The 1,137,985-nt window shown below is 45.5% G+C and overlaps 20 protein-coding genes, 1 long non-coding RNA gene, 8 other non-coding genes and 6 pseudogenes across 74 annotated transcripts; 15 read left to right on the top strand and 20 right to left on the bottom strand.

Moving 5' to 3' along the window:
- Positions 1-25,275: 25,275 nt before the first annotated feature.
- LOC101137624 (keratin, type II cytoskeletal 8-like) lies at positions 25,276-27,480 on the bottom strand (annotated as a pseudogene).
- A 13,128-nt stretch (positions 27,481-40,608) lies between these two features.
- Positions 40,609-55,735, top strand: KLF17 (KLF transcription factor 17). 2 transcript variants are annotated; one of them, XM_055347131.2, is made up of 5 exons: positions 40,766-40,868; positions 48,082-48,266; positions 51,215-52,058; positions 52,374-52,618; positions 55,103-55,735. In XM_055347131.2, the coding sequence occupies exons 3-4, from the start codon at positions 51,245-51,247 to the stop codon at positions 52,616-52,618; spliced, it is 1,059 nt and encodes a 352-aa protein (XP_055203106.1). In that variant the 5' UTR covers positions 40,766-40,868; positions 48,082-48,266; positions 51,215-51,244; the 3' UTR covers positions 55,103-55,735. The 2 variants fall into 2 exon arrangements, with proteins under 2 accessions (XP_004025708.2, XP_055203106.1); XM_004025659.5 differs by lacking the exon at positions 48,082-48,266 and having other exon boundaries at positions 40,609-40,868.
- Positions 42,092-44,400, bottom strand: LOC109028175 (small nuclear ribonucleoprotein Sm D1-like; annotated as a pseudogene).
- Positions 55,736-58,744: 3,009 nt separating the features above from the next.
- KLF18 (KLF transcription factor 18) lies at positions 58,745-63,866 on the bottom strand. Its single transcript, XM_031010665.2, has 5 exons — positions 61,896-63,866; positions 61,812-61,853; positions 61,242-61,727; positions 60,605-61,115; positions 58,745-59,884 (listed from the first exon to the last, which is right to left on the bottom strand). Exons 1-5 carry the CDS (start codon positions 63,864-63,866, stop codon positions 59,694-59,696), a joined length of 3,201 nt encoding a protein of 1,066 aa, XP_030866525.2. The 3' UTR covers positions 58,745-59,693.
- Positions 63,867-113,568: 49,702 nt separating this feature from the next.
- Positions 113,569-114,816, bottom strand: LOC101142682 (metaxin-3-like; annotated as a pseudogene).
- A 24,255-nt stretch (positions 114,817-139,071) lies between these two features.
- On the top strand, positions 139,072-146,313 carry DMAP1 (DNA methyltransferase 1 associated protein 1). Of its 3 annotated transcripts, none has more exons than XM_004025660.4 (11): positions 139,072-139,168; positions 139,350-139,499; positions 139,991-140,082; positions 140,344-140,539; positions 143,954-144,112; positions 144,231-144,398; positions 144,699-144,884; positions 145,046-145,117; positions 145,446-145,518; positions 145,657-145,949; positions 146,199-146,313. In XM_004025660.4, exons 2-11 carry the CDS (start codon positions 139,395-139,397, stop codon positions 146,256-146,258), a joined length of 1,404 nt encoding a protein of 467 aa, XP_004025709.1. In that variant the 5' UTR covers positions 139,072-139,168; positions 139,350-139,394; the 3' UTR covers positions 146,259-146,313. The 3 variants fall into 3 exon arrangements, with proteins under 3 accessions (XP_004025709.1, XP_018872637.1, XP_063555453.1); XM_019017092.2 differs by having other exon boundaries at positions 139,304-139,499; XM_063699383.1 differs by having other exon boundaries at positions 139,147-139,168; positions 139,390-139,499.
- Positions 146,314-146,739: 426 nt separating this feature from the next.
- On the bottom strand, positions 146,740-281,089 carry ERI3 (ERI1 exoribonuclease family member 3). 13 transcript variants are annotated; one of them, XM_019017156.3, is made up of 9 exons: positions 280,981-281,071; positions 278,573-278,648; positions 264,737-265,014; positions 245,287-245,403; positions 238,829-238,888; positions 233,997-234,088; positions 210,520-210,592; positions 173,584-173,683; positions 146,740-147,286 (listed from the first exon to the last, which is right to left on the bottom strand). In XM_019017156.3, exons 3-9 carry the CDS (start codon positions 264,989-264,991, stop codon positions 147,204-147,206), a joined length of 780 nt encoding a protein of 259 aa, XP_018872701.1. In that variant the 5' UTR covers positions 264,992-265,014; positions 278,573-278,648; positions 280,981-281,071; the 3' UTR covers positions 146,740-147,203. The 13 variants fall into 13 exon arrangements, with proteins under 13 accessions (XP_018872701.1, XP_055203133.1, XP_004025712.1 ...); XM_055347158.2 differs by having other exon boundaries at positions 264,737-265,008; positions 280,981-281,007; XM_004025663.5 differs by having other exon boundaries at positions 280,613-280,982.
- Positions 281,090-319,385: 38,296 nt separating this feature from the next.
- Positions 319,386-319,487, top strand: LOC115932175 (U6 spliceosomal RNA). The gene has a single exon (XR_004068496.1). It is a non-coding gene; the product is annotated as a U6 spliceosomal RNA (small nuclear RNA).
- Positions 319,488-333,819: 14,332 nt separating this feature from the next.
- RNF220 (ring finger protein 220) lies at positions 333,820-580,314 on the top strand. 5 transcript variants are annotated; one of them, XM_019017104.3, is made up of 15 exons: positions 333,820-334,187; positions 340,642-341,383; positions 542,736-542,868; positions 551,307-551,352; positions 554,867-554,968; positions 560,921-560,963; positions 564,122-564,243; positions 564,612-564,744; positions 573,284-573,380; positions 573,581-573,667; positions 573,807-573,862; positions 573,996-574,074; positions 578,245-578,353; positions 578,467-578,541; positions 579,288-580,314. In XM_019017104.3, the coding sequence occupies exons 2-15, from the start codon at positions 340,759-340,761 to the stop codon at positions 579,357-579,359; spliced, it is 1,779 nt and encodes a 592-aa protein (XP_018872649.1). In that variant the 5' UTR covers positions 333,820-334,187; positions 340,642-340,758; the 3' UTR covers positions 579,360-580,314. The 5 variants fall into 5 exon arrangements, with proteins under 5 accessions (XP_018872649.1, XP_018872655.1, XP_055203180.1 ...); XM_019017110.2 differs by having other exon boundaries at positions 333,829-334,187; positions 564,122-564,165; XM_055347205.2 differs by having other exon boundaries at positions 333,921-334,191; positions 564,122-564,165.
- LOC109024372 (uncharacterized) lies at positions 563,815-574,050 on the bottom strand. The gene is made up of 3 exons (XR_002003874.4): positions 573,946-574,050; positions 565,118-565,197; positions 563,815-565,039 (listed from the first exon to the last, which is right to left on the bottom strand). It is a non-coding gene; the product is annotated as an uncharacterized lncRNA (long non-coding RNA).
- A 2,780-nt stretch (positions 580,315-583,094) lies between the features above and the next one.
- On the bottom strand, positions 583,095-603,402 carry TMEM53 (transmembrane protein 53). 4 transcript variants are annotated; one of them, XM_019017244.3, is made up of 3 exons: positions 603,259-603,402; positions 588,771-588,892; positions 583,095-583,808 (listed from the first exon to the last, which is right to left on the bottom strand). In XM_019017244.3, the coding sequence occupies exons 1-3, from the start codon at positions 603,266-603,268 to the stop codon at positions 583,158-583,160; spliced, it is 783 nt and encodes a 260-aa protein (XP_018872789.1). In that variant the 5' UTR covers positions 603,269-603,402; the 3' UTR covers positions 583,095-583,157. The 4 variants fall into 4 exon arrangements, with proteins under 4 accessions (XP_018872789.1, XP_018872786.1, XP_018872798.1 ...); XM_019017241.4 differs by lacking the exon at positions 603,259-603,402 and adding an exon at positions 602,960-603,248; XM_019017253.4 differs by lacking the exon at positions 603,259-603,402 and adding an exon at positions 602,960-603,180 and having other exon boundaries at positions 583,095-583,718.
- Positions 603,354-655,690, top strand: ARMH1 (armadillo like helical domain containing 1). 6 transcript variants are annotated; one of them, XM_055347237.1, is made up of 13 exons: positions 603,376-603,502; positions 618,080-618,203; positions 619,563-619,790; positions 626,966-627,034; positions 627,927-628,093; positions 630,801-630,997; positions 633,979-634,063; positions 654,229-654,351; positions 654,427-654,499; positions 654,628-654,775; positions 654,869-654,946; positions 655,243-655,324; positions 655,398-655,690. In XM_055347237.1, exons 3-13 carry the CDS (start codon positions 619,585-619,587, stop codon positions 655,508-655,510), a joined length of 1,341 nt encoding a protein of 446 aa, XP_055203212.1. In that variant the 5' UTR covers positions 603,376-603,502; positions 618,080-618,203; positions 619,563-619,584; the 3' UTR covers positions 655,511-655,690. The 6 variants fall into 6 exon arrangements, with proteins under 6 accessions (XP_018872775.2, XP_055203200.1, XP_055203212.1 ...); XM_055347234.1 differs by having other exon boundaries at positions 654,163-654,351; positions 654,646-654,775; XM_055347230.1 differs by having other exon boundaries at positions 654,163-654,351; positions 654,881-654,946.
- Positions 651,939-652,055, bottom strand: LOC115932100 (U5 spliceosomal RNA). The gene has a single exon (XR_004068443.2). It is a non-coding gene; the product is annotated as a U5 spliceosomal RNA (small nuclear RNA).
- Positions 655,691-661,129: 5,439 nt separating the features above from the next.
- Positions 661,130-661,245, bottom strand: LOC115932094 (U5 spliceosomal RNA). The gene has a single exon (XR_004068439.1). It is a non-coding gene; the product is annotated as a U5 spliceosomal RNA (small nuclear RNA).
- A 7,064-nt stretch (positions 661,246-668,309) lies between these two features.
- KIF2C (kinesin family member 2C) lies at positions 668,310-698,337 on the top strand. Of its 3 annotated transcripts, XM_031012256.3 has the most exons (22): positions 668,310-668,919; positions 669,601-670,238; positions 671,188-671,282; positions 677,649-677,750; positions 677,917-677,965; positions 680,736-680,858; positions 683,732-683,854; positions 684,335-684,435; positions 685,354-685,449; positions 686,531-686,585; positions 686,677-686,839; positions 688,159-688,249; positions 688,511-688,574; positions 688,652-688,743; positions 689,803-689,945; positions 690,870-691,074; positions 691,182-691,292; positions 692,500-692,567; positions 692,930-693,035; positions 693,129-693,242; positions 697,419-697,542; positions 697,690-698,337. In XM_031012256.3, the coding sequence occupies exons 2-22, from the start codon at positions 670,169-670,171 to the stop codon at positions 697,770-697,772; spliced, it is 2,178 nt and encodes a 725-aa protein (XP_030868116.1). In that variant the 5' UTR covers positions 668,310-668,919; positions 669,601-670,168; the 3' UTR covers positions 697,773-698,337. The 3 variants fall into 3 exon arrangements, with proteins under 3 accessions (XP_030868116.1, XP_055203244.1, XP_030868126.1); XM_055347269.1 differs by lacking the exon at positions 668,310-668,919 and having other exon boundaries at positions 669,931-670,278; XM_031012266.3 differs by lacking the exons at positions 668,310-668,919; positions 669,601-670,238; positions 671,188-671,282 and adding an exon at positions 676,655-677,017.
- A 6,472-nt stretch (positions 698,338-704,809) lies between these two features.
- Positions 704,810-709,326, top strand: RPS8 (ribosomal protein S8). Its single transcript, XM_004025667.4, has 6 exons — positions 704,810-706,185; positions 706,619-706,725; positions 707,260-707,359; positions 708,202-708,377; positions 708,588-708,717; positions 709,164-709,326. Exons 1-6 carry the CDS (start codon positions 706,182-706,184, stop codon positions 709,271-709,273), a joined length of 627 nt encoding a protein of 208 aa, XP_004025716.1. The 5' UTR covers positions 704,810-706,181; the 3' UTR covers positions 709,274-709,326.
- On the top strand, positions 706,449-706,528 carry LOC115932317 (small nucleolar RNA SNORD55/SNORD39). Its single transcript, XR_004068604.2, has one exon. It is a non-coding gene; the product is annotated as a small nucleolar RNA SNORD55/SNORD39 (small nucleolar RNA).
- LOC115932326 (small nucleolar RNA SNORD46) lies at positions 707,075-707,178 on the top strand. Its single transcript, XR_004068613.1, has one exon. It is a non-coding gene; the product is annotated as a small nucleolar RNA SNORD46 (small nucleolar RNA).
- On the top strand, positions 708,431-708,500 carry LOC115932325 (small nucleolar RNA SNORD38). Its single transcript, XR_004068612.1, has one exon. It is a non-coding gene; the product is annotated as a small nucleolar RNA SNORD38 (small nucleolar RNA).
- Positions 708,978-709,046, top strand: LOC115932324 (small nucleolar RNA SNORD38). The gene has a single exon (XR_004068611.1). It is a non-coding gene; the product is annotated as a small nucleolar RNA SNORD38 (small nucleolar RNA).
- Positions 709,327-710,911: 1,585 nt separating the features above from the next.
- LOC101142312 (small ribosomal subunit protein uS8-like) lies at positions 710,912-711,349 on the bottom strand (annotated as a pseudogene).
- Positions 711,350-714,158: 2,809 nt separating this feature from the next.
- Positions 714,159-718,296, bottom strand: BEST4 (bestrophin 4). The gene is made up of 9 exons (XM_019017310.3): positions 718,139-718,296; positions 717,957-718,051; positions 717,040-717,273; positions 716,651-716,805; positions 716,176-716,253; positions 715,685-715,882; positions 715,483-715,563; positions 715,203-715,357; positions 714,159-715,057 (listed from the first exon to the last, which is right to left on the bottom strand). The coding sequence occupies exons 1-9, from the start codon at positions 718,288-718,290 to the stop codon at positions 714,784-714,786; spliced, it is 1,422 nt and encodes a 473-aa protein (XP_018872855.1). The 5' UTR covers positions 718,291-718,296; the 3' UTR covers positions 714,159-714,783.
- A 12,606-nt stretch (positions 718,297-730,902) lies between these two features.
- Positions 730,903-737,001, top strand: PLK3 (polo like kinase 3). Of its 4 annotated transcripts, none has more exons than XM_063699346.1 (15): positions 730,903-731,664; positions 731,831-731,938; positions 732,027-732,143; positions 732,610-732,739; positions 732,833-732,920; positions 733,744-733,839; positions 733,939-734,137; positions 734,252-734,378; positions 734,587-734,678; positions 734,918-735,011; positions 735,150-735,233; positions 735,326-735,488; positions 735,637-735,766; positions 736,256-736,369; positions 736,477-737,001. In XM_063699346.1, exons 1-15 carry the CDS (start codon positions 731,455-731,457, stop codon positions 736,666-736,668), a joined length of 1,944 nt encoding a protein of 647 aa, XP_063555416.1. In that variant the 5' UTR covers positions 730,903-731,454; the 3' UTR covers positions 736,669-737,001. The 4 variants fall into 4 exon arrangements, 2 of the variants coding, with proteins under 2 accessions (XP_063555416.1, XP_063555415.1); XM_063699345.1 differs by having other exon boundaries at positions 730,978-731,664; positions 734,918-735,035; XR_010131286.1 differs by lacking the exon at positions 735,637-735,766 and having other exon boundaries at positions 730,975-731,664; positions 734,918-735,035; positions 736,477-736,614.
- On the bottom strand, positions 736,904-738,431 carry DYNLT4 (dynein light chain Tctex-type 4). Of its 2 annotated transcripts, XM_063699353.1 has the most exons (3): positions 738,333-738,431; positions 737,792-737,846; positions 736,904-737,683 (listed from the first exon to the last, which is right to left on the bottom strand). In XM_063699353.1, exon 3 carries the CDS (start codon positions 737,674-737,676, stop codon positions 737,014-737,016), a length of 663 nt encoding a protein of 220 aa, XP_063555423.1. In that variant the 5' UTR covers positions 737,677-737,683; positions 737,792-737,846; positions 738,333-738,431; the 3' UTR covers positions 736,904-737,013. The 2 variants fall into 2 exon arrangements, with proteins under 2 accessions (XP_063555423.1, XP_018872877.2); XM_019017332.4 differs by having other exon boundaries at positions 736,930-737,687; positions 737,792-738,416.
- A 380-nt stretch (positions 738,432-738,811) lies between these two features.
- On the top strand, positions 738,812-746,593 carry BTBD19 (BTB domain containing 19). 6 transcript variants are annotated; one of them, XM_063699351.1, is made up of 8 exons: positions 738,812-739,922; positions 741,246-741,282; positions 741,587-741,640; positions 743,075-743,134; positions 744,026-744,094; positions 744,168-744,299; positions 744,404-744,529; positions 744,668-746,593. In XM_063699351.1, the coding sequence occupies exons 1-8, from the start codon at positions 739,837-739,839 to the stop codon at positions 744,800-744,802; spliced, it is 699 nt and encodes a 232-aa protein (XP_063555421.1). In that variant the 5' UTR covers positions 738,812-739,836; the 3' UTR covers positions 744,803-746,593. The 6 variants fall into 6 exon arrangements, with proteins under 6 accessions (XP_063555421.1, XP_055203295.1, XP_018872888.1 ...); XM_055347320.2 differs by lacking the exon at positions 741,587-741,640 and adding an exon at positions 741,658-741,774 and having other exon boundaries at positions 741,246-741,459; XM_019017343.4 differs by having other exon boundaries at positions 741,246-741,459.
- Positions 746,594-746,793: 200 nt separating this feature from the next.
- On the bottom strand, positions 746,794-774,961 carry PTCH2 (patched 2). 3 transcript variants are annotated; one of them, XM_055347303.2, is made up of 22 exons: positions 773,415-774,961; positions 772,405-772,597; positions 762,678-762,867; positions 762,501-762,570; positions 762,232-762,323; positions 761,386-761,581; positions 760,439-760,560; positions 760,144-760,291; positions 759,932-760,063; positions 759,683-759,838; positions 759,508-759,600; positions 759,032-759,157; positions 758,822-758,940; positions 758,369-758,717; positions 757,930-758,242; positions 757,695-757,837; positions 757,430-757,610; positions 757,010-757,290; positions 756,772-756,909; positions 753,768-753,910; positions 753,594-753,693; positions 746,794-751,229 (listed from the first exon to the last, which is right to left on the bottom strand). In XM_055347303.2, exons 1-22 carry the CDS (start codon positions 773,484-773,486, stop codon positions 751,149-751,151), a joined length of 3,438 nt encoding a protein of 1,145 aa, XP_055203278.1. In that variant the 5' UTR covers positions 773,487-774,961; the 3' UTR covers positions 746,794-751,148. The 3 variants fall into 3 exon arrangements, with proteins under 3 accessions (XP_055203278.1, XP_018872904.3, XP_055203282.1); XM_019017359.4 differs by lacking the exon at positions 746,794-751,229 and adding an exon at positions 752,463-753,194; XM_055347307.2 differs by lacking the exons at positions 746,794-751,229; positions 753,594-753,693 and having other exon boundaries at positions 753,787-753,910; positions 757,010-757,117.
- On the bottom strand, positions 750,408-750,522 carry LOC115932096 (U5 spliceosomal RNA). The gene has a single exon (XR_004068441.3). It is a non-coding gene; the product is annotated as a U5 spliceosomal RNA (small nuclear RNA).
- A 6,395-nt stretch (positions 774,962-781,356) lies between the features above and the next one.
- Positions 781,357-917,617, bottom strand: EIF2B3 (eukaryotic translation initiation factor 2B subunit gamma). The gene is made up of 12 exons (XM_031002148.3): positions 917,383-917,617; positions 912,226-912,382; positions 909,549-909,694; positions 873,025-873,184; positions 855,833-855,944; positions 826,626-826,715; positions 810,895-811,022; positions 809,100-809,290; positions 806,370-806,447; positions 805,431-805,579; positions 788,292-788,395; positions 781,357-781,584 (listed from the first exon to the last, which is right to left on the bottom strand). The coding sequence occupies exons 2-12, from the start codon at positions 912,371-912,373 to the stop codon at positions 781,532-781,534; spliced, it is 1,359 nt and encodes a 452-aa protein (XP_030858008.3). The 5' UTR covers positions 912,374-912,382; positions 917,383-917,617; the 3' UTR covers positions 781,357-781,531.
- LOC101145120 (E3 ubiquitin-protein ligase CCNB1IP1-like) lies at positions 889,736-890,574 on the top strand (annotated as a pseudogene).
- A 1,490-nt stretch (positions 917,618-919,107) lies between the features above and the next one.
- On the bottom strand, positions 919,108-919,649 carry LOC134758505 (peptidyl-prolyl cis-trans isomerase A-like). Its single transcript, XM_063706166.1, has one exon. The coding sequence runs from the start codon at positions 919,597-919,599 to the stop codon at positions 919,108-919,110; it is 492 nt and encodes a 163-aa protein (XP_063562236.1). The 5' UTR covers positions 919,600-919,649.
- Positions 919,650-922,691: 3,042 nt separating this feature from the next.
- Positions 922,692-923,126, bottom strand: LOC129531768 (small ribosomal subunit protein uS17m-like). Its single transcript, XM_055378714.1, has one exon. The coding sequence runs from the start codon at positions 923,106-923,108 to the stop codon at positions 922,692-922,694; it is 417 nt and encodes a 138-aa protein (XP_055234689.1). The 5' UTR covers positions 923,109-923,126.
- Positions 923,127-933,515: 10,389 nt separating this feature from the next.
- On the bottom strand, positions 933,516-942,324 carry HECTD3 (HECT domain E3 ubiquitin protein ligase 3). Its single transcript, XM_004025676.4, has 21 exons — positions 941,840-942,324; positions 941,497-941,657; positions 941,156-941,248; positions 940,941-941,076; positions 940,523-940,638; positions 940,324-940,437; positions 940,099-940,181; positions 939,495-939,660; positions 939,193-939,274; positions 938,366-938,548; positions 938,172-938,224; positions 937,920-937,984; positions 937,661-937,764; positions 936,959-937,078; positions 936,756-936,845; positions 935,565-935,771; positions 935,213-935,342; positions 935,030-935,104; positions 934,825-934,906; positions 934,639-934,710; positions 933,516-934,546 (listed from the first exon to the last, which is right to left on the bottom strand). The coding sequence occupies exons 1-21, from the start codon at positions 942,206-942,208 to the stop codon at positions 934,462-934,464; spliced, it is 2,586 nt and encodes an 861-aa protein (XP_004025725.1). The 5' UTR covers positions 942,209-942,324; the 3' UTR covers positions 933,516-934,461.
- Positions 942,325-943,085: 761 nt separating this feature from the next.
- Positions 943,086-946,534, top strand: UROD (uroporphyrinogen decarboxylase). Of its 4 annotated transcripts, none has more exons than XM_004025677.5 (10): positions 943,086-943,237; positions 943,859-943,971; positions 944,088-944,167; positions 944,244-944,306; positions 944,544-944,741; positions 944,859-945,020; positions 945,394-945,531; positions 945,691-945,791; positions 945,895-945,961; positions 946,296-946,534. In XM_004025677.5, exons 1-10 carry the CDS (start codon positions 943,218-943,220, stop codon positions 946,455-946,457), a joined length of 1,104 nt encoding a protein of 367 aa, XP_004025726.3. In that variant the 5' UTR covers positions 943,086-943,217; the 3' UTR covers positions 946,458-946,534. The 4 variants fall into 4 exon arrangements, with proteins under 4 accessions (XP_004025726.3, XP_055203342.2, XP_018872968.3 ...); XM_019017423.4 differs by having other exon boundaries at positions 943,124-943,237; positions 943,809-943,971; XM_055347367.2 differs by lacking the exon at positions 944,859-945,020 and having other exon boundaries at positions 943,089-943,237.
- Positions 946,535-947,349: 815 nt separating this feature from the next.
- On the bottom strand, positions 947,350-1,137,241 carry ZSWIM5 (zinc finger SWIM-type containing 5). Of its 3 annotated transcripts, none has more exons than XM_019017414.4 (14): positions 1,136,398-1,137,241; positions 1,017,081-1,017,437; positions 990,430-990,578; positions 988,940-989,090; positions 981,092-981,271; positions 973,344-973,520; positions 970,514-970,660; positions 969,058-969,195; positions 966,152-966,412; positions 965,801-965,936; positions 964,425-964,582; positions 951,579-951,742; positions 951,019-951,100; positions 947,350-950,270 (listed from the first exon to the last, which is right to left on the bottom strand). In XM_019017414.4, the coding sequence occupies exons 1-14, from the start codon at positions 1,136,990-1,136,992 to the stop codon at positions 949,408-949,410; spliced, it is 3,558 nt and encodes a 1,185-aa protein (XP_018872959.3). In that variant the 5' UTR covers positions 1,136,993-1,137,241; the 3' UTR covers positions 947,350-949,407. The 3 variants fall into 3 exon arrangements, with proteins under 3 accessions (XP_018872959.3, XP_055203332.1, XP_063555408.1); XM_055347357.2 differs by lacking the exon at positions 1,136,398-1,137,241 and adding an exon at positions 1,121,851-1,122,015; XM_063699338.1 differs by lacking the exons at positions 969,058-969,195; positions 970,514-970,660 and having other exon boundaries at positions 1,136,398-1,137,090.
- On the bottom strand, positions 999,932-1,001,551 carry LOC129523775 (oligosaccharyltransferase complex subunit OSTC-like; annotated as a pseudogene).
- Positions 1,137,242-1,137,985: the final 744 nt, after the last annotated feature.

Genomic DNA, 1,137,985 nt, shown 5'->3' with positions numbered 1-1,137,985 from the left:
TGACTCCAAATCCAATCTTCTTTGCCCTGCTTTGTGATACTGGAGCCAGACCTTGTAAACATTTCTGCTTTGTCACCTGACACAATGGTAGATCTTGCCAGAAGAAACTGCTGGAGGGTGATTGCCAGAGGAAGGGGCTCCTCTTCCTGGTTCTGGTGCTTTTCCTTCTTTTTTTTTTTTTTTGAAGGAGTTTTGCCCTGTTGCCAGGCTGCAGTGCAGTGCAGTGGCGCGATCTCGGCTCACTGCAACCTCCGCCTCCTGGGTTCAAGCAATTCCCCTACCTCAGCCCCCTGAGTAGCTGGGACTATAGGTGCGTGCCAGTACGCCCGGCTAATTTTTTGTATTTTAGTAGAGACAGGGTTTCACCGTGTTAGCCAGGATGGTCTCAATCTCCTGACCTCATGATCTGCCCACCTCGGCCTCCCAGAGTGCTGGGATTACAGACACGAGCTGCTGTGCCCGGCCGCTTTTCCTTCTTGTTCCACTGGTGTGGATGCCAGCAGGCAGTTTCCCAGCTAGGCACCCTCACAACAGGTGGTTTCCTAGCAAGTTTCACCAGTGCCCCGGTGGACCGTTTCCTTCCTGCCACCCTGGTCTGTGGTACCTTCTCTCCCATCCAGTGGAGCACAGTGACACCCTCTACAGGGAGGTCTGAATCTCAACCTCAGCCTCCCAAAGTGCTGGGATTACAGGCATGAGACACCGTGCCTGGCCCCTCCATGTCTTAATTATCATATTTTACAATAAGTCTTGGTAGCTGATAAAGTATGTTCTTCCTCCATTTTAATTTTCTTTAACAGTATGTTGAATTTTTATCAAATCCTTTTTTCTGCCTTTAATTAGATGATCTCATATTTTCTTCTTTAATTCATGGGCAGCTCTATTCCAAGCTTACTCCTTTCCTTGGTACTCTGCCTTCACCATAGAGAGGGTGTCTGCTCCCTACATCTGCTATGCCTGTATTATTCGGAGTTCTCTGCACATTTAATTTAGTTAACCCCTTGTGACTAGTTAATCATTCTTTTCTTTTCTTCTTCTTCTTCTTTTTTTTTTTTTTTTTTTTTGAGACAGTCTTGCTCTGTTGCCCAGGTTGGAGCGTGTTGGCACAAATCACAGTTCAGCCTCGACCTCCTGGGCTAAAGCAATTCTCCCACCTCAGCCTCCCAAGTAGCTGGGACTATAGGCACATACTGCCACCATGCTTAGCTACATTTTTTGTTATTTTTCATAGAGGTGAGGTCTCACTATGTTGCCCCGGCTGGTCTCAAACTCCTGGGCTCAAGCGATCCTCCCACCTCAGTCTCTCAAAGTGCTAGCATTACAGACGTGAGCCACTATGCCTGGCCTAGTAATTCTTTATATTAAAATTTCCCTGTTCAAATTACTGGTATGGTTTCTTTTTCCTGACTGGAACCTGATTGACAAAATCAGTCAGATTTAATCCTCCTGGAAAATATTTCATATATGGTATGAGATCAGAGTTCAACTTCATTTTTTCCATCCAGATAGCCAATTGTCTGAGCGCCATGTTTTGAAAAGAACATCCTCCCCCTATTCTTTGTTGACGGCTCTGTCATAGATCAGGAATCCATATATGCTTGGGTCCATTTCTAGCCTGTCTGTTTTACCCATTTTTCTATTTGTGCCTGCACTAATCCCTCCATGTCTTTTTTTTTTCTTTTTTTGAGACAGAGTCTCACTCTGTCGCCCAGGCTGGAGTGCAGTGGCATGATCTCGGCTTACTACAACCTCTGCCTCCTGGGTTCAAGCAATTCTCCTGCCTCAGCCTCCTGAGTAGCTGGGATTACAGGTGCGTGCCACCATGTGTGGCTACTTTTTGTATTTTTAGTAGAGATGGGATTTCACCATGTTGGCCAGGCTGGTATCAAATTCCTGACCTCGTGATCCACCTGCCTTAGCCTCCCAAAGTGCTAAGATTACAGGCATGAGCCACCGTGCCTGGCCCCTCTGTGTCTTTTTTTTTTTTTTTTTTTTTTGAGATGGAGTCTTGCTCTGTCGCCCAGGCTGGAGTGCATTGGTGCAATCTAGGCTCACTGCAAGCCCCGCCTCCCGGGTTCACACCATTGTCCAGCCTCAGCCTCCTGAGTAGCTGGGACTACAGGCGCCCACCACCACCCCCGGCTAATTTTTTATATTTTTAGTAGAGACGGGGTTTCACCATGTTAGCCAGTATGGTCTCGATCTCCTGACCTCGTGATATGCCCGCCTTGGCCTCCCAAAGTGCTGGGATTACAGGCGTGAGCACAGCGCCAGGCTCTCTCTGTGTCTTAATTATCGTATTTTACAATAAGTCTTGGTAGCTGATAAAGCACATCCTTCCACTATTTTAATTTTCTTTAAAAGTATGTTGAATTTTTATCAAATCCTTTTTATCTGCCTTTAATTGGATGATCTCATATTTTCTTCTTTAATTCATGGTGAATTATATTGATTTTTTTTTTTTTTTTTACAGGATCTTGTTCTGTTACCCAGGCTGGAGTGCAATGGCGTGATCTTGGCTCACTGCAACCTCTGTCTCCTAGGCTCAAACAATCCTCCTGCCTCAGCCTCTCAAGTAGCTGGGACTATAGGCATGCGCCACCATGGGTGGCTAATTTTTGTATTTTTTGTAGGGATGGAGTTTTACCATGTTGCCCAACCTGGTCTCGAACTCCTGGACTGAAGCAATCCACCCACCTTGGTCTGCCACAGTGTTGGGATTGTGGGCAGGAACCACTGCACCCCACCTCAAATTTACATGATTTAATCTTATATGTTAATTTAATCAAAATGGACAACTAATACGAAAGAAAATCTACTGCATGAGGAAGTATACCACTGTAAGATAGAGTAACAAAATAGATTTTGTTAATCTGTTGTGCCTAGGAGGCAGAGGTTGCAGTGAGCCAAGATAGCGCCATTGCACTCCAGCCTGGGTAACAGAACAAGATCCTGTAAAAAAAAAAAAAAAAGATTAGTTAATCAGATTCAGTTAAACAGATTTAGTTAATCTGTTTTGTTATTGTTGGTTCTGTAACACTATCTCATGTTAAACTAAATCTGTTTAGTTTAAAGCACTAGGTTTAAACGAAGCTTAGCTCAAAACTCAAAGCTCTAGGTTTCTAGTATTGGCATTTTCCCCATGGTAGTTTTTTTTTTTTTTCTTTTGAGACAGAGTCTCATGTCGCCCAGGCTGGAGTCCAGTGGCACAAACTTGGCTCACTGCAACCTCCACCTCCCGGGTTCAAGCAATTCTCTTGCCTCAACCTCCCAAGCAGCTGGAACTACAGGTGCCCACCCCCGCACCTGTCTAATTTTTGTATTTTTTTTCCCATAGAGATGGAGTTTTGCCATGTTGGCCAGGCTGGTCTTGAACTCCTGACCTCAAGTGATCCACCTGCCTCAGACTCCCAAGGTGCTGGAATTACAGGCATGAGCCACTGCACCTGGCCTCCCCATGGTAGTCTTGTTTCCATATGGGCACATCAGCGATTTCAGCTTTTTGTGTTTGTTTCAGGCTCCTAGAGATTTTCCTTAGTTCCTTGTACTCCTAAGTGTATAAATATCTATTTGTTGAAATGTATCCACTATCAATATATTTTAAAGAAGAGCTTTTCAAAATATGTAGTGAGCCATACCGCTAGTGGCAGAAGTCTTTTTTGTTGTTACATCGTCTAGAATGTTATTATATGTGACATTACCAACTTGTTCTAAAATGTTAAATAATTTTTCTTAATGGACCTGGCAACACCATATATTGGGAAAGTTAATGTCCAGAGCCTTTCCATTTCAGTTATTTCTCCGAGATTCCATAATTTTGCTTAGGGGAGAGACTAGAAGTGGTGCATAACCAGAATAATATCCCCATAATCACATAAGCCAGACCAATTCCTTAGGAACCAAAAGTAAGCTCATGTACCACAGATGAAATAAGTCCCAGTAAATGATCACCAACAGTCTAATTGGGTAATTGAGCAACTGAATAGCGGAAGATTAAGATACAGTGACGTATTGAACTCAGGGAAATATCATAAGGATTAATACAACATTCATTATAATTACATTGGCCATTGGCCACAGGAACTAATCCATTTTGAATGAAACATTAAAACCCTTTAATGGTGGTGGCTATTTGTGGAAAGAGTGTGGAAGTATTGGAAATTACACTGGGGACTGTGTGCATTCAGAGGGTTTTATTGGTCCTAGACCAGCAGCAGTCAGAAACAATTTTGTGTATGTCCCCAGGCTTCAAAAGTCTCCCTAGATGAGGGACATTGGTATCATGCGGGTTCCCTGAGAACAGATTCAACACTCAGAGATAGGAAGTTTCTTTATGAACAGAAGGGATAGTTTAAGAAAAGTGTCATATTTTTATCCCTGGATTTTTGACACACAAAAGCCATACACCAATATTCAGACAAAGGTCAATCAGTCATTTTGAAACTTTTCTTGATCTTTTTGATAATTCTATTCTTTCTGAAGGGGAAGATCCTTATTACCTTGGTATGGCAAGTTGTCTCTACCTTAGAAACGCGACCCCAAACCAAACTGATACATTGAGAAGGGAAAATGTGACCAGCACTGTGATAACTGCTTGGTAAAGCTGACCTCATCATTTGGTTTCTTGTTCATAGAGCAGAGGGGGCCAGCACACTCACTGTGTCTTTAAACTTTTTTTTTTTTTGAGACAGGGTCTCACTCTATTGCCCAGGTTGGAGTGCAGTGGTGCCATCATAGGCCACTATACCTTCAAACTCGTGAGCTCAAACAATCCTCTCGCCTCATCCTCCTGAGTAGCTAGGACTACGGGGCATGCCACCACATCCAGCTAATTAAAAAAAAAATTTTTTTTTGTAGAGATGAGGCCTTGCTATGTTACCCAGGCTGGGCTCAAACTCCTGGGCTCAAGCAAGCCTTCTGCCTCTGCCTCCCAAAGTGCTAGGATTATAAGCATGAGGCACCACACCCAGCTACCTTTAAACTTTTGAGGTGAGAATTGAGTAGGGTTTTTTTTTTTTTTGGTTCAATGAAAGAAAATTGCTAATTGCTTAAGTTTTTTCCTTGCAGAAGAGAGGTTGGTGACAGAATTATTCTCTTGAAAGTTGTAACCTCCTACCTTGCTCACAAACTAGCCCACTCCCAGCCTCCTGCTCAGTTGGCATCCAAGGAGCAAATAATAAGCCAATAGAAAATATCCAGCAAGTTGTTCTTAAAGCTAAAAGCTCATGAAATAGGCACAAGAGCCAGGCGCGGTGGCTCACGCCTGTAATCCCAGTGCTTTGGGAGGCTGAGGAGGGTGGATCACAAAGTCAGGAGTTCCAGACCAGCCTGGCTAACGTAGTGAAACCCATCTCTACTAAAAATACAAAAATTAGTTGGGCATGGTGGCGGGTGCCTGTAGTTCCAGCTACTTGGGAGGCTGAGGCAGGAGAATCCTTTGAAGCCGGGAGCTGGCGGTTGCAGTGAGCCAAGATGGCGCCACTGTATTCCAGCTTGGGAGACACAGCGAGACTCTGTCTCAAAAAAAAAAAAAAAAAAAAATGGCACAAGAAGCTGCCATGACCCTGAGGCAGACATCTTCTCAAGCTGAGAAGCCTGGTCCAGGGTGCATGGGTGGTGAGTACAAGCCGGGATCGTCCTCTCTAGGAAAGTTCAAGTGACGCTTCTTTCCTCTGATTAATCTTCATGTATATTCAACCTCCAGCTCAGTTTCACCAGGGTGATTGTTTAGACTCTTGTTTCTGTGCATGGAAAGTTTAGACACACTTCAGTAATGCTTTGTGAATATCTAGCAAAATCCCATTTTATACACAAATGTTTTCCAAGTGGATGGTCACTGGAACTGTAAAAGGAAGTTGCATGTGCCTGTACACAATTCTTGAGAATTATAGGCAAGACATCTGGCCATTTTGGTCGATACATTTTAACCAATTTATGTTTCAAAATCCCATTTTGGCTTTCTACTATCCCCAGCTAATTGTGGGTGGTGTGAGCAGTGATGGGATTAGTGTGTCAGTAAGACATTACACATTTCCCTATAATCGGATCTGAAAACTAAGGGTTATGATTACTGTTGAAGGTTGAAGTTGCCTAATCCTGGAAGCGAAGCTCTTAAAAAGTTTTTGCCAGGTACAGTTGCTCACACCTATAATCCCAGCACTTTGGGAAGCCAAGGTGGGAGGATTGCTTGAGCTCAGGAGTTTGAGGCCAGCCTGGCCTCAAAATTTTTAAATTTAAAAATTCAAAAAATTTTGAAATTTAGCTAGGTACGGTGGCTTGTACCTGTGGTCTTAGCTACTTGTGAGGCTGAGGTGGGAGGATGACTTAGGCCTATGAGGTCAAGACTGCAGCTTGCTATGATCGTGCCACTGCACTCCAGCCTGGGCAACAGAGCAAGATCTTGTCTCAAAAAAAAAAAAAAGTTTTTGATTGGTGGTGACTGCGTAAGCCTTTGCTCATTGCTGAGTTTCTCTGTGTTCTAAAAACATACATGAAGCCAGGCACGGTGGCTCATGCCTATAATCTCAGCACTTTAGGAGGCCAAGGCAGGCAGAATGCTTGAGCCCAGGAGTTCAAGACCATCCTGGGCAACGTAGTGAGACCCTGTCCCTACAAAAAAAATAAAAATTAAAAAAAAAAAAAAAAAGAATTACCAAGCCATAATCTGGGTAGAAACAACCTAAATATTTACAAATACCCTTTGTGGTAAAAGACGAGGTACTTGTATTTATGGGCAAGTGAGCATTACTGTTCATTCATTCAGTGAATGTTTATTGAGTGCCTACTATATATATATATATATGTATATATATGTGTATATATATATATATGTGTGTGTATATATATATGTGTGTATATATATATATAGTTGTAGTTGCTGGAGATAAAGTGACTAAAGCAGGCAAAAACGCCTTCCCTCATGGAGCTTATGTTCTAAAGGGGAAGACAGAAAGCAAACAAGATACAGAAGTAAATTATATGTTATGTTAGGTCACACCTACAGAGAGAAATAAAGGAAGGAAAGCAAACAGAGAGTATGTACATGGTAGACAGAAGAGGATTGCAATTTTCAGCTGGGTGGTCAGGACAAAGCTTCACTGGGAAGTGGATCTTTGAAGAAAGCTGGAAGGAAGTAATGGTGAGCCATGTGGCTATCTGAGGAAAGAGCATTCCAAGGCCATGAGTAATAAATTTTGCCTAAATTCCATTAAGAAAGAGAAGCTGGACACGGTGGCTCATGCCTATAATCCCAGCACTTTGGGAGACCAAGGTGGGAGGATCATTTGGGCCCAGGAGTTCGAGACTAGCCTAGGCAACATAGTAAAACCTCATCTCTACAAAAAATAAAAATAAAAAATAGAAAGTTAGCTGGGTATGGTGGTGTGTGCTTGTAGTCCCAGCTATTCAGGAGGCTGAGGTGGGAGGATTGCTTGAGCCCACGAGTTCGAGACTGCAATGAGCTATGATCATGCCATTGTGCTTCAGTCTGGGTGATAAAATTGAGACTCTGTCTCAACAAAAAAAAAAAGGAGAGAGAGAGAGAGCAATGGCGTGGTACATTTCTGTTATTACTGGAGGTCTGGGAGATGTGGAGGAACCAGGAAAGCTTTTCACTGAGGTAGACTGAGGAAGACAATAAGCAGGAGATAATGCTCTTCTGGAAACCAAGTGAAGAAAAGGTGTCCAAGGAGGAGAGAGTGACCAACTCTGTCAAATGCTGCTGGTCTTCCAGTAAGACGGGAAGCGAGAGCAGACTAGCCCTGGAGGAGTATGGGGTGAAAACCTGACGAGGGGGCACTGGGAAGACCAGATGGAGGGAAAGTGGAGACGCTGAGTATAGACACTTGTGTTGAGGGATTGTGCTTTAAAAGAGAACAGAGACGGCGGGGCGTGGTGGCTCACGCCTGTAATCCCAGCACTTTGGGAGGCCGAGGCAGGCAGATCACCTGAGATCGGGAGTTTGTGACCAGCCTGAGCAACATGGAGAAACCCCATCTCTACTAAAAGTACAAAATTAGCCAGGCGTGGTGGCACATGCCTGTAATCCCGGCTACTCGGGAGGCTGAGGCAGGACAATCGCTTGAATTCGGGAAGTAGAGGTTGCGGTGAGCTGAGATCGTGCCATTGCGCTCCAGCCTGGGCAACAAGAGTGAAGCTCTATCTCAAAAATAAATAAATAAATTAATTAATTAATTAAAATAAATTAAAAGCAGAGAAACAGTACAATAGCTGGAAGGGGAAATAAGAAAAAGCTTAGCCTTTGCCTTTTTGTTTCCTGGGTTTTTGGAAAGTTCAGAAGCTAGTACAGCATCTTTGCATCCTGACGGTGATTATCCACTGGAGAGTGAATAACAACAGTATAGGAGAGTTAGGGAAATTGCAGGAGCAAAGAGAGGGCACAGCCAGCCCGGAGAGAAGGCAGAGGATTTGTGTAAGGATGCTGTTGGCTTGGTGAATTTGATGGCTGTGGGAGTTCTCTCCTGGTGGCCTCTATTAGTGAAATAAGAAACAAGGTCATCAGCAGAGAGTTAGGATGGAACATGTATAAAGAGGGAGGAAAAGCTGTGAAATAATTAACTCAGAGAGGAGGAGAGTTAATGGACTAGAAAAATGTAGAATAATTGCCAGGAAGTTAAGTGCCCACTTGAGGTAAGTGGTCATGAATTTAAAGCAGTCCAGTCAACACAGTTGCTTTTCTTCAGCCATATTCGGCAGCATCGATGTAGATATAGAAGAAGTGGATTTCACAAGGGTTTGGGTTTTGCCAAGCAACTAATACAAATTGAGGGTTGATAATACAGTTGAGAGTAATTGCAATGGCTGATTATGATTGAGCATGGAATTTAAACTGGGTGAGGAGGTGTATTGGTCAGTTCAGGCTGCCGTAACAAGATATCACAGAATGGGTGACTTAAACAACAGACATTTATTTTGTCATCTTTTTTTTTGTTTGTTTATTTTGAGATAAGGTCTTGCTCTGTCGCCCAGGCTGTATTGCAGTGGTGTGATCATGGCTCACTGCAGCCTCCACTTCCCTGGGCTCAGGGGATCCTCCTACCTCAGCCTCCCAAGTAGCTAGGACTACAGGTGTGCACCATCACACCCAGCTAATTAAAACAAAAAAAATTTTTTTTTTAAAGACAGGGTCTCCCTATGTTGCCTAGGCTGGTTTCAAACTCTTGACCTCAAATGATCCTCCCACATCAGCCTCCCAAAGTGCTGGGATTATAGGTGCGAGCCACCACACCCGACTATTTTCTCCTAATTGTAGAAGCTGGACGTCCAGGATGGAGGTACAAGCAGGGTATGGTAGGTTGCTGGTGAGGCTTGTGACATCTGCCTTCTGGCTGTCCTCACATGACCTTTCCTCTGTGACTATGCAGAGAGCTCTCTGGTGCCTCTTCCTATATATTTTATATATATATATATATATATATATACACACACATATATATATATACACATATATATATACACATATATATACACATATATACACATATATATACACATATATATATACACATATATATACACATATATACACACATACATATATATACACACACACACACACATATATAAACACACACACACATATATATAATATATATGAAATGAGAAATGTGTGTTTAATGGCAAACCTTGGCACATTCCAACACCAGGAATGGCACGAGATCACAGAAGCAGGTATGGGTAGGTGATCTCCATGGAGCTTCACATGATGAAGAGGATGAGGAAGACCACCATCAAACAGAAGAGTCCCATGGACTCAGACAGGACAAAGCTGACAATGGCACAGGAGAAGAGCTGCTGCTTGAGAGATGGGTTCCTGGCATAGCTTGATCAAGCTGCCAAGCACTCTTATTTTTATTTATTTATTTATTTATTTATTTATTTATTTATTTATTTATTTATTTTTGAGGCAGGGTCTTGCTCTGTCACCCAGGCTGGAGTGCAGTGGCACAATCACAGCTCACCGCAGCCTTAACCTCCCAGGCTCTAGCGATCTTCCCACCTCAGCCCCCCAAGTAGCTGGAACTATAGGCGCCACTATGCCTGGCTAATTTTTGTATTTTTTTAGTAGAGATGGGGTTTTGTCATGTTGGCTAGGCTAGCCTTGAACTCCTGACCTCAGGTGATCTGCCCACCTCGGCCTCCCAAAGTGTTGGGATTACAGGTGAGCCACAGCACCCAGCCTGCTTAGGCTATTTAGATGAATTCTCTGGCCTGTTCAGGAAGGAGGCAGATGCAGGCCAGATCAGAAATGGAAAAAGAAGTAGAGGCCCAGTGGTCTGCATCTTTTCAGTCTGCACTCCCACTGCCCTGCAGCCCTTTCTCAGCCTTGCCTAAGGTGATTTCTTCGTATTCTTTTTTTTTTTTTTTTTTTTTTTTTTTTGAGACGGAGTCTCGCTCTGTCGCCCAGGCTGGAGTGCAGTGGCGCGATCTCGGCTCACTGCAAGGTCCGCCTCCTGGGTTCACGCCACTCTCCTGCCTCAGCCTCCCGAGTAGCTGGGACTACAGGCGCCCGCCACCACGCCCAGCTAATTTTTAGTATTTTTAGTAGAGACAGGGTTTCACTGTGTTAGCCAGGATGGTCTCGATCTCCTGACCTCGTGATCCACCCGCCTCGGCCTCCCAAAGTGCTGGGTCTTCGTATTCTTATAGGGACACTAGTCCTATGCAATAGGGCCACTCTTACAACTTCATTTAGCCTTAATTACCTCTTCACAGGCCCTATTTCCAAATACAGTCACATTGGGGGTTAGGGTTTCAATATCTGAACTTTGGTGGGGGGCACAATTTAGTCTGTAACAGGAAGGAATGAGATAGATGAGGGCACAGTGGTAAGATGAATGCATTGTAGGTAATGATCACTGGAGCTAGAGCGTTAGGTGTGAGCTGAAAATAGGAGGAGCTGATTGGAGAATGGGGTGTGTGAAATTGGGAGTAAAGAAGGGTTGCAATAATTTGTCATAACAAAATCTAGGGTATGACTATGGGGATGAGTGGCTGACTTAGTGGATAAAAAGACCACAGGAGGAGGGTATGCTAAGGAACCGACAGGCCAAAGCATTAGAAGGAATATCTCTACTGAAATTAGCAGGAATTATCACATGAATGGTGCTGAAGAGAGTCACAGTGAACCACGTGTTAAATCTTCAAGAAGGAGGGAGCATAACCTAAGGTAAAATAAGGGCAATAAGGCAGGAGTACACTGTGTTGGGGGAAAAATGCAGCATAACCAAACACAAGTCATAGAAGAAAATATCTGCAATGCATGTAACTACCAGGAGGGTCACAGATTGGATTCTCCAGATGCAGATGCTGAGATGGAATGTGAGGTGCAAGAAGCTTAGTAGGGATCAACTCTTGTGAAAGGAAGGAGAAGGAAGCAGGATTGGGCAGAGGAAGAACTTGAACTGAGAATCAGGCCCCACAAAACCTCAACCAACCCAGCAGGGAGCTCTGGAGCAAACACTGTACATCAAAGTGTTCTAAGTTAGGCCAAAATAGCTGGGCCTTTCTACCAGCTACGGATTGCTGGGAAGCGTATGACCTTGGGTGAAGCAGCTCTCTGCAGATGAGGCAGATCCTGAAATAGCTGACAGTTGGAGGCTGTCTGCCTAATGCACTCCCTGCAGCTGGGCAACAAGTTCTTCCTTGAAGGGGGATCTGGGCAGTGTGTCTCTGTGTCTGCCACAAAGAGAGTTGTATTTTATTTTGCAAACATAAAGAACCCGTACAAATCACTATGAACTTCTGAGTTGCCAAAGATAATAGCGGCTGTCCAAATCGGAATCGCTTCATATCCCAAGCAACCATATAGAACAAAAGTCAGCAAATAACATCCTGTGGGCTAGGCACCTGTTTTTGTCAACACATCAATTAGTTCATGCATTGTATGGGTGCTTCATGTTACAAAGGCAGGTTGAGTAGTGTGATAGACAGTATGGGATGGGTGCGGTGACTCATGCCTCAATACCAGCACTTTGGGAGGCCAAGGGGGGCGGATCACTTGAGTCTAAGAATTCGAGACCAGCCTGGCCAACATGGTGAAAACCTGTCCCTACTAAAAATGCAAAAAGTTAGCCGGGCATTGTGGTGCAAGCCTGTAGTCCCAGCTACTCAGGGAGCTGACGCGGGAGGATCCCTTGAGCCCGGGAGATCAAGGCTGCAGTGAGCTCTGACCATGCCACTGCCTGGGTGATAAAGTGAGACTCTGTCTCAAAAAAAAAAAAAAAAAAAAAAGAAGAGAGAGAGACAGTATGGCCTGCAAGCCTCAATTATTTACTATATGGCCCTTTTAAGAAAAAATCTGCTGGCCAGGTGCTGCCACACCTGTAATCCCAGGCAGGAGGATCTCTTGAGGAGTTCTAGACCAGCCTGGGCAACACAGTGAGATCTTGTCTCTACAAAAAAGAAAAGAAAAGAAAAGAAAAGATTTGTTGACTCCTGGTTCTTGATACAGAAAAAAATAATAACAAAAACTAAATTCTCAGCATAACTAGATGACAGAGAATTCCTAAACTTTAAATTACCTGTAAGTAGAAAAAATAAACACCAAATTCCAGTGAGATGGCTTTCACAGTTCTACTGCAAATCTTTGTGGAGAGCGAGGGCAGTCCTGGAAAAACTGTGGAAGAGAAGAGGGGGCAGGTAACAGCAGGCCAAAGATTGATCTGAAATCATTGTGTTAAAGAGAAAGTCCGCCCTAAGAGAAACAACACGAAAACGAATCCTGTAGATCAGAGCACTGACCACGGGGAGGGACTTAAAAGGGCAGCGTAGCCTCAAGGAGACAACCTCAGAAAAGTCGCGCTTCTGGGGAAATAGAATGCAAGAAAGGAAAGGAGAGGCACCCTTTGAAGATTAGGTGGTGAAGGGGAAAAGAATCAAAAGGTGCTATAACCAGTGAGTACCAAGGGGGAGAAAAAAAGAATCAAAAGAGGAAAATGTAGGGCATGTCACACAAAACAGAACCCAAAACTTGCAGGAGATACAATTCCCACCACACACACACACACGCATGCACACACACACAGAGCCATCCATTAAAGCAGCAGTTATCAGACTTTTTTGTTTTCAGGACTTTGTTACACTCTTAAAATGAGTACCCTAAAGAGCTTTTGTATTTGTAGGTTATATCTATCAACATTTACTATATTCAATATTAAAACTGAGAATTTAAAAAGTATTTTAGGAATTAATTTAAAAAGAATAATAAACCGATTCCATATTAACATAACTAATTTTTAAATGAAAAATAACTATATTTTCCAAAACAAAAAATTTCATGAGAAGAGTGGCATTTTTTTACATTTTTACAAATCTGTTAATATCTGGCTAAACAGAAGACAGCTGGTCTTATATCTGCATGTCTAAATTCAGTCTGATGCAATATCACATGTCCTGTAGCTCCTAGAAAAGTCCATACCTGTGGGCCAGGCACTGTGGCTTACACCTGTAATCCTAGCACTTTGAGAGGCTGATGCAGGTGGATCATTTGAGGTCAGGAGTTTGAGACCAACTTGGCCAACCTGGTGAGACCCTGTTTCTACTAAAAACATGAGAATTAGTCAGGCATGGTGGCACGCACCTGTAATCCCAGCTACTTGGGAGGCCGAGGTAGGAGAATCTCTTGTACCTGGGAGGCGGAGGTTGCAGTGAGACGAGATCGTGCCACTGCATGAGACTCCATCTCAAAAAAAAAAAAAAAAAAAAAAAAAGAAGAACAAGAAAAGAAAAAGAAAGCTCCATACTTGTTAAGAGAATGAAGGTCAGAAAGACAAAAGCATATTAGTATATTCTTAAAATAGTTTTGACTTTGCAGCTACTTGAAAGATTTTGGGGACCTTAACGGTTCTTGAATCACACTTTAAGAACTGCTGTATTCATTTCTTGAGCCTAGGAGTTCGAGGCTGCAGTGGGCTAGGATGGCATCACTGCACCCCAGCCTGGGGGGTGAGAGAGAAAAACTCTGTCTCAAAAAAAAAAAAAACAACACAACAACAACAACAACACACACACACACACTCTCTCTCTCTCTCTCTCTCTCTCTCTCTCTCTCTGCCCACTTCCCTCCCCCAAATTTAAAAAGAACTACTGCATTAAAAAAAAACAAAAAAAAACAAAAAAAAAACTTGCGCTTTGGGTCAGGTGCAGTGGCTCACACCTATAATCCCAGCACTTTGGGATGCTGAGGTGGGCAGATCACCTGAGGTCGGGAGTTCGAGACCAGCCTGACCAACATGGAGAAACACCATCTCTACTTAAAATACAAAATTAGCCGGGCGTGGTGGTGCATGCCAGTAATCCCAGCTACTCGGGAGGCTGAGGCAGGAGAATCACTTGAATCCGGGAGGCTGATGTTGCGGTGAGCCGAGATCGAGCCATTGCACTCTAGCCTGGGCAACAAGAACAAAACTTCGTCTCAAAAAAAACTTGTACTTCACTACACTGACAGAAGGGGACGCCATTCAACTAAGAATCTTGGAGACCACTCTCATTCCAAAAAATAAATAGCCAAAAACAGATTAAAAGTTTCTATAAGAAAATAGAAAATGAGAACCAAAATAGCTCAAGTGATGAACATTTCTACATTTCCCCCCAAAAGAAAAATTACCATGAAGCAGAAGAAAAATGCTGTAACACAACACACCAAACTCAATGAATTGTCGTCTTCAGGCAAACATTTGAGGATATGACAAATCACTCTTTAGCTTTTTTTTTTTTTTTTTCGTTTGAGACAGGGTCTCATCATGTTGCCTAGGTTGGACTCGAACTCTTAGTCTCAAGCAATCCTCTCACCTCAGCCTTTCGAGTAGCTGGGTACCCTTTACTCAAGGGGTACAATATATGTGACTTGAGTGATAGACCCCCTAAAAGCTCTGACTTGACCACTATGTAATCTATGCATGTTACACAATTATACTTGTACTTCAAAAATTTATCAAAAAAAAACAAAAAAAGGAAAACCATCTTGAAACCAAAATTCAAAAATTAAAAGCAAATGGACATCCTCTTGCTCTGAAGGAATAAATTAAGAGTTCACTGAACTCAGGAAAGAAGGAACAGACAAAATGATTTCAGAAATAAAGCCTACATTATAAGGTACTCAAAGGAGAATAAATTCAAGTGGAAATGTAATAAGGGGCATTGAAGAAAGACAGTTTTGCTTGATGTGATCCTATTTGTCCATGTTTGCTTTGGAAAAACCAAGAGGATGAAAATGAAATCAAGAGAAAAGTGTTGGGAAGAAAGACTTCTCCTCTACCAACCTAAGTCCAGCTGGTTGGGGGCCTGTGAATTAAATGGCAATAGAGTAACAGGGGGAAAATACACATGTGGGCGTACCCTATAGAGAGAGTAGCTCCCTGAACAGCTGGGGGTAAAAGTTTATGTACCAACCTGTATACTACCCCAGCGGGGCTTTAGGACTCCAAAGAATGGAAGCTTCTTATGAGTCTTGTTTATACAATTTTTTATTTTTTTGAGACGGAGTTTCACTCTTGTCCCCCAAGCTGGAGTGCAGTGGTGCGATCTCTGCTCACTGCAACCTCTGCCTCCTGGGTTCAAGCGATTCTCCTGCCTCAGCCTCCCGAGTAGCTGGAATTACAGGCATTTGCCACCACATCCCCCTAATTTTTGTATTTTTAGTAGAGACGGGATTTCACCATGTTGGCCAGGCTGGCCTCAAACTCCTGGCTTCAAGTGATCCACCTGCCTCTACCTCCCAAAGTGCTGGGATTACAGGTGTGAGCCACCGCACTCAGCTTTATACAATTTTTTAAAAAGTGTCTTGATGTTCAACGTCAGTGCTTCTGTGACCAGAGACCTCTGGAGGAGGGTTTGTGGCAGCTATGTCTCCTAAGGCTCTGAGTTAGTCAGATAAGGGAAGTTTCAGATAAGATTTCTCTCTGCGTCTGTTGTAGCTCAGATATTTTTCACTGGAAGTTATCTCTTTACCAAGTTAGTGGGCTGTTTTCTTCAGAAGTAAAAAGAGTCAGAGAGAAAGTGCTTGAAATGGAAGACAGGCAGAGAAGAAACAGTCCAAGTTAAACCTTGGACAACCTGAGTCTGAACTACGTGAGTCCACTTAGATGTGGATTTTTTTTCATCAAAAAACATTCGCCAGATGCAAAACCCATGTATATGGAGGGGTGACTTTTCATATACCATGATTTTGCAGGCTGACTGCAGGACTGTTGACCATTAGTATGTCTTCTTTTGAGAAATGTGTATTCAAATCTTTTGCCCATTTTAAATACAGGTTATTTTTTTTTTCCTATTGAGTTGCTTGAACTCCTTATGTATTCGATTATTAATCCCTTGTCAGATGGGTAGTTTGCAAATATTTTCCCCCATTCCATGGGTCGTCCCTTTTCTTTGTTAATTGTTTCCTCTGCTGTGCAGAAGCTTTTTAGCTTGATGTGATCCTATTTGTCCATTTTTCTTTGGTTGCCTTGTGCTTTTGTGGTCTTAGTCAAGAAATCTTTGCCAGACCAGTGTCCTAGAGAGTTTCTCCAATGTTTTCTTTTAGTGGTTTCATAGTTTCAGGTCTTAGGTTTAAGTTTTTAGTCCATTTTGATTTGATTTTTGTGTATGATGAGGGATAGGGGTCTGCTTTCATTCTGACTATGGCTATCCATTTTCCCCAGCACCATTTATTGACAATACTATCCTCTCCCCAATGTATGTTTTTAGCACCTTTGTCAAAAATGAGTTGACTGTAAATGCATTAATTTTATTTCTGGGTTCTCTATTCTGTTCCACTGGGCAATGTGTCTGTTTTTATTGCCAGTACCATGCTGTTTTGGTTACCATAATTCTGTAGTATAATTTGAAGTCAGGTAATGTGATGCCTCCAGCTTTGTTCTTTTTGCTCAGGATGGCTTTGACTGTTCTATGTCTTTTGCGGTTCCATACACATTTTAGAATTTTTTTTCTAGTTTTGTGAAAAATGTCATTTTATTTTTTTATTTATATCTTTTTTTTTTTTTTTTTTTTTTTTTGAGACGGAGTCTCACTCTCACCCAGGCTGGAGTGCAATGGTGTGATCTCGGCTCACTGCAAGCTCTGCCTCCCAGGTTCACGCCATTCTCCTGCCACAGCCTCCCAAGTAACTGGGACTACAGGTGCCTGCTACCATGCCTGGCTAATTTTTTTGTATTTTTAGTAGAGACTGGGTTTCACTGTGTTAGCCAGGATGGTCTTGATCTCCTGACCTCATGATCCGCCCGCCTCGGCCTCCCAAAGTGCTGGGATTACAGGCATGAGCCACCATGCCCGGCCTATTTATATCTTTTCTTTTTCTTTTTCCTGAGACAGAGTTTTGCTCTTATTGCCCAGGCTGGAGTGCAATGGCGTGATCTCAGCTCATCACAACCTCCACTTCCTGGGTTCAAGTGATTCTCCTGCCTCAGCCTACCGAGTAGCTGGGATTACAGGCATGCGCCACTGCACCTGGCTAATTTTGTATTTTTAGTAGAAACGAAGTTTCTCCATGTTGGTCAAGCTGGTCTTGAACTCCCGACCTCAGGTGATCCACCTGCCTTGGCCTCCCAAAGTGCTAGGATTACAGACATGAGCCACTGTGCCCGGCCTTTTATATCTTTTTTTTAATCCCTCAAATATTCTTCTATCCAAATTATTGGTATTTTGATAGGGACTGCATTTAATCTGTAGATTGTTTTGGGTAGTATAAACATTTTACCAATATTGATTCTCCAATCCATGAACATGGAATATCTTTCTTCCATTTTTTGGTATCCTTTTCAATTTATTTCATAAATGTTTTACAGTTTTCATTGTAGAGATCTTTCCCTCCTTTGGTTAAGTTCATTCCTATCTATTTTTTTTTGTTTGTTTGTAGCTATTATAAATGAGATTACTTTCTTGGGGTTTTTTTTTTCATATTGTTCAGCTGTTGGCATATAGAAATGACAAAGTTTGTATGCTGATTTTATATCCTGCAACTTTACTGAATTTGTTTATCAGTTCTGAGAGGTTTTGGTGGAGTTTTTTGTTTGTTTTGTTTTGTTTTTTTGAGACAGAGTCTTGCTCTGTTGCCCAGGCTGGAGTGCAGTGGCCCAATCTTGGCTCACTGCAACCTCTGCCTCCCAGGTTCCAGCGATTCTCCTGCCTCAGCCTCCCGAGTAGCTGGGACTACAGGCGTGTGTCACCATGCCCAGCTAACATTTGTGTTTTTTGTAGAGACAGTGTTTCACCATGTTGCCCAGGCTGGTCCCAAACTCCTGGCCTCAAGTGATCCCCCCACCTTGGCCTCACAAAGTGCTGGGATTACAGGTGTGAGCCACTGCACCTGGCCTTGGTGGTCTTTAGGTTCTTCTAAATCTAAGATTATATTGTCTGTAAACAAGGATAATTTTACTTCTTCAAATTTGGATGCCCTTTACTTCTTTCTCTTGTCTAATTGCTCTGGCTAAGACTTCTAGTACTACATTGTTTTTTATTTTTATTATTTTTTTTCTTTTTTTTTTTTTTTTTTGAGACGGAGTCTCGCTCTGTCGCCCAGGCTGGAGTGCAGTGGTGCGATCTCGACTCACTGCAAGCTCCACCTCCCAGGTTCACACCATTCTCCTGCCTCAGCCTCCAGAGTAGCTGAGACTACAGGCGCCCGCCACCACGCCCGGCTAATTTTTTTGTATTTTTAGTGGAGACGAGGTTTACACTGTGTTAGCCAGGATGGTCTCGATCTCGTGACCTCGTGATCCACTCGTCTCGGCCTCCCAAAGTGCTAGGATTACAGGCGTGAGCCACCGTGCCCGGCCTACATTGTTTTTAAAAAAATTTTTTTTAAATTTTTAAATTAAATAGATTTTTGTCAGATGGATAGATTGCAAAAAATTTCTCCCATTCTGTAGGTTGCCTGTTTCTTTTCCTGTGCAGAAGCTCTTTAGTTTAATTAGATCCCATTTGTCAATTTTGGCTTTTGTTGCCATTGCTTTTGGTGTTTTAGTCATGAAGTCTTTGCCCATGTCTATATCCTGAATGGTATTGCCTAGGTTTTCTTCTAGGGTTTTTGTGGTTTTAGGTCTTACATTTAAGTCTTTAATCCATCTTGAGTTAATTTTTGTATAAGGTGTAACGAAGGGGTCCAGTTTCAGTTTTCTGCATATGGCTAGCTAGTTTTCCTAACACCATTGATTAAATAGGGAATCCTTTCCCCATTGTTTGTTTTTGTCGGGTTGATCAGATGATTGTAGATGTGTGGTGTTATTTCTGAGGCCTCTGTTCTGTTCCATTGGTCTATATATCTGTTTTGGTACCAGTACCATGCTGTTTTGGTACCAGTACCATGCTGTTTTGGTTACTGTAGCCTTGTAGTATATTTTGAAGTCAGGTAGTGTGATGCCTCCAGCTTTGTTCTTTTTGCTTAGGATTGTCTTGGCTATGCGGGCTCTTTTTTGGTTCCATATGAAATTGAAAGTAGTTTTTTCTAATTCTCTGTAGAAAGTCAATGGTAGCTTGATGGGGTTAGCATTGAATCTATAAATCACTTTGGGCAGTATGGCCATTTTGATGATATTGATTCTAATGTAGATGACAGGTTGGTGAGTGCAGCAAACCACCATGGCACGCGTATACATATGTAACAAACCTGCACGTTCTGCACATGTACCCCAGAACATAAAGTATAATAAAAAAAAGAATGAAATTAAAAAAAATTTGTGGGTACATTATAGGTATATTCTAGTACTATGCTGAATAAAAGTGGTGACAGTAGTTTTCCTTGTCTTGTTCCAGATCTTTGAAGAAAGTCTTTCTGTTTTTCCCTTTTCAGTATGATACTGGCTATGGGTTTGTCATATATGATTTTTTATTGTGTTGAGGTATGTTCCTTCTATACCCAGATTTTTTTAGTTTTTAACATAAAAGGATGTTGAATTTTATTAAATGCTTTTTGATATCTATTGAAATGATCTTATGGTTTTTGTCCTTCATTCTGTTGATATGGTGTATCATATTTGTTGCTTTACATATGTTGAACCATCCTTGCATCCCCGGTATGAATTCCACTTGATCATGATGAATGATCTTTTTGAGACAGAGTCTCACTCTGTTGCCCAGGCTGGAGTGCAGTGGTGTGATCATGGCTCACTGCAGCCTCAAACACCTGGGCACTCTCTCCCACCTCAGGCTCCTGAGTAGATAGGACCACAGGTATGTGCCACCATGCCTAACTAATTTTTTAGTTAGTTTGTTTATTCAGGTTTAGGATTTCTTCATGGTTCAATCTCGGTAGGTTGTATGTTTCTAAAATTTATCAATTTCTTCTAGATTTTCCAATTTACTGGCATATAGTTGCTCATAATAGTCTGTAATGACTCTGAATTTCTGTGGTATCAGTTGTAATGTCTCTCTTTTCATATCTGATTTTATTTATTTGGGTCACTCTCTTTTTTAATTAGTCTATCTAAAGGGTTGTTAATTTTGTTTGTCTTTTCAAAAAGACAACTTTTTGTTTTGTAGGTCTTTTGCACTTTTTTAGTCTCAATTTTATTTATTTCTCTTCTGATCTTTATTTTTTTTTTTAAAAAGGTTATTTTTAAATCTTTTTTTGTGATGTATTTATTCATGTATTTTACTCATATTCCTTTTTTTTTTTTTTGAGACCGAGTCTCGCCCTGTCGCCCAGGCTGGAGTGCAGTGGCACGATCTCGGCTCACTGCAAGCTCCGCCTCCCAGGTTCACGCCATTCTCCTGCCTCAGCCTCCTGAGTAGCTGGGACTACAGGTGCCCACCACCATGCCCGGCTAATTTTTTGTATTTTTAGTAGAGACCGGGTTTCACCATGTTAGCCAGGATGGTCTCGATCTCCTGGCCTTGTGATCCACCCACCTCGGCCTCCCAAAGTGCTGGGATTACAGGCGTGAGCCACTGTGCCCAGCCATCTTTTACTCATATTTCTAACAGATTTTAGGTCTTACTCACTTTAATTTTTTTTTTTTTTTTTGAGACAGGGTCTCACCATGTTGCCCAGGCTGGTCTCAAACTCCTGGCCTCAAGAGATATGCCAGTCTTGGCCTCCCAAGGTGTTGGGATTACAGGCATGAGCCACTGTGCCAGCCAACAAATATACAGTGTTACATGAAAAAAGCAAAGCGCAAAAGAGTATCTATAATGTGCTACCTTTTGTGTGAGAAAGAGAAAACAAGAAAATGTGGGCCAGGCAAGGTGGCTCATACCTGTAATCCCAGCACTTTGGGAGACTGAGGCTGGAGGATTGCTTGAGTTCAGGAGTTCGAGACCAGCCTGGGCAACACCATCAAACCCTGTCTCCACAAATAATAAAAAAATTAGCCAGGCATGGTGGCTCACACCTGTGGTCCCAGCTACCTGGGAGGCTAAGGTGGGAGGATTACTTCAGCCCAAGAACTTGAGGCTGCAGTGAACTGTGATCACGCCGCTACACTCCTGCCTGCATGACAGAGCAAGACAGTCTTCTAAATAAATAAATAAATATTTTTAAAAAGAAAATATGCATATACCTACTCATTTGTGCAAGAATAACAAAATAGAGAGACTGGAAATAAATGAGACCGGGGCCAGGTGCAGTGGCTCACACCTGTAATCCCAGTACTTTGGGAGGCCAAGGCGGGTGAATCAGGATTCAGGAGGTCAGGAGTTCGAGACCAGCCTGGCCAACATGGTTAAACCCCATCTCTACTAAAAGTAGAAAAATTAGCTGGGTGTGGTGGTGCACGCCTGTAGTCCCAGCTACCTGGGAGGCTGAAGCAGGAGAATCACTTGAACCCAGGTGGCGGAGGTTGTGGTGAGCCGAGATTGCACCACTGGACTCCAGCCTGGGCGACAGAGTGAGACTCTGTCTCAGAAAGAAAAAGAAGAAACAAAGAAAGAAAGAAAAGAAAGGAAGAAAGGAAGGAAGGAAGGAAGGGAGGGAGGGAGGGAGGGAGGGAGACAGAGAGACTGGGCTGGGCGCGGTGGCTCACGCCTGTAATCTCAGCACTTTGGGAGGCCAAGGTGGGTGGATCACTTGAGTCAGGAGTTTGAGACCAGCCTGGCCAACATGGTGAAACACCGTCTCTACTAAAAATACACACACACACACACACACACAAATTAGCTGGGCATGGTGGTGTGTGCCTGTAATCCCAGCTACTCAGGAGGCTGAGGCAGGGAACCTGGGAGGCAGAGATTGCAATGAGCCGAGATCACGCCACTGAACTCTAGCCTGGGTAACAGAGTGAGACTCCGTCTCAAAAAAAAAAAAAAAAAAAGAGAGAGAGAAAGAAATGACACTGGTGACCCGTACTGGGTCGGATGGGGTAGAAAGAATATGGGAATGGAAGTGAGGTACAGAGGATGGGAAACAGGAGAGACGCTTTGCTGAGTGGACTTTTTTGTACAGTTGAGTTTTAGAACCATGCTAATTTATATATTTTATAAATTGAAACAAAAACAAATAAAAATCTAAGAATGAGGGGGGGAACCTATGATGTAATATAAAGAAACAAATGAAACAAAATGTAATTCAAATGAATAACATAACCACACTGGAGGAAAAAATAAAAGAACTAATTCGAGTAACTTTTATAGGTGTGAGCCACCGCACTTGGCTGTTTTGTTTTTGTTTTTGTTTTTGTTTTGTTTTGTTTTATTCTTGTTTTTTTGAGACAGAGTCTCACTCTGTCACCTAGGCCGGAGTACAGTGGCGCAATCTCCACTCACTGCAACCTCTGCCTCCTGGGTCCAAGCAATTCTTGTGTCTCAGCCTCCAAGTAGCTGGGATTACAGGCGTGATCCACCACCGCCCAGCCCATTCTATGACTTTAGACAAAAGTATAATGACATGTGTCCACCATTGTAGTATACAGAAGTTTTACTGCCCTAAAAACTCTCACATTTTTAGGTTGATATCTAACATTTTCATTGTAAATTGAATAGTTGCAAAGGATATAATTTCTAGAGTACTATAAACATTGACATTTAAAAACACAACTACTACAACACTCTAATACCATCTAAATACTAGGACTCTAAGTACCTTCAGAATTTTTTTAACTTTTTATTTTGAAATAATTTCAGATTTACAGAAAGTTTCCAAGAATACTACAAAGAATTCCCATGTACCCTCACTCAGATTCCTCAGATGTTAACCTTTTACCACATTTGCTCTATCTACCTACCTACCTATATCTTTATCTCAAAATACAGTGTAGATTTCCTAAAAACAAGGCCATTCTGTTACAGAACCACAATATAAACCTCATAATCAGGAAACTAATGCTGATATTTATACTAAATGGTCTTATTCAAATTTTTCCAATTGTCCTAATAACATTCATTATAGGCAAAGAAAATCTTGGACCATGAGTTACCTTCAGTTGTTATGTGTCACGTCTTCTTTATGACTGAAACAGTTCCCTCCGTCTTTCCTTATCTTTTATGACCTCGACATTTTGAAGAGTACAGTCAGGTTACTTTGTGGAATGTCCTTTAATTTGGGTTCATTTGATGTTTCCTCATGATTAATTCGAGTTATGCATTTTTTGGCAGGAATACCAGATAAATGACGTTGTGCCCTTCTCAATGATCACGTCAGGAGACACATGGTATCTATTTGTCTTTTTGCTGGTGATGTTAACCTTGGTCACAAATTTCTCCACTATAAAGTTACTATTTTTCTTGATATTTTAAGAAAATTGAATCGTATAAAATGCTCAGTTAAAACCACAAAATGCAGCCAGGCACGGTGGCTCATGCCTGTAATCCCAGCACTTTGGGAGGCCGAGGCAGACAGATCACTTGAGCCCAGGAGTTTGAGACCAGCCTAGGCAATGTAGTGAAACCGTGTTTCTCAAAAATAAAACAAAACAAACAAACAAACAAAACCCACAAAAATTAGCCAGGCATGGTGGCATGCACCTGTAGTCCCAGCTGCTCAGGTGGCTGAGGTGGGAGGATCACCTGGACCCATGAGGTCGAGGCTGCAGTGAGCAGCCTCTATTGCCAACCTGGGCAATAGATTGAGACCCTGTCTCAAAAACAAACAAACAAACAAACAAACAAACAAAAGAGTGGAAGTCAAAATGGGAACAAAGCGGAAGGGCAATGAATAGAAAACAAATATGGTAGATATTAATCCAACTATATCAATAATCACTTTAATTGTCAATGGTCTAAATATACTGATTAAAAGATTCTCAGAGTAGATCAAAAAACAAGACCCAACTATATATTCCTACAAAGAACCCACTTTAGGCCGGGCACGGTGACTCACACCCATAATCCCAGCACTTTGGGAGGCTGAGGTGGGCAGATCACTTGAGGCGGGCAGATCACTTGAGGTCAGGAGTTCGAGACCAGCCTGGCCAACAACGGTGAAACCCTGTCTCTACTAAAAATACAAAAATTAACCAGGTGTGGTGGTGGGCACCTGTAATCCTAGCTGATCAGGAGGCTGAGGCAGGAGAATCTCTTGAACCCAGGAGACAGAGGTTGCAGTGAGCTGAGATCCTGCCATTGCACTCCAGCCTGGGCAACAAGAGCAAAACTCCATCACACACACACACACACACACACACACACAGAAAAAAAAAAAGAAAAAGAAAGAAAGAAAGTCATAGCACGAACACCAGGAGTGAATCCTAATAGAAACTGTAGACTTTGGGTGATAATGATCTGTCAGTGTAGGTTCATTGATTGTAACAAATGCACCATTCTGGCGCAGGATATTGATAGTGGGAATAGCTGTGCACGTGTGGCCAGAGGGGTGCTTGGAAACTTTCTGTACTTCCTACCTATTTTTTTCTGTGAACCTAAAACTGCCATAAAAAATGTTGCTTGATATCTTGTCATATATATAATATAATATAATAAGCTTATTTATTTAAATGTGTGGAAGGACACAAAGAGGCTTTTACAGGTAAATGAGAAAAATAATTTGAGATCACTTCCCTAGAGGATTTGTGGCATGTTCGCCAGAATGCTTATATGAGAATAATCATAGCAGCAATGTTTTGTTTTTGTTTTTGTTTTTCAGAGCTAGCTGAGGTTTTATTTTGGACACACACACAAAAAAGAAAAAAGCAATTGAATTGTTTTGTAGCTGGAGACATGGGCAAGGGGGTATCCCCAGGCAGTAAACTCCTCCGCAGGTGGGCTGAGGGGCTAGGGCTGAGCCTCAGGTGGGTCTCCTGTTCCCTGTGCTCCCCTGCACAGCGGCCTCCCTCCCGGGCTCTGGGGCAGCCGCAGGAGGGGCAGGCTGGGAGGGGCTGCCCTGGCTGTTCACTTGGGCAGGACGTCAAAGGACTGGGACACCGGCTTCCCGTTGCAGGTCTGGATCTTCTTCACAACCACGGCCCTGGTGGAGCTGGTGCGGCTGAAGGAGCTGGCGCCCATGCCAGAGCCAAAGCTGGAGCCCAGGCCGTAGCTGAGGCCGGGGCTCGTGAGGCCCCCATAGGCCGAGCTCAGCGCACCTGCATAGCTGCTGGTGGTCTTCGTATGGATACTCATGTTCTGCATCCCAGACTCCAGCCGGCTCTCCTCGCCCTCTAGCAGCTTCCTGTAGGTGGCGATCTCGATCTCGATGTCCAGGGCCAGCTTGACGTTCATCAGCTCCTGGTACTCACGCAGCTGCCGCGCCATGTCCTGCTTGGCCGGCTGCAGGGCGGCCTCCAGCTCAGACAGCTTGGCGTTGGCACCCTTAACTGCCAGCTCCTCAGGCTGCTCGGCATCTGTGATGGCGGCCTCCAGGGAAGCCCTCTGGCCTTTGAGGCCCTCAGTCTCAGCCTGGAGCCCACTGATGTTCCAGTTTATCTCGGAGGTCTCAGTCTTTGTATGCTGCACGTCATCCCAGTGCTTCCCAGCCAGCGCCTGCAGCTTCTCATACTTGATCTGGTACATGCTCTCAGCCTCAGCCCGCCTGCGGTTGGCGATCTCGTACTGCGCCTTGACCTCAGCGATGATGCTGTCCGTGTCCATGGAGCGGCTGTTGTCCATGGACAGCACCACAGACGTGGCGGAGATCTGGGACTGCAGCTCCCGGATCTTCTCTTCATACAGCCACCTGAGGAAGTTGATCTCGTCAGTCAGCCCTTCCAGGCCAGACTCCAGCTCTAACTTGTTCATGTAAGCTTCATCCACATCCTTCTTGATGAGGACAAATTGATTCTCCATCTCTGTACGCTTATTGATCTCATCCTCCTACTTGTTCTTGAAGTCCTCCACCAGCCCCTGCGTGTTGCCAAGCTCCGCCTCCAGCTTCAGCTTCTCCTGGCCCAGAGTCTCCAGCTGCCGCCTAAGGTTGTTGATGTAGCTCTGGAACATGTTGTCCGTGTTGCTCCCAGCCGTCTGCTGCTGCTGCAGGAGGCTCCACTTGGTCTCCAGCATCTTGTTCTGCTGCCCCAAGAACCGCACCTTGTCGATGAAGGAGGCAAACTTGTTGGTGGGGTTCTTGATCTGCTCCTTCTCCTGGGTGTGCATGGCCTGGATGTTGAGATCCACCTCCTAAGGGGTCTCAGCAGACTCTGGTTGACTGTGACAGCGGTGATGCCTCCCATGCCGCTGGTCCCACCATAGCCTCTGCCCAGGCCAGCCCAGAAGCTGCTGCTGCCCACTAGGGAGAAGCTCTAAGAGCTGATGCAGGCACTGGGCCCACTCGTGTAGGAGCAGCATAGATAATCCAACAACCCTGTTGTTCATCAATAGCATAATTGAGAAATATATTGTGATATATTTATACGATGGAAACTATTCAGCAATGGGAATGACTGCACTACAGCACTATGAATCTTATAGATTGAGTACATGAAGCAAGATACAAATTACTCCATTTATATAAATGTAAAAAAAAAAACACAAAACCTAGGCAGCATAGCCAAACCCTGTCTGCACAAAAATGTGAAATAAAATTAGTCAGGTATGGTGGAGGATGAGTCCTAGCTACTTAGGAGGCTGAGGTGTGTGGATCACTTGAGCCAGGAGTTCAAGGCTGCAGTGAGTCATGACATGACAGAGGGAGACCCTGTCTACTGTCTGTCCTATAGAAAAAGAAAAAAGTAAGTCAAAAAACAAGCCAAATGAAACTATATTGTTGAGAGATGTGTATATAAGTGGTAAAATGGAAAACAAGCAAGTAGCTAACATAAAATTCAAGATCGTGGTTACCTCTAGAGATAGAATGGGGTGTGTGACCTGAGGGAAGTCTCATATGGATGAAGGGCTGCTTTTGGGGTACTGGGTAAATTCTAATTTTTGAAGTGGGTGGTGGTGGAATGTTTTAAAAACATTAAAACTTTTTAAAATGAATGGTGCTTATAAGAGATTTTTAAAAAAAAACCATGAAGCATAACCTGAAGTTTTCATGATGCCAGTCTCCTGGTGTCTTTTCCTGAATTTGGCAGACAGGATGGCCAGAGGAAATGCATCAATGCGGAAGGACAGAAACAGCAGTGTGGCCTGGGAAAGGTGAGTGGCCACTGCTTCAGCCATGGCATTCGCTACAGCAGTGCTTCTTTTTCATTATTTCTTTTCCTTTATCATCTTATTTTAAAAACATTTTGCATATATATATATTTTCAAGTTACCACACAATGCATTGATTTACTTATATTTTCCATTTTTTTCTTTTTAATTTTTTTCTAGAACAATGCTTCTTAAACTTTAATGTGCACACTGGGACTCTTACTAAATGCAGATTCTGGTTTAGTAGGTCCCAGGGAAGGACCAGGGATTCTGCATTTCTAACAAGCTCCCTGGTGAGGTCCTTGCTGCTGGTTCACAGAACCCCACTTTGAGTGGCCAGAAGCTAGAGCATTTCCAAGTGGAAAGTGGCCTCTGCAGCCAGGTTCAGTGGCTCACGCCTGTAATCTCAGCACTTTGGGAGGCTGGGGTGGGAGGATTGCTTGAGCCCAGGAGTTTAAGACCAGCCTGGGCAACATAGTGAGATCCCATCTCAGGAAGGAAGGAAGGAAGGGAGGGAGGAAGAGAGAGAGGGAAAGAGGGAAAAGCAAGCAAGCAAGCCACCCTGCCGGTTTCCTACCCGAGTGTTGACTGCTGAGTGAGGAGACCTCATCACAGGAAGTACACTCATCCTATTCCTACTTCCACTCTCCTTCCATCACCACTCCTATCTCCATACTGGTTCTGAGCTCATAGGTCCCAGGGAGGGGCCAAGGATCCCTACAGATCCACCTGCCCATCTCCATTCCACTCCCACTTATCTCCTCTGTCCCTCTCTCCATCCTCATATTCTTCCCCAACCCCATCCGCATGTGGTCTCCATTGCATCCATATCGCTATCTTCATTTCTGTCTGTTTTCCCATCTGTTGCAATCTCCAGCTCCAGGTGAATCCCAGCTCCCATTACTATCTCCATCCTATCCCCACTATACCCCATCCCTATTCTGATACACTTCCTTTTCACCCTTACTTTCTCCAGAGTGAAAATTGAGGCAGATTCATAAAGAAGTCTAAGAGTTTTGGGGATGTTGGGGACTATCAAGGTTGACAGTCTCTCCATATAGAAATTCTTCCCCAGATTCCCAGGAGAAACTTTGAAAGAAATTACTCAAGTCAAGATTTCAGATATAACTTATTCACTGCCCATGGTGAGTATGGGGGAGGGCTAGGAGTGGGATGGGAAGCAAGAGGGAATAAAAAGGAGATAGGGCTCTCCGGAGAGACAAGAAGGTAAAGATTCAACAAGGGAAGCTAAGAAGTCACAGACTGGGAGACAGAGGCAAATGAGAAATGTATGGATAACAGATCTCAAATCTAGTTTAACCTCTTCCCCACCTTCCCATCCCCATACAGGTCAGGCTTTGACACAAGGAATTTAGAGAAGAAAAAAAGGTGTGGTCTGCTGTTTCATTCAGTCCATTATCTGTTGAGCATTCCTTTTTTTATTCAAATGGAGCAGAAGAAAGGAGCTTGAAATGGACAGTTATCTCTGGTTTATCTGGCTGCAGAGCGCAGAGATGATTCTCTTCCAGGATGGGAGAGGGGGTGGGGAGGAGGAGAGAGGTGGGAATGTAATGATGATGGTGATGGGTTGATGAATGTGAGACTGGAGTTTTTTTTCATACAAAGTCTCGCTCTTGTTCCCCAAGCTGGAGTGCAATGGCGTGATCTTGGCTCACTGCAACCTCCGCCTCTGGGGTTCAAGCAATTCTCCTGCCTCAGCCTCCCAAGTAGCTGGGATTACAGGCACCTGCCACCATGCCCAGCTAATTTTTGTATTTTAAGTAGAGACAGGGTTTCACCGTTTTGGCTAGGCTGGTCTCGAACTCCTGACCTTAGGTTATCCACCCGCCTCGGCTTCCCAAAGTGCTGGGATTACAGGTGTGAGCCACCGTGCCTGGCTGAGACTGGAGTTTTAAATTACAGTAGTCCTTCCTCCTGTATCTGCGGTTTCAGTTACCTGAGGTCGACCACACTCTGAAATTATTAAATGAGAAAAATCCAGAAACAAACAATTCATAAATTTTAAATTGCATGTTGTTCTGAGTAGCATGGTAAGATCTCAAGCAATTCCACTCCGTCCTGCTCAGGAGCAATCATTTCTTTGACTTATCCCTTTGTCCAGCATTTCCATTCTGTCTGTGCTACCCTTCATTGGTCGCTTGGTAAAGGTCTCGGTTATCAGATCAACTGTTGCGGTATCACAGTGCTTATGTTCAAGTAACCCTTATTTTACTTAATAATGGCCCCTAAGTGCTAGAGTAGTGATGCTGGTATATTGTTATAATTGTTTTGTTTTATTATTACTGTTAAACTCTTACTGTGTGTAATTTATACATTAAACTTTATCATAGGTATGTACATATAGGAAAAAAACATAGCATATATAGGGTCTGATATTATTCAAAGCTTCAGGCATCCGTTGGAGCATCTTGGAAAGTATCCCCTTGGATAAGAGAGGACTAGTGTATATTGAATGACTAGAAGACTAATGAGCCCGTCCAAGATACTGTTAAGGCACAGAGAAGGGAAATGTGACAACACTGAGTTGAAGGCAGTGACTGGAGGAAAATAAAACAGTTTCATGTTTGTGCCCCCACTGAGTTTCAGATTATTCAACTAACCAGTCACCTGCTGTGTAGAGCCTCTTTCTTTCCCAAGATCTTGCTGTCTTGCTTAGAGATTTCAGGTTTCTTCCCTTATATGCGTGCTGGGAATTCAGCAGTGGAAGCTCTGTCCAGATGCCTTCTGCTGGAATTAGCAATAGAATCTCACAAATTGTTTAAGCCCAGCTATGTCTTTTCTTGACTTCTTGAGTGAATCCCAAGAGGCATTGGAACTTTACTTTTGCTGACTGTTTCCCCATTTTTCCTTCTGATTCTTTCAGTTTCTGGTTATTGTCTAGGGCTGTTTGTGAGTCATCTAACTTGTATTTTTGCTGTTCCATAGCCTGCCCATGAATGCAGGGGATTGGGGTGAGAAGGCAGCCCATGCATTCAAGTTGAATTTGTGCAGGGTGGTGAGCTTCCCCCTAGGTAGGTAGCAGACTTGGTTAGGAGCCTGGTTTCATGGTTTGACCACTGGTGATCTCTGCTGGGTGGCTGGTGGGATCTAGTCTCTGATAGGTGAGAGATGACAGAGAATCTCGTTTGTTAGCTCTTTTTTTTTTTTTTTTTGACAAAGTTCCCTCTTGTTGCCCAAGCTGGAGTGCAATAGCGTGACCTCAGCTCACTGCAACCTCTGCCTCCTGGGTTCAAGTGATTCTCCTGCCTCAGCCTCCCAAGTAGCTGGGATTACAGGTGCGCGCCACCATACCCTGCTAATTTTTTGTATTTTTAGTAGAAATGGGGTTTCACAATGTTAGCCAGGCTGATCTCGAACTCCTGACCTCAGGTGATCTGCCTGCCTTGGCCTCCCAAAGTGCTGGGATTACAGGCATGAGCCACCGCACCCAGCCTGTTAGTTCTTTTTGTATGACAGATTGTTTATTTGTGAGATCAAGTCACTTAAACTCTTTTGTGCCCAAAAGAAGGAGAAGAGCCCTTTGAGATCTGTCTGAACTGGTGAGTTTTTGTGGTTCTGTGGTTACTGACCGATGAAGAATTATAAAAATGAAGCTGCAAACTCTGGGGTCTCTAGGCCTGTAAATGAGAAAAGCCTTAAATCTCATTGTGTGAATGGGGAAAATTTTTCTACCTCCTGAGGGTATTAACAAATTAGATTATAAAGATTTAAATTAAAGGGGCTTTGTCCTGATTGGTTTATAGAGACCAGTAAGAGCTTTTGTAAATCCAATTTTGCCCAAACTCCCAGAAAACAAAGAAGCTGAACTCCTAATACTTTAAATGGGATAAGCAAAACAAAACAAAAACCTTTTTCATAGAAACTGCTAGCTCAGAAGCAATTTTATACAATAATCCACAGTTCATGTAATCAGGAAAGGTTTAATCCTTGGGCAAGTCAGACTGATTTGATGATTTTGCCCTAAAAAGTAACATCGTTTTACTGATTTTACCAGTGTAGAATATAATACAAACATATGTTTCAGTTTATTTTATTTTTTTTAACTGTACCTGCTGGAATAGGATTAGTTTGATTTTAAGAATTGCTTTTGTTTTCTTATGGAGAGAATAATCTGTATACCGAACACACAGACGTACTCCTCTGCCTCTATTGGTCCCAGTATCAATCACCCTTCTTCTAACTTTATCAATCACCCTCTTTCCAACTTTACCTAAGTAGCTAAGTTCTGTTTCAGGGAGGGAGAGAACTGGGAGGTAGGGCATTGAGAACTATCTATTATATACAAACATTTTATCAAATCAACAGTGTTTACAAAGAATATATAATATGACCCCCACAGCCATATACATATATCTTTTTTATACTTTTTTTTTTTTTTTTTTTGCGGGGGGGACAGAGTCTCACCCTGTCACCCAGGCTGGAATGCAATGGCACGATCTCGGCTCACTGCACCTCCGCCTCCCGGGTTCAAGCAATTCTCCTGCTTCAGCCTCCTCAGTAGTTGGGATTACAGGCATGTGCCACCACGCCTGGCTAATTTTTGTATTTTTACTAGAGACGGGGTTTCACCATGTTGGCCAGGCTGGTCTGAAACTCCTGACCTCAAGTGATCTACCTGCCTCAGCCTCCCAAAGTGCTGGTATTATAGGCGTGGGCCACTGGGCCTGGCCTACACTTTCTTAAAATGGCAATGATGAACACACTCATGAAAATGACCCAAAGGTTAAGCCACTCCATAATATAGAAAAGTAAGAAGTAAAGGTAGACAGACTATGCTTGGTGACCCATGTTTGAGCATTCTATCTTAATTAGAAATTATCCAGATACCCAAAAATTATTATTTAATATTTAACCTAGGTTTTAAAGTTAGCTGGCTGGGTGCAGTGGCTCATGCCTGTAATCCCAGTGCTTTGGGAGTCCAAGGCGGGCAGATCACCTGATGTCAGGGGTTCAAGACCAGCCTGAGCAACATGGACAAACCCCGTCTCTACTAAAAATAAAGAAAAAATTAGCCTGGTGTGGTGGTGCATGCCTGTAATCCCAGCTATTCAGGAGGCTGAGGTAGGAGAAGCACTTGAACCCGGGGGGCGGAGGTTGCAATGAGCCGAGATCGCGCCATTGCACTCCAGCCTGGACAACGAGAGCGAAACTCCATCTCGAAATAAATAAATAAGTAAATAAATAAATAAGGTTAGCTAAAGAAGAAAAAAAGTTAGCTAAAGATCTTGGGATTATATTTAAACGGATGTATTATAGAACCTAACTACTACTTATATAAAAAAATTGGTCAGAATTGTGCTTCAGCTGGCATGGTGGCTCACACCTATAATCCCAGCACTTTGGGAGGCCAAGGCAGGAGGATTGCTTTGAGCCCAGGAGTTTGAGACCAGCCTGGGCAACAAAGCGAAACCCCATCTTAAAAAAAAATAATTTAGTTAAATGCATTACTCTGTTTTTCTTTTTTTTGAGACAAGGTCTCTCTCTGCCACCCAGGTTGGAATGCAGTGGTGTGACCATGGCTCACTGCAGCCTTGACCTCCTGGGCTCAATTAATCTTCCTACTTAAGCCTCCCTAACAGTTGGGACCACAAGTGCACACCACCACTCCCAGCTATATATATATTCTTTAATGCTTTGTAGAGATGAAGAAGTCTCACTGTGTTGCCCAGGCTGGTCTCAAACTCCTGGGCTCAAGCGATCCACCTGCCTCGGTCTCCTAAAGCACTGGGATTACAGGCTTAAGCCACCATGCCCGGCCTATGTTTTTCTTAATCTTACTATCTCAAATTAGGTATCTATCATTCCCATGAATGTTTTTATGTCTTTATTACATATGTTGGTGTATCCATAAACAATTTCTACTATTTTGCATGTTTTAAAGCTTTTTGTAAATGCTGTTATTTTGCATGAATTCCTTTGCAACTTGTTTTTTTTTTTTTTTTTTTTTTTGAGCTTATATTTTTAAACCTTCTTATTTGGGAATAATTTTAGGTTTACAGGAAAATTGCAAAAGTAGTACAGTTACTGTATGCCTTTCAGTCAGCTTCTAATGTTAACACCATACATAACTGTGGTGCATTTATCAAAACTAAGAAATAGCCTGTAATCTCAGCACTTTGGGAGGCCGAGGTGGGCGGATCATGAGGTCAGGAGTTCGAGACTGTCCTGGCTAACACGGTGAAACCCCATCTCTACTAAAAATACAAAAAATTAGCTGGGTGTGGTGGCACGCGCCTGTAGTCCCAACTACTCCGGAGGCTGAGACAGGAGAATTGCTTGAACCCTGGAGGCAGAGCTTGCAGTGAGCTGAGATCGCACCATTGCACTCCAGCCTGGGCGACGCAGCAAGACTATCTCAAAACAAAACAAAACAAAAACTAAGAAATAAACGTTGGTACAATACTATTAACTAAGCTATAGACTTTATTCAGATTTCACCAGTTTTTCCACTAATGTCCTTTTCCAGGATCCTACCCAGGATACCACATTACACTTAGCAGATTGCATTTTTGAGATTTATGATGACACATGACATTTTAATTTATTCATTCTAATTGAAGTTGGATTCCCATTGTTTGACCATACCAACATGTATTTATTCTCCTGTCAGTAGGTAGTTAGGTTGTTTCCAAATTTCTTTTACTATTACAAACAATGGTGCAATACTTGTACCTCTGTCCTTACCTTCTTTACACTGTCAGGAAACAGAGAGCATCTATCTATAATTTACGATGAAGTCTAAGCCTGTACCTTCAAAACCTGGCTCTGACTTTTTCTTCTAGCCTCCTCTTCATCTCCCACCAAACCTCCAGGTTCAGGACTGGTTACTCCAGCTCTCTCCAGTGTTTTCTTTTTCTTTCTTTTTTTTTATTTTCTTTTTTTATTTTTTAGCATCAGGGTCTCACTCTTTTTGTCCAGGCTGGAGTACAGTGGCATGAACATAGCTCACTTTAACCTTGAACTCCTAGGCTCAAGCAATCCTCCCACCTTAGCCTCCCAAGTACTAGGACTACAGGCACTTGCCACCATGCCTGGCTATTTTTATTGTTTATTTTTGAAGAGACGGGGTCTTGCTTTGTTGCCCAGGCTGGTCTGGAGCTCCTGGGCTCAAGCAATTCTCCCACCTCGGCCTTGCAAAGTGCTGGGATTATGGATGTGAGTCACCGCTACTGGCCTTCAGCCTTCCCTTTTCTGGTCATCTTTCTTACCCCACTGCCAGCCCCAGCAGTGTCTATCTGAATGCTGTGCAATTTAAGAGTAAAATAGGGTTAGTAAGGAAAGCTTGGACTGGGCATGAAAGAGACTTATGTTCATGTCTATCTACCTCTTCATTTGACAAAGGGTTCCTAATTATCTCCCATGTGGCAGACACAGTGCTAGGTACCCAGAGGTTTGTCCTTAGATGCTCCCCTTTTCATTCCACATCTCAGGGGCTCTTGTTCATTCTAATGGCTTCAATTCTGAAATCCATAACTCCAGCCCAGACTTTGTTTCCTGAGCTTCTAGCTCATATATGTAACTGCTTCCTGGACATTCCCATTTCTCATAGGTAACCTCAAAGTTGATTTGTTCAAAAATTACTTCATGGCTGGGTGCTGTGGCTTATGCCTGTAATCCCAGCATTTTGGGAGGCTGAAGTGGGAGGATCCCTTGAGCCCAAGAGTTCAAGAAATTTCAAGACAGCTTCTTTCAATTTCTGTAGCTATCCAGTTGCAGACTGGTGAAATTTGCAAACCATTGTTAACCACAGACCACACTTTGAGTAGCACCAAAGAGAGGCAACAGAACAGAATGTACATATGTGGTCCTTAGAGCAGGACAGCAGAAGGCAGAAAAAGATTCTTTTAAGCAAACAGGTAATAATGACATCATCAGTAACTACAGTTACTGATGTAGTTCTCTACTAAGTTCTCTGTACTCAATCAGTTCTCTGTACTAAGATATGGGTAACCCGGGGCAGCGCAAGTGCAGAAGAGGCACCTAGGCCAGCCTGGGTATCAGGGAAGGCATAAGACAGGTAGGAGTTGGGTGGGGGAAGCATTAGTGACGACTGGGAAGGACACTCCAGGCAGAGAAACAAGTTCTGGAGTCATTCTGCACCATATGGGTTAGAGGATGACCTTTCCTGTGATTTGATGGCTACTTGTCTCTGCGCATCAGCATTAGTTTCCATGTATATAAAATGGATATGATAATCCTTTCTTTGAATCACAAAAAAAGATAAAGCATGAGATGTACCTGTTATAATGCCTGGTGCTTGCTAATATTGCTGTTCTGTGTGTAAAAGATACAGGAGTCAGAGCTGCCACAGACAGCAAGTCACAGCGCTTTGCAGGGGACAGCTCATGGACCCAGGACTGGAGCCAAGAATGACAAGGGTTCTGGTAGGTTACAGGGAAAATGGCGGTGCGGTGGGCAGCATGCGTGCCCCTGAGTCATTCCCAGGCCTAGGTGTGTGTCTACAGGATGGACTGTCAGGGGAGGATAGGGTGCATTGTAAGGTTGGGGGAGGAGGCAGGACCTCAGGGCAAACTCCTCTGACCTACAAGCCCCAGGCATTCCAGATGTCCATGCAAAAATTGGCTCCAAATTAAAAGGCTGAAAGGTGGGGCTGGCTCTGTCCTATTTTGATATGCTTTGAGGCATTCAATAAAGATGTTAATGGGATCATTCATAAATCAGGAAACTAAACCTCTGAGGTGCTGATTGCTAATGAAGCAAGTGAGAATCAGGAAGATTAAATCACAGATTTCAAAATCTCAGGCTGGAATTTAATCCCAGACCTTGAGTCCAGACTTCATCTCAAACAGATGGCATGGTTCGAAGCATATCCCGACTGCAGTAGTCACTTGGAAATGAGTTCCCAGTAGTCCTTGCAGTTCAACCAAATACTACTCCCGGGAATGGGGCACGGAAATGGGACGTCGGGGTGCAGCAAAGGCTTCCTGGAGGTGACCCCAAGGGAGAGTAGCCTATAGTAGACACTCATTAAATATTGGTAAAACAAATGGAGTTAGTAGATGAAGAAAGGGGGGAAGAGCATTCCAGGCAGAGATAATACAGGGCCACCTGGCAGGGTCAAGAAGACTTGGGGCCCCTTGGCATATTAAAGTGGGCGGTGGTAGCAGTCTGTCCACATGCAGGCTAGAAGGGGCGCATATCTATAAAGAGCTTAACAATAACAGATCCAACTAAAAGTTGGTCTGCCTTTTATTATTGCTGTGTGCCAGTGATTTTTAAATACTGTTGAAATACTCCTCTCCTAAAAAATATTTTGTTGGCTTAAGTTCTAAATAATTGCTGTAGATACTGAATTTTATTTGTACATGTAAACTTCACACTAACACATTTTTATTAGGATCCTTTAATAAATATTGCATTCTATGTGGAAGTTCATTTGGAGAATGCTTGGTTATATAGTCACACCAATACCCATCTTTGGAGCTCACTTTAGGCAAGGGTCACATCTCCTACCCCTGTGGTATTAGATACATCCAAGTTTACACTGTAGATTCAGAATAAACAATCATGAGTTACTGTCAGTGATGACAAAGACAAACAGGGCTTGACTTTTTTCAATTCTGTCATTCTATGTAACCAGTTGGACTTTTGTGTTAAAACAGTGGGACAGGCCAGGCGCGGTGGCTCATGCCTGTAATCCCAACACTTTGGGAGACCGAGGTGGGCGGATCATGATGTCAGGAGATCCAGACCATCCTGGCTAACACAGTGAAACCCCGTCTCTACTAAAAATACACACACACACACAAATTAGCCAAGAGTGGTGGCAGGCGCCTGTAGTCACAGCTACTTGGGAGGCTGAGGCAGGAGAATGGTGTGAACCCGGGAGGCGGAGCTTGCAGTGAGCCGAGATCTCGCCACTGCACTCCAGCCTGGGCAATGGAGCGAGACTCTGTGTCAAACAAAACAAAACAAAACAAAACAAAAAACAACAACAAAAACCAGTGGGACAGAGTGCAAACTGAGAGGCAAAACATTTTTGTTAAGTGCAAATTTTTAATTTGTACATGAAATATGTTACTGAATTTGAATAAAAATTTACCTTTGAAATGAAAACCTATTCCTTTAAACTTGTTAATGGTTTTAAAATGAAAGATGAATAAAGGAAATAAATGTTATAGCCTAAGTATTATTGCCTAAATTGTATCTTATTTAGATGTTTTGGTTTTATTAAAATTTGCTTGTTGGTTGCTGGATGATCATTTACATAAGGGAGTATATCAGATTGTAAAGAAAGGATCAAAACTTAAACAGGTAGATGTGAAAATGATTGAAATAAATAGTTGTGCCTTTTTCATTTTTTGGAGCCATAATATTAATTTTATGTGTTTATTTTATGATGTGAGTATACATACAAATTTTGGCAAATAAATTTTTCACTTTTGCCTTTCCTTTTTCTGGCCATTATTATGATTTGTTTCATTTTATGATCATTTGAAAATATGAAATTTGAATTATGGAAATAATTTTATTTTTAGAGGAGGGGGGTATAAAAATGATCTGCTCTGTGTGGTCAAACATGATCTAGTCTACAAATATCTCCTAAATGCCAAGTTGGGAGAAACACTAGGTATGTGGGAACTGAAAGAGGCATCAAATGGGAGTCAGAGATGGCGCCAGGAGGAGGTGATCCTGGAGTTGAGAGCTGAGCCATTGTTAGCCATAGAATCATAGCCACCATTTCTCAAGGGCCTGCTCTCAGCCCCACTCCATACTAGTAGTTGGGGACCCTAAGGTACATAAGAGCCTTCTTACCCCACTTGTTATGATAGAGCAAATGTCCCTGCTCTCACTAAAGGCCCACTTGTCTATTGGTACTCCAGGTCCTGTCCTTTCTTGATTCATCCATGACTTTGCTCTTATAATTGAGCCCTCTGTTTCTGTATCAGTTTCTCCCTTGGTGCATCCCCATCAGCCTATAACATGCCCTCCCTTAACTGCCACCTCATTTTTCTGCTCTCATTCGTAGCAAAACTTCTTTGTTTAGAGTTTAGAGATAATGTCCCACTCCATCAACTGCTCTTCCCTTGGCAGCCCAGTGCAATCAGGCTTCCTTCCTACTGCACTTGGTTTTGTCAGAGTCACCAGTGACCTCCGTCTTGCCAAATCCAGTAGTCACTTACCTGTTTATTTCAACCTCTCAGGTTCTTTGGATGACTTTGCTGTTCTGCTGGACCTTAAATGTAGGAGTCCCCAGGCTCTGTCCTCTGTCCTGTTGTCAAACTATCTCCAGTGTTGATAGCATCCACTCTAATGGCCTTATAACTACCATCTCTATGCTGACAACTCCCAAGTTTACATTTACAGCCCTGACCTTCTCTGAGCATAATTAATAGACATCTCAAAATCAGTGTCTAAAATGGAATTCTTGTTTCAGTCGCCTCCAAATCTGCTCCTCTTCCTATCTTTCCATATACCAAGTGGCACGATCATCATGCAGTTGCTCAAGCCAATAATCTAGGAGCCTCTTTGATTCCTCTTTCCCTCCCTCCCTACCCCCTTCTGATCCATTACAAGTTCTGTTTTTCATTCTTTTTTTTTAGAGATGGGATCTCACTATGTTGCCAAGGTTGGAGTGCACTGGCCATTCACAGGTGTAGTAATCCCATTACCAATCAGCATAGGAGTTTTGACCTACTCTATTTCTGACCTGGGCCAGTTCATCCCTCCTTAGGCAACCTGGTGGTGCCCCACTCCTGGGAGCTCACCATACTGATGCTGAACTTAGTGTGGACACCCAATCAGCACAGCACACTGCAGCCCAGACCTCCTGGGCTCAAGTGGTCTCCCGCCTCAGCCTCCTGAGTAGCTGGGACTACAGGTGGGCACCACCTCCATGACCAAACACTGACATCTCTTTCTTGGACAGCTCCTTTAGATTTATTTATTTTATTTTATTTTATTTTATTTTATTTTTTGAGACGGAATTTCGCTCTTGTTGCCCAGGCTGGAGTGCAATGGCGCGATCTCGACACACTGTAACCTCCACCACCCGGATTCAAGCGATTCTCCTGCCTCAGCCTCCTGAGTAGCTGGGATTACAGGCACGTGCCACCACGCCTGGCTAATTTTTTATTTTTAGTAGAGACGGGGTTTCACCATGTTGGCCAGGCTGGTCTCAAACTCCTGACCTCAAGTGATCTGCCCGCCTCAGCCTCCCAAAGTGCTGGCATTACAGGCGTGAACCACTGCGCCCAGCCTCATCTCCTTTAGATTTCTAACTGGTGTCTCTGCACCCCTCTGGCCCTTTATAATCCATAAGGAGCCAAATGGTTTATTTTAAAAACATATATCAGATCACATCAAGTTCCTGTTTAAAAGCATCAGTGGCTTCCCGCCACACTTAGAATAAAATCCAAATTCCTTTCTATGGTCTTCAAGGCCCTATCCCTCTGTGCTCGTGTCACTGTCCATGTGGTATCACCGTGGTCACCCTGCCTTCAATTTCCTTCTAGCACCGTTGGGCTCTTTCTTGCCTTAGAGCCCTTCAATCTTCCTATGGCTGGCTCCTTTCAGGCATTTCATTTTCAGCTCACATTTCTGTTTTGGTTTTCCATAGCACTCACCACCACCTAAAATTATAATAGTTAACAACTTTATTACTCATTTCTTGTCTTCCCATATAAGATGAAAATTGACAGCAAGGACTTTGTTCTGTCCTGTTTACCATTTTACCCCTAGTTCAGAGATCAGTGCCCAACACACACGGGGCACTCAGTAAACAATGCGGAATAAACAGGTTGTGCCATGAAGCTCCCAGTCTTCAGTTCGTACAGACAAGGGACAGAGGTGCACAGACTGTAGCAGAAAAGCTCCAGCCCTTCCAAAGCTTATGGCAAGATCCCGACCTGACAGAGTGCTGGTGGAGGCTCTCCTATCGGTAGAGGCCCTACACCCAGCCTTGCCTCTCTCTCCAGCCTCCTCCTGGCTGGAGTTGGAGACCTGGGTGTCCTCAGTCCCCACTTGGGTGAAACAGTTGCTCAGACTGAAGGGTGGAATGGGTCGGTTGGGTGGGCGGACCAAATTCCTTTAAGAAGCGTTCAAGGCCTGAAGTGGCTGTCCGTGAGGCTGCCTTGGTTGAGGCATGGTGAGGGCGGGTGGGCAGCCTGGGGCAGGGCTGCGAGGGCGGCGCAGGGCGGGACGGGTGGGGCCTGACCCCGCCCCTTGGCGCAGCTGTAAATAGGTAAATAGAAGGTGATTGTGGCGTGGCCATGTACCGATACCCGCCTGCGACGCCGTGGTGGCTAGTTCCCTGTCTCTTCAGTAGAGAGTCTAGACCCCACCCAGTCTTCATGTACGGCCGACCGCAGGCTGAGATGGAACAGGAGGCTGGGGAGCTGAGCCGGTGGCAGGCGGCGCACCAGGCTGCCCAGGTGAGTCAGGTGCCAGCCCCTGGCAGGCCGGGCGGGCCCAGGCTAGGGGGCAGCGGGGAGGGGAGGCCTTGGAGGAGAGGTGAGGCGGAGGGAAGCAGAAACCCGAGGGGTAGAAATCCGAGGGGAGGGGTGGCAAAGGAAGGAATGGGAGATTGGGGAGGGGTTGCAAAGGGAGGGATGGGAGATTGGGGAGGGGTTGCAAAGGGAGGGATGGGAGATTGGGGAGGAATTGGAAAGGGAGGGTTGTGAGTTTGAGGGTGTAAATCATACGTCGTTTATTCCAACAATGTTCGCCCAGCAGTAGAGCTTGTGTTGGACGCGTAGGGGGTAAGAGGGTTCCAGGCAACTTTCTGGTGAGGGACTTGAGTAGGCAGGACAGCAAAGACCAAGTTAGGAAGTGACCAGGAAACAACAGGAAAAAAAAAAACAACCCAAAAATGTTAATTGGAGCCCTACTAAGTGGTAGGCTTTTCCCAGGCCCTGGAAATACAATGATGAATTTACCATGAAACAGATATATATAAAATTGTATTAATAAATCGTTAACTGAATGATTGGAATTGTACAGCGTTACATGAAGAAGAAGTCGGGGGCTCATGGGAGCAGATACCAGAGGTGTTTGACCCGATTTGGGAGGCTTAGGAGACAGCTGAGACTCTGTTCTGGGACTAAAGAACCCGTCGGGTGAAAGGTTTCCAGGTCTGAGACCACAGGCTGCATGCTTCCTCTTAGGAGGAACTGAAAGACCAGGGCCTAGACAGTGGTGGAAGGGTGGCCCCAGGGACACCATTGAGATCATTCAGGGCTTGTTTATTCCAAGAACAGTGGGAAGCCATTGATGAGTTTAAACATAATCTGTCTCAATTAGATTTGCATTTTCAAAGGAGTGCCCTGGTGGATGTGGGCTGGATTCAAGGCAACTTAGTTAGAAAGCTTTTGTGATAATCCAGGTGAGAATTCAAATGGCGGCCTACCTACAGAAGTGAGAGTGGAGATGGAGAAGCTAAATATATCATAGATTGTGGAGATGTTTTGGAGGCAGAGACCACAATCATTGGTCCCTAGGTGGTGAGGGAGACATCTAGAGTAACAGATTTCTTGATTGCACAATTGGGTGACAATAGTGACATTTTCTGAGAGAGAGTGAAGGATGAGAAGGACAAGATTAATCTGTTGTTTGAGGGAGGTGGGCAAAGATGCTAGTGAATTTTGGCCATAGTCCATTAGAAGAGTCTGTGGGCCATCCAAAAGGACTCAAACAATAGGTAGCTGGAAAATTCAGGAGCCATCTTCACCAGAGCAAATATTCCAGATTTAGGAATAGTTGGACTGTAAACAGAAACAGAGCCACTGGCATGGGGAAGCTTGCCCAGAGAGAGCAGAGAAAGGGAAATCTGCAAAAGAGACTGTGAAGGAGGGGGTCTGAGAGAAGGGAAGGAGAAAAACTTGGAAAGTGTGGCCATGCGTGTTAGAGAGGCCAAGCATTATAAGAAGGGTGTGGCCAGTGGTCGTATAAGCTCCTGAGAGGTCAAGCGAGGAGTCTGGAAAGTGCTGCTTCGTCATAGTGGGATGGAAGTCATCAGTGGTGACTTTTATGAAAGCTGGTTCTGTGGAGAGATGGAGGCCAGAGCAAATTTGGGAGAATCATAAGGCAAAGTAGAGGTGAAGGCATGTTTAGACAACTTAATTTGCCATGAAGGACTGGGAAAACAAGAGGGCCATTGCTGAGAGTTAGGGAGGAGAGGCTGAGCACCCCAGAGGTGCCCACCCAATAGTCATTTACCTAGTTCCTATTTGTCTGTCTTATGCTGGTTGCTGAGCGTATAGTGGTAAATAAAACAGATAAGGCCGGGCATGGTGGCTCACACCTGTAGTCCCAGCAGCCCAGGAGGCTGAAGCGGAAGGCTCGTTTGAGCTCAGGAGTTTTAGGCTGTGGTGCACAACGATCACACCTGGGCATAGCCACTGCACTGCAGCCTGGGCAACATAGTGAGATCCTGTCTCTAAAATTAATTAAATAAAAAATAAAACAAGATCTTCCTAACTTTTCTAGAGTTTTTTTTAAAAATGAACATTTTTCTCTATAGCCAAAACCACATAATCAAACGTATCAAGATTGTATATATATATACACTTTCTTTTGAGACAGGGTCTTGGTGCTGTTGTCCAGGCTGGGGTGCAGTGGCACCATCTCGGCTCACTGAAACCTCCGCTTCCCAGGTTCAAGCAATTCTCGTGCCTCAGCCTCCCAAGTAGCTGGGATTACAGGCGTGTGCCACTCCGCCCAGCTAATTTTTTGTAATTTTAGTAGCAGGATTTTGCTATGTTTGTCAGGCTGGTCTCAATCTTCTGCCCTCAAATGATCTACCCGCCTCAGCCTCCCAAAGAGGTGGGATTACAGGCATGAGCTGCCACGCCCAGCCGATAATTCCTTTAAATTATCTTAGATGCAAGCCTTATTCAAATGCCCCTAGCTATTCCTAAAATGTACTTCGTAGCTGGTACGTCCAAACCGGAATTTAAGACCATACACTGTATCTGGTGATTATGTCCCTTGAGTCTCTGAAATTAGAATAGTTTTATTTTTTCATGATTGGGATTCAGTTTTTCATGATGCTAACTTTTGTCTTATAGAACGTTCCTTTCAGATATATCAGATTGCTTCCTCATGATAACATTTAGCTTTATCTTCTATCACTTGTGTTACCTTTAAGTTATGATTAGATCTTACAGCTTAACTGGATTCAAGATTTTTGGCAAGAATGCCTCATGTGTATGGTAGGTTTCATCTTGCATTACATCAGGAGACACATCTGGCTACCATTTGGTGATACTTGTATTAAGGTAGCGAAAAGCCTCATTGATCTCTCTATAGAAATTTACCTTGTGGTCAGAAAGTAATCTGTGTGATTCTGCCTTGTGTGTATCCAATGTCCAGTTCCCTACCAGCCATTCACCTACTGGTTTTAACACCAAATTTAAATTTTTCCTCAATTAAATTTCCTTAGGGATGGCAAAATAAATTTCCTTTTCCTTTATTTCTTTTCCTTTTTTCATTTTTTGTCCCACTTTTATGTTTATTAAAAACTGACATAAACACAACCTGTACAAAAAATATCCCAAATCCCGTATGACTTTGAAACAGTAATCTTGAGAGACATCGCCTAGGACCCCCTCTTCCTCTGCCACGGCCACGTCCTCTTCCTCTTTTCTCTGCCTCTGCCTCTTCCTGCAACAGCTTCCCTTTTCTTAGATTTCACCTTAGGTTCAACATCCACAAGTAGTGTATCCAGAGGTAAACTGTCTAGTAGAATAAAATACAGAATGTTATTTCCTCGAATACTCAGCATTTCCAGCTGTACAGGTTCTCTGTTCTTCAGGGTCATTTTCACAGCTTTAAGATGTGTATTCATGCTGACATCCGCACCTGTGATTGTTCCATGGACCTGTGTTCTGTTCTTCAATGCAATGGTTACAGTTTCTTGACTCAATTTCATCAAAAATCTCACGAGCTTCATCCTAGCGGTGCCATCACCCTTGGGGTCCGATAGCACACTGAATCCAACAACCGAATACTGACCGACTGCAGTACGAATGGCCGTTTTGGGTTTTTTTTTTTTGAGATAGAGTCTCACTCTCTCCCCCAGGCTGGAGTGCAGTGGCACGACCTTGGCTCACTGCTGTAACTTCTGCCTCCCAAATTCAAGCGATTCTCATGCCTCAGCCTCCCGAGTAGCTGGGATTACAGGCATGCACCACCACGCCCGGCTACTTTTTTGTATTTTTAGTAGAGACAGGGTTTTGCCATGTTGGCCAGGCTGGTCTTGAACTCCTGACCTCAAGTGATCCACCCCCCTCGGCCTCCCAAAGTACTAGAATTACAGGCATGAGCCACTGCACCTGGCAGCAAAATAAATTTTCTAATTCCACCATTCATTCTACATTTATTAGTTTGTATTCTTCTGTAAAGTAGGAAGTAATATTTAACTGCAATCATTTGGTAATTTTGAATTTTTTTTTCTTTTAGAGGCAGAATAAATGCTTAATTTATTCACTTCTATTAGCAATGTTCAAAGTTAGGATAAGAGCTGAGCTTTTGTCACATGAGGCTGCAGTGAGCCATGATCATACCACTGTATTCCAGCCCAAAATGACCCATGATTGATCACACCACTCACATCTCAGCCTCTGGAGTAGCTGGGACTACAGACACTTGCCTCTATACCTGGCAATTTTTAGGTTTTTTTTTTGTAGAAATGGGGGTCTCACCATGTTGCCCTGGCTGGTCTCAAACTCCTGGCCTCAAGCGACCCACCTGCTTCATAGTCTCAAAATGCTCAGCCTGTAACAGTCTTGATAGGTTTTGTGTTTCTAGGAATTTGTCCATTTTATCCAGGTTATCCAATTTGTTGGTGTGCGATTTTTCATAATGTTGTATTATAATCCTTTTTATTTCTGTAAAATTGGTAATAATGTCCCCGATTTCATTTCTCATGTTCAGTCATTTGAGTCTTTTCTTTTCCCTTAGTTGATCTAGCTAAGTGTTTGGCAATGTTGTTAATCTTTCCTAAGAACTTTTAGCTTCATTGATTTTTTTCATTCCTTTCTTCTGCTGGTTTGGGGTTTAGTGTATTTTTCTAGTTCCTTAAGGTATAAAGTTAGGTTGTTGGTTTGAGATCTTTTTTACTGAAAGCATTTAAACCAGTAGGTTTTCCCCTTATGACTGCTTTTGCTGTATCCCATTAGTTTTGATAGTTATGTTTTCATTTTTATTGGTCTCTATTTTCTAATTTTCATTGTGATTTTTTTATTTGACCCATTGATTGTTTCAGAGAGTGCCGTTTAATTTCCACACAGATTTGTAAATTTTCTAGTTTATCTGGTTGTGGGTCAGAGAAGATACTTTGTATGATACCTTTTTTTTTTTTTTTTTGCTTTTTTTCTAAAAGCAGCAAGAGAAAAGTTTATTTTGAAATCTATTGAGACTTAATTTGTGATCTACTATATGGTCTTCTGAAGAATGTCCCATGAACACTTTCAAAGAATGGATATTCTATTGTTGAGTGGAGTGTTCTGTGTATGTCTGTTAGATCTAGTTGGTTTATTGCGGTGTTTGGATCTAAATATATATACAGCATATATTTGGATCATGTTTTTAATCCATTCTGCCAAATTGTCTTTTGGAAAGTATTATCCATTTACTTTCCAAAGTATTTTACTTTCAAGGAATGATTTAATTCTGCCATTCTTTTCCTCATTTCCAGCATTGTCTTTTTGTTTGATTTGTTTTTTTTTTTGTAGTGAAAATACATTTCCTTAAAACACAATTTCCTTTTGTATATATTCTTTTTTTTTTTGAGACAGAGTCTCGCTGTGTTGCCCAGGCTGGAGTGCAGTGGCTGGATCTCAGCTGACTGCAACCTCCACCTCCTGGGTTCAAGTGATTCTCCTGCCTCAGCCTCTGAGTAGCTAGGACTACAGGCACGTGCCACCACACTTGGCTAATTTTTTTTTTTTTTTTTTGAGATGGAGTCTCACTGTCGCCCAGGCTGGAGTGCAGTGGCACGATCTCGGCTCACTGCAGGCTCCGCCCCTGGGGTTCACGCCATTCTCCTGCCTCAGCCTCCCGAGTAGGTGGGACTACAGGCGCCCGCCACCTCGCCCGGCTAATTTTTTGTATTTTTAGTAGAGACGGGGTTTTACCATGTTGGCCAGGCTGGTCTCGAACTCCTGACCTCAAGTGATCCACCCACCTCGGTCTCCCAAAGTGCTGGGATTACAGGTGTGAGCTGCTGTGCCTGGCCCCTTTTGTATGTATTCTCTAGCTATGTCCTTTGTGGTTGCCATGGGGATTACATTTGACATCCTAGTTTATAACATTCTAATTTGAATTTATACCAGATTAACTTCAATAGCACATAAAAACTGCTTCTATATAGCTCCATTCCCACCTCTTTTCAGTTACTGATCTCACAAAATTACATTTTTATGCATCGTATGTCAAAAAATAAAAGTATAAATTTTATACATTCTTTTAAATCATGTAGAAAACAAAAAGTGGAGTTATATATCAAAGTTAAAATAATACTCACTTTTACAATTGTCCATATATTTACCCTTATCAGAAATTTTTCTTATGACAGATTTCTTCACTTGGCTTCAAGCTACTATCTAGTGTCATTTCATTTCAACCTTAAGGACTGCCATTAGCATTTCTTGCAGGACATGTCTAGTGGTAATGATCTCTCAGCTTTTGTCTACCTGGGAATGTCTAATTTCTTCCTCATTTTGCAAAGACAGTTTTGCCGTATATAGGATGGTTAATAGTTATTTTTCCTTTAGTACCTTGAATATATCAACCCATGGTCTTTTAGTGTCCAAGGTTTTTGATGAAAGCTACTGGTAATTTGTGGGATCCCCTATAAGCGATGAGTCACTTCTCTTGCTATTTTCAAGATTCTCTCTTTGTCTTGGGCTTTCGACAGTTTTATTTTTTATTTTTGAGACGGGGTCTCACTCTCTGGAATGCAATAGTGCGATCTTGGCTCACTGCAACCTCTGGATTCAAGCAATTCTCATGCCTCAGCCTCCTGAGTAGCTGGGATTACAGGTGCCCGCCACCACATCTGGCTAATTTTTGTATTTTTAGTTGAGACGGGGTTTCACTATGTTGGCCAGGCTGGCCTTGAACTTCTGACCTCAAGAGATCCACCTGCTTCAGCCTCCCAAAGTGTTGGAATTACAGGCGTGAGCCACCGCACCCAGCCTCAACCGTTTTATTATAATGTTTCTTGGTATAGGTCTGTGAGTTTATCCTACTTGAATTTTGTTGAGCTTCTTGGATATTTGTATTCATATCTGGAAGTCTCTTCAGTGGGAAGGGGAGGGGGTTGTAACATTGGGTGTTGAGTTGCCATAATGGCTGCCAACCTCTGTCTGCACCTCATAATCAGAAACAGCAAATAACAATCAGGATATAGATTCCCTAATAGTTGGAGGACAAGGTTTCTTTTGTTTTGTTTTTGTTTTTTTTTGTTTTTTTTTTTTGAGACAGAGTCTTGCTGTGTCGCCCAGGCTGGAGTGCAGTGGCATGATCTTGGCTCACTGCAAGCTCTGCCTCCCGGGTTCACACCATTCTCCTGCCTCAGCCTCCCGAGTAGCTGGGACCACAGGCGTCCACCAGCACGCCCGGCTAATTTTTTTGTATTTTTAGTGGAGACATGGGTCTCACCATGTTAGCTGGGATGGTCTCGATCTTCTGACCTTGTGATCCACCCGCCTCGGCCTCCCAAAGTGCTGGGATTACAGGCGTGAGCCACCGCACCCAGCCAAGGACAAGGTTTTCATTGCCCACTCTGGCTCCTGCAAGCTGCATGCAAGTTGCTCCAGGAACATGGGGTGTGTATCGGTAGCTACTACCTACCTAAGAATTTAGGTTGACCAAAATTAACTGCAATTTACTTTCAAAGCCTTCCTTTGGAAGTTACAAGCCTTTAATACCCTTCATTGTTCCAAAAAACTTATAACAGACAAATGCTGCCAGTGTGATAGTTACCTTGCTGAGGATACAGGTTCCTGGTGCTTCCTACCCTGCTATCTTCCTTGATGTCACCTCCTGTCTCCTTTTGACCCAGTCCTAATCTTTGAAAGCTCCCTTATTTTCTGGCACGAAATGTACCAGGCTCTTAAACCTTCCTTTTCCCAGTCTTGGAGTCAGGAAATTCTTGGTCTAACTTTTAGCAAGGAATAGAATTAGAGACAAGTCTAGGCCCTAGAGGCACACGTTGTTATTAGAGTCACAAATGCTTCGATAGGCTATTTTACTGGACAGAGCTAGAAAAAATATATATATTTTTTACCTTGTGAATTTGTATAGAATATTTCCTATTTAAATTTAGCATTATTATTATTTATTTTGAGATGGGGTCTCACTCTGTCACCCAGGCTGGACAGCAGTGATGCGATCACAGCTCGCTGCAGCTTTGACTTCCCAGGCTCAAGTGATCCTTTCCACTTCAGCCTCCTGAGTGGCTGGGACCACAGGCGCATGCTACCATGCCTGGCTTGTTTTTTTTTTTTTTTAATTCTTTGTAGAGATGAGGATTCCCTATGTTGCTCAGGCTGGTCTTGAACTCCTGGACTCAAGAGATCCTTCCACCTGGGCCTCCCAAAGAGCTAGGATCATAGGCATGAGCCACTGTGCCTAGCAATACTAACTTATTTTAAACCATGTTGCTAAAAATGACACTCAAAAAGAAAAGTGAATGTAAGTACAGCTTCTACAAAGTAATGAACTGTTTGTTACAAAGTAAAACCTGTGAAACTGTCACTCAGGTCAAGAAATAGAAGCCTATCCAGTGTCCCTTTCTTATCTTTCCCCATTCCCTACTCTCTAATATAACCCCATCCTGTTGTCTGGATGTAACTTTTTTGAATTTCCCTATTTCTGTCCTGTGATGTTCCTATAACTGCTGCAAAAGTTGTAATTGCTTCAAGTTTTTCCTTCCTTCCTTCCTTCCTTCCCTCCCTCCCTCCCTCCTTCCTTCCTTCCTTGAACTCCTGACCTCAAGTGATCCGCCCACCTCGGTGGATCTTTCCCTCTTTCTTTCTTTCTTTTTTTCTTTCTTTCTTTCTTTCCTTAATTTCTTTCTTTCCTTTCTTTCTTTTCTTTCTTTCTTTCTTTCTTTCCTTAATTTCTTTCTTTCCTTTCTTTTCTTTCTTTCTTTCTTTCTTTCTTTCTTTCTTTCTTTCTTTCTTTTCTTTTCTTTCTTTCTTCTCTTTTCTTTCTTCTCTTATCTTTTCTTTCTTGTGTTTGATTGTTGTTACATTTTCCCTTGATTTGTAGCAACAATTTTCTGGTGACTTTTTTTTTTTATTGCAATCTTCAATTTCTGTCTTGATGGTTTAGTGTCTTGTATGGATATTGTATTTTAAACTTCTCTTTTGGTTGTCATATTTGAATGGATTGTTCTTCTCTGGACCATCCCAATTGAAGAGTGAATAGGAGATAATAGGATAGCTTTATTCGTTTCTCAACTCAAGAGCTTCCTCTTCTATTGCTACAGTAATGGACTTTTTTGTTGCTGTTGTCTTGAGACAGAGTCTCACTCTGTCAGCAGAGGCTGGAGTGCAATGGCACAATCTCAGCTTACTGCAACCTCTGCCTCCTGGACTCAAGTGATTCTCCTGCCTCAGCCTCCCAAGTAGCTGAGACTACAAGCACACGCCACCACACCCAGCTGATTTTGTTTTTCTTTTTGAAATTTCTGAGCTCAAGCAATCCACCTGCCTCGGCCTCCCAAAGTGCTGGGATTACATAGTTGTGAGCCACTGTGCCTGGCCTACTGACAGTTTTTTAAAATATGGTTCTTGGCTTCTATCCTATTTTAAGACCTTCTACCACCAATCTCTTTCTTACCCTTCATGCAAGTCAGTCATTAAGGGATACTGCCCCTGACTTCCAGACAACCCCCATCCCTTTTTTTAAGAAGTGTTTTTTTCACATCTGCCTTTTCCCCATCTCTCCTCCAGTGCTTGATCTCAGACCTGCCCAGGCAGTTCCCACTCAGGGCAGACACTGTAAATATTTGCAGATGATGTCTAAGTTTTGCCAAAGCCAAGACCCATCTGCAGCCTCAATTCCTTCTATCTCTGTGGCTTTCTGCACCCGTTCTGCTGGTTTAGGATGTTCTTTCACTTTCACACTTATGTATAATTTGGAGTTTGGGCTGGGCGCGGTGGCTCACGCCTGTAATCCCAGCACTTTGGGAGGCTAAGGTGGGCGGATCACCTGAGGTCAGGAGCTCAAGACCAGCCTGACGAACATGGAGAAACCCTGTCTCTACTAAAAATACAAAATTAGCCGGGCATGGTGGTGCATGCCTGTAATCCCAGCTACTCAGGAGGCTGAGGCAGGAGAATCACTTGAGCCCGGGAGACAGGTTGCGGTGAGCCGAGATCGCGCCATTGCACTCCAGCCTGGGCAACAAGAGCGAAACTCCGTCTCAATAAAAAGAAAAAAAAAAACTGGAGTTTGAACATTTTCTCAGTTTTGCTGAAGGTGTAGGTTAGGGACTGTTTTATTTGCTCTCTTTGTTGCTTTGTGTGAAATAAAAACCAAAAACATGTCCAAGGGAAGGTGGCATGAGTTACATTTAGGCTTCCATGGGGCTTGTATCAGCCAGACCGCATGTTAGAAAACCCAAGCTGGGAAATGGTCTGGAGGCAGGATAATTCAAGCAAGAGATGGAAATAGAGGGCTGGATTAGGATGGGGTCTGGGGATGAAGAGGAGGAACATGTGGAACTGGAATTTGAGCAAAAATCACCTGACTCTTTTTCCCCAAGGATAACGAGAACTCAGCGCCCATCTTGAACATGTCTTCATCTTCTGGAAGCTCTAGAGTGCACACCTCTTGGAACCAAGGCCTACCAAGCATTCAGCACTTTCCTCACAGCGCAGAGATGCTGGGGTCCCCTTTGGTGTCTGTTGAGGCGCCGGGGCAGAATGTGAATGAAGGGGGGCCACAGTTCAGTATGCCACTGCCTGAGCGTGGTATGAGCTACTGCCCCCAAGCGACTCTCACTCCTTCCCAGATGATTTACTGTCAGAGAGTGTCTCCCCCTCAGCAAGAGATGACGATTTTCAGTGGGCCCCAACTAATGCCCGTAGGAGAGCCCAATATTCCAAGGGTGGCCAGGCCCTTCAGTGGGAATCTAAGGATGCCCCCCAATGGGCTGCCAGTCTCGGCTTCCACTGGAATCCCAGTGATGTCCCACACTGGGAACCCTCCAGTGCCTTACCCTGGCCTCTCGACAGTACCTTCTGATGAAACATTGTTGGGCCCGACTGTGCCTTCCACTGAGGCCCAGGCAGTGCTCCCCTCCATGGCTCAGATGTTGCCCCCGCAAGATGCCCATGACCTTGGGATGCCCCCAGCTGAGTCCCAGTCATTGCTGGTTTTAGGATCTCAGGACTCTCTTGTCAGTCAGCCAGACTCTCAAGAAGGCCCATTTCTACCGGAGCAGCCCAGACCTGCTCCACAGACAGCAGAGAAGAACTCCAGGCCTCAGAAAGGGACTGGTAGAGGGGGCTCCTCAGAGGCAAGGCCTTACTGCTGCGACTACGAGAACTGCGGAAAAGCTTATACCAAACGCTCCCACCTCGTGAGCCACCAGCGCAAGCACACAGGTGAAGGAGGTGTCAGGTGGGGTGGGGATAGAGGAGTCTCTGGGCTTTAGATTTGTCCTGGGCCACTGGTGGGTAATTGTTTGGGATGAGCCTTTCATCTTCCAAGCTTGGAACTAAGCTAGACTGGCCCCCTGACTTGCCATACAGGAGGACTGTGCCAAGATGACTGGGGCGGGCGCTCCTGATTGTGTTGCCCCTCCCTGGTTCCCTGGACTTTCCCTTTTGAATCCTGAACCTGGACTGCTCTGCCTTACAGAGTCAGACCCCTTCCTTCCTACTGTATTCTAAATTCCATCTCTCCCTTGTCATTCCCAGGTGAGAGGCCGTATTCTTGCAACTGGGAAAGTTGTTCATGGTCTTTCTTCCGTTCTGATGAGCTTAGACGACATATGCGGGTACACACCAGATATCGACCATATAAATGTGATCAGTGCAGCCGGGAGTTCATGAGGTCTGACCATCTCAAGCAACACCAGAAGACTCATCGGCCGGGACCCTCAGACCCACAGGCCAACAACAACAATGGAGAGCAGGACAGTCCTCCTGCTGCTGGTCCTTAGGTCAGTCTCCTCTCCTCATTCTGGGTTTTCTTTTCCTTTTTATTTTTTTGAGACAGAGTCTCACTCTGTCTCCCAGGCTGGAGTGCAGTGGCGCGATTCGGTTCACTGCACCCTCCACCTCCCAGGTTCAAGTGATTTTCCTGCCTCCGCCTCCTGAGTAGCTGGGACTACAGGCATGTGCCACCAGGCCCGGGTGCCACCAGGCCCGGGTAATTTTTTGTATTTTTAGTAGAGATGGGGTTTCACTGTGTTAGCCAGGATGGTCTCGATCTCCTGACCTCATGATCCGCCCACCCTGGCCTCCCAAAGTGCTGGGATTACAGGCGTGAGCCACCGCGGCCGGCCTCATTCTGGCTTTTCTACACAGATCCTACCTGCCTCTGACCAGTTCTCTTTGGTAGGTGTAGGATTAGATGAAGACAGGAAGATTATGGGTCAGTGTTGAAGCCTACACGGAGCTCTGGAGCCAGAGACTCCTCAAACCCTGTCTCAGATGCCCTTAACCTCTCTGGGGCCACCTGCTTCTGCTGGAGTTTAGTCAGCTGCAAATGTGGAGCACAGTAGAAACTGGGAGCTTCATTAAAATGCTCTTTATTTCTTGTCGCTCCCCAGCTTAAAACCCTTTAGTGACTCCTTTGCTTGCTACATAAAATCCAGTTTCCAGAGCCAGACTATTTTCAAATCCTGAATTTGCCACTTAATTTCCATGTGACCTTGAGAAAGTTCTTGGATCACTATGCTTTGTTTCTTCCAGAAAATGAAAAAACTAGTTTTGGACTGTATTGGACGTGGCACATATACTGCATCATTCTCCCTGGCACTCACTGGCCATGTACCCAGAGTTTCTGTTTCTTCCCACCACTTTACAGACTTGGATGGAATGCCCTAGCATAGGGCATGGGATCTGGCATCCCAAGTTGCTGCTAGCAAACTTAGAAGTGTGGGGAAATTTATTTATTTGAGACAGAGTCTTGCTCTGCCACCATGGCTGGAGTACAGTGGTGTGATCTCAGCTCACTGCAACCTCTGCCTCCCGGGTTCGAACGATTCTCCTGCTTCAGCCTCCTGAATAGCTGGAATTACAGGCATGCACCACCACACCCGGCTAATTTTTGTATTTTTTGTAGAGACGGGGTTTCACCATGTTGGCCGGGCTAATCTCAAACTCCTGGCCTCAAGTAGTCTGCCCACCTCAGCTTCCCAAAATGCTGGGATTACAAGCATAAGCCATGGCATCTGGCTGGGAGTTAATATTTATGGGATAAAATTTGAGGCCGGGCGCAGTGGCTCATGCCTGTAATCCCAATACTTTGGGAGGCTGAGGCGGGTGGATCACAAGGTCAGGAGTTTGAGACTAGCCTGGCTAATATGGTGAAACCCTGTCTCTACAAAAAATACAAAAATTAGCTAGGCATGGTGGTGTGTGCCTGTAATCCCAGTTATTCGAGAGGCTGAGGCAGGAGAATGGCTTGAACCCGGGAGGTAGGGGTTGCGGTGAGCCAAGATTGTGCCATTGCACTCCAGCCTGGGCGACAGCAAGACTCCATCTCAAAAAAAAAATTTTTTTTTTGACTAGTGGAAAATGGGAGATAGGTGAGACTCAGGCAGATCAATTCCCCCTTTTCCCCTGCCTTTCATAAATTGCTGCATGGCACCAACTCTCCAAAACAGTACCATCAATGGGGAGATCTCCCAAGTAGCCAGTGGACAGAACTACTGTGACCTCTGCAAGGCTTGTCGTGAAGTAGTGCCCACCCCAGCCTATTAAATACATCACCTTACGTTACTTCCCATTCTTTCCCGCCTTTCTTCCATTTTCTCACTTCCAATGCCTTGGGTTTGCACCTCTCCAAATAAAACACCAGTACTTAGTTCTTGTTTTCAGGCTCTGTATTCTAGATAACTGAGGACTAGGAGGGAGAGGAGGACCTAAGCCTGGGGCAGATAAAGATGAATCTCACTGTAACTTCTTCTCCTCCCACCTTCCTTAGGTCCCTGGACTACAAAGCACCAGATATTAAGTGGCCTATCTTTCCCTGCTCTCCCTTGGGGTTAAGGGGATAATGACTATCTTGGCAAACCAGCCAGGTAGTTTAGAACCTCAAATTTAGACTCGGCAGGCTGTTTTACTCCAGCAAATTGATAGAGAGAAAGGAACTTGGCCAAGCTATCAAGTGCAGATCTAGAATCCCAGCCAGGATCTGTCTGCCCCAGAGGTGGTCTCTTCCCTAAGAAGATGGTGCCTTCTATGGGTGTTTCCTGAACCAGGCTGGTGCCAAGCACAGAGAGATGAATCAGAGCTGGTTTCTGTGCTCAAGGGACCGTCTTGATCTGGGGGCTCAGAGGTCCACCTCGGTACAGTAGCCATAGGGAAGAGGAGCCCCTAATGGAAGGGTCAGAAAGGCTTTCTGGAGGAGGTAATCCCTGGGCCCAGTAAGAGTGTAACACTTAGTAATCCCTCAAATTTTGAAATAAACTGAACAGGTGAATGAAGAAGGAAGAGGATTCCAGGCTGAGAGCACTGGACGTGGCAACTGTTCAGAGGAGAGGCAGTCTTCAAGTTCTACATTCATTCAGAAAAATGTTTTTTGAGCCTACAATACTGAGCGCACCAAGGCTGTGGAGACCCATGGTGAGGAGCATGGAGTTAACTAAAGGATGTGTCAGGGAAGAATGACTTCTCAAGGAGGTGCCTCCATCAGACCCGAAGGACTCATGGGGGCTGGCTGCACCTCACATTTCTTGGACATATACCGTTGGACATGTCTATCTTCTGGAAACTATGGCATGGACAGTAAGGGTTCAGAAGTGCATGAAGGCACCCTGCCTCTGCAGAGCAGAAAGATCATAGACAACATTGATGAATGTGCCCAGTGCTGCCAAGAAGAGAAGCCGGTCCTCTGCAGGCTCAAGCCTATCTGGGCCTCTGGGGAAGCCCCACAGCCTTGGCTGTGCCTGCCCCTGCCCTCTCACCCCTACCCTGACCTTGTCCTACTTCGCTGCCTTTGTCTGTGTTACTAGTGGCCCCAGTATACCTGGGATGGACATCCAGGTGCCCTTCATCCAAGCTCCTATGTGAGGGGAATGGACATGATTAAAAGAACAGGGGCAGAAGTGGCTCATTTATGACCCATTCACTAGCCCCAGGGATTGAAGTCTTGGGTACTCAAAGTGTCTTTCTACCAGGGCACCAGATCCCTTCCATGGAGCAGGCCATCTCGGGTTCACTGGGCCAGGGCTGGTCTCTGTTCCCCAGCCCACCTGGCTCGCACACAGCCTCATGGGTAGGGTCAGCAAACCAGATGGCTTGTTGTTGGAATGTAGGATGAGAGGTCTGCTTGGTGACCTAGCATTGTCACCAAGAAGTGGACGTGGAGAGGACCAGAGTGATCAAGGGTGTATGATGTGCACTACAACGGTGGGCAAAACAGGCTCTTGCTCTTGTGGAGGTCACAATCTAGCAGAGAAGGGATGTTACTAGAAGTGCACAAATTGGGCCCGGCGCGGTGGCTCACGCCTGTAATCCCAGCACTTTTGGAGGCCGAGGCAGGCGGATCATTTGAGGTTAGAGATTCGAGATCAGCCTGGCCAACATGGTGAAACCCCATCTCTACAAAAAATACAAAAATTAGCCTGGCATATGGCGAGTACCGTAATCCTAGCTACTCGGGAGACTGACGGGAGAATCGCTTGAACCCAGGAGGCGGAGGTTGCAGTGAGCTCAGATCTCACCATTGCACTCCAGCCTGGGTGACTGAGCGAGACTCTATCTCAAAACAGTCAAAACAAAAAAGACCTGTGGACTCTAGTAGATTTTGAATCCTGCCTCTGCCATTTCCTGGCTATAAGGTGTCTTGAGGAATTTACTTGTCACTCTTGCTTCTGATAGTAAAGGGGATGGTGCGATAGATTCAAGATGGAGAGATAAGGGTAAGTGTTTTCTTGGGCTGCAACATGGAGATTAGATTAGAGCAAGGATGTAAGGGAGAGGAAGGGACATAGCAGTATTTCAGGTGAGAGTCAAGGTGGCTTTGGCTAGGGTGTGAGAGTGGAGGTAGGCAGAAGTAGGAAAGTGATAGTTAACTGGATTTGTTAGGTGAGGGCGAGGCCAAGGGTGACTTCCAGGTTCCTGACTTGTGTTATAAGTAACACAGAAGAAGAATGGATGAACTTGATTCGTTTTCCATTGATTGTGATATCTATCATACCTGCAAAAAATATTTTGTATATATCCAATTTAATAATAAATGCACTCAGGAAGGTCAAAAAAAAGGAAAAAAAAATAAAAAATGATAAAAATACTTAGGATAACTTGAGGCCAGGAGTTTGAGACCAGCGTGACCTTGTCTCTGTAAAAAATAAAATTAAAAGAAAAAGAAGGGAAAGTGATCTACTAGTACATTTAAAGCTTTGAATTCCCCATCCTTCTTTGCAGAGGTAACCACTATACTGAATTTTGATTAATCTTGTCTTAGCTATTTATTGTTTTTACCACATAATGTATCTGTTCTTAAATATAGTGATCGGTTTTGTATGGTTTTGAACTTACCTTTATTCTGTTTAGGATTCATCAAACTTTTTCAGTCTAAATGTTTAGTAGTCTTAATAAAATTTGGAAAAATTTTGGGCATTGTTTTGTCAAATTTTGGGGTTCTCCTCCACCTTCTATTTCTGACACACAGTCTGCCTATATGATGGAGCACTTGATATTGTCCCTCAGGTTACTGCTGCCCTGTTCGTTTTTTTCGTTCTTTTTTCTTTCCTTTTTTTTTTTTTTTTTTGAGACAGAGTCTTGCTCTGTCGCCCAGGCTGGAGTGCAATGGCACAGTCTCGGCTCACCACATCTTCCATCTCCTGGCTTCAAGTGATTCTCGTGCCTCAGCCTCCCGAGTAGCTGGGATTACAGCTGTGTGCCACCACACCCAGCTAATTTTGTATTTTTAGTAGAGACTGTTTCTCCATGTTGGTCAGGCTGGTCTCAAACTCCCAACCTCAGGTGATCTGCCTGACTTGGCCTCCCAAAGTGCCGGGACTATAGGTGTGAGCCACCACACCTGGGGGTTTTATATAATGTGAAATCCTTGGTGGATTGTTAGAATATATAAGGGTTGTAGTGAAATCTGAAGAAATGTTTGGGGTTTTTGGATGGGTTGGGAATATGTTACTATTTTTCATATTTAGGTTAATGAAATAAAAACTTTAGTCTAAAAATTTATGATCTAGCAGATTAGATCTGGATAATGAGGAACAGCTGTATGATCTTTTCTTTTTATAGTTGTTGTACTTCATGTAAGACTCTAGTGCACTCTCAGATTTCTTTGGTCTCTCACTCCCCCACCCCTACCCTGCTGTGTTGACAATGTAGAGAAGTTTTGTTTGGGGTTGTTATGGATTCTTTTTATTGGCCTTAGTAATAACATGGATGAAATCTTAGAGATAATGTGTTGAAAACAAGGGAGTTTCAGGAGAAACTTAGTATAAGTTATATAGCTTAGTATAATATTTATGAAGCTCAAAACAAAAAAACCCTGCAAATTATCTTTGAATACATGCATTTTTGATAAATGTATCAAGGGATTTATATATACAAAATTCAGGGTAGTCATCAATTCTAGAAGATAGACAGAAGGATGGGTAGGGGAGCTCACCAGACTTGGCACATAGCCAGGGCATTGCAGTTTTCTGAAAGGAGCTATAGTCAAGGACTTGGCATCCCCACTGTAAAGCAGGTTCACTGTGCACTGGTTATCAGCTTGTCTGAGTCCAGTGAGATCCAATGACACCCATACACACAACAAGTTAAATAAAATAGGTTTATTACTAACAGGCAGCAAGGGACAACAATCTAGGATTCACTGGGAGTGAGTCCCCCAAGGCTCAGGAAAGCTGCCCAGGGGGGATGGAGTCTTAACTGCATGTGTCCCACTTGTACCACAGCTGAAGGACCCCAGAAAGCAGCCAGCGCACAGTTTTATACCCCGGGTTTATGTGGATGGTTGAAGGATGATGGTGCTTCCATGCAGAGGCCTCCTTATTTGGGGTCTTGGCTAAGGCTATCTCTCCCATCTGCTCTGTAGCAGTCAGTAAATAAGGCTTGATCATTCCTTTCCATCTGGCTCATTGTTCCGATTGGCCATCTCAGCACCTGATTGCATGACACTGGGTGATGAGCTCTTACAGGTGCTCATTTTTTCTACTTATAACTTAAATATCTTATTCAATATATTTCATATATAATATTACACAATATCCTTTTTTTTTTTTTTTTTTTTGAGACAGGGTCTCGCTATGTCGCCCAGACTGGAGTGAAGTGGTGTGAATATAGCTCACTGCAACTCCAACTACTGAGCTCAAGTGATCCTCCCAGCTCAGCCTCCCAAGTAGCTGGGACTACAGGCATGCACCACCACACCCGGCTAATTTTTGTATTTTTTTTTTTGTAGAGACAGAGTTTCGCCACGTTGCCCAGGCTAGTCTAGAACTCCCAGGCTCAAGCAATCTGCCCACCTTGGCCTCCCAAAGTGCTAGGATTACAGGCGTGAGCCACCACACCTGCCTGAGGTTGAACCTTTGAATAGGCTAAGTACTCTTCTAAGCAAAGTCCATTTAACCTGAGACCACTTTACACTGGACGTGACTGAGCGTCCCCTCCTTTTCACCTCATAGGAATGAAGCTCCAAAGAAACATGGACTCAGCTACACACAAAAAAAGTTTCATTCTTTACCCTCTGAGCTATACACATATCAATCTCAATCACCTACATAGATACGTTTTTAAAAGTACACATACAGGTAAATACAGAGTAAGATCTAGAAGGATTCACAGCATGCTGATAAAAGCCATTACCCTGAGAGAGGGGAATGAATGAAGAGTGCTTCTGGTTTCAAGTTGAAAGTCATCCAGTTTTCACATGAAAACGCATACCTACTTTTTTTGTATATTTTAGAAAACTTATGCATAATATTAAGCACCTACTAGCTACTGGCATAGGGAAATAGGGGAGCTTGTTCAAGGGAAACAAACTCAATAGGGAGAATCTTTTAGCTGTACACATTTCCACATGGGCTGAAGGGTTCATAATCCTGGGCGAATGTTGTGGACCTTTGCATGCTGCTTTAGGTGATCAGATCTTGCAAAATTCTTGCTGCATATTGAACACAGGTAGGGCCTTTCCCCAGTGTGCCTTTTCTTGTGTCTGTTGAGCTCATCTGAGCGGGCAAATTTCCACGTACATCCCTCTACATCGCATACATAGGGCTTCTCCCCTGGACCAGACAGAGAGAGAGAGACCTGTCATACATCAGGGTGAGGTAGGGCAGGGACATTGAAAGTGAACAAGAAAAAGTTTTTGAACAAGTTGGAGTGGGAGAGGGAGAGCCAGAGGAGACGGGAGTGGGGGAGGTGAGTGAAGGAGGAGGGGAATGAGGGCGGCAAAAGCTGGAGAGACAAGAGGAAAACTGTGAAGAAGGGAAGAAGAGGAAAGGAAGAAGAAAAAAAACAAACAAACAGGAGGAGAGACAGTTATTGGCAGGCAAGTTAGTGGGGGGAATAAGGAGGATGAGGGAAGTGGGGCCTGGGGGCCCTGTCACTACGAAGTGACAGTCCCAGTAGAAATAGCGTCAAGAACATCTACCTGCAAGAGGCCAAAGAAATCCCTCCACTTATTCCCATCAAACCAGCAGTCAACACCACTAAAGGCTATAGCCAGCCTGGCTCCCCTGGTCCAGGACTAGAGCCTGTCCCTGGTCCAGGACTAGAGCCTGTCCCTGGTCCAGGACTAGAGCCTGTCCCTGGTCCAGGACTAGAGCCTGTCCCTAGGACTGCTTTATCTACCCTTCTGAAGGTGCCAATCTTTTCTATTATAGAATCTTTTTGAATCCCTGGCTTAAAGGAAGTGGCAGCAATCTCAAATGCTTCCAGGGCTTTGTAAAGGCACAAATCTGTAGCCACTTGCCCCTCACCCCTGTTTCTGGGCCCTCACTCACCGGTGTGCTTGCGCATGTGGGTTCGGAGGTGGCAAGCCTTTCCATAAGACATCTTGCAGTCCTCGTAAGTGCAGACATAGGGCCTTGAAACCTCAGGATTCTTCCAGAACTGGCAGCTCTGTGTCTTCTGTTTTGGGAGTTGTCCTTCAATCAAATGGGAACTTGAAAAGCATAGGAATCCTGGGTATGGCAATGATGAGAACTGATGGGACATCATATATCCCCCATAAAGGCTGTGGTCATCAGTGAGCGTTGTCATATTGCCCACCTGAAGAGTCAGCATCTGGTCCCCATAGAGGGTCCAGTTGCCACTATATGTTGCCATCTGGCCTCCATAGAGGGCCTGGTTATCAGTGGAGGTCATATTCTGCCCCCCGTAGAGGTTCTGGTTACCAGTGGAGGTCATCACCTGCTCCTCACAGAGGGTCTGGTTACTAGTGGAGGTCGTCATCTGCTCTCCACAGAGGGTCTGGTTACTAGCAGAGGTTGTCATCTGCCCCCCGTAGAGGGCCTGGTTACCAGTGGAGGTCATCACCTGCTCCCCACGGAGGGCCTGGTTACTAGTGGAGGTCGTCATCTGCCGCCCGTAGAGGGCCTGGTTACCAGTGGAGGTCATCATCTGCCCCCCATAGAGGGCCTGGTTACCAGTGGAGGTCGTCATCTGCCCCCCGTAGAGGGCTTGGTTACCAGTGGAGGTCGTCACCTGCTCCCCACAGAGGGTCTGGTTACTAGTGGAGGTCGTCATCTGCTCTCCACAGAGGGTCTGGTTACTAGTGGAGGTCGTCATCTGCCCCCCGTAGAGGGCCTGGTTACCAGTGGAGGTCGTCACCTGCTCCCCACAGAAGGTCTGGTTACTAGTGGAGGTCGTCATCTGCCCCCCGTAGAGGGTCTGGTTACCAGTGGAGGTCATCATCTGCCCCCCATAGAGGGCCTGGTTACCAGTGGAGGTCGTCACCTGCTCCCCACAGAGGGTCTGGTTACTAGTGGAGGTCGTCATCTGCTCCCCACAGAGGGTCTGGTTACTAGTGGAGGTCGTCATCTGCCCCCCATAGAGGTCCTGGTTACCAGTGGAGGTTGTCATCTGCTCTCCACAGAGGTTCTGGTTACCAGTGGAGGTCATCATCTGCCCCCAGTAGAGGGTCTGGTTACCAGTGGAGGTCATCATCTGCCCCCCATAGAGGGCCTGGTTACCAGTGGAGGTCGTCACCTGCTCCCCACAGAGGGTCTGGTTACTAGTGGAGGTCGTCATCTGCCCCCCGTAGAGGGCCTGGTTACCAGTGGAGGTTGTCACCTGCTCCCCACAGAGGGTCTGGTTACTAGTGGAGGTCGTCATCTGCCCCCCGTAGAGGGCCTGGTTACCAGTGGAGGTCATCATCTGCCCCCCATAGAGGGCCTGGTTACCAGTGGAGGTCGTCACCTGCTCTCCACAGAGGTTCTGGTTACCAGTGGAGGTCATCATCTGCCCCCCATAGAGGTTCTGGTTACCAGTGGAGGTCATCATCTGCCCTCCACAGAGGGCTTGGTTACCAGTGGAGGTCATCACTTGCTCCCCACAGAGGGTCTGGTTACTAGTGGAGGTCGTCGTCTGCTCTCCACAGAGGGTCTGGTTACTAGTGGAGGTTGTCATCTGCCCCCCATAGAGGGCCTGGTTACCAGTGGAGGTTGTCATCTGCTCTCCCCAGAGGGTCTGGTTAGCAGTGGAGGTCGTCATCTGTCTCCCATAGAGGGTCTGGTTACCAGTGGAGGTCGTCATCTGTCTCCCACAGAGGGTCTGGTTACTAGTGGAGGTCGTCATCTGCTCCCTGTAGAGGGCTTGGTTACCAGTGGAGGTCGTCACTTGCTCCTCACAGAGGGTCTGGTTACCAGTGGAGGTCGTCATCTGTCTCTCATAGAGGGTCTGGTTACCAGTGGAGGTCGTCATCTGTCTCCCACAGAGGGTCTGGTTACTAGCGGAGGTCGTCATCTGCCCCCCATAGAGGGCCTGGTTACCAGTGGAGGTTGTCATCTGCTCTCCACAGAGGGTCTGGTTACCAGTGGAGGTCGTCATCTGTCTCCCATAGAGGGTCTGGTTACCAGTGGAGGTCGTCATCTGTCTCCCATAGAGGGTCTGGTTACCAGTGGAGGTCGTCATCTGTCTCCCACAGAGGGTCTGGTTACTAATGGAGGTCATCATCTGCTCCCTGTAGAGGGCTTGGTTACCAGAGGAGGTCATCAACTGCTCCCCACAGAGGGTCTGGTTACTAGTGGAGGTCGTCATCTGCTCTCCACAGAGGGTCTGGTTACTAGTGGAGGTCGTCATCTGCCCCCCGTAGAGGGTCTGGTTACTAGTGGAGGTCGTCATCTGCCCCCCGTAGAGGGCCTGGTTACCAGTGGAGGTCGTCATCTGCCCCCCATAGAGGGCCTGGTTACCAGTGGAGGTCGTCATCTGCCCCCCATAGAGGGCCTGATTACCAGTGGAAGTTGTCATCTGCTCTCCACAGAGGGTCTGGTTACCAGTGGAAGTCGTCATCTGTCTCCCGTAGAGGGCCTGGTTACCACTGGAGGTCGTCATCTGCTCCCCACAGAGGGTCTGGTTATCAATGGAAGTCATCATTTGCCCTCCATAGAGGTCTAGACTAGTTGTCATTTGGCCCCCAGAGAGGGTCTGATCGCTGCTGGAAGTCACTGTATGACCATCAGTGAGGGTCTGGTCACTACTGAAGGTCACCTGGTCCCCACAGAGAGTCTGGTTATCACTGAGGGTCTTCATCTGATCTCCATGCAGGGCTGGTATCTGACTCTCATTGAGGGTCTGGTCACTGCTTGGGGTGTTCAGCTGGCTACTTTCACTGGAGATTGTCATGTTGCTTGCAGTGATGGTTGTCTTCTGGCAATCAGTGGGTGATGACTTTGGGGTGTCAGTAACATCTGTCATCTGGGAGCCTGCTGTGTGTTTTATCTGATCAAAGGAAGTCACTTTCTGGCCCATGGAATAAGTGTCACTTAGGTCTTCAAGGGCTTTAAGAGGGTGCATTGTTAAGTCCTGGGTGAGAACTGTCCCAGGGATGTTAGTGCATACAGAAGTCATCATTGTGGACCCCAAGGGAGGCATCGTCTTGCTCTGGGTTGACTCATGTTGGCTCTCCTCAGCACGGGCAGTCAGAGGCATACAGTTCTCTGGTTCTGGTGCATCTGGGGTTTCTGCCTGTTCTGTATGCCGCTCAGAGAGATGCTGGAAAAATTTCTCAATTTCCTCAATTGCCTGGAGAAGACTGGAATCCATCTCTTTGATGTTGCCTGATGACTGAACTAGATCTTTAGTTATGGGATCCTGCAAAAAAATTAATAGGTCAGGGGTTCATCCCAGCTCAAATTCCAATCCCCACATACCCTCCTTCTCCATCCCTGTTGACCCTATCCTAATCCAGCCCACCATCATCTCTTGCCTAGAAACCTGTAGTTGCCTTTCAACTGACTCTGGAGTTAACTTCGTCCAGTGTCCCCTCCACACACACAGTAACATTTTAAAAGTGCAAACATTTCTCAAGTGCAAACTTTTACTAAGCTACTCCTATCTACCAATGGAGATGAGAGTCTAGATGGATGTTGTGAATCTCCTATCATCCTCTGAAGAGATCTCACCCCAGAGGCTTTTCCAAAGTCTCCTCTCCAGACATCTTACCGGAGATTCAGCTGATTAAATTTTCAAATAAATTATCTCATTTCATTTCCACCATGACCCCAGAAAATAAGGGTCATAATTAATCCCATTTTAAGGAAAATAGAAGTCCAGGGAGGTAAATTGACTTGGCCCAGGTGGAAGACTCTTAATTTGTACTGGACCTATCTGGCTGTGGGTCCTTACAGTCCCCTAGATAAATGGGATATTTCTCCCAGAGATCTCACTGGGGGCACCCACATTCTAGCCTCCTGAGAACCATCTTGGAAACCACCAGCTTCTAGGAACCATTCTACTATGGACTGAATGTTTGTGTTTCTCCAAATTTCGTATGCTAAAACTGAATTTCCAGTGTGATGGTATTAGAAGGTAGCGCCTTTGGGAGATGATTAGGTCATGGAGACAGAACCTTCAAGAATGAGATGAGTGTTCTTCTAAGGGGCTGAGGGTCAGAGTTCTTTACTTCTACCAAGTGAGGACACAGCTAAAAGGTGCCATCTATGAATCAGAAAGTATGCCCTTACCAGACACCGAATCTACCAGCTCCTGGACAGAACAGACTAAGATACATTCCAAGAAGCAGTTTCTTTGGAGACAGAGGCCTAACTGTGCATATGGACAAGGTTTATATTTTTGTTCAAAGTGGCCATCCATATGCTTCTAGGCTTCCTATGTCTCTGGTATCAAGTGTATGTATGTATGTATGTATGTATGTATGTATGTATGTATGTATGTACTTATTTATTTATTTATTATTTTCTCTGCCCCATATGATCTGCAAGAAAAGTGTCAAGTTTATAATGAGCTCCCCAAAGCCACCATCTGGGTAGCCTCACATCTTTTTCATCCCCTGTGCCTCTTCCCTGCTTTTGTCCTACTCTAGCCAGATCAGTCCACTCAGTTTTGCCATGTTCGTATCCAATCCATTGCTCAGTCTGCCTTATCCAGCCAAGTTATCTTATCTAATACGTTCTCCTTTCCTATCTCTGCCATCAAAGTCTGGTCCCTCCTGCCTTGTCCTGACTCTCAGAATAGAGAAATACCATAATTCCCCCAGGCTGTATTCAAAATGTGTGACGGGATTGCCATTGAATATGGTGGACTGAGGAGACTCTGAAGGGACCCTTCTATACCAAATCATAGCAATGATAGATGGCTTTAAATATATATAAATATATATATATATATAATATATGTACATATATTACATATATTTAAAGAAAAATTTAAAAAACCCAAAGAATATACATATATAATATATATCTATTTATGATTGGGAATAAGTGGAATTTCCCAATAACTAGAAGGAGGTACCCTTAAAAGAAGGGAGATAATTGAAGCCACAGTGGAAGCAGAAGCCACTTTCACTTGGAGGTCTGGGCTGATGCCACTTCTTGTGGTGACACCCTACCAAGAGGAGCTCTCAAAACCTAGGAATTCTTTTTATTTTTATTTTCAGAGATGGATTCTCTCCAGGTTACCCCGGCTGGATTTGAACTACTGGGCTCAAGCGATCTTCCTGTCTCAGACTCCCTAGTACATGGGACTACAGGTGCTTGCCACCACATCCACCTCTAAATCCATAATAGAAATCCATAATAGAAGTAAAACTGGAAGGCCGGGCATGGTGACTCACACCTGTAATCCCAGCACTTTGGGAGGCCGAGGTGGGTGGATCATGAGGCCAGGAGTTCAAGACCAGCCTGGCCAAGATGGTGAAACCCTGTCCCTACTAAAAATACAAAAATTAGCTGGGCTTGGTGGTGAGCACCTGTAATCCCAGCTACTCAGGAGGCTGAGGCAGGAGAGTCGCTTGAACCTGGGAGGTGGACTCCAGCCTGGGCGACAGAGTGAGATGCCATCTCAAAAAAAAAAAAAAAAAAAAAGAAGTAAAACTGGAAAATTCACAAATTTGTGGAAATGAAAGAATATACTCTTAAGCAAACAATGGATCAAAGAAGAAATCACAAGGGAAGTTATAATGAACACAAAAACACAATAGACCAAAATATATGGGATGTAGGAAAAGCAATGCTAGAATACAAATTTACAGCTATAAACACTTACATTTAAAAAAAACAAGAAATATCTCAAATCAGTAACCTAACTTAACAATTTAGGGAACTAGAAAAAGAAGAACTAAACTTAAAGTTCGCAGAAGGAAGAAAATGATAAAGATTAGAACAGGCCAGGCACAGTGGGTCAGGCCTGTCATCCCAGCATGTTGGAAGGCCGAGGTGGGAGGATCCCTTCACCCAGGAGTTCTAGACTAACCTGGGCAATATAGTGAGATCCAGCTCCTACAATTTTTTTTTTTTTTAGTTAGCTGAGTGTGGTGGCACATACCTGTAGTCCCAGCTACTTGGGAGGATGAGGCAGAAGGATCACGTGAGCCCAGGAGTCGGAGGCTACAGTGAGCTGTTATTGTGCCACTGCACTCCAGCCTGGGTGACAAAGCAAGACCCCACCTGTAAAAAAACAAAACAAAAAAGAATAGAGCAGAGATAAATGAAATGGAAATTTTTAAAAATACAGAAAAATTAATGAAACAAAAAATTGATCTTTGAAAAGATCAGCAAAATTGACAAACCTTTAAGCTAGATGGACTAAGAAAAAGAGACTCAAATTACTAAAATCAGAAAGAAAAGTGGGGACATTACTACTACTTCTACAGCAATAGAAAGGATTTTAAGACAGGACTATGGACAGTTTGTACACCAACAAATTGGATAACCTAGATAAAATGAAGAAATTCATAGAAACACAAAACCTATCAAGACTGAATCAGGAAGAAAGAAAATCTGAAGAGACCTATAACTAATGAGACTGAATCAGTAATCATTATCTCCTAACAAAAAAAAAGCTGTGGACCTGATAGTTTCACTGGTCAATTCTACCAAATTTTAAAGAACTAATATTAATCCTTCAAACTTCTACAAAATATTGAAGAGGAGAGAATACTTCCTAACTTACTCTATGAGCCCAGCATATACCCAATGTCAAAGCCAGATGTGATGCTACAAGAAAACAAAACTACGGACTCATATCCCTTAAGAACATTGATGCAAAAATCCCAAGAAAGTACAAGTAAACCCAATTCATCAGCATATTGCAAGGATTATACAACAAGACCAAATGGGATTTACTCCCAGAATGCAAGGATGGTTCAACATATGAAAATCTATTTTCAATATATTTATTGAAGAAAATATAGCTATAAGTGGACATATGCAGTTCAAACCTGTGTTGTTCAAGGGTCAAATGTATATACAAATGATGGAATATATAACTGAATATCCAGCCTTAAAATGGAAGGATAGTCTGACACATGCTACAACATGGATGAACTTTGAGGACATTATGCTAAGTGAAATAATCCAGCCACAAAAAAGTAACTCACATAAAAAAATCATGTGATTCCACTTATATGAAGTACCTAAGAGTAATCAAAATCAGAGACAGACAGATGGTTGGGGGGAAAAGGGGGAGGGGGAGTGAGGAGTTAACTGTTTAACTGGTACAGTTTCACTTTTATAAGATGAAAGAGTTCTGGAGATGGATGGTGGTGATGGTTGCACAATACTATGACTGTATCTAAGTACCACCACTGATCTGTAAACTTAAAAATGACTAAGATGGTAATTTTATATTACATATATCTGAAGATCATACAAATAACTGAGAAAAATTCAAAAAAAAAATTCCAAACAGGAAATCTTTGAAATAATGTCCTCTGAGATTAAAATCAATCTCTAGCTATCACAGCACCTCTAGCTCTAGGTACTCAGAGGCTGTGGGACGAGGTTCCCTTGAGCCCAGCAGTTTGAAGCCAGCTTGGGCAACATAGCAAGAACCCCCTCCTCTCTAAAAAATAAATACATAAAATTAAACTTTAAAAATCAATCTCTAATAGCATCTTACTCTTACACTTAGTTTCCCACCATTCCTACTCATGTAAAAGCTTAACTCCTGTCTACCCCCTCTCCCCACCACTGGACTAGAAGCTCCTCTGAGCAGACAGAACTCTATTTCGTTCTGAGCAAGGCCTGATGGATCCCACTGGGAACCTTAGAAAACAGGAACCCAGTGAAGGACTGATTCCCACTCCACCTGCTCTAGGTCTGCTTCTGGTCCCTAAAGTTTCTGGCCCTTGGAAAAACTGATGGATTTCAACCCCAGTTTAAGGAATTATTAAAACGATAGTCCCAGCTGGGTGCAATGGCTCAGGTCTGTAATCCTAGCACTTTGGGAGGCCAAGGCAGGCAGATCACTTGAGGTCAGGAGTTTGAGACCAGCCTGGCCAAAATAGTGAAACTCTGCCTCTACTAAAATTACAAAAAAGAAAAAAAAATAGTCAGGAATGGTAGTGCACATCTGTAGTCCCAGCTACTTGGGAGGCTGAGGCATGAGAATTGCTTGAACCTGGGAGGCGGAGGTTGCAGTGTGTGGAGATCGTGCCAATGCACTCCAGCCTGGGCGACAGAGCAAGACTCTGTCAAAAAAAAAAAAAAAAAAAAAATCCAAACCAAACCAAAACAAACAATAAACCCTGATAGTTCCATCCACGGGCTATGCCTCCTTCTCTTGATCTCTAATAATTCAACCCAACCCACCCAGTCCCCTCTGACTCATGGGCCTAGCGTTCCTTGTATACTTCCATGAGACTTCGACCAGACCACGATCTCGTCCTGGGCTCCTGCCAACGTGATAGAAAGACCTTCGGGTGCCATCGAGAGACCCCCAGGATCACAACCACAGCCTTCTCTGCAGGCCCCGCGTCTGTCTGATGAAATGGTCTGTCTGATGAAAGGCATGCCCTGCGGAGGGCAGGCTCGTGGAAGTAAAAATGGTCCTCAATAAATGAACCGTTTCAGACACTTCTCTGTCCTCCCCTATTAGCGGGCTCCCTTGCTAGGATTCTGGACGCCTACATCTTTGAATTTCTGACCTACCACTCCATGACACCGACCTTCGCCCTTTCGTTTGGAGATAGACTTACCAGAAATTGATCCATATGGCAGGCCGGGCACTTTGCTACTTGCAGACGGAGAGGAACACACTCTGAAACTTCTGGGCGCCTTCTGGGGCCTGGGCTTTTATACAGCCTGGCCCGGATGCACCCAGGTCACTGCTTTGCGTCTTTGGTCGGCCACACCCCTCGGGGCGGAGCCCCAGCGACCTACCGCTTGTATAGGCAGAGTGATTGAGTTACCTACCAGAGGCCTCTGGACATTAATGCAATCACTTCCCCCGTTCTCATTGTGCAGGGAAGCAATTGGCATTAATTAGCGAATTTTATCCTCACCAGTATTAGGAGGTGGATTTTATCATTGTTATCATGTAAAGCGAAAACTGAGACTCAGAGATATTAAGTATTTGCAGGAGGTCACAGAATCAAACACTGATAGTAGATTTGAACTCAAACGGTTTTGCTCTTATGATCTGAGTCCTTAAACACACTAGAGGCATCAGATTCAATCAGCTGTTCACTTATGCAGACTCCACCTCTTTGGCAGCTGTAAACTTAATCAAATTACTTCTGTGAAATCCTGATAATTCCATCAGTTTACCCTGGAAACTTAATGGCTTTTTTTTTCCTGTGGTTTTGACTTATTTACTTATTTATTATTTATTTATTTATTTTATCTTGCATAATTATCTTGATAATTCCATCAGGTTACCCTAGAAATGATCATGGTACTTTTTTCTCTTTCTTTCTTCCTTCTTTCCTTTTTTCCTTCCTTCCTTCCTCTTTCTTTTTCTTTCTCTCTCTCTTTCTTTTTGGCTGTGGTTTTTACTTACTATTTTTAATTTTTTTGCCATCTATTTATTTTTGAGACAGCGTCTTACTCTGTTCCTCAAGCTGGAGTGTAGTGGTGCAATCATGGCTCACTGTGGCTAATTTTTAAATTCTTTGTAGAGACGGAGTCTCATCATGTTGCCCAGGCTGCTTTCAAACTCCTGGACTCGAGCGGTCCTCCCACCTCAGCCTCCTAAAGTGCAGATTACAGGCATGAGCCACCATGCCCGGCCTTCATTTTGAATGTAAAAAAAAAAAAAAAACAGATAATTTCATTTTACATACATAGCACGTTCATCCACTCATTGATAAAATTTTAGAAATATTTGCTATACAAATTTAGTATTTGATTGGGAATGAATTTTTGTTTTGTTTTGTTTTGTTTTGTTTTGAGATGGAGTCTCGCTCTGTCGCCCAGGCTGGAGTGCAGTGGTACGATCTCAGCTCACTGCAACCTCAGCTTCCCAGGCTTAAGTGATTCTCCTGCCTCAGCCTGCCGAGTAGCTGGGATTACAGGCTTATGCTGCCACGCCCGGCTAACTTTTTATATTTTAGTAGAGACAGGGTTTCACTGTGTTGCCCAAGCTGGTCTCGAACTCCTGAGCTCAGGCAATCCACCCGCCTTGGCCTCTCAAACTGCTGGAATTACATGTGTGAGCCACTGCACCTGGCCGGGAATGAATATTACAGCATGATTTCTACAGGTACAGAGTTCCCATCCTCACCCTCATTCCTACCAATTCTGAGAAATTTTAAAAACATGGAAAAGTATAAAAAATAAGACTAGAGATCCATATACCACAGTACAGAATTCATCAGTATCTTCCTCTATTTACTTGTAGTCTTTTTTTTTTTTTTTTTGACACGGAGTCTCGCTCTGTTGCCCAGGCTGGAGTGCAGTGGCATGATCTCGGCTCACTACTTGCAGTCTTTTTAAAGAAAAGATGTTTAGATACAAAGCTGAAGTCTCACACTCACTCTCTTCCCTTCTTCACTCTTTACAGGTGACCACTAGCAAGTATTGGGCTATATTCTTCCAAACCATTTCAGAAACATTTACGTACATACATGTAGAGTATGTGTATAGTACTGAATTTTGTGAGGGAACTTTTAATTCAAATTTACAAAAAGTGGCTGGACATGGTGGCTCACGCCTATAACCTCACCCTTTGAGAGGCTGAGGTGGGAGAATTGCTTGAGTCCAGGAGTTCCAGACCAGCCTGGGTAATGTAGCAAGACCCCGTCTCTATCTAAAAATAAATTAAAAATTAGGTCGAGTGCAGTGGCTCACGCCTGTAATCCCAGCCCTTTGGGAGGCCGAGACGGGTGAATCACTTGAGGCCAGGAGTTGGAGACCAGCCTGGCCAACATGATGGAACACTGTCTGTACCAAAAAATACACAAAAAGTTAGCTGGGCGTGGTGGCACGCACCTGTAGTCCCAGCTACTCAGGAGGCTGAGGTGGGAGAATCGCTTGAACCTGGGAGGTGGAGGTTGCAGTGAGCCGAGATCGCGCCACAGCACTCCAGCCTGGGCGACAAAGTGAAATCCTGTCTCAAAAATAATTAATTAATTAAACAAATAAATAACACAAAACAGCAACTCATTTACAGAAAGTCATTGTACTATATGCATCATTCTGCAACTTGATATTGCCCCCCTCAACATGATTCTGAGATCTTCCTGTTAATACATGCGGATCTCAGGTGTTGCACTTACAGACATATATTATTCCATCATAAGGATTTCTCCTTTTCGATGTTTCCAATTTTTGGCTACTACAAATCAAACCATAGTAAATATCCTAGTACATATTTCCTGAGCACACACATTCAAAAGTAGAATTGCTAAGTATTTCTGAAGTTGTTACAAGGAATGTTTCCCTACTCCCAAAGTCATACAATTTTAATACATAGCTTTTTCAATGCCTGCTTTTCATCTCTGTGGATTTTACTTTTGTGTATGGTTCATGGTCTATTTTTCCCTACTTGGAGAACAGATTACCTCCAAACCATTTTTAAAAATCGTCCCATATTTCCTCCCATCCTGATTCACTTCTATCATACTCCAAATTCAAATAATGCATAGGTCTCTTTCTGAAATCTGTTCTGCTCTGTTCAGTCAACACCACAAGAGTCTTCTGTATTTATAGATGATCATATCTAATTTTGTGTCTTCCTTTCCAATGCTTACAACTTACTGCACTGGTGAAGATCTCCAGATCAATGCTGACAGCAATGCTAACAGGCATCTGTTTTCTGTTCCCAATTTTAGTGGAAATGTGTCTAAAGTTTCAGCATTGCCTTTGCTGTGGGTTTCTTTGTTGGACCCAGGCTTTTTTTGTTTTGTTTTATTTTGTTTTTGAGATGGAGTCTCTGTCGCCCAGGCTAGAGTGCAGTGGTGCCATCTTGGCTCACTGCAACCTCTGTCTCACGGGTTCAAGTGATTCTCCTGCCTCAGCCTCCCAAGCAGCTGGGATTACAGGCACCCGCTACCACACCCAGCTAATTTTTGTATTTTTGGTAGAGACAGGGCTCGCCATTTTGGCCAGGCTGATCTTGTACTCCTGACCTCAGGTGATCTGCCTGCCTCAGCCTCCCAAAGTGCTGGGATTATAGGCATGAGTCACTGCACCTGGCCAGACTCAAGCTTTTTATCGTATGAATACCCTTCTCTTCAGAAGGACATTGAATTTTCTGATGTCCCACAAGTTACATACATAAAGTATCTGTTAAAATTTACCTTATTTGTGGTGCTTAGCTGCAAAATGATTATTTCTGATGCATTATGAGGTGTACATTCCTGATAAAAGCACTCCCATTTTCAAGGTTTTTATTAATTTTTTTGTAGAGGCGGAGTCTCCCTATGTTACCCAGGCTTGTCTCAAACTCCTGGGCTCAAGTGATCCTCCTGCCTCAGCCTTTAACAGTGTTGGGATTATAGGCGTGAGCCATCATGTCCTGCTGGAGTTTTTAAACGAGTATGACTTTTCTGGAGTCTGATGTGGTGTGACTTCTGGCTGAAAGCTTCCCACATTGACCATATTGATAAAGCTTCCTACCTGTGTGTATTCTCACATACAGAGCAAGAGTTGAGAATTGGGAGAAAGCTTCCCCACAGCCATGGAAACCATAGGGCTGCTCACCTGCGGGGCTGCTCACACACACAGTAAGCGATGAACTGAGACAAGGCTTTTCCACAGCAAGTTCATAGGGTTGATCATCTGAAATCTCACATCTACAATAAGTGGTATTTGCTGACAGAAGATGTTTCCACATTCCTTACACTCATAGGATTTCTCTCCAGTGTGGTTTCTTATGAGGTACTTCTTCTTCTGGCCAATAAATGTTCCACATTCACTACATTTAAAGGGTTTCTCTCCAATATGAAATTTCTCTTGCTCAGTAAGTTTTGATTTTCCACTAAAGGTTTTTCCACACTCCTTATACACAAAGGGTTTCTCTTCTGTGTGCGTTCTCTGGTACTGGATGAAGTTTGACTTCTGAATGAGAACTTTCCCACAGTCTTTACTCTCAAAAGGTCTCTCTTCAGTGCGAATTTTCTGACTGGTAGGGAGACTTTCCTTCTGGCAAAAGGATTTTCCACATTTGTTATATTCACAAAGCTCTGCGGTTATGAGCGTTCAGATGGTTAATGACATACTGCTTTTAGTAAAGGCTTTTCCACATACATTACATTCAAAGGGTTTCTCTCTAGTGTGAAAATGCTCATGCTCGGTGAAACTGACACGTGGCTGAAGACTTTCTCACATACCATGCAGGTAGAGGGGCTTTCCCCACATAAACCCTCTGCTGACTGAGAGGGATATCTAAACAAAAGCTTTCCCGCATTCACAAGGTTTCTCTCCAGTGTACTTTTTTTTCTTTTTTTTTTTTGAGCAAGGATTTACTTTTGGCTGAAGATATTTCCACATTTCTTACATTTATAAGGTTTATCTGTGTAAGACCTTTCAAATGCAGAGTAAGGAATAAGGTGTGAGAGAAAATGTTCTCATATGTAGTACATTCAAAGCTTCCTCTGTATAAATTGAATATTAATTCAATGACGTTTTTGCTGCTTTCACTGGCTTCTCTCCAGCATGAATTTTCTGCTGCTTTATGAGATTGGTAATCTAGCTAAAGGCTTTTCAGTATTCCTTAGAGGCACAGGGTTTCTCTTCAGTGTGACTTCGATGTTCCAAGAGATGGCATGTGAGTAAGTTTCCCCACATTTGGTAACTTCATAGTTTCTCTTCAGTATGAATGCTCTGGTCTCAGATGGGGTACAAACTTTTTTACCCCATCAGAGGTAAAATGCCTTTTTAAACTGAAGACGTTTTCACACTGATGTATGCTTAAAAGAGGTTAATATCATAAGGAGTAAACTGTGGTGGAGGGGTTCCAAATTAATTAAATGAATGATTCTTTCCTACACAACATCCCTCATGATTAAGTCCAAACTGTATTTCAAACTCAAAACTTCAAAAGTATATTTCGTTAAAAGAAATAAGGTCTGAGATCAGAGGAGGGAGCTTTCCAATTTTCTTTTTTTTTGTTTTTACTTTTTTTGAGACAGGGTCTTGCTCTGTGGCGGAGTGCAGCGGCTTGATCTTGGCTCACTGCAGCCTGGACCTCAGGGGCTCAAGCAATCGTCTCACTTCAGTCCCCAGAGTAGCTGGGGCTACTGGCACACTCCACCACATCTGGCTAATTTTTAAATTTTTTTGTAGAGCTGGAGGTCTCACTGTGTTGCCAAGGCTAGTTTTGACCTCCTGGGCTTATGCGCTCCTCTTGTTTCTGCCTTCTAAAGTGTTGGGATTACAGGCATGAGCCACCATGCGCAGCCTGCCTCCTAAGTCTTGTTGCCTCTCCATCTGCTAATCATGTTTTCAGGCTTCTGGATAGATTTCTTTTTGACTTCTTGCTCCACCATCCAGTTTGTCTTCTTGCTTCAGTAGGGGATCATATAACCTACTATCGGGGAAATGACACAGCACTCCAATGTTAATGCTAGGGCTGAAGTACCATCCTAGAGCTCAAGATGAGCCCTGGGGCCACCCTGCCTTCTCCAGGATGAAGATGACACAGTTTCCAAGTTTGCATAAGGAAGCAGCCCTATTGGGCAATTCCACTGGTAGCAATAGATTTTAGAGATACTCCTACTTTTTTAAAAAAATTAATTAATTAATTTATTTTTTGGTTCTTTTTTAAAATCATACTTTAAGTTCTAGGGTGCATGTGCACAACGTGCAGGTTTGTTACATATGTATACATGTGCCATGTTGTATACATATGGTATATGTATACATGTGCTGTGTTGGTGTGCTGCACCCATTAATTCGTCATTTACATTGGGTATATCTCCTAATGCTATCCCTCCCCACTCCCCACCCCACCACAGGCCTCCGTGTGTGATGTTCCCCATCCTGTGTCCAAGCGTTCTCATTGTTCAATTCCCACCTATGAGTGGAGATACTCCTACTTTTACACCACATGGACCCAGGGGCCATACTGACCCTGCCAATAAAGATCAAAGTGTCTACCCATAATGGCATTTTTTTAAAAGCCAGCCAAATTTCGCAGTGGGGGGTTGTATACCAACTTTAGCAACACTAATGTTGATAAGTTCTGATAACCCACTACCATTGGGCCAGCCATGATAAAGGTATTTTTTGATGTCCATTTCCTCCCTGTCCCCAGGTCCAGAGACTGTTTTACCCTAGCAGGACCCGACAGACACTTGGAATCACGCAAGTGACTTCTGACTTCATTCCGACTCCACTCTAAGTCTCTGTTGGGTCCTCATCACTTCTGGCTCATCCATCACCAACAAGCCCTGGGCTTTACCAATTTTTAGAACAAACAGTCCTGCCCAAGGCCACCCCTCCTGGCCCAGGGTTCTATAAGAAAACTTTTCACCAACGTCCCCTGGAGAGTGAGGAGTTAAAAAAATGATCCATGGTATGAGTCCATGATTTTACCACTGTGAGAAATAAACATGCAATATATCATTTTAACGGATCCAAGACTGGATTTTGTTTAAATAAAAAGGCTAAATTAATCACCTAAATTATTTAGAATTGCTTATGAGTCTTATAGTTTATTACTATTTACACTATTTTAAAGAATCCTAAATGTAAACATGGATATACAATTAAGTTGAATCCTAATTTAAATAACCAATGTTTTTATAAATTCTCTTCTTGTAAATCTGAGACAAAACTGAAACTTATGTGAATCTGTGCAGCTATTCTATCTGCACTAACTGGGGAACATTTTTATTTGTTTAGTTTTTAGAGACATGGTCTTGCTATGTCAACTAATATTCTTGGCCTCAAGCGATGTACCGGTCTCTGCCTCTCAAAGTAATGGGATTATAGGCCTGAGCCACTGGGCCCCGCCCACCTGAATAGTTTTAAGGGGTCATATTTCACTGTCAGATTCTTAAGATTAACAGTGATTGATTGCATCATTCTTTAATGATAATTTGATTATGTTATCCAAAATGAACTGACTTAAGGATCTTGGACTCATACAACATTGAAATAATTAGTAATCACTGTTTACCTGGAAGCCTTCAAAGAAATTAACATTCGGGGAAGAGAAGTAAATAAAATTCATAATAGCCATAGACTATTCAAATGAATTTTAATCTGAATATATATTTTAATAATTTGAGCTTTATTCATAAATAAGACTCCATAAAGTTAAAAGCAGGAGCAGTTCCTGTTTTAAAAAGGGAATATATAAATGCAACATGCCATTTTATTTATAATTGCAAATTAGGTTATTTTAGATGGATGAGAACTGAGATATCATTAAATCCCATTCCTGCCTCTCAGATCCCACAAAATAATAGAGCACCAAGTCCTCAGATCTAAGCAATCATAGCAGATTCCAAATGGCCTCTGAATATTGGCGGGAACAGCCCAGTTTCTTCTCTTGCAATAAAGGGCTTCATTTGGTAAACAAGGGAACACGGCATTCAGATTCCTACACGATTATGTCGTAGAAGTAACTTCCATGTCTTCATTCGCAGTGTGTATTCTCACCTTTATTTCCCATTCAGTAACACTGCCAGTTTCATCATCTTTCCTTTCAACTTTATTTACAAGACGATGCTGATTGCAGACAGCATATAACAGAGGCATTTCAAATCAGACAGTAGAGTTACTTGAGATATACTCGATTTTAGTTTGAAGCTGAATAACTTCCTGGAGAGTTTTAGTTACAATACCACAGTAATGATGATGGTAGAAAAATTTACAATAAACATTTGGCAAAATGTTAGGTTACAAGGCAGTCATCACCTAAACAGACTTCATCAGGTGGCATACACGAATTGTGAAATACCGTGGATTTAAGCCTGGCATAGAACCAAAACTGGGTGCGTTGGACTTGAGCAGCTGCTCAATCCCCAGCACAGGTCCATATCAAGGAGTGAACCAGAAAGAGCCCTTTTAACCCCAGGAAAGTCTTCATTTGCCGAGATTGGAAACTGAATCTTACTCAGAAAACAGTTATGGGCTGTACAGTGACTCACGTCTGTAATCCCAGCATTTTGGGAGGCAGACACAGATGGATCATTTAAGGTCAGGAGTTCGAGACCAGCCTGGCCAACATGGTGAAACCCTGTCTCTACTAAAAATACAAAAATTAGCTGGATGTGGTGGCACATGCCTGTAATCCCTGCTACTCCAGAGGCTGAGGCAGGAGAATCGCTTGAACCCAGGAGGCGGAGGTTGCAGTGAGCCCAGATTGCACCACTGCATTCCAGCCCAGGCAACAGAGCAAGACTCTATCTCAAAAAAAAAAAAAAAAAAAGAAAAGAGAAAGAAAAAAAAAGAAAACAGTTATGTATTTTTGACTATGTATTTGTTCTTTATGATGTTCAAATTAAGATAATAAAGCCAAGTCTTAAAATCATTGTTCCAAAACAGCACCTTTGGGCTGGGGGCAGTGGCTCACGCCTGTAACCCCAGCACTTTGGGAGGCCAAGACAAACAGATCATCTGAGGTCAGGAGTTCAAGACCAGCCTGGTCAACATGGTGAAACTCCGCCTCTACTAAAAATACAAAAAAATTAGCTGGGTGTGGTGGCACACTCCTGTAGTCCCAGCTACTCTGGAGGCTGAGACAGGAGAATCGCTTGAACCTGATAGTGCCACTGCACTCCAGCTGGGGAAGACAGAGAGAGACGCCATCTCAAAAAACAAAACAAAACAAAACACGAAATAGCACCTTTGCATTAACTTTAGCGTTTGTAAGCACCACCTGGAGAATCTATTAAAATACAGATTTGTGGGCCCAGCCAGCTGGGCACAGTGGCTCACGCCTGTAATTCTAGCACTCTGGGAGGCCGAGGCGGGTGGATAACCTGAGGTCAGGAGTTTGAGACCAGCTTGGCCAACATAGTGAAACTCCGTCTCTACTAAAAATACAAAAAGTAGCCGGGCATGGTGGCTGCATGCCTGTAGTCCCAGCTACTTGGGAGGCTGAGGCAGGAGACTCACTTGAACCCAGGAGGTGGAGGTTGCAGTAAGCCAAGATCACGCCACATTCCAGCCTGGGCAACAAAGCAAGACTCCATCTCAAAAAAAAAAAAAAAAAGCTTTCAACAAATAATCATTTAAGCATGTTGTTTGGTGTGACTATATAAATGTGTAGATGTACACACTTATCTACCAATGCATAATAAAATTATTGAATATAAGGAATGTATAAAAGAGATACTGGTAGCTCAGAGAAAAAGGAATTGGGCTCTGGGTATATGATCTGTCTTCAAAATTCTGTACAAAAATATTCTTTATTTTTCATCTCTTAAGACAGGGATCTCACTCTGTCACCCAGGCTGGAGTGCAGTGGTGCAATCATAGCTCACTGCAGCCCGGAACTCCTGGGCTCCAGAGATCCTCCCACCTCAGCCCTCAGAGTAGCTGGGACTACAGGCATGCACCACCATGCCCGACTAATTTTTGTTTTTTTGTTTTTTTTTGGTAGAGATGAGGTTTTGCCATGTTGCCCAGGCTGGTCTCGAAGTCCTGGGCTCAAGCTCTCTGCTGGCCTTGGCCTCTCAATGTGCTAGGATTACAAGCGTGAACCACTAACCCTGGCTCTGCTAATTTTTAAAATAATGTTTTTAGGTTGGGAATGATTGCTTGTGGGTGGAGTCAGTGGAGGGAAACTATGGTCAGGCACAGTGTGGCTAATCCCTGTAATCCCAGTGCTTTGGGAGGCTTCAGCAGAAGGACTGCTTGAGGCCAATCAAAGTTGGAGACCAGCCTGGGCAACAGAGTGAGGTCCTGTCTTTAAATAATAATAGCTATATATATATATACGTATATATATACACACACACATATATATACGTATATATATATACACATATATATACATATATATATACACATATATATATACACATATATATACACATATATATACATATATATACACATATATATACATATATATACACATATATATATACATATATATATATATATATATATATATATATATTTTTAAACAGAGTCTTGCTCTGCAGCCAGGCTGGAGTGCAGTGGCACGATCTTGGCTCACTGCAACCTTGGCCTCCCAGGTTCAAGTAATTCTCCTGCCTCAGCCTCCCGAGTAGCTGGGACTACAGGTGCATGCCACCATGCCCAGCTAATTTTTGTATTTATAGTAGAGATGGGGTTTCACCATGTTGGCCAGGATGGTCTGAAACTCTTGACCTCATGATCCACCTGCCTTGGCCTCCCAAAATGCTGGGATTACAGGCGTGAACCACCGTGCCTGGCCTAATAGCAGTAAATTTAAAAAGCAAATTAAATCAATAATAATTTTTTAAGGACATGGCCTCACTCTGTTGCCCAGTCTGATCTGGAGCTCCTGGCCTGGAGATCTACAGCCTCAGCATCTTGAGTAGCTGAGATTACACGCATGAGCCACCACAGGCTTTTATCCCTTCTTCCTGTGCTGTCTCATGAAGCTACTCTCTGAGAGTGTTAACCTTTGGGTTGACTTGCATTACATTTTTGGATAATCCAACTTGGGACATCTTTGAAACCATAAGGCATCTTCCATTTGAAGGAATATTTCTAATAATCCTCATGTAACTTTCTGTTGATATGTAATAAAAATATTCTCACTGATTAATAACATAGGCAAAAGTGTGGCTGTTGCTCATTGTCAAGTCACCTTTGGTCTTATCTCTGTGAACTGACCAGTTCTTTCTCACCACTTTTCCTGATACTGCCTCTCTCTATGATCATGGTTTCTCTTGCACCCAGGCTCTTTTTGCCTGTGTCCCTCCCAGATGGCCACTTAATAGCATCAAAGATTTGCTTCCTCATCTTGCTTGGGCATCCAAAGGCAATGCACCCTCAAAGGCATTCTAGAAACAATTTGCTACAATCCAACTTCTTCTGGAGTTGTTCAACAGTACACTAAAAACTGCCTTGTCATTTTTACAACGTGGGAAAAACTGGCAAGACAAAGAGAAAAACATTAGGGGTGCCATAAGGTTGTTTCTACCCAGAAAAGTACTAAGTTATCTTCATATCATATTCCCTGGGTAAGGCCCTTCACCTCTGTGGAATTCTTCCCCCAAATCTATAACCTCAGGCTAATCATGAAAAACCCAAACTGAGGGACATTCTAAAAGAATATGTGACCATGGCCAGGCATGGTGGCTCATGCCTGTAATCCCAGCACTTTTGGAGGCCAAGGCGGGCGGATCACTTGAGGTCAAGAGTTTGAGACCAGCCTGGACAACATGGAGAAATCCCGTCTCTACTAAAAATACAAAAATTAGCCAGGCACGGTGGTGCACACCTGTAATCCCAGCTACTGGGAAGGCTAAGGCAGGAGAATCGCTTGAACCCAGGAGGCAGAGGTTGTAGTGAGGTGAGATTGCACCACTGCACTCCAGCCTGAGCAACAGAGCAAGACTCTCCATCTCAAAAATAAATAAATTAATATAATATAATATAATATGATATGTGACCAGCACTCTTCAAAAATGTCCAGGTCATGAAAGTCGAGGCAACACAGAGAAACTCATAAACTGGTGGAGAGTGAGGAAACATGCCAGTTAATGCTATGTGGTATCTTGGCCTGGATTCTGCAAAAGAAAAAAGAGGCTAGTGGACAAACTGTTTTAAACCAAATATAGTCCTCTTAGTCAATCCAGTTAAAGGTTTGTCAACTTTGTTAATGTTTTAGAACAATCAGCGTTAGGTTTCCTTAATTTTCTATTTCTGTTTTCTATTCTTTATTTCATCTCTGCTCTAATCTTTGCTATTTCCTTCCTCTTGCTAGTTTTGGGTTAGTTTGCTGTTCTTTTTCTAACTATTAAAGTCTAAAGTTAGGTTGTTGATTTATGATCTTTCTTTCTTTCTTTCTTTCTCTCTCTCTCTTTCTTTCTTTCCTTCTTTCTCTTTGTTTTTCTTTTCTCTTTCTTTTTCTTTCTCTCTCTCTCTCTTTTTTTTTTTTTTTTTTTTTTTGGAGACAGGGTCTCACTCTGTTGCCCAGGCTGGAGCGCAGTGTTACAATCACAGCTCACTACAACCATCCAGGCTCAACCAGATCCTCCCACTTCAGCCTCCTGATAACTGGGACTACAGGTGTGCACCACCACACCCAGCTAATTTTTGTATTTTTTGTAGAAACAGGGCTTTGCCACGCCCAGGCTGGTCTCAAACTCCTGGACTTAAGGAATCCACCCATCATGGCCACCCAAAGTGCTGGAATTACAGATGTGAGTCACAGCACATGGCCTGATTTGAGATCTTTCTTCTTTTTTAATGTTAAGTATTGACAGCTATATATTACTCCCTTAGCACTGCTTTTGCTACATCACATAAGTTTTCATATTGTCATTAGGTATTTTCATTTATTGTGCAAATGAAAATAGTGTGTTCTTAATCCCATTTGTCTCTATCTCCTAATTTCTCTAGGATTTCTTGACACATTGATTGTTTAAGAGTGTGTTTTTTAATTTCCACAGATTTGTGCATTTTTCAGTTTTTATTCTGTTACTGATTTTTAACTTACCTTTGTGGTCAGATAAGGTACTTTGTATCATATTTATTTTTAAAAAACCTACTGAGAATTGATTTGCGGCCTACTCTATGGTCTATATTGGAGAATGCCCATGTACACTTGAGAGGAATGTGTATTGTGTTGTTGTTGGGTTGGGTGTTCTGCATATGTCTGTTAGATCTAGTTGGTATATCGTGTTGTTCAGGTCTTCTTCTTTCCTTATTTTCTGTCTGATGGTTCTATCCATTATTGAGAGTGGGGTATTGAGGTCTCCGATTTTTTCTTTCTTTCTTTCTTTTCTTTTTTTTTTTTTTGAGAGAGTCTTGTTCTATAGCCCAGGCTGGAGTGCAGTGGCACCATCTGATCTCATCGGCTCACTGCAACCTCCAACTCCTGGGTTCAAGCAATTCTCATGCCTCAGTCTCTGAGTAACTGGGATTACAGACATGTACTACCACGTCCAGCTAATTTTTGTATTTTTAGTAGAGACAGTGGTTTCTGCCATGTTGGCCAGGCTGGTCTCGAACTCCTGGCCTCATGTGATCTGCCCATCTTGGCCTCCGAAAGTGCTGGGATTACAGGCATGAGCTACCAGGCCCAGCTGATGTCTCTGACTATTATTGGAGAGCTGTTTCTTTCTCCCTTCAATTCTATCAATTTTTGCTTCATGTATTTTGATGGTCTGTTATTAGGTGCATAAATGTTTATAATTGTTTTATCTTCATGCTTCATTTTACCTTTTATTAATATGTAATCCCTTTCTTTGTCTTGTGTAAACTTTTTTGATTTAAAGTCTGTTTTGTGTGATGTTAGTATAGACACCCCACTCTCTTTTGTTTACTGTTTGTATGTAATATCTTTTTCCATCCTTTTACTTTCAACCTATTTGTGTCTTTATCTAACATGATTTCTTGTAGACATCATATACTTGATTCATGTTTTTTATAAATTATGCTGATTTCTGTATTTTGATTGGAGAGTTTAATCCGTTTACATTTAAAGTATCTACTGACAAAGAGGGATTTAATTGTGCCCTTTTGCTTTTGTTTTCTATATGCCTTATACCCTTTGTGTTCTTCATTTCTTGCATTACTATCCTGTGTTTAAGTTTTTTGTAGTGAAAAGTTTTAAATGCTTGTGTGTGTGTGTGTATCCTTTTGTACATATGCTATGGATATTTTCTCTGTGGTTATCATGAAAATTACATTTGACATCCTAAAATTATAACACTAATTTGAATTTATTCATTTATTTATTTATTGAGATGGAGTCTTGCTCTGCTGCCCAGACTAGAGTGCAGTGGTGCAATCTCAGCTCACTACAACCTCTGCCTCCCGGGTTCAAGCGATTCTCTTGCCTCAGCCTCCCGAGTAGCTGGGATTACAGAAGTGTGCAACCACGGCTAACTTTTGTATTTTTAGTAGAGACGCAGTTTTGCCATGTTGGCCAGGCTAGTCTTGAACTCCTGACCTCAGGTGATCCACCTGCCTTGGCCTCCCAAAGTGCTGGGATTACAGGCATGAGCCACCGCGCCCAGCCTAATTTGAATTTATACCACCTTAACTTCAAAGGCATACAAAAACTCTGCTCCTATGCAGTTCTGTGCCCATCCCTTTCAGTTGCTGATGTCATAAAATTACATTTTTGTGCATTGTATGTCCAAAAACACAAGCTTCTTAGTGATTTTTTTAATGCCTAGTCTCTTAAATAATATAAACAAAATGTGGTGTTTTAAATCAAAGTTACATTAATACTAGCTTTTATAATGGTATATGTATTTTTTTTTTTTTTTTTGTAAAGATGGGGGTCTCACTATGTTACCCATGCTGGTGTCAAACTCCTGGGCTCAAGTGGTCCACCCATATTGATCTCCCAAAGTGCTGGGATTACAGTTATGAGCCACCATGGCTGGCCTCTTAATTTCTTCTTCATTTTTGATGGACAGTTTTGCCAGGTAAAGGATTCTTGCTTGACAATTTTTTCCTTTCAACATTTTGCATATATTGCTCCACTGGCTTCTGGCCTCCACAGTTTCTGGTAAGAAATCAGGAGACAATCTTATTCAGAATCTCCTGTATGTAAACAGTTACTTCTTCCTTGCTGTTTTCAAGATTTTCTCTTTGCCTTTGGCGTTTCACAGTTTGACTATAATATTTCCTGGTGGGACCTCTCTTGAGTTTATTCCACTTCAACTTTGTTGAGCAACTTGGATGTTTGTATTCATGTTTTTCATCCAGTTTGGGGCATTTCTAGCCCTTATTTCTGCAAAAATAAAAAATAAAAAGAATTCCTTTTTCCCTTTCCCTCTTTTTCTTATGAAACTCCTACAGTGTATATGTTGGTCTGAATCTTTCTTCTACCTACTCACATCTGCTTTTTGAATCCCTTTAGTCAAATTTACATTGTAGTTATTGTACTTTTCAGCTCCAGAATTTTTTGTTCCTTTTTATGTTTTCTGTCTCTTTATTTTTCAATAAATATTGAAAAATTTTTTCATTTTTTTCATATATCATTTTCTTGACTTTGTCCACTTCTTCATTTAGCTCTTTGAGCATCTTTAAGAAGTTGCTGAGGAATGTTTTCTGTTGACATTTTTTTCCTTAGATAGGCCATACTTTACTGTTTCTTTGTATGTCTTGTGATTTTGTTGTTGTTGTAGTTGAAAACTGGACTTTTGAATCTTATAATGTGGTAACTCTGGAAATAAAATTCTCTCCTTCCCCAGGGTTTGCTTTTTTTTTTTGGCACATGGATAAAAAAGCCATGCTGTTTTTATTTTATTTTATTTTTATGGTTGTATGGTGTCTCTAAGCTGGGGATAAGATTGAGAAATAAATTGAAGGTCTTCTCTGAGTCTGTGCCTTTCCCTGGACATGCATGGTGACTTTCCCTATTCCCTTGTGTATGTAGTTACTTCGGATGTCCTAGTCCTTAAATGTCTGGCCCCTAAAAGGGGGAAAAGGGAAAGATGAAGGGGAGGAAAGCCAGTCATTGGCTTTTTAAGTCTCCTGGAAGTCACTTTTCCAGTGTGGATTGTAAAAATGACAATGGGGGTTACAACAATGGCAGCTCACTTCTGTGTCTACACCTCTACCATCAGAAGCAGCAATCAGGGATCAAAACATAGATCCCAGATACATGGAAGACAAGGTTCTTATTGCCTACCCTGGCTCCTGCAAGCCAAGTCCAAGTTGCTCCAAAAGTGTGAGAACTGAAATTGACTGAAATTAGCCACAGTCTTCCCCTGGAAGTTGCAAGCCTTGTAATAGATTCCAGAGTTCCAACATAGTTATATTAGACAGATTCTGTCAGTACAATTGACTAGGTAGAGAGATTGATTCCTGGTGTTTTCTACTCTGCCACCTTCCCTGATGTCATTATGATCTTATTATTTTATTTTGAGACAGGGTCTCACTCTATCACCCAGGCTGGAGTGCAATCACAGCTCACTGCAGCCACAACCTCCCGGTCTCAAGTGATCCTCCCACATCAGTCTTCTGAGTAGCTGAGACTACAAGCACCGTGCAACCAGGCCCAGCTAATTTTTTTGTTGTTGGTGTATTTGTGTAGAGACAGGGTTTTCACACGTTGCCCAGGCTGGTCTTGAACTCCTAAGCTCAACCGATTTACCCACCTCAGCCTCCCAAAGTGCCAGGACTATAGGCATGAGCCACTGCACCCAACCCTTATTACTTTGTATTTACTTCTTTCAATAGTTATTTCTCACTTGTCACTTATTTGGTTTTTATTGTTGTTGTTGTTGTTGATTTGTTTTTGAAACAAGATCTCACTCTGTTGCCTAGGCTGTGCAATGGTGCGGTCACAACTCACGGCAGCCTCAACCTCCTGGGCTCAAGCAATCCTCCCGCCTCAGTCTCCCAAGTAGCTGGGACTAGAGACATGTGCTACCATGCCCAGCTAATTTTTAATTTGTTTTGTAGAGACAGGGTCTCATTATGTTGCCTAGGTTGGCCTTGAACTCCTGAGATCAAGCAGTCTCCTCACCTTCACCTCCCAAAGTGCTGGGATTATAGGCATGAGCCACTGCATCCCACCTGCTTGTCATTTCTTATTTGTTTATGCTATATAATGGTTTTCTATAGTTTTGATATTTTTCAAAGAATTAATTTTTAATTGCTTGATTAGCATACTTTTTATTATGTAGACTTTTTTGTTTTCTGATTCAATATTTCCTGTTTTCATATTTAGCAGTTTCATCCTTCTGTATTTTTTCAATTTGCTTTGCCATTCTTTTCTTTTTTGAGTTGTGTGTTTAATCCATTTATTTTAATCCACTTATCAATCATTTATTTTTGTTTTCTTCTAATAGGTCTTTTAAGCTCATTTGCATTTATTGATACAATGGATTTGTTTAGTCCCTGTTATATTATTTTGTATTATTTTTTCTGAATTTTCTATTTTTACTATACTCTGTTGTGTTTCCTTTGCTCATTTTCGTTCTTTAAAAAAAAATCAGAGCAGCTGAACCACCGCAAATGGTACAAATAACAGATTTATTATAGGTACTAGGCCTTATATAACTTTAGGATTTAGTGAATAAGTCTTTGTAAGACTTGCCTCTGTGACTGATGCTGGTCTGAAGGCAGCAGGGCCAGCAGTAAGGAAGGGAAGATGGATGTGAAGTTAGGAAATCAGGGACAGGCAAATGGGAACTTCTGAGGACAAACTAGAATGGCATCAGATCTCATGTCTCAGGTCTCAATGTTGTAGGTGACCTGCAGGAGAAACTGGTTCTCTTCACCATGGGTAGCACACACACCTGACCCAGGATTCAGAGAAGCTGAGAGAGATCGGACAGGAGCTGGGGTAGCAGCTGGTCTGGCTGTCCCACTGCAACAAAGTGAGCAGTAGATCAGGAACAATGCAACTGTAATTGTGTCTTGTGGCCAATCTTAACTCAGAATGATACAGGGAAGGACATTTGGAGAAACCGTTTAAATGGATTTAGCTAAACTGAAACGTCACAAAGTCCGTGTGTATGTGTAAAATTTAAGGTTTTAATTTTTTCTAATTGTTGTATTTTATATGTTCAGTTCCCACTTTCCTTTAGGCAATGGATTAAACAAAAAATTTTTTAAAAAATATTTTCTGTAAGTTGTTACTTTTTTTAGAGATGGGATCTCACTATGTTGCCCAGGCTGGTCTTGAACTCCTGGGCTCAAGCAATCCTCCCACCTTGGCCTCTCAAAGTGCTAGGATTACAGGCATGAACCACCAGGCCTGGCCTCCTTTAGACAATGTCTATTGTTATAAGACTAACTTGTGCCGGGCACAATGGCTCATGCTTGTAATCCCAGCACTTTGGGAGGCTAAGACAGGCAGATTGCTTGAGGTCAGGAGTTCAAGACCAGCCTGGCTAACATGGTGAAACCCCATCTCTACTAAAAATGCCAAAAATTAGCTGGGGGTGTGGTGGTGTGCACCTGTAGTCCCAGCTACTAGGGAGGCTGAGGCAGGAGAATCGCTTGAACCCAGGAGGAAGAGGTTGCAGTGAGCTGAGATTGTGCCATTGCACTCCAGGCTGGATGACAGAGCAAGACTCCTCAAAAAAAGAAAAAAGAAAAAAAAAAAAAACTAACTTGTAACCTCTTCCTCAGTCTTCCCTCTTTTTCCCCCACCATCCAAAGTTTAGTTTTTCTTTGTACTTTCAAACAAACCTAGGCTTCCATTTTTTGATTTTTCAGCTTTATGTAGTATCTTGTGACATATAGCTATTGTCTCTGAATCAGTTAATGAGTGTCTGGGCTTTCTGTCTTCTCCCACTTTTTGTTTTGTTTTGTTTTGTTTTTTGTTTTTCGTTTTTGTTTTTTTTTGAAGTGGAGTCTCGCTCCGTCCCCCAGGCTAGAGTGCAGTGGTGCGATCTCGGCGCCCGCTGCATGCTCCGCCTCCCGGGTTCACGCCATTCTCCTGCCTCAGCCTCCCGAGTAGCTGAGACTATAGGTACCCGCCACCACGCCCGGCTAATTTTTTTTGTATTTTTAGTAGAGACGGGGTTTCACCGTGTTAGCCAGGATGGTCTCGATCTCCTGACCTCGTGATCCGCCCGCCTCAGCCTCCCAAAGTGCTGGGATTACAGGCGGGAGCCACCACGCCCGGCTTCTCCCACTTTTTAAGTGGTATTATTTCCATTTTGACAGAGTATATCAGATTTTCATATTAGTTACTATCCTTATCTCCACATTTGTTTTAGCCTCACATTTTCAGCTAAACACAGTCAAGGTTTGCCACAAATATTTTTGCCAAAGTTTTCCCAATTATCTTTTCTAGCCCATTCCCTCTTAGGTTCATCAAGAAGAGGCAATGGGAACAATATTCTCCAAGTTCTGGCATGTTTAAAATTGCTCTCCTACAGCCTTGATATTACAAGTTAACTTATCCACAGTGTCTTTCCTGTGTTTTCTTGTATTGAACGTTTATGTCAAGAACATAATGTCAATATATGCATCATGGTCCATGGCTATTCCTGCACACTTTTGGTTTCTGTTTGTGTGGATTTTTTTCCCATCCCTTCATGTCTTGTTTTGTTTGTTTGTTTGTTTTTGTTCTTTTGAGACTGAGTTTCGCTCTTGTCACCCAAGCTGGAGTGCAATGGTGTGATCTCAGCTCACTTCAACCTCCGCCTCCCAGGTTCAAGCGATTCTCCTGCCTCAGCCTCCCGAGTAGTTGAGATTACAAGCATGCACCACCAGGCCTGGCTAATTTTTGTATTTTTAGTAGAGATGGGATTTCACCACGTTGGCCAGGCTGGTCTTGAACTCCTGACCTCAGGTGATCTGCCCATCTCGGCCTCTCAAAGTGCTCGGATTACAGGCATGAGCCACTGTGCCTGGTCTCTCATCCTTTCATGTCTATGTATGTCTTTTTTTTTTTTTTTTTTTTTTTTGAGACAGAGTCTTGCTCTGTTACCCAGGCTAGAGTGCAGTGGCACGATCTCTGCTCACTGCAACTTCCACCTCCCGGGTTTAAGGGATTCTCCTGCCTCAGCCTCCCGAGTAGCTGGGATTATAGGCACCCGCCACTGTGCCCGGCTAATTTTTGTATTTTTAGTAGAGACGGGGTTTCACCATCTCGGCCAGGATGGTCTCAAACTCCTGACCTCAAGTGATCCACCCACCTCAGCCTCCCAAAGTGCTGGGATTACAGGCATGAGCCACCACGCCCAGCCCTATGTATGCCTTTACAGGTGAAGTGAGTTTCCTGCAGGTGGCATACAGGTGGGTCTTGTTTGGGTTTTTTTTTTTTTTAAATCCATTCAGCCAGTTTATGTTTTTCAATTGAGGAATTTAAATCATTTACAATCAAGGTTGTTATTGATAGGTGAAAGTAAAATACTCCTGTCATTTTGTTAGTTGTTTTCTGATTGTTTTGTATATCTTATGTTCCTTTCTTCATCTTTTATTGTTTACCTTTATGATTTGGTGTCTTTTTATAGTGATAATGTTTGAGTCCTTTCTTTTTCTCATTTGCATATCCTCTCCACCAGTGAGTTTTATACTTTCATGATAGTTATTGTCCTTTTTCTTTCAGATGTAGGACTTCCTTAAGCATTTCTTGTAGGGCCAGTGTAGTGATGATGAATTCCCTCAATATTTCTTTTTCATTTTTGAAGAATAGCTTTGCTGGATATAGTACGCTTGTCTGAAAATTCTTTTCTTTTTGCGCTTGGAATATATCATCCCATTCTTTCCTGGCCTGTACAGTTTCTGCTGAGAAATCCACTGTTAGTCTGATGGAGATTTCCTTAAATGTGACTTGATGCTTTTTGCTTGTTGTGTTTAGAATTCTCTCTTTGTCTTTTACTTTATTTTTTATTTTTTTGAGATGAGGTCATGCTGTGTTGCCCAGGCTTGAGTGCAGTGGCTACTTTACAGGCACAATCATAGCACACTACAGCCTCAAACTCCTGGCCTCAAGCCTCCCAAGTAGCTGCCTCAGCTTCCCAAGTAGCTGGGATTACAGCTGTGTGCCCAATATCTTTGACTTTTGATAGTTTGATGATAATGTGCTTTGATGAAGACTATTTTGGTGTTGAATCTATTTGGGGATCTTTAAGCTTTCTGTATTTGGGTATCTATATCTCTTACAAGACTTTAAAAGTTTTCAGCTATTATTTTGTTAAATAGGTTTTCTATGCCTTTGCCCATCTCTTCTCCTTCTGAAATTGCCAAAGTTTGAATATTTGGTTGCCCTATGGTATCTCATATGTCATCCATGCTTTCTTCATTCTTTTTTCATTTATTTTTTTCTGACTGGGTTATTTCAAATGACCTGACTTCAAGTTCTGAAATTCTTTCTTGTGTTTGATGTAGTTTATTGTTAAAGCTCTTGAATGAATTTTTTTTATTGATTCATTGAATTGTTTGGTTCCAGGATTTCTGTTTGTTTTTTATATCTTTGTTGAATTTCTCATTCAGATCATGAATTGTTTTCCTGATTTCTTTCTATCATTTATCTGTGTTCTCTTGTATCTCACTGAGTTTCTTTAATATCATTATTTTGTATTCTTTTTCAGGCTATTTTATAGATTTCCTCTTCTTCGTGTTGCTACTGGAGAATTATTGTCTTCATTTGGAAGCATCATGTTTCCTTGCTTTTTCATGTTTCTTGTGTCCTTATATTGATATCTGCACGTCTGGTGTAACAGTTACTTATTCCAATTTTACAGATTGGCTCTTGTAGGGGAAGGCTCTTTCCTAGAGCTGCTTCTACAGTTGGTTGGCAGGGTACTTTGGCTTTGACTCTGGGTGGATGCAGTAGTGTAGTCTCCATGTGATGTCTTCATCTATAATCAGCATCAGTGGTGGTTGTGGGTTCCTCGGTGGCTTAGGATGTGGTTATTAGTAGGGGCTGTGACAAGACTTTCCTGCGGAAGGGGATACCATTTGAGCCAATTCTCAACTGCCAGTAGTGGCAGTGGTGGGCCAAGTGTGCCAGTCCTCAGGCCCTGGATGGTGTATGTGGGTGCTGGCAGTGGTGGGTATGAGCAGACCAGTGTTTAGGCTTCCAGGTGGCATGCTTAGGTACCAGCGGTGGCAGTAGTGAGCTGAGTGGGTATGCCCTTGGACTCCCAGGTGGTGTGCGTGGCATTGGTGGTCGTAGTAGCAGCAGTGGACAACCCTTAGGCCCTGGAGCAGGATGCATAGCAGTCAGTGCTGGTGGTGAGCTGGGAGGGCCAGTCCCTTGTCCCCTGAGAGGTACACATGTAATCTGGTGGTGAGCTGGGAGGGCCAGTCCCTTGTCCCCTGAGAGGTACACATGTAATCTGGTGGTGGGCGGGCCTGTCCTTATGCCCCTAGATGGCATGCACATACACCAGTGGTGGAGGGCAGGGTGGCCAAATTATCCCCAGGCCCCTGGATAGTGTTAAGTGGGTGGTGGTGGCAGAAGAGACAGATCCATCCTGAGGTCCCTGGATGATGCACGTGGGTGCCAACCCTCCTCCTCCAGCATAAGGACAGTACACAGGTGGGCTGTTCCCCAGGCTTTCTGTAAAGGCACATGCGGTGCATGGTGGCCCTTCTTCAGAAAGGAGTGGGGTTGCTGTCAGTGGCAGTGGCCCTGGGGCAGGCAGCACTCAGGCTCTGGGAAGTGCATGCTTTGGCTCCCTCTGTCCCAGGTCAATCTTCCTGGTGCACTGCTTTGCCTGTTCCCTAGGGTGTAGAACACTGCATGGGCTAGAGTGCTGGAAACGCAGCAACACTGCTGGCGTCTCAATGCTACAGCCTTCTGAGGATGTGAGGGGATGTCACTAGGGTCCGGGGATGTGGAAGTGCAGGGGCTGTTGGGCCCCAGGGCAGGATGCAGTCTGGTGGGGGCTGAGCTCTCAAGCGGCCCTATGCTGCAGCTGCTTGGGTTTCGGGGGGGATGTGGGACTGAGCGTGAACTCCCTCTCTGAAACAATGTCATCACGTGTCTCCAGGCAGCTCCCCATTCTAGTCTCAGGGCTTGCAAGAGCCAAAGGGCCTTCCCATGGCTAGGCTTGCAGGAGTCTGCAGTGGGAACGTAGCTTGCTGGGAGCTCAACGTCTCCCTGCAGTTGGGAGTTGTGAGCCGATCCTGGCAGGCCCAGCTGCTTTACTTCTCTAGCTTTCCGTGCCTCAGAGATTCCCTGCAACTTCCCTGATGAATTCCAGTGTTCTCTCTTAGAAGCTCTATTTGACACGTGGTTATCTACTTGCTGTGTTGGTCGTTCTTTGTGGAGGAGGCGGGTGCCTGGTGCCTCTGTTCAGCTATCTTGAATCACCTCTTAAGGGTTTTTATAATCTCTTGGAGTCTAGTAGCAAGCTAGTTCTCAAAGGAAGAGTGTACCGAAGAGGACATGCTTTCCAAATGATGCTCTATCCAACAGAGGAAAGCTGGGCTCCACTGGAAATTTCAAATGAATTGTCCTGTAGCCTTAATGTACTTATGTTAATATCAAACCAGAGATTCTCAAACCAAAGGCCCTAAAGCTCTCATAGTTTCATTGTTTTAACTAGTCAAATAAGAGATTACTTCAGGCTTCAATGTTTTCCCCCATTTTCTCCTATTGATTAAGAAAAAGAAGAAAAAAGAAGAAAGGAGTATTAGAGAGCCTGTGATGCAATAAGAAATACACATCTGGTCTTTGTCCTCAGTTGCTGACACAGAGTTTCCAAAACTTGGAATTTTCTGAGTTACAGGGGTGATAGGGCATCTTTTGTTATTCATAAAAAGCCCTTTTCAACCATACTTGAGTTTATGCTGATAAGGTGACTCTTGGTGGCCCCTGGTAGCTAGGGGGCTGGCGGTCAGAGGAACCAGTCTTGTGATTAGAAGGTTGGAACTTTCAGCCCCATCCCCGGACCTCTAGGGGGAGGAGCTGAGCTGGAGATTGAGTTAATCACCAGTGGCCAATGATTTAATCAATTATGCCTATGTAATGAGGCCTCTGTAAAAATCCCGAAACAGTGGGGTTCAGGACCGTCTGGGTCAGTGAACGCATCCCTGTGCCAGGAGGATAGTGCACCTCAAACTCCACGGAGACAGAAGCTCCTGCGCTCAGCACCCTTCCAGACCTTGCCCTAGGTGCCTCTTCATTTGGCTGCTCACTGGTATCCTTTATAATATCCTTTATAATAAACCAATAAACCAAGTAAAGTGTTTCCCTGAGTTTTGTGGGCCATTTTAGCAAATTGTCAAAAGTGAAGAGCGGGTCGTGGAAACCTCCAATTTATATTTGGTTGGTCAGAAGTACATGTGGCAACCTGGGACTTTCAACTGGTATTTGAAGTGGGAGCTGTGTTGTGGGACTGAGCCCTTAACAGGTTGGGCCTGCACTAACTCCAGGTAGTTTGTATCGGAATTAAATGGAATTGTTGGACACCTAGTTGGTGTCCAGAGAGTTGGAGAACTGGTTGTTGGTGGTGTGTGAAAAATCCACACACTGGTGTTTGAAGTGATGTGAGTAAAAACAGTTCAGAGAGCCCTTTAGGAAATTTTCCTATAGTGGGCCCTGGATCCCATAAAACTGCCATATAACTATTTATCCTTCTCATGGGAAGCATATGGGATTAACAGACTATGACAGTGGTCTTTTATTTTTTCATAATATTTTAACTTTTATCTGATAAAACACGTCCAAGACCAAAGAAAGCAACTTTTTTTTTCCCCCCTCAAAACAAGCCAGATGCTTTAATGGCCTGCCTCCAGGGCCCACAGGCTCATCACAAATCCTTAAATAAGGCCCAGAGCTTGCCAGCCTCTGGCTCCGCCCAGCACCCCACAGGCAGGTGGCCCACAGCAGGCCTAGCTGGTGGGTTCTGGCTTAGGGAGTACCAGTATTCCCAGTCCAGATCTTCAGAGACCTTCCAGGACTGAGCTGCCACTCAGCCTGCCTGCACCAGTCCCTGAGTCGCAGCAGCTGCTTGGCTTCCAGAAAACATGTTTCCTGTCGTAATGCCTGGGGTGGGAGAGGCAGTTCAGGGAAGCCACTGAGGACAGGCCTGGGGCATCCTGAGGCGGAAGCAGCAGGCCCAGAACAAGGATGCCAGCCCCAGGCTGCATCGTTGTACCAATAGCGGGGATGGGGAGTGGGCAGCACAGGCTCCCTCAGGGAGCTCCAGGCTCAGGGATTGGGCCAACCCAATTCCAAATGCTCGTGGCGGGGGTGACTCTAGAAAGTGTGAGCCACATCCACCGCACAATGTACCACTCTCAGATAGCCAGTCCTAGGACTCATGAAGACTTTCTACAGGAAGGCTCTCAGCCTCCGATTCCAGGCCCTGTGCCGGGGAGGAAGCAGAGACCAAACCTTAATGGGATGTGTGTCAGGCAGCATCTCCACAACTACCCTGTGAGGTAGGTTGCGTTGTTCTATTGTACAGATGGGGGATGAGGGCTCAGCAGAGGTGAAGAGTCTTGCCCAGGTCATGCAGCAAGGAACGCCAGCCAGGATTCAAGCCCAGGTCTGTCGGGTTCCGAAGCCCACGTGTTTTCTCTAGGGAAGACATAAGAAGCGGTCCTATCCAATAAAGACCTTCAGGTTAAAAGCTCAGGGGCTCTCAGCCCACCCTGGACGGGCCCCCAGGGTCAAAGCTGAAACCCCTCCAGGGGAGTAGCCACAGCCTCAGCATCTACTTCTGGCCCCGGGCAGCCAGGCAGGCAGGAGTGGGGCTTAAGAGTGATTGCTACCCACAAATCACCAGCAACCAGTGCCACAGGTGATGGCTTTGGCTGCCCAGAAGCTGTGGGTGGGGCAAGGGCTGGTCTTGTCCTGAGGCCCTGTGGCCCCAGGTGGGCAGAGCCAGGCCATTGAGCCAGGCAGTCTCTAGCAGGCTGCAGAAGCGGGACTTCAGTGTGGGGCCAGATGGGTTGGCACTGGCAGCAGGGGTAGGTGAGGCACCACAGGACTCTTCCCCAGCGGCTGCTTTTGTTCAAAGAAAGCAACTTACAGAAAGTAATTTATATTAAAATTTTTATTTGATATAACACTTGACCTTTTTAGCTCAAAGCTTCACTTGGGGAGACAGGAATGAGGGAATTAATACCTTTTTATTATGGAAAATGTCAAACACACACAAAGCAGAGAGAATTGTATAAGAAGTGTCCATGCACCTATCACTCCATTTCAACAGTGAGCAACATTCTGTTGCTCTTAGTTATACTCTATCCTCCCCACCACTTTTTGTTCATTTACTAGAGTATTTTAAAGCAATCAAGGATAAAATATCCTTTTATTTGTAAATTCTTTAGGAAAAATCTCTAACATAGACAAATTGAATAACCATAACACAAACACAATTTTATGACCAGATCCAGAAAACTTAACAATAATTCCTTATGAACACAAAATATCTGAGACAGGTCTCAGTCAATTTAAGAAGTTTACTTTGCCAAAGTGAAGGATGCATGCCTGTGACCCAGCCTCAGGAGGTCCTGACGACATGCGCCCAAGGTGGTGGGAGCATAGCTTGCTTTTACACATTTTAGGGAGACGTGAGATATCAATCCATATGGGTAAGTTGTACATTGGTTCAGTCTGGAAAGGCAGGGACAACTCGAAACGGGGAGGGGATTTCCGTTTCCAGGTCATAGGTAGGTGAGAGACAAACTGGTTGCATTCTTTTGAGTTTCTGATTAGCATTTCCAAAGGAGACAGTCAGATGTGCATTTATCTCAGTGAGCAGAGGGATGACCTTGAATAAAATAGGAGGCAGGTTTGCCCTAAGCAGTTCCCAGCTTGACCTTTCCCTTTAGCATAGTGATTTGAGGGTCCCGAGATTTATTTTCCCTTCATATTTCCTCCTTTTCTTTTTGAAATCTTTCAGAGAGGGCATTTTAGAAGAAAATGAGTCTCTGGTCTCAGGTTTCCTGTCATTTCTCATTGTTAGGATGGTTTATTCCTAGACAGGTAGGTCTCATGTTATTAGGAAAACTCATTTTTAGCAGGAGTTTCATATCCTAGGAAGAGAAAATAGAGGGAGAAAGGGAGAAAACAACAAACAAAAAAGAACAATCCTGGAAAACTGATAAAGGCCATATTACTCTGAAGTCCATACATCAGTAGGCAGGTATGAAAGTGGCTTATGTATGTAAATATGTTGCTGTTATTTGCTTCGGAAATTTGTTGTCTAGCTTCAGTTTGCAGGGCTTTAAGAAAGCACAGCTTAGTTTTCAGTGATTTCAAATTAGGAAAAATGGGGCAGGGGAGGAGAAAAGAAAGAAGGCAAACAATTGAAAACATTGTTTTGGAGACTGGTAGCCAGGAAAAAATAGAATTCAGTTCAAACTGTAGAAAATAATAAAAACAGAAAAACATTAGGCAAGATTAGAATCTAACAACAGGTGTACTATAGTTTTTGAAACACTTTTCTCTCTCCAGTTTTCAATTTTTACTAAAGACCAATCATGGTAGGACCCATTTGCTTGACTATTCTTGGCCTGATTATAAAACAGTGCAGCAAGAATAATTATTTTTCACATAGGCTTTTAAAATCGGCTTTGATGGAACTTTATTCCATAGAAGGAATCTCAGATAAGACTTTTTTAAAGCTGAGCCCAGCCACGGCTTTATACCATCAAATATCTATGAGTTGGGTAACTTCCTCTCCTCTTGAGGTCTCAGAATAACTTGGGGCTTCTGGGCCTGTCAGAAAGTGACATTCTTTACTCACCACAGGTCACGAATGCCGTACAGGGGCTGTGTAGACAAGGTATGAGGCCAGTTTTCTCAAGGTGCTTTTATTGGCTCTATAAGTCAAGTTTAATTCTTTAAAGGAAAGCATATCATTCCAGTCAAAGCCTTGATAAAATAAACAGTTCCTCCAATTATGTCCTGTTACAAAACAAAACAAAACAAAACAGATTCTTATTGCACTTATGCAAATAACTATATTGTCATAAGTTAAGAATACTCACAGTTTCCAAATTCTGAAGAAATCAGATAGAGATAAACAAATATGTTCCAAATTTTGTTTACAGGAGTGTGTTTAAGAAAATTTTTCTTGACTCTGAAAAACAAAACAAAGGATCAGCAACATTTTAAGCAAAAAGTCAAAAAGGATTACTTCAGTCTTCTGCTAGTTCAGTCCATGCAGTTAATTCCTGTTCTGTTTGATGTTCATGAATATTTCAGCTCTCCATGAGAGTCCTGAAAGTTTTTTTCCTTTGTTCTAATGTCACAATTTCCAAAGTTATTAGAAACCTGCATTCAAGAGCACCTATGAAAGTCTTATTGCTAATTATAAACCACCTTTTGAAGAGGATCAAAACAAGACAATTGTCTGTGGATGACAGAAAGTCATAAGACAGCCATTATTAAAACCACAATTGGGCCAGGAGCAGTGGCTCACGCCTGCAATCCCAGCACTTTGGGAAGCCAAGGCAGGTGGATCACAAGGTTAAGAGATCCAGACCATCCTGGCCAACATGGCGAAACCCTGTCTCTACTAAAAATACAAAGAAATTAGCCAAGTGTGGTGGCACGCGCCTATAGTCCCAGCTATTCGGGAGGCTGAGGCAGGAGAATTGCTATAACCTGGGAGGTGGAGGTTGCAGTGAGCCAAAATCATGCCACTGCACTCCAGCCTGGGTGACAGAGTGAGACTCTGTCTCAAAAAAAAAACAAACAAACAAACCACAATTGACTAGGAATTTTGGTTACTTACTTCTATAGCATTCAACAATTTTATGTAACAATTATAATTATTAATAATAACATACACTAAGTCATATCATAATTATAGGAGTTTCCCATAGTTTTGGAATACATACCAATAACATTTATACAAATATAGTCCAAAGAATACTAAACAGCATTTCATATTTGACAAGCCTTCTTGTATGATTTTTATATCAAATAAGCTGAATATGTCTCTTTTGGACATCAGGGGGCTAATATCAAAAAATTAATGAGAATCCAAGTTAGAATTTGACTTTGGAAAGTTGGTCAAATATAAAAAATTTAAAATGCTTGATATAACAAATAGGATCACAGGCCATTATAAAATAAGTCATTCATTTAACTGAACTGATAACTCAAAGATTTTTTTAAAAAGGTGAAAACCATTATTCTTTGAGAGAGGAGACTTAATTTCCCAAACAATAAGCCCTAATAAAAACAGCATGAGGCTGATTACATTTGTTTTTCAAAATTTTGTAAACAACCTATACAATTTTAATTATCTTGACCATAATATATAATTTCCATAAGCCTTTTATAACTTTTATACTTTTTATTAAGGAATGGGTTAATGCTCCAAGAAAACCTTGTTAATCTGACACAGGGGATCATATACTGGTCTTGCATCAGTATGCCTTTGACATTAATTGTTTATTTATAGAGAACTTGAACTTATTTTATCTCTCAAAATCGCCCCTTACAATCTCATGTGCCCATCTCTTCTGTGATAGTACCTGAATCTTGAGGAGTTGAATAGTTTTAATTGGTGGCCCTGTGTCTCACGAATGCAGTTTATTTTTATTGGCATCTTCTACCAGGCTTGAAGATGAGGATTTAATTGCTGTTAGTGTTTAAGATTTAGAAGGACTTGGTGTCTTTTTCAGACCCAGAACTCAAAGCCCTGTAACTTAATGGCACAAAGACTTTAAAAGTACATACAAGGCCAGGCGCGGTGGCTCATGCCTGTAATCCCAGCACTTTGGGAGGCTGAGGCAGGTGGAGGTCGGGAGTTTGAGACCAGCCTGACCAACATGGAGAAACCCCGTCTCTACTAAAAATACAAAATTAGCCAGCCATGGTGGCGCATGCCTGTAATCCCAGCTACTAGGGAGGCTGAGGCAGGAGAATCGCTTGAACCTGGGAGGTGGAGGTTGCGGTGAGCTGACATTGTGCCATTGCACTCCAGGCCCAGGCAGCAAGAGCAAAACTCTGTCTCAGAAAAAAAAAAAAAAAAAGTACATACAGAAAGATATACTGATGTAATAAACTTAATTAAAAAAAATTTTTTAATCTCAGTTTTTTTCCTAAGCATACCAAAACTTTATAGTAGTGGTATAGGAATTGTTTTGATAAAATATAAAATCTGTTGGACCAGTTACCAAAATGCAAAAGAAAAGACCTTCTGCAGTGCACAAAATATTATATTGGAAGAAAACATTTCCTTTAGACTTTTAAGAAAACATTTTTAGCATCAGGCACAACAAACAGAACCCAAGGCAAAAAATATTTATATGAGCTGAAAATGAGTTGAAGGAGAACATTATTATTTTGTGCGTTTTAAAAAGGGAAAGGAAACCAAAAATGGTGAGACGTAATAAAAGCTGAACTTTGGGTTAAAAAAATTAAAGTCTCAAATAATTCATTAAGAGTAAATGAATCCCTAAAGAAAATTTCATTGTTCTAAACAATTCTTGGCCGGGGGCAGTGGCTCATGCTTGTAATCCCAGCACTTTGGGAGGCCAAGACGGGTGGATCACAAGGTCAGGAGATCAACACCATCCTGGCTAACATGGTGAAACCCTGTCTCTACTAAAAATACAAAAAACTAGCTGGGCGTGGTGGTGGGCACCTGTAGTCCCAGCTACTCGGGAGGCTGAGGCAGGAGAATGGCGTGAAGCTGGGAGGCGGAGCTTGCAGTGAGCCGAGATCACGCCACTGCACTCCAGCCTGGGCAGCAGAGCGAGACTCTGTCTCAAGAAAATAAATTTAAAAATAAATAAATAAACAAGTCTTTAGTGTATATGTGTTTTTTTTTAAACATCAAGACCCCATCTCTAGAAAAACTATTATAAATAATTTCTCTTTAATCACAGACAACTTGACACAAATCATTTATGACATGCTTGGACTTCCTGTTTTATCCTAGATATCCTTCTTTCTTAAATAACCAATTATTTTATTTTAGGACAAAAATTTACCATGTAAGATTCTTTCCCATAGAAAATTATTTTTCTTTTAACATTTCTTGCCCAAAATACCTCTTTATGTTTTTAACTTTCTTTACATTGTTCTTATTCATTGATTACCTTTACCTAATTTCTTAAGTAACTCTTAAATACCCTTTGAATTAGATAAAAATTATTTTCCTTTAAATAAGAGCACCTTTCTTTTTAAGAAAAATGTTTTCCTATAATTAAAAAAAAATTGGAAATAGCCCAGACATTTAATGAATATCTATTATTTAGCGTAATATAACTCTAGACTTTAAATTATATAAGATTATCTACAAGCATATATTCCATTTACCTAAGTAATTTTTAAAAAATAGTTTACTCAGTTTACTTACTAAAACTGTGATAGTTATAATTTAAAGATATTTCCTTGTTGACCATTTTTATGACCTGTGAATTTCAGGTTTTCATGAGTAAGAAATTTAAGGTTAAATAGATGGGTTTGTTTTTTTGCCAATAGTTCAGGATTTAGCTGTTTTCATTAACCAAACAATATTAACTATGTTATTTATTACATTGCCCATAAACAAAGAAAATTCTCTTTTGAGCTGCATTCACAGCTTTATAACCCTCATGCCAAATTTTGACATCTAGCAGAGATAAATAATGTATGTTGACAATTCCAAAGCCATTTCTATTTCACCAAAAATTTTAAAACCAATTTATTTATTATAGTTTACTTAAGTCATGTGAACTTGAAAAAGCATTTGGTTTAAAGTCTCTGTTTTTTTGATAAAGTATTTGATTTAAGTGCTTTTTTAAGCCAATTAATTAGACCTCCTTTATACATTTTTAGTACTAAAATATCATATGCATGACACATACATACATAGATATATTAGCCACCAGATAGAAGTCAATCTTACAGATTCACAAGTCCTCTATTTTTTCTCCTATTTTAGACTTTCAATTTCTTGATAACCTATTTTATTACCCTAGGCAATTGTCAGCTAGACAGCCCTAAATTTGCATATTAAAGGAACTCTCAGGTCAAAAAAAAAATCAGATAGCAAAATTTACATCTCAAAGTAGAGAGAGAGAATCTGGTGGTGGTAGAGGGAGATTAAAGATGGATACCAAATCAAACATAAAATTATAGAAATGTATCATAGGATTGTATAAGGAGACCAATTTTATTTAGATAGGAACTACTTATATTTAAGTGGATCCCAGAGCTGTGGGCAGAGCCCACACTGAATCCTGGGTCTCCAAAAAGAAAGAATTAGTATGAAGCTAGACCATAGGATGCTTTTAACATGCACTTAAAAACAATTTTTTTTTTCCTAAATGAAGACACTTCTGAGTGTCTAAATTACACTCTTCCTTGGCCAGGCATGGTGGCTCACACTTGTAATCCCAGCACTTTGGGAGGCTGAGGTGGGCAGATCACCTGAAATCAGGAGTTTGAGACCAGCCTGGTTAACATGGTAAAACCCTGTCTCTACTAAAAATACAAAAACTAGCCAGGTGTGGTAGCATGCGTCTGTAATCCCAGCTACTCGGGAGGCTGAGGCATGAGAATCACTTGAACCTGGGAGGCGAAGGTTGCAGTGAGCCGAGATCATGCCACTGCACTCCAGCCTGGGTGACAGAGTGAGACTTGGTCTCAAATAAGTAAATAAATAAATAATAAATAAATAAGTAAATTACACTCTTCCATAAAAACCCAAGAGTAGCCTCCGTTGTAATAACTATTTTAGTCAAAAAAGAAAAAAAAAAAGCAAGCAGTTTAAGATCTGAGACAAGCTTGTCTGTTTACATTCTTGGGGTTCCATAAGAAAAAACAGAGGTTACTCCCCAAAAGAAAGTCTGGTCCTTCTTCATTTTCCTTAAGGAATCCCAGGCTATTATAAACTATTTTAGGTTCCTCATGCAGCAGAGGGTGGCAAGAGAAAGGAGAGATGGCAGAAGTAGATGAAGGAAACAGAAGTCAGTCAACTGAGAAAAAAAAAACATTTTTTTTTTTTTTTTTTTTTTTTTTGAGACGGAGTCCCTCTATGTCACCCAGGCTGGAGTGCCGTGGTGCGATCTCGGCTCACTGCAACCTCTGCCTCCTGGGTTCAAGCGATTCCCTTGCCTCAGCCTCCCGAGTAGCTGGGATTACAGGCACACACCACCGTGCCCGGCTAATTTTTCTGTATTTTTAGTAGAGACGTGGTTTACACCATGTTGGCCAGGCTGCTCTCAAACTCCTGACCTCAGGTGATCTGCCCGCCTTGGTCTCCCAAATTGCTGGGATTACAGGCGTGAGCACCCGGCCTGAAAAAAACTTTTGCTCAAGAAAAAGAAAAGGTCCTAGAAGAGAAAGAAAAAAAAAGATCTTTTAATACAAACACACATCTTGTATGTTAGCTTTTAATTAAGCTGACTTTTGAGCTCCTTTAAAAAGTCTTTTTAAATCTTGTTACCATATTTTATCTAGGACAAATTGCTGATATTTCAGAAGTAACAAGTATCAAACCAGAAAGGACATAATTAAGACCCAAACCTAGGCTGTTGTGGTGAAAAGAAAAAAAAAAGGCAGGACCACCGTGATGGCACTGCAGCCTGGGACAACAGCCATTTGGCTTGGCTGGCAAAAAGGTGGCCTTGTTATGTAAATAAAGCCCCTTAAGTAGTCAAAATAAAAAAATCTTTCCTTTTTTCCCCCCCTTTTGCTGGCCGTTTTCTCTACCCCGCACCTCCTGTTTTTTGGCAAGAATTTAGCCACTTCAGGACACTTGTTCCCTATAATTTGGAACTTTTCTTCAGATTTGACCAAGCTGAATAGAGTTGGTCAAACCCAATGGGAAAAAGACCAAAACAATAACAAAAACAGGAATAAACGACAGCAACAATAAAGCAGTTAAGCAAAACAAAGGATTACTGCAAAGGATTACCGAGTGCTCTAATGATAATGAGAAATTAAGATCAGCTGGTCGTTAATCTTAATTTTAGCCTAGACAAAACCCCAATTCAGGAAAAAAACTCAAACCCACTGTCACGCGTGTCCGTGTGAAGAGACCACCAAACAGGCTTTGTGTGAGCAATAAAGCTTTTTTTTTTTTTGAGACAGAGTCTCGCTCTGTTGCCCAGGCTGGAGTGCAGTGGCACGAGTGCAGTGGCACGATATCGGCTCACTGCAAGCTCCGCCTCCCGGGTTCACGCCATTCTCCTGCCTCAGCCTCTTGAGTAGCTGGGACTACAGGTGCCCACCACCATGCTCGGCTAATTTTTTGTATTTTTTGGTAGAGACGGGGTTTCACCGTGTTAGCTAGGATGGTCTCGATCTCCTGACCTCGTGATCCGCCTGCCTCGGCCTCCCAAAGTGCTGGGATTACAGGTGTGAGTCACCACCCGGTGCAATAAAGCTTTTTAATCACCTCAGCCTGCCTGCACCCAGGTGATTAAAAAGCTTTAATGCTCACACAAAGCCTGTTTGGTGGTCTCTTCCCACGGACGCGCATGACACCCACCTTCCCTGTTGGAAGCGAGCTCAAACTCCAGAAAGGAGTTACCTGCCTTCCATCGTTATGGAAGCAGGAAAACTTGCCTTCCCTGTTGGAAACAAGTAAAAATCCAGAAAAGGGAGTGTACAGCAAAATAAAGCAGCTATCTGGGATTTTCTGGAGGGCAGGGAGCCTCCAGGCCTCGGCAAATTGTCCTATAGGTTTGAGCCCTAAAGATATAGCTCAAGCAGGCCGGGCAGGGTGGCCACGTCTGTAATCCCAGCACTTTGGGAGGCCGAGGCGGGCGGATCACGAGGTCAGGAGATCGAGACCATCCTGGATAACACGGTGAAACCCCGTCTCTACTACTAAAAATACAAAAAAAAAAATTAGCTGGGCGTGGTGGTAGGCGCCTGTAGTCCCAGCTACTAGGGAGGCTGAGGCAGGAGAATGGAGTGAACCCGGGAGGCGGGGCTTGCAGTGAGCCGAGATCGCGCCACTGCACTCCAGCCTGGGCGACAGAGCGAGACTCCGTCTCAAAAAAAAAAAAAAAAAAAAAAAAAAAAGATATAGCTCAAGCTGGTACCAAGCACCAGTAGGAGATTTATCAAAAGTCAGGGCCACCTCCACTCAGGGTCCCTTCCTGGTTGCCAAATGTGAACACAAAATATCTGAAACAGGTCTTAGTCAATTTAAGAAGGTTATTTTGCCAAAGTTAAGAATGCACACCCATGACACAGTCTCAGGAGGTCCTGATGACATGTGCCCAAGGTGGTCAGGACGCAGCTTGGTTTTATACATTTTAGGGAGACATGAGACATCAATCAATAGATGTAAGTTGCATATTGGTTCAGTCTGGAAAGGTGGGACAACTCGAAGCGGGGAGGAGGGGAGGGGATTCCAGGCCGTAAGTAGGTGAGAGACACAGTTACATTCTTCTGAGTTTCTGATTAGCCTTTCCAAAGTAGGCAATCAGATATGCATTTATCTCAGTGAGCAGAGGGCTGACTGAATGGAATGGGAGGCAGGTTTGTCCTAAGCAGTCCGCAGCATGACTTTTCCCTTTAGCACAGTGATTTTGGGATCCAAGGTTTATTTTCCTTTCACATCCCTAGTATAACGACCAGTCTGTGTTCAATTTTCCTAATTGTCCCTAAATGTCTTTTGAAGGTGGTTTATAAAAATCAGGACTGAAACAAGACTACATATTTCATTTGGTTGATAAGTCTCTCTCTCTCTCTCTTTCTCTGTCTCTCTCTGTCAAGTTAGATACACGCTTTTCTATTGAAATAATTAATATTTTTCCTAGTTTCTAAAATAGAAATCAGATTTATTTTTTTTCTTTTTTTTTTTTTTTAGACGGAGTCTTGCTCTGTCGCCCAGGCTGGGGTGCAGTGACGTCATCTCAGCTCACTGCAACCTCCGCCTCCCAGGTTCAAGCTGTTCTTCTGTCTCAGCCTCCCAAGTAGCTGGGAATACAGGCATGCGCCACTGCGTCCAGCTAATTTTTGTATTTTTAGTAGAGACCGGGTTTCACCATGTTGGCCATACTGGTCTCGAACTACTGACCTCAAGTGATCTGCCCACCTTGGCCTCCCAAAGTGCTGGGATTACAGGCATGAGCCACTGCACCCATCCCAGAAATCAGATTTCTAAACAGAAGAAAAGGCCTTAGCCAAAGAGATGAAGATTAAACATTCAGATTGGCCTAAAAAAAACTGACAAATTGAGTAAATTAACTTGAATAAATTGAACACACATTCTGAACAGAATTGTGTCTTTTGGTCAGCAACATGTAAACCAAAGGCAAATGCCAAGATCAAAGCAGGCTTTCTTCTTTTTTTTTTTTTTTTTTTGAGATGGAGTCTCGCTTTGTGCCCAGGCTGGAGTGCGGTGGCACGATCTCAGCTCACTGCAACCTCCGCCTCCCAGGTTCACACCATTCTCCTGGCTCAGCATCCCAAGTAGCTGGGACTACATGCGCCTACCACCACGCCTGGCTAATTTTTTGTATTTTTTAGTAGAGACGGGGTTTCACCATGTCAGCCAGGACGGTCTCGATCTCCTGACCTCATGATCCGCCCGCCTCGGCCTCCCAGAATGCTGGGATTACAGGCGTGAGCCACCGCGCCCGGCTGCTTTCTTCTTTTAAAAAATATATACAGCACGATGTATTTTCTTTTTTCCAAGTTCATTTAGAGTTCACTTTGACATTATTTAATGTGTATTGCTAAGTTAGAATGCAAACTTTCTAGTTAAAAAATACATATATAGAATAGAAAGTTCCTTTTATTTTAGTCTTCTTTATACTTTTTAAAAACATTTTTGACCTCACATACTTAGTGTAAGAAATTACTGCAATAATCATATGACTTGAGGCAAAGGTTTGGGCACAAAGCATGCTGATGGTGATAACTCTTGCGGTAGTTTAAATAACAAGCAGAGAGGCTTTTTGTTTGTTTGTTTGTTTGTTTGTTTGTTTTTTGAGACGGAGTCTTGCTCTGTCACCCAGGCTGGAGTACGGTGGCACGATCTCAGCTCACTGCAACCTCCGCCTCCCAGGTTCACACCATTCTCCTGGCTCAGCATTCCAAGTAGCTGGGACTACATGCGCCTACCACCACGCCTGGCTAATTTTTTGTATTTTTTAGTAGAGACAGGCTTTCACCGTGTTGGCCACGATGGTCTCGATCTCCTAACCTCGTGATCCGCCCGCCTCGGCCTCCCAAAGTGCTGGGATTACAGGTGTGAGCCACCGCGCCTGGCCCAGAGAGGCTTTTTAAAAGAAAAAGATATTTACATGGGACTAGACTATTGTAATAGTAATATGTTATAGTATAACTATAAGACACTGTATTGTGTGAAACCGTGTGTATATTTATGGAGGTAAAGGAAGACAAATTTTTAAAGAAAAAAATGAGGATTTATACAATTGTTTTGAAATAATTATCTTTGGCTATAAAGATCAATAACAAGAGTGACACCATTTGTAGTTGCTGGGCAAGTGTCCATGTAGAAGTATTTTTTTTTTTGTACAAAATTGTGATAGTCTTTGTATAAGGTTGTAGTTTTTGTAGTGTTTTGTGATAGTTTTTGTTATTAGGCATGCAAGAATGAGAACTCTCACTTTATTAAGTCTTATGAGTTGTTTTCTTTTTTTTTTTTTTTTGACAGGGTCTTGCTCTGTCACCCAGGTTGGAGTGTGGTGGTATGAACCGAGTTCACTGCAGCCTCAACTTTCTGGGCTCAAGCGATCCTCCCACCTCAGCCTCCCAACTGGCTGAAACTACAGGTGCACACCACCATACCTGGCTACTTTTTAAATTTTTTGTAGAGACAGGGTCTTGCCATGTTGCCCAAGCTGGTCTTGAACTCCTCGGCTCAAGCAACCTGCCCACCTCAGCCTCCCAAAGTGCTGGAATTAAGGCTGGAGCCACCGCACCCAGCCAATTTGTTATCATTTTAAAAATAATCCTGATTTTATTATGATTTTACCAACTTTTATATATTGTCTTCAATTGAAATTTTTTTAAAGAATTAATTTAATTAAAAAAAAAAAGACAAAAAGACAGGGGTCTTGCCATGTTGCCCATACTGGTCTCGAACTCCTGGGCTCAAGTGATCCACCTGCCTTGGTCTCCCAAAGTACTGGGATTACAGACATGAGCCACTGTGCCCGGCCCAAATCTGTTTTTGAAAGTATTACTGATCAATTACTTTGTAGTTAGGCTTTGATGTCCTTTGGTGTCAGGATTAACCTGTCTTGGTTGTTGGTCTCATCTCTCGTTGCGGGGAATAATTGGCAACTGGGTGAGGGTCAGTGTCAGAATGATTTTAATCACGTTTGAGTAACAATGGAGTTTGAAGAAAATGGCCCTTAGGCTATTTATCTAGTGTGTATTATTAAGTTTATTTTTGTTTGTTTTTCAGTCTTTTTTTTTTTTTTTTTGAGTTGGAGTCTCGCTCTGTTGCCCAGGCTGGAGTGCAGTGGCGCGATCTCGGCTCACTGCAAGGTCCGCCTCCCAGGTTCATGCCATTCTCCTGCCTCAGCCTCCCTAGTAGCTGGGACTACAGGCGACCGCCACCACGCCCGTCTAATTTTTTTTTTTTTTTGTATTTTTAGTAGAGACAGGGTTTCACCGTGTTAGCCAGGATGGTCTCGATCTCCTGACCTCATGATCCGCCCGCCTCAGCCTCCCAAAGTGCTGGGATTACTGGCTGTTTTTCAGTCTTTTGTTCTTATTTTAAAGTTTTGGGGCAGCATTATTTTGTTAAGGGCTGTATTTTTGTGAAAATTTAACAAGCAATAGATATAAAGTTTTAAAAGGGAAAATTAGAGTAAATTATTAGCAATATGACAATTTTAGTTTGTATAATGGTTTTGGGCCATGAACTGAGACTTAAAGACTACCAACTGAATAAATTAAATGACCATAGGGAATTTAGTTACCCTTGTTGTAATTATATGACCCGTTTTGTTAATTTTCTATAAGTGGATCTTAGCTTTTTTCAAGGAATTTATTTAGGTATAGCATGTAATATTAGTAATAGTATAGACTTTTAAAATTTATTTATTTTAAATTTAAATTAAATTAAATTTTATTTTATTTTGAGGCAGGATCTTTCTCTGTCACTCAGGCTGGGTCATGCTAACTGCAGCCTTGATCTCCCAGGCTCAAGCCATCCTCCCACCTCAGCCTTCCGAGTAGCTGGGACGACAGGTGCGTGCCACCACAGCTGCCTTTTTTGTTTGTTTGTTTGCTTGTTTGTAGAAATGGAGTCTTCCTATGTTGCCCTGGCTGGTCTCAAACCATTGGGCTCAAGCAACCCTCCCACCTCATCCTTCCAAAGTGCTGGGATTACAGGTGTCAGCCACTGCACCTACCACTCTAGCCTTTTAAAATTTTAACTAATGGATATTAAAGGATTTTTTTTTAAGTTCTTCTTCTTCTTTTATTTTTGGTCAAGAGACAGGGTCTTGCTCTGTCATCCAGGCTGGGGTCTAGTGGTGCCATCATAGCTCACTGTAGCCTTGAACTTGAACTCCTGGGCTCCAGGGATCTTCCTGCCTCAGCCTCCTGAGTAGCTGGAACTACAGGCCTGCACCACGAAGCCTGGCTCGTTTTTTTTCTTTTTTGTAGAGACAAGGTTTCATTATGTTGAACAGGCTGGTCTCAAACTTCTGGCCTCAAGTGATCCTCTTACTTTGGCCTCCCGAAGCACTAGGATTACTGGCATGAGCCACCACACCTGGCCTAGGTTAGCTTTTATGTTACTAGCAGAAGTTATTGATTGTGAAATTTTAATTATATCTTTTCGTTCAACGAAAAAGGTAGGCATTAAGAGGGATAAAAGTTTTATTATGATATAGACTCTTGCTCTGATATCTTGGAAAAAGTTGTCTATAACATGAAAACATTAACTTTTTTTTTTTTTTTTAACCAAGACTTCCTTCCACAAGTAAAAACCATTAACTTTTTCTGGGGGTTGCACTTTTAATGTCTTTGGTCATGACATTGGATGGTTTGGTGAATCTTTTGTGTGGCCCATACATCAGGCATGAGACTTGGTTTTTAAAAGTTATCTCGTTTTAGTTTAGAAACAGAGTATTTTTTGTTTTTCACTGGGGAGTTGTAGCCAAATTTTGGAGGAAATTGGAAAAATTTAGGATTTAGTATAGTGTACAGGTAGATAAAAGGAATTTGAAAATAATGGATGGGGTTATAATCTAATAATAGGTGTTTTATAGGCTTTTTAGAAACATAATTTTTTAAAAAAGTTGATTATATAGAAATCTCAGATTTAAGAACTTTTTTCAGGCTGGGAAACCAAATCAAAGCAGATTTCAGATTTTTTTTATAGTCTTATGGTTTTTCAGCCTGTAAGAAAGTAACAATTTTTATTTATTTATTGTAAGGTTGAGAACTCTTGAAGTTAAGCATTTTATGTGCATTTAAAAATATGACAGTTCAGTCAGAATCTTAGTAATATAACTAATATTTTTAATTGTTTTTTTATAAAGAGAGTAGATTTTAATTGAATTTGTATAAATAATTGTTGTTATAAAAATAATACAAATAGTTTTTGAATTTTTTAAGAAATTAAGTAGGGAGAAGAAGCAAATGTTTTTTATCATTGTTTATAAAAGTATAATTATTAAATTATTAATATTATTATTTTTGAGACAGGGTCTCACTCTGTCACCAAGGCTGGAGTACAGTGGCACGATTAAGCTCACTGCAGCCTCAATCTCCCAGGCTCAAGCTGTCTGTCCACCTCAGCCTCGTGAGTAGCTGAGACCACAGGGCACGTACCACCATGCCCGGCTCGTTTTTTTTTTATTTTTAGTAGAGACGAGGTCTCGCTATGTTGCTCAGGCTATTATTGTAAACTATAGATAGTATATGAGAGAAAATGTTCCTTATTTTTATTTTTTCTTTTATAGAAATGGGGTCTCACTTTACTGCCCAGGCTGTAGTGCAGTGATGCATTCATAGCTCCACTGCAGCCTCTGAACTCCTAAACTCAAGCAATCCTCCTGCCTCAGCCTCCCAAGCGGGGACTACAGACATACGCCACCACACCTGACACATTTTAAAAAATTTTTTGTAGAGATGGGGGTCTCACTTTGTTGCCTAGGCTGGTCTTGAACACCTGGCTTCAAGTGACTCTCCTGCCTTGACCTCCCAAAATGTTGGGATTACAGGTGTGAGCCACCATGTCCAGTTGAAAATTTTTTAATGGAAAAGGAAACAGTACTTAAAGCACTACTTAAAGAAATAACAGTATTTTATTTTATAATTGTTTAAAAAGTAATAGAGACAAGGTCTCATTATGTTGCCCAGGCAGGTCTCCAACTCCCAGGCTCAAGCAGTTCTCTCACCTTGGCCTCCCAAAGTGCTGGGATTATGCTTAGCCAGAACTAACAGTATCTTGAATAACAGTTATAAAACGTTGTTTTTATTTTTTTAATTAGTTAACTTTCTGTTTTGTTTGATCTTGTTTAGTAGTTTTTATGAACCTATTAGTTTTTATTAGAGTTTTAATAATTTTCATTTAGTCGATTGATTTTAAAGTTATCAGAAATTTGTGTCTAAGAGTATTTGCTAGAGGCCTTTTTAGTGAAAAGTAATTTTATATTATAGCTGGTGGCAAATGTTTTTAGGGAAGAATTGAAAATAATATCTGTGGATTAAACAAAGTCTTAGAATAGACATGGTTAAAATTTGATGAGAGTTTTTTCGCCCAAAACCATACAATTGCAGGGAAATTAAACAACCTGCTCCTGAATGATTTTTGGGTAAACAATGAAATTATGGCAGAAATCAAGAAATTCTTTGAAACTAATGAGAACAAAGATACAACAAAGCAGAATTTCTGGGACACAGCTAAAGCAATGTTAAAAGGAAAGCTTATAGTTCTAAATGCCCATATCAAAAAGTTATAAAGATCTCCAATTAACAACCTAACATCACACACAGAGGAACTAGAAAAATAGGAGCAAACCAACCCCAAAGCCAGCAGAAGACAAGAAATAATCAAAATCAGAGCTGAACTGAAAAAACAAAACAAAACAAAACAAAACAAAAAAAAACAATTAATCCAGAAGTTTGTTATTTGAAAGAATAGTAATATTAATAGACCATGAGCTAGACTAATAAAGAGACAAAGAGTGAAGACCCAAATAAACACAATTAGAAATGACAAAGGGGACATTGCTACTGACCCCACAAAAATACAAAAAACTCTCAGACACTATTATGAACACCTCTGTTCACACAAACTAGAAAACTTACAAGAAATAAAAAAAATTCCTGGAAACATACAACCTCCCAGGATTAAACTAGGAAGAAACAGAAACCCTGAACATGCCAGTAATGAGTTCTGAAATTAAATCAAGTAATAAAAAGCCTACCAAGTGGAAAAAGCCCAGGACCAGATGTTTTCATAGCTGAATTCTACTGGATGTATAAAGAAGAACTGGTACCATTCCTACTAAAACTTTCCCAAAAAATTGAGGCGATAGGACTTCTCCCTAACTCATTCTATGACACCAACATCATTCTTTTTTTTTTTTTTAGAAAGAGTTTTGCTCTTGTTGCCCAGGCTGGAGTGTGGTGGCACAATCTTGGCTCATTGTAACCTCCGCCTCCTGGGTTCAAGCAATTCTCCTACATCAGCCTCCTGAGTAACTGGGATTACAGGTGTGCACCACCACACCTGGTTAATTTTTGTATTTTTACAGAGTTGGAGGTTTCACAATGTTGGTCAGGCTGGTCTCGAACTCCTGACCTCAGGTGATCCACCCACCTCGCTCTCCCAAAGTACTGGGATTACAGGCATGAGCCACTGCACCTGGCCACTTGTAGTAATTTTATTAAGTGTAAATTAATATTTTAAGAAAATCTTATTGTTTTGACATAGGGGACCAATTTTTTTGTTTTGTATTAATGTAGTTTTAGCATTAAAGTTTAATTTTTAGAAAGATAAATAATTTTTTAATTAGTCAATTTGATTATGCACAAAACTTTTAAAATAAAATTTTAAACTGAACCTTATTATGACTTTTTTAGATCATTGATGACATGTTTGGACTTTTTGTCTTGATTTATTTATGGTTGACCATTGAGCAACAGAAGTTTGAACTGTGCAAATCTACTTACATATTAATTTTTTTCAACCAAACATGGATCAAAACTACAGTATTAATGGTATATGAAACCCTTGTGTATGGAGAGCCAACTTATTGTATAGGCAGGTTCTGAAGGGCAGACTGGGGGACTTGAGTATGCATTGATTTTGGTACACTTGGGGGTCCTAGAACCAATCCCTCTGTGTATACCAAGGGATGACTGTGTGTGTGTGTATGCGTGTGTGTGTGTGTGTGTATACATATACATATATATATATATATTTTTTTTTTTTTTTTTTTTTGAGATGGAGTCTCACTCTGTTACACAGGCTGGAGTGCAATGGTGCTATCTCCACTCACTGCAACCTCCACCTCCCGGGTTCAAGCAATTCTCCTGCCTCAGCCTCCCGAGTAGCTGGGATTACAGGCGCCTGCCCCCACGCCCGGCTAATTTTTGTATTTTTAGTAGAGACGGGGTTTCACCATGCTGACCAGGCTGGTCTCGAGCTTCCGACCTCAGGTGATCTGCCTGCCTTGGCCTCCCAAAGTGCTGGGATTACAGGCGTGAGCCACGGCGCCCGGTCTTTTTTTTTTTTTTTTTTGAGACAGAGTTTTGGTCTTGTTGCCCAGGCTGGAGTGCAGTGGCGTGATGATCTCGGCTCACTACAACCTCTGCCTCCCGGGTTCAAGGGATTCTCCTGCCTCAGCCTCCTGAGTAGCTGGGATTACAGGCACCCACCACTACGTCCAGATAATTTTTTGTATTTTTAGTAGAGATGGGGTTTCACCATGTTGGCCAGGCTGGTCTCAAACACCTGGCCTCAAGTGATCTGCCCACCTCAGCCTCCCAAAGTGCTGGGATTACAGGCGTGAGCCACTGCTTCTGGCCAACTGTATATATATTTTTAAATAACTAGTTACTTTATTTTAGGACAAAAATATAGTGTATACAATTTTTTTTTCGTTTTGATTCAGAGACAGGGTTTCACTCTATTGCTCAGGCTGGAGTGCAGTGGCATAATCATAACTCATTGCAGCCTCAACACACTGGGCTCAAATGATCCTCCTGCCTCAGCCTCCTGTGTGTCTAGGACTACAGGTGTGCCCCTGTAACTTATTTTTTATTTTTTTAGGAAAGCAGGGTCTTGCTATGTTGCCTGGGTTGGTCTTGATCTTTTGGCCTCAAGTGAGCCTCCTGTCAGCCTCCCAAAGTGCTGGGATTACAAGCATGAGCCACCATGTCAGGCTGAGTTTTTTAAATATAAAATATTTTTAACCTTTTTAAATTAAAAATACATTTTCAAAAATATGTATTTTTTCATATTTATAACTTTTAATATATATTTTCCATTTTTTTTTAAATTTTGTTTCCTATTTTGAAATAACCATTAAGTTAGATTAAAAACATTTTTTAAAATAAAGAGCATATTTTAAAAGTCTATAATTTTTAAATTAAAAACATATTTTATTTGGAAATAAGCTATATATTTAATGAGTACTTATTTAATTTAACATAAGGAATTACTTTCTTCCTCCACTGATGTCAATTTGAATGTTGGCAGTTTCCAAGGAGGAAGTTGAGGGTTTTGGTGAAGATTGTCATCCATCTCCAACGCTAAGCCTAAAATAACTATTTAGGAGAGCATCGCAAAAGGAACGCAGGTTGGAGAGATGTTCCAAATGTTCTTGTAACTGAACTTTAGAAAAGTGCACTTCACGCAGAGGTGCAAGGAAACCAAACACATAGGTAACCAAAGTAGAACGCGTATCTCCAAGGAAAAGCTGAGATGTTCACAATCTATCTGCCAGAAGATTTAGGCACTTCTTAGCATCTCTATATCCATGATTCCACTTCTCACAGGCGGTAAAGGAGAGGCTCTCCTCTGGTCAGGATAATCCGATCAGTGCTGTTGCAGACATTTTTCCAGGCAGGATCAAACCCAAGGGAAAATGAATCTATGAAGCAAACCAACACCAAGGCTTTGTTACAGTAGAGTAATTGTGGCTTTCAACCCAGAATGTGTGAAGCGCCAGAGGAGGCAGCTTCTATTCAAGGAGAGCATTGAAAGCCAGTGTGTCTGCCCTTTGTTTGGCTGGAAATTCATAATAAACATTATATTTCTGTTTTCCTTAAAAGTTTAATATTTTTACCAGCTAAGAAACAATGTTGTCTTCAGTTGTCAAAATTGATATATCTTCCCTTGAACCTCTCCAGTGGCTATCTATGACATTAACTTTCTTTTTTTTTCTTTCTTTTTTTTTTTTTTTGAGGCAGGGTCTCTCTGTGTCACACTGGCTGAAGTGCAGTGTCACAATCTCTGCTCACTGTAACCTCTGCCTCCTGGGCTCAAAGGTTCCTCCCACTTCAGCCTCCAGAATAGCTGGGACCACTGGCACGCACCACCACACCTGGCAATTTTTTTGTATTTTTAGTAGAGATGGGGTTTTGCCATGTTGCCCAAGCTAGTTTCAAACTCTTGAGCTCAAGTGATCCGCCGTCTGGGCTTCCCAAAGTGCTGGGAGCCACAATGCCTGGCCCAACATTAACTTTCAAACATGCAACAGATAATTTGGCATAAGCCATCACCACCACATACTCGCTGTGTACCAATAGGAGCCCCTAGCCGCCTCCCAGCCACTGATCTCCAAGGAGCCACCATCTTGACAGGGCTGATGGTTACTGCTCTTAAGTCTCTTTTAATCAATAGAATGGCTTGTTGTTGTTGTTGTTCGTTGTGTCATTTAGTTTTAGTTTTATGCCATTTATTTATTGAAGAAACTGGGTAATTTGTCATGTGTGATTTCCCACATCCTGGATTTGAATTTGTAACCTTGGAATGTCATTTAATATATTTCTCTATCCTCCATGTAAACTGATACTATATTTCTCAGAGTTCTCCAAAGAAACAGAACCAATAGAATATAGAAATATAAGAGGGAATTTATTATGGGAATTGGCTCATGTGATTATGGAGGACAAAAAGTCCCACAGTATGTCATCTGCAAGCTGGAGAACCAGGAACGCTGGTGGGTGGTAATTCAGTCTCAGCGTAAATGTCAGAGAACCGGGAGTGGGGAGGAAGGGGGAATGGGAGAGGATGAGTGTCACAGATCACACATTTCTTTTTCTTATAAATTATAGCAACACAAATGGACGAAAACACACCGAAGATCTTGGTTCCTATTTTATCCCATTACATAAATATAATAGTTTTTATCCCATTACATAAATACAATAGTTTTGAAATACCAATACCAGTATTATTACCAGCAATAAGTCTACTGAATACTGCTTAAGATTTCTTTATATTTGTTTTGTTCAGATATATCTCACTATATATTGTACAGCCTGTATACACTGTCCCACTATACACTGTACACAATTATACTGTTGCAAAATTACGTGAAAGAATTCTCTGTGTGGTTATGACACAGCTTGATAGACCAATGGGTTTTTATTCAGTTTTTTATAGTGATTACTTTTTTGTAAAATTTATTTTTAATTTTGTATATATTTTTATCAAAACTATAAAACAAGGCACATCAGAAAGTTATAGCTTCCATCCTTATCCTTTTTCCAATAGGTAATTATTTCTATTAGTTTTTAACACCTTTAAATTTTGAAAATGGAAGCAAATGTATATGCATATACTTTTATTTTTATTCCACTCATACACAAAAAAATGCAATACTATAATACTCTTCTGTATGTTACTTTTTCTCATTTTCATTCTCTAACAATTTATAGAGATGTTCTTTTTTTTTTTTTTTTGAGACGGAGTCTTGCTCTGTTGCCCAGGCTGGAGTGCAATGGCACAATCTCTACTCACTGCAACCTCCGCCTCCCAGGCTCAAGCAATTCTCCTGCCTCAGCCTCCCAAGTAGCTGGGATTACAGGTGCCCATCGCCATGGCCACCTAATGTTTGTATTTTTGGTAGAGACGGGGTTTCACCATGTTGGCCTGGCTGGTCTCGAACTCCTGACCTCAAATGATCCACCCACTTCGGCCTCCCAAAGTGCTGGGATTACAGGTGTGAGCCACCGTGCCTGGCCTTATAAAGATACTCTCTTTTTTTTTTTTTTTTTTTTTTTTTTTTTACAGCTGAATAGTAGTTCAGTGCATGTATGTACCATTCATTGTGTATTCACCTGTTCTTTGCAGATAGAGATGTGGGCTGCTTATAGTCTTTCATGATTACAAAATGTGCTGTAATAAATAGCCTTGAGCTGTCATCATTTTGTGGTTTTGGCATTGTATTCTCAGATGTAGATACTTGGAAGAAGGGTTGCTTGGGCAGAGTAAATACATATGTAATGTTGCTAGATGTTGTCGAATCCCCCCGCATAGTTGTACCATTTACATCTCCATCAACAATACAGGAAAGTACCTATTTCTCCACCGTCTCACCAACTCAGAGTGTCAAGTTTGGGATTTTTGCAAAACTGATAGATGAGCAACGGTATCTCCATTTAGTTTTAATGTGCATCTCTCTTATTATTTCTCTTAATATGAGCAAAGTGAACATCTTTTCACATATTTAAGAGCCATTTTCATTTGTTTTTATGTAATTTCCCCATTTTTCTAATGGGTTGTCAGAATAGGATTTTAGGGATGTTGGTATTTTGTGATATAAGTTACAAGTATTTGGTCTCAATTGTTTATTTAACTGTTGACTTTCCATACAGTATTTTGCGCATACAATTTTAAGAATATTTAGGTAGAAAAAGTTACCCATTTTTCCTTTATTAAATCTGAATATGGAATCACAGTTAGGAAAGTCCTCATCATTTCCATATTGTGAAAAAATTAACCTATAGTTTTCTCTAATTTTTGAATTATATATATTTTTTGACAATGAATACCTAAGAAGTTTTTCTCTAATATTTTATGACTTTACTATTTTTATGTTTAGATATTGACCGATTTGGAATTTATCCTAATATAAAAATGAGGAATTAACCCAATTTTATCTTTATCCACACGATTATCAGTCATCCCAACACCATTTGTGTTAGGTCATTCTTTCATTGCTATAAAGCAATATCTGAGACTGCGTAATTTATTCTTATTTTTATTATTTTTGAGATGGGGTCTTGCTCTATCACCCAGGCTGGAGTGCAGTGGCACGATCTTGGCTCACTGCAACCTCTGCATCCTGGGCTCAAGCAAATCCTCCCACCGCAGCCTCCCGAGTAGCTGGGATTACAGGCACCCACCACCACACCCAGATAATTTTTGTATTATGTATTAGAGATGGGGTTTCACCATGTTGCCCAGGCTGGTCCCGAACTCCTGAGCTTAAGTGATCCACCTGCCTCAGCCTCCCAAGGTGCTGGAATTGCAGGCATGAGCCATGGCACCTGGCCTCTCATCTGCTGGTTTCTGATGGTTTTTTCACTTCATTCCTGGAGACCAGGAAATAAGTCCTGCTGGTCTCCTCCATCGTAGTGCTAGTCAAACTGTGGTTACAGACTGGTGCCAGTCCATGAACTGTGCTACCAGATGCAACAAGGTAGACGCTTGCTCCAGAATATAAATCAATGCATTATTTCTTTCACAGAGAAAATCATGCCTTTTTTTTAAAAAAGGTAGCAGAGTCTAAATGTGTGCTCAGTGACACAGGAGAATGGCTACTTTGAGTAGCACTGACCTAAACATCACAGTCAATATGGAAACTTACAAATACATGTAAAACTCGGCATTTCAATACGGGAAAATATACTTTTTGAAGTGCACATGGAATATGCATAAAAGTAGATATTTTAGGCCAAAAGAAAAAACCTCAATCAAATACAAATAACACAAATGCATTTTCTGACTACAATGCAATAAATTGATAATTCATAATAATAACAAAGTTTTTTCCACTGGGAAGTTTTTAAACATGCACATATTTTAAAATAATTCCCACAATAAATGGAAAATAAAAAGTTTAGAATTATTGAAAATGATAAACCGGGCGCGGTGGCTCACGCCTGTAATCCCAGCACTTTGGGAGGTTGAGGAGGGTGAATCACCTAAGGTCGGGAGTTCAAGACCAGCCTGACCAACATGGTGAAACCCTGTCTCTACTAAAAATACAAAAATTAGCCGTGCGTGGTGGCCGGCACCTGTAGTCCCAGCTACATGGGAGGCTGAGGCAGGAGAATTGCTTGAACCTGGGAGGCAGAGGTTGCAGTGAGTTGAGATCGCGCCACTACACTCCAGCCTGGGTGACAGAGGAAGACTCCGTCTCAAAAAAAAAAAAAGAAAGAAAATGATACTACTGGCTGGACACGGTGGCTCACGCCTGTAATCCCAGCACTTTGGGAGGCCGAGGCGGTCAGATCATCTGAGGTCAGGAGTTCGAGACCATCCTGGCCGACACTGTGAAACCCCGTCTCTACTAAAAGTACAAAAATTAGCTGGGCATGGTGGCGCGTGCCTGTAATCCCAGCTACTCAGGAGGCTGAGGCAGGAGAATTGCTTGAACCAGGGAATCAAATGTTGCCATGAGCTGAGATCACGCTACTGCGCTGCAGCCTGGTGACACAGCAAGACTCCGTTTTTTTTTTTTAAAAAAAAGAAAATGATACTACTGACAATGAAAACATCACATATGAACAGTTACAGAAAAAGCAGTTATGAGAGGAAAATTCATAGTATTAACTACCTATGTCAATGAAAGTGAAAGTAAATAAATGAAACACCAATGTCACAAAGAAAAGGTCAAAGAAAGGAATTAATACAGTAAGAGTAAAAATTGGTGAATTAAAAAATAGTAAAAGTAATACCGAAATAAAAATAATTATTTGAAAACACCAACTATTAGATAATTTTTTTTGGTGGGGTGGATGGAGTCTCACTCTGTCACCCAGGCTGGAGTGCAGTGGCATGATCTCAGCTCACTGCAACCTCTGCCTCCCGGGTTCAAGTGATTCTCCTGCCTCAGCCTCCCAAGTAGCTGGGATTACAGGTGCTCACCACCATGCCCAGGTAATTTTTGTATTTTTAGTAGAAACGAGGTTTCACCATGTTGGCCAGGCTGTTCTCAAACTCCTGACCTCAGGTGATCTGACGGCCTCGGCCTCCCAAAGTGCTGGGATTACAGGTGTGAGCCCCTGTGGCTGGCCTAGATAATTTTTTTAAAAAAAGAATTTTGTGGTTAGTTGAGAAGAATCAATGGTTGATGAACAGAAGCAGAAGGGTAAAATGGTTGAACAAGCAAGAAAGCACAAATGTACCAGGGAAACATGGCTATCCATCAAAATGGAGCCTACTAATTCGTACAAGTCTATACAAATAAATTTGAAAATCTAGATGCAATAGATAATTTTCTAGAAAATATAATTTATCAAAATTGATCCCAGTAGAGACATAAAGTTTAAACAGACAGATTTCTGTAGAAATACACATTTATAAACAGAAACCCAACAAAAAAGCCCCAATTCCAAATGCCCTAACATACCCCCATCTCCACCCATACCTGTCTTCATCTGGCTGTTTGTGTCCTTTATCATAAAATGGTAATCATAAATATAGCACTTTCCTGAGTTCTATAAGTTGTTCTTAATGCATTGTCAACCTGAGGGGGTTGTAGAAAGTCCCAGATTTGAAGCCAGCTGGACAGAAATGCAGGTGGCTTGGGGATACCCAGCACTTGTAAGTGGCCTCAGAAATGGAAGCAGTCTTGTGGAACTAAGCCCCTTAATCTGTGGGGTGTGTGCTAATTGCGGATAGTTAGTGTCAGAATTAAACTGAATTCTGGGACCCCAAGTTGGTGTCAGATACTTGGTGTTGAAATGTACTGCTAAAATCAGAAACAAGATACGTACGCCCACTATTTTAATATTAAGAGAAAGAAATTAGAGGGATAAAAATTGGAAAAGAAATAAAATCACATTAATGTACAGATGATATATTTCTGGGAAACTTACTATTGTCAATGGAAAACTTCTATGAACAGTTAAGTGTTTTGTAAGTAGCAAGATATAAAATTAACAAACAGAAGTAAGAAGTCTTTATATATACACATTAACTACTTGAAAAAAATAATGGAAGAGATCCCAAACTCCATTGACAATAGCAAAAACAAACAAAACCAAATACAATTCCAAGTTTAACAAGAATTATGCAAAACGACACAAGGAAATCTACACAAGACTCTTATGGGGCTGGGTGTGGTGGCTCATGCCTGTAATCCCAGCACTCTGGGAGGCCGAGGCAGGCAGATCACTTGAGGCCAGGAGTTTGAGACCAGCTTGGCCAACATGGGAAACCCCACCTCTACTAAAAATACAAAATTAGCCAGGCATTGTGGTGCTTGTGCCTATAATCCCAGCTACTTGGGAGATGAGGCAGGAGAATCGCTCCTGCTGAACCCAGGAGGCAGAGGTTGCAGTGAGCTGAGATTGTGTCGCTGCACTCCAGCCTGGGTGATGAAATGAGACTCCGTCTCAAAAGAAACAAACAAACAAATACACAAAAACATCTTATGGGACCAAAAGTAGACTTGAATTAATGGAAAAACACACCATGTTCTTGATTAGAAGATTTAATATCAGGGCCGGGCGCGGTGGCTCATGCCTGTAATCCTAGCACTTTGGGAGGCTGAGGCGGGTGGGTCACAAGGTCAGGAGTTTGAGACCAGCCTGGCTAATATGGTGAAACCCCGTCTCTACTAAACAAAATACAAAAAATTAGCCGGGCGTGGTGGCGGGTGCCTGTAGTCCCAGCTACTCGGGAGGGTGAGGCAGGAGAATGGTGTGAACCCGGGAGGCGGAGCTTGCAGTGAGCCGAGATCGCGCCTCTGCACTCCAGCCTGGGGGAGAGACAGAGACTCCGTCTCAAAAAAAAAAAAAAAAAAAAAAAGAAGATTTAATATCAGAAAGATACCAATCCAGTTCTAAGTTAAAATTTATAAACTAAATGTGATTTCCATTTAAAAATCTGCAGTTTTTTAAATTTTCTGGAACCAGAGAAATTGATTATAAAATTCTTTTGGAAAATAAATAGGGCCCGAGTGCAGGGTGGCTCATGCCTGTAATCCTTGCTCTTTGGGAGGCCAAGGAGGGTGGATTGCTTGAGCCCAGGAGTTCAAGACCAGCCAAGGCAAAAGGGCACAACCCCATCGCCACCAAAAATACAAAATATTAGCCGGGTATGGTGGCGTGTGCCTGTATTCCCACCTACTCGGGAGGCTGAGGCAAGAGAATCGCTTGAACCTGGGAGGTGGAGGCTGCAGTGAGCCCAGATCGCACCACTGTACTCCAGCCTGGGTGACAGAGTGAGACCCTGTCTCAAAAAAAAAAAAAAAAAAAAAAAAAAAGAAAGAAACAAGCAGATGAGGACTAAAACGATCCCTAGCTGCCCTCATTTCTCATTAGCATAAGACATTCACACTAGTGCCCTGACAGCTTATAAATGCCATGGAAATGACCTGGAAGTTACCGCCCCTTTCCTAGAAAGTTCTAAATAACCTGCTCCTCAATTGGCAATAGTCCACCCCTTAATTTGCATGTAATCGAAAGTGGGTATAAGTGAGTATAAATACAATTGCCAACAACCCGTAAGTTGCTGATTTTGGGCACACTGCCTATGAATTAGCTTTGCTCCCAGAGGAGCAGTACCATTCAATAAAAAATTGTTGTCTAAGACTACCTTCTTGTCCTTGAATTTTTTCCTGGGGAAAGCCAAGAATCCTCCTGGGCTAAGCACCAATTTTGGGGCTCGCCTATACTGCATCGAAGAGATTTGATTTTCTAAATTCTTATTCACTTTTTTGTCCACTTGATTTGTCTTGGAATGAGTGTGTATTAAAATTTTCTCTTGCTAACGTGTTTCTACTTTGTCTATAGCTCTTGTAGTTTTTACTTTATGAAAGTTGATTGTTGTGTTGAGTATATATATACATTATATATGTGTAATATACATATATATGTAGCATCTCCATTGTTAATTTATCCATTAACATTATGAAAAGTTCTTCCTGGCCAGGCGGGGTGGCTCATGCCTATAATCCCAGCACTTTGGGATGCTAAGGGGGCGCGGATCACCTGAGGTCAGGAGTTCGAGACCATCTTTACTAAAAATACCAAAAATTAGCTGGATGTAGTGGCGGGTGCCTGTAATCTCAGGAGGCTGAGACAGGAGAATCACTCGAACCTTGCACTCCAGCCTGGGCAACAAGAGCAAAACTCTGTCTCAAAAAAAAAAAAAAAAAAAGTCCTCCTTTTTATTTTTAATGCCCTTTGGTCACAATTCTATATTGACAGGTATCAACATCATAACCTCTGCCTGTATTTTACATTTTGCCTAGTATGTGTTTGTCCTTCCTGTTATTTTTAAATGTTCTTAATTTCTTTGTTTTAGGTGTATCTTGTACATAGCATAGAGCTAGACTTTGCTTTGACAACTTGAAAATACTCTCATATAATATGTGAGTTAGCCTCGTTTATAGTGTAGATACAAATCAATCCATGTGCTTGTTTTTTCAATCATGGAGTATTTTACTACATGGTCATCTATCTTCTGTCTCATTCTCTAGCCCTTAAAAAAATATTGCTCTTGGGATTTAGGGAGTTTAATATTTTGTTCTGTTACCTTTAAAATAATACATTTGCAGGCCGGGCACGGTGGCTCACGCCTGTAATCCCAGCACTTTGGGAGGCTGAGGTGGGTGGATCACTGGAGGTCAGGAGTTCAAGACCAGCCTGGCCAACATGGTGAAACCCCATCTCTACAAAAATGCAAAAATTAGCTGGGCATGATGATGGGTGCCTGTAATCCAAGGTACTCTGGAGGCTGAGGCAGGAGAATCACTTGAACTTGGGAGGCAGAGTTTGCAGTGAGCCAAGATCAAGCCATTGCACTCCAGCCTGGGCAACAGAGCAATTCTCCATCTCAAAAAATAAATTAAATAAAATAATACATTTGCAAAATACCATTTTCCATCTTCTTAAAGATAATGGTCTATTGGTTCCCTGTAGAGATGGAGTCTTGCTATGTTGCCCAGGCTGTTTTTGAACTCCTAGCCTCCAGTGATCCTCCCACCTTGGCCTTCCAAAGTGCTGGGATTACAGGCATGAGCTACTGCGCCTGGCCTTCCTCCGTTTGTCATGGTTGCACTTTATCTACATTGTCAGCACATGTAACAATTATATACCATTCTGTCACCTTTCTCCTCAATATTTACTTTTAGTTTTACAATTAAATATATTCAATATTTACCACTAATCCTCATTTTGAAGCATATCCAGGTTTTTCTTGATGTCTGAAGCTTGTTCTCTAGTAGATTCCTCAGAAATAATCTCATGGGAACAATATTTCCTGAGTTCTTACATGTTCATAACAGTTTATCTATGGCCTTTGTACTGTATGGTCAGCTCAGCTGGATAAAAATGCATGGCTTACATTTTCTTGAATATTTTAAGCATGTCACCTTATTGTCTCCTGGCATAAAGTGTTTCCATTGAAAACTCTGATGAAAATCTCATTTTTTTTTTTTTTTCTGAGACGGTGTCTCGCTCTGTCGCCCAGGCTGGAGTGCAGTGGTGCGATCTCGGCTCACTGAAACTTCGGCCTCCTAGGTTCAAGCGATTCTCCTGCCTCAGCCTCCTGAGTAGCTGGGATTACAAGTGCCCCCAACAATACCCAGCTAATTTTTTGTATTTTTAGTAGAGACGGGTTTTTACCATGTTGGCCAGGCTGGTCTCGAACTCCTGACCTCAAGTGATCTGCCCACCTTGGCCTCCCAAAGTGCTGGGATTACAGGTGTGAGCCACCATGCCTCGCCTCTTTTCTTTTTTTTTAAGTTCTTGCCCAAAGGTCAAAAAGTTCAGTAATTTTTTTTCCTGTGATTAAGAGCAATGGAGAAAAGTTCAATACTTTTATTAGTATATGTCTCAGCGTTGATCATTCTGGGCTAATTTTATCAGCTATGAGATACGCCTTTTCAATGTATCTTCTTATATTGCAGGAATGTTTTCTTGAATTACAGTTCTTAGCTTCTGCTTTGTTTTATTGCTTTGACTTTCTTTTTCAAGTTCTCCTGTTACATGCATTCTGAATCATGTTTCATATTTGCCTGCCCTCTATATCTACCACTTTCTCTCAAACCTTTTCTTATTTCTCCTTTAATTTTCATTTGATTCCTTTTTTTTTTTTTTTTTTGAGACAGAGTCTTGCTCTGTCACCCAGGCTGGAGTGCAGTGGTATGATCTCGGCTCAATGCAACTTCTGCCTCCTGGGTTCAAGTGATTCTCCTGCCTCAGCCTCCCGAGCAGCTGAGACTACAGGCATGCACCACCATGCCCAGCTAATTTTTTTGTATTTTTAGTAGAGACGGAGTTTCACTGTGTTGGCCAGGCTGGTCTGGAACTCCTGGCCTCAAGTGATCCGCCAGCCTTGGCCTCCCAAAGTGCTGGGATTACAGGCGTGAGCCACCGGCGTGGGCCTTGTTTCCTTTCTTTTTTCTCCTTTCCATCCTCTATTTACTGTAATTTTTAGTGCTATTTATTATTCTCTCTTTTGTTCCTTCCAGTTTAGTCTTTATTTCTGAAACATTTTTCTGTTATTTCTAATTCTTTTCTAAGCTCTGTTTTCTCTTTATGTCTTCTTATTGCCTACCCATTCTATTTCTGAGTGAGCTTTAAACTGTTAAATTTGTATCACTCTTTCATAGCTTCTATTATTTTCTTAATTTCTTTTGTTCATTTAAAAATATTACATTACAGGCCGGGTGCAGAGGCTTACGCCTGTAATCCCAGCACTTTGGGAGGCCAAGGCAGGGTGACTGCTGGAGGCCAGGAGTTTGAGACCAGCCTGGACAACATATTGTCCTGTCTGTACCAAAAATTTTTTAAAATCAGTCAGTCGTGGTGGTGCATGCCTGTGGTCCCAACTACTTAGGAAGCTGAGGTGAGAGGATCCCTTGAGCCCTGGAGGCCAAGGCTGCCATGAGCTGTGATTGTGCCACTGCACTTCCAGCCTGGGTGACAGAGCAAGACTCTGCCTTTAAACAAAATTACATTACAGTCTTCTGCTTTGTGGCCATATTTTTCTGGTTGCTTCATTTCTGTAGGCATGTTATTATTGCTATCCTATTTTTTCTTACAATTTCTATGAGGTTTAACCAAAATATTTTTCTGTTGCTCATGTTTAAGTGAGATTGGTTTCCCTGTGCTTTCAGGAGAATGTTCCCGTACTGGAGTGGCGTTGGGCCAGGATAACTTCCCCAGATTCATGGTGCTACAGATCCCTTTTCTGTTGTTACCTTGAAGTCTTAAGAAATATGTTTGATCAGGTGGCTCATGCCTGTAATCCCAGCACTTTGGGAGGCTGAAGTGGGCAGATCACCTGAGATCAAGAGTTCGAAACCAGTCTGGCCAACATGGTGAAACCCTGTCTCTATTAAAAATACAAAAATTAGCCAGGTGTGGTGGCATGCACCTGTAATCCCAGCTACTCAGGAGGCTGAGGCAGGAGATTTGCTTGAACCCAGGAGACAGAGGTTGCAGTGAGCCAAGATCACGCCACTACACTCCAGCCTGGGGCATGGAGCGAGACTCTGTCTCAAAAAAAAAAAAAAAAAAAGAAATATATTTGCTCAGCGTAGCCACCTTGGCAATAGTCTTGGATATATATCCCTCTTGTTCTGTTTCCAACAGGTATCTACACCTCCTTTTTTTTTTTTTTTTTTTTTTTTTGAGACAGAGTCTTGCGCTGTGACCCATGCTGTGGTGCAGTGGCACAATCTTGGCTCACTGCAAGCTCCACCTCCCGGGTTAACGCCATTCTCTTGCCTCAGCCTCCAGGGTAGCTGGGACGACAGGCGCCCGCCACCACGCCCAGCTAATTTTTTGTATTTTTAGTAGAGACGGGGTTTCACCGTGTTAGCTAGGATGGTCTCGATCTCCTGACCTCGTGATCCGCCCGCCTCGGCCTCCCAAAGTGCTAGGATTACAGGCGTGAGCCACCGCGCCCGGCCTCTACACCTTCTTTCTCCTTCATCTCCAGACTATCTGTCCGGGTCTATTTGTACACTATTCACTTAGATTTTCCTCAGTGAGTGACGGCTTCAGGTTTCTCTCTAGAGATTTTCTGGAGCACCGAGGACCCAGGCTGCCCCGCTTCCCTCAAGACTTCCAGCACTCCCATTGTACTCACCTGAAAACCAGAACCTGCATAGCTGCCTCCAGCTGTGACTGTTCTCAGTTTCACCAGCCAAGGTCTCCAATCTGAGTGGGCTCCTTCCTTTCGCAGGTGAGTACTTGCTGGTGATTTCTAAATTCAGCCTTTGGCTTCTCTGTGCCTCCTCCTTCACTGTTGATGATACTCCACAAGTCCTTCTGCAGTTTGGTTGCACCAGCTCATATTCTAAGGTTTGTGGGGGATATTTTGTCCCCTGGTTCGTTGAAACAATCACTTGCATCTTTTTTTTCCTTTTCTTTCCTTGTTACTTTGCTTGGTGGGTTCCATGCCACATGGATCTGTCTCCCCAGCAGCTGAAAGCTAAAATTGTTTCACTGACTAGAGTTACCTTACTCAAGAATAGCCTCCTTCTCAGGATTGCTCACATCTGATGACTGGTTGACATGGGAAGATAAGGGCCTGGGCTCCTCATCCCATCTGGGGACAATTGTGAAGGGTCAGTCTACCCATGGGATCAAGTAAGGCCTTATTGGGACTTCAGTCACTGTCACACTTCCCCCTTTGCCCAGTCATGCTTTTCTCTTTCCCTCCACAGGTGTTGATACTGAGAGTACGCCCTAATAAACTTTCACCACGCTGATCTGTTTCAGAGTCTGCTTCCAAGGAACTCAACTGGTGGCACTCTTCTTTTTCCTTTTTTTATTTAGAATCTCATCCCCACAACAATTTTCTTTAAAGATCTCAGTTGGCTTTATTTGTCATTCTAGAATCAGGTAACACTTCATTTTATAAAATAGAAAAAGTCTTTCCGGTACTCAGTTTCCATGAGGGGACATGGAGGGATACAAGCAACTCCCCTATTCTCTCCAGCGTACTCTGGCCTTTCGCTCTAGAATAAGGTGTGTGTGCTCTTGCCTAGAGACGGGAGGAAAACATGTAACTTCAGGTCACCCCCTGCTAGAAAGACCCCCAGACAACTTTGTTTAGAACCCATCTCAGTGCTTTTGTTTGTTCGTTTTTAAAGAATAAGCTGGCCAGGTGCGGTGGCTCATGCCTGTAATCCCAGCACTTTGGGAGGCTGAGGTGTGAGGATCACTTGAGACCAGGAATTTGAGACCGGCCTGGGTAACATAGTGAGACTCTGTTTCTATGAAAAAAAAAAAAAAAATTAAATTAGCTGAGTGTGGTGGTGTACACCTGTAGTCCTGGCTGCTCAGGAGGCTGAGGCAGGAGGATTGCTTGAGCCCAAACATTCAAAATTGCAATGAGCTATGATGGCCCCACTCTATGCACCCTGGACAACAGAGCTAGACCCTTTCTCAAAAAGAAAAAGAAAAGAAAAAAGAACAAGCCTAGCTCATAGTGTACAGAACAAGGTAAGAGTGACAGGATTTCAAAACGTGCCTACAATTTCTGAGCGTGAGAAAGTAATCACAACCTCATCCCCATTTTTTTGGCAGCTGTTTGTGCCCACAGAATTTTTTTTTTTTTAAGACGGAGTTTCGTTCTTGTTGCCCAGGCTGGAGTGCAAGGCCGTGATCTCGGCTCACCGCAACTTCCACCTCCCTGGTTCAAGCAATTCTCGTGCCTCAGCCTCCTAAGCAGCTGGGATTACAGGCGCGTGCCACCACACCTGGCTAATTTTTTATTTTTAGTAGAGACGAGGTTTCTCCATGTTGGTCAGGCTGGTCTCAAACTCCCAACCTCAGGTGATCCACTCGCCTCAGCCTCCCAAAGTGCTGGGATTATAGGTGTGAGCCACCACGCCCAGCTTATGCGCACAGGTTCTTAGCTGCATTTCAGGCACCCGTCTCGCGTCAGACCCCACTGCCACAGAAGCAAAAGCAGCTCTGGGTCTTAGGACTTTTTGGACAATTAAACATTCTTTCCTTCAATCAGAAGACAAGAGCAGTGTGAGTGCTTGGCAATGGCTTTGATAGGGAAAAGGAGGAAACACCCTTTTGATCAGCCTCAGTCTCTGGGTGAAAGGTGAAATTTCAATTTCCATCCTATGTGGAATATAAAATCAAAGTAGTCTTGTTTATAGAGAGGACACATGGCAAACCCTGGAAAAGTTTCTATTATATGAAGCTTTTATTCCCCTTGTCAAATCCTCTGTTCCATTTTTACACAAAACAGTTTTGAGGGACGGTGATGGTCCCTGCATTGTTTTTGGCTTTGATAGCAATGCCTTTAATATTTAGCCAGTTAATATGTTTGCTCTTAGTGTCTGAAAACAAAACCACACACAAAACTCTTTATCATGATTAGGAAATGTCCTTTTTCTCTTGTTTTACTTAGTGTTTTTACTAGAAATGGTTCTTGAATTTTCACTACTGCTGTAAAATATAATTGTGTGGTTTTCTTTTTTTTTTTTTTTTGAGACGGCCTGGCTCTGTCACCCAGGCTGGAGTATAATGGCACAATCTCAGCTCACTGCAGCCTCTGCCTCCTGGGCTCAAGTCATCCTCCCATCTCTGCCTCCCAATTAGCTGGGACTACAGGTGTATACCACCACGCCTGACTAATTTTTGTATTTTTTGTAGAGATGGATTTTCATCATGTTGCCCAGGCTGGTCTTGAACTCCTGGGCTCAGGAACTCCTCCCACCTCGGCTTCCCAAAGTGCTGGGATTAGAGGCGTGACCCACTGCACCCAGCCTGTGGTTTTCAATTTTATTTTATCGATGTGATTAATTAGGTTGTTGGGTTTCCTAATGTTGAACTATTCCCAAGGGCTTCAAATAAATTCTATTTTCAGGTTTATTCTTAGGTGCTTAATAGTTTTTATTGCTATGGTGAATGGGATCTTACTTTCGATTACATTTTCTAATTGGTTATTGCTGTTATATAGGAAAGCTATTGATTTTGTACATTGATCTTGTATGTGGTCACCTTGCTGAATCCTCTTATTAGTTCTAATGGTTTGTCAATTGATTTTTTTAGGTTTTTCTATATAAGCGATAGTGTCATCTGCAAATAATCACAATTTGCCTCTTCTTTCCTAATGTTTATGCTTCTTAGTGCCTTCTTTCTCTTCTTGAATTAGAGAGAACATCTGGTACCATTCTGAACAGTAGTGGTAAAGGACATTCTCATCTTACTTCTAACTCCAGTTGGAAAGCTTCTATTGTTTCACCATTACCTATGGCATTTGCTGTAGGTTTTTTATCATTGTTTTATTAAAAACAAAACATGTATCAATTAAGCATTTTTCCCTAGTTTGCTAGGATATTTTTTCTTCTTTTATATTATTAATGTGCATTTAATTTATTCAGATAATTGGGTTTTTTATGTTTACATCATTAATAAGTATATATATTCTAATGCTGAACCATCTTAGCAAAGCTGGGATAAATCCTCCTTAGACTTCATGAATTGTTCTTTTTTTTTTTTTTAGACAGAGTCTCGCTTTGTCACCCAGGTTGGAGTGCAGTGGTGCAATCTTGGCTCACTGCAACCTCTGCCTCCCGGGTTTGAGTGTTTCTTCCGCCTTAGCCTCCTGAGTAGCTGCAATTACAGGCACACACCACCATGCCTGGCCAATTTTTGTATTTTCAGTAGAGATGAGTTTTCACCATGTTGGCCAGGCTGGTCTCAAATTCCTGACCTCAAGTGATCCACCTGCCTCGGCCCTCCAAAGTGCTGGGATTACAGAAATGAGCCATCGCACCTGGCTAAATTGTTCTTTTAATATACTGTTATATTTAATTTGTTGTTGTTGATTTTTGGGACAGGGTCTTGCTCTGTCACCCAGGCTGAGTGCAGTGGCACAATCACAGTGCACTGCAGCCTCCAATTCGTAGGCTGAAGTGATCCTCCTGCTTCAGCCTCCCAAGCAGCTGGGACTACAGATGTGTGCCATCGTACCAGGCTAAGTTTAAAAAAAAAGTTTTGTGGAGGTGGGCTCTTGCTATGTTGCCCAGGCTGGTCTCAAATGCCTGGCCTCAAGCAATCCTCCCTCCTCCCAAAGTGCTGGCCTTACAGGTATGAGCCACTGTGCCCAGCCATGTGAGATTTAATTTATTAACATTTTATTCAGGATTTTTGTTTTATTGTTCATAAATGAGATCTTTTTTTTTTTTCTGTTGTCTGGCTTTGGTTTCAGTATATACTAGTCAGTAAATTGTGTTGGGTGGCATTCCATCTTTTCTTACATCCTTTTCTTCTTTTTTTTTTCGACAGGGTCTTACTTTGTTGCCCTTGAGTGCAGTGTCCATGTCCTGGGCTCAGGCAATCCTCTTGCCTCAGGCTTCTGAGTAGCTAGGACTACAGGTGCATATCACCATGCCCGGCTAATTTTTACTTTTTTTTTTTTTTGTAGAGACAGGGTCTTGCCATGTTGCCCAGGTTGGTCTTGAACCCCTGGCCTCAAGTGATTCTCCTGCCTTGGCCTCCCAAAGTGCTGGCAATCCATGTGTGAGCCACTGTGCCCAGCCCTTACTTTCTTAAATAATTTACATAAGATGAGAATTACATATTCTTCAAAGGCTCTCTTGATAGGCTCTGGTATTTATATTATGCTATTTTCATAAGTTGAGAACAATTTTAACTAATATGCTCTAGAGCTGGGGTCCCCAATCCTCAGGCCATGGACTGGTACCAGCACTTTGGTAGGCCGAGGCGGGCAGATCACTTGAGGTCAGGAGTTCGAGACCAGCCTGGCCAACACGGTGAAACTCCGTCTCTACTAAAAATACAAAAATTAGCCGGGTGTGGTGGCAGGCGTCTATAATCCCAGCTACTCGGGAGGCTGAGGCAGGAGAATTTCTTGACCTGAGGTTGCAGTGAACCGAGATCGCGCCACTGGTCTCCAGCCTGGGCAATGAGCGAGACTCCATCTCAAATAAAATAAAATAAATAAATAAAATAAAGTTGACTTGAATTAACAATAATCTGTCACTTGAAGGTCAAATAGAACTCACCTACTTATAATTTTCAGCCTGTTACCTTTCAAAATGGTAGCTCATTCTTGTTTTTCTACGGTTATTGCTCTATCTGGTTCTCCAACTCTTTTTGGAACAATTTTGGCTACTTGTACTTCCTAGAAAATATAACTAAGAACTATGACTTGTAGCTGACACAGGAATTGGTATCAGAAAGGCATGGATTTGGTATTTAGGTTTGGGCAGTAAAAATCTAGCTGAACTTAAAGCTAGCCCTTGGCTTGCAGAGAATAGATTATCACCTGCAATTGATTATTACCTGAACGACAGATTCCTTGAAGGCAAAACTTTGGGGGAACCAAGCAATTTTTCTCACAGAATTTGATGGGGGGTGGGGGCAGAGGGAATTTGTGAACTGTGCAGTGAAGAGAGGTTTCTTTTAACTATTCTGGTCAGACTGAAAAAAAAAAGAGCTCAATACCCTAAAATTTGGCTCAAGATAAGTCTCAAATCATTGACTTTCTATGTGTATGATAAAAATAATTTATCTCTTGCAGTCATGGAGCTGATTATAGCTGGAATTGAAATTCAAAATGTGATACCAATAATTGCTGTAGCATAATATGAGTGAAATTCACACACTGCCAGGTCTTTCATGTGAATGCTGGGGCACTGATCAGGAAAGAAGGCATTTAGATAACTCAGGCCATCCCAGATTCTACCCTCTTGAGCCTCTCTCTTGCCAGCAGAAATGGCTCCTCTTCCCCTGATGTGGCTAATGGATGACTTCTTAAAATCACTGTCAGCAGGAGGAAATAGAGGTGATAGTTCTGACACCTTCTGGTAAATCAAGAATGCACTAGGGTCAAAGCAACTTAGATTCACTGAGATAAAGTACAGTGGACCCTTGAACACACGGGTTTGAACTGTGCGTGTCCACTTATGCACGGGTTCTGCAGGGCCAACTGCAGGACTTGAGTATGCATGGATTTGGGTATACATGGGGGTCCTGGAGACAATCCCCCAGGTACACTGAAGAACAAACTGCAAATCCCATGAAAACACATCTCAGTGATGTTTCTGGAGGTCTAGTGTTATAGGATATGTCACAATGTTCCCCCATGAGAACAAGCTGCTTCACCTTACAAACCCCAAACATAAAAAGAGAAATAATACTATATACATAGTATTATGTAATACTAATACTATGAACCTGAGGTTGAAGTGAACCGAGATTGCGCCACTGGTCTCCAGCCTGGGCAATGAGCGAGACTCCATCTAAAATAAAATAAAATAAAATAAAATAAAATAAAATAAAATAAATAAATAAAATAAAGTTGACTCGAATTAACAATAATCTGTTACTTGAAGGTCAAATAGAACTCACCTATTTATAATTTTCAGCCTGTTACCTTTCAAAATTATAGCTCATTCTTGTTTTTCTATGGTTATTGCTCTATCTGGTTCTCCAACTCTTTTTGGAACAATTTTGGCTACTTGTACTTCCTAGAAAATATAACTAAGAACTAAATACTAAAGCAGGCGGATCGCTTGAGCCCAGGAGTTCGAGACCAGCCTGGGCAACATGGTGAATCCAATATCTAAAAAAAGTTAGCCATGTGTGGTGGTGCGTGCCTGTAGTCCCAGCTACTCAAGAGGCTGAGGTGGGAGGATCACCTGAGCCCAGGGAGTTGGAGGATGCAATGAGCCAAGATCATGCCACTGCACTCCAGCCTGGGCGACAGATATCCTGCCTCAGAAAAAAAAAGAAAGAAGGAAGGAAGGAAGAAAGGGAGGGAGGGAGGGAGGGAAGGGAGGGAGGAAAGGAGAGACAATTCCACAATCATAGTTGGAGACTTTAACCCCCCTCAGCAACTGATAGAAAAATAGACAAAAAAAAAAAAACAACCAATAGAGACATAGATGATATGAATAATATTATCAATCATTTTGACCTCATTAACATTTACAGAACCCTACACCAAACAATTGCAAAATACCAAGATACACATTCTGGTTTTTTTTTTTTGAGACGAAGTCTCGCTCTGTCGCCCAGGCTGGAGTGCAGTGGTGCAATCTTGGCTCACTGCAGCCTCTGCCTCCTGGGTTAAAGCGATTCTCCTGCCTCAGCCTCCCGCATAGCTGAGATTAGAGGCATGCGCCACCACACCTGACTAATTTTTGTATTTTTAGTAGAGACGGGTTTTCGCCATGTTGGCCAGGCTGGTCTTGAACTCCTGACCTCAAGTGATTTGCCCGCCTTGACCTCCCAAAGTGCTGGGATTACAGGCGTGAGCCACTGTGCCTGGCCGATACACCTTCTTTTCAAGTACACTTGGTACATTCACTAATGAACCATATGCTGGATCATAAAACAAGTTTCCATAAATTTAAAAGGATTGAATCAGGCTGGGTATAGTGGCTCATACCTGTAATCCCGGCACTTTGGGAGGCTGAGGCAGGAGGATTGCTTGAGAACAGAAGTTTGAGACCAGCCTGAGTAACATAACGAGAACTTATCTCTACGAAAAATGTTTTTTAAAAATTAGCTTGGCATGATGGTGTGCACCTGTAGTCGCAGCTACTCAGGAGGCTGAGGTGGGAGGATCACTTGAGCCTAGGAGTTCAAGGTTGCAGTGAGCTATGATCTTGCCTCTGCACTCCAGTCTGGACTGTCAGAGTGAGACCCTGCTCTAAATAAAAATAAAATAAACAAAGAAGAAGGCACACGGAAAATTAGAATGATAATGAAAATGTAACAATTTGCAAGGTACAGCTACAGCAGTGATTAGAGTGAAATTTATAGCTTTAAATATTAATAATGGAAAGGAAGGAAGGTCTCACACATATCTCTCACATTTAATAATGGATTGTTGACTTACACCCCCAACTTCATGGTTCAGTGAATTGGATAATTCTCAGTTCATGCTGGGCAGTTCCAGTTAGTGTCTCATGGTCAGGCATTCAGTTTCTACAAGAGCCCAACTGTAAGCCAGAGACTGCCTGTTTGTTGTTGTTGAGACAGGGTCTTGCTCTGTTAACCAGACTGGAGTACAGTGGAGTGATCATAGCTCACTGCAACCTCAAACTCCTGGGCTCAAGTAATTCTCCTGCTTCAGCCTCTTGAGCAGCTGGGACTACAGGCACATGCCATCACACCTGGCTAATTTTTCTTTTTCTAAAGTAAAGACAGGTCTCATTATATTGGCCAGGCTGGTCTTGAACTCCTGGACTCAAGCAATCCTCCTGCCTTTGCGTCCCAAAGTGCTAGGATTATAGGCATGAGCCACTGCACCAGGTAAGAGAAACTGCTTTTTAAGCAGCGGCAGTTGTTTATAGGTGAGATTATAGCCTTCAGAACTCTGGGTGGCTGTGCTGTGATTCTGCTGTTAGGATTGCCAGAGACTATACATGAGATCTTTGTCACCAGATACTTCCAATATCATTGGGTCTGTTGGATAATCAGTCCCAAATGGCAGCATATCTTGCACGGTGACCTGGATGTCACACAGAACCCCTTCTTGAGCCAGGCCCCTCTCAAAACTGATAGGTTACCTTGTAAATGAGTCAGAGCATGATCAAATATTGTTCATATGCCTCCAAATCCAAAGAGGACCACCAACTTTTGTAATTCTGTCTTCAAGGTGGGTGGAGCAAGGTGCAGCACTTTATCTCTTACTTTAATTTTTATTTACTTAGTTTAGTTTGGAAAGCAAAATAATTGACTTGCAAAAAAAAAGTCTGTAAGAAAGTCCAGACTTTAGAAGGACTGGTTAACCAAATAATAAATACAACATAAAAAAGATAAGCAAACTTACCAATTTGTTCATGGTGGAAAAACAGCAATTCTCTCTCAAAATTATGAGAGTTCTGTTGGAGATCAGCATTGCAAAAATCGGGAATAAAGTTGTCTTTGCTACAGCATCAGTAGTAAGGTACTGGAAAGAATTAAGCTTTCATTTATTTTGGGTTTAGAACTATTCAGTGTGGCCCTGTTTTTGTATCATTTTGTTTATCTCCAGGAACAAAGTGCTTGTTGTTTTTTTTTTTTTCACTTCTTCCCTGATTGAGGGATGTGATTTGCAAGTCTACTCAAAATACAGGCAGAGAAAGATGTCAGTCTTGCTCCAGTCCCTCTTTGGGGTCTATTACCATTCATAAGCACAGATTTGCCCATCTAAGTTTGTTTAGTGATTTCTGATTTGATCAGATGTTTTGTTGCTGTCATTGTTTTGAGACGGTGTCTTGCTCTGTCACCCAGGCTGGCGTTCAATGGCACCATAACGGCTCACTGCAGCCTCAACCTTCTGGGCTGAGGTGATCCTCCCACCTCAGCATCCCAGGTAGCTGGGACAACAGGTGTGCGCCACCACACTCAGCTAATTTTTGTATTTGTTGTAGAAATGAGATTTCGCCATGTTGCCTAGACTGGTCTTGAACTCCTGGGCTCAAGCGATTCACCCACCTTGGCCTCCCAAAGTATTGGGATTACAGGCATGAGCCACCACACCTAGCCTGATTTTTGCTTTATTTGTCGAGTTTTATTCACATAGGTGTAATGGAAGGTATTAATTTATTCACAGAGACCTCCTTGTTGTTTGGTCAACAAAACACTAAATTTTAAGATTTAACTTTTGTTAACCCTAGGGTTGTAACTTACCTTTATATAGTCAAATTTATCAATTATTTCCTATATGCTTAATACTTGCTTCCTTTTTATTGAGGTATAACTTTCATACAATAAAAGGCACATTCTTAAATGTGCCAGCTCAATGATGTTTACATAGGAATGTATGTAACCATATACCATCACCCAGATCAAGATGTAGAACACTCCCAGCACTCCAAGAGGCTCATGCCTTCTCCCCCTTGGTGCCCCTCCCACTGTTTTGATCTCTATCATGACAGATCAGTTTTGTCTAGTTTTGAACTTCATATGAATGGAATTATACATTATGTATTCATTTGTGCCTTTCTTCTTTCATACAACATTTTGTCAGTGAGATGCATTCATATCCTTGCATGTAGCAGTATTTTTTGCTTTCTCATTGCTTGTGGTATTCCATTGTATGACTATACTATAATTTATTTATACTTTTGAGAGACTTTTGAACTGTTTCCAGTTTGGGACTATGATGAATAACAGTGTTATGATCATTTCTGTATATGTCTTTCTGTGAACATAAGCACTTATTTCTCTTAGGAATATACCTAGGAGTAGAACTGCTGTGACATCAGGGATATGGATGTTTGACTTTAGTAGATAGTGTCAATGTTTCTATGTGGTTGTAATAATTTTATTTCCACCAGTAATGTATGAGAGTTCTGTTGCTTCACATCCTCACCAACACTTGGTATTGTCAGTCTTTTCACTTTTAGCTATTCTTGTGAGGAAAATATAAACTACTAATATTGAAATCAAGAAGAGATAGACTAATAAGTGTTTAAAATAATCCTTAAAGACTCCCTTTGCCCCCAAACAAAAAAAGGCCTGAGGGTTTTTAGGTCATTTCTACTAAACTAAAATGTATGTGTGTGTGTGTTGCGCATTGTTCAAAGGGTAGAAAAAGAATGAAGGTTCCTGACTCATTTTAGAAGACAAGCATAATTCTGATTCCAAAATCACATCAGGATAGTTAAAAGAAAAGAAAATTATAGGCCCATTTCAGTTATAAATTGATTTTTTAAAAATCCTAAATAAACTATTAGCTAGCTAAGCCCAAAAGTATACCTTCTTTACATATGTATTATGATCAGATGGATTTCATTCCATAAATGTAACATCACAAAATCTGTTAATACACTTCAGTAGTAGACTAAAGGAGATAATTCTTATAAATATATCAATTGATATCAATTGATGAAAAGCATTTTTTTTTTTTGCTAAAGATGATCACCTTAAGGAATAAATAACTCTTAGAAAACTAAGAAGAATGTTCCTTAATTTGGGAAAGAGTATATACAAACAACCTGGAGCAAATGTTATGTTTAATAGAAAAAATTTAAATGCACTCCCCTTAAGATCTGGAAAAAGACAAGGATGCCCACGACCACACCTGCTGTTTAACCAGTTACTGGAGGTACTGGAAAATGCTAAAAGAAAAAGAAATAAGGGGTATAAATTGAAAGGAGGGGATAAACTTGTCATTATTTGCAGATAACATGGTCATCTTTCTCTAAATATCTGGAATCCATTGCCACTGCTACAACCTTAGTTCAGTTTCCCAACACCTCTAACCTAGATAGTCACAACTGCCCTCTAGTCTCCTAAACTCTGGCCTGGTCCACCTTCCACAGAGCACAGTCTGCCTGTCTTTCCTTCTTCCTTTCCTTCTTCCCTTCATTCCTTCCTTTTATTATAGAAGAGGTACACATTCATTATAGAAAGTATAGAAAATATAAATTGCCAGATAAAAACAAGTGATGGAATCATTTCAGTTTAGTCCTTTGCAGAATTTTTTCTATGTATATACACATTTATAAAAAAAGAGAGACCACTAACTTTCCCTGACCAGACTATGGAAAGCAGTTCTCCATCCCATCGCTCTATTTCATTTCCTTCCTAGCTCTTGTTACCATCAAAACTTACATTATCAATTTTATTGTCTATTTCCTAAGTGTTTCTCCTTCTCCACTAAATATAAGCTCCACCAGTAGCTATTTGTATCTCGTTCACCCACTGCATGCCCAGTCTAGAACAGTGCCTGGCACTTACATTCCTTTATGTACTGTGATCCCTGTCTTCACAGAAATGAGTCTATTAGAGATATATATTAAACAAGTAATTACACAATTAACTACAACTAGGATCAAGTGTTTCAGGCAGCCAATTGCTCTCTCCCTTTCTGGCTCCAAGGACCATTTCCTTACCCTGTGGACAATTTCTGCTGTAAGACTGTGACTTCCTCCAGAAACTGTTTGGAGCTCAGTGGATCCATCCAGGAATCAGGCCCAGGAACAGGTTTGTACCTCCAGGCCTAGTTCTCCAAAGTTTTGGGGACTAGTCAGGCTTGTGGCTACAGCTGTTGTATCCCCTTGTCTTCTCCAGGCCAGAACAGGCTACACCACTTATAGCTAACTTGTGCAAACTGTCTGCTCCTCTAGTCCCTGCTGGTATCTTTGGCAGGTCTTGACTTGGGGTCTGGCCTTCTTAATGCCTTAACAAGCCCCACCCTATCCCCCAGGCTATGTGTCCTTCAAACTGACAGGCTGGTTTGCAGACTGCTGAAGCTGGGAGCTGCTTTCCTTGTCCCTTGTGCCCTTCCTCAGGACCTCCTGTCTCTCTCTTTCCAGGAAGATCCCCAGGTTTATTCCCTTGAGGGATACTTCTAAGCTGGTTCCTGCTTGGGGCTGTGTTTTGGGCTTCTTCGTAGCCCAAAGAGTGCAGCTAGCTCCTGTACTAGTGAAGTGCCACGAAGCTGGCCTCCAGGAAAGCCCCACGAGGCCACAACCCACAGATATCTCCATCAGAGGAGGTGCAAATGAGGGCCCACACCTTACTCCATTTTGGCAGCCGCCCTAGGAAGCTCTGCCTTTATTTCTTCATCTTCAAGCTTATCACAATTTAAAGTTTATCTCTTCACCTCCAAGCTTAGCACAGTGCCTAGTACACATTAGCACTTAATGAAGAGGGGGCAATTCAAATCATTAACTCATTTAATAAAAAAATAGTAAATGTCCCACGCACCGTGCTAATGTTTTACAAGGATTCTTGGTATTTCATTTACACAGGTGCCATTACAATTTCCATTCTGCAAATGAAGAAAAAGGTCCAGAGAAATTAAGTGACTTCCCAAAGTCACAAAGTTCTGGTATCTCTTCACCGCCTGAGACGCAACGTAGCATCGTAGAGGGAAAATGCCAGAAGGCAGGCAGTGCACCAATGAAAACAGGCTCGCGGGAGAACCAAAGGGTGGCAAGCTCAGCACGGCCAGTAGCTTTCACCCTCGGTTGCCAGTCGGCTTCGTTTCCTACAACACCGACCGGAAGTGTTTCTGTCGGCCGCGTTCCGAATGAGCACCGCCGGAAGTTTCTGCCGCGGCTTTGCGGGGACGGGGGAGTGGTAGTGGGGGCTGCAGCTGCCGGACCCAGGTGAGGAAGTGCGAGGGCCCAGGTGGCTGAAGGGGCCGTTAGGAACATCCAAGCCGTGGGGCACAGGCAGATCCCCGACCTGACCTTTACCACCCTTCTCCTCTTGGCCCGCCCCTTCACCTCGCCTCCGCTTAGGTCTGGATTGGCCCCGCCTCCTGACCTGAGCCTGGTCCTTCTTCAGGCACTGACCCTTGACCTCCGGTGGCTCCCCCATCTCTCAGGCGCGATGGCTACGGGCGCGGATGTACGGGACATTCTAGAACTCGGGGGTCCAGAAGGGGATGCAGCCTCTGGGACCATCAGCAAGAAGGACATTATCAACCCGGACAAGGTAGCAGGGGCACCTGAAAGCGTTGGCTAGGGGAGGGTAGGGGAGTGAAGATGGGGAGGAGTGACAACGGGCAAGGGATGGGTGCTACATTTACAGTGAGTTGGACGATAAAAGGGGTGACATAACAGGACAGGGAATATGTGTCATCCTTGATGGGAGGGAGGAGATGGGACATCATGGGAGATGGTGGGACCAAGAGGGTATGACACCTCTAAGAGATGGGAGGACCAGGCAAGTGTGATTTTTGCAAGATATTGTTGGGGAGAGATCAAGACATTGTAACAGTCTGAGAGTTGGTGGGATGGGGAGGGGACTTCTCTGATTTGGGGGTAGGGTGGTGTCCCTGGGAGTGGGTTTCTGTGCCTTTACAGTGTGTCAGTTTGCCTGTCATTGACCCTGTAGGTGCTGCTCTGTTCAGGGATTGAGCTGGACTAAAGAATTTTCAGGAAAGGGTCTAGGTTGTGGTTCCTTTCTGTGGTTTCCTTCCTCAGAAAAAATCCAAGAAGTCCTCTGAGACACTGACTTTCAAGAGGCCCGAGGGCATGCACCGGGAAGTCTATGCCTTGCTCTACTCTGACAAGAAGCAAGTATTGGAGTCCCAAGTCCCCCAGGTTTTGGCCCCTGATTCACCTGCCATGCCCCTAACTCCTAGTTTTCTCTAGCAATTTTCTCCTCCCCAGCAAGGGCTCCTGCTTGCTTAGCAGGATGCAGGAGGACCTGAAATCTTTTGCTCCAGGACATGACTTTCTTGCTATAGGGTAGGGTAGATCAGCTCCCTGGGACAAAAAGCTCTTTAACACACCTTCTGATTCTAACCTCGCATCTCCCTAAACCTCCCTGCCAGGGATGCACCCCCACTGCTACCCAGTGACACTGGCCAGGGATACCGTACAGTGAAGGCCAAGTTGGGCTCCAAGAAGGTGCGGCCTTGGAAGTGGATGCCATTCACCAACCCGGCCCGCAAGGACGGAGCAATGTTCTTCCACTGGCGACGTGCAGCGGAGGAGGGCAAGGACTACCCCTTTGCCAGGTTCAATAAGGTAAGCTACCTTCATTCGGACACAGGCCAAGATTGCCCTCCCACTTTGAGCCATTTGTGCGAGCTCTCCAGTCTCCTAGGGTTGGTTCTGGGGGCACGCTCATGCCCAACTGTGATTACCCACTCAATCCTCGTGGCAAATGCATGCAGAGTAGGACTCTGTGGGTCTTTTCTGCCCAAGCGATCCTGTTCTTTCCCGGACCTGCTCTGGTTTTTCATGGCTTTTCTTGGTCTTTCAAATGTTGCTGTTCCTCAGAGCTGTATCCTAGGTGCTCTAGTCTTCTTGTTCTCTACTTCCTTAGTATGAACCCTGTGGCTTCAGTTACCCTCTCTACAAGTCACCGATCCAGAGCAGTGGTTCCTTCGCATCCAGTCATTTACTAATATCTCTTTCTCAATGCCCCACAGGTACCTTACATCAGGTAGGTACCCTGAACAGAGCTCATCATCTTCCCTCTGTCGGTCCCAAATCTGTTCCCCATCTCAGTGAATGGCACCATCTTCCACCCAGTTTCCCAAACCAGAAACTTGGGGGATCGTCCTTGACTTAGTCTTCTCCCTTAGTCCTCACAGTATTTAAATCAACAACAGAACAAAGAAGGTAGGGGAAAACAAACAACAAACATGTAAGGAAATAAATTGGAGTCTTTCAAATAAGAGCCGTCAATAACACGAAACCAGGATTTGAATGGATACGAAATGAGATAAAGAGTGAACTTGTAGGTGTAGGGGAGTCCTACCTTAGGTTGGTCAGGGAGGGTCTGAGAACGTGGCATTTGAGCTGGATGCCAGTGATACATCTATTTATTGAGTGCTGTTGATTCTTTTTCCATAATAAATCACATCTCTGACTATATTCTTCATCCCTATGCCAGCCCCCTAGTCCAAGCAGAGTTACCTGTGTAGCTCAGCAGAGCACGGCCTTCCCAGACTCACCCAGCCAGTGAGAGGCAGAGCTAGATTGGGCTAGGTTTCCTAGTCCATTACTTAAGTCATTGTACAGTGTGGCCTCACAGCTGCTGCGGCCTGGAATAGCCTAGACTTAGATCCTAAAAGCCTCATTTACCTCTTCTCTAACCAATCTTTGTCCCTGGGCTGGAGTGTCACTTGTTATACCCTATGTATCAAACTTCCCACACAGTACCAAAATTGTTTTTTCAGCTGCAGTATGAGCTTTGAGAGGCTAAGATCCCTGCCTGTCATATGCAGCACTGTGTCTCCAGCATAGGTATTGCAGCCCCATGGTAAATATTTGTTGAATGAATGAAAAAGTGTCTTCCTCACTTGACTATGAGCTACTTGAGAGGACTGGCTGCACAGTTCCTGAGGATTTTTTTTTTTTTCCTTCTTTGAGACAGGGTCTCTTTCTGTCTGCCAGGCTGGAGTGCAGTGGTGTGATCTCAGCTCATTGCATCCTCCACCTCCAGGGCTCAAGCGATCCTCCCACCTCACCCTCCTGAGTAGCTGGGACCACCGGCATGCACCAACATGCCTGGCTAATTTTTGTGTTTTTTTTTAGAGACTGGGTTTCACCATGTTTCCCAGGCTGGTCTCAAACTCTTAGGCTCAAGTGATCTGCCCACCTCAGCCTCCCAAAGTATTGGGATTACAGGCGTGAGCCACCGCACATGGCCCTGAGTTGTTGGTTTGTTTGTTTTTTAGTTAAGTTGAATTAAAATGCATAGGAGAAATATGTAACCAAACCTGGGAAACCAGAGAGACTTCCCAGAGGAGATGATGCCTGAGAGCTCGAAAGGTTGAGAAAGTTACCTAGGTAGAAGGAATGTGGAAGTGGAAGGCATTTCAGGCAAGAGCAGAGGTCAAGGGGGAAGTCTGCTACGTTCTAGAAACTGCTAGTCATTTGGCTGCAGTTTAGGGTTCATGAGGGACAGTGGCTGCAGGAGGAGGCCAGGTCATTTATTTGTATGTTCATTAATTGATTTGGTAGACACTGATACATACAGTGTGCTGAGTCCTAAAGGTGCGAGATGAACTGGACAACCCTTGCTCTTCAGGAGTTTGTGAATTATCTAGAAGATGCTTTATCTTAGATGGAGAGCTTCTGAGGAGTTTAATAAGGGATAGCTGGGGGTAATGATAAGATATATATTCTAGAACACTAGGACAGTGTGTCTCAAATCATCTGTGGTGAAGGACATTTTCTATTTTATTTCCAAACCATCAGATACTGATAAAGATAATAAAATTATAAAGACAAAATACAAGTCCATGTTTCTTCATATTAGATTCAACAGCATACAATTGCTGTAAAATTGTTACGTAAGTTTTTCAGTGTCTACTCTCAGTTTCCATTCTCATTGTAGACCAGGGGTAAGTGTAAACAGCACTGGTTTGCAGACTATCCTTTAAGTAGCACTGTTCAAAGAGATCACGTCTTAGCTGCAGATGGATAATTGATTGGAAGAGGATTGAATGTGGGCAGAGATCAGTAGCGAGGCTATTTCTCTGATCCAGGCACGTGACAGTGGGTAGGCTGATGGAGAAGTGGCAATGGAGACAGAAATTTTGGAGGTAAAAGCCACAGATTTGGTGAAAGGGAGGAGTCAAGGGGAAAGATAGGAATTAAGATGCCTCCCAGGTTTCTGACTTGAGCAGCTGGGTTGGGTGATGGTGATATTGACTGAAATCTGGACTGGAGAAGATAATGTTTGAGAGAGGGCCATGAGTTCAGTACTGAGCTAAGTTTGAGGTGCATGGGGGACCTCCAGTAGGAGATGTCCAAAAGGCGACCAGTTTTGGAGCTGGTTGTGGTCTTTAACTGAGAAGAGAGACTTCCCTGATGTAGTCTAGCATTGACTCCTTCCTTGGGTCTCTGACAGACTCAGCTCGTGGTAGTGCTGTTTGTCTCTGGGGGAGGTCTGTGGAAGAAGGGAGGAAGGGGCATTGGCAGGGCTGCGTATGTTGGTGGTAGGATTCAGGCCCAGCTTCTGTAGAGATGCCTGACCTTGGCAAACTCTGGGGGAGTGGCAAGTCCCACTGTGCCCACTGGGTGGCAGTAGTGCTTCAGATGAGTTGTATGGACTAGGGGTTGCTGGGCCTTTCTCCAGGTAATTAGCCATCTGTCCTACTCCAGAGTTGACCTTTGGACTCCACAGAAGCACTTACATGTGGGCCCCTCACCTTAACTATGGGGGCAGGAGTGTGTGTCCCATGACTGAGGCTCTGGAGCTGAAGACAGTGAAGTTGACCCTGGAATAAATCAGAGGCAGGCTACAGTCCCAAACCCTGCTAGGACCTCTAGTCAAGCAGACAAGTTCTTTCCTCACTCCATGCTGCAGGGGCACAGGCCCAGGGTCTGGCAACAAACAGGAGCAGCTGTGGTCACTGGGGGCTGGAGCCTGCTGGACATGACATGATGTGGGCATGCCCCTACTGTGTCCCTCTGTGCTAGTAGACTGTGCAGGTGCCTGTGTACTCGGAGCAGGAGTACCAGCTTTATCTCCACGATGATGCTTGGACTAAGGCAGAAACTGACCACCTCTTTGACCTCAGCCGCCGCTTTGACCTGCGTTTTGTTGTTATCCATGACCGGTATGACCACCAGCAGTTCAAGGTGAGCCATTGTGTATTTGCATGGGTGCCCAGCTTCTGGGTCTAGCAGGCCCTACTTTTATGCCATCTCTTCCACATGCCCCTGAATGTTCATTCCTCTACCCTGTCTTGCTCCTCAGAAGCGTTCTGTGGAAGACCTGAAGGAGCGGTACTACCACATCTGTGCTAAGCTTGCCAACGTGCGGGCTGTGCCAGGCACAGACCTTAAGATACCAGTATTTGATGCTGGGCACGAACGACGGCGGAAGGAACAGCTTGAGCGTCTCTACAACCGGACCCCAGAGCAGGTAAGCCCAAGGCCACATACCTGTCCTCCATGCCCCAAACCCCTTGCTCATTGTCTCCATCCTCCGTCCCCTCAACTCCCACTCCCAGGTCCCCCTGCCTCCCACTGATACCTTATTAACTGCCCCAAGCCCATTCCTACTTCTCATGGGCCATCCCCCCTGCTTTTCATAGCCCTTCACCTCCCTCATGATCCATTACTTCTCAGATTCCCTCACAGACAGCCCAGCACCCCGTCACCTCCGTGTCTACCCTCACTCCTAGAAGTGCCCTCACACACTTCACATCCCTCACTTTCCCAGGTGGCAGAGGAGGAGTACCTGCTACAGGAGCTGCGCAAGATTGAGGCCCGGAAGAAGGAGCGGGAGAAACGCAGCCAGGACCTGCAGAAGCTGATCACAGCAGCAGACACCACTGCAGAGCAGCGGCGCACGGAACGCAAGGCCCCCAAGAAGAAGCTACCCCAGAAAAAGGAGGCTGAGAAGCCGGTGCGGAAGTTCCGCCAGCCTAGCTCAGGGTGGAAGGGTCACCTGGCACAAGGCCCCACCCCGAGTGGAGGGTTCTGAGAGCACCCAGTGCTGATGGGGTGCTAGGACTAACCCTGGGCCCTCTCCCTGTGACACCTTGGTCTCCATGCCTTCTCCCCCAGGCTGTTCCTGAGACTGCAGGCATCAAGTTTCCAGACTTCAAGTCTGCAGGTGTCACGCTGCGGAGCCAACGGGTACGTGAGTCACCTCCTTTAGCAAGTTTGGGTCCTGGGCTCTGCTCTGGGCTCCATGTGGCCCAAACGCTGCAGGCAGGTGGGGATGGAGCAGTAGGAGAGATTGCTGCAGACAGAGGTGGCCTTGGCAGGATCTCAGTGATGTGGCCAGGCTAAGGTCACAGCAGCTTTCACTATATTCAGCTTCCTGGCTATTTCCTTTTCTGGCCCATAGTTAACCTCCATGTGTTACCGTCTCTCTTCCACCGTCTTTCCCTCTGCCTTTTGTCCCCTTCATCCTAAGCCTCTTGTGGCTGGGACAGGCTTAGCTTGCCAGCTTTCATTGCAGATGAAGCTGCCAAGCTCTGTGGGACAGAAGAAGATCAAGGCCCTGGAACAGATGCTGCTGGAGCTTGGTGTGGGTGAGTGTGGGGACTGGGCCCCATAGGGTGTACCCACCCGAGGCTGTGGATATAGGTTGGGCAGGGGGAGGGGAGTTCACATTGCTGGCCCTCTACCACACCTGGACTCTGCCCGTGCTGCCTGCCACCTGCCTGCAGAGCTGAGCCCGACACCTACGGAGGAGCTGGTGCACATGTTCAATGAGCTGCGAAGCGACCTGGTGCTGCTCTACGAGCTCAAGCAGGCCTGTGCCAACTGCGAGTATGAGCTGCAGATGCTGCGGCACCGTCATGAGGCACTGGCCCGGGCTGGTGTGCTAGGGGGCCCTGCCACACCGGCATCAGGCCCAGGCCCGGCCTCTGCTGAGCCGGCAGTGACTGAACCCGGACTTGGCCCTGACCCCAAGGACACCATCATTGATGTGGTGGGCGCACCCCTCACGCCCAATTCGGTAAGAGTCTGGACAGGCTGGGAGGCACGCCTGGGCCCTGCGAGTGAGCACATGCACATGGGTATAGGGGCTCCTCTCCCTCTAGTGCCTGCAGCAGGAACGATCATCACTTCTGTGCGAGTCTGAGACTGAGGGTAGGAGTGGGTTGACCAGTGGGCGTCCCTGTCCCTGAGCGTGTGAAGCACATGCACTAAGCCTGACTCAGGCCTTGGGGGGTCACTGACCTCAATGCCTTCTGTGTATCCTCAGAGAAAGCGACGGGAGTCGGCCTCCAGCTCATCTTCTGTGAAGAAAGCCAAGAAGCCGTGAGAGGCCCCACGGGGTGTGGGCGACGCTGTTATGTAAATAGAGCTGCTGAGTTGGACCAGGCTGCTTCCTTTTCCTTTCCTTCACTTCTGATGCCCCTAGTGGGAAGGGTGGGCAAGGAGGGGATTGTCACGGCCACTCCACAGGGTGGCAGGTAGGTTTGCCTGTGTTCAGGCCCTTAGCAGCTCTCTACCACTAACCACTAACCACTACCAGTTTCACCCAAATTCCTGCACCTCAGAGCACCTGTGGTTTACACTCAAGATGGCTTTGCACACAGCTTGTACTGATAGTCGCCGCGCTTACACAGATGTGTGCATATTGAGTGAGGGTGTCACAGGTGCTGCAGTGACGGCCAGTCACACATGGATGGCTTTGTGCACAGAGGCAGTCTGGAACATGCTCTACCTACCTTCACATCCTGACAGCTTTGGCGCAGCAGCAGCCTCACACACACAGATGGCTTTGCACACACACCCAGTGCCTCGTTTCCCCAACTTTATTCAGTGGCACGTTCACAGCGGGGATTGGGGTAGACACAAGGTGGGGCCTGATCTGTCCTGGAGCCCTGGGGGCACCACACACCATGCACTATGGATGGGAGGGGGCACAGGGGGGGCTTGGTGGCCCCACAGAAGCCTGTGTACCAGGGAGGAGGCGGTGAGTGCCTGGGTCCCCCTAGCCCAGGCCCGCAATGGGAGGGGCTGATACTGGGCTGAGATTGAGGGGTGGGGATGGGGGGCACAAAGTGTCTGCTCCAGAAGGGCCAAGTGGCCAAGCCCTTGCAAGGGCACAAGCCCACGCCAAGGGCATGAGCCCACAGGGCAGCTGGGGACACTCTGGACACAGAGCTATGCCACTCTCCCTCTTCCCCTCTGGTGAGGGAGAGGAGGATTCTGGGCTGGGCCAAACAGCTACCCTGTCCTGCCCCATCCTGTCCTCGGCCAATCAGAACGGCTTCGATGTCTGCTTGAAGATGAAGCCTCGATAGGCGAGTGTCTTCATGATGTTGGCAATGTTCTTGCAGTCGTCTAAAAAGGAGAGAAGACATTTAGATCAGCCCCAGAGCCTTCCCCTCCATGCCCACAGGTGCTCTTACAAGGGTGGGGGTGGGAAGCAGGGTCAGATTCAGGAGCCACAGGCTTTAGAGAGGGTGGTCCCATCCCCTGGTGGCAGCATTCCTAGCTTCAGGTTGGTCTGGGTGATGCTGGGCCGGCAGGAAGCCTGGTCTCGATGCTTCTCAGTTCCATAATTCATGCTGGAAATTGGCCGGCATGTCCCGCCCCAGCCCCAGCGGTGATGTATGGGCGCCGTCGCAGTAAGAAAAAGGCAGAGTAAATGTGTAATTTCTCCCTTGACGGCCCCCGGCCGCTGGGCGATCCTTCTTGTTGCTGCCGCGTGGGGACGGCCCATCCGCCACACTCCGTCTTCCCGCCACCCGCCTTGATGTCTCCATTTCATTACTGCGCGGCCATTCATCACACCCATGGCCAGGGTGACTTTGCTGGCACTTTCGTGTGTGTGGGAGATGTGACCCAGGCCATAATCACTAGTGACAAGGCACAAGGCTTGGCACTGCTGGGCCAGGGCCCTGGGAAACACACCTGCCCTGTGTCCTAGGCTTGTGTGCTCAAACAGCAACTTGCCTGGGTACCTGTTCCTGTGGAGCTCCGACAGGATGGGGAGGGTCCAGATTTGTGGTCCTCCTCTTAGCCTTGGCCATCAGCCATCTACCAAACCCTCCTGTATACATCGGCGGAAGCCCTGCTTCTGTCCCAGTAGGCTCAAAGTGGGTGCTAGTCACCTTTTTGGGCCCTGTTTCTGCCCATACCTCATGTGGAATATGTCTGCATGTATCAGACTCTATCACAAACAGTTTCTCCAGTATTGGATGCTTTCAACTGTCCTAGAACCCTGGAGGCTGGAGGATCAGGCCTCTGGGGCCTCAGCGTCACGGACATGGGCCAGGATTTGTTTCACCACCACCACCACCACCAGCAGGAGGTGCACCTGGCCAGAGCTTATTCCACTAGCAGAAGCCTAGGAGAGAAACAGCCTGAGTGCCTGAGTTTTTCTGTTCAGCTGCCCACAGCAGCCACCAAACTCATTATCCCCTCACCTGCCTCTTCTCCCACCTCCCTTAGATGCTCCTGGGCCATAACCAGGGCCTCAGCCACCACCAACCTTCATAGGATCGATGCTGTGATTGTAGAAATATTGTACATCAATGTCATAATCAAGTGTGGGGGGGTATTAAGGTCAAGGTCGGGTCAGGAAGCCTCTGCATGTCAAGGCCCACTTTTGCCAGGACCTTAGCCTAGGAAGGGGGACCCTCCAGCACTAGAAAAGGGCAGTAGGAGGGCACAGTCTCTGATCAGCTCAGGCCCTGTATCACTAGCCAGATCCTAGCTCTGCAGAGCCTGCTTTGGGCAGGCAAGTCAGACAGGGTCCTGTCTCGCAGAGATCAGCGTGGACGCACCTGCAGTGGATGTGGGCACAGAGAGGTCACACCTTCCCCCAGGGACTCAGGAAGCCATACGGGCTGGTCTGAGGCAGAACAGTGGGAAGACAGATGGGTGGGTAGTGGCGACCATGGCAACTCCAGACGTGACCCATCCCCGTGGTTTATGGGCCAGACACGCACCCCGCTCAGCTGAGGCCCCATCATTTGTCTCTCTTAGTGTGTGTGCCTGTGCTTTGGGGGTAGTGGGTGGAGGAGGGAGGGGCTGTGCTAGGCAGTTGACAGGAAGGGGAATGGGACCGGAAGGGGCCTAAGAGGGGGAAGGGTTAGGATGGGGCCCATGGGCTGTGGTAGTGCCAACAGAGAGACTATGATAGGGTGATTTTCTTCCCAAATAAGTCTGGCCCTATCAGGGAACCTCCAATCCTTCCTGTCTCCGGTACCCTAGGGACCGTGGCCACTGTGCATATTAAGAATAAGTCCCCTCGTTATCTGCAATTACCCAGCGGCCACACACCTCATTTCTTCCAGCAGAAAAGAAAATTAGTTTTCTATTGACTTCATCTGGCTCCTCCCTCACTGCTGGACAAATCGTTCAATTTGCTTCCCCTGGCCCAAGTGAATGTCCCAGCCCCAACCCCCAGGCCACCAGCCATCCAGTGGGCAAGCACTGTTCTCCCACCTGTGCCTGGCCCTGTGCTGGGAGAGGGTCCCCACGTCCCAGTCTCTGTCCTTGACCTCTCCCCACTCTACACACTGGATGGCTTCATCTAAATCATGAGTTTCAGCTACCCCCTAAAGATCACCGTCTCCAGCCTGGACAGCTCATGGGCTCTACACCACATATTCCTGAACATCTCTTTCTAGATAAACCCTAAACGTCCAATCACGAGCTAATTTTCTCTCCAAGCTGCTTCTTACCCCGCACCCTGCTATGTTCTCCATCCCAGTGAATGGCACCATAATCCACCCAAAATGCCCAAAGAAATCTGAGTCATGTTGCCACTTTGCCCTCTCCCTCACTCTCCAAATCTAATCAAGTATGAACTTAAGCAGATTTTCTCTTCTTCTCTGCCTACTCATCTTGGATTACAACAGCTGTCCTCTTTCTCCCTCAAATTCATTCTCTTACAGCCAAACTGATCTTTCTTACATAAATCTGATCATGTTCTTCTTCCTTAAAGCCATTCAGTGGCTCTCCTTGCCCTCAGTTTAAAGTCTACACCAGTAATATGTCTTAAAGGCTCCGCAAAAATTGATCCCTGCTATTTCTGGTCTCTGCCATGCTCAACCCTCAATCCCTGGACTCCAATCTCAAGGATCCACTCACTGTTTTCTGAAAATGACAAAGTGGGTTTTGGAGCCAGAAGGACACGTTTCCAATCTTAACTTCACCCACTGGCTGCATACCACGCAGCAAGGGCTTAGCGTCTCTAATACTTAGGTTCCTCCACTAGGGTGATAATGGCCTTGCTGTTATTGTGAGGACCAAACAAGGTGTTGCACCCACGTCTTTGCACATGCTGTTCTTTATGCTTGGAATGCCTCCTCTTTCTGAAGAAAAGGCAAGGAAGCTAGTTTTCTGGAGGACCTAGTGGTGAGAAAGTGTATACAATTAATAGCACAGATGACTGATAGGGGCCAGCAGACTTAGTGAAACCAATTGGCATTCACTCCAAATTCTGACTTCAGATCCTGTTTACTGGGTATTTCTGGGGTCTAACTTGTTGCAACTGGCCCACTACAATAAACAGAGACCAGGGAAAGGAAGAAATTTGCTCCAGTTCACCTAACAAGTCAGTGGAATGGCAGTCATGGGCTTCCAGCACCAGGTTCTTTTTCCAGCCCTTGAAGCCTTGACAAATATATATATATTTTGTTTTTTAAAGCCTATGGCCTTGCTAGAAAGTGAGGAAGCTTGGCAGAAGAAGCACTAGAGACAGATCTGGGTCTTTTAATAGGCCAAAAATTCAGAGAGAGAGAGCAGCAGGGTGTCTGGTGGCAACACAGTCTCTTGGAAAGTTTTCTGCTTGAAGCTCTGGGGGCCACCTGGGTTAGCAGGCTTGCCTTCCAGCACCTCTCATTGAGCTAAGGAGGCCAGCATGAAGCTGCTGTAGGGTGGGAGTGGGGTGGCAGGGAGCACAGCCCTGCACCCACAATAGAGGCCTCCAAGAGGCCTCTACCTCACCTTCAAATTCTAGAAGGCTAACCTTTGGTTTTGTTTCATTTTGTCTCGCTCTGTTGCCCAGGCTGGAGTGCAGTGGCGTGACCTCAGCTCACTGCAACCTCTGCCTCCAATTCTTGTACCTCGGCCTCCCAAAGGGCTGGGATTACAGGCATGAGCCACCATACCTGGCCAGGCTAACCTGTTTTTATGTTTCTGCAGGATCATCAATTTGTGACAAGATGACCCTCTCCTCTTCTTTTTTGGGGCATTAATATTCTCAGTGTTGGAAATATTTTTATATTGCCAAGACCATAATGTGAGGAGTGCAGCTGCATAAATCCCTGAGAGAAGATTAGTGGGGCTAGCACCTTACAAGGAAAGACAAGCTTGTTGGCTGGGCCCAAGGACAGTCAAATGTCTGCCTGACAATCTCCACACAGAAGCGTTGCTCAGATCACTTAGGACACCCAGAAAGAGCTCACAAAGGGCAAACAACCTGAGGCTGATATTCTCCATTAGCGGTACTTACCTGGGAACTGAGTGGCAGTGGACAGGAAGCAGGGCCTGGGCTAGGGAGACCCTCAGGAGGAAGGGGACCCAAGAAGTTAGAAGTCCATTCATTCATATACTCATTCATTCAGCAAACATGCGCTGACACCTTCTGTATGCTCAGTGATCTTGTACCATACGGCTTCTGAGGGATGTGCAAGACTCTGTAGCTCCCTGCCTTCAAGGAACTCAAAGACAGCCCTGTCAGGTGTGCAGTGCTATGAGAAAAGGACGCATGGAAAAGTTATCTAGTTCTGTTTGAGGATTAAGAAAATATTCCAACGTTAAGCAGAGGTCTTAGGGGATGGGGGAGGGAGCTAGCCCACCTTGTTAGGGCTGGGGTGAGGAAGGTGTTCAATAAATAGTATAGGCACATTTATGGAGGTGAAATGTGGAGTGTCCAAATAAGTTTATCAGATGGGTGGGGGGATGAAGAATCAGAAGGGAGTGGCAAGAGATGAAGCTGGTGGTCAGTGACTGACTAAAGGGAATCCTGAAGAACCTAAATGCTAAACTAAGGAGCTTAAGATGTTAATATTCTGAGAATGATGGACACTGACATGTTTAAGGAGGGGAATGACAGTACCAGATCTTGTTTCAGAATTATGATCCTAGATGTGAGGACAGGATTGGAAGGATTAACCCTGAAGGCAGACAGATCAATTAGCAGATTGTACTATGGTCCAGACCAGAAATAATGGCCCAGAACAGGCCAGTGGCAGTGGAAATGGAGGAGAAGATCTATTGATGATGTGGGGGAAGTGGATGGAGGTAAGAGAATTTTTAGGAAATAGAACGAGCAGTCCTTAATGGGGGGATTAGGACAGCACAGGGGGAGCATCTAGGATCTCAGTGCCACTCACTGAGATAAGGCATACCAGGGAAGGTGCAAATTTGGATGAGTTAAGTCATATTCCTATGGGACATCTAAATTTGTCAGGCATTTCTTTATGGTTTCTAGGCTAATGTCTTGCTTCTCTATCTCAGCATTATTAAACACACACACACACACACACACACACACACACACAACTATCCTATGTTTTCTTCTAATACTTTCAGTTTTTTTAATATATTAACTTTTTAATCTGTCTGGAATTTATTTTTGGGTGTGGTAAGAAATAAAAACTCTAACTTTTTTCCCCCTAATAGCCAATTGTCCTACCACCATTGATTGAACTGTCAACACTTTCCCCACCCTTTTGAAATGACACCTCTATCACATATACAATTCCCATACATGTGTCTGTTGGAGGCAGGAGAGAATGTATGTGAAATGATCAAAGAAGCCAATCAAACTGGGGGAACAGGAGGGACAGTAGGGTGGCAAGCTGCTGATCTTATGGGACTAAGAGGGAGTGTGGCCTAAAGGAACATGCAGACACATCCTCAGGTCTGCTGGAGTCTCCACAGGCCTCCTGCCTGCAGAATGCTTAGCTTGGTAACACACTTTATTACTGATCTTCAGGACATGGTGAGGAATGGGGCAAGAGTCCATGGAACAGGGACCAGAAGAGGTAGGGTAGGGTAGTTGGGAGGTAGGTGTGGAGAACAGTGCAAGGAGAAGGAACCATGCACGGTAAGGGTGACACAGCAGGATCCTTGGGTGTGTCCACATTCTAGAACCTCAACTGTTGCCACATCTGTCTGTCCAGACATCCTGGCAGCAATAATGCCCTGAGAGCAAAGTGCCAGTGCCTAGGCCTGCTTGACACAGGACTGCCAGATTAAATGCAGCCCCACCAGCTCCATACAGGACATACTTATACTATATTTTTTATACTAAAAATTATTTATCTGAAATTCAGATTTAACTAGTGTCCTGCATTATTTGTAACCCTGTATTATCTGGCAACTCTGTGATGGGGACCCAACAGCTGGGTGCAGTTTAAGGTTTAGCATCAAATGTTAGCTTAGAAGGAAGATGAGGGCCAAGGCAGTGAGTTTAGGACTGACACAGCAGATGGCCCCAGTATATCCTGCTTCTGGGTTTGAATCCAAACTCCACCACTTAATAACCATGTGAACTTGAGCAAGTTCCTGAATTTTATTTAACTTCTCTTTGTTTTGGTTTCTTCTTCTCTAAAATGGGAATAATAATAATTATAGCAATAACTTCCCTCAAAGTGTTGTTAAAAAGATGAGTTATTTGTGAAGTGCTTAAAACAGTAGCTCGGTTAGTTATTATTTTTGTTATTCCAATAACATCTAAAAATAATGTTATTCCAACAATAAATTCCTGATATCCCCACCCCCCGGTTCCTTGTCTCAGACATGGCCTACACAGTCCCCTGCGCCCCCATTCACGGCCACCTTGGCCCACCCGACCCACTTCCTAGACACACACTTCCTTCTCCCCACAGCCATGGCTCCCATAGCTTCCTACCCCTCCCCCAGACAGGGTCCTTACAGCCTCCACTCCAAAGTGACCCCTTCTTTCAGCCCCTCCCCTCAGCCCCCTCCACCCCACCGAGGTGCCTGGAGGTGCCACAGGCTGATGGTGAAGGATGACGATGGTTCCACAATAAGGGGAAAAGGCAATTTCATCTTGATTAGCAGGCGATTCCTCTCACCGTAATAAGCGCGCTCCAAATAATTAGCGTGTTTTACGTAATAATGAAATTACAGAAATGCAGTCCACTTATTCAAACAACTCACCATTACCATATTTTTAAATATTAGACTTAATTAGAGTTTATCACTTCAGAGAAGTATGCGGACCGAAGATGTTTTTAAAAAAATCCTCATAAAGTGTTTATTAAGCGCTGGTAAAGCTGGGATAATGATGTGTTTGGAAATTAAGGCAATCAAACACTTACCGCCGCTCCTGGAGGCCAGGCATGGAAATGAGGCCATTACACGCCCATTACCCGCCAGCTCACAGCCACTTGGGGGCGGTGGGGTGGGGGGGGATGTGCCTGGCCGGGAGGGCACAGTGCCTGGAAACCCCTTTGCCAGCATCCCAGAACTGCCTGACCAGTAAGCACAGCATCAAACCCCTTATGTCGCTTACAGTGCATTTGGCCACCAGGAACTCAACTCAGATTTGGCCAGGCAAAGGACATGATTGGTCCCAAATGCCAAAGATGATACCCAAGACAAACCCTTATCCAGACTCCCAGGCCTGGCAGGACATGTCAACGTCATTCAAACCCCAATACAGAATGAGGACAGAAACCACGTTGGGCAGCCAGGGAGGTCCACAAGAGGAGGTGGAGGGTGAATCCCACCTGCTGGCTCCAGCCACTGCAGAGGAAGCTACAGGCCCAGACCAGGTGACCACTCCCAAGTCTTGGCCACACAGGAGAAGGTAGCTGGAGTGGTGGGGAGAAGCTGAGGAATTGTGCTGCGAGCCAAAGAGGCAGAAGAGTTAGGGGCCAGGCTCAAGAACAGACATGGGGCCAGAACCTGGATCAGGGAAAGCAGGCAAGAACGGTGGCAGGGAGAGTGGCTGGTGGCTCCAGGCCCCATTTATCCCAGTGAATAACTAATTCTAGAATTTATAGTGCTGGGTTTTTGTTCTGTGGCCATTTTTATCTGCGAGGGAAGGAAATGAAGAGGCAGCACGGACGCCACATCTTTCTGTGTTATTGCTTGTCTGCCATTTGCAAATCATTATTAATTGTGGGCCCTGGTGGCAGGCTGGGTGGGGGCCGGGCTGGGTACATCCACATAGCTCTTCATCAAGGACCCCAGCCGCTGCCCCAGAGAGCCAATTACCCCGCCCTGATTGGGATCAGATAAAGAGGGAATTTTTACAAATTAGGGAATAAATAGAATTTCCACACAGGGTGCGGGCAGGACCTGAGAGGCTATAATGAAAAACCATCCGTCACCATCAGTGCGGCCTGGGCACGCAGCCCCGGCACTCCCTCCCTTGTGGGCCCGCCCTAATGCTCAGGGGCCTGGGCGTACAGGTCTGAGGACACCCCCAACCCTTCCAAGGCCTGGAAGCGGGAGCGGAGTTCTCAGGGGATGCATACACCCTTTGGGCTGAAGATGCTTGGGCCCTAGCTCTGGCCTGGCCCTAATGCTGCCTCTTCCTTTTCCTACCTCTCCCTTCCTCAGGCTCTTGGGAAGGAGGAGACTGAGGCAGTCCTGAGAAAGACCAGAGTTGGGGACCACAGGACAAAGACCACATCCATGTCCCCACAGCCATGGCAACCCTAGGGCAGAGCCCCAGCCCCATGGACCACTCACGCGACTCCCATTAGCACTCCTCCCCTTGGATCATTAAATATGTATATCTTATTACACGCCTTGTTAGAGTATCGAGCTCTATTGACTGATGATAAATCCTGAGCCTCGTCCTGGCCATAAATTTATCTGGAGATGATGAAGACTCAATAATCTAGTCAGGCAGATAATATCATCGGGCCTTAAAAAAGATCATTACATTATATGTCAGAATTAAAAGTGAAATACACCGTAGTAACAGGGCGGCTGCTCTGGCCATTACGGAGGATGCCCGCCTCCCCCAGATCAATCCCAGCCAAGGCCCCATCCAGGTAGAAGCGCCAGAAAGCCTCACCTTTCTCCTGGTCTGGGATGCCACAACTAGAAGTGCCAGGTTATAGCCAGATCACCTATAGCCAAGTGAAGGGAACCCAGCCAGGGAGGGGTTGGCTATTGAGAACAGCTGAGCAGATCTGCCATACCTGGCAGCCTCATCAGTCTTCTGGGTCCTGTAGTGGATTCAATAGGAAGGTGTCAGGGCCTTACCCTCTTCCAGAATGGCCTGAACTACCAGGACAGATCCTTTGCAAAATGAGGACACTGAGATACAGAGAGGTTATGCCACTTGCCTGTGCTGCCCCAGGCAGCCGGAAAGTTCCAGGACCTGTGATCCGGCCCCAGACCCACATGCCAGCAGACTATCTGGAGACTTCCTTGTGAGCACATGCTATCAATCCAGACCATGGCCACCTCCCTCCCGAGAGACCTGCCTGCCACAACCTCTATATCCTGACCTTTTGAGAAATCTTGTTGCCAGCCTCTTCATTCTTTGACTTTAGCACTAATGGCCTTCTCCATTGTATCTAATTTCCACCCATTTTCACAGTAACACAGTCAACCTTTTAAATATCCTACTACTCTTCCTTTGAAATATTAAATCCAAATATCCCTTGTTTCTGACAATAACAATAACAAGGTTATTATCCAAAGTGCTTGGAGACCAGGAGTGTTTTGAATTTTGAATTTTTTTCAGATTGTGCAATATTTGCATATACATGAGATATCTCGGGGATGGGGACCCAAGTCTAAACACAGAATTCATTTATTTATGTTTCGTATACACTTTATGCACATACCCTGAAGGTAATTTTATATAATCGTTTATATAATTTTGTGCATAAAACAAAGTTTTGACGACGACCCATCACATGAGATCAGGTGTGGAATTTTCCACTTGGGGTATCATGCTGGCAGTCAAAAAGTTTCGAATTTTGGAGCATTCTGCATTTGGGATTTTCAGATTAGGGATGCCTAACCTGTCTGTATACTTTTTTTTTTCACTCACTGAAACCTTAAAATTTATACCCTTACTCTCTCCATATATATTGTCTCTCCTGTATTCACATTTTTCCTTGCCCACTTCTTTTTCTTTGAGTTAGAGCCCTACTCTGTCACCCAGGCAGGAGTGCAGTGGTTTGCTCATAGCTCACCGCACTCTCGACCTCTTGGGGTCAAGCAATCCTCCTGCATCAGCCTCCCGAGCAGCTGGGAACTACAGGTATGCCACCATGCCTGGCTTTTGTGTGTGTGTGTACATATGGGGTCTTGCTATGTTACCAAGGCTGGTTCCTCCTACCCCAGCCTCCCGAAGTGCTGGGATTATAGACATGAGCCATTGGTCCCGGCCCTTGTTCACTTTTGATGATGTACCCAACAGCCACCCCCTTCTGCTCTGCTGGCAGAGCCCACTACCCCTTCAAGTAATCAGAATTAATCCTCTGTGGTCTGAGTCATTTTTGGTGATCCTTTCTCCCTTGCCAGTCATTGGCACAGGGATGGTCATGTGTTCTGGCTACTGAGACGTGGGGGTAAGTTTGCTGAAAGGCCTTCAAGGAAAATTTCTTATCTCTTATGAAGACAAGCATGAGGGAAAAATAGTCCTTTATATTCTGCTGGATGTTTTCGTAACTGCACATAATGTCTGGGACTGCAGAAGCCATCTTCCAACCTTGAGGGGAGTTAGCCTATGAAGACCATGCTGAAGATGAAAGAAAAATGGAAACATATCTGGGTCCCTGATAACATTGCTGATATGCTGAATTAACCGACCTTAGGATCGCCTTACCGCCAAATTTCTTTTGTGAGATAATAAATCCCCTTATTTAAGATATTTAAAATTGGGGTTTATTTTTCTTGCAGCTGAAAGTATACTAACTGATACAGAATGTAAAGGCAGGAAGGAGAATGACATAAGGAATGGACCTTACAACATAGAACTCACTGAATAAAGGAGGCAGGCCGAAGGACAAAGAGGACGCTGCTATTTCAGGCTGGGAAGTTGGTAACCGTTTTTTTCTTTTGCTCTCTTGAAACATTTGACCAAATTGTTTCTTGCTGTATCTCAGGACACAGGCTATGTTAGGAAAAAGGCTGAAAGAATCAAGTTTAGACTAAAACCCCAGTGAAAACAGAGAGGGAAGAAATATAGCTTTACTAAGAAAGGCATTCTATGAGTATGGCTTGCAATATAAGTTGACTAAACACCCCTCAGTTCCACAAAATCATCAGACTATTCAGACTTCTTCTTTCTTTCTGCCCTGCCATTCTCGGCATGTGGTTTCCAATCCTCAGACTATTTCATAGTCCAAAATAGCTGCTGGAGCTCCAACCATCAAATCCACATTCCAGGAAAAAGGGGGAAGACGGGAAAAGGCAAGAATAGCGTATTTCCCAGCTGAGTTGTTTCCCTTTAAGTATCATTCCTGCAAGTCCCAGACAACACATTTCCTTTTGTTTCACCAGCCAGAGCTCAGAGACATGGCTGTACCTAGCTGTTTGGAAAACTAAAAACGTAGTCTTTTAACTAGGTACACACTGATTATTATACAGCGGTTCTATAATTATACAGGGGTTCTATTTAGTGAAAAAGAAGCGAAAAGTCATAGTTTCTGTCCTAGCAACGTAACTGACATGTCTGCCTTTGGAGCCTGGATTGCATGGTCCATCATTTCAGTCTTTTTCTTGCCAATCCTCATCTCTCTTATTCCCTTTTCCTTGTCACCCTTGCCTGGAAAAACCCAGACTCTGCCTTCTCTGTGCCTGCCACCTGGAGCATATGACTAGAGAAAATCACAACCATATAGACTAGTGCCACTTACAAAATCAGAGTCATCAGCCTCAGCTGGGTATATAAAACTGCCCAGCCAATCTCCAGTGTTCCTGATCAGTGTGCACTCTCTCTCCCTTCACCCCTAGTGACAATTTCAAGTTTCTCTACTTTCCACAAATCTCAAATCCCCTGCCCTCAACATCACCCCAAACCCCTCACCCATGCAAACAATCTTATCTGCTACTCCACAGGAGCCACACAGAAGCCACTCTCCTGAGTCTGCCCCAGTCCTCTCCTCCTGTCACAAGAGAGGGCCAAGCCTGATGTCACTTTCTTTTTTTTTTTTTTTTTTGAGATGGATTCTCACTCTGCCACCCAGGCTGGAGTGCAATGGTACGGTCTCGGCTCACTGCAACCTCTGCCTCCCGGGTTCAAGCGATTCTCCTGCCTCAGCCTCCAGAGTAGCTGGGACTACAGGCTCTTGCCACCACGCCCAGCTAATTGCCTGATTCACTTTCTAAGCCCATCCCTCCACTCCAACTGGGTAGGGTCCAACCCAGAATCCAGGCCTTTTCAGGGTCCACACATTATTGAGTACTCCTATTTCCACTGATACAGCTTCACTTTTTTCTTCTGCATTGGTTCCTTCACATAAGCATGTAAATATATTAATTCTCTCCCATCTTGGGAGTAAACAAGTCTCCCTGTAACTCCCTTTTCCATTGGCTAGTACCCAATCTCTCCTCCCTTTTAGAGGCAAACTTCAGAGTTGTTTACACTCAAGATCTTATTTCCTCATCTCCCACCTTGAGATCTGATCACTGCTTTACCAACACTGCTTTCTCTAATGATCCCTATGACTCATGAGGATGAAGCTTTTCAGGTTTTGATTGATAGACAATTGGTGAACAATCCACTCCTTGAAGCTCTCTTCCCTAGGCTTCAGTGACCCACTCTCACTTTTCATGCAATTCTCCTTGGTTCCTTTGAACACTCCCTTTCTTTTGATCACCTCTTAGATATGGATGTTGCTCAGAACTGTCATTGGTCTCTTCCCTTCTCACTCTCTCTCCGTGGGCAAACTTATCCCCTCCTGGAGCTTTAATTACCATATATTTTCCAATAATTTCTAGGAGCTTTAATTACCATATATTTTTCAATAATTTCTAAGTCCATGTTCCCATTACCAACATCCTGGTCCAGGCCACCATCATCTCCCATCTAGGTAACGGCAGTGCCCCTGCCAATCTTTCTTCCATGGTGTCCTTTTAAACCACCAATCTGGTCATTTCACTCCTTGTCTTAAAACCCGGGCTGGGCGTGGTGGCTCACGCTGTAATCCCAGCACTTTGGGAGGCTGAGGTGGGCAAATCACGAGGTCAGGAGTTCAAGACCAGCCTGGCCAACATGGCGAAACCCCATCTCTACTAAAAATACAAAAAATTAGCTGGGTGTGGTGGCACCTGTAATCCCAGCTACTCAGGAGGCTGAGGCAGAACAATCGCTTGAACCCAGGAGGCGGAGGTTGCAGTGAGCCGAGATCACATCACTGCACTCTAGCCCGGGCAACAGAATGAGACTCTGTCTCAAAAAACAGCAACAGCAACAATAACAACAACAAACCCTTCAACGAACCTGGAGCAGAAAAAGAACATTAATGGAAACACTGGTGAAATTAAAATAAGGCTTTTGAGACAGGGTTTCTTTCTGTTGCCCAGGCTGGAGTGCAGTGGCGTGATCTCAGCTCACTGCATCTCCGCCTCCCAGGTTCAGCCGATTCCCGTGCCTCAGCCTCCCAAGTAGCTGGGATTACACGCGTGTGCCACCATACCCGGCCTAAGAGGCCCTTTAATGTAGCACAGTACCAGTGTTAATTTTCTGGTACTGATAACTGTATTGTGATTATGTAAGATGTTAACATGAGGGAAAGCTCGGTAAGGGATACATAGAAACTTTCCTACAAATGTAAAATTAATTCAAAGTAAAAAGTTTAAGAGTCAAAAATTAAAACCACCACCACCAGCACCACTTCCAGTGGCTCCTCACCGCTCTCAGGACTGCTCAGCTAATCCCCATTAAGTTCAATTTTGCCACCTTGCCTGACTCAGCTCCCAATGCATCCAAACCCCTTTATAAAAGTCTGAGTTCTGTACCTGTTTACATCTCTGGTCTCATCAGTCCCACTCCCCTGTTGTACAGCCAAATTCAGGCTCATTTGCACCTTGAGTTTTCAAGTCCTCACTTCTCACCTGGCTCATTGCCTTCACCTCTCAGGACCCAGGCTTGCTAGTGCTTCCTCTAGGTGCCTTCCCCCCATCCCGCCTTTGTGTTAGGAACCTCTTCTGTGTGCCCCCACAGCAGCCAATTCTCTGCCTATCGTAACTGCCTCTCCTTCACCTCCTGCTAGACCATGAACTCTTTGAGGGCACAGATGTTATCCACAGAGACACTCAAGAAATACATACTGAAAAGAAGAAAGGAAGGACTAAAGGAAAAGAAAGAGGGGCAAGATCACAGGCAAACCTACTCCAGCCCTGACATTTGCCACCCAAAGCCTTGACATGCCCAGGCCCTGAAACCCTGTCATGGTCTTTGTCTCCAGCTTCCAAAGCCCTGAAGGTTTCAGGCCCTTCCCCACCTCCGTTCCCTTCTAGCATCTTGGTTTCCCCAGGACTTCACTGTGCCAGGAGACTGGCTAGGACCTGAGCTCTCATCTGTCTGGCCAGCCTGTCCTGCAAACCCAGGCGGCCAAGGGTGGCAGTGGTGGTGCTGGGGTGCCCCAGTCCTAGCCAGTGATGCCCTGGAGAAAGGCCTAGCTATGCCTAGGGACTCTGGGAAGGGGGGATGCCCTCCCTAAGCCGTGTCCCACCTGGTAAATATTTCATCCTCAAGCTGCTCAGCTAATCCCTATTAATTTCAATACCGCCGCCTTGCCTGGCTCAGCTCCCAATGCATTATTTATCCCCTTTGTTTGTTTGTCGCTAACAGGTGGGCCCCAGCGGAGGCGCTGACTGGGGACAAGCCCACTCTATCACAGTGTGGCTGTGAATTAATCATGAGGACTAATGGGAACCACCTCAGCTCCAGGCACTTCCCTAGCTGCCTCCCCCTGCCCTGGCACCCAGGGGTGGGCCAGGGCCATCTCAACTCAATTTAACTCAATTCAAACAGCGCATTTTATTTACTATCTGCCTACACATGTCAGACACTGTGCTATATCCTTTGGGGATATAAGCCAAATGAAACAGACATTTCTTGCCCTCAGGGAACTTACAATCTAGTGAGGGAGACAGGCATTAAACAACTTTCAAACAAATAATTTCTTAATTACAACTGTGATTAAATGCTACAAATGGGGAGAGCAGGGTGCTGAGAAAAAGTACACGGGGAAAGGGGGACTTGATCAAGTCTAGGAGTCAGGGAAAGCATTCCTGAGGAAGCAAACTTTAAGCTGAGCTCTGAGGGATGAGGAAGAGTTAATTAGGTTGCGGGGTGGAAATATGGGGCTCTGGGGGAAAATAAAGCCACATGGGAAGGCAATAAGGTAAAAGAAGGTGTGGCAGGTTCCAAGAGATGAGGGAAGGGCGTGGAGTGTGGGGAGCAGGAGGAGAGTGGCTTAAGGGGGGCAGGAGAGGGCAGCAGACGACAGAGGCTGTGAGTCTGTGCCCAAGTAGACAGGGACTCCCCCTAAGCTGACAAGGCTCAGAGTGGGGACACTCTTCCGCCAAAATGATCAAGCTGTCCTGATGGGTCACCATGGAGCCCTCCTGAACACAGGATTTTCACTCACCACCTCCAAAACACACACTCCCACTACCTCTGCCGACTTGAGCAACTGGTGATTTCTTGATCTTGTGCTTGTGGCCTTCTAAGGCTGTCCCTCGTGCTAGGCCCACCTCCTCCAGGGACTCCAGGAGTCCTACTTGCTCTTCTTGCCCACCCTTGAGGTAGTCAAGGGCATTAACCCTCAAATGGGCTGGTCAGGGGACTCAGGGGAGCGCCTGGCCCGGGGACTTGTGAGAAGACCTGTGTGAGCTTCTCAGCACCCTGAAGGCTTAGGTGCTTCCATGGAAGAACAGGGCTGGATCTGGCACCTCAACCCTATGGTAGAACCAGGAACACGGCTGGCAACATTGACGTGCCTCAGCCAAAAGTGCTCACTTCACCTCCCACGAAGGAGCATCTCTCACCTCTGAAGCCCTGGTACTGGCCTGGGCACCCAGAAGACCTCAGCAAACATTTTCTGAATGAATGACTGAACACAGGGAAGGCTCCATCATCTCCCACAATGATCTCTTTCCCAGACACTTCACTCAGAAACTTTTCTAGGAATTTAAATAGATGAAGGAGCAAATATGGGCCAAAGATTTTATAGTTCTTGCTTCCAGTGAGCCTGACAGTTAGAGGCCAGCATCAACCCCATTTTCAAGAGGAAGAAACATCCCATAGTGAATGACTTACCTAGTACCACTCAACCTTGAAGGCATGAGCCTTAAACTGAATGAGGTCAGCCCAGCTCCAGGCTCCAGCATATCAAGATATGCTCCCTCTGTGGGCATTTCCCCAGGCACCCTAGCTCTCTAGAACAATCCTAAAAGGCACCTGGTTTATGAACTAGGTGCAGCTCTGCCAGGGCAGAGGCCTCACTGTGCACATGCTCAGGGTTTGTAATTCTATTCAAAGTGGCCACTTTGAAAATCCATATGTCTCCAGGCTCCCTGTACATCATGGTGTCAAGTCTTGGAGCAGAGGCATCCATCAGGGGCTCCCGAAGGCCACGGTCTGCATGCCCACGTGCCTGATCCCACCCACGTGCCTGGCCTTGGCTCCCGGCGGCCAGCAGCACTACCTTGTCCTGTGCACAGGCTCACTGTAGCCCTAGCCCGTCTGCTTGGCCCTGTCTTACCCTGGCCTTAGACTCCTCTGGGTGCCCTGCCTCACCCCTGCCCCAGAATACCTCCTCGGCCCTACGCGGCCTCTGCTCTTCTCTCTTGGAGCCAGGCAGCCAGCACGGAGGCAGCCTCGATAACTCGCTAACGTGCTGCCCATGCTGTTCTTAAAAATTTATGACTGTGCAACATGAAAAATCCGGCTGAGGAGCCATCATTAGCGGTGCTGCCTCCCTCCCCCACCAGAGCCACCCTCGTAAATTGAGATTTATGGCTGCGGCAGGCGGGGCGGGGGCGTGTGCAGGCAATGAGGATGTTGTGGGGGAGACAGGGAGAGACCAATGAGGCAGCCGCGGGGCCAGGGGCTCCCCCCTGCGGCAGCTCCGGTTTATCGCAGGCTGCAGTGATAATCCCTGCGGAGAGTAAGGGCCGGCCTGGGTGTCAGCGCAGCGCTAGCTAGATCCCGCCTAGCAGTGGGACGGGACAGGTCGGGGAGGGGCCTAAACCAATCACCGGCTCCTTTCGGTGTATAGGGCCAGATCTTGAGGTGCCAGGTTCCAAGCAAAGGCCTTTAGGGAAGAAGCATCATCGTTGCGGAGATCACAAGGCCTGGCCACCGGAGTCAGCTTCTCCCACCAGAAGCATCTGGGTTGGGCTGACTGTCCTATCCCAACCCAATAGTGACGGGGAGGCAGGAAGGATGCCTGAGAGCCTCCTCTCCCCTTCCTCTGGTAAGATGGGCCCATGGAAGGGATATTCACAGTGAGAATATAGGACTGAACCCCATCACATAGCCTCCCCTCACAGAGGCCAGACTGGGGCTGAAAGGAAAAGGAAGTGATCCCACAGCCTGCATCTACCCTGCAGGAGGAGGGGAGGAAGAGTCCCCTCCTCCTCCTCCCCTGCTCACTTAGCCCTGTCAGCCAGGCCATTATGAAATTGGGGTTTCATTTACAGACTAATTAAACATTACAGCTTGTTCACAATTACAACGCGGGGATGAGGGAGTAACTAATTACGGAAGAAATGAGCTAACATTTATCTCTGCTCCCACCCTCCCTCTCCCCACTGCTGCCCCCTCCCCCACAATCCAGCTTCCTCCCACTCCCTGGTCACTACCAACTCTCTAGGCTTATTTCCTAGGGTGGGAGACTGGAAGGGGCCTGGTAACCCCCAGCCCTGGACAGAAGATCTAACTGCTATTCTTAGCTATTCTGGGAGAGGGGCTTAAGAACTCAGGGCCCTGTGGCAGGGGACAGTAGGTGCTTATGTGCAAGACCCTGTGGTATGGCCTGTGATGGTATGTGTGGCTATGATATCTGGTGTGGGGGTCTGCTCTGGGGTGTGTGACACTGCTGTGGGGCTGCAAGACTCTGCGTTATCTCCATCTTGTGGCAAAAGGTCTTGATGTGACTGCTGCAGATCACTGTGTGATGGGATATGAGTGTGAATGAATCACACCCTCAACCCTCAGCCCCAGGCCAGGATAGAAAAGAACTAAGCGGCTGCAGGAGGTGATGGTTAATGCAGGCCTGGGATATGGCCCCGAGAGCCCAGAGTCCAGAGCCCAAATTCCTGCTGGGAGGCCCCATTCACTCTCCTGCCTGAGAAGCAAGAGGGGCAGGGTTACCCTGCCCTGGGGCTCAGCTGGCCTGGCCTTGGCCTCTTGCCAGATGTTCCCTCTGGGGCCCAAAGAACCTCCTGGGGGCCTGGGGTGCCCCCTGTGGGCAGGAATCCTGGGGTCTGGCTGGCCTGCCGCAGGGTTTAATAATAGTAACAGTGAGTGTAAGCGTTTCCATCCTTCCTGTCTTTGGGCAGAAGAAAGGAAAGAGGAGGGAGAGGAGGGAGTGGAGGGAGCCGGCTGAAGGGAGGCTTTGAGGCCTCAGAACTCACATCAAACGGCAGGATCTGGGCCTAATTGTCTGACCCCTGCCCCTGCCTTCAATCAGCTCTGCGGCTCCCCGCCCGCCCCTTGCCTAACTAGCAGCCATGTTCTCCTCATTAGGACAAGCTCCCCTTGCACACGTGTCCCTGGACATGTCTCCAGCACTCCCAGCCCTGCCTGGTGGGAGGGTACAGCAGGGACCCAGTTTTGGAGGGGCCTCTGGGACAGCTATACCCTCAGCCACCACAGCAGGCTGGCTTGGGCTACACCAGCCCCTCCTTGAGCTACATGGGCCTGGAGGCCGTGTGCTGGGACACACTTCTGCGCTGGCTCAGCTGCTGGGTACATTCTGTCCTCTGTGTGTCCTTCTTGCTACAGCCCAACTGTCTCAGACACACAGCTCCTGAGAGCAGGGCCTATTTGATTCCAGTCCCCTTTGGCCTGGTTCAGCCTGGCTTGGGCTGGTTTAGCCTAGTAGGAGGTCTGAGTCAGGGTCTGTATTCACAGGCTAGTAGCTGAATGAACTTCTCTGCCTACGGTACAAGGATGGCTCTCTTAAATGGATCCAGGCATGGTGACATGTCGCGTGTCTGCAGCTGGTGGAATGGAAGGAAAGCAGTACTCATGGTGGTGAAGAACTCCAACCCTAGACTAGGAGAGATATGTTCAAATTCCTGCTCTCTCACTTCCTTGCTGAGCAGCAATCGTCATGACAACCTTCTGGACCCTCAGTTTCCTCACATCCAGTAGAGATCACAGCCCTTATCACGGGTTTGAGAATTCAATGAGAGAACAGATATAAAGCCCTCTGTACTAATACCTGGCCCTCAGCAAACGTAGAATGACACTGGTGTGATTCAGACCAGACCAAACAAATTCCCCTCTCTGCAGGCCACAGGCCCCACTTTGCCCAGTGGGGCCTAGGCCTGGTCAGTAGTGTCCAGGATGGGAGGAGCTAAGAGGAAGGGTCCAGAACTCTGCAGAAGGGTAGTGGCAGCCCCAGGGGGCACAGCTAATACTGAGGACAGAGCACCTATGCTGGAGCCAAAGCATAGGGAGGGATGTCCCACAGTAGCTGCAGGTGGAAGGGCAGGGCCCAGCTTAAGGAATGTCAGTTGGCATTAGGTCAGATGGGGTAGGTCAGCAGGGCTGGCCCATGAAGTGTGGATTGTCCCATGAGTACTGTGGGCCTGAAAGGAGGGGCTGCTGTGAATGCCACTGGAGTGAAGGCTGTCTGTGCCGCTCTAGGGATTGATTCTCAGGGTACCAGGAACTGGGGGAGGGGCTGGCCTGGTCTGGGCCCTGACATTGTCTCTCACCTTAAACCAGTGGTAATGACTTGCAAATATTGATGAAAACACAAACTACAGATATTGTGTTTTCGGGGAGTGAAGGTGGGGAGAGGGGATAAGGAGGAAAATAAACTGAAATGAAGTCCGGTTATCTCCCATCTGTGGCTGCTCCTAATCCCCCAGCCCAAAGGAATCCAATGCAGTCCCTTATCTGCCCTGTCAATCACTCAATCACCGCCCAGTGCTTGGTGGGCACCGCACTCCCTCACACACACTCAAACACATGCTCATACATGCACACACATGCACACACTTCACTGACTCTTGCTCTAACACTCCCACCCACCCCCAGCCCATTACTCCTCTGAGTAGGAGCAGCTAGCACGCGGGTCCTGCCAGATGGATGCAATTTGCATAATATCAGCAGCGGAGGCTGCAAGATCACCAGGGGTCAGGGCGCTGACATCCCCACACAGTCTATCTGCAAGTGCTAATTTGGCCGGCATTGATCTGTCTTTCTGATTTCTTTGTCATTTAAGTCTGCGATGGTTTGACAGGAGATACAGAGAGAGACAAGGGGAGGCGAGGCCGGGGCCTGGGGCTAGGAAGGTGGGGAAACAAAGATTGTACTTCCTGAAGAATCAAACACACATAACACATACACACACACATACATACATACATACATACATACATACATACATACATACAGGAGAACCTTCTTCCATCCATCTGTCCATCAACTCACCCACCCATCTAGTCCATCAACTCACCCATCCATCTAGCCATTCTTCCATCTATGGTTGCTACTGAAGAATAGTCTGGTGTCTGGCAAGAACCAATTCCTCAGATGTCTCTGGGGCTCCAAGGGGGTCAGCTCAGGAAGGAAGGAGCCAGCACCCTCTCCCCAGGCACTATCCAGGCAGGCCAGTGCAGACCCTGTCAATGATGGGAGAGTTAACCCTTCTCATGACCATCCATCTCCCTAGCTTCTCACTTTCTTAGGGCCACACCAGAAAGAACTGGATGGGAGGGGGCAGTAGTGTACAGTAGTACTGTGCTCTGCCCTTCCCCACAAGGCAGCTGGGCTGACTCCTCCCCTCCCAGCCCTGAAGGTGGCCAAAGCTGGGGGAAGCAGTCAAGGTACCTCTCTGGGACAGATAAGGAGAAGGACATCAAGGTCTGTAGAGGCCTCACATCAATGCATCACCACTCAGGTCATCTGAAGCCCAGAAGACTTCATGAATCTCACTGATTCTGAGGCTCTCTAGTTGAGCCAGAAAGTCCCACATCCTATCAGATCTAAATGCTACCTCCTAAACCCTCAGCCAAGGTCCTCACATTCTTCCTTGCCTTGAGTGGGGGTCCCCCACAGGAATGGGGACACTGCCAGGCTAGATGTCATGGAGAAAGGGGATGGGAGGAGAAGGCTGCAGCTCTGGGAAGCAAGAACCCTCTGCAGAGAGGTGGACATGGTCACTCTGTCAAGGGATGCAGAGGGGCTTGAGGCTTCCCAGAGGTGCAAGGCCCCTTCCCCCAGGCCACAGTGGCTCTATCTTGGTACCACCCCCTTTCCTTGCCTATGGCAGCAGGAATAGGGTGATCAGAAGGAACTCCCTGCTGGGCAAGAGGGGGGCTGGCGTTTGGTGTGTGCTAATCCTGGGCCCGAGGTCTTCAGAGGGACCCGGGAAACTTCAAGGAGGGAAGGCAAAGCTGTACTGCAGACGAGCTCATTAGTCAGCACCCCCCCTCCCCGCCCCCCCCAACGAGGAGGAGGGCGGGCAGCCCAGTGAGCGTGGCGGCAGAGGCGGCAGAGAAAAGGCTGTCACTGTCCTTTCTTCCTTTTGGTACAAGCGTCTCCCTGAGCCGACGATTCTCCCGCAGTGACACCTCTCACGGGCACTAATGAGATCCGTGTCACAGAGCTAATGCATTCTGACTGGACTCTTGATAGACACCCCACTCCTTCAGGGGAGACCACAGGCCAGCCCACTGCCCTCCTGGGGCCCAGGCCCCCACCCTGCCACCTGCCAGCCCAGCTCTCTTGCCAAACAGTTCTGGGTAGCAAGCTCTTGAGAGTCCACTTGGTTTCTGGCCATGCCACCTGTACCACAAGCCTCAGCGGGATCCTTCTCCATCCCAGAGCAGAGGGGACAAGCTCCTAGGCAGGACCACCCAGCCGGGCATCAGGGAAGGTTCCAGTTACTCTCCTAGCCAACTGAAACCAGCAGCAGTCTGTGAGGCCTCCAAGTTACAATAGCAGGTGAGATTTTACTGACATTTCCTGTGCAGATTTCCAAAAAAGAAGGGAAGAAGGCCCAGGCCCTGCCCTTAGAGAACCCAAGTACGTAGGGCCAGATCATTACCTCTGACCAATTATAATAGGGCCCAAGTGTGTGTTTTGAACACTCATACTGGGAGGGCCAGGCGAGATTCCCAGAGGAGGTGGCCCCTGGAAGATTAGCAGAACTTTCCTGGGCCATGAGGTAGAGAACTGAAATCACAAAGAACCGTCAGGTCCAGAAGGAGGTCAGATGCCAACAACTGCAGGTCCCTGGCTCAGGGTGACTGTAGCAGCAGAGAGGGAGTGGTGATGCTGCCTTTGCTTTCTTCCTCAGCTGCTGCTACCGAAGGTCTGTTCAGGCCTGCGTGTTTCACTTGACGCTGAGGGAAATGAGGGAAGCGAGCTTGTTTTCTTCCACATCGTCTCTATTGGTATCGCAAAGCCCAATACCAAAAGGGTGCTTCATAGTTCCGCAGTGATAACAACACAGGCTCTGCACTCAGATGGGCTTGGGTTTGAATCCTGGCTCCTCAACCAACTGGCTGTGTGATCTTAGGCAGTTCACTTCACTGAGACTCAGTTTCTTCATCTATAAAATGGGAATGATGATGCCTGCCTTCATAAGACTGTTGTGAAAACTAAATTAGTTAACATAAAGTGCTTCCAAATAATATGAGTGCTTACTGCCCCTTTGCTGAAATGAATGAAGGACAACTCAGCAGTCCTCTGTGGAGGCTGCCCTCCCTCAGAGCCTGTGGTCCAAACTAAGGATGCTGACAGAGACCATCGGCAGCCCTGGAGTCAGCAGTTCTAGATGCATGCAGGCCCTACTCACCACAACCTGCTCTGGCACCATGCTGTTCACCAGTCTCCCAAGGCCAAATGCGCTACCCCAGGAGGAAGTGCCCTCCCCTGACTATGATGTCACGCTGACAAGCCTCCAGCAGCCTTTCTGTCCAGTGCTGCATCACCTCCGGACCCTCCTTGGCCATCCCTAAACCTGACTTCACCCTCAGTCCCCAGGGCCAAGCCCACAACTCCATTTGTGAGCTCTGTGGGGACAGAGCACTGTGTCTGCCATTGTTACCAATACATTTCTAGCACCTACCATGGTTCCTGATATATGGTAGGTCCAAGGTAGTGTGTACTGAATGAAAGAAAGTTTTACCTGGTGTCCTACCTCTATTTCCAGGGCCGATGCACTCTTGCTTACCTTGCTGCCCCTCCCCTTCAGCCTCCTTGTCTGCAGTCTCTCCTCACTAGTCCTTCCCCTACAAACTATGAGCATCCTCTGACTGAAGCCAACACTGACCATGTAACTCCCCTGCCCAAAACACTCCTACAGCTTTCCCACGCACAACCATCCTAGTAGCCCCCTCCCCTACAGCCTGAGCCCCTTCCCCACACCCGTCACCCCAAGTCTGCCTCCGTGTTCTCTCAGCACCTCCACACCACCCATGCCACACCCCTGTGGCACTGCAGGAGGACTGAGCAGACCCTGGACATGGCTCAGCTGTGGGATCTGCAACACCCTTGCCTGGAAGCCACCCAGTGCTGCCTCACCCCCACAGCCAATACACATACCACTTCCCACTCCAGGCTGGCAGCTCCTCACACAGTTAATTAGCACCATGTCACTAAGGACCAGCCTGAGTGGCCAGTGACAGGAGCTGACCTCTGACCCCCAGGGCTGGGAAGCAGTCCACATCAAACTCTTACAGCGCGACCCTTTTAGCACGCACAGTAACTCGGGGCATCACCAGCTGAAGCTCATTAAAGCTGTCTCTTTGGTGCGAGGGCCATTAACCTCACTGCTCAAAACCCACACCTCCCCTTCCCCGCCTCTCCCAGCCCAATTAATGCCCTGCATCCTCCCTCCCTTCCAAGCACCCTCACCCACACCTCAGAGCCAGCCTGGAGGTGGCAGGGCAGCCCTCTTCATTCAGACTACAAAGACCAAGTGTCAAGAAGCCCAGTGTCCTGGGGAGCCCCTGGTGCTGGCAACAGAGTAGGGAGCCCCATGGTGTGCCCAGCACTGCATGAACACTTTCCCCAGGGGACTCACTGAGCCTTCCCAACAACCCAGAGAAGCAGGTGGCATTGTCCTTCATCTAAGGTCACAGGGTTCTGGGTGGAAGAACCAGAACTACTTCTGGCTCCAAAGCCCTTACTCCATTGTCACTCAGAGCCTTGGGCTGCCCCATGGGGCCCAGCCAGATAAAGAAACCTTCTCTGAAAAAGGAAGGGACACCTCACAGGTCCTAACCTAGGGTCAACAGGTGAACAGACAACAAGGGCATTGCTGAGTCTCAAGCAGCATAAAGAGTGGGAACGAGGAACCCCTTCTCACACACACACCCTGGGATAGATGATAGAAGGGGCACCCAGATAAAGTATATGTGGGGTGCATTAACCCAGGCTGTCCCTAGCCCCCAGCCAGTTCTTCCTTCCCTGGACCAATGCAAGTCTTCTCACTGGTCCTCTTTGGTTCCTCCCTTTCCCATCACTCTTTCATTGATTCATTTACTCACCTACTCATTCATTCAACCACCCATATGCATTTATTGAGCACCTACTAAGAACTAGTTTTGTGCAACACAAACTGCCTCATTGATTCTGAATCAGGGCTTTGTTCACGTCATTCTCTCACTCACAAACCTCCTATGTCTCCTCAAAACTGCAGGAAAAGTCCACACCCTTTAACCAGGCATTCAAGGCCTGCTTATATCTGTTTATTTTCTAGATGCTTCCTAACCCAAATTTGCCACTCTAGTCATGGGAAGCTTCTTGTAGGTGTCTGAACTTGTCCTCAACGCACTGGGTTTCTCATGCCCACAGGCCTTTCTACTGAGTCCTCCTATCTAAAATACCCTTCCCCCATTTTTCTGCCCAGCAAACTCCTATTCATCTTTCAAAGATCCCAATTCAAGTGTCCTCTTCTCTAGGAAACTTCCTGCTGACTTCCCAGGCATATTACACTGCTGGGTTTGGCGTCTTCTCTAGATTGTTTGGAAAACATCTGTGAAACATCTATGCGAGGGAACAGCAGTTATGGTGGAGTACCCCCACTTCCCCAGGCCTGTTGGTCACTTCCTCTTAGCCTGTGCCCTGGGAAACCCTTGAGATGTCCCAACAAGAATATGGGGGCATCCCTCCTGGGGTGAGATGCCCCCATATCACTACCTCTTAGTGAGAGGTAACTGAAAAAGTAGAAGCTACTTGGCAACTGAGGAGAGGGAAAACCACCTTTGGGGCAACCCAGGTGTTTTCTGTCACAGCCCTTAGTACCCTGGGTGGCAAGCACCTATTTCAGTCCCTGTCTCTTCCCAGGATGTGAGCTCACTGAGAACAGAAACTTCTACTTAGCATGCCCAGCATCCACAAGGCACCAGTGAATGTCTGGAATGGATAAAGGGTCTACTCTGAAGGAGGTGACTGGGTCCTTTGGTCCTGGTATTCTCTCTCCAGTCCCCCCCCACAATGATGCGACCCCAAAGGCTCACAGGTTGTGGTAATGTCAGCACACTGCCCAGAGATACTCTGGCTCCTCCCCACTTGGAACAAGGCCTATGCTTGGTCAGGTGCCCCACCTGAGAGCATCTGCATGCACACATGTGCATATGCAAACAAAATAAGATATACAGAACTGAACAGACACACCTGACAGATACACACACAGACTGGTAGCTGCTTCCACACAGACTCATGCCCTCAGAAAAATACAGATATACTGTTACACGCTCCCCAACAGACATGTATAATCATGGACACATTATACTCTGAATCTGACACAGAGACATACAGCTAAAGGTGTCACACATATGCAGACACACAGATACAGACAGATAACATATTCATACTGATAGATCAGAAACTAACAAAACCTCCAACTGCCTGGAATCATAGCCACTCCAGTTTCCTTCCAAACAAGAATCCCCTTGAGGGTATACCCCCATTTGGTACCCCAAGTGGACCCCCTCAACCCAGGCACCGCTCAATGGAGGCTGCTGCTCCTGCGGGGGAGTCAATACCCTGTGGACGGAGTCATCGGTCAGAAGGACCCTGACTAATTAAAAGCTGGTGAGGTTTAAATAATTCATCTCCTTAACTCCCATTGATCGTCCAGTTTAGTGGCCACAGACTTGAAACAATATTAAACAGCCTCCTCTAGCTCCATGGGGGGTAGGTAAGCTGACATGTCCCCACCCGCTGAGGACATTGCCCACTAGAGATGCAGCCAGTGAAGGGGGAACTTGGCCTGAGTCCAAGGCCACCTGTGACTCACCGAAAGCCCAGACCCCAGCCTCCTCCAAAATACCACTTTGAGTGGCGCCTTCCAGTGGTCCCATTCAGTAATTTTCTCATGCCACCCCCCTTCCGCCATCCCCCCACCTATGTAGAGAGCCCTGTTGGGGCACTGAATGAGCCATGGAAACTCTCTATGTGCCTGGGGACTGGGGCACACGGGCAAGGGACGATGGATGGAGCTGCCGGGGGAATATGCGAAGGGACTGACCAATGCCGCTGTGGGGCCGGCCTATGTGTTGCAGGCTGAGGCCCTTGTTCATGTCTAGAAGTCCATTCTTGGGCCAGCAGCCCATGGCGAAGCTGTAAGCCTGGAAGACAGGAGGCAAGTGGTTAACGGAGGCCCTGACCCTCTGAACCAACCCAACTCACAAGGTCTTCCCCCCACCCCGCAAATCTTTCCAACAAGGAATCCCTCTCATAATGCCATCTCGTGAGAGTCCCTTCTCCACCCAGGTCCTCCCCCGACCCAGCAGAAAGTCCCTTCCTTCTCCAGAGTGCCTTTTCTCCTGGGCTTCTCCCCATCTGAGTCCCTGGCCCTCAACGGGTGCCCCTCACCAGGACTCCTCTCTAAGGAGTTCCCGTTCACTAGGCTCCTCCTTCTCAGGAGCCCTCCTCTCACAAGGGCATACCTGCACCTTGCACCCCTCCTTAGGATCTCCCCTTTCCGGAGCCCCCAGCACTTTGCTGGGCTTCCTCCTCACAGTATTACTGTTCACAAAGACTAGCTTCAGGCAGGACCTTGGAAACCAGTGCATCCAAACTGCACTCCACAGACAGAAATGTTGAAGTGAGAGCTCGCCAGCAAGGTGCCATGGTCAAGGTGCTTTTGACCACAAGCAGGCCAGGCTATGGAAGGATCTGGGAGCTTTGTGGTGGCTCAACTGAGGAGAGGAGTAAGGTCACTTGGTCAACTCAAGCAGCTGGGAAGGGTGTACATGGGGCGTGTGTGTGTATGTGTGTGAGAGTGTGTGTGTGTGTGTGTGTGTGTGGTAGGGGGAGCAGATGCTCTGCTGAAGGTCAAGTGCTCACTTATGCATATTCAAAGCGGCCACCCATCGATCTGTACTTAATTGTTTTCCTGGGGTTGGGGAAGGAAGTGCTGGGGGCATCGATCTGCTCAGGCCCCAGCACTCCATTGCCCCCCCTCCATCCCCTTCCCTCACCACCTGGCTGCCAGCAACCTCCACCTGGGGGGGGACACATGGCAGCACAGGGGCAGCGCCTTCCCTTACAGTCCCTTTTAGCCATGACTGACCTGATGCCACAGATGAGGAAACTGAGGCCCAGAAAGAAGAGACTTAACATAGGTTAGATCACTATGAAGTAGCCGAATAGGATTTAATTCCTGCTCAGCCTGTTAACCAAATCCTGGGCTTCTCCGGGTAGGCCTGGTAGCTAGTCGGGCCTTCAAACATTACCCATGCCCCACTTTAGAAGTCCCCAAACACCAGGCTGCCCTTCTACCAGTGGCAGGACAGCGTACAGGGCAGTGGTCAGAATGAAGCTTGGGTGAGTTTCCAGAAGTTGGATAGGGGGTCCAGTGATGGAACCAAAGTGACTGCCAGCTGTGAGTAGATGAGCACTGCAGTGGTCCAGCCCTTTGCTAGTCCCAGGAGGTCTCCATCCCACTAACACACAGGGGAGAGGGCCCAGCACAGGGTCAGAAACACAAAATGGGAGGCTGCACACAGTGTCTGTGCCAGGGCCCAGGGCCCAGATTCTGTGTCCACCCTTCCTTTCCAGCTGCAGGAACCAACACTGCAGCCCCATGGGTACTAGGAGGCTAGGAGAGAGTGTACTTAAACCTTAGCACCCTCTAAAGCCATTCTCCTTGACCGCAGAGGTACCAGCCACAGCCCAACTTCCCAGCCAGCCTTCCCCCACCCTTTCCCAGGCCACAGCTGAACCCACAAATCAGGGGCTGAGTGTGAGGCTCAAGGACAGGGGAGAAGATGCTGGCCCAGAGCCAGGGCAGAGCTGGGATGGAGGCAGTGAGGGAAGCAGCCAGTGGGTGGTGCATAGCCAGAGGAGCCGCTGAGCCTGGTCAGGGCTGAGGCTGGAGCGCAGTGGGCCAGAGAGCAGTGGCGGCCGCCTTTCAAGTACTTTAAAATCACTTACAAAGGCAGGATTAAACGATCAGAAATTCCATTTAATAGGACAAATAAAGAAATAACAATCTACTCTATCAGCCTGGAGAAGACGAGCTGGATGGGTTTTTTTTCCCTCTAAAAAGGAAAAAGGGAAGGAAGGGGGAAAAAAGAAGGATAATGTGTGTTTACTCAAGCAAAGAAAAAAATATTTAAGTGATGTCGGGGAGAAGATTGCAGTAACTAGTGAAGAATAACATCGTCTACTTTGCTGTCAAATCACACCCGAATTTCAGTAATAGATTCTCGGCTGACACTCAATTCAATTCGAAGGTGATCCTGCTTTATCCCAGCCCATCAAATATTAAACACTTGCATTAGCAGGTGCTGCCGCTTCCCGGCTTAAAGCAAAGGGCGGGCGGCAGGGCTGCCGAGGCCCCTCCGCTCTGCTTATGGCTCGGGGACAGGGCAGCTCAACGTTATCTGCACGTCATCCTGAGTCTTATCGCAGCTAAGCGAGAAGACCACTTCAGATAACATTAGATGCTTGCCCCACCGCGTCACCGTGATTAGATTATTATTGTAATTATGACTCCTCAAGATCTTCCACAGACTGGGACGTGTGAAAGGGGGACGGAGGACAGCAGAGCCCAGGAGGGCCAGGCTGGACCAGGGAAAGCTGGGCCCCTGGCAGGAAAGCGGAGGTGCCAGGAAAGGAGGCAACCCGGTCCCGCCTGACAGATGCCTTTCAGGAAGGGCAGTCTGGCTTGTCAGAGCGAGGGCGAGATGAACTGGCGTCTCCACTGCGGCCGCGGGTGTCATGCCGCACAGTTTCATATTCCCAGATAAGGCGTGATAACCAATTGCTGCTGTGACATGGCCTCATCCAGCACTTCCTCAGGGGGGGGCATGGGGCGGGGGAGGGGGTGGTGCATGCACATGGGTCTGCCAAGCTCCTAATAAGAGGGATTTAATTTTTACAAATGCTGCTTCCAGCGGGACCTTCACATACCAGCCAAAGTCCAAAATGATATTAAAAACGGTTAATTAAAACTGCTCTCCCTCAGCCTGGGCTCTCCCGCTGTTGGCCCTGCTGAGAGCCCTGGCACGTCTTCCCCAGGTACTGACACATGCACCTGCAGAGCCTAACCTTCAGATGTGACCACCAGCCTCACGGGGCCACCCTAAGCATAGTACCAGGGCCCAGCACCTCATGCTCCCCCCAGCTCCTGCCATCTTGGGTACTGCTTAGGCACAGCCAACAGACGCAGATAGCTGCCCACAAAACATAGGTGGTCCCACAGCAACCTGTGTTCCTGCCAACATACGGTCTGGATCCTCACACCTGCTACCCCTCTGCACCTGTAGTCATCTGTGCCCACCACTCACTTTTAAAGCCCATGCCTCTCCCCACAAGATATGCAGGCCATGGAGTGGCCCAAGCGCATATATGCTGGCATGCCACAAATGCATTGGACTTGCCCTCAGGTGACTGCCACACTTCCATTACTTGCTCCCTCCATTCGCCCTCCTTAAGAGATTGGATCTGTCTACAAATCTCAGCAGAGACCTTCCTGGGAGTCCTGATCAGGGTGAGGTGTCATGGGCTATGTCTCAGAGATTCCGGCTGAGGAGCCACGGCTGGCACTCAGAGACCCATCAGAGCAGGAGGATCAGCAAGGCTGAGCCCTTTGGATTGCCTACAGGGGACAATGAAGACAAGCAGACCCTGGTGAGATTGGAGGAGGCTAGGAAAGCTTCCTGGAGGGAGTGGTACTGGCAGGCTGGGACGGTTTGACAGGTGGCAGGGGAGTACAACATTCCAGACAGATGGCACAGCAAAGACAAAGGAAAGTGGCATGAGCAAGCACAATAAAGGCTTGGGTGTGGCTGGGACAGCCAAATTAGAGAGGGGAGCCACATCTTAAGGCACTGCCTCTCAACTCTGCGTACCTGGCAGCAACATGGCATCAAGGGGCCTTGTGTCTATCTCTTTACTCCTGCCTGCTCCCTCTCACTGCTCCCTTCCCTCTCCTGCCAGCTTGGGGGAATGGGGGTACGGGGCCCAGAAGCTTTCTGATCTTGATCAGTGTGGGGCAGGAATCTGCTTTAAGAGCTCTCTCCAAGAGCTTGTGCCCGAGCCTGTTTCCCAAAGCTGCTTCCAAATCCTCTGGGTGCCACTTCTTTGGCTGCATCTCTCTCAGCCATCAGGGTCCACCTGCCCAGCTTATGCACAGTCAGCACTTAGCCCCTGGGGTTCCCAGACAGAGGGTGGGGCAGGTAGGAAGATGACTGAGGTGCTCCTGAGTCCTGTCCAGGGCAAGTACTGACGCGAGCCACAGGGACAGGTGGAGCTGGCTGAGGTGAAAGATGCTGGGCCTACCAAGCCAAACCACCTCAGCCCTGTGCCAGGCAGGCACGCACACACGCTTCCCTTCCCCTGGGCTGTTGCAATTTCCATGCACAGGGAAGCAGGTGCCGAGCTGCTCCCGGCTGGCTCTCCCCTCTCGTGGCTCTGCCCGCCTTGGCTGCTGCCCCATTAGCTTAGTGGCCAGCCATCTGCGACGGGCCTGCCGCATAGCCCTGCTGTAGGCGCGGCGGGTGGCCCCCTGTGTAACAGGGAGCTTTGCCATTAGCGCCTTTAATATTCTGACACCTCAGCACAGCCTGCTATTACATGCAAACGCTGATCGCCCTGTGAAATTACATTGCTGGGCCCGCGAAATGGAATCGTGTATAATCAGCCTCCTCCATGCACTGTCAGTCCCATCACAAACACGGCGCCCGGCGGCTTATGGGGGCTTAGCAGCTGCGACAAGTGTATTGGGTTTAATAGATGAAGTAGCCCTCATCGGCTGCAGCATCAGATCCTTCAAAGAGGAAAGAGGCCTCAGCAGCTGCTATGGTGTCTCTGCCCACCCATATACTACCTACCAGGACCCTCAGAGTGGAGTGGACACACAGTGGGAAGGGCTGTGGTTGGGCTAAATGGCTAGAACCCAGCTCAGGCTGCAGACAGAATAGGCTGCTCTGCAACTTTCAGAAAACTCAGAGTTTTGAAGCCTGTGCTAGCACATTCAGCCTATCCATCCCACCTAGAGGTGAGGAGGAGCAGGCCTTTAACCATACCTCTGGATGACTTGTCACCCTGCAGGTGATTGCTCAAGACTAGGAGCCAAATCAAACCAACTGCCATTCCCCTAACCCCCAACAGAGATGAAGCTGTGATGGTGATACTCCAGAGGATAGGGAAGAGAAAGTCCGGCAGACACAAATACTACCTAACTCTCTATCCTGACCAACACTTCCACAGCTGGCGAGCCAAATACCTAAGGCCACAGGTAAACACTAGGCTGGAGTATGCCACATATACTTATGGCACACCCAGCAGCCCATGCCTCATAGAAAGGCTCAGTTCTGCCAGCTATTAGCACTATAACTTTGGATGAGTTATTAAACCTCTCTGAGCCTCAGTTTCTTGTACTGCGAGACGGGATGACAGTACTTTCCTCCAGGTATATCTGAGATCACCCAGGACTACTCACTCCCACTGCTACCTCCAGATATTCTTGGTGCCATTGCTCAAAATGCACCTTGCCTTTGAGAATACAGTTCCCTCTCCCTTTCCCAGGGAACCCTTTTCCAGGTTCAGCCTAATACCAGTTGTGGCAGAGTGTATTTTCCTGTGATGGGTTGCAACACTATCTCCCATCTCACATGTTCTTCTTTCACTGTGACTTTGACATACCTACCATCAAGACTAAGTCTCTGTCACCATCCCTGCCCTTCAACACTACTGCAAAAATGCTTAGGCAGCTTCCACCTCAATCACTGGAAAGTTTCCCTGCAGTCTGGGGCTGCTGTGTTAAGTAGTGAGACTGCCTCAAGGTAGCCATGCCATGAGGAAGCCCAAACTAACCCATGCAGAGAGAACACAGATAGAAGCCATGAGACTCGGTGAAGAAAGAGAGAGGCCCAGCCAGCCCGCAACTGCTCTGACCATTGTGCCAGCTCCAGCCACTGCCTGACTATATAACCACACAAGAGATCCTGAGCCAGAACCACATTACCTATCCCCTCCTGAATTCCTCAGTCACAGAAACCATGAGGCATAATACAGTATTTGTTGTTATTTTAAGTCACTAAGTGTCAGGGTGATCAGTTATGCAGCAACACTAACTGGCAAGCCAATACCTAACTCACTCCTGGATATACTCTGCAGATGTCTTCAAATTCTTTCCTGCTGCTTCTAGACTATTCTTCCTCTCCCTCTGGGACTTCATTCCAAATCATCATCACTCTGGGTAACTTCAGTATCTACAAGATAACCCAGCCATGGACGTTGCCTCTCAATTTCTTGACTCCCTGTGCTCTAATGAGCTTCTCCTCTACCTATTTCAGTCATCTTTCCCCACAGCCACCTCCTGAGCCTTGTTATCAACCCAGAACTGCCCTCTCTCTGAAATCTCACAAGGACGAATTCCACTCTGGCCCCAGCCTCCTAACCTTCTAGCTTTTGTTTGCTTTCTCCCTCTGCTCTTGCTTCCTCCCAGCCCCCGCCTGCCCCTAGTCTGTCTATCCCCTTTTCGGGCTTCAGTACTTTTCTACTAAGCCTGAACCCTTGAATCTATCACTTCAACCACCCATCCCCCAATTTTTAACACCCTGCCCACTTGTCCTAGAGCACACCTTTTCTGGAAAACCCCAACCATGACTCCATTTCTCCACACTTGCTCTTGAGCTCAACAATGCCAGAAAAAGTCATTCTTACATACAGAAAGTGGTTACTACAGATCCAAGACCACAGCCTTAGCAACCCTCAATGGTACTCACCAACCCTACTGCCTTCCTACTTCCACAAAGATAATAAAGCCACTAGGCAGAGCTCTTTCTGCATGCCCCTTATCTACAAATGCATCTGCATCCTTCCCCACCTGCTCCTTCATCTCCCCTGTTCTAACAGGGGAGACACTACGCTTCCTGTCTAAGGCCAACCCCGTACTTGTGCTTTACAGGCCATCCTTTTCTCACCTCCTCAGGCCCTTGCTCCATCTAGTATCTCTTGTCTTTCTAAATCCTTAACCTCCTCTTCTCTGCTGGCTTCTTCATTAACATTCAAGCATATGCTTAGATTTCTATCACTTTCACATAACTTCTCTGTGTCTTGGTTTCCTCTTTGTAAAATGGGGGTTATAATAGTTCCTACCCCATAGAATTGATGTGAGGATTAAATGAGCTACTGTCTGTAAAGTGCTTAAAACACTGCCTGGCTCTCTGAAACCTATGTTAAGTTTTAGATTATTTTTAAAGTTCTATATGCATTTCACATCCTATCCAGCTACTGCTGTTCTCCTGTTAACGACCAACTTCTCAAGACTGCCTCCACTCCCTTCCTCCTTCACTCCTTCACTCCCTGCAGTCTGGTCAAGCTGCCGCCATGCTGCCCCACATCTGTGGACAGTTTCAGATTCTTACCTGCCTTCGACACTTTGCAGCCTGCTCCATCTCTGAAACCCTTCTCCCTTCTTGACACTCTACTCAGTTTTCCTAGCTCTCTGTCATTTTCCCCACAATCTCCTGTATAGTCTCCTCTGCATTTGGTCATCGTATCTGTGTACTCACCCACTCTGCACTCTCTCTTCCTATTTTTTTCTACATGCTACCACTCTCCTTGGGTTCCTTGGGTGATTTCCTCAAGTCCATTGTCTTCAACCTTTCTAATTTCCAAATCTGTATTTCTTACCCCTACTTGAGTGTCAGACATATATATTCTATTGCCTACCTCGAATCACCCCCTGGATTTCACACAGATGCTTGATTCTCCATATGTTTAAAGCTCATTTCAACAACTCCTCTTCAAACTGCTTCTTCTCCTGGGCTCCCAAATTGCAGTGAAAGCTATTACCATCTACCTGGTCTACCAGGCCAGAAATGTGGGGGTCAATCTTGATTCCTTCCTCTTCCTTACTGCCCACCAAGTCCTGGGATTGCTGTTTCATGCCTTCAAGCCTTTGATGAAGCAGTTCCTTCAGCCTGCCTAGAACGCCCTCTGCCTTCTCCCACATTTTGTCCTAATTTGAACACACACTCCTCTTTCAACATTCAATTCAAAAAGTACCTTCCTTTATAGTCTTTCCTGGCTCATCCCTCCTTTAAATCCCCCATACTGTGAATGGCACCTGTAACATGGATTTTGTCTCCCATTATGCTGAGAGGTTCTTGAGGGGGTTGGGGGGTTGTATTTGCTGTCTGAGTGGTCTCCACTGAGAAAAGGAGAAGCAAGAGGAGAAGGGGAGAGGAAGAAAAGACATCTCTTCGGGTATAATTCTACCAAGCCTGGAGGCCTGGTTTCCGGAGCTGCTACTCCTGCCAATCCTACCCAGTCTCCTTCAGGAACCACAGCTGTTCTTGCCCAGCAGAACAGCAACAGCCCACCCCACAGCCATTCTTGGAACTGGGGGCTCAGTTGCCTGTTTTAAGGAAGAGGGAACTGTTGCTGTCTCCTCCTTTTCTGTACTCTCAGCCTATGTATATCCCCCAACCCATTCCTCGGGCCCAGCAGAGGCTTGACCCGCACAGCTAAAGCAACAAAGGGATGGACACTTGCATCAGGTGACACAAGCCCATCCTCCCTAACCCCAGATGGCAGTTCTGTTGTGTGTACAGTGTTCTCTGGCTACCAACATACTTCAGGGGCCCCAGAGCTGCTGCTGCCTCTCTTCATCAACGGAACCTGAGTGGGATAATTATCGTCTCTGTGTACTTAACCTTACTGCTCACTGCCTCCAACATGATGGCTGCCTCTAGCGTGCTGGGCCACCACTACAGCAAAGGCAGGGGCTATGCCACAGGTCTAGGTCCCACAGCATTTGGTACTGGGGGTCCCAGGAGTGGAAGACAGCTACCAGCTCAGTTTGATCCCAAGTATTATGGTCCCGAGTATTTTCAGGTGGAGTTTTCTCTTTCTTGCTCCCAGATTTCTTGGCTTCACCGCTGAGTCAGAGGGGCCTTGGGGACAGTGAAGTTTCTGGGTTGAGAATAAGATAAGTAGCTCCTGAGCCATGCTGCCTCAGTCCTTGCAGAAGAGGGTGGCCTGTCTGGGGCTCCACGTGCACTGTCACAGAGTCTAAGGCAGCAGGTCAGTCTGAGCCAGCTGCCCAGGGTGAGAGCTACATTGTGAGTTTTCTTTGTTTTCATTACAATTTCCTCTCCCACCGCTTCTTTTTAGCCAGCCCTTTCCTCCCCGGGGTGCTGGGGATTGAATGAAACACCACCCCCGGCTCCAATAAGTGTATTTCAATTACATCTGTCACTGCATAACGATATAATGATATATCATGTGATATTAAATCCATGGTAATCATATCAGGGATTTTTTTTAATCGTGCACTAATCGCATTATTACATCTCTATAATTAACAACAGGAGGTATGGAAATTCAGTTAAGGCAGTTGGCTCAATGTACTCCCCCCAACCCACCCCCATCCTAGCTCCCCCAGATCAGGACCCGATCAGGAGACAGGGACTGCAGGGCACTTGCCAGCTGGGCCAAAGCCCCACTCCCAGTGCCTCAGTCATGGGCAGAGCTTTCCACATCCAGGGCTGGCAGAGACAGTCCAGGGTGCTGGTCCATCTTGTGGTTCCTCAGGAAAGAAGCCTGGGGGCAGAAGCCAAACAGAGAGGCCCAACTACAGGGCTTAGCTGGGGCCTTCCAGACTTCCCACCACTGCTGCACCAAATCATCTCCATGGGGAGGGATGTCACCTTTTCTTTCAGCAAGGCCCTCAAAGGTGCTTGTAAGGCACAGGGGTGAGTTTCTCCCTTACGGCCTCCTGCGCCAGAATTCCCTCTGCTACTGCTACACATACACCCTCCCTCTAACCCAGCCCTCTGACAGCTCCTAACAGCACCAGGTCCAGCAGCTGTGATGTCTCTGCCTCTTGGTCCTATCATCCCTGGTGATAGCTGACCAAACCCAACTCCCTGGGGCCATTCCTCCACAATCCTCTCACAGAAGCTGGCCCTTCATATCATATAACAAGTGAGTTTTGATAACCACTGGGATGTTCCTCCATTTCCCCAAAACAGTCTAAGTTCTTATGTTCTCCCACCCAGGCCTAGATGGAGAGAGGAGGGGCTAGGGACTGCAGCTTGAACTATGTCAAATGACCCTGTCTCTCCCACCCCCCTTCCTGATACTGAGCTGTTAGGGCTAATCCCCTCAGGGGTGTCAGAACCAGTCTGCAAAGCAGAATTCTGTGTTTCAAGTCCAAAGCTTTGAACCTGGCATGTAACTAGTCCTCAGTAAGGGGCAGGCATTTTGCTAAGTTTGACTCTCAGAAGTTGGACAGGCCTGAAGATAAAAGAGAAAAATCATGTCCTTTTTCCTAATAAAAAGGAGACACTAATAGCAGTCAGCACTTAGGCAAAGCACTTTAAGTTTCTAAAGTGCTTTCCAAATTAAAATATAATCCTTTACTGAGCATGCGGCACTACCGCCACCACCACCCACCCAGCCACCCCTCACATACAAAGGTATATGCATGCTTGCACACAGCATACACGCCTTCACTTTCTTTCCCCCTGGGAAAAAGAAGAAGGGTGTTCAAAACATTCATCCCAGATCCCCCTCCCTCTTCATTAGATTGTTCATGTAACACCCATTTATTGAGGAACTACCATGTGCCAAGCCCTGTGCTGGGTGCTGGAGATACACAGGTCAAGCAGACCAAGCCACTGCCCTCAAGGAGCTCCCAGGCTAGAAGGAGAGACATGTAAACATATTTGCAAAACAACACTGAAGGAAATCAGCAAGAAGGACCCACATGGCCTTCAGTGGGCCACAGGTGGGGCACCCAGGGAAGGTGTAGGCTAGGAGCTCAGACCAGTGGTCTGAGCTGAGACAGAATCCTAAGAAGCAGATGAGTGGTACAAGAAACTAAGAGTAGATAAGATCACCCAGGAAGAAAGTAAAAACCTTTAGAATCAGATGAAGCCCTTCTCTTCTCTGATGTTTGGAGGGAAAAAAAAGGATGAGAAGGTTGAAATTCCAGCCTCCAGAGCTAAGGCCCAAAGAACCTTCTCTTTGGGGTGCACCCAACATCCTGGCTCCTGTATCTTCCTTGGTCAAATCAGTCTTCATTCTACTACTGTAATATGATGGAGAGTGCACGCTTTGGAATCACACTGACTCATTCACAACAAACATTTACTGAGAGCCTATTACATGCCAGGCTATATGCACATATATAGCAACAGAGCACAATACTGTCCTTAGAGAGCTTCCACAGCTTTCTCCAAGAGACTTAAGCTCAAAGGAACTGTAATAAAGGTTCCACCAAGACACATAAGCTTTTATAATAGGAGAGAAAAGGGGAGTCTGACTTAGGTGGGGAATGCTTCCCTGAGAACAGGTAAGTAGAAGCTGGCTGGCTGCCTGGCTGGCTGGCTGACTGATTGGAGGTGGGGTGGGGGAAGGGCAGAGGTGGGGTGACTGGGGGCATGCTAAGGCCTGGAAGGAATCAAATCAAGGCCAGAGTCCCTGAGCACAGAAAATCAAGCACAAAATGTGGCTGATGAGGAAGGCAGGAGATGCAGCCCATGCAGGACCTCAAAGGACACGGTAAGGGCTTTGTGCTGTTTCCTAAGGCCATTCAGGGGCCCTCCACTATCACGCTATGTGATCTTGGGGTGCTCTACCAATATGAAAAGGTAGTTCCAGCCAGGCATAGTGGCTCATGCCTATAATCCCAGCACTGTGGGAGGCTGAGTGGGGAGGACTAATTGAACCCAGGAGTTCGAGACCAGCCTAGGCAACGTGGCAAAATCCTATCTCTACAAAACACACACACACACACACACACACACACACAAATTAGCCAGGCATGGTGACGTGCACCTATGATCCTAGTTACTAGGGAGGCTAAGGTGAGTGCGAGAGTCCCTTAAGCCCAGGGGGTTGAGGCTGCAGTGAGCTGTATTTGTGCCACTGAACTCCAGCCTGAGTGACAGAGGAAAACCCTCTAGATAGATAGATAGATAGATAGATAGATAGATAGATAGATAGACAGACACACACACACACACACACAGACGGTAGTTCCTTTGCACATCTACCCCTCCTTATTCCTAAGGGTAGCCAGGCCTGGGAAAAACTAATAGAGAACCAAGATAATAGATCCTTCTAGATTTTCCATCTAGAAGGAGAGGAAGAAAGTACACAAGCATTCATTCACTGAATATTCACACATTCACTGAAGGCCTGCCAGAACCCAGCAACTCAAACAGAATCACATGTAGACCTGCCCTCAAAGAACTCATAGTTCTTTGACGGGAAACAGACACAGAAACCAGTAACGGCCCATAACTGTGATACAGTGAGTGGAGAGAGCCACAGTAGGGATTGAGAGGAGGGAAGTTCTCAGGACCAGTGGCCTCTGGAGCCCAGAATGGTGTGTGTTGCTTCTGATCCTGCCTCACTGCACAGGCAGCAATTGGTTGGCTGGGACAGCATGACCCACACAGACTGCGGATTGAGCAGGGGCAGGAGTGTGAGGAGGACCCTAAAGCCAAGCCTCCTGGGAAGGGGCTGGAGACCAAGTAGCAGTGAACCTAAGCCTGGACCTTCTGGTTACAAAGATGAAGGTTGAAAGGACGTGATCAGAGCCACAGAGGAGAGGAGAGAGGCCCATTGTATAGTCTCTGGATGGCTAGAAGGGGGTACCTTTAGAAGTAACAACAGGGCTTGGATAAAAAATAATTTCAGAAATGGAAACTCTAGCCCCTGGGTCTCAGTTTCTTCACTGAAAAATGAGGGACTTTACTGGATTTCTTAGGTCTCTTCTTGATCTGAAATTCATCAGATCTGAGGTACTTCATTCAACTCCCCCACCCCCACCCCAAGAGTCAGGCTTATTTCTGCCCCACATGTTTGCTTATACTATATTTCCCCACCTGGACCGCTCAACTTCCCTTCTCCAAATCCTGTCTGCTAGGACACTACCTTCAGGAAGCCCTTCATGATTTCTCTTTCCCACTCCTCCATGCCCCACCCTGACCTCCACACCCATTTCTCTCAACAGCACTTTGCTTAACCACGTATTTACATAGGGTCTGGTATTCTTACCTGATTGGTCTAGGGATTGTTTTTTATCACTCCCTGACCCCTGACATCCATTTCTTACAGGTCCTAGAAGCAGGCAGGTGCTGTTCTAGCCTGAAGTCTAGGTCCCCACTCCCTCTGCCCACAGTCCTTTGAGAACTCGACAGGCCTCGACTTGAAAAGGGTGCTAAAAGCAATGATGTCTCCAAGTGCAATGGGAGATATTTGTGTCTGCTTTACCCTTGGCTTTTTGCCCTGGTTCAGGTAGGAGCGGGGTGGGCCGGCTGGCAGATCTGAGAGCGCGGCACGCCCCAGCGGGCAGGGCGCACAGCGCAGAGGAAGGCGCGAGTCAGTCTGGAGTGCTCCCCATTTATCAAGCTCACGCAGGCCGCCAGCCGAGCGAGTCTTTCTATCATTACACCTCTCAAAATCCGATTCATACCACTAATCCTGCCTTCATTCTCCCAGATTAATAACATCTCTTTCAACCTTCACAGTGTGATAAATAGACAAAGAGAGAACAAAAGGAGAGACAGAAGAGAGAGAAAGAGCTGGAGCAAGTCCCCATAATAGAGAGAGCTGAGAAAGAGGAGAGGGAAAAAAGGAGAGCAAACGAGAGCAGGCAGCGGCCAGAGACTGCAGCTACCTTAGAGAGCCGCTCTGAGGAGAGCTGGCGGCTGCGCCCCGCTATGCGCTCCGCTCCGTCCCCAAAGAGAAAGAAAGGCTCGTTAACAGCTCCTTCCTGCCTGCACTTTTGTTCAAATTCTTTTCTTCCCTTCCAATCCTGCTTTAGGTCAAATTCCAGTGAAAATGAGTCTCCTGGCTTTCCCATCTACTCCCAGCTTCCCAACCAGGCCCAGGAACCCACCTGGCCCTTGGCAGAAGGGCTGGGTATGGGTACAAGACAGGGCTGTGAATGGGTGTGGCAAAAGCATGCCTAAAGCTTTCCCAGAGCTGTTCTCCTAACCTAAAACCTCACCCTTTCCCTGCTCTTTCAGCAGAACAGGAAGGGAACAGAGTAGAGGGAGGATCTGCTTGGGGTCGTTCCCAAAGGCTCTGTCCTCACATCTTTCCAACCTTAGGCTCCAGACAGTGCAATCCAAGGCCCTCCACCCACCGCAGCCCAGCCAGATGGTGAAAGTAGGTGTCCCTCAGGCTCGCTAAAGCAGAAGTTGGTCCATGTCTCCATATTATAATGGAGAAGTGTGACAAGGACAATAACCCCCACTGGGCCCAGCCCCACCCTAACCAACTGATCTCTGACACTTGTCCTCTCTGCCCCATGCTAGCCTACACTTGTCTCCACAGCACAGTCCCCATCCTTCACAGAGGCCCAGTTCAAGGCCCCCTTCTGGATGCCCATCTGAGCTCTCGCAGGAGAATTCAATTACTCCCTCTCTGGAAATCCAGCAGTTCCATTAACCTTCCTTCTCCGGGCTCTGGAAGGCAACACCATTTATATTACCCTGTAGAGATGGTGTGCTTCTCTCACTCCCCTGGGAATCTGTCTTCTGAGTTCTCTATCTCCAAGTCCAAGCTGCCCATGGCACAGCACTTCCATCTGGGCACCCACGCCTTCACAATCTAGCAGAGTGGGGGAGGTGGGGCTACACCAGGCTCCCAAGACTACCCTATCCCTTAGCACGCTTGTGGCAGGCGCAGGGTCAGTGGGGATGGCACAGGCAGAGGGAAGGCCTGCCCTGCCCAATCCAGCCTAGCAGGAGGAGCCTTCTAGAAGTGTCAAGGCTTCTCTGAGGACAATGCCTTGTGAGGTACAGGAAAGACCTAAGCGGACCTTCAGCAGAAAGCTGGTGGCCTGGTGGTCTATTTAGAGCAGGTCCCATCTAGGGAACATCTTACTGACACTCTCCAGATTCTTTCCTCCCAAAAGCTTCCCTGCTTCCCTCCCTCTATTTCCTGCCCCAAAACTCAGCCTTTTTCTGGGCCAGAATGGCTGCTGCCTACTCCCACCATTCACTCCCAGGAACCCCATCACTTCCAGCCACAGCTCTCAAGTTTGCCCAGTCACATTTCCACTTGGGGAAATAACCTGAAAGCAGAAAAAAAGAGGCTTCACAGGGCCAAGTAAAAGAGCAAACCACAAGGGGAAAGGGATGTTGAAATGGGCAGTCCTTGGGATCCCTTTCATTAAAAAATCCAGAAGTTCCATTAACCTTCCCTCAGCTCCTACATCAGAAGGATTCTCACATTTTTTTCTATTTCACTAGCCCTCCAGGATCAGACACTTGGAAAAGGGAGGGGGAAGAATGACAGTAACTGATGTTCATCCATGGGCCCAAGCGACCCAAGGAGGTCAGGGGCTGAAAAGGAAAAGCAAGAAGGAGAGAGACTGTACAGTCTCAGTGAAGGGGAACTGTCCTCCCTAAAATAAGCCCAGCCTGCTGGTGCCCTGGCTTTCAGGGCAGGCTGGGTCCAACTGGCCACACAGGCCCACACTGCCTCTCAGCCCAAGGTCACAGTAGGGTTCCAGAAACTTGGAACGGATCTCTGGTCCTTCTTCCACTAAGAGCCTGTGTTGTTGGCAGATCAGATAGCCTCAGCCGGAGTCAACTTTGTAGTACCTTAGATACAGACAGGCAGCAGGCCCAGACACCCTCAGCTTTGTTCTAAACAGCTTCCACACTCTCTAAGCAACCAGGTGGCTTCCTGGACAGCTTCCCCAGGGGCTCAGAAAGATGCTCTGGCCCTTGTGGCCCCATTCCTGAGAGGAGTATAGGCTTGGGCTCTGAGAAGAGAAGTCATGGTGTCCTCTCTATTCTATGCTGCTATTGCCAATCCTCACCCAACACACACTCTTGCCCCTCCCCTGGCCTTGCTTCCTCTAACTCTTCTAGCCCTCTCTGAGCCCTGAGCCCTTCCTCCCAAGATAAGCCACCACCCAGGCATTCAAGTCTGAGGAATAAACCTCATCTCCTCAGGAGAGAGACAACCCTAGACCCCAGTAGGGGACATGTCTGGGGATCAGGTAGGAGGAAGTCAGTCAGATACCAAAAGTCAGTCTGTCTCTGGCAGATCAAGAAGCCAGATCCAAGTGATGCTCTTCCCTCACTCCCTGAGTATTCAGTTCTAGAGCTCACTCCCTCCTCTAGGCAGCCAGTAGCACAGAGCAGGAAAGGAGAAGTTGGGTCCTAATGTGTAAAAAGCTCCAGCAAAGCAAAATCATTTACTCTTCAGTGCGACTGCTCAGCAGAGCTAATAAATCTTGCATGAGCAGGGCCAATTCTAATTTCCTAATATGAAAAGGCATTTGGATTGAGAGAGAGGGGGAGATAAAAGTGATTGAATCTCCAATAGTCCAGGTTACTGACAAGAAACATCCTGCTCAGCCCTGAGAGAAGGATGGCAGCACCCGCCCGCCCGCACACACCCATCCGTTCTGCCCCCCTCTTGGCGTGATACATCTCAGTCTCTTCTATTGACAGGACGTGGCTTTAAACACAGTTACACAAGTTATCATTTCTGCCTTCTGATCAATCTGAATTTTCAGGACAATTACCCTCTTAATCAATGATTGCTATCAGCAGCCCCGCGCCTGGACGGATTTCTCAGCAAGGTAATCATGCCGCCAGGCTGGACGGCGCGTGCATAGGCAATGAAGCTCCGGGTGGGGTCTCCTCCCTCCTTCCTGAGCCCCCATATCCCAGCGCTGCTGCCAGCATTGAGGACAAGGACGGCAAAGTGTGAAGGCCACTTCAAGGAGTGGTGGCAGTACAAGGAAGGGGGGGCAGCCACCCAGTCAGCCTTCCAAATCAGCTGATTACGGAACAAACCTATTAAAAGCCTAGATTTACTGCCCACCACGCTGATGCATCTCCACATGCCCTCCTGCCATCATTCCTTCCTCCTAATTAGCCTAATAAAGCCCAATTCTAATTATGGGCTCAAACTATTAGGGTGAGTTAAGTACAAAGAAAAGAGAACTATTGGTTTTACTAATCTCTCAGAAGCTACTGGTTCTAGAAATTCCTTTTCTTCCATGGAGCTGGTTCATATGGGCTACTGACTGGAATGGTAGGGGCAGCCTCTTCTCCTCACATGCCCAGGTATCCAGAGCTATCATAAAGCCAGCCTGGCCTTGAGCCAGGAGGCCACCCAGCCCAACACTCCCTCCCGCAAGCATCCTCTCACAGATCCAGCCCTCCATGCTTAAAACAATTCAGAGGCCCCCAGAAGAGGGAAGGAGAGAGAACAGTGGAGTCAGTGTTGAGTCTGCTCGAGGCCATTATCTGCTACCCTGGGGACAACTCAAGGAAGTTTCTCAGATCACCTGTTGTTGGTGAAGGACTTAACTAGAGAGGCTTGGTCCAGGGCACTGATGAATGAACTTACACTCCCGCACAGGTGGCAGATATGCCTATACAGCTGTACTCACAGCAGAGTAGGCTGGGGCTAAAACAGGTCCCAACAATTTGCTATTACATCACAAGGGGGGAACCAGAATGAGAAAGCTTGCATGCTTTTATTCACTGACATTTACTGAGTACTATCCACAGACTAAATGGTGGGGGTACAGCAGTCAACAATATAGCAGTGACCCCTATTCTCACGGAGCTCACAATGTACTAGGAAAGACAGACAAGTGTTTTTTTAAAAAGGCAAAAATGACAAAGTGAACTCGCACATGAATGTTCATAACAGCCAAAAAGTAGAAACAACCCAAATATTGATCACCTGATGGGAGAATTAAAAAAAAAAAAAGTGGTACTATCTATACAATGAAATATTATTTGGCAGTAAAAAGAAATGAAGTACTAATTTATAATACAACATGGATGAACCTTGAAAATATACTAAGTGAAAGAAGCTAGTCACAAAAAAAACCACATATAAGAAGTTCCCAGAATTGCCAGAATAGGCAAATTTACAGAGATGGAAAGTAGATGAGTAGTTGCTTCAGGCTGGGGCATTTGCGGGGAAATGAGAAGTAGCTGTTAATGGAGTTTCTTTTAGTGGGGACAAAAATCTAAATTTAGATGGTGATGATGGTTGCGCAATCCTGTAAATATATTAAAAAACAAATTGTACACCTTAAATGGGTGAATTGTATGGTATATAAATTATATCTCAATAAAACTCTTTTTTAAAAGAAGTTAATTCTGATCAAAGAAGTGCAAGAAACCCACAGCAGGCTCATCAACTGTGAACAAAGTCAGAGGAGGCTCTAGCACCATGCCTAGCTTTCTGAAGGCACTTGATATAGGCACTTGATATAGGTGTGTGAAGAGGGAGGAAGTTCCACTGGGAAACTGGAAAAGTCTTCACTGAGGACATAAGAGGAGTTAAGTCTTGAAGGATAAGCAGGAGTTCACTAGGCAAGAAGGCAGCAAAGGACTTCCTAGCCAAATGGAGTAACTGTGAATAAGGCTTGGAAGTAAACCATACAGGCTATCTTGACACAGCTCAAAGGGACTTCAAGTGTCTCAAAGGTCAGGCTAGAGAGCTTATACTTTGTTCAGTAGACACTAAGATTTTTCAAGTAGAGAAGATCAGTACATTGATAGTCTAGGGTTTGATGGTTCAGGCACAGGAAACAACTTATCACAGTTGAAAGGGGATGGTTTTCGGAATCACAATATCCAGAGTTTAAATCCTTAAGCCCTTCTCCCAATAAACTCTAATGACCAGTGACGGCTAGGATTTTGTCTGTTTTGCTCACTATTTTATCCCCAGTGCTTGGCAGAGTGCCTGACCCAGTAGGTGCTCAAAAGCCATTTACTGAATGAAAATGAATGAATGAATGGCTATGTTGAACTCAATCCCATTTGACACACATTTATTGAATACCTACCATAAACCTTGGCACTCTGGTTATATAGTGTGAGCTCTTCAAGGGGAGGGTCCCTGTCTGATCTCTGATCTCTGCCCTCAGTGCCTTATGCAGGTTCTGTTTGGCACAGGGCAGGTCCTCAATCTGTATTAATTCCCTTCCCTCTCATAGTCTACGTAGTTTCCTAAAGACCCAGTGAATTCTTGGATAGGCTCGTCCTGAACATACCACTGTAGCTAGTAAGAGAAGGGAAGCTGAAGGGATGGAAGGCTTCAATAGAGCAATAGGAGCAGGTGGCAGTGCTAATGATATTTGCCCCAAAGCAAGCCATGGTGCTCTAGGAGGCCAGTACGCAATCTGAGTCATCCAAGCTGGTAAAGAACTGGGTGGGAATGAGAGACCATTCTCACAACCCTGTCCTGCACCCAAGGCAGTGGGCCTAAAGCAGGGAGAAGCTAGCATACTTAGGTAAGGTGGAAACATAAGCTACAAGACTTGTAGGTGGATGAAGAGGGGAAGATCTGGGGCTTATTTCCTAAGCAGTTTGTCCTGACCCTGGAGATCTGCCATTTCCATATCATCCTTCTGGTTAGGAGAGCCCTTCTGACCACAGTAGAAAGGGGCTCATTCTCCCAACCCCCAATTCCTATGGGCCTCTCCTCCCCTCCCTCTTCTTCCCTCCCTTTCTTTCCTGCAGAGCTTCCCTCAAGCCATAAAAATAAAATAAAACACAAACACCCACAGTCCAGGAGGAGGGCGTTGGACAGATAATGGGCATTTTATATCTTTTTATGACACTCCCCATAGGCAGCTCAGCAATCACAGCACAATAAAGGCAGGCATGCAGCTTGCATAGTTAAACAACTGCCGGGTAATTAGGCACAGCAAACACACCACTGGGGAGGCCTCAGGCTTGCCCTGGGATCTGCCTGCAGCCCTCCTGCCTGCTTGCAGCCAAGTAGGTGACAAGCCCAGGCCTAGCAACATAAGACCTGGTTGTGGTGCTGGGGACAGGCCACTGACAGCTGCCATAAACACGCTTGGGTTCATGCCTGTGCAAACTCAAGCCTACCTGCCCACACCCACACAAAAACACTTCCTAAGCCAGCCTGGACCTTATCTCCCCAGGAGGGCCACCCTCTTTTCCAAGTAGGGCAATCTAGGGTATCTTGAGGGCCCCGCTTTAGGGCCTTTGAAGAAGTCACAGCAGGCACTAGCAGGGACTAGCTCATCGGGGTAGCTCAAAGCTTATCGAGTGGCACAGGCAGGAGGCACAGGAACATACAGATGTGTTTACATGGATCCTCTGTCTCTTGTAAATTTTTACTCAGTACAGAGCTGAATTCAAAATAATTTTTAACACAGATGATTCATACACACCCTATACACATATTTCTATCACTGTACTTACCACTTCTATTGTGTTTTTCCCCCATCTGCCTATTGACCCATCCATCTTCCCTACCAGACCAGGAGCTCTGTACAGGTGGAGATCAGGTCTGAGTCACCTCTAAGTCCAGAGGTCCCAACCCATAGGACTTCACGGGGTGACTGGTGGCTGGAGGTGAATATAGATGTCCCAGCCCAGGCAGAGCACAGGACTCTTGCTACCTGAGACCTAGGTCCAGGGGATGTTAGCCCAACCAAGAGAGAAATGTCTTTATTAGGGCTGAGGGCACTGTACCATACATTGCCCATCTCTTCTCTAGTGCCCCAGCTGGTCAAATTCAGAAATTAAAGAGAACTGAAAACCAATTAATGGGAAAAATAAATAAAAACCTACTACAATCCCACTTGAAGACTGAGATAGCCAAAGGTCCCATCTATAGCAGCCATCCAGATCAGCCCTGAGGAGTCAGCCAGGGAAAGGTAAGGCACCCAAGCTCAAACCACTCTTCCTCCAAGGCAGGTGACAGCCGGCCAAGTCAACTCACAGAAAGACCATGGGTTGAGCCAGCATGGTCACATATGAATGTGAACACACATCCAGCTACTTTTCCTAGTCTCTACCTGGGCATCACTTGGTGTCTGCCAAGACAACAAATAGAGGATAAAAGACCAGAGGAAGGGCCTAGGCTGCTCCCTGCCATTAGGGTACTCAGAGGCCCCTCTCCTTTCCACCCACAAAGAAACAGGGACACAACAAGCTTCTTCTCACCCTGTATTCTCATGGTGAAGCCCAAAGCCTAAAAGCATTCGGCTTCAGTCCAAGCCAGCCCAAAATGTGACAAGTGACAGCTATCCAAACTCCTCCACAATACCTGAGTCCCTAGCTCTCCTGTCCTGATGCCAAGCAATGCCCTGCCTTCCCTGGACCCTCAACTTCTTCCAGTGGGACAGTGGAGCCATCCCAAGGCCAGACATTGTAGTTGGTAAGGGTAAAAGAGGAACTTCTGCTGTCTTCCTTGCATCTGTCTCATGTTTAGATGGGAGCAAAAAGGGAAAGCCTAAGTTTCCATGAATGATCTCATAATGGCAGAGGTAGAAGAGGCCAAGAGACCACAAGAAGAAACTCCCTCATCCAACTCCCTTATTTGTTAGATGAGAAAACTGAGGACTCAGAAAGGGCAAGTAACCCAACACCAGAGCCCACGTCTTTAGTTTCTAGCGTCAAGTTCAGTCCAGATCTCTCTATGTTACACCATACTGCCCTCCAAGGACAAGGGCCTCATTTGCCCACCTCTAGTGCCTAGAGTCAGACCACAAATCTCATACCGGCACATTCACCCACATTCCCATTTGTGGGCCCGTGCACACATAAGAATATACACAGACATACTCAAGCCTGCACAGACCTCCCCAATTGGGTGAATGCACTTTTTAAACACATACAGACATGCAACAAATGGGTACACCCTCTTACACACACAGTGGTGTCACTCTCAAGAGACCTGGAGTACAAGGCCAATCCCTATCCTTGCCCATTCACTGACTTTCATTGAACACACAACTGATAATGGCTGCTGTGTGTGCCTGGGTCTCCAGTTCAAACCAGGCCAGACTGCCTTCAGGTGGTATCTGCTATGGGCCAAGTGACAAGAGGGAAGCTATGGAAGGAGAGAAACTGAATTTGCATCCTCTGGTCATGTGGTGGGCAAGCTTCTGAGTTTCTATTTCAGCACCCATAAAATAGGGACAGTAGCCCTCACAGCCCCTCAGTGGCTGTGAGGATTAAATGCAATCATGTGTGTAAAGTATCCAACACAGATGGCATCAACTGGGGCTCAATGCATTGGTGTTCTATTATTACTAATAAACATGGTGAAACCTGCCTTTGCAGACTGACCTACAGACAGTGTGGGAGATGGAAGGCAGGACTGTGCTTCTGGCCTTGAAGGAAGTTACCCTGTCTTTTCCTCATCTTTTCTGCAACTACTCCCAGTTTCAGGGTCTAGAGTAGCAACAGCAAAATCAAAAGAAGGGGAAAAAAAACACACACACACAAAAGAAACCCTGGGACAAGGCAGACTAACTTTACCCTCTCAGACTCAATAGATAAGTTCATCTTTCCCCTGCCACCACACCCCATCTTTCTCCCAAACTGTCCTCAGCTTTTCTACAGTATTTATGCCTCTTAGTTCACTGAAGTCCCCTCTATTTGCCTAGCTCTGTGGATTAAGAGAAGTGGTATATCTAGTCCCTTTCCTCAAGTGGCTTGTGGTTCCTCACCCAGACAGACCAGCCCATACACAATAACAAAGAGGCATGGGCTCTGAGCTGCACTGGGCCCTAGTAACTGGCCCAAAGTGTTGGAGTACACACTCAATAGAACACCTAGGTTTAAATCCAGGTCCCAAACACACCCAGCAGAGCTCCCAACTTTCCTGTGCTCCAGAGCAAGCCCAGAATTCACTTCCTTAAGGACTCAAGAGAGGCAGGTGAGGCTCATCATGGGACTAGGACTAAGAGGCTGCCTCATTTGACAGAATACAGACTCTGAGCAGCAGCCAGCAAGAGAAGGCAGGCCCTAGGGTGGGCCTGCCACGGAGGGCACTATAAGAACTCCAGTGGAGAGGTCACTTTGCAGCAGCTGCAGGGAAACTTGAGAGAAAGACAGAATCCCAGCTGCCTTGAGATGATTCCCTCACTTGCTTCTTTCCCCCGTGTGGCCACACCCACCAGGGATGCAGAGCAAGGCAGGCTAGCTCTCCAGCTGAGGGTGTGACAAGCTGCTCATCTAACCCAGAGTGCCAGCATTCCTCTAAGAGCTTTACAAGCATGATCTAATTGATTCCCCACATTTACCATAAGGATATAGAGGTCTTCTGCCAACGGTCTCAGACTGTCCATAGCTAGTATGCTAAAAGGTAGGGTGGCCACTTCCCTCCCTGCTATCCCTGGCCCACGGGCTCCCTCTTCCCTTCATGCACACAAACATGGCAGTTTTCTGGAGCTACTGTACCACTCTTAGAAGGCAGCTTAGGCTGGCACCACTCTAGACATTGGCCAATGACTGCTTACTGCACATGCTCACTCTCACTCCTCTTTTTCTCCAGTAAAAGCATACACATGGCTGGTCCACACGAGTAGCTTAAAATACCTGAAAACTGCTGTGTGTAGTTCCCTAATCCTGCAACGTGCTTCACCACTTCAGGCCTTTCTTCACACTTCTCCCTTTGCCTGGATGCACTTGCACCGTCACCTGAGAACGTACTCATCTTTCAAGACTCAAGTATCTCCACCAAAACCTTTCTTGATTTTCTATCCCACACCCCAAATAAAAATGACTCCTCCCTCCTTTGCACTGGCAGCAACAAAGTAAAGCAGTTAAGAGCATGGACTCTGGAGTCTACTGCCTAGACTCAAATACTTACTCTATCACTCACCAGCTGATGAACCTCTCTGCCCTTCAGTTTCCTCACCTGTACAATGGCTAATAATAGAACTTCTCCCTTAGAATTGTTTGAGGATTAAGTGAGTTAATTCATATAAAGCATTTAGAACAGCACCTGGTTTTATTATTACTATTAATTATCTCTACCTTACAAATGAAAAAAACCAAGGTTCAGAGAAGGTAAGTAACTTGTCCAAGATCATAACACAGGTAGATGATAAGGCCAGGAACTGACCTAAGGTGAATGTGCCTCTGTACTCCACTGGACAGCCAGGCATGCTGATGGCAGCTGGAAACAAGGGTGTGAGATGATCGACTCTGTCCCACAGTGTGAGCTGAGGGTAAGCTGGTCCAAGGACAGCATTAAGCTCATCCTTGCCAATGCTCACATGAACTCTGCTGTGAGAGTCTCTTTTTCCTAGCTCCTGCCCACAATGTCCTGTATGTCTACCTGGATCTCCCGTCCCCCTGACTCCTCTTCTCCCGGTAGCCTAGTCATCTCATCTCCAGTGGCCAGTACCAGGGGCAAGGGAAGGGCAGGGGCATAGTGCTACCATTTCATCCTCAGGTCAACTCTAGAAGGTGGATATGATTTTTCTTGTTTTATAGAGGGAGCTACCAAGGCTTAAAGAAGTTAAGTGACTTTTCTAAAACCCCACAGTAAGTGTAGAGCCAAGATTCCATATCAGGTCTACTTGACTCCAGAGCCTAAATTCTGTGTGACAGATATTAATCATCATTTACAGGTTCAGAGAGGGACTTGCTCCAGATCACACAGCTAGTGAGTAGCAATATTAGAAATCCAAGCCAGACTCCTCTGGCTCCAAAGCTCTTCCTTTGCACAGCAGTTTCTAGCTGTGAGCCACATCCCACCTCCCCAGGACTCAGCGTATATACCATGTATCACCTGAAGACTAAATGGGGGGTAAATCTCACATACAGCCATACTATTTTTCCAGGTTTTTGCAGATAATATTGCAATTAATAAAATACAGGCCAGGCACAGTGGCTCACACCTGTAATCCCAGCACTTTGGGAGGCTGAGGCAGGTGGATCACTGGAGGCCAGGAGTTCGAGACCAGCCTAGCCAACATGACGAGACCCCATCTCTACCAAAAATACAAAAGTTAGCTGGGCATGGTGGCACACCCCTGTAATCCCAGCTACTCTGGCGGCTGAGGCATGAGAATCACTTGAACCTGGGAGGCAGAGGTTGTAGTAAGCCAAGATCATGCCACTGCATTCCAGCCTAGGTGACAGAGCAAGAGACTGTCTCAAAAAATAAAATAAAATAAAATAAAATAAAATAAACTACAAATCCATGTTAAAAAAAACAAATTTACTATAGTTTTTTTTCCATTATGTACTTTATCATTATATACCCAAAATACAAGTTCCACCAAGTCCTGAAGAACGAAGGGAATGTCTGTGGTGTTTTCTGACATTGCTAACAGCTCCTTGTACTCTGTCTGCCTACTTCTCTAAGAGCTCTCCAAAACCACACTTAGGTACCTTTCCCAAGGTACTGTCCTGATTCTTGGTTACAAACTCACAATCGAGAAATGTCTTCTGTATGGAATAACTGTCCAAAGGTCAACAGCAGCAACAGGAGGCACAATCCCTTCTGGGACCTGAGTCCCATAAATGCTAAGAACTAATGCAGTTTCCAGCAAAGTGGACCTAAGTCCTGGGCTATGGAAGGAAGGAGTCAGGGTAATGAATTTCTGTCTTTCGTACCTTAACCTCTAACTCCTTCCCTGCCCACTTCCCTAAGATACATGGTCTGGAGAAAAGAGCACACTGACCTGGGTTCAAATGCTAGCTTCACCTCTTCCTGGCTATGTGCCTTTAGGCAAGTTTCTTCATTTCTCTAAGTTTATTTGTCTGGGAATTCCAGCAGAGGAATAGGCGTCCAGACTCTGGAGCTCATCAGCCTAGCCCAAGATTCAGTGTGGATTCAATTAATGCTTGTTGATGCCTAGTGTGTGCCAGGTCCAGTGCCATACACTGGAAATTCAGAGATGGGTGGTATATTGACTTCAGTGAGCTCACAGTATAGTGGGAAACAAAAACATGTAAGCAGATAATTACAAAAGCATGTGATACACTCAATACAAAGTTCTGAAGCCATACAAAGGAGGAAGTGACTATTTCTACCAGAGGTGGGGGAACATCAGAGAAAGCATCACCCACAAGGGTTTTGAAGGATGAACAGGAGTTTCCCAACACACTAAAAGGGGAAAGGTGATGTAAGAAAAGGGAACAGTATATGTAAGGGGAGGTGAGACAGTCATGTATATTTGAAAAACAACAAGTTTGATATGGCTGGAATGTTATGGAGAGACAGGAGATGTGGAGATAGGAATGGTGCAATGAGCTGGATCATCCAGGGCCTTGGTATCTTGCTCAAGAGAAAAGATGGAGCAGAGCCTTCCATACCTACCCTTGGCTCTGGTGCTCTTCCTGTCAAAACAAGCACCCTGCAATCACATCCTTTCCTGTGCCTTTGATTTAAGAGTTCCTCTCCTGGCCCTGACAGTAAGGCATTTCTGTCCCACAGATTATAACTCACTCTGGGCTATTATTCAGCTCCCCAGCCCTGGCCCTGCTGCAGTTAGTCCAAACATAATATCCTTCATGCATATATTATCTGTCTCCCTATTATCTGGAATCATTTCGGAATTAAATTTCAGTCCTGCAATATTGGCTTCAGGAGCGGCGCGCTTTATGGGCTAGTCAAAGGTTAGAATACCAATCAAAATAACAGTGCCGATGCAGCGAGACATTTTAATATTCCAAAACCCGGTAATTGTAAAAGGACATAATATTTTTTCCCTGATTACCCCAAAGGCAACACATGTTAACAAGGCGAGGGAAGGAGTGAAAGAAATTTCAGAGTTCAGACAGCTGTAAGACATATTTAAAGGAAAAGCCCAGGCTGGGCACTACACCATGGGGGCAGGGAGATGGGAAGAAAGGAGACATTCCCTCTAGCTCTGGCAGCCCCTGACTCCAAAGACGGCACTTTCCCTCCTCTATCTCTGGACTACACTCCAAGAGCTTACCCCAACAGCAGATGTTGCAGAGAATGGGATGAAAGGGGAAAGAGTTCAAGATCTGGAGTCTCAAGGCTCAGGTTCTTGTTTCAGCTTACAATTCAGTAGCCTCCAGCTCCCAAGACTGGTCCCTCCCAGGTTTCCAGCATCAAACCCAGCAGCAAGCACTCTGGGCTGCTCTCCCACTCACTCTCTTCTTATCCCATGCCTGTGCTCACACCTCTGCCTCATCTATACCTAGTGCTCTATGCGTGTATTTTTTCCCAAAGACAGATGAAGGCCCTGATCTACTTGGCCTGCAGAGCTGATTCCCATCAGGACGCCAGCCCACAACTGCCCACTGCCCCATGGACGATGCTCTGCACTTTGGATGATGCCAAAGACCGAGACCACAGCCCCAGTCTGGTTCTGACCTCAGAGGGACCCAGAAGTAACTGCCCTCAGTGCAAACTCTCCCCCCCTCCAAAATAAAACAAAACAAACAGCTTGCAGAGCCCCTAGCTATTCACACCTCTCTTGGTTTTCATTTTTGTTTGTTCTTTTTTCCAAGTTAGCTTCTGAATAGCCCCAGTAGAGGAGCTCTGTGGCCAGCACCTTGCAGCCACCCTTCTATAGAGTCCTAGCTTCTGTAGCAGCTTAATCCCCACAGCCCCCAAAAAGTGAACTGGCTAGCAGGGTTTTGGATCCCCTCACTCCTGATGACTTCCCAGCCAGCTCAGCCCACTTGCTGAAGCCTCCAATCTGCATCATCCCGACCTGCTGACCTGCTATGGCCCCCAGCAAAGAACTTCATTAAGGCCGAGAATTTATTCCTCCATAAGCCCTTAATTTATTACTGCACTGACTGGGACTGTGAATGCTCCAAGGTCAGGAAAAGTCACACTCAATCGTAGACATCAACCCTCCCTTTGGCAGTTTCTCCTGCTGCACCCTCCCAGGGGAGAGGGAGAAACAGAATGTTTCTTGGAGGGACCCAAGATTTTCTTTAAGAGCTGGTCCTCATCCAGTCCTCTTCGGAGCACCCAGAAATTGCAGCAAGGCATAGTGTACGGATGGCAGAGGAAAAGTGGAGCAGCAATCTTCATACCCTGATATATCAGGGTCTGTTAAATTCTAGGTGGCCCTTATCCCTACAGCTGCTGGGTTTGACTGGCTGAGCCCTGTCTGCCAGGACTGACTCAGAATCCTCCGAAGGCTGCCTGCCTGCTTCCCCAGAAGCCCACCTCCCTCAGTCCATTTTGTGTTGCTATAAAGGAATACCTGAGGCTGGGTAATTTATTTTAAAAAATCATCTGTTTGGCTCATGATTTTGATGCCTGGAAAAGTTAAAGATTGGGCATCGGGTGAGTGCCTCAGGCTGCTTCCACTCAAGGCAAAGTGAAGGGGAGCCAGCTTGTACAGAGATCACACGGCAAGAGGAAGCAAGTTGAGACAGAGGGGGAAGTGCCAGGCTGTTTTTAACAACCAGCTCTCTTGGGAATGAACAGAGTGAGAACTCACTCACATCCCCAACTCCTGCCCCACGGAGGACATTAAACTATTCACTCACAATGCAGACACCTCCCATTTGGTCCCATCTCGAACATTAGGGATCAAATTTCAACATGAGATCTGGAGAGGACAAACATCCAAACCATAGCACCACCCTATCAGGCCCAGGCGTCAGAGGGAATTCCACACAATTTGCAAGTATGTGCAGTGTGCACACACTGGCGTGGCTATGTGTGTAGGTATGCATTTGTATTACATTTATACATATGTGTCCATGCATATGCAATAGGTAAACATATTTTATGTGTGCATGCGTACATACACATACATCCTTATGGAGGTCTCATCCATCCTTTCTGTTTTTTGATTCCTTATTCATGATAACATTCTTTTCCATACAACATCAGCTACCCACTTCCATGGCCATACCTTGGAACCTGCCAACACCTAGAACTGCCCCATCCCTGAAATCACTAATTCAGACACCTATTCTCTAACCATAATCTCTAATCCTTCCATCTGGCATGTTAAACTATATCCACTATACCAATTCCTCATTTTGTTGGTACTTATTTACTTTTTCCATATCCATCAGACCCCCTGCTATCTTCTTTTCCCCCAACATCCAGCTTAGATCCCATAATCCATCTTGCCAACTGCTCTCTTACCAATATTTTCAATTCCCTATCCCTTTCATCAAACCTCCCTGACGAAAATCTCCACCCTGAATGAATCTAAATGTCTACTTTCTCCATGCTCACAACCAGGCAGCTGAAGTCTAATAAAGAAAAGTCATACAATTGAACAGAGTGGTTCCACAATGAATTAATACCATCAACCTCAACTGGATCCTCAACACTGCATAGAAATCCTACTATACTTCTCAAGTCAGCTCACACATCTATTCTTTAGTAGAACTACGGCAAGCCTGTAAACCCTCCCAGCCCTTCCCTATTAGTGATCACCAAATGACTCATCTGTTTCACACAGAAAAATAAAAGCCATCAGATGGTAACTACCTCAACCTGCTGCCACCAAATCTACAAGCCTACCTACCTCCATTTGTGCCCATCTTCCTCTCCTTCCCTCCTGTCCCAATAGAAGCAGGGACCTTCCTCCTAAAGAGAGCCAATTTCAAGAGCCTAGGTTCTCCACCCCTTCTCCTCTCACCTCCTCAGAGGCCTCCCTTACTGGCTTCTTCTCCCTCCTGCACCTTCAACAGGATTTCCTTCTCTAATAGATCCTACAGAAAAACACGTCTTCTACCTTAAAAACAAAACCCGCTTTAACCCCCACTTGCCCCACCACAGCTCTTGTCCTTTCTCTCACCTTCAAAGCAACATTTCTGAAAAAGTTGAAGTTTCTTTACCTCCTCATTTCTCATTTACTCTTTAGTTCACTCCAATTTGGCTCCTGTTCCTATCATGCCACTCAGGACCAACGTCACTGAGGCCCTTGTTATTAAGTTCAGGGCTCAAATTTTAGTCTTCATCTTGTGTAGCCCTCTCTGAACTGACCACTCCTCTTCTTCTGAGACACTTTTTCTTGGTTTCTGCAATACCACACTCTTAAAGTCTTTCTTCTTCTATCACTTTTTTACTCTCTGTCTCTTCAGCATTTAGCGAAACTGAATTTAAGTTCTGGCTCTGCCATGTACTACTGTGAAACCATTGAGCAAGTTTCATCATCGCTCCATGCCTTGGTTTTCTCAACCCTAAAATGTGAAAAATAATAGCAACCACTGCACTGGGTCCTGCGAGGACTAGACAATGTAGGTACATAACCACAGCGTCTAGCACAGCAGTGTCCAATAGAAATATAACGTGAGCCACATATGAAACTTAGAATTTTCTAGCAGCCGCACTAAAAAGTAAAATGAAACAGACAAAATTATTTTAATAATATATTTTATTTTAATATATCCAAGTATTATTTCACATGTAATAAATACAGAAAATCATGAGACATTTTGCATTTTTTCATACCAAGTCTCTGAAATATGACATGTAACTTACACTTACTGTACATCTCAATTGGGATGCTAAATCTTCATCAGAAATACTTAATCTGCCAAGTGCAGTGGCTCGCACCTGTAATCCCAACACTTTGGGAGGCCGAGGCAGGTTGATTGCTGAGGCAAGGAGTTGGAAACCAGCCTGAACAACATGGCGAAACTCTATTTCTACTAAAAATACAAAAATTAGCTTGGCATGGTAGCACACACCTGCAGTCCCAGCTACTTGGCAGGCTGAGGCACAAGAATCACTTGAACCCAGGAGGCAGAGGCTGCAGTGAACCAAGATCATGCCGCTGCACTTTAGCCTGGGCAACAGAGCAAGACTGTCTCAGGAAAAAAAAAAAAAAGGAAATACTTAATGTGTGTTTAGATTTTATACAATTAACAGTTTAAAATGTAGATTCACCAACTCAGGCTGTACTAAACATAAAATTTTTCAAGAAAGTTTTTAATTAATTAATTAATTTTTTTGAGATGGAGTCTCGCTCTGTTGCCTAGCCTGGAGTGCTGTGGCACAATCTCAGCTCACTGCAACCTCCACTGCCTCCCGGGTTCAAGTGATTCTCACACCTCAGCTTCTCGAGTAGCTAGGATTACAGGTGCCCGCCACCACATCCGACTAATTTTTTGTATTTTTTTAAATAAAGATGAGGTTTTGCCATGTTGGCCAGGCTGGTCTCAAACTCCTGACCTCAGGTGATCTGCCCACCTCGGCCTCCCAAAGTGCTGAGATTACAGGCATGAGCCACTGCATCTGGCCAAGAAAGTTTTTAATTTAAATTGATTAAAATTAAATAAAATTTAAAATGTGTTCTTCAATCATACTAGCTACATTTCAAGTGATCTACTGCCACATGTGGCTAGTGGAAATTATGTTGGAAAACACAGGTCTAGCACACAAAATGCAATCTGTAATTCAGGACTATTTATTATATTCTCTTTCTATTTTTGACTATTCCTTCTGTATCTCGCAAATGTTGGTATTTCTCAGTGTTCTATCCTAGGCTTTCTTCTCACCCTATACCCTCTTCTTTGGCAATCTCATCCACTTCCATGCTTTAATTATCAATCACAGACCAATAACGCTGCCAATTTTTTTTATTTCTTTGAGACAGGGTCTTGCACTCCAGGCTAGAGTGCAGTGGTACAATCACAGCTCACTGCAGCCTCAAACTCCTGGGCTCAAGGGATCCTCCTGCCTCAGCCTCCCAAGTAGCTAGGACTATGAGCATGCATCACCAAGTCTGGCTAATTTTTACATTTTTTTGTAGAGATGAGGTCTCACTATGTTGCTCAGGCTGGTCTTGAGCTCCTGGCCTCAAGTGATCCTCCCACCTCAGCCTCCCAAAGCACTGGGATTACAGGTATAAGCCACCATGCCTGGTCTTCAAATCTGTATCTCTTATCTAGGCTTCACCCCTGAGCCCCACACCTATGTACTTAACTGCCTCCTCAATGTCTCAAAAGCATCTTAACACATATGCCCCACAATGACTTCATCTTCTTTTCCAATCCTGAAACTTCTCCTTCTCCCATTATCTCAGTCAACTCATTCCAATTCACTCAGTTGCTCAAATCATAAATCCTGGGGTCATCATGGTCTCTTCCTTCATCCTCAACCCTCACAACCAATCACCATTTCCTGTTTATTATATAATCAGTGCTACTATAATACTCTTTGAAAAAGCAAATTTGTCCAATGCAACTGATGTATTGGGAACAATTTATAGTAACACAAATTTTGCATTTGTTAATGTGCAATTTTGTTCACAAGAAACACTAGATAAACACAGGAAACTATACCTCACTGAACAGGGCTGGGTAGGAATACATAAAACACATACATGCACACATCTTAAACATCTACCAGCCACCTAGATCACCACATGTTATGGACCACATTCATCTGGTTACAATTTTCCATCTGATTTCAGATGATCTTCTTCCACTACTTCATAATAACTCACAAGCTGCAACCCTTTCTCATGCCCATTTCTATAAGCAAACTTCGGGGTTTTACAGAGTAAAGTACCATATTTATTGTGGTATTTATGTATTTCTTAAGCATTTAATGTGTAAAACTATGCTACCATTTTTATCAGATTCCTATCTTTTATGTGTCACTAACTGAATTTTTATTGCATGACTTTCTCTAGCATGGTGATTTTCAGAAATCTCTATGTTGCATTATAGCAGAACTGACTTAACCATTTAATACTCAGGAATTGGCCCATTTCTCTACATTTCCACTGCTATCAGTTCAATCCAAGTAATTACCATCTTTCACCTGGACCACAGAAACAGCCTAATTCTGTGGTTCTCAACCAAGGACAGTATTCCTCCACTCCCACCCTGTCCAGGCCACTAGAAATATATACAGGGTGATTTTTTTTATTATCACAATGACTCGGAGAGGGTCACTATTGGTATTCAATCAACAGGGGCTGGGGATGCTACAAGTTCAGCAATGTCACCCACACAATGATTTGTCCCACCCAAAAATGCCAAACATAGCTCTATTAAGAAAAACCAGCAACTGGTCTCCTGTATCTGCTCTTAGCTCCCTCTACACTGCAGCCAGAGAGAACTTTCTTAGAATGCAAATCAGATGATGCCCCTCTTATATTTAACATCCTTTAACAGCTTCCTCTTACCCTAAACATCAAGGTCAAAATCAAAGTGTGTGTGGTCTATAGGCTCCTGACTTCCTTCTAGCCTCATCTCATGCCACTCTCCTTTTGCCACCTTCACTACGTTTTAGGCATTCATTCACTCAACAAATAAGGATTAAACATCTGTGTGCCAGGAACTATTCAGAGCGATGGGGGTAGAGCAGTGAACAAAAGACACAAATTCTTTCTCCTCTTAGAACTTACATTCTAGTTTCATGAAGCTGCCAGGCTTCTCCTCACCTCAGGGTCTCACCACATGCTACATTTTGCTTAGCCAATTTCAACTCATTCTTCAGGTCTCAGCTTAGACATCCTTCCTCAGGGAATTATTCTCTGCCCCACCCTACTAAGTTAGTTCCTTCTTATATGATCCATGACTCTGAACTGTTTAGTGTTACTCAATGCAACTAAAATTATTTATTCAACATCCACCTTCTTATATCCCCAGGCCCTCACACAGTACCTGGCACACAGAAGGCATTCAAAATATTTGTTTATTGGCCAGGCACAGTGGCTAATGCCTGCAATCCTAGCACTTTGGGAGGCTGAAGAGGGCAGACTGCTTGAGCCCAGGAGTTTGAGACCAGCCTGGACAACATGGCAAAACCCCTTCTCTACAAAAAATACAAAAATTAGCCAGGCATAATAGTGGGCACTTGTAGTCCCAGCTACTTGGGAGGCTGAAGTGGGAGGATCATCTGAGCCCGGGAGTTCAAGGCTGCAGCGAGCCATGTTTATACTACCGCATTCTAGCCTGGGTGACAGAGTGAGACCCCGTCTCAAAAAATATATATATATAATATAATATATAATATATAATATATTATATATATAATATATAATATATTATATTATATATTATATATTATATATATTATATTATATATATATATATTATATATATAATATATATATTCATTTATCGATGAAGAGATATATATATGTTTACCTGTGTGCATGTATCTTTATACTTTACGAATATGTATGTATAAACACCTTCATGTCTGGGTACGCCTGCAAATATTTCTGCAGCTGACTGCTTATGTGAATATGTGCATATACATGAAGGCATGTATGGATACAGACATGCAATTTGGAGTATACTCACTTGGGCTGTATGCATTCACATGCATATACATGTGTATATTTATACATGTGCATATGTGTGTGTGTGTGTGTGTGTGTGTGTGTGTGTGTGTGTGTGTGTTCTTCAGGCCCCTCAGTGACAGCTCTGATTTCCTGGAGGGAGCTGGGAGCAGGGCCCCAAGTCCTCTCTAAGATGACAGCTCAATAAGAATATAAGATCATTCAATGACATTCCAAATGTCAGCAAACACGGGCCTGCTCCACTCTGCTACAGGGGAAGTAGGTGGCAGCAGGAGATGTGGAAACTTGGCCATTGAAAAGTTCCTATCTCCTGATGCAACCCACACCATTTCTGCAGAAGTAAGGGCAGGTGAAAGACATTTTGCCTCTTCTCAGATTAGAGGTCTTAGGAAATAGGCATGGTGAATTCATGCCCAGTTGCTCACTCACTAGGCAAGTCTCAGGTGACTAAGCAGACCAGGACCTTCCCCACCTTTCTCAAGGAGTAATGCTCTGCTGGGGGAGCAGAGGAGGAAGAGAGAAGAAAGGGAAGGGGGAAACACAAAGTAAGATCAAGGACAGGAGAGGACCCTGTAGAGAACCAGAGCCTGGGTCACACAGGGGACACAAGGCATGGAGTAAGTCTTTTACATAATATTCCTGCAACCTTGGCAATGACCTCTCTGGCTTTGCTTTTATCATTACTCTTTTTAAGCAAGAATCTTAGTGCAGCCTGCACCAAGTCACACAGCATAAAGGTCAGAAACAGTACCATGCCCCTGGGCCTCCAGACTCAGCAGCCTCTATGTCCTGAATGGCTGTTGGTAAGGACTGAGCTAAAGTCCAGAGTTAAGCCATCTCTCCTGTTGGGCCTTTAAGCACACTTGCAATACAAAGTGGCTGGAGTGCAGAGAGGAAGAGGTTAGACCCCTTATGTCTCCCAGACTTGCTCAGTTTACCTCACACGAGGAAATCACAAGGCCAACTAGGAACAGAGTCCTCAGTTTCGCCTTGTACCTATTCCCTTCCTCTTCAGGTCAGCACAGTCTGCAGGGGAACCAAACTGAACAGACTCTGGGCAGCCTGCCTTTACCCCCACCCTTTGGGCCAGCAGCACCAAGGTGGCCCTGAGTGACAATGTTACCACATGGGTCGGCTGCTTTCCTGCCTTTCTGCCAAGGAACCTGGAGGCAGGGAGCTATCCATACACCAAAAAGTCTAGTGAACTTCACAGGGTAATTGTTCATGGTCAGCGCCTGCCTCGCCTGGCCGCGCCTTCACATTGCATTTGCTGAGGCCAGCAAGCAGCCTCAGATGTGCTCTGACAGCTGGTATGCTATATTCCAGGGGTCCATGCCTAGCCCCACCACATGCCTAGCTCTGCCTTCGGGGACCTCTATGGAACTAGTTCTCAAAGATGAATCCGTCAGCCAGCAATTACTCACTGAGCACATACTCTATACCCAGCCCTGGCCTAGCCACTGGAGACAGAGAGGAACCAGACTTCATCTCTGTGATCCAGATGGCCATGTCTGGAAGGAAATACACATGGATTCAGTTTCAACTGAGATAAGTGATTTCCCAAGTGCCAAGGAACCTCAAGGCAAGAGACTGACTGCTAGGCTTCTCAGCAGAAGTGATACCTGAGGTGAATCTTCCAGGGCAGGGAATATGTCTGATGAAGATGACTGAGGGACATTTCAGACAGAAGGCAAGCCATTGGGCAAGGCCCAAAGCCAGGGGAGTGCGTAGCTTTTTCAGCACAAGAGGAGTAGTAAGCAGCAGTTGCCCAGTTTCATGGGAGATCAGCAGGAGAGGGGGTAGGAGTCAAACTGCAAACAAGCCAAGTGCAAAGCACCTGTCCACCAGTGGAAAGCAAAGGACTTCACAAATGATGCCACAAAGCATGGAACTAAGTCCAAGGTCATTGTCAGTGTGGCACAAATACTTATAAAGCTTTCTCTTCCACTGCTCCTCCACGTTTGCTTAGCTCCAGCCCCGACACACACCAAAAGCATGCTGCCCTCCCTGCCGAGAAAGCATTCTCTCCTCCTCCTATCCATATCCCACCTTCCTTGAATGCCCAGGTCAAGACTCAAATCCTCGCCATACCTAGCCTCACCCCCCTTGACCTCTCTCTTCTCTAAGCCCCCTGGGAGCCACTATCTTGACCCCCAGTGTGTTCTCCTTTCTCTGAGCTTCCTCTAACTGGTAGCATGAGGTTTCTGAGGCTGTTCCAGGACTGCTGCCCTTAGGTCAGAATGATTTATGGGGGTGAGTCTCCCTAGTGGACTGGGCCTCCTGGAGCAAGGATTCCTCTAGAGCAGGGATACTCTGCTAGGAAAGTACAGTTTTCTAAGTGATTCATTCTCTGCCAGGGCTCACTATCATAGCCACACATGGTCCTTGCCGGTCCATAGCCTGAGCGCCAACTCCCCAAGTGCTTGATTCTACATAAGTTCCAGTCTCTGCCCTCATGTCCAAAGGGAATTGGACTCTAGTTTCCATGGCTCTTCCTCACATGAGCCAGGTTCTCCTGGAGCAAGGCAGGAACAAAGCCAACTTAAATGTACTCTGCCTCCCAACCAGAGTGATATATCAGGGCCAGTTAGGGTCAGAGGCCACATTCATGATGATAACAAAGGAGAATACTTTCCCAGAGGCTCAGCTAGTGCCATGTCTCTCCTAGAGACAAGCCAGCTCTGCCCACAGATTCAGCTCTGAGCAAGAGCCCCCCAAAATCTCCTTAACTGGGACTTCTCTGCCTGTCTGGGGGACACCAACTAGGGCAGTGTCATAATCTGCCCAGCAGCCGGATCCCCAAGCAGCTCTCCACAGTCAGAAATAACCACATTTCAGTGCATATTAGCTAAGGAAAAGGATGAAGTTAAGAAAAGAGAAGAACAAAAAGAAAAAGAGGGAGAACAGATATAAGAAAAGAAAGCAAAGGACGGGAGCTCTGAGGCACAAGAGCACCAGGGGAAGCACCCAGTTGGGGCTCAGACACAGTACCTTTTTCAGATTAATCCACTGCTTGAAGTAATCCGCCACTGGCAAGCCCAAGTACTGGCACTGGCCTGGGAGCCTACAAAAAAAAGGGAAGAGAGAACAAGTTGGGCGCATCCATGTCCCAGGTATGAAGTCTTAAGATGGGAAGTCCAACAGAGCATACAAGACAAAAAGACCTCAAAAGGTCAACCCATTAGCCATGGGTCCCACCCCACCAAAGAAAGGGAACCCCACCTCCAGCACCATGGACACTGGGCTCCAGCTCTAGCCCTCAGATCCAAGTGTGAGAGCCCAAAAATTCTTTCCAAAATAATAGCAGCAGGCCACTATTTCCTAATGGCTTACAGTATGCCAAGTACCTTATATTTTCACATTTAATCTTCAAAGCAATGCTGAGACACAGGTACTGTTGTCTACATTTTACAGACGAGAAAATGAGATTTAGAGAGGTTACCCAAGGTCCCACAGCGAAAACATGATAGTGCCAAGAACTGAACCCAGTTCTGTCTGACTCCAAAGCGTATGTTCTTTCTATGCACTGGTTTGTTATTTTGTTACAGCAGAGAGGCAGACAGACAAGACAGGAGGAGAGAAAGGCAGAGTATATGATTTAGAGATAGATGAGCAGGGGTTTCAGCTCACATTTAAGCCTCTGGCTACAGGTTTGTTTCAGATAGAGAAGAGGCCAGGTAGAAGGATAAGAAGAGGTCAGAATTCAAATCAAGGGTCTGTTCTTGTTTTTTTTCTTTAAATTAGAATTTATTAAGTATCTCCCCCTCTAGCTGGTGATGGTTTTACTCAGACAAATCCATTCAAACAAACATGCATTGATGCTTAACGAGGGTCAGGAACTTACGAGTCAAAAAGTAAGACGTAACTCTTGACCATAAAGGGCTCAGTTTGTTCAGAGGTATGGGCAATGAAAGAAAGACAAAAAAAGCCTTAAGTTGGAGTATGGGGGCATATGCAAGGATGGAGGAAGACAATACTGGAAATATCAGCCAGGAAAGATCATAGTCTTATTCCTAAGAGAAGAGCTTTGCCACAGGCAATGGAGAGCCTCTGATGAGTTGTGATTTACCAAGATTGTTCTGGAGGCAGCAAAAATAATAGACCAAAAGAGCAGGGTAGAAGCCAGTAGAGAGAAACAGTAGTGGAAAAAATGGTGATCAAGGAACAGACATTAAGATGTAAAGGAGGCCCCAGTGACTAAATGAAATGTGGGACCCAGTGAGAAAGCAGTAGACCTCTGCTTGGCTAGCTTCGTGCTACTCACTAAGATAGATCCAAAGAAGTAAGCAGTGGCATGGAGAGCCTATGTGACGTCTGGAGCAGGCCAGCATTTGGTCAATTTTATAATTGTTTTAAAATGCTCTACCTGTAGCATACCCACTTTCTGCCCAAACTGTGGGAGAACTGCTCCCCTGCCCCATCTTTAGTACGCCACTAGAAGGAAGCATGAGTTTGGGAATGCAGTTTTAGATATATGCTTGATACGCAATAAGCACTCGATGTCTGCTGAGTTTGAGGTGCCTAGTTTGAGGCACCTAGGAGATATCTGGCAGTGGAATGGTGTTTCAGAGGCAACTGGATATCTAGTTTTGAAGAGAGGTCTGGAATAAGACCATTGATTGCCAAATCATTAATATAATTATTAATGTAATCATTAACCTAAGTAAAATTAAAGCCAGGAGAGTAAATAAGATCACCCAGGGAACAGAATAGAGTGAGGTGAGCAGAGGGCCCAGGCTAATGCCTTGCAAGTTTTATTGAGCTAAAATGAAACCAGGTTACCCCCATCAGACCATCATCACACACAAGGACCTCACTTCATGAAGCGGCCAGATCTAATTTTGGACTCGATTCTTAGAACATCCTTCCTTAAACACTAGTCTGTCTCCCTGTAACTTCTACCCATGGGTCCAAAGTATGTCTTTAGAAAACACAGAGAACAATACTTCCATCTTTTCCTCACAGAACCCTTCCAAGATCTGAGAGTCCAGAAAGCTTCCATCAGAGTTCCCTTCTCCAAGCCACATATCCTTATCAACTTCAAGAGTTCCTCAGGAGACAATATGCCATGAGTCAGGACTTACCCAACCTATCCCCATTCCCAAAGGGCAGGGCCCCAGACCTTTCTCAGGGTATTAGACACCTAAGATCAGACATGCTCTTTTGACCCCACTTCATATTACCTGTGGTCAACCTAAACTGTGATAAAAGCATGCTTTCCCTTTCTGCAATATATAGAACAGATTTTTGAGTTTGAAATGTAAGTCATTAGTGTCAACTGCCATAGAGTGGTCAAGCAAGATGACAGCTGAGAAAAACCCAATGGATTTAGTAACGAGGAGGTCACAAGTAATCTTGGCGAAAGGGGCATCAGTGGACTGAGTGTGGGAGGCAGAAGGCAACCTGCAAAGTGTGGAAAGAGTGAGAGATAAGACAGCGGAGATTACAAGTGCAAAATCCTTTTCTAGAAAGTTTGGCTACAAGAATCCAGTTGAGATGACTGATTCCACTTTAGAAAGTTCAAGGCAGTCTGGCCTTCCCTCCATTACCCTTCAAATATTTGACAGATAGTAATAGAAAATTGATCCCTTTGTTTCAGGCAGTGTATAGTAAGGATTTACTTTTATAAGACCCAAGATATCTCACCTGAAGAACAGGCTACTCTCAAACATCCAAGTGGCACAGTGACATTAACTACAACTGGTCAGTTTCCTGGAAGGGAAATTCTGGCTGAGGCCAACATGATGAAGGGGTATCCAGATAGATGTGCCCATGTGGTATGAAGGACCAAGAACATGAGGAAATGAGGCAAGGTTTTTAAGGATGAAAGATAGCCTTAGGAGCTAGAATGTGGTTGCCTAAGAAGCAGAACTGTAATCTGACAATAATTCTATTTCCTTCAATCTTTCTTTCACGTTCCTTATCCTTCCTATTTGTGAAAATGCTTGCTGAACTCAGCTATTTTAGAAAAATCACATTAAGGTCTATGAGTGAAGGGGGCCACCAGAAGCAGCAGAATCTACAAAGGAATAAGCCACGGGGACTGGCCAGCAAAAGGCAGGGAGCCTCGATCTTATTCTCCCCTAGCCAACTGCAGTACTCTCTGATTCTTTTAGTTGACACAGGCCAGGAGTCCTTTTGGCTCTGGCTAGCCCTGGGAGAGGGACGGGCTCTCTCTTAAGCAGAATTTTAAGGGTAGACATAGCTGTAGGCATTTCCACTGCCTAGGAAGGGTCTAGGTCAGCAGGATGATGCCTATTCTTCTCAGAGGAAGACCTATCCCAGAGGGGCCACACTGAGGACAGACCAGACAGTCAGGTTGGATACTCCACCTGAGATATGGCTCAGCAGCAGTCCTGAGTGCCATTCTGAATCCCATGTCTGACTGATGCACATGGGGGTTAGGCACTATGATTCTCACTCAGGGGCTCTAGTCACTTGCAGGTACACATGCAGTTTGTAGACTCACTCGCAGGCATTGAGGTTGCTGAGTAGTCCTCTGGGTCATCCTAGCCCTGTGACTCCAAGACACAAGCTGTACAAATGTAGCAGGGCCCAGCCCCATCTTCATGAGAGACATAGGGCCAAATGCCAGAACTTGAGCTTGCAAGTGCCTCATGGGAAGACAGTTACACATCTCTATCACATACCCTACCCCAGCTTAGAGAGGATCAAGACAGGAAATCTGTGAGGAAGGTGGGTTAGAGTGGTCATCATCCCTTACACAAAAGAGGAAACTGAGGCTCAGAGAAGAAAAGGATTTGCTCAATCATACAACAAGGCAAGGGTAGTACTAGAAACAGAACCTAAAGCTTCTGACTGCACAGGCATAAGCTGTATAGATACACTCAGGGCTCTTTACAGTCCCTGGGAAGGCAAAGCCTGGGCCTTAGAGAAGCAAGTAGCATAGTGGTTACTGCTCAAGGTCACACCTGGGTTCAAGGTTCTTAGGAGCCTAAGGTCGGTGGGTATCAGTGGATACATGGTTCCACCAATTTCTCAGAAAAAAAAAAAAAAGTTCCCCAGGCACAAAGGGTCTGAATGCTGTACATTCCTACCAGATCGTGATCCCAAGAAAAGAGCCACTGGCAGTGGGCCCTGGACTAGCCTGCGGGCACGAACGTGCAGGCAGGTTTATGGTGCCCAGGTCTCCATGCAGCTGGATTCACTGGGCACAAAGCTCCCCAACTGCCCAAACATCATCTGGTCATGCTTATTACTGTTGCCCAATGAAATTTTATGCACCGAGTCCACAGGTGTGATTTCCCCTTCTTTATGAGGGCCGGAATGACATCACTGATGGCCAATACAAAAGAGCCAATTATGTCCAGGCCATAAAAAGGAACGAGATTTTTTTCAACCAAATCAAAACTTCCTTCAGCTTCATGAACGCAAGAGGCCCCTTTAAGGAAGGGTCCCCCAGTCCTGCCTGTGGGCTCTAAACCAAGGGACATGATTGCTTTCCGAAGACTATGGGTCTAAGGCCAGAAAGGGGGTCCGCCCCTGGCATTTATCATATGATCCTGCTATTACCACACTGGCCCCTCAGGGTCACCTGAAAAGATTAACAAGCCCTACCCTCAGACCCTAACCGGCTCCTCTCTATTCTATCCAGGGAAAATGAGATGAGATACTCAAGTTCCTTTATTACTCCTTTTGAATAACAGAAAAGAAAGCAAAGAGCATTCCCCCTACTTAGAAAGAAGAGAACAATATAGAGGAAACAGGGGTGTAAGAAACTGCCCCTCACCCCCATAAGCACACAGCACAAAGCAAAAGGAGCCAGCCTTCCCCACCCTACTCCTCATTCAGCCCTACCACCTGCAACTGAGCCATACTGGCTGGGCCAAGACAGCCCTGATGGCAAACAGGTGTGGCTAGCCCGGCGCCAGCCAAGGCAGGGGAGTAGCTCATTAGGGGAACACCCCCCTCGCTAATGGGTATGGCCACGGTGAAGCCCTTGTGAGCGGGAGCTCAGCTTTGAAGATTAGGTGAGGCAGACGTGGGGGAGAGCTGCTAGGCTGAGGCAAGGAAAGCTGCACATCCATGGAGGTCTGCCGGACAGACTGGCAGACAGGCCAACAGCCAGGACCAGCAAAAGAGGAGGCACCATGCCGGAAAAGGCGATGGACACTCTGGCTTCCATGCTTTCATTTCTTTAAGACTTAGGGGCAGACCCAACTCAGGGAGATGCATGTCATTCTCACTTTTAGCAGACTCAAACCTTTGAAGAGGAGGGAGACCAGCAGACTCTGGAGGCCTCCTTGGCTCCTTTCTCCCTCTCAAGAAAGGCTGTGGGACCTGGATCTTGGAGTGATGTGGGCTGGCAGTCCTGGTGCCCACCAGCTCCAGGACAGGCACATACTGTTCGCCTGCAGGAGCAAACTACTGTATTCCATGTGATATGCAGAAATGGGGGAGTATGGAGAGGCTCTGTCTTCTTCAAAGTCATCATGGGACCATGGAGGCACAGAAGGCCCAGGCTTGGGGAGAAGTGGGCCAGGAGAAGCCAACCAACCAGCCAGTTGGAAGATCCTGCCACAGGGACACCTGTGAGGGGTGGGTGGGCTTGCTTCCATGCAGAGTTGCCACACTTGCTCATTCCAATACACTCTCAAAGAATGCTGTCTCTAGCGGCCCTGCAGCTCATAACTGCCACGATTTCCTATGCTTCTCTCCAAGTCTTGAGCCTCAGGAAAGGGCCCATTCCCACTGGATCCCAGTCAGGGAGTCCTATCTAGTCAGAGCCTCCATGGGCAGCATGATTTGAGTCTGTATCCAGCACATTCAGGCTACTCCAGCTGAGGCAGCACTTAGCTGGGGACACAGCTCTTTGTCTCTCCTGTTTCTGTTCCCCCACCCAGAGGAGATAAACAGACCCTGGGTGATAAACAGCCCGCCTTTCACGATCACTTTTCCTCAAGTTGAGGAGAGTAGCTAGTGATGGATGGGCTGGAATTTGGTTATCAGGAAGGGCTGTCAGCCAGAGGTGCCTATCTCCTCCCCCACTACGCAGGGCATCATTACACTGTGGCATCGAGGTAAAATATGACCAAGGGGAGGGAAGGAAGAAAGAGGGGAAGGCTGAGCTTACACACGGAGCAAATTGAGCAACAATGAGAGCAGGCACGAGGCTGGGACGTTAGTTATCTGCCCGTGACACCTTTTATCTCTGCACAAATTGGTCCTTCCTCCCCCACTGCATCCTCTTATACAAACAGAGGCAGACACAATGTGTCACCACTGCAACAGCGTAGCAATTTAACCCGAATTAGTGAGGGGGTCAAGCTAGGAAATAGGGGTTTCTCATTTCAACAGGTTCCTTAGTCTCAGCTCTGAACTACCACATTGAGTGGAGGAGGGTAGAGAGAAGGCAGACTCATAATTGAATTCACTCTCTTGGCCGCTGCTGATGTATAAAAAATTAATGCATGAGCCTCCTACTTATCAAAGCTGGTTAGTATCTATCTCACCTGCAAGATCCACCATGTCAGAAGACACAGCATGGCAGGCCTAGCACTCAGTGCCTTTAGCCGGGATAGGAACCAGCAAAAACAGGAAGAGAAAAGCACTGCCCAGGTGGCCTGGAAGCATCCTCAAAGGCCATTGCAGGTTTGGTCTCAATCGATCTCCTTATAGCCAGAATCCCTTCTATGAGGCCTTATTTGTAAAGCATGTTACCCTTGGTTGGCCATAAACCCCTACTAGAAGCCTACAGGATAGAGTGCTGGCGAGGGCTGGGGATACTATAGGAGATCACATCAAAGCTGGTCCTTGACAGTTCAAGAATACACTTCAGCCTACACAGAAAAAAGGCTGGCTCCACCTCCAACAGAAGATGTCCAGGTTGTTTTATGAATAACCCCTCAGACAGAGAGTCCCACACTGCTGCGCCTGAAACTGAGGATGCCAATGGCAGCACTGATGGCACTGACAAGGCAAAAGAGCAAGGAGGAGAGGAGCCTGGCCTTTTCCCCAGTGACCTCGCCTACTGCAGGACCTGGAGTTACAGATGGAGAAGGCACCTTGGGACTCATTCTCCCCATCAAAGTCCCCTGATGGTGGGGCATGCGGTTCAACCCCTGTCCAGTACCATAGCTCCACTACACTAAGATAAGTTGGTCAAATGACCATGTGTCCTGGGGTAAGTGACTTCACCTCCATGCCCTGCTCTGTGAGGGTTAAAGGAGCCAACCAAGGGTAACATGCTTTACAAATAAGGCCTCATAGAAGGGATTCTGGCTATAAGGAGATCGATTGAGACCAAACCTGTAATGGCCTTTGGAGATGCTTCCAGGCCACCTGCATTGACAAGACAGTGCCTTGGTCAGGAAAAGGATACTGGAGAAGGCTTGCTGGGGGTGACAGGAAAAGGGAAAGTTCCAGAACCACTCCACAGCTGCAAAACAAATTCCAAGAAGCTTGGGCTGAGGGAAGGAGATATGAATAGAGGAAGCACCTTGGGACTCATTCTCCAAATCCAAAGAATCAGCACACAAATACCAAGGAACAAAAGCCAAGACCCCAGGCCAGACACAAAATGAGAGAGCTTTCTACCTCAACCGACCACTTTATATTCAGGAGTATCACTGAGACCCAGGACCCTCAGACAGAGGCTAATGGAACCTGATTTCTCTCTTGAGAGAGCTTCCAGGCCCACTCAGAAGATAACCATAGCAGACACAGAATGGTCACTGCAGGAGTGACTACTGAGAAGTGGCCATCTCACTTCTGCTGGTGGGAGGGCAATGTCAAGGGCACTCAGAGACTCAGCTGCAATTCCCCAGGCTCAAGCAAGTGTGCGTGCGTGCACACGTGGGGTCCCTCCATTCTCCTCTGCCTGCCCACAGCCCTGGGGGGAATGCACTGCTGACTTATCGGCCCACTTTGCCCCCACACTTGCCCCCTTCCTCTGGGACGGCTGCAGGTTACAATTCCAACCACAGGCTTCAGAAAGATGATACACTTGCTGGAGCCTGCAAAGGGTCAGGAGAGAGTACTGTTTGAAATACCAGCATGACAGCTGGCTCCTTGTCTGTCTCTTCCTCCCCAACCCCCTCCCCAAACTTGTCATGGTACAAGAAGTCTATAAGCAGCCCATCAGCTTTAAATACCAGTGTGCGTGAAGCAGGAGCACGAGAGCGAGGGAGCGGGAAGCCGACAGCGAGCGCCTCTGTCGCCACTGCCTGTCAGGGAACACTAATGAATTTCACCACCAACAGCCAGGCTTCAGATGGGGGTGAGCTGGGGGCTGGAGGGTTTTCTAGGGAGAACTCTGGCAGTATTAAAACATATTTTCCCAAAGCCCTGTTAATAAATGTCATGGCGGAGCTGAGAACTATGGCCTACCACCAGGACTTCAAGGGCAGAAAGGGGTAGGGCAAGCCCCGCTGTCCTCTCAAACAGGGAGGAGAGTGCAAGCATGATGCTGGAGGGAGCTGGCTGAGCCCCAAGGTGAGGCCGGGTGACCTCAGCAAGACTCTCACTTTGTCTTGCCACCGTTACCCTTCCACATCTCATCAAGGTCTTGGGATGCCTTGTTGAGAGGACTAGGATAAGAAGGAAAGGCCTGAGGCAGGGACAGATGACCAGCTGTGCCTTCCTGGCCAGACTTACCACCCACCCCACCTCAACCAACTTCAGCTCACTCACTTCACAGTGAGGCCCCACGGCAAGGGGTTACAGGTCATGCTTCCAGACCCAGGCAAGGTGGGGTAAGAAACTCTGGCACCAGTCCTAACAGGAAGCTACATTTCCCCCACAGATGTCAGGAGCCAGAGCTCCTTATTATTTTACAGATAAAGGAATGGAGGATGAGAGTGGGAATGTGACTTTCCCAAGACCCTACAACTAGAAAGCAGTAAAGCCAGGAATCGAAACTAGGTCTCTTCATTCTAAAAGCCCTGTTCTTTCCACAATGCCACACAGCTTCTTTGAGGAAGGGCTGATCACCTCACTGTCTCCTGTGTGTCCTCTACTCTCAGGCTCTGCCCTTCCCCTCCACTTCCCCCTACTGGTACACACGCACCTCTGGCCTGGCACGGGCCACGGCTGCCATGTAACACTGGGCTGGGCTCCAGGCCAGGGTGAACCCAGCCGGGCAGAGAAAGCCCTGGGAATGAGCCAGGCCATCACCTGGGAGTCTCCACAGCTCACAGGACACGGCTGCAGGCATAAGCCCTCCCACGGGTGCCCTCTGCACAGCTCTGACCAGGAGTGTCTGATCTGGCAGCGACCTGCTGTGCAGGGGGCAAATGACATTTAATTTCCTCTTGGTTTCCCTATAGTACAGACGAAAGGCCGTCACCTGCGTCTGGGTCTGGCGGCACAGCTGGAAGTGTTCCCAGACATGCTGCTCTGGAGAGTTCCCAACAGAAACCAGAACACAGGCAGTGCAGAGGGATGCTCCATGGTCCAGGCTGCTGGTGCCATGTTGCTCAAATCCCTAGTGCCAAAGTTGCTCAAAGTCTCCAAAAGACACTGTATATGCACATAGCTCCTCCCTGCTCCATGGCTCTTTATCCTATCTGCCAACTATCTCTCATTTCTTCCCTATGGAGACCATATGAAGCATACAAGTGCCACAAACACGCTGTGGAACCATATGACAAGCACCTCCCCAGTGCCACAAACAGTCCTTAAAATTCTGTAACTTGTATCTCCCCAGCCCCTCTCTAGGGAAATAATAAGACAAGTGCCTCTCCGGTGTCCTTTCCATGGCAACTCATCAGGGAAAGGCACAGTGCCCCATCTGTCATGACTGAGAAGTGCTGGAGCTGCCACCAGGGCCTGGCCAGAGCTCTCTTTACTAGATGGAATGGCAGAAGCCCCAGTAGGGAGTGGCTATGGAGAGGAGGCTGAGCAAGTGATGGGAGGTTTCCAAGACACTGTGGTCAGTGCCTCAGCTAATGAGCTATTCTCTTTTTGGCCAGGGAAACCAGGAGCTCCTTAGCAGATTGAGCTGTCTCCAAGATAACTCACTCATCCCACTACAGTCTTCCCCTGGTCTGTGGCCATCTTGACCCTATGCCTGAACTGCCGTTGTGTGGCCTACGATGCCCTCTGGAGGCTCCGCAGAGAGGCATCCTCCTAGCGTTCAGGATCTGGGTTGCAGTCTGACCTCCGCTCTCATATAGGTACTCAAGACACAGCTGTACCCTTAACCTTCTAGCTGGTCTCCTCTGCCCTGATTCCAGCTCCCCTGACACCTTCAAGAGGTATAAGCACTTGTCCTGTACAGAGTAAGAGTTCTGGGCGGGCATTAGAATAGGCTAGTGATTTTTAAAGTGTGCTCCATGGAGTTCTAGGGTTCTAAGGAGGAACACCAGGCTACTTCATGGACTGGGGGAAAAGGAGGAAGAATGGGAGAGGAAGAATGGGCAGGGCTTTTCCCCATCTTCAACCAGATTCACACTGGGCTTTAAAATTCTGTTCAAAAGAAAAAAAAGTTTAGTACTAAAAAAAATACTACCATTCCATCTCTCTACAGTGCTCCTCTGGATTCTCACGGCATTTGTGTTGTGCCTTCATTGTAGTGTTTTCATACTCTACCTTACTTACCCTATAATTAGGTATATGTGTGCTGGTCTTTCTGTCCTGATCACTTGGCAGTCCCCATAGTCCCCAGCACAGTACTTACAGGGCCCAGAGCAGCTCTCAACAGGTGCTGACTTTAGGCTACTACCAGAATGCCAGCACTTCCGGGATATGCTGGGGTCAGCACCTTCAATGGCAATTTCCAACAGGATTCCTTGGGAGAGAAGAGCTGCAGTGGAGGGTAACTGATATTTACTGAAAGGTCCTCGTGAAGATGTATAGCACATGCCACTCTTAAATCAATGAATGGGACACATCTGCTACCACGAGCAATCATCTAAATCAACTTTCAGGGGACCAAACAGACTTTTGCATTTGGCCAACCTTTGGGAAAAATGCAACAAATTTCAACAGGAAATATCACTCATTAGAAGCTTCCAAACCCTGTGTGTGGGACCATGGGAACATAGGATGATGTTCATCAGCTGAGCATTCAAGGGTCTGTCCCCTGGCTTCCTGTAGCCTGTAGAGGAATCACTAGTCCCATGATTTTGGCTATAGGACTGAGAATGGGTAAAGCCCCTTGGCCCCATCAACCAAGCCTACTGCGTGGGCCTCCTTCTCCAGCTAGGTTTAGGGAGGGGGCCAGGAAGGCAAGGGACTGTGCTCATCCTAGCTAAAGCCACTTGTTAATAGGCCCTAGATTCCTTTATCCCTGGGGAAAGGAAGGTAGCAATGAGCTCTCTTCTCCACCCCCCTCCACCGTGCCTCCCAGCAGGGCCAGGGAGGACAGCCATTAGTGTGTGCCTCAGCAGACAATGGGGAGGAGAAGTCTCCAGAGCAAAGGACAACTGCAGCAATTAGAATGCAGGGAGGTTCAGAAGCTATTTAACTGGGTGACCCCTGAGGTCGCTGCATCTGACTCCCATCCCTGGATAAATATTGTATGAGAGGGGAGGGGGCGAGCGAGGGAGCCAGAATGCTGCTCCTCCTTCCATTCCTTTCCCCACCCCATGCGCTGCCTCCAGCCACATACACCAGGAACATTATTTACAGTCCTGACAGTCAGAGCAATCACTCTGCTAACCAAGAGGGAATGGACAAAGTCGACTTACCAAAAATTGACTATGGCAATTGAAGAAGAAACCAGAGCTGAGCCAACACAGATGCAAGGCTCCCTCCACAATCTGGGTCCAGCTGAAGCAAATGTTCTGTAACCCTAAAAACCCCAAACTACTGGCAGGTGAAGCTGGTCTCAATGGCAGAGAGTAAATCAGAAAAATAGAGCATCCTTCCACCTTTTAGGGGCCCCATAATGGAAAACTCCTGGCTCTCATCACTACCTAGGTGCTCCTTGGCAAAGATGGGAGTCCTAGCTACCTGCCCAGAGGAAGCCGAACCAGATACATGCCACTTGTCCAGCTTGCCCCTTAGCTGACCTAGTTGGGAAAGGCCAAGAGCAAGAAAGTCAGATATCGCAGGAAGGGGTCAGGGTGGTGGAAGAAGACAGTGTTTGAGTGCAGGCTGTGCCTCAGCCCCCACATGCACCGCTCCTCCAGTCCTGCTCTAATGCACCCTGACATGCCTCTGAAGACAGAGAGCTGTTTGCAGTCAGCACCGTGATTTGTTAGTAATTATTTCCATGGTGTCACATTGCTGTCACTCTGTTAACAAAGAGACAGGCTGCCTCGGGCTGCCTGCGAGAAAGAATCGCAGAGAAAAAGGCCTGTCAGGCTCCCGGGATTCTCTGGGCTGGCTGGCTTTCTTCCCCAAACCAACATCCTCGCAAGCTTTGGAAGAAACAGTTTTACAGAACTATCAAGTCTGAGTTGTGTCACCCTTTAGCCAGGGACACTGAGAATTTATTCCACCCACTCATAGTTGCCCTTCCCAAAGCCCTACAAAGCTAAGCCCCCAGAGTCCACAAATCATTCAGGCATGGGCCACTATGCCAGGTGAAGCCTTGAGTTTCCCGGCCTTCAACTCCTAAGACCTCTGCTCCCTGACTCATCATCTTCACTGGGGTGTTCACAGCCTCTCATGTGCTCTTAGGAACCTGACCAAAGAAACCTAATTCAGACCAAGCAGAAGCAGCCACCCTATTGGCATGGCTGGGGAATAAGAAGAATATGATGGCAGGGCATCTTTGCCTCTTGAATCTGCCAGCCCCAGTTCAGGAGCATAGTGGCTCAGGTGCCAACACCCCTGTAGCCTTCATGTGCCTCTGCATCTGTGAAGAGACACTTATGGAGCTGTCTCCGCATGTGACCTGTCTTTCCCAGTGCCTGGATCTGCATAGCATCTGCACTAGGAGAACTGGTGGTTTGCTTTAGCACAAAGTAATATCTCCATTACCCTGGCTGGGAATTAGAGGACAGACTGGCAAGCGCTGACAGAACAGAGGTCACTCACCTTACAGGCATGGAAAGTTGGAGATTAATTCTCTCCTCTCACAGAGGGAATCAGACTCCAGGATAGTGGAAGGGAAGCACCAATATTGAGAAACCCTTTCACTGCCAAGCAGCAGCAACAGCAGCTAATGTCACCCGTACCAATATCAGCAGAAAAGGAAGATAAAAGGCCACAAGCCCTAGAGAAGTCCTGCCAAGGTGGCAAGGGCTTCACCATCTAGCTCCTGCAGAATCCCAAAGGACAGAAGAGCCTGGACGTGACTAGGATTCTTTAAGCATTAGGTCCAAAAGGCAGACAGCTGCAAGCACTGGAATGCAAACTCCATGAAGGCTGGATGTCTGGGAAGTTTTCTTTCTTTATTCACTGCTGTATCCTTAATACCTAGAGCAGTGCAGAGCACATAGCAGGTTGTCAACACATCTGCTGAAAGAATAAATAAATGAGTCAATACAGCTCAAAGGCCACTTCCACAGGGGCCAGTCTCTCCCTATCACAAGACCTCAGAGAAGAGGGAGGACAGTGTGGGTTCCAGAATAGACAGGGAAGACCACATGGCCAAAGGACTGGAATTAGATTTGAAAGGGTGAGGGGGATTGGGACAAGCTGATGGGCATAGGGAGATTCTCATATTAAATTGAAGATTCACATATTCATTCAGCAAACATATACTAAATAACTAAATACAGTAAAATAGATGTTCCAACAAAAAAAAATAAATAAAATGTAGTATAATACAATGGAATACTACACAGAAATATAATAAAAAGCCTAAATTCTTGATACATACAATGCACAGGAATCTCCTATACATTATGTTATGCAAAAGAAGTCAGACACAGGTCAGGTGCAGTGTCTCATGCCTGTAATCTCAGCACTTTGGGAGGCCAAGGCAGGCAGACTGCTTGAGCTCAGGAGTTCGAGACCAGCCTGGGCTACATGGCAAAACCCCGTCTCCACACAAAAAAATACAAAAACTAGCTGGGCGCAGTGGCATGTACCTATAGTCCCAGCTACTCGGAAGGTTGGGGTGAGAGGATGACTTGAGCCCAAGGAGGTAGTGGTTGCAGTGAGCCAAAATCACAGCACTGAACTCTAGCCTGGGTGAAAGAAGTCAGACACAAAAGAGTATGCCTTGCATGATTCCATTTATACAAAAGCCAACAATAGGTAAAAACTAACCAAAACTAACAGAAGTCAGAACGGTGGTTAGTTGGCAAGGGGAAGGCATCACTGACTGGGAAGAGGCACAAGGGAACTTTCTGGGATGATGAAAAAGGTTCTTGATCTTGACCTGGGTGGTAGTTACCCAGGTGTATACTTGTATAAAAATATATTGAGCTATATACACTTCACATTTGTGTATTTATGCATCTGTACCTATTTCATATCTCAATTTTTTTTTTAAGAGACAGGATCTTACTCTGTTATCCAGGCTGGAGTACAGTGGCACAATCATGGCTCATTGCAGCCTCAAACTCCTGGGATCAAGCAATCCTCCAGCCTCAGCCTCCTGAGTAACTAGGATTATAGGCATGTGCCACCACACCAGGTTATTTTTTATTTTTATTTTTATTTTTATTTTTAATAGAGACAGGGCCTTGCTACCCCAGGCTGGTCTCAAACTCCTGGCCTCAAACAATCCTGCTTCAGCCTCCCAAAACACTGGGATTCCAGGTGTGGGCCACTATACCAGACCTCAATTTTTTTTAAAGACCCAAAAACAAGCTGATGTTCAAAATGGGTTTTAAAAAAACACAGATCTAAGCAATATCTCATACAAAGGAAAATATTTTCCAGGAGCACCAGTGGTTCCTTCTTGGAGCTTGGGAAAAAAGGTCTTCCAGCCTTCACTCTCTATCTGACAGAAGTCAGAAAGGCCCAAGCAAATGGGCCTAGGAAGGTGAGAAATGTTCAAAATACAAAAGAGTAGAGCCCGGGTCCCCCACCTAGGAGGTTGTGGCCTGGTGGGAAGCTGCATGGAAGCTCTATTCCATGCCAGGTGAGCTATAGGAAAGCAGAGATAGCTCATACAGTCCAGCCAGGTGCCCAGCTGGTTCTGAGGCCCTCTGAAGCAGCCTGTCTGTTGGATTCCGCCACAGAACACAGAACCAGACTTCCAAAGACTGCCCTGAAGAGCCACCAACATAGGATCCAATTTGTCTTCCTGACAAACCAGGCAGAGACTGGCTGAGTTAGCCCAACTCTGGGCTAAGGTGAAAGTCTCAGAACATACAGCCCCTCCAGCCAGCAAGGAGGAGGTGATAAGACTGTCATCCATGGTCAAGGGGAGAGCCTCATATCAAATCCAGGGCCAGAACCAAGGCAGCAACACTTGCTTCTGGACCAGTTAAGCAGTAAAGAACCACTCAGTTATCAACTCAGGCCAAAGCATGAGGCTCCTACTGCCTTGAACATCTTGAGGCCTGATCCGTCATTAAGCAAGTATCTTTATCTTTTATCAGGGTTTTCACTGAGCAGAATTTCCATTCCAGGGGTTCCTATAATCACTACAATGATTTAGACACTCTGACACCTTCCTAGTGGGTGAAGAAATGAGGTTGCCACTGGGGTTCCACCCTACAGCCTAGAAGTGCCCAGAAAGTAAAATGCCAGAGGCCCTGTCTGCCACGGAGGGGTTGTGCTTGTTGATCAGACAGCAGAGCTTCTCTCCCAGTCCCCATTGAGGCACAAAGTCCTTCCAGAGCAGAGCAACTATCCCAAACTCAGGCTCTGAGGGAAGGACATGGGGTGAGACGCCTGTTGACTTGCAGCTCCAGGATCACATGGATAAGTGTGAAGGGAGCCAAGGTTGGGAACCAGAAGAGATGCTTTGGCTCCACAGAAACCTGCTCCTACCCTCAGGCCTGCATCTAGGAAATGGTTAATCCCCAGCCAAGCTCACCATCAGGAGCCCCTTCAGTGCCAGTTCTGGGCCCGGGGACATGTGCAGGAGGGGGCTTTCATGTTTGTGAGTAGGCTAGCCCCAGGGGCATCAGGCAGAGGCGGAGCACCCCTCGCTCCTCCAAGCCCAAGAACTCTCAGCCCAAGGAGCTGTCAGGCTAACGAGGCTACCCCACCACCACTCCATCTGAGCGTGGCAGGCTGCACCGCACGACTGGCTTCAGGTGGCTCTTCCTTAATTAATGGCATCCTGGGCTCTGCAGGGAGCTTCACCCCACAATGAATGGCCCTCTCTCATTAGAGGCAAGCCTGCCATGATGTATTCAGGGTGAGGGCCAGGATTCATTTCCCTGTCTGTGGGTTGGGGATGGGAGGGAGGGGAGAGGCAGCAGGGAGAGATTTATATCGAGTGACTTGGATTAGCTGCAGCTGAAACATGACCCCATCAACTCACGCTGCCTTCTTGGGGCTAACCCAGTGCACCTCTGCTGACGAGAGGGCTCTAGGGAAACTGAAAGGAGGGCAGAAGGTCTGGTTCCCACTCTCTCTGAGCTCAGACTACAACTCTAAGGCCCAGAATTCCTATACAACCTTCAGAACCTCCTCCCCCTGCCCCCACTGTGCACTGGGAGCCTGGGCTGATTCTGAGCCAACCTTACCCATCAAGAGACTTTTTATGGCCAGGAAGCTGACCCACTGCCCTCATGTTCACAGGACTGAGGCCCTGACTACAGCCTCAGTTGGCTTTTCTGCTTTTGTAGTAAGCAATACCCTCATTCCTTACCTCAGAGAAGGAGGCCACGACATAATTTGCCCCCGTAACTGCCACCTGGATAGGACCCAAATATGTTCTGCCACAGGGCATCTCAGACCTCAGGCCACCCCACACTAGGGAAAAGGCTCCAGGCATCCGTCTGACACAAAAACATGCAATCAGCCATTACCTCACTAGGACGATCCACTATGCTGAACCCCACCTCCAGGGTGGGGAGGTTCTGGGCACGCTATTCTACTTCCCTCCACTACCCTGACCCACCCACTCCAATGGCTGAGGAGGAATTGCGGTCTTCTAGGCAAAACAAGAAATTGGGGCCTTTGGCTAACCAAGTTTCCGATGTACTTCTCACAGACTTGGAAAGGTCACCCTGCACTCTGCTAGCCACATAGGTGGTTGTAGGCCTAGGAGCTAGGTTGATTCAGACTGGTAGCAAACAGCACACAGCCCTACAAATTCCTCATGCAAATATCACTAAATATGACTTTCAACTTCACTTGTGCTTGGGAGAAAAATACTTCAGAACCTGCCCTCTTTCCATTCTCAGCCCCCTTAGAATGCCCAATTCACTAAGAGAGCTGGAGGGTGGGCTTTCACCTGTCCCTGTCAGCCAATCAGAAGGCTGCATGGCAGGCCTGCTGTGTCCCTAGGAAGGCCAGGCAATGCCTGTCATCTGCACACATTCACTCCATGTCATCCATGCTTCTTCCTGGCCCTTGTGGAGGAGCATTCATATCTCTTTCCTTCCCTACTCAGAAAGAGATGTAGCTCAGTTCCGCTTTGCTAAGCCCTATTTGGCAATATGTCTAAAAACATGCAAACTTAATTAGTTCAGGAGGGGAGCCCAAGCACTTGCAATGACGATAAAAGTAATGGGAAATGAGACAAGTCAGGACTGGCAGGGAGTTCTTACTCAAGCCCCTTCCCCCAGCAGGCTGCTAATCAAAGGTGATGCAGCTCAGTGCTGGTACCAACTGGTACACCTGTGGGCAAGGGACAACGGTGCGATGCCCCATGTGCTTCCAAACATAAATACACAATAGAGGTGTCCAAAGTGAAGTTGGTTGAGGTTTCCTTAAAACAGACCTGAAGATTCATTAACTTGTAACCCTGGAAGGAGGCTCTCAGGCAGCCCCAAATCATCCCCACCACATCTCCTGGCCAACTGGGCTCCCATATCAAATGAACTTAACAGTCCACACCTCTACCGATACCAAATGAGGAACCAACAGCCCACGGTGTCAGAAAACATCCCGAGGCTCTGCCACTCAGTGCAAACAAAGGAGGGGAGAGGGGCATTCCCACCGTGTATCACCAAACCACAGCCCATGAAGGAGGACGGTCAGACAGGACTGTCGTTAAACACATGGTTCTAGAGTCAGAATGCTCAGGTTCAAATCCCTGCCCTGCCACAAACAGGTTATGTGCCCTTGACAAATTACTTATCTCTCTAGGCGTCAGTTTCCTCATTTGTTAAAAAAGGATTATAAAATGAACTTATTCCACAGAACTGTGGTAAGGACTAAATGACATCATATGTGTAAACAGCACAACAGGGCTCCTGGTAAGTAATAAGTGCTCAATAAACACTCTCTTTATTCTCTGATGTTCACTTTTCCAGGAGTTCCAACCCTCAGTTCTGGAGGCACAAATCTCTCAGAGAAAGCATTTCGCACTGCTCCTGGGAACAAGCTCCTCCTCCCTGGCCTAAGCCTGTGGGCTATCTCACCCAGTACTCACCATGGAGGGCCCAACACACAGTGGCAGTGAGGAAATCCAGGGCTTCCTGACATTAGCAGCATAGTTCTCTAACTCTTCACATTCAGGCTGGTGTAGCAAGGCCTGAGAATTCCTCCTCTAGTCTATTTGTCCTGTACACTGGCAATGAATGCTTCCTGAATCTACCTACTAACAGTCCTCTGTTGTTCTTCCTGAGCAGAGATTCCACAGGAACACTCCATTACTTAGTTGTCACTTATTCAACAGTTATTTATTGAACAACTACTACGTGTCAAGCCTTGTCCTTGTCCTAGGGTTACAACAGTGCTCACAATCTAGTGCGAGAGAAAGACAAGTAGAGGCAGTCACAGCACCATTTTATGTATTAATGTGTACATGTGCTCCAGGAAAACAAAGGAAGGCACCTAGAGAAAGAAGAGGGATCACTAGGAACTGGCCAGCTCATGCATGTGGCTGGTGGGGAGGGGTGTGGGGGTGCCACAGAGAGTAATGAGAAGTGAGGCTAAAGATGTAAGCAAGAACCTTGAAAGTCCCAATAAACAGTTTGGACTTTACCCTTGAGGGCAAGGGCAAACCTTGAAAGGTATTAAGCCAAGGGGTGACATAATCTGTTGCAACTAGGAGAATGGTATAGGAGCAGCAAAACTGGACTCAAAGAGACTAGTTAGAAGACTTTTGTAGCAATCCAAGAAGAATATGATCATCTTGACTAGGGCAGGGCAGTAGGGATGGGAAGAAAGGAATAAATCTGAGAAACCTCTGGGAGGCAGAAGCAACAGGATTTGGCAATTAATTGGTGTGGATAGAGAAGGGATAATTTTCAGATTTCCGACAGAACAACTCAGTAGGTGGTGCCAGTCATTATTTGAGGGAATGATGGAGGACACGGTGTGAGGAGAAAGATAAACATCTGAGCTTGAAGGGGCCTATGGACATCTAGGTGGAGATGTAGAGTAGGTAGCTGGATATGCAGGTGTGGCATTTAGGTGGCAGATGAGGCCGATTTCTTTTCTCCAGTTGGAGAAAAAGATTAGAAGACATCAGCATACAGAGGATAGTTGAAGCTATGGCAAAGACGAGATCATTCTGGTAAATGTGAATGTGTAGAATAAACAGAAAAGACAACCAGGATAGAGATCAAAGAAACACCACTATTTAAGAAACACCAACATGAAAAAAAGGAAGGAAAAAAGTATTAATATCTACCCAAGTGACTGAGGAGGAGAAGCCAGAGAAACAGAAAACATAACAAAAGTACAGATAAAGATGATTTCAAGAAGATTGAAGTAGTCAGCTGTTGAGCAATGCCAAGAGGACTCAGCCCGACCCACAGCAAGCACGTCACTAGGCCACCCTTCCAGCCATCTTCCACATCCCCACAGGACGGTCACTACCCCACAGTGCTCGCTCAGGTGCGTGGTTCCATCGTGGCACCTTTCACTCCAGGTAGCAGCAGTCTCTTCAGTGGTCTTGACCGCTTGACAGCAGCCTCGAAGAAACCTCAGTAGCCCCTGCTGAGTGCATGCTCCCCATCTCCAACAGTGATAGTGTAATCTGGGCAAGTATCTTTCCATCTCCAGACCTCCTAAAACCTGAAGTGAACTCCAGGTCCACACCTGCAGAGCACAGCCAGAATGTAGTATGCACACCCCAGCAAGAAGGCAGGGGAAAAAAAGGAAGTCAAATGCCTGCATTTATGTGTTCAACCTCTCTCCTCCCTCCAGGGGGAGGAAAACTTCCTGCTCCAAAACTGAGGCTGAGCCTAGGTGAGGGTCCTCTCACCAGACTCTGAGCAGGCCCCTGGCCCCTATTCCACCAGAGAACAGCATCTGATTATCCTACCCTCTCTAAAGGGGCCTCTTCCCAGACTGCACTAAGGGCTAGGGCCTCCCTCAGGTCAGCTCTTTCCCTCCAGTCTTTCCCTCTTCTCAATCTTCCTTCTTCTCAGACTCACGGACCACTGGGAAAGCCTCTAGTCTAGGTTCTCAGCCATGCTGTGCTACATGGCTGGTGAACCTGGATCTTCAAGCTACAGGCTAAAATCTAAGTTCCTCAAGTGGGTGCCTGTGCAGGTGTCCCTTCTCAGTCTACACCAGCGCTAACCCCACCACCATACCAAAGATGGAGCCCTTTGAAAGAGGCACTTTCTACCTGGGTAAGCAGAGAAACAACACCAAACCCTATGGGAAGCTTCAAGAAACACCAAGCAAGGCGAAGAAAAAGTGGGTCAGGTAGGGAAGGCAAGCTGACCAAGAGCCAGACCCACAACAAGTGTTGTTTCTTGAAAACACTGAGAGGGGAAATTAAATCCACATCACTAAATAAAAACTCGCCTTAGCAGGATCTGTGACTACACAACAAAGCCCACGTAAACTTGGAGAATCAACTCATGTGGCTTTGACAAAAGATGGACATAAAATGATTTGTCAGGATGGGAGCAGATTTCTTTTCTCCAGTGGGATTTATGCTGCCACTTCAGTTCCCATTTCTCAGTGCCCCACTTATCAGCCCCTTTCCAACAAAAGTGATGTGAAGCTGCTGAGGGGAGAAGGGGAGGAGGAGGTAAGGACAGCAATGAGAAGGAAGCATGGCTTCCGGAAACTAGAGTGTGAAATGAAAATGTTTGCTGAATTCCTAAGACTTAGTTAAATCTGAAAATGGATGTCAAAATAAGAAGTAAGCCACAGACTAACAAGTTGTGAGTGTCAATTTAACACCACCCTTGTCAGGCTCATCTGCAGCCTTTACCGGGCACATAAAAAGGTGATGGCTTTGACGAGAGCCATCTGACGAGCCTCTGCCGAGGTTCCAGGAACACCGATTAGCTGTGCGCTGTCACGCAGCACTACTTAGGTTTCCTCTCCGGCTGTTTTTATTTTGTTACACATTTAATTAAGAGCCTTCCCAGCAGTTATGCAGAGACCTGCTTATAAGAGGCAGCCACAGAGCTCCCTCCCCCAAGCCCTGCCACCTGCTTCCTTTCTGAAAACCCTTTTCTGAAGCTTCATCAGCCTTCCCAGTCCAAACCCAAACCAGCCCACAAAGTCTGCCCTACCCATCTCTTTTGGAAACTACACGGTCTTAGAATTCAATTCTGTCTAGCTACACGTCTTTAGCTCTCTGAGCCACAGGGGTTTTTGGTTTGTTTCATCTATAAAAGAAAGACAATACCACCACCCACCAGAGACGGCAGTCAGAAGGTGTGGATGCAGTAAGGTATGCGCTCATTAAAACTTGGCTTCCTTTCATATATGGTTGGGTTCCACAACTCAATCTCTTTTCTTGATGATATCATTTTTCAGGAAGAGGCAGGGCAATCTCCTGGGTCACCAACACCTGTCCAGGGCCCACTGTGCTACAGAACAGGCCAGACCAAAAAAAGACAGCAACCTCTGAAATTCCCTCTCCATCTCATGGGGAGACCAACTCCAAGCTTATAGTCTCCAACCTCATGCACGGGAAAGTTTTCATATACACATATATGTATGCATCGTGCACAGTTAAAGTAGAAGATTCTGAAATGTGTGTGTTTGGAAGGTGAAGACGCCAAAGAGAGAACAACACTGGATGAAGGGAGTCCTGGTGAGGCTACCTGGAGGAAGTGGACCTCTGGACTGGGCCAAAGGGCCTTCCTCCTGGGCCATATGAACCCCAGAATTCTGGCTATCAGCCTGAAACTGGCCCCACCTTGAGTAGCTTCTCTTGGGCTACAGAGATCCACATTAAGTCCCTTCCTCACTTTAAGGACTCAAAGCTGCCCAGGACGCTATTAACAAGAACAAGAGTCTTCTTCCTCCACTCCTTCTCCATGGACTCCTCCTCTGATTCATATCTGCTTCTAGTCCCAGCCTGTATAATTTCCCTGACAAAGAGATGTCATGTGGGAATATGGAGACCCTCTGGAGTAAACCAAGAGGGGTGCAGTCAGTTTGTGTACACACCTGATGGGTGTGGGAGATGAGGTCTCTGTGTGCTCATGTGATTTGGGGCCTTTTCTTCCTCCTGTCTCACCTAGAAAGTTGGGGTCCAATAGCAGGCTTGACACCCACCTGGGTACATAACTTCACCTCAATGCCCAGCATTCAAAAGGCTTACAAAGGGCCTTGGTGAGGAGATGACACCTGATGTGGTAGAAAATGTTACTGCAGAGCTACTACACCACACCCCTCACCAACATCCCACTTTATGCTCAAAAGTTCAAACACACACACACAAACACACACACACAGAGACACACACACGGAATACTTGCTGCTACCTTCAGTCACAATGAACACAGAGGTAATCGATTCTACGACTCCTCAGCAAACAGTGCCCCCACCACCTCCATCCCACTTCGGTTCCCTGGGGGCCATCTGAAGCCATGTATCCATGAGGGCAGACAAGATGCACAAGTGTCAACCCAGCAAAGGAACCGGTTCTGTCTTCCATAACCGGGACAGGATCAGGAGACAAAGGTAAAAAAGCAGTGGGGACAAAGGAGGAAAGAGGAGGCTGGTGACATGGGCAGCTTCCTGGAGCAGCCCTCTCTCATCCCACCACTGGGCTCCCAGTTGGTTCACCAGGGTCTTGCAGGCCAGATAAAGGGGCAGCATAGTATAACAGTTAAGAGCAAGGACCTGAGTTTGAATCCTGGCTGTGTGTCCTTTGGTAAATTACTTAACCTTTCTGTACCTTTACTTCCTCAGCTATAAAATAGGAAGAATAATAATGCCTACTTTATATGGTTGACAAATAAGTTACTATATTTCATTACATAGTAAACATGGTATTTGGCTTAAAATTTTTTTTTCCAAGACACTCTTTTAACTCCTCCCTTCCAGGGCAATAACACACAGCCCCAGCAATCGGAAGGGCGGTCGTGAGCAGTGAGACCTGGCAAAGGCAGGAAGGCCCCAACCATCCAGGCAGGCCCTTGACTTGCCCACACCCTGCTCCAGAGAGGCAGAAGGCAGGGCTCCCAACCCTCTTCTATCCCTGATAGCCTCAAAGACCTGAAGAATCCCTGACCCAGCTGCCTTGTAGACATTTGAGCCTCCAAAAGGCCAGACCTGGTCCCACAGATTCCAAGCCCTGCCAGCAAAGCAGCCCTTCTCATACTCACATGACTTTTAAGTCCCAGTCTCCACAGGTGACAAAAATTGACTTGACGTTTGGATCTAAGAGGCCTTCCTTCGCCATCCATTCATCGACCCTCTGAAAAGTACACAAGAACAAATGAGATTTTCCTTTTTTTTTCCCTGAGCCTGTGAAGAGCCACAACAGCAAAACACAGATAAGCTGCTTGTAATCAGAGCAGGAGAAAATTGTAATCTTATCCAGCCATGGCTCCACTGTGGGCTTGGCTCAGGCTTGGCTCAGAACCACGGAGGCATTTGGAAGACAAACCCTTAGGAAGATCCTGCAGCCCGAATGTGTAGCCGGAGGGAGCCCCTACACTCGCCTATTGCCTGGCAGCCTGCTCCAGATCCCAGCAAATCAGTTCAAATACCTTGCTCTGACTTGGTTGTTCCTCTCATTGGTCCCCTGGCCCAGCAAAGACAGGCTGTTGTCCTGGGGCATGAGAACAGGGTAGTAGGAGGCCCTAAACAGGAGCTCCAACCCACAGGTTCACTCATTCATTTATTTGTTTTACTCTTCTACCAAATGTTTATTAACCAAACTTACAAATTTGGTTATTCACCAAATGAAGGTGACGAACATTTTCACCTTAAGAGGCCCCTTTACTGGACTGGAGCCCCATCCTGACACCTGGGACAGTGCTGCCTGCTCCAGCTGCTAAAAGTTCAAAACTGGCCCCCAATTTCATATTTCTCCTGTTCATGGTTGAGGATTCAAATTCAGCAGAATATTTTGAAGGCTGAGCTCAATTTCTACAAAGGGAGAAAAACTGCTCCTAAACACTCTAAATCTTTCTTTCCCTTCATCCCTTTGATCAGTTTATTTGTGTTCACACTGGAAATTCAAATACTAAAATCAGTATACAACAAGAGAAATACCATAAACAATTCAAGACTGGGTGTGGTGGCTCAGGCCTGTAATCCCAGCACTTTGGGAGGCAGATGCAGGTGGATCACTTGAGGCCAGGAATTTGAGACCAGCCTGGTTAACATGGAAAAACCCTATCCGTACTAAAAATACAAAAATTAGCTGGGTGTGGTGGTGCACGCCTGTAATCCCAGCTACTTGGGAGGCTGAGGCAGAAGAATTGCTTGGGCCTGGGAGGTGGAGGTTGCAGTGAGCTGAGATCACACCACTGCACTCCAGCCTGGGTGACAGAGCAAGACTCTGTAAAAAATAAATAAATAATAAATAAAAAGAATTCATGAAGCATTGCCTTTTTCAGAAGACCCCAGGCATGGAGAGGGAGTCACACCACTGCTTCTACCCATGCAAGAGATGTCACCCAGGCTGGAGTGCAGTGGCACGATCTTGGCTCACTGCAAGCTCCGCCTCCCGGGTTCACGCCATTCTCCTGCCTCAGCCTCCCGAGTAGCTGGGACTACAGGCGCCTGCCACCATGCCTGGCTAATTTTTGTATTTTTAGTAGAGACGGGGTTTCACCGTGTTAGCCAGGATAGTCTCGATCTCCTGACCTCACGATCTGCCCGCCTCGGCCTCCCAAAGTGCTGGGATTACAGGCGTAAGCCACCACACCCGGCCACGAGATTATTTTTTAAGGCTATCTCACATAGTCATTAAAAATGCAGGATTGGAAGTCAGACACATCTGGATTCCAACCCTCCAACCCTTGGCTATTCCATATCCTGGCTGTGTCACTGATGGGGAGTCATTTAAAAGTCATGTAACCTCGCTGAACCTCAGTTTCCTTCATCTAGAAAACCTTACACAGAGTTGTTCTGAGAATTAAATGTGATAATGTTTTAAGTACCTACCACAAAACAGGTAATAGGCTGAGAACGGGAGAAAGGCAGATCATCATAATACAATAGATCCAGCACTGGAGACGTGACCACAGTGCTACAGGACCAAGAAGAGGAAGTGGCTAGCCCTACCTTTCACAGGGAAAGGAGTCAGAAAAGGCTTCACAAAGAAGATAATTGAAGATAAAGGAGCCTGACATGGTGGAACATAGTAGAGGATACTACAGGTAGAGGCAAAGGTACATGTGCAATAATTTTGTATTTGAAACAATTATCTGTTTAATGTCTGCCTTCCCTGTGAATATAAGCACCACGAAGGCAGGAACTCTGTCTTACTCACTGCCTTAATCTCTCATTCAGCATAGGATCTACTCAAGAGATATTTGCTGACTGACGGAAAACACGAGTAGGTAAAAGTTTAGGATGACTGAAGTCCACAGTATATAGAAAGAAAGGACAAAGGTTGGAGGACTAGGTTAGGCCAGACCATGACCGGCCTCGTGTGCTCAGCAGGAAATAGACAGCCCATGGATATCTTTAAGTATCTTAAGTAAGATTACTTCTAGCAGGTATAGGCTGGCTCCCTGGATACCTCTGAGATGCTAGAGGCCTGGCCCACGCTAAAGTCATCCTTGACCAAGGCCAAGGATCCTACCTAGTTCCGTGGCTATAGCAGCCCTACCAACCAGAATGTCAGAGCTGCTCCCCAGTGCCAGACTATGCAGACCATGTTGTCTCTAAACTCTCTTTATAGTCTGTACACCAGAAAATCCTCCTCAGCCAAAGAATCTTCCCAAAAGATAAATTCTGGATCTTCCACTGCTAAATGGTCTCTCTCCTCTGGCCCAACTCCTTGCATGTATGTGCACGTCGCGCGCGTGCGCGCACGTGCACACACACACACACACACACACGTGCATGAATCCTTTCCCCAGGGTCACCTAAGAAAAGAGGTAAGGTGAAACTAGGACTCCCTAAATCAGCATAACCTCCCCCAAGCTCACTGTTTTATATCCCCAAGTGCCCCACATACCAGAGGGGCTCCCCAGTGCCCCAACTCCTGCACAGTGAAACAGAGAGCAAGACACAACAGGAGGCCACACTCAGCAAAACTGGGCCCTTATCACAGGAAGCACTCAACACTCAGTGGGGTCCCTGGAATCTTAGGACCCAGGCCATTCACTTGCACAGCAGCTATTCAGTGAGCACCTTTTACCATGAGTCAGGTAAACATCTAGCTGGCTGCCTGCTAAGGGCCTTGGTTCCGACAAGAAATGAGCTCTTTATCTCCATAACCAACTCAGGACTAATGAGATGAAGCAGAGCCTGGTCTGGTCTCCTAGTCCTGCCAGAAACTCTCTATTCAGGCTGATACCAGGAATTTTCCCTCCTTACCCACAAAGTATATAGAAGTAGCAGAAAGTAGCTTCTTGGGTGAGACCCAGAATTCTTTAAGCACCCTGCTCCAGGGCTGGCCTAGGGTTAGCAGGGGGTTGCCTCCTCAAGACCACATCTCCTCCTCGACTGGGGCCACTGAGGAAAAAAACCCATAACCTCAAGAGTCCTGGTTTGCTGCTGGCCCAGAGCAAGTATCTTCCTCCAGGATCCCAGCTACAGATGTTCCAGGAAAAAGGTGCCTGTCTTCTGGCATCCCTCAGGAGCCAGGCCCTGGCTGAGGATGGTGGCTGGGACAGAGGAAAGAATGAGTTCCCTCTGTCTCCTTGAGTCTGGTTTAACAGGGAGCAGTCCATGCTAAGGAGCTCCCTTGGTCTTAGGAATGAATCTCCTCAAAAAAAGATGGTCAATATGGCTGGGAAGCATCTCAGAGCTCATCTTATCTTCTCCCAATCCACCGCAGGTGCCCAAACTCTGACTCCCAACCAGACTGGTTACAGCCTGGGTTCCCACACTCCCAGGGACAGGAAATACACTCTGCCACTGAGGTGAGCCTAAACTTGCCTCTCTGACCCTGGCTCCATCCTTGGGGGCCCCACAAAATTCAATCTGCATCTCTCTCCTCCATGGGATAGGATCTCTTGGCTAAAAAAAGGTATCTTGCCCTGCTCCCTGCCACTACGCTACTTCCTCTAGGCTGCACACCTCCAGTGCAGATGTGCCCTGCTATTCCTGCAGATATTCTGCTTTCTCCTATGCTTTGATAAGGTCTGAGCTTTGGCTTTATTGGTCTTAAAAAATAAATAAAGCACCTAATGAGATCCACAGGCTTTTTCTCTTCTCCCCTCCCCCTATAGAGAAAGACATGGGAGGGGGACCTTCTCCCCCTGTGAAAACCTCCAGGCCAGAGGACGGTGGGAGACAAGCTAAGACCAAGCACTGCCCTTCCTTATTCCCTCGGGCTACAGCGCAAGAAACAGCATCTTAACCTTTTCTAGCTCCCCGAGGAGAACATACTAGAAGTGTGGTCTCTGCCAAGGGTTTTAAAGTCTTTAATTTGATTTCCCTCACATAGGCAATTGTTGTAATTATTCTGATTAGGAATCATTACCCAGTGCAGCCTCTGCACCCGACAGGCACAATGCATCCAGCGGCAAGCTGCAGTGGGGCAGGCGGGCCCAGCCACAGCTCCTGGAGGAGCTCTCAGCAAACAAAAGCCATCGATGGGGAGTTCTGGGTGAGTTAATGAAGTGCTCACATGCCACAAGAAGCCAACACTAAAGCTAAACAAAAACACCTCCAGTCCCCGGGGCTAGTCCCACAGTACCAAGCTCAGCTCCCCTACTCCCCAGCCCACCCAGCATAGGCTACCCCAGAGTCAGCCAGCACAGGGCCATAGGCCAGGAAGGGGTGGGGGCCCCTCTGCCTGACTCCTGGCAGCACTGGGACATCTTGTCAGAAACCCTGACGGGAACAGCTGGAGATGACAGATCAATGGTTCAATACTCTCAACAGCATGTCACTGATGTGACAGCAAATGTTATTCTAATCAAGCCATAATCATAGTCAAATTACACGGCTACATTCTCAGAAGGGGAGGGAGAGAAAGGCAGCAGGAAGGGGTCAGAGGTCAGGAATTAAAGGTCACTCAACCTACCTCCAGCACTTGCTGCAGGCTTGGCTGACCATCCACCATGGCTTGAATAATCCCGGTGAGCTGAAAGGAAAGAGAAATAGCTGATGGGTAGAAAACCAGGGTGAAGGGACTCAAGGCTGAACAGGACCCTTTCCTTTCTGTTTTTCTCCTTCTGTTTTAAAGGACTCTGATCCGGCACTGCTTTAGGTTCAGAGCCCAACTAGAAGACTTGGGAATAAAGTCCCAGGACCCAGGACACAATGTGTGCTTCTCCCATAATATCCTGCCCTGAGATGGGTGTACACATACACATGCTGACCACAAGGCGTGTTCTCACACCTGTTTCCACAAGGCATGTTCTCACACCTGTTTCAGCTTTCAGTTTGCAAACAAATTGATGTTACATGTCTTTTGTATTCAATAGGCTCAATAACTTCTCACAATTACAGTCTCAAGTAAATTCAGCTCCTAGCTTCACAGAAGTTCCCGTAAAACTTGGGGAGTGCTCATACAGGACAGGCACACTTGGCTTCAAGTCCACCCTTTCTCTGAGCCTTGATATCCAGCACTGCCCCCTCCCACACTCTCCCTAACACCTTCCCTAACATCCATGAAGTCCCACAGGCTCCTATCCTTCACCCTGCATACGTGGGCCATCAATATGAACTAGCCAGGCAAGAGACAGAGTCATCTTTAACCAATGGGGAAACTAAGACAAAAAGGCCTAATGTTCAGACTATGACCTAGAGAATTTCTGACTCAGGCCTACGCTCCACCTAGGTCAGGCCTGGGTTCAAACAAGCTTGTTGTTTTGCTTTGTTTTGGTTTGGTTTAAAGTAAAAAAAAAAAAAAAAAAAAAGACTGGGGATAGATTGCCTACAAGGATCTGAGGGCATGAGGCCCCCATGTCCTGGACACCAACTGGAAATCACCACCCCCAGCATGTCCCTGGCTACTTCCAGAAAGAGTAGTATCTCAGACTTGCTTGGAAACTTCTTTTTTTTTAAAGTGTGTTGGGGGGGGAGATTAAACTCCAATTAAACTATAATTACACTTAATGAATACCAAATACCCAACTCACAGAAATTGCTGGCTCTAAAAGGGAAGGTTATTTCTCATGGTGACTTACATGGAATGGTAATATACACCTTTTAGGGAGAAATTTTCATTTTAAAAATGCTGAGCTCCTCTAGGTGGGTTTCTGTAGTTCATCAAGTCATTATTAGGTGGTATTTTAAGGAAGTGTAAGGACACAGCCACTCTATTTTATATTCCAGAAACTGTTTTTATATTAATCTGTATTTTAATTGGGTAACAGCTGCTGCCTACAGACTTCCCATGGTCTAAAAGGAAAATAAATTAGAAAGATTAACTACACTGTTGTTTTGCAAAGCTTTAACCCACAGCATGCCCACCCGGCTGGCACCTCCACACCCTTTCCTTGCTTGGAAGACCAAAGAACTGCCCGGTAGAGGGAGGGCCTGAGTCAAAGAGAAGAAAAGACGGTCCGCTAAGGGCTGGGGGGCTGGGAGTGGGGAAGTGCCCTCGGTCAGCAGCTTCAATAATCTTGGAGTACAAAGGACTCCTCCTTTTATTTAGTCAACAACTATTCATAGAAAGCCTACTATGGGCTGGGCCGCATTACAGGAACTAGAGATCTGGCAGTGAAGAAAAATGTAAAAACTCTGCCCTCACGGAATACGTGTTCTCAGCAGCCCCCTCCTACACCCAGCCCCAACTAGTACCCAGAGCCTCTACATCTTCCAGAGCCGCAAACTGAGCAGGCAGTTGCCCTGTTTTGCCTCAGGCATGAAGGGGCCAAAGAGAGTCAGGAGGAGGCTTATTACCAACCCCAGATTAGTGACAGACACCCACAAGCCCACCGCTGCCCATTCTGGTCCAGCTTCTCTCCTGTTAAGCCTAGGGCTTAGACACATCTTCAGGCCTGGAGCTAAGGCTCAAGATCAGGACCATCCTGGAAAAGGCGGACCACAGCCACTCTCACTTCTTAGGAAGCTCCAGGGTCCAAATGTTAGTCTTTTGTCTGGTCTGAGTTTCAGGCGGCAAGGTTAGGTCCACTCCTTCTCTTGGCTCCCACCAAGGGTCTCTCAAATGAGCTGAATGCCAAGGGCTTCAAGAAAGTCTCACTCACACAGGAAAGCAATGCACCCTTGCCAAGAGCCCTCCCTCCCTGGAGATAAGGCTTAGGTCAGCACCTGTGTGTACCCCATAAGCCCCTGCCCTGGGCCCCAGGAAAATCACTGATGTGGGGCAAGAAAATCACTACACCAAAATGGAAAACCAGGGTGCTGCTCTGGTGTTCTGCTGCAGGATGCCTCACTGCAGACTAAACCCAACTCTCCCACCTGGAGCTGGGGAAATGGAGCTCCAGCATCCTGGGGCTTTCACAAACTCCACTCCAGTGCTCAGTGATCCTAGAATCATCAGCCTGGGAGGAGCCTAGTGAGGTCAGCTCCTTCTCTCACCATGCTTCCCAGACAACAGCCATTTTCATTTGCGGCCCAGTAAAGCATGGCTCACAGCTGAGCTCCTCAAGGATTTGCATTTAGCCCCCAGAGACACAGGGGCTTGAGCAGTTGGCTCAGCTAGACAAAGCCTTCTCAGGGAAGGCCTCAGGCTCCTGTATTAATCCCTCCAAGGATGGACCACCCCTTTTCAGCTCTGCCAAGGCACTGGACAAAGAAGGGATGAAATTAAAGTTAGTTCTGGGCTGGGCATGGTGGCTCGGCCTGTAATCCCAGCCCTTTGGGAGGCTAAGGCAGGAGGACTGCTTGAGCCCAAGAATTTGAGACCAGCTTACGCAACATAGGGAAACCCCATTTTTTTTTTTTTAAGTAAAAATTAGTTCCTCTACCTGATACTAATGACCTATAAGACACGTGTAAGGTTTATACAGGATGCTATGAGGGAACAAGACAATTTTATCAAATTAATACTGGGAAGTTCTATCTTAGGCCTAACTTAAATCCTTCATGTTACAGTTTAAGCCCAGTCCCACTTGGGTTAATACATGTTTGTAAAAAGCTTTCACTCCTTACAATGAAAGGTACTAGAGCAAAGCCAAGTATTATTAAGCTGAGAACCAGGGCTCACAGGCTAAACAGAGCTCAGAGACCTTAGCCACTTAAAGCAGGAGAGGTGAGAGGAAGAATTAATGTGTGCTCTGTGGCTCCTTTCAATGAGGGATTACAGATTAACTCCCACTTCTCCAGACTCAGAAACCACAAGGCAAGGGGCTTTTGACCCTGATTGATAACATGGCTGGTTACTGAGATCCCCTACCCTCACAAGGGCTTTGTCCAGGAATGAGCTGGCTTCATCATAAACACTAGCAACTACAGGAAGCAGCCCAGGAAACTCAGTGCCAATAGCATGTCAGCATCCAGCGCTTTCTCCTTTCACAGTTTATCTCCAACACAATCGTATTCTGACACCAAGACAGTTTGTTGATTACATAAGCACTTGTCTCTGGTGTGCAATCTGATAATCAGACCCACTCTTTCTCTTCAGACAAAGAGACCAATAAATCTCACCCTTTATAAGTACAGGTGCAAGACAAAGCCCTTTACTGGCATTTAGCAAAATGAGTATTTCTCTAGTTTTTTTTTTTTTCATGATAACAACAACAAAAACAAGACATGGTTAGGGACTGTGCAGCAGCCCAGCTGCTAGAGATAGAGACTTGAGGAGCTGGAGCAGATTCTAGAGGTCAAAGGGAAAGGGCTTGGGAAGGAATGAAACACTTCCCATCCTATCTCTGTCAGAACCACGTCTCCAGGCCGACTCTCAACTGAAACTAAGAAGGGACCTCAAGAAGGGTACTAACACATTCCTAATAGGAAGCAGTAAAAGTAAGAGTCTCTCTGCGTGTGCTAGAGACTTGTTCAAACTGGAATCCTTCTTCCTACTGTCCAGCACTGAGCCTGCTTCTCTCCCCAAGCATGTGCCCATGTGTGTGCACGTGTCATACGCATGTGCGTGCACACGCACACACACACTGGGGTTAAGAACTTCTTGTGCACAAGAGAGAAAATCCTGCCAGAGGAACTACTTAAGTATAATCTGGAGGTTTGGGACTGTTCCTCACACTTACTAATGAGAGATTTTCTCTGGTTGGAATGACCTCCATCCCTACCCGCAAAAGGCACCAACTGCCAGGCTGGATGAGGTTTCAGAATGACAGCCCCCATCCTGTGTCTATGCCTCTCGGAGATACAATTCCATCTGGTACGGAGACAGGGCAAAATTTATATGATCTGAGGTTTTCCAAACAAGACTTTACTTACTTACTCAAAATAACAAGTCAGCAGTACAGTTGTTTTTGGGAGAGACAGAAAATAACTCCTTGACAATATTCATCCATTTAAGGGACACGTATCAAGTGTTTACTTGGTAGCAGACCCTAATGATGGGATGGAGATGGATCAGGTCTAGTTTCTTCCCTCAAAGAACTTATAGTCTAGTGAAAAGACAGATAAATAATTATAGTATAAAGTATCTGATCAGTTCTATGTTGGAATAAGCACAACTCAATCTGGGGATCAGGGAAGGTGACCCTAAGCAGAGTCCTGGAGGTCAAGCAGGAGTTGGCGGGGAGAGTGGGAACTCTGTGCCGGCAGGAGGACCATCATGTGAAAAGACAGACTGTAAGAGGGCAACCTCTGGGTGAGGGGAGCTAGGTGGGAGATGAAGCAGAGAGATATGAGGCTGGCCAAAAAAGGATGGACAAGATCATGGCGAGTTTTGAGCTCTGGAAACCTGAGACAAAATGGCAGACCCGGTGCCTACAGAACAACCACATTTTCACTTTTAGAACAGCCTTCGTAATAAAGATCCCAACTACCACTCCTACTCCCCTCCAAATTATGTATGTGCATCCTTGGGTGAAGCTTTCTAGAGAGAAGAAACTGTTCATCATAGTCTCACAATCCCTCCTCCCATTCCCACAAAAAGTAGCAGCAGCAGCCTTACTCTAAAAGAAGTCCCTCTTCTTCCGATACTCTCAAGCATCCACTCCTGCCCAGGGTCAAGCTCCCGCAGAATACTGTTACATTCCTAAACAGGTAGCAAACTTACTAAAATTTGGGCCTGCCTGTCTACGTAAGGACAAGAGGACATTAGCCTTTCAAGGCCAGTGGAGGGCTCAGGTAACTGGCTGGCTTAAAGAAAGTCTTTCCTTCCCTTCGCATAAGCAAGGGAATTTTCATCATCATTAAAATGGTGATTTTTCAAAAAGGGCAGAAAAGTCAGATTAGCGCCCCCTGGTGGTATAGGTAAATCCCAGGGGAAAGGGGAAACCCCAGCAGAGGAAGGCGAAAACCAGAACCCAACATCATTAGTTGGAATAACAAAAGGCTTAAGAGGCTAGGCGCCTTGGCAGATGGATGCCTGCAACAAAAGCCCCACCTGGGTCAGCTGGCAAACACTGGCATCGAATTCAGGAGCAACCTCGAGACCTCCTATCTGGGCTAAGTCAGCCTCAGGGCCCACCAGGGTCAAACAGGCTCATCCCCAGCCTTCTTACCAAGGAGACTGTTTGGGATAACTCAAGATACCTTTTTCACCTATTTCATTCACATGTAGAAGATAGGTCTCTAAATGAAGGCACAAAGTCTCTAATGTACCTCAGCCCCAGACTCTTAAAAGATTCTCATCACCCCTGCTACCACACATTCTTAACCCCTGATTGCACCACAGCCTGTTGGCCACCACTGAGTGCATTACATGACATGTCACAGGGAAAAGTAGCCACAGAAGACTTCACATAGTTCTGGGAGTTAGAACTTGCAGGGGCTCCTCCCCTCTGCCAATGGCTCTTTTGAGCCTCCAGCAATCATTAAAATCTCAGTTAGGCCCAGTTTCACAATCTGTAAAATGCAATCAATACTAACCTGCTGACAAGGAGGCCAAGTACAGTACCCACCTAGGATAAGGAGATTTCAGCCTTGGCCAGCCAGGTCTCATGCTTCACTCAGACCACTCTTCTCTTCCCTCGGTGACAGAATGTACCTTCGACAAACTCAACCTACGCTTCACACAGGACCACTTTACAGGAGGACAGAGTAACAATGCCAGAAAGCTAAGAAGGCCTGAACATAACCCTGCCTTCCAAGTGGCTGAAATCTTTACCTCTTGCCAAGGGGCCCTAAGGGAAATTGAACTGGAAAGAACTTGAACCCCAGAAATGCCATTCTGTTCCTGGTCTCTAAGTGCCGGTCACCAGGAAGGGATGCTGGGGAAGCAGGGGTAGACTAAGCCACTGCTCTCCCTGGGTCCCCAGTAACAACAGTGACCTGAGTGGAGTGGCAGACTTTATAAAACCTAACTGCTAGGTCTAGTGTGTACTTGCCTTAAGCATTGATAAGCCCTATGCTTTCTCTAAGTGGCCTATATAGAGCACCAAGGATTCCAAAATTCCCCTCCCAGCAGCCCTTGCTGCCCACTTCCAGGGCCCTTACCTCTGTACAGAATGGGGTAAGCTGTGGATGGACTACAGGCTGGACATACATGTGAAAGGTAGACTCAATCTCCATGGTCCGGCCATTTAGCTTTAGGATGGGGAACTCGATGATTTCCTGGAGTGCCAAAGATACAGAAAAGGAAAAATAAGTTATTGTAATCAACCATTTCCAACAGTAGCTCCAAGTCAACAAAGAATGAGTGTTTTGGATTCATTAGTGTTTTGGGTTCATTAGCTCCTGCCAGGCCGAACCCAAGATTGAGTGAGACGGCACCAGCAGTTACAATCCTAACCTTCCCACTGCTAATATCCTCATAGGTTCCAGGGACTGGACACAGCCCTCATCCCCATTGTTTCTGGAAATGGGAAGGAAGACAGTGGTATCATCTGCCCCAGTTTCTCCAACTGGTTCTCTAGCAGAGGCTTGCTAACTTGAGCCCCTAAGAATACGCCCTTCTTTCTCTTGCCCAGGTCCCTGTCCTGAAATGGGTCTGATCACCTGCCATATAGACAACCAGCCATCAGACCAATGCATAGATTTCCTTGTATGAAGTTTGAACCAAGCTGGTAAGTTTCTTCATTAGTTCTTATTTTTCAAAAAAAGATAAAAAATAAAGCCAAAGGGGATCCCAAAGAGAAGGAGAAAAGTGAGTAACAGTAATAGGAGCTAGCGCCTCCCACCTTTCAGGCAGCACACACTACCTCTACAACGCCAGCCCAATCGCTTAGCTAGCCTTTCCCAGTCCACTGAAACATAATGGAAGAGAAGGAGGAGGAGTGACAATTTGTTTGGTGTCTCTAAGATTAATCTGTCTCCGCTATTTAATAGAGATGCACAGCACCAAGGTCCTGGTGTGCAAACAGGCTTGCAGAACGCTGGCTGTGCAGCACGCCTCATACATCGCTCCTGGGAAGGGAGGAACGCACCAGAGGGGGGAGAGGGCAGAAGAGAGTACATGCGTACCAGAGAGAAGAGGGAAAGCGAGGAGAGAGAATAAAAAAAATTATTGCTTTTTAATATTCAAAAACAGTTTGCAAAATTTAATCAAAGCAGAGGAAAAGCTAACATTTTTACCACTTTGACATTTTTATTAGCGCTTTCATAAATTTTTAAAACATGAATGGAATTAGTTTACAACACACAAAAAAAACTGCCCTGAAAACATCTGGAAGAGACAAATAGGAAATAATAAAAAAAATAAATAAAAGCAAAATTCTCTGAGTAAAATTAGCATGTGGAAAGGGCCTCCACTGCAGAGAGAAAAGAAGGGGACTCTGCCTATTCAGTGGCCCCAATAGTCAGCTCCGGCAGCACCCCTTCCCCAGGTCCTTCATTCTGGAGAAGACCTTTCCAGTATCATTAAAATCAAGGTAAAGTGGTTCTCTCCAGAGACAGCCTGGAGAAGCAACACAAAACGGATGACACCTGACTGCACTTAGGAAATTAATGGGTGGGAAAACACAAGGAGAAATGGTCAATCTCCTTGATGTCCCAGGAAAGCCAGGTATCCTCTCGGCAAAACATACCCACTAATATTGGGCTTGTTTTTAAAGCATCTATTTCAAATCCAACACATCAGGACCGAAAACCAAATCAAGTCAGTCAGACTTCATGCCAGAGAGATTCAAAGATTGTGGTTGCCTTGTCTCCGTGGGCTGATCTCCAAAGATGAGGAAGCTGACAGGAGCTTATTCCCAGAGATAGAAAGGGCAAAATGGCTGCAAGGCTGAGGCAGAGGGGAGAGAAGGGAGGCCCAGACTGCTGCTTAGACCAGGTAATACCTCTCCTTCCAAGGTGAAGAGAGGGGGACACTCATTTCCCAATTCCCTGGACCTTCTGTTCCCCAAGAAGCATTACATACAGAGTAAATGGGGGTTTGGAACTGAATAACAAAATCGAACACACACCAAAAAAATACACATTGGTCCCCCTGCAAAATCAGGTATCCAGGATTCCAAGAGCCAACTCTGAGGTGTGGCCCATGAATCAGGCTCATCTGACTCCTGATTTTTCCGATGTGTCTGTCCTTCCTCTTCCCCTAAGTAGAAGAAACACTTCCTCAACAGAAAGAGCTCTATAGCCTGGTGAGTTTGGCTGCCCTGGTGTCTAAGGAAACAAATACAGCCAGCTCCTCACTAACAATGTTAGCTGGGCCCACAATGAAATTTAACCTGTGACACAACTGTACTTTTCATTTAAACTTTCATTTGGAGAGCAGCAGTGTTTGGAGACCTACAGTTTGTCCTGCTAATAAAGACAAGTGTTGGGACCTTTAAGGATGCCATTCATCTTTGGCTTTTTATTAAATTCAATTTTCTTAAGCCCATAATACATTATGAAATTAGGAGTTGACATTCCTCTGGAAATAAAAATATCTATCAAACATTAATAGAAAAAAACCCTCTATTACCAAGAATTTATGGCTTAAAGTTGATCTCTTTCCACTTTTTTACAAGCACATGGTTTGTTTTAGATATCCGAAATGCTATTATAGATCTAGGATTTCATTAGTATTTATTATAAAATAGTATGTGCTTCAGCTTCCACTCTGACCAGCACCAAGTCAACATCCCCAGCAGACTCTCTGGAAACTTGGCCTTTGGGTTTCCCCACTGCAGCAAATAACAGCAAATACTGCAGCTCAATATTCAAACTTTCCTGATGTTAGCTTCCTCACCCATAGGGAAATGGGGCCAACTAAGTGCTGAAACTCAGTGCCATGCTCCCAGAGAGGAAGAACAAGCCAGACTCGGATCCATGCAAAAAAAAAAAAAAAGGAGGGGGGTAGGCCCCTGAAATTCCCAGGGTGCTTACACCCAAGGCTCAGGACACATCAAATTGGGCCTATTATAAACATATCTCTGATAATGCTAGCTCATCAGCCAAGCCTTCTCCCCAAGACCAAGAAGAGGTGGTTTCAAGCACCAGTCTCAAAACGTGACTTTGCAAGGGCCCTTCCTCCACAACATGAGGAGCTGTTATTAACAATGAGCCTACACACTGGCATATTCACTTGAGCTACTGAGGATGCAAAAGAGAAGCTTCTGAGAAAAGACTCTCTGAGAAATTAGAGCAGCAAGGACCTCACTGAGGTACTTCTTACCTTCCCATATTGCCCAGCCAGTACTTCCATAGTTCCCAGAACCTCAAAATACTGGCCCAAACAGCCCAGTAGTGGGAGAGGTGCCCCAATCTGCACCAAGTTGGCACAACTCTGCAGCCAGGGCACCTGAAGCATGACAAACATTTTGAAGATTTTTAGCTGATAATGATCAGAGATGGAACCCCAACACTACAGGTTAGTGGCATTAATCCCAACACAAAGATTTGTGACAATGTGCCCAAGTGCCAGCCTCTATGTCCAGTTGCTCAGATAATGAAACTGTTATTCCTGACCCTGACCTTTTCTCTCAGCCAATTTCATCATTCCCCTAGGAAGAGGTTTATTTCAGAAACAGTTTTGTGTAAAAGTAGCACCAGGAAGGAAGGAAGGACCAGTCGTATTTACCAGCCCTCTTTCCCTATCCTAATAATAGCTTTACAATTCTTTGCCTTTGTATGCCATTTGCATTCAATTAAACTACCTGAGTGCCTACTTTGTGTAGGCTATCAGACAGGGGCTGGAGCAGGACTAGAGATAAGATGTAGTCTCCACTTTGGAGAAGCACATGGACTATGAGTGGAAAAGATAGGCAAACAAAGAACAGTACACTGTGATAAATACCTTAGTGGAGGGACGTACACAGTGTTACGTTTTTCCATTCACAAAAGTGTAGTTTCACATACATTTTCTTATTTTACCCTCCTTAATCCTGGCAGACAGGTTACATCATCATCACCATCACCATCTTCAGGTCGTAAATCAATACTATTAAGCATCTACTATTCAGCAGGCAGGGGCTGGCTGTAGACACAGAGATGAATACAATGAAAGGTGGCTCCTCTCTCTGAGATGCTCAAGTCTGGGCAAAGGGTGAAGAAGAGCTGGCCTCCAGTGCTCTCCAAGACATGTGGAAAATGCAATCGTTTTATTCCATTTATTGTTTACTACGTGGCAGATACTGTGCTAATAGGAATGATCTCATTTAATCCTCCTAACTCATGAGGTGGGAATCATAGTCATCCCTATTTCACAAATAAACTAAGGCCCAAAGATGTTAACTCACTTGCTGACACTTACACTGCTTGTGAGGGACAGAGCTGGAACTCCAAAATGGGAAAATGAGAATGAGACTTAAAAAGAGTAGGACTAGCAGCTTTCAAAATATGAAGGGTCAAGAAAGATCTGGTTCTCTTAGTCTAAAAGGCTATCCTGTAGAGAACTCAAGTCTACCATCTAGAAAGAGAGGCTGCTCTCAAATTTTAAGAGCAATGAATGTGGACTATCCAGGCAGAAAAGTTCTAGAGTTTGCTACTGAAAAGACTCCACCATGGCTGCAGTAACACAGATGGCACAGATGGCATCAGGGAAGGCAGGAACCATGTGCCTTCAGTGTGATCTCCAGCACCTAATTCCTGTGCTGGCACACAGGCTTCACTCTCTCAACTTTTGTTGTGTAATCACATGAAAGGGCTGCTAAGTGGAGGAGACAAGCCAAAGGCCTAGCTGTACCAAAAGACACAAAACTCTCCGCAGAATCAGAGAGGGGAAATGATCTGCCTAAGATGTCAAAGATGGTCAGTGGTACAGCCAGGATTCAAACTCAGATATTTCACAGTTCAAAGCACTTTCTACTAGATCTACTCTCATCTCTGAGTGGTTTCCTCCCTGAACTACTATAAACCACTAAATCCCAGTCTTACCTAGGGTAATCAACTGTTTGGTTGATCAGGACCAAGGGTTTCCTGCAACATAGACTCTTTTTTTTTTTTTTTTTTTTTGAGACGGAGTCTTGCTCTGTCGCCCAGGCTGGGGTGCAGTGGCGAGATCTTGGCTCACTGCAAGCTCTCCCTCCCGGGTTCACGCCATTCTCCTGCCTCAGCCTCCCGAGTAGCTGGGACTACAGGAGCCCGCCACCACATCCGGCTAATTTTTTTGTGCATTTAGTAGAGACAGAGTTTCACCGTGTTAGCCAGGATGGTCTCAATCTCCTGACCTCGTGATCCACCCGCTTCAGCCTCCCAAAGTGTTGGGATTACAGGCGTGAGCCACCGCGCCCGGCCAACATGGACTTTCAATGCTAACACTGAAACACCATTCACAAACTACCTACAGCACTGGGCTGTCTGCCAACGGTGGATGAAAACTGGCCATAACTTAACAGATAAGAACAAAAGCCTCAGAATTGGGATTTTTCAAATATCCAAGGTTCCAAACCTATTGTACCTACTGTCACCCTCAATATTGTCCCTCTAAATCTTTTGTTGAGGAGAGAGAAGACAGAAATAAAAATGAAGCACCAAACAAGCATTCATCTACCTTGTAAAATGGGTTGGAGCAGAGATTTTAAACACAGCTTTTTTTTTTTTTTGAGTCGGAGTCTCACTCTGTCACTCAGGCTGGAGTGCAATGGCACAATCTCCGGCTCAATGCAACCTCCGCCTCCCAGGTTTAAGCAATTCTCCTGCCTCAGCCTCCCAAGTAGCTGGGATTACAGGCACCCGCGACCACACCCGGCTATTTTTGTATTTTAAGTAGAGACAGGGTTTTACCATATTGGCCAGGCTGGTCTCAAACTCCTGACCTCAAGATCTGCCCGCCTCGGCCTCCCAAAGTGCTGGGATTACAGGCTTGAGCCACCACGCCCGGCCCCTGGCTGCTCTCTAATTGCTCAGCTAGGAACCCCCAATGATTTCCTTGATAAACTGAGGACACAACTGCAACAGCATTTCAAATGAAATTTCACACCCACGATCAGTAGATTACAAGAAATAAATGTGTAAGTTGCTTTCGGGGTATTCAAACTCCCTCCAACTGAAGTGTCTGCAGAAATAAAAATAAATTTGAAGATAGAATAACAACAACAAGAGGATTTAAGCAGAAGGCACTTAGGTTAGACTGTTGGGATTCATAAAACTGGGACAGAGGGTTTATAAATTCTGTTTTTTTGTTTGTTTTTGAGACAGGGTTTTGCTCTGTCACCCAGGCTGGAGTACGGTGGCATGATCTCGGCTCACTGCAACCTCCGCCTCCCAGGTTCAAGTGATTCTCATGCCTCAGCCTCCCAAGTAGCTGGGATTACCATGCCCAGCTAATTTTTGTGTTTTTACTAAAGACAGGGTTTTGCCACGTTGGCCAGGTGGGTCTCAAACTCCTGGCCTCAAGAGATCTGTCTGCCTTGGCCTCCCAAAGTGCTGGGATTACAGGCCAGAGCCACTGCACCCAGCCCAGAGGGTTTAATAGAGTAGCATTCTAGCCCTTTTTTCCTAAGCATAGATTCTCCTCTGCCTGAGCTGATGTTTCTATGTCCTATCTGAAATAAGAGAATGAGCAGATCATTTTTCATGGCTTCCCCCTCCCAACCTAGGAAGAAGGAACTGGCTTTCCTTCAAAACAACTAATCTATTCCTTCAACCCTCGGAAGAAAATTCCAAAAAGTGTGTGTCCCTGCACTGAAAGGTTTGATAAAATCTAAAAGCAACACATACCACAAGGTAGAAAATGCAGTCCCTGGAAAACATGTGGGTTTTACCCAAATATTTAGTTTTGGATAAAAGTCTCATGCAAAGACGGGCCCTTTCTCCAAGGATCAAGAAGCCTCCTGGCCACAGGGAAGAGGGGAAGTTGGATGGGAGAAGTGAGGGCTACACTGGGCAATGGGGTATGGTTTGCAATAACAGTTTCTCCCTTGGAAAAAAAAAAAGACATTTTATGCACAAGGAGCTTATTTCTTAAACAAACACTCGTGGTTTTGATTTACACCACAGTCTGCTCCTAAATAATTTATGGCGGGTTAAATTTATTGCCAAGCCCTGGCTGGCTGCAAATTCGAATTGCCAAATAATTAGATTTTAGGGCAAAGCTTATAAATTACCCGTCGATTTGTCCGGACTTGTTTGTCAGTTGCTTTGTGCTTCGGGTCATCTTTGGCATTTGGCTGTTTGGGTTTTAATTGCTGATTTACACTTTGACAGATGAGAGCTGATGCTCAAAGTTTCAGGACAAGGAAGGGTAAAAAATCGGAGCTTTAAAAGGCTGATTTTTCACCTACATGTCCCCCTCTCCCCATCTCCATAGACCCCAAAGCAATTAAAATATAGAAAAGAGGCTGAAAATAGACACTGCTATTCTTTATTCGAGGAGAGTATGGGTGCAAAGTGAATTATAATTTACCCTTATTGAAATCTGAATTTTTCAAAAACATAATACCAATAAATGAAGGAGACCAAGTCTTAGAAACCACATCCTCACCTGAGGTGTGCACACCTGTGTCTCCCTCTGTATGTACATGACTCAGAAACAGCCACAGTTCAAACATTTTTACATATTCAATTGTAAATAACTTCAGATATTAGTGGCTTCTGTGAAGCTGACCCTTCAAGGGCACCAAACAACCAAATGATTTGTTTGTAGCTACCTGTAGACACACATTTGTCATGAAATTAATTTAAACAAATCTCAGGTTATGTGCTAGAGAGGTCCCCTGGAGGCATCACTAAGGAAGGGCCTAGAAATGGAAGGGTGCCAAGCCCAAAAAAATCTCTCTGGATAGTACTCTGGCTCTATCAGTATGTTGATAAGAGGGCCTGATCTCTCTGTGTTTCCCAGAGAAGCAGGGCCTGCCTCCCAGTCACCTGCTGTATCCCAACAGCTTATTAGGAGGTTGTGGATCAGAATAATACTAGTACTAGTTCTACTAATAAGAGCTAATACCTATAAGCCATTACATATCAAACACTGTTTTGAGCACTTAATATGTTTAACTCAGTTTATCCTCCCTTCAGTCCTATAAGATTGGTACTATTATTAACCCCACTTGGCCAATAAGGCAACTGAGGCATAAAGAGTGCAAGCAACTTGCCCAAGGTCATACTACCAGTAGGTAGTCAAGACTCAAATCCAGACAGTCCAGTTTTGGAATCCATGCTTTTAACTACTATGCTCTACTGATTCTCATCAGAACAGCGTCTACCTCAGCTCCCCTCACTTTGAAGGTCCAGAGTCCACATTCTGGGACTTGGGCACATGCAGCCAAAGCCTGTTCCATCAGTCACCCAACAAAGTGGAGGAAAGGCATGTGTCTTGCTCAGGATCACAAGATGAATCAGAGGCTTGGTTAGACAAAGACCATTTTTCAAACCAATTCAAACATTGCCTTAAGATACACTGGGGGGGTGAAGAAATGGCGGTGAGTAACAAGTGATCAAGACAGGACCAGGCCCACTCAGGCAGACTGAGAATTCTGGTCAGACTACTTGGCCAGGAGCCAGGGAAGCTGGCTGGGCTACAGGAGGCCTTGCTCAATAATCCCCATCCATAGCCCCAGGGACTGCTGATCTCTTCACAGAATACTGCATGCCTGTGGGGTGGTTCATAGATTCCCTGTTCTCTGCCCACAAATGATGGCCAGCAGCCAGGAAGGTAAACAGTTGTGCTGGCATGACAATAGATTTTTAAAAATTCACTGACTAGTAAGCAAGCAATACACAAACGGATACCCGCCCCCCATCCCCGCAATGCACTGAACACATTTCTCACACACTGTCCCATATGATCCCACATCTCCGTAAGCAGGCAGGAATCACTCCCCTGTTTTGCAGATGAGAAAGCTAAGAGGGTCAGCTGTTGTCAAACCACAGTCCCATCACTTGAGAACTTGTTAGAAATGCAAATTTCTGGCCTCCACCCTAGCCTTTCAGAATCAGAAGCCCTGGGGATGGGGCCAACAGCCTTGGTTTTAACAGCCCTCCAGGTGACTGACGCTCGCTGAAGTCTGAAGTTTGAGAACCGCTGGTCCAGACTACAGCAGTGTTTCTCAGACTTCAAATGACCTGAGGAATGTGTCAGATTGCAGGTTCTATTTCAGTATATTTAGTATATTCAGATTATATTTCAGTATATTCTATTTCAGTAGGGCCGGCATGACATTCTGCATTTCTAACAAGCTCCCAGGTGATGAAGATGCTGCTGGTTCTCAGACCACAATTTAAACAGCAAAGGTGTAGTCTAGAACATTTATGTGACTAACTCCTTATCGCTGAGGTACTGACCAAATGAGAATCAGAGCCTATGGCTCTCAGCTCCCTTCTCAGAGCAAACCCTTACTTGGCCCACTTTAAGCACCCGAGTCAAGCCCTCTAAGTCTGCTAACCATCGCTAGCTCTTATCACTAGACATTTCATCCTCCTTGCTGCCAAGAGCTAGGGCAGAAAAACAGGCCTGTCACATCCAACAACTTCACAGAGTAGACTGGCACATCTCTGTCAGGGAGCTAGCAAAAAGTCTTCTTGTCATGGCAGTGCCTGCTTCCTTTAGGAATACTGTCAAGACCAGGGCATCAGCTACCCTCAGAGTGCTCAGCACACTATTGTCTCAGCCCTCCAGAAAAAAACCTTCCTCTGTCCAGATGAACCAAAAAGCAGGACTGGATACCTCTCCTATGAGAAGACCGCTCATTACAGACACAAGCCAGGAGCTTATCCGGTCTATCTAACTGCCTCTGGTCCTGAGAAAGGCCTCTCCAACCCTGGCCACAAATTTGGAGCAGGATCACAGAATTCCTGCATATCCTAAGGCACCTACTTGGGGACTCCTTGCTATCCTCACCAGCCACCACATTCAACACCATCCACCATGAATTTCCTTTCAGGTCTGCCCCCGACATTGTTTCTCTAGTCACATTACCTTTCCAGTGAAAGTAGACATGATCAAAATGCCATGTTTCATCTCATTCATCAGCCCTACCCACCCATCTGCAACTACCAATCCCGTTCAGTTGACCAGTTGGCCTTTAAAATGCCGCTAGTGTTGTGAACAACGCAGACATGTCCCTGCATTTCCAGACAATGCAATCTCAAATCATGGCTCTCAGTTTTATCACACTTTTAGAGAGCAAGATTCCAAGCTTTCTAGCCAGTTATTATCCTATCTACCTAACCATCACTACCTACCTCCTCTAGGCCAATGGCCAAACAATGCATCAAATAGGTCCTAGAGGAATAACTACCCACATTACCACTAAGGAACTCAACTATAACAGCTCTGCCTGTTATGTTCTCCCTGATACGGATCTTCTACTCAGAGTACCCCATTTACAACAACTATAGATTCCATGCGCCACTCCTTAACAAACCTCAGTATCACTGACTCCTCAGTAGTCCACTAGTCTCCAAAAGAGTTATGAGCTACATAAGAACATGGTTCTCAAGCCTGTTTCCTTCCTAGCACACCTAAGGGTTACAACATGTGACTTCTCCCCATTCTCACCATCGCCAACCAACTAACATCCTAGTCCAACCCACTAGCATCTCTCTCAAGTACTGCATCCGTACCAGTCTCCCAACATACATTTTTCATACATTTTTAACCTCTTGGAACAACTTCCTTTCCATTCCCATGGACTCTGGCTTATAACATCTATTTCTGTTTCTTCTTTTCCACTCAGTAATACATTCAAATTTCCTTTTCCGGCTCCCCAACTGTACCCCCATTGTAGAGTATGAACACTCCTTTACTTTCAGCAACGTCGGCATCTCCAAATAAGTGCCTCTGCCAGCACCTAACCCTCAGATCAGCCCTTGGCTGGAATGGCCTTCCAGGACTAGACACTGACCATACACTACAACAGAAGTAGAGCCACTTGTGTATCAGATCTGTTTTGCCCCCACAGGCCTTCCAGATCTCCTTACTGGCCAACTACATGCAGGGACAGGACCCAAACAGCAGCCTATCCCAAGGCACCTCTACATCCAAATAAAAGCTGCCCTGATGTTTGTCTCTCCCTCCAGATTTCTTCTTTCTGATTTACTTGCTTTCTGACTCTCCCAACACCTAACAGGGTTTTGTCTGTGGCAGCAGCATCAATACATATAAACGCCTTTCTGCCTGTGCCAGCCTGTTCACCCTTCTGCTGCAGACCTGCCAGCCTTTGCTGGGGGGTGGGGGGGGTAGCTGGTGTCAATGTGGGTACACTCTTGTTTCAGGCTTTTAGGCTATGGCTCAATTTTCACAGCTAGAGCTCAAAACTCATCACATAAATGTAAGAATGTGGGGGTTTTTTAAGTATCGTGAACACCCAGGATAAGAGGATAAAAAATAATCATCCCAATGGCATCTTAATCAAAATGATGCAAGATCCTTTTTCCCAATGAGATACAGAGATGCAGAAAGGGTCTCCTGATATCAGTTTCCTCATGTCAAACAATGGAGATCAGTCTACAAAAGAAGTATAATCAAGAGGGGAGAGGAAAAGCAGGGCAGGATGGAGGTAGGGAGAAGTGAAGCCTATGGACTTAACCTAAACACTCTTGGATTTCACTTCCCCCACTGTCCCCGCTTTCCAACCTGCTGGCTTTGCTTTCTATGGCTGTACCTGTTGCCAATGCTCAGAGGAAGCTCAGCCTCCACCCCCATGCCCTCCAGTCCCTTCTGATCCCACCAATCTCCACATTACCCAGACCTTCCTGCCTCTTCATCAGTCATTCCTTCCACACTAATCTCAATGTTAGTCAGCCAGCTGTTTATCTTTTTGAAGGGTCTAAACCTCCCTGGTCTATTGAAGGTGGGTCCTAGCAGATCCAGATCCAAATTCCCAATTTTTTTTTTTCAAGCAGGGGGAAGGTGAAGGGGAGGCGTCATGTCATTCCCCAGCCTTTGACTCTCCCTAGAGACCTAGCAGCCCACCCAAATGCCATGCTGAGGTATCAGCCTCCTGATAATGCCTCAGAGCCTTAGCCTTCTTGACAATACCTCAGAGCCTTAGCTCACACCATATCCACTTTCACCCACACCCCTTTTACCCACACTTTATTGGGTAAAATGCTCTGAAGCCTCTTCTAGCCTTTGTACTTCCACTTATAGCATCCCAATGACACCTTGTAGCTCGAATGTGAGAAACAGCGTAAAACTGATATAGATAATCCAACTAACTGAACAGTGAAATACTTGCCAGGTTCAAAGTCTTTATTCTCCTTTTACTTCATTTTCAATATTTCTACAAACAAGCCTGTAATCAAGGTCAGTTTTTCCAGACTTAGGCCATTTCATTCTGGCTTACTATGTGAACCCCTTCTTCTCTTCCTGCTATAACAGTTCTGAATGGCCTCAGGCCCACTTGTCCCTTTCTGGTCTCCTGAATTTCTTATAACATGAAAACTATGCAGCCCTCCCCCATACTGTGAGCAGGGTTGATCATTCCCATCCTTTGTGCCCCCACTGTACCAAGTACTTACCGTGTCATGGTGGTTATCATACAGCCTAATGGTTGTTACGCAAATGTCTGCCCTCCTTGACTATGAGCTCCTTGAGGGTAGAGACCATTCCTTACTTGTCTTTATACCCCTAGCATCTAACACAGAGCTTTAAGTTACTATCCAAAGAGTAAAAAGAGGCCTTTTCATTGCCTCTAAGGTGGTTATAATGAGGTCTTCCCCATTCCTTTGCTGACTTAGGCGGTTTTTTTATGTCCAACAAAAACTTTAAAAGGCAGCTCAGTGTCACTGTTATTTTACAATCCCTGATTTCACTCACCATTTATCAATGGCCCTATTCTTTAGAGCTCTTCCCCACCACCAACCTTAGCCCAGTGCCCAAAAAATCTGCATTCCAACAGCTGTCTCAGCCCTGGGGAGGCCACCAGGATAATAAGAGGCTAGGGGGGATGTTTCCTGATTTGCACTAAATTATGTGGTGATTTTGTTACCAGTGACCCAGTGTTCCCCAAGGAAAGTTCCTGGCCCCACCCCCAGGCAACTCCACAGCCTGCTACACACCATGGCAGCTTAAAGGTATAAACCCTGGGGAAGGTGGAGAAGCAGTCTGAATAGAGCAAATAAACCGCTTCGATCCTGCCTCTGCCATGCCAAACACACAAGCCAGTGCCACCATGCATCAGTGCTCCATTCCCCGAGATGTATATTTTGCTTCTACATTGCTATGTCTGCTCCAAATACAGACAGGCCCTTCGGCTTTCACGTGAAGTTGCAATACAGCCAAGACTCGGACACAGCAAACGCTTGTTCCCATTCCGGGAATACTAGTGAGGAGCCATAGTGGGAGCCAGGGGGAGGCCCATCCTTATGAGGGACCACCAGGAAACAGCAGCCTGTGGAGGAAGATGGCTTTGGAAGGAGGAGGGGCAAGGATCACATTTATGGAGGCAGTGACAAAAAAGACAAAGGGGCCTAGTGGGCCACCCCATTCCCACCATCACTGGCCATCAATAGAGGAATTCATTTATAGTGACCCTGAAAGAAGAGATGTGTTAAAGTAGAGATATAACTAGAAAGAAAGGCAATAATTGCTCTGATGGGCAGGGGAAAAATTATTCCAGGAGTCGGGAGCCTGTGCAAGAACACTTACAGCTCACACAGTCATCATAACTCAGTCCCCTCAAGCATTTTGTGCTCTGCTTATGGTGTTAACTTTAATGTCTTAACATATAACACCATCCACACTAACACAAAATACTACACACGCCAGATGAGGCTGAGTTATAGTTGCTGTGGGAAGCATAACTTTGAATTTCCTGATTTTGGTGCATTTAATCTCAACCATAATGTTACATTAACGTCGGTTTTGCATTTCATTTCCCAGTTTAGAAGAATAGCGTCAGCGCCTTCGCCTGTCTGTACAGAAAAAAGTACATGCTGACTGGGGCCACAGGCAGAGGGACCACAATCCAAGGATTAGGCTCTCCAGGAAAAAGGCCTGGGCCCCATCCCTCCCCACTGGAGGAGCTACAACCAGGACAAGCACATGGGAAGGGAAGGGTGGGTTCTTTCTCCAGGGAATTGCTTTTCTGTCCACTTAGTCACGGCAGGAACCAAGAACAGAGAGAAGGAAAGAAGCTAAACATGGGGCAAATAGCAATGTGTTGGGCAGGGCGGGGAGGTAGCACATGGGGTTAAGAGGATTCCTGCCTTTCAGCCTCGAACGAAGGAGAAAGAAATCAATATAGTTTGCTTTGTAGGGATCTTAACCAATTTCCTGTAAAGTTTTCCAAAATGTCTCTTTCACAAAAGACTAGTAATGATGTGGCAACTCTAGGTCACACCGAAACCCTCTGAATCTCTTCTACATTAGCCATCTCTGTTACCACCAACCCTCCCCACATACCCTTCAAAAATAACAGCACCTGGACAATTTTCTGGAAACGAGAAACTCCTTTACTCATAGTTCTAACTCAAAATGCAGATGGACTCTGTTCAAGGTTTCCGTAAAAATGAAAAAAATGCCCCTGTGGACAAAGACCAAACACTAGAAACCTCAACCCCAAACGTCATTTTTCTCCAAAGTTATGGGCACTTGAATACAGATGAGAAGGCAAACAGTCAGTAGGGCTGCTGCAGAGCAGAGACAAAAAGACTATGCAGGAGCCTGACGGATGGCCAGAGAACTTGGGGAGGAAAGTGGGTAGCCGCCAGGATGGCAGCTCCTCGGATGGGGGAGCTGTGCTGCACCCTCCCTCCCTGGTCATCCAGACAGCTGAGGTTACCTCCTCCTCCCAACGTGCTGTGGCCTATACCTCATTTTCCTCACTTACATTTGCTTTGGTCTCTTCTGAACACTGAGGTGGTGAGCGAACTTGCCCCAAGGTTAAAGATGCACAATTAAAGATCCCACCAAAGCTTTCAGGCTGCTCTCTGGGCCTCAGGGTCACAACAACCATCACTCGGTGCACATCCACACCAAAATGAGCAACATGAACTCCTGCTAGCGAGGACAAAGGAGGCACAATTCTCCTAAACCAGATAAAAAACTGCTTCTATGTCAGGAAACAATTCCTAACACAAGAAAGGAGCCACATTCCTGAAATGTGGACCCTCTAAAACATTTTAAACCATCTAAATTACATTTAAGTGAAAAAAGTGTTTTCAAATGAAAAAGTCTCCTATTCAACCAATACCTATCATGTTAATCTGAATCAAAACATGTAACACAAATAAAATGAGTGCAAAAACCAGAACACCAAAGCCTATAACTGGCAAGCCAACCACTCCAGTTTCACCTAGCTGAATAAAGTACAAAAATAAACAGCAAAACTGATGACAAATGGAAAATATCATGTTTTACCATGTTTATAACCAATGCTGTTACTCACCCAAGTACAACAGGGCTTACAGCTGTTAGTTTTTCGTGATTCCTTTAAGACAGTCCCAATAAGCTGACTCAACTAACTCAGGAACTTCTGGAAATCAAAGATAGATAAAAGAGCCCCACATTAAGCCTCCAAATAGGCCATGGCCTAAAACTGTTTCTGCCTCCTATATACTCAAGGGGTATGACACACTGTCATAAAAACAGAAGTGTACCATGCAGGATCTTGAGTACTGAAAGTTCCTGCTGGCTGTGGTGGCTCACACCTGTAATCACAGCACTTTAGGAGGCCGAGGTAGAAGTATCATTTGAACCCAGGAGTTTGAAACCAGCCTGGGCAACATAGTGAGACCCCATCATTATAAAAAATAAACAGAAAGTTAGCCAGGCATGATGGAGCATACCCATAGTCCCAGCTACTTGGTAGGCTAAGATGGGAGGATCGCTTGAGCCCAGGAGGTTGAGGTTGAAGGTTGAGGCTGCATTAAGCTGTGATCACACACTGCACTCCAGCCTGGGCAACAGAGCAAGACTCTGTCTCAAAAAAAAAAAAACAGAAACAAAAAACAGAAAAGGGAGCTGGTCAGGAGAGGAGCCTGGATGGTTCTCATTCATAAGCCCAGCCCTACTCCCAGGAGGCATGCAGACCTTACTCATAAAGAATCAGGCCGGGGGCAGTGGCTCATGCCTGTAATCCCAGAACTTTGGGAGGCTGAGGCGGGTGGATCACCTGAGGTGGGGAGTTCGAGACCAGCCTGACCAACATGGAGAAAGCCCATCTCCACTAAAAATACAAAATTAGCTGGGCACGGTGGCGCATGCCTGTAATCCTGGCTACTCGGGAAGCTGAGGCAGGAGAATTGCTTGAGGCAGAGGTTGTGGTGAGCCGAGATCACGCCATTGCACTCTAGCCTAGGCAACAAGAGCAACTTGTAGCCTGGGCAACAAGAGCGAAACTCCATCACAAAAAAAAAAAAAAAAAAAAAAGAATCAAGGGATCTCTGTCAAATGGACAGCCATCAAGCCGTTCTGAGACAGCACTAAGGAAGGCCGATCTAAGGTGTATACCTTATTCCGGTCCTTTTGCTGTCTCTTCTGGCAGTTCATTCTCATCCCAAATCTCAACCTTTCCTGCTTCCATTTAAACTTCTTTCTTTTTTGTCCCTATTAAAATCAAGAGCAAGTTGTTATCGTACTCCTTGGAATAATTACTCCTCACATGATGAATTTATTCAGTCTGAACAAGAAATCAGTCACCAAAACTATAATCAATTTATTTTCTAAGTTCTATTTTTGTGCCTCTAATGATTTGTGGTCTAATTCCTGAGCTTTTCCAATTTCTCCACTTCCCTTGTTGACCAGAAGACCTAAACAGCACAGGGGCTCTAATAAGAACCGACCTATGTTGACCTCAATGGAAGGATGCTGTTCTACCTAGGACTGACAACTTCTCCAATCCATCTTCTTGGCCTTCTCTGAATCCCATCAGGATCCTGCTACCTGCAAACCTTAAAAAAGCTCTCCCATAAAAAAGGGAGATTTTAAGTTGCTACTAACAAGTTTCAACCTGCCGTCCCTTTCCTGAAGGTGGTCTGATGGGTAGTCCAACACAGATGTCTGGCCCCAAACTCACCTTCCCAACTGTTGATCACAGCATTGTAGAGGTTTAATGAAGTCAAGATGCATTACATTTATCACTTGCCCTAGATCCACTCAAATCCATCACTATGTCACAGCAAGAAGTTAGATTGATCTGACAGGATTTGCTCTTCTTCACAAACCCATGTAAGTTATTACTCAGTGCCCCACGCTCTTCTAGCTGTTTGCTGATTGATTATCTGACGATCAGGTCAAGTATCTTCTCTGGAATCACAGTAAACTAACGGGTCTATAATTTCCAAGATCATTCGTATTCTCCTTTTAAAGATAAGCAAGACAGCAAATGCTTCTTCCCGAGTTCTCTGAAGCAACAGCTAATGCTTTGCTAATAATGAACCAGGGCAGCCAATTCCTTAAGTGCCCTTGGAATCACATCATCAGGGTTCATTGATTCTGGAGATAATCTTTAATCAGGCCCAGACCCTGGTAAACAATGTGAAGCCCGAACTCAGCCTGGGTCTGGAAGGTCTTGGTGCCTAAGTCTGGGAAGGAAGTTGGTGATACAAGCTGTTTAAATCTGTACTGCATGATGTCTTCAGCATTGTGATAAATAAATAAATAAATAAGTAAAAATAAAGCCCTTGAAAGAAAGATGAAAGGTGACACTGACAGACCAAACTGAGACATGATTCAGGCTTCACCTTCAGGAATATTGGCAGGACCCTCTGCAGGACAAGAAAACAGAGCTACATAATTATCTGAGCTTATAATCTAACTGAAAAGGTAAGAAAATACACATATATAAGCACATGCCAGAAAGCAGTAAATGCCATAACAGAGGTGCCAAGCGATTATGAGGGATCAGAAGAGGGATGAATCATATGTGACAGAGATGTGTTAGATTTTAGTCTCATGTCCCACTAGGGCTTACCCAGTGACTGAAATAGAAGAAATAATATGACATATTAAGATTTGGATCCCTAATTCCCAACATGGGAGAATCTTAATAACCAAAATTCCCAGCGTAACCACCAGCTGCCCTCACCACACCAGAGAAAATCCAGTAGTTTGGGGAGGCATGGAAGAAGACTACAGTACAGGCAGGAGCCAGAGGCAGAGAACGTAAGTGTGGCTTGAGTAGCTCCCAAGCTGCATTCCCTTACACCCAAAGGACCTTCCTTTAGGATATTCTCCTTATCCAGCTCCTGGGTTCCCAGCCCTCAGTAGGCCTCATTCCAGTGCCTCAAAGGCAGACCAATGCATTAAGGGAGTATAGGAAAGAGGAGAGGAGAAAGGGGAAACTAGAGGTTGTCATATCTGCTTTATGTAAAGTAATTTACCATTCTGAAGACAGATCCCTTCCTGAAAAAACCAACCATGACAGACGAACCCAGTTTATCTTTAAATGGACCACACTCCTCCCTACCTTCGAAGTGCCCAATGCTGAGGTCCCCTTCTCTCCCTCCTCCTTACGATTGAAAGCTGTTCCCAGAGCAACATGTCTATGCATCCCCAAATCACACACTCTATAACCTAACCCTATAGACAAGAGTTACAGTCCTAGAGCCAGGCATATTCAATGCACCAACACTACAATGAACTGCTACATCAGCCCCCAACCATTCCCTCAAAGCAAACACCACATACTTCAATATCACCTGCAGCTAATCCAAGCCTCCTAGCAGCATTAACTTAAAAGCTAAAAGGTCTTTGAACACAGCTGGTGACTAATGAAAAAAAGCAAGCAAAGAAATTGTCCTTTCCAACAGACCAACAATGGTACTTGCTCAGGTTATCTAATGCTGCATAACAAATCATCCCAAAACCTGTGGCTTAAAACATCAATAATCATTTGCTATCCCTCACAGTTCCTGTGAGTCAGGAATTTGAGAGTGGCTTAGCTGGCTGGTCTGGCTCAAAGTCCCTCCTAAGGTTGAAGTCACATGTCCACTGGGGCTGCAGTCATCTGAAGGCCTGACCGGGGCTGGGAGATTCACTTCTAAGATAGCTCATTCTCATGACTGGCAAGTTGGGCACTGGATTTTGGCTAAGAGCCTCAGTTCCTACACACATGTGCCTCTCCACAGGGCTGCTTGAGTGTCCTGGCAGCATGACAGCTGGCTTCCCTCAGAGCAAGTGGTCCAAAAGAGCAAAGTGGACTGCAATACTTTTTATAACTTACCCTCAGAAGTCATACATTATCTCTTCCACTGTATTCTATTAGCTATATAGGGATATCTTTGATTCAGTGCAGGAGGGGAACTACCAAGGGTGTGAATAGCAGGAGTTAAGAATCATTGAGGTCATCTTGGAGGCCAGCTACTATAGCACTCCTTAAAGGAACAAGTGGCAGTAGCAGGAGAATGGAGGAAAGAAGAGAACAGACAAAGGAAGGACGGGAGAAGGAAATATTTTGATTCCCAAAAGCTGAGACTAGAGAGAAACAATGTACCCAGTTCTCTCCAGAGACTTCTCAGGTCTACCTTACACTAGCATACCTGAAACAAGTCCTGCTTCCTAGACAGGAACTCTAAATGAGTAGCTAAAAGACAGGAAGGCATGAGAAAGCTCCTTTGTGTCCCAGGAAGCAAAACTATCCTCCCTCCCTCCTTGCCCACCCCACCTTTTCTAAAGCAATGATGGAACAGTTACCTGAGGATGAATCTGTGGCTTGTCGCACGTGGCCTCAAAGTCCAGCACTAAAAAGTAGTGATACCTCTGGGGAGGGAAGGACACCATTGCCGCCATGGATGCGCCAAAGCCGTGGGCCGCCAGCTTTCTGGTGGATATGGAGCAGAACTCCGGAACACCACAGGGAGAAAATAAGTGGGAGCCCAGCACTTTTCTTGCTCTTGAAAGTAAATACGAAGAAAATCGAGCTGCTCCAGTCTGTAAAGGTGCTAGCATTGAACATCCAGAAGCATCTAAAACTTAGGGGAGGAAAGTTTAAAAAAAAAAAAAAAAGAAAAAAAAGAAAAAAAGAAAAAAAAAAAAAAGAACAGAGAGCCCGGGTTACTCCCTCCCACTGTGGCCCTGTTCCATCTAGTCTTCAGGAATATCCACGCAACATGGGCCACTCCCCAGTGTTTCTGGGCCCCTTTTCTAAATCATAGTATTCGTTACTAAAGTTCAAGACCCTAATAGCAGCACCTGCAGCATTATTACAGCTCTGAGTCTCCCAGATCATTCTCAGAACAACATGCAACACTGGCCTTCATCTTTAAATGGAGCTCTAAAGTTCAAAAGAGAGAAGAGAGAAAAATTGTGCAGTCACTTCTCAGGTGGCAACAGTTAACATTAAAGCTATGGGTCCAAAGTAACGTGAGGTGACCCTGTTGTACAATCAGTCCTGGAAGCTAAGTAGACTCAGACAAGCAGCAGAAAATGTCCAAGGTTCTTTTCTCAGCTCCACTAGGAGCCATTTGCCCCTGGCTTTCCAGTCTGTATCTTGATGTCTCCACATACCCTCCTCCCCTCTCCCAAGGTGAAGGCAAACAAAGCGAATCACAGGGGTTTGCTCTGACATTCTGGTGATCCCCCAACCCCCACACTAGTAAGTGGCACCCTGGGGGAATGAACAGTGCCTGGAGAGCACAGCTGGCTACAGCCTTAGGCCTTCTCATTTGCTGCCTTAGACTCCGTCTCTACTCGAGGCCCTGAATGACTGCGGGACTTTTTAAATAGGGAAGAAAAAGAAAACCCAGATGTGGCAGTAATAGGAACATGGCTAAAAGTCTAGTAAAGTTTTCTGAGTGAACATGTGCAAAAAAAAAAAAAAAAAAAATCAAATCACTTTTCCTTCAAGTTTCCCCCTTAAATTTGCAGAATGCCTGCTCCTCAGAGGCCTAACTAAATACAAAAATCAAAGCCTAAGTTTTACTCACGAATAACTCAAACTTCCTTAAAAAGAAAAAAGGAACAAAGCAGAAATGTTGTCTTTCTCCCTTTAATACTCAACATTCAAATTTCTCTCAACTTTAATCCTCAAATAAGAAATCTCACTGTACAATACAGTAATGGCCATAGTTTGTCCTTTCCGAAGCCTCATTCCAACACAGCCAAAGGCTTGCCTCTGATGGCTGCAAGTGGGCACCTGGCTCCCTTCACACAGGGTAGAGGGATAGCACCCTGTGAAGTCCAGCGCATACTCAAAGGCAATGAGGTCACTACTACCTGAATAGAAGCAGATAATACCAAGTATGGCTGTCTTCCCATCTCTCTCCTGACTCACTGAATGAGCTACAGTAACTTGCCTATATATTTAGTAGGATATACGCTAGTGTAGGTCCTCAATTTCCCTATCCCTATAATGAGATTTCAGGGGGATTCAGTGGAGCTAAGACCAAAAAATATTTTAAGTTCTTCATGGATCCTGCACAAGAACAGCACTTGTTTTCACCACTGCTTTATAGCCTCACCAAAAATACAGCCAAAACTCAGCCCAGGTAGACAAACGCTGGCTTGAGTTTCAATATGGAGTCTCCTGGAAAGGCAAGAGGGCCAATATCCCTTTGAAAGCCAGAATCTTCTCATTGCCTATTCCTGAATAGTACTGGAAGCCTTAATGAGATGGAAGACACCAGTCTGCTCAAATTACCCATTCTAGTTTGGATCCAAAGTCCCTCAAGGACTTAGACTCTTCTCTAACCCCATAAAAAAGTGTAAAGACTTCTGAAAGTCCTAATGTTCTACAGTGTGCACAGAATATGCGTAGTATATACAGTCAGTCAATCCTGTCTACCAAATACTATAAGCAATTAAGCATGATGAGTAAGGAGGGCTTCCAAGTTTGAGTCCTAGCTTTACCACTTACTACCCATGGCACCTTGGGCATGCTGTGTTCTTCAATTCCTCATCTGTAAAATGACAATAACAATAGCACCTACTCCTTAAGTGAGAATAAAATGAGACAACACATGTAAAGCACTAAGACCAGTGCCTGGCATATAACAGCCTAATATATATTAGTCTAATGTTATTACTACTATCCTATTGGGCTATGCCCACCTGGCCAAGCCTGGATCCCCAGATTCTGGGCCTACAAATCCAATTAATTCATAAGGCAGCCTCAGAGAGTAATATCGATGTCTTCTGCAACCCTAAAATGCTCTAGACCTCTCACAGAGCATACCATATATACCCTATTCTGATGGCCAGTGGTCCTCTTGCCTGCAGGCCTTGCTTTCTCACCTGATTTCATCTACATCAAAAAGCTTCTTTTGGCCAAGCACAGTGACTGCATCTGTAATCCCAGCACTGTGGGAGGCTGAGGCAGAAGTATTGCTTGAGCCCAGGAGTTCGAAACCAGCCTGGGAAACATAGTGAGACCTAATCTCTACAAAAAATAAATTAAAAATTAGCCAGGCGGGGTGCTGCATGCCTGTAGTCCCAGCTACTTGGTAGGCTGAAGTAGGAAGATCACTTGAGCCCAGGAGGTTGAGGCTACAGTGAGCTGTGATGGAGCCACTGCACTCCAGTCTGGGTGACAGAGCAAGACCATGATTCAAAAACAAAACAAAACAAAAAAACTTCTCTCGTAGGAAGTCTTGAGAGTAGACATTAGGAGGTCAGGCCTCCACATATCAGCAGGTACTGGATTCCACACTTCCCTTACTTCTAACAACCAAGTTCAGTTCAAGTCAAGAAACAGAGGGTAGCTCTTCCTCTTCCCTTCCTGAAAAACTCAATCCTAAAGCCATTAGGTGCAGCAGAAGAGGGCAGATACCTACAACGGGTGGAGTAGGGTGAGCCAGAGAGGTCTGGGGGACACTGTCAGAGCCTAGGCAGGGTGAGGAAGACATCCTTGCAGAAGTGGGAAGGTGTGGTGCAGCATGTCAGAGCCGAGGGGGATGTGGAGAGCATCCATGTCGGCTGGCAGTCTGATGTGGGGTGACACACACAGGGTAAAAGAGGTACTCATGAAGGGTAAAGGGCAGTGGCAGTAATGAGGATTAGCTACCTACAGAGGAACTGATCAAAGAAGTGCATATATTAAGGATAATGGGACCCAGGTTTCTCACTGTTAAGAGAAAGGAGTTAAAATATGGAAAGGGAGAAAATCTGTGGTGTTGGATCGGAATTGGCAGGAAGAATGTGAACTCATGGTTTCTGATTAGATGTGTATCAGATAGATAGATGGATACACACACACACACAAATATACACACATATGCATATATATTTTCTAGCTCTATTTAAGGAAGAGCCAGGGAGCAGTAACAATGGCAATGAGCACACCTAGCACTCCATTGCCTTCTTGTTTTTTTTTTGAAGACAGGGTCTTGCTCTGTTGCCCAGGCTGCAGTGCAGCGGCACAATCATAGCTCACTGCAGCCTCGAACTCCCAGGCTCAGGCAATCTTCCCACTTCAGCCTCCCAAGTAGCTTGGACCACAGGCATGTGCCACCACATCCAGCTAATATATATATATATAGATATATATATATATATTTTTTTGTAGAGATAAGAGTCTCACTACATTGCCCAGGCTGGTCTTAAACTCCTGGGCTCAAATGTTCTTCCCACCTTGGCATCCCAAAGTGCTGGGATTACAGGCATGGGCCACAGCACCCAGCCCCAGTTGCCTTCTAAATACCATTCCCCACTAAAAGAAACAGAGGTCCTTGGAGAAATGGCTGATTCCAGGGATGCAGCAAGAGAAATACAAGATGAGCGCATAACATCTTGTATCAGAAAGCAAGGAAACACCCAAATAATGATGAGAACATACCAAAAGGATACAGAAGCCACCCACTGGCCAAGAAACAATGATAGTAATGGATTATAATGCACTGAATAGAAAACCATGAGTCCATAAAGATATAAATCAATAAAATTAAACTTTGATGTGAGATATTTACATAGTTTCAAAGTATCACCCCACAAAATACTTATTAATTACAACTAGTAGTAATTTTATGATGGAGAAGCCTGGCAGACATCACCTTAATCAAGTGATCAAAGTGAACATTATCAATAATGGGATAAATCAAAATCACGCGACGAAAAGAAGAAAGCATCATTTCTGTTATATTCCTGAAGCTACACAACCTAAATCTAATCATGAGAAAATGTCACACAAACCCTAATTGAGAGACAATCTAAACAATAACCAGCCTGTAATCTTCAAAAGTATCAAGGTCATGAATGCCAAGGAACGTTTACTGAGGAAAGTCTAAAGGAGACTAAAGAGACTTGATAACCAAATGCAACCCACGATCCTGAACTGGATCACTTTGCTGCAAACAACATTCCTAGGACAACTGGCAAAACTTTAATGGGGTCCAAGGTTTATATAGAGATTTTATATCAATGTTAATTTCCTGATTTTGATGGTTGTATTGTGACTAGGTAGGAAAATGTCCTTGTTTATAGGAAATGCACACCAAGCATTCAGGGTGATGGGGCATTAGGTCGGCAACTTAACCCTCAAATGGTTCAGGGAAAAAATTCTTTCTTTCTACTGTACCTACAACTTTTATGTAAATTTGGGCTGTTTCAAACGTTTTTTTTAAATTGTTTTTTAAAATCAGCTGGGTGGGGTGGCTCACACCTGTAATCCCAGCACTCTGGGAGGCCAACGCAGGCAGATCGCTTGAGGTCAGGAGTTCGAGACCAGCCTGGGCAACATGGCAAAACCCCATCTCTACTAAAAATACAAAAATTAGCCAGGCATGGTAGCACACGCCTGTAATCCAGTGACTCAGGGGGCTGAGGCAGGAGAATTGCTTGAACCTAGGAGGCAGGGTTTGCAGTGAACTGAGATCACATCACTACACTCCAGCCTGGGTGACAGAGACTCCATCTCAATAAATAAATAAATAAATAAATAAATAAATAAATAAATAAATAAATTTGTTTTTTAAAATCCATGTGCAATGTGGTTACAATTTTAAAATTAAAAATATCACACAGACAGTATTTGAAGAGACAGATCTCCCTGTAATGCCCACAGAAGGTAGGCTGCATGTTCTCTCTGGTAGAGAGGCTCAAAGCATCTCTCAGCCCAAACAGTATCTCTATCCAGCCGAGTTTCCATCAGAAGAGCCCCCACTCAATGCCCACTTCACTGGCACTCCTGCTACCATAGAGCCTTCTCAGGAAACACACCTGCTCCCTGCAGCAGCATCCCACTTGCCCTTGCACCCTCCGGTGTCTTAGGGATTTCTCTTTTCTATTGATGTCTTTATGTTTTAGTCACAAATTTGCAGGCTATAAGTCTATAGCTTATAATATCAACTGGGACTCTGAGTATCTAAATGAGGGCCAGAACTCAAAAGAAAGTTTATGATTCTGCCTATTTCTGCAAACTATCTTTCATCAGAGACTAAGATTTATACACATTTATTCTCAGACATCCTTTTCCCTCTCCTAGCAAATTAAATGTATTAAGTAGCCCATGGCAAGGAGGAAAATGAATGATACTCTCCTCAATATGAAGGGCCCAGGTCCCCAGTGGGGACAGGGGAGGGGTAAATGGGACTGCCACGGGGCCAGCCCGATTTGGAGAAGCAGGCCTGCGCCAGAGCCCCTGGAGGATGGTCTCTGTGCAGAGTATTTACACAACAGACACCAATGGCTCCTCTGCAGCCATTACTGTCTATCAGGTAAATAACACATGTGCCAAAACACACATTTAATGAGGGAAATAATATGCCTTTATAAAAAGACTCAATCTGTATTTACCTGAGAGACCAAAGAAGCACCAAATCACCAGATTAGAGGAACCACAGAGGAGTCGTTCTGGTGTCTTGGGTAAACAGACATTTTATAGCCTCCATTACTGGAGGGGTGAGCGGAGGGGGTCAACCTTTAACATCCACACACACAGGCCAAGGGAGTCCTCAGGATGGGAAAACAAGAGGAGCCCACTGTGAAACAGGTGGTCTACTCCCACTTCCACCTCCCCAGCCACATGTACTTGGATCTCCGGGATGGCGTATGTTTATACCACCCCTGGATTCAATTCATTCCATTAAAAGCCAGACTAGGAGGCAGGGATACATCCGAGTAACTCCAACTTACCTGCAACAGGTTCTGAGTCCGGCTGACTGAAAGCATCTAGGAATACAACAATCATAGCTTCCTCAGTTCTCAGTCCTGGTGTAAGTCCCCAACCCAATCTGACCTGCAGTATCACAAGTGCTCAGGCACCTGAGTCACAGAAACAACAACAAAAAACACAGTAATACCTGTCTGGAACTCATTTAGTCACTGGCTTTGTCTCAAGCAGCTAAAAATAGCCTGGGAAAAAATACAAATAAACTGCATCCCTTCAAAAGTCATAATCTTCAATCTAATGAATATATCCTTACTGCCAGAGCACTCTCTGTGTGAAAAACAAACTGTCAAAGGTGAAAGAAAACCTAAGAGGCAACACAGTCCAACCAGCCAGGGAAAATGAGATTAGAAAGAGAAAAGGACTGCCCAAGGTTCACACTGCAAGAAATAGTAAGAATAGAACCCAGGCTCTCGATTCCCAGGCCAGGGTCTCAGGCTACTGCTCCAACACAAGGAAAAGGCCTCACTAGTCATTTCCCAAGCTATGCAGTCTCACAGAAGAGGCCAAGAGCCTGAGGACTCTGTCTAGTTTGTTGAAGGCTAGAGGTTGAAGACAAAACAAAGCTTGACATGCCCTGGAAGCTCCACATGGTCCCAATGCAGAAAGGAAGCAGGAACTCTAAAACTGAGTCCTCACCTCAACAAAACAGTCTCCTCTTCTCTACACTCAGTCCCTGCCTTGGCCTGTAGCTACAGCTGCTTCTGCTCCAAGGCACAGCTATGGAGAGCTCCCCCAACTCAGAAGCAGCTGCTAATAATCCCAAACTACCAGCAGAGTTAAAATCACTAAAGATCTTCAGGAACACCAAATTCTGAGGGCAACATCATAGGTCACAGCAGGCTTGCTCTCCCCTTCAACTGGTCTGTTTCAGCAGCTCCAAGAAACACATAAAAAGAGGCAATTGTTTGTGATTTGCCTGCTGTTTGCTAAACCAGCAGCCATGCCCAGTAGCTTGGGCAAACTCCTTTCAGCGGCCAAAGCTTGAAGACATCTTTTTGCAAAGTCCTGCAAGTCAGTTGCAACCTCATCACACACGAGAAGGGGCAAAGCCTTGCCTCCTAACACACCATAAATAGACTAGAGATAGATGGAGGGCAGGGTATGGTAGCATCATCCCTTTAAGCACCTCTCACATTTGTAGACAGCATCTGATCCCAGAAGAGAGGTACCCAGAACTGTTAAATACTTCCTATACTCCTGGTCCCAAGATGGGGAACTGGTGTAAAAGCAAGGAGTTATATAATCTAGTGTTAAAACACTGGTAATAGACAAACCTAGGTTCAAATCCTGACTCTACTACAAATTATTTGTAATAATAGCTATAATAATAATAATACCTATGTCTTTGGGATTCAATTCAACCATGCGATGTACAAAAAGTGCTTTGCACAATAGCAAGCGCTCAATAAAAGGGAGCTGTTACTACACGAGAAAGAGAAAAAGCAAACACCCTTTTCTGAAAATCTACTCCAAGCCAGGCATTGTATCGATGATTTACATATTTTATTTAATCCTCCCAAGTATCAAGCAGAATGGGTAAGAGTATTCTCATATTACACATGAGCAAACTAAGGGCTCAGAGGTGCTCAGCTCTTTGGGGCCCTGTTCTCTACCACGTGTGATGGCCCACATTTCCCCACGACTGATTCCCTCCATCCGACAGAGGGCCAACAATGCATATCAACTGCAGTTTTTCTTTTGAGGCAAAGTGTAACTTTAACTAAAAGTAACTCAACCTTAAGCAATAATTAAGTCTATCCAAATCATCCTAACTAGTTTTCATATTTTTTTATATTTAAAAAGAAAAATTACAGGCCTGAGCACAAGAGCAGAATTAAAAGAATGGCAGCACAAGGAACTCGAAGCCTCTTCTCAAACAAAATTCCAGAGGAGCAAATCTTTCCATCTTACAGCGTGGAAACTGGCAGGAGGCAGGGTTATAACCAATTCTTACTCAAGTACCCAAATGTGACGTTTCCTTTTACAAATTTGTGCTTTGGCAAACGCTGCTCCCTATTTTGGAATGCACTTCCATTTTTCGCCAGACAAATTATGACTCCTTCCTCAAAATCCAGCTCAAATCTCCCCCCTTTTGGTGGCTTTCTCTGACACTCCATCATAAAGCTAATTGTTTAAGTATGATCCAGTGGCACAGTTTATTCCTACTTCATAACTTTTATCTCACTATGTTGTAAGATATTAGGTATGTTTCTTCTACTACCAGTAATTTTCAAAGAGTTAAGGAAGAAGGATAGAAGACAGCAGTATAGGTCAATGTGTGCATGTGTTAAAAAAAAAAAAAGCATATTTGACATAATTCTTTGACTTGCTTGTTAGACTAATGCATTTCAAAATTTCAAATAGCATTAAAGAAGAGCATGAGATTGTTTTTGGTGTGTGTGTGTGTGTGTGTGTGTGTGTGTGTGTGTGTGTGTGTGTGTGTGTGTGTGTGTGTGTGTGTTTTAATCTAAACTGTGCTAAGTCTCAGAGTTTTTAAAGCCTGAGAAACACTGAGCTAGATCCCTAAGGGTAAGGACCACATTTTATTCATTTCTGTATTCCCCGCACCCAGCACAGGACCAGGCACAAAGTAAGCAAGAGTAAATGTTTGCTAAATGAATTAATATGCCCACAGTCATGATGCCAACTGCTCTGGAATTAGAACATGCTAATTAGAACAGAGCAGGGCCTAAGCAGCAAACAAAGCTTCTTCTCTTCCTTTCTTTATCCTTCCTCCTAGCCCACCCCATTCTGTCCTCCCTAGTTAAAAAGAGCGAAAAAGAGTGAAAGAAAGAGTGAGAGACACAGAGAGACAGACAGGGAGAGAGAGAATTGCCTTGGTGCCGGAATACCATTAAAAGGATTAATTTAGGGACCAGTGTTTGGACTGTCACATCCAATCACTACCCACAGATCTACAGCTTCCCAAATCAGGCTCATGCAAAGAGGAATCAATTGCAAGGACACAGAGGGTCTGAACAGGCATACTAATGGCCTCCTGAGGTGCCAGCGGCCAGCTCTGACACTCCCATAAATTATCCGCCTTTTGATTTTACCTGTAGCTGTGGGGCACGAGGCACAATTTTGAACACATCAAAGCAATCCCTGGTAACCCAAGGCTCCTCAAGGAATGTCCCCAAAGAGGAAAGCCTAAAAACAATGATCCAAAAGGGAGTCTGCTTCCCAACAGTTCTGGTTCTAGCAATCATTAATTAAAACCCAACAGAACCAAATGGATAATGTGGGACCCAAATCAAACCTAGTAGATCTGGACACGGCATGCATCAGACTGCAGTTCTGCAATGACTATGCACCTCTCACTCAAGGAAAGTGAAATCACAGCAATAAACTAACACACTTTCATCTGGATGGCAAATCTGCCCTAGCTTTGACAGTACCTCGCAGCAGGACCTCAGGCAACCCATTTAACCTTTCTAGGCCTCAGTTTCTTCATATGGTATCAAGGACAAGAATGCTGACCACCTGACCCACTTCCCAGAGTGCCGGTGAAAAGTAATTTTAAAAAATTTGAGAGGCACTTTACAAAGATGTAAGGCCACAGGGTGTCAACACTAATAAATGACCCCAGACAGACAGGGAGGAATGCTGGTCACACTTTGGTGAATTTCTATCGGGAAGCTGCTCACTCGATTTGCTTTACTGATGGTGTTGGGACTAAGGTCCACACTGAAAAAAGTTCTGGGATTGTTTTTTGTTGTTTTGTCTTGAGATGGAGTCTCACTCTGTCACCCAGGCTGGAGTGCAGTGGCTCGATCTCAGCTCATTGCAACCTCCACCTCCCGGGTTCAAGCAATTATCCTGCCTCAGCCTCCTCAATAGCTGGGACTACAGGTGTGTGCCACCATGCCTGGCTAATTTTTTGTATTTTTGTAGAGATGGGGTTTCACCATGTTGGCCAGGCTGGTCTCAAACTCCTGACCTCCTGACCTCAGGTGATCCACCCGCCTTGACCTCCCAAAGTGTTGGGATTACAGGTGTGAGCCACCGCGCCTGGCCAGTTCTGGGACTCTAAATGAACACCCATTGTCTGAAAATTTTCCATTATGAAAAGCAGTGCCTTGCTTTAGTTGTAAATTCCTCCTGTCTGCTGGCTGCCACCACAAGCAGCTATCTTTTTAGCATATGTTCACAATGACAACTGTGAGGACACAAAAAATACGAAGCCAAAAGCCAAGTCACCCAAATACTGGCTGCTTTTTAAAAAACTTATTAATTATATAAAATTTTATTAGTGATAAAACTTATCAAGACACTGTGCAAAGAGTTTTACATTATTAAATCCTTCAGCCAACTCGATTGTCTCATTATCTCCATTTTACAGATAGCAAAGTGAAGCCCAGAGAGGAAGGCACTTGCCCAAGGTCACATAAACACTGCTATCAGAAACCTACACTAGGGCTTGTAGGATGAAGACCTCCTACAAAGGAAAAGTAGGAAGAAAGGGAAAGCGCAGATATGGGACCCTCAGCTCTAACCTATTCATCAGATGCTCACCAAATACAATACTTTATTTGGTCCCTGTCCTTGACATATACCATCATACCTGAACTAGGAGACATCTCCAAAATGTCTGGAAGAGGCCATCAGTCTTCTACAAGCAAGGAAAGGAGAGACCAAATAGGACATATATAGAATGAGGACAATTTCCTGGAAAGCTTAGGAAAATGGGTCATCCTCTGTGTGTACAGTTCAAGAAGTTCAAATTAATTGACAATAAGCTATGAGCCCTAAGACCAAGACTCCTTCCAGGGCTCCGTTTATTCCATACTTCATTAAAATATAGTTTCCAAAGGATTTTAATCTTTTTTTTTTTTTTGAGACAGAGTCTCGCTCTGTTGCCCAGGCTGGAGTAAAGTGGCACAATCTCGGCTCACTGCAACCTCCACCTCCCAGGTTCAAGCGATTCTCATGCCTCAGCCTCCCAAGTAGCTGGGATTACAGGCACATGCCACCACACCCAGCTAATTTTTATATTTTTAGTAGAAACGGGGCTTCGCCATGTTGGCCAGGCTGGTCTCAAACTCCTGGCCTCAAGTGATCCACCCACCTCGGCCTCCCAAAGTGCTGGGATTATGGGCATGAGCCACCGTGCCCAGCTCTTTCAATTCATTTTATACCATCTTTCCCTTTCTACATCTTTTCCAGTCTGTAAAATAGAAGCCAGTATCTCCAACAAATCCTTTGGTAGACATTCTAGTAGATGGGTAGGAAGTTAGTAAAGAGAACCATTTATGCAAAGATTCAGTTATACTCTTTTTTTTATTTATAAGAAAAGCATATTTATAGATCAGTTTTGTTGTTTTTGGTTTTTTTGTAGAGTTGGGTCTCAGTATCTTGACCAGGTTGGTCCCGATTTCCTGCCTCAAGCCTCAGCCTCCCAAAGTGCTGAGATTATAGGCATGAGCCATCGTGCCCAGCCATATACTCAATTTTTAAGGACCAAAATAATGCCACAGAAGTGAAAAATAAAATGCTATCCACGTAATTGCCACAGCCTCCTGACTAGTCCTGCTGCTTCCAGTATCGTCTGTCCCCTTCAATCCATTTTTCACAATGAAATCAGAGCAAACTTTTTTTTTTTTTTTTTTTTTTTTTTGAGACAGAGTCTTGCTCTGTCACCCAGGCTGGAGTGCAGTGGTGCCATCTCAGCTCACTGCAACCTCCGCCTTCTGGGTTCAAGCAATTCTCCCGCCTCAGCCTCCCAAGTAGCTGGGATTATAGATGTGCACCACCATGCCCAGCTAATTTTTGTGTTTTTAGTAGAGACAGGGTTTCAACATGTTGGCCAGGCTGGTCTCAAACTCCTGACGTCAAGTGATCTGCCCACCTCAGCTTCCCAAAGTGCTGGGATTACAGGCGTGAGCCACCACGCCGGCCTGCCAACTTTGTAAAACATAAATCTAATGTCAGTCTACTGCTTAAAACCCTTTAATGGCTTCTTACTGTTCTTAAATCTGATCCAGAGGTCAGCAAACTATGTCCCATGGGCCAAATCTAACTGTCACCTTTATTTTATAAATAAAGTTTTACAGGAATACATCCATGCTTTTCCTTTTCATACTGTCTGTGGCTACTTTCATGCATAACTGCAGAGTTTAGTAGAGTTGAGAAGTTGTGACAGAGACCCAAAGCCTAAATATTTACTATCTTATCCATTACAGAAAAAATTTGCAGAGCACTAATCTAATCTTTTTTCTACTCCCTGGTCTAATCCTAAGAGTTTATAAGGCTAAGGCTCTGGCCTCTGCTTAGCTCCTGCTTCATCTCTCCCCATATCCTCCTGTCCCCTGACCACTAAGTACTCTGTTTTAGCCACATTGAACTTTCTCAAATTCAACAAAGCTCTGACACTTGGTCCCTCATGTCTTCACCTAATTTTTTTTTTTTAAATTTTCCATGTTCTTTGAGGGTTCGTTTAATTCTATGTGAGGAGGTTTACTTCCTCTGAGAGGCCTTCCCTGAGTCTACAAGTCTGGGTTAGAGACCTTTCTGAGTATTCCCAAAGCCTCTACACTTCCCTTACTATAGCACTCTCAGATCATATCATAACTGCCTTTTTACTATCAGTCTCTCTCATGAATTTGTAAGCTCTATGGTGTCAGGGAAGGTGGCTTTCTTGTTCACCACTACAATCCCAGGAACTAGCACAGTGCCTGGCCCTTAGCTATTGAACAAACAAGCTCAAGTCCCTGGATATCAATCATCCAGAGTATGCCTCTTTAGCTGGTCCCTGATCCTTGTAAAACAGACAGGTTGGAACTAACCATCCACAAAAGGTGACATGCAACCTAAATTAAACCAAGATCCCAAAGGCCTTGGTCAAATACATTAGCAAAAGCCAAACGAGAGCCAGGTGTAGTGGCACATGCCTGTAGCTCCAGCTACTTGTGGGGAGGAGATCACTTGAACCCAGGAGTTCGAGCCCAGCATGGGCAACCTAGCAAGGTCTCATAGATAGATAGATACATAGATAGATAGATAGATAGATAGATAGATAGATAGATAGATAGATAGATAGATAGATGTTTAAAGCCAAATGAAGATGTTTCTTCCTATTTTCTTAAGATGTGTATTTCTCAGGATAATGGGCTATTGTGGTTCTATTCACCCATCCTGAACCTAAAGTAGGTGCTCATGAGATGCCCATAAAGCAATTGTGACAGAACTTGACAGTCTGGATCTCCCACCTCCAACTCTTGCCACTTTAGAAACTTTAAGTAAGTTTCTACAGACTTTGAGCATATGTTACCTTATCAGAAGAAGCTACAAAAAAATATGATTCGTTTAGACTTTGGGGATACATGGGAAAAAAAATACAATCTGCATCAGCCCCCACCCCCTACCCTCCAAGCCCAAATACTCAGAAGGAAATAAAGCCAGACTTGACCATGCAACAGGATTCTCACCTCTCCTTACTTCGAAGATGCCAAGACCGGCAGCTGGGGATGCTGAAGGTTCTGTGAGAGCTGGAAAGCCCCAATGCTGTGGATAAATACACATCTCTGCAACAAGTCTATTTCAATACCAAGGATCAAATCCCCATGAAGGATACTACACCTCAAACTCTAAACTCAAACTTTGGGATAACTGCTATCTATGTGGAAAGACAGTGCTCCCACAGAGCTTTCAGAAACTATTAGTACTACATTTGTAATGATTTTCATGTTCTCTAGTCATATACTTTTGCTCCTATGGAGGCTCACCTCCTAGAAACACTAAACATTTACCAAGAAAGATAGCTATGAAGTGGTGCCTCTGGGTAGTTTCAGAATCCTAGTCTAGTCAAGGAGGAAGACACTGGTAAGGCTTACAATATTCAGAACTAAGGAACTAAGGCTGGGCCAGGACTGGGGGAGGGGTTGGTTGCCACAAATCCACAAGCCATACTGCAAATGGCCACATAGACTAGGAAACACTTTCAGGATACTTCCAAGCCTGCTTCAAGCTCTAAGAAAGTCAAGGTAACTAAATCCCAAGTCAAAACATCAATAGATACCTATCATCCTTTTCAACTAATTCATATCCTCCAAAGGACCAGAAGTTGCAGAGATGCCCCTGTTAGTGATGTCTTTTGCATAAAGAAACACCTAGGGTTGGAACTAATATATTCCTGTCTACCATTCCACACATTTAAGCCTTTCTTCTATTCAGATCCCCTGGGAAAAGGCCACTCACCAATTTACCCCACCACAAAGAAAACACTTTTTAAAATGAAAGGGAATAAAAGCACTTTTATTTGGAAATTTCAAGTTGGAAGAAGAGCTCTTAGCCAAGCTCTATGACCTAGCTAGCTGATTATTTACAGGATCTTTGGGCAGGAATTGTTAATGAGCTTTTAATTTGGAGTGCTTAAGTTGCCAAAGTGCTCTGAGCTCCAGTGAAGCACCACAGAATCCATAAAGGAAACCTTATCAATCACTTCCCGGCAGCTCCCTTCCCCCATCCCCCACCTCCTGAGGAAAAGGCAGCCAAGTGGGTTTCTAACCAGGATCACAGACACACATTAGTGGAGTCACACTCCAAGTCCCTGTTTATAAATTGGCTTTTAAATGGTAGGAGATTCAGGTATAATAAACTAAGCTCCAAGCAAGAACCCACTAAAACAAGGCATGCTGTATGATAAAGTCAGAATAAAGCAGAATTTGATGAAGCCAATTTCTGGAAGAAACTCTACAATCAAAACTCATTTAGCCACTCACAACCTACTATAGTTTGAATAGCGTACACTCTTTTAGCCAATAGGATTCATGTTTTGCTGCCCTTCCGCTGGGAGACTGATTAAATGTCTGACAAGAGTAAATGCCATTGAAGTGGCCAGAGACCTCTCGCAGACACAACGATGGGCACTATTCGTTGCAAAATCCAGCTCTAAGGACAAAATCCAAACCCCCATTGAGGGGCCCCACATCCAGCATCTTCCAAGTCAACAAGGAGCAGTTATATTTTGCAAGAACTCGCAGTCAAGCCTCAATCCAAGTTCATGCTTTTTTTAAGAAAACACCTGTTGCTGGACCATTTGCAAGACAGGCAAACAGAAAGCTAGCCAGGTTAGGCCCTTATTCACTCCTTCCACCATCACTACTACCACCATTTCAGATTTACAAAGAGGTAAACTGCTAACCTGGTGTGTGGGCATGTGTTGGGGAGAGGGTCAAGGGAATGTTCTACCTACAATCTCCTTGCTCCATTTCTAGCCTCTCTGGTCAAACCTTTTTCTTCTCTAGTAATCCCAGTAACTCAACCCCCTTAATAAACTCACCCATCCTGTCTTGCAAAGCTCTGCCCCGCTCCCCCTCCACCAGAACATTACTCAGTAGATTAAGTAAGCATCCAGGGTAAGCACATGGGCCAGCACCCCAGGTTGCATAAATTCTGCGCACCGCGACCCTCACCCCGCATGCATTAACCAGGGCCCAATCTTGGCGGGGCCATTCAGCATCACCCACCCCGGGGTGTTGCCCCCAACTCGGGCCCATCCAAGTCCAGGGGAGAGTAAGGGGAGGGGCGGGGGGCCAGGAGACCAGCCCTCCTTCCCAGGGCCGCCCCCGCCCCCCGTCAGCAGCGGGAGAGGCTGTCGCCATGGCAACGCCCCCTCCTCGGGGCCAGCGCGGCAGGCTCCCTCCAGGTGCAGGCCCCGACGTCTCCCTCGGCCTCAGCAAGCGCTCAGGGCAGTTGGCGGCGGCGGGCGCGGCCCGCGCCGACTGCGGCGCCGGCCAGGCAGAGGCAGGGCCAGCTCCGCCCGCTCCCCACCGCCCGTTCCCGGCCGCCTGAACAGCGGCAGCCAGCACCACGAGTCCACAACACACCGACTCACCTCCGCGCACTCTGACCCCGACCGACGCGGCGGACGGGCGGGCGCTGTGGCCAACCGCTGAGCCCGCTGCCGGCCCCTTTGACCAATGGGCTGCAGTCAGGCGGGGCTTCTTCTCCCCAAACGCTCGCTCTCCCGCCGACATGCGCGCTAAGGTATGTCAAGATGGTGACTCCCGGCCGCCGGCCTTATGGGACTTGTAGTTTTGACGTTGCACAAACTCAGAAGAGAAGACGGGGGCGGGGCCATCACTTCTGATCTGTGAAAGGAATTTTTTAAAATGAAACTTTCTATGGCCTACAGCGATCTAACCAGGATCACAGACACACATTAGTGGAGCCCCCCATCTCCGTTTTCCCGCCCTCCAATATACCCGTAAGGTGAATGTGGGCTCACAACGTGACAGAATTCTATTTACATGACTCCTCATGATTCGTTCATTCAACAAGTAATTATTGTCATCTACTTTCGGATGTGGGCCTGGGGGAGACCTGAGACAAGGAGGGGTTAAGCTAAGAGGAAAATGCTTAGATTTGTGAAGGGCCGTCCTAAGGAAGAGGGAACTGGCTTGTTCAGGTCCACTCAGAGGAAACTTCTGTTTAAAAGGTTTCTGGCCTCAGCTGTGAGGAGCTTCCCCAGTCAGTCTCTCCAGTAAGCTGGAGAGACCTGTGTTTCTTCATCCTGGTTATGCCTTTCTGGGTAGTCATGGGTCCCAGGTTATGAGCTGGGAATGATAGCTTTGACAGCTTCCCAATCGGTCAGGACCCCATCCTCTGGGCCCAGCTTCAGTTACCAAGCCCCTCTGTGTGCTGTCTGCATACTTACACTTAGGATGATGTCATTTCTGGGCCCTGCCACCTCTGAGAGCGGACCTTACCATAACGGTTTCCACCTGAGCTGGGAGTGCCTGGTAATCCCCGTATCAGGGAATGCCTTCCTTAATCCCACCCACGTCATAGGTTAGGTGATTCTGCTGTGCACCTATAGCATTTATCATATTGTCTTATAATTGTCTATTTCCTTGTTGTCGCTCCCACAGGGTTTTAAGTCCTTTGGGAAAAGCATTTTTTCCATATTGTTCATGTTGTATCAGTAATACACAGCATAGGGCAGGTATAAAGAAGGCCCGCAATAAATGTCTGCGAACAAATGAGGGAATATCCAGCAGCAGGGACAGACTTATCCCGAGGTCAGTAAAGTGGAGGCACTATCCCCCAACTCTTGGAGCTGGAACAGATTCTCCTATTATTACCTAGACATTAACCCCAGTTGGTCAGTCAGTCCATCTGTATTTATAGTGCCTCTCTTAAGTGTCAGGCACTGTTTCTGTTGCTGAGGATTCATTGGTGAATAACGACACACCTCTATTCTCAAGGAGCTTTTAAATTGGAGAGGGAAGCTGGGTGTCGTGGCTCACATCTGTAATTCTAACACTTCGGGAGTCTGAGGCAGGAGGATCCTTTGAGACCAGGAGTTCAAGACCAGCTTGGGCAACATAATGAGATTCTCATCTCTACAAACAAGTTAAAAATTAGGCAGGCATGGTGGCACGTGCTTGTAGTCCCAGGTACTCAGGAGGCTGAGGTGGGAGGATCATTGGAGCCTGGGAGGACAAGGCTGCAGTGAGCCATAATAAATAAATTGGAGAGGGGCTGTAGGAGGAAGAATAGATAATAAAACAAGTAAATATAAAAATAAGACAAGAGGCAGTGATATAGCTTTGTTATATACTGAGTTATGGCCTGAGAGTAGGGCACAGACAATCTTCTTGGCTGTAAGAATGAAGTAAATCTATAGTATCTGGATTCAAGGCTTTATGTAATGCCCAGCCCCAACATACTCTGTGGAGCCTTCCATGGTCCCCTTGACTTCCCCAGAATGTGTTCTTTCCTCCTTGGTGCACTAGGGCTCAACTGTATAGTTTCCAGGACTTCACCACACTGTAAGTTCTTTTTGTGCAAAGACCAGGCAAATTGATTCAAATAATAGAACAGTTTAACAGCTCAGTATACACTTGGTATCTTACACTGCCACCTAACACAGCACTTGGCTTTCTCAAGCCATGGCTCTGTTGTGTGCTATCTGGTTCCCTAGAAAACAGAGCCTGGGCCGGGCACAGTGGCTCATGCCTGTAATCCCAACACTTTGGCAGGCCAAGGTGGAAGGATTGCTTGAGCCCGGGGGTTCATGACCAGACTGGTCAACATAGCAAGATTCCATCTCTATAAAAGAAAAAAAAGGGAACGGAGCCTGAGGCAAAACTTATGTGCTCAAATTTAATTGGGGAGTTCAATCCCAAGGCATCAAGGGTGAGGGGAGCCGGGTATGGTGACGCATGTAGTAGTCCCAGCTACTCAGGAGGCAGGAGACTGAGGCAGGAGGATCGCTTGAAGTCAGGAGTTCAAGGCTAGCCTGGGTAACATGGCAAGACTCTGTGACTTAAATAAACAAATAAAAGAGTGGGGGAAGGGGGAAAGTGAAGCAGGGAAGGAGGGAAAGAAAGTACAAGATAGTGTCTTACTGAGAAGTTGGCCAGTGCCTCAAAGAAAATACAACTAGTTGCTCTGTCGTACAAGGTGTGTAGAACCATCCTGTGTGACAGGGAGAAGGAAGGGTTATGTTACCCCACCACTGCCGTAGCCACAGGGGGTGCCAGATTCCACACCTGGAAGCACAGTCATTCATTTGAGACTAGAAACGGTGAGAGGAATCAAAGCCTCTGGTTGGGTCAGATTAGGTCCACTGCAGTCCCGCCACAGTGGGCACGTTGGAGGCTGTGTCAAAACCTAACCCTCATCCCAAGGGAAACAAAGACAACCAGAGGTGTTAGTAAATGAGGTGGGAGTGGCAGTTGAGCTGTGCAATAAACAAGTGGCCAATGGCCAGAGTCGGGGATGCAGACGAGGCAAGGGCAAGTGAATTTGGGGAGGCAGATGAACTGAGTTCAATACACAGACACACAGACACCCTAGCTGCTGGATTGAGCGACTGAGCTAAAGTGAACACTGAGAGCAAGAACAAAAGAGAGGACCAAGTTAAGCCTTTTTTTTTTTTTTCTTTTTGAGGTGGAGTTTCACTCTTGTTGCCCAGGCTGGAGTGCAATGGCGCAATTTCAACTCACCGCAACCTCCGCCTCCTGGGTTCAAGCAATTCTCCTGCTTCAGCCTCCCGAGTAGCTGGGATTACAGGCATGCACCACCAGGCCTGGCTAATTTTTGTATTTTTAGTAGAGACAGGATTTCTCCATGTTGGTCAGGTTGGTCTCAAACTATCGACCTCAGGTGATCCACCCGCCTTGGCCTCCCAAAGTGCTGGGATTACAGGCATGAGCCACCACGCCCAGTCAGTTAGGTCTTCTTATACCCTGTCAAACCACCAGGAAATGCAGCAAGGTGGTCATCAAAGCTAGTACCTTAACCAGCTGTCAAAGCGCAGAGAGTGCAGGACCCAAGGATAATACATGGCAGCCCGCAAACCTTGGCACAGCTGAGAGAACCCAGACTGGGTCTGAAACCATTTTATGTGGCAACTGGAAGACCTGCTACTGCTGTCGTAGTCCCTGTAAGCTGTATAAAACAGCATAGGAGGGTGGGCTCAGAGAGAACCTGTTCAGGTTTGAGTCCTGGCTCCATCTGTGACCTTAGGCAAGTCACATACCTCTCTGAAGTTCAGTTTCTTCATCTCTAGAATGTAGATAATACTCGTATCTACTTGTTATTGGAATTAAATATACAACTGCTTAGCACTATCTAGAATAAAGAGTTCAGTAAACAGTGGCTATTACTATTATTCTCACCCTTCCCCTACACCTTTCTCCTGCCCCTCTTCCCACCATGACCACCACCACCCCACCTCCTCTTCTCCCCAACCCAACCCCCTAGCAGTCTTCTGCCACTCCGGGAGGAGTCAGGGCTGGATCTGGCCATGCCGCCTTCTTCCTGCTTTTCCCCAGAGCTGCTCCCCAAGAGCCTGAGCCATTCATCTCCCTGGTGACCTGAATCTGAACTAAGAGATGGATGTGGGGTGGCAGAGGCCAGGGTGGTAATGTGCTCCCTTATCTCCGTGCCCCTCACTAGGGCCTAGTTAATTTTCCCTTTGATTTTAATGTAGATTTATTGAAAGTTTCAGTTATCAAAACAAACTGCAGCAGCAAATTGGTGTTCTTTGCAGGCCTACAAGTGCCTATAAAGCTGCCATGCTTGGGAACGAATGGCGCTCTCCGGGAGGTCAGTCATGGCAACAGGAAGTCCCTGGGGACACACACACTGCAGTTTAATATTTTTCTTATTAGCCTTTTTCTTCTTGGCTATCTAAGCCTCCCCTTTAAATCGGAAATCAAATGAAGCCACCTGCCCAGGGAGGTTCTCTTCCTTAGGCTGTGACACTCTCTGCCTACTCTCTGTCCCCTCTCTAGTCCCAGTGTCCTTACCTCAAATCCTGTGACTCCACCCTGATTTGCCTCCGGGCCCAGAGAGAGTCATGATTCACATGCCCCAGAGGTGTGGCTCACAAATGTCATGAATCCCACAGCTTTGTCCCAACTGTACAAAGTCAGCTTGGGCTATCCAGCCACTAGTCAGAGGCAAAGCAGCCCTAGAAAAGATTGGGGCCCCAGATTTCTTCCATATCTTGTGCTCAGAAGGGAGGAAAAAGCAAAGTTTGAAAGCAAAGCAGTTGCTTTCAAAGAGGCAGACGATCCTGCCAGGATGTATTGAACTCAACAGAAGTAAAAAGGAGATGGTGATCCTAGAGAGTGTGCAAGCTCTCCTTCCAGCCCAAGAATTTTCCAATTTCATTCTCGTAGTCCCAGTGCTATTCCCAATATGGCTCCCCCTCCTCTCAATAGCAGCTTGATTTTTGAGGCTCCTCTCTCTGGCCCCAATTTGCCTAAGGACCAGCCAGCACTCTCTAGTGCCCCAGGGGCTCCCGTAGCTAGAACCATTCACTGCCACTTCTAGGATCTGAATCAGTCCTGTCCCAGCGGAGGGTCTCCATGCCTGGTAATCTCTTTTTTTTTTTTTTTTTTTGAGACAGGGTCTCACTCTTGTCACCTAGGCTAGAGGGCAGTGGCTAAATCACGGCCCACTCCCAGGCTCAAGCGCTCTTTCAACCTCAGGCTCTCGAGTAGCTGGGACTATGGGTTTGTGCAACTTCGCTTGGCTACTTTTTGTTTGTTTGTTTGTGTTTTTTTGTAGAGACAGGGTTTTACCATGTTGCCCAGGCTAGTCTCAAACTCCTAGGCTCAAGTGACCTTCCTGCCTCAGCCTCCCAAAATGCTGGTATTGTAGGCATGAACCACCCCACCCGACCCACACCCGGTAATCCTGAGGGCACTGTTATCCTTTCTGGGTCTGATATGCAGCTGCATCACGTTTGTGAGCCGCATCCCAATTCCCAATGTCCTCGCCTCGTTCTTAAACATTCCCTGCTAGGCCGGGCGCAGTGGCTCACACCTGTAATCCCAGCACTTTGGGAGGCCGAGGTGGGTGGATCACGAGGTCAGGAGTTCAAGACCAGCCTGGCCAACATGGTGAAACCCCATCTCTACTAAAAATACAAAAATTAGCCCAGTGTGGTGGCACACGACTGTAGTCCCAGCTACTCGGGAGGCTGAAGCAGGAGAATTGCTTGAACCTGGGAGGCGGAGGTTGCAGTGAGCCGAGACCGCGCTATTGCACTCCAGCCTGGTGACAGAGCAAGACTGTGTCAAAAAAAAAAAAAAAAAAAAAAATCCCTGCTAGTAGCAAAGGCTACTACTGCCCTTCCTCAGAACTCAGACTATGACTTAAGGGTCTGGACAACTATAGCTGTGCGCCAGAATGGTGGAAGATGCTGAGGTTTGGACCCAGACAGTGCAGGATTTGAATCCTGGCTCTGACACTTACTAACTGACTCTGTGACTTGGGAAATCTCTTTGTGGTTTCATTGCACCTTCTGCTTACATCTACTCTTGTCTGGGGAGCACAGTAATAAAGTGATTTGCCTTGTGTCTCTCTCCTACAATATTCTGAGATCCTCAAGGAACAGGACTGTGTCTTATCTTTATATTCCATGTGCATATAGTTGATGAATAACTGAAGACAGCTTCTCTGAGCCTGTTTCCTCAACTGTAAAATGGAGATAATGCCTATATCACCAATATAGTGAAGAAAGTGCCCACCCAGCATAAGGTAGGTACTTAGTGAGTAAAGTTTCCTTCATCAATTTTCCTTAGAGTTTTGTTGTCAACCACGAACACTCCTACTTTTCGCCTGTTCCCACCTCAGCTTCAAGTTCAGCTCTCTCGTTGTCTACTAGGGCTTTCGCATCACTGATCAGAGGTCAGCATTCACCCGGGTCCCTTTGGAGTGGTGCTGACTTCTCTCCTCCAGGCCAGGCTCTCTTTATCTTTCCAAACCCACTCAGAAACTGCTGCCTCCTGGTGGCTCTGTTTCTAGTCAAAAGTCAGATTCCCTAGACTGCCTTGTAGTTCGTCTGTAGCAATGCAGATATTCTCAGGCCAATAGTCTATACTGGCTCATAGTACAAATGTGTTTACATTTACATTCATTCATATACCAGTCTTGCTAATTGTAGGCATCCACCTGTTCCTATAAAAATACCAATGCGGGACCAGGCACAGTGGCTCATGCCTGTAACACCAGCACTTTGGGAGGCTGAGGTGGGCGGATCACCTGAGGCCGGGAGCTCAAGACCAGCCTGACCAACATGGAGAAACCCCATCTGTACTAAAAATACAAAATTAGCTGGGCATGGTGGTGCATGCCTGTAATCCCAGCTACTCAGGAGGCTGAGGCAGGAGAATCTCTTGAAAAGGGGAGGCGGAGATTGCGGTGAGACGAGACTGTGCCATTGCACTCCAGCCTAGGCAACAGGAGCAAAACTCCATCTCAAAAAAAAAGAAAAAAAAAAAACAATCCCTAGCAGTGCTCCTCCCATATTCTCAATTGTACCCATCAACTCAAGGTACTGTGCTCCACTGGTTTCTACCACTAGGTGCGTTGTGGATGTTGTCCTTGAAGTTTCTGCTTAATGGGCCCAATTCTTCTGGTACCACAACAGCATGAGAACATGGCACTCTCCTTCAAAGAAGACAACTCCCTCCACATTACAGGTAGGAAGATGTGGAGCCCCACAGCAGGGTTGTTCGAGCTCTTCATTCTTTCAGAGACAGCTGTTTCCACATATTCTAACAGCCCTTTTTCTTCTCACGGTGCACCTCTACTACCACCAGAGTTGCCAAGGTAGGATGAGTTTATTTAGAGCCGCCATGCTGAACCAGAGGCGTGATCTCTTTTCAACCTTTAATCCTGTGGAAACTGGCTCACTCTGCCAGTCTCTACCCTCCTCTATCATTAAGTCACTCGCTGGAGCTCTGCTGTCCTTCCAGCAATTTGGTGTCCATTGGTTTAACCACATACCCTTACTCTAATTGTGCTGGTATATACCTGATCCAGTTATGGGCTTGGTTCAAATTTACTTTCTTTGCTCTGACAGGCTTTTCAGCCCCCATACAAATTAGTGCATTGAAATAGATATTTGGGTCAGATAATGTTGCTTCCCTTCCCACACCGGAAGTAGCCAAGTATCGGCTGCAAACCTACTAGGACTCCATTATACTACATGTTTCCCCTAGGATTTAGTGAATAAGCTGCTTTTGCTGCCAGCCACCTTTCCCTGCCTTCCCAGACTAGCAGGGCCTGTTCATTATACTGGACTCTTTGTGGTTTCATAGGTCCTCCTTCCTGGTCCTGATTTGGCAGTCAGATCCTCTATCCTCATGCTCCAGCCTCTGCTTCCAACCTCATTTTCTAGTCATTCTTTTAACTCATCTTCTCTTCCAGGCCCAAGGGACAAATTACTACTCGTCAGGGTGCTTTGCACTTTTCAGCCTCCAAGCCTTTGCTAGCATTGTTCTCTCAATGGGGGTGCCTACCCCATTCCTGTCTCCACCTGTTGAACTCCTGGAGAATGATGCCCTGCTCCAAGAAGCATTTGCTTAGTGGCAGTTCCTTCCCGTCTTCTGAGTGCCCCAAGCCCTTCCTGCATCTTCTGCCCTGAACAGCACTCTGTAATCCACAGGGCAGGGGCTTGCTGAGCAATCTTAATGTCTAACCAGTGTCTGACCACAGCCCCAAGACCTGAGAGTTCTAGAGGGCTTTTAGGAAGGCATCTGAAGCCTTCAGAGCATCTCTTCTAGCAACCCCAGCAGCATCCTAAGACCTTGAACCCATTCTTTTCCAAGTGTATACTTTTTCAATATTCAACAAACATTCTTTGAATACATATGTTGTGCTATGTTCCATGAAAAAGCACAAGACAGGAACATGAACAAGAGACACAGTCCCTGCCCTCATAGAGCTTACATTCGAATGAAGGAGACATACTGGTAAAGAAATAATTGTCATTCAGAGTGACAACTGTGATTATAGACAGCACTTGCAATAGGGATTTAAAGATGAGGCATCCCTTACAGCCTGGAAAGCCCTCCTAGAACAAGTGACATTTAAGTCAAGTCTTAAATGTTGAGTAGGAATTTCTTAGACTGAGAAGGGATTGAAGAGGGGAGAGCATTCCAGGTGAAGAGAATAAAGTGAGCAAAGGCACTAAGCAAAGAAATGGCCCACGTGAAGATGGAAAGAAAGTTAGTAGGACTGGAACAGAACGTGTGCAAGACGAGTGATGAAAGAGGAATTTGAAGACATAGGCAAGAGTTAGATCCTGCATAGTCTTCTGAGAGTTCTTAAGGTGTTTGGACTTGGTCTTGAGGGTAATAGAGAGCCACTACTGGAGCTTCTGTGTTAGGGCAGTGCTTCTCAAACTTTAATGTGCATTCCAATCACCTGGGCATCTTGTTAAAATGTAAATTGTGATTATGTGGGTCAGGAAAAGGCCTTGACTCTGCATTTCTAACAGGTTTCCTGGGGAGGCTTGTGCTGCTGCTCTTCAGACCACACCTTGAGTAGCAAGGTTTTGAGGGCACCATCATCCTACTTTAGTAGCGCTATCTCTCTGGCCTACCTTCCCCACCTTCCCACCTTCCCACCTCCCCTAAACATGTCCACTCACATCAGCAGGCACAGAGCATTTTTCTTTCTGCTGAGTCTGGTTTAAGACTACTGTGACTCTTACTTTTTTTTTTTAGCATCTATATTTTAGAAGCCGTTTATTGAATATTTGTTCCATATCCAGTGAGGTATCAGGTAAGGGGTAAGGGTGGGGGGCTGGGGGAAGATAAAAAGCAAGACATTTTCCTGCCCAAAAGTGTTTGGTGTCATCTCCATCTCTGAAGGGGCAGCTTTTCCTGAGCTGCCCTCTGCCAGACCTGTCATAAACATGCTAAATGAGGCCTGTCTCAGCGGTGCTCCCTGGGGTCCCACCGCTTCTGCAGCCCCATCCAGAGATGAGCCTGTTTATCCCTAACTATTGTCTCTGACCTCTAAATCAATTCCCTATCTGATACAAAACCTCAGTCCTCCCCTACCCTCCTCCCAATTCCAAGCTAGGTCAATTTGTAAAACCAGAGGCAGCGAACGATGACAGTGGTTACGCGTACGGGCTCTGAAATCAGACTGCTTGGGCTCATAGCCCAAGTCCACTACTTATTAGCTGAGTGAACTTGGGCAAGTGGCTTAACTTCTCTAAGCTTCAGTCTTCTCATCTGTAAATTGGGGACAGTACTTTGGCCTGTACCATGGGGCTGTGGTGATGATCAGATACAACAATGCATATAAATCACAGCCTTTGAAACACGCAGGAAACACCCAATCAGTGTTATCTGTTGTTTTCATAGATACAAAAAGCTATGTGCATGGAAGCTTATCAAAGCTCTTTGAAAGCCTGTATATGTAAAAGTCACTGTTGTCCATTATACACCTGTGGCTTTTCCTACTTGTATCATCCCCTCCCTGATGCTGGGGAGGCAGAACACAGCCGGAGATGTTCATCCCAGAAAAAAGGCCTGCTGGATGAGGCAGCCTTCAGAAAGCTCTTATGGGACAAGAGCTTTCAGCTCCCAAAGCTGAGGCTCAGTGTTGGGGGGGGGGATGCTTTGCAGATCCCCTCCCACCTCAACCCCATCCCCATAGTGTCCCCTCAGTCCAGGGTCACCCAGGCTGCCCTCCTTCCAGCTGCAGTGAGAGGCAGCTTCAATCATTCATCTTAATGTCTCTATTAAGCAGGGTTATGACCAGGACGAGACAAGAAACAAGGTCTTTTAGTGTAAAAACACAGCTCCAGGGCTTGGTCCCAGGGGACTCCTTCTTGGCACTGCTGCTGCTCCTGGGCTACTGCTGCTAGGGGGCCACTGAGGTTCCAGATTGGGCAGGAAGATTCTGCTCTGAGTTCTCTCTCTTCTCTCTTCCCTTGAGCCTCCTAAGGGCCTGCCCAAAGCTTCCATTTCCAACAGGAAAAGCAATGACTTGGCATTTGGAGGCAGCCATGAGACCTCCAGGCTGTCTTTGTGTTAGGCCTGAACCCTGACGAGGGATCACTGTCCTCATCATCTCACCACTCACCAGCAACGTGGAGGTAGCTGCAGCCTTAGCCGCTGGGCCCTGGGCAAAATAGGCCCTCACCTGGAGTCTGGGCTCAGAGCCTAGGGATAATAAGAGTATTTCTGATTATAGAAAGACCCAAGGAGGAATCCTAACAAGACTGCACCACAAGTCCTTGTCGCTCATATTAGAGAAGGTTTAGGAACCATCAGTGGACTAAGCATGTGCTCAGACCAAGACCTGGGCTCCATGGCAGTAGCTGTCAGCTCAAGGAGTCCAGTGTTTACCGACTCTCACCTACACCCATGCATGGACAGCAGCAGGTCAGCCCACTCACCTGGAGAAATGGGCTGAGGCTCCTGGAGAACCAGAATTAAAAGGCAACTACTGAGAATCCATTTGGAAGGACTCAGTGGGAGCTGTGTGTACAGGCTTACCCTTCAGAGGCATGCAGAGGGTTCCCAGGTAACTGATCCCAAGTGTTAGTAACATCGCCGTTAAAACACGAGTCCCTTAACTGTGGAACCCACAGAGGTGAAGGTACAAAAGAGAGAGGCAGGTCACCCAACACAGTTTGCTGACTGCAGTCCTGCTAATCCTCAGGTCACCAACTGCTATTTCTCACAGTGCTGCTGCTGTCTCACTGGTCCTCGTTTCTCTTTCTGTATCAAGACTTATCCTAACCATAACCTCCTCCCTGAGGTGGGCTGGCATAGAGGTAAACTTCAAGCCAGGGATCCAGGCAAACCTGGGCTCACTTCGTGATTCTTCCTCTTCTGAGCAAAGTGACTCTGGGCAAGTCATTGCTGCTCCCTGAGCTTCTGTTTCCCCTTTTGTTCCTTAAGGTCTTGAGTGAATGAGACTGTACATGTTCAGCTTAGTGTAGGACCTGGAACACAGTGGAAGAAGGTAAGGGTGGAGGAGAAAACTGGGAGTCTCGTTCCACTCTGTGCAGAGGGAGGAAGCCTCTGTGCCTAGAATGCAGGGGCGTTCTAGACTCTCCTCGCTGCAAGCTGTGGGTGGTAGGACTGTGAGCACAGCAGGGCTGTGGAGGGAATGCCAGAGCAGCTGAGGGCAGCACAAAGTCAGAGTGAGTTAGCACTGGTCCCAGGGGTTGCACGAGCAAGGCAGGCTTTTACAGAGATATCCAGGGAATAAGAAATACCAGCAAGGAAGTTGCCCCATTAATAAATAAGAAGGTGGGAAATTAATGATGGTCTGAAAATGGCTGAGCTGCTGAACTCATTCTTTAAATCTGTCTTTAACAAGAAAAATAAAGAAAAGAGATTTGGCCAATTAGGAGGTAATGAAGACATTGTGGAAATAGCACCTGACAAAAGCGCACATGCAGGGAGGGGCTGAATGAGCTTCCAGAGGCCTGGACGCCCCTGCCCCTCACTGGACAGAAGGAGGGTGCCAGTGGAGGGGCCTCCTGCTTACAAGCAGGGAGGGTGGAGGATTGTCCAGGGCCTGGGAAGGGACAAGGAAGAAACAAAGATGGGGAGACTCCAATCTGGGCTTAATGGATGTTTTTCAAGAACCTGTTGTGAGCCCGGGCAGGATGCTCCACGTTCTCTGACATTGTCTCCTGTGAAGGCTGAGAATGAAGGTGAGGAATTGGGGGATAAAAGGAGAGCAAGAATGGGGGCAGATGTAGAAATAAAGGGGACCCAGGAAAGGAGGGATCTCGGGGGGATGGGAAAAAGCAGAAAGGCCCTGCTCAGAACTACAAAAAGCTTAGGCCCCTGACATTTAGGATGGTTCCTTCTAGGGAGTTTATACCTAGAAAAAAATTAAGAGAAGGAAATAGGAGATGAGGCATGGAAAGGAAAGAGAAAGAAGTCAAGAGGAGAGACCTGGAGTCTAGAAGAGGAGAGGGCAAGGTAACACATGGAAGAAGGAAAATTGGAGTCAGTGTCTAGGCAGAGCTTAGGAAACGAGCCAGGGTGGCTCCCACCCAGGAGGAAAAAGAGCCATTCTGCTAAGTCCCAGACAAACCACACTGCTTGCCACACTGACCTAACTCCGGTATTCCACTGAGGTCCAGGTGGCCCTCCCTGTGAGCAGAATAGCAGATTCAGTGAGGTCTTGAGTAAGGGAGTGAGAATACAGGTCCAATCTAACCCCGGCCCTACCCCTTCTTAAATACAAATGAATCTGGTCCCATGGCTAGAAAGGGGATCCAGTGCTCCCTTAGCCTTCCCCATCCTTTCCCAACCAGGGCCTACGACCTCCTGCTGCCCCTGGGTGAGGCTCCAGGGTCTGTCTCCAAGTGTGGTTCCGGAATTCAATCCAAAGTGGCTGGGCTGTAACCCTGACATGGTCTGTGGTGGAGGGGAATGAGGGGTGCCATGAAACTGCAGAAGAAAGAGAGGGCAGCTGGTGAAAAATAGGGGCAGCTAGAGGCTTAGAGAGGGGTGTGGAGAAGAGGGCCACTGCAGGGATGAGCCCTGGGCCTGATTTATCATCTTCACAGCTGATCTGAGCAAGAGGGGTTAAGTAGCAAGTTAATGAAATCTGCAGATGCTGCTAAATGGGGGAGAGCTGGGAGCACCAAGGCTGGAGGGGATACCAGGCAGGACACAGGCAGCAAGATGGCCACCAAAGAAAGAGGTTCTTCTGGAGGGGAGACACAGTCAACATATTCCAGCTGAGGGAGAGATCCTGTCTTAGTCTCTGAAATCCAGTTTTGGCAAACCATGGAGAGAGAAGTTAGAGATCAGAATGCAGGAAGAACCAAGGTCCCATCCCAGAGATGTCGTCAGCCAAACTTCACAGCCCCCGCTCCAATCCCAATGGGCTTCATCAAACACTGGGCAGCCCCCAAGCCCTAGAGACAAGGAGGTGAATCAGACCAGTCTCTGCCGTCTCTTCTCCCAGACTAAGTGGTGAAACAAGTAACTACGGTTCTCTGCAATAAGTGCTGTTCAGCAACACAAAGGAGGGAGCAATTCATCCTGACAGGGGAGGGCAGGGAGGTCAGGATGACATTAAAGCAAGGCTTGGTAAGTATGGATTTCGCCAGGCAGACAAGGGGAAAGGGGGATTCTGGGCAGAAGGAACAGCATGAGCCAAGGCCAGGAAAAGAACAAGGGAAGCTGAAGGGAAGGAGCTGACCCGGTGGAGATGCCTGTTCAGGCAAGGAAACGGGCAAGGGAAACCAGCCCAAAGCTGCAGGCAGGCCAGAGCAGCAGGTCCTGCAGTGGTCTGGCTGTGTAGGACAAGTGAGGCTGGGGGAGTCAAGGGGCAGCAGAATCCTTCCCAAAAGAGCTGCGGCTGCATGCCAACTGCATTCTCCACCTCCAGTGCTAGCGCAGGGCCTCCATTATAGCGTTGCCCCAAGGATGAAAGAAAATCGTTCCTGTATAGGGTTTGACACAAGGCCTGGCATACAGTAAGTGCTGACTAAATGTAAGTGTTTTTTGGTTTTTTTTTTTGAGATGGAGTCTGGCTCTGTTGTCCAGGCTGGAGTGCAGTGGCATGATCTTGGCTCACTGAAACCTTTGTCTCCCTGCAACCTTTGTCTCCCAGGTTCAAGCAATTCTCCTGCCTCAACCTCCCGAGTAGCTGGGACTACAGGCGCACGCCACCACGCCCGGCTAATTTTTTTTTTTTTTTTTTTTTTGTATTTTTTAGTAGAGATGGGGTTTCACCATGTTGGCCAGGCTGGTCTTGAACTCCTGACCTCAGGTGATCTGCCTGCCTCAGCCTCCCAAAGTGCTGGGATTACAGGCATGAGCCACCACACCCAGCCTAAATGTAAGTGATTATTATTGTGGTGGTTAATATTCCCAGGCTGAATTAAAAAACCTGGCTCATGGGTCTGACTGCAGCTCCAAATGCACCCAGGGAGTGGCAGAAGATCGAGTGGACAGGTGGCTACTTAATAAGTAGAAGCTCAGGTGCATGAGGCAGAAAGTCATCAATAGCTCTAATGATGAGGTGGGAGAGGGTACTGCTGAGACATCAGGGACCCGAGACCTCTGAGAAGGGGAAGACTGACACACAGGCTTATATCAAAAAGAACTCTGAGGACCAGACTGTCAACATCTCTGCCCAGGACCTGCAGGGCTGCTCTTGGAAGCAGGGAAGGAGAGCAGTTTGCGTCTTAGGGCCAGATGGCCAAGCCTTCTTATCCTTCCTCCAGCCCTTAAAGCTATCCTGGGCAAGTGAATACCTCCTTTCCTACAGAGGCCTTGCTTTCTCTACTCAAAATGTGAGTAGCAACCCTCCCCTTGCAGGAAAACCCTCCCTAAGGGAAGTTGCAAGGGTATAGAAGCAAAACATCTGTCTCAGTCCTTTTTATTCTGTATCAGAGAGGTATTCAGTGAACGTTTGCTGGATGTAGGACTGAAGGAACTGGTAAGAAACTGGAGGCTCTTCAGCATAGCACAGCACAGCTGCAGCTAGAAAAGGTTCCTCTACTCCCCATTGCATACACACATACATACATACACACTTCTTTCCTCATTTTATCTCATGGCAGCTGGTGTTAAGAGAATGGATAACAGTATGGCTATTTAAAGAATAAACCTTGGAGTCAGACAGTCCTGGGATTCAGACTTTTTTCCACTACTCACCAACTTAAACTCCTAAGGAAGTTCCTTAACCTGCCTAAATCTCAGTTTCCTTCTCTGTAAAATGGATATAATGATACCTACTTCATAGGTTGTGTAGATTACATCAATAATACATGTAAAGAGCCTAGAAGAATACCTGCCACACAGAAAGTAACTGTTCTACATAAAGCAGGATCAGTAAAATGAAAACAGGAGACATTTGAATTCTCCCCTTATCTCCACTGTCCTTTCAAACCTTCTGTATGGGCCTGTACTCTCTCTGCCCCTGCATGATTTTTTAATGCAGGTCCTTTAACTCTATAATAAAAACTGGGCTCTGGGCCAGGCACAGTGGCTCACACCTGTAGTCCCAAAACTTTGGGAGGCTGAGGCAGGAGGATTACTTGAGGTCAGGAGTTCAAGATCAGCCTGGGCAACATAGCCAGACCCTGTCTCTACAAAAATAAAAATAACAAACTGGGTTCTGAGACCTACCAAGTCATAAGATTAGGCAAGCCAAGTAATAATTCATCCTAAAATGGAAGAGACACATGATGAGATTGAGCATGAACAGGACTAGAGGACACAAGCAAGCTGCAGAGCAGGTATCCCAGCCCCCCATGTCATCTACCACATGGCATCAGTGCCTCTCCTCTGCTCACACATAGGTTGTGTGAAGAAGTGCCTTATGATCAGGGAAGAGGAGGGTAAAGCCCTACTTTGACGGATGGGTTTACCCAGTATGTGGGTACAAGCTGAAAATGGACAGTGGCTGCGCTGAAAGACAGCGGTGAGGGAAAATCATCCCAGTGAATAAAGCACTGGTCATCTACTTTGGAAAGAGAAGTAATTCAAGGTTAGAATATATATGGACTCATGAGCAGTGGGCAATGATTGGGATGACTGGCCAGGGCCTGGAAGCAAGATTGGAGGACCACAGACAAGACAGTCTGGGGTAGTAGCAGGTGAATGGACATATGAGGATGAATACAAAGTGTGAAGATCTTTGTATCACCTGTTAATGCCCATCAGAGAGCATCCACCATGGAAGAGGCACTAAACCATCAAGTAAACAAAATGACTCAGCCAGTTGATATCAGCCAGCTTCTGTCATTGGCTGCCCTGATGTTGGTGCAATGAATGCATAGATGAAGTAGCCATGATGGCAGGGATGGAAGGAAGTTATGCATGGGCCAACTAACACAGGTTTCCAGTTACCAAAGTTGATCTAGCTACTGCCACTGCAGAATGTCCAACCTACCAATGCTAAGGCCCCAAGATGGCAACGTCCATTGAGGAGATCAATTGGCCACTTGTTGGCAAGCTGATTATTTTGGACCCTTTACATCCTGGAAGGAACAGAAATTCATTTTGACAGGAATAGACCCATATTCTGAGTTTGCCTTTTCTGCCTTGTAGGGCTTTAGCCAACACCACTTAGTGAAGGCTTACACAGAGTGTTTAATCTACCAGCATAGGATCTCATATAGTATCCACGACATCAGAAAAAAGGACCTACTTTACAACAAAGGAGGTGCAAGAGTGAGCCCATAAATGAGATCTGTTAATTGTACATATCACATACTACAGAACCCAGAAACTGCCAGCCCAACAGAGAAATGAAATGTTCTGTTGACATAGCTGAAACGCCAGCTAAGATGTGATATTTTATGAGAATGAGGCACCATTTCTTGGATACTGGCTCTCAACTGGAGGCAATTGTGCCTTCCAGGGGACACTTGGCAATGTCTGGCGATGTCTGGAGACTTTTTTTTTTTTCTCTCTGAGCTCTGTCACTGAGAAAATGGAGACACGGCCGGGTGTGGTGGCTCATGCCTGTAATCCCAGCACTTTGGGAGGCCGAGGCAGGCAGATCACAAGGTCAGGAGTTCGAGACCAGCCTGGCCAATGTGGTGAAAGCCCATCTCTACTAAAAATACAAAAAAATTAGCCAGGTGTGGTGGTGCACACCTGTAATCCCAGCTACTCAGGAGGCTGAGGCAGGAGAATGGCATGAACCCGGGTGGCGGAGGTTGCAGTGAGCTGAGATCGTGTCACTGCAATCCAGCCTGGGTGAGAGTGAGACTCCGTCTCAAATAAAAAAAGGCCAGATGTGGTGGCTCATGCCTATAATCCCAGCACTTTGGGACGCTGAGGTGGATAGATCATCTGATGTCAGGAGTTCAAGACAAACCTGGCCGACATGGTAAAACTCCGTCTCTACTAAAAATACAAAAAATTAGCCGGATGTGGTGGTGCATACCTGTAATCCCAGCTGCTCAGGAGGCTGAGGAAGGAGAATCTCCTGAATCCGGGAGGCAGAGGTTGCAGTGAGCTGAGATTGCACCATTGTACTCCATCCTGGGTGACAAAAGCGAAACTCCATCTCAAAAAAAAAGAAAAAAAGAAAATGTAGATACATGTTTTATTGTCACAACTGGGGGGTAGGGACAGAGAGGAAAGATAATACTACTAGCATCTAGTAGGTAGAGCCCATGGATGTGCATCCTACATGTAGGACAGCACCCCCTAACAAGGAATTATCCAGTCCAAAATGTCAATAGTGTCAAAGTTGAGAAATGCTGTTCTAGGACACAGTATATACTTTAAGTCAAAGACCTTTATATGGAGATGTGTCTGCAATTGGGTCTGGGAACCAAGGGATAGAAGCAGGAGTAGCCCCATTTACCATTACTCCTAATGATCCACTTGTGGAAATTATGGTCTTTGCAAATTTAGAGGAGCTGGTTGCCAAAGGGGAAACACTTCTGTTCGGAGACACAGCCAGATTCACATTGATCTATATAATATGGTTGCTGCCTGGTTATAATATGGTTATAATATGGTTCATGCTAGGGGACCAAGAGGCAAGAAGAAAAGTCACCCTATCTTGGCAGAGGTAATTGATTCTAATCATTGGAAGGCAGTAGGGCTGCCATTACACAATGGGGCAACCAAGAGTGATCCACTTGGTACTTGAGCATTTATTGATACTGCCTTCCTGTTTTGATGATATATGGACAAGTGCAACAACCGCAGTTTGAGAAGGGCATGGTGACCAGCCTGAGATCCCTTAGTGATGACAGTCTGGGTCATGCCACAACTGAAGCTACCAAGACCAACAAATGCATTACCTGAGGGTAAGGGGAGTCTAGAATTGTTAGTAGAAAGGGAATATAATAAGTTGCAGCCCTAAGACTAGCTGTAACAGTGGGATCTATAGTCTATTCTGAAAACCTTTCTCTTCTAAATTTTTCTTAGGAAGAGAGGCCTACCAAAATCCTTGAGGAGATGTTCTAACAATTTATATAAAGAAGTGAATCCGGCCGGCCATGGTGGCTCACGCCTGTAATCCCAGCACTTTGGGAGGCCGAGGCGGGCAGATCACTTGAGGTCAGGAGTTCGAGACCAGCCTGGCCAACATGATGAAACCCCATCTCTACTAAAAATACAAAATTAGCTAGGCGTGGTGGCACACTCCTGTAATCCCAGCTACTCAGGAGGCTGAGGCAGGAGAATTACTTGAATCTGGGAGGTGGAGGTTGCAGTGAGCTGAGATTGTGCCACTGCAGTCCAGCCTGGGTGACAGAGCAAGACTCCATCTCAAAAAAAAAAAAGAAGTAAATCCAAGTGGCACCAGGAAAAATTGCAGTAGTCGCTGTGGTCTGTTGCCTAGATCCACCCTAGATCCACCTTCAGGAAGAAAAGGAATTATTTCACCAGTTGCTGGGAGTGCTGTTTATGGCTAGGCCTCAGCTGTGTTAGCCTTGTTGAGGGACTGCTGCAGTTGAAGAAAAACTTCTTTGGCTAACATCCTTTCTCCTTCTAGGGGCTGATCAACACTAGGATATAAAGATCCCAGCCCCCTTATCCCAATTCAAATAATTTTGAAAGACCACCCCAGCTCCAGAGCTTCCTATAGGATTGTTTGAGGCCTTTGTTGGGACTGCATCACAGCTCAACTTCTCCCTCTGCACCAATACTGCCTCCCTCACTTCCATCGTTGTTGATCCCAAGAACACTCTTTAAAAACCACTTGCATGCTACACTTTGTCTCAGAATCTGCTTCCTGGGTAACACAACCTATGACAGTCAATAAACAAAATAAAATCACTGCTATGGTCTGAATGTCTGTGGCCCACCCCCCCAAAATGTATACGTGGAAATCTTTTTTTTTTTTTTTTTTTTATTGATCATTCTTGGGTGTTTCTCGCAGAGGGGGATTTGGTAGGGTTACAGGACAATAGCGGAGGGAAGGTCAGCAGATAAGCAAGTGAACAAAGTTCTCTGGTTTCCCTAGGCAGAGGACCCTGCGGCCTTCCGCAGTGTTTGTGTCCCTGGGTACTTGAGATTAGGGAGTGGTGATGGCTCTTAACGAGCATGCTGCCTTCAAGCAACTGTTTAACAAAGCACATCTTGCACCGCCCTTAATCCATTCAACCCTGAGTGGATACAGCACATGTTTCAGAGAGCACAGGGTTGGGGGTAGGGTCACAGATCAACAGGATCCCAAGGCAGAAGAATTTTTTCTTAGTACAGAACAAAATGAAAAGTCTCCCATGTCTACCTCTTTCTACACAGACACGGCAACCATCCGATTTCTCAATCTTTTCCCCACCTTTCCCCCCTTTCCATTCCACAAAACCGCCATTGTCATCATGACCCGTTCTCAATGAGCTGTTGGGTACACCTCCAAGCCGGGGTGGTGGCCGGGCAGAGGGGCTCCTCACTTCCCAGTAGGGGCGGCCGGGCAGAGGTGCCCCTCACCTCCCGGACGGGGTGGCTGGCCGGGCAGGGGGCTGACCCCCCCCACCTCCCTCCTGGTCGGGGCGGCTGGCCGGGCAGAGGGGCTCCTCACTTCCCAGTAGGGGCGGCCGGGCAGAGGCGCCCCTCACCTCCCGGATGGGGCGGCTGGCCAGGCGGGGGGCCGAACCCCCACCTCCCTCCCGGACAGGGCGGCAGGCTGGGCAGTGGGCTGACCCCCCCACCTCCCTCCCGGACGGGGCGGCTGGCCAGGCGGGGGGCTGACCCCCCACCTCCCTCCCGGACAGGGTGGCAGGCTGGGCGGTGGGCTGACCCCCCCACCTCCCTCCCGGACGGGGTGGCTGGCCGGGCTGAGGGGCTCCTCACTTCCCAGTAGGGGCGGCCGGGCAGAGGCGCCCCTCACCTCCCGGACGGGGTGGCTGGCCGGGCGGGGGGCTGACCCCCCCACCTCCCTCCCGGACAGAGCGGCTGGCCGGGCAGAGGGGCTCCTCACTTCCCAGTAGGGGCGGCCGGGCAGAGGCGCCCCTCACCTCTCGGACCGGGTGGCCAGCCAGGCGGGGGGCCGAACCCCCACCTCCCTCCTGGACAGGGCGGCAGGCTGGGCGGTGGGCTAACCCCCCCACCTCCCTTCCGGACGGGGCGGCTCGCCGGGCGGGGGGCTGGCCCCTCCACCTCCCTCCCGGACGGGGCGGCTGGCCGGGCGGGGGACTGACCCCCCCCCACCTCTCTCCTGGACGGGTTGGCTGGCCCGGCGGGGGGCTGACCCCCCCACCTCCCTCCCGGACAGGGTGGCAGGCTGGGCGGTGGGCTGACCCCCCCACCTCTCTCCCGGACGGGGCGGCTGGCCGGGCTGAGGGGCTCCTCACTTCCCAGTAGGGGCGGCCGGGCAGAGGCGCCCCTCACCTCCCGGACGGGGCGGCTTGCTTGGCGGGGGGCTGACCCCCCCACCTCCCTCCCGGACGGGGCGGCTGGCCGGGCGGGGGGGGCTCCTCACTTCCCAGTAGGGGCGGCCGGGCAGAGATGCCCCTCACCTCCCGGACGGGGCGGCTGGCCAGGCGGGGGGTTGACCCCCCCCCTCCCTTCCGGACGGGGTGGCTGGCCGGGCGGGGGGCTGACCCCCCCACCTCCCTTCCGGACGGGGCGGCTGGCCGGGCAGAGGGGCTCCTCACTTCCCAGTAGGGGCGGCCGGGCAGAGGCGCCCCTCACCTCTCGGACCGGGTGGCCGGCCAGGCGGGGGGCCGAACCCCCACCTCCCTCCTGGACAGGGCGGCAGGCTGGGCGGTGGGCTAACCCCCCCACCTCCCTTCCGGACGGGGCGGCTCGCCGGGCGGGGGGCTGGCCCCCCCACCTCCCTCCCGGACGGGGCGGCTGGCTGGGCGGGGGACTGACCCCCCCCCACCTCCCTCCTGGACGGGTTGGCTGGCCGGGCGGGGGGCTGACCCCCCCACCTCCCTCCCGGACGGAGCGGCTGGCCGGGCAGAGGGGCTCCTCACTTCCCAGTAGGGGTGGCCGGGCAGAGGCGCCCCTCACCTCCCGGACAGGGTGGCTGGCCGGGCGGGGGGCTGATCCCTCCACCTCCCTCCCGGACGAGGTGGCTGCCGGGCGGAGACGCTCCTCACTTCCCAGACGGGGTGGCTGCTGGGCGGAGGGGCTCCTCACTTCTTGGGCAGGGTGGCTGCCGGGCGGAGGGGCTCCTCACTTCTCAGACGGGGCGGTTGCCAGGCAGCGGGTCTCCTCACTTCTCAGACGGGGCGGCCGGGCAGAGACGCTCCTCACATCCCGGACTGGGCGGCAGGGCAGAGGTGCTCCCCACATCTCAGACGATGGGCGGCCGGGCAGAGAGGCTCCTCACTTCCCAGATGTGATGGCGGCTGGGAAGAGGCGCTCCTTGTTTCCTAGATGGGATGGCGGCCGGGCAGAGACGCTCCTCACTTTCCAGACTGGGCAGCCAGGCAGAGGGGCTCCTCACATCCCGGACGATGGGCGGCCAGGCGGAGACGCTCCTCACTTCCCAGATGGGGCGGCAGCCGGGCAGAGGCTGCAATCTCGGCACTTTGGGAGGCCAAGGCAGGCGGCTGGGAGGTGGTTGTAGTGGGCCAAGATCACGCCACTGCACTCCAGCCTGGGCACCATTGAGCACTGAGTTAACCAGACTCTGTCTGCAATCCCGGCACCTCGGGAGGCCGAGGCTGGCTGATCACTCGCGGTTAGGAGCTGGAGACCAGCCCAGCCAACACAGCGAAACCCCGTCTCCACCAAAAAAATACGAAAACCAGTCAGGCGGGGCGGTGCGCGCCTGCAATCGCAGGCACTCGGCAGGCTGAGGCAGGAGAATCAGGCAGGGAGGTTGCAGTGAGCTGAGATGGCAGCAGTACCGTCCAGCTTCGGCTCGGCATCAGAGGGAGACCGTGGAAAGAGGGGAGAGGGAGAGGGAGAGGGAGCGGGAGAGGGAGAGGGAGAGGGAGAGGGAGAGGGAGAGGGAGAGGGAGAGGGAGAGGGAGAGCGAGAGCGAGAGCGTATACGTGGAAATCTAATCCCCAATGTGAGAGTATTTGGAGGTGGGGCCTTTGGGGAGTGATTAGATCATGAAGGCTTAAGGAACGTGATTAGTGCCCTATAAAAGAAATCCCATCCATACCATAAGACAGGGCGGGGAAAAAAAAAAGATAAAAATAAAAAAAACAAAAACCCAGAGAGATCCCTTGCCTCTTCTATCATCTGAGGACACAATGAAAGATGGCTGTCCATCTATAAACCAGGAAATGGGTCCTCATCAGAACCTGAATCTTCCAGCACCTTGATCTTGGCCTTCTCAGTCTCCACGATTGTGAGAAATAAATTTCTATTGTTTATGAGCCATCTGGTCTATGGTATTTTGTTATAGCAGCCCAAATAGACTAAGACAGTCTCTGTCCATGTTCAGCTTACTTTCTAAACATGGAGAGCCAGACAAAAACCACAAATATCAGAAATAAGTAAATCATTAGATATGTTAGAAGATGATAAGTTCTAAGGAAAAGAGAAAAAAGTAGAGTAGAGTAAGGAGATCAAGAGTGTCTGGGTATAGGAGTAGGCAATGGTAAACAGGATGCAGTATTAAATCAGAGGTCAAGGTATACCTCACTGAGAAAATAATATTTGAGCAAAATTTAAAAGAGGTGACAGAATTGAACTAGTGGGTATCTGGAGACATTACAGGTAAAGAGAAAAGCGAGAGCACAGACCCTAAGGCAGGAGTCGATGTGTTTCAGGGGCACCCAGCAGACCAATGAGGCTGGAGTAGAGTGAGCAAGAAGGGAAATAAAGTGATAGGAATAGAAATTAGAGAGGGAATGTGGGAATTGAGAGTGTCAGATTGTGTAGGCTATTTTTTTTCTTTTTCTTTTTTTTTTTTTTTTTTGAGTTGGAGTTTTGCTCTTGTTGCCCAGGCTGGAGTGCAATGGCACAATCTCTGCTCACGGCAACCTCCACCTCCCGGGTTCAAGCAATTCTCCTGCCTCAGCCTCCCGAGTAGCTGGAATTACAGGCATGTGCCACCATGCCTGGCTAATTTTGTATTTTTAGTAGAGACAGGGTTTCTCCATGTTGGTCAGGCTGGTCTCGAACTCCCAACCTCAGGTGATTGCCTGCCTTGGCCTCCCAAAGTGCTGGGATTACAGGCCTGAGCTACCGTGCCCAGCCTATGTAGGCTATTTTAAAGACTGTGGGCCATTTTAAAGATGTGGATTTTGCTTTGAATAAAATGAGAACTGTATGCTATTCATCCTCCTCCAGGAAGCCCTCCTTGACTGTCTCTGGTTAGATTAGGTGCCTCTGTACTCTCACAGCCTCTTGGGCTTCCCCCCGTAGTAGCACTTATCTATGGTAAATAATTGCTTCATTATCATCTGTATTGCCTGCTCAATTGTGAGCTCCATGAGGACACACTGAAATTATGTTGATTATAGGGGATCTTTGTGAGGATATAGACAGAAATAAGAAAGTCAAGTCAAGATATATAGCCACACGGTCAGACTTCACAGAGATCATAAAAAAACTTAGAGAACTAGAACTGGTTCAGGATACAGCATAGTTCTAGAAATTAGGTGATTTCATTGCTGCCTCTGAATTGGGCATACATTGATCTCTACTCTTACGTTTCACCGTTATGGTCACTTAGTACTCTGTCCTTGCTTCTATGACACCCAACACTTCCAACCAATAAGAGTTTATATTTCCAAGGAAAAGGATCTTGTTGGTTTGACCATACCCTAGTCACTAACTCTGTTGGGCAGAGATTTCTTGTTGAGCCACACTGTGGATTCTTGGTCAGCCAATAGATTGGCTGTCTTTGGGTCTGATTTTCATCTTTTTTTTTTTTTTTCTTTTGAGACAAAGGTTTTCTCTTGTCACCCAGGCTGGAGTGCAATGGCGCAATCTTGGCTCACTGAAGCCTTCGCCTCCCAGGTTCAAGCGATTCTCCTGCTTCAGCTTCCCGAGTAGCTAGGACTACAGGTGCGCACCAGCACGCCCAGCTAGTTTTTTTGTATTTTTAGTAGAGACACACCAATTCTGGTTTCAACATATTGGCCAGGCTGGTCTCGACCTCCTGACCTCAGGTGATCGGCCCGCCTTGGTCTCCCAAAGTGCTGGGATTACAGGTGTGACCCACCGCACCCAGCCAGGTCTTCATCCTTGATCCAGTTTGCTGTGGCCAGGGTGGTAAAGTCACTTAATACCACATGTGGTCATCTATACATAAGAAAGCACCCAGGGCCCCTCCTCTTGGTCAACAGCTGTAGATGTAGCAGCTACTCATCGGATAATAGATTCCTTTCCAGTACAGCTTAGCATAGTGATAGGCAAATAGGAAATATCAATAAATCCATCAATCTTGTATGGAGTCCTCCACTCTCAAGGGCCCAGCACAGTCCCTGGAACAGAGTAGACTAAAATAATTATTTTGGAATAGTACGCCAGTGTATCCAGACAGCATAGCACAGAAAGAAGCAATGTAGAGTAGTGGTTATGCATGTGGATTCTTGTCCTAGACTGCTTAAGTTCAAATTCCAGCTGTGCCACCTAGCAACCGTATGACCTTAAGTAAGCTACTTAACCTGTCTGAGACTTAGTTCTTATGCCTGTAAATGAGGCCACAAATGACCCCAACATCATAGGAGTGTTGGGTGCATTACATGAGACAATACACAAAGTACTTTTCTGCATTCCTGGCACATAGTGGTGCCTCAATGGATAGTAGTGCCAGTGCTATTATTTTTGTGAGACTCGTGCTAATGAACATGGAGCTCTAGGCCAAATACTAGTCTGGAAGACAGTAGTCATCATACTATGCAGAGAGCTTCCTAAGGACACACCAATTCTGAGATGTTCAGGGCCATTGTCACTAGCAAACCCACTGTCTTCCCTGTGCCCTCACCCACCAGGTTATAAGTAACCTGGAGTTTATGGGTCATCCAGACAACTGTTGCTGACTTTAACAAAGAAAGATATTAGGACCCAAACCTTTCTGGGTCCATAATAAATATATTAGTTATTGGTCAACCCGCTGCTATACCCTTAATCTGAAGTGAGGTGGTATCCAGGCAGAGTATGGAGAGAGAGGGAGGCGGGGGCAATGACCACAGCCAAGGATTCTGTAAGTCATAACTCGGTTTCTATGCAAGTTAACCTTAATATATCCAGCATGGAGAAGCTGACTGGTCACCACTTCTAGGCACAAAAGGATCAATGAGAAGGTTGAGACAGAGACAGATGTCTGCATTTACATGAATATAGACATGTGTGAGGTTGGGGGCTCATTCAGGGCTGGGGCAAGCCCTAGCCCTACACCTTCTTGAACCCCTCTTCAGGCTGGCATACAAACTGGGACTGAGAGCAGATGGAAGGTGAGGCTCTTCTTTGGGACCTACTTAGTCAAGAAGGGCTCACAGTGGAGGAGATGACAGGAAGGTTTAGGGAAAGGAATAGGAGTACCTGCCTTGGCTTGGGGTGTGTTGAGGGGTTGGAGGGGTGATGGGCACTGGGAAGGAATAGAGAGAACAGATGGAAGATGGAGTCCCTGCTGCAAGCTGAGCCCTCAGTAGACTGGGCAAGGAACAAGGAGAGATCCCCTTTCCACCAGAGCACCATAGTGGCCTGTGGTGGACAGGAGCCTGAACAGCTTCCCTTCAGGGCTTTCTGGGGCAGTATGGCCAGGCCTTCCAGTTCCCTCCAGGTGCTCCAACTGTGACAGAGCCTTCTATTTGGCCTGCCCGCACAAGGAGCACCACACAGCCATGCCAACTCCACCTTTACTGTGCACAGCACCCTTGTGGCTTTGAGGCACACTTGTCAAGGGAGAAGCTTTTATCCAGGCAACCAATTGTCTGTTTCCCCACTAATTCAGCTATGAATTTCCTTTGAGGAAATGGTGCCTCAGGTACCACCAGGGGGCACTAGGGCCTCTAGGCACCAGGGGCCAAGGAAAATGAAATCCCCTTTCATGAAGGCCCCAAGTCCAGGTTCTGAGCCTCCTGCAGCGGTTCTCTCCAGCAACACCTTGGCGCAGCAGACCAGGGAGGCCGTGTTGTTGGCTTATCTAATGAGAAATGAGAGGACTGGGCCAAAGAGCCCTATTTCTGTCCAGCCCTACACTACCTGCCATAAAATTAAATGATCACAATGAGTACATTAATTACCTGACACGAACGCTTTAACATAACAAAATTATTAGCCATTCTAGATTTAGTGTTTGTACAGCACTTTATATTTGCAAGGGTGTTGCAATAACTTACGCTGCTGAGGGTGCGTTTCAGGCCCTGAACGACATCCTAAAGGGTTTCTTCTGGCCAGCCAGCTGTCTGGCCTCTCCACAGCTGGTCCCCTGCCCTTCTTGTCTTCACTGACTGCTTTTCTTCTCCAGCTGCCACCTGGCGTCTCCTCCTTGCAGCTCCTTCATCTGTTCACTGAATCCCTTTTACCTCAGACAGCCATGAGACAGTGTCTTCACTTGTGCCCATGTTACCTACCTGATCCTGCATCAGAATTAAAGGGCTTAAGGGCAGCAGCCATGGGTTGGGTGGGTCTTGGTGCCCAGCAAGCCTGTCTCCTGTTCTGCTAGCTGTGGCTGCAAGTGTGGACACGTGATGGACTCTACAAACAGTAGGGGCTCTACTATGTAGGGGCTCCGAGTTTTGGGCCTGATGTTGCTCGAACTCCACAGGAACTGACTGCACGTCCCGCCTCAGTTCATTTGTTGAGTGCTCACTTTACCCACATGAGAGCAAGCCCCGGGTCCTTGGGGAGCATGGCATTGAGGAGACTCACTACTGTGCAGATTCAATTCCAGACTGGATGGGATATCATAGGAGACCGCACTAGTAAAACTTGTTGCAGTTGGCTTGAGTGTGAAATCTGCTTCCCAGGCAGACAGATCAAAGCCCAGTTGATGGATGTGTGTGTACCCAGCTTTCCTTGCTTGCTTTCATCTTCCTTCCAGAAAGAGGAGTAAACATTCAGCTAGTGAGTACTGCAGGTGTTCCCATGAGTGGAAAGGAATATCACTGACAGCACATAAGACCACCAATGAAGGTATCCATGAGGATACCAAGGGCCTCAAGGAGGATCAAAACGAAGGGCATTTGCAGCAGTAGTTCTAGAATTTTAAGGTAGGAGCATCTTTGGGGCAGCAGCCGTTTGGCTGGAAGGCAGCTGGGGAGATGTACCTTGAAGCTACATTTGTATAGCTCATATGATACAGATCAAATGTTTCCTAACGTGTTTTTAGTCATATTTTATGGAAGCTGAGAAAACATCCATTTTTAACATGAAGTATATCATAGTGCATAGTATAGTGGTTAAGAGCAGAATCAAGAGGTGGACTGCTTGGCTACAAATGCCACCTTCATCATTAACCAGCTAGGTGACTTCAGGCAAGGGCTTTACCTTCTTTGTGCCTCAATCTCCTCATCTATAAAATGTGGATAACTGTAGTGTCTGCATCAGACTTGCCGTTAGGATTAAGTGAATTAATCCACATAAGTCGTTTAGCATGTGCTCATTAAGAGTTAGCTGTTATTATTTATTGGGAGAGACTTGGAAGGGCCTGGTATTTGGGAGTAAATTTCCAAGTCATTCAAAGTGAGGGAGATAGGGAGAGGGATTCAAGATTTAGGCTAACAGGGGTGTGTGCTGTGGTGTATTGAGGAGCCTCCTAGTAAAGTCCAGAGAATTCCACCTCTAAAGGGGTCTTTGAGGGGAAAGGGCTGTGTTCCAGGTGATCAAAGACCCTCAGCCTTTCTGTGTGCATCAAGTTTGGAGGTTGGGAGCTCCCCAACAACTCCTTTGACTGGACTAGGTGTTGCACCAAATGGTAGTAAGGAAAATGAAGCATTCTCTTGCTTTTCCAAGCATAGTCTGGGGGACTCTCCCTAGCCCAGGACACAGCCCCCATCAGACCAGCTGGATTGGAGGACCCTACTCCTCCTGCCCGCCCCCCCTGCCCTCCAGGCTCTCTGCCTCCTAGAGACTCTGAAACGGTGGCTGCACCAAGGGAGGGGACATCTGGGTTCCTGGCCCTGACCCAATGGGGAAATGGAGTAGAAATGAGCCAGGCATGCAACGAAACTTCGTCCCTGGCGAGGTCCTGGTAAGTCCCTGGCCCACAGGCTGAGGGTCCTGGGGCATGTAGTGCCACATCTCCCTCTTCAGTGAAACAAGAGGCTCTCACAGAGTTCCTCTGAAAGCCTCTTTCATCAACAAGTCCATTTGTGATTCTGTCTCTTCTTGTGGTGACCACCAGGAAAATGAGAGAGCAGAGCTGCATTCTAGGGTTTTGCTATGACTCTTCTAGGCCCAATCTTAAAACTGAGATGATCATGCCAAACCCCCAGCTCCTCCCCTACACTCCAGACTCAGAGTAAGCTCATTCACCAGGCAAGTGCAAAAAGACCCAGAGGATCTGCCCAGCCAAGAAGGTATGTATTTCCTCCTTGGAACAGCATTTTCAGGAAGACTCTAGATTAAGAATTAGAAAGCCAATGGGAAAACTTCTGACCTTGTTACTTGAGGCGATCCTCTTGCCTAGAGGTCTTCAAAGGTGATTCCTTAGGTCAGGAAGAAAATAGTAAAACTACAATTTATATGTAGTTTTACTGTTAAAATAATGAGCTTTGCTGATATTTTATATGAGCATTGAGATGGACATCTTCACTTTTAAAGTCATTTGGTCACCTGTCATGTGAGGGACACAATGCACGCTGAAGGCAGATGGAGACCTCAACAATGTAAGAGTTGACAGTGGTGCCTATGATATGTTGCAGTTAGCATGTGCCTAGTTAAGCGATTTGCTGATTATGTTAACCAGTTTTAGCTAAACATGTCCATAGAATGAACAGATGGTTTAAAAAGATTCATGCAGATCGGACATGGTGGCTCACACCTGTAATACTAGCACTTTGGGAGGCTAAGGCGGGTGGATCACCTGAGGTCAGGAGTTCGAGACCAGCCTGGCCAACATGGTCAAACCTTGTCTCTACTAAAAAATACAAAAATTAGCCTGGCATGGTGGTGGGCGCCTGTAATCCCAGCTACTCGGGAGGCTGAGGCAGGAGAATTGCTTGAACCTGGGAGGCGGAGGCTGCAGTGAACCGAGATCACACCATTGCACTCCAGCCTGGGCAACAAGAGGGAAACTCCGTCTTAAAAAAAAAAAAAAAAAAAAGATTTCTGCAAAGAAAACATGACTTGAAAATAATACAAAAATTCAAACACAAGCCATCACTTCTACTCCTAGTAGGAGCTGTTAGCCAGATGATCAGATATGAGCAATTACAAGCTAATCAGATCTGACAAGAAGCCAGCAAAAACTTTTTGAAATTATTAAGAAGAGTATTTGAAACATAGATATACATACATTATAATGAATTCTGCCCTAAGCATATATTGTACCATAAGACATTAGCTGATAGTGATAATTTACAAATAAACATATGTATATTAGGGGAATGTATACTTTTTTTACAGATAGGTAGACATGATCGAGAAATTGGGGACCACTATTTTAGCTTATCTGTGGGTCAGGTTTTTTCATCATAAAATGAAAAGGATTATTGTTTTTCGGAAAAGTGATAAGATGAAACTTTATTTCTCTTAATTTGTGATATGTTATTTAGTGTCTGCACTGTCATTTTCTAACTACGAAAACTTGTATAAGTTTCTTAAAATTATCTGAACTGTGCTTTGCTATATCTATAGATCATTATAGGGTTGTTATAAGAATTATATTAAAAATTTTAAATGTCTGCCATACTGTGGGCCCTTAATAAGTGGCTATATTACTACACATAAAGATATTGCTGAGCAGAAATAATAGGATTAATAAATTAATAAGATAAACAATATTTTGGCACAAAAATTTTTTAAGTGCCTTGAAAGTACCGACTCACTTGAAAATTGCTATGCTGATTAAAATTGACCACTTACCACTCATCAAAAACCACCATGCCAGGCTTTAGGCTAAGTGCTAAGGATAGAGAGATGAGTTTGTCATAGACTCTGGAGACTAGAATTTGGAGCTGGCTTAGTTTAGATGACTATAACAGCCTCCTGCCTAGTCTCCCTGCCTGCATTGTCCCTCACTATTCCCTGGCTCCAGCTTCCACCATCATGTGACTGACAAACCAGTCTTCCTCATCATTTTCATCATTCATTCTCATGCCTGAAAACCTTCAATACCTCTCTTGTGCTATTACCTCTTCGTTTGCTATATACTATCTTATATTATTCAGTAATTTTTATTCCAGTTAGTCTTCTCATCTCAGCTGAAACTGTTACAGTTAGTACTTAGAACTTATAGATAAGGTTGCCTTTGAGAGAATTTAACTTAATCAACAGGTGACGAAAGGAGCCCAACCTCTCTGAGGCTCTTGGGAACAGCTACTTGACCACTAATCAGTGGTATTAACACATCTAAGGAAAGAAAGATGTGGTCTGCAATGCGACTTGGAATAGAGGAAAGCCAGAGAGATAAACTTTAGCTGGATGCACCCAACATTATCCGTGGGACAAAGATATTGGAAATAGGGGAGCCTGGGAATTTCAATCATTCCTTCAGGCCTATTTGTTTCTTCTGGCTGGTAAGAGGTCCTGCTTTATGTCTGTTATATTCCTCTGGTTAAGGTACTTAGCATTCTTCTCATCTTTGATCCCCTGGATGAAATATTCTCTTTTTTATTATGAGTTGTGAGAATACCATCAGGGTACTAGTTTACTAATTCTACCTTCCAGGTACCCACAGACTGAGGTGAGGTGCCTCTGCTAAGATGTAATACATTCTGGTCAATGGAAAATTATATCTTCATTGTGACTTAATCAGCTGGTATTCTGGTTTATACTTCTGAATTTATTCTTTGTGAGTCTGATTATCTAAGTCTCATAATCTCAGTTTATGTGAATCTGATAGTTAGGTAAAGGTCTTAGTGAAAAAGATGTAATTATGGACCAAGAGAAAATATAGAACATTTTTTAAAACTTGTGGTTGAAATGCTTCTTTTAAGTAGGACATAAAATCTAGAAGCTGTAGAGGAAAAAAATTAAAATTTAAAACTATATAATAAAAAACACTATAAACAAATTTGAAAGACATGATAGACTGGGATCACATATTTGCAACATACATCATAAATAAAGGATTAATAGCTATAATATATGAAAAGAACCTAATAATGAATAAGGAAAAGCCAACCCAAAAGAAAAACAGGCGAAGGATATGAATTAGAAAAGTCACAGAAAATATGTTCGATATTAATATGTCTAATAAACATTTGAAAAATAGTTCAAGTTCACTTTTAACTAAAGAAATGAAATTAAATTAGCAGTAATATGCCCCTTCCATAAGATTGATGTAATTTTAAAAAGATACATGAGAGGGTGTCTTAGTTTGGGCTGCTGTAACAAAGTATCATAGACTGGGTGGCTTATAAACAGCAGGAATTTATTTCTCAAAGATCTGGAGGCTGGAAGCCTGAGATCAGGGTTCTGGTGAGGGCTTGCAGACAACACAGTTGCACACAGCCAACTCTTCTGGGTTGCAGACAGCAGACTTCTTGTATCCTCACTTGGTTGAAAGAGGACAAGAGAGCTCTCTAGGGTCTCTTTTGCAAATGACCTAATTAACTCCTGAAGGCCCTACCTCCTAATACCCTCACATTGGCGGTTTGAATTTCAACATATGAGTTTGGAGGGGACATAAACATTCACTCCATAACAGAGAGATGTGTCACTGCTATTCAACTGAAAAATTGATATACAGTTGATGAGGGTGTGGGGAAACCAATATTTTCAAATACTGCTAATGGGATATAAGTTGGTACAGCTTCTTTTAAAGCATTTATCAAACTGTTCCTCTTGCTATTATACTTGAAGGACAATCTGGCTAACAAAATTCATAGACTTTATTTTCTTCCCCTCAGAACTCAAAGTCATTGTCCTGTTGTTTCTCTGACGTTGCTTTAGTTCTTTTACGCCAGTAGCTTCATTCATCTCGGTTGGTTCAACTTAAGTATTTTTTTTCCCCAGAAAAGGATCTTATGCCCTTTATTCCCTACATTCTCACTTGTTTGAGAATGTCTGTCTTTGGCTTGTATAAATAAATGACAACTTGACCAGATATAGTATTCTCAGGCTCACTCTATGTCTCCTGAAACTGCAGCCATTGAATGTTTCTGTGAGGTCTGAGGGCCAGCCTGATTCTTCCTTCTTTTAGGTGACCTGCTTTTTCTGCTTGGATGACTGAGGAGTTCCTTTTTCTTTTTTTTTTTTTAAATTATTATTATACTTTAAGTTTTAGGGTACATGTGCACAATGTGCAGGTTAGTTACATATGTATACATGTGCCATGCTGGTGTGCTGCACCCATTAACTCGTCATTTAGCATTAGGTATATCTCCTAATGCTATCCCTCCCCCCTCCCCCCACTCCACAACAGTCCCCAGAGTGTGATGTTCCCCTTCCTGTGTCCATGTGTTCTCATTGTTCAATTCTCATCTATGAGTGAGAACATGCGGTGTTTGTTTTTTTGTCCTTGCAATAGTTTACTGAGAATGATGATTTCCTTTTTCATTCTTAAAGTTGAATAACTTAATCAGGATAGATCTTGGTTTCAATTATGCATTATCAGTTTTTCTTGGAGCACAGTATATCCTTTTAATGTAGAGATTCAGTTCTCCATAGTTCTTCATATCAGAAAAGTTTCTTCTGTTCTATATTAAAACACCTCTTCTTGCCGGGCACAGTGGCTCACGCCTGTAATCCCAGCACTATGGGAGGCCGAGGGGGGCAGATCATGAGGTCGGGAGATGGAGACCATCCTGGCTAACACAGTGAAACCCCGTCTCTACTAAAAATACAAAAAATTAGCTGGGCATGGTGGCAGGCAGCTGTAGTCCCAGCTACTCGGGAGGCTGAGGCAGGAGAATGGCAAGAACCTGGGAGGTGGAGCTTGCAGTGAGCCGAGATCGGGCCACTGCACTCCAGCCTGGGCGACATAGCAAGACTCGTCTCAAAAAAAAAAAAACGCTCTTCTTTTTAATTTGTTGTGTTCTTCAAGGATGCCAATTTTCCTTTGGCTATATCATCTTTATGTGCCTTCTTTTTTTATTATTTATTATTATTCTTTTTGAGACAAGGTCTCACTTTGTCACCTAGGCTGGAGTGCAGTGGCACAAACAGAGCTCACTTTAGCCTCAACCTCGCAGGCTCAAGCCATCCTCCTACCTCAGCTTCTCAAGTAGCTGGGACTACAGGTATGTGCCACCATGCCTGGCTAATTTTTCATTTTTTGTAGAGAAGTGTCTTGCTATGTTGCCCAGGCTGGTCTCGAACTCTCAGATGCAAGTGATCCTCCTACCTTGGCCTCCCAAGTGCTGGATGACAGGGGTGAGCCACTGTGCCCGGCCTCTTCTATATTTTTAAATCTTCTTTCAAATTTTTTAGAAAATTGACCATTTTCTCTTATTCACTATTATTAGATCATGAATTTCTTTATTTATAAGTTGTGCATAGTGTTAACTGGGTCCCTAATTTGTCTCCTCTGCTCTACAGTGTCTCTTTTCATCTCATTCTGTTGTTTTATCATGTTGTCTTTGCATTATTTTATTTAATTATTTAATTTATGGTTTTTTATTCTTTTCTTTTTTTTTCTTTTTTTGGCTCACTGCAACCTCCGCCTCCCAGGTTCAAGTGATTCTCCTGCCTCAGCCTCCTGAGTACCTGGGATTACAGGTGTGTACCACCATGCCCGGCTAATTTTTGTATTTTTAGTAGAGACGGGGTTTCACCAGGTTGGCCAGGCTGGTCTTGAACTCCTGACCTCAGGTGATCCACCTGCCTCGGCCTCCCAAAGTGTAGGGATTACAGGCGTGAGCCACCGTGCCCAGCCATTTAATTCATGTTTTTTTAAAGTTCTTCTATAGCATGAAGCACTCATGGACAATTTTCTCTTCCTCTGGTATTACTTTCAACACTCCACTCCTTATCTTTTTTTTTTTTTAACTCCATGGTTCCTTTCCTTCTTTGTTTCTTTTTCCTTTTCATTATGCTATGTTATATTTTCACATTTATTATACTGATGTTTTGGAGGAATTCTTCCATGATATCCATCCAATCTTATCTAGTCTCAGGAGTGGGCACATACGCAGGCAAGACCAGTCAGAGTTCTAAGACAATTGATAAGTACATGCCTTGTTTCTTTTCTACATTATATTGCCTTGGTTTTGAACCCTCAGAAAAGTGCTTTATAAAATACTTCGGATAGCAGTCATAGTAGCTAAGCACTCCCTTACCCTCACCATATATTGTCAGGCTACAGATATGTAGACTAGCCTAGTCCACCCTCAAACTCTAGCTCTTAGGTAAAAAACAAACTCTAATTCACAGGTCATCTTGAGGGGCTTTCTCTTACTATCTTTCCTAAGGATACCCAAACTCTAGTTACTCTATTACAGCACTTCTGAGGAGGTCTTTGTGTGTCTTCAAAGCATTTGTCACTATTTCAGAGTATCTTATTTATTTGCTTATTATTTAATGTTTCTCTGACTCTTGGAATGTAAGTTTCATGACAGAAGGGACCTTGTCTCTCTTGTTAAGTTTCTGTATCCCCAGCATCAAGAACAGGGCCAAAGAAGATAATTGTTTCAAAAAATATTTATTTTCAATTTTATTATAAATTATGAAGTGAACATTCTTAGCATACATCTTTTTGAGTCATTTAAATGATCTCTTTTTTACTTTAAGTTCTGGTATACATGTGCTGAACGTGCAGGTTTGTTACCTAGGTATACATGTGCCACTGTGGTTTGCTGCACCTATCAACCTGTGATCTAGGTTGTAAGCCCTGCATGCCTTAGGTATTTGTCCTAATGCTCTCCCTCTCCTTGCCCTTAAATGATCTCTTTAGAGTACATTGCTGGAAGTAGGATTACTATGTCAAGAGGTACACACATTTTATATTATGTTACCCATAGCCAAACTATTTCTAGAAACGTGGTTCACACTTATACTCTCAAGAAAAGTGCAGGTAAGTGTTCATTTTCCTCACCTACAGTGGATTTGATCAATCTTTCTAGTCTTCACCAACCTATAAGTAAAATATAATAGTTCATTGTTTTATTTATATTTTTTATTTAGGCTATTAGCCATTTGTAGTTCTTAATTTGGGAATTGTCCATCATGCAATTTCACCATTTTCTATTGGGTTGTTAGTTTTTTCTTGTTCATTTATGATCTAATTGGGTATATGTTATTAGCTCTTTTAGATTGAATATTATAAACATTTTCTCTATTTGTTATTTGTCTTCCAGTCTTATTTATGGCCTTTCTTGATAGGCAGAATGTGCACATTTGTATGTAGTTAATATTTTCCCTTTATGGCTTCTGGGTTTTGGGATATGTTTTGAAAGACCTTCTTCACCTCCAAGATTATACAAATATTTACCCATGTTTTCTTCAAGTATTTTTATGGTTTTATGTTTTTCTCTAGGTCTAAGGAGTGAGGTAAGGATACAGCTTTATTTTTTTCCAAATGACTGGACAGTTATTCCAAAATCTTTTGCTGAATTATTCAATGTATCTCCACTGATAACATTTAGTGATTATTTATCATGTGCCAGACACTTACTAAATCCTCTACATACCTAATCTAGTTTAATCCTTACATCAAGTGGCTACAAAACGAGATTTGCATTTATAGCACACACTCGCACAGAGTTTGTCTTTAATGTAGAAAATAGATTGGCGGGGCATAGATAGATAGATAACGGGATTTATTATGGGAATCAGCTGATGCAATTATGGAAGCCAGGAAGTCCCACAATATGCCTTCCACAAGCTGTAGATCCTAGGAAGCTGGTGGTGTAATATATCTGAGTCCAAGGTCCAAGAACTGAGGAGCCAATGATGTAAGTCCCAGAGTCAGAAGGCCCAAGAACCTAGAACTCTGATGTCTGAGAGCAGGAGAAGATAAGTGTTCCAGTTAAGAAGAGAGAAAGTGAATCCACCCTTCCTCCACCTTTTTGTTCCATCTGAGCCTTCAATGATTGGATGATGTCAGCCCACATTGGTGAGGGTGGATGTTCTTCACTCAATCTACTGATTCAAATGCTAATCTCTTCCAGAAACAGTCTCACAGACACACCCAGAAATAACGTTTTACCAGCCATCTGAGCATCCCTTAGCCCAGTCAAGTTGATATATAAAATTAACCATTGCAGTGGGGGAAAGAATGATTGCAGGAAGACCCATTATTTATGTCATCCAGGCAAGAGGCTCCTTTGAAGCTCTGTATTCTAGCACCTTACTGTGCATGGCACATGGTAGGTAACAAGTGGAATGAAACTTGTCCATGAAAAATGATAGTGACTTGAACGGAGGTTGGGAGGGGTGGCAGTAGAGATGGAAAAAAAAGTGAAAAAAATTGAGAAATAATTTGAAGACAGAATTAACAGGTCTTCATGATTATTTAAATATGGAGAGATGAGAGCAGGAAATGTCAAAGATGGCTCAGCTTTCTGGCAGAGATAGATTTAATGGAATATTGATGAGTTTACTTTTGAACAGGCTGAGTTGAAAGTACCTTGGAGATATCCATTTGAAGAAGTCAGGTAAGCAGTTAGATATATCAGTCCAGAACTCCAACAGCAAGGTATATTTGAGGAGCATGCATGTTGTTAGTAACTGAAGCCATAGGAAAAGTTAAAATTACTTCAGGAAGCGATATTGAATGAAAAGAGAAGCACTCCTAGGACAGATCCCTGAAAAACTCTCCTACTTAAAGGTTTAATAGAACACAAAGGAGGAGTCAGCAAAAATGTTTGCAAAAGGGCAGCCAGAGAAATAAGAGGAATTGGGAGAGTGTGGTGTTTCAGAAGACAGGAAAGAGAATAATTAAGGAGAGAGTTCAGGGTAATTCCAAGAGAGCAAATGAAATGATGGGCCCTGAACTGTAAGCTCGACAAATGGGGAAGTGAAGACAAGAAGGGAGTAATAGAAAGAAAGGGGTCAATAAACTGATATTCAAATGAAAGGGAAGAATGGTTGCAGTTGGACTAGCTTAATAATGAGTTGGAAGCATAGGTGCTTGTGGTCAGAAAGTGGACTATCTGAATTAGTGATTTTAGAAGTAGAGAGAATTTTAGATCATGATGACAAGATCCAGGGGGTGACTGTGAAGGTGGGTGGTTGAATAGCAATGTAGGAGGACATGGGAGATACTCTGGGTCTCTCTTGAGGACTCTGAAGTCACTTAGGATGATGGCAGTACTCATGGCACAAGAGAAGACAGTAAGCCAAGTGCCACTGTCTTCTGCGAGGTAGGGAGATTACAGTTACCAATCATGGAGAGAGTAGTAGGGGTTTTCACAAAAGGGTGCAAAAGCAGTGGACTCTAAGTAGCACTGGGAAGCATCCTCATCTCCTGACAGTACATAGGTGTAAGAATATGAGCGGATCTCTCTTGAGGGAGCTGCAGGGTAAGTGGTGTAGAGAGAGCCAGGTTTAGATAAGGCATGAGGTGGAAGGAACATTCAGAGAAAAGTGTTTGAGGGCATAGGAGAGTTGAAATTCCAAAGGGCAAATGGAAGGTTTTGGCAGGGAGAGAAGAGAGGGATTGGATACTTCCACACTTAAGGAAGTATGTAGCATTTTAGGAATGATAGCTCATATAGGACAAATATGGGAAGAGACAAGGTATCTATATTTGGAGCTTTGACCTATGAAAATAGGAATGAAACTTGATAGGTTTAGTTTCACTTAGCCCTCAGAGAAGAGTGGACACAAGGGCTTAAAAAAAAGTCAGCTGTGGTCTGGAAAGTCCTGCAAACATTTCTTTTCACGCAGAGATGTGATTAGTCATAGGAGATGCAGCAGAGGATAATAGTAGGGAACAAAAAAGCTTGAAGTTCAAGGTTCTTTGAGGAGAGGGATGAACAGTAGCTCTAACAAGATTGGATTAGACCCAGGATCCACTGGTACCCTGTTTAATCAGGCTTGGAGGTCTGGATGTTTGTAGCTTGGGATAGGGTAGATGTGAAAGGAGGAAGTGAAGGGTGGCCCAGGAGTGCTTCAGCAGCACATACGCTAAAATTGGAATGATACAGAGATTAGCATGGCCCCCTGCACAAAGGATGACACAAACATTTGTGAAGCCTTTCATATTTAAAAAAAAAAAGAATGGCCTTTTCTTTCTTTCTTTCTTTTTTTTTTTTTGAGACAGAGTCTCGCTCTGTAGCCCAGGCTGGAGTGCAGTGGCACAATCTCGACTCACTGCAACTTCCACCTCCCAGGTCAAGAAATTCTCCTGCCTCAGCCTCACGAGTAGCTGGGATTACAGGCATGCTCCACGATGCCCAGCTAATTTTTTTTGGCATTTTTTAGTAGAGATGGAGTTTCACCATGTTGGCCAGGCTGGTCTTGAACTCCTGACCTCGTGATCCTCCTGCCTCAGCCTCCCAAAGTGCTGGGATTACAGGCGTGAGCCATCGCGCCTGGCCAAAGAATGGTCTTTTCTTGACCCTAGATCTATAGGTGCAGATACAGTTTAGAACTTCGGATATCTGTTGTATTACAAGTTTTAATTTTACTCCCCAAGTATAGAAATAACAGCTGAACTATTATTTTTAAATATTTTCACTTGTTCTTACAGGTTAAATATTTAAATTATTTGGGCCATTTTCCCCAAATTTTACTCTTATTTTAGCATATTCTATATTTGCTTAATTTTTAATTTAAGTAATTGTTTTTATTAAGTTAATGTCAACACTAAAAATTGGTTTCGAGTTGGTATAGTGATAGAATTCAGAAGTCTTAACAAAGCTGAAAGTTGTCACATTTCAGGAGGTAAAGTATAAAGCTTAGTTTTTAATTTGTCCTTTCCTTGCCAACACTTTATAGAATCAATAGAAAATACATTAGCAGAACTAGGCCAGTATCATACACAGTGCACTTTCCTCACCACCCTCAGCTCCTTGTAACTTCTTGCTCCACTGAATTTCTGAGAACCTTTTTGTCTCTAATACTCACTTGGTACTTTTTATGGATATATTCCATTCTTTTCTCTCTGTGGAAGCTTTTTGTTTTTTACCTATATATAATCAATTTAAGATGCATATTTTTCCACATTTTAACAGCTCTGAAGTGGGGATGCATCTTATAATCTAAACTATCTTTGATTTGATAATGTACAGTACTTTGTATCACTCCCCCAAACAGCCTAGTATAATTCCTAACACACAGTAAGCACTGAAAAAATGTTTGTTTATTGATTGATTATATGTAAATTAAGAAGAGGTCATATAATTCGAATTATCACTTAAATACAAATGTTAACCTGACCTCTATCACATCCTCGAACTCTTAAGGTTCATAAGTTTTTAATTCAATAAAATGTGAGATCATTTCAAAAAAGAGGAAATGGGCCAGGCGTGGTGGCTCATGCCTGTAATCCTAGCACTTTGGGAGGCTGAGGCAGGTGGATCACCTGAGGTCAGGAGTTTTAGACCAGCCTGGCCAACATGGCAAAACCTCTACTAAAAATACAAATTAGCCCAGTGTGGTAGCGCATGCCTGTAATCCCAGCTATTCGGGAGGCTGAGGCAGGAGAATTGCTTGAACCTGGGTGGCAGAGGTTGGCGTGAGCCAAGATCATGCCACTGTACTCCAACCTGGGCAACAGAGCGAGACTCCATTTCAAAAAAAAAAAAAGAAAGAAAGAAAGAAATGAATAAGGAAAATTTAATTATTTGCCTGCTTTTATAATATTTAAAAATGGATTTAATATTTAAAAGGCATTCCTTAATAATACCTACCTTACTTTTGTGTAAAATTTGTCACACACAAAAAATTTCTGCAACACAAGAAGAAAAATCTATTAGAAGAGAGAAAGTATATGATTTACCTGAGTTCTACAGCTAGTAAATGTCTTGGCTTCTTGCTTATAGTACTCGTTCTTTTTACTAGACTCTCTTGTTCCATGGAAAGGCAGATATACAAAATGCATTCTTAAATGCAACCCGTTTCTGCAGAGTGCTCTTTAAAAGTGATTGCCATGAAGTGAAATTCTAACTGCATATGTGCTGCTGCATTCATTTCTTTCTAGTCTTCAAAAGAAAGGAATGGAAAAGATACAACAGAGCTGAAGTATAATTGCTTATTAGGTGTCGTTCAATGAGGGAGGCAGTAAAAAGTGAAACTAGTATTATTGCATAGTAAAGAGCACCTTATTTAGCTCTTGGGAAAGATTGAAGGATATTTACTGCAAAAATGCAATTTTCGCCGACTTCGAAGGAATCATCACAAGAGTCAACCCATTTTCCAACTCAGAACCTTTAAGTCATTCCCATGATGTGCTTCTATTCCTTTGTCTCACGTGGCTCCTCTGCGATTTCTCTTTCGTGCCACTCCATTGCTTAGCTTCTATTCGACTTTTGGAGGAACTTTCACTGCTACATATTGATTTCTGGGCTCTCCTTAGGTTAGGTTACCCCTTTTCCTGCTTTTATTTTTATTGCAATAATATCTTTTTTTTTTTTTTTAAGACGGAGTCTTGCTTTGTTGCCAGGCTGGAGTGCAGTGGCCCAATCTCAGCTCACCACAACCTCTGCCTCCCAGGTTCAAGTGATTCTCCTCCCTCAGCCTCCCGAGTAGCTGGGATTACAGGTGCGTGCCACCATGCCCAGGTAATTTTTTTTCTTTCTTTTTTTTTTTTTTTAGAGACGGGGTTTCACCATGTTGGCCACGATGGTCTCGATCTCTTGACCTCAGGTGATCTGCCCGCCTCGGCCTCCCAAAGTGCTGGGATTACAGGCGTGAGCCACTGTGCCCGGCCTGATCTTCCTTTTTCAATTATTTCTTTATATTTAGTTAGTTTGTTTTGCTTTTTTAACCATGTTAACTTTTTGAGAAGGTTACTTGATCTGAGTTTCAACTGTTTTATCTGTGAAATATGGATGAAAATACCTACCTATCAGGGTTTTTTTTGGGAAAATTAAGTGACACCACTTACTTAAAAGTGGCTAGTGGAATACCTGCTTCCTTTCATAGTTGGCTCTTCATAAAATATTATTCAGTTCAGGCTGGGCGTGGTGTCTCACGCCTATAATCCCAACACTCTGGGAGGCCGAGGCGGGCAGATCACCTGAGGTTGGGAGTTCAAGACCAGCCTGACGAACATGGAGAAACCCCGTCTCTACTAAAAATACAAAATTAGCCAGGCACGGTGGTGCGTGCCTGTAATTCCAGCTACTCGGGAGGCTGAGGCAGGAGAATTGCTTGAACCCGGGAGGTGGAGGTTGCCGTGAACCGAGATCACGCCATTGCACTCCAGCCTGGGCAACAAGAGTGAGACTCTGTCTCAAAAGAAAAAAGAAAAGAAAAATTCAGTTTAGTACGTCCCTTCAACGTGAACTCACTTTAATTCCTTGCCATGCTCTTGTATTAAATGCTATTGCCTGTAATTTACTCAAATTTTCCAAATTCATGTAATCTTCTTGCAGGCCGGCCATGCAACTTATCTGGACACTTTGAGAGTGTAAAGGGGCAGGCACCATCAATTATTATGTTAAGACAACAGGTGTAAATTGAGACTGTCTTAGGCAAATTAGAATGTAGCCTATCAGCCCTCTCCTGGCTGTAGCAGACTCTGCTTTCTACCTTGGAATTACTGTCATGGTGCCCTTTTCAGGACCCCATTTCTTTTCTAACCTCTTCGCTGAGTATAAATTTTCCCCTTTGTCACCACCACTATCAGTACCTATGCTTGGAACTGCAATGTTTACTTTCTAAACCACCCAGTCTCCTTCACCGACTTCTCCATTTCCGTCAAAGACTAGAGCACACTTCAGAGTTTATCTCTGATTTTCCGTATTCCTTCAAGTCTCCTATCCAGTCAGTTGGCAGTTTGTTTATTTAATTCTGTAAGTCTTTATTGAGCATTTACTTTGTGCCAGATGCCAAATGAAGTGCTAGGGATAAAACTACAAATAAGATATAATCCTGATGTACAAGAAGCTCATTTTTTTCAGAAAGAGAGTTAAAACAGATGGACGCAGTAGCCCACGCCTGTAATCCCAGCACTTTAGGAGGCTGAGGCGGATGGTTTGCTTGAGCTCAGGAGTTTGAGACCAGCCATGGACAACATGGCAAAACCCTGTCTCTACGAAAAAAACATAAAAAATTAGCCAGGTGTGGTGGTATGCACCTGTAGTCCCAACTTTGGGAGGCTGAAGGGGGAGGATCCCTTGAACCCCAGAGGTGGAGGTTGCAGTGAGCCAAGATCGAGCCACTACATTCCAGCCTGGGCAACAAAGTGAGACCTTATTTAAAAAAAAAAAAAAAGAAAAAAAAAAGAAAAAAGTTAAACATGTAAAGAAATAATTACAATACAATGTAAATGCCAAAAGAGAGTCTTTGGTATAGTGGAGATGCTAACATGGAAGTTATCAACTCTGCTTGGGGTGGTTCCAGGAAGGTTTTGCAGAAATAAAGACAAACTCTACCTGTAGCTGATTGTATGAATTAATAAACATGTTATTACCTACTATATGCTAGATACTACATTATGTACCAGGAATGCACTGATAAGCAAGACAGGCATCGGCCCTGTCTCTCTGTGGTTTATAGACTATTAGGGAAGGCAGACAGTATAAAAGCAAAGGGTATTAAAAAGGAGAAGAAAGGATGAGGCATCCCGTGAACATACAAAGAGGGAACTAGCCAACAATGCTTCCAGTTCCAGAACAGTTAAGCTGAAACCTGAAAAGATGACTAGGATTAGCTAGGTAGCTATTAAAATAGGTGGAGGTAGAGATTGATAGAAGAGGGAGAGAGCAAAGTCTTTAGGTGAGAGCATGCAAAGCACTGAAGCATTGAGAGAAGACCAATATGGCTGGAGAGCAGAGAGAAGTGGAAATGCAGGTAGACGTCAGAACATACAAGACCTTGTGGATCATATTAAAGATTTTAGGAATTTATCCAAAGGTCAATGGGAAGCCTTTTTTTTTTTTTTTTTTTGAGACGGAGTCTTGCTCTGTTGCCCAGGCTGGAGTGCAGTGGCACAATCTCGACTCACCTCAACTTCTGCCTCCTAGGTCCAATCAATTCTCCTGCCTCGGCCTCCCGAGTAGCTGAGATTACAGGCATGCGCCACCATGCCTGGCTAATTTTGTATTTTTAGTAGAGATGGGTTTTCTTCATGTTAGTCAGGCTGGTCTCGAACTCCCCATCTCAGGTGATCCACCTGCCTTGGCCTCCCAAAGTGCTGGGTTACAGGCGTGAGGGAAGCCATAATTTAAGCATTAAAAGTGATATACAGATTTGCTCTTTTAAAAAGGAGGCTGTTGCAATAGCTTGGACAACAGGTGATACTGGTTTAAAAAATGTAGAATAATGATGGTTTTTAGAAATATCTAGGAGGTATAATGGCAAAATTACTGGCCGGGCGTGGTGGCTCACGCCTGTAATCCCAGAACTTTGGGAGGCTGAGGCAGGCGGATCACCTGAGGTCGGGAGTTTGAGACCAGCCTGACCAACGTGGAGAAACCCCATCTCTACTAAAAATACAAAATTAGCCCAGCGTGATGGTGTATCCCTATAATCCCAGCTACTCAGGAGGCTGAGAATTGCTTGAACCCGGGAGGTGAAGGTTCCAGTGAGCTGAGATTGTGCCATTGTACTCCAGCCTGGGCAACAAGAGCAAAACTCTGTCTCAAAAAAAGAAAAAAAAAAGGCAAAATTAGTAATTGATATGGTATGGATGGTGGAAAAGGAGTAGTCAACGATGACTCTCAGATTTCTGCCTTGAACCACTGGTTAGCTGGTAGGGTTATTTACTGAGTTGAGGAACACCAAAGGAGGAGACGGTTTGGGAATGAAGATGATAAGTCCAGATTTGTGTATGCAGAGTTTGAGGTGCCAGTGAAATATTCAGGTTAGGTAGGCTATTGGGTATGAGGGTCTGAAGCTACAGATTGAAGAGCTTTAGGTATATCCACTGTAAGAAAGCCACAGGAGTAAATATATTTACCTCAGGAAAAACTCAAAGTGGGAAGAGAAGTGTACATTCAACAGAACCCTGAAAAACATTGAATGGTCCATAAAGATGTGTCAAAAATGGGTAAGAATGAGCTACTAGTGAGGTAAAAAGAAAATCAGAAAGGTGTGATGTCCACAAAGTCAAGGGAAGAAAGCATTTCAAAGAAGGAATGTCAGGTAAAATGGGAAATAAAAATTGATAACCTTACTGAAAGCTATTTTTTTGAGGAATGGCAGACAGAAAATCCAGATTGATGAGCTTGAAGAGTAGGTGGAAGGTGAAAAAGTAAAGATGGGGTCTGGAAGCAACACTTTCACAAGCTTGACTGGGAAGAAGAGGGAGGAGAGAGCATTAGAGCTGGAGAAGGATGTGGATGAAGGACTAAGGAGGATTTTTCTTTCTTTTTTAAAAAATTTCTCTCTCTCTCTTTTGAATGAGAAATACTTCAGTGTGTTTAAGTGCTGAATAGAAACAATTATTAAAGAGGAAGAGATTGGAAACATGAAAAATGTGCTACAGGTGCAAAGACCCCTGAAGAAGACCAGGGCTCCAAAGCAAAGTGGAGTTGTCCTGTCTTTCATTGGAGAAGGGCTTCTTCCCTCTCTGTACCAGGAGAGAAAAAGGAAAGAGGGGACAGGTACAAGTAAGGGGTGTGAAGTTGAAGTAGTTTCCACTTGACAGCTTTTAATCTTTCAAAAATAGTTGCTCAATAAATATTTATTGAGTTGATGAATGAATACAAGCAAATAACATGACTCTGAAATCTGCACACTTCCCTCTTTTCCTCTGGAAGCATTCTATTGTCTAGAGAAGCTTGGGGATGACACTGAAGGTGAGCAAGATTCAGAGTACTTTTAGGAAGAGGAAGAAGGATGTTTCCAAATCAAACAATAAGGATGCTAAAATCTTGCTCCAAATGGAAATCAGCATGGAATAGCCGCTCTGTTGGATAAGGTGAAAGCAAAATGGCTGGCTATCTGTTCTATACAGGTCTGTTCTGATCTATGCTTTAAAAAAAATCCTTTTCAATTTCTAGAAGTTTCAAGCCACAAACTTGCACTTTGAGGGGACAACATGGAACTCTCACCTATTGAACCCTTACTATTTGCCAATAACTGTGGTGAGTACCTTTCATTTAATCCTCATATCAACTTCATGAAGTTAACATTGTCTCCGTTTTAAGCTTGTGGAAACAGAGCTTCAGAGAAGGTAAATGTGACAAGGTCATTCAACCAATAAGTGGTAGAAATAGGATTCAAACCCAGCTCTGCCTTCAGTTGCTCTTAACTATGATGCTATATTTCCATGAAATTTTAATAACTCTCATCACTATAAATACTCTTTATGACACAACTCTTGCGTAAATTGTTCCCTGGTATCCCTGACATACCATGGGCATTATTCTTGTAATATTTTCCACTCTTCAATATTCAACTTTTATATCTTTTAATGTCCTACTTAAATCTTATCTTTGTAAACTATCGCAAGAACAAAAAACCAAACACCGCATATTCTCACTCATAGGTGGGAATTGAACAATGAGAACACGTGGACACAGGAAGAGGAACATCACACTCTGGGGACTGTTGTAGGGTGGGGGGAGGGGGGAGGGATAGCATTAGGAGATATACCTAATGCTAGATGACGAGTTAGTGGGTGCAGCGCACCAGCATGTCACATGTATACATATGTAACTAACCTGCACATTGTGCACATGCACCCTAAAACTTAAAGTATAATAATAATAATAATAATAATAATAATAAAAATCTTATCTTTGTCCAAAACACTTAAGGACATCTCAAACCATGATGGTTTCTCTGGCTTATGAAAACCTACAACAGTTTGCCTGTATTACCCATTTGATATATTTTATCTACATTATAAAATTGAGTTTGGGTTTATTTAACCTTTCTTTTGATTATGAGTTAATGCTACAATTCTACAAGCTTCTTAGGGGATAGGAAGTGCATTTTGTGCCTTTTTGGGGGGATGGGGTGGGCATCTTTTACAGCTTCTTCCTACTGCCTTGATTGATACATAGTATGTAGTCAGTAAATATTTGTTGCTAGATTGCCAGACGGTCAATCTTGGCATTGATATTGGCTGAATGTCTTTGGGAGCTGCCTGCAACTACTTCAGAAAGTTTCTTGTTGGAGTCAATATGAAAAATGGAGGATTTATTATTTCTACTGTGAATTTATTTTTTCTTTTTGGGTGATAAAACTGGAAATCTCAGAAAGTCTCCTGGTTTGTGTGTTGGGCATAGATGAGGGAGATTCCTTTTGAAAGTGAGTGTAGAAAAGCAGACTTCTTATTTTGTGAAGGTTTTTTGAAGCTTACAAGTCCTTATATATATATTTTAAAAGTCCAAATTGCTCGAACTTGAAGTTCCCCTCCTCATTTCTCCTCCTTCAGGGCCTTTTTCTAAACCTACTTCCCTTAAAATGACTTTTATTGATTTTCACTCAATGAGAGTTATTCTTCAGAATGAGGATGGAGGGGTCAGAGAGAGAAATTTACCCTGTGTTACCTGTGGAATAGGTGTGCATTTGTATCCAGTCTTGCTTTATTTGTTCTGTTTCCTGTATCCAGAAACCCACACACTGGGGATCATTAGGTCCTCTGTGTCTTGGTCGGAGCTTGAGTACAGTATACTAATAGATCAATTTATGTGTTCATTCATTCAGCAAACATTTATTGAGCAGGCATGTCCTAGGCATTGGAGATACTAAGATGAATAAGACATAGCCACTGCCCTCAGTGACCTCCAGATGTACAAGAAGACACCAGCCTGAAGGCAGCTGGGGTCAGGGAACAAGGCAACTGAATATCCTCCATCAGGAAATCCTAAGAGAATAAAAAGACCAGTCTTGTAACATAAATATAAACATCTAATCAAATTAGCCAATTAGAAAAACATTTTTAAGAAAAGGCAATCTTTTACCAATTTGTCCTATGTATCTTTTGCATTTTTTCTCCCTAATTTCTTTGTCTCCAGTCTTACTCGTCTCCAGTCTACATTTAAAATTGCCTCCAATTTTATTTTTCTAAACCCTGATCTGATCATGTCATTCCTGTTTTGAGAATTTTCACTCATTCATTCTGCACTTTTTATCAATCACCTACTGGATGTTTCCAGTGAGTGTGAAGCGTTTGGGATGCAGTGGTACGCAAGCAGGCCCTACCTTCAAGAAGCTTTAGAATCTAGACCAGGTAGTACTTTCTGAATCTTGTCCTTTTATCTAAATCAGTTGAGTCTGACAGACACCAGTATCTGTTGTGCTAAGTACCATGCAAAACAACTAAGACAGAATTCTGCTTTAAGCAGATCAGAGTCTATTAGAGGAACCTGAAAACAATCGATAATTCCAGTACAATGTGATAAATGAATAGATGAGTGCATAGACTGCTATGATAATCAGGTTTGAGGAGAAGAGAGGCTGGTGGGCAGGGTGGCTTCCTGGAAGAGTCTATCCCAAACAAAGTCTTGAAGTATAAATAGGAGTTGGCTAGACACTGGGAGTGTCTAGTTAGTTCCTTAATGTGACAAACAAGATCTTTCACAGTCCATTAATCTATTTTTCCAGTCTCCCCTTATATCGTCTACATCTTTTTTTTCAGCTCCCAGCCCAATTTCTGAATGTTTTTCAAATTAGGAATGAATGCCCCTGGATTATTTAGTGTTGTGCTTTGGATTTGAGAAAGCACCAAATAAATGTGGTGCATCTTTCTGGAGCATCAGTTCTATCAAATGATAAGTAATTTAAAACATGGTTTTATATTAAAGCTTAATATATTTGTGGAATTGAAGGCAAAATTTTCATTCATTTTTCAAGATAAAACAGGATACATAAATTTCAAGCTAGTGGCAAGCCATTTTAGGCTTGCCCTTAGACATCACCACCTGCACCACCTCTTTCTTGAGGAAAAATTTGAGATGTACTATCGGAATGTGGCAGGAAATTTCATGTGCCTTTGCATATGCTATTTGCTCATCCTGGAGTGCTCTTCCTATTTTTCTCCCTTGATAAACTACTTATCCTTCAAAGCCCAACTTAAGTGTCATTCCATATAACAGTCATTTTTAACGAAGCTTAAATGTCATCCCATATGATAGTTATTTTTTAAAACACCCACTTGTGTCTCTGCCTCCTTTCCTAATAGCTCCAGGCAGACTCAGCACCTCCTTCTTTTGTGTTTCTACCACCCTATACTCAGAATATCCATTACAGCACTGCTTTCATTGTGCCATATGTATTTGCTTTCCAATCCATCTCTGCTACTGGACTATAAACCTCTCTAGGGCAGGCACTATTATTTATCTTTCTATTCTTAGTGACTGGCACTTGGTAGACACTCAATAAATGTTTGTTGAATTTGTGGACCATTCCTTACTCTGCATCACCTCTGTTCTCATATAAAGTGATATCTCCTTTACTTCTCATCTTCAGGGAATGATGTGTTACACAAAAGTATATTTTCCAGACAACTGAAATTTACTTCTTAAAGTATCAAAATCTTCTGTTTAAATCATTTTGGTAGGAATTTATTTTTCTATATTTTCACACGTGTGCTTACTCTCATAAGTAAAATATACTAAGCGTAATGTGTTCCTTGATGACCTATCCCCAAAAGTATCAGGGTATGTTTGGTTGGAATTCATGACATCCGCTGGGAGCACTGATGGGATAGGGCTTTTTGCCTTCACACCAAATAACCCTATTTTGTTGTAGTTTTTGAGTTATGGTGCTTGCTTCTTATAGTTCGGTCACCATTTCTCATTGTCAGTGTTCTTGCTCTAACAACACTACCCTTTGCTCTTTTTATATACGTTTTAACGGATATTAAAATTACAAAACTAATATATGTTCACTGAAAACAAACAGAAGTCTATGGAGTAAAAAGTCAAAGTCCTCCCTTCATTCCTGTCTAACCCCCCACCCTGTCACGTCCACACTCTCACTCCCTAGCCATAACCATTGTTAACAGTTTAATGTATCCCTACAGGCCTTTTTCTGTCAATGTGTGTGTACACGTATACGGACAAATATCAAATCATATTATACATACTGTTGTATGACTTGCTTTTCTCACTCGACAATATATAATAGGTATCCTTCTATGTCAATACATCCTAGTCTATATCATTCTTTTTAATGGCTGCCCCCTTTTAATTTGACAATCTTAATCAGCTGTGAATGGGAAAGCCAAATAATCAAGCTTATTAGAATTGTACCTAAGAAAGAATAAATCGGCTCTGAATGAAGGCTTGTGTAATTCTCCTAGGAGGGAAATGTGTTAACTTTAGTGTATGGACTTTGTAATGTTTATTTTGGCTATTCTGGGACCCTTTTTGCTTATTTCCTGCTTCATTGTGTTTTGGATAGCTGAGGTTGCTGGACATATGACCTGTGAATTAGTGAGGTATTACATATTCAATTTTGCATTACATAATTTTGCTCTGATTTTATGAGGGATTTGCATTTAATTTATTCGTTTAGATTGCTGTTATAGACAGTGATTAATTCTAGTTTCTGAGTACTTGCATCGTAGTGAGGACCACTGCATGTGGTAACAGCTAAAAATATTTGGCTTGATGATTGAACAGGCCTTCTTATCTGTATCATCTATCTGTGAGAATGTGCACTGGATCTACGGGAACTCTCTAAGTTAGTCTGAGGGAGCCTTTTACTACTGATAAACATTAAAGTACTGACAACGTCTTTTCCTATAAATAATAAAATCTTATTTAGGATTTATATACAGTCTTCCTTCTGCCTTCATCCACCATACTAAAATGGCTAAATCCTGTTGATTCTACCTTTTAGATCTCACTGTAATGTGTCCCCTCCTCTCCACTCACTCTGCCCCAGTACCTTGGTTCAGGCCCTACTTTATCTCAACTGAATTACTTGAGATAGACTTTTTGATTGGCCTCCCTGCCTCTTGTCTAACCTCCACCTTGTCCACCCAGCAACTAGTGCTTGTTTTAAAACAGAAATCCTACCCTGTCACACCCCTAAAACCCTCTAGGGGTTTCTCATCATCTATAGGATAATGTCCACTTTCCTTAGCTTAGTATACAAAGCCTTTTGTGATTTGGCCCACTTCTCCTCCCTATCTCTTGCTGCTCAATGTTTCATATTTCAATTTTGAGGGAAATCAGTGGCTTATAATTCCTTTAACACACCACGCAAGAGTGTTCTCAATAAATTCTTGTTAAATGAATGAATGAAATACCTTATGTAGCTAGGGTGACCATTCAACCTGCTTGGCCCAGGATGGCCCTTGTTCACATTTGTCATCCCAGTGTAATTATTAAAAGTGTCCCTTTTTTTATCATCAAACTTGTCTCAGTTAGATCAATAAATTCTAAGGTCATCCTTATTATAGTGGTTATCAAATTGATTTCTAACTCTTTCTTTGTCTCCTCTACTAGATGGTGAGCTCTTTGAGGACAGGAGTTCATTTTTATATCCTTGTTTATTCATTCAACTAAGAGACTGATGCTGTAAGGTGCTTAGGGTATGATGTAGAATGCAACAAACATGGTTCTTGACTTCATGAAGTTTACAATCCAGCAGGAAATAATAATTTAGTGGAAAGAATAGAGCCTAACATAATAAATGCTGGTGTATGAATGAATGATTAAACATGGATTAGAAGTTCCTCAACAGGCCAGGCGTGGTGGTGGCTCACCCCTGTAATCCCAGCACTTTGGGAGACCAAGACAAGCGGATCACTTGAGGTCAGGAGTTTGAGACCAGCCTGGCCAACATGGTGAAACCGTATTTCTACTAAAAATTATTTGGGCATGGAGGGGCATGCCTGTAATCCCAGCTACTTGGGAGGCTGAGGTAGGAGAATCGCTTGAACTCAGGGCGGAGGTTGCAGTAAGCCGAGATCACACCACTGCACTCCAGCCTGGGCGAGAGAGTGAGATTCCATGTCAAAAAAAATAAATAAATAAAAATAAAGTTCCTCAACAAATAATCCTGATATCACGAATTATAGAAATAGTCGTAAATGTAGAACTCTAAGTGATCAAATTAACAATTTATTTAGAGTTGCCAATTAAAATTTTAAAATACCAACAGCACACATATACGTAAACATACTTAATATTTAGATGCTACCTTAATGTTAAACATAAGTAAAAAGGACAATGAAATAATAGCAAGAATGAGATTTTGAGTCTCATTCTTTTTAGACAATTTATAATCCTATGTGGTTCTCTGTAAAGTGGATTATCAGTGTGTACTCCATTTCTCCCCACCCTCCCTTTTTTTTTTCCAGATGAGAAATCTGAGGTTTTAGACACTTAACCACAAAACAAAAGAATGACTTTTTTGTTTGTTTGTTTGTTTTTTTGTCACCCAGGCTGGAGTGCAATGGCGTGATCTCGGCTCACTGCAACTTCCGCCTCCCGGGTTCAAGCGATTCTCCTGCCTTGACCTCCTGAGTAGCTGGGATTACAGGCGCATGCCACCACGCCCGGCTACTTTTTGTATTTTTAGTAGAGACAGGGTTTCACCATGTTTGTCAGGCTGGTCTTGAACTCCTGACCTCTTGTTCCGCCCGCCTCGGCCTCCCAAAGTGTTGGCATTGCAGGCGTGAGCCACCGCGCCCGGCCAGGAATGACTTCTTAAACCAGGATTTGATTTTGGTTGAACTTTGCTTTCAGAACTAGAACTACCTGCTATCCAAGACTTGTTAACCACGTTTTCATGGGCAAATTACAAAACCCTTTCAACCCCAGTTTCCTCTTCTATAAACTAGTGGTAATATTATTATCTCCAGAATTAATCTTAGGAGTAAATGAAATTATGTAAAGGCATTTAGTCTCATAACCGGGCTCCTAGAAAGCACTCAGGAATGTTAGTTCTCTATCCATTTCCCCTGTTTATCTTTCTGTGTTTGATGAATTATAGGATGATATGAAATGATCTGAAAAGAATGAACTGTAATATAAACATCAATAAAACACCAATAAAAATTTTTATTCTCACATCTGGATGCTATACTAGGCCTTCACCTCCTCCAAAAGTTACAGTTTTATTAATATTCATTTATTATTTATTATTATAGTCAAAGACCCAGAGAAGCATTCCAGGAACAAAGCAGCAGGTAAGATTTTTCTGGGAAAAGGCAGAGATTTTGAGGGACCCAGGATTTGGGGGTCATTTAAGCAGCAGTGGATGTCAGTCTTCAAGCTTTGCCCATTTACTCTTGGTCCCTTTTGGTTCAGGAAAGGAAGAACAACAAGCACGAAACCATTCACTGAGACCTTTGCGGGTGGGGGAGGAGGGATGTAAACAAAAGCCAACGCTCTCTTTAGTTCACAATGGCTCGCGACCCCAAGACTTCCAAGCTCTTTGGTGAGGGCCAGCAGGTCTGTTCTCCAGGAGTGCCCTGGGTCTGGACTTCATTTCCCAGAGTCCCTTAGTGCCCTAATGTATTCAGTGCTCAGAGTGCCTGTATGTGTGTGAGTGTGAGAGAATGTGTGCGTGCGTGTGTGTGTGCGCGCGTGTGTGTCTCCGAGTCCCTGGGAGAGTGGAGGCTCATTCACTGATTAGATCCAGCGCTGAGAGGCAGCACTGCTCCTTCTCTCACGCCAACCGAGTCTCTTGATCTGTACATGCAATCCCAGGCAGCTCGCGAACACAAACCCGGGGCCAGCCGCCTATTGCTGCTGCTGCCGCTGCCGCCGCCGCCGCCGCCGCTGCCTCCGCCGGCTCTGCGAACCTGGGACTTTTCATGCACCACACTCTCCGCCTGCTTCCCTCCGTGTCCTGAAAAGTGCGACCGTTCTCCCAAGGAATTTCCACGGCAAGTATGGAGATCAGAAAGGGGTGTGGACGTGTGTGCGTACCCAAGAGGGGTGGGTGCGAGGGCGGCCGGCTTGTTCAGGAACCTGGCTAACTTTCCGGGTCCGTTTCTTAGGGATTCGGGCGGTTCCCTCTGGACGGGGGCAGGGACTGGGACTCGGACTGGCGCGTCTTGGATCATCGCGACGGAGCCTCTCGGCATCGGCGCCCTGCGCGCTCCGTGCGCTGCCTCGCTCAAACTTTCCGTCTTGAGTTTTCCTTAATGTGTTTTATTTGGGGAGGGGGGGAGGTGCAAGGGGGAGGGACCAGACGCGGGAATTGGACAAGTTGGGAGGGTGAGGGCACTGCAAGGGAAGGGAGCAGGACTTCTTTTCTCCATCTCTTAATAAGCCCCATTCCCACTTTGTTCGGGTCGATCGCAAGAATGCCTTCTCGCCGGGCTCCCTGGTGCACCCCCCGGTGATTTCCGGGCTCCCCTATGTACCCCGCGTTGATTTCCGGCGAGGCCAGGGCTGGGTGGTACTCAGTGGGGAGCCCGAGGCGGCGGGCGGATGGAGAAGGGGCGATCCGTATGAGAAACTACCCCGACAGCCTCCACCCCACACACAGCCGGCTCCGTGGGATACCCGGGGAGTGGCTGTTTAGCCCTGGACCCCGGGTGCTCGGCTGACTTTTTCCTAGCGGGGGCGGGTGTGAAGGGTGTGGAGGGAGGGAGGTGGGGTAGGATGGATGGATCCTCTTCGGGCAGGAAGGAGGCAGGTGCTAGCATAGAGGCGGACCGTTCTAAACGCCACCGGTAAACTCCCCACTCCGCTGGGCTGGACCGGCCTGGCCGTAGAGTAGCCCGACACGTGGGATCTCCTGGGATTTTCGGGGTCGGGACCCCCTCTCCCAGCGGTTCTACTGAGCAAGGCGGGAGGACGATCGTGGAGACGAGGGCTACTCAACTACTCTATTTGTAGTTTTATTTTTATCTTAGACCTGCCTTAAACTGAGTAACAATTTCTCTTCTGACTTGAGAACAAAACTTTTCAGTGAGCACGCCGGTCGCTGCGGTCCTGCGGCCACTGCCGCCGCGCTTGTCAGCCCGGGCCGAGCGACCTTCTCTGCCCGGAACCCAGCCCCGCCACCGCACTCCGGAGCCTCCGGCCTCCCCCACCCCACCCCGCCCCCCAACCCGGGGCTTTTCAGGGCTCGGCCTGGGCGTTTCGCCTTTGTGCTTTGTAAGAGAAAGCCTTTTCTTCCAGGGCACAACAAACTTGGGCGGAGAGCTTCCGTGTGGCCCCCCGGGCGAGGCCGCCCACGGTGGTGAGGCCATCCGAGGGGATGCCCGGTTCATCCCCCAGTCCAGGAGCCTCTCCGAGGGCTCGCGGCCCAGGTCGACCCCAGCTGGCGAGGGCGCACAGGAGTCCCGAAGTAGCGGGGACTAGGGCAGCCAGGAGGCAGGGGAAAAGCTCTCGCTTCCCGTTAAGCACACCCTGCATTCTCGGGTCGTGGATGCAGCTCCAGCGGAGAGCCCGTGTTCCGGCCCTGAGCCAGGCGCGCGTCGCACTGGGTGGGTGCATGGGGCCCGGGCCATAGGTGTGGGGGCACAGCCCTACCTGGCCGGCCCGGGTCGTCTGGGGTCTGCGCCGGCCCACTGCCCCGGGAGCCGCCGAGGGGGAGAGCACCGCACTCGCTGCCCACGACGCCCAGCAGCCACATCTTGCCTCTCGCCTCCGCCCCGGACTCGGCTTGAGGGGCAAAGGGGAGAGAAAGGAAAAATAAAGAAAAAAAAAAGGGCGGCAGTGAGGAAGCAGCGAGGGGATTGGGGGGAGCAGAGTGGGCAGGGGGTCTTTGCCTTGCCTGGCCTCCTCTTTCCGTCTCGCAGGCTCTTCCTGCAAAGGGGAATGAGCAGAGGGGGGAAAGGCAGAAAGAGCGTCGAGGAAAAGCGGTGCTGGCGTCTTCCGTGCCGATCCCTCCTGGCCCGCAGAGACCCGGCAAAAGTGGCGTGAGTTCGCTTGCTGCGCTTCGAGGCAAGGCTGGGGAAGGCCGAGGACCGGGCGGCGCCGCGTCGCGACAGGGTCGGGGCCAGGCGCGGAGCGAGCGGGGACACACACCTGTTCTGCGAGCTGCGCGGTGTGCGGCGGCCGGACGGCCGCGGTGCGGGCCGCAGAACCCTCCCTCCCGCACTGCGCATCCGCAGTCCAGGAGCTGGAAGGGCCCGGCTGCCCCGCGCCGGTCCGCATTTGCAGGAGAAGCGGGAGTGGAGGAGTCCGCGGCTGCCGGCTGAAGCGGTGGCGCGCGCGGCGGCGGGACCCGGGTGACCCCCGGGGCGGGGCTGCTCGGGGGCTGGAGGTCCTTGGACTTTGGTCGAAGGCTGGCAGCTCTGAGCCCCTGCCCCGCGGGCCCCGCGCGGCTGCGGACCAGGGGCCCTTGCACGTGTCGGTTCTTCCTGGACTGGCGCTTTGGTTGCCCAAAGTTGGGCGCAGATTGTTTCGTGCGGAGGTTGTTGGGACCCGGAGTATTCTATATACAAAGGCAACCGAGAGCCGGAGGGAGAGGTCGGGCCAAAGAGTAGTGGGCTCGGCTCCGCGTTGGGCCCAAGTTTATGTAGGTTTCGCCTTCACCTCTTCTTCCCCCGTTTTCCCTAAAAGAGTTGATTTTTTTTCCCAGTCGAGACTCTTCCGAGCTGAATAATGCACCCGCTCGCTGAGTCAGTATCCCAGCGACCCCGCACTCTCGGACTGGCCCGGGCTGTCTCGGATTCGCACCCTTTGGCCAAGCTGGGCCTGAACCCGGGTCCAAATCTGGGACGATACCCGGCCATGCCTGAAACACAGGCGTCGGCCCTAGCCCGGGAACTGTGTTAGCCTTATGTTCCCTGAGCTCTCGCATATGGTGGTAAAATTTCTGTTAGAGCGGTGTTTCCAAATACCCCCTGGGCATTTGGTGTGCGGGAATTCTCTTCAAGCGAAGAAGTCTGTGAACTTAAAAAAAAAAAATTCTTTCCTGCGTTCTTAACAACCCCCCACTACTCTGCCTCATTTCCCATTGTTCTTTGCTTTTTAAGTTCCTTGTTAATTTTTTAAAAGTTTATTTATGCAAAGGAAAAATATGGTTTAATTTGTTCTATTATTTTAATTCCTGGCTTTTGGAAACGGTTCAGAGACCACAAAAATGTCACCTGTTGTAATAAGCAGAGGAGTGTTGTGTGTGCATTTTAATTGCCAGCAGAGCCGTAGTTTGGTGGGCGCCCTGAGCTCGGCTCCGGGAAAGAGCCCTTTGCAGCTTTCTTTGTGGCAGTCATTTGCAAAGGGGTTTGGCTCTCAGCTACGGCGGAGGCAGAGGGGGCAGAAGCATAGATCGCTTCCTTCTATGCCGATCCCGGGCGCGGGTCAGGAAGCCCAGACCTTGGACCGGGATGGGCAGAGGATGGGATGGGAGATTACCTACTCTCTGAGACTTTCTCTTGGGCTTTCGGTTTTTCTGTGCGAAAGTGGCTAGTTCGCTCCGCACAGCGCGGAGCGCTGCGCATCAGCCCAGCCTCAGACATTTTGACGTTCCAAACGCGGACGTCTTCGTTTCATTTGTCTTGGTTCTGGCGTGTTTAACCACGCAATTAGTAATCTCACTAATTATTCAGATAGCTGGCGTTTTGCAATCACTTTAAACCAGGGTCAGGAGTGTGATTTAAGAAACAAACAAACTCCCACAGATACGGAACTGAACCAAACCCATCACGTCAAGGATTTGAAATTTTTTTAACTCAATATTTGTTGGTCCCTCCGTCCAACCTCACTGCCTGCCAGACAATTTATTTAGCTTCGTGGATTGATCCCTCCTCCTTGTTTAGTTAATTCAACAAAGACTTTTTGCAATCTGTTTGGAGTTTGTCTGATGCCGTGGAAAAGTAGCTGATGATTTATTTGGTTGCTTTTCGATTTCTGTCTTCAGCCCTTCTTTCTCCTCCTTTCAGCGGGGATGTCAGCTGTTATTACTTCCTATTGATCCCTTTGCAAAGTGAGAAGTGAACTAAAATTAATGTCAATTCCACTGCTCGGATCAATAGCTGGAGTTATTTTAATCTGGATTTGCACGAAGTGCTAAATTAAAAAAAATCAGCATAGAGGCAGAAAAGTAACAGTTACTTACTTTCCCTTTGCCGGGTTCTTCACAGTCACCCAAATGCTCCATCAAGCTGATTATCTTACAATCCATATTTTTTTAATTAAGAGGGTCAGTTAGTTTTCTTATTTTGGGTTCTCTGTTTAAACCCATGACATTTTGACATTGGGAGTGTATTAACTATAGATTTTCATAATGACTGTGGTCAGCTGAAGCCTCATCTATACAAGTTGTTAATGTGAGGAGAGGGTAAGAAAGAAAAGGGAAAAGAAAAAAAGCACTCCCCCCTCCCCCATGGAGACCAACGCCCACGCAATGAAGTAAAAGAGACGTGGCCTGGAAAAATATTGTTGATTTATTTTCAGTGTAATGAAGTTTTCAAATGAATAACCAGGGTTGAGTGATTCACCAGGTTCTGTTGGAGTGTCCGGTGCTGTCACCAGATTCCTAATTTATGAAACTCATTTAAGATAATGAGGTGATCTAGGAAGTAAAAATAGCAAGTGAATCCTGGGGGGCGTCGTATTTTGAGGAGGAAACATTCCTCCCTTCACATTTCTTTTCTCCAGTTTGCCTCATATAATATTGCTTGTTGATAGACAAGTAGCTATTTCTGTTGTGAAGAGCTGCTTAGAACCCTTGGAACAGTCCTAGACCCACTTTCAGAGCGTCCATGTTGTATGACCATTAATCTGACTAGAAAACAGCCAAGAACAGGATTCCCAGACTTGTCAGCCTAACTGGCTGTCCTTGGCAGATCATTCCCTGCACTGCTATAACTTGACAGGAAAGTTATTTAAAATTTGGAAGAGAGAAAAATCCGTTAATGTGAGATACATAATCTGGTAATTTAGCAATGATGTCTATAAGGAAAGATGCCAAATGAGGAAGCAGTCTGATGGTGTCCACTCATCTTCCCAATTAATAACAGTCATTGACATGTCTGCTACAGGATGGGAGAAGGAAATACTCTTTTTGCACTGCATTAAGCCAGGAGGATTCATCTACCGTTTAACTGATGTTTCTCTGTTTGAGGGAATACCAAAGATACTCCAGGTGGGCTTTTTAAAAGGGACGAGGTAGATTTTATTTCTGATATGACTCTGAATTTAAAAGTATAATTTGTAGCAGACGGTGATTTTTGGTTATGCTTTGAGTTTCATTAGGTTTCTATTTTGTGTATATTTTCAACACTAATAAGTCCTGGTATTCATCTTATGTCGTCCTGGCTTTTGATATATAGCCCTTCTCCCAGCCCCCACTCAAAATACACTTTGGAATGGAACCAGTGACTATGAAAATGTACAACCTAAATTTACAAGGGAAACTGGAAGAAGTCTCTCCGAACTCCAATTTGTTCCGGGGGCCTTTATTGGACATCAGCTCTGACTGGGCCAATAAGCAGAGCAAAATAAGTCAGAAATGTTGTTAACATTTTGTTCTAAATGTTAATGGCAAATCCAAGGCAGTTTACAAATCTACTTAAGAGTGAGCGCATTAGTAACTAAAATTACCGATCTGTTCTTTGCTGCCCTTAGAAGACAGATGCTTCTAGAGAGCGTATGCCAAAGGCGCCCATTATGGTTTTAAATGTTGTCAGAGACGCCAGGCATTTTATTGATGAAGGTTTTGTTCCTTCTCAGAAAAGAGAAATAGAAAGCCCATGTGATTAGGGAGGGGTGTGCATCAAAATAAATGTTAATGCTGTTTGTTCACATAGGACTTTTTTCTGGAAACAGTCTTAGATGATACATGAAGATGTGTGTGTGTGTATGTGCCAATGTGTATCTTTTATCCATGTGTATACTTTGTACTAACTAATATGTACAAGTGTTCCTGGTCTAGATGAACTTGAATTAGGGATATTTCAGTATCAGGGTGTTGTTAGGGGAGATGAAGAGAGGATGCATATGTGGGGAATCGTATAGGTAGAATGTGGTCTCTGAACATCAGGCCTGCCATGAGTGGTGGATGCAGGTGGAAGCACTTTAAAACATAGACCCCCACTTAATCTACTGGATGGCTTGGCCTTCCAAAGCTCATTTGTTCAGGGAATATCGTATTTGGAGGTTTTATGATATTTTTTTTCTTTGCTGGGCTCAGGCGCATTTCACCCGGAACGTGTAGGGACCAAAGTCAGCTACGCGTACATCACAGTAAGTTGTCTATTGATTTTCCTGAATGAAAATGGTCTGATGCTGCTGCCCACTGGCTCCTAAAGCCTGTGGTGTCTCTTGCCCGAGCATCTGTGAGCCAGAAGGATGGTGTTTCGATCACTTGGGGTTTCCCTTTTTTTCCTCCCCCTGACTTTCCTCCCCCTTCTTTTTTTCTCTTTGCTGTTTCTACAGGTCTTAGGAGGGAATGATTCCCCAGTAATATTCCCTGCCCTGACCCAAAGTGCTGGTTGGCCTCCCTCCCAGGGAAGACTGCTTCTTGTGTAACGCCGGCCACAGAAAGAGACTCCGATGGACTTACACCGGGCAGCCTTCAAGATGGAGAACTCATCCTACCTTCCCAACCCTCTGGCGTCCCCAGCACTGATGGTCCTGGCATCCACGGCTGAGGCCAGCCGTGATGCTTCCATCCCTTGTCAGCAGCCACGACCCTTTGGTGTACCTGTCTCAGTTGACAAGGACGTGCATATTCCTTTCACCAACGGTTCCTATACCTTTGCCTCTATGTATCATCGGCAAGGTGGGGTGCCAGGCACTTTTGCCAATCGTGATTTCCCCCCTTCTCTACTACACCTCCACCCTCAATTTGCTCCCCCAAATCTAGATTGCACCCCAATCAGTATGCTGAATCATAGTGGTGTGGGGGCTTTCCGGCCCTTTGCCTCCACCGAGGACCGGGAGAGCTATCAGTCAGCCTTTACGCCGGCCAAGCGACTTAAGAACTGCCATGACACAGAGTCTCCCCACTTGCGCTTCTCAGATGCAGATGGCAAGGAATATGACTTTGGGACACAGCTGCCATCTAGCTCCCCCGGTTCACTAAAGGTTGACGACACTGGGAAGAAGATTTTTGCTGTCTCTGGCCTCATTTCTGATCGGGAAGCCTCATCTAGCCCAGAGGATCGGAATGACAGATGTAAGTACTTTGGTTCGAGCCCTCCCTTACCCCCAGTAAGCCCTGCCTCACTGTGATGTTCAACAGGTCGGTAGCGTTTTGCATGCTCCTAGTAATAGGAAGGGCCAACTACTTCCCTTTCACTAGCTGTGGAGTGCTAACCTTTGCTTGTCTCTTATCAGTGAGCACTGATAGTTCTTGAAATGTTTTTCTGAAAGTAGCCAGAGGCAAGTTAGCCCCAGCACAGCCTTTCTCTCCGGACCCTAGTGGGCTTATTCTCTGAGGACTTGAGTGAAGAGGGGTGCCACCGATGTACTGAAGTGAATGTCATTTCATTAAGAAGTGTCGGCTCCTAGGGAATTTGGGGGGCCTAAAGAAACATGTCCACCCCTCCTCTCTTTGCTGTCCTCGTTGTTTGTCTGATCTCAGTGTTATTTTTTAGCTTTTCCATTGTATCACATCCAGCAGACTCCACGTGATTCTATTTTCACAACTCTCAGCCCTTGTCCACATCAGGCTATTTTTCAGAGAAGGACAAAGGTGTCGTCAATCACCATAAAGCATTTCAAACAGCTGTGTTTTCCTTGCGATCGCAAGGCTAGAAAGCCGACTTCTCTTGGGATTTCACAGGTTTGCTGGATGCTTATCCTGGGGCTCACTTTTAGGACTAGACACGGTTGACCTGTGTGACTGCTCCAAATTTGATGTTCACAACTATTATTAATTTCTGCTTATGAAACAGCTTTTTCTCATGTTCTCCAAGTGCCTTGTTGGGCTCTGGCTACACTTATAGCTGGAACTAAACCTTTATTTGGAACTTGTAGACTAGGAGTGCTGAACCCTGCAATCTTTTGCTCTAATATAATCAGAAAATAATTGTGTTTTGAAGCTTTTGGGCTGTGGGTAGACAGAGCAGTTTTCTTCAAGCCTGGTGAGAATTTATGAACTGAGGGTGTTTTTTCCACACAACCCTTTGTTCTCAGATTTGCTTCATTTTATTTTCTTAAGAAAACTACATCTGAGGTTTGCCTTCCCCTTTTCTCTATTTTTTCGTGCTCCCATCCTCTCTATAACCACCAACACGAATACCGTTTTTTCCCCTCCTCTTTATGATGCCGAGGAGAGTAATAGAGACATTGCAGCTCTCTCCCCTGTCGCCACTGCTTCCTCAGGCTGTCTCCTTGAATTAGGCACTGTGTTAACTTCCCTGCGCTAAAAGGCATCTGCCTAAACCCAGCGTACCTTTTCAATAAAAGTCATCATAAAATCAACCTGCCTTGTAAATCCATCGCTCTTTGGTTTTGAAATATGTTGCAAGTGTGTCTTTTATGTCAGCGTCTGTAAGCCGGAGACCTCCCCACTTAAGGGAGAAGGCTGCTGGCTGACAGCACTACTGCTAGTGTTGCCCTCTCACTTTGGCTTTGGTTCTCTTTCACCTTTTCACTTTCTGTTGACTTGTGTGTCTTGTGATCCTGCTTCTTGGATATACCTGCTGAACAGGTATCGGCATTGTGTTGGTTCATTTTATTTTATTTTATTTTAGTTTTCATTTGTCCAGTGATGTGCAAGTGATCAAGGCTAGTTATAATGTGACCTCCAGCCAAAACTGCTTTGTGTTAGGGTGTGACAGATTCCGCCCCTTTTTTTCTCCAAATACAAGTTGAAAATGAAATCTTCTCTTAGCTAATATGCCACAAAGTAACATCTGGAGATTGAGATCTCTTTCTTCTTACCTAACAGATCCAGCTTGTCTCCGTTTTTCTATCTTTTTAGCCCAAACCTGTAACCGACTCCAGAGCAGGAGGAAGCTTGTTAGTCAAGTCAGAACTCATAGATGTGGATATCCATTCCCCTCTGAGTGTCAAAGCCATAACTCTTCTGTTTGCCTGGTTTGCGTTGTGTGGTGGTGGCATCCCCCATGGAGATGGATCCCTCACACAGGAATACGCCTGGGTGGAGAAAAATTAAATGAGTCTGTCTCCCAAAGTGAAATGGAATTCTGACCTTGAAATTAATGAGATTCTGATCAGAAGGGTGGGGAAACTTCTTTATTTCCAATGCGGTGTTATACAAATTGGAGTCCCTTTCCTCTTTTATTCATTTAAAATAGTCTTCCCTTATAGAGTACCCTGTGTTCTCCTTTTCTTTTCTTGTACACAAGCATAAAACCTATAGGAGTGTCTGTGAGGGGAGGGTGTTTGTACACCCACGTTATTATCCAGAGTTTCATTTGTGACTAATCTTTAATAAAAAACAAAGGTGCAAAGTGAAAAGGAGGCTGTGCTACCCTGTGGTCACCCTGGAGTTGTGCTCTTTACTCCCTTCCTTACCTTAGGTGGTTAGCACATCCCTCACTGGGTCATACTAGATAGCGTTTGTGCTTTTGATTGCGAATTTTTGGAAGGCAGGAGAAGTATTTTTCTGTAAGGAAGGGTTGGAGAGGCACTAAGACAAAGTCTGCAGCAGCTTTCTTGGCTCCTGTCATATGCCGACGTGTGTCGGAATATTTATGGTCTGTTTTATGTAAATACATATTTAAGGGCCGTTAGAAGGCCTGATTATTCCCACTAGATGCCTTTCAGGTCCTCCCTACAGAACCGTTTTGAAATAAGTAATATTTCTCAGATAATCGAGTGACAGTATACAAGACTGCTTCCAAAGGGAGAGAAAGCTTCAGGGGCAGATGGGGGCAGTGACGGGGGATGGGGATATGAAAAGACAGAGGATAGAAAGTGTTCAGATGAGCAGAGTGATAGAATACAGTGCTTTTGCCAGATTGCCCAAATTAACCACATATGGTTGATATACACACACACACATATGTGTATATATGTATATATATTTATTCTTAAAATTCAGAGTTAATTGCTGATATGGTTGACTCATTCTTCAGTTCTCTTCATATAAATATCTTTTCATAAAATATTTTTTAAATGTTTTAATTAAGTGCAGCAGTCAAACTCCGAAGTAAGCATTTAGCTTTAGAGTTTTGTTGGTGGGTGGGGTGGGAGATGAGAATGGGGGTGTGTGTCCTTTACTTAGAGCAGAAGTTTTTATGACTGAGTTTTAGGTCATTAAGAAATCAGTTGTATAATGGAAACACTGACAGTTTTTACTGTTGCAGCCACCCCCTGCTCACACACTACATCAATATGCAGATATGTCCACTTGTGAGCCCACTGGAAAGAGAGGCCTGCAGACATGGTGTAATGCACACATGTTCTTTCCTTAAGTCTGGGTACTGGTAGGCAGGATTTCTTTTGTGATTAAATATGCATTTTTATAGACAGAAATATAGTGATTTGGGTCAAGCATCATCTTTCCTGATAGATGATTCTGGTTTGCTTGCCTGTCCATCCACCTGGCTTCACAGGTGATTCCTGAGGGAGGTGTTGTGCTCTATGGAAAAACAAGCAGCCTTTACTCTGCAGGACTGACTTACTTGCCCTGGAAAATGGGAGAAGTGTTTTGTGAGAAGACATTCATGGAGGATGCATAATTCCCCAGGAAGGGGACTGAGGTAACTCCTGTTTATTGTCACTCCCTGAATCAGTCCCCAAGGCTCATTGTCCAGGGAAATAATGCTAAAATTTATGGACCAATTACAAATAGCTCACGTGTGCTTTACATATGAAATGTCTACAGCCATGTTTCCCAGGGCCTTTAAAATAAACATTTCCTCATTAAGGAAACTTCACAACAAAAGGGAAGATAAGTATTGTCTGCTGTCTTGTGTTAGAATCTGTACATTTATTACCCCCTTAGCACTCTGGCTCCTGTCATGTGCATTTCCTGATGGTCCTCTTCAGGCTGCCCCTGTGCCCAGATTCCTGCCTGTGTGACACAGTCTTTGGCCAGCCTGCCAGCCTATCCACTCAGCCCAGATTGGAGTTGGCGAAGTATACATGCTCACCACAGGGCTGAGAGGGCCCAGAACTGCCCACGTGGAGTGGCGACTGGCCCTGTCTTCTGGCTTACCCCAGGGATGGACCCTGGGCACTGACCATAAGTGGCTTGGCTTTGCCCTCTTTCCTTGACCTTCACTGTGGTCGGGCAGAGTCACAGGTAGGCAGGAAACCTGATGGCTCACAGCAGCTCCTGGATGTTCTGCTTTGCTCTCATCTTTGATGTACTTGAACAGCCATTCTTGGGTCCCAAAAGCCCTGAGTAGGAGATGGTATTTTGTACTCTGTGTCTTTATATAAAAGCATGTATCATTGAAGACCCTGTGTTCTAACAATCAAATCAGCTGAGCCCACCTAGGCCAAAGGCAGCCTGGAATGGGGAGGGCTGGGGTGAGGGGGGATACTTTCCAAGGGCTCTGGGACTGGGGTAGGCAGGGACTCTACACTGGGCTTTTAGGAGAGTTGTTCTTGCTAGGGAGAATGTTTGGGGCATGCCAGGTGGCCAGGCTGCACCTCTGGGTTGCAGCTGGGACAGATGACCACTGGGAAAGGGTCAGCAAATCGCCAGAAGAGCTGGGTCAGATGCTTCCCTCTGTCCTGACTGCCCAGACCTAGCCTGACTCTCCCTCAGCTGCTCCCGGGTTCTCCCCTACTCCCCGGGGGCAAGAACTCCTGTGATGAGTGTGGTTGTTTCTGGTGTTCACTCCCAACACAGTCATGGAGACTCTTTTTCATGCTGCTGGGTTTAATTGTCTTGTTGGGATAAAGAAATGTTTGCACAGCTAAAGTGGGGCCAGGCTGGACGGGAGCAGTCCCTGATGGCTGCAGAGCCATCTGGCCTGGCTTGGCTTGGCTCGGCGCGCCGCTCGCCCGGCGGCTGGGCTCGCTGTAGTTGTGCTCCCGCTCTTCCCCTGCCCGCGCTCCACGCCGCTCTGTGCGGCGGCTGCCTCCTCTTACGGCCGGAATGCCTAATCACCATGGTGAGAAAACGGACACCGCAGCGGTCCTCCCTCCTCGCCCCGCGCCCTCCCTCCCATCAATTGTCATGCAGAAGTGATCCGGGCTGCCGTTTTCTCGCGGCCGCCCGCCAGCCCCTCGCCGCTGCCGGCAGAAGGGTGGCTGGTAATTGATCGTCTGGGGGAGGGGGCGCGGAGAGGCGCGAGAACTGGCCCCGGGGAGGCCAGGCCACGCGGTGGGCCCCGTTCGCTTACTTGCAAGGGACCCCCAGCCTCCGCCACCGAGGCGGCTCTCAAGTGGTTTCAGAAATGTTGGTGATCTCGCCGTCGCTCTGCAGCACTTGGAGGCCGCAGGAGGACTCCGCGCGCCGCCTCGAGGGCCGGGAGCGCCCAGCCCGCGGCCGCACACACGAGGGCCTGTCGCGCCCCCCGCCCTGCCCCGCCTCGCCCTCCACGTCCTGCGCCCCCAACACTAAGAACCCAGTCCCCGATCGGTTTCCTCTACGCCGTCTGAGCAGAAGAGAGTGGGAACCGGGGTGAGGGATAAGGGGGGGGCGCCCACGCGACGTCGGGGTGCATGGGAGCGCGCGGGAGGCGCTAGTGGGTGCACGGGGCGTGAGGGGGACACAGCGCGGGCGTGGGGATGGCCACTGCGCGGGGAGGGTTCTGCCTGGGGAAGGAGGGATGGGAGGAGGTTGGGGGAGCAGGGCGCGTGGAGGAGGGAGGTTGGACGTGTGTACAGCGCCTGGGGACCTCGCTGGCCCCTTGGTGCCCCCAGGACTCTGAGGCTTCTCCTTTCGGCTTGAAATGTTTTTCCCTTCCTGCTTTTCAAATCTGTAAAAATGTTCCGGGGAATGTTTTCCAAGTCCAGGGCTCCGTCCTTCGGCGGGATTGCTGGCATTCGGGCAAGGCGAGTCGCGGTGGCCTCTGAGGCTCGCAGCCAGCACAGCGGGGCTCGTTAAAGTCTGGGCAATTTCTGGAACTCTTCCCACGGGAAGTTTTCCGGGGCTGCCTTCCGGTCAGCGGCCCCAGGTTGATTATTTGGTGGCCCTTTTTTGTTTGAAAACAAAAAAAAAACACACACATTGTATCCAAATAACAAAAGTTGCTGTCCCTCCCCACCCCCTTTCCTCATTAGGCAGGGAAGAGGAAACTGAAAAATAGAATTATATTTTTATATTGGTTTTCTTATTTTTAACTCTTATTAACTACATCCATCTGGTTAATAAATATTGGCACACATTGAAATGTATTCTCTGTAAATAATTGAGATTTGGAGTGACAACATATTTAATGGAGTTATATTTTTATAATAGTTTTTCTTATTTTTAACTCTTATTAACCACATCCACATCCATGTGGTTAATAAATATCAAAGCACACGTTGGGACGTGCTCTTTATAAATACTTGAGATTTGGAGTGATGGTACATTGCATTGTAAAATCCACAGGATTTTTAAACACCAAAATAGCAATATTGTTTGGACTTGCATATTTGCTGCTAAGAGTTTAACAGCATTTCCCAGCGCCATTTTATCCCGTCTTAAAGAGAGATGAACTGTAGACTTAAGGATAATTTATTGCTATATATTAGCTAAAATGCCTTTAAAAAAATTTTTTTAAGTATCATTTAAATTGTGGCATGTGTGGTTGAACAGAATGTGTTGTTATCCTTTGTAACTTCACATGTGTGCTACAGGGTAGGAATTTGTAAGTATCTCTTTCTTTGCAGCAAGAAGAATTTTCTGCGAAAGAACTTTCTTACACCTTTTCCAAGAAAAGATCCTGGATTGGGACTACATGTTGAGCCTGGAGAAATGATAGGCTGTAGTATGAAATCAGAACACCTGGTAGATGCTAAGTAAACAGAAGGAATTTATCATCTTCCAGCCTTACCCAATGGATTGGACTTTTCTGTTATCTTAATCACACTACTTTAGTTTTAGTGTTTAAAAAAATTATTATTTTTTGTCTGGTACCAATCATCTAAAAGGGTTTAGTGTTCATTGCATATTGAATACCTTAATGGTAGCGATTATAATCTAGTTTTTACTTTAAGTTTTCATCATCTTACCACTCTTCAGCATTGCACAGAACAGTATCTGTAAGACTATGTATGCTATCCCAAAGGCGTAGAGGTTTGAGGAAAGAAAGGAAGAACTTATTTATGCCTTGAGGTTTCATGATGATGAAGGTAGGGAGGGAGTTTTCCAAGAATTTGTGAAATCACCTTTCTCAAATATAGACTTATTTTATTACTTGGGGTACTATTAATACAAAATCGTTTATAACTTAACAAAAATTTAAATCTACTTTTTTCTCCTAACCCTTAGAAACCTAAGATTGGAGCCTATCCCCTTTCCAAATGTTTTCCCACAGCATTACATCCCCTATCGTGGAGTCCACACATACGGATCTGCTTTTGGTGTGTATTTTAGAAAAAAGTTTCTACCTAGATCCTGGCCAAAGTTGAAAACAGTCAAGTGATGTGGAGGTTTTGTAGACACATGTAACCAACCATCTGGCAATTCACATATGTGCCTGTCAGTTTTCTCTGTGGAATGCGTTCTTGTTTAAGATGACCTAGAAGAAATGAAAGTTGTGTTTTTGCTGGGGAGACATGGTGCTGTGTCCAGTACATTCTGTTAACAGATTTGAAGCTTTAGGAAAATCTGTAGCTATGTGAGTGAAGAAGGAACCTTTTGGTACAGTCTTATGAGAAATCCAGACCAGTAAGTTTGAGTGTGACTTACCAGGCAAGAGTTGTCTTTTTCCACTGAAATTCAGGCTAGACTTATGGCTTTACATCAATCTTAGTGCAGCAGAGACAGAAAGCTGTAGGGAGGGGGCAAGGGCCAGCCCTGGAGAGACCTTCGCTTTATTTTCAGGTATATGATTCCCATTGAGGTGCCAGCTAATCCTATATTGCTCTCATTTGACCTTGCTTCTGGGGGTTTGATTTAAAGCAAGTCAGAGTGGCCTAGCATAATAAATACCTGTTAGAGGAATAAAAGCTGTATTTGCCCCCTTTGAGCCTCAACTTGAAGGTGTTTCAGATCAAAGGTGGGGAGGCAATGTAACATAGTCATTATGAGTTTGGCCTCTGGAGTTAAGTCCTGACCTGTTGGCTTACTTGCTTTCTGATACTGGGCAGGTTACCTAATCTCTCTGGGCCTCAGTATTCTTGCCTGCAAAATGGGAGTTACACAGACTTAAAGGGTTGTTGGGAAGGACTGAATGAGATTAAACACACAGATAATGCTTAGAACAGTTTCTCACACATACTCAGTATTCAATACTTAGTTACTGTTATTATTTCAAGGACAATCTGGTGGTAAAACCTTCCTTGTTAGAAGCACTGATGTAGCCAAACACAGGGTCATTAACAACTAGCAATGTATGTAGGGTCCTTTCACACACTCATGCCTTATGGCAATGTGGAAAGAGGGAGGGAGAAAGGCTTGAAAGCCCTTTTCTGTGATGGCCAGCTGCTTCTCCTCCCTTCATTATTATCCATCCACCAGGATTAGCCCTGGTGTCCTCCTGACCTCTTTCTCCCTTGTTTTATTTAGAAGCAAGGTAATAGTCGAGTTAGAGAAACTGAGTCTGGGAGTCGGGAGAGGATTTGACTGGGGTTGGATATCTAGGCAGTGGCCCGGGTTAAAAAAGCCAAATCTCATGGTATTTTCTTATTCTGAAATTTTGTATTACTGGATATTGTTTGAAATCAATGGGTTATTAGAATTTGTGTGTGATAAGAGATTTGGACTACATGTAATGAGATTTGCTGTGATAGTATTTGACTAGTATTAGAATTCACAATCCCTGGGTTTCTCCTGTGTCCTTAGATTTTAAGTTATACAGACAGTTTTACCCTCTTGCCTATGTGAGACAAATCTGTGAACCTTCCCCCATCTGTGTGTGTCACAGTCCCACAGCATGATGGATTGTCTCTGCTTGGGGGAGGCTTAGGACGGGGCTTGAAGAGGCCTTGTAGGTCAGAAGAGAAATACAGCAGCAGGACTGAGATGGGGGGGCTGCCTGGGGAGGGATTAGCAGGGGGAAGGGGAGGGCAGGGTTGGGCGGGGCATAGTGTCTGTGTGCATTCTCCTAGGAGTAAAAGAGGGCTGTCCATTACCCTGAACGCACAAATAAACTCAGTGTTTTTCTCTTTGTAGAAAAAAAGCCCCATGGGACTTGGGAATACCAGAGAATGACTCTGCATGTCAGTGGGAGAGGTGGGGAGTAGGAGGATGGGAGTGGGGAAGACTGACCCTGTGCCTGAGGACCTCGGATTTGAGTCTGTTATTTAAATAGAGTAGCTTATATTTGAAGAGCCTCATGCCCACACATGTTTGTAGCAGAAATAGCTGTTGGCAGCCAATCATCTGATACCTCAGTCTCTATCAACTCCTTCATGGCTCCATTTAAAGGAAGGGTTCAGCTCACCTTTGGAAGTAAAGTGTCACTGAAGGTCATGCAGCACCCAATTCTCCTCCCTCTCTGTCCTCAGCCCTTCCCACATATAGTCACAAAGGTGTGTACTAGGTAGGAAGGGAAATGCTGAATGTTCTTAATTTTTGGTTCTTAAAGAAGGAGAAAAGTCTGGGATTTAGGTCCAAATGCCAAAATCATGGTTCAGAAGGAATTCTAGAAAAGGAGCGGAGTCTGAGAGGTCGCTGGAGAGGTAAGGGCAGTGGCGCATGCTCGGCTGAGGAATCAGCAGGACTGCAGTTAGGGCCTAGGCTTCAGCTTCCTTCCTGAGCAGTAAAATTAAAAAAAAAATCCTTAGAACAACAAAAGTCTGGACGCATGGGCTTCCTTCCTGACAGGCCAACCTGGTGGGGCTTCATTCAGACTGAGCAGCAGTCAAGGCTGATTTACGGGGAAAAGAACCCAGACATGGGTTTAACCCTTTCCTAACCACAGAGATGCTTCATTGCAAATGCTGCCTCCTTCTTCTAACTTACCATCATGGTATGGGGAGATTTTTATTGTCATTTCTTCTTTATTTAAAGTGAGTACCTGCTGCTAAAGTACCCACTGTCCTCTTCATGAGAAAGCTGAGCCTACGAGAAGTTGAGTGACTTGTAAGAAACTCAAGTCTGTGGCTCATGGCCAGAATAGCTCTCAGGCTCTTGATGACATTATATTGACTCTGTAGTATTGAATCCATCTTTGATCGTGGGAAGTGCCTCCTGGAGTCTGTACTGGGGTGCTGCTGTGAGCCCCAGTTTTACCTCCATAAGATGCTGGTCCCACAGAAGGAATAGTACTGCTTCATCTTAGCTGTTTGTTGGTGGCAGTGGATAAAACTGTCGCAGAGTATGTGAGACATGACTCAGTTGCCATATCATTGGTCAAATGTGATGCACTCATTAGTTGGTTTAATCATTCAGCTGTATTTACTGCGTACCTACATTGTTCCAGGCACCATGCGAGGTACTGGGAATAGACTGATGTGCAAGATAGATTATAGCCCCTGCCTTACTGGACTTCAAAGTTTAGTTAGCAATTGTAGGATGCTGCGAAAAGTACTGTCATAGGGGAAATATAACATGCCATGAGACTTAGAAGTTGGAGCATCTAATCTCGTCTAAGAGTCAGGGATAGCTTTCTGGAGCAAGTGACCTTTACGCTGATATCTGAAAATCAAGAAGGAGTTATTTATTCAAAGGAGCTAGGGGTAGCAGTTGGCTTTTTTGGACAAACTGTAGTATCTGAGAGTGGAAGAAAGAACTCCAGAATTGCCAAGGATTGCTCACAGTGAAGTGAGAATAGAATTGTTCCCTGGCAGGGCCTGAGACCTGACCTTGGATGTCTATAGCACTTCATCCTATAACCAGGCATTCTTGAGAATATCCATTTGGTGCTTATGTGGCTCTGAGGCTCATCATCATCTAGGGTCCTGCTTTTAAAGTAACTTTCTAAAGATATGTCACTAGAAAATGCTTTCTGATAACATATGCTATCTTAACCATCAGAGGACCCATGAGCACCCAGAACCATGCTTGGCACAGAGTAGATACTCTGGAAATATTTGCTAAATGAAGGAGGGCCATTGCCCTGCTGATGTTTAGTGAGTTAGATTAAGGGTCCTCATCTTTTTACTAAAGTTCAGGCTTAGCTCTATCCTTTGCCCTACCCGGAAACGCGACAGGTCTCAGGGCCTAGAGTACTCGCTTGGCCGTTAAACTAAGCCACATAGCACCCGGGATTCTTGGCAGAGTTTCTTGGCAAAGTTTCCTCTGGGAGGTGCATTGCTCAGGCTTGACTTTCACGAGGGAGGTTAGGCATGTAGTGCCAAGAGTATTGAAGAAGGAAAAAAAGAAAGCGAAGCAAACCGTTGTTCTAGCCTGGCACACGTCGGCATGCTAAAAACAGTTCCTTCCAGCCGGGGCCTCTGTACTCCACCATCCCCGCTGTGGTTTTCCTTCCCTGGCCTCTTATCTTCATCATCGCTCTACATCCACGAACATTTCCTGAGCTCCTGTGTGTAGAGCATTGTGCTCGGTGCTGTTTGCAAGGGAATCAAAGAAGTAGGAGATGATACTTCCTCTTCTTGACAGCCTTATGGTTAAGGTGAGTAGCTAAACTGTATATATGAAAAAGAAATGATAATGTAAAAGACAGTAAGGGCACTAGGATTTCAAGAGAGACAGAGAGTCATCCCTGAGGCTGGCTTTCCCAGAATGTGATCTAAGGACTGCCTGCTTCAGATCACTTGTGCTGGTGATAGTGGAGGATGGGGACAGGGATGGGGGTGGGGTGAAGAATGTTATTTATAATGCAGATTCCCAGGGCCCACACTAGACTTCATCTTCAGAATCACAAGGAATACAGCTTAAAAACTGTGTATTTAGCAAGCAGCCATCCTAGGTGATTCTTGTGTTCCTTAAGGTTTAGGAATCACTCATCTAGGGTGAAAGTCTCGGGGGAAGGTTTCACCGAGGTGTTTGGCCTTGCAGAAAGGGGAGTGAGGACTAGTGGGGAGGAAAGGAGAGGATGGAAACCCACTGAGGAGTCTGGGCAGGCAGGGGAAGCGTGAAGACCCAGCATCTGCTCACAAACAGTACCTTCCTCATCCAGTCTCCTGTCTTGGGGAGGATCTGTCCACCTGTCCCGGCTCCCCCTCTGCCACTGCTTCTCCTTGGATTGCCTCCCTCTGCCTGTCTTATTGCTGATCAAGTGACTGTATGTGCCCAGACCTCCCCTTCTTGGTGCAATATTATTATGATGAGGTGGCCCAGCGGAGGGTCTGGAGGTGCTTGGCCAGATGTGAGGGAGGCCGATGTGCGCTGCAGTGCCCCTTGGGCTCCAGCCTGCTTATCTTCTCACTGCTGTTGCTCTGCCGAGAAGGGGCTGGAGAGGGTTTGGTGTGTATGCTTTGCCAGCCTCCTCTGTCCTCTTCTGCAACCCTTGAGCTTTCAAATGCTCATTTGTAAAGAAATAAAAGTTGGAGAGTTAGAGGAATCTGTCAGTGTCAGAATTAGTCACCAACACCTGCAGATTGGCTTTCTGCTTTAAGCTTTAACCCTTCCAGGGGGCAGCTGCCACCGGGTAGAAGGTTCAGTGAGCCATGACTAGGGGCTTGCTCTGAGAGGTTCAGGGGGTTTTGGGTACCTGCGCAGTAGGGGTGCTCTCGTCAACTTTGCTTACGGAGTTGGGGATGGTATTTTTCCCCCAACATAATTCCCCCTTTAAAAACACTCATCACATTAAATTGTAATTATTTGCTTAATTGTGCCTCTCCCATGGGCCCATGTCTGTCTCCTTATGTGACTCCATCTAGCGTGTCCCCTCACGTAGTGCCTAGCTTGGTAAATATTTGTTGTTAAAGTAAATGAACCCAGGATCACTGTTTCTTCTGCTGAGTTTGCAGAGTTGCCAGCTGGCTCTACTCACTTGGACATAGTCTGAAGGGCCACACAGGATCCACCACAACACTGGGCACCTCCTGGCATGTTTACAAGTGGGAGGTGGTGACTAGAAATAGAGGAACAGTTCAGCAATAGGGCAACAGCACAGTCAGAAGCTCTGGGCCTGTCATTTACTAGCCGTGTGACGCTGGGTAAGTCTCTGTTTCTCTGAGCCCCAGCTCCTCATATATAAAATGGGAGATGGCAGATAATCCCTGCCCTACCCTACAGGGTTGCTGAGTAAATAGATAATCCAGATGTGTTTTGTAATCTACAAGTAACCGTATAAATGCCATACCCTCACATACACATAGGTACATGCAAGATGTCTATCTACGTCTGTCTCAAGAGCAAAATGGTCTTTGGGGGCTAAAATAGTTTATGAAATGCCTGAGGGTTCAACCTAGAGGGAGCCCTCTGACATGCCATTCCCTCCTTGAAGCTGAGCTACGGAAGACAGTCTGCGTTCCCTGAGACCGACTGCAGCACTATTTTTCTAGGTGTTTTGGGGCAAAAGTTACCCAACTCTTGTAGACTTTTTGCGAATGTAAGTTGGCAGGCCGTTTTCTATACAGATCTGTGACATCTCAGCTGAAATTTTATTTGCTAAATCCCCACTGAAAGAAGTTTACCCTTTGCCTTTCTTCTCAGCAAAGCTCAGAGCATCTTTATTTTTCTGTTTCCAGGGCCAGTGACTCTATTCCTATTTTGTGGAGGGAGATGTTTTGGCTCAGAGGCACAGTGCTTTGGCCTGAGGAATGATAGGCAGAATCAAGTCGAAGAGGGCTTTCTGCCCTAGAGATCTTTCCTAGGCTGCAAGAATAGCCATGCTTTATTGGCCAGTATGACAAGATGAAGAGGTCCCTGTCAGATTTGGAAGGGCTTGCCCCTTAGGCAAGATCTTTAGAAGTTAAAGCTGGGCCAGGAGGATTGGAAAGAGCAAGAATTTGAAAAAGGCTTTACTAGGCCGGGTGTGGTGGCTCACTCCTGTAATCCCAGCACTTTGGGAGGCTGACGCAGGAGGATCACCTAAGGTCAGGAGTTCGAGACCAGCCTGGACAACATGGCAAAACCCCATCTCTACTAAAAATACAAAAATTAGTCAGGCATGGTGGCACACACCTGTAATCCCAGCTACCTGGGCGGCTAAGGCAGGAGAATTGCTTGAACTCGAGAGACAGAGGTTGCAGTGAGCCAAGATTGTGCCACTGCACTCCAGCCTGGGTGACACAGCAAGACTCTGTCTCAGAAAAAAAAAAAAAAGAAAGAAAGAAAGAAAAAGACTTTACTTGTGCGGTAAACTTCATTGTGTGATTATTTAATAGACCATTAACAAGCAGATTCATTAACAAGATCTTAATTAACAAGTTCCAGGGTTATTCCTCCAAGTTCCCAGGGGTCCTGTTCTCCTCCCATTTAGTCCCAGAGACTTCCTATCCACCTTAAACTAACCAAGCCAGATGCATTTAAATTCAGTCTTTTTATTGCAAGTGAAATGACTGCAAGCAAAGAGAAGAACATAGTATCACTCCTAATAATAATAGCTGACACTTCAAGCACTTTCTATATGTCACGCACTATTCTGAGTGCTTTACAGGTAATAATTGATTTAATCCTCATAAAATCCCTACGAGATAGGTGTTATCTCCATTGTACAGATGAAGAAACTGATGCACAGTGTTTAAGCAATATGCCCATTGTCACACAAGCAGGTGTGAGAGAAGAGGTTCAGATCCAGGCAGTCTGACTCCAGAGTCAATGAGAAGGAAGGACACTCCAGGAGAGGGAGACCTATGGGTCAGATTCACGAGGTAACAAGAATAATACTTGTATTTGTTCACTGTGTGCCAGACACTGTTCTGAGCACTTCATATATGTATGTCAGGCTGTCTCCATACTCGAAAAATTGATAGGAGCCTTTTGCAGTGTGGCAGCCCTTGGGCACAATTTATTTTGGCCCACTCACAAGCCCTTTTCACCCTCCCTGCACTGTGAGTTCCTTGAGATGGGAACTGTGTCTTATTCTAAGATCTCTGTTCCTAGTACCCAGTGCGTTGCCTGGAACTTACTAGTTATGATCTAAGAAAAAAAGTTTGTCAAACATACCCTTTGGTGGGATGGGAGAAGATGATTTAGTATCTGCTAACGCCCAATGTGCTTTACAGACATAGTAGTTTAAGAAGAGCTAAATCTGTGAGACGAGACAGATGCACCTACTCTTTCTGTGCCTCCATTTCCTCAGGATAAAGTGGGATGAACACTAGTATCAATCTCTTAGTGGTGTTATAAGGATTAAATGAGTTAATAGAAAATACAAATAAAGTCCTAGGAACAGTGCCTCACACAAAGTATGCCTTCAATAAATGTTAGCTATAATTAATATGATAAGGGGTTGGGCACAGATTTGAGGTCTCTTAAACCAGGCTCCTCCAACTCTTACCTCTACTCCTAATTGCATTATGGGGACAGTGACTCCAGCAAGCCCTGAACTCTTACAAGTTTGTGCAGTTTATGACAAGTCTTCCTACGGCTGAAAAACCTTCCAACTGATATTCAGGAGTTGGTACCTATAATGTTGTTTTTCCTTCTTGGCTTCAGTTATATGGGGGCTGGAGCAAGGATGAGTTTAGCACCCACCCAATGACCACCTTTTTAAAATACCCGAAAAGGCACAGAGTGGAAATGACTAGAATTCTACACTAAACTCCTACCTGAGGAAGGACAGTAAGCCAGAAGGAATTTTTTCTGGGTTTAGTAAAGGGCTTGATGAATCCTGTTCTATGCCTCTGCCTGGTCAGCCAACTCAGATAGCAAGTCTGTGGACCATTTACTCTTCACCAGCTATTTTGAGGAGAGGGTGAGGAGGTGATAGAATGCCTAGAATCACTGGGAAATTTGAACTGGGAAGGAACCATTGCAGGCTGCTTTATTTTTCCAATTTTCTAATAACTTACATAATGCTTAAGACTGTGTTTTCCCCTTTAAGGGGAAAAAATTGCTTTTGCTCTATTTAGAGCTCATCATATTTGTACATTCTACAGATTCTCTTCTCCTAAATCTCAACTTGCTGACTTCCAAGCACTGTTCTCACAGCTGGCTGCTTTCGCTCCCACTCCACTGTCCCACCCCGCCCCATCATCTTTAGTTAACGATGGATGCTCATAAACCCCCAAACTGGCCTCCCTCTTTCCGACTTCGCATCCTTGTGTTCTTTCTAAGTAGCTCGGCCATAATATCACTTTTCTTTAGCAGCATTCTAACTTCTAAGAGGCTTAATAGGCAAGGAGATTGTGGGGTCTTTGACTTCCTCTGAGTCTTAGCCCTAAGTGGTTTATTCTATTAAGCTGATTCTTGGTGGTGGATAGAGCTTTGCTGGATAAGAAGTTGGGGTCGGGGAAAGTTGCAGTTGGAGGAATTGGATACTTTCACTCCCCCTTCCACTGTGCCCCACCCTCCAACCCACTCCTGCCCCATTCTGTTTTTAGAGCTTTTGAATGAAGGAAGTGGTGATGAAATTAAGTAAAGAACTCTTCTTAGAGGACTTAAGAGGTTGACATTTTCCCCAAAACTGTCTTTTGCCTCCTCACCTCTTCCCTCCCTGCACTTTCATTCCTACTCTTCAGTCTGCCACTTGTGGATTTTTTTTTCTTTCCTTCCACCTCTACTTTTGCCTCCACTCCAACACTAGCTTAAAAAGAAAGCTGGGGGGAGTAATGAATAACAATTTTGAGCAATTGTTTTAAAGACAGGAATCCTATCCAGGTGTGGAATGTAGAAAAAAAATAACAGATAAGATTTTAACAAAAGAAACAATGCAAATTCTTCCAGATGTTTTCTCCTAGCATTACACCAAGTTAAATATATTCCTTCTAATAGTCTGACCCAGATTAAGGATTTTCAGGTGTCCCTATTAACATTCTCTCTTGGTTCAGGAGGGCCAGCAGGCTGGGAGAGCAGAGGAAGTGTCTGTTCTTTATTTAATCATGCTGAGCTGCAGAGGAAATCGTAAGGGACATTTGTGAGCACGAAGAATGATATTAGAGAAGTGAGAAGGAGAGTCAAGAGTGTAAGTGTAGAAAAAGAAAAGTACAGGACAACCTTCACAGGGAAGGTGGGAAGAAAACCAAAAGTAGCCAGAGAGCTGAAAAGAAGGAGGGAAAACTTGAAGATGGAGGTGGGAAGATGGAAAATGTGAAGCATTTCAAGGAATTGTGAGTAATTTGTTTGATGGCCTACAGTTGTTGATGAAGGCGTGGGGAAACGGGGTGGGGATGTGTGGTTGGTAGGCCTATAAGGCAGCAGCAGAGTCTCTTTGGAGGGCCTTTCAGCAATGTCTGTCTATGAAAAATTTAAATACAAATATCCTTTGATGGGATTCAACTTAAGAATTTATCCTGCATATATTGGGTTAAGTACTTAAAGATGTATGTTCTTTATAATGTTGTTTGTAATGTGAAAAACAAACAAACAATCTAAATGTACATTGATAAGAAATTGGTAAAATAAATAATGATATATCTATGTTATAGAATACTACATAGTGGTTAAAAAAATGAGTTAGAGCCATAAGTGCTTATATGTAAAACAAGATACAGAGAGAGAAAAAAAAAACCTCATAGAAAAAAAGATACATTCATGTCTATCTTTACATATGCATATAAAATGTCAGAGGGATACATATGAAACTGTTAATGCTAGTTTCCCCTGGGAAGTATGACTAGGTAGGAAGAAGCGAGTAATACTTTTTCTTGTATGCTCTTCTGCGGTATTTGAATAGTTAACATGTGATGTATTATTTCTATAATTAAAAAATTTAGTTTATGATTTTAAAAAGTTAATTTGGAGATGCTGGAACAGGAAAAGGATATTAGGAAAAAACTAAGGAAATCTAAATATAGTTAATAATATATAAATATTGGTTCATTAGTTTTGATAAATCTATCATATTACTAATATATTAATAATAGCAACAATTGGATGAAGAGTATATGGAAACCCTCTTCTACTATCTTTGCAATTTTTCCATAAATCTAAAAACTATTCCAAAATAAAAGTTTATTTTTATTTATTTTTATTTTTTATTTTCTGAGGCAGAGTCTTGCTCTGTCTCCCAGGCTGGGGTGCAGTGGCATGATCTTGGCTCACTGCAACCTCCGCCTCCTGGGTTCAAGCAGTTCTCTGCCTCAGCCTCCTGAGTAGCTGGGATTATAGGCGCCTGCCACCACACCCGGCTAATTTTTTTGTATTTTTAGTAGAGACAGGGTTTCACCATTTTGGCCAGGCTGGTCTTGAACTCCTGACCTCGTGATCCACCCACCTTGGCCTCCCAAAGTGCTGGGATTACAGGCGTGAGCCATCACGCCCAGCCACCAAAAGTTTATTTTTAAAAGATGATTCAGAAGACTGTATTATGGGACAGGCTTATAACCTAGCATTTATGATTGAATCTTGGAGAGATGAATTGATAAAACTGAATGATTCCTCTGGTTCTATAATTACTACTTGGTTCTATTTCTTCCAAATGGTCAAGTGGATGGGATTACAGTCACAATTGCTGGGAAAGTGTCTGATTTATGTGTGTGTGTTGACAAAATTAGTTTTCTTTTCTGAATTTGTTTTTTCTTCTGAGTTAGTTTGCAAAAAAGGTTAACTGATGGTTATTTCAGTTTTACCATCCAAAAAGCACAGACTGGTCTAGGAGCTATATAGTGAAGGTAGTTTAAAAATTAAATAAGACGGCCGGGCGAGGTGGCTCATGCCTGTAATCCCAGCACTTTGGGAGGCCGAGGTGGGTGGATCACAAGATCAGGAGTTCAAGACCAGCCTAACCAAGATGGTGAAACCCCGTCTCTTCTAAAAATACAAAAAGGTAGCCAGGTGTAGTGGCCTGCGCCTGTAATCCAAGCTACTCGGGAGGCTGAGGCAGAGAATTGCTTAAACTTGGGAGGCAGAGGTTGCAGTGCGCCGAGATTGTGCCACTGCACTCCAGCCTGGGCGACAGAGCAAGACTCCATCGACTTCATCTCAAAAAAAAAAAAAAAAAGAAGAAGACTTGAAGTGGTCAAATGCTTGCTGCTTTCTTCAAGTGAGCAAGATGGGGTAAACAGCAGATGTGAGTGCTAAATGGAATTCCATTTAACCAGCTCTGTTTGTGGCTATATCTATGAAACTTTTTCTCCACTTAAGTTGGCGCTAGAGCCACATAGGAGTGGGCAAGAAGACTACATCCCTGGCCATCTTCTGAGTGGAGTCTCTTCCCTCCTCATGCACCAGCAGGCCTGGTGGTGGCCATCGGCTCTGTTTGTTGCAGGATCAGAGTCTGGAGAGCACAGAGCCATTGGCTCAATATGATATGTGCTCATTGATCCTGCTGCTGATAGTAAGGCATGGCTAAGGCCAAATATAAGGCATTTTCCCTTTGAATTAATTCACATCTCAGCCAGAGGAAGGCACCTGGGTTTTACCTTCTCATGTAGTAGAAAGGGAGATCTCTGGGTCCTGCTCCCAGTTGGCCCTGGCACCTAGCTTGAAAAGAGGGATCCTCTGTAATATTGGCTGCAACCAACTACTTCATCCTTCTTGGAATTCCCCTTACCGTGGCTTCTGCGACATGATACTCCTATTGTTCTTCCACTTCTTCAACCATGTTTTTGCTGTCATAATACCCTGTGTTTCCCCATGTTAAAGCACTTTGAATTTTTTTTTTTTATTGTGATAAAGTATGCACTGGGGAGGGGAACAGGATCCTGCTACTCTGTAGAGGCATTTTAAAACACCAGTCAACTAAAAGTTGGTCTGCTTTTGTTTGTTTTATTTATTTTTTGAGATGGATTCTTGCTCTGTTGCCCAGGCTGGAGTGCAATGGCGCGATCTCAGCTCACTGCAACCTCCACCCCGCAGGTTCAAGTGATTCTTGTGTCTCAGCCTCCTGAGTAGCAGGGATTACAGGTGCCCGCCACCATGCCCAGTTAATTTTTGTATTTTTAGTAGAGTCAGGGTTTCACCATGTTGGTCAGGCTGTTTCGAATTCCTGATCTCAAGTGATCCTCCTGCCTTGGCCTCCCAAAGTGCTGGGATTACAGACGTGAGCCACCATGCCCGGCCTGTTTGTCTGTTTAGAAGCAGGGTCTTGCTATGTTGCCCAGGCTGGAGTGCAGTGGCTATTCACAGGTGTGATTATAGTGCACTACAACCTCAAACCCCTGGGCTCAAGTGATCTTCGTGCATTAGCCTCCCCAGTAGCTGGAACGACAGGTGTGTACCACCACAAAAGGCTCTGGTCTGCTTTTTAATATCATCATGTGCTGGCAATTTTAAACAATGTCACTTGGAAAATATTTCTCCCCACAGAAATATTTTGTTGGTATAAGTTTGAAAAAAATGCTGTGGTTACTCTTGAGTTTTGGTATGTATGTAAGTTTCAAATTGGCTTTTTTTTTTTTTTTGAGTCTTGCTCTGTTGCTCAGTTTCAATTTTGAGTCTCGCTCTGTTGCCCAGGCACTGTACCCAGGAGTGCAGTGATGCGATCTCAGCTCACTACAGCCTCCGCCTTCTGGGTTCAAGTGATTCTCCTGCCTCAGCCTCACAAGTAGCTGGGACTACAGGCGTGCGTCACTACACCTGGCTAATTTTTGTATTTTTTGTAGAGATGGAGTTTCACCATGTTGGCCAGGCTGGTCTCGAACTCTTGACCTCAAGTAATCACCTGTTTCAGCCTCCCAAAGTGCTGGGATTACAGGTGTGAGCCACCATGCCTGGCCAAATTAGCATTTTTAAATTATTTGTCCTTTAATGAACATTGTCATCTATAAGGGAGAATTTGGAGAACTTCCAGTTGTACTGTGGGCCCCTGACATTGGCAAATTCAGCTTGATTTGGGTAAAAATACGTAACAGTTCAGAATCAGTTGAGCTTCCATAGGACACAGTTTGTGTCTCCAACTCCCGTGACACAGCATATTCCTTCCTGCATTCACACAGTATATTCAAAATAAACAATGACAGCACATGAACTGTAAAGATAAAGACATGAAAATCGGAGTTCTTTCCAATTCTGCAGTTCTTTGTGACTACTTGGAGTTCTTATATGTGTTTAAGTTTTAAAACAGTGAAATAAACTGTGAACTGCAGGATGTAATATTTTTGTTTGGTATGTGCAAATTTTAGTTTGCCCAGTAAATAGTTTACTAAATTTGAACATCTTTAAAAATAAAACATAATGGTCAGGTGTGGTGGCTCATGCCTGTAATCCCACCACTTTGGGAGGCTGAGGCCTCCTGAGGCCAGGAGTTCAAGATCAACCTGGCCAGCATGGTGAAACCCCATCTCTACTAAAAATACAAACATTAGCTGGTGCAGTGGTGCACGTCTGTAGTCCCAGCTACTCTGGAGGCTGAGGCAGAAGTATTGCTTGAGCCTGGGAGGCAGAGATTGCAGTGAGCCGAGGTTGTGCCACTATACTCCAGCCTGGGTGACAGAGCGAGACTCTGTCTTAAAAAATAAAATAAAATAAAATAAAACATATTTTTAAAATCATTAACTGCTTATATTAAAATTAAAGAATCAAGAAAAGTATTATGACCGATTATTACATGATTAGTTATTTGTCATTTAAAAAATGACCTGCTGTGTCAAATATGTTCCTTGGAACATATTTGAATTGGAATGCCCTTCGAATGATGTTTGAATTGAAATATGAAATGATGAGCCAGGCACAACTATGTAAGGGTTTGGGAATAGGGGGTCCTGGAATGTTTGAGGAGGAGAGAGAAGGCCTGAGGGCTGGGACAGAATGAATTTGGGAGAATATGGCAGGAGATGAGATGGAGAGGAGCCAGACCTCTGTAAATCTTTTAGGCCACGGAGAGTTGGGTTTTATTTTGGGTTCATCAGGAAGCCACAGAGTGTTTTAAACATAAATCACCATGTTGTGATTTATCACTTTAAAAGATTACTTTGGGCTGGGCGCGGTGGCTCACCCCTGTAATCCCAGCACTTTGGGAGGCCGAGGCGGGCAGATCACGAGGTCAGGAGATTGAGACCATCCTGGCTAACACGATGAAACCCCGTCTCTACTAAAAATACAAAAAAAAAAAAAAAAAAAAAAATTAGCCAGGCATGGTGGTGGGCGCCTGTAGTCCTAGCTACTTGGGAGGCTGAGGCAAGAGAATGGCATGAACCTGGGAGGCAGAGCTTGCAGTGAGCAGAGATCACACCACTGCACTCCAGCCTGGGCGACAGAGCGAGACTCTCTTAAAAAAAAAAAAAAAAAAAAAAAGATTACTTTGGCTGTTGCGTGACTAACAGATTGATGTAGGGAAAGTGTTAGTGACAGAAGACTTGTGAAAAGGCCATTGCACAGGAGTTTGAAACCACCTGGGCAACATAGCAACACTGCATTTCTAAAAAAAAAAAATTAAAAATTAGCCGGATGTGGTAGCACACACCTATAGTCCCAGCTACTCAGGAGGCTGAGTGGGGAGGATCGCTTGAGCCTAGTAGTTCAAGGCTGCAATGAGCTATGATTGCACCATTGCACTCTAGCTTGGGCAACACAGCAAGATCCTGTCTCTTAAAAAAAAAAAAAAAAGACGAGGAAGGAATAATGTCTTAAAGTTTTTGAAATATCCACAGTACTTTTCCCATAGTAGGTACTCAATAAATGCCAAATAAATAAATTTATAAAACGTGAAGTGCCTAAAAAAACACCAAAAAATCTGCAACGGAGTGCGACATGTTGAGCAACATGGTGCTAGTCCAAGAACATTGACTTTGGAGAGCAACAAATTGGGCTTTAATTGCATTTCTGATACTTCTTAGCTATGTTGCTTTGGGGCAAGTAATTTAAACTCCCAGAGCTTGGGGCTTCCATGTCTGCACAATGGGAATAAGATGACTCACTGTTTTGTTTTAATGAACAAATTAAATGAGATAATGTATTTATAACATGGTGCCTGATTTATGGTAAGCCACTCAATAAATAGTGACTATTATAGTTAGCAGGACATGAGGATACCTTGAGACTGTGGTCAGTGAAACTTCAGTGTGATTACAGCCACGGGGAACAAGGCACCAGCGTTCCTTAGGATAAAGAGGAACACTTGGGACCTTTTCACAGTTGAAACTCTGTCTCCTGAATCTAAACTTGTGCTGGCCTTCGAATAATTGGATTTTCAAGTCTAAAGAGGAAAAAAAGGCCAGGCATGGTGGCTCACGCCTGTAATCCCAGCACTTTGGGAGGCCGAGGTGGGCGGATCACTTGAGGTCAGGAGTTTGAGACCAGCCTGACCAATATGGTGAAACCTCGTCTCTACTAAAAATATAAAAATTATCCGGGCATGGTGGCATATGCCTTTAATCCCAGCTACTTGGGAGGCTGAGGCAGGAGAATCACTTGAACCAGAGGTTGTAGTGAGCCAAGATCGTGCCGTTGCACTCCGTCTTGGGTGACAGACTGCGACTCCATATCAAAAAAAAGAAAAAAGAGGAAAAAAAAATGGAAGAAACCTTTGGATAGGTTAGGGTTAGATCTTTTCTCTCAGCTCAGTTCTTCCCTCTGATTTTAGGAGGAGTCAAATCCCTCTCCTTCCAAGTTTAACAGAACCGTCCTAAGGTATATGCCTCCTTGACACACAAAGTCCCTGAAGCAAGTTTCCACTTTTCTCTGCAAAAGCTCCCTGCAGCACAGGGAGCTCTTGTCTTGTATCTAGTTAAATGCCTCGATTAAGGATGTAATCATAGTTGTTTGGCTCTGTAAATCATTTGACCCTCACCTAAAGCAGCCCGGGCCTCTGGGGGGCCCAGCAATGACCATTCTGAATCTGGGAGGACAGAGTGGAGCTGGCGATGGCTTTTACCCTTAGTGGAAAGACAGCCAGTTTTAGGGGGGGTAATATATTTTTATTTTTCCCTAGGTTTTCTTGTCGAGATCGTGTGTGTGCTCACACACACACATGTGTGAGCAAAAGAGAGAGAATAAAAAGAAAGAGGAAAAGGCCCAACAGTGTACAGCAACTGCTAGCACAAAGGCCAGGGGAGGGACTTACAGGGAAAGACAAGGAAGTGATTTTGCCCAGTTTAAATCCCACTTGAACCGTGTGGTTTCTGAGTCCTGAACCTTTTGAGGTTCAAGTTGAGTGCACTCGACAAAACGTGATTTTCTGGTTCACATCAAAAAGGCTTTAAAAGACTTCGAAGTCTTTTCCTTAGGACATCAAACAGTCCACAACAAAGCAGGGTGCTGATGAGATGCGTGCAAATGAACAGATTAAATTCTCCCCTGAGGATTAGATTCTCCTTAAGAAGCATGTGAAGTTGGAAACTTGGGAGATGGGGCTATGCCAAAACATACTCACACTCTTGGGACCCCAGAGCGCCCTCTCGTCTGTTTACCCCTGGCACCTCCCTGGCCCTGGAGGCTGACCTTATTTGTTATGAGGTTCACACAGAAGTGCCCAGGGAATTAGAAACTGAAAACAAACTCTTCAGGATTCTCTATCTTGCCTAAGGCAACACTTATGTCCCCCAGTAAAAGGTGTAAATTAACTTAGAAAAGATAGGTCATTCCTTTGAAAAACTGACAGTTGTTTGGGTGGCTTAGAGCACAATTTTGCTTATTGAACGAGCCTCAATCTTCAGAGAAGTAAGGATTTAGAAGACTACTACTGCCTTATGGCAAATGGAATAGCACACTTTGGGAGTGGCATAGCAAACCAACCAATGCGGTAGACTTTCTGTTTCCAAGTGAGCAGCTAAAGCTAAAGTCGATTGCATAGACACAGCTGTGGGTGGGCCAACTGCATGAGCACAGTTTCTGAGCCAAGCCGCTAAAATATTAATGATTAGCTTTAAGGAGGAGCAACTCTGATTGAGGCCACTCTCCTGTTAGAAACCATAATTAGCAATTAAAATATATTCTAAAAACTGTTCCAACCAGCAGCTTTTAAATAAATAATTGTCACTGCTGATTGAACTTGTTTTATTTCCCTGTGATTTTTCTTATCTTCCCCCACCCCACCCCGCATAACTTACAACCCTGTAAATGCTCAGTAGCTGTTAATATGAGTCTGTCAATACATTTACCATGGTGACTTGGGCTGTATTTGGCGAGCATTTGAAGAAATCAGTCACTGGTTGGAGGGAGGAAAGACAAGCTGTCGATATCCAGGGAGAAATGCTAATAACCCTGGTGACAAATCGTCCTCTGGATTCTCTAACGGTTAAGAAAAAGCACCTCTTAGACCTGGGAGCTCAGGGGTAAGGGATGGTGACTTGTTAGGAAGTGCAGACAGTAGCTGTCATGATCTGCAATGTCCTTTTCATTGTCTTGCTTTCAACCTGTCAAAACCACAGATGAGTTCTGGAGACAGACAGGCCTGGATTTGAATCCTGATTCAATCCACTGTGTAACTGTGTGATCTTGCAACCACTGAACCTTCATTTTCTCATCTGTAAATTAAAGATTGTAATACCTGGCCTCATGAGGGGTTGGGAAAGGCCTTAAACAGAGACACTAACTTACTGTTTCTCAAACTCTTCTGGGAAAATACACATATAGAAGAAAACGAATTTCTTCCCTCCAGCATTGCAATCGTGTATAGAAAGGATCAACTATTGGAAGTCTTGTTTTTAGCTTAAATTTTTGTACATTTTGTACTTTAGTTTGTTTTTTTGTTTTTGAGACAGCATTTTGCTCAGTCACCCAGGCTGGAGTGCAGTGCTGTGACTGCGGCTCACTGCAGCCTCAGCCTCCTGGGCTCAAGTGATCCTCACACTTCAGCCTCCCAAGTAGCTGGGACTACAGGCACCCACCCTTACACCTGACTAATTAAAAATTTTTTTTTGTAGAGATGGAGTCTCACAATGTTGCCCAGGCGAGTCTCAAACTCCTGGGCTCAAGCGATCTTCCTTCCTTGACCTCCCAAAGTGCTGGGATTACAGGAGTAAGCCACTGTGTCCGGTCTGTACTTCAGTTTTACTTTGTCAAAATAATGTTTTAATATGCCTATCATTAAGTAAAATTGGTACTCTGGTACGATTCATTAATTCAAGTACTTATTGAATACCTACTAGGTGCCAGGCAATTTTAGGCCCTCCGGATACAGTAATGAATAATACAGGTAAGGTCTAGGCTCCCATTGAGCTTACAGCTACATCAGCCAGGGAACCTAGTACTGGATGTTTCTTAGGTGGCCTGTGACCCATTTAAGGAGACAAAAACCCTATACCAGAGAATCCTATGGACAACCTCCTGCTGGCTATCTGCCATGATTTTTAGAGGAGAAAGAGAATAAAACATATAGACAAAAATCATTAGTATTTTGGTATATATCATTCCAGCTTCCTTTTAATGAGTAGATAATAAGTAGATCAGTGTGTTTTGATATAAGTAGGGTCATACCAAATGCTGGTTTGTTACTTTCTTTTTCACTTTTTCATTTATTACAGATACTACTCTATGTCAACATAAATCTCCATCACCATCACTACTCTTAAAAGCTTAGTATTCCATTGCGGGGATGCATTACATTTTATTTAACCAATCTCTGGTTATCTAATTAGGATGTTTCCAGCTTTTCAATATTAGAAACAACATTACAGAGAACATCTTTGTGAATTTACCTTTGTCAAGCGTCTGATCATTTTCTTAGGATATATTCTCGAAAGTAGAAATGTTAGATAAAAAGGTAGGCATATTTAAATCTTGATGCCGATTGCCAGATTACCTTTTTCTTTATGCTGTTATCAACACATTGTGATAAATATTTTTAATCTTTGGCAATTTAGTAGACAATTATTTATTTAATCTGTATTTCTTTAGTTACTAGTGAAGCTAAACATTTTTTAAAACACTTATTGGGATTAGTTTATCTTCTTTTTTGAATTGCTTATCCATGTCCTTTACAGGGTTTCCATCTTTTTCTAATTGATTTTAAGAGCTCTTTTTAATAGGAAGGATATTAATCTTTTTTAATCTATAATATTTGTTGCATTTTTTTTCAGTTTATCATTTGTCTTGGTTCTTTAGGCTGGTGGAGCTTTTTGTTGTTGTTATTTGTTTTTATTTATTTTTATTTTATTTTATTTAGTTTTATGCCTTGTGGAGCAGGGCTACCCCATAGGCAGTGTGTCCAGAATAGCCTTAAGTTTTTACTTTTTAACAAGGCATTTTATCATCTTTTTTTCCCTTTTGGCTTATCCTTAGAAAGCTGTAAGGCCACTTCTAATGAATCCCTAAAGCTATTCAAATGTGCAGTAGTTATCTCAAAGATAGTCACCAGTTTTGGAAAAAAAATCTAGATCCTAAGTTCCTGTGGATGTCCACTCAAAGGGAAGATGAGAGGTACCAAGACCTGAGAGAGGAGGGCCATAGGGTTTACAGCTAGTGGAAAATATAGACAGACCAGTCGTTGAAATAAAATATGATGAGTGAGATAAGAGAAGTGTAGATGCTAGAGACGGGAACAAAAGGGAAACCTAACTGATCCAGGGACACAGGATATGCATCCTGGAGGAACAGATGCTCAAGTTAAGGTTTTATGACTGAGTAGAAGTTAGCTAGGTGAAGAGTGGGGAAATACATTTCACACAGGGAAGTAGCAAATGCAAAGACTTACAGTCTAGAACTATAAGTCATGGTAGCCACTGGCCATGTGGGTATATTTACATCTAAATTAATTAAAATTAAATAAAATTAAATTTTTATTTCATCAGTCCCATCAGCTACAGCTCAAAGGCTGACTACCCACATGTGACTAGTGGCTACTATATTGGACAGAGCAGGTACTGAACCTTTTCATCATTGCAGAGGGTTCTGTTGGACAGCTCTGTCCAGAAAGAGCTTGATGCATTCAGGGAACTGAAAAGGGTTCACTCTAGCAGGTATGCAGTGTGCAAGGGTGGAGAGTGGCAAAAGATTAAGAGGACATAGCAAAGAATGGAGGGACTTAGTCAAAGCTGACCCTGGCATTGGGGCTAATGTTCCTAGCCAGTTGCTCTTACAGAGAAAGTAAAGAGGAAATAAATTTAAAATTTACTGTCTAACAGCCCTGCAGGTAGACATTGTCTCCATTTTATATAATGCAGCTGAGACTCAGAGAATTTAAGACATTTGACCAATATACAGCTAGTTAGTGGCAGAGCTGGGATTCAAAGACAGACCTGTCTGATGCCAAAAATCTGTGCTCTTCCCCTTTTGTCACTCCAGCAGACTTCAGAAAGCTCTACCCAGTGATCTCTTAGATCAGGATGGAAAGAATTCTGACTAAGAACAGACACCTTCTCAACTTGATGCTTTTTCTGTTGAGGCAGTATTAATCATGGGTGAGCTTGGGACCCAGCATGGAAGTAAAAGAGCTTAGAGCAGAGCTTTCTTTGGAGCTGTGCCTCCTGTTCCCTGAGTCTCAAAGAAAAACTCCTCCAGGTGCTCCAGAGGCCTTGACATTAGCCAGATTCAAGGGTGAGCTCTTCCCAGGTGCTAACCCTCAGATCAGGACTGCATTGCCAAGGAGAGCCGCTGGCCTGCGGAGTCCCATGTGAAGCCTGTCAAGGGAGACCCCTGGACATCAGAATATATGACTTGGCTCATCCCCTCACCTAGAACCGGTTGTGATGGCCACTTCCAAGATATTATCATTGGAAAGAAAGAATGCTGATCCCCAGTTAAAGGGGGGAAATCCTTGCCCTAGTGCAATCCCATCTTGTCCAGCAGTTGAGAGGAGTGTGTCAGGCCGTGCCTCCTCATCCCTAAGCAGCCATAGGGACTGAGGCTTTTAATTTGCTGTCACAGCTCCAGGCATTTTTCTGAGCCAGGAAAGTCATGCCTGGCAGGATGTTAAGGAGAACATTACCATCTGAATGTGAACTCTGGATTAGTCAGTCTCCCTAAATTCAAGATCTAGTATTTTCTAGGGTAAATATGATACCTTCACATTTTCTAAGCTGGCATGAGTGAATGGCTATGTGGGAAGATAAAATGCATGATCATACAGAACAGGAATAATAAAGGGTGTAAATCTAAGGAAGAAGTAAAAGACGCAGTCAACATGATAGGGAGGAGGATGAGCCTTGGAGATGAGCAATATTCTGAAAGAAGAAAACATTTTAAATGGATGAGGAGGGAGATGCTAGTGGCCTCTGCCTTGAAAGAAGAAAACATTTTAAATGGATGAGGAGGGAGATGCTAGTGGCCTCTGCCTTGAAAGTAAGAAACATTTGTGGAGAACTGGGGAGGAAAGAATTGAGGAGCAGCTGGAAACTTAGTGTATGAAGAAGGTTAGTGATCTCTGTTAAATGTAGTGCAGAGAATACTCAAGACATGATAAGAGGAGTCAGCAGCATTTCATCATTCATTCCACACATTTATTGAGTACCTACTATGTGCTAGGAGCCATTAGGTCATAAGAATCCAATGTAAAGGAGACCTGACTTCTACCTTCAAGCATCTTACAGTTCTTATGGGGAACACAGATATGGAAACAGCCGAATACATTACATTGAGGTTCACATTTTAAGAGGAATAAGTATATGGTATAGTTCACAGGAGTAGCTCCCAGCCTGGAATTATTAGGTCAGGAAACCCTTAAATACTGTCTTTATACTAATGAAACCCAAAATTATAACTCTTAACCTTGACCTCGTCCTCTAAGCTCCACACTGGTGCACACAGTTGCCTACCTGATGTCCCCAGTTGAATGTCGAAAAGACATTTCTTTTTTTTTCTTTTTTGACACAGGATCTTGCTCTGTCACCTAGGCTGGAGTTCATGGCATGCTCATGGCTCACTGGAGCCTCGGCCTCCCTTCCTCAAACTCCCTAGGCTTAGGTGATCCTCCCACCTCAGCTTCATGAGTAGCTGGGACTTCAGGTGTGCGCCACCACGCCTAGTTAATTTTTGTATTTTTGGTAGAGATGGGATTTCGCCATGTTTCCCAGGCTGGTGGTCTCCAACTCTTGGGCTCAAGCAATCCACTCTCCTCAGCCTCCTAAAGTGTTAAGATTACAGGTGTGAGCCACCGTGCCCAGCCTGCATATTATCTTAAAAAGAGTCCAAAGGAGAGCTCTTGATTCTTTGCCCCACTGCCACACCACTCACACTCTTTTTTGAGACAGGGTCTCCCTCCTGTCGCCGAGGCTGGAGTGCAATGATGTGGTCTCGCCTCACTGCAGCTTTGACTTCCCAGGTTCAAGCAATCCTCCCAGCTCAGCCTCCTGAGTAGCTGGAGTTACCGGCATGCACCACCATGCTCAGCTAATTTTTTTGTATTTTTAGTAGAAACAGGATTTTACCATGTTGCCCAGGTTGGTCTTGAACTCCTGGGCTTGAGTGATCTGCCCATCTAGGCCTCCCCAAATGTTGGGATTACAGGCATGAGCCACCATGCCTGGCCTACCCCTCTTTAAAAATAAACAAAGCCAGAAATAATCTTGCTTCTTTATGTCTCCCCATCTCAGATGATAGCACTGTTGTTTACCCAATTGCTTTGGCTGAAAAGTTAGGAACCCTCCCTGTTTGCTTTTCCACTCTTGTACCCAAGGGCCCTCTTACTCCACCCTCTTGCCTAGTGGAAATAAGACTTCTCAAATAACTGGTAGTGACCCAAACCACATTGAACCATTTCACAATTTTGAGACCTAGATATTGAATCATCAGGATCCAGAACAAATATCTCTGCTGCTGAGCTTCACTCATGTGTATCTGGCTGCCTTCTAGACTTTTATTCTTGGATGTCATGCGGGCACTGAATACTCAGCAGGAGCAAAACCAGATTTACCGTCTTCTCCCACTAAACCTATATCTCCCTTTGTATTGCCTATTTTGATTTATCATGCTAATGTTATTCAAATTAGAAACGGGATCCCTCCATTACCTCACCCCTTATAACTAATCAATTTTCATGGCCTAACAATTCTGCTTAATAAATACCTCCATCTGTCCCTACTTCTTTTCCCATAGTTCATACTCTCCTGCTGTCTTAGCACACTGTTGCAGTAGGCTCCTAACATGCTCTGGCATTAGCATCTGCTCTCTTCCAGTTCATTCCGTATACCCTACTGATAAAGGTCTTGCTAACATGCAGACTTGTTCATGTCACCTGCCTACCTAACACCCCTCATTCCTATCACAAAAAAGCCCACAACTCTTCAGCCTCCCGTTCCAGGCTCTTTTCTCACCATTCTCCTCTTAGCTTTTCATTTATAAGCATATCTTGCAGTATGTAGCTGTTAATGAGTATTTTGGTTTTTTCCCCAAGTACATTTTTTCTTTTATATTTTGAAATGTTGCATACATACAGAAAGGTGCACAAGACATATGTGTACAGTTAAAAAATTATATGATGAACATTCATGAAACCACATCCAGCTCAAGAAATAGAGCATTAGCCAGGCACGGTGGCTCACACCTGTAATCCCAGCATTTTGGGAGGCCGAGGCGGGCAGATCGCCTGAGGTCAGGAGTTCGAGACCAGCCTGTCCAACATGGTGAAACCCTGTCTCTACTAAAAATACAAAAATTAGCCGAACATGTTGGCGCATGCCTGTAATCCCAGCTACAGAGGAGGCTGAGGCAGGAGAATTGCTTGAACCCGGGAGGCGGAGGTTGCAGTGAGCCAAGATGGTGCCACTGCGCTCCAGCCTGGGCAACAGAGCAAGACTCCGTCTCAAAAAGAGAAAGAAAGAAAGAAATAGAACATTTCCAGCATGTGAGAAGCCCCTTGTATGTTTCTCCTTGATTATAACCCATCCTCTCTTACTTAGGTAATCACTATCTTGACTTTTATGATGATTACTTTTTTGCTTTTTAAAATAATTTTATCACACATGTAAACATCCCCAAACAATATAGTTTTGTATTTTGGGACGTTCAAATGAGAGAGATCATGTTTTTTTTTGTACTGTTTGTGTTTTGTTCTTTCTGTTCATCACTAAGTTTGTGAGATTCATCCATATTATTGCATGAAGTTAGAGTTCTTTCATTTTTATTGCTGTGTAATACCCTAATTTCCTTTCTTTTCTTTCTTTCTTTTTTTTGAAATGGGGGTCTCACTCTGTTGCTCAACTGGAGTGTGGTGGTGCAGTCTCAGCTCACTGCAACCTCCACCTCCCAGACTCAAGCGATCCTCTGTCCTCAGCCTCCTGAGTAGCTGGGACTACAGCCACGTACCACCACGCCAAGCTAATTTTTGTATGTTTTGTAGAGACAGGATTTCGCCATGTTGGTCAGGCTGGTCTCAAACTCCTGGACTCAAGCAATTTGCCTGCCTCAGCCTCCCAAAGTGCTGGGATTACAGGAGTGGGCCACCATGCCCGGCCTACCTTGATTTCTATATCCATTCTGATGGTGATACACATTTGGGTTATTTATAATTCTTTGGTTCTTATGAAAAATGCTGCTATAAACATTTTTATGTGTATCCTGGTGTACAGGGCCTGAGTTTCCTGAGGGTAGAGACCCAAAAGTAGAATTGCTGCTGCCTGGGGAAAGTGTTTCTTCAACTTTACTAGCTAATGTCAAACTGTATTCCCAAGAGGTTCTACCAATTTGTTCTATTTTTAGCGGTATATAAGAATTTTTGTTGTTTCATGTTCCCACTAGTACTTGATATTGTCAGACCTTTTAATTTTTAATCATCTTTCTGGATATATAAATTTAGTTTTTGTGTACATTCCCGTGGTTACTGATAAGCTAGAGCACCTTTTCATATGTTTACTGGCCATTTAGATGTTCTCTTTGGTGAAGTGCATGTTCAATGTTTTGTTCATTTTTCTGTTGGGTTGTCTCTTTCCTAATTTCTTCATGTAGGCTTAGTATTTCTCCTGTTCAACTATTACAACTCATTAATATCTCCTATAAATATATATTCTAACTGATCTCTGTATCTCCAGTCTCAAACACTTTGATTCCGTCGTCTTCATAGCCACCAGAGTTCTAAGAGAAACCCTGTTGTTGTAATTCCCGTCCCTAAAACTCTTCAATGACTCTCCATTGCCCTTGAAGTTAAGAGAAGGACAACATGGGCTGTGAGATCCTTGATCATCTACTCTCTAATTTCTTACTCCGGCTCTTGCTGGATCCTCTCAACTCCCTCCCCCTTCTTTACTGTAACCCCCATCTCTACCAATGCTTGCTGTTCCTTAAACACATAAAATTGTTTTACACTTGCATTTGCCATGGTTATCCTTTTTCTTCCCTTTACTCTTAATTGGGAGAATACCTGCACATCTTCTGAAACTCAACTCAAAGGTCCGCTCCTCTATAAAACCTTTACCAACTCTCCTTCTTATCCCGCCTCAATCCCTCCATCTTGTATTCTACGAAACACACTATCTTTATTTCTAGCAAGGCACCTGTTTATTGCATTTATTGGTTAATATGCCTGCCTCTTCCATCATAGTATACATAAGTCCTTTCAAGCCATGGGAAGCCCCTTGAAGGTAGAGGAATTGCTTCATCATCTTTTTGTTCTTGCGCCTAGCACAGTGTCTGGCACAGAGCAGGATATGATAAATAGTAGTAATTGTTATTAATGTTATTACTGGTATTGGGTACGATTGGGTGCCAATCTGTTTTCCTTATTAGACTGTAAATTCCTTGAGGAGCCTGGTACTTGGGTGGCATGTGGTAACATTTGTCTAGTGAATTAATAACTTATGAAAAACTTCTGAAAATCACAATTGCTTTAAGCAGTATTTGGAGTAGGAACATAAAAACATGAGTATTAACTTTGCAGAGAAAAAAAAGCTAGTTTACATTCATCTCCTGAAGATGAAATCTTAGGCTCAAACTAATTCAAAGTAAAATTTTATAAGAACAAACGTAATGTTTTATGCTTCGGTTAAAAAGTAAGGGGTAAAAGTGGGAAAAGCCTAACTTGTCAGTTCATATAGAAAAGAAGCTCAAATCTGTTATATGGTATTGTCTTTCATCTAAAAAATTAAGTTTTGCGGTGAACTGTAATTTGTGTGTGAACATGACTGGGAAAATAAAAATTCTGCTAGAGAGAGTATGATTTGCTTAGCACCTATGTCTGCAGTCTGAAGAGCCTGTCACTGTTAAAGTGAAATCTTATAGATGTTTCAGCTAAGACTGTCTTTGCTCAAAAAGAGGGACCGGGCCGTTCCTTGGAGTAACTTTTTTTTTTTTTTTTTTTTTTGAGATGGAGTCTTGCTCTGTCACCCAGGCTGGAGTGCAGTGGCATGATCTCGGCTCACTGCAACCTCCACCTCCCGGGTTCAAGCAATTCTCCTGCCTCAGCCTCCCAAGTAGCTGGGATTACAGGCACATGCCACCACGCCCAGCTAATTTTTGTATTTTTAGTAGAGACGGGGTTTCACCATGCTGGCCACCCTGATCTCGAACTCCTGACCTCGTGATCCGCCCACCTCGGCCTCCCAAAGTGCTGGGATTACAGGCGTGAGCTACCGTGCCCAGCTGGAGTAACCATTCTTAAACCGTTTTCAATAAGGCATAATGGGTGAAGTTACGCAGATAACACTGTCTCATAGACACACCTGCAGCGATGCATAATTTCTGGTCCATGAGCTCTACATCCACTTCTTTCTGTCTCTCCCTTAAGAAGATGTATTGTAATGGAAGTGAGCAATAGTGAAATTAATTATTATAGTGATAACCTTGATCTGCTCCACATTTTATTTCCTAAAAAGCAAATCATTTTTCTAAAGTTCAATACTTTAATTATTAGTGTTAAGAAATTACTATATTCCTGACAATTGACATCTTGTTGAGAACGATATGTACAGCAGTATATTTTGTTTGTAGGAAGAAGAGAGGCTTTGGAGTCACACCAGCTGTGATTCATATAGCAGTTCAGTCATTGCCCTGTGATCCTGAGCTAGTTGCTTAATATCTCTGACTTTCATCTAAAAAATAGGCTACCTACTTTACAAATTGCTGTCAGGACAATAAATAATTACGTAAAACAGCCAAGATAGTACCTACCCCCTAAATATCTTTCAAATCTATATACATATCTCTGTTCTCCCCGCTGCAGCCCTATTTTAAGTCACTAACATCTGTGTTCTGGATTATTTAGCACCCTTCTAAATGGTCTTTTGCTTCCAGTCTTGCCTGCCCTAGTTTTGTTCAGAGCAAAGGATGTTGTGAAAGCTGACTTGAACCACTAACAGGTGTGTCCCTGGTATGGAGATGAATATGTAGCCACCATGGATGAATGTGTGGTATGGAGATGAATATGTATCACATGACAGGGACTGGTTTAGCATTTTATGCATTATCTCATTTAACCCTCACCATAAGCCAGTGAAGTATTATTCACCCTTTAAAAACTGGAGTTTAGAGAAGGTGAGTGACTTGCCCACTGCCACTCTGCTGGGACATGAATAATTCTGTGTGTGTCCAGGCCTCTCTGGTTCCAAAGCTGATGCTCTGCCCCTGCTTCATGCTGCCTGTGCTGTTCAGTGTTCTAATCCTATTTCTAAGTCCCTCCCTTCTGGGCTTACTGTACACTCCTGGTAACAGCTTTGCGCGTCACTTAGCTACGGGGAGATGATGGTGGATGCAAATATCTGATTTTCCTGACAGTCACATTCCCTTTAGTATATTAATAAACTGACATTGGCCGGGCAGTGTCACGCCTGTAATCCCAGCACTTTGGGAGGCCAAGGTGGGCGGATCACTTGAGGTCAGGAGTTTGAGACCAGCCTGGCCAACATGGCAAAACTCTGTCTGTACTAAAAATACAAAAATTAGCTGGGCATGGTGGTGTGCGCTTGTAATCCCAGCTACTTGGGAGGCCATGGCACGAGAATCGCTTGAACCTGCGAGGCAGAGGTTGCAGTGAGCCGAGATCACCGCACTGCAGCCTGAGTGACAGCAAGACTCCGTCTCAAAAAATAAATAAATAAGTAAATTGACATTCTGGTTTTATACTTCAGTTTTTTTCGGACTTAGATGCATGAGCCTGCCTGGGTTCTCTGGACTCTGACAGGATTGAGTTTCTGGACTAGCAAGGCTGAGGGCCAGACTCTGGTCTTTGATAAATTTGATAAGGGCAATATCATGTGGCACAAGCCTTCTTGCAGCCAACCTGCTGCTCCAAGCTGCAACTTTCTGATGCCTGCAATTAACCTTGATGACACTGATGAAAAATCTTATTTGGTTTGAAACCTGGATGCTTTTATAGACTTTTAGATAGTAACAGAAATGAAGACTGTCTACACTTGGTTTCCTTGAGATTTAGGAAACTTCTCAAGCATTTAATCAACAAACATGTCTTGAGACCTATAACAAGGGGAATACAAAGAAATGTAGTGTCTTGCCCTTGCCCTTAAGATGCTTCCAAAGTAACTGAGAACATTAGAGTTTTTTTAAGACCCACAATTCAAAATACCGGATTACAGTACTTTCACATAGTAAACGTTCTGTGTATCCAAATGGGTTTCAAGTGAATGCTTGATATACCTGAGCCTGACTTTTATGTGGAAGCTTGATAAATATTTGTTGAATGATTATTGAGTATTGGCCTCCCAGACACTGCTCTCTCATAGGCTTGTCTCTAGCTCTGTCCTCTCCAAGAAGCTGCAGACTTAGGATATTTAGCTACTCACTGTACAACCACACCTCAATGAATCTTCCGTCAGCACCTCAAACTCAACATGTCAAAACTGATTGTATTAACTTTCCATGTTTGGAGAGGCAGTATAACCTCAAAGTTAGGAGCATGGAGTCTGGGATATTGGTTTCAGTCACAGCTCTAGCTAGCTGAATGACCTGGAGAAAGTCTCTAAACTGTTCTTTGTTTGTGTGAGGAAATATAGGTTTACTCTTGGGATTCGATGAGATAGTGGATACAGCACATTCAACACGATACCTGCACACAGTCAGTAATCATTAAATGTTAGCTATTATCATCCATAACTGCCCCCAAAACTTCCAGTTTTTCCTGTCTGGTAATGATACCATTATCCACTTGAACCCTCTTCTTCACGCCATCTCAGCTAAAGAGTTAGCAAAAACTGTATATTCTACCTTTTTTTTTTTCTCACCCTGTCACCCAGGCTGGAGTGTGGTGGTGCTATCTCACTGCTTACCGCAGCCTCAAACTCCTGGGCTCTGGTGATCCACCTACCTCAGCCTCCCAAGTAGCTGGGATTACAGGCATGTGCCACCATGCCCAGCTAATTGTTTTATTTTTTGTAGAGACACGGTTTTGTCATGTTGTCCAGGCTGGTCTCTAACTCCTAGACTCATGTGATCTGCTCCCCTAGGCCTCCCAAAGGGCTGGGATTGGGGTATGGGCCATGGTGCCCCTCCTATTCTACCTTTTTATTTTCTCTCAGATTATGATTCATTCAACATACACTTATGTGACATCTACCAAATACCTAACCCATTGCTAGGCACTGAAGTCACAGAGATGAATACTTATCAGTTTCTGTGTCCGTAGAAGCAAATACATCTGTACCTGCAGACTTCAGATGATCCACGTAATGGAGATACAGAAAGTATGTTTTAAAAAGAAAAATTTCTGAGCTGGGCGCAGTGGCTCACGCCTGTAATCCCAGCACTTTGGGAGGCCGAGGCAGGCAGATCATCTGAGGTTGGGAGTTCGAGACCAGCCTGACCAACATAGAGAGACCCCGTCTCTACTAAAAATTCAAAATTAGCCAGGCGTGGTGGCACATGCCTGTAATCCCAGCTACACGGGAGGCTGAGGCAGGAGAATCATTTGAACCTGGGAGGTACAGGTTGCAGTGAGCCAAGATTGTGCCGTTGCACTTCCACCCTGGGCAACAAGAGCGAAACTCCGTGTCAAAAAAAAAAAGCCTGAAAGAGATTTCCCGTCCTCTTTTCAAAACCAGTGCCCTTGCTGAAGCCTGCATTGCCTCTTACTGTAGATATAGCAGGAGATTGGGGTTTTTTTATTGGTTTTGAAATGTATAGGTAAAACAAATTCATGCCCATTGCAAAAAAAAATAAATTACAGAAATAACTAAAAAGTAAAAGCCTCTTACTCCACCTCTTTAATCTTACTCCCTTCCACAAATGTAAATAACTGCACTGTTTACTGTTTAATAGGTACCCTTGAAGACCTTTTCTATTTATACATGTATACATTTATGTATATTTATGTAGATAGAAATACAGTTTTTATACAAATGGGATGATACAATAAACGTGCTTCTTCCTTTTTTCACTTAACCGTGTGTGTTTTCAATTTTTCCATGTCAGTACATGATAGAATTACCTTATTCTTTTTAACTCCTAAATGGTATTCCATATTTTGGAACTACCATAATTTATTTAGTTATTTTCCTGTTGGAAGCCTTGTAGTTTACTTCTAGTTTTTCATAATTGCAATAAACGCTGCAGCTAACTTTTGGCACATAGGTTTTTATAGACACATCTAGTTATTTCTGCAAGTAAGTTTCTAGAAGTGGAAGTACTGAGTTAAGAGGTGTTTTTGTGAGGCTGTGCTAACTTACCCTTAAAAAAGACTGTACTTGGCCCGGCGTGGTGGCTCACGCCTGTAATCCCAGAACTTTGGGAGACCGAGGTGGACGGATCACGAGGTCAGGAGATCAAGACTATCCTGGCTAACACGGTGAAACCCCGTCTCTACTAAAAATACAAAAAATTAGCGGGGCGTGGTGGCGGGCACCTGTAGTCCTAGCTACTCAGGAGGCTGAGGCAGGAGAATGGCATGAACCTGGGAGGTGGAGGTTGCAGTGAGCCGAGATCAGGCCACTGCATTCCAGCCTGGGCGACAGAGCAAGACTCCATCTCAAAAAAAAAAAGAAAAAGAAAAAAAAGACTGTACCTGTTTACATTCCCATCCAATACAGAATGAGAATATTCATTTACATAATGAGAATAATCATTACACATCTCACCAACACTGGATATTATCAGTCCTTTAATTTTTGCAAATCTAATGAATAAAAGTATATTGTTCTTTTATAGATTTTCTGTGGCTACTAATGAAATTGAGCATGCTTTCATATATTTATTGATTATTTCTATTCTGTGAATTGCCTGTTTATATTGTCTTTTTCTCTATTAGATTGTCTTATTCTTTTTAGTTTGAAGGTTCTCTCCATTACATTATGATATTAATTCTTTCTCTGTGATATGTGTTGCAAATTTTTTTCCTGGTCTATTGCTGGTCTTTATTTACATTGTCTTAAATCATACATAAGATTTTAATTCTTTTTTATTTTTGATTTTATTTTATTTTTTTTTGAGACAGAGTCTGGCTCTTGTCGCCCAGGCTAGAGTGCAATGGCGTGATCAGCTCACTGCAACCTCAGCCTCCTTGGCTTAAGTGATTCTCCTGTCTCAGCCTTCCAAGTAGCTGGGATTACAGGCATGGGCTACCACGCCCAGCGAATTTTTGTATTTTTAGTACAGATGGGGTTTCACCATGTTGGCCAGTCTGGTCTCAAACTCCTGACCTCGTTATCCACCCACATGGGCCTCCCAAAGTGCTGGGATTACAGGCGTGAGCCACCGCGCCCAGCCTTAACTCTTCTGTCAGTCTTTTCTGTTATGGCTTCCGAAGTTTGTGTTTTGCTTAGGAAGGGTATTCCTACCCCTTAGAAGATGTTATATGTTTTAAATTTTCCTTTCAATAATTTGATAGTATGTAGTGTGAATTAGGTTTATAACTTTAAGAGAATTTCCAGTAGTCCCAACACAATTAAATAGTCCATCATCCTTTTCCTACTGATTTAAAATGCCAGGTTGTACATGGGTTTGCTTCTAAATTCTATTCTACTCCTTGGATTTTTTTATTTTTGGTCCATTTGTGTGCAAACACCACACTGTTGTGATTATTGTAGCATTATAGAATTTTTTAAAAACCTTATGAGGCCAGCTGGGTGCGGTGGCTCATGCCTGTAATCTCAGCACTTTGGGTGGCTGAGGTGGGCTGATCACTTGAGGTCAGGAGTTCGAGACCAGCCAGACCAACGTGGTGAAACCCCGTCTCTACTAAAAATACAAAAATTAGCCGGGCTAGGTGGCGGGCGCCTGTAATCTCAGCTACTCGGGAGGCTGAGGCAGGAGAATTGCTTGAACCTGGTAGGCAGAGGTTGCAGTCAGCCGAGATCGCGCCACTGCACTCCAGCCTGGGCAACAGAGCGAAACTCCATCTCAAAAATAATAATAAAAATAAATAAATAAATAAACCTTATGGGGCCAAAAACTGTGTATTCTACCTTCTTTTTAATTTTATTTTACTTTGTGGATTTTTAGTAGAGACGCAGTTTCACCATGTTGACCAGGCTGGTCTCGAACTCCTGACCTCAAGTGATCCACCTGCCTTGGCCTTCCAAAGTGCTGGGATTACAGGCGTGAGCCACTGTGCCCAGCCTCTACCTTCTTATTATCTTTCCTTTTTCTTTGCCTCAGTAGTTTTTGTTCTCATACTTTTCTTGACTGCTTTTATACATCTTCTCCCAGGTGAACTTTAGAATAAATCTGTCAGTTCCATAAAATATCTTATAAGTATTTTGATCAGAAACTCATTAAATTTATAGTTTAATTTGAGTTTCATCCAGGAATATGATGTGTTCCTCATTTATTTTTGTCTTCTTTTAATGTCTTTCAATAAAGTTTATAATTTCTTCATATAAATCTTGGACATGTTGGTGAGTTTAGTTGCATGTATTTTACAGTTTGCTTGCTATGGTACATCTTCCACCATGTCTTTCTATTTGGTTATAGTTGGTGTATAGGAAAAGGATTAATTTTTGTGGCTGATCTTTTATTAAGGCTTTACTAAAATATAGTATTAGTTTTAAATTTTACAGTTCTTAGATTTTCTAAGTTGAAAATTAAATCACTTGTAAATAGTGATGGTTTTATGTATTTCTTTGTGATGGTCTTTCTTTTTCTTGTCTTATTGCACTAGTTAGGACTTCCAGTGCCATATTTAGTAGTTGCAACTATAGCAATGAAAGCTGCCATATTTATCTTGTTCCTGACTTCAATAGGTATGGTGAATATTCTTAACAAATTAAATAAATTTTCTTCTATTACTGGTTTTGCGAGAGTTTTACATTTTTTATTTTGTTTTTTATTTGTTTGCCTGCTTGCCTCTTAAAATCAGGAATGGATATTAAAGTATATATAACTTTTTGAAGGATCTTTTCATGGTGATCATGAGGTTTTACCTGCTGTAAACTATTAAGGTAATGGATTATATTAATAGATTTCTAAATACAGAACTATCCCCTGCATTACTAGATAAATTTTATCTAGTCATGAAAACTGTTTTTTTACGAACAGTTAAGTCTAAGATATTTGCATTTATGTTCTTAAGTAAGCTAGTAGTCTTTATTTATGCTATCTTTGTCTATTTTTTATATTGGAGCAGTATTAGTTTAGTGCAATGGCTCTCAAACTTTTGGTCTCAGGACCCATTTGTCCTCTTAAAAATTATTGAGGATCCACAGAGAACTTTGTTTATGTAAGTTACCTGTCAATGTTAGAAATTAAAATGGAGAAAATTTTAAAACACAAGAATATACAAGCATGCATTTTATTATTAATGGTTGCCAGAGCAATGACATCATCACATGGCATTCCATTAGCCTCTGGAAAACTCCACTGTACACTTGTATGAGAGAATGAGAGGGAAAGAGTCAAAACATCTTAGTATCATTATCAAAATAGTTTTGGGTGTGTGGACTCCCAGATAAGTCTCAGGGATCTTCACATATCCCTAACCTACACTTTGAGATCTACACTTTGATATGGCAGAATGAGTTTACCATTCTTCCTATGTACTAAAATAAGTAACATAGAAATTATTTATGTGTTGAAGGTAGAACTCATCTGTAAATTATTTGAAACTGATGGTTTTTGGAATGGTATATCTTTGCTTATCATTTCCATTTCCCCTACAGTTAATGGTCTACTCAGGTTTTATATCTCTTCTTGGGTCAATTTGTAAATTTATGTATACTGGAAAATCATGGAATTTCATGTAGATTTTCATTTCTTTAAGAGTAAAGTCATGCTTACATCACAATTTTTAGATTTTCTATTGAAAATTAAATCCCCCTTTTTTTCCTTCTAATACTGTTTACCTGTGTATTTTCTCTTTGATTCTCATTTGGATTTGCCTTGGGTTTCACTATTTTATTGCTGTGTGTTAGTGTGTTTTAAAGAACATTTTTTGGTATGATTACTCAAGTTTATTGTTTTTTGTTTGTTTTTCAGTCTATCTTTACTAATTCATTTATTTTGGTGGGTTTATTTTTTTAAGTCAGATTTATTGAGGTATAATTTATATATAGTAAAAACCCTTTACAGTGTACAGTTCTGTGAGTTTTGACAAATACATATAATCATTTAACCACCACCAAAATCAGGGCATAGAAGAGTTCTACCACCCTCAAAAATCCCTTCATTCCCCTTTGTACTCAGCCTCTTCTCTCCTGGCATCTTGTTTCCTGTTTTGGTAGTTTCTTCATTTTTGTTACTGAGTAGTATTCCATTATGTGGATATAGCACCATTTGTTTATGCGTTCACCAGTCAAAGGACATTTAGATTGTTTCCAGTTTGAGGCAGTTATGAATAAAGCTACTATAAACATCTATGAACAAGTTTTTGTGCAAACATAAGTTTTCTTATTCTTGAGTAAAGAACAATGAGCAGAATTGCTGGGTTAAATGGTAAGTTTAAGTTTGACTTTATAAGAAATTGCCAAGCCATTTTCCTGTCATTCTCTGTTCACTGGATTTGCTTACTATTTGTTTTGCTCTTTCCTTTGCTTCTGTCAAATCTCTGTTTTTGGGATGTGAGTTTAGACTCCTTACTATGATTCCCTTTAGCGAGGGCATAGGACACACCAAAATGCCTCAAGCACAAAATGCCAAGGAGGACACCTCAGTGACAGGATGGGAAAATGGAGTCATAGGAGGGAGAGGAGAAAAATAAGAAAGAGGAAAACGGAGAGCAAAAGAAGGGGAAGAAAAGAAATGAAAATAAAATGATGCGTAGGAAGGCAGCGGTGAGTGCATGGAGCTAGCAGTGAGACTTTCTAATAGTCTTGTTGCCAGTCTCCTGGGGGCTCATGGGGCTCTCAAAGAAAAATTTATGGGATGGAAAAAATGTGGTAGGGATTTAATAAATATTTGATTAACTGATTGATTAATTCATTAAGGAGCTTGGTATTTTAAGTAGGTTATAAGAAACAAGTTTGTTAGAACTGCAAAGGCATGAACTGGAGACAGTAAAAACATTGAAAACCACATGGAAAGATGAATAAGTTGAGAGAGAAGAAGAACCCTGAAAACTAATTTAATGGTCTGGAATAAGAAGAGGGGTTGGCACTGGAGACAATCAACTAGTCATAAAACTACATAAATACAACACAGATTGTTTTGGAATAAACACGGGAACTTAGTGAAGATCAAGGGTGACCTTCTGAGTTCTCTAGCTCTAGTACATGCCATCTGTCCCTGACTGACACCTGAACCGATCTCAGAACACCCTGGGGCCCGACAGCTAAGTGATGAGGAAGGAGTGGTACTGAGGGAGTGTAAGCTTTGGGGTGGGAGTAAGGGGTAGATTAAATGCCTCCAAAGAGCCCTCTAGCTTTCAGATCTTGTGATGCTTGTGAAAATATTGCTAGAGTGTCATATTCTTAGAATAAGGATTCTCTTAATTTGGAGAAAGGCCCTAAGACCTTCAAGGGGAAAGAATACACAATAGCCATTGGGTAATCCAAGCCAAGACAATTACCATTAGTCTCTGGAGGTGTTTAATTTAAGAGAGAAAGAAGTTCCTTTCCACTGAAGAATTCATGGAATTATTTGGTCACCAAGGGTCCAGTGTTCCTATTATGAAGTCAGGTAACTGCATGTTGTAGAAGGAAAAAATGGTAGCAGGACAGATGTCTTTTCCCTTCAGATTATATGAATTTTGTGCACGGCTTTCACATTACATTAACTATGACTTTAGTCCTTCCCTCACAAGAAAGATCATTCACTTTTCAGAGTGCTGGAAAGCCCATGGAGTTGAGATACTATATAAGTGTCATGTGAGAAATGACATTAAAAAGTTGCACTATTTAAGAAATGTTTATTAAGGACCTACTAAGCACTGGGAACTGTTTTAGGCACTGGGAATACAGCAGTGAACAAAACAGACCAAGTCCCTGTCCTCAAGGAGCTTCATAAGTTTTGGTAGGAGCACATGGGGTCAAGGAAGTCTTAAGACTTAAGGAGTGACATTTGCTGCACTTCTGATCTGTTGTCTACGTGGCAGCCAGAAGATTTCTAAAATCACAAGCCTGAAAACGTTATTCCCTTGCTTAGGTCTCACCAATGGCTCCCTTTTGCTTTTCTGATGAAGATCGAAGTTATATTGCCATGGCCTGCAGAGTCCTGCAGGGTCTAGCCCTCTCCCTCTCTGGCCTCATACCCCTCTGTCTCTTCCATCTGGGGTGGGAAATCCTGCAATCCCATCACACTGGACTTCTTTCAGTTTCTCCATCATGTCACCCCTCCTTCTGCCTCAGTGTCTTAGCACCCGCTGTTCCCTGGATCTGGAACACACGTCCCCCCAACCCCCCCCTGCTCCTACCTATCCCCAACTGCCGCCAGTCTTGCCCAGTTACACCCACGTATCCTTCAGCTGTAGCTCCAATGTTAATTCCTTAGAGTTTTCCCAACCGTTTCCCCTTCCCTGCAAGCTATATATACTCTCCCAACACCCTCCCAACACTCTACCTTCCTCTCTCCTCTTCCTCCTCTTCTCTGCCCCTTCCCTTGAACACTAAACAAATGAACACACAAATAAATATAAAATAGTAAATTGAGATAAATGCTTCAAAGAAAAAGAATAGCTTATCATAACATTTCAATAGGGAAACATCATTTTATATATATTATAGAAATATATTAGTTCATTCTTCACTCAATAGGTGCCCAGAACTATTTGTTGAATGAATGAAAACATGAATGAAAAAAATTATGAGTAAGATTTCTCCAATTAGAGAGGGAGTGAAGATAATTCCAGGCAAAGAAAATGACACAGTCAGAGATACTGAAGCATGAATGAATTAACTGGCAGATGACTAGAAAGACGGGCAAGAGGGACTGGCTCCTTTACAATAAGATGGTAAAGGTAGGCGGGATACTACTTATAACCTTGGATTTTTTTTTTTTCTGGTTGAGAGTAGGGGTAGATGGTGGAAATTAAAAGTATTTAAGCAAGGAAGCGTTATATTTAGATCTGCGTTTTAGGAAGATAGCTGATTCTTCATCTAGGGCTGTTCCATGTCTGAAATTTTAAGTTCTGAAACAGAGAAGTCCTTCTCATTCAGCATTGCTACTAGGTTGCTTAATCAAAGTCAGTTGAAGTGGTACATCATAAAAAGTACCACATATACTACATATATACTCTCAACATTGCATTCTAACTTAGAAATGCACAACCACTTGCTAGTCTTTGGGTAGAGTGTCAGGGCCTTTTATCAAGTGTGGAGTCCTTGATTCTTGAACAACCATATCCATACCGACTTGTCTATGGATTTTGGCTTCAGCTTCTTTACAATAGAACAAGAAAGCCAGGTGTGATGGCTCACGCCTGTAATCCCAGTGCTTTGGGAGGCTGAGGTGGGAGGATTGCTTGAGCCTAGGAGTTTGAGACCAGCTTGGGCAACATAGCAAGACCCTCCCTCTACACAAAATAAAAAATAAAAAAATTAGCAGGGCATGGTGTACGCACCTGTAGTTGCAGCTACTTAGGAGGCTGAGGTGGTAGGATCACTTGAACCCAGGCGTTACAGTGAGCTATGATCATGCCACCGTACTCCCAGCCTGAGCAGCAGAGTGAGACACTGTCTCCTAAAAAATATATATATAACAAGAAACTTAAATATTCTTATGAAATAGCCTCTGCACAGACTCCATTGTTAGGATTTTTCCAGTTTTTTTTTTTTTACATGATATCATAATGGTTAGGACAGTCTCTCAAGCCAGACCACCTGGGTTCAAATCCTGGATGTACCATTTCCTAACTTGGGTAAGTTGCTTAGCCTTTTTGTGCCTCAGTTTCCTCAGTAACCACTTCAGAGAGTTATTGTGAGGATGAAATGGCTATTTTATATAAAGCCTTAATGTACTGCCTGATACATAGTAAACATTCAATAAATATTAACTGTTTTCTAGTTGTCTTACCCACACCCAATTCAATAGCATTTAAAAAAGAGATTTACCTTTATGAAACTTCACAAAGTATCTGATTTAGTGTTCTTAGAAACAACAGTTCTCTTTCTTTTTGCATGATTGGTTTACATAATGTTTAATTAAATTATGTAAATGCAATAACTACTACCACAGGAATAAAGAAATTTTGGAACAATCACAATGACTTACACTCAGCTGGTAAAAGTGGAAGTAGTATATGTGTGTGGAAGAGTGGCCTGCCAGCCATGAGCATTCAGAGCACTGTGTCCATTAACTGGAACATATTACAGCTGGAATGGAAAGTTTTAGTTAACCCAGTAAGTCGGTAGGGAAGAGGCTGGTTAAGAGAGCATCCACTCTTGGACAACAGCCTCTACCTTGCAGCTTCCTCTCTCCCTTGCTCCTGTTATAACTGTGCTTTCATCTCATTGACTGCCTAGATCCAAGCCAGACCTTTAATGTCCCAAAGCACCAAAAAAGAGAATGTTCCCTTATGTAATTTAAAATGAAAACAATTCTAACTTGTAAAATAAGTGTAAGGAAGTTCAATAAATTTCTGACTTTTACCATGGTGATTCTTTTGGTGGGTTTTTTTTTTTAATTTCAAGGTTTTTCTAAAAATATGTTGTGGGGGTTCACTTTGCTTTTTGGATGCCCTAAGAATGTGTTTATCTATTGAGTAATCCAGCACTGCCTTTGATGCTTCCATTTCTTCCCAATCTCTCAGCCTTCTCCCAGAATTACTTCCTTTCCTACTGAGCCTACATCTCATGATCCACCACTTTTAAATGCTGTCTTGCCAATGTCTTCTACCCAATTTCCTTACACACTTGTCCTCACACAGAACCTCCCCAATAAACCCCCCAAAACTGGGTATACTGCATTTGAGATAACTTTGTAGCTTCCAGGTAAAAATGTCCAAAAAGTAGTCAGACACAAAATCTGAAACCCAGGAGACAAAGTAAGGGTAGATAAAGGAATTTGGGGATCTTCGAACAAAAAAGTGAGATTTGATCCTGTGCAGGTGGGCCACATGGCCAAAGAAAGGCACGTAGAGTGGGAAGAACAAGAGCTGGACTGAGAACTCTGGGAACACCACCGTGTAAGGGGTAGGTGGAGCGGAACTGCTGATGAAAGAGGGAATATCCACATGCAAGGAAGCCTGAATCCAAGGAAGGAGAGCTTCAGGAAGGAGTGATTATGGATGTCAAGTGTATTAAAGAGGTGAGGTCAGATTAGACAATGCCTAGAACCTAGTAGGTTCTCAATGCATACTTGCTAACTGATGGATTCACCAAGACCGAAACAGTCAGGAAGTCATTGATGATCTTGGTGCTTAGTTTGAGTTTTCCTAAAAGTGGACCCTGAGACGAGGATTAGTCTATTTGAAAGATGAAGAACACTGGTGTGTGTGGGAGAGGGGGATGAACAGGGAGGGGACGGCCAGTAAAGGGTGAATTAAGCCAGCAGCCACCCTGGGCAGTTACAGCTTAATCCCATCGGGAAAGTTCAGGAAGTCAGTGCAGAACACCCACCTCATCGTTCCCCGTCTCACGGGATGAGGGAGCTCTTTCAGGTCATTGGTTGAGGGCTGTTCTTAGAGGGCATTAATTCACTGACATTTCCAGCCTGCTGCTTGGGCAGCAGAACAGACCCCGGCTGTGAGAGAAATCCCTCAGGTGAATGAATGCAGGTACCAGCGGCTGGAAGCCTGGGGTTCACTGAAGTAGTAAGGGCAGGGGATACTGGTAGGGCAGTGACATCCTCTAACACCTGGTACCTGCAGTTTCACTGGCAGAAGCTAGACTGCTGTGGAGCAGTAGGAAATTGGAAGTGAGAAGTGGAGGAAATGGGTGTAGGTAACTATTTCGAGATGTTTGGCTGAAAAAATAAGATAAAAAATAACATCAGTAGGCTGATTCTGCGAAGGGTAGGAAAAAACAGGGTAAAATGGGAGATCGGAGGGTTCTCCGATCATTGAGGGTTCATTGAGGGTTCTCACAAAACTTCCCTGCTTTTAGTTAGGAGAGAGGAGGTCAGCTGCACTAACCACTTCTTACTTCAGGATCCTCTTTTAGCTTCCCCAGACAAGCGCCCAGTGTTTCTTCTGCTAGACTTTGGGTCCTGGGTTCCCCAGCTAAAGAGGCCCTGCTGGTACAGCCTCACATGCTAGCAATTCTAAGCCTGAAGTGCCAGAGGAATAGATTGAATATAGCTGCAGAGCAGACTGGGACACGTGTGGAACACGGTGGCCAGATTCTGAACCCTAGGAGAACCACAAGGTCAGAGGAGACCTTCTGAGGGGTCTGCCGCTGCTGAGGGACTCCTTGCATTCCTGGCCTTCCCCCTTCCCTGTCAGCACACCTCAATAATTAGTTTGGTTTGGGTGTAACAGACCTGCCCCATAGAAGGAACCTTCCTGGGACATTCATCTAAATAACTCTTTGATTGATGTCTCTCTCTTAGCTAAAGCTTAAGCTCCCGGGGGCAGGGACGGTATTCATTTCAGCACTATTGTATCCCTAGTGTCTGGTGCCTAGTCAGTACTCAATAAATATTGCATATTTAATGCAAAAATACCCAGCAACAGGTAATGCTGTCTATTGATGGTGCCTACACCAAGAAAAAGATAAAACTAGGATTTTTATCCTTCTAGAAGTGGATTTTCTATGCAGTTAATGAATTTAAACTTACAGGTCCCTTACTTGCATTAACTCCTTTAAAGACCCTGGAAGAGGCTGTAGCAATATTTTTACATGGTTACATTTTTTCACGTTGCAAAAATAAAATACTTTAATCAAAATTAAGACTACTGTTTTCCGTCTGAGTTCGTATTTCCCCTGCTGGAGTGGCTTTGGAGTGGCTGTGGATGTTTTGGTGATCTGTTTCAGGAAAAGCAGAGTTGGGAGTATATTTTATATTTAGTTTATTTGAGTATATTTTGTATTTAGTTGATGCATCTGTTTATGTGGTTTGTGGTCTCTTCTGTATAGAGTTAACTTACTGCTGCCTGTCCTGGTATATAAATGGCTCTCAGGAGTACTGCTACTGCCTACTATGCTAATTAACTGGGTCAGGCCATGCAGGTGCATGATGAGAGCTTGTCAGGGGACATGAATGTGTCCTATGATGCTCTGCAATGGAAGAGAAACAAAGCTTAAAATGTATGGATCCAGAAACTAGTCCTCACACATATAAAATTGTAACTGAAAATTTTAGTTCTTGTTAATGGCTGGTCAAAATGAAACCTCGCATCTGTCAGGAATACATCTTAATGCAGTGTATACAATTATAAATGTATCATTTTTTTTTCTTTTCTTTTTTCTTTCTTTTTTTTTTTTTTTTTTTTTTTTGAGCCAGAGTCTTGTTGCTCTGTTGCCCAGGCTGGAGTGCAGTGGTGCAATCTTGGCTCACTGTGACCTCCATCTCCCAGATTCAAGCAATTCTCCTGCTTCAGCCTCCCAAGTAGCTGGGATTACAGGTGCACACCATCACGCCCGGCTAATTTTTTTTTCTTGTATTTTTAGTAGAGATGTGGTATCACCATGTTGGCCAGGCTCATCTCAAACTCCCGCTCAAGTGATCTGCCCGCCTCGGCCTCCCAAAGTGCTGGGATTACAGGTGTGAGCCACCATGCCTGGACATATATATATATATATTTTAATGGGAATCACATGAAATGGAATTTATTAAAATTCCTATGTTTATAGTGCATAAGTCTGTAGCAATACTACTAACAATGAGTGCATTCTTATGTGAAGTTATATACACATCTCCAAAATATTGACCAAAGGTAACATAAAAGTCATAATATGTCCCTATAACCAGGACACCAATAATAAGCTGTAAAAGAGTACCAATAAAGTCTGAGAATATTAAGGAAAACTTGAAAGGCCATGAAATCTTACAACTTCTATATGAAAGAAACTTGATAGAGGTTTCCCCAAATTTCACATTAATCCTTGACATTTATATAACAGTACTAGTAAGGGGTTTTGAAGTGGAAAGAAATTCTCTAAGCTATCAGTTATAAACAAATTTTGGTCAACAATGGTAGAAAAAAGACAGGATTTTCTATTTTCTTTATAGAAAAATGAAGTATAGATGCTTCAAAATTGTTCACATGAAGAGTCAGAGTCCACAGCTTAGAAAATACAAGAAAGGCCGGGCACGGTGGCTCACACCTGTAATCCCAGCACTTTGGGAGGCCGAGGCGGGCAGATCACAAGGTCAGGAGATCGAGACCATCCTGGCTAACATGGTGAAACCCTGTCTTTACTAAAAATACAAAAATTAGCCAGGTGAGGTGGCAGGCACCTGTAGTCCCAGCTACTCAGGAGGCTGAGGCAGGAGAATGGCATGAACCCAGGAGGCGGAGCTTGCAATGAGCTGACATTGTGCCACTACACTCCACCCTGGGCCACAGAGCAAGACTCCATCTCAAAAAACAAAAAAAGAAAATACAAGAAAGGCCAGGCGCAGTGGCTCACGCCTGTAATCCCAGCACTTTGGGAGGCTGAGGCGGGCAGATCACCTGAGGTCGGGAGTTTGAGACCAGCCTGACCAACATGGAGAAACCCCGTCTCTACTAAAAATACAAAATTAGCCAGGTGTGGTGGCACATGCCTGTAATCCCAGCTCTTGGGAGGCTGAGGCAGAAGAATCGTTTCAACCCGGGAGGCAGAAGCTGCAGTTAGCTGAGATCACACCATTGCTCTCCAGCCTGGGCAACAAGAGCAAAACTCTGTCTCAAAAAAAAAAAAAAAAGAAAGAAAGAAGATACAGGAAATAAGCACTTAGAAGTGTATCAATTAATTTAAAATTATGTCATTGGAATATTTTTATGATGTTTCTCATTTTCCTCAACCTTTAAAACTTTGTAATTGTTGTGAAATGATTTGTCGTTCTAATAAATACTCACTTTTGAACCTAATTTTATATTTGTAATTTTTTTCTTTTTTTTTTTTAAGAGAGTCCTCAAAGTCATATGCTAAGCTTCGGATGCCACAGAATGTGAATCTGCCCCATATCCTCCTTATCTGCCTGGCTTTAGGTGGTTTGGGCTGTAAAGCAATATCATCTCGAGTTCAAACTATAGACAATTGGTGTATAATTGACTTCCATGTAGACATTTTGGATGTCTCCTGACCTCTTTCTTTGTTTTTAGACTAACTTGAGTTTCCAGAATTAACCAGGAGCTGAGAGCCACTCCCTTCTAATTCACTCATGGAGTTTGAGCTTTAATCTTCCTGAGCCTCCTCATTCTAGACTCACCCTGAGCCCAGGCTCCAGGGACAGAGTCTTTCCTTTTCCATAGGGTAACCTCTAGAATGGAGACAGTTGAAGAGGAGAGGAAGAAGGTCACATGTGTGCAGAATTCTAATTTGGTGATTCTTTGGAGGGGTGCCTCCTAATTGGTTCAGTTGGCATATCTTGCAGAGAAATCTGACAGAAATAAGAAAGGAGGGGGCATACTATGAACAGTTGCAGAAAATAGGGATATTTAGCCTAGAGAAAAGATACCACTTTTAGAGTCCTATGTCAGCAGCTCTTGCCACAACAACATCGTATAACAAACTTACTCAGAATTCAGTGTCATAGATGATGGATATATATTTCTTGAGTGTACAGTTGTATAGATCACCTGAGATTCAGCTAGTCTAGGCTGAGGTCAGATGGGCCTGACTCTAAGCTGTGGATTAGGTCCAGGTCTGTTCCACGTGTCCTTTATTGTCCTTGAACCAGCAGCTGCCAGAGGCATGTTCTTCTCATGGTGGGAGGCAGGAGCCCAAGAGACCAAGGCCAACTTTGCATGTGCATCTTTTTCTCTTTCTTTTTTTGTGCATATCTAAAATCTCTACTTGCATTATATCTGCTAACATTCCACTGGTTAAAGGAAGTCGATGGCCAAGCCCAAAGTCAGAGGGTAGGAATGTCACTTCATCCTGCTTTGAAGACTAAGCAAGTCATATGAGTAAAGCACATCTGTGTGGCAGAGAAGATGGGAGGCGGAGGAATGAAGGGAATGGATATTTGATGAACTAATATGCCACAATAGCTATTATATCAAAGAAACAGCTGCTTTCCTCATCTCTCATTCAGTCCTCAACCCACGAAAGCCTAGCCTCACTCCCCACTTTTACCAAAATCATTCTCTTACTGACTGCCTCATTCCATCTAGAATCTGATTTCTCTTCTTCATTCTCACTACATTGCTTGCCTAGATTGCTGCTATAGCCTACTAACTGCTCTCCTTGTCTCTGGTCTCGTCCTTTCCTGATTCATCATTCACAGAGCTGCCAGCTATTATCCGTATCTCATCAGCATCCACATCATCATTATTGTTACCTATTTTGCATTATACTTACTGGTTTATGTGCCTGGCTCCTTCATTATACTGAGAGTGTCTGGATGGCAAGAAATGTGTTTTATTTACCTTTGAATCTCTAGCACCTTACACAGGGTCTGACACATAGTAAAACTTCAATAAATTAATGTGAAAAGAAAGAATCAAAGAAAGGAGATGGGGTTTCAGTTCAAGTCTGCATGACCTGAAAACCCATACTGTTTCTACACTATCATAATATATCTTTAGTCACAGCTGTGTTGCTGATAAAAATAAGGACACAGCTCAAACCCTCCCACTGCAACACCAGTGGAAAAGCAGGTTACTGAATCTAGATTAACTAAAGATTCTTCCTCCCATAATCACAATAATCCTTCCCAATCCTAATTCCTCTCAAATGGAAAGGTCTAGAAGCCATAAAAAATTTTTATGGCCATAAATATATTAAATATATTATATTAAATATATAAAAAAAGATCAACTTTACTCTTAGATAAATCCATGTGCCATTTTTTTTTTTAGGTGGACCCTCGCTATGTTTCAGAGGCTGGCCTCAAACTCCCGGGTTCAGATGATCCTCCTGCCTCAGCTTCCTGAGTAGCTGAGATTACAGGCATGCACCACCACACCTGGCTGCAATATGCCATTTTTTACCTATCAGATTGGCAGAGATCAAAAAGGTTTTAATAGTGCACAAGTATACCTTAGAGATGTTGAAGATTCAGTTCCAGGCCACCACAATAAGGCAAATATCACATCAAAGCGAGTCACATGAACTTTTGGTTTTCTGGTGCATATAAAAGTTACATTTATGCTATATTGTAGTCTATTAAATGTGCAATAGCATTATGTCTAAAAAACAATGTACACACCTTAACTTAAAAATATTTCATTGCTTAAAAATGCTAATGATCATCTGAGCCTTCAGCAAATCATATTTTTGCTAGTGGAGAGTTTTGCCTTAATGTTGATGGCTGCTGACTGATCACGGTGGTTGCTTAAGGTTGGCGTAGCTGTGGCAATTTCTTAAAATGAGACAACAATGAAGTTTGACACATTGACTTTTTATGAAAGATTTCTCTGTAGCATGTGATGCTATTTGATAGCATTTTACTCACAGTAGAACTTCTTTCAAAATTGTAGTCAGTCCTCTCAATCTCTGCCACTACTTTATTAACTAAGTTTATGTAAGATTCTAAATTCTTTGTTGTCATTTCAGCAATGTTCACAACATCTTCACCAGGAAGTGGATTCCATTTTAAGAAACCACTTTGTTTGCTCATCCATAAGAAGCAAGTCCTCATCCATTCAGGTTTTCTTATGAGATTGCAGCAATTCAACTACGTCTTCAGGCTCCACTTATTGTAATTCTCGCTATTTTGACCACATTTGCAGTTACTTTCTCCACTAAGGTCTTGAAACCCTCAAAGTCATCCATGAGGGTTGGAATTAACTTCTTCCAAATTCTTGTTAATATTGATACTTTGGTCCCCTCCCATGAATCACAACTGTTCTTAATGGAATCTAAAATGATGAATCCTTTCCAGAAGATTTTCAATTTACTTTGCCCAGATCCATCAGAGGAATCACTATTTATAGCAGATATAGCCTTACAAAATGTATTTGTTAAGTAATAAGACTTGAAAGTTGAAATTACTCCCTGATCCATGGGCTGTAGAATGGATGTTGTGTTAGCGGGCATGAAAACAACATTCATATTCTTGTACATCTCCATCAGAGCACATGGGTGACCAGGTGCATTGTCAATAAGAGGAATATTTTGATAGGAATATTTTTCTCTTAGCAGTAGATCTCAACAGTGGGCTTAAAATATTACGTAAACCATGCTATAAACAGATGTGCTGTCATCATGGCTTTGTTGTTCCATTTATAGAGCACAGGCAGAATAGATTTAGCATAATTTTTAAAGGCTCTAGGATATTTGGAATGGCAAATGAGCACTGGCTTAAACTTTAAGTCACCAAGTGCATTATGCACCTAACATGGTCAATCTGTACTTTAAAGCTTTGAGGCACTGACTTCTCCTCTCTAGCTTTGAAAGCTCTGAATGGCATCTTCCAATATAAGGCAGTTTCATCTACATTGAAAACACATTGTTTAGTGCAGCCACCTTCTTCGATTATCTTAGCTAGATCTTCTGGTTAACTTGCAGCTTCTCCATCAGCACTTGCTACTCCACCTCGTAATTTTCTGTTACAGAGATGCCTTCTTTCCTTAAATGTCATGAGGCAACTTCTGCTAGCTTCAGACTTTTTTTTTCCTCTTTTCTTTTGAGACGGAATTTCGCTTTTGTTGCCCAAGCTGGAGTGCAATGGCACAATCTCAGCTCACTGCAACCTCCGCCTCCCGGGTTCAAGCGATTCTCCTGCCTCAGCCTCCCGAGTAGCTGGGATTACAGGCATGCGCCACCACGCCCAGCTAATTTTGTATTTTTAGTAGAGGCAGGGTTTCTCCATGTTGGTCAGGCTGGTCTCGAACTCCCAGCCTCAGGTGATCTGCCCACCTTGGCCTCCCAAAGTGCTGGGATTACAGGCGTGAGCCACCACACCCGGCTGCTTCAAACTTTCCTTCTGCAGCTTCCTCACATCTCTCAGCCTTCATAGAATTGAAGAGAGTTAAGGCCTTGGTCTGGATTAGGCTTTGGCTTCAGGGAATGTTGTGGCTGGTTTGATCTTCTATCCAGACCACTAAAACTTTCTGTCAGCAATAAGACTGTTTCATTTCTTATCATTCATGTGTTCACTAGCATAGCATTTCTTATTTCTTTTAAGAACTTTTCCTTTGCATTCACAGCTTGGCTAACTGTTCAGCACTAGAGGCCTGGCTCTCAGCCTGTCTCAGCTTTTGACATGCCGTCTTTACTGAGCGTAGTCATTTCCAGCTTTTGATTTAAAGTGAGAGATATGTGGCTCTTTCTTTCACTTGAACATTGAGAGGTCCTTGTAGGGTTATTAATTGGCCTAATTTCAATATCGTTGTGTCTCAGAGAATACGGAGGCCCAAGGAAAGAGATGGGGAAATAGCTGGTCGGTAGAGCAGTCAGAACACACACAACGTTTATTAAGTGTGCCATCTTATATGAGTGTGGTTCATGGCACCCCAGATCAATTACAATGGTAACATCAAAGATCAAGAATTACCAAAATGTGACGCAGACACAAAGTGAGCACGTGCTGTTAAAAAAATGGCACTGATAGATTTGCTCAACACAGGGTTGCCACAAACCTTCAATTTGTAAAAAATGTAATGTCTACAAAGTGCAATAAAACAAGGTATGCCTGTACCAGTGAAAGGTGTGGAAAGAGACATTCGCATATATTGCTAATGAGAGTGTAAATTGGTTCAACCTCTATGGAGGGCAATTTGGCAATATCTATCAGCTCTTCCTGTACTGATATGGAAAGGTCTCTGATATATCTTGTGTCGTAAGTGAAAATGCAAGATGTGGAAGCGGAGTGCATTATTGCCTTTTGTGTGTGTTGTAGGAAGATAAACAGCTATACATATAAGTTGTTATTGCTTAGGCAAGCCCTGGGAAGATATACAAGAAACTTTAATAGTACTTGCGTTTGGGGAGAGGAATTGAGCTGGAAAACAAGAGTGAAGGAAGATTTATTTTTCATTATATAATCTTTTGTATCTTTTAAATTTTGTTCCATGTAGAATAGAATTGTTTAGGCCAGGCGCAGTGGCTCATGCCTATAATTTCAGCACTGTGGGAGGCTGAGGCAGGTGGATTGCTTGAAGTCAGGAGTTTGAGACCAGCCTGGCCATCATGGTGAAACTCGGTCTGTACAAAAAAATACAAAAAAATTAGCCGGGCATGGTGGTGCACACCTGTGATCCCAGCTACTCGAGAGGCTGAGGCATGAGAATTGCTTGAGCCTGGGAGGCGGAGGTTGCAGTGAGCCAAGATCACACCACTGCACTCCAGCCTGGGCAACAGAGCAAGACTCTGTCTCAAAAAAAAAAGAATAGAATTGTTTAGATGCCAAAAACAATATCAGAAGATCAACAACAAACTGGAAAACATATTACAACATAATATGACAAAGGTCTAATTTCTTTAATCTACAGAGAGTTTATAAATCAGTCTAAAAAATTAACAGAAGAGGGTAAAGGATATGAGAACTCATTTTAGAAAGAAATATAAATGGCCAATAATCATATGAAAAAGATGCCTAATTTATATATTATTAAAGGAAAGAAAACCCACAGGGAATCCTTTGGAGAAGAATTGAACTCTATTATTAGATGTGTTTAAGTAGAGAATAAATAACCAATTATTAAAGTTGTTGTTAAGGAGTTTCTTTGAATCATCTGATAAAGGAAAGGTTTCCAACATCTGAAGGAACTAATTCCTTCCAATCCGTAGGGTCTTTAATTCTTTATGGTACCCAGTGGAGGTGTATAGATAAGGCCAGGCAAACCAGCCTAAGAAAAGGAAGGGAAGGAAAATAATAGAAGTTCACCTAGAAAGCACAAATCTCAGAAATGGAAGGGATCTTGGAGTTCATTTTTCAAACCTCCCCCCTAATACATTCCTCTTGGGACACAGTCCCAGATCTGCCACTTAACACCACTGAGCAAGTTTATTGGTATATTATTCATTCATTCATTCATTCATTCATTCATTCACTAAATATTTACTGAGTTCCTTCTATGTGTGAGGCACAGTACCTGTCCTCATGGAAACAGGCATTAGTCAAATGTAAAATTGCAACTGTAGCAGGCACTGTGAAGAAGAATTATGCAGTGCTATGAGAGCCTGAGTATGATATTACCCAGACAAAAACTTTTGGAAAGTTGAACTGATTAGGATGAATAGGCATTTAGGCAACAGAGAGGAAAACCAGTAGGCAGAGGCAATCGCAGGTGCAAAGGCCCTACCAGGAGGGATAGTGACAAGCACTAGGTTGGAAAAGACTGAAAATAGTATGAAAGTATAGTACGAGGTGAGGCTGCAGAGGAGTCTGACATTAAGGAGTTCTTACTCTAAGAACAATGGGAATCCCTTAAAGGGTTTGAATGGGATGAAGGCGTAAAGGACACACATCCTGATCAGATTCACATTTTGAAACTATGACTCTGGCTGCAGAGTAGAGAATGCATTGCAGGGAAACAAGAGCAGATGTGCAGAGGTGAGTAAGGAGGTAGATAAAGTAGACAGGAGATGATGGGTGCTTAGACCACCATGGTAGAAGTAGAGCAATGTGGACATATGTGAGAGATGTTAGGAAGTAAAATTGTTAAGACTTGATGATGGATTCCATCTCAAGAGTGACAAAGAGGAAGGAAATATGTCAATAATGCTTCCTAAGATTTTGGCATGTGCAGTGGAATAGATGAGACAGATAACAATGGAAGAGAACTAAGTTTGGAAGGGAATCACAGTTCAGTTTAGAACATGCCAGCTTTGAGGTGCTTTTGAGAGCACACATCAGTCAGTTGGTAATATTTATTTATGGAGTGTCTACTAAGTAGCTAGTAGTGGAATATACAGGTTTATTTATGTGTAAAAAAGAAAAATAAAATGGATACACACAATTCCCCCTTCTTTGAGACCCTTGCTGTTCCACTATTCTACTGTCTTCTCGCTTCTGTCATTGTCTGTTCTCTGACAGTCTCCACTCCTCCTCATTTGTTGGATGGAATGATCTGATCCCTCATATTTATAGTTTCTTGGCCTGTTAATTTCTATAGACCTTTACCACCACTCCACTTCACTGTCCAGTCCCATGGCCACACTGTGAACCTCATCACTAAGAACTCATCAACCTTAAACTTCTTGCTTTCTAGCTAGACCCTTCTGTCCTTTTGGCTCTCTCATTTCCCTCCCGTCCTCTTCCTGCATCCTCCTCATTTACTTTCCTATTTCTTCCCTTCCTATTATTTCCAAAGCTTGCTGGAAGGATTTCCTCTCATTGTGGTCTAACAAATAGGAGACATTCAATGAATACTTGAGAAGGTGACCTTCTCCGCTTCTTTATCTCCCATTCATTCCCAACCCACTGGACTTCTGGACTTCAGCATTGACCTCCACCTCCACTAAGGCTGAGGCAGGGGGATCACTTGAGCTCAGGCATTCGAGGCTGCAGTGAGCAGTGACCCGCTGCTGCACTCCATCCTGTGTGACAGAGTGATACCCTATCTCAAAAAAAAAGATAAAATTCACCATTTTAATCATTTTGAAGTGTACAAGTCATTGGCTGAGTGCAGTGGTTCATGCCTGTAATCCTAGCACTTTGGGAATCCGAGGCTGGTGGATCACCTGAGGTAAGGAGTTCGAGACCAGCCTGGCCAACATGGCGAAACCCCATCTCTACTAAAAATACAAAAATTAGCTGGGCGAGGTGTTGGGTGCCTATAATCCCAGCTACTCAGGAGGCTGAGGCGGGAGAATCACTTGAACCTGGGAGGCAGAGGTTGTAGTGAGCCAAGATCGTGCCACTGCACTCCCAGCCTGGGTGACAGAGCGAGACTCCATCTCAAAATAAAATAAAGTGTACAAGTCGTGGTTTTTAGTATAATCACAATGTCATTCAACTATCACCACCCTCTAACTCTGGAACATTTTCATCACGCTATAAAGAAGACTCGTACTGGCCAGGCACAGTGGCTCATGCCTGTAATCCTAGCACTTTGGGAGGCTGAGGTGGGCGGATCACCTGAGGTCAGGAATTCCAGACCAGCCTGGCTAACATGATGAAACCCCGTTTCTACTAAAAATACAAAAAATTGGCTGGGTGTGGTGGCACATGCCTGTAATCCCAGCTTCTTGGAGCCTGAGGCAGGAGGATCACTTGAGCCCAGGAGGCAGAGGCTGCAGTGAGCCGAGATCGCACCATTGCACTCCAGCTTGGGCAACAAGAACGAAACTCCATCTCAAAAAAAAAGAACAAAAAACAAAAACAAGAAGCCCTGTACTTCTCAATTACCCCTCTTCTCCATCTCCTGGCAACCACTAATCTGCTTACCATCTCTGTGGATTTACCTATTCTAGACATTGCACATAAATAAAATCATAAAACCTGTGGCCTTTTGTGTCTAGCTTGTTTCCCTTAATATAATGTTTTCAAGTTTTACTACTATTGTAGCATGTTTCAATACTTCTTTCCTTTTTATGGCTTAATAGTATTCCATTGTATGGATATACCATATTTGGTTTAGCCATTCATCAGTTGATGGAATGGATCTTGTTTCCACCTTTTGGCTATTATAATAATGTTGCTGTGCACATTGCTGTACAAGTTTTTGTGTGGACATATGTTTTCAGTTCTCTTGGGTTTATATCTAGGAGTGGAATTGCTGGGTCACGTGATAACTGTATGTTTAATATTTTGAGGAACTGCCAAACTGTTTTCGATAGCCACTGCACCATTTACACCGTTCCTGCATCAGCCTTGCATGAGGGTTCCAGTTTTCCTGGGTGCCACTTATTTTCTGGTTTATTTTTTTTTGTTATGTTTTGTTTGGGATTTTTAAAAATAGCCATCCTAGTGGGTGTAAAGCAATATCTCATTGTGGTTTTGATTTGCATTTCCCTAGTGATTAATGATACTGAGCATCTTTTCATTTTGGGGCCGTTTGTGTATCTTCTTTGAATGTAGGGTCTTTTTGAAAGGCAATCTCATCAGGTTGCTTCAGTACTGAACATTTTGAATGGTTCCCAATTGCCTACAGGATAAGATAAACATTTCTGAGTGTGCCACACAAGGCCCTTCAGGATCTGGCCTCAGCCTTCCGGTCCAACAGCTTCTGTCACTCTCCTTCTCACACTTTCTGTTTTAGCTGTGTTGAACTGAGGAGAGGTGGGGATATTTTGCTTTTGTTTCCTTTTTTTGTCAAACTAGTCTGCAACAATAGAGGATGTCAACCAAAGTTAAGGAATGCAGTGAGCTGGCCAGCAGGGTGATGGGATGGGTGCGCGTGCCTGTGGCTCCCTGCCACCTTGCCTTTCTCCCTCTGATCCTTCTTGCCTTTTGCTTCTCGGCAGCACTCACTTTGCCCTAACTAGGTCACATAAGTTCCGGACAGGATGATATTCATGTCTCTAGACCATACTGGAAGGTTCTGGCTTTGAGGTTTTCCTGGGCTGTGAGGTGTGTGTTTCCCCACGTCCTTTGCTTTCCTGGGACTACACTAGGCAGGGCAGGAGGAGGCAGGTGGGCAGAGGAATAGCAGCCGTTTGTTCTGGAGGCCCTTTCCTTCTCCCGTCTTGACTGCAAAGGGCTGGAAAGTCAGCTTCTATTGTGATTAAGTTATAATTTAAGGCAGTGAACATGTGCTCTGCTGGCGGCTATAAAGATTCAAATAATAAAGTTTTACAGTGGAACGGTTTCTGTAAAAGCATCGTTAGGAAGTGGGAACCATGCCTTTAATTCTTATGACATGTGGGACTGCCTGGTTTGTTTTGGTTTCAGTGGAGTTTAGTAGGGTGATGGTCTGACTAATTAAAGTCAGACCTTCTTCCTCTCCACAATGCGGTGCCCCATCACAGGACAGTGTAGAAAGGTGGAACTTTTCTCCCCATCTCAGCTCATCAGGGATGGCGGGGGCGGGGGGGGGGGGGCGTCTCAGAAATCAAGAGTAACCCTTTGAAAACTAAATATTTTAAAATCTCTTCCAACTTACTAGGCTTCATTTCTTGGGGAGTCTATGTGTTCCTCTGTTCCTTTCTGGCCAGGGGCAAACCTCAACAGTGAACCAAGCCTGATTGAAGATAATTTCCTTCAGAGGGGTCAGCTGAGAAGACAATTGGGCTCTGTAACTAGGTCAATGGTAGAAACAAAGAGAATAATAATATCGTAGCTATCTCATCCAACTCCCACCTAACTTACATGCCCGGTTAACCGACGCTCTGTATATCCTGTATAAAACATTCTAACTGATGCCCACGACATACTATTGGCTGATGGTTTTGCTATTATACAGTATGGCCACTTACTGCCATTCCCATGCGTTATCTTGTGTGCTTACCAGAACTCAGCTGTACTTGTTTCTAAGCCTCTTTATACCAGTGCTAGTTATTATTGCAATTACCTAATTTCATTAAGTACAGTCGGCCCTCTGTGTTCACAGATTCCTCATCCACAGATTCTACCAACCACGGATCAAAAATATTCAAGAAAAAAATAAAAATAATAATAATAATAGGCCGGGTGTGGTAGCTCACGCCTATAATCCCAGCACTTTGGGAAGCTGAGGCAGGTGGATTACCTGAGGTCAGGAGTTCAAGGCTGGCCAACATGGTGAAACCCTGTCTCTACTAAAAATACAAAAATTAGCTGGGCCTAGTGGTGTGTGCCTGTAATCCCAGCTACTTGGGAGGCTGCGGCAGGAGAATCGCTTGAACCCGGGAGGCGGAGGTTGCAGTAAGCCGAGATCACACCATTGCATTCCAGCCTGGGTGACAGAGCGAGACTCTGTCTCCAAAAATAATACTACTACTAATAATAATAATAGGCTGGGAGTGGTATGGCTCACACCTGTAATCCCAACACTTTGGGAGGCCAAGGAGGGAGAATCACTTGAGACCAGGAATTCAAGACCAGCATGGGCTACACAGCAAGACCCTGTCTCTTCAGAAAATTTAAAAATTAGCTGTGTGTGGTGGCATGCACCTGTAGTCCCAGCTACTTGGGAAGCTGAGGTAGGAATGTCACTTAAGCCCAGGAGTTCCAGGCTGCAGTGAGCTATGATCACACCATTGCACTCCAGCCTGGGTGACAAGGCGAGACCCCGTCTCCCAAAAAATAAAAACAAAAACAACAATACAAAAATAAATATAAATATAAATATAAGAACTATTTACACAGCATTTGCATTATGTTAGGTGTTATAAGTATCTAGAGATTATTTAAAATATACAAAAGGATATGTGAAGGTCATATGAAAATACTATGCCACCTTGTATAAGGGAATTGAGCATCCAAGTGTTTTGGTGTCTGGAGGGTCTCCTGGAACTAATCCGCCATAGATACGAAGGGACAACTGTATTTTGTAAACGCAGTGATATAAAATTTGAGAATTTTTTTTTTCTATGAAAGCCAAGTTGAAAATTATGGCGAATCCCTAAAATAATTGCTGTTGAAAGATATGTGGGTAAGACTGAGGGAAAAAAAATCACAACAGTCTAGGAATTTGCACTCTAATTGCTTTAAGTTCTTGTTCCACTAAAAACTAAAATTGTAGACAATGTGTTATGGGTGTGATTTATGCAGGAAAGATCTGAAAAGCCAGTCAGCACACACATACCTTTGGCCCTACATCAAAAACTTGGAGAATGAATCTATATTTATATTTTTTAAGTTAAAATAAAATGTTCAGGCTGGGCACGGTGGCTCATGCCTGTAATCCCAGCACTTTGGGAGGCCGAGGCGGGCGGATCACTTGAAGTCAGGAGTTCAAAACCAGCCTGGCCAACATGGTGAAACTCTGTCTCTACTAAAAATACAAAAATTAGCCGGCATGGTGGCGCATGCCTGTAATCCCAGCTACTCAGGAGGCTGAGGCAGGAGAATCACTTGAACCTGGGAGGCAGAGGTTGCAGTGAGCCGAGATCGAGCCACTGCACTCCAGCCTGGCAACAGTGTGAGACTCGGTCTCAAAAAAAAAAAAAAATTCAAGGTAAGTATATATCTCTGTTTAATGATATACAGGACTTTTCAGATTAATCATCCAATGCATTGAATAAGAGAGTTTCTCTGTAATAGGATTTATCATCTATTGGGTGCCATTATTGAGTGTATTAATCTCTACAGAGGCTGGGCGCAGTGGCTCACACCTGTAATCCCAGCACTTTGGGAGGCCGAGGTAGGTGGATCATGAGGTCAAGAGATCAAGACCATCCTCGCCAACATGGTGAAACCCCGTCTCTATTAAAAATACAAAAATTGGCTGGGTGTGTTGGCGCACACCTGTAGTCCCAGCTACTCAGGAGGCTGAGGTAGGAGAATCAGTTGAACCTGGGAGGCAGAGGTTGCAGTGAGCTAAGATCGCCAGCCTAGTAATAGAGCAAGACTCCATCTCAAAAAAAAAAGAAAGAAAAAGAAAAAAGAAAATCAGTTGCAGAAGAATATATACAGTATGATATACATGCTTATAAAGTTCCAAAACAAGCAAAACTAAGCAATATATTGCTTAAGAACATATATATATTTGGTAAGCTATAAAGAAAATAGGGACCTGAGGGGGAGAAAAATCTGAGATGCTAGTTCTGTGGGTGGGATGGGGAAGTAGGGACTTGGGGTCCAGAAGGAGCACATAAGAGATGCCAACTGTGAGTAGTCATGGTCTATTTCTTAAGTGGGATGGTGGTTCACAAATGTTCATTTTATTGGGCTTCATAACTTTCACGTAACTCATATATAATGTTTAATAAAAGTTTAATGCCTTGAAGAAGGAAAAGAAAATAGAAAAGTATGGAGATTAAAGTCAAAGATCTTGACTTGAAGAAATTTAGAGTTAGAAAAGCCAGAAAGCCAAACCTCCAGAAACAATGAGCTTAGCTGGGTAGTTGTACCGGGATCCATGCCCTGGCTGCTGTTTCTGCCCTGTCCTTAGGAGAAGATCTCCAGGCTTCCCAGGCCCTCTTTCTCTCTCAGTGTGTGGTCTGTGGCCCTAGAAATATTGCAAAGACTGTTATTGAGACCTTGTAGTTGGGGGAGCAAATACTACAGGGAGGAAGCTCGAGAGAGCCTAGGGAAGGCAGATGTTAGAGTCACTGGGTTGTGGGCTTGCAACATCAGGCTAGAGATAGCCTTGGGCTTCAGGTTTCTGTCACAGCCTTGAGGCAAGCTCTGTGTGTCTGTATGGGATTTTTGTGAGCGTGGTTGTGTTTTCAGGGTGGATAGACTAATCAAACTTTATGAAAAAGTTTGCTCTGGCCTTAGCAGAAACAGCAGATGGCCTGAGCTGCATCTTTGACCCAGAGTCCTAATGCTGGTCCAGAAGCAAGCAGGGAAAGTGTAAGCAAAGAGCCCATCAGTTATGTGTTTTGGCCAAATTGGTTGGTTAAGCTACCAAGCAAGCAACCTAATTCCTTGGGAAGCACAGCTCATTAGGAAGGGAACAAAATCATTCTTATTAAAAATAAGAGGAATGGAAAGAAATTGAATTACATTTTCTAAAGCTGCTCAAAGAGTATGCTAAGTGTTTCCTAACATATGCATATGAAGTTCATTCACTCACTTAAAAAATTCTTTCATTCAGTAAATATTTACTAGCAGTCCAGTATCCACCAGTCTTAATCCTACACTTTGGGAATGCATTGGTGAATAAATGAACATGGTCCCTTCCCTTGTAAGGCTTATAGTCCAGTGGGGAAAAGAAGTAAACACAGAATTATTTATTGTTACAAATGTGGATGAATGCTGTGAAATAAATCGCACAACTATCTAGAATAATGGGGTGATCTATCAAGAGTGGTCTCTGATGAAATGCATTTAAATTAAGAACTGAAGTTAAGGCCTGCAATGAGCAAGGACATTTCAAAAAGAAGGAACAGGTATTTTAATGGTCCTAAGGCAGAAAAATGCTTGTTCGCATTTGAAGAATGAGAAAGAGCCAATCAGCTATTGCTACATAAAAAGCAACCACAAAAATCTCCTTTGCATACAACAGCACTTACTTCTCATGAATCTGTAGGTGATCTGATCTAAGCTCAGCTTGGCCAGGAATCTCTGCTCCTTGTAGTAGGTCTAAGCCAAAGATGTTCATTCTGCAGCTTAGGCTGAAAAGACAGCAGCTACCTGGGGAGAGCTCTTCTCTCCAGGAGGACCAAGCACAGAAGTACATGCTTAGGTCACATCTGCTAATGTGCCATTAGCCAAAACAATCACAAAACTGAGTCAAAAGTCAAGAAGCAGGTAAACTTCTCCATGGAGGTAGTTGGGGAGTAAATGTTTTTGAACAATAATCTAATCTACAACAGTACATTTCTTTGTGAATATTCACATCCCTCCCACCTGCAAAATACATTCACCCACAATCCCAAGACTCTCCCAGTTTTTATTTCATTTATTTATTGAGACGGGGTCTCACTCTGTCACCCAGGCTGGTGTGCAATGGCACAATCTCGGCTCACTGCAGCCTCTGCCTCCTGGGTTCAAGCAATTCTCCTGTCTCAGCCTCCCAAGTAGTTGGGATTACAAGGTATGCACCACCACACCCGGCTAATTTTTATATTTTTAGTAGAGACGGGGTTTCACCATGTTAGCCAGTCTGGTCTCAAACTCCTGACCTCAAGTGATCTCCCTGCCTCGGCCTCCCAAAGTGCTGGGATTATAGATGTAAGCCACTGCGCCCAGCCTCCCCCAATTTTTACTCAAATCATGGTACTTGGCTTAAGATCCAGGATCTTATCATCTGTATATCAGGCCTAAATATGGTTTCTCTTGATCTGAAGACCTAAGAACTTAAAAAAATCCCATTCAACATACAGTGGTAGAATACAGGATAGCAGCAATAAATTATTCCATTCAAAAAAAAAAAAAAAGGGAAGAACTGCCAGGCGTGGTGGCTCCTGCTTGTAATCCTGGCACTTTGGGAGGCCGAGGTGGGTGGATCACCTGAAGCCAGGAGCTCGAGACCAGCCTGGCCAACATGGTGAAAGCCCGTCTCTACTAAAAATACAAAAATTAGCTGGGCGTGGTGGCACATGCCTGTAGTCCCAGCTACTCAGGAGGCTGAGGCAAGAGAATCGCTTGAACCTGGGAGGCGGAGGTTGCAGTAAGCTGAGATCGTGCCACTGGACTCCAGCCTGGGCAACAGAGCGAGACTCTGTCTCTAAAAAAAAGAGAGAAAAATGAAATCAGAAATCCCCAGTCCATAGCAGTTCTGAAATTCTACTGGGCAAATGTTGACAGGTCCCACGTCCTAGGGGTTGAGAATGCTCTCTGATTAGGCTCTGATTCTGGATCTCCCATCCATTGTTCTCCATGGCTGTTGGCCCACTCCTCTGGAAGACCTTCCTTTTCTATCATCCTTGGTCATCACCCATGGACACTTCTGAAAAAGATATTAAATAATTTTTGTGGGTGAGCAGCTTCTTTCAGCCTACTGCCTACTTGTAGAAATTTGGGGCCCCAGAAATCTTTTTACAACTTGAATAGTCTCTGTTTCTTTCCGTTGGAGCAGGCAGTCTTTCGCCAATACAGCTCTCTCACAAACTTTGTGGATTTTTTTTTTTTTTTAGACAGAGTCTCGCTCAGTCGCCGAGGCTGGGGTGCAGTGGCGCGTTCTTGGCTCACTGCAACCTCCGCCTCCCGGGTTCACACCATTCTCCTGCCTCAGCCTCCCGAGTAGCTGGGACTACAGGCGCCTGCCACCAGTGCCCAACTAATTTTTTATATTTTTAGTAGAGAGAGGGTTTCACCGTGTTAACCAGGATGGTCTCGATCTCCTGACCTCGTGATCCGCCCGCCTTGGCCTCCCAAAGTGCTGGGATTACAGGTGTGAGCCACCACGCTCGGCCAACTTTGTGGATTTTTATGTGTTTTATACTCATCAACTCTATGTACCACAAGCCACACCCACAGTTTTTACAAGACAGAATCTACTGAGACTTAAGTACTGGGAATGTCAGGCTGCTGTAGAACCTTGCTCTTAAGTTTTCTAGAAGCTTCATTTTCAGCTGCAAGAGCCTATTAGATGCCATCTGATTTCCTTCAGAGCTTAATACTCTTGATTTTGACTTCACCTGGAAACAGTATCGTTCTTGCCGCACTCTGGATTAGGTCTTTAGCCCCAGGATGGATCTTAATTTGAAAATCTCTTACTAGAGAGACTGGAGATGAGAAAGTTTTATTTTTCAACCCCACAAATTCTGGGTTCTCTATATTCCCACTGAATCCTGCTTGCAAACTAGCCAGTTTTCTGAGTTTATCACTTTCTTGTTAGTGCTTCATCAAATACAGCTAAAAGCAGCCAACTCATGCTTGCAATGTTTTGCCTTAAGGTCCCCTCCTTCACCTTTGCTAGTTTATAAGATACATTTCCTGCCTTCCAAATTATTGTAGTTTAGTCACAAGTTTACCACTAAATAATATAAGTTGCTATTATTCCCGGCTTTTATACCAGCTTCCTTGCTGCCCACTTGCCTAGTCCCAAAGCCAATGTCACATATCTTTGTGTTTTGTTGTTCTAGTTATAACAGCACCTTGCTATTTAAAATGACTGCAAAGGCAGGGCACAGTGGCTCACGTCTACTCCCAGCACTTTGGGAGGCCAAGGCAAGTGGATCACTTGAGTCCAGGAGTTTGAGACCAGCCTGGCCAACATGGTGAAATGCCATCTCTACTAATAACACAAAAAAAATCAGCCAGGTGTGATGGTGCATGCATGTAGTCCCAGCTACTCAGGGGGCTGAGGTGGGAGGATCGCTTGAGCCTGGGAGGTAAAGGCTGTGATGAGCCCTGATCGTGCCACTACACTCCAGCCTGGGCAACAAAGTGACTCTGTCTCAAAACTTAATTAATTAATTAATTAAGTGATTGCAAAAGATGAAATGAAAATGAATGGTGTAAAAGAGAGAAAATAAAAGGGCACAGACCCAAGCCTTGGATAACTCTAACATTTAAAGATGTGGTAGAGGAAAAGAAGAAAGGAGTCTGAGAAGGAATGTACAATAGAGATCGTAAAACCAAGGAGGAAAAAGGAGTGTTTTAAAAGAGAAGATGGGCTGGGGGCAGTGGCTCACACCTGTAATCCCAACACTTTGGGATCACTTGAGGTCAGGAGTTCAAGACCAGCCTGGCCAACATGGTGAAACCCTGTCTCTATTAAAAATACAAAAATTAGCTGGGCATGGTGGGGCATGCCTGCAGTCCCAGCTACTTGGGAGGCTAAAGCAGAAAAATTGCTGGAACGTGGGAGGCAGAGGTTGCAGTGAGCTGAGATTGTAACACTGCACTCCAGCCTGGGCAACAGAGTGAGACTCCATCTCAAAAAATAAAATAAAGTAAAATAAAATAAAATAGAAAATGATGAGTTACGTCAAATGCTCCTGGGAGATCAAGGACAGAGATGTACGTGTCTTCAGGATTTGGCAATATGGAGGGCAATAGGTCACTTTGAGAACAGTTTAGTGGAATGACAGGGCAAATTCAAGTTGACATGAATTGAAGAGCTAATAGGGGGTGAGAAAATGTATGCAGCAGATGTAGACAACACCTTGGAGGTGTCTGGGGATAAAGAAGAGCAGAAGACTGAGCGTGGTGGCATACGCCTGTAGTCCCAGCACGTTGAGAGGCTGAGGTGGGAGGATTGCATGAGCCTGGGAGTTCAAGACCAGCTTGGGAAACATAGTGAGACTCCATCTCTGCAAAAGAATTTTAAAAATTAGCTGGGTTTGATGATGTGCACCTGTAGTCCCAGCTACTTGGGAGGCTGAGGCAGGGGGAATCACTTGAGCTCAGGAATTCGAGGCTGCAGTGAGCTGTGATCGCCCTGCTGCACTCCATCCTGGGTTGGCCATCATCCTCAGCAAACTAACACAAGAACAGAAAACCAAACACCGCATGTTCTTACTCATAACTGAGAGTTGAACAATGAGAACACATAGACCCAGAGAAGGGAACAACATGCACACAGGGCCTGTTGGGAGCTGGAGGTTGAGCGGGGGGTACTTAGAGGATGGGTCAATAGGAGCAGAAACCACCATGGCACACATACACCTATGGAACAAACCTGCACGTTCTGCACATGTATCCCTTTTCTTTGGTTTGTTTTTCTTTAGAAGAAATAAAGGGGGAAAAAAAGAAGAGCAGAAAAATATGATGGCAATTGGAGAGGATGTGGAATCAAGAGAGAGAACTTTTTTGCTCTTGAGAGAAGATAGCAGTGCATGTGTGTGTGTGCTGGTGGAAGTGATCCAGGCAAAGAAAAAGACTGACACTCAAGAAACAGAGATGATGAAGCAGTTTTAAAAGACAAGAAGGGATGGAATCCAGACCACGTGTGAGGGATTAGACTTCAGTCGTAAGAGGGACATTCTCTCAGTTGTAACAGAAGAGAACAAGGAGCAGATGAAGTTAATTCAGAGATAAGAAGCCAAAACAATGAGCACTCGCTTTTCCTGGGTGCCTGCTCTGTGTCAGGCATTGCGCCAGAAGTTCTGCATGCAGTACTTGGGCCCCTTGACTTTGGTTTTATTTCATTCCCATTTTACAGACAAGAAAAGAGAAGCTTAAAAGGTTAATTTTCCTAAAGTTTCTCAACTTACAAGTAGCAGAACTGGGATTCAAACCCCATCCATCTGACCATGAACCCACATTTGATTTCTATTCCAAACAGATTCATTTTTCCATAGAGAAATAATGTTCAAAAAATGAGACAAAACTAAGAATACACGGCCTGCAGACCAGACCTGGTCTAGTCTGGATCCCTGGGGCTCCCTTCTCAGGGGAGCAGGAGGGGTGGAGGGCAATTGCTGTGGTGAAGACATTTGAAGGAAGTGGGGAGAGAAGGCTGATACTAACTCCAGTCCGTTCGCCTTTTAGATACTGCATATTTTTCAAAGAATTTTTGTGTTCCTTCTCTCGGTGAGCAATGAATAGCTTCAGTGGAGCTAGAAATCTTTCTGTAGGAAGAAAGGAGCTATGCTCTGGTTGTCATGAGGCATTTGAGTTCTAGGGGATCTGAAATAGGATTCTTCACATTTATCCTTGGCATAGTCTAGGGTAATTCAGTAAATTTTTTTTTTTTTTAGACAGAGTCTTGCTCTGTCACCCAGTCTGGAGTGCCGTGGCGCAATCTCAGCTCACTGCAACCTCTGCCTCTCAGATTCCAGCGATTCTCGTGCCTCAGCCTCCTGTGTAGCTGGGATTACAGGCATGTGCCACCATACCTGGCTAATTTTTGTATTTTTAGTAGAGACAGGGTTTCACTATGTTGGCCAGGATGGTCTCAAACTCCTGACCTCAAGTGATCTACCTGCCTCGGCCTTCCAAAGTGCTGGGATTGTAAGAGTGAGCCACCACACCCAGCCTTTTTTTTTTTTTTTTTGTCCAGATGGGATATTGCTCTGTAGCCCAGGCTGGAGTGCAGAGGAACAATCATGGCTTACTGCAGCCTCAAACTCCGGGATTCAGGCAGTCCTCCTGCCTCAGCCTCCGGAATAGCTAGAACTACAGGTGCACACCATCACGCCTGGCTACTTTTTCTATGTTTTGTAGAGACAAGGTCTTGCTTTGTTGCCCAGGCTGGTCTCGAACTCCTGGGTTCAAGCCATCCTCCCGACTTAGCCTCCCAAAGCGCCAGGATTGCAGGCATGAACTACCATGCCCAGCCCAAGCATAGTATTAATACACACCTTTTAAAAGGATGAGTTCCATCCCTTTGCAGCCAGTTAGACCTGTTCTACCTTGCTCAATGTCAGAAGCCCAGCTTTTAAATACTGTTCTAGATCAGAAGGGAAACCAAATGAAAATGTGTGGAAGAACTATGTCCAGGCTCACAGCACTATTTTAGAAAGCATCTCAACAATGGAGTCAGGAAAGGGAGAAGTGTCATGCCCATATCAGAAAATATACTCATCATACTAACATGTACAGTGCTTTGTGCTCATTCATTTAGCAGATACTGAGCTAGTACCAGGTTCCAGGCCCAGAGCTAGCTAAAGGGGTATGGAGGTAAATGAGGCTCTTCTCCAGACCTTGAAGAACTCCCGAGCTAGTGGGCTAGCAGGTTACTCTGAAGAGGTGTTCAATGAAGATATGTCTGAGGAGCTATGAGAACATAGCGGTGGCAGGCTAGATAAGGGGTCAGATCAGAGAGGGCCAAAGAGTATAAGCAGTGGTGCAACTTGATCTGATTTGAGATTATGATTTATAGTTTGCTTTTGCATACTTCATTATTTTGTTTAAATCAGATGTTCATAGCCTTCCCTCTTATGATTTTTTCTGCCTTGAGCCTTCCAAAACGTATCAGAATGCAGCTTGTCTGGTGTGTGAGAAACCCCTGAAGCTGTGAGCCCCGTTTCCAGGAGTCTGGGCTCACTGCTAGCCTTGGCCCTCCTAAGCCCCTTACCCTTGCTTTTCCTAGGCAAGCAGTGAAATGTTTCCAAAATCTGGGAATAACTGTTTCCCAGCCTTGGGCTGGTTCTCCTTCCTTCCTTGTTCTTCACAAGCTGTAGAGCCTCCTGAGGTGGGGTCGAGGCATCTCATTTTCAGGGTTTATTAGGGTAGGCTAATGACTACATCCAACACATCCTTTTTAGAAGGCAGTCACATAGCGGTGCCTTTGGAATTCAGGTTGAGCTGTCCCCTAGGGTTCAGGATCCCCCTGCTGGATGCTGTAACTGGCATAGAAGAAAAAAAAGAGCATGAAGGGTCAAGTAGGAGACTTTTATTGGCCCAGGGGAAATGGCTTACATCACCTCCACCTACGATCCAGTGAGTGGAATTCCTATCTAACTGCGAGGGAGGCTGGGAAGGCAGTCGAGCTGTGTGCCCAGGAAGAAGAGGAAGAAGTGAGCACATAGTAAACTGCCGCACAGTGGGTAGAACTGACAAAGACAGTAGACTGCTGAGCACCAGCGAGTACGAAGGCAACAGCCACAGGATCCCCCTGTGCCCGTGTCTGGAGACATAGCACGTACTTGGGGCTTTAGGTGGGAGGACTGGCAGAGTCCACTCCATGAACGAAAGGAGCCTGGGCACCAGGGGCTGAGTAAGAACTGTTTTGAACAGAATGGGAGCTGACTCACATCTGGAGGAGGGTTCTCAGGTGGGGTCCCTCGGTATTGCTATAACTGGGTCAATCTGATTGTCTCTCTTCAACCTTTTTCAACCATGGTAAGCACGAATGCCCTAAGCCATTGACTGTAATTAATAAATTTCTCTCCTATGCATCTGGATTGTACAGTCTAGATGTACAAGTTGTACTATCCTTGGGAGAACTAAGAAAATTGTTGCTCTGACGGCCGGGCACGGTGGTTCACGCCTGTAATCCCAGCACTTTGGGAGGCCAAGGCAGGTGGATCACAAGGTCAGGAGATCGAGGCCATCCTGGCTAACACGATGAAACCCCATTTCTAGTAAAAATACAAAAAATTAGCTGGGCATGGTGGCACGTGCCTGTAGTCCCAGCTACTTGGGAGGCTGAGAATCACTTGAACCCGGGAGGTGGAGGTTACAGTGAGCTGAGATCGCGCCACTGCACTCTAGCCTGGGCAACAGATCGAGACTCCATCAAAAAACAAAGAAAAGAAAAGAGTTGCTTAGGTAATTGTTCTGTCTTTGTGGCTCAGTTGAGGAACCCTGGCTGAGAAACCCCTGCCTGAGAAACCCCTGCCTGAAGAGATGCAAACAGCATTTTATATTTGAGGCAAATGCTCTAGACTATTCTCTCCCTCCCCCCAGTCTCCTGCGCCCTGAAAGGAAACAAACTGATGTCATGAGAAATTCCTTTCTAATAACAAAAACAAATGGGAGGTCTCCCGGGATTGTTCCTATGGAGAGACAGTGGTTGTGTAAGAATGAGAAAATGGTGACTCCTGCTCAGGGTTCTGGTTAAGTAGCAGGTAGAATTTTTCCAACATCATTTTGAATCAAGAGAGGCACCGAAATCACTGTAGTAAAATCTTCGAGCGGGAAAAATATAAAGAAAACAAAATCCAACTAAGGCCGTTTTTCCCCAGGAAAGGCATTAGTCAGGCAGCCGCTGGAGCCAGCCACCTCTCAAGAGCCTGTTTTTCAGTGTCACTGCGGTGACTCTCCATGCTCTGGGTTTTAATTCTAGCCTCTAATCTCAGTCGCTTCTGTGATAAATTAATTGTAATAATAGAGGCCCCAGTTACGAGGTCTGCACCGTTTGCTTGTAATGTGAGCGACAGGTTTAGGGCCTGCTTTATTTAAGATGCTGGGGTAATTACATGGGAGTTAGCATATGCAGGCAGAGATATGATTCATTCTTCCAGCCACAAGCATGACACAGCTGTTTGCGGGATAAAATAGGGGAACCGTGTTGTTACAAAATGTTCCCCTTATTATACCTCATTAAAAACAAGGCCGTGATAAGTCAGGACTGGCAATGAAGAAAATCTATTGCCCCTCTGTAAAACCTGATAGGAGAGGGCTTAGAGCTATGCTGTGTCATTTTATTTTTTATTTATTTTTATTTTTTTATTTTTTTGTCCTTTCTCTGACTCTTTTCTCCCTATTATTCAGCAGCTCTCTGAATACTTGGGGAAGGAACAGTCTCCCAGACCGTCTTCCTTTCTTCTTATGAAATAGGGGCTGCCTTTTCCTTGCTTAGCTAAAGCTGAGAATGTTCAGAAAGAGAGAGCATTCGCCCAGAACAAAGTGAAAGGGGGGGTCTTTTTGGCGACCTGTCCCAATTTTGTCCTCATCACCTTTAACAGGAGCACATAGGCTGAGAGAGCTCAGAGGCTCCAGCAGGGGCCAGAGCTTCAAAGTCAGAGAAAATCACGGGCAATAGACAGAGGCTCATTCCTTTCAAGAGACAGACATATGTTCTCTTCCCCCGTCATCTTTCTTTTTAAAAATAACTTTAAAATTTAAAATGAATTTTGGCCTCATTTTTCTTCTTCTTTTCTCTCTCTCCAAGGTTACTAGTGAGAGCTTAAACCAACATGCAGATTAACATTGAACTATGGACCCAGGGCCAAATAAATCAGGCTGGTTTTTTATCAAAATGGTTGGTTAGGAAAAATAAGCATCACAGTATGGAATAGTCTTCAGCAATACCTACCTAGGGCCATTCCAGAAGAGCTGTTCCATGACACGTCCATGTGTCTGTTGAACAGTAAAGCCCACTTGGGAAGCCATGGAGCTTCATGGCTAAGAGTGGGCTGGGAAGCTCGACTGCATGGGTTCAAATCTTAGCTCCACCACCTCCTAGCTGTGTGGACTTGGGAAGTTGAGCCAATGTCTCCAGGAGTCAATCTTCACAATCTACCAAATGAAATTGGCAATAATATTATCCACCTCTAGAGTTGTTCTAAGGAGTAAATAAGATAATCCATGCAAAAAGCCTAGAACAATGCCTGGCAAACAGCAAGTGCTCAATAAATGTTAACTATTATTATAAGTAACACAATTAACAGCAGCAAACTGCTTTGGCCCAGGTTGTATGTTAGAATTAGAAGGACGGTTTAAAAATTGTCATCCAGGTGCGGTGGCTCACACCTGTAATCCCAGCACTTTGGGAGGCCGAGGCGGGCAGATCATCTGAGATCAGGAGTTCGAGACCAGCCTGGCCAACATGGCGAAACCCTGCCTTTACCAAAAATACAAAAATTAGCCAGGCATGGTGGTGCATGCCTGTAGTCTCAGCTGCTTGAGGGGCTGAAGCAGGAGAATCACTTGAACCTGGGAGGCAGAGGTTGCAGTGAGCTGAGATTGTGCCACTGCACTCCAGCCTGGGTGACAGAGCGAGACTCTGTCTCAAAAATAAAGAAAGAAATAAAGAAATAAATAATTTTAAAAAATAAAAAATAAAATAAAATGGTGGTTGCTGCAACAGAAGTAAGGACTATACCCTGATTTGTGACTCTTTTGCAGAATTTGGGTTTTGAGAGTAAAGTCTCAAAATTTAGGATGGAGATAAAGGGAGAGAAGCCCCTGGGCATCCTTGTTTGTTTGAGTTATAAAGTAGGGACGTGGGCCGAGCATGGTGGCTCCCACCTGTAATCCCAGCACTTTGGGAGGCTGAGGAGGGTGGATCACTTGAGGTGAGGAGTTTGAGACCAGCCTGGCCAACATGGTGAAACCCCATCTCTACTAAAATAATAATAACAATAATAATAATAATAATAATAATAATAATAATACAAAAATTAGCTGAGCATGGTGGCGCACACCTGTAATCCCAGCTATTCAGGAGACTGAGGCAGGAGAATTGCTTGAACCTGGGAGGTGGAGGTTGCAGTGAGCCGAGATTGCACCACTGCACTCCACCCTGGGTGACAGAGTGAGACTCTGTATCAAAAATAAATAAATAAATAAATATAAAAATAAATAAACTAGGGACCTGCTCACTTTAGTAATAGGAGTATCTTAGAGTGGTAGCCTTTTGGCGCTGTGATTTTATTTTTTGAGACAGAGTCTTGCCCTTTCACCCAGGCTGGAGTGCAGTGGCATGATCACAGCCCACTGCAGCCTCGACCTCCCAAGGCTCAGGTGATCCTTCTGCCTCAGTCTCCTGAGTAGCTGGGACTACAGGCAAGCACCACCATGCCCTGCTAATTTTTTTTTTTTTTTTGAGACAGTCTCACTCTGTTGCCCAAGTTGGAGTTCAGTGGCACGATCTCGGCTCACTGCAACCTTCGCCTCCCGGGTTCAAGCGATTCCCCTGCCTCAGCCTCCCGAGTAGCTGGGATTATAGGCATGCACCACCACACCCAACGAATTTTTAGTAGAGGACGGGGTTTCACCATGTTGGCCAGGCTGGTCTTGAACTCCTGACCTCAGGTGATCCACCCACCTCGGCCCCGCAAAGTGCTGGGATTACAGGTGTGAGCCACTACCCCGGCCATGCCCTGCTAATTTTTATATTCTCAGTAGAGACAGGGTTTCGCCATGTCATTTTTTTTTTATTTTTACTAGAGATGGGGTATTGCTGTGTTTCCCAGGCTGGTCTTGAGCTCCTGAGCTCAAATGATCCTCCTGCCTCAGCTTCCTGAAGTGCTGAGATTGCAGGCGTGGGCCACCATACCCAGCCTGCACTGTGCTCTATAGTAAGAAATATGTTTTACATCATGACTCAGTACACATGACTAACTGAAACAAAAGTTTCACAAAAATAGTACTTAGCCTTTTTTTTTTTTTTTTTTTTTTTGAGATGGAGTCTCACTCTGTCACCCAGGCTGGAGTGCAGTGGTGCTATCGGGCTCACTCTAACCTCTGCCTCCCAGGTTCAAGCGATTCTTCTGCCTCAGCCTCCCAAGTAGCTGGGACCACAGGCGCACGCCACCACACCCAGCTAAGTTTTCCTATTTTTAGTAGAGATGGGGTTTCGCTATGGTGGCCAGGCCAGTCTCTAACTCCTGGCCTCAAGTGATCTGCCAGCCTTGGCCTCCCAAAGTGCTGGGATTGCAAGCGTGAGCCACCGCTCCTGGCTGTATTCTATTGTATTTAATTAAAAAGTGCTCATTACCACTCTAGGTTGATATCATCCTTCAATAATGGATCTCACTTTGCAAGCAAAAGGCACTTGGTTAGTAATTGAGTTGAAGCGTTCTTGTATTCTGGAGGAAAAGGAACACATGAACATGGCATGTTCAGGGTACAGCAAGTTCTAAAGCACTGCTGGAGCAAAAAAGTTGTACTGAAGAGGTAGGTAAGGGGCCACATGATATAAAATCTTATATAGACTACAAATAAGTAGCATCAGACGAGCATTTGATACTAAGAGATAATACACATTTCCATATAACTATACATACTATGAAGCAGAAGATGGTAAACACTGTAAGAACAATTCGGTAAGCTGTCTTGGGAGTTCAAAGGAAAGGGAGATGGCTTTCAGCTGGGAGCTCCTCATATTCTTTGAGATTCTGTTATACAATTGTTCATGCATTCATGTATTTAGTGAATATGCATTGAGTTCCCACTATGTGCCAGGCACTTGCCCTTGGCTGTCATCCATCTACCTGGTTAAAACCACATGAGGATGACTTAGATTTTCAGCTGCCTGTTGCACATTTTTCAGCACAGAAAAGCAAATGTCTTTTTCTCGAAATCTCAGGGAAAGTCCTGGTGCATTCCTTTGGCTTTGATTCACGCCCATTCCTGAACCAATCATTGAGGCCCAGGAGAAGTCATCCTTCAACTGTGTAATGCCTGGGTCACATTCATGACCCCGCAGTTGCATGCAAGGGCAGAATCTGCTTCACCAGAGTCCCATTGGCTGAAATAGGGGAAAGGGTAGTCTTGAATATCCCCTTTTGTCTCGCAGCTCTAAGTCTTTTCTCATGCTGTTTCTACCACCTGGGAAATGGTCCTAGCTGATGTGTTACTATTTATCCTTATAAACCCTGCTCAGTCATTATCCCTATTGTAAAACGTACTTTGTTAGAGCTAATTACTTTCTTTTCTATGTTCTTTTTTGTTTTACACATAATTCTATCTTTGAATTTCTGTATTATTAAATTAAACCGTTCTTCGTAAGACCAGTTGATTAGCAAAATATGAAATCAACTAGAAAGGGAAATACTGGATATGTTTCTTAAGGATAGTTAAAGATAAGAAATAATAAGGTATCGGCCGGGCATGGTGGCTCATGCCTGTAATCCCAGCACTTTGGGAGGCCGAGGCAGGTGGATCACCTGAGGTCAGAAGTTCAAGACCAGCCTGGTCAACATGGTGAAACCCCGTCTCTAGTAAATATACAAAAAATTAGCCAGGCGTGGTGGCGGGCGCCTGTAATCCCAGCTACTCAGGAGGCTGAGGCAGGAGAATCACTTGAACCCAGAGGTTCACTGCAGAGGTTGCAGTGAGCTGAGATTGGGCCATTGTGCTCCAGCCTGGGCAACAAGAGCGAAACTTCATTCCAAAAAAAGAAATAATAAGGTATCAAAGGAGGAATCACAACAGAAATTGGTAAGTACCTTTAAATAGATAAAAATGAAAACACAGCACCAAAACTTACGAGATACAGCTAAAACAGCGCTCAGAGGGAAATTTATAGCTGTAAATGCCTATACTTTAAAAAGAAGGAAGATGTTATATCAATAACTTAACCTTCCAATTTTAAAAACTGAAAAAAGAGCAAATTAAACCCAAAGCAAGCAGAAAAAAGTAAATAAAGATGAGATCATAAATAAATGAAATATAGAATTGAAAGACAAAGAAGAACATCAACACACCCAAAAATTGGTTCTTTGGAAAGATCAATAAATTGAAAAACCATTAGCTAGAATGAATAAGAACAAGAGAGAGGACTCAAATTACTAAATCAGGAATGGAAGAGGAGACATCACTACCAGATTTACAGAAATAAAAAAAGCATTATAAGAGAATATTATGAACAAATATATGCCAAAAAGTTAGATAAATCAGATAAAATGGACAAATTTCTAGAAAGCACAAACTGCTGAAACTGACTCAAGAAGAAGGAAAATCTGCATAGACCTATAACAATTAAGGAAATTGAATTACTAATTTTAAAATTTCCCACAAAGAAAAGTCCAAGCCCAGATTACTTCACTGGTAAATTCTACCAAACATTTTAGAGAACAATTAATACCAATTCTTCACCAAGTCTTCCAAAGAATACAAGAAGGAGGAACCTTTTCCAAATTATTTCATGAATCCACTATTACTCTGATACCAAAACCAGGCAAACATATCACAAAGAAATAAAACTTTAGACAAATAACTCTTATGAACATATATATATATATATGTATATGTATATATAAATCTGCAACAAAATTCTAGTGAACCAAATCCAGTGACATATAAAAAGGATTATATACTGTGACCACATGGGATTAACTCCAGGAGTGCAAAGTTGGTGTAAGATACAAAATAAATCAATGTAATATACCATATTAATACAAGAGAGATCAAAAGCTATATGATCATCTCAATAGATGCAAAAAAACCATTTCACAAAATTCAGCACCACTTCATGATAAAAACATTCAACAAACTAGGAATAGAAGGGGCCTTCCTCCATGCTCAATGGTGAAAGACTGGATGCTTCCTCCCTAAGATCAGGAACAAAACAAGGATGTCCACTGTTTTTTTTTTTTTACTTTTGAGACAAGGTCTCACTCTGTCGTCCAGGCTGGAGTGAAGTGGCATGATCTCAGCTCACTGCAAACTCTGTCTCTTGGGTTCAAGCAATTCTCATGCCTCAGCCTCCCGAGTAGCTGGGACCACAGGTGCACACCACCACGCCCGGCTAATTTTTGTATTTTTAGTGGAGATAAGGTCTTGCCATGTTGGCCAGGCTGGACTTGAACTCCTGGTCTCAAGTGATCCACCCGCTTCGGCCTCCCAAAGTGCTGGAATTACAGGCGTGAGCCACTGTGCCTGGCTGAATATCCACTCTTACCATTTGTATTCAATATGGTACTGGAGGTTTTAGCTAGGGCAATTAGGCAAGAAAATAACAGTCATCAGATTGGAAAGGAAGAAGTAAAGTCAATAATAAACAGAATGACTCAATTTTAAAATGGGCAAAGAATCTGAATATTTATCTAAAGAAGATGTATGAATACTTGGCAAACCCACGAAAAATATTCAATATCTTTAGTCATCAGGGAAATGCAAATAAAATCCACAATGAGAGTCTGCTTTACACCCATTAGGATGGATATAATCAAAAAGTCAGATAATAGCAAGTGCTGGTAAAAAATGTATAGAAATTGGAAGAACCATATGCTCCCGGTGGGGATGTAAAATAGTGTAACCACTTTGGAAAACAGTCTGGCAGTTCCTCAAAAAGCTGAAGATAGAGTTGCCATTTGTCCCAGCAATTCCACTCCTAGGTATATACCCAAAAGAACTGAAATACAGGTCCACACAAAAATTTGTACACTAATATGCATAGAAGTATTATTCATGATAGCCAAAAGGTGGAAGCAACCCAAATAGCCATCACCTGATGAATGGATAAACACAAATGTGATTTATTCATACAATGGAATGTTTTTAGCCATGAAAGGAATAAAATACTGTTACATGCTATAACATGGAAGAACGTTGAATACATCATGCTAATTATAAGACATCAGATACAAAAGGCCAGGTATTATATGATTCCGTTTATATGAAATATTCAGAATAGGCAAATTTATAGAGACAGAAAGTAAATTAGTAGTTGCCTAGGGCTGGGGTGAGGGGAGGATTGGGGGTGACTGTTTAAAGGTATGGATTTTCAGGGGTGATGAAAACGCTCTAAAAGCCATTTGTAGTGACGGCTAGCCAACTCTTTTAATGTACAGGTTGAGCATACCTACTGTGAAAATCCAAAATCTGAAATGCTCCAAAATCTGAATTTTTTTTTTTTTATATAGATGAGGTCTCATTATGTTGCTCAGGCTGGATTCACACTCCTGGGCTCAAGCATTCTTCTTGCGTCAGCTTCCTGAGTAGCTGGGACTACTGATGCATGCTACCTTGCCTGGCTATCCAAAATTTTTGAGCACCAACACGATGCCACAAGTGGAAAACTCCATATTGACCTCATGTGATGGTTCATAATCAAAACACAGTGAAAACTTACTTTCATGCACAAAATTATTTAAAATGTTGTGTAAAATTACCTTCAGGCTATGTGTGTAAGGTATATGTAAAACATAAATGGGCCTGAAGCAGTGGCTTACGCCTGTAATCCCAACACTTTGGGAGGCTGAGGTGGGTGGATCACGAGGTCAGGAGTTCGAGGCCAGCCTGGCCAACATGGTAAAACTCCGTCTCTACTAAAAATACAAAAATTAGCCAGGCATGTTGGCGGGTGCCTGTAATCCCAGCTACTTGGGAGGTTGAGGCAGGAGAATCGCTTGAACCTGGGAGGTGGAGGTTGCGGTGAGCCGAGATCGTGCCATTGCACTCTAGCCTGGGTGAAAAGAGCAAGACTCCGTCTCAAAAAATAAATAAAATAAATAAATAAATAAATAAATTTTGTGTTTAGACTTGGATCCTATCCCCAAGATATCTCATTACGTATATGTAAATATTCTAAAATCCCAGATCCAAAAACACTTCTGATCCTAAGCATTTTGGATAAGGGATATGCAACCTGTACTAAAACTACTGAATTTTAGCTGGGCACAGTGGCATGCACCTGTAGTTCCAGCTACTCGGGAAGCTAAGGTTGGAGGATCATTTGAGCCCAGGAGTTTGAGACCAGCCTGGGCAACATAGTGAGATTCCCCCACCTCAAAAAAAGTAAAAACTCAAATAAAATTATTGAATTTTATGCTTCATATGGGTCTCTGTATGGCATATGAATTATATGTCAATAAAGGTATCTATTAAAAAAGGAAAAAAATGGCCCAGGCACGGTAGTTCATGCCTGTAATCCCAGCATTTTAGGAGGCCAAGGCTGGTGGATGACTTCAGGTCAGGAGTTTGAGACCAGCCTGACCAATATGGTGAAACCCCATCTCTACTAAAAATACAAAATTAGCTGGGCATGGTGGCGGGTGCCTGCAATCCCAGCTACTTGGGAGGCTGAGGCAGGAGAATCGCTTGAACTTGGGAAGCGGAGGTTGCAGTGAGCCAAAATCACACCATTGCACTCCAGCCTGGGCAACAAGAGCAGAAACTCTGTCAAAAAAAAAAAAAAAAAGAATCATGAGGACTTGAATTGGAGCAGTAATAGTGGGGATGGTGGAGAAGGGATGAAGGGATAAACTTAAGCGACATTACGGGGCTAGACAATCTATTAGACTTGCTAAAAATTTGATTGATGTACAAGTGACAAAAAGAAATTAATTCAACTAGAGATATTCTCAGACATGCATGAAATAGCATTTGCAGCATTGTTTGAAACAGCAAAAGTTTGAGACAACCTAAATGTTCCTCTCTAGGGAGCAGGTTAAAAAAATAATAATTTTTTTGCATGGTACAGGCATAACGTGGAGCACCAGGCAGCCACCAAAATGAATGAGGCAGCTGTTTAGATTACTAATATGCAGTGACCTCCAAGACATATTGTTAAAAAAAAAAAGATACAGAACACTAGATTTAATATGCCTCCATTTGTGGATATGTATTTGTTTGCATATGAAAAAAATCTGCAAAAGAAACAGATAAAATTATTTCTTGGGAAGCAAACTCCAGGGGCTGGGTAAAAAGAAGACTTTTGCTCTTTCTTTTGGTACCTTTAGAATTTTGAATCCTGTCAATGTATTATTACCTATCAAAAAAAGTAGATAGAATTTAATAAAAACAAATCTCTAACTTGTCTTTTAAAAAAAGGAATCACTTCACAATGAAATTTCTAAGATGCGTGCCTGGGAGTAATGAATAGCACCATTAACAGAAACAGGCCAAGCACAGTGGCTCACGCCTGTAATCCCAGCACTTTGGGAGGCTGAGGCAGGAGGATTGCTTGAGCCCAGGAGTTCAAGACCACCCTGGGCAACATCGCAAGACCTCATCTCTACCAAAAATTTAAAAATTAGCTGGGTGTGGTGGCACACACCTGTAGTCCCAGCTACTCCGGAGGCTGAGGTGGGAGGATCACTTGAGGCTGGGAGGTTGAGGCTGCAGTGAGCCATGATCATGCCACTGCACTCCAACCTGGACAACAGAGTGAGACCGTGTCTCAAAAAACAAATAAACAAATAAAACCAGAAACAAAAGATACAAAAAAAAAAAAGAATAGATTTGGCTGGCAAGATAAATATTTTTAGACTACCACAGTGCTTGGCACAGAGCAGTTGATAATTAAATATCTACTTAATTAATTCAGTAGTGCTAGGCACGAAGGTTACAGCAAGATGATCTCTAAGACTGCTTTCAAAGAATAGATAGTGTAATGGGAATACACACAACTTAAAAAGTAGTTACAATGAAATGGGGCTGGTACAGATTGCTTTGGAAGCATGTAGTTAGTAAGGGAACGTAACCTAATTTAGTTAGGAGAATGCGGGAGACCTAAAAAATGAATAAAAGTTAGCCAGGGATTACAGGTATGCGCCACCATGTCCAGCTAATTTTTGTATTTTTAATAGAGACGGGGTTTCACCATGTTGACCAGGCTGGTCTCAAACTCCTGACCTCGTGATCCGCCCACCTTGGCCTCCCAAAGTGCTGGGATTACAGACATTAGCCACAGCGCCTGGCCCGACAAAGAGCTTTCTAGCAGAATAAACTTTGTATATATTGGCCCAGAGGTAAGAGGGTAATAGAAAATAGATCAGGAGAGCTACAGCTCTGGGAAGACAGACATCCGTTTTGCTCCCTGCTGTATCCCAGCATTTAGAGTAGTGTCTAGCACATTAGTAACCACTCAGCATATGCTTACTGGATGGATGAATGAATGAGTGAATGAGCCAGTGGCAAGAGATGATGCTGGAGAGGTAGACAAGGGTCAGTTCTTGCAGGGCTTTTATATATATGCCTTGCTAAGAAGTTTGCACTGAATCCTAAAGACTACGGGAAGCTACTGAAGAGGGGCAGAACATGCTCAGATCTGGGTTTTAGAAGGAGCCGTGTAGCTGCAAAGTGGAGAATAAAGAGTAGCTGAGGGATAGCCCAGGTGATGGGGTGGACAGGGGGACCATCCTCCAAGGTGGAAGGACAAATCAATTTGAAGGGGAGAATGAGCTCAGCTTTTGACAAACTGAATTTCAGGTGCCTGTGGGAAATCCCAGTGAAGTTGGGGATACAGAGAGTTTTGTGAGGATGGAAATCAGAGGGATCTGGGCTGATGATAGAGAGTCAGAGTCACTAATATTTATAACTGAAGCTGTGGGAGTGAATGAGATATCTCTGGAAGAGGGATAGACAGGCATGAGAATGAATGAATTCATAAATGAATGAAATGCAAAGCCTTGCTCTGAACAGCTTTGGCTAAAGACCTGAGGAATGATTAATGCTAAGGAAAAAAGGGGAAGACTTAAATTAATGAACCACTGCTCCCTCTCAATCCCATGCTGCAGAGCTGAGTCCAAGGGGAAAAAGCCACATGCCCCAGCGTAGGAAAGGGTGACTTGTCACTTCAGCAGGTCCCACTTTTCACCCCTGCCCTTGGCCACCTCCACAGTGGCATGGTTTTCTAGTCCAGGGTGGTGCTGCTGTGTAGCAGATGCATGTGGTGTGGGCTGATGGCCCAGAGCACAGCTCTTATCTAGCTCTTCCCCTCCCCCCAGCACTGAAACAGCCTCCCCGTCCTCCTAGCAAGTGGCTAAAATTAAAACTTAATCAAGCCAGCTCACTTGGGGATGTGGAATAATTTTGCAGCTCACCCCAGAGAGCAGGGAACTGCTGGGGCAGACAGTGAGAGCTGCGGGCGGCACCTCCACCTTCTTGTGGTCCTCCTCCAAACTCCTGTTGGATAGAAAAACGGTGCTGCCTGCCTCCTGCTGGCTTGGTGATTGCCTCAAAGGTGAAGAGTCCTGGCCTGTAATGTCTCCTCTGTGACACTGGCCTAGGGATGGGGATAGGACCCCTGGGACAGTTTCTTCTCTGGCCAGTTCTGCCATTTTCCCTAGATGCTAAGCAACGGTTACACTAGTGTCCCCTTTCCAATAAATTCTGGGCCTTCAAGCCTAGAATTCCCAAGGCATCTCTAGAGGTCCCATTAAAACAATGCCATCATGACAGACATATTTGATATGTTTGTCTCATCCTTTCCAATTGTGCCTACCCTACCCACAGTCCAGATACTTTCTTAAGGGTCTTCATGGTTCTTGGCACGTATCTATATGATAATCTCCCCTTCCCTGACACACACACACACACACACACACACACACACACACACACACACACACACACAGTATTGCATTGTTAATACCTGGTCATTCTGTGCTTAGAGACCAAGGTTTTCCTGTATAAAAAAACCCTAGGAGTCTCAGCCACCAGTGTGGGATAATATCCTGAAGTCTTGAGGGAACATCAGGTCTCATCAGGGTGTGATCAGCCCACAGTTTGTGCCAGTTCCTTTCATCCGCCTGTGGGTGACAATCCCTTCTTGTCCCATCACCACCATGTGATAATCCTCGTCTCCAGCCTTAATATTGTCTAATTGTATGAGACAATCTGTCCAAACAGGTCTTCCTGTATTAAGGTCAGACCTCGTGAGTATGTGATCATCCCCATCCCTTTCCTTGGTACATGCAAATCTCTCCATTCGCCCAAGTTCAGCAATTCCCCTCATCCCTGGTTCATTTACTAGCCACCTTATTGAGCACCTACTATACTGCTGCAAGCACCCCTTTTCTCATGTCTCCCCTCTTTCTGCTGGAAGTTGCTTCCTAATTGTTAGGATAAATCTTTCTGCAAAGGTAATTATAATTCTTCTCATCTGAACTCCCGAGGGATCTGGACTGGCGCCAAAGGCAAAGGTGCTTGATACTTGGAAAGCTGCTTGTGCTTCCACGTTAAGCAAAAACCAGTGGGGAAAAGCCTGGCCTGGCCAAGTAGGCTGCTGGCTGGAGCCATGGATCAGCCATGACCTGGCCCCGACCGAGCTCTGACAGTGGTTGCTTCCGGAGACCCAGGCGTGCCAGAAGGAAAGCAACATTTACTATGGGATATATTTGGTGAGTGGCGAAGGCCCCTATTTCTTTCGTTTATAGATTCATCCTTCCAATCTACACTTTTTTCTGGGTTCCTAGAAAAGAAAGAACCATTGGCAGATGTGCGGTGTAACTCCGGAGGTCCACATGCTCTTGATAATACTGTCCTACCCCAAGCTCCAGCACACACAGCCTCACCACCCAATTCTGCCCAAGAGTGTACCAGGACCAATGTCACCAAGCTCTCCATTTGCTTCAGTCACTACACAAGCTCCCTGACTCCCAGGAAGCCTTCGTTCCTGTAGGGCTCTGTATACCCCATTATCTAGTGGTTCTCAACCTTGCTTGCATATTGGAACCACTAAGTAAACTTTCAAAAATACTGATATCCTTGAAGTCCCCCTCCCTGCCAGATCATAAGGAAATTGATTCTGGAGCGCAGGCTCACAACTGGGAGTTCTCATTTTCCTGGTGATCCTAATGTTGTGCAGCCGTGTTTGAGACCTGCTGCCCTCATCTGACCCCATGTCTGGCCCCTACTCAACTGCCACAACCCATCAAAACCCTTTATACCAGGGATTCTCAAACTTACTATCATCAAGTCTTTCAACAGGACTTGTTAAAACACGGATCGCTGGGCCCCACGCCCAGAGTTTCTGATTCGGTAGGTCTAGAGACCCCCAAGGATGCGCATTTCTGAGAAGTGCCCAAGTGGTGTTGATGGTGCTGCTGTTCCAAGGGCCACACTCAGATAATCGTTTTCAATATCCTGCTCCTTTGGTTCCTTGACCTTCTCTCCCCCAATAAACTTGTCCTCTATCCCACCTCAGTCACAGACTCTGATATTCATCCCGAAATCTTGTCATTACCAGTAATTGTACCCCTTCCTAATAACCAACTTAAACATCCTGCTCTCCAACTGCCAATTTACTCCTGATAGTGACCCAATTCCAACTCCATTGGGAAGGACTGCACCCTATTGACCCTGCCTGCCTTTCATGTCCCCCACCCCATCTCACCTAACTTCTCTACTAATGTAGCTTAGATTATCTTCTAGTAATTGTCTCCCCGAATCTCACCATCAGAGCTTCCCTTTCTGCTGGAAGCTCTGATGCACACAAACGTGCAAAACTATTTACCATCTATTTTAAAAGCCTTCCATTTCCCCCTGTAGTTACTTCTCCATTTCTCTGTTCCCCTTTAGGTCACCCCCTCTCCTTTCATTCTCAGGTGAACCCTCACTAGTCAGATTTTTCCCTATCCTTCCTGTGAAATGGCTTTTGTCCAGGTCACTAGTGACCTCCCTATTGCCAAATCCAACAGCCAGTCCTCAGTGCATATCATACTCAATCTGTCACTCCCGTCTTCTAGAAACACTTTCCTCACTCCGCTTCTAGGACACACCCTCTGTTGGTTCTCCTTCTTCCTCACTGCTTGTTCCTCTTGCTGGTTCCTCCTCCTTTCAGTGATGCTAAACTTTGGAGTACCCTTGACTTAGTCCTCAGATTTCCACTCTCCTTTATCTGCACTACCTTCCCAGGTGATCCCTCCAGGGCTTCATACCAGCTCCATGGTGACTCCCAAATTTATATCTCTAGCCTAGACCTCTCCCCTGAACTACAAATTCACCAACTCCACTGCTTACTGGACATCTCCAGTTGGATGTCTAACAGGCAGCTCAAATGTTAAGTCCAAAACTGAACTCCTTATTCTAACTGCACAGGATCAAATGATTATGTCCTTTATCTCTACCCTGCCCATCAATAGCCACTCCAGTCTTCCAGTTGCATCAGGCCAAAACACTGAAGTTATCCTGGACTCTGGTCTCCCACACCATTCATACTGCCTATCAGCACATCCTGTTGGTTCCCAAATCTGACAGCTTCTCTCCATCTCTACCACATGACCCTGGACCAAGCCACTACTATCTCTCACCTAGACAATTTCAACAGAGTCCTTAGGTTTTCCTGCTTCTACCCTTGTTCCGGCCCTTTTAATACATAAATCAAATTCTGTGACTCCTCTGGCTTGCCATTCATTCAAAGTAAGATCCAAACCTCTCTACAGGCATGAGAGACCTACCCTCTCTGGCCTCCCTGCCCCTCCGGGCTCACAGGCTACACACGCTGCCCTTGGGTCTCCACCTTAGCCTTTTAGTTCCTTAATTAACAGCTTAGAGCCTTTGCTCTTGCTGTTCCCTTGGGCTGGAAGTCTCTTTTCTCAGACGCTCCTTCCTATGTCTAAATTCTGCCTGTATCTGGAGACTTCCCTAACACACCCCCGCTGCCACCCGCATCTCACATACTCCCCACCTGGCACTCTCTGACTCCTTGTCTTGCTCTCTTTTTCTGGGTGGACTTGTGCCTGAAATATGTATTGATTTGCTGATTGTCTGTCTCACCCACTGGAATGTAAGCGCTGCAAGGAGAACTTTGTTCTGTTCACTGCTGTTTCCCCAGTGAGCGTGTATGATAGGTGCTCAATGAGTACTTGTTGAATTAATTAATTAATGGAAGCGTGTTTAGGTCTTTCCTCCCCAGCGGCTGCAGCTCTGTACAAGGAGGTGTCCCAGGCTGCCTGTCTCCATTTTCTAATAGCCTCCTGGCCACCACCTGGGCACCCCCCTCCCCAGAGCCTGCCAGACCATTCTAATTGCCGCTGCTGCCGAGGGAGGGAGTCTCTAAAGAGAGAGGAGGGAAGGAGGAGCTCCATCTGGTGTCCAGGAAAATAAGGGAGCCAGCCTTGGTCTGCGGCTCCAGGTCCACCCTGGAGTCCACAACGTGGGGCTCGGGAGCCAGGGGCGAGGCACCCTTCGGGCATAGACGGGCCCTTGGCTCTTCTGTCCTGTCAGAGAGTGGGCCTCGGGGCCCCATAGAGGCCCCTCGATTTGGCCAACTGAGCGGGACCCAGCACAAGGCCTCCAGGCTGCAGAAGGCTGTGGGGGTGGGGGTGGGGGTATCGGGAGACAATAGGAGAGCCCAGAGCCAGCTCTCCCTTTCCACCAGCCCGAGTGACACAGTGACACAAAGGGAGAGTCTTGTGCTTGGGGGAGGGGGTGGGGAGAGCCCTTTGTCCCGCTATTTTCTACATTGCTGGGGGTGGGGGGTGGGAAGGGTGTGGGGGGGTGACCAGCGGCTGTCAGTATGGGGAGGAGTAGAGAGTGGTGCAGAGGCCCTGGAAAGTTTTTGAATTTCAATCAGGTTGGCTTTGAAAGAGTTTGGCTTTTGTTGAAAGAAAGAGAAAGGTTAATGCTAGAGTTGAGGGGGAGGGGGTGGATTCTGCAGATAGAGTCCTGTTTGCAGGCCGGTCAGCTGTGGGACACCCAGGCTGGTAGAAAGGCTGGGGATGGGTGAGCAGAGGAAGGAGCAGGAGTCCCATTTCCCTTCCCGGGCCCAGGTGGAGGAAGGCTGGGCAGAGAAGCATGGTGTTATTGGGTGTGGGCAGAACTGGTCAAGAAAGGAAAGCAATGCGGCCAAGCAGGACAATTTCTTTCTTCCTTTTGCATGCCTTGCAGAGCCTTTGACTTTTTAAGCCAGGAAAGAATGAAGTTCCCTCCCTCTCTCCCCTCCGTTTCTACTCCACCCAAGCACAGCGGCGGCGGCAGAGCACTTGCCAGGACTGACTTTGTGACAAGTGCAGGCTTGGTTGGTGCAGGAGAGGGGGGCTGGGTGGCTTGGGACCTCTTAGTGCTCAGGAATCAGCTGTTTTCTCCGCTCTTACCCTCTGCTGACCCTCCTCTGCACTCTAATTGCTCCAAAAAGAAGCATAAAAATGTGGAGCTATTGTACTCTTTGAAATAGGCAGCATACTGCTTTCTCAATGTTGGGAGAAAAAGAAGAAGGAGGAAGGGAGCTACAGCCACGCAGCAGGCTAGAGATCTGCAATTCCAAGTTGGGAAGTGGGCACCTGGCATTCCCCAGCTGACTTCACACCACTGAAACACACACACACACACACACACACACACACTTTGTAAGGCTCCTGGCTGCAGTATGATCCTTTGTCTCTCTCTCTCTCACACACACACACACACACACCATACACACTCACACACACATACACTTTATGAGGCTCCTGGCTAAGGCTGCCGCATGATCCAGTGTTCTGGGAGTCCCAGTGTATTCTGGGAGTCTATTGGGGCAGTCAGTTCTCTAAATGGCACCACTGTGTGTTCTCAGCTCTAGGGGTTCTACAACCATAAAGATAACTCCAGAACCAATCCCTGAATTCCAGCCTGAAAATATTTGAGAGGAGAAAGATCAGAGGAAGAGGGAAAGAGAATATAAAAATGGGATTATTCTTATTTTGACATGTAATAACCATCTGCATGGTATTAGGCCTCATCTTCCTGAAGCAAATATTCATGCATTAAATAATTTGCTCAGCATTCCTTGTGTTAGGCATCGTGCCAGGCCCTAGGAGACACAGAGGAAATAAGAGCTGTCCCTGCCCTGAAGGAGCTTATTCTTAAACAGAAAAATGGAGAATAAATAATTCTAATCCAATGAGATAATATCACGCATGCCACACAATACATTGTAACATACATCACATTTAACTTCATTTGACAAGCGAATACTACAGAAAAACGTGTGAATTATTATTATTATTAAATTATTATTTTAGAGACAGTGTGCTAACTCAGTCGCCCGGGCTGTTGTGCAGTGATGAGATCGTAACTCACTGCAGCCTTGACTTCCTGTGCTCAAGCGATCCTCCTGCTTCAGCCTCTCCAGTAGCTGGGACTATAGAAGCACATTGTCATGCCTGACTAATTTTTTCTATTTTTATTTTTGGAGAGATGGGGTCTTGCTGTGTTGCCCAGGCTGCATTTTTTAAGATTTCATTGATATTTTTTACTTTAATGTTTGGTGCATTTGAAGTGTTTACCAAGGGCCAGGCGCAGTGGCTCACACCCATAATCCCAGCACTTTTGGAGGCCTAGGTGGGCAGATCATTTGAGGTCAGAAGTTCGAGACCAGTCTGGCCAACATGGTGAAGCCCCGTCTCTGCTGAAAATACAAAAATTAGCTGGGTATGGTGGCACATGCCTGTAATCCCAGCTATTTGGGAGGCTGAGGCAGGAGAATCACTTGAACCTGGAAGGCAGAAGTTGCAGTGAACCGAGATTGCGCCACTGCACTCCAGCCTGGGTGACAGAGCCAGATGCTGTCTCAAAAAAAAAAAAAAAAAAAAAAAGAAGCATTTACCAAGGAAAGCATTTTGGAGGTGAAAACGTGTCCCACCAAGCAAGAAAGAGGATTGGACTCCAAATGCAGGCCAAGGGAAGAAGGAGGAGAATGTCCATGTGTGCATACGTTAGTGTGCTGGGAAGACCTCCATGCCCACACTGCCCTCATCCAATACCACATTAAAAGTATTTTGCTGGTTTACTTCTCCATCTGATTTGCAGCCACATATAATCTCAGACACCCCCTGTTCCGCCCTCTGCCACATCACCTCCCACAGGAGAGAAACACTATCCCAGGCCATTCTGTTCCCCTTTCAAGGCCAGATCTGAGGTGAAGAGAAGGCATTGAGAACGTTAACCCAAGGAAGAATTTTAGGCTAGTGTTTTCAAAGCCTGGACCAACAGCATCAGCATCACCTGGGAATTTAGAAATGCAAATCCTCAGGCCCCACCCTAGGCCACTGAACTGGAAGCTCTGGGTGTGGGGCCCAGCCATCCGTGGGTTGTTTTTTTTTTTTTTTTAGACAGAGTCTGCTGTTGGCCAGGCTGGGGTGCAGTGGCACAGTCTCAGCTCACTGCAACCTCCACGTCTCGGGTTCAGGCGATTCTCCTGATTCAGCCTCCTGAGTAGCTGGGACTACAGGTGCATGCCACCATGCCCAGCTAATTTTTTTTATTTTTAGTAGAGATGGGTTTCACTGTGTTAGCCAGGATGGTCTCGATCTCCTGACCTCGTGATCCACCCGCCTCAGCCTCCCAAAGTACTGGGATTACAGGCACGAGCCATCGTGCCCGGCTGCCATCCGTGTTTTAACAGGCTCTCAGATCATTCTGATGCTCCGTAAAGTTCTAGATATGCTGATCAATCTTGCCACCCTTGGTTAGATCTTCCTGATGCACTTCAAAAATAACTTGCTCTGGTAGAAGCCAGGGGGCCAGTGGGGGCCAATCCAGCCCAGCACCTAAGTCTTTTGGTTAGTTCTTGGGCTAAGCTGCCCAAGGATGTGGATATGAATGGCTGGGACACAGACACTTTTAAGGACCCCGTTATCTGGGATGTCTGGGCCCTGACCCTTCTGAGCCTCGACTGGCCCCCCATGCTCATATTCAGAGCGTGGGACCTGGCAGAAGTTTGAGGGGCTGATCCAGTATGGCAGGTCCCTTTGAGAGTCCTCTTAGGGATCCGGGTTTGTGACAGCACATGACACGATTTGGCTCTCTGGAGTTTCTGGGTGGGCGGGTATAATGAAAGGATGGTTAGAATTGGAAAGAGCAGTGAGGGAGAGAGCAAAGTCCCCTCTTCCATATCCGATTTTGTAAGCAGCTTCTGATACCTCAGTGACAAGATCCCAGCACCTGTGTCTCATTGGCATCAGTATCTTTTTTGGCACAGACCGAGAATCTCTTTTTGGAAAATTCCCTTGCCAAAAGCACGTGACCATATCTGTCTTAAGAAGCTGGCACCTATCCTTTTTTTCAAATTTGTCTCTGGCCTCTCTTCCCTCTCCCAATGTTCCCTTTCACCTTGAGCTAGAAACATGTGGTGTCCTCAGGGCCATTTCAGATTGATGCAACCACATCACTGGTTCTGACCTGTAAAAGTAAAGGCTAAGAATTCCTTTCAGAGGGGAAGAAAAACTATCATGAACTAGACATGAAATAGCCAAGCACTGTGCCCCTCACTTTCCATGATGCTCCTCATTTATCGTTACAGCAACCCCATACACTATATGTTACTTCCCCCATTTTATAAGTAAGGAAGCTGGAGTTGGGAGAGTTTGTCCCTCGTGCAGCATCACACAGCTTCTAAGTGGCAGTCAGGATTTGAACCCAGATCTGCCTGACTTCAGAGCACGTGTTTGCTGCTCTTTACCACACTGTATCAGGAGAGATCCTCTAGGTCCTGGCTCCCTCCCAGGCAACCCCAAGGAAACAGGACTCTGGCCAAGTCCACGAGCTTTGTAGGTCCTGGCTGGATTCCCTCTTGGTTAGACTCTGGTCAGGTCTTCCCTGATTTCTCCTGGCCAGCTGGCCTCTCCGCCTCCTTGGCTCTACATGGGCTCCTGAGGGAGAAGGCAGAGTGAAGCCACCAGGCCTCTGGACAGGTTGCAGTCAGCATCCGTTCCATCACGCGTTAACCCCTGCGGCTGGCCCACAGCAGGGAAGCCCTCTTGCCTAGCTCTGCATGGACTGCTCGCTTGCCTGAGTTTGCATTATTTATTTAATGTCTTGTACCGTAAATAATGGTAACTTTATGGTTATTAGGAACGGGTTAAGGTACATGCGGGTAGCACCAGGCTGCCTTCAAAAGGAACAGTCCTGGCATAAAATGTTGCGATAATTGCTTTACTGCTGAGTGTTGGTCTTTATTTTGTGTCTGATTTGTCCCTTAAGCCAGCGTAACATTCTCCCCACGGCAGGAGAATGCAGAGAGCAAATTGAAGGGCTGAGCATGAACAATGCGACATGGCGCACTGCTGGGTTTTTCTTTTTTCCTCTTTCTTCGTTTCTCCCTTGACCTCCCTCCAATCCTCTCCGCTCCCCTCCCCCCATGCCCTGCCCCAGTCTCCGCCCTACTCTGGTTGGGAGAATCATTCTCCCCCATCCTTGACACCTCTAGAAGGTAGCCCATCTTACCCCTTATTTCCTTTTGTTGAAAATAAGGTTAATAGAGCACTCCTATTCCTTACCTCTTCTCTGGGCAGCAAACAAGACAAAACAAAAAGATAAACACATAAAAGATGCCTTCTTTTCATGGACCCAGTGCCCAAGCAATGCCCAGGCACTCTAGCCCAGAAGTTATTGTCCCTTACGTTTCTTAAAAGGATGTGGTATCCTGGCCAGTGCCCAGCATCACAGTGGTCAGAGAGGGCTGGGTGTGCAGAAGGACTTGGGAGGGTGGCAGGGTTGCTGGTGGCGGGTGTGGAGGGGTGAAGGGGGCAGAGTCTGCCAGCTCCTTCCTGATAGTGGGAGAGAGCGATGGTCTTCAGTGGCCAGTGGGACTCTTCCTCTTCTCTTTGGTCCATCACACCAAGGCAGGAAGGCCACTGGCACTGGCCGCCATGTGCCATACACATATTTCCCTTGTCTGCACAGGAGTGGAGTGAGGGCAGGGGTGGGGTGAGGGCCTCTCCACTTGGGGCAGCCTTTTGGTTTGCCAGAAGTGGATCCTCCTGGCCTTCATCTGTTTGCCCCTGGGGGTCATCTATCAGCCTCCAGCAATACCCTGCAGGCCGGATGGCCCAAGCCAAGTGAAACCTCTTCTCTGTAGCAGAAAGCAGGTCCAGCATCTCCCAGAACGGGCGCTCTGACTGACTGGGCTTCTTCGATGTTCAGAGAGCTTGGCCAAAGCACGAACACTGGAGTAGGAGCCAGAAGTCCTGTGGTCTTGTCTGAGCTTCCCCGCTGACTTGCCCGGTGTGGTAAATTCGTAGACACAGGAGTTCCTTGGAAACGTTCTGCCTCGGTTTCATCTGTAAAATGAGGGCAAAAATCCCTGCCTTATGGGATTATTGGGAAGATCAAAAGTAGCTAATGAGTGAATACAGACTCCAGAACCAATCATAGATTGTTGATCACGGAGTCTCAAATAACCCATCATGCCCTCAGGCCAAAGGCCAGTGACTATTTCTGGGTAAGGATGAGAAGCAGGTGGGACTGGAGGGGCAGCTGGGGTGGTACAATGACAAGGAGAAGAAGGAGGCAGAGATCCTCCAGCCCCATAGCTATCTTGGAGCAGAAAACCAGTGTTGCTGTCCTCCATGGGGCAGGCATCAGGGCAGACCACAGGCTGTACCCCACCTTCGAGGAATGCCTTCTCCTAGCGGCCAGATCTCTTCCCTCCCTCCAGCCAAAACCCCTCCTTCTGCTTTGGCCCTTTCTCTTGCCACTCGTCCCCTTCTTCTTCTAGGGCTTCTCCTTGGCTACAATGGAGGGGACAACAAAGTCCAAGCAAGTTGATATCCAGTGGCTTTAAGCTACAGGAGGCTGAGAGGATTTGTGTGTCTCTCCACTTACTCCACCTCTCCAGAGCCTAGTAACTCATCAATAGCGGAAATTTGAACAAAGTGGAGAACCTGGGATGAAAGGAGAAATGCTGCGGTGATTGGGGGTGGGGTGAAGGGGGAAGAGGGGATGGCTTTAATTAGGGCTTCTTGGCCTCGTCAGTCCTGGGGCTGGTTGGGGTAATCCAGTTAGAGTCCCAGCCTTTCATCTCAGCTGGCCGGCCTCTCGGGGGCCCTGTCAGAGCCTTTAGGGGGCAACAAGTAGCGGGCAGGCTTGGAGTGGCGTGGGGGTTGATACCACACTTACTTCCAGCTGGACACAGAGGGGGGTACGGAATGAAGCCTCGCCAGCACAGCAGTTGGTGGTGAGCAGTGAAGTGGCCGGTGTGGGCGGCTTGGGCGCTGGGCGGCTGTCTCCTGACACCAGAAACTCTCTTTATGAAAGGATCAAGTCGGTAGCATTGTTCTCTGGCCAGGGAACCAAGGGCTCAGAATGCTCTTTTGTGTGGAGGTGCCCCCCCCTCACCACACTCCCCCTTCTTTTTCTCCCTTTGAGCCACTGCTGGCTGTGCCTCTGCCCCCATGCTTGGGGTGGGAGGCGATGGAGTGGTGGAGATGGGCTCGGGACAGACAGTCCTGGGGGAGCCATCTGTGCTGGGGTAGGATCCACTGGAGCTGAAAAATTAAACAGCATTTTCAATTAACTTTTCCTCTCTTGTTTGGGGGTGGGCGTGTGGGGGTGGTGGAGCAGGCTGGTTGAATTTAACCTTTGAAAAGCTGTGTGAAGCAGAGGAGGAGGGAATGACCTTTCTTTCCCGAGGCAGGGTTGGGCGGGGGTGGGGAGCAGTGGAACTGTTTCATCGGCCAGGCGGGGGACCCCCTCCTGGTGAATATTCCAGAAGCTCTTGGTGTCCTTGGCCCCTGAGGTCCCATCTGTGTAGAGAGAGGGTTTACTAGTGCATCTCCAGGGTGTTCGTCGTAAGGAGAGATGGGCGAGTCGTGTGGGGTCAGCAGGTGGATGAAGGCTCACTGCCGAGCAATGGAAATCTTTTTCACCCCTCCCTCAAAGGCTGCCCCTTTTCTCTACCCATCTTTCCTTCTGCTGCTCAGGAACGCCTGCATCTTAGTTTCCGCTCTTGGGCTGGGTGCCCCAAAAGATGGAAGAACATCTGTAGAAGGGACTCTGCTGTAGGTGGCGTTTGCTCTAAAGGCCTTTCCGTTCCTGTCTCATTGGCACCACAGAACGTAACACGACCAGAAGTCAGAGTCAGAGTCCAGTGTGTATCCTTCTCACATCTTGTTTCTGCATGCCCTGGCCTTCTCCATTTTCCCTGGGAACTGGGAGCAGGTCTTCCTCACCCCTCTCTGATCTCTTTCTCACTCCACATAGTGACCAGAAGAGGGCTTTCACCTCTTCTTTAGACCCTCGTGGTGGAAAACTTCTGTCACCATAATGACTGTTCGTACCTGAAGAACACTCTGTAGTTTGCAAAGAACTCATGAGAGTCTTCTTTTAATCTATGGGGATAGATGGAAAGGAGTAAGCCCTTTTTTATGATGAAGAAACTGGGACTCAAGAGAGATTAATTTTGAAAAATGAGGCATCCCCTGGAGGGCACAGCAGCATCACCTAGGGGTCTTTTTCAGTTGTCCATCCCACCCAGAGATTCCACGGTCCTCACTCCTCCTGCCCCTACCTTCACCCCAGAGTAGGGTTTCTTAATGAAATTATGTCTTTTGCGTTTTCCTTTAGCTAAATACAGACAGTCCCATTTACGGATGCGAAAAATCAGGAAGTCTACTCAAGTGAGCTGAGGCAAAAGAGGTAATAAAGCCAATGGTTTCATTTGGGTTTTCACCAGTCCTGGTGTTTATCCAAGCAACAAGGAGGATGGTATTAGAAAATAGGCATAGGCAGCCGGGCGTGGTGGCTCACGCCTGTAATCCCAGCACTTTGGGAGGCCCAGGAGGGCGGATCACGAGGTCAGGAGATCAAAACCATCCTGGCTAACACAGTGAAACCCCATCTCTACTAAAAATACAAAAAATTAGCCAGGTGTGGTGGTGGGCACCTGTAGTCCCAGCTACTTGGAAGGCTGAGGCAGGAGAATGGTGTGAACCCGGCAGGCGGAGCTTGTAGTGAGCTGAGATCATGCCACTGCCCTCCAGCCTGGGCAACAGTGTGAGACTCTGTCTCAAAAAAAAAAAAAAAAAAAGAAAGAAAGAAAGAAAAGAAAAGAAAAAGAAAATACACATAGGCTGGGTGCGGTGGCTCACACCTGTAATCCGAGCACTTTGGGAGCCCAAAGCAGGCGGATCACTTGAGGCCAGGAGTTCAAGACCAGCCTGGCCAACATGGCAAAACACCATCTCTACTGAAAATACAAAATTAGCCGGGTGTGGTGGCACACACCTGTCATCCCAGCTACTTGGGAGGATAAGGCACGAGAATTGCTTGAACCCAGGAGGCAGAGGCTGCAGTGAGCCAAGATTGTGCCACTGTACTCCAGCCTGGGTGACAGAGCGAGACCCTGTCAAAAAAAAAAAAAAAAAGAAAGGAAGGAAGGAAGGAAGGAAAGAACGAAAGAAAAGGAAAAGAAAGAAAAGAAAATCAGCATAGAATGATTACAGGTTCAATGCCTGTTACCCCAACACTTTGGGAGGCCAAGGCGGGAGGATCGCTTGAGCCCAGGAGTTTGAGACCAGCCTGAGGTACATGGCGAGACTCTGTCTCTATTAAAAAATAAAACAATTAGCCAGGCATAGTGGTGTGCACCTGTAGTCCCAGCTACTCAGGAGGCTGAGGTGAGAGGATTGCTTGAGCCCAGGAGGTCAAGGCAGCAGTAAATAGAGATCACGCCACTGCAATCCAGCCTGGGTGGCAGAGTAAGACCCTGAAAAAAAAAAAAGGAAAGAAAGAGAGAGAGAGAGAGGAGGGAGGGAGGGAGGGAGAGAGGGAGGGGAAGGAAGGAAGGATATGACATGAGCTGCTCCCTCAGCTACCCCAGGGCACAGTGGAACAGCACCTTCCTCCCAAACCTGTTCCTTGTCTTGTATTTCATGCTCAGTTAAGGACACTGCTCTCTAGCCTCAGCTTGGGGCACTCTCCTCTTCCTGGGCTAAGTTCAGCCAAACTGCTTTTCCTTCAGTTTGTCTAATATGCAGGCTTTGCTTTTCAGGACATTAACATCACCCTCCCTGACTCTTACCCCTCCTTCCTGTCTCAGTGAATTTTACTGCTCAAAGAAGCCTTTCTGTCCCAATGTACATTGTGTCTTCCGGTTACACTTTCTCATAGCATTCTGTCCTTCCGGGATGTAACATATCATGGTTTCTAGTGGCACGATGAGGTGAGACAGTAGTTACCATGTCTCCGCTACCAGTCGTTATGCACTGTGAGCACAGGTGTCCTGCTGTTTTGTTCACTACTCTATTCCCAGTGCTTCTGGGAGGCACTAAGGGGCTTAATACGGTCAATGAATGAATGAAAGGAGAAAAGGGAAAGGTAGTAACTCACAGAGAAAATGAGCAAAATGAAAACCAAGATTTCCCAGAGGTAAAGGTGAGAATGGGTTGTTGCTTCGAGGTCTAGGAAATTTCTTTAGGCCCCCAAAATGGAGGCCAGTTGGCCTGAATGGTGCAGAGAACACTCTCGCAGTGGGGGGATGACGGGGAGTGATGTTTGAGGACCTTTTGGTGAGGCAAGGAAGCATGCAGCCCACTTCAGCTTTCTCCTTATTTTTCAAAGGTGCCAGTCCATTTTTGGAGCCCTGAGGAAGAGAGGGCTAGAAGGAGAACACTAAAGACTGCAGCCAATTCTGATAAAGAATAAGGGAAAAGAAAAGGCTTTGCCTGCTGGAATAGCTTTGGGTGAGGTCACCGTAGTTTTCTACAAAATAAAGGGATTGGCTACAGGAGCCACCAGAAGAGAGATCCCCGGGCCTGCGGGCAAGAAGTTGAACCCTAGAGAGAAACTTTCACTAGCGAAGGGTTAAAGGGAATAAACATGTTTAGCAATATATTGAGGGTGAGGGGAAAGGAAAGGTGGGGGACAGACCAGTGAGCATGTAGACTGCTAATAAATGAAGAGAAGTGGGAGATTCATCTTACCTCCTACAGGGCAGAGATGCTCAGCTCATTTTTTAGATCAGTCTTTAAGAAGAAAAATGACAAAAAGGAATTTGGATAATTAGGAAGTAAATGCAGACTGTGCAAAAATCGTTCCTGATAGAAAGCAGGTAGGTGAATACTCAGAAAATGTAAAGGTTTCACAAATCAGCAAGCCAGGATGACATCCATCATGAGATATTAAGGCTAGTGTTCTGGGAACATGCTAAGCGGGGCGCTGATTGAACCACTTATAATTATGTCTGGAAAATCATAGAAAGTAAAAGGGGCCATCAGGAGGCTGGAGAAGTGAAACGGATGTGACTCCTGTCTTCTAAAAAATGGTAAACAAGCCTAAAAATGTTCATCCAGTCAGTTTGGAACTAGATACAATGAAAGGGGGAAAAAAATCTGTCATCTCCGGGAGGAAAGTAAAATTGAGAAGCGTGTGTGTGTGTGTGTGTGTGTGTGTGTGTGTGTGTGTGTGTGTGTGTAAGTATGCCTAAGGGCCAAACCACACCAAACAGAATAGCGCTAAGTGATCAAATTGAAAACAGAAAAACAGATGTGTTGTAATGGGTGTGCCACAAGTGGCTGTTGTTAAAACAGGTTCAGGTTTTCACTGTGGTTGTAGGTATGTAAATGAAAACTGCACAGAAAAGAAAAATCGATGGCAGGGAATCATTCAGAGAGGGGGACACTCTCTGGATGAACAGAGTATTCTGAACCAATTTAACATAAGGTCTCATTTTGGATGGGGAGAAAGCTGCATGTAACTGAAAAAGCTGATAGGTAGGTGTGGCTGAGGAACAATTCAGGCACCTGAAGAAGTCAACAACCACATGAACACCTAATTATGGGGGGAGGCGGTGGGTTGAAACAAATGAACATTTTTGGGAGGAAATCTCTGCTCATCCCAAAAAGCCATAGGAAGGCCCTGGAAGCTGCCTTGCTTTGGGGGTTGCATGCACACAATTTGGATGTGGAGCTCTGGGACCTAGAAGGGAGGTGACACACTGGGGTGGTTTCAAAAAGAATGGGGACGGCCCCTAAGGGGGTTAGCTGAGAGGGAGTGGCTCCTCATGGTAATGATCCTAACTGACTCCACAGCCCCAGCGCCCTACACACTTTTACAAGGTTAAAGCAACAGCTTGAACCTGTATGGGGTGAGCATTTGTTTCCTTTCCAGATTGCCAGCTAATGAGGAAAGATTAAAGGAGCTAAATCTGTTTAGCTTGGCTAAGTGACGACGGAGGCGGCGGGAGTGGAGAGGCATGCTGGGCAGCCTGGCCAAGCGGAGGGGTGTGATAACCGTCTGCAGATTTCAGGAAGGTGTAACTACGGTGGAAGAAGAGCGGCTGTCTCAGGTGGCACAGGGGCCTCAGCCTTCGGCAGCCAGTTTCCCAACAGTGAGCTCGGTGGCTCCTGGAGCAGCCAGTTGACTGAGGAAGAGAGAGCAAGGATTAGGAACATCCCGGCTGAGCCAAGGGAGGGACCAAGCCAACCCACCCAATGGTCCAGGCACTGTCCCAACAGACCGGCTTTCATTTTGCCTTTTGCTAGTAGCATCCTCAGCATTCCCAAGGGTCTTCTCTGACTCTCTGCCCCCACTGCAGCCAATCCCTTAAGGGATTTGGAGTCCAGAAAGGTTCCCCCACTTTCTGGCCTGTGATAGACATTCGCAGTAGCTGGTTTGGCAATTCAGAACCTGCCTGTTCTTTGATGATGTCTTCAGATAGATTATTCCAAGGCTATGAGATCAGAACCTGTGTGAGGAGCTCTTCTGGGAATGGAAATAACTCACCCAAAAGGGGAAGCAAGTGGCAAGGCCCAGGGTGTGGCGTCCCTGGGGTCCCAAGCCTGGCCCCTGGGGGCCAGCCAGGCTGCCTCCCGCATGCTTGCTGTTGGCAATCTCACGGTTAAACACTTAAACAATCTTTCTTTCTCCTCTTTTCTCTCTCCCCCTCTCTCTCTTTCACTCTCTTCTTTTCAGAGTTGACAGGGGCCAAATAAAGGCCCTTTTAAAAAAAACACACAAAACAATTTTGTTCCTTCTGAAAGTGATGGAGCGAAAGTGAGTGCAGATTATAGGCCTGTGAGGCGAGGGCCTTCCAGACGGGGGGAGAAGCGGTGACATGATGGGAACCTAATGGCAGTAATTGGCCCTGGCTTTGACAGGGCCCATATCACAGCTCAGGAAAAGAGAGATGTTTAAAGTAAAAATTTACACAAAATTATATGTTTTCGGGGTGAAAAAGACTGTTTGGATTTCATTTTTTTTCTTCCTCTTCTTCCCCCCGGGGCATGTTTCATGGGTCATCCTCTGCGTGTGTGCGCGTGTGTCTGTGTGCGTGTGTGCACACATGCCCATGCAGCTGTCTCCCCAGGTATATGGGCATCTTATGCCACATTGCCAATGTCTTCTACTTCCGCTCTTCCTGGAATAGAGGCGTTTGTTAGCTTTGGAAGTTTCCCTTCAGGAAGCAGAAAGAGCCTAAGAGAAGAAGGGAGAAAAGAACCATTCGAGTAATAGATCAGGCCACCCTTCATAGTATCACCACAGCAGACCTTGTTTGGATTCAATATATAGTCGTGTAGCATCTTGTATTTATCCTTGTATCGCTTAGTCCTAAATATAACCAAGTAATAGATCAAGTAGTTATATTTGTTTAGTGTCTGACTCCCACTCCAAACTGTGAGCTCTTTGAGTGCAGGACCCTGTTTCTCTTGTTAAGTGCCATAATCTCAGCACCTAGCACAGTGCCTCCCATGTAGCAGGCTTGCAGGATTTGTTAAATGAGCAGCCTAAAATAATGGAATTATGGAGGGACAGCTGCGATGTTGGAAGCCCGTGCCTTCCTGAGTAGAAAATGCTGATCAATCAGACTTTTGTCTAACTAGACAATACTAGAATATTCAGATAATTGATTCTTCATTGCCTGTTGGAAATGTGGCCTGAGAGGAAGACTTCAGAGGTGGCAGTGAAGCTAGAATATTAGGCGTTCATCCCTGGTTCAGAATGGTTTAGGCTTCCTCCATTGTGAGCTTCACTAGAAGCTCTACAGTCAAACCCCAACTGACTCTTTAATGCTAATGACCATGCTAGTGTTGAAACGATCTCCTCTTCTGGCCTGCAGAATGTCCTGCTGCTCCCTGTTTTACTTGGGATTTAGGCATTCTCTATGGACTAAGCTAAGAACTAGCCAGCTATTGGGCTACTTTTTAGATTTTTTTTAAAAAGATATATCTTTTGGCTAACATGATAACAAGACCCATAAATGAAACAAAATTGAATGTTTTATTCACTTGAGCTCAAAGGAAGTACCCGAGTCACAGAACCACAGATTGGGGAGTGGCTTTAGAGGTTCTGAAGTTCATGCTTTACTAGTTGTGTGCATAACCTCTACAGTAACCTCTCATGCTCCAGATGCAAAGATTGGCACATCCAGCAGGGCAGGTAGAGTTCAAAGTCAAGAAGCAAAGGGGTAGGAGCTGGGCTGAACAAGGACCAGTCCTTGAAAATGGGTCAGTCATGGGGGAACAAACACAGAAAGGGAAGACCTAGCAAGACTGTTCCAGGGAGTGGCTATGAAGGCTGGAAATAAGTTCTGAAAGGCAAGTCCAGGAGGCTGGTGTTGAATGGAAATGTATAGCTATCAGTAGCAGGGACCAAGCCAACAGTCTGTGCCCTTCCCATTTTGCCTCAATGTTTGAAGAAAATCTCAGCCCAGACAAACCAGGAGGTTTCAAGACCACTAGGGGAATCCAGAACACGGGGTGGATGTCACTGGGGATGGGAGAAGGGTAGCAGGGTATAGAATCAAATGGAAATGGGGCTCTTAGAGCTGTGGCAGTTGCTGAGATTAACTGAGGTCAACACAATTGAGTAGATGGTTCTCGAATAGTGTAGGTGTAGTTTGTGTGGTGATTATTGTATTAGGTACAGTAATAGCAGATAAAGTTGTAAACGATCCACAGGATTGGCATGCTCTAGGAATGAAGAAGTCATTGCTTGTGGTGAGAATACAGGTTCTTAAAGAAAAACTGAGGCATTTGGGGTTTCAGAACCATTTATTTGTCCCAACATTTATAGGATGCCTGCTCTGTTCCAGGTATCATGCTGAGTCAAAGCTCTTCAGACCTGCTATTTAATTTGAGTCCCTTCCCTTTTATTTTCCCTTTGTGTGATGAACTGAGGGTGCCAGTATAGGGGAAAATGGCTAACATTCCATCCGTGAAAATCACACAGTATGAGAAGGCTCTCTTGGCAATCTCAGAGTTCTCCGAGCTCTGTAGATGCTCCAAGAGTCTAGGAAACAGCAGCAGCTTACAGAAGTTTCCTCCTTTGACATTTAGCACAGAGATGGCAACCTTGTCCTTATCTGCTACCTCTGTGTAGGAATATTAAAATTGTAAATTACATACACTTTCCTAAAATACAGTCCTTTCACCCGGACCTGAAATAATGACTTGGCTTCAGGTGCCTCTGGGTATCACTTGGCTTGCACGTCAGTGCGGATCTGAAGATGAGACGCTAAAACCTTCAGATCTGCCTCCCTTGAATGTGATCTTAGCTGCTATACCATCTCCTTCTAAAAGGATAGCAAAGGAGATATGGGTGTTGTTTGCTTTTTCACTCATCTAAACTTTTTGCTTAAAATTATGGAATCTCAGAGCCTTGGAGATGATGCAACATATTTTTAAATAAACTGCCTCGTCTAAGTTAAGTGCTGGAAATACAAAGGTTTAAAAACAGTTCTCCTTTAAAGGAATTCATAGTCTACCAAGGAGACAGGCCAGCCAAAGAGGTAATGTCAAAACACTATGGTAAGTGCTAAGATAGATGTAAGATGCAGCACCTCCTAGAAGAAGCAAACACCTAAATCAACTAGAGACCTTAAGGAAGACTTCACAGAATTAGCAAAGCTTAAAATGAATCTTTAAGAAGTTTGCTACGCAGCCAAAGAGCAAAGGAAAGGTGTTCCCAGCAAAGGACATGGCATGATAGTTGAATGCATGAATTTTAAGTCAACTATTCCTGACCCCTTGTTCCTTAATATGTTTAGCAGCTTCTAAGAAATTTGCTGTCCTCATTTTTGTGATAGCTGTGTGCAGCGTATAAGGATAGTGAGAAAAAGAAAGGGCTCGAAGAACCACCAAGAGAAAGGAAGATGGGAGGAAAGTGAAGGGAAAGAGGAAGAGAAGGGAAAGGAAACCAATATTTATTGAGTGTCTATTATGTGCCATGTGGTTTTACATGATCTCATTTCATATTATTTCCATTCCATACATTAAGTCAATGTGTTTCAGAGAGATGAATGATTTCTTCACCTAACTTCACCTTTTTGTCCTCTCCTGTCCCCATTCTCATGCTAACCCTACCTCAGACCTCTCTTTGAAGCTCCACACTGCCTATTTACCACCACCACATGGATCTCTAACAGACACTCTGCCCTCACCAGTCCAGAATGCTGCTCATCATTTTTCCCACCAAAACTGTTCCCTCTCCCCTTTTCCCATGGCACCTCCCCATCCACTTGTCCAAGCCAGAAACCTGGGAATCATTCTTCAGCCTTTCCCTGTTCCTCAGCCCCTCAGTCTACCTCTAAATCCTATCTCAAATGCATTCCCTTCTCCCCAGCTTGCCTGGCACCCCCCAAAATCTAGGCATCAGCATCTGTCCTCTGTCACTGCTGGAACTGTCTTCTATTTGATTTCTCCCTTCCATCCTTGCCACTTCCCATTCTAGCCTCTCCACCTGGCAGCTAAGGAATCTTTTTAAGAGATATGACCCCTAGAGTCAAGCCCATAATCCTTAACGCGGCAAGACCTGCCCCCTGTCTTCCCGGACCCCCATCTCTCCTCGGGGTCTTTCATCCTGCCCAGTTCTCTCTCTCCAGCCTCCTTACATGACTGCTTCCCCTCATCCTTCAGATCTTAGCTTCAATGCCATTTCCTCAGAGAACTCGTCCCAGTCTATAAAAGATTTCACCTGTTTTTTTCTTTCTTTCTTTTTTCTTTTAACCTGGCCTTTGACTGTTGTCATCACCGACTTTTCTATTTCTTATCTATTGTCTTCAAGTGTGTTTGACAAATGTAGTTAGACATTTATTTGCCTGTTTAGTTGTTTCATGTCTGTCTTGTTCACTAAGTGTAAGCTCTGTGAGGGCAGCACTGTGTTTCTTTACATTTTTAGAGACCAGGGTCTTGCTCTGTCATCCAGAATCATCAACACTGTGCACAGCACTGAGCAGAGAGTAAGCACTTAAATGTTATATTTTAATACATTACATATTTTTGTTAAAAAGGAATATTAAATTAAATGTGTTCAGGATAAAGAAGAGCTTGGATTTAAATCCGCCTCTAGGGCCAGGTACGGTGGTCCACACCTGTAATCCCAGCACTTTGGGAGGCCACGGCAGGTGGATCACCTGAGGTCAGGAGTTCGAGACCAGCCTGGCCAACATGGCAAAACCCTTTCTCTAATGAAAATACAAAAATTAGCTGGGTATAGTGATGCGCACCTGTAATTCCAGCTACTTGGGAGGCTGAGGCAGGAGAATCACTTGAACCCGGGAGGCAGAGGTTGCATTGAGTGGATATCGTGCCACTGCACTCCAACCTGGGACAGAGCAAGACTCTGTCTAAAAATAAAATAAAATAAAATATAAATAAATCCACCTCTAGGCTGGGTGTGGTGGCTCACACCTGTAATCCCAGCATTTTGGGAGGCCAAGGTGGGAGGATTGCTTCAGGCCAGGAGTTCGAGAATAGCCTGGGCAACATAACAAGACCCCATCTCTATAAAAAATAAAAAAATTAGCCAGAGCAGTGGTGAGCACGTCTAGGCCCAGCTACTCAGGAATCTGAGGCAGGAGGATCGCTTGAGCTCAGGAGTTGGAGGCTGCAGTGAGCTATGATCACCCCACTGCACCCTCCTCACTCTGGGTGACAGAGTGAGATCCTGTCTCTAAAAATATGCAGATAAACCCACCTCTTCCTGATGCCAAAGCTCATGATCTTTCCTCTTCCTCAGGCATTCAGTGGGGGAAAATCCAACATGGGCCATCAGGCAGTGCACGGTATTCCTGGAGTTTGTTTCAGAGAAGAGACAGAAAGCCTTTAAAAACAATCCTGGGCCGGGCGCGGTGGCTCACACCTGTAATCCCAGCACTTTAGGAGGCCAAGGCAGGCAGATCACGAAGTCAGAAGATCAAGACCATCCTGGCTAACACAGTGAAACCCCATCTCTACTAAAAATACAAAAAATTAGCCAGGCGTGGTGGCGGGTGCCTGTAGTCCCAGCTACTCGGGAGGCTGAGGCAGGAGAATGGCGTGAACCCGGGAGGCAGAGCTTGCAGTGAGCCGAGATTGTGCCACTTTCCTCTAGCCTGGACAACAGAGCAAGACTCCGTCTAAAAAAAAAAAAAACAAACTTAATCCTGATTAGAAGGTGAACTCTTTGCAGCTAGAGGCCATGTCTTCATTGTTTAGTAAAGTGCCTGGCACAGGGTAGATGCTCAATAAATAATGAATGAACGAACAAATGAACCATGAGAAACTCACAGGTTTCTAATTTGAACAAATGGGCAGAGGCACCATTCACTGAGGTAGATGAGGGAGAGGAAGAGCAGATTTGTTGGCTGGGTTGGGAGGGGTGGGGAGAAATGAAAAAAGAGTTTAGTTTTAGAATGACATGCAGAGAAAGGCACAGTTGTCAATAAGCGTGTTGTGTTTTGAGAACAATGAGAAGTTTATTCATTCAGTCATTTATTTATTTAGTCATTAATCAACAAATATCTATTTAAAGCTTAATACATGTCAAGCACTACGCTAGGCACTGAACATATGATAATAAATCAGACAAAGTCAAGAAAGGGAAATGGATAAGAAACACCTATTAAAATGCAGAGTGGCTCATGCCATTATCAAAGCAAGCATAGGGTGCTGTGTGTGGGGCCTCAGAAGCGGAGGCTGCAAGACTTCCTGGGGAAAGTAACACCCCAGTTGCATCCTGAGGAATGGAGGAAGTAGGTGCTAGCCAGACTGAAAGCCAGAGAAAGGGTGTTCGAAGCAGAGGAAGTAGCATGTGCAAAAGCCCAGCAGCAAAAGAAAGAAAAGCACTCAGAGAACTCCAGATGGTTCAGCAACGTGGGAATCCAGTGTCGAGCTCAAGGTGCTCCACGGACAGTAGTAAGCGGCCCAAGTTGTGAACCTCCTTGACCCCCCTCCCTCCATCTCTCCATGTAGAGAGAAGAATAGATTGCACGGAGAGTCAAGTGCAGGTGTCAGTCAGTCCCTGTGACTCACAGTAGGATGTGTGAGGGGAAATGAGGAGAAAGTAGGGTTGAAATTATAACCTTGGACCAAATTGTTAAGAGCCTTGTCTGCCATAATGGAGTGTGACTTCTAGGGGCAGTTGGTAACCACTGAAAGTTTTTAATTGGGAGGGTGGTGGTGGTGACATGATCAGATCCATATATTAGAAAGATAACTCAGGGCTAGTGTGAAAAATGGATTAGCAGGGACATGACAAGAAGGGACTATATTTTCTGTCAAGAAGGCATTCTTCAGACTGGAAAAAAATAGAATGGTAAGAAGATGCTGAAGTCCAGCATAGTGTGTGTGTGTGTGTGTGTGTGTGTGTGTGTGTGTGTGTGTGTGTGTGTGAGAGAGAGAGAGAGAGAGAGAGAGAGAGATTATAAGAAACTACATGAGTCTCGGGCTGGGCGCGGTGGCTCACGCCTGTAATCCCAGCACTTGGGGAGGCCAAGAAAGGCGGATCACGAGGTCAGGAGATCGAGACCGTCCTGGCTAACACAGTGAAACCCCATCTCTACTAAAAAATACAAAAAAAAATTAGCTGGGCATGGTGGCGGGCGCCTGTAGTCCCAGCTACTCGGGAGGCTGAGGCAGGAGAATGGCATGAACAGGGGACGTGGAGCTTGCAGTGAGCCGAGATCGCGCCACTGCACTCCAGCCTGGGTGACAGAGCGAGACTCCGTCTCAAAAAAAGAAAAGAAACTACATGACTCTCAGTTCTGACGTTCATGGGCAACTTAACTCCCTGCCATCTGCCTCTCCTGCCTTGGGTTTCCCTGACACATTTTGCCTCCTCTGCTCAAAGAGTCCTCCCTGCGTCTTGCCCATCTTAAAGTAAAACTTCAAGTTCAAGCCTTCCCTACTCCTCTTCCCCCAGACAGATTGAACAGTTTCATTCTCTAGGCTGCTATATCATTCTGGACATAACAACTACATTATAATTACTGTTTTTCTCATCTGTTTCCTAAACTAGATTATATACTCCTTGAAGGCTAAGACTGTACAAGTTTCTTTGTATCCCCGACATCAGGTATTGTTCATGGCAAACACTCAGTGAGTACTGGATTGGAATTTATAGGAATGCTAATAAACTGGGATGATCTAATAATGTGATTTGTTTTTGTTTTTGTTTTTGAGATGAGGTCTCACTCTCTTGCCCAGGCTGGAGTGCAGTGGCGCAATCATAGCTAGCTGTAACCTCAAACTCCTGAGCTCAAAGGATCCTCCCACCTCAGCCTCCCAAGTAACTAGGACTACAGGTGTGCACCACCATGCCCAACTAGTTTTTTTATTTTTTTGTAGAGTCAGGATCTCACCATGTTGCCCAGGCTGATCTGGAACTCCTGGGCTCAAGTGATCCTCCCAACTTGGCCTCCCAAAGTGCTGGGATGACAGGCATGAGCCACCACCTAAGGTGAAATTTAATAAATGTGAATTCCTGCACCTGGATCTAAAACTTTAGCTGCCCCAGTACAGGATAGGAGAGCAAGATATCTATTCAGCAAACATCTCCGGACTATCAAGCAAATGCTAGGTACTGTGCTTGACAGGGGACATAAAGCAGGAAACCAGGGAGACACATTCTTTGCCATCATGGAGTTTACACATGGGATGACAAATTTTAAACAAGTAACCAAATATAAGTGAAATGCTGTAGAGAACAATATAGAGTCCAATGGAGACCTCACCTGGTCAGGACCATAGAGGAGCACTCTATGAGGAAGTGATGTATAAGCTGACCTGAAAGACTGCTGGAGTTTTCTAGGCAGAGTCAAGGGTTGGGCCTCTGTGGGTGTGGGTGGGGGCAGGGGTGAGATAGCGTTTTCAGCATTGTTATCATTACTTCCTTAGGCAAGTCTTCCTTGATTTCTCTGAAGAGGTCACATCTTCTCTGACCACATGGATCGCTCGTACAGAACTTACCTCTACTGCAGATTCATGTTTATTTCTGCCATGACTTGATCAATGCCCAAGGCCCCCACTAGACTGTATGCACGGTGAAGAGACCTGTCCCTGTGCTCATCAGTGTATTTCTACTGCCTAGTACAGTACCTAGCATGTAATAGGCTCTCAATTGATGTCTACTGAATGAATGAGTGAATGAATGAATGAATGAATGAATGAATGAAGTGGGTATTCCAATCAGAGAGAACAAGCACCAAAGACCAATGTGTCTGGGAGCACAGTGAAGGGGAGACTGAGTGTCTCAGAAAATCTGAGTGTTTGGTCAACTGCCAGCTATGCATGAAACAACAAAGCAAGATGGCCGCAACTTTAGGATTTATTAAGAAAAATCTTGTCTCTACTCTGTCTTGGCAAGACTAAACCTACAGTGTTGTTTTCTTTCCTGGGTGCCACACTTTAGAAAAGACCATGACAAATGTTTGCAAAACATTTCCATGTGGGAAGCTCCATCACATGATGGAAGGATGGTGGGATTTGAATCAGATGGACATGGTTTGAATTCCAGCTCTGTCGCGTGTTCACTGAATTGGACAAATCGCTGAACTCCTAAGAGCCTCTTTTCCTATCCATAAAGTAGAACTAATAATATCCAGAGTCCTGAAAGCTAAATGGAATGACATGCAAAATGCCTAACATGGAGCCTGGCACACAGGAGGCACCCAATAAATGTGAAGCCCCATACCTATTAGAAGAAGCAGAACTCAGAGCATTTGAGTTACAGAAGACTTCTTGAAGGGGGTAAAAGTCGAACTGGTCACTTAAGGACTGGAGGATTCTACTTTATTGAAGAAAAGAGAGACCTTAATTGAGGGGGGTGGACAATAATTGAGCACAGCACTGGGCTGGGCTCTATGCATGGACAGAGAGAACCAAGTAGAGACCAATCTGAGCTTCAGGTAGAAACATCCCTCCTGGGGGGGCGGGGGGACCTTCTGTGCTTGATGTCACCTTCCCAAAAGGAATGCAATGCCCGGGACCATCTTTGACTAGTATACCCATTTTGGAAAGTAGGGAAACTCGATCTTAGTTTATAATTTGCTCACAAACTTAGATAACCTCTGAGGCCCTGCCCTCCTGGAGCTGGTGTGGTACATACATTCCACTAATGGTAGTTAGAGCAAGTAGGACTGTGTGTGCATGCGTGCATATGCTTAAGCACTCACAAAGCCAAAACAAAGCATGCTACCCACACTGGCCTTGGAGCTTGGCAGTCAAAACCAACAGCAGCCCATCCAGAGAGCAGCTTTGGGTCTGGAAGGACTAGTAAGGGAGAAGGAAGGCGAGAGATGGGGAAGAACATATGTTCAAAAATAAACACTGCCTCCTGCTAAATGGTCTAGAAAGCATCTGTAAGAGGGGCTCTGGGCTGTGGGGTTTCCGAGGATGGTGAGTGCGGGAATGTTTTGTCTGTAGAGTTGGGGCTGGGGGCTTCCACATCCTGCCCACTGCCACATCTGGGGAAGTCATCTGCACTGGGCTGATGGCTCCCCGAGCACTCCTGCTTTAATGGCTCGTGGTGCCGCAAGAAGTGGCCCTGTAATGGCCATTCCAGGCTGCCCCAGGGAAGGGTCTGGGCAGGCCCCAGGCAGCCTGTTTGCTCTCCTCCCACCCCAGGCCAGCCAGCACCTTTCACCTCCTCTTTGCCTAGGTGAGCTGGCCTGAACCCTAGTTGGGAGCCTCCAGCTGTGGGGAGACAGTGGGACTAGAGGCCTTGGATATTTAGAGTGGGGATAGGACTTGGTCCCGCGCTTCCTGAATGCCATTCCCTTGCTAAGGCACAGGCTCCTGCATCTGTCATTGTTTGCATTCTTCTCTTGACACAGCTCTGCCAAAACCTCATCTCTTTACAAAATGAGGCTAATGGTTATGGGGTCAGGTCCAAGACCAAGTGGTGCAGAAGGAGCAGGAACACCATGCTTTGAAAGAACCTGCTTCACATGGTGTTAGGGAGAGGTATGGAAGGAGAAAGCAGAAAAATGTGCTGAGGCGGCTCAGGGGGCTCCCGCCTCTGCTATCCCCCAGGGCCCAAGAGGCTCCACTGGTCATTTCTGCCCTCACAATCCAGCATACAGCGCAGCCCCATCCTCGTCCATCCCGAGCCTGAGACATAACTGCAGGTGCAGACAAACCTGCTCGCCAGTGACCTCTGGCATGGGGTATTTTAATGGCATAGTCCCCTTGCCTTGCTCAGGTCCCTGGGGAATTAGCTGGGGGACCCAAGAGCAGCAGCATTGTGAGTCGAGATACCTGCAAGTTGTAAGGATTGAGCGATGGGTCCTAGCTTCAGCAAGGGGGAGACTCCCCCTGCCACTCTGGTGCCCCAGCAGCAGCCTGGCTAGAGTGGGGGCCCAAATGTGAATGTGGGGGATGCTGGAGGGGGCAAAGGGAGGGGAGGGCTTGCCCTGGCTCCTCTCAGCAAGGGCTCGTAAAGCTGCAGGTGTGAGATGTTGTTATTTAGTCTAGAGCCTGGTATGTGACAGCCCGGGCCCTCTCTCCTGCGAACTGCCGCCACCACCGCCTCTGCTGGCCAGATAATTAGTCCATTACGACTCTCCCACCTCGGGTGGGTGGGGGCAGGGTGAGAGCCCACCCTCAAACTCCTTGTAATTCAACTTCCTGTGTTTTATGGAAGCAGGCTGTTGGGGGCAGAGAGTGAAAGGCCGGTCCCTAGGCTTGGCCAACCCCTTCCTCAACTCCCAGCCCCCACCTCCCTCCTTCCACCCAAACCCGGTTGCTGTGGTGACCAAATGTTATTTCCCAGCTTCGTGTTGGAACTGCTTTGTAAAAGTTTTTTACATCTCTTACCTGCCTCAAACACGAATGCAGGCTGGTCTATGTCTCCCTGCGTCTTGCTCTGCCCGTCTCTTCCTCCGCATCTCTCCTCTGTCTCTCTCTATTTTTATTACACGCTTATCGCCTTTTTCCCTCCTGCTTTTGAAATTGATTTCCTTTCCTTTCTCCCCCTATTCAGGACCTAAACGCTGAATGTTCGATATTTCATTTGAGACCGCTAATCGCATTACTGCCCTTGACGTTTTACAGATATCATATTATGGGCGCAAATTTGGCAAATTATTAGCGCTGTAATGTATAGCTTGTCAGAGGTATTTAAGACGCTGAGAGCCCAAGGCTTATCGGGGTTAGCAGAGAGCTCTCGTTGAGCTTTTGAAATGCAGAGAGCCAGTTATAAAACACACTGTGACTCTCTCTTCAGCTGGTGAAAAAAAGGAAAAGAGAAAAAGAGAAAGAAAAAGAAAAAAAATGTCACCCGTCTATCAGAGGCTTCCAGGGCTGATAACAAGCAAAATTCTTCTCTGTGGGTTTCACTGGAAATGTGAGAAGCTTTTAAAACATTTCTCAAGCTGTCTGGAAAAGAAAAAAAAAATCTTTATTGAAAGGATGTAGCAATCTTTTTTACTGTGGCCTATTTATCTCTGGGGAAAAAGCTGTAACAAGAAGATCCCCTACTGGTCACCAGCCGTGTCAGGGCCTGCCTGGCTTTGGTGCCAGGACTTTGGTGTGGGGGGCTTGCTGAGCGAGAGGGGGGCCACCTTTGGCAAAACGGGGAAAGGCTGCTGGCTGGTGTGCATTCCTGTGGAAGAGGCAGCGTCCTGCACGCCTAGCACAGTGCTCAGGGCTCAGCAGACGCATCTCATCAAATCCTTTTTGAATGAATGGTTGAATGAACCAACCAACAAACACACAAAAAAAATAACAGAACCTTGAAACTGCTGCCCCGCTTTGGTCTGCCTAACTGTGCCAGGTACCTGTTTACCCCCCTACTACTGTAGCAAGTGACTTTTGCTGATACCACTGTCCACATGTGTTCCTTCACCCTCATACAAACATCCCTGCTCTTTTGAGGCCATTCGATCCTCTCTACTTTCTTGTCACTGTCGTCTGCTGATGACATCTCCCCTCTATTCAGCAGGAATGTTGGCACTCAGTATCTCCCTGCTCACCCCTATTCTGCGTTCCTCCTGTGAATTTCAGCACCCACATGGACTGTCCACATCCTGGGATCCTCTGCTGCAGCATCCTGCACTCCTACAGCAGATTCCATGGAAACACAGCCCCGCCCTCAGTCTGACCATCTCCCACAATTTCTTCGTCTCAAAAATAATGAACTCTGAATCCCACTTTGTAAGCTGCGTCTGCTGTCCTTACGTCTGTTCTCCTTCCTCACTCCCACTGAATCTGTTTTTGACCTCATTTAGACCTTCAGTCCCTGGACCATTCCTAATTTAACAAGCCCACCATTCCCCTCCTAGCTTCACTTTCTTTCCTGCCCAACCTTGACCCTTTGATCAATATCTTTAAAGAATTTCTTCATGCCATTTCCTCACCCTTTTGCCTTTCTGTCCCACCTGTTTGCCTACCTCAGATCCCAAATCCATGAAAGCATTTACTTTCTCTTCTATTTCCAGCCTGTGATGCTCCGGGGAGAAAAGCGCATAACCATTTCAACTGGTGTCACCATTAGCAGACCCTGACTAAGTCTCAACAGTCTGCGTACTTGTCCCAGAATGATTTCCCATTTCCCACAGCAGTTGTTGTAAACCCTGCCCTCTCTCAAAATATTTCTCTTCACTGCCTCTGTTTACCTCATTCTCTGTAGATGACTTCATTTCCTGCTTTTCAGAGAGAATAAAGGCCAAACAGCCACAGCTTTTCTCCCTCCCTAACCTTGGCCTCACCCTGGAGGCCATCTTCACTGAATTGTCCCCTAACTAAGTACTACTCAGTACTTGTGTCCTGACTCAGTACTACTCAGCACTTTTGTCCTAACTCAGTACTATCCAGTACTTGTGTCCTAACTCAGTACTCATCCTTCCACCTGGGCCCATCACTCCTCCTCCTTCAGTATGGCACCACCATCTCTTCTCTCACATTTTAAATATCCCTCTTCCTACCAATGCCTTTCTCTCTGCCTTCACACACCCTCAAATCTCCCCTTTAAATCTTCTTTTAATCTTAACTTCCAAGCACATTACTGTCCCCTCTTCCTCTTTCCCTTTACTGATAAACTTGTTCAAAAGACATCTCACTCACATTGCCTCCACTTCCCCACCTCCCATTCAGTCAGCCCATTCACTCAATGAGCTCTATCCCACTTCTTCACTGACATTCTGATCACCTCTTCTTTCTTCAAAGCCGCTCTTCCCTTAGCTTCTCTGACTCATCTCTTTGGATCTTATCTACTTCTACTCCTGCTCATTCTCCTTCCCCAGCTTCTCCTTGATGTGCCCCTTCAGTATCGCTGCTGCCCGGAGTACACTGCTTCACTTCTCTCCTTACTTAGGCATCTTCCCGGGGTGAGCTCATCATGCCTGTAGTTTCACCTGCCACCTAGACACTGATGAATACCATGGTTGCAACTTCAGCCTCAACCTCTCTCCTGAGCTTCATGCCCATATTCCAGCTGCCAACTCACTATCTCTCCTTGAATCCTTGCAGAGCACCTCCAGACTCAACATATTCAATACTGACATCATTATATTCTTCCAAGCCTGCAACTTAAATGATCCATCAGCACCATCCAACCACACAAGCAGAAACCTAGTTTGACCTAGAGTCTTCCCTTTTTCTTTCCCTGTTATCTGTCCTCTTTCACCAAAGGAAGGAGGAAAGGAAGGAAAGAAGAAAGGGAGGGAGGGAGTAAATAAGTAAAACTTGGGAAGTAGGAGAGAAGTGAGTTCCTTGCCTTGTACCTTATATCAGAATTAATGAATTAAGCCAGGCACTATGATGTACACCTGTAATCTCAGCCACTCGAGATGCGGAGATGAGAGAATCGCTTAAGTCCAGGAGTTCAAGACCAGCCCAGAAAACATAACGAGACCCTGTCTTTTTTTTTTTTTTAAGTAATGCATTAAATAGATGAATTAAAAAGTTAAATGCAGGGCTGGGTGCGGTGGCTCACACCTGTAATCCCAGCACTTTGGGAGGCTGAGATGGGCAGATCATCTGAGGTCAGGAGTTCGAGACCAGCCTGGCCAACATGGTGGAACCCCGACTTTACTAAAAATACAAAAATTAGCCAGGCATGGTGGCGGGCGCCTGTAGTCCCAGCTACTTGAGAGGCTGAGGCAGGAGAATCTCTTTGACTTGGGAGATGAAGATTACAGCGAGCCGAGATTGCACCACTGCACTCCAGCCTGGGTGACAGAGCAAGACTCCATCACACACACACACAAAAAAAGTTAAATGCAAAGGGTAAAAATCATAGCTATGTATCTGGAAAGAACTTTCATAGTGTGAATGCAATGAAGTCACCAAAAATTCTAAATTACTATACAACAACAAAAGCCCCACCACAAACAAAAATAAAAGGCAAATGCCACCTGAAAAACAAAGATTTGCAGTAAGTATAGCAGAACATTTGATGTCCGTAATATGTAAAGAGTGCTTACAAATCAATAAAAAGCACTAATAGCTCAATATAAAATGGACTAAGTAATGAACAACCAGTTAATAAAAGAAATATGAACCTTCATGTTAATATAGTTCATGTAAATTAAATGAGGTGATATTTTGCCTATACAAATTGGCAACTTTTTTTTTTTTTTGAGACGGAGTCTCACTCTGTCACCCAGGCTGGAGTCCAGTGGCGCTATCTCGGCTCACTGCAAGCTCCGCCTCCCAGGTTCATGCCATTCTCCTGCCTCAGCCTCCCCAGCAGCTGGGACTACAGGCACATGCTGCCACACCTGGCTAATTTTTTGTATTTTTAGTAGAGATGGGGTTTCACCGTGTTAGCCAGGATGGTCTCAATCTCCTGACCTTGTGATCCACACACCTCGGCCTCCCAAAGTGCTGGGATTACAGGTGTGAGCCACCGAGCCCGGCCCTGCAAATTGGCAACTTTTTTTTTTTTTTTTTTGAGACAGAATCTCACTCTATTGCCCAAGCTGGAGTGCAATGGCACAATTTTGGCTTACTGCAAACTCCACCTCCCAGGTTTAAGTGATTCTCCTGCCTCAGCCTCCCAAGTAGCTGGGATTACAGGCATGTGCCATCACACCTGGCTAATTTTGTATTTTTAGTAGAGATGGGGTTTCACCATGCTTGTCAGGCTGGTCTTTAACTCCTGACCTCAGGCGATCCACCCACCTCAGCCTCCCAAAGTGCTGGGATTACAGGCATGAGCCACCGCGTTTGGCCAGAATTGGCAACTTTTAAAATTATAAAGTTCAGTGCTAATAAGGGTAGAGTTAGGCAGGCATTCTTATATACTATTGGTAAAAGCATACATTTGTATAACCTTTCTAGAAGCAATTTTGTAATGTGTAGCAAAATCCTTAAAATATTCATATCCTTTATTTTAGTAATTCCCTTCTTGGAATTTATTCTAAGAAAATAATTAGATATGTGGTCAAAGATTTATGCATAAGGATCATCATTTCAGTATTATTTATAGCAGAGAAAATCTGAGAACAACCTAATGTTCCACAACAATAAAATGGTTAAATAAGTTATAATATAATCATATGATAAAATATTGTTCAGCCATTTAAAAACATATATTTGAAGAATATTTTAGCAGGGATCCTAAAATAATGTTAAGTAAAACTATGCATGGGAAAAAAAAAAAGGAATTACACACACACACACACACACACACACACACACACATATTTTTAGACAGAGTCTCGCTACGTCACCCAGGATGGAGTGCTGCAGTGGCACGATCCTGGCTCACTGCAGCCTCCACCTCCCAGGTTCCAGTGATTCTCCTGCCTCAGCCACTCGAGTAGCTGGAACTACAGGCAAGTGCCACCACACCCAGTTACTTTTTGTATTTTCTAGTAGAGATGGAGTCTCACTATGTTGTCCAGGCTGGTCTCGAACTCCTGGCCTCAAATAATCCACCTGCATCGGCCTCCCAAAGTGCTGGGATTACAGGCGTGAGCCACCATGCCTGGCCAGACATTTATTTACATTTTAAAAAGGAGATTTATTTGAAAAACATAAAAGCACGACAGAACACTTCATAGGCCACTTTACACAATAAAATAAGCAACAATAGGCTGGTAATAGTGCTATAATCCCAGCATTTTGGGAGGCCAAGGTGGGCGGATTGCCTGATCTCAGAAGTTCGAGATCAGCCTTGGCAATATGGCGAAACCCCATCTCTACTAAAAATACAAAAAAAATTATCTGGGCATGGTGGTGGGCGCCTCTACTCCTAGCTATTTGGGAGGCTGAGGCAGGAGAATCGCTTGAACCAGGGAGGTGGAGGTTGCAGTAAGCCAAGATCATGCCACTGCACTCCAGCCTGGGTGACAGAGTGAGGCTCTTATCTCAAAAAAAAAAAAAAAAATTAAAATTAAATAATAAAAAATAAGCAACAACATACGTTTTTTTTGTGAGCATAAACGTTTAGGTATACTAACAAAAGTTGCATGAGTGTAGCATTTATGATCAGACGAACCATATTCATAAAGAAATAGGTCAAAGAGGGAAATGTATAAACACATTTCACTATAGTTGGTAATTGTGTGCCATCAGCTTTATAATTGTGGTTATCTGAAATACCATGATGAACAACCTAAGTCTTTTGACAGGATGGAGCAAAAACTACAATGGGTTACCACTGTGGGTCACCACCACATATGCAGTCACCCAAAGAGCAGAGATCTCAAGAAATTTTGTCTTTCACAAATGCAGATGTACAAAAAGGACATCTCGTCATTTACTGAGGAAGTTTCAACATTTTTATGTAGAAGCGCAATGTTGATACACAAAATCAACATTGTGATAATGCACTTTCATGGAGTCAAATCTGCAAAAAAAAAAAAAAAAAAAAGCATAAAAAGAATTACAACTCTCTTAAAAGTCTCTACACAATTTATACCTCCGGTACTGGAAATGATGCAAAGATGAAATACATAGCACAGCAAAGTATAACAAATAATGCTGACAATTTAAAATAGTGAAAGAACTGGCCGCGCACAGTGGCTCACTCCTGTAATCCCAGCACTTTGGGAGGTGAGGTGGGCAGATCACGAAGTCAGGAGTTCAAGACCAGCCTGACCAACATGGTAAAACCCCGTCTCTACTAAAAATACAAAATTAGCCGGGCATGGTGGCGCACTCCTGTAATCCCAGCTATTTGGGAGGCTGAGGCAGGAGAATCATTTGAACCCAGGAGGCAGAGGTTGCAGTGAGCCGAGATTGCGCCATTGCACTCCGCCTGGGTGACAGGGTGAGACTCCGTCTTAAATAAATAATAAAATAAAATAAAATAATGAAAGAAAACTAACCTGTGATTGTGATCTTGGAGATTTTGGACATTAGAGATTTACGTTTAGGGATTTTGATCTTTTGGGCTGTCAACATTTAGAATTATGGCATTCAGGATTGTGTCTTTCAGAATTATGATCCAAACCCTTTTAAAACACAGGTGTGACTGGGCTGCTCTTTGTAGATTCCTCCCTTGCTTCCTGTAATCCTCAAGGTAAATCCGGGGTCCTCCAGAAGTTTCACTAAGTGCTTCACAATCCAGCCCAAACTATTTCTTCTGTCCCATTTCTCATGCAGCTCATCTTCCCCTAAACTTTGTCTGCTTTTGCATGATTCCATGGCTTTGCAGGTCTTGTCCTTTCTACCTGTTGTCCTGTTATTTCCCTTTTCCATCTAGGAAGATTATTTATTCAAAACTCAGCTCCAGTATCATCTCCCTGGTGGACTCACTCCGTTCCAAGCATTTAGTTGATCTCTCTGTAGTGCGTCCAAAGCTCTTTGCCAGTTAACCCCATTAGACTGTAAGAGCGCAGAGGCCAAAGTCTTTTCCTTATTTTTGCTTATTTTCTCAGCAGCTAGCACAATGCCTGGCATGTAGTGGGTGTTTGAGGAATATCAGGTCAGTTATTAAATTGAAGATTTCTGACTTTTCCCTTCCCCTGTGATGAGAGAGAACAGGAGAGAGACAGCCCCCAAAGCCATGACACTTTGGGGTTAGAAGAGCCCTTCAAGATGATCTGGTCTCTTCTTCCATGTTTGAATTCCCTCCATTAGGACCAATTATCATCCAATCACTGCTTGAATACCTCTTATGAGGGGGAGCTCATTATTCTTCAAAGCAGTACTCTGATTGTTAGAAAATACTTTCTTAAAATGAGCCTAAATTACCTTTAACTTTCACCAACTGTTCTTGGTTTGGCTCATAGGGGACATATAAGAATCAGCTTCCTCTGCCTGTGTCACCCCTCTCTAAGCCTCCTCTTTCTGCCCGCCTTTTTTCTAAGGTGCTGAGTCTCACTTCCCCCTCTACTGTACTGCTTTATCCCTCTAAAGTCAGTGCAGATGACCTCTCTCTCAATTAATACTCTACTGCTGATGATTCATAATGATGTTTTACATATATACGCTCTTTATGGTTTACAACGGGCCTTCACATACATTTATTATTATTTTGAGCTCACAAAGAATGGTGCCCAGACCTGCCCTGTCCAAGGTGGCCAAACCAGGACACAGCAGGGTGAGCCTGTCACCACTTTATGAATGCGGCTGGAAGTCACATTAGCTGCTGACTCATACTGACCTTATAAACTAAAACCCCTACCTTGTTTCATTGCTGAGTCATGTCTCTTTCATCCTGTCCTTATGCTGTTTTTTTAGATAGAAATTCAGACTCTTACATTTATTGTTATCCTTACTTCTACTATTTATTGAGTCCCCACTATATGCCAGAGGTGGACACTTCAGACACATGTGTATTTTGGCATCTTTTATCACGTGGTTTATTCCTTATTAAAACTGTGGGTGAGCATTATGAGTTCATTTTGCAGGTGGGAAAGCTGAAGTTAGGAAAGGGAAGCAACTTTTGCAAAGTTGAATAGCTTATAAGAGGCCGAATTGTTTTATGACTTCAAAGCCTTGCTTTGTTCTGTTTTGTTTGAATTATAACAATGTGCCTTTCAAAGGGGAAGGAGGAGCAGAACAGTAGGACTTGAGTGCTTGTTGTATGACTGATGCAGTGATAGGAGCATTGCCTTCATTATCTCCATTAAGCCCCACAGCAGTCTTATGAAAAACATCAGTAATCTACTTGCTATCCACCTGTGTCTCCTGCAAATGGGAACAGCTCAAAGCAGAAGGGTATACTGAGGCTTTCTGCTGAATGGTCCTGCCCCTGAAGACCTTCTTGTCACAGCAGGGGAGGAAGAGGGGAGCTCCAGCTCCCTAGGGGAAGTCGGGGTGCAGCTGCGTTGCTCTGTAGGACTGAGCCACTGAGTCCCTGGACCTGGTCAGTCCCTGCTTGCACCTTTAAAGACCAGACTCAAAGGAAGGAGGAAATAGATGGCAATAAAATAGAGGACTTCCAATGTCACAGACATGAGGGTTTGCCCCCTCTCTTTGGTCTTGGAAAGAACCGCCCAGCTTTGAGTCCTAAAGGGGAGAGTAAACAAAAGTCCGCTGAAGGCTCTAGGTCAGCATATTGGTGTGAGTTTAAAGCTTTAAGTCCAGGCTGGGCATGGTGGCTCATGCCTGTAATCCCAGCACTTTGGGAGACCAAAGTGGGAGGGTCACTTGAGCCCAGGAGTTTGAGATCAGCCTGGGCAACATAGTGAGACCTCATCTCTAAAAAATATCAGAAAAATGAGCTGAGCATAGTGGTGCATGCCTGTAGTCCTAGCTACTTGGGAGGCTGAGGCAGGAGGATTGCTTGAGCCTGGGAGGGCTGCAGTGAGCCCTGATGGCACCACTGAACTCCAGCCTGGGCAACAGAGTGAGACCCCGTCTCAGAAAAAATAAAAGAAAAAGAAATAAAGTTTTAGTCCAGGTTGGTTCTCCCAAACTATGGAATAGATAGAAACATGTATTAAGTACTTGCTTTGGGCCAGTACTTCATACTGAGTTGCAGGGACCACAAAGAATAAGACACCTGCCCTGAAGAGGTTCAAAAGCTATTGATTGACATGAGATAGAAGTATGGGGTGCTTCCAGCACATGAAGGGTCACCTAGATCAGACAAGGGATGGACTGTCAGAAAAGGCTTCTGCAGGAGATAGCACCTGACCCAAGTTAGGAGGAGTTGGCACTGGAAAAAAGTGGATAAGCATTCTAAGCAGAGGGATCAGAATGAGCAAAAGCAGAGAGGTAAAAGAAAGCATCCATTTTTAGGGGGAATTTGACCCAAGTCAGCATTGCAAGGACATAGAGGTAGGGCCTAGGAGATGAGCCCAAAGAAGGAAGGAGGTGGGTGCCACTTCATGGAAGATCAGCTGAAGAGTCTGAACTTGATTATTTTTATTGAGACAGACTCTTGCTCTGTTGCCCAGGCTAGAGTGCAGTGGCACGATCTCAACTTACTACACCTTGGCCTCCCGGGTCCAAGTGATTCTTGTGCCTTAGCCACCTGAGTAGCTGGGATTACAGGTATGTGCCACCATGCTCGGCTAATTTTGTTTACTTTTTGTGCATGGAGGTTGGGTTTTGCTATGTTGGCCAGGCTGGTCTCGAACTCCTGCGCTCAAGCAATCCTCCTGCCTCAGCCTCCCAAAGTGTTGGGATTACAGGTATGAGCCATTGCACCTGGCCTGAACTTGATTTTTTTTTACATTTCTATTACTATTATTATTTTTAATTTTATTATTATTATACTTTAACTTTTAGGGTACATGCGCACAATGTGCAGGTTTGTTACATATGTATACATGTGCCATGTTGGTGTGCTGCACCCATTAACTCGTCATTTAGCATTAGGTATATCTCCTAATGCTATCCCTCCCCTCTCCCTGAACTTGATTCTTTAGTCAATTCAAATTACGATTGCATCTAAATACCACATATCACTTCTTCACTGCTGGACTTTGACAAAGCATTGGCATTTAATCTGGTTTGGAGATGTTAATGGCCCTTCAGCCCATTGTTCTTTCCTTAGATTTGGGGATTATCAAGTATCAGAATGAGGTGGTCATTCCTTTATCATCACTGCCATCATCATCATCATGGTTGCCATCATAATAGCCGAATTATGAAACCTAGAATTGTATATGGAAGAGAAAGGTGATCCTCCAGTTCGTTAACCTCAAGTCTGTGATACATCAAAACACACCCATTAGAAAACAGTCAAATCATTACGTCTCTAGTCATTTGTTATCTGATATGGACAGACATTTAAAGATTGGAGAGAACTAAAACAACAAAGAACATACCTGGAACAGAAATTTACTAAATGTTTTTAAGCTCTTCAAGTGGAGATGCTATTTAGAGCGGGAAAGGGGGAGCTGTTGAGTTGTCCAGACTCGATGTGACCAGGGAGCAAGTTACTGCTAATCTCCGTAGGAGGAGTAAAGGTTTCTGGCTTCATCGGGGGTAGGGACTGGGAACTGGGGGAACAACTTCATTACATTTCCTTCTGTGTGAGGAGGGGCTTGAGGAGGCAGCTTCTTTTTTTTTTTTTTTTTTTTTGAGACAGAGTCTCACTCGGTCACCCAGGCTGGAGTGCGGTGGCACGATTTCGGCTCACCGCAACCTCCGCCTCCCTGGGTTCAGCGATTCTCCTGTCTCAGCCTCCCAAGTGGCTGGGATTACAGGCACATGTCACCATGCCCAGCTGATTTTTGTATTTTTAGTAGAAACGGGGTTTCACCATATTGGCCAGGCTGGTCTCAAACTCCTGACCTTGTGATCCGCCCACCTTGGCCTCCCAAAGTGCTGCGATTACAGGCATGAGCCACCGTGCCCGGCCAGGAGGCAGCTTCTTCTGAGAAATTTGTGAGAACTCCCACTGATGTTCCTTGCCTTGTTTACTATTAGGGTTCTTTGAGAGGAGCCCAGAGCCCAGGCCAGATGTGTTCACAATTTGAATTTAGTTTGTGAATTAGCACATCCACTATGGATCTCTAAAGGAAATGTGGCTGTTCATGTTAGTCTTTGAAGTTAATGTGTATTTCCTAATACCCACATCAGTCCTTCGATACACCAGCACAGCACAGGCAAAGTGGGACTGACCCGCCATCCTTCTGCACAGCTCCTGGGTGACTACTGAAGCTGATGTCTACTTAGTAGAGGTCTGGGAGATTGTATGGGGCCTGGCTGGGACTTTTGGTCAGCGAGCAGACCTTTGAAGAATTGGCTTCTTCAAACCTGTGGCCCATTCCCAACAGTGAGGCTGCTGGGAGCTGGCTACGTGCTGTGGGTCCAGGCAGTTCAAGAGGCCTTCCTAGAATATATGAGAACTCTGCAAATTTTCCTTCAGCCTGGGGAGCAGTGAGAAAGGATGACGTGTAACAGGGCCCTGAAACCTCATCCCAACTCACTATTAAGCAAGGGTGCTCTTTTCTAATCTAATAGAGTAAAACTGAAAAAGGGTCTTCTCTACTTCCCAATTCCAGGGCCTTCCTGTATTCGCTGGTGATGATGGAGTAGGGTGACCTTAGGAGGTGTGACTTGGGCCCTACAGGCTGTCTGGGAAAGTCAGAGCTTCCCTCCGTACTCCTCCCAGAACACTGAGTGGGTGGCTGTGTTGTGAGAGTCCCTTGAGAGCACAGAGGCAGAAACGAACTCTTTGCAAGAACGACGCATCTCCAGAACATCTTCTCAGAACAAGGCTGCCTTCACTAGAGCTCATTCAGTAAGTGCTTTAGGAATAAGGCAGTGGGGGTGAAACATTGCTTTGAACTGGGCTACCTGAGCAGCAAGCTTGGAAGCCTGGAGAGCAGCAAGTGGTGCAGATTTACAAGACCTCATTAAACAGCCCGTGGGATTGATACAGGCCTTTATACTTGGAGGTTCTGGGCTGTCCAGCGGACTGTGGGCCCTGTGTCCCCAGGGCCCTGGAACATGGGCCTGCAGCCTTTCTCAGCTCTCACCCTTGTCGCTTTCCTCTGGGGCTGAGGAGCTGGGGAAGGACGGATCTCTTTGCTTCACTCTCATGAAATGGCGCATCAGTAAGTGCTACTTAAGAAAACACATGGTCTGCCCCTCGAAAAGGCCCCCCTCTGCTGCTGCCGCCACCAACACCTTTCTTTATTCCGCCCAAACCTCACCAAGGGGAATTCGAAACAACCGTGGTGATAAATCCGCCTGCAGATAATTGGCAAGAAAACAACACTTGTGCAGTATATAACGTTTTATGGTTGTTTCATGTACTTTATTATAATACTAATGAGCAGTTATATATCAGGAGCTAACTGCACGCCGGATTAGCTTGTTAGCATGATATGAAATGGCAGAGCAAACAGTCCAGGCCCCTCGCTCCCTGCATGCCTCCCCCACCCTCCCTCCCTACCCCTCGGTCCCATTTGCACTCAGTAATTAGTATGCAAATTAGGCCCCGGGACCACACAAGTTCTAGTATATTACAAGGGCTTTATTATGCTCTTGTGAGTACATGATGGAAACGGCCCATGACAGTGTTTATCTCACTACCTCTGTCTTGCCTTCTTCTTTCTCTCTCCCCCTCTTCTACCCCCTGCATACACACACACACACAAACACACACACACACACACCTTTCTTTGCATGGTCTACAACCAACCCCTTCTTGTGTCAGACCTCTAAACTTGATAGAGTTCACTAGGTCTTTCTGCCCCTGTTTGAACATATCCAGTGATGGGAATCCTGCTCCTTCTGGAAGCCATAGTTCCATTCCAATTACCATAATTGAAAGAAAATTCTCCCTTTTTCTGTGGTTCTTAATGTGTGTGTGTGTGTCACAGACTCCTTTCAGAATGTATTGAAAGCCATGAACACCTTCTACAAAAAAAAAATGTATATTAACATTTACGTAACATTTTATATTCCATTTTAGGGACCCTAAACCCATGCATAGAGGGGGATCCATAGACTTCTTACCTCATATTGAGCCAAAATTTGCCTTTCGTTACCCTAGGAGTAAAGTTCTGCCCTTTGAATCTCTTCAGAGGGAGTCTGTTCTCTTTACTATACGATAAACTGGCAAATACTTAAGAATTCCTGTCGCATTTCTCAAATTCTTTCCCCAGCTTCCCCAACCAATGATCACAAGTCAGGGTTCCAAGACGTCTTTCCATCCTGACCCACCTCGCCCTAGTCACCTATCACCTGAATGGTACGAAGCCCAGAAAAGTGCAGAATGTTCCCACTGTGTTTGTGGTGTGACCAGCCCGCCTTTGTTCTGTGCACTGCGCCTCTGCCAATGTGGCTGAAGTCTTCAGAAGTCTTTTGGCAAATGTAAACTCAACCAGAATTCCTGGATCTTCTTCCCATGAACCTTTTCAAGGCGTAACTTCTCAAACCTATACTTCCAGAAATTCTATTTTTAGCCTACATGCAGAATAGTTACTTTCGTCTGTTAAATCTCACCTGTATGCCTACTTGCAGAAGTGATTTTTGAATACTGATCCTGTACTTCATCTTGTTGGCTGTCCCTAGCCTTATCTGACTATAAATGTGTTAGCCATGCTGTTCATGCCGTCAAGTTGTTGATAAAAATGCTGTACAGGACAAAGGACAAATCTGGTCATATGTCACTGGAGACCTTGTTTTCAAACTCTCATCAATATTCTTTGGGTGTGGTTATCCAGCCAGCTCTGTATCTACTTACCTTTCTCCAGTGTTTTCTCTCTTGTCATGTCTTTTCCGTCTGATTTACCCTATAGATGTTTTTTTAATCCCTGCCCCTTCTTGAAAGGATCCCCTTGATCCTGTATTTCCCCTTAAGCTAATCTTGTTTTTGTCATTTTCTTCTTAGTTGCATTTCTTCAAAGATTGGTCTACACTTTCTCACATCTCATCCAGAAGTGAGCTGGCTGGTATGGCTTCTGCCCTCGCTACTGCAAGTAAACTGTTCTCTCAAACAGCAGTAACAACCTCGGAATTGCCAAATTCTGTGGAAAATGTTTCTGTCTTTGTCTGTCTGAATTTCACTTTTGCATTTGGCACCAAAAATCATTGCCCTCTTAAAAAGCTCTATTCTGGCCAAGCGCAGTGGCTCATGCCTGTAATCCCAGCTCTTTGGGAGGTCGACACAGGTGGATCACCTGAGGTCGGGAGTTCAAGACCAGCCTGGCCAACATGGTGAAACCCCATCTGTACCAAAACTACAAAAATTAGCTGGGCGTGGTGGCAGGCACCTGTCATCCCAGCTACTCGGGAGGCTGAGGCAGGAGAATGACTTAAACCCGGGAGGTGGAGGCTGCAGTGAGCTGAGATCATGCCACTACACTCCAGCCTGGGCGACAGAGTGAGACTCCATCTAGGGGAAAAAAAAAAAAAAAAGGCTGGGCGTGGTGGATCATGCCTATAATCCCAGCACTTTGAGAGGCCCAGGTGGGCGGATCACCTGAGCTCAGGAGTTGGAGACCAGCCTGACCAACATGGCAAAACCCCGTCTCTACTAAAAATACAAAAATTAGCCAGGCATGGTTGTGGGCACCTGTAATCCCAACTATTCAGGAGGCTGAGGCAGGAGAATCACTTGAACCCGGGATGCGAAGGTTGCAGTGAGCCAAGATCGCACCACTGCACTCTAGCCTGGGTGACAGAGTGAGACTCCATCTCTAAATAAATAAATAAATAAATAAATAAATAAATAAATAAATAAAGTTCTATTCCTATGGTTCGCCATGAGCCCTGATGTCACTCTCCCAGGTCTTTCCTGACTCTCTGAGCATCCCATCTCAGTCTCCTTGGGTGACTCCTCTTCTTTCACTTGCCCCCAGATGCCCGAGCTTTCTACTTATAGTTCTGTCTTCCCTCCTTTTATTCTTTTTTTTTTCATTCAAAATGTGAATAAATACCATTGAGCCACTCTACGTGCCATGCACCATATGAGAGAGCAAGACACAAGGATTCACGTAGCCTGGAGCCCACCGTCAAGGAGCTCAGGCTAATCATCATAATGCAATGTAATGAGTGTCTGCAGAGAGGAGAGTACGGAAGGACATTACAGGAGCCAAGAGGAACTAGTGAGCCAACCTGGGGGGTGTGGAAATGATTTCACAGAAAAGGTAACACTAAAGTCAGTCTTAAAGGATGAGTAGGGTTTACTAAGCTCTCCCCAAAATCTCTCATTTCTGAATCCAATACCTTATCATTTTTCATCTGTATTAATGCAACACTGTTCCAGAATTTTCTGATTCCCATCCTACTCTTTGCTTCCTCTAACCTGTACCTCTCCCCCAATCTATGCTCCACACTAATGATGCAGCAAGGTCTTTCTAAAATGCAAATCTGATTCTTTGTAAAATTCTTGATTGACCTCTTTTGCCTATTAGGATAAACTCCAAACTCTTCGGCGTGGTATGAATACTGTCTCTTACTAACCTGACCTCTGTCTAGCCTGCCAGCTCTCTTTGAGGGCCTTTTGTTTGGCAGGTGTTCTTGCCCACTGTGATAGGGTCCACCACTGGGCCATGAGAAATCCATCATTTAAAGGCATTCTTCCACAGTGGCTTCAGCTGAACTTTGAAGAATGCTCCCCTTATGCAGCCAAGCTCAAAGTCTATGCCTGATGGTCTCCCCAGGATACCTCTGAGCAGCCTTCCTCAACCACTGCCCACATCTCTTCCCCAGGCTGCAGCAAGACCCCACAGCACAGGCAGACAGAGGAGAGAACAGGACGGCTGCTGCCCAAAGGAGAAGATCAGAAAGGAAGAATCTGTAAAGCATGAGCACAGAATAATGGGCTTCATGAATACTTAGCATAAGGAAGAGAGAAAAAAAAATCTGTGTAGCAGGCAGTTTTTGTAAAGCGTTGAACTGTACCACACATCACACCCTGACAGGCCCTGATGTTAGCTCCTGGAATGGATCACAAGAGACTCATTAGAAAAAACAAATATTATCGCACGCTGAAATGATTTATGGAGAAAAATGAAAAATTTTGTGTTGTTGCGTTCCCTCTCACTCACTCCCCCTCGCCTCTGCCTTCTATGGGGAAGTTATTTATGGCTCTAGACCCTTAACAAGAGAACAGCAAAGCTCTGAGCTGATCACTCCTGCAAACTGCCTACATTTGATTTTTATTAGTGACTTAAAGCTTCCTTTTTTTTCTTTATTGTCCTGGGTGAACCAAAATGCATTTTAATGCCTGCTATTCAGGCCAGACAAGAAATGTGTAGATGCCTCCCATGCAAACCAGCCACTCCAGTGTCTCTGTCCAGAACCGAGGGAGGTGTACAAGAAGGGACCAAGAAAGACCAAACTTTCTGAGAGCACGAGTCAGGTCTCCCTGGTGTGCAGGCCACTAGATATAGCAAGTTGATTTCCTCATTTTTTGGGGCAGAGAGTGAACCAAGTAAGTTTCAGACAAGGAAAAGAGACAGTAATTAACATTTGTTATGGTGTTTGCAATCTGCCAGGCATTATTCTAGGTGTTTTCCCTTAGATTCTTTCACTTAATCTTCCCAACAACTGAGAGGTAGGTATCCTTATGCTTATTTCATGGAAGAGGAAACTGAACCTCAGAAAGGTCAAGTAACATTTCCAAAGTCAGACAGCTAGTAGGCCTTGAGTGGTGGCTCATGCCTGTAATCCCAGCACTTCAGGAGACCGAGGTGGGTGGATCACTTGAGACCAGGAGTTCAAGACCATCCTGGCCAACATGGCAAAACTTCATCTCTACTAAAAATATGAAAATTAGCCAGGTGTGGTGGCACACACCTGTAGTCCCAGCTACTCGGGAGGCTGAGATGGGAGAATCACTTGAACTCAGGAAGCAGAGGTTGCAGTAAGCCAAGATTGTGCCACTGCACCCCAGTCTGGGTGACAGAGTGAGACTCCGTCTCAACAACAAAAAAAGAAAAAACAAAGTCACACAGCTAGTAACTGACAGAACTGGGAATCAAATCCAGGTCCATCTCACAACATTGTCAGTATTTATCACCGTACCACATTGTCTCCTAAACTGGATCATGCTATCTCTAGAATCATAACTTCTGAGCACTAACTGGAAGGTTCCTCAGAGACTTACTTCACGGTCCCATCTTCTGTCCACCATAGGAGCTTTCCCTTTTCTGTTCCGGACGGTCATCACCATGTTCCTGTTGGAAGGTGCTGCTTCTCAAGGCAGCCCAGGGCGCTGCAGAGCAGTTCTAGACAGCCACAAGTCCTTTGCACACTGAACCATCACCTGAGCCTCTCCTGTTTGGTCAGGTGCTTTCCCATTCAGTCACCTTGCTCTGGAACATTGCAACTGTCAGATTCCTTCTTCCCATATGTCTCCTGGATATAGGTAATTTTATAAAATTAAATTTTGAGAGATTCCTCTTAAGAAAAATTTTAACTTTAGAATGCCCCCGGGTGGAGCAAGACCTTTGCATCTCTCACTGTGACAATCAGGATCCATGCTATGGCAGAGCCTGGGCTTGACCTAACTAAGCTTTGGAGTCCTTTTCTGCCTGGCCTGTGTGATCCTAGACCTCTGTTCCTGTACACTCGTCCTCTAGGCTCTCTGGTCTCTCCAGCTGCTTCACATGATGCCAGCACTGGGCCAAGAACAGAGGGGGTACCAGTGCAGACCCAGTGGACCCTCACAAGGGAGCTTTACAGTGACCATCATTTTTCCTTTTCCATTGAGCTGTGACTTCCTACTGTCAATCAGACAGTGAACAAAGATGCACAAGAAACCTCAGTGGGCAGGAGCTGACCAAGTCTTTTATCTGTATCTGGGTGCTGTGAGTCCAAGGCCGTGGCCTCACTGAGGACAGTCAGCAGAGGGTTACACACTGAGCCTCGAGTGACTAGCCTTGGAAAATGCCCTGCCCATGCCCCTGTACTTTAGGATGTCCTATGGGGGAGGGAGGAGGATATAGGGAATTTAGCAGAAAGTAAGAAACTACCACAGAGATGGCTGGGGAACCAGGCTCAGGCGCACAATCCCAGCTAATCCTAATCTGTGCTTTCCCTCCACAGCGTGTCCCCAGGGGGGAGCTAGGGTTCCAGGAAGAGAGGATGGTGTTCTTGACAACAAGGGGCTGGGAGCCCCAGATGAAAGGCCATGGGGGCTGCACTTCAGTGTGATCGGTAACTCACTCTGACATCTGAACAGAAGGAAGGGCTGCCCAGGCCCCTGCCCCCCACCTCTCATTTAATCCACAGGGAGACAGGGAGCCCAGCCTTGGGACGTTGCTAGCAGCTTCCCCTGAACCCTCGAGTTCTCCTGTAGCAAATTGGGCTGACTAAAGAAGGCTGGGGAGGGGAGGAAGGCAGTGCTGGAGAAAGGAGTGGTTACCTTGAGTGGAGCTGGGGGCCGGAGGGTCTGCGCCTCCCCTCCCTGCCCCAGCCCCTCCCAGGCCTGCTCCAGGGCCAGCCGCACTGGGCCTCATTCCTGGAGGGCCCTGTCTCTCGGCAGTGTTGCTAGGTGCGGTGAGCCCAGGCGCCTGCCACCGGCTGGCCAAGGCTCTGCCTGGAGACCATCGGGGAGCTGGGAAGAAGGAGCTGCATTATTTGGTTGATCCCTCCGTCCCTCCCCCAGCCTCAGCACAGTGAGCTTTCCGGAGGGATGGTTCTGAGCCAGCCCATCCCCAGGCCTTCCTCTTTGTGCAGAGACCTCCCCCTCAGACCCCCCACCTTCGCCGGCTACCCCCTCCCCCTTCCCTCCGGTTGAGCAGAGCCAGAGTTAAGCCTGGGGTTAATGCCCAGTGACACCTGCAGGTTGGCTAGTGTTGTTGACATGGGGCTGGGGGGAGGGGAGGGGGTGATGGGGGAGATCGTTGGTGGCTTTATTATGGAGAACTCAGCAGGCCTGGGGCCTTCTATTGTCCAAGTGGCAAATAAATAAATAGGAGAAAGTAAGTCTTCCCCATGGCTTACCGACGGGAGGTTAACAGCTGGACATGACATGACAAATTGGGCATTTTTCTTTGGGGACTGATCCTTACAGCAGCTAGCAGGGAGAATGAGAGAGAGAGAGAGGGAGGGGGGAGTAGAGAGAGCGAAAGCAAGCCGGAGCACGGAAGGGGCTAGTCACAGAAGTCAACGTGGAAGCCGTGTGTGCATGTACAAGAGTACGTGACCGGGGTGTACAGGAAACATTGCATCATGTTTTGGGCATTAAAAAAAAAATACATGCAAGCATTTCACATGTAACGACTTCAGGAGTCAGTCCCAGAACCCCGAAAGCTGGGTATCTGGCTGTGGGGGGAGATATCTCTGGGATCTGCCTTCTTGAACCCCTCCCCCGTCCTGCCAAATGGAAAAACCAAAGGGTCAACGCCAGCTCTGATCCCAAAGAATCTCCTTCCTCCAGATGAGTGGGATTACTGGGCAGTGGCGAGTGGTGGAGCAAGCAGCCTATCTCCAGCCTGGGCCCGGGGTGAGGACTCTTGCATTATGCCCAGTTGCCCAGAACTGGTCCCAGCTGGACAGCAGAGCATCCCACTGGCCTGTGGAGCTGGGGTCAGGGAGCAGCAGCTCTCCCCTGACCCTGTCCCATCTTCCTCCTCATCCCCAGGGAATACCCAGCAAGAGGTCGGGAGGACCACAGGAGACAACCACTCCCAAACAATGATCTCAGTTGCCCACTGTGAACTGGAGCGGGGGTGGGAGAAGAACAGAGCAGGAGCAGACAGGAAAATGCTTGATCTCTGCCAGGTCCCCAGAACCATCTGAGCCAAGGGCTGCTCTCCATCCCCGTCTTCTGAGGCTGTAGATTATAGTGGGTAGTCACTTGTGCTCTGGAGTCAGACAGACCTGGGATCACCCTGTTCCTCTTGTTCTTGGCCCTGTGATCTTGGCATGCTATTTAACCTCTCTGAGCCTCAGTTTCCTTATAGGTAAAATGGGACTAATACCAGTACTAGCTAGCATGAGGTTTTAATGAGTTCATGCATGTAAGTGCTGAGTGCAGAGTCTGGCACACGATAAATCCTTTATAAATGCCACTCAGCACTGCTCTGGGGCTAGCCAACCTTTTCCTCCCTGTTGCCCTGTGTTTTAAGATTGACTGAGGGCTCTATAGAACTGTCCTCCAGAGAAGGAGGGAAGTGCATCTCTAGCTCACCTTTCTGGAAGTTATCTTTTCAATCTCCAAAGGCTGGGCATGGATTAGCCTAAAGCCTTGTGGAACTTTGCCTTCCAAGACATGTTTGTTTCTAGCAGTGGGCTGCAAGGAGAAGCCTTGTGGCTGTGATTCTGCTCCATGCCCCCTCCACGGCAGATGCCTGACCAGTGTTCCAAGGACATTTTGAAGGAAGAGAGGATTTCTGATTTCCAGGAGGGGTTGTTGTATGTCCTGGAATGCAATCTTTCCATTCTCCCACTGGGTACAGAGAAAAACCACAGGAAAATGGTGAGAAGATGCTGAATGAGTTAATGCAACCAGGAAATACTTATTGAGCATGTACCAAGTGTCAAGCATGGCTCTAGACCCTGGGAATAGAGCCACAAACAAAGCGGGCTAAAATCCTTGCCCTTGAGGAGCTTACGCCGTAGTTCTCTAGGAAGGCAAGCGGGACACCTCAGCGTTGCCTCCACCCCTTCCATGTGGCCATGGTCCATTGTGATCTTCTGTGCTCTTCCTGTTGGATTCAAATCAGGTCTCACAGAAGAGCCAGTCACAAAGGGAAATCGGAGATGTGCAGGACAGAGAGAAGAGCTGACGGGACATCTGGTACCTTCGGTTGGAGGGAGGGCAGTTTCTGAGGATTAAAAGAAGCTTTATTGAAGGGAGGTTTGAAAGGAGAAGAATTGTGGAGAAGAAAGCTACTGTGTATTTCATGCTGATTCCATGCCATTAACTTTCAGGCACTTTACATACATTATCTACTTTTATCCTCACAGGCACTCAGCAAGGCAGTTCACGTTATTCCCACCTTGAGATTCAGAGGAGGAAGTGACTAATCCAAGATCCATAACAGGGAAATGGGAAGAACTAGATTTGAATCCAGACCTTTAGTTCTTCCCTTTGCCCAATTATGCTCCATGTGGTTTGCTGGAGAAAGCCTGGCAGAGGGTGCAAGGGCAACAGTGGGGGTGGGGGTGCAGAGGCTAGGAGACCTGACCAGAGTGTAGAGGGGTTCACAGGGCCAAGGAGAGGAGATATTTAGGGGGCCTAAAGATGGGTGAGACCTCTGAGCCTCCCTAAAACAGCATACTGCAACCTCTTCATCAGAAACCCAATTTTTTTTTTTTTTTGAGATGGAGTCTCACTCTTGTTGCCCAGGCTGGAGTGCAACGGCGCAAACTCGGCTCACTGCAACCTCCACCTCCTGGGCTCAAGCAATTCTCCTGCCTCAGTCTCCCGAGTAGCTGGGATTACAGGCATGTGCCACCACGCCCGGCTAATTTTGTATTTATAGTAGAGACGAGGAGAAACCCTTTCTTGTATGTTCTCCTACCTCATCGCAAACCTTTCTGAACTGAGTGAGGGGCATTCTGAACCTGAGAGAGAAAGGGGCTAGTTCTCTGAAGATCATCACCAGACCATAGAACCAAAGTGGGTAGAAGGTTTATAAAAGGAGGTGGAAGGTGTGACAAAGACAATAAGCACCCGAAATGACTCACACTGCTTGCCAGGTAAGCATGGGCTGCAGGACGTGGGAGGAGAAGCTGGCGAGCTCACTCTCAGTCCTGGTTGTTCCGGCCACCCAGCCTCTTCATGGCCAGTACCAGAAGGCCAGATCCCTGTCCTCCTCCCCAGGCCCAGAGCCATGGCTCAGTGGCCCCCCAGGCCCAGCCTAAGAGGTCGCATGGCTAGGACTTCTACCTGGAGAATCACCTCCACTGCAACATCTGAGAGCAGCAGCCACACAGGAGCTTTCTTCTTCCAGGAAGTCCCTTCCCCCAGCCCCCTGCTACTCACTCCCCTATATAATATTCCACGTTAGAGCTCATAAATGCTGCTGCGGGTCCCCAGCCTGATTGAATTTGGAAGCCATTGTTTACAGACGTCTGGCTGTACAGGGGGATTTATTGAATTTTCCATGAAATGTTGCTCCCCTAATGCTGTAAAAGGCAAGCAGCCCACATCAGAGGAGCCCTGCGTTACAGGATCATGTTACCCCGAGATGGAGTGCTTGCTTCAGAGTCATTGATGCACCGAGCTCTGGCTCTGAAAAGTAAGACCTCGGGCATCACTCCTGACCCCTCGCTGGCACCCCAAAGCTGGGACTTCTTAGCCAGCTCTGCCCCTGCATTTCCCTCCACCCATGTCTGGTTAGTCTCAAATCCCTCCCCCAAATCCACTCTCCTCTCCAGCCCACCTGCTATGGATAGCTGCATTGCTACAGCAGCCTCTCCAGGTGCCTCCTGGCAGTCCTCTCTCACCTGCCCCAGTCCCAGAGTCATACCCCTCAAGGCAGATGACACTAAGGAGGGGTTCAGCAAGTAAATAAGCAAAGGAAGAGAAGGAAGCAGGGCAGAAAGAAGGGAGAAGAAAACCAAGGTGTTCATGTTGTCACACATTGAGAGGGATGCGTCCTCCAGGGTGCCTGGCACACTAGGCCCTGGGAATCTGTGAACACAGGAGCCCCCAGGATGGGAAAAGGCATTGCCAACAGCCCTGTGAGACAGAGCTGAAGTGAAGATGTCTCCTTGTGTGTGTCACAAAAATGCAACTGGACCAAGCCTTCCCCATTTTAAAAAACACATTCTTTAAACCCTCCTCACTCCTTGAGCTTCTGTCCCCTTCACTGCCTCACTGCTCAAAGGCTTTTTTATATTTAACCACTTGCATTCTCTCCACTGGCTCATTTCTGCCACAGTCCTTACCTCTTTGGTGAATCTGTTCTCCTAAAGATTGTTCATCCAAATCTCCAAGTCCATGTTGGTGCTCACCCTTCTTAACATCTCTTCGCCTAACCCTGTGGTCACCCTCCTGAAACCCTTTTCTCTCTCGGCATCTCTCATACCACCTCCTGGTTCTCCTTGCAGACGGCTCCTTCTCTGGCTCTTTGCCCTCCTGCCACCCTAAATAAAAGTAGGTGTTTCCCAGTGTTCTACCTTTGACCCTCTTCTCTCGGTGCACACTTTAATCTGATGAGCTCATCCATTCCTGCAGCTGCAGCTATCATCTTTATTTAGAGGACTCCTGAATATAAAGCTCCAAATCTGACCTCGTGCTGCTCTGGTCCCATTTTTCCAACTGCCTGGTGAATATCTTCAGTGCTTTGTCCCAAAGACATCTCAAAATTCAATCCGCCATGTAGCCCCAACTCCCATGATAATTCACCTTCAGCGGTCATTATTTCTGTTGATGACATTGTCATCCTCTCAGTTATCCAGTCATGAGATCTTGAAGTGGTCTTTGGTATAGCTGCTCTAGGCCCATCTACCTACTGCATACTGAGTATCTCAACCCAGACTCTTAACACAGCCTTATTACCCCCAGCACCCACACACATCAACTCGCAACTTGTTCTCTTTCCTTCATTTTCTCTCTACCACGAACAGTACCGCTGTTGTCCCAGGCCCTTAAGCCAGAATCCTAGGCATCCTCACTGTCTTCTCTCTTGGCCTCACATCCCCCATGTCTCGTTAGTCACGAAATCCTGTGGATTCCTTATCGTCCCTTATATATGTCCCCTTATCTCTAGCCCCTGCTACTGACTTAGTTCAGGTCCTCCCTGTAGCTCACTTATACTGTCTAAAAAATCCTTCTGACCAGTGTTCACCGTCCAGTCTTTCTCCCTACCGTCCATCCTCCCCACTGCTGCTCACATGATCTTCCTAAAACGTGACTCTAACACCTGTCTAAAACCCTCCAACAGCTCCTCATTGCTTCCAGGATTACATCAGAGCTCTCTAATGCCTCCTAGCATTTGCACACAAGATTTCCTTTACCTGGAATGTTTCCTCCTTCCAGGCTCCCCACCTAGACTCCTTCATTCAGACTCTGGTACTCTCCCAATTCTTCTTTTCTTTTTTTTTTTCTTTTTAGACAAGATCTCACTCTGTCACTGAGGCTGGAATGCAGTGGTATGATTGCACCTCACCACAGCCTCGACCTCCAGGGCTCAAGCAATCCTCTCACCTCAGCCTCCATTGTAGCTAGGACTACAGGTACCACCACATCTGGCTTAATTTTTAAAAATTATTTTTGTAGAGACAGGGTCTTGCTCTGTTGCCCAGGCTGGTCTCGAACTCCTGGCCTCAGGCAATACTCCTACTTCCTCCTCCCAAAGTGCTAGGATTACAGGCGTGAGCGACTGTGCCCAGCCTCATTCTTTAAAACCCAGCTCAGAGATGCTGTCTTCCCTAACCCCTCCAAACATAAGTGGAAACCCTTTCTTTCTAGTAAGCAACTACTGTACTTAGTTCTTGACACTCTCAAAACAGCTATGATTGGCTGGGCGTGGTGGCTCATGCTTGTAATCCCAGCACTTTGGGAGGCCAAGGTGGGCAGATCAGTTCCAGACCAGCCTGGGCAATGTGGTTAAACTCTGTCTCTACTAAAAATACAAAAATTAACCAGGTATGGTGGCACATGCCTATAATCCCGGGTACTCAGGAGGCTGAGACATGAGAATCACTTGAACCCAGGAGATGGAGGCTGCAGTGAGCCAAGATCACACCAGTGCACTCCAGCCTGGGCAACAGAGTGAGAGACTCTGTCTCGGGAAAAACAAACAAACAAACAAACAAAAACAGCTATGATGTAGCATTGCAATGTTGATATACAAGGCCATCTTTCCCAACTATTCATTTCATTAGCCCCAGTCCCTAGCACAATGCCTTGCATATAGGAGGCTCTCTGAACAATTGCTAAGTGAAGGTCAAGTTTAAGCGAAGGAGGCAGAGCGCACATGAGGAACTTTTATCACCAAGGGGAATTTTTCTCTCTCCACCTTTTCTGTGGTTCTCAAAAAGGGTGAATTCCAAGAGTGATAGTCTCTTGCTCACAACCCATCATTCCTAGAATCCTGGTGTTTCCAACAGTAAGAGGTGTTCACCAGCCAGCAGGTCCTGAAGCCTTGGAACTCCCTCTCTCTCTTCCCTCCTTGCCCAGCATGATCAGCCTGATGTCTCTTCCCTCCCAGTTCTGCTTCCCCATTCTAGTGACCCCTTCCTCCCCTTCCTCCTGCTGCTTCTTAACTGGGGGACTCCAGTGTGACTGAAGGGCCTCAGAGGGAAAACAGTGATCCTCCAGAGACAGCATGTGTTCACCATGTTAGGTAAACATGCCAAGCTGCAGGGGCCGCCTGAATGAGGGGTCTCCAGCCAGGGATGGGGAGAATCTCACACCAGCATCTTAGCTGGCAGACAGACCCACCTTCGCCCTGAGTAGGGGGTGGGCAGTAGCTCTGAAGAGAAGTAGCAGGACATTGTTTTCTCAGATTTCATTGGTTTATTTATCCTACGCCTGGGCTCCATCTGTCCTGTATCCAAAAAGTGAAGCAGCAAGGACTCCAAGCCACCAGAGAAGCCCTGTCCTCAGCCTGGAGCTCTGCGAGGACCGAGAGCCGAGCGGAGTTGGGAGTTTGTCCCCTGCAGGGTAGAAGCCTGGGAATGTTTCAGGCCCTATGGCTCAATTGCCCAAAGGGATAGAAAGAGCAAATAGGCCAAAAAGATAGCATGAGCATAGGCCTGAGCCCTCCTGACTCCTGACTGGTGTCCCTCCACAGTCCCCTTGGCAAAGCCAAGAGGGCCAGGGGCTTTTGGAGAAGTGGGCCAAGAAGGCTCGAGAAGAAGCCCAGATGACCCAGACTTGACCTCTCTACTGCGACCAAGAGAGGCAGGTGTTGGGTGGAGATGCTTGGGGTTATGGAGACATCCCCTTGAAGGAGCCTGCTGCGTCTCTCGGGCTGCACATTAGCTGGGAAGGCTGTTGAGTGCCATGCAGCTGGTCTTGGTTTTGCAGAGTTCTGGACAGCATTCAGTTCCCTGAAATCAGGGACAACAGAGCAAATCTCCTCCCCTAGGTGCATGGGAGAATCTGCGGCCCTCTCAACAGTGATGGGCTGATAGGAGGAATAAGAAATGGGGAATCAGGAGAGCAAGATACCTTGAAGAGATGCAGAAAGGTTGCTTTCCATCCTTACGAGTAGGAACCTCTCTACAATACAAAATCATGGCAGCTCAGGACTTGTCCCACATTCATACCTTACCTTGTCCCAGCCTGAGGTTGAGCTACAGGAGCTGTACCAAAGTATAACATAGCTAGGCTTTGAATGAAGGTTTCCAGCCCTTTTAGTTCTGAGTGTATGTGTAGCTTCAGCAGCAACTCAGTGGAGATGCTCAGGGCGTTCTTGGGCCTGTTCTAGTCCCTGCAATGCTTCTCCATGGCCAGGTTGGATCCCCTGTTCATTTCACTCACCACCCCCATGTGTCTGGTCTCCTAGTGTCACATGACACACTTGAACCATGCTTTCCAGAGCCCAGATCCATCGCTCAGGCATTCAGGGGATTTGGATATCTCCTAGCACCTCCATCACAGCAGAGCAGAAACTAAAGTCATTGTCTTCCCCCTAAACCCTGCCAAAATTGGCCCCTCTCCTATCCTTTGTACGTCTGGAAGTGTCACCCAAGTTTATTGTCATCTTCACTTCTTGCCTTTTTTTTTTTTTTTTTTTTTGAGGCGCTCTGTCACCCAGGCTGGAGTGCAATGGCATGATCCTGACTCACTGCAACCTTCGCCTTCTGGATTCAAGCAATTCTCTTGCCTCAGCTTCCCGAATAGCTGGGATTACAGGCACGGGCCACCACACCTGGCTAATTTTTGTATTTTTAGTAGAGATGTGGTTTCACCATGTTGGCCAGGCTGGTCTCGAACTCCCGACCTCATGTGATCCACCCGCCTCAGCCTCCTAAAGTGCTGGGATTACAGGCGTGAGCCACCGTGCCCGGCCATTTTTTTTTTTTTGTTATTATTAATAGCACTGATGAGCATTCATATTTTTGAGAATGTCTGATAATTTCCTTAGGTTAGGGTCCTAGAAAAGAAATTATTGGGTCAAAAGGTATAAACTTTTAAAAAGCTGTTGATATGTATTGATAGACTGCTTTCTAGAAAGGTTATATCAATTCACAATCTCATCATCAATGAATGATTATACCCATTTTCTTAAACCATCATCCACATTATCAATTTTTAAATCTTTACTAATTTGATTAGCCAAAGGGGAAAAAAATCTTTCTGCATTATGGTAGCAACCTCCCATTGGTCTCCCCACCTTCAATTCACCTTGTTAATAATCACCAGGTTATACATCTTAAGACTGAGATTTTACCACGCACTTCTTCACTCAGAATCCTTCAGCTCTGCTCCCCAACTTGCCTGCAGCATAAACTGAACACCTCAAGCTCCCATTCCCACAAGCTATGCTTTAGATCTAGTCTCCTCCTAACACATACCTCCATTTTTACCTCCTTATGGGGCATGGTTGGCAGCCACCTCCTCTGAGGGCCTGACTCCAAGCTGGAAGTCGTTTGATGTGTGCCAGTGGAAGCCATTGCCCCTCTAGTGCCTGGGATATGCCACCAAACCGTGGACAGCAGGCTACTGAAACTGGAGTATAGAGGCTACTTGGTTGGGTCCCATAAGCCTCATCTAAGACTATTTCAAAAAGGCTCCGCAGCAGGCTCAGAACTTGTGAGCAGGAAAACTCCAGATCCTCACAATGGCCTCCTTTAGGCTGTCTCAGATGTGTCCATCACGAATGAAAATGAAACTCCTGCTGGGTGTGGCGGCTCGTGCCTGTAAGTCCAGCACTTTGGGAGGATGGCTTGAGCCTAGGAGTTCAAGACCAGCCTGGGCAACAGGAGTGAGACCCCACCTCTACAAAAAAATAGAAAAAGCTAGCCAGATGTGGCAGCACATACAAGTCCCAGATACTTGGCAGGCTGAGGTAGGAGCCTGGGAGGTCAAGTCTGCAGTGAGCCATGATTGTGCCACTGTGCTCCAGCCTGGGCAACAGAGCAAGACCTTGTCTCAAAAAACAAACAGACAAACAACAACAACAACAAAAACCCATCAATGGCTCCCTACTATTCTAAACTTTTTTTTTTTTTTTTTTTTTTTTTTTATTTGAGACAGAGTCTTGCTCTGTCGCCCAGGCTGGAGTGCAGTTGCGCAATCTCGGCTCCTTACAAGCTCCGCCTCCCGGGTTCACGCCATTCTCCTGCCTCAGCCTCCGGAGTAGCTGGGACTACGGGGGCCCGCCACCACGCCCGGCTAATTTTTGTATATTTAGTGGAGACGGGGTTTCACCTTGTTAGCCAGGATGGCCTCGATCTGACCTCGTGATCCGCCCGCCTCGGCCTCCCAAAGTGCTGGGATTACAGGCGTGAGCCACTGCGCCCGGCCTCTAAACTTCTTAATGCAGCCTAGAAGACCACATGTCATCTGATCTCTACCACTTTTCCAGCCTAATCTCTCACCACGCCCCGCCTTGAGCTACAAATTCCAGCCGTGCTGAGTTACTTTCCTTTTCCCAAGGCACTGTGTTCCAGCTCCTCTCTTTGCACATACTGTTCCCTTCTTCTTCTCCCTATCTCTTCCTCCACCTGTCAACTCCAAGATTTCCTTCAGATCTTAGCTTAGACTCATTTCCTCTGGGAAGCCTTCTTCTGTCCACTCCGCAAGAGTAGGATAGGTGCCACTTTTGTGTATTTCCACAGCACTCCTCATACCCACTCTTCTAATAAGGTTATCTTCTTGTAATTGCCTCCCTGCTTGTCTGTCTCTCCAACAAAATTGTGTGCTTAGTGACATCAGGATTATATTTTGTTTATTGCTTGTGGTATCCATGGTAACTAGCATAGTATCTTGAACATGATAAGTGCCCTACAAATATTTGCTGAGTATAAGAATGAATGAATGAATGCTTCATGGCATCCAGCTACCCAGTCCTGACATTCTCTGAGTCTCAGTTTCTCTCTCACTAAAAACGAGATAACTTCTTTTTCATTGTTGTACTCTCTGCAAACCTGTAGAAATGAACCCCTAGTGGCTATGAGAAGCTGCCTAGGCCAAGGGCATGGGATTGAATTGCTGTTTGGTTTCTCTACACTCTGCCCATCAACAGGAGGAGGCACTTAGTATTGAAAGACTCATGGTAGACAAAGTAGGATAAGACTGATGAAAACTTTCTGGAATAAATATATGGTCCAGTTAGTGTCCCATCTCTGAGAATGCCTGCTATACTAGTCAGTGTTCTAGCAAGAAACAGAGGCCCACGAATGGGGTAACAAAGGAAAGTTTAAGGAAAGGACGATTTATAAAGAGAAGGTGAAGTACTTCAGAGCTAGCAATGACAGGGGAGCTGTTACTACCCCTGGGATTGAAGGAGCATATACCAGCACCCAAGAAGAACTGCGGCTATGACCACGGCTGCAGGAGGAGCTGTGGCTTTCAGGAAAGGAATGCTAACCCTTGGCTGGCAGAGAAGGAGCCAGGGCAATACTCACCCCAACTGCTTCTCTCCTCTCGTTCTCTAATGTCCTCCATGTGTCAAACCCCATAGGAATCCTGAAGGCAGGCAAGCTTGGTTGTTGGGGCAGAAGATGGAAATCAGCTTCCAGGGCACAGAACAGAATGGAGAAGGGTGATGTGTGTATCTGCAGGAGCAAACAGATATCTCTCTGGCCCCTGCCCCCAGGAATGGAGGAAGGATGGAGATGAGGAGGGCTGGGTCTTCTTATCCACTCAGGCTTCACCCAGGACAGAGAGCAAGAGCCATTAAAGAGGCAAAGCCCAGAATTTGGGAGCTGGCAGCCTGGTAGGCATTGAGGAGGGACTTGGGCAAAAAAATTGAGGAATGCTTGCCACTGCTTAGGACATGTCCTTCTCGCCTACCCTTACTCCTTTGCTGTCTTACTCCCCTAGCCTAGAACTGGGTCCCAAGCTGAGACAGAATAGGAATCCTGGCAGGAATTTCAAGATTGTGCTCTCTGATCTATTCATACTCAACAAAGCTCTCTGTCCTGGAGAAAAAAGCTCCAATGTCAGACCCAAGGACAGGAAACAGTTGGGCTGAAGGGGATCCCATTGATCTGGGACTTAGAATCAGCTGAGAAGAGAATGGAGAGTCTGGAAGATCTACCCTTTCCCTAGAAATAATCTGAAGCAAACCTGTGGGGCTTGGGAACCCAGTGCCCTGCATCAGAGCAGTTCCTTGCATGCAGCCAGGTGGGGAGCCAGTCTGAGTTCCAGCTGGAATTTCATAGCAAGCAGGTAGAAGGCAACGGCCCTCCCAGCTCACCTTCCCCACCCACCTTTTCACTCGTTTTTTGGTCTCTTCCTCTTTATCTCCACTGCTTCGTTGTTCTAGTTCAGACCTGTCTTGGTCCCTCCTCTTAGATTTTTGCAATAGCTTCCTTACTAGTCTCCCTGCCCACAATTCTGATTCCTTAATTCCTCCTCCACACTGTTTCAAGAGTGATATTTCTAGCATGTAAATCCAGTCGTGTCTTACCCCTTGCTTAACTTTCTTCAATGGCTCATTTTTGCCTATAGGATCAACTCCAGTCTCCTTAGCATAGCACTCAAACTCTTTTTTGAGACAGGGTCTCACTCTGTTGCCCAGGCTGGAGTGCAGTGGCATAACACAGCTCACTGCAGCCTCCATCTCCTGGGCTCAGGCCATTCTCCTACCTCAACCTCCTGTGTAGTTGGAACCACAGGCACACACGACACCACGCCTAGCTAATTTTTTGACATTTTGTAGAGACAGGATCTCACTTTGTTGTTCAGGAATGTCTCGAACTCCTGGACTCAAGCGATTCTCCTGCCTTGGCCTCCCAAAGTGCTGGGATTACAGGGGTGAGCCACTCCACCCGGCCTTCAACTTTGTATGATCTGACCCCACCTACCTGCCCAGTCTCAGTTCCTATGGCCTCTATGCATACCCTAAATTCCAGCTATACTGAACGTACCAATTTATGTATTTATTTGCTTTAAGTTTTTTGAGATGGAGTCTCGCTCTGTCGCCCAGGCTGGAGTGCAGTGGCATGATCTTGGCTCACTGCAAGCTCCGCCTCCCGGGTTCACGCCATTCTCCTGCCTCAGCCTCCGGAGTAGCTGGGACTACAGGCACCCGCCACCATGCCTAGCTAATTTTTTCTATTTTTTAGTAGAGACAGGGTTTCACCGTGTTAGCCAGGATGGTCTCAATCTCCTGACCTCGTGATTCGCCTGCCTTGGCCTCCCAAAGTGCTGAGATTACAGGCGTGAGCCACCACGCCTGGCCTGAATGTACCAATTTATTTTTACCTCTGTGACTGGGCATATAGCTTTCCCTTTGCTTAGAATGTCTTCTATCCCTTCATCTGCCTGTTGAACTCCTACTAATCTTTCAAGACCCAGCTAAAGTGATACACCCTTCTTGAAGCCTTCCTTGGTGTTGTTAATTGTCTCCTCCTTTGTGCCCCTACCCAGAATGTATTTCTATCACCACATCATTTTCTAATTATCTGTCCACATGTTTTTCTCCCCACCAGACTATGTGCTTCTTTTGTGTGTGTGTTTGAGATGGAGTCTCGCTGTGTCGCCCAGGCTGGAGTGCAGTGGCACAATCTTGGTACACTGCAACTTCCGCCTCCCAGGTTCAAGCAATTCTTGTACCTCAGCCTCCCAAGTAGCTGGGATTACAGGCATGCATCACCACACCTGGCTAATTTTTGTTTTTTCAGTAGAGACAGGTTTCACCAAGTTGGCCAGGCTGGTCTCGAACTCCTGACTTCAAGTGATCCACCAGCCTCAGCCTCCCAAAGTGCTGAGATTACAGGTGTGAGCCACCACACCCAGTGCTATGTGCTTCTTAAAGAAAGGTAGTGTATTTCCTTAGCTTTAGCACAGTGCCTGGCACATAAAACATGCTCCCTAGTCAATTAATGATGACCTGAATGAACAAATGACACCCCTCTCTACCTGCTGTCCTCTGGTAAACCTGCCCTCTTTTTAATGCAACTCCCTCAGACTGGCTGGACCTATTTAGGGTATCTCCTTCCCTCTCTTGCCTTTTCCTGTCTGCTCTTCCTGTTCTTTTTTTTTTTTTTTTTTTTTGACAGAGTCTGGCTCTGTCACCCAGGCTGGAGTGCAGTGGCATGATCTTGGCTCACTGCAAGCTCCGCCTCCCGGGTTCATGCCATTCTCCTGCCTCAGTCTCCCTAGTAGCTGGGACTACAGGCGCCCGCACCACGCCCTGCTAATTTTTTCCATTTTTTAGTAGAGACGGGGTTTCACTGTGTTAGCCAGGATGGTCTCAATCTCCTGACCTTGTGATCCGCCAGCCTCGGCCTCCCAAAGTGCTGGGATTATAGGCGTAAGCCACCGCGCCCGGCCTCTTCCTGTTCATTTTTAAGCAAAGTTCTCCTCTTTACAGATGTTGCTAGACAGGGAGGGGAACCCATGGTGCTCACTACATCACTGAGCTGAATGTCTTTGCCCAGTGAGAACCCCAGGGTGCCCGAAATGGCTGAAACAATCCCTCCGCTAATAGGGGACCCTGGGCCCTCATTCTGCATCTCTCTAGGGGCTGAGTTGAAGGAGCTTCTTTCTCAATCCACATACATATATATGTGTATATATGTATGTATATGTATATATGTATATATATTATATATACATATGTATATATATTATATATACATATGTACATATGTATATATAATATATATTTTATATATATATATATAAGCTTCTTGATAGAAACTGTTTGTGTTGGCTGGACGAGGTGACTCACACCTGTAATCCCAGCACTTTGAGAGTCTGAGATGGGAGCATCGATTGAGCCTAGGTATTCTTTCTAGATCAGTTCTGGGCAACATAGTGAGACCCTGTCAAAAAGGAAAAAAGAAAGAAAAAGAAAGAGAAGGAAAGAAAGAGAGAGAGGAAGGAAGGAAGGAGGGAGGGAGGGAGAGAGGGAGGGAAAGAAGGAAGGAAGGAAGGAGAGCGAAACTGTTCATTTTTACATCTTGCACAATGCTTTGCTCATAGTAGGCTCTCTGAACTGAAATACCTTGAAAACTAGGATCATCCATATTCATTCGTTCATTCATTCATTCATTCACTGAACAAACTGATTAAGGGATGTACATGACTGTGTCTCATAAATTTGTCCAAATATGTTTAAATTCATTTATGTTTTCTGCTAGACCCACCATTTGGGAGAATGAATTTCTTAAGTTCGCTGGCCACGGTATAAAATCACCTTTATTCATCCCAAATGTGTTCGAGTTTCAAAGCAAACCCACTTTGCCTACAGTTTCAGGATCTTGTGAATAAGTTTCTAGTCACCTTCTCTACACCATTTGTGATTTGTGATTTCCTTCACATCCCCCACCAGCCTTCTCACTTCCAGCCTGGGTGGTGAGTCATTGACTCTTCCCCACTGAGGAGCTTTTGCATGCCCTGCGTCTTCTCCAGGGTGGGACAGAGTGCCACGGCTGAGCCCTGCAGGTAGGACTGTTCCAGCTGGGCACCTCAAGGAACATGTTCTTCTTCCGTCACATCTTATTCACAGTTCTCTTAGCCTTTTGGCCAACAGCCTCAGGGAACTGTCTAAATGAAGAAGGATTTCTAGGTCCTTTGCCAGAACCGTGGCTGACCATGCAGAGTTGAGCACTGGAGAGGGGGTTTTGATGTGTTCATCACAAAAGGCATTGCCTTGCACTTGCCCACATTTAATTGAGTCTGTACCCTTTTGCCCTGAAATCATCCTGCCAACTAAATCCAAAAGGATGCTGGAGAATAGAGAATAACATCTATGGCCCAGCCCCCACTGTATATGCATATGCACACCAAGGGCCATACCTTTGGCTGGATGCCTAGGGCTCTTTTCTGGCACCAGGTGAAATATCAGAATCTTTTCCACTGCTCCCTGTCTAATTCAATCAGATATAAAATGTGTAAGACTTTGTCTAAACCTTCAAAGACCTCCTAGTAGGCTTGGGGAAGAAATAGACACATATGATAATACCATTAGTGGTAGCATCTACTGCATATTAAACATGTCCTATATGCCAGGTGCTTTATATACATCCTTTATATTGAGTATCAACTTTAATCCTTACAACAGCCCTGCAAGGTGAGTATTTTTACTCCATTTGATAAATGATAAATGAAGCAGAGAGGTTAAACAACCTCCCCCAAGATCACGCAGCTAGAAAGTTTACGGAGCTAGAATTCAGACCCAGGTGTGTCTTACTCCAAAGCCTGTGTTTTTTGCCACCACCTTACATGATCTCAACATATAGCAATCAACATGACATGTTATAGCCCCGGTGAAAGAGATCAGTTATTGGACTGTTTTGGTCTCTTCTAGGTTACCTGTCACCTGTCTCAACCTAACTTTTTCAGACCTTAGCTTAAAGTTCATTTCCTAAGGGAAGCTTTCTCCAGCCCCCATGATGCATTCCCATAAAGCCAGTTCTTTCCCTCACAGCTGTTGTTTAGGCAATTGTTTGTGTAATGTGTTCCTTTCCTGTTAGAAGGCAACTCCGTGAGGGCAGACACAATGATAGTTTTGTTCAGTGTTTTGTCCCTAGCGCCTAGCCCAATGCCCAACACATAGTAAGTGCTCATTAAACTTGCCTTCTCGCTCCAGAACCTCACTTGCTTTCTAGTTCTCCCCTACTCCCCTGCCCTTTCCACCTTGCCTCCAGAACTTCCTTCAGTGGTGATGGCTCCAACATCCCCCAGCCCCAGTCCTCAGCCTTCCAGATGCTTGGGTATCCCAGGAGTTTTATTCACACTGCCACGCTGTTCTGTGGAAGCAGGGCTTCCCCTCGGCCCTAGCAGGGCAGGTGCTGACAGGAGCAGCCAATAGCCAGGATGCCAGGTTTCCCTGTGCTAAGCTTTTTCCTGGGAATGATTTAAGGCCCTGAACAGATAAGTGAAGAGCAAACCCGCAATGAAGTCAGCACTCTGCTTATTAAGTGGAAAAAGCTGTGCTCGGCTTATTGAAATGTTCATTAGACAGATATATAGAGATGAGAAGGAGGAAGGGAGGGCGGCGGCACCGCAGGATCAGGCTGCGCTCCAGTGGTGATGCAGGGGGCATCCCGGGGGAGACTTCGGTCTAGCCCCGGGAGGAAGGGGAGTGGGGCTGGGACAGATGAGCAGGCCTGTTAGGAAGTGGGGGCCACGGCCCTGACTCCAGGAAGCCGGAGCTGAAGGAAGGGGGCCCGCACAGTGCACGAGGGAGCTTTGGAAGCTGTCAGTGCTAGCTAGCTCTGTGAGGCAGCAGATAGAGGGGACTTGGCCCACTTTAGAGAATGCCCACTTCTCTGCATCGATGTCACTGTCTTTGTCCCAGGAACATAATTTCTGAAGAACTTTGACCCACTTTATTTGCCCACTCTGAAGGCAAGAGGGTGACTGCTTCCTGAGCTCTGAGCTACCCCAAGGAAGGGCTTTTCCTGGGGTGGGAGCTGAGCCTTGCCAAGGGCCCCCCCTCAGCCCAGGAGGAGCCACGGCTCCTTCAGCACCTCCCGGCTCTCTGGCTTCTGTCCTCAGTGCCCATCAGGCAGGCAACCCTAGCAAGCTCTGGAGTGGAGTGGCCTTGAAAAAGCTGCAATTACTTGATGACAGCGTCACCTCCTGCGATGTGGGGAGGACTCCCAGTGAGGGGGGAACTGGGTCTAAATCATCCATGTCCCTGGCAGTAACCTGGAGCCTGGCCCACGGAAGGCTTCTTACTGATAAGCTCTAGATGGTGGCTGATGGAGTGAGTGAAAATTCTACCGCTCTCCCCAGTTCAGATATTGGAAGGGGAAAGAATCATGGTGTGACTGGAGGGGCAGGTGCTGTTTCCCAAACAGGAAAAAAAACAGCCGCAAGATTTTCCAGTGTCTTCATGGTCTTTCTTGCCATCATCAGTTCGCCTCCTGGAGGTAGAGTCGGTGGTGACCAAATGGACAAAAAAAAGGATGCCGGCTGGAAACTATGTGAACAGAACAATAAAAACAGTATCTGTAGAGTTTCAGAGCATTTTCACAGGATCTCATTTAATCCTCATTCATTGGTTCAGCCAGTAGTTGGGGTTTGTTTGTTTTTGTTTTCTGAGACAGTCTCACTCTGTTGCCCAGGCTGGAGTGCAATGAGGCGATCTCTGCTCACTGCAACCTCAGCCTCCCGGGTTCAAGAGATTCTCCTGCCTCAGCCACCCAAGTAGCTGGGATTACAGGTGTGTGCCACCACACCCAGATAATTTTTGTATTTTTAATAGAGATGGGGTTTCACCATGTTGGCCAGGCTGGTCTTGAAAGCCTGACCTCAAGTGATCCGCCCCCTCAGCCTCCCAAAGTGCTGGGATTACAGATGTGAGCCACCACACCCAGCCTTCAGCCAGTAGTTGCTGACCTCCTACTTCCTGCCAGGCCTGTACACGCACTACAACCTCAGTGAATGAAACCAACTCTGTCCCACCCTTGTGTAGCGAATCGCCTCATGAAAGGTAAATGTCATAACAATTCTTCATTAATTCTTTCATTCAGCAAACAGTGATGCCAAGCTGGACTCCTGGGGATGGAGAAATGAATCAGACATGCATCCTGCCCTAGAGAACTTTACAGTCTAGGAGGTACCTGTACAAGTAAATGGATGATTAGAAACAGTGTGATAAAGATACTGAACTAACCCCTAAGTGCCTGAGGGTTAGGCAAGGCTTCCTGAAGATGTGTGAACTGAGTCTTTAAAAAAGAACATACGTGGCTGGGCGCGGTGGCTCACGCCTGTAATCCCAGCACTTTGGGAGGCCAAGGTGGATGGATCACGAGGTCAGGAGTTCAAGACTAGCCTGGCCAACATGGTGAAACCCCATCTCTACTAAAAATACAAAAATTAGCTGGGCATGGTGGCCGGCGCCTGTAATCCCAGCTACTCGGGAGGCTGAGGCAGAGAATTGCTTGAACCCGGGAGGCAAAGGTTGCAGTGAGCCAACCTGCGCTCCAGCCTGGGCCACAGAACAAAAAAAAAGAACATATGTTTGCTAAGCATTCAGGGAGAAGGAATTTCTAGGCCGAGAGAGGTGGATTTGAGGGGAAATTCAAACAGGTCAGCCATGGAAAAAGAATGGTGGAAAATAGTGTTAGTGAGCTAGCCAGGGGCCAGGCGCAGCAGCTCATGCCTGTAATCCCAGCACTTTGGGAGACTGGGGCAGGAGGACTGCTTGAGGCCAGGAGTTTGAGACCAGCCTGGACAATATGGTGAGACCCCGTCTCTACTAAAAATTAAAAAATTAACTGGGCATGGTGGTGCACACCTGTAATCCTAGCTACTGGGGAGAGTGAGGCAGGAGAATCACTCAAACTCAGGAGGTTGAGGCTACTGTGAGCAGTGTTCACGCCTCTGCACTCCAGCCTGGTTGACAAAGGGAGACCCTGTCTCAAAAGAGAGAGAGAGAGAGGAGAGAGCTAGGCAGGACCAAATCCCAAAGGAATTTCCCAGCTACATTTAAAGCTAACTTAACTTAGCTAATTTAAAGCTAACTCCTTAAGGAGTTAGACCCATTCTAAAAGCTCCTGCAGGGTCAGTGAAGGGAAAAGACCACCTCAGCCCCAGTGCAGAAGAGGGGTTATCTAGAGGGGCCATCTCAGTGGTCCAAGTGAGAGATGGTGCCATCTGACTAGGGCAGCGGCACCAGGAAGGAGGGGACCAGATGGCCCAGCATGAGGTCTGAACGTAGTTTGGCACCCTGCTAGATATAGGAAACCAACCAGAAGGTGTCCATTTCACAAGGAGGGGAGAGGGCACAGAATGCCTTGTCCAGGGGGACCCAGAGCAGTGCGGGGAGTCCAGGGCCCTGCAGGGAGCCGTGGCTGCTTAAACCCATGTGTCAGGGCCCGCTTGTGATGCTGAGGCTGCTGACACCTGCTCCCAGGCCTTGATGACTCCATTTCCCAGCTCCCTCCCTCTGCCTCGCTGACTTTGGAGGTGATTAGTAATAAAACTTTAACAAGCATCCATAGGTACGTCTCCCTGTCACTTTTATGAGGCCATTTCCTGAGCAAAGATATAGGAGCGCCTTCAGTCTCTCTAGCCATGTTGTTGCTGCCACCATTTCAGTGTCTGCCTCAGCCTGAGCAGGTCCCAGACAGCTGCAGGGGCTAAGTCGGGGTTGGGGGGTTGGCGCCTGGAGGAAATTGGAGCATGCTTAGCTCAAGGAACCTCAAAAAGGCAGGTACAGCTCCCTGTATGCCCTCGAGGGCTCTTTGGAAATTGTCACTGGGAAGGCTGGAGCCGTTTTCACTGCCTGGGCCATTAGAAATCAAAGCAGGCCTCACTTCTTTCTTCCCCTCCTCTCCCCGAAGTGTCCTCTTCCATCCGCATCCAAGAGTTTTGCTCTCCTGCTTCATTGATCACTATGTATTTATCCAATGCCATCACAAATGGACATTGGAAATACAGTCAAGAATTATACTTGCTCTCTGTCTTGGGGGAGCTGTGGACCTGAATGGGGCTGGGAACAATAGACACTACCCTGTAACCAAAAAACATGGTAATAAAAGTTCTCATGGGCACGAATGAAGTGCTGTGGTGGGAACCCAGAGGGGGATGCACTTATGAGGCCAAGGAAATGGGGAGAAGCTGGGGAATATTTCTCCAAGATGGTAACAGCAGACCTGGGCCTTGTTGAATGAGGATTTGTGTGAGCTGGGCAGAGGGAAGGCAGCCCCTTTTTCCTGGTGAGCTCCTAGGTCCTCAGGGGCGAGGCTGGGCTGGCCTTGCTGGAGCTGAGCCTCCTCTAACTGGTCTGAGCTGATGCTGAGGCAGGGCCCCCTGAGCTGGTGGCCTCCCTGCTTCAGGAGGTGGCTGAAGTGGCACAGTAACTCTGGTAGAAAGGGGCTCCATCCACAACAGCTGAGGACTTCAGGGGGCCCCGCTTCCCTCCCTTGGCCCTGATGGTACCTGTTTCAAGTCCACCCGGGGAGATGGGGCCAGATGAACAGGAAGAGGGAGAGCTGCTGCATTTGCCGCCGTGGACTCCTCCCTCGTTCTTGAAATTCTCTGACTCTGGGTTCTGTGACACTAGTGTGTCCTGTAGTATGTATGATGTAGTGCAAAGACACCATAGAGCTGGACAGATATAGTTTCAAATCCTAGCTCCTGAATTTGAATCTCTGATAACATCTTAGGCAAGTTGCCCTCTCTGAACCTGTTTCACCATCTACAAAATAGAGATAATAGTCCATATTTCAAAAGGTTGTTGTACTCCTCGAATGAGATGATGACTGTGAAGTGTCCAGGACAGCCTTACGTCTGTGTTCTTCTTCCACCCCTACCTTTCCTAACCTCTATGACTGCTCCCTCCAGTCATGTTCCTGGGCTCCTTTTCTTGCATGAACCCCTTAGGGTTTCCCAGAGCTGACATCTCTTACATCTCTATCTTCTCTTCACAGCTCCCTCCTGAGTTAGAGACCCACACTTACAGCTGCCCACTAGATTCAATTGAATTCAACATTTATTAGATACCTATCTTGTGAGAATGCCACTGGCCCCCATGCCTGCCTTCAAGGACTTGGAATCCTGTAGAGTTTTACCCAATGGCCCCAGTTTCTTCTGTGAAGTTGGAATTGAGGTCATCTGCTAAGAGTGGTGGGAGTAGGGGATGAATGGGGGACCAGAGAGTGGTAACTGTTAAAAATAGCTATCAGAGAAATGTTTCTCAAATTCCCCCTCCCTTCTACCTTGTCACTGCCACCCTTATTCAGATCACTGCCATCTCTTGCCTGGACCATTGCAATCACCTTCTAACTCAGTGGTTTTCAAAGTGGGCTGAACATTGGACTCCCCTAGTTAGGTGGGGCTTTTTAAAAACTCTGAAGCCTGGATCTCTCCCCAGAGATTCTGATATAATTGATCTCAGCGTGGCCCAGGAATCAGCATTTTTAAAGCACCCCAGTTAATTCTATTGTGCAGCCAAGGTGAAGAACCACTATTCTGTCCAGGTGCAGTGGTTCATGCCTGTAATCACAGCACTTTGGGAGGCCGAGGTGGGTGGATCACCTGAGGTCAGGAGTTCGAGACCAGCCTGGCCAACATGGTGAAACCCCGTCTCTACTAAAAATACAAAAATTACGCAGGCAGTGGCATGCATCTGTAATCCCAGCTACTTGGGAGGCTGAGACAGGAGATTCCCTTGAACCTGGCAGGCAGAGGTGCAGTGAGCAGAGATGGCACCATTGCACTCCAGCCTGGGCAACAAAGCAAGACTCCATCTCAAAAAGAAAAAAAAAAAAAAAAAAAAAGAACCACTATTCTGTTTTCCTGCCTCTGTTCTCGTCCTCACTAATCTGTTCTCCACAACATATGTGCTCAGGGGGAACCTTATAAAACACAAGTCTGGTGGTGTCGTTCCCTTGCTTGTCTGCCCCTTAGATTGTAAGTTCCTTTAGAAAAGGGACGATACCTGAATCAGCTCTATCCCCAGCACATAGCATGGGCCTGGCCTGAATCAACTCTTTATCCCCTGCACATAGCATGGGCCTGGCCTGAATCAACTCTATCCTTAGCACATAGTATGGGCCTGGCCTGAATCAACTCTATCCCCTGCACATAGCATGGGCCTGGCCTGAATCAACTGTATCCTCAGCACATAGCATGGGCCTGGCCTGAATCAACTCTATCCCCTGCACATAGCATGGGCCTGGCCTGAATCAACTCCATCCCCTGCACATAGCATGGGCCTGGCCTTAGGACATGCTTGGTCAGCACTCCGTGAATAAATGAATGAGTGAGTGAACAAACTGATCAACCAGTAACCAACAAACTGACAGACAGATGTTGGTTCTGTGCCTAGGAATATGTTGGTGAATTATAGCAGTTCACCACTGAACCAGGAGAATAAGGCCAGTTGGGTACCAATCTGGAAGCCTGGGGAAAATGCAGGGAAGGAGGGAGGGAGGGAGGGAAGAAGGAGGCAGTGAGAGGTCAGAAAGGCAGAGTTTCCTGAGAGGTGAATTATCAGAGGGACCACCATGGGTCGGGCAAGCACCTCAGCCAGGGAGTAATGGAGTTAGGGAGGAAGGGCCCAGGCAGAGCCAGAGAGAGCCGCAGGAGCCGCTTAATCTGCCCCTAGGAAGTGCAGGCTGGGGACAGCAGGCAGGAAGCAGCGGGCCCATTCCTCAGCGCTAATGCCCCCAGCCTAACACAATTACCCCTTCCTTCTCCCTCAGCCCAGGCAAGGGGGAGGTTGCATGGAGGGCAAGCATGCCCCGCAGCTGGGGAGGGTGGGGGTCATGGCTGGAAATCCAATCAGGAGTTCCACTTTAGTATTAGCCTGAGCTACCCATTTTAGCTGGAGGGGTTTGCATAGAGGCTGTGCTAAAGAGATGCTGCTGGAAGATCTGTGAACCACCGCCTTCCCTGCCCCTCCCTGGGTGCCAATGGGACTGGATCTGGAGACTCCCATCCCCGTCCTGCAACCCAGTCCTCCTGCTGCAGTCTTACCTGTCCTCTGAAGCCAGTTTGCTAAGTCTTGAATCCCACCTCATGGCTGGCCCCCATTGCTGCTTCTCACTCCCCACCTCAGCCTCTCACCCTCCCTCTCTGCTCCACATTGATATAAATGGAGGCTTCGGCTGCCTTTAAATAGTCCAATCTATCAGAGGGGCACACGCTGCCCATAAATCTGCTGGGGCTGATGGCTCCCTAAGTGGACTGATAGGAGCTATTTCCGGCAAGGTGTTCAGTTACTCTGTTCCTCCCATCCCTCCCGCTAGCTTGCCCTTCCCCAGGGGCAGGGACCCTTTTTGTCATCTGGTAATTGGCATTTTTTCACTTGCACTTGGTCCTGCAGAGGGAGTGCAGCGCCCAGCCCAGCCCCTAACTGGATTAGCATTGGCTTTCAGAGAGGGTCCCTCTGGGGTCGACCTTCCAGTTCAAGAGATCAAGATCGAGCTGTTGGTTCAACAAGGAAGGGGGCTGAGGTGGGAGGTGGGTACCCAGGGGAGCCAAGACTAAGTGTGGAGGGAGGGGGTGAATGAAGTCCCCAGCCCCTCTCTGGCTAAGCCTGCCTGTATCCAGCGCCCTAGCCTATGGAGCATGGAAGAGACCAGAAGACAGGCTCTGGAGCTGGGGGTCTCCATCCTGGCTGTCAGAGTCCCTCTGGCCCTCCCCGTCAAGGCTGCCTCGGGCTAGCTGTGAGCTTTCCCTTTCTAGAAATGACCTAGGATTGAAAGGGGGATGGAAGTCTGAGACTGGGATGGGGTTTCTCCAGACAAGTGGTATGGATCTGAAACAGAAGCTGGAGAAACCCTGGGGCCAGCTGTTAGACAGTAGGGGGCCTGGTGCAGGAACACACACACACATTACCCTAATTTGGAGGGTGGCTGCTAATGGATGGATTTCCCTGAAGGAGAGAAAAAAGACCTCTGGAGGCTGGGCCCTGCTGGGGGAGACACAGAAATGCCCTTGGAGGTCACCCCAGTGACCTGTGGTCAAGAGGTCACTATGGCCACTCAGAGATCACCACTAACATAGCTCCATTTCCTATCCCATCCCCCTGTGGTTTTCAGAGGGCAGAAAGCTGAGCCAGCCTCTTTATACCGGCCCAGGCCCTTGCCCCTGCCAAGGACTCCTAGAATAGTCCTGCTAAGGTTCTAGTGTCTGAAGAGGAGGAAAAGCTAGAGATGGTGAAGGGCAGAGAAGAGTGGATGGAGAATCACTCCTTTAATGCATCCATAAGACACTTACCAAGCTTCTCTCCTGAAATCTGAGTTCTTGGGAATGGGACTGAGTGGAGGGGTCAGTGTTCCTTATCAGGGTGCGGGAGATGGGATGCTCTTGCTCATGGACTCTGGTTAGGGAACCAGGAAGAGTACAAACAGAAGACTTGGAAGAGTGTTGTTTTGAGCAAAACAAGACTTGCTTATTACAGTGACCCCATTTCTGACCCAGCTGTTGGGGATTAGAACATAGCAAGAGGGTGAAGGGAGGAGCATGTGATGAGATTCCCAGCTGTGTATGATCCTGGGACGGGGACAAGAGTTGGCCACATAGCCCCTGCCAGAGTCTCAGACCTGAAGGGGACCTTTTCTCCTGCTCCAGGGAAGGGGCTGAGCACTCAGCAGTGACCAATTGAGAAGCCCCGTGAATGACACCAAGAATGCCTGTTGAGGTCATCAACAGCATTTCTCAAGCGATCTTGAGAAGATCGTTTCTCAAGATCAGGAGACTTGGAGAGAGCCTACCCTTCCTGGGGCAGGGGTGGGAGGGTGAGGGAAATAGACTGTTTAGCAGCAATTAAGAGAGATTCTGAGGTGGCCACTAAGACCCTAGGGATAGCCTCACACAGCATAAGTCATTGTTCTCTCTTCCTCCCTTCACTCATTCATTCGCTTGCTCACTCAGCACACTCTCACTGAAGCTCATGGAGCTCACATCTACTAGGGAGAAAGACTTCTGAACAGACATGAAACTCAGTGTACCAGGCGCCATGTGAACCCAGAGGCTGTGCGAGTCCCTGCTGAAAACCTGCCTGGGGAACCCCATTTCACCCTGCAGCTCCAGACTCCACCCGGACTCCTGGAGGTTCCCATTGACCCTCAGGCTCCTCAGACTCAACTTGTCCAAAGCTGAACTATGTGATCATGCCTCTGACTCTGTTCCCCAGTGAGCGTCCCTAACTCAGTGAATGATGGCACACAGAGAATCAGCGCTGTGTCACCACTGCTGGAATTCTGGTTCCTCCTAGAGTCCCTCTTCTTCAATCTCCACATCCAACTAGAGATCCATCAGAGTGTCCTTTTCAACAATGTAGGTGACACTGTGCCACTCCTCTGCTGAGAATCCTCCAGTAATGAGCCCTCCCAATCAGGGTAAAATCCTTACTGTGGCCACAAGGCCCTGCCAGTTCTGCCTCCCTCAGCCTCCCTGCACTCATCCCCACCTCACTCTGCTCCAGCCACACTGGCCGTGTGGCAGCTCCTCAAACATTCTAATGATATGACTCACATGTATTATCTCACATAGGTATCTGTGCACCGATGCTTGTCTTTCCCACCTGTGATCTTGAGCACCCTGAATTTATCTTAATTCCTGTTGGATAAATTCACCTTTGTAACCCCCGTCCCTAGCACAGTGCCTGGCCACATGGTAAATGTTTGTTTAATGTCTGCCAAATAAATGAATGGGCAAATGCCAGCTGGGATATCCCTGAATGAAGAAAGACCCTAGAGAAATGTACTAGTCTAACTCCTCTGCAGGATTTGGAAGGCGTTTCTCTATAGTCGTTGCCCTCCTGAAGCACTCTCCAGATGCCCAGGCCAGGAATCAGCGGGGATGGAGTTGCGAAGGCAGGCGAGTGGCAGCCTGTTCAGGAGAGGCTGGGACGCTTGCAGAAGGTTGCTTGGGTTGAGCCCGAGCTCTCCCACCAACACGTTGTGTAGCTTAGAACTTATTATCTCTGTGCCCTTTTATTCTTTCATTTATGGGATGGGATGGGGGATTCCATGGGAAGGCTTCGGAGGCTATTCCTCCTTGAATATTCTAGGATGCTACAAAAGATGGTTTGGGTCCAGACAGACTGGGTCTGGGAGCTCAGCAAAGGAGCCTCGCTTTGGTCTTTTTGGCAGTGCGGTTTCTAAGCAGAAAAGTTTGGCTTCAGAACTTGGTCCATTTCAGAACTTAGAGGCAAAAACTTCCTTCCAGCCCTTTAAACAGACCTTGAGGTTTTTGGAAAACTGATGAAGAACAAAGACTTCACTTGCGGGCAGTCTGAGGTGTGTGGAAGCTAAAGAGAGGTTGTCTGTGGCAAATGCACTGTCTCCCCAAGGGAGACTTTGGAAAGGTGCTTTTGTCTGTTTTTAGACTAGCCTCTCTCCCCGCCCCACTATCCCCAAAAATTATTATAAAGAATTATTGCCATTAGTACGTCTTTCCTACTGAAAGGAGAAAATCGCCTCATTCATAATTTATACCCTCAATTACTATTAATAAAGAAATATTTCAGCAGAAAATCGCCTGGGAAAATTACACGTAACATTGCATTAACATTCTATTTGAACATTTTCATCACATTTGTTATAGAGTTAATAAGAGGGATACGGTCCCCTGACTTCTTCATGAAATTATGGGCTGACGATGATAGTTTAATCTTTTAGACTTTATATAATATATTCACTTTACTAATTGAGCTATCCAAGGAGCAGTTAGAGATGTTCTTAAATGTGGAGACAGAGGAATCAGGGCCATGACTTTGCTGCCAGAGGCACCGCCTGTCAGGATGGGGCTGTGGGCAAAGCCTGCTGACTTAGGCACCGGCTCAGACCCCACCCTGGCGGAGCCAGGATCTCTACACTGCCTGCTGAGAAGCCAGGGTCTGGTGGGAAGGGGTGTGGGGCTGCTGAGGGGGAACAAGGAGGAAGGGAGAAGGAAGGCCATGGGGAGCTGAGAAAAGGAGACAAAAGGGGCATTTCTTTCTAGACCACTCCTTCAATAGTCATGTGTTTAGATGCCCTCTATCCGCATCGTCCTGGGCCCCAGCGGGAGTTCATAGTCTGAAAGGCGTAGCAGGCCTATGATGGTGTGTGGTATTACACTTGGCAGTGGTTCTAGATGCTGTGAGCTCCTAGAAGATCGGGCACCCTTGGGACCATCCTATGAAGGCCCCTAGAGACAGGTGCCAGAGAAGGCGCTGCCCCTAAAGGCCTTTGCAGCACAAAGGAAGGAGTTGCTGTTTTTCGGGTCCGAATGGAAGCAATGGATATATATTTTGGGTAATGGGGAGGAGAGCTGAGCGAAGTTCAGACAGTCCAATCCTTTGTCACTGTTGTAGTGCCTGTGCTTTTCCATCCCTCGTCTCAGTGAGCAGCAGCAAAGTTGAGAGGCAGATCTGGCGAGGGTGGAGGTCGTGTTCCTGACTCACCTTCCATGACGCCTTTACTGGGGCTTTTCTTACACACCCCATCCAGCGCTGTCCCTTTCCCTTGTCCACTTTTCTATGACAGTATTCTGGGGGATCTTTGGTAACATTTCTTCTTAAAATTGCTTGTCTTCTTCCCTACTAGAATGTAGCTGTTTTTCCGTTCCATTTGGCGCTGAATGTCCACCACACAGGAGGCACGCCATGTGTTAAGGACTTATGTTGGACTAAGGAAAGTAAAGTACAGAGGGGTCGGATAATGTCCCCAAGACTTTGTGGTTAGATCAGAACAGGCTAAAGCCGAAGTCTCCTCCTTTCTATTTCACCTCTGAGTCTTGGCACCTCTTTTTACTTTATTGATCCAGTGTATCAGGAATGGGAAGGCATCCAGACTTCTCCCTCCTTCACGCTCATGTCGCGATGCAGGTCACTGTCATCTCACACTTGTGCTATTGCAATCTTCCTGCTTCCTTTCCGGCCCTCCCACGATCTGTTCTTTGCACAGCAGCCAAAATAAGCCTTTAAAAGATAAATCAGGCCGAGTGTGGTGGCTCACACCTGTAATCCCAGCACTTTGGAAGGTCAAGGCGGGTAGATCATTTGAGGCGAGGAGTTCGAGACCAGCCTGGTCAACATGGTAAAACCCCGTCTCTGCTAAAAATACAAAAATTAGCTGGGCATGGTGGTGCGCACGTGTAATCCTAGCTACTCAGGAGGCTGAGGCAGGAGAATCGCTTGAACCCAGGAGGCAGAGGTTGCAGTGCACCAAGATCACACCACTGCACTACCACCTGGGTGACAGAGAGAGACTCCATCTGAAAAAAAAAAAAAAAGATAAATCAGATTATATTACTGCTCTGCTCCTAACTTTTCCAGACCTTCCTATCACACAGAATAAAATCCAGTGTCCTCTTCCCAACCTACAAAACCCTACAGTCTGGCCCCTCTTCCATCTGCTCTCTCTACCACTGCCACATTATCCCCATCGTTCCTTGAATACACTGAGTACCTTCCCCATCAGAGCCTTTGAACTTATTTCGTCTACCTGAAACACTCCTCCCTCGCAGATCCTCATGACTCTCTTCTTCATTTCACTCAGATATCTGCTCAAATGTCACTTCTTCAGAGAGGCCTTTCCTGGCCACCTGCTGTCACTCTCAGCATCTCCTTACCCTGCTCATTTTCCTTCATTTTGCGTGTGCCTACCTGACATGCCACTGTGTCTTTATTTGTTGGTTGTCTACTCTAGCAGTAGAAAGTAAGTTCTACATTCACTGTTAGATTTCTAGCGCCTGGAACATGGTAGGTGCTTAATAAATTTCTTGAATAAATGAATGAATGTTTGCCCTGCTTTTGTCTGCACATGTTCTATCGGGGTGATTTCATGATCTTCCACGTAAATGCTACACCATATGCCAGCAGCTTCTAAATCTTAACTTCAATCCAAATCAATCTCCTGAGCTTCCAACTCACTTTGCAGCCACCTACAGGACATCTCCCCATGTGTCGTATGTCTAACACACATATGTCCAAAATGGAACATACCATTTTCCCCCTTCTTTAGCTCCCATTTCATTAAGTGGCACCACAATCTTAAATGCCCATCCAGAAACCTGCGATTATTACCCCTCTTCCTTTCTCAGACCTCCATCTAATCAATCCCTAAATTCCGTTCATCCTACCCTTAAATAGCTCTCAGATCAGTCCACTTCCCTCCATTTCCAAGACTCCTAGCCTAGTCCAGGCCACATTGCCATCTCTCACCCCAGTGACTGGGACAGCCTCCAGCTGGTCTCCCTGCCTCCGGTCCTTCCTCTACAGGATGTTTTATGGTTAATCTAAAACATAAATCCTGGAGTCAGAGATAATATCCAGGCTTCTAGTTGAGGAATTAGATGATAATGACTCCTCTCACATTAAATGGAAGAGGAGGCAGTCTGGGGACATGTGACATTTGACTACCTTTGTGGCATTTTAAAACATAGCTGTCTCCTCCCACTAGGTGGCAGAAATCATCTCATTCATCTTTATAGCCTCTGTGTCCTCAGCACCCAGCACAGTGCCTGGCACAGAGCAAGTGCTCTTGAATGTTTGTTGCATGTGATTGTACCCTGAAATTCACGAGGGAAAGGACTCTTTGAAACCCAGCCTCGATGGCACCCCGCCACTGCTCTTATAATATGCATCATGTGGTTCTGTAATTCCTGTTTACTCATGACTCTTCACTAAATGAAAAGCCCCTCTTTCATAATTAAAGCTCAGCACAAAGTGGGTGCTGAATAATGTTTTGTGAAATCAATGACAAAGTGAATCTCTCTCTGTACATTGCAGTATTCTATTTACTGTTCCTTCTACCTCCTTCTGATCTGCTGGCCTCTGCAGCAGCAAGACCAGCCATTCTCCCAGGCAGGTCTTCTCTGGCCCAGCCACTTCTCAGCTCTCTCGGTGTCTGTGACTCATTGCCTCAAGAGTAGCTTTTGATATCTGCCATCAGCTGCTGCCGCTAAGGATTCAGGTCATGCTTGTGTCTCTTCTCTTCAATACCAAGTAACCATTATTGTCTAAGAGAAATGTTTGGCCCTATAATTTTGCACCATTACTCTACTTGGGGAGAGATACCCATGAGGAAGGATGTTGTTCACCAAGTAAACAATGAAGGGAAAGATCCTCCAGGTGGAAATCACGTTGAATGAAATGGATAAAGATGTGGAGACTTGAAAGAGAAGTTCTCAAGGCCCTCAAAGAAGAAAGCATGCAGGAGAACTGAAGAGAAAGACAGGTGCCAGAATGTGGTACAGGGTAGGGGGAGCCTATAATATAATTATAATATGATAATGATATAATATAAATTATATAATTATTATAAGAGTAATAATGGCTATTATTAATTGAATGCCTAAAATGTCCCAGGCGATGTGCCAGCTGCTTCACATGCATTATCTCATTTACCCTTCACTAGAACACTATGTGTTGGGTGCCAAGGAGTTTGAACTTCTTCTTGTTTATCTTGAGGATAATGGGGATCCATTGAAGGCTTTGAAGGAGAGTTGCATGGTCAGATTTGCCTGGGCCGTGCCCATGGAATGCTGCATCCAGAAAAAAGAGATGTCAGGATCAGGACAGCCCGGGGATTATGACTGAGCTATCAGTCCATGAGGACACCAGGCTAGAAAGAAGAGAAGAGACCAGAATCTACAGAAGGAAACCTAGCAGTGAGCATCGTGGAAAGCAGACCTGAAGTGGAGCAGAGGCCTAAAGGAGGATCAGGAGCAAGCCTGGAAGGAAATCAGGAGAGTTCATATCAGATAGCATGAGTTTAATGAGTTTACATCCACTGACAGTTGGATATAGGGGTCTGATCTCCCAAGAGGGGCTCAAGGGTAGAGATAGAAAATTTGGAATTAATAGACTATAGATGGTAGTTGATTTCATGGAAATATGTCTCCAACAGGACAAAAAACTGAGCTTACTAGGCCCTACATCATCTAAACTTTGCTTACCTCTCTGGAATCATCCCTATGTCCTCTTAGAGTTATTTTCCCTCTGGTCACACTGTAATATTCAGGGCTGGGCGTGGTGGCTCACCCCTGTAATGCCAGCACTTTGGGAGCCCAAGGTGGGTGGATTGCTTGAGCCCAGGAGTTCGAGACCAGCCTGGGCAACACGGCACAACCCCATCTCTACAAAAAATACCAAAAAATATGAGCTGGGTGTGGTGGTGCACACCTGTAGTCTCAGCTACTCAGGAGGCTGAGGTGGGAGGATCACCTGTGCCCAGGGAGATGGAGGCTGTCATGCCACTGGACTCCAGCCTGAGCAACAGAGTGAGACCCTTGTCCTAAATAAATGAATGAATGGATGGATAAGTGAATGAACGAATGAATGAATGAACGAATGAATGAATAAATGAATGAATAAATAAATAAATAAGAAAATAAAAAATACTGTAATACTCACATTTCCCCAGCTGGGCCATGCTCTTCCTCCTATAGCCCTTGCCCTCTGGAGGGCCTTTTCCTAAACTCTCCCCTCTGTTTGGAATGACCTCTGCCCTATCCCACTTCACTTGGCTAACTCTTACTTGTCCTTCAGGTCATATTTTTAAATTAAGCTTTAAATTTCTTACCATTGAGAAAGTCCAGAACACATGTTTATCCTGTGCTTCCTGCAACTCATAAGTATACTTTCTTACAGTCTTCTGTGCTCCAGTTTAAGAAGACTGGGTAACATAGAAAAAGGCCTCTCAGGGCTTCACTGTGAGTCTTTAATACATTTACTTAGAGAAGCCAGACCCAGACAGTTCACCAGCCCCAAAGCCCAAGAGCCTAAAGCCTGGCCCTTCAGTGCTATTTTGTGAGGGTAAAGGAGTAAGAGAGAGCACCCAGGTCAGCCTGCCCCTGCACTGCCATTAGGGATTCTGCACGTTCATTCCTCCTTTGTTTAATAAGCACATTTGTTTGCTGTGTCTTAGATGTCACTGCCTTTGAGAAGCCTTCCCTGACCTCCAGCCCGGGGTGGGGTGATTCCTCTGTGCTTCCTCAGCCTCCTGTGCTAACCCCTATGGGATTGTTGCTTTTGCTGTGGTTTCGTTGTTGTTGTTTTGCATTTGTGGTTTTTTTTTAATTTTTTATTGACTCATAATATTTGTACATATTTACAGATCACATATGACATTTTGTTACATGCATAGAATGTGCAATTACCAAATCAGGGTATTTAGGGTTTCCATCATCTCGAGTATTTGTCATTTCTACGTACTGGAAACATTTCAAGTCCTCTCTTCTAACTATTTTGAAATATACATCATTGTTAACTATAGTCATCCTACTCTGCTATCAAACATTAGAACTTATTCCTTCCATTAGAACTTATTCCTTCCATCTAACTGTATTATTGTACCCATTAACCAACCTCTCTTCATCACACGCACTCCCTGCCCAGCCTCTGGTAACTATCATTCTATTCTCTACCTCCATGAGATCAACTTTTTTAGCTCCCACATATCAGTGAGAACATGCAGTATTGGTCTTTCTGTGCCTGGTTTATTTCACTTAAACAATGATCTTCACTTCCATCCATGTTGCTGAAAATGACAGGATTTCATTTTTTTTAATGGCTAAATAATATACCACATTTTCTTTATCCATTCATCTGTTGGTGGGCACTCAGGTTGACTCTGTATCTTTGCTGTTGTGATTAGTGCTGCAATAAACATGGGAGTCAAGTACGGTGGGCAAAGGACATGAACAGACATTTCTCAAAATAAGACATACAAATGGCCAACAGGTACATGAAAAAATGCTGAGCATCACTAATCACCAGGGAAATGCAAACCAAAACCACAATGAGATACCATCTTACCCAGTTAGAATGGCTATTATTAAAAAGACAAAAAGTAACAGATGCTGGCAAGAATGCGAAGAAAAGGGAACTCTTATACACAGTTGGTAGGAATGTAAATTAGTACAGACGTTATGGAAAACGATATGGAGATTCTCAAAAAACTGAAAATAGAACTACCTTGCAATTCAACAATCCCACTACTGGGTATTTATCCAAAGGGAAGAAATCAGTATATCAAAGGGATCACTGTGCTTTTTATTGCCTGCTCTCCCACTAGTCTGCAAGCTTCTTAAGAAACATTTGTTTAATAAATGAAATAATTGTGTCCCACTGTGTGACATGCTCCATAATGGGCCCTGGGACCACCAGGTTGACGAGGACATGGTCCCTGCCCTTGAGCAACTGCCAGTCTAGCCACTTGATCCTCATCCGTAGAGATCACTTGGGTGATCTACCACTTCACTCAGGTGAACTACCATAGATCACTTCATCAGAGCAACAAATGCTTTCCAAGTCTGTGCATACACATAATTTTCTTTGATCCTTATAACAGTTTGTAGGGGGTAGTGGTAGATAAGGCAGAGATTAGTTCCCAGACCTTAGCTACCAGGGAGAATAGGGGGTGGCCAGGAGGAGTGAACTTTGTTGGTGAACTTTGTTGTCACAAGTTCACCACTTGAAAGAACAGAGATGGAAGCCATGGGATTCTAGCAGTTCTTTCTCTGGGGCTCCTAAGGGCAGAAGTTTGGCTGTGGGACCAGATCTTACACTGTTTTCACTCCATCTTGAGGCTGATGCCTTCCCTGGCCTTTGGGCATGTAGGATTCCCTCCCAATTCTAGTGCCCCCAGCCTAAGACTGGGGAGCCCTGGGCAAGGAGAAGCCAGTGGCTGGGCTGTGACTGAAGTTCCCCAGCCCAGCCAGGACAGGATGGGCCCCAGTGTAAACCGGATTTGCCTTGTAAACAGCTGAGCAGCTGGGCTCCATCTTGGCAGGGGAGCCCAGCAACAACCCAGCAGGACAGCCCCAGCCCAGCAGGGCATTGTCCAAAGAAAAAGGGGGGAAAAAAGCTGAGTAAACAAAGAGGGATGGCCAGTTTTTCCGTCTCTGACTTGTTATTTCAGCCGGACAATTGCTGTGCTGACTGTGGATCTGGTTGGGCTGGGCCAAGCTGAAGTCTCAATGATCTTCCTTACCTCATCTCCTCTCTTCTCACCTCAGCTCAACTCACTTTGCCTTCTCTACTCTAGGCTCACTTCTGGGAAAGGGGTCAAAGACGGAAACTGCAGACAAGTGGGGACAGGCTCCAGGAGCCGACAGGAGGGTAAGGAATTGAGCATTTGCCAAGTGTATATAGAGGTATATCCAAGGTCTTGTTAGAACACAGAGCAGAGGCTGATACAGCAGATTCAAATAGTCAAGACAGTCTGTCCAACATTGGCTCAGATAGCCCCACTCTGGCTCTCCTAGGCAAGTTTACTCTACATTGCAATAATCTTGATACCAAAGTTACATGTGAAACCCTAGGACTGTCTTCCTATCAGGTTTCACATCCCAGCCATCTTCGGCCACTGCCCAAGTACAAGCCCCTGCAGCCTGCTCCAGTATTTTCAGCCCCAAACTGCAGTGCACCCCCTCTTACCCGCTGCCACCTCTCCTCCCAGCTTCTCGCCTCTCCCCACTGCTACCTCTCCTCCCAGCTTCTCCCTTCTCCCCATTGCCACCTCTCCTCCCAGCTTTTCTCTTCTGCCATCTAAAGCAGATTCTCAGGTCTTGACCACCTCAACCTTAGTGCCCTTTATCACCACTTTATGTGTCCATCCCTGATCTTATGCCATTCATTCATTTGACACATATTTAGTAGGCACCTACTCTGTGTTCTCAACACTTGAAATAGTGACTAACAAAACCCTGTTACCAAGGAGATTTTGCTTTAGAAGTGGGAAACAGACAATGAAAACATACAAGATACTTAAGGGAGTGATTGGTACCACAAAGGAAATAAACAGCATGGTAAAATAGAGTTGTGGGGCTGGGGACAGTGGCTCACGCCTATAATCCCAGCACTGTGGGAGGCCGAGGCGGGTAGATCACTTGAGGTCAGGAGTTTGAGACCCACCTGGCCAACATGGTGAAACCCCATCTCTACTAAAAATATAAAAATTAGCTGGGCATGTCAAATGCCTTTTTTTTTTTTTTTTTTTTTGAGAAAGGGTCTCACCCTATCCCCCAGGCTGGAGTGCAGTGGCATGATCACAGCTCACTGCAGCCTCGACCTTCTGGGCTCAAGTGATCCTCTCACCTCAGCCTCCAGTCCCAGCTAATTTTTAGATTTTTTTGTAGAGGCAGGGCCTCACCATGTTGTCCAGGCTGGTCTTGAATTCCTGGGCTCAAACAACCCTCCCACCTCAGCCTCCCAAAGTGGCTCAGACGATGGGTAGAATCTTCCAACCAGATGAATGCAACTGGGATTTTCTTTCTTTTTTTTTTTTTTTTTTTTTTGTTGAGACAGAGTCGTGCTCTGTCTCCCAGCCTGGAGTGCAGTGGTGCAATCTTGGCTCTCTGCAACCTCCACCTGCTGGGTTCAAGCAGTTCTCTGACCTCAGCCTCCCAAGTAGCTGGGATTACAGGCATGGGCCACCATGCCCAGCTCATTTTTTGTATTTCTAGTAGAGATGGGGTTTCACCATGTTGGCCAGGCTGGTCTTGAACTCTGGCCTCAAGTGATCCTCCCAAAGTGCTGGGATTATAGGCATGAGCCACCGCGCCTGGCCAGTGGGATAAGTATTTGAATTTGAGTCCATGCCAAGGGAAGGAAGGCTAAGCTGAAGAGAAGCTCTGGGGGTTATTTGATAGTAAATTTAGAAGAAGTCGGCAAGTGCTATGGGCCCCCATGCATCTACTATTATTTGGATCCCAGAACACTTCAGGGGATAGAGAGTTCTGTTCCACTCTGCACTTGTCAGGTAGCGGTAGATCCACCTAGAGGACAATGTCCAGTTTGGGAGAACAGACACTGATCAACAACTCTAATCACTCCCACAGACCACAGACCCTGATAGTTCGCCAAGAATGACACCTGCCTATGGTTTAGCATCCTTGATCTTCACAAATATCCTGAGAGTGGGATAATAACAGTAGCTAATATTTATTGAGTGCTCACAGTGTGCCCAACATTCTTTATTCTGTTTTCCACACAGAAAATCATGCAATCCTCAGGCCGGGTGCGGTGGCTTATGCCTGTAATCCCAGCACTTTGGGAGGCCGAGGCGGGTGGATCACGAGGTCAGGAGATTGAGACCATCCTGGCTAATACAGCGAAACCCCAACTCTACTAAAAATACAAAAAACTTACAGGCAGGTGCCTGTAATCCCAGCTACTCGGGAGGCTGAGGCAGGGGAATCACTTGAACCCAGCAGGCAGTGGTTGTAGTGAGCCAAGATCACGCCACTGCACTGTCCAGTCTGGGTGACAGATCGAGACTCTGTCTCAGAAAAAAAAAAAAAAAGAAAGAAAGAAAATCATGCAATCCTCATAACAACCAAGAGGTGGGTAGACTAACTGCATATTTCAAATGAAGAAGCAGGCAGAGGGGCTTAAGTAACTTGACCAAGATCACACAGTCACTGAGCAGTAGGACCAAGACTCAGACCCAGACTACCGAGGAGTCTGAGCAAAGAAAGGATAGGGAGGCTTGATGGAAATCAACACTAGTTGCTTTAGTAAGTGCTACTGTGCTGCATCTTAATCTCTCCCTAGACTTGGACCCCCAGTCTGAGCTTTGACTCTTGAGTTCTGGCGCTATGGGGCCTAAGAACGGGGTGGCTCCATCACTGAGGCAAGCAGCCTCTTACATGTGAGCCTGTTTGTCTAAGGGCAAGATGGGGAAAACTGTGTACTTGAAGCTATTTGCTAGGACTTTGGGACAGTTGGTTCTGGACACTCATCCGAGACAACCAGCTATTTGTGGATACGTTTATTCTTTCTGCTCCTCTCCTCATACTATGACTTCTGCTGACCTCCTCTGCTTAAGTAAGTCCCCCCTGAGGTCCTGACCTATCTTTGGACCATGTCCTGAAGAAGTTGTTCCAGGCCAGGCATGGTGGCTCAAGCCTTCGGGAGGCTGAGGTGGGTAGATTGCTTGAGTCCAGGAGTTTGAGACCAGCCTGGGCAACATGGTGAGAATCCATCTCTATAAAAAATACCAAAAAATTAGCCAGGTGTGGTGGCATGCATCTGTAGTCCCAGCTACTGGGAGGCTAAGGTGAGAGGATCACTTGAGCCTAGGAGGCAGAGGTTGCAGTGAGCCATGTCATGCCACTGCACTCCAGCCAGGGCAACAGAGCAAGACCCTGTCTCACAAAAAAAAAAGAAAAGAAAAGAAAGAAAGAAAGAAAGAAAAGAAAAGAGAAAGAAAGAAAGAAAGAAAGAAAGAAAGAAAGAAAGAAAGAAAGAAAGAAAGAAAGAAAGAAGAAATTGTTCCATGGAGAAGGTTGTCCCTTCATCTAGTGTTAGGATAAAGAAACTGAATCTCAAAAAGATGAAGAAACTTACTCAAATTCACGTTGCTATTACATAATGAAGCTGGGATTTTGAACCTTGGGCCTCCAACTCCAGATGCTGTGCTTTTTTCCCCTTTCCCCACGATGACAATAGAAAATGGGCCTAACGTTCTCAGCGGAATAGAACTGGAGTGCCTATGGGTCAGGATATTTGAAATCGGGTCATGTTGGAAATCACTGAATGGACTAGAAATGTTCAACTTAGAGAAAAGAAGACTCCAGGGGACATTATTGTTGTTTTTAGATTTCCAAAAGGCTATTGTGTGGGACAGAGATCAAACCTTTTCTGTCTGAGCCCAAGAGTTTAAACACAGACCAGTGGGTGGAACTTCCAGGGAAATAGATTTTAGCTCAAGCTGTGTGTGAACTTTCTAAACAGCCGAAGCTCCCCAGAGCAGCAAAGCCGCCTGAGGATGTCTGGAGCCTCCTGGCCTCAGAGGTGTTTGGGTAGGCCACCTATTAGGAAGATTGTGAAGACAGGCTAGACTATAAGACCCTTTGAGGCTTTATAGAGAACAGTCTGGGGTTCTGGGCTCCAATCCCAGCCTCTCCCAGCCTTCAGAGCTCTGGAAGCTGCTGAGTGCCACACCTGCCGCCTGACCTGCTCTGCTGGTTGTGTGTCCCTCCTTCCCAAAGCATCCTCCAGCTTCTCCAGGAGACTGAGGAGTGGAGAGCGGCATGCCTAGGGCCTGTGTCCATTCGCTGTGTGGCCGCCTTCTCCAGGCCTTGCTCTTCCCTTGATTTTGAATAGAGCTTCCTAGAGCAGGAAGTGGAGTCAAGGCCATGCCCAGAGCCAGAGTCTGGGCCAGGAGAACTTCATGGGAGAAAGGCTCATCTGTGCTTAAGAGCTGAGGTCTAGGCCAAGCCTTGGCTGAGAGAGAGAGTGTCCTGAAAGACTGCCTGTCTGGTGCTGATCGGGGAAGGTTCATTTGATGACATCTTCATTAGGATTTTCCTCTCGTCATACGGACTCTGCACCACACTCACACACATATATAACTATTGGAAAAACGATTTTAATACCCATGGCACATTGTCCTTGTGTGATATAAAATCCAATGACATGTGGCATTTGGAAAAGGTCACTTCTCCCATCAGGATTCATTAGCCTGTTTCAGCCTCTACACCGGCAGGACAGGTCCCAGCTGCTTGTCCCCTGCAGTGGGGCCAGTTGGACAGGTGGAGCCTACAGGGACCCTCCCTGGAGAGCAAAGGGCCTCCCCAGGGTGCCGGCCAGGGAATCCCTGCTTTGGCCAAGCTCTTTCCCACACATGCCTGGGGAGTAGGGAAGGGTGGTTGCCAGAAAAAATGAAACCTTTGGCCAGGCAACCATGGCTTTCAGGTCTGGAGTGCATGGGAAACGGAAAGTCAGGACCAAACCCTCAGCGTTTTTCCTAAGACGATCGTCCTTTGGCAGAGAGGGACCTTTGAGGGACTCTGGAGAGAGAGCTGAGGGACAGGGTGGATGCAAAGAGGAGGTAAAGGACATGAGGGAAGAAAGAGTCCTAGGGGGCTGGGGTGGGCAGGATCCTGGGCCTTCCTCTGGGGACCTGACTAGAACCTGGGATCTGCTGGTGTTCTCTATTCATTCCTCTTTGGCAAAGCTAGGACCCAAGCCTGGTCTTCTTGCTCCATTCTTGTGTTCCTTGTGTACTGGGGTTTCATCTCTAGGTGTGAAGCAGCTGTGCCCACTAGCCAGGTCAATGGAAATGGACATTTTCTGTCAATGCTGGTGTCAATGTGGCCAAGGGAAGGGCCCACCAGCACCAGCATCTATGCCTCCCTGACTTTCCACATGCGGCCTGGCCAGCACTCACCTTGGGAAGTTACTTCCTTACAGCTAAATGGAGCTGCTTCTCAGATCCTTGGGCTGTTGGTTTGTTTGATGGGAGTCACCAGATCACAGAAGAACTCTAGTTGCAGAGTGGAAGAACGAGGACAGTCAAAGGAAGAGAAGACTTTGAAAAAACTAGAGCTGGAAACCAAGAAGCCAGTAAGCTTGGATGAGGGGAACGGGAAAGAGATGCACCCTAAGGCAAAGCCTGAGAAACTGGCAGCCCACAAAAGCAGGGGTCCTGCTCCTGAGCGGCAATGTCCATGCACTCCCACACCCATGCACCCCTCTTATATGTCTGTTCTTGCCGTCCAGTATTTAAAGGATGGGAAAAGAAGGGCCCTCCAGCAAAGAGAATAACGGGTGCCCAGTGATGCAGGAAGAAACAGGGGACTGAGATACCCAAAGCCAAGTAAAAAATTCAAGAAGAAGCAAGTGATGCCGGGCGCGGTGGCTCACGCCTGTAATCCCAGCACCTTGGGAGGCCGAGGCAGGTGAATCACTTGAGGTTAGGAGTTTGAGACCAGCCTGGCCAATATGGTGAAACCCCATCTCTACTAAAAATACAAAAATTAGCTGGGCGTGGTGGCAGGCGCCTCTAATCCCAGCTACTCAGGAGGCTGAGGCAGGAGAATTGATTGAATCCAGAAGGCGGAGGTTGCAGTGAGCAAAGATCGCGTTACTGCACTCCAGCCTGGCCAACATAGTGAGACTACATCTCAAAAAAAAAAAAAGGCACTTTTGGAGGCCGAGGCGGGTGGATCACCTGAGGTCAGGAGTTCGAGATCAGCCTGGCCAACATAGTGAAACCCCATCTCTACTAAAAATACCAAAAATTAGCCAGACGTAATGGCAGGCACCTGTAATCCCAGCTATTCAGGAGGCTGAGATAGGAGAATCGCTTGAACCTGGGAGGTGGAGGTTGCAGTGAGTCGAGATCACGCCATTGCCCTCCAGCCTGGGCAACAAGAGCGAAACTCCATTTCCAAAAGAAGGAGAAGAAGGGAGTGATCTACTGAGCTCAAGTCACTGTCCGTGGAGTCCGGTGAGGATTACTGAGACTTAACCATCAGAACTGGCAAAAAGGGAACGCTTGTCAATCCAAGCCAGAGTGCTTTCAAGAGAATATGAGAGGGGAAAAAGAGAAAATGATGAATATCAGTTTCTCTTTTGAATTTTGCTTCCAGAAGCAGATATATATATATACTTATACAAAGATTCATTATTCATGTGAGAAACATTTATTGAGGCTCTAATCTCTGCAGGTTCTATTCTAGGCTCCGTGTACCCAGAAGTAAGCAGCACAGTCCTTGCCCTTGGCTTCTCACAAAGTAATCAGTGAATGAATGGGATGAAGCCTCACTTCTCCCACTGACAATTTTAGCTTCATTTTCATAGCTGTTCAAACAGATACTAGAAATCTGTGCCCTCTCTGTTTATGAAGTTCAGCATGTCCCAGCTTTTCTAACCTGTCCCTATTCCAAATGTTTTGACCTATTGCCATACCATGTAGTCACACTGGATTCTAATTTTTGATTTAGAAAATGTGGTCATTACTGGATTATTTCGAGAATCAAAAGAATCAAAGCACATCACTTCTGTGATGTGCTAAGTGCTCTATCAGTAGAAGGCATTATTCAAAACTGGCTTAGACTAGAGAGGCAGGTTCAGCCACTTCTTTCTTTGTGCATTCAGGGTAACCTGTACATCCCTCCTTCCCAGCACTGATCTCCTTTCTTTTTAATGTGTTTTAAGGTATGTGCCTCTCATTCCAAATTGTATCTGACACAGGGCCTGGCACGCAGTCTAATTTCTCAGTAAAGATTTATTGAATTTCTGAATGGATGGATAAATGGTGGGGGCATAGACAAGTAGACAGCAAATTATGATTTAAGACAGAATGAAATGATAATTACCGCCACTAACATTTATTGAGGACTTACTATATACAAATCCAATGCTAGTTCCTTTACATGCATTCTCTCACATCATTCTCACAGCTACACCATGAGGTACATAGCGTCGTGTCTCTTCCAGATGAGGAAACAGAGGCTCAGAGAGGTTAAATGACTTGCCCAAGACACCAAGGTCACCTGAAGACCTGGGAACTCCAGCTCAAGCAGCCCAGGCTGCTCACCCTGACCTCCTAGCCAGAGGGTTACAGGAAATGTCCTTTGGCCCTTGGATTGTCCCTCCTTTGGTCCACTCAGTTCAGAACCCAGACAACTGGCCATGAACCCACCACTTACGTCTTCGCCCCTCCTTCATCAGGGCGGGTCAAGCTAGTCCAACCCTAGCAACCGCTAGGAAGGAGCTGTCCAGAGTGCGGTTCATTCCTCTTTTATAGCCCTTGTCAAATTCCAAAGCAAGTCGTAAATTCATTAACCTCGTAGGGATTAAGCTGTGCAGCTTACTTAGCACCATAAACAAGATCATTGGGATGTTGATTTTCCCCTTTTATTGCTGCACTCAGGAAAGCCTAGCTGGCTCCAGCTCTGGAAATAGGAGTTGGCTCCCCTGAAGGTTGTCAGGATGGTGGGGAAACCCTAGCTGGCTGTCCCTCAGTAGTTGCAGGTACTGGAACGTGGGGCTCAGGTATATGTAGCCCAAGAATTGCTCCCCAAGCTTGTCTTGGCACAGCCAGAAGTAACATTTCTTTTTGTTTTTTGTTTGTTTGTTTGCTTTTTTCTTTTGAGACTGAGTCTCACTCTGTCGCCTAGGCTGGAGTGCAGTGGCGCCATCTCAGCTCGCTGCAACCTCTGCCTCCCAGGTTCAAGTGATTCTCCTGCCTCAGCCTCCGAAGTAGCTGGGATTGCAGGTGCCTGCCACCACACCTGGCTACTTTTTGTATTTTTAGTAGAGACGGGGTTTCACCATGTTGGCCAGGCTGGTCTCGAACTCCTGACCTCAAATGATCTGCCCACTTCCGCCTCCCAAAGTGCTGGGATTACAGGCATGAGCCACCACGCCCGGCCCAGAAGTAGCATTTCTAATCCAGTTGCCTGAGCTGTCACCATGCATCCTGAGGAAAGGCAGAGGAGAGAAGCCCAAATGTCTACCTACCAGGTCACCTGGCTCTCCTGACAAAGATGGTATTAAGATGTCATCTCCCATCTCCTGACTCCCCAGGCCCTGTGGGTTTCCTCTAGTGCCTCTCGTCCCCAGGTCTGTTTAACCCATCTATCTCTCCAGTAGACTAATGTCCCTCACTAGCAGGAACTGTTCCCTCTCCTAGCACTTGGGATCCCATTTCCTCATGTCCATCTGAAGCCTGGCTCCAGCAGTGATCCTCTGTCCTGGAGCTCCAACTCTCTTTCATACACCAAAAACAAAATCCAGACCCTGTGCTTCCTGAGACAACGGCAATCCCTCTCTCTCCTCCCTCCAACTTCTGGAACAGTGTCATGCCTGACATCTGTCTGCACTGCTTCCCTCCCATTCACTCCGTTAACCATGGCTGTTCTACCTAAGTCCCTACCTCTCCCTTGACCCTGCTTTTGCCAAGGTCAGCAACGACTTCAAACTATCAAATCCAATAGATGCATTTCAGTCATTTGTTTGTCATCTCTTACTCAACAGATATTTAGTGGGATCCTAGGGGCTGGTGACACAAGATTAAGCAAAACAGAACAAAGCAGAGACCATGAGAAGTTAAATATAGCACAGTGACCATAAGCACAGCCTCCACCTAGGTTCATACCTTGGCTCTGCTGTGTGACCTTGGGCAAGTTCCTTAACCTCTCTCTTTTTCTCATCTCTAAAATGGGATAATCATAGCACCGTTGGGAAGATTGTTGTGAGATTGTCTGACCTTTGGGTCAGAGCATGGTGCACAGCAGGTGCTCTGGCTATGTTTGGTTTAGGTAATTTGCCTAACATCATACCCTGGCAAACAGCAGACCAGGCTGTAGACCCAAATCTACCTGACTCCAAAACCTTCACTCTCTGTTGTCATCAGGCCGCCTCCCTGTTCTTCCTGCCTCCCACCTCCACCCCCATTGCCCTGTGCTATTTGGGCTTTGCATAGGTAGTTACCTGGAAAACATTTGTTTAATGTAATAATTTAATCAGTAGTTCTGTGTTTGGGGAGTCTAGGTAGTTATTTAATGGGAAGAAATGAGGTGGTGGAAAGGGAGCTGTTTTGAAGAGAAGATAATTATTTCTGACTTAACATGTTTCACTGGAGGTGACAGTGGAGAGTCCAAATGGACATGTCCTTTGGGCAGTTGACAATTCGGTGTGGGCATTCAGGAGAGACATCAAATTGGAGGCAGGTTTGGGAGTCCTGGAAAGTTGACGTTCAAGAGGGTAAAAAGATAAATTCTCTAAGAGCAAAGGGCACAGGAGTGACAAGGTCCCCGGATCAGGTCAGTGGAAGAGGCATGAGGGACAAGGTAAGGATAGAGGGTGGTGTGGAAAGGAGGACAGGAGCGCTGAGGAAGAGCCCCAGATGCCTGAGGAGGGGGTCACAGCTCCAGGGACCCAGGGAGCTGCTGCGGATGACACCAGGACAGCGACAAGAGCTCCATCCCAGACGGTGGGGAAGGAAATGAGGCGACAGGCACAGGTCCTTGTTCCAGGAGGCAGACTAGAAGACAGAAGAAAGGAAGGAGATAGAGGAAGTGGCAAGGTCCAGGGAAGGGTTGGCCCTTTTAGGAGACAGTTACACACAACGTAGAAGACAGAGGAGAAAGGACCGCTCTCGCGGCAAAAATGCAAGAGCGAGAGGAATATCGCAAGGGCAAGGTCCCTGCTGAGGATGGAGAGAAGTGGCTGTAAGGGACAGTAGGCACTGGTTTTGGAGAAAAGACAAAAGTTCTGAAAATTGAGGGAAGATGGAAAATCAAGTGGAGGCAATGGATATTAAGCTGAAGAGAGAAGTGGCTAACTCCTTTTACATGGTGTTCTCAGTAACCGCATCATAACAATGATAATTAAAAGTTTATATATGAAATATTGTCCCCCTCCAGTCTCTACCAGAGACACCTCAACTGCCCTTGGATGGGCAGTTGATCCCTTAACAACATGGGCAAATTCCCCCTAATTCCCAGTTCCTTCTGTTTTTTTAAAGTTGGTGCAGTTTGAAATTCCACTATTGTATCTTCTTCTCTTCTTCTTCTTTTTTTTTTTTTTTTTTTTTGAGACGGAGTCTGGCTCTGTCGCCCAGGCTGGAGTGCAGTGGCGCAATCTCAGCTCACTGCAAGCTCCGCCTCCCAGGTTCACGCCATTCTCCTGCCTCAGCCTCCCTACTAGCTGGGATTACAGGCGCCTGCCACCACGCCCGGCTAATTTTTATATTTTTAGCGAAGACAGGTTTCACCATGTTAGCCAGGATGGTCTCAAACTCCTGACCTCAGGTGATCTGCCCACCTCAGCCTCCTAAATTGCTGGGATTACAGGCATGAGCCACCACGCCCGGCCACTGTTGTATCTTCTTTAAGGCATTTTTCCCCTTCTCTTCATCACCTTGTGGCAAGGAGGGGGTGGAAAGAGATGGGGAACATTCCCGCCCCGTCTGTGCTGGCCTCGGCTCCTTTGACAGGGAAGAGGGAGAGGGGGTGGAATGGTCTCTCTTGCCCCGCAGGCTGCTGTAGTCTAGCTTTCTGGTGGTATTAGTTTCCCTGGCCAACAGACAGGCATCAGGGTTCTCTGTAGGGCTGGTTCTCTTCTAGGGCACATGTGTTCCGATAACTTAACCTGCTTGAGCCTTTGTTTCCTCTTCTATAAAATGAGTAGCTCTGGCTTGGACCGGCCTTACAGGGGCAGCGTTAAGGATTAGACAAATGCTTGTAAAGCACCTTAGACACAGTGCTTGCTCCACAAATGAACTCCCATTACCAGATGCGTGCGTGAGATAGCTCCTGGCATGAATGTGCATTTGCGGCTGTGTCCAGATGTGTGTGTGTACCTGTGTGTGCAAGGGAGAGTTATGTGTGGGCTGGGGATGGGGCACCCTTGTGAGTCAGCTATTGCCTGTGTCATTGCCTACAGCTGACCCCGAGGCTATAAATCCTGCCTCTGTACCCGCTAGAGTGAACACTTTATAGCCCACGGTCAGGCCCATGAATCATAAGCGGAGCTGGCAGGAAGCAATCAGGCAGGGCTGGGTAGAGCTGGGCAAGAGAAGGTCCCAGTATTTGGACCACTTGGAGAGGAGCCCTGGGCATATCCTGCAATCCTGATCTCTGGGAGCTGGGCTGTTCTCAGCAGGACTGCAGCTCCCGTGGAGGCTCGCTGGCAGGGAGCCCTTCTCTACTTGACCGCATCTCTCCTGCTGGGGCTGCCAAGCGGCAGACCTGCCCTGCCAAGACAGGCCTGTCCTGCATCCCGGGCACCAGCACGGCCAGTAGGCGAGCTGCTCTTCAGGCCTTTCCCTTGGAGGCTTCAGAGTCCTTAGCCCAGCACGCTCAGCCTGGTGGTTGTGGAGTAGCCGCCCTCTAAGCCAGATGCTTTTATTTCTTCTTTGCCTTTCCAATCTGTCTTGAGGAAAGTGGCCCCAATAAGGCAGTCCTTTCACTCTGAAACCTTTTTATGACTCCAACCATAATTAACTCGAGTAATAAAATTTTTCAAATCCAAATAGATATAATTAACATTTAATGCCCCTGGTTGGTGCTGGTAGCTGGGCCCATTAAGAGCACAGTATTGATTGAGAAGGTGAGCCAGCTGGGCCGACTGCTGGGCCAGGGGGCAGAGGTGGCTGGAGCTTAAGGCTGCCTATGAGCAGGGCCCCAGCACAGGTGTGAGGAGGGTGGCAGGTGACCAAACCCCAACCCTACCTGGGGTTCAGGTCATGACTACCGAGGCTGGGGTGGACTTCTTCCTGCCATCAGTTTCTAGTGGCTCTCCCACCTTCAGACTCTGCCATCTCAGGCCTCTCCTGCCATGAAGTACTTCTCCACCAACCCTCACCCTGCCTGTCATGTGCCTGAGGCCTGCCTCCTCTCCTAGAATTTATCAGGCTTCCCAGGACAAGGCTGTGTCTTCTCTCTGAGGGGCCCCCTGGCTCCGGGGCATGCCCCTTCCCACTATTTCTCCTTTCTGACTTGCCTGCTCAGCTGTGTGCTGCAGGTTGAACTTTAAACCCACTGGTCAGATGAAAAGCCATATCTGTCTTCTAGACATGACTTACACTTCCCACCGAACTTCACTTTCTCCAGGAAGCTATACAGTGAGACAGTGCCAGAAGCATTCATTTGAATCCCAACCCTCCATTTCCCAGCTGTGTGACCTTCGGCAAGTCACCGTGTTTCCCTGAGCCCCAGTGTTCTTATCTGTGAAATAGGTATAACAAGAATATCCACCTCCTGGCTGGGCATGGTGGCTCACGCCTGTAATCCCAGCACTTTGGGAGGCCGAGGCGGGCGGATCATGAGGTCAGGAGATCGAGACCATCCTGGCTAACATGGTGAAACCCCGTCTCTACTAAAAATACAAAAAATTAGCTGAGCGTGGTGACGGGCGCCTGTAGTCCCAGCTACTTGGGAGGCTGAGGCGGGAGAATGGCGTGAACCCAGGAGGCGGAGCTTGCAGTGAGCTGAGATCGCACCACTGCACTCCAGCCTGGGTGACAGAGCGAGACTGCGTCTCAGAAAAAAAAAAAAAAAAAAGGAATATCCACCTCCTAAAGGTGGAGTCATACCAGTCTTGACCTCACTTAGGTTTCACAGGATTCCCAGGTCATAGGAATTACTGTCTCCATTTTACATGGAAAAACTGGCTTAAGGAGGCAAAATCCTCATCCCTTGTGTCTTATATTTCTGTCTCTACCAATAGTTAATTTAATATATGTTTATAAACAACACCTAAGCTGGGACTACAAAGAATATGATGATTCCTTGACTCAAGGTGCTCGTGGTCTGGGGGTATGAGGCAGGGAGAAGGGGTGCACACAATCAGCTGGTTTAAGTTAAGGCTGCACGGGAGGTGAGCAGGCTCTGGACCCTGGTGCAAATTAAGATGCAAAACGCTATAGGAAAAATGGGTGAAGGTCATGGGCCCAAGGCAAAGCCAGATATGGGGATGGACAGGGAACAGTGGGGCTGATGTGTGTGGTTCTGTGGCAGTACGGATGCTGGCCCAGGTATGGTCTTCAGAGAATGCGTTTTCTGTGATGATCCCTCAGCCAAGGAGCAGGCTGGTACCAAGATTCACAGGTGTGGTTTAGGACATCCCAGCTCATCCACTCAGCATGTTAGAAGGACCAGCCTTCCAGGCAATCACTCACATGAGGCCCTTTGGTGAGCTAGGCAGCCCAAGCTCTGCTGGGCAAGGAAAGTCCGGGGAGGGGCTGAAATCCTTCCTCCATCCAACTTTGCTACTACTGTGTCCCCCTGCTCCCAAGCTTATGGTCCTGTGCTCTCCATGATCTCAGTATTCTCCATCCTTCAAGGGGCTTCCTCTCAGTGGTACTTTCCCAGCCTGCAGGAGCCCCATGCTTCCTCAGAGCTCTCATGGCTCAACAGTGGCTTTATATGTAGGGCCCTGAATACATCCTGCTTTAGGCTAAGTCTTGCATTGAACTAAACTTGGGTGATTCTCTGCTGTGTCCGGTTCCCCCCTCCCCAGAATGTTTGCCCCTGGCAGGCTCTGTTCTTTCAGTCCAGCTCCATGCCCAGTGCTATTACTCAGGAGGCCATGGGGAATGGATGCTGCTGATACCAGAGATGATGAATAGGAAGCGGGGGGGCCAGGGAGGATTCATTCACCTTCCACTCATTCATTCATTTGACATCACTCACTGTGCCAGGCCCTGTTAAAGAAATAGACAAGTAAAAGTGTAATCACAATTAGGGAAGTCTTGGGGGCTAGAGGACACACAATCTAGCCAGATGCTTCTGATAGTACTGCCTCCTAGAAGAGTTAACCTTGAAGCTGAGCCCTGGAAGATAGTTTTCCAGGCAGAGGGAACAACATGGTTTTTGTTTTGTTTTGTTTTTTGTTGTTTGGTTTTTCTTTGAGATGGAGTTTCGCTCTTATCACCCAGGCTGGAGTGCAGTGGCACGATCTCAGCTCACTGCAACCTCCGCCTCCTAGGTTCAAGCGATTCTCCTGCCTCAGCCTCCCGAGTAACTGGGATTACAGGCACCCACCACGCCCAGCTAATTTTTATATTTTTGGTAGAGACAAGGTTTCACCATGTTGGCCAGGCAGGTCTCGAATTCCTGACCTCAGATGATCTGTCCACCTCCGCCTCCCAAAATGCTGGGATTACAGGCATGAGCCACTGCACCCAGCCAGGAACAACATGTTTAAAGACCCATTTGAGAAACCAAAAGAATTCAGTGGGACCAAGACAATGGTGTGCACGGTGAGAGGCAGCAAGAGAGGAGGCTGGCAGGTCACCTATGGTCCATGCGCAATGCCCTTGCAGGCCTTGCTAAGGAATCTAAGCCCTTTCAAGTCCCAGAGCCATTATGCACTTGCAGTGGGACTTCAGGTATCTTGCTTGACTTCTCTGAGTCTTGGTTTTATTCTTACTAAGTGAGGTCAGTAATTCCAGCTACATCCGCCATGTCTAAGGATCCAACTGCTTTGTGCTGGGCCAGTCCCTGGCTTATTAGGGTGTGGTTAGAGGCATGGCCAGAGCGTGAACTTCTGCAAAGGAATATTCTAGTCACAAGCCACAATTTCCTGTCTAAATATTGAGGGGGCAACAACATGGTCTATAAGTCCTCCCAGCTCCAAAATGCCCGCAGAAAGAAGGCCCATGGGAGGCCCCACTCACCTTTAGAGCCTGGACCCTCTCACTCCTCTGTCCTCCTCCTCCTCCAGCCATACTAGTCCTGCTGGGCTGCCTCTGGGCCTTTGTCTTAATTTTCACTCCACTCTTCCTTCTCTTGCCATCTGACACTCCAGACTTCTCTCCTCCAGGAAGCCCTCTCCACCTCCGAGCCCCGACCTCCTCCTCCTCCTCCTTACTCCTCACTTCATCCTCACAGTGGTATCTTAGGGGCTCAAGCCGTCCCCCATCCTGTGAGCTTCTGAGCCTGGGCCTCACTCCTTACTCCACACCCCCAGAGGACTGGCCCACAATCTTTGAGGGTGTTCCAGGACTAAGTTTGGAAAAGGACATGATAAAAATGAAAGGAATGAGAGAAGAAGGAAGGGAGAAACAGACCAACAGACAGAGAGAGAGAGACAGGGCGAGGGAAGGCTCTGCCTCAAGCCAACCCAGCCTCAGTCGTGGTATACTTCCCCGAATTCCTTCCCGCAGCCCCACTCTGTGCTTAGAACCAAGAGCTAGGAGAGCAAGGGAGCCTGGGACTGGCACTTTTCAGCTAGGAGGAGCTGGTGGTGGCAGGGCAGAGAGGCCCATTGCGCAGCTGGTAACAGGCTGTGCCTGGCCAGGCCTCCCAGCTGCCCCTCTGTCTCAGGCCCTTATTGCACACAACATCCAGCCCAGCCCCCTACGCAGCTGCCTTCCTCATGACACAGCCCTGTGTTGTCCTGTTGGCCACTGACCACTGTGCCTGGGGAAGGGCCAGGCCTTCCTGGGAGGAGGAACTCGAGAGCCTTTGGGCTCCCAGGTTGGCAGCCCCCGCCCTCTGCACTCCCAGGCCCATACCTGCTCTGTGATTCCCCGCTTAGGGCAGGAAGGCATGCTGAGAGCCACTCTGCAAGTCCCTGTGCTTCAGGTGGTACACGCTCCTCTCATTCATTTGTTAAAGCAAGGTGGGGGTGAGTATTATCATCCTCAGTCTCTAGGTGGGGAAAAGAAGACTCGGATGGGTTACAGCAGTTGTCCAAAGACACATGCCTAGCCATGCTTCCAGGTGCTTTCAAGACCAGGTCTCCCTGAGGCCAAAGCTCATGTTCCGCCCTCCCAGCTCCTTGCCTAACTCCTGTTCCCTATGACAGCCCAGCCCTGGCCCTTGCATTCTGCCTACAATGGAGCCACCAGGATAGGATGCAGGGAGTGGGAGTAGAGGGGGATGCCATGTGGAGAGAAATGAGGATATAAGCTTGAGGAGAGAGGAAGGTGTTTTTGATGGGGGGGATGGGCCCAGAGCTGCCATGGTGTCTCTACAGCTCTCTCTTTTGGTCACAGAAGCCCAGCAGGCAGACACAGAACAGATCCAGGAGCAGACCATACCCAATCTTCTCTCCCAACACAGACCCAAGCCTGAGCCAGCCCACAGGGACCCACCAGTTTGTTTGGCAAAGCCCTTTTCCCTGTTCCATCCCATGCCCTAGACCCGCAGAGGGCAGGAAGAGATGAGACCCACTGTCCTATCACAGTCCTGATAAGGATTTCTTTGACCAGATGTTTTCAGTGTAGGAGTCAGAACACAGCATCGGACTATTAGGAGCCCAAGTTTCATTTTTAAGCTTTCTACCAACATGACCTCAGGCAACTATTACCTTTCCCTATCTAAAGAAATTTTTCATATCTAAAGTGCTAAATGTCACAAGATATCAATAATAATAACAGGCCAGGGTGGTGCCTCATGTCTGTAATCCCAGTATTTTGGGAGGCCAAGGCAAGAGGATCGCTTGAGCCCAAGAGTTGAAGACCAGCCTGGGCAACATAGTGAGAGCCTGTCTCTACAAAAAATAAAAACTACCTGGGCATGGTGGCACAGGCCTGTATCCCAGCTCCTCAGGAGGCTGAGGTAAGATGATCATTTGAGCTCAAGAGTTCGAGGGTTCAGTGAGCTAGGATCGCCACTGCACCAGCCTGGGTGACAGCGTGAGACCCTGTCTCAAAAAATTTTTTAAATGATATAAAATAAAATAATTGCACTCTTAAAAATCACAAAATATGAGACTTAAAAGGGATAAACTCTTGGCCGGGCATGGTGGCTCACGCCTATAATCCCAGCACTTTGGGAGGCCGAGGCGCGGGTGGATCATTTAAGGTCAGGAGTTCAAGACCAGCCTGGCCAACATGGTGAAACCCTGACTCTACTAAAAATACAAAATTAGCCAGGCATGGTGGTGGGCACCTGTAATCCCAGCTACTTGGGAGGCTGAGGCAGGAGAATCGCTTGAGCCTGGGAGGCGGAGGTTGCAGTGAGCTGAGATGGTGCCACTGTACTCCAGCCTGGGTGACAGAGTGAGACCCCATCTCAAAAGAAAAACAAAAAAAAGGGATAAACTCTTATAGTCCAGCTTGAATAACAACCTACCACCCCTGCAGGAATCCGCTTCTGCACTACCCAGAAGGGCCAGGCAGCGGACAGAAAAAGGAAAGTGAAAGGCCCCCAAGAGAAACTTTGATTTGAAAAGAAAAGCCCTGGAGGGCGCTTTGCCTGCCCCCCTCCCTCCTTGTTACTTCATTCCCTCCTCCTCCTTTCACTCCCTCCATCCTACCCCCTTCACCTGCACTTGGGGCTGGGCTAATGGACATGCTTCCTCCCAGCCTTCCCCACATCCCAGGAAATGGAGCCCATCGGACAGAGCAGAGCCGTACAGGGTAAGGCAGAGACAGAACTTTCCCCGACAGAAATGGCCTTGCAGGGAGAGTCTGGGGAATGCCTGTTCTCAACGAGACTGCCAAATTGCTCTTTTCCTTTGTCTGGAGCAATGCCTGAGCTCCCTTGCTGAGTTCTGTAAGAGCCTGATCCAGGCATGTGTCCCCAGACCCTATTGCCCCACTGCCCTGGCTCAGGCTGGTATCCAGAAGAAGGTATGGCAGAGGACCAGGAAGGTTATCAGAGAGGCTAAGGGGGCATTCAGTCTTGGGACAGGACTGAAGCAATCAATAGCCCATTGGGAACTGGGGTTAATTTGGGGAATTTGGATTGGATTGGATTGAAGTTTAGGACTTGGGCTACGAGGTAGGGCTGGGTTGGTTCAAAGTACTGGAGTTAGGTTTAGGTTCAGAGCTTCTCTAGAAACTGCCCAACTCATGCTGGTCTAGCTAAGCCCATCTCCAAAAAAAGAGGGGCTCTACCCTTGGCCTCTGATTCGGGGCTTTATTTAAAGACATAGGAGTGAGGGTGAAGATTGGCTTTGGAAGACAGCAGAGCCAGTGCCTCCCCACTATGGAGCTGTTTAGTTAGGACCTTGCTACTCAAAGAGCATCCACAGACCCACAGCACTGGTCTCACCTAGGAGCTTGGTAGAAATGCAAAATCTAGGATCCACTCTAGAGCTGCTGAATCAGAATCTGCGTTTTAGATTAACCTCCAAGTGTTCCATGGACACTTAAAGAAAGTGTGAGAAGCCTGGTGAAGGCTCTGAGTGAAGGAAGGCCTGAGGTAGGGGTGGGAGGCCAAAGGGCACCCAACACCTCAGCCGGCTCCGGGGCCCCTGCCTAACACCCCCTCCCAGTGCTGGAGCCACAGCGACACCTACTGGCCACGGACACCTAGGCCACCCCCTCCAGGACGCCCGGGCCCTGTGGTCCATCTGGCCCAGCCAGTCCTGCACCCTGAAGCTGGCATTCCTGAGTTCTGGGAATCTGGCTCCCCGGGACAGGCTAGGGGAGCAGGTACAGGATGGGCCAGGGCTCAGTGCACAGCAGGGTTGTGTGCAGGCTGGGGCTCTGGGGCCTCAGTGTGAAGAAGACAGGATCAGTAAGCAGGTGTTTTCTCAGGGGCATGATGCTCAGATCACATCCCCAGCCCTGGCGTTCTCTCCAGACTCAGCAATACTGAGCACGTGTTTGTCTGCTGTCTTCACTGAAACCCTCAGCCAGAATGGATAGGGTACAGCTTTCCATTCCAACCAGCATCAAGCAGATGCCCTGTGAGGAACAGAGATTTTTATTTTACTTTTTATTTTATTTTATTATTTTATTTATTTTATTATTTTATTTTTATTTATTTTTTATTTTTTGAGATGGGGTCTCGCTCTGTCGCCCAGGCTGGAGTGCAGTGGCGCAATCTCAGCTCACTGCAAGCTCCACCTCCCGGGTTCACGCCATTCTCCCACCTCAGCCTCCCGAGTAGCTGGGACTACAGGCGCCTGCCACCATGCCCGGCTAATTTTTTTGTATTTTTAGTAGAGACAGGGTTTTGCCGTGTTAGCCAGGATGGTCTCGATCTCCTGACCTCATGATCCGCCCATCTCAGCCTCCCAAAGTGCTGGGATTATGGGCGTGAGCTGCCATGCCTGGCCGATGAGCAAAGATTTTTGAACCTATGTCTAAATGACTCTTCTGGAAATGGACTTTTAGGAAGGACAACAATTAAAAAGCAACTCAAGGAAAGGGAGCAGGTAGGATATTTCTGGGATATTTCCACTGTAGTGGTTGCTGGAGACTCCCATGAAAGAATTCTAAGTCAAAAGGGGAGACTGAGGCCAAAGGGCAGAGAAGTAAAAAGATAGAGAAGGGGCTGGGTGCGGTGGCTCATGCCTGTAATCCCAGCACTTTGGGAGGCTGAGGCAGGTGGATCACCTGAGGTCAGGAGTCAGAGACCAGCCTGGCCAATATGGTGAAACCCTGTCTCTACTAAAAATACAATAATTAGCTGGGTGTGGTGGCAGGTACCTGTAATCCCAGCTACTCGGGAGCTGAGGCAGGATAATCACTTGAACTGGAGAGGCGGAGGTTGCAGTGAGCCCTCGTGCCATTGCACTCCAACCTGGGGGACAAGAGCAAGACTCTGTCTCCAAAAAAAAAAATAGTACAGTGCTTTGCACAGAGTAAGCATTTGATTAGTGTTACCACTTCCCTCAGTCTCAAAAAAAAATAAAGGAAAAAAGATAGGGAAGGAAGCCGACCCACTTCCAAGGCAAGGCTCAGCTGACCCATCCCAAGGGACCTGGCTGGCCCAGGGAGGAGAGAAGGGCCTCTTTCTAGGCAGCAGTGAGCCTCCCCTCCCATCATTCCCAAATGCCAGTTATTGCTGGATCCCCTCCCTCTAGTCCGCTCTCAACTGTGAGGAGTTTGCCCAAGAACTAAATGAATGTGATTGCCCACCAGTGTTTGCCATTAGTGGTGATTAGTTAAAACATCAGAGTCTAAACAGTCAATTGGTTCTAATAATTAATACTATGGCTCAGCTGTGATTGAGAGAGAACAAGCGAGTGGGAGAGAGGAAGGGAGGATGATAAGGGACATGGAAAAAGAAGAGAGAAAGGGATTGGCAGAGGAGCCGCAGCTCTGTAGCTACCATTTCCTGACCCACATGCCAGATGCTGTGCTACAGAGTGCATCCAGCTCCAAATTCTGTGCTCTTTCAAGACATTTTATGTAAGTTATACCACCAAGGTATCCTAATCACCCTGTTAAGGCAAGTATAATTATTATCTTCTTTTTATAGATAAGAAAAAGGAGGCACAGGAAGGTAAAAGCTAGCAGATGCTCAGTAATAATTTGGTGAATGAATGGATAAATAAATGAATGAAGTAGCCAGAAGTGAAATTCAAACCCAGGTTAGCATGGCTCCAAAAACTTTGGGGGGAAAAGGGGTAAGGAGGGGAGAATTTGAAGAGACAAAGGAAAACAAGACAGAAAACGCACATCCTTCTCTGTCTCAACATACATACACGCCCTTCTCTCTCTCTCTCACGCACACACACACACACACACACACACACACACGAACCTCCCTCACCTCCCTCTCTCACGCTGTGCCCCTCCCTCCCATCCACGCCTCTCACGTTCTTTTCATACACAACATGTCTGTTACGCACCCCTTTCTCTCATCTCCCCTCACACACCCACTCTTGCACACACACCGTTTCTCACGAATGTCTCCCAGATGGCTCCGGCACACACGCACCTGTCTGTCTCATAGAAGCCTCTCACATGCACATATTCACCCCTCTCTCAGCCACACTTTTTTATTTCTCCTTGCACACTTCTTGGTCTTTCTCACTCTTACATGGACCTCTTTCTCTCATGTACACACCTCCTCTTCCCGATGCCCTTGTCTGTCTTCCTCAGTGCGCTATCTCCAGTCTCAAAGAGAGTTTGGGAAATGAAATAAACATACACCTGTCTACCTCCTTCACATACAACCCCCCACTGTCTCCTCACACCCCACCCCACCCACCTCTCTCTCTCTCTCTCTCTCTCTCTCGTTCTCTCTCGAACACAGGTGTACACTTTGGGACATATCCTGAAACCAGCCCCCTCATGCCCCCTGCCCGCCCCCTCCAAGAGTCAGGCCTCCAGATGTGCTCTCTCTGGCCAGGCTTGCTAATCTTTGAACTGTCCCCAGATCTTGAATGGTCATGTGGACTTTCCTGCCTGGTGATGGGGAGGGGGAAACAGGGAGGGGGCTAAGCCCAGAGTCCTCAGTTGTTCTGGAGCAGGTTCAGCTCCTCCCCACCCCTCCCCAGGTCATGAGCAGCAGCAGGAGCTGCAAGCAAGCAGGATGGCTGTGTGTGCATTGCTATTAATCACCCCTCCTGGTCCGCTAACGAGGCTAATGCGGTAAGTGACAATAGCCCATCTTGGTTCCTGATTTAGGGGCTCAGGACGGAAGCTGGGCTCCTGGGAGTGAAGACGTGAATTCTCCACGACACTAAACCTTCAAATAAATCTCCTCCAGTCAGAGAAGCCCAGGGCACTAAATCCCACACGCCGGTAATTGAAACCCTTAGAGCTTTCTTGGGTAGGGAAATTGCTGAGTGAGAGAGAGAAAGCGTGCAGCCCAGGGGTTCCGGGTGGGGCTTGGGCCCACAGAGAGGCCTGCCGAGGGCTCTGGGATAGGGGAGCTGCTGGGGACCCTCTAGGAGCACGTGACTGGCCATATGTCCTGGTGTGCATGTCTGTCAGTGTTTCTAGGCATGGGATTTTGCTGTCTGGTTATGTTCACATGGTCACTGGTCACCCATGTCCCACCAGGTCTATGAACACTTGATATTTTGGTAAGGAGAGCAGTTCTGGAGCTTCTGTCTTTCGAGAGCTTCTACCCTTTGACACCCTTAGGGCCTCTGACTCTCACTGACCATGAAGCAAGGCTTCATTTAAGCAAAAGAAGGTTTCGGCATTGCCTCAATTGCCTTCCTTCCCCTATCCCCACCTCTCTCACCCTCACACTTCCCCCACCCCATCTCTCTTTTTTTCCAGACATTCTCCTGCAGGCCTTTCACTCCCATTCACTTAGTCCCTGAATCATTTAACAGTTACTAATACCCACCCTGTGCCAGACTGTATGCCTAGGGTCTTGAGTGTTCCAGGATGAATCAGAGAATCTCTCTGCCCTCAAGAAGCTCAGCATCAGCTACTCTGGGCACACTGCCTACGGGGTAGCCCTGCTGCACAAGGAGCAGTAAAAAAATTAAATAAATAAATAAAACAAAGAGCTCAGAATCTCCCAGACAAGACAGATAAATAAATAATTGCAATATTATATGATGTATGCAATAATAGACATATAGACATATGCGGAACATAGCATGAAAAAGAGAGTAGTTAATTATTAGGGAAGGCTTCAGAGAGGAAGCATTGTCTGAGTGTGGTCTTCAAGAATAAATAGGGTCAGGCGCAGTGGCTCACACCTGTAATCCCAGCACTTTGGGAGGCCGAGGTAGATGGACTGCTTGAGCTCAAGAGTTCAAGACCAGCCTGGGCAACATGACACAACCCTATCTCTACAAAAAGTTAGCTGGGTATGGTGGTGTGTGCCTGTAGCTACCCAGGAGGCTGAGGTGAGAGTATCACTGAGCCCAGCAGTGGAGATTGCAGTGAGCTGTGATTGCACTACTGACTCCAGCCTGGGCAACAGAGTGAGACCCAGTCTCAAAATAAAAAAGGAATAAATCACAGTTAAAAGTTGCCCATGGGGAGATGATGGCATGGGCATGAGCATTATTGGCAGTGAGAATACCAGATGAAGAGCTACATTTTGTCCAGCCAGAGCACACACTATTGCAAGATGGGATAGGAGGCTGGAGAGGGGCATGTATGATAAAGAGTTCAGAATGTATGCTGTGGCTTTAGGAGCCAGGGAAGGATCTTAAGCAGCTGAATGATAGGATCTGATTTGTGTTTTAGGAAGATCCTTGTAACTGTAGGGATGGAATAGATTAGAGGGGAGAGAGATACATGAGGAGACCTAAGAGTAGGGACTGAATATGAAGATGCCTAAACTAGGGCAATGAAGAAAAGAAGATGATTCTGACCAGTACTTAGGAGGTAAAAACAAGGAAGATGTTGACTTACTGGATGTAGGGACTGGAGTAAAGAGTAAAAATTAAGATTGTCAATTTAGGGAGGTCTCTGGATAGTGGTACCATTCACTGAAACCAAAAGCAGGAGGAGGGCAGGTCTAGAGGAAGGTAAGTCCCATCTCAGACATGTTGAGCTTAAAGAGCCTATGGGACATCCAAGCAGAGCATCTTCTACGCAGTGTTCTATGCGGTTCAGATTGGAGGTACAGGCTGAGGGAATGAAACCAGAGTTTCAGAGATCACACATAGAGTGTGGAGAGAGGGAGAAGTAAATGATGACAAGGGCAATAGCTAACATCAGAAGCAGCAGAATAGCGTGACTAAGAGCATGCATGGGGCTGTGGTATTACATAAGTCCCACACAGCCACTTACCTCGTAACCATGGGCAAACTAAGAACTTCTCTACGCCTCTGTTTCCTTACTTATAAAATAGGGATTAAATAGTACAGTGCTGGCCGGGCACAGTGGCTCACTCCTGTAATCCCAGCACTTTGGGAGGCCGAGGTGGATGGATCACCTGAGGTCAGGAGTTGGAGACCAGCCTGGCCAACACGATGAAACTCCGTCTCTACTAAAAATACAAAAATTAGACAGGTGTGGTGGTGCACACCTGTAGTCCCAGCTACTCGGGAGGTTGAGGCAGGAGAATCACTTGAACCCGGGAGGCAGAGGTTACAGTGAGCTGAGATAGCGCCATTGCACTCCAGCCTGGGCAACAAGAGCAAGACTCTGTCTCAAAAAAAAAAAGTACAGTGCTTGCCACAGAGTAAGCATTTGATTAGTGTTACCACTTCCCTTCTTCCTCATCTCTTCAACAAGTACTTATCTATCACACCTCAGCTTGTGTCTCTTTCTCAGGGAAGCCTGTCTAGGTTTCTCTGAACAAGGCAAATATCTATATTACAGGCTCACACAGCACTGTTGACCTCTTTTTGGTACAATTGCAATTTTACAATTGTACAAGTATGTTATTGCATCTGTTCTCTCACTAGACTGTTAGCTCCATAAGGACATGGATCTCATTGTATCCCTAGACCCCGGTATATTGCCTAGCACATGGAAGGCACTCAACAAATATTTATTGGGCTAATAAATAAATATAACTGGAGTATCTATTGTGGATGATCACCAAGGACCTCATTGAGAGTAGTTACCATAGAATGGTGGGGATGAAACTCAGGTTGCGATGAGTTAAGAAGTGGTTAGGAGGTAAAAAAGTATGGGCAGCAAGCAAGAGTCTTTGGAGCATCTTAGGTGAGAAGAGAAGGAGAAGAAAAGGCCATTAGTAAAAGGGTGCCATATGGAAGAGAGAGCTGGGTTGTTGATGCTGATGTTGCTGTAATATGGGAAAGACGTGGGAGTTGATATGCTGATGGAGGGAAGCATGAGGAAAGGAAGGAGAAGATGCAGTAGAGAGGGAGAACTTGACGGTTTTCCCAGGGAACATAGGCAGGATTGGTATCAAAGCCCAGGAGAAGTGATTAGGCTAAAGTAGGAGGATGCCTATTCCACTGAAACTGGAGGGAACAAGGAGGTGAGAGCAGATCCACAAGCTGAGGAAATTCATGCCTAAAGACTAAATTTCAGAGTGAAGGAGGAAGCAAGGCCACCTAGCAGAGAGAGGGGGACAGGAGATGGCGAGGCGGCTCAAGATAGTAAAATATTATTGAATTGTCTCTGTGGGAAAGAGGAGACGGAGCTGACCAAGAGCATGTAAAAGGATTGTTTAGTGGTGCTGAGATTGGAAACTGTGAATTTTTATTGGCACATATCTGCATGGTTTTGTGATTTTCCCCAGCTGTGCTTAGCCGCCTGAGTGTCTGAGACAAAAAGGAGAATAGCTGGGTTGTGGAGAAGGCAAAGGAAGTAAGAAGTTGAGTGTGTTGGCAAGTTGGTGTTGAAGGTGCACAAGGGACCCAGGCTAGCATCCATGAGTACGTGGTGGCTTGGGAGTTGGGAGAAGGGAAGAGGGAGGAGCAACTTTAATGGGTACAAGTCTTTGAGAGGGCTTGGGGGAGAGGGAGTTCCATCACGGGTTCTACTTAGGTTGATGACAAGGATCTCCAGGAGGAAGTCAAGTACAGGAAAAAAAATAATAGGAGCTGAGGAGGTCAGGACAGTGATGGGCTTCGGGGAGAGAGGCAAGTGTGAAAGTCCTGGGTGAGTGTAGAGAATGGTAGGTAACTGACAAGGTGGGCTGTAGCATGGTACTTGACCTCAAAGAGTCCAGAGGGTGGAGAAGCAATGAGCTGGAAGACACGGAGTCCACCACCTGGCCTGAGGAGCATGGAGTTGGGAGAATAAACAGCCTGCACTGGAGAGGACAGCAACTGAGTGGCAGCATCTCCAGGTTCTGGGGAAAGTGAGTAGAGAGCGTAAAGGGAGTATCTAGAGACTGCGGATGGAGAGGAGTTTATTGGCGTGGTCCTCTGTCCCAGAGGTCATGCTGGGAAGGTAGTGGAGAGACATCAGTTGGAGCTACCTCCACCACTACCCTCTGTCCACTGCATCCCTCCCAGAACTGTCTGCATCTCTAGCCTGCCTTCCCCAACTTGATGTCTCTCCTCCTTCACTGACTCCCGACTCCACCCCACACACACATACCGCTCATCTCATCCATCCATCCATTCCTCTTCTTCCCACACTCCTCCTTAGTTCTCTCCTCTCCAGACCCTTTCCCTGCCCTGCCCCACCCCATCCGGCCTGAGTGAGCAGGAACCCCTGCACCTTCATTTCTCAGGTCACTGCTTGGCTAATGGGCTATTAATTTGCTCAATCGTCCCCTGTGAGGCAAACTCAATTTCTGCCAGCCAGTCGTCCCTCCCTGTCGACAGCGTGATTGATTGGAGGAACAGCTGTCACCGCCCGGCTGCCTGCTCCCTGCCTCCTTCTCTCCAAGTCCACACCACCCCTCCTCCTCCTCCTCAGGCCGCCACCCTGCGCCCATAGAGGCAGCACACCCCTGCCACCACCTGCCCAAGGATCTGTCGCCAGCAATGAAAAATGACAGAAATATTTAAGGACAAATAAGGTTTCCCAACGCAATTGAAAATGATTACAGGCAGCTACAGATGGGGCCAATCTGATGCGCAGCAGCAAATCAAATCGAATTTCCTTATCGGCGTATTATTTTAGGCGTTATCTGGCACGTTGATGCAGTTATCAATTCAATTTCAGCCGCTGGTCCGCTGTTTACTGTCTCGCCTTTGCTGGGAAAAGGTAAACATGCTCAGCCCAGCAAATTAATTTCTGGCTGAAGCCAGAGGCTGCAAAGAACTGCTACCCAGGACCCACGGCCCCCACCTTGGCCCCGGGCTACAGTGGGCCAGGCCAGCAGGGCCTGGGGCAGGCCAGAGCTCACCCAGGGAGCAGAAGCCCCACTATTTGCCTGCCCAAGTCTGGCCCCAGACCCAAGCAGGATTCAGAGCTCCTGGGAGGCTGAGGTGACCGTTGTTGGCTCCACCGCTGCTGCCAGGGAGAGGTGAAGGTCTCCCATTAATTCCCAGCTAAAAATGACAAATTCATCTTGGACGACAATTAAATGAAGTCAGTAATTGATGCTAATTGATCTCCAGATGCGAGGGCTCCCCTCAGCCTTAGCAGCACGTGGCTGGCTGCTCACTCTCCCCACCCAGCCCTTTTCTTCCTCTACCTCCCTCTGCTGCTTCTGGGTCTCTTAACCCCTCAGGTGTGAGGGAGGCAGCTGGCCTGGGATGTGCTAGCAGGCAGCGCCTGAGGCCAGGCAGCTGGCCCATTGCCCATCCAGCCCTGCAGGCACTTGTAATCAGTGCCCCACGGCCCACCCATCAGCCTAGAAAGCAGGTAACACTGCCCTCCTTGGCAGCTCAGGATTTACTGCCCACAGCTGCGGAGGTTCCCACTTCATTTTTATAAGCCCATCGTCAGAACCAGCAGGGGGTAAAGCACACTTGAAGTTACTTTCCTTTAAACAGTACAGTCTTGGCATTTTGGCTGCATGGCAAGGAAGGCATGAGAGACAGTGAAGTGTGTGGGCAGGCTAGGGAGAATAGGCAGGTATAGTGATAGGTGCTCAGGTGTTTGTCTAAATGCAAAAAAATACCCACACCGTGTGAGCACCTGTGTGTGCCAGTGCCAGCACAAGCATGTGTGTGTCCAGACACTTGAGAGGATGCATGTGCAGGTCCACATGTGGATATTTTCCAGAATCAGGCCCTTCACTGTAGTCTGTGAAGCCTAATCCCAGGGAACTCTGGGAGGCCCTGCCTGCCCCACCCTCCACTGGCCCAGCCCAGCCCAGGGAGATGTCTGGAAGTTATTAGCTAAAGGAGAGAAACAGAATTGTAGCTCCACAAGAGGACAGAGGCTGTAGTTATGTTTGAAATAGCCAAGGTCATGGGTGTGAAACAGCTGTGGCCCCTGAAGCCCCGCCAGTCTCTGAACAGGTTGGCTGGTGCCTTTGGCCGGAGCAAAGGCTCATGGGGTCAAGGGTTTAGCTTCTATGACCAAGACTCAGTGAGCTTGCTTGTGCCTTGGCCTGGAGCCTTTGGCTCCAGCTTGAGCCCAAGTCTGAGCCTAAACCTGTCCATAGACTGACCTCACCTGGCTGTCTTGCAGATGTTTGCCACCGGCCACCCAGGAGCCATGTCTGGCTCAATCCAGGCACCTTCTATTGCTAGAGACGGTAAATAGCATGCATCACAATAGGAGTCAGGCTCTTGTACCTGGAGCTGGCAGGAGGCCATGTGGAATGGGCAGTGCCAATCTTGAGTTTCTGCAGGCAGAATGGAGGGAGAAGGAAAGATGGCAAGGGTATGTAGGCATGAATGTTTCACACCTGTGTATTATATCTAGGTATGTGTGTCACATGTAAGGAACCTCATGCTGTGTGAAAGGGTCTATACATGTCTTACAGAAAGAAGAGGAGCAGATAAAGAAAAGCATATATAGGGGCCGGGCGCGGTGGCTCATGCCTGTAATTCCAGCACTTTGGGAGGCTGAGGTGGTGGATCACGAGGTCAGGAGATCGAGACCATCCTGGCCAACATGGTGAAACCTCGTCTCTACTAAAAATACAAAAATTACCCGAGTGTGGTGGTGGGCACCTATAGTCCCAGCTTCTCAGGAGGCTGAGGCAGGATAATCACTTGAACACGGGAGGCAGAGGTTGCAGTGAGCTGAGATCACACCACTGCACTCCAGCCTGCGACAGAGTGAGACCCCGTCTCAAAAAAAAAAAAAAGAGAAAAGGAAAGCATATATAGAAGGATAGCTGACCAGACTAGACCAGAGTCAGGGTGGGACAAGGAATCAGAGAAAAACCCCATGGCATCTCCCAGCTGGCATCTGCCTCTTTGGGGATTTAGCGAGGTCAGTGATTACTTATTCATTAATTCAAACAATATTTATTGATTTCTACTATTACTATGACTATTTTCTCACTTTGGGCTATGCACTCTGCTACATGCTGGGGCTATAGCAGGGAACAAGTTAATTTTTGCCCTCAATAAATTTATAATCTAAAGAAGGTGATAGAATCATAACAGGCAATAATGACACTGTGACAAGCGCTGTGATAGAAGTAGCACAAGAGGCTTCGGGAACACAGAGGAGGCACCCAATACAGTCTGGAGGAGTCCGGGAAGGCCACGTGGAAGAAGGAACCCTAGGTTGCATCCTAAAGGATGAGGAAGAGTTAGCCAGCTTGTGCAACTAGCCCCTGTCCTATCCTTTTTGGTTGTTTAGCAAGCCCAAAGCAGAAACAAATAGGCCTATTGGGTTCCAAGTGACTCTGGAACTGCTGAAAATGTCACCTCTGCCCCACGGGCACCGGCCACTACCCTGGGGTCTGGGCAAGAGGGTGCACAGCTGTTCCCAGGACATCCCTGGGCACCAGAAGAAAGCATGGGCCACAGCTAAATACGTTATCTCTCCCCTGCCCGCCCTACCCCCACCTCCTCAACCAGGGATGCCTATTAATCCTGACAAATGATGACTTACGAACATGTAATGCAAACTGATTCATCATACATTCAAATCCGCCGCCCCGCCCCAGCAGGAGGCCCCAGCCAGACAAGTGTATTACACGGATAATGTATTTGACGTATTAATAAAACCAGCCGCATTGCTCTGGCCCGGAGACTGGGGAATGCCAATATACGATGACAGATCACATATTGATGAAATCCAGATGTTTGGAATCATAGTCTTGGGGCCTCGTTCATATTGACTGAAGGTAAAAAATGCCATCTGTCAGCATGTTAACTCTTGCTGTCCCATACTCAGCAGAGGCGCCAATCATAGTTTTAAGAGAAGGAGGAAGGGACTGAGTGAGGGGAGAGTGGATGAGTAATTAGGTGGTTTGGATGGATGACAGGTGGATGAACTGGAGGGTAGATGGTTGTGCTATGGATAAGATGAGTGGATGGGACGCTTTTCATGCCTTATGTCCTTGACCTCTCAACAGCATTTGACCTCACTGAGGACAGTAGAGTCCTTGCAACTCTTCCTTTCTTGGCTTCAATGACATCACACTTTCCTTGTTTTCATTCTACCTCTTGGCTGTTCCTTCTTAGTCCTTGATGCCTTAAACTTCCTCTAACTGTAAACGAAGGTTCTGTTCCAGACACTCTTCCTAGTGTATTCTCTCTCCCTAGGTGATCTTGCCTACTCTGAACTTCATTCGTTTATTTATTCAATAAATATTTATTGAGCATTTACCATATGCCAGACATTGTTCCAGGCACAGAGAACACAGTGGTGAGCTTCGGTTCTCTATGTCAATGTCTCCCGGGTCTAGAACTCTAGCTCCGGCTCACATAGAGTGCCTACTCAGCATTTTCACATGGATGTCTAATAGTTCCTCAAGCTAAGTACATCCAAAACTCAACTCATTTTCTTCCTTACCAAGCTTGCTGCTCCTCCTCCCATTCCATAAATCAGTCAATGGTCTACCACCTAGAGGTTGCTCAAGCCAGAAACCTTAGAGTCATCCTTAACTCTTTTCTGTCTCTTAACTTCCACGTCCAATCCATCTGCCTCTGTTCATCTCCGGCATCGTCATGCTAGAGCAAGCCGCCATCGTCTCTCCCCTGAGTTAGTGAGATAACCTCCTAAACAGCCTTTCTGCACTTGCTCTTGCCCCTTAGACCACTGGCTACTTTGCAGTTAGAATAATCTTTTTAAAATACAAGTCTGATATATCACTCTCCTGTTTAAAACTCTCTGATGGCTTCTCATTGTATGTTTAAAAAAAATAACCAAAATCACTAATGTAGTTTAAAAGTCCTCCAGGATGCACCCTCTCTATCATCATACCTCAGCACTCTGCCCCTCACTCTCTCTGCTCCAGCCACATTGGACTCTTTCCAGTTCCTCACTTAGGCTCTTTCTCCTGTGTACCTTCAAAGGTGCTGTTTTCTTTCTTTTTTTTTTTTTTTTTTTTTTTTTTTGAGACGGAGTCTCGCTTTGTCACCCAGGCTGGAGTGCAGTGGCGCAATCTCAGCTCACTGCAAGCTCCGCCTCCTGGGTTCATGCCAGTCTCCTTGCCTCAGCCTCCCGAGTAGCTGGGACTACAGGCGCCCGCCACCACACCCGGCTAATTTTTTTTGTATTTTTAGTAGAGACGGGGTTTCACTGTGTTAGCCAGGATGGTCTCGATCTCCTGACCTCGTGATCCGCCCGCCTCGGCCTCCCAAAGTGCTGGGATTACAGGCGTAAGCCACCACGCCCGGCCAAATGTGCTGTTTTCTATCTAGAGCACCACTTCCCCCAATCACTGTTTGACTGGTTCCCACGCATCCTTCAGCCTTCGTTGAATGTCACGTCCTTCACCTTCCAGACCAGATGATATACTACCCTAGTTCTGTGTACTTTTTTTTTTTTTTTTTTAAGACAGGGTCTCACTCTGTAGTCCAGGCTGGAGTGCAGTGGTGCGATCATAGCTCACTGCAGCCTCAAACTCCTGGGCTCAAGCGATCCTCCTGCCTCAGCCTCCCAAGCAGCTGGGACTACAGGCACATGCCACCACAGCTGGCTAATTTTTTAATTTTTTTGTAGAGATAGGGTCTAACTGTGTTGCCCAGGCTGGTCTCAAACTCCTGGCCTTAAGCAGTCCTCCCACCTCGGCCTCTCGAAGTGCTAGGATTACAGGTTTGAGCCACCACACCGGCCCCATGTACTTTTCTTTTCCTAAGACCACTCTGGGGACAATCGTTTCATGTTTCTATCCATTGTTAGGTCCTAAGCTCCCTGAGGGCAGAGAGTGCGCCTGTCTTCATTATTGTCTGGCATCTGTGCTATAGCGACCCCTAGTGGGCATCCAGTAAACATCTGTGGAGTCATATTGAATCATTAGCTAGGTGAGTGGGTAGGTAGGTAGGTAGTTGGGTATTGTTCAGGTCTGGATTCAGACAGACCTGGATTTAAATCCCTGCTCTGAACTTTGTAGCTGTCACCACATTGTTCTGAGCCCCATTTTCCTCATCAGTGTGATAGAGACAGTAACACCTACCTCACAGAACTGCTGTAAGGATTAATGAGATAAAGTATGTGTAGTATTGACCTACAGCCAAATATATAATGATACTTGATAGACAGTTGTTATTATTACAAATGGACAGATAATGGATAGATGATAGGTAGATGGACAGATGGATAAACCGACATATAAACCAATAACCAGATATATGGGTAATGATGGATAGGAAGAAGGAACTCCATGGGGGCCAGAGGAGCTAGGGCCAGGGCACCTACTGAGTGGTAAAAGATCTGGATCATAGAAGGGAAGAAGGCCAGATATAGGCAAGGCAGGGCAGGTGTCAGGATGGGGCAGATATAGGCACAAACAACAAACTTTGCGAGTGTGTTACTGGAGGCATTAATGACTCCTCACTTGTACACAGCCCTGATTTCACTGGATCTTCACAGAAGTCTTGGGTGTTAGATATCATTATCCCCATTTCACACAAGGAGAAATGAAGCTCAATAACGTTAAGCGATTTGCCCAAGGTCACACAGCTAGCAAGAAGCAGCTCTGTTGAATTCTGCCTGAAGTTCCTGTTTCTTGGTCACTAGGAAATGGAAGCCTTTCCATTGCAGGGGTAGGGGTAGGACACACATGTGTACACATGAACACACACATATACCCACACACATACTCTTAAAAGTCCCAGCCTCCATGGCCATCTGTCATTACAGTCACCCTCACCCTCATTTCAACCCTCCTCATCCCTGTCAGACACCAGTCGGTCAAGCCATGCCTTTTGTGGTCTGTAGAGAAAAGAGAATAGAGATGGAATTTGTTGCTTGGACAAGCAGAGAGGCGAGAATGGAACTCTCATGCAAAAGAACTGGGACAAAACCAAACATGCCAAGCCAGAGAGGCAGTCACACGGTGGGGAGCTGCAAGGCCAGACGTGGGTGAGTGGTCAAGGAGGGGAGGGCTTTCCCTTTGAACAAGACCCCCGACCTCTATATGTCCAATTCTGCACCAGGCTTCGCTGTGGAAGATGGCAGGGAAGGAGCAGGTTGTGCCGGCACTTGAGTTGCCTGTTCCCAATGGTCAACCATTCCCAACAGAGGGGGGCAGCAGAGGGCTGATCTAGGACCCCGGGTACCTGAGGCCTTGTTTCGAGGCGAGAGGGCTGGGCTGGCTGGAGCCTGGCCCAAGTTAGGAAGAGGGCTGCCTTGGCATGACCTCTCCTCTCCTCCTCAACAGGCCTGTCCTTCGCAGCTTACCATCAGTCACTCCCTGTTGGAGCCTCACTGTTGTCCAGCAGGAAAGGTATTCTAGCAGCTCAGCAAGGAAAAGGGACTCTCTGGAGGTCATACAACTTAGGGAGCCTCCAGGCTGGGACCTGATTCCCCTGACTCCCGGCGCCTGCCTCTACAGAGTCGCCTCCCTGCTCTTGGAGCTGGAGTTGCCCTGTGTAAGGCTGAGGATGGGGTCAGAGCCCCTCCCGTCCCTGCCCTCCTCCTGCTTGCGGGGATACCTGTGGCAAGCAGAGAAGTGGAGGTGGCAGGCACTCCGTGACTGGGGCGGTGGGGAGGGAGGTGCGGTAATGAATGTGGACGGGAGGCGGAATGAGCGATCCATCTTTGCATGGGAGGGGAGGGGGCTGCGGGCGTTCCCCCCACGCACTCACACACTCAATCAGGCGCTGTCAGACCTCCGGCCGCCTGGCATTTTGGTGAAGAATCTCTCAGCTAAAAATTGTTGTCAGTCCCATTTCCTCGTTATCAGTGCAAGGGCTGAGGCAGCGCCCGGGGATTAGCAGGAACGGTAAGCGCCCGCACCCGCCATCCTCTGCCGATAACACTGGGCCTCCCGCCTCACCTCCCCCATTCATCATCTTTAGCACTGACAGCCCATCCCAGTCCCTGTCTCCATCCCCATCCCCTTGTGCTTCCCGCATATCCCCACTATGCTGCTCAGCCCAGCTCCTGACCTCCTGAGGGAGCCAGGCCTCCTGAGGAGGGACAGGATTCAACCAGGCCTGTGTGACCTAGACCCACCTGTGGCAAAAGGGTTTGGCCAGCTTTTGGGGGTTGGGGGGTGTCATGAGCTGGAGAGAGGAACACTCGAGAGGATGCCTGCTGACAGCCTGCCTCTGGTGGGCTCGGCCTGCCCACCTGTGGTGCTGCCGGCAGTATTGGAGAAGGGATTCCTGCATCCAATGGGCAGCTGAACTAAGGATTCCAGGGGCCTCGCCAGCCTGAAATGGACTTCCAGATTCTGGGAGCTGTGGAAAGGAAGAGCCAGAGGATGCTTCCTCCCAAGCCTAGGAAGAATATGGGGTTGAGGGCTTCATTTCCACCCCAGCAAGACCACAGCCCCCTCCTCTTGGCCATCCCCAGCGGTTTTATGGCCCGTTTTATGGCCACTGTAATGGCCCAGGTCAAAAGCTTCAGGGAGCTGTATTCTGGGAATTATGCAAACGAGGAGCAGGCCCAGGGCCAGAGTATGGATTTTGTCATTAAACCTGGGCAGGCCATGTCGTTAGTGCAGTAAAACCCACGTCATGACCACAGGTCTCAATATAAAATTATAGAGAACACAGCGGGGGAGGGGACACAGGGGGCCCATGGCCATGCTGACACCTGCCACTCTAACCCCTGAGAAAATGGGGGTGGGATGGAGGGCAGAGGCTGCAGAGTCCCTCTGCTGATCCCTGCCAATGCTATTCCTGAAGCTTGGAGGCAGGAAGAGGGCCTGTTGTCCTGATAGGGAAACTGGGGCCAAGCTCAGAAAAGTAGAATGTCCCTGTGGCAGCAAAGCAGATGAACTGAGTACAGGTATGTGGGAATGCTGACGCCTGGTCCCCATGCTTGGAGTGAGACATCTGGGCTCCAGGAAGCCCTAAGAACCAGACTTGGTGTACCAGGCTAATGGGGGCTGAACCCCTGATATTTCCAGCTCAGCTCAGACCCCATGTCTGGGATCCACCTCTTTCTCCATTCTCCTGTCTTACCATTGCCCCCTTCAGACCCCAGTCCCTGCCTCAATTATCTGTTCCAACAACCTGTCAACTCCCTTACTCACTCCTTGTGCCTCCCACTGAGCGTCACCTCGCCCACAGATCCTGCCAACCTTGCTGGCCCCTTCCCACCCTCCCACAAATCCTTCATGTCCTCCTCATAGTTCTCACCAGCACTGACTGCAGTCACGGGCTCTCTTTTTGCCTTTCCTACTCATCTGTGTTCTCCTCGAGGCCAAGGATGCATTGTATTTATCTCTGAGCTCCAGTTTCTCCTAGAATAATACCTGACGTAGAATAATTGTTAAATGTTTGCTGAGTGAATGAATGAAGTAATGAAATCAAAAGCCGAGTACAGAGGTCTGTGTCCCATTCTGAGCCTCAATTGCCCTAGCTGTAAAGATAATGGCCTGGAGAATGTCTAGGGTCTTGTTCACCTGTGAGATTCTCTGACTAACTGAAGGCAGGAGCAGAGCTGAGACTGGACGCCTCATCTCCCACCTCCCAGACCTGGGCCACATCTGCTGCTGTTACTCAGAGCTTCCCTCCAGCTGTCCCCGAGCATCCGAGGCACAGCCACCTGATCAGTAGGACTTCCTCCCCTCCTCAGAGACCTTGCCACACGGACTGAAGCCTCCTGGATGGCTGGAGCTGCTGTCCCGGCCCTCCGAAGGTTATCTGGCTTCTAGGACAGTCTGTTCTTCATCCCCACCTTTCTTCTCCCCCTTTCTCTTTTCCTCTCTTTTGCTTCATCATGGAGCATCTAGGCTATGCCAGACCTGATATAAATTGTCTATAAATATAAAGATAGATAAGAAACTGTCTGTCCCACAAGGAACTCACAACTTATTCATTAACTCATTCAATTGCCTGATATACTTCTAAGGTACAGCTTAAATTTCACTTCTTTGGTTAAACCTTCTCTTTTTTCCAGTCCTCAAAACACACAGCCAAACGAAGAATTCCTCCTTCGTTTTAGCCCTCAGATGACTCTATCTGGGCATCCAAGGGAGCCGTAATCATCCTCAGTCTGGTGTCAAAGGGAGGTGGGTTTTGTGCTCAGCCTGAACTTGAGGCTTCCTTAAGTACAAGGTTGCTAGATTTAGCATATAAAAATATGGGACATCCAGGTAAATTTAGAAAATTAGAAAATATGGGGCATCCAGGTAAATTCTAGAAAATGATAAATAACTTTTAGTATAAGTATGTCCCATGTAGTACTTGGGACATGCTTATACAAAAAAAAAATTTATTATCTGAAATTCAAATTGAACTGGGCATCCTGTGTGGAATCTGGCAACCCTACTTAGGCAACCATCTTGCTCATCTCTGGCATGGCCTTTATCTCTCTGAAAGCTGATTTTGACCCCCTCCAGGAACCAGTGGGAAGAAGAAGAAGGAAGGAAAATCTGGGCTCAAAGTAAAGTCCTTTGTGCAGTCAGAGCATCCATGGATATGCAAGGATGTTTCTAGATTAATAGGGCTCCTCAACCCCACACCTGTAAGCAGTGGCCACAGAGCATCCATGGATATGCAGGGATGTTTCTAGATTAATAGGGGTCCTCAACCCCACACCTGTAAGCAGAGGCCACAGAGCATTGTGTGTCTCCACAAGTGGCAACAGAGGCGGTTTAAACATCCCAGCCGGCCAGGTGCGGTGGCTCATGCCTGTAATCCTAGCACTTTGGGAGGCCAAGATGAGAGGATCACTTGAGGCCAGGATTCAAAACCAGCCTGGTCAAAATAATGAACCCATCTCTATAAAAAAAATAAATAAATAAGGCCAGGCGCAGTAATCCCAGCACTTTGGGAGACCAAGGCTGGCAGATGACATGAGGCCAGGAGTTTGAGACCAGCCTGACCAACAAGATGAAATCCCATCTCTACAAAAAATACAAAAATTAGCCAAGTGTGGTGGCACATGCCTGTAATCCCAACTACTCAGGAGGCTGAGGCAGGAGAACCACTTGAACCCAGGAGGCAGAGGTTGCAGTGAGCCAAGATCACGCTACTGTACTCCAGCCTGGGCAACAGAGCAAGACTCTGTCTCAAATTAATTAATTAATTTTAAAAAGAAAAAAAATAGACATCCCATGGGGGATGTGTCCTAATAGATTTCTGAGAGGGGTGGCTGGCTGAGGAGGTACCATTCATGGCCACAGCCTCTGGAGCTGCAAGGAGGAGGGGTACTCGTGGGCTCTGAAACCCTCAGGCCCCTCCTCTAGGCCAAGAAGCCCTAGAGGGCAGCAGCAGGCTTGGGTTTCAGGACTGGGATGCTGGGTCTGCCTCCTGGACTAGCCCAGCTTACGCGTCTGTCTGTTCTTCTCCCCTCACTAGGTAAGAAGAAAGCAGCGGCATTGTTCGACAGCCAGGCCCCAATTTGCCCCATCTGCCAGGTCCTGCTGAGGCCCAGTGAGCTGCAGGAGCATATGGAGCAGGAACTGGAGCAGCTAGCCCAACTGCCCTCGAGGTAAGCCACCTCCCAGGGAGCCTGCCTGCTGGAGTAGTCCACTCAGGGTTCTGGCCACCGGATCCCAGGAGCAGCTGCCTGGCCCATACCCCAGCCCCTTGGGAAAAGACAGGACCCTGCCATCCTTCTCCACAACTCTGTTTCAATCCTCAGATCTTTCCACTGAATGGAGCCACCTTCCTCTTCTTGCTCTATTTTTGGTGATGGGAGGAGAGTGACCCCGCAGGCCCCAGCCTCAAAGGAAAACATGAGAGGAGCTAGACAGGGGTGAGCCACTGCCAAAGGCCCAGCACTGCCATGTTGAGCCTCAGAGCAGAATAAAAGAAGCAGGTCCTAGGCCTGGCAGGCCCCTCAGAAGTGCAGCCAAGTCCTTCCTCCAGGGGGGTGGACACTACCTTCTCTATGAATCTCAGTGTCTGAAAGATGACAATCTTAAGAATGTGCTCAGGTGTGTCCCCCACTGTCCCACCCCACCTCACCCCCAGCCTCCCTCCCTTGTCCCTGCCTGAAGGACTGGGCTGAGCCTCCTCAAGGGCCTGGTGGAGGAGCCAGGTTATCAAAAAGAGTAGAGGAGAGGTGTGACAAATTACCTAAAATCTTAGCAGTTTAAAGCAACCATTTCATTGTGCTCGTGGAATCTGTGAGGTCAGGAATTCAGATAAGACACAGAGGAGATGGCTGATGTCTGCTCCATGATGTCTGGGGCCTTAGCTGGGAAGACTTGGTGGCTGGGAGCTGGGTCATGTGGAGGCTGCTTCCCTCACATGTCTGGGGGTTGATGCTGGCTGTCAGCTGGGACCTCAGCTGAGGCTGGAATCAAAGTACCTACACAGGGCTTCTCCATGTGACCTGGGCTTCCTCATAGCTTGCCAACCTTGGGATGGTTGGACTTCTTGCATGGCAGCTTTGGGCTCCAAAAGCAAATGTTCCAGCCAACGAGATGGAAGCTGGATCACCTTTTATAACCTAGCCTGAAAGTCACTGAATCTCACTTCCACTGTATTCTATTGATTGAGGCAGTATTAGACCACCCAGAATTCAAGGGGAGAGGACATACACCCCCCTTTTGATGGGAGGACTGGCAAGGTCAAATTGTAGAAACGTATGTCGGATGGAAGATATGGTTGATGCTGTCTTTGGAAAATATAATCTGCTACTGAGGGACGGCCTGCCCCGCTCCTCCCAGTCCGACCCTTATTCAGTTCAAGTCATCAGACTTGACTGATCCTCCTTCCTTCTACCTTCTTACCGAATCCCCATGCAAGGTGCAGGGGATCCCATAGTGAATCAGAATGGTCCCTGCCCTTGGAAGTTCATAGCATGAGGGTAGGGAGGGTCAGGCAGTACAAACCCAGAGGGATGGAGACTGCTATACGGGAAGAACTGGAGCTGGGGGGTATCAAGGAGGCACCAAACCCAGCACAGAGCAAAGAAGGCTTCCTCAGAAGGTGAGGCCTGAGCTGAATTTTGAAGGAAGAAATATTTAGTCATCTATCGCTGTGTTACAAACTACCCTAAAACCTAGCAGCTAAAACAACATACATGTATTATCTCAGTTTCTGTGGTCATCAATTCAGGAACAGCTTAGCTGGATGGTTGTGGGTAGTAGTGGCTACTGGCTAGGAGTCTCTCATGAAGCTGCAGTCAAGATGTCAACCAAGGCAACGGTCATCTGAAGATCTGACTGGGACTGCAGGATCTGCTTCCAAGATGCTCACTCACATGGCTGTTGGCAGGAGGCCTCAGTTCCCCCACATGTGGGTCTCTGCATAGGACAGCTTGAATTTCCCTATGACATGGCAGCTGACTTCCCACAGAGCATGCAGTCCAAGAGAGGACTAAGGAGGATGCCACAGTGCTTGTTATGATCTAGTCTGGGAAGTCATACACTGTTGCTTCTACTCTATTCTATTCTGTTCACTAGGAGCAAGTTGTCAAGTCCAGCTCATTCTCAAGGGAGAAGAATTAAGCTCTAGAAGCTCTACCCATTGAAGGGAGGAGTATGAAAGAATCCATGGGCATATAAGACTATACCAGTGATAATAATAATAATCCTTGTTGAATGCTCACTATGTGCCGAGTACTTTACATTGCATTAATTTATTTAATCTTCACAACAACCCTCTGAAGTAGGTGACAATAATTGCTCCCATTTTACAGAGGAAGAAACTGAGGTGCAGAGGAGTTAAGTGACATCTCTAAGGTTGCACAGCTAGTAAGTGATGAAGATAAGAATCAAACCTAAAGTAATCTGACTCCAGTACCCATGCTCTTAATCACTCCCCATCCCTACCCCCTGCCCACACACACCTGGGATTGGCCTGCCAGTGGCAGAAAGTAGAAAAAAAAAATCCTTCTGCAGCTGAGTTCCATATTTTGGCTGTCCAGGAGGGGTCCTGTGTAATTTGCTCCCAGAGGAGGACTTCTAACAGGGTCAGAGAATAGAGGTAGAGGCTAGAGGAGCATGCCCAGCCTTGTAAAAGCAGTGTGCCCCCTAAGGGCCTGGAGAATGCGGGCCCCCAGCTCTCTGTCTGCCTCTTCGGTGAGGGCCACACTACAGTGCAGTCCCAGGTGCTCCACACCTGCAATGTCCAGGGCATGCACTTCTGCCAACAGCCTTCCTTTTTCCACACCCCCACCCATGACTCTGCACAACCCCCTTACCCCCCACATCCTCCCAGAGCATCCCCGTGTCCATTTCCCCACCCCAAGCTCCATGCTTCTCACGGCTATGTCTTGCGTCCCCGCATCTCTACCCCTCACGTCGCGGCCCAGCCCAGCACCCCTACGCCCATGCCCCCTCCGTCTGTGCACGCCCTGCGCCCCCGGCACGCGCCCCCCTCCAACCGGGTGTCTGACAGCCGGACAGCGGGATCTGCACAGCAAGTGAAATTCCCGTCGGATCGATAAAGCCGAAGCGCTGGCGGCGACGGGTCGATGGTTTTATCTGTCTCGGCCCCGCCGCGCCCGGCGCGCTGACAGTCGGACCGGCCGGCAAAGGCGTTCAAGGGCAGCCGCGCCCGCGCCCCCTCCCCTCGCTTCTCTCGCCCTCCCTCCCTGCGGCCGCTGCGCCCACCGGACTGCGGGCTGGACCGGTCCGCCGCCGCCCTCGTGATTTATCTGGATTTTTAATTGGAAAAAATTTGCGAATTAATTGATTTCAGGAACTTGCCAATTAACATTGTAATTGGGTGCGTGATAAATTCCCAAGGAGCGTGTCAGCTCCCTCCGGGCTGACGGCCGCGCAGCGGGGAGCGCGGGGAGGGCCCCAGCCTTGGCTGCCCTTGCCCCGCCCCTGCCCGCTCTCGGGAAGCCAAGACAGCAGAGGAGGTTGGGAAAAGATGACACACTGAGGTTCCTGAGACACCCTCTCCACACCCCACCATCAGCTCCCTGAGAAGAGGGGCCTGAAACCGGCCATTTCACAGATGGGGAAACTGAGGCCCGCAGGAGAGCAGAGCCTGTGTGTGCCTCACTTCCAGGGTCCTAGCAGAGCCCACTCAGGGCAGTTCCATCCACCAAAGGCACATGGTTGGAGGCTTCCTCCCCAGCTCTCCCTCCTCCCCTCCCCTCTCCTCTCTGCCCCAGCCCTTCTTTCCCCTGCTGACTCCTCCCTCTTCTCTCCTCCAATTGTCCCTTTTCCTCTCCTACCCTGCCTTTGCCTCCATTGCCTCCTTTGCCCTCCGTGGCCTTCTTCAGCTTAACCAGCTCCTGAGTCTGTGGATGCTGCCGCCAGGTGCCCTCCATCAACCTGGACACGTCCCCCCTCCACTTGACTGCATCCTAAGGGGCTCTTCAGACTGGCCTGGTGTTCCACCTCCTGCCTCCCTTTGCCCAACAGCACAAAGCACACCCCACTAGGAGCAGGCTGCTATTTCAGACACACTTACGGGCTCACAGAGAGAAGCAGGGACCTTCCAGCTCCAGAGCCAGGGCTGGCTGTGTTTCAGACACAGACACAAACATATACAGGACATGCGGGTGCACACACACACCCATTCCAACACACAGATGTGCCCCCACACACACCCTGAAAGAAGACTTGTCCCATGGGTGTCATTCCCACAGGTACATGGGTGCACAGACACTTACAGGAAGAGCAATCAGAACTTCCTTTGGCAAAGTCCTTACACTTTTCAAAGCACTTTTCCATTTGAGATCAGAGGCTGTGCTAACAGTCTCTCCCTCACCCCATCCTTTATCTTTCCCCTTCTCAACCCCTTCACAGGGGTTCCATTAGACCCCAGAACTTGGCCAGGTAGAACAAGGAGGGCAAAGTTAGATGGAGGACAGATTGTAGAGGGCCTTCAATGCTGGAGGACGTCCTTGATGGGGTGGAGAGTAAGCCGAACATTCATGAGCTAGGGTGAAGCCTGGTCAGAGAGAGACAAGTGGGAGGGGCATGGTTGCAAGGCCAGTGTGGAGTGTGGGTTGGGGGAAGAAGCAGGAGGCAAGGGAGGAGGTCGGCCAGGGTCCAGGGGAAAGTTGGTGAGGCCGACCCTGGACAGTGGCAGTGGCAGTGGGGATGCAGAAGAGGGAATGACGAGAGACCAGGTGGAGGAAGAAGCCACAGGACTTAGTTGGGGTGCTTATTGGGAGGAAGCTTTCTAACTTGAATGATTGGGAGAGTGACGGTGGCAGAGAAGCACGTGTCTGAGGGAAGGAGGGGATGTTGGGCAAGCTCAGCCTAAGATGTCTCTGGGATGGTGACGGAGGAGGGACTGGATGTGTGGAGAGACAGGCAGGGACATAGATAGATGGGGGCTGGAGGTTGAAGGGCGGGGGTGGAGGAAGGAGTTGGCCCCCAGACTTCCCAGTGGCCCTCAGGCAGGAGTTTCCATCCAGAGAGATGAAGTAGCCTTGGGCATGGAGAGATTGCACAAAGCTAAAAGTTGGGCTTGGCTTGGTGGGGCCTGAACTTAGAGAGATTCTCTGGGAGGTTTCTGGAGCCATTCAAGATCTGGCCTCTAGGCTGGGAAGCCAGCTCTCTGGCCAGCACTTTAAAAGGGCTCAAAGAAGCCAGAGGGAGGCTGGGTGACTCTAGAGAAGAGGCGGGGTGTGGAGATGGCAGTGCCCCCACCCCCACTTAAGCCTTATTTAAGGCCGGCCTCGGTGTTTGGTTGGGTAATGAACTAGATAAACAATTCCCCAAATAGATTAAAACGAAGTGTAACTTACAAAGGCGGCTGGTGATGATGGTTTATTCCCGGGCAGTGCACCATTTCTTTATTTCCAAGGATAATTCAGTGTAAATCACCTTAATTAAAAGTGTCAGCCCAGCCCGTGAATATTGTACTTAGGAACGCGTTTCCTGGGTCCCAGTTATAATTTAAAACCCATGGATCACTAGGCAGTGAGTGACTGAGCAAGGGAGGAAATCGTTGGGGGCGGGCTGTGGAAATAGGGAGGGACGAAGGCAGAGCTGATGGGCTGGGCGGGAGCCAGGCTGCCTACAGCTGCGGACCTCAGACCTGTCTTCTATGAGGCAGGCCCTTCAGCAGACTCCTCAGCCTCTGGGGGCCAAGCACACTGGGAAGTAATCAGGTTGTTGGAGGGAAGATAGGGAGGGGGTCCCTTGCTCAGAGAGAGGCAAGGAGTCTCAGGTAGTACCAATGCAATGCAAGGGACAGCGAAGAGTGCTGCTAGGAAAAGATCCAGAGGAGTGGATCGCCAAGTGACAGGCTGGACATTCTGACCCTGAATGTCCCTGTTTCTGTTCACCAGCAGAGCAAACTGAAGCCCAGAATCAGCAGTTCCCTCCCCAAAGTCACACAGCAAGCAAAGAAAAAGAACTGGGTTCTGCCCTCTATCCTAAGCCCTGAGTGTCTTTAGGGAGGCAGCATGGGCAATTAAAAGCCAGCACTGTGGGCTTGGCCAGACGCCAACTCAAATCCCAAACCCTCCACAGACTGTGTGACCATAGAAATGTCATTTGACCTGGTAGTCAACTTTGTAGAGATTTTGTGAAGTTTCAATGAGATAACACATGTTAAGGCCTGCGCCTGTCACATACAGTGGGTGTACAATCATTGTTCATTCCTTCCTTTTCTGCTGTCACCTGATCCAACTGGAGATAATACTCTTATCCTAGGCCAGGCAGAGCAAGCATGGTGTTGTACAGTAGATACCTCATTTCCGTACCAGAAATGGTGATGGCAGTATTTGTTTACTGAGTGAATGAAGGAGTGAACGAATGATAAAAGCCATAAACTCAAAAACCAGTTGCTCTCAAAAGCAGCTCCGTGCCCTTCTTGAATCCCCAGTGCCTACATCAGGGCTGGCATGAACCATTTATGAGCAAAACATAATTGAATGGAACCTGTTGTAGCTAGCCTTCCTAGTCTGTGATGCCCCCACTGTGTGATTAGACTGGCTGACAGCTCTGTCTTTACACTCAGACCTTGGCCTCACTCTGCTGCTGGGCCTGGTGGCTTCTGCACTGGGATATACATTTGTTATGTGTGTTGTGCATATGTGTCTACATTTGTGGGTACATGTGCATCTGGGTGTGTGTTGGTACACGCAGGTGTCCATATCTACGCATGTGTTTATTGGACTTGTGCACATGAGCAGCTCTCATCTAATCTGTGTGGCTGTTGTGAATCTTTTTTTTTTTTTTTGAGACAAAGTCTCACTCTTGTTGCCTAGGCTGGAGTACAGTGGCGCAATCTCGGCTCACTCCAACTTCTCCCTCCTGGGTTCAAGCGATTCTCCTGCCTCAGCCTCCCAAGTAGCTGGGATTACAGGCGCCTGCCACCACGCCCAGCTAATTTTTGTATTTTTAGTAGAGACGGGGTTTCACCATGTTGGCCAGGCTGGTCTCGAACTCCTGACCTCAGGTGATCCACCAGCCTCGGCCTCACAAAGTGCTGGGATTACAGGCGTGAGCCACTGCACTGCACTGGACCATGCATCTGTCTTTATGGACATGTGTCTGGGAATATGCCTCTGTGGCCCTGTGCATCTGTATGGGTGTCTGAGTCTCCAGGTGTGACTGGTTATATCTGTGCCTGTTGGCAGAATTATAGAAAGTCTATGGGTATATATGTGTGCGCCTTTATACCAGGGTTTCTCAACTTCGGCACAGTTGACATTTGGGGTCAGATAATTCTTTGCTGTGAGGGGCTGTCTGGTACACTGTAGGCTGTTTAACATCCTCTACCTACTCCATGCCAGTAGCAACCTCCCCTCCCTCTGCTCAAGTTTTGACAATCAAAAATGCTTCCAGACATTGCTGGATGTCCCCTGTGCAGGCGAACATCCCTTCCCCTTCTCCCCTGTCTCCCACTGAGAGTCACTGCTGCATCTGAATCTGCCTGTGCTTTTGCTGGCTTGTGCGGTACGTTTGTGTCTGGCCCTGTGGGTGTCTGAGCTCATCTGTGGATGTTCCTTATGTCTACACTCGTTAAGTCCCTATGTGCCCCATGCATTCTGCCTTGGATGTGTGTCTGTGTGTTCTTGTGCTTTCCGGGTATATCTGCAGGTGTGCTGTACGTTATACCTCATATGTGTGTCTGTGCAGGGACCCTATGTGAATGGGCTGCGTCTGCCTCCGTGCATTCATCAGCCAGCACTTCTGTGAGCATGTGTGTGTGTGTGTGAGTGCACGCGCATGAATGTGCGAGCACAGATGTGGCGAGCATAGTGGGGGCAGCAGGCAGGGAGGGACAGGAACAGGGATATTAATGTTTCTGAAGTGGATCTGATTTGATACGTCTTGTTCCATTGTCAGCATCTGTTTAGCAGGGATTTGTAATACTTTGTGGCTCTGGATCACTCATGCTTAGCGCGGGATGTGGCCTTGCATACCAATTTTGTTATTAAACACAGTCCTCGCCTCCCCCACAGCCCATCCATCACCTCCCACCCCAGCCCCCGCCTGCTCTGAACCGCCCACCATATTTCAGGGCCCAGCTCCTGCCTGCCTGCCGCGCCCGATGCCGGAGGGCCTGGGGCTGACAAATTGAATCAGGGGGAGATCATTCGTGGCCTAACACAGTTTGCAGCATGTTGGAGGGAGAATTGACAAGAGCCCTGTCAGCTCCATCACCCCAATCCCACAGGAGCTAAGAGCGGGCTGGGAACAGGGGGTGGAGAGAAGGGGGTCTCCAGGACAGGCAGAATCTTCAAGGCTGATACGAGGAGTCAGGTAAAGCCCCTTTCTTCAGATCCACTGGGAAATCTACCATGCCTAGTAGATTTCTGTGTCTCCCTCCCAGGGGCCAGCACTAGCCCTTGGCCCAAGAGAGAAGCTGAGCTACTCAGCCCATGAGAGAGGCTGGGCCACTGGGATTGAAAGGACTGGGTGGAGCTTGGCTGAGCTGGGCTGGGCTAGGCTGTCTATGCCTTCTCTGTCTTTGGGGTCTTCTTGCTACTCTACCGTTGCATGCCCTGGGCAGTAGGTAGAACGGTTACCCTGTTCTCTTCTTTCTTGGCAGCAAGAATTCCCTTCTGAAGGATGCCATGGCTCCAGGCACCCCCAAGGTAGGTGGCCAATTACATGTTTTCCTCCTGCCCTTACTAACCTAGGCCTACCCAGAACTGGTTCCTCCTGAGAAAAAGGAGCTTTTCTAGTATCCTCAACTATCTCCAGCTTTTCTAATATCCTCAACTATCTCCAGGTCTTGAACATCATCCTGAGGCCTAGGGCTGCACCATGTGTGTGTGTAAGTGTGTGTGGTCTGTGCATGAGTGAGAGTATGCTCATCTGACTTCCTCCTCTTCCAGCCAGGAGAGGGGTCAGAGCCAAGAATGGCCTGGGAGATGTGGGTGACCCAGACACTAAGGGTGAGAAGACTCAAAGGAAGAAAGTGAGCTATAGCAGATGAAGAAAAATAAAGAAATGCAGGTCAAGATAGTGCAGGGCCCTAGAAGCCAGACTATGGGGGCACGGGGGTGTATGAATGTGCAGGTGTGTGCGTGTGTGTGTGTTTGTGTGTACTTTGTCCTGAGGGGAACAAGGAGCCAAGGAAGAGGCTGAACTCTTTTGGGGAGCTAGTCTGCCTCTCTGAACAAACCCTGTGGGAGAAAGACTTGAAAGCATCAGTTGGAGAAAGGGAAAGTGAAGAGCAAATATCTGGCTCAAAGGAGGGGCCAAGAGGCCTTAGCACAATGACATTTGTATCAAGAACTCCTCAAAGATGGCCACAGACACAGTGGGTACTACTTACCCAAAGGTGGTTTTGAGGGGATGGATACATGGGGAGAACCAAACCCTCACTTACTGAGTATCCCCTTCCCCATTCCTCGGTAGAAGACTGCATCCTTTTTCCCACAATTATTCAGAACAGGAGGCCACCCCTAGCCCATTTTATAGGGAGTGAGGAATGACTATGGAAGATTTGGGAATGGGTGGAATCAGTGAAGGAGAGTGTTTGGAGAGATTAGAGCAAAGGCCAAGGTGAGAATCTGAGGGACTCCTGCACTTGGTGTCAAGATAAGGTCCAGGAGGCAGGGAAGGAGACAGAGGAGGAACACTTAGTGAGTTAAGAGGGGCACAGGAGAGCATGGTATCTCAGGATCCTAAGGAAGAAAGTTTCTAAATGTATCAGGTGGTCAGCAGTCAAACAGGGAAAGACTGGAGAAGGGGTCCGTTGTATTTAGAAGTCTGGCAGTGACTGGTGACCTCTAAGAGGGCAGTTTTGGGAAAGGAGCCAGAGTGACAAGTATCACTTCCATGGGGTAGACCCAAATACCCTGCAAGCCTTTCAAAGGTATAGGAATGGATCATGTACCTTCATTTAGAAAACTGCTCACCTGTAGCAAGCTGGGAGAGGAGGAGCAGAGCACCTAGCCCTGCCTTGGGTGGGTATAGGCCTTGGCCAAGGAGTCAAAGCCCCAAAGAGAAAGGGGAGGCTGGGGGTGCCAGGCAGCTGCAGACTCACAGAGATAGGGAGCTACACTCACTGAGTGTGGCCCAGCCTGCAGCATTTAATGGTGTGGTTCAGGAAAGTCAGAGACAAGCTTCCAAGTCAGCCACCACAGGTGACAGCTGACACCTGAGCATGGCTGGCAGGGCTGGGGACTTGGACATCAGTGAGGCCTGTGTTCTAAGGACAAACCCCTGGGAGACACAGTCTACCTCCATCCCTAGCTCCCCACATATACAGACCCACACACACACTCAGGTCAGAATACAGACATAGGAAGTCTTAAAACATGTGTCCTGAAACCACAGACACAGGCATACTGACCATCAGACACAGAGATAAGGGACACTTGCTCACCCACTTCCAGATATATGCCCACACCCCCAAAGCTGAATAGTTCAGGGTCTATCCTCTGCCTTGACCTAGGCTTTAGGGAAGCAGGTCATGAGTGGAAGAGGCGAGAGAGAGAAGGTTCAAGCAAGAGACTGAAAGGACAGGGAGAAGGAGGGAGGGAGGAGGAGGAGAGGGCGAGGGGGCCTTAGACAAGATTGATGGCCTCGTTGCCATTAAGAAAAAAATTAGCCGGTGGCGGCTATCATATTAAAGGGTGAAGAAGCCGTGAATTATTTTCTTAAAGATCTTATCGCTTACAATGATAATTTTACCTTCCAAAAGGCCACTTTTAATGAGGCGAAGAGCCAGGCAAAAAGTCATGATTTAATGCCGGGATTTTTTTTTCAAAACACATTTTACTGCTTTTTGGTCCATGTTTAAAAAGCACCAGTGACCTTTTTTTATTCCGCTTGCCCCAGGTGTAATGCCGAGGCCTCTCAGGGCTTCTAACCTAGAGAGAATGAGAGAGAGAGAGAGAGAGAGAGAGAGAGAGAGAGAAAGCGCACAAACAGGAGCTTTTTCATGGGCCGGAGGTCGGGGTGACCCACACTGTTCCCCCTCGTTAGCATCTTCCTTGGGACCAGAGAAGGAGAAGAACATTGCCTGAGAGTACCTCCTTTCTGAGCTGAGGGCTGGGTCACCCATGAGGCCTCCCACTGGGCTTGGATGGGTGAAGAAGGAGCTCCACGTTGCAGAGAATCCCATGCAGGCCCTTTCCAGCCTTTTCTCTCCTCCAGCTCCTGGGGTATGGGCAAGTCAGGGAGCCCTGCCAGACCAGCAGCTGTCCCTTCCCTTTCCAGGGCCCTTGCCTGAGGATGTGCAGCATGGCCACCGCATGCGGGTCACATCCTAAGGCTCAGCCGGAGATGAAGGATAAATGGCTGCTCCATCTTTCCCAAATTGCTTTCTTTGGGCTGTCACTGGCGATTTGGCGTGGTTTTCTAAGCTGGGGAAGACTCCTAGGGAATTGTGTGCTTCCAGCTCAGAGCTGTACAGGCTGAAGAAGGTGGGGGGAGGAAGTATGGATTGCTTTCAGGCCTCCAGGCACCCAGTTTGCAGCTGAACAGGCCTTGGCAAGAGCGGGCTCTCAGGCAGAATGTGCCATGTGGTATTTAGAATTGTGGTGATTGCACACAATTTCAAGCAGACAGTTTATTAATCTAAACTGCAGGCGTATGTAGAAGAGGCCATACAAGATTGACATGGGGGGATTAGTTTTGCTGGGGTTTTTGCTGGGGTCATCACCGTAGCACCGGGATAAATGGACCCACGTACATCCCTAGCTGCACGTGGGAAACTCACATGCTATTTAATTTACTGTCTCCACTGTGGGGCTGCCATCAGCCTGTATTAAGGGCAGGCGGGGTAGCGGGTATATGGCTTTACCCACAACCCTTCACGGGGATCCCAGAGTCTCTGCTCTCCAAGGGAAAACAAAACATATATAGTCTCAGCCTACTGGGAGTGGACTGGGAGTCTCACTCCACTGGGACAGAGATTAGCCTAAGCAGGGTCCCTCAAGGGGTCTCTACCCATCCCTAAAACCAAGCCGTGCTCTCCCACAACCACACTCCCAGGACTTGACCCCATGCCTTTAGAATCTCAAGAGTGGTCTTTCTATCCCTCAGCCTCCTTCTCTTTGCCTGGCTCCCCAAAGCACCACAGGACTGGGAACTCTAGGGACTGACTGTAGGTCTCATTTGGCCTGAGGCCACATGTCCTTTTTCTTCTTCCAGTCCCTCCTGTTGTCTGCTTCCATCAAGAGGGAAGGAGAGTCTCCAACGGCATCACCCCACTCATCTGCCACCGATGACCTCCACCATTCAGACAGATACCAGGTGAGGAGGAGTGGTGAGTGGCCATGAGAAGCAAGCTCACCTGGGGGAGGGCTTCAAGAGCCTGCCCGGTGCTAACTCCTCCTCTCCTCCGTAGGCCACAGGAGAGGCCTGAACTGGGTTTGGTTCCCCCTGTGTCCCGTGCCCCTAAGTGAACTCAGGAGGCATACGTGTCAGGGAATAGGCCTTAAATAGATGGATTTTAGGGAGAGATGCCAAGGTCACATGGGCTCCATGGGCTCTGAGCACCTCTGAATCATTCTATCCATCAGGAAGTATCCTATGGGGTTTGGTTTCATAAGGGACCCAGATACATAGCCCAGAATCACCTGAAGATTTCAGACTTCAAAAGCATGATACCGGCCGGGTGCGGTGGCTCACGCCTGTAATCTCAGCACTTTGGGAGGCCGAGGCAGGCAGATCACGAGGTCAAGAGATCAAGACCATCCTGGCCAACATGGTGAGACCCCATCTCTGCTGAAAATACAAAAATTAGCTGGGCATGGTAGCGTGTGCCTGTAGTCCCAGCTACTTGGGAGGCTGAGGCAGGAGAATCGCTTGAACCCAGAAGATGGAGGTTGCAGTGAGCCAAGATTGCACCACGGCACTCCAGCCTGGCGACAGAGTGAGACTCCATCTCAAAAAAAAAAAAAAAAAAAAAAAAAAAGGCTAGGTGTGGTGGCTCACGCCTGTAATCCCAGCACTTTGAGAGGCCGAGGCGGGTGGATCACGAGGTCAGCAATTGGAGACCAGCCTGGCCAACATGGTGAAACCCCATCTCTACTAAAAATACAAAAATTAGCCAGGCATGGTGGCGGGTGCCTGTAATCCCAGCTACTCTGGAGGCTGAGGCAGGAGAATCACTTGAACCCGGGAGGCAGAGGTTGCAGTGAGCTGAGACCGCGCCATTGTACTCCAGCCTGGGTGACAGAGCAAGACTCCGTCTCAAAAAAAAAAAAAAAAAAAAAAAAAAAAAAAAAAAAAAAAGCATGATACCTTAAGCAAATAACCATTCAATTCTGCCAAACCTTGTATCAGGCCCAGATAGAGAGACAGGCAGACACTGCCTGTGAGTGTCTTGGGCAAATAGGAAGGGAGTCATCACACAGTCCTACAATATCATAGCAGAGGGGCCTAAGGGTAGCATCTTAGCTATAAACGGACCTTCTCTGGAGTAGGAAGGACAAAGAACTTCCCCCAAAACTTTTGTCTAAGGAGAGGCAGAGCCCTGTCTTTAAGAACCCCAGAGCCGTTAGATGAAAGAGAACAGTGCTCTATTCCAAGGAACATTTGTCCAAATGGCAACAGGGCTTCGCAGGGAGGCCCAGTGTGAGAAGGGAAGAACAGCCCTGATCTGATACAGAAAGACAGGGCTGCAGGGACCTGTAAGCTTGGGTAGAGAACCAGGGGCCCTGCTGGCACACCTGACCCTTTGTGGGAATTAGAGAAAGGTGTTCTCTGCACCCCTTCCTTCCAGCTGACACAGCCTGGCCTGGCACAGGGTGCAGAGCTTGGAGAGTAGAGTGCCCAGCACGGCTGGACAGACTCCGCCGAATGCCTTTGCATGGGACTCAAACTGCATAGCCCAAAGTGCAAGCCCTGGGAAGGGATCCCTGCTCTCTCTAAGGGAACCCCAGTTTCAGAAAGGAAGCCCAATAAGCCCCTGGGAGACACTGCCCCGATCCAGACAACCCTGGTTCAAGGCAGAGAAATGACCAGACCCCAGGGAATTCTGATTTGATAGGGAACAGAGACAAGGCTTTGTTCCAGAGCATTCTGGTCCGGAGGAATAGACAGCCCCACCTTCAGAGGCCTGTCCTCTGTACTGCACTCACGGCATGCGCCTTGCCATCTGTTCAACTAGGAAAGAGTAACCATCAGGCAACAATGCCTCAACTCCCTGACCCACCTTCCTCCCCACAAATGTCAGTATTTCTTTTATCTCCTAGAGACTATGAGGAAAGCTATGGACTCTCTTGCCTAAAAACATACGCATGTGTTTTTACATACACACAGGCACACACACAGGCAGTATTATACATACAACTTCAGGAGGTTAGGAAAGCTCTAGATCCCATCCCAATACCACTTGGAGATCTCTGAAGCCCAGGTTAAGACCCAAGACCCTGTTCTAGACTCTAAGCACACCTCCGAAAGGGCAAATCAAACTAGGTTGTGTCCTACAAGATAAAGCTGAAGCTCCTTATCATGGCAGCAAGGCCTTCTGTGATATAGATTCAACCTATATTTCCAGCTTCCATTCCAAATACTGTCCATGAATCCTATGGGCTATGCTCACTGAACTAATGCTAAACACTCCCTGGATGAGGCATTCCTTTGTTGCCTTTATGTCTTTTCACATGCTATTTCTTCTAACAGAACTGTTTTACCCCACTACATCAAATTTCTATTTATCCTTCCAAATCCTGCCCAAATATCATCTCCTCCAGGAAGTCTTTCTGGATTAGCTATCTCTTGACCCTTGTGTGTCCTGGTTATTGCCCCATCACCCTACATTGTGATCACCTGTTCAGGTATGTTTCCGTTATCTACAAACCATCCCAAAACTTAGTGGCTTAACACAACTCATTATTTATGATGCTGTGGTTGACTGGGCATTTCCTCACTCATGCGGCTCATTCATCCTGGAGGACTGGCTGGGCTGGAAAGTCTAAAATGGCCTCACCGCATGTTTGGGAGATTGGGTGTCTTGGCTCTCTTCCATGTGGCCTCTCATCCTCCAGTATGTTCAATCAGCTTTCTTACTTAGCAGTCTCAGGGCAGTGTCACACCAAGAGGGTAAATGCCAAAGCCGCAAGGCCTGTAGAGGCCTAGAATCTGGAACTCACACATCACTTCCACCACTTTCTATTAAGCAAAGCAAGTCACAAAGCTAGCCCATAATCGAGTGATGAGGAAAGGCAGCTCTTGATAGAAGATGCAAATAATTCTGGCCATATTTAATCTTTCACAACGAATCTGACTCCACTAGACTTGGAGTTTCTCCAAGGCAAGGACCTTGTCTTATCCTTCCTTTACTCAAACATTTATTTAGTACTCACTCATGTTCAGCTTAGTGTCCTTGCCTTCAAGGGGTTAGATTTGCAGATAGACAATTATGGTCCAGTGTCTTGAGTGCTATGACAGGAGTATAAATAAGTTTCTAGGGGCCAGGCACAGTGGCTCATGCCTGTAATCTCAGCACTTTGGGAGGCCAAAGCAAGTGGACTGCTTGAGGCCAGGAGTTCAAGACCAGCCTGGGCAACATGGCAAAACCCTGTCTCTACTAAAAATATAAAATAAAAAAAATTAATAATAAAGAATACGTTTCCAGGATACTACAGTAGAAGGAGGAGAAAATCAGAGTAAGCTTCACACAGGAGGTAATGACTGAAAACGGACTCAGAGAAGGAATAGAAGTTCACTTGGCAGACAAGGAAGAAAGGTTACTCCAGATATAAAGACAACACTATGTAGAGAACATAGAGGTGTAACAGAATGATGTATCTGGGGACCTGCTAGCAGTTTGCTTTTGTTAGAAAGTAGAATGCAAGGAAAGTTAGTAGGTGAAGCTGGAAAGCAACCCAGAGACTAGCTGGGTATCCCATCCCTTGCTCTTTGCACAAGGCCTGGTATGTAGTAGTTGTTCAGCTATGTCGGATTTTTAAAGTCACTGAGCTAGGCCTTGAAAGCAGGGGGTATTGGTTTCTGGGGTTTTGTTTTTGTTTTTCATAGAGACAGGGTATCACTATATTGCCCAGGCTGGTCTTGAACTCCTCGGCTCAAGCAATCCTCCTGCATTGGCCTCCCAAAGTGCTAAGATTAAAGGCATGAGCCTTGGTTTCTGGTTTGAATTCTCATTTACTTAGCCCCTGCTGACTAACTAACCCTCTTTATCATTACCTCACTTAAACCTCATAGCAACTGTATTCATCATGCCCAGTCTATTACCAAGGAAACAGGCCTAGAAAGAGGTGACTCTTCTAAGAACACATAAATTGTAAGTAACAGAATTAGGACTTGAACTTGAGTCTGTTTGGCCCTAAATCCGAGATTGTTTCCCAACCCATCACTGGGCTCAGGGCTTATCTCATAAAGTCTTTCTCCCGTTCCCACTGGTGTCTCCTTCATGCAAGACGCTGTGCTGGGTAAATGGCTAGAGATGACCTCCCAAGTACAAGGGACAGATATGTAAACAAACAGTCAAAATAAACATGATCAAAGAGAAGCAGTGGAACTGCGAAAACTCAGAGGAGGCATCAAACCCAGGCTTGGGGGACAAAACTAAGTCTTGCCAGAGTCCTGAAGGATGAACAACAGTTAACCAAGCAAGGGATACTGGAGGGCATGGAGGCTCTCTGGCCTGGAGTGCAGAGCATGGAGTGCTCAAAGAGCTAGTTAGCTCTGCAAAGCTGAGTGTCAGGAATGTAAAGGGAGAGAATAGGAGTGGGAGAAGAGTCTGGCAAGGCAGACAGGGAAGGCCTATATGCCTTGGTGGAGAACCACTGAAGGATTTAAAGAAGGAGAGGGTTAATTTTGTCCAATAGAAAGATCACATTGTGTGTAGTGTGGAGGATGGGTTGCAGAGAGAGAAGCTAGAGACCAAAAGATGAGACGGGAACAGCTGCAAATTTAGAGCTCGTAAGATTATGTATGACTGGAGCACAACGACAACCAAGGTAGGTACAACCACGGAAGAAGAACTCAGGGCTGACTTGCCTTTGCCCAGTGCCATGCTGGGCTCTGGGTTCACCCAAATAACTCACACACGGCCCCAACCCTGAAGTGGTCAGTCCACTGATAAAAACTTCACAAGCGATGATAACGACGCAGAGATGAATGTACTCTTACACAAGGCAAAGCTATTTTTCAGTTACACCTGGAAGGATGAGTAGGAGATACGGAGGTGGAGATGAGAAAATTAGCGACCTTTCAATGTACACTTTCAGGATCTAGAAAAGGATTGAGTGTGACGGATGGAGAAGGTGGGGTCCAGGACGACTCTCAACTTTCTTCTGTGGGCACACCTGAGTAGATAGTGGCTTCCTCTTATGAACAGGGAACCCAAGAGGAAGGCCTCTGTTTGGAGGATACTGAGTTCCATGTTGGCCATGTTGGCCGTGTGGGTATGCAGTGCCTATGGGAGCTCCAGGGGCCGTGCAGCAGACAGCTGACAAGTTGGGAGTCCTCTGATAACAGAACTGGATGGCCTAGGGGTTGGGCGGGGATCGCCCACAGACGATAGGGAATTCGGACGCCTTGTCCCCTGCAAAGCACCCAACGCGATGCCTCTGCCCTAAGGGCAGCCGCGAGAAAGGCAGGCACAGGAGGCGGGAGCCGGGGCCGGGCGATGGGGCGGAAGGAGCCCCGCAGCGGGAGGGGGCGTGGAGTGGGGTGGAAGGACTTCGCAGCCGCTAAAGATGGGGTGGGTAGGCTTCACGGGCGGTGGGAGGGACCCCCGGGAGGCTTCTGCCGGTTGCTACCGGAGTACAAACGGCAGCTTCCTGGTCTCGGTCCGGCCGCCCCCGCCGCATTGTGAACTTTCACCCCCAGCGCGCGACGGCGGCAGATCACGTGATCAGGGCCAACATGGCCGCCGCCGCCGCTGGGAGCTGAAGTGCCGCCGCCGCCGGGCAGCCGGGGGGAATCCGCCCGCATCGCCGCCCTCGCTGGCCGGGCGGCCGTGGGGCCCAGAGCGCCGGAGGCCAGGGCTGGGGCGGCACCGCGCAGCGGCCACGGAGTCCCGTTAGAGCAGCGCCCGGCGGCTATGCCGAGAGCCCGGAGCGGCCGGAGGAGCAGAGGGGCCGGCGGGAGGGAGGAAGTAGGTTTGTTTACGGGCTGTTTGGGGCGGAGCAGCTATGGTCGGAGGTCCGGTGCTGGGGCAGGGGCCAGGACTGCAGGCCGCGCCTGACGCTCTCTTTTCTTTTCTTGCATCTGCCCGCGATCTTCTCCCAGACCTTTCTGCGAGTACGAGCCAACCGGCAGACCCGACTGAATGGTGAGTCCTGCTCGGCCCCTCCCTCCGCCCCACCCCCGGCCTCCTCCCTCCCTCCCTCACTGCCTGCCGCTCCTGGCTTGCCTGGGTCTCTTCGACTTTGGGGCCCGTTGGCTTCTTCGCAGTCACGGAGCCTGAGTATGTGCAAACCAAAGCTGCCGCTCTCAGTTTCCCCGTCTGTCTAATGGAGGTATGGCGCCCAGCTCTTGCCCAAACCTCTCTAAAGGCCCTGAAGAACCCTGGGGGGGCAATAAGTGCGAGAGAATGAGGAACGAGCTACACAATTCTACTCGGGAGCTCAGCTTTGAATTTGCAAACTGCTGGGAGCTCACTATACAAACCTGCAGGGCGCTGAGAATGTTTTTCTTCCAGTTTTTAATCAGTGCCCAGTAGTGTGAATACAGCCTCTCTGCTGAGACTTGACAATACAGTGAGATCTGGAGTTCCCACGGCAACAGGAACTAACTCATCCCAGGGCTCTTTGAGTTATCAGTCGGCCCACATTTCACAAAGGTGATCAGCGTGGGCTCGACAGCTCTTAGAGGCCTTCTCTGAAAGCAGGCCGTGTATGCACTACCTAGCAGCCCCCCTTTTGGATTCAAACCTCTGGAGCATTCCTGTTTGCTGAATACAATTGAATGATCCTAGCTTTTTGTGCTTACTGGGGTGTGGTATCTGGGGGGTGGCTGTAAGGGGTTTAGGGTCTCTGGGTCAGCTGGTAAGTGAGAGAGGCCATGGAGTTCAAGATCCCCAGTTCTTATCACTTGGTTTCTGCTGCCAGGCTGAGCCCTAGTCTGGAAAAGGGAGAAATTCATGATGGGCTGGCGCCATGTTAAGCACCATTCTCACAACGCCTCTGAGAAGAGTATTACACACCTTTTGTGAATAAGAAAACAGGCTCTGAGAGGTGAAAGTGGTTTGTTTAAAAGTACACAGCTGGGATGTAACTGAGCCATGATTCAATTGAAGTTTGTTTCCCACCAAAGCCCGTGTTTCTCCAACCATGCCATGCTACCTCCTTGGCAAATGCTTTGATTCTTCTACTCGTACGTAGCCTCTGGATAGAGAACAGAACTTTCCCTACCACACTTTGGTAAGCTTAATTCAGGATTTAGAAGATGAATGGGAAGGTGAAAACCAAACCTACCTTCCTTCTCTGAGAATTTGCAGATGAAGCCCAGTCCATCGGGGTGCTTTCCAGGGACAACAACGGATCATCTGCTGGCCTGTGTGTCCTGAGCAAGGAGCGCATCCAGTATTGTGCCTTTCTTGACCATTCCATGAGATTTGTTTCCTTAGTCATTGAACATTGTGGTATCATCAGCACCTTCTTCCCCAGGGAGGCATTCCCTTGGTGTAGGCATGGTAGGGAGGAAGCTTTGTGTTGGCACACTGCTCCTTACTACACTTCTAGAACTCTCAGGGTCCTTTGCTCAATGCCTTTCTGATGTTTCACGTCCATTCTCCATCCCAGCCCTGGCTCTAGAGCGTCAAGGCTACCTAAGTCTGAGATTCCAAGAGTTAGGGCAGCCAAAGTGAAGAGTTCTCGATCTGTGTCCACAAAGTCAAGTGAGGCACTAGGACACAGTCATGTCACCTATAGTGAAGACACAGGAAAGTGAAGAGATGGACTGGGCTACAGACCAAGTTTGCTCAAACTCCATGCCCAGTTCTGGCAGGATGGTAGCTTTCCTTTTGGTTTGGGTCTTTCTGGGGTTGCTCTGTTTTGGACTTGGAGTAGCTCCCTGCCTCAGGCTCACAACAGGCAGGAGCTGGAGCCCTAGCACACTCACTGGGACCAGTCTTTGTTGATGCTGCTCAGTTAGGAGGTCCCCTTGGAACAGGAGGGCATTCTAGGTTGTGAAGTCAGTTCTGGTTTCCTATCTTGCCTTTGCCACTTTTTAGCTACTTGGACACATACCTTGATCTCTCTAAGCTTTGGGTTTCTTCATCTGTTAAAATGGGATAATGCAATCTAGCTTCAGCAAGTGGTAGTAAATGAGCTACCTTGGGTAAGGTACTTGGCTGTGAGCCTGACACACAGTAGAAGCTTAAATTGTAACATAGCAGCTCTCACCTGTGTTCCCCTCCTAGATTGCATTCATGAGCTTCCCATTAGGGTCACTGTCCATGAGAAAGTTCTTCCTGGCCCTGCATTGGGGAACCTTTCCCTCCTTTGCTGGCTCTCCCCACTCCCCATCAGTCTGGTCCCAGAGTAGCCATCTCTGATCCTGCTGTGGCATTCTGGAAGGGACTAGAGGGAACAGAGTTTCTTGTTTTGACCCCTTCCTGCTTCAGTGACAGGAGGGCTACAGAGAGGGATTAGTGAGCTAATTAGAAATGATTGCATTGCTCAGCATTAATTAGCAGTGTTGTGGGCTTGCAGTGTGCACTTTGGAACTGAGCCCCCTGCGGGACAACATGGCAGGCAGCCCTCTGCCTCCAGGGCCTGCCAGCCCCTCTGTACTGATTAGAAATGATGGAACAGGTTCGGGTGGGCACAATAAGGGCTGCCTTCTCAGGGTTCCCTGAGCCTTCTGACCTGGCTGCCAAAGGTCTGACCCAGACCGTCTTACCTTTATGACTGGGCCTCAGTCTCCTCTTCTGTGAAATGGGATTAGTGGACCTCAGAGAAATTCTTCCTGATAAGATTCTAGGTGGGATGCTAGGAGCTGTACCTCAGGGCTCTTGGCCCAGGAACCAAAGAGGATTTAGCTGATGAGTGAACAGCAGGCCAAGTCAGGCCATCGGAGGGGTTAGGTTCTAGTCAAGAGATGCTCTTTAGAGTTGTATTTCCTGACACCAAAAGAGTTCATGGTCTTGGCCTTCTGGAGAGATACCTAGCAACATGGAGTGTCTTTGCTCATTGGACTTTTATTAAACACTGCAAATAGAAAGGTATGGGTAGACCTTGCACCAGCTGCAACCAAAGAGTGGACTTACTCACTGGCTTAGTTAGCACCAGTCTCCTCCCCAGGTGCTCTTGGCAAAGCCCAGTCCCCAAAGGAGCAGGAGGTATTTCAAGATGAGGGCCAGATCAGGCACTGAATAAAAAGGCCAATGGCTGGCAAGAGGTCAGGATGTGTCAGCTCCACTGGGACCCTGGGGGCTGCAGTGACCGTCTGCTTGTTCTGTGCTTTGTTTTCGGTTTCCCCGTGCAGCTCGGATTGGGAAAATGAAACGGAGGAAGCAAGATGAAGGGCAGGTATGTCCCCTGTGCAACCGCCCCCTGGCAGGATCGGAGCAGGAGATGAGTAGGCATGTGGAGCATTGCCTTTCTAAGGTAGAGGGGCCATCACCACCCACCTTCCTTCCCCGCTCCCTTCCCCCGACACTAGCTGCTGACTGCCCCTGAATCTGTGGGCTCTTGGGGTCTCCATGTGGTCTCAGCAGCTTCTTCCCTTCTCTCCACTGCTCTCTCCCTTTGCTTTCACTCTCACTCATTCCCTCCTTGGGCTCCAGCGGAAAACTATTGGGAAGAGGCCCAGCCCAGGCCTTTGACCTCTAAATTGGTTTGCTTCAAAGGAGCCCTAGAGCTGAGGGCCCACTTGGCACACCACAGCTGGGGCTAGAGCTGTGCCTTCGTTGCAGACTGTGGGGAGCAGGTGGGGATGGCCTAGGCCCAGCATGATCCTGCTCTGCTCTTCACAGAGGGAAGGCTCCTGCATGGCTGAGGATGATGCTGTGGACATCGAGCATGAGAACAACAACCGCTTTGAGGAGTATGAGTGGTGTGGACAGAAGCGGATACGGGCCACCACTCTCCTGGAAGGTGGCTTCCGAGGTACAAGCAGCTGACACATAGACAGTGGCACTCTGGTGCCAGGCCTCTGCTGGGTATCCATCTGCTGGGAGCCAAGAGGCAGAGGCTGGTGGCTGGTCATCCATCCGTTCCACCACGTGGGGACTGCTGCTGGTGGGGCTCCTTTGTGACCGTGCTGCCTGCCTGTGATGTGCATATTAAAATGGATGTATTTGGGTGGGGAAATGGAATTGTGAGGCTGCAAGCTAGGAGTGACGAAGGGGGGCTCTCAGCTTCGGGTGATGCATTGAAGGTGACAGCCAAGCCGCGTTAGCACCTGCATAAAATATTAAAGGGACGGTTATGCATTTATCACTCCATCCCTCTTAAGGCTGATAAATGAGAATCCACCAACCTGCTGTACACCTCCAGCACTGGGGGCCCTGAGGGCTTCCAGGCAAACACATTGGATTTTCCTCCTCCTCCTCTTCAGCCCTATGTCAGGGAAATCAGTTACAGAGGAGAGAGTGAGTTATGGCAAAATTTGACCTCCCATGAGCTTCATTGGTGAATCTAATTTTAGCTCTGATCCCATCCCTTCTCCCTGGGCGCCCTCTGCCCTGAAGCAAGAGGGGCCTGGGCCCAGCTGCTCCCTCCTTCCCTTGGGCTCTCCCCAGTTGCTACAAAGGAGTGTGCAGGGCCCTGCCCATCTCCAGTGCCCTCCCAGCTCCTTGGAAGAGCGAGGCTTGACACCCCCCACCAGGTCAGACAGCAGAATTGGTTGGGTGCCCAGGGTTAGTGACTTGTTAAACTCCCCAGCCTTGGGCAGGGGAAAAGGGGAACTGTCTGCCTCTTGGCCTCCAGCTCTTCTCTCTTTCTGTGCACAAGCACAGCTGGTACTGCAGCTTGTGGTCATTAAGTGAGCCAATCTGCTTCCCGTCTGCCTCTCTCTCTGGGCAACACCTTTGGGAATACTGCTGTGTATGGTCCCTGGGGAATCTCACAGCAGCTGGGAAGAAGTTCTCTGCCTCCGTGGGGCCGTGCTACCTGGGCAGATGCTGAGGAGTGGTCTCTGCAGGGCCATCCAGTGCAGACTGGTTCCACGAAGGGGCTAAGAGCCCAGATGAGACATTATGCCTCTGGGCGTCTCTCACATTACCCAGGTGTTTGGGGGCAAGCCAAAACATAAATCAGGAAGGTTAGTCAGATCAAACAGTCTCCCTGAGCCAGAGCTGGAGAGTGTTAGTTTGCCATTTCACTCATCCTGTACTGGAGCCTTCGAGTATCTGAGGCCCTAGAAGAGTGAGCAGCAGGGCTGACGACTGTCCCATGAGTTGGACACATGGGTGTCCGATGGCAGCCACACAGGGTCAGTTTCAACGTGCTGCTCTGGTTAGCTCTGTTGGCAGCTGCAACTGCTCACATCCTCCATTGCTGTGGCAACTTCTTAGGTTCCTTGGCACAGACCTGGACCTGATGGCTTCTGGGCACCAGACAGGGCTTATGGAGGATAAAGCTGCAAAGGGCCTGCTGATTTGACAAGAGTATTTCCCCTGTGCCGGGATGCACTTGCAGAGCAGTGTGAGGGGCTCTTAGGCCCCGGACGGGTATCCGTTTTCCCTGAGTGTTTACACTGTGAGGTTGTTCCTTTCAAGAATTCCTGAGGGGAGTTCAAAGGGGGCTTTTCTTTGAGCGATTTGGAGAGCGAGAATGAGAGTGAGACTTGAAGAGGGAACAGGGGCCGGAGGTTCCTTTATCTGCAGAGAATTGCTCCAGCTTTCCTGATAGAAGCTGCTGCCGCCTCTTAAACAGCTTAGTGCAGTCAAAAGACAGGCAGACTTGAAAGGCTGTTTTACAGCGAGATCAGCGGGGGCCACGAGGCAGAGAGCGGGGCGCAGTGGAGCGGAGGAGGCTGAGGCTCCTCAGTGGGGGGGCTATCAAAGGGAGGCCCTGGCTGATCCCTACTGCCTCTGCCCCCAAAACCCTGTCTGCAAAAGCTGGCCATCTGTCAGCCTACCCTCCCTGGCCAGGACTGATAGGCCCTAACTCTTGGGGGGTTGGGTGTGGCCTCGCCAGGCGGGCTGGTGTCAGTGCAGCGCATTGATCGCCCGCCGGGCGGGCCGGGCCGCAAGCCGGGCAGCGCGTGCTTAATGTGATTGAAAGGCAGTTAAAATGGCGGTGACCTTTTCAGGAGGAATTAGATTGCCTGCCAAGACCGGTTAGAGGGAGTGATAACGCCAGCTGAAGAAGCTGCCCAGCCGACTTCAGAGAGAAGGAGGCAGAGGCAGGATGAGCAGGCGAGTGGCGAGGCCCATTTAAACTGCGCTGTGCATGCTGACAGAACAGAGATTGCTGTCGTTGTTAGATATGAAAGAAGTGAAGAATTGAAGATAAGTTCCTGTATCCGATCACCCCCATCCCTCCTCCCAGACTAGGGCCTCTTCTTCATCCTCAGCAAAGCTTCCCACCAGGCCCCTGGAGGTTGGTCTGATGGATCAGATCGGTTACCTCAAATGTAATCTGCTGTGGGAAGCAGTGAACGGGCAAGAGTTTCGGTGGAGACACTTGGCTGAGGGCAACAGGCCTTAGAGATGGGGACCTGTGGTTACTGAGGAGGAGCTCCAGATATCTCAGGCCTGGGAGTACTCGGATTGATATTTTAGGACAAAATAAAGAACCAGACAGAGCAGGTGAGCACTGAGGTAGGTCCCACTGGAAACAGATTTTTGAAAAGACTAAAGGTAATAGGTATTACTTCAAGAAAGTAAGTTGGAAGGAATTTTTGCTGCCTAGGAGGCACTCTGACCTTCCCAATTCTAGAAGAAATACTTAAGCTGTGTGTCTAAGTTGTTGATTGTCCTTTCAGAACCATAGATTTTTCTAACCTGCTACTGCTCTTTACATAAAGGACAGCACACAGAGCCTAGTGCACCACCAACATTCCACTAAAAGAGATCCGCAGCTAGGGAGAAAAGATGTTTTTCTTGGGTACCATGCCAAACCTGGGCAGAGCAAGGGGCTTCTAGGCTAGAGAAGCAGACTACAGGGGAACCTAACTATACAGCCCTTAAGACGAGCCTGCTTCCACCTGTAGTCTAAGGAGGTGTGTGACTAAGGAGCCATGCCTTTCCTCTCCTGTCCTCCATCCAGCTCCTGGATCCTGGAGAAGAGACCTATAGTGGTGAACCGTGGTCCCTCCTATGTGTTGGTTGCCAGTGAGAGTTCACCCAACTGCATTGGGGAGCCCAGAGCTCCTCATACCTGGAAGGGACATGCTGGAAAGAGGACATGGGAATGATTGGTTTCAAATAAGGTGGCAATGATGTGGGCACAAGAGTGGTGAGATGGAGAAATTTCCCAGGAAGCTTCACAGGAAATGGAAGCCTGCAGCTGTATCTTTAAGCCCTAGCGGTGACTGCGTTGCTAAAATCCAGCATGAAGCCCCTCTGAACCAAACAGGAGGAGTGGGTAGGGAAAAGAAGGGTGTTAAGACAGTCAGCAGTGCAGGGTCTTTGTCCTGCTCAGGTCCTGGCCTGAAGCGTTTCTTATCTTTCATGAGTTCCTTACATTTGAGCCGGTTCCAAGTAGCTGGATGAGAAGTCATGAAGCAAACAGGCAGAGCAGCTGTGGCACAAATCTTTTCTCTTCTTTTCTTTTCTTTTCCTTTTTATTTATTTATTTATTTTTGAGACAGAGTCTCACTTTTTCACCCAGGCTGGAGGCTAGAGTGCAGTGGCACGATTTCGGCTCACTGCGACCTCCACCTCCTGGGTTCAAGAGATTCTCCTGCCTCAGCCTCCTGAGTAGCTGGGATTACAGGCATGTGCCACTACAACCAGCTAATTTTTGTATTTTTAGTAGAGACGGGGTTTCACCATGTTGGCCAGGCTGGTCTTGAACTCCTGACCTCAGGTGATCCGCCCACCTCGGCCTCCCAAAGTGCTGGGATTACAGGTATGAGCCACCACACCCGGCCTGGCACAAATCTTTTATCTGGCTATTTCTTGATAAAACTTCAGCACCAGAAGTATGGGGCAAGGGGGTAAGAGGTGTTGTAAGCCCCAGGGCATGGGCACATAGGCCTTGCCCTAGCTGCTGCCTTCTTTGGTGTGCTAGTTCTCAAAAGAAGGGAGCCCCAGGTGCTAAAAATGTCCCCCAGCGCAGCTCTGCCGTTGTCACTGGTCCAGCCAGTGACAGGTGTTGGAACAGCGCACTGCTGGAGGCGGTCTTGGAGTGGAGAGGGTTGGGCTGCTGCCTTGTGACTCCCACCATCTTTAGTTATCTCTGTCGCCTGTTGGGAGGGGTGAGGAGAGGTGGCAAGGAGCAAGGCACCTTCTGTCCCCCGTGGCAACTGACGGGATTTAATCGCCTTTTGGAACACAATTGTTAAGCTAGGACAGAGGGAGTGCAGGCAGAAGGAGCAAGTATCAATGGTTTTAAACGGCGTCTGTCTCTCTGCGTCTCTCCTGACGTGAGGCAGTGAAACGCGTTATCGAGGAGGCCCGGAAAGTGGCTAAGTGCGTTTGACACACGCCAACTCCCTGCCTCCACACTGGATAATTGCATTGTCAACTGTTCAGCGAGGTGGCAGGTGACACTGCAGGCCGATTGATTGTCCCGCATCGCAGCTCCCCAGACTGTCAGCTCCCCAATCGATGGCGTTTACACAAGACACCGTAACTGCATCTGTAACTAATTCCAGTGTAAAACTCGCCGGAAGCTGCTGCCCCTGCCCTCCGTGTTGGAGAGCGCAGGCCTCTGGAGGGCCCCGAGACGTTTCCTTTCTCCCTGGGCTCTGGTTTTGTTGGGAGCAGCAGGTGAGGAAATCGATGCCTCCTTTTTTGTGGTTTCAGGTTCCAGGACGATACTGCCCCCAGTAAACGGGCATCTCCAGTTTCTCAATCGATCATCTGATCAATTGATTAAATTAACACTGATTTTTTTTTCTCCCTTCTCAATAACCCAGGAAGAAATGAGTTTATGGGAGAAGGGTCGTTTTTATAAAATGTAGACCTGTGTTTCATTTCTGCACTTAACTCTCTCCCTCTTTGTTGCTAAGTTTTCACTGTGAGGAGAAGGATATTTTTTTTTGCACTGCCCACCCCGCCAGGAATGGACAACTCTGGCACCACCCTGCTGGGTATCATTGACCATCAGGCTTAGGTTGCCTATGGGTGGGGGCTCAGGCCTTTATGCCACTTTAAGCTGGGGCAGAACTGTAGCAAGAGGCCCTCCCTGGTGACTGAAGGGTACTCTGGGCCATCTTGGAGGTCCTGGGGGCTGAGTTCCTTCCCTAGATAGCAGTAGTAGGAGTGGCAGCTTGCCTGTTATCGCTGGAGCTACATGGAAGAGGAGCCAGAGACTTGGAAAGGAGCTGTCTGTGCCATCTTGCCTCTGAGTACTGGCTTGGGATATTCCAGCAGCTGAGAACATCAAACGACTGTGGAGCCTTCCTCTCCAAGCGGGAGGGGGGGCAAGCTGGCGGGGGCGCTGTCTGCATAAAACGGCTTTATGGCCGTTTCTTTTTATTATGATTCTGCCAGAAGTCAGCAAGTGACATTTCATTAAGAAAATAAAGTTTAATGTGCTGGGAAAGAGGTTGGAGCAGGCTGGGGCAGCACAAGAGTGAAATTGGCAGCAGCAGCCTGTTCTGAACACCTGTGGGGGTAGGGAGAGGTTCCCAACATCTGTCTCAGCTGGAGGATGGGGTCAGGGTCAGAGTGAATGGCTCAGACCAGAGGCAGAGGCCTTTTCTTTGGCAAACAAAGTGTGTTGTGCTGTCCATCCTGCCTGACTGGCCAGAGGAACAGAAAGCTGCTGCCCGGCTGGGAGCTGGGATCTGATAAGGAAAGTTGTATCCTGAGAGATTTCTCTAGGCCACCAGCTAACTAGGACCTAATAGAGCAGTGTCGCCAGTGTTTAGCCAGTACTGCTGGGGTGTGCTGTGTGGCACCAGCCATCAGCCTGGCCAGCTCTGCTGGGTGATGCTGAGATCACAACAGTGAGTCAAACTTGGGACCCTTGCAGCTTCCACTCTGGTGAGGGACAGTGACAATAGGTGGTAATAAATATGATTTTGGAGTTACACAGGATTCTGGGTGGACACCAGGGAAGGGACACCTGTGTATAAGAACCTGGGAAGCCCCATCTGCCACGCAGAGCACCATGAGGATAGGGATCAGATCTTGAAGCTCTCTATTCTCAACATGGAGCCAAACAGAGGATGAGCCCAATAAAGGTTGAAAGAATGGCATTGAGGTGAGAGTTCTTTCCTTTAGCAGGGATTTAGAGAGCAGCTACTCTGTGTGGGCACTGTGAGTTAATGGTAGGAGGCATGGTTGGACTGAGTCAGACTTGCCAAAGGAGCAGGCATGTGTATTGTAGACCAGGAGGGAGAAGGTTCTAGGCAGAGAGCAGGAGGTGCGGAGGCATGGGGGCATGAGAAAGCACAGGATTTGGGAGACCACAGTAGCTCTGTTTAATGGAGTATGAGTCCTGGGCCAGGCATGGTGGGCAGTAAGACTACAGAGAAAAGGACTTCAGGCTACAGGGCTGCTTTCTGCGTTGAGAAGCTGGGGCTTTTCCTGGCAGCTTTGGGGTACCCTGTTTTCTCTGCTTTGCCATGGAGCCATATTGGGCTCACATGTGGTGCCAGAGTTCTCTGCTTTCCACTTATAAGGCAGGGCTAGGCAGGGCCAGGCCGAGCAGAGGATGTGAGGCCAGCTGCTGAGCTGCGTGTACTTGGGGAAGGGGGGTTGGCAGGGCTTGGGTGCCGCAAGCTGTAAGTGAACCTGATAGCTACATTCTGATTGATGGTGGAGTTTGTCTCCCAAACTGTCAGAGGGTTTATGGAGGTGCCACTCACCCACAAGGCGGGAATTGCTTGTCAGGACACCTGGCCGTGAACAGGAGACATAGCTGTAACTTGGTGTTTTCTCAGCTTAATGGCCCTGCTGCTGACCTGACCTGCCTGCTGCCTCAAGTGTGTCAGTGCCTCAGGGTAGAGGGCAAATGAGGACTGTCAGGGAGAGGTGGAGTCCAGGCTGTGCCCGGCATCTTTCCTTCCCGATGCTGCTTACCTTTGGGATTGGTGGTGTCTTTGTGAGACCAGAGACTGGTGGGGTAGAAGGGAGAAGGATCAAGAGTGTTTTTCAGGGCTTGAAAAATGGAGAACACTCCAGATGGAGTGAATAGCATGAGCAGGGGTCTTAAGAGCAGCATATACAGGCTATGTTTGTGGTTTGGTGAGCAGCCTGTGTGTGCACATGCATGGGGTTTACAGAGTGAATTAGTAGAGAGCAAGAGTAAAGACATAGATGGACCCAGATCTTCATGGATCTGGCTGAGGAGCCTGGGCTTGGTTGTGCATGCAGTGGGGAGCCATCAATGGTTTTGGAGCAGGAGGAAGGGTGGTCAGAACTCAGTGGTAAGCAGAATGAAGGAACAGATAAGAGGCCTGAGGACCCCCTACAAGACATACCCTAATGAGAGTATAAGGACCTGAGAGGAAAGAATGGACAAGCAGAAATGTCTGAAATCATCAGGCAGATACTGAGCTGCTTCCTCACTTCTTTAAGGATTTCCTTGCTGATCCCAGTAGCCACAGAGTCTCACATTCTTTTGTCCCTGGCAGGGCTGTGCTGGCTAGTGAGGTGTGGTCTGAGACCCACCAGGAGGAAGTGGGGAGCTGGGGGGAACAGCTCTATAGCACTTGACCCTAGGCTATCAGGAAGGGTGGTCCTGGATGTCAGAGGTCGCCTAGCAGGTGAGCAGGCCTGGTGTAGCCCCAGCAGCTCGCCCCTCCCTCTGAGCTGAGAGTCCGTCTGTGGCTGTGCCAGATGCACCTCAGGGGTCAGCCACTTGCCTGGCCCATGGCCTGGCCTCCGCTCAGCCTGGTTGCCTTCATGGACTGCTTTGAGAAGTAGGTGTGCATGCCTGTCCTCCCTCGTCTGTCCCTTCTTAATCCCTTTATAACTGCACTTGTCCAGGAATCTGGGCTGAGTGAGGTGGAGATGAATAATTAATGTCAGGCGCTTCAGACACCAAATATTTGAACAGCTGCCTGGTGTTTTTGCTGGCAAGGACCTAGCGGCCAAAATCAGGATGTTGGCCGGGGGTCCCACTCTGTGGCTCTGATTGGCCTTAGCCAGCCTGTTCTCTCCTCTGATGGACTTGTCAGGCTGGATAATGGGGCATAGGGGAGGCCCCACTCTTTTCCTGTGAAATTCCTAGACCTGAATTTTTCTGTCCTCTTACTGTTCTTCCTAGACCTGGAAGATAGGTGGACAGCAGGCCTGGGCTGAGTGTCCCCCGAGGACGTGACATAATATATGAATGGGCTAGTTTATGAGCGGAGACCACTTGGAGCAATGCAGTAGCAGAGAAAGATGAGGTTTGCAGAGTGAAGGGCCTGAAATGTCAGGGACAGGGGCACTGAAGTATCTGGCTCTATACATCCCAGGCCCAGGTTTCCCTCTGGTCCTTATCAGGTCCAAAGCCTAACCCCTACCTGGAGGCAACAGGAGGGGCACCCTTGGCCTCGTCTTGTCCCCAGGCCCTCCTCACACCCTGCTTCCCACAGGCTCTGGCTTCATCATGTGCAGCGGCAAAGAGAACCCGGACAGTGATGCTGACTTGGATGTGGATGGGGATGACACTCTGGAGTATGGGAAGCCACAGTATCCTTGGAGCACTATGGGGGCTGGTGGGGCTGATGGGGCAGGCACAGGGAATAAGAAAAGTAGCTCTTCTAGTATTCACCTGCACCACCCCCCGGGCCAGAGTCTCAGCTTTGGCCAGGAGGGTCATGCTCTCCTGAGGATTCAACCCTCATAGCCTGCTGCAAACTAGGATCCATTGTCCTTGACCACCATGCCAGATACACGGAGGCTGATGTCATCCCCTGCACAGGCGAGGAGCCTGGTGAAGCCAAGGAGAGAGAGGCACTTCGGGGCGCAGTCCTAAAGCAAGTGTGGGCACAGGCTTGGGCGGGTGGAGCAGAGAAACAGGAAGCCCTGAGGCAGGGGTTAAGGCAGTACTGACCCTCAGGGCTGTCCTGCCCGCCTTCAGGCCTCACTTTGTTCTTCTTCCCTCCTTTCCTCCAGTGGTGGCCCTCCCAGCACACGCATCACACCTGAGTTCTCTAAATGGGCCAGTGATGGTAAGTCCTGCCCCAGGTTAGGAGTAATGGGGGAGAGGGGGTATCCCTGGATGGTGGTGACTGACTCAAGCCCAACCCCTCACCTGTGCTGCCCAGTCTGGCCGGAGTGTGAGTTGCCCCTCTGTCCCAGCAGAGATGCCATCCACCAGCAATGGTGAAAGCAGCAAGCAGGAGGCCATGCAGAAGACCTGCAAGAACAGCGACATCGAGAAGTAAGTGTTTGGCCAGGAGGGGGCCCTGGGACCACAGTTCAGTGGGAGGAGGGGCCCTTTGCTAGCAGGAAGGCCTGCTGCCAGGGCTTCTGGCCCTCCCAAGTGCAGCTCAGTGCTGCTGCCCTGGGCACACAGCCGGCAGTGGAGCCCAGCTGGTGCTAAGCGTGACTCTGTGAATTGATCACTGGGCCACGGCCCCGGAAGCCTTGGCAGTGGGAGGAGCAGTCCACCCGCCTGCCTGCCTGCCCGCCTGCTGCGGCGGCCTTCGCCCGGGGAATGTGATGTATGGCCGCCCAGCCCAGCCGGCACACTTGATTCATCTCCAGTTTCTGTTTCTTAATCGGGAGCTAAATTGGTTTCATTTTTCTTGTCCCGGGTGGCACTCACAGTGGATTTTAGGCAGGAACATTGGGTATCATCACTTCTGGTAGGAATTTTTGGCCTGGGTTCTCTGGCAGAGGAAAAGGGATCCATTAGCACTTTGCCCAGGGCTGGGCAACCCCTGGCCTGGATCCCTGGGAACCACAAAGATTTGGTATCAGCTGGGCATCTTCCTGCCTTCCCAGAAGCCCAAGGAAGGCCAGTTCTGGCCTCAGGAGATGGCATTGTCCAGTCTAGGCTGCCTAGTGCTGCTGCCATTGGTCATTGCTTAACTCCAGTACCCACCCCACCTTCTGACTGCAGGCTAGGTTGCCTGGGGTTAAAAGGCAGCCTCTTCATTCCAGGGCCAGTGTTCCATCTTTGCCTCCTGCCAGGAGAGTGGATTGGAGGCCGGTGCAGGGCCGGGTCGGTGGCCCAGGGTCACCTCCCATTTGTTTCCCTCCATTTTGTGTTGTCATAAATTCATTCCAGCCCGTTGTGGTTGATCAGTTTATCTCAGCCGGGGCTGCGAGTGCTGCTGGCATGATGTATGGGCCGCGGCGCAGGGCCCGGCTGCCCATGAATCACCGCAGCTGCTCCGTGTCAGCGCCGGAGCGGGCCGTACGGGTTCGGCGCAACCAGCTTGTGGGGGGGAGGAATGACGTATGGATGTTTATTTAATAATTCTCTCCTACTCCAGCTGAGCAGGGCGGGCGGGGTTGTAAGGGGCACCCACCCTCGTCTGGAGGGGCTGCTCATAAATCAGAAAGACAAGATCATTAATCAGGGATGGCGCCCGAGGGGGAGGTGGGGGCAGAGCCAGTGGCTTCCATGAAGGTACAACCCACCCAAGGCTGGGGGGAGCCAGGATTTCTGTCCCACCTGTGTGAGCACAGGCACCCGTAGGCAGGGATCTCTATGATGAGGTGGAGACTGGCTCAGTCATGTGCAGAGCTCTCCACTGGGTCTGGATCTGCTGAGACTGGGGCCCATCAGTCCCCATGATTTCTCTATTTCTTGCCCTAGATCTGTTTTACTACTCAGGGAAAAGGAATGGTAGGATGCCATGGCTCCTCCAGGAATCTCCCCACCCCATGCCCTGGAGGGACTCAGGAATAGCTCACAGCCAGCCTGGACCAGGGGTTGGAGGCTTGGGTATTTCGCCAGAGCCAAGATTGGAGGGCAGGTGCGTGCTGAGCACATCCAGGATAGGTAGGCTCTGGAGTTGGCTATTGGCCTTCAGTGTGGCCTTGTAGCTCTTGGAGATGGCATGGGAAATGGCTTCATTCTCTCCTGGCCTCATCCTTGTTTGCCATTCCAGCTCTAGTTCTCTGATTTGGGGTTTGGGAGTTAGTTCTCCATTCTGGAGTAGGCTGCCCCCAGCTGCAGGCCTTAGTTTCCCCATCTTTGACATAACTATATAGGACTAGGCAAATTCTCAGCTTAGTCCTTGGAGTGGAAGGGAGCACAGCTACAAATCCTTGTCTCCTTATCAGGAATTTACCTGTAATCCAGATGGGGATGGCACATATGGCATTGTGCAAAATGCCAGGGAAGGAGCCTGCTGTTCGGAGGCTTGTGAGGAGGGAAGGGATAGTAAAGGCTTCCAGAGCCAGAGAGCTAAATGGAAGCCCCCAGGGAATCAGCCAGTACCAGGAGGAAAGAGTCAGAGCCTTTCTTGGCATCCCTGGAAAGAGGCAAGGCAGAGGGAATCATGGACCCTAGGGTGATGGACTTAAGTGTCCCTGATACAAGGACACAGCCACTAAGGAGTCACGCTCTGTGTTGCTGCTAGCTCCCCAAAGGAAAAAGGCCAGAGATTGAAGTTGTATTGCCCATGAAATGGGACCACTACCCTCCCTGCACTCCCATTACCACTCACATCCAGCAATGACAGGCCACCTGTAAGCTCTCAAGCTTCCTGAGCCAATTGTCTCCCCTAAACTGCAGAACAGGTGCCCCCAGGAGACTGTCCTTGCCCAAAGTCCACGTCCCTTATGATTCCCCCGCCTCAGTCCAGCCTCTGCTTCCTGATTGAGTACATCTGTGAAACCTGAGCTGTTCGTACCCCACTCTTCCAGCATCCTCAGCAGCTTCCTGCTGTCCACGAGATAAACTTCAGCTCCTTCAGGTGTGGCATTTGAGGTCCTCTTGCATGCCATCTCCTTTCTTACTGTAGCACTTTGCCTACATGTGGGCCTTCTAGCCAGACTGGGCTCTTGGGCCTCTTGGCCTCTGTTTCTGCTGTTCCCTTGGCCTGGAGCCCCACCTCCTCCTGGGCGTAGCCAGTATAGTCATGGTCAATCACACAGTTATTAGTTGATCATGGAGTCAGTCTGCCAGGTTTGAATCCCATCTCCCTGACTCTGTGGGGACCTTGAGCAAGCTACTTAATCTTTCTGTGCTTTAGTTTCTTTTTATATAAAATGGAGATACTAGAATCTTCTCATGGGGTTTTTGTGAGGTGTAAATAAGATAATTATCAATCCCTTGGTACAATCTCTGGCATTTAGTAAGTGCTTAATAAATTTTAGCTATTTTATTTGTATTATCATTATTATTCCCTAAGGCCAGTCTCCTATACCATCTTTTCTACTTTTCCAGGAAGGATTCTTCTCCGTTTGTGAGCTCCCCTGGATCCTGTTCATTTGTTTTAGGAGGGTGGGAAGGTTCCTTGAGAGAGTCCTAGCTATTCCCTGTTCAGCAGTGCAGCCCAACGAGTCCTGGAAATGCAGGAAGGACCTTCGGGTGCAGGGCTTGGCCCACACACAGGACTACCAGGGCATCTGATATATCTAGGAAGTAACAAGGAGCCCTGGAGGCAGGCCAGGCCTGTGGCAAAGGGACCTAGATCATGTGGGACACGCATAGTCCCTGCATCTGTCCCCCTCTCCCTGGAGTTTGGACGGGCCCTTTCTTCAGCAGGTGTTTGCTCACGTCCCATGCCTGAGGTGGGGCTCTTGGCCATAGTCAGTATTGGTGGAGTGAGCAGCCGGCCCTCAGGGAACCCATACTCAGGAACTTTACACTGCTGTGGTGGAGTTCACACGGGGGGCTGTGAGAGCCACTGTGCAGTGCTGGCTCAGGGGTCTGGAAAACGCTTCTGGGAGGGCATGGGAACAAAACTAGGTCCGAATGATGAGGCAGAGCTAGTGAGTCAGGCGAGGGGGTGCAGAGGGATCACAGTGCAGAGGCCAAGGCAGTGAAAAAGGTGGCGTGGATGGTGACACATAGGAGTCGAGCATAAAATGCGTGGCAAGGTCCTCAGGGGTACGGCGGGCTGGGGCTGGACCAAGGAGTGTAGTGGAGCTCTCTACTCCAAGGGTGACATTGGAATGTTGGAAGTCACACCACGAGAGATTTGCTTTGAGAACATAAATTATTCTAGGCGCTGGGAGAGTGGAATGGAGATGAGGGGCCTGGAGGCAGAAAGGCTGTCTGGAAAAAGTTAGTGGTGGAATTGGTGGAAGACATCTGAGAGCCTGGACTCGTGGTGGTGAGGAGAGATGCCGGAGATACTAGGAGAGATGACAGATTTGGGTTGTTGGGAAGACTGCGAAGGAGTGGTTGAAAATGGTTCCCTGGTATCTGGTGTAGAAATTCATCCGAATGGGAATGGAGGAATAGAGAGGGTGAGGAGTTTAGTTCTGGAATGTGGAATTTGCAGATTCAGGTTATCAGAGAAAGGGGGCAGGCAGGGATGCCTAGGGGACATTTATGTATTTGGTTCTGGAATTCAAGGGAGGCGTAGGCTGGAGGTGCAGATGAGAGATGCCAGCCTGCTACCCAACCATGCCTTCCTTTTTACAGAATCACCGAAGATTCAGCTGTGACCACGTTTGAGGCTCTGAAGGCTCGGGTCAGAGAACTTGAACGGCAGCTATCTCGTGGGGACCGTTACAAATGCCTCATCTGCATGGTGAGTAGAAAAGAACCTAGGGGTGCCCTTGGTCCGGCTTCCACGCCCTCTGGGGGAGTTGGAGAGGGTGGGCCTACCTCAGAGTGACCCCTTCTCTGCCCCCTCCTCCCTAGGACTCGTACTCGATGCCCCTAACGTCCATCCAGTGTTGGCACGTGCACTGCGAGGAGTGCTGGCTGCGGACCCTGGTGAGGTGGCATGGGGGTCGGGGAATGGGAGGCCGCTCCGGGCACTGCCCAGATGTCTGTGCTTATGCCTGAGCCTGCCTGGGGGAAGTGGGGAGCATGGCGCAAAGGAGAACAGAGCCAGGAGCCAGGATATTTACCTGCAGGATATTTACCCCCAGGCTCGCTGCCTCTCCTCCCCAACTGCAGGTTTAGGAACTTCTCCCCCTCCATGAGTTCACTGCATTCTCCCTTCCCCGCCCCGGTCCCCGAAGGCCCACTGCATCACACAGACTGGTGAGGCCTGGGGTCAGGAGGAGGCTGGCTGTAGGTAAACAGGACCAGGGCCTTGGCCCCTCCCCCTCCCATTACTAAGCTCCTTCTGCTCCTGCCCCTGTTCTTCGCTCAGGAGCAGCCATTAAAATGTCGCCCGGAGACAGCAATAAAAGGCTCGGACGTGGGCTCTGTGTCCCGATCAAAGGCCGCATGTAATCTCGTTAGGGCTGCGGCTGCCACAGCTGGACCCAGCCTTGTTCTCATTACTGGGGCTCCTGCTGCGGGGCTGGCCAGGCGGTTTGATCCTGGCGTCCCCCCAACACAGGAGCGTGCCTGCCTGCTCACAGAAGCTGCCTATGCGTCCCCAGCCTGGGCTGACAGGACCAAGGTCTCAGCACACACTGGTGCAGAGAGACATGGCTGCAGGCCCAGGTGCTCACATGCGCACACATGGCTCATTGTGTAGACCAGAGCCCCCCCTGTTCTCCCTGCAGGGTGCCAAGAAGCTCTGCCCTCAGTGCAACACGATCACAGCGCCCGGAGACCTGCGGAGGATCTACTTGTGAGCTATCTGCCCCAGGCAGGCCTCGCCTCCAGCAGCCCCACCTGCCCCCAGCCTCTGTGACAGTGACCGTCTCCCTTTGTACATACTTGCACACAGGTTCCCCATGTACATACATGCACATACTCAAACATGCGTACACACACACACACACATTTACACATGCAGGACTCTGAAGCCAGAGTAGAGGCTGTGGCCCAGGCACTACCTGCTGGCTCCCACCTATGGTTTGGGGGCCATACCTGTTCCAGCTCTGTTCCCAGGGTGGGGCAGGGAGGTGGGGGTTGGGGGAGTAGTGGGGCACGGCTCCTAAGATCCAGCCCCCATACTGACAGACGGACAGACAGACATGCAAACACCAGACTGAAGCACATGTAATATAGACTGTGTATGTTTACAATGTTGTGTATAAATGGGACAACTCCTCGCCCTCTACCTGTCCCCTCCCCCTTTGGTTGTATGATTTTCTTCTTCTTTTTTAAGAACCCCTGGAAGCAGTGCCTCCTTCAGGGTTGGCTGGGGGCTCGGCCCATCCACCTCTTGGGGTACCTGCCTCTCCCTCTCCTGTGGTGTCCCTTCCCTCTCCCATGTGCTCGGTGTTCAGTGGTGTATATTTCTTCTCCCAGACATGGGGCACACGCCCCAAGGGACATGATCCTCTCCTTAGTCTTAGCTCATGGGGCTCTTTATAAGGAGTTGGGGGGTAGAGGCAGGAAATGGGAACCGAGCTGAAGCAGAGGCTGAGTTGGGGGGCTAGAGGACAGTGCTCCTGGCCACCCAGCCTCTGCTGAGAACCATTCCTGGGATCAGAGCTGCCTTTCCCAGGGAAAAAGTGTCGTCTCACCGACCCTCCCGTGGGCCCTATGGTGTGATGCTGTGTCTGTATATTCTATACAAAGGTACTTGTCCTTTCCCTTTGTAAACTACATTTGACATGGATTAAACCAGTATAAACAGTTGCTGCCTGTGTGTTATGTGTGTGGGGAGGTGGGGGAGCTAACTAGGGGAGGTGGGCTGAGGCAGTTAAGGGGTTAATTCCTGGTGGCAGGATGGGGGAAAGGACTTAGCTATAGGTGTATGACACTGTGCAGGGTTGGTCTGCTCTGGGGCCATGGAGCATTTGGTTTGGATGGGGGTGGGGCTGGGGATCTGGGCTCCTGACTATTGATGGGTAGGGGCTCTAGGTTAATTCTTTATCGATGCAGAATCGTCAGCTCATTAATCACAGAAGAGGTCAGAGCTTGGGGGTACAGAGGGGATGCAAGCTCTATCCCCCAACCTAGGCCAGGAGTGGCCACAAGCTTGGGTACAAACACAAGCCCCAGGCCTCTATCCCTTTCTGGTCCCCTGAAACATACCAGAGACCACAGTGGGATCACCCTATCAGCCTCCCAGGCTTTTTTTCTATTCTCCAAATGTATCTCTAGTGACCATCATCCCAGTGTAGCTACTGCCTAGATTCTCAAATGGAAAGAATGGAAACCCTATTATCCAGGATGGACCTTCAAGTCTCCCATGTGCTCAGAGAACCAAGGCTGGCAGCTAGCACTGGAGAGATGGCCCTTTGACCCCCACAGCTCCCCACTGCCAGTGAGGTAGCTCAGCTTCCTAGATGCCTCCCAGGCAGGTGCTAAAAGTTACATGTAAGTCTTTACCCACAACAGAAAGCTGTTTGGAGAAAAACAGTCAAGGCCGCAGAGTAGCCCCATGACTCCAGACTTGCTTTGACACCTTGCACACCAGTCCCATCTGCCCAAATCCCCAGCCTTAGTTGCCCATTTTCTCTGGGATACCCACAGTGAATTCCTCAGAATTGGGTCCAGTTGGCAGCTCCTGCCACCCTTTGCACCCAGATGAAGCACAGACAAGTCCCCCTTGGAGCCCAGCAAAGGCCCTTCACAGCTCCACGCCCAGTTTGATGGCACCCAATATCCTGAACACAGGGATCCTGGGGATGTACACAGCCTCTGTCGAGGCGGGTGGAACAGCTCCAGCGATGGCTGAGGGTTTGGGAAAGAAACAGGTTTGGAAGAGAAGAGTGGGTAGGTGAGGGCAACGGAGAGATGAAGAGGAGGCTCTTAATGCCCAGTTCCTGTCAGGCCGACTTCTTTGATGTCTTTAGTCTCCCCTCCCACAGGCTTGGACTCAGTAGGTCCTTGATGGCTGGTTACTGCCACCCTGGGGGCCATATGGTCTCTAAAAGGGGCCATTAACCCAGAGTGAGGGCATTCCACTGAAGCCCGCCCTGCTGTGGGAGCCTTGAGCTGTCTCATGGCACAGGCTGCACTGCCACCTGTTGGCCATGGCTAGGAATGCAGCCACACAGCATGGGAATCCCTGCCACCATAGTGGGGACTCACCAAGGACTGATGGGATGCAGACAGAACGCGGCTCTGGGGACAAAGGGTCCATCATCCCCAAGAGTCAGCTCCCATCCAGAGCTTTTCTAGCCATCTCCTTCACTGCCCCCTAAGCCCCGTGATCACCACGGTAAGCTCAATCAAATATTTATTGAATACCTACTATATGCCAACATTGTGCAGTAGTGACTTCTAGAATGATAAATGATACTGAACTATCAGGCTGAATTCACCTCTTCTGCCTAGAGAGTATCTAAGTGGGTCTCCCTTCCAGAAGATGAAGGAGTTTGCTATTTCAGCCCAAATCCCCTTACCCTGGTTCTGGTCTTTAGGGCTTGGGAGTTAGCTCATCCCAGCTCCTGTTACAATGCTGCTGCCTTCCTGCCCCCCACTGTCTCTGGCAACTTTCAGCTTGCAACTTTCCCGGACCCAGCGGCTTCCTAGCAAAGTGTGGTAGAGCTAGGCAGGCCCCTAACCTCAGCTCCTCATCTGGCTTCTACCTCAGACTCCCAGGCAATGGGGTCAGAGGAGCCTCTCTGAGTGAACTGCCAAGTGGGAGCCATGTGAATGGTACTTTACACTGTAGGGCTTCGCCCTGCTGGAGCAAAGATCACAGCCCCTATCCGCAGCCTGACGCTACCCCTGACCGAGATACCTTCCCTCTGGCATCTCCCCACAAAGGTCACCTTCCATTCAAGGAATCAAAACTCAACTCTGGTAACAGGCACAAAGTTTCAGTTATGCAAGATGATGAAGTTCTGAATTATGCAAGATGCAAGACTATTCAGTTCTAGAGGTCTGCCGTGCACATAATCTCTTAAATTTTAAGTATCGTACACACTTACAATTTTGTTATGTGATCTTGGCCAGGCGCGGTGACTCATGCCTGTAATCCTAGCACTTTGGGAGGCTGAGGTGGGAGGATCACTTGAGCCTGGGAGGTTGAGGCTGCAGTGAGCCATGATTGCACCATTGCACCCCAGCCTAGGTGACAGAGTGAGACCCTGTCTTGAAATAAATAGATAAATAAATAAGTAAAGAAAAAAAGAGAGTAGGTCTCATGTTAAATGTTCTTACCAGAGTTTAAATTTTAAAAAATCAACTAGGGCTCACCCTCAACAGCCCCCTCCATTTGTCAACCTCTACAGCCTGCATGCCACAGGAATCAGCAGCCTGATTGTTGCACTTGTCCAAACACAACTGACTGCAAGGCTCCCACAGACACATGCCCAGGCACTCCTGCCCCTTAGGATTCTGTGGTAAGCAGACCACCAGCAGACAGAGGCCCCCAGGAGACAGGCCCATAGGAATTTTCTACTTAGGGGACTGCAAAGTCCCAAAGGGCTACAGGGAGTTGAACGAGAAGAGTGCCCCACAGATGCAGGTTGTGGGGAGGTGTCAGGCATTTATTTCTGGAGCAGAGGCGAGATGGAGCAATGGCCTCAGCAGCGGACGCAGTTGCGCATGAAGTCAACACAGAGGCTTGTGTAGTAAGTAGGGTAGTCACGGAGGTGGCTGACGTGTGCAGATGACACGAAATCCACAGAACGCGCCAGGACCCGGCGTGCCAGGCGTGCCTCCACCATGCGTTCTATGTCTCTGGCCAGGACTACTTCGTCAGCCCTCGAGTAGAGGTAGAGCTCGGGCCAGCGAGAGCCCGCGTCCTGTAGCCTGTCATAGAAGTGGGTGTGGAAGAGGGCTGTGATGGGAGCAAGCAGGACGTGGAACAGGACAACCACCAGGGCAAAGGCCACCAGCAGCAACAGGCGCAGCATGGCGGCCCGGCGCTCCAGGATGGCTGCCAGGGCCCGCAGAGCCCCTACCAGGTTGCTGTCACCAGGAGCGCTGTCAAAGATGGTGCCCACCACACGCAGGTGGCAGAAGCGACGGGTCTGCAGGAGCTCCAGCACGTAGCGGTACAGCATGACGCCACCGTTGCTGAAGACATGGAAGAGCAGGGGCTCCTTCTCAATCTCATAATCAAAGAGCAGCTCGAGCAGCTTCTGGGCCAAAACACGAAGTGAAGGGATACCCAGTGACTCGGAGAAGAAGACCATGTGCCACGGGGCTGTGTATCGGATTACGATGCAGCCCTGGGGAGAGAGGCCCGGTCAGTCCTCACAGATGAGGTGGGGGTAGTGGGTACAAGCTAAGGTCAGAGGGGCCCAGCAACCCCAGCCTGTAGGACATAGGCCATGGGGCCCACAGCATCAGCAATGCTCTGGGTCCTGCTTCAGCCTGAGCCCACCAGCCCGCCGCCCACAGACACAGGTGCCTTCTGGGCAGGGAAGGTATACTTAAGGCCCATTTTTGGACTAATTGCTTCATGCTGGCCAAGCCCTCTTGGCCTGGAGTGGTATTTGAGGCCCAGAGCCTGAAGCATGTACTGGAGACACCTGGGCTGACCAGAGGAAGTCTCTTTACTCTGGTTCCCTCCTGTCTGCGCCCCGTCCTCCCATCCTAGGCCTTGCACATTTGGGGCGGGGCCTCACTGCTTGGCTATACCCTGTCCCAGCACCTCAGATCTGCACTGTCCCTACCTCCCAGACACAAGTAGTACCCCCATGAGACCAGTACCCGAGAGGTGGCCTGCAGGCGCCAGCCCTGACCACCAGAGGCCACTTCTGAGCCAGGCCCACATCACTTTCATCACTGGTCACTGTCACCTTCCCTCTCTCCCAGGCTCCTAAAAACAGAGTCCATACTCTCTGGACTCAGGGACCTGACACTCAAATGTCCCTGGTTCCCCGGCCTGGGATCACTCCTCATATCTGCCCTGAAATTCCAAATACAGTAAACACTTGTTCCTCGAATTCTAAAATCTGGGCCCAAACTCCCTCTAGGCTTCTATATTCCTCACGCCTGGGCCAAGGGTGCCACAATCTCCACACAGGTCCCCTTCTAGGTCAGTTAGAAAAGCCACCATGCCTGGCTCCTAATCCCCTCTCATCCTCCTGTTCCAGAGACAAAGGGCCCTTTGTCAGGGGAATGTGACTTTGGAGAGTGCTGGGGTCAGACAGGTCTGGGTTCAACTCCTGGCACCACTATGTATCAATAGTAAGAACAAGGAGCAGCTTACTACTTTCTGAGTCTGGGTCCCCATCTATAAGATTACGGTGAAATTGGGATAACACCCACCTCATAAGGTTATGGGTAAAAGTAGATGAAAAAAAAAGTATCTCAAATGATCAAAGCAGTACCTGACACAAAGTAAACTCTCAACCAACAGCAGCAGTAATTAGTGACATGGTAGTGACAAGGAGAAAATCATATGGCCACAGTAGTTAAATGACCCATGGCTAAACAGGGATGGTCAGCAGAGGTACCTTGCCATCAGCCGCCTGACCTCCTAGCCCTGGAGTGCCTAAGCATCCCTCCCAAGACTCTGAAGAGGAGGCTGCTTAAGGCCACCCACATTCTCCCAAATGCTCAAATCTGACAGAGGCCTTTCAGTCCCCACTGTATGCTTCTCCCTGGCAGCATCTGGAATCACACACTCCTAGAAATATTATCTTGCAGCCCAGTCTCTTCAATAAGCCAGTAACATGAAAAAAGGGGCTGTTCTATAGCCTGGATGACATAGGGAGACCCCATCTCTTAAAAAGAAAAAAAAAATGGTCGGGCACAGTGGCTCACGCCTGTAATCCCAACACTTTGGGAGGCTGAGGTGGGCAGATGACGAAGTCAGGAGTTCGAGACCAGCCTCACCAACATGATGAAACCCCGTCTCTACTAAAAATACACAAATTAGCCAGGCGTAGTGGCACATGCCTCTAATCCCAGACACCTGGGAGTCTGAGGCAGCAGAATTGCTTGAACCCAGGAGGCAGAGGTTGCAGTGAGCCGGGATCACGCCATTGCACTCCAGCCTGGGCGACAGAGCAAGACTCTCTCTCAAAAAAAAGAAAAAGAACAACAAAAAAAATACTAGCTTGGCGTGGTGGTGCATGCCTGCAGTCCCAGCTACTCGGGAGGCTGGAGGCAGAATGATTGCTTGAGCCCCAGAGTTGAGGCTGCAGTGAGCTATGATTGCACCACTGCACTCCAGCCTGGGTGACAGAGTGAGACCTTGAATCTAAAATCAGGTGGGGAGGGGAACAGTTCTGGATTTAAAAGAGCCTTAAGAAGAAACAAAATAACTAGATGCAATGTGTGATCTTAGATTGGATCCTGTTTGGGGCACATCCGCTGTAAAGGGTGCTTTAGGGACAATTAGGGAATCTGAATATGGACTGTAAACTAAACGAGATCAAACAAGAAGGTGGAGATCATGATCTGAAAAAAGCAGGATACAAAGCAGTACATTCAATAGGTCTCATGTAGGTAAAGAAAAGATATACCCCCCAAAAAAGCTGGAAGGATATACACTAAGTGTAAATAGAGGTCATCTCTAGGTGCTAGAATATGGTGTTTTTGTTTTGTTTTGCTTGTTTTGTTTGAGACAGGGTCTCACTCTATCACCCAGGCTGGAGTGTAGTGGCACGATCACAGCTCACTGCAGCCTCAACTTTCCAGGCTCAGGTGATCCTCCCACCTCAGACTCCCAAGTAGCTAAGACTACAGACACGCACCACCGTGCCTGGCTAATTGTTTTAATTTTTTTTGTGGAGATCAGGTTTCACCATGCTGCTTAGGCCGGTCTCAAACTCCTAGGCTCAAGTGATCCTCCTTTCTGAGCCTCCCAAAGTGCTGAGATTACAGGCATGAGCCACAGCCTCCACCTTGTTTTCTTTTAAATAATAAAATATTAGAGTTTTGGGTTGGACTTTTTTTTTTTCTCTACATTCTTCCTGTCCTCCCTATTGGAAAGTCTTCCTTTCCAAGACTACCCCTCCCCCAACCCTGCAACCTCAACACCTCTGCCTTCTCTGGGATCTTACTCCATCTACTTTCTCCCTCGTGCCTTCTGCCCAAATAGCATCTTTACCCCTGCCCTGTACAACAGCCCATTTCCCAAAGACTCTTTCTGCAGATTCTGTCACACCTTCCTGGGTTTTCATATCCATCTCTGGCCACTCCTCCTTTCCTTGTAGGACCCTCTTCATCTTCCACTCCATTAAGTTTGGGTTCCTCAGGACTGTCCTAGGCCCTCTTCTGTCCCTCTACACACTCCCTGGGGGATCTCATCCACTCCAGAGCCTATGGATTCTCTTCTACTGTTCTGGTCTCAAAAAACACACCCCCGTCTACCCAGGAGGTGCCCAGCCAGAAACCTGGCATTACCCTGGGAACCTCCCTATCCCTGTGCCCATGCCCAATCTCTCATTAAACTACCATTCTACCTCCTGACAAACTCCTCAATCCATCACCTTACCTCTACCGACACCCCCAACTCCAAGGTCCTGACTACCCTCTGTCCCTGGATCATGGCAAGCCCCTCTAAACTCACTTCTGGCTTCCTGCCCCACCCCTCCAATCTCCCCGCTACTCTGCAGCAAGGAACTTTGTTTATTTTGAGACAGGGTCTCACTTTGTTGCCCAGGCTAGAGTGCAGTGGTGTGACTTCGGCTCACTGCAACCTCCACCTCCCAGGTTCAAGCGATCCCTACCACCTCAGCCTCCCTGGTAGCTGGGACTACAGGTGTGCGCCACCATGCCTGGCTAATTTTTGTATTTTTAGTAGAGATGGGGTTTCACCATGTTGGCCAGGCTGGTCTCGAACTCCTGACCTCAAGTGATCTGCCCGCTTCGGCCTTCCAAAGTGCTGGGATTATAGACATGAGCCACTGCGCCAGGCCAAAAGGGACTTTCTGATTCACGAATCTAACATCACATCCCTGCTTAAATATCCTGAGGACCCCCTCCAAGCCCCACCTCTTGCCGGGTACCTGTCCCTTCATTCTTCATCCCAGCCATACTTGACTATTCCTGGTCCCCCTGCCTGCCCTCAAGGATCTCAGGCTAATGAAGAAGCCAGACAAGCCGAGCTCAGTGAGCAGAACTCGCAGCTGAAACTGCCCGCAGTGAGGCTGTCTGTAAAAGGCAACACCAGAGCCCCAGCCTCGGAGGTTGGGGAGAGACTTCAAGCTCAGAACTACATTTTCCCCCAATCTCTCTCCCATTCCAGGGCCACCACACACCTCAGTCAGGCGGGATGTGGACGTGGGTGAGTGGAGGGATGCTGAGGGAAAGGGGGCTCAGCTGGCCTTTCTCCCAGGTGCCCCCCCACTGCTCAGTCCAAGGCTTCCAGCTGGCAGTTGGAGCTGTCTGTATGGGTACCCCTGCAGGAGGCTGTTTGGGGGAGAGATCTGGGCTGAGGAGGGGAAGGTGGAGCTGGAGGCCCAAGATGTGAGAGAGGCTTCCAAAATATAACCAGGTCCTGCTAAGGCCCTCTGCAGTTACCACAGTCTCTATATCCAACCTTGGTTGGATGAGACGAAGCGTGAATCTCTTTTCCAAGAGGCCCTACTAGTCTGGGAATGTGAAAGGTGCCATGGGCAGTCATAAGACAGAAACTCACCTGGTGGGAAAGGAGGAGGTCCTGGGAGTACAAGCTATGTCCAGACACCCAGCCCTGGCTCCTGCTGCCCGCAGAGGCACTGGCCAGTTAACAGAGACTGGAGCCTGGGCCGACTCTACAACTGTAGGGCACATCAAGGGTGGGCTGCCCATTGTGGAATGCAGGGAGGAAGGAAGGGGAAGCCATCAGGAGACCAAAGGGGTCACGCCAGGCCACAGAGCTGGCAGCCAAGTGGGGATAATCCCACCAAGTCCCTATAACCCCATGGCCTTCCTCACAGGTTTTTTTTTTTTTTTTTGAGACGGAATCTCACCCTGTCACCCAGGCTGGAGTGCAATGGCACAATCTCTGCTCACTGAAACCTCCACCTCCTGGGCTCAAGCGATTCTCCTGCCTCAGCCTCCCAAGTAGCTGGGATTACAGGCACGCGCCACCATGCCGGCTAATTTTTGTATTTTTAGTAGAGACAGGGTTTGACCATGTTGGCCAGGCTGGTCTCGAACTCTAGAGGGTGTTCTTAAAGCCATTCCCAGTCCTGCCTCAAAGGTGGTCAGCCCTCACGGCAGCCCAGGGGAGAGGGCACCAGAGTACTCACCCTTTTGTGGTAGATGGCACTGTACTTGGCAAGGTTCTTGTCCTTGCAGCCACCCCAGCCCAAGAGAATCACCACAGGCTGCCGAGTTTCTGCCTCCTTCCCACCTGGGCTGGGGCTGTTCTCTGAAACACAGATGTGGACTGTCAACACCAGAGCTGGGGTGGGGGCGGGGGTGACTGCCCAATCCAGAACCAGCAGCACTCCGGCTGCTGCAGGCAGGGAACAACGGGTGCCAGGCCCAGGCATCCTGCCAGCACGCATGCACCAGTTCCCACCCCGTGCTGCTCCAGCTGCCTTTCTGCAGGAGGCACCATGGGGTCACCGGACAAACCAACACAAGGGCACCTTTCTTTAGAGACTCGAAGACAGCCCAAGTGAGGAAAGTCAATACCTTCTCCACGCCCTTTCCTCTTCTGATCCAAGGCTCAGCGAACTACAACCCCGAGGCCAAACTGAGCCCACTGCCTATTTTTGTATGGCCTGCGAGCTAAACTAATTTTCACATTTTTAAATGGTTAAAAAAAAAATCGGCCGGGCGCGGTGGCTCACGCCTGTAATCCCAGCACTTTGGGAGGCCGAGGCGGACAGATCGTGAGGTCAGGAGATTGAGACCATCCTGGCTAAGACAAAACAAAACAAAACAAAACAAAATTAGCCGGGCGTGGTGGCAGGTGCCTGTAGTCCCAGCTAGCTACTCAGGAGGCCAAGGCAGGAGAATGGCTTGAACCTGGGAGGCGGAGCTTGCCGTGAGCCGAGATCAAGCCACTGCATTCCAGCCTGGGCGACAGAGTGAGACTCTGTCTCAAAAAAAAAAAAAAAAAAAAAAAAAATCAAAAGAATATTTCGTGACACGTGAAAATTATATGGAATTTAAATTTCATTGTCCACAAATAAAGTTTTATTGGAACATGCCACACTCATCATTTACTTAGGGTCTATGGCTACTTTTACACTAAGAACAGCAGAGTAGAGTAGTTACAACAAGATCGAGTGACTCACAAAGCCTAAAATATTGACTGGCCCTTTACAGAAAAAGTTTGCCAGCCCCTGTTCTAATTCCATGAGCAGATGGAAGAAGAGGGTCTTTTTTGAGATGGAGTCTTGCTCTGTCACCCAGGCTGGAGGGCAGTGGCACGATCTCAGCTCAGGGCAACCTCCATCTCCCGGATTCAAGCAATTCTCCTGCCTCGGCCTACTGAGTGGCTGGGATTATAGGCACCCACCACCATGTGCAGCTTTCTTTTTCTTTTTAGAGTAAAAAAGGGGTTTTGCCATGTTGGCCAGGCTGGTCTCGAACTCCTGACCTCAAGCGATCTGCCCACCTCAGCCTCCCGGGAACAAGAAAGTCTTAAAAGGAGAAATGGATAGGACAGTGCAGGCAGGGACATGAGGCTGACTCTGGCCCATACCAAGCCACCTACCCTGTCCTGCCAGAGAATAACAGCCTATATTTATTGAGGTTTAACCCTTATAACAATACTCTAAGGCAGGTCCTCTTATTACAGATGAAGAAACTGAGGCAGAGTGAGGTTAAGGTACTTGTCTAAGCAAAGTGTAGGGCTGGGAATCTGGCCCCAGCTCCCCACCCTAAACTACTCCAGCACCATCTGTGCTGCCACCCCATCCACAGCTGGTGATATGCTAAGAGGCACAAACCAGCCGCCACCACCACCAGGGCTGCCTTTGAGGAAGCCTCCCTGCAACCTTGTCAAACAGACCTCATCTCATTTCCCCTGCAAAGTGAATACCCGCCCCCTCAGGGGGACTTCTGTACAAGGACCGTCTGTAGCCAGTTAATCTGCCCTCCCAAAAGGGCCGGCATGCACCCTTCCAAAGACCAAGCCACTTGGCTATGCTCAGCTGCCACCCTGAAATTTATGGATGCCGGTGGTGACCTGGCAACAGTAAATTTCAAGGCTAGTTAAGAGGATGGTAAATATAAATCACTAACCTTTGGACAAAAGGAAGACAACAATTTCCTGTGGAAATTAATGTGATTGAAAAGTTCAATGTTCCTGCTCTCTAGTGGTGGTGACTCTGGCCTTCGGAGATTAACTGCCGGCACCGGTGGGGGTCCCAGGCCTGGCTGCAACTCAGCCTGGAGCAGAAGCTGCCAAAGCCTCAGTCCCCTGCTGACACCTGCCAGCCCTCCCGGCCTCCACAGGTGCTGGCTCGGCCTCTGATAAGGGAGACAGTCCCACAGGTCTATCTCAAGCAGCTCCAAATATTCTCACCACTTTTCTCAGCCTAGTGTCCCCATCTTCTGCCAGATGGCTCTTCACCTGCACTGGCCTTTCTGGTGGAGAGGCCCTGGGCCTCAGTGGGGCCCCAGGCCAACCTTGCCGGGTCTGACTCTGCCCACGAGGCTCAGGCTGCGGCGGCCTCATGGAGGGTAATCAGCAGCTACCATTTGAACCTGCTTTTGCATCTTCGAGACCCAGCAACTCGATTTCCAAGACCCTGTTCTGGGAGGCTCCCTTACCTCTGCAGCTGTCTGAGAACAGGCTCCCCTTCCCCTGCCTACAGGGTTGCCCCCATGTGCCACCACCGAGACACCAGCAAAGGGCTTTGGGATTTATCGCAAATACAGAGAAAGCAACCAAGGGAGGTCACATCCCCTGGCGGCCACGGGATGTCAAGGCCAGCCCCCACCAGCAGAGATGGTGCACTCCCAATTGCCAGAGGTTCAAACAGCTGCTGCTGGGCCTCCCAACTGCCCCTCCTCCTGAGGCTGGGATTTGTAACTCCGTTTTGCTGGCAACCTTGGCTTTACCAACTCAGGCAGGAATGACTCTTCACCCTCCATGAAGGCGAAGAAACCCTCAGAATTCTGGCACCCTGGACAGACTGCCTACTCCCATAGCCCAAGCTTTCTGTAATATTCTTTATTGATTTCTTTATTTTTGGAGATAGGGTCTTGCTCTGTTGCCCAAGCTGGAGTGCAGTGGCACAATCACAGCTCACTGCAGCCTCAACCTCCTTGGGCTCAAGCGATCCTTCTACCTCTGACTTCTGAGTAGTTGGGACCACAGGCACGTGCCACCATGGCCCGGCTCATTTAAAAACACTTTTGTTGTTGTTGTTGTTGTTTGAGAAGGAGTTTCACTTTTTTGCCCAGGCTGGAGTGAAGTGGCGCGATCTTGGCTCACTGCAACCTCCGCCCCCTGGGTTCAAGCAATTCCCCTGCCTCAGCCTCCTGAGTAGCTGGGACTATAGGTGCCCACCACCACACCTGGCTAATTTTTGTATTTTCAGTAGAGATGGGGTTTCACCATGTTGACCAGGCTGGTGTCGAACTCCTGAGCTCAGGCAATCCACCCGCCTCAGCCTCCCAAAGTGCTAGATTACAGGCGTGAGCCACCGCACCTGGCCAAAAGTCATTGCTACGGCTATTGTTACTCATTGCCACATCAGGATCATGATTCTTCCACCCTCTTGTACAAACTCCTCCCCTTTTCTTACTTATTCCACTGGCCATATCACCCTCTCCCCTTCCTGCTGCTGACATCTCCAGGCCTCTGGCAGCTAACTTTGAGGCACTGAAAACTTTGGCCCCTGGCTGGATCTCCCACTCTATCCAGACTTACCAGAACCCTGTACAAGCAATCAAATATACCTTGTTCCTAAACCATTAAAAACTTCTCCAGCAAAAAGTGCTAACACACACAGCATGATGTGTCAGGCACTATTGTAAGCATTTTACATATCAACTCATTTATTATTCACAACACACCTGTAATCCCAGCACTTTGGGAGGCCAAAGCAGGCAGATCACTTGAGCCCAAGAGTTCAAGACCAGATTAGGCAACATGGCGAAACCTCATCTCTATAAAAATTAGTTGGGCAAGGTGGCACACGCCTGTAGTCCCAGCTCCTCAGGGTGCTGAGGCAGGAGGATAGCTTAAGCCCAGGAGATCAAGGCTGCAGTGAGCCATGATCATGCCACTGTACTCCAGCCTGGGTGACAGAATGAGACCCTATTATAAAAAAAAAAAAAAAAAAAAAAAAAAGCCAGGTGTGGTAGCTCACTCATGTAATCCCAGCAATTTGGGAGGCCAAGACAAGCTGATCACCTGAGGTCAGGAGTTCGAGACCAGCCTGACCAACACGAAGAAACCTCATCTCTACTAAAAATACAAAAATTAGCCGGACGTGGTGGCACATGCCTGTAATCCCAGCTACTCAGGAGGCTGAGGCAGGAGAATCGCTTGAACCTGGTGGTGGGGAGGTTGCAGTGAGCCGAGATCGCGCCATTGCACTCCAGCCTGGGCAACAAGAGCGAAACTCCATCTCAAAAAAAAAAAAAAATTGCAATACTCTTATGAGCAAGAATTCTCATTTTACAGACGAAAACCTGAGGCACATATGAAATGGCTTGCTCAAGGTTACATAACTAACAAGCAGTGAAGCTGAAATCCAAACCCAGCTGGTCTGACTCTAAAGACCAGTTTGTATCCGCTACCCTAGCCAGCCCTGCAGATAACAAAACCATCTCCATCACCTCAGCTCCAAACCTGTATACATGGCTGCCTCCTGTACATCAAGAGACCCCATAAATGACCTCATCTACCTGCTTCTCTCAGCCAGAACTTCAATATATGCTGCCTCATTTGGTCTTGCAACTATCCTAGGAGTTAGCTACTATTACTATCCCCATTTTACATAAGAGAAAACTAAAACACAGAGAGGGGAAGTCCCTTTCCCCCAACAACACACAGCCAGGAAGCAGCAGAACCAGAGCCCACTATCCGGACCAGCGTGCTCTACCGCCTCCACCACCGCGACCTTGCACTTGCTCTCTGCTCTCCAGCCCACGGTGCTGATGCTCCGTGTTCATGCTTTGCTAATGCCCATTCCACCTATAGAATCAGCTCACTACTTACTTCCAGGAAGCCTTCCTTGACGCCCTCCCCAACCCCTTCTCACCACCCCCCACCCCAAACCATCAGACTGAGTGAGGTGTCTCCTCCTCTGTACTGTCACAGCACCCACCACCACACCACTGCACTTAATACACACTATACTGACAGTGTTCATCAGGAACAGGTAGGAGGCTACTGTAAAATTCAAGGCAAGAGATGGTGAAGGCCTGAACCAGAGCAGTGGAGAGACAGATAGGGAGGGGTAGAAATGACAGGAAGAAAACAGTCACAAGAATTCTGGAACATGTATCAAAAGTCTCAAAAACATGCAATCTTTGCTGGGCGCAGTGGCACAAGCCTATAATCCCAGTATTTTGGAACGCCGAGGCAGGTAGATCACTTGAGGTCAGGAGTTGGGGACCAGCCTGACCAACATGGTGAAACCCCGTCTCTACTAAATACAAAAAATTAGCTGGGCACGGTGGTGGGCGCCTCTAATCCCAGCTACTTGGGAGGCTGAGGCAGAGAATCACTTGAACCCAGGAGGCGGAGGTTGCAGTGAGCAGAGATTGCGCCATTGCACTCCAGCCAGGGCAACAAGAGCGAAACTCCATCTCAAAAAAAAAAAAAAAATCATGCAATCTTTGACTTGGTAATTCCACTTATAAGAAAAAAAAACGTTAAATCATGGAGAAATATTCAATAACACATTAAGCAGATCATAGACATAAATGTAAGAGCTGAAACTACAAAACTGTTAGAAAAGAACATATAAGTAAATCTTTGGATTAAGCAGCAGTTTCATAGACATGCCACCAAAAGTACAAGGAACAAACAAACAAAAGAGATAAATTGAGACTCCATCAAAATAAAAACTTTCTACTTCAAAGGACATAATCCAAAAAAAGTGAAAAAAAGAAAAACCCCACAGCATGGAGAAAATATTTGCAAATCATGTATCTGATAAGGGAGTAATATCCAGAATACAGAGAAAACTCCTAAAACTCAACAGCAAAAAGTAAACCCAACTCAAAAATTGGCAAAGGACCTGAATATATTAAGCAGGTCTTTCTCCAAAGAAGATTTACAAATGGCCAATAAGCACATAAAAACATGCTCAACATCATAGCCATTAGGGAAATCAAAATCAAAGCCACTATGAGGTATCTCTTTATACCCAGGATGGCTATAATTAAAAAGTCAGATAATAAACAAGTGTTGGTTGTGGATGAAACCAGGACCCTCATACACTGCTGGTGGAAATGCATAATGGTGCAGCCACTTTGGAAAACAGTATGGCAGATCCTCAAAAAAAATTAAACGCAGAGTTACCACATGATCCCACAATTTCACTCCTAGGGATACATCCAAGAGAACTAAAAATATACATCCACATGAAAACTTGCCCATGAATGTTCATTGCAGTCATAAAAACCAAAAGATGGAAACATACCTCCTATCATCTGTGAACAGATAAACAAAATGTGATACATCCACACAATTAAATACCATTCAGTCATAAAAAGGAATGAAGTACTAATACATGTAATAGCATGGATGAACCTTGAAAACATCATTCTAAGTGAAATAAGTCAGATACAAAGGGGCACATATTATATGACTTCATTTATATAAAATATCAAGAATAGGCAAATCCACAGAGAATGAAAGATTAGTGGTTGCCAAGGGCTGGGGGGAGGAGGGAATGGAGAGTGACTACTAACAGGAATGGGGTTTCTTTTTCAGATGATGAAAATGTTTTGGAATTAGATAGCAGTGATACTCTTACAATTCTGTGAATATACCAAAAGCCAGCGAATTGTACTTTTTTTTTTTTTTTTTTTTTTTTTGAGACAGGGCCTCACTCTGTCACCCAGGCTGGAATGCAGTAGTGAGATCATGGCTTACTACAGTCTCAACCTCCCAGGCTCAAGCAATCCTCCCATCACAGCCTCCTGAGTGCTAAGACTACAGGCACATGGTACCACGCCTGGCTAATTTTTTATTTTTTGTAGAGACAGGGTCTCACTATGTTGCCCAGGCTGGTCTTGAACTCCTGGGCTCAAGCAATCCTCCCACCTTAGCCTCCCAAAGTACTGGGATTACAGGCATGAGCCACCGCGCCTGGCCAGAAGTCCATTTTTAAAGGGTGGATTTTATGGTATGTGAATTATTTCTCAATAATGTTATTATTTTTAAAAATAATAGTAATACATTAAGTGAAAACACAAGTTATAAAGCAATATCATAACAGAATGCCCATATACACACACATACTACACAAACGCACACTTTTTTTTTTTTTTTTTTTTTGACAGTCTCACTCCATCGCCCAGGCTGGAGTGTAATGGTGTAATCTCGACTCACTACAACCTCCGCCTTCCAGGTTCAAGCGATTCTCCTGCCTCAGCCTCCCTAGTTGCTGGGATTACAGGCGCCCACCATCATGCCCGGCTAATTTTTGTAGTTTCAGTAGAAACGGGGTTTCACCATGTTGGCCAGGCTGGTCTCGAACTCCTGACTTCAGGTGATCTGCCCACCTCGGCCTCCCAAAGTGCTGGAATTACAGGCATGAGTCACCGTGCCCAGCCACGTATTTTTTTTAATGCATAGAAAAAAATACATCAAATATTAATAGCAATTATTTATGGGATTAGAGGCAATTTCTTTTTCATGATTTTTTTCCCATTTTCTAAAATCAGTATGTATAACTTCTGCAATGAGAGTTAAAATATTATCTCAAACAACAGGGGAGGTGGTCCAGCAGAGTAAAAAGCAGTTGAGAAGTCAAAGAGGCCAGGGATGCCCAGAAGCCCCTCAGCAATGTGGAAGGATTCTTTTCAACCCTAGCACTTCTCGAGTACCCCACAAAACAATTTAATCTCACAAGCTCCCTGTCCTCTAGAATTTCTCAACAAATAACACTGACACAGATAGTGCCAGAATTACAAATACGTATATTGTGCAACAGTTCAAGCCATAAAACTCAAGCATAAATTAGATTGTGTATATCCCAGGGGCATATGGGGAAGACAAAGGAATGGGCTGATAAGGCATAAGGGTCTGCAGTACAATATGTACTTTTTTATTTGCAAGCCAGAATGAAAATAGAAACCATGTTTTCTTTTTAAAATGCAAAAAATTGGCCAGACTTGGTGACTCACACCTGTAATCCCAGCACTTTGCGAGGCCGAGGTGGGCGGATCACGAGGTCAGGAGGTCAAGACCATCCTGGCTAACAGGTGAAACCCCATCTCTACTAAAAATACAAAAAATTAGCCGAGCGTGGTGGCGGGCGCCTATAGTCCCAGCTACTCCGGAGGCTGAGGCAAGAGAATGGCGTGAACCCAGAGCCGAGATCGCACCACTGCACTCCAGCCTGGGTGACAGAACGATATTCTGTCTCAAAAATAAAATAAAATAAAAATAAAAATAAAATAACATGAAAAAAATTGAAAGAGTCTTAATTTTCTCTACTCCCCAGAAAAACTTTCTAGTGTCTCACAGTTCCTATATTTAAATCAAATTTTTCTTTTCTTCTTTGAGACAAGGTCTTTCTGTGTTGCCCAGGCTGGAGGGCAGTGGTATAGTCATGGCTCACTGCAGCCTCGACCTCTTGGGCTCAGGTAATCCTCCTACCTCAGCCTCCCAAGTAGCTGGGACTATAGGCAAGCACCACCATGCTCAGCTAATTTTTGTATTATTTTGCAGAGGTAGGGTTTGGCCATGTTGCCCAGGCTGGTCTCAAACTCTTGGGCTCAAGCAATCCACCCCCCTCGGCCTCCCAAAGTGTTGGGATTACAGGCGTGAGCCACTGTACCCGGCCAAATTACTTTATTTTTTATTTACTTTTTAAAAGAAGAGCAGAGCAGAGTAGCATAGTATCTAAGAGTACATACTGTACAAAATCATATCTCGGTTCAAATCTCTGCCTCTGCCACTTAATAACCGTGACACAGACCTTAATCAAGTTCTCTAAGCTTCAATTTCCTTATCTGTGAAATGGGGACAATGATACAAAGAATTAAATAAGATAATAGCTATAGAGGGCTTATCATGGTGCCTGGCAGAAGGAAAGAGTTCAATAAATTGAAATTATTATTACTTCACAAGTAATGCATACTCACTGTAGAAAAAGTAGAAAATGAATATCTAATAAAATTGGAATCATATTGTTTGTAATCTGCTTTCTTCCGTTTGGCAATATATTGTGAACATTTTTCCCTGTCAGTTTATATATTTCTACACCATTATTTTTAGTGGCTTCAGAGAGGCTATAGAATGTTTCATAATTTATGGTGACCAAATCTCCCATTATTGGATATGATGCTGTTTCCAATTTTTTGCTGTTATAAAAATACTTTAATGGACACCCCTTTCTTTGTGCATGTCCCTAATTGTTTCCTAGAAATGGCATCGTATTCAGGCAGCCCTTCCTAATGGCAACTGAAATCTCGGCATGCACAAGCTCTGGAGTAAGGCTCTTAAGCTGAAATCTGGAATTACTTTGGGCAAGACACTTTACCTCCCCACGAGCGTCTGTTCTTCATCTGTAAAACAGGATTAAGGGTTCTCCCTACTTCACAAGGTGGTTGTGAGGATTAATAAAATAATGAAAGGAGCTCCTGGTGGGCCTGGCATGTGGATAGAACATGGTTAACAGTGTAAGTACCACAGACATTCAGAGAAAAGGAGGCCTGCAAAGAGGCCTGGATCTCAAATCCAGGGTCTAGTACAGCACCAGCACCTGGCATAGAGCAGACACTTAGAAAGCATTCTATTTTTTTTTTTTTTTTTTTTTTTGAGACGGAGTTTCGCTCTCGTTACCTAGGCTGGAGTGCAATGGCACAATCTCGGCTCACTGCAACCTCCGCCTCCCGGGTTCAAGCGATTCTCCTGCCTCAGCCTCCTGAGTAGCTGAGATTATAGGCATGCGCCACCACACCCGGCTAATTTTGTATTTTTAGTAGAGATGGGGTTTCTCCATATTGGTCAGGCTGGTCTCGAACTCCCGACCTCAGGTGATCCGCCCATCTCGGCCTCCCAAAGTGCTGGGGTTACAGGTGTGACCCACCACGCCCAGCCAGAAAGGGCTCTTATCTAGAGGTGAAAGAAAAGAGATCATGATTCCAAAAATAAATACAACTCCTCTGTATTAAAAAAAAAAAAAAAAAAAAAAAGACCTTTGGGGTCCTCGTAGACAAGACAAGGATCAAATCCCAAATGACTCTCTTCGCCTGAGTCTTTGAGGTCTGTCCATCATGACAGATCTTCAGGTTTTCATCTCATTCTCCACCCACAAAAGCACAGCGCAGCCTCCTGCCAGGCCCCTGTTCACTCCAGCCACTCACTGTCGCCCTTCAGGGATTTACTTCTGCACTTTCTCCCATCCAAGTTCCAAGCAGGCCTGACACTGCTTAGCTTCTGAGATCTGCATGTTCAAGGTGGTATGGCCATGGACTTGACTTCCACACTTTCTGCTGCTCACCATGGGGGTCTGTCAGCCCTCCTGAAGCTTCAGGTCCAGCTTGGGCTGCTCTACTCTAGGAAGCCTCTCCCACCACAGGGCCCACCATGGTGGTCTAGACCCTTCAGTACTGTCTCCTGGGTGTCTAAGACAACTTCCTGAGGATTAAAATGATGTCTATATTTCTTTGACCTCAGCCAGTGATGAGCAAAAAAGGCACGCAGTAAAACCTGGGGAGCAAAAACCCCCTCACTTCCCCTCTCTGTGATCCCCTTAAGACCTTCTGTTTACTTTAAGAGCAAAATGTTTGTCCCATGCCCAGGCCCCAGACCCATTAATTCTATGAATGAATTTTTCTTTATGTTTACTGAACATGACAGCCACATGGTGCCTTTAAGAAGGTTGCTGGCCTATGAGCAAGTCACAGAGGGGATCTAGGTGGGACTTGGCTGACCATTCTCTCGATGGGAGGAGGGGTGGCACGGCCTGGGCCTGGGATGTCAGAGCAGCTCTGGCTTGGGCCTACAGTGCTGCCAAGTGATTCCATTCAGCTCACTTGGCACCTCATCCCTCCCAGGCCCTGGTGACAGTGAGTGAAGCCATCAAAAACACGACAACAGGAAAATATAGTGCTTATGGGAGCCCTAGGAGAGACCCTTCCCAAATGAAATGAAGTAAGAGAGGGTATTGAGAGACTGAGGGGATCACTGGCCTGGGAAAAAGAGAGGGAAGAGGGAAGACAGATTCTGGGTCAAACGACCGGCTTTAGCAAAGGCCTGGGCAGACGACCATCGGCGTGGGCAGCCAATAGGTACTGGCTGGTAGGATTCCCAGCAGAAGGATGTTGGGCTGCCAAGCCTGACCTACAAGGCCCAGGGCTCTGAATGACCCCAGATCTGCAGCTGCCTTCCAGCTAGCTAATGTGCCAGCATCAGCTTCTCTGTCAGCTCACAGCAGTGATGGGCTCTGTGGTTTCGATTTTTCAAATACAGGGGAAAAGTAATTTCAGGCCAGGCGCAGTGGCTCATACCTGTAATCGCAGCACTTTGGGAGGCTGCAATAGGAGGACTGCTTGAGCCCAGAAGTTTCAAACCAGTCTGGGCAACACAGTAAGACTCTGTCTCCATATAAGAAAATGAAAATTTTTTAAACTGAAAAAAAAGTGTTTTTAAAGGCTGGGCACAGTGGTCACGCCTGTAATCCCAGCACTTTGGGAGGCTGAGGCAGGTGGATCACTTGAGGTCAGGAGTTCGAGACCAGCCTAACCAATATGGTGAAACTTTGTCTCTACTAAAACTACAAAAATTAGCCAGGCATGGTGGCAGGTGCCTGTAGTCCCAGCTACTTGGGAGGCTGAAACAGGAGAATTGCTTGAAGCCAGGAGGTGGAGGTTACAGTGAACTGAGATCGCGCCACTGCACTCCAGCCTGGGCGACAGAGTTAGACTCCACCTCAAAAAAAAAAGTTTTTAAAAAGTAATTTCAGAAACTAAATATGAATGTCCTACACACTTCTCCACCATTAAACAGTAATTGCAAAAGACAGACAATCTCTGGGGCTCCAAAAGACTGTCACTCTATCAGGCCATGTTGGCCTGGAGGGAAGCTCTGCAGATAGGAAGCAAATGGATTCAGGGGACCACAGCGTCGTGATCTCCTTCTGAGGGGTTTGACAACCTCTAGCTCTCCTCTGGAGCATGGACTGTGACAGGGAAGGGCAATGAATTAAAGCCAGTCAGAAGAGCAATAAGGAGGAGAAACAACTGAAAGCCGTGGAGGTGTTTCCCTTGGAGGAAATGTGAAGGCACGAAGCTGTCCTCTTGAACAGAGGAAGAGAGATTCCTTGCTCTGTATCGTTCCCACCACAATGCTCTAGCCCTGCAGTTAGCACATCATTTTGAAACCACCTGCTTATAAATTCACTCCCCTCCCCAAAACCTCAGCTCCTTGGGCGTGTGAGTCACTTCTGAGTGGCCAACAACGATCCCACAGCCAGGACACAGCAAATACTGAACTGAGAGCGGAAATTACAGGAAGGCCTATTGTGGCTCAAGAAAGGGAAGTGCTTTCTAACAATCCCAGCTGCCTCCAACAGGCTAGGATGTTTGGGCAGAAGCATCGCCCCAGGGAAGGGTCTGCTAGCAATGGAATGCACTCATGCCAACAGAGGGAGGCAGGACAAAACAGTCTCTGAGATTTCTTCCAATTCTAAGACCCAGCCTCCTGGAGCAGCAAAGGGAGCCATGGGATCCGCCACTGCACTCCGGCCTGGGTGACAGGGGAGACTCCATCTCTTAAAAAAAAAAAAAAAAAGAAAGGGGGGCGGAGGGGGAACCATAGGGGAGCAATGCAATGGCAGCACCTGCACTGTGCCAGGGACACACATCCAAATGCTACCTCGTAACCCTCGCAATCCCACGAGGAGGTAGGCACTAGTACTCTTCCCATTTCACAGTGGAGGAATCTCAGGCTCAGGGAGGTTCAATAGCCTGCCAAAGACATATAACTTGTAAGACATGGAGCTGAAATGTGAACCAGGACCACGAGGCTGCCCTCCTGGCCGTGCAGAAGGCAGCTCCAACCCTTTGCAGCCAAAGACTCTCCAAAGGAAATAATATTAACTGACTTCATGGCTTGCTGACGCCAAAACGTGTCCAAAGTATTTTTACATCTATAAACCCAAAAGCGCTAAGCCAGCAGATCCAGCTCTAGGGAAAAACAGCTGGTCTGGGGCCATCTGTTCTGTGGGAGTCTAAGGGCTGCCCTCTCCTAGACTCCAACCAAAGAACATGAGATGCTACGGGAGGGATCTGGGAAGGCTCTCCTTAAGGAGGTAAGTTTTATGGAGAGCAGAGTATAAGATCAAACCTTTGCATTAGAAAGATCACTGTGGTAGCAATTTAAGAGGCTGGGCTGCAGGCAGTGAGACAGGAGGCGGGAAGGCGATGCTGGACTAATGCAAGTGAGGGACACGCTGGCCTCAGGCTGATCATACTTCAAGGCCCTTCTGCCAGAATTCCCAGAGAGACCAAACTTTCCACTCTCTGGACCCCGATCTACTCACACTGTCATGGATGCGGGCCTGCTGTCAAGCCTAATTTTGTGGAGACTCCTACATGTCTTTCTTTAATGTAAGGAGAGAAACAATGCTGATCGTAAATGCCAATTACTGAACTCACTCCATGCCAGGCCCTTTACACAATCTCCAGATGGCCCCAACAGCCCTATGAGGAAGGTTAGTATCCTTATCCCGGTTTTGCAGAGGACGAAACTGAAGTTCAGAGAAGGTAGCTTACCAAAGGTAATCCAGCTCCTAAAGGAAGGAGTCAGGATTTCAGTCGAGTTCTACCCGACGGCAGAGACTGCACTGTTAACCACTGCCGAGAAGAGTGGAGAGGGACGGCTAAGGGTTCTGAGTCCCGGGCTTCTGCGAGGATCGGTGACCCCGCGAGGCTCCCCCTCCACGCCTTCGGGAAAATAATAAGTGATAGGCTAGATGTGGGAAGCCCAATCCCAAACAAAGGAATCAGGAGGGATCCAGCTTTCGGCAGCCTTCAGCTATGAGAAGTGATTAAAGGGCATGGACCTGAGCACCCCGGACAGGAAAGACAGAAAAAGAGGTCCCAAGCAAGCAGCTGACTCGGGGCAGAGGCGGGGCTCGCCAGGGAGGAACACTCTGGGGCGGGACTTACGAGGGGCGGGGCTCTCTGAGCCTCTCTAAGTCTAGGACCTGCCAGACCCTATGAGGGGGCGGCCCGCGGGAGGGCGGGGCCGCATGAGGGGCGGGGCTACAGCTGCGCTCGCAACCCACAGGTTCATGAGGTCACCTCCCCGCGCCTGGACCCAACCCTCATTCCATACTCTGGCTCCAGCAGGGCTGATCCGGGATCTCGATGGTGTAGTCCAGCTCTGCCGAGGCCATGGTGAAGGCGCCGGCCCAGAGCACGGGTCTCCAGCCGGAACTCCCGCTTGCGCACCCGTGCCTCACCCGGGCGCCTCCTGGGCGCCGCCCAATCACCACACACCTCCCCCAACACGGCCCAATCCCTGCGCCGCGCTCTGTGACCTCCCGCCTTAGCAACCACCGAGTCTCTTCCAGAGCCTCTCGCCTCACCCCACTAGCTCGGCCCTAGCAACCATGCCCCGCCCCTATTACTGACCCGCAGCCATTGGCTAATTCGCTTGATCTGGGTCAGGTATTGGTCAGCCGGGGCGCCGGTCAGGAAGAGTCCCCACCCTCTCATGTAGGTGAGAGGCGGCTGAAGAGTTGCTGTATTCTGGGAATGGGCAGGGTCACTCGTCCGAACAGAGTCCTATCCTACGCGGCGGAAGCGTGTGCCCTTTGACTTGCATCGTCTACCTACCTCTGCCATCCTCTACCAGCCGCAACTGCGAGGGCTGGAGGTATAAAACCGTACAAAACGGCCTAGGGGGCGCGTGCCGACCCAACCTCCACCCAGTGGGGTCGAGGCATATTCTGGATGGATGGATGGATGGATGGATGGATGGCTGGATGGATGGATGGATGGATGGATGGATGGATGGATGGATGGCAGTCTTCAGTTGATGACTTTAGAGAATGCCCTGTTGATAGGGCCCACCGAGGAGCTGGGAGTGCAACTTTCTTGCATTTATCTATATTTACATACTATGTGTCATACTATGTGCCAGCATATTTACATACTATGTGCCAGAGACTGGGTGGGCTAAATAAGGTTCCTTAGGCCCTAGTGAGGATCAAGCTTTTGGCCCTCCCTCTCCCATGTCTTAACGGGAGAGGGAGAGAAACCATGCGTGAAGCAACTCTGATTCTGCGTGTGAGATAAATACTACAGAAGAGTAAGGATTTGAGGAGCTCAGAATCAGAGAAGGGGCATTTATGGCAGTGGGGTTGGCTCTTGAGCTGGGCCTTGAAAGACTTTTAGAGATAGGGAGGGGGAAAAACTCTGCATGCCAGGCGCGGTGGCTCAAACTCGTAATCCCAGCACTTTGGAAGGCCAAGACGGAAGAATGGCTTGAAGGAGTTCAAGACCAGCCTGGGCAACATAGTGAGACCTTCATCTCTACAAAATTAAAATTTTAAAAATTAGCCAGGCATGGTAGCGCATGCCTGAAGTCCCAGCTACTTGGAAAGCTGAGGTGGGAGGATCACTTGAGTCAGGAGGTCAAAGCTGCAGTGAGCCATGATTGTGCCACTGCACTCCAGCCTGGGTGACAGAGTGAGACCCTGTCTCAAAAAACAAAACAAAGATCCCAGTGTGGTGTCTCACCCCTGTAATCCTAGCACTTTGGGAGGCTGAGGTGGGCGTATCACTTCAGGTCAGGAGTTCAAGACCAGCCTGGCCAACATGGCGAAACCCCATCTCTACTAAAAATACAAAAATTAGCCGGGCATGGTGGTGCACGCCTGTAATCCCAGCTACTTGGGAGGCTGAGGCAGGAGAATGGCTTGAACCTGGGAGGTGGAGGTGGCAGTGAGCTGAGATTGCTCCACTGCACTCCAGCCTGGGTGACAGAGCGCGACTCTGTCTCAAAAAAAAGAAAGATTAGTGCAGGAACTGGATTGAGGATTGGGAGAAGGAGGGAGACCAGTTAGGAGGTTGTTTCAGTAGTGGGGAAGGATTATGGTGGCATAAAGCATGGAGTGGCAGCTGAAATGGAAAGGGCAGGATGAATTCCTTAGACACTTATAGCTAGAAAAAAATGGACTTGGTTACTAATTGGGTGTGGGGGAAGTAAGGGAAATGAAGGATGACTTCTAGATTCCTGGTTTGGGCAAACAGGAAGGAGAGGAAGCAGGGGTTTTTAGGAGAGGGTCAGTTCTGGGCACGGTGAGCTTGGGGTGCCAATGGAACATCCAAGTGGAGGCCACACCAATAGATTTGTTGAGCTTGCCCAGGGAGTAAGTGTAGAGTCAGAAGAGACCTAGGACAGAGCCCTGAGAAACACCCAAGTTTGAGGGTCTGGCAAAGGAGGACGAACCTGCAAAGGTAATCAAGATGAAGTGTCCAAAATGGTAAGATCAGTAATAGTATGTGGTGTTTCAGAAGCCAAGGAAGGAAAGTGTTGAAGGCTTATGACTAATCAAGTAAAATAAGGCCTGAAAGAATCCACTGGATTTAGAAACAAGGAAGTTGTTGGTGACCTTTACAAGTGCAGTTTCAGTGGAGTGATGGGAGCAGAGGTCAAATTACAGTGGTTTGAGAAGCAGATGGGATTGAGGAAGTGAAGATTCATGTAAGATACACTTTCAGAAAGCTTGGCTATTTAGGAGAAGAAAAAAGAAGGCAATATCCGGCAGGAAACACAGGTTTTTATTCGGATGGAAGAAATGTTGGTGTGGATCCAGCAAAGGGGAAAAAGATAAAACTATAAGGGAAAGAAGATAACTGAGAATGGTGCCCCTGAAAAAAAGACTTCGCAAAAGTGTTGGTGAAGAAATTCACTTAGAAGGGTGGAGGAACCTTTGTTTTGTGGCAGAAGGGAAGCATTACTTTGAGGTTAATTGGTGGGTTTGGTGACAGGAAGTTGAGGGAATTCTTTGATGGTTTCCATTTTCTCTGTCAAATAGGAACATTATATCAGCCAGTGAGAGTGGGATTGGAGATGGTGTGCGAGATTGAAAAGAGCAGAGAAAGATTAAAATAGCAGCACTGGAGAGTGGCAGTGAGATGACTAAGGTAGCAAACAGATTTCTGGGCAGTTATCATGGCCGTGTCGAGGTTAGTGACCATTAATTTTCGGAAGCAGCAGTCTGCAAGGTTGTGTAATATGCATTTTTCCCTCAACAACATTCAGCCACCTAGTGGTGGGTACACAGAGGTTAGTTTAATTGATCTAGGTTTGGGTTTTACCAGGCGGATACAATGGAAGGACAAAGGACAAGGAAGTTGAAGATTGTGGCAAAACAGTGATTGAAATGAAGGGCCTTAGTATCTAAACTGGATAGGAGAGTGAAAAAAAACGTATGGACTAGAGGTCCCAGTGAAGTCAGAGAATCCATATCTGAGATCATTGAATGAGAGAGTTGTGATCAGAAAGTGGAAGAATGAAGTTTGAGTAGTTTCTGGTGATGACAAGGTCCACTGTGTGGCCGTGGGAGTCAGTGGCCAAAGTGGAGTACAGGAGACAGTCAGGATGCTGATGTGGCCACTGAACTCCCCCTGGATGATAGAAAGACTTGAGGGGAGGGAAGGGAAGAGGATGCCCGTGAGCTAGGTACCAGTCTCTGATGGGCAGAGCAGGTTTTTCTGGAGTCTCTAGGTGACAGCATGAGGAGGGACAAAGGCTGAGACAGCTAAATGGTATGACCCTTGAAGTAGTAAGGGCTTTTACAAGAAGGAGGTGGAATAAGGAACTGAGTTGGGCTTTGGCAAGGAGACATGAGGCCCCCTCCCAAACCTGAAATCCTGGGGGTGTAAGAGTCTAAACAGATTCTACCAGGAGGGCCATGCAGAAGGGGAGCCCTGGGGTAGAGCCAGCTTTGGATGCAGGCTGGAGGTGGGCAGGTGACTGGAGAGGCTGAGGATGGAGGAGACTTAGCTGATTGGGAAGAAGGGTTTTCAAGAGCAGAGTAAAAAGGTTGGGAAGGGAAGGAAGGCTGGGAAACGGGTCGAGGAAGATGAAGCATAGAGCAGTGAAGGGGCAAGGAGAGTGTGGTTGACCTCGCCAGTTACATGTTGTGGAGAGAGGATGAGGGCAGGTCTGTGGAGCAGTGTTGGAGGCAGAACTGAGTCTGGGGAGAAGAAGAGTGGGGGCTGTGGGTAGGAATGAGGGCAAGTGGGGAGAAGATGAAGGCAGAGGATTTCATAGGAAGGAGATGGGGGAAAGGAGTTCTTGTGGGGAAAGGATGGAGAAAATGGACAGATGTGAGGAAAAGGTGGGGGCAGATGGAGTCTACCAGGAAGTGATGAGTAGCAGGGGTAGGGGTATCTGTCAGGGTATGACTGGGGAGCAGAAGAGGGTCCATGAGAAGGAAGTGACAAATTGGAGTGCATATGCCCCTGGGAGAGAAATAAGGACACCTTGTTTGGAAGTTTGAGGAGATAATGTTTCTCTCTCCCTATCTCTGAATGGAGAACTGAGAGTTAGGAGTCAGGGATGGGAGCCCAAGGAGAAGGCCTGTCTCATTCTACATGTGAAACCTACAGGAATAGGAGACAGTGACTCGCTTGTTGTCTCCGAGGCCATGTGGGGACAGTGAGCCAGGCTGGCAACCCATGCCTTGGAGGCCTCTTTGCTTTCAGAAGGTGTCTTTTGATTTGCCGGGGGGTGGGGAAGCCCTCTGGGAAATTTTATTTAGAAACAAGACCTATTGACCTCTTGATTTTTAATACCTTCCCTTCGCTTGTTGCCAAGGACCTTTGGCTTAGCATGAGAGTTGAGGCTTTTGAGATTGTGTGATTTTAGTTTCCCTGCATGAAGAAGAACCATTTGGCCACTATAGAAATGATTTATGGATGAGTCCAGATTTATTAATCACCTCTGAAGATGGAGAGGAAATTAAAAACAAAGAGTCCACTCTGGGCTGAAGACAAAGTAGGTCTGTTATCCTTGCAGAAGACTTTGCCAAGGTTAGAAGGCCACAAACAAACCAATTTGGACCGAGGTTCCTAATCTGGATTTTTAATTTCGCGTGCTTGATTTTTCGCACCATTTTCTCTCTGAGGTAAAATAATGACTATTTTAATTGGCTGCCACTTACAGAGAGATCCCAATAAGCATGATGGCATACATATATTTTTCTCTGACATTCCATGTGTGCTCCAGTTCTTATGATCAAGCTGGTGAGGCTGACTTTTACTGCATGCTGCATGCCATGATCAGTTGACTATAAATTAAATCTTCTTTTCCAAAAGCCATTTTCCATTAGTGCTAATTTGTTTGCTTCTCATTTCCACTGATCATTAGAGTCTCTGGTTGTGAGCACCAAATTGGAAATAATTTCTTTGACATTTCAAAAAAAATTTCTCCCCTTCTTGAATGCCATTTGGCTGCAGCTAAATAACATTATGGTTTACAGAAGAACAGTTCACTCCAGTTACAATTTAACTGACCGTTCATGGCACTGAATCCCTGTCCTTAGTGTCCAAAGATGACACCGCTGCTGACATTGCTGTTTCCTGTCATAGCTGTAAAACACCTCGTAGACTTTGCACTGGCCTTCTTGGATGGAGATTCTGCCACTCTGCACATGGCAGCTTTGGGAAGTTGGTAGTTTTATGGACCTGCATATCATGGACATTCAGATATAATCATCTCAACAGGAGCTGGCTGATTTCTTCACACATTCACTCAGCGAGCATTTATTCAACATCTATTTTGTGCCAGGCATTGTGCCAGGCCCTAGGGACACAGAGACAGGGAAGACCAACCCCTGCCCTTGAGGAACTCACACTCTAGTGGGAAGGATGGGTAAGTTTTAAAGCATAGTAGAGGAAGAGGTGGCATGGATGGGACCAGAGCTGCAAACCCCTAGTTGTCCCAGGGAGTTTGCCAAAGGGCAAAAAGGAACCTGGCCATTCCTGATGGCAGAGCAACACTGAGATGCAGAGGGCCCTGGAAGGGCCTGGGGAGTTGAGAGTGCAAGGTTGTTGTAATGTGGAAGTGACTAGAGATGAAGTTAGATTGGGGCCAAGTTTGTTTGTTTGTTTGTTTGTTGTTTTGAGACACTCTGTCACCCAGGCTGGAGTTCAATGGCACGGTCTCGGCTCACTGCAGCCTCAGCCTCCCAGGTTCAAGTGATTCTCCCGCCTCAGCCTCCCGAGTAGCTGGGACTACAGGCGTGTGCCACCACACCCAGCTAATTTTTGTATTTTTAGTAGAGACGGGATTTCACTATGTTGGCCAGGCTAGTCTCGAACTCCTGACCTCATGATCCACCGCTTCACCTTCCCAAAGTGCTGGGATTATTGGCGTAAGCCACTGCGCCCAGCTGGGGCCAAGTTTTGAAGGGCCTTAAGTGCCATATTGGGTTTAGACTTTATCCAGTAGGCCACAGTGAGCTAATGGAGAAATCTGGGGGTGAAGCAAGTAGGAAGGGTAGAAGCTTACGGAAAAAGTAGTTAGGAGATGGCTTTGTTTGTATATTTATTTGGGTTGGTGGGGATTGAGCAAGTGTTTAAGAGGAGTCAGGGAAGATGGGAAGATTGAAGATAGGAGTAGAACCTAGTGCACACGGAGAGGGTGGGTGCTGATATGATGATCTTAAGAGGAGAGGGTTGCGCTTGATGGCCCCTATATTCTCTGTGAAGTTGGAAGCAAAGTTATCCAGGCATCCTCCTTGATTCCTCCCCGTCTTTTATCTTCCACAGCCAGTCAGTCACCAGGCCCTGTTTCTTCAAATGTTGTGACATTTCTACTTCTCTCCAACCCTAATATCATCAGCATCTTTGTCAAGGCCATAGGAATGACTTCCTAACTGGTGCCCCCACCTCCAATTTGCCCCCTTCCGATCCCCTTTTTTTTTTTTTTTTGAGACAGAGTCTCACTCTGTAACCCAGGCTGGAGTGTAGTGGCGTGATCTTGGCTCACTGCAAGCTCCACCTCCTGGGTTCACGCCATTCTCCTACCTCAGCCTCCTGAGTAGCCCACCACCATGCCTGGCTAATTTTTTGTATTTTTAGTAGAGACGGGGTTTCACCGTGTTAGCCAGGATGGTCTCGATCTCCTAACCTCGTGATCTGCCCGCCTCGGCCTCCCAAAGTGCTGGGATTATAGGCGTGAGCCACCATGCCTGGCCTCCCACTTGCAATTCTTTATGTCCTACACTCCCATCTCTAAGCCATTGCAGATTTGATTCCCTCTACCTAAAAGACACTTTCGTCACCTCTTCCATAGCTGCAGTTTGCTTTTCAGCTTGGATGACATCTCCTCTGGAAAGCCTTTCACTCCAGCCAGCACCCAAACCAAGGCCAGATTGGATGTCCCTCTCTCTCATTCTAGAGTGTCTTGTACCTACTGTGTCACAGCACTTGCCACACTATTGGAATTGGAATCACCTGTTTACAAGGCTGTATGCCACCCTCAGACTGTGTACTTGTGGGCAGGGACTGTGTCTTTTTTACATTTATCCCCAAAGGCCTAGGATAAGGCGTCGGACATACTTGTCACTATTTGTTGAATTTAGTGAGGTTGGGGGTGGGGCAGAGGGATTCCTAGTCATGTTTGAATGTCTTATGAGGCAACTTACTGAGGACTTACAATATAGTGTGACAGGCACTGGAGACTCAAATAATGGGGGGAGGCAGCAGCCAGAGACTTAGGCAAACCAAGAGAAGATGCCATGGTAAAGAGGTGTCAAGCAAGAAAGCATTTTGAGTAAGAGGAATGGTCAATGATATTAGCTGTTGCAGTAAGAGGGACAAGTGAGCAAAGGACTAAGACATCCTCACTGAACTGGGCAATTCAGAGGTTACCAGAGACATTGGCTAACGTGATGGAAGGGAAGTGGTGGGGCAGAAGCCCAACTATGATGGGTTGAGGGGAGAATGGTCAGTGGGGAAACAGAAAAGAGTATGAACACTGTTTCTCAGAAGCTTTGCTGTGAAGTCAGAAAACCAGAGAGATGATGAAGAGAATGTGAGGTTGAGGTTTTTGTCTTCATTTTTGCTTATTTTTGTTTAAAGATAGGCAAAACTTAGGCCAGGCACAGTGGGTGACTCACACCTATAATCCCAGCACTTTGGGAGGCCAGGTGGGAGGATCGCTTGAGGTCAGAGGTTCCAAACCAGCCTGGGCAATATAGTGAGGCTCCGTTTCTTTTTTTTTTTTTTTTTTTTTTTGAGACGCAGTCTCGCTCTGTCACCCAGGCTGGAGTGCAGTGGCATGATCTTGGCTCACTGCAAGCTCCACCTCCCGGGTTCACGCCATTCTCCTGCCTCAGCCTCCCAAGTAGCTGGGACTACAGGCGTCCACCACCATGCCCGGCTAACTTTTTGTATTTTTTAGTAGAGAGGGGTTTCACCGTGTTAGCCAGGATGGTCTCGATCTCCTGACCTCGTGATCTGTCTGCCTCGGCCTCCCAAAGTGCTGGGATTACAAGCATGAGCCACTGCACCCGGCCGTGAGGCTCCATTTCTAAAAAAATTTTTTTAAGTTAGCCCGGCATGGTGGTGCACACCCATAGTCCTAGCTACTCAGGAGGCTGAGGCAGGAGGATTGCTTGAGCCCAGGAGTTCAAGACTGCATTGATCTATGACAGTGCTGTGCACTCCAGCCTGAGTGACAAGAGTGAGCCCCTATCTCGAATAAATACATTGATAAACAAATAAATAATAATAAAGATAGGTAAAAATCAAGGCTAACAAGAAAAATGCCTAAATAGAGGGGTTAAGGATACAAGGGAGGCAGGAGTAATGAGTAGAATGAGGGCCCTGAGAAGGCAGGGTGGATGGATGCAGAGCTCTGGTAGATGGCTAGAGAAGGAGAGGAGAAGGATGGATGTGGATAGAGATGAAGAAAGAAGAGGAGTATGACGACATTCTTACCTAATGGCCTATAACTTTCTTTGTTAAACCCAAAAGTAGGCCTTCTGAGAATAGATGGAAGAGGTGGGAAGGTAAGGAGCTTGGAATTGTAGACTTCATAGGTGGGATGGTGCTAGCCAGTCACAGATTTGGGGTGTGGGTCTTGGGTATGAAAGCTGTGTTGGTTGGAGGTGAAAGCAGGAGGTCGCGGGAGTCTGCATTTCATGTCTCTCCTCTGTGCGCCAACAGAACCTGGGATATATCCCATCAGAGCGCTCTCCACTGTTCATTAAAATCACCTTTTTGCTTGTTTATCTGTCCTGCCAGTCTGTAAGCACCCGAGGGCAAGGTCTATGTTTGTCACGTTAACCAATCCCAAGCCCAGTGCTTGGCTCAGAGTTGGCACCTGGGAATCTGTTTAATTAACTAATGTGCAGAGCTAAGGAAATTAAAGTGCGCATTCTGAGCACAGTGTGTTGGATGTCAGTTTAAATAACACTTATTGAGTGCCTGTGTTTTACCGGAGACCCTGCTAGCCACCCAAATTACAAAGATGGAGCACAGTGATGTTGAAATTGCCTAGTGGCTCTTGAGTAAACAGGAAGGCTTACGTGTCAAAGTCATTGATCAGCACTGCGGCAAGGTAGAGAGGGAAAGACAGATGGCCTGACCTCAGAGGAGGAGGAAGGGTTCAGGAACAGTAGTAGGGATTTAGAGAATGGTGTTTGAGGTGTAGGATAGCGGGCAGCCCCCTTCCTGATTTAGAAGCAGCAGCAGCATGGGTTGAGGCAAGGGGTGGGGTGGGGTGTCAGGTTTCACCTGGGGCCGAATTTAGATGGAAATTCTTTGGCCTGAAATGTTTGAAGCTTTATCCTCAGGTAGTAAGGAACCACTGAAGAGTTTGAAGCAGGGAAATCTGTCAGATTTGTACTTTTAAAAATCTCACATCAAAGCCTGGCCTGGTGGCTCACACCTGTAATCCCAGTACTTTGGGAGGCCGAGGCAGGAGGATTGCTTGAGCCCAGGAGTTTGACACCAGCCTGGGCAACAAAGCAAGACCCCACCTCTACAAAAAATAAACAAATATAAAAATAAAAATTAGGTGGGCATGGTGGCATGCACCTGTAGTCCCAGCTACTCAGGAGGCTGAGGTGGGAGGATCACTCGAGCCCAGGAGATTGAGGCTGCAGTAAGTTATGATCGTGCCACTGCACTCCAGCCTGGGTGACAGAGCAAGGCCCTGTCTCAAAAATAAACATAAAAATAAAGAATCTCACATCACTGTGGAGTTTAGGCTGGGGCAAACCTGAAGACCAGTGGAGGCTGTTGCAGTAATCCATATGAGGAACAAGGGTGTGAAACTAAAATAGCGGCAGTGGAGGTGAAGATAGATAGACTGATCTCAGGGAAATTTAGGACATATAATTGGCAGGAGCTGGCAACAGTTCAGATGAGGGCAAGGGAGAGGAATAAGTCAAAGACAACTTTTGGCTGACTAGGAGGGTGGTGACCCAAGCACTGAAATAGGACCAACACAGGGCAAGGGGCAGGTGTGAGTTGATGAGTTCAGTTTGGGACCTGTTGACTTGAGGAGCCTATGACACATACTAGTGAAGAGTCTGCCGGTCACTTAAGTACATAAAGAGATCTGGAGCTCAGGTGGGAGGCCCAGACTGAGGAGACGGATTTGAGAGTCGTGCGCCTATAAATGTAATTTGAAGTGATGGGGTGAATGAGGTCACCCAGGGATTACAAAGCATGAGAAGAGAACTAAGAATGGGAAAACGACCTGCAAAGGCACTATCCTGCAATGGCAACTGAGGATTCAGAGTCTGGAGTAGAACCAGGGGATTCTGGGGTTAGGAAAAGAGTCATTCACAATCCATCAGAGAGACCAAGCACGGTGGGACGGTGAGCTAAACCACTAAATCTGACAACAGGAGATTATTGGTGACACCTTGGAGCACAGAGGAGAACAGGATCCATGCCCTTGGCTTAGTGGGGAAACACCTGGACTTTGGAGTTATATACAGATCTAAGTTCAAATCCCATTCCCATCCCTATTTGAGACCTTCAATAAATGAGCAAACCCTTCTAAACCTTAGTTTCTTCATCTGAAAGTTGTGGATAATGATGACCTCCTGAGGATCTTAAGAGGATTAAAACAAAGAATTTAGGCAGGGTGCGGTGGCTCACACCTGTAATTCCAGCACTTTGGGAGGCCAAGGTGGGAAGATAGCTTGAGGCCAGGAGTTTGAGATCAGCCTAGGCAACACAGAGAGACCCCATCTCTATAAACAAAAACAACCACAGAGAGAGAGAGAGAGAGTGTGTGTGTGTGTACGTATGGTGTATGGATAGCTCTTAATCAACACTCAAAAAATGTCAGTTTCTTCTCCCTGCCTTCATTCCTTCTGCCTTCACCAGGAAAGACAGCTAACATCACTTTTTCCTTAGCGGTCAACAAGCTTAGATACAATTTATCCCAGCAACTGACTCTTGAAATTGACACATTTTGGTCTTTTTTCCACTGTTTTCATCTTATTAATTCTTTTTTAAAATGGTAGTTAATGGGTCTTTTTTTTTTTTTACCCTCATCAAGCTTACTATTAAAGAAAGGTTGAGATAAATAATACATGACTGGAGGCTCTTAATTAAATATACTTAATGTCTTTTATCTCCCCCTACTTCTCAAAAACCTTAGTGACATAACCCCGCTGAAGAAATATAAAAAAGCATTCAGTCACAAAAGTTCATGGAAGGAGGCAACAGGAGATGAAAGAATTCAACAAATATTTGGAAGGTAGAAGGCAGGTGCAGGGAGGTTAACTGGCTTGAAGCAGAGGAAATTGCAAGCAAGTGCCAACAAGGGGAGCTTACCAACAAGAAACCAGTCAATTCAGCCAGTTTGACCTCTAAGAGGCTTAATGCTTGAAAGCACAAATTACCACTGAAGGTCAGAAATGAGGTATGGAGCCCAACCTAGGGGGATTCACTGACCTCTGTGTGCAGAGCACTTGCCCACACTCCAGACCCTCAACCGCCAAGAAAGAAATGACTCTAAACTTTCTTGCTGCATGAAGAGGAAGGAAGTTGGACTCTGTAGGCCTCCTTGCACAGGGACCTCAGGCAGGGCTTGAAGGGCAGGAATGAGACATAGAGTTGAAAACTGATGAGTAGAGGGAAAGTCTACACACAGCATTGTGTGAGCCCTTCCCCGACCTGACTCCCAACGTGCCATGGCGAGGTGTCTGTAATAGCACCCCTGCTCTCTCACCCTCCCTGGGAAAGTAGGAAAGTCTTCTCCAGAGACCCTGATATCTCTATGAGGGTGTTAAAAAAAAAAAACAACAACCTTCCACTGACTGACATTTATGAATTCCCCAGTGAGAAGACTAGTTGCCTAATAAATATCCAAACACTGAAGGATACAGTGATTTAAAGAGCCCACCAAGGGCCTACTATAGTAAATGAAAAAAGACCTTCACCAAAGCATATCATCATACAACTTCAGAAAGGTTTCAAAATCATCAGGAGTGAAAAAAATAGACAAAGGCACAGGAATCAGAATGACTTCAGATTTCTCATCAGCAACAGCAACTGGGGAGGGTGAATCTGAGGGAAGCTTTTTTTTTTTTTCGAGACAGGGTCTTGCTCTGTTGCCCAGGCTGGAGTGCAGTGGCGGGATCATAGATCACTGCAGCCCCAACCTCCTGGTCTCATTCGATCTTCCCACCTCAGCCACCTTAGCCTCCCAAGTAGCTGAAACTACAAGTGTGTGTCACTATACCTGGCTAATTTGGGGGTGGGGGGATGGAGGTCTCACTGTGTTGCCCAGGCTGGTCTCAAACTCCTGGGCTCAAGTGATCCTCCTGCCTCAGCCTCCCAACATACTGGGATTATAGGCATGAGCCACCATACCTGGCCAGATAGCTTATTTCTTTTTTTTTTTTTCTTTTTTTTTTGAGACAGAGTCTCACTCTGTCACCAGGCTGGAGTGCAGTGGCACAATCTCGGCTCACTGCAACCTCCACATCCTGGGTTCAAGTAATTCTCCTGCCTTAGCCTCCTGAGTAGCTGGGACTACAGGCACGCGCCACCATGCCCAGCTAATTTTTGTATTTTTAGTAGAGACGGGGTTTCACCATGTTGGCCAGGATGGTCTTGATCTCTTGACTTCGTGATCTGCCTGCCTCGGCCTCCCAAAGTGCTAGGATTACAGGCGTGAGCCACCGTGCCCGGCCCAGATAGCTTATTTCTAACGCGGAGTTATATGCCCAGCCAATCCAACATGTGGTCAAAAACAATATTTTTAGACTTTCCGGGACAAAACAAGGGAGTACACAAAGAAGGAAGAAGATGTGAGAGACAGGAAATGGGCATCCGTCAGAAAAACTCGGCAAGAGGAAATCCCAGGACAACATTTGCATACCGGCCTTAGTGAGCAACCAGTCTAAACTATAGTAGAAAGAGATCTGTGGGACAGAGGTTTCCAGGGAAAAGATGGAATTAATCAGTTACAGATTGAACATTTGGAAAAATAATCACTACATATTTGGGACATTTGGAATGAAATAGCCCTTGGTACTTCAAACCAAACAATAGGAAAAAAATGACAATTATTAACTCCAGGTAAAACCAAACTGTAAGAAAAAAATGTAATAGTAGTTTGCTACTTGAAGAGTTTATTTACTTGATCAATCATGTTAACATGCCGGGCACAGTGGCTCACGCCTGTAATCCCAGCACTTTGGGAGGCTGAGGCAGGCAGATCACTTGAGCTCAGGAGTTTGAGATGAGCCTGGCCAGCACAGTAAAACCCCATCTCTACTAAAAATATAAAAATTAGCCAGGTGTGGTGGCACATGCCTGTAATCCCAGCTACTCAGGAGGCTGAGGTAGGAGAATCGCAGGAACCTGGGAGGCAGAGGCTGCAGTGAGCCAAGATCACACCACTGCACTCCAGCCTAGGCAACAGAGTGAGACTGCATCTCAAAAAATAATAATAATAATGTAAACACTATTGATTTAACTATAAAGTATGGGAAATAATGTTGGAGGATAGAAAGAAAAAAAATGGGAGTTAGAGTGGTGCAATAAAACTGATTCCTCCGCTGGGCAAGGTGGCATGCGCCTGTAGCCCCCGCTACTCAGGAGGCTGAGGCAGGAGGACTGCTTCAGGCCAGGAGTTTAAGGCTGCAGTTTACTATGATCGTACCTGTGAATAGCCACTGCACTGCAGGCCGGGCAACATAGTGAGACCTCATTTCAGAAAAAAAAAAAAAAAAAATGAAGACCTAATTCCTCACCTGCCAGAATGATAAATACATAAATATTGCCTAAGGTTGATACATCGAATGATAGCAGTGTATTAGTTTGCTAGAGCTGCCATAACAAAATGTTATAGACTAGATAACTTAAATGACAGAAATTCATCATCTCGCAGTTCTGGAGGCTGGAAGGCTGAGATTACAGTGTCACAGGGTTGATTTCCTCTGAGGCCTCTCTCCTTGGCTTGCAGATGACCATCTTTTCCCTGTGTCTTCACCTGGTTTTCTCTCTGTGTATGTCTGTATCCTAGTCACCTCTTCTTATAAGGACACCAATCATATTGGATAAAGGCCCACCCTAATGACATAGTTTAAACCTAATTTCCTCTTTAAAGACTGTATCTGCATTTACAGCCACATCCCGAGTTACTGATGATTAGGACTTCAACATAGGAATTTGGGGAAAACACAGTTCAGCCCATAACAAGTAGTATAAGCTCGTTATTTGGAAATACAGGGGTAAACAGCAGAAAAAATAGCCAAAAGAGTTTAAAGTAGCCTCCTCTGTGAGGAGAGACTGGAGGGCAGCAATAGGTGAGGCAGGTGCTATTACTATTTGATTTTTTTCAAAATAGCAAGTGGCGGAGCTGAGCCTTGAACCCAGTCTGACTCCAGATCTCATGTTCTTCCACTCTCCCCCAAGAGTAGGAACTCCTCCAGCGCCCTGCAGCATTGTATTCATCTTTGCATCTCCCACGGTACCTTATACAGAGCCACAGGATGGGCCTTCACCACATACATAAGATTTACATCTGCATCACAGTGATGTTTAAAGCTGCCGTTTGTTGAGCTTCTTTTCCTGTCTTCAAAGAAGATAGGGGAGACTGAGGTCCAAGGAAACATTGAGGAGCCGTAATGTGCCCTGCTTAGAGGTCCCTGCCTTTGGTGTCCTGGAATCGCTGGGTGCATCTCTAATGGCACATTGAGTTTTGATACTAGAAAGGGTCCATTTAAGGCAGGGCAAGGGCACACGGTGCTTTCCTGCCTGATAAAGCTAGTGGTGGTGTCTCAGCCCCACCTCCCTGGGGTCTAGAACAGCCATTCACCCCCATTTTCTTGATGTCAGTTTGGCCACTGAAGGCAGCCACAGCCTCCCTAGGTTATTCTCAGATTTATGACTGCAGTGGCATTCACAGTGATTGATGCAAGATCCCATGAGGGGGTTTGGTCATTTTTGTGTTCAGGTTGGTCCGCAGTCATTCACCTGGTTCTTAAGGCCAGCTAGATTTCGTGGTTATCTCCATCCTGGAGGCTGCGTGGACGCCCTTCTGGAAGCACACATCCCATGTCCTCTGGGGAGTAGTAGAGGTTGGTGTGTATGTATGTCTGTCTCCGCATGCCTCAGATTATTGCTTCCTAATAAAATTCTGATAGCTGGGCCCCATCAATATCTCAAATACATGTGAGGAAACGTTAATTTAGAATCAATTTTAGGATGTTTCAGACTGTAAAGTCCTTTTAACTAGATCTCTGGCGAAGATGTAGAAGCACTTTATGGGACTGTAAATTTCATGTTGAACAGTCTTCGTGAAATACACATCTCTCCTACACACAAGCTGTTCTCTCCATATCAATCATGGCCCCTGCAAGTAATGTTTCACAAATATTCTGTAAATCACAGAAAACTCCATGATAATGTGAAATATGACTTTCACTTGTCTGTTAGACAAAAGAATCACACATGCCTGTCTCCCATCAGCACTAACATTTGTTATGGATAATAACACTTTCAATCACAACTATTTTTGGAAAACGGGTTTATCTTAAACCTTCCCTCCCCCCACTGAAAATACTCTCCCAAGGACACAGACTCCTACAAACCACAGCCCATTAATCCAACTATGGAATGGGAACTTTTTCTTCCCACTAACTTTTTTTTAAGTTGTTTTTAAGAGTTAGTGTAAAAGCCCGAGGTACAAGGTTAAGGGGCACTTTAACTTAGGTGATTGGCATAAGAGGGAGGCCATGTCTCTCAAGACCTCAAGCCTCTGACCCTGTATGAAGTAAGCCACAAGAGAGGCCCAGATTTTGTTTGTTTCTTGTTTTTTTAATTTTTTTTATTTTTGTGTTTTTTTAACAGAGTCTCACTCTGTCGCCCAGGCTAGAGTGCAGTGGCGCGATCTCGGCTCACTGCAACCCACCTCCCGGGTTCAAGCGATTTCTCCTGCCTCAGCCTCCCAAGAGCTGGGATTACAGGAGCCTGCCACCAGGCCCAGCTAATTTTTTGTATGTTTAGTAGAGACAGGGTTTCGCCATGTCGGCCAGGCTGGTCTCAAACTCCTGACCTCAGGTGATCCACCTGCCTGGGCCTTCCAAAGTGCTGGAATTACAGGCATGAGTCACCACGCCCGGCCTTAGCAAGCACTTTTATCTCAGCTGGATGCTCTGGTCTTTTAGTTGCTGGCATCAGTAGAGACGCCAAAGAGCTAAAATTTTAGTTCTTAAAGAGCAGACATTTAGCACACTCATATTCTTAATCCCATTACACTCCAGCTAGAGCCTCCCTGTTCAAGCAGCAGGTGACCAGTTCTAGAGTATATTTTGCGCATAACTACATCCATTTGCATGATAAAGCCACACCCTGCCTGCAGTTGATTGCTAGGAAAATAATGGAGTTGCATGATTCTAAACATTCCGGTAACCTGTCTCTTTTCCCTCCCTCTGTAGCCAACTTCAGGACTGATTGATCATGACTTCTATAAAGGAGCAGGCAGCAATTAGCAGGCTCTTAAGTTTTTTACAGGAGTGGGACAACGCTGGCAAAGTCGCAAGGAGTCACATCCTCGACAAGTTCATTGAAACCAACCAAGGCAAGACTGCCCCTGAACTGGAGCAGGAGTTTTCCCAGGGAGCCAGTTTGTTCCTGGTACGCTTGACCACCTCACTTAGAATCACGTATCCTTTGCTGAACAGAAAAAAAAAAAAAATAAGGCACCGGGCACGGTGGCTCACGCCTGTAATCCCAGCACTTTGGGAGGCCGAGGTGGGCAGATCACAAGGTCAGGAGTTCGAGACCAGCCTAACCAACATGGTGAAACCCTGTCTCTACTAAAAATACAAAAATTAGCCAGGCGTGGTGGCAGGTGCCTGTAACCCCAGCTACTCAAGAGGCTGAGGCAGGAGAATCACTTGAACCCGGGAGGCAGAGGTTGCAGTGAGCCGAGATCATGCCACTGCACTCCAGCCTGGGCAACAGAGTGAGACTCTGTCTCAAAACAAACAAACAAACAAAAAATTAGGCAGCCTTCAAAAATGAAAAGGAGAGGAGATTGTTAAAGGGATTTTCCCTTGATTCGGATATTTTAGAACAGACATCTGGTGTTAAAAAAAAGTGATAAAAAAAAAATCCTTAGAGTCAAGAACTCTCTCAGCTTCCTGTGTTCCCAACCTATAATTGTATTTCTTTCTCACCCCTAACCTCTTTTGCTCCCATCAGAGTTGAAGTAGGTATACCTTCTGTCTAGGGCTAATCCTCTATTTGTACTGCACTTGAACCCCTTCCTATCTCCTTATTCTTTCTCTCCTATAGCTTTCACCTTTGCCTCATAACCAGCGTTTTTTCAGCATTTATATATGCTGAAATCTCTTCTACTTTAAAAAATAAAATTGAATCCCTGTTTCAAATCTATATTCCACCCAACCCCAGTTTCTGCCCTTCATGGTGAAGCTTCGTTTGTTTGTTTGAAACAGAGTCTCTCTCTGTGGCCCAGGCTGGGGTGCAATGGCACAGTCTCAGCTCACCGCAACCTCTGCCTCCCCAGTTCAAGCGATTCTCCTGCCTCAGCCTCCTGAGTAGTTGAGACTATGGCCATATACCACCACACCTGGCTAATTTTTGTATTTTTAGTAGAGACAGGGTTTCACCATGTTGGCCAGGCTGGTCTCAAACTCCTGACCTCAAAATGCTGGGAGTACAGGCATGAGCCACCGCGCCCAATGAAGCTTCTTGAAAAGGTTGTTGAGGGGCGGGGCGCGGTGACTCACGCCTGTAATCCCAACACTTTGGGAGGCCGAGGTGGGCGGATCACCTGAGGTCAGGAGTTTGAGACCGGCCTGGCCAACATGGGAAACCCCGTCTCTACTACAAATACAAAACTTAGCTGGGCATGGTGGCACATGCCTGTAATCCCAGCTAAGCTGAGGCAGGAGAATCATTTGAACCTGGGAGGCGGAGGTTGCAGTGAGCCAAGATCACGCCATTGTACTCCAGCCTGGGCCACAGAGACAGACTCCATCTCAAAACATTTTTAAAAAATTATAAAAATAAAGGTTGTTGAGTTTCCCTGTCTCCACTTCCTCTCCTCCCTTTTCTCCACTTGCTGCCATCTGACTTCGGTGCCTCCCACTCCAGTGATGCAGGTCTTGCTAAGGTTACCCATGTTTTTCCAGTTGCAAAACCCAGGGACTGCATCCTCAGTCCTTATAGGTGACCACTCAGTGGCATTTGTCAATCAACCTTTCCCACTTCTCAAAACACTCCTGGTTTCTCTGATACCGATTATCTTGGTGTCTATGCATTTCCTGCTCTTCTTCAGCCACCCCTTAAATGCTGTTCCTTGGGATTCCATCCTCATCCCTCTTCTCTACTCACTCTCAGATTCTCCCTGAGGGACTAGTTCGTTGTCAAGATTCAACACCACTCTTGTATGAGGGCTTTCAAATAAGTATCCCTGCCCAAATTTCTCTCTTGAATCTGAGTTCCATACCTATATATCCAACTATTCCATACCCATATATCCATCTTCACTCATATGCCACAAGATGAGTGTCACATATCTGACTTAGTAAACTAGGGGAATATGGTGCCATTATGTGGAAGAGAACATAAGAAGAGGAGTAAGTTTGAGGGTAGATAAGCTTGTTTTGGGACATGTTGAGTTTGAGATGTCTGTGCTCAGGATCCCTGGAGGCAGGTCAAGGCTAAAGACAGATCTGGTCACCGTCAAGGTGATAGTTCAAGTTATAGGTGGATTTGAGGATATTCCTGCTGTGCGTGCCCATGGCACTCTACGGATTTATCTCAGACCCTTTTATTGTATATTTCTGTCCTTGCCTGAACCCTCTCGCCTTCTCTAAACCCCCTCCTTGACCCATGCACAGTGGCTTACACCTATAATCCCGGCTACTTGGGAGGCTGAGGAGGGAGGATCACTTAGGCCTTGGAGTTTGAAGCTGCAGTGAGCTATGATCACACCGCTGTGTTCTATCCTGGGCGACGGAGCAAGACCTCATCTCTATAAAAATAAATAAACCCCCTCCTTATTTGACCAACTCCTACTCTATTATTCAGGTCTCAATTTAAACATCACTTTCTCAGGAAGCCCATTTCTGAGTCCCAGGCTAGCTTAGGTTCCCTTGTTATATATATTCATAGACTTCCTCTGCCTTAATCATAACATTTTATTGTTATTACCTGCTTAATATCTCTCTTTCCCCCCACTGGATTTTAGATCCAGTGGGCAAGAATTGCATCTGTTCTACTTATCTTTATATTTCTAACATGTAGCACAATGCCTGGCACATGTTTGCTGAGTAGAGGAATGAATGACCCAGCGTCTGCAGCTGGGAAGAATTAAAGGTTTAAGTAAACACTGCTCTCTTTCTTACATTTAAGTTATTGATAAAATTATTTTTCAGACTCAGGCCTGTAACACAGGCCAAAGGGAATAACCATGGAATACATCTGTAGGTTTACCCAAATGTTCTTTGTTTGTTTGTTTGTTTGTTTGTTTGAGACAGGGTCTTCCTCTGTTGCCCAGGCTGGAGTACAGCAGCACAATCATAGCTCACTGCAGCCCCAAACTCCTAGAGACTCAAAGGATCCTCTCACCTCAGCCTCCCAAGCAGATAGGACTATAGGCGTGCACCACCACACTCAGCTAATTTTTCTGTTTTTAAAATTTTTTTAGACATGGGGTCTTGCTATGTTGCCCAAGCTGGTCTCAAACTCCTGGCCTCATGCGATCTTCCTACCTTAGCCTCCCAAAGTGCTGGGACTACAGGTGTGAGCCACCACACCCAGTCTGTTCTCAAATATTATTGTGCATAAAAGAGGTTTGAAATGCAGATTACCAGTTACCTATCCACCCACACTCCCAAGGTTCTGCTTTAGTAGATTGAGGGTGGAACCCTGGACCCTTATTTCTAACAAGTACTCTGTGTGGCTGTAGTGCCAGTGGTCCACGGGTTATGCTTTGAGACACATTGCTGCCTATAACCTGGCTCCTGTCCCCACAACTCATGACACTAGCCTCACCAAGTCCCTAGCTTTGTTGCCAAATCTAGAGTTCCTTTTTCCTTCCTTGTCTTACTGGACAATATTTTCCACTTGGCCACAGGGTGAGATGAGTAAGGCAGGGTGGTACAGGTGCAGGGTCAGATCCTGTCTATTTAACACTGTGATGTCTTATTCATCTCATCATGGATTTGTTGTTGTTGTTTGAGACAGAGTCTCACTCTCACTCTGTCACCCAGGCTGGAGCACAATGGTGCCATCACAGCTCTGCAGCCTCAACCTCCCGGGCTTAAGCCATCCTCCCACCTCAACCTCCCAAGTGGCTGGGACTATATGCATGCACCACCACATCCCCAACTAATTTTATTATGTTTTTGTAGAGACAGGATCTTGCTGTTGCTGTTTCCCAGGCTCATCTCAAACTCCTGGGCTCAAGCAACCCTCCCACCTTGACCTCTCAAAGTGCTGGGATTATAAGTGTGAGCTACCATATCTGGCCCATCATGGACTTTTTATATTAATTTGATTATTTTAAATAATGCATTGAAATATTATTTGATTACTGAGTTTTTTGGTGCCCCTTTTAATTTCAGACCCCAAGCAAGTGCCTCCCTCACCTCACCCTAGTCCTGGCCTTGCTTGACCACTGCCCCTTCTTAAGCTGTCCTCTCTTCTACCTTTTCCTGCTGTTTCTCAGTTGCCATTGCAGGATCTCTCCCACTCCAATCCCCCACTTAAATGTCAGTGTGTCTGAGCATTCTGTGCTTTTTTACTTGGTCATTGCACTTATTACATTAGGCATTACATCATTCTTCTTCATTTCTCAAGTGCCAATCATAGTGCCTAAAATTTAGTGGGTACTCAGTCAGTGCTTACTAAATGAATGAACCATGCTTTTACTGAACAGTTGTAGATTCAGTGTTCTATACCTAGAATTATTCATAATTCCCTAACTTTTTGCAGCCTTGTCATACAACAGATAAAATAGACTGCGTGATGTGATAACAGTGTTTTGAATTAGCAAACCCACTTCTCCTACTCAGCCCTCCAGTTATGGTGGATTTTGGAGGAAAACAAGTCAATATAATAGCATCATAGCATCATTATTTTTTGCAAAATTGACTACCACATAGTCCCAATAAGCCTAAACCCTTTTTTCAACCTTGAACTTTCAGAATAGATCAGTAAAACTAAGGATTTATATATTAAATGATAAAATTAGTTACCATTTATTGAGTCTTTTTCTTTTTTTCTTTTTTTTTTTTGAGACAGAGTCTCACTCTATTGCCCAGGCTGGAGTGCAGTGGTGCAATCTCGGCTCACTGCAACCTCCGCCTCCCAGGTTCAAGCGATTCTCCTGCCTCAGCCTCCCGAGTAGCTGGGATTACAGGCATGCACCACTGTGCCCAGCTAATTTTTATATTTTTAGTAGAGACGGGGTTTCACCATGTTGTCCAGGCTGGTCTTGAACTCCTGACCTCAAGTGATTCACCCTCCTCAGTGCTGGGATCCCAAAGTGCTGGGATTACAGGTGTGAGCCACTGGGCCCAGCCTATTGAGTCTTTTTATGTTCTAGGCGCTGAGATATATACTGCAGAAATATTATGTCATTTGGGCCTAACACCCAGCCTAATAGGTGATTGGTATTATTCCATTTTATAGATAAGAAAGATGAGCCTTGAAAAGGTTGAGTAATTTACTAGCAAATGGTAGAGATAAAGTTAGAACCGGGTGTCTGTCCGAAAGCCTATACACCATCGTGTCTCCTACTCAGTGGACCGTGCAGACCACAGCTCCACCTGCGACACCACACTGGGAGTTCATCTGCAAAGCGCCCTCCCTCCATTTGTCTACAAGCCAGAAGGCCTAACAGTAAGAGTTAGAATCCTAGTCAGACTGCCTAGGTTCAAATCCCGGTTCCAGCAGTTCACTGTGGGACCTTGGACAAGTTATTGACCTGAGATTGTTACCTCATGTTACTCAGGAAGTAAATGGAAATGCTAATAGCACCCACTGGAGGGCCATGGTGAGGATTATTTGAGACAATGCAAGCAAAGCAGTTAGCACAGTGCCCCGCACACAATAGGAGCTGGTACTTGTTAGCAACTGCTGATCTTGTGGCCCCAACATTGCTCCTTCATCCCCTGTTCTCTAGATCCAGGACTCAAACCATGTGTTCTGGAACTAATTCCTGGAAATAATAGACCAGAAATATGTATAGTGAGTGACTATGAAAACAAGACTAGCTGGGTGTGGTGGCTCACGCCAGTATCTCAATACTTAAGGGAGGCAGAGGCAGGAGGATCGCTTGAGCCTAGGAGTTCAAAACCAGCCTGGGCAACATAGCAAAACTCCATTCTCCACAAAAAGGAAGAAAAAAACAAACAAAAAATAAAGCTGGCATGGTGGCTCACCTCTGTAATCCCAACACTTTGGAAGGCTGAAGCAGGAGGATTGCTTGAATTCACGAGTCCGAAACCAGTCTGGGCAACATAGCGAGACCCCTGTCTCTACAAAAAATACAGAAAAAAAATAGCTGGGTATGGTGGCACGTGCCTGTAGTCCCGGCTACTCAGGAGACTGAGACAGGAGGATTGCTTGAGCCCAGGAGTTCAAGGCTACAGTGAGCTGTGATTGCACCACTGTGCCCCAGCCTGGGCAACAGAGTGAGACCCTATCTCAAAAAAAAAAAAAAAAAGACTAGCCCAGGACAGAGGAAACAGAAGGTGACAGAAACAAAAGTTGGCCAGCCTAGCCTGAAGAAAAAGGGGAGAATGCACTGAGGAAGGAACAGGGGCAGAAGTTGAGGGAGCAGGGTGGGGACAATGTAGGAAAAAAAGACCACCGTGGGCTGCTGCCTGGCCCCAACTGTTGCAGCAACAGGCAGGGGAGCCTGGCTCCAGAGCAAACACTATTTTTGCAGTAAAGAGCCTTTCCTAATGAGCCAATCTGTCTCTACTTCTATTGGCATCCTGGGAACCAGGGTGCAGCAGAGATAATTTGCTTCACACACCCCCCGCCCAAACAAAGCACCATTACCTCCAACCCATTACATTAGCCTTTATCAGCCTTGGAAGCTCTCAGTCATCCTCCATGAGCTGCAGTAATTTCAGCTAATTTCTTAAGTGTTCTAAGAGCCTCTGATGTGTTATGAGCCTAGTAATTGTTGACTGGTTCCTTTTCTGTTGTGGCTTGATTTCATACCTTGTATCTGAGCTGATGCGTGCTTTGGGTACTTTATTATAATGAGGCTTTTTGCAAAGACTCACATTAAAAAATAACATTAAATACTGAGGTTGTTTTAAATCAGAGTTTAATTTTTCCACCATCTCCTATTATTCTTATTAGGAAGCCAATTCTTCATAAGGATAGTGACCTCCAGTGTAAAACTTTGAACAAGTACAAAAATTGAGAATTAATGATGAAGCTGGTTCTTTTTAGGGAAATCTAAGAATGAGGCACAAAGTCATGAACTATGCTGACACCAAGGATGCAATGGGCATGGCTTAGAGAGCTTTGGGATATTGACCCCCAGCCTTCTCCAGGGACCCTTAATTCATCAGAGCCTCCTTGTTCCCTAGAAAGCCTGTAAGAGCCAAGGTGGCTGAACTGCCACAGAGGAGCTTCCTGGAGAACAGTGAACAGCCAGCACCCTCTTCCCCCAACCCTGTGTGTACTGCCACTTCCCCTTCAGCTGGTAGCTCCTCTCAGGGTAAAGAGGCACAGTTCAGCTACTTGGCCACCCTGGGCCCGGGGTGGTACCAGAGACCAGGCACGGGCTCTGGCTTCTGTGTGAAAAACCACCCTGAAACTCACTCTTTAACGTGTCATACAGCTATATGACTAACTCATGTTTAGAAAAGCTTCTCAGGTCCATTGGCATCTTCTTATCAGCTGTAAGCAGGTGAGTTCTGTTCTAGCGTGATTCTGGGGGTCTCAGTGGCATCTCAGGCTCATGATGTCTTTGGCATTCACACCACCCAGGGCCACGGATTCCTGTTAGCAGTGGGTTCCTTGTAGCTCTTGGGATGGGCCCAGAGGTAATGTCCACCGGGCTCCTGCTCTAGTTGCTCCCCCATCCCTTTCTCTCCAGTGGCGCTTCACTAGTCAGCACCCTCTCGGTTGGGAATTACAGAAAACCAACTCATATTGGACTCAGAAAAAGGAAAATTAGTGGCTCACTTAACTGGAAAAACCCAGAGGGTAGAAATACATATTTCAGCCCTAACTAGATCCAGGGCTCAAACAATGTCATCAGTACTTGGCCTCCTTCTCTGTCTTTTCCCCCATTTCTGTCTCTTCTCCTCTGTGTTCATAGACCTCTGTATGCCATGGTCCTCAGGAGCTCTAGACATACCAAAAACAGAGCAGATCCTTTCCACAGCTTCCCAAGAAAGTCCCAGGCTTTGAGCCTCATTGGACCAGTTTAGGTCCCATGCCCAGCCCCAAACGAACTTCTGCAGTCAGAAGGGTGACATACCCTGTCACCTCCTCACCCCACCAAAACTACATGGCCCATGAGTGGCAGAGGGGTGATTCCCCAAGTGACAGTTGAGGTGGTATTACAAGAAGAAGAAGAGATGCTGGAATGGCAAAACCAAGAACTGTCCCTAGTATGTAATTCCAGTCTTTCCTGCTGGAAGGAAGAATTTCCACACTCGTGTCACTTTACCTATGGACATTTCCTGGATAGGAGGGCAAAGTATGTGAAGAGGGGACCTTGGGATCTCTTTGAAAGCTCAATGCAAAGGAACTTGACAAGAGTTTTATTTCTACTTTTCTATCCCTCTGGACAGTAATCGGTACCTTATAGAATTTCTTGAGGTTGGAGGTGTCCTAACACTCTTGGAAATACTTGGGCTAGAGAAGATCAAGGAGGAGGCCAAGAAGGAATCTGTCAAACTACTTCAGGTTATTGCGAACTCTGGCAGGACATACAAGGAGCTCATTTGTGAAAGCTATGGTGGGTACTGTGTGTGACAAGATGTGTCTCCCTAGGGGCCTGAATGACATGGTGGCAGAACCCACCACTGCTATAGGAAAAACACATCATGAAACTGGTTGAACAGGAAGCTTTTTGTGCTCCTGTCCATGTCACCACTGGAAGACCCAGATTTATGATTCTCCTGATTCATCATTTGCTCACATTTTCCAGTAGTGGTTTTAGAAATACTTCTCCTTTTTAAATATATCCTCTTTCAGGCATCCATTCAAAGATTTGTTGAGCTGTGGCCCAATATCTTTTGTGAAATTGAGTTATGAGGCCGGGCGCGGTGGCTCATACCTGTAATCCCAGCATTTTGGGAGGCCAAGGCAGGAAGATCACCTGAGGTCAGGAGTTTGAGACCAGCCTGACCAACATGGAGAAACCCCATCTCTACAAAAAATACAAAAATATTAGCCTGGTGCAGTGGTGGGGGCCTGTAATCCCAGCTACTTGAGAGGCTGAGGCAGGAGAATCGCTTGAACGCAGGAGGCAGAGGTTGTGGTGAGTTGAGATCACACCGTTGCACTCCAGCCTGGGCAACAAAAGTGAAACTCCATCTCAAAAAAAAAAAAAAGAAAGAAAGAAATTGAATTATGAATAACTCAAGAAATAAAATTGAAGGCCAGACGCAGTGGTTCACACCTGTAATCCCAGCACTTTGGGAGGCCAAGGCGGGTGGATCACCTGAGGTCAGGAATTTGAGACCAACCTGGCCAACATGGCAAAACCCCCTCTCTACTAAAAATACAAAAATTAGGCCAGGCGCGGTGGCTCACACCTGTAATCCCAGCACTTTGGGAGGCAGAGGCAGTCGGATCACGAGGTCAGGAGATCAAAACCATCCTGGCTAACACGGTGAAACCCCGTCTCTACTGAAAATACAAAAAAAAATTCAAACGCGTGGTGGCACGCACCTGTAATGGCAGCTACTCGGGAGGCTGAGGTGGGAGAATCGCTTGAACCCGGGAGGTGGACATTGCAGTGAGCCGAGATCACGCCATCGCACTCCAGCCTGGGCTACAGAGCAAGACTCCGTCTCAGAAAAAAAAAAAAAAAAGGAAATAAAATAAATTTGAAATAAAATTATTGAATACCTACTGTGTGCTAGGTATATGCCAGGTGCTAGGGATACAAAAATGAATACAATATAGTCCCTGTCCTCAGAGAGTTTAGAGTCTGGTGAGAAAAGTAAATAATATAGTTTTTTTTTTTTCTTTTTTGAAACGGAGTCTCACTCTATCGCCCAGGCTGGAGTGTGGTGGCGCAATATCAGCCCACTGCAACCTCTGCCTCCTAGGTTCAAGCAATTCTCATGCCTTAGCCTCCCAAGTAGCTGGAATTACAGGCATGCGCCACCATGCCTGGCTAATTTTTGTTATTTTTAGTAGAGATGGGGTTTCGCCATGTTAGCCATGGCTGGTCTCAAACTCATGAGCTCAAGCGATCCACCCACCTCGGCCTCCCAAAGTGCTGGAATTACAGGCATGAGCCACCACACCCTCAATAATTTTAATATAATCTATGAAGTGAGGCATGTAAAAGAGATGCCATCCCCCACATCTCCCTTTTTCTTTTTCTTTTTCTTTTTTTTTTTTTTTTTTTGAGTTGGAGTCTCGTTCTGTAGCCCAGGCTGGAGTGCAGTGGCATGGTCTCAGCGTACTACAACCTCCACCTCCCGGGTTCAAGCGATTCTCCTGCCTCAGCCTCCCCAGTAACTGGGACTACAGGTGCGTGCCACCAGACCCAGCTAATTTTTGTATTTTTAATACAGACAGTGTTTCACCATGTTGGCCAGGCTGGTCTCGAACTCCTGAACTCAAGCCATTCACCTGCCTTGGCCTCCCATAGTGCTGGGATTACAGGCGTGAGCCACAACACCTGACGAACATCTCCCTTTTTCAAAGCACTTCCCACCCTGCATTCTCATCAAGGTTCTCCTGCCTGTCTACCCCATGGCCTCTCGAAGCCTTAGTGTCTTCATCCATAAAGTGGGAGTAACACCTTCCTCTTGGTATGGTTTCTGGGATTAAGTGAATTAGTATTTGTAAAACCATTTTGCAAACTGCTGAGTGCTATACAAGTGTTACCATGGCCGGGCGCCGTGGCTCACGCCTCTAATCCCAACACTTTGGGAGGCCAAGGTGGGCGGATCACGAGGTCAGGAGATCAAGACCATCCCCTGGCTAACACTGTGAAACCCTGTCTCTATTAAAAATACAAAAATTAGCCAGGCCTGGTGGCACACGCCTGTAGTCCCAGCTACCTGGGAGGCTGAGGCAAGAGAATCGCTTGAACCTGGGAGGCAGAGGTTGCAGTGAGCCGAGATCGCACCACTGTACTCCAGCCTGGGCAACAGACAGAGACTCCGTCTCAAAAAAAAAAAAAAAAAAAAAAAGAGTTATCATATAGCAATAAAAAAATGCATGTTTTATTTGTAAATTGTGCAGAGCCATTTTAAACTTTAAAACAGATTTTGACATGCCTATGCTGAAATAAAATCCTCCAGCCACATAACTCTAAGGTAAACAAGACAGTGATGCAACATGAGAACCAGGCCTCAATTTTGCTCTGGTTGAACAGGCTTGATTGAAGAGCTCTTAATCCTATTCATATTATGTAATCTTGAGTGGGGATTTTTTCATAAATCCCTTCCAATTTAGCATTTCCTCTCTTCTTTGCTCAGGTGTACGATCCATAGCAGAATTTTTGGCAAAGTCTAAGTCAGAAGAGACCCAGGAGGAAGTGCAGGTTCTGTTGGATTCTTTGGTCCACGGCAATCCCAAGTACCAAAATCAAGTGTATAAAGGTCTAATAGCTTTGCTGCCCTGCGAGTCCCCAAAAGCCCAGCAGCTGTCCCTGCAGACTCTCAGGACTGCCCAGGTGAGCCAAGGCTGCATGCTCCTGTGGTTCTGATTCAGATGCAATAATCTTACAATTACCTTCCGCAGTTGCACTCCACACAGGCATGAGAAACGGAGCTCAGCCTCCCACTGCATGTCTGTTGTTCAATCAGCGTTACTTCCAGAAGGCCAAGGTAGGGCAGAGAGTTCATGCCTCCCAGCAGAGTGATTTGTCCTGTTTACTTAAGGATCAGAAAGATGTTGGCAGACTTAAAAGTGGTTGAGACAAGCAACAAGGATGATAAAAGGGCTGTAGAAAAGATTAAAGGAGTCGATTTGATAGGGAAAGAATAATGGTGCATTTGTAGACAGCATGTAAGTGAAGAGGCCAGATCTCCAGTGCTGGGGAAGGCTTTTTTTTTTTCTTGTTGGCTTTTGCCCTTCTCTCAGACAGTACCCTCGGATGCAAGTGAAAACCGAATTTGGGGCATGGTGAGCATATGAAGACATCATGCCTAGTAAAGAGGGGATAGAGGCTTAAAAAGTGGCTTTAAGATGAACCATCAGGCCGGGTGCAGTGGCTCAGGCCTGTAATCCCAGCACTTTGGGATACTGCAGTGGGTGGATCACTTGAGGTCAGGAGTTTGAGATCAGCCTGGCCAACATGATGAAACCCCATCTCTACTAAAAATACAAAAATTAGCTGGGCATGGTGGTGCACACCTGTAATCCCAGCTACTTGGGAGGCTGAGTTCAGAGGATCGCTTAGCCTGAGAGGCAGAGGTTACAGTGAGCCAAGATCATGCCACTGTACTCCCTGGGCAAAAAAGTGAGACTCGTCTCAAAAAAGAAAAAAAGGCAAATTCAAAAATAATAATAACTGGCTGTGGTGGTATGTGCCTATAGTCCCAGCTGCTTGGGAGGCTGTGGTGGGAGGATTGCGTGAGCCCAGGAGTTCGAGGCTGCAATGAGCTATGATGGCACCACTGCACTCCACCCTGAGTGATAGAGTGAGACCCTGTCTCTAAAACAATTTTAAAAACAGATCAGATTATCATTATTATCTTATTTCCACAGTTCCCAGTTATTAAGTGCCTCATACATGCCAGCCACTGTGTTAGGGGCTTATCTACACGCTCTCTCTTAGTCTTCACTATAGCTGATGGAGGCAGATACTATTCTCCCTTTTTCAAAGATGGTGGAACTGAGCTCAGGAAAGTGTGTTAAGTGACTTATCCAAGGCCACATGCTAAGTAAAAGGTGTTTACCAATCAAGAATTTAAATCCACCCTCTCCTAAGTCCTTATTCTTTCCACATACCACTCTGCCTCTTTGAAAAAGGGCAATGACAGGGCCGGGTGCAGTGGCTTACTCCTGTAATCCCAGCACTTTGGGAGGCCGAGGCGGGCGGATCATGAGTTCAGGAGTTCGAGATCAGCCTGGCCAGCATGATGAAACTCTGTCTCTACTAAAAATACAAAAATTAGCTGGGTGTGGTTGGTGTGTGCCTGTAATCCCAGCTACTCGGGAGGCTGAGGCAGGAGAATTGCTTGAACCCAGGAGGCGGAGGTTGCAGTGAGCCAAGATTGCGCCACTGCACTCCAGCCTGGAGACACAGCGAGACTCCATCACAAAAAAAAAAAAAAAAAAAAGAAAGAAAGAAAAGAAAAGAAAAAGAAAAAGAAAAAGGGCAATGACAGTGATAGAAGAAAAATAGGGTTGGAAAATCAAGGGAAAAGAGTTTCCGTAAGGAGGACATGATCAGCTGGGGTCAGATGCAACAAAGGCATTCAGTAAGGGTAGAATAGAAAGATAGTCCCAGCAGGAAAAGTTTTGGTGAATTAGGAGACTGTCTATGGCAGGAAAAATTAAATTGTACCAGCCCATCAAAGGATGAATAGGGGATGAAGAAGTGGCTTCTCTTGGGAGGCTTAGATGTAAAGGGAAAAAAGAGCAATAGCAAAGGAGAAGACAGAGTTGAAGGATGATGTTGTTAAATATGGATGAGCTTGAGGATGTTTAATGCTAAAAGAAAAGAACCAATGCATGGGTAAAGTTTGAGGAGAGAGGAAAAAAGGGGCTGTCTGATGGGATGAGGTTCCTGAGGAAGAGAAGATTTTAGGATCTTGGATGAGTTCCATTCTCCTTGCCTTGTGTCCTCTCTCCCCCAATCAGAGTAGCCGGCCTTGTTCCTGCACCTCTAGCAGGTAGCCTCATTTAATGCCTCCTGAGCTAGAGAGTTCAGTGGCAGCCTCAGCCTAGGCCCAGTGACTCACCACTGCCCTCCCTCCCTCTCCCCCATTCACCCAGGCACCTGGCTGTTTGGAAGTCTGCATTTCCTTTCTAACAGGTAGAGAAGATCTAAAGACTAGCCACCTTGGGCGGGCACAGTGGCTCATGCCTGTAATCCCAGCACTTTGGGAGGCTGAAACGGGTGGATCACTTGAGGTCAAGAACTCGAGACCAGCCTGGTCAACATGGGGAAACTCCGTCTCTACTAAAAAAAAAAAAAAAAATTAGCTGGGCATGGTGGCGGGCACCTGTAATCCCAGCTACTCAGAGGCTGAAGCAGAAGAATCGTTTGAGCCCAGGAGGCGGAGGTTGCAGTGAGCCGAGATCGCGCCACTGCACTCCAGCCTGGGTGACAGAGTGGGAATCCATCTTTTTTTTTTTCTTTTTTTTTTTTGAGACGGCTCTGTCACCCAGGCTGGAGTGCAGTGGCGCGATCTCGGCTCACTGCAAGCTCTGCCTCCCGAGTTCACGCCATTCTCCTGCCTCAGCCTCAGGAGTAGCTGGGACTACAGGCGCCTGGCATCATGCCCGGCTAATTTTTTGCATTTTTAGTAGAGACAGTGTTTCACTTTGTTAGCCAGGATGGTCTGGATCTCCTGACCTCGTGATCTGCCCACCTCGGCCTCCTAAAGTGCTGGGATTACAGGCGTGAGCCACCGCACCCGGCCGGGAATCCATCTTTAAAAAAAAAAAAGACTAACCACCTTGTCCTGTTGTCTGTCTGGTCAGCCAATCATTGGGACCACACACCCCAGCATCGTGGACTGCGTGCTGAAGGTGCTGGGCACGATGCACCTGGAAGTCCAGTATGAAGGTAGGGAGGCTGCTCCAGATTGCAGAAGGGGGCACCGAGAGCCAGGCATATCAGCTCTCAAAAGCTTTCTCTTAGTCACAAAGAGCCTTGATGTTGAGTGTCTGAGACAGCCTTGGCAGATGGAAGACGCTGGTTCAGAAAATGTCAGTCACACCTATGCCTTGCGTCAGCCACAGGGTGCCTAGGGTGCCTGAACGGTTACAAGAATCTGCCTGGGTCCAGAGCTGGCTGTGGCTCCCAGTCTTATGTGATGCTTCCTGGCTAAACAGAAATCACCCTGAGGAATGTCCTTCTAAGAAACTAAACTGAATAGTCATAGTATTTGGTTGTTTTTTTTTTGTTGGGTTTTTTTTTTTTTTTTTGAGGCAGGGTCTTGCTTTGCTGCTCAGGCTGGAGTGCAGTGGTACCATCATAGCTCACTGTGGCCTCAAACTCCTGGGCTCAAGATATTCTCCCTCCTCAACCTCCCAAGTAGCTAGGACCACAAGTGTGCACTACTACATCCATCTAACTTTTTAATTTTTTGCAGAAACGAGGTCTCACTATGTTGCCCACGCTGGTCTTGAACTCCAGGCCTCGAGCGATCCTCTCACCTCAGCCACCCAAAGTGCTGGGATTACAGGCATGAGCCACTGCACCTGGCCAGGAGTTTTTTATTTATTGAGAACTTTTTTTTTTTTTTTTTTGAGACGGAATCTCGCTCTGTCATCCAGGAGTGCAGTGGCGCAATCTCAGCTCACTGCAAGCTCTGCCTCCCGGGTTCACGCCATTCTCCTGCCTCAGCCTCCCAAGTAGCTGGGACTACAGGCGCCTGTCACCATGCCCGGCTAATTTTTTATATTTTTTAGTGGAGACGGGGTTTCACTGCGTTAGCCAGGATGGTCTCGATCTCCTGACCTCGTGATCCACCCGCCTCGGCCTCCCAAAGTGCTGGGATTACAGGCATGAGCCACCGCACCCGGCCTATTTATTGAGAACTTCTGTGTGCCAGCCACTTTCCATACATCACCTCGTTTACTTCTCAAAATAACCATAAGAGGCCAGGCATGGTGGCTCATGCCTGTAATTCCACCATTTTGGGAGGCCGAGGCAGGCGGATCACCTGAGGCCAGGAGTTTGAGACCAGCCCGGCCAACACAGCAAAACCCCGTCTCTACTAAGAATACAAAAAAATTAGCCAGGGGTGGTGGCATGTGCCCATAATCCCAGCTACTTGAGTGGCCGAGGCATGAAAATCACTTGAACCTAGGAGGCGGAGGTTGCATTGAGCCGAGATCTCACCACTGCACTCCAGCCTGGGTGACAGAGCAAGATTCTGTCTCAAAAAAAAAAAACAACAAAACAACAGCAATAACAACAAAATAACCATAAGAGTACAAATCCTGGTACATATTAGGTATTCAAATGTTTCCACGAATGAATGGTAAAGATACGTATTTTTATGTTTTTCAAGATACAACAATAAAGCACAGATTAAGTATGCTTCCCAAGGTTACACAGCTATTGGATTCTAGCCAGATCTGCCTGACTCTAAAGTTTATGCTTTTAACATATAGCACATGGCAGATATTTAAACGATATAATTTCCTTCCCTTTCCCTATAGTGGTTCAGAGGAAGGAGATTCTATTTTCAACAGGAGGAGATTAAGGAAGGGTTCACCGAGACGGTGGTGTTTGAACTGAGCCATGGAGAATAGGGAGGATTTGGGAAGGTCGAAAGGAGGAGAGGAGTTCGTTCTGGAAAGGGGAATGGTAGAAAGGAAGGCAGACAGGGAAGCACAAGGTGTGTCCTGGGAATAATGGGTAGGTGATTTAGAGAAGGGATGGTAAAGGTCTATGTCTAGGAAAGGTAGGCTAGGAGCAATGGAGGGGCACCTTGAATGCCATGTAGGTAGGTGGCAGTCTCTCCAGTATGCAGCATGGAGCCGCTGAAAAGTGAGCTGTGCACAGGTGAGGGCTGAGCGAGTGCAGTGCCTCCGAAGATGGCCTGGGTGGTGCTATGCCAGGTGGGCCAGAGCCACAGGGAACCACTTGAGGCTGGAGGCCAATTAGGAGGCATTTGGGGTGGTTCAAATGACAAAATAAGAATGTGCTGGCCCAGCTGGGTACATAGTCCCAGGAAGAGAGCATGGACAGCACAGGGAACTGCCTGGTGAGGAGAATGAAGCAGCTTATGGATGTCAGAGTAGGCAGGGCCCAGGAGACCAGGACAGACGGGCCCAGGAGACCGGGACAGACAGCCCCAGTAAGCAGGAATGGTCTGGGCATCAGTATAGGGATAGGGACTCCCGTGTCCAGGATGACAGGCTGAGCCCCAGGTTCAGGAAGCCCAGGGAGGAGAGCATAAGGAGCAGCCAGGCACTGAGGTTCAGGGATGCAAGTGAGATCCTGGGGAAGATCAACAAAGCTCTGGGGGCCACTTCCAACCTAGGTTATTTTTGAGCAGCAGTGCTTAAACTGAATGTCAGGCATGTTATTCCTTCAGCAACACTGTCCATTTTGTATTTTTTGACCCCTGCAAGGTCTGTGTGCATATGTGGGCCTTGTATGTTGAGAAATAATGCTATGCTAAAATCTGTTAGCAGCTGGAGCAGAGTGTCCTGGCTGGAGAGGAGTTGCCAGTGAAGGGGTAGAGTGGTACAGGGACCTAAGTAATAGTCAGACCCTGCACCAGAGGGTTGTCACTGGCATTGGAGCAAGGGGATGACCTGGTAGTAGAATCATGTTAGGAAGCTTAATCAAACAATCCCAAAGACTAGATTGGGTAGCACTGACACCTTCCTCTCCCCACCTCACCTCTGTGTGGCAAACTTGCCCACTCCTCCTCATCCATCCATCACTTCTCAGCTTAAGCATTGACTCTCTAAGCCCTTCCCTGACCCTGCCTTCAACCCCTGCCCAAATGTCAGCCCTTCTTCCTTTGAACCACCCCTGCCCCCACCTCCCCTCCTTTAACCCCCCTCCATCAGAGCGCTGTTCTCTAAAATGGTACCTTCCCCTTACATAGACTGTGTGCAATTTCAGCTCAGCCGTCATGGCTTTTATCCTTATATCCTCAGCACAGTCCCCAGCATGTTAGGTCCTCATTGCATGTTTGCTGAGTGAGTGAGTGAGTACTGCACATATGCACTGCATTAGTGATTACTCACCTCTATGCCTTTCTCCTCCAGACCTCTGAGCAACTCCAGGGAGGGACTGGGTCTGATTCATCTTTTTCCAACTCAGGACCTGGAACATAATGGGTGCTCAGTAGAAGTCTGTGAAAAAAAAATCTTATTTCTTTTTTGAGGCAGGGTTTCACCCTGTTGCCCAGGCTGGAGCACAGTAGCACAGTCATGGCTCACTCCAGCCTCAACCTCCTAGGCTCAAGTCATCCTCCCACCTAAGCCTCCCAAGTAGCTGGGACTACAGGCACAGATCACCATGCCCAGTTAATTCTTTGTAAAGATGGGGTCTCCCTATGTTGCCCAGGCTGCCCTCAAACTCCTGGGCTCAAGTGGTCCTCCTGCCTCCACATCCCAAAGTGCTGGGATCACAAGCGCAAGCCACTGCACCCAACCAAAACAAAACCTCTTATGCTGATGAAGTCCTCCAGAGTTGTAACTGGCCACAGCTTCTTCCAATATCGGCCTAAGTTAGAGTCCTTCTGCATTTATTCAGTAACAACTAACAGCGTGGAAGAGGCAGTGGGAACGTGACTCTGTGACTGCATTTGGTTTGTTATAGGATCATGTGATAACAATGAAGCTACGTGCCTCAAGGTAATTTCAGATATACCAGACTCATAACAGGTGCGCACAAAAAAAAGTCTGTTGAATGAATGTATTATTATGTTTTTAACCAGGCGCTTCAAAATAGTCTTCCTATAACTCCAAATGTAGAGAATGCGTATGTAATGATTTCCCACTAGGGGGCACTGTTTCACATGGTCAGAGTAGACCGGAAGTTAAGGGAGAGAAGAAATTCGCACGCCTTCAGTTTCCACTGAAACTCCGCCCGAGGGAGGGAAGGAAAGTTCCTACGGGTCCTACATGTGGTCCTAAACAGTGGGTGACCAGAGAGGATTAGAGAGTAATTTCTTTGAGTTTGAGTATACCAAATTGCAAAACCAGAGTGAAGCCCTAGGATGCTGGCAGCAGTCAGCATGGAGAAGCAGCCTGTGTCCAAGCGGAGCCTGAGTGACTGCGGGGAGAAGAGTTTAGTAGGTGACAGGGACTGATCTCAAAAGGGCAGGGTTGGTTTGTTTCTTTAAACAAATATTTACTGAATATCTGTGATGTGCCAAGAACTGTACCAGACACTGGGGTTTTGTGTTTGCTTGTTTGCATTGAGACGGAGAAAACTGAATGTCTTGGAAGAAGGGTCGGGGGTGCCCACTCCACTCCCATGTGGCATGTGTGTGGGGCAGAGTGGGAGGTTATTAGCATCCTTCCCTTAGAAAGCTACAGGGAAAGTGGCATCCTCAGGGCAGTGTCCACTGACAACCGGAGGCGGAGGGGCTTAGGGGGCCTGGCGATTGTTTATCTTACAGTGGGTGTCAGTGATGGAGGAAGCTGCTGGTGGCGTCACCTCCTTTTCTATGAAGAACACCACCTTCCCCCACCAACCTGCCTGACCGGTGAGTCAGGTTAGCCACGTCCTCTGCTCTCCTTCCCATTATGAGAGTGTCCCTGGTTCCTATCACAGGCCCTCTCTTCTGCTTATTCTCTGAAGCACATTCCCTCAAAGACTTCCCTTCTGTAGCTCGCCTCTCCCTTTTTCTCTGCTGGACCATCTCCATTGACGTGCAAATATGCTCTCTATCTTCCATTTTTAAAAGAGCCCCTCTTTGGGAATTTATGGATTAAAAGAGACTTAAAAGACATGTACCAAAAAGGTAAAATTATAGCATTTAGGGATGTACACCCCTCCTTGACCCCAAATTGCCCCCCAGCTATTCATTTCTTTACCATTTCCTTCCTACTTGACCTCCCAGCTGCTTTCGACCCAGTTGATCACTCCCTCACTTTCTTTTGTTGGCTTCTGTGATAGAAGTTTTCCTCCCACCGTCTGGTTTTGCCTTAGTCTCCTTTGCTTGTTTCTCCTGTTTCTCTACCAGACTGTTAGGTCAGCCTCTTCCTTCTCATCTCTGTATACTTTTTCCCTAAGTGGTTTCCCATGTGGATGTCTAACAGACATCTTAAATTTATGGCCAGAATTCTTGAGTTTCTTCCCAAAGCCTGTCCTTCTTGTTTTCCCTATCTCAGGCAGGCGCAGTGGCTCATGCCTTTAATCCCAGCACTTTGGGAGGCCAAGGGGGGCGGATCACAAGGTCAGGAGATCGAGACCATCCTGGCTAACACGGTGAAACCCCATCTCTACTAAAAATACAAAAAATTAGCCGGGCGTAGTGGCATGCGCCTGTAGTCCCACCTACACGGGAGGCTGAGGCAGAAGAATAGCTTGAACCCAGGAGGTGGAGGTTGCAGTGAGCTGAAATCATGCCATTGCACTCCAGCCTGGCAACAGAGTGAGACTCCATCTCAGAAAAAAAAAAAAAAAAATCATCTGAGCATGGTGGCGTGCACCTGTAGTCCCAGCTACTCAGGGAGGCTGAGGCAGGAGAATTGCTTGACCCAGGAGGCGGAGGTTGCAGTGAGCCCAGATCATGCCACTGCACTCCAGCCTGGGTGACAGAGGGAGACTCCATCTCAAAAAAAAAAAAATGCTGAAAATATGCTAACAAATATGTATAAGAAACAAGTCCATGGTAAAATGGAACTGTTTATGAATTTGGAAAATGGTCATTTGTAGAATACAATTTTTGTCTACTTGACCTAGAACCTGGAATTAACTTGACTTGCTAATAAAATGATCATTTCATATATTAATAGCGAAGTTGAAAGTATGGTTCATCAGCCCCAAAGTACAACAGTGGGGCTTGTAGCTGAGCGAACTCTCGCACTAACACAGTGGAATCCTCTAGAGACGCTAGTGCAGGGAAACAGTGGCCCTAACTGACCAAACCAAACAGACATGGACAAGGCTTTGAATGTGTGACACCTCCTCCCCTGGCCCCCTGAAACCTGGAGAGACTGGTGGTGGCAAGAACCTCATTGTTAGTTTCCTTCGGTTCTTGGCTGTGTAAAGTTACTTAGGTTCCTAATTCTAAGAGGTATGATTGATCTAGAAATTCATCACAGATTGGCCGGGCGTGGTGGCTCACACCTGTAATCCCAGCACTTTGGGAGGCCAAGGCGGGTGGATCACGAGGTCAGGAGATCAAGACCATCCTGGCTAACACGGTGAAACCTCGTCTCTACTAAAAATACAAAAAATTAGCCGGGCGTGGTGGCGGGCGCCTGTAGTCCCAGCTACTCGGGAGGCTGAGGCAGGAGAATGGCGTGAACCCAGGAGGTGGAGCTTGCAGTGAGCCGAGATCATGCCACTGCACTCCAGCCTAGGCAACAGAGCAAGACTCCGTCTCAAAAAAAAAAAAAAGAAAAGAAATTAATCACAGATTTGGTTTACTTCTTTCTTCATAAAAGCACATTTTTTAACTGAGATGACATTCACATAACATAAAATTAACCATTTTAAAGTGAACAATTCAGTGGCATTTAGTATACATTCACAGTGTTGTACAACCACCATCTCTATCTAGTTCCAAAACATTTTCATCCCCCCAAAAGGAAACCCTGAATTCAGCAAGCAGCTATTCCCCTTCCACTCCCTCCAGTCCCTGGGAAGCCCCAATCTTCATTCTGTCTCTATGGATTTACCTATTCCATATATTTCACATAAATGGAATTATACAATACATGACTTTTATGTCTGGCTTCTTCCACTTAGCATAATATTTTCAAGGTTCACCCACATTGTAACATGCATCAGTACTTCATTCCTTTTTGTGGCTGAATAATATTCCGTTGTATGTATCTACCACAATTTGTTTATCCATTCATTCATTATTAGACATTCGGGCTATTTCCAGCTTTTGGCTCTTGTGAACCAGTGCTTCTATGAACATCCACATACATGTAATTGAGTACCTGTTTTCAGTTCTTTGGGGTATATTACCTAGGAGTGGAATTGCTGGATCATATGGTAATTCTGTTTAACTCGTTGAGGAAGCCACTAAACTGTTTTCCACAGTAGTTGTACGATTTTACATTCCCAGTAGCAGCAATATATGAGGATTCCAATTTCTCCACTTCCTCACCAACACTTGTTATTCTGGGGATTCTTTAATTATAGCCATCTTAGTGGATGCGAAGTGCATTTTCCTAATGAATAATGATGTTGAACATAGACGTGTTTCATAGACTTGTTGGCCATTTGTATTTCTTCTTTGGAGAAATGTCTATTCAGGTCCTTTTTCCATTTTAAAATTGGTTGTTGGGTTGTAAGAGTTTTTCATATATTCTAGTTTCTGTGCTCATCAAATATATGGTTTCTCCCATTCTGTAGGTTCTTTTCACATTCTTGATAATGTCCTTTGTTGTTTTCATTTTCAATGATTTAAGTTTCTCATTTATTCATTTACTTATTCAAAAAGAATGGCACTGGGGTGGGCACTGAGAGTATAGTGACAAATGAAACAAGTCCTTGTTCTCACAGAGCTTTGTTACAACAGTAATACTAATGGTAATGTTAACTCATAACTACTACTAGTGACCAACAATGACTGTGTGCCCAGCATTGTTCTAAGCTCTTTTATCATCTCATCTATTCCTCAGAACAACTCTGTGAAGTAGGTACTATTTTCATCCCCAGTTTACAGATGAGGAAATTGAGGCACAAAGCAACTAAATAACCTGTCCACAGTCTCAAAATGATAAATGAGAAAGCTGTAGATCGAACCCAGTCAGTCTGCCTCCTGCGCCCATCCCCTTACCACCATACTATTCTTTCTTCAGTATTAGAACAAGACTTGCCTTGTTTTTACCAGCTTTGAGAAGTAGATAAAAACCCAAGGACACCCTTTTAATCCCAGCACTTTGGGAGCCCGAGGCGGGCAGATCACTTGAGGCCAAGAGTTTGAGACCTGGCTGGGCGCAGGGGCTCTCACCTGTAATCCCAGAACTTTGGGAAGCCAAGGCGGGCGGATCACCTGAGGCCAGGAGTTCGAGACCAGCCTGGGCAACAAGGTGAAATCTTCTCTCTACTAAAAATACAAAAATTATCTGGATATGTGGCAGGAGCCTGTAATCCCAGCTACTTAGGAGGCTGAGGTAGGAGAATCACTTGAACCTGGGAGGCAGAGGTTGCAGTGAGCCGAGATCGTGCCGCAGCACTCCAGAGTGGGCAACAAGAGCGAAACTCCATGAAACTCTGTCTCTACTAAAACTACAAAAATTAGCTGGGCATGGTGGCTCACACCTGTGGTCCCAGCTACAGGGAACCTCAAAAAAAAAAAAAAAAAGGACAGACAACATTGTTAAGATTATAGTAAACCATATTTTTAAAATTATGTTTTCTTAGCTTCATACCCCTCACAGGGTTAAGCAAATACATCAGGATTTCTTCTTTTTTCTTTTTTTTTTGAGATGGAGTCTTGCTCTGTTGCCCAGGCTGGAGTGCAGTGGTGCGATCTTGGCTCACTGGAACCTCTGCCTCCGAGGTTCAAGCGATTCTCCTGCCTCAGCCTCCCAAGAAGCTGGGATTACAGGCATGTGCCACCACGCCCAGCTAATTTTTGTAACTTTAGTAGAGACAGGGTTTCACCGTGTTGGTCAGACTGGTCTCAAACTCCTAACCTCAGGTGATATACCCGCCTCAGCCTCCTAAAGTGCTAGGATTACAGGCGTGAGCCACTGCACTGCCTGGGTCTCATTTAAAAACTAGTGTTTTTGCCTTACAGAACATTATGCCTTTGCTTTGCACTTTTTTTTTTTTTTTAAGACGGAGTCTCGCTCTGTCACCCAGGCTGGAGTGCAACGGCAAAAGCTACTGCGCCCGGCCTTTTTTTTTTTTTTTTTTTTTTGAGACAGTCTTGCTTTGTCACCCAGGCTGAAGTGCAGTGGCATGATCTTGGCTCACTGCAACCTACACCTCCTGGATTCAAGCAATTTTCGTGCCTCAGCCTCCCGAGTAGCTGGGACCACAAGCATGCAGCACCATGCCTGGCTAATTTTCATATTTTTAGCGGGGATGGGGTTTCACCATGTTGGCCAAGCTGGTCTCCAACTCCTGGGCTCAAGCGATCCACCCGCCTCGGGCTCCCAAAGTGCTGGGATTACAGGTATGAGTCACTGCACCCGGCCCTGCTTTGTACTTCTCAGCTGACATGGGCAGTAATTTTAGCCTTTCCTGCTGTATAAGAGGCCACCTGTCCTGTACAGCTTCATTGAACAGCAGTCAGAAGGCTCTGATACTGAGGGAGACTTTCACATAAAAACTTGCTATTTTTAAAAGATGCATTACTTCCCCAAAAGTATATGAGCACTTCAACTGTGACACTTTATTCAGCGTTTATAAAAGTCTATAAAACAGTCTTCCAGGGGATTTAAGTGAAAATCTTGGGGGGAAATCTTATTTCTAACTTCCCCATTTGCCTGCCCCTCAAAACATCTGCATCCTGCCCTTGCCTTATACTGCGTCCTTTTTGAGGACACTGGTGCTTGACTCGAGTCTCAGGGATACTTCAAAACATCAGTACACGGACTGGTTGGCCTGGGTGAAAGCAGATACCAGTGGAAGACACACCATAGTAATTCTTGATCCAGCAATAAAAATACCACCATAGCACATACATTAGTTACTTTGTTGCCTGGCTTTAAAAACAAAAGGTGTGCATAAAATATATTTTTATTGTTTCAACATTGAGCTTTGAACAGGATGTAGTTAAAGAGGTAGCAGGGGGCCGGACGCAGTGGCTCACGCATGTACCCAGCACTTTGGGAGGCCGGCGGATCACGAGGTCAGGAGATCTAGACCATCTGGCTAACACGATGAAACCCTGTCTCTACTAAAAATACAAAAAAAATTAGCCGGGCGTGGTGGTGGGTGCCTGTAGTCCCAGCTACTTGGGAGGCTGAGGCAGTAGAATGGCGTGAACCCGGGAGGCGGAGCTTGCAGTGAGCCGAGATCATGCCACTGCACTCCAGCCTGGGTGACAGAGCGAGACTCCGTCTCAAAAAAAAGGAAAAAAAAAAGAAGAGGGAGCAGGGGCCAGGCCTGGTGTCTCATGCCTGTAATCTCAGCACTTTGGGAGGCCGAGGCCGGCAGATCACCTGAGGTCGGAAGTTCGAGACCACCCTGACCAACATGGAGAAACCCCTTCTCTACTAAAAATACAAAATTAGCCGGGCGTGGTGGTGCATGCCTGTAATCCCAGCTACTTGGGAGGCTGAGGCAGGAGAATCCCTTGAACCCAGGAGGCGGAGGTTGCGGTGAGCTGAGATCGCGCCATTGCACTCCGGCCTGGGCAACAAGAGTGAAACTCCGTCTCAAAAAAAAAAAAAAAAAGGTAGCAGGGTATACAGAAATCAGAGACAGAATTAATTACAGAATGTCAGGAAGATGCCTGACACTGGTCTCTTCCTTTTTTTTTGAGGCAGGGCCTTGTTCTGTCACCTAGGCTGGAGTGCAGTGGCGCATGCACGGCTCACTGCAGCCTCAACCTCCTGGGCTCAAGTAAGTAGCTGGGACTACAGGCACATACCACTATGCCTGGCTAATTTTTTTTTTATTCTTTTTAGAGATGGGATCTTACGATGTTGCCCAAGCTGATTTGAGTGTCCCCGGCCTTTTTTCTTTTTTTTTTGTGGGGGGAAACAGTTTTACTGTTTCCCAGGCTGGAGTTGAGTGGCTTGACAGCTCACTGCAGCCTCAAACTCTTGGGCTCAAGCGATCCTCCCGCCTCAGCCTCTTAAAGTGTTGAGATTGCAGGCATGAGCCACCACACCTGACTGGTCTGTTTCTTACAGCAGTGCAACATGCCAAACACGTTCATGCTAGTGCCCTGCTGGAAAAGGAAGCAAACCTCGGTAAGGAAGCGCACTTCTCATATGTGTCCAGTAGGTGGCAGTCTTGTCTGGACCTGCAGAGAAAGACCCGGAACCCTGGTTTTGCAAGGCTCTGGGATCAAAGAATTATAAATGATCAGTGCTGTTAGCACCCTGGAAATGGCTGCATGGAATATCCACAGTTCCCAGGTACAATGCCATTTCTATGGCTCCTTCTGCCAAAGGAATACTAAGCCTGCTGCTACAGCCCTGTCTCTTGTTCATTGTGGTTTCCTGGGCAAGTCATTTGTTCTTGGTTTCTTCGTCTATTGAATGAGATGATCAGACCAGTGATCACTGAGGTTTCCTCTAATGCTGATAGGCTGTGGATTCCAAAGTTCCTCTTCGGATTGGAGGAATGAATTTGTCTCCTGCACCACTAAAGTTTCCATGGAGTGTGAGTGGCTAGGACCTCACATCTGTTTTTTTGTTTTTTTGAGATGGAGTCTCACTCTGTCACCCAGGCTGGAGTGCAGTGGCACAATCTCAGCTCAATGCAACCTCTGCCTCCCAGGTCCAAGCAATTTTCCTGCCTCAGCCTCCTGAGTAGCTGGGATTACAGGCGCCCACCATCACACCTGGCTAATTTTTGTATTTTTAGTAAAGACAGGGTTTCACAATGTTGGCCAGGCTGGTCTTCAACTCCTGGCCTCAAGTGATCTGCTCGCTTCAGCCTCCCAAAGTGCTGGGATTACAGGCGTGAGCCACTGCACCCAGCCACATCTGTTTCATTTACTGCTGTTTCATCAGCACCAGCACTGCACCTAGCACGTGCTCAATCCCTGTTTGTCAAATGCATGAGCATGGGCCCCACAGAGCATCCTCTCAGCTTCATGGGGCCTGAACTCTCAAACATTCAAACCCTCCTGATGATACCTCCTCCTTGAATACTCTCATCCTCCTTCCCGAACCCATACTCTCCTGGCTTCCTCCTATGGCTCTAGAAACTGCTTCTCGGTCTTTTATACATTCCCATTCCTCTACCAGTCCCCTAGGTGTCAATTTTTTTTTTCAGCATTCAACTCCAGGTCTTCTTCTCCTTCTTTGCTGTCTATGGCACCTCGTCCGCTCCCACAACTTTAATTACCACGACTTTATTTACCACCTACCACCTTGATGACAGAAACAATAGTCGCTAATCTTTATAGAGTGTTAACTCTATGCTGGATACTGCCCTTGATCTTTACTCATTTACCCCTCACAACAAGCCAAGGAGGTGGGCACTATTATTTTCCCCATTTTATGGGTGGAGGACAGAGTAGTTGAGTGACCTCTCTACAGCTCTAGACCCATGTGTCCATTTGCCTTCTGAACACCTCCCCTCAGATGTCACCAGTGGACTTCTGATATTCCAGTTCCAAAGCTTTTCTTCTCCAAGGTCCCAATCTCAGTGGAAAGTACCCAGCTGCCCAGGCTAGAAATATTGGTAATTGTCTTGTCTTTTTGCTTCCCACCTTCAACCAACTTCTAACAAGACCAGTCAATTCTAACTCTTCAATATTCAGATGTGTTCCCTCTTCCCCATTCTGTCTCCACTGCTGTAATTCAGGTCTTCATACTGCTCACCTGCACTGGCCTCTACACCAATCTTCATCTGTCCAGTATGGCGCCCACACACAGTTCATTTTCCTAGTCCACCACCAGAGTGGAGGCAGTAGACTTAGTGGTGAAGAATATGGGATTTGGAATCCGAACTATTCTTTTTTCTTTTTTTTTTTTTTTTGAGACGGAGTCTCACTCTGTAACCCAGGCTGGAGTGCAGTGGCATGATCTCGGCTCATTGCAACCTCTGCTGCACGGGTAAAAGATATTCTCCTGCCTCAGCCTCCCAAGTAGCTGGGATTACAGGCACCTGCCACTGCGCCGAGCTAATTTTTGTAGTTTTAGTAGAGACGGGGTTTCACCATCTTGGCCAGGCTGGTCTTGAACTCCTGACCTCGTGATCCACCCGCCTTGGCCTCCCAAAGTGCTGGGATTACAGGCGTGAGCCACCGCGCCCGGCCTGAAATCAAAACTATTCTTATTAGCTATCTGATCCTGAGCGAGCTACTCAACTTTTTTGAGCCTTCCTTTTCTCTGAAATGAAATGAGAAAAATGCCTGCTGTATTGGGTTGTTGGCACATGCATAGCCCTGCAGAAGCTGGGCTGGCCTGCCTCCACAGGCTTAGCTCTGGTGCATGACCCAGCATCCCTGTTTCCCAGCCAGATCTCCCTTGCCTGGCCACAAATGTGACATGGCACTATCCAACATGGCACTTGCCACATTCTACATTCCAGCCCCTCCCTTCTCCCTATGGTTTTGCCAATTCACGCATCACTGTCTCCAAGGAATCCTTCTCCTGATTCTCCATCCCCTATCATCTCCACTCCATCAACCAACCTGGCTTCCTTTGTGTTCCCATGGCCCTGATAACACTGCCTCATAAATGCCAGTTTCCCTATTGGTATCCCCCACTCAGCTGTGATGTCCCTAAGGCCAGTGATTAGATCTTAGTCCTCTTCATAGCCCTAGCCCAGAGGCCTGGCACAGACAAGATGCTCAATGAGAATTTTGTTAAATAAATGAATGAATCAATGAATAAATTAGTGATTGCTCAGCTTTAGGACATTTGGGTGTTATCAGCACCAAAGGCTTTAGGCAAAGCTGCCAAAGATAGTCTTTTGTTGTCCTCTGCTTTCTGAAGGAATTGCCTTTCCTAGTAACTAGCACGATATATAAAGAGTTGTAACTGGCTGTGGTTCCTGTGAAGACATTTGGGCAGAGACCAGTACTTTCACTTTGGGTATAAACAGTGACAGCTGTGAATTTTAAAACTCAGTCAGAAATGATTCAGTGAATAAATCTTCATTTTTCTAAGTAACTCCAAGTGTTACAAATACATAATTAGCAAAAGATTAAGCATTTAGTGTAAAGTGAATAGTCAGAACTAGACATTTGTCTCCTGGAATATTTGGTTCTACATGGGCAGAAAATGCTATTTGTGGTCAAGAAATTTTCATAAAAATATCTTCACCCGTTCGTTTCTACCCTGAGTGTCCACCAAGTCATGTCTCGCTGCAGGAAGAGCTCTTGGGCACAGGCAGACATTTGCCCAGGATGTCCTGGTATTACGCACTGCCAGCTTGTGCCTGGGAAGAGCCCAGCTACTAATGAGGGACGTGCTGCAGGCGACAAAGCCAAGTGTCATCAGATGCATGAGGGGCCAGACCACTTGGCTCCAAAAAAATGAGCTGCACCAATTCAAGAAGAGGGAAGAAACCAAATGGTAGAACAAGTGAGAAATACTTTGGGGTTTCAGGCAGCAGCCAGTGCAGGCTACGGCTGCCAAGCAGCCAGAGATGTCCGGTCTGCCATTTTGTCCAGATCAGAGAGTGTTTGGGGGAAGCCAGGGAAGCTCAAGTGCTTTGCCCCTTCCTGGGCTGGTCCCTTTCCCTCCACAATGTTGCTGGGCCTTTGATTCCAAAATAGGACATCTGGGCAACCAGAGGCTGCAGAGGGTGGGCAGATGGGATTGCGAGGGCTACCTTAGAAGACCTGGAAGAAAGAGGCAGCTCAGCGGCAGTAGCTGGTTGGTCATAAGAAGCGTTTCTGCGCCGGGCATGGTGGCCCATGCTTGTAATCCCAGCATTTTGGGAGGCCGAGGCAGGCGGATCACCTGAAGTCGGGAGTTCAAGACCAGCCTGACCACCATGGAGAAACCCATCTCTACTAAAAATACAAAAAATTAGCTGGCCAGTGTGGTGCATGCCTGTAATCCCAGCTACTTGGGAGGCTGAGATAGGAGAATCACTTGAACCTATGAGTCAGAGGTTGCAGTGAGCTAAGATCGCACCATAGTACTCCAGCCTGGGCAACAAGAGTGAAACTCTGTCTCGGAAAAAAAAAAAAAAAAAGCATTTCTGAATGAAGCCACTATTTCTAAATCAGGAAGGTCCTCAGAGGAAAGGGTCTGCCCCACAAGGTCTGTCCCCCAAAGGGTAAATAAGTACTGGAAGGGGTAGCACAGGATGTCTTTGAAGATCTTCCACCTCCAGGTGATTCTTTGATTCTGTGATTGGGAAAACCAGGATGAGACAAAACTAGCTTTGTATAGGGCTTCAGGACCAGGCCCCCTCTAGTGTGCCTCAAGGCTCTGGAGCCTGAGGATGATGGGCAAGAGGCAGAAGAGAGCAGGATCTGGCACAAGGGCAATTTCGAGGAGGCAGGCTGGTTCTCTACTAGTAGCCTTTCCATGCCTTTCCTTAGATTGACACACCAGCCAAAACTCATTCTCTTCTTCCTGCCGAAGGGCACTCTGAGCCCTGGAGTGGAGAAGTCAGGTCCCTATCCCTCCGCCGGTGTTTTCAGCACCCAGGAGAGCTGAGCATGCAACCTGTAGCACACAGGATGTGGCTGCTCCCTCTGCTTTCCCAGACCATTGCTCTTTTGGAAATCATCAATGATAGTTTTCTGACAAAGTTAGAAATCGCCATCATGTGTTCCTTTTTAGGCAGCATATGTCTGTTTGGAGTTAAACAAGTAAAGTTTGCAGGAGCTGAAGCAGAGACCTGTTCTGTGTGCTCTGTAAATCCACGCAGTCCACTTCTCTGACCATCTCACCAGGTGCCCTGTGTCTCCCACTGTGAGAAGGACCACACTCTTCCCCTTTCTGTTGTGCCTGGGCTGTATGATATGAGCATCCATAGAGTGGTGCCCAGTTCTGGGGTGGCCAAGAAGTATAAGGTCCTGGCTTCAAAGCACTCTCAAAGTTGGCCATGGGGCCAGGTGCAGTGGCTCATGCCTGTAATCCCAACACTTTGGGAGGCCAAGGTGGGTGGATCACCTGAGGACAGGAGTTAGAGACCAGCCTGGCCAACACGGTGAAACCCCGTCTCTACTAAAAATACAAAAAAATTAGGCAGGCGTGGTGGCGGGCGCCTATAATCCCAGCTACTTGGGAGGCTGAGGCAGGAGAATCGCTTGAATCCATGAGGCAGAGGTTGCAGTGAGCCAAGATCGTGCCATTGCACTCCAGCCTGGGCAACAAGAGCAAAACTCTGTCTCAAGAAAAAAAAAAAAAAAAAAAGTTGGCCATGGGGTATACGGGGAGACAGCTGCCGCAGTTCTGGCTCTCCAGCCTGTCCAAGATTCAAGCTAGGAGAGTTCTGTAGCTGTGTGAATGAGGACCACAGTGGCCACTGCAGAGCCTCCTCTGGGGTCATCCACCACCAGGCTGGTGGTTTCTAAGCGTGGTCCTAGACTGCCATGACCCAAGCCTAGCCTGTTGGAATGCAGAATCCAATGAGGTCTTTTCAACAAGATGTATGGAGCATGCATTGTGTACATGGAATGGTTTCAGGCTCTAGGTAAACAGAAGTGAGATGTGTCAGATGTGTTCACTGGAGTTCACACACTAGTGAGGAGACCATTTAGTGGATGGTACTAGAATTCTATAGCAAGAATTCTATACGGTGCTACGGGATCAGAGACATAGGACATCTACTCCTGAGTGAAGAGTGAAGGCAGAGGAGAGCAGGCCAGGGGCAGCTTCCTGAAAGTTGATTTCTCAGCTGAGCCTAGAAGAATGAGTAGCAATAGCCAGATAAAGAAGACTTCTCAGGCCGGGCATGGTGGCTCACACCTGTAATCCCAGCACTTTCGGAGGCCGAGGCAGGTGGATCACTTGAGGTCAGGAGTTCAAGACCAGCCTGGCCAACATAGTGAAACCCTGTCTCTACTAAAAAATACAAAAATTAGCCAGGCGTGGTGGTGCGCACCTGTAATCCCAGCTACTCGGGAGGCTGAGGCAGGAGAATCCCTTGAACCCAGGAGGTGGAAGCTGCAGTGAGCCGAGATCGTACCACTGTACTCCAGCCTGGGTGACAGAGTGAAACTCCATCTCAAAACAAAACAAAACAAAAAAAGGGCAAAAGAAAGAGAAGGCACCGAGATTCTGCTCTCGGTGGGAAGTCTGATACCTCTAGCATACATACTTTAAGGTGGACCCCAGAAGACAGTACCCTCAAGGTCAAGGTGGGCCAAAAGTAAGCCGGCCCTCAGGTGGTCTTGTATGGATTATATAACTACCAGGTGGTCCAGAGAACCTCAAGTGTTGAATGTGGACAAAGGTAGTCCAGAATTGTTTGTGCCCCCAGGTACCTGATAAAAACAAAAGAAAACTATCTCTGGAAGAAAGTATCATCATCCTAACTCTTAAGTTTTTCCTACACTTAATTTTTCAAATATGAGACCAGTCCAAAGTATAAGATAATCATGCACACAAAGTCGTCACTATAAATTGGAACTAGCACACTAGAAAGACTCACAAGACTTCAGCCAAATTATTAGATACAGACTGTCAAAAACTAGGTTTTCTTTAAAAAAAAAAAAAAGAATCTTATAAACATTTAGCTTCCTAAATGTTTACAAGAAGCTAAAAAAATATGACAGTAGGCCAGGCACTACAAAAAGTACACAAAATTAACCAGGCTTATGAGGCTGAGGTGGGAGGATTGCTTGAGCATGGGAGATGGAGGTTGTAGTGAGCCGCGACCACAACACTCCACTACAACCTGGGTGACAGAGAGAGGCCCCATCTCAAAAAAAAAAACAACAACAAAAAAGGAAGACTCTGGGCCCAGTGGCCTGATAAGAGACAGAGATAGCGTCTTGCTGTCCTGCCCAGGTTGGAGTGTAGCGACATATTCCTTCACCACAGTCTTAACTCCCCAAGCTCAAACAATCCTCCAACCTTTAACCTACCTCAGCCTTACCAAGTAGCTGGAACTACTGATACTGGCCAACACACTAAGTTACTTTGTGAAGCTACCCTAACCTCCCAAAGCATAAAAACCAACAAGCATGAAACACCACCCCCACACACCTATCTTTAGCAACAGAAAACTTAGCCCCGTTTAAGCAGGACTTCAAAAAATTTGACCATAAACTCACAATTGTTTCTCTCCACGGAAATCTTTAGTAAAAGGCGAAAGATTTATTCGTTATGAAGAGAAATCAGAGACTACCTATTGTTCTTTTAGCCTGGCTTCGCAGCTATTGACTGGTCTCCCTATACTTACGGTGCCTTTGGACCTGCAGACAGAAGCTTTTCTTCCACTGTAGAAAAGTGTCCTAAACATGTTCTCACTGGGTAAAATCTCCTGACAAAGAAAAAAAGTTTAAATATTATTATTCAAACAGATAACCCTGGTAATAATTCTCGTATCTACATTGCATTCTGGGATGCAAATGAGCTGAGCGCCGGAACAAGAGTTCCCCTAAACCCTCTCTCTCTTACCAGTAAATGGAGAGAGGCACTTGACTACTGAGCTGGGGAGAGCACATGGCCAAGTCCTGTCTTCCATGTAGCCACATGTGTTCAGAGTAGCAGTGCCGGGTGCACAGTGACTCACACCTGTAATCCCTGCACTTAAGGAGGCAGAGGTAGGAGGATCGCTTGAGCCCAGGAGTTCAAGACCAGCCTGGACGACAGAGTAAGACCTTGTCTCAGAAAAAAAATATTTAAATTTAAAAAAAAGTCCAGGCGTGGTGGCTCATGCCTGTAATCCCAGCACTTTGGGAGGCCGAGGCAGGTGGATCACCTGAGGTCAGGAGTTCAAGACCAGCCTTGCCAACATGGTGAAACCCTGTCTCTACTAAATACAAAAATCAGCCGGGCGTGGTGGCAGACGCCTGTAATCCCAGCTTCCCAGGAGGCTGAGGCAGGAGTATCGCTTGAACCCGGGAGGCAGAGGTTGCAGTGAGCGATTGCACTCCGGCCTGAGTGATGACAGTGAAACTCTGTCTCAAGAAAACAAACAAACAAACAAAAATACTAGCATTTACTGGCTGGGCCCACCGGGCCCAGTGGCTCATGCCTGCAATCCCAGCACTTTGGGAGGCCGAGGCGGGTGGATCATGAGGTCAGAAGTTCAAGACCAGCCTGGCCAAGATGGTGAAACCCCATCTCTACTAAAAATACAAAAAAAAACCACAAAAATTAGCCGGGTGTGGTGGCGGGCGCCTGTAATCCCAGCCTACTCGGGAGGCTGAGGCAGGAGAATTGCTTGAACCCAGGAGGCGGAGGTTGCAGTGAGCCGAGATCGTGCCACTGCACTCCAGCCTGGGCGACAGAGTGAGGCTCTGTCTCAAAAAAAAAAAAAAAAAAGATAGCATTTACGCTGGTGTGCCATCATCTTAGCATCTCCTTCTCCTCCTGCCCCCTCTAGCTCTGTGGTTCCTTTCTCTTCTTTACAAAAACATTCAATCCTTGCCGATTTTCTCTTGTGCTCCCACAGCCCAATCACTGACTCCTTCCACAGCACCTGTCACCATATCATCGCTGCCTGTTAGTGCACGCTTAAGGAGGGTTGGTCGAATGAATGAATTCAGTCTGTATCCTCAACACCCAATGCCGCGCCTGGCACCATAGGCGTTCACGTGCAGCCGTGCCGAAAGACTGAGTGAATGCTGGACTGAATGAATGACTGCCTGTAAAATATCTACAGGAAAGCCCTGCAGGAAATGCCCTCCATAAATTCTAGTCCCCTTCTCCTTCCTAACCAAATCCTCCCCTCCTTCTGCTTTCATCACTTCCTAGCTGTGTAACTTAGGCAAAGTGGTTTACCTCTCTGTGTCTAATTTCGGCAAAGGTAAAATGGGGAAGTGAACCTCATCTGGTTCTGGTGAGCTTCCACAGGTGCTGTATGGAAAGCCTGGCACCCTGCCTGGTGGAGAGGGCTCAATGATGGTTAAAAGGAGAGTTTCTCTAAACTGCCGCCTACCTTCCTTCCCCTTTCTCATTTCCTGCCACAAGTCTCCCACCCACTTTGTCTCCCTCTCACCCCTTGTCTTTCTCCATCTTGTCTTCCTGTAAAGACCCAGCCCTTCCCTCCTCCATGAAACCTGGATTCCTCCAAGGCGAAGGCCCACCTCTCTGGGGTCTCAGCCTCCAGCGCTGACATCCTAGGCCGCCTCGACAGGTGGGCTCACCATCCAACCCTTCCTCCTCCCCCTTCAGCCCTCTCCTCCTGCTCTTCAACTGAGGTTCGCCTTCCCAGCTCCCCCACGCCCTGCACAGTGCTGATCAGTAAAAGAGGAGGACAGTGACGAGTGGCGACTTGGTTCACAGGGTTCTTTGCTTCCTCGGTGGCGGAGGGGCCTGGGGCCTCTCTCCAGCACCTCTGCCCTTCCGCAGCCATCGAGTTGATCAAGGACCTGGTCGGTTACGATGTGCGCCAGGCGCTGCTCAAGGGCCTCGTGGCACTGCTGATACCGTCGGTCAAGGAGACCTCCAAACTGCAGGCCAAGATCCTCAGTGGTAAGGACCTGCTCAAATGGGGCTGCCTGGGCCACGGGAGGGCGGTCTCTTGCCTCATGGCTGCCCCCTCCTCAGACCCCTCGGTTCTCCAGCTCACCCCCAGCCTGCCGATGTTTTTGCAGCAGGCCGCGGCCGCCAAGGCCATCGGGTAAGCGGGCAGGGGTTAGTGGGTAGCTGCAGCAAGCCTGGCTTGGCGCTGCCGGCGGGCCCCGGGAGCGCTCCGTGCGCCGGGTGGGCGGGGGTGTGCGCAGGGTGAGCCCCAGGGCGTTGCCCCAGCCCGAACCCCCGGCCCAGGGTCCTGGCGCGCAACGACATGAGCATCGCCGAGGAGCTGCTGTACCTGCGCGTGGTGCGTGGCCTAATGGCCGCCATGGGCAACACGGACCACAGCAACAGCCAGCGGCTGGCCAGCCTCACGCTGGAGGTGCGCGCGGCGGCTGGTTAGGGGGCGGGAAGGGAGGCGGCACCCGCAGCCCCGTCGCCCCCGCAGTCACGCCGCCCCGCCCGCGCGGCGCAGTGCTTCGTGCAGATGTTCCCCTTGGTGGCGGAGCACGTGCGCAAGTGCATGGGGGAGGAACTCTACCAGCTCTTCCTGGTAAGTGCGCCCTTCCTGCCCCGCCGCAATGAGCAGATGGCGGCTCGGACAGTGTGATGCCCCTTCACACAGTCCCCATCCTGGAGCGCGCCACATGCAGAGTGGACCTGGCCACCAGCTGCAGGAGGGACTGCTCTGGCCTAGGCTCCTCCACCCGCCACCTTCCTGTTCCCTTTCCTGCCCTTTCGGTCAGGCTGCCGACCCGCCCCCCACCTGCAACATCCCTCTGCCAAGCCCAACTCCAAGTCCAGACTGCCCTGGCACCCCAGCCGGGTCCCCCTTGCTCCTGTCCTCAGAGCAACGCTGAGGACTTGTACATGAAAATAGACAGCATTCAGGCGGACATCTTGGCGGCCAACACAGTCAATGTTACCAAAGGTGAGTGTGGGACGAGGGAAGCCGGGCGCAGGCGCCGCCAGCACAGCCTCACGCCCGCCTTTCCTGCCTGCAGCCCTGTGCCTCTATGGCAGCTCCTACAGCATGAACACTCTCTATGGTTCGCGTGATTCGGCTCAGATGGCCTACCTAACACACTTCGAGGAGGATGTAGAATCAAAGGAGTAACAGCCCCTGTGGCAAACCAGGAAGGCCAAGGCTGCGGGGCAGGGAAGCCTGGCAAGAGGAGGCGCCTGGGGTCAAGCTCAGAGCCACTCCACTTGGCTCCAGGGGGGAGACGGGGATTAGGCACCCCAGAGGGGCAGAGGGAGAGCCGCTGGCTAAGAGTCAATAAACAGCCTTGATACCTGTCTGTTCTTTGTGTGTGTGGAGGGGGAAGGGAGGTCAAGTGAGAGCTATGATGCTAGATTGTGGTGCCTGTGCTCCTCAACTTAAAAAGCAGGTCCAAGTTTAGGACGGTGGCTTGCACCTGTAATCCTAGCTACTCTGCAGGCTGAAGGAAGAGGATCTCTTGAGCCCAAGAGTTGGAAGCCATCATGGACAACAAAGCAAGACCCCATCACAAAAACAGGCCGGGCACGGTGGCTCACGCCTGTAATCCTGGCACTTTGGGAGGCTGAGGTGGGCGGATCGCCTGAGGTCAGGAGTTCGAGACCAGCCTGGCCAACAGGGTCAAACTCCGTCTCTACTAATAAAAAATAAAAAATTAGCTGGGTGTGGTGGCACACACTTGTAATCCCAGCTACTTGGGAGGCTGAGGCAGGAGAATCACTTCAACCCGGGAGGTAGAGGCTGCAGTGAGCCAAGATCACACAACTGCACTCCAGCCTCCTGGGCGACAGAGTGAGACTCATTCTCAAAAAAAAAAAAAAAAAAAAAAAAGCAGATCCAGAGGGAAGGGCCACCAACACCCTGGAAGGTTCAAGGGCATAGCCTGAATAGAGGGCCTCACCTCCACTCCCTGATGGCCTATGCGCCCTTTCCTCCAGAACACCCTACCTACCTGGTTTTTCTCCGGTTGTTACAGACATTAAAGGGGGTCGTTTGATCCTAATGGGTCCTTTCCTTGCCTGGAACCATTTGCACCAATAGAACAAGGCCAGGTTCCATAAAGCAGAGCAGAAGCTTTATTCATTGATCTAGGAGATAGCAACAGGAGGCAGCCAAATGCCTAGGCAGATAGGGGTGGGTGCCCAGTGAACCCCATCTTCAAACCAAAAACAGCCTGAAGGCTGAAAGACCGACTGCTGGTCCTGGATGAAACCCACAACCCAGAGTGAGAACTTCTGTTTCTGTTTGCCTGCCCTTTCCTGATTGATTCTTTCTGAATAATGCCTTTTAACCAATTGAATGTTGCCTTTTCCAATACTACCTATGGCCTGCCCTTCCCCCATTCTGAGCCCATAGAAGCCCTGGACTCAGCCATATTAGGGGGACTTTCCCACTTTCAGGTAGGGGGACCACCCCCCACAGCCACCGAAAGCTGTTTTATCACTCAGTAAAACCCCACCTTGCTCACTCTTCAATTGCCAGTGCATCCTCATTCTTCTTGGGCTCGTGGGACGAGAACTTGGGAACCAGTGCATAAGCTAGACTCCGCCAACTGGACTGAGTGGGTGGGTCGTCTCCTGCAGCAAGTAAAGGCCATCTCCTGCAGCAGGTAGCCTGGCAAGTGAGACCTGGCAGGGCATTGCTGGCCAGAGGTCCCCAGCTTGCAAAGTGACCAAGAAGAAAACCTTACATCATAGGAATGGAGGAAGGGGAGCTCATGCTCAAAGCACCTTCTCCCAGGGGGAGGGGCCTGGTAAAGGGGGAGTCTCAAGGGATCTTAGGGCAGGTAGGTGGAGACTGGGTTGAGGATTTCTGGAAAAAGTTGGGTTCTTCCAGGAGGGGCTGGAGTGTGCATAGTCTTTTTTTTTTTTTTTTTTGAGACGGAGTCTCACTGTGTCACCAGGCTGGAGTGCAGTGGCACAATCTCGGCTCACTGCAACCTCAGCCTCCTGAGTAGCTGGGACTACAGGCACGCACTACCAAACCCAGCTAACTTTTGTATTTTTAGTAGAGATGGGGTTTCACCATCTTAGCCAGGCTGGTCTCGACCTCCTGACCTCATGATCTGCCCGCCTCAGCCTCCCAAAGTGCTGGGATTACAGGCGTGAGCCACCACACCCAGATTTTTTTTTTTTTTTTTTTTTTTTTTTTAGACAGGGTCTCTGTTGCTCAGGCTGGAGTGCAGGGGTGCAATCTCGACTCACTGCAACCTCTGCTTCCCAGGCTCAAGCAATTCTCATGCCTCAGCCTCCGGAGTAGCTGGGACTACAGATGTGCACCACGACCACATTCGGCTAATATTTTTTTCTTTTTTTGTAGAGACGAGGTCTCACTATGTTGTCCAGGCTGGTCTCCAACTCCTGGGCTCAAGTGATCCTCCTGCCTTGGCCTCCCAAAGTGCTGGGATTGTAGGCATGAGCCACTGTGCCTGGCCTGAGTGTGCATGGTGTTGTTTTTTCTTTTGAAGATTTCTCCTCTTCAATCCAGTCTCATTCAAGTTGGAGTGAGGCAGGGCTCCTGGTCTGGAGTCTCTTCTATCTGCTTTTACACCCTGCTGATTTCATCCTGTCTCAGAACTTTAAATATCATTATAGGCCAATGACTCCTACATTTCTATTTCCAGCTAAATATTTCCACCTCATCGTGTCTAAAACTGAACTCCTAATCCCGTGCCACTTTCCCCAATTCAACTCATGGCAACTCATCCTTCCTATAAAACAAAACAAAATAGTGGAGTGCTTTTTAATGTCCGTCTTTAGCACCCATATGTATTATGTCTGTTGGCTCTATCTTCCAAATACATCCAGAATCCAACCATATCTCACTACCTCTATTGCTAATACTCTGGGCTGAGCCACTATCATCTCTCTTCAACGTTATTCTGCTTTTCTCCCTCTTCCTGTTCTCTTTTCTTTTAGTTTCTTTTTTTTTTTGAGATGAAATGTCACTCTGTCACCCAGGCTGGAGTGCAGTGGTGCGATCTAGGCTCACTGGCACCCACCACCTCCTGGGCTCAAGCAATTCTCCTGCCTCAGCCTCCCGAGTAGCTAGGATTACAGGCTTCCGCCACCACGCCTAGCTAATTTTTGTATTTTTAGTAGAAACAGGAGTTCACCATGTTGGCCAAGCTGGTCTCGAACTCCTGACCTCAAATTATCCACTCACTTCAGCCTCCCAAAGTACTGGGATTACAGGCGTGAACCACTGTGCCCAGTCAATACCTGTTCTCTTTTTAATACGACAGCCAGGGTTATCCTTTTAAGCTTCAGATTCTATCAATCACTGGGCTCAAACCTTGGAGGGCTCCCCATTTCGCTGAATGAAGACCCTAGGTGCTCAGGTTTCCCATCACCTCTCTAAACTCTTCTGCCTCTGTCTGTCCTTCACTCTGCTCCAGACACACTGGACTCCCTTGCTGGTTCTTTTTTTTTTTTTTTTTTTTTTTTTTTTAATTGGCAAAGAGGCCGGGCGCGGTAGCTCACGCCTGTAATCCCAGAACTTTGGGAGGCCAAGGTGGGCGGATCACGAGGTCAAGAGATGGAGACCATCCTGGCTAACACAGTGAAACCCCATCTCTACTAAAAATACAAAAACTTAGCCGGGCGTGGTGGCGGGCGCCTGTAGTCCCAGCTACTCGGGAGGCTGAGGTAGGAGAATGGCGTGAACCCGGGAGGCGGAGCTTGCAGTGAGCCGAGATCGTGCCACTGCACTCCATCCAGCGTGGGCGACAGAGCAAGACGCCGTCTCAAAAAAAGAAAAAGAAAAAAAGAAATTGGCAAACAAGCTCTTGTCTCAACGCTATTGTACTGACTGTTCATTCTGCCTAGAACTCCATCCCATATATCCACAGGGCTCACTCCCCCATCTCCCTTCAACTCTACAAGAAGGCCTACTCTTTTTAAAATTGCAATGCACACTACCACTCTCTATACTCACCACCTCCCCTCCCACCTTACTGTGCTATTTTTTTCCATAGCATTACCTTATTATGTTTATTAATTGTATGTCCTCCACCTGACTGTAAACTCCACGAGGACAGGGATACTGTTAGGACAATACCTAGCATGCATGAATCAGTGACTGAGGTATTGTGAGGGAATAGTCCCTCCAAGTCGGAGGAAATGAAGTCAGATGGCAGTAATTCTCCAGGATGCCACAAGAGGGCATCACCAGCCCTGACATTGTTGGTCTAAGGCAGTTCTGCTTTCCCCAAACTTATTTTGAGCCTCAGCTTTCCTCTTTTTGTACCTACAGAGGAGAGAAAAGTTAACAAAATATATTTATGTTTTGTTGTTATGTTTTCTTTAAAGCTAAATGGATTTCCTATTTTATTTTTGTTTATTTTATTTATTTATTTATTTATTTATTTAATTTATTTATTTTTGAGACGGAGTCTCGCTCTTTTGCCAGGCTGGAGTGCAGTGACGCAGTCTCGGCTCACTGCAACCTCCGCCTCCCGGGTTCAAGAGATTCTCCTGCCTCAGCCTCCCAAGTAGCTGGGATTACAGGCATGCGCTACCACGCCCGGCTAATTTTTGTATTTTTAGTAGAGATGGGGTTTCACCATGTTGGCCAGGCTGGTCTTGAACTCCTGACCTCGTGATCCACCCGCATCGGCCTCCCAAAGTGCTGGGATTACAGGAGCCACCGCGCCTGGCCTTATTTTTTTATTTTATTTTATTTTATTTTATTTTATTTTATTTTATTTTATTTTTTGAGACGGAGTCTCACTCTGTCTCCCAGGCTGGAGTGCAGTGGCGCAATCTCGGCTCACTGCAACCTCCGCCTCCTGGGTTCAAGCGATTCTCTGCCTCAGCCTCCCAAGTAGCTGGGATTACAGGCGCCTGCCGCCATGCCCACGCCCAGCCAATTTTTGTGTTTTTAGTAGAGACGGGATATCATCATGTTGGCCAGGCTAGTCTTGAACTCCTAACCTCAAGTGATCCACCCGCCTTGGCCTCCCAAAGTGCTGGGATTACAGGTGAGCTACCGCGTCCACCGCGTCAGGCTGAGAGATCAAGTCGTTTTTAGTTTTTAGTCTTTTTTTTCTTTTTGGTCATTGTTTGGTTTTAGTTTTTAGTCTTGAAATGTTTTCTTTTGTATAATGGTAAAAAAAATAGTACCCCAGAACTTTTTCGGAAATTTTAATAATTGGGAAATCCAAAAATCTAGGAACCACTGGGCTAAAGTGATCATAATTTAAAAAAAAAAAAAAAAAAAAAAAAAACCCTTTAAAAACTAAACTGGCCAAGCGGGAAGCGGTGGCTCACGGGAGGCTAAGGTGGGTGGATCACTTGAGGCCAGGAGTTTAAGGCTGCAGTGAGCTATAATCGTGCCACTGCACTCCAGACTGAGTGACACAGTGAGACCGTTTCTAGAATAAGTTAATTAAAAACAAAACAAAACAAAAACACAAAACAAAACAAAATCTTCGCACGGTGGCTCATGCTTGTAATCCCAGCACTTTGGGAGGCCAAGGCGGGCAGATCAGCCTGGCCAATGTGGTAAATCCCCACCTCTATTAATATACAAAAATTAGCAGGGACTGAAGCAGGAAAATCCCTTGACGCCGGCAGGCAAAGATTGCTCACTACAGCCTAGTCTAAAACCCCACTTCCAAAAAAATAAAAAAGCCACACCCATACCACTACAGCCCAAAATAAATGATCAAGCAAAATGTTATTTCGTACTTATCAAACACACAATTTTATATCTGATTTTTAAACACTCTTAATTAGCCCCACCAACACAGGGCTTCAAAAAATTGGCTTAAAGCTCAGAACCGTTTCTCTCCACGGAAATCTTTAGTAAAAGGCGAAAGATTTATACGATTTGAAGAGAAACCACAGCGTGTGTTGTAATGGTTGCACACAGTCCTCGGGGGACGGTCACTACTAGATTAGCAATGGTTACTATTAACCCAAAAGAGTGACTTCTGTTTTTGTCTCAGACGATTGTGTGAAAGGAGCTTCATTATTATGGTAAAGGAAAAGAGGGGAAAAAAGGGAGAATCTCCTTTTAAAGTAGGACGTGGTCTGTGTGCAGTGCCTTGTGGGTATGTAAATGACGCTGAGTCACCACCCCCTCGGTTTCCAGAAATACCTTAAATAGTTCGTTACTTTTTCTAGGCGTTAGGCCACCACCAGGGGGCAAATCGGAAGCCAGATTTACAGAACTGTAGATGCCTGGTCCAACTAGACAGTGACTTTATTTTATAATTGGCACTTAAAGTAAAAAAAAATAAAAAGTTAAAAGCTTTAAAATAATTGTATTCATAGGCCTGGCGCGGTGGCTCACGCCTGTAATCCCAGCACTTTGGGAGGCCGAGGCGGGCGGATCACGAGGTCAGGAGATCGAGACCATCCTGGCCAACATGGTGAAACCCCGTCTCTACTAAAAATACAAAAATTAGCTGGGCGTTGTGGCGTGCGCATGTAGTCACAGCTACTTGGGAGGCCGAGACAGGAGAATTGCTTGAACCTAGGAGGTGGACGCTGCAATGAGCCGAGACTGCACCACTGCACTCCAGCCTGGGCAACAGGAGACTCCACCTCAAAAGAAAAGAAAAGAAAGCCACATCATAGCAAATACTGAATTTTGTATCATCCCTCTGCCTTCCACAGTATGTAACAAAAACTCCTAAAAGAGTAGCTTGAACAAGCAAGAAGTTTATTTTCACCTTACCTGAAGGAAGCCCGGAGAAGAAATTCTGAGTTGTTACAGAGGTGTCAGGGCTTAGAACATGATACCCCAAAATATGGCACCTTGGCATACTGAGTATTTTAAGCCATCAAGGAAACTGAGAAAACTATATAAGCAGGAAGTTATTTTTGACCTTTTCCTTCTCTTCTCCCATGAAGACCTTAGTGACAAGTGTCCTGCCTTATGCCCACAGGGAATGAATGTCACACAGAAGCCAAGAATAATCTGAACAAACAGGCTTTGCCAAGTAACCCCCCACCCATCCAGTTTATTACCATTCGATCATACACTTTTTTTTTTTAAAGAGTCTCGCTCTGTCCCCCAGGCTGGAGTCCAGTGGCGCGATCTCTGCTCACTGCAAGCTCCGCCTCCCGGGTTCACGCCATTCTCCTGCCTCAGCGTCCTGAGTAGCTGGGACTCAGGCGCCTACCACCACGCCTGGCTAATTTTTTGTATTTTTAGTAGAGATGGGAGTTTCACTCTGTCAGCCAGGATGGTCTCAATCTCCTGACCTCGTGATCTGCCCGTCTTGGCCTCTCAAAGTGCTGGGATTACAGGCGTGAGCCACTGCGCCTGGCATTTTTTTTTTTTTTTTTTTTTTTTTTTGAGACAGTGTCTTGCTCTGTGTCCCAGGCTGGAGTGCAGTGGTGCAATCGAGGGCCACTGAAGTCTTGAACTCCTGGGATCAAGCAGTCCTCCTGCCCCAGCCTCCCAAGTAGCTAGGGCTACAGAAGCATACTACCACAGCTGGCTAATTTTTACATTTTTTGTAGAGATGAAATCTTGCTATGCTGCCCAGGCTGGTCTTGAACTTCTGACCTCAAGCAATCCTCCTGCCTTGGCCTCCCAAAGTGCTGGGGTTACAGGCATGAGCCATTGCACCTGGCCAGAAAATTTTTTATCATTCCTTTATTAGCTATTAAAGCAAATGGAATGATAAAACATTTACTAAATATTCTAAAATTTACTAAAAATTTTACTAAAAATTTACCAAATTTTCTTGTGCCAGTTTTGACATTTTTGACTTTTTTTTCTAGAAATGTAGAAACTTATTCACACAACAAGAAGTATGGAGACAGGTGGATCAGGAGGTCAGGAGATCAAGACCATCCTGGCTAACATGGTGAAACCCCATCTCTACTAAAAATATAAAAAATTAGCTGGGCATGGTGGCACACGCCTGTAATCCCAGCTACTTGGGAGAATTGCTTGAACCCAGGAGGCAGAGGTTGCAGTGAGCTGAGGTCTCACCACTGCACTCCAGCCTGGGCGACAGAGCGAGACTCTGTCTCAAAAAAAAAAAAAAAAAAAAGACATATGGAGATAGAAATTAAAAATGTATATATATGGAAGTAGGTAGTCGCTAGCATTGGTTCAACTACTGAACCATCAAGAACCCTCTTAGGCTCTTCCTGCTGTACTTGGCTGTCCTGAGCATGTTGGCTTTTAACCAAATTACTGTCTCCTGCCTCATGATCACAAGGCAGCTGTCACAACTCCAGAAAGAACATCCCATGTCCAAGGCAAGAAAAAAGGGATGACACCAGGAAAGCATTTTCTGTCATTCCCTTTTAATAGAAAAACAACAAGTCTTGCCCACAAGGCCCCAGAACTCTCCTGCTTACATCTCATTGGCCAGAACTGTGTCCCATGGCCAGCTCTAATTGCATGGGAGTCTGGGAAAGGAAGTATAGTAACTATAAAGCTTTTTCAGTCTCTAATGTGGAGATGATTTAGGAAGAAGGGGGTTGAGAATACCTGCTGAATTAACCATCAACAGTGTATGTCACAAACAGTTGGTTCATTTGTTTTCTACCCTATTTTCTTTATCCCTTCCTGATGTCTTTTGGGTGAATCCTCACCCTTGATCCTGTTGCTCCTCATTTCATTTTGGCTGTAACCATTCTGCTATTCAATTCATGTATGGATTTCAACTATTAAATTTTTCAAACCTGGTATTTTCAGTTGCTTCTTCCTGCCTTAACAATATCCTTCCTTATCTTTTGAAGATGTTCATTATGCTTATTTCTTTTTTCTTTTTTTGAGATGGGGTTTGGCTCCTGTTGCTCAGGCTGGAGTGCAGTGGTGCAGTCTTGGCTCACTTCAATCTCTTCCTCCCGGGTTCAAGCAGTTCTCCTGCCTCAGCCTCCCTCCTGAGTAGCTGGGATTACAGGCGCCCGCCACCACACCCGGCTAATTTTTGTATTTTTAATAGAGATGGGATTTTACCATGTTGGCCAGATCAAGTGATCTGCCCGCCTCAGCCTTGCAAAGTGCTGGGATTACAGGCATGAGCCACCACGCCTAGCCCATTATGCTTATTTCAAACTATCAGATCTATTAATTCTGCTTCCTCTAATATCAGTTTCTGGCCAGATGTGGTGGCTCAAGTCTGTAATCCCAGTATTTTGGGAGGCTGAGGTAGGCAGATCACCTGAGGACAGGATTTTGAGACAGGCCTGGCCAACATGGCAAAACCCCATCTCTACTGAAAATACAAAAATTAGCCAGGTGTGGTGGTGGGCACCTATAGTCCCAGTTACTCAGGATTCTGAGGCAGGAGAATCGCTTGAACCCGGGAGGCAGAGGTTGCAGTGAGCCAAGATCATGACACTGCACTCCAGCTCAAAAAAACACTCTGTCTCAAAAAAACAAAAACAAAAACAAAAATCCCAGCATTTTGGGAGGCTGAGGCAGAAGAATTGCTTGAATCTGGAGGCGGAGCTTGCAGTGAGCCGAGATCATGCCACTGCACACCAGCCTGGGCCACAGAATGAGACTCCGTCTCAAAAAAAAAATTAGTTTCTCAGTCTGTCGTTTTCCTATTATTGCAAATGTGTTCCCCTTTAACTTCACATCACCCTGGGGGCATCAGTGATTGTGACAGGGGAAAACAAAAGCCCAGAACCCAGGATACACAGTACAGGAGGAGGTACGGAGATTATGTCTAAAGTCAGGTATGTTCCTACGTGGCCAGGCTAGGGCACTGAGACAGCGCTGCTGGTTTTCTGCCTCACAGTGGCAATGGGGCAGTTAACGACCCACCCACGGCCTTGGGGGATAAGAGTGGCATATGGAGGGAGGGGCGATGGTGAGCACAACTAAAGAGCTCTCCCTCAGCCTGCCCCGCATATCAGGGTGTCTGACCCTCTTCCACTCTGGCTGCAGTCGCAGTCTCCCCACAACTGGCTCCTGGCTGCCACCTTCTCTTTTTTTGAGATGGAGTCTCGCTCTGTCACCCAGGCTGGAGTGCAGTGGTGCAATCTCAGCTCACTGCAACCCCGCCTCCCGGGTTCAAGCAATTATCCTGCCTCAGCCCCCAAGTAGCTGGGACTATAGGTATGTGCCACCACACCCGGTTAATTTTTTGGATTTTTATTAGCGACGGCGTTTCACTGTGTTAGCCAGGACGGTCTCGATCTCCTGACCTCGGGATCCACCTGACTCAGCCTCCCAAAGTGCTGGGATTACAGGCATGAGCCACCGCGCCCGGCCTTCTTTTTTTTTTTTTTTGAAATAGAGTCTCTGTCACCTAGGCTGTAGTGCAGTGGTGTGATCTCAGCTCACTGCCACTTGCAACTCCCGCCTTCTGGGTTCAGGTGATTCCTGTGCCTCAGCCTCCCAAGTAGCTGGGATTACAGTCTTGTGCCATCACACCCAGCTAATTTTTATATTTTTAGTAGAGACAGCATTTCACTATGTTGGCCAGACTGGTCTTGAACTCCTGGCCTCAAATTATTCTCCTGCCTCAGCCTCCCAAAGTGCTGGGATTACAGGTGTGAATCACCACAGCTGGCCCACCTTCTTTTTTTTTTTTTTTTTTGAAACAGGGTCTCATTCTGTTCCCCAGGCTCAAGCACAGCTGCATGATCATAGCACACTGCGGCCTCAAACTCCCCAGGCCCAGGTGATCCTCCCACCTCAGCCTCCTGAATAGCCAGGACTACAGGCATGTGCCACCACACCCAGCTAATTTTTGTATTTTTTGCAGAGATGGGGGTCTCACTGTGTCACCCAGGGTGGTCTGGATCTGCTGAGCTCAAGCAATCTGCCTGTCTTGGCCTCCCAAAGTGCTGGGATTACAGGTATGAGCCACTGCATCCAGCTTAGTCCATTTTCTGTTGCTACAACAAAATACTGGAGACTGGGTAATTTATAATGAACATAAATTTATTTCATTCATGGTTCTGGAGGCTGAGAAGTCCAAGAGCATGGTGCTTGGATCTTGTGAGGGCCTTTTTACTGCATTATAACATGGCAGAGAGCATAACATAGTGACAGGGCAAGAGCGTGTCAGCTCAAGTCTCTCTTCTTCTTATAAAGCTACCAATTCCATCACAGGGCCCCATCCTGATGACTTTATTAATCCTAATTACCTCCCAAAGGCCCCACCTCCAAATGCCATCAATATGTGAACTGGGGGATTAAGTTTCCAGCACATAAAATTTGGGGGACTCATTCAAACCACAGCATATCCCTAAACAATATTCCATCTATTCTTGTCTCTCTAGTCTGGTTCTCACCCTCAATAGTTCACCAAGACTGCACAAGGTCAGCAATGACTTAGGTGCTAATAAATCCAAAGGATACTAGAATGTCCTCATCTTATTTGGCCTCTTGAGTAGCTCTTCAGAGTTACTTTCACCTTCCTCATTCCATCCCTTGACTTCTAAGGAACTCCCCCCAACTCTTTTGTTTTCTTCATCCCTTCAAACCACCCTAATCCCATCTCCTTTGATGGCTCCTCCTCCCCTGCCCTACCTCAAAATATTGGCAAGTCCCATGGCTCAATTATACATGTTCCTCTCATCTCCATCTATACTCTTTTCCTAGATAGTATTCAGCTCATGACTCCAAATACCATCTACATAACGCAGACTGCCAAATCTCAATCTCTCACTTTGACCTCTACCTTAGCTCCCAGTTTGTATATCCAACTGCTCAGTTGACACCTACACTCAGATGTCTTGTAGACATCTCAAATTCAAAATGAACAAAATGAAACCCTGGACTTAACCCCCAACTCATTCCTTCACAATCCCACTCTCCCTTTTCAGGACATGGTCCATCATCCAGCCAGGTGCTCTAGCCAGAAACCAGGAGTCATCCATGACCACCCCTGTCATTCACATCCAACTCATCAGCAAAACTCATTCACTTCACTTCCCAAACATGGGGTATCTTGAATCAGTTCTTTCAGCCATACTTCCAATCCAGTATCACTACCCTGGCCTATGCCAGCATAATCTCTTGCCTACCAAGCGGTCTCTGCCTTCTGTCTTGCCCCTTTCAAATCTACTCTCCACACAATAGCAAGTTTGACTGACATAAAAGTAAAATGTAGGCTGGGCGCAGTGGCTCACACCTGTAATCCCAGCACTTTAGGAGGCCGAGGTGGGCGGATCACCTGAGGTCGGGAGTTCACGACCAGCCTGACCAACATGGTGAAACCCCGTCTCTACTAAAAATACAAAATTAGCCGGGCGTGGTGGTGCATCCCTGTAATCCCAGTTACTTTGGAGGCTGAGGCAGGAGAATTGCTTGAACCTGGGAGGCGGAGGTTGTGGTGAGCCGAGATCGCACCATTGCACTCCAGCCTGGGCAACAAGAGTGAAATTCTGTCTCAAAAAAAAAAAAAGTAAAATGTAAATCAGATCTTGTTAGTCCCCTGCTTAAAACTTTTCAATGACTTCTCATTAGCATAAAAGCCAAAATTATTGCTACAGGCCACAAGATGCTCTATGATTTTGCTCCTCCCCACCTCTTCAACTTCTTCTGATGCTCCTCTCCCCCACTGCCTTCCAGTCATCAGTTCTTCAAACAAGACCTTTCCTGGCCGGGCACAGTGGTTCACGCCTGTAATCCCAGCATTTTGGGAGGCTGAGGCAGGCAGATCGTCAAGAACAGGAGGCTGGGCTTGGTGGTTCACACATGTAATCCTAGCACTTTGGGAGGTTAAGGAGGGAGGATCTTTGAGCCCAGGAGTTCAAGACCAGCCTGGGCAACATAGCAAGACACTGTCTCTAATTAAAAAAAAAAAAACCTCTCCCTCTCTCCTCCCCCTCTCCCCCCTCCCTCCTCCTCCCCCCCTCCCCTTCCCCCTCCCCCTCTCCTCCCCCTCCCCCTCTCCTTCTCCCTCTCCCTCTCCCCGGTCTCCCTCTGATGCCAAGCCGAGGCTGAACTGTACTGCCGCCATCTCGACTCACTGCAGCCTCCCTGCCTGATTCTCCTGCCTCAGGCTGCCGAGTGCCTGGGATTGCAGGCGCGCACCGCCGTGCCTGACTGGTTTTCGTATTTTTTGGTGGAGACGGGGTTTCGCTGTGCTGGCCAGGCTGGTCTCCAGCTCCTGACCGCGAGTGATCTGCCAGCCCTGGCCTCCCGAGGTGCCGGGATTGCAGACGGAGTCTCACTCACTCAGTGCTCAATGTTGCCCAGGCTGGAGTGCAGTGGCGTGATCTCGGCTCGCTACAACCTCCACCTCCCAGCCGCCTGCCTTGGCCTCCCAAAGTGCCGAGATTGCAGCCTCTGCTCGGCCGCCACCCAGTCTAGGAAGTGAGGAGCGTCTCTGCCTGGCCGCCCATCATCTGGGATGTGAGGAGCGCCGCTGCCCGGCCGCCCAGTCTAGGAAGTGAGGAGTGCCTCTTCTCGGCCGTCATCCCGTCCAAGAAGTGAGGAGCGTCTCTGCCCGGCCACCTATCGTCTGGGATGTGGGGAGCGCCTCTGCCCTGCCAACCCGTCTGAGATGTGAAGAGCGCCTCTGCCCGGCAGCGACCCCGTCTGGGAACTGAGGAGTGTCTCTGCCCCGCCGCCACCCTGTCTCGGAGGTGAGGAGTGTCTCTGACTGGCCGCCTCGTCTGAGAAGTGAGGAGCCCCTCCGCCGGGCAGCCGCCCCGTCCGGGAGGTGGGGGGCAGCCCCCGTCCGGCCGCCGCCCTGTCTGGGAGGTGGGGGGGGGGGGGCGCCTCTGCCCAGCTCCCCGTCTGGGAAGTGAGGAGCCCCTCTGCCCGGCCACCACCCCGTCTGGGAGGTGTACCCAATAGCTCATTGAGAATGGGCCATGATGACGATGGCGGTTTTGTCGAATAGAAAAGGGGGATATGTGGGGAAAAGAGAGATCAGATTGTTACTGTGTCTGTGTAGAAAGAAGTAGACATAGGAGACTCCATTTTGTTCTGTACTAAGAAAAATTCTTCTGCCTTGGGATGCTGTTAATCTATAACCTTACCCCCAACCCCGTGCTCTCTGAAACATGTGCTGTGTCCACTAAGGGTTAAATGGAAAAAAAAAAAAAAAGGAGGACAGGAACTATGTGTCTAGTTCATTATCTCCATTTCCTGGTACCATGCCTAGCAGATGGTAGACTTCACTCAATAAATATCTGGTAAATCAGTGTCTTTCTGGAAATTTATACATAACTCCTTGAATGAGGCAACATGCTTCTCCACTATGCAATAAGAAAAACTAAGTCAGTCTTCTAATCTGTGGTTTTGTTTTGCTTTGAGAACAGGGTCTTGGCTATGTTGCCCTGTCTGGTCTTGAACTTCTGATCTCGAACGATCACTCCCACCTCTCCCTAAGTGTTGGGATTAACAGGAGTGAGCCACCGCGCCCGGCCAAGTCTCCAACTTGCTCGAGGTCACTGAACTTGCAATTGAAGAAGCTACGATTCGAACCCATGTCTGTAGGATCCCAGAGCCCTCACTGTCAAATACATACTGAAGTTTCCCAGTTTTCGGGAACCCCGCAGTACAAGGTGACCGAGAACAATACCACAAGTGGGAGCCCCAGACCCCGCGGAGCGGCGAAGTTCCCAGAAGGCACAGCGCTCGGGGGTGTGGCCAGACGCATGGGCGGTGCCGAGCGTCGGAAGATGGTTCGGAACTGCGTCTCCCCCAAGGCTCCGCAGGGCGCCGCTGGCTGGCGGAAGCGAGGGCGGGGACAGCGGGATGACGTTTTAAGGACGCTTGCGCGCGGGATTTAAACTGCGGCGGTTTACGCGGCGTTAAGACTTCCTAGGGTTAGCGAAATTGAGGTTTCTTGGTATTGCGCGTTTCTCTTCCTTGCTGACCCTCCGAATGGCCATGGACTCGTTGCTTCAGGCCCGCCTGTTTCCCGGTCTCGCTATCAATATCCAACGCAGTAATGGTGAGGAGCGGGGTCCCTAGGTCAAGGGGACTCGTGAGCGGTGAGACGACTGAAATTACTGCCCCTCCCCGGACACACAGATGGGCTTTCACTCTCTTTCTCTCCCTCCCTCCTTTTCACACGCACTCACTCCGGGTCTCTGCACTGGCAGTCATTCTTGCCTACACAGGGGTGAGAGTCCCTGCGCTGTACGTGGGTCCCTTTCGCAGTCCTCTGGGAGTGGGCGGACCTTCTCCAAGGCTGGTAGACCTCCCAGGGAAGTTGGGACTTCTAAATTCACTTCCCTTCCAAAATTCTCCCCTGAAAATGCCCTGCTCTTATGGGGACCTCGGTCTCCTGGCCCCTTTACTCTCGAATAAATATTGCGCAGTTGCGGTATGTCAGGTAAACGGGACAGACAAGATCCCTGCTCTTGAGGAGCTTGTAGTCGTTCTCTCTTTTGCTTAAGCAGGTACCGCAGTTCTGGCAGGTCTGATACCCATGTCATTAGGGAAATGGACAGATATGACCGCCAGAAATGAGTTAGGAAAACCCCAAAAGGGCCAGATCCTCAATGCTATGTTGAGGAAAAGTTCATCTAAGGGCTGTGGGGAATCCTGTGCTCAAACATACCTTTTGTACGTTCTCTTTTGTAGGCTCTATCTCTCTTTTTTTGTAGGCTCTCTTGAGTAGGGGTGAATCCTTATCCCATGCAGCTCAGTTTAAAAACCTGTCCCCAGCCCACCTCACTGTGGATATTCTAAAGGTGAAGCCCAGGAGACTTATTTGTTTCTCTTAGTTTTTTTTTTTTTTGGTTTGTTTTTTTTTGTTTTTTTGTTTTTTTGTTTTTTTTTTTTAACGTAGCTGCCTGTTCCTTCAGGTTAACTCCACTTTGGGAATCTCTGTGGAATCCTAAAAGTGAAGCTCTCAGGAAAGAGATGGGTAACTCTGGTTTTTTCATACTTTATAGGTTTAATTCACAGTGCCAATGTAAGGACTGTGAACTTGGAGAAATCCTGTGTTTCAGTGGAATGGGCAGAAGGAGGTGCCACAAAGGGCAAAGAGGTAGGTTCTATGAGAATTCCTCTACCACATTTAATGTCTTCCTACATAAAGGATCTGTGCAGAAGTGGAATCTGTGAGAGCCTAGTTTCTGATGCTGTGCTCTTCTCACTCACGCCTGTAATCCTAGCACTTTGGGAGGCTGAGACGGGCAGATCACCTGATGTCAGGAGTTCGAGACCATCCTGGCCAACATGGCGAAACCTGTCTCTACTGAAAATACAAAAATTAGCCAGTCGTGGTAGTGCATGCCTGTAATCCCAGCTACTTGGGAGGCTGAGGCAGGAGAATTGCTTGAACCTGGGAGGCAGAGGTTGCAGTGAGCCGAAACTGTGCCGCTGCACTCCAGCCTGGGCAACAGAGTGAGAATCTGTCTCAAAACAAAACAAAAAAAAAATTGGCTGGGTGCGGTGGCTCTTGCCTCTAATCCCGGCACTTTGAGAGGCCTGGTCTGGAGGATTGCTTGAGCTCAGGAGTTCGAGACCAGCCTGGGAAAAATGTTGAGACCTTGTCTCTACAAAAAAATAAAAAATTATCAGGGTGTGGTGGCTCACGCCTGTGGTTCCAGCTACTCGGGAAGCTGAGGTGGGAGGATTGATTTAGCCTGGGAGGTTGAGGCTGCATTGAACCATGATCGAGCCACTGCACTCTGGCCTGGGCGACAGAGTGAGACCTTTCCTCAAAAAAAAAAAAAAAAATGGTCTTCTTGGCTGGGCACAGTGGCTCACATGTATAATCCCAGCACTTTGGGAGGCTGAGGCGGGCAGATCGCTTTGAGCTCAGCAGTTCAAGACCAGGCTGGGCAACATGACAAAACCTCATTTCTACAAAAAATACAAAAAACATTAGCCGGGCATGGTGGTGCATGCCTGTGGTCCCAGCTGCTCTGGAGGCTGAGGCTGGAGAATTGCTGGAGTCTGGGAAAGCACAGGTTTCAGTGAGCTGAAATTGTACCACTGCTCTCCAGCCTCCTGGGCAACAGAATGAGGACTTGTCTCAAAAAAAAAAAAAAAAATGGTCCCCTTCCAGATGCATTGGGATTTTATTTAGTCAGGTCCATTCTAAATTGAAGCAATGAATAATTTTCTGGGTTTTTTTGTTTGTTTGTTTGTTTGTTTTTGAGACGGAGTCTCGCTCAGTCGCCCAGGCTGGAGTGCAGTGGCGAGATCTCGGCTCACTGCAAGCTCCGCCTCCCGGGTTCACGTCATTCTCCTGCCTCAGCCTCCCGAGTAACTGGGACTACAGGTGCCCACCACTACGCCCGGCTAATTTTTTGTATTTTTAGTAGAGATGGGGTTTCACTGTGTTAGCCAGGATGGTCTCAATCTCCTGACCTTGTGATCCGCCCGCCTCTGCCTCCCAAAGTGCTGGGATTACAGGCGTGAGCCACCATGCCCGGCTCTGGTATGTTTGTAGAAAGCAAACTGCAGCCAGGCGCAGTGGCTCATGCCTGTAATCCCAGCACTTTGGGAGGCCGAGGTGGGCGGATCACTTGAGATCAGGAGTTCGAGACCAGCCTGGCCAACATAACGAAACCCCCATCTCTACTAAAAATACAAAAATTAGCTGGGTGTGGTGGCACGGGCCTGTAATCCCAGCTACTTGGGAAGCTGGGGCAGGAGAATCACTTGAACCCGGGAGGCAGAGGTTGCAGTGAGCTGAGATCATGCCACTGCACTCCAGCCTGGGCGACAGAGTGAAACTTTGTCTCAAAAAAAAAAAAAGCAAACTGCACAGAATTTTAGGTTTTAGAAAACTTTGCTTGCCCAAGCTAGGTTCTGCATGCACACTACCTGTGATATCAGTTTGGTGAATGAAATCAATAACCTGGTTGAGGAGACAAAAAGACGTTTCTGAATCACCAACTAACAGAAGGCAACTTGTGATGAATGGCACAGATGAGCATTGCTAGAGCAGCTCAGAGGTGGAAACTTGCTGAGAATGGGCTGGGCTTGGAGGGTGGAGTGTGAAGGCTTAGCTGAAGCAGCAAGATGGCACACATGGGGACCATGAAGAAGCTGGCCACGAGCAGTGCAGGGCCCAGGATGCTTGGCAGCCACAAAACAGCTGAAAAAGGAGACAAAGGTCTTCATGTCTGGCACTGAGCTGGTTAAGTTTTCTTCTGTAGGCAGTGGGGAACCTTGGAAGGATTTTGAGGAGAGCACTGTGACTAAGACATTTCTGTTCTAGTGGCATTGTGGTGTAGTGAAAAGGTCACTGGGCTAGGAGTATGAAAACCTGGATTCTAGTCTGGCTCTGCCACTGCTTTGTGTTCTCAGGCATGTTTCTGCCCCTCTTCGAAGTTTAGTTTCCTCATCTATGAAGTGAGGATGATGATAATGTCTACCTCACAGGGTTGTTGTGAGGATTTACTCAGCACATTTTTTGGACTGCTTCCAAAATGCTAGACACTTATTGGGTGCTAGGGATACAGAGGTGAAGGAGACAGACTCTTGGACTCTCTTCCATGGAGCTTAATAAAATAATACATGTAGCTGGGCACAGTACCTGTAATCTCAGCACTTTGGGAGGCTGAGGCAGGAGGACCTCTTGAGGCCAGGAGTTTGAGTCCATCCTGGGCAAATACAGCAAGACCTCATCTCTACTAAAAATAAAAAACAATTAGCCAGTCATAGTGGCTTGCGCCTGTGGTCCCAGCTACTCCAGAGGCTAAGGCAGGAGGATTGTTTGAGCCCAGGAGTTCAGGGCTACAGTGAGCCACTACACTCCAGCCTGGGTGACAGAGTGAGACCCTGTCTCAAAAACAAATAAATAAAAAAGATAAAACATGTAAAAAGCTTGCTTAGCATAGTACGTATAGTAGAGATATTTAGGTGGTATATTTGAGAAATAAAAGGATTGAATACTTTCCATTATCTGCCCCTAAAGAATCAAGAGGTTCCTAAAATTCCTTTCAACCAGCTATTATCAGTCTTTTGTGATTTGTTTTTTGTTTTTGTTGTTTGTTTAGAAATATATCCCTTGTCTTACCTCAGATCAAATACTGCTTTTGGAATAAGATCCAAACTTCTTAGTGGGGCATTCAGAGCCTTTTCAAGCTCTGATTTTTTTTTTTGAGACGAAGTCTCACTCTGTCGCCAGGCTGGAGTGCAGTGGCACGATCTCCCTCAGTGAGCCGATTTCGGCTCACTACAACCTCCATGCCCCAGGTTCAAGCAATTCTCCTCATTCAGTCTCCCAAGTAGCTGGGATTACAGGCACCTGCCACCACACCCAGCTAATTTTTGTATTTGTAGTAGAGACAGGGTTTCCCCATGTTGACAGGCTGATCTCAAACTCCTGACCTCAAGTGATCTGGCCATCTCGGCCTCCTAAAGTGCCGGGATTACAGGCATGAGCCACCACACCTGGCTCAAGCTCTGATTCTAATCACCCTTTTTCTTTGTACCACACACTCTTCTTCCACATATCCTATGCCCTGGCGAATGAGGCAGTTTACTGCTCTGTGACTGCCTAATTCCCTACTGCCTTTACACTCTTATTCCTTTCTCCTGGGATGTTCACCCTGAATTATCAACATGAGAATCAGTTGATTGTCAGAGCAAGGCTTAAAACTCTGGTTTTCGCGGGGTCGTGGTGGCTCACACTTGTAATTCCAGCACTTTGGGAAGCTGAAGCGGGCGGATCATGAGGTCAGGAGTTCAAGACCAGCCTGGCCAATATAGTGAAACCGCATCTCTACTAAAAATCCAAAAACTTAGCCGGGCGTGGTGGTGCGCACCTGTAGTCCCAGCTACTCAGGAGGCTGAGGCGGAAGAATCGCTTGAACCCGGGAGGTGGAGGTTGCAGCGAGCTGAGATCGCGCCATTGCACTCCAGCAGCCTGGGCGACAGAGTGAGATTCCGTCTAAAAAAGGCCGGGCGTGGTGGCTCATGCCTGTAATCCCAGCACTTTGGGAGGCTGAGGTGGACGGATCACCTGAGGTCAGGAGCTCAAGACCAGCCTGGCCAACGTGATAAAACCCTGTCTCTACTAAAAATACAAAATTAGCTGGACATGGTGGCGCATGCCTGTAATCTCAGCTACTCAGGAGGCTGAGGCAGGAGAATCACTTGAACCTGGGAGGCGGAGGTTCCAGTGAGCCGAGATCACGCCACTGCACTCCAGCCTGGGCACCAAGAGTGAAACTCCATCTCAAAAAAAAAAAAAGTCTGGTTTTCTTTGTTGTTTATGCTCTCTGTAGTTTAGGGGTTAGAAATGGGGGAGGTATGTACCAAGAGTCTGTGGCTGTCCCAGAAGTGTGGATAGAAGTGTGATTACTGAAGTGCTTGCCAGCTTTTGCATTTAGTGATTCTATCCTCCTTTTTTTTTTTTTATTTAAGTCTCATTCTGCTTTGATTTCCTTTGTACATATGACTTATAATCCCCATTAGAAATTGAGCTCATGGTGGCAGGGGTTGTATATGTCTTTTTTTTTTTTTTTTTTGAGACAGTGTTTCGCTCTTGTTGCCCAGGCTGGAGTGTGATGGCGCTATCTCGGCTTACCGCAACCTCCACCTCCCGGGTTCAAGCGATTCTTCTGCCTCAGCCTCCCGAGTAGCTGAGATTACAGGCATGCATCACACCTGGCTAATTTTGTATTTTTAGTAGAGACGGGGTTTTTCCATGTTGGTCAGGCTGGTCTCGAACTCCCGACCTCAGGTGATCTGCCTGTCTCAGCCTCCCAAAGTGCTGGGATTACAGACGTGAGCCACCACGCCCAGCCTATATATGTCTTAATTCATCTTTGACTACCTTCTCCCTGCAGGCTGCTGTCTTCGTGGTGCCTAACAAATGTTTGAATAGGCAGCAAATAACTGCAGGTTTCTTTTTTCTTTTTCTTTTTCTTTTTTTTTTTTTTTTTTTTGAGACGGGGTCTCGCTGTGTCGCCCAGGCTGGAGTGCAGTGGCAGGATCTCGGCTCACTGCAAGCTCCGCCTCCCGGGTTCACGCCATTCTCCTGCCTCAGGCTCCTGAGTAGCTGGGATTACAGGCACACGCTGCCACACCCAGCCAACTTTTTGTATTTTAGTAGAGACGGAGTTTCACTGTGTTGCCCAGGCTGGCCTTGAACTCCTGAGGTCAGGTAATCCGCCCACCTCGGCCTCCCAAAGTGCTGGGGTTACAGGCGTGAGCCACCGCGCCCAGTCCTGCAGGTTTCATCTCTAGGCAGTAAAGCCCTCACCCTAGAGTACATGCTTCAGCTCTGTCACATTTTGAAATACAAATAACAAAGTTGGGACAAATTTAATATGTCTGAACCTGTTGTAAAGCTATCCTGGTGAAGTTTGAGTTCTTCCTGGAGAATTGCAGGACTCTGATGATGTAAACTTAGAATTGTGACCTCATTGCAGGCATCAACAAGAAATAGGTAAGGCATGGGCAGGAAGCCGTAACTGGGGAAGTTTCTGGGCCCAGAAGAAAATGTAGGTAGTCTTAGGGTTAGGTAGCAGCTGTCAGGAACTTGCCCCTGCCCATAAGATCCTAAAGGGCCCCCATTTGACTCTCACCAGACAGTTAGAACTTGTTTCCTCCTCCGTGTCAGCCATCAAGAGGTGCTTGGGGGGCTGTGCCCAGCAGGACCTCACTGCCCAGCAGATCAGCAGGGGAGCCAAGTGGCCTAGATCTGCTGTGGAGTACCCGACTGTTTGCCTGCCTGTCTGCCCTCCTCTTCACCTCATTCTCATCACTGACGTCTACCATTGGCTTGGAAATCAGAAACCCATATCCATCTAGATGGTAAACCATTATTAAGGAGTAACTATTTGTTTTATAGCTATTCATACTTAGTGGAACTTAAAGTTGGTAAAGTTTGAATTTAGGGGTACCCCTGTCTATAGAAATTTAATTTTTTCTATGTTGTTTTTTTGTTTGTTTGTTTGTTTTTTGTTTTTTGAGACAGAGTCTTGCTCTGTTGCCCAGGCTGGAGGGCAGTGGCTCAACCTCAGCTCAATGCAACCTCCGCCTCCTGGATTCCAGCAATTCTCCCGCCTCAGCCTGGGGTGGGGGGGGCCAGGCACAGTGGCTCACACCTGTAATCCCAGCACTTTAGGAGGCCAAGGTGGGGAGATCACCTGAGGCCAGGAGTTTGAGACCATCCTGGCCAACATGGTGAAACCCTGTCTCTACTGAAAATACAAAAATTAGCTGGGCGTGGTGGCGCATGCCTGTAGTCCCAGCTACTCAGGAGGCTGAGGCAGGAGAATTGCTTGGACCCAGGAGGCAGAGGTTGCATTGAACCGAGATCGCACCACTGCCCTCCAGCCTGGGCGACAGAGTGATACTCTGTCTCAAAAAAAAAAAAAAAATGAAAAAATGTATTTAGATTGAACAATGTTGTTTCATTGAAACTTGTACTTGCTCCTTGCAGATTGATTTTGATGATGTGGCTGCAATAAACCCAGAACTCTTACAGCTTCTTCCCTTACATCCGAAGGACAATCTGCCCTTGCAGGAAAATGTAACAATCCAGGTAGGTGCCTGTCATCTGGCTGCAGCCAGTGCCCCAGAGAATTCACTTTGCTTATTGACTCTTTGCTGATTGATTGTCTGGCATTTTAGCATAGTACATGGGCCCAGGATAGGCCCTTGAGAATTGATAAGAGCCATATATTGTGACAATTTGATTTGTTTTTCAGAAACAAAAACGGAGATCTGTCAACTCCAAAATTCCTGCTCCAAAAGAAAGTAAGTGGATTTCTACTAGCTTACTATCATGGAATTTGTGTCAGGAATTATGTTTCTAGGACTCAGAGTTGTGGAAGCTCCTCTTTTGCAGGTGGTTTCTATGTGGGTTGAGTCCTGCCTGTGTTCCAAGCATCTTTCTCTATGAGGAAGAATCCAATCTACAGCTATCAGGCCAACCTTTAAGAGACCTGGTGCATTTAGGAAATTTGCTGCCTGGCCTAGAAACCTTTTCTGTAGAATCCAGAGCCTGATGCTGAGGAGAGTGGGAATCAGCCATTGGTAGGCCTTTTTTCTTCCCTCAGGGCTCAGCCCCCTCAGGGGAACAGTATGCCTTGGAAAGAGATTTTGAAAACGGGAGACACTAGGCCTGTGGGTTGTTTAGAAGTACAGTTGGTGGCGCTATAGAGAGGGATGGCTGGGGCTGGAGAGAATAACAGCATTGCCTCATGGTCTAGGAGGTTGGGAGTCTCTCTGCAGAAGCAGTCTGTGAAAACCTACTTTGACAACATGATAGACTGTGACTCTAGGGGGTAAGCTTCCCAAAAGATCCAGCTTAAAGCCAGTTGTACCTTGAAGGCTGGTGACCTGCACAGCTCTCCAGGTCTAGGGGTCATCATTGCCCTGAAATGATCCAGCTACCTCAGGGACTCACAGAATACTTGGCTGGAGCTTCAGGTTCTGGGGGCCCTGAGTGGAAGGTGGTGCCATTGCAAGCTTGAGCCTGACTATTGTGGTGCTGGCCCTTTCTTGCTGGGTGTACCGTAAGGTCATGCGGGAGAGTTGGGACTCGCAGCAGTCCCATTCCATGTTCATGTCCTCAAAGGATATTGCCCCAGCTTTTTTTTGTTTTGTTTTGTTTTGTTTTTCAAAGGCAGGGTCTCACTTGGTTGTCCATGCTGGAATACCATGATATGATCGTAGCTCACTGTAGCCTTGAACTCTTGGGCTCAGGCAATCCTCCCACCTCAACCTCTCATGTAGCTGGGACTACAGGTGAGCCCCATCACACCTGGCTAATTTTTTTTTTTTTTTGTAGAGACAAGGTCTCACTATGTTGCCTGGGCTGGTCTCAAACTCCTGGCCTCAAGTGATCCTCCTGCTTCAGCCTCCCAAAGTGCTAGGATTGCAGGCGTGAGCCACCATGCCCAGCCAATAGCTTTTTTTCTTTAGGATGGAGTCTCGCTTTGTTGCCTAAGCTGGTCTTGAACTCCTAGCTTCAAGCAGTCCTCCTGCCTCAGCCTCCCAAAGTGCTGGGACTACAGGCACACACCACCATGCCCAGCTACACAGCTCATTTTAATGGAAAAAAAAAATCTTTAAGGCCCTGAGCAGTAGCTCATGCCTGTAATCCCAGCACTTTGGGGGGCCAAGGTGGGCAGATCACCTGAGGTCAGGAGTTCCAAGCCAGCCTGGTCAACATGGTGAAACCCTGTCTCTATTAAAAATACAAAAAACTGGCCGGGTGTGGTGGCTCACACCTGTAATCCCAGCATTTTAGGAGGCCAAGGCGGGTGGATCACCTGAGGTCAGGAGTTCAAGACTAGCCTGGCCAACATGGTGAAACCCCTGTCTCTACTAAAAATACAAAAATTAACCAGGCGTGGTGGCGGGTGCCTGTAATCCCAGCTACTCAGGAAGCTGAGGCAGGAGAATCGTTTGAGCCCGGGGGGGGCGGAGGTTGCAGTGAGCCGAGATCATGCCACTGTACTCCAGCCTGGGCGACAGAGTGAGACTCGGTCTCAAAAAAACAAAGAAAAAAAAATTACAGATCATTTGGGGCTAGATGTGATGGCTCACACCTGTAAGCCCAGTGCTTTGGGATGTTGAGGCAGGAAGATGGCTTGAACCTAAGAGTTTGAGACCCGCCTGGGCAATATAGCAAGACTCAATCTTATTATAAAAATAAAAAATTATAAAAATAAAAAATAAAATCATTAGGGAAATAGGACGATTGTAAAAATTCAAAACATAGATTATATATAGCCATCAGCCTGAACTTATAATACTCAGAAACTGGGTAGAAGTTGGTTTTGGCAGAGGTTGCAGTGAGCCAAGATCATGCCACTGCACTCCAGCCTGGGTGACAGTGTGAGACTCTGTCTCTAAAAAAAGATGGGCTGGGCACGGTGGTTCACACCTGTAATCCCAGCACTTTGAGAGGCCGAGGCGGGTGGATCACAAGGTCAAGAGATCGAGACCATGCTGGCCAACATGGTGAAACCCCGTCTGTACCAAAAAAAAAAAAATAACAAAAATTAGCTGGGTATGTTGGTGCACGCCTGTAGTTCCAGCTACTTGGGAGGCTGAGGCAGGAGAATTGCTTGAACCCAGGAGGTGGAGGTTGCAGTGAGCCGAGATCGCGCCACTGCACACCAGCCTGGGCAACAAGAGCGAAACTCCTCAAAAAAAAAAAAAAAAAAAAAAAAAAAAGATTCATAATACTTTTTCTCAAGGACTTAGATTAGGTCTCTCTCTCTCCAGAAATGTTTTCAGGATAGCTATAGGCTCCTGTACTTACTCAAGACAGCCGCTCTTTGTGGGAGATATCCTTGCCCTCAGGAGCTCCTAGATTTGCACAATGTGGACAAAGGTTTTGGGGTTACTGGTACTTGGTCTTTCTAATTTTTCCTTTCTAAGGAATATGGGAAGTTGGTGAGCCCCTTTCCTGGTGGCTGGGACCTATTTCACCTTGTACAGAAACTTGGAGGTTTGCCCCTGACCACCCTCCAGATCGTGCAGCACTGACTGGCTACTGCTCTCGGTTCTCCAGGTCTTCGAAGCCGCTCCACTCGCATGTCCACTGTCTCAGAGCTTCGCGTCACGGCTCAGGAGAATGACATGGAGGTGGAGCTGCCTGCAGCTGCAAACTCCCGCAAGCAGTTTTCAGTTCCTCGTGAGTAATGAATGTGCCCCCACCCACCATGTTTGAGGCCCTGGAGCACATTGCTTGGTCCCTGTGCTAGAATATCCTGAGATTCATCCATTCCCCCAGCTTCAGAACTGGTCTGCTCCTGCCCTACCAACACGGCTTTCTTATTTGCAAATCATCTCTTTTTTTAAAAAACTTAACTGAAACATTACACACACATACACACAGACACAAACACATAGCATTGAGTATTTAGTTCTGTGAATTTTTGTAAACTGAACACACTCATGTAACTAACATGATCAGAGCATTACCAGTACTTCAAATCACCTGAGTTCAAGCCCTGTTTGTCACATGGGGGCATGTTTTCCTGTGGCCATGGAATCAGTCTTTCGGAAGAGGTGAAAGACTAGGCAGAAGCCCTCTGAGATAGTTGAGGAGTCTAAGGTCTAACTACACAGAGCATTGAGTATATAGTTCAGTAAATTTTCATAAACAGAACACACTCATGTAACTAACATGATCAGAGCATTACCAGAACTTCAGAAGTCCCTGTTGGGCATATTTGCAGCTCTTAATTCCCCCAAGGGTACCCATAATCCTGACTTCTAATAGCATTAATTAGCTTTTTTTCTTTCTGTATTTTATTATTTATTTATTTATTTATTGAGACAGAGTCTCACTCTTGTCACCCAGGCTGGAGTGCAATGGCGTGATCTTGGCTTACTGCAACTTCCGCCTCCTAGGTTCAACCAGTTCTCCCACCTCAGCCTCCTGGGTAGCTGGGATTACAAGCATGTGCCACCACGCCCAGCTAATTTTTGTATTTTTAGTAGGGGTGGGGTATCGCCATGTTGGCCAGGCTGGTCTTGAACTCCTGGCCTCAAGTGATCCGCCCACCTCAGCTTCCCAAAGTTCTGGGATTACAGGCGTGAGCCACCTCGCCCAGCCCTCTTTTTGTACTTTTTTTTTTTTGAGACGGAATTTTGCTCTTGTTGCCCAGGCTGGAGGGCAATGGCGCTATCTTGGCTAACCTCAATCTCTGCCTCCCGGGTTCAATTGATTCTTCTGCCTCAGCCTCCCGAGTAGGTGAGATTACAGGCATGTGCCAGCATGCCAGGCTAATTTTGTCTTTTTAGTAGAGATGGGGTTTCTCCATGTTGGTCAGGCTGGTCTCGAACTCCTGACCTCATGTGATCTGCCCGCCTTGGCCTCTCAAAAGTTCTGGGATTACAGGCGTGAGCTACTGCACCCGGCCCTCTTTTTATACCTTTTTTTTTTTTTTTTTTTGAGATGGAGTCTCGCTGTGTCGCCCAGGCTGGAGTGCTGTGGTGTGATCTCAGCTCACTGCAACCTCTGCCTCCTCGGTTCAAGCCATTCTCTTGGCTCAGCCTCCCGAGTAGCTAGGACTACAGGTGCACACCACCACACCTGCCTAATTTTTGTATTTTTAGTAGAGACAGGGTTTCACCATATTGGCCAGGCTGATCTCAAACTCCTGACCTCGTGATCTGCCTGCCTTGGACTCCCAAAGTGCTGGGATTACAGGTGTGAGCACTGCGCCCGGCCCTTTTTGTACTTTATATAAATTGAATTTTTTTTTTTTTTGAGACGGAGTCTTGCTCTGTCACCCAGGCTGGAGTGCAGTGGCACAATCTCGGCTCACTGCAAGCTCCACCTCCTGGGTTCATGCCATTCTCCTGCCTCAGCCTCCCGAGTAGCTGGGACTACAGGCGCCTGCCACCATGCCCGGCTAACTTTTTTGTATTTTTTTAGTAGAGACAGGGTTTCACGGTGTTAGCCAGGATGGTCTCGATCTCCTGACCTCGTGATCCGCCCACCTCGGCCTCCCAAAGTGCTGGGATTACAGGCTTGAGCCACCGCGCCCGGCCTATATTAAATTGATTTTCTTTTTTTTTTTTGAGACAGAGTCTCGCTCTGTCACCCAGGCTGGAGTGCAGTGCTGCGATCTCGGCTCACTGCAAGCTCTGCCTCCCGGGTTCATGCCATTCTCCCTCAGCCTGCAAGTAGCTGGGACTACAGGTGCCCGCCACCGCGCCCGGCTAATTTTTTGTATTTTTAGTAGAGACGGGGTTTCACTCTGTTAGCCAGGATGGTCTTGATCTCCTGACCTCGTGATCCACCCGCCTCGGCCTCCCAAAGTGCTGGGATTACAGGCGTGAGCCACTGTGCCCGGCTATAAATTGAATTTTAAAATTTTTTAAGTGAGTCAGATGAGGTGTGGAAAATTAGTAAATATAAATAAAAATTTTTAATGTGAATTGTTTGTCAGTCTTTAATAGATTATATAAATTAGATGCAAATTGTGTAAGACACACAACCATTATACTTTACATATATCAAATTCAGCTCTAATACGATGAAGGTAAATGAATGGGTCATGACCACGTATGGGAAGTAATGAGGTGTTGTGGATTGGACCTTTCTGTATTGAATCAATCTGGTTAGTTATTGCCCCAGTTCCCTGTCACCCTAGATTTTCAGTCTTTGCTCCTGTTAACCACCTGGGTTCCTGAGGCTTGAGAGAAGTCAGAAAGGCCTGGCTTTTCTCCCTAAGACCAGACCTGGCCTGGCCTGAGAACCCATGCTTGGGTGAAGTCTAAAGAGTTCACGCCCTCAGAGGCTTTCCCCTTCATGTCAAAGCCCATACTGAACTGTTCGCGTACCCTTTAAGATATTTTGACCCCAGGAGCCAGCCCTTGCAGAAAGGGTGAGAGTGTGGGCTGAGGTGAAGGGAAAAGCACAAGCTCTGCACATACTGTAAGCCTTGCCGAGCAGGCAGGTCGCTCTCCCGGCCCATAACCAGGGCCATGGGCTCAGGTGAGATGCCTGTGGTATACTTGCCTGCTTCTCCAGTGACTCTTGTTCCCCTACAGCTGCCCCCCCTAGGCCTTCCTGCCCTGCAGTGGCTGAAATGCCATTGAGGATGGTCAGCGAGGAGATGGAAGAGCAAGTCCATTCCATCCGAGGCAGCTCTTCTGCAAACCCTGTGAACTCAGGTAGGCACACTGAGCTGTCTGCTGTTCTGCTTCTAGTGAGGCACAGATAGTTAACATCCTGTCCTAAACCTGGCCTACCTTGGCACCTGAGTTCAAGCCCTGTTTGTCACGTGGGGGCATGTTTTCCTCTGGCCATGGAATCAGTCTTTCATTATCAAGACAAAACAAGAACTGTTTCATCTCTGTGGTTGTTGAGAAAGTAGCCAAGATGCATAGGAAGAGCTTGGGTTAGAACTGGAGTGCAGTTATCACTATTTGACTTCATATTGGCCAGGCCACTACTTTGTGGACTTGTCCATCCCGAGAGTCACATCTATTACTTCTTTTTGCATGTAGTGATTTAAGAGTAAGGATCTAGAGAAGGCCTCTCCCTGGGAAAGGCCCAGTACTCAGTAAATAGCCAGAGAAGAGTAGGCTGGCTTAAACTGGTAACAGAGTGGGCTTCCTTTTTTTTTCTTTTTTTTTTTTATGTTTTCATAGTTCGGAGGAAATCATGTCTTGTGAAGGAAGTGGAAAAAATGAAGAACAAGCGAGAAGAGAAGAAGGCCCAGAACTCTGAAATGAGAATGAAGAGAGCTCAGGTACCTTTCTTGGGAGACTAGGGTAAGGGTTTTTGGACAGGTGTCCTTAACCGAAACTCTACGGGCAACAGAGATACAGTTGGGCCCCAGCATTTCTGAGGCTCCAGTTCTTGAGGCCCCAATTCTTTTTTTTTTTTTTTTTTTTTTTTTTTGCTCTGTTGCTCTGGCTGGAGTGCAGTGGTGTGATCTCGGCTCACTGCAACCTCCGCCTCTGGGTTCAAGTGATTCTTGTGCCTCAGCCTCCCAAGTAGCTGGGATTACAGGCATGTGCCGCTAATTTTTTGTATTTTTAGTAGAGACAGAGTTTCGCTATTTTGCCAGGCTGGTCTGGAACGCTTGGCCTTCCAAAGTGCTGGGATTGCAGGCATGAGCTGTTGCGCCTGGCCTCTGACGCTCCAATTCTGATATCCAGGAAATTTAACTGGTTTATCAGGATTCAGAGAACAAATAATTCAGAAATGTTTCTGAAGGCCCTCAGATGAGGAACATTTCATGCTGATTGTCTAGTAAGCAAGCCCATCACATGCTCAGATGGCATGATGGCCAGAGGGGCTGCAGGGCACAATTGGTCTGCTCTCTCCTATCCTCCCCCAAGTTGTACATATTTGGAGGGCAGGGACTGCCGTACAGTCTCCTTATTTGGGTTCATTGCTTCTGGGAAGCCCGGTCTGCTGCTGTGCCTCCTAAAATGTGGAACTGGCCCTAGTCCAAGTTCCTAGCGTGTTTTGGTGTATGCTTAGGCCCCTCTGCCAATCTCTTCCCCAGTGCTTTGTACCTGGCTTCTCAACCCAGAGCCAGGGCAGGGACTTTGACAACTATGAAGGGTGGTGAGCAAAGAGCTGTTGCTGCTGCCGCATAGGGGTCTGAGAGCACTTATATCTTAACAGTCTGCCCTTTTTCACTCTCGTCTCAAACCAGGAGTATGACAGTAGTTTTCCAAACTGGGAATTTGCCCGAATGATTAAAGAATTTCGGGCTACTTTGGAATGTCATCCACTTACTATGACTGATCCTGTAAGTACATCCAAAGAACTTCTCTTTCTTAAGTGTACAATTGAGAGACAGAAAACTTCTCTTTACAGGAATGAGGGCATGCAGGAATCTTTACTCACCTTTGAGGGTTTTATTTTATTTTTTTTTTTGAGATGGGGTCTCACTCTGTCACCCAGGCTGGAGTGCAGTGGTATGATCTTGGATCACTGCAACCTCCACTTCCCTGGGCTTGAGTGATCCTCCCCACCTCATCCTCCCAGGTAGCTGGGACCATAGATGCATTCCACCGCACCCTGCTGATTTTTTGTATTTTTGGTAGAGACAGGGTTTCACCATGTTGCCCAGGCCAATCTGGAACTTCTGGGTTCAAGCAATCCGCCTACCTTGACTTCCCAAAGTGCTGGGATTACAGGTGTAAGCCACTGTGCCTGGCTGAGGTTATTTTATTTTACTTTTTTTTGAGACAGTCTCGCTCTGTTGCCCAGGCTGGAGTGCAATGGCATGGTCTTGGCTCACTGCAGCCTCCACCTCCCAGGTTCAAGTGATTCTCCTGCCTCAGCCTCCCCAGTAGCTGGGATTACAGGCATGTGCCACCACGCCTAGGTAATTTTTGTATTTTTAGTAGAGATGGGGTTTTACCATGTTGGTCAGGCTGGTGTCGAACTCCTGACCTCGTGATCTGCCCACCTCAGCCTCCCAAAGTGCTGGGATTACAGGCGTGAGCCACCATGCCCAGCCGAGGTTATTTTTTAATATCCTTTGGTGGGCTGAAGCTAGTGAGGCCCACATGGGAGGGGTCTGATCTTTATAAACTGGGTTCCACCCCCATACCATAGGTTGGCTAGATTCCTGCATTAGTAAGAATCATGAAAGTAGTGCTGAAACTCTTGTAGGCAGCAGAGTGAGAAAAATGGGAACAAAATCCAGTGCTCTTTTCTTGTGCTCTGGAGTATCTAATGGAGGATGCAGGGGTCCTAGTGTTAGATCTTGGCCTCTGACTGGGCCAGACATGGGATTGGAGGGGGTGGGAGTTCTGGACAAGCTCGCTTTTGAAATTGCTCTGACCCTTTGCTGTTGGTTGCCTCCTCTCATCCGCTTGCAGATTGAAGAGCACAGAATATGTGTCTGTGTTAGGAAACGCCCACTGAATAAGCAAGGTAAGTCCTGTTCAGTCAGGAAGAGGCTTCAGACTGACTAACGGGCCTTCTGTTTCCAGGGCGCACCCCCTGAAATACTCTCCTTCTGCAGAATTGGCCAAGAAAGAAATTGATGTGATTTCCATTCCTAGCAAGTGTCTCCTCTTGGTACATGAACCCAAGTTGAAAGTGGACTTAACAAAGTATCTGGAGAACCAAGCATTCTGCTTTGACTTTGCATTTGATGAAACAGCTTCGAATGAAGTTGTCTACAGGTTAGTCCCTTGCATCCATTTTTCCCTCCTTGTGCCCTTCCATCCTCTTTTTTTGTGGGACATCGTGGTAACACTACTCACAGACGTGCTGAATTCTGAGGCTCTTCCTCGCTTCTTGTGTTTTCTTTGGGTCACACCCTTTGGCAGCTTAGTGGCCCATCCTTGAGTGGATACTGAATGAGGTATCACCCGTTACGTGCTGAGGCAGGGCTGGCCAGGCTCCAGGGGTTCTTCCTGTGCCTTATGCAGCTACACCATTGCCCACTGGGGTTCACAGATTTGGGGAACTCCAGATCTGCTCTATCTGCTTTTTTTTTTTTTTTTCTTTTGAGATGGAGTTTTGCTCTTGTTGCCCAGACTGGAATGCAGGGGCACAATCTTCGCTCACGGCAACCTCCGCCTCCCAGGTTCCAGCGATTCTCTTGCCCCAGCCTCCCACGTAGCTGGGATTACAGGCGCCTGCCATCACACCTGGCTAATTTTGTATTTTTAGTAGAAACAGGGTTTCGCCCTGTTGGTCAGGCTGGTCTCAAACTCCTGACCTCAGGTGATCCGCTCGCCTTGGCCTCCCAAAGTGCTGGGATTAAAGGTGTGAGCCACTGCACCTGGCCCCAGATCTGCTCTTTCTAATACAGCACCCAATACCCTCATAGGGATATTTACTTATTTTATTTTTATTTATTTATTTGTTTTTTGAGACGGAGTCTCAGTCAGTCTGTTGCCCAGGCTGGAGTGCAGTGGCGAGATCTCAGCTCACTGCAACCCCCGCCTCCCGGGTTCAAGCAATTCTCCTGCCCCAGCCTCTCAAGTAGCTGGGATTACGGGCACGTGCCACCACACCTGGCTAATTTTTTGTATTTTTATTAGAGACAGTTTCACCATGTTGGTCAGGCTGGTCTCAAACTCCTGAGCTCAGGTGATCCACACACTTCGGCCTCCCAAAGTGCTGGGATTACAGGTGTGAGCCACTGTGCCCAGCCAGTAGTGTCTCTTCTGCTGGAAGCTGGATGCTGAGCTTAGGCTTTCATGCTGTGTCTCCAGGGTCAGAGGAAAGGTCAGATGGCTTAGAGTATGGGCCATCAGCTTGCTTCTGGGTAGTCAGCCCAGTGATCCCCCAACACCCATCCCACTGCCAGTTTGCTAGGAGTATTTCAGATTTGTAAAGTGGGGTTGGGGTCAGGTGGGACCACTGAGGCAGGAGAGGAGTGCTATTCTTAGAAGGAGGAATCGACCCTAGAACTCTGCAGTGGAAGGGTGGCAGGACATGTTCCAGGGAGCACAGTTTGGGAACAGATACAAATACTCTACCCCTCTTCTAGGTTCACAGCAAGGCCACTGGTACAGACAATCTTTGAAGGTGGAAAAGCAACTTGTTTTGCATATGGCCAGACAGGAAGTGGCAAGACACATGTGAGTATTGAGGCCTGGCGGGGAAAGAGCCTTTCCATTGTGCACCCCTGGCTCCCTATAAAGGGAGACAATGAGTTTGTTAAGAAAGGCCCCTTGTTATAGATGCCCCATCACCAGATAGCCTTGCCATGTCAGATGCAGGGAGGGGCTTTAGGTCCAGCCTTCTGGCTTTGTTGTGGCCCACTGTGGTGAAGGAGCCAGTAATGCTCTGCTCTAGGCCAACAGCCCTTTTCCATGGTCTTCTACGCCTTCCCTTTGCAGACTATGGGCGGAGACCTCTCTGGGAAAGCCCAGAATGCATCCAAAGGGATCTATGCCATGGCCTGTAAGTACTGTGTACTGCTGCTTCAGGGTTGGGCACCGAAAGGCAGGTTGTTTGCTTAGCAAAGTTCTCTCCCTCAGCCCGGGACGTCTTCCTCCTGAAGAATCAACCCTGCTACCGGAAGTTGGGCCTGGAAGTCTATGTGACATTCTTCGAGATCTACAATGGGAAGGTAGCTGGCAGGAAGCCCCTTGTTTACACTGTTGGGGCCCAGCACTTTTTAAAACCTTGAAGCTGGCTAGAAGTTGAGGCCAAAAACCTATTAGCTGTCAAGCCACTGATGGGCCACTCTGCCCTGGCATACACATGTAGGTGGTTTAATCTGATGGTGAGATGGCACCTAAGTTCAACAAGTATGGCAAGAATACTCCTCAGGGCTCCCTTTCAGGTGCAAGGTTTGCCTGTGTGTGTCCTGACCTCCCTCAGCCGACCTCCTTCATCCCTTCTTCCCCGATTGTGCACATTCAGTCTCATATTCATTCTTTCCCTGCCCGCACCACCATATATCTCTTCCACCCCTCTCTGTATTCACTGTGTGCTTCTGCAGAGTTGCTTTCCCTAGAGCGGGATCTAGATAATAAAAATAGCTAATATTTATCATTAATAAGATATTAGGGGCCAGGCGTGATGGCTCACACCTGTAATCCCAGCACTTTGGGAGGCCGAGGCGGGCAGGTCACCTGAGGTCAGGAGTTTGAGACCAGCCTGGCTAACATGGTGAAACCCCATCTCTACTAAAAACACACAAAAAATTAGCTGGGCATGGTTGGGGGCACCTGTAATCCCAGCTACTCGGGAGTCTGAGGCAGGAGAATGGCTTGAATCCAGGAGGCAGAGGTTGCAGTGAGCCGTGATCGCACCATTGCACTCCAGCCTGGGCGATACGAGCGAAACTCCATCTCAAAGTAATAATAATAATAAGATATTAGGAGCTATGCACTATTCTAAGCACTACCTGTCTCAGCTTTACAGATAAGATGCAAGGCTAGAGTGGTTATTAACTTGCCCAGGCTCACACAGCTAGTAAGTTACCAGAGTCACAGCAAACTGAGGCAGTTCGGCTCAGATCCCAACTATATTGACCTCTGCTAGGCTGACATCCATCAGCTCATATTCTCTGCCTTTCCTGCTGCTGGCTCTTGTCCGAGCTGGGCAGGCTAGTAGGAGGAAGCAGTCGGGTGGGGTGCCGGGTGCCCAGTGGCCTTAGCCTCATTCCCCCTGCCTGGCACAGCTGTTTGACCTGCTCAACAAGAAGGCCAAGCTGCGCGTGCTGGAGGACGGCAAGCAACAGGTGCAAGTGGTGGGGCTGCAGGAGCATCTGGTTAACTCTGCTGATGATGTCATCAAGATGATCGACATGGGCAGCGCCTGCAGGTGAGAGTCCTGGTGAGGGGAAGGAGCGACCTTCTTATGTCTGGTTTATGAGTAAAGTCTAGCTCTGAGCACATTTCTGTTTACACAGAGTGCTGCTTTGCCCAGTTTGGTAAGGGCTGCGAAGGCCTCTGCTTTACGGGGTCTCAATAAGACATATGACCCCAGGGCCAGAGGCTTATCAGAACCAAGTCACGTCAGGCACAGTGGCTCACACCTATAATCTCAGCAGTTTGGGAAAATGAAGCAGGAGGATCACTTCAGGCCAGGAGTTAGAGGTTGCAGTGAGCTGTGATCGCACCACTGCGCTCCAGTCTGCATGGCAGAGCAAGATCCTGTCTCAAAAAAATAAAAACAAGTCAAAGTGTTACCCCAAAGGCATGCGTCCTGGCTTCTTTGGGTTCTCCTTGCTCTTCCCTGCCTTTGTGGTGGAAGTCGGGAGCTCTGGGTCTGTTCTGGGCTGGAAGTAATGGGTTAATACCCCCTCTGCACAAAATTAGGGGAGCACTTTTCCACTAGGGCTGTAGACATTGGTACAGTGGAGCGCTAGGCAGCTATAGAGGCCCAGGGAGGGGGCTGCCCTCTACAGGGTCCTCAAGTTCTGGCAGGTGGTTCATGACAGCTTCCCCCTTCCTTTTGGGCCCTTTAGCAGAGGGAATTTATCCTTCCCCGTGTCCTTCTAGGGTTCCAGGTCTGACAAAGGCCCTAGTCCAGAATCCAGTACTAATTTGGCTGCCAGGAAAATGTATTAGGTCCAGAGCTGGAGGGAGAATTGCTACCCAGGGAGGGCAAGATGGAAGCCTGGGACAGGAAAACAGGACTTCTTCGCCTCCTAACCTGTGTCCCTCCCTTCCTAGAGAACTTCTGTGGACTTGGGTGCCATGGGGGCTGGTGACCACAGAATCTCATAACCTTTCTTTACCACAGAACCTCTGGGCAGACATTTGCCAACTCCAATTCCTCCCGCTCCCACGCGTGCTTCCAAATTATTCTTCGAGCTAAAGGGAGAATGCATGGCAAGTTCTCTTTGGTAGATCTGGCAGGGAATGAGCGAGGCGCGGACACTTCCAGTGCTGACCGGCAGACCCGCATGGAGGGCGCAGAAATCAACAAGAGTCTCTTAGCCCTGAAGGTAGTGGGGCAGCTAGAGCTGGTTGGCCGGGAAAGCTGCTGGGAAGGGATGGGGAGGGATCAGTGCAAGGAAAGAAGGGACCTCAGTTGTTCCTGCTGCCCCCACAGGAGTGCATCAGGGCCCTGGGACAGAACAAGGCTCACACCCCGTTCCGTGAGAGCAAGCTGACACAGGTGCTGAGGGACTCCTTCATCGGGGAGAACTCTAGGACTTGCATGGTGAGTAGGGTCACTTTGAAGGTGATGGTACAGGAGGAGACAGAGTTGCTTTCCACAGAGACACTTAGTCCTGTCCCTGGGCTGGAAGCTCAGCACTGCTGGCTGCCTGGGTTTCCAGGCTGTATCGTGACTGGGCTTCCAGACCCTGCTTTAATGCACCAGACTCCTTGTGGCCTAACCAAGCGTGGAGGAAAGGATCTATTCCCTTTAAGATGTGTAGGTGCAGCTCTTGGTTTGAGAGAGGTCATTCCTGCATTACCTGATGAAAAGGGGGTTCCAGAATTCGGAAGATGGGCCTTTGGGTCAGCAGGAGAGGGAAGTCCTTGTCTTTTCCATGGCCTCCCTCAGGTTCACTGGCTCCCAGCCTAGAAAATAGAAATAGCCTGGATCATAAGGCTGTGTCCTTGAATGACTTCCTCTTTCCTGTTTTATCCCCAAGCCCTTGTATGTGAGATCTGCCATCCTTCCCCTCAAGAGAATATTCTCCCCTACCCTTTGGGTAGGAGTCCTTTCATGAGGAAGGTGGGATTTTCTGACTAAGCTCTACCTAAGGCATTATCCTTTGGCCTAAGGGAACTAAAGTTTCCAGCAGAAGCCACAGAGCTTTAAGATAGGACCTTGGGCTGGGCGCGGTGGCTCACGCCTGTAATCCCAGCACTTTGGGAGGCCGAGGCAGGTGGATCACAAGGTCAGGAGATAGAGACCATCCTGGCTAACATGGTGAAACCCCATCTCTATTAAAAAATAAAAAAAATTAGCCAGGTGTGGTGGCAGGTGTCTGTAGTCCCAGCTACTCGGGAGGCTGAGGCAGGAGAATGGCGTGAACCTGGGAGGCAGAGCTTGCAGTGAGCTGAGATCGCGCCACTGCACTCTGGTCTGGGCGACAGAGTGAGACTCCGTCTCAAAAAAAAGAAAAAAGAAAAAGATAGGACCTTGGTAGCAAGACTGTCTCAGTGAAGGAATAATGAAGCAAAAGATAATTAGATGTGTCTTTGAAAGCAGGAAACCAATGTCTGAGGCACCTTAATTTGTAATGCCCATGGGGCAAGTGGCCTAGCACAGCGCGGTGCTAAATGACTCCTCCCACCAATACCATGTGGGTCTCCGAAGCTTGAAGAAACACCCTGACTGGAGGCCCCTCGGGGACAGACTATGTAGCATCCTCACCGTGCCTCTCAGCCTTTAATCACCCACCCCTCTTTTGCAGATTGCCACGATCTCACCAGGCATAAGCTCCTGTGAATATACTTTAAACACCCTGAGATATGCAGACAGGTACTAGTACCTACAGCTAGGTGGGATGCGGAACAGGACTGGGCAAGGGAAGGGCAGTGATGAGAGGGGAGGAGGCTCTGGGGCCTCAGGGCCTACTGTATACTCCTCTGTGACTCTGAACCTGAGGCTTGGGAGTTCCGCCATGATGCTAGGTCTGTCCCAGTCCTCTCCGGGCCCTGCTGGAGAGTCAGCTGGGTGAGGGGCTTTTCCAGTCCAGCTTTAGTTTTCTCTCTCCTTGGCCGAAGGCAAGGTTGCCATTCCATCCCCTTGGAGCCTCAAGCCTAGAAGCCTGGGTGGTGCCGCATTCCTCTGGTGAGTACCAAGGGGGTGCTGTGGGATCTGAGACCTCCTTGTTTCCTCAGGGTCAAGGAGCTGAGCCCCCACAGTGGGCCCAGTGGAGAGCAGTTGATTCAAATGGAAACAGAAGAGATGGAAGCCTGCTCTAATGGGGCGCTGATTCCAGGCAGTGTAAGGACCAGGATGGGGCCAAGCAAGACAGAAGTGTGGCCTGCTGAGGTGGCACCTGGGTCACACAATTGTCTTTCTTTTTGGCCCTCTCAGTTATCCAAGGAAGAGGAGGAACTGTCTTCCCAGATGTCCAGCTTTAATGAAGCCATGACTCAGATCAGGGAGCTGGAGGAGAAGGCTGTGGAAGAGCTCAAGGAGATCATACAGGTAGGCAGCTGGCCCTGGACAGGGAGCTGGATGCAGCACGGCCCTCAGTATGCTCCACACCATTCCCAGAACATGACCTGGGCCTTGTTCCCACAGGTATTCACATAGCAAGAAGCAGCCCTCTACACCAGCACTCTTTAATTCTTTGCCTGTTAACCCAGCTGTTCTTCTAATTATCACAACCCCTTCTGCAGGTTGGCACACATAGGCTTTCTGACATCACACTAACCAGAGCTAGTCTCTCCTCCACGCTCCTGATAGAGGATTTGAAGGGTGATCCATATGTAGGGATCTTGTCTTGTGTTTTGGTGAATGTTGCAACTCTTGTGCTGAATCCAAGGGCCAAAAAACATGAAGTATAGGTAATAGGCCCTAAGGGTATGACTTGAGATCAATCCTGTCTCTTCCATTAACAAACTGATTTCCTTGTGAAATTCATTTAGCCTCACTGGGCCTCAGTTTTTGCATCTCTGAAATGGTCAAGGTAGGATGGTTGTATTTGAGCGTTCAGTAATATGCTTATAAAGTGTCAGCACAGTACCCAGTGTGTGGTCAGGGTTCAGTAACAGGTAGGTGCCCCTGCTACTGTAATCCCTACTGTGGAAGAGCAAGTGACTGGGAGGTAGGAATTTACGTCCCAATGGTGGGGCACTCAGAGGATTGCAGAGCACGAAGGAAGAACTTGGGGCAGGTGTAACTGAGGAGGGACTGTGAAGGGTAAGTGCTCAGGCCTCTCCTCCCCTTCCTGGAGTGCTCAGGGGGTACAGAGTTTTGTAAGCACATGGCACTTTTAGGATGAATGAGAGGCTCACCATGGTCAGAGCAAAAGGAGTGAACAGGTGATGGAGGGTAGTTAAGGCTGTGGACAGGTCAACAGGGATCTGATGCTAGAGTCTTCTAGATGGTTCATCTCACAGGCCTGGACTGCATCATGAGGAAGCCTTTGGAGGGCGTTAAGCAGAGTGGTGACATGGGCATGTCAGAGCTTTAGATATATCATATGGCCACCATGTGGAGCCTGGTTTGGGGGCTTGGGAAAAGCAAAGGTAGAGGCAGTTAGGAGATTGTTGGAAAGGGTTCAAGAAAAACTAGTGCCAGCCAGGCGCGGTGGCTCATGCCTGTAATCCCAACACGTTGGGAGGCTGAGGCGGGTGGATCATGAGGTCAGGAGTTCGAGACCAGCCTGGCCAACATGGCGAAACCCCATGTCTACTAAAAATACAAAAAATTAGCCGGGTATGGTGGCGGGCGCCTGTAATCTCAGCTACTTGGGAGGCTGAGGCAGGAGAATTACTTGAACCAGGGAGGCAGAGGTTGTAGTGAGCCAAGATCGTGCCACTGCACTCTAGCCTGAGTGACAGAGCAAGACTCCATCTCAGACAAAAAAAAAAAAAAAGAGAGAAACTAGTGCCTAGACCAAGCTGTGTCCGTGTTCATGGGATTGGAATGAGGGCATGAGATTCATGAACCATTTAGATATACAAGCATGAAAATCTTACAAGGTACCCCCCAAAATATGTACTCTCTCTATATATATATATGTTTTTGAGACAGAGTCTCACTCGTCACCCAGGCTGGAGTTTAGTGGTGCAATCTCGGCTCACTGCAGCCTCCGCCTCCTGGGTTCAAGCGATTCTCCTTCCTCAGCCTCCTGAGTACCTGGGATTACAGGTGCGTGCCACCATGCCTGGCTAATTTTTTGTATTTTTAGTAGAGATGGGGTTTTACCATGTTGGCCAGGCTGGTCGTGAACTCCTGATCTTAAGTGATCCGCCTGCCTCAGCCTCCCAAAGTGCTGGGATTACAGGTGTGAGCCACCATGCCCAGCCTATATATCTGGTTGGTTTTTGTTTGTTTGTTTGTTTGTTTGTTTTGGGGGGGGATGGAGTTTCGCTTTTGTCCCCCAGGCTGGAGTGCAACGGCACCATCTCGGCTCACCACAACCTCCACCTCCCAGGTTCAAGCAATTCTCCTGCCTCAGCCTCCCAAGTAGCTGGGATTACAGGCATGTGCCACCACGCCCAGCTAATTTTGTATTTTTAGTAGAGACGGGATTTCTCCATGTTGGTCAGGCTGGTCTCGAACTCCCTACCTCAGGTGATCCTCCCGCCCTGACCTCCCAAAGTGCTGGGATTACAGGCGTGAGCCACCACGCCCAGTCGTGTATCTATTATTTAAAAAGAATCATTTGACCGGGCGCAATGGCTCACACCTGTAATCCTATCACTTTGGGAGGCTGAGGCGGCCACATCAACTAAGGTCGGGAGTTTGAAACCAGCCTGGCCAACATGGTGAAACCCCGTCTCTACTAAAAATATAAAAATTAGCCAGGCATGGTGGCAGGCATCTGTTATCCCAGCTACTTGGGAGGCTGAGGCAGGAGAATCACTTGAGCCCAGGAGGCGAAGGTTATAGTGAGCCGAGATCATGCCACTGCACTCCAGCCTGTGCAACAGAGCAAGACTGTCTCAAAAATAAAATAAAATAATCATTTGGCCAGGTGCAGTGAGTCATGCCTGTAATCCCAACACTTTGGGACGTCAAGGAAGGAAGATCACTTGAGCTCAGGAGTTCGAGACCAGCCTGGGCAACATGGCCCCATCTCTACAAAAAATAAAAATAAATAAATATCCCAAAGGTGGTGTATGCAGCAAAAATTATAATAAAAAGAACCAGGAGTAGGGATAGCATTAGGAGATATACCCAATGTAAATGACGAGTTAATGGGTGCAGCACACCAACATAGTTCATGTATACATATGTAACAAACCTGCACATTGTGCACATGTACCCTAGAACTTAAAGTATAATAATAAAAAAAGAAAGAAAGAAAAAAACCATTTAGGGAGCAGAATTGAGGAGGATTTGGTGACAAGTAGGGTGAAAGAATAAAGTCACTCGGGCTGGGCGTGGTGGCTTATGCCTGTAATCCCAGCACTTTGGGAGGCCAAGGCAGGCAGATCACAAGGTCAGGAGATCAAGACCATCCTGGCCAACATGGTGAAACCCTGTCTCTACTAAAAAATAAAAAAAATTAGCCTGGTGTGGTGGCGCGTACCTGTAGTCTCAGCTACTTGGGAGGCTGAGTTGTATATCTATTATTTAAAAAGAATCATTTGACCGGGCGCGATGGCTCACGCCTGTAATCCTAGCACTTTAGGAGGCTGAGGCAGCCAGATCAACTAAGGTCAGGAATTTGAGACCAGCCTGGCTAACAAGGTGAAATCCTGTCTCTACTAAAAATACAAAAATTAGCCAGGCATGGTGGCAGGCACCTGTAATCCCAGCTACTTGGGAGGCTGAGGCAGGAGAATCACTTGAACCCGGGAGGTGGAGGTTGCAGTGAGCCGAGATCACGCCACTGCACTCCAACCTGGCGACAGAGCAAGACTCCGTCTTAAAGAAAAAATAAATAAATAAATAAATTAGCTGGCTGTGGTGGCGTGTGCCTGTAGTCCCAGCTACTCGGGAGGCTGAGACAGGAGAATCACTTAAACCTGGGAGGCAGAGGTTGCAGTGAGCCAGGATCGCACACCACTTCACTCCAGCCTGGGTGACAGAGCGAGACTCCATCTCAAAAAACAATAAAAATAAAATCACTCAAATTTCTAGCTTGGGCATCAGGACCAATGATGTTATTCATTTGACATAAGAGATGGGGATAAGCTTGGGATAGGAGGCCAGGAGTGGTGGCTCAGGCCTGTAATCCCAGCACTTTGAGAGGCCGAGGCCTGCAGATCACCTGAGGTCGAGAGTTCGAGATCAGCCTGGCCAACATGGAGAAACCCCGTCTCTACTAAAAATACAAAATTAGCCGGGCGTGGTAGCACATGCCTGTAATCCCAGCTACTTGGGAGGCTGAAGCAGGAGAATCCCTTAAACTCGGGGGGTGGAGGCTATGGTGAGCTGAGATCACGCCATTGCACTCCAGCCTGGGCAACAAGAGCGAAACTCTGTCTCAAAAAAGAAAAAAAGAAAAAGAATAAAACAAGCTTGGGGTAGGAAGAGGGTGAATTCAAGCTAAGGATTTCCTTGGGGAGAGGGTGAACAGCCAGGGTATGGGTCATGGACCAGAGGTAAAGCATCTTACTCAGGTGTCTGCATTGCAGTTGGTAGGACCCCAGGAATGATTTGCTAAATGGTTATTGAACTGACAAGGTCCTCCCTGTGTTGTAGCAAGGACCAGACTGGCTTGAGCTCTCTGAGATGACTGAGCAGCCAGACTATGACCTGGAGACCTTTGTGAACAAAGCGGAATCTGCTCTGGCCCAGCAAGCCAAGCATTTCTCAGCCCTGCGAGGTGGGTGTGGCTGGATGGGGTGCAGGTGGACGATGGTGGCCTCTGCTGGCTCTTGGGCAGCTGCAGGTGATGGCAGCTCTGCCCTGAGTGAATGGGGGCTCCTCAGACTCTCACTAACCCCATATGTACCACTACCCTTTCTTCCAGATGTCATCAAGGCCTTGCGCCTGGCCATGCAGCTGGAAGAGCAGGCTAGCAGACAAATAAGCAGCAAGAAACGGCCCCAGTGACGACTGCAAATAAAAATCTGTTTGGTTTGTCACCCAGCCTCTTCCCTGGTCCTCCCCAGAGAACTCTGGGCACCTGGTGGGTCTGGGAAGGGTCTGAGCTGGGACAGGTTCTGGTAAATGCCAAGTATGGGGGTATCTGGGCCCAGGGCAGCTGGGGAAGGGGTCAGAGTAACATGGGACACTCCTTTTCTATTCCTCAGTTGTCGCCCTCGCGGGAGGAAGGAGCTCTTAGTTACCCTTTTGTGTTGCCCTTCTTTCCATCAAGGGGAATGTTCTCAGCATAGAGCTTTCTCCGCAGCATCCTGCCTGCGTGGACTGGCTGCTAATGGAGAGCTCCCTGGGGTTGTCCTGGCTCTGGGGAGAGAGACCGAGCTTTTAGTACAGCTATCTGCTGGCTCTAAACCTTCTACGCCTTTGGGCCGAGCACTGAATGTCTTGTACTTTAAAAAAATGTTTCTGAGACCTCTTTCTACTTTACTGTCTTCCTAGAGATCCTAGAGGATCCCTACTGTTTTCTGTTTTATGTGTTTATACATTGTATGTAACAATAAAGAGAAAAAATAAATCAGCTGTTTAAGTGTGTGAAAAGGGCCTGGGATGTGTCTGAGCCTTTTGGGACTAAGGACATGATTGTACCTTTGGCCTCTGGGTAGTACTGATTCTGTACTCCTTCCAGGAGGCCATATCCACGCCTACAATTCCAATGACAAGCTGAAGACTCCTGTGACTTGTTTGATGTCTATGAGATGCTTACTAGGCCTGGGAACAGAAACTCTTAAGTAGAAGGAAGATGGCCGCCGGGCACGGTGGCCCACGCCTATAATCCCAGCACTTTGCAAGGCCAAGGCGGGCAGATCGCAAGGTCAGGAATTCAAGACCAGCCTGGCCAACATGGTGAAACCCCATCTCTACTAAAAATACAAAAGTTAGCTGGGCATGGTGCATGGTGGCACGCACCTATAGTTCTAGCTACTCAGGAGGCTGAGGCAGGAGAATTGCTTGAACCCGGGAGGTGGAGGTTGCAGTGAGCCGAGACTGCGCTACAGCACTCCGGCCTGGGCGACAGAGTAAGGCTGTCTCAAAAAAAAAAAAAAGGCCAGGTGTAGGGGCTCACACCTGTAATCCCAGCACTTTGGGAGGCCGAGGTAGGTGGATCACCTGAGGTCAGGAATTCGAGACCAACATGGTGAAACCCCATCTCTACTAAAAATCCAAAAAATTAGCCGGCCGTGGTGGCGAGTGCCTGTAATCCTAGGAGGCGGAGGTTGCGGTGAGCGAAGATCGTGCCATTGCACTCCAGCCTAGGCAACAAGAGCGAAACTCCGTCTTAAAAAAAAAAAGAAGATGGCACCCTATTACAGTCAGCCCAGAGCCTGTTAAAAGATTCTGTGGGGTTGAGGCCAGGAGTCTCCCTGACAGAAGGCTCCCTGAACACACATTTGCTTAAAACCTTTTAGTGATACCTCATTACCATTCACACAAAGGCTGAAGAAAGCACTTAACTTGCTGGACAGGGAAGGATCCAAAGGGAAACACCAATTTGGTCTTGAAAAAAAGTCTGTCCAGTGGACTGAGGGCCCAGTCATAGGGCATGAACAGTTTAGGAACTGCAAAACTCTTATATTCCATGTCATTGAGCATGGATTATCTGAATGGTAACGAGGTGCCACTAAAAGGTTTAACCTAGGAACCATACAAGCAAATGTGTGGGAAGCCCTCAGTCACAGAGACTCCTGGCCTCAAGCAATCCTCCTACCTCGGTCTCCCAAAGTGCTGGGATTACAGGCATGAGCCACTGCACTATGCCAGAAGTTCACTTTTATTTCTGGTTTGAGTCTTTTAATCACCAAAGGGTATTGGATTTTGTCAAATGCTTTTTCTGTGTTTTGAAGTGATCAGGTGGTTTTGTTTCTTCCTTTACTCCATTTGTTTCTTCCTTTACTCCATTAATATGATATATTAAACCTGGGAAAACCAAGTAAATACAATGTGGTGAGTAGAACAATAATTTGCTCGCATATTTAGTGCCATTTAAATATTTATTGAGTGAGGCCGAGGCGGGCAGATGGCTTGAGCTCAGGAGTTCAAGACCATCCTGGGCAACAAAATGAGACTCAGTCTCAGCTGGGTGCTGTGGCTCACACCTATAACCCCAGCACTTTGGGAGGCCAAGATGGGCAGAAAACAAGGCCAGAGTTGGAGACCAGCCTGGCCAACCTGGTGAAACCCTGTCTCTACAAAAATGAGCTGAGTGCTGTGGCTCACGCCTATAATCCCAGCACTTTGGGAGGCCAAGATGGGCGGAAAACGAGGCCAGATTGGAGACCAGCCTGGCCAACCTGGTGAAACCCTGTCTCTACAAAAATGAGCTGGGCATGGTGGCACATGCTTATAATCCCAGCTACTCGGGAGGCTGAGGCAGAAGAACCGCTTGAACCCAGGAGGCAGAGGCTGCAGTGAGCTGAGGTCACACCACTGCACTCCAGCCTGGGCAACAGAGCAAGGCTCTGTCTCAAAAAAAAAAAAAAAAAAAAACCCAATATCTACAGAAAATACAAAAAGGAGCCAGGCGTGGTGGCATGTGCCTGTGGTCCCAGCTCCTTGGTAGGGTAAGGTGGGAGGATGGCTTATGCCTGGGAGGCAGAGGTTACAATGAGCCGAGATTGCGCCATTGCACTCCAGCCTGGGCGACAGAGCCAGTCCCTGTATCCAAAAAAAAAAAAAAAAAAGGCTGGGCACGGTTGGTCACACCTGTAATCCCAGCACTTTGGGAGGCCGAGGCAGGCAGATCACAAGGTCAGGAGATCAAGACCATCCTGGCTAACATGGTGAAACCCCGTCTCTACTAAAAATACAAAAAAAAAAAAAAAAAATTAGCCAGGAGTGGTGGCAGGCGCCTGTAGTCCCAGCTACTCAGGAGACTGAGGCAGGAGAGTGGTGTGAACCCGGGAGGCGGAGCTTGCAGTGAGCTGAGATCGTGCCACTGCACTCCAGCCTGGGCGACAGAGCAAGATTCTGTCTCCAAAAAAAAAAAATTATTGAGTACTTATTAAATAGCAAGCATTATTCTATGTATAGGTGTTAGAAATATGGCAGTGAATAAGACTAAGTTTCTACCCTTATGCACGTAGTATTTCAGTGGAGAAAACAGATAATGTGCATGTAAACAAATGATAGGTAGTAAGTGGGTAGAGAAAGATGAGAGAGTGTTGCTGCTTTAGAAAGCAGACTCAGAACTGTGGCCTGAGCAGTATAATGAGACCCTGTGTCTAAAATTAAAAAAAAAAAAGGCCGGGCGTGGTGGCTCAAGCCTGTAATCCCAGCAGTTTGGGAGGCCGAGGCAGGCTGATCATGAGGTCAGGAGATCGAGACCATCCTGGCTAACACGGTGAAACCCCATCTCTACTAAAAATGCAAAAAATTAGCCAGGCGTGGTTTTGGGCACCTGTAGTCCCAGCTACTCAGGAGGCTGAGGCAGGAGAACGGCATGAACCCGGGAGGCAGAGCTTGCAGTGAGGCAAGATCGCGCCACTGCAGCCTGGGCAACAGAGTGAGACTCCGTCTCAAAAAAAAAAAAAAAAGAAAACGCTACCCTTCTGCTCTACATTCCTTTCCAGCCAACAACCTAATTCTCTCTTTCCCCTTTAAAGTCATACCTCTCAAAATAATTGTCTACGTACATTGGATTTTTTAACTTCCCATTCTATTTCAAGTTTTTTCCCACTATACTGTATAGAAACTGCTCTCACCAATATCACCAAGGACTTTCAGGTTACTAAATCCAATAATCACCTTTTTTTTTTCTTTGAGACGGAGTTTCGCTCCTGTCGTCCAGGCTAGAGTGCAGTGGAGTGATCTCGGCTCGCTGCAACCTCTGCCCCCCAGGTTCAAGCGATTCTCCTGCCTCAGCCTCCAGAGTAGCTGGGACTTAAGTGTCCACCACTGCACCCAGGTAATTTTTGTATTTTTAGTAGAGATGGTGTTTCGCCATGTTGGCCAGGCTGGTCTCGAACTTCTAACCTCAGGTGATCCACCCCCTTGGCATCCCCAAGTGCTGGATTACAGGCGTGAGCCACCGCACTGGCCTAATAATCACTTTTTAGTCTCATTTTAACTAGCATTCACAGCAGCATTAAGCTACGGCAGCACCCTGTGCTGGCTTTCCTCTAGTCACTCTAATTTCTCTTTCTGTGTCCTTTGCCAGCTATCTTTCTCTATCTGGCCTTGAAATGACAACATTCCTTTGTTTTTTTGGGGGGTGGGGATGGAGTTTCGCTCTTGTTGCCCAGGCTGGAGTGCAATGGTGCGATCTCAGCTCACTGCAACCTCTGCCTCCTGGGTTCAAGCGACTCTCCTGCCTCAGCCTCCTGAGCTGCTGGGATTACAGGCGTGTGCCACCACGCCTGGCTAATTTTGTATTTTTAGTAGAGACGGGGTTTCGCTGTGTTAGATTGGTCTCAAACTCTTGACCGCAGGTGATCTGCCCATTTTGGCCTCCCAAAGTGCTGAGATTACAGTCGTGAGCCACCGCACCCAGCCGAAATGTAGATATTCCTAAAGCCTTGGACCTATGTTTTTTCTTGTATTTCTTTCTTTCTTTTTTTTTTAATAGGCAGCTGGAGAGGCTGCTTAGTTCAATTATTTTCTTTTTTCTTTTCTTTTTTTTTTTTTGAGACAGGGTCTTGCTCTGTTGCCCAGGCTGGAGTGCAGTGGCATGATCATAGCTCACTGTGACCTTGAATTGCAGGCTCAAGCAATCCTACAGCCTCAACCTCCCGGGCAGCTAGGACTACAGGCGCATACCACCATGCCTGGCTCCTACATATTTTTTTTTTTGAGATGGAGTCTCGCTCTGTCTCCAGGCTGGAGTGTGATGGCGTGGTCTTGGCTCACCGCAACCTCCACCTCCTGGGTTCAAGCGATTCTCCTGCCTCCCAAGTAGCTGGGACTACAGGTGCGCACCACCACACCCAGCTAATTTTTGTTTTGTTTTTTTTTTTTTTTTTGAGACGGAGTCTCTCTCTGTCGCCCAGGCTGGAGTGCAGTGGCGCTATCTTGGCTCACTGCAAGCTCCACCTCCTGGGTTCATGCCAGTCTCCTGCCTCAGCCTCCTGAGTAGCTGGGACTACAGGTGTCCACCACCACGCCTGGCTAATTTTTTGTATTTTTAGTAGAGACGGGGTTTCACCGTGTTAGCCAGGATGGTCTTGATCTCCTGACCTCGTGATCCGCCCGCCTCAGCCTCCGAAAGTGCTGGGATTACAGGCGTGAGCCACCGCGCCCAGCCTAATTTTTGTATTTTTAATAGAGACGGGGTTTCAACATGTTGGCCAGGATGGTCTTGATCTCTTGACCTCGTGATACACCTGCCTCAGCCTCCCAACATGCTGGCATTACAGGCGTGAGCCACCACCCTGGCCTCCTACATATTCTTTATAAGAAATGTTAAACACTATACTTTAGGGATCATTTCTATAGTTTGTTGCTAGGGAAGTTTCTCTGAACATGTACAGCACTGCACAAAAATCAAATCAAAATGGATTAAAGACTTAAATCTAAGACCTCAAACTATGAAACTACTACAAGAAAACACTGGGGGAAATCTCCAGGATATTGGTCTGGGCAAAAATTCCTTGAACAATACCCCATAAGCACAGGCAACCAAAGCAAAAAATGGACAAATGGGATCACATCAAGTTAAAAAGCTTCTGCACGCCAAAGGACACAATCAACAAAGTAAAGAGACAATCCACAGAACGGGAGAAAATATTTGCAAACCACCCATCTGGCAAGGGATTAACAACCAGAATATTTAAGGAGCTCAGCTCTAAGCAGGAAAAAACTAATAATCTGATCAAAAAATGGGCAAAAGATTTGAATAGACATTTCTCAAAAGAAGACATACAGATGGCAAACAGGCATATGTAAGGTGCTCAACATCACTGATCATCAGAGAAATGCAAATCAAAACTACCAAATCATCTCACCCCAGTTCAAATGGCTTATTTCTAAAACACAGGCAATCACAAATGCTGGCGAGGATGTGGAGAAAAGGGAACGCTCGTACACTGTTGTTGGGAATGTAAATTAGTACAACCACCATGGAGAACAGTTTGGAGGTTCCTGCACTGCTGGGTATATACTCAAAAGAAAGGAAATCAGGTTGGGCACGGTGGCTCACTCCTGTAATCCCAGCACTTTGGGAGGCGTAGGTGGGCAGATCACTTGAGGTCAGGAGTTCAAGACCAGCCTGGCCAACATGGTGAAACCCCATCTCTACTACAAATACAAAAATTTGCTGGCATGGTGGCCCATGCCTGTAACCCTAGCTACTTAGCAAGCTGAGGCAGGAGAATTGCTTGAACCCAGGAGATGAAGATTGCAGCGAGCCAACATTGCACCACTGCACTCCAGCCTGGGCAACAGAGCGAGACTGTCTCAAAAAAAATTAAAATTAAAGTTAAAAAAGACGAATGGCGCCAGGCGTGGTTGCTCACGCCTGTAATCCTAGCACTTTGGGAGGCTGAGGTGGGCAGATCACCTGAGGTCAAGAGTTTGAGACCAGCCTGGCCAACATGGTGAAACCCCATCTCTACTAAAAATACAAAAATTAGCCAAGCATGGTGGCACATGCCTGTAATCCCAACCACTCAGGAGGCTGAGGCAGGAGAATTGCTTGAACCTGGGAGGCAGAGGTTGCAGTGAGCTGAGATCATGCCACTGCACTGCAGCCTGGGTGACAGAGCAAGACTCCGTCTCAAAAAGAAGAAAAAAAAAAGATGAATGGATAAAATGTGGTACATATGCACAATGGATCACTATTCAGCCATAAAAAAGAATGAGATCCCGTCATTTGCAACATCATGGGTAGAACTGAAGGTCATTATATTAAGTGAAATAAGCTGGGCACAGAAAAACACTTATGCAAAGAGAATCACATGTTCTCACTTATTTGTGGGATCTAAAAATCAAAACAATTGAACTCATGGTCCTAGAGAGTAGAAGGATGGTTACCAGAGGCTAGAAAGGGTAGTGGGAGGGTAGGGGGGAGTGGGGATGGCTAATGGGTACAAAAATAAAATATCATAATAAATAAGACCTACTATTTGATAGCAAAACAGGGTGACTATAATCAATAATAACTTGTGTATTTTATTTTTTTGAGACAGAGTTTTACTCCATCACCCAGGCTGGAGTGAGTGCATTGGTGCCATCTTGGCTCACTGGAACCTCCACCTCCCGGTTCAAGTGATTCTCCTTCAGCCTCCAGACGGAGTTGCTGGAATTACAGGCGCCCGCCACCACGCCCGGCTAATTTTGTTTTGTTTGTTTGTTTTGTTTTGGGACGGAGTTTCGCTCTGTCGCCAGACTGGAGTGCAGTGGTGCGATCTCGGCTCACTGCAACCTCCAGCTCCCTGGTTCAAGCGATTCTCCTGCCTCAGCCTCCCTGAGTAGATGGGATTACAGGTGTGCGTCACCATGCTAAACTAAATTTTATATTTTTTTAGTAGACACGCGGTTTCACCATGTTGGCCAGGCTGGTCTCGAACTCCTGACCTCGTGATCCGCCCGCCTCCGCCTCCCAAAAGTGCTGAGATTACAGGCGTGAGCCACCGCGCCAGGCCTAAAAATTTTTTTTAATTAAAAAATATATATCCTTCTAGCTCAGAAAAAAAAGTTAGCTGATCCCTCCTTTATACTCTCTTCCTAAGTTCCGTTCATTCTGGTGGCTTTAATTACCATTTATAAGCCAACGATTCCCAAAATAACATCTTCAGTGCAGATCCCTTATAAGGATGACCAGTCATTAATATTCAGCTTCCTATCTGTTAGTCCCACTCAACATGACTTAGCAAGATCTCAAAATGAACGTGTCCAGAACAGCTCCTACCTTAGCCTACCCCATCTCAGTAAATGGCCCCAATATTTATCCGATTGATCAAGTGACAATCTTAGGAATCCTTGACACCGCCCTCTCCCTCAATCCCCATGTCCAATCTACCACCAAACCCTTCAAAACAAAACCCAAGTCCACACTGGTTTCCAATTCCATTGCCTTCCACTCTTTTTCAACGCAGCCGCACCCACATCTCATCCTAAACGACCGCAGCAGCCTCTGAAACTAGTCTCAACACGCCCAGATCTGCCGACGCCGCAGACCCCCTTCCCCCAGCCCAAGGTCGGAGGCGAGTCGCCGGGGGTCGGCGGGGGTCGGCAGAGGTCGGCAGAGGTCGGCAGCCTGCGAGACCCTCCCAGGCTGGTGGCCCTAGGCGCGGCAGCTGACACGTAAGTCTCGTCGCCCGACGTTGTTTCGGCGCTCAGAAACAACGTAAAGTAAAGGGGCGGGGCAGCGTTTTACAAACCGAACCGTGAATCTTTGCGGTTTCTCTTTCCAGCCAGCGCCGAGCGATGGGTGAGTGTCGCTCTGCATTGAGGCGGGTGATGGGAGGTTGAGCTCAATCAGGCCCCATCCTGCTTCACAGCCTACTGAGGAGTCCAGACGCCCCGACCCCCGGCCAGGGACAGCCACGAGGAGTGGTGGCCCTCGGGTTTCGGCCGCCCAGCCCGTCTCTGGGGGCTGCGAAGGCTCTGGGCTCCGGGTTCCGGGCCGCGGGCTGCGGGCTCCGAGCGGCGCCAACATGGCTGCCGCGAGGAGGAGGCCCCGGCCTGGCCGCACGTGTATGATGACAACTCGGTAATGCTGCATACTTCCGAGTGCGCGGTGGGGAAGCCAACCTTGGAGAGCTGAGCGTGCGACCGGCCCGGCGCGGGGGTCTCCGGGAGCTGGCGAGTCGCTAGCACCGAGTCACAGTGGCTCAAGCTTCCTTCCCCGCTTCCACATGCAGGCATCTCTCGGGACAACTGGCACAAGCGCCGCAAAACCGGGGGCAAGAGAAAGCCCTACCACAAGAAGCGGAAGTATGAGTTGGGGCGCCCAGCTGCCAACACCAAGGTGGGTGCGAGCGTGGGCCTGTCCGCCTGGGAAGTCGCCTTCCCCCGCTCTCCAGCGTGCTCGGGTCTTTCCGTGTGACAGTTGTGCGTTCTTTCTTGGGCTCTGATTTCTCTGTAGTAGGGCCTGGGTGTCCTGTCCCCCTTTAGCTGTTGGATAAGTAAGTACCAAAGAGGGAATGCTCCCTCAGGCCCCCAAACCTGGAGCTTAGGGTTTCAGAGAGAAGGATACTGTGTGGAGACTTGAGCTTCTGGAGAGGGTGGCGCCTCACGTAATAGTCAGAACCCTAGTCTTGTTTTTTTTACAGAGGCTTAATTTTCAGCATTTGGGGTCAGGCTTTCCTCTTGGAGGCAAGTAGGGTGATGAAAAAGAATCCTTAGGCGTGGTTGTGGCCGTCTTGGTCACCTGTGTGCCACTTGCCAATGCAAGGACTTGTCATAGTTACACTGACTGTTGCCTCCTCCCGGCCCAGGTTCCTCTCCCTCACTTGCCTTGCTCTCCTTGGTAACCTAGTTCCTGTAACCTTGTGTTTTCCAGATTGGCCCCCGCCGCATCCACACAGTCCGTGTGCGGGGAGGTAACAAGAAATACCGTGCCCTGAGGTTGGACGTGGGGAATTTCTCCTGGGGCTCAGAGTGTGAGTGAGGCCCTTTGGGAGTGGGTGGGAAAACGCACCTAAACGGTCTTAAGATTCACCAAGTGGGCCTGGCGCGGTGGCTCACGTCTATAAGCCCAGCACTTTGGGAGGCCGAGGCGGGCAGATCAGCTGAGGTCAGGAGTTCGAGTCCAGCCTGGGCAACAGAGCGAGACTCTCTCAGTAAAAAAAAAAGATTCAAGTGCTTTTAGCAGGTAGTCTGTGGCTTAGACCAAGGCATTTGAAGTTTCTCCTTGCTGAAAGATCTTAAGGTAGTTGGGGAGTTCTCTCCACCCAGGCTGTCCTGCTCCAATCTCTTTTTTTGAGACTGGGTCTCTGTTGCTTAGGCTGGAGTGCCAGTGGCGTGATCTTGGTTCACTGCAGCCTCCGCCTCCTGGGTTGAAGTGATTCTCCTGCCTCAACCTCCCAAGAAGCTGGGATTATAGGCGTGTGCCATCACACCCGGCTGCTTCTGTATTTTTAGTAGAGACAGGGTTTCACCATGTTGGCCAGGCTGGTTTCAAATTCTTGGCTTTAAGTGATCCACCCACCTTGACCTCCCAAAATGCTGGGGTTACGGGCGTGAGCCACCGTGCCCGACCTGCTCTGATCTTTCTGAACTCTGCAGCCTGAGAGATTGGGGCTGGTAAAGACCGCGGGTTGCCAAACATAACTAGAAACGTGGGTTAGGGGGTTGTGGAAGACGAACTGATGCCCCATGGCTTGTAAAGGCTGAGAGTTCCCTTATTTCTCCTTAAGGCCTCATGGGGCTGAAGAACCTGGAGGAGTGTGCCAGGGCCATTTGTCCTCCAGTTTACTTGATGCCAAATTTCTCCTGTGAGCAGGTTGTACTCGTAAAACAAGGATCATCGATGTTGTCTACAATGCATCTAATAACGAGCTGGTTCGTACCAAGACCCTGGTGAAGAATTGCATCGTGCTCATCGACAGCACACCGTACCGACAGTGGTACGAGTCCCACTATGCGCTGCCCCTGGGCCGCAAGAAGGGAGCCAAGCTGGTGCGTGTTACTTCCCTGTAGGGGTTGTGGGGAGGGCAGCCTGACTCCAGCCTTCTCGTGATGAAAACTCTGTCCAGTTCTGCTACTGAAGGGAGAGAGATGAGAGCCTTTTAGGCTGAGGAAGGCCAGCACTGGGGTGTGCAGGGTTCGAGAAAGCTCCCAGGGCCTGCCTTCCTTCCCTGAGCTCATATATTTGTATCCCCTTCTCAGACTCCTGAGGAAGAAGAGATTTTAAACAAAAAACGATCTAAAAAAATTCAGAAGAAATATGATGAAAGGAAAAAGAATGCCAAAATCAGCAGTCTCCTGGAGGAGCAGTTCCAGCAGGGCAAGCTTCTTGGTGAGAAGGCTGTTGTGTTGGAGGTGGGGAGTCGCAGAGATTGAGTGTGCCCAGGCACTTTTCCCTTGTCTCAGTTCCTTTGACTGCCAGCCATGCGGTCTAAAGGGTTCACTGATAACAGGCTGCAAGCACAAAGGGGAACGTTTGGTCACCCTATTCGTATGAAGCTGAAATGGGAAGCACTGGGTAGAAAAGTCTGCGTAGGCCCGTGCTTGGAGTCTTTGTATTTGGGGAAGTCTCTGCCCAGGCTGAGGGGGCTGTCTCAGTGATGAAAACTTTGTCCAGTTCTGCTACTGACAGTAAGTGAAGATAAAGTGTGTCTGAGGAGACAGCTGGCTTCATGCTTGCCCCCAGGGTACCTGAACCCACAGAGATTCTTAAGGGGGTGGAGAGGTTTGGGTGGGGCCACCTTGTCCTTGTGCTAAGGATCACCTACTCTCTTGCAGCGTGCATCGCTTCAAGGCCAGGACAGTGTGGCCGAGCAGATGGCTATGTGCTAGAGGGCAAAGAGTTGGAGTTCTATCTTAGGAAAATCAAGGCCCGCAAAGGCAAATAAATCCTTGTTTTGTCTTCACCCATGTAATAAAGGTGTTTATTGTTTTGTTCCCACATTTGTGTTGCCTGAATATATGACTTTTCTCTGCTTTATTTCCTTGCCCTGCAAAACTGATCTGGGTGGGTGGCTGCAACCCCTTGCCTTAACCTCTACCTCCTACTGTCCTGATCCAGGCTCACCACACTGTAAAGTCCCTGTTCTCAACTCCATGTCCCTGAAGGCCAGATTTATTATGTGGGCTATGTCTATAGTGGGAACATTTCTCACCACATTTTGGTGGGGATAGGGATGTGGCAGAGGCTATGAGGGGGTATCCCAACCTTGGGGTTCAGCAATATTGTGCTGGCTGAGTCATGATTAGAATCTCAGGCTTTATTGCTTATAAAAAATTTTAAGGATCTTGTACCCATTGTAAGATTAACAGTGATTTCTGCCTTGCTTGGTCTCCAAGGGTCACTTCTTTGACTTAAACTTGCCCTGTGAAACACTTACCTTTAGTCCTGACCTGGCTGACATCTGCACTTGGATTTTTTTTTTTTTCTTTTTTTGAGACAGTCTCTGTCACCCAGGCTGGAGTGCAGTGGCATGATCATGGTTCACTGCAGCCTTTACATCGGGGCTCAAGTAATACTGCCTCAGCCTGCCAAGTAGCTGAGACAATAGGCACTACACCCCTTTTTGTTTGTTTTTGTTTTGTTTTGTTTTTGAGACGAAGTTTTGCTCTTGTTGCCCAGGCTGGAGTGCAATGGCGTGATCTCGCCTCACCGCAACCTCTGCCTCCTGGGTTCAAGGGATTCTCTTGCCTCAGCCTCCCGAGCAGCTGGGGTTACAGGCATGCGCCACCACACCTAGCTAATTTTGTATTTTTAGTAGAGACAGGGTTTCTCCCTGTTGGTCAGGCTGGTGTTGAACTCCTGACCTCAGATGATCTGCCTGCCTTGGCCTCCCAAAGTGCTGGGATTACAGGCGTGAGCCACCGTGCCTGGCCTATACCCATTTTTTTAATTTTTTTTTTTTTTGGTAGAGACAGGGTCTCACTTCATTGCCCAGGTCTTGAAATCTTGGGCTCAAGCAATCTTACCACCTTTGCCTCCCAAAGCGCTAGGTTTCAGGCATAAGCCACCACACCCAGCTTTGCACTTGGGTTTTTTGTTTTTCGAGACAGAGTCTGGCTCTGTTGCCCAGGCTGGAGTGCAATGGCGGGATCTTGGCTCACCACAACCTCCACCTCCCAGGTTCAAGCGATTCTCCTGCCTCAGCCTCCCAAGTAGCTGGGATTACAGGCGTGCACCATCATGCCCGGATAATGTATTTGTAGTAGAAACGGGGTTTCTCCATGTTGGTCAGGCTGGTCTTGAACTCCCACCCTCAGGTGATCTGCCCACCTCGGCCTTCCGAAGTGCTGGGATTACAGGTGTGAGCCACCGCACCCGGCCTGCTTTTTGGGTTTTTTTAGATAGTCACTCCGTTGCCTAGACTGGATTACAGTGGTGTGCAATCTCGGCACACTGCAACCTCTGCCTCCTGGGTTCAAGCAATTCTCATGCCTCAGCCTCCTGAGTAGCTGGAATTACTAGGTGTGCACTGCCACGCCCAGCTCACTTTTTTTTTTTTTGTCCTTGAGGCATTTTATTTGTAAATATATGTATTACATCCCTAGAAAAAGAATCCCAGGATTTTCCCTCCTGTGTGTTTTCGTCTTGCTTCTTCATGGTCCATGATGCCAGCTGAGGTTGTCAGTACAATGAAACCAAACTGGCGGGATGGAAGCAGATTATTCTGCCATTTTTCCAGATCTTTGAGTTGCACATCAAATCTGGGGCTGATCCCTCCACACTTGTTTAGCCTGCCTGTTAGGTTCACAACAATTTCCCAGCTCTGTGATCATCAATGATTTCAAATTCGCCAATGTAACCATGCTTCATCATCACAGTGAGAAACCGGACGATGACTTTGGAGCATGGCCTAAGAAGCACCTGGTGTTTGCCTCTCTTTTCGGCATTGTTGATGCTCTTGAGAGCATCTGCCAGGGCATTCATGCGCACCATTGTGACGGCGTGGAAAGATGGCGGAAAGAGGACGAGAGGGGAGAGCGCACGGAGTTATGGGCCACTTTTTGTATTTTTAGTAGAGAGGGTTTCACTGTTGGCTAGGGTGGTCTCCAACTCCTGTCCTCAAGTGATCCACCCGCCTCGGCCTCCCAGAGTGCTGGGATTATAGGCATGAGCCACTCGCCCAGCTTTGTGCTTGGATATTGTAACAGGGCTCCCAAAGGCCAGCATTTTCAAAACTGAGCTCTTGTCTGCCCCCACCTGCCATGTTCCTCAGTTTCAAGAGTCAGGATCTCACACTAGGCTGGAGTGCAGCGGATCGATCATTGTTCACTGCAGCCTCAATCTACTGAGTAGCTGGGACTACAGCTGTGGTGCAGGGCCCAGAATAATCATTTTATTTTTTTGTAGAGATGGGGTTTCATGTTGCCCAGGCTAATCCTGAGCTCCTGGCCTCAAGCAATGCTCCTGCCTTGGCCTTCCAAAGTGTTGGGATTACACATGTGAGGTACTGCACCCCACCAAGATTATATTTTTAATGCAACAGCTTCCTATCTCATCAATGAAAATCCTTACCAAGTATTATGACTTGATGTGACCTAGCTCTTTCTATAGTGACTCCCTCCATCAACCACACAACCATCCTAGCTTACTGAACATACATGTACACATGCTATTCCCTTTGTTAGGCACGCTCCTTCAAATATCCACTTGGGGCTGGACACTGGGCATGGTGGCTCATGCCTGTAATCCCAGCACTTTGGGAGGCAGAGGCCAAGGCAGGAGGATTGCTTGAGGCTGGGAGATTGAGACCAACCTGGGCAACAAAGTGAGACCCTGTTTCTACAAAAAAAAACCCCACATGGTTCATTCCCTCCAGGTCTTTGCTATGCCATCCTAGTGAATTCTTGCCGGATCACAATATTCTAAGTTGCGGTCGCCCCTCTGAACTGTCTTACACTTCGCCTATTTTTTCTCTTTATTCCTTAATCTGACAAAGTTTGCTCTTTTCCCTTTGGAATGGTACTCCAGGGAAACAAGGATATTTGTTTCCTGCTGTGTCTCTGGCACCTGGAAAAGTGTATGGACATATACTGGGTACTCAAATATATGCAAGATTAATTGGGAAAAAAGTCTTGAGACTTTATTAAATTTGAAGTTTGGCCAGGCATTGTAGCTTACGCCTGTAATCCCAGCACTTTGGGAGGCCGAGGCAGGTGGATCACTTGAGGTCAGGAGGAGTTCAAAAACCAACCTGGCCAACATGGTGAAACCCCATCTCTACTAAGCATACAAAAAATTAGCAGGGTGTGGTGGCATGTGCCTGTAATCCCAGCTACTTGAGAGGCTGAGGCATGAGAATCTCTTGAACCTGGGGAGGTGGAGGTTGCAGTGAGCAAAGATCTGTCCATAAAACCAGTGGGTTCTTTCTCTAAAGTCTTGAAATCCATCCATTCTCCATTTCTACCACCTTCACAGATGACCGTTCTCACCATGGAACAAGGCTTGTAAAAGCTGCAGAAAAAAAAAAAAAACCTCAAATACCTCATGAATGAATGGCCATCATTGTGGGGTGTTACTGTCTCCACATTATAGATTTGGAAACTGAGGCTTAGAAATATTCACTATTGGCTAGACGCGGTGGCTTACGCCTGTAATTCCAGCACTTTGGGAGGCTGAGGCGGGTGGATCACCTGAGGTAAGGAGTTAAAGACCAGCCTGGCCAACGTGGTGAAACCCCGGTCTCTACTAAAAATACAAAAAATTAGCCGGGCATGGTGGTGGACACCTGTAATCCCAGCTACTCGGGAGGCTGAGGCAGGAGAATTGCTTGAACCCAGGCGGTGGAGGTTGCAGTGAGCCGAGATCAGGCCATTGCACTACAGCCTGGGTGACAGTGCAAGATTCCGTCTCAAATAAATAAATAAATAAATAAATAAATAAATAAGAAATATTCACTATCCCGTGGACATACAGATGGAAAGAAGCAAAGCCAGCATTAGAATCCAGTCAACTGACCCTGCCAGAGGCTGGAGTCTACTCACTGCACTCTAGTGTCCCCCCTCTGTCTTCCTCCTCTGTTCTGGCATTTATCCTGTGGCCTTAATATTCAGTTTTGGCCTTCACTGATTTCTTTAGGTGAAGACTAGGAGCATAGTTTTATCACAATTCCAATGTAGTGCTCTGTGGCAGACTGTTTCCAGAAGACTTTTTTTTTTTTTTGGAGACAGAGCCTGGCTCTGTAACCGAGAGCTAGAGTGCAGTAGAGTGATCTTGGCTCACTGCAACCTCCGCTTCCCAGGTTCAAGCAATTCTTGTGCCTCAGCCTCCCAAGAAGCTGGGATTACAGGCATCCACCACCACACCCAGCTAATTTTTGTATTTTTAGTAGAGATGCGGTTTCACCATGTTGGCCAGGCTGGTCTTTAACTCCTGGCCTCTGGGGATTCACCCACCTTGGCCTCCCAAAGTGCTGGGATTACAGGCGTGAGCCACTGTGCCGAGCCACAGAAGGCTCTTTACTTACATCAGCCGAGTGCCCCCAGCGCTGCAGGCCCACCATGGAGATGGGCCTAGGCTTCTACCCGTAAACTGTACTTTTTCCCCCTGTGTGGTTGGTGGGAGTGGAGAAGAGCTTGGCACACTGGAGTCCAAATGCTAGGTCTAGGGTGGGTGGTGGATGGCTGCCTTCACATCTGACTTTAATCAGCCTCCAAGACAGATTCCCAAACCCTTCCTTCATCTTCATCCTACTGCATGCATGCCAATTCAATTTTAAACAATTATAACTGCACAAGTAATAAATATATTCTCAAATAAAAACTAAACAACACTTAAACAAAAACTTGAATATATTCTCAATGTAAACAAAAACTTTAACATTACAGACAAGGCAAAAGTCCCCCAGCACACACTGACCCCTCTTTTGAGTAAGGTTACCAGGGTAAGGTATACCCCTTCAAGCACGTTTCACAGGACTCTCAAATTGTGTTTCCTGGACAAGCAGCACAGCATCACCTGGGAACTTGTTAGAAATGCAAGTTATTGGGTGCCATCCCAAATCTAACGTGCCAGAAATGCTGGGAGTGGTGCCCAGCACTCTTTTGACAAGACCTTCCGTGATGCTGATCCTTCCTTAAGTTTGAGAACCACTGGCCTAGCTCCCTGTTGCTGTGAAGCTAACCGTGCACCTGGGCTCTAGTCCTCTATGCCTGGGCTCATTTATTTTTCTAGCTTCACGTCCCCCAAGCAACCGACCTTCTCTCCCACCAAAGTGGACACATTCCCAGCCCTGGCTCAGGCCCTTTTCGCCATCTTCTCTTTCAAGTTCTGTCCCTAAATGCTCTGGCCTTCAAGGCACACAGGAAAAGCTGCTCTAATAGAGCTGGCTGGCAGGACCGGGCACGGGAGGGAAGGAGGGCAGTGGGTGGGGGAAACTGGGCGGGGGCAGGCGAGACCTCAGGGCTCCAGGGCCTCGTCCCCGGACTCCGCCGATTCCTCCTCGATGCGGGCTGCGGCCTCGGGGTCGCCGCCCTCCTCCGCCCGGAAGCGGAGCAGATGCGGGGGGCGGGGGGTGCCTCGCACGCGGCCGAAGTTCCGGAGGCTGATGGCCGGGGAGGGCGCCCCTACGCCCAGGAAGCGGCCGAGCAACGGGGTCTGCGCGGCGGGCGCGGGCCGACCAGATCCGGGAGACGCCTCCACCTGCAGGCTCTGCTCAGGGTCGTCGCTCATGCTGCGGGCGGGAGGGCGGGCTGAGCCGGGGCACAGGGCGGGAGCGGGGACGCGGGATCGGCTCTCGGGGAAGGACCGAGGCATCGGTGCCCCAGAGGCTGAGCGAGGACCCGCGTGCCGGGTCAGGCCCAGTGCAAGCCACTCACCGTAGGTTGAAGGTGGAGCCCAGGAATGAGGGCCGCAGAGACTCGGCCGCCGTGGCCACAGTGTAGGGTGGCTGCGGCTGGTCCTCATCCCAGTACTGGTCCTTTTCAGCGGGGGGAAGGTTCTGGTACATTTCGTCCACGGATAGCAGGGACACCTGGGCCACCAGCAAGTTACAAGGATCCTCCTCTCCTCTCCTTCCCACGGCCGGGCTGAGAGCTGACCGGGAGAGGGGGCCCAGGAGCTGCCCTGGACTCCTGATCCTTCCTGATGCTTGCTCACCTGCAAGTTGCGGTCTATGAGCTGATTTGTCTCAAAGTCGTCATCATCCTCACCAAATGGGTTGATGATCTGTTCAGCTACCTATAGGTGGCAAGACAGGGTTTTCTGGGTTCAGAGCCGCACTCTTTTTCCCCAAAGTCGGGGCAGCCCCTGTGCCCACATCTCCACAGAGCAGGCTGGCATGCCCATCTGCAGTGCCCACCTTGAGCCAGCCAGCATAGAAGAAGAACTGCAGCAGAGTGGTGAGAGGCACGTACATGTCCGGGTCTCCCAGGGCTGGGGCTGGCTCCTGGCCTGGCTTCAGAAGCTTCTGAGGTTTGGCAGCTCCTGCCTCTGGCTCCACAAACTGGCGGCCAACCAGGGAGAGGGCAAAGAAAGAGTAGACGGCTATGGTCACCACCTGGAGAATGAAGAGCCAGGCTCAGTGCAGGATGCAGCGGGCCAAGGAGAAATGCTGCCCCTGCCTCTGGGGATCTATGGGAAGTCTGACAAGTAATCAAACATGTATCCTGGTGTGGCAGTACCAGTGGGGACAGGGTCACCTTGTTGGGGGTGGTGGGAGGCTTTGAGGATGAACCCGGTGCCTCAGGGGACTGAAATGGCCAGGCAAGTACCATCGCTAATTCTTCTCATCTCACACACAACACAGGACATACAGTAGGCACTGGGACTCGGGAGGGGAGAGGCAGTTACTTGGGTGTAGACGAGGGGGATGCTGATCCAGTCATAGTGGAATAGCATGCTGCACTTGGCTCGGTACTTGTTCAGCTCCTGGGGGAACAGCAGGAACAGGAAGTCAGCAGAGGTGAGGAAGGAACAGGGGTGCCCAGCACAAACTAGGCCTGGGCCCGGCCAGGAGGCTCTTTCTCATTCTGCCCTCAGAGGTGTATTAAGATGGGGTGCTTGAATCCCAGCTCTGCTAACTAGCTGTGTAACTTAGGCAAATTTCTTTTCCACTCTGTGCCTCAGTTTCCACATCTGTGCAAGGAGGATGATAGTACCTATGTCAAGAGTTGCTGTAAGGGATGAATGAGTTAACATGGGTACAGGGCTTCCAAAAGGCCGGGGTACACAGTTGGTGCCATACAACTGTTAGGTATTAAAATTATTATTCATCTTTAAAATTAGAGGGAGGAGGGCAGATGGGTCTGGTCCTGAGCCCACTCACTTCCAAAAGTAGACAGAGAGCGATATCGTCACGTATTCGCCCGTCCCTCCGGGCCTGGGCCGCCAGGTTGGTGAACCAGACGCAGGGGACCCAGTACTTGTTGAAGTCGGATTTCAGGCTCTCAAACTTTTTCCTCTCTTCCTGGGACATGAAACCTGAGAGGGTAAAGCAGGTGGGGTGCAGTTGCACCCTCTGCCGCCAGGGGAGGCTGCTGTTCCGCCGTCCGGCTCCCCTCCCTCGCGTTCACCGGCTGTCCCAGGACTCGCGGTTCCGCGTTCCTGTCGCAGTCCAGACCCTTCCCTGGAGGCCCCTGCTCCCAGGACTCTCCCAGGCGGCACCTGCATCCGGCCGTGGGCCGGGCCCCCAGAGGCTCCCGGCGGGCGGCGCACCTGCGTCCACCACGTGCTCCATGGTGGGGAAGCGCTTAAGCACGCGGGTGCTGACCGAGCGCAGCACCAGCACGGACGCCAGGTTCGCGTAGCGGATGAGGGTGCGGCGCAGCAGGCGGCCCCGCTGGTCCACGCCGTGCACGCTAGCCGAGATGACGCACATCAGCTGGTCTGGCAGCGGGATGCTTGTGTACTGGGACCACCAGCGGTTCACCACGAGAGTCACATAGAAACCTGCTTGGCCGCCGTGATAGAGGGAGTAGGAAGGGAGAGTGGAGAGCCTGGGGGTCGGAGCGCCTCACCTCCCCCAGCAAAGGGCCTGGTCCAGGCCAGTTGAATCGTGGCAGGGGGAAGGAAACATTCAGCTCCAGTGCCCTGCCGTGCGAGGCCAGAAGGAGGGAGGAGGGCAAACTTCCTTCAGCAGAGGGAAAGTGGGGATTCAAAGCCAGGAGACTGCTTCCCAGGAGGGTGGGGAAGAGGTTGTCACCTCTGTCCGGCTCCCCTGCAGTGCCCAGGGTGGGCTTGTGAGGCCAGCAGGTGTCTTGTGCCTTGCTGGAAGTGAGGGTCCGGGAAGTGATAGGGCCCTGCCCTCTGGAAGTTCTGGACCCAGCACCCACCTGCTGTGCCTGCTGGGCCTGCTCTGGCTGACCAGGAAGGCTCTGCCACCGTGTTGAGTAATTTTTTTTTTTTTTTTTTTTTTTTTTTTTTTTTTAGCAGAGTCTCGCTACATTGCCCAGGCTGGACTGGAACTCCTGGGCTCAAGCGATCCTCTCACCTCAGCCTCTCGAGTAGCTGAGACTGCAGGTGCGTCACCACACCATCTGTTGGGTAATTCTGACCCTCGGAGCTGTCAACCCAACCCAGAGGTCAGGGAACACAGTAAGGAGGACACAGGGAAAACTAGAAGGGAGCCTTACCCAATACAAAGGACAAGGGGATGAGGTCTGCTGAGCGGTTGCAGTACCGGGCCACCTGAGCATACACGTACCTCTGCTCCTGGGTCAGCAGCAGCCTGGGGAAGGCAGGTGTAGGCTTGGGTTAGAGGGAGGTGGGTGGCCCAGTCTCCCCACTTGCGCCAGCTCTAAGACCCTGCCCTTACCGGTAGGTGATGCTAAGCACAGCGTACAAGGCCCCGAAGAGGAGGAATTCCTTGTAGAGGAGCTTGTAGATGCTTCCCCTCCAGCGGAGAAGCAGGCCAGAGAAACCTCCGAAGCGGGCCTCCGCCACTTTGAGAGTATATGAAACCGTCATGGTGCTGGGACCCTGGGGCAGGAGGTCACAAGAGTTGCCCCCAGGGCTGTCGTTTAGTTCTCCAGACAACCTCCCTTCCACTCTGGTCTCACACACCCCAGCCTTCACCCTGCGTCAGTGGACAAGGGGGTAGGAGCCTGCAGAGCAGAAAAGTACACCCCACCCCCTGCAGAACTGAGCAGTACATGGGCAAAGCCAGGCTAGAGTTGAACAAGGTAGAACTGAGATCTGTGTCCCTTCATGCATGAGGCTTCCTCAAGCTCCTCTTCAGCCTGCAGGGCTAGGGATAACCAGATCCTGAACTGCTGCGGACAAGAGACGCAGCTCCAGCCCAAATCCACTGCTATTCCTTGGGGCCTTGCTTTGGAAGCTGATTAACTAGAACTACCAGGGCCCAGGGCACTCTCACCCCCATCCCATACCTGCCTACCTGCTCTGGGCAGCAGCCCGTGTGGAAGATGAACTGGGCTAGACTTCAACCCCCACAGACTTAAGTACCTCTGCGGTCCATAAAGTTAGGCTGGACTGAGGCCTATCATTGATGGATTGAAGCTGTCATCCAGCTTCCCCTGGTGCTGGGAACTGGGTGTGTCTCCTTACCCCTGTAGGGTTGGGCTGGCCTTTGAGTGGCAGAAATGCCAGCTATACTGACCCCACAGCTCACACAGACGACACCATGTCCTTCAAGCCAGTATGACAGGGGTTATTGTCCCACGTTTCAGGTGGGAAGACAGGTGCATGATAAACTGTTATAATAATACCAGCTGCTGATCACAGAGCACTGACTAAGTGACAGGAACCATGCCAAGGGCACTACTAGGTCATCCTCTCAAGAAATCCTCATCACAGCACCATGAGGTAGGGAATCAATCATCCACATTTCACAGATGAGGCTCTAAGAGGTAAATGACTTGCCCGCCGTCGGCCATACAGCTAGAACATGTTGGAGGCAGGATTCAAAGCCGGGGCTGATGGACTTCCAAGGCTGGAAGTGGCCTAGCAAAGGCATGAGCTCCAGGACCCATCCTGTGCACTGGCCACACTCCCAGTCTTCTTGTACAGGGGCTTGGGGTCTTGGCCAGGCTCTTCTCCATCCATGCCACGGGGCTGACAGCCACAGATCTGGAAGCTCAGGCCTAGGAGTGCAGGCCCCGTTAAGCCCTGTGTCCAACATCCTGACTCCTAGGGGTGCCCAAGATTTGAGTGGCCACTTTCACCTCTGGAGGAAGTAATACCTAAGGCGCTGATAGAAATAGAACTTCCGCTGCCAGGCAAGGTGGCTCACACCTGTAATCCTAGCACTTTGGGCAGCCTCAAGGCAGGTGGATCACTTGAGGTCAGTAGTTCGAGACTAGCCTGGCCCAACATGGTGAAACCCTGTCTCTACTAAAAATACAAAAATTAGCCGGGTGTGGTGGCACAAACTTGTAATCCCAGCAGGTACATGGGAGGCTGAGGCAGGAGAATTGCTTGAACCTGGGGAGGTGCAGGTTGCAATGAATTGAGATCGTGCCACTGCACTCTAGCCTGGGTAATCAAAAAAAAAAGAAAGAAAGAAAAAGAAATAGAATCTCAATGGGAGAATCACTTGAACCCGGGAGGGAGAGGTTGCAGTGAGCTGAGACTGTCTGAGACTGTGCCACTGCACTTCAGCTTGGGTGACAGAGAGAGACTCTGTCTCAAAAAAAAAAAAAAAAAAAAAAGGCCAGGCACTGTGACTCACGCCTGTAATCCCAGCACTTTGGGAGGCCGAGGCAGGCGGATCACCTGAGGTCGGGAGTTCGAGATCAGCCTGACCAACATGGAGAAACCCCATCTCTACTAAAAATACAAAATTAACTGAGCATGGTGGCACATGCCTGTAATCCCAGCTACTCCGGAGGCTGAGACAGAAGAATCGCTTGAACCTGGGAGGTGGAGATTGCAGTGAGCCGAGATCATGCCATTGCACTCCAGCCTGGACAACAAGAGCAAAACTTTGTCTCAAAAAAGAAAAAGAAAAAGAAAAAAGAAAAGAAAAGAAATAGAACCTCAAAGTGGAAGAGAATTGGCAGCTTACTTACCCTCCCAGTGCTGAGGTAAGTGAACACTGAAAAATCCCAAGAGTGGTGGTCCTGCCTCTGTCTTGTTTTGGGAAGCGCCTCCCCCTACACTGTGAGCTGGTTCTCTTCTGCAAGTTTCCTAAAGAGAGGAAGCATAGAGAGGTGATTAGGAGCACAGGCTTGGGAATTGGACAAACCTGGGTCTGAACCCCAGCTCTTTGTAACTGTGCAAGTTACGTAATCTCTCTGAACCTCAGTTTCCTCCTCTGCAAATCAGAATCAAGAACGCCTAACCTCATGGGGCAATTTTGAGTATTCACAGAAACAATGCCTATGGCCTAAAGCACTGTGGGTGGTTGGCTTGGGCTGCTGTTACTATGAAAATTTGAATCTGTTCTCTTTGGTTTCCCACAACTGGTCCAGTCTTGCCTCCCAAGCCTTCCTTCCAAGCCAGACAGTCCCTGAGAAATGAGGAGGCAGAGACCTTTTCTTCATGTCCTGCTAACCTGCCCCAGACCAAACAGTGCTGGATCCTGGCTTTTAAGCTGAATACACAAGGCCCTCTGAGACTTACCCACCTCTACCCTCATCACCAGTCTCTGCCTAGCTCATATAAAATTTTTTTTTAATTTTAATTTTTGTGAGTGCATAGTAGGTGTATATGCCTAGCTCATTTGTAACTGTTCCTTCAAGATGTGGCTCAGAGCACCCTCTAGGAAGCCTTCCGTGATCTTCCCCAGGTTACTCCTCAAAACCCTCTGGGTTTTCTCTCTTGCGGCAGTTAATCACAGTGGTCTATGATCTGTTTACAGGGAGATCTCCCCTCTAGCCTGTGAGACACCTGAGAACAGTTTTGAATCTGATTCATCTAGGTAAAGCTAGATTACAGTGGCTCATGCCTGTAATCCTGACACTTTGGGAGGCTGAGGTGGGAGGATCACTGAAGCCCAGGAGTTTGAGACCAGCCTGGGCGACATAGTGAGACCTGTCTCTACAAAAAAATTTTTTTAAATTAGCTGGGTGTGGTGGTGTGTGCCTATAGTCCAGGTACTTGGGAGGCTGAGGTGGGAGGATCACTTGAGCCCAGGAGTTTGAGGCTGCAGTGAGCCATGATACAGCCATTGCACTCCAGCTTGGGTGACAGAGTGAGACCCTGTCTCACAACAAAAACAAAAACAAAAACAAAAAGCTGGGGAGGACTTGAAACCAAGCAAGCTTCTTTTTCTTTCTTTCTTCTCATCCTTCCCTCCTTCTTGCCTCCCTCCACCCCCTCTTTTGTTCTCCATTTCTCTCTTCCCTTTTAAGATGAAAGACATCTGGTCCCCCATCCCACCCCTGCTATTTTGTGAGATTTCCCAGATGAGCCAAGATCTGGAAAACTACTCATGGCCTGACTGGAGTTACATTCTCCTTCCAGGTCTCCCATGTGAGATGTCAATATGAGGAAAGAACAGGACTCAGAGAGAGAGAGAGAGTATGTGTGTGTGTGTGTCCAGGACCTGACCTGGGGAGGGTGAGATACCAGCTCCTGGGCCTCAGGCATCATGGCCAGGCAGTTCATTCTCATGCTCTGATCTGTGGCTTTCCTAGAGCATCTGGGCTGCTTACCACTTAAAGATGTTCTAGGACTTGGAAAGCCAGGTCCTGGGAGTGCAGGAGCTCAGGCCGTGTCTCCCTGACAGCTCTACCCCAGGAAGACCAGCTGGCTGCATTTCAACCCTGCACCGCCACCCGCACCTGTGGCCCTCACACCTCTGCTTGTTCCCAGCCCTGTGGTCTGTGAATTTCCCACAGAGCCCGGGATAAAAGTACGTGACCTGAAGCCTCTGCTAGAGGAAGAGGGCGGTCCCCAGGCCCACCCAGTCCCTACCTCCTGAATCACCTTATCTCCTTCTCAGCTGTTGACCAGTCCCTTTGTTTATGGTGCAGGAGAGGGAACCACTCAGCCCATAAATCACCTGCCCCACCTTTCCTTATCCTCCAGCTCTGCCTCTCCCTCTCTATTGGTCCTGCCCACCCATTCCCCTGTCCCCTCCTCACAGCTGAGAAGTGGTTATATGGCTTGGCAGTGAAATGGATTCCAGAGCCACACTGCCCAGGTTCCCAAGTCCATGCTTCACCATGGTCACCAAAGTCACCAAGCTTTGTGACTTTGGGAAAGCCATTGAACCTTTTAAATTCCCCATGAGAGGCCGGGTGCGGTAGCTCACGCCTGTAATCCCAGCACTTTGAGAGGCCAAGGCAGGTGGATCACTTGAGGTCAGGAGTTCGAGACCAGCCTGACCAACATGGCAAAATCCTGTCACTACTAAAAATACAAAAATTAGCCGGGCTTGGTGGCAGGAGCCAGTAATCTCAGCTACTCAGAAGGTTGAGGTGGGAGAATCGCTTGAACCTGGGAGGTGGAGGTTACAGTGAGCCCCAATCATGCCATTGCACTCCAGCCTGGGCAACAGAGCAAGATTCCATCTCAAAAAAAAAAAAAAAAAATTCCCCATGGGAACACGGGAATGATAATGCCTATCACATGGAGTGGTTGTGCATATTAGGTGAGTTAATAGTATTAAGTGCTCACAATAGCACCAGGTAAGTGGGAAGTGCTACTGTGGCTATCAGCACATCTCTTATTTCAGGTTGGCTTTATCCCTTCCACCTCTGCACCCACCAAGGACACCTGCCATCTCCTTATTGCTGAAGCCAATAGCCGTTCCCAAGTCCTAACCTTACCTGGCATCTCTTGTTCTTGACCCTCCTCCGTTGGCCTCTGTGACCTGACACTCAAGAGATTCTGGCCCAAGCACGGTGGCTCATGCCTGTAATCCCAACACTTTGGGGGGCCAAGGTGGGATCACTTGAGTCCAGGAATTCGAGACCAGCCTGGACAACATGGCAAAACCCCATCTCTACAAAAAATACAAAAAACTAGCCGGGTGTGGTGGCGCATGCCTCTAGTCCCAGCTACTTGGAGGCTGAGGTTGGAGGATCGCTTGAGCCAGGAAGTCGAGGCTGTAGTGAGCTGTGATTGCACCACCTGCACTCCAGCCTGGGTGACAGAGCAAGACTCCATCTAAACAAACAAACAAACAAACAAACAACAACAAAAGACAGAACAGGAAGACAAGATAATAAGCTCACAGCCCCAGCCTGGGTGTGGGCCCACCCAGCCAGTTGAGGAAGCCACAAGACAACAGCAAGAAAGGCCAGATGGGATTTCATTTTGTGCCTGAGTAGTGGCCCCTGGCTAGGGTCCTGTGTGGCAGAGATTAGAGAGGTAACATGGCCATGGATCAGACAGCCTGAGCTCAACCTTAAATCCCAGCCTGGGAAGAGAAGGGAACCCAGTCTTAGGCTCAGCACCTACGTGCTTGGCAGGAGCTCCTCAGCTTTGGGGAGGAGGCTCTAGGGAACCAGGCCAGGAGGGCGAATCAGCTTTCTCTTGCAAGGAGCCTGTCCTGGCCCCCTCCTTCCCACTTTCCAGACCCACTCCCTGGCTATATTGTCAGACTTCACCTGAACTCACCAAATTCAAAACTTAGGGCAGCTTGGGAACTTGGCAAATTGGGGAAGGGGCAAGTAGACCTTCACTCCTCCACACACATTGCAAAGCCTTTGGAGTTCTGGCCCCTGGACTGTTCCAGTCACCCTTCCCCTTTCCTCCAGCTACTCTGAACTTTCAGTTTTTTCAAGGACCAACAGCTCTCACTCCATGCCTCAAGGAGCACAGGGTTCCTCTTATGGAATACTTTCTCCTCCTGTCCATTACTGTTCCTGGCTAACTCCTCCTCAGCTCTCACGTTTCAACTTAGAGATCTCAGCCTACGTGCATTCCCCAAACTGGGTGTGATCCCACCTCTGGGCTCCCATAGGCCACCCCAATACCCTGTCTGTCTTCACCACTTAGCACTAATTACAGTCCAGTGTCCTTGTCCTACCGACAGGTCACACCAGGGTGCAGCACAGGACCTGACACATAGAGGCTGCTCAAGAAAACGTTTGTTGAAAAAATGAACAACTGGCCTGGCGCAGTGGCTCATGCCTGTAATCTCAGCACATTGGGAAGCCGAGGCAGGCGGATCACTTGAGGTCAGTAGTTCAAGACCAGCCTGACCAACATGGTGAAACCCATCTCTACTAAAAATACAAAAATTAGCCAGGCGTGGTGGCGGGGGCCTGTAACCCCAGCTACTCAGGAGGCTGAGGCACAAGAATCTCTTGAACCCGGGAGGCAGAGGTTGCAGTGAGCTGAGATTGTGTCACTGCACTCCAGCCTGGGCAACAGTGTGAGACTCTGCCTTAAAAAAAAAAAAAAAAAAAGGCCGGGCACGGTGGCTCACGCCTGTAATCCCAGCACTTTGGGAGGCCGAGGCGGGTGGATCATGAGGTCAGGAGATCGAGACCATCCTGGCGAACACGGTGAAACCCCGTCTCAACTAAAAATACAAAAAATTAGCGGGCGCGGTGGTGGGCGCTTGTAGTCCCAGCTACTCGGGAGGCTGAGGCAGGAGAATGGCGTGAACCTGGAAGGCGGAGGTTGCAGTGATCTGCCATCCTGTCACTGCATCACTACACTCCAGCCTGGGTGACAGAGCGAGACTCTGTCTCAAAAAAAAAAAAAAAAAAATAGCTGGGTGTGGTGGCATGCACCAGCTGTAGTCCCCAGCTACTTGGGAGGCTGAGTTGGGAGGACTGCCTGAGCCAGGGAGGTAGAGGCTTCAGGGAGCCATGATTATGCCACTGCACTCCAGCCTGGGTCACAGAGTGAAACCTTGTGTCAAAAACAAAAAACAAAAAAACACAGCGTGTTAGATCTTGCTAGACTTGGTGATATAATTAAGAGGCCATTATGGGCAGAACTGTGCCCCCTTCCAAAATTCATATATATATATAAATATATGTAAATATATATAAATATATGTAAATATATAAATATATAAATATATATAAATATATATTTATATGTAAATATGTAAATATATATAAAAATATGTAAATATATAAATATATATAAATATATAAATATATAGATATATATAAAAATATATAAATACATATAGATATATAAAAATATATAAATACATATAGATATATAAATATATAAATATATAGATATATAAATATATAAATATATATAGATATATAAATATATAAATATATATAGATATATATAAATATATATAGATATATAAATATATAGATATATATAAATATAAAAATATATATAAATATATATAGATATATATAAATATAAAAATATATATATAAATATATAGATATATATAAATATATAAATATATATAAATATATAGATATATATAAATATATATATAAATATATAAATATATAGATATATATAAATATATATATAAATATATAAATATATAGATATATAAATATATAAATATATAAATATAGATATATAAATATATATAGATATATAAATATATATAAATATAAATATATAGATATATAAAAATATATAAATATATAGATATATAAATATATAAATATATAGATATATAAATATGTAAATATATATAAATATAATATATAAAAATATATAAAAATATATAAATATAATATATAAATATAATATATATAAATATATAAATATATATTAAAAAACATATAAAAATATATCAATATATAAAAATATATATAAATATGTATATATATTTAAAAATATATAAAAATATATAAATATATATAAAAAATAAATATATAAATATATAAATATATAAATATATAAATATATATAAATATATACATATATAAATATATATAAATATATATACATATATAAATATATATACATATAAATATATATACATATAAATATATATAAATATATAAAAATATATATAAATATATAAATATATAAATATATATAAATATATATAAATATGTATAAATATATATAAATATATATAAATATGTATAAATATATAAATATAAATATATATAAATATATAAATATATAAATATATAAATATATATGAATATATATAAATATATAAATATATAAATATATAAAAATATATAAATATATATAAATATATAAATATATAAATATGTATAAATATATATAAATATATATAAATATATATAAATATATATATAAATATATATAAATATATATATATATAAATATATATAAATATATATAAATATATATAAATATATAAATATATAAATATATAAATACATATATATAAATATATAAGTACATAAATATATAAATATGTAAATACATAAATATATATAAATATGTAAATATATAAATGTATATAAATATATAAATATATATAAATATAAATATATATAAATATATAAATATATATAAATATAAATATATAAATATATAAATATATATAAATATATAAATATATAAATATATAAATATATATAAATATAAATATATATAAATATAAATATATAAATATATAAATATATAAATAAATATATAAATATATATAAATATATAAAAATATATAAATATATAAAAATATTAAAATATATAAATATATATAAATATATAAATATAAATATATAAATATAAATATATATAAATATATAAATATAAATATATATAAATATATATAAATAGATAAATATAAATATATAAATATATGTAAATAGATAAATATAAATATATAAATATATACAAATATATAAATATATATAAATATATACAAATATATAAATATATATAAATATATAAAAATATATAAATATATATAAATATATAAACATATATAAATATATATAAACATATATAAATATATAAACATATATAAATATATATAAATAAAGATATAAATATATAAAGATATAAAGATATATAAAGATATATAAATATATAAAGTTATATAAATATATAAAGATATATAAATATATATAAATATATAAAGATATATAAATATATAAATATATAAATATATAAATATATATAAATATAATGTATAAATATATAAATATATATAAATATAATATATAAATATATAAATATATAAATATATATAAATATATAAAAATATATATTAAAACTATATATAAATATATATAAATATATATTAAAAATATATAAAAATATATAAATATATATTAAAAATATATATAAATGTATAAATATATATTAAAAAATACATAAATATATATAAGTATATATTAAAAATATATATAATTATATAAATATATATAAATATATATTAAAAATATATACCTATATATATATATATTTTTTTGAGATGGGGTCTCGCTCAGCCACCCACGCTGGAGTGCAGTGGCACGAGCTCGGCTCACTGCAACCACTGTCTCCCGGGTCCAAGCAATTCTGTCTCAGCCTCCCAAGTAGCTGGGATTACAGGCACCTGCCATCATGCCCGGCTAATTTTTGTATTTTAGTAGAGATGGAGTTTCACCATGTTGGCCAGGCTGGTCTCGAATTCCTGACCTCAGGTGATCTGCCCGCCTCGGCCTCCCAGTGCTGGGATTACAAGCATGAGTCACCACGCCCGGCCCTATATATATTTTTGAGACAAGCTCTGTGTCTCCCAGGCTGGAGTGCAGCAGCATGATCATGACTCACTGTAGCCTAGACCTCCAGGGCTCAAGTGATTCTCCCACCTCAGCCTCCCAAGTAGCTGGGATTACAGGCAGGCACCACCACACCCAGCTAATTTTTGTTTTGTTTTGTTTTGGAGACAGAATCTCTCTCCGTCACCCAGGCTGGAGTGCAGTGGTGTGATCTCAGCTCAATGCAACCTCCACCTCCTGGGTTCAAGTGACTCTCATGCCTCAGCCTCCTGAGTAGCTGGGACTACAGGCGTGAGCCACCACGCCCTGATAAATTTTGTATTTTTTTTTTCAGACGGAGTCTCACTCTGTCATACTCAGGCTGGAGTGCAGTGGCGTGATCTCGGCTTATTGCAACCTCTGCCTCCTGGGTTCAAGCGATTCTCCTGCCTCAGCCTCCAGAGTAGCTGGGATTACAGGCGCCTGCCACCATGCCCAGCTAACTTTTTTTTTTTTTTTGAGATAGAGTCTCACTCTGTCACCCAGGCTGGAGTGCAATGGGGCGATATTGGCTCACTACAACCTCCACCTCCCAGGTTCAAGCGATTCTCCTGCCTCAGCCTCCTGAGTAGCTGTGATTACAGGTGGGCGCCACCACGCCAGACTAATATTTGTATTATTAGTAGATACGGGGTTTCACCATGTTGGTCAGGCTGGTTTCGAATTCCTGGCCTCAGGTGATCTGCCTGCCTCGGCCTCCCAAAGTGCTGGGATTACAGGCATGAGCCACTGCGGCTGGCCCAATTTTTGCATTTTTTTTGGTAGAGACGGGGGTTTCACTATGTTTCCCAGGCTGGTCTCAAACTCCTGGACTCAAGCGATCTGCCTGTCTCAGCCTCCCAAAGTGCTGGGATTACAGTCATGAGCCACCACTGCACGGCCCCAAAATTTATTTATTTTATTATTATTATTATTATTATTATTATTTTTTAGATGGTGTCTCCTTCTGTTGCCAGATTGGAATGCAGTGTCACGATCTCAGCTCACTGCAACCTCCCCCTCCTGGGATCAAGTGATTCTTTTTTTTTTAAGACTCTGTCTCAAAAAAAAATATATATATATATATATACATATATATATATATACACACACACAAACGAATTTTGGGCCAGGCACAGTGGCTTATGCCTGTAATCCCAGCACTTTGGGAGGGCCGAGGTGGGTGGATCACAAGGTCAGGAGTTTGAGACCAGCCTGGCCAATATGGTGAAACCCTGTCTCTACTAAAAAATACAAAAATTAGCTGGGTGTGGTGGCACGAGCATGTAATCCCGGCTACTCTGGAGGCTAAGGCAGGAGAATCGCTTGAACCGGGGAGGCGGAGGTTGCAGTGAGCCAGGATCCCATCACTGCACTCCAGCCTGGGTAACAGAGCAAGACTCCGTCTCAAAAAACAAACAACAAAACAAAACAAAGTAAATAATGGTGCAAAATTGAATATGCCTTTTTGACTCTCTAAATGCCTCAGATCCATTTACCCTGGGGATTTGTCCTTTCTAGCCCCACCACCATCTCCCCTCTGGAAGACTGCTGACCTATAAGGATAAAGACCAGAATCTTGAGCAGGCACTTAGGGTCTTCCTGCCCATCCCTATCCCCAACTCCCCCTCAGTAATTTTGGCTACTAGTATTTCTCCACATCTGAGGCTATCGTGGGTCTCCCTTCAGTGGTCATGAAGGACAAGGTTGGAGAAGTTTGCCCTCGTGAGTCTGATGAGGGATTGGGTGGGATCCCTCTAATAGCATATGGAGGGGGATGAAATGGGCATGAGACCAAAGGCCAGGAGAGCAGCAAGGAGCTGTGGCAATCATCCTGACAAGAGACTGTGGCCCAGGCCAGGGTGTGAGGGGAAGATGGAGCCAAGGGGATAGATATCAGAGCTATTTGGGAGATAAAATTGGCACAAATTGGGTACTCAGCAAATATTTGTTGACTTTCCTGGCTACTCTTTCTAAAGTAGGCTCTTCATTTGCTCTTCTGTTTATTCTTCCTTCATAGCACTTTTCACAGCCTGCAATTACCTTGTTTATCTGCTTGCCTATTGTCTGTTTCCATCAAGCAGAATGTAAACTAAATGAGGGCTGCAAGCTTGGTTAGTTTTATTCGAGATAGTGTCCAGCACTTAGCAGATGCTCTCAATAAATCTTTGAGGAATGGCATGGTAATTGATTGGCTGGCACAGAGGGAGGGCAGACAGGTGAGAGACAAGGCCAGGAGGCCTGTGGTCCTGGGCCTCTGTCTCTGGCCCTGGGAAGGGTGGGCATTGCGCAGGGATCTAGGGGTCCACATGGTCCAGAGACTAGCTGCCCGAGTGCCCGTGTCTAGCATTTGAGAAAATCCAATTCCCAGCCAGGCAAGGTGGCTCACGCCTGTAATCCCAGCACTTTGGGACGCCGAAGCGGGCAGATCACCTGAGGTTGGGAGTTCCAGACCAGTCTGACCAACATGGAGAAACCCCGTCTCTACTTAAAAAAAAAAATACAAAATTAGCCGGGTGTGATGGCGCATGCCTGTAATCCCAGCTGCTCGGGAAGCTGAGGCAGGAGAATCGCTTGAACCTGGGAGGCAGAGTTTGCGATGAGCCAAGATCGCGCCATTGCACTCCAGCCTAGGCAACAAGAGCGAAACTCTGTCTCAAAAAAAAAAAAAAAAAGAAAGAAAGAAAAAAGAAAATCCAATTCCCATTCACTTTCTGGCCTCTGGCTGCTGACCCAAGCCCGGGGGTATTTTCAGAGGAAGGGAATTGGGGACCTCGGAGGAACCCGAAATTTGCCCCTCAAGAGTGTAGAAGTGGGTAGCGGAAGATGTGGCCTGGAGCATGGTAAAAGCCTTGAAATTCCAGACTCTGCTTGACTCCTAAACCTGGCAAGGCAGCCCTCGGGCCAGGCAAGCCAGGCGCGAGACTGTGTCTTCCTTCCAGGCCCTAAAGAGGGCAGCACTGGGCCGGGCCCCGGGCGAGGGCGAGGGACACACGCGGTCCGGCACACTGAAAGGGGAGTGTCGGGTAACATGCCCGGGCAAAAGCGAGCGCCGCCCCTGCCTCTCCGCTGCTGGCTGGAACGCTGATCCATCTAGTTGCTGGGGAGACGCCCCCAGATGCCCGGGCCCCACTCGGACTTCAGCACACATCCCGAAGGATGGGGAAAGAAAGAGGCCCCCATGAGCGGGACTCGCAGTGGCCAAGGAGGGGTGAGAGGCGGACAGGGATCAGCTGGCCCCTGCGGCCTGGTTGCACCTGCATGGTGACGAGCTGCCGGGCTGCGCCCCGGGGCGCGGCGAGGAGGCGGGGTCTGGCAGTGCGTTGGGTGAGGGAGGAGCTTCTGGGTGATGTAAGGCCGGGAATGGGAGTGGCCTCTCCTCGACTCGCTGCTAGGAAGGGGGCGGGACTCTCGGTGACCAGACGCCGGGGAGGGGGCAGGCGTTCATTGATAAAAACGCTGGGCTCCCCTGGGCGCGAGCGCAGCGTAGCAAATCCAGGCAGCGCCACGCGCGGCCGGGGCCGGGCGGAACCGAGAAGAAGCCGGGACCGCGCTGCGACGCGCCGCCCGCATGGAGCCTGCCGCCGGTTTCCTGTCTCCGCGCCCCTTCCAGCGTGCGGCCGCCGCGCCCGCTCCCCCGGCCGGGCCCGGGCCGCCTCCGAGTGCCTTGCCCGGACCTGAGCTGGAGATGCTGGCCGGGCTACCGACGTCAGACCCCGGGCGCCTCATCACGGACCCGCGCAGCGGCCGCACCTACCTCAAAGGCCGCTTGTTGGGCAAGGTGGGACGAGGGACGTCCGCGGGGTGGTGATGGTAGAGGTGGGGGTCCCGGCCGGCCTCTTTTCTGGCGCCGAGCAGGGCGTGGGCACTTGACCCCCAACGCGGGGACGCCCGCGGGCCAGACTCGGCCCCCCTGGAACACCCAGCCTGATGCCCCCTCTTCACAGGGGGGCTTCGCCCGCTGCTACGAGGCCACTGACACAGAGACTGGCAGCGCCTACGCTGTCAAAGTCATCCCGCAGAGCCGCGTCGCCAAGCCGCATCAGCGCGAGAAGGTGGGTCCAGGCTCAGCGGGCGAGGGGTGGGGTGGGGACGGTGGCATGGGAACCATGGAAGGATGACGACTCCGCGCCCTCATCGCAGATCCTAAATGAGATTGAGCTGCACCGAGACCTGCAGCACCGCCACATCGTGCGTTTTTCGCACCACTTTGAGGACGCTGACAACATCTACATTTTCTTGGAGCTCTGCAGCCGAAAGGTGAAAGATGGTGATTCCCGCAGGGATGAGAGTGAGGGAGAGAAGACAGTCTTTTTTTTTTTTTTTTTTTTTGAGATGGAGTCTCGCTCTGTTGCCCAGGCTGGAGTGCAGTGGCGCGATCTCGGCTCACTGCAATCTCTGCCTCCCGGGTTCAAGCAATTCTCCTGCCTCAGCCTCCTGAGTAGCTGGGATTACAGGCATGCACCACCACGCCCGGCTAATTTTTGTATTTTTAGTAGAGACAGGGTTTCACCCTGTTGGTCAGGCTGGTCTCAAACTCCTGACCTTGTGATACACCTGCCTTGGCCTCCCAAAGTGCTGGGATTACAGGCGTGAGCCACTACACCCAGCCGAGAAGACAGTCTTAAGACCCAAAGCTGGGGCCCTGTTTCTTCCTCAGGGAGCACAGATGGAGGGGGAAGGGGAGGGAGGGCTCATCAGGGGCTGAGGCAGTGGCTCTCTGCAGTCCCTGGCCCACATCTGGAAGGCCCGGCACACCCTGTTGGAGCCAGAAGTGCGCTACTACCTGCGGCAGATCCTTTCTGGCCTCAAGTACTTGCACCAGCGCGGCATCTTGCACCGGGACCTCAAGTTGGGTGAGACTCCTGAGCCTGGAGGATGGGAGGTTGGGGAGGGAGGGAGGGAGGGAGGAAGGAAAGAATCTGACACACCTCTCTTTCCCCATCTAGGAAATTTTTTCATCACTGAGAACATGGAACTGAAGGTGGGGGATTTTGGGCTGGCAGCCCGGTTGGAGCCTCCAGAGCAGAGGAAGAAGTGAGTTTTGAGGAAAGGGGCCCTGTGTGTGATACAGATGACATGCGTGACAGACAGTGCATATGTATGTGGGAGGCAAGGTGACTGCCTGATGTGTGCATGAGATAAATGGGAAGGGATGATGGGCTGTTTATGCATGTGTGAAGGTGGAGGTGGCAGCCTGTGTTACCGAGACCGGTGGAGAGGGGGAGGATCCTATAGGTGTGTGACACAGATAGGGTAGGTGACTCTGAGTCCCTGAGACAGATGGGGGTATACAGATTCTTGGAGGCACATGACTTACCCTTTGTGTGGATGGGGGAAGGTGACAGGCAGCGTGTATGTGTGTGTGAGAGACTGAGAGTGTGGAAATGGTGGGATATGACATTGTGGGTGTAAGAAGACCCTGCTGTGGCCATCATACTTTGTGTGTGTGACACAGATAGCATATGTGGCAGATGAGTGTTTATGGGGGTTGTGACAGCTGGTGTTGGCGTGTGTGTGGCACAAACCGTGGGAGGTGACAGCCTGATGCCTGTCTGACAGACAGGAGTGCAGGAAGGGGGAAGGGATCAGCTGTGGACTCTCTGTGTTGACCCTAGAGGAGAGGACTGGGCTGGGGGTCAGGCCCTCCCCCTGTCATGAAGAGCAGCTGAGCAGCTGGGCCAGGCGGGTGGGCGGGGACTCAGCTGCCATCCCTGGCATCCATTGTCCCAGGACAAGCAGGAGTTCTCTGGCCTTTGGTGACAGGCAGCTGCTTTGTCTGGACTCACAGTGGGGGAAGGAGTCGGGGGGCTGCTGGGCTGGGTCTCAGCCTTCTCTCCTCCTCCCCACCCTCTTTCAGGACCATCTGTGGCACCCCCAACTATGTGGCTCCAGAAGTGCTGCTGAGACAGGGCCACGGCCCTGAGGCGGATGTATGGTCACTGGGCTGTGTCATGTGAGTTGCAGGGTCCAGGTTCAGCAGCAGACAGGTGGTGGGTGTGTGGGTGGAGCATCTCCTCCACTTTACTCCTGACCCCTTGGCCCTGCCCTATAGGTACACGCTGCTCTGCGGGAGCCCTCCCTTTGAGACGGCTGACCTGAAGGAGACGTACCGCTGCATCAAGCAGGTTCACTACACGCTGCCTGCCAGCCTCTCACTGCCTGCCCGGCAGCTCCTGGCCGCCATCCTTCGGGCCTCACCCCGAGACCGCCCCTCTATTGACCAGATCCTGCGCCATGACTTCTTTACCAAGGTCTGTGGCTCCTCAGACCTCTAAGTCCATCTGTGTATTCCCAGGGATTGAAAGGGGGCAGGTGACAGGACCCCTGGAGCCTCTCTTCTCTGTTCACATGGTTCCCCTCCCTAGGGCTACACTCCCGATCGACTCCCTATCAGCAGCTGCGTGACAGTCCCAGACCTGACACCCCCCAACCCAGCTAGGACTCTGTTTGCCAAAGTTACCAAGAGCCTCTTTGGCAGAAAGAAGAAGAAGAGTGAGTCTGGGGTGTCAGTGGGTTGAGTGGGCAGAGCAGTAGAGCAGCTTGTCACATTTGTCTTGGGTGTGTGAGTGTGGGTGCCTGGAAACTCCTGGGGAGAGCATGTGCAGTACAGGCACTTGGGGAGGCCAATCTCTGTGTCATCCCTGTCGGAAGTGGAGGGGCTGGGCAGGATACTGAGGACGGTATCACCCTTCACCCCCAGGTAAGAATCATGCCCAGGAGAGGGACGAGGTCTCCGGTTTGGTGAGCGGCCTCATGCGCACATCCGTTGGCCATCAGGATGCCAGGCCAGAGGTGAGGCGCTCACGTGGACACTGTTCCCCTGACTCACCCCCACCCTAGCAGCTGAGGGAAGCCCGGGATAAAAGAGGCTGCTGAAGCATCCAGCCTCGTGGTGGCCTAATTGGCTGTGTGTCACCAGCCTGGCGGGGCTGACCTGGGGTGCCCTGGGAGCCAGGGCAGGGCCGGGCCATGGACTCAAGGGTTTGGATTTTGGGGCCTGTGTCACTCCCTTTCCCTGCCCAACCCTCCAGGCTCCAGCAGCTTCTGGCCCAGCCCCTGTCAGCCTGGTAGAGACAGCACCTGAAGACAGCTCACCCCGTGGGACACTGGCAAGCAGTGGAGATGGTGAGGAGCCAGAGAGGATGCGAGGTGACAGAGGTTGCTGGAGCTGAGATCAGGGGCCAGAGGGAAGGAGTGGGCAGAGGGGCCTGGCCTGGGTCCTGGGGTGCTAATTCCTAAATCTCAGTGCCCTGTCTCCTTCAGGATTTGAAGAAGGTCTGACTGTGGCCACAGTAGTGGAGTCAGCCCTTTGTGCTCTGAGAAACTGTGTAGCCTTCATGCCCCCAGGTAAGGTTGGGGTCTGGTACATGCTGCTGTGGTGGGAGTTCTGTGGCTGGGAGGCCAGGAGCAGGTGCTGACTCCCTCCTCTCCCATGACAGCGGAACAGAACCCGGCCCCCCTGGCCCAGCCAGAGCCTCTGGTGTGGGTCAGCAAGTGGGTTGACTACTCCAATAAGTTCGGCTTTGGGTATCAACTGTCCAGCCGCCGTGTGGCTGTGCTCTTCAACGATGGCACACATATGGCCCTGTCGGCCAACAGAAAGTAAGTGCTGTTATGGGGTGCCTTGTATTCAGGCCACTAATCCAGCAGGGCCGCACCCTCGTGTGTGCTCCTGGGCTCAGGGGTCTGGGTTTCTCAGAGGAGGGGCATTGGTGCAGGGCTCCCTCTGACCTCTGCCTCCCCATTCTAGGACTGTGCACTACAATCCCACCAGCACAAAGCACTTCTCCTTCTCCGTGGGTGCTGTGCCCCGGGCCCTGCAGCCTCAGCTGGGTATCCTGCGGTACTTCGCCTCCTACATGGAGCAGCACCTCATGAAGGTGTGAGGGCTGGGGCTGTGGTACATTGAAAACTAACCCATCCTGGCCGGGCGCAGTGGCTCACGCCTGTAATCCCAGCACTTTGGGAGGCCGAGGCGGGTGGATCATGAGGTCAGGAGATCGAGACCATCCTGGCTAACAAGGTGAAACCCCATCTCTACTAAAAATACAACAAATTAGCCGGGCGTGGTGGCGGGCGCCTGTAGTCCCAGCTACTCGGGAGGCTGAGGCAGGAGAATGGGTGAACCCAGGAGGGGGAGCTTGCAGTGAGCAGAGATGGCGCACCATTGCACTCCAGCCTGGGTGACAGAGCGAGACTCCATCTCAAAAAAAAAGAAAAGAAAAGAAAAGAAAACTAACCCATCCCGATCCCTCTGATTCCCCCTTGGTGGTGGTTGGGGGTGCTGAAAGCTAGAGGATAAGGCATACACTAATTGGGAGGGGGCTGTCTCACGCTGGATCAGTGACCTGCCCCGATCCTTCTCCCAGGGTGGAGATCTGCCCAGTGTGGAAGAGGTAGAGGTACCTGCTCCGCCCTTGCTGCTGCAGTGGGTCAAGACGGATCAGGCTCTCCTCATGCTGTTTAGTGATGGCACTGTCCAGGTAAGAGCCTATCCAGGAGTTGCGGGAAGGTCTGGGAGGCCCAGGGTGCCGGGGAGGAAGCTGGGCCCGGAGCCTAGGTCCTGACCACTGTCATGCTCTGTGTGCAGGTGAACTTCTACGGGGACCACACCAAGCTGATTCTCAGTGGCTGGGAGCCCCTCCTTGTGACTTTTGTGGCCCGAAATCGTAGTGCTTGTACTTACCTCGCTTCCCACCTTCGGCAGCTGGGCTGCTCTCCAGACCTGCGGCAGCGACTCCGCTATGCTCTGCGCCTGCTCCGGGACCGCAGCCCAGCCTAGGACCCAAGCCCTGAGGCCTGAGGCCTGAGGCCTGAGGCCTGTGGCCTGTGCCTGTCAGGCTCTGGCCCTTGCCTTTGTGGCCCTCCCCCTTCCTTTGGTGCCTCACTGGGGGCTTTGGGCCGAATCCCCCAGGGAATCAGGGACCAGCTTTACTGGAGTTGGGGGCGGCTTGTCTTCGCTGGCTCCTACCCCATCTCCAAGATAAGCCTGAGCCTTAGCTCCCAGCTAGGGGGCGTTATTTATGGACCACTTTTATTTATTGTCAGACACTTATTTATTGGGATGTGAGCCCCAGGGGGGCCTCCTCCTAGGATAATAAACAATTTTGCAGAATTGGACTCCCCCTCACTCGCAGTAGAGCCCGTGGACCGTGGCCACCGCGAAGAGCGAGGTGTTGGTGTAGGAGACCGAGGCCAGCCCATCGCGCGCCACGTCCCAGAGCGCACGGCTGACCACGTGAACGCCCTGGCCCGCGCGCGGCCCCAGCACCACACTGCACACCAGCTTGTAGCGTGGCGGGCTGAGCTCGCGCAGGCGAACGTGCACCTGCTCGCAGAGCTCCCGCACCAGCCGCGCGGCCTCGTCGCTGGAGTAGCACGCGTCGTGCAGCCCTGCGGCCAGCGCCGCCTCCAGGGCACGCTGTGCACGTGCAGCCTCCCAGCGCTCCCCGGGCACTGGCTCCGTGCGGCAGGAGGGCGCCACCCAACGGGCGGGCGCCAGGGGCAACCCTGAGAAGCTGACCCTTGAGCCCAGAGGGGGCACCGGGCCCAGGGATGGCCGCCGACCCCCAGGACCTGCGCCTGGCCCGGCCAGCGAGTTGCGGCGGGAGAAGGACGCGGCCAGGCCCAGCATGGAGCCCCGGCGCGAGGCCGGGCCCGGACCTGGACCTGCCGGTCGGGCCTCATCAATGCTGGGCAGGCAGCCTCGGGTCCGCACCGGTGAGGGTTTCCGCCCGGAGTCTCTGGCATTCTCCTCCTGGCGTCCCGGGGGCAGAGGCCTGCTGGCCATGGACCTGCTGGCTGGAGGACCCACACTCAGGGTGGCCTTCACCGGGCATCTGTCTACCCACCCCAGCCTCTTGCTCAGTGATGTCAAGGGTTTTTACCTTCCACCCCCTTCTTACCTGTGTTTTAGAACAAGTGGATCAGATAGTCCCAGGCTGCCTGGGTTCCTAGGTGCTGAGAAGGTTAAAGGCTGTTAGACACATGAGCAGGGGACAGGAGGCTGCTAGGACTGGGATCCTTGGCTAGTCCCTGCCGACTGAGCTCCTTCTCTGGGCACTATGGAAGTTAGCCAGGTACGCTCAGAGTCTTAGAGACTGCCATTTCTCCCTTCCACCCGACTTCTCTGGAAGGAGAGGCAGGCCTCTGCCTCAGCCTGGACTGTGGAGGCGGAGCCTCCAACCCCTAACCAGGAAGGACTGACAGACTCAGCTCCTTCAACCCCACAGATCCTTCCAGCCCTGGGGGTGTTGAATCCAGTCATCTTCCACCCAGATCTACTCTAGGGTGGCTGGCACAAAGATCTCCCCTACACCTGGCCCAGGCTGAGGGCAGATGACTCATGAAGCCCCCTTCCACCTTCTGCCTTTGGCCTCTGATCCCACTTCCTCCAGAATCAGTTCTGAGATGGCTGCCCTCTGCTCCCGAAACTCCCTCAGGCACCTGAGTCACCCGCAGGCTTTGGCTTCTGAGTTCTGTCCTGGCTGCACAGCCCTGGCCCCGCTGGCCTGAAGGGCAAGTGGGAGGGGAAGGACCTGTGTTGTGGAGTTGCCATGGGTTGCTAGAGCAAACACTCCTCCCTCCCAGGATCCCTCCCTCCAGTCTGGCTCTGGCTTAACCTGAGAGCATTGTTACTGTGAGCATGTGCTGAGCGTGGGGTGCCCCTGAGTCATCAGGGAGAGCGGCCGACAGGGTCTTGCAGCTTAGAGGCAAACTTCCTAAGCGCAGGCGACAGAGGGGCAGATGTAGAGCAAGGCTGTGGTCAGAAAGGCTTTGTCCTACCCCAGGACTCTTGACCCAGGGCCCATTTTCTCCCCTTGTGGAATGGCCAGATGACTGGCCATTCGTGAACAAGTCACAGAGGCCTAGGTTAGGGGGAGATCTTGAGGCTGCGGGGGTGGTGGCTCAGGAATCCAGAGTCTGGGCCCACAGGAAGGAACACGTCATGGCTCTGTTGTCTCCCCATCGGCCTCGACAAGGACAAACATTTCCGCTCCCGGAGCAGAGTTAGGGTGGGGCTTGGATGACTTCCTCAGTTCAGGGCTATGTGCGGGGGAGGGGAGGCCCATTGGCTCAGCTGGTAGGAACCAGGCCTTATAAAGTGGCAGTGACTCGGCGGTGAACCCCGAGTCCAGCCTCGTGACCTTTGCTGACCCAAGTGTCCTGGGGCTTGTCCCTAGCTGGCTACACCTCTAGTACCTAGGTTTCCCCAAAGTTACATTTCAGAGATGGTAGAGGCTGTGACACCTCTGCCAGGGCTGACAACTCATGTGACTCCTCCTCTGGCAGGGATGGGACTGTCCCCTCCCAAACAAGCCAGGTCGGGGCCCTGACCCCTCTATGGGGGCGAGGATTTTCCCTGTTGAGTGGGGGTTTCCCCGGCCTGGCTAACCGGATCCTGACCCTGTGTGCCTGTGGAGGAGGGAAGGGTTAGGAGGGCAAGGAGTTTGAACTCTGAACCTAGGGCAGGCTCAGCTTCGGGGGCTAAGACCCTCGTATGGCGCTTAATGCCCCTCTAAGGGCTGAAGTTTTCCCTGGGCCTGCCCGGGAGATGGGTGGAGTCTCTTCTCAGGCCAGCTCCAGTTTCCATGGAAACCCACAGGCTTCCCACCCCGTCGGCTGCCTGGGCAGACTCCCAGCCAGGGCCTCTTTCGCCGCCGCCACCGCCGCCAGCCAGCCAGCCAGCCAGCTTCTTCCCAGGACCATAGGCCACTCCAGCCTCAGCTTCTCCTGGCCCCCTCCCTGTGTCTGTTCCTGTCCCCGAGCCTCTGGCCTCTGATGCCTTCAGGAGCTTGGGCCTCTCCTGCTCCACTCCTAAACTTCAGCTTCTCAGCAAACAGGCCTCCCAAGTCCCTGCTTCTCCCTCTCGGGCCTTGCTAACCTCACCAGCTCTAGGGCCTGGCCAGGCCTCCCAGGCTCCCTCCTCCACCCCCACCCCTTCTCACTCATGGAGCCCCTGGGACTGGTCGTGCATGGGAAAGCTGAACCTTTTTCCGCAGCACTCCGAAGCCTTGTCAACAACCCGCGATACAGGTGAGGGGTGGGCCCTGCCTGCGGGTTTTTCTTAGCTGGCTCTGTGGGCCCCAGGACTCTAAGGAGGCCCTGGTGAGAAGAGGCTGGGAATTAGAACTTGGCCATCCTCCCTGGTGAACTTAGGCTGTGGGGAGGTCAAATGTGGAACATGGCTACTGGTCACTCAGTGTCTGTGAGACCCTGAGGGCCAGAGGCAAGGCTGGCGGGGTCCTGGGGGCTAGAGCCAGGAGCTGCTGTGTGAGCTCAGGCAAAGCCCTTCCTTCTTTGGACTTTGGCCCCTGGCAGAAGAAAATGATTCTCAGCCCCTGGGATCCTTAGAGATGGTGGGTCATGATTCCCCTCCTCCCTCCACTCACTCAGCTTGGTATTGAGGCCTCACTGCTAGAAGAAGAGGAACAGATGACCTGTTCTGGGAACTGAGGCTTCACAAGAAGAACAAAGCTCCAGAGATTGAGCCATAGTCCCTGACAGGAAGCCTTGGGGGTGCTGGCTGCTCCCTGCTGGCCAGGATGCCAGTGGTGTCTGAAACCAGGGGTAGAGTTTACAGGAGGCTGGGCTGCTCAGGAGAGCTAGAATGAAGCTCTCTGTCCTCATGGTCTCAGATCTGAGCTCTTCCCCAAAGGGTGGTGACTTCCATCACCCTGCTTCTTTGGGGTCACAGTCTGGTCTGGGTAATGTGAACCCCCCAGGCTTTGGACCTGGGACTAAGAGGCTCTAGGAGGCTCCAGCCTCATCTGCCTCCTATCCCCTGCCTTGTTCAGAGGCCCAGAGCTGGGGCCGGAAGTGATCATGAAGATGGAAACTGTGGTCTGGCTCATGATGGTGCATCACTGCTGTGTCTATTTGCAGTCGTTGTGCACTCTGTGCCCTACACCCCCACACCCTCCTGTCTGGAGGAGGGCTGAAAAAAAGCTGAGTTTGCAGCTGGTGGAGGAGGAGCCAAAAGAAGCTTCCCTTCCCCCAAGACTCAGGCTGGGGAGGAGAGGGGAAGGTGGGATCAACCTTGCTTCTATTAGCCCAGATGCCCCTCAGTAATCAAGCATAGTCATCTCCTCTGAGACCTGAGGTTTAGGATTATTGTCCCATTTCATGGGTGAGAAACCTGAGATTCAAAGATAGGAAGTCACTTGCCTATGGTACCCATCAGGTGGAGCTGGGACTAGAACTCAGGGCTTTGGGTCCCAGACCTTCTGCTGGAGGGACGAAGCCCTGTCTCTTACATTCTGGTTAGGAAACTAAGACCCAGAGTGGGCAAAGGCACAGCCCAAGTTGCACTCCGGGTGCTGGCCTCCTCCCCGCTGCCTCTCTGCCTCTCTCCCACAGTGATGTTTGCTTCGTGGTTGGTCAAGAACGGCAGGAGGTATTTGCCCATCGGTGCTTGTTGGCCTGTAGATGCAACTTCTTCCAGCGACTTCTGGGCACAGAGCCAGGCCCCGGGGTGCCCAGTCCTGTGGTGCTAAGCACTGTGCCAACTGAGGCCTTCCTGGCAGTGCTGGAGTTCCTATATACCAACAGTGTCAAGCTGCACCGCCACTCTGTGAGCCTGCTGACCAGGGGCCTGGGTGGGAGAGGTGGGGGGTGCCAGAGGCAGGAGTTTGCCCATTACACTGTGGGCACAGGGTAGGGGAAACTCCCTTCCACTCCCCCAACCACCCACTCTACAGGTGCTGGAAGTGCTGACAGCGGCTGTGGAGTATGGGCTGGAGGAACTGAGAGAGGTGGGTTTTTGTGCCAGGTCCCTGTCTCATTTCCCTTGCTTCTCACGGGCTCACTTCCCGCCCTGCCTCACACACACTCTGGCCTGGAGAGGAACGTGTGCCCACACAGAGAGAAGTATGTATATCTCTCCCAAGTAAGTAGGGCATGTATGTGTGCCTGTGTGCAAAAGGATCCATGCATGCCTGCCTTGTGTGTGCTGTGGGAAGAGGGGGTGATTATGGCTGGTGCTGTAGATACAAAGATATCAGCCTTGATCCCTGTTCTCCAGAGAGGGAGAGGAGACAGACACATGAAAATGCTTACCTGGGTGGCATAAGAAGTGTGATAGAGGCCGGGCGCGGTGGCTCACGCCTGTAATCCCAGCACTTGGGGAAGCTGAGGCAGGTGGATCACTTGAGCCCAGAAGCTCCAGACCAGCCTGGGCAACATGGTGACACCCCATCTCTACTAAAAGCACAAAAATTAGCCAGGCATGGTGGCACACACCTGTAATTGCAGCTACTTGAGAGGCTGAGGCACAAGAATCGCTTGAACCTGGGAGGCAGAGGTTGCAGTGAGCTGAAATCGTGCCACTGCATTCCAGCCTGGGTGACAGAGCAAGACTTGCCCTCAAAAAAAAAAAAAAAAAAAAAAAGGAAGTGTGATAGAGAAGCGTGAATGGTGCCGAGACTGTATGGGGGGCCTCTCCAGTCCCGCCACTAGGGAGAGGAGAAGACTTCCCAGAGGAGGAAACATTTGTGTTGGATCTGGTAGAACAAATAGGATTTTGTTCCTAGGGGAAGTGGGAAGATGGTATTCTAGTCACAGAGGCACCAAAGGAGCTAGTGAGACATTTGGTGTGTCTGAACTGTGAGGAGAGGGCAAGATGAGACTGCAGAGGACGCCAGGGCCTGGTTCATGTAGGGCCCTCAAGCTTTTGGACTTCTTTTAAGCAGAGGGCAGTGGAGATTCACTGAAGGTTTCTGATAAGGGAGGGAAGAATTGGAAACTCAGGGAAGAAGGGATTGGAAGAGGTGGAGAGGACTCACTAGTCCAGTCAGGAGGCTAGTGCAGCAGTCAAGAGATGAGAGATGTCACGGATGAAATTCAAGTTTCTGCTAAAAATAGAAGTATCCTTGAGTCAGGAAGGGAACAAGTGGAGGAAGATAAGCATCCTGAAAGAAGGGGAGAATTTTGCATGGCCTTTATCTGGTTTTGATTAGTGGCGAATGTACTAGAAGGTGGGTGGCTGGGCTTGGTTTTGCTAGTCTCCAGTTCCTGTAAGCCTGCTGTCTCAGGCTCTAGCAATTCCCTGCCTCCCCTGGCCTGGGTCAGGATGGGTCTGGGGCTGCTGGGTGACTCAGCGCTCCAAGCCTGCTCACTGCTTCTGGGGTGGAACTAGTGTCTTGGAGCAGGGACACCGCCACCCAACCCACATTCATTTCTGTTCCCAGCTGTGCCTGCAGTTTGTGGTGAAGGTGCTGGATGTGGAGTTGGTTTGTGAGGCCCTGCAGGTGGGTGCTGCTGGACAGGCATGGTAGGAGTCTGGCTCTGTGTGTGGAAATGGGCTCCCAGCACCTGGGAGCCTGGGCCTGCTGTGTCTGGCCTAGAAATGACTTGGGTACATGGTGGTGGTGGGGGTGCTCCAAGGATGTTTATAGGATGAATTCTGTGCCTAGATCTGTGGGATCCTGGGTGTATCAGCAGGGTCAGGTGCAGGAGCAGATGTTGAAGGGGCTGGAGGTCTTTGCTGGTCTTCTCTCTGTCAGGGCTGGGGAATGGTTCTCAGCTTGACTTGGGGTAGGGAAAGGGTGGCTGTAGACTTTAGAAGTCAAGCCGGGTCAGGCACAACGGCTCACACCTGTAATTTCAGCACTTTTGGAGGCCGAGGCAGGCGGATCAAGAGGTCAGGAGATCAAGACCATCCTGGCTAACACGGTGAAACCCCGTCTCTATTAAAAATGCAAAAAATTAGCCTGGTGTGGTGGCATGCTCCCAGCTACTCTGGAGGCTGAGGCAGGAGAATCGCTTGAACCCGGGAGGCAGAGGTTGCAGTGAGCCGAGATTGCGCCACTGCACACTCCAGCCTGGGCAACAGAGTGAGACTCCGCCTCAAAAAAAACCAAGCCTAGGTCCCAGGTGGGGTTTGAAGGCCATGGCGTGGTCTCCTGTAGGGAAGAGCAGGTTGTAGAGTGAGTCCACGTGTGTGTGTGTGTGTGTTTGTGTGTGTGTGTGTGTGTGTGTGTGTAGCAGGCTTTCACTGGGTCTAGTTTCCTGGAGGGCTGAGGGCCCTGTCAGCCTCCCCAGCTAGGGCTAGGGTCAGGCTTGCAGTAGTGGGTCCCAGTGAGCAGGCTGGGCTACGGCCTCTCCAGTCTCCAACCTGATCTCCCTCATTCTGCTCGCAGGTGGCCGTAACCTTTGGCCTGGGGCAGCTGCAGGAGCGCTGCGTGGCTTTCATAGAGGCCCACAGCCAGGTACTGCTCCCTTCATACTCCTCACCCTACGCACCGCATTCTGCTCCTCCCTGACCCATTTGCCGGCTCGCAGGAGGCCCTCCGGACCCGAGGCTTCCTGGAGCTGTCGGCGGCCGCGCTGCTGCCCCTGCTCCGCAGCGACAAGCTCTGCGTGGACGAGGCTGAACTGGTCCGCGCGGCCCGAAGCTGGGCTCGCGTGGGCGCGGTGAGTGGGGCTGGGGGAGCGCAAGGGCACGGAAGGAGGTGCGGGCCACGAGACTGGTGAGCGGGCGGCAGGACAGGTGCCCGACTCAGGGCTGGCGTTTGCAGGCGGTGCTGGAGCGGCCGGTGGCTGAGGTGGCGGCCCCGGTGGTGAAAGAGCTGAGACTAGCCTTGCTGGCCCCGGCGGAGCTGAGCGCCCTGGAAGAGCAGAACCGGCAGGAACCACTCATCCCGGTGCGGACGCGGGGAACCGGCCCAGCTCCACTCAGCAGGGGGTACAGGGCGCTGGGAGGGGGCAGGAGCGGCCCGGCCCACGGTCCTCGGGGCGAGGGGCCACCGCGGGACTGCGCACTAACTGGCCTTGCTCTGCAGGTGGAGCAGATTGTGGAGGCGTGGAAATGCCATGCCCTGCGGAGAGGGGATGAGGCCCGGGGCGCCGCGTGTCGCCGCCGGAGAGGCACCCTGCCCCGGGAGCATCACCGCTTTCTGGACCTGTCCTTCAAATGATCCAACGCCGGGACTCGCAGGGAGCCCTCGACCCGCCCAGCTGAGCCTGCCCCAAACTACAGCTCCCGAAGTGCTCGGCGTTCGGAGCGGGCTTCCGTTCCCAGCGTGCCCAGTGAGCCGGGCGCCGGAAGAACCGTTGTCTGCCACGCGCAGCCCCTTGTGCGGGATCAAGGCCGTGTGGGCGAGGTGGGGTCGGGCCGGGCAGGGCTTGGGCTGGGCCTCCCTGAGGGGGTGAAACTCGAAAACGAGGATTTCCTTCGCTCCACACCCTCACTCTGTGCCCTGCCCCTGGGCATTGTCGTCTACTAGTCTATTCTGATGACTCCCACATATCTATCTGTTCAGCTCAGCTCCCTCTTTCTTTTCTTTTTCTTTCTTTCTTTCTTTTTCTTTCTTTCTTTCTTTCTTTGTTTCTTTCTTTCTTTTTCTTTCTTTCCTTCCTTCCTTCCTTCCTTCCTACCTTGTTTCTTTCTCTTTCTCTCTCTCTTTCTTTCTTTCTTTCTCTCCTCTCTCTCTCTCTCTTTTTTTTGAGACGGAGTCTCGCACTCTCGCCCAGGCCGGAGGAGGGCAGCGGTGCCATCTCGGCTCACTGCAAGCTCCGCCTCCCGGGTTCACGCCGTTCTCCTGCCTCAGCCTCCGGAGTAGCTGGTACTACAGGCGCCCATCACCACGCCCGGCTAATTTTTTTGAATTTTTAGTAGAGATGGAGTTTCACCGTATTAGCCACGATGGTCTTGATCTTCTGACCTTGTGATCCGCCCGCCTCGGCCTTTTTTTTTTTTTTTTTGAGACAGAGTCTTGCTCTGCCATCGAGGCTGGAGTGTAGTGGTGCGATTTCGGCTCACTTCAAACTCCGCCTCCCGGGTTCAAGCGATTCTCGTGCCTCAGCCTCCTGAGTAGCTGGGATTACAGACATGCACCACAACGTCCGGCTAATTTTTGTATTTTTAGTAGAGACGGGGGTTTCACTATGTTGGCCAGGTTGGTCTCGAACTCCTGACTTCATGTGATCTGCCAGCCTCGGCCTCCCAAAGTGCTGGGATTACAGGTGTGAGCCACCATGCCCGGCCTCAGCTCCTTCTTTCATTCCAGACCTGCCCCCCTGGAGATCGCTCCATGAATGCCCCTCAGACACCACAGGCTCGGCGAGAAATTGATCTCCCCAGCTTTTCCCCAGCTCTGCCCCCATCGTGTTTCTCATTTCCGTGGGCACCCACGCCAGAAACCTGGATCTCATCCTTGCCTTATCCCTCTTCACACCTGCCTTAGGTCTCTTTTTACCTTGTAAGAGACCTTTCCAGTTGGTTCAGTTCTCTCAGCCCCAGGTTCAACCTGTCCTGTCTGACACGTCTCACAGCCTTCCTGCCTTCACTCCAGCACCCCCTCAATCCGTTTCCCACAGTGCAGCCAGACCTGTCTTTGATTGTCAGTCCTATGGGGCTTAAGTCCTGGAACATCCCATTGACCTCCAGGACAAAATTCAATCTATTTCACTTTCAGGGCACTCAAAACTACTAGTGAGTGGTTCCTCACCTCTTCTCTCAAATACAATCTTTGTATAAATTCATTTATCCTGGAGGTATTAGTCCTCTAGCTCCATACTTACTCAGTTACTGCAGACCTCTCTGCTACCTCCTTCATTCACTATACATCTTGTTTTCCCGAGGATGTGAATCTCCCTCAAGAAAGATCCCTGGGGCCTGGAGTGGTGTCTTACTCGTTTCTGCTTCCTCAGTCTCTGTCAGATAATCAGTGCTATGTAAATGTTAAGTAAATGACTTTATTTATTTATTTATGACACAGCCTTATTCTCACCCAGGCTGGAGTGCAGTGGTGCAATCTCGGCTCACTGCAGCCTCAGCCTCCCAGGCTCAAGTGATCTTCCCACTTCAGCCTGCTGAATAGCTGGGACTACAGGCATGTTCCATCACATTCAGCTAACTTTTTTTTTCTTTTTGTAGAGATGAGGTCTCCCTACGTTGCCCGGGCTGTTTTCAAACTCCTGGGCTCAAACAATGGTCCCACTCCGTCCTCCCAAAGTGCTGGGATTACAGGCATGAAGCACCACCACACCCAGCCTATTTCCTCATTTAAATGCCACTTTATTCCATGAAGAGTTTTAAAGGAGCTGCAAAGCAAGATACTGTCAATCTAAAATGAGAGACAGTTGACTATTTAGAAGAAAATAAAGTTAGATTTCTATCTCAGGGACTTCTTCATACAAAAATATATTGTACAGGAGGCCAGGCACCGTGGCTCATGCCCGTAATCCTAGAACTTTGCGAGGCCGAGGTGGGTGGATCGCCTGAGCTCAGGAGTTCGGGATCAGCCTGGGCAACATGGCAAAACCCTGTCTCTAAAATACAAAAAAACTAGCCAGGTGTGGTGGCACATGCCTGTAATCCCAGCTACTTGGGAGGCTGAGGCACGAGAATTGCTTGAATCTGGGAGGCGGAGGTTGCAGTGAGCTGAGATTGTGCTACTGCACTCAGCCTAGGCAACAGAGTGAGACTCTGTCTCAAAAAAAAAAAATATATATATATATATATGTGTATATATATATATATACACACACACATAGATGTGGGTGTATATTATATATACACACAGATGTGGGTGTATATTATATATACACACAGATGTGGGTGTATATTATATATACACACAGATGTGGGTGTATATTATATACACACACAGGTGTGTGTATATATATATACACACACAGATGTGTGTATATATATATATACACACAGATGTGTGTATATATATATATACACATAGATGTGTGTATATATATTGCACAGGGATTAAAGATAGTTATTTCGCATTATCTCTCAAGACAGAAAATGTGCTTAGTAGTACATGGCAGCATTGGTTGGATAGTGGAAATTGAAAATCATCTATATGTCCATTACCAGAAGACTGGTTATATTAACTATGGCATATTCCTATAATATTTAAAAAATCCATGATCTTTGGTGAAAAAAGCACAGAATAGACCAATTACAGCATGATTCCTCTTGTTAAAAGAAAAAAGGTAGCATAGTGATTAAGAGCGTGTCTCCTGGAGCCAGAATGCTTGCATTTGAATCCCAGCTCCGCCACATATTTTCTTTGTGATTAACCTTTCTTTGCCTCAGCTTCCTTATTTATAAAATGGAGATAATGGAACCTATTTAGTAGAGTTTTTAGGAAGATGAAAATAATTTCATAAAATACTTAGAATTGTAGTGGGACAGATTAAATTCTGTATATGTGTTTAGAAAACATATTCATTCATTTGTTCCACAACTATTCATTGAGTGCCCACACACTAGACATTGATTTAGGGTCATGGAATAAGTACATCAGAGAACAAGTCAAGTCAAGTCTTTGCCTCATGGAGCTAACATTCTAAGAGGAGAAACATGCAGTTAACAAGTAAAGAAATGTATGCTCTATTCAGGGAGTAGTTTGTACTATGAGGAAAAGCAAAACAGGTTAAAGAGATAGCTATGTGATGGGAGTGGGACTATTTCGTACAGGGCAGTGATTGTAGACCTCTGATGAGATAACATTTGACAAGAGATCTGCAGGGAGCTATGTGTCATGGGGGAAGGCATTGGAGGGTTTTGTGCAGGACAGTGATGTGTGATCAGATTTAGTTTAAAAGAATAATTTGGGCTGGGCATGGTGGTTCCTGCCTGTAATCCCAGCACTTTGGGAGGGTGAGGTGGGCGAATCACTTGAATCCAGGAGTTCGATACCAGTTCGGGCAACATGGCGAAATCCTGTCTCTACAAAAAATACAAAAATTAGCCAGTGTGGTGGCACGCGCCTGCAGTCCCAGCTACTTGGGAGGCTGAGGTGGGAGAATTGCTTGGATCTGGGAGGTGGAGGTTGCAGTGAACTCAGATTGCGCCACTGCACTCCAGCCTGAGATTGTGCCACTGCACTCCAGCAAGACCCGCTCAGAAAAAAAAAAAAAAAGAATTTGGCCGTTATGTGGAGGACTGGAATTGAGAAGGGCAAGAGCGAGGTAGAAGAGTGATCTAGGGAGAACAGTTAGGGGCTATTGCAATTATCCAGCAAGAGATCTTGGACCAGGATGGCAGCAGTGGAGGTGGTAAAATGTGGTTGGATGAAGCATACGCTTTGAAGGTATCAACAGGACCAGCTGATGGAAGGGAGTCAACAGGACTAGCTGATGGCTGTAAACTGGGGGGTCACTAGCTATCAGATGGCATGTACTTAAAGCCATGGAAGTAGGTGAGCTCCCTTATGGAGAGGGAATAGGAAGGAGGTAGACCATTCTATCAAAATGCTCTTTCTACAGGGCACTTCTCACTGAAATATTATTTATCTGGGATTTATATGATTTATTCAATTTGTTTTGTGTTTGGTTCTATTAGAACAGCTCCATAGGGGCCGGGCACGTTGGCTTTTGCCTGTAATCCCAACACTTTGGAAGGCCGAGGCAGGCGGATTACCTGGGGTCAGGAGTTTGAGACCAGCCTGGCCAACATGGTGAAACTCTGTCTCTACTAAAAACACACAAATTAGCCGGGCGTGGTGATGCGCCTGTAATCCCAGATGCTGAGGAGGAGAATTGCTTGAACCCGGGAGGTGGAGGTTGCAGTGAGCCGAGATCGCGCCACTGCACTCCAGCCTGGGCAACAAGAGCGAAACTCCCTCTCAAAAAAAAAAAAAAGAAAGAAAGAAAGAAAGAAAAGGGCCAGGTGTGGTGGCTCACGCCTGTAATCCCAGCACTTTGGGAGGCTGAGGCAGGCGGATCACGAGGTCAGGAGATCGAGACCATCCTCACCAACACGGTGAAACCCCGTCTCTACTAAAAATACAAAAATTAGTCGGGTGTGGTGGCGGGCGCCTGTAGTCCCAGGTACTCGGGAGGCTGAGGCAGGAGAATCGCTTGAACCCGGGAGGCGGAGGTTGTAGTGAGCCGAGATTGAGCCACTGCACTCCAGCCTGGGTGACAGAGTGAGACTCCATCTCAAAAGAAAAAAGCTCCATAGGAGAAGGAACCTTGTATCTTCACTACATAAACTGTGTTTGGATTCGCAGTCGAGTTGGGGAAAAAAAATCAGTCTGGAAGAGCCACACGAAACCGCTAACAGCTACTATCTCTGGGGATAGAACAAGGAGTTTGGTTGGCGCGATATACCGTCCCTGAACCTCTAGCCACACTAAGGCTTAATTAATGACCGGACGACTTGAAAGCGCCTTCCACTGTTTCTTTATCTTTTAAATCTGCAACGAAATGCAACAAAAACGCGAGAAACAATAGAAGCCAGTCTTACTGCACACTGCAGAAGCCAATAAGCCCCAACTGCAGCTCAAAACAAGGTGTCACGCAAACTTCTGACTTTTTTCTTTTGTTTTAGACTGAATCTCTGTCACTCTGGCTAGAGTGTGCAGTGGCGCGATCTCGCACCACTGCAATCTCCGTCTTCTAGAGTCAAGAGACTCTCCCGCCCCAACTTCTGGAATACGTGGGGGTACCAACATCCAACACGACGCCCGAGTAAGTTTGTGAACATTTGGTACAAACAACAAATTACCACGTTACTTGGTCGTAGTATGTCTAACTTTTAATACTCAAAAATTCAGCCTCGGAAAACACGAGGCCTCAAAAAATTGGATAAAAACTCACAACTTTCTCTCCACGGAAATCTTTAGTAAAAGGCGAAAGATTTGTGCGATTTGAAGAGAAACCAGAGTATGTTTTTCACTTCCGCTTCGAACCTCGCAGGGAGAACTAACACTTAACACACTTATGGTTGTCGGGTGCCTGCGTGGTACGCACCCCCTATATGTAGTTTATGCACACAGATGCGTGTAAGAGGCATCATGCTCTAAAACAGTGCAGAAATGCGCGCACAGAGGGAGTGCAAGCATCGTGAGGGTATCTTTTCGTGTTGCACCATGGGTATGCAAATCACAGGCGGCTCCGGGCTGTTCCGCGCCACCGGGGAAGCCATGGGTTACTGATCTCCTTTGCTCTCCTATGCTCCTCTCTGCTGGTCCTCCTGGGACCCGCACCCCGTGGGCGGCGCCGGGTGCCGAGTCCTTTGCGGAGCTGGTGTTCGTCCCAGGGGTTAAGGTCCTGTCCCGCCGTCCTTACCCGCAGTAAGCCTCCGGGCTTAGAGAGAGGGACGGGGAAACAGACGGGCACAGACACTCAGGGGCACTGGGACCTCACAGGAGGCACGACTCCACCCCTCCTGGAGGAGATGGCTTCCGATCCAATTCACCTCGAAGGGTGATATGGGGTCACGTCAAGGGGAGGTGAGAAAGTGTTCTAGGCAGAGGGAATGGCGTATGAGAAATTAGGGACCCGAAGACCAATTCAGCCTGTCCAGACAGTGGCGCTCCGTGTGTCTGATGAGGGGGTGCTGGGGTGGGAGGCAGAGGCTAGATCTCCTCGGGCCTGGAAAGATGAAGATGAGGAGGCTTAGTGAGGCTGGCTAACTTGCCCAGGGTTACTCCGCTGGTAAGTGGCACTGAGGGCTGACCCCCTTTGCACTATTCTGGCCTGGTGAGCTCTCTCTGCTCCACCTAGAAGGCCCTTCTTGGTGACCCAAACACTGCTGGACCCAAATGCAGCCTCCCTCCCTTGGGCCTGCTGGTTGCACCCCCTACCCTAGGTTCTCTGCCAACTACCCGCTTCTCTTGAGCTTTTTAGGCATTTTAGCGTGGATTCAATTGCAATAGGCGCTTTTTGTTGTTGTTTTTGTTTTTGTATCTTTTGGTCAGAACATGATTTCCTGGCCTTTGTCCAGGTGGGGTGGGATGTGAGAACGCATTGTTCCTGGGGTGGGATCATTCCTGGTGAGTGGGTGGTTGGAGCCCAGGGTCTATGTGAACTAGACTATGGGTCCTAAGCTATGGCTGGGAAAGGGCAGTTGCAAACCTCCCCACGCCTCTAGGTGAGGCTCTGTGCTCTATTCCAGGGCTGTGGCCACTCTTCAAGGCCTCTGCTTAGTGGAGCTGTTCAACTTTCACAGAACAAACAACTTACATTGTGTCCTCACTAACTGCTAGCACCTCAGTTTCTGAGCAGTTCCCGCAACTGATCCACTGGCTGACTGGCCAAAGACACCTCTCGGCTGTCAGGACAACCACCAACTTGCAGAGGCCTTTGCCTTGGAGGTTGCTCTGGAACCTGGCTCCTTTCCCTGGGTCCACAAACCTCCTGAGAAGCTCCCCAGACCCTGTTGACCTCTCTGTGCTTCAACTGGCTACTTTCCTGATCTGCCTCCACCTCGCCTTCCACCTGCTGCATGGCTTTGCCCCTCTGCCTTGCCGTTTCCCGTGCAGGTGAAGCAGGTAGGTGGAGGTGAGTCTGGAGAGACGGGTGGGCTGGAATATGGTGGCTCTGAAAGCCACACAGTGGGGTTCTTTTTTTTCTGCTCTCGGTCTCCAGATTGAACCCAGTAGGATTTCACACCAACAAAATTTGTTATCGTTTTGTATAGTAAGCACTTAATCCAGATGATGTTACCAAGTATATGACAAAAATCCAGAATCTGGGGTCTTTTCCACCCAGAACTAGAGAAGCTAATACCTCAGGTCCTGGCACCAGAGAAGCTCCTTCCAATAGCTAATGTTCACTTGCAAACTCCCCACTCTGTCCAAAAAAAAGCACTGAAGTCATCTGAGATTAGTTCACATAGAATATATTTCATTCTTTAAAAAATAAAACTTTCATCATAGCTAACATGTATGTATACTACAAAAATAGACATTTTCATATAAATAATGGATGTGGTAGGAGGTGGGCAGGGATATGGAGAGCCTGCCCAGGAGTCACCAGACGGAAGGGTGCTGGAGGGTCCCTCAGGCTTGGTCAGCTGGGCAGGCAGTGGTGTGGGGTGGGAAGGGGGACAGGGCTGCACTGCAGCCCCAAGTGCCGGCTTTCACTCTCAAGTGACACAGATACAGGCTCACACAGGCCTGGATGTGCAAATCGGTGGCTGTTCTGTATGGATATCAGGGAGGCCCATGACAGCTGGGTCAGGAGAGGGGATGCAGCAGCAGCAGGGCCCTCCAGGGGTCCATCCTGCGTCTAACACCAGACCCAGTGCTTCCCAGTGACCCCACACGCCCCACACATGGTCTCTGTGCTTCAGCTGCTCTTTCACCCAGTGGCTGGACCTGGTCCCCTGGAACTGAGGTTGCCAGAGCTAGTGGCAGCAGGGGACCAAGGGGGCTCATCAGAGGCTGGATGGATGTAGGCACCAGGCAGGGGGGGTGGGTGGATGGCCACGGTCATGGAGGTAGTCACTCTGGCAAAGCTCTGGGGCAGGGAGGAGGATGCCCCCCACCTAAGCCCGCCTCCCTGTGGAGCTGGTGGACTCAGGACCTCTGGGCTTTCCTTGTACATCTGTATTACCTGTGGGGAGACACCAGCCCCAGTAAGCCCACGGGCCCCTGGGGCTCCCGTCCCCTTCAGCATCTCGCTGGGGATTACCGTGACTGTTGGGAAGCTGGGGCCCTTGTTGGTCTCCAGCAGGATATGAGAGCTGGCAGGCGACAGGATGTTGAGGCCTGGGGCAAACCCTGCACCTTGCTCTGGATCCTAAAAGTCTAAGGTGGGTCCCATGAAGAAGCCAGGAGGGTTGAGGGGCAGGAACATGGTGTCTGGGGAAAGGAGGAGGCTGCCACCTTCAGCTGGTGGCACCTGTTGGGGAGGTACCTGTCTGTGGGCCACAGGGCTCTGTCCCTTCCCTTGCCTCTCCCTACCCCGTCCCTTGGGCTGGGAGTAGAGGGATGGTGCCGAGGGTGTGGTCACCTCTGGCGGCGGGCCCAGGATGGACAGCAGCACAGGCAGCAGCACGAGTCCATGGAGGAGGCCCAGGAGCGTGAGCACTGTCAGCGCCGCAAAGAAGTACCTAGGGGTGGGGGGTGGGGGGAGTCAGCCCAGGCCTGCCCTGAGCCCTGCCTCCCTGCCCCGAGCCCTCCCTACCTTACAATGAAGTCAAAGTGGGAACCAGCAAGCATGAGCAGACCCAGCAATGTGGAGATGGCCCCATCGGTCACGGGGGCAAATGTGTGCTCAAGGGCACGGGCGGCCCGCAGGTTCCGGCTGCCCTGGGTGGTCAGGAAGCCCTAGGAAAACAGAGTGGTCCTGGAGCTGCTCCTCTGCCAGTCATGGCCAGCTCAGCCATGTCCCGAGCTGTATCTGTCTTCAGAGCTCAACGATACCTTGGCCCACCAAAGGCTGGGTGAACTAAGTTCATAGGAACTGTACAGGGAGCATGCGTGAGTCCTTTTAGGTAACACTGTATGGATGGGTTTGGTGAGCTTAGACACAGAGACACGTAGAAAATAGGGTACAGCCTGGGTGACAGAGTGAGACCCTGTCTCTTAAAACAAACAAGGCCGGGCACGGTGGCTCATGCCTGTAATCCCAGCACTTTGGGAGGCCGAGGTGGGTGGATCACCTGAGGTTGGGAGTTCGAGACCAGCCTGGGAAACATGGCAAAACCCTGTCTCTATAACAAATATAAAAATTAGCTGGGTGTGGTTGTGTGTGCCTGTAGTCTCAGCTACTTGGGAGGCTGAGGTGGGAGGATTGCTTGGCCCAGGAGGTGGAGGTTGTAGTGAACCGAGATTGCACTGCTACACTCCAGCCTGGGCGACAGAGTGAGACCCTGTTTCAAACAAACAAACAAACAAACAAAAATAGGTTGGGCAAACTACAGCCTGTCACTTGTTTTGTAAATGAAATTTTGTTGAAACAGCCATACCCATTGGTTAATGTATTGTCTAGACAATTTTGTGCTTTGATGGCAGAGTTGCAGCAGAGACTCTATGGCCTACCAAGACTGAAATAGTTATTATTTGGTCCTATAAATAGAAGAAATTTGCCAACCACTAGTCCATCTAGAAGAGGGACATCAAAGTGATAACAGTTACTTCTCAGAGTAGCATTTCAGAGGATTTCTAATTCTTCTTTTGTACCTTTCTGCATGCTGGCTTTGTTTGTTTTCAAGGATCATATATTGTTTTTATAATCAGAATAATAATAGAGATATTTGGTGGGGGGAAGGGAAGGGAGCTGTTTGTGGAGTCTTGCTGGTCTGTGGGTCCCCCCTTTCCTCTGCCAGAGAATATGCAGCCCTGGGTGAGGCCCTCCTTGGTTCTGGCATCTCTGTATCTCTGGTATCTTTGTAGAACCCCTCCATTAAGCCCACATTGCCATCCCGCTACCATCCCTTTTTTTTTTTTTGAGACAGGATCTTACTGTGTTGCCCAGGCTGCAGTGCAGTGGTGTAATCATGGCTCACTGCAGCCTCAAACTCTGAGGTTCAAGTGATCCTCCCGCCTCAACCTCCCGAGTGGCTGAGACTACAGGCACGCACCACCATGCCCAGCTAATTATTTAAAAAAAATTTTTTTTCTTTGAGACGGAGTCTTGCTCTGTTGCCCGGGTTGGAGTGCAGTGGCACAATCTTGGCTTACTGCAGCCTCTGCCTCCCAGGTTCAAGCAATTCTCCTGCCTCAGCATCCTGAGTAGCTGGGATTACAGGCACCTGCCACTACGCCTGGCTAATTTTTGTATTTTTATTAGAGACGGGGTTTCACCATGTTGCCCAGGCTGGTCTTAAACTCCTGGCTCAAGCAATCCACCAGCTTTAGCCTCCCAAAGTGCTGGGATTACAGGTGTGAGTCACCATGCCTGGCCCATCCCACAATGGTTCACAGTAAAACCATTCAAAAGAATCATTGATTCCCATTTTCTCATCTTCCATTCTGTCTTTAACACATTCCAGACAGGATTTTGTCTACTCCTCTCTACTGAAATGGCTGCTTATTTATTTGTCTACTTATTTACTGTCTATCTCTCTCTTCTTTTTTTTCTTTTTTTGAGATGGAGTTTTGCTCGGTCGCCCAGGCTGGAGTGCAGTGGCATGGTCTCGGCTCATGGCAACCTCCACCCTCCCGGGTTCAAGTGATTCTCCTGCCTCAGCCTTCCAAGTAGCTGGGATTACAGGCATGCACCCCCACACCCAGCTAATTTTCATATTTTTAGTAGACATGGGGTTTCACCATGTTGGCCAGGCTGGTCTTGAACTCCTGACCTTAAGTGATGTGCCCACCTCGGCTTCCCAAAGTGCTGGGATTACAGGCGTAAGCCACCTCACCCAGCCCTTATTGTCTATCTCTATCCCTAGAATATAAGTTCCTTGGAGGTAAAAAACTGTATTGCTATTATATCCCGTATTCTTTTTTATTTTTATTTTCCAAATTCTTTTTTGAGATTGAATCTTGCTCTTTTGCCCAGGCTGGAGTACAGTGATGTGATCTCAGCTCACTGTAACCTCCGCCTCCTGGGTTCAAGTAATTCTCCTGCCTCAGCCTCCTGAGTAGCTGGAATTACAGGCATGCGCCACCACGCCCGGCTAATTTTTGTATTTTCAGTAGAGACGGGGTTTTGCAATGTTGGCCAGGCTGGTCTTGAACTCCTGACTTCAGGGGATCCGCCTGCCTTGGCCTCCCAAAATGCCCCAGCATCATCCCAATTACAGGCATGAGCCACTGTGCCCAGCCCAAATTCTTTTTTTTTTTTTTTTTTTTTTGAGACAGAGAGTTTCACTCTTGTTGCCCAGGCTGGAGTGCAATGGCACAATCTCAGCTCACTGCAACCTTTGCCTCCCAGGTTCAAGCAATTCTGCCTCAGCCTCCAAAGTAGCTGGGATTACTGGCATGTGCCACCACGCCTGGCTAATTTTTTGTATTTTTAGTAAAGACAGGGTTTCACCATGTTGGCCAGGCTGGTTTCGAACTCCTGACCTCAGGTGATCTACCTGCCTCGGCCTCCCAAAGTGGTGGGATTACAGGCATGAGCTACCACGTCCACCCAGCCCAAATTCTTAAATAGTACCTAGCACATAGTAGGGGCTTGAACAATATGTGTTGAGTACTGAATCAGCTGATTGGTCCCTCCCCGGGGTGCCTGTGCTCACCAGAGCCACGTGGACTGTGAACTCAACGCCAATGCCTACAGAGGCCACAAGGATCACCACGGGGATGGCGCTCAGCTTGATGCCCAGGAAACCCATGATACCAAAGAGTTCCACCGTCATCATCGCCAGGACCAGCACCTGAGGGAGACAGGGCTCACAGAGGGCTCCTGGCAGGAGGGATGACAGGCTGGGCAGGGAAGGGTGGGGTGTCTCTGTCCCCACTCCTGCAAGCACTCACTATGAGGCCAGCCGTCCAGGGGTTGAGGAGCAGCAGAGCACAGACGAGGAAAGTGCACACCAGCAGGATGCAGACGGCCAGCAGGAAGCAGCGCCGCAGGCCCAGATACTGTTCCCAGAAGAGGAAGGGGGAGCCGCTGGGGTAGGCGTGCACCCCAGCCTGGCCGGCCTCTGCGCATGCTGCCCGGGCCCCCTCGATGGCCTCCACAAAGTCTGCAGTCTTCTGGAGGCCACGCAGCAGGAAGGGGAACTGGGCAAACTCCAAGGGCTGAGCTGGCGGGACTGTGGAGGGGAGGGGAAGGGAGAAGAGGGAGAGGGACAGGGACAGGGCGGTGAGCACGGGGCAGAGTGGGCAGGGCCTTAGGCTCAGGGCTTGTGTGGGCGAGGCTGAGGCTCTTGCCGAGCTCCCCCCAAGACTCACTGCGAAGGTTCTCCCCCGTGGTGTCGTATTTGTCATGCAGCCATTCAGGAGGTGGGGGGTAGAAGTTGGCCTGTGAGGCTGCCAGACCCAGGGGGTCACTGCTCACCCACACGGTCAGCCCCATGTAGAAGAGCTCGGGTGGAATCAGTCCCTCTCTGTCCACCAGCTTCCTTGTGGTCAGCTGCAGAGGCAGAGAGGGCTGAAGGCCTGGGCCCAGGAGGCCTGCAACCCCTGTACTAGTGGACCCCTCCAGCCCTCTCCCAACCTGGCTGAAATCCAGAGGCTCCTGGGCGTCTCCGGTCTGGATGAGCAGCTTGTAGGCCAGGGCCCCATCCTCAGAGCCATTGCGGTACGAGTGGCGGGTGATGCGCCCAGAAGCCCAGTCCTGGTCAAAGGCAGCCTGGATTCCTGGGGGAGACCAGGATAGGGTTCTATTAGCTGGCGGCCCCAGGGCGTTTCTCCCTGCAGCACCCCTCCCTGCCCGTCTCCTCGCCTCTCACCCTGCAGCCAGTTGCGGTAATAGTGCAGCCAGGTGCGGGGTGCCTGGGTGGCCGGTGGGGGCAGCACCGCCTTGAGGGAACTGAAGCGCTGGTGCAGATCAAAGAGGGCGCGTTGGGAGTGGGCGTAGTCAAAGCCACCCTGGGTCACCAGGGCCACCTCGTACAGGGAGAAGTACCTGAGCTGGGCGCTCAGGAAGGCATGCTCCTTGGTGCCCCGAGGCACCACATCCGTCAGGGCCAGGCCGTCTTGCACCAAGGTGGCTCCGTAGAGGCTCAGGCCCAGAAGAGCGCCAAAGAGCACCAGCACGATGGCCTGCGGAAAGTAGCAACTAAGCTGGAGACCCCAGGGCTGCCCCCAGCCCCTCAGGCGGTGGACTAAGCCCTCTGCCCTTCTGGGCCCAGAGATGCTAAGTCTCTGCCCTGCTCTGCCCAGTCTTACCTTGGCATGTGACTGGAGCAGCAAGGGGGCAAACTGATAGCGGGCGAAATGGGCAAGATTCCAGCGGGCACAGGGCAGGGACTTGCAGGCTGCCTTCTGCCTTGTCTCCTCCTCCTGGCCTAGAAGGTCCCGTGTGGACCCTCCAGGGCTGAAGAGCTCAGAGCCCAGTGGGTCAGAAGGTGGGGGCACCAGGTGGGCTTGGGGAGGCAGGATGGTGACCACATGCTGGCTGCTGGCTTCACAGTGGGTAAAGGCTTGAACTGTGGCAGTGAGGTGGGCAATGCCCACTGGTACTGTCCCGTCCCCCAGCTCCTGGGGCAGGATCTGAATCACCCGAGCAGAGCAGGGACTGGAAGAGGTAGAGAGTGGATGACAGGTCTGTGCCTTGAAATGCTGGTGAGGGGACAGGCTGGTGTGGGTCACGGGAGGAAGGGGCTGGGGCGCAGGCAGTACCTGGAGAAGCAGCAGAGCACATCAAGGCGCTGGCAGTGGCGCCGCCGTAGGTCCAGGCTGAGGATGGCTGGGAAGACAAGCATCACGGCTACAAAGGTGCAGCCAACTGCTATAGCCGCCTGGGGGACGGACAGGAGGGGCATGAAGGCTGGATGAAGCTTGGCCTCAGCCCCACACCCACCCTGAGCCGCCCCGTGTGAGAGGCCTCACCTGTAGGGAGAAGGCTCGCAGCGCAGGGATGGGAACGAGGGCAGCCATGAGGAAGGCGGCCATGTTGTTGATGGATGTGAGTACGACACTGGTGCCCGTGCGCTGCAGACACTCGCCCATGCGCTCCTGCCAGGACAGAGTGGGGACCTGCCCTCAGGTCACAAGGGAGAGGCCGTGTCAAAGTGGAATCAAGGGGAGGCTCAGGAACTTGGGGTGCAGAGGTGGGGCAGTCATAACACAGCAGCTAGCATTTATTGGGTACCATGTACATATGATGGGCTGTTCTAAGCATTCAACTTGAGTTACCTCACTGATCCAAACAACAACCCTTAGGACACAGCACTATTATTTCCCCTGTTTACAGATGGGGACAAGAGGCACCGAGGTTCATTAGCAGCCCAAGGTCACTTGAACCAAGAGGCTCTTAACCAGTAAGCTGAGCTGCCTCAGATGAGCCCTGGGGGACGAGGCCCCACCTGGAGAGGGGTGCCAGGCAGAGCCTCTGTGAAGGCGTGCGCCAGCAGGAATACGTCATCCACGCCGATTCCCAGAGCCAAGAAGGGCAGCACCTGGAGGGGCAGAGGAGTGGGCAGCTGAGGACCCGTGAAGCCTGGTGACTGGCACTGAGTCTGCCGTGCAGTCCTGGCATACCTGGGTAGTGGCAGCATTGAAGGTGATGCCGAGCAGGGCACAGAGCCCAAGGCTTGAGGCCACCGCCAGGGCCACCAGCAGTACCCCGGCAAGGCCCACGGAACCCTGGGACTGGGCGCAGTCCCACCGCAGCATGGTCACACAGGCATAGGCCAGCTGTGGGGAGAAAGGGCAGTCTCAGACAGGGGCTCCCAGGGTGGGCACTGGTTGGAGGTGGGGTGGGGGCAAGGTGCCAGGTGCAAGACCCACCATGAGCAGATAGCCTCCCACCACACGGGCAGCACTGACTTCAGAGAACGCATGCAGGATGTCATCCAGGGTGGTGGAGGAGAAGGCGTGGATCTGCTGGGAAGCATTCTCAGGCAGGGCCTCCTGGGCCAGCTGGAGAAACAGGGTGGATAGGAGGGGGCAGGAGGAGGGAATGGCCTCAGGGCACCCCCCTTGTCCTTGTCCATACCGACCTGCACAAAGCGCCGCTGCCAGGCTTGTAGCACTGTGCTGGCCTGCTCCTCACTCCAGCCAATGTCATGTGTCTGATAGTCACCCCGGAAATGCTCGTACAACTGGCGGGGACTCATCAGCAAGAAGGTGCTCTGCAGGGCCTCTGCCCTGGTGGGGGTGCGGGAGAACCAGGCGTCAGAGCTGGCCCAAACACCTGGTGAGGGATGTGAAGGGCCTTTTGCCAGAGCTGCCTGGCATTACAGTATGGGTTCTCATGAACGGAGTCCCCTCACCAACTCCCAGAGGAGACCCTACCTCAGCAGCTCTCCTTGGGGGTCTCTGGCCATGCCTCCCAGCAGCAATTCCTCCTGCCAGTGCATGAATTTGTGGGAGAAGCCATGGCAGCCCCCACTCAGCTCGTGAGCCACATTGGGAGCCTGGAGGGGAACAGGAGGGGTTAATGCTCAAGGCCCTGGCCGTGGATAACTGAGTGTCCCTGGGCTTCTACCTCCAGGAACCACGCTACCATGAAGGTCAGTAGGCCTGGAGTGTAGGTAACTATTCCGAGCCTGTTGACTGCTCTGCAGGAGTGAACAGCTAGTATCCCGCAGACAGGAAGCCCCAAGGGGGAGTAGAGGCCTGGAAGTAGGCTTCTGGGAGGAGCTGGTGTAACTGGCGGATTCTGAAAAAAGTACCACATTTGCAGGGCCATAAAGAAACCTGGGAAACCAGGTATGATATTCATGCTTACCTGCTGTGTTCTTAGTTTCCCTGTATTAGTCTATTTTGATAAAAAGTCCAGCCTTGGCCAGGCGCAGTGGCTCACGCCCGTAATCCCAGCACTTTGGGAGGCTAACAAAAATTAGCCGGGCATGGTGGCGGGCACCTGTAATCCCAGCTACTCAGGAGGCTAAGGCAGGAGAATTGCTTGAGCCGAGGCTGCAGTGAGCCAAGATCGAACCACTGCACTCCAGCCTGGGTGACAGAGTAAGACTCAAAAAAAAAAAAAAAAAAAAAAAAAGAAGTCCAGCCTTATCTAGGCTTAGAAAAGGAAAAAGGGATTCATATACCACTTGAGGGCTCCGTAGGATAACTGAATGGGAATGGAACACTGGGGGCCTGGCACTGTGGGAGCAGGGTAATAATGGCCAGGAAGTGGGGGGTCAGGGCACAGAGCAGTCAGCTCCCCCAGAACACAGGAGTATGAGGAAGGGAAAGGGAAGGAAAACAGCCTTTCCCTGCCAGACCTGGTTGGAACCCACCTGCCTGCTGTGATGGTTGGGGGCACTAGGTGGGCAGTGGAGGTCATCAGGGTGCAGACAGGGCCGCCCCACGTAGGCCTGGCCCACCTGTGCCTTGTCTAGCAGCTCCCGGAAGCCCTCAAGGGAGGCAAAGGGACCCAGCTCCTCCAGCAGCTGCTCTGGATCCAGGTTGGTCCACTGGATATCCGGGCGGCCGCTGAGGGAAAAGCCTACAGTTGGTGAGGGTCAGGGATGAAAACCCAGGCTCCAAACTGCTGCTGGGGCCCCATGCTGTACCCCACCCTCCTCTTATCTGCCGATTTGTCCTTCCATATGGAGGGTGTGCAAGCCTCAGCTTCTCAGAACTGCCAGGCTGCATGGGCCCACCAGGGTGCTACAGTGAGCTGTAGAAGAGTACAAGGGGCTGAGACGAATATCAGGGCAGGGTTACCTAATACATAGAAAGGGCCCAGAAAGGCCCCACTGAGTCCCTTACCAAGCTGTGTGCTTGGTTCTAATATACAACCAGCAGGCACATGCCTGTAGCAGGTTTTCTTTCTGGCCTGGGCAATGGCTTAGCAAACACCTAGGTAATTTCCCCCAGCAAAGCCTCTTTGTGGGGATCTTTTTCTCCTTTGCTCAGATCTTACAGATCTTTGTGTAAATAAGTCAGGTCTTCCTTCCTTGAGAGGGAAGGAGAAGGAGGATGTGGAGAGAGCCTTGGGGAAGCCCATGCTCTCTGTTCCTGGCCTGGGAAGTAATTAGGACCTTGGTAAGGTTTTGATCATCCTCATTCCCCAGACCCCTCCTTTCTGCTGGGAGAGTCCCCAGCGGGAGATGAAGCAGGGCCCCAGGAGTGGCACTCACGGCAGGTAGGCGGAGCCCCCTTGGAGTTTGGCTCCCTCCCAGAAGCAGTCGAGGGGGGTGAGGATCACGCACGGAAACAGCTTCTCAATCATCTGCCAGGGATACCCCGGGCCACGTCAGTCCTGCCCCACAACCTTTGTAGGATGCCCTCTGCAATCCCCCTCCTTAGTTTTAAGGGGGCAGATTGCAGGCTGTGGGGCTTGCTCGGTCTCTGAGTCCTCCCACGCCACAGAAAAAGTTCTGCCTCTACTCCCTCTCAGGACACTTACCCGCTCAATCATTCCATTTTCAATAAGGGGAACTCCTGACTTGTAGCAGATTTTGTTCAAATCCCAGGACCTGCAATAGCCAGGGGCATAGGAGATCAGCAGAAGAGGGGGATTCCCACTCCAGAACCCCCACAGCACGCCTCGCCCCCAGCTGCTCAGGGGCTCAGCCAGACTCACTTCCCATAGAGTGATACTTGGACTTTACTGGCAGTGAGGGCTGCCTGGAGGTGGAGGCCAAGTGCCTCAGGTGTGAGGATGTTCTCTCCCTCCTGGCGTGCGGTCTGTATCAGCATCTGAGAGGTGTATGCAGCCTCCTCCCCCAGCTTCTCCTTGGTGTAATGCAGCTCCTGGCTCACCCGGCTGCCCACTGCCAGAGCAAACAGAGAAAGCTGGGGGGAAAGGGCCTAGGCGGGTCAGAACTTGGGAAGGGGGCTTCTAACTCTGAGGCCTCCCCAGACAAGTGGGAGAGATGCGGCAGAGAGGAGCCCCTGCCTTATCCCTGAGGGTCTGGTCATGGCCCAGGCCGACTCCCCAGGCTTCTGGGTCCTAGAGCTCTGCCAGGGAAGTGGAGAAGCCTCGGTTGTGTGGCTCTGCAGATTTCTTGTGTGGTCTAGGGCTTAAGCATGAACCAGATTGGCTGGGTTTTGGGTGTAAACTTAAAAATGACAATCAGCATGAGCTGGCCGTGGGCTGTGGGGGTTGTAGGGGCATCTTGGTAAGGGAACCCTCGCTCAGTCCCTCTCTGTTCTGGTGGGGAGGACAAGGAGGGCCAATAGGGGCCAATAGGGAGGCTGCTGCTAGGAGGGTTTCCTAAAAGAACAGGTGTAGGGCTAGGGCTCGTTCTTAGTTCAGGTTGCTCTGGGTAGTGATTTATATCCATACACCTTTCTGCAAAGTGTCCTGGGGAGAGGGCAGGGATAGGAGTGTCTGATAATAATGGGTGATAATAATGGGCCCTGTGTTGGTGTGGGGGAGGGGGAGGATGGGACAGTCATTCAGTGTGCTGCTCCCACTCAGGCAGGAAGTGCATGGAATCAGCTCACGAACCCTGGCAGGGGTGAAATCAAAGTGGGCCAAGGGGAGGGAGGTGTCCAGATCCTTTTCACCGCCCTCACTGTCCAGACCACAGGGATTCCTGGCGCCAGGCCTGCCATAGTGTCCTGGATCTTAGCGCCCCTCCAGTCCTGCATTATGCTGGCCACAGGCTCCTGCTCTGTAACTGGGACCTGGGGGAGGTGGGGACATTGTGAGGGGCTATCACCTAACTATGATGTGGGGAAGAGTGAGGGCCAAATCTACCTCTGGAGGCTTTGCGGATTTGGTCTGATTTCAGACCCTGCGCTGTTTCCACCTGTCTGGGGGTCTCCTCCTGTTAGTCTTTGCTGCCTGCTGGGACCCACATGTACTGCTTCTCTGAGACTCAAGCCCCATCTGAGATTGTCATGTTTCCCAATCTCTTTTCCTTTTTTTTTTTTTTTTTTTTGAGACAGAGTCTTGCTCTGTTGCCCAGGCTGGAGTGCAGTGGCCTGATCATAGCTCACTATAGCTTCGACTTCCTGGGCTCAGGTGATCCTCCCACCTCAGCCTCCCAAGTGGCTGGGACCACAGGCACCCGCCACCATGCCTGGCTAATTTTTAAATTTTTTGTAGAGACGAGGTCTCATCACTATGTTGCCCAAGCTGGTCTTTTTTGTGGCTCACTGCAACGTCTGCCTCCCGGGTTCAAGCGATTCTCCTGCCTCAGCCTTCCGAGTAGCTGGGATTACAAGCACCTGCCACCATGGCCAGCTAATTTTTTGCATTTTTAGTACAGACGGGGTTTCACGGCCTCCCAAAGTGCTGGGATTACAGGAGTGAGCCACCACGCCCGGCCCCAAGTTGGTCTTAAATTCCTGGGCTCAAGCGATCCTCCCACCCCAGCTTCCTAAAGTGCTGGGATTACAGGTGTGAGTCACTGCACCTGGCCCTCCAATCGCTTTTTCAAACCCATGTAATCTTCTCACTCACTCACAAAAGCCCCAAATCCTTGGTAACCCCCAACACATACTTACCCATATGCTCACATGTCCCCTCGTGCCCCAAAAGTCACATTCCTGGCCTTCACCTCATGAAAACAGTCTTCCTGTCCTGCTCCCCACACTGCCAGTTCCTTCCCTGACTTTTTTTTTTTTTTTTTGAGACTGAGTTTCGCTCTTATTGCCCAGGCTGGAGTGCAATGGTGCAATCTCAGCTCACTTCAACCTCTGCCTCCCGGGTTCAAGCGATTCTCCTGCCTCAGCCTCCCGAGTAGTTGGGATTACAGGTGCCTGCCACTACGCCTGGCTAATTTTTGTATTATTAGTAGAGATGGGGTTTCACCCTGTTGGCCAGGCTGATCTTGAACTCCTGACCTCAGGTGATCTGCCAGCCTCGGCCTCGCAAAGTGCTGGGATTACAGGCGTGAGCCACCGTGCCCAGCCTCTCCTTCTCTGACTCTCCCCTACTCCCCACTCTTTTGCCAGGCCTGTACTGCAGTGTTTATTTCACCAAGATTAGGCCAAAGGCTGCCGCATGGAGGGGAAGAAGAGGACAGAGATAAGCTCTCCAGAGTAAGTGGGTTTGCTGAGAGGAAGGAGGCATGAGAGGAGGAAGGAACCCAGAGAGATCTGATAAGAAAGCAAGAGAAAGAAACACGGATAATTTAAAGTGGAGCATCAAAGAGAATAAAGACTCCTCAGGGGAGAAAATGGGGCAGAGAAAAAGATAAACCTTAGTTGACAAAGATAGATATGGACAGGTGAACTGGGATGCATTGTGGTGCAGGAAGGAAGAGACGATAATGCTTAGTCTGTGCCTTGGGCTCATTACTTATTCTCTCTGGGTCTCCAGCTCCTCATCTGTCAAACGGAAACAGTGACTACCTTGGTAGAATTAGAATAAATGCAGGCAAAGTACTTAGGAAATTGCATGGCACACACTAGGTACAGATGTGGAGTTATTTTTCAATAGTTGTTGGTAGAGAAATGAAGTGACAGAAAAATGAGAAGGAACTGAAGGAAAGACTGCAGGTGACAGGGGAGGAAATAGGACAGAGGAGGGAGAATATCAAGATTGATACATGAAAAAACAACTTGTCTCTTTTTTTTGAGACAGGGTCTCGCTTTGTCACCCAGGCTGGAGTGCAGTGGTGCGATCAGAGCTCACCGCAGCCTTGACCTCCCGGCTCAAGCAATCCTCTCAAGCAGCTGGAACTACAGGTGTGTGCCACCATGCCCAGTTAATGTTTGTATTTTTTGTAGAGACAGGGTCTCCCTATGTTGCCCAGGCTGGTCTCGAACTCCTGGGCTCAAGCGATCCTCCCACCTCAGCCTCTGAAAGTGCTGGGATTACAGGCGTGAGTCACTGTGCTCGGCCAAACTTTTATGTCTTTACCAACGGAAAATATAACTGGTTAACCAATATGGAAAAAGACTCTACCTTATAAATAATCATGTAAATGCAAATACAAACATCAATAAGTTACTATCTAACAATTTAGCAAAAATTTTAAAATTGATGGCACTCGTTGCTAGTTTACAAGAGTACACTCTAACCAACCATGAGAGTGTAATATGGTACACTCTTCAGGGGAAAGCAACATTGCAATATATATGCTCCATAATCTTTGGTCCAGAAGTTTCACGTGTAAAGGCCTATATACTATTATAGGGACTTAAGCTTTCTCTAGGTGAAATGGGAGTCATGGTAGATTTTGGGCAGAGGGGATCTGACGTTTTCATCACCTAACAATGTATTTTTGTGAATACACTATTGTGAGTTGTGAATGATAAGAGGTGCCCACGAGAAGTCAGGAAAGGTGTCCTGGACCAGGTGTGCGCAGGGAACTGTCAAAGACTCCGTGTTTCGGTACTGCTAAGAGTGAGCCAGGGAGGAGCCAGCAGCAATGCTGGAGAAGCAATCAAGTCCAATTATGGAGGGCCTAGAGTGTGTGCTATGGAGTTTATATTTGATTTTACAGAATCTGGTGGAAATCGGTGGAAGGGCACTAAGAAGGGGACTGACTTGGCCGGATGGAGATTGGCCACAGGGTGGTGCTGTGGAGGCAGATTTGAAGGTGAGGCTGTCAGCACCTTCCTCCTTTCTAACAGACCCTGATTTCCGTGGCCGTCATCGGAAAGGCCCAGTGATTAGGGACAGCTGGGCTCCTCCCCAGCATCAGGAGGTGAAACTTGATTAGTTTAAGAAGACAATCAGTAATTCCATTGCCTTTGCCAAGTGAAGGATTTCGGCATAGGATGCTACATAGTTCTTGCCACAGAGAGCAAATGAGAAGTTGGCTGGGAGGCTACTAATACATTTTTTCTCACTTTTTAAAAGAGATGCAAGATCAGGCATGGTGGCTCATGCCTGTAATCCCAGCACTTCAGGAGGCCAAGGCAGGAGGATCGCTTGAGACCAGGAGTTCAAGACCAGCCTGGGGGCCGGCCAGGCGCGATGGCTCATACCTGCAATCCCAGCACTTTGGGAGGCCGAGGTGGGCGGATCATGAAGTCAGGAGGTTGAGACTAGCTTGGCCAACGTGGTGAAACCCTGTCTTTACTAAAAATACAAAAACTAGCCAGGCGTGGTGCGCACCTGTAATCCCAGCTACTGAGGAGGCTGAGGCAGAAGAATCGCTTGAACCCAGGAGGCGGAGGTTGCAGTGAGCTGAGATCAATCCACTGCACTCCAGCCTGGGCTAGAGAGCAAGACTCTGTCTCGGGGGATGGAAAAGAAAAAGAAAAAAGGAAAAAAGATCAGCCTGGGCAACATAGTGGGACTGCATCTCTACAAAAAAACAAACAAACAAACAAAAAAATTAGCTGTGCATGGTGGCATGTGCCTGTAGTCCCAGATACTATAGAGAAAGAGGCAGGAGTACTGTGTGAGCCTAGGAGTTCCAGGCTGCAGTGAGCTGTGATTGTGTCACTGCACTCCAGCCTGGGTGAAAGAGTGAGACCCTGTCTCTATAAAACAAAACAAAAACAAAAAGAAATGCAAGACAAGAATGATTTCTTTTTCCTGACACTGCAGCAGCCACTTTGAGATAAGCCTTAGGACAAAAGTCCAGCATGTTGAAGATGGCAGAGGAGAAAGATAGAAAGAAACTGGGTCCTTGCTAATGTCCTTGGGCTGCCGAATTAACTGAATTAATCAGGCTGCCTGTTACAGAGAATAATAAATCAATCTTCTTTCTTCCTTCTTCCCTTCTTCCTTTCCTTTTTTTCTCTTTTCATGTGGCTAAACGCATTCTATTATTTAATTTAATTAATTTATTTATATATTTTTTTGAGACAGAGTCTTGCTGTTACCCAGGCTGGAGTGCAATGGCACGATCTCAGCTCACTGCAACCTCCGCCTCCTGGGTTCAAGTGATCTCCTGCCTCAGCCTCCCGAGTAGCTGCGATTACAGGCACATGCCATCATGCATGGCCAAATTTTGTATTTTTAGTAGAGACAAGGTTTTGCCATGTTGGCCAGGCTGGTCTCAAACTCCTGACCTCAGGTGATCCACCCCACCCTGGACTCCCAAAATGCTGGGATTACAGGTGTGAGCCACTGTGCCTGGCCTTATTTTATTTTTTAAGTTTTTAGAAATAGAGACGGGGTTTTGCCATGTTGCCCAGGCTGGTCTTGAATTCCTGGGCTCAGTCAAGCCTCCCACCTTGGCCTCCCAAAATGCTAGGATTACAAGCATGAGCCACCACGCCTGGCCTAAAAGCATTCTAAATGATACAATCAGAAGTGTATTGCCAGAGATAGAACAAGGCCTCAACTAGAGCAGTGACCACAAGGTAGAAAGGATGGGTTTGTGCTGGGCCCGGTGGCTCAAGCCTGTAATCCCAGCACTTCGGGAGGCCAAGGCGGGCGGATCACAAGGTCAGGAGATCGACGCCATCCTGGCTAACATGGTGGAACCCCGTCTCTACTAAAAAAAATACAAAAAAATTAGCTGGCCGTGGTGGCGGGTGCCTGTAGTCCCAGCTACTCAGAAGGCTGAGGCAGGAGAATGGCGTGAACCCGGGAGGTGGAGCTTGCAGTGAGCTAAGATCGCACCACTGCACTCCAGTCTGGGCAACACATCAAGACTCCGTCTCAAAAAAAAAAAAAAAAAGAAAGGATGGGTTTGTTATGAGAGAGGTTAAGAAGCAAGGATTTAATAGTTTAGTAAACAATTGGGTGAACAAGAACTGAGGCTGACTCCTAAGGTTTTAGCTTTAGGTATTTAAGTGGATGGTGATTCTACCAACTGATATAAGGCCATCCTCTGTCTTCTACATGGAATGGCAGCTCTTGTTGCGCAGGCTGGAGTACAAAGGCGCGATCTTGGCTCACTGCAAACTCTGCCTCCCGGGTTCAAGCGATTCTCCTGCCACAGCCTCCCCAGTAGCTGTGATTACAGGCATGCACCACCACGCCTGGCTAATTTTGTATTTGGAGTAGAGACAGTGTTTCACCATGTTGGTCAGGCTGGTCTCAAACTCTTGACCTCAAGTTATCCACCCGCTTCGGCCTCCCAAAGTGTTAGGATTACAGGCGTGAGCCACCGTGCCAGGCCTTTGTAATTTTCATTTTAGAGAACAATCTGCCTCTGAACGCTTGACTTTACAGTTGGCCAGGAAAGACAAACAAGTCAAATTCCAAGTCTCACTGAGGCAAAGTTAAGGAGGACCCTGAACTCTGGTCTGGAACACTGTGATAGCCAATGTTCGGTTTCTTCCTCGGCTTAATCTTTCTTTTTCTTTTCTTTTCTTTTTTTTTTTTTGAGTCTCGCTCTGTCGCCAGGCTGGAGTGCAGTGGCACGATCTTGGCCCACTGCAACCTCTGCCTCCTGGGCTGAAGCGATTCTCCTGCCTCAGCCTCTGGAGTAGCTGGGACTACAGACGCGAACCACCGCACTTGGCTAATTTTTGTATTTTTAGTAGAGATGGAGTTTCACCAAGTTAGCCAGGCTAGCCAGGCTGGTGTTGAACTCCTGACCTCAGGAGATCCACCTACTTCGGCCTCCCGAAGTGCTGGGATTACAGGCGTGAGCCACTGCACCCTGCCTTCTTACACTTTTTCTTTGAGACTGGGTCTCACAGTGAGACTCCATCTCTATGAAAAAAAAAGATTGGCCTGGCGTCTGGCTCAGGCCTGTAATCCCAGCACTTTGGGAGGCCAAGGCGGGTGGATCACAAGGTCAGGAGATCGAGGCCAGCATGGCCAACATGGTGACACCCTGTTTCTACTAAAAATACAAAAAAATTAGCCGGGCATGGTGGCGCATGCCTATAGTGTCAGCTACTCTGGAGAATGGCTTGAACCCGGGAGGCGGAGGTTGCAGTGAGCTGAGATTGCGTCACTGCACTACAGCCTGGGCAACAGAGCAAGACTTACTCTCAAAAAAACAAAAAACAAAAAAAACAGAAAGAAAAAAAAAGATTTTTACCTCACCCCCAGCCAATATAGGACAAGAGTGATATTCTGAAATAAAGGAAAAAATCCTAGGAATTGGCTACCATCCTCTTATAAAACCCTCCCCCAAACAACAGCAAAAAACTGCTGGAGTCTAGCCTATCCTATGCTGGAGTATAGGAGAGAGGATGAGGAAACATGGAGGCTCAAGCAGTGTTTAGATGGGGAAAATGTGGGGAATGGAGAGGGAGGAAGGGAAGGGAGACTGCCTCTGTTGGGGCAGGAAATCCAAGAGTCATCTGGGACCACCCAGGCAGCAGTGGTGTGGGTGGGGATATGTGTATGTGCGTGTATGCACATCTGTGTCCTGGGGCTGGGGGCAGGCAGGCAGAGCGAGACATCTGCTCTGGACCCCAGGGCTGGCCTAGAGTGTATATGGATGTGAGAGTCTGCAGGGCTGGGGGTAGGTAGGGTGGGGATGGCGTGTGGGAGCCCAACAGGCAGGCAAGCTCTGAGAAACATCTGCTGTGGATCCTAGGACTTGCCAGTATTTGAAATAACTCGAGGGTGTGAGACTCCAACCTGGGTTCTGCCTTTGGGTATGGGCCAGGGCTGAGGGAGTCTACAAAATGCAAATTTCCCAGGGAAAAACAGACTGGAGTTTGACTCCTATCAAAGGGCTGCCATATGAAACCAGCCCTCAGGAAAGAAGAGAGTCATACTGAAATTTTTTTTGTTTGTTTTTGAGATGGAATCTCCCTCTGCTGCCCAGGCTGGAGTGCAGTGGCGCGATCTTGGCTCACTGCAACCTCCGCCTCCCAGGTTCAAGCAATTCTCCTGCCTCCGCTTCCCAAGTAGCTGGGACTACAGGCGCCCGCCACCACGCCTGGCTAATTTTTGTATTTTTAGTAGAGATGGGGTTTTATTATGTTGGCCAGGTTGGTCTTGAACTCCTGACCTTTGATCCGCCCGCCTCGGCCTCCCAAAGTGCTGGGATTACAGGCGTGAGCCACCGTGCCTGGCCTGCTGAAATTATTAATAAGAAATCATTCTGGCCAGGCACGGTGGCTCACACCTGTAATCCCAGCACTTTGGGAGGCTAAGGTGAGCGGATTACTTGAAGCCAGGAGTTCGAGACCAGCCTGGCCAACATGGTGAAACCTGGTCTCTACTAATAATACAAAAATTAGCCGGGCATGGTGTCGCCCACCTGTAATCTCAGCTACTTCGGAGGCTGAGGCAGGAGAATCGTTTGAACCTGGGAGGCAGAGGTTGCAGTGAGACGAGATCAAGCCACTAAACTCCAGCTTGGATGAGACAGAGTGAGACTCTGTCTCAAAAAAAAAAACAAACAAACAAACAAAAAAACCCAAAAATTATCAGGGTGTGGTGGCTTATGCCTGTAGTCCCAGCTACTTAGGTGGCTGAGGCACAAGAATCACTTGACCCTGGGAGGTGGAGGTTGCACTGAGCTGAGATCACACCACTGCACTCCAGCCTGGGTGACAGAGCAAGATTCTGTCTCCAAAACAAAACAAAACAAAAATTAGCTGGGTGTGGTGGCGCACGCCTGTAATCCCAGCTACTTGGGAGGCTGAGGTGGGAGGACCTGAGCCCTGGAGGTCTAGGCTGTCTCTACTAAAAATACAAAAATTAGCCAGGTGTGGTGGTGGGCACCTGTAATCCCAGCTACTTGGAGGCTGAGGCACGAGAATCACTTGAACCCGGGAAGTGAGGTTGTAGTGATCCAGGATTGCACCACTGCACTCCAGCCTGGGTGACAGAGAAAGACTCCGTCTCAAACAAACAAACAAACAAAAAAACAACCCCCCCCAACCAAAAAAAAACCCAAGAAAATCATTCTTCTTTTATGCTTCCTTAAGAAAGTGAGGATTTGATTCCATCTGACCCTGGCTATTGCCTCAAAGTGTGGATTCTGTATTGCTTTTCCATTAAATGGGCCTGGGTGCCTGAGTCCTCTCCCTGGAGGCTTGGCCAGATTATTTACTCAGTTTCCCCAGCCTTCTAGTTCTAACTTTTCTGATTCTGCTGGTCAGAAGTGATTTCTCCCTGCCCTTTCTTATACAACATAATCACAGGATGCTCTGTATTGTATTTTAGTTATTCCAGCACATATTTTACTTTCTTTGCTACTGAAAGATGAATCTTGTTTTAGCTGCCTTTGTAAAACCCTGATGCATTGTCAAAGACACACATAGAAAGTTAACAATAAATGCTAAATAAACACGTACAAAATCACAGACAAATATTCTATACACCCAATTCACAAGGTCTAACATCTGCAGATGTCCATGTATGGTTGTGGGAGGGAACCGTGTTCCTAGATGCCCAGGTGTAGGACTCTGGCCAGCAGGTGACCCTCCAGCCCCAGGGCCAGGCCTGCTAGAGCTCCGTAGACAGCTCCTCACCTCGTTCTTGTCTTGGGCTCACCATACCTGAGCAGCTATGGCCAGTGTCCACAACTTACCTTCTACCCAGAGCTGTTCCAAGTTTGTCTCAATAATGGCCATGCGGAGACCTAATGCCAGGGCCCCAAAGGCCAACAGTCCCAGAAAGAGCACTTTGCCACAGTGTCTCTGGATCCCGCATCCCAGAGAGAAGAGCAGGCCCTGGAAGTAAGCACGAAGCCAGAGTGGAGCCTTCAGGCTCCCAGCTAGGATCTGGGATGGAAAGAGAAGGGTCAGCCAGGCATCACTGCAACAATGCATGAAATCCTTCCCTTCTCACCCTGTATATCTGCTGCCCAGCCCTCGCTTCTTGATTTCTGGATGTGGGACAGGGAGCACCAACACAGACACAGGCCCAAACTTGGAAGATGTAACACCCACCACCCCCAGCACACACCTGAGGAAGGCATAGGCCTATTTTCCTTTCTTTTCTTTTTGTTTTCTCTCTCTCTCTTTTTTTTTTTTTTTTTTTTTTTTTTTGAGACGCAGTCTCGCGCTGTTGCCCTGGCTGGAGTGCAGTGGTGTGATCTCGGCTGACTGCAACCTCCGCCTCCCAGGTTCAAGAGATTCTCCTGCCTCAGCCTCCCGAGTAGTTGGGACTACAGGCGCCCGCCACCACGCCCTGCTAATTTTTTATTTTAGTAGAGACAGAGTTGGCCTGGCTGGTCTTGAACTCCTGACCTCAGGTAATCTGCCTGCCTCAGCCTCCCAGTGTTGGCATTACAGTCGTGAGTCACCGCGCCCGGCCGGCATAGGCCCATTTTCTGAGAGCAGGATACATATGTACACACACCTGTCGTCGGGTGGACACAGAGGTGAACCCACAGACATTCATTCTCACTGGCCAGACGATGAGGAGACACAAGCACAGACACACCGACACACACGCACAACTTGCTTGCGGTGCTAGCTCTCACTTGCCTTCAGACATCTAATGACACTCAGCACTTCAAGACATCACAAACCTTGCAGAGGCCCGAGTGACAGACCTGGCTCCGCTCTTCCTTCTTCCAGCTCCCCCTCTACTCACCTGGGGCGCTCCGGTTCCAGCTGGGGGTGTGTAACTCGGGGGCAGCTCTCTGAGGGGCGGCGATCGAGTCATGCTGGCGAGGATGGGGGGCGCGGGCGCCCCCAACCCGCGTTATCTGGGCGCTCCCATAGGCTAGCCCGGTCTCCCGGTACCGCTGGGCCCCGCGTAGGGATTCAGTGGGGCCGCCAAGGCGCGGGCGTGGGAGAGACTGTGGGGTGTGGGTGTTAAAGCGGCTGGGAGGGAGGAGTGCAGGGAGCTGCGGGTCCGGGGCGCGGCGCCGGGATTCACCCGCTCCGTGGGCCGTGGGCCGCGGCGGCTGGAGGAGGAATGGGACTGGGTCCCGCGCGCAGGCGGAATTGCTGGCCCGAGACGCACAGCAGGGCTCGAGGTGGCGACTGCAGTCCCCGGGAGGCGGCTGGAGCTCCAGAAAAGGGAGCTGGCCGGGGCGACGCCCTCCCATTGGCTGAGGGGCCCGCAAATTACCCTAGCCGCGCGGCCCGGCCCGCTGCTAGGTAACGGCGCCGCAGGGGGCGGGGCGGGAGACCACCCAGGCTGGGCCACCCCACGCCTCCTTCCCGCCCGCGGGGCCCCAGGGAGGAGGAGGGAGGGGGATCCCGGAGAGGCGCAGCGCCGACCAAGTGTAAGTCCAGAGGCTTACGCTGAGAAAGGGCATTTGCAGGCTCTGTTAGGGATACACTTTTTTTTTTTTTTTTTAAGACGGGGTCTCACTCTTGTCACCCAGGCTGGAGTGCAGTGGCTCCATCTCGGCTTGCAGGCTCTGCCTTCCAGGCTCAAGCCATCCTCCCACCTCAGCCTCCCGAGTAGCTGGGATCACAGGCATGCACCACCACGCCCGGCTTTTTGTATTTTTGGTAGAGAACGGGTTTCGCCATGTTGCCCAGGTTGGTCTCAGACTCCCGAGCTCAGGATATCCGCCCGCCTCAGCCTCCCAAAGTGTTGGGATGACAAGCGTGAGCCACCGCGCCCGGCCTAGGGCCACAATTTCTTTTTCTTTTCTTTTTTTTTTTCAGGCTTAATTCACTTTATTTTTCTTGTATAAAAACCCTATGTTGTGGCCACAGCTGGAGCCTGGATCCTCTGCGCGGAGACTCTGGTGTGGGTCTTGATGAGGTGGTCAGTGAATTCCTGATAGGGAGACTTGGTGAATACAGTCTCCTTCCAGAGGTCGGGGGTCAGGTAGCAGTAGGTCTTAGAGATGGCATCAAAGTGGGTAGGGCCACACTTTCTTTCCGACCCAATCAAAGCCCAAGATTTCTTCTGTTCACTCTTCCCGGCTTCCATTCTTGCCCTCTTCAGTCCACTCTCTCCACTGAGACCAGAGTCATTTCTCTAACATGCAAATCTGATAGCTCCAAAGCACAAGGCCCACTTGGAGCACAGGGCCCTGTGTGATCTAGCTAAAGCCTTCTCTCCCATAGTTCCCTCACATCAGTGTTCCCTCGTTCCTGCCTTTGTACATGTTTTGGTCCTTTTGTCTTGGCAGATAATCTTCAAAAACTGAACTTGAATCACCCCCCCAACCCACCTTTTTTTTTTTTTTTTTTGAGGCAGGATCTCCCTCTGTTGCCCAGGTTGGAGTGCAGTGGTGCCTTCACAGCACACTGCAGCCTTGAGCTCCCAGTCTCAAGGGATCCTCCCACCTCAACCTCCCAAATGGCTGGGACTACAGGTGTGCACCACCACACCCAGCTAATTTTTGTAATTTTGTATAGACAGGGTTTCGCCATGTTGCCCAGGTTGGTCTCAAACTCCTGGGCTCAGGTCATCTGCCCACCTGGGCCTTCCAAAGTGCTGGAATTATAGGCGTGAGCCACTGTACCAAGCCTACCCCCTCTTTGAAACCTTCCTTGATTCATGTCTCTCTCCTGGCAGATAATTGCTTCTTTGTGCTCTGCATAACAACTCAATTTGTATATGTATAATTGCATTTATGACACAAAAACTTATGTACTTGAAAGTCTGCCTTCTTCACCAGACAATAAATAGGTGCTTAATAATTGTTGAGTGAGTCACTAAGAGTTGCAGAATTCAGGGTGTAAAGGATTGGAAATAGGGAAGAATAGAGGCAATAGTCCCTCTATTAAACTTTCAACTATCCTATCTGAGTGTGCTGTTTCTATTGGGTTCCTGATTGATAAACCTCAAGTGGCAGAGTAGGGTAAAATCAACATTCCAATATGTAAAGTTTGGGAAAGAGAAAATGAATCTACAATAAGCTAATTTTTCTAACACAACTACTATTATCTCTGGCAAATTTCTTGGTCAGTTCTTCCAGACTTAAAAAAAATCATTACATCATAAATATTTCATGTTACTACGTAGTTTTTGTAATCAATCATTTGGAGAATATCCTTAGGACAGATTCCCAGAAGTGGGTTGTTTGGGTCAAAGAGTATGAACATTTTTATGGCTCTTGATACACACTGCTCAACTGATTTTTTGAAAGCTTGTGCAAATTAACATCATCTCTAGAGCCTCAGTCCTGGGGAAGAGGAACATTTAGGTTGAGGGGGTGAACACCTAACAGGTTTGCCATTTCCATTTGTCCATTCACCCAGAAAAATGCCTATGGAGGAACTAATATATGTATGATGCTGTTGGCCAAACAGTAACTGCACATGAAAAGCAGCCTACCTGAATAGCACTTTCTTCTCCCTGTTATAGAGTGTGTCCTGCTGAGGATAAAGTGGCATGGTAGCTCATGCTTATAATCCCAGCCCTTTGGGAGGCTGAGGCGGGAGGATTGCTTGAGGCCAGGAGTTCAAGCCCTGGCAACATAGTAAGACCCCATCTCTACAAAAAATAAAAAATTAGCTGGGTGTGGTGGCGCACACCTGTAGTCCTAGCTACTTGGGAGGCTGAGGCAGGAGGGTTGATAGAGGCTGCAGCGAGCTGTGATTGTGCCATTGCACTCCAGCCTGGGCGACAAAGTGAGACCCTGCCTCAAAAAACAATAATAATGATAACATAAAAAATTTAAGGTTAAAAAGAACTGTACCCCTAGCAAGTCTCTGAAATAGAAACAGCCTCTAACTTAGTCTGTATGGGCCCCTAGTTTGCTCTTGGGGCAATAGCTGAAGACAGGGAGTGGCCTGGACTCAGCACTGGTTGTCATCAGGAGTACAACTCCCGATGCTATGCTTTAAGTAGGTCTTAATCTCCTTCCTTTTTACCAGACTCTGCAAGACATAAGGTCCATGGATAAATAGATTTGTAACCACTTGGGCCTTGGGACTCTGCTTTCATCATAGGCCCATCACTGCTAACAATTGTGACAAAGTCCACCATTTCTATGGATGCTTCCAAGGCCAAGCCTGTCTATTAAGGAAACCTCTTGCCTTATAGTTCAAAGACTAGGATGGAAGAAATGGGTCTACAGTTTCCAGCCTTTCCAACCTAGGGCCTAGTGCTGTCTGGCTGCTCCAAGCTACAAAATGACCTGTCTTCTCCCAAACAAAATGGTTTCCTGAGCCCAGCTAAGCTCAGCCAGAGCCAAAGCCATAGACCCCAGGAATAGGAAGGGATAAAGAGGCTCCTCTTCTCTTTCTGCAAGCAGCCTCCTTTATGATAGAACAGCTTGTTTCACTGTCACTTCCACTGGTCCTGGGTACGTGTTTTGGGCCTAAACTAGAGATATTCTCCAAATAACAGGATAAAAGCAATCTAATTAAATCTCATTACTGACTCATGAAACAAACGTCTTGGGATCTCCTTTTTTTAAATTTTTTCAATGAGACAGGGTCTCATTCTGTCACCCAGGCTGCAGTGCAGTGGCATGATCTTGGTGCACTGCAGCCTCTACCGCCCAGGCTCAAGTGATCCTCCCATCTCAGCCTCCCGAGTAGCTGGGACCACAGGCGCGTGACACCACGCCTGGCTAATTTTTTGTATTTTAGTAGAGACAGAGTTTCACTGTTTTGCCCAGGCTGGTCTTGAACTCTGAGCTCAGGCAATCTGCCCACCTCGGCCTCCCAAAGTGCTGGGATTACAGGCGTGAGCCACCACGCCCGGCCTTGGGATCTCTTATGTGTCCATTCCTTTGCTGGGTTCTGGTGTTGCAGGGTACCTGCTTTTTAGAAGTTCATAGCCTGAGGGGAGCACAGAGACCACAGGGGAAACCACTGAGTTGGGGGTACTCAGGGATGTTTCCAGAAGTGAAAGGAACTGGATGGGAGAGGTGGGAGGATGACAGAATCTAAAAGGAAAAGGAATGGCTCATGGTCTGGATCTTTCATTTGCTGGTTGTGAGATCTTGGGGAAGTCACATAATCTCTGACATTAACATAAGGTTTAAATGAGATAATACATATGGCTGAGGAACAGTGCCAGGAAAAGTGAGGCAGCCCACACTCACATACACACAGTGCTGGGTAAAGTGACCAGTCTGGCTTCAGGGGTGGGTTCATGTGGGAGTTAATTCATGGTGGAGGCAAGGCAGGCTTGCTTTCTCTGGCATTCCTCTAGGCTTCTCACTCACCAGCTTTTGGCTGCTTCTGTTATCTAGGCCAAGCAGAGTCAATGACCCTGAGATGTGGAGGAGGGAAGTGGGGGTCCTGGACAGCCCCATCACCACCTGTTATATTTAGGGGCCAAGCCTGGGTATGTATGCTCCTTCCCTGTGGGCAGGTTGAGGCCAATAGCACCTATCAAGTATTTGTTTGTTTGAGATGGAGTTTTGCTCTTGTTGCTCAGGCTGGAGTGCAGTGGTGCGATCTTGGCTAACTGTAACCTTCACCTCCTGGGTTCAAGCGATTCTCCTGCCTCAGCCTCCTGAATAGCTGGGATTACAGGCGCCCACCACCACGTCGGGCTAACTTTTTGTATTTTTAGTAGGGATGGGGTTTCATCATGTTGGCCAGGCTGGTCTTGAACTCCTGACCTCAGGTGATCCACCCACCTTGGCCTCCCAAAGTGCAGGGATTACAGGCATGAGCCACCGCGCCTGGCGTACCTATCAAGTATTTGGTGCCAGGGCTGCAGCCAGAGATTAGGGAATGGTCCTTCACTTTAAGTGTGGGGGAAGGAGACAGGCTAAGAACAAATGCAGCCTCTCTCTATTTATCCATGGCAGAAAGGCCCCGATGCAATCATCCTGGGTAGTGGCAGATGGCTCAGGCCAAGGACAGGTCATACTGGCTTCCAATAGAATGTGTTCTCCTGCCCAGTCTCTCTCCCTCTGGGTCAGCTTCATTAGAGCAGAGCTTTCTAGACTTTCTGTCTGGGTGGTCCTTTCCATGGGCCTCCCCCTTCCTCAGACACATTTAACTATTTAGAAAGCTGCATACAAAGGCCTGGTTTATGTACCTCCTTAGGAGTAGGGATAGCTGTGGATAAAGAAAGTGTATCCCCTGCAATTCTCTGGAAATAGAAACAACTTCTCAACTAGGCCATGCAGGCCCTAGATTCCTGTTGGGGCTACAGCTAAACACAATTTCCCTCTCTCCATTGAGTATGGAAGTGGGATGGTAATAGTAAAGTAGTGAAGAACTGGGAAGAAGTTCGACCTTTGGCCTTGGGGAACAGCTTGGAGGGCAATCTTGGCAGTCTTACAGGCTCACAGGAGCTTATTATGGCCCCTCACTTCAAGTATGGGGAAAGGAGAGAGGCTAAGAACCAATGCAGCAGCTCCCCATTTATCCATGGCAGAAGGCCCCTGATGCAATCATCCTGGGTAGTGGCAGTCTTCTCAGCTCAAGGAACTCTTGCCAGCAGGCAAGGATGAATTGTAACTGGGGGATGGATTCCTGGAGTAGCAGCTGTCAAGTTTTGTCTGACCCGGCAAGCTCCCGGAACCCTGTTCCTCAGCACATCCCCAGGGTCCTCCCTGATTCGGCATTCGAGGTCCCCTTTCTCCTCTTCCTCCACTTCCCTCATTGAGCATCACTGGGAGAGGCAGGGGAGACCCTATTAACTCTTCTGCCTGCCTTGCTTTTCTGATTTCTGTCCATGGAGAGGTGGCCGGCCAGTGGACATTCAGTTGCTCACTATGTTTCAGACATACTCAACCCCTCTGTAGCTGCTACCAAAAGAAAACAAAAACTGTCCCTGCCTTCTGGCAGACAAACAGGGCAAAGAGAAGAAAAATCAAAGCATCTTGGGCACCCAGCCAGTCCTGGAACTGTCAGACAATAGCAGCAGTGTCCTGAGCTGGGGGCTGCTCCCAGCTGGGACTCAAACTCAACAACACCTTCCTCTGGGAAAGCTTTTACCTTTTGTTTTCTCCAGCTCCTTCCTTTCCTTGATGCAGAGGCCGTTCCATGGACTTGTGCAAAGGGAAGGCACAGGAGAGGTTTTTCCTCTGTCTCACTGTCAGGGGTTCTAAGGGCTCCATGGGGAAGGACAGGAAAGGGTATATAGGAGGGCTCTGAGACAGTTTAATCAATGCCCTTTACTCCTCCACTGCACTTTCCCTCCCAACCCTTTTCTCTGGTCAAGGAGCAATCTTCTGGCTCCTTGGGAGACCCTAAGGGGAAGAAAGCTCTGGGAAAGAGGACAAAACCTGAGAAACAGAAGGGCCTTTAACATTCAAACAGTCGAACTTTCTCATTTTGCAGATGGAAACACTCAAGGTCAGAGAGGAGAGAGTGATTTGACCCAAACCAAACAACATTACAGAGGACAGATTTTCTTCCACTCAGGCCAGGACTCTGTCTCCAGCACCATCTAGGCCCCACCAATTTAATTTCAGTTCCAAAGGGGACCATGTTGGGCACCACCACAACTCTTTATCCCCACATCCCCCTCAGCCCTATTGGTTTCAACCACTTCTGCTGGGCCATTTCAGCTCCTGCCTGATTAGGGCAAACTTTCAGGAGCCTTGTTCTGACCAGTGGGAGTGCCAGGGCTCTCAAGAAGGCTGACAGAGGTGGAGATCCCCCAGGGTAGAAATACTCACGGAGTCTCTCACAAGTTCTATGACTAAGATAGGCAAGATTACTCAAGTAAACTTGAGGGCCTTGAGGTTTTTGAAGCAATGCAGAAACCAGTATTTCAAATAATTCTTTCTAATTACTGCCACCCACAGTGAAGACATCAAGAGAAGCCTTTACTTTGATAATTCTAGGAGGTGAAATCTCACCCCAGGAACCACTTTTATCTTCCACCAAACACCTGCAGGCTGTAAAAGCAATGCAGGGAGGGAGCAGAGTGAATGTGTGTTTGGGAGCAGGGGTGGTGGAGGGAAGGTGGATAGGCCTCTAGAAGGGCTGTGAATATGGAAATTTCATTCCTCAATTATCTGAAGCAGGAGAGTCTGCAGAATTAGGATATAAAGGAGTGCAGCTGGAGGAGAGTCAGGAATTTCAAGCCATGATACAGGTTCCTGGCTCTTCCTTCCCAGGTTGGGCAAACCTCAGTGAGGTGAGGTGCAGCGGGGTCTGGCTTGGCTCAGACCATGGCTCTTCATGTTCTTATCTCCACTAGAACCTGTGGGAATAGGCTTGTTGGCTAGGCAGGGGCTGCCCCTGCTTCTGTTCAGTCTCCAAGGGATATTAGTTGAACTAGGGAAAATGGCTAGAGGCTGGGAGGAGAGGGAGTGAATGGTGAGCATGGAGGGTGGGGCTGTGGGTGAGGGGGGGGGAGGGGCTGTGGGTGAGGTGGGGGAAGGGGCTGGGAATCTGTATGGTAGGTATGGGAGCAGAGTCCTGGGCTGATGCTCAGGCGTGGCACTGCCAGCGGCTAGGCCTATGGGTCTAGAAAGGCTGATTAGGATAAGGGACTGAAGTACTCCCAGGTCCTTTTAGGTGAGGGATACTTTCAGGACTGGGTTGGGTCAGCCAGTCAGAAAGTAGCCTTCCTAGGAGCTTTACATTGGACAGCTGCTGCCCCACCGATACACCTTGGCACACAAGAGTTAGGCCACTGTATCTGTCCTGTCCCACACACTTGCTCCAGATGATCTTTACCACATGACACATGAACATACACTGTGTACACCTGGAGCCCACCTGACATGGAGCTTGGGACTGCTCCACAAGTCTCCAGCATGCCTTTGGAAGCCCTTCTTTATTGGGAAATAAATACAGAGTTAAACAGGTGGGCCGGCCAACATCTGTGGCTTTGGAGGCCAAAAGGAAGGAGTCTGACTTGCTCAGAACTCAGATCTCCATGAGCTGGTCATTCCCCACGATCACCTCGTTCACTCGTTTAGCTACAAAAGAAAAGGAAAAAAGTTTCCTGAGAACTGGCAGCAAGATGACATTTCAAACCCAACTGCTTTTTTTTTTTTTTTTTTTGAGACCGAGTTTCACTCTTGTCACCCAGGCTGGCGTGCAGTGGCACAATCTCGGCTTACTGCAACCTCCATCTTCCAGGTTCATGCGATTCTCCTGCCTCAGCCTCCTGAGTAGCTGGGATTACAGGCGCCCGCCACCACATCTGGCTAATTTTTGTATTTTTAGTAGAGATGGGGTTTCACCATGTTGGCCAGGCTGGTCTCGAACTCCTAACCTCAGGTGATCTGCCAGCCTCAGCCTCCCAAAGTGCTGGGATTACAGGTATGAGCCACCACGCCCAGCCAAACCCAACTGCTTCTAATTCTGTGTTCACAAAAATTTATTTCTCTACTATTGTGGCTGTGTTCTTGAGAAGCTCTTGGAAACAGGGATATGAGAGAGAGAGCACCTTCCTATGCAGGAGGATGGGACCAACTGTCTATATACCTGGCTGTGGTGAGGCTTTAAACAGGAGAACTGAAACTGGGTCTTAAAGGGTGAATAGTTTCTTCAGGCAGTGATGGAAAGGATTCTAGGCTGTTAGAACAGCAAGGGCAAAGACAGTGAGATGGGAGAAAGGGGACCATGAAATACTGTGGTGTGGCCAGAGAATAGGAAATGAGGGGATAAGGGTAAGAAATGAGGCTAAAAGGATAAACGGAGATAAGAAAGGGCAATACCTCATATATAATATGGAAATAATGACACCTACTGCATAGGGTTGTTGTGAGAATTCAATGAGTTAAAGGTAAGTGAATGCTTAATAAGTTGTGGCTATTATTATTTCTATAAAGGTCAAACCCATAAGGCCCTCCATGACATCTTTGCCTACCTCTCCAGCTTCATTCCCCACTATTCTCCATTTTACCAGTAAGCCATACTGTTTTAATCCCTTTTTTTTTTTTGAGATGGAGTCTTGCTTTGTCACCCAGGCTGGAGTGCAGTGGCGCAATCTTGGCTCACTGCAACCTCCGCCTCCTGGGTTCAAGTGATTCTCCTGCCTCAGCCTCCCCAGTAGCTGGGACTACAGGCATATGACGCCACACATGGCTAATTTTTTTTTTTTTTTTTTTTTGTATTTTTAGTAGAGATGGGGTTTCACCATGTTGGCCAGGCTGGTCTGGAACTCCTGGGCTCAAGTGATCTGCCCCGCCTTGGCCTCCCAAAGTGCTGGATTACAGGCGTGAGCCACTGCACTTGGCCCTGTTTTATACCTTTGAACTTTGGCACAACCCTCTGCCTAGAATGCTTCCCCCTCCATTTTTTCCTGTTGCACTCTTACTACCCTATGTGCCCTAACGTAGCACCTCTAATATGCGATGCCTTCCCTTTTGCACTGTCCATTTCCTGCTTTGTGAAACCACTGTACCTAATATATATCTCTATTCCTACATCATTATACCACTCTCCTCTACTTCACTATAAGAACATTGAGGGCACTGGGCGCGGTGGCTCATGCCTCTAATCCCAGCAGTTTGGGAGGCCGAAGCAGGTGGATCACCTGAGGTCAGGAGTTCAAGACCAGCCTGGCCAACATGATGAAACCCCATCTCTACTAAAAATACAAAATTAGCCAGGCATGGTGGCGCATGCCTGTAATCCCAGCTACTCGAGAGGCTGAGGCAGCAGAATTGCTTGAACCCAAGAGGTGGAGGTTGCGGTGAGCCGAGATCGCACCATTACACTCCAGCCTGGGCAACAAGAGTGAAACTCTGTCTCAAAAAAGAAAAAAAAAAAAAAAACCAAGAACATTGAGAGGAGAGATGGAACAGTGTAGTTATGATTATATCCCCAGTGTCTAGCATAGCTACTGCCACATGATGATTTTAGAGGTTTTGGGTAATGACTAAGATAGGATATGGTCATATAACTGGAGAGCTAAAGCTGAATGCAGATGAAGGTTGGTAGAGAAGTTCAGGGAATCATGAAGCCGGAGAGCTGGACAGTTTACTGATGAATATGTTTAAGTTGTCCAAGATGCTATGGACAAGTGAGGGAGAGGAGAGGAAGACTGTGAACCATAGGCTAAAGCTCTTAATAAATGTAGGGAAGTACCCTGGAAGCTGACCAATGATGGGGTGAAAGGTAAGAAGAGCTATAGAAAACTTTCAAGGAAAAAGAACTATAGAAAGGAGGCAGTGAGCCAATAGCCTGGAAGGGGCGGGGGAGCCAGGGAACAGAGACTATATCTGGCATGTTGGGGTTGATGTATTCTCATGGCGATTCAGTAAGTAGGAGGAAACCTGTAGAGGCACAACAAGCAGAACTAGGCCGGGCGTGGTGGCTCGCTCCCGCAATCCAGCACTTCGGGAGGCCAAGGTGGGTGGACTGCCTCAGCCCAGGAGTTTGATACTAGCCTGGGCAATAGTTAGACACCATCTCTACAAAAAATAAAAATATTAGCTGGATGTGGTGGCATATGCCTGTGGTCTCAGCTACCCAGGGGCCGGGGAGGGAGGTCGCTTGAGCCCGGGAGGTCAAGGCTACAGTGAGCTGTGACTGTGCCACCTACACTTCAGCCTGGGTGACAGAGCAAGACCCTGTCTCAAAAAAACAAAAAACTAAGCAAAGCTAGTGATGCTTGATCAGGGATGGGAGTAGGGTCCAGTAAATACACTGGAAAATCTTTGGGCTGGAATCAGGTTGGGAAAGATCCCAAGGGGAAAAATACAAGGGAGGATGATAAGTTGGGAAAATAGCAATGGGATAGAAGGGAAAAACATCACAAATAAAAGGTGCACTGTTGGGAAACTGGGAAGGCTTCCTGCTGGCCAGGAGGATTTGACCTGTGTCAAGTATACATCAACAGCCTGACCTATACCAGGTCTACTTTCATGGTCAAAGAACTGATCACTCTGGCCATAGGGAAGAGATCCAAGTTCTGTCACTGACTGTAAGAAGAGACTCAGATGAAGCATGCTTTTAGCAGTTAGTGTTTTTTTTTTTTTGTTTTTGTTTTTGTTTTGAATGGAGTCTTGCTCTGTTGCCCAGGCTGGAGTGCAGTGGTGTGATCTCTGCTCACTGCAACCTCCGCCTCCCAGGTTCAAGTGATTCTCCTGCCTCAGCCTCCCAAGTAGCTGGGATTACAAGTGTGTGCCATCACGCACAGCTAATTTTTGTATTTTTAGTAGAGATGAGGTTTCACCATGTTGGCTGGGCTGGTCTCGAACTCTTGACCTCAAGTGATCCACTCGCCTTGGTCTCCCAAAGTGCTGGGATTACAGGCGTGAGCTACCGCCTCTGTACCCGGCCATTTTTTAGGTTTTGACTGTTAGCTGTAGCCATTCTACTGCTTGAGAAGGTCAAATTTGGCTGCCAGTATTTTTGCCAGAGATAACCAGTGAGAGTATTGGGATGGGGTGAGAAAAGTCAGAGTTGTTATAAAATGGCTTGTTTTCTTGCTGGTGCTAGAAGAGGGTAGGGAGGCCTACACTGAGTTATGAGCCATACTTTTGGGGAAAAAGACTGCTATGGATGTGGTGACTCTGGAGCATGAAAATGATTAGAAATTGGAGAGGAGACTGCATTATGTCTTTTTTTTTTTTTTGAGATGGAGTTTCACTCTTGTTGCCCAAGCTGGAGTGTGATGGCGCGATCTCAGCTCACCACAACCTCTGCCTTTCAGGTTCAGGCAATTCTTCTGCCTCAGCCTCCCAAGTAGCTGGGATTACAGGCATGCGCTACCACGCCCGGCTAATTTTTTGTATTTTTAGTAGAGATGGGGTTTCTCCATGTTGGTCAGGCTGGTCTCGAACTCTCGACCACAGGTGATCCACCCACCTCAGCCTCCCAAAGTGCTGGGATTACAGGCATGAGCCACCGCATCCGGCTGAGACTGCATTATTTCTTAGGATGAATGTTTTCTCCTGAAACCCCTTCATGTGAGGAAGACTGACGGAAGACTTTGCCATCTATTGAGCTCTTTGCTGGTAAGGATGTGAGTTGTTGGTGTTTGCCTAGGTCACCTATAGTAACAAGTCTTGAGTGCTGCACTGATGGTTAGGAGTTTGCTTTCACCATATGGCTCAGTCTCAAAAAAAAAAAAAAAAAAAGAAGAAGTAATAGTGGAAAAAGGCAACTGGCCAGGGAGTTCCTGTGGCAGGAGGGCACTGACCACTGTGCTGGATGCACTGGTCCTTCCAGCAGAGGACAGAGAGAAGGAAGTGGTGGGCCAGTTTAGAGCCCAGACAAGATGACTTCCCTGGCCAGCCCTCCTTCAGCAGGACCATTAAAGGGTCTCCTTGCTAAAAGGTGGACACATAGTGTTAATTAAAGCCAGAAAGCCCAGGAGTTTATGAAGCCCATCTCATGATGATTGCAACCATCTCACAGAGGCCTTTCTTGGAACCCTAACTTTATATCCTGAAATCCCCCAAAATATGTTTCATGGATCCAACATTCATTCATTCACTCTTTTCCCCTTCTGAGCATTTACCATAAATCAGGACCTGTTCTGAGAGCTAGGGATGCATATAGTTATGAGACAATCGACCTTGAGGATCTTTTTTTTTTTTTTTTGAGATGGAGTCTTGCTCTGTCACCCAGACTGGAGTGCAGTGGTGCAGTCTCAGCTCACTGCAGCCTCCGCCTCCTGGGTTCCAGCAATTCTCCTGCCTCAGCCTCCCAGGTAGCTGGGATTACAGGCATGCACTACCACACTCGGCTACTTTTTGTATTTTTAGTAGAGACGGGGTTTCACCATGTTGGTCAGGCTGGTTTCGAACTCCTGACCTCAGGTGATCCGCCCACTTCAGCCTCCCAAAGTGCTAGGATTACAGGTGTGAGCCATCATGCCCAGCTGACCTTGAGGATCTTAGTAGGGAAGGCTGATTCATGGATAATTGCCATGGCTTGTGAAACATACTTTAATAAAGGTGTGGCAAAGCTCAAGGACACAGTGGAAGGAATGTGTAGTTCTGCTATGGGGAGTCATGGAAAGAGGCAGAGAAGGTTCTACAAAGGAGAAAACACTTGGTCGGAGTCTTCAAGAGAGGAAATCTAGAGAGAGCACATGTAAAAGCATGGAGAGGTATAATGGCACAGTATGTATGAGGAATTCTAAGTCTTTTGGTACACTCAAGGAGTAGTGCATACACCTGTCATTTAATTATATGCAATTCTCACAATTCTCCAAGGTAGCTATTATTGTCCCAATTGTCTAATTAAGAAAATCTGGGGCTGGGCGCAGTGGCTCATACCTGTAATCTCAGCACTTTGGGAAAGTGAGGTGGGTGGCTTGCTTGAGGCCAGGAGTTCAAGACCAGCCTGGGTGACATTGCAAAACCCTGTCTCTACTAAAAACACAAAAATTAGCCAAGGGTGGTGGTGTGCCCCTGTAGTCTCAGCTGCCCAGGAGGCTGAGGCACAAGAATCACCTGGATCCAGGAGGAGGAGGCTGCAGTGAGCTGAGATAGCACTACTGTACTCCAGCCTAGGCGACAGTGCAAGACTCTGTCTCAAAAAATTAAAATTAAAAAAAAAAAAAAAAGGAAAATCTGAGGGCTTAATGATTAAAAATTTAACTTGGTGCACAGCCACTAAGTTGAGTTGAGATGTGAACCGAGGTCTGTTTGATTCTAAAGCCCAAAAGGAAGGCATATGACTTTAAAAAAGGGAAGGGGGAAGAAACTGAAGAAGGAAATGATGTGGCGTCTACAGAGTTGGTGGGGTTAATTCCTTCAGCAACTCCCCTCCCCACCTTATTTTAGGTTTAGGAATAATACCAAAAGCAATCAGTCATTTTAATTTTTATTATTATTTTTAAGACAGGGTCTCCCTCTGTCACCCAGGCTAGAGTGCAGTGGTGCGATCTCAGCTCACTGCAGCCTTGACCTCTCAGGCTCAAGCAATCCTCCTGCCTCAGCCTCTTGAGTAGCTGGGACAACACGTGTGTGCCACTGTGCCTGGCTAATTTTTAATTTTTTTGTAGAGATGGGTTCCTGCTATGTTGTCTAGGCTCAAGCGATCCTCACACTTCAGCCTCCCGAAGTGTTGGGATTATTGGCATGAGCCACTGTGCCTAGGCTTCAAGAATCACTGTACAGTATTGGTGCCAACCTGGGCCATTAGATCTATTGGTATGTTTTCAAGGTTTTGAGATTAAGGGTGCATACATGTATAAGCTTATCTATAAGATTAATTTCTAGAAATGAAACTGTTAAGTCAAAGTAAAAAAATTTGACAGTGATGCCAGGTGCGGTGGCTCACGCCTGTAATCCCAGCAGTTTGGGAGGCTGAGGTGGGCAGATCTCCTGAGGTCGGGAGTTCGCAACCAGCCTGACCAACATGGAGAAACGCCATCTCTACTAAAAATACAAAAAATTAGCCGGGCGTGGTGGCACATGCCTGTAATTCCAGCGACTCAGGAGACTGAGGCAGAAGAATCACTTGAACCCGGGAGGCAGAAGTTTCAGTGAGCTGAGATTGCGCCATTGCACACCAGCCTGGGCAACAAGAGTGAAACTCCGAAAAAAAAAAAAAAATTGACAGTGATGTCAACTGCTCTCCAAAGATGGCTTTATCAATTTATGTTCTCGCCCGCAGTGTACGTATGTGCTTGTTTCCCACATCCTCACCAGCCTTTGGCATTATCAGTGCTGGTGTGAGAAGTAAAAATGGAATCTGTGATTGTAATCTGGTTTACCTTTGGCTTCAATCCTCTGGCCACTTCCAATCAAGCAGTCCTTGATGTCTGCACCCTTCTCGATCACAGCATTGTTGCAGATGACACTGCCTTGGATATTGCTTCTGTAACACAGTAGCCAAGTTAGGGAGGACCCAGGGCTCGCATCACCATCCTCATTACTATTGGTTGGGGGTTCTGGCTCCTCCCTAGGCCAGGAACAGCTGGGCAGTCTAGTTAATGGCTATGCGCCTCAAGTTATCAGTGGAAGACAGAATGGTAAGCCAAGGGAGGACCTGGCTTCAGAGAAATCCAGATTTGGGACTATGTTCATAACGATCTTTCTCTAAGGCCTGAAAAGAAGATATTCTGACTTCAGTTCCTTTTTTTTTTTTTTTTGAGACAGGGTCTCACTGTGGCCCTGGGGCTGGAGTGCAGTGGTGTGATCATAGCTCACTGCAGCCTCTAAAACTCCTGGGTTCAAGTGATCCTCCCACCTCAACCTGTAGCTGGGACTACAGGTACACACCACCATGTCTGGCTAATTACTTCAGTTCTTTAGGATCCCAGAACCTAAAGGTCTAAATTCCATCTAATCTGTTCTTTGGTCTGGGGCTGGTCCTTAGGCTGACCCATCACTGCTGCTTCTCATCTGGGAATATATACCAAATTTCATTTGAGGCTCAGAAATCACAAATCCTCCTAGGAGATCAACTCTGGAAACAATGGGCTCCCCACACTCTCACCACAGACTCTGGTTAAGCAAAGCCATACTCATTCAAAAAAATTTTTTTTTCTTTGAGATAGGGTCTCGGATTACCCAGGCTGGAGTGTAGTGGCACGATCTTGGCTCACTACAGCCTCCACCTCCTGGGTTCAAGCAATTCTCCTGCCTCAGCCTCCCAAGTAGCTGGGACTACAGAGCCACCACACCTGGCTAATTTTTGTATTTTTAGTACAGATAGGGTTTCACCATGTTGGCCAGGATGGTCTTGAACTCCTGGCCTCAAGTGATCCACTGCCTTGGCTTCCCAATGTGCTGGGATTACAGGAGTGAGCCACCGCGCCTGGCCTAAACAATTTTTTCAGAGATAAGGTATCATTATGTTGCCCAGGCTGGCTTCAAATTTGAGCTCAAGCAATTCTCCTGCTTCAGCCTCCCAAGTCTTTGGGACTACAGGTGTACATCCCTATGCCTGGCTAAAAAGGATTTTTTAAAAGCCAACTCCATTCCACATAAAAGACTACTCCAGACCCTAAAGCATACACCAAGAGCAGCGCCACTTGCTCACAGCATTTAAATGTATTTAAAAAGCATTCTCCTAGCCCACGTGTGGTGGCTCACCCCTGTAATACCAACACTTTGGGAGGCCGAGGTGGAAGGATCACTTGGGCCCAGGAGTTTAAGACCAGCTTGGGCAGCATTGTGAGACTCTATCTCTACACAAAATAAAAAAGCTAGCTGTGCATGGTGGTGCATGCCTGTAGTACCAGTTATTCAGGAGGCTGAGGTAGGAGGATCGCTTAAGCAAAGGAGGTAGAGGCTGCGGTGAACTGTGATCGCACCACTGCACTCTAGCCTGGGTGATAGAGGGAGATCTTGTCATAAACGGAGCATCTTCTTGGCTCTTAAAGACTGCCAGGTTGGAGGAAATGTCCTTTTGAAAATTATGACTAACCTGGCTGTGTGCGGTGGCTCATGCCTGTAATCCCGGCACTTTGGGAGGCCAAGGCAGGTGGATCACCTGAGGTCAGGAGTTTGAGGCCAGCCATGGCCAACATGGTGAAACCCCACCTCTACTAAAAATACAAAAATTAGCCAGGCATGGCGGTGTGCACCTGTGATCCCAGCTACTCAGCAGGCTGAGGCAGGAGAATCAATTGAACCTGGGAGGCGGAGGTTGCAGTGAGCCGAGATTGCACCATTGCACTCTAGCCTGGGCGACAAGAGCAAAACTATCTCCCAAAAAAAAAAAAAGAAAAGAAAAAAGAAATTTATGGCTAACCTTTATTGTACATCTACTCTATGCCAGGTATTGTGCTAAATAAATACTCTCTGTACATTATAGGAGTGACTTTTACAAAGAGTCTCGCTCTGTCACTCAGGCTGGAGTGCAATGGCATGATCTCAGTTCACTGCAACCTCTGTCTCCCGGGTTCAAGCAATTCTCCTGCCTCAGCCTCCCAAGTAGCTGGGATTACAGGTGCCTGCCACCACACCTGGCTCATTTTTTGTATTTTTAGTAGAGGCAGGGTTTCGTCATGTTGGCCAGGCTGGTCTCCAACTCCTGACCTCAGGTGATCCGGCCTTCTTTTTTTTTTTGAGATGGAGTCTTGCTCTGTCCCCCAGACTGGAGTGCGGTGGCGTGATCTGCCTCAAGTAAACCTCTCCCTGCCTCAGCCTCCCAAAGTGTTGGGATTACAGGCATGACCACCGCTCCTGGCCACAAATCTAGTAATTTCTTTTTTTTGAGACAAGGTCTCACTTTGTCACCCAGGCTGGAGTGCAGTGGCGTGATCTTGACTCACTGCAGTCTCCATCTCTGGGGCTCAAGTGATCCTCCTGCTTCAGCCCCCCAAGTAGCTGAGACTATAGGCATGCGCCATCATGCCTGGCTAACAAATCTAGTAATTTCATCTGAAAATCACCTGAGCAGTGTAAACAATGACAAATAATGCCACCCTCAGTGTGCTGGCCCCCCATCAATTATTTTGGTAGGTCTTGGATAGGAGCTAAATGTATTTAAGTAGAAGCAAACCCCTCCTAGATGATTCTGGGAGTACTATTTTTATCTTTGATGCACTAAAAAAGAGCAACCACATTTTGCAGATGAGGTAACAGATTTAGAGAAGTTAAACCATTCACTCAAAACCATATAACTGCTAGTAACAGATTTAAATCTAGGTCTGCCTGACTTCAGAATCCATAATTTAATCATAATGCAATACAAAGAAATTAAGAAAAGACTAGAAGAGACCTAGAACTGCCTTATTCTGAGCTGATATGGCTCAGTGGAAGAAGCTCTCTCCTAACAAGGGGATATTCAGTACCCGAGTCAGAAATGGGAAGAGAAAAAATGCGCAGCTGGAAGGGAGAAGGAGGAGGATAGAGAGGGTGTAAGCACCCTTTTAACAAAACACAACTAAGGAAAAATTCCCAACCCAAGAGGCATGAGGGGGTGGGAAAGAGGACATTCCAAGGACTAAAAACACTGATACACAGACCATTAAAAAAGATTCTTCCCAAATGCCAAAACTTAGTAAAATGCAAAAAGAAATACTAGCACTTTAAGGCATTTCAGAGTCTTCTTTATCTCTGTTCTCCTAGGAGGTTAAAGCCTTTTGGAAAGTAGCAAAAGGCCAAAACCACAGCACCTCTGTGGTGTAGGCTAGAGATGGGCAGAGACAGCACTAGTTTGCCCTTTGGCAGACTTGGGATACACTCAGTGGGTGGGCTTTTAAGAGAGCTTCCATAACTTTCCAACTTGCCTAACTTGCAAAGCAGTCCAGTAAGCAGTTAGGGTGGTTCCTGCTTTTTGGGGGAAATTCCTCCAAAAGGGGTAATAGGGAAGTATAGAAAGCTTTAGATACAGAGGCTCCTGGGACAGAGCTGCCTTTCAGTTGGCTACTAGTTTATCATGGAAAAGTCTTATTTCTTTTTCCAAGGTGGTAGTAGGGGTATGCTTCCTACTCAGTCGTAAGAGCCAAAGAATGTATGCTCTGAAGCTAGGCAAGAGGTAAACATAGTCAGCAGACAAGAAACAGCCAACAGGAACTCAAGCAGCCATAATTAGAGACAATTAAATGTCTATTTTGGAATCTGGGATATAAGTGGGAGAGATTTCTGGAAGGAAGAGACAAGAATAACTGAGGTCAGATTTCCATAGCAATAAACAGCCTGGTTTTCCTTAGGCTTAGTGGATCTGATTGGGGTCTTCAGGAACCTCCCACATTGTCTGTCTCATCCAGTTGATGTGTAGCTCTTTCTGAGACACATAAACCACTGCTGTGGAGCCTGCAGATATGATAGGGAAAGTGGGGTGACCGATGGAAAGCTGTGGGCTCTCCTGAGGCTCCTGGTAAGTGGATCTGTGGAAGGCTTTGAGATGAATACCTGAAAACAGCTTACTGGTTGTGAAGCTCTTTTCTGACCATTTGTATCCTCAATTGTTCCCCAGTATTATTGTGCAGCCCAAATCACCTCCAATAGCAAGGCTGAGGTACTTTGGAAAAATTTCAACCCAACACAGCTTTTCCCCATCCAAGAAGAAACTCCAGGATCAAGGACTTTACTGGGAGTGTATCTGTTCATGCTACAGGGAATGGAAAGATAGGACTTTATCAAACAAACCCTCTCTAGGTTGCCAATTGGCAGCAAGGACTCTGTCTTTTCTGTTTAGTGCCTAAGGAGAGAGAAGAGGTGAGTTCCTATAGTCCAACAAAAGAGCTTGTTCCAGACTAGAACTACAGCTTCTGCATCCTAGTTTTAACTCTCAGGTTGGCACAAAGCACTCCGCTGTGCTAATGTCTAGCTGTGTTCTCTAAGACGCTGCTCAGTGATGGCTAAGACTAATGGAGACTTGGTCCTCATTTCTCCTTGGTAGGTTCAAATTTCAAGCACAGAGGCAGGCTTTGCAAAATTACTCTGAAAACTGTAACGTTTCAGTGGAAAGGAGGCCATGAGAAAAACAGAGTACTACAGTAAGATCACTGCTTGGCCAGGCACACCACACTATACTATGTTGTGGCATATCACCTGAGGAAGAAGGCTAACTGAGAAGCAAGAGTGCCTCCAAATTCTTGCTCCTCTTCTGGCTTTAGGTAGGACTTCCTTCAGTTATTTCAAGGGAGGAAAGGGAACTCACATATATCTAACGTCTAATACATCTCAGTCATTATATAAAGCACTTTACACTCATTTATTATTATTATTTTTTGAGATGGAGTCTCACACTGTCGCCCGGACTGGAGTGCAGTGGCGCGATCTTGGCTCACTGAGAGTCTCCTGCCTCAGCCTCCCAAGTAGCTGGAATTACAGGCATATGCCATCATGCCCGGCTAATTTTTTGTATTTTTAGTAGAGATGGGGTTTCACTATGTTGACCAGGCTGGTCTCGAATGCCTGACCTCATGATCTACCCGCCTCAGCCTCCCAAAGTGTTGGGATTACAGGCATGAGCCACTGCACCCAGCCTACACTCATTTTATAACTGAATCCTTTCAGCAAACTTGCAGGGATGGTGGTATTTATTCCAATTTTTACAGAGAAAATTGAGACTCACAGATGTTAGGCAATGTGCACAGGCCTAAAGTGACACTCCACTGTATCACCGGCTCCTGCCTCAGATATTGACTTAGAGAATATTCGGCAAAGAGCCATGAAACTTCTCAGTAACTCTGAGGATGGGGAGGTTCTTTTCTTTTTTGATGAGTTGACAGGCTTTCTAAACTACTCATGACCCTGGGGGAAGAAAAGAGAATGAAACTGAAGATATGTGTAGCTTTTCTAGGCATGTGACTAAGGTCTGCTTTAGGCCAACTCAACACTTTGGCCGAAAGATTATGGCTGAGTCACCCATATCTCTCTAGGTACTGGGAGCCTCCTAACCTAAGCCCTTCTAAGCTGGTCCAAGTATCTCTCTAGAGAAAGAATCATGTGTTATTTTTATTAAAAGTTATTTTTTATTATTTATAATTTAAAACAATTCTTTTTGGTAGAGATGGAATTTTGCTATGTTGCCCAGGCTGGTCTCAAACTCCTGGCCTCAAGTGATCCTTCTGTCTCAGCCTTCAAAGTGTTGGGATTACATGTGTGAGCCACTGCATCTGGCAACCATGTATTATTTTTAATGAAATATTTTAAGTATAGAAAAAAACCTAGAGAATAATATAAAGAACACCTGTGTATCCACCAAACAGCTTAAGAAACAAACAATCCAACTTGCTAAGCATCTTTCTTTCATCCCATTTCCTTCCTTCTTCCACCAGGGTATCCATTATTTGACTGTGGTGTTTCTTGTTCGTAAGTATTTTTACTACATATATTAAACATACAATATTTTTAATGTTTTAGAATTGTACATACATGTTACCATTATGTGTATCCTTCTGCAACTTGCTTTCCCCTCTTCAACATCATATTTGTGATTTATCCAGGTTAATTCAGGTAATGATATATATAATACTTGAAGAAATGATCTTACCTTTTCCCTGTTTCTGGTCACTCTTGCTCTTGGGTCCTCTAGATTAAAAGGTACTGACTCCAGTGAGCAGGCTGAAAATTTCCTCCTTTTAGTTCTGTATGCCCCCCTTCACTATATAAGATTTTGTGGTGAGAAATGGCTCCCTCCTAAGAAATCTAAGTCCTTATATTCCCTAAGCAGAGGCTAGGGAGTTTAGGGGAAATCAAAGCAAAGATGTAACAGCCTTAAAGAGTTAAGCTGCAGAATTCTTCATCTAAGATGGGTTTAGTGCAAATGGTTCAAAGGTAGGGAACGAACCAAAAGCCATTAGGAGCACCTTTAATCCAGGGGATCTTCCCAAAGTGTCATAATTTGGTGTTTTTAAGAGTATGACAGAAGTGCTGGGCTCAGTGGCTCATGCCTGTAATCCCAGCATTTTGGGAGGCTGAGGCAGGTGGATCACCTGTGATCAGGAGTTCAAGACCAGCCTGGCCAACATAGCAAACCCCGTCTACTAAAAATACAAAAATTAGCCTGGCGTGATGGTGTGTGCCTGTGGTCCCAGCTACTCGGAAGGCTGAGGTGGGAGGATAGCTTGAACCCAGGAGGCAGAGGTTGTAATGAGCCAAGATCATGCCACTGCACTCCAACCTGGGTGACACAGCGAGACTCTGTCTCCAAAAAGAATTCTTTTAACAATTATGTACTTTTCTGCAACTCTAATTACCTCTAATTGGACTTATATTTAAGAGGATTCACTTTTATACCTTAAACTATCCATTTTCATTTCTTCCTTGGCTATATTATGTCTTCAGGTAGAGTTTTCCAGAGGGTTCATGGGTGACACAGGTCCTGAGCCCTGGAATACTTCTGATGCTTTTACATAGCAACCATAACTGGCTACAGGATTCTTTTGTGTTTTCTTTCCTTGTAGGGATGAAATATGGAAGGTTATAAGATTCTTAGGTCACAAATATTTCCCTTCTAAATTCTCTAAATGTTCTTTCACTGTCTTCTGGCCTGAAATGTTATCATAGAAAAGTCTGAAGCCAGGCTGGGCGTGGCGGCTTACACCTGTAATCCCAGCACTTTGGGAGGCCAAGGCAGGGGGATCACTTGAGGTCAAAAGTTCGAGACCAGCCTGATCCAACATGGTGAAACCCTGTCTCTACTAAAAATACAAAAATTAGCTGGGTGTGGTGGCGCACGCCTATAATCCCAGCTACTTGGGAGGCTGAGGCAGGAGAATTGCTTGAACCTGGGAGGTGGAGGTTGCAGTGAGCTGAAATTGTCACCGCACTCCAGCCTGGGCAACAGAGCGAGACTCCATCTTAAAAAAAAAAAAAAAAAAAAAAAGAAATATGTGAAGCGAGCCTGATTTTCTCCCTTCTATGTGGCCTGATGTTTTTCTTTCAGTTCTGCATGCCTTGGTATTTTGAAAAAAGGATGTTTGATGTCTTTTCTTTGGTTCACCCATGTTCCCATTCCTTCTTCTCTTTATGTTGAATCTTGGTGTTCTCTTTGGATTTAATCTAAATTTCACTGTATCTGGCAGATATTCTGTAGTCTGTGCATAGGTATGCGTAGGTTATTTCATTTTATTATAGATAAAGCTTCCTTCTGTGGTTTTGTTTTTTCAATTTGGTGAGCTTTAAGGAATGAAGCACTCATCCACAAATTTTCTTCTGTATTTTTAACATTGGTACCAACTTTTTTTTTTTTTCCGAGATGGAGTTTTGCTCTTGTTGCTCAGGCTGGAGTGCAATGGCGTGAACTGGACTCACTGCAACCTCCACCTTCCGGGGTTCAAGTGATTCTCCTGCCTCAGCCAACCAAGTAGCTGGGATTACAGGCATGCGCCACCACGCCCGAGTAATTTTGTATGGGGTTCCTCCATGTTGGTCAGGCTGGTCTCGAACTCCTGACTCAGGTGATCTACCCGCCTCAGCTTCCCAAAATGCTGACATTACAGGCATGAGCCACTGAGCCTGGCCATCATTGGTACCAACTTTTAAAAATTTTATTTATTTATTTTTTTCTCCCTGTCTATAATCATGTACAATATTTTTTTCTAGAAGCAGAGAGGGATCTCTTAACAGATATTTAGCCAGTTATAGTAGAGGGGTTAAATCAGAGATCTCCATTTTTCATTTAGTAAATGCTTATAAGATATCTACTATGTAAAAAGTGCAGTATTAAGAAGTTAGGGGATATAAAGACATATAAAAATATTTCTATATTTAGCCAGGCACGGTGATTCACGTCTGTAATCTCAGCACTTTGGGAGGCTGGAGGTGGGCGGCTAATGAGGTCAGGAATTTGAGACCAGCCTGGCCAGCATGGAGAAACCCTATCTCTACTAAAAATACAAACAATTAGCTGGGCATGGTAGCGCGTGCCTGTAGTCCCAGCTACTCGGGAGGCTGAGGCAGGAGAACTGCTTAAACCTGGCAGGTGGAGGTTGCAGTTAGCTGAGATTGTGCCATTGCACTCCAGCCGGGGTGACAGAATGAGATTCTGTCTCAAAAAAAAAAAAATCTATATTGAAGGCATTTATATTTATATTGAGGCAATTCAGGCAGAGTGAATGTTAGAAATAAAGGGAAGTAGGAATGTAAGGAACCCAGTGGGCAGGGCAGTCAGTCAGTTGAGTACAGGTGAAGGGTACACTCAGGGTAATGATGAGAAGTAGTAATTTCTTACCTGGCTCTGAGGGCTCTCTTCTAGTTGAAGAGAGAAGAAAGACGCAGTAAGTGCCACAGTACCATGTGAGCATGAATAAAGTGTTATGGGTGCATAGGGAGCACAGAGGTGGGGGAAATAGTTTATGGCTATGACAATTTTTTTTTTTTTTTTTTTAGATGGAGTCTCGCTCTGTCATCCAGTCTGGAGTCCAATAGTGCAATCTCGGCTCACCACAACCTCTGCCACCCCGGTTTAAGCGATTCTCCTGCCTCAGCCTCCTGAGTAGCCAGAATTACAGGCACGCACCACCATGCCCAGCTAATTTTTGTATTTTTAGTAGAGACGGGGTTTCACCATGTTGGCCAGGATGGTCTCGAACTCCTGACCTCAGGTGATTGGCCCGCCTTGGCCTCCCAAAGTGTTGGGATTACAGGCGTGAGCCACCATGCCTGGCCGGCTATGACATCTTAAGAAAGCTGCATGGAAGAGTTGGAATATGCATTGGATCTTGCAAGATGGGTAGGATTTTTACAGGAAAGAGCTCCAAAGAGAGGCAATTCAGGCAGAGTGAATGTTAGAAATAAAGGGAAGTAGGAATGTAAGGAACCCAGTGGGCAGGGCAGTCAGTCAGCTGAGTACAGGTGAAGGGTACACTCAGGGTAATGATGAGAAGTAGTAATTTCTTACCTGGCTCTGAGGGCTACACTTGCTAACTGCAAAAAGCATGGAAAACCTAGGTGAGAACCTGGCTTTCTAGCCTGTCAGCATGTGAAGAATCTACTCTAGACTGCTGCCTGGGTCATGTGCCTTGGATTAGGGGGAAATGCAGGAGAGGTTGCTTGGGACCAGGGGACCAAACATGCAGAATACAGGGCTGACACTCAAGCTTTGACAATGAAGTGTTTACTACATTGTGGATTCCTGAGCATCAGCTGTCATATAAAATGCCAGAACATGAGAAAGATGGGCAGGAGCTTTCTCTGAATAGTCTCGCCTACACCTTCTCCAAGGTGGTCCTATTAGCATCCCTCAAGCCCTGAAGACCTTGGGCAGGTGTCCAGAAAGCCTCAGCAAGCTTTCAAGCCTCAGCAGCCCACCACTGCTGGCAGAGACAAGCGTGTAACGAATATGAGAAACTCCCTTCTGAACAATTTTATGCTCCTACCCTGCCACTTAGCCAAGACATAATAGCAGCAGGGTAATCAAGTCTCACTTGACTGCAATTTAATTACCTTTCCCAGGTTTGCCGTAAGTAATTAAAATTAAGTGACCCCAAAATAATGGGAAAAAGTTCATATGGGATGTAGGATGTCTGATCTTATCAGCAGGAACTCATTCGCAGGATTGGGTAATTGCTAATGGCCTTCCCAGTCATTAGCCTTGTGTGGGCTGTCTATAGCTTTACCTCAACTTTTTTATTTAAAAAAAAGAAGTAGCCAGCCTAGGCAACACAGAGATTCTGTCTCTAAAAAAAAAAAAAAAAAAAAAAAAAAATTGCCGTGTAGTGGCACACGCCCATAGTCCCAGCTACTTGGGAGGCTGAAGTGGGAAAATCACCTGAGCCCAGGAGGTTGAGGCTGCAGTAAGTCATGATTGCGCCACTGCACTCTAGCCTGGGTGACAGAATGAAAACTTGTCTCCTCCAAGACAGCAAATGACTATGAGATATGTTAGGCCTTTTCTCTGAACTTCTTTTCTCACATAGAAAGCTGTAGTGTTGGCCAGGCGCAATGGCTCAAGCCCGTAATCCCAGTACTTTGGGAGGCCGAGGCGAGCGGATCACAAGATCAGGAAATCGAGACCATCCTGGCTAATATGGTGAAACCCCGTCTCTACTAAAAATACAAAAAATTAGCTGGGCGTGGTGGCGGGCACCTGTAGTCCCAGCTACTCAGGAGGCTGAGGCAGGAGAATGGTGTGAACCCGGGGGGCGGAGCTTGCAGTGAGCTGAGATTGCGCCACTGTACTCCAACCTGGGCGACAGAATGAGACTCCGTCTCAAAAAAAAAAAAAAAAAAGAAAGCTGTAGTGTCTTAGGGAGCCATGGTTTCCTCGCCAAGTCTCTTCATATCAATTAGGACACTAACACTAACACTGGATTTTTTTTTTTTTTTTTTTTGAGACAGGATTTTGCCATGTTACCCAGACTGTCTTGAACTCCTGAGCTCAGGCAATCTGCCCGTCTCAGCCTCCCAAAGTGCTGGGATTACAGGTTGCAGGTGTGATCCACTGTGCCCGGCCCTGCCCACCCACAGAAGGGCAGGGAAAGGTTGCTAATTAGAGCATATGGGGAAAATTATGCCATTGTCTTCCTTGGAAGGTCTGAGAGAATGGAAGCTACAAAGCTCATGAGTTACCTGGAACCAGGTGATCAAATGGATGAAGGCAAGTGTAGTTCTGGTTTAAGAGAATGGTGATGTCTGTCAGTCTTACCCAGGAGTCTGGAAGAGGACATGGCGTAGCAGGGGTGCAACAAGAGAAATGTCTGGAATGCTACATTTATTCATCTATAAAAATTCAGGAGTTCAGCTGGATGACTTCTAAGGCCTCATCTCACACTAGCATTCCAGACTCAGTGCTGGAGCCAGACCATGAGAAATCATGAAGTTCCAATTTCTTCTAAAGGTAAGAGGGAGCTTTCAAAAGGTTTTTAATAGAACAAGGATGTGATCAGAGATATTCTTTAGAAAGACAATGTTGGCAACATGCCATCCTTGTGAAATGGGATAAAGTAGTAATATAATAACAACAACAATAATAAATAAATAAAAATAGCAACTAACTATCCTAAATGCTTTATATGGCCGGGCATGGTGGCTCATGCCTGTAATCCCAGCACTTTGGGAGGCTGAGACAGGCAGATCACTTGAGGTCAGGAGTTCATAACTAACCTGGCCAACATGGTGAAACCCTGTCTCTACTAAAAACACAAAAACTACCAGGGTGTGGGGGCGCGCACCTATAATCCCAACTACTCGGGAGTTTGAGGCAGGAGAATCGCTTGAACTTGGGAGGCGGACGTTGCAGCGAGCTGAGATCACGCCATTGCACTCCAGCCTTGGTGACAGAGTGAGACTATCTCGGAAAAAAAAAAGAGCTTTATATTTACTAACTAATTTAGTACTCCCAATAAACCTACAAGGTAGTTCAGTTTTACCCCCATTTTATAATGAGAAAATCAGGCACAAAGAGGTAAGGCCATTTTTTTTTTTTTTTTTTTGAGATGGAGTCTCGCTCTGTCACCCAGGCTGGAGTGCAGTGGTGTGATTTCAGCTCACTGCAATCTCTGCCTGCCGGGTTCAAGCGATTCTTCTGCCTCAGCCTCCTGAGTAGCTGGGACTATAGGCGCGAGCCACCACGCCTGGCTAATTTGGCCAATTCTTTAAGAGACTAATAAGTGACAGACCTAGGATTCAGTTTGGCAGTCTGACTCAAAGCTCATGTTCTAATTCATAAGAACAATGGGGGAAGGGTAAATATAGAAGACGAAGAATGATGAAGACAGGAAAAATAAGTTGGAGAACACCACAATATGGTGGTGTAGTGGCTCATGCCTGTAATCTCAGCACTTTAGGAGATACTCAGGAATTCAAGCCTGGGCAACATAGTGAGACCTCGTCTCTACTAAAAATATAGTGGCACATGCCTGTGGTCCCAGCTACTCAGGAGGCTGAGGTGAGCGGATCACCTAAGCCCAGGGTGTTGAGGCTGCAGTGAGCCATGATAGCATCACTGCACTCCAGCCCAGGGGACAAAGAGAGACCCCGTCTCAAAAAAGAGAGAGAGAGAGAATATCACACGAATGATTTGGGAAAGAGACAAAGACTTTATCTCTGGGTCTGACCTCTTTTCCTAAGCTCTAACCACAAACTGAATACCAGACATCTCCACATACCTGATGCCCTACAGGCACTTCCAACCTCTTGTGCCCTACACAGACCTTGTCTCCCACAAATCTGTCCCTCCTTCCTCAACTCAGTGAGTGCACCACCATCCACTCTTTCCATAACTGGAAACCTGGGCTTTACCTGTCAACTCTCCTCTCCCTTACCCCACATGTCCCCTTCTTGCTCATTCCTTGGCAGTCTCCTTAGATTCCTTTTCTTATGTCTAAAATTGCTTGCTGTTAGTTCCCAATCCCCAAGGTTTTGTTTGGTTTCTTTTCTTTTCATGTCACACACTCTCCTTGGGTGATTTCATCTACTCTACTCCCAAGGCTTCAGTTATCAGTTCTCAGGTTTTTTTGTTTTGTTTTGTTTTGTTTTTTTTGAGACAGAGTCTCACTCTGTCACCCAGGCTGGAGTGCAGTGGTGCAATCTTGGCTCACTGCAACCTCTGCCTCCAGGGTTCAAGTGACCCTCCTGCCTTAGCCTCCCGAGTAGCTGGTATTACAGGTGTGTGCCACCACGCCCAGCTAATTTTTGTATTTTTGGTAGAGTTGGGGTTTCGCCATGTTGCCCAGGCTGGTCTCGAACTCCTGGGCTCATCCGCCCACCTCAGCCTCCCAAAGTGCTGGGACTACAGGCGTGAGCCACCACACCCAGCCTTCAGTTACCACTTCTGTGCCTGCCACTTCCAAATTTGTACCTCAAGCACAGCTTCTTTCCTAAGCTCCAGCCCTGTAGATCAAGGCCTCCTGTATGTCACCATGCATTCAACTTGTCCCAGATGGAATTTATACTCTTCCCATCTCCCAGCCTGACAATCTTGCTCTTCCTCTACTAATTTCTATCTTGAATTGCACACCAGAAATCTTATTGCTCAAGCAACAAATCTGTTTTTTTCCTTAATTTCTCTTTGACCTCATATATCTAGGCAGACACATGTTTTATAGTTTTTAATCACCTTATTGTCTGTCTTCTCCATCTCTACTGCTATTTATTGCCTTAGTTTAGGACCTCTGCTATTTTACCAGAATTATTTCAATGGCCTTCCTGCCTCCATGTTTACCCTCTTCAGGCCAACCTTCCTAATGTAGCCCAAATAATCTTCCTGAAATGCTAATTTAATCATGCTGCTCTTTTGCTTTAAGCTCTTAAATTACCATTACCTATCAAACTCCTCAGGGAACAATCCATTACTTGGCCCTTGTCCATCTGCATGTATAGCCTTGTCTCTTGTATCCATCCCTCTCTGATTTATATTCTGGTCATGGTGAATTGTTTATCATTCTTTCATATAACAAATATTTATTGAGTTCCTGTAGGCCCTCAGGATATAAAAGTGAACAAGAGAGATAAGGCACTTACATTCTGAAACTGATGTTTTACTTGTGAGAGACAAGTAAAGATAAGACTAGATAGTGATGGTGTTATGAAGGAAATGAAACAGGCTGATGTGATGGTGGTTAGTGGGACAGATTATTTCCAATAGGGTAGTTGGGGAAGGTTCCTCTGAAGAGGTGACATTTGAACTAAGATCAAAATAGGGAGGTGTTTCTGGAATAAGATATGCTCTTTCATACTTCACAATCTTTTTTTTTTTTTTTTTTTTTTTTGAGATAGGGTCTCACTCTGTCACCCAGGCTGGAGTGCAGTGGCATGATCATTGCTCGCTGCAACCTCCACTTCCTGGGCTCAGTTGATCCTCCCACCTCAGGGGTTACAGGTGCACACCACCATGCTCAACTAATTCTTGTATATGTATGTATTTTAAGGCAGGCTCTCACTCTGTTACCCAGGCTGCAGTGTAGTAGCACAATCTTGGCTCACTGCAGCCTTGACATACCAGACTCAGTCAGTCCTCCCACCTCAGCCTTCTGAGTAGCTGAGACTACTGAGGTATGCCACCACTCCTGGCTAATTTTTGTAGTTTTTGTAGAGATGTGGTTTCGTCATGTTGCTCAGGCTGGTCTCAAACTCCTGGGCTCAAGTAATCTGCCCACCTCGATCTTCCAAAGTGCCGGGACTACGGATATGAGCCACTGTGGCTGGCCACTTCACTTTTTATGTATCTAGAATACCTCTGGCCAGGTGCAGTGGCTCATGCCTGTAATCCCAGCACTTTGGGAGGCCGAGGTGGGAGGACTGCTTGAGGCCAGGAGTTCAAGACCAGCCTGGGCAACATAGTAAAATCCCCATCTCTATAAAATTTTTTTAAAAAATTAGCTGGGCCTGGTGGTGTGCGCCTGTAGTCCTAGCTACTTGAGAAGCTGAGGCAGGAGGACTGTTGGAGCTCAGGAGTTTGAGGTTGTAGTGAGCTATGATCATGCCACTGTACTCCAGCCTGGGCAACAGAGGGAAACCCTGTCTTGAAAAAAAACAAAAAATAAAACAAAAAAACACTACCCCCAAAACCACTCCTTTCTCCAGCTCAGGTGGCTCTACTCATTTTCCAAGATTCAGCTCAAGGGTCATTTCCTTAAGCCTTTCCTGACCCTTTCCCTCCCTTCTGACCTTACAGATCTCTACCATAGCACCTATCACTTCTTACTGCACATAGTATAAATTCCTTGAGGGAAGAGATTAAGACTTATGTCGTTTTGTTTCTTTCATTGCCTAGCACAATCTTAATCAGAGAGTGGGTCTGTTAGTATCTGATAAATCAGTGAAATGCTTGAGATGGGTCTCTATTAGTGGTGTGCTGAAGCTGGCTTGTTTTAGCTTGGGAGAGGCAATTATTAGCATCTCTTCTCAACTCAGCGTTAGGTGGTATCATTGGCTATAGTGGAATAATTTACACCACAGAAATTAGCAAATGTTTTGAATTACATCGCTTATTTTTTCCTTTGGAGGGCTGGTTGTCAACAATTTATCAGCATACCACTGGTAGCAGCGTACCACAAAACTCTGGATATTTTTGGCCAACTGATATTAGTAGTTTAAAGCAAATACTTCTGAAGATTTTGTTATGAAAATCAGCAGTCCCCTGCAACCCCTATTCCTCATTTCCCTCTTCCCAGAGGCAACTCTTTTAATTCTTTCTGCTGAGTAATTTGGTATTACTTCCATGCCTCTAGGTATTAACATAATTGTATTACTAGTTCTTTATTTTTCAGCTTTAGGCATTATCAATTGACTTTCTACAATGAAAAATGAGAATTTAGCTCTCCTTTCTCCCTTACCCCCATTTCCCTTTCCATCTTTCATCCTTTCAATAGAGTTATAGCATAACTTTGGCCAGTAGTCAGGTTTATTATGACTATGTAAATTCTATTTTGCAGCTGATCCATAGCAAACTATGGTCTTTTCATTTCTTATACAGGTTATGTATCCCTTATCTGAAATACTTGGGACCAGAAGTGTTTTATTTTTTAATTATTTATTTTTTTTGAGACGGAGTCTTGCTCTGTCACCCAGGCTGGAGTGCAGTGGTGCGATCTCAGCTCACTGCAACCTCTGCCTCCAGGGTTCAAGCCATTCTCCTGCCTCAGCCTCCTGAGTAGCTGGGACTACAGGTGCACACCACCACACCTGGCTAATTTTTTTTTTTTTTTGTATTTTTAGTAGAGATGGGGTTACACCATGTTGGCCAGGCTAATCTCGAACTCCTGATCTCAGGTGATGCACCCGCCTCAGCCTCCCAAAATTCTGGGATTACAGGCGTGAGCCACTGTGCCGGGCCAGAAGTGTTTTAGATTTTGGATTTTTTTTTATTTTTTTGAATATTTTTGCATTATACTTACCATTTCAGCATCCCTAACCCAAAAATCTGAACTCTCAAATGTTCCAGTGAGAATTTCCTTTGAGTGTCAAGTTGGTGCTCAAAAGTTTCGGATTTTGGAGCATTTGATTTTGGGTTTTTGGATTAGGGATATTCAACTTGTACAACTTCTTCATTTTCCCAGAGTTAATAACTGTCTTGTTTTTGTTAAATAGTGTTGTTTTTTCTATGTTATCCCCAATTCAACTTCAAACTTTTAGCCAGTTGTCTAAATCGACTTTCAAATGTTTGTATGTATCTGGTATTTTATCAGTTGCATCTTGCTGAATAAATCTTTCCTGGATTCTTTGGTTTTGTTCCACTTTGGATTAACTAATCCCTTTATGCCCCATTTAGAGCTGTCATTCTTATCTCTGTTCACTGTTATCCCATGGATTCTTTTTGCCCTTTTTCTGAGTTGAATCTCTTGTTTCTGATCTTTCTCTGTTCGGTTTATTTTCCATTTTAGAGGAATAAATTTCCTAGTAAAGTTTTTGAGACTTTTGATATCTGAAAATGTTTTTATTCTATTGCCCTCTTGATTAGCACTTTGCCTGGGTATACAATTTTAGGTTAAAATTAACTTTCCTTCAGAATTTTGAAGGCATTTTTCCATTATCTTTGCCTCAAGTGGGTACATGGGGAAACATACCCTTCCTCCACAGTGACTGAGTTCATGAGAAGGCAATTGGTAATAGTCACTCTATCTTTTATGAGACAGGATGAGCCAATGACTGAGCGCTTAATGGATGACTTCTCTCCAATCTGTGTCTCTGGCCCGATGAGGCTGTCAACTCCAACCTGTAAAAGGCAAAATATAAAACTCTGTCCACCCATCTCAACCAACTGCAAACCACCCTCCAGATCCCTCAAGCTGGGATCTAATGGGATCTTTCCATGGAGACACTTCAGCAAGAGGGACCATCATCAGTATTTCTCAGGGCCACAAGGTCATACAACACCTCTGAGACCAACTCAAACCTATTTGAAGCATGGGCCCTCCTCCCTTGCCAAGAAAACAAAATAAAACAACAGACACATATACACACTCACGCACTTGTGTATACAGATGTGCTCTCTTAAAGAGTGTGCTCAAATCAGAGTTAGAAGGGGGACAGATTGTGCCACTGCACTCCAGCCTGGGCAACAGAGTGAGACTCTGCCTCAAAAAAAAGAAAAAGAAAATTGGGATTGACTCCTGAAGAAAACCTGGCTCAGGAATCTGTAGGACCCGCACCAGATAAAACCTCAGGTGAGCCTCTACCTGGATTGGTTACAGATCCAAGGGAGTCCCAAGCCAGAGAGCTTATGAGAATCATAGGTAGTCCCACATTTACCCATGACTAGAGTCTTTCAGGCTGAGATTGAGAGCTCCTGTGTCTGAGTCCCAACACTATAATGGACCCTTCCTTACAAGGTCATTACTTGCCCAGGCAGTCTTGTTGAGTGAGATTTTATTCTCAGAACCCACTGTGATTTCCCTGGGGCTGACGAGGTTCAGGACTTAAAGGCCTCAATCCGGCTGCTCAAAAACAAGTCTTGATGCTCCCAAAGAACATCTCATGCCCGTCCTGGCCACACTAGCACTTACCAGGTGTTTGCTGACAATCTGGGCTGACGAATGGACTGGTGGTTCTTCTGGACAGAGAGCAGACAGCAATTTGGGCACCTTAAGGACAGAGATTTGGTCACTAAAGATCAGAAAACACCAGAAAACACCTTAGGTAGAACCCAGTGCTCAATCAGAGATACGGGGAGTTCTCAGCCATAGCTTCCTGTCTGAGTGAGGGAGAGCAGGAGGCTGCTGCATTCCCCCTAGGACCAAGATTATTTATGCAGCAGCTTCTAGATGGCCTTATTGTCAGTGTCTTAGCTTTGAATGCTCCTCCTTGAAAGTAATGCCATATCCCTTGGCTGGGAGGCACTGAGACCAGTCTTTGAGATACCCACATACCACCTCTTGGGAAAGGAGGCCTGATCAGGTCAAGGAACACCCCGAATCCTGATCATAAGCATCCTGGGTTCCTGGTCACCTCCTGCACCACTGTGACCACGCATGAGGTGAGGATGAGATCCATTTTAGACAAATTCGAAATCAAGGACAGACGCTGAGAAGGCATCTATCCACCAGCCAAAAGAAAACATGAAGGGGAAGTTCACACTATTCCCTCTCCAGTGTGAGAAACCTGGAAAGGTTAGAGGTATGGGGGGCTTTGGCTACCAGTCCATTAGGAAGGCACAGGTAGTGCGCCTGTCTGTGATTCTCCAGCATAGACAGAATGCTGGTCAGAGCACTGTGCGTGGCAGCCACACTAGCTGACGGAGGCCTTGTCAGCACGGCTACACTGGAATGTGAAGGCTAATTCCGAGGCCCCAGCCCTAGGTTCTCTTCTTCCACACTCCACCCAAGGCCCTTCAGGCCTGACTGCTGCATAGCCCCTGTTGGCACTTCAAAGGATACTTTTCCCAGCATGCTCACTCGAGAGCAGGGCCCCTCTTTCATGATGTGGACACAGCGGTGCACCTGTGATCTGGACAAGTCTTCCCACTCAGGTTATCCATGAACATCTTTCCAGACCAGCCTGAAAGACTCTAGTCATGGGTAAATGTGGGACTAGCTATGATTTCTCATAAGCTCTCTGGCTTGGGACTCCCTCGGATCTGTAACCAATCCAGGCTGAGGCTCACCTGAGGTTTTATCTGGTGTGGGTCCTACAGATTCCTGAGCCAGGTTTTCTTCAGGAGTCAATCCCAATTTTCTTTTTCTTTTTTTTGAAACAGAGTCTCACTCTGTTGCCCAGGCTGGAGTGCAGTGGCACAATCTCAGCTTACTGCAACCTCCACCTCCCAGGTTCAAGCAATTCTCCTGCCTCAGCCTCCTGAGAAGCTGGGATTACAGGTGCATGCCACCATGCTTGGCTAATTTTTGTATTTTTAGTAAAGACAGGGTTTCACCATGTTGGCCAGCCTGGTCTCGAACTCCTGACCTCAGGCGATCCACCCGTCTCAGCCTCCCAAAGTGCTGGGATTACAGGCGTGAGCCACTGCGCCAGGCCTCAATCCCAATTTTCAACAATTTCTTTTATATTATTCTGCGTTCCACTGCCACCCTGGTCTACACCTGCAATTATATTTTCACAGGGTTCTACCACGAGCAATGTCAATAACTAATCTTTTCATTATCTCACCTCTGTTATCCTTGAATGCCACCCCAATGTAGTTCCCTCAATTATTTATCTTTTCCTATCCTCTTTTTTTTTTTTTTTTTTTTTTTAATACAGAGTCTCACTCTGTTGCTTAGGCTTAGGCTGGAGTATGGTGGTGCAATCTCAGCTCACTGCAACCTCTGCATTCCAGGCTCAGGTGATCCTCCCACCTCAGCCTTCCAAGTAACTGGGACTACAGCCACATGCCACCATACCTGGCTAATTTTTGTAGTATTTTTGTAGAGACAGGATTTTGCCATGTTGCCCAGGCTGGTCTCGAACTCCTGGGCTCAAGCGATCCACCTGCCTCGGCCTCCCAAATTGCTAGGATTACAGGCGTAAGACACCGTGCCCAGACTCTTTTCTTATTCTCATCTAAACCCTTTACTGCTCTGCATTTCCTTTTCCTAGTCTTATTATTCCTCCCTCCCAAAACCTTCCTCCTGGGCCTACTATACAATACAGAGTTCCTTTGTACCTTCAGCCTCTTTACTGTCCCCCTCTCCACCCCCTGCCTTCATTAAAGCCTGGCTTATCTTTGAGGACACTGCTTCTTCTTCAGTGGAAGCTATTTGTTCCCCATATCTCACAAACTTCAAGGTTAAAAGGAGGGGCTAGCAAGAGACTCTTCGTTAATGCTGTTTGCAGACAATTCTCTTTCAAAGTCATTCCTTTCCTGAGGCTTTGCCATCTGGCCACTCTATACTCTGCTCCTTCACCTTCTCAGGGAAGCCTCCTCTGTATGCCTAGGTTTACTTCATCAGAGTAATGATTACAGAGTATTTACCTGCTTATTATGAAGTAAGTACTGCAGATATCCCCATGCTGAACAGAATAGGAGGAACCTGCTGATCCAAAGGCCAGAAGTTAGCCTTCCTGAAGATCTTAGCCTTTCCCTGGAGCCATAGAGGCCCTGACTATGGACCAGGCCCCCTGCTTCCCTTTTTGCTGCACCTGAGTACCCTAGTAGTCTCCCTTGACATGCCAGGTCTTGCTCAACCTTGGGAATGACAGGGATTCTTAACAAGTTACTATGTACCTAATGAAGAAACAGACAAGTGGCTCAGTCTGTTTCTAGGACAAGAGCCCCATGATTTTCTAACTCATGCTCTCACCTGTCTGTTTGCTTCCATGTAGAGTCCCAGTGTGCTCACTCGAGAGCAGAGCCCCTCTTTCATGATGTGGACATAGCAGCGCACCTGTGATCTGGACAAGTCTTCCCACCTGTCTCCTCGACAGGCATTCCAGCAGGCATCATAGGGAGCCAGGTTTAGTGTATTGGCTTCTTTTATAAAACTGTAGATATCTTCAGAACAAACACCCACACCAAGGAAATAAATGAGAGAGAGATAACAGAACAGATACAGACTCAGTCAAGTTGTTTTTTGTTTTTTTAAGAGACAAGGTCTTGCTATGTTGCCTAGGCTGGTCTCAAACTCCCAGACTCAAGGGATCCTCCCACCTCAGCTTCCTGAGCAGCTGGGACTACAGGTGTGCACCACCATGCTTGGCTCTAAGTTTTAAAAGAGATTACAGCTCACACTTCTCCCTTTGAAACTCACCCACAAAACATGAACCCTGAGGAAATCCCACTAAAATCTGTAAGAGAAAGTCAAACTAAAAGAGGAAATGTACTTCCCTAAAATATCATATGATATAAAAATGCTTAATACGAGGTCCTAAAAGCATGTGACCGGTAATCAAGACCACTAGGGAAAATAAAACGGATGACCCTTGTAAATCATGAAATAACACAAGCCAGCATCCAGGCTTTAGTGGCCAGCCAGGCTGACTTTGTGCTGCTAGTCTCTATTACCATATCTGGTAGCTGTGCTATGACAGAAAGTACAGAACTTGGAGCCCAGAGTACCAGGGCTCTAGTTTTTCAGCTCTTACAACGATCCTTTGAGATCTTTTACTTTCTCATAAAAAAACTGGGGCTCAGAGGACTGAGTAACCTACCTCAAGACACAATGCTGGCCAGGCACGGTGGCTCACGCCTGTAATCCCAACACTTTGGGAGGCCGAGGTGGGTGGATCATGAGGTCAGGAGATCGACACCATCCTGGCTAACACAGAGAAACCCCGTCTCTACTAAAAATACAAAAATTAGCCGGGCGTGGTGGCGTGTGCCTGTAGTCCTAGCTGCTGGGGAGGCTGAGGCAGGAGAATGGCGTGAACCCGGGAGGCGGAGCTTGCAGTGAGCCGAGATTGCGCCACTGCCCTCCAGCCTGGGCGACAGACGGAGACTCCGTCTCAAAAAAATAAAATAAAAAAAAAGACACAATGCTAGTAAGAGGCAGTCAGATTTCAAATCCAGAACTGTCTGATACCCAGTTCTACAATCCTAATCATCATGCTGTACTGTCAGTGTATTCATTTGATAAATACTTTTTCAGAACATCTACTATGAGTCCACGACTGGGCCAGGGATTAGGGATATGACAGCAAACAAGACAGATCCGATCTTCAGATCCTGGCACGGAGACACCTGGGTTGGCCTGTGGTTGGACTGCAATTGTACATTCCTTCACTTTCCTTCCCTTGATAAAAGAGGTTGAGTTTAATCAGGAACGGGGCTGCCTAGAGCCTAGAGAACAGGGGAACTAAGAAGTGGCAGGTGGAGTTTAAAGGCAAAATGGTCTAGTGAGGAACACAGCCAAACCAGAGCTATGAATCAGAGAATGGGGCTGGAGGCATGATTAGCCTGTTGCCGAGAGCACAGTGGCAGAATCTGCCTGAGCAAGCTTACCCAGAGCTCAGTGGGTTGGCAAGCCTGTCTTGCCTCGTAGGCTAGAAATAGTCTGCTGCCTTGAGTCAGGCATCTTGGGCTGGGCTAAGCTGCCCAACCACTCTTTCCAAAGGTGCTGCTACCCTTGCCCCTCTTACTGAACCAACCCAAGAACTGACCTAAGGACTTCAGCTCCTTTTTCTTTAGATCCTCCTCTTTTTCTTCTTGTCCCTGTTGTGAGGAAGCTGAGGAAAACTGTTTTCTCACTAAATATGGAATCAGTTCACTCCGGATAGAAGTTATTGACCTAGAAAGAAAGAATGGCCAAATATGAGAAACCTGACTATCTGGAACATACCCAGATCAAAAGCTCTGTGCATACAAGGAAAAGCTAAATCCTTTCCTGTCATGGCACCCTGGGACTGTCAGAGATCAAATGTGGCATTGACTTGGCAGTTCGGAGAAGCAGAGTGCTTCCTGGTGGGTACTGAGACAGGATGTTGGGTCTAAGTGATCAGGAATCTGTACTAGGGGAAGAAGGGACCTGATCTTTAGTACAGTGTGTGTTTTTTATTTATGTTTTTATTTATACTTAGCAATGGAAAGCAGAGATGAGAAACCAGCACATGTTTTTCAGTGTTCTCTCACACTGTGACCTTATTAGAATTTTATATTGCTAATTAATTTATGTAGCATTTACCAAGCATATGCGAGTTACTGTGCTAGGCCTTGGAAATACATCATTTCTGACTTCAAGGAATTCATAATCCAATGGAAAGTAGGCTGTACGAGTTTAAGAGGAAAAGCAGAAGGTTAAGCTAATCAGGTAGGCAAGGGGGCCAGATCACGAAAGCTTTTTGTGGTGAAACCACCTTTGCAAAAATAACAGTGACAAAATTATGACAGTGAAAGAAATCTGACCTAATCAACTCCATCTTGCTGTTAACCTCCAAACTGCTCTTGCTCATTCCTGGACATAGGCTGAGCTAACTTTGGGAGAAAACTTTTTTTTTTTTTTTTTTCTGAGACAGGGTCTCACTCTGTCTGTTGCCCAGGCTGGAGTACAGTGGTGCGATCTCAGCTCACTGCAACCTTTGCCTCCCAGGTTCAAGTGATTCTCCCACCTCAGCCTCCTGAGTAGCTGGAAAGCTGGGATTACAGGTGTGAGAGCCACATGCCCGGCTAACTTTTTTTTTTTTTTTTTTTTTTTTGAGACAGTCTCGCTCTATCGCCCAGGCTGGAGTGCAGTGGCATGATCTCAGCTCACTGCAACCTCTGCCTCCTGGGTTCAAGTGATTCTTGTGCTCCAGCCTCCCAAGTAGCTGGGACTACAGGCACATGCTGCAATGCCTGGCTGTTTTTGTATTCTTTGGTAGGGATGGGGTTTTGCCATGTTGGCCAAGCTGGTCTCAAACTCCTGGCCTCAAGTGATCCGCCTGCTGCAGCTTCTTGAAGTGCTGGGATTACAGGCATGAGCCACTGTGTCTGACTTTTTTTTCTTTTTCTTTTTTTTTTTTTTTGAGATGGAGTCTCACTCTGTGGCCCAGGCTGGAGTGTAGCGGTGCGATCTTGGCTTATCGCAACCTCCACCTCCCAGTTCAAGTGATTCTCCTGCCTCAGCCACCCAAGTAGCTGGGATTACAGGCGCCGGCCACCATGCCTGGCTAATTTTTGTATTTTGAGTAGAGATGGTGTCTCGTCATGTTGACCATTCTGGTCTTGAACTCCTGACCTCAGGTGATCCGCCTGCTCCGGCCTCTCAACATGCTAGGATTACAGGTGTGAGCCACCATGCCTAGCCAGAAATTTATTACAGTTTATAGTTTAAATGATAATAAACCTTCTCAAAATGAAACTGCCTTTATAAAACTAATAAAAGCGTACAAATTTAGGGTTACAAGAGGGGCCTGAATTCTCATGATTACCAATCATTTTTCCAAAGGTCACAAGATTTGCAACTTCCCCAGTTACTCCTGTAAGTAACATCACTATTGTTGAACCTAAGATTGGCTTTTTAAGATGTCTTTTCTGACTTTTGCATTTCTGATGACTGGATGACTCCACTGGGACCAGTGACCCCTCTGTGGCCCCCATCCAAAACTGGGCTCAGCAGAGGACTGTTTTCCACACCCCTATGATTGCATCCCCAACCAATCAGCAGCACTCATTCCCTAGACCCCTGCCCACCAAACCATCCTTGAAAAACCCTAGCCTCAGAATTTTGGGGGAGGCTGATCTGAGTAATAATAACATTCTGGTTTCCCGTTTAGCTGCCTCTATGTGTATTAAACTCTTTATTGCAATTCTCCCATCTTGATAAATCGTCTCTATCTCGGCAGCAGGTAAGATGAACCCACTGAGGAGTTACAGTAGCAGTCTAGAAAGTCTGGACTGAGAAGCCAGTGGTAATTTTTCCTTGTTAGACGGGGTCTTGCTCTGCTGCCCAGGCTGGAGTGCAGTGGTGCAATCACAACTCACGGCAGTCTTGACTACCTGGGCTCAAGTGATCCTCCTGCCTTGGCCTCCCAAGTAGCTGGGACCACAGGCACGTGCCACCATGCCCAGCTAATTTTTTTATTATTTGTAGAGGCAAAGTCTCACTATGTTGCCCAGGCTGGTCTTGAACTCCTGGACTCAAGCAGTCCTCCCACCTCAGCCTCCCAAAGTGCTGGGATTACAGGTGTGAGCCACCGCACCTGGCTGCCAGTGGTAGTTTTTAAGCAAGAAAGTGACATGATCAGTTTTATCTCTTATTAAGGTAATTCTGGTAGCAATGTGGAAGAAAGCCTGGAATAAGGAAACTGAAGAAAGGGAGACCGGTTACAATATTCTGAGAGATGAGATAATGAGGCCTGAGAGAGGGGTGAAAGTATGGGCAGCTCTATAAACTTGACTTGCTGCATACTTCCCACCACCTCTCCCAGCCCCCATTCAAAGCTCTGCATGCTGACACAAAACCAAACAGATGGAGTTAGGTAGAAAGGAAGGCAAGACAGAGGCAGAGGCTGAGGAGGGTAAGGAAAACTATGAACCCTGGAGCTACAGAGTTCACAGTTTTTGCAATTTTTAAAGAATCAAGTCAAATATCTTTGAAAAATTCTGTGTTAAGCTGTGAGCTCTTGTATTGAATTTCAATGTGATTTTTCTCCTGATCCTTTGATGAAGATTTAAAAATTTCCATGTGAATACAAAGAATGAAGCAACACTTACTCTTAGCTCTTTTTCTCCCCTTTTAATGCTTCAAACCAGTGTGGGCAGCAAATGTTCCTCCTCCATTGGAAAACAAGTCAGTTCCCTTTGAAGAAGTGACAAAGCACGGACAGCTAGGGGATTTCAGGGCCATGATATTTACATTACAGACCAAAAAGAACTGTCACTGCAAGAGGCAAGCAGACGAGCCTTGGCACATGGCCCCATCAGGCAGAACCATTCGAGAGGATCCATGATTTGAAGAGAGGCTATGAAACAGCCCTGCCAGGTCCCACCCACCTCTGCTGGAGCTCAACATTAGGTCAATCCCCACAATGCAGTTGGCTTAGAAGCATAATGAAGGAAACAATTACTCTTCCTGCTTCCTAGTTAAAGTGCAGGAGCTGTGCCAAGAAATGTTACAAAGCTACAGTGAACCATTGTGAACATCCTGGGCCTAGGCCACTTGCTGGATACAGTGCCCTGGTCAACCTTACTTTCTCCTTTCCCTCTTATACACAGCCTTCCTAGAAACACCTGTCTTATCTCATGAAATCATAAGCTCTTCTCAAGCAATCACAAAGGAGAACAATAGACTTGACTACTAGCAAACAATCCCACCAAATAAAAAGACAAAATAATTGCTATGAATAGGGCAAAGAATATTCTTAATAAACAGATATAAGTGTTCAAAAAACATATAAAATATTTTCAAAGAAGTAAAAAACTAAAATAAGATGCAATTTCTCCTCCAACTAAATTAACTGATTCAAAACAATTTTCATTACTGATAAGAGTGCTTTGAGAACAGTTACTGTCACATAATGGGAGTCGGAGTATAAACTGATAAAATTTCTGAAAAATAATTGGCAACATTATAGCAAAAGACTTGAAGATATTCATATAATTTCACCCTGTAATTCCATTTCTATAAGTCTAGCCTAAGGAAAATATATTACTCAGTAAATATTTGCTGAATAGATGAAATCATCAGATTATAAACAAGAATCTTTCAAAAAAAGTATTCCCGTTATTTATAAAAATGGAGAACAATAAAATATTCAACAATGATAGATCGAAATACCTCTATAACAGAATGTCATATAGGCAAAACTGTGACTGTAAAGAATTTTTTTTTTTTTTTTAGACGCAGTCTCGCTTGGAGTGCAATGGCACGATCCTGGCTCACTGCAACCTCCGCCTCCCAGGTTCAGGTGATTCTCCTGCCTCAGCCTTTTGAGTAGCTAGGATTACAGGTGCCTGACACCACGCTTGGCTAAATTTTTTTTTTTTTTTTTGTATTTTTAGTAGAGATGGGGTTTCACCATGTTGTCAGGCTGGTCTTGAACTCCTGACCTCATGATCCGCCCACCTCAGCCTCCCAAAGTGCTGGGATTACAGGCGTAAGCTACCGTGCCTGGCCAAGAATTCTTTAATGATAGAAGAAAATGCTTATAATACTCAATGAAAAAAGCAAATTTTTTTTTTTTTGATAGAGTCTCGCTGGAATGCAGTGGCACGGTCTCGGTTCACTGCAACCTCCGCCTCCTGGGTTCAAGCGATTCTCCTGCCTCAAGCTCCCGAGTAGCTGGGATTACAGGCACCTGCCACCATGTTGGGCTAATTTTTTGTATTTTTAGTAGAGACGGGGTTTCAACATGTTGGCCAGGCTGGTCTCGAACTCCTGACCTCATGATCTGACCTGCCTCAGCCTCCCAAAGTGCTGGGATTACAGGCGTTAGCCACTGCGCCCGACCCAGATTATTTTTAAAGTGTGATTTCAAGCATGTATTCTCACTATATATATGAAAATAAAACAATGGAAACAAATACACTAAAATGTTCACAATAGTTATCTCACAGTAGTGGAATTATGAATGTTAAAGCAAACTAAATATGGCCTGAGAAGGACTTTGTACTTCTATATTTGAGTCCTTGTGGACAAACTGCATCCTAACTTAATAGGTAGATGAGACTGAAAACCTAACTTAGGAGTATGTGCCTGTACCAACAGCTGAGAATTGGCCAATCCCAGCAGCCATAATTCAACTACTCATACACTGCTGAGTGTTCAAACCGTGTTCAAATAAGGCAAATGCCGAGCTGTAACCAATCCAGTTGTTTTTGTACCTCACTTCTGATTTCTGTACGTCACTTCCTTTTTTTGTCTAAAAATTGTCAAATGCCTCTGACCATGAGGCATCCTTGGAGTCTTTCTGAATTTGCTGTGATTCTGGGGGCTTCCTAATTCATGAATCATTAATTGTTCAATTAAACTCCTTTAAACTTAATTCAGCTTGTTTTTCTTTCAACAGATGGTGTCAGAAGTGGGATCTGAAGTAGAGCTTTAACGACCCCCAGGAGCGCTGAGTGAACAAGCAAGGTAACTGCAAGGACCCACTTATGTCCATTGATCTCTCAGAGTGACTGGGGATTGTGGGTAAACTCTCTCTCAGATTTCAGAGCTCCAAGGATTTGTGTTTTGAGCTGTCCAAGTTTCTTTGAGCAAATTTCTGATCCAAACTAGGTTTGGAAGTCACAAGAGAAACTTGACTGGGTCCAGGATTGGACTTGATCCAGTAATTAGCTGGCTTGGATCCAGCTAATTACTTGGCTTCTTACATCTGACTGGGTCAGAAAGAAACTGGTTGTAAATGGTAATACTGTAGGGGTTGTAAAATTTGGCTCTTGAAAATTCACAGGGATGTTTGTATTCTACCCCTTTGTTTCATTTTTCTTGTGTGCTTAGGTAGGAAAAATCATTGGCTAAATTCATCAAGGGAACCTGAGAGCAAAGCAAATATTTTAGGTAAAAATGGGATCCTTCATTTCTGGAAAACTGAATTCCTTCCAGCTTATACATTAGCTGGTAAGCAGTGAAGTCTTACAGAAATGGCGAAATCTTACTAAAGATAACTTACAGTAGAACGTTCCGAATGAACAATGCACTGAAGTGCAATGAGACTCATCTAGGGATGCCTACTGATATGCAGACGCTTCTAAAAAGATTTCAATATTTTTATTTAAAGACTTTATGAAGGCCGGGCGTGATGGCTCACATCTATAATCCCAGCACTTTGAGAGGCCAAGGCGGGTGGTCAACATGGTGAAACACCATCTCTATTAAAAGTACAAAAATTAGCCAGGCATGGTGGCGCTGGCCTGTAATCCCGGCTACTCGGGGGGCTGAGGCATGCCTGAACTCGGGAGGCAGAGGTTGCAGTGAGCTGAGATGGCATTACTGCATTCCAGCCTGGGCGACAGAGCCAGACTCTGTCTCCCCCCCCAAAAAAAAGACTTTATGAAAGGCACCTAAATGACTAATTGATTAAAAAATTAGATTTGCTAACCTTTTAGCTTAGTTACTATCTGACCCAAAGGAAACAGACTGCAGCACCAATTGGCTGACTTTGGATACGTAATGGGGGTACATTTTACCTGAGTAAAGGATGGGATTGGGTGAGAGGCCCTCCCCTCAATAAAGTCCCTCTTGGTTAAAAATGGATACAGATGACAGGGCCCAACTGGGGGCAAGTTTGGGCCTTGCCAGTTCAATATTGGGTGCTAAGCATCCATATGGTGGCTAATGTCTATGTTTTGTCACATGTATTTTGCTACGTCCAGAATGGAAAATATTAGAATTCAGGTCCCCCATGCAGCCGTTTGGGCGGCAACTTGCAAAATTTAGAGGATTTTGCCTGTGGTTCCATGATTTTCCTTTGTGATGCAGCTTGGCCCCAGGAGCGATGGTGTGGCAAACAGGGTCGCTAGGGCCGCTCAGGGAAGGGGAACCCAGAAATGGGACATGCCGGCAAAGGGGTAAAAATTTCTTACCAGTCAGACTTCTGGCTTCTCTCTCTCTCTCTCTCTCTCTGTGCAAATTGGCTGAATGAATGGTAAAAATCACTGTTTATCTCCTCTGTAAAGTTTTGATTAATGAGAAAAAGAATTCTGAGGCTCGTATTAAGTTGTAACGAATCTAATGTATTTTGTGCTATGAATTTGTCTGTGTTGTTCTGTCATAAAGAGGGGTACCTTAGGATAGAACAGGGGCTTAGGACCCCATAAACTGCTCAAGACGGCCCAGCAAGCTGGTAATAAATTTTACTGCAGGTCCTTGAAACAAACAAAAAAACTGGGTGAGGTCTCCATCTTGTTTTATGTCCTTGGCAACTTGACCTTGTAACCATGTGGCCATAATGTCTCTCGGTCTCTTCCTTCCAGGGAACAGGAATTCTGGGATTCATGTCATAGCTAGCTCTAAAAATTATCTTGAGTAGTTAAAAGCCTTTGCAAGCACAAAATTAACTATTCTAGATTCCTTCTGGGAACAGCGGGAAGAGCAATGGAAACCACCAGTGCTGTAGCTCAGCAGCTAAGCTTTTGACTTTTCACAGTGATTTCCTGGGTTCAATTCCTGGCTTAGGGAATGAGTCCTTTCTGGTTTGATATCTGCGTGACCTTTACCGTTAGTTGATTATCTTTCCCTCCATGAACCATCTTGAATTTTCCTTTCCCTAAGCACCTGGGAAGTTACTTTTGGTCAAGTTCAAAAGCCAGAAATATTGTCAGTGTGGCTAGAGTCGGGTAATAAGAAATTTAAAAGGGCTTTTTAAAAGAGTCCTATGGCCAGGAGTGGTGGCTCACGCCTGTAATCCCAGCACTCTGGGAGGCTGAAGCGGGTGGATCACTTGAGGTCAGGAGTTCAAGACCAGCCTGGTCAACATGGTGAAATGGCATCTCTACTAAAATACAAAACACCGGCCGGGTGTGGTGGCATGTGCCTGTAATCCCTGCTACTCAGGAAGCTGAGGCAGGAGAATTGCTGGAACCTGGGAGGTGGAGGTTGCAGTGAGCTGAGATTGTGCCACTGTACTCCAGCCTGGGTGACAGAGCAAGAATCCATCTTAAAAAAAAAAAAATTAAGCTGACTTTTAACCATAGTGCTTTTATTTTTATTTACTTTGTTTTTTATCTTTTTTTTTTTGAAAAGGAGTCTTGCTGTGTTCCAGCGATTCTCAGCCTCCTGAGTAGCTAGGATTACAGGCACATGCCACCACACCTGGATAACTTTTATATTTTTAGTAGAGATGGGGTTTCACCATGTTGCCCAGGCTGGTCTCAAATTCCTGACCTCCAGTGATCCACCTGCCTTGGCCTCCCAAAGTGCTGGGATTACAGGCATGAGCCACTGCACCTGGCCAGTCAGCTTAATTAAAAGTGGATATTCAAGCTCTAACAGACTGGGACTCCTTGTGAAAAACAGAGGAGATGTCACAGACCCTGTTCTGGGAAAAAACTCTGTTTTCCTCATAAAACCCCAGGAATGGGTGGTGGATAGATTCCTCTGAAAATCTAAGGCTAAATATACTTTTGACAATGGTTAATGGCAGTTATCAGGGAATACGTGGCTCTTTGCATGTTTACATCAGAGAAGCATGTTCTTGGCCACCTAGAAGTTATGGAAATGTTCCCACTCCTCACTGAGAGATAAGACTCTCATGGGAGATGGGCTAATTCCCTCTTTTTGGGATCCAGGATCTGATATAAAAATGGGACTCTTGATTTTGGGGGTCTGTTTTTGTCTTCCAGCTGTGCCTGCTTATTAGGCCCCAGAAACTGCATGTTTTCCTAGACCTGTTTCTTGAAGGGCTCTACCGTGAGGCCAGTAATCCAATTAAGAAACTGGCAAATGAAAAATCTTACAACTACTGGATCTTCTTCTGTCTGTCTGTGTAGTTTATACATATGTGTGTGATGTTTATGTAAAAGCTCTAATTAATTGGCATAAAGAAAAATAAGCACAAATATTTTGAAAAAAATAGAAACTGTAATGCCTTTTAGTTCACATAACTTTAGTAATCTTTGGGAAATAAAAAATGTTAAAGATTATTGGTAAAATAAAGACGTTTGGTCTAAATTAGGCAGGTCAGATATTAGGTTTGCTAAATGCCTTAAGGTCATAAACTGCTCTGACTTTCGAAAATTCCTTCCAAAGCATATATGTTTTTTTCCCCAAGGTATAGGCTCTGGGTCTGGGGGGTTGCAGTGTGGAGATCTACCTGTCTTGCACCCACCCAAGACCACGACTCTGTCTATAAGTTGCCCTAATAAATCATCCAAAACTGACAAACTAGATTTGTCTGCCTTATTCTTTGGTTTCTCAGCTCCTTCTGCATTTGGGGGTTGCTTTGTGATAAATGGCCCTTTCACAAAACAGCCTGACTTCTCCTTCTTCCACTCCTCACATATAATCAATCACCAAGCACTGCTGATTCTATCCCCTAAATCTCTGTCAAGACTTTCAACTTCTCTTCATCTTTACTGCCACTGCCTGGTCCAGACTACTGTCATCATTTGCCTGGATTCCTGTACCTGCTTTTAATTGGTCTCTCTCCCTCTAGTTTTATCCACAAAATCTATCCTTCATATGGTAGACGGGAAAAAAAAGAGACTTTTTAAAAAATTTTTTAATTTTTTTAAAGACGGTCTCATTCTGTCACCCAGGCTGCTGGAGTGCAGTGGTGTTATCATGGCTCACTGCAGCTTTGACCTCCTGGGCTCAAGTAATCCTCCCACCTCAGCCTCCTAAGTAGCTGGGACTACAGGCATGTGCCACCATGCTAATTTTTTTATTTTTAAATTTGTTATAGAGATGAGGTCTCCCTAAGTTGCCCAGGCTGGTCGTGAACTCCTGGGTTCAAGTGATCCTCCTGCCTACCTCCAAGTAATCCTTCCTGCTTCAGCCTCCCAAAGTGCTGGGAATACAGGCATGAGCCACCGCACCCAGCTGACAGAATATTTCTGAAGTACAATCTGATCATGTCTCTTCTTCCTTCAATCCATCCTCTATTTTGTAGACACAGTGATTTTTCTCAAGTACAAATCTCATCCCATCTCCTTACACTTATTTAATACTCAGGATAGTGATTACTTTTGTGTATGTGGTGGGGTAGGGGGATAGAATGAAGGGAGTTTCTGGAATTCTGGCAATGTTCTGTTTCTTAACCTGAATATAGTACTCATAAGGTATGTTCACTTTGTGAAAATTTGTCAAGTCATAACACCCTTCTCAAATATGATCTCTGCTTGGAAGCCTTTTATAACATTTGTAGGCTTCTATGCTCTCACAGTAAAGACAGTTATATGTACTGCTTTTTGATCATGTGTGAGGTATCATGTCTGAGGTACTATGCTAGGAAAATAATATAGATCATTTCAAGTTCTTATAGCAATCCTTATGATAGGTATTACTATTCTTATTTTATGTTTTGTAATTTTTGTAGAGATGGCATCTTGCTATGTTGCCTAGGCTGGTCTGGAACTCCTGAGTTCAGCCCATCCTCCCACTTTAGCCTCCCAAAATGCTGGGATTACAGGCATGAGCTATTGCACCTGGCCCCTATTTTATAAAGAAGGAAATCAAGGCTTAGAGAAGTTAACTATCTTGCCTAGGGTTAATACAACTTTTATAATTGATAGAACTGAAAGTCACTCCACATCCGTCCTATAGTCCATGGCTCTTTCCACTATACCACATTAACTAGCATCTTGTGCTTACTTCAACCAAAGCACTTTCCACAGGATTTAGAATTCTCTGCTTGCTGTCTCTTTACCCATAAACACACAGATTTTTGGATACAGAAGGTAGAGCTTTCTTGGCTGGGCCTGGTAGCTCACACCTGTAATTCCAGCTCTTTGGGAGGCCTAGGTGGGAGGATCTCTTGAGCCGAGGAGTTTGAGACCAGCTTGGGCAACATATTGAGACCCCATCTCTACAAAAAATAAGAAAATTAGCCAGTCATGGTGGTGAGTGCCTGTAGTCCCAGCTACTCGGGAGGCTGAGGAGGGAGGATCACTTAAGCCCAGGAGGTGGAGGCTGCAGTGAGCTGTTATCACACCACTGCACTCCACTCCAGCCTGGCGAAAGAGCAAGATCCTGTCTCTTAAAAAAAAAAAAAGTAAAGCTTTCCTAATTTGGAAATGTAATGAATTCTAAATATGTTTCTCTATTACTAATATTACTAATATTTCTAGAAGTCCCAGAGATAAAAATGAATGCAACTAAGAAGTTCAAAGGAGACTACCTTGATTTAATCTTGGCAGCACCTGCATGTTCAGATATCAGTATGCAGCCACCCAATAACAGCCCTGTTGAGAAGGTGTGTAAGTCACATACTCTTAGCTTAATTTTGTTGTTATTGAAGTAAAGGACACATCGTGCAATCTCTAGGACATCTAAGGATATGTAAGGAAACCAAGTACAGCCAAATCAATGGATGACTGAACTGAACAGTAAGAAACCAAGACTACTACTGCCAGCCTCTCATGGCACTATCTGGTCCCTCATCTCTGCTTATCTCCACTCTGCTGTCTTGTGCTTACTCGTGGCTTTCTAGCTATTCTGCACTTTCATCTTTTTTAATTTTTAACTTTTTTTTAGAGACAGGGTCTCTTTCTGTCTACCAGGCTGGAGTGCAGTGGTGCCATCATATATAGCTCACTGTAGCATCAACCTCATGGGCTCAAGTGGTCCTCCTGCCTCAGCCTCCTGAGTAGGTGAGACTAGAGGTATATGCCATCATGCCCAGCTAACATAACTTCATTTTGTATGTGGCTTTAATTATTACCTTGATTCTGACCTTGCCATGGCTGCCTATCCCCAACTCTTGACTTCACTTTGTGGGTCCTATCCTTATTTCTCTGCATCCTGACATAGCTGAGGCAAGGAAGTTGTGACTGCTCTGTTACTCTTTCAAGTGCAAGTCATGTGCATGTGCATATAAGCATGTTGGCAACAGAGATATCCGACATCTGTGGTGGATGTTGCTGGCAATCAATTAAACAATGATGGATTTTGTTGAGGCTGTGGCTGCATGATATTGAGCAAATGACTTTTGAGCATTATCTTCCTCTATAATATAAGTATAATACCTAATGAGAGAACTATTGTAAGAAATGAATATATGTGAAAAGCACCCAGCACAGTGCCTGGTACACAGTAGGTGCTGTTAAATTTTCTTCTTTCCTCTCTCTTCCTGCTCTGAAGGTCCAACCCCAAGACTGTAAGTACTGCATGGCAATATCAGATTCTAACACTATAAGAGGCTGACTATAACCGTGGATACTTCTGGACAAGAAGGAAGTAATCAGCCTCAATTCTCCCTGTTAAGGAGACTAATCTTTAAGTCTCTTAAAGAGAGAAAGATAAATGGGGCTGGTGGGGGTGGGGAGCGGGGGAGGTTCTATACTAAAAGGAAATCAAGACTAATCCTGGTATACATTGCCTGGTATATATTGCCCATGGCTTTAGCTCACAAAGCTGGCATATTGGCATATTGCTTGAGTCCTTCATAGGGCCAGTGACAATCTAGGGCCCTGACTCAGGTCTAGGAGCAGCTCCTACTAAGGCAAGCAAAGAGCTGGGCCAATACCTGGGCTTCTAGATCTCCTAAGAGATCAGCTTCTTTAGGCTTAAACCAGCTGACATTATAAAACAGGAAGGAACACTCAGTTATCAAGAGGAATCACAGTCACAATACTCAGACTAAGATCTGCTTTGGCCCTGGACACAGAATCCAACACATTTTGAATTAAAATGTTCAAGAGATTCTGTGGAACATTCATCTATCATACTACACTCAGAAGTGGATAAAAAACTTGTAAAATGTGTACAGTTACTAAATTCTCATCAAAGAGAGTACAGATTTTCTTCCCTCTGCAGCTCTCCCTGTAGCTTTTCTGCTTGGTCAACTGTAGAAACCCACCTCTCTTCTTCCACTATTAATGTATTAATACTAAACTGCTTCTGTTATCTGTCACTACATCTCCTTTCCCTCATTCACCAAGTATATAATGAATGCCTTACAAATCCAGGTAGATATCCATTCTCAAAGAATTTGAGTGGAAAATGTTAACATGTAAACAAATAACAAAACCTAAGTGTGACTTTATTGAAAACATGATGCTTTTCTACATAAAGAACACAGGGTAGAATACGTTAACTCTCAGAGGTAAAATATAACAAAGGATTGCTACAACAGTCCTTTCTTGAAGCTGTGTCTCCTAGGTTTACTCTTTCCTTTCCATTCCTAAAGGAGTCATCATCTGATGACCAGATGATTATAAGTGCCTCCTACTTATCTTGAATAGATCTCTTTCCCATGCAGAATGGTTTATGTTCACTTGCCAGGTTGTATCATTGCTCATTTCCTGTAAGACTATTCTGTTTAAAGATCTGTAACTCCCTGCTCAGCTTTCAAGACCTTCTACATGCTGCTACCTACCACCAACCAATTCAATCCCATCTCCCACAACCTTTCAAAGACCTTCACTATTCCAGCCAGGAATAAAGACTGTCCCTCAAGTAACATTCTAATTTGCCCTGCTGTGCCTTTTTACTTTTTCCAATATATTGAAATATATCAATTTTCAATATATGCTCTTTGATTGTAGCGACTCTGAGAGGTCAAGGTAGATGCGGGGAGGAAAGAGATAAGGGTCTCCTAAACAGATCTTGAGGTGGGGAAACAGTATGTGCTGAGGCTCTGTATCATTCTCTACTGCAGCAGGTTCTGGGAAAGTCCCATTTGGCAGAGCTTCTGGCCAGGACCTATAGCCATATCACAAACTTCAGGCTTGTCCTCAAGGTACACACACCATTGCGTTACACTTGCCAGGTGTGGGAATAACTAATTGGTAGTGGCCAAATGAGCTACAAATAAGCTATAACAACCAGGATGAGATGACTAGGTTTGCTGTAAAACTGCCTGCATATACAGACACCAAAAGCCACAACCCTCTTTGATAGTATTAAGAAAGCACTGTCAGTTTTTTGAAGGTGTGATGATATTAAGGTATTTATTTAAAAAAAGCCTCTCTCTCTCTCTCTCTCTATATATATATATATATATGTACATATACATAAAATATATATCTATTTTAAATATCCTTATCCTGGAAGCATCCTTATATTTTAACTATACATGCTGAAATATATTTACAGATGAAATTATATCAAAATATTTACAGATGAAATTATATCAAAATGCCTTGCTTTAAAACAATTTAGGGTAATGGGGGAGAGAAACAGTGGCATATATAAAACAAAATTGACAATGAGTTGATAATTGTTGAAACTGTGTGATGGATACATGGGAGTTCATTATTTTCTTTACTTTTGCATTTATGTGAAATTTTCCATAGTAAATCATTTTTTAAAAAGTCATCCTTTCTAACACAGTTGTGTTCTCTTCTGCCCATCAAGGCCTAGGCTCATTTCATATGGCTTCATTTTTATTTGGGAGTGAAAAATAAACCCTTCAATGGCCAAGAGTTAATTTCATTTTTGGAATACAAACAGCTTAGACTGGTCACTGAGAAATAGGTCTTGGATCACCCTCTAAATCTTGGCAACAAGTTACCCTGCTATCTAAAAAGCAAGGTCTCCACATTCCACCATGAGCTTAGGCTGTAATTTCCATGAGGGCAGGGCCATATCTGTTTATTTATCATTGATCCATGGTTGATCTAGCACAATGCCTGGATCATAATGAGTGCTTAATAAGTATGTGTAGATGGAATGAAAACATTTTTCAGAGGTCAGAAGGGAGCAGGGCAACTGTGTCCTTGGTAGGGGAAACAGAGCTATAACAATCCTTGGGAAAGCTTTCTAAAAGTCCAAATGATTTGTTTACCATTGGCTCTACATGGGCCTCTCCACAGGAACTTAGCAAGTGTTGTGGGGGGTGACGGGTAGGACACTGCAAGAAAGATCATACTGGGCAGGGGAACAATCCTCCTTCCTCTTAATATTCCGATATATATTCAAGTCCATCAGCCAAAGGCAGAGCTAGCATTTAAACTCAGGTTCTCAAATTCTTTTCTCCAGATGGTCGGAGATACCTCTTGCTACTGTGGTATCTGTTCACCTAGATAAGTTTCTGCCTTGGATAGCACTGGTGAACTTTCCAAACTTATCCAGCAGTCATCAAGGGAAGCTAGCTGCTCCTATTCTTAACCATGCAGTTATTAAATCTTTTCCCACCTGTTCCTTTGAGGACTGTAGCTGCTTTTCTTATAAAAAATCCTTGAGATCAACTGCAAAAGGGGTTTTCTCTTTGAAAACTCAAGTCCGGTGATCTGCCAGACACAATCTCTGGAAACTATTTAAGTCCTACAATTCTGTTCTAAAACAAACAATCAAAAAAATCAGAAAATGTGCCAAATTTTGTTTCTCTGCATTCACTGAAGTGGGCTTCTTTTCTAAAATTGGGGGGAAACTTGCTCTCCTTTTTCTCTTCTATGGTTAAGTCGCTAGCCCTTTGCTAAGAGGGCCCATCTACAGGATAAATGCCTAGGAGAACATGTAATTAGAGACAAATAGCATAAGGGCTGTGGAGCTCGCTCCTGTCAAAGGAGGGAAGAAGAGCCTGGAACTGGGCAGAAAGAGGCATCATGGGTTACTGTAAGTGTTACAAAATATTTTGCTGATTTATTATAACATACGCTGCAAAAATATAAGCAGGGGACTCTGTGGTACAGATAAAACAACACTATATTGATGACATAATTTCATTTCTAAAACAAAAATGAGAACTAACTGTGCTATTGTGCTAATTTTAGAAACTGGTTATCTAAATTATGAAGGTTTAAAACTTAAGGAATTCACAAAGTAGCTTGTTAAGCACTGTAGGTTTGACTCTACCACCCTTTTTCTTACCCATTTTCCATTAGGAAATCCACGACGTATTTTTTCAAACAGTAGAGGTGGGCATCCACAAGACCCGTGTGGAAACGTATTCTAGGGTGCCTGCAAAAAAATAAAAAATAAAAGAAAGAAAGAAGAGGCTCACAATCAGGTAACATGGTCTCCATTCTATTATCAGGTAATAGGCATGGTAAGTTTATGAGGGTCAGAGGCATGCTGCCTACACCCCTTTCTGGGGAGACCAGGACAGTGGACCCCAGCCCTGACTCTACCACATAAAAGGTCTTTTCCCTAGAAACCCTATGGCATACTTTCTGAGGCTTCTACGATTCTAAAGAAATCTGGTGAGACATCATATCACTGATAATCTACCTTCTTCTATTTGATCGTTAACTTTTTTTTTTTTTTTGAGACAGTCTTGCTTTATTGCCTAGGCTGGAGTGCAGTGGCGTGATCTCGGCTCACTGCAAGCTCCGTCTCCCAGGCTCAAGCAATTCTTGTGCCTCAGCCTACCGAGTAGCTGAAACTATAGTTGTACACCACCATGCCCAGCTAATTTTTGTATTTTAGTAGAGATGGGGTTTCACCATGTTGGCCAGGCTGGTCTCGAACTCCTGGTCTCAAGTGATCCACCCACCTCAGCCTCCCAGAGTGGTTGGATTACAGGTGTGAGCCACCACACCTGGCCTCTATTATAAATTCCTACACACAATTCTTGTAACAAACATTTTCCTGCTTCTACCCTAATTATCCTATTTTCCTCAGACCATGCCATGCTTTCTTTTGCCTCCACAATTTGGTATGTATTCTCCATCTTCACAGAAGATGGAGTAAAATTCTATGAATAATCCTAACTTGCTACTCTTATTTATTCCTCAGGACTCACCCCAGGATACACTTCCTCTAGGAATCCTTCACTGACAACAGTGAAGTTTGTGCTCCCACAAAACTTGGTATCTACCTCTGTTGGATAACTTAACATATAGTAAAGAAACAGACTATTTACTTGTCTCTCTCTCCCACTAGACTGAAATTCAGTAGAGCAGAGATTTATCTTCACATCCTTAGCACTTAGCATTGTGCCTGACACAGAGTAAATGTCCAATAAATAGTTGTTGAATAAACAAATAAATGAATAAATGAGGTCAAATTAAGGCATCTGCCTAGGTGTAAAATATGCCATGCTTGTAATGTCTGAGGTCATTTTATTTAATAAAAATAAATACCCAGGGAAGGGGAGTATGGTTAAAAAAAAAAAAAAAGAAGATTCCAGTCATAGATGCCTGGTTGTCTTCTAACTCTGTGTTGCTTGGCTTTGACTGCCTTGTAGGTTTTTATGTTTACTTTTAGAGACAGGGTCTTGCTCTGACTGGAGATAGCCACTTGCCTAGGCTGGAGTGCAGTGGCACAATGATTGCTCACTGTAGCCTCTACCTCCTGGGCTCAAGTGATCCTCCTGCCTCAGCCTCCTGTAGCTGGCACTGCAGGCATGCACCACTACAGCTGGCTAATTTTTTTTTATTTTTATTAGAGACAAGGTCTCGCTATGTTGCCCAGGCTGGTCTTGAACTCCTGAGCTCAAGCAATCCCCCTACCTCAGCCTCCCAAGTAGCTAGGACCACAGGTGCAAGCTGCCACACCTGGCTAATTTTGTATTTTTGTATGGGGCTTCACCATGTTGCCTAGGCTAATCTTGAACTCCCAGCCTCAAGCGATACTCGTACCTTGCCCTCTAAAAGTGCTGGGATTACAGGCATGAGCCACTGCACTCAGCCTATGTCTTAAACAAAACAAAACAAAACAAAACAAAATAAAACAAAACAAAAAACAAACAGCTTTATGGAAGTGTAATTTACATACCATAAAATTCACCTGTTTTAGACATACAATTTAATGATTTTTAGAAAATGTACAGAGCTATAAAACTATCACCACAATCCAGTTACAGAACATTTCTTTTACTCAAATAAGATCTCACATGACTGTTTATAATCAAACATTCCCCTTTCCACCTGATTAAAGAGCTTCTGCACAGCAAAAGAAACTACTGTTCTGTAAACAGACAACCTACAGAAATGGGAGGAAATATTCTCAAACTATGCAACTGACAAAGGTGTAATATCAAGCATCTATGAAGAACTTAAATCAACAAGCAAAAAACAACCCCATTAAAAAGTGGGCAAAGGACATAAACAGACACTTCTCAAAAGAAGACATACAGGCAGACAACAAACACATGAAAAAATGCTCAATATCACTAATCATCAGAGAAATATGAATCAAAGCCACAATGAGATACCACCTCACGCCAGTCAGAATGACTACTATTAAAAAGTCAAACAACAACAACAACAGATGCCGGTGAGATTGTGGAGAAAAAGAAATGTTTATATACTGTTGGTGGGAATGTAAACTAGTTCAGCCACTGTGGAAAGCAGTTTGGAGATATTTCAAAGAACTAAAAATAGAACTACCTCTCAACCAGCAATCCATTACTGCGTATATATCCAAAGGAAAAGAAATTGTTCTACCAAAAAGACAAGTGTACTTGCATGTTCATCACAGTACTAGTCACAATAGCGAAGACATGGATTCATCGTAGGTGCCCATCAACAGTGGACTGGATAAAGAAAATGTAGTGCAATATATATCATGAAATACTATGCAGCTATAAAAAAGAACAAAATCATGTCCTTTGCAGCAACATGGATGCAGCTGGAGGCCACTATCCTAAGCAAAGTAATGTAGAAACAGAAAACCAGATATTACATGGTCTCACTTATAAGTGGGAGCTAAACACTGGATACACACGGACATTAAGATGGGAACAACAGTCTGGGAACAGTGGCTCACGCCTGTAATCCCAGCACTTTGGGAGGCCAAGGTGGGTGGATCACTTGAGGTTAGGAGTTTGAGAACAGTCTGGCCAACGCAGTGAAACCCCATCTCTACTAAAAATACAAAAATTAGCTGGGTGTGCTGGCGGATACCTGTAATCCCAGCTACTCAGGAGGCTGAGGCAGGATAATTGCTTGCACCCGGGAGGTAGAGGTTGCAGTTAGCTGATAACATGCCACTGCACTCCAGCCTGGGCAACAGAGCGAGAATCATCTCAAAAAAAAAAAAAAAAAAAGGGAACAACAGACAACAAGGATACATAACCGGGGGGGAGGGAGGAGAGCAAGAGTTGAAAAAATACCTGTTTTGTTCTATGCTCACTACCTGGGTGATGGGTTCAATCGCACCCAAATCTCACCATCACACAATATACCACGTAACATACTTGCACATCTAAATAACAGTTGAAATAATAATAAAAAAAAATCCCCTTTCTTATCACATCTCAGGCAATCACTAATCTGCCTCCTGTCTCTATAGATTTATAGATTTGCTTTTTCCGTCACTTAAAAAAAACTGTAGCCATTCTAATGGGTGTGAAGCGGTATCATCAAAGTTTTGGTCTGCATTTCCCTATGACATGATGTTGAGGATCTTTTCATGTGCTTGTTAGCCATTTGTGTATTTTCTTTGGTGAAATGTTCATTCAAGTCTTTTGCCTATTTTGAAATTAGGTTGTTAGTGATTTTTTTGAGTTGGAAGAGTACTTATCTTTTCATTTACTTATTTTCTTTCTTTTCTCAGAGCCAGGGTTTCGCTCCATCACCCAGGCATGATCAAAACTGCAGCCTAGAACTCCTGGGCTCAAGTGATCCTAATGCCTCAGTTTCCCAAAGAGGTGGGACTACAGGTTCGTGCCATGCCTGGCTAATTAAAAAAAAAATTTTTTTTTTTTGAGACGGAGTTTTGCTCTTGTTGCCCAGGCTGGAGTGGAATGGCGTGATCTCGGCTCACTGCAACCCCTGCCTCCCAGGTTTAAGCAATTCTCCTGCCTCAGCCTCCATAGGAGGTGAGATTACAGGCGCCCACCACCATGCCCAACTAATTTTTATATTTTCAGTAGAGATGGGGTTTCACCATGTTGGCCAGGCTGGTCTTGAACTCCTGACCTCAGGTGATCCACCCGCCTCGGCCTCCCAAAGTGTTGGGATTACAGGCGTGAGCCACTGCGCCTGGTCCCTTTAAGATTTTTTTATAGAGATAGGGTCTCACTTTGTTGCCCAGGCTCTTCTCAAACTCCCGGCCCCAAGCGATCGTCCTGCCTCAGACTCCCAAAGCGCTGGGATGACAGGCATGAGCCACTGGGCCTGGCCTTTTTTTTTTTTTTTTTTTTTTTCTTGAGACAGGGTCTTACTCTGTCATCCAGGCTGGAGTGCTGTGGTGTGATCACAGCTCACTGCCCCCTCAAACCTCCCTGGGCTCAGGTGATCCTCCCTCCTCAGCCTCCTGAGTAGCTGGGACTATAGGCACGTGACACCACACCTGGCTACTTTTTGCATTTTCTTTGTAGAGACAGGTTTTGCCATGTTCCCCAGGCTGGTCTTGAACTCCTGGTTCAAGCAATCCACCTGGTTTGGCCTCCCAAAATGCTGGGATTACCTGCAAGAGCCACTGCACCTGGCCCTCATTTTCTTAAGTGTCTTTGGGGTTCAAAATCTTTAATTTTTAAGAAATAAAATCTATACAACTCTTACAGTTTTAGCTCTCATGTTAGGTCTGTAATCCATTTTCTTTTTTCTGTATGGAGTGAGGTAAGGTTCTAAATCAATCTTTCTGCAAGTAAGGATCAAAGTGTTCTAGCACAATTTGTGTAAAAATCTATCCTTTTCCTGTTGAGTTGCCTGGACATCTCAGGTGAAAATCAAATGACCATAAACCTAAGGGTTTATTTTTGGACTCTTAGTTCTGTTCCACAGATCTGTCTGTCTGTCCTTATGCCAGTACCATACTTGTCTTGACTACCATAGCTTTATAGTAAGTTTTGAGCTTGGGAAGCATAATTTCTTCAACTTTTTTGTTGTTTTTCAACATTGTTCTGGTTATTCTGTGTTCTTTGTATTTCCATATAACTTTTAAGATCAGCTTGTCAATTTCAGCAAAAAAATCCAACTGAGATTCTAATAGGGCTTGTGATAATCCTATAGATCTGTGAGAGCTGCCCTCTTAGACCACTTGGGCCCAGGAGGTCGAGGCTGCAGTGAGCTATGATTGCACTACTGCACCGCAGCACCTGGGCGACTAAGCAAGACCCTGTCTCATAATAATTAAAAAAAAGAAAGAAAGAAAGAAATGTTCCCAGTCAGGCACAGTGGCTCATGCATGTAATCCCAACACTTTGGGATGCCAGTGTGGGAGGACTGCTCAAGCTCAGGAGCTCAAGACCAGCCTGGGCAATATAAGGAGACCTTGTCTCCACAAAAAATAAAGAAAGAAAAACTAGCCAGGCATGGTGGCACGTGCCTGTGGTCCCAGCTACTCAGGTGTCTCAGGTGGGAGGACTGTTTGAGCCCAGGAGCTCGAGGCTACTGTGAGCCATGAACGTGCAACTGCACTCCAGCCTGGGCAACAGAAAAGAGACCCTCTCTTTAAAAAAAAAAAAAAAAAAAGCTCCCAAAGAAGCGGCTGCCTGCTTTGGGCAGATTACTTTTAAATTTCGAGTAGTTCAAGAACCAAGCTGTACCCGTGTTTCAATATTTATTTACCCAAGTTTGTTCCAAATATTAACAACACATACTGTATGTCAGGGGCAAAGCTTTAGGATTTCTAGGGAAGCTGTAAGAAAGACTAACACACAGCTACTGGTCTATGAGATTATGAAGGACTGCATACTTTGAACTTTTCTGAGATTTGCTTTAATTTAAAGAAAACTGAACACAAAGATATATGTAGCATGAACACTGTACAAAACATCTGTGAACCATAGAGCTAGGGAATAAAAAAAGCAGTTCAGAAAGGCAGCCTTGAAAGAAGGAAATATGTCCATGAAAGACAAAATTAGTACTTTACATGTCCAAAGCTCTTAGTGACTCTAAAAAAAGGTCTTTAGTTAACAACAAGATATTTAATTTTCCCCCAAAAGATCTCCAGGGATTTTCAGATCCTCATTCCCTTCAAATCTACAAAGGTCCCCAGGCTCAGGGCAATGCCAAATGTTCTTGAGGTCTGCTCCCTTCTTCCCCGTTCCCAGCATCATCATGTGTGTGGGAGGAACTGAGTTGTTTTTATCCTGCTCACTGCCTAAGTACAGCAGAAGCCAACTGGGAGTTCTATTCCCCAATATGCTCATTGTACAATGCTTAGTTCCTAGAAGGGTGGGTAGAAAAGAGCTGACAGGCAAAGAAGCAGTTTATAGTAGCTGCATGTTTAAAAACTGAAATTCATCTAGACACCCTGTGTGAACACATTTAGATTTTCAGCATTGCTGTGAATGAGACCGTAAGAATTTCTAGCCTAGTGGGAGAACTGGTATGCATGTTGATATAGTCCACAGTTACTCAGTGAGAAAGGAAAGCCATCATTAATTTAAACTGAGTGTGTTGGCTAGGTGTGGTGGCTCATGCCATAATCCCAGCACTTTGGGAGGCTGACATGGATGGATCACCTGAGGTCAGGAGTTCGAGACCAGCCTGGCCAACATGGCAAAACCCCATCTCTACTAAAACTACAAAAAAAATTAGCCAGGTGTGGTAGCACACACCTGTAATCTCAGCTACTCAGGAGGCCAAGGCAGGAGAATCGCTTGAACCCGGGAGGGGGAGGTTGCAATGAGCTGAGATCATGCCACTGCACTCCAGCCTGGGAGACAGGGCAGACTCCATCTCAAAAAAACAAAACAAACAAAAAACCCCAAAAAACTGAGTGTGTCCTGCCAGCTTATATGGCTGCACAGAATGACTTTTTCCAAACGAAGCTAAGTTCAAAGTTTGGGGACCAGAGAATGGTATTGGGTGAGAACAGAATGAAGAAAACCCAGTTGCACACAAAAAAAGTCAAATACAAGAGAAACTTAATTTTATCACAGGCTTCTCTTTGCATGAATATGAATGTTAACAGAGAAGGAAGTGTCATGGATGGCTTCTGAATTCAGATGCCAGTGGAACTGGAGCTTGAAACAATTACTCATAAAACCACAGATAACAATTCAGATGAGGATAAAAGCCTCCTACAGTAACTTAACTATCTTGCAGTGTTCAATGCAGCAACATAAACAACTCCTCTATTTGAAGACCTTCAGATAATCACCTTCTACTTTATTTGGCAATCTTTGTTTTTTTTTGAGACGGAGTCTCGTTCTGTTGCCCAGGCTGGAGTGCAGTGGCACAATCTCGGCTCACTGCAAGCTCTGCCTCCTGGGTTCATGCCATTCTCCTGCCTCAGCCTCCTGAGTAGCTGGAACTACAGGCGCCTGCCACCGTGCCCGGCTAATTTTTTGTATTTTTAGTAGAGATGGGGTTTCACCGTGTTAGCCAGGATGGTCTCGATCTCCTGACCTCGTGATCTGCCCACCTCGGCCTCCCAAAGTGCTGGGATTACAGGCATGAGCCACCATGTCCAGCCAGATTTGGCAATCTTAAACATATTCCAACAAAAAAGCATCTTCTCTCCCGCTAAAAGAATCAGAGCTAATTCACTACTCCCTAATCACTGCAATTTAGAAGAAACTAGAGACCAAGATATGCTTGAAATAATCAAGTTTTCTCAGAACTAGGGAAAAGGGAATGACCTATGGCTACTACTTACTAGCTACCTATAATTTTAACAAGAGATGCTGGGGCAAGCACCTGTGGTGTGGCTATGTGGCATTTGCTATATAGGAAGGCACTAGCCATACCATCCCAATGCCTGATCTTGGTCACACTGTAAGTGGTAGGAATAACAGATTCTTGATTGTTAAGAGTGCATATGGAGTTATCAAACCAGAGGTCTGCCTGTTCAGCAGGGTAGGCTATGACACCATAGCCCTGAGGTGCTCAGGCCCTCTCCAAAAAAAGCAGTTGTGTTGAGGTGAAAACCTTGGACTCAAAGCAGCAGAGACTGCCAACAGTGGAAGGATTCTTAAGATTTCCAAGTGCTGCTCCAGGTCCAGTTTTTAGGTGACCTTGTGGGTTTGTTCTTGTTCTTGTCCAGATCCAGCTTTCCTTTCTGACTGATGGTCCGGCTGACTGATAGTGATTTCAGGCTCAACACTAGACATAGAAACAACAGCATACATACACTACTCTATGAGCTTCCATAATTGTGTAATAAATCCTTTATTCTCTATGACTCACAGCATTTCTGTTTCTCCGATATAAAAATTGCTACTAGAAGTGGTCCTGGAAAAAAAAAAAAAATCTTAAAGATGGGTTTGCTGAACTTGTTCTGTGTTATTTGGAATTGGTTCTCTGATCTGATTAGATTTAAAGGCCTATCAACTAATTGGATGAGGCCCACCCATATTAGCCAAGATAATCTCTCTTACTTAAAATCAATGGATTGTTGATATTAATTACATACAAAAATACCTTCATAACAACACCTAGATTAGTGTTTGATGGAATAAATAGGTACTACAGACTAGCAAAATTGATACATAAAACTAACCATCACACAGACTAATGAGAGCCACATGTCTAATAAGTAACACAGGAATTAGCAAAGCCTTCCTAGCCAGAATCACACTGCTGTTCACCCTCACCCATCTCAACTCAGCGTGCCAGAACCTGCTGAGATGTAGAAGCATCTCACTCCCCAAGAGGTGCTCAAGAAAGCATTCTGCACAGCACCACTGACAAGAAGCTTCTACTCAAAGATAAGCCCAAGAGTGTTACATCTTTCAAGCTATCCTTCTAAGCTGTCTGGCCCATACAACACTGGGTGGGGAAAACTGACACATTAATTTGCACTCCACTCTAGTCTCACTGGTCTAGCTAATATGACATTTCAGCAGGTCATGCCCATCATGAGGTAGAGTCTATTTTCTCATCTCATGAATCTAGGCTGGCCTTGTGACAGTCTTGACCAGAATTATCCCAAGTACACAAGCAATATTCCTACTGTCTTCAGGCCTGGTTCCAAGCTGGTTGTGTAGGAGATGGTCATGGCAAAGGTTCAGTGAAGGATCACTCAGGAGTTCATGCCTCAAAGCTTTGTTTCAGCTTCTGCATGGCTAGAGTTATACTAAATTAGACAGAGTTTCACTCTTGTTGCCCAGGCTGGAGTGCAGTGGCACAATCTCGACTCACTGCAACCTCCGCCTCTCAGGTTCAAGCGATTCTCCTGCCTCAGCCTCCCGAGTAGCTGGGATTACAGGCATGCGCCACCATACCTGGCTCATTTTTTGTATTTAGTAGAGACAGGGTTTCATTATGTTGGTCAGGCTGGTCTTGAACTCCTGACCTCAGGTGATCCGCCCGCCTCGGCCTCCCAAAGTGCTGGGATTACAGGCATGAGCCACCGTGCCTGGGATAAAACATATTATGAAACAACCTAGCTCAGACATTCCCCACCCTTGAGGTTCAACAGCTGGGCAAATAACTTTCTCCTAAGTACCAGGTATGTACAAGACACTAAGTTGACATCTATATATTAATGCTTACAAATTTATATCTGAAGCATAGTCCTATCCTCTGAACACCGAGTCTATATATGACTTACTCCTGTTTACCTGGATCCCCAAATGAACTTCGGATCTCCCTGCCACAAACCCAGTGCTTCCTATCTGATTATTATCCTGCTGCTCAAACCTGAAATGTGAGTCTTTTTTGACACCACTACACTTCTCAACACCAAGGTTCAAACACCAAGTCCTCAGATTTTACCTGCTAAATCCTTCTCTAATTTATCTACTTTTCTCCAACTCCACTGTCAATACCCTAGTTCAAATTACCATTACTTCTTACCTGGATTACTCTTACCCAACTCTTACCTGCATCCTCTCTTACCCAACTCCAATCCTTTCTCCATATTGTATCCAGAGTTATCTTTCGAAGGCAAATTTGATTGTGTCATTCCCTGCTTAAAATGCTTTGGTAGTGGCTGGGCGCGGTGGCTCATGCCTGTAATCCCAGCACTTTGGGTGGCCGATGTGGGTGGATCACGAGGTCAGGCGATGGAGACCATCCTGGCCAACATGGTGAAACCTCGTTTCTACTAAAAATACAAAAATTAGCTGGGCGTGGTGGGGCGTGCCTGTAATCCCAGCTACTTGGGAAGCTGAGGCAGGAGAATTGCTTGAACCAGGAAGTCAGAGGTGGCAGTGAGCCAAGATCACGCCATTGCACTCCAGCCTGGCGACAGCAAAACTCCATCTCAAAAACAAAAAATGCTTTGGTAGTTGGGACTACAGTAGATTGTTTTAAAAATGGTCACAGCCGGGCATGGTGGCTCATGCCTGTAATCCCAGCACTTTGGGAGGCTGAGGTGGGGGGATCACCTGAGGTCAGGAGTTCAAGACCAGCCTGACCAACATGGAGAAACCCTGTCTCTACTAAAAATACAAAATTAGTCGGGCATGGTGGTGCATGCCAGCTACTCGGTGGCTGAGGCAGGAGAATCGCTTGAACCCAGGAGGTGGAGGTTGCAGTGAGCCGAGATCACGCCATTGCACTCCAGTCTGGGCAACAAGAGCGAAACTCCATCTCAAAAAAAAAAAAAAAAAAAAAAAGATGGCCACAATTATTCCCCTCTCTGTACTCATATCCTTTTGTAAAGTAACTTTGCAGCTCCTCCCATCATGAGGTAGAGTCTATTTTGCATCTCATGACTCTGGGCTGGGCTTATTACTGCTTTGATCTGAAGAATGTGGTGCAAATAATGCTGTTCCAGCCCTTTCTCCAATTCACAAGATTAAGAAGTCTCAGCTCTGCCTATAAAGACTCTGTTGCCAAAGCACATTCAAACACAAGATGACACTCTGGCTCCATTAATGTACTCTTCCAACAAATTTACTGGGATCCTACTATATGTCAGGCCACGTATTAGACCTTAGGCCTACAAAGACAAAATACAACCACTATCCTTATGTAACTTATAGTCCAGAGCAATACAGGGTTATAGATGTTACCACAGAACTTTCTTCAGTATATAGGGGAGCACAACGAAGAAGCACGGTTCTGCCTATGACAGGAAAGATTAGAAAAATCTTCACAGAAAAACGATATTTGAGCTGAGTCTTGAAAGAAAAACAAGTACTTAGCCAGGGAGAGAAGAGTAACTTTGGCTGAAGGATTACCAGGAACGGTGAAAAGTAAAAGGACAAAGACATTAAAAGGAATGCAGAAGTCAACAGAACTATAAGCAATTTTTCATAGCTACTGATGGAATACTGAGAATGGGGTTGTGTTAGAGAAAGATGAGATATAAGGCTGGAGGGGTAAGCATGATTAGATAACTGAGGGCTTTAGGAATTTGTGCTTTATTCTACAAGCAATGTATTTATAGATTTGGGATAAAGAGATAGTGGAAAGCAAAGTTGGAAATTCTGGAGAATGTTGAAAAAACTAATGGAGAAAAGGTTCCAGGAGTGGCAGAAGAAAGGGGGTAAAAGGCATAAATGAAGGGACTGGCCCCAAACTTCTTCTAATGCTGGAGGAAAGGAATCGAAGGTGGGTCTGAATAAAGGCAAAGTCATGGATGGGGTAGCTGGGGAAATCAGCAGGCCCATGTTTTGACAGGAGAATGGTGATGGTAGAGAACAGCTTCTGAGAGGAGTGGAAAGCTGGCCCAGGACAAATGGAAGAATGAAGAGTGGTTCTGAGGGTTCAGCTAAGATAGGAGCCATGAATTTATAGTGCTGCCAATTTATATCCGTGCATAATATTTCTCCCAAAGACTTTGGACTTGGAGAGAAATGCCTGAAGGCACAGGACCTAGATTGGATGAAGAAGGAAATGAGGGGGGAAAAGAGAGAGAGAGGGAGAGAAAAAAGAGAGGGTAGGAGTGGTGGTAGTAAGGGACTAGAAAGATTTGAGACTGAAATAAGGAAACAGGATTCTGGGTAAAGATGGCAGATTAAACATAAGCGTTAACCCATCCTCCTTCTGAAAACTCACTGAAGTGTCAGTCCAGATTTTTTTTTTTTTTTTTAAAGACATAAACCCACAAGGACAAAGACCACAAGAAGAGATGACAACAAAATTTTGGAAGCTGGAAAACAAAAGGATGGTGGTGGTAACAGATTTAGCATATCCAAGAAAGGTGAATCCTAAACCATCTATAAGGAAAGCTAAGAAGCAGCTTGATTTGTATCTCAGAAGCCCTGAAATGATCAGGAATTGGCAGCACAGCTTTTACCCACCCAGGCAGGAGATTGGAAGATTTTTCTCTGAAGTCTATATGGCCAGCTCCAAAGCAAAGACTTAAAGATATTGACATGGGTTATCTTACAGCCATATCATTTTATAGAAGTAAATTAAAAGTACAAAAGAGTAAGAATACACTGGACAAGATACCTTGGGAAAGGTTTGTGATCCTAACTTCCACAAGCCCTTCTTCCCTTCTGTACCTGCCCCCATCCCAAACTGCAAATTAAGAGAGGTATTTTGGGAATTAGGGCTGGTTAGGAGCAGTAGAGGTACTAACTTACATAAATAGTATTTCAAGACTTCCACACCATTGGGAAAATAATCAAGGGTTTAAACCATTTCTCATCATCTGTAGTCCCAGAAATACAGATCTGGCCATGATCTTTGAGGTCTTGACTGAAGTCCTTGACTCCCCAGATATAGATATCTAAACCTTCCAAGATGACCTTGTGAACATTTTATTCCATTTTAAAGATATCCTTTAGGAGCTTGTTTTAATATTTTCATTACTCTTCCAGTAAAAAAGCTTGACAACTATTCAAAAGAAAACAATGTAACATTGGGGAAAAGCTACATGATTTTCTTATTAAATATTTGGCACAAATATCTTTTACTTATGAACTATTAAAAACATATGTCTGTCAGAAATAAAGCAGGAATTTTAGAGCTGGAGGGGGGTTTCTTTAAAGACCAACTAAGCCAATTTCAGCTGGGGGAAACTGAGGCTTAGAAAAATAAAGTTATTTGCTCAAGGTCACACAGCTGGTTTGTCTCCAGACTAGACTGCAAATTCTCTGAACCTGAATTTTCAGTAACAAGCTCTTTCTACCAGAACATTCTTTCCTACTACATGTAATGCAACAATCAGACATGTAGGAAAGGTGTTGTGCTTTGTTTAAATCCAACAAGGTCATAAGAATCTGGGCCCTTTGAGGTAAAGTTACTAGTACTGACTGATGACTAAATAGCTTGCTGGGGAGGCTGCCTCTGCACCTGACCATATTCTAACAGGTGTCTTTGAAATCAAGCAAACATTTTATCCCTCCCCAACCCCCCAAGTAATGCTTTTTCTTTCTTTCTTTTTTTTTTTTTTTAAAGAGAGAAATGGGTCTTGCTATGTTGCCCAGGCTGGTCTGAAACTTCTGGGCTCAAGCAATCCTCCCACCTCAGCCTCCTAAAGTGCTGGGATTACAGGTGTGAGCCACCACACCCAGCCTCTCTCTCAGAAAGAGAAAACTGATGGGATGTACATTCTATCATTGTCCTTTTCTCTCTCTCTTTTTTAAATTTTTTTTTCCATAGGTTTTGGGGGAACAGGTGGTATTTGGTTACATGAGTAAGTTCTTCAGTGGTAATTTGTGAGATTTTGGCGCACCCATCTCCTGAGCAGTATAGACTGAACCCAATTTACAAAAGTTAAAAAAACTTTACAAGAAGTTTCTGATTTTCCTATATACACGAAGGCCTTATCCAAGATAACTGGTGTTTGCCCACTAGGAACTAGCCTCCATCTTTGGAAATTCAGCGTTTTAAAAAAGATAAAAACAGAAGGAAGTACTGTATTCTCATAATCAGAAAGTGCTTGAAAATCTGAATCTAATTAGCTTTTAACCAGCATCTCACTTGAGGCAGGAGGAGCACAACACCCCAGAGGGTCATAGAAATGAGAGAATATTTTTATGCATATTTATCCAGCCAGCAACCCTTTTATAACTACACACCAAAGAACCTGAATCACTGGGGTGTGGATTATAAATCAGAAGAACAAGGAAAAAAATCTGCCAACAACTAAAAATGCAGCCTAGTCTTAGGAAACTGATAGAAGATCTGCTCTCAATGACCCCAGTGCTTAGTCAAGGCCCTGAGCTTGACATCTATGAAGGAAAAAGACACATCCACCTGCTCTTCATTATCACCTCACCTCTGACTAGGTCCATCTTCTTTGCTCCCATCATGCCCAAGCCTTGCTCTCATTGTCAAATGTAATTACAATTAAGGCAGTTACTAACACTCCATTTTATGGAGCCATAAACTAGTTCCCACAGAGGTTAAAAAGAAAACAGAAAACAACCTCCACCCACCCTTTAGTTGTAACCAGAGAAACATATGAGTCTTGCTTTTTTGTTTGTTTGTTTTGTTTTGTTTTTTTTATTATACTTTAAGTTTTAGGGTACATGTGCACAATGTGCAGGTTAGTTACATATGTATACATGTGCCATGCTGGTGCGCTGCACCCACTAACTCGTCATCTAGCATTAGGTATATCTCCCAATGCTATCCCTCCCCCCCGACCCCACAACAGTCCCCAGAGTGTGATGTTCCCCTTCCTGTGTCCATGTGTTCTCATTGTTCAGTTCCCACCTATGAGTGAGAATATGCGGTGTTTGGTTTTTTGTTCTTGCGATAGTTTACTGAGAATGACGATTTCCAATTTCATCCATGTCTCTACAAAGGACATGAACTCATCATTTTTTATGGCTGCATAGTATTCCATGGTGTATATTTGCCACATTTTCTTAATCCAGTCTATCATTGTTGGACATTTGGGTTGGTTCCAAGTCTTTGCTATTGTGAATAGTGCTTTTAAGAACTTAATGTCTAAGGCTGCTATCTCTAATACAGAACAAAACATAAACATCAGTGCTTGATGGATGCATGTGAGTCAGGACCCTCATTTCACATAATAATTGCTAATCACAATTAGTTTTCCTTTCTGTATTCCAAAGGACAGAATTCCTTGACAGTCTTGAATTTAGCAATCCAACACTGTGATACTTTTCAAGTCTTATATACCTTAAATCTATCCTACAAACTTCTGTCAGATTTTTTTTTTCAGAATCCTATATTTGAATAATCATTTCCTTCCTCAAAAGTTTTTAATAATTCCCTGGTATTCAAGGCTATTTTTAGACCAACTTAACATCTCAGCCTTATCTCCTCAAGTTTCCCAACATGAACCTTCCATTCAGGTCAAACTGTCCTTCCCCACCTTTGCTCGTGGCATTCTCGGCATATAGGATTCAGCTGGCTTCCCATGTCCCTTTCCATATCCGGACCAAATCAATCCTTCAAGTCTGAATTATTCTATTCTGTTTCCCTGACCACCTCAGCGCCTAGGATTAGATACCTCCTTCGAATTCTTAGAACACTGTCTGTTGGACATAACTGTTCAGTATCTGATATACCTTGCTATTGTTTGTTAACCTTTTTCATGCGTAATTGAATCTTCCACCAAGGCTGATGAGCTATTTGAGATACAGTCCCCTGCCTCAAGGAAAAAGTCTTCTGCCTTAAATACCAAAACAGTGGTTTGACCAGATTTGAAGGATGTGTTCCTGAAAGTAGAATGTCCTCATGAATAAGGACTAGTTCTGTCCCTAACTAGATACAACATTGAACAAAACCCCTTCTTCCTTGCTTTCAGAATCATTGCCTGAAACATAGAAGACTAGACTAACTAAATGACCTTCCAGCTGTGGCAGTTCGTAATTCTAGAACTATAACGTTGGTGCAAAAGCAATTGCGGTTTTTGTTAAAAAAAAAAAAGGCAAAAACCACAACTACTTTTGCACCAACCTAATAGCTACAAATAAGATCATATTTTTTAATACATTAAGAGATATTGTTTAATTGCATCTTGTGGCGAGCTTTTCTGAAATACAAAAAAACTCCCTCTGCTTCCTATGTTTTTATTTTGATAAATGGATTTAGGAAAAAAAAATCCAAAACAAAACCCTTACTTCTTTCTTCGCAGAATTCCAGAGCTAGTCAGCTATATCCTGACCACTATAAGAAACAAGCTGTGCTCACAAGGCTCTGTCACAGATATTCTTTATGGAGAAAAAAAAGAACCCGAGTGGGGTCAGCAAACTACAGCCTGCCAGTTAGATGGCCCTGTTGCCTGTTTTAATGAAAAAAAAAAAAAAAAAAAAAATCTTGTACAGATAGGGTCTCACTCTGTCACCCAGGCTAGAGTTCAGTGGCATGAAAAAAGTTCACTGTAGCCTCAAACTCCTGAGTGCAAGGGATCTTCCCGTCTCCGCCTCCCAAGTAGCTGGGACTACAGGAACGCGTCACCATGCCCAGGTAATTCTTCGAAAACTGAGATGGGGTCACAGGATGTTGCCCAGGCTGGTCTCAAACTCCTGGCCTCAAGTGATCCTCTTGCCTCTGTCTCCCAAAGTGGACATTAGAGGTGTGAGCCACCACACCCAGCCTTACTTGCTTTTAAAACTTTTTAAATTGGGAATTTTTTTTTTTTTAGATGGAGTTTCACTCTTGTTGCCCAAGCTGGAGTGCAGTGGCGCAATCTCGGCTCACTGCAACCTCCGTCTACCGGGTTCAAGTGATTCTGCAGCCTCAGCCTCCCAAGTAGCTGGGACTACAGGCACGTGTCAACATGCCCAGGTAATTTTTTCAAAAACTTTTTGTAGAGATGTAGTCTCAGGATGTTGCCCAGGCTGGTCTCAAACTCCTGGCCTCAAGTTATTCTCTTGCCTCGGCCTCTCAAAGTGGACATTAGTGGTGTGAGCCACCGCACCCAGCCTTACTTGCTTTTAAAACTTTTTAAATTGGGAATTTTTTTTTTTTTTTTTTTTTGAGACAGAGTTCCACTCTTGTTGCCCAAGCTGGAATGCAATGGCGTGATCTTGGCTCACTGCAACCTCCGCTTCCCAGGTTCAAGTGATTCTCCTGCCTCAGCCTCCCAAGTAGCTGGGATTACAGGTGTGCACCACCATGCCTGGGTAATTTTTTGTATTTTTAGTAGAAATGGGTTTCACTGTGTTAGCCAGGCTAGTCTCAAATTCCTTACCTCAGGTGATCCGCCCACCTCGGCCTCTCAAAGTGTTGGGATTATAGGCGTGAGCCACTGTGCCCAGCCAGAAAAATTTTTAAAATACAGAAAAGTACAAAGAAAAAAATAATAATCATCAATACTTCCACATTCCAGAATTGTTACTATCTCAGCATAAATGTTGTTTTTAAAAAAGAAACATCACATTTATTTTATGAAAAAAGATGTACTTATCTCACAGAATTCAAGGATTTTAGAGAATTACTAAGAGTTTAAAAAATTCTCCTTCCTTCCTTCCTTCATTTCTTCCCTCCCTCCCTTCCTTCCTTTTTTGAGACGGAGTCTCGCTCTGTCACCCAGGCCAGAGTGCAGTAGCGCGGTCTTGGCTCACTGCTAGCTCCGCCACCCGGTTTCACGACATTCTCCTGCCTCAGCCTCCCAAGTGGCTGGGACTACAAGTTCCCGCCACCACGCCCAGCTAATTTTTTGTATTTTTAGTAGAGATGCGGTTTCACCGTGTTAGCCAGGATGGTCTCGAACTCCTGACCTTGTGATCCACCCGCTGCGGCCTCCCAAAGTGCTGGGATTACAGGCGTGAGCCACCGTGCCCCGCCCATTATTTTAAATTTTATTTTATTTTTTTTGGTCACGCGTGGTGGCTCACACCTGTAATCCCAGCACTTTGTGAGGCCGAGGCAGGTAGATCATTTGAGGTCAGCAGTTCAAGACCAGCCTGGCCAACATGGTGAAACCCTGTCTCTACTAAAAATATAAAAATTAGCTGAGTGGTAGTGGCACATGCCTGTAATCCCAGCTACTTGGGAGGCTGAGGCAGGAGAATTGCTTGAGCCTGGGAGGCGGAGATTGCAGTAAGCAGAGATTGTGCCGCTGCACTCCAGTCTGTGTGACAGAGTGAGACCCTGTCTCAAAAAAAAAAAAATTATTATTATTTTTTGAGATAGGGTCTCGTTCTGTTGTCCAGGCTGGAATGCAATGGCATGATCACAACGCACTGCAGCCTCGAACTCCCCGGTAATTCCTCTCAAGAATGATGAAAGTTCACTGCAGCCTTGGCCTCCCAGGCTCAAGCAATCCTCCTGTCTCAGCCACCTAAGCAGCTGGGATTAGAGGCATGTGCTGCCATGCCCAGCGAATTAAAAAAAATTATTTATAGAGATGAGGTCCTGCTATGTTGCCCAGGCTGGTCTTGAAATCCTGGGCTAAAGTGATTCTCCAGCCTAGGTCTCCCAAAGTGCTGGGATTACAGGAGTGAGCCACTGTGCCTGGCTTTAATTCTTATTACCCAGGAATAACAATCATTATAGACACTTCTTTATGTACATATACAAATAGATGTACTGTTATAAAAAACAAAATGCTATTTTAAAAATTTTATTTTTAATATAAAAATGACTATTCAATTTTACTGGTATTTAACAAAAGAAAAAAGAAAAAGTAAAAATGAAGGAAATAGTAAACTTAATATATCTTCACCATTAAAGATACTATTTCTTAGAAGATCTTGTGCCTAAAAACAGATTTTAAGAACAAAATATTAAGAGGTTGAAATTATTATGGTTTTTTTAGGTCTGTTAATGTTTTCTAACTTCCTACTATGAAAGATGATGTTATTAATATCTAGCAATGTTTTTTCTTCCCACACTTTTATCTCTTGATTTTTGGCAGTTATATTTTTATGTTGTCCAGTTTCAAGATATTTAAATTACATTCTGCAACCATAATTCCTATAGTTGTTGTGTGTCAGTTCTACATATAAATGGGCTAAATGTTAATGAACATGGTTTCTCTATTACCATATTCTTTATTTTGACTCAATTGTTGGCATTTTATTTTATTTTAATTTTGAGACAGGGTCTCTCTCTGTTGTCCAGGCTAGAGTGCAGTGGCATGATCTTGGCTCACTGCAGCCTCTGCCTCCTGGGCTAACACAATCCTCCTACCTTGGCCTCCGGAGTAGCTGGGACTACAGGGATACACCACCATGCTTGGTTATTTATTTTTATTTTTATTTTTATAGAGACAAGATCCCACCATATTGCCCAGGCTGATCTCAAACTCCAGGGCTCAAGTGATCCTCCCACCTTGGCCTCCCAAAGTGCTAGGATTACAGGCTGGTTGAAGTTTTATTTTCAAGAAGGGCTCAGGCCTCGCATGGTGGCTCACTCCTGTAATCCCAGCACTTTGGGAGGCCAAGGTGGGAGGATCACTTAAGCCCAGGGGTTTGAGACCAGCCTGGGCAATATAATGAGACTTCATCGCAACAAAAAACAAACAAAAATTAGCCAAGTGTGGTGGTGCACACCCATAGTGGTAGCTACTCAGGAGGCTGAGGTAGGAGGATTGATTGAGCCCAGGGGCAGAGGCTGCAGTGAGCCACTGTACTCCAGCCTTGAGACAGAGCAAGATTCTGTCGCAAAAAAAAAAAAAAAAAAAAAAAAAGAAAAAAGAAAAGGAAGGGCTCAGGGCTCATATGTCATAAGTCTTTTCATGCCTGAGAATGCCTACTGCTTTTATATTTGAATAAAATCGTCATTGTTTATAATATTCTTTTTTTTTCTGGTTATCTATCAATCTGCATACTCAGTTTATAATATTCTCGAGTTCCACTTGCTTTCCCTGAAAAGTCTGTGGACAGGACATTGTTCCTCTTGTATTAAATGTTGGGAATAACTCAGAGGTAAGCCTAATTTTTTTCTTCCATGTAAATGATTTGCTTTTTGCCTCTGGATACTTGAATTCTTTCTTTATCCCTGAAGCTTCATAAGTACTTTAGGATAAATCTGGCCAAATTATCTTAGAACACACTACACTCTTAAAATCTGCAGATTTGCCAAGTGCGGTGGCTCACACCTGTAATCCCAGCACTTTGGGAGGCTGAGGCGGGCCAATCACCTGAGGTCAGGAGTTTGAGACCAGCCTGACCAACATGGGGAAACCCCGTCTCTACTAAAAATACAAAATCAGCCAGGCATAGTGGCTCATGCCTATAATCCCAGCTACTCTGGTGGCTGAGGCAGAAGAATCGCTTGAACCCGGGAGGCAGAGGTTGCGGTGAGCCGAGATTGCGCCATTATACTCCAGCCTAGGCAACAACAGCAAAAACTCCATCTCGAAAAAAAAAAAAAGAAAAAAAAATCTTCAGATTTTACTTGATTCAGAAATTTTAATGTATTATATATCTTGCTCTTATTTTAAAAAATTAAAATTGAAGTTATATACGCATATAAAGAGGCAAGTAGTTTCTCAAGGTTTTTAATGAAAAAAACTGAATCATCTATTCCCTTTCCTGCCCATTTTCTGTTCCCCAGATATGCCCATTTTTAACTCTTTTAGCAGATCCACTTAGTATTTATTTTGCCACCAATAACACTCTTTTTTTTGAGACGGAGTCTTCCTCTGTTGCCCAGGCTGGAGTTCAGTGATGCGATCTCGGCTCACTGCAAGCTCCGCCTCCCGGGTTCACGCCATTCTCCTGCCTCAGCATCCTGAGTAGCTGGGACTACAGGCGCCCGCCACCACGCCCGGCTAATTTTTTGTATTTTTAGTAGAGACGGGGTTTCACCGTGTTAGCCAGGATGGTCTCAATCTCCTGACCTCATGATCCACCCGCCTCGGCCTCCCAAAGTGCTGGGATTACAGGCATGAGCCACTGTGCCCAGCCTTTTTTTTTTTTTTTTTTTTTTTTTCAGATGGAGTCTCGCTCTGTCCCCCAGGCTGGAATGCAGTGCAGTGGCACAATCTTGGCTCCACTGTAATCTCTGCCTCCCAAGTTCAAGCGATTCTCCTGCCTCAGCCTCCCGAGTAGCGGGGATTACATGCATCCACCACCACGCTCAAATAATTTTTCTAATTTTAGTAGAGAGGATTTCACCATGTTGACCAGGCTGGTCTCAAACTTCTGACCTCAAGTGACCTGGCCGTCTTGGCCTCCCAAAGTGCTGGGATTATAGGAGTGAGCCTCTGTGCCCAGCAATAGCATAGTAGCTTTTTTTTTTTTTTTTTTAAGACGGAGTTTCACTCTTGTTGCACAAGCTGGAGTGCAATGGCGCCAGCTTGGCTTACTGTAACCTCTGCCTCCCAGGTTCAAGCAATTCTCCTGCCTCAGCCTCCCGGGTAGCTGGGATTACCAGTGCACACCACCACACCCGGCTAATTTTTTGTATTTTTAGTAGAAACAGGGTTTCACCAAGTTAGCCAGGCTGGTTTCAAACTCCTGGCCTCAGGTGATCCACCTGCCTCTGCCTCCCAAAGTGCTGGGATTACAGGCGTAAGCCACTGCACCTAACCAATAGCATTCTTATATTGGTATTTTTCAGGTTTTCCATTTCAGGAATAATCTGATTTTCCATTGTGGAAAACAGGATTTAACCTATTTTCATCATCAACCCTGCTCCCATCATATACACCCATACTTCCTTATGCCTTTTACCTTCCCAATAATTGTTATATTATTTTGGTCAGCTCAATAATCAATGCTTAAGTTATTATGACTTCAGCTCTACGTATTAGCTATTAACTATAGAAGAGGACGATTTCACTCTTTTATTCCCTCATGCTTCCAACATACTAACCTCATCTCATCATTCCAAAGTAATTAAATCATAATTTGGGTTAGACTGTATCAGTGATTGCATTAGTATGCATATTTAAATATTAGTTACAGGCCGGGCTCAGTGGCTAATGCCTGTAATCCTAGCACTTTGGGAGGCTGAGGTGGGTGGATCACTTGAGGTCAGGAGTTCGAAACCAGCCTGGCCAACATGGTGAAACTCCATCTCTATTAAAAATACAAAAAAATTAGCTGGGCGTGGTGGCACACGCCTGTAATCCCAACTACTTGGGAGGCTGAGGCAGGAGAATCACTTGAACCCAGGAGGTGGAGGTTGCAGTGAGCTGAGATCACGGCACTGCACTCCAGCCTGGGCAACAGACTGAGACTCCCTCTCAAAAAAAAAAAAAAAATTAGTTACAGCGGAACCACACAGTCACTAAGAATTTTTTCACCTGCACATTTTTGTGGTTTGCCTTGGTGTGAATAATTGTCTTATTTCTTAGTTTTCTAGGTGCTTACCAATAGTTCAACTCCAAACTAACTACTTAAGTGCTCCAAATCCTCTCAAAATGTTGAAACACATCACATGTTGTGTCATTTTCATCAGAAGAAATATGATCATCTTGAAGAAATCATTCCCAAGTTTTCTGACCTATTCCAGTGTGGTCTGGTTGCCATTTATACTGGGTGTACATGTGTTAGCCTGGAATCTCCCTTCATCATCATACTGGGGATTCATTTCATCTTAATTGAATGTCCTTTTTTTTTTTTTTTTTTTTGAGACGGAGGCTCACTCTGTCACCAGGCTGCAGTGCAGTGGTGCAATCTCGGCTCACCGCAATCTCCACCTCCCGGGTTCAAGTGATTCTCCTGCCTCAGCCTCCCGAGTAGCTGGGATTACACGCATGCGACAACATGCCCGGCTACTTTTTTTTTTTTTTTAGTAGATATGGAGTTTCTCCATGTTGGCCAGGATGGTCTTGATCTCCTGACCTCGTGATCCGCCCACCTCGGCCTCCCAAAGTGCTGGGATTATAGGCATGAACCACTGCACCCGGCCTGAATGTCCTTTTTCTTTCTTTTTTTTTTTTTGAGCAGAGTCTCCCTCTGTCGTTCAGGCTGGAGTGCAATGATGCGATCTAGGCTCACTGCAACCTCTGCCTCCCAGGTTCAAGCATCAGTGCCCTTTTTCTTATATCCTGTGTCTTCCTCTTTCTTAGTTTATGCTAAAGTTTTGGTGCTATATAAACTCTAGCAGCTTTCCTTTTTTAATTTAATTTTTAATTTTTGTGGGTACATGCTAGGTACATACACTGATGGGTTACATGAGATATTTTGACACAGGCATGCAATACGTAATAATCACATCAGGGTAAATGGGGGTATCCATTACCTCAAGCATTTATCCTTTGTGTGACAAACAACCCAATTATACTCTCTTAGTTATTTTAAAATGTACAATTAAATTATTTTTTATTATAGTCACCCTGTTGTGCTAGCAAATATTAGGTTTTATTCATTCTTTCTAACTAATTTTTTGTACCCATTAACCATTCCCCACTCCCACCACCCCCACACTCTCTACCCTTTCCAGCCTCTGGTAACCATCCTTCTACTCTCTACCTCCGTGAGTTCCATTGATTTTTAGCTCACACAAACAAGTAAGTGAAAACATGCAGTTTGTCTTTCTGAGCCTGGCTTATTTCACTTAACATAATGACCTCCAGTTCCATCCATGTTGTATTAATGACAGGATCTCATTCTTTTTTATGTCTGAATAGTACTTAATTGTGTATATGTACCACATTTTCTTTATCCATTCATCTGTTGATGGACGCTTAGTTGCTTCCAAATCTTGGCTATTGTGAACAGTGCTGCAATAAACATAGGAACGCAAATATCTCTTCAATATACTGTTTTCCTTTCTTGTGGGTATATACCTAGGAGTGGGATTGCTGGATTGTATGGTAGCTCTATTTTTAGTTTTTTGAGGAACCTCCAAACTGTTCTCCATAGTGGCTGTACTAATTTATATTCCCATAAACAGTATATGAGAGTTCCCCTTTCTCCACAACCTTGCCAGCATTTGCTACTACCTCACTTTTGGATAAAAGGCATTTTAACTAAGGTGAGATGACATCTCATTGTTTTTATTTGCATTCTCTGATGATCAGTGATGTTGAGCACCTTTTCATATATCTGCTTGGCATTTATTTGTATGACTTCTTTTGAGAAATGTCTATTCAAATCTTTTGCCTATTTAAAAGTCAGATTCGGTTTTCTCCTATAAAGTTGTTTGAGCTCCTTCTATATTCTGGTTATTAATCCCTTGTCAGATGGGTAGTTTGCAAATATTTTCTCTCATTCTGTGGGTTGTCTCTTTACTTTATTGATTGTTTCCTTTGCTGTGCAAAAGCTTTTTAACTTGATACGATCCCATTTGTCCATTTTGCTTTGGTTGCCTGTGCTTGTGGGGTATTACTCAAGACATCTTTGCTCAGACCAATGTCCTGGAGACTTTCCTCAACGGTTTCTTGTAGTAGCTTCATAGTTTGAGGTCTTAGATTTAGGTCTTTAACCATTTTGATTTGATTTTTGTATATGGCAAGAGACAGGGGTCTAGTTTCATTCTTTTGCATATGGATATCCAGTTTCCCTAGCACCATTTATTGAAGAGATTGTCCTTTCCCCAACGTATATTCTTGGCACCTTTGTCAAAAATGAGTTCACTGAAGGTGTATGGATTTATCTCTGGTTCTCTATTCTGTTCCACTGACCTATGTGTCTGTTTTTATGTCAGTACCATGCTGTTTTGGTTACCAAAGCTCTGTAGTATAATTTGAAGTCAGGTAATATGATTCCTGTAGCTTTGTTCTTTTTGCTTAGGATAACTTTGGCTATTCTGGGTCTTCTGTAATTCCATATGTATATATTTTTTATTTTATTTTATTTTATTTTATTTTTTTTGAGATGGAGTCTTGCTCTGTCACCCAGGCTGGAGTGCAATGGCACAATCTCAGCTCACTGCAACCTCCACCTCATGTGATACTCCTGCCTCAGCCTCCCAAGTAGCTGGGATCACAGGCACCCATGACCACGCTCAGCTAATTTTTGTGTTTTTAGTAGAGATGGGGTTTCACCACATTGGCCAGGCTGGTCTCTGGTCTCTAACTCCTGATCTCAAATGATTCACCCGCCTTGGCCTCCCAAAGTGCTGGAATTACAGGCGTGAGCCACCATGCCCAGCCAATTCCATATAAACTTTAGGATTGTTTTTTCTATTTCTGTGAAGAATGTCATTGGTATTTTGATAGGGATTGCATAAAATCTGTAGATTGCAGCCAGGCATGGTGGCTCACACCTGTCACACCTGTAATCTCAGCACTTTGGGAGACCGAGGCGGGAGAGTCACCTGAGGTCAGGAGTTCGAGACAGCCTGGGCAACATGGTGAAACCCCATCTCCACTAAAAATACACAAATTAGCTGGGCATGGTGGTGGGCGCCTGTAATCCCAGCTACTTGGGCGGCTGAGGCAGGAGAATCATTTGAGCCCGGGAGGTGGAGGTTGCAGTGAGCTGAGATCACACCACTGCACTCTAGCCTGGGATATAGAGCGAGACTCTGTCTCAAGACAAAAAAAAAAATCTGCAGATTGCTTTGAAGAGTATGGATATTGTAACAATACTGATTTTTTCAATCCATGAACATGGAATATCTTTCCATTTTTTGTGTCCTCTTCAAATTCTTGCATCAATATTTTATAATTTTCATTGTAGAGACCTTTTGCTTCTTTGGTTAAGTTAATCCCCAGGTGTTTTGTTTTATTTGTAGCTATCGTAATAGAATTACTTTCTTGATTTCTTTTTCAGATTTTTTTTTTTTTTTTTTTTTTTTTTGAGACTGAGTCTTGCTCTGCTGCCCAGGCTGGAGTGCAGCGGCACCATCTCGGCTCGCTGTAACCTCTGCCTCCCAGCTTCAAGCACTTCTCATGCGTTAGCCTCCCAAGTAGCTGGGACTACAGGCACATACCACCATGCCTGGCTAATTCTTTTTCAGATCCTTTGCTGTTAGCATATAGAAATACTACTGATTTTCATATATTGATTTTGTATCCTGGAACTTTACTATATTTATCAGTTCTAATAGTTTTCCATGGAGTCTTTAGTTTTTCCAAATACAAGATTATTTCATCTGCAAACACAGATAATTTGACTTCTTCCTTTCCAATTTAGATGCCCTTTATTTCCTTCTCTTGTTTGACCGCTCTAGCTAGGACTTCCAGTACTATGCTGGGTAACAGCAGTGAAAGTGGGCATCCTTGTCTAGTAGCTTTCTCAAAATAGATGCATGGAAAACAAATGTCTAAAAAGTTCTCATTCTACTCTCATATTTGATTGATAGTTTGATTAGATAGAAATAAGAATGTTAAAGTCATTGTTTATAGTTGCCAGTGTTGCTGTTAGGAAGTTCAAAGCTATTTTAATTCCTTTGTATATGATATCCTCTCTCCTCTCCGGGAGCTTGTAAGATCTCTTTGTTAGCAGTTATAAAATTTCACAATGATAACCTTGGTATGTTTCTTTTCTCCATTTTACTGGGAACTCAGTTTCCTTTCAGTCTAGAAACCCAGCTCCTTTTATCCTCAGAAAATTTTAAAAATTATTTCACTGATGTTTTCTTCTCTCTTCATTTCTTTCTTTCTAGAAATCCATGTTCTAATTCAGAGGCATTAATTCATTAATTACATTTAATCATCTTTGTATTTCATTTCTATGAGATTCTAATTTCTTTCTTTTCCTCCCTTCCTTCCTCCCTCCCTCCTTCTCTTTCTCTCTTTCTTTCATTTTTTTGAGACAGGGTCTCACTCTGTCACCCAGCCTGGAGTGCAGTAGTATAATCATGGCTCACTGCAGCCTCAACCTCCTAGGCTCAAGCAATCCTCCAACCTCAGAGATTCTAATTTCTTTCCTTTTTTTTTTTTTTTTTTGAGACAGAGTCTCGCTGTGTCACCCAGGCTGGAGTACAGTGGTGCAATCTCGGCTCACTGCAAGCTCTGCCTCCCAGGTTCATGCCATTCTCCTGCCTCAGCCTCCCGAGTAGCTGGGACTACAGGTGCTCGCCACCACACCCAGCTAATTTTTTGTATTTTTAGTAGAGACAGGGTTTCACCGTGTTAGCCAAGATGGTCTTGATCTCCTGACCTTGTCATCCCCCCGCCTAGGCCTCCCAAAGTGCTGGGATTACAGGCGTGAGCCACCACGCCCAGCCAGAGATTCTAATTTCTTAAACGATTTTCTTTTTTACCTAGATCACTGATATCTCAAACCATTCCTCTTTGTCAATAATTTGATTTTCAGTGGTGTCTATGCCATTCTTTAGCTATTTTAAAATTTATTAACTCTGTAATCATTTAATCCTTTTTTTGTTTGTTTGTTTTTGTTTGTTTTTTGAGACCAAGTCTCACTCTGTCGCCCAGGCTGGAGTGCAATGGCGCAATCTAGGCTCACTGCAACCCCTGACTCTTGGGTTCAAGCAATTCTCCTGCCTCAGCCTCCCAAGTAGCTGGGACTACAGGCACATGCCACCACGCCTGGCTAATTTTTGTATTTTTAGTAGAGACGGGGTTTCACTGTGTTAGCCAGGATGGTCTCGATCTCCCGACCTTGTGATCCACCTGCCTCTGCCTCCCAAAGTGCTGGGATTACAGGCGTGAGCCACCATGCCTGGCCAATCCTCTTTTTTTTAGTTCTATGATATCCTCTTTTTTATCATCTCATTACTGAACTTTTATTTATTAAATTCATGTTGTAATAAGTAGTTTTACGGTTATACAGTTGCATAGTTTTAAGAAAATTTCTTCTGTTTCTTGAGTTATATTCTTTTCAGGATAGCTTCTTTGTCTTTTACGGGACATTTTTCTTGCTTTCATTTTGTTTTCTGTAGTGTATTTGTACAGCTGACATTCTGATTCTTTTGAGCTTACTCATGCTTGAGTCATGGCTCTGCCCAGATGTTTTATTTGTTTTGATATAACATAAATGAATTGTCTCTTTTCCTTCTGTATCTGAGACCAGCTACCATGTAAGTACTGGTGTGGAGAAACTGGGGCTCTTATGCACTGTTAGTGGGATTGTAAAATAGTGAAAATGCCATGGAAACAGTATGTAGTTTCCTCAAAAAATTAAACATCATAGTTCTCTACCATATGATCCAGTAATCCCACTTCTAAATATATATCCAAAAGAACTGAAAGCAAGGTCTTGAAGAGATGTCTGTACACCCACGTTCACTGCAGCACTATTCACAATAGCCAAGAGGTGGCAGCAACTCAAATGTCTGTCAGAAGATAAATGGATGACAAAATGTGGCTACATACATACAACGGAGTATTATTCAGCCTTAAAAAAAACGAAATCCATTATATGCTACGGCATGGACAAACCTTGAGGACATTATGCTAAGTAAAATAAGCCAGTCACAAAAAGACCAATATTGTATGATTTCACTTAGATATTTAAAGTAGAATCGTGGGTAGCAAGGCCTTGTGGGGAGAAAAAAATGGGGAGCTGTTGTTTGATAGGTATAGAATTTCAGATTTGCAAGATGAAAGTTCTCGAGATCTGTTTCACCACAATGTGAACACATTTAACACTACTCAACTGTTCACTTAAAAATGGCCACTTAGGGCTGGGCGCGGTGGCTCACTCCTGTAATCCCCAGCACTTTGGGGGCTGAGGCGGGTGGACTACGGGTCAGGAGTTCAATACCAGCCCAGCCAATATGGTGAAACCCCGTATCTACTAAAAATACAAAAATTAGCTGGGTGTGGTGGCGCATGCCTGTAGTCCCAGCTGCTTGGGAGGCTGAGGCAGGAGAATCGCTTGAACCTGGGAGGCGGAGGTTACAGTGAGCCAAGATTGCACCATTGCATTCCAGCCTGGGCAACAGAGCAAGACTCCCTCTCCAAAAGAAAAGGCCACTTAGAATGGGCCGCACGGTGGCTCACGCCTGTAATCCCAGCACTTTGGGAGGCTGAGGTGGGTGGATCACTTGAGGTCAGGAGTTTGAGACCAGCCTGGCCAACATGGTGAAACTCCATCTCTACCAAAAATACAAAAATTAGCTGGGTGTGGTGGCGCATACCTGTAATCCCAGCTACTCAGGAGGCTGAGGCAGGAGAATCACTTGAACCCAGGAGGCAGAGGTCGCAGTGAGCCAAGATTGCACCACTGCACTCCAGCCTGGGTGACAGAGTGAGACTCAGTCTCAAAAAACTTAAAACAAAAACCAAAGCCAAACCAAACCAAAACAAAACAAAACAAAAAAACAAAGGTTACAATGGTACCTTTTATGTCATGTGTTTTTTTTACCACTTTTTTTTTTAAAGGGGATTTATAACACTGTCAGAAAGACAGTCCTGTTCTCCTCACAGCTGCTTTGCTTTACTCTTTTGCAGGATTCGGCTCTACCTTGGCAAGAAAAGACAGGGAAACAGGCTTATGCAGTGAAGAAAAGCCTTCATCCTGTCTCATGGGAAAAATATTCACATACTTTTGTCAATTTCACACAGTATAGTCTAGTTTTCATTCCCTCTTTCCCATCCACTGGGTGGTTTTATTTTGTTTTAAGACAAGGAGAATTGCCAGAAGAAAAAACCCTAGGGCTTACTTCTGTAGGATGGATCCCTTAATGACCAGCTCTTCATCCAAGTCTGCTTCATTAGCCATGAAGAGCAGCCTCTTTCCTGTGCTGTCCACTCCAATGAAGTCACGCTGCTCCACTGAATCATACAAAAGAAAAAAAAAAATCAAATAAAGCCATTTGCCCTGCCTGTATGAATACGCCAGGGAACACAGTATCTGCTCAGTGCTCTTGGAAACAACACAGGATTGAAGGGTGGGTGCAGTGGCTCACGCCTGTAATCCCAAGACTTTGGGAGGCCGAGGTGGGTGGATCACCTGGGGTCAGGACTTTGAGACCAGCCTGGCCAACACGGCGAAAGACTGTCTCTACTAAAAATACAAAAATTAGCCGAGTGTGGTGTTACGCCCTGTAGTCCCAGCTGCTTGGGAGGCTGAGGCAGGAGAATTACTTGAACCCGGGAGGTGGAGGTTGCAGTGAGCTGAGATCGTGCCACTGTAGTGCACTCCAGCTTGTGTGACAGAGTGAGATTCCATCTCAAAAAAAAAAACAGGATTGAGATGAGAGAGGAGCTATAATAAGTGTGTTAGGCCATTTTGCGTTACTATAAAGAATCTGCAACTAGGTAATTTACAAAGAAAGATTTATAATTTATAATTGTCTCATGGTTCTGCAGGGTATACAGGAAGCATACAGGAGGTTTCTGGGGAAGCCTCAGGGAACTTTTTACTCATGGCAGAAGGTAAAGCGAGAGCAGGCTGGTCACATGGCAAGAGAGGGAATAAGAGAGAGCTGGGGGAGAGATGCCATACACCTTTAAATGAGAACTCACTCACTATCACAAGAACAGCACCAAGCCATGAGGGGTCCGTACCCATGACCCAAACACCTCCCACCAGGCCCTACCTCCAACACTGGGGATTACATTTCAACAAGAGATTTGGGGGAACATCCAAACTATACCAATGAGTGTCCTATAGCACATGCCATGGTGTTTAAAACATGGGTGATCAAATTTGTTTTGTACTGCTCTAAAGGATATTATTAAGTTAATTGGTGAAGTTTAAACAAGGTCTGTATGTTAAAGTATGGTACCAATGTAATTTCCTGTTTTGAGAGACTATCATTTTTGGAGGAGAGGGAGGAAATACATATTGACATATTTAAAGGCAAAGGAAAATCATATCTGCAACTTATTCTCAGATAGCTCAGAAAATAATAATCATATATATTATATTATGTATGCATTATATATATTGAATATATATTACAAAGAAAGAGAGAGTGGCTGGGCAGTGGTTCCTGCCTGTAATTCCAGCACTTTGGGAGGCTGAGGCAGAAGCATCACTTGAGCCCAGGAATTCAAGATCAGCCTGGGCAACACTGCAAGACCTCATCTCTACAAATAATAAAAAAATTAGCTGGGCATGGTGGCATGCACCTATAATGAGGAAGCTGAGGCAGGGGGATCCCTTTAGCCTGGGAGGCTAAGGCTGCAGTGAGCCATGACTGCTGTACTGTACTCCAGCTTGGGTGACAGACCAAGACCTTCTCTCAGAAATAAATAGGCCGGGCATGGTGGCTCACACCTGTAATCCCAGCACTTTGGGAGGCCAAGGCAGGTAGATCACCTGAGGTCAGGAGTTCCAGACCAGCCTGGCCAACATGGTGAAACTCGTCTCTACTAAAAATAAAAAAATCAGCTGGCGAGTGTGGTGGCAGGCACCTGTAATCCCAGCTACTTGGGAGGCTGAGGCAGGAGAATCACTTGAACCTGGGAGGCAGAGGCTGCAGTGAGCTGAGATCACACCACTGCACTCCAGCCTGGGCGACAGAGTGAGACTCCATCTCAATAAATAAATTAATTAATTAAGTAAAGTTACTTTATTTATTTAGGGCGCTTCGTTGTTTTTGTTTTAAAGAATTTTCTCTCTGCAAATAATAATCTAGGTCTTCTTACCGTGAAAATGGGAATAATATTATTTAAAGTCATCCACATTCAACCAACATTAACTACAGGCAGTAGATTCTATGCTATGTATAGTCTATATTTTATTATGTGTGAAGAGGTCTTGGTAGACAGTGATCTTACAGGCTGCTATATTATTGCTATTTTCTATGTCATACTTCTCTTCCCCGACTAGATTATAAACTTTTCAAAGGCAGGCTTCTGATTCTTTTCTATCTCCCATAACATCTAGTACAGTGTTACATACTTAATAATATGTGCTACTAACATCTGTACAGTATCTATAGCTTACAGAAACATTTTCTCATAGTGACAAAATAGCAGAATGATTAAGAACAGAACTTCTGGAGCCAGACTGCCTGGGTATGAATCCCAGCTCAGCCAATTACCAGTTTATGTTAGAGCAAGTTACTTAACCTCTCTTCCTCAGTTTCATCTACAAAATGGGGATAATAATAGTGTTTGTCTCACAGGTTTATTATGCAGAATAAATGAATTAATATTTGTAAAGAATTTATAATAGTGTTATTAACTAAAACATTAAATAAAATGTTAAGTTTAAAAATTAAACAAAATACACCCTCTAATTTAATCCTCACAACAACCACATAAGGCAATGCCTCAATACCTCTTTACATAGGAGAAACAGAAAGTTTAGCTCTAGGAAAAATGAGATCTGTAAAGATGAATTTGCTTCCTACTGACAGACAATGGCTGCTAAATAACAGAATATGTTTCGCTGTTGGCTAAAGCTGCCTGTATACCTATAACCAAATATATTATTCGATTGTACAATACGTTTAGCTCAGGTAGTTGAAAGTATTCAAGATCACCAATCAGATGGTCTCTGGTCATCTTATATGCAGTGTTTTAATATAAATGAGGAAAAACAATTATAAAAAATTATATGTTGGGGTTTTTTAGTTCAATAACCAAATGAAATCCAAAAAAGGAAGAGCAAATGCTGCCAATCTGAAGCTAAATTTTGCAGAGAATTTCAAATGCCACATAGCAGCTTAGACATATATCAACTTATACATTACATGGAAACTTGAGAATGTAACAAAGTCTGTAAGGGTCTCATTATGAGCCAGCCATTTAAAAAAGAAACACGGAGATGTTATTTTTGGATATAATTTGGAATGCTTCCCCTACTCAAGTCCTAAGGCTCACAGAAACCTTGAATCACTGATGTCCTGGGAGCAATAATTTCCAGCCAGCCAATTTTTCAGCTATGTTGCACTTTAGTCATTTTTCTCTCCCTCTCAGACCCTCCACCTTGTATTGCTTCTTTGCAGCTATTACAGTAACTGGGACTTCAGAATGTGATACAAATTATAGAAACTTGGAAAGGTTTCTTTCTGTTCTGCTTTAGCAAAATAGGAATTTCACTTTGGGAGCAGAGCAGGTAATTGTAGAATGTCTTCCTAAGAAGAAAGGCTACACAAACTTAAGAAAGCAGACAAAACTGAACTTCTATTAAAAAAAAAGTCCGTCATATTCAAGTATTCACGTTTTTTTTCCCTAGTTGATTTTTACTTTTCTGACTGATTCTTCTGTCTCATCTACAGGCATTTTGCTTATCTATTCATTCATTGATTCATTCATTCTACCAATAAATATCTTTGTACACCTACCCTATGGTAGGTGCTATGTCTAGAGTTAGGAATTCCAACTCATTTTATAAGGCCAGCATGATCCTGATGCCAAAACCAGGCAAGGATATTATGAGAAAGGAACAGGCAAATTTACTCATTAGCAAGTCAAAATAGTATGTCGAGTAGATTAAAAAGGGTCACAAACTTGTTGGAGCTCCTCCTATCCAAAGGTAAGGTTAGTTCCCTATCCTTTATATCTGGGCTTGCTCCATAACTAGCTTTGAACTAACAGAGCGCAGCAGCTGAAGTGACAGTATGTGTTTTGAGTTTAGACTTCAAGAGACTTTGTAGCTTCTGCTGTCATGCTTAGAACCTGCTGCTGCTACCTTGTAAACAAGCCTGGGCTAACCCCCTGGATGGTAAGAGACTAGATGAAAAGAAAAATCCAGCTGTCAAGGCTGAGGCTCTCCCTATATATTTTTTTCTTTTTTTTGGAGGTGCGGTCTTGCTCTGTCGCCCAGGCTGGAGTGCAGTGGTGCGACCTTGGCTCACTGCAACCTCCGCCTCTCGGGTTCAAGCAATTCTCCTGCCTCAACCTCCCAAGTAGCTGGGACCACAGGCATGTGCTACCATGTCCAGCTAATTTTTGTATTTTTAGTAGAGACGGGGTTTTGCCATGTTGGCCAGGCTGGTCTCGAACTCCTGACCTCAGGTGATCCACCCACCTCCCAAAGTGCTGGGATTACAGGTGTGAGCCACTGTGCCCAACCAAGGCTCTATACATATTAATAAGCCCAGTTACAGGAGACTAAGATAAGAATGATAGTTGCCTCCTAGTATTCACATTCTTGTATATCCCTTCATGAATGTGGGCTGGCCTAGTGACTTGCTTCTAACCAACAGAATGTGGCAAAGGTAATAAAATGTTACTTCTATAATTAGGTTACATAAGATTGTGACTTCTGTCTTTCTAGAAGAGTTTCTCCCCTGCTGGCTTTGATGAAGTAAGTTTCCATGTTGGAAAGGCCCAAGTGATAAAGAAAGGAGGGTAGCTTCTGGCCAACAGCATGGTGGAAACTGAGGTTCAGTCCAACAGTCCTAGGGAAATGAAATTCTCCCAATAACCAAGTAAGCTTGGAACCAAATCCCTTCCCAGTTGAGCCTTCAGATGAGACTCCAGCCCTAGCTGACATCTTGACTGCAGCCTTCTGAAAGACTGGTGGACCAGCTAAGTCATGCCTGGATTCTTGGCCCACAGTGTTGTTTTAAACTGTTAAATGTGTGGCAACTTTTATAAGTAATTAATTGTTAAAACACTAGCTGATATCACTTGAACAGAGATGAGCCATCTTGGCTACACTTAGGCCAAACTGCCAACCTACAGACTCATAAGCAAGTAAATGTTTGTTGTTTTAAGCCACTAGAGTTTAGGAACATTTGTTATGTAGTAAAAACTAATACAACGTGTAAAAAGATAATAAGCCATGACCAAGTTGGGTTTATCCCAGGTATCATCATCACATCACATATGAGAAAAATCATATACCACGTGATAGATGCAGAAAAAGCATCTGATAAAATTTATATCCTTAGGCCAAGAAGCTCCCAATAAATCAGAACTAGAAAGGAACTTTCTCAATCTGATAACAAGTACCTATAAAAATGTATAGTATGCTGGGCATGGTGGCTCATGCCTATAATCCCAGCACTTTGGGAGGCCAAGGCAGGTGGACCATTTGAGGCTAGGAGTTCAAGATCATCCTGGCTAACATGGCGAAACCTCATACCAAAACACAAATATTAGCTGGGCATGGTGGCACATGCCGGTAATCCCAGCTACTTGGGAGGTTGAAGCAGGAGAATTGCTTGAACCCAGGAGGCGGAGGTTGCAGTGAGCCAAGATTGTGCCACTGCACTCTAGCCTGGACAACAGAGAGAGACTGTCTCAAAATGAACACACACACACACACACACACACACACACACACACACATCCCTATAGTAATAAACATCATTTTAACTGGAGAGATGTTGAAAATATTCCTTTTAAAATCAGGAATGAGAAAAGGGTGCCAACTAGCATCATTTGTACACATAATTTTATTGGAGGTCCTGGCCAGCACAGTAAGACAAGAAAAAGAAACCAGAAACTTAGACTACTGGGTGGGGGTGGGAGGTCTACAGCCATATCACCCTGAAGGCATCTGATCTCATCTGATCTATGCAGGGTCAGGCCTAGTTAGTACTTGCATGGAAGTCTGCTTAGGAATACCATGTGATAAATAAACAAACAAACAAACAAACAAAAAACTATTGTGAGACCTTTGTCAAAGAATGCAAAATTTCACTTAGGAGGAATAAGCTCATAAAGAGACCTAATACAACCTGGTGACTAGTTAGTAACAATGTATTGTATTCTTGAAAATTCCTAAGAGAGTAGATTTTAAGTGTTCTCACTTGAAGAACTTTGGAAACAAAAAGATCCTATAAGCTCCCCCTCCCATCCCAAGAAAAAGAGGAAAAAAGTGTTTCATGCAAAGAATCAAGAATCAGAATGATGTTGGACTTCTTAAAAGAAAAGTTAGAAGACAGTAAAACAAAACAAAACAAAACAAAAACCTTCAAAATTTTGAGGGGATATGATTTCCAAGAGAAGTTTATATCCAGCCAAAATATGAAACAAATATGTGGGCAGAATAAAGACATCTTCAGGGATACAAAAGCTCAAAAATTTACTTCTCACAATCTGTACCTCAGGAGGCTTCCAGAGGATGTGTCCTACAGAAAATGTGGGTATAAAGTAAGAAAGAAGAAAATATGAGGTTCAAGATATGACAGTGAAGGGTGAACCTAAAATGACAGCTCTACAGCAGGGCAACTAACTCAGGTTAGAAAAGCTTTAGGAGAGGTACCTTGAAGAATTTGAAATTGAGAGGACATGTAGTGTGTTGCAATGTAAGGAGAGGAAATTCACACAATTGGAGCTTGGGTTGAATTAGTGACAAATACATAAAAAACAAGCAAATGAAAAAACAAGACAATCTTTAGGAAAACAAGAGGAGGAAAGAGAAAAGTAATCATATACTACAAGGCTCAACTGTGAATACTATTTATACTGTCATGATAATATAAACATAAAATATTCAGTTAATTAATAATACAATATGAATAACTATATTAGGAAATTGGGCCAAATACAAGGTTGCATACATGTAGTGGGGGCAGAGCATGTGGCAAAATAGAACCAAATCTTTACATTCTATAGTAAGAAGTGAACAGATAATTCTTAAAGCTAAAAAAATTAAGACACAGAAAATAAAAGCATGTTATTTGGAGATATGGAGTTAAATGCCAAAAAATTAGCTGAAAATGTTGAAAGTGGCATCTCTAAGTGGGGTGAGGGGCTGCTATTTATTATAATATATCTTAGATAATTAGATACTCTTTAAATTTTGGGCATATAAAACTTTGATAAAGATAAAAACTAAATTCAAAAAAGAAATAGCACAGGTTATGGAATCAGAAGGCATGGGTTTGAGTTCTGGCTCTTACCACTTACCACTGATGTTATCTCGAGCAACTGTCCACAAAATGCTATTAGGCCATAAATGCTATTAGGTCAAAATGCTATTAGGCCATAAAAAACAAGACAAACACTTGGTAAATAAGAAAATTATGACTGGGCACGCTGGCTCACACTTGTAATCCCAGCACTTTGGGAGGCCGAGGCGGGAAGATCACCTGAGGTTGGGAGTTTGAGACCAGCCTGACCAAAATGGAGAAACCCCGTCTCTACTAAAAATACAAAATTAGCCAGGCATGGTGGCACATGCCTGTAATCCCAGCTACTTGGGAGGCTGAGGCAAGAGAATCACTTGAATCCAGGAGGTGGAGGTTGCGGTGAGCCAAGATCGTGCCATTGCACTCCAACCTGGGCAACAAGAATGAAACAGGCTGGGCGCAGTGGCTCACACCTGTAATCCCGGCACTTTGGGAGGCTGAGGCAGGTGGATCACGAGATAAGGAGTTCAAGACCAGCCTGGCCAAGATGGTAAAACCTCGTCCTTACTAAAAAATACAAAAAATTAGCTAGGTGCAGTGGCAGGCGCCTGTAATCCCAGCTACTCGGGAGGCTGAGGCAGGAGAATCACTTGAACTCGGAGGGCAGAGGTTGCAGTGAGCCAAGATTGTGCCACTGCGATCTAGCCTGGGTGACAGAGTGAGACTCTGTCTCAAAAAACAAAACAAAACAAAACAAAATTCAATTTTGAGTATGTAGGAATTTCAAGTCACTTTATTTTTATTTTGTTTTTTAAATTTTTTTAATTTTTTATTATTTTTTACTATTTTTTTTTTTTTTTGAGAAGGAGTTTTGTTCTTGTTGCCTAGGCTGGAGTGCAGTGGTGATCCCAGCTCACTACAACCTCCGCCTCCCAGGTTCAAGCAATTCTCCTGCCTTAGCCTCCCGAGTAGCTGGGATTACAGGCACCCACCACCATGCCCAGCTAATTTTTGTATTTTTAGTAGAGACAGGGTTTCACCATGTTGGCCAGACTAGTCTTGAATTCCCGACCTCAGGTGATCCACCCACCTCAGCCTCCCAAAGTTCTGGGATTATAGGTGTGTGCCACACGCCTGGCCCACTTTATTTTTTTAAAATGGGGTGGGATTTGGAAGACTGAGAGAAGAAAATAGTTAACACAGAAGCCCAAACAGGTTTTTTTTGGTAGTACAGCTTCAAGAGAAATAAAGAAAGCTGTAGCAAAAGAAATACTGTACAGGCTCAGAACTGCCTGCCAACATCTGTTAGTGCAGAGGGAGCTAAGCCGATTAAGAGGTGACAGCCAAGTAAGAGTTTTCACTCATGGTTCTGAAGTACATTAACATGTACTGATTCTAGTCTGGGCCAAGGCTATATAACTCTGAGAACTGAGGAGTTTGGGAAATACTACAGTGAATTGGATTGGTTAAATAAAGTTTCCTAGAACATTTTCTATTTCAAGTATTCCAAGAGATACAGTGGGACTATAGAGACAATAGTCAATGATTTGTGTCATTAAATCATGATAGTATTAAACAATTACATAGAGGAATGCACAGGAAAAAAAGCCCCCTAATAAACATATTATCTGCAATAAAGCAACATAAATATATTATCTTCTCACTGAAATTGAGAAAAGGAAAGTTTCTAACAAGGGATGGAAAACAAATTATTTTTACATATTATTGCAAGTTTAAGATATATATGTATATACGGTGTCACTGAAATTTTCTTTCTATGTGTTGTCTTTACTGTTTGATGTTTGTGAATGTAAACAATTACAAATGAGAGGCTTTTATAAATTCTTTTTTTATTTTGGAGATGGAGTCTTGCTCTGTTGCCCAGGGTGGAATACAGTGGCGTGATCTTGGCTCACTGCAACCTCTGCCTCCTGGGTTCAAGCAATTCTCCTGCCTCAGCCTCCCGAGTAGCTGGGACTACAGGCATGTGCCACCACACCCAGCTAATTTTTTTGTATTTTTACAGAGAGAGGGTTTCACCATGTTGGTCAGGCTGGTCTCAAACTACTGACCTCAAATGATCCTCCTGCCTTGGCCTCCCAAACTGCTGGGATTATAGGCGTGAGCCACTGCACCCAGCCTGTAAATTCTTTTAAAAACACAACACCTAGTCTAATTTTCCCCATCAGATTCCAAGTTTCTTAAAATGCCCTATGACTGGGGAGAGTACAATGAACACTTTTTTGTGTCTCCTTGAGGGCAGGGATATTGTGGCATTTTGGTTTTTGTTTTTTTTTTTCCGTTTCTATAGCCTTGGTGCCTAGTTCAGGAGTTGGCATAATACATACTCAGTAACTGTGGTAAGCTGATCTCTTCACCCTTTCACTCAGTAAGTAGTATCGAGCAATGGCGAGACAATGGCTGAATAATAATGGTATCTACTGATGAAAAACAAGAAATGAGGTTTCTCAGAGTTTAGAACCCCATTTCCCTGCACAGCCTTAGCTGGGTTTCTGGGTCTTGCTTACACTTCTAAGTTGTCCATTTCTTTCCTGAGAAAAAAATTTTTTTTTCAAAAGTTGGTACGTTCTAGAAAATGCTGGAAAGCAGGGCTGTTTGAATCACTAGAAAAGTTACATGTGGGCCGGGCGCGGTAGCTCATGGCTGTAATCCTAGCACTTTGGGAGGCCAAGGCGGGTGGATCACTTGAGGTCAGGAGTTCAAAACCAGCCTGGCCAACATGGTGAAACCCCATCTCTACTAAAAATACAAAAAAAAAAAAAAAAATTAGCTGAGCGTGGTGGTGGACGCCTGTAAACCCACCTACTCAGGAGGCTGAGGCAGGAGAATTGCTTGAACCCGAGAGGCGGAGGTTGCAGTGAGCCAAGATCGCGCCATTGCACTCCAGCCTGGGTGACAGAATGAGACTCTGTCTCAAAAAAAGTTACATGTGAGCCTTCCAAAGAGGCTTGTCTAGACATTTGTCACTATGAGTTTCCCTTCAAACTTACAAGCTATTATGGTAAAAATGCAAACAAAAACACTCTGATATTCTGTGGTTTTTTAAAGTACTGCCATTTTACATGAAATAAATATGTGATATAGAATGTTTACAAAGTTATTAAATGAGATTTGTTAAGTTTCAGTACCAAATTACAATAGTAATTACAAATTATTAAGCATCTACTATCTTTCAGGTAACGAATGGGCCACATGCCTTATAAACATGTCATTTAATTCTCACAAAAATCCTGAAAGGATTCAGGCTCACTTTACAACAGAAGAAAATGAAATTCATGAAGATCAAGGTAATTTGCCCAAAATCCCACAGCTTTTGAGCACTGAAACCCAGTCTGAACTCTATAGACCTTGTGCTCTTAACAATCATGGTGCAGTGCTGGGTATTTATTTAAAAATCTTGAAACCATTTCTAAACATAAAATTAATAGACAATGTAGTCAGTATCAGTCTGCTAGATCCATATTGCTAAAAGCATTACAAGCTCACGCGCTCTTTTAATACCTACTTATGAATCCAACTATAGCTCAGACTAACATCTTTAGGATTTTAAACTGCTAGTGCTCAGGTCTACCTTCACTTACCTGGGGTGGGGGGCAAGAAGAGCTGCCTTTATAAGCAGGCCATTCAATAATATTTATTGATTGTTCACCATGGGACATAACTGGGCCAGGTGCTGGGAATAAAATAAACAAAACAGATATGATCCCTTCCCTTATGGAGCTTATAGTCCAGTAGGGGAAAGAGTAAATAAGAGAGCAGGCTGCTATATGTAGGCAAACAAAAGGATATAGTTTATATTAAAAGGTCAGGATAGGTCTTTCTCAGAAATAACTTGAAGGCTAAGCTGGATTTGGAATATATGTGTTCGGAGGAGAAAGGGACTAGAGAGCATTTCAGGCAAGGAAGCTGTGTAAAGACCCGTAGCAGGAATGAAATACTCCAAAAAGTCTAAACATGAATTTGATCCTGCCCTCTTTAGTATCTGTATCTCCTATAAATTTTCTGAGAAGAAAGTGCAAGGGGAAGAAAGGTGGCTCCAGAAACATCCAGAGATTAGCCATTCCCCTATAAGTCAGTAAGAATGCCATTTGAGGAAGTTGGGTCTAGAAGATCTAGACTATTAAACAATATCCTCTCCCTCTCCCTCTCCCGCTCCCGCTCCCGCTCCCGCTCCCGCTCCCGCTCCCGCTCCCTCTCCCTCTCCCCTCTCCCCTCTCCCCTCTCCCCTCTCCCCTCTTTCCACGGTCTCCCTCTGATGCCGAGCCGAAGCTGGACGGTACTGCTGCCATCTCAGCTCACTGCAACCTCCCTGCCTGATTCTCCTGCCTCAGCCTGCCGAGTGCCTGCGATTGCAGGCGCGCGCCGCCCCGCCTGACTGGTTTTCGTATTTTTTTGGTGGAGACGGGGTTTCGCTGTGTTGGCTGGGCTGGTCTCCAGCTCCTAACCGCGAGTGATCAGCCAGCCTCGGCCTCCCGAGGTGCCGGGATTGCAGACAGAGTCTGGTTAACTCAGTGCTCAATGGTGCCCAGGCTGGAGTGCAGTGGCGTGATCTTGGCCCGCTACAACCACCTCCCAGCCGCCTGCCTTGGCCTCCCAAAGTGCCGAGATTGCAGCCTCTGCCCGGCTGCCGCCCCGTCTGGGAAGTGAGGAGCGTCTCCACCTGGCCGCCCATCGTCCGGGATGTGAGGAGCCCCTCTGCCTGGCTGCCCAGTCTGGAAAGTGAGGAGCGTCTCTGCCCGGCCGCCATCCCATCTAGGAAACAAGGAGCGCCTCTTCCCAGCCGCCATCACATCTGGGAAGTGAGGAGCCTCTCTGCCCGGCCGCCCATGGTCTGAGATGTGGGGAGCACCTCTGCCCTGCTGCCCAGTCCGGGATGTGAGGAGCGTCTCTGCCCGGCCGCCCCGTCTGAGAAGTGAGGAGACCCTCTGCCTGGCAACCGCCCCGTCTGAGAAGTGAGGAGCCCCTCCGCCCAGCAGCCACCCCGTCTGGGAAGTGAGGAGCGTCTCCGCCCGGCAGCCACCTCGTCCGGGAGGGAGGTGGGGGGGTCAGCCCCCCACCCGGCCAGCCACCCCGTCCGGGAGGGAGGTGGAGGGATCAGCCCCCCGCCCGGCCAGCCACCCTGTCCGGGAGGTGAGGGGCGCCTCTGCCCGGCCACCCCTACTGGGAAGTGAGGAGCCCCTCTGCCCGGCCAGCCGCTCCGTCCGGGAGGGAGGTGGGGGGGTCAGCCCCCCGCCCGGCCAGCCAACCCGTCCAGGAGGGAGGTGGGGGGGGGGTCAGTCCCCCGCCCGGCCAGCCGCCCCGTCCGGGAGGGAGGTGGGGGGGCCAGCCCCCCGCCCGGCGAGCCGCCCCGTCCGGAAGGGAGGTGGGGGGGTTAGCCCACCGCCCAGCCTGCCGCCCTGTCCAGGAGGGAGGTGGGGGTTCGGCCCCCCGCCTGGCCGGCCACCCGGTCCGAGAGGTGAGGGGCGCCTCTGCCCGGCCGCCCCTACTGGGAAGTGAGGAGTCCCTCTGCCCGGCCAGCCGCTCTGTCCGGGAGGGAGGTGGGGGGGTCAGCCCCCCGCCCGGCCAGCCACCCCGTCCGGAAGGGAGGTGGGGGGGTCAACCCCCCGCCTGGCCAGCCGCCCCGTCTGGGAGGTGAGGGGCACCTCTGCCCGGCCGCCCCTACTGGGAAGTGAGGAGCCCCCCCCGCCCGGCCAGCCGCCCCGTCCGGGAGGGAGGTGGGGGGGTCAGCCCCCCGCCAAGCAAGCCGCCCCGTCCGGGAGGTGAGGGGCGCCTCTGCCCGGCCGCCCCTACTGGGAAGTGAGGAGCCCCTCAGCCCGGCCAGCCGCCCCGTCCGGGAGGGAGGTGGGGGGGTCAGCCCACCGCCCAGCCTGCCACCCTGTCCGGGAGGGAGGTGGGGGGTCAGCCCCCCGCCTGGCCAGCCGCCCCGTCCGGGAGGGAGGTGGGGGGGTCAGCCCACTGCCCAGCCTGCCGCCCTGTCCGGGAGGGAGGTGGGGGTTCGGCCCCCCGCCTGACCAGCCGCCCCATCCGGGAGGTGAGGGGCGCCTCTGCCCGGCCGCCCCTACTGGGAAGTGAGGAGCCCCTCTGCCCGGCCAGCCGCCCCGACCAGGAGGGAGGTGGGGGGGGGTCAGCCCCCTGCCCGGCCAGCCACCCCGTCCGGGAGGTGAGGGGCACCTCTGCCCGGCCGCCCCTACTGGGAAGTGAGGAGCCCCTCTGCCCGGCCACCACCCCGGCTTGGAGGTGTACCCAACAGCTCATTGAGAACGGGTCATGATGACAATGGCGGTTTTGTGGAATGGAAAGGGGGGAAAGGTGGGGAAAAGATTGAGAAATCGGATGGTTGCCGTGTCTGTGTAGAAAGAGGTAGACATGGGAGACTTTTCATTTTGTTCTGTACTAAGAAAAAATTCTTCTGCCTTGGGATCCTGTTGATCTGTGACCCTACCCCCAACCCTGTGCTCTCTGAAACATGTGCTGTATCCACTCAGGGTTGAATGGATTAAGGGCGGTGCAAGATGTGCTTTGTTAAACAGATGCTTGAAGGCAGCATGCTCGTTAAGAGCCATCACCACTCCCTAATCTCAAGTACCCAGGGACACAAACACTGCGGAAGGCCGCAGGGTCCTCTGCCTAGGGAAACCAGAGAACTTTGTTCACTTGCTTATCTGCTGACCTTCCCTCCACTATTGTCCTGTAACCCTACCAAATCCCCCTCTGCGAGAAACACCCAAGAATGATCAATAAAAAAAAAAAAAAGAAAAAAAAAAAAAAACAATATCTGGGAAACAGTGGACTGCAGGCTGTTCTGGCACACAACAGCAGCCAAGAGGCATGCCAAATATATAATCTGAAAAACTTACGATTCTTTAAAAAATGCTTATGATGGAAATGCATAGCATTCTATGGGAGGAATTTAAAACTCAATTATTTAGGTGAATCTTAGCCTTCAAATGTAACAAAATATAGGTATTGAGGAGTTTAAAATTTCATATTAAGAATGAAAACTTGAGCCAGGAGTGATGGCTGGTACCTGTAACACCAGCTACTTGGCAGGCTGAGGTGGGAGAATTGCTTGAGGTCAAGAGTTTGAGACCAGCCTGGGCAACATAATGAGACCTAATTTCTCTCTCTCTCTCTCTCTCTCTGTTTTTTTCGGGACAGAGTGAGACTCTGGAGTGCACTGGCATGATCATGGTTCACTGTAGCCTCGACATCCCGGGCTCAAGTGATCCTCTCACCTCAGCCTCCCAGGTAGCTGGGACTAGAGGCTCACAAGCCACCATGCCCAGCTAATTTTTAAAAAATTGTTTGTAGAGATGGGGTTTCACCATGTTACCCAGGCTGGTCTCAAACTCCTGGGCTCAAGCCATCTGTTTGCCTCAGCTTCCCAAAGTGCTAGGATTACGGTCCTGAGCCATGGTGCCCCCCAGTATCTTTTTAAAAAGAAAGAAAGAAAGAGGCCAAGTGTGGTGACTCATGCCTGTAATCCCAGCACTTTGGGAGACTGAGGCAGGGAGATCGCTTTTGAGCTCAAGAGTTCGAGGCCAGCCTGGGCAACATTGTGAAACCCTGTGCCTACAAAAAATACAAAAAGTTAGCCAGGCATGGTGGCGAGTGCCTATAGTCCCAGTTACTCGGGAGGCTGAGGTGGGAGGATTGCTTGAGCCCAGGAAGCAGAGGTTGCAGCAAGCCAAGATTGAGCCACTGCACTCTAGCCTCGGCAACAGAATAAGACCCTTTCTCAAAAAAAAAAAAAAAAGAAAAAAAAAGAAACAAAAGGAAAGAAAAATCTTAAAACATTAATCTAATCTAATTATGACACTATCTTGTTTACTTCAACAACTTCCTCACTGTTTTGGGCAAGAATTCAAACTCTTTCGTCGATATCTGGCTCTTCTCCAGTCCTATCTGCTTCTCTGCCTCCTATATTCACACTCCAGCTATAGAAAGTTACCAGTATACATCATACTTTTTCAGAGGATAAAGGATCCAGCTTAAAGGACTTCCATTGGCCAAACTGACAATTTAAGCATGAAAACATTTAAAAATGGATGGTAGGTAGCTAATAGTTACAGTTAATTTAAAATAGAATTATGTTGTAAATATAGTTAACAAGAGTATTGTACATTTCAAAATTGCTAAGAGAGTAAATTTCAAATGTTCTCACCATGAAAAATGTTAAGTATTTGAGGGATGGATATGTTAACCTGTTTAATTTAATTATTCCACATTGTATACATAAATTATAACATCGCTTTGTATCCCATAAATTTATACAATTATAAATTGTTAAATTTACAATAAAAGAAAAGGAATTGTGAAAATCTGTGCATTTATAATGATACTTAAGACATAAAAACTATATATAAAGTGTATTAAAAAGTTTCATCAATGCCTATGAAAAGGGAGAAAATTTAAAGAAAAGTTCTAATGACAAGAAGAATAAGTTGATTTTTTAATTGATTTTTATAAATAGAGTACAAAGGAAACAAAAAAATTAATTATGAAACATATATCTGTTTATAAAATCTGGTTATATATTTATTTCTATCTGTGTAGGCAGAAAAGAATGAATACAGGGAATTGTAAGTAAACCAGACCTTGCAAAAGCAGAAACTATATGAAGAACAAAAAGACTGATCAGCATGAGTATCATCACATAATAATAATGTAGAAAAAGTATCCAACAATTAATCTGCACCAGTGATCATCTGAACACAAAAAGCAACTAGAAACAAGTTTCAATGTTATACTGGAAAATTATAATTTAACCAAACATCCTAAAATATTAACTAGATTATTCAAATCCTAAGTATGAAGGCTCTCAGTGGCTCTATTAATAATAGTAAGAAATTAATAAGCTATACATAGTCTAATAATTGTAACAAAATATGCCAACATATAATAATGACAAAATAGTGGGTTACATAATGCTGGCAAAGCAAAACCTAAAGAATACATCATTCCAGAGGAAAACTTCAAGGAAAAAAACACATCATTCAGGAAAATTTAAACTCATAAAAGGACTACTAGAATCCTAGGAAAATAAGTATCAAAATAAGTATGTTACAATCAAAATAAGTATGTTATAATCCTAGGAAGATAAGCATGATTAACAACTATCAGCTGGGCACAGTGGCTCATGCCTATAATCCTAGCACTTTGGGAGACAGAGGCAGGTGGATCACGGGGTCAAGAGATAAGTAAGAGACCATCCTGGCCAACATGGTGAAACCCTGTCTCTACTAAAAATACAAAAATTAGCTGGGTGTGGTGGCATGTGCATGTAGTCCCAGCTACTCGGGAGGCTGAGGCAGGTGAAGTGCTTGAACCCGGGAGGTGGAGATTGGAGTGAACCGAGATGGCGCCACTGCACTCCAGCCTGGCAACAGAGCGAGTCTCCATCTCAAAAAAAAGAAAGAAAAAGAAAAAGAAACAACTATCACATTTATTGGTCATTTAGGGTGACTGAAGCATTGAAAAGAACCAGCCATACTAAATTTGTGATAGTAACTTTAATTCCTTTTCTCCCCTCACCGAGATGGAGTCTTGCTCTGTTGCCCAGGCTGGAGTGCAGTGGTGCGATCTCGGCTCACTGCAACCTCCCCCTCCTGGGTTCAAGCAATTCTCCCTCAGCCTCCTGAGTAGCTGGGATTACAGGCACACGCCACCACGCCCAGCTAATTTTTGTATTTTTAGTAGAGATGGGGTTTCACCATGTTGGCCAGGCTGGTCTCAAACTCCTGACCTTTGTGATCCCCCTGCCTCGGTCTCCCAAAGTGCTGGGATCACAGGTGTGAGCCACCGCACCTGGCCTATTTTTAAAAGTTGATTTTAAATTAGATTTTTGTTTGTTTCTTAGATATACGTATTCAATTATTTGAGCCTTAAATACAATGCAAATAGTTCTGAATGTTCCTCTCTGCATACAAAAGGACATTAAAGAATCTAATCAATAGTTCTAAGCATTTTCCATTCAGGGACTGTGTCTTATTTGACTTTATGTCATCAACTCCTAGCACAGAATCTGTGATGTATAGTAGATTCTTAATAAATGTTTTTTCAGGGAAAGCATGAGTGAGAATAATAATTACGAAAACTCAACAAACAAAACAAACTCCAATCTTCCTTACCTGCTTTTTTTTTCCCCTTTTGACCGGGAACAGGTTCTATGCTATCTTGGCCTTTTCTCATCAACATAGCAAGTGATGCATCATAAGCTCTAAACAGGTCCACAACCTCATGTAAGGCAACGTCTGTTATCAGATCACAGCTCAGCACCAGCACATCTGTCTGTTAAATGGAGATGGGAAAAGTCACTATCATAAAAGACAATGGATTACACAAATCATCACAAGACAAAGTTAGGGTGGCTTAAAAGCACACAAATCAGACAATACTCTTCAAGCATTTTTCATAGCCAAACAAGTAAAATAAATGGGGTTGTTCTCATTGAATTGTGCTGGTATAGGGTCTGGAAACTCTCTACCTCTCCCTTGTGTACCTCAGGAACTGTGTGGGCAGTCCCTGAGACATCTCTGGAACCCTAGGTTCTAAGAAACAGTCTGAAAACCACCACATTGTCTATTTCTATGACTATGGAATATATGATCTTATATTTATACATCTCTTTATAGTTTAAAAGAGCATTTTCACACAGTTTGATGATTTAATATGGCAAAGAACAATCACTTTACTACAGTACTAGGAAATAACAGGATGAACAGAATACAATGCCTCATTCTTAGGAACTTAACATTCTATAGTAAATAATTACAATGTAACCTCAGGTATGTACAAGGCACCCATTCAATCTTATAAAAATAGCATAAGAATGACAGAAAGGCATTGTTATTATTAATATTATTGGCCCCGATTTTTATAGATGAGAAAAATAAGGCCTGTTACCAGTGTCTGACACACAGTTGGTATTTAATAATTGTTTAACAAATGAATGAATAAATCAACGAAGAAAAGGTTTTCTCATAGTGGTGGGCTTTCTGATTTTATATATATATATATATATATATTTTTTTTTTTTTTTCCAGACAGGGTCTTACTCTATCACCTAGACTGGAATGCAGTGGTGCGGTCACAGCTCACTGCAGCCTCGACCTGCCAGGCTCAAGTCATCCTCCTGCCTCAGCCTCCCAAGTAGCTGGGACTACAGGTATGTACCACCACACTTGGCTAATTTTTACATTTTTTGTAGAGATGGTGTCTCCCTATGTTGCCAAGGCTAGTCTCAAACTCCTGGGTTCAAGTGATCCACTCACCTCGGCCTCCCAAAGTGTTGGGATTATAGGCATGAGCTACCATGCCTGATTATAATTCTAATATCTCAGATTAATTATAATAAAAACTAACAATGATAACTAATGTTTACTGAATGCTTACTATTGGCCAGGAATTGTGATAACACTTTGCAAACATTATTTTATTTTATTTATTTATTTTTTGAGACAGAGTCTCGCTCTGTTGCCCAAGCTGGAGTGCACTGGCAAGATCTCGGCTCACGGCAAGCTCCACCTCCCGGGTTCATGCCATTCTCCTGCCTCAGCCTCCTGAGTAGCTGGGACTACAGGCGCCCGCCACGACGCCTGGCTAATTTTTTTTGTGTTTTTAGTAGAGACGGGGTTTCACCATGTTAGCCAGGATGGTCTCGATCTCCTGACCTCGTGATCTGCCCACCTCGGCCTCCCAAAGTGCTGGGATTACAGGTGTGAGCCACCGTGCCCGGCCTTATTTTTTATTTTAATTTTATTTTTAAATTAAAAAAAAAATAGAGACAGGGTCTCACTATGTTTTTCACTATGTTGTCCAGGTTGGTCTTGAACTGGTGGGCTCAAACAATCCTGTCTCAGCCTCCCAAAGTGCTGAGATTACAGGTGTGAGCCACCACGCCCGGCCGAAAACATATTTCAATCTTCACAACAACCATATGCAGTAAGAACTATCTATATCTATATCTATATCTATATCTATATCTATATATAAATTTTTGTTTTTTTGAGACAGGGTCTTGTTCTGTCACCCAGGCTGGAGTGCAGTGGCATGATCATGGCTTACTGCAGCCTCGACTTCCTGAGCTCAAGTGATCCTCCCACCTCAGCCTCCCTAGTAGCTGGGACTACAGGCGTGCCCCACCACACCTGGCTAATTTTTATTTTTATTTTTAGTAGAGACAGGGTCTTCCTATGTTTCCCAGGCTGGACTCGAACTCCTGGACTCAAGCAATTTGCCCACTTTGGCCTCCCAAAGTGCTAGGAGTACAGGCGTGAGCCACCGCGCCTAGCCCAGAGCTGTTATTATTAGCACTTTACCAATGAAGAAACAGATTTATAGTAGTTATGTAACTAAGATTTAACAATTAGTAATGGCTATTTGTATAACTAAAGAATCTGTATTACTGAATAGTGTTAAATATAGTTTAGGCTGGGCGCAGTGGCTCATGCCTGTATCCCAGCACTTTGGGACGCCAAGGTGGGCGGAGTGCCTGAGTTCAGGAGTTTGAGACCAGCCTGAGCAACACAGTGAAACCCTATCTCTACTAAAATACAAAAATTAGCCGGGCATAGTGGCACATGCCTATAGTCCCAGCTACTCGGGAGGCTGAGGCAGGAGAATTGCTTGAACCCAGGAGGTGGAAATTGCAGCAGGCCGAGATAGCACCACTGCACTCCAGCTTGGGTGACAGAGCAAGACTCCATCTCCAAAGAAAGAAAAAAGAGAAATATAGTTTAGGGCCAGGCACAGTAGCACATGTCTGTAATCCCAGAGGTGCCTCAGGGAAAGGCAGGTTCTGATTTGCCCTTCATGAATCAACCAAGGCAGCTCCTCTTTTATTAATTTTATTTTCCAGGCTTCTGGATAAGCTTTGCCTTGGAAAACCAATTATGCTACTTTAAAAAAGTCTAGGCTGGGCAGAGTGGCTCACACCTGTAATCCCAGTGCTTTGGGATGCCAAAGCAGGAGGACTGCATGAGCCCAGGAGTTCAAGGTTAGAGTGAGCTATGATCACATCACTGCACTTCTGCCTGGGTGACAGTGCAAGATGCTGTCTCAAAAAAAAAAAAAAAAAAAAGGCCTGGCACAGTGTCTTGCACCTGTAAGCCAAGCTACTCTGGAGGCTGAGGCAGGAGCATCACTTGAGGCCAGGAGTTTGAGGCCAGCCTGAACAACATAGTAAGACCCCATCTCTAAAAATATATAAAACATTTTTTAAATTAGCAAATAAAATTTTTTAAAAGTTAGCCAGGTGTGGTGGCATGCACTTATAGTCCCAGCTACTTGGGAGGCTGAGGCAAGAGGATTGCTTAAACCTCAGAGGAGTTCAAGACTCTAGTGAGCTACGATTACTCCACTGGATTCCAGCCTGGGTGACAGAGTGAGGCCTTGTCTCAAATAAATAAATAGTCTGGAAAACATTGGACCAAATTATTTTGGGTTCAAGAATGAAGTGAGTCTACATGTATTTTTTTTTTGTAAGTACTCCAAACTTTCCTAATATTTTAATTTAAAATCATGATTCCTGGTTTGGGTGGGAAAATGGATGATTTCAACTCATAGTCTACCAAATCAAAGAGTCTTGTTTGCTCAGAAAGTGAGACTCAACCATCAGAATGCCTTATGTTACTTCCTGAAATTTCTTATTCTGAATATAGAATCTGCAACAGAATCACCATTTCTTTTTCCACATGTAACTTGTTATTTATAGCCTGAACAATTTCTTTTGAAGGCCTTTTAAAGTTAAGCTCAAATTCGGATTGTTTCCTACTCTTCTGCTTAAGGCTCTCTAAATTCTTTTTAGATTTTAACTCTGAGACTAAAAAAAAAAAAGTTCCCACTGGGCGCGGTGGCTCACACCTGTAATCCCAGCACTTTGGGAGGCTGAGGCGGGTGGATCACAACGTCAGGAGATCGAGACCATCCTGGCTACCATGGTGAAACCTCGTCTCTACTAAAAGTACAAAAAATCAGCCGGGCGTGGTGGCAGGCGCCTGTAGTCCCAGCTACTCGGGAGGCTGAGGCAGGAGAATGGCATGAACCCAGGGGGCGGAGCTTGCCGTGAGCCGAGATCGCGCCACTGCACTCCAGCCTGGGTAACAGTGCAAGACTCCGTCTCAAAAAAAAAAAAGTTCCCATAAACATCTCTTTAGGAAAAAAAAAACCCTACACCTGCAACTCACCATGCAGGAAGCAGCAAACGTGAACAAATCAGACCACATACATACAAACTAAAGAAACAGCCTGCAGAATCCTACTTAGAACAATGCTTAGAAAGACAGGGAGACAAATCATTACTAAAGACATTCACAGAGTTGTCATTACAACAGTACAGAAGTTGCCCCATTTCATCAGAATGAAAATGACAATTTGCTGAGGAAAAAAATCCCCTTTCTATTTTTCTAAGTTTCTCTAATAAGATGGCTGTTTTTTTGCAAGTTGACTGATATACAATAAATTGAACTATTAAGTATACTCCAAAATCAAGAAAATGACTCCAATGCAGATGCCTCAGAAGTGGTAACAATGTTGTCTTGGCAAATAAATGCTGTTATCATTCGATATCTGCAAAAGTGTTTAAATCTGTCAGTACAGTGAATGCCAAACAAGTCCTGCATAATTGTGAACAGGCTGTAGGCTCATTTCTCTCTTTGCGTTTTGATGACTTTTTGCTAAACTGAATGCAAAATCCCCAAGGATCACAAGGAACAGACCCCTCCACTCAATGTCTGGTTGCCATCTGTTCTTAGTGTGAAAAGAAAGGCGTGGGTCTGAAAGAACAGGGCCTAGCATACAGACGGAGATGCTGTTCCATCAGCCCCTCTCCTGCCTCTGTTCCCAGAGAATGCACCATGTAAGAGTCACTGAGACCAAACACATCTCAACCTCTGTGCAACTCCATCACTTCCAAAGGAAAGTGTTTGTTGTCTGATCAATTTCCAAAGCTGGAAATCTCAGAAGAAGAAAGAAAGGAAAGCTAAATCACACTTATACCTTCATAATACCTTTTTTTTTTTTTTTTTTTTTTGAGGCAGGGTCTCAGTCTGATGCCCAGGCTGGAGTGCAGAGGTGTGATCATAGCTCACTGTAACCTCAAATTCTTGGACTCAAGCATCCTACCACCTCGGCTTCCTAAGTAGCTGGGACTACAGGCACCACATGCCACTATGCCCACTAATTTTAATTTCTTCTTCTTCTTTTTTTTTTTTGTAGAGACGGGATCTCACTATGTTGCCAGGGCTGGTCTCGAACTCTTAGGCTCAAGTGATCTTCCTGTCTCAGCCTCCCAAAGTGCTGGAATTACAGGCATAAGCCACTGCGCCTGGCCTGATTTTATAAACGCTGTAACAGAAAGAAATGATCATTGTTTTTATTTTTATTCTAAAATGTAAAGCCCATTCTAGGAATGCAAATGGCTTTCTAGTAACTGGAGCCCAGAGAGAGAAAGCAGAAAAACTGATAAGACCCAGAGAAGTATTTTTGATCATGTGTGACCACAAGCCATGAATAAACATGGACTGTTTGGACTGTGAAGCAACTGTGTGTCAGAAATGCAGTTAATTTTAAAGTTCCCTGAACATGCCAACACTCAGCTGCCTTTGTTTAATGGACCCACTTCTTTTCGAATGCCAACAGTATGCCTCTTCTGCAGAGACCAACTGGCCTCTCCAAAGATCTCCCTACTCACTATTCCAACAGTCCTTGGTATGCCTCATCCCAAGCCTGCTCCTCTAGAGAAGCCAGGGCAATGTCAAGGGCAGAAAGCACAACTCAGAAGGAAAGCAGATGTGTGCACTCTTGACAATATAGAAACATGCAAGGTTTCAAGGGAAGGCAGCACTTCAGTGTTTAAAGTGTCCAAAACACCCAGGAATTCAAAATCCAAACTGCTGCCAGTTAGTCTTGACTAAAGTAAACAAATTAAGCTCAGAAAACCCAATTACCAAGCCATGGCAAAGCCCAGAAATCTCTCATTACAAGAACATTTTCGATCAAGCCAAAACCACTGAGTAAAATTAGAGGGGAAAAAAAGTTAAATCAGAAAACCGGATGTGTGTGTGTGTGGCTGTAGTGGTGGGGCAGGAGGTGAGGAGAGCTACTGGGAATAGTCTCTTTTCTTTTCCTGGCAGCTGTTCCATGACAGATTGTTATAAATAACACAATCTGGCAACCGATTTCTTATGACAAGGAGAAAGAAAAACACATTTACTCCCTTGGAAAAAAACTGTCAGGGCAAGGTAACTACCATGCTTCTCTACTCACCCAGTGCTTCCACAAATAATGGCTATGATCCAAATCACCAGCCTGCATGCCACCCCTGCCCATATGGAACTCATGAATTCAGCTACTTGGTGTGACTATGAAGGTCACATTTTACATTTTCCTACGTGGTCCAATCCCAGTAAAATCCCCAAGAGTAGTTTGTGTGCTTTTTCTTTTCTTTTCTTTTTTTTTAGACAAGGGGTCTCCCTATATTGCCCAGGCTGGTCTCAAACTCCTGGACTCAAGCAATCCTCCTGCCTCAGCCTCCCAAAATGCTGGGATTACATGCATGAGCCACTGCACCCGGCATAGTTTGTGTGCTTGAATAAACACCAAAGGCTAACTGCAATGGAGACCTCAGTTTTGGTTTAAAATGCTTGGAAAAGATTCCAGTCTATAGTCCTCAAAGTGCAAGGCCAAGGGCCAACTGCCACATTGTTTTCACTGAGGTTGGGGCAGTAGCTCTAGGAAGGGAAATGACCAACTCAGTCAGTAAGTAAGAAATGTGATAATCCTTGGGCTCACAGCTAAATATCCTTACTATATTCCTTAGTTTAATCATGCTGTTGCTACCATCCAGAATCTGATGCCAGAAAGCCGCCCATAGTCCAGGATGGAAGTCCTTCCTCTCCTGCCCTGTTCCCTACTCTTCCCCTATTGCACTGCCTTAGTTCAGGTCTCAAAATCTTCTTCCAGTCTCTTGGCTGGTGTCTCTCTTGCTCCAGTTTTCCCTTATTCTAATCCATACTCTAATTTCTACTGCATACTTCTTTTCCCTGCTCAAAGACACCCTAAAACAGTGTTTTCCAAACATCAAAAAAGTTGAACTTATTGCCACTTACCTTAAAATTTTTTAAAAAATATATAGATCACTATAATATGATATGCTCTTTATATAATATATATAAAGATAGACATTTAAAAAGGAATAAATAAAACATTTAAAAACAAGAAATTCTAACATTTTCCTCTGGTACTTAATTCTGTACACCACCTGGCTTTGAGTACAGCCTATATTGGAGATTGCTGCTCAACAAGATTAAGTTGGAATTCCTTAGCATGACTTTAAGGGTCTTCAAAATATGATTCCACCTACCTAATTCAGTCTTCTCTCCCCCAACTCCCCTCCACATAGCCAATGTTAACTTTTTCTTTTCTTTTCTTTCTTTTTTTTTTTTTTTGAGACAGAGTCTCGCTCTATTGCCCAGCCTATTGCCCAGGCTGGAGTAAAATGGCATGATCACGGCTCACTGCAACCTCCGCCCCCCGAGGTTCAAGCAATTCTTGTGCCTCAGCCTCCCGAGTAGCTGGGATTACAGGTACATGCCACCATGCCCAGCTAATTTTTACATTTTTAGTACAGACAGTGTTTCGCCATGTTGGCCAGGCTGGTTCTTAAACTCCTGACCTCAAGTGATCCTCCTGCCTTGGCTTCCTCAGGTGCTGGGATTACAGGTATGAGCCACTGCACCTGGCCGCCAGTGTTAATTTGATAGAGTCGACTGCCAAGAATGTATACCCTAGTCTGTCTTCCTACTCTATTATATATTTATCCATCAAAATTCAGGTCTTGTCACAGTTACTAGAAAGGGCAGAGCCGATATATTATCTCCCCTAGAGATGATGCATTTTCTGATCCATTACAGACCTTAAATCACTAATTGGATTACATATATATTTTTTCCATCTAGACTTTGAGCTCCATAAGGAGCCCTTTTATCTTTGTATATCCAGAGTTCAACCTAGTGCTGGCAAACACGCATGAGTAAATGTTAGTACTTTTCCTGTTATCTCCTTCTCTTTGTTTAATTTGACTCAAATATTAAAACATCTGATTTTAAATGTTTAGAAACAGTATACATTCTGACAGAGGTGAATGCTCCCTTTGTAGAGACTGACTGTTCAGAGTTAGGACAGGGGCCACAGAGACAACTTTGCAGTTCCCTAATGCAAGAAGGTAGGAAATGAACCTGCTGCTACCAAAGAAGCAAAAGGCAGAGATGTCTGAAAGGAAAGAAATCAAAAGCAGCTGTCCTGGAGGGCACGGCTGAAGAATGACGATATGCTTGCTAGATTTACAACTTAAAATGAAGGCTCAACATTTATGGTTCTAATATTCATAATTCATTCATGTCCTCCAAGGAAATTTTCCTCTTCAGATTAAGAACAAATAGAGGAATTACATTCTTCCTTACTGGGTGAAGCTAGGAAAGAAGCACCTATATTAATTTTTAATTCTGTTCAAATGAGTTCCCTATAAAAATGCCTGTCACGTCTCTTCTAGGATTTAGATATATGCAATTTAATTTTCATCTCTAAATGCACTGACTTGGAATAGAAAAAAACAAGAGTTTTTTTTTGTTCTGCCAAATCAAACTTTCACTCTAAAGGGAAGTTCATAACAATGAGAAAAATACAACTAATAAATCTTTTTAAAACTTAGGGTTGGCTGAGCACGGTGGCTCATGCCTGTAACCCCGGCATTTTGGGAGGCCAAGGTGGGAGAACTGTTTGAGGCCAGGAGTTTGAAACCAGCCTGGGCAACATAGCGAGACCTTATCTCTACAAAAAATTTTAAAAATTAGCCAGGCATGGTGGTGCATGCCTGTAGTCCCAGCTACTTGAGAGGTTGAGGCAGGAGGATCATTTGAGCCCAGGTTTCAGGCTGCAGTAAGCTATGATTGTGCCATTGCACTCCAGCACCCGTGACAGAGTGAGATCGTGTTTCTAAAAAACAAACAAACAAAACAGAAAATTCAAGAAGTAACAATTTTAGCATGTTATTTAGAGACATACAGATAAAAAACAAAGTAGCTAAAAGAAGAGAACCTTTCGGGTTAGGGATATGGGGTGGGGGTGGTCAGGGGACTAATATTTTTAGGAATAAAGCTTGAACTATTGAATTATTTAAATTATTAAATTATTAATTTATTAAATGATATTGAATTATTTAAATGATATGTACATATAACTTCAATAAGTATAAGGTGTTTATTTATTTATTTATTTTTGAGACAAGAGTCTTGCTCTATCGCCCAGACTGGAGTGCAATGGTGCGATCTTGGCTCACTGCAACCTCCTCCTCTGGGGTTCAAGCGATTCTTGTGCCTCAGCTTCCAGAGTAGCTAGGATTACAGGCATGTGTCACCACACCTGGCTTATTTTTGTATTCTCAGTAGAGACAGGATTATGCCATGTTGGCCAGGCTGGTTTCAAACTCCTGGCCTCAAGTGATCCACCCACCTTGGCCTCCCGAAGTGTTGGGATTACAGGCGTAAGCCACTGCACCTGACCAGTATGAGTTTTTTAAAAAAGACATTAGGACTATTTTCTTATCTCTGTTTTTTAAAAAAATTACTTCAGTGACTTTAACATCCTTATGGCTGAGACTCCATAACCTCATCATGTTCAATTATTTTTTTCTCCTTCTCGCCTTAGTCACTCAACCACTTTGTTATACTCTACTCCTTGGCATTACCAAAAATTGCACCAACTCCAAAATCTCACTTTAAAATATCGTATTAATTCATGTAACACACATATATTGAACCCTGAATATGGCCAGGCATTATAGAGATACAGCAATGAACAAACAAACAAAAATCCCTGACCTCAAAAAGCTTACATCCTATTGTCTGAACACCACCTTCTATTTTTCCAACTCACTGACTTTTTACTCTGGCTCCAGCAATTCTGATTCTAACAGGATCCTCAATCCATTTGTTACACTGATTTATAGCACCCTAATTCCTTTGGTGGTCTCGTTTACACAGCTTATGGTGGTCCATCACTATAAATACTCCTTAATATACATCACCGTCTTCCTTACTACTCTCATCCCTTGTACTCACCAGGTAAAGATGCTAGTTATATGCTAACTCTCTGCCTACTTTGCATATGAACCCAAGAAGCTAAACATGGATAGAAAACTGGTAACAGCATTGGCTAGTCTCCTTTTAAACTGATAACCCAAATCTCAAGGGGATCCTTCACACTGTCCAGCAATACATTTCCTAGCCAATTAACTTTTACATTCTCAGAGATAATTTCATATATTCTCATCCTTCCTTAAAACTTCAGCAGCTTCTCCCTTCCTCTTTTTTTTTTTTTTTTTTTGAGACGGGGTCTCACTCTGTCACCCAGGCTGGAGTGCAGTGGCTCAATCTCAGCTCACTGCAGCCTCCGCTTCACAGGTTCAAGCAATTCTCCCACCTCAGCCTCCCGAGTAGCTGGGATTACAGGGGTGCACCACCATGCCTGGCTAATTTTTGCATTTCTAGTAGAGACGGGGTTTCGCCATGTTGGCCAGGCTGGTCTTGAACTCCTGATCTCAGGTGATCCACCTGCCTCGGCCTCCCAAAGTGCTGGGATTACAAGCGTAAGCCACTGAGCCTGGCCCTACTGACTCTTAACTGGTGGCTTTACATCTTATTTCAATAAGAAAATACAAGCAATTAGAAGCAGCAAACATCTTTCTGACACAAAATTAATTAATCTATATGCATTACATATTATACATTCTGCCTGTACAATAAATTAAATGTCTTTTCTCCAATTTTTTTTTTTTTGAGACAGAGTCTCACTCTGTCGCCCAGGCTAGAGTGCAGTGGCGTGATGTCGGCTCACTGCAAGCTCCGCCTCCCGGGTTCACGCCATTCTCCTGCCTCAGCCTCCCGAGTAGCTGGGACTACAGGCGCCCGCCACCACGCCCGGCTAATTTTTTGTATGTTTAGTAGAGACAGGGTTTCACTGTGTTAGCCAGGATGGTCTCGATCTCCTGACCTCGTGATCCGCCCACCTCGGCCTCCCAAAGTGCTGGGATTACAGGCATGAGCCACCGCGCCTGGCCGTCCTTTCTCCAATTTAAAGGAAACCCATCCACTCGTGCACCAGATCACAGTCCCTCTCATCTACTCAAAAAATGCCACAAGGGCAGGAACTTTGTTTTAGTCACTGTTCATCCCAAGCATACATCATACAGTGATTAGTTCCTTGTAGGTAGCAAAAATATAGTTGTTGAATCGAATAATTGAATGCTTTATTTTCTCTATCATCAATTTATTCCTCTCCTCTTTGGGATCACTCCCATCAGTATAGAACATACAAAAATACCTACCTTAAAAAAAACACAACTTGCCTCCATAAGTGTAAAAAAAAAAACAAAACCAGAAAACACACACTTTATTTTTATAAGCTGGGCAAGGAAGCACTTATTTATATCACATTCTTTTATGGGTATGAAATTTTTCACTGAAAAAAAAAGAAAAAAAAAGAGAACCAGCCTCACTCTGGTCCAATTTCTGGTCCAATTTCTGCCCTGTTTTTCTTCTTCCTTCATATCATAATTTCTCAAAAAAAGTTAGCTGTCTCACTGTCTTCATTTTCTCATTCCTCCCCCATTCTCTCTAATCAGGCTTTTGTCCCTACCACTCCAGCAAGGGTTTAAGTCATCACTGAACCTAACTTGCCAATTCTCTTTATTAATATCAGTTCTTGCCGGGTGCAGTGGCTCACGCCTGTAATCCCAGCACTTTGGGAAGCTAAGGTGTGCATATCACTTGAGCCCAGGAGTTCGAGACCAGCCTGGGCAACATGGCGAAAAAAACACAAACACTTAGCCATCTCTACAAAAAATACAAAAATTTAGCCAGGTGTGGTGGTGTGTGCCTGTAGTCCCAGCTACCAAGGAGGCTGAGGTGGGAAGATTGCTTGAGCCCAGGAAGTCGAGGCTACAGTGAGCCATGATCACATCACTGCACTCCAGCTTGGGCATTGGAGTGACATTCTGTCTCAAAAATAAATTATTAAAATAACAACAGCATTTACAACAGGCATGTCAGTCACATCAATAAATGGAAATGAGCATAATTCACTCATTGAAAGCAAAAGGTTTTCAATTGGCTTGAATGTAAAATCTAATTCTATGCTGTATGCAAGAGATAGACCTAAATCAGAGACTTAGAAAGGCTAAAAAATTTTTAAAAAGCAAAGATATACCAGGCAAATGGAAACAATAAGAAAGTGATCCTGCTATCAGACAAAGTAGAATTACGCCAAAATCATTAAATAAAACAAAGGCTATTTTATAATGCTAGAAGCCAAAATTAAAAGTGAAAATACAATAGTTCTTTATATCTATGCAGCAAAAAAGACAAAACAACTCATATAAAGCAAAAACATCAGGAGATGAATTACGAAATCAATAGAATTGTCTTGGCTATATGGGCTCTTTTTGGTTCCATATGAAATTTAAAGTAGTTTTTTCTAATTTTGTGAAGAAAGTCAATGGTAGCTTGATTTGAATCTATAAATTACTTTGGGCAGTATGGGCATTTTCACAATATTGATTCTTCCTATCCATGAGCATGGAATGTTTTTCCATTTGTTTGTGTCCGCTCTTATTTCCTTCAGCAGTAGTTTGTAGTTCTCCTTGAAGAGGTCCTTCACATCCCTTGTGAGTTGGATTCCTAGGTATTTTATTCCCTTTTTAGCAATTGTGAATGGGCGTTAACTCATGATTTGGCTGTTTATTATTGGTGTATAGGAATGCTTGTGATTTTTGCACATTGACTTTGTATCCTGAGACTTTGCTGAAGTTGCTTATCAGCTTAAGGAGATTTTGGGCTGGGACGATGGGGTTTTTTAAATACACACCCAAGTCATCTGCAAATAGAGACAATTTGACTTCCTCTCTTCCTATTTGAATACCTTTATTTCTTTCTCTTACCTGATTGCCCTGACCAGAACTTCCAATACTATGCTGAATAGGAGTGGTGAGAGAGGGTATCCTTGTCTTGTGCTGGTTTTCAAAGGGAATGCTTCCAGCTTTTGCCCATTCAGTATGATATTGGCTGTGGGTTTGTCATAAATAGCTCTTATTATGAGATACGTTCCATCAATACCTAGTTTATTGAGAGTTTTTTAGCATGAAGGGGTGTTGAATTTTATTGAAGGCTTTTTCTGCATCTGTTAAGAAATCATGTGGTTTTTGTCATTGTTTCTGTTTATGTGACGGATTATGTTTATTGAGTTGCATACGTTCAGCCAGTCTTGCATCCCAGGGATGAAGCCGACTTGATTGTGGTGGCTGGAGGCATCACGCTACCTGACTTCAAACTATACTACAAGGCTACAGTAACCAAAACGGCATGGTACTGGTACCAAAACAGATACATAGACCAGTGGAACAGAGGCCTCAGAAATAATGCCACACATCTACAACCATATGATCTTTGACAAACCTGACAAAAACAAGAAATGAGGAAAGGATTCCCTATTTAATAAATGGTGTTGGGAAGACTGGCTAGCCATATGTAGAAAGCTGAAACTGGACCCCTTTCTTATACCTTATACAAAAATTAAATCGAGATGGATTAAAGACTTAAACATAAGACCCAAAACCATAAAAACCCTAGAAGAAAACCTAGGCAATACCATTCAGGAGATAGGCATGGGCAAAGGCTCCACGACTAAAACACCAAAAGCAATGGCAACAAAAGCCAAAATTGACAAATGGGATCTAATTAAACTAAAGAGCTTCTGCATAGCAAAAGAAACTATCATCAGAGTGAACAAGCAACCTACAGAATGGGAGAAAATTTTGCAATCTATCCATCTGACAAAGGGCTAATATCCAGAATCTACAAGGAACTTAAACAAATTTATAAGAAAAAAAAAACCCCATCAAAAAGTGGGCAAACGATATGAACAGACACTTCTCAAAAGAAGACATTTATGTGGCCAAGAAACATATGAAAAAAAGCTCATCATCACTGGTCATTAGAAAAATCCCAATCAAAACCACAATGAGATACCATCTCATGTCAGTTAGAATGGCGATCATTAAAAAGTCAGGAAACAACCAGATGCTGGAGAGGATGTGGAGAAACAGGAACGCTTTTACACTGTTGGTGGTAGTGTAAAATAGTTCAACCATTGTGGAAGACAGTGTGGTGATTCCTCAAGGATCTAGAACCAGAAATATACCATTTGACCCAGCAATCCCATTACTGGGTATATACCCAAAGGATTATAAATCATTCTACTATAAAGACACATGCACACGTATGTTTACTGCGGCACTGTTCACAATAGCTAAGACTTGGAACCAACCCAAATACCCATCAATGATAGGCTAGATAAAGAAAATGTGGCACATATACACCATGGAATACTATGCAGCTATAAAAAAGGATGAGTTCATGTCCTTTGCAGAGACATGGATGAAGCTGGAAACCATCATTCTTAGCAAACTAACACAGGAACAGAAAACCAAACACTGCATGTTCTCACTCATAAGTGAGAGTTGAACAATGAGAACACATGGACACAGGGAGAGGAACATCACACACCAGGGCCTGTCGGGGGGTGGGAGGACTAGGAGAGGGATAGCATTAGGAGAAATACCGAATGTAGATGTGGGCTGATGGGTGCAGCAAACCACCATGGCACATGTATTCGTATGTAACAAATCTGCAACTTAAAGTATAAAAAAAAAATCAGTAGAAACCACTAATAATAAGGAGCTTTAACACACTACTATTAGTAAAAGATAGATGAAGTGGATAAAAAATAAAAATGGATATAGAAAATTTAAAAATATGATCAATAAGATCTTATGGCTATATATACATATATGTATATATGTGTGTATATAAATTGACTCAGCTTGGGAATTTAGTATATGATAATCGTGAAACTTAAATAACAAGGGCAAAATGAATATTTTAATAAATGGTGATGGGAAACTGAATAAGCATTTGGAAAAAGGATAAAATTAGATTCACTGTTCATACCGTACACAAGACAAACATCAAATGGATCAGAGACCTAAATGTAAAAAAGTGAAACTATACAAGTACTAGAAGGAAACAAAAGTAGGTTTCTCTATAACCTAAACGTGGGAAGAAACTTTCTAATTGTTATTCAAAATCCAGATGAATTAAAGATTGTTAAATTTGACTACATAAATATAAAAACAAGGCTGGGAGTGGTGGCTCATGCCTGTAATCCCAGCATTTTGAGAGACCAAGGTGGGAGGATTACTTGAGCTCATGAATTCGAGACTAGCTAGCCTAGGCAACATCAAGACCCTGTCTCCACAAAAAAGAAAAAAAATTAGCCAGGTGTGGTGACGTGTGCCTGTATTTCCAGCTACTCAGGAGGCTGAGGTAGGAAGATCACCTGAGCTCAGGGGATGGAGGCTGCAGTAAGGCGAGATCGTGCCATGGCACTCTAGCCTAGGCGACAGGGCAAGACCCTGTATCAAAACAAAAACAAAAAGTTTTCTATGCCCCCAAACACCACAAAGTCAAAAGACATCAAACTGCTACAGTTACAGAACTTCTAAAATTCAAGAAGGAAAACAACAAAAACTGAAGGTACTTTTAAAATTGAGAAAAAATAAAGTACATGAACAATTTACAAAGAAAGATCATAATGTATTCAATTTTTAAATGGTCCTTAAACATATAAAAAGATATTTAACTTCACTCATAATAAGAAAAATGCAGCTCACACCTGTGATCCCAGTACTTTAGAAGGCAGAGGCAGGCAGATCACTTGAGCTCAGGAGTTCGAGACCAGCCTGGCCAACATGACAAAACCCGGTCTCTACTAAAAATACAAAAATCAGCTAGGCGTGGTGGCATGTGCCTGTAATCCCAGCTACTTTGGAGGCTGAGGCAGGATAATCACTTGAACCCGAGAGGTGAAGGTTGCAGTGAGCTGAGATTGCGCCATTGCATTCTAGCCTGGATGACAGAGCAAGACTCCGTCTCCAAAAAAGAAAGAAAAACGCAAATTAAAATTCAAATGACTCTGAGCTACCATTTCTCACCAATTAGACTGGTGAGTCCATGTGGAAATAAACACTGTCATATATTGTTGCTAGGAATGCTAACTAGTACAACACTTTTGGATGCAAATTTGGTCATTTTTAACAAAGCTACACATGCAGTTTTATCCTTTGACCCAGTAATCCCACTTGTAAGAATTTATCATGCAACAATACCACTACTAATTGCAAAGTTATTCATTGCAGCAAAATATTGGAAGCTACCTAAAAACCCAAACATAGGAGTTGGTTGAGTAAAATATATACAATGACTTTTTTTCCTTTCCATTTTGGTGGGCCGGTTGAAGATGAAATCCACTGAGAAGGGAAGGCCTGGGTCTTCAGCACCCTGTGTGCCAGTCCAGAACTGGCCTATCTACAGACCCCCTGATAATCAAATGGGCTTGGATTTGGACATTCTCAATAAAAAGGGTTAAAGGCTGATGGGACCTAAAGCCTGGTACTTGAATTTTGATCAAGATACGCTGCCTTAAGTTCTCTTCATTACACAGATGATCCTAGGTAATTGATAGATCCTGTGGTTCAACTTGATTTCTAGATAGAAGCTGGATTCATGTGATGCCAGAGAAGTAAAATTTTAAGAGACCGAAACCAGATCGGAGTCTCACTTTTCCAGTCTGGACCTCTTTGGTGCTGTAAATCCTGGATATACAGTAGATGATTACTGCGTTTTTCTTTTATGGGCTGTCTTTAGCTTCTGGAGACCTCACTATCCTATTATGTCTTTGTGTGAAGACATGCTACTTTGTAATTATCAAAAGTGTTGCATCAAACTCTATGGCTATGCATGGGTCACTGCCTGCTCTCACATATTCTGTGATCAGCATGGCAGTGGTGAGTTTAGTCGCTCACCAGCTATCTGTGCTGCCTGAAACAGTACCCTTTCTGGAAAGCTAGATATTGTCCGCACAGAACTCAGTCCATCAGAGAAATATAAAGCTATGGCATTGGCAGGACTGCGACAAGAGATCGTGTTGGACGTTAGCTCCAGAGCAGTGGCCTTCTGGACATATCAGGTACATCAGGAACATCTCTATCAAGAACACAATTTCATCAAGGCTGAGAGCCATCTGAAACAGACGGAGAAAATATATACTCAGCAAATACAAAGCGAGGATGTAGAATTGACCTCTATGAAAGGGGAAGTCACCTCCATGAAGAAAGTGCTAGAAGAATACAAGAAAAAGTTCAGTGACATCTGAGAAACTTATGGAACGCAATCTTCAGCATCAAAAGCTCCAAGGCCTCTATGATAGCCTTAGGCTACGTAACATCCCTATTGCTAACCATGAAGGCACCCTTGAACCATCTATGATTGCACAGTCTGGTGTTTTTGGCTTCCCATTAGGAACAACAACTCCAAGTTTCCTTTGGATAGTACACCTGTTTAAATCAGGGCGATGGAGATGGAGATTTTCAGTTCAGACCTTTTTTTTTGTGGGTTCTTCCACAGCACCTGAAACCAGCAACAGCTTATTTAGTTTTGCCTCTCCTCTCTGAGTGGTGAATTAGAGCAGCAGCAATTTCTAGCAGAGCCTTCAAAGTAAAAAGAATTTGAGCCAGGCATGGTGTCACACACCTGTGATCCCAGCTACTTAGGAGACTAAGGCTGGGAGGATCACTTGAGCCCAGGAGTATGACACTGTAATGATCTAAGATCATGCCTCTGCACTCCAGCCTGGTCAACAGAGTGAGACCCTATTTCTAAAAAACGTAAAGATAATTTAGCTAACTTTACAGAATGTTTCCAGGTTCACCTTCAGTAATTTCATTTAGCAAATCTTTTATCTAGATAGGACTCCCCAGCCTCCCTGTGCTTTTAAGTCTCTGAAGTTGTCATCAAATTATCAACGTAACAAACTCATTGGCAATGGGGAATGGTTTAGAGTCTGGTTTCTCTGTTCCTATTAATTAAAGCATGAGCATTTTATTAATCTCAATTTCATCGTGAACTGCTGAATCTTCATCCCTAGTGAGAAGGTCACAGTAGTATTTGTTTCAACTCTGGGCTGTTTCTGACTGAGCTGTGTTGTTTATGCCTTAAGTACCTGTGTTATATGCTACACGTCACTTTGAATTCTAGTATTTATGCATATCTGTATATGTAAGTGTGTTAATTTACACTCATATTTTGCTGTATTTGCCAGTATGTTTATGTGAAAATCGGAAAATGGTGGGTGATATGTGGCTTGTTATTTGGGTATGTGTATTTATTTGTATATATTTATGTATTTACCTTCATATTAACTTGTTTGGAGGTGTGCTTATGTCAGTGAATGAGAGTACAATTTGATGCATGTATGTTCAGTCCCTATATGTATTTAAAAATAACTCACATTGATAAAGTTATTTTTTAAAGTTGACTTTTTTGACATTTACAGTTGGCCCTCTGTATCTGCAGGTACTGCATCTGCAGATTCAGCCAACCATATATCAAAAATATTCGAGAAAAAATAAAAATAATAATATAACAATAAAAAATACAAATTAAAAACTAATACTGTTTAAAAACCAATACTGGGCCGGGCATGGTGGCTCACACCTGTAATCCCAGCACTTTGGGAGGCCGAGGCAGGCGGATCATAAGGTCAGGAGATCAAGACCATCCTGGCTAACATGGTGAAACCCCGTCTCTACTAAAGATACAAAAAATTAGCCAGGCGAGGTGGCGGGCGCCTGTAGTCCCAGCTACTCTGGAGGCTGAGGCAGGAGAATGGTGTGAACCCGGGGGTGGAGCTTGCAGTGAGCCGAGATTGTGCCACTGCACTCCAGCCTGGGCAACACAGCGAGACTCCGTCTCAAAAAAAAAAAAAAAACCAACACTGGATAACAACTATTTGGATAGCATTTACACTGTAGATATTATAAATAATTTAGAGGTGATTTAAAGTATTTGGGAGAATTTGTAGGTTATATGCAAATACCATGCCATTTTATAAAAGCGACATGAGCATCCAAGGATTTTGGTATCTGTGAGGGTTCCTGGAACCAATACCCCAAAGATACCAAAGGACGACTGTATTTTAAAATAAAGCTACTTCTTTCCTTACGTTTTTGTCAACTGTTGCCTTTGGTTTACTTATTCAGGAATATACTTCTGCAGAAAGTTTGACCAATGTGTTACTGATCTCAACAGACTGTATTAAAATAATTTAAAAGATTTTTAAAAATATATGTACAATGAGGTACTATGTAGCTGTTAAAAAAAAAATCTGGTCAAGCAGTTTCTTACACTTGTCATCCCAGCAGTCTGGGAGGCTGAGGCAGGAGGATTGCTTGAGGCCAGGACTTCAAGAGCAGCCTGGACAACAAAGCAAGATGCCCTTTCTACAAAAAATAAAAAAAAGATCAGCTGGGAGTGGTGGTGAGCACCTCTAGTCCCAGCTACAGGCTTGAGCCCAGGAAGACGAGGCTGCAGTGAGCCATGATCATGCCACCGCACTCCAACCTGGGCAACAGAGTGAGACCCTGTCTCAAAAAAAAAAAAAAAAAAAGTCTCCATTAACTGAAATGGAGTGATTTCCAGGATATACTGTCAAGTGAAAAACAGGGCCGGGTGCATTGGCTCATCACACCTGTAATCCTAGCACTTTAGGAGGCGGAGGCAGGAGGACTGCTTGAGCCCAGAAGTTTGAGACCAGCCTGGGTAACATAGCAAGACCTCATCTCTATAAAAATAATTTTTTAAATTAGGCAGGTGTGGTGGTGTGTGCCTGTATTCCCAGCTACTTGGAGCTGAAGTGGGAGGATCGCCTTGTTTATTTCTCTCTCCTTATAGAGTAGATCTAAGAGGACAGGTATCTTTTTTATCTGGATTACCACTATATTTATAGCATCTCTGAATAGGATATATACTAAGTATTCAACACATATTTGTTGAATAAGCTAAAAATATTAATATTTTATAGATGAATCAAATGCAAGTTTGGAAGGGACTCATAACTTCCAAGGTCACATAGCTAGTGAATGACAGAACAAGAATTATCTATCTAGGTCTACCTCTCTTATGAAAGCCTGTGTTCTTTTCACCACATCACCCTACCTTATCACAAAAAATAAAATAATCCTGCCAAGCACAGTGGCTCACACCTGTAATCCCAGCACTTTGGGAGGCCAAGGCGGGTAGATCACCTGAGGTCAGGAGTTCAAGACCAGCCTGGGCAACATGATGAAATCTTGTCTCTACTAAAAACACAAAAAGTAGCTGGGTGTAGTGGCATGCACCCATAATCGCAGCTACTCAGGAGGCTGAGACAGGAGAATCACTTGAACCTGGGAGGCAGAGCTTGCAGTGAGCTGAGACTGAGCCACTGCACTCCAGCCTGGGTGACAAGAGCGAAACTCCGTCTCAATAATAATAATAATAATCATCATCATCATCATCATCATCATCCTTCCTCTGGGAGAACATTCTTGGGGTAGAGGACTAGCCATGTCAGTAAACTTAGGGCTTGTTGGAAACTCACAGATGCAAATAAAGTGAACACCAAGCAGCCAATGCTATAATCAGTTCTTCTAATCTACAATCACTGAAATTCATCCCTAGGTTCACATAAACATGTATCTATTTATTTTTTAGAGATGAGTTTCTCACTTTATTGGCCAGGTTGGGGAGCAGTGGCGTGATCACAGCACTGTTGCCTAAAATTCTTGGGCTCAGGGGATCCTCCCTCTTCAGCTTCCCAAGTAGCTGTGACTACTGGTGCACACCACTGTACCTGGCTAATCTAAAAAAATTTGTGTAGCGATGAGGGAGTCTCACCATCTTGCCCAGGTTGGCCTCAAACTCCTGGGCGCAAGTGATTCTCCTGCCTTGGCCTCCCAAAGTGCTGGGATTACAGGTGTGAGCCACTGTAGCTGACCTAAACATGTGTGTCTATATTAAGGGAGTAAGGAACTTAAGGAACTTATTTTAAATGTTTACAAATAACTTGCTTCCGGCTGTCATTCATTCATTCAACAAATAATATTGGACAAACTCTTTGTGCCAGGCCCAGATATAGTTCTTGCCTCACAGTATAGCAACAATATGACAGATATCTTCTAATCCCTGTGTAAATACAGAAAAATGACACCAGATTCAGTCTTAAAAGACCAGACAGCTGGGCGCAGTGGCTCATGCCTGTAATCCCAACATTTTGGGAGGTGAGCAGACTGCTTGAGCCCAGGAGTTCGAGCCTAAGCACCATGGCAAAACCCCGTCTCTTCAAAAAATTAGATGGGCATGGTGGTACACACTTGTAGTCCCAGTTACTGGGGAGGCTGAGGTGAGAGGATCACCTGATCCCAGGAGGCTGAGGTTGCAGTGAGCTGAGATCGTGCCACTGTACTCCAGCCTGGGCAAGAGTGAGATCTGGACTCAAAAAACAAAAACAAAAACAAAAAACCCAGAAAACCAGGGAGGAAATCTTTTTTTTTTTTTTTTTTTTGACAGGGTCTCACTCTGTTGCTCGGGCTGAAGTGCAGTGGCTGATCTCAGCTCACTGCAACCTCTGTCTCCCAGGCTCAGGTGATCCTCCCACCTCAGCCTCCTGAGTAGCTGGGACTACAGGCACATGCCATCACACCTGGCTAATTGTTACATTTTTTGTAGAGACAGGGTTTTGCCACGTTGTCCAGGCTGGTCTCAAACTCCTGGGCTCAAGCAATTCACCCGCCTCAGCCTCCCAAAGTGCTGGGATTACAGGCATGAGCCACTGTGCCTGGCCAACCAGGGAAGTCTTGTTGGCACAGATGATGCCTAAGTTAAGAGCCTAAGTAGCTACAGGCTACTTCAAATGAACTCTCTGGTCATGGTAACAGAATGCTTACTGACTTCCCGTAAATTGTACTGCACCTTTCCACTACTCGGGCTGTAATGTTACTTCATGATTCAGAGTAGAATAAGTGGCCCTACTAAGAGTTTCCAAAAATCAAAGTCATGCGGGCTGCTTATTATCCAATGATGCAGTAAGTTTGTGATGACAGTCTGTGTTATCACAGTTGCTAGCTAGTAACTTTTCCCTCTACCCTATAGCCCTTCATCCCCTGACAGGGTCCTAAGGAAGGAAAATGACTTAAAAGAATCAGACTCAAACACAGGGCTTGCAAGTTTTTTGGCTGTCAAATTAAGTACAGGGCTACAGAAGTCCTATCCCACAGATCAGAGTTCCAAAAAGTAACAGTCTGAAAAAGTAAGGTGAAAACGTTTCAATGTTGTAGATACATATACTAGGTTAGTATCAAAATAGGTTAGTATCAAAAGAAAAGCTCCATTGAGATTTCTTGGCCAAAAAAAAAAAAAAAAAAAAAAAAGGCTCCAAAATTTTTACATCCAACTCGTTTCTGCCAGTAATGTTGGGCTTTTCACTACGCCACCAGTAGACTCCAGGAAGGCATCATCAGGATTACACTGAGGCTGTCGTAAGCAACCACGGCCCACCAAAGCAGTCTTAAGGAACGTTGCCACTTAATAAAGTCTTTAAGCAGTTGGGACCAAGTTCTCAGATCTTCCCTTGACCAACTGTATTTATTCTTTTCAAGATGATAGAAATCTGACAAATAAAAATCTCTGGGAAAAATGAAAGGTTCCAGGAAAGAATGACAGAGATTTGTAATTTGATAAAAGACATCAAACACTCAACTGAAAATAACTTGCATTTAGCTTTTTGAACATCTGAAAATAGTACATATGCTCAGTCTTTCTAATAAGCTGTCTCCAGCATGGGGATTTCATTGGCATAGTTTGTTCTTTGTTGTAACATGTTAGCTGTTTCATAAGACATAACAATAGTCCTTTCTCTACATCAAAGGACTTAAGGAACTATACCTCTAACGACTAGTGTGTTGGTATTATTATCCCTACTTTCTTGGTTGTGAAACTGAGGCACAGGGTAAATGAGGCTTGCTTGAAGCCAAAGATTCCTGTCTAGATTAAATAGAGAATTATCAACTCTGGAATTTCTAAATTAAAAGAAGCAATGAGACCGGCAATATAAAACAAATACTTTAAACATAGGCTACAGAACTCTATTATGGATTTAGTCTGCTTGAAGCCTCTAAAATATACCTCACTAACTTGTTCTCGAAACACTTAGGAATAATCGCAGTCTGTTTCTAAAGCACACAAAAACAGCACCAATGGCTGATTACCCCAGATAGTCAGAGCAACGGCTCTAATATGGGTCAGGATCCATGTCCAAGGAGTCAGCCAGCTTTGCTTTATGTGCAGCTCACAGACCGCACCTTTACTTAACAACACTTCTTGTTCACATGGCTCTAGACATAGGACAAAAATTTCTCCTATGAGACTGGAATTCCCTCCACTTAGAGAAAGAGATCAACAAGCAATAGCTGCACACCTGCAAGACAAGGATACTACATGAGTCCTGTTAGGAGATTTGCTCATTTCTAAGTATGTTTTAACACAAAACTAATTAAGAGTTTATACATATTAAGAACCACTGAATTGTACACTTTAAAAGAGTTCTATACATACATACAACTATCTAATCTACATATAAAATTCTACATATCTGAACACCACAGAAAAGAACACCACTCAAAAAAAGAAATTTTGAAAATAGCAGACCAAGTAAACCTGGTAGAATCTTTAGAACAGGTTTAGAACTAAACGTGTTCTAAAGCCAAAAGTCTAGAGTTAGAGTAGATTATAAAGACTACTAATGAATGCTTAGTGGAGGCAACTAATACTACTAATGTACTAAAAGTACTAATTAGCACTAAAGTACTAATGCTTTTGGAGGCAATACAATAGTCAAAAAAGCCTGGGTATCTGAGATGCACAAATGCATCTTTTTTTTTTTTTTTTTGAGACGGAGTCTCACTCTGTGGCCCAGGCTGGAGTGCAGTGGCATGATCTCAGCTCACTGCAACCTCTCTGCCTCCTGGGTTCAAGCGATCTTCGTGCCTCGGCCTCCTGAGTAGCTTAGCTGGGACTACAGGTGCACACTACTATGCCCAGCTAAGTTTTGTATTTTTAGTAGAGACAAGGCTTCTCCATGTTGGCCAGGCTGGTCTGGAACACCTGACCTCAAGCGATCCACCCGCCTCAGCCTCCCAAAGTGCTGGGATTACAGGTGTGAGCCACCATGCCTGGCCAAAAGTGTATACCATATTCTTACTTCTCTCCTAGACTGTAAAGCATAGTTAAGAGCATAGGCTCTGAAGTAAGAGAACCGGTTCAATCACTAACTCTTCCATTAAACTCTGAAGACTCAGTCCCCTTATCTATTCACAGTAAGATATGAAAAGGCTAGAGCAGTCTTAGCCCTATGAACTCTCAAAACTAACAAACCAACACTGTCTTTAAAAATGAAGGCCGGGCGCAGTGGCTCAGGCCTGTAATCCCAGCACTTCGGGAGGCTGAGGAGGGAGGATCACAAGGTCAAGAGATCGAGACCACCCTGGCTAACACGGTGAAACCCTGTCTCTACTAAAAATACAAAAAATTGGCCAGGCGTAGTGGCGGGTGCCTGTAGTCCCAGCTACTTGGGAGGCTGAGACAGGAGAATGGCGTGAACCCAGGGGGCGGAGCTTGCAGTGAGCCGAGATTATGCCACTGCACTCCAGCCTGGGCGACAGAGTGAGACTCTGTCTCAAAAAAAGAAAAAGAAGAAGAAGAAGCCTGGCACTAAATAGAAATTGCCAGGAGTAGAATCCAAATTAAGCAGGACAAAGACAATCCAAGAGCACAGGAACCAGAAAAGACAGATAAAACGGAGATAAAGGAACAGTGGAGGAAGATCTTAAAAGAGGGGGCTCTAGAGCTGTGAAGCTAAAAAAGCAATGACTCACCCTTCTCTTCTGAAAATGTAGAAAGACCAACTTCAGATAAAAATTAGAAACAGAAAACAATTACAGTCAAATCCCATACAAAGTTATTATCAAGAAAGATAATAAAGATTAAAATAACATTCCTATAATGAAAGCACATATAAGAAAGACATGCCCACAAACAGATGAAATCCATAGCCTAATATTTCTGTTTTTTTGAGACGGAGTCTCACTCTGTTGCCAGGCTGGAGTGCAATGGCACGACCTCAGCTCACCGCAACCTCCGTGTCCCAGGTTCAGGCGATTCTCCTGCCTCCCGAGTAGCTGGGACTACGAGCGCACGCCACTATGGCCAGCTAATTTTTATATTTTTAGTAGAGATGGGGTTTCACCATGTTGGCCAGGATGGTCTCGATCTCTTGACCTCGTGATCTGCCTGCCTCGGCCTCCCAAGGTGCTGGGATTACAGGTGTGAGACACCATGCCCGGCCTTCCATAGCCTAATATTTCAAAATAAGCTAAAGTAAGAAAATGATAAATGTGGCTGGGCGTGGTGGCTCACGCTTGTAATCCCAGCACTTTGGGAGGCTGAGGCAGGCGGATCACTTGAGGTCAAGAGTTCGAGACCAGCCTGGCCAATATGGTGAAACCCCATCTCTAATAAAAATACAAAAATTAGCCGGGCATGGTGGCTCACACCTGTAGTCCCAGCTACTTGAGGGGCTGAGGCAGAGGAATCACTTGAACCTGGGAGGCAGAGGTTGCGAAGAGCCGAGCTCACACCACTGCACTCCAGCGTGGGCAACAGAGCGAGACTCTGTCTCAAAAAAAAAAAAAGGCCAGGCGTGGTGGCTCATGCCTGTAATCCCAGCACTTTGGGATGCCGAGGCAGGCGGATCACGAGGTCAGGAGTTTGAGACCATCCTGGCTAACACGGTGAAACCCTGTCTCTACTAAAAATATAAAAAATTAGCCGGGTGTGGTGGCACACGCCTGTAGTCCCAGCTACTAGGGAGGCTGAGGCAGGAGAATCACTTGAACCCGGGAGGCAGAGGTTGCAGTGAGCCAAGACTGTGCCATTGCACTCCCGTCTGGCGACAGAGTGAGATGCTGTCTTCAAAAAAAAAAAAAAAAAAAAAAAAAAAAAGGCCAGGCACGGTGTCACACCTGTAATCCCAGCACTTTGGGAGGCCGAGGGGGGCAAATCAAGAGGTCAGGAGTTCGAGACCAGCCTGGCCAACAGGGTGAAACCCCGACTCCACTAAAAGTACAAAAATTAGTCAGGCGGGGTGGCACATGCCTGTAATCCCAGCTACTCAGGGGGCTGAGACAGGAGAATCGCTTGAACCTGGGAGGTGGAGGTTGCAGTGAGCCGAGAGTGTGCCACTGCACTCCAGCCTGGGCGACAGAGTGAGACTCCATTTTGAAAATAAATAAATAAAAATAAACATATAAAAGAAAAGGCCTGGTGCAGTGACTCTTGCCTGTAAATCCCATCACTTTGGGAAGCTGAGGCAGGCAGATCATTTGAGCCCAGGAGTGTGAGACCAGCCTAGGTAACAAGGCAAAACCCTGTCTCTGCAAAAAAGAAAAATAAATTAGCTGGGTGTGGTGGCATGTTCCTATAGTCCCAGTCACTCAGAAGGCTGTGATGGGAGGATGGCTTGAGCCCAGGAGGTCAGGGCTGAAGTGAGTCACGTTCGGCAACACTCCAGCCTGGGCGACAGAGTGAGACCCTGCCTCTTAAAAAAAGGAAAAAAAAAAAAAGACTGAAACTTCACATGAAAAGAACTTACTACATATCTAAAAAACATGATTCAGAACAATCAATACGATACATTATATAGAAAAACCACAAGATATTAAAGAAAAATAAAAACTCCTTTGGGAATCCAGACAAAAGGACCAAGTCACTCATAAGGGAAAGAAAAACAGATTTTATCTGGACTGTTTTGACAACAACGCTGTATGTCAAAAGATAATGAAAGAATACATTTAGGCTGGTGCAGTGGCTCACGCCTGTAATCCTAGCACTTTGGGAGGCCGAGGCGGGTGGATCATGAGGTCAGGAGTTCGAAACCAGCCTGGCCAACATGGTGAAGCCCCGTCTCTACTAAAAATACAAAAATTAGCCAGGCATGGTGGCGCGTGCCTATAATCCCAGCTACTTGGAAGGCTGAGGCAGGAGAATTGCTTAAACCTGGGAGGCGGAGGTTGCAGTGGGTTGAGATTGCGCCATGCACTCCAGCCTAGGTGACAAGAGCAAAACTCCATCTCAAAAAAAAAAAAAAGATACATTTAATATATTCAAGGAAAACATGTCAGTCAAGGATTCTATATCCAAATAAATTGGCTTTGAAACATAACGGTGGCAGATTACTTGTTGAACATTATATGCGCCCTCCTTTAGGAATAAGCTTCAGACAAATGACCGGAGACACAAGGAATGGGGACTGGTGTGCAGTGATCATCAACGGCTGCTAACATCACAAAATGAAAGACAACCAGATAATCATGTACCTTCAGATGGAAGAACACACCACTACCTTGCCAAAAATTCAAACCTAAACCTAATCAAGCCTCAAGTTCAACTACTAATTTACAGACTATACATACAGAGAAACACTCATTAAATCAACAAAATGCAGACTGTGGGAAAACTATACCAAAAACCTAGTTTCTTCAACAATTAAATTACAAGGGGGGAAAAAAAAGAAATGGAGGGAAAACCTATATATCAAGAGACTTAAAAGACATTTCAACCAATTGTAATGTGTAATCCTTATTCACTTCCTAAGTTAAATAAACACATTTGAAAAAACATGCTGAAATTATATTTATGAGGCAACTGAAAACTCAAACACTGATTAGATACTTAATGATACCAAAGAATTATTATTGATTTGGTTTTTTACTGTTTTTTAGAAGTGATAGTGGTATTTCTAAAAAGTGCCCTTATTTTTATAATATATTCTAAAATATTTACAGATAAAATTATATGTCTAAGATTTGCTTCAAAAGAACATGGGAGAAAGCAAGTTGGGTAAAATATAGATAAAATAAGATTTGCTATAGGTTGTTAACTGTTGATGCTGGGTGACAGATAAATGGGCAATGTTGAATACTTTTGTACAAGTTTTAAAATTTCCATATAAGAAGTTAAAATATTAACTATGTCTGGTCTACAACTTGTGTTTAACAATGGCAATTATCATTATTATTATTAGTTGACTCTGAATATTTACTAAATGAATGAGTTTAGACATAGATAAGAATGAATGATTTATCAACAAATATGAAACATTATTATGGAGAAAATATGAAATCTAAGAGCATTCATGTTATCAACGTCAGTTGTAAGAGTGGAGCTCACTCACCCAGGGCCTGGGAGAATGAATGAACCAATAATCTCTCTTGATAAGTCAGGGAAAGAGGTTTGGGTAGCTGAAATAAAAAGTGAGAACCAGTAAATAAGTAAAATTGTGGGGTTAGATAAAGCAAAATGAAGTAGAAAATGGTGCCAGAAAGTATAAAACCAAATGAAATATGTGTCCTTTAAGTGAAAAAACATAACTTAGCAAATATGGTATCCAACTTCAATATCCTATAAGCACATGTGATGGAGGTTTCCACATATAAGTAGGACTGCAATACATTTAGCAAATATAAGGTAAAGGAAAAAGATTATAAGTTAAAAATTGTTTCAACAAAAAAAAAAAAAGCCAAATAAAGTGAATGTACTACTCTGGCCTTTCTCTGAGAACAGAAGTCAAACATGAAGACCTCACAATAATAGCTGGGAAACTCAATCTGGAGGAAGTGGGTAAAGATAAAACCAAAAGCCAATAAACCTCAAACTTTTAGGGAATGTTCTTATCTTACCTAAAATCTTATTGGAAACAGACCAAAAGAGCCTATTAATGTTTAGGAGCTCTTTTGTGGGCACACGGGAAGAAAAAACATGGGCTTAAAGGGCTACTGTGTCATGCATGGCATAGCTGCTCAGTACAACTTTCTCCTTTAGAGAGATAACCGACATCCCTTAGCAAACACTGACAACTTCCTTCTTAGGCTGTCTCACTTTCTTCAACTGTTTATACGCACTTCCACTGCCCTTTCTACAAGTTTATGTTAATTCTAATCAGTTAATTCTGAATTTTGGCTTAGCTCAGTTCCTAACAGCTATTTGGGCATTTATTTACGTTCTTCCAACAGTTAGCCTTGTTGCCTTCTACTCCTGGTTGGAAGGCAATCTGATATGAAGCCAGGATTTCAGGGGCTATTGTAGTAAGAAAAAACCAAGTAAAGATAGCAAAGACTTGCTGGCCAAAGTCACAGCTTGGAAGATGGCTCAGAGGTAGGATTATATGTAAGAGATTCTGTGTAAATGATGTGGGGGAACAGGTAACGGAGGAACAGAAATTAGACTGCAGAAGGACTTAGTAAAGATTCTGATTTTAGGTGCAAGGGGAAGCCCTAAAATAAGGAGTAAAAGATCAAAGTCATGGCCGGGCGCAGTGGCTCAACGCCTGTAATCCCAGCACTTTGGGAGGCCGAGGCGGGCGGATCCCGAAGTAGGAGATCGAGACCATCCTGGCTAACATGGTAAAACCCTGGCTCTACTAAAAATACAAAAAAATTAGCCGGGCTTGGTGGCAGGCACCTGTAGTCCCAGCTACTCGGGAGGCTGAGGCAGAAGAATGGCGTGAACCCAGGAGGCAGAGCTTGCAGTGAGCCCGCACTCCAGAGCGAGACGCCATCTCCAGAAAAAAAAAAAAAAAAAAAAAAAAAATCAAAGTCATACAAAAAGGCAGTAACTTGGAGAGTAAAATGCCCCTTTGGAGGTTACTTTACTTTTCTTCTCATGCCTTCTCTCCTAACAGTTGCCACTATTACTTCTCAAGCCTCCAAGTATTAGAGGAACTTATTTGCCTGGGACTTACAAGATTTCTAGCTTACTGGGCCAAAAATAACTTTTCTAAAATTCAGAGATTATAGAGCAAAGAAAGTTTACACATCCATTCTAAACTTTTAGATGGTAGCTAATACAGCTCTGAGAAGACCACCAAAAACCCCAAGCTCTTTGCAAATCAAAACTACAGTAAGATACTAACTTATGCTTATTGAGATGACTACTATTAAGAAAAAAATAGGCTGGGTGTGGTGGCTCATGCCTGTAATCCCAGCACATTGGGAGGCTGAGGTGGGTGGATCACGAGGTCAGGAGTTTGAGACCAACCTGGCCAAAATGGTGAAACCCTGTCTCTATACTAAAAATACAAAAATTAGCTGGCTGTGGTGGTATGCACCTGTAATTCCAGCTACTCAGGAGGCTGAGGCAGGAGAATCGCTTGAACCTGGGAGGAAAGGTTGCAGTAAGCCGAGATTGCCCCACTGCACTCCAGCCTGGGCAACAGAGCAAGACTCCTTCTCAAAAACAAAAAAACAAACAAACAAAAATAAGCAGAAAATAAATACTGGGAAGGATGTGGAGAAACTGGAACCATAGGCTAGGCATGGTGGCTCACACTTGTAATCCCAGCACTTTGGGAGGCCAAGGTGGAGGATCACTTGAGCCCAGGAGTTCGAGACCAGCCTGGGCAACATAGTGAGACTCTGTCTCTAAAAAAAAAAAATATATATATATATATATATATACACACACACACACACACACACACATATACACAAATATATATATATACACACACACACATATATATACACACACACACACACATATATATATATATATATCCAGGCACGGTGGCTCATGCCTGTAATCCCAGCACTTTGGGAGGCCAAGGTGGGTGGATCACCTGAGATCGGGAGTTTGAGACCAGCCTGACCAACATGGAGAAACCCTGTCTCTACTAAAAACACAAAATTAGCTGGGTGTGGTGGCGCATGCCTGTAATCCCAGCTACTCAGGAAGGTGAGGCAGGAGAATCGCTTGAACCTGGGAGGCAGAGGTTGCGGTGAGCCGAGATCACGCCATTGCACTCCAGCCTGGGCAACAAGAGCAAAACTCCGTTTTAAAAAATAATAATAAATAAATATATATACACACACACACACACATACACACACACACTTATTTTAATTTATTTATATATTTTTTTGAGACAGAATCTCCCTCTGTTGCCCAGGCTAGAGTGCAGTGGTACGATCTCAGCTCACTGCAACCTTCACCTCTCGGGCACAAGCAGTCCTCAACCTCAGCCTCCTGAGTACCTGGGACTACAGGTGTGTGCCACCATGCGTGGCTAATTTTTGTATTTTGGGGGCAATATAGTGAGACCCCCTCATCTCAACAAAAAATAAAAAGTTAGCTGGGTGTGGCAACATATGCCCATGGTTCCAGCTACTCAGGAGGCTGAAATAGGAGCATTGCTTGACCCTGGGAGGTCAATGCTGCAGTGAGCCGTGATTGCGCCATGGCACTCCAACCTGGGTGTCAGAACGAAATCCTGTCTCAAAAACAAAACAAGTAAAGAAAGAGAAAAAGAGGTTGGAGCCCTTGTACACTGTTGGTGGCAATGTAAAATGGTATAGCCACTGTGGAAAATAGTATGGCAGTTCACTAAAAAATTAAACACAGAAATAGCATATAATCCAGCAACTACATTTCTCAGTATAAACCAAAAGAACTGAAAGAGGGTCTCAAAGAAATATGTGTACATCCATATTCACAGCTGCATTATTCACAATAGCTAAAATGTGGAGGCAACCCAAGTGTCCGTGGATGGATGAATGGCTAAGCAAAATATGGTATATCCATAAAATAGAATATTCCTCAACCTTAAAAAGGAAGTAAATTCTGCAGTATGCTACAATATGGATGAACCTTGAGGATGTTATGCTAAGTAAGCTAATCACAAAAAATAAATACTGGAGGCCAAGGTGGGCAGATCACTTGAGGCCAGACATTCAAGGCTAGCCTGGCCAACATGGCGAAACCCCATTTCTACTAAAAATACAAAAACTAGCCGGGTGTAGTAGGTAGGGCATGCACCTGTAGTTCCAGCTACTCAGGAGGCTGAGGCACAAGACATGCTTGAACCTGGGAGGTAGAGGCTGCAGTGAGCTGAGATCATGCCACTGCACCCCAGCCAGGGTGATAGAGTGAGACTCTGTCTCAAAAAAAAAAGAAAGACAAATACTCTATGATTCCACTTACATGAGGTACTTAGAGGTAGTCAAAATCATAGAAATAGGAAGTAGAATGGTAGCTGCCATGGGCTAGGAGGAGGGGGATGTTAGTATTTAATGGTAATAGAGTTTCAGTTTCACAAGATGAAGGTTATAGAGATGGAGGGTGGTAATGGTTGCACAACATTATAAATGTGGTTAATACCACTGAACTGTACACTTGACCCAAATTTTCTTCTCATTACCCTAATGGAATTCCCCAAATATTCTCTCAACAAATAATCAGCGGTACTCCAGAAAGCAACACACCCAACATTATTGTATTGGAAGCCCCCACTCTAAACAGAAGCACCCAAAATCCACTTGAGAGAAAATACAGAAAAGTAGAAGGAAGGCCAAAAGTGAATGGAAATGCCTATATACATTGTACTGGAGGTCCTGGCCAGGGCAATGAGACAATTTTTTTTTTTTTTAAAGAGCTGGGCATGGTGGCTCATGCCTGTAATCACAGCATTTTGAGAGGGCAAGGTTGGGGGTATCACTTCTGTCCAGGAGTTCCAGACCAGGCCTGGGCAATACAGTGAGATCCTTTCTCTCTATATATAACAAAAGTCCAGGTGTGGTCGTGCATGCCTGTAGTCTCAGCTACTTGGGAGGCTTAGGTAGGAGGATCACCTGAGCCTGGGGAGGTCGAGGTTACAGTGAGCCGTGATCGAGCCACTGCACTCCAGCCTGGACAACAAAGTAAGACCCTGGTCTAAAAAAAAAAAAAGAAAAAAAAAAGAAATTAGCCGGGCATGGTGGCACATGCCTGTAGTCCTAGTTACTTAGTTACTTGGGAGCCTGAGGTGGGAGGACTGCTTGAGCCCAGGAGTTTGGGGCTACAGTGAGCTGTGACCACACAACTGCACACTAGCCTGGGTGACAGAGTGAGACTGTCTCAAAAAATAAAATTAATGTAATTTAATTTTTAAAAAGAATAAAGATTAAGAAGGAAGATATAATACTGTTTTTATTTGCAGGCAATATGATGATAAGGTCCTAAACGAATCTATAATTTAAAAGGTCACAGCGCATAATGCCAAAATACAAAAATCAATTGTATTTCTATATACAAGCAATAAACAATTGAAAATAGAAAAAATACCAATTACAATATCATTAAAAATATTTACCTAGGAATAAATTTATCAAGACATGTTCAAAATTTCTACATTGGGCTGGGTGTGGTGGCTCATGCCTGTTATCCCAGCACTTTAGGAGACTGAAGTGGGAGGACAGCTTGAGCCCTGGAGTTTGAAACTAGCCTGAGCAACACAGTGAGACATCTCTACTAAAATAAAAATCTAAAAAATTAGCTGTGCATGGTAGCATGTGCCTGTAGTCCCATCTACTTGAGAGGCTGATGTGGAGATCACTTGAGCCCAGGAGGTTGAGGCTGCAGTGAGCCTTGATCACACCACTGCACTCCAGCCTGGATGACAGAGCAAGGCTGTCTCAAGAAAAAAAAAAAAATCACTGAAAATTACAAAACTCAGTTGAGAGAAATTAAGCGAAACTTAAATAAATAGATACACAATTATGTGTTACTTAATGACAGCGATATGTTCTGAGAAATCCGGTATGTTCTGAGAAATGCATTGTTAGGTGATCTCGTTGTGCGAACATCATAGAATGTACTTACACAAACCTAGATAGTATAGCCTACTACATACTTAGGCTATATGGTATAGCCTATTGCTCCTAGGCAACAAACCTGTATGTTATTATATACCATAGGTAATTGTAACACAATGGTAAGTATTTGTGTATTTAAACATATCTAAACATAGAAAAGGTACAGTAAAAATATGGTATTACAATCTTATGGGACCACATATGTGGCCAGTCATTGACCAAAAATTGTTATGTGGCACATGACTATATATACCATGTTCAAGGATCAAAAGATTCAATATTAAGATGTCAAATCTGAGCTGGGTGAGGTCGCTCACGTGTGTAATCCCAGCACTTTGGGAGGCCAAGGTGGGTAGGTCACTTGAACCTGGGAGCCCGAGACCAGCCTGGCCAACATGGTGAAACCCTGCCTCTATAAACTACAAAAATTAGCCAGGTGTGGTGGCACACACCTGTAATCCCAGCTACTCAGGAGGCTGAGGCACGAGAATCAGTTGGACCTGAGAGGTGGAGGCTGCAGTGAGGTGGTGTGGTGAGGAGGTGCAGTGGAGGTGGAGATTGCACCACTGCACTCAGCCTGGGTGAAAGAGCAAGACTCTGTCTCAAAAAGAATACAAAACAAAGACAAAACCATAGAAGAACATCTACACAAAGGTCAGATGGGCAGAGATTTCTTAGGCTGGACACAAAAAGCAATAACCATAAAAGAAAAAAATCAGTAATTTGGATTTCATCATCATTAAAAACTTTTCTTCAAGAGACACTATTAAATAAAAAGCCACAGACTGGTGGAAAATATTCACAACACATATCTCACGAAAGACTTGCATCTGGACTATATTAAGAATTCCTATAATCAGTAATGGAAAGGCAAACAACTCAATTAAAAAATAGACAAATGCTTTGAACAGACACTTCATGAACATATACAAATGGCCAATAAACACATGAAAAGGTGTTCAGCATCATTACCATCAGGGAAATGTAAATTAAAACCACAGTGAGATACCATTACATACATACCTACTAGAATGGTTAAAATTAAAAAGACTGACAACACCAAGTGTTGATGAAGATGTGAAGCAAACGCAACTCTTACAAACTGTTGATGAAAGTATAAAATGGTATAGTCACTTTAGAAAACTGCTAGTTTCCAATAAAGTAAACCCTACAGCCTATAGAATATTTTCACAAAAAGACCTGCAGAACAATGCTCATAATAGCTTTATGCATGACAGCCAAAAATTAGAAACAACCCAAATAACTGTCAATAGGAGGATAGATAAATAAATAGTAGTATATTCATTCAATGGAATACTACTCAGCATGAAAAGGAACAGATTAGTTATATTTTCAATAACATGAATGAATCTGAAAAATATGTTGAACAAAAGAAGCCAGAACAAAATTGTATGTTTCCATTTATATGAAGTTTATAAACAAATAAAATTAATACATAGTAATAGAAACAGAAGAGTGGTTGACTCAGAAGATCGGAGACTTACTAGAAAGAAGCACAAAGGAACTTTCAGGGGTGATGGAATTGTTCTAGATTTGGATAATGGTAATCTAGGTGTATATTTAGTATCTGTGCATTTTACTGCGTATAAATTATTCCTCAATAAAAGGGGTGGGAAAGCCATGTACATATTTGCATTAATTTTTTGTTTTATAGTACAAAAGTCAGTTGAAAATAACACATCCGTTTAATCACCAGAAATAACAGAAGAAAGTTTGTCTCCCATTTCAAGTAATATGGCAACATCACAACGATTGAATTTTTTCCAAAGAAAAACAATTTTAGAACAATCTACAGTGGATCTTTCTCAGCTCATGGGCCACAAACCACTGGGGAGACTATGTTCTCATATCTATGTGCTCCTTAGTTTCTTAACCAAAGGTTAACTAAAAGTTCAAATATTACATGGGAGGTCTATGAATTTTTGAACATTCCTTTGTGCTTCTTTCTAGTCAATCCTCACCTGCAGAGTCAACTGCTCCTCTGATTTATACATTAACATTGCTTGTTCATGAACTTCATATGAATGGAATCTTTTTAAGTACATTTAGAGTATATCTTTTTTTTTTTTTTTTTGAGATGGGATCTCACTCTGTTGCCCAGGCTGGAGTGCAGTGGCATGATCTTGGCTCACTGCAACCTCCACCTCCTGGGTTCAAGTGATTCTCCTGCCTCAGCCTCCCCAGTAGCTAGGATTACAGATGTGCACCACCATGCCCAGCTAATTTTTGTCTTTTTAGTAGAGACAGGGTCTTACCACATTGATCAGGCTGGTCTCAAACTCCTGACCTCAAGTGATCCACCTGCCTCGGCCTCCCAAAGGGATTACAGGCATGAGCCACTGTGCCTGGCCTAGAGTATGTCTTTTTTTTTTTTTTTTAATGAAAATGTGCTATTACTCAAAAACATTGGAAACCAGTGACTATGACAAATTAATGTCTAAATCTTTACTAGTAACCAAATCAAAGAGCAACTGAAGAGTACATGGGTAACAAAGTATGTGATGTAAAAATATATTAGAAATAAATTTTTGTAAACTATAATGCACTGGGGGCCAGGTGTGATGGCTCACGCCTGTAATCCCAGCACTTTGGAAGGCCGAGGCGGGTGGATCACCTGAGGTCAGGAGATCGAGACTAGCCTGGCCAACATCCCATCTATACTAAAAATACAAAATTAGCCAGGCACGGTGGCATATGCCTGTAATCCCAGCTACTTGGGAGGCTGAGGCAGGAGAATTGCTTGAACCCGGGAGGTGGAGGTTGCAGTGAACTGAGATCACACTACTGCACTCCAGCCTAGGTGACAGAGCGAGGCTCCGTCTCAAAAAAAAAACTATAATGCACTGGGAAAACATAAGATATTATCTATCTTCAATAAACAAGAAGTGTCAAAAAATTGCTTTTCACCTTAAGTTTTGGATATATGTAGCGCAAAGAATCTGCAGTTCCCATGTCAGCATCATCAGGAATACACACAATATCTGACTTCATTTTCATCTTGAATTCTGCACATAGAGCCTTTTGAACATCCCTGGTTGTAACCACAATGACTTCTACAGGACAAAAGAAAAAAAGAAAGAAAAACAAAAACTTACTCATATAGACCTAGTGGTTCCACTATTTCAATTAGATTTGGTCTATTTCTAGGTGTAATAATAACTGCTAATATTATTGTGCCTTTTCAATATATTTTACCTGCATTCCCCCAATTAATTCTTTTTTTTTTTACAGACAGGGTCTCACTCTGCCACTCAGGCTGGAGTGCAGTGGCACTATCGCAGTTCACAGCAGCCTCAACCTCCCAAGATCAGGCAATCCTCCCACCTCAGCCTCCCAAGTAGCTGAGACTACAGGCATGTGCCACCATGCTTGGCTAATTTTTGTATTTTCTGTAGAGATGAGGTTTCGCTCTGTTGCCCAGGCTGGTCTCCAACTCCTGGGCTCAAAGGATCCGCCAGCCTTGGCCTCCCAAAGTGTTGTGATTACAGACGTGAACCACTGCATCTGGCCTCCCCCCAATTAATTCTTACAACAATCTCATCTTACAAATGAGGAATCTTGGATTAAAAGACATGCTGGCTGGGCGCAGTGGCTCATGCCTGTAAATCCCAGCACTTTGGGAGGCCGAGGCAGATGGATCACTTGAGCCCTGGAGTTCAAGACCAGCCTGGGCAACATGGCAAAACCTTGTCTCTATAAAAAAACTCCAAAAAACCAGAGGTTTAGGTGGGAGGATTGCTTGAGTCTGGGAGGTGGAGGTTGCAGTGGGCCAAGATCACCCCACTGCACTCCAGCCTGGGTAACAGAGTGAGTCTGTCTCAAAAAACAAAACAAACAAAAAAAAACCTCAGGTCTATATGAATGGTGCCCACACTTTAATATATTATATGCCACTTTTCCTTGATATGAAGAATTCAGAAGAACATTCATCAAAAATACAAATGGGAAGAAATACAAAAATCACTCTGGGAAGCCAAGGCAGGCAGATAACTTCAGCCCAGGAACTCAAGACCAGCCTGGGTAACGCGGCAAAACCCTGTCTCTGCCAAAAAAAAAAAAAAGGAAAGAAAAATTATCCAGGTGTGGTGGCGTGCATGTAGTTGCAGCTACTCAGGAAGCTAAGATGGGAGGATCGTTTGAGCCCAGGAGGCAGAGGTTGCAATGAGCTGAAATCATGCCTCACTGTACTCCAGCCCTGGAAGACAGAGCAAGACTCTGTCTCTAAAAAACAAAAAAACCAAAGGGGGCCATGCGTAGTGGCTCACACCTGTAATTCCAACACTTTGGAAGGCCGAGACAGGCAGATCACTTGAGGTCAGAAGTTCAAGACCAGCCTGGACAACATGGCGAAACCCTGTCTCTATTAAAAATACAAAAAAATTAGCCAGGAGTGGTGGCACACGCCTGTAGTCCCAGGTACTCAGGAGACTGAAGCAGGAGAATTGCTTAAACCTGGGAGGTGGAGGTTGCAGTGAGCTGAGATCACACCACTGTACTCCAGCCTGGGCGACAGGTTGAGACTCCAACATTTTAAATCTTCATTCAATACAAAGAGAGAGCTATTAAGCTACCACCCTTCCTATTGGAGGCAACTCTAATAATGGAATGAACACTGGATCACAAGACTGGGCCTCACGCTTTGACACCCTGATTTATTACATCTAAATATAGGACACCTCAAACTCAATGTGATCAAAGCTGAACTCATTATTTTAATGAAAATAAAATTCATTAAAACCTTTTCCTGGCCAGGCACGGTGGCTCACGCCTGTAATCCCAGCACTTTGGGAGGCCGAGGTGGGCAGATCACAAGGTCCTGAGATCGAGACCATTCTAGCTAACATGGTGAAACCCTGTCTCTACTAAAAATACAAAAACTTAGCTGGGCATGGTGGCAAATGCCTGTAGTCCCAGCTACACAGGAAGCTGAGGCAGGAGAATCACTTGAACCCGGGAGAGGTTGAACCCTGGCGGAGGTTGTAGTGAGCCAAGATCGTGCCACTGCACTCCAGCCTGGGTGGCAGAGTGAGACTCTGTCTCAAAAAAAAAAAACCTGTTCCTTGTCTCCTATTCCTTTTCCTACTTAATGGCATAACTATCTACCTAGCTACCCAAGCAAAAAGTAGAGAGGATCACTAGACTTTAAAGTTCTGGAATTCAGGGCCTGAGCTGTCTTTTCAATTCTGTACCTCCGTGTTTAATATATAACCTGGTACTTACATCAAAACAAAATTTAAAACATATATATATTACGTGTCAGATAATATAAATATTACCTGGTACATAATAGATTCTCAGTAAGTACTGACTATGAGGCATTTAAGAGTCTCAATCTGCTCTTTCTGATATCCTTACAGAGTTCGTCTTGGATCACTGTGGACATCAGCTCCATAACAACAACACTTAGTGCTATCCTCTCAACCTTTTTCACACAGCAATAGGGTACTCCTACATTCCTTAAAGAAGGCAGTCTTCAGCCAGCGAGTTCTAGTCACCCTCTCTCATTCTCATAACGCTGACAAATCATGGGGATCAAATCTCCTAAAAGTTTTATGAGTTCACAGCTCACTTTGTCATAGCTCACCTTCAAATCCAACACGCTCAAGCAGGTTCAATGGGTACCAAATTAAAGGTTTGTTCCCAACTGGAAGCAGAGGTTTGGGAATGCTGGAAGTTAGGTCTGTCATCCGAGATCCTCCACCTACTGCCATCACTACTGCTTGAAATTCCATTTTTACAAACTGCAAGTACAGAAAAAACAATTAACAGAAAAAAACCAATGTAACAAAAATCAAAGCACACACACTACTAGCCTATTTTTATTTAGGTTACTGATACCCACTATGTCAAATGCATAATTCCTAACTCTAGCAATCACAGTAAGAAAAGCTTAGCTGCAGATAAACATTATGTCTACCAATATGTATTCTCAGTTCTATCCTTGGTAAAACTGGGAGGATAGGAATGCAGGGGCCTTGCCCTTGAGTTATTCACAATTAAGTGGAGAAGACAAATTCAGTAAATCACAATATATGTCATTAGTGCCACAGCAGAAAAATATCCAAGATACAGTGGGCATACAATAAAAGGAACACCTAGTTTTCATTGAAAACACAGAGAAGTTTTTATAGGAAGTGATGCTTGAGCTGACTCTGAAGAAGTAAGAGTTTACCAAGTGGACTTCTATGTGTGAATTGTTATTCTTTGAAAATATTAGGCTGGGTGAGGTGGCTCACATCTGTAATCCCAGCACTTTGGGAGGCTGAGGTGTGTGGATCACATGAGCTCAGGAGTTCGAGACCAGCCTGGGCAACATGGCGAGACCCCATCTCTACCAAAAATACAAAAAATTAGCCAGGCGTGGTGGCTTGTGCCTATGGTTCCAGCTACTTGGGAAGCTGAAGTGGGAGGATCATTTGAGCCTGGGAGGCAGGTGTTGCAGTGAGCCGAGATTGAGATTGGACCACTGCACTCCAACCTGTGTGACAGAGTGAGATCCTGTCTCAAAAAAAAAAAGAGAGAAAAAAGAAAATATTAAAAGATGTCTGACTAGAATTAACAGCAGAAACACAAGCATGTTAGGCTTCTGAAAAGTATGAAATGACTTAAGACTCCTCCAATAATTCAGCCATCGGCTCATCTTATTCCTCCAATTTTTAAAGATATCACTATAAACACAAACGTAGGCTTGTATCTGAACCTAGACTTACAGAACACAATTACAAAAACAAACCAAACTGTTAATTCCTTTTTTCAAACTCAAGGTAATAAACAAACCTATTTGACTTTGAAAAGAATCTCTTTACAGAAACTACCACAGAACAGAGGCACAGTAGAAGGTCATAAATCTTTATTTATGTATTTATTTTTGGAGATGGAATTTCACTCTTGTTGCCAGCCTGGAGTGCAATGGCGTGATCTCGGTTCACTGCAACCCCCACCTCCCAAGTTCAAGCGATTCTCCTGCCTCAGCCTCCCGAGTAGCTGGGATCACAGGCATGGGCCACCATGCCTGGCTAATTTTGTATTTTTAGTAGAGATGGGGTTTCACCATGTTGGCCAGGCTGGTCCCAAACTCCTGACCTCAGGTGATCCACCCGAGTCGGCCTCCCAAAGTGCTGGGATTACAGGTGTGAGCCACCGTGCCCATCCTATTTATTTATTATTTATTTAGAGACAGAGTCTTGCTCCATTGCCCAGTCTGGAAGTGCAGTGGTAAGATCATGGCTCACTGCCGCCTCAACCTCCTGCACTAAAGCAATCCTCCTGCCCCAACCTCTGGAGCAGCTGGGACTACAGGTGGGTGCCACCATGCCTGGCTTTTTTTTTTTTTTTTTTTTTTTGAGACGGAGTTTCTCTCTTGTTGCCCAGGCTGAAGTGCAGTGGCACGATCTCAGCTCACCACAACCTCCGCCTCCCAGGTTCAAGCGATTCTCCTGCCTCAGCCTCCCAAAGAGCTGGGATTATAGGCATGCACCACCATGCCCAGCTGCCCAGCTAATTTTGTATTTTTAGTAGAGACAGGGTTTCTCCACATTGGTCAGGCTGGTCTCGAACTCCCAACCTCAGGTGATCTGCCCGCCTTGGCCTCCCAAAGTGCTGGGATTACAGGCATGAGCCACTGCACCTGGCCGCCTGGCTAATTCTTTTAATTAATTTTTTATAGAGACGGGGTTTCACTATGCTGCCCAGGCTGGTCTCAAACTCCTGGCCTCAAGCCTCCTGCCTGGGCCTCCCAAAGTGCTGAGATTAGAGGCATGAGCCACTGCACCTGACCGATCTTTACTGATTTAAACTGAAAGTACTTTCTCTTACAACAATGATGTAATTTTAAAAACAAATGTGTTAAAATGTAACGTTCAGAAGAAACAATCTATTCAACATCAAATTGCCAAATAATGTTGCAACTTTACTATAATTATTATTAATCCTGGGCCCAGCACATCAACATCTAAAGTGCAGCACTTAACACCTACTATACCCAAGGCACAAAGTGAAGGCTCTTGCATAACATTCACAATGTAAAGATATGGTCATGTAGATTCTAGCAAGCGTTGCCTCAGAGTGTAATTTAATTTCATTTTGGCATTATATAACATCCACCACATCGAATGTTATTATGAAAAGAGCACTGGACCCTTAAGAGTCAAAAGATGAGCTGGACGTGGTGGCTCACGCCTGTAATCCCAGCACTTTGGGAGGCCCAGGTGGGCGGATCACCTGAGGTCAGGAGTTCAAGAGCAGCCTGGCCAACTTGGTGAAGCTCTGTCTCTACTAAAAAAAAATTTTTTTTTTTGAAAGAGTTCTTGTTCCCCAGGTTGAGTGCAATGGCATGATCTCGGCTCACTGCAACCTCTGCCTCCCGGGTTCAAGCGATTCTCCTGCCTCAGCCTCCCAAGTTGCTGGGATTACAGGCATCCGCCACCATACCTGGCTAATTCTTTGGATTTTTAGTAGAGACAGGGTTTCGCCACGTTGGCCAGGCTGGTCTTGAACTCCTAACCTTAGGTGATCCACTTGCCTTGGCCTCCTAAAGTGCTGGGATTTCAGGCATAAGCCACTGCGCCCGGCCTCTACTAAAAATATTTTTAAAAGTAGCCAGGCATGGTGTCAGGCGCCCGTAATCCCAGCTACTCAGGTGGCTGAGGCAGGAGAATCACATGAACCCGGGAGACAGCGGCTGCAGTGAGCTGAGAGCACACCACTCGCACTTCAGCCTGGGCGACAGAGTGAGACTCTGTCTCAAAAAAAACAAAATAAAATAAAAAAGAGCCAAAAGATGGCCGGGCACAGTGGCTCATGCTCCCAGCACTTTGGGAGGCCAAGATGAGAGGATCACTTGAGCCTAGGAATTCTAGAACAGCCTGGGCAACATGGTGAGACCCCATCTCTATAAAAAATTAGCCAGGTATGGTGGCGCATGCCTGTAGTCCCAGATACTCGGGAGGCTGAGGTGGGAGAATCACCTGAGCCTGGGAGGTTAAGGCTGCACACCACTGCACTCCAGCCTGGGCAACAGAGTGAGACCCTGTCCCCCCCCCAAAAAAAAAGAGTCAAAAGATGAGTTTGAGTCATGATTCTGACACTCATAGGTGGTGTGATCAGGGGCCTGACATTTAAAACTCTCAGTGTCCTCAGCTTCTAGAAGGAAGCCTGGTGGTTACGTTCACAGACCATAGAGCCAGAATGCCTAGGTTTGAATTCTAGCTCTACTATTTATTATTAGCTGTGTGAACTAGGGCAAACTACATAAATTTTCTATGCCTCAGTTTTTGCATTTTATAATGGGGATAATTATAGTTTCACTTCACAGAGTTGTTGTTAAGATTAAATTTGTTATTCTACGTAAAGCAGACAAAATAATGTCCATCTTATGAGAAGCACTATATTTGTATTTGCTTTACTAGACAGAGACTAGATTATGGAAAGCCTTCGTACTAATTGCGCCATGCTGCTTCATAATTCTGGTCTCTGCACTGCTACTGTTGCCTCCTAGTCTGCCTTTCTCTTCTGTCTAGTAATCACCTATTAAACTTTGAGGACAGCTCAAGAATCCTCTTGCCTACAAAGCCATTCCTAACCGTTCCCACCCCTCCAGAAGTGACTCCTTTTCCCGAAGTGCTTCCATTCTGCCATGTGCAGATTCTCTTAGCCTTTACAGGGTTTCATTGCGCGTATGTGTTTAAATGTCTACTTAAGTGTAACATTAATGTCTCTTAAATGTCTACATAAGAGTCTAAGAGTGACTTTCTTGGACTGTGTGTGCATCATCACTGTATTCCCAGTCAGATGCCAGAAATCAAAGTGGAATGAGGACCTGTGAACTTCACAACTGTGTAAGAGTCAAACTCAAACATGTGCATAAGGGCATTAGAACCCAGGTCACTAGGAACTGAGGTTCCAGCTCTCAAGGAGGCCCTGGGTGAAGAAAGGCAACCTAGGAAGCATGAATAGTAATCATGAACATAACTAATCATGCTACCAAGCAGACTGTCAAATGCTCATGTCACTGCCACGACTATGGCTGACGGGAATCACGGCAACGAGTCTCGCTGCCTCCCAAGCTTTGGAGAGGGTGTTCACCGCATCTCAGACTTGCCTGCATCATAGCACTCATGCCTTTTCCAGTTGTAAATAGATAAGAAAACTGTATCAGAATTGGTCTGTCATTCCACGTGTGCTGCCTGAAGGCAGAGACCTCACTGCTCCTCCCTGTATTTCACTGCCCTGCGTCCAAACAACTAAAGGCAGGCTGAACAAATGAATGAAGGGCTGAGGCTGAAAGAGTGCAGGCACAGTGCTAAAGGCGTCTGGTACCCGTCTGGTGCTCGCTCACTCGCTGTGACTTTAAGCAGAACCTCCCCTCCCCGAAACTTCGTTTCTTTCTTTTCATTTTTTTTTTTTGAAACGGAAAGTCTCACTATGTTGCCCAGGCTGGAGTGCAGTGGCGCGAATTAGGCTCACTGCAACCTCCACCTCCTGGGTTCAAACGATTCTCCTGCCTCAGACTCTCGAGTAGCTGAGATTAGAAACTTAGTTCCTCCATCTGTTGCATAAGGTGGTTGGCTCGGATTCTCATCCCCAACCTCCCTTCTACTTCGGACACAGCTACACCGGGTCGAGCAGGGAGTCGAGCTGACAACTTCGGGGCTCAGCACCCTCTCCTACCCCTTCGGGTCCACCTCGGCCCAGTTCGACATGCCCGCCTCCCTCAGATGAGTGGCCCCACCGCACTGCTCACCCGGGTCAGCCAGCTTGTGCGCGGCCTGGCAGGGCAGAAGTCACAGCTATACCTCAGCTCCCCGCACGCCGCAACCGCTCCCAGCGATCTCCACGCCGCCTCTGACTGACAGCCCAATGGCGCAGGCGCGCGATGGCCGAGAAACTCGATGGAACGCGCAGAGCAGACCCATGGAGAAGGGACGACCGCCGAGCGATGGATGACGGAGGGGAAGCACACTCAGCGGAGAGAAGGGAAGGCGGGCCGGAGGGGGCGGGGCCACCGAGGAGCATTCGACACGTGTGTCCCTCTGTCCATTAACACATTACCAACGCCTTTTGAGTATTCCTCCCAGTGCAGGGTGCCGGGAACCCAGACGGAACAACTCAGCCTCTTTCCTCAGGGAGTAAGTCTAAGACCTGGCTTCGAGTACATTCAGTGAAAGAAAGCTCATTGGGAGCCGCAATTTTGGCTAGCTAGTGAAAAAAATCACCGAATGCCCCTGCAGGGGTTGCCAGGACTTCCTATTTGTTTGTTGTTGTTGTTGTTGTTGTTTGTTTTTTGTTTTTTTGAGACGGAGTCTCGCTGTGCGTCGCCCAGGCTGGAGTGCAGTGGCGCGATCTCGGCTCACTGCAAGCTCGGCCTCCCGGGTTCACGCCATTCTCCTCCCTCAGCCTCCCGAGGAGCTGGGACTACAGGCGCCCGCCACCACGCCCGGCTAATTTTTTTGTATTTTTAGTAGAGACGGGGGTTTCACTGTGTTAGCCAGGATGGTCTCGATCTCCTGACCTCGTGATCTGCCCGCCTCGGCCTCCCAAAGTGCTGGGATTACAGGCGTGAGCCACCGCGCCCGGCCCGGGACTTCCTATTTGTAACAGGGCCACTCACGTTAACTTTAGCCATCAAAACTGAGGGCGGCTGGGCATGGTGGCTCATGCCTGTAATCTCCGCAATTTGGGAAGCCGAGGTGGGAGGATTGCTTGAAACCGGGAGTTCAAGACCAGCCTGTGCGAGAGAGACTCCAGTCTCTACAAAAGTAAAAATTAGCTGGGCATGGTAGTGTGTGCCTGTAGTCCCAGCTGCTCGGGAGGCTGAAACGGGAGGATCGCTTGAGCCCAGGAGTTCAAGGCTGCAGTGAGCTATGATCGGGCCACTGCACTCCTGCCTAGACGACAGAGTGAGACCCTGTTTTTTTTTTTAATTTAGTTTTTATTTCATAATCATAAACTTAACTCTGCAATCCAGTTAGGCATGGAAAGGAACAAGGAAAACATGGAACCCAAAGGGAACTGCAGCAAGAGCACAAAGATAAGCCACTGCGAGCAGGCCGGGCGTGGTGGCTCACGTCTGTAATCCTAGCACTTTGGGAGGCCGAGGCAGGCAGATTGCCTGAGCTCAGGAGTTCAAGATCAGCCTGGGCAACATGGTGAAACCCCGTCTCTACTAAAATACAAAAAAAAAAAAAAAAAAAGAAAAAAGAAAAAGAAAAAATTAGCCAGGCATGGCGGCGTGCGCCTGTAGTCCCAGCTACTCGGGAGGCTGAGGAAAGAGAATTGCTTGAACCTGGGAAGTGGAGGTTGCAGTGAGCCGAGATCGTGCCACTGCACTCCAGCCTGGGAGAGGGAGACAGGGTGAGACTCCGTCTCAAAAAAAAAAAAATACTGCAAGCAAATGGGGTGAAGGGGTGCTCTTCTGAGCTAGAAAAGGAATGGTCTGGTGGTCAAGATAAAACACAAGCCAAACTTGTTAGAGTTGTCCACAGTCAGCAATGGTGATCTTCTTGCTGGTCTTGCCATTCTCGGACCCAAAGTGCCCCATGGCCTCCACAATATTCATGCCTTCTTTCACCTTGCCAAGGACCACAGGATTGCCATCCAGCCACTCAGTCTTGGCAGTGCAGATGAAAAACTGGGAACCATTTGTGTTGGGTCCAGCATTTGCCATGGACAAGATGGCAGGATGTGTATGCTTCAGGACGAAGCTCTCGTCATCAAATTTCTCCCCGCAGGTATACTTGCCACCAGTGTCATTATGGCATGTGAAGTCACCACCCTGACACATAAACCCTGGAATAATTCTGTGAAAGCAGGAACCTTTATAACCAAATCCTTTCTCTACATTGTTCAGAGCACGAAAGTTTTCTACTGCCTTTGGAACCTTGTCTGCAAACGGCTCGAAGGAGACGCGGCCCAAGGGCTTGCCGTCGACAGCGATGTCGAACACGGTGGGGTTAACCATGGCTGATCGTACAGAGCTCCTGGCGTTGGTGGCTGCATTTGCAAAGCCGAGACCCTGCTTTTAACAAAACAATAATAGGCCAGGTGCGGTGGCTCACGCTTGTAATCCCAGAAGTTTAGGAAGTGAGGCGGATGGATCCCTTGGGCCCAGGAGTTCGAGACTAGCCTGGGCAACGTAGTGAAACACCCTCTCTACTAAAAATACAAAAATTAGTCAGGTGTGGTGGCGCGCTGTGGGGTTCCAGCTACTTGGAAGGCTGAGGCAGGAGGATCGCTGGAGCCCAAGAGGCAGAGGTGGCAGTGAGCCAATATGGTATCACTGCACTTCAGCCTGGGTAACAAAGAGACAGGATCTCTAAGTAAATAAAATAAATATTAAAAAATGACGAATAGATAATAAAATAATTGTTGTTCTAAGCTCTACGGTTTGGAGTGGTTTATCAAGTTGCACTAGATAACAGGACCAATGGCCATTCTCTTTTTCCCATGCATTCCTGCAATTTCCTAATCTTTTGAAAGCTTCCTTTTTTTTTTCGATTAATTAATTTTTTTTTTTTTTTTGAGACAGTCTCACTCTGTCACCAGGCTGGAGTTCAGTGGCACAATCTTGGCTCACTGCAACCTCTGCCTCCTGGGTTCAAGTGATTCCTGCCTCAGCCTCCCAAGTAGCTGGGACTACAGGCATGCGCCACCACGCCTGGCTAATTTTTGTATTTTTAGTAGAGAACGGGTTTCATCAGATAGGCCAGGATGGTCTTGAACTCCTGACCTCGTGATCTGTCCGCCTCGACCTCCCAAAGTGCTGGGATACAGCCGTGAGCCACCGTGCCCAGCCTGATTCATCTCTTAAATCTTGAGTTGCTTTAGCTTCCTGCCAGTTGAAAGGTAGAGTATGATTTCTGTAATAAAAATAAAGGGGCTTGACTTCATTCAACAATATTTATTCATTTATTTTTAGAAATGAGGTCAGCTTATGCTGCCCAGGCTGGACTCAAACTCCTGGGCTCAACGATCGTCTTGCCTCAGCTTCCCAAGTAGCTAGGACTACAGGTATGTGCCATGGAGGACTGGCTTCAACAATATCTTGAGTGCCTAATATGTGCCAAGCAGTGTCTTAGATGCTTGGTGTTGCAGATACAGCAGTCAATGATTAGGACTTGTCATTTTTTCCAGAAGGAGGTCTGCTTAGACCCTGAAAAAAAAAGGGGGGGACTCATGTCCTAAAACCAGCCTATCTTTGCCTTGCCATGAACTGACTGATCTGGCCACAGGAGGCCTGAAGTCTGACTACCCCTCTATAGAAACACAGAGATATTCTCTCTTTGGTATTACCTCAACCAAGACTTGGAAATTACAGCATGGTTTTGAGGTAAGAACTAATTATAAGTAAGAAGAGCAGTCAGCCCCATATCTGCCATCCATTTCAAATCCTTATGTTTAAACTAGCAAATGTTTTTCAAGGAACTAGAGGGTTTTCTCTTCTATTGTGGAAAGTAGTTGAGAGATTGCTTCAGTTTAAACTCACTTTAAATTATTCCCTGAGGGCAACAATTCTCAAACTTTTTCATCTCTAGACTCTTCATACTTAAAAATTACTGAGGACCCCAGAAAGCTTTTGTTTATATGGATTATATTTATCAATATTTACCATATCAAAAAAAAATTATTTTTTTGACACGGAGTTTTGCTCTTGTTGCCCAGGCTGGAGTGCAATGGCACGATCTCAGCTCACTGCAACCTCTGCCTCCCGGGTTCAAGCAATTCTCCTGCCTCAGCCTCCCGAGTAGCTGGAATTTACAGGCATGCGCCACCACACCCAGCTGATTTTGTATTTATAGTAGAGACGGGGTTTCTCCATGTTGGTCAGGCTAGTCTCAAACTCCTGACCTCAGGTGATCCGCCCGCCTTGACCTCCCAAAGTGCTGGGATTACAGGCATGAGCCATTGTGCCCGGCCAACTACATTTTCAAAACAAAAAGTTTAGTGAGATGAATGCCATTGTTTCACCTTTTTGAATAGTCTCTTTAGGGTCTGGCTTAATAGAAAACAGCTTGATTTTTCCATTATTGTGATATATTATTTTGGTTTAATTATATCATAAAAATGTGACTTCACATAGATACATAGTTGGTAAGAGATAGAGCTTTTAATAGCCTTTTCAGATAATTATAGGTATTCTTTGACACTATACCAAAATTCAATAAGTGGTAGTTTGTTAAAGGTTTGTTGCAATGTAGAATCGGAAATTATATCAATGAACATTTTGTACCTTGTTACAGTACTTGCACTTTGAATGGACATTTTACCCATGCATGACCTTGCAACTTGGTATACAAATAATATGTAAAATATTCGTTCACAGAGTTATGCAGATCTTCCTAACATTGACTCATTATACAATATTTTAAAATCACATTTGTTAATATCACTAACAATTTCATCAGAAAAATTCTTAAATATTAGAAAGCTGGGAAGCTGATGATGACAGATACAAGTTTTATAAAATTCTAATTTTTGGCCGGGCACAGTGGCTCACGCCTGTAATCCAAGCATTCTGGGAGGCCGAGGTGGGCAGATCATGAGGTCAAGAGATTGAGATTATCCTGGCTAACACGGTGAAACCCTGTCTCTACTAAAAATACAAAAAAATTACCCCGGCATGGTGGCAGGTGCCTGTAGTCCCAGCTACTCGGGAGGCTGAGGCAGGAGAATGGCGTGAACCCGGGAGGCAGAGCTTGCAGTGAGCCGAGATGGCGCCACTGCACTCCAGCCTGGGCTACAGAGTGAGACTCCATCTCAAAAAAACAAAAACAAAAACAAAAAACCCCCAAAATTTTAATTTTCTCTTCAAAGCTCAAATATTATCATTGGCAGCAAATACTATTAGTGGTTTCCCTTGAAGTAACTGGCTCACTTTGTTTATACATTGGCAGGCATAGTTGGTCAGTTCTTTTTTTTTAAAATGAAAAACCATAATATGCCCTTCATTTGCTTTTAGCTATTTCATAAACATCACAGATAAACTGGACACAGTTTGCAATGCAACTTAGAAAAATTTCTTTTTCCATAACATAAACATGTCAATCTTTCCCTTTAGTGCCTTCTTCCACTCCTCCTCCACTGTGCTGAAGGGATATTGAGTTCTTCCAGATTTTTGCTTAGCTGGGTGGTTTCCGAACTCAATGGACTCTCTAGGTAGGTAATTCCTGCACAGGGCTTTCCTGTCACTGGATTTATGATTTTTCCAACTTTGAAAACAATCTCGGCCAGTTCATGTTTCACATGCTTTGTTCGCGGAACAGGTAAAGCTCTGAGAAGCACAATATCCCCAACTGTGCACTGCTGAAGGGCATCGTGAGCAAAGTAGGTTTTCCGCTTATTGTAAAACTTTAATAAATAGGGATCCAGAACAAGCCTGGTCACTCTCACTTTAGCAGTCTTTTGCATTTTTGTCCCAATCACCTTCCCCACGATCCACTTGGCATGGATGGATGAATGAACTACGGACATTATGTGGCTTTGGTCACCTCCGCCACGACTGTGCAGCCACCTCCAGTTGTTCTTTCGATTCAATATAGTACTCCATGAAAAAGCAGTAGTTCAACTCGCAGCTCAAACTATCACAAAACTGTTTCTCTTGGAGACAACCATCATACTTCTTTTGTATGCACAGAAGGGTTAAATGTGTACTTCCCATCTCATCATACAGAATATTAAAAAGACACATATTCAGTAAACTAGTATATTTGGTAGCAAAAAAAAAAAAAAAAAATGGGCTGGGCACAGTAGCTCACGCCTGTAATCCCAGCACTTTGGGAGGCCGAGGCAGGTGGATCACGAGGTCAGGAGTTCAAGACCAGCCTGGCCAACATAGTGAAACCCTGTCTCTACTAAAAATACAAAAATTAGCCGGGCACAGTGGCGTGTGCCTGTATTCCCAGCTACTTGGGAGGCTGAGGCAGGAGAATCACTTGAACCTGGGAGGTGGAGGTTTCAGTGAGCCAAGATCATGCCACTGCACTCCAGCTTGGGCAACAGAATGAGACTTCATCTCAAGAAAAAAAAAAAAAAAAAAAGACATGTACTCAGGCCAAGGTTTAATAAAATTAATATAGTTTACTGCTTAATCAAAGAACTTCTTAAGTGTAACTGACTTTGTTTAATTTTTTTCTTTCTTTTTTTTTTTTTTTTGAGATGGAGTCTCACTCTGTCGCCCAGGCTGGATGGAGTGCAGTGGCGCGATCTCGGCTCACTGCAGGCTCTGCCTCCCAGGTTCATGCCATTCTCCCACCTCAGCCTCCCAAGTAGCTGGGACTACAGGTGCCCGCCACCACACCCGGCTAATTTTGTTTTTGTATTTTTAGTAGAGATGGGGTTTCACCGTGTTAGCCAGGATGGTCTTGATCTCCTGACCTCGTGATCCGCTCGCCTCAGCCTCCCAAATGCTAGGATTACAGGTGTGAGCCACTGTGCCCGGCCTGTTTTTGTTTTTGAGACAGAGTCTCACTCTGTCACCCAGGCTGGAGTACAGTGGCATGATCTCAGCTCACTACACCCTCCACCTCCCAGGTTCAGGCAATCCTCCTGCCTCAGCCTCCCAAGTAGCTGGGATTACAAGTGTGTGCCACCCAGCTAATTTTTGTATTTTTAGTGGAGACGGGGCTTCACCACATTGGCCAGGCTGGTGTCAAACTCCTGACCTCAAGTGATCCATTCGTCTCTGCCTCCCATAGTGCTGGGATTACAGGCGTGAGCCACTGCGCCTGGCCAATTTTTTTTTTTTCTTTAAGACAGGGTCTTGCTCTGTTGACCAGGCTGGAGTGCAGTGGCATGATCTTGGCACCTCTGCCTCCTTGGCTCAAAGGATCCTCCTACCTCAGCCTCCCAAAGTGCTAGGATTACAGGGGTAAGCCACTGCGCCTGGCCTTAATGTTTATTCTAATTTTTTAAAAAGTGTATAGGACTAAAAAATAAAATGACTATTGTACAGTTTGGTGCCAATGCTTCGATTCATGCTCAATAAAGCACCAGAAGTTTTACCCACCATTGCTTTGGCACCATCAATGCAAATATCAATATGATGAAAAAGGTAAATATATTTTAATATTATTATGAAAATAGTTCTGACCTGACAGATCCCCTGAAAGGGTCTTAGGGATTCCCAGGAACCCATGGAGCACATTTGAAGAGCTGCTGCCTTATGGATTCCTCCTGGCTCTTACTGCTTCTAGCACTTACATTATGGCACTCACCATAAAGGATTGTCATCCTCTTTTCCATGTCTTCTCTATCACACTAGGAGCCCCTTGAAGATAAGTGCTATATCTTATTTTTTCCTGTCTCCCCAGGACCTAGCATAGAACCTGGGACGTGCTAAGTGAATAATATTGGATGAATTGAAATCTTACAGATTTTCCCTTGACTTCCCATTTGGTGGTGGGAAAACTGGGCTGAGAGCCAGGTCGCTGACAACATCTCTTCTCCCGAACTTTCCTCCTCACTATCAATTTATGCCTAGCCCCATGCTTATTTATTATTATTATTTATTAAGTACACAGGAAATACTTAATAAATGCTTATTAAATACAGGGTATTCCCTAAAATGTTTGTTTCGTCTTGACCATAATTATTCTCATTTCTTCCCTAAGGGATATTTGTGTGTATATATGTGTGTGTGTGTCTGTGTGTTCATATGTGGTGGGGGAATAACTTAACAAGGGCAAGCTCTCTAAACTGTGGAAGACAAAAGAAATCTTTCAAAATTTGGGTCTTGGCTCACAAACAGTTTTCCCACGGTCTGCTAGAGATCTCTCTGGGAATTTGCTGGCCACCTCACAATATTCATCTACTCCATTTGGCCAGAGACTTGTCAGTGGGGCGGGGAATTATTGTTTTTAGAGTAGTGAATGAAAGATATTCCACTTTGGCAAACAATTGCAGGTCCTAAAATATTTGCATTTTATTGATTGATTGAGACAGGGTCTCGCTGTGTCACCCCAGCTGAAGTGCAGTGGCACAATCACAGCTCACTGCAGCCTTGACCTGCTGGGCTTAAGCGATCTTCCCACCTCAGCCACCAGAGTAGCTGTGACTACAGGTGCCTGCCATCATGCCTGGTTAATTAAAATTTTTGTTTTTCGTAGAGACAAGGTTTCACTATGTTGCCCAGGCTGGTCTCGAACTCCTGGGCTCAAGAGATCCCCCAGCCTCAGCCTCCCAAAGAACTAGGATTACAAGTGTGAGCCACTGCACCCAGCCTTGCATTTTATTTTTGTACATAGGCCTAGTAATTGCCCAATAGATCCATGATAAGTTAGAGATAAAATGATGCTACAGTATTTAACAAAAGGAGCTTGGAAAGAATCTTCATTAATTAGAACTTTAGTATTTCTTTTCAAGCACACAGAATTTTCTTCATTGGTGGTTTTAAAGGTCAGAATCTGGGCACTCATGTTCTAAAATGGTGAGTAACTTTAAAAAATAAGTGATTTAATCAATTTGGTGATTTTTTTCCCCCTTATTGAAAACGACTTTTCAACTGGCTGATTTTTCCCTTGTTTTTAAATTGGAGCCTAGCACAGTGGCTCACACCTGAAATCCAAGCACTTTAGGAGGCCAAGATCAGAGGATGGCTTAAGCCCAGGACGTTGAGGTTGCAGTGAGCCAAGATCGTGCCACTGCACTCCAGCCTGGGCAGTAGAATGAGACCTTTTCTCAACAAGCAAACAAATAAACAAGCAAAACCCAAAAACCACGACACCAAAAAAGAATTAACTTACAATCCAGCAATACCACATCTGGGTATATATCCAAAGAAATTGAAATTGGAATGTTGAAGAGATAATCTGCACTCCCATGTTCATTTCAGCATTATTTACAATAGCCAAAATAAGGAAGTAACCTAAGTGCGTATTAGTGGATAAACAGTACACACACACGCACACACACACACAGGAATATTATACAGCCTTTAAAAAGAAAGATCTTCCGTCATTCATAACAACATGGATGGAGAACATTATGCTACGTGAAATCAGCCAGGCACAAAAAGAAAAACACTGTATGATCTCACTTATAAGTGGAATTTGATTTTGGCCAGCCATAGTGGCTCATACCTGTAATGCCAGCACTTTGGGAGCTGAAGTCAGAGGATCTCTTGAGCCCAGGAGTTTGAGACCACCCTGGGCAATATGACAGAACCCTGTCTCTACAAAAAACACAAGAATTATCAGGGGTAGTGGAATGCACCCGTAGTCCCAGCTATGCGGATGGCTGAGGTGGTAGGATTGCTTCAACGCAGGACGTCAAGGCTGCAGTGAGCCGTGACTGTGCCACTGCACCCCAGCCTGGGCAACAGAGCAAGACCCTGTCACTGGGGGAGGGGGGAAGTAGCTTTTTCACTGACTTTTATTTATTTATTTATTTATTTTGAGCTGGAGTCTCACTGTGTTGCCCAGGCTGGAGTGCAGTGGTGTGATCTCGGCTCACTGCAACCCCGCCTCCCAGGTTCAAGTGATTCTCCTGCCTCAGCCTCCCAAGTAGAGTAGCTGGGACTACAGGCGCCTGCCACCATGCCCAGCTAATTTTTGTATTTTTAGTAGAGATGGAGTTTCACTATGTTGGCTGGTCTGGTCTCGAACTCCTGACATCAAGTGATCCATCCACCTGCCTCAGCCTCCCGAAGTGCTGAGATTACAGGCGTGAGCCACCACACCCAGCCTAATTATTTATTTATTATTATTATTATTATTATTATTATTATTATTATTATTGAGAGGGAGTCTCGCTCTGTCACCCAGGCTGGAGTACAGTGGTGCAATCTTGGCTCACTGTAACCTTTGCCTCCCAGGTTCAAGCGATTCTCCTGCCTCAGCCTCCCAAGTAGCTGAGATTACAGGCGTCTGCCACCACACCTGACTAAATTTTGTATTTTAGTAGAGATGGGGTTTCACCATGTTGGCCAGGCTGGTCTCGAACTTCTGAGCTCAAGTGATCCACCCACCTTGGCCTCCCAGATTGCTGAGATTACAGGCATGAGCCACCGCACCTGGTCTTATTTTTATTTTTAATTTTATTTCTTTTTGAGACAGAGTTTCGCTCTTGTTGCCCAGGCTGGAGTGCAGTGGTGCGATCTTGGCTCACTGCAACCTCCTCCTTACAGGTTCAAGTGATTCTCCTCCCTCAGCCTCCCAAGTAGCTGGGATTACAGGTGCCCACCACCATGCCTGGCTAATTTTTGTATTTTAGTAGAGACAGGGTTTCACCATGTTGACCAGGCTGGCCTCGAGCTCCTGACCTCAAGTGATCCACCCGGCTCAGCCTCCCAAAATGCTGGGATTACAGGCATGAGCCACCACGCCCGGCCTTATTTTTATTAAGATTATTTTTTTAGACAGGGTCTCATTCTGTCCCCCAGACTCTGTTTCATATAAACAGAGAGGGCTAGGGGGTGGTAAAAGAGAAGATGTTGATCAAAGGGTGCAAAATCTCAGTAAGACTGTAGGAACAGGTTTTAGTCAGCTATTGCACTGCATGGTGACCACAGTTAATAAAAACGTATATTTCAAAATCGCTAAAAGAATAAATGTTTAACATTCTTGCCACAAAAAATGATTAGTTGGTGAGGTGATGGATATGTTAATTAACTTGATTGACCCTTTGTGCAATGTATACATAGACCAAAACATCATATTGTAGCCCATAAATATATACAATTATTGTGAATGAAAAATAATTAATTAAAAAAATTTAAGGCCAGGCGTGGTGGCTCACGCCTGTAATCCAGCACTTTGGAAGGCTGAGGCGGGTGGATCACCTGAGGTTGGGAGTTCGAGACCAGCCTGACCAACATGGAGAAGCCACATCTCTAGTAAAAATACAAAATTAGCAGGGCATGGTGGCGCATGCCTGTAATCCCAGCTACTCGGGAGGCTGAGGCGGGAGAATCGCTTGAACCTGGGAGGCGGAGGTTGCGGTGAGCTGAGATCATGCCATTGCACTCCAGCCTGGGCAACAAGAGCAAAACTCTGTCTCAAAAAATAAACAAATAAACAAATAAATAAATTTAAAGGTGGAACCTGAGGCACAGAAAGGTTAAGCAACTTGCCCATGGTCAACAGCTAGTACGTGGCACAGCCAGAATATGGATATAGTCAAGCTGATTCCAAAGAATGTGCTCTTAACTAGTACACAACAGTATATTGCCTCCCAATGGTATATATCCAATATAGGTTCTTCCACAAAGAAAAAATTTTGAGCTCATAAACATTTTGAGGTTTAAAAATCAACAACTGAACCCATAGAGATAGAGAGTAGAAGGATGGTTACCAGAGGCTGGGAAGGGGAGTGGGGGGATTAGGGGGAGATAAGCATGGTTAACGAGTACAAAAAAGAGTTTGAATGAGTAATGCCTTGTGTTTGAAAGCACGACAGGGTGACTATAGTCAGTAATAATTTAATTGTGCATTTAAAAACAGCTAAAAGAGGCCAGGCATGGTGGTTGACACCTGTAATCCCAGCATTTTGGGAGGCTGAGGTGGGCAGATCACCTGAGATCAGGAGTTTGAGACCAGCCTGGCCAACATGGTGAAACCCCATCTCTACTAAAAATACAAAAATTAGCCAGGCATGGTGGCTGGCGTCTGTAATCCCAGCTACTTGGGAGGCTGAGGTGGAATAATCGCTTGAACCCAGGAGGTGAAGGTTGCAGTGAGCCGAGATCATGCCACTGCACTCCAGCCTGCAGAGCAAAACTCTTGTCTCAAAAAACCAAACCAAACCAAACCAAACCAAACCAACTAAAACGGTATAATTGGATTGTTTGCAACACAAAGGATAAATGCTTGAGGGGATGGATACCCCCATTTACCCTGATGTGAATATAACACATTGCATGCCTGTATCAAAACATCTCATGTACCCCATAAATATATAAACCTACTATATACCCACAAAAATGAAAAATAAAAAATTATTGGCCAGGCGTGGTGGCTCATGCCTGTAATCCTAGCACTTTGGGAGGCCGAGGCAGGCAGATTGCTTGAGCCTAGGAGTTCAAGACCAGCCTGGGCAACATGCTGAGACCCTAGCTCTACAAAAAAAAAAAAAACCAAACAAACAAAAAAACAACTTGGCTGGGTGTGGTGGTGCATGCCTGTAGTCCCAGCTACTTGGGAGGCTGAGGTGGGAGGATCACTTGGCCTGGAGGTGGAGGGTGCAGTGAGCCAAGCTTATGCCACTGCACTCCAGCCTGGGGGACAGAGTGACCCTGTCTGAAAAAATAATCATAACAAAAATAAATAAATTATTTAAAAATGTGGCTGGGCGCAGTGGCTCATGCCTGTAATCCCAGCACTTTGGGAGGCTGAGGCAGGCGGATCACCTGAGGTTGGGAGTTTGAGACCAGCCTGACCAACGTGGAGAAACCCCGTCTCTACTAAAAATACAAAATTAGCCGGGCGTGGTGGCGCATGCCTATAATCCTAGCTACTAAGGAAGCTGAGGCAGGAAAATTGCTTGAACCCGGGAGGCAGAGGTTGCGGTGAGCAGAGATTGCGCCATTGCACTCCAGCCTGGGCAACAAGAGCGAAACTCCATCTAAAAAAAAAAAAATTATTAAAAAATTTTTGAACTTTTTACATTAGAAAAGAACATGCATGAAATTAAAAGGCAAAGGACAGACTAGGAAAACATTTGCAACACCTGACATGATGGACAAAGGGATTAGGATATAACACCTTAGTTACTGAGTCAGTTGGCTTTGGAGCTGGCAGACTACCATCCTAATCTCCATCACTTAACCACTTATCCTGGGCAAGTAATTTAATTCCTCGTTGCTCTAGGTTTCTCATCTGGAAAAGGGCACAATAATAGTACTTACTTCACAGAGTTGTTGAAAAGATAAAACAAGACAGTAAATGTATGTTACTTAGCACAGTGCTTTGCTAAGAGGATGATCAGCAACTACCAAGCTTTTATTATTTTAGTACCATGCAAAGGTTGCTACAAATCAATAAGAAAAATATAATGAAGACAACAGAAAAATGGACAAAAATATATGAAGCGTAGCTCATAAAGAAGAAAAATAATGGCTCCATATAGTAAACAAAGCAATGCAAATAAAACATAACAATTTTACCATTTTCCAGCACACTGAATTGACAAAAAACATTTTTAAGTGTTAATGCTCAAAGGTGGTGAGAGTTTAGGAAATAGACACTAGAGGGAATGAAAATTGATTCATCCTTCTTACAGGGCAGTTTTGCAGTTTGATGAAGTGATTTTAAGAAGTTATTCTAAGGAAATAAATAGATATTGCAATGGTATACGCATGAGAATGTTTATTGCAACATCTGTAGTTTTTATTGTTGAAAATTTGTGAACAATCTTAATGTCCATCTGTAGAGGTTTTAAAATAAATACAAATTATGAAAGTTCCTTATAATGTAATACAATTGCTGCCTATAAAAATAATGGTCGGCCAGGCGCAGTGGCTTATGCCTGTAATCCCAGCACTTTGGGAGGCCAAGACAGACAGATCACATGCGGTCAGGAATTCAAGACCAGCCTGGCCAACATGGTGAAACGCCGTCTTTACTAAAAATACAAAAATTAGCCGGGCATAGTGGCGGGCGCCTGTAATCCCAGCTACTCAGGAGGCTGGGGCAGGAGAATTGTTTGAACCTGGGAGGCGGAGGTTGCAGTGAGCTGAGATCGCATCACTGCACTCCAACCTGGGCGACAGACACGCTGTATAAATAATAATAATAATAATAATAATAATAATAATAATAATAATAACGGTTAAAATGAGTGCCCCCTTGGCCCAGTCGTCATCATTTCCTGCTTTGATTAATCCCTGCCGCCCGTCTCCTTCTCAACCCATTCTCTACACAGCCACCAAGGCAAATGTAGTTACGTCACTTTCTTGCTTAATGCCCTCAGGGCTGCTCATTATAAAATCCTAAAACTGGCCTTATAAGACTGGAGTCTCATTTCTCTCTTTCTTTTACACTCCAGCAACACAGTACTCAACAGGCTTCTCAGCTGGCCTTTGTGTTGAGTTACATGCCTTAGGAATTTCGCATTTCATTGAGCTGCATTGGTTAGAACGATCCTGTTCTGTCCCCTAACAATTTTCACTTCTTTGTAGCTTTTACAAAAGTGTTCTTAAGTGTTGTTTATGCAACTCTTTGTTTGTATATGTCTCTCCCATTAGAGTTTAAATCCCATAAGGGTAAAAATTATCACTGCTTTAGCCACGATTTTATCCATTCACCTAGTGCAGTGCCTGACCTAGGGGCTTGATGCATATTAGTTTATTGACTGAATGAAGGGTTAAATGAAATGCAGGCTACAAAATATACAGTGTGAGTAAAAGAGGGACTAAAGAGTTCATGTGACCATACCAGGCACAGAAACTGGCTACTTCCTGTAGGAGCACGTGGCCTGGGCCCTTTCCTGAGGGGAGAGAAGGGAGAGGTGCACCTCTGACTTGGGAAGAGCACAGCTGGGTGGAAGTGGTGGCCTTGGGGATTTCTGTGCCTTCTGCTTCCTGGAAGGGAAGGGGGTTCACCACCCAAGGTGCAGGAGTACAGGGGAGGCGGTGGCAGCCGAGAGACTGAGCTGTCAAGTTCCGTGTTTTGGGATAGGTCTCAGGGTGCACACAGTGCAGGCAGAGATCAACCTCTTGCACAGTAAGTTTCCCAACTAGGGCAGTGTCAGGGAGTGCCCTAGAGGACAAGAAGGGGAAGAGTTGCCAGGGCGAGACTCCGCCAAGCCACTTATCTGGGCAATCAGCCACCACAAGGTCTCACATTGTACCTGGACTCTGAGACGACTGGGACCCTGGGGCTGTGCTTGAGAGCGTGACTGGCCACTGTGGGGGTGTAGGGGGACTGTTCGTACACAGCGTTCTCCCTGATACTCCTTTTTTTTTTTTTTTTTTGATACAGGGTCTCACTCTGTTGCCCAGGCTGAAGTGCAGTGGCAAGATCTTGGCTCACTACAACCTCCACCTCCTGGGCTCAAGCGATCCTCCCACCTCAGTCTCCCAACTGGCACCACAGACACACACCACCAAGCCCTGCTCATTTTCGTATTTTTAATAGAGAGAGGGTTTCACCACGTTGGCCAGGCTGGTCTCAAACTCCTGGGCTCAAGTGGTCCGCCCACCTCAGCCTCCCAAAGTGCTGGAATTCCAGGTGTGAGTCACCATGTCCGGCCCCAGGTACTTGTTCTTGAAGACTACTCAGGCCTGTAATCCTAGCACTCTGGGAGGCTGAGGTGGGAGGAATGCCTGAGGCCAGGAGTTCGAGAACAACCTGCTCAACATAGGGAGACCCCTATCTCTGCAAAAAATTACCCAGAAGCGGTGGCATACTTGGGGTCCCAGCTACTCAGGAGGCTGAGATGGGAAGATCACTGGAGCCCAGGAGGCCCAGGCTGGAGTGAGCCGTGACTGCACCACTACACGCCAGCCTAAGCAACAGAGACACAAACAAACAAACACCCAAAAAGGACTGCAACGGGTTGGGGGCAGGGTAATAAAGACACTACTTCCTCCACTTCTGTCAACAACCCTGACCTGGCTGGTTTGTCAGCCCTCCCGTCTCTGTCTTCTATGATGTCAAATTCTTCTGCCCATTTGGCTCCAGAAGTGGACTCCCATCCTCCAAATCACCATATCCATGCCAGAAAATGCCAGGCCAGCCTGTTTGCTTGTTTTCCCTTTTCTGCGCAGTGGGGCCCTTACATCTCTGCTCAGCCCCAGATGTGTAACTGTGCAAAGTCTGTCACTGAGAAGCCTCTACTTGCATTTCACATCCAACTTCTTGGCTCTGAGTAGGACACTAAAGTCGATTTCTCCTTGTGACCCTGTGCCTAAGCCCAGGGCCCAATAAACACATTCTGAAGGAATGAATTCATCCATTTATTCAACTTTCCGGTATGCAAGAACTTCTTTTCATGGAGTGTCACGGAGGCCCTGAGGGAGGAACGGTAAACTGGGGCAGGGGTGTGCATAGCTCTAGGAACAGGTTTAAGGTCTAGGCTTTAGAGTTGGGGAAAGGGGAGCTATTACAGATTTCAAAAAGGCCATAACTGGCCTTAACCTGTGCAAAATCTTGGGGGTGAAAGGGCAGACAGGGAGTCAGGCTGGAGGTGATGGAGAAGTGAGGAATATGGGGAGGTCGTGGTAGTAGAGTTCACATTGAGTGGATGTGGGTTCTGAGTCAGGGAAGGTGATGGCACTTTGTGTGTTGAGACTGGGTTGGTAGAAGAACAGAGCTCACCACATCTCTGGTATGGAGGGAGAGGAGGAAAAGAGCAGTATGTGAGGGCAGGTGCTCAGCTACTGCTTCCTTCTTGGAGCAGGTGACCAACGAGTTTGGCTATCACTCCCCGCCCATCCCAGGCTCCCTGCTTGGGGAAGGGCCTCCACTAACCTCCAGTGTTTTATGTTTTTAGTTGTGAGTCATGGCTGAAGAAAGCCAGAGAGAAAATGGGAGAAAAAAGGTGGAGCTGAAAATGGAGGCAAAGTCCATGGGTTGGGGACCTAGATGGCCCCCTTCAAGTAGCTCAGGCCTGGCAGCTTGTGCTGGGCTTGTGGAAGATTCCCTCTTAAGAGGTGAAATACCTCGGGAAGCAAGCCCCAGCACGGGTAGGGCTTGTGGGTCTGCGGGGCTGGGCCACTAGTGTTCACCTGACCACGCCAGCTGCCCCTACTCCAACTGCACACAGGAGCGGGGCACACGGGGTTTTGCTGAGCACGTCAGCCAAACCAGGGCAGGGAAGGTGTCTTCGCCCTGGGCAAGGCCAAGAGGGACACGTGCAGTCTTGCTGGTCCCACAGCCGGCGGCACGCCTCACTCCTCCCAAGGGCTCATGTCAGTGTCGATGGCAACGCAGTTGTAGGCCGCATAGCGGAGCTTCTCCTCGCATACCTTGGCACTGTGGGAATGGGGACTTGGTCAGGTCCCTCCATCGCTACCAGGGGTGATGGGGTCCCCTGGGCCCCAAATCGAGCCTAGGAAAAAACCCACCTGGCATAGTGTGGCAGGAAGAGGGTGCTGGAGCAAGTGGAAGACTCGGGCAGCGCGTCTGTGGTCTCGTAGCTGGGGGCATTGAGGGACCATAGGTCAGGAAGATGTGTTGGGGCACATGTACGTGTGTGGGGAGGGAGGACAGAAGGCAGCCATGGCACCTTCAGGCCTCCCTCCAGCACTCACCCCAGCTTGTCTGGGTAGATGTAGATCCGTGCTGGCAGGCGACTGCGGCCCGTGACAAAGCGCAGGAAGCGGCTCCGGTCCTCTGGAGGGAGAAGGAAATCAGTGCCTGCGTGGATGGTGAGGGAGGGTCTACAACTTCTACCCTGCCTCTGCAACTCAGCAGCAGAGTCCAAACCCAGGTGTCACCCTGCCCTCCTCCACTGACCGTTGGTGAAGTTGTTCAGTGCCTCCCAGAAATACTGCACCCGCGAGTCAGATGGCTCGAAGTCCTCAAACCGGGCTGGTGGAGACAAGGCCAGCATTCATTCTTGGGTCTCATCTTGCCCAGTCCTTGAGCCCCAACCCCTGTGCTGTGCTGTGCTGCCCTGCCCTGCCTTGGGGAACTCACTGAGCTTGCGCAGAGCATCCACAGTGACCTCTGGATCCCCACACACTTTCTTCTCCAACTCTTGCCAGGTCAGCAAGTCCAGCACAGCCTGTGGCACCACCTTCAGCAGACCTGCCTGCATAGCTGCCACCTGGGGAGTGGGTAAAAAGGCTTGGCTGGGGAAGAGGGCACACCTCCCGCCTCACACTGGGGGGCATCACTGTGGCCTTTTAGCAGCAGAAAGGTGGCACTGAGGAATGGTGGGGGCCGGAGTTCTTGGAGTACTGGTGGCTTACAGGCTGCGTTCTGGGTCCCAGGAGCTGGGGCTCAGGAGGGGCCAAAGTTCTCTGTTCTACTAGCCTCTGGGTACTACCTGCTCCTTGCTCTCCTCTAGCCGTGCCTTCTGAACCAGTTGGATGAAACGAGAACGGTCCCCATATCCCACGACGATGCCTGCACCCCCAGGGATCAGCTCCACCACCTGTTGGTCACTCAGTACAGTGGTGAATGTTAGTTCCTTCCCAAACTTGAACTCAAACGTCTCCTTGTCCATTCCTTCCATCACTTCCAGGAGCTTCACCTAGGGGTTGGAGAGAGGCAGGGAGGTAACCTTTTCACTGTGGAGATAGTCCCTGTCTTTCCACAAGACGCTCACAGGGAAGCAGAGACAGCCAGGCAAGGCAGTCCCCATGGAGGCAGCAGGGAATGAGGGTGTCAGTACAAGAGCTGTAAAAGCATCAAGACAACACCTAACCAGCCTTGGAGGCCAGAGGAGGCATCCTGTGGAAAATGGTGTCTCAGCTGAGACCCAAATGATGGCTGGGACATAAGGGAAGTTAGGAGAGAGAACATCTTGGAGAAAGCTGGAAAGAGCAAAAGGCCTAAGGAAACTGTGTGGCTGGAGCCTGAATGTGAACCAAGTGGCTGGAGACACAGGGTTCACATAAGGCCTTTACAGATTCTGCATTCTATCCTAAGCCCAGGGCCAAGCCATCAATGAGTTTAAATAAGGAGAGTGAAATGAATTACTGTGGCTGCATGGAGACCAAACAGGTAAGAACGGAGACAGGGACACCAGCTTTTTAGTAAGTGATTAGCTAAGGAGGAAAGGTGTCCTCAACCAGGCAGGGAGACAGTAGTGAGATAGGAAAAGCAGACAGATTACAGAGGAAGACTTAAGAATGTGGTGGCGAGGGAGAAGGGGTGAAGGATGGCCCTGTGGGCTTTGGGATGGGGAGGAGTGGGACATGGTGCCCTTCTGAGGCAGGAGCCCTAGAGGGGAGTAGTCTTCGGAGAAGATAAAGAACACACTGAGCCTGAGATGCCATCTTGGGGCAAACGTCGAGGGTACAGATACATATATGGCCCCAGGCTTAGGAGAGGCTGGGGCTAGAGGTCAGGATTTTAGGGGTCACGAGTCTACAGACAGTAGTTGAAGCCATGGGAGTGGATGGATTGGAGAGGGATCTTGTGTGTGGTGAAAGAACAAGGTACAGAACAGCTTTAGGGAGGACCAACCTTTAGGGGCTGGGCAGAGGAAACACTGGTTCCAGGTCCTACTCACCAGCACAGAGTCCACAGCTGGGAAGTCCTTGCTCCAGCTCACCTCCTCACCAGAAAGCTGCTTCCACACAAAACCAGGCAGGGCCAGGACCTGTGTGACAAACACTCCCCACTGTCTTCTCACCCTGAGCTGCCCAGGTTTGGCTGGCCTTTCCTTCCAGGGGCCAGGGCTGATCGGACCGGGGTGTGGATAAGGCTACTCACCAGGAACTCCTTACCCCGAAGGGCAGCCCCCATCAGCTGTCCGATCCATTCATACTTGGCAAAGTCTCGGCAGGAGGGGTTGGGTACATACATGTCCCGAGCCTCACCAGTGCCATTGCCCTGCCCCAGAGACAGAGCTGTGAGCGTGGCATGAGATACACCCTATTTTCCTGGCCCAAAGACTTCCCTGAACATTTTCCACTGGGAACATTTTCCACTAAATGATCCCTTCAAATGCACAGTGGCTCCTCCTCTCCCTGTCTGCCCAGAGGTTGCCCTGAGCAACTCAGTCCCTCCTCTGCCCTATTTCTATTTTTTTTTTTTTTTTTTGAGACAGAGTCTCACTGTGTCACCCAGGCTGGAGTGCAGTGGCATGATCTCGGCTCACTGCAACCTCCGTCTCCTGGGTTCAAGCGAGTCGCCTGCTTCAGCCTCCCATGTAGCTGGGACTACAGGCGCGTGCCACCACGCCCGGCTAATTTTTTTTTATTTTTAGTAGAGATGGGGTTTCACTACATTGGCCAGGCTGGTCTTGAACTCCTGACCTCGTGATCTGCCCGCCTTGGCCTCCCAAAGTGCTGGGATTACAGGCATGAGCCACCGTGCCTGCCCCCTTTCTAGCTCAATCTGGCCCCCTCCTCTGCCCCCTTTCTAGCTCAATCTGGCACCTGGGAGGTTTGCAGAGATGGAAACGGAGATTACCTGGTTGGCTGTGCGTACAAAGAAGGGCAGGGGCACGGGGGTATCCGCTGAGCTAGGGCACAGCTCTTCTGACATATCTGCCAGGCTGTCCCGGAAACCACCCCCTGAAATGACAGATGCCCTCAGCTGGGCACTCAAGAGCCCAGCTCCCATAATGGGGTAATGAATAGGTCCCCCATCATCATTAGCTGGTGAAAAGCCTCTACCACTTTGATAGGGCAGCAAGCAAGACCCTTGAGATCCTCCCTCAGGGCCTCACCTTGGTCAATGATGCCTTCTGCAATAAATTTACACTCCCACCACTGGTCATAGCGCATGGGCCACCTGCAAAAAACGTGGGCAGATTTGTCATCATGTGGGGCCAGGTGCAGCACAATTCATCAGCTCAGAGACCACCTGGGAAAAGCAGTCATGGCGAGGGGTGCCTCGAGCAGTTGTGTGTGTGTGTGTGTGTGTGTGTTTGTGTGCACAAACAGATGTCCCGAGTAAGTCCCTCACTCTCATGCCATACCTGTAGTCCAGGGGCTTTTCATATTTGTCAGAGGGCTTTAGGCCTTCATATACCTGGGGGCAAGGAGGAAAGGAGTCATAGGAAAGCAAGACCTGGCCCTATACTTGCCCCAAGAACTTGTTCAGGTCCCTCTTGGCCTAGCCCCCTTGGCCCTTGACTGATCCTATCTCAGTCGGACCCTAGGTGGTGCAGACCTGGGTGAAGACTGCATTCTTGCAGGCAGGGTCTCGAGAGGGGCAGGCACGGTGTTCCATGGCAAGACGGCGGTTGATGTATAGGCGTGGCATGAAGCTGGGCTTGCTGCTCTCAGAGTCACGCAGGCACTGAGCCACCAGGCCGGGCCGCTGGCGGGACAGCAGTAGGAACTGCTTCACTTGCTAGTGAGGAGAGGTGGCCGGAGCAGGAATGAGTGGGCAGTCAGCCTCTATCCAAGCCCTGGAACTTTCCCCTCTGCCTGTATCCAATTCCACCATTTCAGTTCAAGTCTAGTCCATCCCTGTCCTTGTCTCCAGTCCCCTCCTTAGTTCAGCCACCAGGGAGAGCTTTCTAAAACAAAAAAATCTAATACTGTCATTACCTTCCTCACCTTTCCAACAGCTCCACTACCCTGGGACAAAGTCCTTGCTTCACAGCCTGGCCCACAGGGCCCTCTGCAACCAGGACCTGCCTCCTGCCCACATCCTTCCACCCTCATCCCTCTGTCATACTCACACCTACTGGCACACTTTTCTCAAGACATCTTGAGCTGCTGGTAACTCCCTGTATGTACCTTTCACGCAACCTGCCCTGCCTGTGCTGTCAACAGCCCTTGGGTATTCCACACACTCTGGAATACCAAGGAGGCTGGGGAACAGCCTCCCAAACACTAAATTTGGACCATTTGTTCTGGCTTTCTTCCTATGTTCCCAGACCCAGCAAAGGTCTTGACCTAGAGTAGATTTTAGGAACTCTGCTAAGGAATGAAAAACTACGTGAGCAGGAAGGGGAAATGCCAAGACCAGCACTGGCTGGGTCGGCTCACCTTAATCTCACTGAAGGTGCCCAGTGTGTGGTCCCAGGCAGGTACCAGGTGGTGCAGGACACTATCGAGGATCTTGATGAATCTGGCATGGGTAGATAAAGATTGACTGCAGCTAAAGAGTTTAGCATACATGTAACACCCCCAACTCCCCAACACAAAGGGACAGGAAAAGGCAGGACCTGGGGGCTTCTCTGACCCTTGAACAGCTTATACTATGAGACCTTGGGAACCTCCTCCATGCAGACACACAAGGCTCAATGTTGGGGGAAGGGAAGGGCCCATAGGTCCAGGACCACAGCTACCTCTGCAGGAGGACAGCTCTGCGGTACAGTACTTCAGGGTCGGTGCCTTCTAGGCGTGGATATCGCACCAGACTAGTTGGCTGGAACAGGTCTGCATTCAACCCTAGTTCCCGCTGTCTAGACGACTTGATCTTGACCCCTCGGAGACGAACATCAATCCCATCATCTGGGGGAAGGGGTCAGAGTAAGGTCATTTACAGCACCTGCTGCCTCCTTGGCCCTCAGACCTGGGACTGGCTCCTTGAACGCTCAGCCTTGTGTCACCGTTAGCCCCTAGAAACTCGGGACCTTCGGGATCACCTTCTATCACCTGATTCTGATTGATCTATTCCTGCTGATTCCTCTGTCTTCCACTAGAATGCTGGGACGCCTGAGGGTCCCAACTCAGTTCCTCTTCCAGGTGAGCCCAACCACCTGTATAGCTTTAAGGCAGGCCTATACCTGGCATGTCCCAGCTGGCTCAGGCCCCAAAGCTCCAAATCCTGGAGTTAGTTCAGCATCGCCTTCACGCCAACTCCAAGCCCATCCTCTTCTCTCCACACTGTCTGTTTGCCCCCATCTCCACGCCGGGCTCTCTTTCCCTCCTTATAGCCTTAAACCTCACCTCGGCACTCCACGATGCGGATCTCGATGATCGGGAGGTGGACGGTCATGTCCTCCAGGACACAGACATCCCCGATGAGGGTCCTGAGGAGATGAGTGTGAGGCACTTCAGATACCTCCTGCCTCAGGCCTTCAGAGACTGCTGGAGTCTCACTCAAACTTAGGCTTTCAAGCTGGGCTAGGCTTGGAACATGCCCTACTTCCCTCCCCAGGCCAGCGTGCTCACTCGTCAATGCTCACGTCACTCAGCTTCTTCAGGTTGTCCCCTTCGCCCCCATAGACCACCACCCGCTTTGGCATAAAGTTGTCATCTGTGGTATCCACTGTGAGTAGCAGCTTCCTGAAGGGTCAGAGTGTGAATATGAGTCTTTGCGAACCCACAGGGACATAGCCCACCCACCCTGTCCTGCCCAGAGCCTACTTACTTGACAATGGTGCCCTTCTTCATAGTAAGCCGTACCCAGTGTTGGCACTGGGACCCATCGCTCTCCCAGTAGGTATCGGCATTGCTGTCTGTCAGGCAGGACACGTTGAACTCCTCCTGGGGAGGGGCAGAGACGTGAAGTCAGCAGTTACCCTCCCTCCCTGCACTGGGCTTGTGCTCTGGGCCAGGAGCACCAGAGAGAAAGCATAGTGAAGTTGGGCTAACGGGCAACTAGTATGGGATAGGGGGCCGCTGGGTATGTAAGGGGTCCTATAGACGTCCAAGATGGGGAGCTGAACTGAGTGTGGCCCGTGGGGACCCTGTTTTGGTCCTGGCCTGCAGGTGGGGGTTCTTTCTGGATCTAGCCTTGAGGGATGTGACTATATCTTGTCTGGGGTGGGAGGAGCCCCAGCACCCACCGTGTAGGAGGAAACGTCTATGCTCTCCACATACTGCTTCACGCTACCCAGGTTCTCATCCTCCTTGCCCAGGTGGTCATACAAGAAGTGGATCAGGTCCTCGTCGCACTCGTAGGTCCATGTCGGGGGTACATAGCTAAGCAACCCCAAGCCCCTAATTAGACTGGGCCCAGACGCAGAGCTCCTTCCTCCCCACCCCATTCCAGCTCACTCACAGTAACCTTTGTACAGCTTCTGCGTATGCCTCTGCCGGCTGAGGTCTCGATCCCAGGCGATGTGAGTATGTCAGGTCCACCACCTGTTCCCACCTGTGGGCACAGAGTAGGGAGTGGGATGGGGAGACATCAGCGGTCAGCAGGACAGTACTTCCTTGCCGTGTAGCTTTCTTCAGGGCTCTCCCAGTCTCCACCCGAGCCCCCTTCACGTCCCGCCCCTTTCTGTTCTTAACCCTGCCTCCGCTCCAGTATCCCACCCACCCCAGGCTGTGGCTGAAGTGTTCCCAAGCCCTCCTGGCCCGGCCTTCTGACAGCCAGCCCCGCTCCTTCAAGTGCAGTACCTGAGCACCGGCCGATAATCCACGCCAAAGAGCTGCTGCTGCCGCTGGAGGTGGTTGGGAGTGTCGATGGGTACCAGGCGGGCTCCGCCCTCCGCCGGGCGGCACACCAGCAGCCAGCCTTCCTGCAGCCCGCAGTCGCCCAGGTGCTCTGCCAGCTGCTCCTGCCGGGACGCGTAGGATGGGGACAGCCGTCAGGGAACTGCCCAGCCGCCTGTCGTGCCCAGCCCAGGGCAAAGGGCGCCGAACGCAATGCCAACTCAATACAGGGGAGGAAAGGGAAACAGCCAGAGGTTTCTCTGGCCCCGGGAGTCTTTTACCGGGTCCTGGGCAGGGAAGAGCGCACCTTTGTCAGCTTCACCCAGAGCCCGTGGCCGTTGCACAGCTCCTCGCCCGTGGTGCGCACGCAGGCGCCGCGCCGGAGCTCAATGCTGTCGCGGGCGGCGCGGAGGGGCCCGGAGCCGGTACCGGGGGCTGGGCCTGCGGCGCCCACACGCAGCCCCAGGCCCTCTGCCTCCCACACCGGCAGGAGCACGCGCGACGGTCCCGCTGGGTCCTTGTAAAGCTTGTAGAGCACCTCTCGCGGCACGAAAGCCAGCGCTGCCGGCAGCGGCCGCCCGGCGCGGAGGCTCCGCGCTGCCTCTGCCAAGAAGCGCACGCGGCCCAGCAGCTGCCGGGGGGACTCCAGCACCGCGCCCGGGCCAGGACCCGCCATGGCGAAGTGGCGGAGGTGAGCGCCTAGGGGCGACCCTGCCCGGGGAACAGCTGGCGCGACCGCGGACAGAGCTTCCCACCACGCCCTTCCCCGCCTTTGGCCAGCCTTTGCCGTATGTTCTGGACTAAGCGCACCCCAGCTCTCACTGTATTGCACTGTGTACTCCCACACTCAACCATATTACTTATCTCTGTGCCACCCTAACCCAGCCGACCAAACCCAAGATTGGTGATTGCTACCTGATCAATCTCCCTCTCTCCATTTCCTTGTGACTACCATTTTATCTCTACTGCTACTACCCTCATTCAAGTCATCATTCTAGTTAGCCTGGGTCATTGCCAACAGTCATTTTTCTGGTTCTTCGGCCTGCTGTTTTTCCTCCCACTCCCAGCGAATCTGCTGGCCTCCCTATCCTATGGGTGGTGTGACTAAAGTGTTTGAGACAATGGCCCCTTCCCCTGCCACTGACAGGAGTCTTGAGTCATTAGGGTTGATTCTGTTTGTCACTCCTAATCCCAAGGACACTGGAGATCATTATTCATTTTAATGTGATTGCTGATTTCTGTTTCCCCAGTCTTGTAGCTCCTTAAAGGCCGGGGCTGTCTTGAGCAGAGCTAACCTCGGCACCTACTATAGGTCCAGGCTATAGTATGGACCTGGCTGGATAAGACTGTTGGTATCATGAGTGGGACTTGCGCCAAGCCTCCGGATACCCAGACTGTCAGATGTGAACAAATTCCTCATGTCACCGTAAGATATAGTTACAGCGGAGTTTTCTTTTGGGCCTTTGTTGTTGCGTCGCTACAGCGAACTTTACGGTGAAAAAAGGTAGGGGTCCTACGGGCAGCAGCCAGGGCAGCCCTGGAGCTGTCGCTGGAGTCCGATCATGTGATCTTCAACATGGCGACGCCCTTGGTTCCCTACAGAAAGGGGCGGAGCCTGGACTGGGGGGGCAGGCTCAGATTCAGGTTAAATTGCGGATTGAGCTCGCAGTTACAGACAGCTGACCATGGAAGCGAATGGGTTGGGGTGAGTTCTCCAGAGCACGCGGTGTGGCTAGCCGGGCTTCCAATTTGAACCTTCCAACTCAGGACTCTATCCCTGTACTCCCCTTTCCCCACCCTGGAGACCTCCCAACCTGAACTCCGTTAGCTGGGATCCTGAATCCTAAAACCATGGATTTTTGAGACGTTCATCCCAGGGCCTTAATTCAAGGGATGCCTCAGGATTTCCATCCAGGATCTCTATTCTGGGACCATCAACTCTGATCCCTCTTTATCCCCCAGCCTGGGGATTTCTCAGCCCCTGAACCAGCCCAGTGACATTCCCGTTTCTGAGGCTCACTAGTTCGAAGACCCCCAAACTATCCTTAGTGGGCCTTCATTCCCTCCCCCCAGTCCCTCTGGTTGCTTCGAGCTTGGAAGAGTAGAGACTAAGTGGAGGGAAGAGGCCCCAGGGCGGGCCCTTCTGGAGTTTGTGCACCACCTGATAGGCAGAGAGGAGGCGGAACGGGCGGAAAGCCAGGGTTTGGGAGCTGGCCTGGAGGAGGTAGATAGCGGTCCTGGACTGAATCGGCCTTATGAACCCGCGCTTTCCCCAGCCTCCAGCCTAGCATACTGACACCTACCCCCACCCCCACCTGATCGCCAGACCTCAGGGTTTTCCGGAGCTGAAGAATGACACATTCCTGCGAGCAGCCTGGGGAGAGGAAACAGACTACACTCCCGTTTGGTGCATGCGCCAGGCAGGCCGTTACTTACCAGGTAAGAGTCAGGGCCTGGAAATCTAGATAAAACTCCGGAGGGAGAAAAGTTTTCAAGGGGCAGGGGAGGGCTCTGGAGGGCCTCAAGGCTGAGCCCCGTCTTCCCTCTGTATGCAGAGTTTAGGGAAACCCGGGCTGCCCAGGACTTTTTCAGCACGTGTCGCTCTCCTGAGGCCTGCTGTGAACTGACTCTGCAGGTGAGGGGTCCACAAAAGAGGGAAAGATTTATGTCTTCAGTCTGCCACCTAGCAACCTGTCTCCTGTTTCCTACAGCCACTGCGTCGCTTCCCTCTGGATGCTGCCATCATTTTCTCCGACATCCTTGTTGTACCCCAGGTACCCACTCAAACCTGATTCTAGAGTGTAATCCAAGGACGCCTTGAAAATCCTTCTATCAGTCCAGTCAAGGTTTACAATAAGCACTTATCCTAACTGGATCGAGGGAAAAACTAAGGTTGAAAGAAATGGAGTTTGGCAGTTTTATTCTCCTTTTCCTTCCTCCTGGAATGAGCTGAACAGAACCTTTCCTCCTGGATTCCATTTTGGGAACCCAGATGTTTTCTCCCCCTCCAGGCACTGGGCATGGAGGTGACCATGGTACCTGGCAAAGGACCCAGCTTCCCAGAGCCATTAAGAGAAGAGCAGGACCTAGAACGCCTACGGGATCCAGAAGTGGTAGCCTCTGAGCTAGGCTATGTGTTCCAAGCCATCACCCTTACCCGACAACGACTGGCTGGACGTGTGCCGCTGATTGGCTTTGCTGGTGCCCCAGTAATGTGGGACAGGGCAGGGACTCAGGGCGCGGGGAGATCACTCTGGAAGGTCTGGGGTAGACAAAAGGAAGGGTCAGTCTGGCTTCTGTGACACCATCTTTCTATCCTTCTGTAGTGGACCCTAATGACATACATGGTTGAGGGTGGTGGCTCAAGCACCATGGCTCAGGCCAAGCGCTGGCTCTATCAGAGACCTCAGGCTAGTCACCAGCTGCTTCGTATCCTCACTGATGCTCTGGTCCCATATCTGGTAGGACAAGTGGCGGCTGGTGCCCAGGTGAGTCCTGAGAGAGAGAGAAATAGGCTGGGATTTGGTCTGTAAGGACCAGAAGCAAGAGTGTCCTAAACCTGAGAGGGCAGGGGTCTTAATGCCAGGGATGAAAGAACCTTGGCCTCCAGTGATCTAGCTGAGCAGCCAAGCCCATCCTGACACTGACAGTGGGGCTTAATGCTCTAAGTATTCAGACACCAAAGTTAGTGCTGGGATCTGAGGAAAGTAAAAATTTTTTTTTTTTTTTAAATTACTGGGTTTATAGGGTCAGGCAGTATCAGGGATTGAAGTCATTTGGGGAAAATTGAGGTGGATTTTGTATGTGGGGGGAACTTCCTCTTTGTGTGTTACATATTTTTCTTCACCATACCCTAACTAGGCATTGCAGCTGTTTGAGTCCCATGCAGGGCATCTTGGCCCACAGCTCTTCAACAAGTTTGCACTGCCTTACATCCGTGATGTGGCCAAGCAAGTGAAGGCCAGGTTGCGGGAGGCAGGCCTGGCACCAGTGCCCATGGTGAGGTTTGGGATGGGTTGAGTGAAGGTGGTCCTGTGGAGCTTTCAGGCTAAGCCCTGCATGGACTGGAGTGACCACTGGAGGGCAGCAGAAGTACAGTCAAGAAAGATTAGTGGTTGTAGCAAGGCCCTCTGTAGCCTGAGATCTGCTTTTTTCTAGATCATCTTTGCTAAGGATGGGCATTTTGCCCTGGAGGAGCTGGCCCAAGCTGGCTATGAGGTGGTTGGGCTTGACTGGACAGTGGCCCCAAAGAAAGCCCGGTAAGCCATGGAAGGGTGAGGCCTTGAGGTTGAGGTGGGGGTGTTGGCGGGGGGAGCTGCCATGTATGCGGTTACCAGAACGTGGCGCTGGCTTTGCTTCCAGGGAGTGTGTGGGGAAGACGGTGACATTGCAGGGCAACCTGGACCCCTGTGCCTTGTATGCATCTGAGGTAACAGCCAGGGCCCCTCTGTGTGTCTGTTACTGTGCACTCCTGTGGCTGTGGTTGTATTATTCTGTGTGCACTTGTTTTTAATGTCTTTCTGTCCTTTTCTTCTACTCTGTATGTACAACATAAGCCCTAGAAAGACCAGACTTTTTGTTGCTGTTGTTCATTTGTGTTTATGCTTCATGCCTGGGTCCATACTAGGGATCTGATAAATTTTATTGAATGACTGAATAACACTGAGTAGAAGCATGCCTACATATGCATTTGTCACTAGTATATATAGGGAGGACAAAGCCTTGCTGGTCCTCCTGTAGCCAGTGCCCTGTTGGTCCCCCAGGAGGAGATCGGGCAGTTGGTGAAGCAGATGCTGGATGACTTTGGGCCACATCGCTACATTGCCAACCTGGGCCATGGGCTTTATCCTGACATGGACCCAGAACATGTGGGCGCCTTTGTGGATGCTGTGCATAAACACTCACGTCTGCTTCGACAGAACTGAGTGTATACCTTTACCCTCAAGTACCACTAACACAGATGATTGATCGTTTCCAGGACAATAAAAGTTTCAGAGTTGAACTATTGTGTAGTTTTGTTTGTGAAAGATTGTGCCCATATCCTCAGTTCTTCTTAGCCTCTGCTCCTTCCCTGGGAACCCTCTCTATATCCTCTTCACAAGTCATGGGGGTTAGGTATCAGTGAATATGTACTATAGCACTTAAGGATTCTCATTCCCATCTTACTCTCAGATACCTAAGTCCCAGAACTACATGGGGTAGGGTAGAGCTTTCCTAGCAGTTCAGGTTGTGACATTTGCAGAAAAACGGGTGGGGTCCTCACAACATACAAAGGCCAAATTGATAGGGCTTTATGTCTGGGGAGGAAGGGAAGTATACATCAAAAAGGGGCACAGAAGGAGTTAGAACACTTCAGAGAGGCATGGGGAAGAAGATGGAGTCTAGGCGAGCAGGGAGAAGCTGAGGGACCCTCAGCTTTGACACCAAAATATATAGAGGACATCAAAGCTCAGAGCTAGGTTGCTTAGGATTGGAGCTTTAGACAAGTCCATCATCACCAAAGCAAGAAGCCCTCTGAAACCAAAAGACCCTCTGGCAACTCAAGGTTGCTTTATATTCTTTTCTGAGCATCCCCTTTAATTTTCTCAAGATCTTGGTTATTCCACCCTTCCTGGTGGTACCTGCTTCCCAGGACAAGGCTCTGAGGTGTCTGTAAGCCCTGGGGAAGGGTCTGGTATGGCAAGAAATTCTTTATCTGTCATTCTGCATCTCCTTAGACCACTAGGCACCCACTGTGCTGTAGGCTGAACCAGCTCCCTGGCCCAGCCAGGGCAATGCAGAAAGGAGAGATGGGTTTCATTTAGTGAGAGAACACAATTTCTGCTTTTAGAAAAATGATCTTTTATGTGATCCATGATTTATTCATAGAAAAGCACTGTGAATTCACACACTTGCTAAAAAAGGGCAACTGTGATACAGAAATGAGAGTGGCTTCTCTCTTTTTTTTTAACCAACCCATTGGGCTGAGACGTAGGGGCCCTTGGCTGGACAGTAAGACTTGAGTAGCCACAAACGGCAAATACAACTTCTTGGTCAGTTTGGAGTAAAAAAGGTGACAGTTTGTCGAAGAAAGAAAAAGTAAAGCAGATGGAGAAGTTCTTAGTTCACATTCTAGCTATACCACCCCTTCCCTATCAAACCCCACCCCCAACTCAGGAACTAAGACATGAAACAGTAAACACCAAGACACTGGTTCCAACTGACTTTTCTGAATGCCCTTGCTACCTCCTATAACAATTCCAGGCTGAGCACAGGGGTCAGGAAGGTAGCAGGAACATGATACACTATGGAGGTCAGCCAGGGCTAAGACAGGACTGCCCACTAGGGCTAGAAATTAGGAAGGGAGAGGCTAAGTGCAGACCAGCCCTAGCCTCCAAGTCAGCGAGCAATGAGACTGTGACAAAAGCTGGCGAGGAAGCTTGAGGTAGAAAGGCAGGGGAAGAAAGCAAGTATGAGGCAAGAAGAGAACTGTGGCGCTAAAGCAGCCAATCTGATGGCAGAGGGAGATTGGTGCTTAGAAGCTTGTTTGGTGAGAGAATGAATAGAGGAGGCACAGAGATGGGGAACAAACGTTTAGCTGGCGAGAGAGATTTAAGAGGAATGGGAAAGAGAAATCTGGCAAAAAGAAAGGACACATTGATGCAGATCCTCAAACATGAATACACAGACATCCCTACATGTAGAAATACGCTCAGTTACACATATAAAGACACAGATGCATGGATAACAAGCATACACATGGATACAAACATGTTTATACACATGCACTCGTGTACGCAGATACACATACTAAACATGCACAAACATGAGTGCATTTGCACAAAGATGTGCATCCTCACATGTACACAAAATGTGTATATCCTCACGTAGAAACTCACAGTCCAGTGTGCACATATTCAAACAGGTACACAGCCATAGAACTGACACATACACATAAATATATATGTGCACAAACAGGCATGCACAGATGTATCTATGCACATACACACATGTACTTAGCCATAAAAGATACACACACACGATTATAGATGAAACCACACACTTGCTAACACAAAGGTGACCACAGTAGATGAATATTATGAACTCAGCGGCTTCCCAGACCTTCATCTTCTCCCTGCACTTGTTTCTCAGGTGTTCAGCAGGCTCCTGAAGAGGCTGTGTGAGGCAGGAGCTTCAATGTCCTCACAGTTTTGTGAGGCAAAAGTCTAAGTCCAGTCCTGGCCTCTGTCCCTCACTCACCACTGGACTATAAATGCCCTGTCTGTAGGTGGGGGATTCTGCATAGACTAGACTTGGGTTGATCCTAACTGGCCATTTTTCTCCTTGGCACCCCCACTCTTCCACTGCTACCAGCAAACACTCTGCAAGGGAAACCTGAGAAATGGTTGTGAGTCTCCTCAGAAAATAAGCATATCCTCCTACCCACAGCTACTTCAAGTGGCCATCAAATCAGAAGCAGAATTATAAATAGTTACAAGTTTACAATAATTAGCAACACATATAGTATTTACAGTCCCACAAATGTGTCTGTTTCTCTGGTTAAGCAATCCCTGAGATGGAACAGTGTTCTGCGTTTGCCAAGGGAGACAGGGCCAATGCTCAGGACACGCAGGATATAAGGGCATGAGGTGGCATGTTGTGGGGTTTCTGGTCGATCTGCAGGGCCCAGCTCCTCCATGAACTGTAGTCAGAAGCTTGCCAAGGTAGGCATTATCGACTAGAGTTGGACTTTCCCCATCCTTAGCCCTGTGGTCCTTTGGCCTCATCCACAGGTGCTCAGAGTTCTCTCAGGGTGGACAAATGTTTCAGTGCCCTTGGCCTGACCTGATACTACCTGGGAACCCAGGCTGCCCTGGCGGTGAGCTATCTGCTCTCTCAGCCAAAGCGCTCTCGCACCAGCAGCATCAACTTTTTCTTGCCTTTGTAGATCTGTTTGAGGTTGTCGATGAACTGGGCAAACTGCAGGTGGCCATCCTGGGGCAGCAGGAAGGTCTCCCGAGCCTTGCTTAGAAACTCAATGAACTCTCCATAGTGGCGAGGGCTGATGTGTGTTAGGCGTGAGTGTGTAGTGTTGATATAGGCATTGATTGTGGCATCCAGCAACTGGCGCAATGGAGCTTTGTCAGTGGACATGAGCTTTCCAGAGCTTCGGCGGCCTGGGATGCCGGCCAGGCCAGGTGCAGTCACTGTGCAGCGTCGTAAGATGTCTGAAAGCACTGTGGCACAGTGCACACTCTTCACCACCAAGGGGATGAGAGCTGCCAGCTCATTCTTGCCCAGAGAGTGGCTGAGAGCACAAGCCCAGAGCACATCATTGATGGCTGGGTGAGTATCCTGGTTGTAGGCCAGGTTAAGATGGCTCATGGCCAATGAGGCCAGCTTGAAGGCACGTAGCGGGTAGCCACGGAGCTCCATGTAGCGGGCGATGGTGAACAGCTGTGAATGGGTCATACCACCAGCAGCAGCATCAATGGCAATCTGGTAGGCTGCCTCAAAGGCGATGTGGTCTTTCTCACAGAGTGTAAGGGCTGACAGGGCACAGCTCTGTGGATCCTTCATAGCACACTGTAGGGCCAGTGTGCGAGCACAGCTAGCCAGTTCCTCCCGCTGTGGATAGTCAAGACTGAGGCGCAGGATAGTGGTGTGGGATACGGCTGTGGCAGCTACAATACTAGTAGCCTCAGTAGGGGTGAAGAGTGTGTACCAGCTCTGCAAGATGCTCACCAGGGCCCGCACACCTGTCAGGGAGAGCCTGAGCTCAGCCGTGGCCATCTGGGTCCTGATTCAGGTCTACCCAGATTACCATTTGGGGTTTGAACTTGGCCTGCAGAGATGAATTCTTCCTCTCAGCAACCTTGAGATGATATGAGGCAAACCAGGGCAAGGGGAGCATCCCAGATGGCCAGACCCTGTTTGGGGTCTCTTCCTATCCCTTCTTTCCCCAGGTCAGAGGGTTGAAGGTTGCTGCAGGTGCTCTTAGCCCCTCACAAGGATGGGACAGTAGAGCCTGGGGTTTGCTTGCCCTGAGGCATGGGTTACAGATCTGCCAGGGGTTCTAGCTGAAGTGGGGCCTCTCAGGGTAGAGTCTTGTGCTGGGGCTTTGGGCTTTAGAAAGGGTCCTGAGCCTCTAAGTTGCCTGGAGTTTTTTACAAGCATGCACAGGGATGGGGACCAAACCACTGGGCCCACTACCTCCCAAGGGAGCACTTGAGTAGCAACTGAAAATTCATTCTCTTAGACATGTCTCTGATGAGAGGATCAAGTGCTGCTGACATCAGGATATGGTTCAAGCAGTGAAGACAGGGCTTGGGCTGGCTGAACAGAGGCCACCTTCTCCTACCAGCAGCCCCATCCTTTCTTAGGCCATCTCCTGATGGGCCTAAGATCTCATAGGAATATGAGAGCTCTAAGGATTGATTGTCCTGTCCCAAGAGTAGGGCCTAGAAACTCCTTTCCCCTGGGGGTAGAGGAAGGTGGGAGACTCACCCACTTCTGTAGCACAGGTCACCAACCATCGTACCATCTCCCTGCGTCTCCAGTTAAGGGTTGATAAGGTCATCCGCATCACCTGGGCACAAAAGAGGCCTTTCCAGTGGGCTATGCCTAACTGTTGTGACCTCTCCCTCCCCTTGCCATTCATTTATGCGACAAATATTTTCTGGTGCTTTAAACAGTGGTCTCTCCGCTGATAAACATAAAATACAGTTAATTTCTTTCCCAGCCCTCCCACCAATCAGATAGGAAGCTTCTCTGATGATCTGCAGCAAAGTCCTTATTATCATACCTTGCTTGACTTGTAGAAATGGGGAGGTAGAGAGAAGATAGGGACCCCAGGGAGCCTAAAGCTTTATCTTGCTTCTGGCCTTAACTTAAAAGTGGAGCCCAATTTATGAAATCCTTGCCTTTTCCCTAGCCTAGAACTTGTGTTCTGGGCCCAAAGGAAGAGCCAGACTTGGCCTATGCCCAGTCTCCCAGAGATCTTATCTTCTGCCAATTGTCACTAGGTCAGAGGTCTAAACTGTGGATGGCCTACTCTTCCTCCATACCTGTAACCCAAGTTCCAGGGCAACGTTGAGCAGGGTGCTGTCAGTACTACTGTCAGTGGGAGTAGCAATCTTGAATGCATCTTGGGCCAGTTTGAAGATGAGGGAGGAAGAATGAATATGCTTCTGTATTGCTTCCAGAATTGTTCGGAGTCTCAAAGTGTCTCCTACAGGTGTCAAGAGAAGGGGCAGCGTCTATTTTAAAGTTTTACTAAACAGTCAGCTGACTGCAACAGATACTCGTTGAAATGGCTGCTATCAATTCATTGAATGCTTCTGAATGCTACCGCCCCTTCTGGGTTATCGAGCTGTCTCCACTAATCACATTTGAGGCTCCTTCCTTCCCCAGACCCCCACGTGAATCCTATTCTCTCCACCTTTTCATCTGTCTCTACCTAATACCCTCTACCCTCGGGATCCTTTTTTTTTTTTTGGAGACGGAGTCTCGCTCTGTTGCCCAGGCAGGAGTGCAGTGGCTTGATCTCGGCTCACTGCAAGCTCTGCCTCCCGGGTTCACACCATTCTCCTGCCTCAGCCTCCTGAGTAGCTGGGACTACGGGCGCCCACCACCACGCCCGGTCAATTTTTTGTATTTTTAGTAGAGATGGGGTTTCACTGTGTTAGCCAGGATGGTCTCGATCTCTGACCCTATGATCTACTGCGCCCGGCAATCCTCAGGATCTTTAGGTACCAGAAATAATTTTCTTGAACACCTGAATTTCCAGAGCTACTTATACAGTAGACAGAAAGCCACATTACTGCCAAAAAAGTAAGGCAGTCCCACTGTCTGCTTCTCATTACAGCTCCCTGGAGCAAAAAGGAGCGGGGCCACCACTTCTTATTCAATAGGCAGGGATTCTATACAAAAAACAAACAGTTAAGGAATATAACATCATATGAGGTGAAGGTTGCTGGATGAAGGCAGTAGTGTATGAAAGACTGTTATATCTTATAAAGGACAAATACATTAAGTAAAGATAAAACAAAAAGTAGGCCTTATGTTTTGCTTTGTAACTGCTGATAAAGTCAAAGAGAAGGAATGGTATGACTATAGGCTTTGGAATAAAACACATTGGGGACCGAACCTGGTTCAGCCATTTAAGAGTTTAACAACTTCAGGTTGGGCGCAGTGGCTCTCGCCTGTAATCCCAGCACTTTGGGAGGCTGAGGTGGGTGAATCGCTTGAGGTCAGGAGTTCGAGACCAGCCTGGCCAACATGGTAAAACCCCGTCTCTACTAAAAAAATACAAAAATTAGCTAGGCATGGTGGCGTGAGCCTGTAGTCCCAGCTACTAAGGAGGCTGAGGCAGGAGAAGAGCTTGAACCTGGGAGGCGGAGGTTGCAGTGAGCCAAGATTGGGCCACTGCACTCCAGCCTGGGTGACACAGTGAGACTCCGTCTCAAAAAAAAAAAAAAATAAATAAGAGTTCAATAACTTCATTTATAAAATGGAAACAATTGTTGTGAGAATTATAAAAAATTTGTAATATTCTATGATTCTATTTTTTTTAATTTTTTTTTTTTTTTTTTGAGACGGAGTCTCGTGCTGTTGCCCAGGCTGGAGTGCAGTGGCGCAATCTCGGCTCACTGCAAGCTCCACCTCCCAGGTTCATGCCATTCTCCTGCCTCAGCCTCCCGCGTAGCTGAGACTACAGGCGCCCACCACCACACCCGGCTAATTTTTTGCATTATTAGTAGAGATGGGGTTTCACCGTGTTAGCCAGGATGGTCTCGATCTCCTGACCTCATGATCCACCCGCCTTGGTCTCCCAAAGTGCTGGGATTACAGGTGTGAGCCACCACACCTGACCTCTATGATTCTATTTTTATAAAAAAAGATACATAGTGTGTGTGCATATATATGAATAGAAAATCTCCAGGAATATTTATGCCAATGTCTTATTAATAGTTGTTTTTGGGTGCCAGGATTATGCAAGAGATTTCCTTTATTCTTCTATCATCTTTAAAAACAGTTTTTTAAGTTAATAGACTGTGTCTTTAGAGTAGTTTCAGGTTTACAGGAAATTGATCAGATAGTACAGAGAGTTCCCATATATCCCCTATTATTAACATCTTATACTAATGTGGTATATTTGGTAAACCAATATTAATACAGAAATCCCTCAGCACCCATGGGGGATTGGTTCCATGACTTCCCTTGGATACCAAAATCTGAGGATGCTCAAGTCTTTCATAACCTACCATCATATCCTCCCATATACTTTAAATCACCTCTAGATTACTTATAATATCTAATACAATGCCTATACATCATTACATGTGGATTCAACATAGTGGCTTGTGCCCAGCAAATTAAAGTTTTGCTTTTTGGAACACTGAGGAGTTTTTTTTCCTGAATATTTTTGATCCATGGTTGGTTGAATCCACAGATGCAGAACCCACAGATACAGAGGGCTGATTGTACATAATTATTAGTGTGGTATATTTGATGAACCAATATGCATATATTATTAACTCAAGTCTATACTTTACATTAGGGTTCACTCTTGTGTTATACAGTTGTATGGGTTTTGACAAATGTATGCTATTAATCCACTATCACAGTGTCATATAAAATAGTTTCACCTCTCTAAAAATCTCCTGTGTTCTATCTGTTCATCCCTTTCTCCATTCCCTCTAAGTCCCTGGCAACTATTGATCTTTTTACTGTCTTCATAGTTTTGCCTTTTCCAGCATATCATATACTTGGAATCATATAGTAAGTAGCCTTTTCAGACTGGCTTTTTTCTTTCTTCTTCTTTTTTTTAACTTAAAGACTAGTGTGATAATACAGATTGGCTTCTTACAACATGCAATACGCATTTAAGTTTCCTCCATATCTTTGTTTTTTTTTTCCCTCAGAGTTTACACCCAAAACTTCCATGTCTCTTTTTTTTTTTTTTTTGAGTGTGTGTGGCTTGAGAAACCATGTCTTTTTATTTAGAAATAATAATCAATTCTATGGATATACGATAATTTATTTATCCGTTCACCTTTTGAAGAACATCTTGGTTACCTCCAGTTTGGAGCAATTATAAATAAAGATGCTTTAAACATTCATGTGCAGGCTTTTGTGTCGACATGTTTTCAAATAATTTCAAATAGGTTAAATAACAAGGAGCATGACTGCTGGGTCATACAGTAATACTATGTTGATCTTTGTAAAAAAAAGACCAAACTGTCTTCTAAAGTAACTGTACCATTTTGCATTCCCACCAGCAATGAATAAGAATTGCTGTTGCTCCACATCCTTGCCAGCATTTGGTGCTGTCAGTTTTGGATTTTAGCCATCCTAGTACTGTGTAATGATATCTCACTGTAGTTTTAATTTGTAATTCCCTAATGACATATAAGTTGAGCATTATTTCATATGCTTGTTTGATATCTGTGTATCTTCTTTGGTGAGGTTTCTCTCCAGATCTTTAGCCCATTTTAAAATTGGGTTGTTTTCTTATTGTTGAGTTTTAAGAGTTTTTTGTATATTTGGGATATAAGTCCTTTATCAGAGTTTTTCAAATATTTTTCTCCCAGTCTCTGCTTGTCTTTTTGTTTTCTTAACAGTTTTTCTTTCTTTTCTTTTCTTTTTTTTTTTTTTTTTTTTTTTTTGAGATGGAGTCTCGGTCTTGTCGCCCAGGCTGGAGTGCAATGGCCATGATCTGGGCTCACTGCAACCTCTGCCTCCTGGGTTCAAGCGATTCTTTTGCCTCAGTCTCCCGAGTAGCTGGGATTACAGGCGTGCACCACCACTCCTGGCTACTTTTTAAATTTTTATTAGAGACAGGGTTTCACCATGTTGACCAGGCTGGTCTCAAACTCCTGACCTCAGGTGATCCACCTGCCTCGACCTCCCCAAGTGCTGGGATTACAGGCGTGAGCCACCGAGCCCGGCCTCTTTACAGTTTTTCATGGGTTTAAGTTTTGAATTTTAATGAATTCCAACTACTCATTTTTTTCTTTCATGATTGTGCTTTTGGTGTTGTATCTAAAAAGTCATTGTCAAACCCCAAATCACCTAGATTTTCTCCTAGATTATCCTCTAGAATTATTATTATTATTTATTTATTTTTTGAGACCAAGTCTCACTCTGTCGCCCAGGCTGGAGTGCAATGGTGCGATCTTGGCTAACTGCAACCTCCGCCTCCTGGGTTAAAGATATTCTCCTGTCTCAGCCTCCTGAGTAGCTGGGATTACAGGTGTGTGATACCACGCCTGGCTAATTTTTGTATTTTTAGTAGAGATGGGGTTTCACCATGTTGGCCAGGCTGGTCTTGAACTGACCTCAGATGATCTGCCCGCCTCAGCCTCCCAAAGTGCTGGGATTACAGGCGTGAGCCATTGCGCCCGGCCATCCTCTAGAAATTTTATAGTTTTGTGTTTTACCTTTAGGTCTATGATCCATTTTGAGTTAATTTTTGTGAAAGGTCTAAGGTCAGTGTCTATATTAATTTCTTTTTGCATGTGAATGTCCAGATTTTCTAGCACCATTTGTTGAAAAGACAATCTTTTGCTCCTTTCTCAGTATCAGTTGAGTATATTTGTGTGAGTCTATTTCTGAGCTTTTAATTTTGTTCCATTGATCTGTTTCTCAGTTTTTCAACAGTACCACACTGTCTTGATTAATATTATAGTAAGTGTTTCCATTGGGTAGTGTCAGGCCTCTGACTTGTTCTTCAATATTATGTTGGCTATTCTAGGTCTTTTGTTTTTCCACACAAAGTTTAGAAAGGGTTTGTTGATATGCACAAAATAAATTGCTGGGATTTTGATTGGGATTGTGTTAAATCTATAGATCACGTTGGGAAGAACTAACCTCCTAATACACATTCTTATTATCCATGAACATGGACCATTTCTATTTATTTAAATCATCTTTGATTTTTTTATCCAAGTTTTACAGTATTCCTCATATCAATCTTATACATATTTTGTTAGATTTATTCCTAAGTACTTAATTTTTGGGGTGCTAATGTAAATGGTACTGTGTTTTTAATTTCAAATTCCAATTGTTCTTTGCTGGCATATAGGAAAGCAATTGAATTTTGTATATTAATCTTATATACTGCAAACTTGCTATAATTACTTGTTAGTTCCAGTTTTTAAAAAAATTGATTCTTTGGGATTCATACATAGTCAATCATGTCATTTGTGAGCAAAGATTTATTTCTTCCTTTCCAATATGTACAAACAATCCCTGGCTTACAATGATTTCACTTAAGAATTTTTGACCTTAAGATGGGTTTATTGGGACATAACCCTGTCATTAGTCAGGAAGCATCTGTGTATCATTTATTTCCTTTTCCTATCTTATTGTATCAGTTAGGAACTTCTAGTATGATGCTGAATAGAAGTGGCAAGAGGGAACATTCTTGTCTTATCCCTGATCTTAAAGGGAAAGCATCTAGTTTCTCACCATTAAGTATAATGGTAGTTAGTTGTAGGTTTTATTTTTTGTCTTTAAGCTCTTTTGCCCAGGCTGGAGTGCAGTAGTACAATCATGGTTCACTGCAGCCTTGACTTCCCAGGCTCAAGTGATTCTCTTGCCTCAGCCTCCCAAGTAGCTGGAACTATAAGAGTGTGCCCACCACAGCTGGCTATTTTTTATTTTTTAGTAGCGACGAGGTCTTGCTATGTTATCCAGGCTGGTCTTGAACTCCCAGGCTCAAGCGATTCTCTCATCTTGGCCTCCCAAAGTGCTAGGATTACAGGTGTAAGCCACCACACCCAGCCGGTAATTGTAGGTTTTTTTGTAGAAATTCTTTATCAAGTTGAGGCAGTTCTCCTCTATTCCTAGTTTGCTAAGGGTTTTTTTTTTAATTATGAATGGGTGTCAGTTATGCTTTTCCTGCATTTACTGATGAATGACTTTTCTTCTTTGCCTGTGGAAAGAATAAATTCCATTAATGGAATTAACGGATTCCATTAATTGATTTTCAAGTGTTGAGACAACTTACATACTGGAAATAAATCCTACTTGTGGTTCATTCTTTTTATACACTGTTGGGTTTGATTTGCTAAAATTTGTTCAAGATTTTTGCATTTATGCTCATGAGTCATACTGATCTGTACTTTTCCTTTCTTGTAATGTCTTTATCTAGTTTTGGTTTTAGAGTAATGCTGGCCTCATAGAGTAAGGAAGTGTTTCCTCTGCTTCTATTTTCTGGAAGAGACTTTAGAGAATCAGTACCATTTATTCCTTAAATATTTGGTAGAACTCACCAGTGAAATAATCTGAGCCTGGTGCTTTCTGTTTTGGAAGGTTATTATTAATTCAATTTCTTTAACAAATATAGGCCTATTCAGATTATTTATTTCTCCTTCTGTGAGTTTTGGTAGATTGTTTTTTTCAAGAAATTGGTCCATCTAATTATCTAAGTTATCAAATTGGTGGGCATAGAGTTGTTCAAAAATTTTTTTTATTATCCTTTTAATGTTCATGGGGATCAGAACTGATGGCCCCTCTTTCATTTATGATATTAGTAATTTAGATCTCCTCTCTTTTTTTTTTCTTGGTTAGCCTAAAGGTTTATCAATTTTATTGATCTTTTCAAAGAACCGATCTTGCTTTTATTGATTTTTGCCTACTGTTTCTACTTTCAATTTCACTGATTTCTGCTCTAATTTTTGTTATCTATTTTCTTCTGCTAACTTAGATTTACATTGCTCTTCTTTCGCTATTTTCCCCAATGTGGAAGCTTAACTTATAAATTGATTGTTATTTATTCTTTCTCTATTTTACTAATGTGCAAACTTAGATGATTGATTTTATTTTATAATTATTTTTATTTTTTAATTAATTAATTTTTTTTTTTGAGGCAGAGTCTCGCTCTGTCGCCTAAGCTGGAGTGCAGTGGCACGATCTCAGCTCACTGCAACCTCTGCCTCCTGGTTCAAGTGATTCTTCTGCTTCAGCCTCCCGAGTAGCTGAGATTACAGGCGCCTGCCACCATGCCAAGCTAATTTTTGTATTTTTGTAGAGACAGGGTTTCTCCATGTTGGTCAGCCTGGTCTCAAACTCCTGACCTCATATGATTGCCTCGGCCTCTCAAAGTGCTGGGATTACAGGCGTGAACCACTGCATCTGGCCTATTTTTTGAGAAAAGGTCTTACTCTTGCCTAGGCTGGAGTGCAGTGGTGTGATCATGGCTCACTTCAGCCTCGACCTCCCAGGCTCAAGTGATCCTCCCACCTCAGCCTCCCAAGCCACTGGGATTATGGGTGTGAGCCACCATGTCTGGCTCTTTTCTCTTCTCTTTTCTTTCTTTTTGAGATGGAGTCTCACTCTCTTGGCCAGGCTGGAGTGCAGTGGCATGATCTTGGCTCACTGCAACCTCTGCCTCCAGGTTCAAGTGATTCTCCTGCCTCAGCCTCCCGAGTAGCTGGGACTACAGGCATGTACCACCACACCCAGCTAATTTTTGTATTTTTAGTACAGGCAGGGTTTTGCCATGTTGGCCAGGCTGGTCTCGAACTCCTGACCTCAGGTGATCCACCCACCTCGGCCTCCCAAAGTGCTGGGATTACAGGGGTGAGCCACCACGCCTGGCTGCTCTTTTCACTTTCTTGATAATGCTCTTTGATGCACACAAGATTTAAATTTTGATGAAGTCTAATTTACCTATATATTTTTTTGTTGTTCATGCTTTTGATGTCATAGCTAAGAATCCATTGGCTTACCCAAGGTCATGAAGACTTATTCCTATGTTTTCATGTAAGAGTTTTACGGCTTTAGCTCTTACATTTAGGTTATTGGTTCCATCTCTACTTTTAATCTATCTGTGTCTTTACAGTGGGTTTCTTATAGACAACATATAGTTGAGTTTTAAAAAGGTTTCTCCACACCTTTGTCAACACACTTTTTTATCAAAAATTTTCTGTGGTGGCTCATGCCTGCAATCCCAGCACTTTGGGAGGCTGAGGTGAGTGGATCACCTGAGGTCAGGAGTTTGAGACCAGCCTGGCTATCATGGCAAAACCCCATCTCTACTAAAAATATAAAAATTAGCTGGGCATGGTGGCGGGCACCTGTAGTCCCAGCTCCTCGGGAGGCTGAGGCAGGAGATTCATTTGAACTCCGGGGCAGGGGTTGCAGTGAGCTGAAATCGCGCCACTCATTTCAGCCTGGGTGACAGAGCGAGACTCTGTCTCAAAAAATAAAAATAAAATAAATAAATAAAAATAATAATTTTCCTTGGCTAAGTGTGGTGGCTCACACCTGTAATCCCAGCATTTTGGGAGCCCAAGGTGGGAGGATTACTTGAGGCCAGGAGTTCAAGACCAGCTAGGGTAACATAGGAAGACCTCGTCTCTACTAAAAAATAAAATTTAAAACAAATCCTTTATTTTGAAATAATTTTACTTACAGAAAAGTTTGAAGAATAGAACAGAGATGTTTTTTCTTCTCTCTGAACCATTTGAAAGTAAGTGACTTGATGCCCCATCACTCCTGACTATTGTAGTGTGTATTTCCTACAAAGACACTCTCCTACACCCACAAGACAACCATCAAAAGCAGCAAATTAACAGATATATTCCTACCATCTACCACCGACCACATTCAAGTTCCACCAATTGTCCCCAAAATGTCTTTTATAGCAAAAAGATTTTATACAAGTTCATGTGTTGCACTTAGTTTGCTATGTGCCTTTAAGTCTTCTTCAATTTGGAAAAATTTCCCCATCTTTCCTTGACATTCATGACCTTGACACTTTTGCAGGCTAGTTATTTTGTAGTATGTCCTTTAATTTGGTATTCCTGATGTTTCCTTATTAGATGTACATTTGCACTTTTGGCTGTAATGTCACAGAAGTGATGCTGAGTTCTTATTGTTTCCTATCAGGTAATCTATGCTTCTGACTTCATTTCTGATGATATTAACTGTGATCAGTTGATTAAAGTGGTGTTGGCCAGGTTTCGATTGTAAAGTTGTACATTTTTCCTTTATGATTGGTAAATATTTTGTGAAGAGATACCTTGAGACTATACGAATATCCTGTTTTTCAAATGTTCATGCACTAGCTTTGAATCCATTGATATTTCCCGACTGCAGCTATTTTAGGTATCTCATGTAAGTCAAAATCATACAATCTTTATCCTTTTGTGTCTAGTTTATTTCACTTAGCATGTTCTCAAGGTTCACTCATGTTGTACCATGTATCAGACTTTCATTCCTTTTATGGCTGAATAATATTCCATTGTCTATATATACCACATTTTGTTTATCCATTCATCTGTTGATGAACATTTGGCTATTATGAATAATGTTATTATAAACGTACAACTATCTGTTTGAGTTCCTGCTTGCAATTCTTTTGGACATATAGCTGGTTCATTTTTTTTCGACCCACCTACCTGTTTATGTTTTTAGAGACAGGGTCTCACTTTCTCATCCAGGCAGTGGCACGATAGCTCACTGTAACCTCAAACTTCTGGGCTCAAGCAATCCTCTTGCTTTAGCCTCCTGAGTAGCTGGGACTACAGGCGGGTGCCACCATGTCCAGCTAGTTTTTAAATTTTTGCAGAGACAGGGTCTCACTATGTTGCCCAGGCTAGTCTCAAACTCCTGTCCTCTAGTGATCTTCCCACCTCAGCCTCCCAAAGTGTTAGGATTACAGGCGTGAGCCACCGTGCCCGGCCTTAATTGATCTTTTCAAAGAATCAGCTTTTGGTTTCATTGATTATTCTCTATTTCATTGATTTTTGCTCTGATTTTTTTTTTTTTTTTTTTGAGACAGAGTCTTACTCTTTTGCCCAGGCTGGAGGGCAGTGGTGTGATCTTGGCTCACTGCAGCCTCCACCTCCTGTGTTCAGATGATTATAGTACCTCAGCCTCCCGAGTAGCTGGGATTATAGGCGCATGCCACCATGCCCACGCAATTTTTTTTTTTTGTATTTTGGTAGAGATAGAGTTTTACTATGTTAGCCAGGCTGGTCTTAAACTCCTGGCTTCAAGTGATCTGCCTTCCTTGGCCTCCCGAAGTGCTGGGATTACAGGTATGAGCCACCGCACCTGTCTGCTCTCATTTTTATTATTTCCTTCCCTATGCTTACCTTGGGTTTTCTTTTTCTGACTTCTTAAAGTGAAATCTGGGCTGGGCACAGTGGCTAACGCCTGTAATCCCAGCACTTTGGGAGGCTGAGGTGGGCGGATCACGAGGTCAGGAGCTCGAGACCATCCTGGCAAACACTGTGAAACCCCACCTCTACAAAAAATACAAAAAAATTAGCCAGGCGTGGTGGCGGGCGCCCGTAGTCCCAGCTACTTGGGAGGCGGAGGCAGGAGAATGGCATGAACCCGGGGGGTGGAGCTTGCAGTGAGCAGAGATCACGCCACTGCATTCCAACCTGGGCAACAGAGTAAGACTCCATCTCAAAAAAAAAAAAAAATAAGTGAAATCTGAGATCACTGATTTGAAGCATTTTTCATTTATTGCTAAAAATTTGTAAGTAAAACCTTAGCTACATTCTACAAATTTTGACTTGTGCTTTCATTTTCATATAGTCAAAAGATTTTCTAATTTTCTTGTGATTTTTTTCTTTGCTCCATGAGTAATATACACGTATGTGGTTTAATTTCCAAAAACTTAAGATATTTTAAAATATCTTTTTATTATCGATTTCTAATTGAACTGTGGTTGTCTGAAAAAGATTTTTAGTTCATCTTTCTTTTTTTTAAGAGTCAGGGTCTTGCTCTGTCACCCAGGTTGGAGTGCAGTGTCATGATGGTAGCTTACTGTAGTCTCTTAACTCCTGGGCTCGAGCAGTCCTTCTACCTTAGCCTCCTGAGTAGCTGGGACTACGGGTGCTTGCCAGTACACCTGGCTAATTTTTAAAATTTTTTGCAAAGACAGGATCTTGCTATGTTGCTCAGGCTAGTCTCAAACTCCTGGTCTCAAGTGATCCTTCTGCCTTGGCCTCCTAAAGTGCTGGGACTGCAGGTGTGAGCCACTGCACCTGGCCTCATCTTTGTTTCTGAAATATATCTTCATTGGTATAAAATTCTAGTTTGACAGTTTTTGGTTTTTTTTTTTTTTGAGACAGAGTCTCACTCTGTCACCCAGGCAGGAGTGCAGTGGTGCAACTCGGCTCACCGCAACCTCTGCTTCCCAGGTTCAAGCGATTCTCGTGCCACAGCCTCCTGAGTAGCTGGGACTACAGGTGTGCGCTACCACGCCCAGCTAATTTTTGTATTTTTAGTAGAGACAGGGATTTCACCATGTTGGCCAGGATGTTCTCAAACTCCTGACCTCAAGTGATCTGCCCGCCTTGGCCTCCTAAAGTGCTAGGATTATAGGTGTGAGCCACCGTGCCTGGCCTGATAATTTTTTTTTTTTTTAAAGTACTTTAAGGGATTTTTTTTCCCACTGTTTTCTGGCTTACATTGTTTCTAATGAGAAATCTGTTCCCATACTTGTTTTTTTGTCCTTTGTAATGTATCTTTTTTACTCTGGTTGCTTTTAAGTAGATTTTCTCTTATATTATTGGTTTTAAGCATTTTGGTTATGATGTGCCATGGTATAGTTTTCTTCATGTTTATTATGCTTGTGGTTCATTGATTTCCTTAGATCTGTAGTCCTCCTCCTTATCCTGCTTGGAATCTGATACTCCATGCAGGCTACCACCACTCCCCACTTGACACTCCTCACATGAATGCACATTATCAGATTTGTGTTTTGCCAATAAGATCAGTTAAAAATGTTATCTCAGGCTAATTTTAATTTGTATTTCTAATGTGATACCAGGTATTTTAGTTGTCTAAAAACTATTTGTATCTCCTTTTCTGTGAACTGTCTGATCATATGCTTTGTTCTATTTTTGTATTTGTTTGCTAATCATTTTTATATTAATTTATATGTAACTTTTACCTTTTCTCTAATGAGCATGTATTTTTGGGGGGACAATAAGAAGATACCACATAAAGTTATTTTTAATTAAAAAAACCTTCAAAATCCATGTAGTTTCCTGGTCTAAAATATTCAGGAGCTCATGGTGGCTAGCATTTTATCACAGCTCCTTCTTATATAGGGGCTTACTTTCACTTCTGTTTGTGGTGAAACCTGCATAGCTAACAGGATGTATGTGAGCTTAAAGGCCTGAGAATCACTTTGGACTGCCTATCTTTTACCAGGGCACTGAAAAAAATCACCAACTCTTATATCTGTAAGGAGTTCAGCTCTATCTTAGTCATCACTTCATTAGATCTTCCAGTGGCCCTGGGAGGCTGACAGGTCATTGACAATGATCCCCATTTTATAGATTTGAAACTGAGGCGTAGAAAGGTGAAGTGATTTTATCAAACAGAAGGTTAGACTTAGAAGTACCTTAAAGATCATTTAATTTTACATATTTGGTATCCTACAATTAGTAACTAGGGTAAAGTTCTGGCTTGGATCCAGGTGCTCTTTTTTTTTTTGAGACGGAGTCTTGCTCTGTCACCCAGGCTGGAGTGCAGTGGCGCGATCTTGGCTCACTGCAAGCTCTGCCTCCCGGGTTCACGCCATTCTCCTGCCTCAGCCTCCTGAGTAGCTGGGACTACAGGCGCCCACCACCATGCCCGGCTACTTTTTGTATTTTTAGTAGAGACAGGGTTTCACCATGTTGGCCAGGATGGTCTCGATCTCTTGACCTCGTGATCTGCCCACCTCGGCCTCCCAAAGTGCTGGGATTACAGGCGTGAGCCACCGCGACTGGCCAGGTGCTCTTTCTAATGGCAGCAATCAAAGTGAGGATCACTATCATTCTAAATGGTCAAGGAGCTTCTCTTCCTCAGGAGACTGCAGGCCAAGCCTTTGACATGCCATGGTTGGGCAGGCAGACGGGTGATGCTGGAGCTTAAGGTCTATCTATGCTCACCTTTGGCAGCAGTCAGCATGGTGGAGGCCAGTTCACACTGCTGTGATTCCAAGTGTCCAAGCGTGAACCAGCGAGGATAACGGCTGGGCACCACAGATACCATATGGTGAGGGTGGGATGTGTCGCCTGCAGAAGCTGAGTTTTCTAAAACAGGTAACCTGGAAGACCCAGGAAGAATCATCAGCCACCATCCAGACCCTGGGCTTCTGAGCCACCTTAGAGAAGCTTGCTCTTTGCTGGGGAGGAACTGGGGAGAGGAAAGGATTAACTAAGAGCTTTGAAGGTTTTTAAACCTATGGTACTATACACTATATGAGGTGAGTGCCTGGGCACTTAAGAGTACTCAACGCTGAATAGTTTCCACTACAAATGGATGTGAAAGGCAGTTCAAGAGCTATCAGGTTGAATAGTATGATATATTGTAAAAAGAGAGAAAAGTTAATACATTTTAAAAAAGAATCATAGGGTTGTTTATTTTATTTATTTTTGAGACAGTGTCTGTCTCTGTCGCATAGGCTGGAGTGTAGTGGCATAATCACAGCTCACTGCAGCCCCGACCTCCCAGGCTCAAGCGATCCTCCCACCTCAGTCTCTTGAGTAGCTGGGACTTCAGGTGTGCACCAACATGCCTGGCTAATTTTTGTATTTTTTGTTTTTGTAGAGATGGGGTTTCACCATGCTGCCCAGGCTGGTCTCAAATTCCTGGGCTCAAGCAATCTACCTGCCTCGGCCTCCCAAAGTGCTAGGATTACAGGCTTGAGCCACCGTATCCAGCCTGGTTATTTCTAAAAGTATAAGAAATACATGCCAAGGAATTTCCTGTTTTAGCTAAGGTATTCTCCCAGCCTTACAGTCTGACTAAAATTCTTCTTCTGTATAGTGTGCTACATCCCAGAGGTTTAACTGCCTAAACCAAGGATCCTATTCTAGCCTGGAAACAAGATGCCCATAGCTCATTGTTCTCAAGTCTTGGGGTAAACATATTTATCTCTACTTCCCCCAGCTTCTTCTGGGGACCTGTGCCTGGGAACCTTGATTGAGTTGAACTACAGAAGGGCTCAGACCCCTTCTCAGCTTGCCTGAATAACCACTGAACAGGAAGACTCAGGTCTTAAGTGCTCCTTATTTATTAACATCTCAGGGGCTTCCTCAGACAATCAACCATGAGTACTGCCAGGGAACCAAGTCACCAACAAGGAATCCAGATATGAATCCTAGATCATATAAAAATATCTGAGCCATTTTAAGGTACACTTAGTAGCAGGTCCAACAGAATGACAAAGAGGGAAAGAAAAGAAGGTGAAATAAGCAATGAAAAAGAGCACTGGACACTTCTGCTTTGGTGGAGGCAACTGGACTGGGAAAGGGCTACCCACCTCATGGCACGTAAGGCTAATTTATAGGACAGGTCTGGATCATGAGGCAGCAGAGCTGAGAACAAATACTTGGCAAAGGTATGCATGGGAACACTCTCTCGGTGGACGACTTCTCCCAGACCGCTGAAAGGACCTCCTGGAGGAAGATAAGCCAGCCAGTAATTTATCTGTATGCTTCCATCTGCCAGCCTGGACTTGAGCCCCAGTATCTCATGCATGCTTGCTAATCATGGGAACCTTCATTCACTACATTTTAACGTCATAAATGTTCCTGTACTTGTACTCTATTGGAGAGGGGAGCTCAGGGTCATGGGCCAAAGACACCGTGACAAGAGACTCTTATCTACTTACCTTCCAGCAGTAAGATGCATTGTTTTTGCAGTGTTTGCACTAGCTCATCATCCAGCTGCAGCTCTTGGAGTTGGCTCAGGAGCTGCTCCTCATTACGGCATACCTTGTCCTGTGCATAGAGGCCTTCAGGCATTAACCTCTGTTGACCCAGGCTCATCAGTGCAACTTCCAGGGCCAATGACAGGTAGGACTCACTGCTGTTTGGGGAGCCTGCAGCCACAGGTACATGCTGGTACACAGGGGGTCTGCTTTCATTCATATCTGAGGGCAACAGGGCACCAAATTCTTTAGGTTAGGCTTGGTAGAGTCTTCTTTCTTTCTTTTTTTTTTTTTTTTTGAGACAGAGTCTTGCTCTGTTGTCCAGGCTGGAGTACAGTGGTGCAATCTCAGCTCACTGCAGCCTCCGCCTCCCCGGTTCAAGCGATTTTCCTGCCTCAGCCTCCCAAGTAGCTGGGATTACAGGAGCATGCCACAACACCTGTCGAATTTTTGTATTTTTAGTAGAGGGGCAGTTTCATCATGTTGGCCAGGCTGGACTCAAATTCCTGACCTCAGGTGATCTGCCTACCTCGGCCTCCGAATGTGCTGGGATTACAGGTGTGAGCCACCGTATTCGGCCTAGTCTTCTGTCTTTCCCTCCCACCTTTGGGATACAGCTTGGTCAACAGCTATCATACGGAAGCTGAATCAGAACCCCAGAATAGTAAGGAAAATATACTGAAAAAAAGGTTACACAGAGCCACAAAGATTCACACTTCTTTCTTTTTTTAATTTTTTTGGAGACAGAGTCTTGCTTGGTTGCTAAAGCGGGAGTGTAGTGGTGCAATCATGGGTCACTGATGCAGCCTCAACCTCTTGGGCTCAAGCGACCCTCCCACTTCAGCTTCCTGAGTAGCTGGGACTACAGGCACATGCCACCATGCCCAGATAATTTTTAAATTTTTTTTGTAGAGATAGGGTCTCATTATGTTGCCCAGGCTGGTCTCGAACTCCTGGGCTCAAGTGATTCTCCCACCTTGGCCTCCCAAAATGCTGGGATTATAGGCATAAGCCACCATGCCCAGCCCCACCTCCTTTTTTTTTTTTTGAGAGGGAGTCTCGCTCCATCTCCCAGGCTGGAGAGCAGTGGCACGGTATCGGCTTACTGCAACCTCCGCCTCCCGGGTTCAAGCAATTCATCTGCCTCAGCCTCCTGAGTAGCTGGGATTACAGGCACACACCATCACACCCAGCTAATTTTTATATTTTTAGTAGAGACGGGGTTTCACCATGTTGGCCAGGCTGGTCTCCAACTCCTGATCTCAGGTGATCCGCCTGCCCTGGCCTCCCAAAGTGCTGGGATTACAGGCGAGAGCCACCGTGCCCGGCCCATCTCCTTCTTAATATATGAACTGGCTAAGCCAGTTAGGGAAGTATAAAATCTTATCTTTTGCTAGCACATTATGTAATGCTGTAATTGTCTGTTCTTGTTTCTGTCTCTTTCATAGAATGTGAACACCTTAAAGGGATTAGACTATCTTGTTGTTCTAGGTATTGCTATGTGTTAGTGGTGAATGAATAAACCCAAGTGCAAACTCAGGTTTCCAAGATGTAAATGTCACTGTACAGATGAAACAGACCAAAGATGATGATTCACTTTGCAAGGGATCAGAGGGAAGATAAGGAGCAGCCTGCACTTGGCTTGGGGCCATCCCTTATATCTCTACCCAGAGAAATCTGAATCCCTAGAGTTAAACTCTTAACTTTTGTAACATTTGCAACCTTTATGTTACTATTGTCTCATATGCTCCACCACTGGGTGCACAATTTCAGGAAGTAAGCACGGTTTAAAAGTCAAAGTCTTGGTTTCTTTTCTTTTCTCCCTCATCTATCCAATAAGTATTTATGAAAGATTGTTAAATGTCAGGTCCTCCACTAAGTGATAGGAACACAAAGATAAAGAAGTCATAATTTCTGTTTTCAAGTAGCTGACAGTCTAGTAAGAGAGAACTATTTGTAAATAAATTGTAATGTAGCATGCTAAATACTAAAGTAGATATACGTATACAGTAAGTGAAGGTATAAAAGAAAAAAGAATCAATTTTGTCTCTATCTATTCTTGGCTACTCTAATAGAGTCTTGAGACTCTATTAAATTATTCTCCTCTATTTCTTATTTGTAAAATTGGTACAAAACCATCATGTGGAAGAAAGTTCAAAGGAAACCAGAAAATATTATTATGCAATTGCAAGGGATACACAGATTCTTAATGGAAGTTCTTTCCCACTTTCAGACTGCTCTAGGTTCTCGCCTCTGACTGCTAAAATTTCTCTATCACTTGTTATTCTTCTTGGACTACATTCTTTAGGCGTTTATGATAGGGAAATAAAAGGAACAAGGAAGGCTGGCAAGGTAAAATGCGAAATCAGGACAAGGCCAGACCAAAGGGTAGGAAAGGAAGGTGGGAAATGGGCAAGTATGAAGAAACCTCTCAGGGTGCTCTAGTTTGGACAAGAGGGGGAAAAAAACTTCAAAAGGAGGTAGAACAGAGTCTGGAAGGGAGAAAAGGGCTGACAAGGGCAGTCTTTTTTTTTTTTTTTTTTTTTTTTTTTTAATGAAACAGGGTCTCACTTTGTCACCCAGATTGCAGTGCAGTGGTGTGATCTTGACTCACTGCGGCCTCGATCTCCTGGGATCAAGTGATCCTACTGCCTCAGCCCTCAAGTAGCTGGGATTACAGGCGACTGACCACACCTGGCTAATATTTTGTAGAGACAGGGTTTTGCCATGTTGCCCAGGCTGGTCTTGAACTCCTGAACTCAAGTAATCCACCCACCTTGGCCTCCCAAAATGCTAGGATTACAGGTGTGAGCCACCATTCTAACCAACAAGGGCAGTCTTGGTTTGCCTCAGGCTGACCCCTGTACCTGACATCTCCAGATAGCCATCATCATTCAGGCGGCAGGCCTCAGTCAAAGTGAGAAACAGGCAGTCAATGGGATCCAGGGGGTGGCCCACCCAGCCCTCCAGGTTTGTGATGGTTGTGGTTCCTCTCTGCAACAGTTCTGGAAACAAGCAGGTTAAAATTTTAGACATAGATAGAGACAAACTGCTGTCTGTCCCTGCCTGGGTCTTCTTATCAGTCTCTCCAGCCTTGACCCTAAGAGTCAAATAAAACCTTCTCTATTGTCTTGCCTTGGGTTGATACGGCTGGCCACAAACATACCAGCCAGCTATAAGGTCACGTGGTCTGCATTTGGGTTGCCTGCTGGTAGTGCATACGTGGATAGAGCTTTACAGGTTTTTGTTTTAAGAGATACCTGAGTCTTCTGAATAGCTGGGACTACAGGCACATGCCACCATGCCCTGCTAATTTTATTTAAAAATTTATTTTTGAGACAGAGTCTCGCTCTATTGCCCAGGCCGGAGTGCAGTGGCGTGATCTTGGCTCATTGCAACCTCCGCCTCCTGGGTTCAAACAATTCTCGTGCCTCAGCCTCCAGAGTAGCTGGGACTACAGGCATGTGCCACTATGCCTGACAATTTTTGTATTTTTGATAGAACTGGGGTTTCACTATGTTGGCCAGGCTGGTCTTGAACTCCTGGCCTCAAGTGATCCACCCGCCTCAGCCTACCAAAGTCCTGGGATTACAGGCGTGAGCCACTGTGCCTGGCATATTTAATTTAATTTAATTTAATTAATTATTTATTTTAAGACGGAGCTCTGCTCTTGTTGCCCAGGCTGGAGTGCAATGGTGTGATCTCGGCTCACTGCAACCTCCGCCTCCTGGGTTCCAGCGATTCTTCTGCCTCAGCCTCCCAAGTAGCTGGGATTACAGGCACGCGCCACCACGCCCAGCTAATTTTTTGTATTTTTAGTAGAGATGGGGTTTCTCCATGTTGGTCAGGCTGGTCTCGAACTCCCGACCTCAGGTGATTGCCTGCCTCGGCCTCCCAAAGTGCTGGGATTACAGGCGTAAGCCACCATGCCCGGCCTTTATTTTATTTTTGTAAAGATAGGGTCTCACCATGTTGCCCAGGCTGGTCTCAAACTCCTGGCCTCAAGCAATCCTCCTACCTGGGCCTCCCAAAGTGCTGGGATTATAGGTGTGAATCACCATGCCTGTCCACAGCTTTACAGTTTAAAAATGGTCTTCTCATACCAGATCTTAATGAGCCTTCTAACTGCCTTATGAGGGAGGCAAACAGGTATTATTCCCAAATGAACAGATGAGAAAACTGACATTCATAAAGATAAAGTGAGGCATTCCACACAGCAAGGAGAATGACCCGGAATTCCCTAGTTCTTCTGGGCCTTGTATCCCCTGAGGATCCTCATCAGCTTTGGGCCTAGGGGGGTTAGATGGCTCCTAATTACTATACCTTTCTTCTGATGCTTGTAGATTTCCAGTTGCCGCTGCTGCTGCAACCTCAGAGTGTTAATAATGGCCACTGTGAGTCTGAGGGCCTCTTTTGGATAACCATGGGAACGCAGGGCGTCAACCCGAGCACAGGCTGTAGGCACATGCTCTACCAAGTAAGAAGAAGATATTTTGGTCTAGTTAAAATTTCAAATCAGAAAAATTTTTACCTGACAAAGAGGGTTTGTATTCAGTCCAGTTCCTCAAATTCAACCTGACACCTACTGTTTACCAGGAACTGTGTCTTTATCTTTAAGGATATAAAAAGTTGAATAAATCACAGGTGATATCTTGAAAGAGCTACCTTGCAGCCTCAGCGTGGTCTATGGTGTAGAAAGGGACACACAAGTAGGATAATAAAATGTAGTTTCTCTTTGCAAACATATATTATACTATGGGAAATCAATGGAGGTAGCAACTAACTGCCTAATGGGAAAAGTCTCATTCATTTAATTAATCCTACATTTCCTGAAAACCTATTAAATGCCAGGGAGTATGCTGGGCAAAGAAAGTACAAAGATGAATAAGAAATGGTCATTGCCCTCAAAGAGCTCACAAATGATACATAAATGTAATTATAAAGCAGCTAAAAAGAAGTAACATGATAGAAATATATACAGAGAGAAAATAGTATTTGAGCTGTGCTTTGAAGGACAAGTAAGATTTCAAACAGGTAGACAAACAGGGAAAGACATACCTGACAAAGGAAACATAAGCAAGGGCATATTGTAAAAGCATAAAAATTATTCAATATATTAATAGCATCCATCTTCAGAGTATGGCAAATAGTTCCATGTAGTTAGAATTATGTTATGTGGCCTAAGATAGCCTGGAAAAGGTAGAGTCTGGAATGTAAACAGCTTTGAATGCCATTCTATGGAGTTTGAATTTACCTTAGGGATAATGGAAGACTACCAAACCAAAGACTTACAAATAGGTGAGTAACTATAACAAACTTTATGGTTTATTTTGTGCTTTTTTTCTTAAAGATAAAATTAAAAATTATAGAATTGTGGAAAATTGGAAAATGCATATAAAGAAATATAAAATAAAAATCAGAAATAATCACTCTTTCCAGTGTCATGTATATTTACTCACACTTTTCTAGTAATTTTTTTTTTTTTTTAGATGGAGTCTCACTCTGTCACCCAGACTGGAGTACAGTGGTGTGATCTCCGCTCACTGCAACCTCCGCCTCCCAGGTTCAAGCAATTCTCCTGCCTCAGCCTCCTGAGTAGCTGGGATTACAGATGTGTGACACCACACCCGGATAATTTCTAGTATTTTAAGTAGAGACAGGGTTTCACCATGTTGGCCAGGCTGGTCTCAAACTCCTGACCTCAGGTGATCCACCCACCTCAGCCTCTCAATGTGCTGGGATTACAGGCGTGAGCCACTGCGCCCAGCCTAGTAAGTTTTTACTAAAAATGGGATGGTATTATACTTACTGTTTTGTAACTGGCCTTTCCACTTAATAACACATTGTAAATATTTTTCCATGTTATCAAATATACATCTATAACATTAAAAATGATTACATATAATTCTGGTGAATACATCTATATCTATTGAGCTAATCAATCCCCTATTGTTGGACATTTATATGGTTCCCAATTTTTCTCATCTGTACCTTATTTTTATCCATGCTGTAATGAGCCCCTTAGCTATATGCATATCCTTAGTTAATTATGGCTCAGGATAAATTCCTACATGTAGAATTCCCAGATCACATGGGATGAACATATTTTAAGGCTTTTGATAAGAAGAAATACCCTTCAGAAAGACTGTAAGTATTTACACTCCTATAAGTAGTAAATGAGAGTACCTAGCTCCATGTAACCTCTCCCACACCAGAAACTAATTATCTTAATTAAAAACACCTGACCATTTGAAAAATCAAAAAATACTCAGTGTTGTTTTAATTTGCATCTTTGTTAATGAGATGTATATTCTTTCACATGCTTATTAGATTTACGTTTTAGAAGTGCTGGATCACAGGAGAAGAAAAATGATCAGAGGAAACTTCAGGTGGTGACACGGTGTGTCTGGCTATTGCTTTCAAGAGAGAGAGGGGCATATCTAGATTCAGCAAAATCTTGAGCAAGACAAAGATATGGTGTGAGAGATGGAGGCAGGGAATTGGGAGAAGACAATGAAAATGTATGTCACTGCAGTAAGGCTTGGAAAATGAATATTTTAAAAAGAATGTCTCTTTTGAAATGGGTATCCTTTGATAAAGTCAGGGACAGGTTGATTGAGGGAAAGCCAGGAAACTATTTCAGAGGAGGGTTTAAACTCACAATGAAACAGCTCTATCCTGTTATCACGAACGAAGGTAGGAAGGTGGGGAGGAGAAAAGGAAGACTGCTTGGTGACAAATGCAGATTGTGTCTACTTACTAGCATAGGAGATTTAAAAAAATTCAAATTAGTGCTTTTTTAACAAAACATGTAATTTCAGAGTAGACTATAATGTTGCTCAATAACTCAGAGAAGCTGTGAACTGAGGCCTAATTGCTTTGTTAATGCTCTTTGAGATGCATTAACTCCTTTCACCCCCTCAAAACTTAGAGGACAGGATGCAAATTCTTAATTGAGGTTGCTGTATCACAACTGAGTATACATGCAAATGGCTTAGGCTTCACATAAATATCCCTAATAAAAGCCCCAAAATATCTGTGTGAAAACTGTCCAAATTGTAGTTTGAGTTGCAGGTACGTATGAAGATGGCTCATTTGGGCCTGGCATGAAGTGAGGGTGGCTCTAAAGTTCTTAGAGGAGGGCTAGACTTACCAAGCCACAGTGGCTGGCCTTGGGAATTAAAGAGTAGTCTTTCACTTTCCCGCTGGCAGGCAGGAGCTGTATAAACATCACTGCTGATTATTCGCTGTAGGTGGCTATCCTGCCAATGTAATTCACGCCCCTCAATGGCTCTAGTGAATACTGTTCGTCTTGGTCTGGATAAGGAGTCTGGAGAAAGAAGAACATGCAGCAGTACAGTGACAGGCAATTTGAAGTTTTAAGCCCTGGGTCTTCTTCAGGGTGGGAGGTTGGCTGAATAATAGTATTTTAAAAGAATAACTCTGGCAGCAGTATTGAGAACAGGTTATAAGGAAGGGCAATGAGAGCAGCCACTTGCAATCTCTCTGAGTATCTGTTGTGTTGCCTCCTTCTTGGATAAGCTTTCAGTGTGTGTGTGCTCTTTATAGGAATAACCTTCCCACAGAGATCTATGGCTTACTTCCTCCTTCTACAGAAGACTAATTTCTCCTGAGATCCAGAAGCTACATGAAATAGAAGAGGAGTAGTGGTGCTTAGCCACTCAATCATGAAGATACAAACTGCTTCTATCAAGGTCAAAGGTAGAGAGAAGAAGCTAGGTAATATCCCTGGCCAATCTTTAACTTGTTTCATACTAACTTTCCCTTATCAGACCAAGGACTTTCATGAAATTCATATTAAGAGTTGAAATAGAGCTGAAGCTATGGTGGCTCCTGCCTGTAATCCCAGAACTTTGGGTGGCTAAAGTGGGAGGATCACTTGAGGCCAGGAGTTCAAGACCAGCCTGGGCAACATAGCAAGACACTGTCTCTACAAAAAATAAAAATTTAAAAATTAGCCCAGCATGGTGGCACATGCCTGTAGTCCTAGCTACTTGGGAGGCTAAGGCAGGAGGACCACTTGAACTCAGGAGGTAGAGGCTGCAGTGAGCCAAGATTACACCACTGCACTCTAGCCTGGGTGACAGAGCAAAATCCCATCTCAAAAAAAAAAAAAAAGAGAGAGAGAGACAAAGAGCTGAAGCTCTGTATATTCAGGTACCTTTATTACACTGATATCTGCAGGCTTACAGTCTTGTTTCCCAATAAGAAAAAACTGATGAGGCCAGGTGTGATGACTTGCACCTGTTATCCCAGCACTTTGGAAGGCTGAGGCTGGTGGATTGTTTGAGTCCAGGAGTTTGAGACCAGTCTGGGGAATGTGGTGAAACCCCCTCTCTACAAAAAATATAAAAATTGGGCCGGGTGCAGTGGCTCACGCCTGTAACCCCAGAGCTTTGGGAGGCTGAGGCGGGCGGATCATGAGGTCAGGAGATCGAGACCATCCTGACCAACATGGTGAAACTCCGTCTCTACTAAAAATACAAAAAAATTAGCCGGGCATGGTGGCGGGCGCCTGTAGTCCCAGCTACTCTGGAGGCTGAGGCGGAAGAATGGCGTGAACTCGGGAGGCGGAGCTTGCAGTGAGCCGAGATCGCGCCACTGCACTCCAGCCTGGGCGACAGAGCCAGACTCCGTCTCAAAAAAAAAAAAAAAAAAAAAAAAAAAAAATATATATATATATATATATATAAATTAGCCGGGCATGGTGGCGTGGCCTGTAGTCCCAGCTATTCAGAGGGGCTGAGTCAGGAGGATCACTTGAGCCCAGGAGGTTGAGGCCACAGTGAGCCGAGATCATGCCACTGGTCTCCAGCCTGAGTAACAAAGCGAGATCATGCCTCAGAAAAAAGAAAAAGAAAAAACTGATGCTAATAAAAGACAAACTTGTTTTCTCACTGGAGTCTTACCATGCCATCTGCCTTCAGGAAAAGGGCTGCAGGGAAACCAAAACTGCAGACAAAAATGTAGGCTCAACTCTTGAGGGTGGTATGTAGGAGGACCAAATGGAAGATATCTTGCCATAAACCACAGACTTAGGGAGGATCATGGAAATGATATTTAAGGTAATAAGAAACCATGAGGGAGTCATTTAACTGATGCTTTGCCAGATTAATGGCAATTTAAACTATTTTGGGATCAAGAACTGAAGTATTATACTGTATGGACATTTCCAGAGATGCCCAAATGAGGTGTGTACCTACTGATTCTGTGCAAAAAAATTATGAGGGAATGTCAGAGAATTCATACTGAATATGAAAGAACCTAACATATTCAACCATTCAGGAAAAGTCCTTGGAATCTGGTCATTTCTTTAGAATTTAATATATCCCATTGGGTACAGGCTCAGACGGTTGAAGGATATTATCATTAGAGTAGCACTGACAGTATTTACTGAAATTGCTTCTCCTTCATGTTGTCCCTCACAGAAAGCACAATGACTCTTCTACTGGCTGGAATCTAAGCTCCTCTACTGCTGAACTGAGAATCCACCGGTCTGCTCAACCCACAGTGGGCACTGGGCTCCCAATATATTTTTAAATTGATTAAATCAGCAAATAATTTCTGCCTACTATACAGTAGGTACTGTTCTTAGTGCTTAGGATATACAAAGTTCCTATCTTTATGGACCTTTACATTCAACTGGGGAGAGAGAGTTAAGTAAATATATAGTGTATCAGACATGTCGTACAGTTAAGAGTGCTATGAAAAAGTATAAAGCAGAGTTAGGGAGAAAAGCAAGCTGGTGTTAGGCAGGGGGTTATTGTTTCATTCATATATAGAATGGTCTCCAGGCAAAAGGAACCACAAGCACTACGTCCTAAGGTAGAAGTATATTTGGAGTGTTTGAGAACAGTGAGGAGGCCAGTATAGTTGGATGGAATGAGCAAGCAGGAGAATCACAGGAGATGAGGTCAGAGACATATTAGAGAACTAGATCATGGAGGGCCATGTAGACCATGAGAAAAAGATGACTTTGGGTTTTTGAGAAAGATGAGAGGCCACTGAAGAGCTTTGAGCTGTGAAGGTATATGATGGGACTTGCATTTTAAAAGGATAACTCTGGCAGCAGTACTGAGAATAGGTTATAAGGTGGAAGGGCAGAAGAAGAGGGAGAAGTCAGGTGGGCACTACAATAATTTGTGAGAGATGATGGTAGTTGGCAGAGAAATAAAGAGTGGAGATGATGAGCAGTAGTTGGATTCTGGATATATTTCAAAGATAAAGGCAATATATTGGATTTGCTCATGGATTACAGCTGGGGTGAGAGAGAGTAAAGAATTAAGAATGACTCCAAGGTTTTTAAGAGAGTTGCCATATATGGAGACAGGAAGACTGCAAGAAGAGCAGGTTTGCGTGGGGCTTGAGGGGTAGGAATCCTACTGAGATGCCTGTTAACAGATAAATGGAGATATCAAAAAGGCAGTTAAATATACATATCTAGAGTTGAGAGGAAAGGTCTGGGCAAGATATGTATGTGTGTGTGTGTATATATATATATATATATATGAGCTGTTAGTATGTAGATGATTACTAAAACAATGCAATCAACAAAGAAGTATAGAAAGAGAGGTGGTAGCCAGGCGCAGTGGCTCATTCCTGTAATCCCAGCACTTTGAGAGGCAGAGGTGAGCAGATCAGAAGGTCAAGAGTTCGAGACCAGCCAGGCTAACATAGTGAAACCCCATCTCTACTGAAAATACAAAAATTAGTCAGGCGTGGTGGCGGGCACCTGTAATCCCAGCTACTCGGGAGGCTGAGGCAGGAGAATCGTTTGAACCTGGGAGGCAGAGGTTGTGGTGAGCCAAGACCACACCAGTGCACTCCAGCCTGGGCAACGAACTCTGTCTCAAAAAAAAAAAAAAAGAAAGAGAGGTGGTCTGATGACAGATCCCTGGGCACTACAGCATTTTAGGTTGGGAAATGGGGTAGAGACAGTAAAGAGACTTCGAAGGAACGGTCAATGAAGTGAGAACCGAGAGAGAATGGTTTCTTGGAAGTCAAATGACAAAGTTTCAAGGAGAGTGTGACTAATGTGTCAAATACTGCGGATAGGTCAAGTATCAGTTGAGAACAACTACTAGATTTAGCAACAGTTAGCATTAGTAACAACTACTAGATTTAGCAACAGTTAGCATAAGTAACCGGTACAAGAGCTGTTTCAGTAATGGTAGGGATTGAAAGCCTGACTTGGAGTGAATTCAAGGGAGACTAAGAACAGAAGAAATGGAGATGGCAAATCTGTACTATTCTTTTTAATGATTTTTCCTAACTCTACCACCCATTTCTACCACCCAGAGAGGCACGTGGAGTCATGAGAGTGTTTTTTGTTTTGTTTTGGTATGGGAAATACAACAATATGCTTGTACACTCAGGAATAATTCATGGAGAGTGAAAAATTGGAGATGCAGGAGAGAGAGGAAATAATTTCTTGTTAATTCCTAGAGTGATGTCCTAGATAAAAGTGATGTAATAGGATCTTGAGAATAACTGGAGGGCTTGGATTTAGAAGCATAGACTGCAACAGGGGAAGAGGCAGAGAAGATAGGCAAAGACAGTAATTCTCTGACCTTCTAGAACAGTATTTCTTTTGACCCATCACCACCAGATGTGGTGGTGGAGTTTTGGAAATTCTCTTCTGATTGCTTCTTTATTTTTAGTAAACAGGAAGCAAGCCTCAGTTGAAACTGAGGAAGGAGAGGAAGTACAGAAAATTTTAGGAAAAAGATGGTGTGAAATAGTAATTTATAAGAGTGAAAGATGGCACAGACTAGGGAAATGTACTAGATGTCTAGAAAGTACTGAGGACCCACTTGAAATGAGTGGTCATAAACTTAAAATAAGACCAGTTATTATGGTTGTTTCTTTCTTTCTTTTCTTTTCTTTTTTTTTTTTTTGAGACAGGGTCTCATTTTGTTGCCCAGGCTGGAGTGCAGTGGCATGACCGTGGCTCATTGAAGCCTTGACCTCCTGGGCTCAAGCAATCCACCATACCTGGCTAATTTTTGTATTTTTTGTAGAGACAGGATTTCACCATGTTGCCCAGGCTGGTCTTGAACTCCTAAGTTCAAGGGTTCTGCCAGTCTTGGTCTCCCAAAGTACTGGGATTATAGGCAGGAACCACTGTGCCCGGCATGGTTGTTTCTCTCCAGCCATATTCAGCTGTGCAAGTGTACCAAGTAATTAGAGCTGGAATGAACTAAGTTTAGAGTTTTTCCATCAGTGTATCAAAGAGAAAGAGGGAGTTAAGTGTGTATGCAAAGGAGTGATTGTAATGAGTTACCAAGGACTCTAACGTGGATGAGGAGGAAAATGAGGCTATCAGAGTGAAAACACATTTTGTCTTACACAGTAAGACAAAAATTCCTAGTGGGTCAAAGAATTATTGAAACTGGGATACTAAAGAAAAGAAGCTAGCAAGATTGATGGTGGTAACTGGTGATGCATGAAATTGAGATTATGAAGAGGGTGTAGTTTTTGGTAATGTCAAGGTTTAGGGTATGATTTTGGGGTTGAATGGCTAAGTTATGGTAGAGGATGAGACTACTGGAAAAGAGGAGATCAAATAATTGAGAGGCCAGGGTATTGGAAGAGTCATCTATGTGGCTACTGAAGTCATCAATAATTATGATAGGAATCAGCATGGTGGCTCATGCCTATAATCCCAGCACTTTGGGAGGCCAAGGCAGGAGGATTGCTTCAGCTCAGGAGTTCGAGACTAGCCTGGGCAACATGACAAAACCCTGTCTCTACAAAAAATACACTCACAAAAAAAATTTGGCTGTGAGTGGTGGCTTGCGCCTGTAGTCCCAACTACTCGGGAGGCTGAGATGGGAGGATCACTGAAGCCTGGGAGACAGAAGTTGCAGTGAGACGAGATCACGCCACTTCACTCTAGCATGGGTGACACAGTGAGACCCAGTCTCAAAAAAAAAAAAAAAAAAATTAAAAAAAGAATTATGATCAGAATAGTGATAGAAAGTAGTATTACTAAGCCAATAGCTAAAAATCTTCAAGGACTGAGAGGGATTGACCCAGAGATCTACAGATGACAAAAACCAGGAGGGTGGCAGACAGTATAGTTTGATGGCAGAAACTTAAACCTGGGGTAATTTTAAGAAGGTAGGAAGGAGAATTATGTAGAAATGACTATGAAGAATAGGCAGGAATCAACTGCTTCTCCAGCCCCAAAGGTAAAGGGATGTGAGAGAGGTATCAATCACATCCTGATTGATGTCATTGATATCAATCTGAGAAGGCTTTAGAAGAAGCAACATCTTCAAAGGAGAACTAACAACAACAAAGAACCAATATATTATGACAAGGAAGAAACTGCCAGACCAGGCTGGTCGCGGTGGCTCATGCTTGTAATACTAGCACTTTGGGAGGCCAAGACGGGCAGATCACTTGAGGAGTTTGACACCAGCCTGGCCAATATGGTGAAACCCTGTATCTACTAAATATACAAAAATTAGCCAGGTGTAGTGGCCCACTCCTGTAGTCCTAACTACTCGGGAAGCTGAGGCAGCAGAATTGCTTGAACCTGGGAGGCAGAGGTTGCAGTGAGCCGAGACCGCAGTACTGCACTCCAGCCTGGGCAACAGAACAAAGCATGTGTTTGTATGCATTTGACCCTCTCTATGCTATCCAAAGCCACTATCAAAGAGATGGCTTCCTGTGTTGTGGAAGCTAGATGAGTGCCAGGAAAGGGTAAAGAAGTGGCAAAATTGTAGCCTTTACCTCTTTCATTACCTTAGTTGTCTTAAATATACTGACAACTAATTATGGTACAGAATAAGACCAAACAAAAACAAAAATTTTTGTGATTTCCTCCTTGAGACTGAAAATACCAATAGAGTTATTTGAAATAAAAGGAACTGCCAGGCGCAGTGGCTCATGCCTGTAATCCCAGCATTTTGAGAGGCTGACGGTGGGTGGATCACCTGGGGTCAGGAGTTCAAGACCAGGCTGGCCAACATGGCAAAACCCCGTCTCTACTAAAAATACAAAAATTAGCCGGGCGTGGTGGCTCTCACACCTGCAATCCCAGCTACTTGGGAGGCTGAGGCATGAGAATTGCTTGAACCCTGGAGGCAGAGGTTGCAGTGAGCCAAGATCGCGCCACTGCACTCCAGCCTGGGGGATAGAGTGAGACCTTGTCTCCAAATAAAATAAAATAAAAGGAACCAATTGTAAAATCAGTGTCTGATAAAATCTTCTACCAATAAAGGCTCTCAATAGGCTAAAGAATAATCAATTGACAACATCAAATAGACTGAATTAGTTGAACTAAAACTGATACGAATGCTGATGTCAAGTGATGTCTGTAGGCGAGTGGGCTCAAAGCGTGGAGGGTATGGTATCACTGTACTGGATGTGTCTTAAAATGGGGCAGGAATCCTACCAATAATATGGGAGGATGATCCCACCCAGCTATTTGCTGTATAAAAATTTGAGGAAAACAGAAGTAAGAAAAGCTATGGTCAGGACACTTTTTAAAATTGCTTCTTACAGGTCTTTTGTTCCTCCCCTAAGTTAGGTCTCAGCTAAAACCAACCCCAACTGAAGCCAAGATATTTAATACATTAGACATGAAGAACCAGAAGAGTAGACCAGGAGTCACGCAGAGGCTCTAGGACATTATGCTGGGCACTGTAAGGACACTCTAGATGTGGAAAAGGACAGCAACTCAATGTCAAAGATAAAAGCTTATCCTTACTTAAGGTTCAGCATTTCGAGATGAATAAAAACACAGGCTTTTCTTATTTAGAATGGCAATTCTGACAGCTAAAAGGCTATCCAGTTACCATTGTTCTAGGGTTTACCCTCCCACCTTTTGAAGTTCTAGGTACAAAGAGCCTAAAAGGACACTTGGCTCACCTGGGCTGTGAATGGCACTCTGGGGAAGTGCATTGGTGATGTTGGGCAGCTCATGTCCATAGTTTCCATCCTCCAGGGGACAGACATCCAGGTCACTCCACTTCTGCAGCTGCTGCAGCCAGCAGGATTTCTCCTCCAGTTTGCAGTGTGGATTTAAAATTATGCACACCCATAAAGCCCCTGGAAAATAAAGCAACCCATATTCTTAACATCTCTCCTTTGATGTGTGTGTAAGCCTTAATGTTTCAGTTTCATTTTTAGATGGTAGAGAAAGTTTCCAAAGCATTAACTTTTCTTAATATAAAAAATTTGCTAAGATTTTCAGAACTGGCTTGTTTTTCCTTCCCAACACTTCCTTAAAGTAGAGTGACTATCTTATTTGAATCTGTGTGCCTGTGATATAAAGACAGATTTAGGCTTGAACTCTGAGCTCAAATCTGCAGTGTAATAAATATTTATTAAGAGCCTCCTATGTTAAGGCTCTGTGCTGGTGAATAAAACAGACACTGTTCCTACCCTTGAGGAACTGTCTAGTGAGGGAGACAGATAAATAAACATAATTCCATTTGAATATGATAAGTATTAAAATAAAGATATGTTCAGGGTATGAAAGCAGCATAGAGGAAGGGCATTTAATACTAGAACATGGTTGGAAGCGAGGAAGTCAGAAAAGGTTTTATTTTTTTGCTTAGCTGAACTTCCTGAGCTTCATCAAATCATTCAATTGTAAAACTGAGATCATAAAAATACCTACTTTGTAGGGATATTGTGAGAATTTAATGAGATAACCTTTGTAAAGGGTCTAGCATATTACCTAGCACATAGTAGAATCTTAGTATTTGCTTATCCAAGAAAAATAACTTATTTGGACTTGGATTTTCAAACTGCTGATAACTTGTGATGCCTTAAAACCATTACTTTCTTGGGATTTTTTTTTTTTTTTTTTTGAGACAAAGTCTCGCTCTTGTCCCCCAAGCTGGAGAGCGATGGGGCGATCTTGGCTCACTGCTGCAACCTCCACCTCCTGAGTTCAAGCAATTCTCCGGCCTCAGCTCCTCTCCCCACGACCCCCAGTAGCTGGGATTACAGGCACCCGCCACCATGCCCGGCTAATTTTTGTATTTTTAGTAGAGATGAGGTTTCACCATGTCGGCTAGGTTTGTTTAGAACTCCTGACCTCAGGCCGGGCGCGGTGGCTCACGCCTGTAATCCCAGCACTTTGGGAGGCCGAGGCGGGCGGATCACGAGGTCAGGAGATCGAGACCAGCCTGGCTAACACGGTGAAACCCCGTCTCTACTAAAAATACAAAAAAAAATTAGCCGGGCGTGGTAGTGGGCGCCTGTAGTCCCAGCTACTCGGGAGGCTGAGGCAGGAGAATGGCGTGAACCCGGGAGGTGGAACTTGCAGTGAGCCGAGATCGCGCCACTGCACTCCAGCCTGGGCGACAAAGCAAGACTCTGTCTCAAAAAAAAAAAAAAAAAAAGAACTCCTGACCTCAGGTGATCCACACGCCTTGGCCTCCCAAAGTGCTGGGATTACAGGCGTGAGCTGCCACGCCTGGCTGCAGTGTGTCTTAATATAAACATCCTTTAGGATGTAGTTACATCCATGGATAGAAGTACATTTGGACACTATTTCAAAGCCTCTCAAAGCCAAATAGGAATGTTTTGAAAAGCCATCTTAGCCTCAATTTCAGATATTAATTGAAGATGAAAATTAATTTCTGGCTGGGTGCTGTGGCTCACACTTATAATCCCAGCACTTTGGCAGGCCGAGGAGGGCAGATCACTTGAGCTCAGGAGTTTGAGCCCAGCCTGGGCAACATGGTGAAACCCTGTCTCTCCCAAAAATACAAAAAATTAGCTGGGCATGGTGGTATGCACCCACCTGGTCCCAGCTACTCAGGAGGCTGAGGTGGGAGGATTATTTGAACCCAGGAGGTGGAAGTTACAGTGAGCCGAGATCACACCACTGCACTCCAGCATGGGTGATGGGAAAAAAAAAAAGAAAGAAAAAAACCCTCATTTCTATTTTTTCAATTCAATTTTTTAAATGTACCATGAAAAAGAAACTATATTATGTGTTGGGTGCAGTGGCTCACTCCTGTAATCCTAGCGCTGTGGGAGGCTGAGGTGGGCGGATCACCTGAGGTCGGGAGTTCAAGACCAGCCTGACCGCCATGGAGAAACCCCGTCTCTACTAAAAATACAAAAAATTAGCCAGGTGTGTTGGTGCATGCCTGTAATCCCAGCTACTTGGGAGGCTGTGGTAGGAGAATCGGTTGAATCTGGGAGGCGGAGGTTGCAGTGAGCTGAGATCCCACCATTGCACTCAAGCCTGAGCAACAAGAGTGAAACTCCATCTCAAACAAAAGAAAAAGAAAAAAGAATAAAGGAACTGATACTTACAACAGTGACTCTTTAGGGAATTATAGTAACATTTATTTTACAGTTTAAGAGGGCTTTTCATCTATAGTGTAGAAACAGATTTTCATATTTAATCTTCACAGGTAAAAAAGAGGACCAAAAAAGAAGCTACTAAATCTGGCAACTTCAGAAGAACTCTGGTGACCTTAGGAATGGCAAAATCAATAGGATAATAGGAATGGAAAACAGATTGGGTGAGATGAGAGGCTTAAGAGGTAAAGAAACAGGGTGCTAATTCTAGTCCTGGAGGAGTTCCAATTTCCTAGGCATTTTGATATTAAGAAGGGGATCCTGGCCGGGTGTGGTGGCTCATTCCTGTAATCCCAGCACTTTGGGAGGTGGAGGCGGGTGGATTGCTTGAGGTCAGGAGTTCGAGACCAGCTTGGCCAACATGGTGAAACCCCATCTCTACTAAAAATACAAAAAATTAGCTAGGCATCATAGTGTGTGCCTATAATCCCAGTTACTCAGGTGGCCAAGGCAAGAGAATCTCTTGAGTCCAGGAGGCAAAGGTTGCAGTGAGCCAAGATTGAGCTACTGCACTCCAGCCTGGGCGACAGAGCGAGATTCTGTTTCAAAAAAAAAAAAAAAAGGATCCCTAGAAAGTGAGCACAAGTACTTTCACCTATAAGTTACAAATGAGTTTTCTGTCTTATTAATTACATCCTTATAAATTTCTTTCAATACAGTTACAACCCTGAGAAAGAGACAAAGCAAAAAATCCTACTAGTTGCCTGTATAAAACATCACTCACAAGACTGTTATCAGTATCCAGAAGCATATTTTCCTACAACTTAAAAAAAAGTGTTGGCTTGGTACAGTGTCTCATGCTTGTAATACCAGTGCTTGGGGAGGCTGAGGTGAAGGAACACAAGGCCAGGAGTTTGAGATCAGCCTGGGCAACATAGTGAGACCCTACCTCTACAAAAAATTAGAATTGGCTGAGTGTGATAGCCTCTGCCTGTAATCCCAGCTACTTGGGAGGCTGAGGTGGAAGTATTTCTTGATCCCAGGAGTTTGAGTTGCAGTGAGTTATGATCACACCACTGTATTCCAGCCTAGGGGACAGTGAGATCCTGTCTCAAAGTAAATCAATAAAAATAAATTTGGCCTGGGCGTGGTGGCTCATGTCTATGGTCCCAGCACTTTGGGAGGCCGAGGCAGGTGGATCACTTGAGGTCAGGAGTTTGAGACCAGCCTAGCCAACATGGTGAAACCCTGTCTCTACAAAAGTAGAAAAATTAGCTGGGCGTGGTGGTGCGTGCCTGTAGTCTCAGCTACTTGGGAGGCTGAGGCAGAAGAATTGAGTGAACCCAGGAGGCAGAGGTTGCAGTGAGCTGAGATCGCACCACTGCACTCCAGACTGGGCAACAGAGTGAGACTCTTTCTCAAAAAACAACAACAAAAAATTTTAAAAGTGTCAAAAACTCAAAGCAAAGGTAGCTACTATGGAAATTAAAATTTTACGTAATTATTAAATATTAAATATAATAATAAAATAATAGCTATCACTGATTTCTTTTCATCAGCTAGGGATTAAGGTGTTAAGCACTTTATCTCATTCAGTCCTCTAACTCTGAGGGTCAACAGGTCTTGGTTTGGATGTAAAAGAAAATGAGGAATCAAGGATAACCCTTAAATTTTCTTCTTAAGCAACGATGGAGTCTCGCTCTGTCACTGAGGCTGGAGTGCAGTGGCATGATCTCAGCTCACTGCAATGTCTGCCTCCCAGGTTCAAGTGATTTTCCTGCCTCAGCCTCCTAAGTAACTGGCATTACAGGCACCTGCCACCATGCCAGGTTAATTTTTTGTATTTTTTTTAAGATGGAGTCTCATTGTGTCGCCCAGGCTGGAGTGCAGCGGCACGGTCTTGGCTCACTGCAAGCTCCGCCTCCTGGGTTCATGCCATTCTCCTGCCTCAGCCTCCCGAGTAGCTGGGACTACAGGCGCCCACCACCACGCCTGGCTAATTTTTTGTATTTTTAGTAGAGATGGGGTTTCACCGTGTCAGCCAGGATGGTCTCAATCTCCTGACCTCGTGATCTGCCAGCCTCGGCCTCCCAAAGTGCTGGGATTACAGGCGTGAGCCACTGCACCCGGCCAGTTTTTTGTATTTTTAGTAGAGACAGGGTTTCACCATGTTGGCCAGGCTTGTCTTGAACTCCTGATCTCAGGTGATCTGCCTGCCTTGTCCTCCCAAAGTGCTAGGATTACAGGCGTGAGACACCGTGCCTGGCCATTGAGCAACAAGATAATACATCTTGATGCTATATATTGAGATGGCGACAACAAGGGGAAAATAAGGCTTTGGCAGGAAAATTAAGAGTTCTGTGATGTCTGTATTAACTTTGAGATGTTTCTTAGAAGTGATGGGCAGCTGGACACAGCCTGGAGCTCAGGGGAAAGATCAGGGCTAGAGACATACATTTGTGATTTATCTGCATCTGGATAGTATTTAAAGCCACGGGACTGAATATATAATCATTTAGGTAGAGAACGTAAACAGGAAAGTGGATGCTGGGGGGCACTCAATATTTAGAAGGGCTGAGGAAAGGCAGAGAAGTCTGCAAAGGAGACTGAGTGAAAGTCACCAGGAACACAGTGGGGAAACCCAGTGGGTATGCAGTTATGGAAACCAAGAGAAGAGTGTTTCAAAAAGAGTATGGGCATGTAGCTCGTGCCTGTAATCCCAGCACTTTGGGAGATGGAGGCGGTAGAATTGCTTGAGGCTAGGAGTTCAAGACCAGCCTGGGCAACATAGCGAGACCCTGTCGCTACAAAAGGAAGGAAAAATAAAAGAGTATAGTCAAGTTTACTGAAAACCGCTAAGAGTTTTGAAGTAAGATCAGAACAGAGAAGTGACTGTTGTATTTAGCAATATGGAAATTATTTGTGATTTCGACAACAGCTACTTCAGGAGACTGGCAGCAATGGGCAATGGAAACCCAACTGGAGTGGGCTCAAGAAAGAATGGAGGGGAGCAAATGGAAAGAGTGACCACAGATAATTTTTTAAAGAAGTGTTATTTCAAAGGGGAGAAGAGAAATGGGTTAATAGTTGGTGAGGACAGTTGGAATATCAAAGGAGTATTTTTTAAAATTTGAGATCAAAGATATTAGGGCAGGCGAGGCACGGTGACTCACGCCTGTAATCTCAACACTTTGGGAGGCTGAGGTGGGTGGATCACCTGAGGTCAGGAGTTCGAGACCAGCCTGGCCAACATGGTGAAACCCCATCTCTACTAAAAATACAAAAATTAGCTGGGCCATGGTGGTGCATGCCTGTAGTCCCAGCTACTCAGGGGGCTGAGGCAGAAGAATTGCTTGAACCCAGGAGGCAGAGGTTGCAGTGAGCCAAGACTACGCCACTGCCAAGACTGCGCCACTGCACTTCATCCTGGGTGACAGAGTGAGACTCTGTCTCAAAAAAAAAAAAAGATATTAGAGCATATTTGTATGCTGATGGAAATGATCCCGTAGAGAGAAAAAAGTTAATAATACCCAAGCAAAGAAATAATTGTAGGAGCAACATTCTTGAGAAAAGGAGATAGAACAGAACCCAGAGCAAACATGTAAGGGTTGGCCTTTCATGACAGCAGAGATACTTTATGGATTTTAATGGAGGAGAAGGCAAACCATATGAGTAGAGACATAGAAAGCATTAGTAGATTTGTAGGTGGGGAGATGATGAAACTTCATGTGTGATCGGTCCCATTTTCTCTAGTTCAGAAATGGAAAGTAGTGAGCCATTTCTCTCTACATTTGTAGTTCCTACAAACCCTGCCTAGGTTCTCCATAGGTGTATAGGCCTTGTGATCTGTAAGGAGCCCTAAGAATAGCTAGGGGAACCCTTAGAATAGTTAGGGGAAGCATGAATGCACTGTGTTCTAGTGTCTAACCTAACAAGACTTCTCTAAGTGCAGTGGTTCTCAAAGTGTGGTCTCTGGATCAGCAGCATCAGCGTCCCCTGGGAATTTGTTTGAAATGCAAATTCTCAGGCTCCACTCCAAACCTACTGATTCAGAAACTCGGGATAGGGCCTAGTGATCTGTTTAAACAAGTACTCCAGGTGATTCTGAAAGGTTTGAGAACCACCGTCTTAGCAGAATGCTGAGGGTTTCTTGGATGGTAGGTACAGTAATTTGTTAGATATGAAAATGCCAGAAGCAAGAGTTTTTCATAATGAACCCAAGTATATAACAAGAGTTTTAAAAGCACCAGGAGCCATCTCTACTTACTTCCTCCCAACTACCTTTGTCCCAGAGGTAAAGCCCAAGTCCACAGCACAATCCTGTGACTGGTTCAGAAATTAAGACATTCAGGCCTCAGATGAAACTGACTCTCCCAAGGCTAACTTCAAGTTCTTAAGGAACATGCACTTTGAAAAAATATAAGGACTTAAGATAGAATTGAGGGAGATGTTACAGAGGGATATTTGATTTAAAGTCAGACAGATTGGGCTTCCAGTGTTAGAGCCAAAACTTACTAGTGTGTGACCCTGAATTCAGGGTATGGAAGATTCTGAAAGCAGGGCAAGAAGTATTAGCATTGCAAAACTGGTCTTAGAGCAAGGGAATGCTAAAGAGAAATGATGGCCACAGAGGACTGCCTTGATGAGGGAGAACCTAGAACAGTGAGGCCATTAGAAGGTCACAGTTCTAATCTAATCTAAAAGTTTCAAGGGGGAATGGACACTACATTGCATTTTAAAGGTTGAGAAATCAAATAAAGTTGGTCACTGGATGTAGGGAATGAAAGAAAAATGAGTGCTTAGCAATAAGTTTGGTAAAGTAAGGAATGATGGTGCCAATGCCAGTCACAAGAGCCTTTTTTTGTAGGAGAAAGCCCAAGTTCATTTTTGATTTCTCATTGGAAATGGTCAGTGGACATCTACTCATGTGGTACTATAACTCAGATGAGTAGAAAGAAGATCAAGGTGAAATGACCATATAAGTAAGCTCTGAAGCTATGATATTTTAAAAAAAGTTATCAAGGGAATATAGAGAAGGAAGAATAGAAGGTTAAGTCCAAGTATTGGAAACTGCCCTACGTCTTAAAGGTCTGGCTGGGAGTGATACAGAACAGCAGACTCGGGAAAAGCAACAAAAGTGAGGCTGATAAGTATTTGGAGAGTCAGGTTACTGCCATGAAACAGAAGCCAAGCAAAGAGGTTTTCTCTCAACAAAGGTTTCCACGTGTTAACATCTGGAACAGAATGCTTGATGTCAATAGCAAAGCACAATGCTGTGGAAGCAACAAAAGTGAGTTCAGTGTTACTCTGGGTGGCCTCTGTAGAACCTAAGTCTTCTACCAGCTGGACTTAGCAAGATCCATGCAACGATTGATGGCAAGGGTTCATAAACACTGTTGCCACAGGGCAAGATGGTAGAACAAAGCACTTCTCTGAACGATGGGAACTTACCTAGCTCATCCCAGAGCTGCCTGCACTTGTCTGTCATGTTTGTTCCTTGCTGCCTCCAGAGTGTGAGTCGTGGGTCAGCCATAAACTGCTCAGTTATTAGTGTCAGCATCCTTGCTCCATTGGAATCTCTCATCCGCAGCATTTCTCGAACCTGACACATAAGAAGTGGCAAGGGATTGGTGATTGTGCATCACAAAAAAGTAGGAGGAGAAGGAAGTGGGGGAGGGGGAAGTGAAGATGAAGTATCTGAGTACACCATATCCAAAAGAGCCAGAAAGAAGGCGTCTTGTTCTGTAAGCAAGATCTCTGCATGTACCAAGAAAGCCTGATGTTCACAATGAGATACCACTTCACACCCACTAGGATGGCTAGAATTAAAAAGTCAGATAACAAGTGTTGGACAGGATGTAAAGAAATTGACACATCATACACTGTTGGTAGGAACGTAAAATGATGCAGCCACCTTGGAAAACAGACTGGCAGTTCTTCAAATGATTAAGCATAGAGTTACCATATGACCCATCAATTCCACTCCAAGAAAGAAATGAAAATATATGTCCACATAGAACCTTATACAAGAATGTTTATAGCAGCACTATTCATAATAGCCAAAAGGTAGAAACAACTCAAATGTTCACTAACAGATGAATGGATAAATAAAACGTAGGGTATCCACATTTTGAACAATAAATCCACATTTATTGTTCAGACATAAAAAGGAATGAAGTACTGATTCATGCTATGACACCGATGAATCTTAAAAACATTATGCTGAGTGAAGGAAGCCAATCATAAAAGACTACATACTATATGAATGATTCCATTCATATGAAAGTCCAGAATAGGGAAATCTATAGAGACAGAAAGTAGATTAGTGGTTTCTTAGGGCTGGGGGAGGGAGACATAGAGGACAAGGGAGGGATAGGTAAGGGTATGGGGTTTCCTTTTGAGGTGATGAAAATGTCCTAAAGTTGATTGTGGTGATGGCTGCATATAACTATGAATATACTAAAAACCACTGAACTGAATTTTAACACTGTAAATGGGTGAATTGTATAGTATATGAATTATATCTCACTGAAGGTATTAAGGGGGAAAAAAAGAAAAGAAAAACAGCCTGCTGTGAGAACCCCTAGTTTCAAAATATTAAGTGTCTTTAGGAACAATGTTGAAACTCTAGTCTTCAGGCTTCATCAGGCAGCACTGGATTAAAAGCAGAGGGAAGGTAGTTTCCTTGCTAAAATGCCCCAGCAATACTAACGCATTTAGAGAGCAGAGCAGAAGGAACAGGACTACCAGGTTGAGGTGGGAGGGCTCCTTGGATGCAACCTGCTCGGGTCTGGTCAGCCTCTCCCACTAGATTTCAAGTATTCAGTTCAGCTATGTCAAGTGAGCTAGGTACAATGCATGAAGCCTGAAGTGTGGTGTGCCCAGTCTAACTTAAGCTTCTTTTGTCAACAACAAAAGAAAAACACCTTTTCATATCTTACCTTGGCAAACATTGAGTTGAGTTGCTTTCCAGAGCCACAGTAACCGCCCTGGGAGAGAAAAAGCTTCACTTGTTCTTTCACCTGTTCTTCATCCAAATGCCAACAGTTCTCATCGTCAATGCTGGCCCCAGCTGTGGGGTCAGGGGCACCTATGAAGAATGGGAACAGTGAAATGAATCATCTGAGTTCACATGCTACACATTCAGCTGGAGGGGCACTTTGTGAGCATATTCAAACAGAGATGGGTCATTCTGCTTTAATATGGGTTTTGTCAACTGTATAGTCCTAAACAAAATAAATAAATACATAAAATTAATTTTTCAAAAAGCCTAAATTAAAAGATCTAATGCTACTTGCATGTTCACTTAAGTCTCAGTTATAGCTTCATCTAAGATCTACAGATACCACTGTAGGGGAAAAAAGGTTAGAAGAGATATACAATATGCAAATTGTGCATTTTTTTCCCCAGGAGAGTGACATTTTGTTTCTTCTTTTTGCTTTTCTATGAAGTTCAAATATGCCTTACTAGGCACACATTATTTTAAAATAAAAATACATTCTTTGAACATGAAAAGTTCTTTTTGTTTGTTTGAGACAGGGTCTCACTCTGTCACCCAGGCTGCTGGAGTGCAGTAGCGTGATCATAGTTCATTGCAGCCTCGACCTCCCAGGCTCCATCGATCCTTCCACCTCAGCCTCCCAATTAGGTGGCACCACAGGAGAGGGCCACCACGCCCAACTATTTTAAAACAATTTTTTGTAGAGACAGGGTTTTGCCATGTTGCCCAGGCTGGTCTCAAACTCCTGGGCTCAAGCAATCCTCCCAACTCAGTCTCCCAAAGTACTGGGATTACAGGGCAAAAAAATTGTTTTTTAAAGTTCACTAGAAAATTGTCCCCTAAAGCATAAGTAGAGTTTCATACAGGGTGATATGATTTTATAAATTTATATAAAATATATTTTCATATTGGGCTCACCTTGACAAAACCACTTAAAACATAGTTATAGTTATTTACACATCCCTCTCTCCTAGTAGTCTGTTAACTCCTTACTCACAGTTGAATCCCCAGTTGAATCCAAAGCTGTATCACCTATAGCATAGTGCTGATAATGTGACAAGCACTCTGAAAATGTCTGTGAAATGAAAACTGAATCATCTTTCACTCTCTTATAGACAGAGTGCTGTAACAATTTGTTTTTTAAAAAATTTTAACTGACAGATAATAATTGTGTGTATATACGGGGTACAATGTAATGTTTTAATCTATGCATACTTTTTTTTTTTTTTTGAGACAGAGTCTCACTCTGTCATCTAGGTTGGAGTGCAGTGGCATGATCTCGGCTCACCGTAACCTCCACCTCCCGGGTTCAAGTGATTTTTGTGCCTCAGCCTCCCAAGTAGCTGGGATTTCAGGCATGTGCCACCATGCCTGGCTAATTTTTGTATTTTTGGCAGAGATGGGGCATCGCCATGTTGGCCAGGCTGGTCTCAAACTCCTGGCCTCAAGTGATCTGCCTGCTTTGGCCTCCCAAAGTGCTGGGATTACAGGTGTGAGCCACCATGCCCACCCAGCCTGACATATGTATACATTATAGGAAGATTTGATCAAGCCAATTAACATACCCATCACCTCACCAGTTTGTCTTTTTTTTTTTTTGATGTGGTAAGAATGTTAAAAATCTATTTTAGTACTTTTGAAATATACATTATTGGTTGGGTGCAGTGGCTCATGCCTGTACTCCCAGCACTTTGGGAGGCTGAGGCAGGTGGATCACTTGAGGCCAGGAGTTTGAGACTAGCCTGACCAACATGGCAAAACCATCCTCTACCAAAAGTACAAAAATTAGCTGGGTGTAGTGGTGTATGCCTGTAATCCCAGCTACCTGGGAGACTGAGGCACGAGAATTGCTTGAACCTGGGAGGTGAACGTTGCAGTGAGCCGAGATTGTGCCACTGCACTCCCGCCTGGGCAACAGAGTGAGACCCTGTCTCAAAAAACAACAAAAATGACAACATTATTATTAACTGTGGTCACCATGTAGTGCAATAGATTACTAAAACTTATTCTGTGACAAGTTTTTAGAAACCTACCTCCAAGTGACAATAGTCCATAAATCAATACTCTATAGGTGTGGTCATGCCATAGGTTACAAATTCATGTCATGTTTAATCAGTTTGCCTTACCCCTCGTCTCCCTATGTCAGAACTCTGCTTAAATAAAATTTAGGTCAGCACAACAAAGCTACTCCTTTGCTATGCTTTTTTGTAGTATATCTTATTCTCTAGGGAATTAGGAGGGCTCACATATTCACTCATTCCACAAATACAAATTAACACATATGATCTGCCACTTTATTGTATCTATTCTATGCTACTTTTCTTCAAATGTCTTATCCTAAACATAGTTTTTTGTTGTTTGTTTTAGACAGGGTCTCATTCTGTTGCCCAGGCTGGAGTGTAGTGGTGCAATCACGGCTCACTGCATCCTCAACCTCCTGCGCTCAAGTGATCCTACCACCTTAGCTTCCCAAGTAGCTGGGACTAAAGACATGCACCACTATGCCCAACTAATTTATTTTTAAATTTTTTTTGTAGAGATAGGGTCTTGCTATATTGCCCAGGCTGGTCTCGAACTCCTGGGCTCAAGAGATCCTCCCACCTCAGCCTCCCAAAGTGTTATTACAGGCATAACCCACCATACCTGGCCGAGTTTTTAAAAAAATAATTTCAACGCTTATTTTAGATTCAGGGGATATATGTACAGGTTTGTTACATGGGTATACTGTGTGATGCTGAGGTTTGGGGTAAAAATGATCCCATCACCCAGGTAGTGAGCATAGTACCCAATAGGTACTTTTTCAGATCTTGTCTCTTCCTTTTCTCTCCTCTCGAGTAGTTCCCAGTGTCTACTGTCCCCATCTTTATGACCATGTGTAACCAATGCTTAGCTCCCACTTATAAGTGAGAACATGTGGTATTTGGCTTCCTATTTCTGAATTAATTTACTTAGGATAATGGCCTCCAGCTGCATCCACATTGCTGCAGAGGAAATTATTTTGGTCTTTTTTTAATAGCTGTGTTGAATTCCATGATGTATATGTACCATATTTTCTTTATCCAATCCACTGCTGTTGGGCACCTAGGTTGATTCCACGTCTTTGCTATTGTGCACATATGAGTGCCTGTATCTTTTTGGTAGAATGATTTATTCTCCTTTGGGTATATGCCCAGTAATGGGATTGCTGGGTGGCATCGTAGTTCTGTTTTAAGTGCTCTGAGAACTCTCCAAATAAACATAGTCCTGATCATAATCACTTCCCTGCTCAAAAGTATTCAGTCATGCCCTATTCTTACTAAATTACGTCCAAATGCCCTAGCATGCCATTCAAGGCCCTCTATGCTCAGGCCCTATCTTTTATTTTTCATCTTGTCTTCCCCTACACTTATGATATGCTTCAGCCAGAAACAGTGTTCCCAGAACTCAACCACATTGGCTTATGACATACTTTTCCTCCTCCCTCCTCTAACCTGTTCTTTGACCAAAAAACCCAACAGTTCTCATTGTTAATATTACTTCAGCTCCAGAGTCAGGGCCACAATGAGAAACAGAACCATAGGAAGACGCAGTGACTCACACCTGTAATCCCAGCACTTTGGGAGGCTGAGGCGGGTGGATCATGAGGTCAGGAGATCGAGACCATCCGGGCTAACACGGTCTCTACTAAAAATACAAAAAATTAGCCAGGCGTGGTGGTGGGTGCATCTACATGCAGGTACTTGGGAGGCTGAGGCAGGAGAATGGTGTGAACCTGGGAGGCGGAGCTTGCAGTGAGCCGAGATCGCGCCACTGCACTCCAGCCTGGGCGACAGAGTGAGACTCTGTCTCAGAAAAAAAAAAAAAAGAAATCATAAAATTAGTGTACAGAGAGGCTAACACTGCTGAGGTTCATGTATTGCCAGTTTACTTGGCAACAGATTTCTTTTTTAACCTTCTCACTGAATTAGCCATATACTCCATTGCCACCTGCCGAAAGTATGCCCATCTTATTATGCTCATGTGCTCAGCATATAAAGGCAATAACTCTATTTTTTGTATTTGTATTCTCCTGATATTCATTCACTTACTAATTAACATTCTACATAGTACTTTATTATTATGTTCCTTAAATGTTCTTCATAGCACTTTATTATTACTTCTCTTGCACCTTGTTTTACATTAGAATTTTGCATTTCTCATATATTCCCAACTAAATTGAAATTTTTTAAAAATAGGGATTCATTTTTGTACTTCACAGTGTCAGGCTCATCACAGCACTGAGTTAATATTTATAGAATGAACAAATACATATCTCACTAAGCACCACATAGGCATATATTGTGTCCTATGCTTCTTTTATATCCCAAAAGTGGCAAAACAAAACAAATATCCTCCTTATCCTTAAATATTTGTAAGTAACAAGAATTTATTGAGTTCTTTCTATATGCTAGAGGCACTTTTTATACATATACCCATTAGAATGTATGCTCCTTGAGGGTAAAAGTTTTTGTTTGCTGGTATATTCACAACACATAGAAAAGTGCCTGCCATATAGTAGGTGCTCAATAAATATTTATCGAATAAATTCCAAGGAACCTTCATAACAACTCTATGAGGCCATATTATTCTCCTAATTTTAAAATGAAGAAACTAAAGTTTAGACAAGGTGACTTAGATGTAAAGTATATTAGCCAGGATATATATATTGGTCTCTCTCCAAAGCCTGTCTCTTTACTACAAGGCTATACTTTGGCCTTCAGTCTCATACTGCTGGATTCACCAGTTGGTTTTAGGTCCCCTGAAGCTGTAACTGACGGTGTATCTGAAGATAGCCAAATCCCATCTTTTCTCAGCTTATTCTGCTACAGAGAATATGGAATTAGTCAGAATAATGCATTTTTCCCACAGTGAGGATAATTAGAGTTCTCACCAGTACAGTGATTCTCAGATATTGATATACAAAATAATTACTTGGGGTTTCTGTGAAAAATGCAGGTTATGGAGTCTAACTCCTAACAATTCTGGTTTTCAGGAGATCCATAGAGATAAAACTGAGATAAACCAGGTTAAACCAAGGACTGGGTTGTTGAGTACCTTGGAGCTAAGGATTGGGGTTGGAATGAACAGCAATGGTGCTCCAGCAGCAGAGGGCAGAGATGGTTTGAATACCAATTCTGACCCTTGGGTGGTTAAGTTAGGATATGAAAAAGCAGGAACAGGATCTAGTCTTTTAGGGCAGTCGGCCTTAAACAACTGGCTGGAAGTGTGGACTGACACCCTCTCCTCTAAGGGTTTGAAGGGGTACGGAAAAAAGCGGAGAACCCTTGGCACCCAGGTGATGATAGTGGCAGTAGCTGTGGAAGAAATAAGGCACAGTTTATAAACGCCTAGTGTGTATCTATGGAAAACTGCTGGGATAGGGCTAGGACGAGGCAAAACCTTGAGAGTTACTAACAGTACAACTTCACCTAAACTTCAAAAGGGTTTGTTTATTTGATAGGAGAAAAAGGAAAGTAAATTGTACAAATGTTTGCTGGTCTACAATGGACCCCAGGAGAAACTGAGCTGCTAAAATGGGTGACAGCAGCAAAAAAGGAAGTGAGTTAATATTTGGGGCATCGAGGTAACAAACTACAAGGAGTTGGTGTGATTGCTGAGGCAAGCAAAGTCATTTGGGAAGAGAATGAACTGGCAAGAGACCCCATGGAGAATTTTCTCTTTTTTTTTAATTCTAATTTTATTATTATTATTATTATACTTTAAGTTTTAGGGTACATGTGCACAATGTGCAGGTTTGTTACATATGTATACATGTGCCATATTGGTGTGCTGCACCCATTAACTCGTCATTTAGCATTAGGTATATCTCCTAATGTTATCCCTCCCCCCTCCCCCCACCCCACAACAGTCCCCGGAGTGTGATGTTCCCCTTCCTGTGTCCATGTGTTCTCATTGTTCAATACCCACCTATGAGTGAGAACATGTGGTGTTTGGTTTTTTGTCCTTGCGATAGTTTGCTGAGAATGATGGTTTCCAGTTTCATCCATGTCCCTACAAAGGACATGAACTCTTCATTTTTTATGGCTGCATAGTATTCCCCCCATGGAGAATTTTCTAAGACATTTTCATTTTCATTTATTCAGCCAATATTTATAGAGAGCTTGATATGTACAGAACCTGTGCCTGTGCCAAATACTGGATATATAATGGTAAACAAAGCCGATACGGAGCTTATAGCTGGGGAGAGAGACCTGAAGCAAATAATCACATGTACACATTTTTGTGTGGAAAGGAAGAAGAGCCAGAGAAGGCTTCTCTGAGAAACTGACATTTAAGCTGACACTTGAAGAATAAATAGGAGTTAGCCTGGCAGAGAGTGGAAGAAATACTGTGTACTTTTTGTTCAAAAAAAAACATTACGTCATAAATTACTTTGGTAATTAAATACAACTATAATAAGGGAAGGAGGATAGAAATAGCATGGGAAAGGAGGATATTCTCTCAAGGAGAGGGAATATCATGTGAAAATGCAGGCAAAAGCCAGATCATGCAAAGTTTTGTATGCCACAGAAATTTGGACTCAATCCTAACAGTAATAGGAGGCCACTGAAGGATGGTGGTGTGAAGAATGGAATAGAGGGGATTAATAGTGGAAACTGAAAGATCAGTTAGATGGCTACTATAGCAATTTACGTGAGAGATTATAGTGGTATGATTTAATAGGGAGAAGTAGAAAATTATGAAATATATTTCAGAGATAAAATTAACAGATCTTGCAATATATTGCATGTGGAATACACAAAAGGCAAAGGTGTTAGGAGTAACTACAAGGTTTTCATCATGATTCCATGGCTAGATGGTGGTGCTATATGGTGAATACAGGAGGATAAATAAATTTGGGAAAGAAGATAATAAAATCACATTTGGGTATGTTGATCTTGGGATGCCTTTATGACATTAAATAGTTGGATATAGAGTCTAACGCTCAAAAGATATGGGCTGAAGAAATACATGTGTGAGGTCGGGCACAGTGGCTCATGCCTGTAATCCTAGCACTTTGGGAGGCCAAGGTGGGTGTGTTGCTTGAGACCAAGAGTTCAAGACCAGCCTGGGCAACACAGTGAGACCCTGTCTCTATAAAAAAATACAAAAATTAGCCAAGCATGGTGACATAAGCCTGTAGTCCCAGCTACTTGGGAGGCTGAGCTGGGAGGATCACCTGAGCCCAGGGAGACTGAGGCTGCAGTGAGCTGTGATTGTGCCACTGCATTCCAGCCTAGGTGAGAGAGTAAGACCCTGCCTCAAAAAAAAAAAAAAAAAAAAAGAAAAAGAAAAAGAAAGAAAGAAAGAAATACATTTGTGTGTCATGGAATGTAGATAATATTTGAAGACAAGGATGTAACTGAGATTGCCTACAGAGATCATATAAAATAAGAAGAGGAGAAAATGTAAGATTAATCTATAAGAAATGTCAATATTCAAATGTCACAGTAGAGGACAGCATTAAGGAATAAACAAGGGCACAAATCACTTAAGTAGATAAACTAGGTGTGGAGTTCACAAACTGGCTTCTTCAGCTATCTCTCACTAACTCCCAGGCAGCATCTTTTCTAAAAATCCTTTCTTTAGTTTAAAAATCAAATTAAATTAAAATGCCCTTATATGTTCACTGGTTAGAACATTTTAGTCTTTTCACAGAAAGAGATGAGTATGAAACCACTTATCTTTAGTAACAGTAAAGTAGAACTAGTCAATGTAAATGATACTTTTAACACTATAGTCTGAATTTTTTCCTAAGGACTAAAACTAATAAGAGAAATGGTGACAAGTGAAGATAAGATAGAAAGGATGTCTTTCATAAATAATTATGAAACAAACCATTGTGTGGGTTCAGCCTCCACGTAAGCATTGAAGCTTATATAATGAGACCTGTCCTGAGGGGGTTATTAAGTCTAAGGAACCAATTTTTCTTTTTCTTTTTTTTTTTTGAGATGGAGTCTCACTCTGTTGCCCAGGCTGGAGTGCAGTGGTGTGATCCCAGCTCACTGCAACCTCCGCCTCCAGGGTTCAAGCCATTCTCCTGCCTCAGCCTCCCAAGTGGCTGGGATTACAGGTGGTGCACACCACCATGCCTGGCTAATTTTTGTATTTTTAGTAGAGATGGGATTTCACCATGCTGGCCAGGCTGGTCTTGAACTCCTGACTGCAGGTGATCTGCCTGCCCCAGCCTCCCAAAGTGCTGGGATTACAGGTGTGAGACACAGTGCTTGGCTGATAAATGGTAATTTAAAAATTTTAATGTACGGTGAGCTGAAATCATGCCATTGCACTCCAGTCTGGGCAATGAGAGCGAAACTCCGTCTCAAAAAAAAAAATTAATGTATTCCAATTTATTGGCCTTTTCCTACTAAAGAAATTTTTCTCTACCATAAGGACATGAAGGTGTTCTATTATCTTTTAGGTTTTACTCTTCTACTTTTCACATTTATATCCGCAATCCATTCACAACTGATTTTTCTGAACGGTATCAGGCAGAAATCAAGTTTCAACTGGAAACTTGATTTCCAGTTGATCCAGCATCGCTTATTGAAAAGATTATTCTTTTCCCTTTCTTGGCATTTAGTGGAATCCTCTCACTGTTTTGTTGCTGTTGTCTTTTTTTTTTTTTTTTTTTCTGAGACAGGATCTTTGTCTTCCAGGCTGGAGTGCAGTGGTGCCATTGTAGCTTGCTGCAGCCTCAAACTCCTGGGCTCAAGCAATCCTCTGGCCTTGCCTCGGCCTCTTGAGCAGCTGGGACTACAGGCACACACCGCCATGCCCAGCTAATTTTTTTGATTTTTTTTTTTTGTAGAGATGGGGGCCTTACTTTGTTGCCCAGGCTGGTCTTGAACTCCTGGGCTCATGCGATCCTCCTGCTTTGACCTCCCAGAGTGCTGGAATTACTGGCGTGAGCCATCCCACCCAGTCGGAATCTTTTCACTTTAGAAATTCATGTTTTTGGGCCGGGCACAATGGCTCATGCCTGTAATCCCAGCACTTTGGGAGGCCGAGGTGGGTGGATCACAAGGTCAGGAGATCGAGACCATCCTGGCTCACACGGTGAAACCCCATCTCTACTAAAAATACAAAAAATTAGCCAGGCGTGGTGGTGGGCGCCTGGAGTCCCAGCTACTGGGGAGGCTGAGGCAGGAGAATGGTGTGAACCCGGGAGGCAGAGCTTGCAGTGAGCCAAGATCGCGCCACTGCACTCCAGCCTGGACGACAGAGCGAGACTCTGTCTCAAAAAAAAAAAAAAAAAAAAAAGAAATTCACGTTTTATTCTAGAAAATTTTGTTCAATTATTTCGCTGGTGAATTCCTTACCTCTGTTTTCTATTTCTGAAACCCCAATTAAACCCCTATTAAACACTGGAATTTGAGGACTCGTTTTAATTTTGATACATTTTTCCTCCTCTTTTTCATCTCTGTTTTTGCTCTACTCCATAGGAATTTTTTAAGGGGGTTGCAAAAAATAATCACTTTATTTGATACTATAGTTGTAGATATGGAGTATATTTTCTTTAAGAAATGAAAAACTAATAAAATGCCACTCAACATCGCTGGCATAGCAATAGGTCAGCAGGAAAAACAAAATACTGTGATAAACTTGTCTCTTTAATACCAAGAATAAATTCTAGGCCAAGCTTCAATATGCTTCCTGTTTTTTCACTACATATTTGTTTTACTGCTGCTCTTCATTCTTTTCCACATTTCATATTAGAGGACTGGTACAGCCTTTAAAACTTCTTTGATAGGAGCAAATCCAGTATCCACTGATTTCTTCTCAAATGCACTCTAACCCATCAGATAGCCTGGCAGTTTCATTCTCATGAATACTTGAGTAGCCATGAAAAACCTCAGTAAGACACACACGAATCCAATGAATAGAAGAAGAAATCTACTGAGTTTTGGGATATTTGGTGCATTCAATCAGTCCAGGATTATGAAACCTAAACCTCCCACTGTAAACAGGAAGCTGGATGCAAGTCCTTCCATAACATACTGTCCATTTACTGTAGGCCAAGAAAGCTACTGGCCTCTGATGCCCATGTTCATCAGTCATAGAACCAACACTTGGAGGTTCAACAATAACATCATAAATTATTCCTCTGGTGATGAGGAAGTAAGACGCCACCACCAGAGCATACACAGTCATGGCCAACGGCATGGGCAGCCAGGGTGGCTTCTTCAGCTTCAGGTTAGGACATTCGAGCACAAAGAATGGGACACGGTACAAAGTCTCCATGTTGGTGGCAGCAAGGGCTGTTCTCCGTAGGAATTTTATGTTCCAACAATTCTACTGAGTTTTAAAATTTTCTGCCATCAAATTTGTAATATTCATGATTTTTTTTCTGTTCTTTGCATTTGTTTTTGTAGTATCTAGTTGTTATTTCATAGGTTGCAATATCTTTTTATTTCTGATACTAATAATTTTTCAAAGTTTTATTCTTTCTGCGTAGTTTGTATTTCCCCCAAATTGTCTTTCCATGTTTGTTAGTTCTATCTTCCACAGTATTCCACACTGTTGACCATTCACTTTTTGAAACTCAATGCTACATTTTCTTTGATAATAACTTGCTAGTTTTTTCCCATTACTTTGTTAATTCCTACATTGGCTCCTCTTTCATCACCTGTTTATTCAAGGATGTTTTCAATCAACAAACACTTATAGAACATTGATTATTTTATAGGCATCGTGCTTGGTGAGGGACACTCAGAAATTAGCAAAACATGGTTCCTGACCTGACTTCTCAAGTTATCTTACTTTTCTCTTGGTATTCAATCTTTCTTTTTTAATTTTAATTTTTGTGGGTAGATAGTAGGTGTATATATTTATGGGGTACATGAGATGTTTTGATATAGACATGCAATGCATAATAATCACAACATGGAAAATGGGGTATCCATTACCTCAAATATTTATTCTTTGTGTTACAAACAATCCAATTATACTCTTTCAGTTATTTAAAAATGTACAATTAAATTATTTATTGACTATAATCGTCCTGTTGTGCTATCAAATACTAGGTCTTTTTCATTCTATGTTTTGTACACATTAACCATCCCCACCTCCCTGACATCCCCCCACTACCCTTCCCAGCCTCTCATAACCATCCTTCTACTCTATCTCCATGAGCTCAATTGTTTTGATTTTTAGATCTCACAAATAAGTGAGAACATGTGATGATGTTTGTCTTTCTGTGCCTGGATTATTTCACCTAACATAATAACCTCCAGTTCCATCCATGTTGTTGCAAATCACAGAATCTCATTTTTTTTTTTTTTTTTGAGATAGGGTCTCACTCTGTCACCCAGGCTGGAGTGCAGTGGCATGATCATGGCTCACTGCAGCCTTAACCTCCTAAGCTCAAGCAATTCTCTTGCCTCAGCCTCCCCAGTAGTTGAGACTACAGGTGCATGCCACCAACACCTGGTTACTTTTTTGTAATTTTTGTAGAGATAGAGTTTTGCCATGTTGCCCAGGCTGGTCTTGAACTCCTGAGCTCAAGCAATCTGCCTGCTTTGACCTCCCAAAGTGCTAGGACTACAGGTGTGAGCCACTGCACCCAACTGATCTCATTCTTTTTTATTGCTGCATAGTACTCCACTCTGTATAAGTAACCACATTTTCTTTATCCATTCGTCTGCTGATGGACACTTAGGATGGTTCCAAATCTTGGCTATTGTGAACAGTGCTGCAACAAACAAACATGCAAGTGCAGACCTCTCTCTGATATACTGATTTCCTTTTCTTTGGAAAGCAGTAGGATTGCTGAATCATATGGTAGCTCTGTTTAGTTTTTCGAGGAACTTTCAAACTATTCTCCATAGTGGTTGTACCAATTTACTTTGCCACCAACAGTGTACGAAGGTTCCCTTTTCTCCACATCCTCACCGGCACTTCTTATTGCCTGTCTTTTGGATATAAGCCATTTTTACTGAGGTGAGATGATATGTCATTGTGGTTTTGATTTGCATTTCTCTGATGACAAATGATATTGAGTACCTTTTCATATACTCATTTGCCATTTGTATGTCTTCTTTTGAGAAATGTCTGTTCAGATCTATTGCCCATTTTAAAATCAGATTATTAGATTTTTTCCTATTGAATTAAGCTCCTTATATATTCTGGTTATTAAGTCCTTGTCAGATGGGTAGTTTGCTAATATTTTCTCCCATTCTGTGGGTTGTCTCTTCACTTTGTCGATTATTTCCTTTCTGTACACAAGCTTTTTAACTTGATGTGATCCCATTTACCCATTTTTGCTTTGGTTGCCTGTGCTTGTGGGTTATTACTCAAGAAATCTTTGCCCAGTCCAGTGTCCTAGAGAGTTTCCCCAATGTTTTCTTGTAGTAGTTTCATAGTTTCAGGTCTTAGATTTAAGTCTTTAATCCACTTTTATCTGATTTTTGTATATGGCTAGAGATAGGGGTCTAGTTTCATTTCTTCTGCATATGGATATCCAGTTTCCCAGCATCCATTTATTGAAAAAACTGTCTTTTCCCCAGTGTATGTTCTTGGCACCTTTGTAACAAATGAGTTCAGTGTATGTGTGTGGATTTGTTTCTGGGTTTTCTATTCTGTTCCATTGGTCTGTGTGTCTATTTTATGACAGTACCATGCTATTTTAGTTACTATAGCTCTGTAGTATAATGTGAAGTCAAGTAATAACTCCAGTTTTGTTCTTTTTGCTTAGGATAGCTTTGGTTATTCCAGGTCTTTTGTGGTTTCACATAGCAAAAAACAATTTTAGAATTGTTTTTTCTATTTCTGTGAAGAATGTCATTGGTATTTTGATAGGGATTACATTGAATCTGTAGATTGAGTAGTATGAATATTTTAACAATATTGATTTTTCCAATCCATGAACATGGAATATCTTTCCATATTTTGGTGTCTTCTTCAATTTCTTTCATCAGTGTTTTATAGTTTTCATTATAGAGATCTTTCACTTCTTTGGTTAACTCCTAGGTATTTAATTTTATTTGTGGCCATTGTAAATGGGATTACTTTTTAAATTTATTTTTTAGATTGTTCACTGTTTGCATATACAATTGCTACTGAATTTTTTTTTTTTTTGGTGGAGTCTCACTGTTGTCGCCCTGGCTGGAGTTGCAGTGGCACGATCTCAGCTCACTGCAACCTCTGCCTCCTGGGTTCAAGCGATTCTTCTGCCTCAGCTTCCCAAGTAGCTGGGATTACAGGTGCCCACCATCATGCCTGGGTAATTTTTGTATTTTTAGTAGAGGTAGAGTTTCACCATGTTGGCCAGGCTTGTCTCAAACTCCTGACCTTAGGTGATCCACCTCCTCAGCCTCCCAAAGTGATGGGATTACAGACATGAGCCACCACGCCCAGCCTGCTGATTTTTGTATGTTGATTTCGTATCCTGCAATTTTACTGAATTTGTTCATCAATTCTAATAGTTTTTTGGTGGAGTCTTTAGGTTTTTCCAAATATAAGATCATATCATCTGCAAACGAGGATAATTTGACTTCTTCCTTTCCAATTTAAATGCCCCTTATTTCTCTCTCATTTGCTTGCTCTAGCTAGGACCTCCAGCATTATGTTGAAAAACAGTGGTAACATGGGGCATCCTTGTCACGTTCCAGATCTTAGAGGAAAGGTTTTCAGTTTTTCCCCATTCAATATGATATTAGCTGTGGGTCTGCCATATATGTCTTTTATTATATTGAGGTATGTTCCTTCTATACCCATTTTTAAAGCATTTTTATCATGAAGAGATGTTGGATTTTATCAAGTGCTTTTTCAGCATCAATTGAAATGATCATATAGTTTTTATCCTTTATTCTGCTGATATGATGTATCATATTGATTGATTTCCATATATTGAACCATCCTTGCATCTCAGGGATAAATCCCACTTGGTCATGATAAATGATCTTTTTAATGTATTGTTGAATTCAGTTTGCTAGTACTTTGTTGAGGATTTTTTGCATCAATATTCATCAGAGATATTGGCCTGTAGTTTTATTTTTTTGATATGTCTTTGTCTGGTTTTGGTATCAGGGTAATATTTGCCTTGTAGAATGAGTTTGGAAGCATTTCTTCCTCCTCTATTTTCAGAATAGTTTGAGTAAGATTGGTATTAATCCTTCTTTAAATGTTTGGTAGAATTCAGCTGGGTCTCAGGCTTTTCATTACTGGGTGACTTTTTTTATTATGGCTTTGAACTTGTTACTTGTTACCGGTCTGTTCAAGTTTTGGGTTTCTTCATGGTTCAGTCTTGATAGGTTATATGAGTCTTGAAATTTGTCCATTGCTTTTAGATTTTCTGATTTACTGGCATATAGTTGTTCACAGTAGCCACTAATGATCCTTTGAATTTCTGTGGTATCAGCTGTAATGTCTCCTTTTTCATCTCTGATTTTATTTATTTGGGTTGTCTCTCTTTTTTTCTTAGTCTGGCTAAAGGTTTGTCAATTTTGTTTAACTTTTCAAAAAACCAACCTTTTGTTTTATTGATTGTTTTTGTATTGTTTTCATTTTAATTTATTTCTGCTCTGATCTTTATTATTTCTTTTCTTCTATTAATTTTGGGTTTGGTTTGCTCTTGCTTTTCTAGTTGTTTAAGATGCATCATTAGATTGTTTATTTGAAGTTTTTCTTCTTTTTGATGTAGGTACTTATAGCTGTACATTTCCCTCTTAGTACTGCTTTTGCTGTATCCCATAGGTTTTAGTATGCTGTGTTTCCATTATCATTGGTTTTAAGAAAATTTTCAATTTCCTCTTAATTTCTTTATTGACCCACTGGTCATCCAGGAGCATAATGTTTAATTTCCATGTATTTGTATAGTTTCCAAAATTCCTCTTGTTATTGATTTCTAGTTTTATTCCATTGGTCAGAGAAGATGCTTATTTCAATTTTTTTTTGACTGTTTTAAGACTTGTTTTGTAACCTAACATGTGGTCTCTTTGAGAATAATCCATGTACTGAGGAAAAGAATGTGTATTCTGCAGCTGCTGGCTGAAATGTTCTGTAAATATCTATCAGTTGCATTTGGTCTATAGTGCAGATTAAATCCAATGTTTCTTTGTTGATTTTCTGTCTGGAAGATGTGTCCAATGCTAATAGTGGGGTGTTGAAGTCTCCAGCTATTACTATACTGAGGTCTCTCTATTTAGCTGTAATAGTATTTGCTCTATATATTTGGGTGCTCCAGTGTTGGGTGTGTATATATTTACAATTGTTATATCCTCTTACTGAACTAACCCCTTTATCATTATATCATGACCTTCTTTGTGTCTTCTTTTAGTTTTTGTCTTGAAATCTATTTTGTCTGATAAAAGTATAGCTACTCCTGATCCTTTTTGTTTCCATTGAACTGAAATACCTTTTTCAATCCCTTAATTTTCAGTCTATGTTTGTCTTTATAAGTGAAGTGTGTTTCTTGTAGGTAACAGATCCCTGGGTCTAATTTTTTTTTAATCCATCCAGCCACTTTATGTCTTTTTATTGGAGAGCTTAGTCTATTTACATTGTGTTATTATTGATAAGTAAGGATTTAGTCCTGCCATTTTGTTATTTGTTTTCTGGTTGTTCTGTGGTCTTCTCTTCCTTCTTTCCTTCCTGTTTTCCTTTAGTGAAGGTGACTTTCTCTGGTGACATGATTTAGTTTCTTACTTTTAACTTTTTGTGTATCTGTTTTTTTTTTTTTTGGCTTGAAGTTACCATGAGGCTTGCAAATACTATCTTATCACCCATTATTTTAAACTGATAACAACTTACACTGTTTAAATAAGCAAACAAACAAGCCAAAAGAAACCTAATAAAAACTCTACAACTTAACTTCGTGCCCCTGCTTTTTAACTTTTTGTTGTTTCTACTTTTATCTTATTATGCTATGTCTTGAAAGTTGTAGTTATTATTTGTGATTGGTTCATAGTTCAGTCTTTCTACTTAAAAGTAGTTTACACATCACAGTTACAGTGTTATAATATTCTGTGTTCTTCTACTTACTATCACCATTGAGTTCTGTACCTTCATATGATTTCTTACTGTTCATTAACATCCTTTTTGTACTGATAGAAGTACTCCCTTTTAGCATTTCTTGTAGGCCAGTCTGGTGTTGATGAAAGCCCTCAGTTTTTGTTTGTCTGGGAAAGTCTTTATTTCTCCTTCATGTTTGAAGGGTATTTTTGCCAAACATACTATTTTAGGATAAAAGTTTTTTTCCTTCACTTTAAACATGTCATGCCACTCTCTCCTGGCCCATAAAGTTTCCACTGAGAAGTCTGCTGCCAGACTCCATTGTATGTTACTTTTTCTCTTGCTGCTTTTAGGATCCTTTCTTTATCCTTGACCTTTGGGAGTTTGATTATTAAATGTCTTGAAGTAGTCTTCTTTGGGCTAAATATGCTTGGTGTTCTATAACCTACCTGTACTTGGATATTGATATATCTTCCTCTAGGTTTGGGAAATTCTCTAATATAATCCCTTTGAATAAACTCTCTACCCCCAATCTCTTTCTCTACGTCCTCTTTAAGCCCAATAACTCTTAGATTTGTCCCTTGAAGCTATATTCTAGATCTTGTAGGTATGTATCACTCATTTTATTCTTTTTTTCATCTCCTCTGACTGTGAATTTTCAAATAGCCTGTCTTCAAGTTCATTAATTCCTTCTTCTGCTTGATCAATTCTGCTATTAAAAGACTCTGATGCATTCTTCTGTATGCCAATTGCATTTTTCAGCTCCAGAATTTTTGCTTCTTTTGGATTATTTCAATGTCTTTGTTAAATTTATCTGATAGAATTCTAAACTCCTTCTTTGTGTTATCTTGAATTTCTTTGAGTTTCCTCAAAACAGCTATTCTGAACTCTTTCTGAAAGGTCACACATCTGTGTTTCTCCAGGATTGGTTCCTGGTACCTTTAGTTCACTTGATGAGGTCATGTTTTCCTGGATGGTGCTGATGCTTGTAGATGTTTGTCAATGTCTGGGCATTGAAGAGTTAGGTATTTGTTGTAGTCTTCTCAGCCTGGGCTTGTTTGTACCTGTCTATCGGGGAACCTGCCCCAATAATCACGTAGGTTCTTTTCTATTTTCCTAAGCGTTGGCTGGCTTGAGAAATAAAGGGACAGAGTACAAAAGACAGAAATTTTAAAGCTGGGCATCTGGGGGAGACATCACACGTTGGTAGGATCCGTGATGCCCCACAAGCCACAAAAACCAGCAAGTTTTTATTAGGGATTTTCAAAAGGGGAGGGAGTGTGCGAATAGATGTGGGTGACAGACGTCAAGTACTTAACAGGGTAATAGAATATCACAAGGCAAGTGGAGGCAGGGCGAGATCACAGGACCACAGGACCGAGGCGAAATTAAAATTGCTAATGAAGTTTCGGGCATCACTGTCATTGATAACATCTTATCAGGAGACAGGGTTTTGAGATCAACTGGTCTGATCAAAATTTATTAGGTGGGAATTTCCTCTTCCTAATAAGCCTGGGAGCGCTATGGGAGACTGGAGTTTATTTTACCTCTGCAGTCTCAACCATAAGAGACAGGTACGCCCCGGGGGGGCCAGTTCAGAGACCTACCCCTAGGTGCGCATTCTCTTTCTCAGGGACGTTCCATGCTGAGAAAAAGAATTCAGCGATATTTCTCCCACTTGCTTTTGAAAGAAGAGAAATATGGCTCTGTTCTGCCTGGCTCACCGGTGGTCAGAGTTTAAGGTTATCTCTCTTATTCCCTGAACAATTGCTGTTATCCTGTTCTTTTTTCAAGGTGCTCAGATTTCATATTGTACAAACACACATGCTGTACAATTTGTGCAGTTAATGCAATTATCACGTAGTCCTGAGGTAACATACGTCCTTCTTGGCTGACAGGATTAAGAGATTAAAGCAAAGACAGGCATAGGAAATCACAAGGGTATTGATTGGGGAAGTGATAAGTGTCCATGAAATCTTTACAATTTATGTTAAGAGACTGCAGTAAAGACAGGCATAAGAAATTACAAAACTATTAATTTGGGGAACTAATAAATGTCCATAAAATCTTCACAATCCACGTTCTTCTGTCATGGCTTCAGCCGGTCCCTCCGTTTGGGGGTCCCTGACTTCCCGCAACACCTGTCCTTCTTGGGAAGGCTTTCCAGATATTTGAAAGGACTTGGGTATTGTGATCTAAGCTGTATCTGCTTTAGTGGTCACCCCAACCCCAGTAATGCTGTGGTTCTTGCAGACCCACAGAGGTACCACCTTGGTGGTCTAGAACAAGATCCGGAAGAATTCTCTGGGCAACCACAGGCAGACTCTTGCTCTCTTCCCTTAGTTTCTCCCAAACTAATGGGGTCTTTCTCTGTTCTGAGCTACCTGGAGCTGGTAGTAGTGTGACATAAGTACCCTTGTGGCCACCACCACTAGGACTGTGCTTGGTCAAATCTGAAGCCAGCACCAAACTAGGTCTCACCCAAGGTTTGCTGTAACCACTTCCTGGCTACCATCTGTGTTCACTCAAGGCCCTGAGGCTCCACAATCAGCAGGTGGCAAAGCCAGCCAGGTCTGTGTCCTTCTCTTCAGGATGGTGGGTTCCTCCAGACTCTGGGTGTGTCCAGAGGTGCCATCCAGGAGCCAGGGACTAGAGTAAAAAAACCTTAGATGTTCACCTACTGTTCCATTGAGTGCTGAGTGCTGAGCTGGCACTCAAACCACAAGACATAGTCCTTCCTGTCAGGCCTCTGAGCCCAAGCTAAGCCATCGTATCCCCTGTGACCTGCACGTGTATCCCCTGTGACACGTATAGGTCCAGATGGCCCGAAGCAAGTGAAGAATCACAAAAGAAGTGAAAATGGCTGGTTCCTGCCTTAACTGATGACATTCCACCACAAAAGAAGTGAAAATGGCCGGTCCCTGCCTTAAATGATGACATTACCTTGTGAAATTCCTTCTCCTGGCTCATCCTGGCTCAAAAGCTCCCCCATTGAGCACCCTGTGACCCCCACCCCTGCCAGCCAGAGAACAACCCCCTTTGATTGTAATTTTCCACTACCTACCCAAATCTTATAAAACGGCCCCACCCCTATCTCCCTTCACTGACTATCTTTTCGGACTCAGCCTGCCTGCACCCAGGTGAAATAAACAGCCTTGTTGCTTACACAAAGCCTGTTTGGTGGTCTCTTCACATGGACGCACATGACACTTCCACTCTTCCTGCCCCTCTTCAAAGGCAGAGGAGCCTCCCATGGCCACCATTACCACAGGCCCATGAGGAGTACTGCCAGACTACCATTTAAGGCCCAAGGCCTCTCCAGTCAGCTTGTGGGGAATGCTGCCCGGCTTGCGACTCACCCTTCAGGGCAGTGCACTCCCCAGTGGCCCAGGGCAGGTCTAGAAAAGCCATCCAAGAGCCAAGTCCTGGAATGAAGGACCCCAAGAGGCCACTTGGTGCTCTAGACCCTGTGGCTGAGCTGGTACATAAGGTGCAAGACAAAGTCCCCTTTGCTTTTACTTTCACTTTTCTCAAGTGGAAGGCATCTTGCCCCATAGCCACCACAGCTGGGAATGTCCTGAGACTCACCTTAAGCCAGCAAGTTTCAGAGTCTCACCCAAGGTTCTCAATGTAGTACATGAGTATCACTGCTGGTTATTCAGGGCCCCCAGGGCTCTTCAGTTAGCAGGCAATGAATCCTGTCAGGACTAGTTCCTTCCCTTCAAAGGCAGCAGGTTCCTTTCTGGCCCAAGGTGTGTCAAGAAATGTAGTACAGGGAGCTAGGGCCTGGAAAGGGGGCTTCATGACTCTGACTGGTGCCCTATCCTGGTGTGGCTGAGCTGGTATCCAAGATGCAAGACAAACTCATCCCCACTCTTCCCTCTCCTCTCCTCAAGCAAAGGGACAGGGTCTCTTTTGGAGCCGTAAGCTGAACTGCCTGGGGTTAAGGGAAGGGTGATGCCATCACTCCCTCAGCTACCCCAGCTGGTGTCTCAATAGGTCACATGTCTCCCCACAGTCCACTGTCTCTGGGCCCAGTTCAGCATTAGGACTTGCCTAGGAGTTGCAGTCCTTGCGGCCTAGACTGCCTTTCGAGTTTATTTAAGGCCCCAGAGCACTTTAGCCCACAGAGGGGAGGCTTGCTGGAACTCAAGTTTGGACTGCTGGGACTGGCAATTCCTCTTTGGCTAGGGCTGGTTTAAATGCTCCCTCTATGGGGAGGTGTCAGCTGAGTTTGGTCTGGTTTTGTTTTCTGTTATAATAGGGCAGCACTGAGTTTAATGCCTCAGAAATGCTGCAATTTCTGTTTTCCCAATGCACCAAGATGCTTTCCACACCATGCTATGACTGCTGGGCGATTGGGGAGGTGTGGCACTGGTGATTCAAGACTGTTTTCCCTACTTCCTCAGTGCCTCTTTTAGCAATATGAAGTTAAAACCAGATATTGTGAGTGCTCACCTGATTTTTGGTTCTTATGTGGGTACTTTTTTTGTGTGTAGATGGTTCTCAGATTGGTGTCCTCATGTGAGGAGGTAGGGAACAATTGGTGTAGCCTTCTATTCTGCCAGCTTGTTCTGCCTCCTTCCTCAATCTTTCTTTCTAGATAAGAGAAACTGAAGTCCTGGCCAGGATGCTGTATCCCAGAGAATCTTGGGGTATGGAGTTACCAGAGCAAATCACAAATAGGGCATAGAGTAATGCTGGAGGCAGAGCTGGAAGGATAGTCAAATTTGAGTAACCCATCTAAAAAAGACAAGGCAATGTCTAGCTACAAACACATATAGGGACTAATACAAGAAATGGTTTCAGGGAAGTGGGGAGCAGAGCAAAGCTTGGATCTGTTCTTAAGATTAAAAGCAGGCAGCTAGCAGTTTTAGGAATTTTTTTCCTGCTGTTTTAGGTTTGTTTTGGTGAGGAATGGGGTTAAAGAGAAAGGAGAAGGAAAATGTTATAAGTGTTTAAAGATTTAGCAGGGAACAGAAATATGATTTTAAACATCATTTTTATCTAAAATTTTTTATTTCAAAAATTCTGACTTTCTCCCTCAGTTCCAGGTCCATATATTCAACTGTTTGTCAGAAATCTTTATCTAAATGTCCTAGAAGTATCTCAAACTTAAATCTATCTTCCTCCTAAATTCATTTCTCCTCTTTTGTTCTCTAATGAATGGCAACATCATTATCAAAACCATCAATGCCATCCTAGCTAGACATTTTGGAATTCAGTTCTATGTCTTCTTCTTATTCAGTCCTCACTCATCCAATACACTTGGATTTTCAGTCCAGTCCATTTTATCTCTGTGATATCTCCCCTTTTTGTATCATTGCTTATACCAGTACTGGTTACAGAAATAGATCAGGAAAGGGCCTGTAGAATACTATGGAACCTGTTGTAGAAAGCTAATATAAGTATGGGATAAACACGTATACAGAAGTAGTAGTTCCTGGGGAAGGCTGAGAATCACATCTCAAGTTGATTGTGGCAGCCTAATTTCAGACAAAAATTAAGATATGGGAATGGGAAGTGTAATGAGGAATGTAGGTTTCTTCAGCACAGTAGTAATGAGGGAAGAGGGTTGTTTTGGTGACAGTTGTGGTGAAAAAGACAGGCCAATACAGGTCCTGAACCAAGGCAGCCAGTTCAAGAAGAGGCAAGAGAGCTTGGAAATAATTCTGGGGGAAAAGATAGTGGGAATGAGGCACAAAGCAGGCCACAGCCCAGCTGTCAGGGTACAGAGCTATTCTTCTCTCTGGTGCTACAGGCCTGGGGGATGGGGGCAGAACTCAGGTCTCAAAAAGGAGGTCAGAGTAGAACAGCCTCTCTGTGTGGGATAAGAAGAGATATGGAGAGCTACTTTTTGACAGCATCACTCAAATAGAGAGAGCTCAGTTATTATGTAAACACTGCAACTTTGAGTATAAAGCAACGAAACATTTTTGCTAGTGAGCAAGAGTTCCTGGAAGCCTGTCTGACTGTTCTTTCTTTATTCCTTTTATTTTTTTTTTTTTTGAGACAGAGTCTTACTCTGTTGAGGACAGTAGCATGATCACTGTTCATTGCAGCCTTGACATCCTGGGCTCAAGCAATTCTCCTGCCTCAGCTTCCTGAGTAGCTGGGACCACAAGCACACACTACCATGTCTGGCTAATTTTTTGATTTTTTTGTAGAGATGAGGTCTCACTATGTTGTTCAGGCTGTTTTCATCTCCTGGACTCTGGCAATCCTCTTGCCTTGACCTCCCAAAGTGTTGGGATTACAAGCGTGAGCCACCATGCCCAGCTCTGACTGTTCTTTCTGAGGTTGTTTGTAAGACTTGATTGGCTCTGTTGAACAACTGGGAAAGACAGGTCCTTTGGCATGTAGACTACTCTATTATACAGGCCATCCACCTGGTCTCATTGCCTCTTTCACACTAGTAGCTAAGTTATTGTATTAGTCTGCTCTTGCACTGCTATAAAGAAATAACTGAAACTGGGTAATTTATAAAGAAAAGTTTAATTGGCTCACGGTTTCACAAGATGTGCAGGAAGCATGTCTGGGGTGGCCTCAGGAAACTTACAAGACAAACGGGAAGCAGACATGTCTTACATGGCTGGTGCAGGAGGAAGAGAGAGAAGTGGGAGGTGCTACACACTTTTATTTATATTTATTTATTATTTTGAGATAAAGTCTGGTTCTACCACCAGGCTGGAGTGCAGCGGTGCAATTTTGGTTCACTGCAATCTCTGCCTCCTGGGCTCAAGCCATCCTCCCACCTCAGCCTCCCAAGTAGTAGGGACTACAAGGATGCACCGCAATGCCCAGCTAATTTTTGAATTTTTTGTGGAGACAGGGTTTTGCCATGTTTCCCGGGCTGGTCTCAAACTCCTGTGTGCAAGCAATCCACACACCTTGGCTTCCCAAAGTACTGAGATTACAGGTGTGAGCCTCTGCGCCTGGCCTACACACTTTTAAATAACCAGATCTCATGAGAACTCACTCACTATCATGAGAACAGCAAGGGGTAAATCCACCCCCATGATCCCATCACCTCCCATCAGGCCCTTCTCCAACAGTGGGGATTACAAATTCAATATGAGATTTGGGTGGGGACACAAATCCAAACCATATCATTCTGCCCCTGGCCCCTTCTAAATCTCATATCCTTCTCACATTGCAAAATACAATCACCCTTCTCAACAGTCCCCCAAGTCTTAACTCATTTCAGCATTAACTCAAAAGTCCACCATCCAAAGCCTCATCTGAGACAAGGCAAGTCCCTTCCACTTATGAGCTGGTAAAATAAAAAACAAGTTACTTCCAAGATACAATGGAAGTATAGGCATTGGGTAAATACACCTACCATTTCAAAAGGGAGAAATCAGCCAAAAGAGAGGGGCTACAGGCCCCAGCCAAGTCCAAAACCCAGCAGGGCAGTCACTAAACCTTAAATCTCCAAAATAATTCCCTTTGGCTCCATGTCTCACATCCACGTCACAGTGATGCAACGGGTGGGCACCTAAGGCCTTGAGCAGCTCCACCCCCTGAGAGCTCAGCTCCCACAGCTGCTTTCAAGGGCTGGTGTTGAGTGCCTGTGGCTTTTCCAGGTGCACAGTATAAGCTGTTGGTGGATATACCATCCTGGGATCTGGAGGACAGTAGCCCCCTTCTCAGCTCCAGTAGGCAGTGCTCCAGTGGGGAATCTGTATGGGGGCTCCAACCCACATTTCCCCTCCACACTGCCCTAGTAGAGGTTCTCCATGAAGGCTCTGCCCCTGCAGCAGACTCCTGCCTGGACATCCAGGCATTTCCATATGTCCTCTGAAATCCAGGCAGAGGCTCCCAAGCCTCAACTCTTGACCTCTGTGCTTAACACCATGTGGAAGCCGCCAAGGCTTATGGCTTGCACCCTCTGGAGCTGCGGCCTAAGACATATCTGGGGCCCTTTTAGCCACAGCCGGAGCTGGAGTGGCTGGGATGCAGGGAGCAGTGTCCTAAGGAGCAGGGTAGCGGAGCCCTGGGCCTGGCCTATGAAACCATTCTTCCCTCCTAGGTCTCTGGGCCTGTGATGGGAGGGGCTGCCATGAAGGTGTCTGAAATGCTTTTGAGACATTTTCCTCATTGTCTTGGCTTTACTTAAGCAAATTTCTGCAGCCAGCTTATATTCCTCCCCTGAAAGGGGGAATTCTTTTCTACCATACGGCCAGGCTGCAAATTTTCGAAACTTTTACACTCTGTTTCCCTTTTAAATATAAGTTCTAGTTTTAGGTTAGTTTTTTTTTTTTTTTTTTTTTTTTTTTTTTTTTTTTTTGCTCATGAATATGAGCTGAGGTTGCTAGAAGCAGTCAGGCTACATCTTCAACACTGCTGCACAGAAATTTCTTCTGCCAGATGCCCCAAATCATCACTCTCAAGTTCAAAGTTCCACAGATCCCAAGGGCAGGGGCACAATGCCTCAAACATCTTTGCTCCAGTTCCCAAAAAGCACCCCGTCTTCATCTGAGACCATCTCAGCCTGGACTTCATTGTCAATATCACTATCAGCATTTTGGTCACAACAATTTAACAAGTCTCTAGGAAGCTCCAAACTTTCCTTCATCCTCCTGTCTTCTTCTAAGCCCTCTACACTTTTCTAACCTCTGCCACTTTTCTAACCAGTTCCAAAGCTGCTTCCACATTTTCAGGTATCTTTATGGCAATGCCTGACTTCCCAGTACCAATTTTCTGTATTGGTACATTCTTGCACTGCTATAAAAAAATACCTGAGAATGGGTAATTTATTTTTTAAAAAGAGGTTTAATTGGCTCATGGTTCTGCAGGCTGTACAGGAAGCATGGCTTGGGAGGCCTCAGGAACCTTACAATCATGGTGGAAGGCAAAGGGGAAGCAGGCACATCTTACATGGCTGGAGCCGGAGGAAGAGAGAGAAGGGGCAGGTGCTTACACACTTTTCAGTAACTGGATCTTGTGAAAACTCACTCATTATCAGGAGAACAGAGAGGGGGAAATCTGCCCCCATGATCCATTCACCTCCCACAAGGCCCCTCCTCCAACATGGGAGATTACAACTGGATATGACATTTGAGCAGGGACACAAATCCAAACTGTATCAGTTATCATCCAAAAGAGAAAGGTAGTTTAGGGAAACTCAAAAAACTTTAGAGAAATTCAAAAAATTCTTATGTCAAATGAACTAGGTTATAAATAACTTCCTTATTTATAAAGTAGAAATTATTATACCCCACAAAGTAGTTTTGAAACCTAAATCAATTAATATATATAAAGTCCTCTGCGGACAGAGAACAAAACACTGCATGTTCTCACTCAAAGGTGGGAATTGAACAATGAGAACACTTGGACACAGGGCGGGGAACATCACACCCCGGGGCCTGTCGTGGGGTGGAGGGCAGGGGAAGGATAGCATTAGGAGAAATACCTAATGTAAATGATGAGTTAATGGGTGCAGCAAACCAACATGGCACATGTATACCTATGTAACAAACCTGCACCTCGTGCACATGTACCCCAGAACTTAAAGTATAATAAAAAAAATAAATAAATAAAGTCCTTTGCATGATGCTTGGAACACAGTGGGATCTAAAAAGCAAAATGAAAACTGGCTTATTAACTCTTCTTCTTAAAATTTTTTTTTTTTTTTTTTTTTGAGATGGAATCTCGCTCAGTCACCCAGGCGGGAGTGCAGTGGCGTGATCTCGGCTCACTGCAGCCTCCACCTCCCAGGTTCAAGCAATTCTCCCGCCTCAGCCTCCAAAGTAGCTGGGATTACAGGCATGCACCATCATGCCTGGATGATTTTTGTATTTTTAATAGAGACAGGGTTTCACCATGTTCACTAGGCTGGTCTTGAACTCCTGACCTCAAGTGATCCACCCACCTTGACCTCCCAAAGTGCTGGGATCACAGGCATGAGCCACTGTGCCTGGCCCCTTCTTAAAAATTTTCAATGGTTTTCTATGATTAGGCTTCTACAATCTGGTTTCATTATAAAAACAAGCATTTGTTTCAGACCTGTCTGTTGTTGCTACTAGGTTATAAGCTACTTTAAGAACCATGTCTGTTTTAGACCCTCAACAATCAGCACTATTCCCTGCACGTGGTACTTAATATTTGTTGAATGAATGAGTGAACATAAACTCTTTCTCCATTAATGCACCCCCAATATATAGTTCATAAGCACAATGCTAACACATCCTCCTTAGGATAACTCTGATGCTAATGTAGGGTCCTGAAATATCAAGGGAATTCTCATATCCATCTCAATTCACTGAATGATGCAAATTATTTTGTGCTTTCTTTCACTGTTTTAACACTTCAGGCTCCTAGGGACAGGGACTGCATCGACAAAGTCCATAAACTGGACCAATATATAATACTATCATTCTCTGTTCTTTTTCACCAAAATCTTTTTGAGATACACAGTTGGACTGCTTTAAGAAACTTAGAGTTAAACACAGTTGTTTGGATAGAATGAAATGATTAAAGTTAAGTGATTGCAACTGCAGAAATATCCCAACCTCTTAACATGTAATAAAGCAACAAAGTAGAGGTAAGAGGGTTGCTTTGGTGAAGTGGTGATGAAAAAGACCTTTTTTTTTTTCAATAAAAAAGTTGTACAATTACCATTCACTTGGTTGATTTCTGAGTTGGAGGATAGAATCTCATCTGCCAGTTTCTGTGCAGTAGGAAGAACTTCGGTGTGGTGTGCCGTGATTAAATATTGAATAAACTTTTGTAGCTGGTCCCTATTCATCTGGAAAAGGGTTTCGGAGATAGGAAGACGCAATTTGACTTGGTCTGGTTTACGGATCCTGTAGAGTGAGAGCGCTACCACATGGGCACAGTAGAATATGTCCTTGTTCCCACAGCCACATGTCACTGAGGTGATTTTGCATCGATCAAAACTGATTGCAACTTTATAAGTCACTGCTGGTTCAGAGGCAGTGGCCAGCTCAGTTACTGTGCCACTCAGATGAAAGCCTAAGGAAACACAAAAGAAACTGTGTTTAGAGATTCTAGAGTAATAAACTTAGATTCTCATTTTACATGTAAATTCATCAATTCATAAATTATGTATTGGGTATCTCCTACACACGTACATGATAGGCTTTGCCACAGACACAAAGGTCAATGAAATTCAGTTACTGCTCCGAAGAAACACACAATATAGAAAGAGTCCTTACCCTGGAGTTCGTGAACCTCCTGAACTCACACTGATATGAAAACTTTAGTTTGTATGTGTATACATTTTTCTGGGGGTGGGGATAGTTCATAGCTATCATCATAGTCTCAGAAAGACTAATAAGGAATCCTAAATAAGTTAAGGACCCCTGTAGTAGATTTTCAGCTCTAGGTGGTAGGCAAAGACAAGTCTACAAATAATATCTGTATAATCTAGAGTAAGGTAGATGTCACAAATGAAAGATAATCCAAAATGCCATGAGGAAGGACAGAAGGAAGATCAAAGAAGACTAAGGAAAATAATTCTTCTTTAAAACATAAAATTTCACGTGGAATACATAAAAGGCAAGAAATTTAAGACATGAAAGGCACAGCTAGGTGCAATGAAACTATGTAGTGTTATACCTCTACTCACCAGGCACACAGTAACAATAATTTTGAAATGTAGGGAGAACCCATTTTTAACATAACAAAATTAAAAGATAAAATCAATAGCAAATCAATTCTATAATATTAATTATGCTTTATTATTATTTTTATCTTTGGGGTCTTGCTCTGCCACCGAGGCTGGAGTGCAGTGGTGCAATCTTGGCTCACTTCGGCCTCTGTCTCCTGTGCTCAAGTGATCCTCCCACTCTCAGGCTCGAGTGCAAAAATACAGGAAAATAAAGGAAAGGCTAATGAAAAAACGAGCCAGGCGCAGTGACTCATTTTTGTATTTTTAGTGCAGACGGGGTTTTACCATGTTGCCCAGGCTGGTCTTGAACTCCAGGGCTCAAGCAATCCGCTTGGCTCAGCCTCCCAAAGTGCTGGGATTACAGGCATGAGCCACCATGCCTGGCTATTCTTTACTTTAAATATGATTCTTCTTCTTTGAAAAGAGTATGTATTCATCTGATCATTAAGTCATTCAACAAAAGTTTAATAAGACCTTAAGTACTGAACTGCTAGGCCTAGGGATGCTAACAAAAAAAGAGGATATTTGTGAAGCATCTGCTATGTAGGAGAACTGTTTTGGGTACTTTTAATAATTTATCACAGCAACCTTATAAAATCAGTACTATTTTCCTGATTTTAAAGGTATGTAAACTGAGGTTCAGAAAGTTTAAGTAATTTGCCCAAGGCACTAGCAAATGTGACAGACCTGAGATTTGGAACCAGGAGGTCTGACTGACTTCAATGTTAATTTTCTTTTCATTATATTTCATTACCTCTAAAAGGTGCCACAACAAAGTTCTTATCAAAACCCACAGACATGCTTAGTGCGGTGGCTCACATATATAATCCCAATGGCTCAAGAGGTTCAGGTGAGAGGATTACTTGAGGCCAGGAGTTGGGAGACCAGCCTGGGCAACACAGTGAGACCCTGTCTCTACACAAAATAAAAAAAAAGTAGCCGGTATGGTGGCACGTGCCTGTAGTCCCAGCTACACATATAAGTAAATGATTACAATATGATGTGCCAAATGTTATAGTAGAGACAGGAACAAAGGTGAGGCTAATTTCAGAGACTTTCCTGTTTAACTGGACTACACACTGTGAACAGGAAAGCTATTTTAAATAATCTTATATCTGTTGGAGAAATATTTGTCAAGTAATAAAAGGTACATATATAAGTTTCAGAGCCATCATCGTGACCTGGCAGAATTAACAAATGCAGAGAAAACTTTCCAAAATTCAAGTTTCAGACAGTTATGGTTAATTAAAATAAGACCCAAATTTACAAGTACACTCATAAAACCTAGCGAAATTATCACATAAAGCCACATTTAGGTCTAATCCAAAGAAAGGTACACATTACTGAAAACATTCAGATTAATTTCCAGAGCAAGAAAAAGATAAAAATAAATTCACTAACTTCATAGCCTCCAGGTTTGGTTAAACCCTACAGAGGTTTTTTCTCAGCAAAACAAGCTGCAGGTTTAAAAATATTTACTGTCATTTGTTTAAAGCAAAATCAAAAAGTTACATTCAAATTAATTATAGGTAAAGATTAATTACAGGTAAAGACTACCTTCACTTAAGAACTAAGAAAGCTGGGCAACATGGCTCAGGTGCTGTAATCCCAGCACTTTTGGAGACCAAGGTGGGAGGATTGCTCGAGGCTAGGAGTTCAAGACCAGCCTCAGCAACATAGCAAAACCCCGTATCTACAAAAAATCAAAAAAATTTGTGACCTGACTGCACAGTAAGGTAAAATAAAATAAAATAAGTAAATAAATAAGCAAGCTGGGTGTGGTGTCACACACCTGTAGTCCTAGCTACTTCAGGACTGAGGTGGGAGGAATGCTTGGGTCCAGGAGTTTGAGGTTGCTAGATAGCTATGATGGTGCCACTGCACTCCAGCCTGGGACATGGGGTGAGACCCTGTCTCTTTAAGAAAAAGAAAAAAAAAAAGAACTAAAGAAGAGAACTGTAGGGTTGGGAAGCAGCTCCTCTCCAGACCTATACCCACCAGACATTGCCAGCAGAGTAATATATAGCAAAGAGCACATTACACTAGGAATTAGGCAGCTAGAACCTGATATTTACTATGGAGTCTTGGGCCACCCACTTTACAACTCTGAGCCTTAGATATCTTCTAAGTAGGTATAATAATACTTGCTCTGCTTACCTCTCAAAAGAACTCTGTAAAACCATAAAATGTCCTACAGATGTATTACTAATGTTTTAATGCAATTATTGTTACTAGCTCTCCATGTAAAGGGGATAAGAGACAACTTCCCCAATGGCCAAGTTTCACAGTGGTTGAAAACTAGGTGCTGAGAAAGTACATTCTTAATTTCCCTCAGGCCATTCAGAAGTATGTAGTACATTGTTGAGAAATGACTTGAATCCTGATACAAAGACCCTCACAGAAGGGCTACATTAAAATTTCAAACTAAATAGTAATGTCAATGTGGAAAAGCCTAGTTACTAAGCCCCTGAGTCTAAAGGTGGCTCATGCCTGTAATCCCAGCATTGTGGGGGGCCAAGGCAGGAGGATCACTTGAGGCCAGGAGTTCAAGACCAGCCTGGGCAATATAGCAAGACCCTGTTTCTAAAAAAAAAAAAAATAGCTGGGCATGGTGGCACATGCCTGTAGTACCAGCTACTCAGGAGGTTGAGGTGGGAGATCACTTGAGCCCAGGAGGTTGAGGTTGCAATAAGCCATGATGACACCACTGCGCTCCAGATTGAGTGACAGAGCAAGATTCTGTCTCAAAATAAAAACAAACAAACAAAAAACAACTAACCAACCAAACAAACAAACAAAATGAAACATAGAAACATTTCTGCTTTATCCGTTCAATGCTTTAGGCACACTTGGCTTGCAGCACAGTCTCTGAGCCCAACTTCTCCTTCCCTTCCTGCATGAAAACTGAGTAAGAATATTCGTTAGATTTGAGACTGAAATAGTCATCAATAGTTATCTTATTAGGACGTAAGGCTCATGAGGTCAGGGCTTTCTCTGTGTATTGTTCATCACTATGTTATAAAAAAAAAACAAACACCCTGGTTGTGTATTTACAAAAACATTGGACCTCAGCTTCTCCATTTTTAAGATGACAGGCTGGCCTAAATGATCTCCATGGTTTAATCTTGTGCAGATACATTATGGTTCTATAGTGACTATCACTGAATTTCCCACAATGTTAGACACAGAACTTTGCATATTATAGTTATTTAATAAATGGTGGCTGATCTTACAAAGCAAAGGTCTTTTACTTAGCCTTTATGAGGGCTTCTTATGTGTTAGGCTCCATTCTAAGTGCTTTATATGCATTAACACACTTAATTGTCACAGTTTTATGAATTTGATAGTAGGTGTGATGGTAAGTTTTTTTGTTTGTTGGTTTGTTTGTTTGTTTTTTGAGATGGAGTCTCACTCTGTCGCCCAGGCAGGAGTGCAGTGGCCTGAACTCAGCTCACTGCAACCTCCACCCTCCAGGTTCAAGTGATTCTCCTGCCTCAGCCTCCCGAGTAGCTGGGATTACAGGCGCCTGCCAACACACCTGGCTACTTTTTGTATTTTTAGTAGAGACAGGGTTGCACCATCTTGGCCAGGCTGGTCTTGAACTTGTGACCTCGTGATCCACCCCCGCCCCCCCCACCCCCAGCCTTCCAAAGTGCTAGGATTATAGGCGTGAGCCCCTGCACCTGGCCCGATGGTTAGTTTTATGTGTTAATTTGACTAGGCTATGGTACCCAGCTATTCAACCAAACACTAATCTAGGTGTTGCTGTGCAGGTAATTTGTAGATGTGGTTAATATTTACAATCAGTTGACTTTATCTAATGCAGATTATCCTCAATTATGTGGGTGGGCCTCATACAAACGACTGAAAAGTCTTACAAGCAAAAGTCTGAGGTTTCTCTGATAAAGAACAAATTCTGCCTCAAGTCTGCAGCACCGGGGCCTGCCCCAAAATTTCCAGCCTGCCCTACAGATTTCATACTTCTCAGCTGCCCATATCACATAGGCCAATTCCTTGAAATAAATCCTATCTATCTATCTATCTATCTATCTATCTATCTATCTATCTATGTATCATCTCCCACTAGTTTTGATTCTCTGGAAAATTTTGATTACTATTACTACTCCCATATTTATGTATGAGAAAACATAAGCATAGAAAGCTTAAGTAACTCATTCAAAGGTCACTCTGCTAGGAAGTGACAAAGCCAGGATTCACACCCAGGCAGTCTGGTTCTGAAGCTCAAACTCTTAACTCTTATACCATACTGCCTCTCCATAATATTGTACTGTAGGCAATTAATACCACATTTAACTAATGGAATTATAAACTATAAAACAATATAACTAGAAATATTATTAGAAAATATGATCAGGTTTATTAAAATTCTAAAATTTCAGTTTTTACAGCATTGGTAATGGCTTGAAACCTCTAGGTTAATCTACAATTAGAGCTCAAGTATCAATTTAGATTCCAGTTGTCATCAAAATAGATCAATATTAAAACAACTAGAAACTTTCTGCAAAATATTTTTCAAAGCTAATTATACATGGCTCCCTAGAGGCTCTGGCTAAGGCTCACGATTGATGCTCTGGGGAACATGTTCATTTGAGCTGTGTAAATGTTTGGGCTCTGTCAGCTGTATTAACACTGGTATAGCTCATGCTTCAGGCCTAGGCCCATCTGAAAGGCAGAAGGCTCTGAGTGGCTCTGTGTAAGTTTCCTTGTTGGGAGTTTCTTTTTCCCCTCATATATCTTAAAAGGGAAGTCCCTTTCAAATATCTATACTCCTTGCCTTATTGTAACCTAGCAACATTTTTTAAAAAGTCTGATTACTCCTGAGAATAAAGCCAAGTAGACTAGGTTTAATGTAGTGTTTCTTTCCCATTGCAAACCTAACAGCCATAAACATGTCCATCAATAATCTATTAATTTAAGCAAACATGTAGAAGCTTGTTTTTTTTTTTTTTTTTTTTGAGACAGGGTCTTGCTCCGTTACCCAGGCTGGAGTGCAGTGGCGTGACCACGGCTTGCTGCAACCTTGACCTCCTGGGCTCAAGGAATTCTCCCAACTTAGTTTCCCCAAGTAGCAGAAACTACAGGTGCATGCCACTATGCCTGGCTAATTTTTATTATTATTTATTTATTTATTTTGGAGACGGAGTCTTACTCTGTCACCAGGCTGGAGTGCAGTGGCGCAATTTTGGCTCACCACAACCTCCAACTTCCTGGTTCAAGTGATTCTCCTGCCTCAGCCTCCCGAGTAGCTGGGATTACAGGCACATGCCACCACGCCCAGCTAATTTTTGTATTTTTAGTAGAGTTGGTGTTTCACCATGTTGGTCAGGATGGTCTCGATCTCCTGACTTCGTGATCCGCCTGCCTCAGCATCCCAAAGTACTGGGATTACAGGCACGAGCCACTGTGCCCAACTGCCTGGCTAATTTTTTGCATTTTTGGTAGAGATGGGATTTCACCATGTTGCCCAGGGTGATCTCAAACTCTGGGGCTCAGAAGCTTGGTTTTTAAAAATCCTTACTGGCTGGGTGTGGTGGCTCATGCCTGTAATCCCAGCACTTTGGGAGCCCAAGGTGGGAGGACTGCTTGAGCCCACGAGTTCAAGACCAGCCTGGCTATCAAACAAAAAAGTACAGAGACAGGGCCAGGCTTGGCGGCTCATGCCTGTAATCCCAGCACTTTAGGAGGCTGAGGCAGGTGGATCACTTGAGCTCAGGAGTTCAAGACCAGCCTGGCAACGTGGCGAAACCCCGCCTCCATGAAAAGTACAAAAAATTAGCCAGGCATGGTGGTGCACGCCTATAGTCCCATAGCCACAGTCTCAGATACTTGGGGGGTTGAGGTGGGAAGATCACTGGAGCCTGGGAGATCGAGGTTACGGTGAGCCAAGATCATATCACTGTACTCCAGAACAAGGCAAGCAAAAAAAAAAAAAAAAAAAAAAGACAGAGACAGCAGTATGTTGAGTCCCCATGTACGCATCACTTAACTTCAACAATTATCAACACAAAGACAAATTTCTTTAACCTACCGTTTACCAACTCCTTTCCTACCTCCTCCATAGATTACTTTGAAAGCAAATCCCACAAATATCATTTCATTGGTAAACACCTCTGTATGAATCTCTAAAAGGTAAGAACTAAAATTTGTAATTCCTTAATATCAAATATTCAGTGTTCAGATTTCCATAATTAACTTTTTTTTTTTTTTTTTTTTTTGAGACAGGGTCTCTCTTTGTTGCCCAAGCTGGAGTGCAGTGGTGTGATCATGGCTTACTGCAGCCTCAACCTCCTGGGCTCAAGTGAACCTCCCACCTCAGCCTCCTGAAAAGTTGGAACTACAGGCATGTGCTACCACGCCTAATTTTTTTTTATTTTTTGTAGAGATGGGGTCTCAATGTGTTGTCCAGGTTGGTCTTGAACTCCTGGCCTCAACTGATCCTCCTGCCTCAGCCTCCCAAAGTCCTGGGATTATAGGCATGAACCACTGTGCCTGGCTCTTTATTTTTATTTTTCTTTAACAGGAGGTTTGTTCAAATCAAGATGCAAACAAGGTGCAGACATTTAATTTGGTAGTTATGTCTCTTAAACTACAAGTTCCCTTCTTCCTCAACATCCTAATATTGAAAAATAATGTGAGTTCTAGAGACTTGATGAGATTTGGGTTTTTTGCTGAAATTACTTCACAGGCTGTGTTGCATACTTTCTATTGCATCACATCAGGAGACATACAACACCTGATTGTCTTTCTTTTCATGCTGTTGAGGAATGACCAGTGGGTTTTGGTGTTTTTGACCTGATCTCTCCCTTACAAAGTTCCTTGTCAGCTTTTCACCTAATCGTTTTAACAGTCATTGATGATTGTTGCCTTGACTTATTATTTCATCCGTGGTGAATTTATTTTTTATTTAAAGTTTTGACTGTCTTTCTTTGATTCTTAACACATTTATCTGTAAAATAAAGAAAAAAACCACATAAAGTGGTTAGGTCAGTGCCTGGAACCTGGTAGGCTCTTAACAAAAACAGTAACAGAAACAACCACCACAAAAATTGCTTAGAAACTCATGGGAAAAACAACTACTTTATAAACAAAGTTTTCCCAAATATCATCTTTGTAATACTCCTTCATTCACATTTTCCTAAAATACAAAAACAAAATACATACATTGTGAAGTTATTCTACTTATCAAATATTCAAGTGCCCAAGAACTATATAGGCTTTTAAAACAGTGTATTTTATTAGTTATAGGTCTTCAAGTGATTAGGATATGGATAAATTGTGGGGAGCAATAGGCAGGTATAAAGAGAAGCAATATATAATGTTAGACTTGGTAGTGTACCACAGTTAAAACACACACACGCATGCGCACATACACACACACACTGCTACCTGCTTTACTAGTGACTCCAGTGGGCCATAAAAGTAAAACATCGCTATTTTGTTCCTTCCTACAGTCCATTTTTTGATGCAAAGCAGTCAGAGATGGTGGACCTGATAGATAACTGTGTGTGTGTGTGTGTGTGTGCGTGCGTGTGTGTGTGTGTGCGTGTGTGTGTGTGTTTTTAAAGAAAATGGACAATCAGGCAGCTGCTTGCCTTGTGGCCCTATCAACACACACACACACGCACACACACACACACACACACACACACAGCCCTCAAGTGCTTTAACACTGAGCAGGCCCTGCATAAAGCACCAAACATTTTCAAGGAGTTCCTGTTTAGTTTTACAACCAGTGCATTTACCCACCCCTTGCCCCTCGCATCACAAAGCAAAGCCTTGCCCTGAGAAGAAGAGATGCTTCATGCCGTTCTATGGCTTAGACAGCTTCCCTACCTGACCTGTAGATTGTTTAGAACTGTAAGAATAAAACTGTACCGCATCTGCTTCTCCATTACGTATCACACTGGCTGTGACATCTCCGCTTCCAGAAAAATCACTGGCCTTCTATAAACACCTGCTATTATAAGAACCCCCACCAGCATGTCATCCTATAAATGAGCCATGCTTTCTTTGCCTTCAACATGCTCCAAGTGCGATTTAGGAAAGATTTTAAAATGTATCAAAATGGTCACAGGCTCCTAACAACCAAGTACTTTGCAGGTGGTCCTTGCAAGAGCTAGACATGCTTAAATGTGCAGCAAGAGCTCTGAGAACCACAAGATCAGTAAGAAACTTAAAAATCCATGGTTTAAAAGAGTTCTGATTCTCCTGCCTTCTAAACTGAGGACACGGGAATTGACTGAAATTGTTCACTTAACAGTTTTCTTTCCCAGCATTAAGGCTGGGGAATCCCGAGCATGGGCTAGACTCCATCTTGGATTAAACAAAAAAGGACTAAAGACCATTTTTCTGTTTGGACATGTGTGACAGACAGATATATACAAATTTCCCCTCTGCAAATGAGGAAATTCTATGTTCTTCATGGCTTAGCTCAAATATCACCTCTATATAAAACTACTTGGTGCCCCAACTGTTGAAATGAATCATAGTAAGTGAAAAAGCCTTAACATTTATGGGTATGGAGCTTATATTCTAGTTTATATGAGTGAGATTTTACTCAAAATCAAGTAATAAAGGACCTGAGACATAATCATTTCACAGATGAGGAACAGGGTTCAAAGAAGTTACGTGATTTGCCCTAATCTTATTGCATGATTATAGTCGTGGTAACAGAAATTATTATAAAATGATCATAATTTCACATTCTGAAACAATGTTGGGCTTTAAAAACTAGGAAAAATAAATTTATAGCATTTCTTTCAACTCAATGTGCTTCTTTTTTTTTGTTTTTGAGACAAGGTCTTGCTCTGTCACCCAGGCTGGAGTGCAGTGGTGCGATCTCAGCTCACTGCAACCTCTGCCTCCCAGGTTCAAGCAATTCTCCTGCCTCAGTCTCCCGAGTAGCTGGGATTACAGGCCCCCACCACCACACCCGGCTAGTTTTTATATTTTTAGTGGAGACGGGGTTTCGCCATGTTGGCCAGGTTGCTCTTGAACTCCTGGCCTCAAGTGATTTGTCTGCCTCGGCCTCCCAAAGTGCTGGGATTACAGGCGTGAGCCACCGCGCCCAGCCAATATCCTTTTTTTTTTAAAGACGGAGTCTTGCTCTGTCACCCAGGCTGGAGTGCAGTGGCACAATCTTGGCTCACTGCAACCTCTGCCTCCTGGGTTCAAGCCATTCTCCTGCCTCAGCCTTCCAGGTAGCTGGGATTACAGGCATGCGCCGCCACCACCCCCAGCTAATTTTTTTGTATTTTTAGTAGAGATGGGTTTGACCATGCTGGCCAAGCTGGTCTTGAACTCCTGACCTCAAGTGATCCACCCGCCTCGGCTTCCCAAAGTGCTTGGATTATAGACATGAGCCACCGTGCCCAGCCTATACTTCTTAAATATAGCTAATTATTTATTTTGATCAAAAAAGAAAAATAATTTTTAATCATTAACATTTTGGGGCACTTACCATGTACTAGGCACTAATTTCTTTTACATACTTTATATGATTTAACCCTCACCACAACATTATGTGTTTAATACTATTATTATCCCCATTTTTGTTGGTAAAGAAATTGAGACAGAGCTAGGATTTGGGATTTGGACCTAGGAAGTCTGGCTTGAGAGTCTAACCTCCTAACAACCACATTTTATTTCCAATATAAATTTCCAAAACATCAATCTTATTTTCCTAGATCCTCTTTAAAAAAAAATTTTAGATCAAGGTTCATTAATTCATTAATTCATTCAGTTAATAATTATTTAACATTTACTATGTGTTAGGTCCCAAGGATATATCTGTTGAAAAGACCTAATAATCCTTGACCTTATGGGATTTATCTTCTAGTTGGGAAGAAAAATAATTATTGAGTTCTAATTGTGTTAAGTACTATAAAGAAGTAGTATAAAATGATCGGGTAGTATATAATAGCGGGGGACCTGACCTGATTTAGGGACAGAAGTGGTAAGGGATGAGTTTTTGAGGAAATAACATTTTGTCCAGAATTCTGTAGAATAAGTAGGAATTAATTAGGTGAAAGGATGGAGAATGGCAGAGTAGTGGTAAAGAAGACTCCAGGCAAGAAAGAGAGAAAGAGAGAGAGAGAGACAGACAGACAAAAAGAGACAGAGACACATATGCAGAAGTGCTGAGTCATAGAGGATCATGGAATGTTCAAAGAACAGAAAGAAGACCAGTGACTGGAAAGCCAACAGGAAGCGGGAAAGTGACAAGTGATGGAGCTGTAGAGTCAGGCAGGAGCCACTGCTCTGGGGTTTATCCTTGGCTTCTCCTTCTGATTCATATACAAAAGGTCACTAAATCCTGTGGATTCTGCCTCCTAAATATTTCTCCATTCTAGTTCCTCCATTTTAACGCCCTAACACCACCTCAATTTGAGATCATAATAATCTCTTGCCTGGGTTAACTAATCTTCCTGCCTTTAACTCTTATTCCCTCTACTCATCTTCCATAAACGAGCAGAAGGTCTTCCCAATGGGGAAATAATATCATGTCATTCCTATAAAACTGTGAACTCAGCTCCACACCAAGCAGATCTAATAGACATCTACAGAACTCTCCACCCCAAATCAACAGAATATACATTCTTCTCAGCACCACATCACACTTATTCCAAAATTGACCACATAGCTGGAAGTAAAGCACTCCTCAGCAAATGTAAAAGAACAGAAATCACAACAAACTGCCTCTCAGACCACAGTGCAATCAAATTAGAACCCAGGATTAAGAAACTCACTCAAAACCACACAACTACATGGAAACTGAACAACCTGCTCCTGAATGACTACTCGGTACATAACTAAATGAAGGCAGAAATAAAGATGTTTTTTGAAACCAATGAGAAAAAAGACACACCATACGAGAATCTCTGGGACACATTTAAAGCAGTGTGTAGAAGGAAATTTATAGCACTAAATGCCCACAAGAGAAAGCGGTGATGATCTAAAATAGACACCCTAACATCACAATTAAAAGAACTAGAGTAGCAAGAGCAAACACATTCAAAAGCTAGCAGAAGGCAAGAAATAACTAAGATCAGAGCAGAACTGAAGGAGACAGTGACACAAAAACCCTTCAAAAAACCAATGAATCCAGCAGCTGGTTTTTTGAAAAGATCAACAAAATTGATAGACCGCTAGCAAGACTAATAAAGAAGAAAAGAGAGAAGAATCAAATAGACACAATAAAAAATGATAAAAGGGATATTACCACCAATCCCACAGAAGTACAAACTACCATCAGAGAATACTATAAACACTTCTACAAAAATAAACTAGAAAATCTAGAAGAAATGGATACATTCCTCGACACATACACCTTCCCAAGACTAAACCAGGAAGAAGTTGAATCTCTGAATAGACCAATAACAGGCTCTGAAATTGAGACAATAATTAATATCCTACCAACCAAAAAAAAGTCCAGGACCAGATGGATTCACAGCCGAACTCTACCAGAGGCACAAAGAGGAGCTGGTACCATTCCTTCAGAAACTATTCCAATCAATAGAAAAACAGGGAATCCTCCCTAACTCATTTTATGAGGCCAGCATCATCCTAATACCAAAGCCTGGCAGAGACACAACAAAAAAAGAGAATTTTAGACCAATATCCCTGATGAACATCAATGTGAAAATCCAAACCGAATCCAGCAGCACATCAAAAAGCTTATCTACCATGATCAAGTCGGCTTCATCCCTGGGATGCAAAGCTGGTTCAACACATGCAAATCAATAAACATAATCCATCACATAAACAGAACCAACAACAAAACCCACATGATTATCTCAATAGATGCAGAAAAGGCCTTCAACAAAATTCAACAGCCTTCATGCTAAAAACTCTCAATAAATTAGGTATTGATGTAACGTATCTCAAAATAATAAGAGCAATTTATGACAAACCCACAGCCAATATCATACTGAATGGGCAAAAACTGGAAGCATTCCCTTTGAAAACTGGCACAAGACAGGGATGCCCTCTCTCACAACTCCTATTCAACATAGTATTGGAAGTTCTGGCCAGGGCAATCAGGCAAGAGAAAGAAATAAAGGGTATCCAATTAGGAAAAGAGGAAATCAAATTGTCCCTGTTTGCAGACATGGGTGTATATTTAGAAAACTCCATTGTCTCAGCCCAAAATCTTCTTAAGCTGATAAGCAATGTCAGCAAAGTCTCAGGATACAAAATCAATGTGCAAAAATCACAAGCATTCCTATACACCAATAACAGACAAACAGAGAGCCAAATCATGAGTGAACTCCCATTCACAATTGCTACAAACAGAATAAAATACCTAGGAATCCAACTTACAAGGGATGTGAAGGACCTCTTCAAGGAGAACTACAAACCACTGCTCAAACAAAATAAAAGAGGACACAAACAAATGGAAGAACATTCCATGCTCATGGATAGGAAGAATCAGTATCATGAAAACGGCCATACTGCTCAAAGTAATTTATAGATTGAATGCCATCCCCATCAAACTACCAATGACTTTCTTCACAGAATTGGAAAAAACTACTTTAAAGTTCATATGGAACCAAAAAAGAGCCTGCATTGCCAAGACAATCCTAAGCCAAAAGAACAAAGCTGGAGGCATCACACTACCTGACTTCAAACTATACTACAAGGCTACAGTAACCAAAACAATATGGTACTGGTACCAAAACAGATATACAGACCAATGGAACAGAACAGAGGCCTCAGAAATAACACCACACATCTACAACCATCTGATCTTTGACAAACCTGACAAAAACAAGAAATGGGGAAAGGATTCCCTATTTAATAAACGGTGCTGGGAAAACTGGCTAGCCATATGTAGAAAGCTGAAACTGGATCCTTTCCTTATACCTTATACAAAAATTAATTCAAGATGGATTAAAGACTTAAATGTTAGACCTAAAACCATAAAAACCCTAGAAGAAAACCTAGGCAATACCATTCAGGACATAGGCATGGACTTCATGACTAAACCACCAAAAGCAATGGCAACAAAAGCCAAAATTGACAAATGGGATATAATTAAACTAAAGAGCTTCTGCACAGCAAAAGAAACTACCATCAGAGTGAACAGGCAACCTATAGAATGGGAGAAAATTTTTGCAATCTACTCATCTGACAAAGGGCTAATATCTGGAATCTACAAAGAACTTAAACAAATTTACAAGAAAAAAAACAACCCCATCAAAAAGTGGGCAAAGGATATGCACAGACACTTCTCAAAAGGAGACATTTAGGCAGCCAACGGACACATGAAAAAATGCTCATCATCACTGGTCATCAGAGAAATGCAAATCAAAACCACAATGAAATACCATCTCACACCAGTTAGAATGGTGATCATTAAAAAGTCAGGAAACAACAGATGCTGGAGAGGATGTGGAGAAATAGGAATGCTTTACACTGTTGGTGGAAGACAGTGTGGCGATTGTGGAAGACAGTGTGGCAATTCCTCAAGGATGTAGAACTAGAAATACCATTTGACCCAGAGATTCCACTACTGAGTATATACCCAAAGGACTATAAATCATGCTACTATAAAGACACATGCACACGTATGTTTACTGCAACACTATTCACAATAGCAAAGACTTGGAACCAACCCAAATATCCATCAGTCATAGACTGGATTAAGAAAATGTGACACATATACACCACGGAATATTGTGCAGCCATAAAAAATGACGAGTTCATGTCCTTTGCGGGGACATGGATACAGCTAGAAACCATCATTCTGAGCAAACTATCACAAGGACAGAAAACCAAACACTGCATGTTCTCACTCATAGGTGGGAATTGAACAATGAGAACACTTGTACACAGGGCAGGGAACATCATATCCCAGGGCCTGTCGTGGGGTGGAGGGCAGGGGAAGGGATAGCATTAGCAGAAATACCTAATGTAAATGACGAGTTAATGAGTGCAGCAAACCAACATGGCACATGTATACCTATGTAACAAACCTGCACATTGTGCACATGTACCCTAGAACTTAAAGTATAATAAAAAAAAAAAACCTGTGAACTATGTATTTTATATTTCTGTTACCTAACAGTCTGGCATAGAGTAAACATTTATAAAAGTGTTTGCTGAACTGAATTGCTTAAAATCCTTCAATGGTTCTCCACTGATTACAAGATAAAGTTCAAACTTCTTACAATATGATTTCTTTCTATCTCTTCAGACTTGCTTCGTACCACTCTCCCACATTCCAAACACACCAAACTATTTGCAGATTCTTGACTATGCTGTTTTCTCCATTTTCTTATCCTTTATGCCTTTGCATGTGAAGTTCCCTATACCAGGCATGACCTTCTCATTTCCTTCTCATGCTAATTCTCGACTCAAATGAGTCCCTACTCTGGGAAGTCTTCCCTCATCTTTTTGGACAGCTAGTTAAGTGCTTCTTCCTAAGCACTCATTTTTCATCAGTCATATCTCCATTATAGTACTTGACATCAATGTAATTGTCTTCACATTTATCGTTTCCCTTTAGATTGTGAGTTCCTTGAATAAGGGAGTTATGTATATCTTTTTCATCTCTATATTTTCATCTCAGGCACATGGTAAGGACTTAATAACTGATTGTGTATGGATGAATGAATAAATGAACACTAAACTGAATCTTTTACATATTTATATCTACAGTTCACAGAGGATTAAGCATGTTTATAAAATTCCTGATTTGTGATTAAAATAAGCCAGTAATTAAATAATTTTACTGAGACGGTGAGCAAAGTAACAATAATTTGTATATTTGGTATAATATTGAAACACCAAGATTATTTTCCATAATGTATGTATATAGATTTTTAAATTATTTATTTATTTATTTATTTGGTGGGGGTACAACAGGGTCTTGCTTTGTCGCCTAGGCTGGAATGTACTGGCATGATCACAGCTCACTGCAACTTCGACCTCCAGGGTCAAGTGATCCTCTCACCTCAGCCTCCCAAGCAGCTGAGACCACAGGCATGCGCCACCATACCTAGCTAATTATTATTTTTTTAATGTTTGTAGAGATGAGTCTTGCTATATTGCCTAGGCTGGTCTCAAACTCCTGGTCTCAACTGATCTTCCTGCCTTGGCCTCCCAAAGTGCTGAGATTGAAGGTGTGAGCTGAGCCACCATGCCTGGCTCATAATTGATATTTATGCCTGTTATGCTTCTGCCAATTTTTATAACCTATTTTCAAAAATATAAAATACAAGCAGTTTTTATCAGCCAACATTTACTGGATATACTTACTACATGACAGATAGTATTCTAAGTGCTTCCCATGTATTAACTAATTAACTAATTAAATGCTCAAAGCAACCCTACAAAGTAGATTCTGTTGTTATTTCCCTGTTTATGATAAGAAAACTAGGAGAAGAGAGATGGAAGAACTTGTCTAAGATCACACAACCTGTAAAATGTAAAGTTGGGATCTGAACACAGGTAGTCTGGCTCCAGAGCCTATATTCTTAAGGACTACAATATATTAAATATGACTCTGAAGTTTAAATTTGTATACAAAACTTTGTAAAGGTAATTAGCAAGTATAATTCTACAAAGACAGTCCTGCACTAATAACAAGTCAGTAAACTCTGACATTTGCCTGTTTTCCTGGGCAAATGTTCAAGGTAACTGAAACTGACAAGTGCTGTGATGCTCTCATAGTGGGAATGAAGGTGGGCTCATGAACTCATCTGCACAAGAAAATGTATCAGGACATGAGTGAATCATCTGCTTAGAGTTCTAAAGGAAAGCACTTCTCAGTGCAGCCCTTTGACACCATTCAAAGCCTTTTGTTTTTCTGAGTGCAAGAAAGGCTCTAGTAAAGCTTGGGCAATTAAAACCACTTTTCTCATTGCTCTTTTGATTCACCAGGCCCCTAGGCAGGTGTTAATGCATGAAAATGATTATCATTTCAGCCAATAGCAGGGAAAAGAAGAGATGTGGTTTATGAAAAGAACATTTTTTCTTATAGTCAGTTAAAAAAGATATGCAAATATATAAACTAAGTAACTTCTTTGACTGAGAATGCTTCCTCTTGAATAAATTTGGTTTTGATGAAACTGCATAGTATAAATTAGACCTTCTCACTTAATTCCTGTCTCCTGGAAGGCCACAGCAGTATACCAGCAGAAGTAAAGCAGCCACTCTTTCTCTTTTTGTCACTTAGCAAAACAGTAACCAGGACAATTAAAACAATGAGAGTGACATCTATAAAATAACTAATTTCCTTTCCAGAAAGCCTTTCTCAAAAGCTGGGTAACAACTGCCTAAACAAGAGCACTGGAATAGCTCCATATACTATCGATACAAAGAGATTAGGAATCAGAATGCTTGAGTTGTAATTCTAGTACCCCTCAATTCCTCTTTGCCTCAGTTTCTTAATTATGCAAATAGACATAATACTACTTAGCTGCCTATCAGACTCATGTGAAAGTAATTTGTAAAGAACACATTTCCCAAAAATATCATTCAATAGCAATCCCAACTGGCCACGGCTGAGGCCTATATAAGTTCACAAGAAGCAGATGGTGCCCAAACACTGGGTGAGGGTGCGAGAGATTGCAAAGTGAGGAGCAGTATTGTTATTTGGGAATACAAATGATGCTGCCCCATTACCCTGAGAACTACTTGGTTTGTTTGTATTACAGAGGTCACCCTAAGCTTCTCAGAGCAGCTGAGTAAGCTAGAGGGCCCTTCTTGCGGCCATCTGCTCCCCTCCCAGACTCCTCTGGCAAATCAAGTGGTTTTCCTTGTATTAACCTCCGAAGAACAGCCATTGGCCCCTCTCAGCACCAGCTTCAGCAGCCAGCGGTCTCTGTTCTCCATCTGTGCCAGAAACCACAGTTCAAGAACAATGAGGCTTCCGAAGCCCAGGCATTCACTTACAGCGATAACCTTGCATTTACCTAGTTTTCTAGTGTTCTTTCACTTGTGCCCCTACAAGGAAATTAGATGTATATTTTAAAAGACTGAGATCTTCGGCTCGCCGCAACCTCCCTGCCTCGGGCTCCGGTGATTCTCCTGCCTCGGCCTGCCGAGGCACGCACCGCCACTCCTGACTGGTTTTTGTATTTTTGGTGGAGACGGGGTTTCACCGTGTTGACCGGGCTCCTGGCCTCGGGTGATCTGCCCGCCTCGGCCTCCCGAGGTGCTGGGATTGCAGACGGAGTCTCACTCACTCATGCTCAATGTTGCCCAGGCTGGAGTGCAGTGGGGTGATCTCGGCTCCCTACAACCTCCACCTCCCAGCCGCCTGCCTTGGCCTCCCAAAGTGCTAAGATTACAGCCTCTGCCTGCCCGCCACCCCGTCTGGGAAGTGAGCAGCGTCTCTGCCCGGCCGCCCATCGTCTGGGATGTGAGGAGCCCCTCTGCCCGGCCACCCCGTCTGGGAGGTTAGGAGCGCCTCTGCCCGGCCGCCACCCTGTCTAGGAAGTGAGGAGCGTCTCTGCCTGGCCGCCCATCATCTGGGATGTGAGGAGCACCTCTGCCCTGCCACCCCATCTGGGAAGTGAGGAGCGCCTCTGCCCGGCCGCCCCGTCTGGGAGGAAGTGAGGAGCGTCTCTGCCTGGCTGCCCATCGTCTGGGATGTGAGGAGCACTTCTGCCCTGCCACCCCGTCTGGGAAGTGAGGAGCGCCACTGCCCGGCCGCCCCGTCTGGGAGGAAGTGAGGAGCGCCTCTGCCCAGCTGCCCCAAATGGGAAGTGAGGAGTGCCTCTGCCTGGCCGCCCCCGTCGGGGAAGTGAGGAGCGCCTCTGCCTGGCTGCCCCGAATGGGAAGTGAGGAGTGCCTCTGCCTGGCCGCCCCCATCGGAGAAGTGAGGAGCGCCTCTGCCCGGCCGCCACCCCATCTAGGAAGTGAGGAGCGTCTCTGCCTGGCCGCCCATTGTCTGGGAAGTGAGGAGCGCCTCTGCCCGGCGGCCCCGTCTGGGATGTGAGGAGCGCCTCTGCCCGGCCGCCCCGTCTGGGAAGTGAGGAGCGCCTCTGCCCGGCCGCCCCATCTGGGAGGAAGTGAGGAGTGCCCCTGCCTGGTTGCCCCGAATGGTAAGTGAGGAGCACCTCTGCCCGGTTGCCCCGAATGGGAAGTGAGGAGCGCCTCTGCCCGGACGCCCCGTCTGGGAGGTGAGGAGCGCCTCTGCACGGCCACCCCGTCTGGGAGGTGAGGAGCACCTCTGCCCAGCTGCCCTGTCAGGGAAGTGGGAGCCTCTGCCCGGCCGCCCCGTCTGGGAGGTGAGGGGCGTCTCTGCCCAGCCGCCCCGTCTGGGAGGTGAGGAGCACCTCTGCCCGGCCGCCCATCGTCTGGGAGGTGGGGAGCGCCTCTGCCCGGCCGCCCATCGTCTGGGAGGTGGGGAGCGCCTCTGCCCGGCCGCCCCGTCTGGGAGGTGAGGAGCGCCTCTGCCCGGCCGCCCCGTCTGGGAAGTGAGGAGCGCCTCTGCCCGGCCACCCTGTCTGGGAAGTGGGGGGCGCCTCTGCCCGGCCGCTCTTCGTCTGGGAGGTGGGGAGCGCTTCTGCCCAGCCGCCCCATCTGGGATGTGGGGAGCGCCTCTGCCCGGCCGCCCTGTCTGGGAAGTGGGGGGCGCCTCTGCCCGGCCGCTCTTCGTCTGGGAGGTGGGGAGCGCTTCTGCCCAGCTGCCCCATCTGGGAGGTGGGGAGCGCCTCTGCCCGGCCGCCCATCGTCTGGGATGTGAGGAGCGCCTCTGCCCGGCTGCCACCCCATCTGGGAAGTGAGATGCGCCTCTGCCCGGCCACCCTGTCTGGGAAGTGAGGAGCGCCTCTGCCCGGCCGCCCCGTCTGGGAAGTGAGGAGCGCCTCGGCCAGGCTGCCCCATCTAGGAAGTGTATCCAACAGCTCCGAAGAGACAGCGACCATCGAGAACGGGCCATGATGACTATGGCAGTTTTGTCAAAAAGAAAAGGGGGAAATGTGGGGAAAAGAAAGAGAGATCAGATTGTTACTGTGTCTGTGTAGAAAGAAGTAGACATAGGAGACTCCATTTTGTTCTGTACTAAGAAAAATTCTGCCTTTGGATGCTGTTAATCTATAACCTTACCCCCAACCTCCTGCTCTCTGAAACATGTGCTGTGTCAACTCAGGGTTAAATAGATTAAGGGTGGTGCAAGATGTGCTTTGTTAAACAGATGCTTGAAGACAGCATACTCGTTAAGAGTCATCACCACTCCCTAATCTCAAGTACCCAGGGACACAAACAGGGCCGAAGGCCACAGGGACCTCTGCCTAGGAAAACCAGAGACCTTTGTTCTCGTGTTTATCTGCTGACCTTCTCTCCACTATTATCCTATGACCCTGCCACATCCCCCTCTCTGAGAAACACCCAAGAATGATCAATAAATACTAAAAAAAAAAAAGACTGAGATCTTATTTTCGTTATTTTGGAAACATTTCGTGTATAAAAAAGGTAAAATGAGAGGCATTTGTCTGGAAAATTCATTAAAAAATCTAACATGCATAAAACATAATTACTTTAAAAATAGTGATTTAGGCCGGGTGCAGTGGCTCACACCTGTAATCCCAGTACTTTGGGAGGCTGAGGCGGGCAGATCATGAGGTCAGGTGATTGAGACCATCCTGGCTAACACAGTGAAATCCTGTCTCTACTAAAAAAAAATACAAAAAAATTAGCTGGGCCTGTTGGTGGGCACCTGTAGTCCCAGCTACTCAGGAGGCTGAGGCAGGAGAATGGTGTGAACCCGGGAGGCGGAGCTTGCATTGAGCCGAGATCACACCACTGCACTCCAGCCTGGGCAACAGAGTGAGACTCCGTCTCAAAAAAAAAAAAAAAGTGATTTAATTTTCCCCCAACAACTCTGTGGCACATAAGACTTACAGAACAACTTACCTCACATCATGGTGGATAACCATTCTATTCAGAACTGCAGATCAGATGCCTCCTTTTCTTTCTTTCTTTTCTTTTCTTATTTTTTTGAGACAGGGTCTTGCTATGTCACCTACGCTGGAGTGCAGTAGCACAATCACAGCTTACTGCAGCCTTGATCTCCCTGCCTTGGCTTAAGTGATCCTCCCATCTTAGCCCCCCAAGTAGCTGGGACCACAGGCATGCATTACCATGTCCAGCTAATGTTTTATTTTTTGTAGAGATGGGATCTCACTGTATTGTCCAGGCTGGCCTTGAACTCCTGAACTCAAGGGATCCTCCTGCCTCGGCCTCCCAAAGGGTTGGGATTAATTACATGTGTGAGCCACTGTGCTGAGTCCAGATGCCTCCTTTTCAGCTCACAGATTTGAACATAGATTGGGAAAAATAAATCACCCTCCTCAAGCATTTCTTTGGAGAAATAACGTGCACACATACAAGGTACATATGTTGCCAAAATGGTAGTTAGAGGCTAATGTCTACCACCTGACTTATTGATTCAAACAGAGAAAAGGGCAACATATAATTGTAAACTGATTTTAGAAATTATTCTGTTCCATTACATCAATGTTGGGAGGACAGTGGGGGAGGGGCAGAATAAAAAGTAAACAATAAACTGCTTTCAAAAGGAAGAGGACATAGGTAGCTATATTTGACCAACCACAGCATTGCATGATCAACGGTTTATTTTTGAGAGCCTTCGAAATAGTTTTCAGATTTATTTTAAAGCATTAAAAAATTAGTCACACCCTTTTCCAGGAGGAAAGAGATTTCCTGGCTACTTCTCTTGAGACTGAGAAGCCTTCTTCTGTGAGTTATATTCTGTGCACTGAATCAAGTCATCAGAATATACTGAAATTATATTTAAATGTTTTATATATTATATATTACATATAATGCTCTTATAATAGTGTCTGGCATATCGTAAGCATTCAAAAATATTATTATGTTAATGTTCTGCCTATAATTCCAGCTAGCTCCTTTATTCAAATACTTAAAAAACTCATTTCAAGCAGAGTCAAACCTCAAATAATCTAACGAAAAATGCCTATGCATAAATATCATAAAAACTATAATCAAATTCTCATAGTAATCAAAAGACTAATTTTCAGGTGATCTTAATCCTCATCTTTTAAAAACTCCATGATATTTTATTTCCAACATGGCCTTTTTAATATGGAGATGAATGCATATTCCCCATTACATGCTTTATTTAAAGATTTCATATCCTAGTAAGAATGCCATTCCAAACATTTATAGCATTTTGGTCAAGGCCGTATATCACCCTCTAGCTCTAGTCTTTTGTTCCATTTTGCAACTTGACCTGTATGGGGCAGCAAGAATGTCAAAACAAATTCAGTTAGGACAATGCTTATCATTTTGTTTAGGAACTGGAGCAAAACCATTTTTCCACATTCTACAGTAACCTGATTCCATATAAACACCAAAGCAGAAGATATTCATTCTCATTAAGTCTTTATTCAGGGTTGTATATACATTCACATCACCCATGGGATCTAAGGAACAGTTCTTCATAGGAAAAACCTCTAGTGTCAGCAACTCTAGTGAATCAAAATTATATTACTGTACAACCCCATTAATTGGCCAGCATCTCCTTGTGTTCTTATATAGCTTTTAACTCCTTTGCTGCTCTAACCCAAAGGCAGGGAACAAAATTGCTAAAAAGAATGTTATTCCTGGCTAGACGCGGTGGCTCACGCCTGTAATCACAGCACTTTGGGAGGCTGAGGTGGGCAGATCACGAGGTCAGGAGTTCAAGACCAGCCCGCCCAACATGGTGAAACCCTGTCTCTACCAAAAATACAAAAAATTTGCCAGGCATGATGGCACGTGCCTGTAGTCCCAGCTACTCGGGAGGCTGAGGCAGAAGAATCACTTGAACCTGGGAGGCAGAGGTTGCAGTGAGCCAAGATCGAGCCACTGCAATCCAGCCTGGGCGACAGAGCTAGACTTCGTATGAAAAAAAAAAAAAAAGAATGTTATTCCTCACATATACTACTTCTTCAGAAAGATTCCCTGAACATCTTTTGAATACCTAAACTGTCAATTGTGTATTTATGAATTCTCACGCTCTATGTACTATATTTTTCCTTTTTTTTTAGGCAAGGTCTCGCTGTGTTACACAGGCTAGAGTGCAGTGGCATGAAGACAGCTCACTGCACTCTCAATCTCCCAGGCTCAAGCGATCCTCCCCCCTCAGCCTCCCAACAAGCTGGGACAACAGATGCACACCACCACACCTGGCTAATTTTTAATTTTTTTTTGCAGAGATGGGATATCACTATGTTGCCCAGGCTGGTCTTGAACTTCTGGGCTCAAACAATCCTCCCACCTTGGCCTCCCAAAGTGCTGGGATTATAGATGTGAGCCACCACACCTGCCCTTGTATTTAAACAATGTTTAAATTTGTTTATAAAACAGTCATGTTCTGAGCTGAAGCTCAATTTACCCTGGTCTGTTCTCAGAATTAAAGCAGACTATAGCTCAGAAAGTATACAGACATCAAGAAAAAGAAAAGCCTTCTTCTGTGAGTTATAAGAATCAAACTCACCGGGGGAGTCTGTAGGATAAACAAAAAGTCTAGAGGGAGCCTTCTCCCATCTAATTCAGGTCTAGATTCAAGAGTTCATCTATAGTTCATGAAGAGGCTTTCAAGACTAAGAATGCTGGTGAAGAAGAGAGCTCCGGGATGTTTTTGCAGAAATGAATATGCAGACTCCTGGAGGGTGAATGGAAATACTCTTACCTTCAAGGCAGCTGAAAGATAAAAATCTAAAGAATTCATGTAGATCAAGAGCCAAGTAAGTTTCTTTGGCTCAAAAGTCTTGGACCACACAGTAGAATCCTATTCCCTGTGCCAAAATATTATGCCAGGTAAAGCATTTTCTCATGAAAATCGACAAGAAAAAGAAAAATAACCAAGCAAGTCTCTATGGAAATAGTGCTAAAATTTAATAATCATTTGAGAGAATGAATGCTGAAAGGGATAAATCTCTGATCAGCAAGTTAGGACTCATATTTTTTATGGTGGCCACAGAGAGCTCTTTATCTTAATTTCTGTACCCTGAGGGAGAAAAACATTGACTTTTAAGCTCAGGATGAATGTAATATTCCAACAGCAATCCCAAGATATCGATTTGGTGACTGATTGATTCATTTACTCATTCATCAAACATTTAAGCCCTTACAGTACAGTACCCTTTAAGCTGGGTATACAGGATACTAAGATGAGAAGGAATGTTGTCTAGTGGGAGAGACAGACAAGTAAACATTTATAATTGAAGAAGTAAATGTTATAGCAAAACTCAGCAAGTGGTAGAACAAAGCAGGAACACTTGTCCAAGTCTAGGGGGCTCAGGAAAAACTTCCAGGCAGAAGCGACATTTGAGTTAAACCTTGAAATGTGAGTAGGAAGGAGGCAGATAGGTGCTAAGATCTGCATTATTTGACATGCAATATAAGAATGGCTACAGAGTAAGTTAAAAACACAAAGGTGAACCAACCAATCCAGACTGAAGAGGGGGCCAGGAAAGGTTCTCCAGAAGTGGGTAAAGGAGGCAGACTGTTACACATAGAAACAAAACAGCAGTGGGAAGGCCTGGCAACAGGAAATATAGTACAGTATGTGATGCAACAGAATACAGTGAGTGTATTAGTTTCCTATCGCTGCTGTAACAAATTACCACAAAGTTGGTGGATTAAAATAACACAAATGTATTATTTTACAGTTCTGGAAGTCAGAAGTCCAAAATGGGTCTCAATGGGCTAAAATCAAAGTGTTGGCAGGGCTGCATTCCTTCTGGAGGCTCTAGGGGAAAATCTGTTTCCTCGCCTTTCCAGCTTCTGGAGGTTGCCTGTATTCCTTGGCTCATAGCCCCTTCCTCCACCTTCAATGCCAGCAACGGCTGTATCTTACACTGTATCAATCTGACATTGAATCTCTTTCACTGCTTTCCTCTTTCACTTATAAGGATGTATGTGGTTGCATTGGGCCTGCCCAGATAATCCAGGTAAATGTCTCTGTATCAAAGTCAGCTAATTAGTAAATTTATTCTCCCTGCAACCTTAATTCCCTCTTGCCATGTAATACAACATATTCATAGGTTCTGATGGCTTGTATGCTGACATCTTTGGAGAACTAGCATTCTGCCTAACATAATGATTGAAATTGCACATGCTGGAGTCATACTGCCTGGGTTCATATTACAGGATTTTTTTAAAGCTGATTTATTAAGGTATAATTGACACACCATAATTGCACATATTTAAAGGGTACAATTTGTTAAGTTTTGACACATGTATGCACTCACGAAACTATCTTCACAAACAAGACAATGAACCTATCACCCCCAAATCTATGTTCATGCCCCTGGCTCCCTGTTCCCCATTCCAGACAACAACTGATCTGTCACTATACATTAATTTTCATTTCTCAGAATTTTACATAAATGAAGCCACACAGTATGTAGTTATGCTTCTTTTACCCAGCATAGTTATTTTGAGATTCATCATGTTCTGCCATCTTTATAATTAGTTTTGTGATCTTCGGCAAGTTACATAACTTGTCTGTACCTGAAGTACAAATAAGTATACTTATCTGTAAAATGGAATAATAATAGTAACTACTTTATTTCATTATAGTGAGAAATCAATGAGTTAATATGTATGTAGGTAAAGGGAAACTGTTTTATATGAGATTTTGACATTTGATTCAATTTTTAACTATGTTCCCCTGAAAATCTGATAAAGGTAAAATGTCAGCTATGTTCCTGAACAACTTTATGATTAAAAATGACTCCTGATTGGTAAGAACTGGAAGACTTATAAATACCTAGTTGGAAGCCAAATCTGTGGGCTTCCCTAAGTGTAGTAACTCTTGTAATTTAGCATGACCCTTAAGGGTACTCTGACTACTATGCCTATGGAATTGCTACAAGAGATACTAGCTCCTGTGGAATGTGAGGATTTATACACAGGGCAACTCCTAAATCTATCCAATGTGGATCTCATTCCTTTGTACCAGAGCATCACCCAGGGAAACGAAGGCAAAGAGTAGCTCATGGACAACTGTGTAGACAGTTCTATGAAGTGCTACAAGGTCTCACTGAAGATGAATGTCTTGCTAGCAAGCTTTGGCTCCTGTCCTATGTACTTTTGAGTAGACTGATGTCAAGTGTGGCCTATTATAGGCTTGTGAGTCTGAATGCTTAATTGATTCTAAGAAGACAACCCTCATAGATGTGGAAAACTGTAAAGCTCTTAAAAAGTGCTGCTACATGATAGGTGTTAAGTGTTAGCTATTTTTTATTACATATAAACTGCTTAGAGTAATGACGGGCACAATTCTAACACTTGTTGAAAAAATACTGCTATGATTAGTAGTATCAACACCCACCTCTATCACCAGCACTGTAATGTGGTCTATATATGGAATTATAGATGGACCTACATGGCTGAAGGTTAGATTATAAAAAAGAGAATGGCAGAGATGATATTGAAGAGGTAGGGAGGGATGAGATTATAAAGGAAACAGGTAAAGAATTTTCATTCTGAAGACAAGGAAGAGCCATTTAAATTTTATTTATTTATTTTTTAGAGACAGGGTCTTGCTGTGTTGCCTAGGCTGGCCTCAAACTCCTGGGCTCAAGCAATCCTCCCACCTCAGCCTCCTAAGTAACTGGGACTGCAGGTACATGCCAATGCACCAGGCTAAAAGGTTATTTTAAATAAGGAAATGTCATGATCAGATCTATGTTTTAGAAAGATCATTCTTTTAGAAGTGTGGAGAATGGATTGAAAGAGAGAAACTGGAACAGAAGCAGAAAGATTAGTTAGGAGGCTGTCATGATTATCTACAGAAGATAAAATGATGGTAAGAATTAAGATAGCTTAAAATATGTCAATGATTGCTTTTTGCTGGTAATACCCAAAAGAATAACTCCAGAAATCTAGGCACCAGACCTACATTTCCAACTGCCTGCTGGACATCCCCTCAAGAAGTCACTTCAAACTCAATTTGTCCCAAACTGAATTCATCATCTTTCTCCTAAAAATTATGCTCCTCCTGATTTCCCAGAATCTGTTAAAGAAATCATCCTGATCACTTAGTGTCGAACCTTGCTTAGTCTAATGTTCTACAACTTCTACTTTTCCTCACCTTCCACATATGTAGTTTATAAGTTCTCCCAAAATGATTTTAGAAACTATCTGTTCATTCACTTGGCCAACCATTCAAGCAAACAATCAAACATCTTTTGAACAATGTGCTAAATTTGAGCAGTGACAATACATAATTAAACACAATCCTTAAATATAATGTGCAAGTCCAAAATCAAGAAAGTTCAGGGGATCATGTGACGTCAGCTTCATGGAAGAAATCAACCTAAATAACTATCCTTCGGCATGGAAGGTTCGGGAGAAGTTCATTCATGGGGGAAAAAAGCACCACAAGCATTATAAGGAGAGTAACTAGTTTGCCTGGTACAAAGTGGGCTTATGTCTACTGTCTCAATATAATTGTAAAGAAGCTAGTATGGTTATATTAATATAAAATAAAATAAATTGTAAGACAAGGAATGTATACTAGAGATAAAGAAGGACATTTTATAACGATAAAAAGGATCAATAGGAAGAAAATAATTATCATAAATGCACATGTATTTAATAACAGAGCTTCAAAATACATGAAGCAAAAACTAATAGAATTAAAGAAGACATGGGTAAATTCGCTATTTTAGTGGAGACTTCAATACTTCCTTTTTCAATAATTGATAGAAAAAATAATATATAGTTCTGCTCACTTTTTCAAATGACAGCTGGTCAAGTCTTGCACACAGCATGTTTGTACTCTATATCTTTTCTTTTTTTTTTCAGTATTTATTGATCATTCTTGGGTGTTTCTCGGAGAGGGGGATTTGGCAGGGTCATAGGACAATAGTGGAGGGAAGGTCAGCAGATAAACATGTGAACAAGGGTCTCCGGTTTTCCTAGGCAGAGGACCCTGCGGCCTTCCGCAGTGTTTGTGTCCCTGGGTACTTGAGATTAGGGAGTGGTGATGACTCTTAACGAGCATGCTGCCTTCAAGCATCTGTTTAACAAAGCACATCTTGCACCGCCCTTAATCCATTCAACCCTGAGTGGATATAGCACATGTTTCAGAGAGCACAGGGTTGGGGGTAGGGTCACAGATCAACAGGATCCCAAGGCAGAAGAATTTTTTCTTAGTACAGAACAAAATGAAAAGACTCCCATGTCTACCTCTTTCTACACAGACACGGCAACCATCCGATTTCTCAATCTTTTCCCCACCTTTCCCCCCTTTCCATTCCACAAAACCGCCATTGTCATCATGGCCCGTTCTCAATGAGCTGTTGGGTACACCTCCAAGACCGGGCGGCTGGCCGGGCAGAGGGGCTCCTCACTTCCCAGTAGGGGCGGCCGGGCAGAGGCGCCCCTCACCTCCGGGATGGGGCGGCTGGCCAGGCGGGGGGCCGAACCCCCACCTCCCTCCCGGACAGGGCGGCAGGCTGGGCGGTGGGCTGACCCCCCCACCTCCCTCCCGGACGGGGCGGCTGGCCGGGCGGGGGGCTGACCCCCCCACCTCCCTCCCGGACGGAGCGGCTGGCCGGGCAGAGGGGCTCCTCACTTCCCAGTAGGGGCGGCCGGGCAGAGGCGCCCCTCACCTCCCGGACAGGGCGGCTGGCCAGGCGGGGGGCTAACCCCCCACCTCCCTCCCGGACGGGGCGGCTGGCCGGGCGGGGGGCTGACCCCCCCACCTCCCTTCCGGACGGGGCGACTGGCTGGGCGGGGGGCTGGCCCCCCCACCTCCCTCCCAGACAGGGCGGCTGGCCGGGCGGGGGGCTGGCCCCCCCACCTCCCTCCCAGACGGGGCGGCTGGCCGGGCGGAGATGCTCCTCACTTCCCAGACGGGGCGGCTGGCCGGGCGGGGGGCTGACCCCCCCCACCTCCCTCCCGGACGAGGTGGCTGCCAGGCGGAGATGCTCCTCACTTCCCAGACGGGGTGGCTGCTGGGCGGAGGGGCTCCTCACTTCTCGGGCGGGGCGGCTGCTGGGCGGAGGGGCTCCTCACTTCTCAGACGGGGCGGTTGCCAGGCGGAGGGTCTCCTCACTTCTCAGATGGGGCGGCCGGGCAGAGACGCTCCTCACCTCCCAGACGGGGCGGCAGGGCAGAGGTGCTCCCCACATCTCAGACGATGGGCGGCCGGGCAGAGACGCTCCTCACTTCCCAGATGTGATGGCGGCCGGGAAGAGGCGCTCCTTGTTTCCTAGATGGGATGGCGGCCGGGCAGAGACGCTCCTCACTTTCCAGACTGAGCAGCCAGGCAGAGGGGCTCCTCACATCCCGGACGATGGGCGGCCAGGCGGAGATGCTCCTCACTTCCCAGACGGGGCGGCAGCCGGGCAGAGGCTGCAATCTCGGCACTTTGGGAGGCCAAGGCAGGCGGCTGGGAGGTGGTTGTAGCGGGCCGAGATCACGCCACTGCACTCCAGCCTGGGCACCATTGAGCACCGAGTGAACGAGACTCCGTCTGTAATCCCGGCACCTCGGGAGGCCGAGGCTGGCCGATCACTCGCGGTTAGGAGCTGGGGACCAGCCCGGCCAACACAGCGAAACCCCGTCTCCACCAAAAAAATACGAAAACCAGTCAGGCGGGGCGGGGCGCGCCTGCAATCGCAGGCACTCGGCAGGCTGAGGCAGGAGAATCAGGCAGGGAGGTTGCAGTGAGCTGAGATGGCAGCAGTACCGTCCAGCTTCGGCTCGGCATCAGAGGGAGACCGTGGAGAGGGACAGGGACAGGGACAGGGACAGGGAGAGGGAGAGGGAGAGGGAGAGGGAGAGGACTATTTTTGTATTTTTAGTGTATATCTTTTCTTTTTGTAGCCAAACATATTAATCAATCCTGTATCACTCTGTTCAACGAAATGCCATATATTACAGCAATGAGTTTCATTGCTTTCATAACTTATAAAATTGGAAATAAGGAACTGGTTGCAACTCCCCAGACTTTTCTCCCTAGAGAATATAGGAGATTTTAATCAGCACCTGAGCTATCAATACGATTGTCAGTTTTTTCATCCTGAGGAATGCTTCATGAGCAATCTCTTTTCTCCTCCTTCTAGCAAATGCTTCATTAATAACACAAGTATATTCTCTTTTCTCCTCCTTACTAGCAAATGCTTCATTAATAACACAAGTACAGAGTCTGAAGCTGGAAGTATAGATAGCAGACTGTGATTAAAAAAACAAAACCAAACCACTTCCTGCTCTATTTACACAGCTTCTTTTTAGTAATGTTAAACTGCAGAAGAAAGCCCTCCTATGAGGCCAGAGAACAACTGAAGGCAGTAAGGTATGGCAGGAAAAACCAATGGCCAAACAGTATAACCTCCGAAAATGATAAGCAATTACCTTGAGGAATTAAAAAAATTATTTGACTACCTTCCAGTTTACTGTCTAGGACTTTTGTTTTTTTTTAAAGGATATTATTCAGTATGGTCAGCAAGGATATACCGATTGGCAACATAAAGAATTCCAAAGGATAGGTTAGAAATTCAGGACACTATGTTACATTTGCTCCTCACCCCTGTCCATACCCATCTTGGATAAGAGAGGAAGAGCACAGATAAAAAACACAAAAGAACTTTAAGTAACTATATTTAGGGTAGGCTGTTTACAATAAGCCAAAGGTAACACACGTAGTCAAAACATTTTAAACTTCGAAGAATTCAAGGTCAAGTCATTTTATTATGCAATAGTTGGGATCCACAGCAGGAACCTACACAGAAGGCAGCCTATTTGTATGAGGGTGAAAGGAAGCTCAAAAGACAGAAAAAAGGAATTTTTATAAGCTTGTTAACTAATCCTCACAACCAAGACCTGAATCAGGAGCAAGGTATAAAACAGTGGAGTGTTAGGGTGAAGGCAGAGCAATAACTGAAGACGAAAATGTAGCAAGAGTGTTTGTATCCAGTCACTGGTTGAGAAACTCCTTCAACTCTAGATAGAGGATCATTATCAGATCATTCAGAATAGAGAAATCAAATCCTATATAACTCTCCCTGGTTACATGGTTGCCCAGTTAAATTCACTTCATAAAAGTAACAGGGAGGCCGGTCACAGTAGCTCACACCTATAATCCCAGAACGTTGGGAGGCCAAAGTGGGAGGACTGCTTGAGCCTAGGAGTTTGAGACCAGCCCTGGCAACATAGTGAAACCCTGTCTACTAAAAATAAAAAAATTAGCCAGGCATGATAGTACATACTTGTAGTCCCAGCTACCTGGGAGATGAGGTGGGAGGATGGCTTGAGCCTGGGAGATTGAGGCTGCAGTGAGCCATATTATGCCACTGCACTCTAGCCTGGTTAACAGAGAGAGACCTTGTTTCAAAAAAAAGTAACAAGGAGGTCATCCTCAATCATCTCCCACACTAGTTTAAACCAATAGGGTTGGGTTGTATGAGCATAAAGTGGTACAGAGACTGGTTACTGTAACTTAAGTGGCCTTGTTTAAATTCAGCAAAGATGGCAGAAAATATTCAGTAGCTTTAATAAAAGAGAATGGCAAGTCAATCTATATCAGTTTGTATGAAAAAGCAGGTGTCAATCATTCAGGTCCAGATTATTTGAGGGTTGCATCTGAGAATAGGTCATATAGTGGTTTTGGTAGTTGTTCATGTGGAAGGTGGAGGTGTGAGAATCACTTGAACCTGGGAGGCAGAGCTTGCAGAGAGGCAGAGCTTGCAGAGAGGCAGAGCTTGCAGGCAGGCAGAGCTTGCAGGGAGCCGAGATCATGCCACTGCACTCCAGCCTGGGCAAAAGAGCAAGACCCTGTCTTGAAAAAAAAAATTCTTGTTGTAAATCTATAACTACCACTTTAAATCAATATCCCTATCATGATACTCACATTTGAAGATTTGTACTTAAATGCTTTAAAGTACAACTAACTCCACAGGCATTGCCAGACAATCATTAAGAAATAAACTGTAGTCCAAGATGATTACTTTTTCTCCTCAAAAACAATAAGCAAAATGAGAAAGTATTTAAATGTCTATCACATTGCTAAATGTAACAGTAATTTTTAGATAATGCAGAGCCACAAAAGTGAGGAATACTTTAACTTAATCACTTATTTTGATACTAAGTTCCTGAGTACTAAGAAAAATAAACTCAGGGAAAATTTTATTGATTTTTGGTGGGGCGAGGTGGCCCAGGCCTATAATCCCAGTACTTCGGGATACCGAGGCAGGCAGAGGTGTGAGTCCAGGAGTTTGAGATCAGCCTGGGCAACATGGTGAAACCCCATCTCTACAAAAAATACAAAAAATTAGCCAAGTGTGCTGGTGCATGCCTGTAGTCCCAGCTACTCTGGAGGCTGAGGTGGTAGGATCACCTGAGCCTGGGAGGTGGAGGTTGCAGTGAGCTGAGATCAAGCCACTGCACTCCAGCCTGGGTGACAGAGAACCTGTCTCAAAAAAAAAAAGAAAAGAAAAGAAAAGAAAAAATTATTTTATTGGACGAATTAATCAATCACTTATCCAATATTTATTGAGCACTACTATGTACTAGACACTGTTTTAGGTACTGAAAACACAGTAGTAAATAAGAGAAACAGGGCCCTGTCCTCATGGAGCTTATAATAGAGAGGAGCAGGAAATAAATGAGTAGACAAAATAACTTCTTGCTATGTTAGTACAATAAAAGAATTAAAATGTCATGTATATTCAGGGGTGTAGACAGGGAAGGAGAACAGAGTGACCATTTTAGATGGTATGGTTAAGAATGGCCTAAAGAGATGACATTTTAACTGAAACTGGAAGAAAAGCAGCCAACAGGTTCAACAGAAACCCACCCAAGAATTTTAAACAGGGAAATGACATGATTCTCTAGCACTTACCATGATTTGAGAAAATCTTAATCTGGGCTTAAGACCATTTTTTTCCACCCATTCTTTTCCCCAAGTTTATAGTCCTGCTTACCTCACTCTAGTTTCTCATCAGCATCCCAACCCCCTTGTTCTTATTCCAGACCTTCCTCACACTGCAGTAAAAGGTCATTGTATCATAGAAGTCTCTGTGAAATAATCATAAAATCCACCCTTTATGCTACTGTATTTAAGCTCGGAAATACTCGGGCCCATCCCTTCAGACACTGCACTTTACTCTTTTCTGAGCATTAAAATTCAATTTCAAAAATTCCTTCTTTAAAGATACCTAAGATGACTATGCAGCCTTATTTCAAGCGCTATTATCTTGCGGGGTAAGGATGGTCAACTAGTTAAGTTTCCTCAGGCCTTAGAAGCATGCTAAAGAAATATTACAAACTTGTCAGTGTATGCTGTTACAAATTCATGGTTTCCAATCTCAGTTTCTCTGAGAAACTGACTTTCTTTCACTCATCGTCAGTAGCTGTCTTAAATTTTGTCACACTAACTATAAGTTACCCAACAGTAGGAGTTTTGTCTTATGATTATCATTTACCTTTGTATCTCCAAACCTAGCACAGTCTGGTAGTAATCACTTAGAATCCCAAAACTTCTCATTTTCACATCTCTTCTGATGATCTCATCTTACACCTCCCAGAGAAATCAGAAGCCAACAGTCATTTCCCATTGTTCTACTGACAAAATTATCTTTATCACATCCACTCTCTTTTACTCACTTCAGTTCTACTTTGCACAACCATCCTTTCATTTTACCCAATGGCAAAACCCTAAGTCTAGATGAACCCAATTGCCTGTTCTTTCTAAATTCAACCACAGTTGCTGAACATTGCTATCAAAACCCATACAAGCCAGGCGCAACTGCTCACACCTGTAATCCCAGCACTATGGGAGGCCAAGGTGGGTGGATCACTTGAGGTCAGGCATTCTAGACTAGCCTGGCCAACATGGTGAAACCCCATCTCTACTAAAACTACAAAAATTAACTGGGCGTGGTGGCACATGCTTGTAGCCTCAGCTACTCAAGAGGCTGAGGCAGGAGAATCACTTGAACCCCGGAGGGGGAGGTCGCAGTTAGCCGCCACCGCACTCCAGCCTGGATGACAGGGCGAAAAAACAACAACAACAACAAAAACCACACAACACTGCAAATTGACACTAATACATTAATTATAGCTATCAACCTCAAACACACTCTCAATTTCTCATATCATTCCAATTGTTTCCATATTCAGTTCTCTATCTTACTCCACAGGGGCTACTTCTTCTTTCAAGGTATTGCTCTGTTGCCCAGGCTGGAGAGTGCAATGGTGTGACCATGGCTCAGTGCAGCCTTGACCTCCTGGGCTCAAGCAGTCCTCCTGCCTCAGCATCCTTCCTGAGTAGCTGGGACCACAGGTACATGCTACCATGCCTGGCTAGTTTTTCTTTTTTTTTTTTGTAGACATGGGGGTCTCCCTATGTTGCCCAGGCTGGTGTTGAACTCCTGGGCTCAAGTGATCCTCCTGCCTTGGCCTCTCAAAGTGCTGGGATTGTAAGTGTGAGTCGCCATGCCCAGCCCACAGGGGCTATTTCATTATCCACTACTCTCGAACTTCCAACCTCCCCCAAAGCTTCTAAACCTATACACTATTCTTCATCCCCATCCCTCCTTTCACTTTTCTTCTTGTCAAAATAGATGTTTCCCTCCTAGTTAAGGGTAATTCTTCCACCTCTGCTCTGGATCCTATCACTTTTCATCTTTTTTTTTTTTTTTTGAGACGGAGTCTCGCTCTGTCCCCAGGCTGGAGTGTGGTGGTGTGATCTCGGCTCACTGCAAGCTCCACCGCCCGGGTTCACGCCATTCTCCTGCCTTAGCCTCCCGAGTAGCTGGGACTACAGGCGCCCGCCACCTTGCCCAGTTAATTTTTTGTATTTTTTTAGTAGAGACAGGGTTTCACCATGTTAGCCAGGATGGTCTCGATCTCCTGACCTCGTGATCCGCTCGTCTCAGCCTCCCAAAGTGTTCGGATTACAGGCGTGAGCCACAGCACCTGGCCCACCTTTCGTCTTAATTCAACTCTTTGGATTATTTTTTCTCATACAGTAGTCAGTTTTCCTTATTCATTGGCTTCTTCTCAACAGTCCCCTCTGTAGGCTCTTATTCCTCTGCCTATCACTTTAATGTTCCTCAGGATTCTGTCTTAAATTGCTGTCTCCTTTTATCCTCTCTCATGATCCCATGGCTTCAATGACCACAGGTCTAGTCCAAACCCATGTAACCAACTTCATTATCACTTGGATTTTCCGCAGGGACTTAGACTTAATGTGTATAAAACTTGACTCTTCTTCTTCACCCCAAACCTCTTTCTTTATCCACTCATTTATAGATAGGAATCTTTTTTTTTCTTTTTTCTTTTTTTTTTTTTTTTTGAGACAGGGTCTTGCTGTTGCCTAGGCTGGAGTGCAGTGGCACAATCATAGCTCACTGTGGCCCTGAATTTCTGGGCTCACTTCTGCCTCAGCCTCTCAAGTAGCTAGGACTATGGGTATGTGTCACCACACCCAGCTAATTTTTCCTTTGTAGAGACAGGGTCTCACTATGTTGCCCAGTCTGGTCTAAATGACGGGGCTCAAGTGATCCCCTCACCTCAGCCTCTTAAAGTGCTGGGATTAGAGGCATGAGCCACCACACCTGACCAAGAATCATTCTTGATGCTTCCTTTTCCTAATCCTTATCTTTCTCTGTCTATCCAAATTCCATTAATCTCTCTTAAACAGTTCAAATCTAATGAACTCCAAATATCTTCCTTGATGATCTCAAATTATACTGATTTCTCACTCTGCTAACCTGTTTGGCACCTATTATCTATAGTACACAACTAATTACATTCTGTCTTATTCATTAAATAATATCAGTATATTGAGGCTAATACCCAGAGAAACAGTATTATCAAGTGTTAAAGAAAACTGGCTCTGGAATCAGACCTGGGTTCAAAGGCTGACTCTGTCACTTAACAGCTATATGTCTTGAGAAAGCTGCTTGACCTTTCAGTACCGCAGCTTCTTCATATGTAAAATGGTGATAATAATCTGCATTCCATGTCATTGCAAGGATTAAATAAACAAATGTATGCAAAACACTCAGACTAGTGCTAAACATATAGTAAACACTCAATGACAAGTAATGACGGTTAAAACTTATATAACAGCCACTAGTAACTTCTTCTGGGAAGATGGAGTAGATATACTTTTTCCTATTCTTCCCATGAATACATCCAACAAACCCTGGACATTATATACAAAACAAACATAAAAAGACTCTGAAAGGTGGAGGGCAGAAGGCAGACTGGTTAGGAACTTCAGGACCCAAGGAATAACACAGTGAGGATTTCCCTGGGTTTTCTTTTTGTTTCATATATCTCAGAGTTGGAGGTGTGAAGAAGCCTGCAACCAAGAAATGCCAACAGATGCAGACCAAAAAACACAGAAAAACACAAAAAATCCAACCCCAACAAAAAAGCCTGCTCTAACTAAAGGGCAGCCTAGGAAGACAAAGGCACTTTTAGACAATAACAGTTCTACTCCAAACAGCACAGAGAACACTGAAACCAAACCCCCACCAAGGCTGAGTGGGGAGCCTTCTATATCTGTCAGGCTATAACAAGGTGCCCCCTATGTCCTCCTCTCCCTGCTGCAGTGGTGTCAGATGAAGCCCAGTGGAAAATCAGGACTTTCACTACCCAGTGGTAACGAGGCCACCACCCTTCCTCCTCTGGTGTCAGTAGAGGCCATGCAAGGAACAGTAATGAAGGATTCCTAATTCTCTAAGCATGGAGGGGCCTGAGTGGAGAACCAGGACTTCTACCTCCACCTAGCAATAATGAGGCAGCTCCCTTCCTACCTCTGCCACAAGAGTATCAGAGGAAACCAGCTAAAACGGAAATTTAAATAAAATCCAGAGTCTTATAATATAATGCCCCAAATGTCCAGCTTTAAAATCACTGGATACACCAAGAACAAAGAAAATCTCAACTTGAATAAAAAAAGACAATAAGTAGATATCAACACCAAAGTGACAGGGATATTAGAATTTTGTCACAAAGATTTTAAAGTATCCATTATAAAAACATTTCAATGAGCAATGACAACTGTATGTGAAAGAAATGAAAAAATAGAATCTCTCAGCAGAGAAACAGAAGATACAAAGAAGAACAAAGTGGAAATTTTAAAACAGGAGAATACAATAACTGAAATAAAAAAATGTATGGACTCAGTAGCAGATGGATGAAACAGAGAAATCGGTAAACTTGAAGACAGAATAACAGAAATTTCCTAATCTGAAAAACAGAGAATAGACTAAAACAAAACAAAACAGAAAACCACACCAGAGTCTCAGGGACCTGTCAGACTACAACAAAAGATCTAATCTCACTGGAATACCAGAAGCAGAAAAAAGAGGGCAGAGCTGAAAAAATACTTGAAATAATGTCTGAAAACTCCCCAAATTCGGCAAAAGACATAAAGCTACAGATTCAAGAAGCTGAATAAACCCCAAAGAGGATTATACCCAAAGAAATCCACGTCAAGATACATCATAGTCAAACTTCTGAAAACTAAAGACAAGAAAACCAAACAAGTAAACAAAACCCCAGACCTTAAAAGCAGCAAGAGAAATAACACCTACAGGAGAAAACAATTCAAATGGTAGCAGATTTCTCATCAGAAACCAGGCAGGCCAGAAGAAATAACACAGTTTTTTCAAGTGTTGAAAGAAAACAACTATAAACCCCAAATTCTATCTTCAGTAAAAACAAAAACAAAAACCCTTCAGAAATGAAGGCAAAATCAAGACATTAAAACAAATCTGCTGTCTACCCTAAAAGAGTAGCTAAAGGAAGTTTCCCAAACAGAGGGGAAATGATAAAAGAAGATATCTCAAAACACCAAGAAGAAAAAAGGCAGTAAACAAAAATATGAGTAAATTAAATAGGTTTTCCTTCTCCAATTGAGTTTTCTAAATTGTATTTGACACTTGGAAAAAAAAATTATAACATTGTCTGATCTGCCTCTAAATGTATGTAGAGAAAATATTTAAGCCAATTATAAATGGAGAAAGTAAAGAGATATAAAGAAAAATAAGGTTTCTATACTTCACTTGAAGTGGTAAAATATCAACATCAGTATACTATGATTAAATTATGTATACAGAACATAAAACCTAGAATAGCTATTATATAAAAACTGTAAAAAGAGATACACTACAAATGCTATAGATAGATCAAAATCGAATTCTAAAAAATGTTCAAGTAACAACCCACAGAAAAAGAAAGGCAAAAGAAAACAGAAACAGAAATCAGCAATAAACAGAAAACAAAAAATAAAATGAAAGACATGTCAAAACATACATTAAATGAAAATGGTCTAAATATACCAACTAAAAGACAAGAGATTGGTAGAGCAGATATTTTAAAAACACGACCCAAGTATATCCTATCTAGAAGGAGCCCACTTCAAATATAACAATACAGGTAAGATTGTAAAAGAAATGAAAAAGATGTATCATGAAAACATTAATCAAAAGAAAGTAGGAGTAGTTATATTACCAGAGGGACTTTAGAGCAAATAAAATTATCAGAAAGTGAGGGACATTACATAATGATAGAGTCAATTAACCCAGAAGACACAGCAATCCTAAATTTGTATGAACCAACATGCTGCAAAACATGTGAAGCAAAATCTGACTGACCTGAAAAAAGATACAGACAAATCCACAATACAGTTAATACCTCTCTCAGCAACTGACAGAACAACTATACAGAAAATCAACAAGGAACAAGTATATAGAAGAACTCAACAATGCCATCAACCAAGAGAATTCAATCGATATTTATAAAACATCTCCTCCAGCAACAGCAGAATAAACATTGTTTTTTCACATACTTGTGAAACATATGCCAAAATAGACCATTTCCAGGTAATGAGGCAAATTTCAATGAATTTAAAAGAATGAAAATAATACAGAGTGTGTTATCTGACCATATTTTTTTAAACAATCAAACTAGAAGTCAATAACAGAAAGGTAACAGGAAAATCACCCAACACTTGGAAACTAAACAACATACTTCTAAATAATCCAGGGGTCAAAGAAGTCTCAAGGAAAATGAAGAATATATACAAAACTGAATAAAAATGAAAATATAACAGACAAAAATTTGTGGAATGCAGGTAGAGCAATGCTGAGAGGGAAATTTATAGCAGGAACTGCTTTACATTAAAAAAACAAAAAACAAAAGGCCACGCCTATAATCCCAGCAATTTGGGAGGCCAACGCAGGGGGAATCACGAGGTCAGGAGTTTGAGACCATCCTGGCTAACATGGTGAAACCTTGTCTCTACTAAAAATACAAAAATTAGCCAGGCATGGTGGCAAGCGCCTGTAATCCCAGCTACTCGGGAGGCTGAGGCAGGAGAATCTCTTAATCCTGGGAGGCAGAGCCGAGATCGCGTCATTGCACTCCAGCCTGGCTAACAAAAGCAAAACTCCGTTTCACAAAAAAAAAAAAAAAAAAAAAAGGAAGGCCGGCACAGTGGCTCATGCCTATAATCCCAGCATTTTGGGAGGCCAAGGCAGGAGAATCGCTTGAGGCCAGGAGTTTGAGATCAGCTTGGGCAGCATAGCAATATCTTATCTCTACAAAAAAATTTTAAAAATTAGCTGGGCATGGTGGCAAGCGCTTGCACCCCTCGCTACTCTGAAGACTGAGGTGGGAGGATCACTCGAACCCAGGAGCTTGAGGTTACAGTGAGCCTTGATTGCACCACTGCACTCCAGCTTGGGTGACAGAGCGAGACCTTGTCTCAAAAATAATTAATTAAATTTAAAAAAAATTTAAAGGAAAAAAAAATCTCAAATTAACATAAGTTCCACCTGAAAAATCTAGAAAAATCGAAATAAACCAAGCAGAAAGGAGGAAGTAATAAAGGTAAAGAGGAGAAATCCATGAAACTGAAAAAAAAAAAAAATCAATGAAACAAAAATCTGGTTCACTGAAAAAATAAATAAAATTGATAAACCTTCAGCAAGAATGACAAAGAAAAAAAGAGAAGACACAATACCAACATGAGGAATGAAACAAGGAATATCACTACCAGCCCTGCAGACTTCAAAAGAATAATAAGTAAATACTATGAACAACTCTACGCACACACATTTAAGGACACAGATGAAAAGAAAAAAAAACAATTCCTTAGAAAGCACAAACTACCAAAACTCATCCAATAAGAAACAGATTAACTGAAACAGCCCTAACACTATCAAGAAAATTGAATCCATAATCTCAAAACTCCCAAGGGAAATCCTTGTGCCCAAATTATTTTACTGGAGAATCCTACCAAATGTTCAAAAATGAATCAATGCTGGGCACAGTGGCTCACACCTGTAATCCCAGCACTTAGGGAGGCAGAAGCAGGAGGATAGCTTGAGCTCAGGAGTTCAACACCTACCTGGACAACATAGTGAGACTGTTCTCCACAAAAAGGAAAAAAAATGAATTTATATCAATTCTACATAATCGCTTATAGAAATGTAAGAGAAGAGAACACTCCCCAAATCATTTTATTAGAAAAACAACAACAACTTGTTTTAAGAGATGGGGTCTCACTCTGTCAACTATCCTGGAGTGCAGTAGCACGATCACAGCTCACTACGGCCTGGAACTCCTGGGCTCAAGCAATCCTACCACCTCGTTCTCCCGAGCAGCTGGGATTACAGGCACAAGACACTGTGACCAGCTGCCAAATCATTTTATTAAGCTACCTTTACCCTGATACCAAAACCAAAGACAGTACCAAGTAAGAAAACTAAGGACAAATATCCCTCATAAATATGACACAAAAATCCTTAACAAAACATGAGCACTCAGAAGTCAACGATATATAAAAAGAATAGTACACCATGACCAAGTAGAATTCAGTCCAGGGATGCAAAGCTGATATAATATTTGAAAATCAACTAATGCGCTCCATCATATTAACAGGCTAAAAAAAATCACCCAATAATCATATAATCATATCAGTTGACACAGAAAAAGTATTTGGACAAAATTTAATACACATTAAATTCCTCAATTTGATACAGAGCATCTACAAAAAACCTACAGCTAACATACTTAATGGTGAAAGATTAAATGCTTTACCCTAAGATAGGGAACAAGGCAAGATTCTGCTCTCAAATTTTTTTTTTTTGAAGAGACAGGGTCTCATTCTGTCACCTAGGCTGGAGTGCCATGCTGCCATCATAGTTCACTGCATCCTTGATCTCCCAGGTTTAAGGGATCCTCCTGGGTAGCTGGGCCTACAGGTGCACACCACGATGCCAGGCTAATTTAAAAAAAAAATTTTTTTTTTTAGAGATGGGGTCTTGCTTTGTTGCCCAGGCTGGTCTCAAACTCGGCCTCAAGCCATCCTTCCGCCTCAGCCTCCTGAAGGGCTAGGATTACAGGCTTGAGCCCTCACCACTCTTACTGTACAAAGCAGTGGTGAATCAGTGAGTTCAGTCAGGTCACATGACATAAGATAAACATATGAAAAATAAACTGTATTTCTATATACTAGTAATGAACATATAGAAACCCAAACTAAAAACTTAATACTAGAGTCACTGAAAAAAGAAGAAAAGACGAGGGAGATATAAATCTAACAAAACATATACAGAACTTTTATGTTGGAAACTATAAAATACTACTGGTGAAAGAAAACATAGATCTAAATAAATGAAGAGACATTCCATGTTCATGGATTAGAAGACTCAATATAGTAAACATGTCAATTCTTTCTAAATGCCATTAATGTAATTCCCATCAAAATTCTAGAAAGATATTTTTGCAGACATAGACAACATAGACAAGATTATTCTAAAATTTATATGGAAAGTCAAAGGCACTTAAATACGGAAAAAGAAGAATAAGGTAGAAAGAAACAGTCTACACTCTTTCTCTCTTTCTCTTTCTTTCTTTGACACTGTCTTAGTCTGTCATCACAGCTCACTGCGGCCTCAACTCCCTGGGCTCAAGCAATCCTCCCACCTCCAGCCTCCCAAATAGCTGTGACCACAGGCACACACCATGCCCAGCTAGTTTTTTGTTTGTTTAATTTTTGTAGAGACAGGGTCTCATTATGTTGCCCAGGCTGGTCTTGAACTCCTGTCCTCAAGCAATCCTCCCGCTTTGGCCTCCCAAAGTGCTGGGATTACAGGTGTATGCCACCGCCCCTGGCCCACTATTTTAAGAGTTGTTACAGAGATATAGTAATTAAAACTATGTAGCACTGGAGGGAGAGGCACATAAATCAATGGAACAGGGAATCCAAAAATAGACTCACATAAATGTGCCAGCTAATATTTATTTGTTTTAAAGTACATTTGTTAATATTAGGGTCCATCCTTTATGCTGTATAGGTCTATGAGTTTGATAAATGCATAATGCCATGTATCTACTATTACAGTATCATACAGAATAGTTTCACTGCCTCAAATATCCCTAGTGCTCCACTTATTCATCCTTTCCCTGCTAGTACTCCGGAAACCTCTGGCAACCACTAGGTTTTCCTTCTTTTTTTTACTGTCTAAAGTTTTACCTTTTCCCAAATGTCATATACTTGGAATCATACAGTATGTAGCCTTTTTATACTGATTTCTTTCACTTAATATGCATTCAAAGTTCCTGCATGTCTTCTCATGGCTTGACAGCTCTTTTTAGCACCAAAAAATATTCCATTGTCTGGAAATACCACAGATTATTTACCCATTCACCTACTGACAACTTAATAATATTGAGTCTTCCTATCCACGAACATGAAACATCTTTCCCCTTATTTAGGTCTTCTTTGATTTCTTTCATCAGAGTTTTATAGTTTTCCTCATATACATCTTTTTTTTTTTTTTTTTTTTTTGAGACAGAGTCTCGCTGTTGCCCAGGCTGAAGCGCAATTGCGCAATCTCAGCTCACTGCAAGCTCTGCCTCCTGGGTTCATGCCATTCTCCTGCCTCAGCCTCCCGAGTAGCTGGGACTACAGGCACCCGCCACCACGCCTGGCTAATTTTTTGTATTTTAATAGAGATGAGGTTTCACTGCGTTAGCCAGGATGGTCTCGATATCCTGACCTCGTGATCCGCCCGCCTTGGCCTCCCAAAGTGCTGGGATTACAGGCATGAGCCACCGTGCCCAGCCAGATCTTGCATTTTTTTAAGAGTTATGTATATGTTTCTCTTTCTTTTTTTGGTGGGGAGAAGTGCTAATATAAATAGTGTTATTTTAAATTTCAAATTCCAGTTGTTCATTGCTGACATATAGGAAAGCAATTGACTTTCATATATTTACCTGCTTCCTTCAACCTTGCTATAATCCTGATTTTTTACAAAGGTACAAAAGCAATACAATGGAGAGAAAATAAAGTCTTTTGAACAAATGATACAACTAAATGTCCACAGGCAAAAAACAATACAAGTAATAAACTTTGACTTAAACTTCACACCTTACACAAAAATGAACTCAAAATGAACCACAGATTAAATGTAAAGTTATAAAAGTTTTAGAAGAAATAGAAAAAAATCTTCAGGATCAAGGGCTAAGAGTCCCTAGACTTGACACCAAAAACATAATCCATAAAAGGAAATTTTTTTTTTTTTTTGAGATGGAGTTCTGCTCTGTCACCCAGGCTGCAGTGCAGCGGTGTGATCTCAGCTCACTGCAACCTCCGCCTCCCGGGTTCAAGTGATTCTCCTGCCTCAGCCTCCTGAGTAGCTGGAATTACAGGTGCCTGCCACCATGCCCGGCTTATTTTTGTATTTTTAGTAGAGATGGGGTTTCGCCATGTTGGCCAGGCTGGTCTCGAACTCCTGACCTCAAGTGATCCACATGCCTTGGCCTCCCAAAGTGTTGGGATTACAGGCGTGGGCCACCATGCCCAGCATCATAAAAAGAAATACTGTAAACTGGAGTTCGTCAAAATTACAAACTCTTGCTCTATTAAAGAACTTATTAATAGGATGAAACGACAAGCTACAGACTGGGAGAAAATATTTGCAAACTAATTATCAAACAAAGGAACACTATTTATAATATACAAAGAACACTTAAAACACACACACACACACACACACACACACACAAAACCCAAAAACCAAACAACGCAATTAGCAAATGGGCAAAAGACATGAAGAGACATCTCACCAAAAAGGATAGACAGATGGCAAATAAAAAGAGGTTCAACATAACAGGCCACTAGGGAAAAACAAATTAAAACCACAATGAGATATCACAACACACCTATCAGAATGGCTAAAATAAAAAAAAATAGCAACACCACCAAACATTGATGAGAATGCAGAAAAACTGAATCACTTGTAAGTTGTTGGTGGAAATGTAAACTGGTACAGTGAACTGGAAAACAGATTCAGAGTGTCTTAAAAAACTAAACATACAACTAACAAATGACTTAGCAATTGCACTCCTGGGCATTCAGTAAAATTAAAACTGAACACATAAACCTGTTGAAAGCAGCTTTATTCATAATTCATATTCAGCTAAAAACTGGAAGTCATTCAGATGTCCTTCAGTGGGTGAACAGTTAAACTGTAGTGTACATTCATACCATGGAATACTACTCAACAATAAAAAAACATGCAATTGATAACACACAACAGCACCATGCAACTTAAAATCTCCAGAGAATTATGCTGAGTGAAAAGAGACAATCCCCCAAAGCTACATTATACTATTCCACCTATGTAACATTTACATTTTTGAAATGGTAAAATTATAGGAGAACAGATTAGTAGTTGGCAGGGATTAGGATGTTCATGGAGAGAGTAATACCAGACGGAAATGAGTATAGCTATAAAGTAGCAATGTAATGGATTCTCGTGGTGATGTAAACATTTTGAATCTTAAATGTATCAATGTCAATATCCTGGTTGTAATATTCTACTACAGTTTGAAGGTGTTATCATTGGGGGAAATTAGGTAAAGGGCATATGGGATCTCTTTACATTATTTCTTAGGATTGTATATAAATTTATAATTATCTCAAAATAAAAAGTTTAATAAAAAACATATAATGCTTATAAAGATGAATAATATATAATATTCTTGCCCCTGGTGAGCCAATGAACTCACAGAGCAGTAGTGGGGAAGTCAGGCATTTAAATCAAAATCACAGCCGGGTGCTGTGGCTCATGCCTGTAATTCTAGCACTTTGGGAGGCCGAGGTGGGTGGACCACTTAAGCTCTGGAATTTGAAACCAGCCTCGCCAACATGGCGAAACCCAGTCCCCACTAAAAATACAAAAAATTAGCTGGGCACGGTGGTGCGTACCCATAGCACCAGCTACTCGGGAGGCTGAGGCACGAGAATCGCTTAAACTCAAGAGGTGGGGGTTGCAGTGAGCCAAGACTGGGCCACTGAACTCCAGCCTGGGAGACAAAGCAAGACTGTCTCAAAAAAAAAAAAGAAAAAAAAAATCACAATCACAATTAATGATGATAGTAGCTACTAAAAGGTAGTACTATTATTATTATTATTTTATGGATGACCAAACTGAAGTATAGAGCTGTCTGGTGACTTCTTACCATTAGTAGCTAACAAGTGATATAAAAGTTATATACAATTATACAATGTATGGAGAGAATATAAAGATTGGAGCGAGCAGTTTATATGCTGGGGCAGGGCAGCTGACACAAAGTCTCACTGAATAACTGAAACTTGACAGATACTAAGGAGTTGATCAGGTATTGTAAGCAGAAAGATCAAAAAATTTTAGAATTTTATAATAATAAATTATATAATAATATATAATTTTACAAACATTTTATAATTTTATAATAATTTCACTATGTATATATGTAATTGAATATCACTATATATTTATATATGTACTTGTATATGAAAACATGTTGTATACATTAAATTTATACAACAAAAAATAAGAAAAAAACATGCAAATTTCACTGATGTGCGGTGAGATGATGCTACTAAAAGAGATGTCATTTATAATAGCTTCCCTGGCTCTCAATTTTCTCCCTCATAAAATAAGCAGTTAAAACTATTTTATCTCTGAAGTCCCTTCTAGTTCATACAGTCTATGATTCTATGCTGGTAGCATTGAAAGTTAAACAAATTACTGGGACACTGTAGGCACAGTACTTTTCTCTATGCAATACTAGAATAACTCATGGGAAATGTGTCCCTGTGCCCTAAAAACAAGGATATAGCTACTGTCACTTATAAATTAAATAGCACTGTGATTCAAGTTAAAAAAGACTTAGGAGTTTGAGACATTGAATCACCATTTATAATGTGTCTACGGGAAAATAATTTTTTTTCTTTTTTTTTTATTATACTTTAAGTTCTAGGGTACATGTGCACAACATGCAGGTTTGTTACATATGTATACATGTGCCATGTTGGTGTGCTGCACCCACTAACTCGTCATTTACATTTGGTATATCTCCTAATGCTATCCCTCCCCGCTCCCCGCACCCGACGACAGGCCCCAGTGTGTGATGTTCCCCTTCCTGTGTCCAAATGTTCTCATTGTTCAATTCCCACCTATAAGTGAGAACATGTGGTGTTTGGTTTTTTTGTCCTTGTGATAGTTTGCTGAGAATGATGGTTTCCAGCCTCATCCATGTCCCTACAAAGGACATGAACTCATCCTTTTTTATGGCTGCATAGTATTCCATGGTGTATATGTGCCACATTTTCTTAATCCAGTCTATCATTGATGGACATTTGGGTTGGTTCCAAGTCTTTGCTATTGTGAATAGTGCCACAATCAACATATGTGTGCATGTGTCTTTATAGCAGCATGATTTATAATCTTTTGGGTATATACCCAGTAATAGGATGGCTGGGTCAAATGGTATTTCTAGTTCTTGATACTTGAGGAATCGCCACACTGTCTGCCACAATGGTTGAACTAGTTTACAGTCCCACCAACAGTGTAAAAGCATTCCTGTTTCTCCACATCCTCTCCAGCACCTGTTGTTTCCTGACTTTTTAATGACTGCCATTCTAACTGGTGTGAGATGGTTTCTCATTGTGGTTTTGATTTGCATTTCTCTGATGGCCAGTGATGATGAGCATTTTTTCATGTGTCTGTTGGCTGCATAAATGTCTTCTTTTGAGAAGTGTCCATTCATATCCTTTGCCCACTTTTTGATGGGGTTGTTTTTTTCTTGTAAATTTGTTTGAGTTCTTTGTAGATTCTGGATATTAGCCCTTTGTCAGATGGGTAGATTGCAAAAATGTTCTCCCATTCTGTAGGTTGCCTGTTCACTCTGATGGTAGTTTCTTTTGCTGTGCAGAACCTCTTTAGTTTAATTAGATCCCATTTGTCAATTTTGGCTTTTGTTGCCATTGCTTTTGGTGTTTTAGACATGAAGTCCTTGCCCATGCCTATGTCCTGAATGGTATTGCCTAGGTTTTCTTCTAGGGTTTTTATGGTTTTGGGTCTAACATTTAAGTCTTTAATCCATCTTGAATTAATTTTTGTATAAGGTGTAAGGAAGGGATCCAGTTTCAGCTTTCTACATATGGCTAGCCAGTTTTCCCAGCACCATTTATTAAATAGGGAATCCTTTCCCCATTTCTTGTTTTTGTCAGGTTTGTCAAAGATCAGATGGTTGTAGACGTGTGGTATTATTTCCGAAGGCTCTGTTCTGTTCCATTGGTCTATATCTCTGTTTTGGTACCAGTACCATGCTGTTTTGGTTACTGTAGCCTTGTAGTATAGTTTGAAGTCAGGTAGTGTGATGCCTCCAGCTTTGTTCTTTTGGCTTAGGATTGTCTTGGCGATGCGGGCTCTTTTTTGGTTCCGTATGAACTTTAAAGTAGTTTTTTCCAATTCTGTGAAGAAAGTCACTGGTAGCTTGATGGTGATGGTATTGAATCTATAAATTACCTTGGGCAGTATGGCCATTTTCACGATACTGATTCTTCCTATCCATGAGCATTTTGCTTTTTGCCTAGAAGCAAAACTAGTGAAAATGAAAGTATAAAAATAAATACAATTTACATTAATATAAATAAATACCTTTTAAACTAAATATGGCATATAAAGCAATTGTTTAAAAACTATCCATACTCTGTTCAAATGTATTCTAAAATGTTTGTTAAAAAGAAAGGAAAAAGATGAGTCCTTTAAAAATATTAGACTCAGGCTTGGAAAGGGCTGTAGGTCTTGAGGAGAAAAGTTAATGAATAATCTTTTGTGTCTGATGCCAGTTAGTTTTTATAACAGTTTCAAGGCTTCAAAGGACAGGAAGCTGTAGAGCAGAGTTCAAGAGAAAATTTCCATCCAGACTGGAAAAAGCAGCAGAGGGTAATCCCAGGAAAACAGTGCATATGTAAACAGAATCGTTTCCTTCTTTTTGGTTTAGATTGGAAAAAAGCATGATGCTGAAAGATACTGGAAGGCAAGCAAAACCTGAGCTGGGAAGAAAAACAGAACAGAAATAGTCTCTAGCGGACAGGTGCAGTGGCTCACACCTGTAATGGCCAGCCACTTCTATGTGAGATACTTCATATGAATAGAATCATACAATATTTGTCCGTTAGTGGCTGGCTATTTCGCTTAGCACAATGTCCTCAAGGCTCATCCATGTTGTAGCACATGAAAGGATTTCTTTCTTTTTAAAGCCTGCATTATACATCATTGTATGTATATAACACCTTTCCTCTATCTATTCATTCATCAGTGGACATTTGGGTTGTGTCTACCTCTTGTCTATTGTGAATAATGCTACAATGAACATGGGATTATTTTAAAATTCTGCTTTGAATTCTTTTGGATATATACTCAGAAATGGGATTGCTAGATCATACGGTAATTCTGTTTTTTTTTTTTTTTTGAGGAACCTTCATACTGTTTCCATAATGTAAAAATACCATTTTACATTCCCACTCACAGTGCATGTGGGTTCCAATTTTTCTGCATCAGTCATAGAAACAGAAATCAGAAAAGGGGTTGCTAAGGGATGAGGTAGGGAGGAGAGGAAATTAGTGTTTAATGGGTATGGAGTTTCTGTTTTGCAAGATGAAAAAGTTCTAGAGAACTACTGCATAACAATGTGAATATACTTAACACTACTGAACTTAAAAATGGTTAAGATGATAAACTTAATGTTATGTGTTTTGTCTTAAAAAACAGATTATGTCACACTGAAATCTTCTAATGGTTTAGCTTTATATAAACAAGTGACTGCAATTATTGGTCAAATCTTAGACTTCATTATCTATGCTTATGGAATGTCTTAACAGCTTGAACTGTGTGATTTACAGCCTCCAATTATACTCTGATATTTCTTGATTACTTCTGAAAAAGTCTTTCATTTTCAAAGAGACACATGTCTACTAAGAATTAAGGTTAGTGAATTTTCCAGCCTGGCCAAGATGGTGAAACCCCGTCTCTACTAAAAACACAAAAAATTAGCTGGGTGCGGTGGCAGGCGCCTGTAATCCCAGCTACTTGGGAGGCTGAGGCAGGAGAATTGCTTGAACTCAGAGGGCAGAGGTTGCAGTGAGCCGAAATCGCACCACTGCACTCCAGCCTGGGTGACAGAATAAGACTCCGTCTCAAAAAAAAAAAGAATTAAGATTAGTGAATTTAATAATCCTGATAAGAAAACTGAAGACTATAAGCCATTTTTTTCTTTGACTTTTAATCTTCCATTATCAGAACAAACCAATTCTCGTTGTCCATTGGACACATCTACTCCTCCCATTCACCTACTTCCTAATGGTAGAAAATTTTCAGGATTTTTTAGTTGTACAGCTGTCCAACTTGGAGGGACTTCTCAATGTGTGAAGTCTTTTTTTTTTTTTTTTTTTTTTGAGATGGTGTCTCACTCTGTCACCCAGGCTGGAGTGCAGTGGTGTGATCTAGGCTCACTGCAACCTCTACCTCCCAGACTCAAGTGATCCTCTCACCTCAGTCTCCCAAGTAGCTAGGACCACAGGCATGCACCATCATGCCTGGCTAATTTTTCTATTTTTGGTAGAGATGGAGTTTCGCCATGTTGCCCAGGCTGGTCTCGAACTCCTGAGCTCAAGGGATCCACCTGCCTCAGCCTCCCAAAGTGCTAGGATTACAGGCGTGAGCCACTGTGCCCAGCCTCAATTTGTGAAGTCTTAGTAGGGCTTTTTATTATTTAGAAAACCTTGAAATATTGAAGTTCACAACAGGTCATAAAAAACTAACACTTCCTTTCAGCCAGCTACATTAATCTTAAATCCATAATTTATTTCATATATTAAACAATACATCAAATTCATAATATATAAAATATAATTTATCATGGTTACAAAATTTCATAGCGAAAATAAAAGCAACTGGGATTACAAGTGTGAGCCAAAGCACCCGGCCCGTTTGGGTTCTCTTTAACTTTTTATCCCTTTTTTTTGCTCCTACTACAGACATGGAAGGTCTTCTTTAACGATGTTAACGTATACATCTGATAAGTACAATATCAGGATTTCCTGGGCCTGTTTCTCTTGTCTTTTTTTGTTTTCCCTCTTGGTGTTTAGTCAAATCTTGTCAGTTTGCATAACTGGTTATTTTTTACTGAGTTTCAGTTATTGTACATGGAAAACTGTAGAAATAACCTGAGGCTCTGGAACACGTTACCTTCCTCCAAAAATTTACTTTTCTTATTTGACAGGCAATTAAGCTAAAGGAAGATTGCTTTAAGCAGGATCGAGATGATAAAAATTAGGTTTCAGCCCTTTTGAATACTAGTCTATTTTTGGCTCACCCTTACTCCTAGGGTATAATTCTTCAGGGTTCCAATAAAAAGCCTGGGGTGTTTACCAGGGGCTCTCCTCCTTAGCAGCTCTTCATATTTTGCCCTTCTAGCCCCATAAGACTGCTGAAAGCCCTATTCAGTTTCTCAGCCTCTTATCCTTGCTAATTTTGTAAACAGCAATCACCTTGAGTGGTCCTAAATGTTGGGCTCACCTCTCTTAGCTTCTCCCTTCTACCAGATCTTACCCTCACAAATTCTCATTGCCTTGGTACTTTCTGATGCCTTCAGATTTCTTTACTTTTTTAGACACAGAGTCTCACTGTGTCGGCCAGACTAGAGTGCAAAGGTGCAATCATAGCTCATTGAGGCCAAGTGATCCTCCTGCCTCAGCCTCCCAAGTAGCTGGAACTCCAGGCATACACCACCATGCCCAGCTAATTTTTTTAGGGTCTTGCTATGTTGCCCAGGCTAGTTTTGAACTCCTGGCTTCAAGTGATCCTCCTGCCGCGGCCTCCCAAAGCATTGGGATTGCAGGCATAAGCCACAGCACCTAATCCAAACAGATTTTTAAAAATATTTATCTAGCCCTTGTGGACCTTCTATTTTAGAAGAAAGGCAATAAACAAAAAATAAGTAAATTGCAGTATATTAGAAGACAACTGCTATAGAAAAAAAAAGTAGATCGAGGTTGGGTATAAAGGGCTAGAAGGTAAACTGTAATTTTAAATATGGTGGACAGGGTAGGCCTGCCTCACAAGAAGGTAAAAACTCAGCAAAAACTTGAAGAAGATGAGGGATTTGCCCATGTGAATATCTGAGTCAAAAACTTTACGAGCTGAGGCAATAGACAATATAAAGATCCAAAGACAGGAACATGCCTGGCATGTTCAAAGAATAGCAAGGAGGACATTATGATTGGTGCAGGATGAGCTAGTGGGACAGTAAAAGAGAAGTTAGAGCAGTAACATAGGGAAGGGTGACAGATTAGTTGGAGTCTTGTAAACTATTGTATGGAATTTGGCTTTTACTCTAAGTGAAATGAGGAACTTTTGCAGAATTCTAAGCAGACTACTATCATCCTGGCTGCTGTGTTGAGAACAGACTATACTGAGGCAAGGGTAGGAATAGGGAGGCCAGTTACATGGCTACTGTAAAGAATTCACGGGAGAGATCACATTGGCCTGAATTAGGGTGATAACGGTGGAAAGGGTTGGAAGCAGTTCCTCCAATACTGGGGTTTACTTTCTTACCAATCTCATTTCTATGAAACTGCCTAAATATGTATCTCCACAAATAGAAAACATGCACAAGTGACCCCTAACAACATAGGATTGAACAACACGGGTCAACTTATACAAGGATTTTTTTTTTCAACCAAATGTAAATAGAAAATACAGTATTGATGAAAATTTTTTTAAAATGAAAAGAAAGGCTGGGCATGGTGGCTCACACCTGTAATCCCAGCACTTTGGGAGGCCAAGGCAGGTGGATAACCTGAGGTCAGGAGTTCAAGACCAGCCTAGCCAACATGGTGAAATCCCCTTCTCTACTAAAAATACAAAAATTAGCCGGGTATGGTGGTGTGTGCCTGTAGTCCCAGCTACTCCGGAGGCTGAGGCAGGAGAATCGCCTGAACCCAGGAGAAGGAGGTTGCAGTGAGCCAAGACCACGCCATTGCACTCCAGCCTGGGAGACAAGAGTGAAACTCCAACTCAAAAAAAAAAAAAAGAAAGAAAGAAAAACAAAATAGAGTATTCATGAGATTTGCAACCCGCACATATGGAAGGTCAACTTTTCAAATAAGCAGGTTCCACAGGGCTGACTATGGGACATGAGGATAGAGGCTTCATTATACAGGCATGATTGATTAAATCATTGGCCACTGGTGATTAGCTCAAAATGCAGCCCCTCTCCCCTCCCCAGGGGAGATCAGGGGGTCGGGTAGAGTGAAGGTTCCAACCCACTAATCTCATGAGTGATTCTCCTGGCAACCAGCTCCTATCCTCACTAACATTAACTCACGTGTGGATGACAAGGACTTATGAAAAGCTGAAATAATTCATCAATAGTAGAAATTTCGTTTTTCTTTTTCTTTTTTTTTTTTTTTTTTTGAGACTGAGTTGCTCTATTGCCCAGGCTGGAGTGCAGTGGAGCGATCTCAGCTCACTGCAACCTCCGCCTCCTGGGTTTAAGCGATTCTCCAGCCTCGTAGCTGGGGTTACAGGCACCTGCCACCATGCCCGGCTAATTTTTGTATTTTTAGTAGAGACGGGGGTTCACCACACTGGCCAGGCTGGTCTCAAAATCCTGACCTCAAATGGTCCGCCTGCCTCGGCCTCCCAAAGTGCTGGGATTACAGGTGTGAGCCACCACACCAGCCATTTTTTCCTTTTTTTAAGAGACACAGTCTCACTCTGTTACCCAGGCTGTGGTGCCATGGCACAATCACAGTACACAGCAGCCTGACCTCTGGGCTCAAGTGATCTTCCCACCTCAGCCTCCTTACTAGCTGGGACTACAGACGCATGCTACCATGGTGGCTAATTTCTCTTTCTTTTCTTTTCTTTTCTCTCTCTCTCTCTCTCTCTCTCCCCCCCTCCCTCCCTCCCTCCCTCTCTCTCTCTCCCCCTCTCCCTCTCTCCTTCCCTCCTCTCTCCCTCCCCCTCCCTCCTTCTCTCTCTCTCTCTTTTTTTTTTTTGTAGAGACAGAGTCTCAAGCAATCTTCCCACCCAAAGTGCTGGGATTATGGCATGAGCCACCATGCCCGGCTTCAAACTCCTGGGCTCAGGCAATCCTCCCTCCTGCTTGAGCCTCCTAAGTAGCTGAGACTACAGGTATATGCCACCATGCCCAGCTAATTTTTTCTTTTCTTTCCTTCTTTTGCTTTCTTTGATTTTTTTTTTTTTTTTTGGTAGAGACAGGGTCTTGCTTTGTTGCCCAGGCTGGCTCAAACTCCTGAACTCAAGTGATCCTCCCACCTCAGCCTCCCGAAATTCTAGGATTACAGGTGTGAGACATCCTGCCCAGCAACAGCAAAAATTTTAAATGAAGTCCTTCAGGCAGAAGGAAATAATACCAAATGAAAAATATGCATTTGCACATAAAAATGAAGAACACTGGAAACAGTAGCAATGTAGATAAATTCAAATGACTTCATTTATTATTTAAATCTCCTGAAAATACAACTATTAAAAGAAAAACAATAACAATGTATTTTAAGGTTTACATTTTGTATAAAAGTAAAATGTGTGAAAACATTAGCACAAAGGCTGGTAGAGGAGAATGGAAGTGTGCTGTGATAAGGTACTAATACTATTAGTGAAATAGTACAATATCACTTGAAAGTAGATAGTGCTAAAGGTACAACCAAAGGTTGGCAAACTACAGCCTGCAGGCCACATCTGACCTGCCACCTGTTTCTGTGAATAAAGTTTTATTGGGATACAGCCACAGTTATTCATTTATCTATTGTCTATGGCTGCTTTTGTGCAACAATGGCAGAATTGTAGTTCCAACAGATAGTGTGATCTACAAAACCTAAAATATTTAGGCTATCTGAACATTTATAGAAAAAGTTTGCTGACCTCTGGTATATACTATACACTCTCAAATATGCACAAAAAGATACAGCTAATATGCCAACAAAGGAGATAAAATGGAATCACAAAAGATAATAAAAAAGGAGGCAGAAAAATAAGAAGAGAACAAAGAACAGATGACAAACAGGCAACAAATAGCAAGATGGTAGATTTAAACACAACCATATCAACAACCATGTTAAACGTAAGCAGCCTAAACAGCCCAATAAAAAAGGCAGAAATTATTACATTGGATAAAAAAGCAAGATCTGATCATACACTGCCTACAACAAACCCACTTAAAATATAAAGACATAAATAGGTTAAAAAGATTAAGCTTCTAGAGATGGATAAGATGGAGTAAGCACACTTTACTCTCTCCCACTGAAGGCAGCTTTCAAACCTGGAAAGAATGTATGCAGTAGTATTTGAAGATGCTGAAAAGTCATTAGTAGCAGACAGACTGGGAAAGGAGACCAGAATTTGAAGTACCACTGAACCAGCAGTGAGTTTATCCTTTTTTTTCCCTCTAGTATACCCAGCCTGAATTCAACACATTCAAAAGCCCAGTAGTGAGTATTGGGGTGCATACAGAGAAAGATCCAGGAAAAGCCTCTCAAAGGGTGGGAAAAAGAACTCCTAATACTCAGAGAAAGTGTGAAAAATCCCCCATTTTTTCCACTTTCTTTTATCCATTTTCTCATACCCCAACCTCCGGGCAATCCTGTCATGACGGCAGTGAAAGCAGCAGCAGCTGCAGCACCAGTAGCAATGGGAATCATCAGAAGTCAAAATTCTGAAAAAGGGAGACTTTCCTCTCTTTTGGTAGAGCAGTAATTCTAAGAGGATGAGACCAATTCCCACTCTGTCTTTTTCTGTTTTCCTGCTGCTTGGACCTAGATATGCAAGTATACATCAGAAAGGGGTAACTGTTCTAAGTTTCTGGTGAGAGAACAGAAAAGGGAAGCCTCAGGGAACCAGAAAGTACTAGGGAGATCACAGAGATGAAGAACTCAGGAGAGCAAGCCCATAAACTGGTTTATGAACTCCTGGCCCCAGCCCAAGTAGAGAACATGTAGATCTGTCCAATTCAGCATATAATAAACAGAAGTGACATTCATTGGAATTATAGGCCATAGCAGCCAGGTTGAAACTTGGGGTCTGAATCCAACCAGATAGACTGCCTACTAAAACAACAACTATCAACATAATCCGTAAGATTTATCAAAAACCAGCTGACTACAAAAAACTCACTTCAAATACAATGATACAGGTAGACTAAAATGATTAAAAGTTTAAACATGGAAAATATATTACCATGTAAACACTAATCAAAATAAAACTGGAATGGTTATAGTAGTATGAGACAAAGTAGACCTTGAACACGCACACAAAAAACAACACAGATAAAAAAGAATATCATGTAATAATAAAAGGGTCAGGCAGTAATCCCACGGTGGCTAGGATTACAGGCATGAGCCACTGTGGAATTACTAGCTTACCCTTTTATTATGACATAATATTCTTCTTTATCTGCATTGTTTTTTGTGTGTTCAAAGTCTGCTTTGTCTTATATTACTATATGAGAGGTGGGTGTATTGTTTGAGCCTAGCAGTTCTAGACCAGCCAAGGCAACATGGTGAAACTTCACCTCTACAAAAACATACAAAAATTAGCCAGCCATGGTTGTGCATGTCTGTGGTCCTAGCTACTCAGGAGAACAAGGTGAGAGGATCACTTGAGCCCAGGGAAGCTGAGGCTGCAGTGAGCCGAGATCACACCACTGCACTCCAGCCTAGGTGACAAAGTGAGACCCTGTCTCAAAAAAATTAATAAATAAAAAGAATTATTAGAGATAACTACACATACAAATTGGACAACTTTAATGAAATCAACTAATTTCTCACAAACTCAAACTACCAACATCCACCAAAGATTAAACAGATATCTGAATAGTCTTTTTGTTTTTTGTTGTTATTTTGAGATAAGGTCTTACTCTGTCACCGAGGCTAGAGTACAGTGGCACAATCATGGCTCACTGCAGTCTTGACCTCCCAGGCTCAGAAGATCCTCCCACCTTGGTCTCCCTAGTAGCTTGGACCACAGGTACATGCCACCATGCCTGGCTAATTTTTTGTATTTTTTGTAGAGATGGAGTTTTGCCACGTTGCCCAGGCTGGTCTCAAACTCCTGGACTCAAGCAACTGGGATTACAGGTATGAGCCATGGTGCCTGGCCAATAGTTGTATATTTACAAGAGAAATTGAATAGGTGGCCAAAAACTTTCTGAAAAATAAATCTCCAGTGACAGATGGTTTCACAGGCAAACTCTTCCAAATATTTAAAAAAGAAATAATACCAATTTTATAAAATTTCATTCAGAAAAAAGAAAGAGGAATACTTCTAAACTCGTTTCATGATCCCAACACTGTTCTGTACTAAAGCCAGACAACAACAGTATTTAAAAAAAAAAAAGAAAACACAAGGAAGAAAACTATAGACTGCTGGACATGGTGGCTCATACCTATAATCCTAGCACTTTGGGAGGCCGAGGTGAGCGGGTCACACGAGCCCAGGAGTTTGAGACTAGCCTGGGCAACATGGTGAAACCCTGTCTCTACCAAAAAAAAAAAAAAAAAATTAGCTTGGTGTGGTGCATGCCTATGGTCCCAGCTACTCAGGAGGCTGAAGTGCGAGGATCGCTTACACCTGGGAGGCAGAGGTTGCAGTGAGCTGAGATTGTGCTACTGCACTCCAGCCTGGGCGACAGAGTGAGACTCTGTCTCAAAAAAAAAAAAAAAAAAAAGAAGAAAACAAAGAAAAGAAAACACAGACCAATATTTTTCATGAACACAGACACAAAAACTCTCAACAAAATATTAGCATACCAAGTCCAGAAACATATACAAAGAATAATATACCACAACAAAGTGGGCTTTCTTCTGTGAATGCAAAGCTGTTTCAATATTTGAAAAGTAATTTATGTAATCCACCATATTAACAGTCTAAAGAAGAAAAAACATGATCATACAATTTGACACAGAAGAAAGCATTTGACAAAATACAACAACTGTTCATGACTAAAAACAACATCAACAACAAAACTCTTAGCAAACCTGGAATAGAAGTATATTTCTTCAACCTGGTAAAGGGTATCTACGAAAATCCTCCATCTAACAAAATACTAAATGGTGAAAGACTCAATGCCTTCTTTCTAATATCGGGAATAAGGCAATGATGTACATTCTCCCCATTCCTATTGAACACTGTACTGAAAATCTTAGCTGGTGCAACACAGGAAGAAAACGTAATAAAAACATACGGATTGGAAAGGAAGATATAAAACTATCCTTATTCAAAGAGAACATGATCGTCTACCTAGAAACTCCCAAGGAATTTACAAAAAAGTGCAGTTAGCAAGGACTCAGTTACAAGATCATCATAAAAAAACCAAACATATTTCTTTATGCTAGCAATATACAAATACAAACATAAATTTAAAAAAATAACCAATTATAATAACTTCAAAAAAGTAAAATATTTAGGTATAAGTCTAACAAAACATGTAGGCGTCTATAGACTGAAAACTATAAAACAGTGATGAAAGAAATCCAGGAAGACCTAAATAAATAGAGAGATATACTGTGTTCACAGATTGAAGACTCAATATAGTGAAGATTTCAATTTTCCTAAACTTGATATATAGGTTTAATGCAATATCAGTCAAAATCTCAGATTTTTTAAAATATAGACAAGCTAATTTTAAAATTTATACAGAAAGCCAAAGGAACTGGAAGAGCTAAAATAATTCTGAAAGGGAAGAATAAAGTTAGAGAAATCACATGAACTTTAAGAAATACTATAAAGCAGCCAGGCATGGTGGTTCAAGCCTGTAATCCCAGCACTTTGGGAGGCTGAGGCAGGAGTATCATTTGAGGCCAGGAGTTTGAGACCAGCAAGGTCAGTATCACGAGATCTTGTCTCCAGAAAAAAAAAAAGAAAAAATTGCCAGCCATGATGGTGCACAACTGTTGTGTCCCAGCTCCTTGGGAGGTTGAGACAGGAGGTTTGCTTGAGCCCAGGAGTTTGAGGCTGCAAGTGAGCTATGATCGTGCCACTGGACTCTAGGCTGGGCAACAGCGTGAGACCCTATCTCCACACAAATATGGCCAATCGATTTTGCAAAAGAAATAAAATCAATTCAATGAAGAGAGGACAGTCTTTTCAATATATAGGACTGGACACTGAACACTAAACATTGAACATAAATATGCAAAATGAATAAACAAACCTCAATCTAAACCTCACATTTTGTACAAAAATGTTTAAACTGTTTAGAATAAAACACAGCAGAATATCTTTGTGACCTGGGATTAGGCAAAGAGTTTTTATACCTGTAACCAAAAGCAGACTCCATAAAAGAAGAAACTGGTAAGTTGGACTTCATTAACATTAAAAACTCTTGCTCTGGCAAAGACACTATTAAAATATTGAAGAAACAAGCCACAGACTGGGAGAAAATATTTGCAAGACACATATCCAATAAAGGACTTGCATCTAGGATAGAAAACGAACTCTAAAAACTCAAAATAAGAATATGAACAAGTCAATTTAAAAATAGGCAAAAGATGTGGGTACTACTCTGAAGAGAATATACAAATGGCAAATAAGTACATGAAAAAATGTTCAGCATCATTAGCTCTTAGAAAAATGCAAATTAAAATCATTATGAAATATTACTACATACCAATGAAAATGAGTAAAATGAAAAATATTGACAATACCAAGTGCTGATGAAGATGCAGAACCGGAACTCTCATGCTTTGCTGGCATGAATGCAAAATGGTACAGGCGCTCTGGAAAAGCATTTGTCAGTTTCTTAAGTTAAATATACACTCACTTACCATACTACCCAGCAATCCCACTCCTGGGATTTCTCCCTAGAGAAATGAAAACTTATGTTAACAACAACAACAAAAAACTGGTTATCAACATTTATAGCAGCTCCATTCATAACTGCCAAAAATTAGAAACAACCCAAATATGCTTTAACAGGATAAACAATTTGTAGCACATTTATATAACAGAATACTACCCAGCAAAAAGAAAGAATAAACTATAGATACAGGCAACAACTTAGAGGAATATATCAAAGGCATTATGCTGAGTAAAAAAGCCATCTAGAAAGGTAACACACTATATATTTCCATTTATATAACATTCTTAAAAAAAACCAAAACTATAATGATGGAGAACAGATCAGTGGCTGCCAAATGTTAACAGTGTAACTACAATGGGAGGGAATTTTTTGGGGTGATGGAACTGTTCATATCCTGGCTTATGGTATAGCTTACTTAAGTTTATACATCTGTTAAAATTCACAGAACTGTACATCAAAAGAAAAAAGTCACCTTTATTGTGTGATATTTTTAAAAATACTATCTATTTTTAGATTTCAAGGAAAAAAGAGAACAGGAAGAACAAGCAAAGGAGACTGAGATGGAGCTACTAACAAGGTAGGAGAAAAACTAGGAGAGTGTGGTACCCTAAAAGCCTCATGAAGAAAATGAATCAAGGATGACAGTGATCAACTATACCAAAAACTGCTGATATTCAAGTAAGAAAAGGACTGAGAAGTGACAACTGGCAATGTAGAGGTGGCTCTCATGAGAATGGATCTGGCATAGTAAACACTGGTTGGAACAGATTTAAGAGAAAATGGGAGGACAGAAATTGGAGTTAACAAGTATAGATAACTCTTGAAATATTGCTACAAAAGACAGTAAAGAGATAGGACAATAGCTGGTAGAATTAAGAGGATATTTTTTACTAAGAAATAAAAGTATGTTTTTATGCTAATGGGAATATCCAATAGAAAATAAAAAGTTGATGATGTAGTCCAGCTTTTTTCAGCACTTATAACTATTCGTTTATACAGATACCTACCATGTTGTAACCACAGTCTGAAAACAAAAGCAAATATCATGTCATCAAAAACTTAACTGATTTGAAAAAAAAAAAGTATAAAATACAGGTATCTGTTTCTAGACTTTTTTTTTTTTTTTTTGAGACAGAGTCTCGCTCTCACCCAGGCTGGAGTGCAGTGGTGCAATCTTGGCTCACTGCAACCTCCGCTTCCCCGGTTCAAGCAATTCTCGTGCCTCAGCCTCCTGAGTAGCTGGGATTACAGGTGTACATTACCACGCCTGGCTAATTTTTGTATTTTTAGTAGAGACAGGGTTTCACCATGTTGGCCAGGCTGGTCTCGAACTCCTGGCCTCAAGTGATCCACCCGCCTCAGCCTTCCAAAGTTGTCTCCAGACTTTATAGACTACACACACACACACATAATTGTATACGTACGTACTCATATTGACTATAAGCTCCATTGGCCAGCTCTATAAATCAACTTACTTTCCTATGAATATGCTTTATAGTACAGTCAAAGTAACTCCCTGATTTCCCAGTCCACTCCTGACTCACCACATGACCATCCTTGGTCCTACATTACCCACATTTCTGTTATTAACTATGAATCTAACTGAATTCTAAGTTTTCAAGGCTGAGAAATACAGTTCTGTTATTATAAATGTTCTATGATTTCCCCACGTCCCAATGGACAAAAATGATATGTTCTGAATAACAAGTGACATCATCTTTAATAAAAGAAAAGATTAGCATTATCAACTTTTTTTTTTTTTAAACAGGGTCTCACTCTGTTGCCCAGGCTGGAGTGCGGTGGTACAATATTGGCTCACTACAACCTCTGCCTCTCAGGCTCAGGAGAACTCCTGCCTCAGCTTCCTGAGTAGCTGGGACCAACAGGCATTCACCATCATGCCCGGCTAGCATTATCAACTTTTAAAAGGGCTAAACATTATACCTAAAAATCTAAATTCTGAAAGTGGGAAATTCCAAATCAAAACATGGCTAAACTTCTGTGTAGATACTAATTTAAATAAAACGTCATACTAATTCAAGAGACAATTTTCTATAAAATTCCCTCCAATTACCACAAAGGAAAAGAGATAGACAGACAGACAGATATGTTTATCAACTTGCAGCTTCACTTGTAAATGTAGAATTACCATATAGAAAACGTTTTCTGCTTTGCAGAACACAACTGTACATTCAAATACAGTTCTAAGAAAGATCTCTTAATCTGTTCCATTGTTAGTTAAGTGGTTTACACATGCAAAAAAAAAAAGGAAGAAACCAGTTGGACATATATAATATGGAAAGGAAAAAACGGGGATAGGAGAAATAATCTCAACATTTCTTATTTTTCTCCTTTCTAAAAATCCCTTCTTCTTACTCTTCCCTTTTCTCATCACCCACACCCCCAAAAAACACAAGATCCATGCCAAACCCCACAAAAGCCCTTAGGCCTCTCTCAAGCATGCAAATGTAATTTTCTACCCAGACAACACACTTCCTTTTTAATGAACTCCAAAAACAATCTGTGAATGCCCACAGAAAAGAGGAAAATTGCAATAAAAAAAATAAAAACAGAGAGATGTGGGGGAGGGTCAAGATGGATATGGCAAATCCAGAGTTTAAATAGACATAAAAGATAATGAAGGTGAAGGGATTGTAATCAAACAAAGTGGTTTGCAGTCTGTCATTTCATACAAATGAGACTCAGAGAAATATATGAATATTCACTTAAATCAAAATCATTCATTACAGGAGTGGTCCTTCAAGTGAAAGGATCTCTGTCAAGGCCCAATGTGGCTGTCGTTCTTTGTTTAATTTTGTAATTTAAAAACACAAAAAAATTGTATATGGATAAAAAGAGAAAAAATAATGTTACATATGCACAAACCCATAAAGCCATCAAGAGAGGGAACACATTTATTCATGATATAACCAAATACTACATCAAAATTAGGCCTTCAAAGAGTGTTCATAAATGATGAGACACTTCAGTCAATCACATGATTCAGGATCCCTCCAGATGCACATTATGATTCAGATTTGAACACCAAATAAAGTAGGCCAAAGGGTAGGGTGGGAGGACTTGAAGAAAAACACAATGCAAAAAAGGTCATCAAAATGAAAACTGTCTTCTTGCCACACAATTTGAAGAGAAGTTTCATTGAAAAAAAAAAAAAGCTGTAAACCAATTTAGGCTGAAATAATGGCTACATTTTATAATCTAACCTCTTAATAGTGAATAGAATTCTTCTCCCTGCTTAAGGATCAAATTGGTTGGGCTCTACACTTGTCTGGCACCATGCTGTGGGCTATTTCTTTTAATATATAACCAATCAAAGATGTATTCAGGCTTTTGTGAGATCCAAAGCTTGTAACTAACTGCATATTCTAGAGCATCATGAAGTTTCTCTAAAAGGAGCAGACAAAGCTATACACAGTGATAGCCTCCCTCGGATAGCTAATATTCATTCCTCAAAGGTAGACACTGAACCCTTTATAATATACCAAATACAGACACTTTTTCTTATAGTGCTTGTCCTATAATATTCATACTAATTTTTTTCTTCCTTCAATTTGTATCAACACACCATAAGATCACAGCTGCTTAAGGGAATAACAACAACAACAACAAAACTCTTCAAAATACACATTAATAATTGTGGCTGGGCATGGTGGCCCATGCCTTGTAAGCCCAGCACTTTAGAAAGCCAAGACGCAAGGACTTCTTGAGGCCAGGAGTTTGAGACCAGCCTGGGCAATATAGTAAGACTCCATCTCTACAATTTTTTTTTTTTTAATTAGCAGGGCATGGTGGCATATCTATAGTCCTAACTGATACTAAAGCAGGAAGGCTGCTTGAGTCTAGGAGTTTGAGGCTGCAGTGGGCTAGGATCGTACCACATCACGCTAGCCTGGTCAACAGAGCAAGACCTTGTCTCTAAAACTAAAAGAAAAACAAAAACGTGATTGTTACATGTACAAACACAGTAAAATAATCTACCAATAGTAAGTACTAACTGAAAATCATACTACGTTTTCAGGCTTCATGATAAATGTCATCAACTGAATATACAATTTAGCACAAATCTTTATGGAATGATTATGCTCATGTAAGGCATACATAAACACTATACCATTGTTAAATTTATAACTGATGGATGAAAGTAATTTCACATATTGGCATACATGTTACAAAGCACTATCAAGGGACTGATTTATAGCTTTTTAAAACCTTCCTAACAAAATACATTAAGGTAACCATATTAAATCATGGAGATAAGGATGAAAGAACATACATAACTGTAGTATATGAGTTAAATCTTGCTTTCATTTATCTATAACAGGCTCATTACCCATTGCATCCACATGGAAGTACAGAACACAGAGTTAAATATTTGTTTATATTAAAACATAGCATCTATCTTCATAATAAATCTATTTCAAGTTTATCACATTCTTTATAAAACAATACTTTGTTCATTTTTCCCTATAAATTATGTTGAAACAAAAATTAATCCATTAACTTTTAAACTACCATATAAAAGGGACAAGAAGGAACATATACTCTGGGCATGGTGGCTCACACCTATAACTCCAGCTTTGGGAGGCCAAAGTGGGAGGACCACTTGAGGCCAGGGTTCAAAGATCAGCCCAGGAAACATAGCAAGACCACATCTCTACAAAAAAATTTAAATATTAGCAGGGCATGGTGGTGTACACCTGTAGTCCTAGCTACTCAGGAGGCTAAGGCAGGAGGACTGTTTGAGCCCAGGAGTTCGAGGCTGCAATGAGCTCTGATCACACTACTGCATTCCAGCCTGGGCAACAAAGTGAGACTCTATCTCTTAAAAAAAAAAAAAAGAAAAAGAAAAGAAAAAAAGAAGATACACGAATGGGCAATAACCATTTTGAAAACATAGTTACATCAATCATTAAGAAAATGCAAATAACCACATTGAGATACCATTTCACATCCACTAGGATGGCTATAATAAAAACACCAGAAACTACGAAGTATTGACGAGCATCAGGAGAAACAGGAACCCTTGTAACATTGCTAGTAGTATGTAAAATGGTGCAGCTACTGTGGAAAATAGTTTGCCAGTTCCTTAAAAAGTGGAACACAATTACCATATGACTGAGCATGCTGAGTTTGAGGCAGAAGAAAGGCATCCAAATAGAGATGTTCATTTGCTTAGAATGCATTTACTACGATTTCTGCTCGTTGAAATTTTATCTTTCCTCTATCCACCTTCCAGCTCCCCTTTCTGCCCCATACCCTTAACTCTGCAATTATTCTTTCCTTCTGTGATCCTTTAGCACATTTACATTTCTACTATTACTCTTATTACATTGTTTTATATCATAATTATTTTTCTACATGTTTGTCTTGTCCACCAGATAGTGAGTTTCTTGAGAGCAGCGAGAAAATGAAGTCTGGTATATTACTTTCATTTATCCCACAAGATCTTGCCCATGATCAGTACTTAATAAATCTATCAACAATAATCCAGGGAAAGACCCAGACCCTTATGTGACCTAGATAACATCACCTAAACTTCCACATTGCCATTTGCAAGATGAACAGAAGGAACCCAGGATTCTCTGTAATTCCAGCATGACTCCTGATCTTCCCCTTGCTCAACATTCACAGCTTCACTATGCCTTGAGACTTTCAGAACTAATTTCATAATGTCTTCTATGCCCTGTCACTCCAAGGAGTCCAGAGCTTCCAGGTCATCCCTCAGTGCCCAGGTTCTAATCCACATATGTCTCTATGGGCAATGAGACAAATTCTCCACATGCCTCAGCACTACTTATTTCCCCCACTTCTCTGCCTTATTTTTCACCATAGTATTTACTACCATCTGATTATTGAGTTAATATATATATACTTAAAAGTTATATATTTATATATACTTAAAAATGGTCTATGTCAACCTTTAAGTATAAGTTCCATGAGGGCTGAGATAAAAGTCTGTTTTATTCACTGTGGTAACTCCAGAACCTACAATAATACCTGGTTCATGGTATGGCTTGACGGATGTTTGCAAAATAAATAAATGAATATATATTTCATTTGTTAATTTAGCCAACAAATATTAAGTGCCTATAATATACCCCTAGGATACATTAATGAAGAAGAAAGGCACATTTTCTATAATTATGAAGGATTATAAGGAAAGAGAAGACATTAAACATTACATAATTGCATATAATTATTATATATAATTATGACAAATGTTCTCAAGGAAAGTATAGGACATATAACAGGGATACCTAACCTAGTGGGATTAGGAAGGCCCGACAAAATACACTGAAGCAGAAACTGAAGGATAAGCAGGAATTAGGTAAGCAAAGAAGGGTAAAAAAAGACAAGACAAAAAGAATGTGCCAAGACTCGAAAAAGGAACATGTTTTTTGTTTAGCAGCTTTACTGAGAAAAAATTGACATGCAATAAATTGTACCTATTTAAAGCATATAATTGTTAAGTTTTGACACGTTAAGTTTGACGTGAGTTTTGACATACATGAAACCATCACCACTATTGAGATAATGAACATATCCATCTCCACCTTGGCACATAATTTTTATTTACTCAACTGGTACTTATTGGTATCTACCATGTGTCAGGTCTTGAGTATGCATTGGTGTATGATCTCTGCCCTTTTACAGTTCAATAGATGTCTAATTCAAGGAAGCAAAAGAAAGGCAGGGCAACAATGTCTGGGGAGGTAGGTAAGGGCTATATTCTGCAGGGCCATGTAGACCATACTTGGATTTTTATACAAAGACCAGTGAGAGGCAAGCAGGGCCAAGCCATGCTGAACTTGAACAGGACGTCATTAGAAGGCGTTCAGCAGGGCAGTGATATAATCATATTTCTTTTCAGAAAGATCTGACAAAAAAAAAAAGTGAAGAACACAGAAGAGAAAGTCAAGAGTGGTTTCTGGGGGAACCAGTTACGCAAGTGCAATAATCCTGGCAAGAGACGATGGTAGTTTGGCCAAGGTGGTGGTGGCAGATAAGTTTTACATTGGTTCAAGAGATAATTAGAAAGCAGAACCATCAGGAGTTGGTGATGGGTTAAATATGATGAGTAAAGAAAATGGAGCATGTCTATAGCCATCTGATCTTTGACAAAGTCAACAAAAATAAGCAATGGGGAAAGGACTCCCTATTCAATAAATGGTGCTGGGTAGCTGGTTAGAGATATGCAGAAAAATCAAACTGGACCACTACCTTTCACCATATGCAAAAATAACTCAAGATGGATTAAAGATTTAAATATAACATCTCAAACTATAAGAATCATCTATAAGAAAACCTAGAAAACACCATTCTGGATGCTGGCCTTGGGAAAGAATTTATGACTAAGTCCTCAAAAATATTTGCAACAAAAGCAAAAATTGGCAAGTGAGACCTAATTAAGCTAGAGGGCTTTTACACAGCAAAAGAAACTATCAACTGAGTAAACAGACAACCTACAGAATGGGAGTAAATATTCTCAATCTACGCATCTGACAAAGGGCTAATATCCAGAATCTATAAAGAACTTAAACAATTCAACAAACAAAAAACAAATAACCCCATTAAAAAATGGGCAAAAATGCAAACAGACACTTCTCAAAAGAAGACATACAAACAGCCAGCAAACATGAAAAAATACTCAACATCACTAATCATCAGAGAAATGCAAACCAAAACTACAATGAAGTGCCATTTCACACCAATCAGAATGGCTACTATTAAAAAGTTAAAAAAAAAAAAAAAGAAAAAAGAAAAAACAGATGCTGGTGAGACTGCAGAGAAAAAAAAACACACACTTGCACACTACTGGTGGTAATTTAATTCAGCCACTGTGGAAAGCAGCTTGGAGATTTCTCAAAGACTTAAAAATAGAGGCCAGACTCAGTGGTTTACGCCTGCAATCCCAGCACTTTGGGAGGCCGAGGTGGGCAGATTACCTGAGGTCAGAAGTTCGAGACCAGCCTGGCCAACATTGTGAAAAATATAAAAATTAGCCAGATGTGGTGGTGTGTGCCTGTAGTCACCACTACTCAGGAGGCTGAGACATGAGAATCGCTTGAACCTGGAAGGCAGAGGTTGTGGTGAGCCAAAATTGTGCCACTGCCCTCCAATCCGGGCAACAGAGTGAGACTCTGTCTCAAAAAAAAAAAAAAAGAATTAAAAATAGAATTACTATTAGACTCCCCAACATTACCAGGTATATATCCAAAAGAAAATAAATCATTCCACCAAAAACACACATGCACTCATATGTTTACTGCAGCACTATTCACAATAGCAAAGACATGGGATCAATCTAGGCACTGATCAACAGTGGACTGGATAAAGAAAATGTGGTAGATAACTTCTATTCAAAATAGTATTGGAAGTCCTAGCCAGAGCAATCAGACGAGACAAAGAAATAAAAGGTATCTAAATTGGTAAAGAGGAAGTCAAACCGTCGCTGTTTGCATCTGATGATATGACTGTATACCTAGAAAACCCTAAAGACTCCTCCAAAAAGCTCCTAGAACTGATTAATGAATTCAGCTAAGCTTTAGGATACAACATTAATGTACACAAATCAATAGCTCTACTATACACCAACAGTGACCAAGGTGAGAATCAAATCAAGAACTCAGCCCCTTTTACAATAGCTGTGAAAACAATAAAATACTTAAGAATATACCTAACCAAGGAGGTGAAAGACCCCTGCAAGGAAAACTACAAAACACTGGCGAAAGAAATCACAGATGACACAAACAAACGGAAACACATCCCATGTTCATGGATGGGTAGAATCAATATTGTGAAAATGACCATACTGCCAAAAGCAATCTATAAATTCAATGCAATTCCCATCAAAATACCACCATCATTCTTCACAAAACTAGAAAAAAAACCCTAAAATTCATATGGAACCAAAAAAGAGCCCACATAGCCAAAGCTGGACTAAGCAAAAAGTACAAATTTGGAGGCACCACATTACCTGATTTCAAACATAAGGTCACAGTCACCAAAACAGCATGGTGCTGGTATAAAAATAGGCACAAAGACTAATGGAACAGAAGAGAGAACCCAGAAATAAACCCAAATACTTACAGCCAACTAATCTTCGACAAAACAAACAAAAACATAAAGTGAGGAAAGGACACCCTACTCAACAAATGGTGCTGGGATAATTGACAAGCCACATGTAGGAGAATGAAACTGGATCCTCATCTCTCACCTTACACAAAAGTCAGCTCAAGATTGGCCAGGTGTGGTGGCTCACGCCTGTAATCCCAACACTTTGGGAGACCGAGGTGGGTGGATCACCTGAGATCAGGAGTTCGAGACCAGCCTGGCCAACAATGATGAAACCCCATCTCTACTAAAAATTAAAAATTAGCCAGGCATGATGGCAGGCACCTGTAATACCAGCTACTTGGGAGGCTGAGGCAGGAGAATCACTTGCACCCAGGAAGGGGAGGCTGCAGTGAATGGAGATTGTGCCATTGCACTCCAGCCTGAGTGACAAGAGTGAAACTCCAGCTAAAAAAATACAAAAAACCTCAAGATGGATTAAGGACTTAAATCTAAGACCCAAAACTATAAAAATTCTAGAAGACAACATTGGAAAAACCCTTCCAGGCAAAGATTTCATGACCAACAACCCAAAAGCAAATGCAACAAAAACAAAGATAAATAGGTGGAACTTAATTAAACTAAAGAGCTTTTGCACAGCAAAAGAAACAGCAGAGTAAACAGACAACCCACAGAGTGGGAGAAAATCTTCACGATCTATACATCCGACAAAGGACTAATATCTAGAGTCTACAAGGAACTCAAACAAATTAGCAAGAAAAAAAAAATCCCATCAAAAAGTGGGCTAAGGACATGAATAGACAATTCTCAAAAGAAGATATACAAATGGCAAACAAACATGAAAAAATGCTCATCATAAATTATCAGAAAAATGCAAATCAAAACCACAATGCAATACCACCTTACTTCTGCAAGAATGGCCATTATCAAAAAATAATAATACAAAAATAGATGTTGGCATCAATGCAGTGAAAAGGGAACATTTCTACATTGCTGGTGGGAATGTAAACTAGCACAGCCACTATGAAAAACAGTGTGGAGACTCCTTAAAGAACAAAAGTAGAACTACCATTTCAGCAATCCCACTGCTGGGTATCTACCCAGAGGTAAAGAAGTCATTACACAAAAAAGAAACTTGCACATGCATGTTTACGGCAGCGCTATAAACCTGCAACTGCAAAAATGTGGAACCAGCCCAAACGCCCTGCCCATCAATCAATGAGTGGATAAAGAAACTGTAGTATATACATAAGATGGAATACACGCAGCCATAAAAAGGAACGAATTAATGGCACTCGCAGCAACCTGGATGGGATTGGACACTAGTATTCTAACTGAATTAACTCAGGAATGGAAAACCAAACATCGTTATGTTCTCACTTATAAGTGGGAGCTAAACTATGAGGATGCAAAGGGATAATAAGGATTCGACGAACTTTGGGGACTTGGGGGGAAAGAGTGGGAAGTGGGTGAGGAATGCAAGACTACAAATTGGGTTCAGTGTATACTGCTCAGGTGATGGGTGCACCAACATCTCACAAATCACCACTAAGGAACTTACTCATGTAATCAAATACCATCTGTTCCCCAAAAACCTACGGAAATAAAAATTTGTTAAAAGAAGGAAAAAAAATTAAAACTCAGAAAAAAAGAAAACATGGTATATATACACCATGGAACACTACACAGCCATAAAAAAAGAATGAAATCATGGATGCACCTGGAGACCACTATCCTAAGTGAATTAATGCAGAAACAGAAAACCAAATACCACATGTTCTCACTTACAAGTGGGAACTAAACACTGGATACACATGGACACAAAGATGGCAATATTAGACACTGGGGATTACCAGAGAGAGAAAGGAGGGAGGGGGCAAAGACTGAAAAACTAACTATTGAGTACTATCCTCACTATCTGGGTGACAGGATCAATCATACCCCAAACATCAGCACCATACAATATACCCATGTAACAAGTCTACATATGTACCTCTGAATCTAAAATAAAAGTTGAAATTATTTTTAAAAAAAAAAGAAACAAAGAAAATGGAGAAGTCAAAGATAATTCTCAGTTTTCTGGCTGTACAATTAGTTGAATGTGATGTCATTTCCAAGACAGGGGACTCTGGAGGAGGAGGACTTTGATGGGAAAAGAGTTCAGTCTTGGACATACTGAGTTTGATGGGCTAAAAAGATATTTAAGTGGACATACCCAGAAAGCACTTAACTATACCTAATTTGGGTAAAGTAGGAACATACTGCATACGTCGGGGTAGTGTAGGAAGTTAAAAAAAAAAAAAAAAGAACACACTGCAAAGGTGATTGAGAAAGGCCAGTTGCGCAAATAAAACAAATGGCATCTAGATTGGAAAGGAGTAAGTAAAACTATTCTCTCTATTCACAGATAGCATGATCTTGTATGTAGAAAATCTTTAAGAATCTACACAAAAATTAACAGAGACAATAAGAGAGTTCAGCAAAGTTAAAGCCTCAAAGCACAACCTCAGTTGAACTTTACACACTTCCAATGAACAATTCAAAACTGAAAATAAGAAAATAATCAAAATAGAACCCTACCATTATCCCAGAAAGTTCCCTCATGCCCTTACTTGTCAATCCCCTCCACAGGCAACCATTGTTCTGATTTTTTTAACCATTAACAAATTTTGCCTATTTTAGAACTTCATACAATGAAATTATACAATATGTACTTTTCAGTAAGGTTTTTTTTTCACTCAGCGTATTATTATGGTTATGATTACTTTTGAGACAGGGTCTTCCTCTGTTGCCCAGGCAGTCGCACACAATCTTGGCTCACTGCAGCCTCGACCTCCTGGGCTCAGGTGATCCTCCTGCCTCAGCCTCCCAAGTAGCTGGGACTACAGGCGCATGCCACCACATTTGGCTAATTTTTGTTGTTGCTGGTAGAGACAAGGTCTCCCATGGTGCCCAGGCCGGTTTTGAACTCCTGGGCTCAAGTGATCCTCCCACCTTGGCCTCCCAAAGTGCTGGGATTATAGGCATGAGCCACCATGCCTGGCCAACGAATTATTTTTGAGATACATTCATGTTCTTTTTATGTATCAATAGTTTATTGTTATTGCTGAATAGTAGTCCATTATATGAATATACCAGTTTGTTTAGCCATTCTCCTATCCGTGTACAACTAGGATGTTTCTAGCTTGGGACTATTATGACCAAAACTGCTTTGAATATTTTTATACAGGTTTTTTTGTTGACATTGTTGAAATGCACTTTCATTTGGCTTGCATAAATACTTAGGAGAATTTCTCGGTCATAGGGTAAGTGTATGTATGGACCTTTTTCCAAAGTGGTTATACCATTTATATTCCCAACGACAATGTATGTCTGAGACTTCTGATTGCTCTATGTCCTGATGGACATTGGCTTCTAAATTTTAGTAATTATGGTGAGAATGTAGTATTATCTCGTTGTGGTTTTAATTTACATTTCCCTGATGACTAATGATTGAATGTTTTTTCATGTGTTTAATATCCATTTGTATATAACCTTTTGTGATGTGTTTGTTCACATCTTTTGTCCATATCTTATTGAGTTTTCTTTTTATAATTGAGTTGTTAGCATTCTTTAGCTATCTTAAATACCAATTTCTTGTCAACTGTAAGTCTGGTGAATATCATCTCCCAAGGGACCAGTATTTATTGACTGAACTACATATATTTTGAATGTATACTACTATACATATATTTTTTTAATTTATTTTTATTTTTGAGACAGTCTTGCTCTGTTGCCCAGGCTGGAGTGCTGTGGCATGATCTCGGCTTGCTCACTGCAACCTCCACCTCCCAGGTTTAAGCAATTCTCATGCCTTGGCCTCCAGAGTAGCTGGGATTACAGGTGTGTGCCACCATGCCTGGCTAATTTTTGTATTTTTAGTAGAGGCCACGTTGCCCAGGCTGGTCTCAAACTCCTGGCCTCAAGTGATCCACCTGACTTGGCCTCCCAAAGTGCTGGGATTACAGATGTGAGCCACCGTGCCTGGTCTGAACTACTTATAGATTTTAAATAATGCTACAGAACTCCTCTCCTTAAAATCAAATAGCCTTGAATTTAAAACCTGGCTCTGCATATAACTAGCTGTAAGAATTTGAGCAAGTTAATTTAACTTTTCTGGGCATCTTTTTGCATCTGTAAAATAGATATAATAATTACCTTTATAGGGTTGTTGTGATGATTTAGACAATGGATTTCAACATGTCTGGTACATAAAAGATCCTTAATAAATGTCAGTTCTATAATGTGGCAGTTGCTGCCTTAAATAGCTGAACTGCAAATCTTAGACTGCAAAACTCTAAAAATTTAAATTTTCACAATAGTACCAATCATTACAATAGAGAAGATATAAAGAATTAGGGCTCCTGGGAAGAGATTAATATGTCTTTCTCTTATTCTAGCTCACTAACATATGCAAAATAAAGCTAAATCTAAAAATACTCAAATCAAATGAAATTCAGCTGGAGGTGAAACTGGAAAGAAAAAGGTGAATAATTTATATTAGGCTACCAGTTATCTCCTATAGCCTAGTGGAAAATTTAAATGACATGCTACTGCAAATACAACTGTACTGAATCCTATCCATACCAGAATTTCACCTCCTATAGAGATTCACATTTTAAAAAGTTTAACCTAAAAGCATTTTTAAGACAATAACTTCAGCATGTTAATATTTTAAGCAACTAAGTTATACTAATAACTTCATATAAGTTAGTGTAAGTTATAGTAATCACTATAAATAAGAGCTATATTATATAATACAGAACTTGCTTTATTGCTTTCTGTTCCCATATTTATTTATTGCTATAAAAATTTCAAGTTCTGGATCCAAATTCTGCCCACTTAACTAGTCAAGTTAATTAGCTCTTCTAAATGTCACTTCTTTCATTTGTAAAATGAGGATAATAATATCATCTTATGTCACTATAATGAGGATTAAATAAGTTTATAAACCTCTTACTTAACACAGAATACTTTTAGCATACAGTAACTACCAAATAAATATTATTTATTATTATTGTTAAAGAATGTTAATCAAAGTTTTTTAGATTTTCTATGACTAGTTTGGGCTTCACATTTTCCAGTCTGGAGAGGTTATTGAGATATGATTATGATTCAATTTTTTTTTTCAGACAGAGTCTTACTCTGTTGGCCAGGCTGGAGTGTAGTGGCACGATCTTGGCTCACTGCAACCTCTGCCTCCTGGGTTCAAGCGCTTCTCCTGCCTCAGCCTCCCGAGTAGCTGGGATTACAGGTGCCCAATACCACACCCAGCTGATTTTTGTATTTTTAGAAGAGATGGGGTTTCACCATGTTGGCCAGGCTAGTCTCGAACTCCTGACCTCAAGTGATCTGCTCACCCTGGCCTCCCAAAGTTCTGGGATTACAGGCGTGAGCCACCATGCCCGGCCTCTCAATTGTTAAACTGACTAAAAATCACTGATAGAAAGAATACACTTTGCAAACTTCAGATCTCAATTTAAATGTCACTTTTTTGATGAACTCTACTCACCAAAGGCCCTTCATTTAAGTTTTAATTTCTAATACAGTAAATATGAATAGGTGTGACTCAAATAAACAAATGCTCTTTAAGGGTCTGCTGTAATTTTTAAAAATAGAAAAGGGTCCTGAAACCAAAGTATTTGAGACTGATAACAATGCATTGATTAGAAAATATATATACTTTTTTTTGTTGATCCAAAATATTTTACATATTTATTGGGTACATGTGAATATTTGTCACATGCATAGAATGTGTAATGATCAAGTCAGGGTATTTGAGGTGCTCATCATCCTGAGTATTTATCATTTCTATGTGTTGGTAACATTTCAAGTCCTCTCTTATATATAGCTAATTTGAAATATACAATACATTGTTGCTAACTATCATCACCCCACTCTGCTATGGAATATTAAGGTTTATTTCTTCTATCATCAACCTCTCTTTACCACACCTTCCTACTCATGTACTCTTCCCAGCCTCTGGTATCCATCATTTTACTATTTCCATGAGATCAACTTTTTTAGCTTCTACCTTTGAGTAAGAACATGTGGTATCTGTCTTTCTGTGCTTGGCTTATCTTGCTTAATACGATGACCTCCAGCTGCACCAATGTTGCTGCAAGTGACAAGATTTCATTCATTCTTATGGCCGAATAGTATTTCATTGTGTATATATGTACCACTTTTTTTTTTTGAGAAGTAGTTTCGTTCTTGTTGCCCAGGCTGGATGGTAATGGCATGATCTCGGCTAACTGCAACCTCTTCTTCCCAGGGTTCAAGCGATTCTCCTGCCTCAAACTCCTGGGTAGCTGGGACTACAAGTGCACGCCACCATGCCTGGGTAATATTTTTTTTTTTTTTAGACGGAGTCTCTCTTTGTCGCCCAGGCTGGAGTGCAGTGGCAAGATCTCAGCACACTGCAAGCTCCGCCTCCCGGGTTCATGCCATTCTCCTGCCTCAGCCTCCCAAGTAGCTGGAACTACAGGCGCCTGCCACCATGCCCGGCTAATTTTTTTTTTTTTTTTTTTTTTTTTTTTTTTAGTAGAGACGGTGTTTCACCATGTTGGCCAGGCTGGTCAACCCCTGACCTCAGGTGATCCTCCTTCCTCGGCCTCCCAAAGTGCTGGGAGTAAAGGCATGAGCCACCGTGCCTGGCCTATATACCACATTTTAAAAATCCATTTGTCTGTAGGTGGACACTTAGGTTGATTCCATATTTTTGCTATTGTAAATAGTGCTAATGATAAACATGCAAGTGCAGGATCCCTTTGACATAGAGATTTATTTTCCTGTGGATAAACACCTAGTAGTGAGATTGCTGGATCAAACGGTAGTTCTATTTTAGTTTTTTGAGAAATCCCCATATTGTTTTCAATAGTGGTTGTACTAATTTACATTCCCATTATTAGTGTGTAAGAGTTACCTTCTCTCTGCATCCTTGCAAGCATCTGTTATTTTTTGTATTTTTAATAACAGCCATTCTATGTGGGGTAAGATGGTATCTCACTGTGGATTTGATGTGCACTTCCCTGATAATTGGTGATGCTGAACACTTGGAAAATATATGCTCTCTTGATTCAAAGTATACTATGGTCTGTCAAACTTCTAGGTGAGTTATTCCCTCCCCCCACATTTTTTTGGCTAGATTGATTTTGAGTGGTAACTAAGAAGTGTGCACGTTCACTTTTCCCTATTGTAGTTATAATTACAATAAAGTTGCAAAGGCTAACTACAACTTCAGGATTTTCTTTATATTTCTTTTTACCATGAACTAGAATTTCATCAAGTCAATAAGGGTTACACTAGTTACCTTATGCCTATAGGAACTTATAACTGACAATTACATTTTTATGGTAATATGATTACTAATAAACACAGCTTACTTGTAAGATAAAAATATTTCCAAACAGTAAATCCACACTGCTCCATGAAAGTGAAAATATTAGGAATCACTGCACTGAAATTATCTATTCAATCCATCTCCCACTTCTAGCTCTAATGCCACTCTTTAGGTTAGTCACTCCTCTGCTCTCGCTTTTTCTATTACAACAGCCATCCTAGGTTCATTCTTTAATTTCACCATCCAATCTCTACACTGAGACCAGTATGATCCATATGAAAATTAAATCTGGCAAGCCATGTCACCATACTTGTTATTAAAAAGATTTTATGGCTCCCAGTTATGTACAACAGATATCATAAACTGATAACTTATAGGCTAAATAAAGAATAAAGATTAAAGCTGGGCATGGTGGCTCATGCCTGTACTCCCAGCACTATGGGAGGAGGCTGAGGCGGGCAATCACCTGAGGTCAGGAGTTGGAGACCAGCCTGGCCAACATAGTGAAATGCCACCTCTACTAAAAATACAAAAATTGGGAGAGGAGGTTCCAAGATGGCCGAATACGAACAGCTCCAGTCTACAGCTCCCAGGGTGAGCAATGCAGAAGACGGGTGATTTCTGCATTTCCAACTGAGGTACCGGGTTCATTTCACTGGGGCTTGTCAGACAGTGGGTGCAGCCCATGGACCATAAGCCAAAGCAGGGCGAGGCATCGCCTCACCCAGGAAGCACAAGGGGTCAGGAAATTCCCTTTCCTAGCCAAGGGAAGCGGAGACAGATGGCACCTGGAAAATCGGGTCACTCCCACCCTAATACTGTGCTTTTCCAACAATCTTAGCAAACAGCACACCAGGAGATTATATCCCACGCATGGCTTGGAGGATTCCACGCCCACGGAGCCTTGCTCACTGCCAGCACTGCACCCTGAGATCGAAGTGCAAGGCAGCAGCCAGGCTGGGGGAGGGGCACCCACCATTGCTGAGGCTTGAGCAGGTAAGCAAAGCTGCCAGGAAGCTCAAACTGGGTGGAGCCCACCGCAGCTCAAGGAGGCCTACCTGCCTCTGTAGATTCCACCTCTGGGGACAGGGCATAGTTGAACAAAAGGCAGCAGAAACTTCTGCAGACTTAAACATTCCTGTCTGACAGCTTTGAAGAGAGTAGTGGTTCTCCCAGCATAGAGTTTGAGATCTGAGAACAGACAGACTGCCTCCTCAAGTGGGTCCCTGACCCCCAAGTAGCCTAACTGGGAGGCACCTCCCAGTAACGGCCGACTGACACCTCATATGGCCAGATGCCCCTCTGAGATGAAGCTTCCAGAGGGACGATCAGGCAGCAACATTTGCCATTCTGCAATATTTGCAGTTCTGCAGCCTCTGCTGGTGATACCCAGGTAAACAGGGTCTGGAGTGGACCTCCAGCAAACTCCAACAGACCTGCAGCTGAGGGTCCTGACTGTTAAAAGGAAAAGAAACAAACAGAAAGGACATCCACACCAAAACCCCATCTGTACGTCATCATCATCAAAGACCAAAGGTAGATAAAACCACAAAGAGGTCAGAAACCAGGGCAGAAAAGCTGAAAATTCTAAAAATCAGAGTGCCTCTTCTCCTCCAAAGGAACGCAGCTCCTTGCCAGCAACGGAACAAAGCTAGACAGAGAATGACTTTGACGAGTTGAGAGAAGTCTTCAGAAGATCGGTAATAAACTTCTCCGAGCTAAAGGAGGATGTTCGAATCCATCACAAAGAAGTTAAAAACCTTGAAAAAAGATTGGACGAATGGCTAACTAGAATAAACAGCATGGAGAAGACCTTAAATGACCTGATGGAGCTGAAAACCATGGCACGAGAACTATGTGACGCATGCATAAGCTTCAGTAGCTGATTCAATCAACTGGAAGAAAGGGTATCAGTGATAGAAGATCAAATGAATGAAGTCAGAAGAGAAGCTTAGAGAAAAAAAGAGTAAAAAGAAATGAACAAAGCCTCCAAGAAATATGGGACAATGTGAAAAGACCAAATCTACGTCTGATTGGCATACCTGAAAGTGATGGGGAGAATGGAACCAAGCTGGAAAACACTCTTCAGGATGCTATCCAGGAGAACTTCCCCAACCTAGCAAGGCAGGCCAACATTCAAATTCAGGAAATACATAGAATGCCAAAAAGATAGTCCTCGAGAAGAGGAACTCCAAGACAAATAATTGTCAGAGTCACCAAAGTTGAAATGAAGGAAAAAATGTTGAGGGCAGCCAGAGAGAAAGGTTGGGTTACCCACAAAGGGAAGCCCATCAGACTAACAGTGGATCTCTTGGCAGAAACTCTACAAGCCAGAAGAGAGTGGGGGCCAATTTCAACATTCTTAAAGAAAAGAATTTTCAACCCAGAATTTCATAACCAGCCAAACTAAGCTTCACAGGTGAAGGAGAAATAAAATCCTTTACAGACAAGCAAATGCTGAGAGATTTTGTCACCACCAGGCCTGCCTTACAAGAGCTCCTGAAGGAAGCACTAAACATGGAAAGGAACAACCGGTACCAGCCACTGCAAAAACATGCCAAATTGTAAAAACCATTGATGCTAGGAAGAAACTACATCAACCAACGAGCAAAATAACCAGCTAACATCATAATGACAGGATCAAATTCACACATAACAATATTAACATTAAATGTAAATGGGCTAAATGCTCCAATTAAAAGACACAGACTGGTAAATTGGATAGAGTCAAGACCCATCAGTGTGCTGTATTCAGGAGACCCATCTCACATGCAGAGACACACATAGGCTCAAAATAAAGGGATGGAGGAAGATCTATCAAGCAAATGGAAAACAAAAAAAAGCAGGAGTTGCAATCCTAGTCTCTGATAAAACAGACTTTAAACCAACAAAGATCAGAAGAGACAAAGAAGGCCATTACATAACGGTAAAGGGATCAATCCAACAAGAAGAGCTAACTATCCTAAATATATATGCACCCAATACAGGAGCACCCAGATTCATAAAGCAAATCCTTAGAGACCTACGAAGAGACTTAGACTCCCACACAATAATAAGGGAGACTTTAACACCCCACTGTCAACATTAGACAGATCAACGAGACAGAAAGTTAACAAGGATACCCAGGAATTGAACTCAGCTCTGCACCAAGCAGACCTAATAGACATCTACAGAACTCTCCACCCCAAATCAACAGAATATACATTCTTCTCAGCACCACATCACACTTATTCCAAAATTGACCACATAGTTGGAAGTAAAGCACTCCTCAGCAAATGTAAAAGAACAGAAATTATAACAAACTGTCTCTCAGACCACAGTGCAATCAAACTAGAACTCAGGATTAACAAACTCACTCAAAACCGCTCGAGTACATGGAAACTAAACAACCTGCTCCTGAATGACTACTGGGTACATAATGAAATGAAGGCAGAAATAAAGATGTTCTTTGAAACCAATGAGAACAAGGACACAACATACCAGAATCTCTGGGACACATTTAAAGCAGTGTGTAGAGGGAAATTTAGAGCACTAAATGCCTACAAGAGAAAGCAGGAAAGATCTAAAATTGACACCCTAACATAACAATTAAAAGAACCAGAGAAGCAAGAGCAAACACATTCAAAAGCTAGCAGAAGGCAAGAAATAACTAAGATCAGAGCAGAACTGAAGGAGATAGAGACACAAAAAACCCTTCAAAAAAATCAATGAATCCAGGAGCTGGTTTTTTGAAAAGATCAACAAAATTGATAGACCGCTAGCAAGACTAATAAAGAAGCAAAGAGAGAAGAATCAAATAGATGCAATAAAAAATGATAAAGGGGTTATCACCACCGATCCCCCAGAAATACAAAGTACCATCAGAGAACACTATAAACATCTCTGCACAAATAAACTAGAAAATCTAGAAGAAATGGATAAATTCCTGAACACATACACCCTCCCAAGACTAAACCAGGAAGAAGTTGAATCCCTGAATAGACCAATAACAGGCTCTGAAATTGAGGCAATAATTAATATCCTACCAACCAAAAAAAGTCCAGGACCAGATGGATTCACAGCCGAATTCTATCAGAGGTACAATGAGGAGCTGGTACCATTCCTTCTGAAACTATTCCAATCAATAGAAAAAGAGGGAATCCTCCCTAACTCATTTTATGAGGCCAGCATCATCCTGATACCAAAGCCTGGCAGAGACACAACAAAAAAAGAGAATTTTAGACCAATATCCCTGATGAACATCGATGCGAAAATCCTCAATAAAATACTGGCAAACTGAATCCAGCAGCACATCAAAAAGCTTATCCACCATGATCAAGTGGGCTTCATCCCTGGGATGCAAAGCTGGTTCAACATACGCAAATCAATAAACGTAATCCATCATATAAACAGAACCAAAGATAAAAACCACATGATTATCTCAATAGATGCAGAAAAGGCCTTCAACAAACTTCAACAGCCCTTCATGCTAAAAACTCTCAATAAACTAGGTATTGATGGGATGTATCTCAAAATAATAAGAGCTATTTATGACAAAACCCACAACCAATATAATACTGAATGGGCAAAAACTGGAAGCATTCCCTTTGAAAACTGGCACAAGACAGGGATGCCCTCTCTCACCACTCCTATTCAACATAGTGTTGGAAGTTCTGGCCAGGGCAATCAGGCAGGAGAAAGAAATAAAGGGTACTCAATTAGGAAAAGAGGAAGTCAAATTGTCCCTGTTTGCAGATGACATGATTGTATATTTAGAACACCCCATCATCTCAGCCCAAAATCTCCTTAAGCTGATAGGCAACTTCAGCAAAGTGTCAGGAAACAAAAGCAATGTGCAAAAATCACAAGCATTCCTATACACCAATAACAAACAGAGAGCCAAATCATGAGTGAACTCCCATTCACAATTGCTTCAAAGAGAATAAAATACCTAGGAATCCAACTTACAAGGGATGTGAAGGACCTCTTCAAGGAGAACTACAAACCACTGCTCAACAAAATAAAAGAGGACACAAACAAATGGAAGAACATTCCATGCTCATGGATAGGAAGAATAAATATCGTGAAAATGGCCATATTGCCCAAGGTAATTTATAGATTCAATGCCATCACCATCAAGCTACCAATGACTTTCTTCACAGAATTGGAAAAAACTACTTTAAAGTTCATACGGAACCAAAAAAAGAGCCCGCATTGCCAAGACAATCCTAAGCCAAAAGAACAAAGCTGGAGGCATCACGCTACCTGACTTCAAACTATACTACAAGGCTACAGTAACCAAAACAGCATGGTACTGGTACCAAAACAGAGATATAGACCAATGGAACAGAACAGAGCCTTCGGAAATAATACCACACATCTACAACCATCTGATCTTTGACAAACCTGACAAAAACAAGAAATGGGGAAAGGATTCCCTATTTAATAAACGGTGCTGGGAAAACTGGCTAGCCATATGTAGAAAGCTGAAACTGGATCCCTTCCTTACACCTTATACAAAAATTAATTCAAGATGGATTAAAGACTTAAACATTAGACCTAAAACCATAAAAACCCTAGAAGAAAACCTAGGCAATACCATTCAGGACATAGGCATGGGCAAGGACTTCATGTCTAAAACACCAAAAGCAATGGCAACAAAAGCCAAAATTGACAAATGGGATCTAATTAAACTAAAGAGGTTCTGCACAGCAAAAGAAACTACCATCAGAGTGAACAGGCAACCTACAGAATGAGAGAAAATTTTTGCAATCTACCCATCTGACAAAGGGCTAATATCCAGAATCTACAAAGAACTTAAACAAATTTACAAGAAAAAATCAAACAACCCCATCAAAAAGTGGGCAAAGGATATGAACAGACACTTCTCAAAAGAAGACATTTATGCAGCCAACAGACACATGAAAAAATGCTCATCATCACTGGCCATCAGAGAAATGCAAATCAAAACCACAATGAGATACCATCTCACACCAGTTAGAATGGTGATCATTAGAAGTCAGGAAACAACAGGTGCTGGAGAGGATGTGGAGAAACAGGAACACTTTTACACTGTTGGTGGGACTATAAACTAGTTCAACCATTGTGGAAGACAGTGTGGCAATTCCTCAAGGATCTAGAACTAGAAATACCATTTGACCCAGCCATCCCATTACTGGGTATATACCCAAAGGATTATAAATCATGCTTCTATAAAGACACATGCACACGTATGTTTACTGTGGCACTATTCACAATAGCAAAGACTTGGAAGCAACCCAAATGCCCATCAATGATAGACTGGATTAAGAAAATGTGGCACATATACACCATGGAATACTATGCAGCCATAAAAAAGGGTGAGTTCATGTCCTTTGTAGGGACATGGATGAAGCTGGAAACCATCATTCTGAGCAAACTATCGCAAGGACAGAAAACCAAACACCCCATGTTCTTGCTCATAGGTGGGAATCGAACAATGAGAACACTTGGACACAGGGTTGGGAACACCACACACCAGGGCCTGTCGTGGACTGGGGCAAGGGGGGAGGGGGGAGGGATAACATTAGGAGATATACCTAATGTAAATGACGAGTTAATGGCTGCAGCACACCAACATGGCACATATATACATATGTAACAAACTTGCATGTTGTGCACATGTACCCTAGAACTTAAAGTATAATAAATATATATATATATATATATTTTTAAATACAAAAATTAACTGGGTGTGGTGGCGCATGCCTGTAATCCCAGCTACTCGGGAGGCTGAGGCAGGACAATCGCTTGAACCCAGAAGACAGAAGTTGCAGTGAGCTGAGATCGCATCACTGCACTCCAGCCTGGGCGACAGAGTGAGACTCCATCTCAAAAAAAAAAAAAAAAGAATAAAGACTGAATTTTTTTTCCCACATGGGAGTTTTTAATTTTTTTAAGTTAGTTTTGAAAATAGGAAAATTTCACATTTAAAAATATCTGGTTTCACTTTTAAAAATTAGAAAATGTGGCAACACTGGGCCCAAATTTCTACATAGCAAAACTCAGCTAGAACAGAGGAAAGGACATCTAGGTAAAATGGCATATGTGATTTGCAGTTTTCAGTTTATCACGTCCTTACCAAGTCCAATTCATTCATTTTATCTTACCTGCCTGGTTCCCCATAAACAACTGAATTTGTGCTATCTGCTTTACAAAGTAAAACCCAAACTCTTCAGAAAGATATACAAAACTCTTGATAATCTGGCTCAAGCTAACTTTCCACTATCAATGCCCATCTCTTACGCACTCTCTCATAAACAGGCTCATCTTTCTTCCAACACATCATGTTCCTTTATACGTTCTTTTACACTTCCAATCTGTATATCTAGTTTCTTCTGCTTGGAATACCCTCCCACATTCATTTCCCTATGTATCTAAGCATCTGAAAAACTCTTCTAATCCTTCCTCCTTTAAAACTCAACCATTCCAGAAGGTGGGAAAACAGACAACCTTATATAAATGAGATAATGCATGTAAACATTTAGCACAGAGATTGGCATATAGTAAGTTCTTATTAAATGTCTTTACAACAGCTCTAAGAGGTAGGAATTATTATACCATAAAAGAGACAAAGATATCATTACTTAAAAAAGATATGTAACTTAATCAAGATCAACTTAATCAAGACTAAGGAGCTAGTGACACAGTTGGAATATGAATCCTAACCTCTCTAATTCTAAAGCCCATGTAATCATCATCAGACCATACTGTCTCTTCCTACTTCAATTTAAATGACACAGAACGGCCAGATTAAATTTCCTAATATATTTCATCATGTCACTTTTCTATTCAGGTACCTCCAACAGTTGCCTACTGTAAACAAATCCAAACCATTCTATCTTTGTATTCCTAACTCAGCAATACAAGCTTAATACATAGTCTCAACTAATTCAACTCATATTATTAAAGGAACAAATAAATAAGAAAACTTCTATTGTACTAGTGTTCTGTATTAGATGGTAGAATCTGAATACTTTCTTTAGCATTTCTTACATCACTTAATACACAGCATGCACTAAAAAAAGTATTAAAACCTATATTATACACATATACACTAGTTATGAAACATCATCCTCCTTTTAAAAAAAATTCTGCACAGTTAACATTTTACCTCTAAGCTAGTGAAATACTAAAACTCAGCAACATTTCTGTGTGTGTGTGTAAATTGCTATTTTATTTCATTTTAAAGGAAAGTTCTAAAACATTTTAAAAGTTGCAGAATAATGCCTTATTATAGCCTATTTATATAACGTTGTATGGATACACTGCTGTACCTACATTCCGAAAAAGCCATCTGAAAGCTAGAATAATGTCCAGGTGGACTTTTACTTTTTTTCTCTGAATTTTTATATATTGTTTGATTTATAAATAAGTATGTAATTTTTGAAAAACAATAAAGCTATTTAAGAAACAATTATTTTGAATCCTCAACAGTAATGAGATATTCCCTCCCACTTTACTCAAAAACATACTGAGTCACACTGGCAAAGTAAACATTAAAGCCCTAAGAAGAGGTAACTACATAAATCAGAAGACAGTTTTAATTTTAGGAGGAAATGTTATACAAACAAAGGCTATAAAATCACTTTTTTTTTTTTTTGAGACAGGGTCTTGCTCTGTCACCCCAGGTGGAGTGCGGTGGCAGGATCATGACTCACTGCAACTTTGAACTTTTGGGTTCAAGTGATCCTCCTGCCTCAGCCTCCCAAATAGCCGGGATTACAGGCACGTACCACCATGCCTGGCTAATTTTTTTACTTTCCTTTTGTAGAGACAGAGTCTCACTATGTTGACTAGGCTGGCTTTGAACTCCTTGCCTCAAGCGATCCTCTTGCCTTGGCCTTCCAAAGTGCTGGGATTACAGGTGCACAGGTGCATGCCACCACACAAGGTTAATTTAAAAATTATTGGTTTCTGTTGAGATGGGGTCTTGCTTCGTTGCCCAGGCTGCCAGGCTAGTCTCAAACTCTTGGCCTCAAGTGATCCTCCTGCCTCAGCCTCCCAAAGGGCTGGGAAAATAGGAATGAGGCACCACACTTGGCTGAAATGACTTTTTATTAAATTAAAAATGACTAGAATATTACCAATATTTGGCACAGCACTGAATTTACAATATTTCACATGATTATTGAAAAGTAATTACATTCATTTCACAATGCAGAAATCTTTTTAAAAACAAATCATACATTTTCACATCTACTTTAGAAGATGCAACTTTTGGAAAAACTACATTTAACAGTGCAGAACTAAGAAAATTCAACATGAGGATTTATTCAAATAATTAACTGCTTGATCAGTTACTGAAAAATTCTACCACTGGAATAACTACTCTTTGTTGGTTTCCAGAATAGCCTATATTCCTCCATGTACATTTTCAATTCTCTAAAATCAAGCTTATTTCAAAAAAGTAATACAAATGCCAAATACATTCCTCTGTTGTCTTTTCAACAAGTTCTAGCACTATACCACAGTAGCTAAGACTCAAAAAATTAATTTTATATTGAAAAAACTAGTGTATGGTATTTCTTTGTTACAAGGTCAGAAAATCAATTGAATTTGAATTACCTACAGTGGTAGGTAAGTGACAAAGATTAATCTAAAACAGACATTGTCTCTGAAACGAAAGTCTACTAACAGTTTTACAGCCTATCAAAATCATGTGAAAGATTCTTGCTACAGCTCTGTTATCATACTTCTTTCAGCTATAGTTCAGCCTATTTTCATAAGATAGGACATCATATTATTATAATTCCATAACCTCATCAGAACCACAAAAGTGCAAAGGTATAATTATAAAGAAATAAAGCACTATCAAAGGGGCTTTGTAAGAGTGAACATTAACCAATACTATCAAAAAATGCTGAGGGAATACTGTAGAGAACATTACATCACCATAACCAATTTTTACTAATAATGAATAATTCAATGAATACACTTTAACAGAAATTTAACCAACTTAACACAAGTTATTTAAATGTAACCAACTCACCAGAAGTTATTTTAGCAAAATTTTTAGATAATTATTTGGAACTACAATTGTTTCTATAACATAAAAAGTGTAACAAAATTTGAGATTTGAATGAGACTATTCAAGTTATACTTCATATTTATTCAGTCTCTGCTTTAAAGAATCATAAGTTCATTATATGAATTTTTCAGTCCCAAATTTTTTTCTAAAATCTTCTCAAATTCACAGTCCAAAATGCAGAGGAAAATCTAATAATATTGTAAGAATGCTCAGAGGTGTGAACTCAGATGTAATGTTCAAAAAAAAAAAAAGGAAAGATAATCCATTTAGTGTTAGAACCAAAATGTGACTCACGGTTGCGAAACTAAACAAACATGATTCTGGTTGGGGGCTTCCCTATACTTTGTTTTGACCGTATTTGCTGAGCAAATATTAATAGTTGTACTCGTCTCTCAAAAAGTTAACTTGTCCAAAAAGGAAGATAAAATATCAACTTCAATTGGTAATAAACAGCAAATATATTGGTTAAAGGCAATATTATAATAACTGAAGAACGCAGAACCAAATTAGCAGTGCAGATATATTCTTAGTGAAGTGAACTGAAAAGAACAAAATATTTTTAAAAATATTTTACCACGTAAAAAAGCTGAAAAAGTGCTAATTTATATTTTTGAACTGTTTTATTTTGCAACATGATAATGAATGGCTGCTATAATTGGTAGTTCTGCAGCAAACAAGCTACATAAGACCTTAGACAAGACACTAACATCAACAATACAGAGCTTTATATTTTAATAGGTACCTCAGATACACTACCTCTTGCAGCTGAACTCTTTGGGGAAAAATATCCTCCCACAAAAGGAACTACAAAGATTGCTACATATCTTTTTCTCCCACAGCATGTCCTTGTAGTCTTATCTGGACCTACAGGATCACAGTTTAGAGCAGTTAAACAAAGGAATCATATATTTAGTTTATAATTATTATGTAAATCATTCTTAAAATCACTCTTCAGAATGTTGTGCCTCTTTTCTTCCTTTGTTAAAACTTACTGCTGCTAGGCATTGTGCTCATGTCTATAATCCCAATGCTTTTGGAAGCCAAGGTGGGAAGATTGCTTAAGACCAGGAATTCGAGACCAGCCTGGGCAACACAGTGAGACCCAGTCTCTACAAAAAATTTAAAAAATTAGCCGGGCATGGTGGCGTGTGCCTGTGGTCCCAACTTCTTGGGAGGCTGAGGCAGGAGGATTGCTTAAGCCCAAGAGTTCAAGGCTGCAGTACACTATGATCATACCACTGTACTCCAGCCTGGGTGACATAGCAAGACCTTGTCTCAAAAATTATAATCATCACCAATTTAAACAATTTGGTACTACTAGAGAAAATGTTACTTTTGCATGAATACATAATAGGTCCACAACATATGAACTGAATATATTACTCTCAATAACGGAGTTAATGCTCTGGTACAGCACCAACTAAATAATTTCTCTTTAAGTCTGTACATTAAAAGTGTGATATTACATAAAAGGCAAGAATGGATGTTACTAAGGCAATAAATATTAGTGTCACACACCAAATACAAAACCTATGTCTGAATTTTCTTATCTATAGACAGAAAAGGAAACAATTTCAGTATATAATTCCTAAATTTAACTGAGTTTTTTTCATTCTTTTCAATCTCTATAGGACTTAAGTTATCCATGCATTTTTCACTGTGCATAACTGAACAGTGATTAAGATCTTGAACACAGGAGCCGGGCTCTAACCCCAGCTGTCCCACATAACTATATAAATTTGGACTAGTTTCTTATCAGGGCCTCATTTCCTCATATGTAAAATTGGGATAATAATAGTACATACCTCAAAAGAATATTATATGGATTAAATAAATTATAACATGTTAAATATTTGGCAAAGCACCCAGCACTTTGTGTTAGCTTTTAATATTGTTATTATTGTTATGCAAATAAAAAGTGAAACTATATTAAGTGGCAATATTTACACAGCTTTAAAAGACTGTAAATTTATATAACCAATAAAGACATAATTGCTTAAAAAAACTTTAGCTTATAATCTGAGTAGGAACCAAATATCATTTAAAATGAAATTAGATGAGTTACGTATGTTTGTACTGATTATAATTTAACCTTTAAAATGAACATGAAGGCTGGGTGCAGTGGCTCACGACTGTAATGCCAGCACTTTGGGAGGCCAAGGTGGGTGGATCACTTGAGGTCAGGAGTTTGAGACCAGCCTGGCCAACAAGATGAAACCCCATTTCTACAAAAAATATAAAAATTAGCCAAGCATGGTGTCATACACCTGTATTCCTAGCTACTCAGGAGGCTGAGGCAGGAGAATTGCTTGAACCCGGAGGCAGAGGTTGCAGTGAGCCAAGATCAGACCACTGCATTCCAGCCTGGGTGAGAAAGCGAGACCTTGTCTCAAAAAAACAAAACAAAACAAAACATGAAATAAAACTAAAACATTCAAAAGTGATATTTTAATAAAAATAATTGGAGATTTTTAATGTAAGCTAAGAAAAACATATTCTCTTAAACAATTCAAAATAAATAGGTAATTGGAGGAGTACTCACTGTTAATCAAAGTTCATTCAAGTTGATTATCAGCTCAGTGAGGTGGCTCACACCTGTAATCCCAGGACTTTGGGAAGCCGAGGTGGGCGGATCACTTTAGGCCAGGAGTTTGAGACCAGCCTGGCCAACATGGTGAAACCCCGTCTCTACTAAAAAAAAAAAAAAAAATTAGCTGGGCATGACACACCCAATACAAAATACTCTCCTACTCGGGGAGCTGGGACAGGAGAATTGCTTGAACCTGCGAGGTGGAGTTTGCAGTGAGCTGAGATCGCGCCACTGCACTCCAGCCTGGGCCACAGAGCAAGATTCTGTCTCAAAAAAAAAAGAAAAAGATTATCATATTTATCCCTTTTTATTTTGAAACAATCTCAAACTTACAGAAAAGTTGCAAGTACAGTTCAAATAATTTTAAATGAGTTATTGGAGAGTAAGTTGTCAACGTACTGCCTTATCACCCCAGAATACCTTTTTCGTGTATTTCCTTCAAACAAAGATATTCTCCTACAGAACTATAAAAATCATGAAAATCAGAAATCAATACCATAACATTATCATATAATGCACAGGCCCCATTCAACTGTTGCCAATTGCCCCAAAAATGTCCCCATAAGGTTCCAGTCCAAAGTCATACAATGCATTTAGTTTTTATGTCTCCTTATTCTCCTTCAATCTGGAACCACCTGTAGTCTTAACTTTCCGACTTCTGACACTTACGAAGACTTCAGGCTAGCTATTTTGAAGAATGTCCCTCAGTAGTGCCTGTTATTTCATCATGATTAGATTCAGGTTATCCATCTTTGGCAGAAATATCATAGAAGTGGAGCCATGTTCTTATTGTTTCCTATCAAATGGCACACAACTTTGATTTCTCCCATCACTGGTGAGGTTAACTTTGCTCATTTGATCAAAGTAGTGTTTGCCTGGATTCCTCATTTTAAAGTTACCTTTTTCCCCTTATAATTAAAGTATCTCATGGGAACCATATTGACATTATGCCAATATACTCATCAAATTTTCAACTTACTCTTTCTAAAAATATTTTATTTTGGAGACAGGGTTTCATTCTGTCGCCCAGGCTGCAGTGCAGTGGAGCAATCCCAGCTCACTGCAGCCTTGACCTTCTGGGCCCAAGCGATCCTCCCACCTCAGCCTCCTAAAGTAGCTGAGACCACAGGCATGCACCACCATGCCCGGCTAATTTTTTAAAATTTTTGTAGAGATGGTGTTTTGCCATGTTGCCCAGGCTGGTCTCAAACTCCTGGGCTCATGTGATCTTCCCTCCTCAGCCTCCCGAAGTGCTGGGATTATAGGCATGAGCCATGGCACCTGGCCTTTAAAAAAAAAAAACCATTGACACAATGACCTCATGGGTTTCTATTTCATTCAATGGGTTGGTTATATCCATTATTATCATTATTTTGACACTCAATTCATCCCATATTTGGCTAATGGGAATCTCTTCAAAGCTGGCTTTTGTATCCTTTTTGATGTGTTGCTATAATTCTTTAAGAACCTCCCTGCTTTCTGGCATAAGAACATGTTCAAGGCTCATTTGATACTTTCTCTGCCTCACCCCTAAATTCAGCCATTTCTCCAAGGAGGCTTTGTTCCTTTTATCGGAGAAAAGTACTTGGAAACCAAGATATGGGCATTAGGTGTGCTTATTGCTATTGGGATATTACTGCTCTAAGGCCCTCTCAGTTAACCGAATGCCATATATATATGAATATATATATATATATATATATATATATTCCAATATATACTAAAAACCATGAGTTCACGTGGGTATCTCCAATTACAATCCAAAACCCAGAGTTCATTCACGTTTTCTCCCTGGTCTTTATCTTTTCTTATCTTATTTTATTTTTCAGACGGAGTCTTGCTTGTTGCCCAGGCTGGAGTGCTATGGTGCAATCTCAGCTCACTGCCACCCCCACCTCCTGGGTTCAAGCGATTCTCCTGCCTCAGTCTCCTGAGTAGCTGAGACTACAGGTGCATGCCACCACACCGAGCTAATTTTTGTATTTTTTAGTAGAGACGGGGTTTCGTCATGTTGGCCAGGCTGGTCTTGAACTCATGACCTCAGGTGATCCACCCGCCTTGGCCTCCCAAAGTGTTGGGATTACAGGCATGAGCCACCGCGCCTGGCCTGGTCTACATTTTAGCTACTTTTTCTGATAGTGAGAAATTTGGCTCCTGTTATCCTTAATTGATTTACTTAGTTGATCAATATCTATAAATAACTAATCTTTCATTGCCACCACAGCTCCTCCCCGCCAATAAGGACACTCTTCTCACTGTGCTCAAGCTCAAAAAACCTGCACCTACTGCTGCCACCCCCTGCTATGCCCACTTCACCCCATCTGAACACTAACACCCTATGGCTCTATGCTCCCCTTCACCCCTATACAAAAGTCATCCTCAACCCTTTCAGACTCTGACATCTCAAATTATATCCCCCTTCATGTGGATACCCTCCTTACCCCACTTTGGCTCTAGCACCCCATGCTAGGCCACTGCTCCAGTTGGGCTCCAATATACCCTTTCAGGCCACTGCTACTATCCCTTCTTCCCATCTCACTTCCTTTTCTCTTGCTTCTTCCAGGTTTGAACTAAAGTTTTCAGGAAGGGAAGTCAGAAGAAAAGGGAATGATTAAGGATTCAGGAACTAGAGAGAGGAGGGAAGAGAAGAGCAGTATCATTGTATGATACCTCATAATTAGCTATTTTGCTATACAGTGATTCTTTATGTTTCTAAAACGTATGCAGAAAATAAGGAATAAACACTAAAGAAAATAATAGGAAAGAAGAAAAGAATATGACACTGAAAAAGAAAAAAATTTCTTAAATGTACTGAATGCTTGTTCTTATTTATTTTACACTTCCAATCATTAAGAGTTGTTATAGACTCTAACAAGGCTATGAACTATGGCCAACCCCCTTTTCCACATTGGAACTGAAAAACCTACACCATATACACAGGGAATTTAAGGTACTTAAGTTTGTAGGTTATACAGAGTGGTAACAGCAATAGAGCAATTTCTACAATTCCTACAACCCAAACTGTGAAATCAATAATGGTGAAAGTTACAGAGGGGTATGCAAAATATACCTTTAATAGCAAAATATTTCCCAGGTCTGAATCTCATGAAATGAAAGATGGGCATGAAAGGCGATTCTCTCTGCTCCTTTATAAGACAAATCGGGGAGATTGAGCAATCAGTTGCTACTTGATACCAAACGGTAACCAGCTCTATGACACATCCTTATGTTGCCTTACCCTCCTTCCCTGTCTCATTTCATTTTCTCTCACTCTTGCTTCCCTGGGATCATATTCTTTAATAACACAATAGCACATTAAAAAGCATTTCCCAGTCTAATGCAAGCAGAAAAATCCCTTAATACAATGCATTCTATGGCACAAACAACACTGAGTTTTGTGACTTGATAAGGACCAAGGATTCCAGATTGGAAAGGAAGATAAGAGTTTATCTCTATTTGAGTAATAAATTCATTCCACAAGGGTGTTGGCCAGGCTGGTCTCAAACTCCTGATCTCGGATGATCTGCCTGCCTTGGCCTCACAAAGTGCTGGGATTACAGGCGTGAACCACTACACCCGGCCTTATGTGATTTTATCTAAGGGACTTAAGCATCCTCAGGTCCTAGGGGGTCATGAAACCAAAACCCCACGGATAGCAAGGGACAACTGTATCTTCAAATTAGACAAATGGCGCTGGGAATGGTGGCTCACACCTGTAATCCCAGCACTTTCGGAGGCTGAGGCAAGCGGATCACCTGAGGTCGGCAGTTGGAGACCAGCCTGGCCAACATGCTGAAACCCTGTCTCTGCAGAAATGAAGGGATAGCCGGGTGTGGTGGCGCATGCCTGTGGTACCGCCTACTCGACCGACTGAGGCTGGAGAGTCACTTGAACCTGGGAGGTGGAGGATGCAGTGGGCCAGGATGGCGCCATCACACTCCACCCTGGGTGATAGAGTGAGACTCCGTCTCAGAAACAAAACAAAACAAAAATTAGACAAATGCTACATTAATGTTTGGGTGGTCAGATTCTACTTTGAAGTCTGAAGTTTGCAGATATGCCTATAGATTTTTGGAGTTTACCACTTTCCTATTCTGTATCATTAATGTAATATCATAAATTACTATATATTTTACCATTTTTCTGTATTTAGCAAGAAATTTGCATTTCTGATTTGATATAACAAAAGTTTTAATGTAATTTATATTAGATTTTGCATTTTTTTATCACTGTTATACTTTAACCTAAATGACTGATTTAATTGTATTAGTATTGTGAAAAATCATGTGGAATGTTTTGAGACAGAGTACTCTATTTGTGAATATAATTTTATGGCTTTTTTCACTTAGTAAGAACCTTTCTATCAGTGTGGAAAACTAAGAAAATTGCTCTCTGCTGTATAATCTGGCATTCATTGTAGATTAAAGCTTATTTTTCTGTGAATAAAACATTCAATAAGATACTATTTAAAATTTAAATAAATAAATAAATTTCACAAGGTTAGGAGTACAAGATCAACAAACAAAAATCAGTTATATTTATATCTATATACACTAGCAACAAACAATTAAAAAATGAAACAAAGGAAACAATTCCATTTATGATAGCATGAAAAAAAAAATATCTTAGGAGTAAATCCAACCAAGGAAAATAAGTCATTCTACCAAAAAGACACATACGTGTACCTGTATATTCATTACAGCACTATTCAAATTAGCAAAAACATAGAATCAGCTCAGGTGCCCACCAACAGTGGATTGAATAAAGAAAATGAGGTACATCCCATGGTACATATACACCATGGAATACTACACAGCCATGTACTTCACAAAAACATGAATGCACCTGGAAACCATTATGCTATGTTAATTAATGCAGAAACAGAAATTCAAAGACTAAATGTTCTCACTTACAAGAAGGTGCTAAACACTGGGTATATGTGGTTGTAAAAATGGGAACAACAGACACTGATGAATACAAGATGGAGAAGGGAGAGGGTTAGGGTTGAAAAAAAATACTTATTGGGTACTATGCTCACTACCTGGGTAACAGATTCATTCATACGTACTCCAAACTTCAGCACCGTGAAATATTCCTTTGTAGCAAACCTGCACATGTGCCCCCCCAATTCTAAAATAAAAGTTGAAAAAAGATAAAACGTCAACAAAACATTGTTGAAAGAAATTAAGATCCAATAAATGGGGAGACATCCCATGTTCATGGATCAGAAGATGAGATGTTGTTATGATGGCATGGTAAACAGAATAATGCCCCTCACCAAATATGTCCACACCCTAACATCCAGAACCTGACAAAAGGGACTTTACAGATGTGATTAAGATTCTTCAGATGTAGCAATTATCCTGGATTATCTGAGTGGGTTCAATGTAATCACATAGTCCTTATAAGAGGGAGGCAAGAGGCTTAAAGTCAGAGACAGGAAATGTGACAATGGAAGCAGAGGTTAAAATGATACGGTATAGGGAGGAGCCAAGATGGCCGAATAGGAACAGCTCTGGTCTATAGCTCCCAGTGTGAGCGAAACAGAAGACGGGTGATTTCTGCATTTCCATCTGAGGTACTGGGTTCATCTCACTAGGCAGTGCCAGACAGTGGGCGCAGGACAGTGGGTGCAGCGCACCGTTCGCCAGCCGAAGCAGGGCGAGGCACTGCCTCACTCGGGAAGCCCAAGGGATCAGGGAGTTCCCTTTCCTGGTCAAGGACAGGGGTGACAGACGGCACCTGGAAAATCGGGCCACTCCCACCCGAATACTGCGCTTTTCCGACGGGCTTAGGAAACGGCGCACCAGGAGATTATATCCCGCACCTGGCTCGAAGGGTCCTACCCACGGAGTCTCGCTGATTGCTAGCACAGCAGCCTGAGATCAAACTGCAAGGCAGCAGCGAGGCTGGGGGAGGGGCGCCCGCCATTGCCCAGGCTCGCTTAGGTAAACAAAGCAGCCGGGAAGCTCCAACTGGGTGGAGCCCACCACAGCTCAAGGAGGCCTGCCTGCCTCGGTAGGCTCCACCTCTGGGGGCAGGGCACAGACAAACAAAAAGACAGCAGTAACCTCTGCAGACTTAAATGTCCCTGTCTGACAGCTTTAAGGAAAGCAGTGGTTCTCCCAGCATGCAGCTGGAGATCTGAGAACGGGCAGACTGCCTCCTCAAGTGAGTCCCTGACCCCTGACCCCCGAGCAGCCTAACTGGGAGGCACCCCCCAGTAGAGGCAGACTGACACCTCACACGGCCGGGTACTCCTCTGAGACAAAACTTCCAGAGGAACCATCAGACAGCAGCATTCACGGATCACGAAAATCCGCGGTTCTGCAGACACCGCTGCTGATACCCAGGCAAACAGGGTCCAGAGTGGACCTCTAGCAAACTCCAACAGACCTGCAGCTGAGGGTCCTGTCTGTTAGAAGGAAAACTAACAAACAGAAAGGACATCCACACCAAAAACCCATCTGTACATCACCATCATCAAAGACCAAAAGTAGATAAAACCACAAAGATGGGGAAAAAACAGAGCAGAAAAACTGGTAACTCTAAAAAGCAGAGCACCTCTCCTCCTCCAAAAGAACGCAGCTCCTCACCAGCAACAGAACAAAGCTGGACGGAGAATGACTTTGACGAGTAGAGAGAAGAAGGCTTCAGACGATCAAACTACTCCGAGCTACAGGAGGAAATTCAAACCAAAGGCAAAGAAGTTGAAAACCTTGAAAAAAATTTAGACGAATGTATAACTAGAATAACCGATACAGAGAAGTGCTTAAAGGAGCTGATGGAGCTGAAAGCCAAGGCTCAAGAACTACGTGAAGAATGCAGACGCCTCAGGAGCCGATGCAATCAACTGGAAGAAAGGGTATCAGTGACGGAAGATCAAATGAATGAAATGAAGCGAGAAGGGAAGTTTAGAGAAAAAAGAATAAAAAGAAACAAACAAAGCCTCCAAGAAATATGGGACTATGTGAAAAGACCAAATCTGCGTCTGATTGGTATACCTGAAAGTGACAGGGAGAATGGAACCAAGTTGGAAAACACTGTGCAGGATATTATCCAGGAGAACTTCCCCCATCTAGCAAGGCAGGCCAACATTCAGATTCTGGAAATACATAGAACGCCACAAAGATACTCCTCGAGAAGAGCAACTCCAAGACACATAATTGTCAGATTCACCAAAGTTGAAATGAAGGAAAAAATGTTAAGGGCAGCCAGAGAGAAAGGTCGGGTTACCCACAAAGGGAAGCCCATCAGACTAACAGCTGATCTCTCGGCAGAAACTCTACAAGCCAGAAGAGAGTGGGGGCCAATATTCAACATTCTTAAAGAAAAGAATTTTCAACCCAGAATTTCATATCCAGCCAAACTAAGCTTCATAAGTGAAGGAGAAATAAAATACTTTACAGACAAGCAAATGCTGAGAGATTCTGTCACCACCAGGACTGCCCTACAAGAGCTCCTGAAGGAAGCACTAAACATGGAAAGGAACAACCGGTACCAGCCGCTGCAAAACATGCCAAAATGTAAAGACCATCGAGACTAGGAAGAAACTGCATCAACTAACGAGCAAAATAACCAGCTAACATCATAATGACAGGATCAAATTCACACATAACAATATTAACATTAAATGTACATGGGCTAAATGCTCCAATTAAAAGACACAGACTGGTAAATTGGATAAAGAGTCAAGACCCATCAGTGTGCTGTATTCAGGAAACCCATCTCACGTGCAGAGACACACATAGGCTCAAAATAAAAGGATGGAGGAAGATCTACCAAGCAAATGGAAAACAAAAAAAGGCAGGGGGTGCAATCCTAGTCTCGGATAAAACAGACTTTAAACCAACAAAGATCAAAAGAGACAAAGAAGTCCATTACATAATGGTAAAGGGATCAATTCAACAAGAAGAGCTAACTATCCTAAATATATATGCACCCAATACAGGAGCACCCAGATTCATAAAGCAAGTCCTGAGTGACCTACAAAGAGACTTAGACTCCCACACAATAATAATGGGAGACTTTAACACCCCACTGTCAACATTAGACAGATCAACAAGACAGAAAGTTAACAAGGATACCCAGGAATTGAACTCAGCTCTCCACCAAGCAGACCTAATAGACATCTACAGAACTCTCCACCCTAAATCAATAGAATATACATTTTTTTCAGCACCACACCACACCTATTCCAAAATTGACCACATAGTTGGAAGTAAAGCTCTCCTCAGCAAATGTAAAAGAACAGAAATTATAACAAACTGTCTCTCAGACCACAGTGCAATCAAACTAGAACTCAGGATTAAGAAGCTCACTCAAAACCGCTCAACTACATGGAAACTGAACAACCTGCTCCTGAATAACTACTGGGTACATAACGAAATGAAGGCAGAAATAAAGATGTTCTTTGCAACCAACGAGAACAAAGACACAACATACCAGAATCTCTGGGACACATTCAAAGCAGTGTGTAGAGGGAAATTTATAGCACTAAATGCCCACAAGAGAAAGCAGGAAAGATCCAAAATTGACACCCTAACATCACAATTAAAAGAACTAGAAAAGCAAGAGCAAACACATTCAAAAGCTAGCAGAAGGCAAGAAATAACTAAAATCAGAGCAGAACTGAAGGAAATAGAAACCAAAAAAACCCTTCAAAAAATTAATGAATCCAGGAGCTGGTTTATTGAAAGGATCAACAAAATTGATACACCACTAGCAAGACTAATAAAGAAAAAAAGAGAAAAGAATCAAATAGGCACAATAAAAAATGATAAAGGGGATATCACCACTGATCCCACAGAAATACAAACTACCATCAGAGAATACTACAAACACCTCTACGCAAATAAACTAGAAAATCTAGAAGAAATGGATAAATTCCTCGACACATACACTCTCCCAAGACTAAACAAGGAAGAAGTTGAATCTCTGAATAGACCAATAACAGGATCTGAAATTGTGGCAATAATCAATAGCTTACCAACCAAAAAGAGTCCAGGACCAGATGGATTCACAGCCGAATTCTACCAGAGGTACAAGGAGGAACTGGTACCATTCCTTCTGAAACTATTCCAATCAATAGAAAAAGAGGGAATCCTCCCTAACTCATTTTATGAGGCCAGCATCATCCTGATACCAAAGCCGGGCAGAGACACAACCAAAAAAGAAATTTTAGACCAATATCCTTGATGAACATCAATGCAAAAATCCTCAATAAAATACTGGCAAACTGAATCCAGCAGCACATCAAAAAGCTTATCCACCATGATCAAGTGGGCTTCATCCCTGGGATGCAAGGCTGGTTCAATATACGCAAATCAATAAATGTAATCCAGCATATAAACAGAACCAAAGATAAAAACCACATGATTATCTCAATAGATGCAGAAAAGGCCTTTGACAAAATTCAACAACACTTCATGCTAAAAACTGTCAATAAATTAGGTATTGATGGGATGTATCTCAAAATAATAAGAGCTATCTATGACAAACCCACAGCCAATATCATACTGAATGGGCAAAAACTGGAAGCATTCCCTTTGAAAACTGGCACAAGACAGAGATGCCCTCTCTCACCACTCCTATTCAACATAATGTTGGAAGTTCTGGCCAGGGCAATTAGGCAGAAGAAGGAAATAAAGGGTATTCAGTTAGGAAAAGACGAAGTCAAATTTTCCCTGTTTGCAGATGACATGATTGTATATCTAGAAAACCCCATTGTCTCAGCCCAAAATCTCCTTAAGCTGATAAGCAACTTCAGCAAAGTCTCAGGATACAAAATCAATGTGCAAAAATCACAAGCATTCTTACACACCAATAACAGACAAACAGAGAGTCAAATCATGAGTGAACTCCCATTCACAATTGCTTCAAAGAGAATAAAATACTTAGGAATCCAGCTTACAAGGGACGTGAAGGACCTCTTCAAGGAGAACTAAAAACCACTGCTCAATGAAATAAAAGAGGATACAAACAAATGGAAGAACATTCCATGCTCATGGGTAGGAAGAATCAATATCATGAAAATGGCCATACTGCCCAAGGTAATTTATAGATTCAATGCCATCACCATCAAGCTACCAATGACTTTCTTCACAGAATTGGAAAAAACTACTTTAAAGTTCATATGGAACCAAAAAAGAGCCTGCATTGCCAAGTCAATCCTAAGCCAAAAGAACAAAGCTGGAGGCATCATGCTACCTGACTTCAAACTATACTACAAGGCTACAGTAACCAAAACAGCATGGTACTGGTACCAAAACAGAGATATAGATCAATGGAACAGAACAGAGGCCTCAGAAATAACTCCGCATATCTACAACTATCTGATCTTTGACAAACCTGAGAAAAACAAGCAATGGGGAAAGGATTCCCTATTTAATAAACGGTGCTGGGAAAACTGGCTAGCCCTATGTAGAAAGCTGAAACTGGATCCCTTCCTTACACCTTATACAAAAATTAATTCAAGATGGATTAAAGACTTAAACATTAGACCTAAAACCATAAAAACCCTAGAAGAAAACCTAGGCATTACCATTCAGGACATAGGCATGGGCAAGGACTTCATGTCTAAAACACCAAAAGCAATGGCAACAAAAGCCAAAATTGACAAATGGGATCTAATTAAACTAAAGAGCTTCTGCACAGCAAAAGAAACTACCATCAGAGTGAACAGGCAACCTACAGAATGGGAGAACATTTTCGCAACCTACTCATCTGAAAAAGGGCTAACATCCAGAATCTACAATGAACTCAAACAAATGTACAAGAAAAAAACAACCCCATCAAAAAGTGGGCAAAGGATATGAATGGACACTTCTCAAGAGAAGACATTTATGCAGCCAACAGACACATGAAAAAATGCTCATCATCACTGGCCATCAGAGAAATGCAAATCAAAACCACAATGAGATACCATCTCACACCAGTTAGAATGGCAATCATTAAAAAGTCAGGAAACAACAGGTGCTGGAGAGGATGTGGAGAAATAGGAACACTTTTACACTGTTGGTGGGACTGTAAACTAGTTCAACCATTGTGGAAGTCAGTGTGACAATTCCTCAGGGATCTAGAACTAGAAATACCATTTGACCCAGCCATCCCATTACTGGGTATATACCCAAAGGATTATAAATCATGCTTCTATAAAGACACATGCACACGTATGTTTATTGCGGCATTATTCACAATAGCAAACACTTGGAACCAACCCAAATGTCCAACAATGATAGACTGGATTAAGAAAATGTGGCACATATACACCATGGAATACTATGCAGCCATAAAAAATGATGAGTTCATGTCCTTTGTAGGGACATGGATGAAATTGGAAATCATCATTCTCAGTAAACTATCACAAGGACAAAAAACCAAACACCGCATGTTCTCACTCATAGATGGGAACTGAACAATGAGAACACATGGACACATGAAGGGGAACATCACACTCTGGGGACTGTTGTGGGGTGGGGGGAGAGGGGAGGGATAGCATTAGGAGATATACCTAATGCTAAATGACAAGTTAATGGGTGCAGCACACCAGCATGGCACATGTATACATATGTAACTAACCTGCACATTGTGCACATGTACCCTAAAACTTAAAGTATAATAATAATAAAAAAAAGAAAAAATAATAATAAAATCCCTTGAACCTCAGGAAAAAAAAAATGATACAGTATAAAAAAGGAAGGGGCTGTGAGCCACAGAATGCAGACAGCTTCTAGAAACTGGAAAAAGACATGGAAAGAGATTCTTTCCAAGAAAAGCCTCTAGATGGAATACAGCTCTGCCAACAACTTGGTTTTATTTATTTACTTATTTTTTTTTTGAGACAGTGTCTCGCTCTGTCACCGAGGCTAGAGTGCAGTGGCATGATCTCGGCTCACTGCAACCTCTGCCTCCCGGGTGCTTCTGCCACCAAGTAGCTGGGATTACAGGCGTGTACCACCATGCCTGGCTAAATTTTTGTATTTTTAGTCAAGACCGGGTTTTGCCATGTTGGCCAGGCTGGTCTCGAACTCCTGGCTTCAAGTGATCCACCTGTCCTAGCCCTCCCAAAGTGTTGGGATTACAGATGTGAGCCATCATACCTGCCCTCAACAACTTGATTTTAGCCCAGAAAACCCCCAGACCTGTAAAATATTAAATATGTGTTGTTTTGAACCACTAAGTTCGTGGTAATTTGTTACAGTAGTAGTTTCCTTATAGAACACTAATAGAGATGCCAAAACTTCCAAACTGATCTACGGATTCGATACAATCGCTTTCAAAATCCCAACTAGATTATTTTTTGCAAAAAATAAACTGATACTAAAATTCATAGGTAAACTCAAGGGAACGAGAACAGCCAAAACAATCTTGAAAAAGAAGAATAAAGTTGGAGGACTCACACTTTGCAATTTCAAAACTTACTAGAGCAAGAGTAATAAAGACAATGTGGTACTAACATAAGGATAGACATAAAGATCAACGGAATAGAATTGAGAGTCCTAAAATAAACTCATTTATGGTTAACTGGCTTTCAACAGCATGTCAAGATCATTCAATGGAGAAAGACTAGTCATTTCACCAAATAATGCTGGAAAAAATGGATATCCATATTAAAAAAAAGTTGAAGCCCCTTCTGACATTACAAAAATCAACTCAAAATGAAACATAAAACAAAATATAAGAGCTAAAACTAGAAAACACTTAGAAGAAAACATGGTAGTAAATCTTCTTGATCTTGGGTTAGGCAATGGTTTCTTAGCTATACCATCAAAAGAAAGAAAGAAAAAAGCAACCGAGAAAAAAAATAAATTGTACTTCATCAAAATTTAACACTTTTGTGCTTCAAAGGACACTATCAAGAAAGTTAAGACACCTCACAAAATGGGAAAATATATTTGCAAATCACGTATCTGATAACGGACTAGTATCTAGAATGAATAAGGAACTGTCAAAACTTAAGAATAAAAAAATCCAATTTAAAAATGGGCAAAGGATCTGAATAAACATTTTTTTCCAAAGAAGTTATACAAATGACCAATACACACATGAAAAGACCTCAACATCATCAGTCACCAGAGAAATGCAAATCCAAACCAACCACAATGAGATACTACTTCCGGGCCTCCACCACGATGGAAATAATAAATAAGATAGATAATAACAAGTATTGGCAAAGATGTGGAGAAATCAGACACTCATACATTGATAGTAGAATTATAAAATGATGCACTTTGGAAAATAGTTTGGCAGTTCCTCAAAATGTTATACATAGTTACTGCATGATCCAACAATTCTACTCTTAGATGTATACCCAAGAGAAATGAAAACACGTATCCACACAAAAGCTTGTATGCAAATGTTCACAGCAGCATTATTCACAATAACCAAAAGGAAAACAACCCAAACATGCAACAACCAATTAATGGATAAACAAAATGTGGTATATCCATACAATGTAATATTATTCACCATTAAAAAGGAATAAAGTACAGATACATGTTACACATTTATGGACCTTTAAAACATTATGCTAAGTGAAAGAAGCCAGTCATGAAAGACTACATATTCTTACTCAATTTATATAAAATGGCTAGAATAAGCAAATCCATAGAGACAGAAAGTAGACTGGTAATTGCTTAGGACTATATGGGATTGGATTGGGGAGTGATAGCTAAAGGATACAGGGTTCTTCTGAGGTGAGGAAAATCTTCCAAAATTGACTGTGGTGAAGGCAGCCCCTACCTGTGAATATAGTAAAAGCCACTGAATTGTAAACTTTAAATGGATGAGTTATACAGTACATGAAGTATATCTCACTAAAGATATTAGGTGGGGAAAACCTGCTGTAAGGTCCCCTCATTCCAGACTACAAAGTCTTCAGGGACACTGCTGGAGACTGGTTTTCAAGGCCTCATTAGGCAGCCTAGATGTCAAAACAGAGAGAAGATAGCCTCCCTAATAAAAACAAAACAAACAAAAACCCTAGCAAGGCTAACCTGTTTTGATGGTCTGCTAGACAGCATATTTATCACACGGATATATAACTGAGGAAAGTTAAAATCCAACTCCTTTTCAATTCTAACCTCCAAGTGAATAGATAAAAGGGAGTAGGTACTGAAAAACCATTCACTACTACATAAAGTTCTAAATAAAACTACACTAACATACTGGATAACATTCTGGTTGAGTGACTTCTTTTGTTGCTAATTACCTTGATGCTATATTAGTAATATTTGCAAGGGACTGGGCACGGTGGCTCACGCCTGTAATCCCAGAAATTTTGAGAGGTTGAGGTGGGCAGATCACCTGAGGTCAGGAGTTCAAGACCAGCCTGACCAACATGGAAAAACTCTGTCTCTACTAATAATACAAAAATTAGCCAGGGATGGTGGTGCACACCTACAATCCCAGCTACTTGGGAGGCTGAGGCAGGAGAATCACTTCAACCCGGGAGGCAGAGGCTGCATTGAGCTGAGATCATGCCACTGCACTCTAGCCTGGTCAATAGACAGAGACTCTGTCTCAAAGAAAATAATAATAATAATAATAATAATATTTGCAAGGGACAATACACAAAGTAATAATCTGAAAACTTTTGCAATTAGTACTTTAATAATATATCAAAGAACCATTAATAAAGCATATTCAACAATACTATATTTGATCTTTAAAACCTACATAATAGGCCGGGCTGGTGACTCACACCTGCAATCCCAGCACTTTGAGAGGCCGAGGTAGGTGGATCACTTGAGCCCAGGAGTTCAGGACCAGTGGGGCAACATGGCAAAACCTTATCTCTACAAAAAACACAAAAAGTTAGCCAGGCATGGCGGTGTGCACCTGCAGTCCCAGCCACTCGGGAGGCTGAGGTGAAGGAATTACCTGAGCCTAGAAGGTAGGGGCTGCAGTAAGCCATGATCTTGTCGCTGCATTCCAGCCTGGGTGACAGAGCTGGATTTCATCTCAAACAACAAAACAAAACAAAAACAACCTACATAATTACCTGATTTTAATGTCACATAATGTGCTATCTCAGCAACAGATGGTGTTTAAGAAATAAAGCAGATTTATCAACACAAAGTAAAGTAACATCAGGGAGTAGAGGATATTTAGCATCTAATTTACCACTGGGGCATCTCTTGATACTTCCCTGCCCAATGTTGACAGTAAATGAACAAACGCAGTGAGCAAGGCCTGAGAAACGTCACAGTAACTAGGCTCAGGCTTTTCTGTAAAACAGTTGCTGGGTACAGTGGCTCACACCTGTAATCCCAGCACTATGGGAGGCTGAAGCAGGCAGACTGCTTGAACTCAGGAGTTCGAGACCAGCTTGGGCAACATGGAAAAACCCTGTCTCCACAAAAAAATATAAAAATTAGCCAAATTAGCCAGGCATAGTGGTGCATGCCTACAGTCCCAGCTACTCGGGAGGCTGAAGTAGGAGGATCACCTGGGCCAGGAAGCTGGAGATTGCAGTGAGATCATACCACTGTACTCCAGCCTGGGTGACAGAGCCAGACCCTGTCTCAAAAAAAAACAGTCACCACCCATTCCCAGGTAAACCACTTAGACCACCAGAGATTCTGGCTAAGAATCCATAATGGAGATTAGAGGAGCGGGACAAGATCAGCTGTGTTCTGGGGACTACTTTCAGTGACAGAAGTTGTGATTTGCCTCCTAATTTTACTCTTGTAAGCATCCCCAAAAAAAGAGACCAAACAATCCTGGAGGAGCGGTTCCCTTATAGGGTGAATTTACTCTACGAAATGAATCCAAGAGTCAGAGGAAATGTAGCGCTCGGATCCTTCCTTCAGGACCAAGGCATTTATTCCTCTAACTGCCAGGAGAGCTGGCTGCTGAGAGGTTACAGCTATGTCCTCCTCCATGAGCTGCCCTCAACCAAAATATCACAGATTGAGTTCTCAGAAAGGAAACACCAAGATAGAATGAGAAATGCAACACACTTACTAGGGATCAACATCTGTGAAAGAACGGCAACAGAAGCAGGACTGGGAAGAGGAAGAAATCAAACTGCAATGCAGGCCTGATAAAAGCTCAGCCAACCAGATTTGGCTCTCAGGAGCAGGTATTGCCTGTCGGAGAGTTCCATGTTCGGCTGAAACAGCTGGAATTGTTTTTTTGAGACGGAGTCTCCCTCTGTCGCCCAGGTCGGAGTGCAGTGGCGCTATCTCCGCTCACTGCAAGCTCCGCCTCCCGGGTTCACGCCATTCTCCTGCCTCAGCCTCCCGAGTAGCTGGGACTACAGACGCCCGCCACCGCGCCCGGCTAATTTTTTGTATTTTTAGTAGGGAGCTCGTGATCCGCCCGCTCGTTATCCTGACCTCGTGATCCGCCCGCCTCGGCCTCCCAAAGTGCTGGGATTACAGGCGTGAGCCACCGCGCCCGGCCGAAATAGCTGGATCGTTACGCTCCTACCTTGCTCAGTCATTTGCAGGCTGCCCGTAGAAAAGTATGACCTCAGATGAAGCACATCTCTGCTGCTGAGACAGACCGTGAATCAGCTGACAGTTGGAAGCTGTCTGATGAAAGCACTTCCGGCAGCTGGGCAGCAAGTAGTTCCCTGAAGAGAAACAGTGTAGTTCCACCTTCATCTCTACCACATAAAGAAAAATACCCCACCCAGGGTTATGCCTCTTCTCCCTCAGGTCAGCCAGCCCACATCTATTTCCAGATAATTCTCAAGTGCCATCCCAGCTGCAGAGCTCCCCATAGGATTGACTGAAGTCTCCGTTGTGATTGCATCAATTCGACTTCTCTGCCCTCCTAATCGTGCTTTCCTCACTCCTTTATAAGTGTCCTGAAAGTACACAGAGAATTGAGGCTCAGAGAGGTTAAGTAACTTGTCCAAGCTTACACAGCTAGAAAGTGGCAGAACTGGGATTTGGGCCCAGGTCTCCAAACACAGCACTTAGGAATTTAGAGCTCATTCTCTACGAAACATAATGTTTGAAGGTTTTCCTTTCCTTTTTGTTTTATTGGAATATTTGCTTTTCTAATGATAGCTTTATTATATAATTCATACATAATAGAGCTCACCCTTGAGAGGTACACAACTTTGAAAAGTACACAATTTGGTGTTATTTAGTGTATTCAAAGATTTGTGCAACCATTGCCACTATCTAATTTTGGAACATTTTCACCCCAGAAGGAAATCCCATACCCATTAGTAATCACTCCCCTTACTCACAGGCCCTAGAAACCACTAACCTACTTTCTGTCTCTAGGATTTGCCTATTCTGGACATTTTGTATAAATAAAATAATATATGTGGCTTTTAACTTTTTTATTGTGGTAAAATATACTGATTTATCATTTTTAAGTGGACAGTTCAGTGGTATTAAGCACATTCACTTTGTTGTGCAACCACCACTCCTACCTATCTCCAGAATTTTTCATCCTCCCATACTAAAATTCTAGTTCAACAGAACAGTAACTCTTCATTTCTCTCTCCCCTCAGCCCCTGACAACCTCTTTTCTACTTCTATCTCTATGAATTTGCCTACCTAAATACTGCATGTAAGTGGAATCATATAATGTTTGTCCTTTGGTGTCTGGCTTATTCACTTAGCATAATCTTTAACATTCATCCATGTTGTAGCATGTATCAGGATTTCCTTCCTTTTCAGGGCTAAATGACATTTCCTGTAGATAGAAAGACAGAGAAAGGAAGGAAGGAAGGAAGGAAGGAAAATAGACCACCTTTTGTTTATCCATTCATCTGTCGATGGACACTTGGGTTGTTTCCATCTTCTGCCTATTGTGAATAATGCTGCTATAAAACATGGTTGTATAAATATCTATTCAATTCCCTGCTTTCAATTATTTTGGTTATACAACCAGAAGCAGAATTTCTGGTTCATATGGTTATTCTGTGTTTAATTTTTTTAGGAACTGCCATACTGTTTTCTACAAAAGCTACACCATTTTATATTTCCAAATGGTTCCAACTTCTCCACATCCTTGCCAACATTTGTTATTTTCTGGCTTTTTAAAAAAATAATAACCATCCTAATGGGTGTGAAGTAGTATTTCATTGTGGTTTTGATTTTCATTACTCTAATAATTAGTGCTGTTGAGCATCTTTTCTTGTGCTTATTGGTCATCTGTACATTGTCTCTGGAGAAATGTTTATTCAAGTCCTTTCCCATTTTTGAATTAGGTTGTTTCTTGTGGCTGAGTTGTAGTTCTTTAATATATTCTGGATATTAATCCCCTTATCAAGCAGTTTGGTTTTGAGTGGCTATTAAGATATCCATTTAGAAATATCTGGCAGGCAAATATATATGCTGATCTTTGGATTATTTGGAAGTGCTTCAGAGTTTCAAAGGGAAGAAGTAGCTGGCCATGCTGATTAAGTTCTGGTCTCCACCCCAATCCCCAACACAGCTCAGATTTTATCTGCTGCAAAAGCTGGAATTCCAGCATAAGATTTCCTTTGAAAGTTAGAGTACAGTTGCTTTAAACAAATTTTAAACCACTACATCATATCATGCTATCTTATGTTCATAAAATTGTAGTTGAAACTGTAGAAATAAATTAGATTGTAAATTAGAAGACCTGATATAAGAAGGCGCATCCTACTATTGTGGGGTAAGAGAATAAAAGAAAATAGAAAGAAAGCCAGAATGGTGAAGTAAAACAAAAATCTAGGAAGAAGCATTTCAAGAGAAATGTATAGTAGACTACAGAAAATTCTATACAGAGGTCATGAAGAATGAGGACTAGAAAAAAGATACTGTGTTTGGCAATCATGAGGTCACTAGCGACCTTTAAGAGATCAATTTTAATTTAGTGACTGAAAGCATAAGTCAGACTACAAAACCTTTAGAAGGTGGAGTGAAGGTTGAGGGAGGGAAGATAAATACAGAATACTCTCAATTTTGGTAAAGGCTGTAATAATAATAGTGAATATTTACATAGCACTTAATATGTGTTCAGCCTCATTCTAAGTGCTTTACATATATTAACTAATTTAATTCTCAAAACAACCTATGAAGTAGGTACCATCATTTTGCCCTTTTACAGTTGAAAAAACTGAGACTTTGAAGGAGCCAGAATTACATATTTGTGATAGTACGTATGTGTACATATGTGTGCATATGTGTATATATATATACACACACACACATATGGTAGATATATCCAAATACATGTGATGGTAAAGACTACAATAATATAATATTCAGTGAGACAAAAGATAAGAGTTTTTCACAATAGGGAGCCATAATGTGGGGAAGGATTTTATATTACTAATAACATCAATGTATGTTGGTGATGTTGGCTAGTCATATCAGTTAGCAGGTATTGACAGATTTAAACAAAATAAGAACAAGCTGGCTTTTCCAGAATCTATCAGTGCTACAGGCCTCTCCATTCAATAAAACCATGAATGAATAGGGGGAAAAATGTAATTATCTCCAAGGCTTTCAAAGACACAATACATTTTCCTGTTGCTCACAGACCAAAAGATAATGGAAGCATAAAAAGCTATTTTCCTGATTAGTTCCACTGTATGTTTATACCTAAAAGAAGCAACAATTTTTTTTAACAAAAAAGGTAAGGATTATCTGAAGATAACAAAAAGCTATTTTAAAGCCAGAAATCTGTAAAGTTTACTCTCAGAAAAAAGGATTAATATTTGGTAACATCTTGCCATCTTCCTTCCTACTAATATTACCCCTTTGGATCAACTATGCACCAAAGTATTACGGGGCATACAAAATGTTAATACAGAAAGAATTTTATTACAGCTTAATCTGGCCAGGCGTGGTGGCTCACACCTGTAATCCCAGCACTTTGGGAGGCCGAGGCGGGTGGATCACGAGGTCAGGAGATCGAGACCATCCTGGCTAACACAGTGAAACCCTGTTTCTACTAAAAATACAAAAAATCAGCCGGGCGTGGTGGCGGGCGTCTGTAGTCCCAGCTACTCGGGAGGCTGAAGCAGGAGAATGGTGTGAACCCAGGAGGCGGAGCTTGCAGTGAGCTGAGACTGCACCACTGCACACCAGCCTGGGCAACAGAGCAAGACTCCGTCTCAAAAAAAAAAAAAAAGGTTAATCTAACTTGTAAGCAGTAAAGTGTTTTCAATCTTTATTGCAATATTAGACATAATTCTAAAATTTCTTATAATTGGAATTATATTAAAATAGAGCAATGTGTCCTGTAGTCCCCACTTCCCAAGTTAATCACTTCCTACTCTCTTCCCCCATAGTAACTTCTTCTATTATTACAGAACATTGTGGTAAATGCCATTTTATCTATTCAGACCCTTAACTGATTTAATAGAAAATTTTTAAACGCCATTTTTATATGTACATTCCATAGTAAACTGTGTGCCTCTTAAATATAGAAATTATGTTCTGTTTTGCACAGATCATACTAAAAAATTTAAAGTTTTTGTTTTTTTGTTTTTGAGACAGGGTCTTGCTCTGTTGCCCAGGCTGCAGTGCAATGGCCTGTGATCACAGCTCACTGCAGCCCCAGCCTCCCAGGCTCAAGCATTCCTCCCACCTCAGCACCCCCAAGTAGCTGGGACTCTAAGTGTGTGCCAACATGCCTGGCTAATTTTTTTTAAAAGAGACAGGGTCTCCCTATGTTGCCCAGGCTGTTCTTGAACTCCTGGGGTCAAGTGATCCTCCCACCTAAGCATCCCAAAGTGCTGGGATTACAAGCGTAAGCCACTGTGCCCAGTTAAAAAAAAAAAAAAAGGTTTTATAAATAAATAAATGGGTGAACAAACATGAAGAAAATTATAGCTTGGCATTACATTAAATACAAATGTCTTTTGATGATAGTAACAATGACAATTTTTACTTTGGAATAAGGCCTCTCCAAAATACAGAGAGACCTTCTCTGAGTAGTTAAGAGAATGATTTTCCTTCACATCCATTAATAAAGATAGGTGAAACAATAAATAGAAAAGAAAGTTGACATGGTCCATAGCATTTGTAGAATAAAAATTACATAATGTTTTGACTGCCAACAACAGGTTCAGAAACAATGATAACACTAATAAAGGTGTTAATTTTTCTTTCTTTTTTTTTTTTTAGACAGGTCTCGCTCTGTCACCTACGCTGGAGAGCAGTGACGCCATCATGGCTCACTGCAGCCTTAACCTCCTGGGCTCAAGCAATCCTCCCACCTCAGCCTCCCAAGTAGCCGGGACTACAGGTGAGCACCATTACACCCAGCTAGTTTTTGTTTTTTGTTTTTTTTAAAGATGAGGTCTCAATATGCTGCCCAGGCTGGTCTTAAACCCCTGGGCTCAAGTGATCCTCCTGTCTTGCCTCCCAAAGTGCTGGGATTTCAGGTGTGAGCCACCAAGCCTGGCCAGGTGATCATTTTTCTATAACGGCATTTCTCAACCTTGGCTGCATATAAAATTACCTGGGAGCTTTCTAAAAATTCTGAAATTTGGTCCTAATTCTCAGCAGATTCTGACGTGATTAATTTGGGGTGAGTGCCAGGTACTGTTTTGTTTTGTTTTTTAATCTCCCTAGGTGATTTTAATGTGAAATCAAGATTGAAGCCCACAATTCTTTTTTTTTTTTTTTTTTTTTTTTTTTGAGGCGGAAGTCTTGCTCTGTTGCTCAGGCTGGAGTGCAGTGGCGCGATATCGGCTCACTGCAAGTTTCGCCTCCTGGGCTCATGCCATTCTCCTGCCTCAGCCTCCCGAGTAGCTGGGACTACAGGCGCCTGCCACCACGCCCGGCTAATTTTTTGTATTTTTAGTAGACGCGGGATTTCACCATGTTAGCCAGGATGGTCTCGATCTCCTGACCTCGTGATCTGCCCGCCTCAGCCTCCCAAAGTGCTGGGATTACAGACGTGAGCCACCACGCCTGGCTGAAGCCCACAATTCTTTTCTTTAAAATCAAATTTTTGAGGTACAATTTACAATCAGTAAAATTTGCCAATTTAAGCACACAATTGAATAAGTTTTGACAAAAGAATATAGTCATGTAACCACTACAGTCATTAACATTTCCATCACCCAGAAGTTTTCTCACACCTACAAACCTGAGCCAATCTCCCAAGATGAATCCTGAGTGGTTAACTGGGCCTACATTTAAAATAGAGCCCAAGAGCCATTTACTGACTAGAGGTTACACACTTACTCTGAGTTCCTGGAAAACCCACACCTCTGCTTAACTTTGGGACTTTCATAGCTGACTATTCCTATTCACATTGCCCAAAACAACCAATAGGCTGTGGCTTGCATCAACCAATCAGAACTCAGCTGTGTTGACCAATCAGAACTAAGAAAGTTTGACTCCTTTATTTGCATACATGGACCTGTTTGGGAACCTGGACAGGAACTTTCAGTATAAAAGCCAAATCCCTTGTTCTCTGGAATGCACCTTTGTTTTACACCAACAGCTGCATCTTCCTGGTTTGCAAGCTGTTCTGCGGAATAGTCTCTTTCCTCTAAATTCCATTTCAGAGAACTTTTATTCACAAACTCCATTCCCTTCTACTTTGATCTACTGATCAAACCACTGATCTACTTTGTCATTATATCTCGGCTTTCTAGAATTTCATACACATGAAATTGTATATAGTCTTTTGGGTATGGTTTCTTTTATTTAGCATAATACTTTTGAGATTCATCCATGTTGCTAGCCTATCAGTAAGTTTGTTCTTTTTTATTGCTGAACAGTATTCCATCTGTATGGATATACAACAATTTCCTTATCCATTCCCCCATTTGGTAAGCATTTGGGTCATTTCTAGTTTTGGGCTATTATGAATAAAGCTACTATAAATATTCAAGTACAAGTCTTTATGTGAACATATGAGGGTCTTCAAAAAGTTTGTGAAGTTTGTGGAAAATGAGTATTATAAAAAAACTGCACATGGATTTCACTTTGTTTTGCACTAAGATAAACTCATACTAACTTGCTATAACATATCTGGATAGGATCTAGTTTAAGGCACTAAAAAGGATAAGACATTAGTTTGAAAAGAGCCCCTATCAGAGAAACATGAATACTGCTAAAATTGAAGCAAGAACAAAAACCAAATTTATGGTGAAGCTTGGGAGAAAGAATGGTGAAACCACTGATGCTTTATAAAATGTATATGGGGCAATGCCCCAAATAAATCAGCAGTTTACAAATGGATAAGTCATTTTAAAAGGATGAGACGATGCTGAACATGAAGCCTGCAGCAGCAGACCATCCACATCAATTTGTGAGGAAAAACATTCATCTTGTTTGTGCTCTAATCGAGGAGGACAGACAATTACAGCAGAAACAACAGACAATATCATAGACATCTCAATTTGTACAGCTTACACAATTCTGCTGAGAAATTAAAGTTGAACAAACTTTCCACTTGACAGGTGCCAAAACCACTGCATCCAGATCAGCTAATAAGAGCAGGGCTTTCATTGGAAATTTTAAACAAGTAGGATCAAGATCCTGAGGCATTTCATTGAAGAATTGTGACAGGAGATGAAACATTACTTTACCAGTATGATCCTGAAGACAAAGCACAATCAAAGCAATGGCTACCAAGAGGTGGCAGTGGTCCAATCAAAGCAAGACCAGACTGATCAAGAGCAAAGGTCATGGCAACAGTTTTTTAGGATATTCAAGTCATGTTACTTGCTGACTTTCTGGAGGGACAAAGAATGATAACATTTGATTTATTATGTGAGTGTTTTCAGAAAGTTAGCCAAAGCATTAGCAGAAAAATGCCCAGAAAAGCTTTACCAGAGTTCTTCTCCACCACAACAATGTTCCTGCTCATTCCTCTCATCAAACAAGGGCAATTCTATGAGAGTTTTGATGAGAAATCATTAGGCATCCACCTAACAGTCCTAATTTGGCTCCTTCTGACTTCTTTTTGTTCCCTAATCTTTAAAAAAATCTTCAAAAGGCACCAATTTTTCTTCAGTCAATAATGTAAAGAAGACTGCATTGACATGGTTGAATTCCTAGGACCTTCATTTCTTTAGGGATGTGCTAAGTGGCTTGTATCATTGCTTACAAAAGTTCTTGAACTTGATGGAGTTTATGTTGAGAAATAAAGTTTATACTTTTAATTTTTATCCTTTAATTCCATTTTTCCATGAGCTTTTGAAATCCCCTTATACGTTTTCATTTATCTCAGGTAAATACCTAAGAGTAGGATTGCTGAATCTTTTGCTTAAGTATATGATTAGCTATAAAGGACATTGTTTTCCAATGTAGCTGCACCATTTTGCATTCATGCCATACATTACGTACCAGCAATGTATGAGAGTTCCAGTTACTCCATATACTTGTCAGCATTTGGTACAGTCTTTTTTTTTCTTTAATCATTTTAGTGTGTGTGTAATGTAGGTATTTCCTTGAATTTTAATTTGTATTTCTCTAAGGACTAAAGTATACAAAGTATGCAAACAACTGCTGTTAAGGCAAGAAAACCACTAGGCAGAAGGGTACTTCAGCTTTTGCTTCAATAGTCTTTTTTTTTCTTTTTCTTTTTGAGATGGAGTCTCACTCTGTCGCCCAGGCTGGAGTGCAGTGGCACGATCTTGGCTCACTGCAACCTCTGCCTCCCGGCTTCAAGCAATTCTCCTGCCTCAACCTCCTGAGTAGCTGGGACTACAGGCATACGCCACCACACCTGGCTAATATTTTTGTATTTTTAGTAGAGACGTGGTTTCACCATGTTGGCCAGGATGGTCTTGATCTCCTGACCTCATGATCCACCCGCCTCGGCCTACCAAAGTGCTGGGAGTGAGCCACCACACCTGGCCTCAATAGTCTACTTTTAAATAAGGTAACTATGTTATACTCCCCTAAATACCACATTCATCACTCCATTATAAGGAACAGGCAAATGACCAAAAAACATGTATGCAAGGAACTTTTCAAAAACAGGCTTCAGAAACTCTCAGAGTCAAATATTCACTGTTTATAACTACCTCCCTACCTAAGGAAGGCAACGTAATGTAGTCCTTAGTTTAGGCTTTGATGCCCAACCTAACTTTGTACTCTGAGATACGAAAATGCAAAGTACTACAGAAAGACTTCCACCAAAAACAGGTAAACAATTATTTACTGAGCCTTACATGTAATAAGTGACTAAATGTTAATTCAATGACTGAACCAAGAACAAGTTAATAATAAGCTTCAAGGATAATTTTTATCTATGTAATGCTTTAAAAATCAGAAGCATCCAGAAATTGAGCCACAAATGCCAGTACATCTTTTAGGCTTCAGTTACATATAAATCAATTAAGAGAGATGTCATACTACACAAATACAAAAAATGATATGACAATTTACTCATTCATTCAATAAACATTTACTGAGCACCAACTTAGGACAAACCACATTATACATCCTAAGGGGGAGAACAATTACACTGAAAACCAAAAATTAATCAGTTGACTATATATGATTACAAAAACTATCACAGAGTAATTTAGCATACAATCACATAATACTACAGCTAATATTTAAATAAGTATGATTTTCTTAGTCTACTAGCTCCATGATAGGCTAAAAGTGTCCAAGAAGCATGCTGCCTATATTAGAAAGAAATAAGCCTATAAATAAACCACAAGGTAAAAAAATTCACATAAAAATTATCTGGAATAAATTATTGTCTATTTCTAATATCAAACACTAATTCTAAACCATAGTAATTTAGGGTTTGGAAACAGACATTACAACACTGTTCATATGCTTTCAAGGTTATCCATTTCTAAAGCTGAGTTATAAATGGTGTGCATGAAAAAAAACCCACAGTAATCTATTCATTCATATATGTATACCATGAGTGCTATATCACACAGTCATCATTTTTATCAAGAATGACAATTTTAACCTTTAAATAACCACTTATTTGTCAAAAATATTCCACATGTATTAAGATTAAATAATCAATCATGCAAACTGAATCAAGTAAGTCTAAATAATGCTTACCTAATAAAATTAATGTGATTTCCTAACTTAAGCCATACTTAACGTAATAAAGTTTAAAATTCACATGAAACTCAGATATGCAACAAGAAACAAGTATGAGAAGCTGTTATGGGCTGAATTATGTCACCCCCCAAAAAATATGCTGAAGTCCTAACCCCCAATACCTCAGAACATAACCTCAGTCCCTCATGATGTGACCTTGGGAATAGGGTTGTTGCGTATGTGATTGAGATGACGTCATACTGGAGTAGGGTGAGCCCCTAATCCAATATGACTGGTGTCCTTATAAGAAGGCCATGTGAAAACAGACACACACAGGGAGAACGCCACGTGACCACAAAATCAGAGATTGGAATTTTGCAGCTCCAAGTCAAAGAATGCCAAAGACAGCCAACAAACCACCAGAAGCTAGCAAGAGGCAACAAAGGATTCCCCTGTAGGTTGCAGAAGGAGCATAGCACTGCCAACACCTTGATTTTGGATTTCTAGCCTCCAGAACTCTGAGACAATACATTTCTGTGGTTTTAAGCCAATCCAGTTTATGATACTTTGTTACAGCAGCCATAGGAAACTAATACAGCATTTTTACAGTAATATATATGTTTCTCTTGTACATTATATCAATGCATTGATTTTTAAAAATTTTATTTTCTACGGTATCATATAGTAAACTTGACTTTTTTTGGTGTATAGTTCCATGCATTTTAATACATGTATATATTCATATAACCCTCACCATAATAGATTACTGACAGTTAATGTCTTGTTTTTTAATTGCTATTATTGAAACAAGAGAAATAAAATTGTCTCCCATACGCATAAATTTCCAGCCTTTTCCATAATATATTTTTAAAATTCCTAAAATAAAGATAACCTCTAAAATAAAATTCACTCTTTTTAGTTTATCCATCATCTTTAAAATCCAAAGCTCTATCCTTGAGAAAGTCACCTTTAGAAAAATTCATTTAAAGCTTTCATTTGAAGAAATTGATAAATCACCATTCTTCACACAAAATAGATGGTTAAACACAGAAGATACACCTAAGTTGTAACACTCATACTACTTAATGCTATCAGTTTATTATATGCACAAGTCTGAAGTTTTCCCCACATATTCCAATACTACTCATACTCAAAATTCAGGTCTCTCTCTGTTTTACAACACTGAGAAATCCATTCTTAACATTCAGTCATTCAACAAGCACTTATTGAACATTAAAATGTGTGCATATGTGATGTGTTAGGGTGGAGGGAGAGAACTCACTGATCAGAAAAAAAAAAGATAATGTGATTTAAAACTTGAAAAATTTCTATGCTAAAAAGCACACCCACTTAAAGGAATGCAGCTGCCTTCTGTGATGGAATATCTTAAATATCAATAAAGTCATTTTTCTCCACATGAAATTTTATTATAATTTTATTCATTCTAACTCACATATGATGCCACAGTTTTTTAATGTAGATATCTTTTGTTCCCCCAAACAATATAGATTAAAACAAATTACATATAAAAATCAACAAACTGTAATACTTGTTACTGATACATTTCATAAAAGTTATACTACAGAAAAATTTCACAGACCTGTTTATTGATGATATACAAGTGTACACAATTTTAAACTTACTACTTGATGTTTAAGTTATAGATAACTTCCTGAAATGGGCCACTTTTTATATTTCCATTATTGACTTTGTAATTGTACCTCTTCCACATAAGGTAATACTTAGCATTCTGGGTCTAGTCTTGAAGACTTCAAGAATAAATCATGTACTTATTAAAAAATGTGTAGACTAAAACTATGGGGTTTTGTTGAAGTCACCTGTCAAAATCTACTTAAAATTTCTGGATAAATACGTACATAACTAAGATGTACCAGGCGCAGAAGGCCCCTGCATGCCTTTAGCCAATTTTTAAAACTAAATATCCAAGTAAATATAACATTTCTGTGTTTAAGTGAGAAAAATTGTTAATGTTTTTTTCCTTCAATCAATTCAGATTTTCCTGAGAAAAAGCAAAGCTTCTTTAAGTTTTACCAAACACAAAGAAATCAATTTAAAATACAGTGGATAGCAAAAGGGTCAAAATGTTAAAACCGTTGGTAAATTATAGGTGTCTTATTCTTATGCCATCTGCAGACTCCTGAATAAGTATTTTCCCAAAGTTTATACTACTACTACATCCATGGGCTTCTGAAACAAGTTAAAAATGCAGATGCTGAAAACATTCATATGTTTTCAACAGAGTTCATACTCTAACCTTTACAATACTGAGATCAGACTGTAAGTCTATTGACATAGCTTCAAACTTACAGACATCCCTGAAGAGACTAATTTGCAATTTTCCCCTTTTAAAAGGAATACTACTTCTGATGCAGTACTTACATAAAAGAAATGTATCCTTTGAGCATAGCTGGAAAAGTTTTAGTTTTGATTTAAAATCTGAAGTATCCAATTTTTAACCAGAATTCATGACTTCCCAATACCAGATTTTGTGTGGAAAGTAATTAGAAATTACAGAATTTAATCTACCTACTCTTTCCACAAGTTTTTGTTTGTTTTTAATTTATTTGCCTTGAAGGCTTTTTTGTTTGTGCTTTCTTTTTTCATTTAAATTCCCTTTTTCATTAAATTCCCTTATGACTCTTTTTCTTAAAAAGATGTTGTCACAGAAATACCCCAACTTTCTGTTCTTCCTAAAGCATCGGCCTTCAGTAACTTCCCAAATCTGAGGTTCTATCGTTTAGAAACAGTAAGGAAATACGTAGAATTCTTAATTAGCATCACTTAGTAATTAACTGAGTTTGAAGTGCAGTTATAAACTGAAAAACACGATTACTATCTTGGTATATACGAATCACTTCCTTACTCATCTCTTGGCAATACTTTTAGAAAGCCTACTCTCTAGATTAAGTCATTTACTTATAACTTTAAGTTTAGGAGATGGGGGATGAGTCTCTATTAAAGGTGGTTCATACCAAAATACAGAACTCAAAAAGATGCAGAACAGGCTATCCTTCTCTCCTATACTTATTAACCTAAATTAAGGTCAGAATAATAAACATTACACAGCTCGTGGTTCTCAAGTAGCATAAACTTAAAGTGATAAATTTATTCACCGGTCTTCGTCTTTGAAATCCAAAGTCAATCAGAAAACATGTTTGTTTATATATGTCTTTTCTCAAGTCAATCAGAAAACATGTTTGTTTATATGTGTCTTTTCTCAAGTCAATCAGAAAACATGTTTATATGTGTCTTTTCTGAAACTACCATAAGAGAGCCTGTAACTCCAGAACCACATTAACTTTCATATTATAAAGGAGAAATATCTGATTTAAACATGATCTAGAGTACCCAAAATATCCTATTTCATTTGGAACGTGACACTTTAGTCACTTTAAAAATAGACACCTCTTTAAAACTCTTCCTCTCTTTCATTTGTTCCCTCTGGTTTGAAAATTCTTCCTCATCCATCTCTTACTATAAAATGACCACTTAAATTGATCCTTTTCCATTTAAAATATTTGAAACAAGAATCTTAAAAGTTAAATAAATGATCGAAACTCAGAAAAATTAAAATTTACAGACTAATAGGAAAATGATTGTATTTATTTTCATGTTTTCAGTGTTTCAGTATTAAAGCTGTACACCTTAATTACATATTTATTCAAGTCACTCTTTCAAAAATATACACAAATAAAGGACTAACCTCTTTCAAATAAACAAAACTTGCTCAAGCCACTATCACTATATTCTGGCACAGGATAAATTTACATTTCACATTTGCAAAACAAGTTGTGGTATGCTGTTGTTTTGGTTAGAAACACAGGAATCAATGATTCTCAATAACCAGAAGCAGATTACTTTATATGAAACAGCACGATTCAAAGAAAAACATTTTTCAAATGTTTTCTCCAGGTTTTACCTGGAGAGCTAGATGTCTGGGGTTTGTGTCTTTCTGTGCTTGTTTAATTCTAAAAACAACCTCCCTTCAACTCCTTTCAAAAATCAGTATTTTCTTCAATTAATACGAGCATATAGTGTACAATAAAACGCATAAAGATATGTACTTCCAGAATGCTATAATAATCCAAATAGAAAAAAATTCATGTTTTAATTTTCCACATAGCAAAGTCAATGTTAATCAGTCATTTTTTTATCCTTCTCCTTAACCATTCCACAAATCAGAAGCACTGTATTTATATATTTAATAAGATTAACAAACTGACTAGAAACTCCGGAGGAGTAAAGGAAGAAATCATTCGTACAATATATTTTTCCATAACAAAAAGATAAAAGCAAATAGGACTTGTTAAATGAGAAGCATTTGAAAAACCCAGCGTGACCAGCTTTTGATTTACCCCAGTCTGACAAGGAAGAGAGACCCCACCCCCACTCCAGATTGTATGGCTTTTTTTTTTTTTTCCTTGGGTGGGGGTGTGGAGGAGAAGCTGTCACATTTCCATCTTCGGTTATTGTTAGTCCGCAGCCTAGATTCCCAAGCATCACCGGTCCAGGGGAAAAATCCTAACGCAGACAATTAAAACTGTCTGAAACATGCAGTATTTTGTTGGGGCTTTTTTCCCAGTGTTAATTTCATCGAGATTCAATCGGCTAGGGCTATAGATTGCCTCTGACAGTCTGTCCCTCAAACGCTCCCTCTAAAACCGCTTGTTCCAGATTTACTAACAATCCTCTCCTCTCCAAACTAAAATTAGGACAACACATTTGTGAAATTATTACATCCAAAAAGTCATACCTCCCCATTCTCTTTGCCTTGGTGTGGGGAATAGAAAGAGTGAAGAAGAGAGATCTATTCACTCTTCAAACAAAAAGAAATTGGGGTAGAGGGTCAGTGGAGGAAAGAGCAGTGGTGGACCTGAGTGAAAGGTTGAAAAAAGTTTTTGTGACTTGTTCGTCCTTCGGCAGGGGTACAGGAGTTGGGCAGAAGGCCGGGGTCTCGGCCCCAGGGCTCGGGCCGAGAAGAGGCACCTACGGAAGAGGAGGCTGAGGACCCGAGAACGCCTGGACGAGCACATACCGACTTGCAGCACGTTCTCCACGGAGCCGCTGTCCAGCAGACGGATGCCCCGGCGGAACGGGAGCCCCTCGCCACCGCAGCCGGCCGCGCCGGCCCCTGCGCCCAGCCCGGGGGATGCCCCAGCCGCGACGCCCCCGGGGGCGGAGCCGGCCGGAGCGGCGGCCCCGGGGGGTGGCTGCGGCCCCTCCTCGGCCGGCGAAGCCCCCGCGGCGCCGCCAGCAGCGCCGGCGCCGGGGCCGCCCCGGTACTGGAAGCTGGAGTACATGCAGATCTCCCGCTCATTCCGCGGGAAGGACCAGTAGACGATGCGGCGCTGCACGGGCTCCGGGATCCGCTCGAAGCGCTCCTCCACCCGTTCGTATGCCCACTTTTCCGCCACCGTCTTGGCGGCGCAGTCCAGTAAGGACTCCGGCTGCAGGTGGGGGCGGGCCCCGAGAACCAGGCAGCTGCTGCCGACGCCCCCTGCCCCTCCGCCGGCTGCCCCAGGCGAACCGCGAGGGTGATGAGCCTGCGGGCTGGGCCACGAACACAGCCGCTTGGCCGGAGAGACCGGTGACGGCGAGAGCAGCTCCTCTCGCTCACCTCCGTCCGCCATTGCTGGGGACTGACTGACTGACTGAGGCGGCTGCGGCTGCTCGGGCTGCGGCGGAGACCCCGGCCACGGCCACGCGCCCCGCGCAAGCGCCCAGCGGTGGCGCCGAGAAGGGCGGGGCGAGAGAACCCGCGAGCCAGCCGGCCCGAGTGGGGAACCGCGGCCGGGCCCGGGAGCGCGCCGCGAGGGCGGGCGGCCTGCGGGGTAGCGTGAGGCGGCGCGCGGTGTCCGGGCCGCCGCGGACGCGAAGACAGGCGGGAGCGAGCGCGGGCCCGCGGCGCGCTCCAGGCGCAAACAGCCCAGAACGCGAGCCGAGCGCTCTCGCGGATCCGGCGACCGCGGAGGGGAGAGGAGCGCCGGACTCTCGCACGCTCGCACGCCCGCCCGCCCGCCCGCGCACCTCCAACCCACCTGCCGCCGGCCAGACAGGAATGGACTGGGTGACTGAATGAAATGGCGGGGCCATAAGCCATCCAAGGAGCCGCCTCCGTGAAGTTATAGGCTCGCGGGGTAGAAGGAGAAAAAAACAATCCAGCTCCAACGGTACTGATGTGACAGGAGGTTGTCACAGCAGAGCGGAAGATCTGGCAGAAAGACGCTGGGAAAGAAGACACTAGGGGAAAACATCAGAAAGTTCGGATGATGAAAACTCGCCTCACGCCACAACAATGTAGGATAAAGCCGGCGGTCACCCCACCCCAGAGTGGGACAAAGTCGCACTACCCCTTGACAATGGGGCATCAAGATCTTATCGCCACGGGGGCTGCATCCTGGTGGGGTCTTTTGGAGGGTTTAGCACCTTGCATCCTAGAATACAAAACACTTTTGCGTGTTTTTTGGTAGAATTCTCTGATCCCCTACCTCCAATCTGAATTAGGTCTTTCATGTTTTCTTCACTTGGCTCAGTCTTCTACACCTTTACACAGTTGTATTTTTATATATTTGTTTAATGTCTGACTGTCAACTCCATGAGAGTGAGAATCATGTCTATTTCCT

Source organism: Gorilla gorilla, chromosome 1, assembly GCF_029281585.2.
Source record: "Gorilla gorilla gorilla isolate KB3781 chromosome 1, NHGRI_mGorGor1-v2.1_pri, whole genome shotgun sequence".
NCBI lineage: Eukaryota > Metazoa > Chordata > Mammalia > Primates > Hominidae > Gorilla > Gorilla gorilla.
The sequence above is the reverse complement of the archived record's forward strand: the minus strand, read 5'-3'. Positions and strand labels throughout refer to the sequence as shown.

Bases quoted from the DNA above. Each gene is read 5' to 3' on its own strand.
- KIF2C (XM_031012256.3), top strand. From the start codon at position 670,169: ATGGCCATGGACTCGTTGCTTCAGGCCCGCCTGTTTCCCGGTCTCGCT. The intron at 688,744-689,802 runs GTAGCTGGCAGG...TGCCTGGCACAG, and splicing joins TCGAGATCTACAATGGGAAG to CTGTTTGACCTGCTCAACAA. The intron at 697,543-697,689 runs GTGGGTGTGGCT...CCTTTCTTCCAG, and splicing joins GCATTTCTCAGCCCTGCGAG to ATGTCATCAAGGCCTTGCGC.
- HECTD3 (XM_004025676.4), bottom strand. From the start codon at position 942,208: ATGGCGGGTCCTGGCCCGGGCGCGGTGCTGGAGTCCCCCCGGCAGCTG. The intron at 941,249-941,496 runs GTACTGCACTTG...CTGTGCCCACAG, and splicing joins GATTATCGGCCGGTGCTCAG to GTGGGAACAGGTGGTGGACC. The intron at 940,182-940,323 runs GTGAGCACGCTG...TCATCTCCTCAG, and splicing joins AGTGACGTGAGCATTGACGA to GACCCTCATCGGGGATGTCT.
- ERI3 (XM_004025663.5), bottom strand. From the start codon at position 280,747: ATGGCGACAGCCTCTCCCGCTGCTGACGGGGGGCGGGGGCGGCCCTGG. The intron at 278,649-280,612 runs GTGGGTGATGCT...ATTTATCCACAG, and splicing joins GTTGGGGGCAACACCCCGGG to CATTGGGGCTTTCCAGCTCT. The intron at 173,684-210,519 runs GTACTGTGTCTG...CCTGTCTTCCAG, and splicing joins AGTGGATTAATCTGAAAAAG to GCTTACAGCTTCGCCATGGG.
- RPS8 (XM_004025667.4), top strand. The intron at 707,360-708,201 runs GTGAGTGAGGCC...TCCTGTGAGCAG, and splicing joins TTTCTCCTGGGGCTCAGAGT to GTTGTACTCGTAAAACAAGG. The intron at 708,378-708,587 runs GTGCGTGTTACT...TCCCCTTCTCAG, and splicing joins GCAAGAAGGGAGCCAAGCTG to ACTCCTGAGGAAGAAGAGAT.
- TMEM53 (XM_019017241.4), bottom strand. From the start codon at position 603,020: ATGGCCTCGGCAGAGCTGGACTACACCATCGAGATCCCGGATCAGCCC. The intron at 588,893-602,959 runs GTATGGAATGAG...TCTGTGTTTCAG, and splicing joins TCAGCCCTGCTGGAGCCAGA to AGAACAGCCCCAGCCCAGGT. The intron at 583,809-588,770 runs GTGAGTACTCTG...CTCTCTCCCCAG, and splicing joins GTGCCATCTACCACAAAAGG to GGCTGCATCGTAATCCGATA.
- DMAP1 (XM_004025660.4), top strand. From the start codon at position 139,395: ATGGCTACGGGCGCGGATGTACGGGACATTCTAGAACTCGGGGGTCCA. The intron at 144,113-144,230 runs GTGAGCCATTGT...CTTGCTCCTCAG, and splicing joins ATGACCACCAGCAGTTCAAG to AAGCGTTCTGTGGAAGACCT. The intron at 145,519-145,656 runs GTGAGTGTGGGG...ACCTGCCTGCAG, and splicing joins GCTGCTGGAGCTTGGTGTGG to AGCTGAGCCCGACACCTACG.
- ZSWIM5 (XM_019017414.4), bottom strand. From the start codon at position 1,136,992: ATGGCGGACGGAGGTGAGCGAGAGGAGCTGCTCTCGCCGTCACCGGTC. The intron at 981,272-988,939 runs GTAAGTTCCCAT...TTTATTTTCCAG, and splicing joins GCAGCTCTGGGATGAGCTAG to GGGCTTTATGGGTGTGCATA. The intron at 965,937-966,151 runs GTAAGTAGATAA...ATCTTCCTCCAG, and splicing joins ATGCATCTTACTGCTGGAAG to GAGGTCCTTTCAGCGGTCTG.
- DYNLT4 (XM_063699353.1), bottom strand. From the start codon at position 737,676: ATGGCCAGCAGGCCTCTGCCCCCGGGACGCCAGGAGGAGAATGCCAGA.
- UROD (XM_004025677.5), top strand. From the start codon at position 943,218: ATGGAAGCGAATGGGTTGGG. The intron at 944,742-944,858 runs GTAATGTGGGAC...ATCCTTCTGTAG, and splicing joins TTGGCTTTGCTGGTGCCCCA to TGGACCCTAATGACATACAT. The intron at 945,792-945,894 runs GTAAGCCATGGA...CTTTGCTTCCAG, and splicing joins GTGGCCCCAAAGAAAGCCCG to GGAGTGTGTGGGGAAGACGG.
- BEST4 (XM_019017310.3), bottom strand. From the start codon at position 718,290: ATGACGGTTTCATATACTCTCAAAGTGGCGGAGGCCCGCTTCGGAGGT. The intron at 718,052-718,138 runs GTAAGGGCAGGG...TGCCTTCCCCAG, and splicing joins GTGCTTAGCATCACCTACCG to GCTGCTGCTGACCCAGGAGC. The intron at 716,806-717,039 runs GTGCGCCGCCCG...TTACCCTCTCAG, and splicing joins GGAGCACGTGGTGGACGCAG to GTTTCATGTCCCAGGAAGAG.
- EIF2B3 (XM_031002148.3), bottom strand. From the start codon at position 912,373: ATGGAATTTCAAGCAGTAGTGATGGCAGTAGGTGGAGGATCTCGGATG. The intron at 826,716-855,832 runs GTAAGCCCTAGG...ATTTTTTTGCAG, and splicing joins AAGGGATCCATCCTACAGAA to GCACCCTAGAATACGTTTCC. The intron at 809,291-810,894 runs GTCAGTTCTTGG...TTTGTTCTGAAG, and splicing joins AAAGGAGCTGAAGTCCTTAG to ATATCTACAGTTTTATAAAA.
- LOC129531768 (XM_055378714.1), bottom strand. From the start codon at position 923,108: ATGTCCGTAGTTCATTCATCCATCCATGCCAAGTGGATCGTGGGGAAG.
- ARMH1 (XM_055347225.1), top strand. From the start codon at position 619,585: ATGACTTCTATAAAGGAGCAGGCAGCAATTAGCAGGCTCTTAAGTTTT. The intron at 627,035-627,926 runs GTGAGTTCTGTT...CCCTCTGGACAG, and splicing joins TTCTTATCAGCTGTAAGCAG to TAATCGGTACCTTATAGAAT. The intron at 654,500-654,627 runs GTAAGCGGGCAG...GCGTTGCCCCAG, and splicing joins GCGGCCGCCAAGGCCATCGG to CCCGAACCCCCGGCCCAGGG.
- RNF220 (XM_019017104.3), top strand. From the start codon at position 340,759: ATGGACTTACACCGGGCAGCCTTCAAGATGGAGAACTCATCCTACCTT. The intron at 564,244-564,611 runs GTAGAGGGGCCA...TGCTCTTCACAG, and splicing joins TGGAGCATTGCCTTTCTAAG to AGGGAAGGCTCCTGCATGGC. The intron at 564,745-573,283 runs GTACAAGCAGCT...TGCTTCCCACAG, and splicing joins CCTGGAAGGTGGCTTCCGAG to GCTCTGGCTTCATCATGTGC.
- KLF18 (XM_031010665.2), bottom strand. From the start codon at position 63,866: ATGGATTCCAGTCTTCTCCAGGCAATTGAGGAAATTGAGAAATTTTTC. The intron at 61,728-61,811 runs GTGACGACCTCC...TACTGGGGGCAG, and splicing joins AGACCCTCTGTGGGGAGCAG to ATGATGACCTCCACTGGTAA. The intron at 61,116-61,241 runs GCCCTCTATGGG...ACTGGTAACCAG, and splicing joins CGACCTCCACTGGTAACCAG to GCCCTCTACGGGGGGCAGAT.
- PTCH2 (XM_019017359.4), bottom strand. From the start codon at position 773,486: ATGACTCGATCGCCGCCCCTCAGAGAGCTGCCCCCGAGTTACACACCC. The intron at 762,868-772,404 runs GTAAGTTGTGGA...TTGCTCTGGCAG, and splicing joins GGAACAGCTCTGGGTAGAAG to TGGGCAGCCGGGTGAGCCAG. The intron at 760,561-761,385 runs GTGGGTTCCAAC...GTTCCCCTCCAG, and splicing joins CCAACCATCACAGCAGGCAG to GCTCCCAATGTGGCTCACGA.
- BTBD19 (XM_055347320.2), top strand. From the start codon at position 739,837: ATGGAGCCCCTGGGACTGGTCGTGCATGGGAAAGCTGAACCTTTTTCC. The intron at 741,775-743,074 runs GTAAGTAGGGCA...TTCTGTTCCCAG, and splicing joins AGTATGTATATCTCTCCCAA to CTGTGCCTGCAGTTTGTGGT. The intron at 744,095-744,167 runs GTACTGCTCCCT...GCCGGCTCGCAG, and splicing joins TCATAGAGGCCCACAGCCAG to GAGGCCCTCCGGACCCGAGG.
- PLK3 (XM_063699345.1), top strand. From the start codon at position 731,455: ATGGAGCCTGCCGCCGGTTTCCTGTCTCCGCGCCCCTTCCAGCGTGCG. The intron at 731,939-732,026 runs GTGGGTCCAGGC...CCCTCATCGCAG, and splicing joins AGCCGCATCAGCGCGAGAAG to ATCCTAAATGAGATTGAGCT. The intron at 732,921-733,743 runs GTGAGTTTTGAG...ACCCTCTTTCAG, and splicing joins CCTCCAGAGCAGAGGAAGAA to GACCATCTGTGGCACCCCCA.
- KLF17 (XM_004025659.5), top strand. From the start codon at position 40,707: ATGTACCGATACCCGCCTGCGACGCCGTGGTGGCTAGTTCCCTGTCTC. The intron at 40,869-51,214 runs GTGAGTCAGGTG...TTTTTCCCCAAG, and splicing joins CGGCGCACCAGGCTGCCCAG to GATAACGAGAACTCAGCGCC. The intron at 52,059-52,373 runs GTGAAGGAGGTG...TGTCATTCCCAG, and splicing joins CCACCAGCGCAAGCACACAG to GTGAGAGGCCGTATTCTTGC.
- LOC134758505 (XM_063706166.1), bottom strand. From the start codon at position 919,599: ATGGTTAACCCCACCGTGTTCGACATCGCTGTCGACGGCAAGCCCTTG.